Below are 890,000 nucleotides of genomic sequence, written 5' to 3' on the forward strand. Positions count from 1 at the left end.
CACCACCCCGCCTGGGATGCAGTGACAGCCCTGGTCAGTGTCAGCATGCTCCAGGAAAGGACAGTGTCAGTAGAAGATGGATGATCTTCGCTCAGCCAGGCTAAGTGAAGCACCCCCAGTCTCTGGACCCCTCGCACGCCTCCTGCACCCCAACACTTTCTCTCACAGGCACCAGGTCTCCCTTCCCTCCCACAATCTCCATGTTCCCCCTACTCGCTGCTATGCTCCTCACACTCCAGCTCCCACCCACACCTACCTCACCTCATCACCATCTTAGATGTCAACACTCCCACCTACGTTCTTCTCCCTCGATGTGTCAATGCAGGACAAACTCAATCGCAACAGGCGTGAGCAGGTGCAGCCAGGTGAAGTCATGACCGAGCTCTGAACCCTCACATGTTTTGAGGAGCGAGCCCTTGAGCTGGCCATGGAGGAGGAAGAGTGTGTCTGCACTGCTGGTGAAGTGGGAGCAACAGAGAAACGTGAGAATCCTCAACACATGCTGCCATTCCTCAAGTTTCAAGTGTATAATCAATACTCCCCCATAATCCCTGTGATGCACTGATGTCACTTCCCTTCCATGACCAGTGGAATCGACCAGACCATCCTCACGCCCCCTGGACCCACTGGATTCGAGCAGCTCAGAGGGGGACTTCTCCAACCCCACCATTGAAGAGGCGTCACTGCTGTCACCCCGCACCCGGCACCAGGGCAGATACTCACATCTCGGTGGGTTCATTAAGTCGACAGGATTCTGGGTCACTCATTGGTGAACACCCCACAACTGAAGATCCATATAAAGCGGAGACAGCGACGTCCCAGGGAACCAGCACTCGGAGGGATGCCGGAGCCCAGGAATCTGCTAAGGCCCCAGCCGATGATGTGCCCCTGGGCCCGGTCATTCCACAGCTGCTGGAGCTGCAATGGCAGAGTTACAAGAACCAGAGACCAAAACCTGGTGTTGTCAGACTTTTTACAGAGTCACAAGTGTCAGGAAGGGTTGGCAGCATCTCTCCTCGGAGTGCAAGGCCGATTGGAGCATTCCCATCGCCTTCTGACTGAGGAGATGCTGCTGTTACTGCAGCACACCAAGGCTAACACTGCGAGGGTGGCACCCACAGTGGAGACCTTGGCACAGGGCATGCACTCCATGGCAGGAGATGCCCACCCCATGGCTCGGTGAGCTCCATGGTGCCGAGCTTCGACTGCTAATCCACCCAACTATACCCTCATCCAGATCATTAATAAAAATTACAAACAGCAGTGGCCCCAAAACAGATCCCTGAGGCACACCACTCGTAACCGAACTCCATGACGAATATTTACCATCAACCACCACCCTCTGTCTCCTATCTGCTAGCCAATTCCTGATCCAATTACCTAGATCACCCCCAATCCCATACATCTGCATTTTCTGCAGAAGCCCACCATGGTGAACCTTATCAAACGCCTTACTAAAATCCATATACACCACGTCAACTGCCTTACCCCTATCCACCTCTTTGGTCACTTTCTCAAAGAACTCAATAAGGTTAGTAAGGCACGGCCTACCCGCTACAAAACCATGCTGACTGTCTCTAATCAATTCATTACTCTCCAAATAACTATAAATCCTGTCTCTAATAATCCTTTCCAAAACCTTACCCACCACAGAAGTAAGACTCACCGGTCTATAATTCCCAGGGAAGTCTCTGCTCCCCTTCTTAAACAATGGGACAACATTCGCTGTCCTCCAATCTTCCGGTACTATACCAGAGACCAACGACGACCTGAAGATCAGAGCCAGAGGCTCCGCAATCACCTCTCTAGCCTCCCAGAGAATCCTAGGGTAAATCCCATCCGGACCAGGGGACTTATCTATTTTCAAACCCTCTAAAATATCCAGCACATCCCCCGTATCAACTGCAATACTTTCTATTTTACACCCCTGCACCCCAGTGTCCTCCTCAGCTACATTCATGTCCCCCTGCGTGAACACCGAAGAGAAATATTGGTTCAACGCCTCTCCAATCTCCTCCGGTTCCACACACAACTTCCCTCTACTGTCTGTAACTGGCCCTAATCTTAGAAAGGTTGCAGAGCTGGGCCGCGAGGTGGCGGATGGAGTTTAATGTGGAGAAGTGTGAGGTAATTCACTTTGGTAGGAGTAACAGATGTGTCGAGTATAGGGCTAACGGGAGGACTTTGAATAGTGTGGATGAGCAGAGGGATCTAGGTGTATGTGTACATAGATCCCTGAAAGTTGGGAGTCAAGTAGATAAGGTTGTTAAGAAGGCGTACGGTGTCTTGGCGTTTATTGGTAGGGGGATTGAATTTAGGAGTCGCAGCGTCATGATGCAACTGTACACAACTCTGGTGCGGCCGCACTTGGAGTATTGTGTGCAGTTCTGGTCCCCACATTACAGGAAGGATGTAGAGGCTTTGGAGAGGGTGCAGAGGAGGTTTACCAGGATGTTGCCTGGTATGGAGGGGAGGTCCTATGAGGAGAGACTGAGAGATTTGGGGTTGTTTTCGCTGGAAAGAAGGCGGCTAAGAGGGGATCTTATTGAAACATATAAGATGATTAGAGGTTTAGACAGGGTAGATAGTGATAGCCTTTTTCCTCGGATGGAGAAAGCTAGCACGAGGGGGCATGGCTTTAAATTAAGGGGTGGTAGTTATAGGACTGATGTCAGGGGTAGGTTCTTTACCCAAAGGGTGGTGAGGGACTGGAATGCCCTGCCAGCTGCAGTTGTAAATGCGCCTAGTTTGGGGGCGTTTAAGAGATCTGTGGATAGGTTTATGGACGAAATGGGATTGGTTTAGATTAGTGGGTTAGTGTTGTTTTTTTTTAAAAAGCTGGTCGGCGCAACATCGTGGGCCGAAGGGCCTGTTCTGCGCTGTAATGTTCTATGATCTATGTTCTATGCAGGGGGCAGACACAGGCGGGAATCCACGAGTGTCAGTGCCAGAGGATTGCGGGGGGGTCTGGATCTCACTCCAGCTGCTCCTCCATCCCATGGAGTAACAAAGGTGTCCCTGGGAGCCCACAGGGAAAAGGATCGGCAGAATTACACCGTGGGATCTCCAGCCAGGGAACCATGAGCATCTCCAGCCCATCTGACACCTCCAGCCCCTCACACCGAGGAGGGCAGCTGTCCCACATCTGTGCTGCCTGAAAGCAGGCCAGGACCCTGAAGGTTCCGGCACCCCCAGGAACACCCACCAAGGTCATCTCAGGCAACAGGATGTGGAAATCGGCCGGCCATTTCAACCTCGGCTGTGGATCCTGGTGAGGAAGATTAGCATCGGCACTCAGTGGGCAAGGGTGAATATTAGGCATGAGTGTCGATAGGTGACTATTTTACATTGAATGTTTAACATTATATTTCACTATGTTCACCCACAGAGCCCCCACCCAAGCCTGGAGAACCATCGCACTCACCCGGTGCCTCATCCCTACGGAATGGTAGTGCTGTGTCTCTCACACCCTCTTGCTGCTTAGGAAGGTCACTCCCACAGCTGTGATGTGGGCAGGAACCCAGGAAGGAGGAAACAGGAAGTGTTTTGTGCCATGCACAATTCCTTTAAAGCAAGGGGTGCCCCAACGTGAGGGGAAGGCAAAGCCTACAGGTGAACCCCTACCTCAATATGGGCCCCTACCCATGGCCCGAGTTACATCTATCTGTGTCTCCCACATCCACTCCATGTCCCCTGAGTTGTACACTGTGGAGTGAAGCAGTTCCTCCTTATCTCAGTCCTAAATGGCTTTCCCTGTACCCTGAGACTGTGACCCCTTGTTCTAGAGCCCCCAGCCAGAAGAAGCATGCTCCCTGCATTCAGTCTGTCCAGCTCTATCATTCCAATTCAATCCCCTCTCATTCTTCTGAATTCCAGTGAATACAGACCCAGTCGACACGATCTCCCCTCATTCTCCAATCCCAGGAATAGTCTGGTGAACATTCGCTGCACTCTCTGGAGGCCTGTGACCAGTGGTGTGCCTCAGGGATCAGTGCTGGGTCCACTGTTATTTATCATTTATATTAATGATTTGGATGACCTCGGGGTCCTTGTGCATGAGTCGCAAAAACCCAGCTTGCAGGTGCAGCAGGTGGTCAGGAAGGCGAATGGGATGCTGGCCTTCATAGCGAGGGGGATTGAATATAAAAGTAGGGAGGTCTTGCTGCAGCTGTATAGGGCATTGGTGAGGCCGCAGCTGGAGTACTGTGTGCATTTTTGGGCGCCGCACCTGCGCAAGGATATTTTGGCCTTGGAGGGAGTGCAGAGGAGGTTTACTAGGCTGATGCCGGAGTTGAGGGGGTTGAACTATGAGGAGAGGCTGAATAAACTGGGCTTGTACTCGTTAGAGTTTAGAAGAATGAGAGGAGATCTCATTGAGACGTATAAGATGATGAACGGGATGGATAGGATAGAGGTGGAAAGACTCTTCCCGCTCAAAAAAGACAGTAGGACTAGGGGGCACAGCCTCAGGATAAAGGGGGGGTGGTTTAGATCGGAGTTGAGGAGGAACTTCTTCACTCAAAGGGTGGTGAATCTCTGGAATTCTCTGCCCGTTGAAGTGGTGGAGGCTGCCTCGCTAAATATTTTTAAGACGTGGGTTGTTGGGTTTTTGATAGGAGAGGGGATTAAGGGTTATGGGGAGAACATATAGAACATAGAACATAGAATATAGAATATAGAACATAGAACGGGAAAGTGGAACTGAGCAGCGACAGATCAGCCATGATCTTATTGAATGGCGGGACAGGCTCGAAGGGCTGGATGGCCTACTCCTGCTCCTATTTCTTATGTTCTTATGTTCTTATGAATGAAGCAGTTCCTCCTTATCTCAGTCCTAAATGGCTTTCCCCTGTACCCTGAGACTGTGACCCCTTGTTCTAGAGCCCCCAGCCAGAAGAAGCATGCTCCCTGCATTCAGTCTGTCCAGCTCTATCATTCCAATTCAATCCCCTCTCATTCTTCTGAATTCCAGTGAATACAGACCCAGTCGACACGATCTCCCCTCATTCTCCAATCCCAGGAATAGTCTGGTGAACATTCGCTGCACTCTCTGGAGGCCTGTGACCAGTGGTGTGCCTCAGGGATCAGTGCTGGGTCCACTGTTATTTATCATTTATATTAATGATTTGGATGAGAATATAGGGGGCATGGTTAGTAAGCTTGCAGATGACATCAAGATTGGTGGCATAGTGGACAGTGAAGAAAGTTATCTCCAATTGCAACAGGATCTTGATCAATTGGACCAGTGGGCTGATGAATGGCAAATGGAGTTTAATTTAGACAAATGTGAGGTGATGCATTTTGGTAGATTGAACCAGGGTAGGACTTACTCAGTTAATAGAACATAGAACATAGAACATAGAACATTACAGTGCAGAACAGGCCCTTCGGCCCACGATGTTGCGCCGACCAGTTAAAAAAAAACAACAATGACCCACTAACCTAAACCAATCCCTTTTCGTCCATAAACCTGTCCACAGATCTCTTAAACGCCCCCAAACTAGGCGCATTTACAACTGCAGCAGGCAGGGCATTCCAATCCCTCACCACCCTCTGGGTAAAGAACCTACCCCTGACATCTGTCCTATAACTACCCCCCCTTAGTTTAAAGCCATGCCCCCTCGTGCTAGATTTTTCCATCAGAGGAAAAAGGCTATCACAATCCACCCTATCTAAACCTCTAATCATCTTATATGTTTCAATAAGATCCCCTCTTAGCCGCCTTCTTTCCAGCGAAAACAACCCCAAATCCTTCAGCCTCTCCTCATAGGATCTCCCCTCCATACCAGGCAACATCCTGGTAAACCTCCTCTGCACCCTCTCCAAAGCCTCCACATCCCTCCTGTAATGTGGGGACCAGAACTGCACACAATACTCCAAGTGCGGCCGCACCAGAGTTGTGTACAGTTGCAACATAACGCTACGACTCCTAAATTCAATCCCCCTACCAATAAACGCCAAGACACTGTATGCCTTCTTAACAACCTTATCTACTTGATTCCCAACTTTCAGGGATCTATGTACACATACACCTAGATCCCTCTGCTCCTCCACACTATTCAAAGTCTTCCCGTTAGCCCTATACTCAACACATCTGTTATTCCTACCAAAGTGAATTACCTCACACTTCTCCGCATTAAACTCCATCCGCCACCTCTCGGCCCAGCTCTGCAACCTGTCTAAGTCTTCCTGCAAACTATGACACCCTTCATCACTATCTACCACACCTCCGACTTTGGTGTCATCAGCAAATTTACTGATCCACCCAACTATACCCTCATCCAGATCATTAATAAAAATTACAAACAGCAGTGGCCCCAAAACAGATCCCTGAGGCACACCACTTGTAACCGAACTCCATGATGAATATTTACCGTCAACCACCACCCTCTGTCTCCTATCCGCTAGCCAATTCCTAATCCAGTTCCCTAGATCACCCCCAATCCCATACATCTGCATTTTGTGCAGAAGCCTACCATGGTGAACCAATGGTAGGGCGTTGGGGAGAGTTACAGAACAAAGAGATCTAGGGGTACATGTTCATAGCTCCTTGAAAGTGGAGTCACAGGTGGACAGAGTGGTGAAGAAGGCATTCAGCGTGCTTGGTTTCATTGGTCAGAATATTGAATACACAAGTTGGGACATCTTGTTGAAGTTGTACAAGACATTGGTAAGGCCACACTTGGAATACTGTGTACAATTCTGGTCACCCTATTATAGAAAGGATATTATTAAACTAGAAAGAGTGCAGAAAAGATTTACTAGGAGGCTACCAGGACTTGATGGTTTGAGTTATAAAGAGAGGTTGGATAGATTGGGACATTTTTTTCTGGAGCGTAGGAGGCTGAGGGGTGACCTCATAGAGGTCTAAAATAACGAGGGGCACAGATAAGATAGATAATCAATATCTTTTCCCAAATGTAGGGGAATCTAAAACTAGAGGGCATAGGATTAAGGTGAGAGGGGAGAGATACAAAAGGGTCCAGAGAATCATAGAACCATAGAACCCTACAGTGCAGAAAGAAGCCCTTCGGCCCATCGAGTCTGCACCGAACACAATCCCACCCAGGCCCTACCCCCATATTCCTACATATTATACCCACTAATCCCTCTAACCTACACATCTCAGGACACGAAGGGGCAATTTTAGCGTGGTTACTCAACCTGACCAGGGGTAATGTTTTCACACAGAGGGTGGTGAGTGTCTGGAACAAGCTGCCAGAGGTAGTAGTAGAGGTGGTAAAACTTTGTCTTTTAAAAAGCATTTAGGTAGTTACATTGATAAGATGGGTATAGAGGGATATGGGCCAAATACAGGCAATTGGGATGAGCTTAGAGGTTAAAAAATAGCATGGACAAGTTGGGCTGAAGGGCCTGTTTCCATGCTGTAAACCTCTAGAACTCTCTTTAGCAAGTACATCCTTTCTCAGATAAGGAGCCTAAAACTGCACACAACCCAAGCTGTGGTCTCACCAAGGTCCTGTACAGCTGCAGTAAGCCATCCTTGTCCCTGTACTAAAATCCTCTTGCAATCAAGGCCAACATACTATTTACCCTCCTAACTGCTCGCCGGACCTGCATCCTTACTTTCAGTGACTTTCCTTTCGAAGGGGTAGTTTCCTTGGTGGATTCCTGTATTCCTGAACAAGTCCGTTTATCAGTTCCTGTGGGTTGTCACACCTGGTTTCCATCACTCACAGTCCAGTGGCTGTAACGTTCTCCTAAAATTCCAGGTGCTCTGCCCAAGCTGCTAATGGTTTTCAGGCATTTCTGTTCCTCAAATCAGAGTAAGGAGTCTCACAACACCAGGATTAAAGTCCAACAGGTTTATTTGGTAACAAACGCCACTAGCTCTAATAAAGCTTTAATCTGGTGTTGTGAGACTTCTTACTGTGTTTACCCCAGTCCAACACCAGCATCTCCACATCATGAAGAAATTGAAGCCACAGATAAAGAGATTTTTGGTCTCTCAGAATGAAATGATACAGGGAGCAGAAAGTGGAGTTGAGGCAGTGGATTGCCAGAATGGTATTGAATGGTGTGGATCTGGCTCAATGAGCCAAATAGTCAACTCCAGTTTCTGATATTTTATATTGTAATTGGTGCTGCCCCACTGCCTTTACTTATGTTGAGTGAAGCCCTCACTGCTAAATGATTGGGAGTAACTGACTGCACCCTGGTCTGACTGAGTTACCAGTTACCAGTGAAAGATTTCTTCTCTTTCTGAAACTGATTCTCGAAGAAAGAATTCGATGGTTGCTCAGAGTATGATATTAGTAGCTAGAATGAGTGAGGGGGAGGGTGGCTTTAGGCTGGGTGGGGTATTAAAGGCTGCAAATTGGTTACCACTGTTGCGTCACAACGCCAGGGACCCAGGTTCGATTCCCAGGCTCGGGTCACTGTCTGTCTGGAGTCTGCACATTTTCCCCGTGTCTGCGTGGGTTTTCTCCGGGTGCTTTGGTTTCCTCCCACAGTCTGAAAAACACGCTGGTTAGGTACATTGGCCATGCTAAATTGTCCGTCATTGCACCCGAACAAACACTGGAGTGTGGCGACTGGGGGATTTTCACAGTAACTTCATTGCAGCGTTAACGTAAGCCTACTTGTGACTTGACTAATAAATAAACTTTAAACTTAAAGGAGTTGGGGAGTGGGTAGGTGTGGGGGAGTTGGGGAGTGGGTAGGTGTGGGGAGGTGTTGGGGAGTGGGTAGGTGTGGGGAGGAGCTGGGGAGTGGGTGGGTGTGGGGAGGAGTTGGGGAGTGGGTGGGTGTGGGGAGGAGTTGGGGAGTGGGTAGGTGTGGGGAGGAGTTGGGGAGTGGGTAGGTGTGGGGAGGAGTTGGGGAGTGGGTAGGTGTGGGGAGGAGTTGGGGAGTGGGTAGGTGTGGGGAGGTGTTGGGGAGTGGGTAGGTGTGGGGAGGAGTTGGGGAGTGGGTAGGTGTGGGGAGGAGTTGGGGAGTGGGTAGGTGTGGGGAGGAGTTGGGGAGTGGGTAGGTGTGGGGAGGAGTTGGGGAGTGGGTAGGTGTGGGGAGGAGTTGGGGAGTGGGTAGGTGTGGGGAGGAGTTGGGGAGTGGGTAGGTGTGGGGAGGAGTTGGGGAGTGGGTAGGTGAGGGTAGGAGTTGGGGAGTGGGTAGGTGTGGGGAGGAGTTGGGGAGTGGGTAGGTGTGGGGAGGAGTTGGGGAGTGGGTAGGTGTGGGGAGGAGTTGGGGAGTGGGTAGGTGTGGGGAGGAGTTGGGGAGTGGGTAGGTGAGGGTAGGAGTTGGGGAGTGGGTAGGTGTGGGGAGGAGTTGGGGAGTGGGTAGGTGTGGGGAGGAGTTGGGGAGTGGGTAGGTGTGGGAAGGGGCTGGGGAGTGGGTAGGTGAGGGTAGGAGTTGGGGAGTGGGTAGGTGTGGGGAGGGGTTGGGGAGTGGGTAGGTGTGGGGAGGAGTTGGGGAGTGGGTAGGTGTGGGGAGGAGTTGGGGAGTGGGTAGGTGTGGGGAGGTGTTGGGGAGTGGGTAGGTGTGGGGAGGAGTTGGGGAGTGGGTAGGTGTGTGGAGGAGTTGGGGAGTGGGTAGGTGTGGGGAGGAGTTGGGGAGTGGGTGGGTGTGGGGAGGAGTTGGGGTGTGGGTAGGTGTGGGGAGGAGTTGGGGAGTGGGTAGGTGTGGGGAGGTGTTGGGGAGTGGGTAGGTGTGGGGAGGAGTTGGGGAGTGGGTAGGTGTGTGGAGGAGTTGGGGAGTGGGTAGGTGTGGGGAGGAGTTGGGGAGTGGGTGGGTGTGGGGAGGAGTTGGGGAGTGGGTGGGTGTGGGGAGGAGTTGGGGAGTGGGTAGGTGTGGGGAGGAGTTGGGGAGTGGGTAGGTGTGGGGAGGAGTTGGGGAGTGGGTAGGTGTGGGGAGGAGTTGGGGAGTGGGTAGGTGTGGGGAGGAGTTGGGGAGTGGGTAGGTGTGGGGAGGAGTTGGGGAGTGGGTCGGTGTGGGTAGGAGTTGGGGAGTGGGTGGGTGTGGGGAGGAGTTGGGGAGTGGGTAGGTGTGGGGAGGAGTTGGGGAGTGGGTGGGTGTGGGGAGGAGTTGGGGAGTGGGTAGGTGTGGGGAGGAGTTGGGGAGTGGGTAGGTGTGGGGAGGAGTTGGGGAGTGGGTAGGTGTGGGGAGGAGTTGGGGAGTGGGTGGGTGTGGGGAGGAGTTGGGGAGTGGGTGGGTGTGGGGAGGAGTTGGGGAGTGGGTGGGTGTGGGGAGGAGTTGTGGTGTGGGTAGGTGTGGGTCGGGGTTGTGGTGTGGGTCGATGTGGGTAGGAGTTGGGGTGGGAGTAGGTGTGGGTAGGTGTGGGGAGGAGTTGGGGAGTGGGTAGGTGTGGGGAGGAGTTGGGGAGTGGGTAGGTGTGGGGAGGAGTTGGGGAGTGGGTAGGTGTGGGGAGGAGTTGGGGAGTGGGTAGGTGTGGGGAGGAGTTGGGGAGTGGGTAGGTGTGGGGAGGAGTTGGGGAGTGGGTAGGTGTGGGGAGGAGTTGGGGAGTGGGTAGGTGTGGGGAGGAGTTGGGGAGTGGGTAGGTGTGGGGAGGAGTTGGGGAGTGGGTAGGTGTGGGGAGGAGTTGGGGAGTGGGTAGGTGTGGGGAGGAGTTGGGGAGTGGGTAGGTGTGGGGAGGAGTTGGGGAGTGGGTAGGTGTGGGGAGGAGTTGGGGAGTGGGTAGGTGTGGGGAGGAGTTGGGGAGTGGGTAGGTGTGGGGAGGAGTTGGGGAGTGGGTAGGTGTGGGGAGGAGTTGGGGAGTGGGTAGGTGTGGGGAGGAGTTGGGGAGTGGGTAGGTGTGGGGAGGAGTTGGGGAGTGGGTAGGTGTGGGGAGGAGTTGGGGAGTGGGTAGGTGTGGGGAGGAGTTGGGGAGTGGGTAGGTGTGGGGAGGAGTTGGGGAGTGGGTGGGTGTGGGGAGGAGTTGGGGAGTGGGTAGGTGTGGGGAGGAGTTGGGGAGTGGGTAGGTGTGGGGAGGAGTTGGGGAGTGGGTAGGTGTGGGGAGGAGTTGGGGAGTGGGTAGGTGTGGGGTGGAGTTGTGGTGTGGGTAGGTGTGGGGAGGAGTTGGGGTGTGGGTAGGTGTGGGGTGGAGCTGGGGAGTGGGAGTAGGTGTGGGTCGGGGTTGTGGTGTGGGTAGGTGTGGGTAGGAGTTGTGGTGTGGGTAGGTGTGGGGAGGAGCTGGGGAGTGGGTAGGTGTGGGGAGGAGTTGGGGAGTGGGTAGGTGTGGGGAGGAGTTGGGGAGTGGGTAGGTGTGGGGAGGAGTTGGGGAGTGGGTAGGTGTGGGGTGGAGTTGTGGTGGGAGTAGGTGTGGGGAGGAGTTGGGGTGGGAGTAGGTGTGGGGAGGAGTTGGGGAGTGGGTAGGTGTGGGTAGGTGTGGGGAGGAGTTGGGGAGTGGGTAGGTGTGGGGAGGAGTTGGGGAGTGGGTAGGAGTTGGGGTGGGAGTAGGTGTGGGGGGGAGCTGGGGAAGGTTTGTTGAAATGAGGAATTGTGAGTTGCTGGTGTCTCCACAATGGGAAAATAATCTGGACAGCCTAAACTATCTTGTATGTGTGGATTCGCAGGGTTAAACACCCGCTAACTCACCTACAAACACTGATCATGTGATGGGTACCCACACTGGGGATTTTTGGAAACCATCTCTGAGGGCAGTTAAGAGTCACTGACACTGCTGTGGCTCTGCAGTCTCATGTAGGCCAGACTGGGTAAGGATGGCAGATTTCCTTCCCTAAAGGACATTCGTGAACCAAATGGGTTTTTACAACAAACAACAATGGAATAAATAAAGAAGAATAAAGAAAATTGGCCCTCCAAACCTGCACCGACCATTCTGCCTGACTGAATTAAAACCCCCTACCCTTCCGGGGGCCATATCCCTCCTGTCCCATCCTTTCAGGTATTTGTCAAGACGCCCCTTAAAACTTACTATCTTATCTGCTACCACTACCTCCCCCGGAGTAAGTTCCAGGCACCCACCACCCTCTGTGTAAAAAATCTGCCTCATACATCTCCTTTAAACCTTGCCCCTCACACCTTAAACCTGTGCCCCCTAGTAATTGACTCTTCCACCCTGGGGAAAAAGCTTCTGACTCTCCACTCTATCCATGCCTCTCATAATCTTGTAGTCTTCTATCAGGTTGCCCCTCAATCTCTATTGTTCCAGTGAGAACAAACCAAGTTTCTCCAACCTCACCTCATAGCTAATGCCCTCTATACCAGGCAACATCCTGGTAAATCTTTTCTGTACCCTCTCCAAAGCCTCCACTCCTCCTTGTAGTGTGGCAACCAGAATTGAACACTATATTCCAAGTGCGGCCTAACTAAGGTTCTATAAAGCGTCAACATAACTTGCCAATTTTTAAACTCAATACCCTGGCCGATGAAGGCAAGCATGCCGTATGCCTTCTTGACTACCTTCTCCACCTGCGTTGGCATTTTCAGTGACCTGTGTACCCAGGTCCTTCTGCCTAGCAATACTCATAGGGGTTCTGCCATTTACTGCATATTTCTTATCTGTATGAGACTTTCCAAATTGCATTGCCTTACATTTAAGAACATAGAACATAGAACATTACAGCGCAGAACAGGCCCTTCGGCCCACGATGTTGCACCGACCAGTTACAAAAACAATGACCCACTAGCCTATACCAATCCCTTTTCATCCATAAACCCATCCAAAGATCTCTTAAACGCCCCCAAACTAGGCGCATTTACAACTGCAGCAGGCAGGGCATTCCAATCCCTCACCACCCGCTGGGTAAAGAACCTTCCCCTGACATCCGTCCTGTAGCTACCCCCCCCTTAATTTAAAGCCATGCCCCCTCGTGCTAGCTTTCTCCATCCGAGGAAAAAGGCTATCATTATCCACCCTATCTAAACCTCTAATCATCTTATATGTTTCAATAAGATCCCCTCTTAGCCGCCTTCTTTCCAACGAAAACAACCCTAAATCCTTCAGTCTCTCCTCATAGGACCTCCCCACCATACCAGGCAACATCCTAGTAAACCTCCTCTGCACCCTCTCCAAAGCCTCCACATCCTTCTTGTAATGTGGGGACCAGAACTGCACGCAGTACTCCAAGTGCGGCCGCACCAGAGTAGTGTACAGTTGTCCGGGTTAAACTCTGTCTGCCATCTCTCTGCCCAAGTCTCCAACTGATCTATATCCCGCTGTATCCTCTGATGGTCCTTATCGCTATTCGCAAATCCACCAACCTTTGTGTCGTCCGCAAACTTACGAATCAATCCAGTTACATTTTCTTCCAAATCATTTATATATGTTACAACAGCAAAGGTTCCAGCGCTGATCCCTGAGGAATTAACATTTGATCTATGTTGATTTTAGTTGGTTTATTAAAGTAAAAGTCTTAAAACATGAAATCTTTTCTTTTGGTTATTTCCATAGGTTTTAGGAAATTAATCTCTTTTTAAAAAATTATCAGTCTCATTGAGGATCACAACACAATATAATCGGAATATTACAATTCCAATGTGGGCGCAGGAACAGAGACACTTGGGGAGTTTACATACGCAAATATGCAAGTTGATGATGTTGTTACAAAGGCGTACAGGATCCTGGACTTCAGAAATAGCTACATATAGCTCCAAGCAAGCAAGGTATGCTTGTGTTCAATTCTGTGCAACACACTGAAAGATGTCACATCTTTGAAGAAATTTCTGAAAGAGATTTACTAGAATGGGATCAGGGATGTGGGAACTCAGTTATTCAGAGAGATTGAAGAACCCTCAGAACAGTGAAGGTTTAGGAGAGGTTGAAACAAGGAGTTGATCCAATTTGGTTGTATGATTGTATGATGTTGATTATATTTGATGAGTTAGGGAACATGTGGTTATGTAATGATTGGTTTGAAAGACCGGCTCGCTAATTCAGCAAATCAACTCCAGATTTACTTCCTGCGATGGAGAAATAGTGACTGCCAGGAAATGAACAAGCGAGAAACTGTAAGTTTCATTTGGGCCCACGAGGATATTTCACAACTCAGTGAGGGTTAAAAGTCCTGTGACACAGTGAGTAACCCCCACCCCCGCGCAACATCCACCTACCTCTGGACCAGAAGCTCCAGGTTCAAATACCACAGCAGGACTTGGTGTCCATGGAAGGAATGCTCATAATGTGGCTCATTGGGCTGATAATTAGCTGGAGACTCCCTCCACCACTCTCCCTACCACTCCCCAAAGGAAAGAACAGCTCAAAGATACACGGAAAGAAAATGAGGATGATCCAGCTGCAGTGTACAGCTGGGTGAAAGGTATCCTCACTCAGTTGTTTCCGGTTTTAGCCGAGACTCACTGGGTCCCTCACTCACCTCTGGGTCTGAATCTCAGGGGGCTTAACAGGATCGCTGTTGAGAGGATGTTTGCCCTTGTGGGAGAGTCTAGGACCAGAGGGCAGAACCTCAGAGTAAGGGACTGACGATTTAAGATCGAGGTGAGGAGAATTATCTTCTCTCAGGGGAGGGAATCAGTGTAATTCTTTGCCACAGAGGCTGGGTTGTTCTTTGTTGTTCTTTGTTCTTAAGTATGTTCAAGGTTGTGATAGACTGATTATCTATCAGCAAGAGAATCGGGATTATGGGGATAAGACAGGAAAATGGAATTGGGGATCATATCAGACCAGTCATCATCTCACTGAATGGTGGGGCAGGCTTGGTGGGCCAAATGGCCTACACTGCTTCCCTCGTGAATGTAAAAGATCTCCTGGCATAATCTGGATAAACACAAGGAAATAATCCCCAGCGTCTTCACCAATCCTTATCACTCAACCTGAATCGCTGAAACACTATCTGGACTCGCTGTTGTTTTTGGCATCAATTTTTCCTGAACTATAACAGTGATACACTTCCACAGTAATACCAGGCAGTGAGGTCGTGGTATTGTCACTGGATGAGTAATCCAGAGACCCAGGATAATGCTCAGGGTTTGAAATTTGAATTCAATAAAAATCAGGAATGAAAAGCCGAATGATGATTACGAATTGACTGTTTTAAAAAAACCATCTGGTTCAATAATGCCCTTTAGGGAAGGAAATCTACTGTCCTTACTTGGTCTGGCCTACGTGTAACTCCAGACCCACAACAATTGGGTTGACTCTTAACCGTCCTCTGAAATGGCTGAACGAGACACTCAAGGGCAATCGGGGATGGGCAATAAATGTCAGCCCAGACATCCCACGAATGAATAAAGAAATAATAATTCATAGGCATTTTGTTTGTATCGAGATTAAGAAGCAGCTAGCTAAATGAAAACACTTTCTTCTTTCTGAAATATTTCATTGGTGACTAGTGGAGTGCCCCAGGGATCGGTGCTGGGGCCTCAGCTATTGACCATTTATATAGATGATCTGGAGGAGGGGGCTGAGTGTAGGGTGACAAAATTTGCTGATGACACGAAGATGAGTGGAAAAGCAAATTGCGCGGAGGGTGTGGAAAGTCTGCAGAGGGATCTGGATAGGCTGAGCGAGTGAGCGAGGACCTGGCAGATGGAGTATAATGTTAGCAAGTGTAAGGTTATCCACTTTGGCAGAAATAACAGTAGGAGGGATTACTATTTAAAGGGCGAAAAGCTGCAGCATGCTACGGTGCAGAGGGACCTGGGAGTCCTTGTGCACAAATCGCAAAAACCCAGTCTGCAGGTGCAGCAAGGCGATCAAGAAGGCGAATGGAATGTTGGCCTTTATAGCGAGGGGGATAGAATATAAAAGCAGGGAGGTCTTGCTGCAACTGTACAGGGCACTGGTGAGGCCGCAGCTGGAGTACTGTGTGCAGTTTTGGTCGCCGCACTTGCGCAAGGATATTTTGGCCTTGGAGGGAGTGCAGAGGAGGTTCACTAGGCTGATACCGGAGATGAGGGGGTTGGACTATGAAGAGAGACTAAATAGACTGGGTCTGTACTCGTTGGAGTTTAGAAGGATGAGGGGGGATCTTATAGAGACTTATAAGATAATGAAGGGGATGGATAGGATAGAGGTAGAGAGATTCTTCCCGCTCAGAAAGGACAGTAGGACTAGAGGGCACAGCCTCAAGATAAGTGGGGAGCAGTTTAGATCGGAGTTGAGGAGGAACTTCTTCACTCAAAGGGTGGTGAGTCTCTGGAATTCTCTGCCCGTTGAAGTGGTGGAGGCTACCTCGCTGAATATATTTAAGACACGGGTAGATAGGTTTCTGATAGACAAGGGAATTAAGGGTTATGGGGAGAAAGCGGGAAAGTGGAACTGATTCACTTCAGATCAGCCATGATCTTATTGAATGGTGGGGCAGGCTTGAAGGGCTAGATGGCCTACTCCTGCTCCTATTTCTTATGTTCTTAGAATTGAATTAGAAACACTCAGATCTTTAGTATTTATTCCTTTTGTCCCCTGGTCTCCTCTCCATTCTGTAAACGTTCTCAGCTGCATTGGTAACATTTCTACCTGATCAGGCTGAAGATTGTGGATTCCAATCCCTGGATGGTTTATAAGCATTTTATGTAAGATGAGAGTTCAGTGCTTTGCTGAAGGAGTGCAGCGTGGTTGGGGATTCAATCATTATTTAGTTTGTGTGAAAAGGACAGCAGTGTGAAATTCTGATGGATTGAGATTGCTCAGCCATTTGGCTCCTAACGCCTGTATCTTTAAATGTCAACTTCAAACATCTTCCCAGGTTCAGCAGTGATAGCTCACTGAGATCTTCCAAGGCTGAAGACAAGGAGCCTTCCAAAAATCTTCGAGATGAGGAGGGTATCTGTCACGGTTACTCGGCATTCAGCCCCTATAGGGTCATGTACTATCATCCTGGCATTCCCTCATCCCCGGTTCAGTTCAGGGGAAGCAGGGAGCAGGGGAATTCCGTGCAAATCCATGTATAAACTCATTAGCGGGAGCAGGATTCTGCATTTTTGTCTCACTGGCTTTGTGGAGAATTGCACTTTAACCACAAACTCTAGCCCCAGTTGATCACTTCTACCAATTGTCATCAAATGGAACAAACTCTGGCTAAGTCCCTTCCGTAACTAACCAACTAAAACCTGGTCAACCAATCTGATCTTAACTATCTCCTCACCTGTGTCTGCTTTGTTTGACAGTGAATCATTGAGTGTGAAAGAATAAACTCTCCTGCTAGTCAGCCCCATGGAAGCAATCCTTTTGTCACTCGATTAGCTCATTCAGTGCAGGAGAGAGCTAGAGCTGGTAGTGAGCAGGAATAAGCAAGCGATTCTATCTCGTTCCCCGTGAGTCTGTCTGCTCTGGAAAGTGTGGGTGTACCAGAAAAATATTCAACAGCCCTGAGGGTCAACCTGTCGACCTCAGAAACATTGTGGTTGGAGGAATGAAGGGATAGATCAAAACCCTTCTGGAGGGGGTTACAATGGACCAGAACCTGAGCTGGACCAGCCACATAAATACTGTGGTTCCCAGTGTAGGTCGGAGGTTTGGAATCCAGTATTGAGTAACTCACCACAACAAAAACGGAAGACCCGGAGGGTCATCCAAACTTGAAACGTTGGTTCTATTCTCTCTCCACAGACACCGTCAGGCCCGCTGAGATTTTCCAACATTTTTCTCCTTTTGTTTCAGGTTCCAGCGCCTGCAGTATTTTGCTTTTATCTTAGTGAGTAACTGATCTCCTGATCTCCAAGGTTTGTCCACCAGCTACAAGGCACATGTCAGGAGTGTGATGGAATACTGCGCACTCGCCTGGGTGAGTGCAGCTCCAACAACACTCAAGAAACCCAAATCATCCAGGACAAGTGATGTGGTGGATGAAGGTCAGCACCATCTCCACAGTGGCTGCTGTCTGTACCATCTACAAGATACACTGCAGCAACTCACCAAGACTCCTTAGACAGCACTTTTAGACAGACTAACTCACGAGCACTAACATCTAGAAGGACAAGGAGAGCAGACTATTGGAAACACCACCACTTGGAGATTCCCTCCAAGTCACTCAACATCCTGACTTGGAAATAGAACATAGAACATAGAACATTACAGCGCAGAACAGGCCCTTCGGCCCACGATGTTGCGCCGACCAGTTTTTTTAAAAAAAACACTGACCCACTAATCTAAACCAATCCCTTTTCGTCCATAAACCTATCCATAGATCTCTTAAACGCCCCCAAACTAGGCGCATTTACAACCGCAGCAGGCAGGGCATTCCAATCCCTCACCACCCTCTGGGTAAAGAACCTACCCCTGACATCCGTCCTATAACTACCACCCCTTAATTTAAAGCCATGCCCCCTCGTGCTAGCATTCTCCATCCGAGGAAAAAGGCTATCACTATCCACCCTATCTAAACCTGTAATCATCTTATATGTTTCAATAAGATCCCCTCTTAGCCTCCTTCTTTCCAGCGAAAACAACCCCAAATCCCTCAGTCTCTCCTCATAGGACCTCCCCTCCATACCAGGCAACATCCTGGTAAACTTCCTCTGCACCCTCTCCAAAGCCTCAACGTCCTTCCTGTAATGTGGGGACCAGAACTGCACACAATACTCCAAGTGCGGCCGCACCAGAGTTGTGTACAGTTGCAACATGACGCTGCGACTCCTAAATTCAATCCCCCTACCAATAAACGCCAAGACACCGTATGCCTTCTTAACAACCTTATCTACTTGATTCCCAACTTTCAGGGATCTATGTACACATACACCTAGATCCCTCTGCTCCTCCACACTATTCAAAGTCCTCCCGTTAGCCCTATACTGAACACATCTGTTACTCCTACCGAAATGAATTACTTCACACTTCTCCACATTAAACTCCATCCGCCACCTCTCGGCCCAGCTCTGCAACCTGTCTAAGTCACCCTGCAAACTATGACACCCTTCCTCACAATCTACCACACCAACGACTTTGGTGTCATCAGCAAACTTACTAATCCATCCAACTATACCCTCATCCAGATCATTAATAAAAATTACAAACAGCAGTGGCCCCAAAACAGATCCCTGAGGCACACCGCTCGTAACCGAAATATATCACTGTTCCTTCAGTGTCACTGGGTCAAAACTCTGGAACTCCCTCTCTAACAGCACCGAGGGTGTACCTACCTCATGGACTTTTCAAGAAGGCAGCTCACCACCACCTTCCCAAGGGATAATTAGGGATGGGCAATAAATGCTGGGCTAATGATGCCCCCACCAGCACAATGCACCCAACTATCAAAAGAATTGACCGAATATGGGAAGATTGCAGTGCCCAGGTTTCCTGATAGGCCGGTGAGGAACACTCCTATTCCCAGGCTTTGGGAAGATTCTGCTGGATGGCTACACTTGCTGCAGAGATGGACATCAGTTGAAAGGCCTGAGACATCATAGTGCCCAGGTTGGAGTCAGATCCCCTCCAATCCCTCCCCAACCTGGAGATACTGAGAACTCACACACCCCATCAATGATCCAGAACTGTCCTCTTCACTGGCAACCCAGCTGAGAAAAGCTGAAAGGCTCCTGCACCCATTCAGTGAACACTATATACTGCTTTATCTCACTCCGACATCTCCTTCTGTAGTGTGGGACACTGGGAGGCGATCCGGTGTTAGCGTCCCAAGTGGCAGGGAGGGATGTGTGTGTGTCTGAGCTGCTACACAATGCAGCAAACATTCAGTTCAATGTTTCTCCAGGCTCTTTGCTGTAACTCAGTTCAAATTTCTTTAATTTCACAAACTGTTGATGGGTTATTTTTCGGGATATATTCTCCTGCTCAACAAATCCATCCACAGTCTGCCCAGAGAACAGCTCTGAATTCCCCCGAGGGACAGTTTCTGTTTACTGACAGTTTTGTGTTTCACAATGATGTTGTGAAGTCCATATTAAGGGCAGGATAATTATTAATGACATCACCAGTGGGACAGTCTCTCTTCCAACTGTATTCCCGACACAAAATCCTCTTTATTCTGCAGCCTAACTCTCTGAGCTGTTTTGATTGGACAGGACTTGCTGTGCCTATTGAGTATGTTAGAACTAAATCTTCTCTATGGTTTAATCTGGGCGATGCTCACCCCTTCTGGACCCGGGCAGAGAACACTCTTGTTTCATTTTGGAGAGTGCAGTCAATGTGTTTAGGCGTATGGCCCTTTTAAATCCATTGGCAAGGCTGTGCGCACACAGATACTTACAGAGACCTCCTCGCATCAAACCTGCATAGAAACATTAAGTTGCCACATTGGGCCAGCATTGTGTGTGAGTGTGTATGTGTGTGTGTGTGTGTGTGTGTGTGTGAGTGTGTGGGTGTATGTGTCTGTGTGTGTGTGTATGTGTCTGTGTGTGAGTGTGGGGGTGTGTGTGTGTGTGTGTGAGTGTGTGTCTCTGTGTGTGTGTCTGTGTGTGTGTGTGTGTGTCTGTGTGTATGTGTGTGAGTGTGTGTGTGTGTGAGTGTGTGTGTGTCTCTGTGTGTATCTGTGTGTGTGTTGGAGTGTGTGTGTGTGTCTCTGTGTGTGTGTTGGAGTGTGTGTGTGTGTCTCTGTGTGTCTCTGTGTGTGTGTTGGAGTGTGTGTGTGTGTCTCTGTGTGTGTGTTGGAGTGTGTGTGTGTGTGAGTGTGTGTGTGTGTCTGTGTGTGTGTGTGTGTGAGAGTGTGTGTGTCTCTGTGTGTGTGTGGGGGGGCGATTCTCCCAGCATGCTGTGCTGCTGGACTGTTTTTGGGGGATATCAGCGCCTGGCCTGTGCCTTTCCCTGGTTTTCTCCACTATAATCAACCTTGTGCCGGATGTCAGTGCGAGGCTGGTTACCGTATTGAAACTCACATTTCTGTGTGATTACCGAGCCCTGGACGGTATTCTCTGGGCCCCCTTAGCATCTCCACCCCCTCCTCCCCCCACCCACCAGGAGACCCTCTCACCAGGGGTGATTAAAGCAGGTCCCATCAACAAGGGTGATCACCCCACTGGTGGGAACAGAGGCCATTGAGGTTGGGGGTAGGGCAGTGCCCCTTAGGCAGTATCGGCCTGGCATCCTGGCCCTGCCTACCAGGCCCTGGCCAGTGCCGAGGGGGCAGGGCCTGAGGAGGCCCTTGGAGGAGGCAGGTGGGCCAACTGGTGGTGGTGGGTGGGACCTAATGTGGACTGGGGATCGGTGAGGGTGGGACAGAGTTACTGGGGCTGGACATGGGGGAGGGAAATCGGGCTGGCTGTGGAAGGGAGTCTGGTTAACTATGGAGGGGGAGGAATAAAGTTGGACATGGGAATGGGGGGGTTATAGAGGCCGGCCATCAGGGTGGGGGATTGGTTTGGAACCAATTGGAAGGCTGGCGATGATGGCGGGGGGTGGAGGATGGGGAGGGGGTGGCAGTGTACATGTACCAATCTCCCCACCGACTGATGGGTACATGTGCAGTGTCCTCTCCAGCGGGTTCAGGCTCTGTCCATTTGACCATTCCATCTATTTCTCCTTGTAGCGCAAGACATTCAGACCCACTGTTAACCACCCAGACAATCTTTTTATCACGCACAAACTTTCTCATCCTATCACGCACATTGTCATCAGTGTTGTTTGTATAAATGACAAAAAATGGGGGCCCAACACAGATCCCTGTGGTACCCCACTGGACACTGAGTTCCAGTCACTGAAACAGCCTTCTGTCACCACCCTCTGTCTCCTAAAATGGAGCCAATTTCTGAATCCACTTTATCAAATTATCCTGCATCCCATGTTCATTTCCTCTTTACAAATCTCCCATGTGGCATCTTGACAAAGGCTTTGCTGAAATCTGTATAAACTACATTGACTGTACTGAAGAACAAAGAACAGTACAGAGCAAGAAAAGGCCCTTCAGCCCTCCAAACCTGCACCAATAATGTTTACCTATCTAAACCAACCACTTGTATCCCTCTATTCCCCGTTTGTTCATACGCCTATCAAGGTAAGTCTTAAATGTGGTTAATGTAGCTACCCCAGCCCCACCTCACTTGGCAGTGCATTCCAGGCCCCACCACCCTCTGTGCAAAATAAAACTTCCTCCACACACCTCCGCTGACCCGTTCCCCCCTTATCTTGAACTTGTGACCCCCTCGTAATTGTCATTTCCACCCCAGGAAAAAACTTTCAACTGTTCACCCTATCCATGCCTCTCATAATTTTATAAACTTCTATCAGGTCACCCCTTTTTGAGCGAGAGGTCAGTGAGAGTATACCCTCCAGCCTGGATGTATCTGGGGTCACCATTGCCGACGTCAGAGCAGCTTTCTCCAAGGTCAACCCATGGAAAGTGTCTGGTCCGGATGGGATACCCGGATAAGCACTCAGATCCTGCACGGATCAGCTGGTGGGGGTATTCACAGATATCTTCAAGCTCTCTGTACAACAATCTGAGATCCCTATCTGCTTCAAGAAGATGACCATCACCCCGGTACCTAAGAGAAACCAAGCAGTGTGGCCTTAGTGACTATCGGCCGGTGGCTCTGACATCCATCATTATGACGTGCTTCGAAAGGTTAGTCACGGCACAAATCAATTCCAGCCTCCCGGACTATCTGGATCCACTACAGTTTGCCTATCGCCACAACAGGTCCACAGCAGACACCACTCCCTAACCCTGCACTCAACCCTGGAACACCCAGATAACAAGGACACCTATATCAAACTCCTATTTATTGACTATTTGGTTGTCAAATAGGAGGCAGAGAGTGGGGGTCAACGGGTGCTATTCGGATTGGCGGATGGTGACTAGTGGAGTGCCCCAGGGGTCGGTGCTGGGGCCTCAGCTTTTTACCATTTATATAGATGATCTGGAGGAGGGAACCGAGTGTAGGGTGTCGAAATTTGCTGATGACACCAAGATTGGGGGAAAGGCAAATTGTGCGGAGGGTGTGGAGAGTCTGCAGAAGGATCTAGATAGGCTGGGCGAATGGGCCAGGAAATGGCAAATGGAATTTAATGTTGGCAAGTGTGAGGTGGTCCACTTTGGTAGGAATAATGGTAGGAAGGACTATTACTTACGTGGCGAAAAACTGCAGCAGGCGACGGTGCAGAGGGACCTGGGGGTCCTTGTGCATGAGTCGCAAAAACCCAGCCTGCAGGTGCAGCAGGTGGTCAGGAAGGCGAATGGGATGCTGGCCTTCATAGCGAGGGGGATTGAATATAAAAGTAGGGAGGTCTTGCTGCAGCTGTATAGGGCATTGGTGAGGCCGCAGCTGGAGTACTGTGTGCAGTTTTGGGCGCCGCACTTATGCAAGGATATTTTGGCCTTGGAGGGAGTGCAGAGGAGGTTTACTAGGCTGATACCATAGTTGAGGGGGTTGAGCTATGAGGAGAGGCTGAATAAACTAGGCTTGTACTCGTTAGAGTTTAGAAGAATGAGGGGAGATCTCATTGAGACATATAAGATGATGAATGGGATGGATAGGATAGAGGTGGAGAAACTCTTCCCGCTCAAAAAAGACAATAGGACTAGGGGACACAGCCTCAAGATAAAAGGGGGGCGGTTTAGAACGGAGTTGAGGTGGAACTTCTTCACTCAAAGGGTGGTGAATCTCTGGAATTCTCTGCCCGTTGAAGTGGTGGAGGCTGCCTCGCTAAATATTTTTAAGATGCGGGTTGATGGGTTTTTGATAAGAGAGGGGATTAAGGGTTATGGGGAGAAAGCGGGAAAGTGGAACTGAGCCACGACAGATCAGCCATGATCTTATTGAATGGCGGGGCAGGCTCGAAGGGCTAGATGGCCTACTCCTGCTCCTATTTCTTATGTTCTTATTATGTTCTTATGACTACAGCTCAGCCTTCAACACCATTATTCCCACAAAACTCACCTCCAAACTCCATAGCCTGGGCCTCAGCACCTCCCTCTGAAGTTCCTAACTCACAGACCACAATCAGTAAGGATAGGCAGCAACACCTCCTCCACGATCATCCTCAACACCGGGACCCCACAAGGCTGTGTTCTCAGCCCCCTACTATACTCCTTATATACCTATTACTGTGGCCAAATCTCCCTCCAACTCAATTTTCAAGTTTGTAGATGACACGACTGTAGTGGGTCGGATCTCAAACAATGATGAGACAGAGTACAGGAATAGAACATAGAACATAGAACATAGAACATAGAACATTACAGCGCGGAACAGGCCCTTCGGCCCACAATGTTGCGCCGACCAGTCTTATTTTTAAAAAAAACATTGACCCACTAATCTAAACCAATCCCTTTTCGTCCATAAACCTATCCACCAATCTCTTAAACGCCCCCAAACTAGGCGCATTTACAACTGCAGCAGGCAGGGCATTCCAGTCCCTCACCACCCTCTGGGTAAAGAACCTGCCCCTGACATCCGTCCTATAACTACCCCCCCTTAATTTAAAGCCATGCCCCCTCGTGCTAGCTTTCTCCATCCGAGGAAACAGGCTATCACCATCCACCCTATCTAAACCTCTAATCATCTTATATGTTTCTATAAGATCCCCTCTTAGCCGCCTTCTTTCCAGTGAAAACAACCCCAAATCCCTCAGTCTCTCCTCATAGGACCTCCCCTGCATACCAGGCAACATCCTGGTAAACCTCCTCTGCACCCTCTCCAAAGCCTCCACATCCTTCCTGTAATGTGGGGACCAGAACTGCACACAGTACTCCAAGTGCGGCCGCACCAGAGTTGTGTACAGTTGCAACATGACGCTGCGACTCCTAAATTCAATCCCCCTACCAATAAACGCCAAGACACCGTACGCCTTCTTAACAACCTTATCTACTTGATTCCCAACTTTCAGGGATCTATGTACACATACACCTAGATCCCTCTGCTCCTCCACTCTATTCAAAGTCCTCCCGTTAGCCCTATACTCAACACATCTGTTATTCCTACCGAAATGGATTACCTCACACTTCTCCGCATTAAACTCCATCCGCCACCTCGCGGCCCAGCTCTGCAACCTGTCCAAGTCACCCTGCAAACTTTGACACCCTTCCTCACAATCTACCACACCTCCGACTTTGGTGTCATCAGCAAACTTACTAATCCACCCAACTATACCCTCATCCAGATCATTAATAAAGATTACAAACAGCAATGGCCCCAAAACAGATCCCTGAGGCACACCACTCGTAACCGAACTCCATGATGAATAATTACCATCAACCACCACCCTCTGTCTCCTATCTGCTAACCAATTCCTGATCCAAGTACCTAAATTACCACCAATCCCATACATCTGCATTTTCTGCAGAAGCATACCATGGTGAACCTTATCAAACGCCTTACTAAAATCCATATATACCACATCTACTGCCTTACTCCTATCCACCTCTTTGGTCACCTTCTCAAAGAACTCAATAAGGTTAGTAAGGCACGACCTTCCCGCTACAAAACCATGCTGACTATCTCTAATCAATTCATTACTCTCCAAATAACTATAAATCCTATCCCTAATAATTCTTTCTAAAAACCTTGCCCACTACAGAAGTAAGACTCACTGGTCTATAATTCCCAGGGAAGTCTCTGTTCCCCTTCTTAAACAATGGGACAACATTCGCTGTCCTCCAATCTTCCGGTACTATACCAGAGACCAACGACGACCTGAAGATCAGAGCCAGTGGCTCTGCAATCACCTCTCTTGCCTCCCATAGAATCCTAGGGTAAATCCTGTCTGGACCAGGGGACTTATCTATTTTCAACCCTTCTAGAATATCCAACACATCCTCTGTATCAACTGCAATACTTTCTATTTTACACCCCTTCACCCCAGTGACCTCCTCAGCTACATTCATATCATCCTGCGTGAACACCGAAGAGAAATAATGGTTCAATGCCTCTCCAATCTCTTCCGGTTCCACACACAACTTCCCCCTACTGTTTGTAACTGGCCCTAATCTTGCCCTAACCAACCTTCTGTTCTTGAATGAGATAGAGAATCTGGTGAACTGGTGCGGCAACAATAATCTCTCCCTCAATGTCAACAAAACAAAGGCAATTGTCATTGACTTCAGGAAGCTGCCTGTCTACGTCAACGGGGACAAAGTAGAAAGCGTTGAGGGCTTCAAGTTTTTAGATGTCCACATCACCAACAACCTGTCCTGGTCACCCCCACGCTGACACTATAGTTAAGAAAGTCCACCAACTTTCTTAAAAGATTAAGGAAATTTGGCATGTCAGCTATGACTCTCATCAACTTTTACAGATGCACCATGAAAAGCATGCTTTCTGGTTGTATCACAGCTTGGTCTGGGCTCCTGCTCTGCCCAAGACCGCAAGGTAGTACAAAAGGTTGTGAACGTAGCCCAATCCATCACACAAACCAGCCTCCCATCCATTGACTCTGTCTACACTTCCCGCTGCCTTGGCAAAGCAGCCAGCAAAATTAAGGACCTCACGCACCCCGGATATTCTCTCTTCCACCTTCTTCCATCAGGAAAGAGATACAAAAGTCTGAGGTCACTTACCGACCGACTCAAGAACAGCTTCTTCCCTGCTGCTGTCAGACTTTTGAATGGACCTACCTCGCATTACATTGATCTTTCTCTACAAGCTAGCTATGAATGTAACACTACATCCTGCACTCTCTCCTTCTCAATGAACGGTATGCTTTATGTATGGAGCAATCAAGAAACAATTCTTTTCACTGTACATTGATACATGTGACAATAATAAATCAAATCAAATCAAATCAGCCTCGATCTTTCCAGGGAGAACAACCTTAGTTTACCCAATCTCTCCTCATAGCTGAGACCCTCCATACCAGGCAAGATCCTGGTAAACCTTTTCTGTATTCTCTCCAAAGCCTTCAATGTCCTTCTGGTAATGTGGTGACCAGAACTGGACACAATATTTCAAATGTGGCCTAACCAACATTTTATATAACTGTAACAAAACTTGCCAACTTTTATACTTGATGCCCTGTCTGATGAAGGCAAGCATGCTTTCTTCACCACTCTTTCCAACTGTTGCCATTGTTAAGGATCTGTGGACCCATTCTCCCAGATCTCTCTGTGTGTCTATCCTCCTAGAGGTTCTGCCACTTATTTTGTAGCTCCCACCTGAATTGGATCTACCAAAATGCATCACCTCTCATTTGTCCGGATTAAATTCCATCTGATATTTCTCAGCTCAGTTTTCCAGCCTATCAATATCCTGCTGTATTCCCTGACAATCTTCACCACTATCTGCAACTCCAGCAATCTTAGTATCAGCCGCAAACTTGCTAATCAAATCAGTTACATTTTCTTCCAAGTCATTTGTATACATGTTACAAACAGCAGAGGTCCCAGCACTGATCCCTGCACTAGTTACAGCCCTCCATTCAGAAAAACACCATTCCACTGCTACCTTCTGTCTTCTATGGCCAAACCAGTTTTGAATCCATCTAGCTGGTTCACTACTGATCCCGTGAGAGTTCGTCTTTTGCACTAGTCTGCCATGAGGGACCTTGTCAAATGCCTTACTAAATCCATGTCGACAACATCCACAGACCTTCTTTACTCGCTAATCATTTTTGCCACCTCCTCAAAAAACTCAATTATATCCCGTGTCCCATGCTGTCTTGTCACTAACAAGACCATCCAGTTCCAAATGTGTATAGATTCTATTCCTAAGAATCTTCTTCAACAGTTTTACTATCAGTGGTGTTAAGCTCACTGGCCTATAATTACCCAGATACTATATTACCCTTCTTAAACAACTGGACAACATTGGCTATCCTCCAATCCTCGGGTACCTCAGCAGTGGCGAACAAAGAAACAAAAATTTCTGTTAGGGGCCCAGCAATTTCATCTCTTGTCTCCCTCAGTAATCTGGGATAGATGCCATTTGGCCCTGGGGATTTGTCTGTCTTAATGTTTTTTAATTCACCTGACACTTCCTCCCTCGTAATGATGATGTGTTCTAAAGGGTTTACACACTCCTCCGAAACACCATCAGTCGAAGTGCCCCTCTCCTTTGTAAATACCGACACAAAGTCCTCAGTGAGGATCTCACCCACTTCCTTTGGTTCTACACATCATTTTCCTCCATTCTCTTTGTCTGGACCAACTCTTTCTCGAGCCACCCTCTTGTTCCTATTGTATGTATAAAATGCCTTGGGATTCTCCTTATTCCAAATGTCCTGTCAAGGAGATTTTGTGTCCTTTTTTGCCCTCCTAACTCCCTGTTGGAGCTCTTTCCTTCTTTCCCTGTATTCTTCAAATGCTTCATCTGTTTTTAATTGCCCAGACCTCATATATGCATCCTGTTTCTTATTGACTAGACTAACAATTTCCCTGGTCATCGACAGTTCCTGAATTCTGCCTTTCCTGTCCTTCCTTACCTGTCCTGCACTCCTATCACATCCGTATCTCCATACCTGGTCACCTCCTCAAAAAATTCTATCGAACCTGTTTGGCATGACCTCCCTCTAACAAAGCCACGCTGACTATCCCTGATCAAACGTTGCTTCTCCAAATGGAGATAGATGCTCTCCTTCAGAAATTCCTCCAATAATTTCTCTACCACTGATCTGAGACTCACAGGTCTGTAGTTCTCTGGTTTATCTCTACAACTCTTCTTAAATCGCGGAACTACATTAGCTATTCTCCAGTCCTCTGGCACCTCCCCCCTGTTGTGGAGATGCTGGTGTTGGATTGGGGTAAACACAGTAAAAGTCTCACAACATCAGGTTAAAGTCCAACCAGTTTATTTGATAGTAAACCCACAAACTTTCGGATACGGTGTTCCTTCGACAGGTGTGTGGAAGGTTCTGATCAGAGAAGGGCAGATTAAAACACACACAGTTTACAGAACACTGATTAGAATGCAAATCTTTACAGCTAACCTGATATTGTCTGCATCTTTAAGACTTGAATAGCAGGTTAGCTGTAAAGACTCACATTCTAATCAGTATTCTATAAACTGTGTGTGTTTTTATCTGCCCTTCTCTGATCAGAACCTTCCACACACCTGATGAAGGGACAGTGTTTCCGAAAGCTTGTGGGTTTACTATCAAATAAACCTGTTGGACTTTAACCTGGTGTTGTGAGACTTCTCACTGTGACCTCTCCCTGAGCAGAGATGGCACAGCATCAGGACATGGTTAACATTTTTGAGATAATTGGCTCCATCTGGGATCTAATTATAAATTGTTTTAAAATTAAAAATCCATAAAAAGTAATAACCCAAAGCTGGAAATCAGGGGCTGGAATGTGGATATGGCAGTGCACGGAATGCTGGAGTCTGGAAGCTGGGAGATGGGGATTAGGATTGGAGAACAGGAATGGGTAATTCAGACATTGTTATCTGTCTAACTGTGGCTAGAGAAGCAGCTGCTGTAGTTTGCTTCCTGTTGCTGCAATATTAGTTCTGGTATCTCCCAAGGAACCTCCTGTTACCCACTGACCTGCTGCTCCAAGATGACAGCATCTGGAAACGCGGTTTCCATTTCCAGATGTACACTGACAACAATCCTACCTCACAACCACCCTGTAATCCCAGGCAGCACACACCAGTGGCAGGGGTAAGAGAAGGAGAGGTTCAGCTGTGTGATGGAAAGGACCATCGCCAGGGCTTCACCATCATCACTGTCCATAGCTCCAGATTGCAACACGTAAAAGTGGATCTTCCCACTTCAATCAGGCGCCTGCTTCTCTGAACAAGTGTGGATCAAATTGGTGATCTCCGGCTTCGACCCCCATTCCGGCTGGGGCGGGGGACCTCTCCATACCGGAGATCATGGTGGATGAGGACCATGACTCCTCTCTCTCACAAACCCACACTCGTCTAGAAACCTTCATTGCCTCTGGAAGGCAGAAGCTAACGCTGGCTCACATGCACCCTCTAGTGAATGACTCTAGAACAGCACCGGAGGGTTGGGAGCTGCTCTCTGTAACTGAATCATTGTCACACAGTTTCTCAACCCAAACTAAAACCTGAAACTGTTGTAAATCCTCATTCGGCCAGGCAGTATCATTGTGGAAAGAAGCAGAGTTAATGAGTGGTGTATTCAGCATTAGGTCTGGCTGTTGGGTTGGGAGGTGAGAAGGAGACTCGCTTTGATGAACAGTGAGTTCCTGGGACAGGAGGTGGTCAGTTAACAGGCCATTCTCAGGCTGCTGCTATCCAGAGTCTGTGGCCAGAGACTACTGGCCCCATTAGCGTCACCATTGATGGTGGCCATTGGTGAGATTGTATCACAGAGGAGAGAGAGAGACACACACGAAGAATTCTCCAAAACCAGTGACTCCTGCTGTGGGAGTTCCAGGATTAGTTTATTGGAGCAGTGACACGCTCGGCCTGGGGGTTGCCATTTCTGCCAGGGGTACTCGTTGGGCCGAAGGGCCTGTTTCCCGTGCAGTGTTGGTTACCCTCTCTGGGTCAAAGAAGATCACTGGGAGTCTGTCTACAAAATTACAAACTGCTGATTGTAATTTTTATTAATGATCTGGATGAGGGTATAGTTGGGTGGATTAGTAAATTTGCTGATGACACCAAGCTCGGAGGTGTGGTAGATAGTGAGGAAGGGTGTCTTAGTCTACAGAGAGACTTGGACACGTTGCAGAGCTGGGCCAAGAGGTGGCGGATGGAGTTTAATGCGGAGAAGTGTGAGGTAATTCACTTTGGCAGGAATAACAGATGTGTCGAGTATAGGGCTAACGGGAGGACTTTGAATAGAGTGGATGAACAGAGGGATCTAGGTGTATGTGTACATAGATCCCTGAAAGTTGGGAATCAAGTAGATAAGGTTGTTAGGAAGGCATACAGTGTCTTGGCGTTTATTGGTAGGGGGACTGAATTTAGGAGTCACAGCGTCATGTTGCAACTGTACACAACTCTGGTGCGGCCGCACTTGGAGTATTGTGTGCAGTTCTGGTCCCCACATTATAGGAAGGATGTGGAGGCTTTGGAGAGGGTGCAGAGGAGGTTTACCAGGATGTTGCCTGGTATGGAGGGGAGGTCCTATGAGGAGAGACTGAGGGATTTGGGGTTGTTTTCGTTAGAAAGAAGGTGGCTAAGAGGGGACCTTATTGAAACATATAAGATGATCAGAGGTTTAGATAGGGTGGATAGTGATAGCCTTTTTTCGCGGATGGAGAAAGCTAGTACGAGGGGACATAGCTTTAAATTAAGGGGTGGTAGTTATAGGACGGATGTCAGGGGTAGGTTCTTTACCCAGAGGGTGGTGAGGGATTGGAATGCCCTGCCTGCTGCAGTTGTAAATGCGCCTAGTTTGGGGGCGTTTAAGAGGTCCATGGATAGGTTTATGGATGGTAAGGGATTGGTTTAGGTTAGAGGGTCATTGCTTTTTAATTGGTCAGCGCAACATCGTGGGCTGAAGGGCCTGTTCTGCGCTGTAATGTTCTATGTTCTATGTTCTATGTTCTATGTTCTATGTAATGTTCTATGTTCTATGTTCTATCTCCCCATGTAGTGACTGACCCTCCCTCGGACAGTGCCGGGTTGCCCTCCCAAGCACTCCCGCCTCTTAGACAAGGCTGTAAAAATCCATCCCAAGCATCGGGGTCAAAGACCTTCCGTCAAAATGGAGAAAATTCCAGATGTTCCAGTTTTTAAACAAGTTGAGAATCAGGAAAAGGGGGAAGGCAGGGAAAAACTGAAGGGAATATCTGATTGGTCCTGTATCTGGTTGCTCCAACCCAGGGTGTCTCTGGTGAAGTTGTTATGTGTAGTAGATCTGAAGGGCAGTAGGGGTAATGTATCAGTGACCTCGCAGTATCTGTCCATCCTGGACGGCCCGTTCATCTCCGATGGTGAAGGATGTGTGGAGCTGGTGGGGAAACTCCCTTGGGGATTCTGACCAGCCCCTCATGGTGATGTTGTGCCGCTGTCTGTGTGTGACGTCTGTCTGTAAGGCCTGTTTGGGTTCCTGAATTCAACCAGGGGACAGACAGCACCTCTGTTGTCAGAATGTCCATGTCTTCCTCACAATCTGCCTGGTTTGTGTGGGTAAGAAGGCTGTGGAGAGAGCATCAGCCAAGTACAACTCCTTACCACGTTTGTAGATGATGCTGAGATTGTAACATTGCAGCTTTAGCACCGTGTGTTTCAGCCGTGCAGACACAGGGCAGAGAGATTTCTTTAAGATGGTTATGAGCGGCTAATGATCTGTTTGCAGGATGACAACATATGAAGCCATGAAATGGCAGTTGAAGGGTGAAGTTCCTTTTCAATCTGTGCATAACGAGTCTCAGTGTCAGTGAGGGTTCTTGAAGCAAAGGCAATTGGTCTGGATTCAGACTGTGCTAAGTCCGTGCTGGGAGGTGTCGCTGATATAAGTATGGTGACTTGAGCGTCTAAATATTGTAGCGCTGGTGGGACTGTGAGTGCCTGTTTGAGTCTGTTAAAGACCGCAGTGTGGTTCTCTTCACAACACCATTCAACATCCTGCTGCAGAGATTGATGAAAATCCAGTGACCTCACTGTAACATGGGATGAACTTAGAAAGATAATTTATATCCCAAGGAAGAGTTGTAAGGTGTGCTATTCCACAGGAATGGTTGCATAGCCATTGTCTTGTCTGGATCTGGTTTTACACCACTGGCTGTGAGTAAATGGAACATAGAACATAGAACATTACAGCGCAGAACAGGCCCTTCGGCCCACGATGTTGCGCCGACCAGTTAATAAGCAATGACCCTCTAACCTAAACCAAACCCTTTCCATCCATAAACCTATCCACGGATCTCTTAAACGCCCCCAAACTAGGCGCATTTACAACTGCAGCAGGCAGGGCATTCCAATCCCTCACCACCCTCTGGGTAAAGAACCTACCTCTGACATCCGTCCTATAACTACCCCCCCTTAATTTAAAGCCATGCCCCCTCGTGCTAGCTTTCTCCATCCGAGGAAAAAGGCTATCACTGTCCACCCTATCTAAACCTCTAATCATCTTATAGGTTTCAATAAGATCCCCTCTTAGCCGCCTTCTTTCTAACGAAAACAACCTCAAATCCCTCAGTCTCTCCTCATAGGACCTCCCCTCCATACCAGGCAACATCCTGGTAAACCTCCTCTGCACCCTCTCCAAAGCCTCCACATCCTTCCTATAATGTGGGGACCAGAACTGCACACAGTACTCCAAGTGCGGCCGCACCAGAGTTTTGTACAGTTGCAACATGATGCTGCGGCTCCTAAATTCAATCCCCCTACCAATAAACGCCAAGACACCGTATGCCTTCCTAACAACCCTATCGACTTGATTCCTAACTTTCAGGGATCTATGTACACATACACCTAGATCCCTCTGTTCATCCACACTATTCAAAGTCCTCCCGTTAGCCCTATACTCGACACATCTGTTATTCCTGCCAAAGTGAATTACCTCACACTTTTCCGCATTAAACTCCATCCGCCACCTCTCGGCCCAGCTCTGCAACTTGTCCAAGTCTCTCTGTAAACTATGACACCCCTCCTCACTATCTACCACACCTCCGACTTTGGTGTCATCAGCAAACTTACTAATCCACCCAACTATACCCTCATCCAGATCATTAATAAAAATTACAAACAGCAGTGGCCCCAAAACAGATCCCTGAGGCACACCACTCGTAACCGAACTCCATGACGAATATTTACCATCAACCACCACCCTCTGTCTCCTATCTGCTAGCCAATTCCTGATCCAATTCCCTAGATCACCCCCAATCCCATACATCTGCATTTTCTGCAGAAGCCCACCATGGTGAACCTTATCAAACGCTACATAAGAAACCTGGTTGATTCTGAATCTGTATTTCACAGGGTTAAACTTCAAACCTATGGTACTAATTTTGTCAAGGACAAAATGAAAACTTGTATCATGTTCTTGCACAGAACGATCCCAAAAAAAGGATGTCATCAACAATGATCTCACAAGGTTGGCCTGCAAAGAGTTACTCCGTGTCCTGCTGGAAGACCTCACTGCAGTGAAGATCCCACAGGGCATATGGAGAAAATGGTATCTGCCTACTGGAGATGTCAGTGTGGTTGGTTTTGAGGATCCCTCATCTGATGGGATTAGCCAGAACCCTTATTTCACATCAAGAATGCTGAATAGCTTGGCGTTTGGTATGTCTGCTAATGCCTGTTTTTACCAGGTGATGTGGTCTGAGCAGTGCCTTATTCAATTGCCCTGGGTCAACCTATTTCCTGACTGTGCCAGCTTTCTTTACTAAAGCCACCATTGCTGAAACCCATTCTGTGTCCTTGTCTACAGGAGTTATATAGAACATAGAACATAGAACATTACAGCGCAGAACAGGCCCTTCGGCCCACGATGTTGCGCCGACCAGTTAAAAAACAATGACCCACTAATCTAAACCAATCCCTTTTTGTCCATAAACCTATCCACGGATCTCTTAAACATTTACAACAGCAGGCAGGGCATTCCAATCCCTCACCACCCTCTGGGTAAAGAACCTACCCCTGACACAGAGTGAATCAATCCCTTTGACTGCTTTCTGCTTTGTGCCTATTGTTCTGGGAGCAGACAGAGTTGTTGACACCAATTCATCTAGTCTCGTGTGGTATACAACTGGTAGCTTACCAGTGACGTCACAGTTGAAAAGGTCTTTATATTCTATCATTCTTGGCCTTGCAGAGTCCGAGCATCACACTGCCCCAAAGACCTCACTGACTTCAAGCTGCCCAGGGAGTGGCCACACCTTCACTGTGGATGGTTTGTCTGCCATAGAGCATGAGGTCCACCTGGGTACCAGGGTCCGGTGCTGCAAATGGGTCTAGTCCCTGTAGCATTCAGCTGGACAATGCGTTACGTGTTGCTCCAATGTCTATCTTTACCTTTGGCTCTATGTTGCTGTAAGTCATGTTGAGGGTGGTGAAGATGTCACCTTTTTCTGTGACGGTGTCGATACTCTCAGAGCCGAGGGTTGTTGGAGGCTCACTAGTTTGGTTTCTCTAATTGAGTTTATCTAAGATTAAAGCAAAATACTGCGGATGCTGGAATCTGAAACATAAAACAGGAAGTGCCTCAAAACCTCAGCAGGTCTGACAGCATCTGTAGAGAGAGAATAGAGCCAACGTTTTGAGTCTAGATGACCCTTGGTCAGAGCCAGTTTGTTTACCTTGCACGTGCTCTGAACCTTGGGGCACTGACTGACTGCTGGTGGCAGAGGGATTCTGCTGTGATTTCACTAAATGGTTCCCTTTGTCATATACATATTGCAGCATTTACCAAATACCAAGTATGCTGCTCTGTTCTGAGGGTGATGGTCACCATAGTTGAGGCAGAGCATGCCCTGAGCCACAAAAACTCGTGTTTCTCACTTAAACTCCTTGCTGTTTTGTTTTCCGAATTCTCGTACAGATACTGATGGCTTTTTGCAATGTTAAATCTGTCTCTGACAGCAACTGCTTGTGTTCAAAGTCACTGTGGGCCCCGCAGATATGCGATTCCTGATTAACTCATCAGTGAGGGTGCCAAACGCACATTTATTTGCTGAAGTTTTTATGGTACCAGTACAGGACTGTATTGATCCATCTGATCTTTGATTTGTAGTGATAAACATGTGTCTACCAAGTATGCTGTTTTTGACGGGCAAGCAAATGTTCTCAAACTTTTCAAAAAATATATTTCGAGTCCACTTTCTCCTCTTCCAGTTGGAAGTCAAAAGACTCAAACTTCTCTATAAGACCATAAGAAATTTTGATTTGATTTATTATTGTCACATGTATTAACATACAGTGAAAAGTATTGTTTCTTGCGTGCCATACAGACAAAACGTACTGTTCATAGAGAAGGCAATGAGAGAGTGCAGAATGTAGTGTTACAGTCATAGCTAGAGTGTAGAGAAAGGTCAACTTAGTGTGAGGTAGGTCCATTCAAAAGTTTGGCAGCAGCAGGGAAGAAGCTGTTCTTGAGTTGGTCGGTACGTGACCTCAGACTTCTGTATGATAGGCCAAAGGGTCTTTTCAGTGCTGTCGAGCTCTATGACTCTAGGACTCTATGACTTTGGCAAAATCCAAGCTAGCATCCGTGAGCAGGTTATTCTGAGCGGGTACTGATTGATAACTCTGATGATGACTCCTTCCATCACTGTACTGATGATCGAGAGTCGACTGGGTGGTAATTGGCTGGGTTGGATTTGTCCGCTCCTTGTGTCCAGGACTTACCTTGGCAATTTTCCACATCGCTGGGCATATGCCAGTGTTGTAGCAATACTGTATCAGGAAAACTGAGGTCGTTTTCAGGGATCTATAGTTGTATTGTTAAATATTAGAAATTAGATATGGATTAAAGTGGGCTTAATTTAATAGTCCTGTGTAAAACTCTAGTTAGTTTAATAAAACATAGAACAAGACAGGGCAAACAGGCCCTTTGGCCCACAAGTTGCGCCGATCATATCCATACCTACCAGGCCTATCTATAACCCCCAATCCCATTAGATCCCATATACTCATCCAAAAGTCTTTTAAAAGACCCCAGCGAGTTCACCTCCACCACCACCGACGGCAGCCGATTCCACTCACTCACCACCCTCTGAGTGAAAAACTTACCCCTAACATCTCCTCTGTACCTGCTCCCCAGCACCTTAAACCTGTGTCCTCTCGTAGCGACCATTTCAGCCCTGGGAAATAGCCTCCGAGAATCCACCCTATCTATTCCTCTCAACATTTTATACACCTCTATCAGGTCGCCTCTCAACCTTCGTCTTTCCAGGGACGAATGTTAGACAAAGGTGTTTATATGTTGGGGTTTGGCCAATTCAAACTATGTTCCTATTGTGCTTGGAGAGATTATTGCATGAAAAGTTAATAAAAGCTTGGAAAAGTAAAAAGTCATTCCTTCTCAAGCAATGGCACCTTTAGGAATAGAAAGGTTTTTCTGATTGTGTGTTCCAACTGAATTTAGAAGAATGAGGGGAGATCTCATTGATGAATGGGATGGATAGGATAGAGGTGGAGAGACTCTTCCCGCTCAGAAAGGACAGTAGGACTAGGGGGCACAGCCTCAAGATAAAGGGGGGGCGGTTTAGAACGGAGTTGAGGAGGAACTTCTTCACTCAAAGGGTGGTGAATCTCTGGAATTCTCTGCCCGTTGAAGTGGTGGAGGCTGCCTCGCTAAATATAGTTAAGACGCGGGTTGATGGGTTTTTGATAAGAGAGGGAATTAAGGGTTATGGGGAGAGGGCGGGAATGTGGAACTGAGCCACGACAGATCAGCCATGATCTTATTGAATGGCGGGGCAGGCTCGAAGGGCTAGATGGCCTACTCCTGCTCCTATTTCTTATGTTCTTATGATTGCAGTTGGTTAGAGGAAGCCTCATCTTTCTCGCCTCTCTTAGCTTTGCTGGAAATAAAACCATGCCATGTAAGAATGGTTACTGTGCTGAGACAGACTTTATGATGGGAAAAGTAAACGCAAGCTTAGGGAAAGAATGCGATGTTGCCTAGCAATCAAGGGCATCTTTAAGGTAGAAAGACTTTTGGGGGTGAGATTTGCCATCCCGCCTCCCACGGGATGGACCATGCAAAGCTCTGTTGACTTCAGGCTGGGGTTTTCCAGTTTTGGGGTGAGTGTGGCTGGAAGAGCCCGTCATTAAATGTGTTTTAAACTGAAATTACAGGCAGTTGGAAGTAAGAAGCTGGAGAGGGAACAAATTTCTGCTCTATGCAATGGACTAACGAACACAAAAGCAACTCCAGAGAAGTTAAGGGACAGTTAGTTCTAGAAACTAGAAGTTTGCAGGAAGTTTGAAGTTAAAGGAACAAAAAGAGACTGCAATTAGAACGGGGCACTGAAACTAAAGACAAAACGGGAAGTACAGGTCTGGATGAAATTGACTCACCATATCCCTTAATTCCTTTACTGTTCAAAATTTATCTATCCTTGCCTTAAAACATTCAATGAGGGAGCCTCAACTGCTTCACTGGGCAGGGAATTCCACAGATTCACAACCCTTTGTGTGAAGAAGTTCCTCCTCAACTCAGTCCTAAATCTGCTCCCCCTTATTTTGAGGCCATGCCCCCCTAGTTCTAGTTTCACCCACCAGTGGAAACAACTTCCCTGCTTCTATCTTATCTATTCCCTTCATAATCTTATATGTCTCTATAAGATCTCCCCTCGTTCTTCTGAATTTCAATGAGTATAACCCCAGTCTACTCAGTGTCTCCTCATAATCCAACCCTCTCAACTCCAGAATCAACCTAGTGAATCCCCTCTGCGCCCCCTCCAGTGCCAGTATATCCTTTCTCAAGCAAGGAGACCAAAACTGTACACAGTACTCCAGGTGTGGCCTCACCAGCACCTTATACAGCTGCGACATAACCTCACTGTTTTTAAACTCCAACCCTCTTGCAATGAAGGACAAAATTCCATTTGCCTTCTTAATTACCTGCTGCGCCTGCTTTTTGAGATTCTTACACGGGGACACCCAGGTCCCTCTGCATAGCAGCATGCTGCAATTTTTTACCATTTAATAGTCCATTCCTACCAAACTGGATGACCTCACATTTACCAACATTGTACTCCATCTGCCAGACCCTCACCCACTCACTTAGACTGAGTGACTATCCCTTTGTAGGCTTTCAGCATCTTCTACACACTTTGCTCTACCACTCATCTTAGTGTCATCCATGAATTTTGACACATTACACTTGGTCCCCAACTCCAAATCATCGATGTAAATCGTAAACAATTGCAGTCCCAACACTGATCCCTGAGGCACACCACTAGTCACTGATCACCAACCAGAAAAACACCCACTTACCCCCACTCTTTGCTTTCTGTTAGTTAACCAGTTATCTATCTATGCTAATACATTACCCGTAACACTGTGCACCTTTATCTTATGCAGCAATCTTTGGTGCGGCACCTTGTCAAATGCCTTCTGGAAATCCAGATACACCACATCCACAGGTTCCCCATTGTCCACTGTGCAGGTAATGGTCTCAAAGAATTCCACCAAATTAGTCAAACATGACCTTCCCTTCATGAATCCATGCTGCATCTTCCCAATGGGACAAGTTATATCCAGATGTCTCGCTATTTCTTCCTTGACGATAGATTCAAGCATTCTCCCTGCTACAGAAGTTAAACTAACTGGCCTATAGTTATCTGCCTACCTCCTTTTTCAAACAGTGACGTCATATGTGCTGTTTTGCAACCCACGGGAACCACTCCAGAGTCCAGAGAATTTTGGTAAATTACCACTAGTGAATTTGTTATTTCTCCCGCCATCTCTTTTAGTATCCTGGGATGCAGGAGACAGCTAGGGAACTTGTCTACTTTTAGCCCTGTTAACTTGCCCAACACTACTCTTTTGTGATAATGATAGTTTCTAGGTTCACACCTGCCACAGCCTTCCTGTCATCAATTTTTGCCATGTTATTTGTGTTTTCCACTGTGAAGACCGAGACAAAATACCTGTTCAACACCTCAGCCATTTTCTCATTTCCAGTTATTACATCCCCCTTCTCTAAAGGACCAATGTTTACTTTTTTCATTTTATATATTTGTAGACACTTTTGCTATCTGTTTTTATATTCTGAGCTAGTTCACACTCATAATCAATCTTACTTTTCTTTATAGCTTTTCTCGTGGCTTTCTGTTGACTTTAAAGATTTCCCAATCCTCTAGTTTCTCACTAATCTTTGCCACTTTGTGTGCGTTTTCTTTCAATTTGAAAACCTCCTTTATTTGCTTAGATATCCAGGAATTGTATTATAGTCAAACTTTACATGTTTAATAAATATTTTCTCTTGTTGCTAAAAGGTAATTGGAAGTCCTGTGACTCTGTTCCTCCACATATTCCAAAATCAATAAAACGTTACAGTTTTCTGAGCCAGGGTTTCATTCTGGGATTTTTCTGCTCAGGAATAACACCAACTGGAGCAAAACATCCTACAAAGGAACATAGGAATCGGGAGCAGGAGTCAGCAAATTCAGCGCTCGGAATCTGTTACACCACTCAATCAGATTCTGGCTGATCTCTCCCTGCTCTCAAATCCACCTCCCTACTCGGTCCCATATTATTTTAACCCTTTTTTATCAGAAATATATCTATATCCTTGAAACCATTTGACGATTCGGGCTCCACCATCCTATGGGACAAATTCACCACCCTCTGCGAGAAGTAGATCCTCCTCATCTGTTTTAAATCTTCCATCTCGCAAATTATACCAATGACTATCTCTGTTGCTGTGCGGACACATGGATTTGGGCCTGTGTCTGTGGGAGTTTGCACGTTCTCCCCATGGTTGCGTGGGTTTCCTCCGGGTGCTCCGGTTTCCTCCCACACCCCAAAGATGCGCTTTTAGGCTGATTGATTGGGTAACAAATTGTCCCTATATTGGACCTCCCTGATCCTCGCACATTAGGCGTAGACTAAAATCATGAATCGGTCACTGAGACAATGGGACGGCGGCGCGGGCTCGTTGGGCTGAAGGGCCTGTTTCCCGTGCTGTGTTGTTCTTTGTTCTTTGTTTGACTTGTTGTTCTAGATTACCCCATAAATGGAAACATTTTGTCTACGATTACTTTATCAATCCCTTTTAGTATTTTATATCCCTCGATCAGATCCCCTCCCATTCTTCTAAACTCCAGTGAGTACAATCCCAAACTGTTTAATCTCTCTTCATACGTCAACCCTTTCATCCCTGGGATTAATCTGGTGAACCTCCTCTGAACTCCCTCCAATACCACCACATCCTTCCTCAGATAAAGAGACCAAAACTGTACATATTATTCCAGATGTGGTCTCACCAACACCCTATACAATCACAACAGCACTCCTCTACTTTTATACTCCAGTCCCCTTGCAATAAATGTCAACATCTCATGTACCTTTTTATTACATGCTACATCTGCATACTGACTTTCTACGATTCATAAACAAAGACACCCAGATCCCTCTGCCCGGATACATCTCGAAACTGCTTTCCATCCAAATAATAATTGGCCTTTCTATATTTTCTGCCAGAATGGATAACCTCACACTTTTCCACATTAAACTCCTTCTGCCAAATTTTGACCCATTCTCCTTGCCTATCCATATCTATCTGTAAAATCTTTATATCCTCTTCACTGCCTGCCTTCCCACCTATTTTAGTATCATCCGCGTTTTGCAATGTTACACTCTGTCCCTGCTTGCGGGTCATTTATACGGATTGAACAGTTGAGCTCTGGGGACTGACCCCTGCGGCACCCACTAGTTACATTTCACCAACCAGAGGAGGATCCATTTATCCCACCCGTCTGCTTCCTGTCAGTCAGCCAATCCCCAATCAGTATGCTGAAGTAGCATGTAATTAAAAGGTACATGTGATGCTGGTATTTATTGCAAAGGGACTGGAGTATAAAAGTAGAGGAGTGCTGTTGTGATTGTATAGGGTGTTGGTGAGACCACATCTGGAATAATTATGTACAGTTTTGGTCTCTTCATCTGAGGAAGGATGTGATGGTATTGGAGGGAGTTCAGAGGAGATTCCCCAGATTGATTCCGGGGATAAAAGGGTTGACGTATGAGGAGAGATTAAACAGTTTGGGATTGTACTCGCTGGAGTTTAGAAGGATGAGAGGGGATCTGATCGAGGGATGTAAAACCCAGTACTCAACCCCCCAGTCCCCTGCGATCTCACCTTCTGAATCAGCCTTTTGTGTAGCACCTTGTCGAACGCCTCCTGGAAGTCCAGGTGTGCCAATACCCACGGGCTCCCCACTATCCACCTGGCTGTGTCCTCAAGCTTTGTCTTTCCAAATGCTCAGTCATCTCCACCTTGATTCCAGCAGCTTCTCCACCACAGAGGTCAAACTAACCAGCCTATGATTTCCTACTTTTTGCCTCTCTCTCTTTTTAAACAGGGGCATCACATTAGCGTGTTTCCAATCCACTGGGACCAGAATCTAAGGAATTTTGAAATATCACAACCAATGCATCCACTATCTCTGCTGTCACCTCCTTTAATACCCTAGGGTGCGGCCCATCAGATCCCAGAGACTTTCCTGCCTTTAATCCCATTAGTTTATTCATTACCTTCTCCCTGGTGATGGTTATTGCGATGTGGATATGCTGGCGTTGGACTGGGGTAAACACAGTAAGAAGTCTGACAACGCCAGGTTTAAGTCCAACCGATTTATTTGATAGTAAACTCACGAGCGTTCGAGGTCACCTGACGAAGGGGGTAGCCTCGAAAGCTTGTGAGTTTACTATCAAATATATCGGTTGGACTTAAACCTGGTGTTGTCAGACTTTTTACGATGGTTATTGCACCAAGTTCCTCTGTATTAACCACATTCTGAGGACTCTCAGTTTCCATTTTTCCCTTTTGTTAATTTTTGGTCGTCTCTTATCAGTTTCTAAAATTCTCCCAGTCCTCAGACTTATTATTTCAAGCCCCAGCTTTCGAGCTAATACCATTCACCAATTATTTAAATAGCCACAGATAGATCACTTTCCCTGTGGAATGTTCTTTTCTCAATGGAATCTATTTGTCTTGACAAATTTTAATTGTCTTTTTAAATGTTTGCCACCTTGGTAAACAATTTTCTAATCAACCTTGGCCAACTAACCCTCATAACCAGGTTTCTCTTACACTTAAGATCCTTGTTTTGGATTTAAATGTGTGAAATTCGCTACGTTCTGATCTCTGTCCCCATCAGATCTTTACAATGCGATTACTCGTTTGCAACCAGGAGAATGCAAGCAGAGGGGTAGATTTAGAACACAGAAAACATGGAACATAGAAAAATTACAGCACAAACAGGCCCTTCGGCCCACAAGTTGCGCCGATCATATCCCGACCTACTAGGCCCACCTATAACCCTCAATCCTATTAAATCCCATGTACTTTGCCAACTGGCAGTAGCAAGTCACAGCCTTGAGTGGAAATAATAACTGGCAAAAATATAAAACAGATCGCTGTTTCACCATCACAATCTAACCCGGTGAGTGTGTGACTGAGAAGTGTGTGACTGAGGTTAATCTGAGGGTGTGTAACCTGAGGAGCCAGCCTATGGGTGTGTATAATGTCTGCTGCATTTGTATGCAGGGAGTGTATACAAGAATTGTGTGCAACATACTCTGAGTATGTTTGTGTGGTGTGTACAGGGAATGTTATATCCTGTGTATGCATGTGTAAGTTCAATGGTATGTGTATAAGAGGAAATGTATGGTGTCTGGTATATGTGTGTACACAGGTAGTTTGTACAATGTCTTCTGTACGTGTGTGTGTTTGTGCACAGTGTGTGTCAATCTGGCATGCTTGTGTTTAAAAAGTGTGTGTGTGCATGCACTGTCTGGTTTGCTGGTGTACAGGGAGTGAACACAGTAAAAAGTCTGACAACACCAGGTTTTAGTCCAACCTATTTATTTGATAATATACTCACAAGCTTTCGAGGGACACCCTCTTCATCAGGTGACGAAGAGGGTGTCCCTCGAAAGCTTGTGAGTATATTATCAAATAAATAGGTTGGACTAAAACCTGGTGTTGTCAGACTTTTTACTGTGTTTACGCCAGTCCAACGCCGGCATACCCACATCATGATTACTATGTACAGGGAGTGTGCAGAGTCTGCTATGTGTGTGTATAAGGAGTGTGCAGAGTCTGCTATGTGTGTGTACAGGGAGTGTGCAGAGTCTGCTATGTGTGTGTACAGGGAGTGTGCAGAGTCTGCTATGTGTGTACGGGGAGTGTGCAGAGTCTGGTATATGTGTGTACAGAGAGTGTGCAGAGTCTGCTATGTGGTGTACAGGGAGTGTGCAGAGTCTGGTATATGTGTGTACAGGGAGTGTGCAGAGCCTGGTATATGTGTGTACGGGGAGTGTGCAGAGTCTGGTATATGTGTGTACAGAGAGTGTGCAGAGTCTGCTATGTGGTGTACAGGGAGTGTGCAGAGTCTGGTATATGTGTGTACGGGGAGTGTGCAGAGCCTGGTATATGTGTGTACGGGGCGTGTGCAGAGTCTGGTATATGTGTGTACACTCACCTGATGAAGGGGCAATGCTCTGAAAGTTCATGCTACCAAATAAACCTGTTGGACTATAACCTGGTGTTATGAGACTTCTTACTGTGCCTACCCCGGTCCAATGCCGACAACTCCACATCATATTGTTTATTGATGTCTCTTTTTTTACATCCACAGGTGATTCGATCCGCCTTGTTGTCCAACAAGGGGGATACACGTGGTGGGTCATGCGAGGGCTGCTCTTGGATGTTTCGAGAGTTGCCTAGAGCTTCATGTCGTTAGTGTACGCTTAAACTGGACCAACTGATGGGCAACACGACAGCTCAGTGACTATCACTGTTTGCTGTGCAGACACATGGATTTGGGCCGGTGTCTGCGGGAGTTTGCACATTCTCCCCGTGCTTGCGTGGGTTTTCTCCGGGTGCCCCAGTTTCCTCCCACACCCCAAAGATGTGCTGTTAGGCTGATAGGTGTAACAAATTGTCCCTGAATTAGACCTCCCTTAATCTGGCACACATATAATTCTCTAGATTTGCACCCCTTTATTATGGAGTCCAAGAGGAGTAGACAAAAATCGTAGGTAGAGGAAGGACTGGGATGAGGCACTCACTGAGTGTTAAAATGGGCGGAACGGGCTTGTAGGGCTGAACGGCCTGTTTCCTGTGCTGTGTTGTTCTTTATATGTGTGTACAGAGAGGGTGCAGAGGCTGCTGTGTGTGTGTACACAGGGAGCGTGCAGAGTCTGGTGTGTTTTGGTCCAAGTAACATATGTGTCCAAATGTGGAAAATATTAGGTCATATTGGAGACTTCTCATAATAAAGACGCAATGATGAACAACGGGTGAATCACAACAAAATTCTTCATAAAAGTTTATTGTAATAAATAACATTTCATTATCTGAGTGAGGTACTGTTTTCTTTGTTAAGCAAAACTGATTAGAAGCTGGACTAGGATTGTCTTTTTGTTATGTATATTCATGAGTTGATAATTCAGATTGCAAAGGGACATTACATTATTGGAAATGTCTGGAAATGAAACAAACTCACAGCTAAATGGCATTTAGAAAAACTTCTCCCCCTATTCTGTTAAGACTGATGTGCCGCGTGCCAATAATACTCACTTAGCACTGGCTGGAGAGACATGCATCTCATGCAGACGCTGTCAGTGAGACAAAACCCTTCCATGACATGCAGTTCCTACATGCGATTGGTGTGATGGTTCGATATATATATACCTTTTTCATATACCCTACATTCCAGCTCAGCTTAAGATCATCTAATGGAGCCAGGCCTAGTTAGAGTTGGACTAATGAGACTAGCATGTCGGTACCTGGCTTACTAATTAGTATTATTATTAATTAGCAATCATTAATAATAATATAATAATATGCTTAAAAATTATTGAAAGGGCAATTTCCCTCAGGTAGAAAGGCCTTGTTTGATGCCTTGTTTGGGGATGTTTAAACATGCAATGACATCATTGAGATCCAACAGAGAGCCTACCCAAGAAAAACTGGAAAGGGTTTCCATTCAGTTAATAATTACTCATTTCCTCATACCAATAGAGTAAAGTTTGAACAACAGGGGAGATAAATACCAACGCCATGCGCCCTGTCTCCACAAAGTTCTGGTGCATGTCAGAGAATTCAGCTTGTTCACACAACTGTACGCCTGACAGAGAAATGAAACATCCACAGGAATGTTGGCATTTGTGGGAAGTGAAGGATCGGGACGGTCACACACTTAAAACAAGGGTTAGGGTGCTGAGCGGGGCCAGGGAGTGGGGTGGGGATTGCTTATAAAGCATTGGACCTGGTGCAATCCACCACACTGAAGCTCAAAGGTGTAGAATAATGTCAAATGTCTTGCAGTTAACTTTGAGAGACAAACTCAGTCATTGCCCTGCTACCTGGGATTTCACAACAGTTACAACGCTTCACTGATTGGCCCCAGAAATGTACATGGAACTATGTTTTGATGCAGATGTATGGAGCTGAAAGGATAAGTTTAGAACTGAAAATCACAACAATGTTTAATACCTTGGACTTCTGTTGTGTGAATGTGAAAATAGACACAACTGACCTGTGTCGGCACTACCTTCCCCCAGTGTATCTATCCCAGCCTTGTCAGGGTTTCTTCGGAAGCTCTGTTCTCAGTAAATGAGAAGTTTATGGGTTACTAAAGTGACAAACCCCACAAAATCAGTTAATTATTGCTCTGTACAGTTTTAATGGGCTGGGTTTTTATCTTTCTGCCGTCTTTCACACAAACTGAATTCAGTAAAATCCTGTATCTTCATGTGGTCACATCCCTGAGGACAAGGGATAATAAGACTTGAAGCAAAGGAGCAGGGATTTTGAAGGCTGTTTTACCTGGGTGCTTTCAGGAAAGATTCTTCCATGAGATGTTGAACGTAGAAACAATGATTTCAAACAGCTAGACGATTGGGTCCTATCAATAATAGAGATCTCCAGAACAATGTGAGGCTTTCAGTTTGATTACTGGGGACTACATCTGAAAAATAGTTCTGCTCTCCCAATCTCAGTTTCTTTCCGTTGTCCTGTGATCTCTATCCATCTTGGAAAAGTGGAACATGTGGAGAACAGAGGAAATGATCCTGATTCGAATCCTGTTCCTCCCTAGTTTGAGTTAAGTTCTAAGTTGCCTCATTAGCACATGAGCTGTCCTGTCAGAACATAGGACAAGGGAACAAGACACTGTAAGGACTCAGTCCACCCTTTCACAGATGGTACCAAGCTGTGGTGTCATAGATTCTTTACTATATATTAAAAGAACCATTTCATGATGTTATGCACTTGAGGTTCACTCTCTGGGTGTGTGCAGTAGTGATTCAGTTGTATGTGACAGGCTTCTAGCAGTTGGAAATTGCTACTTGAAAAACTGCTGAGAGATCTGGAAACCTGCTTTCAACAATCGGCCGTTTGGAGCCTGTTGAAATATCTGACAAGGAAGAATCCCAGTCCACGTTTATCTATCCAAGTCTCAGCAGTGATCCAGACTAACTGTTCAGAAGCTAACAGCTCAACACAAATGGTGTGACGTTAAGGAGTAACTTCCTCACAATGCAAAGTGCATGCACAGGACCCCTTCAATACAGCAGAGTCTGACAAAACTTACTCTTAACTATCATTTTCAGATCAAGTGGGAATGGAAGGGGTGGGGTGTGGTCAGTGGGAGGGGTAGGTTTGTCAGGACTGGGGAAAAAACCAACTGTTCATTAATTAGGCAATTCATTTCTAATTTCCTGGTTATTGCATCACTGTTTGACCCTGACATCATTGAAGGGTCTGGTTGACACTGTGATGTGTCACATCAGACATTTCCACCCACTCCAGTCCCTTGAGTTTACCTTCTTCCCTGTGAGTGATATTTCAATCAGTTTCTATCATCGTGGTTCGTATTTGTTTAAAAGGTACGCAAACTCATGGGTGGGACTGAAAGTGGGACACTTGGCAATCTTTTACCTGTGGTGGCCAATTAAAAAAACACTGCATGCGCTGCCATCCAGTTGAAGATGGCAGCAAACACCCCCCCAGAGCTGCCAACGTCATCAGCAACCACTGATAGTGGTGTTCTTGAAGATCAACTACGCCAACATCCAACATCTTGGTATTATCTAACAATACTATCCACTCAACATGATGGCAGGCAACCCCATAACCGCAGGGAATGCCGTTGTTCCTGGGGATCCTTCCAATAGCCATGGAGCAGTCGCACCCCCTCAAGAACCTGCTGGGTTTACCTATTGGTCTCTCCATGTGGTGCTGCTCCTCCCATACTGATGGGAGCTGGATGTAGCTGATAATTGATCAGTTAACAGAATTATTTGGTCACTGTCTTCTGCTTGGTAGGTGGCCACAGCATTGAGCTTTCTGCCGCTGGTACTATTCCATGATGGTGGGAAGATATCACGCTCTCCTCCCAAAGCTTCCTGCAGTCACTTTGCCAAACCCCTTGCTTTTCAGTCTCCTGATAATGGGTAAAATTCATCCTCATTGTGCTCCACTTGGAAATTGCAAATGTCGTTAATGAACAAGGCTCAAGACTGCATTCAGTCAGAGATTTTGGAATCTCTCCCCAGTTTGTGATGAGTTGGACATCAGCAAAGCAACAATGAGTCAATCCAATTAGTGAGGGATCATGCTCCTGAATATTACCTGGAAACGATAAGGGACTGGATATGGAGAAATGTCTGATTAAATAAATTACTCTTGTGTGTTCACGGGGCAGCAGTGATGCAGTGTGCTGTCACTGAACTAAAATCCTGAGAACCAGGGCAGTGCTCTGGGGACCCAGGTTCAAATTCCATCATGGTAGATGGTGAAAATGAAATTTGATAAAAATTTGAAATATTAATGTCCTTTCGGGAAGGAAATCTGCCATCCTTACCCGGGCTGGCCTATAGTGATGTGGTTTACTCAGTTCAAGGGCATTTACGGATTGGCAATAAATGCTGGCATAGATCCCTTCAACTAATAAAGAAAAATTGATAGATGTAGTGATGAGCAAATAAGCACACAAGGGATAAAGAAATTGAAGGATATGTTGATGGGTTGGGATGAAGTTGGGTGAGGAAGTTCAAATGGAGCATAAATATTTATTACCGAGTATTGAACAGTGTGTTTCTGTGTTGTAAATTCAGTACGACTGAGACCAGTCAGGAAACTTCCCTATTCCAAGAAAGACAGAGGTCCATTTTTTAAAGATTTATGCTCAGGATGTGGGTCTGCTGGCAACGGTCAGCATTAATTGCTGGGCCGTTAAAACTTAGCCAAATCAGTGTGAGGCTGGAGTTATATAAGACCAGGCTGAGTGGGAGCATTTGACTTCCTTCCCAAGCAGACACCAATGAAAGTGATATTTACCAGTGTATCAATGACAGTCCAGCAGTTTCATCATCACCATCGGCAGCTGCAGCTCTTTAAAAAAAAACCAATGTTTATCCAGTGAAATTGAAATGTTCAAACTGCTAACGGACACTATTATACCACTACACATATATAAATCCTACCAATCGTTCGGCACTCCCTGCCTGTCACTTACTTTAAAGCTTTGAGCTGATTAAAAGTCTGATCTTTGTGCTGGTTAATCTCTGACCCAGGTTCATCACTCTAGTTTTGAGTCTTTGGTGCCTCAGTGAAAATGCTATGACTTTTGATCATTATAAAAATTGCTCCCCTTCCTGTTATGAGATTCTGTTATGACACATGGGGACTGTCGAGAGGGATGAGACTACATGGGACCTTTCAGTGAGCTAGCACGACTGTGGTGGCTGATGGCTTCCTGCAGTGCCAAATTCGACAACCTAAGATTGGCTTCACCTAATCAGCTTGTGTCTATTCTCTTTTCAGCCAAGGTTATGTCCTGCATAATGGCTGAAGCTATTCTCAATAAAATATATTATTCAAGCTGCTTAGTTTTAGAATTAAATAAGTCAGTTTTATCCCTGAAAATAGTGATAAAACTATATAGAGTGAGTCAGAGAGCTGCAAGAGTATACAGTTTGGTCTCCTGACTTAAAGAAAGACATACTTGCCATGGACAGAGAGCAATGAAGGTTCACTAAACTAATTCCTGGGACTGAGGGATTGTCCTATGAGGAACAATGAAGCTTTTATTTTCAGAGAGGTGATTTTATTCAAACGTACAAAATCCTTATGTGGCTCAATATTTCCCCTGGCTGGTGGGGGGGGCATTCCAGGACCAGGGGTTACGGTCTCAGAATAAGGGACAGCTGACTCAGGGCTCAGATGAGGAGGGATTTTCTCACTCAGAGGGAGAGTCTTTTGGAATTCTCTACCCTAGGGGACTGTGGAAGAAGCTCAGTCACTGAGTAAGTTCAAGGCTGAGATTGAGAGATCTCTACACATTAAAAACATTGAGAGATACAGGGATAGAGCAGAAAAACGGTATTCATAGAAACCCTACAATGCCGAAGGCCATTCAGCTCATCAAGCCTGCATCAATTAAAAATCCCACCCAGACCCTACCCCACTGGTCCTCCTGACACCAAGGGGCAATTTAGCATGGCCAATCCACCTAACAGGCACATCTTTGGACTGCGGGAGGAAACTGGAGTACCCAGAGGAAACCCATGCAGATACAGGGAGAATGTGCAAACTCCACACAGACAGTGACCCAAGCCAGGAATCGAACCTGGGTCTCTGACTCTGCTAAGCACTGTGCCACCGTGCTGCCCATAAGTGTTGGAATAAAAGTTCAGTCATAATCTTATTGAATAGCAGAGCAGGATTGTAGGACTGAGTGGCCTCATGCTGTTCCCATTTCCCATGTTCTCAAGAGGCCTCAGGATTTTTTGTCATGGGTAAAACATGAATCCCTTATACATTTACTACACAGTCTGGAGAGGGTAATTGCTTATCACCATACATTATTGTACAGTTTTGTAAGTGTACATTATTGTACAGTAATCTCACATGTGTATTCCCTTCCCAAAAAGGTAAACCAGCATTTTCAGAAATCGGATCCCTCTCTTTGTATGGACGCCTGCTTAACAGAGAGTTCGAGAAGCATCTCGGGTATCGCACAAGTACACGGCTAATTCTTGAAACCTTTATCTCCGTTCACCCTCTAACGGTTGGAGTTATATCTGAATGAACAGTTTTAATAAACATTGGGTTCTTTTATCGAGCCTTGTCAGCTTTCTTGTGGACAGTTTAATTGGGTTGAACATGTGGCCAAGAGCTGCATTAGCAACAGCTCCAAGTGCTGTTTGGTGAGATATCTTTTGGCAGTTTGTCCAATCTCACTTTCCATCGGGGTTAGCTAGCTTTCTCTTCGACAATCTCCATGATTCATATTTCATGGAATAGACAGAAAAGTCAAAACAACATTTTGGACAAACAACTGATATTAAACTGGAAGCAAAGAGAATGTGACTTTCTAAAGCATCTGAAATACAACAGAATTGTGTTATTGGTTGCTGCACCTACTGAGCTCAGGCTGAAGTCTCACTTAACACCATGGCTAAGGGTTCAGGACATGTGACTACTCCCTCAACCTCAGTGACTGTTCCCTCAACCTCAGTGACTCCGCCCTCAACCTCAGTGACTCCGCCCTCAACCTCAGTGACTCCGCCCTCAACCTCAGTGACTCCGCCCTCAGCCTCAGTGACTCCGCCCTCAGCCTCAGTGACTCCGCCCTCAACCTCAGTGACTCCGCCCTCAACCTCAGTGACTCCGCCCTCAGCCTCAGTGACTCCGCCCTCAACCTCAGTGACTTTCCCTCAACCTCGGTGACTCCGCCCTCAACCTCAGTGACTGTTCCCTCAACCTCGGTGACTCTGCCCTCAGCCTCAGTGACTCCGCCCTCAGCCTCAGTGACTCCGCCCTCAGCCTCGGTGACTGTTCCCTCAACCTCAGTGACTGTTCCCTCAACCTCGGTGACTCTGCCCTCAGCCTCGGTGACTCCGCCCTCAACCTCGGTGACTCTGCCCTCAGCCTCAGTGACTGCTCCCTCAGCCTCAGTGACTCTGCCCTCAGCCTCAGTGACTCCGCCCTCAGCCTCAGTGACTCCGCCCTCAGCCTCGGTGACTCCGCCCTCAGCCTCAGTGACTCCGCCCTCAGCCTCAGTGACTCCGCCCTCAGCCTCAGTGACTCCGCCCTCAGCCTCGGTGACTCCGCCCTCAGCCTCAGTGACTCCGCCCTCAGCCTCAGTGACTCCGCCCTCAGCCTCAGTGACTCCGCCCTCAGCCTCGGTGACTCCGCCCTCAGCCTCAGTGACTCCGCCCTCAGCCTCGCTGACTCCACCCTCATCCTCGGTGACCATTCAGCCCATCAAGTCTGCACCAATTAAAAATCCCACTCAGGCCCTACCCCACTGGCCCCCCCTGACACCAAGGGGTAATTTATCACGGCCAATCCACCTAACCCGTACATTTTTGGACTGTGGGAGGAAACCGGAGCACCCGGAGGAAACCCACGCAGACACGGGGAGAATGTGCAAACTCTGCACAGACAGTGACCTGAGCCTGGAATCGAACCTGGGTCCCTGACTCTGCTAAGCACTGTGCCACCGTGCTGCCCATAAGTGTTGGCCCTCAGCCTCGGTGACAGTGCCCTCAGTGTGACAGCATCAAGAACTTTCCAGAAACTTCAATGTGATATCACAAATTATGTGATAGATGTAACAATGTGCCAATAGGACGCGGGGCTCTGAGTTTGTGGCTGACACCACGCCTTGAGCTGACATTATGACTGTTCTATCTCCCTAGGAAGACTGCCAGTCACAATCGAGAGCATGTATTGGAGTACACCGCCTGTGATTTTTCAATGTCCCGGGTGGGAGTGCAGGGGTCTATCCTGTGACCTGCTGGGAATCTACTGCTGCTGGTGAGAGAGAGAGAGGCCTTGGGCCTTGCACCTCGCAAGCTTCAGAGTCTGCAAAGGAGAGAGGAGAGGGAAACTAGAGTGAGCCTGGGCTTGCCTCCCCTTTCATTTTAAGGTTGTTGCTTCCTGCTGGAGGATGGGGAGGGCTTTTCTACAGACTGAAGGGGTCAGACGTGAAGGACAACACTGGACCTAAAGCAAAGCCCCTCTGATGCACCACAGCAATTTGGAACATGTTACTGGCCCCACTTCCCTCTCCTCTGCCTGGGGCCCCAACTCTCCATCACTCATCCTCTCTCCTGCTCTTCCCTCTCTCAAAGAACAACCCAGCACTGGAAACAGGCCCTTCGGCCCAACGAGCCCACGCCGCCATCTTGTGTTTTTCCTCCTCCACCCTTGACCCATGTCTACGCTTATGGTAAACCCATTGGAAACCAGATTGAGGGGAGAATAATTTAGGGACACGAAACCCACACCAGTTCGGGAGACAAAGCCACACGACTCCTGGAGTGGTCAGGGTGGGTTCTACATGAGCCACATGGTATCTAATTCTAGCAGGGTGGCTGTCTTGTTGGCCACGCACTTTCAGCCGGAAATCTTGGCTATCCAGGAGGCCTGTGCCAAGCCGCTCGCTCTGCTTCCCGGTAACTTCTGCCAGGAGAATGTGAGAGGGGGTCGACAAAGAGGCAGAGGTACAAGGTCAAGGAGTTGGAGAAGAGGGTTTGTGGCCTGGAGTCACAGCTCGCTCAGACCCATGGGAACTCGGGCCTACGGCTGGTGTAGAAAGGCCACAGCACGGAGGGATTTCCCCTACGGACACTGCTGCACACCTTCCACTGCCATGCCTTTCCCGGCTCCGCCTGGGCACGCCTTGTTACTGTCCGGCGTTGGAGAGACCCTCTCCCACTACCCCGGGGACCTGTGATGGAGGGTGCTGCACCCAGCAGTTCCCTACAACCATAAATTGCACCAGTTCACGGGTCCCCAAGGAACCTGCCCTTTTATTGTGGTCTCGTGGAGTCCACATTAAACACTTTAGGCTGCACTCCCTTTTCAGTTACCTCAAAAAAAAGCTTTTACTGATGTTCAGTTTGTGCCATTCGGTCCCATGGTCTGTTCACAAGTTCAGGCAGTGGGTGACCAAGGGGCTTGTCCAAACCCGAGTGTCTGCCCCTTTACCACAGATATATTTGCTGGTGGGTGTCCCTGCAGAGGGAGCGTGTGGTGTCCAAGGGCACTGCTGTGCCCTCTGTTGCTCGCTGGGCATTGCAGGGACTGGGGGTGTGTTATTGATCCCTTTAACCACAGTTTGATTTCATGTTTTATGTTTCCCTTCTGCTTTGTTGCGGTTCTCCCTCTTAATTCATCCCTCAGTTTATTTGATTTAGTTTATGGCACCTTTGTATAAAACAGCCTAAACTTCCAGCGGGGCAATATTTCTCAGTAAGAAGTCTCACACAACCAGTGTGAGTCCAACAGGTTTATCTGGTGTTATGAGGTGAGCTGAGTTGACTCATCTGATGAAGGAGCAGTGCTCCAAAAGCTTGTGATACCAAATAAACCTGTTGGATTTTAACCTGGTGTTGTGAGACTTCTTACTGTGCCCACCCCAATCCAACACCAGCATCTCCACATCATGGTTACCACCAATATTCCACATAATACCTTCACAGTAGATGGTAAACAAATATCAAAATCTGATGTGGATAAACTTCCCACACCTTCCTGATTGATATGGGGGGAGCACAGAGGCTTCTTATACTCAGTAGTTAAACAGTAATAGTGAATTTCCCAAAATAATAATCTGTGTTTAAAATTAACTGTTGGTAACATATGAATTAGGAGCAGCAGTTGGCCCCTCGAGCCTGCTCCATCATCCAATAAGATCATGGCTGATTTGTAACCTCATTCCTGCCTATCCCTGATAACCTTTCACCCCCTTGTTAATTAAGAATCTATCTCACTCTGCTTTAAAAATATTCAGAGCCCCAACCTCTACTGCCTTTTGAGGAAGAGAGTTCCAGACGCTCACCACCCTCAGAGAGAAAAATATCTCCTCATCTCCATCTTGACTGAGCAACCCCTCATTTTTAAACAGTGACCCCTAGTTCAAGATCCTCCGACAAGAGGAATCATCCTCTCCACCTCCACCTGTCAATATCCCTCAGGATCTTGAAGGTTTCGATCAAGTTGCCTCTTACTCTTCAATACTCTTGTGACTATAAGCCTAACCTCTCCAACCTTTCCTCATAAGACAACCCACTCATTCCTGGTATTAGTCCAGTGAACCTTCCGTAATCCTATTGCTGCTGGGAAGGGAAAATCGTTTCCGGGTTCTTCAATAAAATAAGGTTTCAAAGTATCCTGCAAACCCCTTGAGTGGTTCAGGATTTCCCCTGAATCCTGTGTAGGCTTCAATGATTTCAATCGTTTGCAACAACACATTGTAAGACTGGTTGCCACGTTATTTGGGAATTTAACTTTCTGAATTGTGACTGTTATAAAATACAGCACCTGTAAACTTCCTACTCTCTCACTCACTCCTTGTGCCGTGTTTATGCAGTGGGACAGGAGTCATTTGGGAACTTCCTGGGAACAGAGATTTTCCCTCATACAATATCTGAAAGTTTGGTTTTACTGGCCTCATGAGTAAATCCGCATCATGTTATTGGGTTGTGTAGGCCTCCATATGTCAACACAAAGGCTCAGTTGAAGTCACTCAGTCAGAACGTTGTGGGCTTATATCACAGACTCTTCATAATGACAGTGCAGTGCTGAGGGAGAAAACTGCCCTTTCCAGTGGTTTAAATGGACATTAAAGATCCCAAGGCACAATTTGATGAGCAGGGTGTTCTCTGTGTCCTGACCAATGCATTCCTCTCAGACAACATCACCATGGAAATAGATTAACATCTTATTGCTGTTTGAGTTTTTTTTTGCTATGTTCTAAATGCCTGTCAGATTTGCCTGTCCGACAGTCATTGTACCTGAAAGCAAATGTGAAGCAACCTGAGACATTTCAGAGAGATGGTGATAAAGTCCTCTGTGTGGCCAATCTGCTTCCAACCAGCAGTTCAACAGCATAAAACACAGGACATAACTGAAACTCCCCATAACATTTTAAATAACCTGATGATTCAGTACACATTCCCCTTTAAACTCTTGCATGATTTCTAAGCTTGTGCTCAGCTATACAAGGACAGGACGCCTTTGTGATGATTAGGTAATGATTTTTAACAGCAGCACTTTTTTAGCTCTTCCAGCCGTGTGCATCCCAAGACCGGAATTCCAGGCTGACAAAGAACAAAGAACAACACAGCACGGGAAACAGGTCCTCCGGCCCAATGAGCCCGCGCTGCCATCCCAACACCCTTGACCCATGGGTCTTTGCTTATGGTTAAAGGACTTTAAAATGGACCAGCAAATTTTTTGTCTGTTCCCCCCCCCATGGAGGATTGAACCAGAAAATGTTGCCCGGTGTTGGTTTGATGCCGGTTAGTTACAAGGAAATATCAGTCTTACTCTGCCATTTCCTTTCTATTTGCTTTCCCTCTTCTATTAGATACATCACTCACAGATCTATAAGTATTGGTCTCGCTGTGAGACAGGTTTGTATGTGATATTTGAAAGTTAGAACGGCCCATGAGAATGGGATGTCACCATTGCACAGTTTCAATATTTAACTTGGGTCTCTAGTTGTCTACCTTATCATCTGTGGGTGAGTTTATAGCTGTTATCTGAATCATACACAGGCTAACGGTTTGACAGGGGACTGGTAGTGATGGCTTTCAAATATTGCATTTCTAATACAGTCACTGGGGTCCTTATACTTCATTTAACATGAGCCAAAGGACTAGGTTAGATTTCTCTTTCATTCACACTCCACTGAGAAGTGTTGTCCTGCTCTTACATGAAGATTGCACTTGGGTTTTGTGCGTTTGTGTTTGACAGCTTTCATTTTACACTGCTTCATTTTGATGGGAAGACAATTACAGGCTGAGACACACAACAGTAGAAAAATCACAGCCAGAATGCACCAGAGCATTCCCACCTTTATACCTCCAACCTTCCAATAAGCCCCTTCCCAAAACAGGATTTGATTCAACAATTCCTCAAGAATCTTTCGCATTTTCCCAGCTAACCGAGGTCCTTCTAGAACACCCTGCCTTGCATCAGGGAGAGATGTCTCTAATGCTATCCAGCAAGATCATTGAAATACTGATGACCACAGATAAATGGTCACATGCTAACAGAATATTGACCCTGGTCAGAATCCTGAGAATAAGATTGAAATCTGTCTGCAATCCAGCTTCTACTGATATGATGCTATACTGTGTTCAACCTGACCTTTCACATGTTTCCTTTGTTACAGAAAGTGAAGCAAAAATCAGGAATCTCAGACACAGCCCAAATACGATGAACCATATTGTTGGAATGTAGGAAATAGGAATCCCTCCTTAATCTGGAAATCCTATTTGCTTTTTTTTGGCCAATCTTTTATGATGGATTGCCCCTTTGTGCAGATGCATTATTGAGGTTGGGGTTGGAAAATAGCTACAAGCCTTCTGTAAAAACATTCACAGGCCATCCTGATGAAATACGTCGGCTGCAGTTTTGGAATTACAGGAGTCATCTTCCAACTTTATTCTCATTTTGGGCTGGTGATGGTCCTCGAGGAAACAGGAGATATTCCTTGAAGTGGTGAGATCTGTTCTTCAAAAGTTGATCATTGGTACAGAAAAGACATAATTAAATTAAAATGAAAAACAGTAATGATGGTTTTTAAATGTCTTCTTCAATCTGTTAGTGTCAATTCACATAACTACATTCAGTCAGGTTACAGTTCAGCCTAGGTCACCTGGACCTTCTAATCACCTTACTCTAGATTTGTAGAGGCAGATACGTTCAACGTCTGGGTAGACATAGAGATATCTGTAGTGTCCACTGGACTATGATAGTCAGAGGTCAGGTCCTGGTCAATGAGAGGAATGTTCATTGCAGCCAGAGTCAATGCTGTCACTGAACCTTTGCTTAAACTTTGGCTGTAGATCATCAACAACATATCCAGCTTTTGTTCTATGGACTGCACCTGGAATATACAGAGAAAAAGACATGGTATAAATAATCAGAGACGGAATGAAACTAGGATACACTAAAATAAAAATACCAATGTACATGGTATTCAAGTTATAGTAATGTGTGGTCAAGGGTCAAAATGGAGATGCAGTCGGTGGTGTGATTGGTGATGTAGTGATCTCTAATTACATCTTTGTCATCATTTTGTGAGTGAGATACTAGGAAAATAATGGCAGAAATTATCCTACAATCCCCTTGATCTGATCTATTTTTCACTAAGAATAAGGGTGGCATGGTAGCACAGTGGTTAGCACTGCTGTTTCACAGCTCCAGGGTCCTGGGTTCGATTCCCGGCTTGGGTCACTGTCTGTGTGGGATTTGCACATTCTCCTTGTGTCTGCGTGGGTTTCCTCCCACAGTCCAAAGATGTGTGGTTTAGATTGATTGGTCATGCTAAAATTGCCCCTTAGTGTCCTGGGATGCATAGGTTAGAGGGATTAGTGGGTATGATATGGGGGTAGGGCCTGGGTGGGATTGTGGTTGGTATTGGGCCGAAGGGCCTCTTTCTACACTGTACTACGATAAGGCTGATCTGTGACCAAGTTCCATTGATCTTTGCTTCATCAGTCTCAGATTTAATATCAACTGCTGTTTGTGGAAAGGAATTCCAATCTTCTAATATGCTTTGTCTACAGAAATGTTTCCAAACTTTATTCTGAAAGATCTGGTTTTAATTTTCCGACTATGTCCCTATTCCTAGACTCGCTTCCAGTAGAAATAGCTTTTCTTCAGCTGTCCGCTCAACCCCACTTAATAGCTTGAAAAGTTTGATTAAAGCTCATTTTACCTTTTAAATTCCAGGGAATACTATACTCATTTATTTAATATTTCACCTTAATTTCACCGTTGAAGGCTCGGTAATATTGATGTTCTGCAGCTGCTTTAGCAGATGGGTCTTCAGTGAGGAGAATATTCAGTTGTTCGCTGTCTTGGTTGGTGAAGCCATATTTGTGATTTTAAACCAAATATTAATTTGTAGATCTAATAGCAAATGTTGCATATTTAATTTGATTTGATTTATTATTGTCACACGTATTAACATACGGAGAAAAGTGTTGTTTCTTGCGCACTATACAGACAAAGCATACCGTTCATAGAGAAGGAAACAAGAGTGCAGAATGTAGTGCTACAGTCATAGCGAGGGTGTAGAGAAAGATCAACATAATGCAAAGTAGGTCCATTCAAAAGTCTGACAGCAGCAGAGAGGAAGAAGCTGTTCTTGACTCGGTTGGTGCGTGACCTCAGACTTTTGTATCATTTTCCTGGCAGAAGAAAACGGAAGAGAGAATGTACAGGGTGTGTGGGTCCTTGATTATACTGGCTGCTTTTAAAGAAAAGCAAAAGTAAGTAAAGTTTATGTATTAGTCACAAGTAAGGCTTACATTAACACTGCAATGAAATTACCGTGAAACTCTCCTAGTCGCTGTGAGTCACTGTGCCTAACCAGCACGTCTTTCAGACTGTGGGAAGAAACCGGAGCACTCGGAGGAAACCCAAGCAGACAGTCACCCAAGCAGGGGAGAACCTGCGAACTTCACACAGACAGTGACCCAAGCCAGGAATCGAACCCGGATCCCCAGTGCTGTGAGGTAGCAGTGCTAACCCACTGTGCCACCGTGCTGCCCCCAGGCAGTGGGAAGTGTAGGTGGAGACAATGGATGGGAGGCTGGTTTACTTGATGAACTGGGCTTCATTCACAACCCTTTGTAGTTTCTTGCAGTCTTGGACAGAGCAGGAGCCTTACCACATCTGGAAAGATGCTTTCTGTGGTACATCTGTAAAAGTTGGTGAGAGTCATAGCTGACAAGCCAAATTTCCTTCGTCTTTTGAGAAAGTAGAGGCGTTGATGGGCTTTCTTAACTATAGCATCAGTATGGAGGGACCAGGACAGGTTGTTGGTGATCTGGACACCTAGAAACTTGAAGCTCTTGAGCATTTCCACTTCATATGATGTCGCTGTTGGAGGGGTGAGTATTTTTCAGTGCACTCCCTTGTCCTGCAGGAACCTCACTCTGTTCTCCCCGAATGTTGAGATAGCTTGATTGCAGAGATTTCATCCTATGGACCTGTCCAGCGTTTATCTTTTCCAACAGGCTCCAAGATTGGTTTTCAAAGCACCTTTGTATCTAAGGACATCCTATGCTGTGGGATCCCACGCCTACCCTGCCCCTTCCCCAGCGTAATAGCCCTCACATTCCTACCCCTCATCAGTTCTGAAGAAGAATCATATTATGCTCAAAATTTTAACTCTGACCCAGATCTTCATTCATAGGTCAGAGATGGGAGAGAAATTAAACTTTAAAAATATTAGATTAAAATAATAAACAAACCTCCAGCCCTCATCTACTCTCAGCTCCCCCCGTGCCCCTCCCATACACTCCTCATGTCACAACCATGGCAATCCACCCCCCCCGTGGCCCCACATACTCCCTAAGAAAACTTATACCCCTCTACCTAATCTCTAATGGTCCATTAAACTTTCCAGGCACTCCACAACCCAATGGAGCGATATATAATCCTTGTTCTTTACTCAGAGGGTAGTAAGGGTGTGGAATGCCCTGCCTGCAGCAGTTGTGGACTCGCCAACTTTAAGGGCGTTCAAATGGTCAGTGGATAGGCATATGGATAACATTGGAATAGTTTCGATTAGAGGGTCATTAGATTGGTTCCACTGGTCGGCGCAACATCGAGGGCCGAAGGGCCTGTACTGTGCTGGAATGTTCTATGTTCTGTTGGTGCCTACTCTTGCTCGTACCCTCTCCATGTAAACTCACCGAGTATCCTTTGACATTTCCAATGAGGATGCAACATTTATACACAAACAACATGCTTACTTTCAACATTTAGTCATTTAGTGGTACAGTACTTGAGTATTGCTGAAAATTTTATTGAAGCTTCTCCCTCGCAAGAATACCAATGTGAGGGAAACAACAACTTTAAACTGGATGAAGAAAGGCTGCTGATTGGTTGGCATGGGGACTCAGTGTTGAACTTCCCGTCCTATCTGCACACTCTGGGTTGCTGGCTGACCAAAATCCCATTTCCCTGGAGACAGAGCTGATTTAAATGGCTCACCGTCTCTGTGCACCACACACGTGCGAACCCTAGCCCAACTCCAGTCCATGGCAATGCCTCTACCAATTAGAATACTTGTAAGAAAGCAGAACTCCTGAACTGAGTTGAGGGATATATCTTTATGACTATTACAAGGTCTTCACGTTTATGACCAGGAACAGGATGGTATAAAATCTCTGCCCTTTTCAGAGTTATTGCAAGGACAAAGTGTTCTGATGCTTGGCTAAAGCAGATAAATAGCTGGAAGTGTGTACCAGGAGAGCGAGGACTTCAGCAAACAAGAGCTTGCTTAGTAGCTGTTCTTTGATCTTTGTGCATGTTTTGAACTGTTGCAGACTGAAGAGGTTACTATCCATCCTGAAGTGAATAGATAATCCTATGTTGAGATGTTTAAGCCCATACAAGGCTGATAAGTAAATGACAAATATAAACAGGAGTCATTAAGCAGATTGGAATGCCCTGCCTGCTGCAGTTGTGGATGCGCCTAGTTTGGGGGCGTTTAAGAGATCTGTGGATAGGTTTATGGATGGAAAGGGTTTGGTTTAGGTTAGAGGGTCATTGCTTTTTAACTGGCCGGCGCAACATCGTGGGCCGAAGGGCCTGTTCTGCGCTGTAATGTTCCATGTTCTATGTTCTATGTTTGATGCCTTTAGTGACTGGAATGATAAAGTATCATTCTGCATCACACTAGCCATTGTATCAGCTTGAAACGTGCGGATGACCCTATTCATCCTTTCCAGGGCTCCCATATTTGTACAATAAGAAGTCTCACGACACCAGTTTAAAATCCAACAGGATTATTTGGTAGCACAAGCTTTCAGAGTCTCAGGTCGTTCTTCAGGTGAGTGAGAGTTCTGTTCACAAACAGGGCATATAAAGACACAAACTCAATTTACAAGATAACGATTGGAATGTGAGTCTTTACAGGTAATCAAGTCTCAAAGCTACAGATAATGTGAGTGGAGAGAGGGTTAAACACAGGTTAAAGAGATGTGTATTGTCTCCAGACAGGACAGTTAGTGAGATTCTGCAAACCCAGGCAAGTCGTGGGGGTTACAGATAGTGCGACATGAACCCAAGATCCAGGTTGAGGCTATTAGATTCTGCTCACGATTCTCTGCACTGTTGAGTGTTGTGAAGGCTGCCTTGGAGAACAGTTACCCGAAGATCAGAGGCTGAATGCCCGTGACTGCTAAAGTGTTCCCCGACTAGAAGAGAACACTCCTGCCTGGTGATTGTCGAGGTTCAGCAGTTCTGAGACTTTGTACTGTGCTTACCCCAGTCCACTGCCGGCATCTCCACATCATATTTGTACAACACCGTGCTTTACAACGAAGACCTTGGCCAGGTCAGTAAACAGTTTGTTGAGGTTCTTCTTCTGTTTGAGAAACACTTCTTGAAGTTGATGGGAACAAAGATCCCCCTCAGGATCCCCCATGGCCCGTTGGCCGTGCTAAACTCTCTCTCATTCTACCTGAGTGTGGCGATTAGGGGATTTTCACAGTAATTTCATTGCAACGTGAGCCTACTTGTGACAATAATAAATAAACTTAAACTTAAGATCGCGTTGATCATTCCTCATCCAGAACAAAAGTCACACTGTGATTATGGGCTGACCAAGTCTGTACAATGGGTGACAATCTTGTCACAATCTGAACACCCTGGAGAATTCTCAAGGAGGGTTCCTTCGAAGTGTGAGTGCTGCTCAGACTGCTGGCTGATCAGGAGCAGAACTGAACGAAACAACAAGGGAAGCCTGATGTAACTATCCTAAAAGATTTAGCCAAGAAACAGGAACTGGAACAAAACTTAGCTGTTGAGTTTATCACAGTTCCAGAAGATAACACAGGTATTGACAATTCTTGGAAGAAACTAAATAAAGTCTCTCATAGTGGAGATCTTTGAATTCATCAAACAGAAGCGTCAAGATTGGTTCCACAAGAATGACCATGATCTAACGAAGCTAACAGCAGCAAAAGCCAGATACCATCAAATAAAATAGATACTGAAAGATAAACTGACAGAAATGAAGAACTGATGATAGGAGAACAAGGCTCAGGAAGCTGCCACAACGCATAACTACATGCTCTCAATGAAGGTCTATCTATGGCCCCAAAGCAATGGTACTACACCCATCTTCTCAGATTCTCCAGTGACACTGAAGGAACAGTGATATATCTTCAAGTCAGGATGGTGAGTGGATTGGAGAGGAACATGTTCCCTGCCCTTGTCTTTCTAGATGTGGGTTTGGAAGGTGCCAAAGAAACCTTTGTGAGTGGCTGCAATGCATCTTGTAGATGGTACACACTCTGCCACTGTGCAGCGGTGAATGTGAGTAGTAATCAATCGGGTGGCTTTGTCCTGGGTGCTGTTGGGCTTCTTCAGTGTTGTTGGAGCTGCACCCATCCAGGCAAGTGTATTCCTTCACACCCCTGACTTGTGCCTTGTAGACAGTGGACAGGCTTTGGGGAGTGAGGAGATGAGTTACTCGTTGCAGGATTCCTTGCCTCTGACCTGCACAATATTTATATTGCTACTCCAATTCAGTTTCTGGTCGATGGTAACCCCCAGGATGTTGATACTGGGGGATTCAGTGACAAGAATGCCACTGAATGTCAAAGGCTGATGGATAGATGCTCTCTTGTTGGAGCTGTTCATGGCTTCGCACTTGTGTGGCATTAATGATATTTGCCACTTGTCAGCCCAAGTACAAGTTTAGCTGCATTTGGATATGGATTGTTTCACTATCCAGAGAGTTGAGCTTGGTGCTGAACATTATGTAGTCATCAGCGAACATCCCGATTTTTGACCTTAGAGTGGAAGGAAGGTGATTGATGAAGCAGTTGAAGATGATTTGGTCTTGGACACTGCCCTGAGGAACTCCCGCAAAAATGTCTTGGAATTGAGATATTTGACCTCCAACCACCACAGCCATCTTCCATTGTGCTTCCAACCGGTAGAGAGTTTCCCCGCAGATCATAGAACATAGAACATAGAACATAGAACATTACAGCGCAGAACAGGCCCTTCGGCCCACGATGTTGCGCCGACCAGCTTTTAAAAAAAAACAACACTAACCCACTAATCTAAACCAATCCCATTTCGTCCATAAACCTATCCACAGATCTCTTAAACGCCCCCAAACTGCATTTACAACTGCAGCTGGCAGGGCATTCCAATCCCTCACCAACCTCTGGGTAAAGAACCTACCCCTGACATCAGTCCTATAACTACCCCCCCTTAATTTAAAGCCATGCCCCCTCGTGCTAGCTTTCTCCATCCGAGGAAAAAGGCTATCACTATCCACCCTATCTAAACCTCTAATCATCTTATATGTTTCAATAAGATCCCCTCTTAGCCGCCTTCTTTCCAATGAAAACAACCCCAAATCCCTCAGTCTCTCCTCATAGGACCTCCCCTCCATACCAGGCAACATCCTAGTAAACCTCCTCTGCACCCTCTCCAACGCCTCTACATCCTTCTTGTAATGCGGGGACCAGAACTGCACACAGTACTCCAAGTGTGGCCGCACCAGAGTTGTGTACAGTTGCAACATTACACTGCGACTCCTAAATTCAATCCCCCTACCAATAAACGCCAAGACACCGTACGCCTTCTTAACAACCTTATCTACTTGATTCCCAAATTTCAGGGATCTATGTACACACACACCTAGATCCCTCTGTTCATCCACACTATTCAAAGTCCTCCCGTTAGCCCTATACTCAACACATCTGTTGCTCCTACCAAAGTGAATTACCTCACACTTCTCCGCATTAAACTCCATCCGCCACCTCTCGGCCCAGCTCTGCAACCTATCTAAGTCTCCCTGCAGACTATGACACCCTTCCTCACAATCTACCACACCTCCAATTTTGGTGTCATCAGCAAATTTACTAATCCACCCAACTATACCCTCATCCAGATCATTAATAAAAATTACAAACAACAGTGGCCCCAAAACAGATCCCTGAGACACACCACTCCACAGACTCCAGTTTAGCCAAGGCTCTTTGATGCCACAATCAGTCAAATATTGCCTTGATGTCTCGGGGAGACACTCTCACCTCACCTCTGGAGTTCAGCTCTTTTGTCCATGTTTGAATCAAGGCTGGAATGAGGTCAGGAGCCAAACTAAGCATCAGTGAGTAGGTTATTGCAAAGTGCTGCTTAATAATGCCATTGATGACCCACTCCATCATTTACAGATAATCGAGAAAAGACTGTGATAATTGGCTGGGTTGAATTTGTTCTGTTTCTTGTGGAATTTTCCACATTGCCAGGTAGATGCCAGTATTGGAATAGTTTGCCTAGGGATGCAGTGAGTTCTGGAGCACAAGCGTTAGAAATAAAAGAATAACCAGGGTGAGGTTAGGGCCAGTCAAGGATAGTAGTGGGAACTTTGCATGGAGTCAGAAGAGTTAGGCGAGGCGTTGAATGAATACTTTTTTTCAGTGTTCACTAAGGAGAGGGGCCATGTATTTGAGGATGAGTGTGTGATACAGGCTGGTAGGATGGAGGAGGTAGATGTTCTGAGAGAAGATGTATTAGCAATTTTGAAAAACCTGAGGTTGGATAAGTCCCCTGGGCCAGATGGGATATATCCTAGGATACTTAGGGAGGCAAGGAATGAAATTGCGGAGCCTTTAGCTTCGATCTTTGGGTCCTCACTGTCCACAGGGATTGGGCCAGAGGACTGGAGAGTGGCAAATGTTGTTCCTCTTTTCAAGAAAGGAAATAGGAATGACCCTGGGAATTCTAGGCCAGTTAGTCTTACTCCGGTGGTCAGTAAGTTAATGGAAAGGGTCCTGAGAGATAGGATTTATGATCATTTGGAGAGATTCAGTTTAATCCGGGATAGTCAGCACGGTTTCATGAGGGATAAATCCTGCCTCACAAATTTGATTGAATTCTTTGAGGAGGTAACTAAGCGTGCGGGCGAAGGTAGAGCAGTTGATGTTGTATACATGGATTTTAGTAAGGCGTTTGATAAGGTTCCCCATGGTAGGCTCATGAAGAAGATAAGGAGGTAGAACATAGAAAACTACAGCACCAACAGGCCCTTCGGCCCACAAGTTGTGCTGATCATATCCCTACCTACCAGGCCTATCTATAATCCTCAATCCCATTAAATCCCATGTACTATCATGGGATAGAAGGAAATTTGGCCAATTGGATAAGTAACTGGCTGTCCCATAGAAGACAGAGGGTGGTGGTGGAGGGAAAATTTTCAGACTGGAGGCCAGTTACCAGCGATGTACCACAGGGATCAGTGCTGAGTCCTCTGCTATTTGTGATTTTCTTTATCAATGACTTGGAAGAGGGGGCTGAAGGGTGGGTTAGTAAATTTGCTGATGACACCAAGATTGGTGGAGTAGTGGATGAGGTGGAGGGCTCTTGCAGGCTGCAAAGAGACATTGATAGGATGCAGAGCTGGGCCAAAAAGTGGCAGATGGAGTTTAACCCTGATAAGTGCGAGGTGATTCATTTTGGTAGGACAAACTTGAATGTAGATTACAGGGTCAATGGCAGGGTTCTGAGGAACGTGGAGGAACAGAGAGATCTTGGGGTTCATATCCACAGATCTCTGAAGGTTGCCACTCAAGTGGATAGAGCCGTGAAGAAGGCTTATAGTGTGTTAGTGTTTATTAACAGGGGGTTTGAGTTTAAGAGCCGTGGGGTTATGCTGCAACTATACCGGACCTTGGTGAGACCACATTTGGAATATTGTGTGCAGTTCTGGTCACCTCACTATAAGAAGGATGTGGAAGCATTGGAGAGAGTGCAGAGGAGATTTACCAGGATGCTGCCTGGTTTGGAGGGTAGGTCTTATGAGGAAAGGTTGAGGGAGCTGGGGCTTTTCTCTTTAGAACGGAGGAGGATGAGAGGTGACTTAATAGAGGTTTATAAGATGATGAGGGAGATAGATAGAGAGGACGTGCAGAGACTATTTCCTCGGGTGGATGTAGCTGATACTAGGGGGTGTAGCTTTAAGGTTCATGATGGGAGATATAGGAGGGATGTCCGAGGTAGATTCTTCACTCAGAGAGTGGTTGGGGTGTGGAATGCACTGCCTGCTGTGATAGTGGAATCGGACACTTTAGGAACTTTCAAATGGTTATTGGATAGACACATGGAGCACTCCAGAATTATAGGGAGTGGGATAGCTTGATCTTGGGATTGGACATAGCTTGCCACAACATCGAGGGCCGAAGGGCCTGTACAGTGCTGTAATGTTCTATGTTCTATGTTTAAGAGATCCGTGGATAGGTTTATGGATGGAAAGGGTTTGGTTTAGGTTACAGGGTCATTGCTTTTTAACTGGTCGGCGCTGTAATGTTCTATGTTCTAACTACTGCTGGAATGCTGTTACTTCCTTTTCAATTTCCAGTGCCTTCAACCATTTCTTGATACCACGTGGGGTGAACTGAATCTACCGAACACCAGCAACTGTGGTGGTGGGATCTCTGGAGGAGGCCGAGATGGATCACCCATTCAGCACTTCTGGCTGAAGATTGCTGCCAATCTGATTTGCGTTTCCATGATGGATTCCCGCTCCACAGATTCCAATGTAGGCTTCAATTAAACTATCATGGAGACCAGGAGCTGGCGCCCATGCTCCTTCCCCGAGGGAAATTACCTGTTTCTCCACTTTTATTACTCGTCCCATCATGCTCATCTCATCAAAGGGTTCCAGTTCTGGTGGGACTTTCTCTCCTTTTTCACGCAACTTTTTGTCTGTCGCCACCTGACCTTTCCCAATGATTTGGTCGACTCTACGGAAAAGGAAAATGTCAAAGTCAACAAAAACCGACAGTTATGTTGTGTCCCGTGTTCCTGACTTTTACACGAAAGATTTTTTAAAAACAGGCCATTGATGGGCCTGGCAGTTGATAGAACGTTGCTGCCTGCTGAGGACACCATTCTCCATTTATTGACATTCTTGGTCAGAAAATATAGGCAATTTTCTTGTGGGTTGCCAACTGTGCGCTGAATAAGATGCTGAAGACACAGCTACTAATGTTGGAATGATAAAAACTGGGAAAGTTAAAGTTAATTTATTAGTCCCAAGTAAGGCTAACATTAACATTGCGTCTAGTTTGGGGGCGTTTAAGAGATCTCTGGATAGGTTTATGGACGAAAAGGGATTGGTATAGGCTAGTGGGTCATTGTTTTTGTAACTGGTCGGCGCAACATCGTGGGCCGAAGGGCCTGTTCTGCGCTGTAATGTTCTATGTTCTATGTTCTATAATGAAGTTACTGTGAAATTCCCTTTGTCCCTTTCCATGTGTATAGCTCCCTGAAAGTTGGCACCCAGGTTGATAGGGTTGTTAAGAAGGCGTACGGTGTGTTAGCTTTTATTGGGAGAGGGATTGAATTTCGGAGCCGTGAGGTCATGTTGCAACTGTACAAAACTCTGGTGCGGCCGCACTTGGAGTATTGTGTACAGTTCTGGTCGCCGCATTATAAGAAAGATGTGGAGGCATTGGAAAGGGTGCAGAGGAGGTTTACCAGGATGTTGCCTGGTATGGTGGGAAGGTCTTATGAGGAAAGGCTGAGGGACTTGAGGTTGTTTTCGTTAGAAGAAGGTTAAGAGGTGACCTAATTGAGGCATACAAGATGATCAGAGGGTTAGATAGGGTGGATAGTGAGAGCCTTTTTCCTTAGATGGTGATGGCTAACACAAGGGGACAAAGCTTTAAATTGAGGGGTGGTAATTATAGGACGGATGTCAGAGGTAGGTTCTTTACTCAGAGGGTAGTAAGGGCGTGGAATGCCCTGCCTGCAGCAGTTGTGGACTCGCCAACTTTAAGGGTGTTCAAATGGTCAGTGGATAGGCATATGGATAATATTGGAATAGTTTAGGTTAGAGGGTCATTAGATTGGTTCCACTGGTCAGCACAACATCGAGGGCCGAAGGGCCTGTACTGTGCTGGAATGTTCTATGTTCTAACAGAGCTGCTTCTTATTAACAGCTCTCTGTTGGGAGGAGCTCAAATTTAGGATGTGCAAAATAAAAATTAGCTTCTTATGAAAAGAATGAAAGCTCGAGACGCTTTTGTCCAAAGGACAACTGAATTCTAGAATAGGTTAACAGGGCATTGAAGCTGATGGTATACAGATATCAAGGAATAGGACTGATGCCCTTTTGAAATGTATTAATTCTTAATTTTCATTCTTTCCACAGCCACATCAGTTAGCAGTAATCGTGTCTCATTTGACATTTGCTTTAGTTGCTCGTCATTTCTTTGTCTGGCATAAATACCAGAAATCTAGCAGTTTTGTACAAATAATTCTGCAAACCTAATAGTTTAGTTTCCAGAGTGAACGTCAAAACCCCCCCTGAGTAGTTCCTGTTTGGGAAAGATACTGTAACTGGGACTGGCCAATGAAACACCCCACACCAACTGAGACTGTCCAGGGCTTAATTTTAACCCCTGGAATGGTGGGAGGGGAGGGGAGGTCACGTAACAGTAGTTGGGTGGGTCAGTGGAGAAGATGGCTAGTTAAAATTGAGCAATTTGCAGAGGTTGATCCCTCTTTATAGAATTTGAAGATACCTGCACTAAATGCAACCCATTTTTCAGTTTTAATACTGCCTGGCCTGGTGTATGGGCCTGGGCAAAAGCTTGCAGCTGGAGGGACATGGAGAAGGCTAGTTCTCAGAGATATGTGCCTTTCCAGCATTGGTTATGGTCAACAAGAGCAGGATTGTTTCTTCTTCACTGTCCTAAGCAAACCAGTCAATGGTCAGTCTCCTTCATAATTGGACTGATTCTCCAGGCCCTCTTTAAAAACTGTTCTACCTTTATGGCCTTTCTAGACGTCTCTGATTGCTCCAATGTTGGCCATGGGAGATCTTTCAAACCCGTTTGACCAAGTCCACCAGAGCTTGTGATCTTTTCAGGCCTGTGCTCAACAGCTGAATGGTGGGGAAGCTTTTAGAAATGACTACCTCGTCACACAGACAAATATAGATCAATCAAAGAGGACCAGCATAGACTTTGGACAGGGGGAAGCAGTGTGGGGTTCCCTGGGACTCAGTACTAGGTCATTGCTTTTCTTGATACATATTAGTGACCTGGCCATGCAGGATACAATTTCAAAATCTACAGATGACACAACATTTGGAGGTATAGCAAACAATACAGGGCAGGTTAAAAAAAGTGATTTAAAAAGTCATTTTGGACTTTGAAACAGTGGCAGATAGTACCAAAACAAGGATGATATTGTGAACCTTCATTAAACATTTATTCAGCCTCAACCTCAGCCTCTGTACTGTGCCCACTTCTGGACACCACGTTTTAGGAAAAAATGCTTCCAGGGATTGAGGGAATTCAGTTATGTAAATAGTTTGGAGAAGTTGGGATTGTTCTTCCTGGAGAAGAGAAGATTCAGAGGAGATTTGATAGAGGTGTTCAAAATCTTGAGGAGTCTGGACCAGAGGACACAGAGAAACTGGCAGAAGGGCCAAGAGTGAGAGTAAACTGATTTAAGGTTAATGACAAAAGAACTGACAACAACATGAGGAAAAGCTTCTACACACAGCGAGTGTTAGGATCTGGAATGTACTGTCTGAGAGTGTGGTGGAGACAGATTCACACAGCGAGTGTTAGGATCTGGAATGTACTGTCTGAGAGTGTGGTGGAGACAGATTCACACAGCGAGTGGTTAGGATCTGGAATGTACTGTCTGAGAGTGTGGTGGAGACAGATTCACACAGCGAGTGGTTAGGATCTGGAATGTACTATCTGAGAGTGTGGTGGAGAGAGATTCACACAGCAAGTGGTTAGGATCTGGAATGTACTGTCTGAGAGTGTGGTGGAGACAGATTCACACAGCGAGTGGTTAGAATCTGGAATGTACTGTCTGAGAGTGTGGTGGAGACAGATTCACACAGCGAGTGGTTAGGATCTGGAATGTACTGTCTGTGAGTATGGTGGAGACAGATTCACACAGCGAGTGGTTAGGATTTAGAAGGTACTGTCTGAGAGTGTGGTGGAGACAGATTCGCACAGCGAGTGGTTAGGATCTGGAATGTACTGTCTGAGAGTGTGGTGGAGACAGATTCACACAGCGAGTGGTTAGAATCTGGAATGTACTGTCTGAGAGTGTGGTGGAGACAGATTCACACAGCGAGTGGTTAGGATCTGGAATGTACTGTCTGAGAGTGTGGTGGAGACAGATTCACACAGCGAGTGGTTAGGATCTGGAATGTACTGTCTGAGAGTGTGGTGAAGACAGATGCACACAGCGAGTGGTTAGGATCTGGAATGTACTGTCTGAGAGTGTGGTGGAGACAGATGCACACAGCGAGTGGTTAGGATCTGGAATGTACTGTCTGAGAGTGTGGTGGAGACAGATTCACACAGCGAGTGGTTAGGATTTGGAAGGTACTGTCTGAGAGTGTCAAAAGGGAATCAGGTAAACACAGGAAGACAAAGGATAGGCAACAGAGAAAAGACATGGAGTGGGTCCAGCTGAATTGTTGTTGCAGAGAGTTGGCAATGGGATGAATAGTTCCATCTGTATTGTTACTGTTCAATGATATTAATTATTTTCACACATTCACCAATTCCCCATTAGCAGAATGGATATTGCTTGACTTGCTATGGCACCAGATACATCGGCTCAGCTGCGAGCAGACATACCGTGACTGGAGGCTCTTGATTCGACCCAGCATGTCCAGGTGTCCGGCAGAATATTGCTCTATCACATCTTTCACATCGTATGGTCTCAAGGTTTCTTTAAACTTTCTCTTCGCTACAAGAAATTTCAGGATCCTGGAGACAAAAAGAGAGTAAAAACACATTTGGGAAGTTCAGTATTGGGTGGGTTTCATCTTGTTTGGTTGCTGTGGGTTAATCTATGATGTGAACTACAGAACCAAGATTGCGAGCTGATAGAGCAGAGTGGGTAATACCGTGAGCATAAGCATTCCATACTAGCATGTTCTCACCTTTGGTTGCTTTTCCTACAGCTTCTGGTTTTTCCTGTTGGACCGTCACACCAATACTGAACCCACTGTGGAAGCGGATTTAAGTGTTTCTCCATTGTCAAGACGACAGCATGTGACTGAGTGTGAACCTCAGTTACTGCTGCCAGGGACTGATAGAATACCATGGAGACATGGTGGACAACCTGGCCCAGTGTGTGGGCTGGTCCTCCTTCATCTCAGTGGGCTGTGAGACTGAAATCAGGCCTGTTCACCATGAATAAGATTCAATATATTTAACACATACCCAATATTTCATAACGAGTTATAGAAAATGCTTAAACATTTACATATTAATAGAACTCTCATCAACTTCAAATGGTAAAAATAGAAGAAATGTTTACACTTTGGACACAGAGGGGGCATTCGGCTTATCCTGGTCAATGTTGTGAGCAATCTGCACGCACCTCACTTCACCTGTCCTTGCTTTATGTGTGTATCGTTTCAGTCAGACCAGTGGGAAAAAAAAACCATGCAGTTGTAAATCAGCAGAATATGGCAACCGTGTGCATGGTGCAACCTTCAAAATGTCACGTGGGCTGCACTCAGAACACGGATGTGCCACACGTGTGATCCCTGGGCTGCAGGTGACCAACCACTGCTATGGAGTGACTGCAAGCCAAGAATGGAGCTGATATGTTCACGTCTGAAACAGTGAGAGATTGGCTCACCTAACTAGAACATCGAGAGAATATTATAGATCTGGAACCACCCAGTGCTCTATCAAAAGCAATTTGTTCACTGATAATGCTGAAATTATTGAATTTAACGTCTCCTGGGATATCATTATTAGTTAACTATCCCAGTGCTCTATTTGAAACGATGGTTCCTGCCTAATACAAGTTCAGGCAGGAAGTGGTCTAGAGGATATCAGTGAGAGATAAGAGTACTAGAATGTTCCAGGGCAGAAATACATGACTTGGTCCATCAATCCTGTGCTAATGTTTTTCCTCCATTTTGGTCTCTTCATCACAATCCTGCCCACTCTCCATATAATTTAATATTCCACTTTTTAGTCAATCGTGTTTCAAAAAAGGTCTTTGTGAGAAAGCATCCCATATTCTAATCTCTGTGAAATGCTCTAAAGTCTAACTTTCTCTATTTTATTATGTTATACATATTATGTTGCGCCGACCAGTTTTTTAAAAAAAAACACTGACCCACTAATCTAAACGAATCCCTTTTCGTCCATAAACCTATCCACGGATCTCTTAAACGCCCCCAAACTAGGTGCATTTACAACTGCAGCAGGCAGGGCATTCCAGTCCCTCACCACCCTCTGGGTAAAGAACCTACCCCTGACATCCGTCCTATAACTACCACCCCTTAATTTAAAGCCATGCCCCATCGTGCTAGCTTTCTCCATCCGAGGAAAAAGGCTATCACTATCCACCCTATCATTTCAATAAATTATACCATTTCAAGTAGCAAAAGGAATGCCTTCTTACACTCTTCCCAAATATGATGACTTCCGTTAGGACAAGTTTAAAACTTCTTAGATATGGTGAAATACCCTAATATCTCAAATCTCCCTTCATATTATAATCCCTCACTTTACAAATCTGAATCATTTGTAATATTCTAGTCAACCTACACTGTATCTTCCCCATTGCTTTCACATTCACCCTAGAAACCATAGAAATTTACAGCTCAGAAACAGGTCTTTTCGCCCTTTTTGTCTGTGTCGAACCATTTTTTGCCTAGTCCCACTGACCTGCACTTGAACCATATCCCTCCACACCCCTCTCATCCATGAACCCGTCCAAGTTTTTCTTAAATGTTAAGAGTGAGCCCGCATTTATCCGGCAGCTCATTCCACACCCCCACCACTCCCTGCGTGAAGAAACCCCCCGCTAATATTCCCTTTAAACCTGTACACAATATTCCAGCAGCGAGCACAAACATGATCTCAGAAGATGCTGAAAAAGTTCACTGGGTCTGATGGAGTTTGGGGAGAGAGAAACGGAGTTAATGTTTCAGTTCAACGACCTCACTCACCAGGACCCTCTGCTGAAAAGAAATTGATCTGAAAACATTGAGTTGAATGTTATTGGCCCCCAAATGTTGGTTGGGAGGTGGGGGGAGGGCAGTAAAATAGCAGGGGGTTGTGTTGGTACAGCTCCCTGGCACAGTTCCATTGCCAGGGCATTTTCCTGGTGGGACTTGAGTCAAAGTTCAACCAACCGGAAAGCGCCGATGGTAAAATCTGGGCTAAACACTGTCAGAAACAAGATGCTTCTTCCTCCTATTGCTGATTATACCTGAATTGTAAAAGTGAAACAAGTTTGAAGCTGTTTAAGACATTTACAGACATGTCTATTTGACGTTTGTATCTAAGATTAATAAAATAGTTAAAATATAGCTTTGGGAACTGTGGGTAGGATTTGAAGGATGGTGAGTGATTGCCGTTCTAGCTGGAATCCCTGCCTCAATCCTCCGCTAACCTCGACTCATTGAGTTGTCACTCCAATGCTTCAGTCCTCTCTGAGATCCAATGGTCACCCAATGCCTCAGTGTGTTGATTTCAAAGTTCCAGTCCTTGTTGGCAAATCCCTCAGCCTCAAATCCCTCGACTCTACCAAAATAACCACCTCCTTCATTTATCTTACGTCGCTCCAACATGGGATCTCTCGTTCCCTCTGCTCCTCCAGTATTTGGCCTTTGTCCAATTTGCTTCCTCTGGAGACATACTATAGCCTCTTTGCCCCACTTCTCTTCTAACACCAGACTTCACAGTCCAGCTTCTCCCTCTAGTCAGACACTAAGCTCCTGGAATCTCTGCCTTCTCTCCACATACTGCCACTTTCCAGCACTGTTTTCCAAACCACCATGTTTCCCATTTCCCATCTTGCTCTTGCCCAGCCTGTATCTCCTGGTCCAATGTGATGGCTATGCTCAGATGATGTTCTGTGCAAAGATTGCTCTAAAAAAGCCAGTTGTATACTTGCCAAAGTTCACACATGAAGAATATGACTTTAATAAGACACCAGAGAATTGATAACATCTGGAAAAGCTTCATTTCCAGAATGAATTAACGCTATCAGAAAAACAGAACAGAAATGAAATCCTTGACTCCACGCCATGTCCCCGAATGCAGACACAGACAAATGGCAAACCTCGTTCCACCAGCTCCTGCGTCCTTCTCCAGGAGGTGGCGATCTCTGTCAGCAACTCTTGTGTTTGGACTGTTTAAAACACAGAGTGAGCGCTAACCTACATTCCTCAGCAGAAAGCAGGTGTGAAGAGGAGTATTTATAAGTGACTTTGACAATGATGATCAGTACACTGGTTCCAGCTAATGGGCAAAAGGCAAGAAAGAAAAAACAGTTCTGGGAAAAAGCCAACACAGCAAAACATGGCAGCAGACAGCTCACTGCTCCCAACAACATTATAAATGACTTCACAAATCATGTCAGCAAAGACCAAATTCCATTCTACAGAAAGCTCAATCCCGTCTCGCATCGTACTGAGACTTCATTACAGAACATTCAATCCAGCTTGGTTTTGATGGATGTTACACTCCTTTTCAGGCAATATTTATTTTTTCAATTGTTTCTTTCCTGTACAGAACCATAGAATTCCAAAAGTGTGGAAGGAGGCCATTTGGCCCATGGAATCTGCACCGACTCTCCGAAAGAGCATCCTATCCAGGCCAAACCCACCCCCCCGCCAATCCCCGTAACCCTGTGCATTTACCGTGGCTAATCACACCTTCAGAGTCTGGGCCATTCCTGCACAGTGCACCACAAAGCTGAACTCAGTACCATACATCCACACTATATCCCTGTCTGAAAGTGTATTTCTCATGAAGCTTAACCAGGACAGATGGCAGCACAGTACCATGGTCAATCACACGCCCAGCTCTGATTTGGAAGCTGAGGTTAACGTGCCCTGTAACTGTGAATCTGACCTGCACAGTCCTGTGTATCGATAAAGACCATTCCGACTGCAGAAAGGGTGAGATGGAACACCGGTGGCATTTTTACTTCCAGGACACTGGCTAATACCTGTATTAGGTGGGTGGGTTTATCCACCGTCTCTCTCAGTTACAACTGCCTCTAGGACAGAAATTAGATGTTAAAAACTCATGGAAAAAAGACTGGACAAGTGCTTTTTTGAAACAAGTTTTTGAAGTTAATTCAATACCCATTGTAATACTTGTGCTCTGTTTCTATCATGCTATCTTCTATCTCTGAACACTAAATCCTTCTCAGGCTGGCGACTTCGCTCAAGTCTCAGGTATGAGGCCACATCTGGAGTACTAGAACATAGAAGACAGAACAGTACAGCACAGTACAGGCCCTTCGGCCCTCGATGTTGTGCCGAGCTTTGTCCAAACCCAAGATCAAGCTATCCCACTCCCTATCATTCTGGTGTGCTCCATGTGTCTATCCAATAACCGCTTGAAAGTTCCTAAAGTGTCCGACTCCACTATCACAGCAGGCAGTGTATTCCACACCCCAACCACTCTCTGGGTGAAGAATCTACCTCGGACATCTCTCCGATATCTCCCACCTTATAGTTATGCCCCCTAGTTACAGCTACATCCACCCAAGGAAATAGTTTCTGCACATCCACTCTATCTATCCCCCTCATCATCTTATAAACTTCTATTAAGTCGAAACTATGTACAGTTTTGTCCTCCTTATCTAACAAAGACATTACAAGCAGCTCAGAGAAGTTTACCCGACTGATTCCTGGGATCGGAACAGGAGGGAGTGCGTGGGTGCTAATCCTATGAGGAAAGGTTGGAGAGACTGGATCTCTATTCGTTGGAGTTAAAAAGAATGAGGTGATCTTATTGAAATGAGATCCTGAGGGGACGTGACAGGGTGGATACTGAGAGGACATCTCCCCCTGTTGAGAGATCAGAATAAGGAGACATGGTTTAACAGTGGTTTAACAGTGAGGGATCTCCCATTTAAGATAGAGATGAGGAGACAGATTTTCTTTCTGAAGGTCATCTGTGGAACTCTTCCAACAGACTGATAGACACAGGATCACTGAATATTTTTCAGGCTGAGTTAGATCGTCTCTTGATTGATAAGGGAGTCAAAGAGATAGGAATAAAAATGGAGTTGAGACCACAAGCAGATCAGACATTACTTTATTGTATGGTGGGGTAGGTTTGAGGGGCTAACTTAGTCTACTCCTGCTTAGAATTCATATGTTTATATGTAATGTAGACAGCCGCTGGGAATCTGAAATTGTAGCTGGCTCTCTGGTGTCCTCTCACTCAGTGGGAATCACAATATGTGTACACAGCTCCTCCAGCAATAGGCAGCTGGCACAGGGAGAGGATCCCATCCAGCCACTCTGCCCCATGGCAGGCCAGACCACTGTTCCACTTCTACATGTGTTTACCTGCTCTGTGTATAGAACATAGGACATAGAACACTACAGCACAAACAGGCCCTTCGGCCCACGAGTTGCGTCGATCACATCAACACCTACCAATCCATAGACCTATCTATAACCCCCAATCCCATTAAACCCCATATACTCATCCAGAAGTCTTTTAAAAGACCCCAGCGAGTTCGCCTCCACCACCACTGACGGCAGCCGATTCCATTCACTCACCACCCTCTGAGTGAAAAACTTACCCCTAACATCACTTCTGTACTTGCCTCCCCACACCTTAAATCTGTGTCCTCTCGTAGCGACCATTTCAACCCGGGGAAATAGCCTCTGAGAGTCCACCCTATCTATTCCTCTCAACATTTTGTAAACTTCTATCAGGTCACCTCTCAACCTACGTCTCTCCAGGGAGAAGAGTCCCAGCTCCCTCAACCTAACTTCATAAGGCATGCCTCCCAGTCCAGGCAACATCCTTGTAAATCTCCTCTGTACCCACTCAATAGCTTCTACGTCCTTCCTATAGTGAGGCGACCAGAACTGCGCACAATACTCTAAATGAGGCCTGACAAGGGTCTTATAAAGTAAGACAAATACCACTCGCTGGTCAAGGTTATATGTCACAAGAAGTACAAGTTACCTGGGGAAAAACCTCACAAATGGACTACCTTTTTAATAAAAGGTAAAAAGGTTCTTTACCCAGAGGGTGGTGAGGGATTGGAATGCCCTGCCTGCTGCAGTTGTAGATGCGCCTAGTTTGGGGGCGTTTAAGAGATCCGTGGATAGGTTTATGGATGGAAAGGGATTGGTTTAGGTTAGAGGGTCATTGCTTTTTTAATTGGTCGGCGCAACGTCGTGGGCCGAAGGGCCTGTTCTGCGCTGTAATGTTCTATGTTCTAAAATCCTCATTTCTTTCTTTATTGTCTGCATATAACAATTCCATAAACCTTATGTCCTATAGTAGTCCCCTGTTCCATACTGCAGCCTCTAGAATGGTCTGTGCATGTCAGAGTGAATTTCCGATTGTGGAATTGTGAGGCTAGATTGAAAGCTTAGCTTGTATTTCTTTGAGATTAGATAGTAAAAGTTACTGTGAAAATCCCTCAGTCGCCACATTCTGGCACCTGTTCAGGGACACTGAGGGAGAATTTAGCACGGCCAATGCACCCAACCAGCACGTCTTTCAGGCTGTGGGAGGAAACTGGAGCACCTGGAGGAGACCCACGCAGACATGAGGGGAATGTGCAGACTCTGCATAGACAGTGAGCCAAGCCGGGAATTGAACCCAGGTTCCTGGCACTGTGAGGCAGCAGTGTTAATCACTGTGCCACCCACAGCTACCGTGCTGTCAAATTCGGCAGAACCTCTGCATTAACAGCATTTCTGGTTTTCCCTGCCCTCAAATGTGCATTCCTGTTCCTTCCTCACCTCAAAAACTTGTATTTATATAGTGCCTATAATTGACTAAAACATCCGGGTGTGTCACAGGAGCATTATGAAGCAAAAGTTGACAGATGAGAAGGGATTAGGACACAGGACCAAAAGTTTGGAGAAAGAGGTTGATTTTAAAGTGCGTGTTAAAAGAGGAAGGAGAGTCAGAAAGGTTCAGAGAGAATTCCAGATTTTAGGACCCTGCAGCTGAAGGCATGAGCACCAATTGGAAATTGATTAAAATCGGGAATTCTGTGCACTGGAGACATTGGAGAATTGGGAGTGGAAGAGATAGTGAGGGATAAGGCCTTGGAGGATTTGAGAACAAGAATCAAAATTTTCAAACTGGGGTAAAAGATTTGGGAGGAGAGGGGCTTCAACACAGTCAAGGACTTTGAGGGGGAGTTGGGAATGGGCGGTGATTTTCTAGGGCAATGGGATCAGGGGCTGGTGGATTGAGGAGAGTGATGATGAAGGAAGGAATAATAGCTGAAGAGAGACAGCCATTAACAATATCCTCATAATTATTGGGATGTGTCTCTTGAGGAAGTGTCTCTTGATGAAGAAATGGTTATGAATTAGAATCAAGAGTATCTAACAGAGTGAATGATGCCTTTTCCAGATATCCGTATGTTGTTGTCTTAGAGTATAGGGCTAACGGTAGGACTCTGAATAGTGTTGATGAACAGAGGGATCTACGTGTATGTGTACATAGATCCCTGAAAGTTGGGAATCAAGTAGATAAGGTTGTTAGGAAGGCATACGGTGTCTTGGCGTTTATTGGTAGGGAGATTGAATTTAGGAGCAGCGACGTCATGTTGCAACTGTACAAAACTCTGGTGCGTTCGCACTTGGAGTATTGTGTACAGTTCTGGTCCCCACATTATAGGAAGGATGTGGAGGCTTTGGAGAGGGTGCAGAGGAGGTTTACCAGGATGTTGCCTGGTATGGAGGGGAGGTCCTATGAGGAGAGACTGAGGGATTTGGGGTTGTTTTCGTTAGAAAGAAGGCGGCTAAGAGGGGACCTTATTGAAACATATAAGATGATTAGAGGTTTTACCCAGAGGGTGGTGAGGGATTGGAATGCCCTGCCTGCTGCAGTTGTAGATGCGCCTAGTTTGGGGGCGTTTAAGAGATCCGTGGATAGGTTTATGGATGGAAAGGGATTGGTTTAGGTTAGAGGGTCATTGCTTTTTTAACTGGTTGGCGTAACATCGTGGGCCAAAGGGCCTGTTCTGCGCTGTAATGTTCTATGTTCTATGTTCTATAAATGTTCCTAGTTGCCTGGTCTTTTCCTGTCAGTTTCCTGTGATGGTCGTAGCAGAGAGGATGGGAACTGCTGGGAGATTCACAGGTTCACCATGACGTTCTCTCTGGCCCGAACAGTTGTCCTCGGGAAGAGCTGCAGTTTGCACTGCCTCTGCTCAGAACAGCATCAGAACGTCACTCTGTTTCATCAAAACCACTCCAGTCATTCCTTGTACTGTCCACCAATCTGTGCTATACAGAGTCTCACAGAGAAGGGGAAGGTGCTATTGCCTTATCACCCTTTGTGACGGTGTTATTCAGTATCCATTATTATGGGCTAGTCAGTGAAATGGTTAATACGCTGGGTGCTCAACACTTTACTGCTCTGTTGTGTCCACTATTTCAAGGAAAGTCCAATCCCTTTCCCTACATGTCTTGTCTCAGTAATAACTCTCTAGCTATTGTGCTGATGAATTTACACAGTGAGATTCTCTGCTCACAGATGGATGGTGAAGATTAGCAGATTTTGTTTTCGATGTGGAAGTTAGTTTTGCAGGTACATTGCTGCAGCTCAGGTACATGCCTGCGTGAAGCTCAGCTCCCAAATACCAAACCATTTATTTCAGTCAGTTTGTGCCAGAAAGATGCTGAATGAGCACAAACATTCTGAACATGCTCTGCCCCGTAAAATGTTTGTTTCCAGTGCTCTGGCTTGAAGATGCAGCAGTGTACAGGCTCTACAGGAAGATATTATGTTGCTCAGTGTCTGCTTTCAGGTGTGAAACTATTTAACTGTGGAAGGCTGAACCCAATCCCTCCCTTCATTTAACCTTCACGTACGCGCACTTTCCAGGACAGGGCGGTTAGATAATACAACAGGCGTGCGGTGATTATCTCATTTCCAACCCAGGGTACTCAGGCCAACATGAAAGTCACAACTGCTGGCCCAGGTGAGATCATCCAATTGCAGATCCAGTTTAGGGCACTGACTCATATCTCCTCCGACCCACTGAGGGGCTTTGCTGCGGTACATCCGAAACACATTAGGTTTCTTGTTTCATTTCAGGGATACTAGGAGCAGGGACTTGGTGATAGACATTTACAAATTCATGCCTGTGGTCTTGGCGTTCTTCACTCCAGTCACTATTAGAAAAATGTTGGATGTGGCTGACTGGCAGAGTAATGGTAGATTTTTTAAATTTTTTTTAAACTTTATTCCAATCCAATCAAGTCAAATTAAACCCAATTCAGAGTCCCAACAAGTTGGGACATTCCCGATCCAAGCTGACAAGACAGGGCTCTCACCTCCTGTCTTGGGCTTGATCTACATGATCCAAGCTGACTGGAGTAGGTGTAGCTCCTCCTCCAGGGCTTGATCTTATTTGCATCTTAGCCAAATGGCCGAGATGCCGCTTTAAAAAATTGCTTCAAATGAAGCTGAAATGTAACCTAATGACTTCAACCAAGTGCAGCATGTCGATACTACACTTGATCTTACAGGGCAGAAAGCAACTCAATTTAATCCTCAGCTTTCGCTCACACACAAGATCAGGACAGGAACCGATCACCTGGTTACATGACTCTAACCCGACCTGCACTGTTACATTTACCACTGATGATGTGGAGATGCCGGCGTTGGACTGGGGTAAACACAGTAAGAAGTTTGAACCTGGTGTTGTCTTACTACATTTACCACTGGCAGTGTTTCAGCAGTGGTTGAGGGAGGTGATTCTGATAGTTACTATTCCATATGATATGGCTTTGATTTCCGATCTTTGGTGCTTCAGGAATGGCAAACAGAACGTAGGGAATGAGGGGTATCGTTGAACAAGTGCTTAAATTGCACAATGATGTAAATTTCAACATGCTAAAGGCATCAGGAAATGTGGTCCTAGTGAGCAGGCTGGTGTTGGACTGGAGAGGAACCTAAGGTGTGACACTAGGTTTACATTCTACCAGTGGCAGGAATCCACCCTACCCCCCACCCCCGCCACACCCACACCCACCACCCCCACCCCACTCCACACCCACCACCCCCTCCCCCCCAGGCTGCGTTACTTCTACTCCACAGTGGGAAGCTAATTATGTTCATTGTGCAGGGAATTAGCTCCCACTTAACTGCTACCAAATGCAATTTAGTGCAAGGTTCAGAATAAAGTGAGCAGCACACAGGGATCACAGGCTGTCAGGCCCCTGACCAATTTGAACTGGTGACGCCAACGGGAATCTCCAGGTTCACTTGGAGAGGTCTGACACACCTTAGCCGGCTTTAGTTGTAGGAAAGGGAGGGGAGGTTTATTCTTTCGTGGGACGTGGGTGTTGCTGGCTGGCCAACATTTATTGCCCATTTGTATCTGAGAGCAGACTGGAACTTTGAGGAGGCAGAAGAGGGAACAATGACGAGGTAGGAGAGGAAGCCAGCAAGTAAACATGTAGAATGTTGAAAGAGTCTGTTCTTTGAGCAATCCATTTGTCAATGCTGTGCCCTGGAATCTCATACTGAGCTTCCAGCTGAGGACAGTGCCCTGGAATCAGCCACATAGACCCCATCCCTGGAATTGAAACAATGGATAGTGGAACAAGGCAGGTTTTTTACCCAGAGGATGGTAGGTGCCTGGATCTCGCTGCCGGGAGAGGTAGTGAAAGCAGCTCCGACAGTGACTTTTAGAGGGCGTCTTGACAAATACGTGAATCGGATGAGAATAGAGGGATATAGAAGGGAGGGTTTTGTTTTCATTCATTCGTGGGACATGGCTGGCCAGCATTTATTGCCCATCCCTAGTTAAACATAGAACATAGAACACTACAGCACAAACAGGCCCTTCGGCCCACAAGTTGCGCTGATCACATCATCACCTACCAACCTACAGACCTATCTATAACCCTCAATCTCATTAAACCCCATATACTCATCCAGAAGTCTTTTAAAAGACCCCAGCGAGTTCGCCTCCACCACCACTGACGGCAGCCGATTCCATTCACTCACCACCCTCTGAGTGAAAAACTTACCCCTAACATCACTTCTGAACCTCCCTCCCCGCACCTTAAATCTGTGTCCTCTCGTAGCGACCATTTCAAACCGGGGAAATAGCCTCTGAGAGTCCACCCTATCTATTCCTCTCAACATTTTGTAAACTTCTATCAGGTCGCCTCTCAACCTTCGTCTCTCCAGGGAGAAGAGCCCCAGCTCCCTCAACCTAACTTCATAAGGCATGCCTCCCAATCCAGGCAACATCCTTGTAAATCTCCTCTGTACCCTTTCAATAGCTTCTACGTCCTTCCTATAGTGAGGCAACCAGAACTGCGCACAGTACTCCAAATGGGGCCTGACAAGGGTCTTATAAAGTTGCAGCATTACCTCCCGACTCCTAAACTCAATCCCTCGATTAATGAAGGCCAGTACACCATACGCCTTCTTGACCACATCCTCCACCTGCGAGGCCGATTTAAGAGTCCTGTGGACCCGGACCCCAAGATCCTTCTGCTCCTCAACACTACTCAGACTTCTGCCCTTGATAGTGTACTCGTTCATCCCGTTGGTTCTGCCAAAATGGACGACTACACATTTATCCGCGTTGAAGTCCATCTGCCACTTCTCCGCCCAGTCCTGCATCCTATCTATGTCCTGCTGCAACTTTTGCCATCCTTCCAGACCATCCACAACACCACCGACCTTCGTGTCATCAGCGAACTTACTTACCCATCCCTCCACTTCCTCATCCAGGTCATTTATGAAAATGACAAACAACAAGGGTCCCAGAACAGATCCTTGAGGCACTCCGCTGGTGACTGACCTCCATTCAGAAAAAGCCCCATCCACAACCACTCTCTGCCTTCTGCAGGCAAGCCAGTTCTGGATCCACAAGGCCAAAGGCCTTGAGAAGGTGTCCCTTGAGAAGGTGGGGGTGAGCTGCCTTCTTGAAACACTGCAGTCCGTGTGCTGTGGGTTGACCCACAGTGCCGTTAGGGACGGAATTCCAGGACTTTGACCCAGTGACTGCGAAGGAACGGCGATATATTTCCAGGTCAGGATAGTGAGTGGCTTGGAGGGGAACTTTCAGGTGGTGGTGTTCCTATTTACTTACTGCCCTTGTTCTAGATGGAAGTGGTCGTGGGTTTGGAAGGTGCTGTCTAAGGATCTTTGGTGAATTGTTACAGTACATCTTGTAGACAGTCCACGCTGCTGCTATTGTGGAGGAGGGAATGAATGTTTGGAGATGTGGTGCCAATTAAGTGGGCAGCTTTGTCTTGGATGAGTGTCAAGCTTCGAGTGTTGTTGGAGCTGCATCTATCCAAGCAAATGGGGAGTATTCCATCACATAGAACATAGAACATAGAACACTACAGCACAAACAGGCCCTTCGGCCCACGAGTTGCGCCGATCACATCAACACCTATCTATAACCCCCAATCCCATAAAACCCCATATACTCATCCAGAAGTCTTTTAAAAGACCCCAGCGAGTTCGCTTCCACCACCACTGAAGGCAGCCGATTCCATTCACTCACCACCCTCTGAGTGAAAAACTTACCCCAAACATCACTTCTGTACTTTCCTCCCCTCACCTTAAATCTGTGTCCTCTCGTAGCGACCATTTCAAACCGGGGAAATAGCCTCTGAGAATCCACCCTATCTATTTTATAAACATTTATAAACTCAACATTTTATAAACCTCTATCAGGTCGCCTCTCAACCTACGTCTCTCCAGGGAAAAGAGTCCCAGCTCCCTCAACCTAACTTCATAAGGCATGCCTCCCAGTCCAGGCAACATCCTTGTAAATCTCCTCTGTACCCTTTCAATAGCTTCTACGTCTTTCCTATAGTGAGGCGACCAGAACTGCGCACATTCATAACTTGTGCCTTGTAGATGGTTGGATAGACTCTGGGGAGTCAGGAACTCATCGCAGTATTCCTAACCCTGCTCTTGTAGCCAGTCCGTGTATGTGTTGCATTCAGTTGAGGGTAGAGGGTTTCAGTTTAGTAACATGGGTAACATGGTCAGTGCAGCCTTGGAGGGATGGAGGGCCTGTCCCTGTGCTGTAATTTTCTTTGTTCTATCCCTAGTCAGCATGGTTTTGTAGCGGGTAGGTCGTGCCTTACTAACCTTATTGAGTTTTTTGAGAAGGTGACCAAAGAGGTGGATGGGGGTAAGGCAGTTGACGTGGTATACATGGATTTTAGTAAGGCGTTCGATAAGGTTCACCATGGTAGGCTTCTGCAGAAAATGCAGATGTATGGGATTGTGGGTAATCTAGGAAGTTGGATCAGGAATTGGCTATCAGATAGGAGACAGAGGGTGGTGGTGGATGGTAAATATTCATCATGGAGTGCAGTTACGAGTGGTGTGCCTCAGGGATCTGTTTTGGGGCCACTGTTGTTTGTAATTTTTATTAATGATCTGGATGAGGGTATAGTTGGGTGGATTAGTAAATTTGCTGATGACACCAAAGTTGGAGGTGTGGTAGATTGTGAGGAAGGGTGTCATAGTCTGCAGGGAGACTTAGATAGGTTGCAGAGCTGGGCCGAGAGGTGGCGGATGGAATTTAATGCGGAGAAGTGTGAGGTAATTCACTTTGGTAGGAGCAACAGATGTGTCGAGTATAGGGCTAATGGGAGGACTTTGAATAGTGTGGATGAACAGAGGGATCTAGGTGTGTGTGTACATAGATCCCTGAAAGTTGGGAATCAAGTAGATAAGGTTGTCAAGAAGGCGTACGGTGTCTTGGCGTTTATTGGTAGGGGGATTGAATTTAGGAGTCGCAGTGTAATGTTGCAACTGTACACTACTCTGGTGCGGCCGCACTTGGAGTACTGTGTGCAGTTCTGGTCCCCGCATTACAAGAAGGATGTGGAGGCGTTGGAGAGGGTGCAGAGGAGGTTTACTAGGATGTTGCCTGGTATGGTGGGGAGGTCCTATGAGGAGAGACTGAGGGATCTAGGGTTGTTTTCGTTGGAAAGAAGGCGGCTAAGAGGGGATCTTATTGAAACATATAAGATAATTAGAGGTTTAGATAGGGTGGATAGTGATAGCCTTTTTCCTCGGATGGAGAAAGCTAGCACGAGGGGGCATGGCTTTAAATTAAGGGGGGGTAGCTACAGGACGGATGTCAGGGGTAGGTTCTTTACCCAGCGGGTGGTGAGGGATTGGAATGCCCTGCCTGCTGCAGTTGTAAATGCGTCTAGTTTGGGGGCGTTTAAGAGATCTCTGGATAGGTTTATGGACGAAAAGGGATTGGTATAGGCTAGTGGGTCATTGTTTTTGTAACTGATCGGCGCAACATCGTGGGCCGAAGGGCCTGTTCTGCGCTGTAATGTTCTATGTTCTATGTTCTATGTTCTATGTTCTAGTTGCCATTGAAGGGCAGTTGAGAGTCAACCATATTGCTGTAGCTCTGAAGTCACATGTAGGCCAGACCAGGTAAGGACGGCAGAATTCTTTTCCTAAAGAATGAACGAGATGGGTTTTTCTGACAATTGACAATGGTTTCATGGTCATTAGTAGATTCATAATTCCAGATATTTTTATGGAATTCTATCTCCACTATCTGCCATGATGGTATTCAAATCCGGGTCCCCTGAACACTTAGCTGAGCTTCTGGATCAATAGTCTAACAATGACACCACTAGGCTTCTCTATGTGGTGTGGCCTCTGTGCTGGATGTAGAAGGAGGCTGCCCCCTTGTTCTGGAGTGACCTCAGTGGCCATCCTCTGGCTCCCTGAGGCCTGGAGGGACCCTTTGTACTTAGGGGTCCCTGCACGGATGGAGGACACGTCTGGAGGCACTGGTGTGGGGATGAGGAGCCCCCAGACATAGAATGCAGCTACTTTTCCTCCCTTGGGAGATATAATAAGAACATAAGAACATAAGAAATAGGAGCAGGAGTAGGCCATCTAGCCCTTCGAGCCTGCCCCGCCATTCAATAAGATCATGGCTGATCTGTCGTGGCTCAGTTCCACCTTCCCGCCCTCTCCCCATAACCCTTAATCCCCTCTCTTATCAAAAACCCATCAACCCGCGTCTTAAAAATATCTAGCGAGGCAGCCTCCACCACTTCAACGGGCAGAGAATTCCAGAGATTCACCACCCTTTGAGTGAAGAAGTTCCTCCTCAACTCCGTTCTAAACCGCCCCCCCTTTATCTTGAGGCTGTGCCCCCTAGTCCTACTGTCCTTTCTGAGCGGGAAGAGCCTCTCCACCTCTATCCTATCCATCCCATTCATCATCTTATATGTCTCAATGAGATCTCCCCTCATTCTTCTAAACTCTAATGATATAATTTCCTGCCAATCCGAGATAAGGTCACCTGGAGGAGACTCCAGTTGCCTCATCGCCCTCTTGCCTTGCTGCTGCTGTGTTGAGGTCAGGTATGTAAGTCCACACACATATGAAGCATCCACTGAGTGGTCTGTTGAATCTGGTTCTCCATGAGAGTCACAAAACTCTTGATGGAGGAAGTCATTGCACATACACCAGAGTCACAGCTACACTCATGGCCTGAATGGACTCCTCCATTGTCCAATATGAACTCTAGCAGCTCTGCCAGATGTTTTACGATCCATTGTTTCAATTCCAGGAGATTCCACGTGGCTGATGCCAGAGTATTGCCTTCAGCTAGAAAGCCAGTACGAGATTCCAGGGCAGAGCATTGACAAATGGGTTACTCCAAGAAGATTTGCAACATTCGATATATAAAATTGTTGACTTGCTGGCTTCCTCTTCTTGCTCCCTTTTCTGTTTCCTCAAAGCTGCTCTCAGATACCCCTCATTATTGCTAACAAAAATAAACACACACACACACACCTCTACCCAACTCCCTGACCTCAACACACATACTCAGAAGCTTCTCTGCCCAGGGAAGATGAGTTTAGTTGTAAGGAAGGTGTCATCCTTTGGGGAGAGTGGGGGGTAGCGTCAAGGGTGGTCATCCTGATATTACTAGAATTACATAATGCTCATCAGGTGTATTGAAGATGAAAATGTTAGCAAGAAGCTACTTTTGGTGGCCTGGCATCGATGCTGATACAGAAAGGATTGTGAAACAGTATGACCAGCGCCAGTTCCAGCCGAAGTTACCCACTACAGTTCTCTTGACCCCTGGGAATAGCCAGGTTGGCCATGGGTGAAAGTTGGCGTTGATTATGTTGTCCCGTTTATGGGTACGATGTTGCTTTAGTCTATTCAAAATCGAGGGTGTTGATTAAATGAAGGCCACAATTTCATACGATGCAGTTGAGAAACTGCACCAATGTTTCGCCACCCACAGTGTACTGGGAATGCTAGTCTTGGATAATGGAATGGTGTTCACAAGTGCGGAATTCCAGAAGGTCATGACATTTAATGGAATGAAACATATCCGAACTGCATCATATCAGTGGATTGGCCGAGCTCCAGCTCAGACTTTCAAGGCTGATATGAAGGAACTATCAGCTGTATCCCTAGAAAGGAAGACTGTGTGGTTTCTGTTAGTCCAAGGAACCGCCCTGCACAGTACTACTGGAATAGCAGCACTGAAGACGTGAGAATCTGATTGAGCCTGGAATGTTCTGGAAAGAGCTTTCGAGATAGATGATGCAGATTTTGTGAAGAATTTTGAAAGAGGACCGAGCTGGGTCGCAGGAGTTGTTATGGCCAGGACTGTCCTGTGTAATGAAAGTGCAGGAGAAGTGTTTGGAGAAAAACCAGATCCTTTGCAGAGATGGGAGTGGCTCCCAAAAACCAGTGATCCAGTCACTGCCAACACGTAGTGTTATTTGTCTAAGGAGTGAAATGGCTGATCAGCCAATAGCAGGCCAAGGGAAATAGTGGAAAGTGAGGTGTTGGCATCAGAAGGGAGTCTGAGTGAAGAGAGTCCAACTAAAATCACCTCTACAGTCAGACCTCCATCCATTGAGCTATGTCACTCCCAGGGAAAGAGGAAGTCCCCCAACACACTGAGTTCCTGATAGGTTGTGTTAGAAATGTTCATTGTTGTTAATGTTTTGAAAATTGCATATGTTATTAACATACTGTGTAATAAGGAACTTAAAGAGAAATGGACGCAATAGCTGGACATTTTAAGAGACGTGTATTGGAAGGGTCAGGTGACACAATTGCCCAATGAGGAATGAGCGTAGGGATCTCCGTGCAGAGAGTGGATTTTTGGAGTTGAGATTGGAGACATGATTTCGAGCGCTCTGTAAATATTTGTATGTAATACATGTTGTGTTTATAAGCTGATTGGTGGGGGCCAATTATTGAGATTGAAGTAAAAGTTTATTTATTAGTCACTAGTAAGGCTTACAATTAACATTAACGATGCAATGAAGTTACTGTGAAATTCCCCTAAGCACCACACTCCGGTGCCTGTTCGGGTCAATGCACCTAACCAGCACGTCTTTCAGACGGTGGGAGGAAACCGGAGAACCATGCAGACACGGGGAGAACATGCAAACTCCACACAGACACTAGCCCAAGCTGGGAATCGAACCTGGCTCCCTGGTGCTGTGAGGCAGCAGTGCTAACCTCGGTGCCACCCCCATTATCACACTTAACAACTGATTTCATTCTGCTCCATGGAAACTGCCTGAGGTTGAACCAAACCATGGAGGGGTATGGTCTCTGGAAGGATGGGTGTTTTAGTTCAGCCGGGCAGCAGGGTCTGTGCAGGCTCGGAGGGCTGAAGGGACTGTTCCTGTGCTGTAATTCTCTTTGTTCTTTGTTCAAACTGTTTGCAACTTTAGTGTTATTTCTGACCTCATGATGCATTTTCAATGACGTATTCCCACCATCACCACAACTGCTGACATTCCACCTTAGCAATATCACCCAACTCCATCTGTGCCTTAGTTCAACTATTCCTGAAACCACCATTCTGGCGGCACACTGGCACAGTGGCACAGTGGTTAGCACTGATGCCTCACAGCACCAGGGACCCAGATCCAATTCTAGCCTTGGGTTACTGTCTGTGTGGAGTTTGTAGGTTCTCCCTGTGTCTGTGTGGGTTTCCTCCGGGTGCTCTGGTTTCCTCCCACAGTCTGAAAGACGTACTGATTAGGTGCATTGACCCAAGCAGGCGCCAAAGTGTGGCGACTAGGGGAATTTCACAGTAACTTCATTGCAGTGTTAATGTAAGCCTTACTTGTGACAAATGAATAAACTTTACTTTTCTTGCCTTTGTAACCTTGAGATTTAACTATTCCAATGACCTCCTGGCTGGCCTCTTAAGTTCTATCTCTTAAAATTTGCCCTGCTACCTGAATCCTATCTTGTAAACTGCCTTGTTTGCCAATCTCCCTCCTGTTCACCAATTTACGCTGGTTCCCGGTTAATGCCTCAATTCTTAAATTCTCATCTGTTTTTGAATTTTTCCGTGCTCTCGTTATCCCCATCTCTGTAATTCCCTTCAACTCTACAACTCTCGGAAATATCTGTGTTCCTTTAGACTCCTGAGAATCCCCAATTTTAATCACTCCACAGGGAGGTTGTGTGGTAGAGTGGTAGCACCTCTCCCTCTGGATCAAAAGCTCTAGGTTCAAGTCCAACACTGGGACTTGTTGGCCATGGAAGGGGTGTTTCTTTCACAGTTCAACGGGCTGATAGTCACTTTGGGAATATTTCCACTACTATTCCCAAGTGTGTGGGAAGATATACTTCAAAAAGAAAAATTGGTGGCCATAGATTCAGCTGGCATGGCCCTAAGTTTAGGAATTCTTTGCTTAAACACCCTACTTCTCTTTCCTCATTTAAAACAGTCTTTAAAACCGAGCTGTTTGACTTAGATCATCAGCCTTGATATCTTCCTGTGTGGCTCATAGTCATATTTAACCCCATTACACCCCTATGAAGTGCGGTAGGATATTTTACCATGTTACATGTGTTCACTAAATATAAGTTATTGCTGTTGGGTGTAACATTGGTATCAGGTATAAATAGCCCGTAAGGTGTATAGAATCGCAGCGAGACCTGGGGGTGCAAGTGCACAAGTCTTTGAAGGTGGCAGTGCAAGTGGAGAGTGTGGTGAAGAAAGCCTATGGTATGTTAGCCTTTATAGGAAGGGGTATAGAATATAAGAGCTGGAGTCTAATGTTGCAGTTGTACAGAATGTTGGTTAGGCCGCATTTAGAGTACTGCGTACAGTTCTGGTCGCCTTACTACCAGAAGGACGTGGAGACTCTGGAGAGAGTGCAGAGGAGGTTTACCAGGATGTTGTCTGGTATGGAAGGACTGGGGTATGAGGAAAGATTGAAGAAACTGGGGCTCTTTTCCCCTGAAAGACGTCGACTGAGGGGGGATCTAATAGAGGTATATAAGATTATGAAGGGTATAGATAGAGTAAACAGAGGTAAGCTATTTCCTATGATAGAGACACATAGGACAAGGGGCCATGGACTTAAGGTGAGGGGGGAGAGGTACAACACAGATATTAGAGGGAGGTTTTTCACACAGAGGGTAGTGGGGGTATGGAATGCTCTGCCAAGTAAGGTGGTGGAGGCAAACACACTAGAGTTGTTTAAGAGTAACTTAGACAGGCATGTGACTGAGTTGGAGATGGGTGGATATAGGAGAACCTTTTAAATAAGGGTCATTAGCATTGGGGCTTCCCTGGTAATGTAAATGGGTATAGTATGATAATAATGTTTTTTCTCTTTTCATTCACAGGTTTTAAGTCGGTCCGCCTCGTGTCCAATGAGGGGCATACACGTGATGGGTCGTACTGGGGCTGCTCTTGGTTGTTTGAGATTGGCCTAGTGCTTCATGTCGTTAGTGTGCGCCTAAACTGGACAAGATACTGGGCAAGACGACAGCTCAGTGACTATCACTGATTGCTGTGCAGACACATGGATTTGGGCTGGTGTCTGTGGGAGGTTGCGCATTCTCCCCGTGCTTGCGTGGGTTTTCTCCGGGTGCTCCGGTTTCCTCCCACACCCCAAAGATGTGCTGTTAGGCTGATTGGCAGGAATAAATTGTTCCTAAATCAGTTTCCCTCAATCTGGATGGCCATAAAACATTAGACAGGGGTCGTGGGTAGAGAGGGGGACTGGTGGTGTTGAGATGGCGGCGCGGGCTTGTTGGGCCGAAGGGCCTGTTTCCCGGGCTGTTTTTGTTCTTTGTTCTTTTTGTTGTTAAATATTGCAACTGGGTAAAAACATACCAGCGCATGGAGGTGGCATGGAGTAAAAACCAGGGCACTTTTTAAAAATCCATTTATAGGATATGGTTCAGCCAGCACTTCCTGCTCATCCCTAGTTGCCCTTGAGAAGACGGTGGTAAGCTGTCTTCTTGAACCGTTGCAGTCTTGTAGTCCCTAAGATGTAGGTATACCCACAGTGCTGTTAGGAAGGGAGTTTGACCCAGTGACGGTGAAGGGATGGTGGGCGATAAGTTTCCAAGTCAGGATGGTGAGTGGCTTGGAGGGGAACTTCCAGCTGCTGGTTTTCCCAGGTATTTGCTGCCCTCATCCTTCTAGCTGCTGCAGTCTGGATCCAAACATTCTGCCACCAATAACTTAATAAGCACCGACATTGAAAGTTCTGTAATCAGTGAGTCTATCACCGCGGGCAGTGTTCTCATTCTAGTTTCTTAGATTCTAATTTCGCTGATTTAGATCACCCGTAAATTTGAAGATGACAGTGTGAAATCTGATTACATTCCATAAATCAGCGTGCAATTCGAGAATTCAAATCCTGGGAGACAATCGCGCTGCTCACGTTTCACTGCCTCTGTGAAATTTGAGTTACAATGCAATTCAATAAACTGACTTGAAAAATTCATCAGCTGCCTTAGAGAGGAATTACGTTTCTTAAACCCCCACACACTCTTCAACCTCACAAACCAGCATCTCTCAGCCAGCCTCTGAATTCTACAACTCCGTCTTTAACCTTTGCCACTTTGCAACAAGCTGGCGGGTTCTCTTAATCCTATCACAATCTAGAACTTTTCACATAATTTATATTCAAAAGGTGTGCCCTCATCAGCAGGCCAGCCTTAAACTAATGAAAAGAATCTTGTATTTGTTCATATCTTTCCCCCAGCAGAGAGGAAGCAGGGTTTGTTTGGGACAAGGCAGATGGGGAATGAAGTGATCTCTGCCATCCTGTCGCGGTTATACCTTCGCACTACAGCTGATCAGATGCCTCGCTGCAATCAAATACATACTGACTCTTTCCTGAATTTTACATTCAACTTGGACAGGCTTGCAATAAAACTGTCTCAAACTTCTGGATTAGAGAGTTTGAAAATCAGAGAGTAATCAGAGGACACAATAGGAGATCGACAGAGAACAGAGAGAGACAGCAAATGAGACCATAAGACACAGGAGCAGAATTAGGCCACTCGGCCCATCGAGTCTGACCCACCAATCATGGCTGATATTTTTCTCATCCCCATTCTCCTGCCTTTTCCCCATAATCCCTGATTATCCGATCTATCTCTGTCTTAAAGACACTCAATGACCCGGCTTTTATAATCTCCTGTGGCAAAGAGTTCCACAGATTCACCACTTCCTGGCTGAAGAAGTTCCTCCTCATCCCTATTTCAAAGGATTAATCCCTTTAGCCCTCTGGTTCTAGTTTTTCCTACTAGTGGAAACATCCTCTCCACATTCCACTCTATCCAGGGCCTCGCAGTATTCTGTAAGTTTCAATAAGATGCCCCCCCTCATCCTTCTAAACTCCAACGAGTACAGACCCAGAGTCCTCAACCGTTCCTCTTACCACAAGCTCTTCATTCCAGGGATCATTCTTGTGAGTCTCTTCTGGACCCTTTCCAAGGCCAGCACATCCTTCCTTAGATATGGGACCCAAAACTGCTCACAATACTCCAGATGGGGTGTAACCAGAGCCTTATCCAGCCTCAGAAGTCCATCCCTGCTCTTGTATTCTAGCCCTCTCAACATGAATGCTAACATTGCATTTTCCTTCCCAACTGCCCACTGAACCTGAACGTTAACCTTCAGAGAATCTTGAACAAGGACTCCTGGTCCCTTTGTGTTTCTGATTTCCTGAGCGTTTTCCCATTTAGAACATAGTCTATGTCTCTATTCCTCCTTCCAAAGTGCATAACCTCACACTTTTCCACATTATATTCCATCTGCCACTTCTTTGCCCACTCTCCGAACCTGTTCCAGTCCTTCTGCATCCCTCCCTTTTCCTCAATACTACCTGTCCCTCTACATGTCTTTGTATCATTTGCAAACTTAGCAACAGTGCCTTCAGTTTCTCCTTCCAAATCATTAATGTGTGAATGGTTGTGGTCCCTTTCCAAGGCCAGCACATCCTTTCTTAGATACAAAGCCCAAAACTGTCCACAATATTCCAAATGGGGTCTGATCAGAGCCTTATACAGCCTGAGGCACACCACTAGCCACTGGTACCATCTCTCTGCCTTCTGCCAATCAGCCAATCCTCTATCCGTGCCAGGATCTTATCCTTAACACCTTGGGCTCTTAACTTATTTAACAGTCTCCCATGTGGCACCTTGTGGAAATTTAAATAAATCATGTCCACTGGTTCTCCTTTATCGAGTTTCCATGTTACCACCTCAAAGAACTCTAACAGTGGGCGGCACGGTAGCACAGTGGTTAGCGCTGCTGCTTCACAGCTCCAGGGACTTGGGTTCGATTCCCGGCTCGGGCCACTGTCTGTGCGGAGTTTGCACATTCTCCTCGTGTCTGCGTGGGTTTCCTCCGGGTGCTCTGGTTTCCTCCCGCAGTCTAAAGATGTGCGGGTTAGGTTGATTGCTAAAATTGCCTCTTAGTAGCCTGAGATGCATAGGTTAGAGGGATAGTGGGTAAATATTGTTGGGATATAGGGGTCGGGGCCTGGGTGGGATTGTGGTTGGTACAGACTCGATGGGCTGAATAGCCTCCTTCTGTACTGTACAGTTTCTATGAACAGGTTTGTCAGACATGACCTCCCCTTGACGGAGCTGTGCTGACTCAGTCCCATTTAATCATACACTCCCAAATACTCCGCAATCTCATCTTTAATAATCAGAGTACACGATGGGAGATTGACAGGGAGTGGAGTGAGAGTAATCAGAATATACACTGGTTACCGAAACAGAGCATGTAGTTTAACACAGTAATTGTTTTTAATGAACACTGAGCCCTGGTCTTCTGGAGTGCAAGTTTCTTAGTGCCTGAGGTGTATATATAAATAAATCAGATTCAATTTACACAACATCCTAATATGTCGATGGGATAGTTAATCCTTTGGAATTTTCTTTGCATTCAGAGCACTTTGCTCATTTTATAGAAATCATGCTCCTTAATTACTTCTCACTGACAGGAAGCCACATTGAGGAACACTGAAAAATGATCATTTATGACTCACCATTGATGACACATTCCTGCCGTTGCCACTTCCTCAAACTCTCATTCAATCCCAAGTCCAATATCTGTCACAAGGGCTACCTAGTTCCATGTGTGTAATTATCTTCCTCCATTTCTGGGCCATCCATCACTGGGATCCTCATCCACCTGTTTGCCAGTTGAAGATTGATCCCCTGGCCAGTCTCCCATCCGTCATTCTCCCTGAACCTCTGTTTGTTCAACTCACTTCTGGCATTAGTGTAATCCATACAGGGTTCTGCTTACCCACCATTCCTACCCTTACTGCCCTACATGGACTCTGGTTTGCCAAGCTCTCTGTTCAAACACTTCCTCAGCCTCCCCTCACCCTGACTCTGTGTTCCTATAATTCTGGTCTTTGTGCATTTCCTCTGCTTCCCCCTCCCCTGGTATGCTCAAAATACATGGGTGATTCTTGCTGCAGCTGTATAGGGCATTGGTGAGGCCGCAGCTGGAGTACTGTGTGCAGTTTTGGGCACCGCACTTACGCAAGGATATTTTGGCCTTGGAGGGAGTGCAGAGGAGGTTTACTAGGCTGATACCGGAGTTGAGGGGGTTGAGCTATGAGGAGAGGCTGAATAAACTAGGCTTGTACTCGTTAGAATTTAGAAGAATGAGGGGAGATCTCATTGAGACATATAAGATGATGGATGGGATGGATAGGATAGAGGTGGAGAGGCTCTTCCCGCTCAGAAAGGACAGTAGGACTAGAGGGCACAGCCTCAAGATAAAGGGGGGGCAGTTTAGAACGGAGTTGAGGAGGAACTTCTTCACTCAAAGGGTGGTGAATCTCTGGAATTCTCTGCCCGTTGAAGTGGTGGAGGCTGCCTCGCTAAATGTTTTTAAGACGCGGGTTGATGGGTTTTTGATAAGAGAGGGGATTAAGGGTTATGGGGAGAGGGCGGGAAAGTGGAACTGAGCCACGACAGATCAGCCATGATCTTATTGAATGGCGGGGCAGGCTCGAAGGGCTAGATGGCCTACTCCTGCTCCTATTTCTTATGTTCTTATTTCATCAGTTCGATGCAGAGATGCTACTTTGTCTGTTGGGGATCTGGAACTAGACAATTCAGGTGTGAAATCAAAAGAAATTTTTCATACAAATGGTACTGGAATGTGGAAGTCACTCTCAAAAAAGATTGTAGGTTCTAGGAATGAATTAAAATGATCAGAGCTGGTAAGATCTTAATGTTGCCTCTTCTCAAGAAGATCTGCTGCATCTTGTGACACTCAGGTATTTAACAGGCAAGGGATCGAGGACTCTGGGATGGAATTTCCACCTGCCAGAGGTTGGCAGTTCTTCTATATTCAGCAATGTCACAGAGGAGGCGATGGCTGCTGCTGGTGTTACACCTTGGATTGAAGAGTAGGTGCTGGGTGGGATTGTGGTCGGTGCAGACTCGATGGGCTGAAGGGCCTCTTTCTGCACTGTAGGGTTCTATGATTCCTTGGATCAAAGAGGCACCTGGCAAAGGTAGGCATTGGTGGAAGTGGGGTTCGCAGGAAAGGGCGGTGCAGGATGAGGCTGGAGGTTAGAGGGCTCAGCTGCAAGGGCAGTGGGGTGGCTCTCAGTGGGTACACCTTTCTGATGCCAGATCTCTCAATCAGGCTTTGAGGGCATTTGAAGGAGGAATAGCCCTCTGTGGGTGTTAGGATTTGCTTCTTCTTCTCCCAACTCATGCCTTTGGTTTTTGAAATTTAGCCAAGCACTCATACTGACCACTGCTATCCAAAACATTATTGTAACTGCAAGAACATGACATTGGATTTATCGTGCTGGTAAATCTCCTTTGCACCATCTCAAGAGCACTCACATCCTTCTTAAAATGCAATGGCCAAAAGCTGATGTCGACCTCTAGGTGGGGCTTAGCAGGTACCAGGACAGGTGTCCTCTCCATTTCAAAGCAGAACTTGTCAATAAATGGAAGGAGCAAATGCTCAGCTTTTTTCTTGCTGTGAAATGTATCTTCAAATTTTACTGCCAGACAATAAGGAGAGTTTATCAGTACATTTCTCCAACTTTTGAACACATGACATTTTCTCCAATGGATAAAGTTCTGCAAAGCACATTTCACAGAAATCATACAAACCCTCCAGTGTGGAAGGAGGCCATTCGGTCTGCACAGATAATAATCCCACCCAGGCCCTACCCCCACATCCCTACATATTTTACCCGCTAATCCCTCTAACCTACACATCCCAGGACACTAAGGGGCAATTTAGCCTGGCCAAACAATCTAACCTGCACATCTTTGAATTTATAAACCTTTATCGAGCTCTTTCTAAGCCCAGCCAGAGTTCTATATCCAGTTTTGGCCACTGCATTGTAAGTAGAGTGTTACTGCTTTTAAGGGGATCCAGATGAAATTTACCAGCAAGGTTCCGGGGATGAGGGGTTTTACTCGCTAGGTTAGTCGGACAAGCTGGGGCTTTTCTTCCTAAAGCAATTGGGACCAAAAGGAGATTTACCGGAGATGTACAAGGCCTTAAGTAAGGTAGACAAGGAAAATCCATTGGCTGATGGCAGAAGGACTAGGGGACACAGATTTAAGATTTTGCCCAAAAGCTGCAAGGTTTGTGAGCCTAAACTTGTTTTATTCAGTGACCTGGAACTCACTGCCCACAGACGTAGTGGAAGCAGAAGCAATTTATGATTTTTAAAGTAAATTACTCAGGCATTTGGAAGGAAATGAATTTCAGGGCTATGAGGATACAGCAGATTTGAATGGATTCTCCATGGAGAGTTGGCTTGGATTCGATGAGTCAAATGGCCGCCTTCTATGCTGGAAATGACTCTATGTCAACACTTACACTTACAAGAGTTGTCAACATATGGTTAACCTGCTGTGCAGAACAGGGCCTGTGATAAATAACAGCAGTCAAAACATAACGAGAACATAGAACATAGAACATTACAGCGCAGTACAGGCCCTTCGGCCCTCGATGTTGTGCCGACCAGTGGAACCAATCTAATGACCCTCTAACCTAAACTGTTCCAATGTTATCCATATGCCTATCCACTGACCATTTGAACGCCCTTAAAGTTGGCGAGTCCACAACTGCTGCAGGCAGGGCATTCCACGCCCTTACTACCCTCTGAGTAAAGATCGACATTACAGTACAGCATCTAACAGTGGCATCTGAAGGTGTGAAAACATTTTAAACTTACCTTTCAGAGTCTTTCCGACTCCTCAGCAGCCAGTGGTCACATTCTCCACAGAGGTGTGTTTTATTCAGAGCTTCCAAAACCCGCACAGGCACCAGAAAATAGTGTGCGTGAGGAATTATAATTTTCCTACAGCCCTCACAGTGGGGGCTCTGACCTCCAAAGTACATTTTGTACCCAGGGCCTTGCCAAACCATTAAAGGGCCACACAAAACTGGGGTCAGGAAGGCAACGGAACCTTCTTTCTTTGGCAATAAAAATCAAAGTTCAGTGTTTCATGAGCCGATTCCCACATCCATTTGGAGACAGGAATCTAGCCCAGAGATTTACATTAGCAGTATTCAGTATTATATGGTGTAAAACATACATTTTCAGCTGATTTATCTTTGCATCGACACAAATGTTTGGAGACACATTAATGAATCTTCAGGTGTCACACTTAAGAACATAAGAACACAAGAACATAAGAAATAGGAGCAGGAGTAGGCCATCTAGCCCTTCGAGCCTGCCCCGCCATTCAATAAGATCATGGCTGATCTGTTGTGGCTCAGTTCCACTTTCCCACCCTCTCCCCATAACCCTTAATCCCCTCTCTTATCAAAAACCCATCAACCCGCTTCTTAAAAATATTTAGCGAGGCAGCCTCCACCACTTCAATGGGCAGAGAATTCCAGAGATTCACCACCCTTTGAGTGAAGAAGTTCCTCCTCAACTCCGTTCTAAACCGCCCTCCCTTTATCTTGAGGCTGTGCCCCCTAGTCCTACTGTCTTTTTTGAGCGGGAAGAGTCTCTCCACCTCTATCCTATCCATCCCATTCATCATCTTATACGTCTCAATGAGATCTCCCCTCATTCTTCTAAACTCTAACGAGTACAAGCCTAGTTTATTCAGCCTCTCCTCATAGCTCAATCCCCTCAACTCCGGTATCAGCCTAGTAAACCTCCTCTGCACTCCCTCCAGGGCCAAAATATCCTTGCGCAGGTGCGGCGCCCAAAACTGCACACAGTACTCCAGCTGCGGCCTCACCAATGCCCTATACTTCTGAACTAAACTTTATAAAAATATGACTAACAACGACCATTTCCCTCTACCTTTTCCCCAGCCCTGCTTTAATGTTCTCCGTTAGGGGCTGTGGGTTTTAAACAAAAATAAAAGACATGGAACAGGATTTTCCTGTCCCGCCCACCATGGAAATCATAGTGGGTGGGACACAGACTATGTGGGTGGGATTTTGCAGTCTTGGGGCAGGCGTGATTGGAAAGTCCTGCCCATGATTTCAAACTAACACCAACAGATTTATTCTAGGAGATTTTTCCTGTATAGAGAGAAACTGAAACTAAAACAGCTTTACAGCACCCTAATGACAGCACAACCAAATCATGTGATTAGCTCTCAAAACAAGCATACCTGTTAAATATGTAACAGTTGGGGAGGTTTAGGAGCACCTTTAACTATAAGGAACATTGCTGGCAATAGAAAGCATTTTATAATCAAACACAAAATCTATTTACATGCGAATTATCTCTATTTGGCCTCAGAAAGCTTTTTTTTACAGCAGTTAGGACTTTGTAGCTTTAAATAGACAACTTAATTCCAGTTCCAGCTGAGCAACTGTGTGTATCTAATTGAAAGGTTTGTTAGTAAGTGAGCAGATATCCTCCATCCCTGTGATACCGATGACTTTTTATCTGGGATCTGGTCATCACTGGCTGGACCAGTATTAATTTCCCATCCCTAGTTGCTCTTGAGCTGAATGGCTTGTTAGGTCATTCCAAAGGGTAATTTAAGAGTCACCCACATTGTTGTGGGTTATATGTAGGCCAGACCAGGTAAGAACAGCAGATTTTCTTATCTAAGGGATATTAGTGAACCAGTTGGATTTTTACAAAAATCAGCAATGATTTCATGATCATCATTCCACTTTTAATTCCAGATTCAAATTTGCCATGGTGGGATTTGAACCCCTGTTCCCAGAGTATTACCCTGGGCCAACTGGATTATTAGTTCAGTGACACTAACACTGTGCCACCTCTTCCCCTAAACCTATATCTGTTATATTTAGGCTGGGGAAAACCCCTCTTTAGTAAATTTATTTAGCAGTTTTGTCCTCAGGTGAAAATATACAGAGGGTGATGTTTTAGCTGGTTCTCCCTGCTTATTTGTAACCTTGATGGGTAAACTACTAAAGCCTCTGGGCAACACACAATCATAGAGCCCTACAGTGCAGAGAGAGTCCCTTCAGCCCATCGAGTCTGCACCAAACACAATCCCACCCAGGCCCTACCCCCATATCCCTACATATTATACCCACTAATCCCTCTAACCTACACATCCCTGGACACATTTCTTAGCATGGCCAATCAACCTAACCCGCACATCTTTGGACTGTGGGAGGAAACCGGAGCACCCGGAGGAAACCCACGCAGACACGAGGAGAATGTGCAAACTCCACACAGACAGTGACCCGAGCCGGGAATCGAACCCAGGACCCTGGAGCTGTGAAGCAGCAGTGCTAACCCACTGTGCTACCGTGCCGCCCAAGAGCTCCAACAGACTCAGCCAGTCTCAGCCTTGAACCTGGTCTCTCAGTAATCTGATTTTTTTTTCCACTGGCCAGGACGTGCAGTGTGTTAGTGCAGCTTGAGGAAGTGTTAAGTCTGCAGGTTGCAATGAAACACTGACCTAATGGCTCGGATGAGGGTTTTCACAACAGGCTTTACGTCCTCCATACTGATATCACAGTGAAACGCCTTTTCATCATAGTTGTCGTCTCCCACATTCTCAGCTTAAAGACAAACAAAGAAAGAGTTATCGCAGTATCGAAAACACAGAAAGAAAATAAGACTTGCATTTCCAAAGCACCTTTCATGACCTCAGAGCATCCCAATGGTCTTCACAGCCAAAGATGGAGTCACAAAACAATTAAAGGGTCTGAACAAAAAACCCACTTTAAAAATAATTTCTGAGTCCCCAACTTTCCCCTTGCTTCCCATCACAGCTGTGTGAGCGTGAATATTGATAGACTTTATAACCACGGGGAGAGCATCAGTGAGGGGCCTGCCTTTACCCAAAATCCACAGGTTGTCTTGGTCAATGAGAGACAAGTACCTGGAAGGGACACTTCTGCCCAGTAACCTGGGGCCTCACTGAGGAAGTAAAGGTGTCTGCCAGGCCTCAGTCCTGTACACCTCAATTAAAGTGGGAACCCAACACAACTTTTGTGTCTTGAGGTTTTTCTGAAGAGATATTGGGGGTGAAATTGGTGGAACAGCACTGTGAAATAGAACCACAGAACCCTACAGTGCAGAAGTAGGCCCTTCGGCCCATCGAGTCTGCACTGACCACATTCCCACCCAGTACCTACCCCCATATCCCTGCACATTTTACCCGCTAACCTATGCATCCCAGGACACTAAGGGGCAATTTCTTAGCATGGCCAATCAACCTAACCCGCACATCTTTGGACTGTGGGAGGAAACCGGAGCCCCGGAGGAAACCCACGTAGACACGAGGAGAATGTGCAAACTCCACACGGACAGAGACCCGAGCCGGGAATCGAACCCAGGACCCTGGAGCTGTGAAGCAGCAGTGCTAACCCACTGTGCCCCAGGGAAATGGGCTCACAGCAAATTGGCAGCTGGTTTTTCAAACAGTTTGTGATTTTCCATTGATCTGGAAAATATTGTCAGGATTTTTAAGTTCAAACCACATAAAAGCAACAGGGCAGGAGTCCAATTAATGAGTCTGAAAGAATCTCAAAAACTGTGATTCTGTGAGTTTCAGTGGAAAGAAGTTCAAGTGCAGTGAGAAATGGACAGTCAATTTGTACTAGTGTTACTGACTTGGAACAATTTCACCACCAATGTCTTGCAGCAAAATTAGCATAGCTTGACCTCAGTGTTCGTGGGGAAAAGTTAACTGGACTTCCTGCTTCAGAGAACTGTTCAACAACCTGGTGACAGGGTGGGTGGCACAGTAGTACAGTGGTTAGCACTGCTGCTTCACAGCTCCAGGGTCCTGTGTTCGATTCCCGGCTCAGGTCACTGTCTGTGTGGTGTTGGCACATTCTCCTCGTGTCTGCGTGGGTTTCCTCCGGGTGCTCCAGTTTTCTCCCACACTCCAAAGATGTGTGGGTTAGGCTGACTGGCCATGCTAAATTGACCCTAGTGTCAGGGGGATTAGCAAGGCAAATTGTGGGGTTATGGGGATTGGGCCTGGGCGGGATTGTGGTCAATGCAGACTCGATGGGCCAAATGGCCTCCTTCTGTACTGTAGGGATTCTATGAGAACATGTACCACAGGTCAAGAAAGGACTCACAGTTGGAGCCAGGGAGTCAGACAGAGCAGTTGCTTTGCAAGTTACTCTGACCGTGTATATATTATTCTTTATTTGGCAATAAATCCTATTGAAGCTTCATTGAGTCACCCTCAATCTACCATACTGCCACTTAGAATCAAGGCTGACCATCCCAATTCTCCAGCAATGTTTAACACTGTTACAGCTTTCTCCTGGACCACTCTTTAGCAATGGTTCTGTTGACTTGTAAAGGGGAAAAGTGACTTGAGTCACCAATGCATTCTGAAAAAAAATTTAGGGAATGAATTAATTATTTGTGAAAGAGTGAGAAAGGAGTGAGGTGTGATGAAAGTTGCTCGCTTTAGTTACAGCTAGCATCAACAGACATATTGGACTGAGTGGGGGTTTTCATGCTGCAATTTTCATGTTGCTATCAAGGTGTGAGATGGAGATTTAGCATTTTAGACAGTCAGTGCTGCAGTAAACACAGTAAAAAGTCTGACAACACCAGGTTTAAATCCAACCGATTTATTTGATAGTAAACTCACTAGCTTTCGAGGTTGTTTCCCTCTTCGTCAGGTGAATGGAGAGCTCTGGCCTCAGACAGAGCATATAAAGCACAGACAGTTTACAGATTACTGATTAGAATGTGAATCTTTACACCTAACCTGCTGTTCAAGTCTTAAAGTGGCCAACAATGTGTGTGGAAGGAGCACTGATCACAGGTTACAGAGATGTGTATTGTCTCCAGACAGTACAGTAAGTGAGGTTTTGCAAACCCAGGCAAGTCACGGGGGTTACAGATAGTGCGACATGAACCCAAGATCCCTGTTGAGACCGTCCTCATGTGTGCGGAACTTGGCTATCAGTCTCTGCTCAGCGACTCTGCGCTGTCGTGTGTCGTGAAGGCCGCCTTGGAGAATGCTTACCCGAAGGTCAGAGGCTGAATGCCCGTGACCACTGAAGTGTTCGCCAACAGGAAGGGAACAGTCTTGCCTGGTGATTGTCGAGCGATGTTCATTCATCCGTTGTCGTAGCGTCTGCATGGTCTCCCCAATGTACCATGCTTCGGGACATCCGTTCTTGCAACGTATCAGGTAGACAATGTTGGCCAAGTATGTACCGTGTACCTGGTGGATGGTATTCTCACGTGTGGTGATGTCACACATTTAGCCTCTGACCTTCGGGTAAGCATTCTCCAAGGCGGCCTTCACGACACACGACAGCGCAGAGTCGCTGAACAGAGACTGATAGTCAAGTTCCGCACACATGAGGACGGTCTCAACAAGGATCTTGGGTTCATGTCGCACTATCTGTAACCCCCGTGACTTGCCTGGGTTTGCAAAACCTCACTTACTGTACTGTCTGGAGACAATACACATCTCTTTAACCTGTGATCAGTGCTCCTTCCACTCACATTGTTGGCCACTTTAGGACTTGAACAGCAGGTTAGGTGTAAAGATTCGCATTCTAATCAGTAATCTGTAAACTGTCTGTGCTTTATATGCTCTGTCTGAGGCCAGAACTCTCCATTCACCTGACGAAGAGGGAAACCTCGAAAGCTAATGAGTTTACTACCAAATAAATTGGTTGGATTTAAACCTGGTGTTGTCAGACTTCTTACTGTGTTTACCCCAGTCCAACGCCGGCATCTCCACATCATGACTACTATCGATGCAGTAAACACTGACAGGTCAGGTGCAGCACGGACAGACTCAGAATAAAGATGTCTCTTCAGTATCCCAGTGAAATCCCCCTCCCTTCACTCTCAGAACAACATCTCTACGTGTTTGTTCAGTGGGACAATTCTGTGTGAAAGATCCCATAATGCCTGTAATCCAATAGATGCAGCCAGTGCCAAGACCGCTGGGAGTTAGTCCATAAACTGTACATGAGGCTCATTAGAGATGTAAAAATGGTTTAAATGAAATGAGCTGGGTGGCCTTACCTCCATCTCTCTCAGGCCACATTACTTTTCTCTTATCCTACACTGTGGGCTCCGTTGTCCCAGATCCCCCCACCCCCTATGAATAGTTAATCAGCATCTGGAAAAGCTGCAGCACTCCCAAATTCCAGCCCTCGCACTCTGATCCTCCTCTGGCTATCCCAGCAAACATTATGGAGCGAGGTCAGCATACTCCTCCTTGGGTACAAAGAGTGTCTTAGCTAGACAGCAATACGGCATGTCATTAACTCTGCGGGCCAGTTTGGTAGCTCAGGTAACATTTACACACTGCTTTGAGGTTTCTCTCTTACTTTCTACTGTTGTTCTGGGCTTTAATCGGAGTGATGCTCGGAAACGGGTTCTGTCATTGAAACTCCAACTCTTCTGCACCTTAGTAGGGCTGACCTGTGCCGCGTTCTCTGTGCTGGGTGAGCGTTGGATACTTGGGGCTGACGTTTGCTTGCTTCGTATGCTCTGAATCCTTGGACTATTCATCTTCATTCTGTCTCTGAAGCCTAGCTTCTGGTTACTGAAACAAGGCAGAAGAGCATGAAAATCCTTGTATCCATCAAAAAAAGTACTTAACCATTACAAAACCAAAATATTTGTTTAAAATCTATTTATACTGTTCATAGAAATACGAGCAAAATAATTTAGGAACAGGGAAAGTTCATGACTATCAAGGAGTCTATCCTTATTAATCTCATGTATCTTCTCAACATATCTCTACTATGTCCATAAACACATCACATAGTTTGGTAATTTATTACAAAACTCAATCACATTTTGTGCGCAAATGTTTCCCAAGACTTCCCTTCTTACTCTTAGCAACTTTGTTTAAAACTTGTCTCCACCTGAGAGTTTAACCCACAGGGGACACTTTACTAAAATCATCTTCACAATCTTCAAATCTTCAATTGGCCCAACTTCTAGTCTAATTCTTTCCAAAGAAGAATTTCCATAACCTTTCCCCAGGATGTAAAGTTCCTAAAGAGTGTTGAAGATAAATTTCTAGTTTTTTTTATTCCTGATGCTCAAAACAGATCAACTTGTATAAAAATATTTGAATAAATTTGTATAAAAATATTTGTATAAAATTTGTATAAAAATATTTGTATAAAATTTGTATAAATATATTTGAATCTCTGGTATGAGTAGTATTGGATTTGAGCAGCCACTGAGTTGGAAAATACTCATAGAACCATAGAAAATTACAGCTCAGAAACAGGCCTTTTGGCCCTTCTTGTCTGTTGCCGAACCATTTTTTGCCTAGTCCCACTGACCTGCACTTGGACCATATCCCTCCACACCCCTCTCATCCATGAACCCGTCCAAGCTTTTCTTAAATGTTAAAAGTGACCCCGCATTTACCACTTTATCCGGCAGCTCATTCCACACACCCACCACTCTTTTAATTTTAATTTTAACTCTTTAATTTTCATTCCTTTCTTATAAGAACAGAAAATGCTGGAAAAACTCAGGAGGTCTGACAGCATCTGTGGAAAGAGAAACAGGATTAATGTTGAGTCCATATGATTCTTACTCCACTCTGAAGAAATTGTATGGACTTGAAATATTACCTCTGTTTCTCTCTCCACAAATGCTGCCTGTTCTGCTGAGAGATTCCAGTAATTCCTGTTTTATTTTACAGTATATCTTTCCTTTCATGTTTGTCCTTGATACGCTTGTTGACCAGTTTATCATGTTTCAAGATATCTATCCTTGATCAACATTTCCCAGGATGTAGCCTTGGTTCAAAATTACCATTTTATTGAAAGCTTTGGAATCATAAGTTAGCTGTTTGACTTTGTTTATTTTGTTGGAAGTTGCTGCAAAGTTGCTCCTGAGGCTTTTTGTCTTGTATTCATCAGGGCAACTGCTAGAAGGTCAAAGTTCAAAGGATTATGACAGTTTATCGTACAGGAGAAAAGGGGTGTTAGTTGGTTGTTTGGCTGATGGAGAAAGCAATGGGGAACTATAGGCTCCCTGTGCTTCTGCGTAATTTAAAAAAAGGCACAAGGCTTGAACATATTCCTTTTGTTTGCTGAGAATAGGTAAGAATGTATGTCATTTGTAACAAGTGAAAATGAGCCATGTTTTGAACTCGACTGATTTGTGGAATTGGTTATTAGTGTCGTTATTATCACACTCACGATTGTTCAGCAAGTGCTGCCCAATTGTGGTTATCTGTAAATAAAAGGAACATATTCACGCCTTTTCTGAATTACATGGGGAGCCTCGTGTTCCCCCATTGCTTTGTCTCTTGCAATGTCTTAGCCAATCAGAGTCAGTGTGTCAATGAATCAACATCCATTTCTCTGACCAATGAATTGTCTTCATTGTTTGAAATTTGGCATTCTTGTGCTTGTCCCAATGACGGCAAGATAAAAAGCTTCAGCAATGTGTCTCCTTTCTAGAAATATTTGAATTCTGTCCTCCCAAGCAGCTGATTATTGGAAATGTGTGGGGGATAGCACCAACTGTTCAATCTAAAATTAGATAATATGAGGAAATTGTCACTGTTATATGTGTAAAATGGATCAACAATTAACGCAACGATCAGGAGAGAGAGTCTGACCCACACACCAACTGGGAGAGACAGTCTCAATCACACACTGACCCTGAGAGAGAGTCTGACCCACACACCAACCAGGAGAGACAGTCTCAATCACACACTGACCCTGAGAGAGAGTCTGACCCACACACCAACCAGGAGAGAGACAGTCTCAATCATACACTGACCCTGAGAGTCTGACCCACACACCAACCGGGAGAGACAGTCTCAATCACACACTGACCCTGAGAGAGAGTCTGACCCACACACCAACCGGGAGAGACAGTCTCAATCACACACTGACCCTGAGAGAGAGTCTGACCCACACACCAACCGGGGGAGACAGTCTCAATCACACACTGACCCTGAGAGAGAGTCTGACCCACACACCAACCGGGAGAGACAGTCTCAATCACACACTGACCCTGAGAGAGAGTCTGACCCACACACCAATCGGGAGAGACAGTCTCAATCACACACTGACCCTGAGAGAGAGTCTGACCCACACACCAACCGGGAGAGACAGTCTCAATCACACACTGACCCTGAGAGAGAGTCTGACCCACACACCAACCGGGAGAGACAGTCTCAATCACACACTGACCCTGAGAGAGAGTCTGACCCACACACACTGTGGAGATGCCGGCGTTGGACTGGGGTAAACACACTAAGAAATCTCACAACACCAGGTTAAAGTCCAACAGGATTATTTGATAGTAAACGCCATAAGCTTTCGGAATATTGTTCCTTCTTCAGTTGAATGGAGAGTTCCGTGCTCAGTTCATTACAGGAAGGATGTGGAAGCTATAGAAAGGGTGCAGAGGAGATTTACAAGGATGTTGCCTGGATTGGGTGGCATGCCTTATGAGGATAGGTTGAGGGAGCTTGGCCTTTTCTCCTTGGCGAGACGAAGGATGAGGGGTGACTTGATAGAGGTGTATAAGATGTTGAGAGGTATTGATCGAGTGGACAGTCAGAGGCTTTTTCCCAGGACTGAAATGGCTGCCACAAGAGGACACAGGTTTCAGGTGCTGGGGAGTAGGTACAGAGGAGATGTCAGGGGTAGGTTTTTCACTCAGAGGGTGGTGGGTGTATGGAATGGGCTGCCAGCAATGGTGGTGGAGACGGATTTGATAGGGTCTTTTAAGAGACTTTTGGATAAATACATGGAACTTAGTAAGATAGAGGGTTATAGGTCAGCCTAGTAATCTCTAAGGTAGGGACATGTTCGACACAACTTTGTGGGCCGAAGGGCCTGTATTGTGCTGTAGTTTTTCTACGTTCTATGTTTAGTGTAGTGGTGATTATTTTGTTACACTCCTGAGTTTTCAGGAGGTTTTTATTCCTCTCTGTCCTCTTCCTCTTCATTTTCTTCTCCCCATCTGACTGTAAGCGATGGTTTGTGGGGAAAGAAATCTTCAACGTGTGCAGACTCTGGTTTGCAGCGAAGTCCTGAGTACCCATTCGGCTCTCTGAAGCTCCGTCTTTTCCCTCCATAAACACACACACTTCCCCGCTGACTATTATATCCCCTAAATTTTCACCTTTCCCCTGCCCATTCTTCCTACAAACATCATATGTTCTCTCCTTTGATCCTTCCACAATGGGGGGAGTGTGTGGGAGAAGGTGTAAAGATTCCCTACGTCTATAAATCAAATCCAGCTGTATTCCTCCTCTATCCCTCCCACCTGCCTGTCCTCACTGTTTCTTCAACTGCTGTTTGTAATTTTTATTAATGATCTGGATGAGGGTATAGTTGGGTGGATTAGTAAGTTTGCTGATGACACCAAAGTCGGAGGTGTGGTAGATAGTGAGGAAGGGTGTCATAGTTTGCAGGAAGACTTAGACAGGTTGCAGAGCTGGGCCGAGAGGTGGCGGATGGAGTTTAATGCGGAGAAGTGTGAGGTAATTCACTTTGGTAGGAATAACAGATGTGTCGAGTATAGGGCTAACGGGAAGACTTTGAATAGTGTGGATGAGCAGAGGGATCTAGGTGTCTGTGTACATAGATCCCTGAAAGTTGGGAGTCAAGTAGATAAGGTTGTTAAGAAGGCATACAGTGTCTTGGCGTTTATTGGTAGGGGAATTGAATTTAGGAGTCGCAGCATCATGTTGCAACTGTACACAACTCTGGTGCGGCCGCACTTGGAGTACTGTGTGCAGTTCTGGTCCCCACATTATAGGAAGGATGTGGAGGCTTTGGAGAGGGTGCAGAGGAGGTTTACCAAGATGTTGCCTGGTATGGAGGGGAGGTCCTATGAGGAGAGGCTGAGGGATTTGGGGTTGTTTTCGCTGGAAAGAAGGCGGCTAAGAGGGGATCTTATTGAAACATATAAGATGATTAGAGGTTTAGATAGGGTGGACAGTGATAGCCTTTTTCCTCTGATGGAGAAATCTAGCACGAGGGGGCATGGCTTTAAATTAAGGGGTGGTAGTTATAGGACGGATGTCAGGGGCAGGTTCTTTACCCAGAGGGTGGTGAGGGATTGGAATGCCCTGCCTGCTGCAGTTGTAAATGCGCCTAGTTTGGGGGCGTTTAAGAGATCCGTGGATAGGTTTATGGACGAGAAGGGATTGGTTTAGGTTAGAGGGTCATTGTTTTGTAACTGGTCGGCGCAACATCGTGGGCCGAAGGGCCTGTTCTGCGCTGTAATGTTCTATGTTCTATGTTCTATGCTTTCAAAAATCAACTTGTTTTTTTAATGCGGCTTAATTAAAATAAGAAAGTTGTCTTTCACTTTCTCTTGATATCTTTTTTGAACTGGTCTAATAGTATCCAAATTAAAATTAAAAATATAAGCAATTAAAACTGACCTTTATCGAAATGCCAGCAACACGGGCAAGATCATTATCTGGCTTTAAGATTCAGCTGCTTGAAAATTGAATTATTACATCAAACCGCGTGTGTTTGCATTTCTCAGCAGGGTCGAGTATAACGGTAAGGGAGACTTCTAACAACTCGACAGGGTGTAGGTGAGGCCACACCTGATTACTTCTTGTTGAGGGAAGGATACATCTACACTGGGAGCGACCAGAGAAGGTTCACCAGGTTAATTCCTGGCAGGAGGAGTCTGTCTCCTGAAGGAAGGTTGGAGTTTAGAAGGATGAGAGGTGATCTTATTGGAACAGTGAGTACCCTGAAGGGTTTCTCCAGGATAAATGGTGAGAGTTTCCTTTCAGGAGAATCTAGAGGAGGAGAGAAACTTTGAAAATAAAGGGTCTTCCATTTAAGATGGAGGTGAGGAGGAATTTCTTCGCTTAGAGTCTTTAATCTTCTGAATGCAGGTGCAGCGGAGGCTCTGTCCTTTAAATCTACAAGGGAGTCAAGGGTTATGGAGAGTGGGGTGGGGGGGGGACAGTGTGTGGGTGGGGAGAGAGAGAGAGAGAGTGGGCGGTGAGTGGGAGAGAGTGAGGGGGAAGAGAAAGTTGGGGGGGGAGAGTGTGTGAGGGGAGAGAGACAGACTGGGGGGGAGAAGAGAGTGCGGGGAGGAGAGGGGGGGTTGGGGGGAGAGTGTGGGTGGGGAGAGAGAGTGTGTGGGGAGGGGAGAGAGAGAGAGAAAGAGTAGGGGGGTGAGAGAGAGTTGGGGGGGAGAGAGAGTGTGGGGAGGGGAGAGAGAGAGAGAGAGAGAAAGAGTAGGGGGGTGAGAGAGAGTTGGGGGGGGAGAGAGAGTGTGGGGAGGGGAGAGAGAGAGAGAAAGAGTGGGGGGTGAGAGAGAGTTGGGGGGGAGAGAGAGTGTGGGGAGGGGAGAGAGAGAGAGAGAGAGAAAGAGTAGGGGGGTGAGAGAGAGTTGGGGGGGGAGAGAGAGTGTGGGGAGGGGAGAGAGAGAGAGAAAGAGTGGGGGGTGAGAGAGAGTTGGGGGGGAGAGAGAGTGTGGGGAGGGGAGAGAGAGAGAGAGAGAGAAAGAGTAGGGGGGTGAGAGAGAGTTGGGGGGGGAGAGAGAGTGTGGGGAGGGGAGAGAGAGAGAGAAAGAGTGGGGGGTGAGAGAGAGTTGGGGGGGGAGAGAGAGTTGGGGGGGAGAGAGAGTGTGGGGAGGGGAGAGAGAGAGAGAGAGAAAGAGTAGGGGGGTGAGAGAGAGTTGGGGGGGAGAGAGAGTGTGGGGAGGGGAGAGAGAGAGAGAAAGAGTGGGGGGTGAGAGAGAGTTGCGGGGGGAGAGAGAGTGTGGGGAGGGGAGAGAGAGAGAGAAAGAGTGGGGGGTGAGAGAGAGTTGCGGGGGGAGAGAGAGTGTGGGGAGGGGAGAGAGAGAGAGAGAAAGAGTGGGGGGTGAGAGAGAGTTGGGGGGGAGAGAGTGTGTGGGGAGGGGGGAGAGAGAGAGAGAGAGAGAAAGAGTGGGGGGTGAGAGAGAGTTGGGGGGGGAGAGAGAGTTGGGGGGGAGAGAGAGTGTGGGGAGGGGAGAGAGAGAGAGAGAGAAAGAGTAGGGGGGTGAGAGAGAGTTGGGGGGGGAGAGAGAGTGTGGGGAGGGGAGAGAGAGAGAAAGAGTGGGGGGTGAGAGAGAGTTGGGGGGGGAGAGAGAGTGTGGGGAGGGGAGAGAGAGAGAGAAAGAGGTGAGAGAGGGTGGAGGGGGAGAGAGAGTGTGGGTGGGGAGAGAGAGTGTGTGGGGAGGGGAGAGAGAGAGAGAAAGAGTGGGGGGGGGAGAGAGAGTGGGAGGAGAGTGTTGCGGGGGGGGAGAGTGTAGGGGGGAGAGTGGGGTCACAGTGGGGATCAATCATGATCTTCAGAGATGGAGGAACAGGCTCTATAGGCCAAATAACCCAGTCCTGCTCCTTTTTTTTATGTTCTACCGTCTCCAGTGCCACCTCCAGAACAAATGTGAGGAGTGAATGAGCAGCTTTATCACTACAATTGAGAGTGTTTGATTATCTGCCTCTGCCCCTTCCCTTTCTCTTCCCCCACTCACGGGGCCAAACTTCCTCAGAGGTGCCCTGAACTCATGTCTTTTTCCAGTTTCTCTCGTATCTCCCTTCATGCCTCTCCAAGCTCATGGCATCAATTTTCACTTGGTGCCCGCTAATCTGACTCAGCAGGCAACACTGATTCTGGCAGTCCCTGCCCACTGCATGGACATTGACCAGCAGCGGGCAGGAACTCCATCTGCCCTTGGAGAGTGTATCTGGGATGGTTTGCTGGACCAATACGGTTAGGAACCAACAAGGGAACAGGCTATCTTGGACTGGGTGTTGTGCATTGTGAGAGAACCCTTGGGGACAAGTGACCATGATAGAATTCTTTATCAATGTGGATAGTGAAGGAGATGGTTCTGAGACCAGAGTTCTGTACCTCAATGAGATAACCATGTGAGGCATGAGTTGGCTATGATGGACTGGGAAACATTAATGAAAGGAAGAACACTGGACTGGCAATGGCAGGCATTCAAGTGACAAATAGGTGGACTCCAAAAGTTGTTTGTTTCTATTTTGTACAAAAGTGAAAAGGGAACCGTAATCAAACATTCCACAACCATTCTCCGCTCTGACATTGGCAATCTCCACACCCCAAAAAATACAAATACACTGTAAATACACTGTAAATAGTGAATTTCATATAAAACGAAAATCTGAATTTAACTCAGAAACTGGATAGTTGGTCCCTTGTTTAGTTTTAGTGGATAGCAATGAGCTGGCTGGAGCAATAGCCCCAGTTCCATGCTTTGATACTGAGTTAAATCATTTCCCAAGTGTCTTTTGCTCATGTCAATTTTTCAATATTTTAAAAAATACATTCTCAATGTCGGATCACAAGAAAGGATATTTGGAAAACTGGTAAATCAAACACTTGAGAGGTGAAAATTACATTTCAGGGATCTTCTTCTACAGTTTATGCGAACAATGTTCCATGTCCCACCCATGAATCGTGCTAAGTTAACTAACCCCACTTGGTGTGATTGTAGAGATATCACAATTGACCTAAATGTTCCCTGCTGAAACCTGCAACTTGATTGGAAAACAATTGAGGGTGAATATTGGCAGTAACGCCTCCACTTGGAATAACCACATGGAGAATAGTCCCTCCAGAGAGACACTGGGGGACCCTGGTATTTGTACCCACATCAACAATTTCAGCACAGAAGGAAATAGAAACAAATCTTCAACTGTGCGCCTTTTGCTCCTTTTAAAACAGCACGATTACTGAATCAATCTCCTCTGGAATGGACTCTGGAGAAGATGGTTAGCATTATACAACGATAGGCATCATACCTTCCACCGTGTGTAGAGGCTCACCGAGTGTGTGGTGAGCATCACACGAAACAACACACCGCAACTGATACCCGAAAAGGTCATGAATATTCTGGAATTCCAGGTTGGTAACAACTTATATTGGAATTTCAGAAGGTTATATAAGATAGTACCTTGATTATCAAATGAATAAACCCATCAACCCATGCAAGAACAGGCATAAAAAAGTCATCTAACATCAAGCATCTAAAAGTCTACCTAATGGAGAGCAGGCTAGTCTCCAATGTGTGCTGAAGCAAGGAATTGGAGGACTGAGAGGGGAGGGGTTCATGCAGATTCAGTTAGCTGGCATTCCAAAGGATCAGATGACCTATCCAGGCGCTTGATACCTCTGTTTCCGTGTGGTTTGAATCCGGAAGAAATTCTTTTTACTATTAAAGAGATGACTAGGAGTCAAGAAGAAGATAAAAGCACAATGTTAATGAACATATTAGGGGTTTAGAGAAGAAAAGCAGATGCAGTGTTACCTGAATCCAACTGCAGCCTAAAAGCAGAGAAGTGAAAGAAATGGAAGTCCCTTCATTGTGAATTGTTCCTTCGTAAAATATAAGAACATGATTGCTTACAAAGGACAGGTGCTGAGAACGTCTGGCTGAGGATAAGCCTATGGTGGCTATTTACAATCCACAGGTCACATTTTTATTGAAATTACCTTTAGTTCATTGAGAATTCCAGATTATTTTAATACCCAGTGGACGAGAAGAAAAATATATAGTCCATCAGGTACCTAATTTAAGGCGTTGGCTGGTTTTTGACATTGTAATGCTGTTAATTTACCAAAACAGACCCCAACCAAGGAGATCAATAAACGGCTGTCCCTTTGCTGATTGAAGTGGGTAATGCAGTACATCGATTTGCACGACTGGTCCAGTGACTATCGAATAACTGATTTTCTGTATATGTGAAGAAGCAGACCCTGAAGAAACGTCCCTAACTGACCAGCTCCAAGTGAGAAAAATTAGACAGCATTCTTTCTGTCATGGATTGTCACCACATGTACATTGACTGTTTGTAGTAATAATAATTCTTAGTTAAAATAGATTATTACTTCAGGTTTCTCAGCACAGAAGGAAATAGAAACAAACAAATCTTCAACTGTGCGCCTTCCGCTCCTCTTAAAACAGCACGATTACTGAGTCAATCTCCTCTGGAATGGACTCTGGAGAAGATGGTTAGCATTGTACAACAATAGGCATCATACCTTCCACCGTGTGTAGAGGCTCACCGAGTGTGTGGTGAGCATCACACGAAACAACAACTGATACCCGAAAAGGTCATGAATATTCTGGAATCCAACTTATATCGGAATTTCAGAAGGTTTCCTTCCTGGAATCTGGATTGGATTCAAACCCAGTTTCCAAAAATGAAAGGCTAGTGTCCCAACTAATTCCTGACTAAAATGGGCGGCACGGTAGCACAGTGGTTCACAGTGCTGCTTCACAGCTCCGTTAGCATCCCAGATTCATTAACCCCAGACTCTGAGGGCAGCATCTGACCTTCACTGAAATGTTATGAATTCTGTCACTTCAGGATATGGTCAACGCCTTTGAATGTGAAAGTGGAGTTCAGGACAAGATCAGATCAGCAGTGATTTTACTGAATGGCTTGAAGGGACATATGGCCTACTCCTTTTATCAAAGTACGGGGGGATGGTCGGTAACATTGCAAAATATTACTACAGCAGTAACCTAGGCTGGAGGAATGAGTTTAAATTCCACCATGGCAGCTCGAGAAGCTTAAATGCAATTAATTAATAAAAAAGTCTGCAATAAAAGGCAAATCTTCATGAATGATGATTATGAAATTACAGGAAAAATGCTCTTTTGGTGATGTAGTCTCGATCATCCCAATGGCCTCATTCTGCACTGTAGGGATTCTATGGATTTACTTTGATTGACTTCTGCTCACAGCAATGTAATTAACTCTTAAATGTCCTCTCAGACGACCTGGCAACTCACTCAGCTGTACCAGACCATGACAGGGATGTCAGATAAGCACAAAATCCACCAACTACCTGACATTGGTCAAGGCACCAGAAGGAAAATGGCACATCCTGCCCTGTTGATCCTGCAAAGTCATCCTCATTGACATCGGGGGACCTGTACCAAAACTGGGAGGGCTGTCCCACAGACTAGTCAAGCAACAGCCTATCACAGTTATACTCACAGAATCATACCTTAAAGAACAGTCTCCTAGGCTTCTCCATTACCATCCAAGAGCATGTCCTGTCCCATCATCAGGCTAGCACCAGCAGATGTAGTACAGTACACTGCTATACTGTCAGGAAGAAGTGTCTGTGCCAAACCTCAGCATTGACCCTGGACCCCGTGAAGTTTCATGGCATCAGGTCAAGCTAATTACTACCTACCGCACCCAGATCCCTTCCTCAGCTGATGAGTCAGCATTCCTTTATGTAGAACATCACTTGTAAGGAGTACTGAGTGGAATCTGAGGAGGGTTTTCAATATCAATTGCCAAACGTGTCTCTGGTAGCACCATTGCGAACTGAACTGCTTGAGTCCTGAAGGACATATCCACCAGGTGGTGCGGGAACTAAACCAGCAAAATGGAATTTCATACAAGCACCTTATTTCAAAGACCTGAATTTCAAGGCAGCACAGGGGACATCAAACATTCTCCTGGTGGATACAGTAAAATCAGATATAGAGAAAAAGTCATTCTGTACTGTGACATCAGGCAGTGCCAGGTCACTAACAGCGAGATTGCTCTTTGGAAGTTGATTATTAGAGCAAAAGATTACCTGGTAAAGTACTCTTCCTGCTAAAGTAACAGCCATGTCCTAAGTCCCTAAACCTCTGTGCGATGTGAAACTGAACACTTCCAGATCAATAACCTTCAAAGCAGCTCCAAAACACATTTTCCACATGAATTTCTTCAGCGCCAAGAGTCAGTATTCCAGTTACTGAATTGTTAATGGAAAGTATTGGCACTTACTAATCCCCTGTGCAAAGTGCAGATACTATCTTGCCACATAAACACATCTCAGATAACTGGAAGTGTAAACTTCATTTTATACTTCTTAGTGATCTGTTCAATATTAATACACACTAAGGGTGGAACAGAGTTTGAATTCTCATGTGAAGGGGTGTCAATGTTGGGGATCAGGACAACTGTCCTGTAAAGTGTTTATTCAATTTTACTGTTCTCCATCAGGACATAGTAAAGTTAAAGTTAATTTAAATTTATTTATTGGTCACAAGTAAAACTTACATTAACACTGCAATGAAGTTACTGTGTAATTCCCCTCTGAACATATGAACCTTACATGTCTCTTACATTTTAGCGTCTTGTGCTAAAGAATAGTTTTGTCAAGTGGGCTTTTGTCACATTAAACTGAGCTGAGGTTGTTCTAAATGCTTACAATGGAAAGGGAAGAGAATTCCGTTCCTGGAATCTGGATTGGATTCAAACCCAGTTTCCAAAACTGAAAGGCTAGTGTCCCAAGTAATGCCTGACTAAAATGGGTGGCATGGTGGCACAGTGGTTAGCACTACTGCTTCAGGGTCCTGGGTTTGGTTCCTGGCTCGGGTCACTGTCTGTGTGGAGTTCACACATTCTCCTCGTGTCTGCATGGGTTTCAAAAGAACAACACAGCACAGGAAACAGGCCCTTCGGCCCAACATGGGTTTCCTCCGGGTGCTCCGGTTTCCTCCCACAGTCCAAAGATGTGCGGGTTAGGTTGATTGGCCATGCTAAAAAATTGCCCCTTAGTGTCCAGGGATGTGTAGGTTAGAGGGATTAGTGGGTATAATATGTAGGGATATGGGGGTAGGGCCTGGGTGGGATTGTGTTTGGTGCAGACTCGATGGGCCAAAGGGCCTCTTTCTGCACTGTAGTGTTCTATGATAAAATGAGCAAAGGAAACAAAAGCTTCCCTTTTGATGCAAGCAATAGTTAGCAGGGAGCATGGTACAGATGGCATAACGTTTTTGATAATAGCAGAATGCTAATTCACTAATAGGAGCAAGAGATGACAACATGTATTCCAAGTGAAATCTAATTCTGAAATAAACACAGGAAACACTGATCCTGAGTTAAAGATTCTATGCTGATGCACACAAACCTGCCAGTGCATTGCTGTGGTTTCCTTTCCACTAATGGACATGTTGGAAGGAGATATGAGAATCATTAACAGAGAGAGATATTCAGCATTTCTGTTAAACGCCCCAGTTCACACATTATACCCTGGTTAATTTGCTGCAAAGTTCCTGCCAATGATACTCAGTAATTGGCCACCAGGAGGCATGCCAGGAGCTTAGCCCCATTTGGGTAGCAGTGAGCTTGGGAACGGAGCTGGAAAAGTTGTCAATAAGTCATGGCCATTGGAGTCAACAATGCTCCTAAGATCTGTATGGTGTGAAACTGAACATTTCAACCTCTGTGCTTCAAGATATATTTTTCACTGCATTACTCCAATAAAAAACACAGCCATAAAGTCTAGCTCTTGGTTTGCTAATGGAAAGTATTGGACAATAACCAATCTCCTGAACATATGCAAGAAAAGACCTTATTTTGCAGATGTTTTGCTTTATAGTTAATTATATCTTGTTATATTTAATTATACTATTGTTTAATCTATTTGTACACCTGTCGATACCTTTTGGGAAAACAGAGAGAGGGACTGATGTATGTCTGTGCAGAAATACAGATTATTATAACATTTGATGCTCATCAGATACAGTACAGATGATATAAAGGCTACAACTCATTCTACATGCTCCATGAAGGAGTTTCAGCCCAAGGCTCGATACAAAATAAAGATCCCTCTCCACTTTCATCAAACACTCCCAGGACAGGTACAGCACGGGGTTAGATACAGAGTAAAGCTCCCTCTACACTGTCCCCATCAAACACTCCCAGGACAGGTACAGCACAGGGTTAGATACAGAGTAAAGCTCCCTCTACACTGTCCCCCCATCAAACACTCCCAGGACAGGTATAGCACGGGGTTAGATACAGAGTAAAGCTCCCTCTACACCATCCCCCATCAAACAGTCCCACGACAGGTACAGCACAGGGTTAGATACAGAGTAAAGCTCCCTCTACACCATCCCCCATCAAACACTCCCAGGACAGGTACAGCACGGGGTTAGATACAGAGTAAAGCTCCCTCTACACTGTCCCCCCATCAAACACTCCCAGGACAGGTACAGCACGGGGTTAGATACAGAGTAAAGCTCCCTCTACACCATCCCCCATCAAACACTCCCAGGACAGGTACAGCACGGGGTTAGATACAGAGTAAAGCTCCCTCTACACTGTCCCCCCATCAAACACTCCCAGGACAGGTACAGCACGGGGTTAGATACAGAGTAAAGCTCCCTCTACACTGTCCCCCATCAAACACTCCCAGGACAGGTACAGCACGGGGTTCGATACAGAATAAAGCTCCCTCTACACTGTCCCCCCATCAAACACTCCCAGGACAGGGACAGCACGGGGTTAGATACAGAGTAAAACTCCCTCTACACTGTCCCCCATCAAACACTCCCAGGACAGGTACAGCACGGGGTCAGATACAGAGTAAAGCTCCCTCTACACTGTCCCCCAATCAAACACTCCCAGGACAGGGACAGCACGGGGTTAGATACAGAGTAAAGCTCCCTCTACACTGTCCCCCCATCAAACACTCCCAGGACAGGGACAGCACGGGGTTAGATACAGAGTAAAGCTCCCTCTACACTGTCCCCCCATCAAACACTCCCAGAACAGGTACAGCACGGGGTCAGATACAGAGTAAAGCTCCGATTGTGGCCATTATGCCACTTTCCTCTCTGTTCCTATAACCCTTGACTCCGTTGTGAATGACACATTTGCCGAACTCAGCCTTGAATATATTCAGTGACCTGGCCTCCGCCGCTCTCTGTGCTGCAGTATTCTGCAGTTGCTCTACATTTCAATAATATTCTGCAGTTTCTATTCTTCCTAACAAAGCGGACAACCTCACATTTCCTCACATTATATTCCACCTGCCTTATTCTCTCTCCCTTTCCAGACTCTTTGTATCCTCCTCACAACTCGCTCCCCTCCTTATCTTCAAATCATCTATAAATCTAGCTGCAATAAAATCAATCTCTTCATCCAGGTCATGAATTCTGTTAGGGATCAGACCAAAGCTTCAAGGTATATTACGCAGTTAGCCTGGACCCCAACTTCTGTATTTGATTTTGGCAATAGGGTGAGCATAAGGGTTGCTCCAGATATGATGCAATTGACCCAGTAGGAAGTTGTATTAAAACAAACTTTATTTAAAAACATATTTAGAAAATAGCAAAAAGAATTAGCATAGCTTTTACCAATAAAATATGTAAAGATGACAAAGTTTAATTCTTAACTAGCAATATCTGTATTTCCAATATAAAGCAAAATCTCCAGTGACCTCTAGTGATCTTCAGAATTGCAGAGCACAAAAACAAGTGTGATCACATAATGGTAAATTTCCAGCTTTTTAACACTTCTGGACAGAGATCTAGGCAGCAGTGTCCAGAGAAGAATCTATCTTCAAACAGCAGAACTTCAGGGACGTTCTGGGGGAGTTTGCACATTCTCCCCGTGCTTGCGTGGGTTTTCTCCGGGTGCTCCGGTTTCCTCCCACACCCCAAAAACGTGCTCTTAGCCTGATTGGTGTTAACAAATTGTCCCTAAATTAGACCTCCCTTAATCTGGCTCACATATAATTCTCTAAATTTGTACCCCTTTATTATGGAGTCCAAGAGGCATAGACAAAAGTCGTAGGTGGAAGGATTGGAATGAGGCACTTACTGAGTGTTAAAATGGGCGGCGTGGGCTTGTGGGACTGAAGGGCTTGTTTCCTGTGCTGTGTTGTTCTTTGTTAAACCTAGTCTTTGGCAGCTCCCAGTCCCCTCCCAATTCATGGACAGAAAGGGATACTTCTCTCTGTAGCTTCCACACAGAGAAAGATACAGCAGAACCTCAGAGAAAGAGACTTATTCCAGTCTTCAATTTCAGCGAGGGGGAAAAGAGAAGCACTTCTCTCTTTCTCAACTCAAAGCAGCACCTAAAGTAGCAACTAACCTTGAATTCTCTGCGTAAACCTAGCTCCATCCAGTCTTATGACCTTACCTGACAATCAACCTAATCAAGTCCTCCTCTGCAAAACCCAGGGGAACCACTAAATACAACAGAACAACATTAGTCCAGATTAAAACAAACATTCTAGCAATTAGAAGCAATTACGCTGGTGCAGGAACAATATGGGATGCTGGTTATGGGCACCAATAATACAAAACAAATGACTAAAACAGAGCCTGCACAGAAACATGACTAAAATACATTTCTTAAAGGCACAGTATTGTCACAATGCTGATTGTAAATAGCCGAGGCCACAGCAATGACCCCTGTGACACTGCATTTGTTCCAGTTTTCCAACCTAAATAAACATCAGTCTTTTTTCTCAACTGTCTGTGTCTTGTTAGTTAGCCTACCCTCTATTTATGCTAATATATCACCAAGTACCATGAGCCAAATACCAGTTACTTTTTATGTGGCACTTTAGCGAAATACAAATACGCTACGTCAACTGGTATCCCTTTACCCATCCTGCTCACTACATAGAACATAGAACATTACAGCGCAGAACAGGCCCTTCGGCCCACGATGTTGCACCGACCAGTTAAAAAACAATGACCCTCTAACCTAAACCAATCCCTTATCATCCATAAACCTATCCACGGATCTCTTAAACGCCCCCAAACTAGGCGCATTTACAACTGCAGCAGGCAGGGCATTCCAATCCCTCACCACCCTCTGGGTAAAGAACCTACCCCTGACATCCGTCCTATAACTACCCCCCCTTAATTTAAAGCCATGCCCCCTCATGCTAGCTTTCTCCATCCGAGGAAAAAGGCTATCACTATCCACCCTATCTAAACCTCTAATCATTTTATATGTTTCAATAAGATCCCCTCTTAGCCGCCTTCTATCTAGCGAAAACAACCCCAAATCCCTCAGTCTCTCCTCATAGGACCTCCCCTCCATACCAGGCAACATCCTGGTAAACCTCCTCTGCACCCTCTCCAAAGCCTCTACATCCTTCCTGTAATGTGGGGACCAGAACTGCACACAATACTCCAAGTGCGGCCGCACCAGAGTTGTGTACAGTTGCATCATGACGCTGCGACTCCTAAATTCAATCCCCCTACCAATAAACGCCAAGACACCGTATGCCTTCTTAACAACCTTATCTACTTGACTCCCAACTTTCAGGGATCTATGTACACATACACCTAGATCCCTCTGTTCATCCACACTATTCAAAGTCCTCCCGTTAGCCCTATACTCGACACATCTGTTATTCCTACCAAAGTGAATTACCTCACACTTCTCCGCATTAAACTCCATCCGCCACCTCTCGGCCCAGCTCTGCAACCTCAAAGAACTCTAATAAAATTGTCAAATATGATTTCCATTTCACAAAGCCATGTTGACTCTGCCTTAAAGTATTATGATTTTCTAAATGTCTTGCTACAGCGGCTTAATAACGGAATCTTGCATTTCCCTAATGACAGATGTTGGACTAACTGGCCTGTAATTTCCTGCTTTCCTAATGTCATCCTCCTTCCTTCAATAGTGTGTTACACTTGCACCTTTCCAACTCACTGGAACCTTTCCAAATTCAGGAAACTTGGAAGATTTCAACAAATGTACTATTGCTAGGACTCAGGCATCTATGCCATCAGATCCAGTGGACTTGTCAGTCCGATTAGTTTCCACATAGACCCATTAGTTTTCCAGTTCACTCCTAAATACTTTAAGGTGCGGAACAATTTGAGATGGATACAAAGTAAACTTCCTTTATAACACCCATGTCAAACATTCCAAGTTCAGCATGCAATAAAGAATTTTATATATAGTCCCATCAAACAGTCCCAGGTCTGGAACAAGAATAAATCTGCTGTTATTTAAGTTGTATGAACCTCAGCCTTAGAAGGTTGCACACTACAAAATTCCCAACTTATTGTTTTATTTTTTACACTAGCCTCTCTTGTGGATACTCTTGATGAATCTGGTAATAAGACTATTTAATGATTTGAACTTCTGCTGAATAGATATGAAGAGGCTAAAATGGGTAAGCCCACTAAAATGGGCACAGCATGCAATGAGTGGCTAATATTCATTTTCAACTCTCTTCCTGCACCTCCTGGTACTCTCAGCCAGACTGTTGTCTGTTTCCACAGCTAGTAGTTCCCAGAACATGTTGCTAATCTGTCTCCAGCGGCTTATTGCTTGAAGGGTGCCAATCCCCATCGAGCATAGTTAACCAGGAATCTCTCCTGTTCTTACTGCCTGTCACTGGTATGTTGGGATGATTTCCTGGTTGACACACTCAACCTGTTTGATCACGTGAACACGCCTTTCTTGGTCGTGACGCCCTGGGGTGGGACTCAGTTGGAGTTGGAGGTTCTGGATCCTGCAGATGCAATGGGCCCTGATAACATTCCGGCTATAGAGCTGAAGACTTGTGTTCCAGAACTTGCTGCTCCCCTAGCTAATTCTTCCAGTACAGTTACAGCACTGGCATCTATCCAGCAATGTGGAAAATTGCCCAGGTATGTCCTGGAAACAAAAGGCAGGACAAATCCAATCCAGCCAATTAGCATCCCATCAGTCTATTCTCCATCATCAGTAAGATGATGGAAGGGGTCATCGACAGCGCTACTAAGCAGCACCTGCTCAGCATTAACCTGCTCGGTGGTTATTGCTTGGGTTTCACTCAGCTCCTGACCTCAGTACAGCCACGGTTCAAACATGGACAAATGAGCTGAATTCCAGAGGTGAGAGTGACAGTCCTTGACATCAAGGCCACGTTTGACCGAGTGTGGCATCAAGGAACCCTCGTGAAACTGGAATCAATGGATATCGGGAGGCAAATACTCCGCTGGTTGGAGTCATACCTGGTACATAGGAAGATGGTTATGGTTGTGGGGGGGTCAGTCATCTCAGCTCCAGGACATCTCTGCAGGAGTCCCTCAGTGTCCTAGGCCCAACAATCTTCAGCTGCTTCATCAGTGACCTTCCCTCCATCATAAGGTGATAAGTGGGGATGTTCACCGATGATTACACAATGTTCAGCACCATTCGCGACTCCTCAGATACTGAAGCAGCTCATGTTCAAACGCAACAAGATCTGGACAGTATCCAGGTTTGGGCTGACAAGCAAATAACATTCACGCCACACAAATGCCAGGCAACGAACACCATCAATAAGAGAGACTCTAAATACCACCCCTTGACATTCAATGGTGTTACCATCACTGAATCCCCCACTGTCAACATCCTTGGAGTTAACATTGACCAGAAACTCGATTGGACTCACCCCATAAACACAATGGCTGCAAGAGTAGAGTCAGTATTGCGGCGACTAACTCACTTCCTGACTCCCCAAAACCTACCCACCATCTACAAGTTATGGAATGCTCCCCACTTGCCTGGATGGGGGCAAATCCAACAACACCCAAGAAGCTCGACACCATCCAGGACAAAACAGCCCACTTGATTGGCACTGCATCTACAAACATTCAATCCCTCCACAACCAATGCTCAGTAGTAGCAGTGTGTCCTATCTACAAGATTCACTCTAGCAATTCACTTAAGACCCTTAGACAGCATCTTCCAAACCCATGACCACTTCCATCTAGAAGGATAAGGGCAGCAGAGAAATGGGAACACCACCACCTACAAGTTCCCCTCCAAACCACTCACCATCCTGACTTGGAAATACATCACCGTTCCTTCACAGTCACTGGGTCAAAATCCTGGAATTCCCTCCCTAACGGAATTGTGGGTCAATTCCCAGCATGTGGACTGCAGCGATTAGAACATAAGAACATAAGAAATAGGAGCAGGAGGAGGCCATCTAGCCCTTCGAGCCTGCCCCGCCATTCAATAAGATCATGGCTGATCTGTCGTGGCTCAGTTCCACATTCCCGCTTTCTCCCCATAACCCTTAATCCCCTCGCTTATCAAAAACCCATCAACCCGCATCTTAAAATATTTAGCGAGGCAGCCTCCACCACTTCAACGGGCAGAGAATTCCAGAGATTCGCCACCCTTTGAGTGAAGAAGTTCCTCCTCAACTCCGTTCTAAACCGCTCCCCCTTTATCTTGAGGCTGTGCCCCCTAGTCCTACTGTCTTTTTTGAGCGGGAAGAGTCTCTCCACCTCTATCCTATCCATCCCATTCATCATCTTATATGTCTCAATGAGATCTCCCCTCATTCTTCTAAACTCTAACGAGTACAAGCCTAGTTTATTCAGCCTCTCCTCATAGCTCAACCCCCTCAACTCCGGTATCAGCCTAGTAAACCTCCTCTGCACTCCCTCCAAGGCCAAAATATCCTTGCGTATGTGCGGCGACCAAAACTGCACACAGTACTCCAGCTGCGGCCTCACCAATGCCCTATACAGCTGCAGCAAGACCTCCCTACTTTTATATTCAATCCCCCTCGCTATGAAGGCCAGCATCCCATTCGCCTTCCTGACCACCTGCTGCACCTGCAAGCTGGGTTTTTGCGACTCATGCACAAGGACCCCGAGGTCCCTCTGCACCGTCGCCTGCTGCAGTTTTTCGCCCCATAAGTAATAGTCCTTCCTACCATTATTCCTACCAAAGTGGACCACCTCGTGCTTGCCATTCAAGAAGGCAGCTCACCACCACCTTCCCAATGGCAAATGGGGATGGGCAATAAATATTCATCCACGTCCCGTGAATGAATAACAAAAAAACTTGAACCTAGAGCTTCTGGCTCAGAGGCAGGGATGCTGCCCACTGTTGGGAAGACTCCCACTAACTTTCATACTGCCTATTTATTATCGTAAATGTACTGTGCAGTCAAGGTGAAAGTTGCTGTTAAGTGTCTGCGTGCCTCAGTGGGGGGCACAGTTTCATGCAAAGCAAATACCACTGAATGCTACACTGTACTGCTTAAAACCTGTTTGCATCTCTTAAAAAGGAGATGGCATTTTGGCAACAGCAAGTGCTGGATATAGCTGGGAAATCTGGAAGAACATGAGCCGATCAGAACATAGAGCCTGCTTCTTCAACAAAGCACTGAGGCCTTGGCGAAGGTGGTGGACAGGGACAGAGGAGGCCTCTGTTCATTGGGAACCAGGAGACCCTCCAGGCAGATGCTGGGAAGGAAAGGGAACAAGGAGCCGTCACAAGTCATATCCGCAGCACCGATGTGCAGTGCCACGGGAAGGTCAATGCCCTCACAGGTCAATGAATTAATCTTCAAATGCAATCGCCAAAATCATGCTGCTATACACATTAGCGAGTTCATATGGTCCACCAACACCGCACACCCACTGGGGGTTTCTCAGTGACGAGGGGTGTCAACAGTGGGACCATAACATTGTGCTTCCCACTGCTGGGAAATACACTGCAAAGAGAGAGAGAAAAATCCCACCAGATATGTTTACCAGTGAATTATAAGCCTCATTCCATCAGTGTATGGCCCACAACTAGAGGCAGCAGCAGCAAAATATTGGGAACTGGCGTGGCGACATGTCCTCACCATACTGGATGAAACTACGCTCAGCATCACTAGAGCAACTGTGTCTGAGGCTGTGACCAGAAGCAGGGCTGAAACCATCTAAAATAATGCTCTTCTCACACCTCATCCTTCCCACATCGGACTTCCTCCTCACACTCCAACCTCACACAGAGGCCTCTGTGATCGGCAGCCTGAAGATAGCTCAGTAAAAGTATCACAGTCTTGAGGATCGGCATATCCTTCAGTGCTGGATTTTATGATATGAAGCCCACACACAGCCTCCCAGACCTTCCTGTCCTCTCTCATAGAGGTCTGAGAGGACAGCGAGTGGGAGTCGGGACAAACTGTTAACTCGGGATGAACTAACGAGGCTGTCAAGTCCTTTGAGACGAGTCAAACTGCCAGAAATAACAGCTTAGCGGCTGCGTTGTACTTGGCTTTGTGGGACACGATCAGACTGACCTGGAGGGATACGAGAGTATGGTTTTGGACGGGAGAATAACAGAATCCATGAGGAATGGCCTCATCTACAAGCGGAAGGGATACAGGGAGATAATGAGAAATTGGTGACCCATTTCACTGTTGAATACGGACGATAAAGTTCTGTTCAAGGTCATCATTAATCAGGTCAGGTCCGCCTGGAGTTGGTGATGCACCCTGACCAGACCTGTGCTGTACCCGGCTGGAAGATCTCTGACAGTCTCGCACGACTCAGGCATACGATCGTCTGCGTGCGGGACAGAGATGTAGACGTCTGCTTCATCAGCCTGGACCAGGTGGAGGCGTCTGACAAAATATTGCACACATACACGATGGATGTGCTTTCCAAAATAGGGTTTGGGGATGGAATCTGCAATTAAATCCACTGTCCAATACAAACATCAGTAGCACAGTTTCAGTCAACCGGTGGGAATCAGAAAGCTTTCCAATTAAATCTGGAATTAGGCAGGACTGGCCACTCTTGCTGGTCCTGTTTGTGTGTTGTACAGAACCCTTTGCTGAGTCCATCAGGAAGGATTCGGGTATAAGAGGAGTGACCATCCCAGGCAGTCAGGTCAAAGCCTCCCTGTACGTGGACAATGTCATCACCTTCTGCTTAGATCTGCTGCTGGTCTGCAGGCTGATCAACATCTGCGACTAGTTCAAACTGGCCTTGGGTGTCAAGGTAATTCATGGCAAGAATGAGGCCGTGTTCTTTAGGAAATGGACTGACTGATCATTTGTCCCTCTCCATGGTCAGGTCAGACTGTCTGAAGGTGCTCGGGATATGGTTTGGAGGGACCAGTGAGTTTGTTAGATACTGGAAGGAGCAAGTAGCTATAATGAAACAGAAAATGGGTATGTGGGAGTGCTTTTAACCACAAGTCCATCAGACAGTGCTCTCCTTACAACATCCTAGAAGCTGAAGGAAAAGGCGATGGTGGCTCCTGTCGATGGTTCCCCGAGCAGACTGTCAAAATCATTTGGCAAAATGTCTCATCACCAGAACTTTCAGACAAGCACCAAGACCTAGTGTGGCTGCTGGTGAGAAAGGTTTTCCCATCCCACACACACTTGGAGTCTCACTCCATCCACACACTGCCCTTGAGGTGGCTGTGTTGGGGAAGAGATGGCTGTCCACCCCTTGTGGAACTCTGTGCTCCACAAGCTCTTCTTAGGTTCTGGAGAGTGATGCAGTGGCTTTTGTTGAAGTTCATCCCAAGCAGGCCCATGATGCAGGATTCTGTGCTCTCCAGGCTGTTCCCAGGGACGGGGACTCTGTCTTCCACGGGCTGTTCCCAGGGACGGGGACTCTGTGCTCTACGGGCTGTTCCCAGGGATGGGGACTCTGTGCTCTACGGGCTGTTCCCAGGGACGGGGACTCTGTGCTCTGTGGGCTGCTCCCAGGGACGGGGACTCTGTGCTCTATGGGCTGTTCCCAGGGACGGGGACTCTGTGCTCTATGGGCTGTTCCCAGGGACGGGGACTCTGTGCTCTATGGGCTGTTCCCAGGGTCGGGGACTCGGTGCTCTGTGAGCTGTTCCCAGGGACGGGGACTCTGTGCTCTATGGGCTTTTCCCAGGGACGGGGACTCTGTGCTCTATGGGCTGTTCCCAGGGACGGGGACTCTGTGCTCTGTGAGCTGTTCCCAGGGACGGGGACTCTGTGCTCTGCGGGCTGTTCCCAGGGACGGGGGCTCTGTGCTCTGTGGGCTGTTCCCAGGGACGGGGACTCTGTGCTCTGTGGGCTGTTCCCAGGGACGGGGACTCTGTGCTCTACGGGCTGTTCCCAGGGACGGGGACTCTGTGCTCTACGGGCTGTTCCCAGGGACGGGGGCTCTGTGCTCTATGGGCTGTTCCCAGGGACGGGGACTCTGTGCTCTATGGGCTGTTCCCAGGGACGGGGACTCTGTGCTCTACGGGCTGTTCCCAGGGACGGGGGCTCTGTGCTCTATGGGCTGTTCCCAGGGACGGGGACTCTGTGCTCTACGGGCTGTTCCCAGGGACGGGGACTCTGTGCTCTACGGGCTGTCCCCAGGGACGGGGACTCTGTGCTCTATGGGCTGTTCCCAGGGACGGGGACTCTGTGCTCTATGGGCTGTTCCCAGGGACGGGGACTCTGTGCTCTACGGGCTGTTCCCAGGGACGGGGACTCTGTGCTCTACGGGCTGTCCCCAGGGACGGGGACTCTGTGCTCTACGGGCTGTTCCCAGGGATGGGGACTCTGTGCTCTATGGGCTGTTCCCAGGGACGGGGACTCTGTGCTCTACGGGCTGTCCCCAGGGACGGGGACTCTGTGCTCTATGGGCTGTCCCCAGGGACGGGGACTCTGTGCTCTATGGGCTGTTCCTAGGGGCACACCAAGACAACCATCAGCTGATGCTGGAGGATCATCGGCTTGGTGGGTGACACTCCTTGGTCTTCCCGAAACCTGTTGATCTTCCAGTACAAGGAGTCATCCGTGATCAAGTGTTGCAGATGGGAAAATTCCAAAGCCCAGGACTCCGTGCTGAGGGATGCACTAAAGCTTTGGGCAGCCGCCACAGAGGCACAATGAGAGTGATTCACCATCCTTTTGACCACAGTGACCCAACGGGAGGGGAAATGTATCAAATGTCTCCAGCTGTTGGACTCAAAGTGAATGTTAATGGTGATAATCGCACATATCACATTCGTATCGAACCATCTCAGAAAACTTGATCTATGTAGACAACTGTCATTGCCAAAAAAAAGAGGAAGGGTTATGCAGGGATCCTCCAGGATAGTTCAGGTAATTGGAGTCTTACTTAAAATTCCCCAGTGGAATCTTCATTCATATTTCATATTGTAGCACGGCTTTCATTGTGGACATGAGGCCATTTGTACAAGGGCTGTGCACCAGAGTCACAAGCCAGAAGTCGGCGGATATCCCTTGTCACTAGTAATCATCTCAAAATGTTGGTGGCACTGTTGACAGCTGGAAAATAAAGGCATCAGGATTGTTGCCCAGGATATAAGTCATTGACCAGTAGACTCCTCACAGTCACACACCAGCTGGACGTTGAGGAAGGGAAATGCCTTTTGGTGGCTGTACATTTCTGACTTTACACATGGCACCCAAAACACAACGTGCGTTCAGTTAATAGCACACCATACAAAGGGGTAGCTGCAATCCTCATGATGCTTCTCTTAGCCAGAATAGAATGAAATGTATTCAGTTCTCCTTGCGTAGGGAACCTGATACAACAGTGAACAGCAAACTGGGATATTTTGGAAATATCGCCTGTTACAGTCTGTAAGAAGTCGAACAAAAACATTTAAATCCACAGTTATCATCCCAGCCCTGACAATGCTGTTCTCACCCTGCTTGGAGACCACAGTTCTGTCAACAACAGAAGGCAGATTTCAGTGAGTGAAGCTGAGACGTTGCTCACACTGTTCGTCACTGAGGTTGCAAAAAGATAAACACTCCTGAAATTCTAGGTGGATCATGTTCCCTTCTCCTCTCCCTCTTTAATCAATTTGTCCTCCTCCTTGTCCCCTCTGGGTCTTTGGAGTTTAGAAGGTTGAGGGGAGATCTTATAGAGACATATACGATAATGAAGGGGCTGGACAGGGTAGAATCAGCGAGGTTATTTCCACTTCGAAAGGAAACAAGAACTAGAGGGTACAGCCTGAAAATACAGGGGAGTCAATTTAGAACAGAGTTGAGGAGGAACTTCTTCTCCCAGAGGGTAGTGAATCTTTGGAATTCTCTGCCCAATGAAGCAGTTGTGGCTACCTTGTTTAAGTCACAGATGGATAGATTTCTGATCGATAAGGGAATTAAGGGTTATGGGGAGTGGGCAGGTAAGTGGAACTGAACCACTATCAGATCAGCCATGATCTTACCGAATGGTGGGGCAGGCTCGAAGGGCTAGATGGCCTACTCCTGCTCCTATTTCTTATGTTCTCTGCTTATTCTCATTGTGATACTCATGGATAAGGGGATAGAAACTACTGGGAGAAAATGGTCTGAGCAGAACTCAGAACTAACTTGACAGTGTTAATGCTCTCTTGAAGTTGTGCTGGCTGGGAATCGGGGTCCAGTTCTTTCTACTGATGAATGTGTTCATTGCTGAGATGGTGTTAGCTGGAGTGCCCAACTTGGAAATAGCACTGATAATATCAAATCGACATTACATTCCGACTGGTTTTCCGACTCTGCATTCTTTCCATACATGCTCCCAATGTTAATGACCCACTCAAAATGATGTCCAACAAATACTGCACCAGAATCTGCTATTTCAGGGCAAAGCGACAACCAAGGCACCAAAAATAAAGGCAATGCACAACCAAATTTTACAGAAGTCAGTCAAAGAAAAAATCACTTCAGTCCTTCATCCATCAACCTCAACTGGATTAAAATCCTGGTTTCCAGAGAGAAAAGCCTGACACTAACTGCCCCAATTTCTCAAATATCTTTAATTTTACTTCAATAAAGAAAACCATATCTTGCATCTCTCTTGAGAAGCACAGACCAAAATATGAAAGGCTCTGGACAGTCAGAGCAACAAGCTTCGAACAATATTACAGCTTTGGATGGAAAACTGCAAATAAAACGTAAGCAGAGCAAGGGAATAGTTCCAAAAATGTTGGCAGCAAGCTGTAATCAGTCTATCTTGCAATAATATTGATATTTTAAAAATAAATCACAGTTTAATGCAACATAGCAAATCCATTTTTCATTGGGACTGAAAATTAGAGAACATAACTTTGTGCTGATAGACACAAACCTGTCGTCCGACTTTTTTTTCCCACTGATGTTAATGAATGGAAGGATGGAAAGAGAAATGGAGATCAGTAATGTGATATGGTAAAGACAGGAGCGCAGCCAATGGGATGAGTGACTACTTTCTCTTCCCCAGTATTTTTGTATTTCTCTAATGATGTCTCCCACTTTCTACAGCCAGGAGAGTGAGGCAATGACCCTCTGAATATTTGGAGGGTAAAGCATTACCTCGTCACTGCATGTGTGTGTCCTAAAGGGAGACCTCAGTTCTCTGGTTTAACTGTAATGGGTGTCCTGTAAGAAGAAACATGTGGAAACTGAAGGCGTTCTGCTGGTATAGGCAACTATTTTTACCCAGTGTGAGAACTAAATGTCTTGTGAACGATAATCCAAATGCACAGTAAATATAACTGGTCTACAGGTGAGCAGAGTCAGAACATGCAGGATCCTGAAGTAATCCTTCTTGTTTTCCTCTGAGTTCAATTCTTCTCAGCTTCAAACCATCAATCAAGATTCCCCAACTGAGAAGGAAGCTAGGCAAATTATTCTTGGCAGTCAAACCCAGCTGGTTGACACTTCCTTTGAGGATGCTATCACCTGTCAAATATCCGCTCTCTTCCCCCATGTTCAGCAAAAGACTGGAGTTCATTGAGTTGGCAGCGTAATGGCGTTACTAAGTTATCACAAACACCTATTTTGCATTCCTCTGCCCTAAGACTTGCCAAATAAAAGACACAATGCAGCCCCTCATCCCATGCGCTGACTTTTAAGTCACAGATGAACAATGAAAACATCTCTGAAGAGAAACATACTTACACATGTAAACAGATGTGAATTTTAGCTTAAGGTAAATATATTTGTCACCTACCTCTCCCCCAAATTACAGGGGGGGACAATTAGTCTTTGACTTGAATGAAATGAATGTATCCGTGGGGATTCTTCTTGCAATTTTTTGCAGTCTGCATTTCTAAGTCCACCATTGCGCCAACGGCTCAGTGATTCAAGCATAACTGCCAGTTCTCTAGAGTTTGGTTTTAACAAATGAAAATGATCATTCCTTTCTGATGCCAAACATTCTGATTCACTTAAAGAGACAGTATCTTTCATTTCTTTGCATGGTGTCCAGGGGAAAAGCTGTTTAGGATTTTTTTGTGATAGAACCACAGTTTCCTGACATCACCCTCACTAACTGGAACCGAGGGACAGATTGAAAATGATGTTATCATGTGGGAACGCCACCCAGCTTTAACTCGGGAGGAAATGCTATTAGCTCTGGAGGCAGCACTTTCATGTACTTTAATAAAATAAGGCTGTCTCTAAATTGTCAAATAATGTGACTTACATCCAACACTGGATGTGCTAAAAATTTCACCACTTTGAAGCAATCAAACCCATTGTCTTCAGTTCCCAGAGCAAACCCTGCTCACCAGTTCCATTACCCTCTGTAGCAACTTTCTGAGGTTGACCCAGTCTATTTCTAATCTTGGTGTCATATTACACCCACAGGCAAGCATCCAATCACATATCAGTGCCATCATTAAATCTGCCTAATTCCACATCCTACAACATCACTCTCCTCTTCTCCCACCCCCGAAACCTCTCTGCTGCCAAAACCCTCATCCAAGTTTCTCTTGCCTCCGGAGCCAATTATTCCAATACTCGCTTCCCACATCCAACGCTCCACAAATCTGATTTGATTCAAACTCTCTTTACACCCACTGCCAGTCCCCCTCACCAGTATGCTCTCTGATCAAAACTGGCTCCACAGCTATGCAATGCCTCAATTTTTAAATTCTCACCCTAATTCATCTCTCCCTATTTCTGTAATCCCCTCCAGCCCAGTAACCCTCCAGATTTCAGCCCTCCTTCAATTCATATCTCTGATTTTAATTGCTTTGTTACTGGTGGCCAAGCCTTCAGCTGACAAGACTCTAAGCTCTGGAATTTCCTGCCCAAATCTCTCCAGCTCTCAACCACGATTTCTTCCTTTAAATTGATCCCTAGAGCCAACCGTTTTGGCCAAGCTCTGCCTTAGTACCTTATGTGATTCAGCGTCAAATTCTGATTACTGTTACCTCTGAGGATGTTTTACTAAGTTAAAAGCTGGTATATAAATGTAAATTGGCAGTGGCACTGTTGTTGATGTCAATAATCACAGCAATACTAAATTTCAGATATCAGGTCCCATCCCAGAACTGTGGTGGGTACCAGACTCTCTCTGGTGTTATGAGAATCTGAACTCAATGCTCTTTGTCACAGATTTCTTTCCTCTTCTTCTGAAGAAGCTGACTTTTGCAACAGGATGGTTCCAAAGGTGCCAGCCGCCCTCTAGTGCCTCAGCTAAGTGGCTCGTTCTCAAGTGAAAATCATCAACCACTGGGGGCTTTAAAACTAAGGCAATTTCTGCTGTTCCTCAAAGTTTCCAGCAAAGGTCATTGAGTGGACCATCGAGGGCTCTAATCCTGGGGGGCTTCCCCCTTCCCTAGCAAAGGACCTTTTGACCAATTGCAGTGCCTACCCTGGCATCGTGACAGATAATCAGAAATAATCTTCCTGGAGGGGCGGAAATCCCTTAATTAAGGGTTATGGGGAGAAAGTGGGAAAGTGGAACTGATCCACTTCAGATCAGCCATGATCTTATTGAATGGCGGAGCAGGCTTGAAGGGCTAGATGGCCGACTCCTGCTCCTATTTCTTATGTTCACAGTCGCTGCCATTCACCGAGACACCGAGCGAGGAAGAAGTTCAACAAAAAATTCAAACATGTTCAGAAAAAATGGAAATCATTCCATTCTAAGAGCAACCTATCAGATTTTTCCAGTAGAGTTTAGAAAGCTCTATTTGAAAGTGGGCATGAAGAAAATATATGTCCAACTCCCTTTTCTCTGTATCTCAATGTTTTAGTTGTTCAACAACAGATGTAGACTTCCTGTAGATGTACTTTGGCATTAGGACAGATTGGGGGTGCATCACTGGAGGGCTCTGATCCTTTTATATTTACTCAGAACCACCATATAGGAAAAAACAAATGGACTGGACTATTACAACCCACCAGTTTCGACTGGTGAATGAGTAATCAGTTGCTGATGGGTAATACAACTGAAAAGAAAACTTGGTAAGTTTAGGTAAGTTCGGGAAAGGATTTGGACAAAGGGAAGCAGCCAAGAATATGGATGCTTGAAAGAGAACCTCATCCATCTTCTGACTTTAGCCGCACTCATGGTCTGGTAACCCTGTGGATCAGGGTACTGGTGCACTCACTGGGTCAGAGAATGGACTGGCCCTTGCCTTGTCCTGAGTGGGGAATTTCTGGTTATGCTGAGTTAATCATAGACGCTTCCAAATATCCATAGGTCATGTCCATCTATTCATGTCTAGTTATAGAGTGACACAGTTAAGAGTTTTGGAAAGAAGTGATCTTACTGTTCTGGGGGAATTAAAAGATGGAGGGTGAATAAGATTCAGGAAGCTTAAGAAAGGGAAGGTGCTATACGGCATGGTTGTAGACTTAAGGCATCCTCCTATCTACAATTGAGAATTCTTGTGGCTTCTCACTCAAACAGCTCTCATCCAACATTTGCAGAATCCATCAAGAAGATACTGTCACTTTAATCCGTCAAAAATGAAACAAAAACATGTACTGAACGATTAGCTTCTCAGATTGTGGGGTTTCCGGGAGCATATCAGTGAAAGCATTCAGAGTGATTACCCTTGGTTGGTGCTTTGCAAAGCATGTGGTGCAGTGGAGCTGACAGGTAGGAGACAAATACTATTTAACCTTTGTGAAGTGAGCCAATTTAAGTAATGGCATATTTCCCTGCTTTCCCAGCGCAGATTGGGAAAATCAAGGGAAAGAGCCAGTGGATCATGAATTATCATCCAATCATGCAGTGACAGAGAACAGCCACAAGGTGAGGTAGGGAAAGGGATAGGGAGAGAGAGAGAGAGAGAGATGGACAGAGAGAAAGATGGGGGGAGAGAAAAAATGACGACATTGAAGTTGATAAGTTCAGGAGACTCACAGAGACAATGTTTTGGGTGGAATTATTTTAGCTGGCATTCCACCCCACAAACCTCTCCACCCCATAGTCACAGAGCCAAATGACATTAAGACATTGCCACTAAATTGCTTCAGTCATTAATCCTGCAATCTAGAGGCTTTCACTATAAGAGCAGACTTGGACATTGTATGACATGGTGCTACCCACCCTCCTCTGTAAATCAATCACTCTTCTAATCTTTCATGGGCCAAGATATTTGATCAGGAGAATAAAGAGATAAACTGTTGGAACTGTCTGTAGGACAATACCGTAAAGCAAAAGCATAGACATGCTCTACCAACCAATTCTGAAATCAAAAGATCCTACTGAGGCATATTTATACAGATTTTCCACCATCAAGTAAGCTCTAGAGTTTAGACATTTGTTCTTGTAGGCACTTATATGGCATTTTAGAACATTTTAGTTTGGTTAAATTCTCTTCACGTTCATCAATCTAACTTATTGTTGGAAAAAATGATCTTTTCTTTATGAGTTGTCCAAGGTTTAATCAACAGATGCAATTCCAGGGAACAGATAAACCAAAATAAGACTAGTGAATGATTCCACTAAGTAGAGGTTCACTTCCCTCAGGAATGGAAAGGGAAATGCTCATCAAAGGGGGAGGAACTTCTTCACTCAAAGGGTGGTGAATCTCTGGAATTCTCTGCCCGTTGAAGTGGTGGAGGCTGCCTCGCTGAATATATTTAAGTCATGGGTAGATAGGTTTTTGGTAGGCAAGGGAATTAAGGGAGAAAGCGGGAAAGTGGAACTGATCCACTTCAGATCAGCCATGATCTTATTGAATGGCAGGGCAGGCTCAAAGGGCTAGATGGCCTACTCCTGCTCCTATTTCTTATGTTCTTATGTTAAACTGTGCTATGTATAATTAAGGTTGGTGGTCAGGTCACTAAAAGTGACAGCTATAATGATATCACTCATACTACTACTGAATAAACCTGAAACTAAATTTCAAGTGGTTCTACAGAAAAATCAAAGCTAACGGGGCAAATAAGAAGAAGTTTGGGAACAGGGTGAGAGTGAAAAGGAGTGTAGAAAAAGAAAAACAGGGCTTTCAGTTGAACAATTCAAGAAGGGGCTTCTCATGCAGCAAAGGCTGGCACTGAAAGTAGAAGAGAAGATTAGTCACACTGAGCACAAAACACAGGGGAACGTGAAGGAGACAGTAACACCAGGTAATTACTGGGATGGAACTATGCAGATGGCACAGTGCAGTAAAGCTCCCAGTACAGGGGCAAGCATTCGGGTTCAATATCAATTTGTAGATCAAGTCTGCAGCATAAATTATAATGTGGATATGCCGGCGTTGGACTGGGATAAACACAGTAAAAGGTCTGACAACACCAGGTTTAAGTCCAACCGATTTATTTGATAGTAAATTCACTAGCTTTCGAGGTTTCCCTCTTCGTCAGGTGAATGGAGAGTTCTCTTAAACCTGGTGTTGTCAGACTTTTTACTGCATAAATCATAGTCCCAAATAAGAAAGCATTTTCCATTTAAACCACATGACTACTCAGAAATATACAGAACATATGTTCTCTCTTTGTTCCGTAACTTCAAAGTAAACGGTATGATTACTATTGATTACTCTGTAAATGTGTGGTAACTGGTAATAGTTATATTCTTCTTCAAATCACGAATGTACTTTGCTGTGGAATGTCAAAACTGTGGCCCCCAGATCACGGACAGCCCTGAGCCCCTGATCGAATCTCAGGACTTGTTATATTTTTATTTATTTGTTGGATAAACCTGAGGAAATTTTGTGCGCCTACTTGTTTGGAAAGTGTTATTCTTTCTGTTGTTGCCTTATTGGCAGGTAAAATCTGAAACTGGCCACTAGGACTCATTAATGATGGTAAAAGAAATAATGGTAACATGAATTTAAACTTCCTATGTGTCCTTAAAGGCAAAACCGCTTGGATTCTGTCTAATCTTAAGAGCAGGATCTGATATGCACGGAATTTTTATGCTTGTTTGCGTGGTTAGAGAGTGACACATACATGAAGACTTAATAAACCACAGCCTGACTTTCTTGGAAGTATCAACACTGAACAATTCAGACAGTTAGAATACTTCCTAAAGCATTAGAGTGTCAACAATCCACTGGGCCAAAGGATCTGGCAGGTGGTGAAGAAGGAAAGTGGTATGTTGGCCTTGAGAACAAGAGGATTGAAGTACAGGAGCATGGATGTCTTGCTGCAGGTATACAGGGCCTTAGTCAGACCACACCTGGAATGTTATATCCAGTTTTGGTCTCCTCATCTGAGGAAGATGTTCTTACCAAGGAGGGAGTGCAACAGAGGCTTCCCAAAATGATTCCTGGGATGGCGGGTCTGACAAACGAGGAGAGATTGACTTATATATTCACAGTGAACAATGTTTTCAATTAGGAGTTAGATACAGGCTGAGGGTGCAGGGGACCAAAGGATATGGAGGAAGGTGGGATTGGGTTATTGGGTTTGATCTTCACCAATGAATGGTGGAGCAGGCTCAAAGGGGCAAATGGCTGCTCCTACTCATATTTACTATGTTTCTATGGCGACAAGTATCATTTTTCTTCCTGTGGGAAGGACATGGCTCCAAATTTCCTCAGATATTCAATGTAATCTTGGCAGGGACTAGAACTGACCCCGGATCTAGTTGTGCTGGATTACTTGGCTTATTTGATTGTGTTCTGCAAAAGCGAATGGGATGTTGGCCTTTATAGCAAGGGAGATAGAATATAAAAGTAGGGAGGTCTTGCTGCAACTGTACAGGGCACTGGTGAGGCCGCAGCTGGAGTACTGTGTGCAGTTTTGGTCACCGCACTTGTGGAAGGATATTTTGGTCTTGGAGGGAGTGCAGAGAAAGTTCAATAGGCTGATACCGGAGATGAGGGGGTTGGACTATGAAGAGAGACTAAATAGACTGGGTCTGTACTCGTTGGAGTTTAGAAGGATGAGGGGGGATCTTATAGAGATGTGTAAGATAATGAAAGGGATGGATAGGGTAGAGGTAGAGAGATTCTTCCCGCTGAGAAAGGACAGCAGGACTAGAGGGCACAGCCTCAAGATAAGGTGGGGGGGCAGTTTAGATCGGAGTTGAGGAGGAACTTCTTCACTCAAAGGGTGGTGAATCTCTGGAATTCTCTGCCCGTTGAAGTGGTGGAGGCTACCTCGCTAAATAGAACATAGAACATAGAACATAGAACATTACAGCGCAGAACAGGCCCTTCGGCCCACAATGTTGCGCCGACCAGTTACAAAACAATGACCCACTAACCTAAACCAATCCCTTCTCGTCCATAAACCTATCCACTGATCTCTTAAACGCCCCCAAACTAGGCGCATATATATTTTAGTCATGAGTAGATAGATTGCCAATAGACAAGGGTTATGGGAGAAAGCAGGAAAGTGGAACTGATCCACTTCCAATCAGCCATGATCTTATTGAATGGCGGAGCAGGCTCGAAGGGCTAGATGGCCTACTCCTGCTCCTATTTCTTATGTTCTTATGATGAGTAGCTCGGGAAGAAACTGTTCCCATTGGTGGAAGGATTGATTGAAAACAAGATGCCACAGATTTAAGGGAACTGACAGAAAAAAAGCAATGAAGGCATGTTTCATACAACAAGAGATTAGGATCTAGAATGTACTGTCTGAGAGTGTGGTGGAGACAGATTCACACAGTGAGTGGTTAGGATCTGGAATGTACTGTCTGAGAGTGTGGTGGAGACAGATTCACACAGCGAGTGGTTAGGATCTGGAATGTACTGTCTGAGAGTGTGGTGGAGACAGATTCACACAGCGAGTGGTTAGGATCTGGAATGTACTGTCTGAGAGTGTGGTGGGGACAGATTCACACAGTGAGTGGTTAGGATCTGGAATGTACTGTCTGAGAGTGTGGCGGAGACAGATTCACACAGTGAGTGGTTAGGATCTGGAATGTACTGTCTGAGAGTGTGGCGGAGACAGATTCACACAGTGAGTGGTTAGGATCTGGAATGTACTGTCTGAGAGTGTGGTGGAGACAGATTCACACAGCGAGTGGTTAGGATCTGGAATGTACTGTCTGAGAGTGTGGTGGAGACAGATTCACACAGCGAGTGGTTAGGATCTGGAATGTACTGTCTGAGAGTGTGGTGGAGACAGATTCACACAGTGAGTGGTTAGGATCTGGAATGTACTGTCTGAGAGTGTGGTGGAGACAGATTCACACAGTGAGTGGTTAGGATCTGGAATGTACTGTCTGAGAGTGTGGTGGAGACAGATTCACACAGTGGGTGGTTAGGATTTGGAATGTACTGTCTGAGAGTGTGGTGGAGACAGATTCACACAGTGAGTGGTTAGGATCTGGAAAGTACTGTCTGAGAGTGTGGTGGAGACAGATTCACACAGCGAGTGGTTAGGATCTGGAATGTACTGTCTGAGAGTGTGGTGGAGACAGATTCACACAGCGAGTGTTAGGATCTGGAATGCACTGCCTGAGAGTGTGGTGGAGACAGATTCACACAGCGAGTGGTTAGGATCTGGAATGTACTGTCTGAGAGTGTGGTGGAGACAGATTCACACAGCGAGTGGTTAGGATCTAGAATGCACTGTCTGAGAGTGTGGTGGAGACAGATTCACACAGCGAGTGGTTAGGATCTGGAATGCACTGTCTGAGAGTGTGGTGGAGACAGATTCACACAGCGAGTAGTTAGGATCTGGAATGCACTGTCTGAGAGTGTGGTGGAGACAGATTCACACAGTGAGTGGTTAGGATCTGGAATGTACTGACTGAGAGTGTGGTGGAGACAGATTTACACAGTGAGTGGTTAGGATCTGGAATGTACTGTCTGAGAGTGTGGTGGAGACAGATTCACACAGTGAGTGAGGGCAGCACGGTAGCCCAGTGGTTAGCACTGCTGCTTCACAACTCTAGGGCTCTGGGTTCGAATCTCGGCTTGAGTCACTGTCTGTGTGGAGCTTGCACATTCTCCTCGTGTCAGCATGGGTTTCCTCCGGGTGCATTGGTTTCCTCGCACAGTCCAAAGATGTGCGGGTTAGGTTGATTGGCCATGCTAAGAAATTGCCCCTTAGTGTCCAGGGATGTGTAGGTTAGAGGGATTAGTGGGTATAATATGTAGGGATATGGGGGTAGGGCCTGGGTGGGATTGTGTTCGGTGCAGACTCGATGGGCTGAAGGGCCTCTTTCTGCACTGTAGGGCTCTATAATTCTTTGAGTGGTTAGGATCTGGAATGTACTGTGTGGGAGAGAGGCATTCAAGAAGGAACTGGATTATTATCTGTATTTATCCGTAAAGGAAGAATGTGTGGGACAATGAAGAGAAGGCAGGGGAGTGACACTGGGTAAACTCCTTCTTCAGAGGGCCAGTACGATGGTTTCATTGTGTGCTGGAACTATTCTGCGATTCTGTGTTGAAGCACAGTCCCATTATTTTATCCATCAGAATTACAACCTGCTCACAAAAAGGGATGTGTGTGACTTTGTGTAAGCAAGGAAGTTAGGCATCCTAATTTAATTTCTAATGGTCGTTCACTGGCACAGCTGCACCTAAGGGATGTTTGTATATCAATAACTATCCATGCTGTTCAGGGTATCTGGGTGATTTCTATTTACAAGGCCAGGGCTTCCTCAATGGTCACTGAGAGTTTCCCCATCTACCAACAAGAGGTGCCTTGCTGCTCCAAAAATAGATCTCTGCTGGAAATTTTTAACTGCAAAGTATCAGGAGGGGTTCAAGTAGAGGGCACTGCTTAGCTGTGCAGTGAAAGGAGAGGAATTTCAGTGCCTATCTGTATAAATTGCCAGGAAAATACTTCATTCTCATGAAACATTTAGTGCCCTGCAGCCAGAGAGTTTGGAAAGACTGATTTTAATGGAGGGATTCGGAAATTTCAGCATGGGATTCCATTCCATTTCTTGGAGGTCAGTCACCAGTGGAGTGCCCCAGGGATCTGTTCTGGGACCCTTGCTGTTTGTCATTTTCATAAATGACCTGGATGAGGAAGTGGAGGGATGGGTTAGTAAGTTCACCGACGATATGAAGGTTGGTGGTGTTGTGGATAGTCTGGAGGGATGTCAGAAGTTGCAGCGGGACATAGATAGGATGCAAGACTGGGTGGAGAAGTGGCAGATGGACTTCAACGCGGATAAATGTGTAGTCGTCCATTTTGGCAGGACCAATGGGATGAAGGAATACAATATCAAGGGCAGGAGTCTTAGCAGTGTTGAAGAGCAGAAGGATCTTGGGGTCCGGGTCCACAGGACTCTTAAATCGGCCTCGCAGGTGGAGGATGTGGTCAAGAAGGCGTATGGTGTACTGGCCTTCATTAATTGAGGGATTGAGCTTAGGAGTCAGGAGGTAATGCTGCAACTTTATAAGACCCTTGTCAGACCCCACTTGGAGTACTGTGCGCAGTTCTGGTCGCCTCACTATAGGAAGGATGTAGAAGCTATTGAAAGGGTGCAGAGGAGATTTACAAGGATGTTGCCTGGATTGGGAGGCATGCCTTATGAAGATAGGTTGAGGGAGCTGGGACTCTTCTCCCTGGAGAGACGAAGGTTGAGAGGCGACCTGATAGAGGTTTATAAAATGTTGAGAGGAATAGATAGGGTGGATTCTCAGAGGCTATTTCCCAGGGCTGAAATGGTCGCTACGAGAGGACACAGGTTTAAGGTGCTGGGAAGCAAGTTCGGAGGAGATGTTCGGGGTAAGTTTTTCACTCAGAGGGTGGTGAGTGAGTGGAATCGGCTGCTGTCAGTGGTGGTGGAGGCGAACTCGCTGGGGTCTTTTAAAAGACTTCTGGATGAGTATATGGGATTTAGTGGGATTGGGGGTTATAGATAGGTCTGTAGGTTGGTAGGTGTTGATGTGATCGGCGCAACTCGTGGGCCGAAGGGCCTGTTTGTGCTGTAGTGTTCTATGTTCTATGTTCTTGTAGCCTTCTAGTGGGGCTCAGGGATGGATCTCCTTTCTATCTCCTCACACCCATAGGTCGTGTATGGGAGAGGATAAACCCAATGGAGTTCACTCCAGCTGAGAGTAGGCACCATAGCTTTCATTATTGGCCTCGTGATAGTCCCAATTTTTTACTGATTCCACTATGAGGCCATTGAAAATTCAGGGTAAAATGTTATCAAAGAGGATCGATAAGACAATTTTGATGCGCTGAGGGCAAAGAGATTTTCTTTTCAGTCTTTTTTTCCTTAGTCCAGTCGAGCTTGCCACATATCAGGCAAACTGTCATAGTTCACTTCATCTCTGGCAGGGGCACTGGGGCAGGAAGAAATTGTGCAGGGACAATTCTCTCACCTTTCTCATATCTTTGACAAGGGATATGGGAAACTGCTTTACTGACTTGAGCCTGTAGGCAGAGGCGAGGAGTTTCAGGGCTTTAGTTTTTAGTTATGGGTCAGCATACAAATATTAGGTGGGCAGGGTCTCTTTGTCCTATCCTTGTCTGAGCACATGGACAGTGGTAGTCTTCAACATATTTTCCCAAATAGCTATTCTTCATGTTAACATTTGTTCACTAGGTTTATACGTTATTTGACTAAGCAATCAAGCTCCTGCTAGTTAATAAGACATAAGTTTCATTTATACTACGCAATCAATTGCAGCCTCTACTTCCGAATAAATACAGCCTACAAATAGATTGTATAATCAGCTGTAGTATTTTAAAATGCTGTTAAAATAGCAAAGTATTGGATGCTGCCTGGTATGGAAGGATTGGGTTATGAGGAAAGATTGAGCAAACTGGGGCTATTTACCCTTGAAAGAAGGCGACTGAGGGGAGATCTAATAGAGGTGTATAAGATTATGAAGGATATAGATAGAGTAAACAGTGGTAAGCTATTTCCTAGATTGGAAACGCACATTACGAGGGGCCACGGGCTTAGGGTGAGTGGGAGGCGAGGTATAATTCGGATGTTAGAGGGAGGTTTTTCACACAGAGGGTTGTGGGGGTATGGAATGCTCTGTCAAGCAAGGTGGTGGAGGCAAACACGCTAGAGTTGTTTAAGAGTTACTTCGACAGGCACATGAGTGGGATGCAGATGGAGGGATATAGGAGATTGTTTTAAATAAGATTCAGGAGCTTTGGGACGTCCCTGGGAATCAATTGATTCCTATGGACCTTCCAACATATTTTCTGGCTCAGTTGTTTTACTTTTGAGCTTCTGGGGATTCCCTTGAATGTTTGTATAAGGATGTGCATGTTATTGATGTTTTTCTCTTTTAATCCACAGGTGTTTCAGTCCACCTTGCTGTCCAACGAGAGGCGTACACGCGATGGGTCGTGCGAGGGCTGCTCTTGGATGTTCGAGAGTGGCCTAGTGCTTCACGTCATTAGTGTACGCTTAAACTGGACCAGATGCTGGACAACACGACAGCTCAGTGACTATCACTGGTTGCTGTGCAGATACATGGATTTGGGCTGGTGTCTGTGGGAGTTTGTGCATTCTCCCCGTGCTTGCGTGGGTTTTCTCCGGGTGCTCTGGTTTCCTCCCACACCCCAAAGATGTGCTGTTAGGCTGATTGGTGTAACAAATTGTCCCTAAATTAGTTTCCCTCAATGTGGAATGCCATAAGCATTGACAAGGGTCATGGGTGGAGGGGGGACTTGTAATGTTAAAATGGCGGCGCAGGCTCGTTGGGCCGAAGGGCCTGTTTCCCGGGCTGTTTTGTTCTTTGTTCTTTATTCATATCCAAAGACAAGAGTGATCCTCTGAGAACACTGCATAATAGAAGTTCCAGAGATAGAGCTTCTCTGTAGGACAGGACTCCATCTTATATACATCGTAAGGTTGGATCAGTATATTTATTTGTGTCTCTGGTAGTTGAAAAGGTTGCGAGTGAGACTTGGGAGGATGATTAATTTATTTATGGCCGTGGATATTGGTTAAGAAAATAAAAGAATAGCAATGGCTGTGACTGTGGCTTTGGAGGAATCTCCAGTTACAGATCAAGTATCTTTTATCTGTAAATTGGAAAACTGAACACGTCCAAAAATTGGATTTTTTAAAAACCATTTGTACAGGAGGTCCGTGATCTGAATCAACATGAATCTCACCAACCATACCCTGCATTTATTATTCAGTGATACATCTTAGTTTAGACTAAAGCTAGCCTAGGATTCGGTCACTGTGATGTATTCAATATCGGAAAACAAAAAATGGACTGAAACCCTGAACGGAATCAGCCCCAAGGTTACGGATAATCTGTATGACAATGATCATAACCCTGATTTTTCAATTTCCAGTTGTTTTTTTTGGCAGGTTTATTAGCAGGAAAATAAAAGTTTTTTGGTGAACGAGTGCCAAATGAAAACTATTTTGATTTCTTTCTGATTTGTTTGCTGGGGTCCTCTTCCCAATTTCATGAAAATCTACGGTAACTTCCACCATCAAAACAAACAAGAAATTGGTGACAATGGGAATTAGTCAGTGGAAGGTTCAGACTGCCCAGTCCTGCTCTGTGATGTCCCATTCAGATTGTAAATTGCAGGATTGCCTTGAACAAGAGTCAGAGCACTGCAATAAGTGCCTACTTTAACTCAAAGAGTGAAACGTGGAAGGGGCATTATTTTATTTCGGAGCTTACAAAGGAGATTTAATAGAGCTGCTGCTTTATGAGGGCAGGCCATTTTGGTATCCGAACACGGATTCAAGCTGAGCTTGTGGGGAAAGGTTTTCTTGCATCAGTAACATGTAAACAGCTAAGGATGGGCAATAAATGCTGATGATGTGGAGACGCCGCTGTTGGACTGGGGTAAACACAGTAAGAAGTCTGACAACACCAGGTTTAAGTCCAACTGATTTATTTGATAGTAAACTCACAAGCTCATAGTTTAGAAGGATGAGGGGGGATCTTATAGAGACGTATAAGATAATGAAGGGGATGGATAGGGTAAAGGTAGAGAGATTCTTCCTGCTCAGAAAGGACAGCAGGACTAGAGGGCACAGCCTCAAGATAAGGAGGGGCAGTTTAGATCGGAGTTGAGGAGGAACTTCTTCACTCAAAGGGTGGTGAATCTCTGGAATTCTCTGCCCGTTGAAGTGGTGGAGGCTACCTTGCTAAATATATTTAAGACACGGGTAGATAGGTTTTTGGTAGGCAAGGGAATTAAGGGTTATGAGAAGAAAGTGGGAAAGTGGAACTGAGCCACTTCAGATCAGCCATGATCTTATTGAATGGCGGGGCAGGCTCGAAGGGCTAGATGGCCTACTCCTGCTCCTATTTCTTATGTTCTTATGTTCGAGTTTATGAGGTTACTCTCTTCGTCAGGTGAATGGAGAGTTCTGGCCTCAGACAGAGCATATAACTGTCTGTGCTTTATATGCTCTGTCTGAGGCCAGAACTCTCCATTCGCCTGACGAAGAGGGAAACCTCGAAAGCTTGTGAGTTTACTATCAAATAAATCGGTTGGACTTTAACCTGGTGTTGTCAGACTTCTTACAATAAATGCTGGCCAGCCAGTGACACTCATGCTCTACGAATGAATAGAAAAAAGCCGCAGCTTCTGACAAAGAAATGTATTTGCAGTGGAGAGAAGGACTTCTTCCAAGTGAAATTGATGTTTATAAAGCCAACTCTCCTGCTGTATGTGTGCTAGGCGAATGCCGTGGAAGGTTGGGGCAACTCAGGGAAAAAAGTAAGCATTTTCCTGCAGTCCTTCTTCATTGCAAGCAGACATTGAGCAACTGGAGCACTGCTCAAGACTTCCAAATACATTATAGAGACACAGCATTGCTTACTCAGTTGCAAGCCCATACTGAGCTGGTCAGAAGGCTGCCAGATGCAGCAATGCTGGCTGACCACACTGTGGTTTGTTCGGCACATTGGGTGTGTCAGTCTCAGGTCTCTTGAAAATATAAGGAGCTGTGCTCAAACCACACGAGGGCAGTAGGTTCCAGGTATTGCAGGATAAGCTTTAATACGCCTCTGTTGATTTAAAGAGGAAAGATCCAAGGAGAATCTGTTCCAAACCAAGTACATCCCTTTCAGCATGTTTGAAAAAAAATGTTTGTAACAAACTAATCTTTATTTTTGGGTGTTGGTGCAGGTTCCAGTCTTCTTCAACTGTTTCAGTAACATTCAATGGAAGCAGAGACAGTTGTGATTGAGAGGATCTCATACATCTAAATGGGAACTGCGATGTGGGTCTGAGCTAGAATCCCACTCCAAATCACCTGTCTTATAAAACTTTCCACTGTTCAAGTATAGGGCAGAACTTAACTCCTGTTATACAGACCTCAGCCCTTGGCGCTGTTGATACTTCAATATCATTACAGGACTGGATGAGGAAGTGGAGGGATGGGTTGGTAAGTTTGCCAATGACACGAAGGTTGGTGATGTTGTGGATGGTCTGGAGGGTTGTCAGAGGTTGCAGGGTGACATAGATAGGATGCAAGACTGGGCGGAGAAGTGGCAGATGGACTTCAACTCGGATAAATGTGTAGTGGTTCATTTTGGCAGGTCAAATAGGATGAAGGAATATCGTATTAAGGGTAAGACTCTTAGTGTGGAAGATCAGAAGCATCTTGGGGTCTGGGTTCATAGGACCCTCAAATCAGCTTCGCAGGTGGAGGATGTGGTTAAGAAGGTGTATGGTGTACTGGCCTTCATCAATCGAGGGATTGAGTTTAGGAGTCGGGAGGTAATGCTGCAGTTTTATTAGACCCTGGTCAGACCCCACTTGGAGCCTGTGCTCAGTTCTGGTTGCCTCACTATAGGAGGGATGTGGAAGCTATTGAGAGGGTGCAGAGGAGATTTACAAGGATGTTGCCTGGATTGGGTGGCATGCCTTATGAGGATAGGTTGAGGGAGCTCGGTCTTTTCTCCTTAGAGAGACGAAGGATGAGAGGTGACCTGATAGAGGGTGTATAAGATGTTGAGAAGTATAGAGCGAGTGGATTCTCAGAGGCTTTTTCCCAGGGCTGAAATGGTTGCCACAAGAGGACACAGGTTTAAGGTGCTGGGGAGTAGGTACAGAGGAGATGTCAGGGGTAAGTTTTTCACTCAGAGGGTGGTGAGTGAGTGGAATCGGCTGCCGTCGGTGGTGGTGGAGGCAAATTTGATAGGGTCTTTTAAGAGACTTCTGGATGAGTACATGGGATTTAGTAAGATTGAGGGTTATAGGTAAGTCTAGTTGGTATGGATATGTTTGGAACAACTTGTGGGCCGAAGGGCCTGTTTGTGCTGTAGTTTTTCTATGTTCTATGACTACAACAACATTGTAACTTCTCCCCCTTTCCTTCTCCCTTACTTATAGGTTTCATCATGAAGAAGGTAATATTGGGTGCACACTTTGACATCATGTGGCAACATCATTGGTTGGCAGACCCAATTTCCGCAGGAAACTTCACCTTTCTGACGAGGCATCATGTGCGCTTGAAGAAATAACCACCAATCTTGAGAGAAATGCCGGTCTCTACATCAGCTGCGGGAAGGCCAACACAATGGCAACTGGGCAGCAACACGCCATTACCATTGAACAATAGAAGGAGCAGATTCAGAGAGGGTAATGTGGAGATCAAGGTCTTCACTCACAAAAGCAACATCAGTTTTCCAGCGGCTCTACATGCAACCAACACCATCAAGAGAGCCATGAAGCTATGACTCTACGCATCCACCATGTCAACTGATGTCTACGCCAATAGATGAGAACAGCAAAGGTGTCACTCAAGTTGTACACCTTACACCAATGTGTTTACGATGATCCTGGGTTTCGCACGGAAGACAGCATCACCAACAAGAAAGTACTACATAGATCTGACTGCTCAGAAGCATCTATGAGTGACATGATGGAGAGACAACTGGTGTTGGCAGGGCACCTCTTTCACCTCGTGGACATTCACTATTCCAGATTGGTATTAGTGTGGATACCAACAGCCGGAATAAGAAGACAGGGCTATCTAAAGAAGACCCATCAAAGTCCAAATAAGGATGGCCTCCAAGATCACGTGGGCTGTAATAAAATAGATTGTGACGGCAGGACTGGTGGCAAAATCTTGCTGCTCATTGACCCACGTGGGACCAGTGCAACCAAGACTAAATCCTGATGTCAAACTTTAGCCCTGGTGTCCAGCCCTTGGGTGTTTGCTGTCCAGCCCTCGGGTGCTTGCTGTCCAGCCCCAAGGCCCTGGTGTCCAGCCCCAAGGCCCTGGTGTCCAGCTGTTGGGTGCTTGCTGTCCAGCCACTGGAACTGGTGTCTAGCCCTTAGCCCCCGGTAGTGTGTTTCCAGAAAGTGTGTCTCTGATTTCATTCCTGGCTTTGCTTTGACACTCACCCCAATTATGAATGCTCTCAGAAGTTTCAGGAACCTCCCTTGTGACTGATGTCAGTGGACCAAGAGGGGAGACATGGGGTGGGAAGATTTGATCGAAGGAAATGTATGTTTTAATAATCGTATATTTTTCTTCAAGCACAGTTTGTACAGAAAACTTTTTTCCTGGAGTTTTCTTCCTCTTTAACTTCACCAGTCAGGACATTGAGTATAGAAGTTGGGAAGTTATGTTGCAGTTGTACAGAACGTTGGTGAGGTCGCACCTGGAGTGTTGTGTTCAGTTTTGGGCGCCTCGCTAAAGGAAAGATGTTATTAAACTGGAGAGCGCGCAGAAGAGAATGGTGCCAGGACTCAAGAGACTGTGTTACCGGGAGAGATTGGACAGGCTAGGACTTTTATCTTTGGAGAGTAGGGAACTGAGGGATAATCTTATAGAGATGTGTGAGATTGGGAGAGACATGGATGTGGTGAATGCACCCAGAGGTGGGGAATCAAGATCTAGAGGACATGAGTTGAAGTAAAGAGGGGAAAGAATTAATGGGAACCTGAGGAATAACTTTTTTTACACAGAGAATGGTACGTGTGTGGAATGAGCTGCCAGAGGAAGTGGTTGAGGCAGGGACGTTGACAATATTTAAAAGGCATTTGGACAGATACATGGATAGGAAAGGTTTAGAGGGACATGGGCCAAATGCAGGCAAATGGGGTTAGCTTAGATGGGCTTTTTGGTTCGCATGGACCAGTTTGGGCCAAAGGGCCTTTCTTTGTGCTATAGATCCCATGATTCTAACTGAAGCTGAAGTTCAGAGTTTGACAGGCTCTATTAATCTTGTGTGTGCAATAACGGGTAAATTCCAGCAATTTCCAGCTTACAACATGTGAATGAAAACTTGGGGTGTCCTGAGATAAACAAACCTTTCAACTGGAACAGTTTTTGTATGATTCAGTGCTCTACACCTAGATGAAACTAGCATTAAATTGCATCAATCTCATCTCTCCATTGTTAATCCATAGGCTGGGGAATTCATTATAAAACCTATCATCATTCCTGAGTAGTCATGGGTAGTTCATGGAAAATAAGTGGACACAAGTAGATTTTACACAATATCAGGGCAACGTGGGGTCGGAGCATTAAAACTGTGACACAGGTTGTTGCTGTCTCTTTTCCCATTGCAAGGCAATGAAAATACACAAAGTCTTCGATTATCAGTGAGTATGGCAGTAATATAACAGCAAAATGCACAATAAAGAGAAAGAAACCTTAATTCTTGGTCTGCCATGGCCACAGTTACATACGAAAAACTTTAAAGAGAATGCTATGCTGCCTTGCCATTATTGAAGAACCTGATTTCACTCAGGGCTCAGGGATTACCCATTAGTAATGGTCACTTGGGCAAAGTAATGGCTTGCGTTTGTGGCCCACCAGCAATAAGCCAATAAACTAAATGAAAAAGGAGGACCAGGAAACTAGAGAAATGTTTCACTCCATATTTGGAAGGCGTGCATTAATGCTGGAGAAGGATTCTGGTCGGAGTCTATGTGTGAGCCCAGAAAATGAGTATTGATAAGCTGGCTGACTCCGAGAGGATGGACGTCAAGCCCAGATCCATTCATTCAAGTACACCCACAGCAGTGGACTGAGGAGTAGAAACATAGCCTGATATTATCCCTTCTTGGGCACTAAGGCTAATAGAGGGCCTTTTTAAGAATTCACTTGAGATTTGGAATAAAACTATTCCTGGAATTTCCAAGTTATATATTTGTCAAGTTTTCTGGAGTCTAGAAATGATACCAATCCTACAGGATCTCAAAGGACAGCCTGGCAGACCAATTTAACTAATGTTTTCTCTTCATTGGAAGCAACACAGATTAGACAGAGTGAATACTGAGGTCAGGTAGATTCTGAAAGGCAGATGGATACAAAGTACTTCAGTGTTGTGTGGGTACATGCCTGAACGAAGGTAGGACACTGTCATAGTAATACCAGGTGGCCGTCAGGTAAGGCCGACTCACATCCGTAGAGTAGAGACGCCAAGCAGCCTGGATAAATAAAAACAGAGAAAGACACACACCAACAGATCAAACCATCAAACAGGACAGGACAAGAGAAGCAAAATAAAAAAGGAGGCACACAAACAGAATGTAAGATAATGGGGATTTTGTGTGGAGGGCAATATCATAGCTGAATCAAACATCGCCTCTTTGTGTGTGAAAAAAACAGTAAATACAATTATCGGTAAACACTTACTGATCTCAAACGTTCTGTGAAATCCCAAAATTAATTTCAAATCTGTAATTAAAGGGGTTTAGATTTTTGGTGTAAGTGCAGTGAACAGTGACTACTCACCTTAATGGGTTCTAAGGCTTTTCCAATTAAATAGCAGCCCCGTCTAAACTTTCTCGCTCTGTCAAGACAATAGCACCTTATGGGATGACGCTATAAAGAGTGCCGTCACCCTCAGCTCCGAAATGCCCGACCTTCATTTATGAGCACTGTTTGTGAGTGCTTAAAGACTATCCAATGATGGAAGGGCTCACATTGTTCAGCACAAGGCAAATATATTGCCCTCTGAGCGATATTGATAGAGATGTGCCGACATCTGTTCCTTGTATGTGTCAGGCAACTCTGTCACGTCTTACACCCTCACACATATATATATATAGTGTAAATCTGTAATGTAAATACCATTCCAATTTCAGCACTTTTCCTCTCATTAGATTCCATTAGGAGCTGCTCTCCTCGAGGGTCTGAACACATGACCTATTCTGGCTCTGCAGTACTGAAGAGGGTGCAGCAATGTCAATGTTGTACTTCAGCTAAGTGCTAAATTATGGCCCCCTCTTCTTCCAATCCATATTCCAGTTAAAGATTTCATGACATCTGTTTGAAAAAGAGGGAAGTCATGGCCAACTTTCCTCTCTCAATTTTTCATTGTATCCCTTTGATGTTTTTATTTCTCTCCATTATTTCCATGGTAATTTTATACTAACTCACACCTCTCCTGTTGACCAAGATTATCTCATTAATCCTGTAGGGCTGCCATCTTTCAGGGCTTTGTACAGTTCTTATGTTGCAGCAAAAACTCCTTTGAGCATGTCCCATTGTTGGCCTGTAGTTTATACATCAATAATTGGTTTATCATAGTCAATTTCTCTTTCTTCCCTCCAAAGTCAGCCTTACCTAAATTTATGATTTATGACTCACCCTTCTTTCTCTCAAACTTAATACTGAATTCAATCATAGAATCCCTACAGTATGGGAAGATGCTATTCAGCCCATTGAGTCTGTACTGACCATAATCCCATTCAGGCCCTATTTCCACAACCCCATGCATTTACCTGCTATGCCCCCTGATACTTGGGCAAATTTAGCATAACCAATAAACCTAACCCGCATATTTTTTGACTTAGGGAGGAAACTAGCGCACCTGGAGGAAACCCATGCAGACACAGGGAGAATGTGCAAACTCCACAGAGACAGTGATCCGAGGTCGGAATTGAACCCGGGTCCCTGGCACTGTGAGGCAGCAGTGCTAACCACTATGCCACCGTGCCACCCTGATGATCACTGTTAGCTAGCTGTTCTTTTACTACATTCAGGCTCATTACTTAACATTAAAGTTAAACAAATAGATTCATCTAACAATAACATTGGCAGCAGCATGAAGTGAGAAAAATCTGTCCTCAAAATAAGCCTTTGGGTTGAGATCTGATGCAAACTTATCAAACAATGAAGGAAATGAAAACGGAACAGAAATATGTCTAGACAAGTGATCAAGAACCACAAGTGTGGTTTTCCATCTGGGATTGGGAAGCCAATCATAGAACCCTACAGTACAGAAAGAGGCCCTTCGGCCCATCGAGTCTGCACCGAACACTATCCCACCCAGGCTCTACCCCCATATCCCTACATATTATACCCACTAATCCCTCTAACCTCTGCTACCCTGGACACTAAGGGGCAATTTCTTAGCACGACCAATCAACCTAACCCGCACATCTTTGGACTGTGGGAGGAAACTGGGGTATCCGGAGGAAACCCACGCAGACACGAGGAGAATGTGTAAACTCCACACAGACAGTGACCCAAGCTGGGAATCGAACCCAGGACCCTGGAGGTGTGAAGCAGCAGTGCTAACCACTGTGCCACCCCAATGCCCCAATCATTTCCCTGTTTTACCCATGTGCCACTGTCTTCAAATTCAGATGGTTTAATTGGTTTAGAGGGTGAGCTTATTGTCCTATTGCTAGCATGAGTGTTGCCAGGAGATGGAAGCAGACTCTGGAATAGAATCCTCAAAGAATGACAGCAGCCGTGAGTAGGTTTGTCGCTGTCATGCAAAATAAAGGATACAGGCTGAATGTTAGTCTGATTCATTTCTTATAGTTAAACTTTATTGTTAAATAAAGCTTGTTTTGATAAAAACTTCCTAGTGTTTCAATAGAATTACACCTGAAGTGAAACACCTTATCCTCAGGTCAGTGCCAAATAGTTGAGGTCTAGTCTAACTTCACAATATACCTTGGAGTTTCTGATCCGTACTCTAACAGGTATCCTGTGAGAAGAAGAGTAGGAAATTCCATCACGTCCCATCCTGCTCACCCTATTATACATGGTGTCAGTGCCCACCTCGCCTCAAACCATAAATTCTTGGAAAATGAAAAAAAAAGAGAAAAAATCTGTGGTCAATTGACCATTTTTCTGAGACACCAGGCAACATTCCAGGAAACTACAATAGCTGAATTGTTTGACATCACAATTAAAGAACAACCTAATGACCATAATTGAATTTAGGAGTCGCAGCGTCATGTTGCAACTGTACACAACTCTGGTGCGGCCGCACTTGGAGTATTGTGTGCAGTTCTGGTCCCCACATTACAGGAAGGATGTGGAGGCTTTGGAGAGGGTGCAGAGGAGGTTTACCAGGATGTTGCCTGGTATGGAGGGGAGGTCCTATGAGGAGAGGCTGAGGGATTTGGGGTTGTTTTCACTGGAAAGAAGGCGGCTAAGAGGGGATCTTATAGAAACATATAAGATGATTAGAGGTTTAGGTAGGGTGGATGGTGATAGCCTGTTTCCTCGGATGGAGAAAGCTAGCACGAGGGGGCATGGCTTTAAATTAAGGGGGGGTAGTTATAGGACGGATGTCAGGGGTAGGTTCTTTACCCAGAGGGTGGTGAGGGACTGGAATGCCCTGCCTGCTGCAGTTGTAAATGCGCCTAGTTTGGGGGTGTTTAAGAGATTGGTGGATAGGTTTATGGACGAAAAGGGATTGGTTTAGATTAGTGGGTCAATGTTTTTTTTTAAAATAAGACTGGTCGGCGCAACATTGTGGGCCGAAGGGCCTGTTCCGCGCTGTAATGTTCTATGTTCTATATCTCTCAGGAAGCTGGGAGGAGTGAATCAATAATTACCAAATGTTCAGGGAGTCTATTCCAGAGCGTTTCTTGTGATCTTGCCTTTAACAGGCTGACCAGGTCATTCTCCTGCGAGCCATTTCCTTTACTCTTCACCTCAGTGAGATTGCCCTGATTTGATTCCCCTTTTCCTCTCTGATCGTAATTACATCATTTACAACAAAGGTTTCAATTCCAGGCTTTTCACCACTATCTTTGGAATAGCCTAACAACAGTCATTAGTCATCCCCTCTTCCATATCTGCATGTTGTCTCTTGGCAATACCATATGAAGACATAGGCCCAGATTTCTGCTAACAGGGAGGCTCTCCATTGTGATGACATTGGCAGAAATGCCCGAAAGTCCCCAAGATCTGCCCGCAAACACGGCACTTCCTATTTTCACAGGAGTGGGGCTGGGGTTGGCCTGTTGTGCACATAGATCATAGAATCATAGAACCCTACAGTGCAGAAAGAGGCCCTTCAACCCATCGAGTCTGCATCGAACACAATCCCATCCAGGCCCTACCCCATATCCCTACATATTTATCCATTAATCCCCTCTAGCCTACGCATCCCTGGACACTAAGGGGCAATTTCTTAGCCTGGCCAATCAACCTAACCCGCACATCTTATATATATATATATATATGGATTTTAGTAAGGCGTTTGATAAGGTTCACCATGGTATGCTTCTGCAGAAAATGCAGATGTATGGGATTGGTGGTAATTTAGGTACTTGGATCAGGAATTGGTTAGCAGATAGGAGACAGAGGGTGGTGGTTGATGGTAATTATTCATCATGGAGTTCAGTTACGAGTGGTGTGCCTCAGGGATCTGTTTTGGGGCCACTGCTGTTTGTAATCTTTATTAATGATCTGGATGAGGGTATAGTTGGGTGGATTAGTAAGTTTGCTGATGACACCAAAGTCGGAGGTGTGGTAGATTGTGAGGAAGGGTGTCGAAGTTTGCAGGGTGACTTGGACAGGTTGCAGAGCTGGGCCGCGAGGTGGCGGATGGAGTTTAATGCGGAGAAGTGTGAGGTAATCCATTTCGGTAGGAATAACAGATGTGTTGAGTATAGGGCTAACGGGAGGACTTTGAATAGAGTGGAGGAGCAGAGGGATCTAGGTGTATGTGTACATAGATCCCTGAAAGTTGGGAATCAAGTAGATAAGGTTGTTAAGAAGGCGTACGGGGTCTTGGCGTTTATTGGTAGGGGGATTGAATTTAGGAGTCGCAGCGTCATGTTGCAACTGTACACTACTCTGGTGCGGCCGCACTTGGAGTATTGTGTGCAGTTCTGGTCCCCACATTACAGGAAGGATGTGGAGGCTTTGGAGAGGGTGCAGAGGAGGTTTACCAGGATGTTGCCTGGTATGCAGGGGAGGTCCTACGAGGAGAGACTGAGGGATTTGGGGTTGTTTTCACTGGAAAGAAGGCGGCTAAGAGGGGATCTTATAGAAACATATAAGATGATTAGAGGTTTAGATAGGGTGGATGGTGATAGCCTGTTTCCTCGGATGGAGAAAGCTAGCACGAGGGGGCATGGCTTTAAATTAAGGGGGGGTAGTTATAGGACGGATGTCAGGGGCAGGTTCTTTACCCAGAGGGTGGTGAGGGACTGGAATGCCCTGCCTGCTGCAGTTGTAAATGCGCCTAGTTTGGGGGCGTTTAAGAGATTGGTGGATAGGTTTATGGACGAAAAGGGATTGGTTTAGATTAGTGGGTCAATGTTTTTTTTTAAAAATAAGCCTGGTCGGCGCAACATTGTGGGCCGAAGGGCCTGTTCCGCGCTGTAATGTTCTATGTTCTATCTTTGGACTGTGGGAGGAAACCGGAACACCCGGAGGAAACCCAAGCAGACACGAGGAGAATGTGCAAACTCCACACAGACAGTGACCCGAGCCAAGAATCGAACCCAGGACCATGGAGCTGTGAAACAGCAGTGCTAACCCACTGTGCCACCGTGCCACCCCAATGTGCAGTTTACGGAGAATGTAGGCCATTGAAATGATCGGCTGCCTGTACAGAACTGGGATTTTGGTAGGTCAGGAACGCAAAACTTGAAGTTGTCCATCTCAAGAGCAATAGGGTAGGGTCATTAAAATTACTGGCCTAGCCAGCGATGACCAGGCCCAATTAATGAAAAATGAAGTGTGTAGATTACAGGCCCAGTTAACTTAACATCAGTCGTTGGGAAAATGTTTGAATCGATTGTTAAGGAAGACACTTAGAAAGCACTGAATATTTAGAACAAGTTAACATGGTTTTACTACAGGGAAATCTTGTTTGACAAACTTAATCGAACATCTTGTCATTAGTACAGTTGATAAAGGAGAACTTGTAGATGCGGAGTATAAGGTCCATGTAGCAGGTGGAGAGACAAATATTGGTGGGAGGGGTGTGTGAGGAGTTATAGGGATGGGCTTGGGGTATTGCAATTGCAAGTTTGGCATGGATGAGGCCATGGGAGTGCATAGCGGGTGAAAGGATGTTTCATGCTTAAATCTTTCTTGTTAATATTTGGATGCAGTGCTGGATCCCAGGGCAGGTCACCTCCGCACCTGGCATCCTCATAAACTTTTAATGCAGTCCACTCACCCTCCATCAGAATGAAAATCTAATATCCAATGAGTTTACAGAACTGGGAAATCTTCCAACTCTTTGCACCTGACCTCAGGACAAAATTCTGGGCAAGGTGTTGGATTACGTATGCACAATAATAAGGTCTAACTCTATTTCTCTGCCACCTTTCTCAACCTCTCCATTGCTTGTGTTATCCAATGTCAAAAATTGAATTAAACACATTTTCCTTCAGTTAAATATTGAGAAGACTGAACATTTTGGGCACGATCTTATTGACACATAACAAGAAGTCAGGTTTGCGCCTGGTTTCTTGATGCACCCAATGTAACCAGCGGGAAAAGTGTGCAAAACTGATATATAACTGATAAGTGTGCAAAATTGCATATTAATGACAGACTTAGCATGTCATTAATACAGTTGGCATGTCATTAATACAGTTGGCTTCACTAGACTGACCTCTTTACCAGTGAGAATCATAGCTGGTTTCCCCTAGCAGAGATCAGACGTGATGGCCTCATTGGGGAGGGGGGAATCGGAGGTTACAGGAGACTGGGGGCCTGGCCAAGCAGCGCCCGTAGACTGGTGGTTCCCAACTGGCAATGCCACTGTGCCAGGGAAACGCCAAAGGGGTTGGGGCCTGAGTGGGGAGGGGGCTATGGTGGGGTGGGAGGAGAGGGGGAGGTCGGCAGGGGGTGGAGTCCTGCAAGGGAGGTGGTGATCCAAATCATTAATAGGGCATTTCAAGTTTAAGGGTTGGGGAAAATATGCCACCGTTTATATGGAAAGCAGAATGAAAAAGACCTTCTGTTTCTGGAAGAGCAGAGAGAGGGGGGAGATCAGGGCAGTTTAATTTTTTAATTAAAAAAAAAACAAACTGCCGTTTAAAGAAAACAATATCACTATTTCACTTTTCTCCGTGCACCTGAGAATTGTGATAGAATTTGTGCTATATGTCTAATTTCACAACATATCATTACCACTGTGGGGAAAATCATCAGTTCGCAGTTTGATTAAGGGCTCTAAATGATTATAAAGTCTTAAATGTGAGCTATGAATACAAATATTTGTTTTTATAAGGAATGAAGCACCTGAAATAATAGTTTTTACAGGAATTATGTAGTTGAAAGAATTTAAATAGAACATAGAACATAGAACATAGAACATAGAACACTACAGCACAAACAGGCCCTTCGGCCCACGAGTTGCGCCGATCACATCAACACCTACCAACCTACAGACCTATCTATAACCCTCAATCTCATTAAACCCCATATACTCATCCAGAAGTCTTTTAAAAGACCCCAGCGAGTTCGCCTCCACCACCACTGACGGCAGCCGATTCCATTCACTCACCACCCTCTGAGTGAAAAACTTACCCCTAACATCACTTCTGAACTTCCCTCCTTGCACCTTAAATGTGTGTCCTCTCGTAGTAACCATTTCAACCCGGGGAAATAGCCTCTAAGAGTCCACCCTATCTATTCCTCTCAACATTTTATAAACTTCTATCAGGTCGCCTCTCAACCTTCGTCTCTCCAGGGAAAAGAGTCCCAGCTCCCTCAACCTAACTTCATAAGGCATGCCTCCCAGTCCAGGCAACATCCTTGTAAATCTCCTCTGTACCCTCTCAATAGCTTCTACATCTTTCCTATAGTGAGGCGACCAGAACTGCGCACAATACTCTAAATGAGGCCTGACAAGGGTCTTATAAAGTTGCAGCATTACCTCCCGACTCCTAAACTCAATCCCTCGATTAAATGTTGTAAATGTTATTTTTTTAATGAAGCTTTCACCCGGGAAGGTAGTGGGAGCCTGGACAATTGTAGGCTCAGCCCACTTGTCTCCGGAGGAGATGCCAGCAAAGACGGGCTCTCAGTTGGTGTGGGGGCTGGTGAGGTGCAGTCAGACAGGCCGACACGTCAAAGAGGTTGGAGGCAGTCAGAGGGTGCCGGTTGCAGAGGTAGGCTGCTCAGAAGGCCTACCTTGCTGCTGTGGTACTTTGTCCCAGTTAAAATACTGACAGAAAGGCATTCCATCGCTCGCCCCCACCTGAATCTCCTTGCCCTATCCATGCCACCTTTTGTTTCCAGTGCCTATCCACCTTCCATTGCCCCTTAACGCCCCAATACCAAGCAAGAGTCTCACTGATTCTGTCCTCTGGGAAACTGGAATAAACAGATCAGCCCGAGAATGACCAATTTCTGTTGTTTTAAAGGATCTGTATGATTGATACTTTTATTGGACTGCAGCATAATAGAACCATTATCACTATAGGGGTTGTACAGTGCACAGTGGGTGAATGGCATGAAGTGTCATAACTTGGCATAACTAACTAAGGGGATGTTAGGCGGTGGCTTATCTTGACATAGGGGACGTGAAGGGCAATGGAAAACTCTTAAAATTGTGTAAATGAACATTGTGCAATTGACACCAAAGATCAGACAGCCAGGACTGTGAATCAAACAATACTTTCCCTGTGACTCAGGTGTTTGATAGAGGAGTGGATGTCCGGGCTCTCAGCCAAGAATGTAGAGTGAGGCTTAACTTGGACTTTTTTAAAGGCACACTCATGCAAACTATGGTTCACAATGTCTCTGAGGTAGCGTGAATCAAGATTCTTTTGAAAACTTGTTATGACTCCACTGAATTTTGGAGAAGTAGGAGATGCCTTCCCTGCAATGGAGCCAGCCAGGTTGGGGGTGTTTAGTTTCAATTCATGAGCCCAAAGCAGCCTCCAGCCTTAAAAGACACTCCTGAAAAATTACATAGCCCAGGAATGCGATCTACACTCCCAGAGTGATTCATCAACCATTTTTAAAGGGGTCCCAACTTGCTAAAAACCTTGACCAGAATCTGCAATTTACACTAAGAACTTTATTTATTTGTTTCTCGGCAGGGGTTCTGAGGTCTGAGAATGGTGGATACTAGGTGGTGTTGGGCTGGCATGAGTTGGCATTAATTTGGCATAAGGTGATAGGTAGAGGCATAGGCTGGCATGTGGGCTTGAGATTTCAGGGGTGGGAACTTGAGGTGGCATGGCAGTTGTGTTGTGGTGTGACTGGTGAGGTCTGATAACAGCCAGGACAAGGTCCTAAATCAGAGTCCGACCTTTTGCACAGTTCACCTCCATCCACGGGAGCTTCTGGAGCTGATTTCAAATTGTTTCTGGGAGTGAAGAGCTTGAGTCTCAATCCCATCCAGAGCATTTTCTCCTGAGTCAGGTTCAGAGGGCCAGGAATTTTCCTGACTTTTGGAAGGTGAAAATTTAGGCCAGTGAATCAACAGTGATCTGACTCAAAGCATGTGACAGTGGGGACAAGCAGGAGGGTAAGTTCAGGCTCAACAAGTCAGGTTTAGCAAGCGACACCCGATTCAAGGTGAAAGGATTGGGACAGATTTGAAATTTACACTCTGGGAACAGATTGCAGACGAGCTCACAGCTCCGATTAATTCCTAACCTCAGTCACAAAGCAGGAGACACTGAACACAGCAAGCAGTACTTCCTGACAAGACAAAGGAAAAATTACAGAACAGATCGTGGCCTGGCAGTCCCTGATTCCATAGGATCAGAGAGACGGTTTAGGAGCAAGCCATACACCCCCTGTAAACTCAAAGTATGATGTGGGTATGCCGGCGTTGGACTGGCGTAAACACAGTAAAAAGTCTGACAACACCAGGTTTTAATCCAACCGATTTATTTGATAGTAAACGCACAAGCTTTCGGGGTTAGTCCCTTTGTCAGGTGAATGGAGGGACTAACCCCGAAAGCTTGTGCGTTTACTATCAAATAAATCGGTTGGATTAAAACCTGGTGTTGTCAGACTTTTTACCAACTCAAAGTATCACAGAAGACAGGGAAATCAGGGGAGAAAAATGATGGCATATTGGAGAATGGAGATAATTGTACATGATGTGGAGATGCCAGCGTTGGACTGGGGTGAAACAGAAAGAATTCTCGCAACACCAGCTTAAAGTCCAACAAATTTATTGTACACCCATAGCAAAAGAAAAGCTAGGGCACTTCTCTAGAAAAGACTATAATAAGGATGAGGATCCTTCTCTCATTTCACTGTTCGTTACCATAAATTTTCCCCTCACTTTATATTATTCTCATTATTTTAATCTCTAAATTTTCTTCACTTATTTGCCCAGACATTGCGCCTGAATGATGGGGACGTATCTTCCTTCACTAGATCCTTGCTATCAAAGTCAAATGTCATTTTCTTGACCTGGGATCTGAAAGATTTTGGAGTCCTGTCCTCCGTGATTCAAATATTAAAGGGACCTGATGGACTAGAGACAGAAAAATTATTTTCTCTGGTGAGGAAATCAAGAATAAAGGGACTTAAAAATTAGAGCGAAGCTAAGCTAAAATTAGAGTAAAACCAGGAAGCATTTTCCACACATTGGGTGGTGGAAATCTAAAACTTGGAACCAACCCTGAGGCAATTCGAGCTTCAACGGCCGAAACAGTTACATTTTTATTAGGTACTGTCTCAAGGGATTCTGTAGCAAAGGGAGGAACCAGAGTTAAGATACGATTCAGCCATGATCTAATTGCATGGTAGTGCAGGTTCAAGGAACTGGATGACCTCAGACAGTTCCAAATGTTATCCTCCGAAATGTTTTGCAGATTTTGAAATGTAAACTCCTGATTTATACTTCCTATTTGCTCATTTTTGCACTCTTTGCACTTACTGTGATATAAGTCTTGAACTTCCATTTTGGGATCTCAAGAAAGCAAAAGGATTGTAGCAAGCCAGGATCAGTTATAGCTGGCAAGATCGAATTTGCACACTTGTTCCTTATAAGATCTCTAGGTGCCAATTCAATCAGATCTACAAAGGTATGTCTGAACATCTTGTTCACAATAAATAAAGCAGCAGATATTTTAGAACTGTACTTGCTGTCACAGAGATTGGTCAGAGCATCTTGTCAGAACACTGAGATACCCTTAGATAAATATTGCACAATGGCTGTTTCCACAACATTGGAATTCTAGTGTTGTTACAGATATTGGCACAGAGCTGAACTTTAAACATAAAGCCCAGAGATGATTGGAAAGTTTCAAGTTGTTGTGTCCTTTCACTTAAGATGACCACAGATGCTAAACCACTAAAAATCACATTATTCAGATAGTTTTATTTTTGGGAGGCAGGCCTTCTTCCCTTGTAGCCAATCTTGTTCCTACTCCATAACTCCCAGCTCTCCTCCATTGCAGCTGCTTCCCATTCAATCATCCCTACCTCTTTCCCATTCCATTCCATGGGATCAATGGAACAGGAGTAGGCTATTCAGCTCCTCAAGCCAAATCATGGCTAATCCTTGACCTAATTTCAGACATGTGTCTTTGCCCCGTTACCCTTAATAACACTGGCTAACAAAAATCTAGCAATTTCAGATTTAAAATTATAACTGATCAAAGTTAGGCTCTAAATTTTGAACTGCACCTAGTCATAGATATCTGAGCCAGCAGAAATATTTTCTCTCTATTTACCCAATTGTTCCCTCAATATCTTGAAAACTTTAATCAAATCACTCCTAAATTGTCTAAATTTCAGAAAACACAGCACTAGTTTATGCAATCTTGCCTTGTAATTTAATGCTTGGATTCCAGGTATCATTCTGGTAAATCTACGCCACACTCACTCCAAGGTCAACATGTCCTTCCTAAGATGTGGTGCCCTGAACTGTTCACAGTAACTCCAGGTATGGTTTAACCGGGGTTTTGTAAAGCTGAAGCATGACTTTTACCCTTTTCAATTCCAGGTTTCTAGATATAAAGGTCAGTGTTCCATTAGCCTTCAGTTTGTGACATTTTTATGATCTATGTACTTCTACGAGCCCCCAACTCTCTTTGGATTCTCCTCTATTTCTATTTTTCTACCATTTAGAAATTGCCCTGTTTTACGCTTTTGTTTTGGTCCAAAGTGGATAACTTCACAGTTGCTTGCTTGGAAATCCACTTGCACCAGATTTTCCTATTCGCCCTATCAATATTGCTTTGTAAATTAGGATATGTGGCTTTCGTGAATAGTTGAGGTCACAACACAGATTCTTGCAAGATACCCAATCACATCGTACCCACTAACTCTACTCTCCTGCCACTCAGCCAAATTCCGAACCTTTTTTCATAGAAAGTTCCTTTTTCATAGAGCCCTACAGTGCAGAAAGAGGCCCTTCGGCCCATCGAGTCTGCACCGGACACAATCCCACCCAGGCCCGACCCCCATATCCCTACATTAATCCCCTACACTAATCCCTCTAACCTACGCATCCCTGGACACTAAGGGGCAATTTCTTAGCATGGCCAATCAACCCAACCCGCACATCTTTGGACTGGTCAATAATTCTTCAGTTCCATAGGATTCAACTTTACCTAACGGTCTTTTGTGAGGTTATTATCCTTTGAGAAGTCCATATTATAGACATTCTCCTCTCCACCACTTTCATCACCTCTTTGAATAATTCAATCACCTTCGTCAGGTAGACCTAATTTCTGGTCCTATCCAATCAACTGAAAAGTTTCAAGATGTTGATTTGCCTTATCCTTAATTATGGATTCTGGTAATTTCCTAACATTAGATGTTAGGTTAACTCACCTATAACCATTCTCAAATGGTGGTATGACTCATCATTTTCCAATCTAAAAAAACAGTTCCTTGGTCAAGAAACCAATGCAAATGCTCTTAACTGTAATTTCTTTTTTATATAGAAATCCTGCAGTACAGAAGGAGGCCATTCGGCCCATCGAGTCTGCACCAATCACAATCCCACCCAGGCCCCATCCCCATATATTTACTCACTAACCCCTCTAACCTACACATCCCTGGACACTAAGGGGCAATTTCTTAGCATGGCCAATCAACCTAACCTGCACATCTTTGGACTGTGGGAGGAAACCGGAGCACCCGGAGGAAACCCACGCAGACACGAGGAGAATGTGCAAACTCCACACAGGCAGTGACCCAAACCAGGTATCAAACCCAGGACCCTGGAGGTATGAAGCAGAAGTGCTAACCACTGTGCTACCGTGCCACCCGATACTCCAATACTCCAATATTCTCATCAACTAACCTTAATGGTGGTAGCCATTACAATTATTATTTCTCAGCTATAATGGATTCCAGAATGAGTGTGGGGTTGTGCAGGTAAAAACCTTTCCTATATTCCTACTGCAAGCGCACGTTCTCACTGCAATGTAACCTATCCGTGTTCAAAACCATTCTCCAGCGTGGGGTCTTATGCAGCAAAGCATAATGGCAGTGTTTGACCTGTTAAACGGCTTGTCATGCCTGTAATGTGCACTGATCTGATGTTGCATGATGTTGGCAAGAGTGCAGATTTCTTCACTCACCTGAATGAGATTGGCAGCAGGGGTTCTTCTTTTTTCAAAGTGTTTCTGCCGATGTTGTTCTTGAACTTTGAGAGCAAACCCTGAACCCAGAATTCCCTGCAGATAACAAACACATCACCGTCAGTTACTAGTTGGAGACCCAGCAATGTTCTAAATTGCACACTGCTGATATTGTGAATGGCAAGCTATCAGAGGAATTAAAGTATTCTTTGTTGCTTTCTGGCTTTCTATCCTTCCTTCCTGGACGTTGCTAACTCTCGCAGAAAGTCATTCCGCGAGGCCCGGTATACCTCCAAAATCTCGCTCAACAGTTCATTTTGCACACGTCAGCTTGGACTGCAACTGATGACAGACCATTTAACCACGGGTCAGCAGAGGCAAACACAAACCTGTTCTTACCGAATATACACTGGATGTGTTGAGTATAGGGCTAACGGGAGGACTTTGAATAGAGTGGAGGAGCAGAGGGATCTAGGTGTATGTGTACATAGATCCCTGAAAGTTGGGAATCAAGTAGATAAGGTTGTTAAGAAGGCATACGGTGTCTTGGCGTTTATTGGTAGGGGGATTGAATTTAGGAGTCGCAGCATCATGATGCAACTGTACACAACTCTGGTGCGGCTGCACTTGGAGTATTGTGTGCAGTTCTGGTCCCCACATTACAGGAAGGATGTGGAGGCTTTGGAGAGGGTGCAGAGGAGGTTTACCAGGATGTTGCCTGGTATGGAGGGGAGGTCCTATGAGGAAAGACTGAGAGATTTGGGGTTGTTTTCGCTGGAAAGAAGGCGGCTAAGAGGGGATCTTATTGAAACATATAAGATGATTAGAGGTTTAGACAGGGTAGATAGTGATAGCCTTTTTCCTAGGATGGAGAAAGCTAGCACGAGGGGGCATGGCTTTAAATTAAGGGGGGGGTAGTTATAGGACTGATGTCAGGGGTAGGTTCTTTACCCAGAGGGTGGTGAGGGACTGGAATGCCCTGCCTGCTGCAGTTGTAAATGCGCCTAGTTTGGGGGCGTTTAAGAGATCTGTGGATAGGTTTATGGATGAAATGGGATTGGTTTAGATTAGTGGGTTAGTGTTGTTTTTTTTTTAAAAGCTGGTCGGCGCAACATCGTGGGCCGAAGGGCCTGTTCTGCGCTGTAATGTTCTATGTTCTATGTTCTATGGACAGTAATCGATAGAAGAACCCCGAGCTGACTTTTCTCCTCCCTAGCCTAGGTTGCTGAGGTGAGTTATGGTATCTCTACCACAGCCGCTGCTCCAACTGAGATAATCAAATTCAGAAATTGGAACTTAGTATGCAGGTAATAAGGAAGGAAAACGGAATTTTGGCATCAATTGCAATAGAATAGAGTATAAAGTAGGGAAGTGGTCAGGAAGGCGAATGGGATGCTGGCCTTCATAGCGAGGGGGATTGAATATAAAAGTAGGGAGGTCTTGCTGCAGCTGTATAGGGCATTGGTGAGGCCGCAGCTGGAGTACTGTGTGCAGTTTTGGTCGCCACACTTACGCAAGGATATTTTGGCCTTGGAGGGAGTGCGGAGGAGGCTTACTAGGCTGATGCCAGAGTTGAGGGGGTTGAGCTATGAGGAGAGGCTGAATAAACTAGGCTTGTACTCATTAGAGTTTAGAAGAATGAGGGGAGATCTCATTGAGACGTATAAGATGATGAATGGGATGGATAGGATAGAGGTGGAGAGACTCTTCCCGCTCAGAAAGGACAGTAGGACTAGGGGGCACAGCCTCAAGATAAAGGGGGGACGGTTTAGAACGGAGTTGAGGAGGAACTTCTTCACTCAAAGGGTGGTGAATCTCTGGAATTCTCTGCCCGTTGAAGTGGTGGAGGCTGCCTCGCTAAATATTTTGAAGACGCGGGTTGATGGGTTTTTGATAAGCGAGGGGATTAAGGGATTGGTTTAGATTAGTGGGTCAGTGTTTTTTTTTAAAAAACTGGTCGGCGCAACATCGTGGGCCGAAGGGCCTGTTCTGCGCTGTAATGTTCTATGTTCTATTTCTATTAAGGGTTATGGGGAGAGGGCGGGAATGTGGAACTGAGCCACGACAGATCAGCCATGAACTTATTGAATGGCGGGGCAGGCTCGAGGGGCCAGATGGCCTACTCCTGCTCCTATTTCTTATGTTCTTATGTTATGTAAGTGCTTTTGCATCTGTTTAGGATATTGGTGAGACCACGTCTGGAGTAATGCATTCCCTTACTTGAGGAAGCAAGGATATAAATACGTTAGTGGCCATTTGGAGAAGGTTCATGGGATTAGAGCAAACAAAGAACAACCCAGCACGGGAAACAGGCCCTTCGGCCCAACGAGCCCGCGCTGCCATCTTAACAAAGCATTTTCCTACACCTACCTTGCCCCGTGTGTACCCCTGTTGCGAATGGTACCCCTATTGTAACCAGATTCAGGGCAGAATAGTGCAGGGACAATTTGGTACACCAATCAGCCTAAGAGCACATCTTTGGGGTGTGGGGGGAAACCGGAGCACCCGGAGGAAACCCACGCAACCACGGGGAGAATGCGCAAACTCCCACAGACACAGGCCCAAATCCATGTATCTGCACAGCAAACAGTGATAGTCACTGAGCTGTTGTGGTGCCCATCTGCTGGTCCTGGTTTAAGCACACACAACGACACAAAGCACTAGGCCACTCTCGAAACATCCAAGAGCAGCCCACGCACAACCCACCATGTGCATACCCCTCGTTAGACAACAAGGTGGACCAACACACCTGCGGATTAAAAGAGACAAAGCATTAACATGTAGTATTACACTTCCAGTATCGTCCCGAGGCTCTGACCCTTTTTAAAACCGTCTCCTATAACCCTCCATCCCTGTTTCACTCATGTGTCTATCTAAGTAAACCTTAAACAAGTCCAGTGTGCCTGCCTCCACCACCTTACTTGGTAGCGCATTCCATACCCCCACGACCCTCTGTGTGAAAAACCTCCCTCTAGTATCCAGGGATGAAGAACTTGTCTTATGAAGAGAGATCGAGCAGTGTAGGCTTATTCTCAGTGTAACTTAGAAGGAAAAGAAGAGATCTAATCGAGGTATATAAGATGTTAAAGGGGATTGACAGGGTAGATGTAAAGCAGATGTTTCCCCTTATTGGGCATTCTAGAACAAGAGGACAAAGTTTGAAGCTAAGGTAGATTTAAAACAGAATGAGGAGGGAAGAGATATAAATTTGTGGAATTCACCCAGAGTACAGTAAACAGGTGGCACAATGGTTAGCACTGCTGCCTCACAGTGCCAAGGTCTCAGGTTCAATTCTGGCCTTGGATCACTGTCTGTGCTGTGTTTGCACATTCTCCCCGTGTCTGCGTGGGTTTCCTCCGGGTGCTCTAGTTTCCTCCCTCAGTCCAGAGATGTGTGGGTTAGGTTGATTGGCCATGATAAATTGACCCCTAGAGTCAGGGAGATGAGCAGAGAAATGTGTGGGGTTATGGGAATAGGGCCTAGGTGGCATTGTAGCTGGTATAGACTCGATGGGCCAAATGGCCTTCTTCTGTACTATAGGGATTCTATGGTAAATACTAAACAAATTTGAGGAGATAGGTTTTTAATTAGTAGCAGGATGAAGAGTTATGAGGAATGGGCAGGAAGATGGAGATGAGGCAAAGATCAGCTATGATTGCATTGAGCGGCGGAGCAGGTTCGATGGGCTGAATGGCCTACTCTTGCTCCTGTTTCTTCTGTTCTAACTCAAGACCATCTGGTACGGTTCAGGAGCACAGAGGGCAGCCCATTTCGCCACTGACTCACTGAGGTCCATTAATCCAGCCAATCGGAATAATTAATAAGATAAAGGTAACGAGAAAAACATTTTTAAAAAACAATATTTATGTGTGTTTTGTGTATATTTTGGTTTGAGTTTAAGAATGAATCCACACCTTGTCATTCGGTGCTTGTGCCTGTTTTAGAAACCAGGTCTAACAGAGAGTAAAACCTGCCATGTCTCAGCACCTTGTGTTGCTGCACTTCTGCTGGGAAATGCTTTGACATTTAGCTTTTTAAAACTAACTGCGAAGGAGTGAGGGTCAAGATCACAGGGATTTGCACTGGGAACTCTCCAAACTCGTTTTACCTGTTTGGTCGGGCTACATTTTGAGCCTGGGTTCCAGAGTTGGCAGGACTATGTTCTAATTACAGGAGAGTCACATGTACATGTCAAAACAGATTCTTCATGCAGCAAATTAATAATGACCCAAATACAGAGGGTGATTCCCCCCCCAAAAAATACCAATTCGGGTGAAAATAGTGCAAATTGTGATTGTTTTTCCAGTGGGAGTTCACACTTGAATCTCCCACATGTTGTGTAATGAGGAGGTCACAATTGTGGATATCGTTATAAGCTCGGGAGAGGGCCTATTCGCTCCGGACTCTGATAGTTCCGGACATCTGCCCAATCTATCAGATTCCCCTTTTGCTGATCAACCCAGGACCCCCACAGTGCTGCCTCTCCAGCCCACCCCACAGCCCAATTGCAGCTCCCACTAGAATTCTCAGGCCAGCCCTGATCCTCCCCTTCCTGTCTCAGAGCACCCCGATTTCCAGCTGCCCCCACCCCCCCAGCAATGACAATGTTCCCCCCCACAATGGGAGGCAGACCCTCGCCCTCCCTGGGAGCCATGCAGATCCCCCCATCCGGCAGACCACCCCTCAACCCCTCAGACCCCATCTCCCCCGCCCCAACAGAGCTCCTACCCCCACACTCTTCCCCCACGGGAGGCAGACACGTCCCCTGCCCGCCCTGACCACTGGCCTCCCTCCAACTGATCCTGTCCACAGAGTGGCAGCAGACCACTCCCCCACCCCCACCTATTGCCCCCCTAGGCTCTGCCCCCAGCTGACCCCACCTCCTAGGCCCTGACCTCTTGGCACTGCCCCACTAGGCACTGCTGCCTTGGATCACCCTTTGGCACTGCCAGGGCGCCCATCCCCAGGGAGTACCACCCCCCCTTGCTGCCCAACCTCCTGGGGTTGGAGGGTCCCGATTCACTCCAGCAGGGTCTCCTGCTACGTCCCTGAAAGTGGGGAACTACTCTAAACCCTGCCGGAGTGAATTTGTCCCGGTGGGGTAGGAGATGCTATCGGGTCCCGAGAACTCAGTGCGTGGACTGGATAGGTTTATGGACGAAAAGGGATTGGTATAGGCTAGTGGGTCATTGTTTTTGTAACTGGTCGGCGCTGTAATGTTCTATGTTCTACGTTCTATGGACAAACAGGTTAAAAACTGAGCAGGTTGGAAAGGGAGAATCGCTCCCCCCGACACTGTCTATAAAGGTGGTGGAGGCAAATTCAATAACAATATAGCCCGGGAAACAGGCCCTTCGGCCCAACGAGCCTGCACCGCCATTTTAACATTGTGAGTCCCCCCTCCGTCCATGACCTTTGTCTATGCTTATGGATCTCCACATTGGAAACCAGATTGAGGGGAGACTAATTTAGGGGCAACTTTCAGAATGGAATCGAATGCAGTTTTCAAAAGGAAGAGAATGCTGGACGATAGGGCAGAGCTGGAAGGTGGACTGGTTCGGCAGCTCTTTCAAAGGCACCGTGAGCCAAAAGGCCTCCACTTTTATTTTTCCAGCTGTCTTCACCAGCCCCTGGACTATAACAGGCAGCACTCACAGGATATTTCAAGCCACCGCCTCAATAACCAACATTCTAGCGAGAGATGAAAATAAACCATAAAGTAGAACTGAAAACTGAAAGTGTTCAATTTCTGAACTGCTGAAGCTTCAATTTAAGGCAGCGACTCCCAGTTTAACTCAAAGCCATTTGTTGCAGTTGTTGCCAGGGGTCCTGTATACTTACAGCTGGTAGAGCAAAGAAGGAAACTCCCAATAGTGCAAATCCTGCTGCCAGCATTCGACCAAGCCACGTTTGTGGAGTTTTATCACCATAACCGATTGTTGTTAGTGTCACCTGAAAAATTAGACAAGTCTTTTTTTAATTGTCTCAGTCTGAATCTATTTAGTGTTCTTAAAGTGTTTCTTGCCTAATCATCTCGACTGTGTTGAGTAGAGTTGGGGAGCGCAGTGTAACTGGTCAGGCACCCAGGCACAGTACAACCTCCTATCCAAGCTACTTCCCAAAGGGCAGCACGGTAGCACAGTGGGTTAGCACTGCTGCTTCACAGCTCCAGGGTTCTGGGTTCGATTCCTGGCTCGGGTCACTATCTGTGTGGAGTTTGCACATTCTCCTCGTGTCTGCGTGGGTTTCCTCTGGCTGCTCCGGTTTCCTCCCACACTCCAAAGATGTGTGGGTTAGGTTGATTGGCCATGCTAAGAAATTGCCCCTTAGTGTCCAGGGATGTGTAGGTTAGAGGGATTAGTGGGTATAATATGGGGGTAGGGCCTGGGTGGGATTGTGTTTGGTGCAGACTCGATGGGCTGAAGGGCCTTTCTCTGCACTGTATGTTTCTATAATTCTATGAAAATGGATTGCTGAGAGAGGTTGAAAAAACCCTGAGATGCAGGAGGGACGGGAAAACATTGGCATAAAGATGTAACAGAAATGGAAGCTTTCTTCACACAAGCTCCTGCAATGCAGTGTGTGAAGGAATGGAAAAATAACTCCTGCAATCAGGATTCTATATACGCGTGGGAGGTAAACAATTTACTTCTAGAAAGAACTTACAACGCTAAAGAATAATACTAAGACGAGCAATGAGAATTGCTGTACAAAGACACAGCTGTCAATGGTTTTACATTGCCATCTGCAGGATGACTGCAAATTACTTTTTCATTGACAGAACTGCCTATCCGAGGAGGGTTACAAGTGATAGATTACTACTGAAACAACAACTTATTGAAAAGGGAGCATTAAACAAAGGGAAATAGGGTACTTCAGCAATTTTACAAACTTGGAAAGGGAGATATTCAAATAATCAGCTAAGGAAGCTTGCTCATTAACTATCCGGCACAGATAACAATGACTACACGGTATATATGTACTGTAAGAACAACAACTATATTTATACCATGTATTGTCAGTGCACACACCAAAATCTGGTGACAACCTAGAGAAGCTACAGCCCAGGACTGCATGTGTGCTACACAAGAAGCAGGACGATATAAACAGTGGGATAATCCCCTAATTCATTAATGAACAGAGACTGATAGCCAAGTTCCGCACACATGAGGACGGTCTCAACAGGGATCTTGGGTTCATGTCGCACTATCTGTAACCCCCGTGACTTGCCTGGGTTTGCAAAACCTCACTTACTGTACTGTCTGGAGACAGTACACATCTCTTTAACCTGTGATCAGTGCTCCTTCCACTCACATTGTCGGCCACTTCAGGTCTTGAACAGCAGGTTAGGTGTAAGGATTCGCATTCTAATCAGTAATCTCTAAACTGTCTGTGCTTTATATGCTCTGTCTGAGGCCAGAACTCTCCATTCACCTGACGAAGGGGCTAACCCCGAAAGCTTGTGAGTATATTATCAAATAAATAGGTTGGACTAAAACCTGGTGTTGTCAGACTTTTTACTGTCATTAATGAATGCCAGCTCTGCCATCCTGTTACATACACTAATGAATGAATGAGTCAAATTAAGTAAGTTCCACCCAGACATCTGATGCTGTCTGCAAACTTTACGACACATGTCCCAGTGAGGAGGCTGTCAGAACATCTCCATTGGCAACGATGGCTGAGTCCACACGAGGCTGAAACAGTCACAATTGGAAGTACCAACTGGAGATTCTCGCCCGACTTTCTCTTGAGCTTCTCACCATTAGAGATATTGGGGGGGGGTGAACGTTCCTGTCCTGCCCACCATGGGAACTGTAGCGGATGAGGGACGGACCATGAAAAGGTCCGTTGACCTCAAGTGGGATTTTCGGGGCGAATGCGGCCAGAGAATCTTGCCCACCAACTCTTAGCCAAATATTTAAGTAAAAAATCCAATGGTACTATCCAAAGAAGAGGTGGGGACTTCTCTCCAGACTCTTCGTTAGTATTTGTCCTGTGACCAACACCAAAAGTAAACGATCTAATTTGGCTAAATGGTCCTTTCCTGCTGTATATTGTATCTCATATCTTACTGCCATATTTGGAACACAAATGCCATGTCATATTTCCTAATAAAATTACAACAGTGATTACACTTCAACAGCCTTTCATCCTGAGCTTGTGAACACTGCATTATAAAGGCAAACTCTCCTTATTTAATGCAATTCACTCCAAGTGATATCATAGATAGCTGAGTGCATTGGAAACTGGCAGTGTATGGAAGTTGGGGGTCGCTCAAAGGTTTTTGCTCATGACCCTGACCCTTAGGGAGTCCTCTGCTCCAGTGTGATCTGAGTCCTCAGCGTCCCTGCCAAGCCTGAGCTCGCTCTCCCAGCGCAGCGCTGGTCCTTCCACCCAACACCAAGCAGGCCCTCCCACCACCAGGAGGTTGAGTAAACCTCCAGCTTGCAGTGTCCAGCTGGATTTCACCCATGAGCCATCAACAGCACGACGCCAGTCGTGGTGGATTTCCATGCAAGTTGGTGCAATGCCTGCCACGATCCTGCTCCGAGGTTCGGGAAGGTGGTGGCGAAACGGGAAGGGAAGGTCGTAATGGCAAAAGTTGACGTAGAAGATGACACAGAGTTGACCATCAAGTGATTGCGATCCTGACAGTATTAGCTGTCAAGGAAGGGGATGTTGTGGGCAAATCCATAGGCACAATAAATGAAAATGACCTGGGGGTCTCCATCAGGAAGTTGGTTTGATAGTGACTGGACTGATAGCCTGTACAGATTTTATTGTGTGACTATCATGTGATCGTCCATTTTCCAACTACATGTTTCCTGTGTTTTGTAAAGTAATGATGTGGATATGCCGGCGTTGGACTGGCGTAAACACAGTAAAAAGTCTGACAACACCAGGTTTTAGTCCAACCTATTTATTTGATAATATACTCACAAGCTTTCGAGGGACACCCTCTTCGTCAGGTGAATGGAGAGTTCCATTCACCTGACTCTCCATTCACCTGACGAAGAGGGTGTCCCTCGAAAGCTTGTGAGTATATTATCAAATAAATAGGTTGGACTAAAACCTGGTGTTGTCAGACTTCTAACTACTTTTATTTTGTAAAGTAAGTCAGAGATGCTGCTATTAATCACCTGTCTGGCCTGTGATTCCTGTCTCTACCCACATTCCAGCTTGTAAATCTTGCCATAATTGAGAAAAAAAAACATCCCAACTGTGCTGAATATTTGTGCCCCTAAGCTAGCCACAGCCCGAGACAAACCGTTCCTGTAGTTACAACACCGGCTTCTGAATGACAAAGTGAAACTTATTCAGGTACTTCCTGGTACTTATAATAAGACAGGGCAAATCAAATCCAGCCAATTACTCTATGAATCTACTCTCAATCATGAGGAAAGTAATAGAAGGGGGTCATCAACACGGTTATCCGAATTGTTTCATGTTGCAGAATGACCAATTTCATTATTGTAAACTAACAGAATATGGTTTCAACTTATATTTACGTGGGCTATTTGACTTCTGACCCTCAGATCGGGTGATCCTATGAATTATTGAGTATATTGTAATATATTTAATATTGGAGTCCACTAACGCAATCACTCTAATACCATAGAGACCCTACAGTGCAGAAAGAGGCCATTCAGCCCATCAAGTCTGCACCGACCACAATCCCACCCGGGCCCAACCCCCATATCCCTACATATTTAGACACCAATCCCTCCAACCTACGCCTCCCAGCACCCGAAGGCCAATTTTTTTTTAGCATGGCCAATCAACCTAACCCGCACATCTTTGGACTGTGGGAGGAAACTGGAGCACCCGGAGGAAACCCACACAGACACGAGGAGAATGTGCAAACTCCACACAGACAGTGACCTGAGCCGGGAATCGAACCCAGGACCCTGGAGCTGTGAAGCAGCAGTGCTAACCCACTGTGCTACCGTGCTGCCTGTATCATGACGCTATGAAGCAGCAATTATTTGTTAATAAAACAAAAGCAAAATCCTGCAGAAGCTGGAAATCTGAAATAAAAAATGGAAAATGCTGAAAACTTTCCGCAGGCCTGGCAGCATCTGCAGAGAGAGAAACAGAGCTAACATTTCGAGTCCACTATAATCTGGAGTGAGAGATCAGTGCAGTTTTATGTGCACACAGTGCACTGGGAGATCAGGGTGCATGCGCAATAGTGCCCCTAGCAGTCAGCAGCCAGCTTCCCAGCATGAATAGGTTCTGTCCACTTCCCCTACTAATGACAATCACTTTTGGGGGCTCGCACAAAAATGGGTGCGATTTTCCTGTCTTCATGCTCGTTCGACATTTCAAATTGTTTTGGTGAGGTCGTATCCCCCATGTTTGATCTCTACTTCAACTCTATTTGCTTGCTTCCGATCCATTTGCATTCATATCCTTGCTACCAATTAATATACTCAAACGCTGTTATCACACAGTATATTTCCTGCCCACTGCCAAAGCAAAATAGTGCAGGTACAGGAATTGTGAAAAGCAAACAGAAAATTTTGGAAATGCTTAGTTGTCCAGGCAGCACCTGTGGAGAGGGAAATGCAGTTAATTCAGCATTTCAAAGCCTTCCAGATTCAAAACCAAGGTCAACAATTTCAGACTCAATTTTGACCAATAACAAACAACTCCCTTCCAATAAGAAAGGAGTTCTTTGCAAGTTATCTCAATTTTCCAGGGCTTTGCCCTCTGTATTTTCCTCTTCGGAGTGTTTCACCTCTGGGACTCTGCCCTCAAGATTGCACTCTCCGAGACTGCACCTTCCAGGGATTACACGAGGAATCTGTGCCCTTTGCTCCCTTTGCTGGTTATGCAGTTTTGTTTTTCCATTTTCTTGTGGTAGGTGCTCTTCATTCTGCCAGTCATACCTCTTTTATTTCATTGTTCGACTGATTACCACTTCTTTTGGAATTAACTCTTTTATCATCTAATGTCTCACTGGGGGACACTGTGGCATAGAGATATTGTCACTGGACAGTAATCTAGAGACTTAGGGCAGCGCTCTGAACACTCGAGTTCAAATCTGGAATTTAAAGTCCATGAAACCACTGTTATAAAAACCCATCTGGCTCACTAATGTCCTGTAAGGAGGAAATCTACCCGAGCTTTACCCGGTCTGGCTTACATGTGACTCCAACAATGTAGTTGTCTCTTAAATGCCCTCAGAAATGGCCTGACAAACTCCTCAGTTCAAAGATAATTGCGGATGGGCAACAAATGGTGGCCCAGTCTGTATCCTATGGGTGAATAAATTGAAAAATGCCTTCTCCCAAGCCCCGTGGTATTACATCTCTAACTTTTCCCAATTCCGATGAAGGCAACTGTGATCAAGAAGGTGAATGGAATGTTGGCCTTTATAGCGAGGGGGATAGAATATAAAAGTAGGGAGGTCTTGCTGCAACTGTACAGGGCACTGGTGAGGCCGCAGCTGGAGTACTGTGTGCAGTTTTGGTCCCCGCATTTGCGGAAGAATATTTTGGCCTTGGAGGGAGTGCAGAGGAGGTTCATTAGGCTGATACCAGAGATGAGGGGGTTGGACTATGAAGAGAGATTGACTAGACTGGGTCTGTACTCGTTGGAGTTTAAAAGGCTGAGGGGGGATCTTATAGAGATGTATAAGATAATGAAGGGGATGGATAGGGTAGAGGTAGAGAGATTCTTCCCGCTCAGAAAGGATAGCAGAACAAGAGGGCACAGCCTCAAAATAAGGGGGGCACAGTTTAGAACAGAGTTGAGGAGGAACTTCTTCACTCAAAGGGTGGTGAATCTCTGGAATTCTCTGCCCATTGAAGTGGTGGAGGCTGCCTCGCTGAATATATTTAAGTCACGGGTAGATAGGTTTCTGATAGACAGGGGAATTAAGGGGAGAAAGCGGGCAAGTGGAACTGATCCACTTCAGATCAGCCATGATCTTATTGAATGGCGGGGCAGGCTCGAAGGGCTAGACGGCCTACTCTTGCTCCTATTTCTTATGTTCTTATATTCTTATGAAAGGATGTGTGTTTCTCTCTACAGATGTTGGCCACCCCCACCACATCAACATGTTCTATTTTTCTTAGCTCTTACTCATCACAGAACTATTACCAATCACTCCAAAGCAAAATAATAAACTAGTACGAGTATCTGGACTTACTGTACCCCACCAGAGGGAATCTGCGTACGTTGAAAATTGAGTATTTGCCTCCTTCTCAGCAAGATAGACGAGGAAAGAGGAGAATATCAGGATTAAAAAACCAATGTACCAGGCTGTAATCAGCTCCTGTAACAGAACAAGAGAATGTCTTACTACAGTGAACCAAACAATTTTGTTTTGAACAAACAAATAACTAATATTCCTGATTCCTCAGTTAGTACATACATAAGCAGCTGAGTTTCTGACCATCTAGACTAGGACAACATGTACTAGGTGCGAGGTCTCTCTCCCTGAGTTTCATATCTTTATCCTCATTCTCTTGGGTGAAGATGGATGTAAAGTATTCTCTACGGGTGGCACAGTGGTTAGCACTGCTGCCTCACAGGGACCCGGATTCGATTCCCAGCTTGGCTCACTGTCTGTGCGGAGTTTGCACATTCTCCCCATGTCTGTTTCCTCCGGATGCTCTGGTTTCTTCCCACAGTCCGAAAGACATGCAGGTCAGGTGCATTGGCATGTTAAATTCTCCCTCAGTGTACCCAAACAATTGATGTTAGGGGTAAGTTTTTCACTCAGAGGGTGGTGAGTGAATGGAATCGGCTGCCGTCAGTGGTGGTGGAGGCGAACTCGCTGGGGTCTTTTAAAAGACTTCTGGATGAGTATATGGGGTTTAATGAGATTGAGGGTTATAGATAGGTCTGTAGGTTGGTAGGTGATGTGGTCGGCGCAACTTGTGGGCCGAAGGGCCTGTTTGTGCTGTAGTGTTCTATGTTCTATGTTCTATAAACAGGTGCCAGAGTGTGGTGACTAGAGGATTTTCACAGTAACTTCATTGCAGTGTTAATATAAGCCTACTAGTGACGCTAATAAAATAAACTTAAAAAAACTTAGCTTAAACTTAAAAATGACATGTCCACCCACAGATTGTCCACTTGGTCTTGAATGGGTCCTACTCTTTTTCCCTAGTTATCCTCTTCCTATTGATATATTCAGAATATCTTGGGATTTTCCCTACTTTAACCAGCCAGAGCTTTCTCAACACTGATCATCTGGTATGGATCAATAAAATGTTAGCTCTTGCAGAAACTATGGCAGGTGGACAGAAAGTAGCTCAACAGTGCATCCTTTGAGTCTTCAACAAATGTAATAAGCTATCTTAATGACCTTGGTTAGATACAAAAGCACATCACTGATGCATATGAACAGTAGACAGTAAGTTAGATGTGCAGTCGGTGCTGAGTTAGTTCATATCCCTGAGGCAGTATTGGCTAGAAGATACCTGAAGGGAGCTATAATCAGCGTTAGTGGTTTTACACTAGGGAAGTGGGAAAAGCCAACTCATGTTATTGGTCCTGATCATCATAGAGAGACAACTGCTGGAAGCAGGCAGTATATGGACTGTAGAGATAGTGATGGCTTATAGCAACAAAGCCCTTCAAGGCAATCAGTTCAATTACTGACAAATTTAAACACAAACATAAAGAAAAGGTTTCTCAATGGATGTCAGTAAGCTATCCTATCCCTCTGGGACTTTACCCTTGGAAGTCACCAATATTTTCAGAAAAGGAGAAGAGAAAATTGGCAAGATAATGTTGCAAAACTGAAGTTGGGCAGGATAGAGGAGAAAGACGGAAACCCACAAAGTTTGGACTGACCTTACTGTGAGCATACACGACAGATCCCAACAACTTCCAGGTTCCTCCCCTACGATCCATCCGTACCATCCGGAGAATCTGTAGGAATCTCATGCTGCGGAGTGCTGAAGTGGCAAATATGTTCCCCTTGGTCCCAGCAGCTATCACGGCAACAGAGGCAATAAATACAATAAAATCTGAAAGGCAAGAAAGAGATTGGAAATTCAGAGTTGGAAGTTCAAGTTACCAAGATCACTGCTCTCTCTCTACTCAGCTAAAACTGTTGACCTGTGCCTTGGTATGGATTCCATGGAGACTTTTAGTGTTCCAGAATCTTGCCCAAGAGATCAATGTTCATATGCGAATGTAAAGAGTTAAATGTTGGAAGATTATTTGATTATGTGTGGCCATCAAAATGAAGCTCAATGTTTTGCCACTGCAACCCACAGGAACTGATCCTTGGGGTGTCACTATCTCAAAGTGGAATCCTGGCTCCTTCTCCCTTCACAAACACACAGGCACTGATACCCCCACTGACCCCTTGGCTGAAATAATCCAATAGTAAAAGAAATCAAACCAGATGTATAATGCAGTACCTTCCTGGCCATTCATCAACCTATGAAAATGCATAGCAAAGGAACCCCTACCCACTAGAATATCTCTTATGAACCCAGCACACAACCGCTCAGTCCTCTGCTCCCTTCCATTAAACTCACAGCAGGGCAGAAGTTCAAACAGAAGTTGGAACAAGATTGAACAAGTGTAAATAATTTAGAGGAGGATAAGTCTGAGCTTTTAAGAGCCTATACATGAGAGAAGGGCCAAAAAAACCTGAGGGGCCTTGGGATGCTGGGAAAGCATCATAAGAGTAGAAAACTGGGTGATGAATCTTGATTTTAAGACAGTGTTATTGGAAGGAGGAGGAATGATTTATATAAATGAAGAAGAGGGAAGAATTCAGAACAGCAAGGTACTGAGGCTGACAAATGATGTAGTGAGAGGCAAGAAAGATTCAGATGGATGTAGGTTAGAGACTGGAGTTAAGACAAGATCACTTATATTCTGCTACCAATCCATGGAGACCAGCAAGGCCCATTGACTGAGTTAGATATTTCAGACATGTTTGTGATAGCCCTGTGACTAATTTTTGCATTAAGGAGACCAGAAGATTAGCTTGAGTTAATGCTTGTGACGACTTTCCACTGAAATAACCCATATTTGTTAAGGTGGAAAAAAAATCTCTTGAGCTACTATTTACTTGGACTGAGTTATTGAAACCTTAAGGGGATTTAGCTCATGCATGCTAATAGGAGAGACAAATTTTGAGTTATGGCTATTGGGAATTTCGATTTACAATGATGGCTGTGGCACTTGAATAAACAAACAAAACATGCTAAAGTCTGGAATTAAATGGAATGTTTGATTTTGTAAAGGGAAAAAATATTGTATTGGACAGTGGAGCATTTTCAATGCTTTACACAAGATAGGATGATAAATAATGGGATTTCTAACTGTAAATTGTATAAAGGAAAAGTGATTGAGTAAGATAGAGTAATGAGAGATTTCACACGACAAATTGGGATTGATTATGGGTGTATTCTATTTTCAATGTGAATTGTAACAAAAGTCAGGAAAGTGTGGCGTAAATTAGTAATATGATGGGTTTCTCTTGGTTATGTTTGTGTTCTTATCTATGAGGTTTTTTTAAGAGACTTGTATTTGATAGTTTTGCCATTGTCTAAGGAATTGAGACCATGAAGTGGGAGGTAAACAAACACTCTGCCATAGAGACCCTTCCATACATACACACACACACACACACACACATACACACACACATATGCATACACATACGCACACATAGGCACACACACACACACAAACACACATACATACACATACGCACACACATACATACACATACACACACATGCACACACAGACATACAGACACACAGACACAGACACACACACACATGCACACCCACACACACACATGCACATGCACACACAGACACATACATACACATATGCACACACACACGCACACACACACCCACAGACACACAGACACACACACACAAACCACACACACATACGCACACACACACACAGACACACACAGACACACACCCACACGCACCCACACACACAGACACACACATGCATACACACACACACACACACACACGGACACACGGACACACATTACACACACACACACACACACACACGGACACACATTACACACACTGGTCTTTCAATAAAATAACCAGAAAGGATGTCCAGAAAGGATGACAAAATGTTGAGATACCGTTACAAATGTGTAGGTTTGGTTGGATAATCATACAATCCCTATAGACTAGAAGGCGGCCATATGGCGCCTAGTTTGGGGGCGTTTAAGAGATCCGTGGATAGGTTTATGGATGGAAAGGGATTGGTTTAGGTTAGAGGGTCATTGTTTTTTAATTGGTCGGCGCAACATCGTGGGCCGAAGGGCCTGTTCTGCGCTGTAATGTTCTATGTTCTATGTTCTAAGTCTGCACCAACTCTCTGACAGAGTAACTTAGCCAGGCCTCCTACACAGCCTATCCCTGTAACCTTACACATTCTAAGAAGTCGGACAACACCAGGTTAAAGTCCAACCAATTTATTTGATAGTAAACCCACAAGCTTTCGGAAACACTGTTCCTTCGTCAGGTATGTAGCTTACCTGATGAAGGAACAGCGTTTCCAAAAGCTTGTGAGTTTACTATCAAATAAATTGGTTGGACATTAACCTGGTGTTGTGAGACTTTTACTGTGTTTACCCCAGTCCAACGCCGGCATCTCTACATCACCCTGGACATTCACCATGGCTTATCCTCCTAACCTTGGGACACTAAGGACAATTTAGCATGGCCAATTCACCTAACCTGCATATCTTTGGACTGTGGGAGGAAAACCCACACAGACAAGAGGAGAATGTACAAGCTTCACACAGTCACTCAAGGCTGGAATTAAACCAGCGTCCCTGATGTTGTGAGGCAGTAGTGCTAACCACCGTGCCGCTAAGCCACTATGGGTTAGATGCTGAGTAAAGGTTCGCTAAACTGTCCCATCAAACACCATCAGGACAGGTAAAGTGCAGGTTACATACACAATAAAGATCCATCTGCATTCTTTCCATCAAACACTCCCAGGGCAGGTAGAGCACTGGTTAGATTAAAGTCCTTCTACACTGTCTGACCAAACATTACTAGGCACATTCAGCATAAGTTAGATAAAAATAAAGCTCCATCTGCACCATCCCATTAACATGATGAAATGTCCCAAGGATTTGACACTGAACCACATAAGGAGATCTTTGTGGCTGATAAAGAAAAGAGCTAAATTTTAAGGAGCAACTTGAAAGAAGAAAGAAATGTGGAGAGGCATAAAGGAAGCAAATTCCAGAGCTGGGACCGTGTCTGTTAAAGTCACCGTTGCCAACATAACAGAAAGAATGATTAATGTCAGGGGTGCTCATGAAGCTGGAACTGGAGGAGATCGCTCAGAGAGTTAGAGAGAGGGGTGAAATTCCTGAGATCAGGTGGATCCATCAGATCTGGTACTGCAATGTTTAGTTACAAAATGCTGTTTCGGTGTCCCATAAAACACTCTCATGGCAGGTATAGTATGAGATGGGTACAGGGGAAAGCTCCCTCTAGGCTGTTCCATTAAAAACTTCCATGGAAGGTATAAAATGTGTTAAATACAGGTTAATATTCCCTCTAGACTACCATCAAACATTTCTAAGGCAGCAACAGTGTGGGTTAGATACAGGATAGCGTTCCCTCATTACTCTCCATCAATAAACAGATTAAAACAGTCTCCTGCACTAGTGAGTTATTTTCCACTTGTTGACCAGACATAGACAAATAAATCGCATCTCTAACCTGATACCAAGTCATCAGCAGTTTGATACTGTGGGCACTCAGAACTGAGCCCATTAACTATCATAGACACTAATCCAATTTTTGGGACCAATTTTTTAGATCAATTATTATGAGGTTGATTTGAGTGTGAGATTGCGTTTTACTGGACTCTCGAGTAGTTAATTCGGGAAAGTGAGCAGTGCAGAAGACAGGGATTGTAAAACGACTCTCAAAGGGTGCAGTGGGTAAATGTGAAATAATTTGAAAAAGTTTTCTTGGTCCCACTATTTTTTAATGCATTTCGTTAATACAGTCTGTGTGAGGACAGCTTTGTGTACATTGGATGAATGTCATTGCAAACCGCAGTAAAAGCACAGACAGAATGCTTTTGGCTTTGGATGAAGTTCTGGTCAACCACGATTACACTCTCCAGTCTGAAAGCACAATGCATCACTCTGTACACTTCTCCAGAGGATGGAGTGAATTCCTGAGCAGCATGTGTCTGTCATCCTGCGGGAGTGCCAGTTACAGACTGCCGCTGCTCTGCCTGAGTAGGAGCTGGAACTCTGTCCTGACAGACAGATACAAAGGCAGCATTAGAGACACACCATTCTGAGTGATGGCAGCACACAGCTGTTTCCCAGCTCAGTGACTTAGAGTCCTTTGTGGGAAAATGGACCCTTTTTTCCTTGGAATCAATTCTGAGAGGCAGGATAAACTGTCGCCTGGAAAGGCATGGATTAATCGAAGGAAGTCTGTTTAATAATGAATTTTTTGTCTCCACAGGCATTTAAGTCCAGCAAGGGGCATGCATGCGGCAGGTTGTAGTGGGCTGCTCTTGGACGTTGCTTCGGGAGTTGCCTATTGCTTCATGTTGTTAGTGTGCTTAAACTGGACCATCTCGAGGGCAACATGACAGCTCAGAGACTATCTCTGTTGCTGTGCGGACACATGGATTTGGGCCTGTGTCTGTGGGAGTTTGCACGTTCTCCCCGTGGTTGCGTGGGTTTCCTCCGGGTACTCCGGTTTCCTCCCACATCCCAAAGATGTGCTTTTAGGCTGATTGATTGGGTAACAAATTGTCCCTATATTGGACCTCCCTGATCCTCGCACATTAGGCGTAGACTAAAATCATGAATAGGTCACTGAGACAATGGGACGGCGGCGCGGGCTCGTTGGGCCAAAGGGCCTGTTTCCCGTGCTGTGTTGTTCTTTGTTCTTTGTAAGTCAGCATTTGAATTTAACTCCCGATGTGATTGTGATATATGTGTATGTTGTATGTTGGGATTTGGGATGCATACTGCTCTGTTAGGAGCGCGGGTCAGATGGTCCTTAGGAGTTTAGCTCCTCTCAATGTGGGACCTGGTTGTGCAGTTTTAGGTCTGACTACGGAACAGTGCACACCAACAATAAAAAGCTCCCAATGTTCAAGTTACCAAGCCTACCCCATAGTTCTTTGTGCACCATAAGTCGAAAGGGGAATACATAACATTGGTCTCCAGAGACCAAACAAGACTTCATTAATCGAGGGATTGAGTTTAGGAGTCGGGAGATAATGCTGCAACTTTATAAGACCCTTGTCAGATCCCACTTGGAGCACTGTGCACAGTTCTGGTCACCTCACTACAGGAAGGGATGTGGAAGCTATTGAGAGGGTGCAGAGGAGATTTACAAGGATGTTGCCTGGATTGGGAGGCATGCCTTATGAAGATAGGTTGAGGGAGCTAGGACTCTTCTCCCTGGAGAGACGAAGGTTGAGAGGCGACCTGATAGAGGTTTATAAAATGGTGAGAGGAATAGATAGGGTGGATTCTCGGAGGCTATTTCCCAGGGCTGAAATGGTAGCTACGAGAGGACACAGATTTAAGGTGCGGGGGAGCAGGTACAGAGGAGATGTTAGGGGTAAGTTTTTCACTCAGAGGGTGGTGAGTGAGTGGAATCGGCTGCCGTCGGTGGTGGTAGAGGCGAACTCGCTGGGGTCTTTTAAAAGACTTCTGGATGAGTACATGGGATCTAATGGGATTGGGGGTTATAGATAGGTCTATGGATTGGTAGGTATAGAAGTGATCGGCGCAACTTGTGGGCCGAAGGGCCTGTTTGTGCTGTAGTGTTCTATGTTCTAAGATAAATGGTTACCCAGTAAATGGGAGAATACTGAGAGGTGTAGAGAACAAAGAGCAAAGAAAATCACAGCACAAGAATAGGCCCTGTGGCCCCCCCCCGCAAGACTGCCCCAACTATGATGCCTGAGTAAGTGAGAGGCCTTGGAGTGAGTGTCCACAGATCCCTGAAGATAGCAGGACAGGTTGATTCATGGTTAAGGAGGTAAATGGAATCCACTGATTTATTACCCGAGATGCAGAATATAAGAGCAGGAAGGTTATGCTGGAACACTATAAAACATTAATTAGGCTAACTTGAGCTGTGCGTATAGTTCTGGTCCCCTCATTGCAGAAAGGATGCAATCACATTAGAGAGGGTTCAGAGGAGATTTATGAGGATGTTGCCAGGACTGGAATATTGTAGCTATCAGGAAAGATTGGAGAGACTGGGAGTGTTCTCCTTGATGTGGAGATGCCGGCGTTGGACTGGGGTAAACACAGTAAGAAGTCTGACAACATCAAGTTTAAGTCCAACCGATTTATTTGATAGTAAACTCACAAGCTTTTGGGGTTTGTCCCTTTGTCAGGTGAATGGAGCATACTGGCCTCAGACAGAGCATATAACAGCAAACCAAATGGAGGCAAACCCCGAAAGCTTGTGAGTTTACTATCAAATAAATTTGTTGGACTTAAACCTGGTGTTGTCAGACTTCTTACTGTGTTCTCCTTGGAACAGAGGAGGTTGAGGGGAGATTAGATTGAGATGCTCAAGATTGTGAGGGGCCCGGATAGAGTGGATGGGAGATCAGTAACTGGGAGGCAGAGATTTAAAGTGATTGGTAGATTAGAGAGGAGGTGAGCTTTCACCCAGAGGGTTTGGGGGGTCTGGAACTCACTGCCTGAAAGGGCAGTAGAGGCAGATATCTTCAACTCATTGAAAAGGTGTCTGAAGATGGACCTAGGAGATTCTCACAATAACTTCACTGCAGTGTGGATATAAGCCTACTTGTGACTAATAAATTAACTTTTCACGTGCTGTAACCTGCAGAGTTATGGAGCAAATGCTGGGAAGTGGGATTAAGCTGGCTGGCCCGTTTATTTGACTGGAGCAGATACAAGGGACCAAGCTGTTCCTTTCTCTGCTGTAAACTTTCTATCATTCCCCTCTACACTGCATCACTTCTTTGGCAGCTCAATAAAGTTCAGGACCTAAAAATAAATGTGTGTCAAGGTTGACGTAATGAAACAAATTGTGTTTAATATAGGCTTACTCATCTCAGGCTAAGTCTCTGCATTCACATTTTACACGGAACTCGGGTGATGGCTCTGTAAGTGTGAGAAAGGGGCTCTTAATTATGGGTGAGATTTTCCATTCCAGGATCGTGTCCTGTGGCAGAAGCAGGGATAGTTTCCCTGCAGAGGTCAGTGGGAATTTGCATTATTTTGCACAGTCCTGGCCTAATTAGTTATATAGCTGAGGGTTTCCTTATGCTTTGTGGAGTGGGCTCAATGGTTTGCGTCCCATCATTATATCTGGGTGCCATTTTTTAACAGTGCCCAGAATTTACCCATTATTTAAGGTGAAGATTCATTTCTTGGATGGTCCTGAAATTAGGAGATTCATGTCTTGGGTGGTTCACCCACTCACTGCTGTAGATAATAAATCATATAATCCCTACAATGCAGAAGGAGGCCATTTGACCCATTGAGCCTGTACCAACAATAATCCCACCCAGGCCCTGTCTCCATATCCCCATGTATTTACCCCACTAATGCCCCTGACACTAAGGGACAACTTAGCATAGCCAGTCCACCAATCGGCACATCTTTGGGCTATGGGAGGAAAGCAGAGAACCTGGAGGAAACCCACGCAGATACAGGGAGAACATGCAAATTCTGCACAGACCATGACCAAGCCATGATTTGAACCTGGGTCCCTGACACTGTGGGGCAACAGTGCTAACCACTGTGCCTTCCGTACTCCAGAGTCCAGTTGTTTGAAGCCCCCATCTTCACTTACGACCTCTGCGAGCTGCCCCCTGATATTTGTATACCGCTTTGGTCTAGATGTTGATAAGTTCATAAGCAGAATTCAGCCCATTAAGTCTGCTCTGCCATTGGATCATGGCTCATATGCTCCTCATTCCCTGCCTTCTCCTCATGACCTTTTAACCCATTACCAATTAAAAATCTGCCTAACTCCCCCTTAAATTTACTCGATGTCTCAGGATCCACTGCACTTTGGGGTAGCGAATTCCACAGATCCACAACCCTTTGGGAGAAGTAGTTTATTCCTCAACTCCATAGTAAATTTGTTGCCCCTCATCCTAAGACGATGACCTCTCGTCTTAAAGTGCCCCGTAAGAAGAAGCATCTGCTACACATCTACTTTATCCATGCCTTTTATCATCTTGTATACCTCAATTTGATTTCCCCTCATTCTTCTGAATTCCAGAGAGTATCGGCCTAAACTCTTCAAGCTCTCTTCATATGACAAGCCCCTCACCTCTGGAATCAATCTAGTGGAACTGCTTTGAACTGTCTCCAATGTCACTACATCTTTCCTCAAATACGGAGACCAAAACTCCACAATTTATACTTTATAAATACATAAAAAGGAAGAGGCTGGCGAGGGTGAACATTGGACCCTTAGAGGATGAGAGGGGGGACTTAGTGGTAGGGGATGGGGAAATGGCTGAGGCCCTGAATAACTTTTTTGTTTCGGTCTTCACGGAGGAGGACGTGAATAATTTGCTGGGTGTTAGCGATGGAAAGATGGTAGGACTGGAGGGTCTCAATGACATTATTGTTACTAGAGAGGCGGTGCTTGACAGATTGGAGGGACTGATTGTGGACAAGTCCCCAGGACCGGATGGAATGCATCCAAGGGTTCTGAAAGAAATGGCGGAGGTGATGGTGGATGCCTTGGTGGTTATTTTCCAAACGTCGCTGGATTCCGGGGAAGTGCCAGAAGATTGGAAAACGGCTAATGTTACGCCGTTGTTTAAGAAGGGTGGCAGGCAAAAGGCAGGGAATTATAGGCCGGTTAGTTTAACGTCTGTTTTTGGTAAAATGTTAGAATCTGTGATCAAGGCGGAAATAGCGAGGCATCTTGAGGGGAATTGCTTGATAGAGCAGACGCAGCACGGTTTCGTTAAGGGGAAGTCGTGTCTGATGAACTTATTGGAGTTCTATGAGGATGTGTCTAGGGCGGTGGATAGAGGAGAGCCGGTGGATGTGGTGTTTCTTGATTTTCAGAAGGCGTTTGATAAGGTACCTCACAAGAGGCTATTACAGAAGGTCAGGGGGCATGGAGTTGGGGGTAAGGTGTTAGCGTGGATAGGGGATTGGCTGTCAAAAAGGAGGCAGAGAGTGAGGGTCAATGGGTGCTATTCGGATTGGCGGTTGGTGACTAGTGGAGTGCCCCAGGGATCGGTGCTGGGGCCTCAGCTATTTACCATTTATATAGATGATCTGGAGGAGGGAACCGAGTGTAGAGTGTTGAAATTTGCTGATGACACCAAGATTGGTGGAACGGCAAATTGTGCGGAGGGTGTGGAGAGTCTGCAGAAGGATCTAGATAGGCTGGGCGAATGGGCCAGGAAATGGCAAATGGAATTTAATGTTGGCAAGTGTGAAGTTGTCCACTTTGGTAGGAATAATGGTAGGAAGGACTATTACTTACTGGTGAAAAACTGCAGCAGGCGACGGTGCAGAGGGACCTCGGGGTCCTTGTGCATGAGTCGCAAAAACCCAGCCTGCAGGTGCAGCAGGTGGTCAGGAAGGCGAATGGGATGCTGGCCTTCATAGCGAGGGGGATTGAATATAAAAGTAGGGAGGTCTTGCTGCAACTGTATAGGGCATTGGTGAGGCCGCAGCTGGAGTACTGTGTGCAGTTTTGGTCGCCGCACTTACGCAAGGATATTTTGGCCTTAGAGGGAGTGCAGAGGAGGTTTACTAGGCTGATACCGGAGTTGAGGGAGTTGAACTATGAGGAGAGGCTGAATAAATTAGGCTTGTACTCGTTAGAGTTCAGAAGGATGAGGGGAGATCTCATTGAGACATATAAGATGATGAATGGGATGGATAGGATAGAGGTAGAGAGATTCTTCCCGCTCAGAAAGGACAGTAGGACTAGAGGGCACAGCCTCAAGATAAAGGGGGGGCAGTTTAGAACGGAGTTGAGGAGGAACTTCTTCACTCAAAGGGTGGTGAATCTCTGGAATTCTCTGCCCGTTGAGGTGGTGGAGGCTGCCTTGCTGAATATTTTTAAGACGCGGGTTGATAGGTTTTTGATAGGCAAGGAGATTAAGGGTTCTGGGGAGAGGGCGGGAAGGTGGAACTGAGACACGACAGATCAGCCATGATCTTATTGAATGGCGGGACAGGCTCGAAGGGCTAGATGGCCTACTCCTGCTCCTATTTCTTATGTTCTTATGTTGTTATGTTCAGTACTCCAGGTACAGTCTCACCAATGCCTTGTATAGTTGCAATAACACTTCCTTACCTTTATATTCTGTTCCTTTAGCTATAAATACCAATATTCTATTCATTTTCTTTATTATCTGCTGTACCTGCATGCTAGTTTCATTTGACTCATGAACAAGGACACCCAGATCCCTCTGCATTGGAGCATCCCAAAGTTTCTCCCCATTTAGGTAATAAGTCACCTTCCCATTTTTCCAACCAAAATGCATGACCTCACACTCATCCACATTAAACTCCATCTGCCACATTTTGGCCCACTCTCCTATCTATATCTGTTTGTAAGGTTCTTATTTCCTCATTGCAACTTACTATCCTCCTGTATTCTGGATTTTCCCGTTAATGGGATACAAAAGGATTTGATGTCAGCCTCTGGCAGGAATGATGAGCGATCATAGCGAGTGGTAATGCACATTCCTGCCTCATTTTACACCAGCGAGAAACCAACTTTTTGACAAAATGCCCCTAGTGGGCCACCTGATGCCATGCAGTTGGTTCAAAGTAACAATGATCACACAGACAGTCAGTCTGCTTCAGTCAACTTTGAACAAAAGCGAGCTTTTGTAGGTCTTAATCTCCCATTATGGCGCTCGTGCCAAAGCATCAGCAGTTCGAACACAACGGTTTCAGCAACTGTGCTTCAGTTTACCAACCAAAACCAGTGTTTCCTCAAACAAAGGAACCCTGTCTCGAATTAAATACCTCAAATATACAACCATGGAAATGTGCATCCTTTCTCCATCATTGAGGAGGTACGTCACATGACCAAGCTTCACTGTAATATTGTCTGGTGGAATTGAACTAAGGCAGTTACAGTTTGACCTCCAACTTGAACCCCAGGCAACAGCCTGTACTGTCTACCATCAAGCCAGTGGCTGCATCTCATCAAACCTGCCAACTGCTAGAACTTTGGAACTTATGCCTTCAGGCTAACTGACTCCAAGTCTCTTCTGCCTTTGTGTAAATCACGCTCTGTAGTGATGGAGCACTCTACAATTCAGTCTTTCTTCGGAAAAAACATTCCAGTTTTGGAACAGTCTGATTCTGGAGTGTCGACACATCTGAAACCCCGTTCTACTGTATATTCTGTTGTGATCGTGCCCTGACTCTTCCTTATTCCCCATTTATTGTACAAGTATAAAAGAGGCGGACATTGCGAAATGTGTGTGTGTGTGTAAAAATATACCAACCCTTTTGTTTTTATCTTACCTCGAGACTGCAGTGCAAGGTATTCGTAGAGGAATGGAACGTTTCCAGATTGAAGGGTTGGGGATAATACCCCACCATTTATAAAGGAGGAAATCAGAATAAAAAAAAACCTTTCTGTTTATGGATGGATAGAGAGTGGGGAAATCAGTTAAATTGCCTCTTCCCCCTCTCCTGCCCGTAACCCATTGATGGCCAGGAATGTTATGTGCCTCTATATTGACAATGGAGGAAGGAGAAATTCCCTCATTATTGGAAGTAAAAGTGTGCATATATTTCAGCAGAATAAGCAAATAGAAGAATCCTGCTTCTTTATTATAACTGTTTGCTTGCTGCGATCGAGATGTCTATTAAAGTTTGCCACGTGGTGCAGCAGTTTTTACCTATTACACAGAACGGTTTACGAGCAAACCGGAGCCTCCCCTGCAATCCTCTGTACCGGCAGCAGCAGCCAGCTGCCCAAATCCGGATCACATACTCCAGGCCAAATACAACGATCATCACGAATTCCTAGAGAACAGGACAACAAATTAAGCAGCATTAAGTGTTTTCCTCCACTCTAAATGATCATGTTTCAGTTCATCCACTACACACCCAGTCAGGTCAACTCTACACATGAATAACATCAACATGTAGTTCATCCATTTCCCAGTAGCAAATTCAACCGCAGCTTCATCCACTGCCACATCTATCCACTCCTAAATCAGGCAGAAATCGCCGTCCAGTGATGTTGCTGGAACTGGTACTATCCTGTGACAGCAGGAAGATCTCAGTGTCTCCTCTCAAAATCTTCCACTGCCATTTTATCAGCCTCTACTCTTATTCCTATCAATGTGAGGTTGTCCAATTTGGTAGGAATAATGGTAGGAAGGACTATTACTTACGAGGTGAAAAACTGCAGCGTGCGACGGTGCAGAGGGACCTGGGGGTCCTTGTGCATGAGTCGCAAAAACCCAGCTTGCAGGTGCAGCAGGTGGTCAGGAAGGCGAATGGGATGCTGGCCTTCATAGCGAGGGGGATTGAATATAAAAGTAGGGAGGTCTTGCTGCAGCTGTATAGGGCATTGGTGAGGCCGCAGCTGGAGTACTGTGTGCAGTTTTGGTTGCCGCACTTACGCAAGGATATTTTGGCCTTAGAGGGAGTGCAGAGGAGGTTTACTAGGCTGATTGCAGAGTTGAGGGAGTTGAACTATGAGGAGAGGCTGAATAAACTAGGCTTGTACTCGTTAGAGTTTAGAAGAATGAGGGGAGATCTCATTGAGACGTATAAGATGATGAATGGGATGGATAGGATAGAGGTGGAGAGACTCTTCCCGCTCAGAAAGGACAGTAGGACTAGAGGGCACAGCCTCAAGATAAAGGGGGGGCGGTTTAGAATGGAGTTGAGGAAGAACTTCTTCACTCAAAGGGTGGTGAATCTCTGGAATTCTCTGCCCGTTGAAGTGGTGGAGGCTGCCTCGCTAAATATTTTTAAGACGCGGGTTGATGGGTTTTTGATAAGCGAGGGGATTAAGGGTTATGGGGAGAGGGCGGGAATGTGGAACTGAGCCACGACAGATCAGCCATGATCTTCTTGAATGGCGGGGCAGGCTCGAGGGGCTAGATGGCCTACTCCTGCTCCTATTTCTTATGTTCTTATGTTCTTATGTTATGTTCTCTTCCATTTTTGCCAACAGAGCTGGTAAAAGGCAGCCATCTCCCCACCCAAGCCTGCCCAGAGTCTCAGGGTCTCTGAGTTCCCGCGCTCGGACATCTATCAACTCTTAAGCATTCTCATGACAAAAGCAAACAAAAAATGGTGACCTTGAAAGTTAGATATTGTCTTGATTCCATCTACATTTGGGCCTGAGATTCTACAAAGGTGTTTATCTATTAATTCTCGCACAGCAGTCTGCCTGTTTTTGCATTCTGTTAGATTTCTGCTGAAGTTTATTTATGACCATTTTGTTCCTTTCAAATCTTTGGCACCAGTAAAACATTTTATTGATAAAGGCCTAAATCACTGATTCCCATCAAGTTACCACTGCAGTTATACAGGGTCAAATCACCTGTATATATAACTGCAGTTATATATTGTCAAATCACTGCTTGTGCAAGCTCTAATGTACCATGTAAAATTAAAGAACGTATAATCAGTTAAATTAGCTATTGTGAATTACCAAGAAAATTTAACAGGACTTTGCAGGGTGCTTAGATTGCTAATCTGGTCAGATTACAGCCTGTCCATTCGATGCTAGTGAGGTCAACTTGCAAATTGTGTATTTCACCCCAACACATCCTGACCTGTGATTTGCAGAAGAAATGCCTATAAACTGTTACAAAAGTGATTCCAAGATCTACAAACTGCCTGAAATATGTTCTCAAAATGGGGTTTTAGCCCGAAAGCTGCCCAGAAGATAGTGTTACTAACTGAACTGAGTGCTGGGAAGTACGCTTAAAAGAGAAGTTACAGACCATCCAGGCTTTTAAGCTAATTAACCATAAATATTTGAAATTAATTATTCCGTGGAGACTTATATAAACTTGCTCCTTGCAAATGATGCAAAAACATTTGCAAGTGAGATGTTACATCTCCTCACATTTGTGAGACCCATGGTAGACAAAGATATTGGATTATAAATCAGAGGCACACAAGGTCAGATTTCCAACTTAGAACAGCACAGTAGCGTAGTGGCTAGCACTGCTGCCTCACAGCGCCAGGGACCCGGTTCGATTACCAGCTTGGGTTACTGTCTGTGTTGAGATTGCATGTTCTCTCCCTGTCTACATGAGTCTCCTCTGAGTGCTCTGGTTTCCTCCCGCAGTCTGAAAGACATGCTGGTTAGGCTGCATTGGCCATGTTAAATTCTCCCTCAATGTACCCAAACAGGCTCCAGTGTGTGGCAGCTAGGGGATTTCACTGCAGTGTTAATGTAAGCCTACTTTTCAATGGATGTACAAATTGAGTTGTGAGATGTTGAACATAGTTTATTTTGCAGGAGAAACAAATTTCCTCTGCCTTTCCTGATCTTCGGGTAAGTGTTCTCCAAGGCGGCCTCCACGATACACGACAGCGCAGAGTCGCTGAGCAGAGACTGATAGCCAAGTTCCGCACACATGAGGACGGTCTCAACTGAGATCTTGGGTTCATGTCGCACTATCTGTAATCCCCATGACTTGACTGGGCTTGCAAAACCTCACTGTCCTGCCTGGAGACAATACACATCTCTTTAACCTGTGCCTAATGTTATCTCCACTCACATTGTCTGCACCTTTAAGACTTGTATAGCAAGTTAGGTGTAAAGACTTGCATTCTAATCAGTATTCTGTAAACTGTGTGTGTCTTTATATGCCCTTCTCTGATCAGAACCTTCCACACACCTGATGAAGGGACACGGTTTCCGAAAGCTTGTGGGTTTACTATCAAATAAACTGGTTGGACTTGAACCTGGTGTTGTGAGACTTCTTACTGTGTTTTCCACACCATTTTCACGTGGTCTTTTCACAGGTCAGGAAGGTTGGAGTCCCTTTGTGAGAACTAAAGAAAAATTGAGTTTCCTCTGACATACAATTTTCGTGTGTTTGTATGGATTTTGGAAACTGTAAATCCTTGGAGAGTTTGTGACCACTGAAGGAGAACTGCTGAGGGTTTGGGAACATCCTGAAAGGTGAATGTTTTCGCACATTTAAACATCACTATTAAATGCTGTATTGTAATGTTTTTAATCTTAGAAATCTGTTCTGCAATAGTAAATTGGCCTTTACATTGATTACTATCATGCAGATCTCGGCAGTTTCAACTAATGTTGCTGGAAAATTTAGTCATGACAACTGTACTATTATTAATGCTTAGTGTGTTTCATAAACCATAATGGCTTCAGTTCAACAGGTTAATGCAAGGGTAATTGATACTTTTAAAGCTATAATGACTGAATATCTCTTTGTGTTATTGCTTATTTGCAAACCTAATCGACACTTACTGTATTAAACTTTATTTTGCATTGGGAGAGTTTTTTTCTCTGGTATCAATGATAGTAGGTTTGAATTCAAATTTTTATTTGATTGTTTGTGATTTAATTCTTCTTCTATTATTTTAAGATCATTCTCATTGTTATTGCATTGCTCCTGTGGACTATACTTGGTTGTGATTATGGAGGGTACATGGGGAAGGCATAGAGATAGCAGGGGTGAACTGATGGGGAATGGGTGGCATTGGGGATGGATGCGGGTGAAGTGTTAGATGATCCAGACTATATTAGTTTTATCTGTCAGTTGCCAGCGCACTTGTTATTCAATTTGCACTTTTGTAGTCAACCCCTTGACCTTACCTTCTGAGCTCCAGGGTGTCATACTGTGGAGGGGGTCGGGGTTGGGGGTTACATTAGCCTAAAGGTGTGCTAGGAAGTTCCTGGGTAATGTTTGCATGGCAGTTATTGCATGGTAACTATTGCATAGACCCACACCAAGCCCCATAGGACTCACACCCCATGCACAAACAACCAGGGTTCTTCCCCCAGCCACCCTAAGGAGACACCCCCTTCCACCTCCCCGTGGGACATCCCACCCCATGGGGACTCTTCCCACAAAACCCTCCCTGGCCCAAATTGACCCCACGTCAGAGCTGACACATCCCTAACCGCGTCACAAGACCCACACACCCCAAAGACAACTCATTGACCTTATATACTTACCTTCTCCTTGCCTACTGAGGACCATTAAACTTCATTGGACCTTTAAATATATTTGCTTTATAGAAACTAGTGTTGTAAAGAAGAAACTGTGCTGTCCTTCCGATCGATACACCTATACTCAACGCTCGGCCTCAGGATGTATTGTGTTCCTCAGATCTTATCCAGCCTGAGTTGGAAGGTCAGGTGAGACCAGGCTTTCATATAAGAAGCTGGGTTTGGATTGACACTGATGCCACTCTGAGGGAGTCCAGACCCAATAGTTTTAATGTGTGACTTACCTGACTTCTTCCTTAACAATTCGACAAATATTCATTCAGCTGCGGCTATCCAAGAGTTGGCAAAGAAATTCCAAATAGGATGATTTAAAGTGTCAACAATCCAATTTCTGCCTCATTCATTCTTTGACCAGAAACTCGGTGGTAAATCTCAGACAGTTCCAGTAAAGGAAGGGTTAAAGAACCATCCAGTCCTTTAGTATACATTTGTCGTCATACCCAAATTCAGTCCTCCTGTAGTCCATGCTAGCAAGGTTACATTTCCAGCGCTCTATCCACATACTGTCGTATCAATAGAATTATGTCAGTGAACTCAGTGTTTCCCTTCAGTTTCCAAATGATAGTGAGACTCAGGTTGAGAGGCACATGAACATTTGGAAAGGGGATGAGTGTGTTTGGCATGAGAAAGAATCCTTGTCATCAAGGGAATATGAGGCCAAGGTTGGGGGGGAGAAAATCAAGATAAACAGCCAATCCCACCCACACAGAATTCGAAAGTTCAGAGTGACTAAGAAACCATACTTTATTCCCACGAGTACCCAAGGTGCACAGAGCTGGATTTGTATGCTAGTGAATTAGAGGGCAGGCTCGCTCTCTTCAGATAAATATTTGAGAATCCACCAGGAAACAGAATGAAATGCTGCAGAAATACAATTTTTTGCATTCCACTGCATCCCAACATTCTTATATAAACAGATGTATTTACACACTGGAAGCAGTAAGAAATTTACAGTGAATCCTTTATATCCTTTCAGCTTTTCTGAAATTTGTGTTCAGTCCAAAATGCCTCGGAATTTCTTTTACCAATTCCATTCTTCTTCTGAAGGAGATTTCGTCCAATTATCGCAAACATTTTGTTGGCGGATTATCTTGGTGTGCTGGACATCAGAACTATTTTAACCTGAGGTCACTCACATTCCAACATGTGCCACTAGATCATGATTAGGAATTCCATCGTAAACTGAGCAAAACTGAACACAGACCTGGGACACCTACTTTAACTCGGTTAAGATCAGCTAACTCATCACAAACAGGAAATCACACTTGGGACCTCGACGATCTCTAGCAGTGAATCACAAACTGTCATGAGCCATTAGATGATATATTAAGATAGAGTTCGGTTACTGTTTGGGTATGATCCAATGGATTAAAACATGATTACACCATCCTAAGCAATGCTCTTTGAAACCACAAAATATTCCACAGCTAGTGAAATAAATATTGAATAAAAATTCCAGTGATCTAATGACAGCCAAGGTCTCAGAAAGAGAAAGAGTTGTAATAAATATAGATCTTAACATTTTAACTGGAATGACATGTTAGTGCCTATGAATGGTCAGAGAGCCCTGCGTCCAAATTGATCTCCTTGACTCATTTTCCATTAACTGAATTAAGAGTAACTCTCCCCAATCCAATAGTTGAATGGAATGAAGTGGGAAAGAAAATTACTGGAGGGAGGAGACAATAAACAAAAAGCAAGAAACACAGAGTACATGAAAGAGGAATGAAGTAAGGTTTTGTTTCATTACTAATTTTATCCCTGTTTTCTCAAATCGAATCCCATCAGTAGGAGTCACTCCCAATACTCCATAATCAGGTATGTACACGGTGGTGTGAGGCCTGAGTCCACCATGCTGCTGATGGGTGAACGCAAGCCCGAACCTTCCAACATTAACCCAATATAGGTAATTCTTCAAGTATGAACTTACACGATGGGTGAAGTTTCCTGCCACTGATGTGAGTTTCTAGAATTAACCTGGGATCCACACAATCGCACAACGAGCAAAAATTGGGGGTGAGAGCCTGGCTGATATTCTCCTTCGCAACTCAGACACTGTTGAGGCCAATAAATTTAGTCCTTCTGCATATTGAGATCAACTAGATCAGCACAACTGGACTCAGTTAACTCACTGAATATCTGCAGCCCACGTGAAGGATACAGATTAGAATCATAGAATCCTTGCAGTGTAGAAGCAGGTCATTTGGCACATCAACTTACCCAGACACTGTCCCTCTTACCTCACACTGCTAATCCCTCTAGCCTACACATCTTGGGACACTAAGAAGCAATTTAGCATGACCAATCCACCTAACCTGCACATCTTTGGACTGTGGGAGGAAACTGCAGCACCCAGGGGAAACCCACACTACCTGCGGAGAATGGGCAAATGTGACCCGAGGCCGGAATTGAACCCGTGTCCTGGGAGCAGGAGTCGGCAAACTCAGCTATTTGAGCCTACTCCCCCCATTCAATCAGATTACTGCTGATGTTGGACCCTTAGAGGATGAGAAGGGGGACTTAGTGGTAGGGGATGGGGAAATGGCTGAGGTCTTGAATAACTTTTTTGTTTCTGTCTTCACGGAGGAGGACGTGAATAATTTGCCGGATGTTAGAGATGGAAAGGTGGTAGGACTGGAGGGTCTTAATGACATTACTGTTACTAGAGAGGCGGTGCTCGACAGACTGGAGGGGCTGATTGTGGACAAGTCCCCAGGACCGGATGGAATGCATCCGAGGGTTCTGAAAGAAATGGCGGAGGTGATAGTGGATGCCTTGGTGGTTATTTTCCAGATGTCGCTGGATTCCGGGGGAGTGCCGGAAGATTGGAAAACGGCTAATGTTACGCCGTTGTTTAAGAAGGGTGGCAGGCAAAAGGCAGGGAATTATAGGCCGGTTAGTTTAACGTCTGTTGTAGGTAAAATGTTAGAATCCATCATCAAGGAGGAAATAACGAGGCATCTTGAGGGGAATTGCTTGATAGAGCAGACGCAGCACGGTTTCGTTAAAGGGAAGTCGTGTCTGACAAATTTACTGGAGTTCTATGAGGATGTGTCTAGGGCGGTGGATAGAGGAGAGCCGGTGGATGTGGTCTTTCTTGATTTTCAGAAGGCGTTTGACAAGGTACCTCACAAGAGGTTATTGCAGAAGGTCAGGGGACATGGAGTTGGGGGTAGGGTGTTAACGTGGATAGAGGACTGGTTGTCAAATAGGAGGCAGAGAGTGGGGGTCAATGGGTGCTATTCGGATTGGCGGTGATTGGTGACTAGTGGAGTGCCTCAGGGGTCGGTGCTGGGGCCTCAGCTTTTTACCATTTATATAGATGATCTGGAGGAGGGAACCGAGTGTATGGTGTCGAAATTTGCTGATGACACCAAGATTGGTGGAACGGCAAATTGCGCGGAGGGTGTGGAGAGTCTGCAGAAGGATCTAGATAGGCTGGGCGAATGGGCCAGGAAATGGCAAATGGAATTTAATGTTGGCAAGTGCGAGGTGGTCCACTTTGGTAGGAATAATGGTAGGAAGGATTATTACTTACGTGGCGAAAAACTGCAGCAGGCAACGGTGCAGAGGGACCTCGGGGTCCTTGTGCATGAGTCGCAAAAACCCAGCCTGCAGGTGCAGCAGGTGGTCAGGAAGGCGAATGGGATGTTGGCCTTCATAGCGAGGGGGATTGAATATAAAAGTAGGGAGGTCTTGCTGCGGCTGTATAGGGCATTGGTGAGGCCGCAGCTGGAGTACTGTGTGCAGTTTTGGGCGCCGTCCTTACGCAAGGATATTTTGGTCTTGGAGGGAGTGCAGAGGAGGTTTACTAGGCTGATGCCAGAGTTGAGGGGGTTGAGCTATGAGGAGAGGCTGAATAAACTAGGCTTGTACTCGTTAGAGTTTAGAAGAATGAGGGGAGATCTCATTGAGACGTATAAGATGATGAATGGGATGGATAGGATAGAGGTGGAGAGACTCTTCCCTCTCAGAAAGGACAGTAGGACTAGGGGGCACAGCCTCAAGATAAAGGGGGGGCGGTTTAGAACGGAGTTGAGGAAGAACTTCTTCACTCAAAGGGTGGTGAATCTCTGGAATTCTCTGCCCGTTGAAGTGGTGGAGGCTGCCTCGCTAAATATTTTTAAGACACGGGTTGATGGGTTTTTGATAAGAGAGGGGATTAAGGGTTATGGGGAGAGGGCGGGAATGTGGAACTGAGACACGACAGATCAGCCATGATCTTATTGAATGGCGGGGCAGGCTCGAAGGGCCAGATGGCCTACTCCTGCTCCTATTTCTTATGTTCTTATGTTCTCTTCCTGGTCTCGAATCCACCTCCTCACCTGTTCCCCTTATCCCCTTATCTCGTTTCCTATCAGAAATATATTTATCTCCTTCTTGAAACCGTTCAGTGGTTCAGGCTCCACCACGCCATGGGGCAGCAGGTTCCACAAATTCACCACCCTCTGTGGGAAGTAGTTCGTTCTCATCTCAGTTTTAAATCTACCGCCTCTCAGCCTGTACCTGTGCCCTCTTGTTTCGAGACTGCCCCATTCTATCAATCCTTTTCTTATATACCTTGATCAGATCCACTCTCATCCCTCTAAACTCCAACAGGTACAAACCCAAGCATTTTAATATCTCCTCATATGTCAACCCTTTCATCCCCGGAATGAGTCTGGTGAGGCAGCAGTACTGACCGCTGTGCTTTAGAATATTAGATTCAGTATTTATGAATTATGAATTATTCGCAGCATGGTGCCCGAGATGTAGAGTTAATAACTAAAAGCCTCAAATCCAGAGTTTGTCCAAGGTGGTAATTACGAAAAACAATGTGAATGAAAACTTGCAGATTTCATGTGCTTTTTAAAGATCTAATTGGCATTTCTGATTTATTACTTAATTAGGTTCTGTTTTTTACCGGATATGCAGATTTTGAAATTCCTAATTAAGAGGGAAACAGGCAGGAATCTGGTGCCAACAGTCTGTGTGGGAGAAATTCCCTTTACATGGCAGGAAGCTGGAGTAATACATTTGGAGTATTTATGTACTCTGTACCAGAGCTCCCTGAGCAGGTTTTACTACTGTCAGCACAATACAGATTACAGCTAATATTCCTTACATAAACTTAGCATTCTGCTTACTGATTATGAATGCTGGATTAGTCAGGTATTCTGCAGTGTTGAAAGGATTCTTACGAATGATAATGAGAAAGGAAAGGATTGACTCCAAGGCAATTAACACATCGTGTGCACAAGGCAAAGTAAAACATTTTGCCCCGCTCTGGTTTTGTTCTGTTCTTGTGTGCCCCAGGAGCTGCTCTGTACATGATTAATACAAATGGGGTAAAAGGGAATATTTCAGTGCCATCTGATACTATAAAGTTTGTGTACATCACACACTGTCTTTGGATGTGTTGAATGCTGGGGCCATTTCTGGATTATGGGGGTGTGGTATCTTAGAAAGACGAGCGATCGCAAGTAGATTAATGAATGAAGGGTTTATTAAGGGAAATAACCATCTCCAGAGAGTGACTAAAGGCTACCGTACGCTGCTTTCATGACTTCAGAACATAGAACATAGAACATAGAACATTACAGCGCAGAACAGGCCCTTCGGCCCACGATGTTGCGCCGACCAGTTACAAAAACAATGACCCACTAGCCTATACCAATCCCTTTTCGTCCATAAACCTATCCACAGATCTCTTAAACGCCCCCAAACTAGACGCATTTACAACTGCAGCAGGCAGGGCATTCCAATCCCTCACCACCCTCTGGGTAAAGAACCTACCCCTGACATCCGTCCTATAACTACCCCCCCTTAATTTAAAGCCATGCCCCCTCGTGCTAGCTTTCTCCATCCGAGGAAAAAGGCTATCACTATCCACCCTATCTAAACCTCTAATCATCTTATATGTTTCAATAAGATCCCCTCTTAGCCGCCTTCTTTCCAACGAAAACAACCCTAAATCCCTCAGTCTCTCCTCATAGGACCTCCCCACCATACCAGGCAACATCCTAGTAAACCTCCTCTGCACCCTCTCCAAAGCCTCCACATCCTTCTTGTAATGTGGGGACCAGAACTGCACACAATACTCCAAGTGCGGCCGCACTAGAGTAGTGTACAGTTGCAACATGACGCTGCGACTCCTAAATTCAATCCCCCTACCAATAAACGCCAAGACACCGTACGCCTTCTTAACAACCTTATCTACTTGATTCCCAACTTTCAGGGATCTATGTACACATACACCTAGATCCCTCTGTTCATCCACACTATTCAAAGTCCTCCCGTTAGCCCTATACTCAACACATCTGTTGCTCAGAGGCATGGAAAAACATATACTCAGCTCCAGGATTCATGTGCCGATTGGCCAAACAAGTCATATGTCCCTCCAAGAGGGATTAGTGCCTCCAAGAGGGATTAGTGGGTATAATGTGTAGGGATATGGGGGTAGGGCCTGGGCAGGTTTGTGTTCGGCGCAAACTCGATGGGACGAAGGGCCTCTTTTTGCACTGTAGGGTTCTATGATTCTATGAAGAGCTTGCCGTAAGGGGACACGCTACCATTGCTGTAATATTGAGCACTGGAGAACTGTAGAATGGTTACAGCACAGGAGGATGACAATCAGCCTATCATTCTGATCTGACTCTCTCCGAAGTTTTTTTTAATTAAAAAGTTTTAAGTTTAATTATTCGTGTCACAAGTCGGCTTACATTAACACAGCAATGAAGTTAATATGAAAATCCCCTAATCACCACACTCTGGTGCCTGAGGGAGAACTTAGCATTGCCAATGCGCCTAATCAGCATGTCTGTGGACTGTGGGAGGAAACTGGAGCACCCAGAGGAAACCCAAGCAGACACAGGGAGAACATGCAGAATCCATGCAAACTGTGGCCCAAGGCTTGAATTGAACCCAGGTCCCTGGTGCAGTGAGGCAGCAGGGTTAGCCATCTGCCACCATGGTTTTTGGTGCTTTGTCTGCATGGGTTTCCTCCAGGTGCTCCAGTTTCCTCCCACACTCTAAAAGCACGCAGGTTAGATGGATTGGCCGTGCTAAATGACCCCTTAGTGTCCCAAGATGTGTAGGTTAGATGGATTAGCCATGGTAAACGTGCAGGGTTACGGGGATAGGGTGGGAGAGAGGCCCTAGGTAAGACAATTTGTCTGAGAGCTGGTACAGACTCAATGGGTAAAGAGCCTTCTTCTGTAGGGGGTTTACAATTCTATAATTTGTGGTGATTGTCCTTTTAAAAACAACACAGCAGAGTAAGGCTCACCCGGATTGGGGGAAAACTGGGATTCAGACTGGGTAATCACCCCAGGGAATGCAGTCCTCTTGGGAAGGAGACATGTAGGAGCTGGGTGCAGGGTGATGTTTTCTTATTAATACATTTTTTTGTATTCTGAAGTCTGGGATAGTGCATCATTACAAGGTGTAATTCACCCAGTGTGATTCAGAGTGAATGGGGGGCACAGCGGCACAGTAGGGTGGCACAGTGGCATTGCTGCCTTACAGCACCAGGGACCCCATGTCAATTCCCCGCTTGGGTCACTGTCTGTATGGAGTCTGCATGCTCTGCCTGTGTCTGCGTAGGTTTCCTCCAAGTGCTCAGATTTCCTCCCATAGTCCAAAAAACATGCTGGCTAGATGAATTGGCCGCGCTAAATTCTCCCTTGGTGTACCCGAACAGGTGCAGGAGTGTGGCAACTAGGGGATTTTCACAGTAACTTCATTGCAGTGTTAATGTAAGCCCAATTGTGACTCTAATTTAAACAGAACATCATTTCTTCAATAGAACCATGGAAGGAACAAAGCAGAACATGATTAGCATTTATCAGCACTGCTCATTCGAATCGCAAAGCACAATGTGACACCCAACAAAGACAAATGTACATCTGAGATTGACTTTCCAGGGGACAGAGTAAAAGCATCTGGGGGTAAAGCCTGCAACTGACAACACCAAAACCATTCATACACTTCCAATCCATCTAACGTGAAAAGGTTGGCATTATTAACGCAAATTCATTCCAAAGAACACAGTGAATGCACAACCTCCACAAAGATGCATAATGCAAATCGACAATCGGACAGCAAACAGAGTTTGATACATGAAGAGAGCATGTCCCTCAGTCCCTGAGCATTTCAACCACATGTGGAAACATACGTCCCAATAGATGTGCAGAAAACGCAATAGGAGCTGTACTCTCACAGTGCGCTGTAATAAGGATTGAACAATCGCTTACATGTTATACCACTGTTGGGAATGGAATGTAAAGACTCAGCTGGAGGGTGGGAAGCACTAGCCTACATCTACACTTAGCACATTGGTACAAAATTTCACTCTCCACACTAATCACCAAGCAATTATTACAGTGTTAGCGACAGCAGAATCCGGTATTTGATCGTTTTGCATCTACAGATGACCAGATCATCAACTTCAAGCACAACTTTGAGATAGAGCATCTTGCAGTTTCACACAGCTGACAGTTGGAACGGAACCACTACCGCAAACTATATCAATGAAAGCGAGGTGACTTGTGATGTTGAAAACTGCACAATCACAGTGATATCACATGCGAGCGTTAATTTAGTTATGCGAGTGGAGTGGAAGGCAGAATCGATGACAGACTGCATACTGCAGAAAGTAATTAAACCGCAAGTGGCTTTGTGAAACAAAGAAAGAACTGATCCCGGACTAGAGGACAGAATAAACTTACATTGCTTAATAATATCTGTAAAGCACGCAGAACCTGAGCAATTATCCCAAAAGCACTACAGCAATGTGTATTGCATTGTGCCCATGATAGAAATCCAGATATTATTAAGATGGAACAATAGTCCCTTGAAGCAATCTAGTGTCCAGCAATAGATCACTGAATAGAACAGTTCCTTGCAAACTACGTAGCTTTGTACATTCAATGAAAAATCTGATAAAACATGTCCTGTACCTCTACAATGGACAGCACAGTGGCAAGTGGTTAGCACTGCTGCCTCACAGTGCCAGGGACCCGGGTTTGGTTCCTGACCTGGGTCACTGCCCGAGTGGAGTTTGCACATTCTCTTTGTATCTTGTGTTTCCTCCGGGTGCTCCAGTTTCCTCCCACTGGCTAAAAGATGTGCTGGTTAGCTGGATTGACTGTGCTTATTTCTCCTTCACTGTGCCCGAACAGGCTCTGGAGTGTGGCAACTAGGGGATTTTTCACAGTAATTTCATTGCAGTATTAATGAAAGCCTAATTGTGATACCAATAAATAAACTTAAACTGATGGCACGGTAGCACTGCTGCTTCACAGCTCCAGGGCTCTGGGTTCAATTCCCGGCTCGGGTCACTGTCTGTGTGGAGTTTGCACATTCTCCTCATGTCTGCGTGGGTTTCCTCCGGGTACTCCGGTTTCCTCCCACAGTCCAAAGATGTGTGGGTTAGGTTGATTGGCCATGCTAAGAGATTGGCCCTTAGTGTCCAGGGATGTGTAGGTTAGAGGGATTAGTGGGTATAATATGTAGGGATATGGGGGTAGGGCCTGGGTGGGATTGTGTTCGGTGCAGACTCGATGGGCCGAAGGGCCTCTTTCTGCACTGTAGGATTCTGGGATCTGTGATTGGTGACTGCATGGACACTTAAACCATGGCAACAACACCAACTAGATATTTTTGGATAAGTGCAATCAGCCCTCGCAATACATGTTTTTTGCGTGTTGTTCATGATCTCATTACTCTCATCACCCTCTCTATAACCTTATCAAAAGTTCAAGCAAATTAGTTTAAACATGATTTGCCCTAAACAAATCCATACTGGCTTTCCTGAAGTAACTTGCTGTTGCTCAAGTGACCATTAATTTTGTCCCAAATTATCCCTTCAAAACGTTTGCCCAGCACCAAGGTTAAACTGAGCGTCCTGCAGTTGCTGGGCTTATCTTTGCACCCTTCTTTGATCAAGGATACAACAGTCCCAATTCTCCAGTCCTCTGGCACCATCACTGACTTGAAGACTGAAGAATTATAGCCAGTGCCTCCACAAGTTTCATTCTCACTTCTCTCACTTCCTTGGATGCATTTTATCCAACCCTGGTGCCTTCTCAACTTGAAGTACAGCTAGCCTATCTAATAAATCCTCCTTACCAATTTTAAACCATTCAAGTGTCCGAGCTACCTCCACTTCCACTATGACCTGGACAAAATCTTCTTCCTTCATGTAAAGTGTTAATTTAATTCCTCAGTTTACTCCCTGCCCCCATGTGTAAATTGCTTTTTTGATACCTAATTGGAAACACTCCCCCTTTCACTGCCTTTATACAATTTGTATGCACATTGAAGAATTTTGGATGTTCTTCTATGTTGGCTGACAGTCTATTCTAATACTCTCTCTTGGCTTCTCTTGTTTTTTTCAATTTCCTTGGAGCTTCTATATTCATCCTGGTTCTCAATTGTTTTATCCACCGGATATCTGCCATATACCATGGACTATAAGCGGAAAGAGATCTTCCTACAATTCTACAGAGCTATAGGGTGCTGTGCGCAGCTTTGGTCTCTTTATTTCTCTTTCAGGAAATACTTGCCTGAGTCGGAGTGCAATGAGTGTTCACAAGACTGGTTCTTGGATTGTCCTATGAGGAGAGTTTAGAACATAGAACATAGAAAAACTACAGCACAAACAGGCCCTTCGACCCACAAGTTGTGCGGATCATATCCCTACCTACCAGGCTTACCTATAACCCTCAATCCTATTAAGCCCCATGTACTCATCCAGAAGTCTCTTAAAAGACCCTATCAAATTTGCCTCCACCACCACCAATGGCAGCCGATTCCACTCACCCAGCACCCTATAAGTTTGAGGAGGCTAGGCCTACATTTCTTGGAGCTGAGGAAAATAAGAGGTGATCTGATTTGACACACATAGTAGTTTTAAGAGTTAGAACATAGAACATAGAACATAGAACATTACAGCGCAGAACAGGCCCTTCGGCCCACGATGTTGCGCCGACCAGTTAAAAAAAAACAACAACAATGACCCACTAACCTAAACCAATCCCTTTTCGTCCATAAACCTATCCACAGACCTCTTAAACGCCCCCAAGCTAGGTGCATTTACAACTGCAGCAGGCAGGGCATTCCAATCCCTCACCACCCTCTGGGTAAAGAACCTACCCCTGACATCTGTCCTATAACTACCCCCCCTTAGTTTAAAGCCATGCCCCCTCGTGCTAGATTTTTCCATCAGAGGAAAAAGGCTATCACTATCCACCCTATCTAAACCTCTAATCATCTTATATGTTTCAATAAGATCCCCTCTTAGCCGCCTTCTTTCCAGCGAAAACAACCCCAAATCCCTCAGCCTCTCCTCATAGGATCTCCCCTCCATACCAGGCAACATCCTGGTAAACCTCCTCTGCACCCTCTCCAAAGCCTCCACATCCTTCCTATAATGTGGGGACCAGAACTGCACACAGTACTCCAAGTGCGGCCGCACCAGAGTTGTGTACAGTTGCAACATAACGCTACGACTCATAAATTCAATCCCCCTACCAATAAACGCCAAGACACTGTATGCCTTCTTAACAACCTTATCTACTTGATTCCCAACTTTCAGGGATCTATGTACACATACACCTAGATCCCTCTGCTCATCCACACTATTCAAAGTCTTCCCGTTAGCCCTATACTCAACACATCTGTTATTCCTACCAAAGTGAATTACCTCACATTTCTCTGCATTAAACTCCATCCGCCACCTCTCGGCCCAGCTCTGCAACCTGTCTAAGTCTTCCTGCAAACTATGACACCCTTCCTCACTATCTACCACACCTCCGACTTTGGTGTCATCAGCAAATTTACTGATCCACCCAACTATACCCTCATCCAGATCATTAATAAAAATCACAAACAGCAGTGGCCCCAACACAGATCCCTGAGGCACACCACTTGTAACCGAACTCCATGATGAATATAGGTGCACTGACTCCGAGTAAGGGGTCTGCCATTTGGAATTGAGGCGAGGAGAAATTTCTAAACTCCAAGGGTTGCAGCTTTGTAGAATTCTCTACCTCAGCATGTGCTCAGTCATTGAATATATTCAGGACAGAGATTAGTAGCTTTTGGGGTACCCATAGGGAATTAAGACATGTAGGGAAATTGCAGGGAATGGAGTTGCGGTAGAAGATCAGCTGTTAGTTTGTTGTCAGTTTGTGAAGCCTTGTTGGATCAAATAGCCTGCTCCAAATCCTATTTCTTGCATTTTTTCATTCTTGCCAGCAATGCTGTTAATCATAGTTCTTTTCTCATAATTCCGGGGATTTTCTGAGATCTGATTCAATGTCTTGCCCTGGATGGTGTTCCATAACAGATCAATGGGGAAAGTGATCTGTATTTTTTACACCCTGGTTGGATTATTACTTGTGTTGTGACACTTTTCATAATTAATGTTCTAGCCATTTCTCTCTCAATCAATTATATCAAGTTAATAAATAATATTGAATGTAACATGGCTAATATGTATACGCTCTGTTAAACCTTCCCCTGCTGTTCCTTAAAAAGCCGTGCTGGTTAGGTGCAGTGGCCGTGCTATATCCTCCTTCAGTGTACCCCGACAGGAGACCGAGTGCGGCAACTGATGACACCAAAGTCGGAGGTGTGATAGATTGTGAGGAAGGGTGTCATAGTCTGCAGGGAGACTTAGATAGGTTGCAGAGCTGGGCCGAGAGGTGGCGGATGGAATTTAATGCGGAGAAGTGTGAGGTAATTCACTTTGGTAGGAGCAACAGATGTGTCGAGTATAGGGCTAACGGGAGGACTTTGAATAGTGTGGATGAACAGAGGGATCTAGGTGTATGTGTACATAGATCCCTGAAAGTTGGGAATCAAGTAGATAAGGTTGTTAAGAAGGTGTACGGTGTCTTGGCGTTTATTGGTAGGGGGATTGAATTTAGGAGTCACAGCGTAATGTTGCAACTGTACACAACTCTGGTGCGGCCGCACTTGGAGTACTGTGTGCAGTTCTGGTCCCCACATTACAAGAAGGATGTGGAGGCTTTGGAGAGGGTGCAGAGGAGGTTTACTAGGATGTTGCCTGGTATGGTGGGGAGGTCCTATGAGGAGAGACTGAGGGATTTAGGGTTGTTTTCGTTGGAAAGAAGGTGGCTAAGAGGGGATCTTATTGAAACATATAAGATGATTAGAGGTTTAGATCGGGTGGATAGTGATAGCCTTTTTCCTCGGATGGAGAAAGCTAGCACGAGGGGGCATGGCTTTAAATTAAGGGGGGGTAGCTACAGGACGGATGTCAGGGGCAGGTTCTTTACCCAGAGGGTGGTGAGGGATTGGAATGCCCTGCCTGCTGCAGTTGTAAATGCGCCTAGTTTGGGGGCGTTTAAGAGATCTGTGGATAGGTTTATGGACGAAAAGGGATTGGTATAGGCTAGTGGGTCATTGTTTTTGTAACTGGTCGGCGCAACATTGTGGGCCGAAGGGCCTGTTCTGTGCTGTAATGTTCTATGCTCTATGCTCTATGTTCTAACTAAGGGATTTTCACAGTAACTTAATTGCAATGTCAATGTAATCATACTTATGACAAATAAATAAACTTTAACTTTACTTCTTACCAGGATAAAGAGTCCAGCGTTTGCCATATCCTGGTGGCTGGGTATGGTGGAAAACACAGACAGGACGAGACAGCTGAAGACCAGCAGGAATCTGTTGGAGACAGATAGAGTTTAACTAAATTAAGCAGCGGTAGTGGAGGATACAGCGGACAAACAGAAGCTGCAGGCCAGAATTTAACTGTGTCAGTGTTTGATGCCAACACCCCACAGCTTCTAACAATTTACAGATTCAGTGATCTATACCACAGAGAGAAAACTGATTCAGCAAACAAGCTTAAGTATTAATTGACAATTCCTCAGCGACTGTCTATTATATAATACAGCACTGGAATATTATAGGAAGGATGTGATTACACTGGAAGGGGTGCAGTCATCAGAGCAGCCTGATCGAGGTGTATGGGGTTATGAGAGAACCATAGAAACCCTACAGTGCAGAAAGAGGCCCTTCGGCCCATCGAGTCTGCACCGAACACAATCCCAGCCAGACCCTACCCCCATATCCCTACATATTATACCCACTAATCCCTCTAACCTACACATCCCTGGACACTAAGGGGCAATTTCTTAGCATGACCAATCAACCTAACCCGCACATCTTTGGACTGTGGGAGGAAACCGGAGCACCCGGAGGAAACCCACGCAGACACGAGGAGAATGTGCAAACTCCACACAGACAGTGACCCGAGCCGGGAATCGAGCCCAGGACCCTGGAGCTGTGAAGCAGCAGTGCTAACCACTGTGCCACCGTGCCGAGCGACATGGACAGAGTGGATAAGGAGCAGCTGTTCCCTTAGTTGAAGGGTCAGTTACGAGGGGGACACAGGTTCAAGGTGAGGGACAGGAGGTTTAGGGGGGATGTGAGGAAAAATATACTTTTATTCAGAGGATGGTGATCGTCTGGAGACTTGTCTGGAGAATGGTGGAATCGGGTTGCCTCACATCCTTTAAGAAGTATCTGGATGAGCACTTGGCACATCACAACATTCAAATCTATGGGTCAAGTACTGGTGAATGGGATTACCTGGGAGTTTCTCATGTGTTGGGCCTCTTCTGCATTGCATGATTCTCTGATAGTTTCATGGTCATCATTACTAAGACTGCTCAATCCCTGATTATATGAACTGTGTCAGATGACCAAGTGGCTCCAGGAGAGCTATGTGCAGAATTATCTGTGTCCTGAAGACCATGTACTAACCCTGCATGAGGCCCCTTCAAATACTTCTTAATAGATTGCTTCAGGCAAAATTATACTGACTATCTTAACCCTGATGTGGAGATGCCGGCGTTGGACTGGGGTAAACGCAGTTAGAAGTCTCACAACACCAGGTTAAAGTCCAACTTTGAGGTCCCACTTTACTTATCTGACGAAGGAGCAGTGCTCCGAAAATAGTCTTTTGCTACCAGATAAACCCGCTGGGTTTTAACCCGATGTTCTGAGACTTCTCACTCTGCCACAGGATGAGAAAAGCCCTCATCAAGGTACGGTGAGACAATGAGGCACGGTAACAGTGAAACCTCACCAAAGCTCAGTGACAACACCAAACACTGTCCGTGCTTTCAGAAGGTCTCTCGATTACTAGTCCAGTTGCATTATCACTTCATAACCATCTTCCCCATTCTCAGTACACAATACTCATCACTAGAGTATAATTACCAGAAACTATTCTGTAACTGACACCGTGCAAAGGTACTATTGCAAATGATAACTGTGCAAAATATTCAGCATCAAAATACATTTATCAGGATTACTGTACAACCGATATTGTGTGATCAGACAAATGTTAGTGATTATTACACAACATTCACTGAAAGAGTGGAAATTATCAGAGACAATCATAAAATATGACATGCAGATTTTAAAAAAAAGCTTCACAATATGTGTCTGGTAATGAAGTTGTGTGGTACTATGTAACTCAACATTTTCCCACCAAGGACCTGATGAAGTTTATCCCAGGACATTGTAGGAGGCTAGGGAGGAAATTGCGAGTCCCCTAGCCAAGATATTTGAATCACCGATAGTCACCGGTGAGATGCCTGAAGATTGGAGGATGGCAAATGTTGTGCCTTTGTTTAAAAAGAGCTGCAAGGAAAAGCCTGGGAACTACAGGCCAGTGAGCCTCACATCTGTGTGGGTAAATTGTTGGAAGATATTTTGAGAGACAGGATCTACAGGCATTTAGAGACGCAAGGACTGATTAGGGACAGTCAGCATGGCTTTGTGAGTGGGAAATCATGTCTCACAAATTTGATTGAGTTTTTTGAAGTGGTAACCAAGTAGGTAGATGAGGGCAGTACAGTTGATGTTGTCTACATGGACTTTAGCAAGGCCTTTGACAAGGTACCGCATGGTAGGTTGTTGCATAAGGTTAAATCTCACGGGATCCAGGGTGAGGCATCTAAGTGGATACAAAATTGGCTTCTTGACAGAAGCCAGAGGGTGGTTGAAGAGGGTTGTTTTTCAAACTGGAGGCCTGTGACCAGTGGTGTTTCTCAAAGATCAATGCTGGGTCCACTATTATTTGTATTTTAATGATTCAGGTGAGAATATAGGGGGCATGGTTAGTAAGTTTGCAGATGATACTAAGATTGGTAGCATTGTGGACAGTGAAGAAAGTTATCTCCAATTGCAACGGGATCTTGATCAATTGGGCCAGGGGGCTGACAAATGGCAGATGGAGTTTAATTCAGACAAATGTGAGGTGATGCAGTTTGGTAGATTGAACCAGGGCAGGACTTACTCAGTTAATGGTAGGGCACTGGGGAGAGTTACAGAACAAAGAGATCTAGGGGTACATGTTCATAGCTCCTTGAAAGTGGAGTCACTGGTGGACAGAGTGGTGAAGAAGGCAGTCAGCATGCTTGATTTCATCGGTCAGAACATTGAATACAGGAGTTGGAATGTCTTGTTGAAGTTGTACAAGACATTGCTAAGGCCACACTTGGAATACTGTGTGCAGTTCTGGTCACCCTATTATAGAAAGGATATTATTAAACTAGAAAGAGTGCAGAAGAAATTTACTAGGATGCTACCCGGACTTGATGGTTTGAGTTATAAGGAAAGGCTGGATAGACTGAGACTTTTTTCTCTGCAGAGGGCTGAGAGGTGACCTTATAGATAGAGGTCTATAAAATAATGAGGGACACAGATCAGCTAGATAGTCAATATCTTTTCCCAAAGGTAGGGGAGTCTAAAACTAGAGGGGATAGGTTTAAGGTGAGAGGGGAGAGATACAAAAGTGTCCAGAGGGGCAATTTTTTCACACAGAGGGTGGTGAGTGTCTGGAACGAGCTGCCAGAGGTAATAGTAGAGGTGGGTACAATTTTGTCTTTTAAAAAACATTTAGACAGTTACATGGGTACAATGGGTATAGAGGGATATGGGCCAAATGTGGGCAACTGGGATTAGTTTATGGGTTTTAAAAAAGGGTGGCATGGACAAGTTAGGCCGAAGGGCCTGTTTCCATGCTGTAAACCTCTTTGACTCAAAGTTGGTGCCTACTTTGTCTTGGACACCTGAGAACAGTATTGAGGGTTCATGTTGTTAGAGGTGCTGTCTGTCAGATGGGACATAAAGCTAAAGCACCATATGTCCTGCCATAAATTCAATGGTGCCAAGCACTTTGACCCTTTGATTGCAATGCAATCAGCTCACCAACTTTGCATTCCTTACTCATTTCAACGATTTAAGTGCCAGGCCACACTCAAGTTTTGTGACAAGGGACTCAGATGATGGCAATGGGCAGCTGATGGAATAAGGACGATGGTTATGTATAACTAAATACTCGGTGCTTTGGGAAGCCTGTCACAAAACCTTCAGTCAATGCAAGAGTCCAGCATTAACTTGGCACAGGCCTTTGCATGGACCATCCCTGCCAGCACAGGAATAGTGACCAACTCCATTTTCATACTTGTGTACCCAACCTTACAAGAGGCAATGTTCAATGCTGCAGCTTCCATTGCAGCACAGTCAGTGGCCACCCAATGCCTTAGTACTGCCACTGAAATCATACAATAACAGCTTGCTGATATGCCCGCTCAAACTGATGCCATCAAGGCTACGGATCACAGTGTGGAACGGTGCTTGCAGAGTGTCCAATACATTATTGGGTTACTAAGGCAAGACCCTGGGAGAATAAAGCCCTCTCTCTCTCTCAGGAAGCCAGCCTCCTGTCAATGCCACTCCGCCAATGTCCTTGCTGCTGCCTATCAGTCAGACTGCTATCACCCATCCTGAGGAGGGCAGTGCAAAGTCAGAGCTTAAGAACAAACAGCAAAGAAAATTTCAGCACAAGAACAGGCCCTTTGGTCCTCCCAGCCTGCACCAGCCATGCTGTGTGAACTACAACCCCCCACCCTTCCAAGGACCACATCCCTCTATTCCCAACCTATTCATGGATTTGTCCAGACGCCCCTATCTGCTCCATATCCGCTTCCACTCCCTCCCCCGGCAGCCAGTTCCAGGCACCCACCACCCTCTGTGTAAAAAACTTGCCTCGTCCGTCACCTTTAAACCTTATCCCTCGCACCTTAAATCTATGCCTCCCAGACACTTCTCGCACACATTCTCACTGCAAGTCAGCGCAGAATTCCCCTAACCAGCCCGTGATGGGATTGGTGACAGACGGGCATGGGGAATATGGCGGGAGCTAAAATGCCAGTAACGTGCAGGCGTAAAATCGTGTTGCAATTCTCCCAATGGTGGGTTAATAACAAAGAACAAAGAACAACACAGCATGGGAAACAGGCCCGCGCCGCCGTCCCATTGTCTCAGTGACCTATTCATGATTTTAGTCTACGCCGAATGTGCAAGGATCAGGGAGGTCCAATATAGGGACAATTTGTTACCCAATCAATCAGCCTTAATGGTGGGTTAGACTTCCTGTTGGCAGGTGGTACAAATATCATTTACATTCATTGACATCTCATGAATGCTCATTAAAGTAACTGCCTACTGACACCCCATCAGGCCGTTCAAAGAACAAAGAACAACACAGCACAGGAAATAGGCCCTTCGGCCCAACGAGTCCACGCCGCCATCTTAACAATATGAGTGCCCTCCTCTACCCATGACCCTTGTCTACGCTTGTGGCACTCCATATTGGAAACCAGATTGAGGGGAGACTAACTTAGGGACAATTTGTTACACCAATCAGCCTAAGAGCACATCTTTGGGGTGTGGGAGGAAACCGGAGCACCCGGAGAAAACCCACGCAAGCACGGGGAGAATGCGCAAACTCCCGCAGACACTGCCCCAAATCCATGTATTTGCACAGCAAACAGTGATAGTCACTGAGCTGTCGTGTTGCCCAGTATCTGGTCCAGTTTAAGCGTACACTAACGACGTGAAGCACTAGGCTACTCTCGAAACATCCAAGAGCAGCCCTCACACGACCCATCGCGTGTACGCCCCTTGTTGGATAACAAGGCGAACCGAATCTCCTGTGGATTAAAAGAGAAAAACATCAATACCATGCACATCCTTATACAAACATTCAAAGGAATCCCCAGAAGCTTAAAAGTAAAACAAGTGAGCCAGAAAATATGTTGGAAGATCCATAGGAATCAGTTGATTCCCAGGGACATCCCAAGGCTCCTGAACCTTATTTAAAACAGTCTCCTATATCCCTCCATCTCCATCCCACTCATGTGCCTGTCTAAGTATCCCTTAAACAATTCAATCTTGTGTCACGCCAACAGCAAATTTCAAACACCAAAGATAATTACAGCACAGGAACAGGTTCTTCAGCCGTCCATGCCCATGTTGAACAAGCTGCCCGACTGAACTAAAACCCTCTATTCCCATCCCATTCATGTACTTGTCCAGACACCCCTTAAAAGTCACTAAAAGTCACCACATTGGTAAGTAACGTGCACAAGGTTACTGTGGGGAGACCGGTTCCTGTCTCCAGCTCCGTGCTGAGCTGGTCTTCATGGCCAGCACCATGCTGCTGGTCCCATGGACCCTCCTGTGTTCCCGAGTTGGATCAGTACAGTGCCTGGTTCAGGGAATACAAGGAGCTCCTTTCTTCTGCTGTCCCACGGCAGTGGTTAACTGGACAGCATCATGCTGCAGCTGTTATGCAGGCACCAAAGTTTATCCAGGGGTGGAGTGCGAGGTGAGGCTGGGGGGTGAGGGAGGGAGGGTGCGCCTAATGAAGGCAAAGGGGACAGTGTGGAAGGAGGGCCATGCAAGGAGGGAGGAGGTATAAGGTTTACAATGACAGACAGAAGGGCAAGAAGATGGATGAAGAAGTTACCCCACTTGGAGTACTGTGCGCAGTTCTGGTCGCCTCACTACAGGAAGGATGTGGAAGCTATTGAGAGGGTGCAGAGGAGATTTACAAGGATGTTGCCTGGATTGGGAGGCATGCCTTATGAGGATAGGTTGAGGGAGCTCGGTCTCTTCTCCCTGGAGAGACGAAGGATGAGAGGCGACCTGATAGAGGTTTATAAAATGTTGAGAGGAATAGATAGGGTGGATTCTCGGAGGCTATTTCCCAGGGCTGAAATGGTCGCTACGAGAGGGACACAGGTTTAAGGTGCGGGGGAGCAGGTACAGAGGAGATGTTAGAACATAGAACATAGAACATTACAGCGCAGAACAGGCCCTTCGGCCCACGATGTTGCGCTGTCCCCCTTCTTAAACAATGGGACAACATTCACTAACCTCCAATCTTCCGGTACTATACCAGAGGCCAACGATTTATTTAATTATAAATTAAATTTATAAATTAATTTATAAATTAGGGGTAAGCTTTTCACTCAGAGGGGGGTGAGTGAGTGGAATCGGCTGCCGTCGGTGGTGGTGGAGGCGAACTCGCTGGGGTCTTTTAAAAGACTTCTGGATGAGTATATGGGATCTAATGGGATTGGGAGTTACAGATAGTTCTATGGATTGGTAGATATGGATATGATCGGCGCAACTTGTGGGCCGAAGGGCCTGTTTGTGCTGTAGTGTTCTATGTTCTGTGTTAAAAGATGGAAGGCAGAAAGATGACTGAGATGATGGAATCTGAAAACTAGGGGGTCAAACAGATACTGCATCGTTTACTTGTGAGGGGTGGGCAAAGACTCCTGATGTGGTGGGTAGAGGTCCAGATGGTATATGGGCACCACGTAGGTGGTGGTCTTGTGTGGGGGCTGGTTGAAACAAGGGACAGAGTTGGTCAAGGCTTCTAGCCTTTGTTTTCTGGGTTGCTGGCATCCTGCACACTCTCGCAAAGGCAGGAGGGCTGGACAGGGTGATATGAATTTGCTGACTGGCGTTTAAATATGGCACTGGGACTGTCAACTGAGAGTGGGCGGACAAATCAGCTGACAGGCTGCCAGAGAGTTAGCGGGGAACTCTTATAATGAGATGCCAAGTGCAGCATCCGGCACTGGATCACGCTGTACGGGTCAGTGGGACAGATACTGCTGGAGTCACCCAGGAGAATTCAGCCTCTGCCTTCCTCATGAGGGTTTCCAATCTCCATTTTCAAACAGCCCGCCTCGGAATTCTCTCCAAATGTCACTCCCACTCAAATGGCTTCAACAAGGATCTGACTCCAATCTCACTGTCTGAGATTCCTCTCCCACATACAGTCCAGCCTCACCTTTCATCCACAATGTCAGCCAGGCCAAACAGAACACCACTGCTCCAAAAGGTCCACAGTAAGGAGTCCCAATCTTCAGCTGCCTCCTTGGATCTTCAGGGCTTCTCTCAAGTGTTCTTTGCTTCAAGTCTGCTCCCTACTGCTCTCTGTCCTCAGTTACGAGCCTATTGCTCCTCTCCTTTCGCTTTACTTCACAGGATTTGTTTCTCATCTCTGTCCTTGTCCCTTTCCTGGACCAGGGACATCTTTCTTTCCCACTCCCTGGTTTGGAAGTTCTTCTTGGTTTGATCTCCCTCTCCATGTCCTGATCCTCTGGGCACCTTCTCTCTAATGGCACTCTGACCTGTTTTTCACGCTGTTTTCTTCTCCTGCGCGTGTGCACAGATCTGGCCAAGAAGATGAAATTAATAAACTGTGTGTGTGTGGCCAGTTGTGACCTTGGGAACTCCGTGCATGCACCAACTGGGAAATGGTCACACACGTGTGCAGTTTTGTTTTATGGGCTTTGGGTCTTCTGTGCGAGTGCTCACACAAAAGACCCAAAACCCATAAAACAAAACTGCACACGTGTGACCATTTCCCAGTTGGTGCATGCCCAGAATTCCCAAGCTCGCCGGAATCTGTAGTTCCTGATCTGCAGTTTCTGCTTAGGGAAGCATTTGGAGTTTCATCGCATTAACACACCAGTTTGAAGTTTAGGAAGTGAGATCCTTTTCTGGGCTGATATACGGCAGGGTTGGCCTGTGCCTGATGTGGTTGCAGCAAATGCAACCCTGCACCATGGGGAGTCTGCAGTCGCAGTGAAACTGTGGTCACTTTCTCATTTTTCCATCTGCCAGCTCTCACTGAATGGCGCCTTCTTTACATAACTGGAAACAGCAAATGGTGAGATAGGGCAAATATTTTCAGCACCAGACTGGAAAGTAGCAGACATGTAAAAGTAATTGTTCAGATGCCTTCAAAGCCACTGGAATGCCCCGTTCTATGATTGCAATTGTGGCTGCAAATCTCAGGAATTATTGAAGCCGATATCTCTCACATATTGTTCTTCATTGAGGATTGCTCTTTGAAAACTCCATGTAGATATAACACCCTTAATTCCTTCTCCTCTCTTCCTCTTCCCTCTCCCAGTAGCTTTTCTTGCTCTACAGATCCTCTGTACATGTTCCAAAGCTGTATACCAAGGGAAACACTCATTAATGCACCAATATCTAAGAGCAATGGATTTGTGTTGAGGTCAGCAAAAACTCCAGCATCTGCTACACATCTCCCTGCAGGCTTTCTCATTTTAAACAGTTACAGAATACACCAAAGGCTTGTAGATTTGAATCAGTGGCCAGAATCAAATTGATTTACGTAAGAACATAACAAATCGGACCAGGAGCAGAGCATGCAGTTCCGTAAGACTGTCCAACATTATTACAACCAAAAATCTCTCCGCCTTGAATATCTCAAAGATGGAGCTTCTACAGCTCTCTGAGGTAAAGAATCCTAGAATATAACCAATAAAAAAGTTTCCTCATGTCTCTGTTGGTTCTTTTGCCAAACACCATAAATCAGTGTCTCTGGCTCTCAACCTCAGCCAATTCCCTCATCATGGTGACATAATTGACTTTGTTTAAGTTTCAATTCTTTGACTTGCACTAGAGAATGTAATTTTCAAATTTAACATGAAATTTAATTGTATTATGACCACTTTTTCACAAAAGATCTTTTATGAGATTGCTAATAACCATATCTCATTACGTAGCCTTACTGAGATGTTCCAGGAAATCAATTGATTCCTATGGACTGTCCAACATATTTTATGGCTCACTTGTCTTACGTTTGAGCTTCTGGGGATTCCGTGAACATCTGTATAAGTTGTGCATGTTTATTGATGTCTTTCGATCCACAGGTGATTCGGTCTACCTTGTTGTCCAACAAGGGGCATACACGCGATGGGTCGTGCGAGGGCTGCTCTTGGATGTTACTTCGAGAGTTGCCTAGTGCTTCACGTCATTAGTGTACGCTTAAACTGGACCAACTGACAGGCAACACGACAGCTCAGTGACTATCACTGTTTGCTGTGCAGATACATGGATTTGGGACGGTGTCTGTGGGAGTTTGCACATTCTCCCCGTGCTTGCGTGGGTTTTCTCCGGGTGCTCCGGTTTCCTCCCACACCCCAAAGATGTGCTCTTAGGCTGATTGGTGTTAACAAATTGTCCCTAAATTAGTCTTCCCTCAATCTGGTTATGGTTCCTTTATTGTGGAGTCCAACAGGCATAGACAAGGGTCATGGGTAGAGGAGGGAACTCACAATGTTAAAATGGCGGCGTGGGCTTGTTGGGCTGAAGGGCCTGTTTCCTGTGCTGTGTCGTTCTTTGTTCTTTGTACATAATACTACATCCAAAATATCATTATCCCTGGCTGGTTCCACAAAATATTGTTCTAGCTAAGTGTCACGTAAACATTCTATAGACCTTTTTCCAGAATGTCTTTGTCAATTTGATTTATACAGCTCATATGAAGGTTACAGACCCCCACAATTATTACATTACCTTTCTAATAACTTTAATATTCTGTCCAACTGGGTATCTATGTTGGGGGCCTATAAATAAGGTAGTTAGGAAGGCACACGGTGTCTTGGCGTTTATTGGTAGGGGGATTGAATTTAGGAGCCGCAGCGTCATGTTGCAACTGTACAAAACTCTGGTGCGGCCGCACTTGGAGTACTGTGTGCAGTTCTGGTCCCCACATTATAGGAAGGATGTGGAGGCATTGGAGAGGGTGCAGAGGAGGTTTACCAGGATGTTGCCTGGTATGGAGGGGAGGTCCTATGAGGAGAGACTGAGGGATTTGGGGTTGTTTTCGTTAGAAAGAAGGCGGCTAAGAGGGGACCTTATTGAAACATATAAGATGATTAGAGGTTTAGATAGGGTGGACAGTGATAGCCTTTTTCCTCGGATGGAGAAAGCTAGCACGAGGGGGCATGGCTTTAAATTAAGGGGTGGTAGTTATAGGACGGATGTCAGGGGTAGGTTCTTTACCCAGAGGGTGGTGAGGGATTGGAATGCCCTGCCTGCTGCAGTTGTAAATGCGCCCAGTTTGGGGGCGTTTAAGAGATCCGTGGATAGGTTTATGGATGGAAAGGGATTGGTTTAGGTTAGAGGGTCATTGCTTTTTAATTGGTCGGCGCAACATCGTGGGCCGAAGGGCCTGTTCTGCGCTGTAATGTTCTATGTTCTATGTTCTAAACCAGTAGTCCTCAAAGTGTGGTCTATGGGCAGATATAAAAAGCAAGACACTCATGTGTAACTCCCAGGCTAATGGGAGTTCTGCACCACAATGTTCCGATGAGACAGGGAGGTTTTGGTAGGTTACGGGAACCACGGTGCACGAAAGTTGCGATGAACCTAGTCCTAGAAAAGGAAAGTGTACAAAAGGTTCAGGGAGCTAGGAGATGTTAGGAATCTAGAGGAGTATACGACCTGTAGGAAGGAACTCAAGAAGGAAATTAGGAGAGGCAGAAGGGGTCATGAGAAGGCCTTGGCGGGTAAGATTAAGGAAAACCCTAAGGCGTTCTACAAATATGTGAAGAGTAAAAGGATGAGATGTGAAAGAATAGGACCTATAAAATGTGACGGTGGGAAAGTTTGTACAGAACCGGTAGAAATAGCAGAGGTGCTTAATGAATACTTTACCTCGGTATTCACAGTGGAAAAGGATCTTGGTGGTTGTAGTGCAGGTTTGTGGTGGACTGAAAAGATTGAGTATGTGGACATAAAGAAAGAGGATGTGTTGGAGCTTTTGAATAGCATCAAGATAGATAAGTCACCGGGACCGGATGGGATGTTCCCCAGGATACTGTGGGAGGTGAGGGAAGAGATTGCAGAGCCCCTGGCGATGATCTTTGCATCGTCGATGGAGACGGGAGAGGTTCTGGAGGATTGGAGGATTGCGGATGTGGTTCCTATATTCAAGAAAGGGAATAGGGATAGCCCAGGAAATTATCGACCGGTGAGTCTAACCTCAGTGGTTGGTAAGTTGATGGAGAAGATCCTGAGGGACAGGATTTATGAACATTTAGAGAAGTTTAGTATGCTCAAAAGTAGTCAGCTCAGCTCTGTCAAAGGCAGGTTGTGCCTTGCGAGCCTGGTTGAGTTCTTTGAAAATGTGACTAAACACATTGACGAAGGAAGAGCTGTAGATGTGATTTATATGGACTTCAGCAAGGTGTTTGATAAGGTCCCCCACGCAAGGCTTATTGAGGAAGTGATAGGGCATGGGATCCAAGGGGGCTGTTGTCTTGTGAATCCAGAACTGGCTTGCCCGCAGAAGGCAGAGAGTGGTTGTGGGTGGGTCTTTTTCTGCATGGAGGTCGGTCACCAGTGGAGTGCCCCAGGGATCTGTTCTAGGACCCTTGCTGTTTGTAATTTTCATAAATGACCTGGATGAGGAAGTGGAGGGATGGGTTGGTAAGTTTGCTGACAACACAAAGGTTGGTGTTGTAGATAGTCTGGAGGGATGTCAGAAGTTGCAACGTGACATAGATAGGATGCAAGACTGGGCGGAGAAGTGGCACATCAACTTCAACACGGATAAATGTGTAGTGGTCCATTTTGGCAGGTCAAATGGGATGAAGGAGTACAATATTAAGGGTAAGACTCTTAGCTGTGTAGAGGATCAGAAGGACCTTGGGGTCCGGGTCCACAGGACTCGTAAATTGGCCTCGCAGGTGGAGGGTGTGGTTAAGAAGGTGTATGGTGTACTGGCCTTCATCAATAGAGGGATTGAGTTTAGGAGTTGGGAGAAAATGCTGCAACTTTATAAGACCCTGGTCAGACCCCACTTGGAGCATGGTTCAGTTCTGGTCACCTCATTACAGGAGGGATGTGGAAGCTATTGAGAGGGTGCAGAGGAGATTTACAAGGATGTTGCCTGGATTGGGAGGCATGCCTTATGAGGATAGGTTGAGGGAGCTAGGTCTTTTCTCCTTAGAGAGACGAAGGTTGAGAGGCGACCTGATAGAGGTTTATAAGATGTTGAGAGGAATAGATAGGGTGGATTCTCGGAGGCTATTTCCCAGGGCTGAAATGGTCGCTACGAGAGGACACAGGTTTAAGGTGCTGGGGAGCAGGTACAGAGGAGATGTCAGGGGTGAGTTTTTCACTCAGAGGGTGGAGAGTGAGTGGAATGGGCTGCCACCAGTGGTGGTGGAGGCAAATTCGATAGGGTCTTTTAAGAGGCTTCTGGATGAGTACATGGGATTTAATAGGTTTGAGGGTTATAGGTAAGCCAGTAGGTAGAGATACGATCGGCGCAACTTGTGGGCCGAAGGGCCTGTTTGTGCTGTAGTTGTGTGAAGGTACAAAGGATACAGGGGGAGAACATCGAGTCCTTTTGTATCCAGGCCTTGATTTCCTTTGCAGAAACCAGCAAGGTGTCCAAATAATTGGGAAGTGGTGGAACCCATGTGAAGTATCTCCAACCATTTGGAGTGCCTTCACCAGAATTAACAACATAGAACCCAAAACAGGCCTGGCGAAGGTTATATGCACTTCCACCCTTTAATCTATATGTCTGCCAACGAAGAAAAGCTTTCCGTATGCTTTCTTCATCACCTTATCAACTTCTACCTTTAGGGACCGATACACTTGCCCACCAAGATCCCTCACTTCATCTACCCCCCTCTCACTAGATTTGCATTTATTGTGTATTCTCTTTTACAGTTTGACCTCCCTCATTGTATACATTACCTCATGCTTAACTCCATCTGCCGCTTTCCTGCCCACTCCACGAATCCATCTAAATCATTCTGCAGGTTACAGTTATCCTCTACACGGTCAACCTGCAAATTTTCCAATTGTCACCCTCCCCCAAATTCAGGTACAAATAATTAAAAGATAAAACAAACAGCAGGGGTCTCAACACTGAGCCCCGTAGGAAACCACTTCAAACAGGTTCCCATTTGCAAGTGCAGTCATTGACCATTATTCTCTGAGTTTTGTTACCAAGATCCAATTTGTCACACTTACTGTGTACCATGGACTTTTAATTTTTTGACCAGTCTCCACGTGAGACCTTGTGGAGTCTCACAAAAATCCCTGTAGACAACATCCACTGCACTCCCCTCATCGATCCTCCTTGTCACTTCCTCAAAGAACCCAATCAAACTTGTACGGCATGACCTTCTCTTAAAGCCATGCTGACTATCCTTGACTAGTCCAGACTTTTCTAAGTGACAGCTTATCCAATCCCGCAAGATTAATTCTAAGAATTTGCTCACCATCGGAGAGAAACTAACTTGCTTATAATTGTGTGGTATTTCCTTTGTACCCTTTCCAAATAACCAAACCGTATTTGTATTTCTGCAATCCTCACCTGTGTTGAGTGACGATTGGAAAATAATTGTCAGAGTATCTGCTATTCCCTCCCCAATCACCTTCAACATCCCAGGGAACAATCCATCCAACCTGGCGACTTATCCACTTTCCAGGTTACAACTCCTCTAACGCTGCCTCTCTCACTGAGAATCTTTGATCCAATATTACACACTGCACCTGTTGAATTAATATATCCCTTTCCTTTGTGAATGCAGAGACAAGAAGTTTATTTAAAACTCTCTTATTTAAATCTCTGACCATGGCAAAGCTTTCACCAGCACCAAGTTTCAGACGTTCATGCTTTCCAATAGAATCAAACCCATTAAGTGAGCACCCTATCATCTGTCATTGAATGGGTTGGCCGAACGAGTGGTGCAGAGTTTAAAGCTTGGTATGAAGTAATAACCTGCTGTGTCCAGAGAGATAGAGGATGATGCCACTTGCTTTTCATCGTCCAGTAATGCTTCATTTCAAAGGAAAAAAGAACAAAGAACAGCACAACACAGGAAACAGACCCTTTGGCCCTGTGAGCCTGTGCTGCCCATTTTAACACCCAGTGAGTGCCTCATTCAAGTCTTTCTTCTACCTACGATTTTTGTCTACCTCTGGTGGACTCTACAATAAAGGGGTGCGAATTTCCTCTGAGCACTGTCCTCTGAATCCCCTACGTAACATGCTTTTTAATTTAGACAGGACTGAGTCCTTCTGTGTCTAGGCCTTGATTTCCCTCGCAGAAACCAGCAAGGTGTCCAAATAATTGAGTTGGTACTTCCACAGCTGGTAACGAAACAGGAATTATGGGCAATGCCAGGCAACTTGAATAGTGTGGAGGGGCAGAGGGATCTAGGTGTATGTGTACATAGGTCCCTGAAAGTTGGGAATCAAGTAGATAAGGTTGTTAAGAAGGCGTACGGTGTCTTGGCGTTTATTGGTAGGGGGATTGAATTTAGGAGTCACAGCGTCATGATGCAACTGTACACAACTCTGGTGCGGCCGCACTTGGAGTATTGTGTGCAGTTCTGGTCCCCACATTATAGGAAGGATGTAGAGGCTTTGGAGAGGGTGCAGAGGAGGTTTACCAGGATGTTGCCTGGTATGGAGGGGAGATCCTACGAGGAGAGACTGAGAGATTTGGGGTTGTTTTCGCTGGAAAGAAGGCGGCTAAGAGGGGACCTTATTGAAACATATAAGATGATTAGAGGTTTAGATAGGGTAGATAGTGATAGCCTTTTTCCTAGGATGGAGAAAGCTAGCACGAGGGGGCACGACTTTAAATTAAGGGGGGGTAGTTATAGGACTGATGTTAGGGGTAGGTTCTTTACCCAGAGGGTGGTGAGGGACTGGAATGCCCTGCCAGCTGCAGTTGTAAATGCGCCTAGTTTGGGGGCGTTTAAGAGATCTGTGGATAGGTTTATGGACGAAATGGGATTGGTTTAGATTAGTGGGTTAGTGTTGTTTTTTTTTTAAAAACTGGTCGGCGCAACATCGTGGGCCGAAGGGCCTGTTCTGCGCTGTAATGTTCTATGTTCTATGTTCTATGTTCTAACTCAATGCATCAGCATTCGCTATCCAGGTCCAGGGGGCAATCCTTTCGGAGGTGTTCATAAGCTGCTAGTAACAAGGTGCTGAGGTCAGTCGCAGTAATCCAGCCGCTCATACTTCACACAGATCAAGAATCTAACCTGCGTTCCCTGCTTTGGTATAAACGATGTGGAGATGCCGGCGTTGGACTGGGGTAAACACAGTAAGAAGTCTGGCTTAAACCTGGTGTTGTCAGACTTTGTACAAATGAACATTGCATGGGCACTGGAGTTGGATGGACCAGTTTTAAAAAAGACATAAAAAAAACTAGCTGGAAGCAATATCAAATATTCAGTGTATAATAATATCCCCCCCCACTCCGACTCTCCACTCTTCACACACTCCCCACAACCAGTTTTCCAATTTTCATTAATTCCACATACATAATATATATAATATATTTGACTATATTGCATACATAATATATAGTGAAATATTAACAAGAATTAGGGCTGGGATTTTTATAAAGTTGTTTGGAAAGTTTTCTGCAGCACGATACAACCAGTACATATATTGCTTTGAAGTTTACTTATTAGTGTCACAAATAGGCTGACATTAACACTGCAATGAAGTTATTGTGAAAATCCCCTAGTCGCCACACTCTGGCACCCGTTCTGAGGGAGAATTTAACGTGGCCACTGCACCTATCCAGCACACCTTCCGGACTGTGGGATATAGCTCAAGGGATCAAAGGATATTGAGCGGGAAAAGCAGGATCAGGATATTGTATTTGAGGATTAGCCATGATCATAATGAATGGCGGAGCAGGCTGAAAGGACCAGATGACCTGACTGTGCTTCTATTTTCTACATTAACCATGTGGCATGAAATGAATAAATGCCAACAACAAGAGGGATTGGGTAACATGCATTCATTCACCGGAACTGTTTCTAAGTCTGCAGAGCAATGTTCAGATCCAGAGCGCAGGCAACAGACTAAACAAATATTCAACCAAGGTATAAGATGTGGCACAGTAGGAAGGGAGGACAAAAAGGTAAATAATTAACAAGTTTACTGAAGTAGTTATGGAGGAATGTTGAGCAATCAAATGTTCAAAATGTGACTCCTATCAGATACACATGCAACAAACTGTCTGACCTCTTTTCAACTGAGCTTCCACTGGACATGTGAGATTTCAATTCAAAATTATTTATTGCCCCAAGCCTTCTGCCAATTCCAGCTTCTTTCCCATCACAGACCTCCTTTCGAGGCTCAATGTGCACTCCTCCAAACGCCCCCTGTCCTCCAACCCTGTGGTGATGTTCAATTGCTAGGGTCAGTCCTTGGTGCTGGGCTTTGCTCTCGGAAACTAACTGGTCGGTCAATTTGGAAACAGATCCAAAAAATAAACAAAGTTCTGCATTGTCCCTGGCCTTGACGACTTCTTAAGTCATAAATCTCCCTCAGAATCTGCCCTTTAGCACGGCGGCACAGTGGCTATCACTGCTGCCTCGCAGTGCCAGAGACGCGGGTCCCATTCCTGGCTTGGATCACTGTCTGCAGAGTTTGCATGTTCTCCCCATGTCTGCATATGTTTCCTCCCACAGTCTGAAAGAGGAGGTTAGGTGCATTGGCCATTCTCCCTCAGTGTACCCCCCCCCGGAACAGGCACCGGACTGTGGTGACTAGGAGATTTTCACAATAATTTCATTGCAGTGTTAATGTAAGCCTACTTGTGACGCCAATAAATAAACTCTAAACTTTAATTATCAGTAATAATGCAGCACTCTGTACTACACCACAGTGCTAAATTATATTCTTAAATCCAGGAGTAATGCAATGCAAAATAATGTAAGTTGGAGGCCAGCTCACACATCTCAGCCAAGCAGATCAAGAGCATTGTACATCTGGCCAAAGATTACCATCCACCACCTCTCCAGTTTGCACCATGAGATGACTGAAATCTATGCTAATTAAATGACTGAGTGAGTAATTGAACTTTTGACTCAAACTCAGCAAGCTCCTTCTTGTAAAGTACTTTTTTTCCACAGTACTCCTTTGTACAGCATCTCTTTTGGTGTGAAGAACTCCAGAATCCTCTGTACAAAACACAGCTCCATTGTTCAACTCTGTCCCAATGTAAGAAGGCTCCTTCAGCCACGCTTCCGTTTTTCTGGTGAGCCTGTTGGTAGTTCTTATTTACTTAACAGATTTTTCTCTGTAACTTACGTCCAAACTGCTCATTTATAATCATCTATGGTGGAGTGGGAAATATAAATGACAACTCAAGTGAAAGGGAGCAATTGACTCCCATTTAATTCTGTTTGTCTTTAGGCATCAACTAGGAGAACTCTCACTACTAAGTTAGGAAGTTATGTGTTCAAGTACCGTTCCAGAGACTTGAGTACAAAATCTACATTGATATTCGGATGCAGTGCTAAGGGAGTGCTGCGCTGTCAGAGGTACTATATGTTGGACCAGACGTTAATCTGAAGTCCTTTCTGGTCTTTCAGATTGGTGTAAAATATCTTATGGCACTATTCCAAATATATCCAAGGAGTTATCCCCAGTGACCTAGCCAATACTTATCCTCAATCAACAAAATAGCAGATTACACAGAATATATGAAGAGAGACTGAATAGACTGGGTCTGTACTCGCTGGAGTTTAGAAGGATGAGGGGAGATCTTATAGAGACATATAAGATAGTGAAGGGGATGGATAGGGTAGAGGTAGAGAGATTCTTCCCGCTTAGAAAGGACAGCAGGACTAGAGGGCACAGCCTCAAGATAAGGGGCGTGCAGTTTAGAACGGAGTTGAGGAGGAACTTCTTCACTCAAAGGGTGGTGAATCTCTGGAATTCTCTGCCCGTTGAAGTGGTGGAGGCTGCCTCGCTGAATATATTTAAGACACGGGTAGATAGGCTTTTGGTAGGCAAGGGGATTAAGGGTTATGGGGAGAAAGCAGGAAAGTGGAACTGATCTTTGGGGGCGTTTAAGAGATTGGTGGATAGGTTTATGGACGAAAAGGGATTGGTTTAGATTAGTGGGTCAATGTTTTTTTTTAAAAATAAGACTGGTCGGCGCAACATTGTGGGCCGAAGGGCCTGTTCCGCGCTGTAATGTTCTATGTTCTATGTTCTATGATCCACTTCAGATCAGCCATGATCTTATTGAATGGCGGGGCAGGCTCGAAGGGCTAGATGACCTACTCCTGCTCCTATTTCTTATGTTCTTATAGGACATTGAACCCTACAGTGCAGAAAGAGGCCCTTCGGCCCATCGAGTCTGCACCGAACACAATCCCACCCAGGTCCTACCCCCATATCCCTACATATTATACCCACTAATCCCTCTAACCTACACGTCCCCGGATACTAAGGGGCAATTTCTTAGCACGGCCAATCAACCTAACCCGCACATCTTTGGACCAGATTATCTGGTCATTATTATATTGCTGTTTGTGGGGGTTTGTTGTGATCAGATTGGCTGCCACGTTTCCTATATTTCAACAAACAACAGCACTGGTTCTGATAGCAGCCGTGATGCTCCTATTATGAGCTTGGTGGAAGAAGAGGGTGTAAGAATTAGCCACTTTTCCAACTCTGATAGCTATCCATTGACTCCTTCTAAAACCACGGGTACTAAGTTAGGACACCACTGCACTGGGATCAGCTCATCACGTTGAATACTCTGCCATCTGGACCCACGTGACAAAATGGACATTTGAACAAGGTAATTAACATGCATGGAATTGGCCATCCGTGGAACCAGCAACCCACCGAGCCACAACACTTTCAGAACAATACTCATCATGGAACCATGTAAAGATACGTAGAACTGTAGCAACTACCAAACTGTAATATCTTTGAAATTAGCCATTGCTGAAAATGGACACTGATGGAATTGGCCACTAATGGAACTGTAATACCTACTGCACAAGTCACTGGTGAACCTAGCTCTGAATCAGCACTAACATGACAGGGAGAGACAAAATAGAGATAATAAAAGTTAAATCTCAAATTCGGAGACATTTGACTGGTTGAAACACTCTTCTCGTTAGTTGGCATCAATGCAAGACTAGCAATCAAACCAAACCCAATATTTTCTTTTGCATGTACAGCTTAACTTATATCTGTTGATGAAGTTATGATTACATTTATTACAGTGAGCACAAGGAACTGAACAATACAAGACATCTCAGAGGGTTCCAGGCAACATAACTTCAAGCACCACCACTAGACTCTAAGAGGGGAGAAGTAGTAAATTACTGCTAAGCAGATTCTAAATCACTTAAACGACTCTTTAAACAAACTGAGTGTTTCTAAAGCTTTATTTCCACAAAACATATAATAACTTACTGATTAAGGAAAACTAAGAAAAAGTTAGAAGCCCTTTTTCAGCCTTGAACTTTGTCAGTTTGGCCAAACTCCAAAGCACCGTAGCGTTGCTGTGATAGACTGATCTTCTGGGATGGACCAAGGACCCCCGACAAGCACGAGAAGATGGAAGCAATCAGATAAATTCAAGGCTGGTGGGTATGTGACCCCAAATGCTGGTTTTAAAAGCCTGTATAGGCAGGACGGCTGGAGCGGCAAAAGAGTCCAGTAGCTTTGTGATCCTGACTTTGAGTAGGAAATGGTGAAATAATCTTGATTTAAATAAAGGAGGAAAGAAGTGAATGCAGGATAGAGTATCTGGAACTTCAGGCAAATCATGGAGGGAACCAGTGTAAAGAAATTGTAGCTAAAATTAATAGGGTGATGGACTGCAATGATACACTCATTCAGTTTAATTTAAATGATACCATACGGTATCTGAATTATTGTGCCCCAGCCAACTTGGGTTATTTATAGTGTTTGAAAAGATTCAGAGATATATCGGAACAGGAATGGGCCATTTAACCCTTCAAACCTTTCCGCTATTCAGTGAACCTAGCTCCATTTACCAGCCTTTGTCTCATATCTTCTAATACTTCTGGATAGCAAAATACTATTAATCTCAGCTTCAAAATTTACAAGTGATCCTGAACCAATTGCTGTTTGGGAAATAGTTCCAACTTCTCCCAAACTTTGCAGATAGATGCAGATTCATAACTTCAGTTCTGAAGGATCTGCCCCTTATTTTTAGACTATCTCCCCCCTAATATGAGATTGGAAAACAAGTGGAAATAGAGATTCCCTATTTATCCAATCTGTCCGCCCTCATATCTTTAAAACTCCAATCAAATCAGCTTCATCCTTCTAAATTCCACAGAATTCAATCTGATTTTGTAATCGCTCTTCATAACTTAACCCATGGAATCCAAAAATCATTCTGGTAGACCTACACTACACACTCTCCAAGGCCAATTCTATATCCTTCCTCAGGTTCGTTGCTCACTGTAACTCCAAGTATGGTGTAACCAGGTCTTTGTTAGCTAAAGCTTGACTTCTACACCACTAAGTATAAAGGCCATCATTCCATTAAACTTCTTGACTATTCAGAGAAGACTAATATTGAGAATGAGCTTGTTCCATTTAAACGAGGGTACACGACTCTGGTATACACATCTGTCATTGCAAAACACTGAGATATAGTACTGGTGGTATAGGTCTGTCACTAAACACTGGGGTACAGTCACTGTACAACAATATGGTACAGTAATGATGAGTGTGGGTATGACTCCATATAACTGGGATGCTGCACTAACTGATTGGAGCATTCTGAAATCCCATTGGTGCTGCACCCCAGACTTGCCTGCTTGAAAAAAATCCACAACATGCTCATTCCAGCAAGCTTCATGTGAGAAATGTGCCTACAAAGCTGAAATTTTCCCATTACAACCCATGTTGATTTTGATTTGATTTATTATTATTGTCACGTGTATTAACATACAGTGAAAGCATTGTTTCTTGCACACAATACAATTAAAACATACAGTTCATAGAGAAGGAAATGAGAAAGTGCAGAATGTCATGTTACAGTCTTAGCTAGGGTGTAGAGAAAGATCAACCTGATGCAAGATGAGTCCATTCAAAAGTCTGACAGCAGCAGTAGACTAAATAGCCAATTTATGGACTGTCAGTTTAAGCCCAGGGGAAGAGGACCAGAATGTGGGTGTAAAGATTATGAGTGAAGACTTGGGAAAAGTGAATAGTTTCAAGTATCTGGACTCAGTTGTGGCTGAAGATGGAAGTATGAAAATGGAAATTAAACATTGGATTAGCTCTTGTTGGAATATTTGGAAGAAATACAGTGGAGTATTACATAATTGAGAAGCATTATTCAAACAATTGTGAGACCTTTGTAGCTATGTCATGCAGAAACTCCAAGAAGAGAGGAGCAGTGTCTGGATGCAATAAGATATGGATGTGGAGATAAATGTGTGGGGTAACAAGAAAGGACAAAGTGAGAAGCCAGCACATCAAGGGGGTCAATGAAGATTGTGGGAGCATCAAAGAAAGTAACCAAAAAGATAAACATGGGATCAGCTGTTGTGGAGAGAGAGGAAAAGCGGGGAGGGGAGTGATGGAACCGAGACTGTTAGAAAGGAGAACAGGAAGGTCTAAGAGCAGATGGAATGATGCAGTGGTGAGAAATTTAAAGTAAAAAGTCTGACAACACCAGGTTTTAGTCCAACTGATTTATTTGATAATAGACTCACAAGCTTTCGGGGTTAGCCCCTTCGTCAGGTACACAGTGGAACTGGGTTAGAAATGTGTAACTGGAGGGAGGTGATGAAGGGTGATTTACCAGCACTGCAGTGACCAAAAGTATATGGGAGAAGCCAAAACAAGAACAATAAAAACTAAAGACAAACTGTGGATTAATTATTAAGTAAAACTGAGCAACATGGAGATGGCAGTGCACCAAAACTGCCATATCTGTAATGTGAGAGTTTGCAGACAGCAACTTGATCCCAGGAAACCACGTTTGATATGGATGTTTGCAACTAAATGAACTTTCATTTTTTTTCAAGAAGAGGTATAGAACAGAGAAACAAAGTACAATACAGTGACGGACTCCCTCCCACTCCTCTGTAAACAAGTAAAGAAGCAAAAACTGTGCAAAAAAAATATATCTGGTCTTCTCTAAATAAAGAAAATATATTATGTCTTCTAACCAGAATGAAGTAGTGGGTGGCTTGGGGACCTTCAAGTAAATAGAACTGACAAATGAGATATCAATGAAGTGAATGCAATGGCATCGTAATCTTAGTGAGAGGTGCAAGTTCAGAAGGGACCCCAAATAAGGTTACCAAAGGACAAGACTACAAGTCAAAATCGAGAACTTCAGAGAGGAACGTCACAGGGAGGTGACCAAAAACCACCCAGTTTCAAGCATAACCAGAACATGTGGGTGTGGTCTGCAGGGGCGTGTGATCACCTGTCACATTTGCTGTTTGTGTTGGAAAAAAACAGGCTAATGCTGGTCTTTGTGAAGTGAATTTTGTCCAGAACTTTAAATTGAATGAAGCTTAACAGGGCACAGGAGGATGTGGAGTTGACCCTAAGGAGAGCCTTCTTTCCAGTCGCCCGCAAGACCAAGCTCAAGTTCAGCTACCCAGTCATTTCCTATCTTGTCGAGAGAAGAGGGTCCAGAGGATAGCATGAGATCATACAATCATGAAATAAAATCTCCGTGAGTTTTGAGGCAGTGACAAAATCCCATTCAATGATGTATTTAGAGGTAGTTCAGGAAAGGATGATCAATGAAAGCGATCTCTAGACTTGAAAATAATGGTAAAGATTAGATTGAAGCTGGTTAAATTTGGTTGCAAGCTTGCTGGAACTGGTAAAAGTTCTTTCCATCAACAAACGTGCATAAAGCATTCAAGTCCCTTCTCTCTTCACAAGGCCAAGTCAAGCAGGGAACATAGAACATAGAACATTCCAGCGCAGTACAGGCCCTTCGGCCCTCGATGTTGTGCCGACCAGTGGAACCAATCTAATGACCCTCTAACCTAAACTATTCCAATGTTATCCATATGCCTATCCACTGACCGTTTGAATGCCCTTAAAGTTGGCGAGTCCACAACTGCTGCAGGCAGGGCATTCCACGCCCTTACTACCCTCTGAGTAAAGGACCTACCTCTGACATCAGTCCTATAATTACCACCCCTCAATTTAAAGCTTTGTCCCCTTGTGTTAGCCATCACCATCCGAGGAAAAAGGCTCTCACTATCCACCCTATCCAATCCTTTGATCATCTTGTATGCCTCACTGAGGTCACCTCTCAACCTTCTTCTCTCTAATGAAAATAACCTCAAGTCCCTCAGCCTTTCCTCATAAGACCTTCCCACCATACCAGGCAACATCCTGGTAAACCTCCTCTGCACCCTTTCCAATGCCTCCACATCTTTCTTGTAATGCGGCGACCAGAACTGTACGCAATACTCCAAGTGCGGCCGCACCAGAGTTTTGTACAGTTGTAACATGACCTCACGGCTCCGAAATTCAATCCCTCTACCAATAAAAGCTAACACACCGTACGCCTTCTGAACAACCTTATCAACCTGGGTGCCAACTTTCAGGGAGCTATGCACATGCACCCCGAGATCTCTCTGCTCATCAACACTACTAAGAGTCCTTCCATTAGCCCTATATTCTGTACTCCTGTTACTCTTACCAAAGTGAATCACCTCACACTTTTCCATATTAAACTCCATCTGCCGCCTCTCAGCCCAGCTCTGCAGCTTACCTATGTCCCTCTGCAAACTGTAACATCCGTCCTCACTGTCTACAACTCCTCCAACTTTGGTGTCATCAGCAAATTTACTAATCCATCCTTCTACACCCTCATCTAGGTCATTTATAAAAATGACAAACAGCAGTGGCCCCAAAACAGATCCCTGAGGTACACCACTTGTAACTGAACTCCAGGTTGAATATTTCCCATCAACCACCACCCTCTGTCTTCTATCAGCTAGCCAATTCCTGATCCAAACTGCTAAATCACCCTCAATCCCATGCATCTGCATTTTCTGCAGTAGCCTACCATGGGGAACCTTATCAAACGCTTCGCTAAAATCCATATACACCAAGTCAACTGCCTTACCCTTATCCACCTCTTTGGTCACCTTTTCAAAAAACTCGATAAGGTTTGTGAGGCACTACCTACCCTTCACAGAACCATGTTGACTATCCCTAATCAATTTAGGAAGGCAAGAACAAGTGGTTATAACAAAAATGGCCAAAAAGCAAAGGAGAGTTAAGTTAAAAATGTTGACAAAATTGTTTCCATATTTTTAAAGTAGAAATTACAACGGGGTTTGGTGTGTATTTAGAAGGAGATGAGGATTGCAAGGCACAAATTAAGGCAGAAATTGAGGATGAGCAGCAGGAATGCGCTCCCATAAGTCACCAGTTTATACTTGAATCATGTTACCATATTAAAACCTTTTGGATATTGGTTGCCCAATAATAGGTTCGATAGTGCTAGCCTACTACCCCGTTTCCCTTTCTGAAATATTGCTCTACAAGTTCTTGGACTCCTGCCTGCCCAGACAACAGTTAATATCAGTTTGCTTACCCTAACAAAAAAATGATTTTAGTAACAAGATCAGAGTTAAAAAACAAACAAGAACTTTGCCAGAATGTACATTTTTATAGATTGAATTCTGCCAGCTCAGGGAAGAGGCAACTTATCCCAGTGCATCTTCATTTTGGTGACCAGATTTGTAAAGTTTATTTTGTGAAGAGCGTAAGAGAGTGTGTTATGTTCACACCCAAGTAGCAAAAACCAGCAATAGAAATATGAAATGGGAAAGCTTTTGGGGAAATCTGTTTGGCAATCGGGTTGTTTGATTGATATTTAATTTATAGCTGGAGAATGAGCCAAAGGTGCTGAGAATATCCCTTATTTTTGTCAATATCGGCAATAGGGTCAGTAATATATTAAAGTTGGTCATCAGCACATAAGGACACACAGCACTCCACACTGGCTCTGTGGATATCTTTGAGCAGTGTTGATATCTGTAAGGCAGGGATTCTCTCACCAGGGCAGAGGAGTGGAGACAAAGAGCACCCTTTCCGGGTTCCTTGGGTAGAGGGTGGGTGTAGAGAGTCGTGTATACACTTGCAGTAGGACAGCTATAGAGAAGATAAATCCATGGCATCAATTTTGAAGCGAATTGATCCACCTGGTCAAAAACCTTTTCCTCAACTAGCGAGACAGCAATTTCAGGGCTGGTCGAGACAGTTGGGGAAAACATAATGTTGAGAAGACAACGTATGTTTGAGAATAATTGGTATCCCTTCAGAAAGTTTGATCCCTTCAGTTTGATCATTAGTTATTACACTAGGAAGACAAGGCTCCAATCGGTACAACAATACCTTAGCTAACAGCTTTATATCAGCGTTTAAAACACAGATAGACCAACATGAGCCACATTTCACAGGGTCTCTGTCATTTTTGAGTATAAGTGAGATGGCAGCTTGAGTCAGTACTGGGTGTAGCGAACCTTGAGACAATAAGAAATAGGAAATAGGAGCAGGAGTAGGCCATCTAGCCCTTCGAGCCTGCCCCGCCATTCAATAAGATCATGGCTGATCTGTTGTGGCTCAGTTCCACTTTCCCGCCCTCTCCCCATAACCCTTAATCCCCTCTCTTATCAAAAACCCATCAACCCGCTTCTTAAAAATATTTAGCGAGGCAGCCTCCACCACTTCAACGGGCAGAGAATTCCAGAGATTCACCACCCTTTGAGTGAAGAAGTTCCTCCTCAACTCCGTTCTAAACCGCCTCCCCTTTATCTTGAGGCTGTGCCCCCTAGTCCTACTGTCTTTTTTGAGCGGGAAGAGTCTCTCCACCTCTATCCTATCCATCCCATTCATCATCTTATACGTCTCAATGAGATCTCCCCTCATTCTTCTAAACTCTAACGAGTACAAGCCTAGTTTTAATACTAAGGGAGCAAGTTGAACAAAGAACTTTTTATAAAACTCAATAGGAAAGTTAACAGGGCATGAGGCGTTGCCACTTAGCATTGACCCAATGTAATTTATTATCTCATCCAGAGGCAATGGATTGTCCAAGTCTCTACTCATGTCAGTGTGCAGGGATGGGATGTCCAAATTATTTAGAAAGTCAGCCATTGTCACGTTATCCTACGGGATTCTGATTTATAATGGTTACAGTCGAGACAAACAAAGGCCAAATTAATATCAAAGGGTGTCAGTGGTAAAATTATGGGAGGAATTGTAAACTTGGGAGATAAACAGAGAAGCAGACAGGTGTCTGAGTTGGTGGGCCAGCTTTATCCCTGTATGCACTAAACATCCTCCTTGACTTTTGTAACAAATACTCGGCTTTACTTGTGGACAGCAGACTGAAGTTTTAGCCTGTCTGCGTATAACACAGGAATGGGGCTGATGGAATAGTGACAGACTATTTCTAAAATTGAATCCACCAATTCTTGCTGTTTAAATTTTTTTTGTTTGGTAATACATGCATTGTAAGAAATTATTGTCCTCTGAAAGGGGGGCATGGTAGCACAGTGGTTAGCACTGCTGCTTCACAGCTCCAGGGTCCTGGGTTCGATTCCTGGTTCGGGTCACTGTTTGTGTGGAGTTTGCACATTCTCCTCGTTTCTGCGTGGGTTTCCTCCAGGTACTCCGGTTTCCTCCCACAGTCTAAAGATGTGTGGGTTAGGTTGATTGGCCATGCTAAGGAATTGTCCCTTAGTATCCAGGGATATGTAGGTTAGAGGGATTAGTGGGTATAATATGTAGGGATATGGGGGTAGGGCCTGGGTGGGATTGTGTTTGATGCAGACTCGATGGGCTGAAGGGCCTCTTTCTGCACTGTAGGGTTTCTGTGATCACTTTGAGGGTCTCCCACAGTACTGATCGTGAAGTGGAATCATATTTTATTGTTTTAAGAAAACAACTATACTCACGATATAGATTTACAAAAATCTTTGTCAGTTAGTAAGGTTGTGTTCAATCTCCTTGGCCTGGAGCCAGATTGAGGGAGTGGGGTGTGTGGTCTGATATGACAGGGGAAGGATACTTAGCAGTTTTAATTGTGGGGAGAAAAGCTGTATTTGAGAAAAAGTTGCTGATGCAGAGAAGTAGGAGAAGTCCCTCGTGGCGGCCTGGGGGAAACAGTAAAGGGTCAACATAACCCATTTGAATCATTAATGTGGAGAGAGCCCTGGATGTGCTAGAAGGGGTGAAATCATTGGAATTGAATGATTTAGCACTGAATCTATGACAGCTTAGACACTCCCCAAAAATAAGATAGTGGGTGCCTATATTGGGAAGGGAGGACAGAAGCAATGTAATAAATTTTGTATTGTCCCGTTTAGGGATATAGATGTTCACCAACACTACAGCGGTTTGGAAAAGTGTGCCACTAACTATTGCATAACACCCTCCAGGATCTGACACTATGTTTAAGGGGGAGAACTGTATTCTTTTGTTAAACAAGATTGCTGCTTCCCCAAACTTTATCATTAAAATTGGAAAGAAACACCCAGCCAACCCACACTTTACATAATCTGGTGTGATCATTAATGCAAAGCTGCATCTCCTGAAGGAATACAATATCAGTGTTAAGTTTCTTCAAATGTGAAAACATTTTGAAACATTTTACTGGCCATTCAACCCCCTAATGTTCCATGTAGCTGGTCTGACTGAGAGCCCTGCACCACCCTGACCACCTGAACTAGTCACACGTAGAGGACGGCTTTACAACGGAACAGTAAACTGAGTCGGGAAGGATAAGAGGACCCATTACCCGATGAGAATGGACAATTACAAGAAGCTTCTTGGTTACTATCAGCATGAAAAATCCCTCTCACCCACTTCCGTCCCCAAAACAATCATCACACTCCCAAACCACCAGTACAAAAGCTGAGCAGTGTAGTAATATTTGGTGGAAATAAACTTTTAACTAACTAAAGCCGTTAATCAAATCTTAAACTCGCCATTATAAATAAAGAGGTATTCCCTCTTACATAGCATCCGTTGACTAAACAACCTTGTTAGTGGGCACATGTCCCCAGCACAATAACATTGTGGCATACACCAGTGAAAAGTCACTAGTTATTACCACATAGTAAGAGCTCTAATTCAGTCAAACAATCAGACATGTCCTTAAGTGGCCAATATAGGCCTCCAAGCACATGATAACCCAAAACAACATCAAAAACTTACCAATCTTATGGCTAGTTCAGGAATTAAACTAGGTTATAAACAAAGAATGAAGAAAACTACAGCACAGGAACAGGCTCTTCTGTGTCCAAGCCTGCGGCCCATCTAACTAAAACCCACTATACTTCCAGGGACCATATCCCTCTATTTCCATCCTATTTATGTATTGTTCAAGCGCCCCTTAAAAGTTACTATCATATCTGCTTCCACTACCTCCCGTGGCAATGAGTTCCAGGCAAATGTTATGTCTAACATTTCGACTTAATCTGGAATAGCCAAATATCTTGACCACAACTGTAAGGATCTCCTTACAGGAACATTGCAGCATTGAAATGCCGTGAAAATATAAATCCTACAAGTTCGATACTGTAATTCCCCACAGATGGAGGATGATCCGAGATAAAACTGGTCCAAAGATCCTCATTTAACAGATCCGGCTTTAGTGACCCTGCGTGTAAGCAACAATGATCACATATCGAAAAGGTATAATTTGCAGTCAATACCCCTATAAAATCAACCAAGGTGTCAAACAAACACCCAATCAAGAAAGAATCCACCTTGCCTTGTGTGACAAGGAAATAATCTTCTCCATTATGAGTGATGCAAAGATAACAGGGTGAAGCTTATTTCTTCCTGATACAGCGTGGACTTAATGTTGTTGAAACTGCTGCTGCCTCCTTGCCAGATCTGATTCTTGCGTGCCATTAAATCCTGATTGGGTGTTCTTGGTAAGTGACGTTGCAGTGCTCCTTTGCCCCCACCCCAAAGAAAAAGCTCCTTCTCTTTGTAGAGATGGAATTGTAGTACAGTGGCTCACAAGGGGTCGCCTGGGTGAGGTTTCGGTCGAAGGGTTCAATGGGCCCTATCTAGCCCCAAGGGTTTGGAAAAAGTATTCTTGCCCAGTACCCTTCCGAATAAATCCAACACAAACTGCGTTGGAGTTCAGCTCTTGGTCTCTCCTGGTATCCTAAGGGTTATAGGTAAGCCTAGTAGATAGGGATATGTATGGCACAACTTGTGGGCCAAAGGGCCTGTTTATGCTGTAGTTTTTCTACGTTCTATGTTTGTTGTCTTGACTGGTTTTCCAAGTCATCGGCTTTGGCTCAGTGCAACATGCTCTCCTTAATTGCCGCAGTTAGTTTGGACTCCAATGTACAGATCTGTGGTTTGACAGGGCCATCTCAATGTTGGTAAGAGTGTTGGCAAGAGAATCAATAATTAGACCGAGAGATGACCAAATCAGAGCCAACAAATCTTCCAATAAATTTTTCAGCCCCAGTGTCAAACTTCATCAGGATTTGTCGAGCTCAGTGACAGGATTTCACTCAGGGTTTCAGTCATCAAAGGCGTGACTGAACTTGTCACCATCTAGCTGAGGACATCTCGGCAGACCTGTACTTCTTCGATCTTTTTCCACTTGTGCTTTGAATTCCTCACGTTTGGATAAACTTGGCATCTGAGTGTTCAGGTTAGTTTTTGCAGTAGCAATTCAAAAAGAGTTCAGAAACAACAAGCAAAAACTATTCACATGTTAAGATAATTAGACTCTTTCCGGAGAAATGGTTTTGTGGCAATTGATAGGTTTGAAGGTGGATAAATCTCCAGGCTTGCAAATCTTCATCCCAGGATACTTAAGGAAATGGACCTGGAAATAGTCAATCCATTGGAGGTCATTTTCCAAAATTCTTTGGATTCTGGACTAGTTGAAGTAGTTAATGTAAGCCCGCTATTCAAAAAGGGAGGTAGAGATAAAACCGGGAACTATAGACCAGTGCACCTAACGTCAACTCCAGTCTCATTGCTAGAGTCCATTATCAAGGATTTGGAAAGCAGTGGTTTAATCGAAAAAATGCTTGATGAATCTACTGGATTCCTTGAGGATGTAACTAATAGAGTTGACTGAGAATGCTTGGTTTCATTGGTCAGAACATTGAGTACAGGAGTTGGGACATCTTGTTAAAGTACTACAGGACATTGGTAAGGCCACACTTGGAATACTGTGTGCAATTCTGGCCACCCTAATATAGAAAGAATATTATTAAACTAGAAAGAGTGCAGAGAAGATTTACTAGGATGCTACCGGGACTTGATGGCTTGAGTTATAAGGAGAGGCTGGATAGACTGGGACTTTTCCTCTGGAGCGTAGGAGGCTGAGGGGTGATCTTATAGAAGTCTATAAAATAATGAGGGGCGTAGACAAGTTAGATAGTCAATATCTTTTCCCAAAGATAGGGGAGTCTAAAACTAGAGGGTTTAAAGTGAGAGGGGAGAGATACAAAAGTGCCCAGAGGGGCAATTTTTTCACACAGAGGGTGGTGAGTGTCTGGAACAAGTTGCCAGAGGTAGTAGTAAAGGTGGGTATAATTTTATCTTTTAAAAAGCATTTAGATAGTTACATGGGTACAATGGGTATAGAGGGATATGGGCCAAATGGAGGCAATTGGGATTAGTTTAGGAGTTTTAAAAAGAAAGGACAGCATGAACAAGTTAGGCTGAAGGGCCTGTTTCCATGTTGTAAACCTCTATGACTCTAACCTCTAAGAACCAGGATCATAGTTCATTATCAGAACCATGATGTGTTTTATTTAGACTTTCAGTAGACTTTCAACATTGTCCCATATGATGTGGAGATACTGGGCTTGGACTGGTGTGGGTGGCCTTCACAGCGAGAGGATTGGAGTAGAGGAATAGGGATGTTGTGCTGCAGTTGTATAGGGCTTTGGTGAGGCCACACCTGGAGTATTGTGTGCAGTTTTGGTGCCCTTATCTACGGAAGGGTGTCTTTGCTATAGACCGAGAACAGCAAAGTTTTTACCAGGTTATTCCTGGGATGGCAAGTCTGTCATATAAGGAGGGACTAAGTCAATTGTGTTCACTGGAGTTTAGAAGAGTGAGAGGGGATCTCATAGAAACTTACAAAATTCTAACAAGGTTAAACAGGGTAGATTCAGAAAGAATGTTCCTGATGGTGGGGGAGTCCAGAACTAGGGGTCATAGTTTGAGGATAAGGGGTAAACCTTTCGGAACTGAGGTGGGGAGAAATTCCTTCACCCAAGGGGTGGGGAATGTGTCAAATTCACTCCCACAGAAAGTACTTGAGGCTAAAACGTTTCAAGAAGAAATTAAATGTATCAAGGAACATGGGCGGGGATTGGTGGGGGAGAGAAGGGTGGGATCAGGATTTTGAATTTGATGATCAGCCATGATTGGAATGAATGGCACAGCAGGCTCACAATCGGCTGGATTTTACCCAAGTTGTTGCTCTGTTTTTACAGCCTTGACTTCTCTTCAATTTTAAAAATTTCCTCTTACCTGGAACTTCCCTCCATGATTATTTTAAACCTTGGCTCAAGGACCTATAAGAACATGACATGATAATCAGCGGTGGTCAGACAAGTGGCAGCAAGATTAAGTTTAGGTATAACATGATGAACAACCTTAGATCATGCTACACAACCTGAGACCCTGGTGCCACTGATCCCAGTCCTGGTCTAAGTTGAGCCCGTACTAATGTAACCACTCCCTCTTTCCCCAGTGACACAGTGCTTAGCACTGCTGCCTCACAGCACCAAGGACCCAGGTTCAATTCTGGCCTTAGGTAACTGTCTGTGTGGAGTTTGCACATTCTCCCTGTGTCTGTGTCAGTTTTCTTCTTTGCTGAATTTTAAACTGCTCCAAGTCCTCACGTCTATTGTTTTTTTTCTTGCCAATTTGAATGCTTCTTCCCCGAAGGATGGGTGGATATCGCAGATTGTTTTAAATAAGGTTCATTAGCACTGGGACGTCCCTGGTAATGTAAATGGATATGGTATGATAATAATGTTTTTCTCTTTTAATTCACAGGTTTTAAGTCGGTCCACCTTGTTGTCCAACGAGGGGCATACACGTGATGGGTCGTACTTGGGCTGCTCTTGGATGTTTGAGATTGGCCTCGTGCTTCATGTCGTTAGTGTGTGCCTAAACTGGACCAGATACTGGGCAAGACGACAGCTCAGTGACTATCACTGATTGCTGTGCAGACACATGGATTTGGGCCGGTGTCTGTGGGAGTTTGTGCAGTCTCCCCGTGCTTGCGTGGGTTTTCTCCGGGTGCTCCGGTTTCCTCCCACACCCCAAAGATGTGCTATTAGGCTGATTGGAAGTAATAAATTGTCCCTAAATTAGTTTCCCTCAATGTGGATTGCCATAAAACAATAGACAAGGGTCATGGGTGGAGGGGGGACTAGTAATGTTAAAATGGCGGCGTGGGCTCATTGGGCCGAAGGGCCTGTTTCCCAGGCTGTTTTTGTTCTTTGCTCTTTGAATCTAATACTATCTCCAATTTCCTTTGTGAGAAAATACTTCCTCTGATGGTATTTTCTTCTGTAGTTTGAGTAATGCTTCTATTAAGTTTTCCTTGTTTGACTCAGGAGCTCAAAAATAGATTTGGCCAAAATTCCCTTACTATTCTTGTGCCAAACAGGAATAAAGAACTTCTGGAATTCACCTATCCATTCTTTAATGCCTGCCATTGCCTGTCCATTGTCTTTCCTTTCAGTAATGTTTCCCAGTCCATCGCGGCCAATTCATGTCCTATACCATCATAGTTCCCTTTACTGAGATTCAGGACCCTGGTCTCAGAATCAACAACAGCACTGTCCACCTTGACAAAGAACTCTACCATATCATGGTCACTCATCCCCAAGGGTTCTCTCACAACTAGGTTGCCAACTAATCCTTTCTCATTGTACAACACCCAGTCCAAGATGTTCCCTTGTTGGTTCCTCAATGTATTGCTCCAGTATACCATCCTGTATACACACCAGAAACTCCTCCTCTATTGTACTGTGACTAACTTGACACTCCCAATCTATATGCAGATTAAAGTTGCGCATAATCACAGATGTTCTTTTAACACACGTACCTCTGATTTCCTGTCTAATCCCATTACAGTTTGATGGTCTGTATCAAATGGTTTTTGTCCTTTTGTGTTTCTGAACTTGACCCATACAGATTCCACCTCATTGTGTTAATATCTTTCCTCAATTTCATATCAATATCTTCTATAATCAACAATCAGAAACGGATAGAAAGTTTAATAATGGCAATTAATTTTATAACTGACTGAGTCTACATTAGAGAAAATAGTAGAAAGATAAAATTAAAGGTGCTATATCTGAATACAGGAAGCATTTGTTACACAGTAGATGAATTAATGGCAAATAGATTTGGTCCAGTCACCAATACTGAGACATGACTTCAGGTTGATGAAGGTTTTTCTCTTTTAATTCAGAGGTTTTAAGTCGGTCCGCTTTGTTGTCCAACGAGGGGCTTACACGCGATGGGTTGTACAAGGGCTGCTCTTGGATGTTCAAGAATAGCCTAGTGCTTCATGTCGTTAATGTACGCTTAAACTGGGTCAGATACTGGGCAAGACGACAGCTCAGTGACTATCACTGTTTGCTGTGCAGACACATGGATTTGGGTCGGTGTCTGTGGGAGTTTGCGCATTCTCCCCGTGCTTGCGTGGGTTTTCTCCGGGTGCTCCGGTTTCCTCCCACACCCCAAAGATGTGCTCTTAGGCTGATTGGAGGTAATAAATTGTCCCTAAATTAGTTTCCCTCAATGTGGATGGCCATAAGCATAGATAAGGGTCATGGGTGGAGGGGGGACTGGTAATGTTACAATGGCGGCGCGGGCTCGTTGGGCCGAAGGGCCTGTTTCCCGGGCTGTTTTTGTTCTTTGTTCTTTGTTGAGAACTAAATATTGTAAGACATTTGACATTAAGAGAAGATAAGCAAAATGGAAAACAAAGTGAAGTAGTCCTGATGATAAAAGATGAAATAAAGGATTTCAGCCTGGGTCAGAATGGATGCAATTAAAGAATAACAAAGGGTAGAAAACACTGGTGAGAGTAGTTTATGGGTCCTCTAACAGTGATCATCAGACAGAATTCTCCAGCACTTCCCTCTGATAGGATTTTCAGTCGCGCCAATTTCAATCCCCGCACCAGGCTCCCTGGTGGCAACAGGGATGAGAAATATAAATTGACTTTGGTGGAACCGGAAGGTCTCACTGATGAGCTGCCTCCACCATGGGAAAGCCATCAATGGCGGGCAGGAGAATCCCACCCATAGCGTCTGTCAGGAAATTAACAAGGTCAACATAATACTCGTAAAGGATATTAATCTTCATATAGAAGGATGTGGGGGTGGGTGTTGGTAAACTAAATTAGTAAAAATAGTTAAAGGACTGAGTCCTGCAGTGCACTCCAAGATAGCTTTGTGCTGAGGAACGAACTAGAGAGCAGGCTATTCCCAACCTCGTACTAGACATTAAAAAGGAAGCAAATCCTGTTTTCCTGAATCCCATTTCCACATTTGCTCCAAATTTCCAAAGTTCATCTGTTCAGTCACATGAGGAAACATGGCCAAAATTGAATTATACAATTCCTAAATGCAAAAGGAGGCCATTCAGCCCATCGAGTCTGCATCAACTCTAACAGAACATCTCACCCAGGCCCTATCCCCATAACCCCACACATTTACCATGACTAGTTCCCCCAATCTATACATCCTGGGACTCTAAGGTCAACCTAACTTACGCATCTTTGGAGTGTGGGAGGAAACCGGAGCATCCAGAGGAAACTCACGCAGACATGGGGAGAACATGCAATCTCCACACAGACAGTCACCCAAGGCCAGAATTGAATCTGAGTCCCTGGCGCTGTGAGACAGCAGTGCTAACCACTGTGGCTCCCTTAATCATGGAATCGTAAGTAACAACACTGTGGCTGCAGTGATATACACAGTTTAACATTTATTTTGGTAGTGTTACAAGCAGGCTTACATTAACACTGCAATTTACTAGTTACTGTGTTTGCAGTGTTAATGTAAGCCTGTGTCACAGGCCTACATTAACACTGCAATTTACTTGTTAGTTACTGTGAAAATCCTCTAGCTGCCACACTCCAGCGCCTGTTTGGGTACACTGCAGGAGAATTTAGCCTGGTCAATGTACCTAACCACCATGGACTGTGGGAAGAAACCGGGGCACCTGAAGGAAATCCACGCAGAACCGGGGAGAGCGTGCAAACTCTGCACAGCCAGTAACCCAAGCCAGGAATCAAACCCAGGGCTTTGGTGCTCTGAGGCAGGAGTGCTAACCACTGTGCCATCATGCATGTGTATATCATCTACAGGATGCATACATTCTGTAACTGCACCTTACAATCCTGTGACGTCTACCATCTAGAAGGACAAGGTTAACTGGCACATTGGAAAACTGCCACCTGTAATCCCCTCCATCGCACACCATTCTGACTTGTAAATATAATCACCATACCTTTATCAGTGCTTGGTCAAAATCCTGAAATTCCAGATTAACAGCTCTTGTGGGAGGACCTACACCACGTGGATTACGGCATTTTACGAAAGTTGCTCGCTACCACCTTCTCAGCAGCAACTGGGGGGTGGGTGGACACTAAACATTGACCTTGCCAGTGAGGGCCTTATCCCATGGATTAATTAATAATTTGCAGTAAGAGTGATATTGAAAGGATCTTTAAATCAACCCAACTACAAAGGTGCGTTGGTAGATTGGAAAATGAGATTAAAGTATATAACAGTGGAAAAGTCATGGCAAATATTTAAATATTTAAAGTCATGGCAAATATTTATACTTCTCAAAAAACACACATGCATTCTCTTGAGGAATAAAATGTCTGCTGTAAAGTGCTGCGGCCATAGATAAGTATGGAGATTAAGGATATTATTAAATTAAATTATTACGGTATTAAGTTAAAATAAGTCCACAATGTTGGCAAAAGTAATATTAAGTCTGAGGATTGGGAGGGTTTAAAAATCAGCAAAGGCTACCAAGAAATTGGTAAAGAGTGAAAAAATAGTACGTGAGGGATATGAGTATAATGAGAGTGAGGAACTTCAGAGTAAATAATATTAGTAAAGAAAAAGTACTTGAGAAACTTGATGAATATCAGGGAAGCAAAGTGACACAGTGGGTTAGCACTGCTGTCTCACAGCGCCAGGGACCCGGGTTCGATTCCCCGGGGGCACGGTGACACAGTGGGTTAGCACTGCTGTCTCACAGTGCCAGGGACCCGGGTTCGATTCCCCGGTAACACGGTGACACAGTGGGTTAGCACTGCTGTCTCACAGTGCCAGGGACCCGGGTTCGATTCCCCGGTAACACGGTGACACAGTGGGTTAGCACTGCTGCCTCACAGTGCCAGGGACCCGGGTTCAATTCCTAGCAGCACGGTGACACAGTGGGTTAGCACTGCTGCCTCACAGCGCCAGGGACCCGGGTTCAATTCCTAGCAGCACGGTGACACAGTGGGTTAGCACTGCTGTCTCACAGTGCCAGGGACCCGGGTTCGATTCCCCGGGGGTACAGTGACACAGTGGGTTAGCACTGCTGCCTCACAGTGCCAGGGACCCGGGTTCGATTCCCCGGGGGTACAGTGACACAGTGGGTTAGCACTGCTGCCTCACAGTGCCAGGGACCCGGGTTCAATTCCTAGCAGCACGGTGACACAGTGGGTTAGCACTGCTGCCTCACGGTGCCAGGGACCCGGGTTCGATTCCCCGGGGGTACAGTGACACAGTGGGTTAGCACTGCTGCCTCACAGTGCCAGGGACCCGGGTTCGATTCCCCGGTAACACGGTGACACAGTGGGTTAGCACTGCTGCCTCACAGTGCCAGGGACCCGGGTTCGATTCCCCGGGGGTACAGTGACACAGTGGGTTAGCACTGCTGCCTCACAGTGCCAGGGACCCGGGTTCGATTCCCCGGTAACACGGTGACACAGTGGGTTAGCACTGCTGTCTCACAGTGCCAGGGACCCGGGTTCAATTCCTAGCAGCACGGTGACACAGTGGGTTAGCACTGCTGCCTCACAGTGCCAGGGACCCGGGTTCGATTCCCCGGGGGTACAGTGACACAGTGGGTTAGCACTGCTGTCTCACAGTGCCAGGGACCCGGGTTCCATTCCCTGGCAGTACGGTGGCACAGTGGGTTAGCACTGCTGTCTCACAGTGCCAGGGACCCGGGTTCGATTCCCCGGGGGTACAGTGACACAGTGGGTTAGCACTGCTGTCTCACAGTGCCAGGGACCCGGGTTCGATTCCCCGGGGGTACAGTGACACAGTGGGTTAGCACTGCTGCCTCACAGTGCCAGGGACCCGGGTTCAATTCCTAGCAGCACGGTGACACAGTGGGTTAGCACTGCTGCCTCACAGCGCCAGGGACCCGGGTTCAATTCCTAGCAGCACGGTGACACAGTGGGTTAGCACTGCTGTCTCACAGTGCCAGGGACCCGGGTTCGATTCCCCGGGGGTACAGTGACACAGTGGGTTAGCACTGCTGCCTCACAGTGCCAGGGACCCGGGTTCGATTCCCCGGGGGTACAGTGACACAGTGGGTTAGCACTGCTGCCTCATAGTGCCAGGGACCCGGGTTCAATTCCTAGCAGCACGGTGACACAGTGGGTTAGCACTGCTGCCTCACAGTGCCAGGGACCCGGGTTCGATTCCCCGGGGGTACAGTGACACAGTGGGTTAGCACTGCTGCCTCACAGCGCCAGGGACCCGGGTTCGATTCCCCGGTAACACGGTGACACAGTGGGTTAGCACTGCTGCCTCACAGTGCCAGGGACCCGGGTTCAATTCCCCGGGGGTACAGTGACACAGTGGGTTAGCACTGCTGTCTCACAGTGCCAGGGACCCGGGTTCGATTCCCCGGGGGTACAGTGACACAGTGGGTTAGCACTGCTGCCTCACAGTGCCAGGGACCCGGGTTCGATTCCCCGGGGGTACAGTGACACAGTGGGTTAGCACTGCTGTCTCACAGCGCCAGGGACCCGGGTTCCATTCCCTGGCAGTGCGGTGGCACAGTGGGTTAGCACTGCTGTCTCACAGTGCCAGGGACCCGGGTTCGATTCCCCGGGGGTACAGTGACACAGTGGGTTAGCACTGCTGTCTCACAGTGCCAGGGACCCGGGTTCGATTCCCCGGGGGTACAGTGACACAGTGGGTTAGCACTGCTGCCTCACAGTGCCAGGGACCCGGGTTCAATTCCTAGCAGCACGGTGACACAGTGGGTTAGCACTGCTGCCTCACAGCGCCAGGGACCCGGGTTCAATTCCTAGCAGCACGGTGACACAGTGGGTTAGCACGGCTGTCTCACAGTGCCAGGGACCCGGGTTCGATTCCCCGGGGGTACAGTGACACAGTGGGTTAGCACTGCTGCCTCACAGTGCCAGGGACCCGGGTTCGATTCCCCGGGGGTACAGTGACACAGTGGGTTAGCACTGCTGCCTCACAGTGCCAGGGACCCGGGTTCAATTCCTAGCAGCACGGTGACACAGTGGGTTAGCACTGCTGCCTCACAGTGCCAGGGACCCGGGTTCGATTCCCCGGGGGTACAGTGACACAGTGGGTTAGCACTGCTGCCTCACAGCGCCAGGGACCCGGGTTCGATTCCCTGGTAACACGGTGACACAGTGGGTTAGCACTGCTGCCTCACAGTGCCAGGGACCCGGGTTCAATTCCCCGGGGGTACAGTGACACAGTGGGTTAGCACTGCTGCCTCACTGTGCCAGGGACCCGGGTTCGATTCCCCGGTAACACGGTGACACAGTGGGTTAGCACTGCTGTCTCACAGTGCCAGGGACCCGGGTTCGATTCCCCGGGGGTACAGTGACACAGTGGGTTAGCACTGCTGTCTCACAGTGCCAGGGACCCGGGTTCGATTCCCCGGGGGTACAGTGACACAGTGGGTTAGCACTGCTGCCTCACAGTGCCAGGGACCCGGGTTCGATTCCCCGGGGGTACAGTGACACAGTGGGTTAGCACTGCTGTCTCACAGCGCCAGGGACCCGGGTTCCATTCCCTGGCAGTACGGTGGCACAGTGGGTTAGCACTGCTGTCTCACAGTGCCAGGGACCCGGGTTCGATTCCCCGGGGGTACAGTGACACAGTGGGTTAGCACTGCTGTCTCACAGTGCCAGGGACCCGGGTTCGATTCCCCGGGGGTACAGTGACACAGTGGGTTAGCACTGCTGTCTCACAGTGCCAGGGACCCGGGTTCGATTCCCCGGGGGTACAGTGACACAGTGGGTTAGCACTGCTGCCTCACAGTGCCAGGGACCCGGGTTCAATTCCTAGCAGCACGGTGACACAGTGGGTTAGCACTGCTGCCTCACAGCGCCAGGGACCCGGGTTCAATTCCTAGCAGCACGGTGACACAGTGGGTTAGCACTGCTGTCTCACAGTGCCAGGGACCCGGGTTCGATTCCCCGGGGGTACAGTGACACAGTGGGTTAGCACTGCTGCCTCACAGTGCCAGGGACCCGGGTTCGATTCCCCGGGGGTACAGTGACACAGTGGGTTAGCACTGCTGCCTCATAGTGCCAGGGACCCGGGTTCAATTCCTAGCAGCACGGTGACACAGTGGGTTAGCACTGCTGCCTCACAGTGCCAGGGACCCGGGTTCGATTCCCCGGGGGTACAGTGACACAGTGGGTTAGCACTGCTGCCTCACAGTGCCAGGGACCCGGGTTCGATTCCCCGGGGGTACAGTGACACAGTGGGTTAGCACTGCTGCCTCACAGTGCCAGGGACCCGGGTTCGATTCCCCGGTAACACGGTGACACAGTGGGTTAGCACTGCTGTCTCACAGTGCCAGGGACCCGGGTTCAATTCCTAGCAGCACGGTGACACAGTGGGTTAGCACTGCTGCCTCACAGCGCCAGGGACCCGGGTTCGATTCCCCGGGGGTACAGTGACACAGTGGGTTAGCACTGCTGTCTCACAGCGCCAGGGACCCGGGTTCCATTCCCTGGCAGTACGGTGGCACAGTGGGTTAGCACTGCTGTCTCACAGTGCCAGGGACCCGGGTTCGATTCCCCGGGGGTACAGTGACACAGTGGGTTAGCACTGCTGTCTCACAGTGCCAGGGACCCGGGTTCGATTCCCCGGGGGTACAGTGACACAGTGGGTTAGCACTGCTGTCTCACAGTGCCAGGGACCCGGTTTCGATTCCCCGGGGGTACAGTGACACAGTGGGTTAGCACTGCTGCCTCACAGTGCCAGGGACCCGGGTTCGATTCCCCGGTAACACGGTGACACAGTGGGTTAGCACTGCTGCCTCACAGTGCCAGGGACCTGGGTTCGATTCCCGGGGGCACGGTGACACAGTGGGTTAGCACTGCTGTCTCACAGTGCCAGGGACCCGGGTTCAATTCCTAGCAGCACGGTGACACAGTGGGTTAGCACTGCTGCCTCACAGCGCCAGGGACCCGGGTCCATTCCCTGGCAGTACGGTGGCACAGTGGTTAGCACTGCTGCCTCACAGCGCCAGGGACCCGGGTTCGATTCCCCGGCAGTACGGTGGCACAGTGGCTAGCACTGCTGTCTCACAGCGCCAGGGACCCGGGTTCAATACCCGGGGGCACGATGACACAGTGGGTTCGCACTGCTGTCTCACAGCGCAGGGACCCGGGTTTGATTCCCGGCAGCACGGTGACACAGTGGTTAGCACTGCTGCCTCACAGCGCCAGGGACCCGGGTTCGATTCCCCGGCAGCACGGTGGCACAATGGTAAGCACTGCTGCCTCACAGTGCCAGGGACCCGGGTTCGATTCCCCGGGGGTACAGTGACACAGTGGGTTAGCACTGCTGTCTCACAGTGCCAGGGACCCGGGTTCGATTCCCCGGGGGTACAGTGACACAGTGGGTTAGCACTGCTGCCTCACAGTGCCAGGGACCCGGGTTCGATTCCCCGGTAACACGGTGACACAGTGGGTTAGCACTGCTGCCTCACAGTGCCAGGGACCCGGGTTCGATTCCCGGGGGCACGGTGACACAGTGGGTTAGCACTGCTGTCTCACAGTGCCAGGGACCCGGGTTCAATTCCTAGCAGCACGGTGACACAGTGGGTTAGCACTGCTGCCTCACAGCGCCAGGGACCCGGGTCCATTCCCTGGCAGTACGGTGGCACAGTGGTTAGCACTGCTGCCTCACAGCGCCAGGGACCCGGGTTCGATTCCCCGGCAGTACGGTGGCACAGTGGCTAGCACTGCTGTCTCACAGCGCCAGGGACCCGGGTTCAATACCCGGGGGCACGATGACACAGTGGGTTCGCACTGCTGTCTCACAGCGCCAGGGACCCGGGTTCGATTCCCCGGCAGCACGGTGGCACAATGGTTAGCACTGCTGCCTCACAGTGCCAGGGACCCGGGTTCGATTCCCCGGGGGTACAGTGACACAGTGGGTTAGCACTGCTGTCTCACAGTGCCAGGGACCCGGGTTCGATTCCCCGGGGGTACAGTGACACAGTGGGTTAGCACTGCTGCCTCACAGTGCCAGGGACCCGGGTTCGATTCCCCGGTAACACGGTGACACAGTGGGTTAGCACTGCTGCCTCACAGTGCCAGGGACCCGGGTTCGATTCCCGGGGGCACGGTGACACAGTGGGTTAGCACTGCTGCCTCACAGCGCCAGGGACCCGGGTTCCATTCCCTGGCAGTACGGTGGCACAGTGGTTAGCACTGCTGCCTCACAGCGCCAGGGACCCGGGTTCGATTCCCCGGCAGTACGGTGGCACAGTGGCTAGCACTGCTGTCTCACAGCGCCAGGGACCCGGGTTCAATACCCGGGGGCACGATGACACAGTGGGTTCGCACTGCTGTCTCACAGCGCCAGGGACCCGGGTTCGATTCCCCGGGGGTACAGTGACACAGTGGGTTAGCACTGCTGTCTCACAGTGCCAGGGACCCGGGTTCGATTCCCCGGCAGCACGGTGGCACAATGGTTAGCACTGCTGCCTCACAGCGCCAGGGACCCGGGTTCGATTCCCCGGCAGCACGGTGACACAGTGGGTTAGCACTGCTGCCTCACAGCGCCAGGGACCCGGGTTCGATTCCAGCCTTTGGTGACTGTATGGAGTTTGCTCATTCTCCCTGTGTCTACACATTCTCCCCGGGTTTCTCCAGGTGCCCCATAGTCCAAAGACATGCTGGTTAGGTTGATTGGCCATGCTATATTGACCCTAGTGTCAGGAAGATTAGCAGGGCAAATATGGGAGTTTACAGGAATAGGTCTTGGGTGGGATTGTGGTTGGTGTGTACCTGATGGGCTGATTGGCCTCCTTCTGCACTGTAGGGATTTTCTGAATATTTTCTGTGAATATTGTACTATTTACACCATCAATATATAAATATCCTTTCCTCTATCTACACAGCAAGTATTCTGCAGCGTACAATTTGTAAATCCGAACACAATCATTAGTATTTCCCTTTCGACCTCCCAGAGGAATACAAAGCACAATGTTTGACACCGGCTTGGTCACCAGAATTACTGGAAAGATAACAGATTGAGACATCAGTCTACCTTTGGACTGCGTTCCAGCTGTTTTAATCAGGGTTTACATCCTTAGTCTTTAAAGAATTCACTCAGAGGATTGTGATTCATTTAAAAGGTTGTGAATTTTTGGAGTCTCTGCCCCAGAGTGTTGTGGAAGCCCCATCATTGGATACACTTAGAACATAGAACATTCCAGCACAGTACAGGCCCTTCGGCCCTCGATGTTGTGCCGACCAGTGGAACCAATCTAATGACCCTCTAACCTAAACTATTCCAATGTTACCCATATGCCTATCCACTGACCATTTGAAAGCCCTTAAAGTTGGCGAGTCCACAACTGCTGCAGGCAGGGCATTCCACACCCTTACTACCCTCTGAGTAAAGAACCTACCTCTGACATCCGTCCTATAATTACCACCCCTCGATTTAAAGCTATGTCCCCTCGTGTTAGCCATCACCATCTGAGGAAAAAGGCTCTCACTGTCCACCCTATCTATCCCTCTGATCATCTTGTATGCCTCAATTAGGTCCCCTCTTAACCTCCTTCTCTCCAATGAAAATAACCTCAAGCCCCTCAGCCTTTCCTCATAAGACCTTCCCACCATTACAGGCAACATCCTGGTAAACCTTCTCTGCACCCTTTCCAATGCCTCAACATCTTTCTTATAATGCGGCGACCAGAACTATACACAATACTCCAAGTGCAGCCGCACCAGAGTTTTGTACAGTTGTAACATGATCTCATGGCTCCGAAACTCAGATAGTCACTACCTTTTTCCAATGGTAGGGGAGTCTAAAACTAGAGGGTATAGGTTTATGGTGAGAGGGGAGAGATACAAAAGTGTCCAGAGGGGCAATTTTTTCACACAGAGGGTGGTGAGTGTCTGGATCAAGCTGCCAGAGGTAGTAGTAGAGGCGGGTACAATTTTATCTTTTACAAAGTATTTATGACAGTTAATGGGTAAGAGAGATATGGGCCACATGTGGATAACCAGAATTAGCTTAGGGATTTAACAAAAAGGTGGCATAGACAAGTTGGGCTGAAGGACCTGTTTCCATGCTGTAAACATCTATAACTCTATAATCTCCCAAATTTTAAAACTTGCAGCGGTACTACACAACAGCCTTTCCATGCTTCCTCATCTTAAAATAATCTGCAAGGCAACGATGGCAATATCTCCAACTGAAAACAACACAACAGATTAATTTTGGAGGGCAACAAACTTGTTAACCCCGGCAATGTTATATATTAAAATTCGTAAAGAAAGTGAAAAGTTGAAGAGTTTAAGTTCCGCATTAATTGAAATAAGTCACAGAGATGTCTGTGAGAGCAATTTTCATTTAAAATGCCTTCAAACCCATGCGTGTTAGTCCTGTGTTCCTTTCTGGTGCATTTCACTGAATGTCCCTTCTGTTCATTTTACACTCAGCAGTATTGATTTTAGCAAACCCCAGAATGGTTCTGCGCTGAAATCAGAGCCAGCACCTCACTGCCTCGGAATTTAAAGGGACGGTATAACTGGATAAGACTCCGCGGAAAACCCTTCACTATTTTACACTGACAAGGAGGATAACTGCTTTTCTTAATTCTTCTGAAGGCCCAATGGGTAACATATTCTTTCATGATGTGGGCATTGTTGGCAAGGCCAGTGTTTGTTATTTCTCCCTTATTGTACTTGAGAAAGTCGCGGTGAGTCACTTTTTTGAGCCATTGCAGTCCATGTAGTGTAGACAGACCAATAATTGAACAAACTAGTGGTAGGAAGGACTATTACTTACGTGGCGAAAAGCTGCAGCAGGCGACGGTGCAGAGGGACCTCGGGGTCCTTGTGCATGAGTCGCAAAAACCCAGCTTGCAGGTGCAGCAGGTGGTCAGGAAGGCGAATGGGATGCTGGCCTTCATAGCGAGGGGGATTGAATATAAAAGTAGGGAGGTCTTGCTGCAACTGTACAGGGCACTGGTGAGGCCGCAGCTGGAGTACTGTGTGCAGTTTTGGTCGCCGTACTTACGTAAGGATATTTTGGCCTTGGAGGGAGTGCAGAGGAGGTTTACTAGGCTGATACCGGAGTTGAAGGGGTTGAACTATGAGGAGAGGCTGAATAAACTAGGCTTGTACTCGTTAGAGTTTAGAAGAATGAGGGGAGATCTCATTGAGACGTATAAGATGATGAATGGGATGGATAGGATAGAGGTGGAGAGACTCTTCCCGCTCAGAAAGGACAGTAGGACTAGGGGGCACAGCCTCAAGATAAAGGGGGGGTGGTTTAGAACGGAGTTGAGGAGGAACTTCTTCACTCAAAGGGTGGTGAATCTCTGGAATTCTCTGCCCATTGAAGTGGTGGAGGCTGCCTCGCTAAATATATTTAAGATGCGGGTTGATAGGTTTTTGATAGGCAAGGGGATTAAGGGTTATGGGGAGAGGGCGGGAATGTGGAACTGAGACACGACAGATCAGCCATGATCTTATTGAATGGCGGGGCAGGCTCGAGGGGCTAGATGGCCTACTCCTGCTCCTATTTCTTATGTTCTTATGTTCTTAAATAAATAAAGTGAATCTGTATAGCAGGATAGGTGTGTCACAACTGCAGATATCCTGGATACCAGACTGTTCCAGCAGAAGCACATCTGCATTAAGTGTCTGTGACCTAAGAAGCTTCAGGTCAGAGTCATTGAGCTGGAGACTGAGCTGTAGATGTTGCGAACATTAGGGAGGGTGAGAGTTAGGATGCTTTGTACCAGGAGGCAGTCACACCTCTTGGGATAGGGACACCAGGGTGTGATGCAGCTGCATCAGATAAAGAGATGACTTGGAGATGCCGGTGTTGGACTGGGGTAAACACAGTAAGAAGTCTCACAACACCAGGTTAAAGTCCAACAGGTTTATTTGATAGTAAACTCACAAGCTTTCGGAAACACTGTTCCTTCATCAGGTGTGTGGAAGGTTCTGATCAGAGAAGGGCAGATAAAGTCACACACAGTTGACAGAATACTGATTAGAATGTGAGTCTTTACAGCTAACCTTACAGCTTCACAGCTAAGCTGTAGGTTAGAATCAGTTTGGGTTGAGATGAGAAGTGATCAAGGCAAGAAGTTACTTGTGAGAGTAGGACATGGGCTGACTAACTGAAACCACACAGTAGGACAGAGAATGAGGGAAGAGATAATGGGAGACTGTTAGAAAGGTACAGTGATAATCATGGGGCATTTTAATCCACATATAGATTGGAAAAGTCAGGTGGGCAAAGGTAGTGTAGGTGAAGAGTTTATAGAATAGATTCAGGATAGCTTCTTAGAACAACACATTCAGAAACCAACCAGAGAGCAGGCTATACTAGATCTGGTACTGAGCAATCAGATAGGATTAACTGATAACCTCAAAATGAAGGCACCCCGAGGTAATGGTCATAATATGATTTAATTTTACATTCAGCTTGAAGGAGAGTGTGTTGAAGATTGGTATTTGAATAACGGCCATTATGAAGGCATGAAAGTGAGGCTAGCTAAAGTGGAGTGGAAAATCAGATTAAGCACTAGTTCAGCAGAGGTACAGGGGCAGATATATCTCATAATACACAGAACTGATACATTCCAATCAGAAAGAAAAATCCCAACGCGAGGACCCATCACTCCCGCTTAATGAAAGAAGTTAAGGACAGTATCAGACTTAAAGAAAAAGCGTATAGTTCTGGGTCAACAGAATGGACGGAACAAATGACAAAAAAGGAGGGAAAAACAAGAGTGCAAGAGAAAGATGGCTAGAATTATAAAGAAGGATGGAAAAGGTTTCTATAGATATTTAAAACTGTTAAATGGGCAGCACAGTGGCACAGTAGTTAGCACTGCTGCCTCACAGCGCTGGGGTCCCAGGTTCAATTCCAGCCTCGGGTCACTGCCTGTTTGGAGTCTGCATGTTCTTTCTGTGTCTGTTGGGTTTCCTCCGGGTGCTCCAGTTTCCTCCCACAGTCCAAAGATGTGCGGGTTAGGCTGATTGGCTATGCTAAACTGCCCCTTAGTGTCAGGAGGATTGGCAGGGTAAATGCATGGGGCTGAAGGAATAGGCCTGGGTGGGATTGTGGTCAGTACAAACTCGATGGGCCGAATGGCCTAGTTCTGTAGTGGAGGGATTCTTTGATTCTATGATTAAGTAAGAAAAAAGTATCGGTTCTATAGGAAGTGTATCTGAGAAATTGATAATGGAAAATAGGCAGATGTTCTATGAATTGAATAGGTATTTTACACCAGTATTCACTGGGAGGATACAAGTAATATCTCAGAATTAGAATAGAAAAAGAGAAGTCATGGAATTCCTACAACGCAGAAAGAGGCCATTCAGCCCACCAAGACTACACTGACAATAATCCCATCCAAGCCCCAACACTGTAACACCACCACGGTCATCATGTGTGCTTAAACAGGACTCTCCATGATATTTCTGGGTTATTTCCTGGTTGGCAGGATGTAATGATGGGTACGTCACAGAGATCAGTGCTGGGGCCTCAACGATTCACAATTTAAATAAATTAGTTGGATGAAGCGATTGAAAGAACGGTTGTGAAATTTGCTGATGACGCAAAGATAGGTAGGATAATAAATTGACAAGACATAAGGAGGCTACAAAGGGACATAAGTTAAATGTGTGGACAAAAATCGAAATGGAGTATAATGTGGGAAAATGTGAAATAGTCTATTTTGGCAGAAAAAAAACATATTTAAATGGTAAGAGATGTCAGAGCTCTGAGATTCAGACTGACCTTGTGCATGAAACAGAGATCTGCAGGTACAACAAATAGCTAGGAAAACCAATAGAAAGTTGTTGTTTATCAGAAGGAGAACTGATTACAAAAGTAGAGAGGTAATAGAACATAGAACATTACAGCACAGTACAGGCCCTTCGGCCCTCGATGTTGTGCTGAGCTTTGTCCGAACCCAAGATCAAGCTATCCCACTCCCTATCATTCTGGTGTGCTCCATGTGCCTATCCAATAACCTCTTGAAAGTTCCCAAAGCTTGTATCCACAGGAGATTAGAAGAGTCACAGGTGACTTGAAACCTTTAAGATCCTGAGGTGTCTGGACAGGGTGGATGTGACAAATGTTTCCTCCAGTGGGAGAATTCTGAACTCGGGATTGCTGTATAAAAATAAGTGGTCGCTCAGTTAAGACAGAAGTTAGAAGAATTTTTTTTCTCTCACAGGGGCATGAGTCTTTAGAACATAAGAACATAAGAACATAAGAAATAGGAGCAGGAGTAGGCCATCCAGCCCTTTGAGCCTGCCCCGCCATTCAATAAGATCATGGCTGATCTGTCGTGTCTCAGTTCCACTTTCCCGCCCTCTCCCCATAACCCTTAATCCCCTCTCTTATCAAAAACCCATCAACCCGCGTCTTAAAATATTTAGCGAGGCAGCCTCCACCACTTCAACGGGCAGAGAATTCCAGAGATTCACCACCCTTTGAGTGAAGAAGTTCCTCCTCAACTCCGTTCTAAACCGCCCCCCCTTTATCTTGAGGCTGTGCCCCCTAGTCCTACTGTCTTTTCTGAGCGGGAAGAGTCTCTCCACCTCTATCCTATCCATCCCATTCATCATCTTATACGTCTCAATGAGATCTCCCCTCATTCTTCTAAACTCTAACGAGTACAAGCCCAGTTTATTCAGCCTCTCCTCATAGCTCAACCCCCTCAACTCCGGTATCAGCCTAGTAAACCTCCTCTGCACTCCCTCCAAGGCCAAAATATCTTTGCGCAGGTGCAGCGCCCAAAACTGCACACAGTACTCCAGCTGCGGCCTCACCAATGCCCTATACAGCTGCAGCAAGACCTCCCTACTTTTATATTCAATCCCCCTCGCTATGAAGGCCAGCATCCCATTCGCCTTCCTGACCACCTGCTGCACCTGCAAGCTGGGTTTTTGCGACTCATGCACAAGGACCCCAAGGTCCCTCTGCACCGTCGCCTGCTGCAGTTTTTCGCCACGTAAGTAATAGTCCTTCCTACCATTATTCCTACCAAAGTGGACCACCTCACACTTGCCAACATTAAATTCCATTTGCCATTTCCTGGCCCATTCGCCCAGCCTATCTAGATCCTTCTGCAGACTCTCCACACCCTCCGCACAATTTGCCGTTCCCCCAATCTTGGTGTCATCAGCAAATTTCGACACCCTACACTCGGTTCCCTCCTCCACATCATCTATATAAATGGTAAATAGCTGAGGCCCCAGCACCGACCCCTGGGGCACTCCACTAGTCACCATCCGCCAATCCGAATAGCACCCATTGACCCCCACTCTCTGCCTCCTATTTGACAACCAGTCCTCTATCCACGCTAACACCCTACCCCCAACTCCATGTCCCTCGGCCTTCTGCAATAACCTCTTGTGAGGTACTTTGTCAAACGCCTTCTGAAAATCCAGAAAGACCACATTTGGAACTCTCTCCCTCTAAAGAGGGTGGAAGCAGAGCTGGATAGATTCTTGGTGAAAAGAGGTTGTGGGGATTGAGGTTACAGTCAGATCAGCCGAGTTCCTATTGAATGGTGAAGCAAGCTGGAGGGGCCCGGTGACCAATCCTGCTCCCAATTCATCTGTTCGTAGGGAGTTCCTGCATTTTGACCCAGCAACAGTGAAGAAATAGTGATATAGTTCCAAGTCAGGATGGTGTACGCCTTGAAAAGGAATTTGCTGATGTTGTGGTGTTCCCCTTTTTTTTCAAGGGGGTAGAGGTTGTGGGTTTGGAAGGTGCTATCAAAGGAGCCTTGCTGAGTTGCTGTGCCATGTTGTAGATGGTATACACAGCTGCCACTGTGTATCGCTGTTGGAGGAAGTGAATGTTTGATGTGCTAAATTGAGTGTTGGTCAAGATGGTTATTCAAGGTTTAAAGAGCCAAAAGGCCTACTCCTGCTTCTATCTTTTGTATGTTAGTTGCTTTGTTCTGATAGTGTCAAATTTCTTTAGTGTTTTTATGTCTGCACTCATCCAAACAAGCAAAGAGTATTCAGTTGCATTCTTAACTTGTGCCTTGTAGATTGTGGGCAGGCTCTGGAGAGTCAGGAGTTGAGTAACTCATTCAAAATTCTCAGCTTATGACCTGCTCTTTAGCTAGGATATTTTATGTAAATCATCCAGTTATATTTCTGATCAATGGTAACCACCCCTACCCCTGCCCCTGCCCCATCCCGGATGTTGAGGGTGGGGATTTCAGTGATGGTAATACCAATGAATGTTAAGAAAGGGTGGTTAGATTCCCTCCTGTTGGAGAGGATCATTGACCGGCCCTTGTGAGGTACAAATGCTTCATGGCATATATCAGCCCAAGCCTGAACATTGTCCACCACGTCTGCATCAGGACACGGACTACTTCAGTATCTGAAGAGTTGGCAGCGGCACTGAACGATTTGTAATCACCAGGGAAGAGCCACTCTTCTGACCTGATGATAGAGAGAAGGTTATTCATGAAGCAGCTGAAGATCGTTGGGTCTAAGATATCACATTGATGTTTGGGGATTGAGATGATTGGCCTCCAACAAGCACAACCATCTTCCTTTCTGCTAAGATTAACTCCAACCAGTAGAAAGCCAGTTTTGATGGGCTCCTTGATGCCACACTTGTTTGAATGCTGCTTTGATGTTACTGTTGCCTCACTGCTTGAGTTCAGCTCTTATTCCAGGTTTGGGCCAAAGCTGCAGGTTACTACTTTTTAAGTTCTGCTTGATAGACGGCATCTTCCATCACTTTGCTGACATTCGAGACAAATAGGGCAGCGATTGCTAGAATTAATTTGTCTTGGTGAGTAGGAAAAACCTGGGTGTTTTTTATTGTTTGATGGGATGTGTGTGTCATTGGCAAGGCCAGCATTTGTTGGCTACAAATAAACCTGTTTGGACTTTAAACTGGTGTTGTGGGATTTCTTTCTGTTTCACCCCAGTCCAATGCCGGCATCTTCACATTATCAGCATTTGTTGTCCAGCCCTAATTGCTCTTGAAGTGAATAGTGTGCAAGACCATTTCAGAGGGAAGTTAAGAATCAGCCTCATTACTGTAGATCTCGAGTCACATGTACGCCAAACCAGATTTGCCACATTGTTGGTAGGTACCAGTGCTGTAGCTATTCTGGAACAACTTGTCTTGGGCTACGGTTAATTCTGGAGCACAGGCTCCGGTTCAAATGCTGTCAGGGCTCATAGCCTTTGCTGTATGCAATGCCTTTAGCAATTTCTTAATATCACGTAGTGTGAATCGAATTAGCTGAAGACTGGCATCTGCGTTTCTGGCTACCTCAGGGAGAGATCAAGATGGATCATCTGCTCGGCACCTTTGGCTGGAGTTGGTTGCAAACGTGATGCTAATTGATCTCAGACTAATTGTTCCCATGTTCAAGCTCTCATCTATGTTCAGTTACTTAAGATTAACTGTGATGGCAATAAGGAGGTGTATAACATTTGCATTTGATATCCTTGAATTAGTGCTGGTGAATTAAGCATGGCAAATGCCCCTGAGTGTGTGTATGAACAGGCAGTGACTCTTGATGGGAAGTGTATGCAGACACAGGTGTATGATGGTCCTTCTCTCCATGTCCCTCCTTCCCACCGCCCCCTCCATCCACACACCACCCCCCCAGCCCCAACATCCCCCCACAGCTCCCCATCGTAACTTATAGTTTGCCAGTTACTATTCTAACAAGGTATTAGACAGAGGACAGTGGAGGGCAATTGTTTCAAAAATGAGTTTGTGCAAATGTAACTCAGAGGGTGGTGAGTGAATGGAATCGGCTGCCGTCGGTGGTGGTAGAGGCGAACTCGCTGGGGTCTTTTAAAAGACTTCTGGATGAGTACATGGGATTTAATGGGATTGAGGGTTATAGATAGGCCTGGTAGGTAGGGATATGATCAGCGCAACTTGTGGGCTGAAGAGCCTGTTTGTGCTGTAGTGTTCTATGTTCTATGTAACCTCTGATAAAGCAGCCACTGGCAAAGCAGTTTAGAAAAAGCAGCTTTGTCAATCCAAATATTGTACCGGTTTCAAACTCCAGTTCAAAAACATCCTTATTTTAGGTCATAAGAACATAAGAACATAAGAAATAGGAGCAGGAGTCGGCCATCTAGCCCTTCGAGCCTGCCCCGCCATTCAATAAGATCATGGCTGATCTGTCGTGTCTCAGTTCCACTTTCCCGCCCTCTCCCCATAACCCTTAATCCCCTCTCTTATCAAAAACCCATCAACCCGCGTCTTAAAAATATTTAGCGAGGCAGCCTCCACCACTTCAACGGGCAGAGAATTCCAGAGATTCACCACCCTTTGAGTGAAGAAGTTCCTCCTCAACTCCGTTCTCAACCGCCCCCCTTTTATCTTGAGGCTGTGCCCCCTAGTCCTACTGTCTTTTTTGAGCGGGAAGAGTCTTTCCACCTCTATCCTATCCATCCCATTCATCATCTTATACGTCTCAATGAGATCTCCCCTCATTCTTCTAAACTCTAACGAGTACAAGCCTAGTTTATTCACCCTCTCCTCATAGCTCAACCCCCTCAACTCCGGTATCAGCCTAGTAAACCTCCTCTGCACTCCCTCCAAGGCCAAAATATCTTTGCGCCGGTGCGGCGCCCAAAACTGCACACAGTACTCCAGCTGCGGCCTCACCAATGCCCTATACAGCTGCAGCAAGACCTCCCTACTTTTATATTCAATCCCCCTCGCTATGAAGGCCAGCATCCCATTCGCCTTCCTGACCACCTGCTGCACCTGCAGGCTGGGTTTTTGCGACTCATGCACAAGGACCCCGAGGTCCCTCTGCACCGTCGCCTGCTGCAGTTTTTTGCCCCGTAAGTAATAGTCCTTCCTACCATTCTTCCTACCAAAGTGGACCACCTCACACTTGCCAACATTAAATTCCATTTGCCATTTCCTGGCCCATTCGCCCAGCCTATCTAGATCCTTCTGTAGACTCTCCACACCCTCCGCACAATTTGCCGTTCCCCCAATCTTGGTGTCATCAGCAAATTTCGACACCCTACACTCGGTTCCGTCCTCCAGATCATCTATATAAATGGTAAAAAGCTGAGGCCCCAGCACCGACCCCTGGGGCACTCCACTAGTCACCATCCGCCAATCCGAATAGCACCCGTTGACCCCCACTCTCTGCCTCCTATTTGACAACCAATCCTCTATCCACGCTAACACCCTACCCCCAACTCCATGTCCCTCGACCTTCTGCAATAACCTCTTGTGAGGTACTTTGTCAAACGCCTTCTGAAAATCTAGAAAGACCACATCCACCGGCTCTCCTCTATCCACCGCCCTAGACACATCCTCATAGAACTCCAGTAAATTTGTCAGACACGACTTCCCTTTAATGAAACCGTGTTGCGTCTGCTCTATCAAGCAAATCCCTTCAAGATGCCTCGCAATTTCCTCCTTAATGACAGATTCTAACATTTTACCTACCACAGACGTTAAACTAACCGGCCTATAATTCCCCGCCTTTTGCCTGGCACCCTTCTTAAACAACGGCGTAACATTAGCCGTTTTCCAATCATCCGGCACTTCCCCGGAATCCAGCGACGTCTGGAAAATAACAACCAAGGCATCCACTATAACCTCCGCCATTTCTTTCAGAACATAGAACATAGAACATAGAACATAGAACCCTCGGATGCATTCCATCCGGTCCTGGGGACTTGTCCACAATCAGCCCCTCCAGTCTGTCGAGCACCGCCTCTCTAGTAACAGTAATGTCATTAAGACCCTCCAGTCCTACCACTTTTCCATCGCTAACACCCGGCAAATTATTCACGTCCTCCTCCGTGAAGACAGAAATTTCCAATTTGATGTGGAATGCTCTGTGTCTTTCTTCTGTCTTTTACTATCTTAGATATATTGTATATATAATATATACATATTTATATATAAATCTTGCGCACAGTTTGGGATGGATTTTACCAGCCTTTTTGTGTGGACTGTATGAGGAGCCTGTAAAATGACAAGTAAAGGAGTGCGGAGAGACATAGAACATAGAACATAGAACACTACAGCACAAACAGGCCCTTCGGCCCACGAGTTGCGCCGATCACATCAACACCTACCAACCTACAGACCTATCTATAACCCTCAATCTCATTAAACCCCATATACTCATCCAGAAGTCTTTTAAAAGACCCCAGCGAGTTCGCCTCCACCACCACTGACGGCAGCCGATTCCATTCACTCACCACCCTCTGAGTGAAAAACTTACCCCTAACATCACTTCTGAACCTCCCTCCCCGCACCTTAAATCTGTGTCCTCTCGTAGCAACCATTTCAACCCGGGGAAATAGCCTCTGAGAGTCCACCCTATCTATTCCTCTCAACACTTTGTAAACTTCTATCAGGTCGCCTCTCAACCTTCGTCTCTCCAGGGAAGAGTCCCAGCTCCCTCAACCTAACTTCATAAGGCATGCCTCCCAGTCCAGGCAACATCCTTGTAAATCTCCTCTGTACCCTCTCAATAGCTTCTACATCTTTCCTATAGTGAGGCGACCAGAACTGCGCACAGTACTCCAAGTGGGGTCTGACAAGGGTCTTATAATCCCCTTTCTGCCAGCGTGCCTTTTTACCAGTGGTAGAAAAGATACAGGATGGTCCTTTGACTCAGAGACCAATTGAACCATACAAGTACCCATTAAGGGCCTTCTCTACAAAGATGATTAAGTAAATCCTGGTCATGTCCTAGCAAGACAAGAACAAGATCGGGTCCTCTTGTCCATACACTGAAGCAGTGACCACCCCAGTGGCGACAGCACCTACTGCCTTTACCGAAACCCCTCGTTCCCCTCAGCAGGGCTTGCCTGACAGGCCCCAGGGACGTCAAGTCCTATTTGCATGAGGGTGACACCCTTCCATGGTGCCCTTCCAAGTGCGGTTTCAACCCGTGGCTATTGCTCCTTATAGGTTCTGAGTTGCCAGCCCTCCAATTGGCCAGAAACTCCTAAGGGTTAGGCAGCCACCTTTTAAAGGAACAGTAGCCCCAAAGGCAACCAATTAGTTGCTTATCTTCCTCTGGAAAACATGGCCAGGAATTTCATAGATGGCCAGAGCCTCCAGCTGATTTCAGGCACATCTGATAAAATTTGGTTTTTTTTTGTCTACTTATACATTCATAGAACATAGAACATATAGAACATAGAACATTACAGCGCAGAACAGGCCCTTCGGCCCACGATGTTGCGCCGACCAGTTAAAAAGCAATGACCCTCTAACCTAAACCAAACCCTTTCCATCCATAAACCTATCCACGGATCTCTTAAACGCCCCCAAACTGGGCGCATTTACAACTGCAGCAGGCAGGGCATTCCAATCCCTCACCACCCTCTGGGTAAAGAACCTACCTCTGACATCCGTCCTATAACTACCCCCACTTAATTTAAAGCTATGCCCCCTCGTGCTAGCTTTCTCCATCCGAGGAAAAAGGCTATCACTGTCCACCCTATCTAAACCTCTAATCATTCCTTCCTGTTGCCAAATTTTGGAAATTTCTATCAGCCTGTTCCATGATAAATTCTTATATGCATCTGCACACTGGTTATGCAATCTTATTTAACTATAAATATCTACAAAAAATGGATAGAACTTTGATCTTGTTTGCATGTTGCGGCTAAATTATCCTTTGCCAATTAACCATCATCATTTCTTATATGTAATGCAGAGGAGAGCAGATGTAATGATATAAAAGAAAGTATGACTTCAAATTAATGACTCTATGATATTATACACCCTGATTCATTTCTTCCTCATTCTGTATTCCTGCCTTCAGTGAAGGCTTGGTCAGGAATCCCCATGTACAATGCCACTATTTTTAGAGAAAAATGCTGAAAACTGTATCCATCGCCCTTCCAGGTTATACTTTGTCAGATGGACAAATTTGAGTCACAATTTCAAAATATTTTAACAAAGGAAAAGAGAGCCGATCGATGGAGGAACGGAACGATTTCAGAGATCTCCGGCTGTTACAGAGAAATGAGCCTCTCAATGTCTGATCCACTTCAGATCAGCCATGATCTTATTGAATGGCGGGGCAGGCTCGAAGGGCTAGATGGCCTACTCCTGCTCCTATTTCTTATGTTCTTATGTACTTGTGGGGTGAAGCACTGGTGCTGTGACAGGCCCTGAGTGGAGGACAGGGATACAGTTACTCTTGACCTGTGGTTCTCTTGCTGCATTTCTCTTAAATCAATGGCCTTATGAGACCTTAGAGGAAACTAATGCAGAGGATTTCTCATGTCCTTGGCCTTTCTGATGGCTTCCCACTGATTCTGGAGCAGTCAATTGTAGGAACAGTTACACAAATTCAGGAGCGTAATTATTTAAGAAAACAAACGTGTGTGGATGAAACAATGAATGTTCCAACCTATCATAAATAATGCTATTGGAGAGTAACTAACAACTTTGTGTATAATTACGGTTGGAGATATTGTGATTGGAGCACATTGGAGTTTAATGTGGAAAAGTGTGAGGTAATTCACTTTGGTAGGAATAACAGATGTGTCGAGTATAGGGCTAACGGGAGGACTTTGAATAGAGTGGAGGAGCAGAGGGATCTAGGTGTATGTGTACATAGATCCCTGAAAGTTGGGAATCAAGTAGATAAGGTTGTTAAGAAGGCGTACGGTGTCTTGGCGTTTATTGGTAGGGGGATTGAATTTAGGAGTCGCAGCGTCATGTTGCAACTGTACAAGACTCTGGTGCGGCTGCACTTGGAGTATTGTGTGCAGTTCTGGTCCCCACATTATAGGAAGGATGTGGAGGCTTTGGAGAGGGTGCAGAGGAGGTTTACCAGGATGTTGCCTGGTATGGAGGGGAGGTCCTATGTGGAGAGACTGAGGGAATTGAGGTTGTTTTCGTTGGAAAGAAGGCGGCTAAGAGGGGACCTTATTGAAACATATAAAATGATGAGAGGTTTAGATAGGGTGGATAGTGATAGCCTTTTTCCTCGGATGGAGAAAGCTAGCACGAGGGGGCATAGCTTTAAATTAAGGGGTGGTAGTTATAGGATGGATGTCAGGGGTAGGTTCTTTACCCAGAGGGTGGTGAGGGATTGGAATGCCCTGCCTGCTGCAGTTGTAAATGCGCCTAGTTTGGGGGCGTTTAAGAGATCCGTGGATAGGTTTATGGATGGAAAGGGATTGGTTTAGGTTAGAGGGTCATTGCTTTTTAACTAGTCGGCGCAACATCGTGGGCCGAAGGGCCTGTTCTGCGCTGTAATGTTCTATGTTCTATTTACACAAAATAGTTCTCAGTCTCAAAGCCACATTTACAGTGGGAGTGGCCTGCTGTCATCTGAACTGAAGTTCATGGCAGTAATTTCCTGGGAAAAGCAGGAACTGATCGTGGTTGAATCATGGAAGCTTTGCCTCAAACAGGTGTTTGCGTCACTATTACAAACTGTGAAAGTGCTTCACTCTCTTACAGCAGATGTGAGGAAATCTCTCCCACATCAAAAGGTTCTGTTCCTGACTGAGCTCTCTGACTTTTGTCAACAGCTACTGTTGAGTAAGCCTACAAGTTAGTGCTTGAAACAAGAAAAGACTCCTTTGTCTAGAAGCCAACCACATATCCTTCAGCCGTACTTCTGGGGAAAAAAATTAATCCAAATAAATGAGTTTGTGGCCTAGCTCTGTACAAGCATATTCATAAAATAATACAGATCATAGCAAATGGAAATATTGCAAGCTTTTTCCATTTCATTTCCAATCTAAAAACTTACTGGGAGAAATGCCAAAACTAAAGACATCTACACAAGGTATGTTTTGATTCGTAACTGAGTTAAACAGTTTCGCCACCTTTCTCTCAAATTTCTCATCCTGAAGGTGCTGACTCTCACTGGGATACAGTTCCTGAAGGTGCTGACTCCCACTGGGATACAGTTCCTGAAGGTGCTGACTCTCACTGGGATACAGTTCCTGAAGGTGCTGACTCTCACTGGGATACAGTTCCTGAAGGTGCTGACTCCCACTGGGATACAGTTCCTGAAGGTGCTGACTCTCACTGGGATACAGTTCCTGAAGGTGCTGACTCTCACTGGGATACAGTTCCTGAAGGTGCTGACTCTCACTGGGATACAGTTCCTGAAGGTGCTGACTCTCACTGGGATACAGTTCCTGAAGGTGCTGACTCCCACTGGGATACAGTTCCTGAAGGTGCTGACTCTCACTGGGATACAGTTCCTGAAGGTGCTGACTCTCACTGGGATACAGTTCCTGAAGGTGCTGACTCTCACTGGGATACAGTTCCTGAAGGTGCTGACTCTCACTGGGATACAGTTCCCGAAGGTGCTGACTCTCGCTGGGATACAGTTCCTGAAGGTGCTGACTCTCACTGGGATACAGTTCCTGAAGGTGCTGACTCTCACTGGGATACAGTTCCTGAAGGTGCTGACTCTCACTGGGATACAGTTCCTGAAGGTGCTGACTCTCACTGGGATACAGTTCCTGAAGGTGCTGACTCTCACTGGGATACAGTTCCTGAAGGTGCTGACTCTCACTGGGATACAGTTCCTGAAGGTGCTGACTCTCACTGGGATCCAGTTCCTGAAGGTGCTGACTCTCACTGGGATACAGTTCCTGAAGGTGCTGACTCTCACTGGGATACAGTTCCTGAAGGTGCTGACTCTCACTGGGATACAGTTCCCGAAGGTGCTGACTCTGACTGGGATACAGTTCCTGAAGGTGCTGATTCTCACTGGGATACAGTTCCTGAAGGCGCTGACTCTCACTGGGATACAGTTCCTGAAGGTGCTGACTCTCACTGGGATACAGTTCCTGAAGGTGCTGACTCTTACTGGGATCCAGTTCCTGAAGGTGCTGACTCTCACTGGGATACAGTTCCTGAAGGCGCTGACTCTCACTGGGATACAGTTCCTGAAGGTGCTGACTCTCACTGGGATACAGTTCCTGAAGGTGCTGACTCTGACTGGGATACAGTTCCTGAAGGTGCTGACTCTCACTGGGATACAGTTCCTGAAGGTGCTGACTCTCACTGGGATACAGTTCCTGAAGGTGCTGACTCTCACTGGGATACAGTTCCTGAAGGTGCTGACTCTCACTGGGATACAGTTCCTGAAGGTGCTGACTCTCACTGGGATACAGTTCCTGAAGGTGCTGACTCTCACTGGGATACAGTTCCTGAAGGTGCTGACTCTCACTGGGATACAGTTCCTGAAGGTGCTGACTCTCACTGGGATACAGTTCCTGAAGGTGCTGACTCTCACTGGGATACAGTTCCAGAGGAAGGTGCTGACTCTCACTGGGATACAGTTCCTGAAGGTGCTGACTCTCACTGGGATACAGTTCCTGAAGGTGCTGACTCTCACTGGGATACAGTTCCTGAAGGTGCTGACTCTCACTGGGATACAGTTCCTGAAGGTGCTGACTCTCACTGGGATACAGTTCCTGAAGGTGCTGACTCTCACTGGGATACAGTTCCTGAAGGTGCTGACTCTCACTGGGATACAGTTCCTGAAGGTGCTGACTCTCACTGGGATACAGTTCCAGAGGAAGGTGCTGACTCTCACTGGGATACAGTTCCTGAAGGTGCTGACTCTCACTGGGATACAGTTCCTGAAGGTGCTGACTCTCACTGGGATACAGTTCCTGAAGGTGCTGACTCTCACTGGGATACAGTTCCTGAAGGTGCTGACTCTCACTGGGATACAGTTCCTGAAGGTGCTGACTCTCACTGGGATACAGTTCCTGAAGGTGCTGACTCTCACTGGGATACAGTTCCTGAAGGTGCTGACTCTCACTGGGATACAGTTCCTGAAGGTGCTGACTCTCACTGGGATACAGTTCCTGAAGGTGCTGACTCTGACTGGGATACAGTTCCTGAAGGTGCTGACTCTCACTGGGATACAGTTCCTGAAGGTGCTGACTCTCACTGGGATACAGTTCCTGAAGGTGCTGACTCTCACTGGGATACAGTTCCTGAAGGTGCTGACTCTCACTGGGATACAGTTCCTGAAGGTGCTGACTCTGACTGGGATACAGTTCCTGAAGGTGCTGACTCCCACTGGGATACAGTTCCTGAAGGTGCTGACTCTCACTGGGATACAGTTCCTGAAGGTGCTGACTCTGACTGGGATACAGTTCCTGAAGGTGCTGACTCTGACTGGGATACAGTTCCTGAAGGTGCTGACTCTGACTGGGATACAGTTCCTGAAGGTGCTGACTCTCACTGGGATACAGTTCCTGAAGGTGCTGACTCTCACTGGGATCCAGTTCCTGAAGGTGCTGACTCTCACTGGGATACAGTTCCTGAAGGTGCTGACTCTCACTGGGATACAGTTCCTGAAGGTGCTGACTCTCACTGGGATACAGTTCCTGAAGGTGCTGACTCTCACTGGGATACAGTTCCTGAAGGTGCTGACTCTCACTGGGATACAGTTCCTGAAGGTGCTGACTCTCACTGGGATACAGTTCCTGAAGGTGCTGACTCTCACTGGGATACAGTTCCTGAAGGTGCTGACTCTCACTGGGATACAGTTCCTGAAGGTGCTGACTCTCACTGGGATACAGTTCCTGAAGGTGCTGACTCTCACTGGGATACAGTTCCTGAAGGTGCTGACTCTCACTGGGATACAGTTCCTGAAGGTGCTGACTCTCACTGGGATACAGTTCCTGAAGGTGCTGACTCTCACTGGGATACAGTTCCTGAAGGTGCTGACTCTCACTGGGATACAGTTCCTGAAGGTGCTGACTCTCACTGGGATACAGTTCCTGAAGGTGCTGACTCTCACTGGGATACAGTTCCTGAAGGTGCTGACTCTCACTGGGATACAGTTCCTGAAGGTGCTGACTCTCACTGGGATACAGTTCCTGAAGGTGCTGACTCTCACTGGGATACAGTTCCTGAAGGTGCTGACTCTCACTGGGATCCAGTTCCTGAGGGTGCTGACTCTCACTGGGATACAGTTCCTGAAGGTGCTGACTCTCACTGGGATACAGTTCCTGAAGGTGCTGACTATCACCGGGGTACAAATCCAATCAGCACTCTTTTCTTATCGTTTAAAGTGTTGTGCTTGTTTGAAATTTCGCATTCTTGTTTTTGACTTAATGAATGCAAGGTGAAAAACTTCAGGAACATGTTTCTTTTCAGTAGACTTCAAGTTTTGTACTATTAAATGACTGAGATAAAGTTGTAGTATACAACACCCACAAAGACTATCATGGTTATGATGTGGAGATGCCCGTGTTGGACTGGAGTGGACAAGATGGGAAGTCACGTGTTACCAGGTTATATCCAACAGTTTTATTAGAAATCACAAACGTTCAGAGCACTGCTCCTTCATCAGGTGAAGTGGGATGAGATACCAGACACAGAATATATATACATAACCCTATTTTGTATGGTTGAATTTTTAATATATGTTACAGTGCATAGTGCACATACACTATTGCATGTGTACAATACAATATTGTACGATATTGTACAGAGTGAGTATTTGTAACTACATTATCAATGTTGTGTTCATGGAACAGAAAATTCTGGGTGCACTGAAGTCTACCAAAAGTTCATCTGAACAGCATCCATGGATTAAGTAGAAATAGAACAGTTATAGCACAGAAAGAGTCTCTTTGACTTAACATGTTCATGCTGGTTCTCTGCAGGAGTTCCACTCCCCTGACCTTTCCTCATAACCCTACAAATTATTTTTTCTCAGGTGCTTTTCCAATTCCCTTTTGGAAGTGACAATTGAAACTGCCTTCACCACATTTCCAGGCAACGCATTCCAGACCTTCACGATTCACTGTGTAAAAACATTTTTCCTCAGGCCCTGTAGCTTTTCTTGTCAATTGTTTGAAATTGGCATCTTCTGGTTTCCAGCCTTTCTGTTGTGCAGTGTGGTATGTTTGACCGTCATTCATTCACATGTACCTCACATTAATACTGAATGTTAGATAGATATTGTAAATTGTTTTATCCTTTTGACTTGTATAGTAAAATTGGTTTTTATTTAAAACCTTTGGAATCTTGTGGCTTTATTATTTTAGCAAATGTCTTGAATTTCAAATTTTGTCTACTTTGATTTTACTAAAAACATATCAATTTTAACATTTTGGCAACATCTTCACCATTGAAGATGTACACGATGGGTGTACCTACACTTCAGGGATTGCAGTGGTTCAAAAAGCAGCTCACCACCACCTTCTCAAGGGCAATGAGGGATGGACAATAAATGCTGAACTAGTCGGTGATGTCCACATCCCACAAATTAAGTTAAAGAAGTTCCTAACTACAAATAATTGACTTGGGAACAGACATTTTGGCCCTTGTCTCTTTGAAAGAGTTAACCAAATTAGTCCCACATTTCACCATAACTTTGAAGATAAGTTTTCATCAAATAAACTTTTGAAATTTTCTAAGGAATCTGACTCTGCCACACTTACAGATTGTTGTTTCTAGATCTTAACTATCCCTTTTCTGACAATATTTCCCCTCTTATTTTTTGCAAAATATTTAAATTTGATGACCTTTGGTTACTGACTCACTTGCCTGAGGAATCTGTTTTTCTTGACTTGCTCCATCAAAATCCCTCATCATTTTCAATACCCCCATTAGATCTCTCCGTAACTTCCTCTGCTCGAAGGAGAATGTTTCTGTAGGTGTTGACAAGTGGGATTAGGTGGGTGGTTCAGGGTATTTCATGCGTCAGTACAGACTGGATGGACTGAAGAGCCTCTTCTGCACTGTAATATTCTGTGATTTTTGATTCTGATTCCAGCTTCATCAATCTCTCCACACCATTGATATTCCTCATCCTTCCTATCTTCCTGTTACCTTCTGTACTTTGATCTTTCTAAAGTGTGGTGTTCAGACTGCTCCTTCTGAAATCTACCCGGAGATTCACAAAGGTTTAGTCTGACTTCCTTCTTTTTGTATTAAATGCCCTTATTTACAAAGCCAAGTATCCCGTAAGCTTTTTTAACCAGTTTGACAACTTTCCCTGCCCCTTTCGAAGGTTTTTTGATCTGCACTTCTGGTCTCTCTGCGCTCATACCCCCATTTTGTGGACATAGCCCAATCCATCACGCAAACCAGCCTCCCATCCATTGACTCAGTCTACACTTCCTGCTGCCTCGGGGAAAAGCAGCCAGAATAATCAAGGAGCCCACGTACCCCGGACAAGGCAAATTGTGCGGAGGGTGTGGAGAGTCTGCAGAAGGATCTAGATAGGCTGGGCGAATGGGCCAGGAAATGGCAAATGGAATTTAATGTTGGCAAGTGTGAGGTGGTCCACTTTGGTAGGAAGAATGGTAGGAAGGACTATTACTTACGTGGCGAAAAACTGCAGCAGGCGACGGTGCAGAGGGACCTCGGGGTCCTTGTGCATGAGTCGCAAAAACCCAGCTTGCAGGTGCAGCAGGTGGTCAGGAAGGCGAATGGGATGCTGGCCTTCATAGCGAGGGGGATTGAATATAAAAGTAGGGAGGTCTTGCTGCAGCTGTATAGGGCATTGGTGAGGCCGCAGCTGGAGTACTGTGTGCAGTTTTGGGCGCCGCACCTGCGCAAGGATATTTTGGCCCTGGAGGGAGTGCAGAGGAGGTTTACTAGGCTGATACCGGAGTTGAGGGGATTGAGCTATGAGGAGAGGCTGAATAAACTAGGCTTGTACTCGTTAGAGTTTAGAAGAATGAGGGGAGATCTCATTGAGACGTATAAGATGATGAATGGGATGGATAGGATAGAGGTGGAGAGACTCTTCCCACTCAAAAAAGACAGTAGGACTAGGGGGCACAGCCTCAAGATAAAGGGGAGGCGGTTTAGAACGGAGTTGAGGAGAAACTTCTTCACTCAAAGGGTGGTGAATCTCTGGAATTCTCTGCCCGTTGAAGTGGTGGAGGCTGCCTCGCTAAATATTTTTAAGAAGCGGGTTGATGGGTTCTTGATAAGAGAGGGGATTAAGGGTTATGGGGAGAGGGCGGGAATGTGGAACTGAGCCACGACAGATCAGCCATGATCTTATTGAATGGCGGGGCAGGCTCGAAGGGCTAGATGGCCTACTCCTGCTCCTATTTCTTATGTTCTTATGTTCTTATGTTCTTATTCTTTCTTCCGCCTTCCTCCTTTGGCTAAATGATATAAAAGTCTGAGATCATGTACCAATTGACTCAAGAACAGTTCCTTCCTTGCTGCCATCAGACTTTACTTTCTCTGCACCCTAGCTATCACTCTTATACTATATTTTGCACACTCTCCTTCTCCCCTATGTAATCTCGGAATGGTATGTTATGTCTATAAAGCGCACAAGAAACCATACTTTTCACTGTATCCCAGTAATAAATCAAATCAAATCAATATATTACCATTTGGATTATCCTGCCTGTCCACATGGTTTCTCCCAAAGTGCAACATTTCACTTTTATTTGCATAACTTGCATCTGCCATGTGTCTGTCCATTTCACCAGAGCCATCTATGTCCCCCTGAAGTCTGTTATTATTCTGTTCACTATTTACTGTGCTGCCAAGTTATGTATAATCTGCAGAGCACAATGCTGGAGCCTAGTGATGACAGTAATGTATTGCAGTGAGTTACCCAGCTCAGACAGTTAGAAGTGGATTGAAGTCAGGAGTGGAGACTGACTCTTTAAGGATGGAGCAATGTGTCATTAGTAATATCAGTCTCAGCTTCTGGAATTTGGACTCAAACTTCATAGTACTGAGCACTTTGTTAAAAGTATGTTGATAGACACCAGAACCAGATGAGATGCATGCAAGAATACCAAGGAAAGTGAGAGTGGAAATTGCAGAGACACCAGTCATAATTTTCAATCTTTGTTAGACTCGGGGTAATGCAAATGTTACATCCTGTTCAAAAAGGTTGTCAAGATGAGCCAAACATCTACCTGGAAGTTGGCACCCAGGTTGATAAGGTTGTTAAGAAGGCGTACGGTGTGTTAGCTTTTATTGGTAGAGGGATTGAATTTTGGGGCCGTGAGGTCATGTTGCAACTGTACAAAACTCTGGTGCAGACGCACTTGGAGTATGGCGTACAGTTCTGGTCGCCGCATTATAAGAAAGACGTGGAGGCATTGGAAAGGGTGCGGAGGAGGTTTACCAGGATGTTGCCTGGTATGGTGGGAAGGTCTTATGAGGTCTTATGAGGTTGTTTTCTTTAGAGAGAAGAAGGTTAAGAGGTGACCTAATTGAGGCATACAAGATGATCAAAGGATTGGATAGGGTGGATAGTGAGAGCCTTTTACCTCGGATGGTGATGGCTAACACGAGGGGACATAGCTTTAAATTGAGGGGGGGTAATTATAGGACGGATGTCAGAGGTAGGTTCTTTACTCAGAGGGTAGTAAGGGCGTGGAATGCCCTGCCTGCAGCAGCTGTGGACTCGCCAACTTTTAGGGCATTCAAATGGTCAGTGGATAGGCATTTGGATAACACTGGAATAGTTTAGGTTAGAGGGTCATTAGATTGGTTCCACTGGTTGGCGCAACATCGAGGGCTGAAGGGCCTGTACTGCGCTGGAATGTTCTATGCTCTATCTACAGGCCAGCTGGTGGAACTTTGGTGGTGGGAAATCTTTAGAAACAATAATTTGGGAGAAATTGAATAGTCACATCAATAAATGTGGGTTAGTTTAGCCTGGGTTTCATAACAAAAATTCATGTTTAACTAACGTACTGGAGTTTTTTGAAGATATCACAGAGAGGGTTGATGAGGGCAATGCCGTTGATGTGTGTATGTGGATTTCCGAAAGGCATTTGATACGTTGCTGCCCCACAGACTTGTGAACTATGTTGTAGGTGATGGAATAAAAGTGACAGGGATTTGGCTGAGCAATAGGACACACTCCTGATTAATGGATGGTTTTTGGGCTCGAGGTAGGTTTGCAGTTGAGCTTCCCAGGGGTTTGTACGACAGGAGGTCAGGGGTCACATCTTCCTTGCTTTTCTTGACATATATTAAAGATCTAAACCTTGCACAGGGCACAATTTCAAAATTTGTGAATGATACTAAACTTTGAGCATTGTGAACTGTGAAGAAGGTAATGTCGAACTTCAAAAGGACAAAGACAAGTTGGTGGGGTGACAGAAAAGTAGAAGGTGGAAGTTCAATACAGAAAAATGTGCAGTGATTAATTTTGGTAGGATGAACATGGAGAGAAATAAAAGATACAATTCCAAAAGGGGTGCAGGAGAAGAGGGATTGGGTAGATATGTGCAGAAGTCATTAACGGTGATGGGACAGATTGGGAGAGCTGTTAATAAAACACAAATAGGGACATGGAGTACAAGGTTATGTTGAACTTATATAAGATACTACTTCAACCTCAGCCAGATTACTGCATTCCATTCTGGGTGTCCCATTTTAGGAAGGCAGTGAAGAGACTGCAAAAAAGATTAATGAGAATGGCTTTTAGGGATGAAGAACTTCAGTTAGCTTTTATTTTATTAGTGTCACAAGTAGGCTCACATCAATGAAGTTACTGTGAAAATCCCCTAGCCTCAACACTCCGGTGTCCGTTTGGGTACACTGAGGGAGAATTTAACATGGCTAATGCGCCTAACCAGCATGTCTTTCGGACTGTGGGAGGGAACCAGAGCACCCGGAGAAAACCCACACAGATACAGGGAGAATGTGCAGACTCCACATCCAAGCTGGGAATTGAACCTGGGTTCCTGGCACTGTGAGGCAGCAGTGCTAACTCACTGTGCCATCTTGCTATATTGAAGAGGTGAGTTCGGACTGTTTTCCTTGGAGAAAATACAGTTGAGAGGAGTGTTGATAGAAGTATTCAAAATTAATAAGCACTGCTATTTCCAATAACCTTTACTACTGCTAGTAAACTTTACTACAGCTGGAATGGAACCCCGTGCCCAGTGGATCCATGCAGAGGATCTGTGTTTTATTGCAGCCTCTCAGTTGATGTGATGTTGGTCTCTGAGATGGTGACACAGTTAGGGATTGGTGCAGTACATTTTTCTATGCTGTCCTCTTCACCCTCATTCTCTGGCTGAGGAAGGGATGGTGAAGGGGGAGGGGGGGCTTCTTCTTATCCTTCTGACAGGTGGAAGTGGGAAGGGGCAGGGAGGTTGATATTGTTTTTGGGCATGTCCTGTGAGAAAGCTAAAAGGTTTATGGGGCGATAACTACCACCAGCATCACAACTTCAGCACACTACATCCATCACCTCCTTATTCACTAACATTCTCACAATGCACGCTGTTGTAATACTTAAGAACATAAGAACATAAGAAATAGGAGCAGGAGTGGGCCATCTAGCCCTTCGAGCCTGCCCCGCCATTCAATAAGATCATGGCTGATCTGAAGTGGATCAGTTCCACTTTCCCGCTGTCTCCCCATAACCCTTAATTCCCCTTGTCTATCAGAAACCTATCTACCCGTGACTTAAATATATTTAGCGAGGTAGCCTCCACCACTTCAACGGGCAGAGAATTCCAGAGATTCACCACCCTTTGAGTGAAGAAGTTCCTCCTCAACTCCGATCTAAACTGCCCCCCACTTATCTTGAGGCTGTGCCCTCTAGTTCTGCTGTCCTTTCCAAGTGGGAAGAATCTCTCTACCTCTACCCAATCCATCCCTTTCATTATCTTATACGTCTCAATAAGATTCCCCCTCATCCTTCTAAACTCCAACAAGTACAGACCCAGTCTATTTAGTCTCTCTTCATAGTCCAACCCCCTCATCTCCAGTATCAGCCTAGTGAACCTCCTCTGCACTCCCTCCAAGGCCAAAATATCCTTGCGTAAGTGTGGTGACCAAAACTGCACACAGTACTCCAGCTGCGGCCTCACCAGTACCCTGTACAGTTGCAGCAAGACCTCCCTACTTTTATATTCTATCCCCCTCTCTATAAAGGCCAGCATCCCATTTGCCTTCCTGACCACCTGCTGCACCTGCAGACTGGGTTTTTGTGACTCATGCACAAGGACCCCCAGGTCCCTCTGCACCGTCGCATGCTGCAGCTTTTCACCTTTTAAATAATAATCCCTCCTACTATTATTTCTGCCAAAGTGGATAACCTCACACTTCACAGACATTAATCATACTTCAAACAAATCTCAGCTCTTCAACCGTTTCTTTCTCAAGATAAGTGCATTGGGCATGTGTCCATTTTAGGACTGCAATGAGACCATGTGTGGTTTCGGAGTGAGGATAGGTTTGCGGATTAGAGGTCAGGAACAATTGTGGATGTGTGAAGAAGCTGGAGTGACCACATGCCTCCAGACGTTATACCCCCTGCTCTCTCTGTGCGACCACAGTATCTAACTACTCTCTGCCTGACCGCTGCCTTTTCAAATGACGTGATGGCATTGAGCCATGCTTCTCTCCCCACAGTCCTGCTGCCACTTGTTATGTGCCATTTTGTCTTAAGAGCATGGTGATAATGAAGGAATTTATTGACAGGTGCGTTTGAGTCACGGTTGAAGAACTGAGATTTGTTTAAGTATGAATAACGTCTGAAATATTGCAACAGTGTGTGTGTTGTAAGAATGTTAGTGAATAAGTAGATGATGGATGCAGTGTGCTGAAGTTGTAACACTAGTTATTAACAAGTGTGTTTGTATGATGGGATCTTATTCTGACCACTGGCATTGGAACCATGTCCCCGTGATTCATTTCCCAGTAAATCTCCTCTTCCCTGTGCTACTTTAGTTGTCTGTGTCCTCGTTTCCTCCTGTGGATCAAGAACATTCCATCTCCTTTGGACATCTTCCCCTGGTCGCTGAGCTATCCTGAGGTTTACCATTGCCTGTCGCCCAGTGCACCCCACACCAACAGTGTGGAAGTGCGTGTGTAGAGGTTACGTCCAACACCTCCATGAAAATTTCTAATCAGCAGCTTAGTGCTATTCCATTTCCAGATACATTTAAATCGCAATGAACAGCAAGTAGCCTGAATATTGCAGGCTAAGATTGGATTCATGGAGAGATATGCCCTAATAGCAAAGCAGCCATTTAGCACTGGTCTTCGCCTTATCTCAAAATAAGCCCTTTGAAACAGAAAGGCGGGCAAAGTTAAAATTATTCAACAAAAATTGGCGAAGGGCACAGCTAACTTGTCAACCCTCCGTCTATTAACTCCAATGAACAGCTCAGGAATCTGTTCCAGGACTCTCAAGCCCTCTGTCGGAGAATGTATCAACTGTGCTTCCTAGGATATAGAGTTGTGTATGTGCACATCCTTACTGGGTTCAAACAAGAGAATAAAACAGCAGCCTGTGCATTTCTGTACCTTGTTGACAAAATAATTCTTCTGTTTTGACAGTGATTCCACCCAACACGAACATTTCACAATTAAAGCCACATTTCTGGCCAGAAGCCAAACTAATTTTGAAATCCTATCCTCATAGCCGGGAGGCTGGGCATGGTGCAGTGGGACAGGCTTGTCCCACTTCACTCGTACCCCTTGGACCCGAGTAGATATCAAACCCGGGATGATAACGTGAGCACCACCTCCTCCTGTTGACTGATCGAGGCTCTGCATGTCATGAGCTTGGGCAGTTTTACTCAAGTTTCCAGTGAGTATGGTCACACAGGACAAACTGCCAGCACTCTTTATCCTGTAAAGCAGTGTCATTCAGGGAAATGGTTGGTGGGAGAAACAGATTAGTAACGTATGCAGGAGAAGGGATTTGTTGGTATATTGGAGCTGTCAAGGCAGTATAGGGAAAGATTTATTCTCTATCAGCACACTTTCTCTGTATCAACACACTTGTCTCTGGATGAAAAAATCCTTGGTTCAAACCTCATTCCAGAGGTTCACGCACCAAATCCAGCTCGGTACGTCAGTATCGTACTGAGGGAGTGCTTTAAGGTCAAAGGTGCCAACTTCTGGGTGAAACATTAAACAAAGGGTCCAATCTTCCCTCTCAGGTAAAATATCCCACGGCACTATGGAAGAAAAGGAATTCTGTGGTGATTCTGATCAATATTTACCCCGAAACCGGCAGTTCTGTTATTCATTTAATTGTGCTGAAGGGCTTATTTAGAGGAACTGGCACTGGGACTTCTGACTCAGGTGAGGGCAGGCGGATGAATCCGCTGCCAGCCCGCTGGGAGAGTCAGAGGGGAACCCACCTGTGCGGCAGTCATGAGGCTCCGAGTGCTGAATCTTGCCGAGATGTTTGGCAGAACCAGTGGGATGAACGAGTACACTATCAAGGGCAGGAGTCTTAGTAGTGTGGAAGAGCAGAAGGATCTTGGGGTCCGGGTCCACAGGACTCTTAAATCGGCCTCGCAGGTGGAGGATGTGGTCAAGAAGGCGTATGGTGTACTGGCCTTTATTAATCAAGGGATTGAGTTTAGGAGTCGGGAGGTAATGCTGCAACTTTATAAGACCCTTGTCAGGCCTCATTTGGAGTACTGTGCGCAGTTCTGGTCACTTCACTATAGGAAGGACGTAGAAGCTATTGAGAGGGTACAGAGGAGATTTACAAGGATGTTGCCTGGATTGGGAGGCATGCCTTATGAAGTTAGGTTGAGGGAGCTGGGACTCTTTTCCCTGGAGAGACGAAGGTTGAGAGGCGACCTGATAGAAGTTTGTAAAATGTTGAGAGGAATAGATAGGGTGGATTCTCAGAGGCTATTTCCCCGGGTTGAAATGGTCGCTACGAGAGGACACAGATTGAAGGTGCGGGGAGGAAAGTACAGAAGTGATGTTAGGGGTAAGTTTTTCACTCAGAGGGTGGTGAGTGAGTGGAATCGGCTGCCGTCAGTGGTGGTGGAGGTGAACTCGCTGGGGTCTTTTAAAAGACTTCTGGATGAGTATATGGGATTTAATGGGATTGGGGGTTATAGATAGGACTATAGATTGGTAGGTGTTGATGTGATCGGCGCAACTTGTGGGCCGATGGGCCTGTTTGTGCTGTAGTGTTCTATGTTCTATGTTCTATGTTCTATGTCACTATTCTGGCCAGTGGGAAAGACACCATTGGATCCATGCACCACTGCACTTAGTCTGGGAGACTTCTGCCCAATAACTCACCAAATACCACACCCTCCTCTTTCTACCTATAATGGCTGAGACACTGTCAGCCTGAAACACAAAACTAATTTCCTGGCATTGGATAAACGTTGAAGATGTTGTGGTTGGGGTAAGGTCTCATAACTTAAGACTCTGGCTTCTTGGACAGGTGAATGTTGCCTTCCTGAGCTGTAAGCCAGTCTGTTAATGTAACATCTGACCAGCATGCCACCAAGAAGGTGAACTGGCCAGCTTACATACCTGGCCTCATCCCTGTGCCTCCGCACCACTTCCTACAAACTGGTTCATCATTCCATGCTTATTTCAACTTGTCATCACCAGCAGGGAAAGTAAATCTTACCCCACCAGCCTCCAATCTCCGTGAAGGAATTTCTCGTGGGACTTTGACCATGGACTCTAGACCTCATGTGAGCCAATATTTATTTGCTCTGCGGTCTCTGCACCATGAATCCCTCTTTTCACCATCCCTCTCTCTACTGCAGAAGGAGATGGTGCACAGTTTTTGAATGTATTCAACGAACTAACCTTTTTGAGTCCATCCTACCTAGAGTTTGCTCTGGGATTGTTAGGAATAATTGGATTGGACAAAAACTAAGGAGTTGTGGAAAGGAAAGTTATTGAAAAGGAAATAAATCAAACACTTTTCTGTTTGCGGACAGGTAGTGAGAAATTAGTGCTGATTGAATGGACCCCTCTCCTGTCTAACAGTAGTCTAACCTTTGATGTTTCTAGAAATGTTGGAACATTTTATTGGGAGTTTTACTTTGTATTTAACTGCTTCATCCTGTACTCTATCTCCCATGGGAGTGTTTGAACAGTGGGATAGTGTAGAAGGAGAAATGTGCCTTAACTGCCCTGAGAATGTTTGAGTGCAGAGGAAATCCACACTATTTAATACCATTCTGTACTGGGACCCTCCACCCTACCCCCTCAATAGAAAATTATTTATTACGAGCATTATAAGCACTGGATTTATTAAAAGCAATGGCCGGGATTCTCCCAAAATGAAACTAAGTGCCCAATGGGCGGGAAAATGGGAGTTATCCTGCCTTTTTTTTAAGGCAAACTTACCCTGAACGAATCTCTGACGTTCTGTGCAATGCAGAGTGCCTCAGGCTGATCCGCACTGAAAAATTGGGGACGGAGCCAATTCCCACTGGAAAGGCTGGCAACATAGTGCTGAGCAGTCACTGTGTGTGTGCCGATCTGTCAGTGCAGGGACTGGCGCACGCGTGCTGGCCTCCCCATCCCTGGCCTCCCCATCGCTGGCCTCCCGAATAGCCGGCCCCGACCCCACTCCCTGATGACCTGAGCCGATTGCCTCTCAGGGACATTCCACCCTTGTCCCCAACCTTACGGGGGAGGGCCCTCAATAGCCTCTGTCCCCACCAGCGGGCTGAAGGTACTTGTTCCCTGTTCGTGGGGAACAGTTGTAAATCCCACAAGTGAGATCATAAGAACATAAGAAATAGGAGCAGGAGTAGGCCATCTAGCCCTTCGAGCCTGCCCCGCCATTCAATAAGATCATGGCTGATCTGTCATGGCTCAGTTCCACATTCCCGCCCTCTCCCCATAACCCTTAATCCCCTCTCTTATCAAAAACCCATCAACCCGCGTCTTAAAAATATTTAGCGAGGCAGCCTCCACCACTTCAACGGGCAGAGAATTCCAGAGATTCACCACCCTTTGAGTGAAGAAGTTCCTCCTCAACTCCGTTCTAAACCGCCTCCCCTTTATCTTGAGGCTGTGCCCCCTAGTCCTACTGTCCTTTCTGAGCGGGAAGAGTCTTTCCACCTCTATTCTATCCATCCCATTCATCATCTTATACGTCTCAATGAGATCTCCCCTCATTCTTCTAAACTCTAACGAGTACAAGCCCAGTTTATTCAGCCTCTCCTCATAGCTCAACCCCCTCAACTCCAGTATCAGCCTAGTAAACCTCCTCTGCACTCCCTCCAAGGCCAAAATATCTTTGCGCAGGTGCGGCGCCCAAAAATGCACACAGTACTCCAGTTGCAGCCCCACCAATGCCCTATACAGCTGCAGCAAGACCTCCCTACTTTTATATTCAATCCCCCTCGCTATGAAGGCCAGCATCCCATTCGCCTTCCTGACCACCTGCTGCACCTGCAAGCTGGGTTTTTGCGACTCATGCACAAGGACCCCGAGGTCCCTCTGCACCGTCGCCTGCTGCAGTTTTTCGCCCCGTAAGTAATAGTCCTTCCTACCATTCTTCCTACCAAAGTGGACCACCTCACACTTGCCAACATTAAATTCCATTTGCCATTTCCTGGTCCATTCGCCCAGCCTATCTAGATCCTTCTGCAGACTCTCCACACCCTCTGCACAATTTGCCGTTCCCCCAATCTTGGTGTCATCAGCAAATTTCGACACCCTACACTCGGTTCCCTCCTCCAGATCATCTATATAAATGGTAAAAAGCTGAGGCCCCAGCACCGACCCCTGGGGCACTCCACTAGTCACCATCCGCCAATCCGAATAGCACCCGTTGACCCCCACTCTCTGCCTCCTATTTGACAACCAATCCTCTATCCACGCTAACACCCTACCCCCAACTCCATGTCCCTCGACCTTCTGCAATAACCTCTTGTGAGGCACTTTGTCAAACGCCTTCTGAAAATCCAGAAAGACCACATCCACCGGCTCTCCTCTATCCACCGCCCTAGACACATCCTCATAGAACTCCAGCAAATTTGTCAGACACGACTTCCCTTTAATGAAACCGTGCTGCGTCTGCTCTATCAAGCAATTCCCTTCAAGATGCCTCGCAATTTCCTCCTTAATGACAGATTCTAACATTTTACCTACCACAGACATTAAACTAACCGGCCTATAATTCCCCGCCTTTTGCCTGGCACCCTTCTTAAACAACGGCGTAACATTAGCCGTTTCCCAATCATCCGGCACTTCCCCGGAATCCAGCTACGTTTGGAAAATAACCACCAAGGCATCCACTATCACCTCCGCCATTTCTTTCAGAACCCTCGGATGCATTCCATCCTGGTAGACTTTGGGGGTGTGGGAGGGAGGAGGGGGAGACAACTGTCCCGAGCCCACTAATCGGGGCCCGATATCCAGTGTGGAACTGATGGTCCTAAAAACAAAGCCCGGAAGACTCAGTATTTACTACCAAATAAACCTGCTGGACTTTAACTTTAACTGGGTGGTGAATCTCTGGAATTCTCTGCCCGTTGAAGTGGTGGAGGCTGCCTCGCTAAATATATTTAAGACACGGGTAGATAGGTTTTTGGTAGGCAAGGGGATTAAGGGTTATGGGAGAGGGTGGGAATGTGGAACTGATCCACTTCAGATCAGCCATGATCTTATTGAATGGTGGGGCAGGCTCGAAGGGCTGGATGGCCTACTCCTGCTCCTATTTCTTATGTTCTTATGTTCTTATGTTCTTAACCTGCTGTGAGACTTGTTACTGGACTCACGACTGACCAGGCGCCGGGTGCAAACCCTGTGAAAGGCCCCCTTGCTATTGTCCCCCAGCCAATATTTTTCTGCTCTGCCAGTTCGAAAATACTCCTACTCCGGCTATTTCTGATCCGACATTCCCTTCCGCACGAACCATTGTGTTTGAACACAATAATAACAGCGTCAAACCTCAGCCTTGGAGGATGGCAGAGTATTTACCTGCAGAACATTTAATTGCTGAGTCTTCACGATCCTGTCCCCAAGAGCAGTAAGGAAAATTCGCAATTCTGTTGTCTCTCGTGACCTCTGGATGCCCCGAACATGTTTGCAGCCAATTAAGTTTCTTTGAAACGCAGTCACTGTTAAATTTAGGAAACACAGCGGAAATTTGGAAACTCTCACGAACAGCAATGGTCAGATAATTTGTTTCAGTGACACTGATTGCCGGGTAAAAATTGGGCAGGACATTGGGGATTATTCCCCTGCTTTTCCTGGTACAGTGCCATGGCATCATTTACATCCATCTTAGGGGGCCTGGAGTTTTTTATTTGAAAGCCAGCATCTCCCCTTAGCACTGGGACGCCAAGGCGACATTGCTGGAGTGGGACTCAAATCTTCAACAGGAAATCTGGGATTAATGTGTAAAATATGAAACTAAAAGGTTTGAATGACAAACTTACCTTCTAAAGGTGAGGGAACTAAAATCAGAATTAAGCAAGGAGGGACAAAGATCGCTAGAGCAATAGTCATAGAGGAGTCTATAGTTAGGAGTGCAGATAGGTGCTACTGTGAATGTGAAAGAGACTCCAGGATGGTATGTTGCATCCTCCCTGGTGCCAGGGTCCAGGATGTCTCTGCACAGGCAGAAAACATTCTGAAGGAAGAGAGTGAACAGCTAGACGTCATGGTAATAATAATAAGATAATAATAAGAAGAATAGGAGCAGGAGTAGGCCATCTAGCCCCTCGAGCCTGCCCCACCATTCAATAAGATCATGGCTGATCTGTCGCTGCTCAGTTCCACTTTCCCGCCCTCTCCCCATAACCCTTAATCCCCTCTCTTATCAAAAACCCATCAACCCGCGTCTTAAAAATATTTAGCGAGGTAGCCTCCACCACTTCAACGGGCAGAGAATTCCAGAGATTCACCACCCTTTGAGTGAAGAAGTTCCTCCTCAACTCCGTTCTAAACCGCCCCCCCTTTATCTTGAGGCTGTGCCCCCTAGTCCTACTGTCCTTTCTGAGCGGGAAGAGTCTCTCCACCTCTATCCTATCCATCCCATTCATCATCTTATACATCTCAATGAGATCTCCCCTCATTCTTCTAAACTCTAAAGAGTACAAGCCTACTTTATTCAGCCTCTCCTCATAGCTCAACCCCCTCAACTCCGGCATCAGCCTAGTAAACCTCCTCTGCACTCCCTCCAAGGCCAAAATATCCTTGCGTAAGTACGGCGCCCAAAACTGCACACAGTACTCCAGCTGCGGCCTCACCAATGCCCTATATAGCCGCAGCAAGACCTCCCTACTTTTATATTTATATTTACCTACTTTACCTTTTTATATTTACCTACTTTTATGGTATATATTGGTTAAGACATTGGTAGGAAGAATAACAAGGTCCTGCAGCAGCAGTTTAGGGAGTTAAGTAGAAAATTAAAATACACCTCTAGGGTGTAATCTCAGGATTACTCCCTCCGCCACATGCCAGTGAGGCTAGAAAGAGGAAGATAGGACAGCAGCTGGTATAGGAGGGAGGATTCCAGATATCTAGACCATTGAGATTTCCTAAAGGGCCAGTACAAGGAGGATCGGTTGCATCTAAATTGGACAGGTGTAAATATTCTGGCTGGTAGGTTAGTGTCACACGGGAGGTGAGAACCAAAGCGAAGGTAAATTAACTGAAGGGGAATTAAAGAGTGGGGCCAGTTAGACTCAGAAGAAGAGTAGGTGTTTGCTGATTAAAGAGGGTCTGTGGACTGAAGTGTATTTGCTTCAGTGAGGAAAGTGTAACAGGTAATGCAGGTGAACTTAGAGCTTGGATTAATACTTGGAACTATGATCATAGAAATCATACAACCCTACAGTGCAGAAAGATGCCCTTCGGCCCATCGAGTCTGCACCGAACACAATCCCACCCAGGCCCTACCCCCATATCCCTACATATTATACCCACTAATCCCTCTAACCTACACATCTCAGGACACGAAGGGGCAATTTTAGCATGACCAATCAACCTAACCCGCACACCTTTGGATGGATGTGGAGGCTTTGGAGAGGGTGCAGAGGAGGTTTACCAGGATGTTGCCTGGTATGGAGGGGAGGTCCTGTGAGGAGAGACTGAGGGATTTGAGGTTGTTTTCGTTAGAAAGAAGGCGGCTAAGAGGGGACCTTATTGAAACATATAAGATGATTAGAGGTTTAGATAGGGTGGGCAGTGATAGCCTTTTTCCTCGGATGGAGAAAGCTAGCACGAGGGGGCATAGCTTTAAATTAAGGGGTGGTAGTTATAGGACGGATGTCAGGGGTAGGTTCTTTACCCAGAGGGTGGTGAGGGATTGGAATGCCCTGCCTGCTGCAGTTGTAAATGCGCCTAGTTTGGGGGCGTTTAAGAGATCCGTGGATAGGTTTATGGATGGAAAGGGATTGGTTTAGGTTAGTGGGTCATTGCTTTTTAACTGGTCGGCGCAACATCGTGGGCCGAAGGGCCTGTTCTGTGCTGTAATGTTCTATGTTCTAATGATGTTGTTGCCGTTACAGAGATTTGGTTCAGGGCAGGACAGGTTTGACAGCTTAATGTTCCAGGATACAGACGTTTCAGGTGGGATAGAGGGGGATGTAAAAGGGGTGGGGGAGCTACTCTGCTAGGTAAGAAGAATATCACAGCTGTACTACAGGAGGAAACCTGAGAGGGCTCATACAGCGAGGCCCAATGGTAGAGCTCAGGAATAGGAAGGGAGTGGTCACAATGTTGGGGGTTTACTATAGGCCACCCAACAGCCAACGGGAGATTGAGGAACAGATATGTAGGCAGGTTTTGACAAAGTGTAAAAGTAACAGGGTTGTTGTGGTGGGAGATTTTAACTTCCCCAATATTGACTTGGACTCATTTAGTGTTAGGGGCGTGGACGGGGCAGAGTTTGTAAGGAGCACCCGGGAGGGCTTCTTGGAACAGTAATAGGGAAGGGGTCATACTGGACCTGGTATTGGGGAATGAGACCAGGAGGGGAGCAGTTCAGGAACAGTGACCACAATTCAGTAAGTTTTAAGGTAAAGCTTTGAAGATAAGTGTACCCTTCAGGTGAAGGTGCTAAACTGTGGAAGGCTAATTATTATAATATTAGGCAGGAACTGAAGAATGTAGATTGGGGGCAGATGTTTGAGGGCAAATCAACATCTGGCATGTGGGAGACTTTCAAGTGTAAGTTGACCGGCACTTTCCTGTAAGGATGAAGGATAAGTATGACAAGTTTGGGAACCTTGGATAACGAGAGATATTGTGAGCCTAGTCAAAGAGAAGAAAGGAAGCATTTATCAAAACTAGGAAACTGGGAACACACGAAGCAAGTGTGGAATACAAGGAAAGTAGAAAGAAACTTAAGCAAGGAGGGCTAAAACGGGTCATGAATCGTCATTGGCCAGCAGGATTAAGGAAAATCCCAAGGCTTTTTAGACATATATAAAGAGCAAGAGGGTAGCCAGGGAAAAAGTTGGCCCACTCAAGGACAGGGGAGGGAATCAGAGGGGAGGGAATCTATGCATGGAGCTAGAGGAAATGGGCGGGGTATTAAATGAGCACTTTGCAACAGTATTCACGAAAGAGAAGGATTTGGTGGATGAGAGTCTGGGAAAGGGTGTGTGGATAGTTTGGATCACGTTGAGATCGAAAAGGAGGAGGTATTGGAGGTCTTGAAAAAGGTAGACAAGTGCTCAGGGCCTGATGGGATTTATCCCAGAATACAGAAAGAGGCAAGGGAGGAAATTCTGGGGCTTTGAGAGAAACCTTTGTATCATCACTGGTTACTGGGGAGGTCCCAGAGGTTTGGAGAATAGCCAATGTTGTTCCTTTGTTCAAGAAAAATAGCAAAGATAATCCAGGCCAGTGAATTGGATTGGGAATAGAGGGATATTTTCCTCGGAAGGGTAAGAAGTTTTAGTTCAGATGGGCAGCGTGGTTGGTGCAGGCTTGGAGAGTCAGTGGGCCTGTTCCTGTGCTGTAACTTTCTTTGTTCTTTGATCTTTGAGAAACTATGAAAATAGAATGACAGAAAGGAAATCCAAAAATCTACTGGCATGTAAATATTAAACAGATAATAGCAGATGGAGTAGGTTTTATTAGGAACAAAGAGAGTTGTCCTTATGACAATACAATACCTTGTGAGTACTTTGTGTGAGTGCTTACTAATGAAGAGAACATGGAGATGCTGGAGGTGATAGAAGGGTTAAAATTGAGATGTTGAAGGCACTGGAAAGGCTGACAATACTTAGAGTTGGTCAGTGTCCTAGTCTAGAGGACTTTCATTCTAGGAAGAGGGGTTGGATTTAATGCATTTGCCACAACCTTCCTTAGATAATTTATGAAGAGGCCAGGGGGAAGGTGGGAGGGTGGGGGCGCAGGGTGTGGGGGGGTCAGTGGTGGTTGGTGGATTTGGTAGCAGTATCAATTGTCGGCAGATTGGAGAGTGGCAAATGTCTCTCATTTAAGAAAGCATGTAGGCACATTCCTAGTAACGACAGACTGGTTAGTTTAACATTGGTCGTGGATCGGGTTTTAGAAACATTGGGCAGGATTTTCCAGCTAATTCGCCCCCACAACCGGACAATCCCACCTGAGGTCAACGGACTTTTACACGGTCTGCACACACGCCTGCTACGATTCCCGTGGCAGGCATAGAATCATAGAATCCCCACTGTGCAGGAGGCCATTCAGCCCATCAAGTCTGTACCAATCACAAACCCACCCATACCTTTACCCTGTTAATCCCCCTGGGGCAATTAACCTGCACATCATTGGAGTGCGGGAGGAAACGGGAGCACCTGGAGGAGGCCCACGCAGACACTGGGAGAATGTGCAAACTCCACACGGACAGTGACCGAGGCTGGAATTGAACTTGGGTCCCTGGCGCTGTGAGGCTGCAATGCTAACCAGCGTGTCTAGTAATTACAGACTTTGTCCCGGATGGTGTGGAGCCTATGGAGTATTGTTGGCATCCAGGCAAATTGAGATTATTACGTCACACTCTTGATTTGTGCTTTGCAGATGGTGGACAGGCTTTGGAGAGTCAGGAGGCGGGTTATTGAACGCAGGAGTTGAGGGGGTTGAACTATGAGGAGAGGCTGAATAAATTGGGCTTGTACTCGTTAGAGTTTAGAAGAATGAGGGGAGATCTCATTGAGACGTATAAGATGATGAATGGGATGGATAGGATAGAGGTGGAGAGACTCTTCCCGCTCAGAAAGGACAGCAGGACTAGGGGGCACAGCCTCAAGATAAAGGGGGGGTGGTTTAGAACGGAGTTGAGGAAGAACTTCTTCACTCAAAGGGTGGTGAATCTCTGGAATTCTCTGCCCGTTGAGGTGGTGGAGGCTACCTCGTTAAATATTTTTAAGACGCGGGTTGATGGGTTTTTGATAAGAGAGGGGATTAAGGGTTATGGGGAGAGGGCGGGAATGTGGAACTGAGACACGACAGATCAGCCATGATCTTATTGAATGGCGGGGCAGGCTCGAAGGGCTAGATGGCCTACTCCTGCTCCTATTTCTTATGTTCTTATGGATTCCCAGCCTCTGACTTAGTCTCGTAGCCACAGTGGGCCCTAATTTACCAGTTTGATTCCAAGTGTTGGGTGGTCTTGAAACTGGGAGTGTTTCAGGTCTGACTTTTTGGCCTGTTTTCAGGGTGCCCCCATATGCACGCTGCCTGAAAACTCTCAGTGATTCTGAATCGTGCTTCAGAAACCTGTTGGCAGGGCTCATCACGCCCCGAAATCCTGCATCTCCGATCGGACCCTTCAACTACGCACGCACAGTAAAAAACATAGAAAAACACCCCTGTGCCACATCGCTCCCAGGCCTGTTAATGCCTCATATTGTCCCCCAAGGACATTGTCCCGCTCACACTACATAACTGACCCCCTTATTCTCCCACGCTCCAGGCTGAACACAGGCCCCTCACCCCTGACTCCCACAGACCTCAGGCAGAATGGCAACGGGCCCCTCACCCCGTTCCCTCACGCAGAGTAGCAGCAGACTCCCCCTGCCCACCAGCCCCTGTCTCCCCGATCGAAGTAAAAAGTCTGACAACACCAGGTTTACGCCAGTCCAACGCTGGCACACCCACATCATGACTGCTCCCCAATCGAAGTCATAGAACCGCCTGAGCCTCCTCCCTTCCCCCCCCAAGCAGAGAGCCATCTGACCAATATCCCTCCCCCCCCCGACCAGAGAGCTATCTGATCCATCCACCTTCCCCCCCCTCAAGCAGAGAGCAACTGACCCTGCCCGTCCACCCCACCCCCTCACTGATCAAATGCAGAGAGCCCCCAGATACTCTGAACTTTCTACCTTGGAAATTGGAGTGCCAGAATCGGACCTTTGCAGACTATGTCTGTCTTATAGAACATAGAACATAGAACATTACAGCGCGGAACAGGCCCTTCGGCCCACAATGTTGCGCCGACCAGTCTTATTTTTTAAAAAAAACATTGACCCACTAATCTAAACCAATCCCTTTTCGTCCATAAACCTATCCACCAATCTCTTAAACGCCCCCAAACTAGGCGCATTTACAACTGCAGCAGGCAGGGCATTCCAGTCCCTCACCACCCTCTGGGTAAAGAACCTGCCCCTGACATCCGTCCTATAACTACCCCCCCTTAATTTAAAGCCGTGCCCCCTCGTGCTAGCTTTCTCCATCCGAGGAAACAGGCTATCACCATCCACCCTATCTAAACCTCTAATCATCTTATATGTTTCTATAAGATCCCCTCTTAGCCGCCTTCTTTCCAGTGAAAACAACCCCAAATCCCTCAGTCTCTCCTCATAGGACCTCCCCTCCATACCAGGCAACATCCTGGTAAACCTCCTCTGCACCCTCTCCAAAGCCTCCACATCCTTCTTGTAATGTGGGGACCAGAACTGCACACAATACTCCAAGTGCGGCCGCACCAGAGTTGTGTACAGTTGCAACATGACGCTGCGACTCCTAAATTCAATCCCCGTACCAATAAACGCCAAGACACCGTACGCCTTCTTAACAACCTTATCTACTTGATTCCCAACTTTCAGGGATCTATGTACACATACACCTAGATCCCTCTGCTCCTCCACTCTATTCAAAGTCCTCCCGTTAGCCCTATACTCAACACATCTGTTATTCCTACCGAAATGGATTATTATTATGCCAAACCTGGACGGGTGAACAGGGCAAAGTGCTGGTAAGCTTGGATGTGCAGCCATTAAGTCAATTTAGACGCTTGCAGATGCATTTAAATTGACGTCGCGTCTGTTTTGGGCATGCTCTGGATGGCGGCCATTTTTGTCTCTTGATAAAGGGGGAACCGGCACGGAGGTGGGCACAGATTATACTACTCACCTCACCCTCAATTTTACCAAATTTTTGTGCCCAAAAGCAGGCACAACTTGATGGTAAAATCTGGTATTTATATAGCAATTCCGTTTCTGTTGAATAGTAACTCACAAAATCTTGATAGTGGGGGATTTAGCAATGGCAATTTCATTACCGGTTACGGAGCGATGGTTCGATTCTCTCTTGTTGGAGATGGTCATTGCTTGGCAACTTGTGTGGCTCAAACTTGTTTGCCGCTTGTCAGCCCAGGGCCGGATTTTGGATAAGCCTTGCTGCATTTGGATTTGGACTGCTTCAGTATCTGAGGAGTCACAAATGGGACTCAATGTTGTGCAACATCTCCACTTCTGACCTTCTGATGGAGGGAAGGTCGTTGATGAAACAGCTGAAGATGGTTGGACCGAGGACACTACCCTGAGGGAATGAACACTCGAGCATCTTCCATTATACCAGGTATGACTCCAACTAACAAAGAGTTTTCTCTCACTTTCCATTGATTCCAGTTATAGTAGGACGCCTTGATTCCACACTCAGTCAACTGTGGTCTTCATATCAATTGTTGTCACTCTCACCTCACCTCTGGAATTTAGCTCTTTTGTCCATGTTTGAACCAAGGCTGTAATGAGATTAGGAGCTGAGTGACCCTGGCGAAACCTAAACTGAGCGTCCCTGAGCGTGGAACATAGAACATTACAGGCCCTTCAGCCCTCGATGTTGCGCCGACCAGTGGAACCAATCTAATGACCCTCTAACCAATGTTATCCATATGCCTATCCATTGACCATTTGAATGCCCTTAAAGTTGGCGAGTCCACAACTGCTGCAGGCAGGGCATTCCACGCCCTTACTACCCTCTGAGTAAAGAACCTACCGCTGACATCCGTCCTATAATTACCACCCCTTAATTTAAAGCTATGTCCCCTCATGTTAGCCATCACTATCTGAGGTAAAAGGCTCTCACTGTCCACCCTATCCAATCCTCTGATCATCTTGTATGCCTCAATCAGGTCACCTCGTAACCTTCTTCTCTCCAATGAAAATAACCTCAAGTCCCTCAGCCTTTCCTCATAAGACCTTCCCACCATACCAGGCAACATCCTGGTAAACCTCCTCTGCACCCTTTCCAATGCCTCCACATCTTTCTTATAATGCGGCGACCAGAACTGTACGCAATACTCCAAGTGCGGCCGCACCAGAGTTTTGTACAGTTGTAACATGACCTCACGGCTCCGAAATTCAATCCCTCTACCAATAAAAGCTAACACACCGTACACCTTCTTAACAACCTTATCAACCTGGGTGCCAACTTCCAGGGAGCTATGCACATGTACCCCGAGATCTCTCTGCTCGTCAACACTACTAAGAATTCTTCCATTAACCTGAGCAGGTTATTGCTGAGTAGGTGCTGCTTGATAGCGCTGTCAATGACCCCTTCCATCATTATACTGATGATGATGGAGATTAGATTGATGGAACAGTAATTGGCTGGGTTACATTTGCCCTGCTTCTTGTGTGCAGGACATATCTGGTCAATTTTCTATACTGTTGTGTGGATGTCAGTATTGTAGCTGTACTGGGACAGCTTGACTCGGGATGTGGCAAGTTCTGGAGGTCTACAGTGAAGAAAATCAGGGTGACTCATTATCACTTGGCTCCTCCCTCCTATCTAACTCTCTAACAAATAGTGCATGCCCAGAATTTTTAAGGAGCAAAATATTCACATCCAATAATGTGCTCACAGCCAAGAAGCCAAAGAGATGTTGGATAAAAGTGAAAGAAGGGAAGTAAAACTTCCTACTTCCTTGTTACTTTAGAGAACTGGGAATTTAGAAAACAACATCAACCCATCAAAGACTGACAGCATCAAGTCTACATCTCCGCACAACTGCACTCAAAGCCTCAAATAAATCAATTTCTTGCTATTAAAATAACATTTTGTTTTGGAGGTATTTACAGTCACATGTTTCCAGATCAGCAGTCCTTGTGTGTAATTGTAAAAGCATTAATACTTCATACAATGTAAAGCAATCCACTATTTTTAAATACCACTTTAGTCCCAGCAGAGGATGTACAATTTTTGGATTAACAAGTAATGGATTTGGAAATCAATATGGCAGGTCGGAACGTAAGTTACTCAGTTTGGGTTCTGCCAGGACGACTCAGTTCCAGACCCTGGAACAGTCTTGGTACAAACATCGGAAAAACAATTGAATTTCAAAAGTCCTTAACGTCAGGGCAGCATTTTCTCAGTGTAAAATCAAAACCCCCTGGTCAAACTACAGTCAATTGAAATCAGGGGAACTCTCCACTGATTGAAATCATATCCAGTGTATTGTTGTTATTGTTGAAGGCCAATGATCCCAGACCCAGGACATCGCTGTAGGAGTTCTTTGTGGTACTGTCCTACGCCTCTGATTGATTGATGACTGTCCCGTCATCCTGAAGTTAGAAGTGGGCATGTTTACTGGTGAATACTGAGTGTTCAGCACCATTCCCAGCTCCTCAGATACTGAAGCAGACCATGGCCGCGTGTATCAAGATTTGGGCAACGTTCAGGCTTTGGGGGAAGAAGTAACATTCATGCTTCTCAAGTGCTAAGCAATGATCAACGCCAACATGGAGTGCCCCAGGGGTCGGTGCTGGGGCCTCAGCTTTTTACCATTTATATAGATGATCTGGAGGAGGGAACCGAGTGTAGGGTGTCGAAATTTGCTGATGACACCAAGATTGGGGGAAAGGCAAATTGTGCGGAGGGTGTGGAGAGTCTGCAGAAGGATCTAGATAGGCTGGGCGAATGGGCCAGGAAATGGCAAATGGAATTTAATGTTGGCAAGTGTGAGGTGGTCCACTTTGGTAGGAAGAATGGTAGGAAGGACTATTACTTACGTGGCGAAAAACTGCAGCAGGCGACGGTGCAGAGGGACCTCGGGGTCCTTGTGCATGAGTCGCAAAAACCCAGCCTGCAGGTGCAGCAGGTGGTCAGGAAGGCGAATGGGATGCTGGCCTTCATAGCGAGGGGGATTGAATATAAAAGTCGGGAGGTCTTGCTGCAGCTGTATAGGGCATTTGTGAGGCCGCAGCTGGAGTACTGTGTGCAGTTTTGGGCGCCGCACCTGCGCAAGGATATTTTGGCCTTGGAGGGAGTGCAGAGGAGGTTTACTAGGCTGATACCGGAGTTGAGGGGGTTGAGCTATGAGGAGAGGCTGAATAAACTAGGCTTGTACTCGTTAGAGTTTAGAAGAATGAGGGGAGATCTCACTGAGATGTATAAGATGATGAATGGGATGGATAGGGTAGAGGTGGAGAGACTCTTCCCGCTCAGAAAGGACAGTAGGACTAGGGGGCACAGCCTCAAGATAAAGGGGAGGCGGTTTAGAACAGAGTTGAGGAGGAACTTCTTCACTCAAAGGGTGGTGAATCTCTGGAATTCTCTGCCCGTTGAAGTGGTGGAGGCTGCCTCGCTAAATATTTTTAAGAAGCGGGTTGATGGGTTTTTGATAAGAGAGGGGATTAAGGGTTATGGGGAGAGGGCGGGAAAGTGGAACTGAGCCACGACAGATCAGCCATGATCTTATTGAATGGCGGGGCAGGCTCGAAGGGCCAGATGGCCTACTCCTGCTCCTATTTATTTCTTATGTTCTTAACATGATAGAATCTAACCATCTCCCCTTGGGGCGAAAGGGATCAAAGGATATGGGGAGAAAGCAGGAATAGGATAATCATAGAATCATAAAATCCTACAGTTCAGAAGGAGGCCATTTGGCCCATCGAGACTGCACTGACCACAATTCCACCCAGACCCTATCCCCATAACCCCATACATTTACCCTAGCTAGTCTCCCTGACACTAAGGGGCAATTTAGCATGGCCACTCCACCTAACCCACACCGTGCCCCCCCCCCCCCCCCCCGATCAACCATGATCATACGCAACAGGCTCAGAAAGGGGAATGGCCTACCCCTGTTCCTACTTTCAAAGTTTCTGTGACATATCTGTGGCATGACCACTGCTGAATCTCCCATTATCAACAACCTGGTAGTTACCATCAACCCAAAACTTAACTGGGCTAACTGTACAATGGCTACAAGAACCAATCAGAAATTGGAAATTCCTACGACTGAATCCCCAAAGCCTGTTCTCCATTTACAAGGCACAAGTCAAGAGTGTAATGGAATATTGTCCACTCGCCTGGACGAACTCAGCTTCAGCAATACTCAGAAGCTCAACACTAAACAGGAGAAAACAGCTTACTTTCTGGGCACCCTTACCCACCATCTGAAGCATTCACTCCCTCACCATTGGTGCAGTAAGGTAACCAGTGTGTATCGTCTACAGGCTGCACTGAACCAACCCTCTCAGCACCTGCCAGACTCTTCACTTCTATTGCGTAGAATGATAAAGGCAGCAACCAGCTGGGAACACTGGAGCAAACCTGAAGAAACTGCACAGACAGGGGGAGAATGTGCAAACTCCACACAGACAGTCACCCAAGTCCGGAGTTGAACCGGGTTCCCTGGCATTGTGAGGCAGCAATGCTAACCACTGTGCCACCGCGCCACCCAAATCTTAATGTGGAAACATATCACTTTTACGAAGAAGAAAGAACAGTACAGCACATGACCAGGCCCTTCGGCCCTCCAAAGCCTGCACTGATCACATTGTTCCATTGAGACCAACCACCTGTATCCCTCTATTCCCTGTCTCTTCATATGTTTAGAACATAGAACATTACAGCACAGTACAGGCCCTTCGGCCCTCGATGTTGCACCGACCAGTGGAACCAATCTAATGACCCTCTAACCTAAACTATTCCAATGTTATCCATATGCCTATCCACTGACCATTTGAACACCCTTAAAGTTGGCGAGTCCACTACTGCTGCAGGCAGGGCATTCCACGCCCTTACTACCCTCTGAGTAAAGAACCTACCTCTGACATCTGTCCTATAATTACCACCCCTTAATTTAAAGCTACGTCCCCTCGTGTTAGCCATCACCATCCGAGGTAAAAGGCTCTCATTGTCCACCCTATCCAATCCTCTGATCATCTTGTATGCCTCAATTAGGTCTCCTCTTAACCTTCTTCTCTCGAACAAAAATAACCTCAAGTCCCTCAGCCTTTCCTCATAAGACCTTCCCACCATACCAGGCAACATCCTGGTAAACCTCCTCTGCACCCTTTCCAATGCTTCCACATCTTTCTTATAATGCGGCGACCAGAACTGTACGCAATACTCCAAGTGCGTCCGCACCAGAGTTTTGTACAGTTGTAACATGACCTCATGGCTCTGAAATTCAATCCCTCTACCAATAAAAGCTAACACACTGTACGCCTTCTTAACAACCTTATCAACCTGGGTGCCAACTTTCAGGGAGCTGTGCACATGCACCCCGAGATCTCTCTGTTCGTCGACACTACTAAGAATCCTTCCATTAGCCCTATATTCTGTACTCCTGTTACTCTTACCAAAGTGAATCACCTCACACTTTTCCGTATTAAACTCCATCTGCCACTTCTCGGCCCAGCTCTGCAGCTTGTCTATTGTGTTTATTCAGATAAATCTTAAATGTCACTAACGTGTCTGCCTCAACCACCTCACTTGGCAGTGCATTCCATGCCCCCACCACCCTCTGTGTAAAACCCCCCCCGCACATCTCCACTGAACCTTTCCCCCCTTACATTGAACTTGTGCCCCCTTGTAATTGTCATCACTGCCTGGAGGAAAAAACTTTCAACTGTTCATCTTATCTATAACCTCATAATTTTATAAACTTCTATCAGGTCGCCCCTCAGTCTCCGTCTTTCCAAAGAGAATAATCCCAGTTTGCCCAATCTCTCCTTATAGCTAATACCCTCCATACCAGGCAACATCCTGGTAAACCTTTCCTGTACTCTCTCCAAAGCCTCCATGTCCTTCCGGTAGTGTGGTGACAAGAATTGGAGACATTATTCCAAATGTGGCCTAACCAACGTTTTATATAACTGTATCATAATGTGCCAACTTTTATACTCGATGCCCTGTCTGATGAAGGCAAGCATACCTTCTTCACCACCTGTTGCCATTGTTAAGGATCTGTGGACCCATTCTCCCAGATCTCTCTGTGTGTCTATCCTCCTAGAGGTTCTGCCACTTATTTTGTAGTTCCCACCTGAATTGGATCTACCAAAATGCATCGCCTCTCATTTGTCCGGATTAAATTCCATCTACCATTTCTCTGCCCAATTTTCCAGCCTATCTACATCCTGCTGTATTCCCTGACAATCTTCCTCACTATCCGCAACTCCAGCAATCTTAGTATCATCCACAAACTTGTGAATCAGGCCAGCTACATTTTCTTCCAAGTCATTTATATATATCGCAAACAGCAGAGGTCCTAACACTGATCCCTGTGGAACATCACTAATTACAGACCTCCATTCAGAAAAACACCCTTCCACCGCTACCTCTATCTTCTATGGCCAAACCAGTTCTGAATCCATCTAGCTCGTTCACCCCGATCCCGTGTGATTTAATCTTTTGCACCAGCCTCCATGAGGGACCTTGTCAAATGTTTTACTAAAGTCCATGTAGACAACATCCACAGCCCTTCCCTCGTCAATCATTTTTATCACTTCCTCAAAAAACTCTATTAATTTAGTGAGTCATGATCTCTCTCACACAGAACTATGTGTCTGTCGCGAATAAGACATTCAGCTCCAAATGTGTATAGATCCTATCTTTAAGAATCTTCTCCAACAATTTCATTATTACTGACGTGAAGCTCACTGGTCTATCTGGATTATCCTTGCTTTCCTTCTCAAATAACCCTTCTTCATTGTCACGTGTTTACCAAGCTAATCCATCTCACCTACATCTCATTGGACATTAAAAGGCAAGTTACCATTGCCAATCCATCTGACCTGCACATCTTTGGAGTGTGGGATGAAACTGGAGCACCCAGAGGAAACCCACGCAGACACAGGGAGAATGTGCAAACTGCACACAGACAGTCACCTACGGCTGGAATTGAACCGGGATCCCTGGCGCTGTGAGGCACCGTGCCACTCAAACCCTGATTTGGAACTATATCTTCTTTGTCACTGGATCAAAACTGTGGAACTCACTCTTATATATGGTGGGTGCACCGACATCGCACAGACTGCAGTGGTTCAAGAAGGCGGCTCATCACCACATTCTGTGGGTTTCCTCCGGGTGCTCTGGTTTCCTCCCACAGTCTAAAGATGTGTAGGTTAGGTTGATTGGCCATGCTAAGATATTGCCCCTTAGTGTCCAGGGATGTGTAGGTTAGAGGGATTAGTGGGTATAATATGTAGGGATATGGAGGTAGGGCCTGGGTGGGACCTTGTTCAGTGCAGACTCGATGGGCCGAAGGGCCTCTTTCTGCACTGTAGGGTTCTATGATTCTATGATTCTCAAGGACAATGCTGGTCTTATCAGTAATGCCCCAATCCTGTGTACGAATAAAAAAAATGAAATGCTTTGACAGTGATTTCAGCGCATACGATTGTAAACTGGATACTTTCTCAACTAATGCACATCAATAGTTCACTGGGCAGTTTTAGTCAATAACAGTTTTGGCATGGAATATCAGCATTACTTCACAGAGCTTGAGAGTAGAGCTTCTTTAAGGTGTCTAAGTTCAATGTCTCTCAGTGCCAGTTGATCTTCTGCAATAGTTTGGTTGCTTTGGAACTGTAGAGGAATTTTTTTCATTTATTTCCCCCGACTTGACCTGTCTTTTATCCGTATTTGTTCACCTCTCAAGAGATTTCTTTGTGCTGAATGGGTGGGTGTGTGTCTATCATGGTGCGTTAGTTAGCACAACTGTCTGGGACATTGAGAAGTGGTCTCATTGAAGTGGACAAAATGTTTACAGGATTCAAACGGTTAGATGAAGAAAGGATGTTTCCCTTGGCTGGGAGGTCTAGAAGGAGGGAATGAGGTCTCAGAATAATTGGTAGGCCACTTAGGACTGAGATGAAGAGAAATTTCTTCTGTTAGAAGGTGGCAAATCTTTGAAATTCTCTCCCCCAAAAGTGTTTCACTCATTGGGCATGTCCAAAGGAGAGGTTAAAAGAATTGTAGAGATATGGGAATAGTGTGAGCAGATGGCTTTGAGGTAGATCTAATTTAAGAGCAGGCTTGAGAGGCTGAATGGTCTAGTCCTGCTCCTATGTGGCTATAATATTCTGGAAGGACTAATTGTTAATTTCTGTATGTTTGTACACTCTTTAGTGTGCCTTCAATTTGTGTCCCTTCTAAATCCTTTGTGTAATGTCCCTTCCCAGTGCTTTCTCATTAGGGCATAGCTTAACAGCCCGGGAGTCCGGCACACCCATTTGCTCTCCTGAGGAAATGCTGTGGGAATTTTTTCCTCATGCTCCCTTTCCACCAAAGATCAGGAAAACTCCACAATATCTACCTCCACTTATTAAAAAGTTTATACAGTTGTTAAGTTTTGGACTGTCTTATTAATTTACAGTGAAATGAGGTTCACAAATGGCCTGGGCTTTACTGTCATGATCCATCTCGTCAGTAAGTTGAACTGTCTTCCCAAGAACATTAACAATTATCTGATGGTGCTTAAACTTCCCCTGCTCGGTAACAGGTAAGCAACTCTCGCCAGTGTGTACATCTCTATCACAAGCGCCATTGAAGAAGTAGAAATAAATCTACATGAACTCCACTCCTTGTGTCTGTGAAAATCAGACAGCTAATCATTCCTAGTGACTTCAATGCAAGACTTGGTGCAGATCACTTGACATGGGAGGGGGTTATTGGAAAAGAAAAGGTTGACAGTTGTAACCATTTGATCTTCTCTTGCTGTAGATGTGTGCTGAACCTGAACCGTCAACACAGTTCTTCACCATCCCAATCATTACAAGCCACCTCGAGTACACTTCCTATTTATCATAGAACCCCCTATAGTGCAGAAAGAGTCCATTCAGTCAAATGAGTGTGCACCCAGGCTGTATCCTCATAAACCCACATATTTACCCCGTTAATCCCACTAATCTACACATCCCAGGACACTAAGGGGAAATTTAGCATGGCCAATGCATCTAACCCACATATCTTTGGACTATGGGAGAAAACTGGAGCATCTGGAGGAAACCCATGCAGACATGGGGAGAATGTGCTAACTCCACACAGACAGTGACCTAAGCTAGTACATTGTCTACGTATTATTATCTAATCAACTATGTCATTATCAAGTAGTGGGACAGGAAGGGTATGTGTTAACAAAAGCCATGCGCAGTGCTGATTGCTGGACTGATCACCGTCCACTTTCTTACTTCAATCAAAACATCAAAGTCTAGTCCCCCTGAGATCCCCCAGGACATGAATGTCCAGAAGTATCCCAATGTCTCAAGGCTGAAACAGGCATGAAGAAATCTCTCTCAGAGAAACTCGGGAGTTGTCTATGTTCCACAAAAATAAATACACTCCATTGAGGGTGTTTGGGCTCTGTGAATGCTTTGAGGTAGGTTTTAGCAAAAAGGAGAAATGGTACAACTGATACCAAAATCGCCATCACAGATTTCTGGAGTGATCCAACAGTCAAGCCCCCAAGGTTTAACCACCCTTGAAAGCAGTGGTCTGTACTCACTATGTGAGAGCAATTTGAGCTGTTCCACATTCCACTTGTGGATTAAGTGGCTACACCTTCCCTGGTCTGTTCTCAACTGGTTGAGGATTGTCCAGCTTTTCAACGGAAGGTGAAAGCTGGGATTCCAGCACTCGGGTCAGTTATCAGGTTGTGGCTGGTGATGTTCACAGTGAACCAGGAGGTATACCATCGAGAGGTGGAGCTGTTGACAATGTGTAGAGCATTGATATGCATATAAAGCAGATTTTCCTACAATACACAACAATGGCTATTTAGTTTATAGAACCTGTAGGAATATATATATATATATATATATGGACAGTTTGGGCCAAATGGCTTCATTCGGTGTTGTAACCTTTCTATAACCAGCTTCGTAATGAAAAGTTATCTCTGATTATCTCTGTTGGTGGTTTCACCCTTCTCTTCTGGTGCCTCTGGTATATTTCCTTTACCTCTCGGGTATTTACTTCTCCAGATCTATTACATCATCACTTTTCCCTGCCCATTCAGCACTTTGTTCACCCGCTCACCTTGCTCAATAATCCTTTCATTATTTTATGCTCATTAGTGCTGTTTTCCATCAAGTTTGCTTTTGTACACTCTCTTTCCCATTAATGTTAGGCTTTCCCTTCCACATGGAGAATAATTATCAGATTTCAATGTGTTAAAGTCTTAGTAGCTCCAGGTGCAATTTTGTGATTTGAAGAAGTCCCTTATATTAAGGTCACCCCCAAATGTATTTTTTAGCATCTGTATTTCTGGGAAACACCCTTCAGCTCATCTCAAAAAGCATATTTCGCTTCCAACATCATTCTGTTCTTCCACTATTAATATTTTCACGAGCTACATATATTTAATTCGAAACTGGTTTCAGCGTTTGTGACATTAATATAGAAGTGTTTTAATTCCTTTCTTGGTTTGCATATCTTCCTGAGATGATCTTTGGTCGCCCAATCAGTCATCCACGTGTTAATCAAGATGTTACTTTCCCACGACTTAACCAATTCACCTCTCCATTTCTGCATACCTGCACCACCTTAGTGTAACGTCAAACCAGAACTTTCCCATTTCTATCAGTCTGGGCTGAACTAGCTGGTCTCAGCTCGGACCTACTTTGCAGTCAGTGCCCCTGGACTAAGAAGGAGAGTAAAATCTAAGGCTCCTCCTGAGCAGTGCGAAGAATTTGGATGGCAGGAAGGACATAATCAGGATCTGCAGTAATGTTCTATGAAGCCTGTCTGGCCTCACACATTAAGAATGGGTGCGGTACCTTTGGGACCCCACACGATAAAAGCCACTGCCATCAAAAATGAGGGGAAGAATAAAGAGACAAGTACACATGATACTCAGCAAACAAAAGAACAGATGAAGAGTTAAGAGAAGCGTGTTTACTAAGAGACCTGATAGGAAATGGAATGCAATTCCAACAGAAGCAAATAGTACAAGTAGAATCCAGTAAAGGTTTCAAAAGGGAATGAGTAGCTTTCAAAAGAACAAAGACAATTACAGCACAGGCCCTTCGGACCTCCAAGCCTGCATTGACCATGCTGCCTGACTGAACTAAAACCCTCTACGCTTCTGGGGACCATATCCCTCTATTCCCATCTCATTCAGGTACTTGGCAAGAAGCCCCTTAAAAGTCACTACAGTATCCACTTCCACTACCTCCCCCAACAACGAGTTCCAGGCACCCACCACTCTCTGTGTAAAAACTCTGCCTCGTACATCTCTTTTAAACCTTGCCCCTCGCACCTTAAACCTGTGCCTCCTTGTAGTTGACTCTTCCATCTGGGAAAAATTTTCTGACTATCCACTCTGTCCATGCCTCTCATAATCTTGTAGGCTTCTATCAGGTCTCCCCTCAACCTCCGTCGCTCCAGTGAGAACAAACTAAGTTTCTCCAACCTCTCCTCATAGCTAATGCCCTCCATACCAGGCAACATCCTGGTAAATCTTTTCTGTCCCCTCTCCAAATCCTTCTGGTAGTGTGGCGACCACAATTGAACACTATATTCCAAGTGTGGCCTCACTTAGGTTCTATAAAGCATCAACATGATATGCCAATTTTTAAACTCAATACCCTGACCGATGAAGGCAAGCATGCCGTATGCCTTCCTGACTACCTTCTCCACCTGCATTGCCACTTTCAGTGACCTGTGTACCTGTACACCCAGATCCCTCTGCCTATCAATACTCCTAAGGGTTCTGCCATTTACTGTATATTTCCTACCTGTATTAGACCTTCCAAAATGCATTACCTCACATTTGTCCGGATTAAACTCCATCTCCCATCTCTCCGCCCAAGTCTCCAACTGATCTATATCCCGCTGTATCCTCTGATGATCCTCATCGCTATCCGCAAATCCACCAACCATTGTGTCTGTAAGCTAACGAATCAATCCAGTTACATTTTCCTCCAAATCATTTATATATATTACAAACAGCAAAGATCCCAGCACTGATCCCTGAGGAACATCACTTGTCACAGCCCCAAGTTCTTCAAACGATTTTGAAGAACTTGAGATTAAATGGACGTTTCATTCATAGAAAGGGTACCAGTGAAATTAGATGAATGACCTCCTTATGTTCTGGGAAATTTCATTATTGCACATCCATACAGCAATACATTTTGCAGGTTTATCATATAACTAATTGACAAAACCAACCTCCAGTCAGGCCTCTGTATTAAATATACATTATATCTGCAATGGTTAACACACAGCAACATCGTGAGCCAGTTATAAATTTTTTATTCAAGTGAAACGATTGCATAATTATTCTCAGAGTAAAGGCAGAGTGAGAGGGCAAAAGCAAACATCCAAAATCAGCCCGTAATCAAGAATGACATCCCTCAACTTTACAGAGACAGCAGGAAAAAGAGAAAAGTATCTACAGCCTTGACCATACACTAATCGCTACCTGGAGAGTTACTCCTACAAATGGCACATTAAGTTGAAATGTTTAACCTAGACCTGATCACAAAACCTGCATGCACAGCATCTGTACCTTCCACTTTACAAACTGCAATGACAAACACTATTCTCTGTATAACTCTAGTAAAAGGCAACAAATTGCCACAGATTTAAAGCTGGTTCATTATAAACTCGTAACAAGCCTAAAGAAGGGGTCAGCAAGTTAGATTAAAATGCAGGTGAGTGCTGCAGAGCAGTGGAGCACTGCACAGATCCTGGATGTGAGCTGTCTACTTGTGACATCCTCTTTTACCAAATCAATAAACATGGCGAGTAATAACAAGCTCCTTCCTTGAACTGAGGGGCAAGGAAAGGTCAAATAGCTTCAAAGTACATCCCTTTCATCCCCTTCTCCCTAACATGTTCTCTATCTTTGTGTTTATTTCAGCTCGATGAAAATATAGGGAATTTGCAAGAATTTTCCATATCATTATGGGAAGTGTATTTCCAGCAAAAAACAACAACTGTCGTTGAAATCCTCAATTAAAATTCTTATTGTTCACGAGGACTTCCACTGTGGCTGAGAATGTTGGATGGCCCAACATCCATGACATTCCCCCCTGCACAGTGGTTAGCACTGCTGCCTCACAGTGTCAGGGGCTTGGGTTCGATTCCCGGTTTGGGTCACTGTCTGAGCGAAGTCTGTACATTCTCCCCGTGTCTGCGTGGGTTTCCTCCGGGTGCTCCAGTTTCCTCCCACAGTCCAAAAGATGTGCTGGTTAGGTGCGTTGGCCGTGCTGAATTCTCTCTCAGTGTACCCAAACAGGTGCTGGAGTGTGGCGAGTAGGGGATTTTCACACTAACTTCCTTGCAGTGTTAATGTAAGCCTACTTGTGATACTAATAAATAATGAATGAATGAATGACAAATGGGTGAACCTTATGGAGGTAAACGGGGTCTCGGCCACCAGCTGGAGAAAGCCAGTCGCATCTTGTGTAACTCAGGTATTTAACAGGAGAGCGGAGGCTCTTTCCCCAGGATCCGAGTGACATAAGAACATAAGAACATAAGAACATAAGAAATAGGAGCAGGAGTAGGCCATCTGGCCCTTCGAGCCTGCCCCGCCATTCAATAAGATCATGGCTGATCTGTCGTGGCTCAGTTCCACTTTCCCGCCCTCTCCCCATAACCCTTAATCCCCTCTCTTATCAAGAACCCATCAACCCGCTTCTTAAAAATATTTAGCAAGGCAGCCTCCACCACTTCAACGGGCAGAGAATTCCAGAGATTCACCACCCTTTGAGTGAAGAAGTTCCTCCTCAACTCCGTTCTAAACCGCCCCCTCTTTATCTTGAGGCTGTGCCCCCTAGTCCTACTGTCCTTTCTGAGCGGGAAGAGTCTCTCCACCTCTATCCTATCCATCCCATTCATCATCTTATACGTCTCAATGAGATCTCCCCTCATTCTTCTAAACTCTAACGAGTACAAGCCTAGTTTATTCAGCCTCTCCTCATAGCTCAACCCCCTCAACTCCGGTATCAGCCTAGTAAACCTCCTCTGCACTCCCTCCAAGGCCAAAATATCCTTGCGCAGGTGCGGCGCCCAAAACTGCACACAGTACTCCAGCTGCGGCCTCACCAATGCCCTATACAGCTGCAGCAAGACCTCCCTACTTTTATATTCAATCCCCCTCGCTATGAAGGCCAGCATCCCATTCGCCTTCCTGACCACCTGCTACACCTGCAGGCTGGGTTTTTGCGACTCATGCACAAGGACCCCGAGGTCCCTCTGCACCGTCGCCTGCTGCAGTTTTTCGCCACGTAAGTAATAGTCCTTCCTACCATTATTCCTACCAAAGTGGACCACCTCACACTTGCCAACATTAAATTCCATTTGCCATTTCCTGGCCCATTCGCCCAGCCTATCTCGATCCTTCTGCAGACTCTCCACACCCTCCGCACAATTTGACAGAAATCCAGCCGCCAAGTGCTGCCAGCATGGAGGGAATGCGGTCATGAGAACAGGGACATAGCGGGAGGTAGGGGTTCAGCATCATGGGAGGAGTGGCTCTCAGTAGCCTCCCTTCCCTATCCCAAATCGCTTCCCAAATACAACCCTGTGGGAGCCCGGAGGCAAACACCTCCACGAGAGTTTGCTTGTCACGTTCCCCGCATGGTGAACCCCCTTCCTTCCACTGGTGACACAGCGGCACATGGTTAGCACTGCTGCCTCACAGCCCCAGGGACACGGGTTACAATTCCCAGCTTGAGTTTGCACGTTCTCCCCGTGTCTGTGTGGGTTTCCTCCGGGTGCTCCGGTTTCCTCCCACAGCCCAAAGATGCACGGGTCAGGTGCATTGGCCGTGCTAAACTGCCTCTTAGTGGCCTGGGATGCATAGGTTACAGGAGTTAGCAGGGTAAATATGTAGGGTTACGGGGATAGGGCCTGAGTGGGATTGTTATAGGCCAAATTTCTGCACTGTAGGAATCCTATAATTCCACTGGTGGGATGAGACCCTGAAGTAGGCATTAATTGTTCACTTACATATGTGTATATGAACAAACACTAGGCTATTCAGCTCCTTGAGCTTGTGCTACCATTTAATAAGATCATGTCTGATTTGACAGTAACCTCAAATCTGCACCCCACCTCCCCCAATACCTGGCACCCTCTTGCTTACCCAGAATCTATCCACCTCTGCCCTAAAAATATTCAAAGACTTTGCTCCCACCACTTTTTCAGGAAGAGAGTTCCAAAGACCCATCTGAGTGAAAACACTTCATAGAATCATAGAACTCCACTATGCAGACAGAGGCCCTTCAAATCTGCACCAAGCACAACCCCATCCAGGCCCTACCCCCATATATTATACCCACTAATCCCTCTAACCTACACATCCCTGGACACTAAGGGGCAATTTCTTAGCATGGCCAATCAACCTAACCCGCACATCTTTGGACTGTGGGAAGAAACCGGAGCACCCGGAGGAAACCCACGCAGACACGAGGAGAATGTGCAAACTCCGCACAGACAGTGACCCGAGCCAGGAATCGAACCCAGGACCCTGGAGCTGTGAAACAGCAGTGCTAACCCACTGTGCTACCGTGCCGCCCACATTTGACCTCATCTCCATTTTAAACTGTGACCTCTCTAGAATCTTCCACAACAGGGAACATCTTCTCCTGATAAGACCACTCAGGATCTTATACGTTTCAATAAAATCGCTTCTTACTCTTCTAAATTCCAGCGGATTCAAGTCCAGCACGTCCACCCTTTCCACGTACAACAATCTATCTATTCCAGGTAAAGCTTCTCTGAATTGCTTCCAATGCATTTACATTCTTCCTTAATTAAGGTGACTAATGCGGTACACAGTATTCCAGATGTGGTGTCTCTGTGTGACTGAAGTATAACCTCTTTATGTTTCTCCTTGCCATAAATGATTACATTCTATTAGCTTTTGAATTACTTGTTATACCTGCACAGTAGCCTTTTGTGATTATGCACTGTGGACCGAGATCCCTCTGCACCTCAGCTCTGCTATCTTTCACCATTTAGATAGTATGCTTATTTTTTTATTCTTCCTGCCAAAATGGACAATTTATCATTTTCCCACATTATACTCCATTTACCAGATCATTGTGATTCATTTAACCTATCGTTATATCTCCCTGCATCCTCTTCACAACTTACTTTCCTCGCTATCTTTGTGTCATCAGCAAATTTGACAACCATCCTTTCATCCAAGTTTTCAATATAAATTGTAAGCAGTTGAGTTACCAGCATTGATCCCTGTGGCACACCCCCGATCCCAGCAGGCTGGCACCCTGGCAGTGCTCCATCAGGCATCATAGGTGTGCCTGGGGCAGTGCCAAGAGGGTGCGGCCTGTGTGGGGGTGGGGTTATGACGGGGAGTGGTGTGCACAATGATGGGGGGTGGTTTATGCAGGGGGGAGGTTGGACAATAGTCGGAGCTCTGCAAGGGGAGGCTATCCAAGGAGGTGGTCAGCAGTGGGAACGTGGAGGCGTAGGGGGTCCATTCAGGGACTTATTGGGATGGTCCTGATACCAGCGACCCATGCTGGGGGGAGAACAAGTTCAGTTGCTGCAGTGTATCTTGTACATATCGCTGTTACTGTACATCAAAAGTGGGGTGAGTGAATCTTTCAGTTTCATAGAAATCATAGATCATCGAAACCCTACAGTGCAGAAAGAGGCCCTTCGGCCCATCGAGTCTGCACTGAACACAATCCCACCGAGGCCCTACCCCCATATCCCTACATATTATACCCACTAATCCCTCTAACTTACACATCCCTGGACACTAAGGGGTAATTTCTTAGCACGGCCAATCAACCTAACCTGTACATCTTTGGACTGTGGGAGGAAACTGGAGCACCCGGAGGAAACCCACACAGACACGAGGAGAATGTGCAAACTCCACACAGACAGTGACCCGAGCCTGGAATCGAACCCAGGACCCTGGAGCTGTGAAGCATCAGTGCTAACCCACTGTGCTACCGTGCCATTTGTGGATGGGGTGCTGATCAAGTGGACTGCTTTGTGCTGGATGGTGTCAAACATCTTGAGTGTTGTTGGAACCACACGTATCTAGGCAAGTGGAGAATATTCCATCACGCTGTTGACTTGTCCTTGGTATAGAGTGTTCGCAAACAAAAATACGGGCTTGTGGTTAATGAACAAGAAGCAGAGAAATGGGATAAACGGGACATTTTCAAATTGGCAAGCAGTGAATAGTGGAATGTCACAGGGATCACTGCTGGGGCCTCAGCAATTCACAACCTACATTAACGACTTAAATACTTAGATGAGGAAACAGAGAGTAATGTATCTCAGTTAGTTGACAATACAAAGCGAGATGGGAATACATGTTCTGAGAAGGACACATTTTACCAGTCGGAGTCTAAGGGCTGGATCTGGGTGTAATATGAATCCAAGCCCATATGCCTCTTACCAGCTCTGACCCAATCCACATTGTGGGCAGGGCTTAGCGCTGCTGGAACGATCGGAGTTCTGAACTGCGCATGCGCAGTTAGAAAAAAATCTGAAACAGCACACCCGGGCATGGGAGAGAGAAAACAGCAGAGAGAGCGGGGAGGGAGGGGGTTTGGACTTGGGAGATTCTCGCAATCTGAAATAGCGTGGCATCTTCTTTGTGCTGCCTAATTATCCATGGGAAATATAATTAAACTACAGTGTCCGAGTGAGCAATTAGTGAGCTGTATAATACATTTGTGGCCTGTAACTGGATTGTTGACGTCCCTGTAGCCATCAGTCAGGTGTCAAATGTTCAGAGTCCTGTGGTGAACTTGGAAGATTTGTCCCCGTGGTGGAGCTTGGCTGGAAATAAGATTCAAGGAGATTACTAAATCTGGGAAATCAACCATAGTATAAAGAAGTTTGTATTGGCAACTCTTCCCTCACATTCCATGGCAGATGTGACCTTACTTATGAATGTGATTTGTATGGGCAATGTTGGATGCAGCTAATCTGCCTCTGGAGCAGCCGTGGCTCCTTTGTTTCATCTTGTTTTCATCTGGACATTGCATAGAATTAGAGGAATTCTCTTTGGAAGATAATGTCAAAATTATGATTTCAGGAACTAAAAACTCAACAGTCAAAAACTTGGGGAAATATTTAAAATCCTATACCCCCCCCATCCATATTTTGAAATATTTTCCCAAATTTTTGATGTCAGGTTTTTAGTTCCTGCTAAATTTTGACATTATAGAACATAGAACATAGAACACTACAGCACAAACAGGCCCTTCGGCCCACGAGTTGTGCCGATCACATCAACACCTACCAACCTACAGACCTATCTATAACCCTCAATCTCATTAAACCCCATATACTCATCCAGAAGTCTTTTAAAAGACCCCAGCGAGTTCGCCTCCACCACCACTGACGGCAGCCGATTCCATTCACTCACCACCCTCTGAGTGAAAAACTTACCCCTAACATCACTTCTGAACCTCCCTCCCCGCACCTTAAATCTGTGTCCTCTCGTAGCGACCATTTTAACCCGGGGAAATAGCCTCTGAGAATCCACCCTATCTATTCCTCTCAACATTTTGTAAACTTCTATCAGGTCGCCTCTCAACCTTCGTCTCTCCAGGGAAAAGAGTCCCAGCTCCCTCAACCTAACTTCATAAGGCATGCCTCCCAGTCCAGGCAACATCCTTGTAAATCTCCTCTGTACCCTCTCAATAGCTTCTACGTCTTTCCTATAGTGAGGCGACCAGAACTGCGCACAATACTCTAAATGAGGCCTGACAAGGGTCTTATAAAGTTCCAGCATTACCTCCCGACTCCTAAACTCAATCCCTCGATTAATGAAGGCCAGTACACCATACGCCTTCTTGACCACCTCCTCCACCTGCGAGGCCGATTTAAGAGTCCTGTGGACCCGGTCCCCAAGATCCTTCTGCTCTTCAACACTACTCAGACTTCTGCCCTTGATAGTGTACTCGTTCATCCCGTTGGTTCTGCCAAAATGGACCACTACACATTTATCTGCGTTGAAGTCCATCTGCCACTTCTCCGCCCAGTCCTGCATCCTATCTATGTCCTGCTGCAACTTTTGCCATCCTTCCAGACCATCCACAACACCACCAACCTTCGTGTCATCAGCGTGTTATCACGATCTGTAGTCCTTTCGGTATCTTGTCTGCTTTCTTGCAGCTTTGTAGAAACTTGATGTCTGTGTTGATACGTGTGATCTTCTTGGAGATCCTCTCCACTTGGAGCTGGCAGTTTGCTGAGTCGATGGTAGTCATGATGTGGAGATGCTGGCGTTGGACTGGGGTAAGCACAGTAGCCAAAAAACCTGTTGGATTTTAACCTGGTGTTGTGAGACTTCTTACTGTATTTACCCCAGTCCAACGCCGGCATCTCCACATCTCACTGAACAGTCCAGTTAAGCAATGCTTTGATTTTGAAATTCTCATTCATGTTTTTTTTTAAAATCTCTTGTTCCTTTCTACCTCTGTAAGCTCCTCCAGACTCACAATTGGCAGCACGGTGGCGCAGTGGGTTAGCACTACTGCCTCACAACGCCAGGGACCTGGGTTCGATTCCTGGCTTGGGTCACTGTCTGTGTGGAGTTTGCACATTCTCTCCATGTCTGTGTGGGTTTCCTCCGGGTGCTCTGGTTTCTGCCCACAGAATGAAAGGTTAGGTGCATTGACCCGAATAGGCAGCAGAGTGTGGCTGCTAGGGGGATTTCACAGGATCTTCACTGCAGTGTTAATGTAAACCTTACTTGTGACGAATAAATAAACTTGAACTTTACTTTTCCTGTGACACTACTTCACTTTTCTAACTCAAACTGCTTGAAAATCCCCGATTTTATTCATTCACCATTGGTTAGCCTGTCTTCAAGTTATCCAAACCCCAAGCTCTGGAACTGCCTCCCTCGACCTCTGCGTTTCTTCACCCTGTTTTCCTCCTTTAAGGCACTCCTTAATAAGTGCTCCTTAGACCAATATTTTGGCCACCTGCCCTAATATCGCTTTGTGTGACTCAGTGTCATGTTGTTTAATAATGCCTCTCGGAGGTACCTTGGGAATGTTTAAGGAGCTATAAAAATGTTATCGTTAGCAAAAAAATAATAACAGGCTGCACGCAACAAAGCTACACCACCTATTCCCATATCTTGGCAAGCAGCTTTAAGGAGAGAATACCAATAAAGCGTAGCTTTTACACAGAGCAGAATCTTGAATATTGGCTCAGACAAGATAAACAGTGTTAAGCTCGCGGGCTTCACACTGGCCATTCTCGCTGTCTTGCGCAATACTGTGCATTTCAAAAGCAGAAGCGAGATTCACACCATCAGCTGGAGGGACCTAAAGACCCACCACTTCAGGGCCCAGCCCCCACCCCCATGTTAGCACTGCCAGGTTGGCACTGCCACAAGCAGCACTAGGGAGCAGTACCCAGCCACGGCTCTATCACCGAGGGGCTATACTCACCTTATCACAACCGGTTTTTGCTTTTCAAAACCAGTAATTATTCTTCCCGGCATCATGTTATACTGATTGGGTGGGATAGAAACATAGAAAATAGGAGCATGAGGAGGCCATCCAGCCCTTTGAGCCTGCTCCGCCAATCACTATGATCATAGCTGATCATCTGGTGCTGTAAATTATTTCCGCATTATCCCCATGTCATACAACACAGAACATAGAACATTACAGCACAGTACAGGCCCTTCGGCCCTCAGTGTTGTGCCGAGCTATGTCCAAACCCAAGATCAAGCTATCCCACTCCCTATCATTCTGGAGGGCTCCGTGTGCCTATCCAATAACCGCTTGAAAGTTCCTAAAGTGTCCGACTCCATTATCACAGCAGGCAGTGAATTCCACAACCCAACCACCTTCTGAGTAAAGAATCTACCTCGGACATCCCTCCTATATCTCCCACCATGAACCTTAAAGCTACACCCCCTAGTAACAGCTACATCCACCCGAGGAAATAGTCTCTGCACATCCACTCTATCAATCTCTCTCATCATCTTATAAACCTCTATTAAGTTGCCTCTCATCCTCCTCCGCTCTAAAGAGAAAAGCCCCAGCTCCCTCAACCTTTCCTCATAAGACCTACCCTCCAAACCAGGCAGCATCCTGGTAAATCTCCTCTGCACTCTCTCCAATGCTTCCACATTCTTCTTATAGTGAGGTGACCAGAACTGCACACAATATTCCAAATGTGGTCTCACCAAGGTCCTGTATAGTTGCAGCAAAACCCCACGGCTCTTAAACTCAAACCCCCTGTTAATAAATGCTAACACACTATAAGCCTTCTTCAGTCAGCATGGTTTTGTAGCGGGTAGGTCGTGCCTTACTAACCTTATCGAGTTCTTTGAGAAAGTGACCAAAGAGGTGGATGGGGGCAAGGCAGTTGACGTGGTATATGTGGATTTTAGTAAGGCGTTTGATAAGGTTCACCATGGTAGGCTTCTGCAGAAAATGCAGATGTATGGGATTGGGGGTGATCTAGGTAATTGGATCAGGAATTGGCTAGCAGATAGGAGACAGAGGGTGGTGGTTGATGGTAAATATTCGTCATGGAGTTCAGTTACGAGTGATGTGCCTCAGGGATCTGTTTTGGGGCCACTGCTGTTTGTAATTTTTATTAATGATCTGGATGAGGGTATAGTTGGGTGGATTAGTAAGTTTGCTGATGACACCAAAGTCGGAGGTGCGGTAGATTGTGAGGAAGGGTGTCATAGTTTGCAGGGTGACTTAGACAGGTTGCAGAGCTGGGCCGCGAGGTGGCGGATGGAGTTTAATGTGGAGAAGTGTGAGGTAATCCATTTCGGTAGGAATAACAGATGTGTTGAGTATAGGGCTAATGGGAGGACTTTGAATAGTGTGGATGAGCAGAGGGATCTAGGTGTATGTGTACATAGATCCCTGAAAGTTGGGAATCAAGTAGATAAGGTTGTTAAGAAGGCATACGGTGTCTTGGCGTTTATTGGTAGGGGGATTGAATTTAGGAGTCGCAGCGTCATGATGCAACTGTACACAACTCTGGTGCGGCCGCACTTGGAGTACTGTGTGCAGTTCTGGTCCCCACATTACAGGAAGGATGTAGAGGCTTTGGAGAGGGTGCAGAGGAGGTTTACCAGGATGTTGCCTGGTATGGAGGGGAGATCCTACGAGGAGAGACTGAGAGATTTGGGGTTGTTTTCGCTGGAAAGAAGACGGCTAAGAGGGGACCTTATTGAAACATATAAGATGATTAGAGGTTTAGATAGGGTAGATAGTGATAGCCTTTTTCCTAGGATGGAGAAAGCTAGCACGAGGGGGCATGGCTTTAAATTAAGGGGGGGTAGTTATAGGACTGATGTCAGGGGTAGGTTCTTTACCCAGAGGGTGGTGAGGGACTGGAATGCCCTGCCTGCTGCAGTTGTAAATGCGCCTAGTTTGGGGGCATTTAAGAGATCTGTGGATAGGTTTATGGATGAAATGGGATTGGTTTAGATTAGTGGGTTAGTGTTGTTTTTTTTTAAAAAGCTGGTCGGCGCAACATCGTGGGCCGAAGGGCCTGTTCTGCGCTGTAATGTTCTATGTTCTATGTTCTATGTTCACGGCTCTATCCACTTGAATAGCAACCTTCAGAGATCTGTGGATATAAACCCCAAAATCTCTCTGTTCCTCCACATTCCTCAGAACCCTGCCGTTGACCCTGGAATCTGCATTCAAGTTTGTTCTACCAAAATGAATCACCTCATACTTATCAGGGTTAAACTCCATCTGACACTTTTCGGTCCAGCTCTGCATCCTATTAATGTCTCTTTGCAGCCTGCAAGAGCCCTCCACCTCATCCACTACTCCACCAATCTTGGTGTCATCAGCAAATTTACTAACCCACCCTTCAGCCCCCTCTTCCAAGTCATTGATAAAATTCACAAAAAGCAGAGGACTCAGCACTGACCCCTGTGGTACACCGCTGGTAACTGATATCCTTTGATCCCCTTCACCCCAAAGAATGTGTCTGACCGCCTCTTGAAAACACACAATATTTTGGTTTCAACTGCTTTCTGTGGCAGCAAATTCCACAGGCTCGCCACTCTCTGGATGAAGAAAGTTCTCCTCATCTCTATCCTAAACAGTTTACCCTCTATCCTCAACTGTGATCCCTGGTTCTGGACACCCCCACCATTGGGAACACCCTTCCTGCATCTACCCTATCTAGTCCTATTAGAATTTTATGGTTTCTATGAGATACGCCCTCATTCTTCTGAAATCCAGTGAATAGAATCCTAACCGACTCAATCTCTCCTCATACATCAGTCCTGCCATCCCGGAATCAGTTTGGTAAACCTTCTCTGTATTCCCTCTAGAACAAGAACACCTTTCCTTGGATAAGGAAACTAAAACTGCATCTAATATTCCAGCTATAGCCTAAACAAGGCCCTGTATAATTGGATTGTTGATGATAAGGTGGAGGCTTATGTCATCAAGGCTGGTTAAGTACATGTTAATTTATTAAAATTTATGGAAAGTGACAATCTTTCTGATCTGATCATGTCACTGGTGGGTTGCGAGGAAGATCTCAAGCAGATCCTGCCAGCGCACTCCGCATTATGGGTCATTTGGGAGATCTTGCGGCCATTATGGATTTGCAGCTGTGACCACTCGATCGTGGCCCTCGATTCCGCACTGCCATCTTACTGCGATGATCGATGCTCAATCCAGATCAGTAACCTTGTTTTGCTGAGAAGCGTTAGCTTAGGATCACAGTTTCAGCAGTATTTACAATCTATGTGCCAGAACCCACTGTAAACAGACTGCTGATGTATAATATCCTGTGAGCTATTTTAACCTGCTTCAGGAACATCTGAAGTTACGATGCAGTCTTACGATGTCATGGCATTCTCTACTCATCACTTTGATTTCTCTTGTTGCAGTAGTTAAAAACAATATATTTTGGTAAATGTAGATTCTGCTGCTGTATGAACCTATTGTGTGATTACTATGGCAGGAAGAAATGGGAGGTTTTGGAATGGTTGGTCTGAGATCCAAATCCTCTCCAAAATTTGCAAAACAGAGGTGAAATCACACATAATTTAAACACACAGACAGTTGCTACGCGCTGCCTAATGTGTTACTGAAATATACAGATCAGGATGGCCACTGCATTCATCTCCAGTTTGTACTGATGACTGATATCTTCATATTAAATAAGGATGGGATTGGGTTCGGCTGCAATGGTTCAGTGTCAGGATTGTCACTCCTGTTCACTCTTTTGTGATTCTCACAGTGAATATCATACACGTCACTGGCTGAATCTAGATTCCACAAAGCACGGTAGCACAGTGGTTAGCACTGCTGCTTCACAGCACCAAAGTCCTGGGTTCAATTCCCCGGCTCGGGTCACTGTCTGTGTGGAGTTTGCACATTCTCCTCGTGTCTGTGTGGGTTTCCTCCCACAGTCCAAAGATGTGCAGGTTAGGTTGATTGGCCATGCTAAGAAATTGCCCCTTAGTGTCCAGGGATGAGTAGGTTAGAGGGATTAGTGGGTATAATATGGGGGTAGGGCCTGGGTGGGATTGTGTTTGGTGCAGACTCGATGGGCCGAAGGGCCTCTTTCTGCACTGTAGGGTTCTATGATTCTAAAGTGGAATAGCCATAATGATCAAAAAGTACTCTCACTCAAATCTACAGAAAGTCATGCAGCTGAGATACGAGAGGATGGTCACCATGTCCAGCAGTAATGAATGGATTCTGCAGAGGTGGGGAGAAATCAGACAGGAAATACTTTTCCAATAGGGTGCGGATCAATTCTAAATCATATTCCTGTCATTGAGTGAGATTTCATGACAAATCATGTTTTAGAACATAGAACATAGAACATTACAGCGCAGAACAGGCCCTTCGGCCCACGATGTTGCGCCAACCAGATAAAAAGCAATGACCCTCTAACCTAAACCAATCCCTTTCCATCCATAAACCTATCCACGGATCTCTTAAACGCCCCCAAACTAGGCGCATCTACAACTGCAGCAGGCAGGGCATTCCAATCCCTCACCACCCTCTGGGTAAAGAACCTACCCCTGACATCCGTCCTAAAACTACCACCCCTTAATTTAAAGCTATGCCCCCTCATGCTAGCTTCCTCCATCCGAGGAAAAAGGCTATCACTGTCCACCCTATCTAAACCTCTAATCATCTTATATGTTTCAATAAGATCCCCTCTTAGCTGCCTTCTTTCTAACGAAAACAACCTCAAATCCCTCAGTCTCTCCTCATAGGACCTCCCCTCCATACCAGGCAACATCCTGGTAAACCTCCTCTGCACCCTCTCCAAAGCCTCCACATCCTTTCTATAATGTGGGGACCAGAACTGTACACAATACTCCAAGTGCGGCCGCACCAGAGTCTTGTACAGTTGCAACATGATGCTGCGGCTCCTAAATTCAATCCCCCTACCAATAAATGCCACGACACCGTATGCCTTCCTAACAACCCTATCTACTTGATTCCCAACTTTCAGGGATCTATGTGCACATACACCTAGATCCCTCTGTTCATCCACACTATTCAGAGTCCTACTGTTAGCCCTATACTCAACACATCTGTTATTCCTGCCAAAGTGAATTACCTCACACTTTTCCACATTAAACTCCATCCGCCACCTCTTGGTCCAGCTCTGCAACTTGTCCAAGTCCCCCTGTAAACTAAGACACCCTTCCTCACTATCTACCACACCTCCGACTTTGGTGTCATCAGCAAATTTACTAATCCACCCAGCTATACCCTCATCCAGATCATTTATAAAAATTACAAACAGCAGTGGCCCCAAAACAGATCCCTGAGGCACACCACTCATAACTGAACTCCATGACGAATACTTACCATCAACCACCACCCTCTGTCTCCTATCTGATAGCCAATTCCTGATCCAATTAACTAAATCACCCTCAATCCCATACATCTGCATTTTCTGCAGAAGCCTTCCATGGTGAACCTTATCAAACGCCTTACTAAAGTCCATATATACCACGTCAACTGCCTTACCCCCATCCACCTCTTTGGTCACTTTCTCAAAAAACTCAATAAAGTTAGTAAGGCACGACCTACCCTCCACAAAACCATGCTGACTATCTCCAATCAATTCATTACTCTTGGGCAGAAAATTCTGAGCAGAGGAAGGATATGAATTATTTTGAGAGTTGGATCCAGCCAGACTAAATGACAAGGTAAAAGGAAGTGTGGCAGGTTCATGTTTCGATTAGACACATAGTAGATTCTGCTACTAACGCTGTCATTTAATCTTGGTCTAATGTTTTGAGCTGCGTGGACTGACAGGCGTTTTCTGCTGTATTTTGGTGTTCTGAGGTTTTGAGAGTTGAGGAATGATTGTCTTATTCTAGCTAAGTCAAATCTACACTTCAGAAATTCGTATATCCGGCAAGTGACTTCTCAATCTATCTAAAAGCACCGTGTGAGGGAGGAGGTCGGTGCTGGGATTGGAGCATGTTACATTTCAGCAACTCATTCCTTCTTCCCTGCTGCCATCAGACTTTTGAATGGATCTACCAGATACTAAGCTGACCTTTCTCTATGCCCTAACTGTGTTTGTGCACTCTCTCCTTGTACTCTGTGAATAGTATGGTTTGTCTGCATATCATGCAAGAAACAATACTTTCCACTGTGTACCTGTGACAATAATAAATCCTATCAAAACATCTTAAACACACACGCAGGTACACATCCACATGCATTTATGTACAATTTCCAGCAGGGGTGATTAGGGATTTAATTATCCATTTCCTCCCTCTCTGTACAATGTTAAATCCATTGTAAATTTGTCACCATTATAGTTGGAATATTTTTTGACACCAACACATTGGTGGTATATTACCACCGAGCTACGTCTGCTGTGTACAAATCTCTGATGAGTGATGTGTATGTATATCATTGTACCAGGATGGTGGCCCACCAGTAAAGGCATTCTTTATTGTTGAACACAATGTTCTCATTGATGTTCCACAGTGATAAGTGGATCGAAAGGTTATAACTAACAGCTTTCTCCTTTAACAGGAAACAACTCAGGTTCAGTCCTTAGACTGTGCTGAGTTAGCTGATTTAATTTGAGATGTGCCCATCAGTTCCTGGTCTTATTTTAGTCTCCCAACTTATTAAATTCAGCCCAATTTCTGTTATTGTCTCCAACATGTACAGCTGTAAGGTGAGGACAGGTTAAAGCATGAATGTGATGACCTTGAGCTAACTCACACATTGCTGCCTCACAGTGCCGGGGACCTGGGTTCGATCCGGACAGGGGTGATTATGTGGAGTCTGCACATTCTCTCCGTGTCTGCATGGGTTCTCTCTGGGTGTTCCGGTTTCCTCCCATTGTCCAAAGATGTGCAGGTTAGGTGGATTATCCCTTAATGTCCAGGGATGTGTAGGTTAGGTGGATTAGCTATGGTAAATGTGCAGGGTTGCGGGGAATGGGCAGAGAAGAGTGGGCCTCGGTGGGGTGCTTTTTTGGAGAGTCGTTGTGGACTCGATGGGCCGAGTGGCCTTCTTCTGTACTGTAGGGATTCTATGGTTCTCCCAGCAAGATATAAATACTTGAGTGGTTTAGCAAAGGAGCAGAAGAGAAATTTTCCAAAGATGTGCTTACATGCTTAGAAGATGGAGTCAAACTACTTTTTAAATTAAGAATTGACAATAATAGATTTCTCTGAAAAACCAAAAAGCACAGGAAACCCTGAGTCATCTGGTTGAATGAGATATTGCCATCATTACTCACCTGCACTTTATTGTGAGTAACTGTAAAAGCTGCTCACGCAGACTATATACAATCCGCTCTGTCAGAAAATCAGGTCAACCCACCCCATCTCCCCAGACAGGTTTGTGGTGTGTCCCTATTCTGTCCCCTATCCACCCCACCACTCCCAACACACACACATGGCTTAAACAAATAAAATTTCAGAATGCACTGGATCTGAAACATTGGCACCCCCCCCAATCCCCCCCCCCAACCCCCGAAAGACAGCGTCTCCCACAGTGCGGTACCTCCTTTGTACTGCACCAGAGTGTCAGCCTTATTTTTGTGTTCAAACCCTGGAGTGGAACTTGAACCTGAAGCCACACATCCCAGAGGCAGGAGTGTTAACTGAGCGACAGCTGATGTGCCTTATATTTGCAATATTCATTTTCCCTCAATCTTTTAAACATCCCCATCATTCTTCCTTCCTTTTCATCATTTTTATTGCCAAGAAAAGCATTTCTCCACGGAATGGTGAGCTCCAGGAATTTGGCAGGGGGTAGCGGGGGAGAGGCGGTGATCTTACCCGAACAATTCTAAATCCTGAAAACAGGAGAGGTTCAGGTCTGTTTTATGGGTGAATTCAAATCTGCTTTCTTGTGCACTCAGTGCATGAAAAACCAACAGAAAACAACAGAGCCTACAGAGGGAGGGGGTGTAATTGTGCATGTGGAGGTCTCAAGCAGCAGACATCTCTCACTTAGCTTCTGCTGCCCTCAGCTTTTCCCTTCAAAGCACATTCCCAACTACTGTGGCCTATCGCGACCACCCCCCCGACCTCATGGACAGCCCCAATCGTTCCCCACCAATCCCTATGCAGGTCCCCTCCAGCCATCCCCGGTCTGGTCCTGCCCTGGTTAGGTCCCACTTCCTCCGGCCCCGAACTCTAGACACTGCCCAGCACCTAGTGGTCCGTGCCAGGGAACCAGGCTAACAGTGCCAGGGTGCCAGGTTGGCAGTGCCAAGCTAGCTGTGCCAAGGGGCAAACCCCTTGCCCTTGACCTCCCTGGGGACCTCAATGGCCTCTGGTTTTACTGGTGTGCCATCATGACTAATCTCCATTGCTGGGGACCAACTATGATTTTCATCAGAGAGAACCTCTCCCGCGAGATCACACAGGCAAGTGAGCCTTACCGATTCCATCCCAGGCTCACTAATTCAATGACAAATCAGATTTAAATATTATTTAAGTAGATTATTCAGCCTCACCACAAACGTGTGGGCGGCTGATCGTGCCAGGTACCCGCTGCTGGGCAGATTGCGAGAGGTAAGAAATCGGGCAGGAACTTTATTTCTCGGCTCTTGCGCAATCTCACCGGCTCACCCTGTCCATCGGCCAGCAGGGAGTCACTCTGCACACTTTCCAACATATTTGTGTGAAATGTCCTTGAGATTTTTCTGAATGGAGGTCAGTCACCAGCGGAGTGCCTCAAGGATCTGTTCTGGGACCCTTGTTGTTTGTCATTTTCATAAATGACCTGGATGAGGAAGTGGAAGGATGGGTAAGTAAGTTCGCTGATGACACCAAGGTTGGTCGTGTTGTGGATGGTCTGGAAGGATGGCAAAAGTTGCAGCAGGACATAGATAGGATGCAGGACTGGGCGGAGAAGTGGCAGATGGACTTCAACGCAGATAAATGTGTAGTCGTCCATTTTGGCAGAACCAACGGGATGAACGAGTACACTATCAAGGGCAGAAGTCTGAGTAGTGTTGAAGAGCAGAAGGATCTTGGGGTCCGGGTCCACAGGACTCTTAAATCGGCCTCGCAGGTGGAGGAGGTGGTCAAGAAGGCGTATGGTGTACTGGCCTTCATTAATCGAGGGATTGAGTTTAGGAGTCGGGAGGTAATGCTGGAACTTTATAAGACCCTTGTCAGGCCTCATTTAGAGTATTGTGCGCAGTTCTGGTCGCCTCACTATAGGAAAGATGTAGAAGCTATTGAGAGGGTACAGAGGAGATTTACAAGGATGTTGCCTGGAATGGGAGGCATGCCTTATGAAGTTAGGTTGAGGGAGCTGGGACTCTTTTCCCTGGAGAGACGAAGGTTGAGAGGCGACCTGATAGAAGTTTACAAAATGTTGAGAGGAATAGATAGGGTGGATTCTCAGAGGCTATTTCCCCGGGTTGAAATGGTCGCTACGAGAGGACACAGATTGAAGGTGCGGGGAGGGAGGTTCAGAAGTGATGTTAGGGGTAAGTTTTTCACTCAGAGGGTGGTGAGTGAATGGAATCGGCTGCCGTCAGTGGTGGTGGAGGCGAACTCGCTGGGGTCTTTTAAAAGACTTCTGGATGAGTATATGGGGTTTAATGAGATTGAGGGTTATAGATAGGTCTGTAGGTTGGTAGGTGTTGATGTGATCGGCACAACTCGTGGGCCGAAGGGCCTGTTTGTGCTGTAGTGTTCTATGTTCTATGTTCTATGTTCTATAAATTCATACAAACACTGTGGTGAAATCTCAATAAGTGTCCACTGATTCAAAAATGTATTTCAAGTTTTATATCACGCTTGGATTATCTTTGAAACAATCCTGAAGGTGAAGAGATTTTGAGACTTTTCTCAATAGGTTGTGTACAATTGCAAATTCTAAAACATTTAAAATCTCTGAACATTAGGTTTTATTTTAAAATTTTAAAATAATACAATAATGCTCTAATATATCAGGGCGAATATGTCACGACAGCTCAGTGACTATCACAGTTTGCTGCGCAGTTACAGGGACCCGGGTCGGATCTCCGCCTTGGGTCGGTGTCTGTGGGAGTTTGCACATTCTCCCCGTGCTTGCGTGGGTTTTCTCCGGGCGCTCCGGTTTCCTCCCACACCCCAAAGATGTACTTTTAGGCTGATTGGTGTTAGCAAATTGTCCCTAAATTAGACCTCCCTTAATCTGGCGCACATACAATTCTCTAAACTTGCACCCCTTCACTGTGGAGTCCAAGGGGCATAGACAAAAGTTGGAGGTAGAAGGAGGATTGGAGTGAGTGTTAAAATGGCGGTGTAGGCTTGTAGGGCCAAAGGGCCTGTTTCCTGTTGGTGAATCTCTGGAATTCTCTGCCCGTTGAGGTGGTGGAGGCTGCCTCGCTAAATATTTTTAAGACACGGGTTGATGGGTTTTTGATAAGCGAGGGGATTAAGGGTTATGGGGAAAGGGCGGGAATGTGGAACAGAGACACGACAGATCAGCCATGATCTTACTGAATGGCGGGGCAGGCTCGAAGGGCTAGATGGCCTACTCCTGCTCCTATTTCCTATGTTCTTATGTTCTTATGTTCTTGTTCTTTCTTCTTGAGAATGAAACAGAGGGTGACAGGCAGAGCGAAAAGAGGCAATTGGAGAGAGAGAGGATTGGATAGAGCATAAAACCTACCATCAGACTTAGTGGGCTGAATGGCCTGTGCTATATACATAGAATATAGAACATAGAACATTACAGCGCAGAACAGGCCCTTCGGCCCACGATGTTGCGCCGACCAGTTACAAAAACAATGACCCACTAGCCTATACCAATCCCTTTTCGTCCATAAACCTATCCAGAGATCTCTTAAACGCCCCCAAACTAGACGCATTTACAACTGCAGCAGGCAGGGCATTCCAATCCCTCACCACCCGCTGGGTAAAGAACCTACCCCTGACATCCGTCCTGTAGCTACCCCCCCTTAATTTAAAGCCATGCCCCCTCGTGCTAGCTTTCTCCATCCGAGGAAAAAGGCTATCACTATCCACCCTATCTAAACCTCTAATCATCTTATATGTTTCAATAAGATCCCCTCTTAGCCGCCTTCTTTCCAACGAAAACAACCCTAAAGCCCTCAGTCTCTCCTCATAGGACCTCCCCACCATACCAGGCAACATCCTGGTAAACCTCCTCTGCACCCTCTCCAAAGCCTCCACATCCTTCCTATAATGTGGGGACCAGAACTGCACACAATACTCCAAGTGCGGCCGCACCAGAGTAGTGTACAGTTGCAACATTACACTGCGACTCCTAAATTCAATCCCCCTACCAATAAACGCCAAGACAACTCACCCAATCAGAACATGAATAAGGGACGTCATTCAGTCCATTACCCTCATGAGAAACATCTCTCCAGTCCCCTGTTGTATATTAAAACTCAGTGTTAAAGGATTCTAGAGTCTGAATGCAGAGCTGGTGGTTGTTGATAAATAAGTGACCTGAAAAGAAATGATATCAAGGTGTGAGTTGCCTCAGGCATTTACACACACCTGGTACTAACCAGTTTAAAACAGCACTGACAGGGACCCAGCAGCAAGTGACAGTCTTTTACGATTGCAGAGAGCTTACCCCCAAGATAACTTATTTTTTTGTAAAACTAACTCTCTGAGGAACTGCACAAATGAAACGTGCGCGATACGGGACCAGGAAATCTCATTAAATCTCTGACCTGTGCAGGAGTTGAATTTTACAATTGGTCTCAGTGTCCTCCAGCTTGCTGCTTTGGATCACTATCCAGTGTGTGGATAGCAGGTGACACGTGAGCAGGGTCGGTTATACAGTCAAAGAGCCTGTTGACACAGGTTTGGGTTGAATAACTGAGCTGGGGTAACTCGGTGTCACTGGAACCATCCCCAGGCGAGGACAGAAAGAGCAGGTAAGACATGAGGAACACGAGACGCAAGAGATGACCTCAATGCTGATGAGAACATTTTATCAGATCTTCTTGAACAATCTTGGGCAACAGCAAAACCAAAATAGATCACACAGGAGCAGATAAAGATTGATGACGTTTGAGATTTGTTTTTAAAATAGGAAAAATAAAACCTCGGGGGGGAAAAGTGAACATTTTAAACACCACGTTTGCTGTGACATCAGTTTTCTGGATTTGTTGCTGCGCTCAGCCTTTATACATTGTGCACTTGCGTTCTGCCTCCGACCTAACCTCCATCACTTTATAGTCCACAAGCAAACAACAGGCTGCCTGAGTGACCTCCAGAGGAGCTGACTTCACTCAGACACCCCTCGCACAACAGATGATGGCTATGGCTTTCTCTTTTTGGAAATGGTTATTTCTTGGCGTTTATTGACGTGAATATTACCCTCCACTCATCAGTCCAAGTCTGGTATCCAGGCCTCATTCAAGGTTGAAAGGATCTGTTGCGTTATCGGATAGGTTGTAGATTGAGCTAAACACTAGGAAATCATCAGCATGGAGCTGTGATTATTGAGGATGGCTGGGACAAGACAGTGTTTCTCGAAGGAACCCTGCTGGGGCTGCGATGACTGATCTCTGATGAGGGTAACTCTTTCCTTCAAAGATCTCTAAACTCATGGCAGTCCATGAGTTTTAAAATTGAAGTGCTAACATTAAACTAAGACACACTCCAATGTCTCCGATCTACTCAACCGTGCTGATGTATTACCCTAACAGCTCCAACCCCTCATCTAGACTTCTCAAATTAACAAATAAATAAAGCATTATCCATAATAGTTTCCTTCAGAATTCATGTTGACAAAGACAGGCTCCTCGATGAGTGTGAGAGAGAGGTATCTGCGGGAAGGTGAGTGAGGCGGACATAGAGAGCAATGCAGGAACCACTCGTGGGCTGAGTGCCGAAATGGTTATTGGAAAGATTTTAGTATTTTTAGGTCTGTGTCAGGTTCATTTTATAGCTGATGGATATTAATGTAAGAGATTGGGCTCAGTCAGCGAAAAAAAAGCTGGGCCCTTTAGCTGCTTATTTTTTTATTCACAAACTTCATTTGTCTGGAAAAAATAGAAATTAAATGCTGTTCCCCAGAGGTTCCAATTTGCAATCCTATACAGAGTTATTTTCACTTGAGCCTCTGGTACAGATACAGTTGTGTGGTCCCAGTAGGCAGGCACTCAAACACCAATATCCTGCTTCTGGGATTACAATAAAGGTTGGACCTGCACAAACGATCATATACAAACCTTAGTTAGCTGGACCCCTATTCATTCAGATTTAGAGGCTAATTATCCTCAATCAAGAAGTGCTTATGCTTCAAGGAAGAAATGTTTTGGGTTTTCTGATAGACAGGGGAATTAAGGGTCATGGGGAGAGGGCGGGAATGTGGAACTGATCCACTTCAGATCAGCCATGATCTTATTGAATGGCGGGCCAGGCTCGAGGGGCTAGATGGCCTACTCCAGCTCCTATTTCTTATGTTCTTATGTTTTGTTACTGTCAATCTTAGGAGTTCAAAATCCATTCTTAGATCAGACAATCACTTCCTGAATGAATCGTGTAAAATCATAAATATCATTTTATTCATTTTCACACTTCGTAGGTGTCTGCTGAGAAAGATCCCTTTGCTTAATTTTCATCAACACACTTCTGTTTCATACCCCTGATTGCAGTGGGAATTGCTAGCTAATGTTTAAGAGTCGGTTTCACAGTAGCCCATTCATGCGTCAGCAGTTCATTCCTGACTGTCCTTGAAACTGGTAGACCTGACAGCACGAGAGAACTTGAACTAGAAGCACAAAAATATCCACAAGATCACCCCACCCTGGACTGCCATGAGCTTAGAGGTCTTTGAAGGAAAGAGTTACCCTTATCCTTTACCCTTGTAAATGCGCCTAGTTTGGGGGCGTTTAAGAGATTGGTGGATAGGTTTATGGACGAAAAGGGATTGGTTTAGATTAGTGGGTCAATGTTTTTTTTTAAAAATAAGACTGGTCGGCGCAACATTGTGGGCCGAAGGGCCTGTTCCGCGCTGTAATGTTCTATGTTCTATGTTCTTATCGGAGATCAGTCATCACAGCCCCAGCTTCGAGAAACACTCTCTTTGTCCCAGCCATCTTCAATAATCACTGACTTTTGCTCCATGCTGATGATTTCCTCGTGTTTAACTCAATCTACAACCTATCTGATAACGCAACAGTAACTTTCAGCCTTGAATGAGGCCTGGATACCAGAATTGGACTGATGAGTGGCGGGTAATATTCATGTCAATAAATGCCAAGAAATAACCATTTCCAAAACAAGGAAGCCACAGCCATCATCTGTGGGCTGGGAGTCACCACTGACCAGAGCCTGAACTAAATCAATCGTTGCAGCTCAATACCACCTTCTCAAGGGAAATGCCAATAAATGCGGACTTTGCCAGCGATTCCCATGCCCCAGGACTGAATAAAAAATAATCTACAGGAGCAAAAGCATTGCAATGATTAGAACATAAGAAATAGGAGCAGGAGTAGGCCATCTAGCCCTTCGAGCCTGCCCCGCCATTCAATAAGATCATGGCTGATCTGATTAGCTCATATTAACTCCTCACAATATTTCCATCATCTGCAAGGCTCAAATCAGGAATGTGATGAAACATTCTTCTCAACTGATGGAACTGAAATAGCACTCAAAAGCTCAATGTCATCCAGGGGTGTCATTCATATGGTTAGTACACATGTCACTGGGCTCATTATTGACCTTAAATCACTGGCACGCTGTGTTCTCAGTGCCTACGATCTGCAGGATGTACTGCAGCAGCTCACAATAACAGCACCTCCTTTACCTGTGAGGTCCAAACACTGGGAAGAACAGAAGCATCAATGGTGCAGAAACGCCTCCACGTTTCATTCTAAGTCACAAACTATCTGACTTCAATATATATCATTGTTGCTTTATTGTTGTTGGGCCTGGAATTCCTGATATAAATAGCAATAGAAACATTATCATCATATTGAGTGCAGCAGGTCAAAGCGACTATCACCACCTCCTCAGGGCAATTGCATGGGGCAATAAATATTCCTCTATTCTACAAGAATAGAGCAAAAGGCTCTTACCACCAATTTTTCCTGTTTCTTGATTGACAATGGCGTATATATACACTATCAGATTCTAAATTTCTCCCACTTTAAATGTGGAAACTAAGCTTTTTGGGAAGCTTTCTCCCAGGTCAGAGGTGACGATCAGGAGGGGTCACGGGCTCAAGGTGAGAGGGGCGAGGTATAACTCCGATATCAGAGGGACGTTTTTTACACAGAGGGTGGTGGGGGCCTGGAATGCGCTGCCAGGTAGGGTGGTGGAGGTGGACACACTGGCATCGTTTAAGACTTACCTGGATAGTCACATGAGCAGACTGGGAATGGAGGGATAGAAACGAATGGTCTAATTGGACCAATGAACGGCACAGGCTTAGAGGGCCGAAGGGCCTGTTTCCTGTGCTGTACTGTTCTTTGTTAAGTGCGTTCCATATAACAGCAAAAAAATCTGTGTGGATTTCTCTATGGGTTCATTTAGAAACTTTTATACACAGTTGGGTTCCCTTGGGTGGAATCTTTTGTTTTCAGTGGGTATCTCGCGCGCTTTCTGAAGAAGCTGCTAATTTGCTGATGACACGAAGATGAGTGGAAATGGGAAAGCAAATTGCGCGGAGGGTGTAGAAAGTCTGCAGAGGGATCTGGGTAGGCTGAGCGAGTGGGCGAGGAGATGGAGTATAGTGTTAGCAAGTGTGAGGTTATCCACTTTGGCAGGAATAATAGTAGGAGGGATTATTATTTAAAGGGCGAAAAGCTGCAGCGTGCTACGGTGCAGAAGGACCTGGGCGTCCTTGTGCATGAGTCGCAAAAACCCAGTCTGCAGGTGCAGCAGGTGATCAAGAAGGCGAATGGGATGCTGGCCTTTATAGCGAGAGGGATAGAATATAAAAGTAAGGAGGTCTTGCTGCAGCTGTACAAGGCACTGGTGAGGCCGCAGCTGGAGTACTGTGTGCAGTTTTGGTCGCCGCACTTGCGCAAGGATATTTTGGCCTTGGAGGGAGTGCAGAGGAGGTTCACCAGGCTGATGCCGGAGATGAGGGGGTTGGACAATGAAGAGAGACTAAAAAGACTGGGTCTGTACTCATTGGAGTTCAGAAGGATGAGGGGGGATCTTATAGAGACGTATAAGACAATGAAAGGATTGGATAGGGTAGAGGTAGAGAGATTCTTCCCGCTTAGAAAGGACAGCAGGACTAGAGGGCACAGCCTCAAGATAAGGGGGGTGCAGTTTAGAACAGAGTTGAGGAGGAACTTCTTCACTCAAAGGGTGGTGAATCTCTGGAATTCTCTGCCCGTTGAAGTGGTGGAGGCTGCCTCGCTAAATATATTTAAGTCACGGGTTGATGGGTTTTTGGTAGGCAAGGGGATTAAGGGTTATGGGGAGAAAGCGGGAAAGTGGAACTGATCCACTTCAGATCAGCCATGATCTTATTGAATGGCGGGGCAGGCTCGAAGGGCTAGATGGTCTACTCCTGCTCCTATTTCTTATATGTTCTTAAAGCTGCAAGATATCAACGCTGACTCTTGGAAATAAGATTCATTGTACCTTTTGCCAATCAGGCACTTAAATGATCAGCAATGGGTCTTTGTCCTGACTGAGGTCCTTGTCCGCTAATCAGAGGCCAGCAGTTGTTGCAATCAGCAGTGTTATGAAGACCATGGCTGCTGCAGGGACAACAGAGTACAACAAGCCCTCTGAGACCCAGGATCATGGAGCCAGCCAAGAAAAACGTAAGTATTCCAATTCTATCGACGGGGAGGGTGGTCTTGCAGGATGGAGGTTGCGGGGAAAAGAAATGTCTGCAGCGGGTGTCCACAGCAAAGGCAGGGGACCGACTGTCCACGCCCTGGGTCATGTATAGATTAGGTAGATTGAGCGAGCAGGACCTTTATAGAACATAGAACATAGGACATTACAGCGCAGAACAGGCCCTTCGGCCCACGATGTTGGCAGACGTGCAGCCACGTGGTTTAACCAGTCAGCAAGCCCACCTAGAGCTGTAAAGATTACAGACAGAAAGCTGCCCTTAAGTGGTTGTTAATTATGGGTCTCAAGTGGAGGAGGAGTGGGAAAGATACCATGGGCCTTTTCACCCAGAACTTCCTGCTGGTGGAGTTGGGAAGGTATTGGGTTTTGGCCTCCCGTGATTTTGCCCGTTGTGCCAGTTACCCTGCTAGCTGAAGTCAGCACAGTGAAAAACTAAGGCTGAAGCCTTGCATTTATAAAGCCTCTCTCCTCTTGGAAGCAGCTCCATTTCTTCCATGCAATGAGTTACTTTGTGGATGAGCGCACACAGCAAAATTCTTTGGTTGTTTTTTTTGAGGGAGAGGCTAATTCATACCGTATCCAAACATCCAGTCAAAAAGGTGGATGGATGGTCAGTCTATCATCTCATCCAAAAGAAAGCAGTTTTAACAGTGTGGCAGTTATTGGTGCTGCTCTGGGCTGTTAGCCTAGGTTATATGGTTTAGCCTGTCACTGAGGTTTGAATGCGTGACCTTCCAGCTCAAAGGCAAGAGTCAGGTTGACACTTAAAACAGGACTGGGCACATTTTTCACGATTGCTGCCAGCAGAGAGTGTAAACAGGGCATTAAACTGTGAAGAGCCTGATGGATTTGAAACACGCAGCCTGTAATTGCACACACAGTCTGAAATAAGAACTTAGCCCAGGAATTTTATTTAGCCGAGTGTCCAAGGGTTTGCTCCTTATTTCTGTTTTTAAAAGGTGCTGGGCTGATGGTGCATTGAGTTATCCTTTCAAATGTAAAAAAGACTGGCTCAAATCCAGCCCAATTAGGAAAAATGTCTCCTGCGTCTGTTCAGTGTAAGAGCACCGTGCAAAACGAAAATAGGTCTTTCTAAATCCAGTTCCCAATGGACGATGGGCCCCGATCCCAGACTGACCCATTTCGGGCACTAACTTGGCAACTTCACACTTGGGGACCACATGCTGCCTGTGGTTACTAAGTTTTACGCAACAGTGCAGCCCTGTCGCTGTGTAACTAACTGTACCAGAAACATCACTGGACGTTTACCAGATAAACCAACCCACATTCTACAATTCACCAATACTGTCATGTGAAACCAAAGCGTGATCTCAAAGCATTGAGTTTATTCTCAATCTGTAGGACACATCCAATCATATTCTCTCCTGATTTCAAAAGGACCAGCAATGAGTTCCTGAATGGGTCAGAGCACCCACCTTTCCTCTCTAAGACCAGAGTTTGAAACCTTGTTGAACTGATGTCTGTTTAACAATAGTGACCGAATAACATTTAAACTGTAGTCAGCAATCTGAATTCTTTGTCGCGAGATAATTGTCAAAATCCTACGTTCTCTTGGCTAGTTTTGCTAAGCTCTCGTTCACTGTGGCCATCACAGTGTGTCCAGTGTATATTCTGCAAATTTGTTTAGCTGAGTTAAATCTACACAGGTTTTGACAGAGCTGCTTAATTTTAGGACTGAAACTACAAGGTACTGGTGAGACTACAGCTGGAACACTGCGAGGCCTCCTTGTTTAAGGAAAGATATTGTTTAATCGGAGGCTCTTTACAGAAGGTTCACGAGGATGATCCCCGGTATGGAGGGATTGCCATATGAGGGAAGATTAAAGAGGTTGGGAGACTACTCATTGGAATTGAGAAGGACAAACATATCCTTAAGGATCCTTAAGGCTTAACAGGGTAAATGCTGAGAGACTTCCTCCTTATGGGAATGTCTAGGACCAGACAGCATTGTTTCACCAACTTCAGAGTGAAATGAAAAGTAATTCCTATTCTCAGAGGGTTGTGAGTCTTTGGAACTCCTTGCCACAGAGAGCTGTGGGGGCAAAATCATTATGTATAGATTCCAGAGCCATAGCAATATGGTTGACTCTCACTGCCTTTTGAAATGGCGTAGTAAGCCATTCAGTTTCAGGGCAACTAGGGATGGGCAATAAATGGGCAGCCAACAACGCCCATGTCCTCCAAATGAAGAAAAAAAAACTTCCAAGTATTTCATCCTTAATAATGGTCTCTAAAATCTTACCAACAACCAAGGTCAGACTAACTGGCTGATAATTTCCTGGTTTTTTGCCTCCCTCTCTTTTTAAAAGGGGCTGTTACAGTTTCCAGTCCTCTGTGACCTTCCCTGACTCCAGCGATTCTTGAAAGGTTGCCACCAATGCCTCCCATTATCTTTTCAGCTCTCTCCTTCAGAACTCTGGGTTAGTCCATCCGACCCAAGAGATTTTTCATCTTCAGAACTCTCAGCTTCTCTAACACCTTCTCTTTAGTGAATGGTCACCATACTCACCTCTGCCCCCTGACTCTCTTGAATTTTTAGTGTGTCTGCCACTGTGAAGACTAACACAAAATACCCATTCACTTCCTCTGCCATTTAGGAAGGACTATTACTTACGTGGCGAAAAACTGCAGCAGGCGACGGTGCAGAGGGACCTCGGGGTCCTTGTGCATGAGTCGCAAAAACCCAGCCTGCAGGTGCAGCAGGTGGTCAGGAAGGCGAATGGGATGCTGGCCTTCATAGCGAGGGGGATTGAATATAAAAGTAGGGAGGTCTTGCTGCAGCTGTATAGGGCATTGGTGAGGCCGCAGCTGGAGTACTGTGTGCAGTTTTGGGCGCCGCACCTGCGCAAGGATATTTTGGCCTTGGAGGGAGTGCAGAGGAGGTTTACTAGGCTGATACCGGAGTTGAGGGGGTTGAGCTATGAGGAGAGGCTGAATAAACTAGGCTTGTACTCGTTAGAGTTTAGAAGAATGAGGGGAGATCTCATTGAGATGTATAAGATGATGAATGGGATGGATAGGATAGAGGTGGAGAGACTCTTCCCGCTCAAAAAAGACAGTAGGACTAGGGGGCACAGCCTCAAGATAAAGGGGGGGCGGTTTAGAACGGAGTTGAGGAGGAACTTCTTCACTCAAAGGGTGGTGAATCTCTGGAATTCTCTGCCCGTTGAAATGGTGGAGGCTGCCTCGCTAAATATTTTTAAGAAGCGGGTTGATGGGTTTTTGATAAGAGAGGGGATTAAGGGTTATGGGGAGAGGGCGGGAAAGTGGAACTGAGCCACGACAGATCAGCCATGATCTTATTGAATGGCGGGGCAGGCTCGAAGGGCCAGATGGCCTACTCCTGCTCCTATTTCTTATGTTCTTATGTTCTTTATTCCCATTATTACTTCTCCAGTGTCATTTTCCAACAGTCTTGCCTCTCTCTTACTCTTGATATATCTAAACTAAACTCTTGCAATATTCTTTTATATATCTGACTAGCTTAACCTCATATTTTATCTTGTCCCCCCCCACCTTATTTCTTGTTTCCTTGTCCTCTATTGGTTTATAAATGCTTCCCTCTCTGCTGGAAGACGCTCGCAAGGAGGGCAGAAGAAATGTTACAAAGACACACTCAAGGCCTCCCTGAAGTCGCTTGACATTGACACGACCACCTGGGAAACACTGACACAAAACCTCCCTACCTGGCACTGCGTCATCCACAGAGCTGTCAAGCTCACGAAGCAAGGTGCATTGCTGAAGCACAACTTAAGCGCGAGCTGCGCAAGTCCAGAGCCACCAGCGCAACAACCACAGCGTCTACACAAGTCTGTCCAGTGTGTGCCGGGACATTCCGTGCCGAATTGGCCGTGATCAGTCATCCTCGGACACACCGCTTCCAGCCTCAAAATGACTCATGGCGTTGAGGTCTTCATCCATGACGATGGACGAACAATAACATAATTCCCAATCCCCTGGCTTCCCATTACAGCATAAAGTAATGTATTAATCTGGTCTTTTTTATGTAATTACAAAACTGTTCTGTGCCTTATGGACCTTTTTCTCCAGTTCTGGGCCTGCTGTAGACCCTCTGAACACCCTCTGAAATGGTTCTGGAAGAGGTCGGGTGGATCCCTTGATTTTGCTGTGCCCTGGAATTTTTCCTGCTTTGGATTCTGCATTCTCCGCTGCTCCTTGCTGTTTCAGGCCTGTTCTCACTGCTGAGTCACCCCTGGATTTGTGTCATAGCTGTCTTTGGTGAGTCTGCATACCTTTCTTTCCTTCTGCCTTCAAAATGTTTTTCTGGCACCAGCTTATTTCAGTCTTGGTGGGTCTTTTTCCTGTTGCCGACACATTTCACTGTTTGTTTGGGATCGGGAGGAGTTAGGGGATCTCCTAAAAGTTTGCTGCTTGAGTCTTGTTAACCAGCACGATGCATGTACAGTAAATACTTACACATTTGGACCCCACACAAGGTCTTCTGCTTTGTCCAAGATTTTCTTTTCACTCAGTCAGGTGATCTGATATCATGATGACATCAGCTTCATGTATGTTTCGAATATTAACCCTTCACACCTTCCCAAGCCATTATTCCCATCATATTTACATCCTCCGACAGACTCTGCATCCCAAATCCCTCTATTCCCTCGTCCTTCAGGGCTATGATTGCCACGCACCGGAATAAGACTGGTCACTTTCCGCATTATATTAAAAATTGACAGTCACTGTCAAGAGACAGGGAGAAGACTGCTGTCTGAAAAGAAAAGAATATCATTGTGACCCAGTTGGGGCATTGTTTTAAGGTTAGGCTGAACTGAACATAAGAACATAAGAAATAGGAGCGGGAGTAGGCCATCTGGCCCCTCGAGCCTGCCCCGCCATTCAATAAGATCATGGCTGATCTGTCGTGGCTCAGTTCCACATTCCCGCCCTCTCCCCATAACCCTTAATCCCCTCTCTTATCAAAAACCCATCAACCCGCGTCTTAAAAATATTTAGCGAGGTAACCTCCACCACCTCAATGGGCAGAGAATTCCAGAGATTCACCACCCTTTGAGTGAAGAAGTTCCTCCTCAACTCCGTTCTAAACCGCCCCCCCTTTATCTTGAGGCTCTGCCCCCTAGTCCTACTGTCCTTTCTGAGCGGGAAGAGTCTCTCCACCTCTATCCTATCCATCCCATTCATCATCTTATACGTCTCAATGAGATCTCCCCTCATTCTTCTAAACTCTAACAAGTACAAGCCTAGTTTATTCAGCCTCTCCTCATAGCTCAACCCCCTCAACTCCGGCATCAGCCTAGTAAACCTCCTCTGCACTCCCTCCAAGGCCAAAATATCCTTGCGTAAGTACGGCGCCCAAAACTGCACACAGTACTCCAGCTGCGGCCTCACCAATGCCCTATACAGCTGCAGCAAGACCTCCCTACTTTTATATTCAATCCCCCTCGCTATGAAGGCCAGCATCCCATTTGCCTTCCTGACCACCTGCTGCACCTGCAGGCTGGGTTTTTGCGACTCATGCACAAGGACCCCGAGGTCCCTCTGCACCGTCGCCTACTGCACGGTTAAGGGTCAATTCTCAGCATTTCTTTAGTCTGCAGTTTATCCTGCTCCAACTGGAGCCACTGATGTAGATATTGGATCCAAAAATGGAATCCCTCAGCATTAAAATTCCTCACCTTCATGACCACCAAATAAACAGAAAAAAAAAACTCCACAGGATTGACACAGTGATTCTACAGAGTAAGATGACCTCAGTGACATCATGCTAAGAACAGCTGTGTATCTTAGTGCACTTGGCAGGAGAATTGCTGATGACGTAATTTTACCAGCATCAGTCTGTCATAAACTTATATTTCAAAATCCTCAATTATTACGGTTCCATTGCTAGTCTAGTCTCTAAGCATTACGATGGCAGCCAGTTACATCTGGCAGTCAGCTTCATCTGGCAGTGTTAGATGAACTTATGTTAGACACTGCTGATTCCATATCATATCTAGCACATCAAACCATTAGGAGTGAAACCCGACTCATTGAGTTACATGCATCTTTGTTCCTTTTGTATTTATCAGGGTGTCATTGCTTCCCCATTTAAAATGTTCAGTACAGTCTCCTGCACTCCCAGATTAAGTGGATTAGGTGTAGAATGATGTTATTTCTACATTTTAACATCAAATACTCCCAGATATAGTAATGCAGTTTAGGGGCAGATCAAAACTTTCTCCACATTGTTATATAAAACACTTCCAGGGCAGGTAGACGATGGATTAGATTCAGAGTAAAGCTCTGCCTGTACTGTCCCCATCAAACACAATGATTTGCCCCCATTTCCACTAACACATCAAAGATCTTGAAACCTGGAGTTTCTGGGTACAATGTGGAGATGCCGGCGTTGGACTGGGGTAAACACAGTAAGAAGTCTGACAACACCAGGTTTAAGTCCAACCGATTTATTTAACAGTAAACTCACAAGCTTTCGGGGTTAGCCCCTTCGTCAGGTGAATGGAGAGTTCTGGACTCAGACAGAGCATATAACAGCACAAAACTGTAAAGCAACAAAACATATAAAGCAACAAAATTGTAAACTGTCTGTGCTGTTATATGCTCTGTCTGAGACCAGAACTCTCCATTCACCTGACGAAGGGGCTAACCCCGAAAGCTTGTGAGTTTACTATCGAATAAATCGGTTGGACTGAAGCCTGGTGTTGTCAGACTTCTTACTATGTTTCTGGATACGTCGGAATTTTTAATAATACTGAACATTGCAACCTCACACACGGTCATTAGGATAACCTTCCGTTGGTTATCTCCGTCTATTTTGTTGGCTAGAAAGTAATACCTCATTCTCTCAGCATATAGTGGCCAGTCCTCAACACTTGCATCGTATGGCTCCAATTTCCTGAAAAATGGCATTGCAAAAACTTTCCGATACAGGTTTTCTGGGACCTGATGAGCAGGGTTACCAAAATGTTGCTTTTACCTCATCGCCAGGTGTCAGTTGTAAAGGAACAGTGCTCTATTGCATAAAGTAAAGAAAAGCAAAAGCATAAGTTCATGGTGAACATAAACCGGTCCCAACCGGGATAGTACAGCAATGGACTCGCTCAGGGGTCTGCTTCACCCAGTAAACTAATTACCACTCACCAAGGATCTTGTATTCTACAAAATCAGTGATTCCCCATGTAATTCCTGGGGGGTTAACGCACAATGTCATAATGTTTCATCATTTTGCATGCAGCTGATAAATATCCTTATTGGCTACATCTATTGAGGCTATTGAGAGGGTGCAGAGGAGATTTACAAGGATGTTGTCTGGATTGGGAGGCATGCCTTATGAAGATAGGTTGAGGGAGCTGGGACTCTTCTCCCTGGAGAGACGAAGGTTGAGAGGTGACCTGACAGAGGTTTATAAGATGTTGAGAGGAATAGATAGGGTGGATTCTCGGAGGCTATTTCCCAGGGCTGAAATGGTCGCTACGAGAGGACACAGGTTTAAGGTGCTGGGGAGCAGGTACAGAGGAGATGTTAGGGGTAAGTTTTTCACTCAGAGGGTGGTGAGTGAGTGGAATCGGCTGCCGTCAGTGGTGGTAGAGGCGAACTCGCTGGGGTCTTTTAAAAGACTTCTGGATGAGTACATGGGATTTAATGGGATTGGGGGTTATAGATGGCTTGGTAGGTATGGATGTGATCAGTGCAACTTGTGGGCCGAAGGGCCTGTTTGTGCTGTAGTGTTCTATGTTCTTTGCTCTACCCTTCTTTACTCTGAGGAGAGTAATCTCAGCTTCTCTCCCCACTGGGGTCCCTCATCACAGGAACTGTTCTTGTAAATCTCTCCTGCATCTCTGTGAGGACTTGACATCCTTGCTAAGATGTGGTGATGTAAATGTTACCACCCCACCTGCCAGACCGGGTGAGATGTAGACAGTGGAAAGATCCCATGACCTCGGCATGGTTTTACAGTTTTAGAACGAGTGAGGCCAGAAAAATCCTGCCCAATATTTCAGCAGATAATAAGCAGTGATTTATAAATGTTTATCATAGCTTCTTTGTTCTTGTACTCTGACCCTCATTTGGAATGGATTTTTCTGCCGCTGTCAAAGATTTGTGTATGTAAACCTGCAGATCTCTCTGTTCCTGCACTCACTTTAAACTCGTATTATTTAGTTCATATTACGTCTACGAAAATACATTACTTCACACTTGTTGGCATTAAATTTCTTCTATCATTTGTCTGTTCTTTTCATTAGTCGATGTTCTCCTGAAGTTTGTTCCAATTCTCTTTGCAAACCACGTCCTGGAGTTTTATGCCATCTGCAAACTTTGAATTTATGGTCCTCCATGGCATTAATATATATTAATGTGCAGTGATTCAAATACTAATTTCTGGGAAACATTATGAGATGCTTTTCTACAATTATGAAGCAATTAAATAATGGTGGAAAACACTAAAACTTACCAAAGTAGCAGTGGTGCAATGTATCTGATAATAAGAACATAAGAACATAAGAAATAGGAGCAGGAGTAGGCCATCTAGCCCTTCGAGCCTGCCCCGCCATTCAATAAGATCATGGCTGATCTGAAGTGGATCAGTTCCACTTTCCCGCCATAACCCTTAATTCCCCTGTCTATCAGAAACCTATCTACCCGTGACTTAAATATATTTAGTGAGGCAGCCTCCACCACTTCAACGGGCAGAGAATTCCAGAGATTCACCACCCTTCGAGTGAAGAAGTTCCTCCTCAACTCCGATCTAAACTAAGGCTTATCTTGAGGCTGTGCCCTCTAGTTCTGCTATCCTTTCTAAGCAGGAAGAATCTCTCTACCTCTACCCTATCTATCCCCTTCATTATCTTATATGTCTCTATAAGATCCCCCCTCAGCCTTCTAAACTCCAACGAGTACAGACCCAGTCTATTCAATCTCTCCTCATAGTCCAACCCCCTCATCTCCGGTATCAGCCTAGTGAACCTCCTCTGCACTCCCTCCAAGGCCAATATGTCCTTTTGCAAATGCGGCGACCAAAACTGCACACAGTACTCCAGATGCGGCTTCACCAGCGCCCTGTACAGTTGTAGCAAGACCTCCCTGCTTTTATTTTCTATCCCCCTCGCTATAAAGGCCAGCATCCCATTCGCCTTCTTGATCACCTGCTGCACCTGCAGACTGGGTTTTTGCGATTCGTGCACAAGGACCCCCAGGTCCCTCTGCACCGTTGCATGCTGCAGCTTTTCGCCCTTTAAATAATAATCCCTCCTACTATTATTTCTACCAAAGTGGATAACCTCACATTTGATACATCAATGACGGTGTGATGGGTCAGCCACCCTTCTCAAGAATGATTGCTGAAGAAATGAAACAGCATCTGATGGTTGACAAAGTGTGCTAGTTTCTGGCAAAGCAGTTTTAAGGTTGTTGTCAGCTTGTATCACTTTTGGCAGTAGAATATTGTAATGTAAAATCTTGAGTGAAATGAGAACATGGATCATTTCATCAAATTCCAATAAAATTATTGAACTCCGTAAAACAGTCCTTTTATCTTCTGATTTGTCTTGAAGTGGTGATTTTTAGATAAACTAATTCTGATATACAATTGGCAATGCCAACACACCTCGGGTGGAATCCTATGATATTTTGTCGGTGTTTGTTTCAGTGAGATACCTAGAATGCAGCCTTCTGGTTTTCTGTGCACAGAGTGATTTTTGCCATCATTCTGGTGGGTAGAGTGAGGCTTCTTTAAAGTTAATTTATTATCACAAATCAGGCTTACATTAACACTGCAATGAAATTACTGTGAAATTCCTCTAGTCACCACACTCCAGCACTGGTTCGGGTTAACGCAGAGGAAACTGGAGTACCCGGAACAAATCCGGGCAGACATGGGGAGAATGTGCAAACTCCACACAGACAGTGACCCGAGCCAGGAATTGAACCCGGGTCGCCGGAGCTCTGAGGCAGCAGTGCTAACCACTGTGCCATCATGCCGTCCCACACAGAGCCAGCAGTCCCAGCTCCAAGGGATAAGGGCACCATTTTTAAAGGTGTTTAAACCAGCTGCAAACCTCACTGATGTGACATTGAATCAGCAAAATATGAATATGCAGTGAGGGGAGAACATATTGGGGGAAAGCCCTAAAAATTAAAATTTATTATGCCATTACATTTATTTATTACGCCATGGGGCCTGGAAAATTGGGAAATGAGATCTCGCTTGTGAGAATCTTGTTTCCTGACTCCTGTGAGATTTTGGTCTCACATCATCATTGACCTCGATGGCTAATACAGGCTCAAAAATCGTCCCCTAAATGCGTTATACAAGTGTGGAACAAGGCGGTATTTACAGATTTATCCAGCGTGGTGGGCAGCAGTGAAAAATCCCGCAGGAAATTCAGCCCGTTGAAAAACAGACTTTTGGGCATTCCCAACAAATTCCTCCTCCTCCCCCCACCCCCTCACTTACCATTGTATCCACTGGCGGAGGATGGGAGAATTCCACTCGAGACACTTTGTTTCCAGTCACTGAGCCAATCCTGGATCTAATTCTTGGATTCCATGGGCTTTTTCTGCCTTGCCAAAAACCTTGTTAAAATCCATGTAGATGATATCTTCCACCTTCCCCCATCTTCCATCTCCACACACCAGTTAACCTTTGGTCCCTAATCGACGTGGTTTCGTGTCTTTAGTTCTTCACTTGCTCTTTAAGCATTTATAACAGATCCTTTGATTATCTTTGCCAATATTTTTGCATGCCCTCTCTTATTATCCTTTCTAATTTTAGCCCTGTACTCTTTATTCTCCTGCGGCTTTGAGCTCTCAGTATCTAACATAACCTTCCTTTTCTTGCCTTATCCTCCTCAGTATTGTCTCTGACATTCCCGAGCATTTAGATTTGGGGTGTCTTTTTTTTGGAGGAACAGAATCGTTCTGCACCCTATCTACCCCCTTCTTTGAATATCTTCTATTCTTCTGACATTGATTTACCTTCAAACAATTGTTTCTGGGCCACTTTTACCAAATCACATCTCAGCTCAGTAAAATACCCAATTTCCCCAATTTTCGCCCTTTTTCATCGGTACAGTAAATTAAAGTATGATCACTATTGCCAAAGTACTCTTTCACTAAATCTTCTAAAATTAAATCTTGTTGGACTTGCCACCTACTGGCAAAAAAAGCTCTTGTGAAAGTATCTTAAGAATTCTATGCATTCCACAGAGATTTTATGCTTGAAATTCACTGTTATTACTCTCCTATTATTTCTACACTTCTCAACAATTAGCTTACACGTTTGCTTTTCTGTCTCCCTTTGGTTGTTTGAGGGTCTCAGGTATACTCCCGGCAGTGTGATTGTCCCTTTTTGTTCTGTTCCCTGGCCACCAGCAGATCATAGCTCCTCACAGCCATGGCTGTTCCCTAGTCCTGTCGCTGTGGAGATCCAAACAAGTATGTTGTCCCTAAAATAAAACTAAATACTGTGGACATGCAAAATAAAAATAGAAAGTACTGGAAAAACTCAACAGGTCTGGCAGCATCAGTGGAGACTAAATGACCAAATTCTCCAATCTCATATCTCCCCCCTCCCTCTGCTGCCAGACAGAATTTGGCCCTCGGCTAAGCCTCCAAAGCAGACCAGAGAATGTCAGTCATGGGTTACATAGAAACATAGAAGATAGGAGCAGGGAGAGGCCATTTGGCCCTTCGAGCCTGTCCCGCCATTCATTACGATCATGGCTAATCATCCAACTTAATAACCTAACCCTGCTTTCTCCCCATAACCTTTGACCCCATTCGCCCCAACTGCTATATCCAGCCTCCTCTTGAATACATTCAGTGTTTTGGCAGCAACGATTACCTGTGGTAACGAATTCCACAGACTCACCACTCTTTGGGTGAAGAAATCTCTCTTCGCTTCTTCCTAAATGATCTACCCTGAATCCTCAAACTGTGACCCCTGGTTCTGGACTCCCCCACCATCGGGAATACCCTCCCTGCATCTACCCTGCCTGGTTCTGTTTGAATTTTATTAGTCGCTTTGAGATCCCCCCCTCATTTGGTTGAACTCCATAGAATATAAAACATTCCAGCGCAGTGCAGGCCCTTCATCCCGCGATGTCGCGCCAACCTGTGAAACCAATCTAAAGCCCAGGCTTGGAGGGTAGAAGGGCCTGTTTCCTGTGCTGTACTGTTCTTTGTTCTTTATCTAACCTACACTATTCCAATATCATCCATACGTTTATCCAATGACCATTTCAATGCCCTTAATGTTGGTGAGTCCACCACTGTAGGCAGGGCATTCCACGCCCTTACTACTCTCTGAGTAAAGAACCTACCTCTGACATCCATCCTTTATCTATCACCCCCCAATTTACAGCTCTGTGGTGCTAGCCATCTCCATCTGAGGAAAAAGGCTCTCACTGTCCACCCTATCTAATCCTCTGATCATCTTGTATGCCTCCATTAAGTCACCTCTTAACCTTCTTCTCTCTAACGAAAACAGCCTCAAGTCCCTCAGCCTTTCCTCATAAGACCTTCCCACCACACCAGGCAACACCCTGGTAAACCTCCTCTGCACCCTTCCAATGCTCCAATCCTAACCTCGTCAATCTCTCCTCATACATGTCCCACCGTCCCCCGGTTAGATTGAAAAATTCCAGCAAACAGTTCGAGTCCAATATAATGCTTCACTGAGAGGTCATGAAGAGTCATAATTTACTTGAAACTTTAACTCTGCTTCTGTCTTCACAGATGCCACCAGACATGTTGAATTTTACCAACTTCCTGTCTTTAATTAAGAACGCCTCATTGTTCAATAGAATTTGGCTCAATTGATTGAGGATACATATACTGCTGTGGTCAGACCCTGCATTAAGCAGTCCTCTTAGTTTTAGTCACTGAGGGACAAGGGAAGCCAGTATATGGATATTGAGAATGAGAAGGAAGTGGATTAGTACCAATTTCAACATTTTCAGCACCGAGAGAGAGTGATCGCCAAGGGGCCCTATACATAAGCTGTTAAATAGTGCAGGAAATGTAAATCCAATGCATTGTTTTAAGTTATACCATTGGCTAGCGGATAGGAGACAGAGGGTAGTGGTTGACGGTAAATATTCATCATGGAGTTCGGTTACGAGTGGTGTGCCTCAGGGATCTGTGTTGGGGCCACTGCTGTTTGTGATTTTTATTAATGATCTGGATGAGGGTATAGTTGGGTGGATCAGTAAATTTGCTGATGATACCAAAGTCGGAGGTGTGGTAGATAGTGAGGAAGGGTGTCATAGTTTGCAGGAAGACTTAGACAGGTTGCAGAGCTGGGCCGAGAGGTGGCGGATGGAGTTTAATGCAGAGAAATGTGAGGTAATTCACTTTGGTAGGAATAACAGATGTGTTGAGTATAGGGCTAACGGGAAGACTTTGAATAGTGTGGAGGAGCAGAGGGATCTAGGTGTATGTGTACATAGATCCCTGAAAGTTGGGAATCAAGTAGATAAGGTTGTTAAGAAGGCATACGGTGTCTTGGCGTTTATTGGTAGGGGGATTGAATTTAGGAGTCGTAGCGTTATGTTGCAACTGTACACAACTCCGGTGCGGCCGCACTTGGAGTATTGTGTGCAGTTCTGGTCCCCACATTACAGGAAGGATGTGGAGGCTTTGGAGAGGGTGCAGAGGAGGTTTACCAGGATGTTGCCTGGTATGGAGGGGAGGTCCTATGAGGAGAGGCTGAGGGATTTGGGGTTGTTTTCGTTGGAAAGAAGGCGGCTAAGAGGGGATCTTATTGAAACATATAAGATGATTAGAGGTTTAGATAGGGTGGATAGTGATAGCCTTTTTCCTCTGATGGAAAAATCTAGCACGAGGGGGCATGGCTTTAAACTAAGGGGGGGTAGTTATAGGACAGATGTCAGGGGTAGGTTCTTTACCCAGAGGGTGGTGAGGGATTGGAATGCCCTGCCTGCTGCAGTTGTAAATGCGCCTAGTTTGGGGGCGTTTAAGAGATCTGTGGACAGGTTTATGGACGAAAAGGGATTGGTTTAGGTTAGTGGGTCGTTGTTGTTTTTTTTTTATTTTTTTTTAACTGGTCGGCGCAACATCGTGGGCCGAAGGGCCTGTTCTGCGCTGTAATGTTCTATGTTCTATTGCTGGAATATCGATACAACATTACTGAAGACAAGTTCAAGATCAATGGAAGGAAATACTTCACGCAGGGATCATAGTGAAGAAGTCAAATGAGTTAAGAGGCTGTTGGATGGGAAAGTATAGCGTCACGGACAGAACTTGTATTTTCCTACATCCTGTGATGCGTTTTTGTTTTGCGTGTGAGGAATATATGTTTTCTTACCCTCAAAGCGATTGTCCCAATTTAAATAATTTTAACAGCAAGTGTTTTGTGAATTTAATCATAAGAATAGTTATTGATTACCACACACTTGCCCGGAGTTTAAAAACATGATATTGTCCAATTGAAAAGGTTGACTCATCTACCCCAAAATGCGCACAAATTTTAGATAAAGAAGCAGGTAAAAACAATACAATGATTTTCACAGCCTCTTTTTTATGACAGGCTTGTTGTTTCTTAGATGAATTGATGCTTAGGTTGAAATGATGTCTTCATTAAGCTGCAAAGCCTCTTGTCGTTGAATTTGGATCTCAGGTGGACTTGAGTTAAGAACTTGTTAGGCAGAATCCTTCTCCCATCTTCAAGGTCAATTTTACATCATGTGTGACGACTTTCTTAAAATTCGAGACAACAGTGAATTTGTACGTGAATAACATTTTCAATTGGACAATATCTTTTGAAATTTGTTTCAGGAAGAGGGATTGAGTCAAAATTAATCTGGAAATTTCCTTTTGTTCCCTCTGGAGATAAGAGAGTGTTTAAATCCAGCTTGCAGGTGCAGCAGGTGGTCAGGAAGGCGAATGGGATGCTGGCCTTCATAGCGAGGGGGATTGAATATAAAAGTAGGGAGGTCTTGCTGCAGCTGTATAGGGCATTGGTGAGGCCACAGCTGGAGTACTGTGTGCAGTTTTGGGCGCCGCACCTGCGCAAGGATATTTTGGCCCTGGAGGGAGTGCAGAGGAGGTTTACTAGGCTGATACCGGAGTTGAGGGGATTGAGCTATGAGGAGAGGCTGAATAAACTAGGCTTGTACTCGTTAGAGTTTAGAAGAATGAGAGGAGATCTCATTGAGACATACAAGATGATGAATTGGATGGATAGGATAGAGGTGGAGAGACTCTTCCCACTCAGAAAGGACAGTAGGACTAGGGGGCACAGCCTCAAGATAAAGGGGAGGCGGTTTAGAACGGAGTTGAGGAGGAACTTCTTCACTCAAAAGGTGGTGAATCTCTGGAATTCTCTGCCCGTTGAAGTGGTGGAGGCTGCCTCGCTAAATATTTTTAAGAAGCGGGTTGATGGGTTCTTGATAAGAGAGGGGATTAAGGGTTATGGGGAGAGGGCGGGAAAGTGGAACTGAGCCACGACAGATCAGCCATGATCTTATTGAATGGCGGGGCAGGCTCGAAGGGCTAGATGGCCTACTCCTGCTCCTATTTCTTATGTTCTTATGTTCTTATAAGAGAAGTCAGATAATCCTTGGGCAACCATCCTCGTGAGTTTTTTTTAAACATATAAAGTATTGACTGAAAGTTTGTGATACGTGACAGTATGAAAGAATGTGTGGGATAAATGGCCTTCAATACTTATCACGCTATTAGTTATTACAATAATGCAATGTGCATTAGAAAAACTATAATGGCACAAATTATGGCATGGGGAGGCAATGGCCAAGTGGTATTATCATTAGACTATTAATCCAGAAACTCAACTAATGTTCTGGGGAACTGGGTTCGAATCCCACAATGGAAGATGGTGGAATTTGAATTCAATAAAATATATCTGGAATTAATTATCTTCTGATGACCATAAAACCATTGTTGATTGTCAGAAAAACCCATCTGGTTTACTAATATCCTTCAGGGGAGGAAATCTGCCACCTTCACCTGGTCTGGCTTACATGTCACTCCAGAGGCATGGCAATGTGGTTGGCTTTTGGACAATTAGGAATGGACAATGAATGCTGGCCAGCCAGCGGAGCCCATGTCCCATGAATGAATGAATAAATTAATCCTGTACCTACTGTGAGGCTGGTTCCAGAACAGCACTGATCAATGGCATTAACCAGAGCACGAGCAAAGACATACATTCCCCAACACCACAGCTACTGTCTGACCTATGCTCCAATAATGCCTCTGTTCTTATCATTATATGAATAGATACAGGGGAAACTGCTGATTGTAAGACAGACCAAACTGCTCTGAAGCAGCTTTTTGAGGTTGTCGCTTACTTCAGACACCCACAGACCCACTGTGAACGTCCAACATTTTCTGTTTTTATTTCAGATCTCCATCATTTGCGGTTTTCCTTTGTTTCATAGCTGGGAACAAGCTGTCCCAGCATCGGTCTCTGCGTTTGATGTACTCAATATCTGCAATTTATAATGATTTAAACTAAACTGAAATCACGCTGCAAAAACCAAACTATTTAAAGACTGAGAAGAAACAGATCACTCACTAAAATAATAATATTGAGAGATTTAAACTCTTGAATACACTGCCTGTTTCTTTCATCTTCTGGCCAAATTGATGCTGGGCTCAGTAGAATGTTCTACGATGATGTCACTGACTAAACTTCGATAAGTTTTCTATATCTGTTTGAACACTGACCTCCTGTACCACGCCCGGTTAGCCGCTCTTCATCAGCTGAAGATCAAAGAAGAAGAACCTATGGCCCCTAGCAAATTACATTTATAAAAATAATACAGTACAGAAAGAGACCCATCTACCCATCGAGTCTGCACCGACCACAATCCCACCCAGCCCCGAACCTCCAAATCCCTACACATTCACCCACTAGTTCCTCTAACCTACACCCTAAGGGGCAATTTTTTTTTTTAGCACGGCCAATCAACCTAACCCGCACATCTTTGGACTGTGAGAGGAAACCGGAGCACCCGGAGGAAACCCACGCAGACACGAGGAGAATGTGCAAACTCCACACAGACAGTGTCCCGAGCCAGGAATCGAACCCAGGCCTCTGGAGCTGTGAAGCAGCAATGCTGACAAGTCAGGCTTACATTAACACGGCAAAGAAGTTATTGTGAAATTCCCCAAGTCGCCACAGTCTCAGGTTCAGGTCACTCAAAGGGTGGTGAATCTCTGGAATTCTCTGCCCGTTGAAGTGGTGGAGGCTGCCTCGCTAAATATTTTTAAGACACGGGCTGATGGGTTTTTGATAAGCGAGGGGATTAAGGGTTATGGGGAGAGGGCGGGAAAGTGGAACTGAGCAGCGACAGATCAGCCATGATCTTATTGAATGGCGGGGCAGGCTCGAAGGGCTAGATGGCCTACTCCTGCTCCTATTTCTTATGTTCTTATATTCTTATGTTCAATGCACCAAACCAGCACGTCTTTCAAAATGTGAAAGGAAAGCCACGCAGTCAGAGTTTATTTATTAGTGTCACAAGTAGGCTTACGTTCGCGCTGTAATGAAGTTGAGATTGGGTATATTGACTGAAAGTAGCTGTAACGCCGCAAATAGCAGACTACACAACCTCAGAGGCAAAAGCTAAATATTGGGAGAACACGTAGGTTTTTGCAGTTCACAACGCTAAGATTTTGAATTGTCAAACAGTTGCACTTGGGGCAGAATTCTCCAGCTGCGTTGGTCCAAAAGCCGGAAATTCCTGCACAACCGTCGAAGGCATTTCACATTCTTCACAGCCCATTCGCCAAAATTCCAGTGGAATTTTATGGATAGCATGCTATCCAGCCATGCAATGCTATTCAACACGATTATGGCTAATCTTCCACCTCAACTCTACTTTCCTGTCCACTCCTCATATCCCTGAGAGATTAAAAATTGTCTATCTCACTCTGCACAGTGAAGGGCCTACCCTCTTGGGTAGAGAATTCCAAAGGTTCACCATCCTCTGAGTGAAGAAATTTCTCTTCACCCAAGTCCTGAATGACTGACCCCTTATCCTGCAATTACGGCCATATGTTCCTGAATCAGGGGGAACAAACTCATCGGGTGGGGTTTTCCAGCCATGCTGACCCCAATGCTGGAAAATCCCACCCAAGGTCAACAGAAGGCTGGTCCACTCCCACCCACGCCATGATTCTCACGGTGGGTGGATTGGAAAATTCCACCTACGGTCTCCACCCTTTCCAATCCATCAGAAATTTGTATTTTCAATGAGATCACTTCTCATTCTTCGAAACTCTAGAGAATATAGACCCAATTTACACAACGTTTGGAGATGTCAGGGGTAGGTTTTTCACTCAGAGGGTGGTGAGTGAGTGGAATCGGCTGCCGTAGGTGGTGGTAGAGGCGAACCCGCTGGGGTCTTTTCAGAGACTTCTGGGTGACTACATGGGATTTAATGGGATTGAGGGTTATAGATAGGCCTGGTAGGTAGGGATATGATCGGCGCAACTTGTGGGCCGAAGGGCCTGTTTGTGCTGTAGTGTTCTATGTTCTAACTATTACTTACGTGGCGAAAAACTGCAGCAGGCGACGGTGCAGAGGGACCTCGGGGTCCTTGTGCATGAGTCGCAAAAACCCAGCTTGCAGGTGCAGCAGGTGGTCAGGAAGGCAAATGGGATGCTGGTCTTCATAGCGAAGGGGATTGAATATAAAAGTAGGGAGGTCTTGCTGCAGCTGTATAGGGCATTGGTGAGGCCGCAGCTGGAGTACTGTGTGCAGTTTTGGGCGCCGCACCTGCGCAAGGATATTTTGGCCCTGGAGGGAGTGCAGAGGAGGTTTACTAGGCTGATACCAGAGTTGAGGGGATTGAGCTATGAGGAGAGGCTGAATAAACTAGGCTTGTACTCGTTAGAGTTTAGAAGAATGAGGGGAGATCTCATTGAGACGTATAAGATGATGAATGGGATGGATAGGATAGAGGTGGAGAGACTCTTCCCGCTCAAAAAAGACAGTAGGACTAGGGGGCACAGCCTCAAGATAAAAGGGGGGCGGTTTAGAACGGAGTTGAGGAGGAACTTCTTCACTCAAAGGGTGGTGAATCTCTGGAATTCTCTGCCCGTTGAAGTGGTGGAGGCTGCCTCGCTAAATATTTTTAAGAAGCGGGTTGATGGGTTTTTGATAAGAGAGGGGATTAAGGGTTATGGGGAGAGGGCGGGAAAGTGGAACTGAGCCACGACAGATCAGCCATGATCTTATTGAATGGCGGGGCAGGCTCGAAGGGCTAGATGGCCTACTCCTGCTCCTATTTCTTATGTTCTTATGTTCTTATGTAACATCTCACCATAAGACAATTCTCTCATCCAAGTGAACAATCTTCACTTTGTCGTCTCGAAGGTAAGTATATCCTTCCATACGTATGGATATCAAAACTGCACACCATGTTTCAGATGAGGTTCCACCAAAGAGCTGTAGAATTGTAGCAAGACGTCTTTATACCTGAACTCCTTTGCAATAAAGACCAGCATTTCATTTGCCTTCTCTGTTCCTTGCACAAATACACTAAGCGCTGAAGTTTCAGTCCCTTCCCTCCAGTGGGAACTTCCAGTCTTGACAAAGGCAAACCTGCAGTAGGATAGGCAAGCCACACAAAATACCATAGACATCGGCAGGACCAGGAGACCCCACTAGCAGCCAATGGTGAACTGCTTCCAATGTCAGGTGGCTGGAGAGGGCGGGGGTTTGGAAAATCCCAACCCAAGTCTGTCTGAACATCACCATTTACAAGTTTCTCATCTTTCAAAAATATTCTACTTTTCTTATTAGCAAATATTATTCACCATATATGTTACACTTTCACCCAGCTTTAGATCATCAGCAAACTTGGATACATTACCCTTGGTTTATTCACATGGATCATTAATATTGACTGTAAATAGCTAAGATCCCAACACTAATCCTTGCGACAATCCACAAGTTACAGGCTGCCAACTTGAAAATGCTGATTTCTCCCTGCTGTTTACTTCCTGTCCATTAGCAAATCTTCTCTTCATGTTAATAGAATTACTCCAACTTCATGACATTTTATCTTGCACATTAATTGACTATTACCCCTTCCACAAGTGTTCGTAAGAACATAAGAACATAAGAAATAGGAGCAGGAGTAGGCCATCTAGCCCTTCGAGCCTGCCCCGCCATTCAATAAGATCATGGCTGATCTGTCGTGGCTCAGTTCCACTTTCCCGCCCTCTCCCCATAACCCTTAATCCCCTCTCCTATCAAAAACCCATCAACCCGTGTCTTAAAAATATTTAGCGAGGCAGCCTCCACCACTTCAACGGGCAGAGAATTCCAGAGATTCACCACCCTTTGAGTGAAGAAGTTCCTCCTCAACTCCGTTCTAAACCGCCCCCCTTTTATCTTGAGGCTGTGCCCCCTAGTCCTACTGTCTTTTTTGAGCAGGAAGAGTCTCTCCACCTCTATCCTATCCATCCCATTCATCATCTTATACGTCTCAATGAGATCTCCCCTCATTCTTCTAAACTCTAACGAGTACAAGCCTAGTTTATTCAGCCTCTCCTCATAGCTCAACCCCCTCAACTCCGGTATCAGCCTAGTAAACCTCCTCTGCACTCCCTCCAAGGCCAAAATATCCTTGCGTAAGTGCGGCGCCCAAAACTGCACACAGTACTCCAGCTGCGGCCTCACCAATGCCCTATACAGCTGCAGCAAGACCTCCCTACTTTTATATTCAATCCCCCTCGCTATGAAGGCCAGCATCCCATTCGCCTTCCTGACCACCTGCTGCACCTGCAGGCTGGGTTTTTGCGACTCATGCACAAGGACCCCGAGGTCCCTCTGCACCGTCGCCTGCTGCAGTTTTTCGCCCCATAAGTAATAGTCCTTCCTACCATTCTTCCTACCAAAGTGGACCACCTCACACTTGCCAACATTAAATTCCATTTGCCATTTCCTGGCCCATTCGCCCAGCCTATCTAGATCCTTCTGCAGACTCTCCACACCCTCCGCACCATTTGCCTTTCCCCCAATCTTGGTGTCATCAGCAAATTTCGACACCCTACACCCGGTTCCCTCCTCCAGATCATCTATATAAATGGTAAATAGCTGAGGCCCCAGCACCGACCCCTGGGGCACTCCACTAGTCACCAACCGCCAATCCGAATAGCACCCGTTGACCCCCACTCTCTGCCTCCTATTTGACAACCAATCCTCTATCCACGCTAACACCCTACCCCCAACTCCATGTCCCTTGACCTTCTGCAATAACCTCTTGTGAGGTACTTTGTCAAACGCCTTCTGAAAGTCTAGAAAGACCACATCCACCGGCTCTCCTCTATCCACCGCCCTAGACACATCCTCATAGAACTCCAGCAAATTTGTCAGACACGACTTCCCTTTCATGAAACCGTGCTGCGTCTGCTCTATCAAGCAATTCCCTTCAAGATGCCTCGCAATTTCCTCCTTAATGACAGATTCTATCATTTTACCTACCACAGACGTGAAACTAACCGGCCTATAATTCCCCGCCTTTTGCCTGGCACCCTTCTTAAACAACGGCGTAACATTAGCCGTTTTCCAATCATCCGGCACTTCCCTCGAATCCAGCGACGTCTGGAAAATAACCACCAAGGCATCCACTATCACCTCCGCCATTTCTTTCAGAACCCTCGGATGCATTCCATCCGGTCCTGGGGACTTGTCCACAATCAGCCCCTCCAGTCTGTCGAGCACCGCCTCTCTAGTAACAGTAATGTCATTAAGACCCTCCAGTCCTACCACCTTTCCATCGCTAACACCCGGCAAATTATTCACGTCCTCCTCCGTGAAGACAGAAACAAAAAAGTTATTCAATACCTTAGCCATATCCCCATCCCCTACCACTAGCTCCCCTTTCTCATCCTCTAAAGGACCAACATTCACCCTAGCCAGCCTCTTCCTTTTTATATATTTATAAAAACTCTTGCTATCCTTTTTTATATTAAGTGCTAGCCCAGCTTCATAGCTTCTCCTACCCTCCTTTATCAACTTCTTTGTCAATCTTTGTTGACATTTAAACCTTTCCCAATACTCTTCTCGCCCACTGCTCTTAGCTACTCCGCTTTTAATTTAACACTTTCCTTCACCTCCTTCGTTATCCACGGCTTATTACCTCTCCTCCTACTGTCCTTTTTGACCATCGGAATAAATTTCTGCTGAGCACCAAGAAAGATCTCCTTAAAGATCCTCCACTGCTCCTCAGCAGACCTACCTTCCAACGCGCTCCCCCAGTCCACATTCGCCACTTCTTCTCTCATCCTACCATACTCCCCTCTATTCAAACAAAGGACGCGTGTCCGGGAACCCACTTTCTCCTCCTCCATCTGCACCAGAAACTCCACCATACAATGATCACTCTCCCCAAGAGGATCCTTCACCACAAGGTCCCTAATTCTACCCACCTCATTACATAGCACCAGATCCAAGATAGCTCGCTCCCTTGTCGGCTCCAACACACACTGTTCCAGGAAACTATCCTGGCAGCATTCCAAGAACTCTTCCTCGAGCCCCCTGCGTCCAACATGGGTCGACCAATCAATATGCAGATTGAAATCCCCCATAACTACGGCCGTCCCATTCCTGCACGCCGCACTTATTTGCGCGTTAACAGCCCGCCCCACCTCCAGATCATTATTCGGGGGCCTATAGACGACACCCACCAGCGTCTTCCTCCCTTTGCTGTTCCTAATCTCCACCCACAACGATTCCACCCTCTGCTCCTTGGCTCCAATATCATCCCTTGCTACCACCGTGATGCTATCCTTAATCAGCAGAGCTACGCCCCCCCCTTTTCCCTCCTGCCTATCCTTCCTAAACACTTGATAGCCCTGTACATTCAGCTCCCAGTCCCTGTCACCTTGCAGCCATGTCTCTGTAATGGCCACCAGATTGTATCCAATTGTGCCGATCTGCGCCACCAGCTCATCCACTTTATTCCGAATGCTTCGTGCATTCAGATAAAGCACTTTCATCCCAGCCTTCACCTGGACCCTATTTGCCGTAATGCCACCAACCATACTCACGCCCCCTACTCCCTCTATTATTGGGACATCCTCGGCCTCTTCCCTTACCTGTACCCTCTCCTTAACTTTAGACCTCGTAACATCACCTACCCTCGCACCCTCCCCCCCCCTAATTAGTTTAAAGCCCTGTCTACAGTCCTCTTTACACGATTCGCCAGCGCTCTGGTCCCAGCACGATTCAGACCAACCCCATCCCTCCCGAACAGGTCCCACCTACCCCAATACTGGTGCCAATGCCCCATAAATTCAAACCCATTCCTCCCACACCAATCCCTGAGCCACCCATTCACTTCCTTAATCCTGTCAACCCTACACCCGTCTGCACACGGTTCAGGCAGTAGCCCAGAGATAACCACCTTGTCGGTTCTACTTTTTAATTCCATTCCCAGCTTCTCATACTCCCTCCCCAGATCCTCAGTCCACATCTTGCTTACGTCGCCGGCACCCACATGTACCACAACGACCGGATTCTCACCCTCCCACTCCAGGTTCCTCTGCAGCCCAGATGTGACATCCCGGACCCGAGCACCAGGCAGACAACACACCCTTCTGTGCACTTTGTCATTGTGACAAAGGACAGTGTCAATACCCTTCACCCCACTATCCCCAATCACTACTACGTTCCTTTTCCCCTTCTCTTTGCCCATGTCCTGCTGCATCACTGTACCGTGTGCAGTTTGCTCACCAACCTCACCTGCCTCGTTCTCGTCCAGCCTGGAAGCAAGAACCTCAAACCTGTTATGCAGGTTGAGAGGCTGAGGCCTCTGCTCCCCACCCCCCTTCCTCCTCCCAGCAGCCCCCTCTTGTCCCTGACCCTTGGAGTTAGCCAGTCCAGGGTGGGTGGATGTCACTTGCACCCCATTGACAATGGCACCCTCTCTCCCCTTGATGAGCCTCATGTGCTCAGATTATAAAATCCATGGAAATCGAGCGAGATCCTTGGCAGGGAAGTCTTCAAACTGAGATCCCACTGGCACAAATCACACTTTTCACCACTGGCGAGGTTTAGCAGACATTATGGGATTTGCGAATGAGGCCACTAAATCGCAGCAATGATTTTCCTTTCGAAAGACCATGCTGACTGTTTGATTATGCAGTGATTTTCTAACTGCTTTGTTAGGACTTCCTTAAAGGTTCCAGCATTTTCTTAATGGCTGAAGATCAGCTAACTGTCCCGTAGGGTCCGTGATGTCTCGGATTGTGTTTTCGAGATCCTTAACAGGGAGTGGGAACCAGCCCCATGTCATGATCCACATAGGCACCAGTGACATAAATAGGAAAAGGGATGGGGATGTAAGGCAGAAATCCAGGGAGTTAGGGTGGAAGCTTAGAGCTAAAACAGAGTTGTTATCTCTGGTTTGTTACCCATTCCACGTGCTAGCGAGGTGAGGAATAAGAAGAGAGAGCAGTTGAACACGTGGCTACAGGGATGGTGCAGGAGGGAGGGATTCAGATACCTGGATAATTGGGGCCCATTCTGGGATGGGTGGGGCGTCTATAAACAGGATGGTCCACACTTGGACAAAAGGGGTACCAATATCCTTGGGGGGTAGGTTTGCTAATGCTCTTCGGGAGGGTTTAAACTAATTCAGCAAGGGGATGGGAGCCTGAATTTAGCTCCGGTGTACAGGATGTGAATAGTGAGGTCATGGATAAGGTTTCAAGGTTGCAGGAGTGTACCAGCAGGCAGGGAGGCGGTTTGAAGTGTGTCTACTTCAACACCAGGAGCATCTGGAATGAGATGGATGAACTTGCAGCAATGGATTGGTACCTGGGGCTTCGATGTTGCGGCCATTTCAGAGACATGGATAGAGCAGGGACAGGAATGGTTGTTGCAGGTTCTGGGGTTTAGATGTTTCAGTAAGATCAGGGAAGGTGGTAAAAGAGGGGGAGGTGTGACATTGTTAGTCAGGGATAGTATTACGGTGGCAGAAAGGATGTTTGGTGTGGACTTGTCTACTGAAGTAGTATGGGCTGAGGTTAGAAACAGGAAAGGAGAGTTTTCTATAGGTCTCTGAAAAATTCCAGAGATGGGAGAGAAAAGGATTGCAAAGATGATTCTGGCTAGAAGTGAAAGTAACAGGGTAGTTGTTACGGGGGATTTTAACTTTACAAATATTGACTGGAAACGCGATAGTTCGAGTACTTTAGATGGGTCAGTTTTTGTCCAATGTGTGCAGGAAGGTTTCCTGACACAGTATGTAGATAGGCCAACAAGAGGTGAGGCTACATAGGATTTGATACTGGGTAATGAAGCAGGCCAGGTATTAGATTTGGAGGTAGGTGAGCATTTTGGTAATAATGATCACAATTCAGTTATGTTTACTTTAGTGATGGAAAGGGATAGGTATATAATGCAGGGCAAGAGTTATAGCTGGGGGAAAGGAAATTATGATGTGATTAGGCAAGGTTTAGGATGCATAGGATGTGGAAGAAACTTCAGCATTGAGTGCAGACAAGTCAAGGCTCGAATCTAATGCTCCCGTGACTATATGCTGACCCTCACTCACAAAGAATGGCCACGCTGGGGAAAAAACTGTCAGGTCCAATGCTCAGAATAAAACCCTGACACCATCTCGAGCTAGGCTTTAATGTTTTGCATTAAACCCATCAACACTTTCCTGGAAATACAGTGAACTAGCTACATTACATGAGCATGTTGCAGAGGAACTTCCCAAATGCTTCATCATTTGAAATATAGTTGGCAAACTGAGTCCACAATGAACATCACACAAGCAGCAAGTGTATGAGTGACCAGCTAAACTGATTCTTTGATGTGATGAAGAATGATATTCCAACAGTGCAGCATTTCTTCAACACCACTTTTGATGAGCAGCCTAAATTATACTCAGGTCCCAGAATGAATCATCTGTTGGCAGTGGTACAGAACGTGTGAGGATCTTGCACAGTTTTGTGGCAGCATTGGCTCATCGGACCATTTATCTGCTGGATAAAAAGTGTGCTGAGGACTGACAGAGGGAGTGGGACAAGGCTGACTGGACACTGGGTGAGGATATGAACTGGGCACTGTAGAATCTTTTGAGGACAATTTTTAGGCTATAGGCCAAATCTTCCCTGAGAAAAGACAAGGTTCTTGTCCAGGACATCTTGTGCAAATAAGAGATTCAAATATTTTTCATGGCATCGTTACAGCATTGCTGATAACTGGAACATGGAACAATTGAACTGAACTCAATACTCTTCCCTGTCAACACATCCTAATACACTTCACAGGTGCAATTTTACCTGAACCATCACAAGGTAAACAGTGGGACTTCTCTGTCTGCAACTTCAGATCTTCACAGCGCGATTCGATTAAGCAATTCTTGTTTTGTTACTTATTCTGCCTTTTTCTGGCTGGAGGGTTTCTGACGACACTTTTGCAACATTTAAAATCCGGGCTGTGTGAAAATGCTTTGCACAGCATTCCTAGATGCTGCTGACAGACAACCACAATACTGAACTTTTGTGCTGATACCGGGAAATACAGACCGATGAGAGGGCGCTTCTGAGCAGGCTAGTAGGTTAATGGATACTGCCCAAAAATAGACCCACCACTCAAATATCAGCTAAGTCCTCAGAACCCAATGACTCAGCTATTTTAATTTACTGAAACAGAGAATTTGCAAAAAACACAATGTAAGGGAGACAGTTTTCCCCAGATGCTTCTGGTGTTAAAATACCTCGGAGGGAGCCAAAATAGGTTCTTAAGATGCAATGCCACGCGATGCCAGTTTAGCTTGCCTTAAGCACAAGATGCCATTTGGGTAAAGGAGTTCATTCTCGGGAGCGCAGGATTGTTAAAGCTTTAATGGGCAATTACTTTGCCAGCTAGAGCTCATTAAACAGCTACACACAGTTTTGATGGGTAACAGTGAACAGGGGACAGATATAATCGCTGAGGAGATATGCTCAATTTTCAAAGTTAAGGTTAACCGACCGCACAACCTGTGAAGAAAACTTCTGAGATATATTAGGAAAAATATCTGAAACGCTTTATCAAATGCACAAACAATATTTTTCCAGGCAACCTTCTGAGTGGCTCACCTCAAGAGTGGGATTGCTGAACTGTTCTACGTTATTGGACACATTTTAGAAATCACTAGGAAAAAGTGAACGCTCGTTAACTTTTAATGTTCATTCAGGGAACTTGGACTTTACTGTCAAGTTACACTGCCCTTGAGGAAGTGATGGTCAGTCACCTGCTTGAATCACTGCAGTCCGTGTGGTGAAGGTACACTCACGATGCTATTAGATTCATGATTTTGACCCCGTGGCAATGAAGGAAAGCTGATACATTTCCAACTCAGGATGGTATGTGACTTGGCAGGAACTTGCAGGTGTTTGCATGCAACTGTTCTCCTGGGCAGTGGAGATCTTGGGTTTGGAAGTTGCAATCAAAGGAGGTTTGGTGAGTTTGTGTAGCGTAGCTTGTATATGGTACACACTGCTGCTACTGGGTGCCAGTGCTGGAGGGAGTGAATGTTTAAGATAATGGATGGGATATCAGTCAAACAGGCTACTTTACCCTGGGTGGTGTTGAGGTTCTTGAGTGTTGTTGGAACTGCACTCATTCAGGCGGTTGGTAAATATTACATTACATTCCTGGTTTGTGCTTTATAGATTGGGGATAGACTTTGGGAAGTGAGGAGATGAATCACTCACTTCAGATTATTCAATGTCTGGTCTTGTAATAAGAACATAAGAAATAGGAGCAGGAGTAGGCCATCTAGCCCTTCGAGCCTGCCCTGCCATTCAATAAGATCATGGCTGATCTGAAGAGGATCAGTTCCACTTTCCTGCTTTCTCCCCATAACCCTTAATCTCCTTGCCTACCAAAAATCTATCTACCCGTGACTTAAAAATATTTAGCGAGGCAGCCTCCACGACTTCAACGGGCAGAGAATTCCAGAGATTCACCACCCTTTGAGTGAAGAAGTTCCTCCTCAACTCCGTTCTAAACTGTCCCCCGCTTATCTTGAGGCTGTGCCCCCTAGTCCTGCTGTCCTTTCTGAGCGGGAAGAATCTCTCTACCTCTACCCTATCCATCTCCTTCATTATCTTATACGTCTCTAACCACAGTATTTATACCCAATCCAATTTCTGGTGAACAGTAAATCCCGAGGATTTTGATAATGGGAATTTCAGCCATGGTATTACGCCACTGAATGTCAAGGGAGGATTGTTAGAGTATCTCTTGTTGGTGATGGTCATTTCATGGCAGTGTCTACCACAAATGTTAGCTGTCACTTATCAGTCCAAGTCTAAATGTTGTGCAGGTCATGTTGCAAATGGATGTGGACTGCCTCAGTATCTGTGAAATGTGATTGGTAATGAACATTTATCATCCGTAAACAAGGACTTGATGGAGGACAGATCATTAAAGAGCAGCTGAAGGTAGTTGTACATAGGACACGGCTGCAGGAATTCTTCAGGGTAATGTCTTGATGCCCATTCACACCAATTTTGCACGGGTTTCTTGATACCATTTTCCATCAAATGCTGTATCGATGGCACTCTCAAAGAGAACAAAGAACAGTACAGCACAGGAACAGCCCTCCAAGTCTGTGTCAATCATGATGCCTGCCTAAACTAAAACCATATACTGACGGAATGGACTTACGGAATCCATATCCATCCATTCCCATCCTATTCATGTATTGATCTAGATGCACCTTACATGTCACTATCGTATCTGCTGTCTCCACCTCCCCAGGCAGTGTGTTTCAGATATTCACCACTCTCTGTGTAAAACAGTTACCTCGTACACCTCCTCTAAACTTTTCCTCAAGCACCTTAAACCTACACTTGACTTTTCTACCTGACGAGTGTGTTTCTGACTATCCACTCTGTGCATGCCACTCATGATCTTGTAGACCTCTATCAGGTCACCTCTCAACCTTCGGCATTTCAATGAGAACAAACAGAGTTTATCCAACCTCTCCTCATCGCTAATACCCTCCAGACCAGACAATATGCTGGTAAACCCTCTCCAAAGCATCCACATCCTTCTGGAAGTGTGGTGACCAGAATCTGTACAATATTCCAAATTAGGCCTAACTAAGCTGCAGAATGACCTGCCAATTTTTATACTCAATGCCCCAACCAATGAAGACAAGCAAGTCTTCATGACTACCTTATCCACTTGCGTTGCCACTTTTGGCGATTGGTGGACACGTATGCTCAGATCTCTCTGCCTGTCAAAACTCCCGAGGGTTCTACCATTTACTGTATAATTCCGACATGCATTGGACCTTCCAAAATGCATTACCTCACATTTGCCCAGATTAAACTCCATCTGCTATCTCTCCGCCCAAGTCTCCAACTGGTCTATAACTTGTATCCTCTTCACTGTCCACAACTACACCTATTTTTGTGTTGTCTGCGAACTTACTAATCAAACCAGCTGCATTCTCCTCCAAATCATTTATATATATATATATATATATTACAAACAACAAAGGTCCCAGAACTGATCCCTGTGGAACACCACTAGTAAGAAATCCCACAACACCAGGTTAAAGTCCAACCAGTTTATTTGATAATAATCTCACAAACCTTTGGAAACACTGTTCCTTCGTCAGTTGTGTAGAACTTTCCACACACCTGATGAAGGAACACAGTTTCCGAAAGCTTGTGGGTTTACTATCAAATAAACCTGTTGGACTTTAACTGGTGTTGTGAGACTTCTTATTGTGTTTACCCCAATCCAACGCCGGCATCTCATGTCTGTTGGTAATTTTCTGGAGGTGAGGTATAATCGGCGAGGGTGTAACTTCTCTACACCCTAGCTATAACTGTAACACTATATTCTACACTGTCTCGTTTCCTTCTCTATGAATGGTATGCTTTGTCTGTATAGTGCACAAGAAACAACACTTTTCGCTGTATGTTAATACATATGACAATAATAAATCAAATCAAATCAAAATAATATTGCAGCAAGGAAAATGGAGAAGAAAGTTTACACAAGAGCACAGTCTTGTTTGACCCAGTTTTCCCTGAGATAGGGTTTGTGGTGATTCCACTGGTGAAGATCATGCCATGCACATTATTGTGGAAGATGGAGATAAATTTCTGAAGGCAATCAAATTTGTGGGTATCCCACAAGCCTTCTTAGTTGACAGAACCAAAAGTTTTTGTGAGGTCGAAAAATGCAAGGTGCCGTTCCTTGCATTTTACTTGGAGTTGTCAGGAGCAGAACCAGGCGGAGCTACACAAAATGTACTAACCTGATGCAGCTAGAACACAGGAATACATGCATACTAAAGAGCATTCTCTAATCAAAGTGATGTGATAACCAATGGATTAGATCAAAGATCTGTAATTGTGCCACATGCAGTCATGAATGGATACTGGGCATCTAACTAACTGGAGTAGAAACCTCCTCAAATATTCCCATCTCCAATTCAATTTACTCCATATCAATAAACAACTAAAGGCACTGAATACTGCAAAGGTTCTGGATCCTGATAGCATTCCAGAACCAGCCACACCTCTAACCAAGTTACTCACGTACAGCAATAACACTGGCATCTACCCAAGAATGTGGAAATTTGCCCAGATATGTCTTGCCCGTAAAAAGCAGGACAAATCCAATCGAGCCAATTATCACCCAGTCATCCTCCTCTCAGCCATCAACAAAGTAATGGAGATATTGTTGACAGTGCTGTCCAGTAAGCAATCATCAGCTCTCTAATGGTCACTTTGGGTTCCATCAGGGATTCCCGTTGCAACCTTGGTACAAACACGAACAAAACAGCTGAACTCAAAAGGCGAGCTGAGAGGATAGTGGAGAGAATCGATGCATGGAACCAGAGGAAATGGGTGAGATATTAAATGAATACTTTCACTCAGTATTCACCAAAGAGAAGGACTTGTGGACGAGGAGCCTAGCGCAGGGTGTGTAGACATCCTGGATCTTGTCGATATCAAAAAGAAGGAGGTGTCGAGCATCTTAAAAAGCATCGAAGTAGATAAGTCCCCTGATGGGACCTATCCCAGAATACTAAAAGAGGCAAGGAGGAAATTGCTGGGGCTTTGACAAAAATCTTTGTATCCGCCTTGGATACATGTGAAGTTCCAGAGGACTGGAGGATAGCCAGGGTTGTTCCATTGTTTAAGAAGGGCAGCAGGGAAAATCCAGAAAATTGTAGGCTAGTGAGCTTTACGTTAGTGGTAGGGAAATTATTGGAAAAGATTCTTCGGGACAGGATTTACTTACATTTGGAAACAAGTGGAGGTGAGCAGAACTGCACTCCAGCTGTGGCCTAACCAACATTCTGTACAGCTCCAACATTATATGTTCTATACCATGATTGATGAAAGCAAGTATCCCACATGCCTTCTTAACTCTCCTGTTCACCTGCTCTGCTCCCTTCAGGGATAATTACCCCAAGACCTATCTGTTCCTCTGAGCTTCCCAGTGTCCTACAATTCATTAAACACTCACTTGTCTTGTTACTTCTTCCAAAGTATCACCCTACACTTTTCAGGGTTAAATACCATCTGTTATTGCTCTGCTATCTGACCAGCTCACCTATAAGCCTTCGTGTAGGGCATTGGTGAGGCCGCAGCTGGAGTACTGTGTGCAGTTTTGGTCGCCGCACTTACGCAAGGATATTTTGGCCTTGGAGGGAGTGCAGAGGAGGTTTACTAGGCTGATGCCGGAGTTGAGGGGGTTGAGCTATGAGGAGAGGCTGAATAAACTAGGCTTGTACTCATTAGAGTTTAGAAGAATGAGGGGAGATCTCATTGAGACATATAAGATGATGAATGGGGTGGATAGGATAGAGGTGGAGAGGCTCTTCCCGCTCAAAAAGGACAGTAGGACTAGAGGGCACAGCCTCAAGATAAAGGGGGGGGGGGCGGTTTAGAACGGAGTTGAGGAGGAACTTCTTCACTCAAAGGGTGGTGAATCTCTGGAATTCTCTGCCCGTTGAAGTGGTGGAGGCTGCCTCGCTAAATATTTTTAAGACAAGGGTTGATGGGTTTTTGATAAGCGAGGGGATTAAGGGTTATGGGGAGAGGGCGGGAATGTGGAACTGAGACACGACAGATCAGCCATGATCTTATTGAATGGCGGGGCAGGCTCGAAGGGCTAGGTGGCCTACTCCTGCTCCTATTTCTTATGTTCTTATGTAATCTGCAAACTTGCTTATCATTCCTCCCACATTTTCATCTGTATGATTTGTACATATATCTATGCATATCACTCACCCACACTTTGGCAAATCGGACCACAAGGCTGTGCCCCTGCTCCCGGCTTACAAGCAAAAACCGGAGCGGGAGAATCCGTCAAAGAAAGTTATGCAATGTTGGTCTGTGAAATCGGATGATCTCCTACAGAGATGCTTGGAGTCAGTGGACTGGTCAACATTTAGAAACTCTCTGACCAGCTTGAACGAGAACCCCACTACAGTTTGTAAATGTGTAGGAGACTGTGTGCCAAAGAAGCAAATCTGCGTGTTTCTCAACCAGAAACCATGGATGAACAGGGATATCCACTGCTTGCTGAAGTCCAGGTCTGAGGCGTTTCAGGTGAGGCGACCTACACAAGAAAGTCAGATACGATCTAAGGAGATCCGTAAAAGATGCCAAAAGACAGGACCAAACCAAGCGACAGTCCCAGTCCAGCCACACCGATCCCCGCCAACTATGGCAGGTTCTGCAAGACATAACAGGCTACAAGATGAAGGCAGGTAACATCACCGACTCCAACGCAGCCCGCCCTGATGAGCTCAATGCATTCTACGCCCGTTTTGAGCAAGAGGTCAGCGAGAGCGTACCCTCCACCCTGGAAGCTCTGGACGAACCTGTATCTGGGGGTCACCATTGCAGCTTTCTTGAAATTCAACCCACGGGAAGTGACTGGCCCAGGTGGGGTACCCGGACATGCACTCGGTTCCTGGGTGGATCAGCTGGTGAGGGTAATCACAGACATCTTCAACCTCTCTTTACAGCAATCTGAGGTCCCTATCTGCTTCAAGAAAATGACCATCACCCTGGTACCTAAGAAAAACCAAGGTGCCTTAGTGACTATTGGCCGGTGGTTCTAACACCCATCATTATGAAGTGTTTCAAAAGGCTAGTCATGGCATGAATCAATTCTAAACAACCTGGATCCACTATAATTTGCCGACTGCGCAACAGTTCCGCAGGAGACACCATTCCCCTGGCCCTGCACTTAACCCTGGAATACCTAGATGACAAAGACACCTGTGTCAGACTCCTACTTATTGGCTCAGTCTTCAACACTATTATTCCCACAAAACTCAACTCCAAACTCTGTGGCCTGGGCCTCGGCAGTTCCTTCTGTGACTGGATCCTGAGTTTCCTAACTCACAGACCACAATCAGTAAGGATCGGCAACAACACCCCCTCCATGATCATCCTCAACACCAGTGCCCCACAAGGTTGTGTTCTCAGCCCCCTAGTATACACCTATGATTGTGTGGACTAATTTCCCTCCAATTCAATTTCCAAGTTTGCTGATGACACCACCGTAGTGGTGTCTCAAACAATGATGAGACAGAGAAGAGATAGAGAATCTGGTGAACTGGTGCGGCAACAATAATCTCCCCCCAGAATGTCAACAAAACGAAGGCAATTGTCATCGACTTCAGGAATCGGAAAGGAGAACATGTCCCTGTCTACATCAACGGGGACAAAGTAGAATGGGTCAAGAGCTTCAGGTTTTTAGATGTCCAGATCACCAACAACCTGTCCTGGTCCCCCCGCCGCGCTGACACTATAGTTACGAAAGCCCCACCAACGCCTCTACTTTCTCAGAAGACTAAGGAAATTTGGCATGTCAGCTACGACACTCACCAACTTTTACAGATGCCCCATAGAAAGCATTCTTTCTGGTTGTATCACAGCTTGGTCTGGGCTCCTGCTCTGCCCAAGACCGCAAGGAACTACAAAAGTTCGTGAATGTAGCCCAATCCATCACACAAACCAGCCTCCCATCCATTGGCTCTGTCTACACTTCCTGCTGCCTTGGTGAAGCAGTCAGCATAATTAAGGACCCCACGCACCCCAAACATTCTCTCTTCCACCTTCTTCTGGCGGGAAAAAGATACAAAAGTCTGAGGTCACGCACCAACCGACTCAAGAGCAACTTCTTCATTCTGCTGTCAGACTTTTGAATGGAGTTACTTCGCACTGAGTCGATCTTTTTCTACACCCTGGCTCTGGCTGTGACACTACATTCTGCACTCTCTCATTTCCTTCTCTATGAATGGTATGCTTTGTATAGCGCGCAAGAAACAATAATTTTCACTGTATGTTAACACATGTGTCAATAATAAATCAAATCAAAAATAACAAATGAGAAGGGTCCCAGCACTGAACCTTTTGGTACGCTATTGGACACCAGCCTTCAGACACAAAACAACCTTCTACCACCACACTTTGGGTGTGAGAAATTGGGCGTAAAACTGATTTCTAGATTCTCTCGCAGTTTTACCAACTCGTCCAGCCGGTGGAGTGCAACGGAAAGGCCTTTCTGTCCTATTACTGAGCCAGTTTCAGATCCATCTCGCCAGGTTTCCCTGAATTCCATTTGCTTCACTTTTCTCAATCCGTCTTCCATTGGGACCTTGTCAAAGGCTTTGCTAAAATCCATATAAACTACAATGACTGCATTTCCCTTGTCCCTCAAATACTGATCACATTTTTGTAAGATTTTATTAAATTTCTAATGCAAGACCTCCCCCTGACAAAGCCATGCTGATTGTCCCTAATTAAACCATCCGATTTGATTCTTATTCGACTTTTCCATTTCTTCAACTGAGTGGCTTGCATGGCCATCTCAGAGGGCAGTTAAGAGTGGGTGTGGAATCACATGCAATCTAGACCGGGTAAGGGCAACAGATTTGCCCCCCCAAAAAGGGCAGAACCAAATGAGTATTTGCAACAATTCACTACTTTATAAGTCCCTTGTCAGACCCCACTTGGAGTACTGTGCGCAGTTCTGGTCACCTCACTACAGGAAGGATGTGGAAGCTATTGAAAGGGTACAGAGGAGATTTACAAGGATGTTGCCTGGATTGGGAGGCGTGCCTTATGAAGTTAGGTTGACGGAGCTCGGTCTCTTCTCCCTGGAGAGACGAAGGTTGAGAGGCGACCTGATAGAGGTTTATAAAATGTTGAGAGGAATAGATAGGGTGGATTCTCAGAGGCTATTTCCCAGGGCTGAAATGGTCGCTACGAGAGGACACAGATTTAAGGTGCTGGGAAGCAAGTACAGAGGAGATGTCAGGGGTAAGTTTTTCACTCGGAGGGTGGTGAGTGAGTGGAATCGGCTGCAGTTGGTGGTGGTAGAGGTGAACTCGCTGGGGTCTTTTAAAAGACTTCTGGACGAGTATATGGGATCTAATGGGATTGGGAGTTATAGATAGTTCTATGGCCTGGTAGGTATGGATATGATCGGCGCAACTTGTGGGCTGAAGGGCCTGTTTGTGCTGTAGTGTTCTATGTTCTATTAACAATCCAGGAATTTCATAGTCACCGTTACGGACAAGCCTTTCATTAATTGAATTTAATTCCCTCAGATTGAATTCCCCCAGTTGGCCTTGTAGGAGCTGGACTCATATCTCCCAGGCATTTATCCAGGCCTCTGAATTGGTAGTTCAGTAATATTACCACTAAGTTATTATTCCATTAAATGGTCATGTTGCTATGGTTTCTCTTGGTTTGCATGAGGAATGGGAGAAAGGGATGAGGTCAGGAAAGGCAGCATCAGTTGCTGCAGGAGAGGCGCACAGGGTATGGAACATCCCTCTTCCTCTCGGCCTCCTATCTCAGGACTTGCAGTGCTGTGCCTGAGATGTTGCGTACCCTCTCTCTTGATCCTTGAGCTATTTTGAAGTGTGTCTTTTTGTATCAACCTTCTGTGGAAGTAGGTACATGAAGGATAAGTGTCCTGCTCTAGGAGAGTTGTGCGTAGTCAGCTCTTTGGTGCTAAACCTGCAGCTGGCTGTTATACTGTGTCCAGGCAAGGTTAAACCATCATACTTAATATAGAACATAGAACACGACAGCACAAACAGGCCCTTCGGCCCACAAGTTGTGCTGATCATATCCCTACCTACCAGGCCTATCTATAACCCTCAAACCCATTAAATCCCATGTACTCATCCAGAAGTCTCTTAAAAGACCCCAGCGAGTTCGCCTCCACCACCACCGACGGCAGCCGATTCCACTCACTCACCACCCTCTGAGTGAAAAACTTACCCCTGACATCTCCTATGTACCTGCTCCCCAGCACCTTAAACCTGTGTCCTCTCGTAGCGACCATTTCAGCCCTGGGAAATAGCCTCTGAGAATCCACCCTATCTATTCCTCTCAACATTTTATAAACCTCTATCAGGTCGCCTCTCAACCTTCGTCTCTCCAGGGAGAAGAGACCCAGCTCCCTCAACCTATCCTCATAAGGCATGCCTCCCAATCCAGGCAACATCCTTGTAAATCTCCTCTGCACCCTCTCAATAGCTTCCACATCCTTCCTGTAGTGAGGCGACCAGAACTGCGCACAGTACTCCAAGTGGGGTCTGACAAGGGTCTTATAATGTTGCAGCGTTACCTCCCGACTCCTAAACTCAATCCCTCGATCAATGAAGGCCAGTACACTATACGCCTTCTTGACCACATCCTCCACCTGCGAGGCCGATTTAAGAGTCAATTAGCCCATGATAAAACCAGTCTTCCAAACAGCTGTGTTTGACAAACAGCTGGGGCAGGAATTTCCAGCTGCAATCGCCCCAGGTCAGAAATTCCCACCTGAGGTCAACGGATCTTTGCATGGTTTGCCCCTGCCGGCTATGATTCCTGTAGTGGGTGGGACGAGGAAATTCCATCCCTCGTATCTCTTTCCCCCAAAGTAGCCCCCAAAAGGCTTCCCGCTGGTTCAGTTGACAAATACCTTGCTATGTCTAGAACTGATTGATAAAATCAAGCTGACCCTTTATCTGTACTGAGTAGGTGATCCCATCCAGATTGGTAGTTGATTTTCTACAATAAGCTTTTTAGAACCTTTGGCAAAGTTCAGCAAAGTTCCTGATTATTATCCAGTGACTCCTGATGGAAAGTGTTTGAAAGTTGGGAGATTGGGGGTGGCCTTGGCTTGCGATGGTCCTATTATAAGTATTAGTCACTCATTTAATGCAGAAAAGTGTGAGGTCATTCACTTTGGCAGGAATAACAGATGTGTTGAGTACAGGGCTAACGGGAGGACTTTGAATAGTGTGGATGAACAGAGGGATCTAGGTGTATGTGTACATAGATCCCTGAGAGTTGGGAATCAAGTAGATAAGGTAGTTAGGAAGGCATACGGTGTCTTGGCGTTTATTGGTAGGGGGATTGAATTTAGGAGCCGCAACATCATGTTGCAACTGTACACAACTCTGGTGCGGCCGCACTTGGAGTACTGTGTGCAGTTCTGGTCCCCACATTACAGGAAGGATGTGGAGGCTTTGGAGAGGGTGCAGAGGAGGTTTACCAGGATGTTGCCTGGTATGGAGGGGAGGTCCTATGAGGAGAGGCTGAGGGATTTGGGGTTGTTTTCGTTAGAAAGAAGGCGGCTAAGAGGGGACCTTATTGAAACATATAAGATGATTAGAGGTTTAGATAGGGTGGACAGTGATAGCCTTTTTCCTCGGATGGAGAAAGCTAGCACGAGGGGGCATGGCTTTAAATTAAGGGGTGGTAGTTATAGGACGGATGTCAGGGGTAGGTTCTTTACCCAGAGGGTGGTGAGGGATTGGAATGCCCTGCCTGCTGCAGTTGTAAATGCGCCTAGTTTGGGGGTGTTTAAGAGGTCCGTGGATAGGTTTATGGATGGAAAGGGATTGGTTTAGGTTCGAGGGTCATTGTTTTTTAACTGGTCGGCGCAACATCGTGGGCCGAAGGGCCTGTTCTGCGCTGTAATGTTCTATGTTCTATGTTCTATTAGATAGTCTGTTGAGTGCAATAGTAGTCGTCACTCCCATACACATATCCTGAGCATCTTATGTTCAGAAGTGTGCCCATACTGCCCTTTACTCCAGGGACGTAACACTTGGGAACAGATCAGGATCTTGTATCTTTTGCACATGACCGATAATGCACTTATCGAACCGTTCCAAAATCAGGTTGAAAACACTGAGCTGAGATGAAACAGATTGAATAGTTTCATGTCACTGATAGAAAGTGAACATATACACAGAGCTACAATCAAAGCAAATTCCATTTACTTTATTTAATCTTAGTTATCATCTTGGGAAATAGGAACAAAGTATAAATCACGTATCCTGTCTCTTCCCTGGACTTGTTTTTGGCATTAGGCTATCTCCTTCTGCAAAGATTGACCCAGTGCATTCTTAGTTTCCAAGCCTCAGCCCTACAGCTCGAAGTTCCTGAATTTAACCCTTGTCTGACCTGTGTGTTCCTCTGCCCCTTGGTGTTTTGACCTTGTGGAGTACGGTGATGTGAACTTCATCAGTGTTTTGCCAAAATGAGTGTCAATAAATATGATAACCTTTTCTCCCACTTTGGAGCACAAGTTGGAAAAAAATGAACAGAGACCATATACTGGATAACGGAGGAGGCAATTAATCCTCACTGAATCCGTTTACAGTGACTGCCTTTCCACAAACTGGTTCACCTGGCTTCAATCCAGCAGTCAGCGCTTCCCCTATTAAACTGCACAAATTCACTTTGTTATAAAACACTGCACTTAAACAGAGCTCAAATCTAAATTCCTTTCCAAGATATAAAAGATCAAAGGTTTTAAAATGTGTCTGTTCCTAAAATCCTGGAGATGGATACTCATCTTTTGGATACAGTCCAGGGTCCTGGGTTCGATTCCCGGCTCGGGTCACTGTCTGTGTGGAGTTTGCACATTCTCCTCGTGTCTGTGTGGGTTTCCTCCGGGTGCTTCAGTTTCCTCCCACAGTCCAAAGATGTGCGGGTTAGGTTGATTGGCCGTGCTAAGAAGTTGCCCCTTAGTGTCCAGGGATGCGTAGGTTAGAGGGTATAATATGTAGGGATATTGGGGTAGGGCCTGGGTGGGATTGTGTTCAGTGCAGACTTGATGGGCCGAAGGGCCTCTTTCTGCACTGTAGGGTTCGATGATTCTATGATTCATTGTTGCACTCTACCCATATAATCCAGACATTTGTTCAAGGTGGAACTTTATTCCAGCAAGTGTCAACGCCTTCATTGGAGAGAGATCAGCATCGTACAAAGAAATGACCAAGAGAATGTTTGAGGTTGGTACAACAAGAATAAGACAGGTGGGCAGCCCAGTGGGATAGTGACTAGCACCGCTGCCTCACAGCACCAGGGATTCAGTTCAATTCCAGCCATGGGTGACTGTGTGGAGTTTGCACATTCTCCCAGTGTCTGTGTGGGTTTCTTCCAGGTGCTCCAGTTTCCTCCCAAGGTCCAAGGATGTGTGGAGTAAGGGGGTTGGCCATGCTAAATTGTCCCATGGTGTCCAAAGGTGTGTAGGTTAGAGGGATTAGCATGTTGCAGGGATACGGAGCAGTGGTGTGCTTGGGTATGGTCTATCAGAGAGCCAGGCTCAATGGATCAATTGGCCTCTCTCTGCAATGTAGGGATTCTATAATTCTATGGGTGGTGAGGGAGAGATAGAACATAGAACATAGAACATAGAACATTACAGTGCAGAACAGGCCCTTCGGCCCACGATGTTGCGCCGACCAGTTACAAAACAATGACCCACTAATCTAAACCAATCCCTTCTCGTCCATAAACCTATCCACGGATCTCTTAAACGCCCCCAAACTAGGCGCATTTACAACTGCAGCAGGCAGGGCATTCCAATCCCTCACCACCCTCTGGGTAAAGAACCTACCCCTGACATCCGTCCTATAACTACCACCCCTTAATTTAAATTTAATTTAATTTAATGACACCGTATGCCTTCTTAACAACCTTATCTACTTGACTCCCAACTTTCAGGGATCTATGTACACATACACCTAGATCCCTCTGCTCATCCACACTATTCAAAGTCCTCCCGTTAGCCCTATACTCAACACATCTGTTATTCCTACCAAAGTGAATCACCTCACACTTCTCCGCATTAAACTCCATCCGCCACCTCTCGGCCCAGCTCTGCAACCTGTCTAAGTCTTCCTGCAAACTATGACACCCTTCATCACTATCTACCACACCTCCGACTTTGGTGTCATCAGCAAACTTACTAATCCACCCAACTATACCCTCATCCAGATCATTAACAAAAATTACAAACAGCAGTGGCCCCAAAACAGGGATGAGGCACACCACTCGAAACCGAACTCCATGATGAATATTTACCATCAACCACCACCCTCTGTCTCCTATCCGCTAGCCAATTCCTAATCCAATTCCCTAGATCACCCCCAATCCCATACATAGGTTGATCGTGCATAGCTGTGTCAGAGGAAACGTGGGAGAACATTCAAAAAAGCATGATCCCAGTGGGCAGATTGCAGCAACACCATGAGAATATTAAGAGAGTGATTTGCAAAAAGAAAACTTTCAAATTCAGTACTTTTGATTTGACTGATTAAAATCTCATTTTGGAATATTTTTGGGGTTCAACGTTGACATATTACAGATGACACAAACTGCTTGTTTGTTTTGGGGCAGCACAATGGGGTGCCATGGTAGCACAGTGGTTGGCACTGCTGCCTCACAGCGCCAGGGACCCGGGTTCAATTCCGGCCTCGGGTCACTGTCTGTGTAGAGTTTGCAAGTTCTCCCCGTGTCTGAATGGGTTCCCTCCAGGTGCTCCGGTTTTCTCCCACAGTTCAAAGATGTACAGGTTAAGTTGATTGACCATGCTGAAATTAATTGTAGCGTCAGGGGGATTAACAGGGTGAGTATGAGAGGGTTACAGGAATAGCGTCTGGGTAGTATTGTGTTCGATGGCGCAAATGGCCTCCTCCTGCACTGTAGGGATCCTATGATTGTATGGTGGGGAACACACTTCACTTTTCCATCTAGTTTACTGAGTGTGTTGACAACTGGAGAAGTGTCCCATCAATCACACCGATTGGCAGATCATAGTCAATATGAACTCTGAACATCACACCCCTGGCATCAGTATCAACACTAGATCAATGACTAGAAAAGAACAGATATCCAAAGGTAGAGCTCCCCAAATGACTGAAGATATAGAGGCACAAATGAGACCGAAAAGAGAATTAATGACAACTGTAAGATTCATTAATAATAAATAGTAAAAGGGTACTTAAAGGAAGGTTAGGACTGGTTCAGGACCAATAAGGGAGATTAACTTGAATGGAGGCAGAGTCAAGGCTGAGAAACTAAATAATTACGTTGGGTCTACTTTCATTAGAGAATAGGATGCTGCTGATGTAGCAGTCAAGAAGCAGTGATATTGGATGTGATAAAAACTGATAAATGGGAGGTTCTTAAAAGCTTGGCAATCCTCAAAGTAGAAAAGTCACCAGGTCTGGATGGGACACACCCTCAGTTGTTGAGGGAAGTAAGGGAGGAAATGGCACAGGATCTGGGTAAATCCATTTCCGATCCTCTTTAGACATGGGGATGGTGCTGGTGGACTAGAATGTTGCTAATTTTACACCATTGTTTAAAAAAGCCGGGGGGGGTTGTAAACATGTTGACTAATCCTGCTTCATCTCTCTGAACCTGTCTGTTCCTCCAAAAACTGAGATTCAGAGATGTTTTTTTGTTCAGAGGATTGTAAATCTTTACAATTTTCTACCTTAGAAGCCGTGGAAACTCAGTAGAGATTGACAGATTCTTAAATTCCCGTGGGATATGGGAATAGTGTGGGAAAAAGACATTGCATTGGATGATCAGGTATGACCATACTCCTGTAGGCTTGATGGGCTGAACTCCTGCTCCTATGTTCCCTCACTGGCCTTGAATTTTCCACACCCTGGCAATCACATGAGCTGATAACCATTTCTGCTGTGCTTTCTCTTTTAAGTTATTCATAATTGTGAAAACTCCTCTTTCCCATCTGCATGTGTGAGAGGTTGGAGCTATTTGCCAGGTTTGAATGTGTGGATAAACTATACTTAACCCTCTAGAGAGTTTTCTGTGAGTCACTTTAAAAGTTGACCTCACAAATCGAGGGTTTTGAGGAACAAGCTGCAGCTTATTTCAAAAATTAAAACGCTTTAATTACAGGCAGTTGGCGAAAAAATAGTTTTGCCTTCCTTCCCTGTCCGTAGTACTTGCCACCACTGAAGCTAAACTTACTGTCATGTTGGATTATCCATGCTCTCTTTTTCTGAGTGAGGGTGTAACATTTAGAATTCTCCAGTCCTTTCACACCACCTTGCTATCAAAAGAGGATTGGAAGACTATTCCATAGAGTCATAGAGTCGTAGAGGTTTACAGCATGGACACAGGCCCTTCAGCCCAACTTGTCCATGCTGCCCTTACCGTTTTTTATAAACTCCTAAACTGATCCCAATCGCCCACATTTGACCCTTATCCCTCTATACCCATCGTACCCATGTAACTATCTAAATGCTTTTTAAAAGATAAAATTGTACCCCCCTCTACTACTACCTCTGGCAGCTTGTTCCAGACACTCACCATCCTCTGTGTGAAAAAATTGCCCCTCTGGACACTTTTGTATCTCTCCCCTCTCGCCTTAAACCTACGTCCTCTAGTTTTAGACTTCCCTGTCTTTGGGAAAAGATATTGACTATCTAGCTTGTCTGTGGCCCTCATTATTTTATAGACCTCTATAAGGTCAGCCCTCAGCCCCCTACGCTCTAGAGAAGAAAAGTCCCAGTCTGTTCAGCCTCTCTTTATAACTCAATCAAACAAGTCCCGGTAGTATCCTAGTAAATCTCTTCTGCACTCTTTCTAGTTTAATAAGATCCTTTCTATAATAGGGTGAGCAGAATTGCACACAGTATTCCAGGTGTGGCCTTACTAATGTCTTGTACAACTTCAACAAGATGCCCCGACTCCTGTATTCAATGTTCTGACCAATGAAACCAAGTATGCCGAATGCCTTCTTCACCACTCTGTCCACCTGTGACTCCACTTTCAAGGAGCTATGAACATGTACCCCTAGATCTCTTTGTTCTGTAACTCTCCCCAACGCCCTACCATTAACTGAGTAAGTCCTGCCCTGGTTCGATCTACCAAAATGCATCACCTCGCATTTATCTAAATTAAACTCCATCTGCCATTCGTCAGCCCACTGGCCCAATTGATCAAGATCCCACTGCAATTGGAGATAACCTTCCTCACTGTCCCCCATGCCACCTATTTTGGTGTCATCTGCAAACTTACTAACCATGCCTCCTATATTCTCATCCAAATCATTAATATAATTGACAAAGTGGGCCCAGCACTGATCCCTGAGGCACACCATTGGTCAGAGGCTTCCAGTTTGAAAAACAACTCTCTACAATCGCCTTCTGGCTTCTGTCAAGAAGCCAATTTTGTATCCATTTAGATATCTCACCCTGGATCCCGTGAGATTGAACTTTATGCTACAACCCACCATGCGGTACCTTGTCAAAGGCCTTCCACAATTACCATGCCTCAATATCTTTTAATGCATCTCACCTAGTCCTGGTGACTAAGTATAACCAGGCTTTCAGGTACCTCCACTTCATTCATTTTTAACTCATCCAATTCTTAACCACCTCCAGTTTCATTATGACTTTGGCAGCATCTTCCTTGCTAAAGACAGATGCAGAGGACTCACTTAGTACCTTTTAACCATGGCCTCTGCCACCATGAATAAATCCCCCTTTTGGTCCGTCACTCTTTTCTTTTCATAATTTTACTATTTATATACTTATAGAAGACGTTTAGATTTCCATTTATGTTAGCTGCCAGTCTCTTCTCGTACTCACTCTTTGGGTGGAATTTACCCGTGGAAACTCACAGCTGGAGCACACCCTCAGCAGGACCAGAAGATGCCACTGGCATGGACAAACAGAGAATTCCAGTCTTGGTATGAATTTTGGTAAGAAGAAAGATATGAATTATATGGCAAATTGGATATAATGACAGAGAGACCTGGGAGTGTATGTACACAAATCTTTGTAGGTGGCAGAACAAGTTGAGAAATCTTTACTCATGGTGCAGAGTATAAAAACAAGGAAATTATGATCGACCTTAGAGCACTGGCTCAACCTCAGCTGGAGTGCCGTGTTCCGTAGAGGGCACCACATTTCAAGGCCTCGGAGAAGGTGCAGAGGAGATTTGCTAAAATGTTACCACGGATAAAGGACTTCAGTTGTGTGGAGAGATTGGAGAAGCTGGGATATTTTCCTTAGAGCAGGGAAGATTTGATAGAGATGTTCAAAGTCATGTTTTTAATCAAGTAAGTATGGAGAAACTCTTTTCAGTGGCGGTAAAGTCTGTATACAGAGGAACCAGGTTTAAGTGACGATCAGAAGAAGCAAAGGAGGCATGAAAGAACCAATTTTTACCTATTGAATCTGGAATTCGCTATCTGAAAAGATTTTAGAAGCAGATTTGATAGTAACTTTCAAAAGTGAATTGATAAGTCCTTAAAGGGAAATAAAATGGAAAGCATTGGGAAAAGAATAAACGAGGAACTAGGGTATTAGTTGGGTATGTTTACCAAAGAAGCAGAGGACAGTGTGAGTGACTTTCCTCGACGCTGTATCATTCTATGATTCTGTGAATGGCAATTTTTAAAAGGCAGTTGACACGCCCTGAAATCTGTCTCAATAACATGTCATCATTCCTCAGTCTTTAAAACTGTATCAGCTCCAATAACTGCCAGGAAGCGTTTCTAAAGAAAATTCTTAATTTATTGCCAATTTTGCTGAATTATGAGGTCTTGTTTATTCTGGGCCCGTGTCCACCAGGAACTGGCTTGAAATTGTGCAAAACTTATATAACTTTAGGCCATTACAGAGGTAGACGACATTTTCATTGCAATGGCGTTGCCTGAATTCAACTTCAAGCCCCAGAGGTGAGGGAGAAACTTATTAACCCACTGCATGAACTGCATCCAGTGAGATCTCTACTTTGATAAATTTGGCTGCGAGTTAGAAAGCCTCGAGCTTGTTATGGAGGCAAAACACTTGGCTCAGTGAGTGTACGAGAACAAGGTGGAAGAGGAATAGTTAATCAGTAGAAACCACACACTGCAACATCATCAAATTCATCAGGATACCAGAGTCCAGCAAGGCTGTGCTGACGTCAACACATTCACACTCGGTTTTCTGAGCCTGGCAGAGGAAGTGATGGAAGGGACCAAAATACGTCCAGCAGACCACTACACTTCTCAAAGTCAACCAGCTGCTGGGTGACACGATAACAAGACTTTGGTTGCTGGTTCGTTCAAATTTTGCTTGAAAACATTCCTGTGAAGCACCTTGGAACATTTCGCTGTTTTAAATGTGCTGTATGAATCCAAACTGATGATTTTATGCACTGCATTACTGTACTGCACGTCCTAAATTCCAGCTACAAAACGTGAAGCAATTAATTATCTAAACTCTGAGAATTTGTGTTCGCATTCATGCCTCTTTTCTATTCTGCACAATAATCTCCCTCCCTCCCCCACCTCAATGCCTCCTTTTGTCCCAGAAGTGTCAATATCTGTTGAGTTCCAGCTCTATGGTATTTAATTCCTACTGTCTCATCCAACTCATATGTCATTTCAAATGAATAAGAGTTTTATCCCATTCCTGCCACCATCACGATAGTTCAAATATTTCATCGTCTCTCCTTGGAATCATTAAACCATAAAATCCCAACTGGGCCATTCGGCTCATCGAGTTTGCACTATCTCACTGAAAGAGCATCCTGTCCAGGTTCCCCCCCACTATCTGCGTAGCTCTGTGAATTTAACATGATTAACCCACCTAATCTACACATCCCTGGAAACCAAGGGGCAATCTAGCATGGCCAATCCACCAAGCTTGCACATCTTTGGACTGTGGGAGGAAACTGGAGCACCCGGAGGAAACCCACGCAGACACTAGGAGAATGTGCAAACTCCACGCAGACAGTGACCCCAAGAGCAGAATCGAACCTGAGGTCCTTGCACTGTGAGGATGCAGTCCTAATCATTGATCCACCATACCGTCAATTTGTATACACTGGGCAGAATTCTCTGACCTCGCAACTGGAATTCTCAGATCCCGTTGCAGTGAACGGGGATTTGGATGGATACCGAATTCTCTGTTCTCGCTGGCAGTGGTAAAGGGATATACAAGACTGGAGGATTCTGGCCATTATAACACATTTAAATAGTTTACAGGAAGGGCTAGGTAAAAAAAATTACAACAGCTGCTTTTGCAAAGCTGAGAGAGCAAATGAGAATATGTAACAGACACCATAAAGAAGAGAAGCTAATCTGAAAGAATGGATTTGTATGGGAATGGAAGAATCATCAAACCATTGTCCTGGTGAGGTGGAAATGATGCCAATCTATCTCATCATTTCCATAGATCAGCACATCCGTAAGGATGTGAACCATTTTTGAGGCTATAGCTAACTGCTGTTGGAGGGTGTCATAATGTGGAGATGCTGGCGTTGGACTGGGGTAAACACAGTAAGAAGTCTCACAACACCAGGTTAAAGTCCAACCCATTTATTCGATAGTAAACCCACAAGCTTTCGGGGTTAGTCCCTTCTCCATTCATCTGACAAAGGGTCAAACCCCGAAAGCTTGTGGGTTTACTATCAAATAAACGGGTTGGACTTTAACCTGGTGTTGTGAGACTGTGTTGGAGGGTGTGCAAGTCCTATGCTCCATGCTGCCAGAAGGCATCTTTGCAGAGGATAGTACGACTGTCCGTCTAACTGCCTGCTGATCCAGACATACTGGAGACAGATTTCCGGGGTCAATACCAATTATTGCAAATGTAGCTGCCGGATTCTTCTAAGTAATCAGGTTGTGCTGAACAACAGTGAAAGCAGGACAGTTGTGAAGCCTTCTCCCCAGCCCTGATCGATTCAAATGCAGAGTGGCAGTGAGATCCCCCACCCCACCAATTGTCCCCAATGCCCTGCCGCAGCTGGCCCTGCCCCTAGGCTCCACCCCCTTGGCACTGTCCCTAGGCCCCACCCCCTTGGCACTGCCCCTAAGCCCCACCCCCTTGGCACTGCCCCAGGCCCTGCCTCTTGGCACTGCCCCTAAGCCCCACCCCCTTGGCACTGTCCCTAGGCCCCACCCCCTTGGCAGTACCCCAGGCCCTGCCTCTTGGCACTGCGTCTAGGCCCCACCCCCTTGGCACTGCCCCTAAGCCCCACCCCCTTGGCACTGTCCCTAGGCCCCACCCCCTTGGCACAGCCCCTAGGCCCCACCCCCTCGGCACTGCCCCTAGGCCCTGCCTCTTGGCACTGCCCCTAGGCCCTGCCTCTTGGCACTGCCCCTAGGCCCCACCCCCTTGGCACTGCCCCTAGGCCCCACCCCCTTGACACTGCCCCTAGGCCCTGCCTCTTGGCACTGCCCCTAGGCCCCTCCCTCTTGGCACTGCCCCTAGGCCACACCCCCTTGACACTGCCCCTAGGCCCTGCCTCTTGGCACTGCTCAATGCCCAGTGGGTAGTGCCAAGGTGTCCCCTAGGCATGGGCACTTTGTCTCTTGGGCAGTTTCATGGGGAACAGGCTGGCACTGCCAGGGCACCCATGCTCAGGGGGCACCACCCCCCCACCCAACCCTCTTGGGGGGGGGGCCTAATCCCCCCCTTCACTCCAGCGGGGTCTCCCATCAGTTTTCCGAAAATGGGGAGTCACTCCGAACCCCATCATAGTGAAATTGTCCTGGTGGGGTGGGAGATGTGATCGGTCCTGGAGAATTCAGTTCCGGGCCCGATAATCACATTTAAATCACATTAAAAATAAGATTACAATTATTTACCTGCTGATCCCACCACGTGATCCCGACTGTCGGATTTCTGTCACTGGGAGATGCGCACGCCTGGGGAGCACATGCACAAAACCCACAAACTGACACGCGTGTGATTCTCTTGGCCCAACATACTAAAATATTCATGCATTGGGATGGCAGAACCACTCCCTATAATTCTGTGAAGGTTACTGGTAAATTGGACAGATTTTAGGAGCCGGCAAAGACTAAAAAAACAATAAAGCGAACCAGAAATATTCAAACAGACAGCAAGATTCCTACGAGTATATAAAAATGAAAAGGGTAACTAAAGTGAGTGTCGATCCTCGAGAGTAGAAGCATAGAATAGAATCCCTACAGTACAGAGAGGCCATTTGGCCCATCAAGTCTGCACTGACCACAATCCCACCCAGGCCCTACCCCGTAACATAGAACATAGAAAAACTACAGCGCAAAGAGGCCCTTCAGCCCACAAGTTGCACTGAAAATGACTATATTCTCCCCGTTGGGGAATTGAACCCCGGTCTCCCACGTGACAGGCGGGGATACTAACAAGGAAGTTATACCCCTACATATTTTATCCACTCATCCCTCTAACCTGTGCATCTCAGAGCACTAAGGGGCAATTTCAACACGGCCAATCAACCGAACCCGCACATCTTTGGACTGTGGGAGGAAACCGATGCAGACACGAGGAGAATGTGCAAACTGCACACAGACAGTGACCCGAGCCGGGAATCGAACCCAGGTCGCTGGAGCTGTGGAGCAGCAGTGCTAACCACTGTGCTACCATGCTGGCCAGTCTGAGGGATTAAGAATGGAAAACTGGGACATGGTTGCAGTGTTGAATAGGTATTTTCTGTCTGGCTTCACTGTGGAAGACTTTGAAAATTCCCAAAGATGTTTGAAGATCAAGAGATGAAAGGGATTACCATCACCAGGGAAAAGGTACTGATAAACTAGTAAGCCTAAAGGCTGTTAAGTCCCCAAGACCCAATGACCTGAATCCCAGGAGTTTAATGTGAGTGATTGCAGAAATAGGCACTGCTTATAATCTTCCAAAATTCCTTTGATTCTGGAAGGGTCTTAGTGGAAATAGCAAATTTAATGCCTAAATGGAAGAAAGAGGAAAGACAGAGAGCAAGAAATTATAGGCCAGTTAGTTCTTGTCTGTTATATTTAGAAACTGATGTAGTCCATTTTGAAGGGGGCTATTGGATATTTCGAAAATCGTAATACAATGAAACAAAGTCAACATGGGTTGTGAAAAGGAAATCATGTTTAACTAATTTATTAGCATTCTTTGAGGAGGTGAAAAGCATGTTGGATAAAGGGAGATGTGTAATTGGATTTCCAAAAGGAATTTGGTAAGGTGTCACATCAATGCGGTGGTACAGTGGTTAGCACTGCTGTGTCACAATGCCAGGGACCTGGGTTCAATTCCTGGCTTGGGCCAGTGTCTGTGCAGAGTTTGCATGTTCTCCCCATTTCTGCATGGGTTTCCTCCATGTGCTCTGGTTTCCTCCCACAGTCCAAAGAGATGTGTTGGTTAGGTAGATTGGCCATGCTAAATTCTCCCTCAGTATACCCAAACAGGTGCTGGAGTGTGGTGACAGTAACTTCGTTGTACTGTTAATGTAAGCAAAGTTGTGATTAACAAATTAACTTTAAAAAATAGGAGCTCATTGTGTGTGGGGTATCAGCACGGATAGGGGACTGGTTAAAAAACAGGAAGCAGAGAGGAGGGATAAACAGGTCATTTTCAAGTTGGTAAGTGTGGGGCCTCAAATATTTACAACCTATATCAATGACTTGATTGTGTGGTAGCAAAGATTTCAGATGACACCTGGATAGGTAGAAAAGTAAATTGTTATAAGGAGGTAGAGAGTGTACAACACAATTTAGATGGATAAAGTATAAATTTGGCAGGTGGCTGTACACTGTGGGAAGAATGAACTTGTTCACTTTGGCAGAAAAGATATAAAAGCAGTATACCATTGAGGTGGAGAGAGATTGCAGGACTCAGTGGAACAGAGAGATCTGGGTGTTCTGGAACATGAATCACAAAATGTTATTCTGCAGTTATAGCAAGTGATTAGGAAGGCAAATGGGGTGTTGTCATTTATTGCAAGGGAATGGAATATAAAAGTAGGGAATTTTCGCTGCAGCTGTACAAGGCTTTAGTGAGAGCATATCTGGAGTACTGTGTACAGTTTTGGTCTCCTTATTTGTAAAAGGATATAATTACATTAGAAGCAGTACAGTATCGGTTCAATCAATTTATTCGTGGGATGAAGACCTTATCTTATGAAGAAAGGTCGAACAGGTTGGACCTGTTAAAGTTAAAGTTTATTTATTAGTCACGAGTAGAATGTAGAAGAATGAGAGGTGATCTTGTTGAAACATATCAGATCCTGAGGGGACTTGGATATCATCTTCTGGATGCTATCACCAAATGCATCTTCCCCTCTTCTTTCCTGTAGAGATCTACTCCTCTTCACTCCAACATCTCATCCCTTTCCCCCTTCACCTCCTCTCTCCTCACTTTCAGAAACCCCAAACACTCCTTCCATGTGAAACAGTGATTCACTTGCACCCATCACTCACTGCACAACTATTGAGAGGGAAACTGTACTGTCTGATATTAGTGAGGATCATGTCATTGCAGTCTTACCTCTCTACCAGTCCTGCTGGCCTGACGCTGTAATCCAAGCCTTACTTCCCACCCAGACACTGTCACAGAGCAAATTTCAATCTCTACATTCGTTAAAAAGTTTAATTAAGAAATGGAATTGTTTTGGATTCCACGCTTTTTAGGGGCTAAATCATTGGGAGTTTATTTATGTTCACAATAACTTTGGTTCACTCAATTTGAAGTATAGTTTAAGGTACCAACCAATAGAAGGATTTAGCCAGCAGGAATATTAGTGGAATGGGCTGTGCGATTCCCTTTCTTTTAACATTGATCTGGCTGATGTGTGAGCCACTCCGCTCAGCGGAATCTCACAATAGAAAGGTAACCTTTCAAATCTGCTAACCATGGGTTTTTCTCTTCATTGGCGCTTGGCTCAGCTGGAGGCTAAAACAAAGAAAGGGCGTAATTACATTTGAAATCAAACAAAAGCAACACTGAGTTGATGAAAACTATTTTTTTAAACCACAAGTAAAAGTGCTGCTTTCTGACAAATGCATGACTAATTTGCCAGGAATATTTTTGCTTAGCTCAGGTCTCAGAGTGACTGCGAGGTGCTGCGCTGCATACTTTGCTGCATCGGCATATGTTGGGTGTGAAATTCTGAATGGTGGCGTAGTGCGTGGTATTCAGACATACTCGCAACTCACTCCTCCTGTTGAACCTTTGACCAATTCCCTGCGCTGAACTCAGGCCATCATTTCGCAGCCTGGGAATCGCCAAGCTCCCTTATTTGTTGCCGGCAAAAGGCAGCGAACAGGGAGGCAAGTGTTTCCCAGCGTCAATATTAAAAGAAAGGGCTTCATTTGTTTCTAGAGTTCCTTGAGATGTGAAGTTAGAATTACAGTTGTGTTACCAGCAGATAGCACTTAAACCACTCTACTCAGCAGGAGTGTCTTACTCCTGTTTCTGGTAATTTAACTAAACTGTTTAGAAGAACACGGATTAACACCTCATAGAAATCTACAGTGCAGAAAGAGGCCATTCAGCCCATCAAGTCTGCACCAAACACAATCCCACCCAGGCCCTAACCTCCGTATTTCACTCTCTCACCTTCACATCCCTGGACACTAAGGGGCAAGTTCTTAGCATAGCCAATCAACCTAACCCATACATCTTTGGACTGTTGGAGGAAACCCACACAGACATGAGGAGAACATGCAAACTCCACACAGACAGTGACCCGAGCCAGGAATCGAACCCAGGACCCTGGAGCTGTGAACCAGCAGTGCGAACCACTGTGCTACCGTGCCACCCATAACCACCAGTGATCAAATAGAAGGCAGAAGACATGAATGCCTTATAAATGCATTAAATATTTATCTACTAATATTATCACAGTCAGTTATAGTCTTTACATTTTATTCTATTGCCATAGGGATGCACTTGGCCATTGCTTGTGAATTACCTGTTTGGGGAACTTAGTATTTGGAGAAATGCAAACACAGAGCTCTCACAGTCAGCCCATGCTGCAATGTGCTAGACTGAATATCAGACACCTCCTGAAGTTACGAAGCAATATCGCACTAACAGATACAAGCAATATTCTTCATTCTGTGAATAATGTGATCCTAGTGTTTCGGGGCCTGTAAGACCCGAGCTTTGATCCTGGTCTTTGCTGAGTCAACCGATCCCAGCTGAGACGTGGCAGAGTGCTACTGTCGGCCTCAAGGTCACCAGGCTGGAAACAATGGCAGAGCTCCTTTATATTGTCCAGTATCCCCCGCTGGAAGTGTGTAGAAAGCAGACTCTGGCATAGAACCATGCAGCACATTCAGCCCATTGAGCCAATACTGGCTCTTTGGAATATCTACTTGATGAGCCCAACTCCCTTGCTCTTTGCCCATATCGTTGCAAAATTTTCTTTTCTCGTGTACTTGTCCAATTTCCTTTTTGAAGTATGTATATTGAACCTGCTTCCAGATCACAACAACTCACTGCATTAAAGAAACTCATCTCATTTCCCCCCCTGGTTATTTTTTCAGTTACCTTGGCCTGAATTTCACATTTGCTAAGTGTGATGTTGAGTCCACCCCCGGGCTAGACCGCACTCTCAACACAATTGCACGTGGGGTAGCCTGATGTGAAATGTATTTTCCAATTGGCTTGGCAGTGTGGGCTGGGCTGGCAAAAAGTTGGACACCGGATCTAAATATTCGTCAGGACTTCAATTATCTTCTAGTGGAAAAACAGATAGGTCTTACATTATGATAAAGTGGAAATGGTCGAGAGCTTCAAGTTTCTAGGTGCTCAGATCACCAACAATCTGTTTCGCTCCCTCCATGCTGACACTATAGTTGAGAAAGCCCACCAACTACTTTCTCAGGAGGCTAAAAAAGTTCAGCATGTCCACTACGCTCTCACCAATTTTTACAGGTGCACCGTAGAAAGCATCCTTTCCAGATATATTACAACTTGGTATGGCTCCTGCTCTGACCAAGGCCACAAGAAACTACAATGGGTTGTGAATGTAGCTCAGTCCATCATTCAAACCAGCACCCCATCCATTGACTCCACCTACACTTCCCGCTATCTCAGGAAAGTAGCCGGCATAATCAAGATCCCCACGCATTTCGGACATACTCTCTTCCAGCTTCTTTCGTTGGGAAGAAAGATGCCAATATCTGCAGTTTTGGTCGCCGCATTTGCGAAAGGATTTATTGGCCTTGGAGGGAGGACAGAGGAGGTTCACTAGGCTGATACCGGAGATGAGGGGGTTGGACTATGAAGTGAGATTGAATAGACTGGGTCTGTGCTCGTTGGAGTTTAGAAGGTTGAGGGGGGATCTTATAGAGACGTATAAGATAATGAAGGGGATGGATAGGGTAGAGATAGAGAGATTCTTCCCGCTTAGAAAGGATAGCAGAACTAGAGGGCACAGCCTCAAGATAAAGCGGGAGTTTAGATTGGAGTTGAGGAGGAACTTCTTCACTCAAAGGGTGGTGAGTCTCTGGAATTCTCTGCCCATTGAAGTGGTGGAGGCTGCCTCGCTCAATATATTTAAGTCACGGGTAGATAGGTTTTTGGTAGGCAAGGGGATTAAGGGTTATGGGGAGAGGGCGGGAAAGTGGAACTGATCCACTTCAGATCAGCCATGATCTTATTGAATGGCGGGGCAGGCTCGAAGGGCTAGATGGCCTACTCCTGCTCCTACTTCTTATGTTCTTATGTTCTTATCTCAGGTCACATACCAACTGACTCAAGAACAGCTTCTTCCCTGCTGCCATCAGACTTTTGAATGGACCTACCTTATATTAAGCTGATCTTTCTCTACACCCTATATGTAACTGCAACACTACATTCTGCACCCTCTCCTTTCCTTCCCCCTTATGTACTCTATGGACATATGCTTTGCCTGTATAGCGTACAAGAAACAATACTTTTCACTCCATCCCAATAAATATGATAATAATAAATCAAATCAAATGGAAACAAATCTGGTGTTCATGTTGCAGCTTTTCAGCTATAACTGGTCCTGACTAAAATATTCACTCACTCAATGTATTTGTATATAGTGGCTCTGAAATTGTGTTCGGTGCAGACTCGATGGGCCGAAGGGCCTCTTTCTGCACTGTAGGGTTCTATGATTTCTAAATATGCTGTGTAAATCTACAGATCTTGCCCAGTAACTGCCACTGATCCAACTCATCTTTGTGGCAATAATGAGGAGGTTCCTATTGTCTACTTATATCAGTGAGAAATAAAAAATTATGAGTGAGCAATACTCCAGCAGCTCTCGTGACCTCAGGATGTCCCAGAGTGCCTTACCACTTTTTGAAGTATGGTTGCCGCGATAATGTCGAAAATATGGCAGCCAGCCACTTTGTGCACAGCAAGATCCAAAAACCAGCATCGCTGGATCTTTTCCATCCATCTCAGAGGGTCTCAGATTGACGTCTCAGGACACTTGCATCACAGAGCGCAGCACTCTGTCAGGACTACACTGGGACTTTAACCCCACATTCCCAACTCCCTGGAGTGGGGCTTGAGCTCATAACCTACAGAAGCTGATATTCCAATGTGGTAGACACCTGTACCTGTCATGGAGTTTTAAAGCCAACGTTCATCAATGTCCCCCATGGTACAGACCCAGTTATTTTGTTAGAATTTTCGTACAGATGTGTAGGTGAATCAGCTTCAAAGGTTAACGCAACCAGAAGATAATCTGGCAAAATGCAGAAATACAAGAGAAGCAAAATCGCAAATAAAATGTAAGTGTTTATGCTCAGGGGATCTTTTATCCTTTGGATGACAAATTGATGAAACACCCACCTGCTCTTTTCGCCTGTGCAATGAGCACAAAATCACACGGGAATCATATAAATAGACCTTTTAATGGCCAGATTTGGCCCCTTAATAGTCAGTGGGCATGGCTCTCTCTCCTGCTGACCTCAATCCTGTATACGTGTGACACACAAAAACATCATCACAAACAACTTTACACACATTCAGGTCAGGTGCACACCTGGTGAAGCACCGTATAATTCTGGCTGTTAAATCTGTGCCCTCTGGTTATTAATTCTCCTGCCAGTGAGGACAGTTTCTCAGTATTTACTCTATCTAAACTCTTCACAACTTTGAACACCTCTATCAAACCTTTGCTAACCTTCCCTGCAGTGAGGAGAAGAAGCTCTGTCCTCCAGCCACTCCACATAACTGAATCCTTGCACCCCTGCAATCATTTGAGTAAATCCCCTCTGTACCCTGTCAAAGGTCTTGACGCCCTTCCTGAAACGTGGAGCCCAGATTGGATACAACTGATGGCAGTATATTTTCCCAAAAGCATTTAGCAACTTTAGGAAAAAAAATAATGCAAACTTGCACCTTCCACGGTTAATCAATTTCTGGCAAACTGTACAACTTCTCAAGGACCAAACGTCCAATTAAATTGATTGCCGCAAATTTCTATTTCAAGTAAGTCGACCAGAATTTTTCCATATGGAAGATTTGAACATATGGGAGAGGTTTTCTTTAGACTTAGAAAGAGACTGTGAGATGACCAAGATGAGGCCTTGAACTGAAACACCAGCTTAGCCTGAATTTAGTTCAAGACACCACATTGGTAAAGGGGTTGAAGCCTGCATTAGGAGCTACAACTCGGAGCATTGCTAAGGACTGATTACCACCGCATTTGGGTGAATAGGGATTGGCCTAAACACCCTCTTCTAGTAATGACCAACTGATTGGAAGTTGTTGCAGGGGATTTTGGTAGCCCCTGAGAGATGTAGCACCATTTACTATTCACTCAATGTTGGGATATTTTAAGAGGAGGTTTGAAACACATTTGGAGAAATTCTGGGACAAGTGGGCAAAGTTTAATCAATGCTCTGATCAACATTTATTCTCAACATTTTCTGAGGTTTTTTCCTGGAAGGGTTTAAGTGCTGTGCTACCGCAACCTATAGGGGAAAGGTAGTGCTAACCTGGAGTTGTTCCATCACCCCCAGAAACAGTTTGGAGGCAGTCATCAGGTCTGCCTCATGCTGAGGAGGGCTGTCTAAAAGACCAGCCTCAGTGCTCTGGGCCTTATTCCAGTTAAAACCTCCCCAGTTACCTCAAGGTAATTACAGTTTCTAAAAAATTGAATCACTGCAGGGCCTTAGGGCTGAGCAGGAGTAAACGTTATGCTCGCTCCTGTATAGGCCTCACACGCTGGAGGTAAAATCCAGCCCAGTGTTTCAATCACTTTATCAAAAATAAAACTTGGCCTGAGCCACTCTAAAGCACGATGAGTATCTGAATAAATGCAGCACTCTATAAATGCTCTTGGGGAGAGACCCTAATTACACAACTGTACAAAGGATCTCAATTCTCTATAACAGAATCTCCAATAACTGCAGTCCTCTATTTGAGAATGTCCAATAGCTGTTGCGTGTTACAACAGAATCATTAATAACTTCAATGCTCGGTAAGACAATTGTTAATACTCTACAAATCCATCCTCCATAACTGCAATACTCTTTAAATCCTTGTTATAGCAACTGACCCAGGTTTATTTCATGTATGCCCTTGGAGTAAAGTTCATTGCCTTACTACACCCAGCACCCACATTCTTCCAGTAAATGTAAGAATCTCTGGAGCTGTTCGCCAATCCTCAGGAACCATCTCAGTTCACAAAGGGAACAAGCCCAGAAATCACAACTTGTCTCAGGTTCAGGACCTGTTTTAAATATTGTGGGCATCTCGAAACACCAGCCTGAAACAGATCATTCTGAATGATTAGAATCCACTTAAAGCTATGTTATATTGTATAACATCCGTCCTTATTAAATAGTGTATTGTCTGACTTAATGTGAGCAATGCCATTTAGTAATCTTCAGCGGCTATATTTAAAATTAAAGTTCACACTTCTGGCATTACACTTTAAACTGTTAATTCCTCACAGCTAGAACTGAAAAGTTACTAGTTCTTGCAAACATACAAACCTCCCTCACTAACTGCAAATCATTTCGAATTGACCCCAGATTCTTTTACTCACTGCCATAAGACTTCTGAGGGACAGGCAGGTTAAACAGGACTTATCTTAGTGTCAGAATGTGTTACGTTGTATACATGGCTACTTCAGAGAACCATCACAAGAGGTTTCCCAACAGAACGTAACTTCAATGACATGAGGTGGCACCGTGCAATATTGTTAAGAGTGTGTTAGTGTGTTAGTGGCCTTCATAGCGAGGGGGATTGAATATAAAAGTAGGGAGGTCTTGCTGCAGCTGTATAGGGCATTGGTGAGGCCGCAGCTGGAGTACTGTGTGCAGTTTTGGTCGCCTTACTTACACAAGGATATTTTGGCCTTGGAGGGAGTGCAGAGGAGGTTTACTAGGCTGATACCGGAGTTGAGGGGGTTGAGCTATGAGGAGAGGCTGAATAAACTGGGCTTGTACTCGTTAGAGTTTAGAAGAATGAGAGGAGATCTCATTGAGACGTATAAGATGATGAATGGGATGGATAGGATAGAGGTGGAAAGACTCTTCCCGCTCAAAAAAGACAATAGGACTAGGGGGCACAGCCTCAAGATAAAAGGGAGGCGGTTTAGAACGGAGTTGAGGAGGAACTTCTTCACTCAAAGGGTGGTGAATCTCTGGAATTCTCTGCCCGTTGAAGTGGTGGAGGCTGCCTCGCTAAATATTTTTAAGACGCGGGTTGATGGGTTTTTGATAGGAGAGGGGATTAAGGGTTATGGGGAGAGGGCGGGAAAGTGGAACTGAGCAGCGACAGATCAGCCATGATCTTATTGAATGGCGGGGCAGGCTCGAAGGGCTGGATGGCCTACTCCTGCTCCTATTTCTTATGTTCTTATGTTCTTATGAAATACAAATGTCCTATTATAACAAAAGTGATGAGCTTTTTTATTTGAAGGAGGAAGCCATTAAATGGATTGGTTAATAATAATATTCAACTCAATTCCTGGGTATGATCTCAGATTTGGCTTTTGAAGTTAAGAATTGAATACTTGTTGTTAGAGCGCACACAACCTATAGCTGACTGTGAAAGGCTTCAAAAATGAAGAACAGCCTGAAAAGTACCTTAACCCTTTGGTCTTCCACTCAAAGGAAAAAAGCAATTATAAATTTTAACTCTTGTGTTTGATTTAGATATATACATTTTACAACTGGACACTGCATCCACTCCTACCTACAAAATCCCCACAACACAAATAAACCATCTCCAACCCCCCACCAAAAAAAAAACCCCTTCCTCACATTGTTTATCTTGGAAACACTTTGCCTGGAATGAACTAACTTGCACAAAACAAGACAGACTCAGGTTTCTCCCTGGATCTCGGCCAAGCACCAGGGAGGACACACTGTGGTAAGACAGGGATTTATTTTCATATTTAGTCTTCACTGTTTAATGTGACAGAATGCGCACTCAGAGCTTTTCAAAATGGAAAAAGTTATTGCAAGGTATAAAACATTGAGTTGTGTGGAAGGATTTGACTTTATGAAATTGATTCAGCAGAGGATTTCCAAATAAAACAAACCAAATAATGAACTGAGAATAAACCATGAGGAGTAAACCCAAGACTGGTTAGTGTCGCATGAGGGAGGGTGACAGCACTGGACATTTGCCATGCCCCCTTTAGAGGAAGCTTGAATTAAGTTGTCTCTTCTCCCTCAGATCTTCTAACCTCTCTGGATTTGAGGTGCTACAGTCGCTCCTCCAAGCAGCAATTCTGTTGAGTCTAAGGTACCTGCAGACTATTGGACTGTGGAAGATATCAGAGTCAAATTCCTTATCCACTAACAGTGCTTTTTTGCAGGGTTGTATAAAGATGAGTAATGAAACCCCAGGTTGATTTTATTTCTGTCCTGAGCGCGATGGTGCTGGGACCCAGACTAACACATCTAATGGTGCTGGAACACAGAAGCTGGAACTCATCATTGGTCATGGTTGGATTCTGAATCTCTCTAACTTGTTCTTCAGGCATCATCAAAAGTTTAAATTTGTAAATCAGGTGCTCTCCAGGCCCACCTTGTCACAATATTCTATTCCAGTTTACATCAGCTTTACACTGAGCACAGGCAGAATGATTTCATCACTAATCTGATCAAACTGATGGAGTCACCTGGCTCTGCTACACTGTGAAGTAAACTATTGACAACTACATCCACAAGGCATCATGTCCACACTTTATGTAGTACGCAAAGTCTGTGCTAAAATGTAAATGTACAGACGGGGTCATTATACAGGTTAGACCTCAACGCACCCTCAACAACAGCTCTGCAATTTCCTGGTGATTCCAGTGTTAACTGTTGTGTCGTGACAAACCACACAAAGTGGATGAATCCCCATTCTGATCCTGAGCGTATCGCCCAATCTCAAAACTGATGTCAGCACCTTTGGGTTAGAGAGGGATTGTGTAGGGGAATAGCCAGTCAAGGTTTCTGCTCCTTGCTTCCATCCATTTTGCATTCATTAAGTGCAAATTATGTTCGAGTAACTTCAATGTCGAGTATAGGGCTAACGGGAGGACTTTGAATAGTGTGGATGAACAGAGGGATCTAGATGTATGTGTACATAGATCCCTGAAAGTTGGGAATCAAGTAGATAAGGTTGTTAAGAAGGCGTACGGTGTCTTGGCGTTTATTGGTAGGGGGATTGAATTTAGGAGTCGCAGCGTAATGTTGCAACTGTACACAACTCTGGTGCGGCCGCACTTGGAGTACTGTGTGCAGTTCTGGTCCCCGCATTACAAGAAGGATGTGGAGGCGTTGGAGAGGGTGCAGAGGAGGTTTACTAGGATGTTGCCTGGTATGGTGGGGAGGTCCTATGAGGAGAGACTGAGGGATTTAGGGTTGTTTTTGTTGGAAAGAAGGCGGCTAAGAGGGGATCTTATTGAAACATATAAGATGATTAGAGGTTTAGATAGGGTGGATAGTGATAGCCTTTTTCCTCGGATGGAGAAATCTAGCACGAGGGGGCATGGCTTTAAATTAAGGGGGCGTAGCTACAGGACAGATGTCAGGGGCAGGTTCTTTACCCAGCGGGTGGTGAGGGATTGGAATGCCCTGCCTGCTGCAGTTGTAAATGCGCCTAGTTTGGGGGCGTTTAAGAGATCTCTGGATAGCTTTATGGATGAAAAGGGATTGGTATAGGCTAGTGGGTCATTGTTTTTGTAACTGGTCGGCGCAACATCGTGGGCCGAAGGGCCTGTTCTGCGCTGTAATGTTCTATGTTCTATGTTCTATGGGTTTTCTGATAAGTTAACAGTGAGGGTGAGTGAGGGCAGTGCAGTTGATGTTTTGTGTTTGAACTTTCAAAAGTTGCTTGCTATGGGTGTTCACTTACCATACTTGAAGGGTATGGGATAAAAGAGACAGTGGAAACATTAATACCAAATTGGTGAAGGGACAGAAAACTAAATGTTGTGGTGAATGGCTACTTTTCGATTTGTTGTAGCCAGTAGAATTTTATACTTCCTCCAGGTGGGTTCGGAGGCAGGGATTTGGGGAGAGGTGGGATGGTGAATAATACTGCAGGGATGGAATTCCTTCTGGGATCCTGTCTGCCTCACTCTTTCACAATGGGGGGGCAGACAGACCCTCGGCAGGTTACCTGCCCTTCCCCCATTAAGGCCATTAAGAGGCCTCTCAGAGTCTTAGAACGTAGAACATTCCAGCGCAGTACAGGCCCTTCGGCCCTCGATGTTGTGCCGACCAGTGGAACCAATCTAATGACCCTCTAACCTAAACTATTCCAATATTATCCATATGCCTATCCACTGACCATTTGAACGCCCTTAAAGTTGGCGAGTCCACAACTGCTGCAGGCAGGGCATTCCACGCCCTTACTACCCTCTGAGTAAAGAACCTACCTCTGACATCCGTCCTATAATTACCACCCCTCAATTTAAAGCTACGTCCCCTCGTGTTAGCCATCACCATCCGAGGAAAAAGGCTCTCACTGTCCACCCTATCTAACCCTCTGATCATCTTGTATGCCTCAATTAGGTCACCTCTTAACCTTCTTCTCTCTAACGAAAATAACCTCAAGTCCCTCAGCCTTTCCTCATAAGACCTTCTTTTCCCACAAGAGTCTCAATTTTTATATGGAGGGGGATGGGTTCCAGGCAGAGTGCCGGAGTTCCTCTTCTGGCTAGCACAGCGCTGGGCCTGGGTAGTTTGGAAAGCAGATCAGTTTCCAAAGGTGGACAGAAGTCCTGCTTGCTGCCAATCGGAGCTGAAGTGAGTGTGAAAGGGCAGTGGGTCTCTGAGAGTCAGTGGCATCACCTGGCGCTTGCCATCTTCATAATTCAGCCTCAGGGTTCAGTACCAGCACTGCTCTGTTGATATACATTATGACTTGGCTACGGGGCACAATTTAGAAAGCTGAATTTGCAGATGACACAGAACTTGGAAATGTAGTAAACAGTAAGAAGGTTATTTATAGATTTCAATGGGATATAGACTTGCTGGTGGAATGGGTGGAGGAAATTCAATGTAAAAATGTATGTGGCAATACATTTTGGTAGGAAGAATGAAGAGAAACAATACAAGCTAAATGGTACAATGTGAAAGTAGTTGCATGAAGACCTGCAAACGTTTTTTCACAAATCTCTGAAGGCATCTGGACAGGTTACAAACCGTATTGAGTCACAAGACCATAAAACATAGGAGCAGAATTAGGTCACTCAGCCCCTCAAGGTGGGGTGGTAGCACAGTGGGTTAGCACTGCCGCTTCACAGCTCCAGGATCCTGGGTTTGATTCCCGGCTCGGGTCACTGTCTGTGTGGAGTTTGCACATTCTCCTCGTGTCTGCGTGGGTTTCCTCTGGGTGCTCCGGTTTCCTCCCACAGTCCAAAGATGTGCGGGTTAGGTTGATTGGCCATGCTAAGAAATTGCCCCTTAGTGTCCAGGGATGTGTAGGTTAGAGGGATTAGTGGGTATAATATGTAGGGATATGGGAGTAGGGTCTGGGTGGGATTGTGTTGGGTACAGACTCGATGGGCTGAAGGGCCTCTTTCTGCACTGTAGGGTTCTATGATGAGTCTGCTCCACTATTCAATCATGGCTGATTTTTTTCTCACCCCCATTCTCCTGCCTTTTCCCCATAACCTCTGATCCCCTTATTAATCAAGATCCTATCTATCTCTGTCTTAAAGACACTCAATGACCCGGCCTCCACAGCCTTCTGTGGCAAAGAGTTCCACAGATTCCCCACTCTCTGGCTGAAGAAATTCCCCCTTATCTTGTTTTAAAGGATCGTCCCTTCAGTCTAAGGTTGTGCCCTCTGGTTCCAGTTTCTCCTACTAGTGGGAACATCCTCTCCACGTTCACTCTATCCAGGCTTCGCAGTATCCTGTAAATTTCAATAAGATCCCCCCTCATCCTTCAAAACTCCAACCCAGAGTCCTCAACTGTTCCTCATACGACAAGCTCTTCATTCCAGGGATCATTCTTGTAAACCTCCTCTGGACCCTTTCCAAGGACAGCACATCCTTCTTCAGAATATGGGACTCAGAGTACTCCAAATGGGGTCTGACCAGAGCCTTAAACGGCCTCAGAAGTCCATCCCTGCTCTTGTATTCTAGCCCTCTCGACATGAATGCTAACATTACATTTGCCTTCCTAACTGAACCTGCATGTTAACCTTAAGAGAATCTTAAACAAGGACTCCTGGTCCCTTTGTGTTTCTGATTTCCTGAGCATTCTCCCATTTAGAGAATAGTCTATGCCTCTATTCCTCTTTCCACAGTGCAGAACCTCACACTTTTCCATCAGATTTGCCCACTCTCCTAACCTGTCCTTCTGTAGCCCCCCCCGCTTCCTCAATACCACCCTCTGCATATACTTGTTTCAACTGCAAACTTAGCGACAGTGTCTTCAGATCCTTCCTCCAAATCGTTTGTGTATATTGTGAAAAGTTGTGGTCCCAGCACTGACCCCTGAGACCACTAGTCACCAGCTGCCATCCCGTAAAATACCCCCATATCCCCTCTCTCTGCCTTCTGCCAGTCAGCCAATCCTCTACCCGTGCCAGGATTCTACCTGTATTACTATGGGCTCTTAACTTATTTAACTGTCTCCCTGCAGCACCTTGTCAAAGGCCCTCTGAAAATCTAGTAGATTTGTCAGACATGGGCTGCTCTTGGTTGTTCGAGATTGGCCTAGTGCTTCATGTCGTTAGTGTGTGCCTAAACTGGACCAGATACTGGGCAAGACGACAGCTCAGTGACTATCACTGATTGCTGTGCAGACACATGGATTTGGGCCGGTGTCTGTGGGAGTTTGCACATTCTCCCCGTGCTTGCGTGGGTTTTCTCCGGGTGCTCCGGTTTCCTCCCACACCCCAAAGATGTGCTGTTAGGCTGATTGGCAGTAATAAATTGTCCCTAAATCAGTTTCCCTCAATCTGGATTGCCATAAAACATTGGATAAGGGTCATGGGTGGAGAGGGGGACTGGTAATGTTAAAATGGCGACGAGGGCTCGTTGGGCCGAAGGGCCTGTTCCCCGGGCTGTTTTTGTTCTTTGTTCTTTGACTCAGTCCTACTTTATCATGCACTTCCGAATACTCTGCGATCTCATCTTTAAATCTTGCCAATGATCAAAGTCAGCTTAAACGGGCTATAATTTCCTATCTGCTGCCTCCCTCCCTTCTTAAGCAGCAGTGTCACATTTAGCTACTTTCCAGTCCTCTGGGACACCCCCTGCCTCCAGTGATTCCTGAAAGATCACCACCAATGTCTCCACAATTTCCTCAGCTATCTATTTTCGAACCCTGGGGTGTAGACCATCTGGTCCAGGTGATTTATCCACCTTCAGACCTTTCAGTTTCCCCAGAATCTTCTCCTTAGTGTTGGTCACTGCACCCACCTGTGCCCCCTGACTCTCCCGGAGCTCTGGCATCCCATTGCTGTCTTCCACCATGAAGACTGGCGCAAAGTAACTATTCAGATCCTTGGACATTGTTTTGTTTCATAAGAACATAAGAACATAAGAAATAGGAGCAGGAGTAGGCCATCTAGCCCTTCGAGCCTGCCCCGCCATTCAATAAGATCATGGCTGATCTGTCGCTGCTCAGTTCCACATTCCCGCCCTCTCCCCATAACCCTTAATCCCCTCTCTTATCAAAAACCCATCAACCCGCGTCTTAAAAATATTTAGCGAGGCAGCCTCCACCACTTCAACGGGCAGAGAATTCCAGAGATTCACCACCCTTTGAGTGAAGAAGTTCCTCCTCAACTCCGTTCTAAACCGCCCCCCTTTTATCTTGAGGCTGTGCCCCCTAGTCCTACTGTCTTTTTTGAGTGGGAAGAGTCTCTCCACCTCTATCCTATCCATCCCATTCATCATCTTATACGTCTCAATGAGATCTCTCCTCATTCTTCTAAACTCTAACGAGTACAAGCCCAGTTTATTCAGCCTCTCCTCATAGCTCAACCCTCTCAACTCCGGTATCAGCCTAGTAAACCTCCTCTGCACTCCCTCCAAGGCCAAAATATCTTTGCGCAGGTGCGGCGCCCAAAACTGCACACAGTACTCCAGCTGCGGCCTCACCAATGCCCTATACAGCTGCAGCAAGACCTCCCTACTTTTATATTCAATCCCCCTCGCTATGAAGGCCAGCATCCCATTCGCCTTCCTGACCACCTGCTGCACCTGCAAGCTGGGTTTTTGCGACTCATGCACAAGGACCCCGAGGTCCCTCTGCACCGTCGCCTGCTGCAGTTTTTCGCCCCGTAAGTAATAGTCCTTCCTACCATTATTCCTACCAAAGTGGACCACCTCACACTTGCCAACATTAAATTCCATTTGCCATTTCCTGGCCCATTCGCCCAGCCTATCTAGATCCTTCTGCAGACTCTCCACACCCTCCGCACAATTTGCCGTTCCCCCAATCTTGGTGTCATCAGCAAATTTCGACACCCTACACTCGGTTCCCTCCTCCAGATCACCTATATAAATGGTAAAAAGCTGAAGCCCCAGCACCGACCCCTGGGGCACTCCACTAGTCACCATCCGCCAATCCGAATAGCACCGTTGACCCCCACTCTCTGCCTCCTATTTGACAACCAATCCTCTATCCACGCTAACACCCTACCCCCAACTCCATGTCCCTCGGCCTTCTGCAATAACCTCTTGTGAGGCACTTTGTCAAACGCCTTCTGAAAATCTAGAAAGACCACATCCACCGGCTCTCCTCTATCCACCGCCCTAGACACATCCTCATAGAACTCCAGTAAATTTGTCAGACACGACTTCCCTTTAATGAAACCGTGCTGCGTCTGCTCTATCAAGCAATTCCCTTCAAGATGCCTCGCAATTTCCTCCTTAATGACAGATTACTTCTCCAGCCTCATTTTCCTGTGGTCCAATGGCTAGTTTTGCCTCTCTCTTACCTTCTATAGATAGAAAAAAATTCTTTCTATCTTCTTTTATATTACTAGCTTACACTCATATGTCATCCTGCCTCCCATTGCTTTTTCAGTTGTCCTCTACTCACTTTTAAAGCTTACCAATCCTCTGTCTTCCCACTGATCCTCACCACTTTATCTTTTGCTCTAATGCTGTCCTTGACTTCCTTCATCAGCCATGGATGTCTCATCCTCCCCTTATCATGTTTCCTTGGGATGATTTTCTGTTGTGCCTCCCAGATAACTCTCAAAAACTCCTTCCATTGCTATCCCATGGCCTTCCTTGCTAGGCTCCCTTTCCAATCGACTCTGGTCAGCTCCTCCTTCATGTCTTTTGTTGTTGCGTTTAGTTAATTGTAATTAGAGCCTCAAGGATCTGTTCTGGGACCCTTGTTGTTTGTCATTTTCATAAATGACCTGGATGAGGAAGTGGAGGGATGGGTAAGTAAGTTCGCTGATGACACTAAGGTCGGTGGTGTTGTGGATGATCTGGAAGGATGGCAAAAGTTGCAGCGGGACATAGATAGGATGCAGGACTGGGCGGAGAAGTGGCAGATGGACTTCAACGCGGATAAATGTGTAGTCGTCCATTTTGGCAGAACCAACGGGATGAACGAGTACACTATTAAGGGCAGAAGTCTGAGTAGTGTTGAGGAGCAGAAGGATCTTGGGGTCCGGGTCCACAGGACTCTTAAATCGTCCTCGCAGGTGGAGGAGGTGGTCAAGAAGGCGTATGGTGTACTGGCCTTCATTAATCGAGGGATTGAGTTTAGGAGTCGGGAGGTAATGCTGCAACTTTATAAGACCCTTGTCAGGCCTCATTTAGAGTACTGTGCGCAGTTCTGGTCGCCTCACTATAGGAAAGATGTAGAAGCTATTGAAAGGGTACAGAGGAGATTTACAAGGATGTTGCCTGGACTGGGAGGCATGCCTTATGAAGTTAGGTTGAGGGAGCTGGGACTCTTTTCCCTGGAGAGACGAAGGTTGAGAGGCGACCTGATAGAAGTTTACAAAATGTTGAGAGGAATAGATAGGGTGGACTCTCAGAGGCTATTTCCCCAGGTTGGAATAGTTGCTACGAGAGGACACAGATTTAAGGTGCGGGGAGGGAGGTTCAGAAGTGATGTTAGGGGTAAGTTTTTCACTCAGAGGGTGGTGAGTGAATGGAATCGGCTGCCGTCAGTGGTGGTGGAGGCGAACTCGCTGGGGTCTTTTAAAAGACTTCTGGATGAGTATATGGGGTTTAATGAGATTGAGGGTTATAGCTGGGTCTGTAGGTTGGTAGGTGTTGATGTGATCGGCACAACTCGTGGGCCGAAGGGCCTGTTTGTGCTGTAGTGTTCTATGTTCTATGTTCTAATGCCCTTACATCTGATTCCAGTTTCTCCCTCTCAAACTGCAGGCTAAGTTCTATCATATTGTGGTCCCTAAGAGTTCCTCCACCTTAAGTTCCCGAATCAAGTCTGCCTCATTACACATCGCCCAATCCAGAAGTGCCTGTTCCCGAGTAGGGTCTGTTACAAGATGCTCCAAAAAAACCATCTCTTAGACATTCCACCAGTTCTACGTTCTAGAGTCCTCGGTTTCATAAATAAAGATATGGATTTTACATATTTTGGCAGGGTGAGGGCAGTAGAACAGAGAGTGAGTAATCCACGCACCTTCTCAGAGAGTTCAATCAAATGACAGACAACCAATCATTGCCACCCAGTAGGAAAGCAGCTGAGTACGGTGCAAAGGGGGACTCCCCAGCCAATTGGATTTCCAGGCCAGAGAGGATGTATGCCGTGAACAGGAAGTTGGTCACGGTCACCAAATGACCCTGGAGTTTGCACATTCTCCTCGTGTCTGTGTGGGTTTCCTCCGGGTGCTCCGGTTTCCTCCCATTGTCCAAAGATGTGCAGGTTAGGTTGATTGGTCAGGCTAAGAAATTGTCCCTTAGTGTCCAGGGATGCATAGGTTAGAGGGATTAGTAGGTATAGTATGTAGGGATATTGGGGTAGGGCCTGGGTGGGATTGTGGTCATAAGAACATAAGAACTTAAGAAATAGGAGCAGGAGTAGGCCATCTAGCCCTTCGAGCCTGCCCCGCCATTCAATAAGATCATGGCTGATCTGAAGTGGATCAGTTCCACTTTCCCGCTTTCTCCCTATGCTGTTTGTCATTTTCATAAATGACCTGGATGAGGAAGTGGAGGGATGGGTTAGTAAGTTCGCCGACGATACGAAGGTTGATAGTGTTGTGGATGGTCTGGAAGGATGTCAGAAGTTGCAGCGGGACATAGATAGGATGCAGGACTGGGCGGAGAAGTGGCAGATGGACTTCAACCCAGATAAATGTGTAGTGGTTCATTTTGGCAGGACCAATGGGATGAAGGAATATAATATCGAGGGTAGGAGTCTTAGCTGTGTTGAAGAGCAGAGGGGTCTTGGGGTCCGGGTCCACAGGACTCTTAAATCGGCCTTGCAGGTGGAGGATGTGGTCAAGAAGGCGTATGGTGTACTGGCCTTCATTAATCGAGGGATTGAGTTTAGGAGTCGGGAGATAATGCTGCAACTTTATAAGACCCTTGTCAGACCCCACTTGGAGTACTGTGCGCAGTTCTGGTCACCTCACTACAGGAAGGGATGTGGAAGCTATTGAGAGGGTGCAGAGGAGATTTACAAGGATGTTACCTGGATTGGGAGGCATGCCTTATGAAGATAGGTTGAGGGAGCTGGGACTCTTCTCTCTGGAGAGACGAAGGTTGAGAGGCGACCTGATAGAGGTTTATAAAATGTTGAGAGGAATAGATAGGGTGGATTCTCAGAGGCTATTTCCCAGGGCTGAAATGGTCACTACGAGAGGACACAGGTTTAAGGTGCTGGGGAGCAGGTACAGAGGAGATGTTAGGGGTAAGTTTTTCACTCAGAGGCGGGGTGAGTGAATGGAATCGGCTGCCGTCGGTGGTGGTGGAGGCGAACTCGCTGGGGTCTTTTAAAAGACTTCTGGATGAGTATATGGGATTTAATGGGATTGGGGGTTATAGATAGGTCTATGGATTAGTAGGTATAGAAGTCATCGGCGCAACTAGTGGGCTGAAGGGCCTGTTTGTGCTGTAGTGTTCTATGTTCTATGTTCTAACCCTTAATTCCCTTGTCTGTCAAAAACTTATCTACCCGTGACTTAAATATATTTAGCGAGGTAGCCTCCACCATTTCAACGGACAGAGAATTCCAGAGATTCACCACCCTTTGAGTGAAGAAGTTCCTCCTCAACTCCGTTCTAAACTGACCCCCCCTTTATCTGGTCGGTGCAGACTCGATGGGTTGAGGGCCTCCTTCTGCACTGTAAGGTTCTATGATGATTCTATGATTGGTCTCTCAATCTCTGTGATAGCCTCAAAACCGAATAAATTCAATAAAGAAAAAAATGTAAGCACTGTCACCTTTGCCAGTTGAATCAGGTCCCATTAACAGGTCCTTTTCTTTCACCCTTGTGCCATCACTCCAAAACTGGCATAAAATATTCCCAAAGATTTTGGCAGCCAATATCTGAACAGCAGGTAACAAAACATTGTATACAATTGGCTTGTTAATTAATGTCTCAAACTGAAATGTATGAATCCTTTATGGGTCCAGTTGTTCACAATCTGTACCAGCGATTTGGATGTGGGGACCAAATCTAATATTTCCAAGTTTGCTGATGACGTAAAACTAGATGGGATTGTGAGTTGTGAGGAAAACACAAAGAGATTTCACGGGAACCTAGGCAGCCGAAGTAAGTGGGTAAGAATATTGCAGGTAGAATGAGGGATATGGATAGGGTGAACAGAGGGAAGCTTTTTCCCAGGTTGGAGGTGACGATCACGAGGAGTCACAGGTTCAAGGTGGGGCGGGGGGGGCAAGGTTTAACTCAGATATCAGAAGGACATATTTTACACAGAGGGGGCCTGGAATGCACTGCCAAGTAGGGTGGTGGAGGCGGACACACTGGGATTGTTTAAGACTTGTCTGGATAGCCACATGAGCAGACTGGGAATGGAGGGATACAAATGAATGGTCTAGTTGGACCAATGAGTGGCGCAGGCTTGGAGGGCCGAAGGGCCTGTTTCCTGTGCTGTATTGTTCTTTAGAACACCATATTGGAAAAAAACATGAAGTGATCCACTTTGGCAGGAAAAACTGAAAGAATAACTCTTCAATGGTAAGAGACTGGAAATGTTGATGTCCAAAGTGTCCATGTTTTAAGGGGGGGTAGTTATAGGACGGATGTCAGAGGTAGGTTCTTTACCCAGAGGGTGGTGAGGGATTGGAATGCCCTGCCTGCTGCAGTTGTAGATGCGCCTAGTTTGGGGGCATTTAAGAGATCCGTGGATAGGTTTATGGATGGAAAGGGATTGGTTTAGGTTCGAGGGTCATTGCTTTTTAACTGGTTGGCGCAACATCGTGGGCCGAAGGGCCTGTTCTGCGCTGTAATGTTCTATGTTCTATGTTCATGAGTCACTGAAAATTACGCAGGTACAGCAAGCAATAAGGAAGGCAAAAGTATATGTTGGCTTTTCTTGCAAGAGGATTTGAATAAGGAATAAAAATGTCTTGCTGCAATTGTACAGCGCCTTGTGAGACCACATCTGGTATATTGTGTATAGTTTTGGTCTCCTTATCTAAGAAAGGATATGCTTGTCATAGAATATAACAAAGTTTCACCAGACTGATCAGTGGGATGGCAGAATTATCCAATGAGGAGAGATTGAGAAGAACATCTTGGGCCTGTATTCACTGGAGTTTCAAAGAATAGAAGTGATCGAATCGAAATGTACAAAATTGTTACAAGGCTTGACAGGGCAAAAAGAAAATTTTCCCAGGCTGGGGGCACTAGAACCAAGATTGAGAATAAGAGATAGGCTACTTAGAATTGAGATTAGGAATTCCTGAAATTAAAAGGTGGTGAGTCTTAGGAATTCTGAGCCCCAGAGAGCTGCAAAAACTCAGTCATTGACTAAGTTCAAGACAATGGTGAATAGATTTTTAGATATTAAATACATCGAGATATGGGGATAAAGCAAAAAATGGCAGAGATAGATCATCGTGAACTAGTCAAATGGTGAAGCAGGTTTGAGGGTGGAATGGTTTTCACCGACTCCTATTTTTCATTTTTTTCCCTTGCCAATGCACAGAGTGAACAAGGTAAGCCCCTAATCCATCTTCTTACTTGCTCCAAAAATCAATTCAAATTGAATTCAATTTATCGTCCTCACAAAAATGATGTACTGGATCTGAGCTGAAGAGAGGTGGTACACCTGGAGTCGTAGAGTTTTACAGCACAGAAAGAGGCCCTTCGGTACAGTGTCTCTGTACTGGCCATTACGCAGCGAGAGTGCAGACGCAGGCCATTTGATCCATCGAGTCTGCGCTGACTCTCCGATGGATTATCCTACACAGGCTATATCTCCGTAACCCCATGTAATTACCCTGCTAATCCTCCCTAATCTACAGATCTTGGGACACTAGGGGACAACTTAGCATTGTCAAGCCTTGCACATCTTTGGACTGTGGGAGGAAACCGAAGCACCAGAGGAAACCCACACAGACACGGGGAGAACATGCGAACTCCACACAGTCACCTATCTATTTTAATCTCCTTCTTGACCAGGAAGAGCAAGATAACATGGCCTATGTAAAGTCAAGAGATCAGTGAACATGGATCACTGCAATGGTGAGCATTGGCCTGACCATGGGCTCTATCAAGGCAGTGTATTTGTCTCCAGGTGAGCCAGAAGCAATACCAGGGATGTCCTCGGATCTGGTTCCTCACATCCTCCTGCTTCTCCAGTACAACTTACAGTCACAAGGAATCTTCTGGTGTAGTGCAGAGCTCCTGGTGTGCATTGAGTGAGTGGCTGTCTGGATACGAAAAAATATCGCATCAGGGCCTTCAAACCCATGGGTAACGGTTTGTGATTTCCTGTCCAGTCTGTGACACGATCACTGAACTCCTCGTGGTTGCATAAGTAATAAGGAAGTTGTGCATGTTTATTGATGTCTTTTCTTTTACTTCACAGGAGATTTGGTCCACCTTGTTGTCCAACAAGGGTCATACACGTGATGGGTCATGCGAGGGCTGCTCTTGGATGTTTCTCCGAGAGTTGCCTAGTGCTTCACGTCGTTAGTGTGTGCTTAAACTGGACCAACTGACGGGCAACACGACAGCTCAGTGACTATCACCGTTTGCTGTGCAGACACATGGATTTGGGCTGGTGTCTGTGGGAGTTTGCGCATTCTCCCCGTGCTTGCGTGGGTTTTCTCCGGGTGCTCCGGTTTCCTCCCACACCCCAAAGATGTGCTCTTAGGCTGATTGGTGTTAACAAATTGTCCCTAAATTAGTCTCCCCTCAATCTTCCCCAATAGGCGTAGACAAAGGTCATGGGTAGAGGAGGGCGCTCATAATGTTAAAATGGCGGTGTGGGCTCGTTGGGCCGAAGGGCCTGTTTCCCGTGCTGTGTTGTTCTTTGTTTTGAGTTGGAAAACAGAAATCATGCATGTTCGCCACCCCACATCCCAATGGGAATCACGCTGACTTTTCCACCTGCACTCGGAGTTACGGGAGACATTTCCACCTCTAGTCTCAGGGCAATCTGGTAGCTGTAACATCAGAGTACTGGCTGACAGCATTACTCCATCATTCTGAACAAAGTTGTTGCGAGGAGTATTGTTACAGGTACAAAATTATCTGCAAACCTTTTTAACCACATGCTTCTTTCTATCCAGACTGTTGTGTTATCCTCTATCCTATCCATCCCATTCATCACGTATAAGATGATGAATGGGATGGATAGGATAGAGGTGGAGAGACTCTTCCCGCTCAAAAAAGACAGTAGGACTAGGGGGCACAGCCTCAAGATAAAGGGGAGGCGGTTTAGAACGGAGTTGAGGAGGAACTTCTTCACTCAAAGGGTGGTGAATCTCTGGAATTCTCTGCCCGTTGAAGTGGTGGAGGCTGCCTCGCTAAATATTTTTAAGAAGCAGGTTGATGGGTTCTTGATAAGAGAGGGGATTAAGGGTTATGGGGAGAGGGCGGGAAAGTGGAACTGAGCCACGACAGATCAGCCATGATCTTATTGAATGGCGGGGCAGGCTCGAAGGGCTAGATGGCCTACTCCTGCTCCTATTTCTTATGTTCTTATGTTCTTATGTTATCTCCTGATCACTGGATTCTCCTTTGCGGAGGAAAACCTCCCTCTTCAAAAGCAAAGGGATTCTTTCCAACCTAAAGGGACTTGGTTATTTTCAAAGAAATTCCACATTTAGTTCTCAGTGCTATTAAACGCCAAACCATGGCAGCAAAGTCTAATATTATTACATTAATCTACTGATATGAATCAGCAGTTCGGATTTTCCACTTCAAGGATAATATATGGTCTATAATATCTCATTATAATGACAACACTAACACGCTGAATATTTATCTGTGAAAAACATAAATGAGGGGACTGCCTTGGCTCAGCTCCCGACCAAAGGATAAAATAATTTACCAAAAATGGTTGCAAGCCTTGAGAAAATGAGACAGGTTCAAGTGAACAAAACGCCAAAGGATCCCTTTACCTCTGTTTCAAATTAACTTGCGCAAGATATTATTTGTCAAGGATTCCGCATTGGAGTCAATACAGTCGACAGCAAAATAAGCGTGCGTCGATGATCTGGCATGTCTTGCAGAGGTTGCTGTGGCAGGGTTGTGTGGTGTTGTGGTCACTGTTCTCCTGAAGGCTGGGTAGTTTGCTGCGGACAATGGTCTGTTTGAGGTTGTGCGGTTGTTTGAAGGCAAGAAATAGGGGTGTGGGGATGGCCCTGGTGAGATGTTCGTCTTCATCAATGATATGTTGAAGGCTCTGAAGATGTTGTAGCTTCTCCGCTCTGGGGAAGTACTGGACGGTGAAGGGTACTCTGTCCACAGTGCACCGTGTTTGTCTTCTGAGGTTGGTGAAGGTTTTTGGCTGTGGCGTGTCAGAACTGTACACGGTACATACTCTTGAAGCTTCACACGCATGAGGACAACCTCAACCGAGATCTTGGTTCATGCCACATCATGTGTAACCCCCACCATTTGGCCTGGGCTTGCAAAATCTCACTAACTGTCCTTGTTTGAGACTATTCACACCTCTTTAACCTGTGATTATCCCCCTCTCCACTCAAACTGCCTGTACCTATAAAGACTTGGTTACTTGAGAAGACTTGCATTCTAACCATTATCTTGCAATGGTGTCTCTGTCTGCGTATGCCATGTGAAACCTACCTCTCCACTCACCTGATGAAGGAGCAGTGCTCCAAAAGCTCATGATTCCAAATCAGCCTGTTGGATTTTAACCTGCTGTTGTATCTAGGTGTTGATCTAGGTGTATGTGTACATAGATCCCTGAAAGTTGGGAATCAAGTAGATAAGGTTGTTAAGAAGGCATACGGTGTCTTGGCGTTTATTGGTAGGGGGATTGAATTTAGGAGTCGCAGCGTCATGTTGCAACTGTACACAACTCTGGTGCGGCCGCACTTGGAGTACTGTGTGCAGTTCTGGTCCCCACATTACAGGAAGGATGTAGAGGCTTTGGAGAGGGTGCAGAGGAGGTTTACCAGGATGTTGCCTGGTATGGAGGGGAGATCCTATGAGGAGAGACTGAGAGATTTGGGGTTGTTTTCGCTGGAAAGAAGGCGGCTAAGAGGGGATCTTATTGAAACATATAAGATGATTAGAGGTTTAGACAGGGTGGACAGTGATAGCCTTTTTCCTAGGATGGAGAAAGCTAGCACGAGGGGGCATGGCTTTAAATTAAGGGGTGGTAGTTATAGGACTGATGTCAGGGGTAGGTTCTTTACCCAGAGGGTGGTGAGGGACTGGAATGCCCTGCCTGCTGCAGTTGTAAATGAGCCTAGTTTGGGGGCGTTTAAGAGATCTGTGGATAGGTTTATGGACGAAATGGGATTGGTTTAGATTAGTGGGTTAGTGTTTTTTTTTAAAAGCTGGTCGGCGCAACATCGTGGGCCGAAGGGCCTGTTCTGCGCTGTAATGTTCTATGTTCTATGTTGTGAGATTTCTTACTGTACTGATCCAAAGTGCAGAGTGGCAGCAGGACCCCACCCCTCCCACTGATCTCGCTCCCACACAGGCCCACCCCCATTGCTCACAAGCCCTACCCCCTTGACCCTGTCCGATGCCCAGTGGGTAGTGCCAAGCTGCTCCTTGGGCATTGCCATTTTGCCCATTGGACAGCGCTGGGTATCAGGCTGGCATTGTCCAAGGGTCACTCCCCTTTACTCCCGACCTGCTGGGGAGTGGCCTCCATTGAGGGAGCTAGGCCTTTTCTCCCTGGAGAGACGAAGGTTGAGAGGTGACCTGATAGAGGTGTATAAAATGTTGAGAGGAATAGATAGGGTGGATTCTCGGAGGCTATTTCCCCGGGCTGAAATGGTCGCTACGAGAGGACACAGGTTTAAGGTGCTGGGGAGCAAGTACAGAGGAGATGTTAGGGGTAAGTTTTTCACTCAGAGGGTGGTGAGTGAGTGGAATCGGCTGCCATCGGTGGTGGTGGAGGCAAACTCGCAAGACTTCTGGATGAGTACATGGGATCTAATGGGATTGAGGGTTATAGATAGGCCTGGTAGGTAGGGATATGATCGGCGTAACTTGTGGGCCGAAGGGCCTGTTTGTGCTGTAGTGTTCTATGTTCTACGGCCTCCCTTCACCCCAGTAGGTGTGGGTCGCCAGCTCTCCGTTAATAGGGAGCTGTTGTCAACCCCACTGGAATGAACCACTCCTGTGGCAGGGAGGGGGGTTGGCGGGAGAGGCTAGCGAGCCTGGAGATTTGGTCCCGCTAATGATTTTAAAATATTTAAAGCGGATCCGCGTGATTTTAGGTGTCGAGCTGACGCCCGGAGATACACAGAGGCTGTGACACCCAGCTGGAAGCCCGCTAAACGGCCTTCGTTTATGTCACCCAGCCTGCTGTGCTGTTGGAGCGGTGCAGCAGACTGGAAGAATCACCCCCCCACAACCCCGTATGTTTACATATATCTCGTGGGACAAAGGGGATCAAAGAATATGGGGGAGGTGGGAGCAGATTTGGATTTGGACCAGATTTGGGCAGCACGGTAGCACAGCGGGTTAGCACTGCTGCTTCACAGCTCCTGGGTTCGATTCCCGGGCTCGGGTCCCTGTCTGTGTGGAGTTCGCACATTCTCCTCGTGTCTGCGTGGGTTTCCTCCGGGTGCTCTGGTTTCCTCCCACAGTCCAAAGATGTGCGGGTTAGGTTGATTGGCCATGCCAAGAAATTGCCCCTTAGTGTCCAGGGATGTGTAGGTTAGAGGGGTTAGTGGGTATAATATGGGGGTTGGACTTGGGTGGGATTGTATTCGGTGCAGACTCGATGGGCCGAAGGTCCTCTTGGTTCTATGGTCCTCCCCAGGCCGCTCCCCAGCAGGTCGGGAGTAAAGGGGAGTGACCCTTGGACAATGCCAGCCTGATACCCAGCACTGTCCAATGGGCAAAATGGCAATGCCCAAGGAGCAGCTTGGCACTACCCACTGGGCATCGGGCAGGGTCAAGGGGGTAGGGCTTGAGAGCAATGGGGGTGGGCCTGTGTGGGAGCGAGATCAGTGGGAGTGGTGGGGTCCTGCTGCCACTCTGCACTTTGGATCAGTACAGTAAGGTCCTCTAGGGTTCTATGATTCTAGGATGATCGTAATGAATGGTGGAGCAGGTTCAAATGGCCTCCTCCTGTGCCTGTTTTCTATGTCTCTATAATACAAGCTGCACAATACAGACAGGTGTGAATCACACCTTTTTATTCACTATTTGCTGCACATATACAGGAACTGATACTGAGACGCATACACATCGACGTGAGCTGTACAGTGCCAAGAATGGGTTGCTATTTTTAGGTACCATATACCATACATTTTCAGAAGCTGACACTAAGATAATCCATGAGCTGTAGAAGAAAGTTAGATTGTGACCTTTTACCCAGTGCATGCGTTACAGAAATACCCGAGTTAAACAGGATCAAGTGAAATGTAATGACCAGTTTTTAGCACATGTTTCACAGAGTGGAAAATTTAGCTTAATCAGTAAATGATGTCAAAATCCCTGTAATCCTATTTTCCAAGGCTACCAGAAAACCGAACGTAGCCCAACTGAGCAGAGGACCATCGATCCTGACAGAATGGTGCCCATTGAGTGCAGTTGTGTGGGAGTGAGAACAGGATTAAACTTAACTGGGACACATCTCCTTCCCCGTCCCCTCCATCACCAACACTCAAAACTCTCCAATATTCCCTACCCACCAGCCATAACAACAGCCAGTTGGGTGAAGGCACCTGAACTCCTTTAGAACTCTTGTGCATGAGTCGCAAAAACCCAGCTTGCAGGTGCAGCAGGTGGTCAGGAAGGCGAATGGGATGCTGGTCTTCATAGCGAGGGGGACTGAATATAAAAGTAGGGAGGTCTTGCTGCAGCTGTATAGGGCATTGGTGAGGCCGCAGCTGGAGTACTGTGTGCAGTTTTGGGCGCCGCACCTGCGCAAGGATATTTTGGCCCTGGAGGGAGTGCAGAGGAGGTTTACTAGGCTGATACCGGAGTTGAGGGGATTGAGCTATGAGGAGAGGCTGAATAAACTGGGCTTGTACTCGTTAGAGTTTAGAAGAATGAGGGGAGATCTCATTGAGACATATAAGATGATGAATGGGATGGATAGGATAGAGGTGGAGAGACTCTTCCCGCTCAGAAAGGACAGTAGGACTAGGGGGCACAGCCTCAAGATAAAGGGGAGGCGGTTTAGAACGGAGTTGAGGAGGAACTTCTTCACTCAAAGGGTGGTGAATCTCTGGAATTCTCTGCCCGTTGAAGTGGTGGAGGCTGCCTCGCTAAATATTTTTAAGATGCGGGTTGATGGGTTCTTGATAAGAGAGGGGATTAAGGGTTATGGGAGAGGGCGGGAAAGTGGAACTGAGCCACGACAGATCAGCCATGATCTTATTGAATGGCGGGGCAGGCTCGAGGGGCTAGATGGCCTACTCCTGCTCCTATTTCTTATGTTCTTATGATCCCGGTGAGAGGGTAAAATGAGCAGGTCATGTTGTCTCATGATCAATAGCGTACTGTTACATTACTCAAAGATTAAAGACAAATCTTTCCCAGGGAAACCTACCCATGGCAAAAGTCTTGTTTCACCTGCTGGATTTAGAACATAGAACATAGAACATTACAGCGCAGAACAGGCCCTTCGGCCCACGATGTTGCGCCGACCAGTTACAAAACAATGACCCACTAACCTAAACCAATCCCTTCTCGTCCATAAACCTATCCACGGATCTCTTAAACGCCCCCAAACTAGGTCATCATTCTTTGTCTTAATCCTGAGAAAGACAGAAAGAAGATTCTGTCAGGCAGCAACTTAAAGCAGGAAGGACTGGGAGGAGAGGCAGTATTAACAATCCTCCCCTTCACTCTTATTTCCTATCAGAATGCTCAACAGATTTAGTTTAGACTCAAACTGCATCCACCATCTCCTAGTAACCTGTTCAACAACAATTTACAGTTGTGGAAAATGGAATTTGAATCGATAGGTGATTGATTATGAACAAAGAACAACACAGCACGGGAAACAGGCCCTTCAGCCCAACGAGCCCACGCCGCCATTTTTACATTGTGAGTCCCCCCTCCACCTATGACCCTTGTCTATGCTTATGGCGCTCCACATGGAGGGGAGACTAATTTAGGGACAATTTGTTCCACCAATCAGCCTGATAGCACACCTTTGGGGTGTGGGAGGAAACCGGAGCCCCCGGAGAAAACCCACGCAAGCACGGGGAGAATGCGCAAACTCCCCCAGACACTGGATTGGGTGGCGCGGTGACACAGTGGTTAGCAACTGCTGCCTCACAGTGCCGGGGATCCAGGTTTGATTTCTGGCTTGGGTCACTGTCTGTGTGGAGTTTGCACATTCTCCCCGTGTCTGCTTGGGTTTCCACTGGGTGCTCCGGTTTCCTCCCACATACTGGTTTGGGTGCATTGACCCAGACGGGCACCGGAGTGTGGCAACCAAGGGAATTTTACAGTACTTCATAAGAACATAAGAAATAGGAGCAGGGGTAGGCCATCTGGCCCTTCGAGCCTGCCCCGCCATTCAATAAGATCATGGCTGATCTGTCGTGGCTCAGTTCCACATTCCCGCCCTCTCCCCATAACCCTTAATCCCCTCTCTTATCAAAAACCCATCAACCCGCGTCTTAAAAATATTTAGCGAGGCAGCCTCCACCACTTCAATGGGCAGAGAATTCCAGAGATTCACCACCCTTTGAGTGAAGAAGTTCCTCCTCAACTCCGTTCTAAACCGCCCCCCCTTTATCTTGAGGCTGTGCCCCCTAGTCCTACTGTCCTTTCTGAGCGGGAAGAGTCTCTCCACCTCTATCCTATCCATCCAATTCATCATCTTATACGTCTCAATGAGATCTCCCCTCATTCTTCTAAACTCCAACGAGTACAAGCCTAGTTTATTCAGCCTCTCCTCATAGCTCAACCCCCTCAACTCCGGCATCAGCCTAGTGAACCTCCTCTGCACTCCCTCCAAGGCCAAAATATCCTTGCGTAAGTACGGCGCCCAAAACTGCACACAGTACTCCAGCTGCGGCCTCACCAATGCCCTATACAGCTGCAGCAAGACCTCCCTACTTTTATATTCAATCCCCCTCGCTATGAAGGCCAGCATCCCATTCGCCTTCCTGACCACCTGCTGCACCTGCAAGCTGGGTTTTTGCGACTCATGCACAAGGACCCCGAGGTCCCTCTGCACCGTCGCCTGCTGCAGTTTTTCTCCACGTAAGTAATAATCCTTCCTACCATTATTCCTACTAAAGTGGACCACCTCGCGCTTGCCAACATTAAATTCCATTTGCCAGTTCCTGGCCCATTCGCCCAGCCTATCTAGATCCTTCTGCAGACTCTCCACACCCTCCGCGCAATTTGCCGTTCCACCAATCTTGGTGTCATCAGCAAATTTCGACACCATACACTCGGTCATTGCAGTGTAAATGTAAGCCTTAATTGTGACTAATAAATAAACCTTGATGGTTGGTACAGACGCGATGGGATTAATGGCCTCTTTCTGTGCTGTAAAACTCAGTGGGTGCGATCTTACCGGCCATTCACCCCATGCTCCCACTTCAATAAGGTTGGAGAATTTGGCACCCAAACAAATATCTGTTGACAGCAGCTGGATGGGAAAATCCAGCCGGTGTGAACAGCTGTAATACTCTGGTCTGTGTCTCTGTCTGTAAAAAATGTCCAAAGTCACTGCACAGCGGGTAACCAAGAAGAATCAACATCAAGCCAAAGAAAAACACATTAAAAGCTTTATAAACAGAGTAGTTTTAAGCAGCTGCTTATATTAGGGAGGGAACTCCAGTCTACAGTGTCTTGACAGCTGAAGGTACAGTTTCCAGTGTTGGGGTGAATGCACTTTCAGAAACTTACTCCAAAATCTTAGTTTAAATGTAGCCTGCTGAGTTGTCTGTAACAGTAACCAGTGAGACTATGATTCATTTTCAAGGTAGCAATTACACAGATCAACAAGTCCCTCCCGTCATAATAGATAAACCTCAGTTCAACAAACTCTCTCCCCAAAAACTATCCTGTCGTTATTGGCTTTTTCAACGTTCCTCTTTGATAATTACTCCAGACACATTTATATTGTCCACGTCAAAATACCGCCTTGGTAACTTTTGTTTGGGAATGTGCCTCTCATTTCCTAACTTATAACTTGCTCGCTCTGGGATTTGAGTAATTAGAGAATGTATACAATAAAGACAGATAGATGAGTGAATCTGGAAACCCTTGTTGGAGAGTAGGTGTGGAACCTTATCAAACCAAGGGGTTTGAAGGCAGGAGGGCAAGCCACTTTTGAAAGTTGAGCATTGGGTTGTCCACCCAATGCAATCCAGTTCCGAGTAATCCCGTCAGAGGCAGCGTCATAGCATCGAGAATCAAACTGGAGATGCTGCTGGGATTTTATGACAAGTGGAAGGGTCCCCTGCTGAGGATGAAGGCAACTGGAAGGCAGATAACACTCTGGACCACACCCAGAGCTGTGAAATGCAACCCTCAGTCATGGGCCATCTTCCAGTGAGACTCTCCCTACAGTGAGGTCCTTCAACTTATCCATAGTTTCATTTTTGAAATCCTGAAGGTTTCACCTTGAGGTAACCCACTTACATCAGTGTTTCCCGCCTCTACTGATGGGACTGCAGTCACTCACAGCCTCTAATGGGCCCTCCTGCCCGCTGCCCTAAGTCGATGTTGAGTGTGGAGATTGACTATCTATTGTCTGCCTCTGGGAACATTGTTCAGGCAGGCAGACCTCAAAAACTATCAGGGCCACAGCCCAATTCTCTCATGGCAGTCAGATTTTAGAGGTGGTGTAATTCTACCCTATGCATTTGGTGTGTAAGTGAGTGTGTCTGCATGTGAACTGGAATATGTCAATGAACCTGCCAGTGTGAGTGTGTGTCTATCTGTTTGAGGCATCGGCACAATTCTTACGACCCTCCCATAACACAGATTGCTGACTCCGAGGCAGTGATTTAGCCATTGCATTGCGTCCATTTTTGGCTGCGACATTGTTGTAAAGTCGACTTAAAGCACTTAGCGCGATTGGCACTGGTTTTCGCAATCAGAACCATTTTACAAGTAGAACAAAGAAAAACTACAGCACAAACAGGCCCTTCGGCCCACGAGTTGCGCCGAACATGTCCCTACCTACTAGGCTTACCTATAACCCTCTATCTTACTAAAGCCCATGTACTTATCCAAAAGTCTCTTAAAAGACCCTATTGAATCCACCTCCACCACCACCAATGGCAGCCGATTCCACTCACTCACCACCCTCTGAGTGAAAAACTTACCCCTAACATCTCCTCTGCACCTGCTCCCCAGCACCTTAAACCTGTGTCCTCTCGTAGCGACCATTTCAGCCCTGGGAAATAGCCTCCGAGAATCCACCCTATCTATTCCTCTCAACATTTTATAAACCTCTATCAGGTCGCCTCTCATCCTTCATCTCTCTAAGGAGAAAAGACAGAGCTCCCTCAACCTATCCTCATAAGGCATGCCTCCCAATCCAGGCAACATCCTTGTAAATCTCCTCTGCACCCTCTCAATAGCTTCCACATCCCTCCTGTAATGAGGCAACCAGAACTGCGCACAGTACTCCAAGTGGGGTCTGACCAGGGTCTTATACAACTGCAGCATTATCTCCCGACTCTTAAACTCAATCCCTCGATTGATGAAGGCCAGTACACCATACGCCTTCTTAACCACATCCTGTACCTGTGAAGCCAATTTGAGCATCCTATGAACCCAGACCCCAAGATCCTTCTGATCTTCCACACTGCCAAGAGTCTTACCCTTGATATTATATTCCTTCATCCCATTTGACCTGCCAAAATGAATCACTACACACTTATCTGGGTTGAAGTCCATCTGCCACTTCTCCACCCAGTCTTTCATCCTATCTATGTCTCATTGCAACTTCTGACATCCCTCCAAACTATCCACAACACCACCAACCTTTGTGTCATTGGCAAACTTACCAACCCATCCCTCAACTTCCTCATCCAGGTCATTTATAAAAATCGCAAACAGCAAGGGTCCCAGAACAGATCCCTGGGGCACTCCACTGGCGACCGACCTCCATACAGAAAAAGACCCATCTACAACCACTCTCTGCCTTTTGTGGGCAAGCCAGTTCTGGATCCACAAAGCAATGACCCCTTGGATCCCATGCCCCCTCACTTTCTCAATAAGCCTTGCATAGGGAACCTTATCAAACACCTTGCTGAAGTCCATATAAACCACATCCACCGCGCTTCCTTCATCGATGTGTTTAGTCACATTTTCAAAAAACTCAACCAGGCTCGTAAGGAACAATCTGCCTTTGATAAAGCCGTGCTGACTATTCCTGATCATACTATACCTCTCCAAATGTTCATAAATCCTGCCTCTCAGGATCTTCTCCATCAACTTACCAACCACTGAGGTTAGACTCACCAGTTGATAATTTCCTGGGCTATCTCTACTCCCTTTCTTGAATAGAGGAACCACACCCGCAATCCTCCAATCCTCCGGAACCTCTCCCGTCTCCATCGATGACGCAAAGATCATCGCCAGAGGCTCTGCAATCTCTTCCTCACCTCCCACAGTAACCTGGGGTACATCCCATCTGGTCCCGGCGACTTATCTATATTGATGCTATTCAAAAGCTCCAACACATCCTCTTCCTTAATGTCCACATACTCAAGCTTTCCAGTCCGCCGCAAACCTGTCCTACAAGCACCAAGATCCTTTTCCACTGTGAATACCGAGGTAAAGTATTCATTAAGCGCCTCTGCTATTTCGACCGGTTCTGTACAAACTTTCCCACCGTCACATTTGATAGGTCCTATTCTTTCACATCTCATCCTTTTACTCTTCACATATTTGTAGAACGCCTTAGGGTTTTCCTTAATCTTACCCACCAAGGCCTTCTCATGACCCCTTCTGCCTCTCCTAACTTCCTTCTTAACTTCCTTCCTACAAGCCGTATACTCCTCTCGATTCCTAACATCTCCTAGCTCCCTGAACCTTTTGTACACTTTCCTTTTCTTCTTGATTCCAGCAAGAAGAATCAAGTCCACTTGTCAGTCCCCTGCTGGTGCAGGCTGCCTGAAGCAACTTCAACCCTCTATAATTGTGGGGGCCCGTGGCCCAGGATATGGCACCCGCTGATCCCCCCTCACCTTCTGCCCAAACCAATCGCGGGCCCCCCTCCCCACCAACTGTGAACCCATTGCCCTCTCCCCACCGATCGTCTGCCTCGTGGCGGAAGTGGGTGGGATGCAGGTTAATAGATGGAAATTTATGATAATGCTACTTTATATCTGCTGAGGAAGCTCAATCATCTCAGCACGCCCCCTCTGTCTTTATAACCTCACTGGGAGGTGAGGAATAGACACGATCCCAATGAATGGGGAGCAGTCAACTTGGCCTTGCTCGTGGAACCAGAGGCCATTGGAACCAGAGGCCATTGAGCTCCCCCCCCCCCCAGGAGGACGAGGGCAAGTGGGCGTTCCCCTTGGGCAGGGCCAGACTGGCAGTGCCACCCTGGCACCTGGGCAATGCCCACCAGGGAGTGCCAAGAGACGTTGCTAATGGGAACGGAGCCAGTGGAGGTGGGGCCAATGGGGAGCAGGGCCAATCAGAGGGCGGCTCATGGGGGAGGGGCCTGCGCCACTCTACAGGGATCAGTGGGGAGGGAGGGAGAGGGGGCCCGCTGTCACTCTTCAGGGATCAATTGAGGGGGGGGGGGGGTGAGTCGGGCAGCAGGTCTACGATCGGTGGGGAGAGGGCAATGGGTTCACAGTTGGTAGGGAGGGGGGTCCGCGATCGGTTTGGGCAGAAGGTGAGGTGGGATCAGCAGGTGCTATAACCTGGGCCACAGGCCCCCACAATTATAGAGGGTTGAAGTTGCTTCAGGCAGCCTGCACCAGCAGGGGACTGACAGCTCTCTCTCTTCTGTCAGACTCCTGCTAATGCACACATGCAGCATCAGAGACCTGCACACGCGCACTAGCTCCCTCTGCAGGTTCCCGGGTGTGTTAGGCCCTGCCCACAGGCTTTTGCAGCGAGCGACAAATTTGTTGATATTTTTGCTGATAGAGTGCATATGGAGAGACCTAAAATCATGCTCAAAAGATGGATCTGAAACTCTCCCGGTTTCAAGTCCATCCAGCACTTCGGGAAAAAATGGTAAAATAGCCCCCTACTGTCAAACCTACTGAGAGTTAAGTGAGGCACTATTCCCAGTACCTGAGAAGGTTAGCCAACACACTCAGGGTAATCATCAGGGAGACAACATGAAACTGGAGAAAATTAAATAAAATAAATTTTTCTATTTCTGTCACACTCTGAGGGTAGAACATAGAACATAGAACACTACAGCACAAACAGGCTCTTCGGCCCACGAGTTGCACTGATCATATCCCTACCTACCAGGCCTATCTATAACCCTCAATCCCATTAGATCCCATATACTCATCCAGAAGTCTTTTAAAAGACCCCAGCGAGTTCGCCTCCACCACCACCGACGGCAGCCGATTCCATTCACTCACCACCCTCTGAGTGAAAAACTTACCCCTGACATCTCCTCTGTACCTGCTCCCCAGCACCTTAAACCTGTGTCCTCTCGTAGTGACCATTTCAGCCCTGGGAAATAGCCTCCGAGAATCCACCCTATCTATTCCTCTCGACATTTTATAAACCTCTATCAGGTCGCCCCTCAACCTTCGTCTCTCCAGGGAGAAGAGTCCCAGCTCCCTCAACCTATCCTCATAAGGCATGCCTCCCAATCCAGGCAACATCCTTGTAAATCTCCTCTGCACCCTCTCAATAGCTTCCACATCCTTCCTGTAGTGAGGCGACCAGAACTGCGCACAGTACTCCAAGTGAGGTCTGACAAGGGTCTTATAAAGTTGCAGCATTACCTCCCGACTCCTAAACTCAATCCCTCGATTAATGAAGGCCAGTACACCACATCCTCCACCTGCCAGGCCGATAGTTAATGTTAATGGTTGATTCAGTGTACAGGTGAGTTGGAAAGTCATGTTGTTATAGACTGTGTACCTAGTGAAGCTCTGCACCAGTAAATAAAGATAGTTACAGCACAGAACAATGTCATTTGGTCCACAGTATCTGTGCTAACCAAGTTACTCATCGAGTAACCTCCCCCTCTCCATGTGGCCTGCGCAGTTTCCTCTTTCTGATAACAATCCAGTTCCCTCTGATGCCTCCCCCACATTCTCAGACAGTGCCAGACCCTAACCACACATTACCTAAACATATTTTTCCCCATATTCCTATTGCTTCTTTTGCCAATTACCTTAAACCTCTGCCCTCTGGTCTTTCTACCAAAAGGAACAGTTTCCTCCGATCTATTCTGTGCAGACCCCTCATGGCACCTCCAACAAATCTCCTCTGAGCCTTCTCTCACAGGAAAACAGTCCAAACATCTCGACTGAAGTCCCTCTCCTTGGAACTTTTCTTGCAAATCTTTCCTGCACTCTTTCTAGTGCCTCACACCTTTCTGAAAGAGTAGTTCTCAGAACTGGATTCAGTACTCCAATTGAGACCAAACTAGTTTTTTTAATAAGATTTAAAATAATTTCCTTGTTTTGTTTTACTTTGTGTGCTTATCTATAAAGTTCAGCTCTCTCAACCTGTCCTGCTACCTTCAGTGATTTACACACACCTACACCCAGGTCCCCCTGCTAATTCATCCGTTTAAAGTTGTACCCTTTATTTCATGTTGTATTTCTGCAACATTGCTATGAAAATGAATTATTTCACACTTCCCTGCGTTAAATTTCTTCAGCCACTTGTCATCCCATACCACCAACCTATGTTGTTTGGAAGTTCCGCATTATCCTCCCCACAATTCACAATACTTCAAAGTTTCAGGTCAGCTGCAAATTTTGAAATTGTTCCCTTTCTCCAAGGCCTCGGCCATTAATATATATCAGAAAGAGAAGTGCTCCTAACTAAAGCTTCCTCCAGTTCAAAAAATAACTCCTAGTTGGGAATCAAGTAGATAAGGTTGTTAAGAAGGCATACGGTGTCTTGGCGTTTATTGGTAGGGGGATTGAATTTAGGAGTCGCAGCGTCATGTTGCAACTGTACACAACTCTGGTGCGGCCGCACTTGGAGTACTGTGTGCAGTTCTGGTCCCCACATTACAGGAAGGATGTGGAGGCTTTGGAGAGGGTGCAGAGGAGGTTTACCAGGATGTTGCCTGGTATGCAGGGGAGGTCCTATGAGGAGAGACTGAGGGATTTGGGGTTGTTTTCACTGGAAAGAAGGCGGCTAAGAGGGGATCTTATAGAAACATATAAGATGATTAGAGGTTTAGATAGGGTGGATGGTGATAGCCTTTTTCCTCGGATGGAGAAATCTAGCACGAGGGGGCATGGCTTTAAATTAAGGGGGGGTAGTTATAGGACGGATGTCAGGGGCAGGTTCTTTACCCAGAGGATGGTGAGGGATTGGAATGCCCTGCCTGCTGCAGTTGTAAATGCGCCTAGTTTGGGGGCGTTTAAGAGATTGGTGGATAGGTTTATGGACGAAAAAGGAGTGGTTTAGATTAGTGGGTCATTGTTTTTTTTTAAAAATAAGACTGGTCGGCGCAACATTGTGGGCCGAAGGGCCTGTTCCGCGCTGTAATGTTCTATGTTCTATGTTCTAATCATGAAGCTTAATCACAACTCTGCAGCTCCTTCAAGCTGTTAATATGAGGGTTTATAAAGCTTCTAGATCTGTTCACTCATAACAACAACCGGGTAAATATATCCAAGTGTGTGCTTTCTGCATCGGAAACAAGTGCAAGTCTCTCAGACTAAAGATGAGAACAGCTGGCACAGAGTAAGCATGGAGAAACCCGAGGGAAGAATCATTTCATAGTGAAGGGAAAATCAATCTCATTTTTCTTTCATTAATCTCCGTAAAGATCTATGCAGCAAACTAAACAAGGCAGCAAATTTTGTTTCTGCGGGAATTAGCAAATATAAACTAAACGTCAACAAACTTTGCTGTAAAATTCCATTTCTTTTGCACATCAGTATAGAAAGATATTGGACAAAAAAAAGTATCTCACTTTGATCTAAGACATCTGTGCTGTAGCAAAATGTTTTGATTTATTTTTTACATATGCTCAGCTCCCAGAGCTTGTACAGCACGGGGTTAGATACAGAGTAAAGCTCCCTCTACACTATCCCCCCATCAAACACTCCCAGGACAGGTACAGCACGGGGTTAGATACAGAGTAAAGCTCCCTCTACACTGTCCCCCATCAAACACTCCCAGGACAGGTACAGCACAGGGTTAGATACAGAGTAAAGCTCCCTCTACACTGTCCCCCATCAAACACTCCCAGGGCAGGTACAGCACAGGGTTAGATACAGAGTAAAGCTCCCTCTACACAGTCCCCATCAAACACTCCCAGGACACGTACAGCATGGGGTTAGATACAGAGTAAAGCTCCCTCTACACAGTCCCCATCAAACACTCCCAGGACAGATACAGCATGGGGTTAGATACAGAGTAAAGCTCCCTCTACACCATCAAACACTCCCAGGACAGGTACAGCACGGGGTTAGATACAGAGTAAAGCTCCCTCGACACTGACCCCATCAAACGCTCCCAGGACAGGTACAGCAAGGGGTTAGATACAGAGTAAAGCTCCCTCTACACTGTCCCCCATCAAACACTCCCAGGACAGATACAGCATGGGGTTAGATACAGAGTAAAGCTCCCTCTACACTGTCCCCCATCAAACACTCCCAGGACAGTATGGCATAGGGTTAGATACAGAGTAAAGCTCCCTCTACACTGTCCCCCATCAAACACTCCCAGGACAGGTACAGCACGGGGTTAGAAACAGAGTAAAGCTCCCTCTACACTGTCCCCCATCAAACACTCCCAGGGCAGGTACAGCATGGGGTTAGATACAGAGTAAAGCTCCCTCTACACTGTCCCCCATCAAACACTCCCAGGACAGGTACAGCATGGGGTTAGATACAGAGTAAAGCTCCCTCTACACTGTCCCCCATCAAACACTCCTAGGACAGTATGGCATGGGGTTAGATACAGAGTAAAGCTCCCTCTACACTGTCCCCCATCAAACACTCCCAGGACAGGTACAGCACGGGGTTAGATACAGAGTAAAGCTCCCTCTACACTGTCCCCATCAAACACTCCCAGGACAGGTACAGCACGGGGTTAGATACAGAGTAAAGCTCCCTCTACACTGTCCCCCATCAAACACTCCCAGGACAGGTACAGCACGGGGTTAGATACAGAGTAAAGCTCCCTCTACACTGTCCCTATCAAACACTCCCAGGATGGGTACAGCACAGGGTTAGATACAGAGTAAAGCCCTCCACATTCCTCCACTTCTTCTTATATTCTCTTACTTCTCCCCTTAGGTTCTTATGACAATCTATGATATTGCCATGGCCATCATTATTGAATGCAAATTTCACCATCTGCCATGCTGACATTCCAACCCAGGTCACCAGAGCATTCCCCTGAGTCTCTGGGTTACTAGTCCAGTGACAATACGACCATAGCACTGCCTTCCCTGAAAGGGGAGTAAGATGTAGTCATGGGGAAGTGGATAATTAGGGAAGTAACAGTGTCGTCACCAGTCATGACTGAATGGCCAGGAAGATGTATTGTCTACACTGAGCACGGTTAAAGGATACCTTGGAGTAACTGGAGAGAAACTTTGAAAGTGAGAATAATGTCATGGTCCATGTCTGGAAAGGACAAGGAGGGAGTCCTGCTGAGAGAATATCAGAAGCTAGAAATAAAGTGAAGGCAGTGTTCCTTGGTTCATAATCCCCAGATTACTCCTACTTGGCATAGGATTAAACAAATCAGGAAGATCAATGTTCGACACACTAATGCGTGTCTGAAACATTAACATAGTCCCGTATTTCTCATGGGATGGAAAGGAGCTGCACAATTGAGGTTGTCCCCACTGAACTGGCACGGGACACTGTCAAAGAACAGAGAAAAGTACAGCACAGGAACAGGCCCTTCAGCCCTCCAGGTCTGTGCTGATCATGATATCCTAGCTAAACTAAAAAAAACCCTTTTGTCCTTACCCAGTCTATATCCCTCTATTCCCTCCTTCTTCAGAAATCTCTTAAAATGTTGATAATGTGCCTGCTTCCACCACCTTCTCTGGTAGCATGTTCCAGGCACCCGTCACTCTCTGTGTGTAAAACTTCCCTCGCGCATCTCCCTTAAACTTTCCCGCCTCTCGCCTTACCCTCTTGTAATTGACACTTCCACCCTGGGAAAAAAACCTCTGATTATCCACCCTGCCATGATTTTGTAGACCTCGATCAGATTTCCCTTCAGCCTTCATCTTATCCTAGTTTATTCAACCTCTCCTCATAGTCAACACCATCGAGACCAGGTGAACCTTCTTTGCACTCTTTCCAAAGCTTCCACATCCTTCTGGTAGTGTGGTGACCAGAGCTGCACACAAACCTCCAAATGTAGCCTCATCAAGGTTTTATAAAACTGCAACGTGATTTCCCAACTCTTGTACTCAATGCCCCAGTTGATGAAGGCAAGCGTGCCAATATTCCTTTCTTAATTATCTTGGCCACTTTAGGGAACTGGACCCAGATCCCTCTGTATGTTAATGTTCCTGAGGGTTCTACCATTTAAAGTATAATTTACACCCAAATTTGATCCTCCAAAATGCATCATCTCACTTTGAGAGTGACAGAAGTTTAAACCATGGAAACAGGCCCTTATCCATGCTACCCTTTTTTTAAAACCCCTAAGCTAATCCCAATTGCCCACATTTGGCCCATATCCCTCTGTACCCATCATACCCATGTAACTGTCTAACAGCTTTTTAAAAGACCCACCTCTACCAATACCCCTGGCAGCTTGTTCCAGACACTCACCACCCTCTGTACGAAAACATTTCCCCTCTGGACACTTTTGTATCTCTCTCCTCTCACCTTAAACCTGTGCCCTCTAGTTTTAGACTTCCCTACTTTTGGGAAAAGATATTGACTATCTAGCTGATCTGTGCCCCTCATTATTTTATAGACCTCTATAAGATCACCCCTCAGCCTCCTACACTCCAGAGAAAAAAGTCCCAGTCTATCCAGCCTCTCCTTATTACTCAAACCATCAAGTCCCAGTAGCATTTTAATAAATCTTTTCTACACTGTTTCTAGTTTAATAATATCCTTTCTATAATAGGGTGACCAGAACTGTACACAGTATTCCAAGTGTGGCCTTATCAATGTCTTGTACAACTTCAACAAGACGTCCCAGCTCCTGTATTCAATGTTCTGACCAATGAAACCAAGAACGCTGAATGCCTTCTGTCCACCTGTGACTCCACTTTCAAGGAGCTATGAATATGTATCCCTTGATCTTTTTGCTCTGTAACTCTCCCGAACTCCCAGCATTAACTGAGTAAGTCCTGCCCTGGTTCAATCAATCAAAATGCATCACCTCGCATTTATCTAAATTAAACTCCATCTGCTATTCATCAGCCCACTGGCCCAATTGATCAAGATCCTGTTGCAGTCCAAGATAATCTCTTTCACTGTCCACAATGCCACCAATCTTAATGACATCTGCAAACTTACTAACCATGCCTTCTATATTCTTACCCAAATCATTAATACAAATGCCAAGTAACAGTGGGCCCAGCACTGAACCCTGAGGCACACCGTTGGTCACAAGCCTCCAGTTTGAAAAACAATTCTCTACAACCACCCTCTGGCTCCTGTCAAGAAGCCAATTTTGTATCCATTTAGATACCTCACCCTAGGTCCCGTGAGATTTAACCTTACGCAACAACCTACCATGCAGTATCTTGTCAAAGGCCTTGCTAAAGTCCATGTAGACAACATCAACTGTTCTGCCCTCATCTACCTTCTTGGTTACCCCTTCAAAAAACTCAATCAAATTTGTGAGACATGATTTTCCACTCACAAAGCCATGCTGACTGTCCCTAATCAGTCCTTGCGTCTCTAAATGCCTGTAAATCCTGTGTCTCAAAACACGTTCCAACAATTTACCCACCACAGATGTGAGGCTCACTGGCCTGTAGTTCCCAGGCTTTTCCCTGCAGCCCTTTTTAAACAAAGGCACAACATTTGCCACCCTCCAATCTTCAGGTACCTCACCTGTGGCTGTCGATGATTTAAATATCTCGGCCAGGGGACCATCAATTTCATCCCTAGCCTCCCACAATATCTTGGTCCAGATTAAACTTCCATCTGCCATTTCTGAGCCCAAGTCTCCAATCCATCCATATCACCTTATTTCCTCTGACAATCCCTGGCACTATCGGCAACTCCTCCAATTTTTATATCATCTGCAAACTGATTAATCAATCCACCCATATTTTCCTGTCTTAGCTGAAAAGATAAATACAGCTGTAAAATAGGGGGAGTGGGATGTGTGGACCTGACGAGCCTGAAGATAAAAGTAACAAGAAGAGAGTAAAGGTCAGACCAAGGTAAGGAATAAGGGTAATGATTATGGAGTAGATACAGTTACAGAGTATAAATGTAGAACGACAGTTTAAAAATAAAGGAAAGCTATCGAACAGTAAAAATAATTTAAGTTTCCTGTATATTTCCTGTACAGTATCCAAAACAAAATGGGAAAACTGGAGGCATTAACGGATAGCATGGAACCACAGTGTAGTAACAGAAACGTGGCTGTATATTGGATTGGTGTTTAAATATTGCAGGGTATAGTGCGGTTAGAATGGGTAGGAAATGAAGGAGGAGTTGGTGTAGATAACGAAATGGCAGTGGAACAATGGACATGCTAACAGCAAAAGAACCAGGATCCGTATAGATTGTGATAAAGCATAAAAAGGTATTGATTACAATAATAGGCACCTTCTGAAGACGATCTCACGGTGGAAGCAAAGTGGAAGAAAAAACACGTAAAGGAATCGACAACTTGGTTTTAAAAAGTGAATAATAATAATGGGAGATTTGATCTATCCACAAATATACAGGCATGATGGAGTGAAAAGGGGAAACAGAAATAAAGTTTTTATAGTGTGTGCAGGATTCCTTTCTTATTTAGGCTTTAAGATGCCAATTAGAGAGTCAGGATTTAGTTATGAGAAACTAATCAGAGCAGATAAGAGAAACAAACGTAGAGCAATATCTCAGCTACAGCAATCATGACACAATAAGGTTTAAGATCATGACAGCAAATTACTGTGGATGCTGGAATCGGAAACAAAAACAGAAAATGCTGGAAAATCTCAGTGGGTCTGGCAGCATTTTTGGAGAAAGAACAGGGCTAACATTTCAGTCCTGACTTCAGGCTTGAAATGTTAGCTTTGATCTCTCTTCGTAGGATGCTGTCAGGTTTAAGATCAAGTTTGAGAAAGGCATACGTGAGACAGAGGCTGGAATTCTCCGGCTGTTCACACCAACAAATCCTCTGGTCCTCCTGCAGTGAGCGAAGATTTGGCTGAGTGCCAAATTCCCTGTCCTCAGTTGCAGTGGTGGCGGGTCATATATGGCTGGAGAATTCCAGCCAGAGACAAACTAGAAATAAATGTTCATAAACAAAGAGTGAGAATAACCATCGGAAATAATGAAAAAGGTCACCAATAGAGTTCAGAAGAAATATATTCTCCTAAAACAAACAAGTGAAAACTCGCCAGTAAGGAAAAATTGTAACAACTGAAAAGGAAAATACGAAGTACATAGACAAGGATTGGATTACAAAAGAGAAGTCAGGGAAAATGTGAAAAAAAGACAGAGAGAGGAACTGCAAAATTAAATGATGAAAGAATATAAAAAGAAACAGTTCTACGGACACATAAATAAAAATAAAACCAGGACACAGATAAGGCCACTATTGGATAGGCAAAGTAAACTCACTGATCACAGCAACGAAATGGCAGAAACATTAATAGGTGATAAACAGGTGGACATGATATTAAAATAGGGGATCAAATTATATAAGATGTTTAAGTTTGAAAGGGGGGAATAATTGATAAATCAGTAGAAGGTGAAATCGCTGCTTTGGATAGTTATATCTGAGCGTATTAAAATAAGTTAGGGAAGAAATAGCAGGTACGCTAATATGTATTTACAAAATATCATTTAGCAAAGGAAATAGTGCCGGGGAAAGCTTGGCAGCTAATGTGAATCATATAGGAAATAGAAAAGTCTAGGAAATTATAGACCAATTAATTTAATGTTAATGGTGGGAAAGATAATGAAATTCTTATCTGAAGATGTGATAGAAAAAGGTCTAGATGCCAAAAATATCACTGAGTGTGGATTTTAAAAGGAAAGATCGTATTTGACCAGATTTATTGAATTCTTTGAAGGAGTGACAAAAATTGTAGAACGTAGCATATATAGTACTTGGAATTTCAAAATTTGCCAATGAAGTATCCATACTAAACTTATGACCAAGGGTCGGCAATGAGGAGTCAACAATGGAGAGTGGATAGTAAGCTGGCTACAAAACAGAGAATAGGAGTTAAAGTTTGCTAGAAAGTGGGAAGTGGTGGAGGTTGGCATGATTTGGCTGAAAGCTGAAAGGTGGACCATTTTCGAATGCCTGCCTCAGTTCTGTGAAGTTGAATTAAATGCTGTAACATCCTCTGACCCTCAGCCTTTACAATTCCCCTACTCTCCATGCCAGCTGCTGCCCCTCACCTCACCCTCGTGGTCCCTCATTGTCTCCATGCCAACTCGTGGCTCCTGATGTGGCCATTCAGTAATATTGGCATGCGTGGAACTGCCCAGAAAAATAAGCACCCATTCATAAATCTTCTACTGAGGCCACCCAATTCTACTGAAAGAGTTCTTACAGCTGGCCTCAGGCATAGTTGGCTGAGAGCCCAGGTTCATTAAAGGATTATCTCATCTGGAGGTTCTGTTGTGACAACTGGAGTGAACTGTTGACTATGCTTGATTGACATCTTTAAGTGAAAATAATAAGTTTTTTTTTCCTATGATCTCTTTTCTCAATGCCTCAATGTTCATTTGTGCAACAGTAAGATGTGTGAAGAACTTGGAGCCTCTGTTATTGACACTTCAATGGTCTATCTGATTGACACTTGTGTAGGGTTGAAATACAGCAGCTCTTTTTAAAAGAAGGGTGTTCTTTTTCTCAATAGTTCCACAAATATCGTTGTTACTGTGTGACTCATTCCGAACACAGTAAATGGGAATGAAAGGACCAATATGGGGGTTGAGTGGAGTCATGAGTTGACACTGAGTTGGAATGGAGGGGTCATTCACCTTTTCAAATGTTCCCAAATCCAGACTGTGGTTCACATCTCTTCTGCGAGTCCGTGAACCACAAGTCATTCAGAAGCTGTCCTGATTCCAGGTCAATTGCTGGAGATTCAGAGATTCCTATACTGCAGTGAAGCCAGCCATGTTGGGAGTGCAGGGTGTGGGATCGATACCCACAACCTTATCCTGTACTAGGAAAACCTGGGGGGGTTCCGGGACCAGGGCAGGAATTCTGGACCCATCTGCCATTTTTAAAAGACTCCAGAGCTATTCCGACACCTTAGAAATCTGGATCTAAATGATGTAGAGGGTGAAAGCATGCAGTTTCGACACAAATCACTAAACATTGTATTGCAAATTAACAAAAGCAGAATAACACTGGCCAAGCATTGTTGGCAGAAAGGAATTAAAAAGCTATATTCAAATTGTATAGAACCTTGGTTAAACCTATTATGCACAGATTTTTTTTTCATAGAATCATAGAACCCTACAGTACAGAAAGAGGCCCATCGAGTCTGCACCGAACACAATCCCACCCAGGCCCTAACCCCACATATTATACCCACTAACCCCTCTAACCTACACATCCCTGGACACTAAGGGACAATTTCTTAGCATGGCCAATCAACCTAACCCGCACACCTTTGTGCTGTGGGAGGAAACCCACACAGATACGAGGAGAATGTGCAAACTCCACACAGACAGTGACCTGAGACAGGAATCGAACCCAGGACCCTGGAGCTGTGAAGCAGCAGTGCTAACCACTGTGCTACCGTGCTGCCTGTTCGAATTGATCTACATATTACAAGGGGTCAAAAACCACAAGCAAATGTGGTCTTACCGTAAGGCTTTAATAATTGAAATTAGGCTCCTTTAATCTTCAACTCCAATCCCTTTGTGACAAAGGCTAAAACATCATTTACTTTCCTAATTGCTTGCTGTACCTGCATGCTAACTTGCTGAAATTGTGTACAAAGAAACTTCCCCATCTAATTGCTTGCTGTAGCTGCATGGTAACTTGCTATAATTGTGCACAAAGAAACTTCCCCATCTAAGTTTGTATTGTCAGCAAACATGGAAACTTCACACTCATCCCTTTATCTAAATCCTAGATATAGATTGTAAATAACTAGAGCCAAGCACTGATCCACGCAACACCCCACTGGTTACAGCCTGACTATTTAAAAATGGCCAACTTATTCCGATTCTCTGGACAGAATTTTACAAACGCCTGTATTGGCCTTGGAAGCAAGGGTCTGCAACCCTCCTACCTGCCTCAAAACTTTCCTCACTTTTACAGGCAGTGGATAAGGCCCAGGACAGCCTACCTTTAGCTTAATTGAAGCTCTTAAGTGCCTAACAGATGGCAAGATTTCCCATTACTCTAAGAGTCAATAATGATCTCACACTCTACAGTGTTGGCTGCTGTGCGGCTATTTGATACATACAAGGAGGATTAATTGGCTGGAGGTGAGACTTCTACCCTTCCTTTGGGAGGAATTAGTTAGCAGCTCAATCGACCTACCAGAAGAAGGAAGCATAATAGAGGGAGAGGCTAGTCTTTGGTCACAGCGTCAGAATAAGGATCAGCTAATTAGGACTGGGATGAGGAGAAATCTCAACACTCAAACGGTTGTGAATCCTTGGAATTCTCCACCCATGGATGCTAAGTTGTTCAATACATGGTAGCACAGTGGTTACCACTGCTGTTTCACAGCTCCAGGGACCTGGGTTCGATTCCCGGCTCGGGTCACTGTCTGTGTGGAGTTTGCACATTCTCCTCGTGTCTGCGTGGGTTTCCTCCGGGTGCTCTGGTTTCCTCCCACAGTCCAAAGATGTGCGGGTTAGGTTGATTGGCCATGCTAAAATTGCCCCTTAGTGTCCTGAGATGCTTAGATTAGTGGGTAAAATATGTAGGGATATGGAGGTAGGGCCTGGGTGGGATTGTGTTCGGTGAAGATTCGATGGGCCGAAGGGCCTCTTTCTGCACTGTAGGGTTCTATGGTTAATACATTCAAGGACTAGACTGATAGATTTTAGATACTGAGGAAATAGTGTAGGTGGAGTTGAGGTAGAAGATCTTCCATGATCAAACTGGGTAGTGCAGCATGCATAAAGGCCAAATGATCTTCTACTAATATATATTCTTCTGCACTTCCATTCTTAAGTATACATTGATGGAGTTGGAACATAAACACATACCAATTAGGCTGACTAGCCTGAATCAATGTTGTAAATCGATGAAATCTATTGCACATACAGATAAAAATCAAGAATCCCTTGGCACACCTATGCTGGAACACGAAGGGAGAATTACATTTATAATATTACTGTTACTAACTCCTATAACAATGTAGCCTAATCAGTGTGTGACTGGTGTCCAGAAACACAGCTAAGTCATACCAAGTGCCGCAACACATTCAACAAGATTGTCATAACAGGAAGCATGCTTTGTGCATGGAGAAAGTATTTACACTAAAAGCTTTATTATCAAGCATGCACGGGGAATGGGTTATTTAAGCAAATATGGTGATTAATGTTGAGTTTCATTTACCAATGGAATTCAATGTAATACTTGCTGCATGAACTAAAATTCAAATACTCAGGAAGTGAAGAACAGTATTCTTTTTACTACTGATATTCACTAGTACATTAAAATACAAATTAAAGTACAATATTATACAGTGTACAGGTACGGCTAATTTCATAATTGTTTCTGGTTGGTAAAGTCACAACTTGTATTAAGAAAAACTCAGCAATTTTGTTTGGTATTGAATTGAGGATGACAGAGTGCAACGTATCACAAAGCTTACTGAACCGCCATCTCCTTCTGGTATTAGTGAACACATACTGTCATTTTCGTCCAGGACCAGAGGTTGCAAAGCTGTGAATCAAAACACTCGCCTTTCCTCTGTGGGACCTGGCTTTGAACATAGAAACTGTCAGCTCCTTGAGTCTATTCTATCTTTCAGTTAGGTTGCATCTGATCTGTGTCTCAATTAAATATACCAGCTATATATGATATAGGTATAGACAATATTAGGTATATATATATATATAGAGACCTTAACCAACAGTAATCAATGAACTCAGCCTTGGAAAATTTATTTGTCCTCCAACTCCAACAATCTTTTGCGGGAGGGAGTTTGAGATTTCCATAACCCGATGGGTATCAATCTGGATTAACCTGGGTCCAATTTTAAGATTGTGCCTTCTTGCATTCTCCGAGAGAGTTTCCATGGAATCCCCCCATTATTTTAAATACCTGAATTGAATTGTCCATTGACCTTCAAGATGTACAAGAGTACAAACTGACTGGCTTCTCTCGTTTACTTTCTTGTTGTCCACTGCTACTCCCTCACCGTTAATGGCCCCTCTGCCAATCTCTCGCTTTCATGGAATCCTACTGTGCAGAAGGAGGCCATTCCGCCCATCGAATCTGCATTGATCACAATCCCAACCAAGCCCTATCTCCATAACCCCATGCTAGTCTCACTGCCCCTTAATTGCCCCTTAGTGTGAGGGGGACTCTAGCTAGCCCCTGACACTAAGGGGCAATTTAGCACAGCCAATCCACCTAACCCACACATCTTTGGACTATGGAAAGAGACCAGAGCACCTGGAGGAAGCCCACACAGACATGGGGAGAATGTGCAGACTCCACTCAGACAGCGACCCAAGTCAGGAATTGAACCCAGGTCCCTAATGCTGTGAGGTAGCAGTGCTAACCATTGTGCCATGGTGCCATAATCAAGGGTAATCAGTATGGATTTAACATAACAACAACCTGTATTCATAGAGCAATTTTAATGTAATCAAGTGTTCTAAATTATTCCACAGGAGTAGAAAGGATGCAGAGGAGGTGTACTCGGATATTGCCTGGTATGGTGGGAAGGTCTTATGAGGAAAGACTGAGGGGCTTGAGGTTATTTTCATTGGAGAGAAGAAGGTTACGAGGTGACCTGATTGAGGCATACAAGATGATCAAAGGATTGGATAGGGTGGACAGTGAGAGCCTTTTTCCTCGGATGGTGATGGCTAACACGAGGGGACATTGCTTTAAATTAAGGGGTGGTAATTATAGGACGGATGTCAGAGGTAGGTTCTTTACTCAGAGGGTGTGGAATGCCCTGCCTGCAGCAGTTGTGAACTCGCCAACTTTAAGGGCGTTCAAATGGTCAGTGGATAGGCGTATGGATAACATTGGAATAGTTTAGGTTAGAGGGTCATTAGATTGGTCCCACTGGTCGGCGCAACATCGAGGGCCGAAGGGTCTGTGCTGCGCTGGAATGTTCAGTGCTCTATGTTCCATCAAGGAGATGACATGACATTTTCAGGAGTTTCTCAAAGGAGGAGAGAGAATGAAAGTCCCTTTTTTTCATTATTTTACAATCAATTGTCTTTTTAATTAATTTGAATTTTTTTTCAGCCTATCCTCTTTAATTTAATAAAGGATTCACTTTGTGTTTTCCGCTGTAATCTATTTGCCCTGTCTTCATAAATTGTTCTCAGTCTGCTTATGCACACATTGCTATTCTTGCATTTCACTTTTCTCAAATAAAATCTTCCCTACAAGATATTTGCAGCTCTTTGCTTCAACTCTTGTTAACTAATTGCACGCTGTGGCCTTGGAGGAGATCGGCTAACATTGTACCATTGTTCAAAAGCAGAAGAAATCGCTCAAGTAATTACACAGCCTAACCAGCGTGGTGGGCAAATTATTGGGGAAAAAAAATCTCTAGGCAGGAGCCTGTCATTTAGTAAGGCATGGATTAATCCAGGGTAGTCAGTATGGGTTTGTTAAGGAAAGGTTGTGCCTGATGGAATTTTTTGAGACGGAGACAGGTTTGGAGTGGCATATTTGATGTACTCCATGTGAACTTTAGTGAGACATTTGACAAGGTTCCACATCAATATCAAGGGTAGACTCTTAGCTGTGTTGAAGAGCAGAGGAATCTTGGGGTCCGGGTCCATAGGACTCTTAAATCAGCCTCGCAGGTGGAGGATGTGGTCAAGAAGGCGTATGGTGTACTGGCCTTCATTAATCGGGGGATTGAGTTTGGGAGTCGGGAGGTAATGCTGCAACTTTATAAGACCCTTGTCAGACCCCACTGGGAGTACTGTGCGCAGTTCTGGTCGCCTCACTACAGGAAGGATGTGGAAGCTATTGAGAGGGTGCAGAGGAGATTTACAAGGATGTTGTCTGGATTGGGAGGCATGCCTTATGAGGTTAGATTGAGGGAGCTGGGTCTCTTCTCCCTGGAGAGACGAAGGTTGAGAGGTGACCTGATAGAGGTTTATAAAATGTTGAGAGGAATAGATAGGGTGGATTCTCAGAGGCTATTTCCCAGGGCTGAAATGGTCGCTACGAGAGGACACAGGTTTAAGGTGCTGGGGAGCAGGTACAGAGGAGATGTTAGGGGTAAGTTTTTCACTCAGAGGGTGGTGAGTGAATGGAATCGGCTGCCATCAGTGGTGATGGAGGCGAACTCGCTGGGGTCTTTTAAAAGACTTCTGGATGAGTACATGGGATTTAATGGGATTGAGGGTTATAGATAGGCCTGGTAGGTAGGGATATGGTCAGCGCAATTTGTGGGCTGAAGGGCCTGTTTGTGCTGTAGTGTTCTATGTTCTATGTTTAGAAGAATGAGGGGAGATCTCATTGAGACATATAAGATGATGAATGGGATGGATAGGATAGAGGTGGAGAGACTCTTCCCGCTCAGAAAGGACAGTAGGACTAGGGGCACAGCCTCAGGATAAAGGGGGTGCGGTTTAGAACGGAGTTGACGAGGAACTTCTTCACTCAAAGGGTGGTGAATCTCTGGAATTCTCTGCCCGTTGAAGTGGTGGAGGCTGCCTCGCTCAATATTTTTAAGACGCGGGTTGATGGGTTTTTGGTAAGAGAGGGGATTAAGGGTTATGGGGAGAGGGCGGGAATGTGGAACTGAGCCATGACAGATCAGCCATGATCTTATTGAATGGCGGGGCAGGCTCGAAGGGCTAGATGGCCTACTCTTGCTCCTATTTCTTATGTTCTTATGTATCACAAATGGTCAAAATTAAAAGCTCATAGCATTCAGTTGGATCCAAATTGATTCAGTGGCAGGGAGCAATGGGCTATTTGACCACAGTTTTGAAACTGGAAGGCTGTTACCAATGGAGTTCCATGGGGTTCAGTACTGGGTCTCTTACTGTTACTTTATACTTCATGCAAGGGGCATGATTAAAAGGTTTGCAAATGATTCAAAAATTGACTTTGTGATTGACAGTGAGGGAGGAAGTTGTAGACTGCAAGAAAATATCAATGGGCTGACCCGATGGGCAGAACAGTGACAAATGGAGAAGTATGAGCTAATGCATTTGGGCAGGACAAACAAGGCAACAGAAAGAGACAAAGAAGTGGGTGGATACTGCAAAATATCGAGGAACAGAGAATTTACAGTGCATGCCCACATACGGTAGTATGTAGACAAAGTGGTAAAGAGGGAAGAGGGCCAATGTTCCTTTATTGTTGAAGATCTGAATTATAAGAGCAGAAGAGTTATGCTTGAACTGTATAAAACGCGAGTAGAATACTACAAACAATTCTGCTCTCCGAATTACAGAAGGATTTACCAGGATGTTGCTAGGAATTTGAGCGATAAGGAAAGATTAGAGTGGCTGGACTTATTTTCTTTGGAACACAGCAGGCTGAGCAGAGATTTAATTGAAGTGTATGGAATTATGAGGAGCCATGAGAGTGTGGATTGGATTTCGTTCCACTGGCAGAGGGGTCTACAACTGAGAGGCTTAAATTTAAAATAATTGTTGAAAGAATTGGAGGGGAGTTGAGGATTTTTTTCACAGTAGAGATGGGAATCTGGAACTCATTGAGTGGAAGAATGGTAAAGGCACCTTAATTACATTTTAAAAAACCTTGAAATGCTATCATCTATAGAGCAACATGGATATACCTATTTGGGACAAGAACTAGAATGAAGCTGAATAACTCTTTCTCAGATATCATAGAATCCTATAGTGCAGAAAGAAGCCCATTGAGTCTGCACTGAACGCAATCCCACCCAGGCCCTACCCCCATATCCCTACACGTCATACCCACTAATCCCTGCTACCCTGGACACTAAGGGGAAATTTCTTAGCATGGCCAATCAACCTAACCCGCACATTTTTGGACTGTGGGAGGAAACTGGAGTACCCGGAGGAAAGCCACGCAGACACGAGGAGAATGTGCAAACTCCACACAGACAGTGACCCGAGCCAGGAATCGAACCCAGCACCCTAGAGCTGTGAAGCAGCAGTGTTAACCACTGTGCTATCGTGCCACCTGTCCATATGATGGACCAAATGGCCTTCCTCTGTATTGCTAAGTATTGATTATATTCAAAAGGTGGATGTGGATCCTAATTTTGATTAGGGTTTGAAGTGTGAGAATATATTTTCAGAAATTCAATCTCTAAACGTTTGCTTTTCTCTTCCTTGGATAGTAGAATTGAATAGACATCAGTCATGGAGCCAGCTTTATCAAAAATTACTTGAATTGAAGCAGATCTCCACAATAACTGTGTTTTAATACTTCACTTTGTAAACTGTTAACAGCAAAAGCACATGATTTGATGATGATATAACACCACATGACTGAGTAATGGAGATGCAGAGGTCCCAATATATAGTAAATAAAGAGTGACAGTTTTAGCAAACTACAGATTCCGTTAGCTGACTTTGGGAACAAGCCCTAAAAGAACCCCACTTAGATCTTCAACACAGACGAAACATGGCGACAGCAGACAGCACAAAAATGGAAAATGTAACTTCAGATCTGACAAGTCGAGCGATCCTTGAAAGAAAGGCAAAATGAACAGATTCAAATCCAAAAAGGTGGAGGGTTGCAAGCTGAGACACAGGATTGGACGGCAGTGAGCACAGAATGGAATCTACAAGTAACACCAATAAAGCAGCAACGATCTGAGTAAAAACATGGAATTCTCACTCTCATTCCCACAACCATTCCACAGCACTGAAGGCTCGCCCTGGGACAACTGGAGAAATTGGTTTTCCAGATATAGAACATAGAACATTATAGCACAGAACAGGCCCTTTGGCCCACGATGTTGCGCCGACCAATTAAAAAAGCAATGACCCTCTAACCTAAACCAATCCCTTTCCATCCATAAACCTATCCATGGATCTCCTAAACGCCCCCAAACTAGGCGCATCTACAACTGCAGCAGACAGGGCATTCCAATCCCTCACCACCCTCTGGGTAAAGAACCTACCTCTGACATCTGTCCTATATCTACCACCCCTTAATTTAAAGCTATGCCCCCTCGTGCTAGCTTTCTCCATCCGAGGAAAAAGGCTATCACTGTCCACCCTATCTAAACCTGTAATCATCTTATATGTTTCAATAAGGTCCCCTCTTAGCCACCTTCTTTCTAACAAAAACAACCCCAAATCCCTCAGTCTCTCCTCATAGGACCTCCCCTGCATACCAGGCAACATCCTGGTAAACCTCCTCTGCACCCTCTCCAAAGCCTCCACATCCTTCCTGTAATGTGGGGACCAGAACTGCACACAATACTCCAAGTGCGGCCGCACCAGAGTTGTGTACAGTTGCAACATGACGTTGCGGCTCCTAAATTCAATCCCCCTACCAATAAACGCCAAGACACCGTATGCCTTCCTAACTACCTTATCGGCTTGATTCCCAACTTTCAGGGATCTATGCACACATACACCTAGATCCCTCTGTTCATCAACACTAAGATATAGCTTTCTACATTGCATAAAAAAGAACTAACAGGAGCATTTCCCACCTGTTTTCTGGGCGTATTTATCAGTACAAATCTTCAACACTCTGTGCATTGCAGAGTGCCATAGCTTGATATATTCTGGTAAGTAGGGGGCAGGGTCTATTCCCACTGAGGTTGGCAGCTGAGCAGCCCACTGTGCCGATCTGTCAGTGCAGAGATCGGTGCATGCGCACTGGCCCCCACATCACCAACCTCATGATCATTGGCCTCCAAATGCTGGCCAGCCCTGCAACACCAGCCAGCCATCCAGACCCCCTACCTCCTGGTCACTGGCCTGCCAATCTTCCCCATCTTAGCCCCCCATCTTCCTATGGCCAACACTAATCTCCGTTCACCCTCCTGCACTGCAGCTGGGACAATCCTGGTCCAAGGATCATATTACCCTCAGAGTTGATGCTGAACAAATTTGCTTCTTCAGACCCCTCACCCACTTTTGGACAAAGTTAAGGGTGAAATTGAGAACATACAGCCAGCAAAGAGTTATATCTTCAGTCACCATGCCAACAAAATGGTGTTCAGGAAATGGTCTCGGTTCCAAAGCCAAACTGCTCTCTAAGAATCTGCATGGATTGAACTAAACAAAACAAATCATTGAAATATGAGATCCACCCAGTGGCTTCAGTGGATGAGTGTTGCCAAACTAGCTAAGTGCATTCTATTCACCAAATTGGATGAGAACAGTGGATTTTGGCAGAAGTCTCTGAACATAGAATTTGACCTCTTTAATGACACTATACTGTCATCATTGCTTTAACAGTTTACCATTCAATTGCACCAACTTCTTAAATTTTCAAAACAAAACACTCAAAAGATATGGAAGGAGTAATACATTATTTGGATAAGGCTCCACAGCAGAACATGGTCATAGAGCAAACCTAAAACTCTGACAGGACGCAGGTCTAACATTGAATGAAAAATGTGAGTTCACCAAACTTACGATTAAATTTCTACGTCACATTATGCAAATATCTGGAATTACAGCTGACCCAGAAAAATGATCAGAGTTTCCACAACTCAGGAGTATTATTGAACTTCAGAGATTTCTCTGGATGGTCAACTAACTAGGAGAGTTCCTACCAGACTTGGCAGAGGTCATAAGAACATAAGAAATAGGAGCAGGAGTAGGCCATCTAGCCCTTTGAGCCTGCCCTGCCATTCAATAAGATCATGGCTGATCTGAAGTGGATCAGTTCCACTTTCCCGCTTTCTCCCCATAACCCTTAATTCCCTTGTCTGTCAAAAACCTATCTACCCGTGTCTTAAATATATTTAACGAGGTAGCCTCCACCACTTCAATGCGCAGAGAATTCCAGAGACTCACCACCCTTTGAGTGAAGAAGTTCCTCCTCAACTCCGATCTAAACTGCACCCCCCCCTTATCTTGAGGCTGTGCCCTCTAGTCCTGCTATCCTTTCTGAGCGGGAAGAATCTCTCTACCTCTACCCTATCCATCCCTTTCATTATCTTATATATCTCTATAAGATACCCCCTCATCCTTCTAAACTCCAATGAGTACAGACCCAGTCTATTTAGTCTCTCTTCATAGTCCAACCCCCTCATCTCCAGTATCAGCCTAGTGATAGCCTCGAGGTCAATGGGCCTTTGAGACAGCTGTACAGACAGAGTCAATAGTGATGCTGAAATGTGCTTCAGCAAAATGCTTTTGAGAAATTCAAGCCTCTTGTAAATTCCTCTGAAATTTTGGCAGTTATGAGCTGGAACCACTGACCATATTCGTTGCATCATCTATAGGCTTGGGTGCAATATTATTTTGAGTACAAGGAGATGGTAAAAGTGGACCACTTTGTTATGTCTCAAGGTTAGTGATAGACACAGAAAAATATGTTACAATTAAGAAGGAAGCATTGGCAGTAACATGGATGTATGAGATATTTGTATTATGTGACAGAATTGAGGTCCAAAATTTAAACACCCCGTCAGTCAGTGATCATTCTTCTGGACACGAAAGAGATTGCAACTTAGAATCCAACATTTCAGATGAAGACTAATAAGACATGACTCCATCACAGATTTGTGTTAATATTTGTGACACTAATAAATAAACTTAAAACTTAGTTTCAGATATCATCTCTCATTGACATCAATTCAAACAGTTGAACTCAATGAACCTTTCATGACCAGAATTCACCCTATTTGAAGAACATTCAGCCAGCTTGTTTCATTCTCTCTTTTCAACACCCGGTCTCTATCGCAATGCATCGACAACTATACCAAGATGGAACATGTGACTGACCTCCTCCCACTCCCAGAAGCAGGTGAGAGTGAGGACTCAATGAACTTTACCCAAGCATGAGCCAACATCTTCTGGAAAGTATTAAATACCTTTCCAACTCCACAATTACCGGTAGGGCCAGAGTATAGTGATGGCTCCATTGTATAATTCGGAAAGCTGTCTTGTACTGTTTTCCTTCCAAAGGTCAGAGTATATCTGATGATGCCGTGGTTATTGGAGATGATGTATACACTTTCTGATCTAGGTCGTGATACCTTTTTCCTATTTTTACCAACAAAAATCTATTTATAGGTTCCCATTCAGCATCTCTAGAAGATTATGAACCCTTGCTATAACATATTCTCAATCTCTCCTCTCCTCTTGCTCACACATTCTGCTGATTCAATAATGATTAGGTAAGCTTTGAGTATGACACAGCTGATGATATATCCAAAAATATGTTCTGGAGATCAGCTAATTGAAATCACAAATAACCCGTAACTTCCAATACAATTTAATATCATTGGGTGGCATTTACACAAGCTCATACCATTCACCGTCACTCAAAATCACCTTGTGTACTTTTTGGACAATTCTATAAACTATCCTCTACCACTTTTGGGGCAAAGATGAGGGACACTCTGAGCTTGGGTGAACCCTACACTGTCTGATATCATACTAAGCTTAAGAAAAACTCCCAAGATTAACATTAGTCATTGTTGGTCCTAGCCAAAACTCTATACTGATTTCAGTGAGTGGAACCTGAAGAGCGGGGAGACTTGTCAGGAAGCGTTTCCTCTCCTGATCATTGTCCATGAATCCCACTGGGAAGTGTGTGGGATGTTGGAGATTATAAAATTTGGTGTGGCTATGCTTATGTCCCTTTGGTTATCACAATGAAAGAAGAGGTATAAGCCTATATCAGTATCGCAAGCCCTCAACTGCAATAAGTAATGCTCATTAGTCAGGAAGAATTTCAATGTTTCAAAATTCCTGCTCCTCAAACCTTGTTTGTGATGGGGATGTCTGACTGGACTATCAGAGTTCAAAATCTACAATGTTGTGAGGGTATCAAGTCAAAACAGGGGACTGATTTTTTGAAGTTGTGATGTTAGAACATAAAACGTAGGACACTACAGCACAAACAGGCCCTTCGGCCCACAAGTTGTGCCAATCATATCCATACCTACCAGGCCTATCTATAACCCACTATCCCATTAAATCCCATGTACTTATCCAGAAGTCTCTTAAAAGACCCCAGTGAGTTTGTCTCTACCACCACCGACGGCAGCCGATTCCACTCACTCACCACCCTCTGAGTGAAAAACTTACCCCTGACATCTCCTCTGTTAAATAATTGGACAGAGGAACATGGGCAGTGTACCTGTCATACACGGGATGCAGATAGTGTGAAGCTCAGACACTCCAACACATATTCAGGATGGGAGCACTGAGATATTTCACTTGTTCCAAAGATGTGTGGGTTAGGTTGATTGGTCGTTGATTGCCCCTTAATGTGAGGGGGATTAGCTGGGTAAATACATGGGGTTACGGGGATAGAGCCTGGGTAGGATTGATGTTGGTGTGGGCTTGATGGACCAAATGGCCTCTTTTCACACTGTAGCGTTTCTATGATTCTTTCTCTTGCCAGTCATTCTTCCTTCCTCTGGCCAATGGAATGCAATGGAGACTAATCACTTATTCTAGAATGGTGTGGACTCATACCCACAACCTGGAGCGTGAGGTGTTACTGCGTGTCTTATTCAGTTTCAATCTGGTCTGAACTTTCCACACACCTGACAAAGGAACGGCGTTCCCGAAAGCTTGTGGCGTTTACTGTCAAATAAACTGGTTGGACTTTAACCTGGTGTTGTGAGACTTCTTACGGAGCAATTAAAATCAGAGCTGCTCAGAGATCAGAGTCACGGAACTGCTTTCAACCTGGAAACAAACACGACAATATTATGGAGGAAAGGCAGGATATCATATCCCATGTCATATTTTTACTGACATTGACCATAAACCAGTTCAGACTCTCTGGCAACACACTGCAGAAAGAAAGCTAATGAGGATTCTAACTACATCAAGAGGATTGTTATAAGAATACCCAGTTTTTTTCTATGTAATTCTATGTCCTTAAACAATAAATCTGATGAATTTCCATCATCTATACTTGAGGAAGTTATAGTGACAGTGACGAAAGTACGGTACCGATCAGATTTATCACCTAGTTATGTGTCCATTTCAAATTACGCTTTTCTTTCATTGAATGGTACAATCATAAATCCCTACAGTGCAGAAGGAGCCCACTCAGCCCATCAAATCTGCACTGACCCAAGCCCTCTGCCCTGCTCTATCCCTGTAACTCCACACATTTACCATGGCTAATCCATTTAACCTACACATCTTTGGACACTAAGATAATAGTATAAGATAATGAAGGGGATGGATAGGGTAGAGGTAGAGAGATTCTTCCCGCTTAGAAAGGATAACGGGACTAGAGGGCACAGCCTCAAGATAAGGGGGGGTGTGCAGTTTAGATTGGAGTTGAGGAGGAACTTCTTCACTCAAAGGGTGGTGAATCTCTGGAATCCTGAAGTGGTGGAGGCTGCCTCGATGAATATGTTTAAGACACACGGGTAGATAGGTTTCTGATAGACAGGGGAATTAAGGGAGAAAGCGGGAAAGTGGAACTGATCCACTTCAGATCAGCCATGATCTTATTGAATGGCAGGGCAGGCTCGAAGGGCTAGATGGCCGACTCCTGCTCCTATTTCTTATGTTCTTATGTTCTTAAGAGGCAATTTAGCATGGCCAATCCACCTAAACTGCACATCTTTGGATTGTTGGAAGAAACTGGAGCACCTGGAGCAAACTCACGCAGCACACAGGGAGAACATGCAAAGTCCACAAAGCCGGAATTGAGCCCGGGTCCCTGGTGCTGCGAGGCGGCAGTGCTATCCACTGTGCCATCCCTAAGCTAAAGCTTCATCACATTGGAGATGGAAGAGCATTTGAGCTAAATGATGAACATTTGTAACTGAAGTTCATATCTAGGAAAACCTGGAAGATTTTTTACAGTGAGATTTTAATCCAAAAATCACCCGGGTGCCTTCATTGTTGTAATGGGAGACTTTAATCAGCTTAACGTTTGTCAAATTTTTTGCAATGTGAATTTGATATAAATCGTGAGCAACCTAACAGGTTGGAGAGTCCATTCTGGATAAAATCATTACAAACAAAACTATGTTAGCTGTATGAAGAGGTTGAAATTGTGCATTTGCTAACACTGGTCACACCACTGCCCCTCGGAAGGCACACCAATACCAATGACAGCACAGTGTCCCAGTCACCTTCACCATGCTGGAAACTCAGCCATAGATAATGAGATGTGAGCACTCAACACTTGGATCATGAGTGGTTTGAGATCACCCGGAAGGAAGATGTCAATCGACAGAAGTATCATATACCATAGAAGCCTACAGTGCAGAAAAAGGCCCTTCGAGTCAGTACCGAACACAGTCCCACCCAGGACCTACCCCCATATCATACCCACTAATCCCTCTAACCTACACATCCCTGGACACTAAGGGGCAATTTCTTAGCATGGCCAATCAACCTAACCTGCACATCTTTGGACTGTGGGAGGAAATCGGAGCACCCGGAGGAAACCCACGCAGACACGAGGGGAATGTGCAAACTCCACACAGACAGTGACCCGAGCCAGGAATCGAACCCAGGACCCTGGAGCTGTGAAGCAGCAGTGCTAACCCACTGTGCTACCGTGCCGTCCTAGTCTACAACACCCGTAACTGTGTTACAAACACTTCCCGACATGAAAAGCAAAAAGTGATAACATAGAAACCCGACAGTGCAGAAGGAGGCTATTTGGCCCATTGAGTCTGCACCAACCACAATCCAACCCGGGCCCTATTATGATTCCAATAAGTCCTATATGACGATGAGTTTGAAATTGATGATTCGCAAATAGCAGTCTACCTGTCACCAGTTTTTATGCAGTGGCGAACCAATGTGGACGATGCAACTCTTGAGGTCACGCACAATTTTTACTCTGAGTGAGTCCAGTTTTTGGAACTGAGTGGTTTTAATTTTGGTTCATGAGATGTGGGTGTTATTGGCTAGGCGAGCATTTATTCCCCTTCCATACTCGACAATCAGAAGGTGGTGGTGTGCAGTTGTATTGCATCGCAGTGTGCTATCTGTCGTGAGAACTCCCACAATATCGTTCGGAAGGGAATGCCAAAGTTTTGACCCATCACAGCGCATGAACGGAGATATAATTCCAAGTCAGGATGGTGTGTGGCTTGGAGGAGGTGTTCCTGTGCATCTGTTGCCTTTGTCTTTCTAGACAATAGAGATTCTTTGGTGACTTGACCCTGCTCCATCATTCAATAAGATCATGGTTGATCTGATTGCAACTTCTGCTCCACAATCCCTCCTAACTCTTTATCGTTTCACTTATCAAGAATCTATCTCACTCTGCCTTAAACATATTCAAAGGCTCTGCTTCTGTTGCCTTTTGAGAAAGAGAACCCAAAGATTCATGACCCTCTGAAAGAAAATAATTCTCCTCATCCCCGTCTTAAAGGGGCAGTCCCTAAATTTTAAACAGTTCTAGATTCTCATACAAGAAGAAACATCCTCTCCACATCCACCCTGGAATTGGTGGGTTGTCTTATTAGGAAAGATTAGATAGGCTAGACTTGTATCCAATGAGTTTAGAAGAGTAAGAGGCAACTTGATTGAAACGTTCAGGAGGTGGTGCTCCCACCTTGCCGTGCTAATTTACTAGTGCACCGGAGAGGGATAATCTTGCGGACAGGCGTGCGAGAGAATCAACATCCCTCAGGATCTTATGGCTGGAATTCTCCCCAAAAATTTCCAAGTGCTGAATTTGTGGGGAAAACTGGAGTAAATCAGTGGGAGTAGGATCTCCCACACTCTGTGCAATGCAGAGGCTACCCATCATTAGATTTCAGAGGACGGGGCCTAATCCCGCTGGAGGGCTGGAAGGATTGGGTCTCTGCACATGCATCGTGGGCCCACACTGCCAGCCTCCCATTTACTGGCCAACTCAGGACCCCCCGCAGTGCTGCCCCTCCCTCTCCCCCCCAACCCTCCCATGGCCCAATCGTGGCCCACCCAATCATTCCTGGGTCAGCCTCGATGCCCATGCCCCCAGTCCCTGCCCACCCTGATCTCTGGACACCCACCTCTTGCTGCTGCAGTGTACACCCCCTGGGAGGCAGACCCCCCCCCCCACCCTCACCGATTGCCCCCTATGTCATGCCTCCTAGGCCCTGACCCCCCCCCCAACCCATTCCCCACCCCAATAGGCCCTGACCCCTTGGCACTGCCCCATGTCCGGTGGATAGTGGCTCCTTTGCCCCTTGGGCACTGCCAGGGCGCCCATGCCCTGGGGGCACCTCCCTCCACCAGATAACCCCCTGGGGGGGGCCCAATTTTACCCCCCTTCATCCCAGCAAGGTCGTCCCAGTAGTTCCCTGAAAGCGGACCTACTGTAAACCCTGGAGAATTCAGTCCCAGGCCCACTAATCACATTGAAATTACATTACAATAAGATTAGAATAACTTACCTGGTCTGCCTATTTCCTGTACTCATGATGTGGGTGTGCCGGCGTTGGACTGGCGTAAACACAGTAAAAAGTCTGACAACACCAGGTTTTAGTCCAACCTATTTATTTGATAATATACTCACAAGCTTTCGAGGGACACCCTCTTCGTCAGGACAGCGCAGAGTCGCTGAACAGAGACTGATAGCCAAGTTCCGCACACATGAGGACGGTCTCAACAGGGATCTTGGGTTCATGTCGCACTATCTGTAACCCCCGTGACTTGCCTGGGTTTGCAAAACCTCACTTACTGTACTGTCTGGAGACAATACACATCTCTTTAACCTGTGATCAGTGCTCCTTCCACTCACATTATCAGCCACTTCAGGTCTTGAACAGCAGGTTAGGTGTAAAGATTCGCATTCTAATCGGTAATCTCTAAACTGTCTGTGCTTTATATGCTCTGTCTGAGGCCAGAACTCTCCATTCACCTGACGAAGAGGGTGTCCCTCGAAAGCTTGTGAGTATATTATCAAATAAATAGGTTGGACTAAAACCTGGTGTTGTCAGACTTTTTACTGTATTTCCTGTACACCAGAAATCCAGCGCTGGGAGATGCGCTTGTAGCAGGAATGCGTGTGTGATTCTCTCGCACGCATGGCCACAAGATTCTCCCTCTCCGGTGCACTAGTAAATTAGCACGGCAAGGTGGGAGCACCACCTCCTGAACGTTTCAATCAAGTTGCCTCTTACTCTTCTAAACTCATTGGATACAAGTCTAGCCTATCTAATCTTTCCTAATAAGACAACCCACCAATTCTAGGTACTAGCCGAGTAAACTTTCTCCTGAACTGCTTCCAATGTATTTAAATCCTTCCTTAAATAAGATCAGTCCTGTACTCAGTACTCCAAAGACAATCTCATGAATGCTCTGTAGAACTGAAACCTACTTTTGTATTCAATTCCCCTCGTAATAAATGAGAATGATCTATTAGCATTCCTAATGACCTGCTTTATCTGTATACTAACATTTTGCAATTTATGCACTAGGACACACAGATCCCTCTACTTCTCAGAGCTCTGAAATTTCTCACCATTTAGATGATAAGCATTTTTACCCTTCCGTCCAAAATGGACATTTTCTCATACTATATCCCATTTGCCAAATCTTTGCCCACTCATTTTACCTTTAAAGTCTCCTTATGTTCTCTTCTCAACATATTGGTAGGGGGATTGAATTTAGGAGTCGCAGCGTCATGTTGCAACTGTACACAACTCTGGTGCGGCCGCACTTGGAGTATTGTGTGCAGTTCTGGTCCCCACATTATAGGAAGGATGTGGGGGCATTGGAGAGGGTGCAGAGGAGGTTTACCAGGATGTTGCCTGGTATGGAGGGGAGATCCTATGAGGAGAGACTGAGGGATTTGGGGTTGTTTTCACTGGAAAGAAGGCGGCTAAGAGGGGACCTTATTGAAACATATAAGATGATTAGAGGTTTAGATAGGGTGGATAGTGATAGCCTTTTTCCTCGGATGGAGAAAGCTAGCACGAGGGGGCATGGCTTTAAATTAAGGGGTGGTAGTTATAGGACGGATGTCAGGGGTAGGTTCTTTACCCAGAGGGTGGTGAGGGATTGGAATGCCCTGCCTGCTGCAGTTGTAAATGCGCCTAGTTTGGGGGCGTTTAAGAGATCCGTGGACAGGTTTATGGATGAAAAGGGATTGGTTTAGGTTAGAGGGTCATTGCTTTTTAACTGGTCGGTGCAACATCGTGGGCCGAAGGGCCTGTTCTGCGCTGTAATGTTCTATGTTCTATGTTCTACTTTCCTATCTAGATGGATTTGGGTTATGGGTTTGGAAGGTATTGTCAAAGGAACTACAGTGTATCTTGTAGATGGTACACACTGCTGCCATGTGCATCGATTTTCACCTCATTTTTAGGGATGCCCGCTGCTCCTGCCATGCCCTCTGATACCCTTCATTCCAGAAGAGTCGATCCATTGACTTGGTGGCAATGGTAGAGTGGGGGATATGCTGGGCCATGAGGTGACTGGGGTTGAGCACAGTTCACACTGCTACAGGGATACCCAGTGCTGATTTGCAGGGTCTGTTGGAAGTCACAGTGATAGTGCCACACCACACAACGGAGGGCATCCTCAATGTGAAGACAGAACTTTATCTTCATGAGAACTGAGCAGTGGTCACTCCTATTGATAATGTCACGGGCCAGTAGGATGGTGTAGGATGTTTATTCAACTCACGGCTTTGTTGTGGCACCTGAGGCCTGTGAACTCAGCTTCCCAAAGCTGTTGGACTGACAACTGACTTATTTTGGAAAAATGCTGTAAAGTTGCTCATCCACTCGCTGGTTAGTGAGCCAACCAGCAGCGAATGCAGAGAGAAACAAGGCCGTGACTGGACAAGTAGCAAAGAGTGGGAAGCTCAGAGTGGGAAGCTCAGTTTTGGTTTCAGGGCCTGAGGTGTGAGGCAGCCAGAGTGGAGCCCAGGAGGGCCAGAGCAGACAGCGTGGCAGCCAGGGCATGGGGGCCTAGGTAGAGTGCGAGGCAGCAGGAATGGTGGGGCCTAGGTGGGGCCTGAGCAGAGTGTGACGGGGCAGGAGCAGTGGGGCCTAGGTGGGCCTGAGCAGAGTGTGAAGAGGGCAGGAGCAGTGGGGCCTAGGTGGGCCTGGGCAGAACGCGAGGCAGGAGGAGCAATGGGGCCTAGGTGGGGCCTGAGCAGAGTGCGAAGGGGGCAGGAGCAGTGGGGCCTAGGTGGGGCCTGGGCAGAGTGCGAGGCGGCAGGAGCAGTGGGGCCTAGGTGGGGCCTGAGCAGAGTGCGAGGCGGCAGGAGCAGTGGGGCCTAGGTGGGCCAGAGCAGAGTGTGAAGGGGGCAGGAGCAGTGGGGCCTAGGTGGGCCTGGGCAGAGGGCGAAGGGGGCAGGAGTAGTGGGGCCTATGTGGGGCCTGAGCAGAGTGTGAAGAGGGCAGGAGCAGTGGGGCCTAGGTGGGCCTGAGCAGAGTGCGAAGGGGGCAGGAGCAGTGGGGCCTAGGTGGGCCTGGGCAGAGTGCGAAGGGGGCAGGAGCAGTGGGGCCTAGGTGGGCCTGGGCAGAGGGCAAAGGGGGCAGGAGCAGTGGGGCCTAGGTGGGCCTGGGCAGAGGGCGAAGGGGGCAGGAGCAGTGGGGCCTAGGTGGGCCTGGGCAGAGGGCGAAGGGGGCAGGAGCAGTGGGGCCTAGGTGGGCCTGAGCAGAGTGCAAGGCGGCAGGAGCAGTGGGGCCTAGGTGGGCCTGAGCAGAGTGCGAGGCGGCAGGAGCAGTGGGGCCTAGGTGGGCCAGAGCAGAGTGTGAAGGGGGCAGGAGCAGTGGGGCCTAGGTGGGGCCTGGGCAGAGGGTGAAGGGGGCAGGAGCAGTGGGGCCTAGGCGGGCCGGAGCAGAGTGCGAAGGGGGCAGGAGCAGTGGGGCCTAGGTGGGGCCTGGGCAGAGTGCGAGGCGGCAGGAGCAGTGGGGCCTAGGTGGGCCTGAGCAGAGTGTGAAGGGGGCAGGAGCAGTGGGGCCTAGGTGGGCCGGAGCAGAGTGCGAAGGGGGCAGGAGCAGTGGGGCCTAGGTGGGGCCTGAGCAGAGTGTGAAGGGGGCAGGAGCAGTGGGGCCTAGGTGGGCCTGGGCAGAACGCGAGGCAGGAGGAGCAATGGGGCCTAGATGGGGCCTGAGCAGAGTGCGAAGGGGGCAGGAGCAGTGGGGCCTAGGTGGGCCTGAGCAGAGTGTGAAGGGGGCAGGAGCAGTGGGGCCTAGGTGGGCCAGAGCAGAGTGTGAAGGGGGCAGGAGCAGTGGGGCCTAGGTGGGCCTGAGCAGAGTGTGAAGGGGGCAGGAGCAGTGGGGCCTAGGTGGGCCAGAGCAGAGTGTGAAGGGGGCAGGAGCAGTGGGGCCTAGGTGGGCCTGAGCAGAGTGCGAGGCGGCAGGAGCAGTGGGGCCTAGGTGGGGCCTGGGCAGAGTGCGAGGCGGCAGGAGCAGTGAGGCCTAGGTGGGCCTGAGCAGAGTGCGAGGCGGCAGGAGCAGTGGGGCCTAGGTGGGCCAGAGCAGAGTGTGAAGGGGGCAGGAGCAGTGGGGCCTAGGTGGGGCCTGAGCAGAGTGCGAAGGGGGCAGGAGCAGTGGGGCCTAGGTGGGCCTGGGCAGAGGGCGAAGGGGGCAGGAGCAGTGGGGCCTAGGTGGGCCTGAGCAGAGGGCGAAGGGGGCAGGAGCAGTGGGGCCTAGGTGGGCCTGGGCAGAGGGCGAAGGGGGCAGGAGCAGTGGGGCCTAGGTGGGCCTGGGCAGAGGGCGAAGGGGGCAGGAGCAGTGGGGCCTAGGTGGGCCTGGGCAGAGGGCGAAGGGGGCAGGAGCAGTGGGGCCTAGGTGGGCCTGGGCAGAGGGCGAAGGGGGCAGGAGCAGTGGGGCCTAGGTGGGCCTGAGCAGAGGGCGAAGGGGGCAGGAGCAGTGGGGCCTATGTGGGGCCTGAGCAGAGTGTGAAGAGGGCAGGAGCAGTGGGGCCTAGGTGGGCCTGAGCAGAGGGCGAAGGGGGCAGGAGCAGTGGGGCCTAGGTGGGCCTGGGCAGAGGGCGAAGGGGGCAGGAGCAGTGGGGCCTAGGTGGGCCTGAGTAGAGTGTGACGGGGGCAGTAGCAGTGGGGCCTAGGTGGGCCTGAGTAGAGTGTGACGGGGGCAGGAGCAGTGGGGCCTAGGTGGGCCTGAGCAGAGTGCGAGGCAGGAAGAGCAGTGGGGCCTAGGTGGGCCTGAGCAGAGTGCGAGGCAGGAAGAGCAGTGGGGCCTAGGTGGGCCTGAGCAGAGTGTGACGGGGGCAGGAGCAGTGGGGCCTAGGTGGGCCTGAGCAGAGTGCGAGGCAGGAAGAGCAGTGGGGCCTAGGTAGGACCGAACAGAGTTCAGTGGCATCTGAGTGAATGATTGAAGACTGTGTGAGAGACAGAATATGGGAGTGGAGAGAGAGAGAGTGTGGGAGGGTTGGGAGAGAGACAAAAAGAAAGTGGGGTGAGTGAGACTCTCCCAATCTCAATCCCAATCTCAAGGTTTTCAATCACCCCTATACAACAACATGCATTCTCCCAGTCTCTCAGGGAATGAGGGTGTGTGAGTGAGAGCCCTGAGACTGGGAGTGAGGCAGAGTCACACACTCTGACCTTATCCCCACGGTTATTTATCGTTCATCATTATTACTCATTGATTTTCTGATCAGCAAGTTGTTTCTTTGCATCAGGCTTTTTTTAAAATTCATGCTCAATGTTCCAAACTTCATCTCCCTGAAATTTTCTCATTGGTTCCTTGAGTGAGAACATTTTTGAAATGTGGCTTAGCCACCCCACGCGGAAAGTTTGACAAGCCCGGCGTAGAGGAATGTGTTTGATGATTTCTTCCATCCCCTCATTCCAATCAACAGCCGTAATCACAAATCATTATCGACAACCTGTTCCTCACGGTGTCCCATCTCTCGCTGCAGACACACAGCCAGATTTATTGTGGATTAAACGCTGTATACGTAACTGGAGGACTTGACAACATTCCTACGTACTTGATGAGAGAATCCAAAACTGAAGTCGGTCTACTGCTGACACACATATTCTCAATAAATCAAATTGTGTTGGGTACGGTCCCCCGTCAGTGGAAATGATGTTTGTCGCCCCAGTGCCAAAGTCAATCCCAACTGCTGTCGAGAATGTGCTCCCCACCTCCCTCACCCATCATTTTGCTAAAATAGCCAAAAGTTTCACCGCAAAGTGGATGATGAGTGATGTTCATCAGCTGTAACAGAAAGGGAGATTAAAAAGTCTATTGTTGTCTATTGAGGTTAGTGTGCAATATTAAAGCACATGGGGGTAAGAGATTTGCATGAATTGAGAGTTGTTTAGCACAGGAAAGAGAATAAATGGCTCAGTGAAAATAAACAGGGCAGTGAGTAGTGAGATCAGTACTTGGATCCCAGCCGCTCAATTAGATTAGTTTTATTATTAGTATTGGGATACAGTGAAAAGTATTTCTTGTGCACTATACAGACAAAGCATACTGTTCATAGAGGGGAGAAGGAAAGAAGAGGGTGCAAAATGCAGTGTTACATTCATAGCTAGGGTGAGGTACAGTTTTAAAGTCATAGAATGAGACTGAAAGATGTAGGGTGCGCTGGGACAGCTCGCAAGAAGTCACCACACTCTGGTGCCACCTTGAAGAATATATATCACAATGTCTATCAACGATTTGGACAATTCCTGCATCGGCAGGATTTCCACGTGAGTCGACGAAGCCTTCATTCAATGGAGATGAAAAGAATGAGTGATGATCTCATTGAGATGTACGCATGTCTGACACAGATAGACGGAGGGATGGAGGGATGCCGTTTTCTCTGGCTGGGGGTGTCTAGAATAAGGAGGCACGGTCTCATAACATAAGAACATAAGAAATAGGAGCAGGAGTAGGCCATCTAGTCCTTCGAGCCTGCCCCGCCATTCAATAAGATCATGGCTGATCTGTCGTGGCTCAGTTCCACATTCCCGCCCTTTCCCCATAACCCTTAATCCCCTCGCTTATCAAAAACCCATCAACTCGCGTCTTAAAAATATTTAGCGAGGCAGCCTCCACCACTTCAACGGGCAGAGAATTCCAGAGATTCACCACCCTTTGAGTGAAGAAGTTCCTCCTCAACTCCGTTCTAAACCGCCCCCCCTTTATCTTGAGGCTGTGCCCTCTAGTCCTACTGTCTTTTTTGAGCGGGAAGAGTCTCTCCACCTCTATCCTATCCATCCCATTCATCATCTTATACGTCTCAATGAGATCTCCCCTCATTCTTCTAAACTCTAAGGAGTACAAGCCTAGTTTATTCAGCCTCTCCTCATAGTTCAACCCCTTCAACTCCAGTATCAGCCTAGTAAACCTCCTCTGCACTCCCTCCAAGGCCAAAATATCCTTGTGTAAGTGCGGCCACCAAAACTGCACACAGTACTCCAGCTGCAGCCTCACCAATGCCCTGTAGCGGTATTAAACTTCTTGAGTGTTGTTAGAGCTGCTCCCATTCAAAAAAGTGGAAAGTACTCATGTTTTGTGCCCTGCAGATGGCAGAATGTTTTTGGACAGTCAGGGGTGAACTTTGTGCTACAGAATTCCCAATCTCCGGCCTGCTCTTGTTGCTATTTTACTTCTACGATTTTTCCAATTAGATTTCTGGTCAATGTAAACCCACCAGCCACCTCCCTCTCCCCCCGCTACCCAGCACCCTCCAGATGAGGTTCTGTAATAGTTATTGTTAAAGGCAAGTTATTACGTCCTGTAGCCTTTGCTGTATCCAGTGTCTTCAACTGTTTATTAATATCACACGGAAGAATCAAATTGTGTGAAGACTGGTAAGTCTGAGGCAACCTCAGTGGGAGGCTAAGGCCAATTTCCTACACAGTACTTCTGGTGGAAGATGTTTGCAAAATTCTCAACCTTGCCTTTTGCACTGACAAACCATCATTGAGCATGGGGATATTTGCGGAGCCTCCTCCTCCAGTATTCAGGCACATGCCGATTTCCCCTTAACAATACCCTTTATTGTACATAAAGATAAAGACTGCCTACATCTTACAGCAACGTGGCTTATGGTAAGGTGGTCTTGACCTCAGGACCTACAGGATCGCTCCAGGTAAAGTTACAGGCTTATTAAACTGCTGCTGGCTGCTTTACATTGGTTGAATGATCACTCAGTAAGGAGATGTGAGCAAATATCAACGATAGCAAATATCAACGATATCCCACTACCAGTAATGAGATGTGGTGTATTTGGATTTTCAGAAAGCTATTGATAAAGTCCCACACAAGAGGTTAGTGTGCAAAATGAAAGGGACTGGGGGGCCGATATACTCACCTGGATTGAGAATTGGTTAGCAGGCAGCAAGCAGAGAGGAATAAATGTATCTTTTTCAAAGTTTATTTATTTAGTGAATGCAAGGATCCTGAGCCAAGCAGTTTCTTCCAGGGGTGCTTTGCGGGTAAGCCTCCACTGAGCCTGTGGAATGGACCCTCTTCTATAATGTGGGGCAGGGTTTGCTCTCTCCCACGGGCACATAGGGGGCTGACACTAAAGCCCCAACTGTGGAGCCTGGCCAAGCAGGGACGGTGGCCTGTCCTGAGCTTTTTGAGGGTGGACCACTCTCTCTTTGGATGGCTGAAACTGGGCAATTATTGGGTTTGGTTTCAGACCAGGTACTTGTCTGCTGTGTCCTGAGATTCCCATTCATTTGTCCAGGTGGAATCTGTCCTGCGTAAGAGGGTTATTCCAGATAGGAGTCATACCTTGGGTGGGCTGAGTAGATCAGCAAGAAGTGGCAGGTGGGGATTGTGAACTTTTTCCTTCATTTTATGGGCTGTTACAAGTCGGCAGATACATGGAGGAGTGACGTTTGCCAGGACAGGGAGCCAAGGGAGTGAACACAGTGTCTCAGTAATGATACAGACGGTAGCATTCAGCTGATCTCAACTCTGTGTGTGTGTGTGTGTGTGTGTGTGTGTGTGTGTGTGTGTGTGTGTGTGTGTGTGTGTGTGTGTGTGTCCCCGCATGCGTGCGTGGTGATGATTTTGATGAAATGGGAGGGCAGGATTGTTGTGTGAGCAGTAGTATTCTGCTATTGAGTGCTGAAGTTCAGAGAGCAGCACCCCACACTGAGTCAGCTAGCTTGGTAATCAAGTTGTTTCTAGATTTGAGCTTGGCTGCATTTATTTTGAGGAACTCCTGGAAGGTCAGTGTCCTATCTAGGGTCACCCTGAGGTATGTTAGAGTTGGGTGGTGCTTTAACTTGCAGCAGGTGGTCAGGAAGGCGAATGGGATGCTGGCCTTCATAGCGAGGGGGATTGAATATAAAAGTAGGGAGGTCTTGCTGCAGCTGTATAGGGCATTGGTGAGGCCGCAGCTGGAGTACTGTGTGCAGTTTTGGACGCCGCACTTACGCAAGGATATTTTGGCCCTGGAGGGAGTGCAGAGGAGGTTTACTAGGCTGATACCGGAGTTGAGGGGATTGAGCTATGAGGAGAGGCTGAATAAACTAGGCTTGTACTCGTTAGAGTTTAGAAGAATGAGGGGAGATCTCATTGAGACGTATAAGATGATGAATGGGATGGATAGGATAGAGGTGGAGAGACTCTTCCCGCTCAAAAAAGACAGTAGGACTAGGGGGCACAGCCTCAAGATAAAGGGGGGGCGGTTTAGAACGGAGTTGAGGAGGAACTTCTTCACTCAAAGGGTGGTGAATCTCTGGAATTCTCTGCCCGTTGAAGTGGTGGAGGCTGCCTCGCTAAATATTTTTAAGACGCGGGTTGATGGGTTTTTGATAAGAGAGGGGATTAAGGGTTATGGGGAGAGGGCGGGAAAGTGGAACTGAGCCACGACAGATCAGCCATGATCTTATTGAACGGCGGGGCAGGCTCGAAGGGCTGGATGGCCTACTCCTGCTCCTATTTCTTATATTCTTATTCATTGGGATCGGAACTCTTTGTTGGCTTTTTGTGAAGTTCTGTACCAGAGACGGCCAAATCACTGAACACGTTGAAGCTTTCTAGACCCTGAAGATGGCAAGGAACATAGGGAAAGTGCAGGAGTATAGTGTTGAGGTAGATAATCAACCAGATCATATTGAACAGGCTCAAAGGACTGAGTGGCCTAATCCTGTTGACTATGCTTCTATTCCTCTGTCACCTTCAGTATTTCTTCAAATTAGTGTTCAACATGGAAAATCACTGAGAGTGACTCTCCCAGCTTGCTGCACTGCTCTGTAGTGCAATAGCCCGAGAGACTTGAGCGGAGGCAGCTGAATTGCTATAGCCTCCATACATCTCCGGCAATCGGATTTCCTGCACCATCAGCTCCGCTCCAGAAATCGGCACGGAGCTGAATAAATTAGTTAAATCAGCACAACCACACAATTTAATTGTGATTGGCAGGCCCGGGACTGAAATCCCCAGGGGCAAAGTGCCAATGCTCGGGGGCACATTGGCACTGCCTACTGGACATAGGGGTGGGGCCTGATGGGCGCGGGGCCTCTGGAGGAAGATCTCTAGGGGTGGGGGCTCCCGCTGCCGCTCTGCGTTTGGGCTGAGTGACAGAGGGAGGGAAACCAGTGAACGGGGCTGGCCATCAGGGTGGGAGCGTCAGTCTGCTTGGGGAGGGGAAATCCAGGTGGGCTGGGGGTGGGGGTCGGGATTCAAGGCTGACCCAGGCATGCTTGGGTGGCCAGTAATCGGAGGCTGGCACTGCAAGGGGCACTGCACACGTGCCGATCTCGGCACTCAGCGCACGCGCAATGGCCCACTCAGCACTATGCTGCCAGACTCTGTAGCATCCACTGATTTTCAAGGGGAATTACACTAGTGCCCTCTGCATTGCACAGAGTGTGGGAGATTCATTTTGAAACCCCTGCTATTAAAACCAGTATGATTTAAAAAGTCAAAGATTAAAGAAAAATACAGCCAGGAACAGGCTCTTTACTCCTCCAAATCTGCACTCATCATGAAGCCCTAGCTAAAAATAACCTCTGCCTTTGCTTGGTCTATTTCCCCCTATTCCATCCCTATTCATGAACCATCCACACGCCTCTTAAATCTTGCTAATGTTCCGGCTTCCACCCTATCCTCTGGCAGCACCTTTCAGCCACTCACACTTTCTGCATGAAAAAGATCCCCGGCACACGTCCCTTAAACTTTCTCCCTCTCACCTTGAACCTCTGCCCCCTTGTCATTGACATTTCCACCCTGGGAAAAAGCCTCTGACTACCCACACTGTTTATACTGCTCATCATTTTGGAGACCTCCATCAGGTCCCCCCTCAGTCTCTGTCTTTCCAGTGAAAACAATCTTAGTTTACATAAGAACATAAGAAATAGGAGCAGGAGGAGGCCATCTAGCCCTTCGAGCCTGCCCCGCCATTCAATAAGATCATGGCTGATCTGTCGTGGCTCAGTTCCACATTCCCGCCCTCTCCCCATAACCCTTAATCCCCTCTCTTATCAAAAACCCATCAACCCGCGTCTTAAAAATATTTAGCGAGGCAGCCTCCACCACTTCAACGGGCAGAGAATTCCAGAGATTCACCACCCTTTGAGTGAAGAAGTTCCTCCTCAACTCCGTTCTAAACCGCCCCTCCTTTATCTTGAGGCTGTGCCCCCTAGTCCTACTGTCCTTTCTGAGCAGGAAGAGTCTCTCCACCTCTATCCTATCCATCCCATTCATCATCTTATATGTTTCAATGAGATCTCCCCTCATTCTTCTAAACTCTAACGAGTACAAGCCTAGTTTATTCAGCCTCTCCTCATAGCTCAACCCCCTCAACTCCGGTATCAGCCTAGTGAACCTCCTCTGCACTGCCTCCAAGGCCAAAATATCCTTGCGTAAGTACGGCGATCAAAACTGCACACAGTACTCCAGCTGCCGCCTCACCAATGCCCTATACCCTCTCCTCATAGCCAGATGAGACCAGGTGTACTTTGTACTTTTTCCAAAGCTTCCATCTCCTTCTGATAATATGGTGACCAGACCTGCACACGATACTCCAAATGAAGCCTAACAATATTTTATAAAGCTGCTACGTGATTTCCCAACTCTTGTACTCAGTGCCCCAACTGATGAAGGCAACAACGCCATTTGCCTCCTTACTCACCTTGGTCACCTGTGCTGCCACGTTTAGAGAATTGTGGACCTACAGCCCAGATCCCTCTGTGTATTAATGTTCCTTAGGGTTCTGCTATTCACAATATAATTCACACCTAAATGTGATCCTCCAAAACGCATCGCCTCACAATTATCTGGATTTAACTTCATCTGTCATTTCTGTGCCCAAGTCTCCAATCTACCTGTATAATGTTGTACCCTCTGACAATCCATGGCATTATCAGCAACTCCGCCAATCTTTGTGCTATCCGCAAACTTACTACTCAGACCACCCGCATTTTCTTCCAGATCATTTATATGTACTACAGACAGCAGAGGTCCCAGCACCGGTCCCTCTGGAGCTTGCCCTCGGTCACCCTAGTGGGGGGGCCTCAATGGCCTCCGGTTCATAGAACATAGAACATAGAACATTACAGCGCAGAACAGGCCCTTCGGCCCACGATGTTGCGCCGACCAGTTACAAAAACAATGACCCACTAACCTAAACCAATCCCTTCTCGTCCATAAACCTATCCACGGATCTCTTAAACACCCCCAAACTAGGCGCATTTACAACTGCAGCAGGCAGGGCATTCCAATCCCTCACCACCCTCTGGGTAAAGAACCTACCCCTGACATCCGTCCTATAACTACCACCCCTTAATTTAAAGCCATGCCCCCTCGTGCTAGATTTCTCCATCCGAGGAAAAAGGCTATTACTATCCACCCTATCTAAACCTCTAATCATCTTATATGTTTCAATAAGATCCCCTCTTAGCCGCCTTCTTTCCAGCGAAAACAACCCCAAATCCCTCAGCCTCTCCTCATAGGACCTCCCCTCCATACCAGGCAACATCCTGGTAAACCTCCTCTGCACCCTCTCCAAAGCCTCCACATCCTTCCTGTAATGTGGGGACCAGAACTGCACACAGTACTCCAAGTGCGGCCGCACCAGAGTAGTGTACAGTTGCAACATGACGCTGCGACTCCTAAATTCAATCCCCCTACCAATAAACACCAAGACACTGTATGCCTTCTTAACAACCTTATCTACTTGATTCCCAACTTTCAGGGATCTATGTACACATACACCTAGATCCCTCTGCTCATCCACACTATTCAAAGTCCTCCCGTTAGCCCTATACTCGACACATCTGTTATTCCTACCAAAGTGAATTACCTCACACTTCTCCGCATTAAACTCCATCCGCCACCTCTCGGCCCAGCTCTGCAACCTGTCTAAGTCTTCCTGCAAACTATGACACCCTTCATCACTATCTACCACACCTCCGACTTTGGTGTCATCAGCAAACTTACTAATCCACCCAACTATACCCTCATCCAGATCATTAATAAAAATTACAAACAGCAGTGGCCCCAAAACAGATCCCTGAGGCACACCACTCGTAACTGAACTCCATGATGAATATTTACCATCAACCACCACCCTCTGTCTCCTATCCGCTAGCCAATTCCTGATCCAATTCCCTAGATCACCCCCAATCCCATACATCTGCATTTTCTGCAGAGGCCTACCATGGTGAACCTTATCAAACTGATGAGGTCAACGCAACTGCTCCCTGTTCATGGGGAGCAGGAATTTTCCTCACCCAACGAGGCCATGAAGACAAGCGAGCCCGAACGATTGAGTTCCAGGCTCACTGAGCAGATGCAAAGCACTATTTACATAAATTTCAATAAATTAACCAGTTCTCAGCTGGTACCAGGGAGAAGCTGACTGCGCCAGGAATCTGGGTGTCATAAACTTGTGCTGGTCGTGAAAACTAGCCTCTTTCCACTGGATTTTTCTGCTGCAAAACCCTGAGAATTTTTTTGGAAGAGTTGGGTCATCAGTTGGGGAAGGGTGGTGTACGCTATCATCTTTGACCAGCTGTTGTGAGACCTCCCGTCGGAGGCAATATTGAGGATACCAATGTCCACTCCTTTCCGTTTCCTCCTGGACCCAAGGATGGTGATTGAAGAGTCTGTGATGTGGAATATAAGGTGTGATTCAGAGAGGTTGATAATGTCAGACTGTTCTTTGACCAGGTTAGAGGATAGCTGTCCCAATTTTAACACATTTGTGAGGATGCCTCTATCAAGCATTAATCTGATGCTTAGGTCAATCTGAGTTCACTCGGCTGGTTTCATTTGAGACACACGATGAAAGAATGGAGGGATGATACATGATGGTTGATGATGTATATATGAACTCTCAAAAGGCATTGGTAGAAGTCCCCTTTAATGGGCTTGTTTGCACAACTAGTGCTCATAAAATTAAAGTGGTTGCAGCATTGCAACATTGAGTAAGGAAGAGGAAACAGACAGTAACTGTGGATGATTGTTCTGATTTACATAGCAGTGTTTCCCCAGGATCTGTCTTGCTCTTTTTGATGTGGATTGATGGCCTAGACTGGGTATTCAGGTCATAATTTCAACATTCACAGATCACATAAGACACGATTACAAACTCAGATCATACAGGCAGACTGGCAGGGAGCACAGACTGACTGGCAGAATGTGCACAGATAGCTTGGGTGCACAGACAGACTGGCAAAGTGCACAGAAAGCCTGGCAGAGCGCAGAGACTGGCAGAGCGCAGACAGACTGGCGGGGAGCACAGATTATGTGGCAGAGCATAGACTAAGTGGCACAGCGCAGGCTGACTGCCAGAGCGGAGAGACCAGCAAACAGCTGATAGATTAAATTTAAGATGTGGAGATGCCGGTGTTGGACTGGGGTAAACACAGTAAGAAGTCTCACAACACCAGGTTAAAGTCCAACAGGTTTATTTGGTAGCAAACGACACGAGCTTTCAGAGCGCTGCCCCTTCATCAGGTAAGTGAGTGTTCTGTTCACAAACAGGGCACATAAAAACACAAAAAATAATAGTTGGAATGTGAATCTTTACAGGTAATCAAATTTAAAGGTACAGACAATGTGAGTGGAGAGAGGGTTAAGCACAGGTTAAAGAGATGTGTATTGTCTCCAGACAGTACAGTAAGTGAGGTTTTGCAAACCCAGGCAGGTCACGGGGGTTACAGATAGTGCGACATGAACCCAAGATCCCGGTTGAGACCTTCCTCATGTGTGCGGAACTTGACTATCAGTCTCTGTTCAGCGACTCTGCGCTGTCGTGTGTCGTGAAGGCCGCCTTGGAGAACATTTACCTGAAGATCTGAAGTCAAATGCCAGTGAGCGCTGAAGTGTTCGCCAACAGGAAGGGAACAGTCTTGCCTGGTGATTGTCGAGCGATGTTCATTCATCCGTTGTCGTAGTGTCTGCATGGTCTCCCCAATGTACCATGCTTCGGGACATCCTTTCCTGCAGCGTATCAGGTAGACAACGTTGGCCGAGTTGCAAGAGTATTTACCGTGTACCTGGTGGATGGTATTCTCACATGAGATGATGGCATCCGTGTCGATGATCTGGCATGTCTTGCAGAGGTTGCTGTGGCAGGGTTGTGTGGTGTTGTGGTCACTGTTCTCCTGAAGGCTGGGTAGTTTGCTGCGAACAATGGTCTGTTTGAGGTTGTGCGGTTGTTTGAAGGCAAGAAGTGGGGGTGTGGGGATGGCCCTGGCGAGATGTTCATCTTCATGACACGTTGAAGACTCCGGAGAAGATGTTGTAGCTTCTCCGCTCCAGGGAAGTACTGGACGACGAAGGGTACCCTGTCCACCGTGTCCTGTGTTTGTCTTCTGAGGAGGTCAGTGTGGTTTTTTGCTGTGGTGCATCGGAACTGTCGATCGATGAGTCGAGCGCCATATCCTGTTCTTATGAGGGCATCTTTCAGCGTCTGGAGGTATCTGTTGCGATCCTTCTTATCTGAGCAGATATGCCACTGGACTCATAGGTTGACAGTTCCAATGCCCCACAGTGAAAAACCACACCAACCTCCTCAGAAGATAAACACGGGACACGGTGGATAGAGTACCCTTCGCCGTCCAGTACTTCCCCAGAGCGGAGAAGTTACAACATCTTCTCTGGATACTCCAACATGTCATTGATGAAGACGAACATCTCGCCAGGGCCATCCCCACACCCCCACTTCTTGCCTTCAGACAACCACACAACCTCAAACAGACCATTGTTCGCAGCAAACTACCCAGTCTTCAGGAGAACAGTGACCACAATACCACACAACCCTGCCACAGCAACCTCTGCAAGACATGCCAGCTCATCGACATGGATACCGTCATCTCACGTGAGAATACCATCCACCAGGTACACGGTACATATACTTGCAACTTGGCCAATGTTGTCTACCTGATACGCTGCAGGAAAGGATGTCCCGAGGCATGGTACATTGGGGAGACCATGCAGACGCTACAACAACGGATGAATGAACTCCGCTCGACAATCACCAGGCAAGACAGTTCCCTTCCTGTTGGGGAACACTTCAGCCGTCACAGGCATTCAGCCTCTGACCTTCAGGTAATCTCTCAGGCGGCCTTCACGACACACGACAGTGCAGAGTCACTGAGCAGAGACTGATAGCCAAGTTCCGCACACATGAGGACGGCCTCAACCGGGATCTTGGGTTCATGTCACACTATCTGTAACCCCCACGACTTGCCTGGGTTTGCAAAATCTCACTAACTGCCCTGTCTGCAGATAATACACATCTCTTTAACCTGTGCTTAACCCTCTCTCCACTCATGTTGTCTGTACCTTCAAGACTTGATTACCTGTAAAGACTCGCATTCCAACCATTATTTTGTAAATTGAGTTTGTGTTTTTATATGCCCTGATTGTGAACAGAACTCCCACTCACCTGATAAAGGAGCAGCGCTCCGAAAGCTAGTGGCTTTTGGTACCAAATAAACCAGTTGGACTTTAACCTGGTGTTGTGAGACTTCTTATAGATTAAGGTTAATGCAGGGGAGTGTGAACTGATATTTTTGGTAGAAAAAATATGGAGAGACGATCAGAATGGTGCAGTTTTCAAGGGGGTGCAGTAAAACGTCAGGGTGTATGTACAAGAATCTTTCAAAGTGGTCAAACAAGTTGAGAAGGCTGTCAATAAAGTACTGGCTTTCGAGGCACAGAATACAAAATCTATTAAGTTATGTGAAACATTTATAAAACACTATAGACCCAAACTGGAATATCACATTGGCATCACACTGTATCAGAGCATTGAAGGTTTATTAGTGTGGGACCATAGATGGGGGGATCTCAGTTATATGTACAGATCAGAGAAGCTGTGGTTTTAAGATTAAGACGCAATTTAACAGAAGTGTTCAAAGCCATGAAAACTATTGGTAGAATGAGCAGAAAAGATTCATTGGATTGGTTCCATGGGTGAAGAAGTTGTGGATAGATTGGAGAAGTTGGGACTGTTTTTCTTGGAGAAGACAGTGTGAGACAGTTTGTTCGATGTATTCAAATTCATCAGGAGACTGCACGGAGCAGGGAGGGAGAAACTGTTCCATTGGCAGAAGGGTCAAGAACCAAAGTACCCCAGTTTAAGCTGATTGACAGAAGAATCAATGGCAACAGGAGGAAAAGATTCTACTGCTAGGGTGTCGTTAGATCTGGAATATACTGTCTGAGAGTTAACATATTGAAAACTTATATCTTATTGAAACATATAAGATGATTAGAGGTTTAGATAGGGTGGATAGTAATAGCCTTTTTCCTCTGATGGAGAAATCTAGCACGAGGGGGCATGGCTTTAAATTAAGGGGTGGTAGTTATAGGACGGATGTCAGGGGTAGGTTCTTTACCCAGAGGGTGGTGAGGGATTGGAATGCCCTGCCTGCTGCAGTTGTAAATGCGCCTAGTTTGGGGGCGTTTAAGAGATCCGTGGATAGGTTTATAAGAACATAAGAACATAAGAAATAGGAGCAGGAGTAGGCCATCTAGCCCTTCGAGCCTGCCCCGCCATTCAATAAGATCATGGCTGATCTGTTGTGGCTCAGTTCCACTTTCCCGCCCTCTCCCCATAACCCTTAATCTCCTCTCTTATCAAGAACCCATCAACCCGCGTCTTAAAAATATTTAGCGAGGCAGCCTCCACCACTTCAACGGGCAGAGAATTCCAGAGATTCACCACCCTTTGAGTGAAGAAGTTCCTCCTCAACTCCGTTCTAAACCGCCTCCCCTTTATCTTGAGGCTGTGCACCCTAGTCCTACTGTCTTTTTTGAGCGGGAAGAGTCTTTCCACCTCTATCCTATCCATCCCATTCATCATCTTATGGACGAGAAGGGATTGGTTTAGGTTAGTGGGTCATTGTTTTGTAACTGGTCGGCGCAACATCGTGGGCTGAAGGGCCTGTTCTGCGCTGTAATGTTCTATGTTCTATGTTCTATAAGAACATAAGAAATAGGAGCAGGAGTAGGCCATCTAGCCCTTCGAGCCTGCCCCGCCATTCAATAAGATCATGGCTGATCTGAAGTGGATCAGTTCTACCTTCTCGCTTTCTCCCCATAACCTTTAATTCCCTTGTCTATCAAAAACCCATCTACCCATGACTTAAATATATTCAGCGAGGTAGCTTCCACCACTTCAACGGGAAGAGGATTCCAGAGATTCACCACCCTTTGAGTGAAGAAGTTCCTCCTCAACTCCGTTCTAAACTGCCCCCCCCCCCCGCTTATCTTGATGCTGTGCCCTCTAGTCCTGCTGTCCTTTCTAAGTGGGAAGAATCTCTCTACCTCTACCCTATCCATCCCTTTCATCATCTTATACGTCTCTATAAGATACCCCCTCATCCTTCTAAACTCCAACGAGTACAGACCCAGTCTATTCAGTCTCTAGTCTATTCAGAGCCTACCCAGTCTATTCAGAGTTGATGGAGGCAGATTCTATTGTGGCTTTCAAAACAGAGCTGGATAATTATCCGAGGAGAAGTGGTTTGCAGGGGTCCAGGGAAATGGATCTGGCTAAATAACTCTTAAAACAGCCTGCGCGTGATGGGATGAATGGCTTCCGTACCCATTCTGATTCTATGAAAGGATGGCAGAAAGGGATTCAATAATAATATTAATTGAAGAATTAATGAGTAGTCAAAGGGAAAAAAATGACAGGGCCGATGCACATGAGCAGGAGAGCAGAACTAATTTGACACCTCTACCAAAAAGCTGGTACAGACAGGAAGGTTAAAAAGCTTTCTTCTGTGTTGGATCGTGCTATGATCCTATTATGTGCCTTCTAGAAGCGCATTCAGACAGCATCCATAGGCACTCCCCTGTTGGTAATGTTCGCCATGATGTGGAGATGCCGGCGTTGGACTGGGGTAAAAACAGAAAGAACACCAGCTTAAAGTCCAACAGGTTTATTTGTAGCAAACGCCACAAGCTTTCAGAACAGGCTGTCCCTTCGTCAGGTGGGTGGGAGTTCTGATCACAAACAGGGTATATAAAAACACAAACTCAATTTACATGAATAATAATTGGAATGTGAGTCTTTACAGGTAATCAAGTCTTAAAGGTACAGACAATGTGAGTGGAGAGAGGGTTAAGCACAGGTTAAAGAGATGTGCATTGTCTTAGACAGGATAGTTAGTGAGATTTTGCAAGCCCAGGCAAGTCATGGGGGTTACAGATAGTGTGACATGAACCCAAGATCCCGGTTGAGGCCGACCTCGTGTGTGCGGAACTTGGCTATCAGTCTCTGCTCAGTGACCCCGCGCTGTCGTGTGCCGTGAAGGCTGCCTTGGAGAACGCTTACCCGAAGATCAGAGGCCGAATGCCCGTGACCACTGAAGTGTTCCCCAATGTTAGCAACAGCCTCACAAAATGCAAGTAATTTCGACCTAATCGTCACAGGTGTCATTGAGTTATATTTCTCACAGTGCTCAGTTAATCTATAAATTCAAGGAGGTTTCTCACATCTGATGCTAAAATGACAGATCAGTAGATTTTTTAGTCCAAAAAGGTAGAACTCTTATATCTAAAATGATTTGGAAAGCTTTGACTAAAGCACTTGCAGTTTCCTCTTCTGTTTCTTTGAATACCCAGGGGTAAGGTCTAGAGATTTATTGATTTTAAGTGCCATTATTTCACAGTGTAGAAGAGACCCTTCAGCCCACCAAACCTGTACCAACATGTGAGAAACACCTGACTGACCAGCCTAACTCCACTTACCACCATTTGGTCCATAGCCCTGAATGTATGATGTGCCAAGTGCTCACCCAGATACTTCTAAAAGGATGTGAAGCATCCCATGTCTACCACCCTCCCAGGCAGCACATCCAGACTGTCACTCCCCCTGAGTAAAGAAGAGTTTCCCCTTAAACCTTTTGCCCCTCACCTTGAACTTGTGTCCCCTTGTGACTGACCCCTGGGCTAAGGGGAATAGCTGCTCCCTATCCACTTTGTCCCTCATAATCCTCCACACGTCGATCAGGTTGCCCCCTCAGTCTTCTCTATTCCAACGGAAACAACCCAATTCTATCCGACCTCTCTCCCTTCGTTAAACGTTCCATCCCGGGCAACGTCCTGGTGAATGTCCTCTGCACCCCCTCCAGGGTAATCACATCCTTCCGATAACGTGGTGACCAGAACTGCACACAGTGCTCCAGCTGTGACCTCACCGAGGTTCTACACAACTCAACATGTCCTTCCCTGCTTTTGTAATCTATCCCTCGATTGATAAAGGCAAATGATCCTTTTTCACCACTCCACTAAAATGCCCTTCTGACTTTAGAGATCTATGGACAAACATACAATGGTTCAGCACAGCCAAGAAGCTCCAAGAGGCCTGTTTCTGTGCTGTAGTATTCTATGGCTCTCTGTTCCTCAGAACTTCCTAGTGTCATGCCATTCATTGAATGCTTCCTTATCAAATTACTCCTTCCAAAGTGTATCGCCTCGCACTTTTCAGGGTTAAATTCCATCTGCCATTTAATCTGCCCATTCTGTTTATATTTTCTTGCAGCTCAAGACACCCAGCCTGGTGCTAACCTTTTGGGCAATTTTTGTGTCATCCGCAAACTTACTAATCCTACCCCTGGGGATAGTCATTTATGTAATTCATATAAACAGGACTCTTAAACAGTCCAATATAACAATATAAACAGTCCACAGGACTCTTAAATCGGCCTCGCAGGTGGAGGATGTGGTCAAGAAGGCGTATGGTGTACTGGCCTTCATTAATCGAGGGATTGGGTTTAGGAATCGGGAGGTAATGATGCAACTTTATAAGACCCTTGTCAGGCCTCATTTGGAGTACTGTGCGCAGTTCTGGTCGCCTCACTATAGGAAAGACGTAGAAGCTATTGAAAGGGTACAGAGGAGATTTACAAGGATGTTGCCTGGATTGGGAGGCATGCCTTATGAAGATAGGTTGAGGGAGCTGGGACTCTTTTCCCTGGAGAGACGAAGGTTGAGAGACGACCTGATAGAGGTTTATAAAATGTTGAGAGGAATAGATAGGGTGGATTCTCAGAGGCTATTTCCCCGGGTTGAAATGGTCGCTACGAGAGGACACAGATTGAAGGTGCGGGGAGGCAAGTACAGAAGTGATGTTAGGGGTAAGTTTTTCACTCAGAGGGTGGTGAGTGAATGGAATCGGCTGCCGTCAGTGGTGGTGGAGGCGAACTCGCTGGGGTCTTTTAAAAGACTTCTGGATGAGTATATGGGGTTTAATGGGATTGGGGGTTATAGATAGGTCTATAGATCGGTAGGTGTTGATGTGATCGGCGCAACTCGTGGGCCGAAGGGCCTGTTTGTGCTGTAGTGTTCTATGTTCTATAAACGACGAATAATAGGGGACCCAGCACAGATCCATGTATACCACTGGCTTTCAGTGACTAAACTAGTCTTCGATCATTATCCTCTGTTTCTGAATTTTGAATCCACCTTATTAAATTACGCTGTATTTATAAGTCTCCCATTTCCTCCAATAGTCTATTTGAAACTTACATTAAATCCAATAACATCTTCACTTGGAATTATTTTTAGATTTATACTGTAATGATTACAAACACTCATTGTGTGGGTTTCCATGTGTTCTCAGAGGGTGCCTGAGGAACCCATATATCTGTGTGCAAGGAAATTGTGTCTGTCTAAAATCCAGTTCTTTCTGACATCTCCTCCTGAATCCACTGTCTCAGATCTCCCCGGTGAAAGGCACCATTCCATCTCACCTTCAATCAACACCAAATTTATAAACTTCCAGGAGTCTTGGCAGCAGCTCACTGGTTTGATCTTGAGATGAAATGATCCCACCAGTGCAATTACTTCTCAAACAATCGCTGTGCACAGATTGCAGTCAGAACTTGACTTTCCGCAGGGAAATCATTAAGCGTTCCTTCCTTTCAAATATTACACTGCGCAATGAAATTTCATTCTAAATATTTTAAAACACATCAGGAATTAAGATGAATGCACCATTTAAATGTACATCAAAGGAACTCTCTCCAGATTGTAATCCAGTTTGACACCCCTATACAAGAGGTGTGAATCTTTTAAGGAGCTCCATATCTGCTCAATGCACTAACCAATGAACACCAATGGAAATCCAGTGGGCATGGCACTAGAATAGGAGTAGGGAACTCTCCTGGTATTCTGGCCAACATTCTTTCCACAACCTACATCACCAAAAGACAGATTAGCCACTCAATGATCTCATTACTAATTAACTGCCATGTTTGTCTAGAAAAACAACCAGTGACCTCGAAAGTAATGGATCGACTGAATTACTGTGAGGGATGTTTGAGGAGAGGTGATTAAACGCTGTATAAATATGAGATTTTTCTTTAAACCTCCAGGGATTAACTGTTACGTAAATCTAGTTGGTTCACTGATGACAGAGGTTTCGCTGCACACAGTGATCACTGGACCACAGCCAATAACAGCATGGCCTCACTCCAGAGACATTTGCCTTGTGTAACAAGCCGAGCTGCAGCTCCACAGAGCCTTCATTTACTCAGGCCACTTAAAGCCCGGGGTTTCATTGTGACTCTCTAACAACTTTCATCCAATGTCGAAAGGAACAGTTCCCAGGATTCAGTGAGTAAATGAACCACCTGGCGCCCACACTGGATCACACTAGACCACCTGGTGCCCACACTGGATCACACTAGATCACCTGGTGCCCACACTGGATCACACTAGATCCACTGGTGCCCACACTGGATCACACTAGATCACCTAGTGCCCACACTGGATCACGCTAGACCACCTGGCGCCCACACTCGATCACACTAGATCACCTGGTGCCCCATACTTGATCACACTAGATCACCTGATGTCCACACTGGATCACACTAGATCACCTGGTGCCCACACTGGATCACACTAGACCACCTGGCACCCACACTGGATCACACTAGATCACCTGGTGCCCCACACTGGATCACAGTAGATCACCTGGTGCCCACACTGGATCACACTAGATCCCCTAGTGCCCACACTAGATCCCCTGGTGCCCACACCGGATCACACTCGATCACCTGGTGCCCACACTGGATCACACTAGACCACCTGGCGTCCACACTGGATCACACTAGAACACCTGGTGCCCCATACTGGATCACACTAGTTCACCTGGTGCCCCATACTGGATCACACTAGATCACCTGGCGCCCACACTGGATCACACTAGTTCACCTGGTGCCCACACTGGATCACAGTATATCACCTGGTGCCCACACTGGATCACACTAGATCCCCTAGTGCCCACACTGGATCACACTAGATCACCTGGTGCCCACACTGGATCACACTAGATCACCTGGCGCTCACACTGGATCACACTAGATCACCTGGTGCCCACACTGGATCACACTGGATCACTGATTGATACCTGCTCTGTGCTGAGTTAATGAATTTCAGTTGGTCCAGTCAATCACCCCTGGATGAGAAAGATACTGAACTACAGCCAGGATCTCAATGTCCAGTGATCCCTGCAGTGGGTGGGTTATTTGGGCTCAATCATGGTATCCCCATGAATAAATAACATTACAGATTCACATACATCTGGGTAAGCTACCGGACACTATGAGTGGTGTGAATAATACCATCAGCCCATAAGACTTAGCAGCAGAAGTAGATCATTCAGCCCATCGAGTTTGACCCACCATTCAACGATATCATGGCTGATCTGATGTGATAATTCTCAACTCCACTCTCCCGCTATATCCCCATAACCCCTAATTCCCCTACTAATTAAAAATCTCTCTATCTCAGCCTTCAACGTACTGAATGACCCAGCTTCTACAGCCCTCTGTAGTAAAGGATTCCACAGATTCATAGAACATAGAACACTACAGCACAAACAGGCCCCTCGGCCCACAAGTTGTGCCAATCATATCCTCTCTGAGAGAAGGAATTCTTCATCACCTGTCTTAAATGGGCAATATCTTTCTCTGAGATTATGCCCTCGGATCCTGGAATCTCCCACAAAAGGAAACAACATCTCAGCATCTACCCTGACAAAACCCTTGAGCATACTACATATCTCATTAACATCGCCCCTCGTTCTTCTAAACTCTAATGAGTACAGGGCCAACCTACTCAATTTTCCCTCATATGAAAATCCCTCCATACTCGGGATCAACCCAGTGAACCTTCTCTCGACTGCCTCCAATGTCCTCACACATTTCCTTAGATAAGGAGACAACAACTGTTCACATTCTAGCTGTGGTCTAACTATACAACCAGTGTCTTGTATAGTTTCAGCAAGACCTCCTTATTTTTATATTCCATTCCCTTTGAAATAAATGCCAACACTCCATGCCATGACAAGGGAGTATTTAATGGATGGCAGGACACCAGGAAGCTCTGAGGAACAGATGAATCTTGAGGTAATTATTCACAGATCTCTGAAGGCAGCAGAGCAGGTGAACAGGATTGTTAAGCAGGCATACGGCACACTTACTTTTATCAGTCATGGCATTGTGTATAAGAACAAGGAGGTAGTGTTGGAGCTATACAGATCATTCGTTAGGCTATAGCTGGAGTACTGTGCGCAGTTCAAGTCACGTCACAATGGGAAAGATATGAATGCACTGGAGGGGGTACAGAGGATGTTGCCTGGGATGGAGCGTTTGAGCTATAAAGATTGGATTGCTTTCTTCAGAGCAGAGAAGGCTGAGGGAGACATGATTGAGGTGTATAAGATTATGAGGGGTAGGAACAGAGTGAATAGGAAGCAGAGGGGTTAATCACATAGGGACATAGATTTAGGGTAAGACTCAGGAAATTCAGAGGGGATTTGAGAAAAAAAACAGTGCATTCAGAGAATGGTGCCAATCTAGAATTCACTACCTAGCAAGGTGGTGGAAGCTGGAAACCTCATAACTTTTAAAAACATTTCGATGGAGTAAAAGAAAGTGATCAGAGTTGGAATTAAGGAGGAAATTGCGAGGCATCTTGAAGGGAATTGCTTGATAGAGCAGACACAGCACGGTTTCATTAAAGGGAAGTCGTGTCTGACAAATTTACTGGAGTTCTATGAGGATGTGTCTAGGGCGGTGGATAGAGGAGAGCCGGTGGATGTGGTCTTTCTAGATTTTCAGAAAGCGTTTGACAAAGTGCCTCACAAGAGGTTATTGCAGAAGGTCGAGTGACATGGAGTTGGGGGTAGGGTGTTAACGTGGATAGAGGATTGGTTGTCAAATAGGAGGCAGAGAGTGGGGGTCAACGGGTGCTATTCGGATTGGCGGATGGTGACTAGTGGAGTGCCCCAGGGGTCGGTGCTGGGGCCTCAGCTTTTTACCATTTATATAGATGATCTGGAGGAGGGAACCGAGTGTAGAGTGTCGAAATTTGCTGATGACACCAAGATTGGGGGAACGGCAAATTGTGCGGAGGGTGTGGAGAGTCTACAGAAGGATCTAGATAGGCTGGGCGAATGGGCCAGGAAATGGCAAATGGAATTTAATGTTGGCAAGTGTGAGGTGGTCCACTTTGGTAGGAAGAATGGTAGGAAGGACTATTACTTACGGGGCGAAAAACTGCAGCAGGCGACGGTGCAGAGGGACCTCGGGGTCCTTGTGCATGAGTCGCAAAAACCCAGCTTGCAGGTGCAGCAGGTGGTCAGGAAGGCGAATGGGATGCTGGCCTTCATAGCGAAGGGGATTGAATATAAAAGTAGGGAGGTCTTGCTGCAGCTGTATAGGGCACTGGTGAGGCCGCAGCTGGAGTACTGTGTGCATTTTTGGGCGCCGCACCTGCGCAAAGATATTTTGGCCTTGGAGGGAGTGCAGAGGAGGTTTACTAGGCTGATACCGGAGTTGAGGGGGTTGAGCTATGAGGAGAGGCTGAATAAACTGGGCTTGTACTCGTTAGAGTTTAGAAGAATGAGAGGAGATCTCATTGAGACGTATAAGATGATGAATGGGATGGATAGGATAGAGGTGGAGAGACTCTTCCCGCTCAGAAAGGACAGTAGGACTAGGGGGCACAGCCTCAAGATAAAGGGGGGGCGGTTTAGAACGGAGTTGAGGAGGAACTTCTTCACTCAAAGGGTGGTGAATCTCTGGAATTCTCTGCCCGTTGAAGTGGTGGAGGCTGCCTCGCTAAATATTTTTAAGAAGCGGGTTGATGGGTTTTTGATAAGAGAGGGGATTAAGGGTTATGGGGAGAGGGCGGGAAAGTGGAACTGAGCAGCGACAGATCAGCCATGATCTTATTGAATGGCGGGGCAGGCTCGAAGGGCTAGATGGCCTACTCCTGCTCCTATTTCTTATGTTCTTATGAATCCTGATGCTGACTTTTCTCCTGATTAAAACTCCAGAAAAATCATCACCACACTCTTAACTCTCCACACGAGGAAAGCTTGGGTTTCTGTTTTAAAATGCAGATTTGTGGTGCCTAGTTTATATTTCACGTATGTTTTGAAAGTCTGCTTGAAAATGTGACCCAGTGTGAAATGTACTTATGAAAAGAAGAGATGAGGGCAATGGATTGAACATTTGAGCGGCTAGAAATGCAGAACCATAAAGCACCGAGGTTAGCCAGCTTACAGTGCCAGCGCCAGCTCCTTGAAAATGCTATCCAATTAATCTCTGTCCACAAAATGCTGGGAAGATTTCCCTCTCCAGTGTTTATCAAATTCCATTCTGAAAATCATTGCTGAATAGTGTTTCCCCCACTGCCACCCACTCCCCAACTCGTTCAGGCTGTCCAGATCACAACTCACAGCAGAAAACTCTCATCTCCCTCTGGCCCTTCAACCTATGCAATCTGCTTACTCTCCTCCCTGCCAGTGGAAACAGTTTCCCCTCTTTGTCTTATCTCTCCTTTGGACATTTTTCTGCCATGTGCACTTCTCAGATCTCAACCAATGTTTCAGTCCAATAGCCCTTTGTAGTTCCGCTCCTCGGTTTTTAAAATGTCCCTTCTCGCTGCGTCCAGCTCCTGCTCCTATATCTGTATTTTAAATGTGACAGAGATACAGATCTGGAGACACGGAGATACACTGTACCAGGCAGGAGTTAAAGGCAGAAATCCTCGTAACATTTTAAAAGCTCGTAAAGTGTATTTCAAGTTCTGCGTTCTACAAGGCCACAGATCAAGAGCTGGAAAGTGGGATTAGAACATAGAACATAGAACACTACAGCACAAACAGGCCCTTCGGCCCACAAGTTGCGCCGATCACATCATCACCTACCAACCTACAGACCTATCTATAACCCTCAATCTCATTAAACCCCATATACTCATCCAGAAGTCTTTTAAAAGACCCCAGCGAGTTCGCCTCCACCACCACTGACGGCAGCCGATTCCATTCACTCACCACCCTCTGAGTGAAAAACTTACCCCTAACATCACTTCTGAACCTCCCTCCCCGCACCTTAAATCTGTGTCCTCTCGTAGCAACCATTTCAACCCGGGGAAATAGCCTCTGAGAGTCCACCCTATCTATTCCTCTCAACATTTTATAAACTTCTATCAGGTCGCCTCTCAACCTTCGTCTCTCCAGGGAAAAGAGTCCCAGCTCCCTCAACCTAACTTCATAAGGCATGCCTCCCAGTCCAGGCAACATCCTTGTAAATCTCCTCTGTACCCTCTCAATAGCTTCTACATCTTTCCTATAGTGAGGCGACCAGAACTGCGCACAGTACTCCAAATGAGGCCTGACAAGGGTCTTATAAAGTTCCAGCATTACCTCCCGACTCCTAAACTCAAACCCTCGATTAATGAAGGCCAGTACACCATACGCCTTCTTGACCACCTCCTCCACCTGCGAGGCCGATTTAAGAGTCCCATGGACCCTGACCCCAAGATCCTTCTGCTCCTCAACACTACTCAGACTTCTGCCCAAGACTTAGTTTGGACTTATCAACTAGCACAGAAATGATGGATCGAATGGCTTCTCCTGTGCAGTGAACTTCCATAATTCTAGGATGTTTCTGTGTGGCTGCTCAGAATTCTGGAATGTACCATGCAGGGAACAGCAATGTTTCCCCAACACATGAGGCCACGCAACTATCTTAAAGGGATTGTAGAGTCATAGAATCATGGAACCCTACAGTGCAGAAAGAGCCATTCGGCCCATCGAGTCTGTACCGACCACAATCCCACCCAGGCCCAACCCCCTATCCCTATATATTTTACCCACTAATCCCTTTAATCTACGCATCCCTAGACACTAAGGGGCAATTTTAGCATGGCCAATCAACCTAACCCGCACATCTTTGGACTGTAGAGTGTAACAAGCGGATCATGCCCAGCAAATGGAAATTAGATGAAAGGTTAATCATTGAGTGTGATTTGGCTTGGGTATATGCTGCCCTTTGCATCTGGATCCTAGACTTGCTAATCCACAGATCACAATCAGTAAGGATAGGCAATGACACCTCGCCATAATTACCCTCAACACTGGTGCTCTATAAGATTGAGTCCTCACCCCTTACTATATTCCTTATACAACTACATATGTGTGGCCAAATTCCCCTCCAACTCCAAATTCCCCTCCAAATTTTCAACTTTGTTGATGACACCACCGTAGTGGGCCCAGATCTCAAACAATGGTGAGACAGGGTACAGGAAAGAGATAAAGAATCTGGTGAACTGGTGCAATGACAATAATCTCTCCCTCAATGTCAACAAAACTGAGGAAATAGTAATCGACTTCAGGAAGCATCATGGAGGACATGGCCCTGACGACATCAATGGCGATGAAGCAGAACTGGTCAAAAGCTTCAAGTTTCTAGGTGTCCAGATCACCAACAACCTGTCCTGGTTCCTCCATGCTGATACTATAGTTCAGAAAGCCCCCAGTGCCTCTGCTTTCTCAGGTTGCGAAGGAAATTTGGCATGTCCACGACAGATGCACCATAGAAAGCATTCTTTCTGATTGCATCACAGCTTGGTATGGCTCCTGCTCCGAACAAGACTGCAAGAAAATTCAAAAGGTTGTGAACGTAGCCTCACCCATCATGTAAACCGGGCTCCCATCCATCAACTCCGTCTATGCTTCCTGCTGCCTTGGAAAAACCACCAGCATAATCAAGGGGTCCACTCACCCTGGGCTCCACTCATGCTCAGACAAAAGTCTGAGGACATGTACCAACCGACTCAAAAACAGCTTCTTCCCTGCTGCCATCAGACTTTTGAATGGACCCATCTTAACAAAGTTGATCTTTCTCTACACCCTAGCTATGGCTGTAACACAATATCCTGCACCCTTCCTTTTCCTTCTACCCTATGAACAGTACGTTTTGTCTCTATGATGCGCAAGAAAGAGTACTTTTCACTGTATCCGACTACATGTGACAATAATAAAGCAAATCACCTGGTTGAGGAGAGAAGATTGAAGGAAACAGTATGAGGGAGAGAAAGCAACTGAGAGAGAGAGAGAGAGAGGTTAAGGTTTAAGAGGGATAGCAATGAGATGGATAAAGAATGAGGCAAAAGAGATATGAACAGCCAGTCTCTTTTATATCTCATTGCACTCTGATTCGGGACTGTGAGGAAGCAAAGAGAAAGACAAACTTACTAAAATAGAGAGGGAGAATTGAGGAACCAGTAGGATAAAAGAGAGAGCGAGGGCCTGAAAAAGAGAGAAAGTGAAAGAGTGAGGAGCAAAATGAACAAGAGAGCGAAAGATGAATGAGTTTGAAAAGAGAGCTAAGCAACTGCATTCAGATGAGAGAGAGAGAGAGCAGAGAACAGGACAAAGAACTACACCTGGGAGAGAAAACAGGAGAACCGAAACAAGGGAGAACTGAGAGAAGCTTCGCCTATAATCGAGAGCAGAGATTGTACATGAGAAATAATTCTCCCGCTATCACAACGGCATCAAACCCTTTCCTCCCACTTGCCTCCTGTTCTCCTGAAGCTTTCACTTGCTATGGGTACCAGTCTAACAGTGCCAGTCACTCTCCAGGACTCCACTCACATCCATGGAACCAGAGAAGAGCTTTTTGACCCTGGTATCATCACAGCAGCTAAACCCCGATTTGCAACTGTGTTAGTGGAATATTTCTTTATTTAGAGACAGGCAGCAGTCGTACCCAAACAAGTAATACCCAAGCATCTCATTACAAGGAGAAAACCACTATAGTTAGAATACATCCTTAAATTGTGGAATAAATGGACAGTATTATGTGAACATAGAACGAAAGCATCCCTGTAATATATATTTACTGTTAGAACATTTATATTTATCCGGAGGTTTATGTAACTCGCTGTGTCTGCCCTGCGGCCGTCAGACTTTTGAATGGATCTACCTTACATTAAGCTGATCTTTCTCCACATACTAGCTATGACCGTAACACTGCATTCTGCATCCTCTCCTTCCTTTCTCCCCTCTGCACTCTATGAACGGTATGCTTTGCCTGTATGGCGCTCAAGAAACAATACTTTTCATTGTATCCCAATACACGTGACAATAATAAATCAAATCAAGTCAGGCCCAGCTCCATTTCTGTGGAGCTGTACTGCCTAACTGACTCTTTAGACAGTTCACATTATTGTCCGTCACTAGACTCCACCTGAAGCCCTTGAGCTCTGGAATAATTTAAGATGTAACTTGGTATGTGAAAACTACACACAGTATGGTTAGCTCCAAGAGTTGGCAAAATCACATGTGCTGGTAGCTGCACTCCAAGTACACAACCCTGGGGGTTTCAGAATCATAGAACCCTACATTGCAGAAAGAGGCCCTTCAGCCCATCGAGTCTGCACCGACCACAATCCCACCCAGGCCCTACCCCCATATCCCTGCATATTATACCCACTAATCCCTCTAACCTACGCATCTCAGGACACTAAGGGGCAATTTTAGCATAGTCAATCAACCTAACCCGCACATCTTTGGACTGTGGGAGGGAACTGGAGTACCTGGACGAAACCCATGCAGACACGAGGAGAATGTGCAAACCTCACACAGACATAAAAGATGCCATGATGCCTGCTTCAATCATTTACATTTGAACCTCAAATGCTGGAGCTGTGATAACATCTTGGACTAATAATCCAGAGGCTCAGTCCAGTGCCTTGGGGACAAGGGTTCAAATCCCATCATGGCAGCTGTTGGAATGTAAAGCTAGTAATGGTGACAATAACAGTTATCGTTGGTTGTTGTGAACTTTTCTAATGCCCTTTAGGGAAGGAAATCTGCCTTCCTTACCCGCCCTGGTCTACACGTGCCTCCAGAGCCACAGCAATGTAATTTACTATTAACTTCCCCCTGCACAGCCTCACAAGTCAGACAGTTCAAGGGCAACTGAGGATGGGCAACAGATGCTGTCCGTGATGCCCACATACCTTCAGAGAGTCACCCAAAGAAAATTCAAATCAACCAAACAAGAGAACTGCAACACAGCAAAAAACAAACACCAGGAGGAGGAAAGTTAATCCATTTCAAAATATAACCTGACACTAAGCATTGCAACTTGTGTGTGTTTGTTAACAACAGTAATACCAGAGCAATGACATCAAGACACAGAGTTACTGTGTTGCTAAGGTCATCAGTCAGCAGGCTGTCAGCCCTCAATATCTGTCACAAAATTTCACACAAGCTAGTCCGAGTCTCTGATCTCACCTTGGCGCCATGTGGCTCTCAGTTCACATGTTTCTCCCTCATAATTAACTATGCCAACTGAACCCGTTTTCAAGCTACCATCTCACTGTGTAATACCGATTAGGCTGACTAGACGTTGCCTCCAGTGATGGCTCATGTCCCGTAAGTAGATATCACTAATTGTCCCCAAAACTCCAGGTACAAGGATAGATCTTCCAGTGCATATACACATAGGGCTGGTACTATTTATATGCAAAGAACTGTGTACTCTGCTCGTGTGTAGAGCTTGTAACTGTGTATACAAATACAGCTCTTCACTGTATATGAAAAATCTCTTCACTGTGTATGTGAATAGAGCTGTTTGCTGTGCATATCTGAATTGCTGGCTGTGTATATGAAGAGACCTTCACTATGCATATCAGAGCTGCTCACTGTCTCTATGAATAGAACTAGTCAATATTTTATATGAATGTAGTTCAGCATGTGGAGCTGTGGTGAGGTTTTAAATGTTAATCCAAGGCCCTGTCTGCCCGATATACAAGATCCCACAGCATTATTGGAAAAAGAGTGGGACAGTTCTCCTTGATGTCTTGGTCGATATTTTACCTCCTAATCAACTCTGACTCTGGGGCCAATCTGTGGGTCAGTAAGTGACTTTGTGTAATGGGTGCATTTTTATTTGGACAGAATGGATTGAATAGGGCATCAAAATGTCTATTTTACCAGCACTGCCATGCTCCCTCACCAACTTCTCTTCAAAATCATTCCCAGATCTCAATTCAGTGAAATCCTTTCATCCTTCAGTCTCTTGATTTCTTCTATAACTTAACACCCAAAAGCTGTGCTTTTAACAACTCAGTGTTTCCCGATTGAATCATCTTCTCCTTGTCTTCTCGGTGTTAGGACAAGGTTACACTGTGGATTTGAGCATTCGTTCCAAAGCAGCTGACATTTCATGCCTCTACCTGGATTTAACAGCATGTCCTCTGTATTGCATTCTTAAGCACATGCTACTTGGATCATTCAAGAACTCCTCACTCATTTTACTTCTTCATCTATTTCAGACTGTGACCCAGATGCCTCCCCACAATTAGCTGCCTTTAAAGACCAACAAACTGTATAACGGAGTGCAGACAATAGGCTTAGAGCTGCAATTAACAGATGTTAGGATAGATATAGTGTGTTGAAGCTCAGGACAGTCAAAGATCTGTCGATGGTGAGCCCTTGCGTATATTCTAAGACAGATTTTTGGATATTAAGAGAATTACAGGAAATTAGGGTAGGGGCAAGAAGGAGAGAGAAGATCAGCCATGATCAAGTTGATCGGTGCAGCGTAAATGTTGATTTCCGTAGCGTACTCATTGATTGGCGGAGAATGCTAGAACGGCCAAATGACCTCCACGTTCTCCTAATTTACACAGAGGCACAAATGCTAAGTGGCACATTCTCTTCTCGTAACTAGATCGGAGCACACACAGAAGACGGCAGAGCAGGAGAGCTGAAATGAGGAAGCACAAGGAGGAAACTGAACCAGATCTCCCTATGAAGGTATTTTTTTTTAACATTTATTTGTTTATGGGATGCGGATGTCATTGTTTATGGGATGCGGATGTCACTGGCTAGACCAGCATTTATTACCCATCCATAATTACCCTTGAGAAGGCAATGGAGCCCATGTAATATAGATACACCCACAGTGCTGTATAGGAGAGAGTTTCAGGATTTTGACCCAGAGGTGGTGAAGGAATGGTGATATATTTCCAAATCAGTGAGTGACTTTGGAGGGGGACCTCCAGGTGATAGTGTTTCCATATATCTGCTGCCCTTGTCCTTCTAGATGGTAGTGGTCACAAGTTTGATTTGATTTATTATTGTCACATGTATTAACATACAGTGAAAAGTGTTGCTTCTTGCGCGCTATACAGACAAAACATACAGACAAAATATACAGACAAACATAGAGAAGGAAAGGACAGAGCACAGAATGTAGTGTTCCTGTCTTAGCTAGGTTGTAGAGAAAGATCAACTTAACACAAGGTAAGTCCATTCAAAAATCTGACAGCATCAGGGAAGAAACTGTTCTTGCATCGGTGGTAAGTGACCTCAGACTTCTGTATCTTTTTCCCTGGAGGAAAAAGGCGGAAGAGAAAATGTCAGAGGTGCATGGGGTCCTTAACTATGCTGGCTGCTTTGCCAAGGCAGTGGGAAGTATAGACAGAGTCGATGGAAGGGAGGCTGGCTTTGGTTTGGAAGGTGCTGTCAAAAAAGCCTTGGTGAGCTGCTGCAGTGCATCTTGTAGACGGTACACACTGCAGCTTCTGTGCATCAGTAGTGGAGGGAGTGAATGTTGAAGGTTGTGGATGGAGATAAGCATGATGCTTTGTTTAGGTGAGGCAAGCTTGCTGAATGCTGTTGGAACTGCACTCATCGAGACAGGTAGCAACTATTCCATCGCACTCCTGACACATTTTAGATGGCAGATAGGCCTTGTGGGGTCAGGAGGCTGGTACTCACCACAGAATTCCTAGTCTCTGACCTGTTCTTATGCACAGTACTTACACGGCTGGTCCAGAGCAGTTTCTGGTCAATGGTAATCTGCAGGATTTTGATAGTGGGGTAATCTACAATGGGAATACTATGAATGTCAAGGGGCAGATGGTTAAATTCTCTCTTGTTGGAGATTATAGAGTTATAGAATCCCTGCAGTGCAGAAGGAGGCCATTTGGCCCACCAAATTTGCACCGACCGCAGTCCCACCCAGGCCCTAGTCTCCTCATATTTACCCTGCTAATCCCCCTGACACTAAGGTCAATCTATCATGGCGAATTAACCTAACACTCACATCTTTGGACTGTGGGGGGAGCACCCGGACGAAACCCACGCAGACACGGGGAGAATGTGCAGACTCCACACAGACCTGAGGCTGGAATTGAACTGGGCCCCTGGCGCCGTGAGGCAGCAGTGCTAGTGACAGTGCCACTGTGCCACCCACACAATGGTCAATGGTACTTGTCATTTATACCAGCCCAAGGTGGGATATTGTCCAGGTCTTGCTGCATTTGGCCTGCTTCAGGGTAGGATGAGTTGCAAATGGTGCTGAACATTGTGCAATCATCGGCGAACACCCCGACTCCTGATTAACGGGTGGACACAAGTTCATTGACGAAGCAGCTGGAGATGCTTGGGACTAGGACATTACCCTGAGGAACTCCTGCAGTGATATCCTGGAGCTACAATGGGTGATCTCCAACAACCCCAACCAGTGGAGGATTTCCCCTGATTACCATTGGCTCCAGTTTTGCTTGGAGTCCTTGGCACCATATTCAGTCAAATTGGCCGTTGATGTCAAGGACTGTCACTCTCATCTCACCTCCAGTTCAGCTCTTTTGTTCATGTTTAAACAAATGAGGTCAGGAGCCGGAGAGCCCTGGTGGGACCCAAACTGAGCATCAGCGAGCAGATTATGCTTAAGCAAGTGTCATTTGATTGAGATAATGAAGGGGATGGAAAGGGTAGAGAGATTCTTTCCACTTAGAAAGGAAACAAGAACGAGAGGGCACAGCCTCAAGATAAAGGGGGGGCACAGTTTAGATCAGAGTTGAGGAGGAACTTCTTCACTCAAAGGGTGGTGAATCTCTGGAATTCTCTGCCCGTTGAAGTGGTGGAGGCTACCTCGCTGAATATATTTAAGTCACGGGTAGATAGGTTTCTGATAGACAAGGGAATTAAGGGAGAAAGCGGGAAAGTGGAACTGATCCACTTCAGATCAGCCATGATCTTATTGAATGGCGGGGCAGGCTCGAAGGGCTAGATGGCCGACTCCTGCTCCTATTTCTTATGTTCTTATGCCACTGTTGATCATCCCTTCCATCACTTTACAGATGATTGAGAGCAGACTGACAGGGCACGAACTGGCCAGTTGGATTTATGCTGCTTTTTGTGGATAGGACATGGATGAGCGATTTCCAGGGCAGACGTCTGTTTTGTAGCTGTACTGAAACAGCTTGGCCAGGCGCATAGCTAGTTCTGGAGCACATTTCCAGTGATTTACCAGATTTTCGCCAGGGCCCAATGCTTTTACAGTATCCAAAGCCCTCAGCTGTTTCTTGGTATCCCTTGGAATGAATCAATTTGAGTGATATCTGTGATGCTGGGGACCTGTGGAGGAGGCTGAAATGGATTATCCACTCAGCACTTCAGGCTGGAGATTATTGCAAATGCAAACATTGCCATGAGACTTCATGTGGTCCAGAGTTGATGTTGAGGACTGCCAGGATTTTGCCTTCCTGACTGTATAACGGTATGGCACGGTAGCACAGTGGGTTAGCACTGCTGCTTCACAGCTCCAGGGTCCTGGGTTCGATTCCTGGCTCTGGTCACTGTCTGTGTGGAGTTTGCACATTCTCCCCGTGTCTGCGTGGGTTTCCTCCGGGTACTGCGGTTTCCTCTCGCAGTCCAAAGATGTGTGGGTTAGGTTGATTGGCCATGCTAAGAAATTGCCCCTTAGTGTCCGGGGATGTGTAGGTTAGAGGGATTAGTGGGTATAATATGTAGGGATATGGGGATAGGGCCTGGGTGGGATTGTGTTCGGTGCAGGCTCGATGGGCTGAAGGGCCTCTTTCTGCACTGTAGGGTTCTATGAAATATCACTGTGCAGCCACCTCTGGGAGGGAGGGGAGAGAGTTTAGACCTGGAGACAGGAGGTGCGAGGGGGAATGTTTAGACTCTGAGATTGTGGAGTACAGAGAGTTTAGATTCTGAGACCTGGGGAGTGGGTGGATGGAAAGTTTAAACCCTCGGACTAAAATAAATTAAAAACTAATGGGATGAGATGGTGCTCTCCCGCACGAAAATGTGAAAAAAGTGATATTATTAAAGTAATTAATTTCCTTATATTTTTCAATGCATGTTGCTGAAAGTATTAGATAGCATTGAGTGTACTCGATGGTTTGGCGCGTGCTAAGGGGTTTGGAGTATGCTGGGGATTTTGGAGTGCGCTGGGGGTTTTGGACTGAGCTGGCAGGGGGTTCTGGAGTGTGCTGGAGGGGATTCTGGAGTGTGCTGGAGGGGATTCTGAGTGCACTGGGAGGTTCTGGAGTGCACTGGGGGGCTTTGGAGTGAGCTGGGAGGTTTGGAGTGAGCTGGGGGATTTGGAGTGAGCTGGAGGGTTCTGGAGTGAACTGGGGGTTTTGGAGTGTGCTGGGGGTTCTGGAGTGTGCTGGGGGGTTTGGAGTGAGCTGGGGGTTTTGGAGTGTGCTGGGGGGATTTGGAGTGAGCTGGGGGGGATTTGGAGTGAGCTGGGGGGATTTGGAGTGAGCTGGGGGGGTTTGGAGTGAGCTGGGGGGATTTGGAGTGAGCTGGGGGTTCTGGAGTGTGCTGGGGGGATTTGGAGTGAGCTGGGGGGATTTGGAGTGAGCTGGGGGGGTTTGGAGTGAGCTGGGGGGATTTGGAGTGAGCTTGGGGGGATTTGGAGTGAGCTGGGGGGGGTTGGAGTGAGCTGGGGGGATCTGGAGTGAGCTGGGGGGGTTTGGAGTGAGCTGGGGGGGTTTGGGGTGAGCTGGGGGGGTTTGGAGTGAGCTGGGGGGATTTGGAGTGAGCTGGGGGGATTTGGAGTGAGCTGGGGGGGTTTGGAGTGAGCTGGGGGGTTTGGAGTGAGCTGGGGGGATTTGGAGTGAGCTGGGGGGGTTTGGAGTGAGCTGGGGGGTTTGGAGTGAGCTGGGGGGGTTTGGAGTGAGCTGGGGGGGTTTGGAGTGAGCTGGGGGGGATTTGGAGTGAGCTGGAGGGGTTTGGAGTGAGCTGGGGGGATTTGGAGTGAGCTGGGGGGTTTGGAGTGCACTGGGGGGGTTTGGAGTGAGCTGGGGGGATTTGGAGTGAGCTGGGGGGGTTTGGAGTGAGCTGGGGGGATTTGGAGTGAGCTGGAGGGGGTTTGGAGTGAGCTGGAGGGGGTTTGGAGTGAGCTGGGGGGGTTTGGGGTGAGCTGGGGGGGTTTGGAGTGAGCTGGGGGTTCTGGAGTGAGCTGGGGGTTCTGGAGTGTGCTGGAGGGGGTTTGGAGTGAGCTGGGGGGGTTTGGAGTGAGCTGGGGGGGGTTTGGAGTGAGCTGGAGGGGTTTGGAGTGAGCTGGGGGGGTTTGGAGTGAGCTGGGGGGGTTTTGGAGTGAGCTGGGGGGATTTGGAGTGAGCTGGGGGGATTTGGAGTGAGCTGGGGGGATTTGGAGTGAGCTGGGGGGGTTTGGAGTGAGCTGGGGGGATTTGGAGTGAGCTGGGGGGGTTTGGAGTGAGCTGGTGGGGTTTGGAGTGAGCTGGGGGGATTGGAGTGAGCTGGGGGGGTTTGGAGTGAGCTGGGGGGGTTTGGAGTGAGCTGGGGGGGGTTTGGAGTGAGCTGGGGGGGTTTGGAGTGAGCTGGGGGGGTTTGGAGTGAGCTGGGGGGGTTTTGGAGTGAGCTGGGGGGATTTGGAGTGAGCTGGGGGGGTTTTGGAGTGAGCTGGGGGGGGTTGGAGTGAGCTGGGGGGATTTGGAGTGAGCTGGGGGGGTTTGGAGTGAGCTGGGGGGGTTTGGAGTGAGCTGGGGGGGATTTGGAGTGAGCCGGGGGGGATTTGGAGTGAGCTGGGGGATTTGGAGTGAGCTGGGGGGGTTTGGAGTGAGCTGGGGGGGTTTGGAGTGAGCTGGGGGGGGATTTGGAGTGAGCCGGGGGGGATTTGGAGTGAGCTGGGGGGTTTGGAGTGAGCTGGGGGGGGATTTGGAGTGAGCCGGGGGGGATTTGGAGTGAGCCGGGGGGGATTTGGAGTGAGCTGGGGGATTTGGAGTGAGCTGGGGGGGCTTGGAGTGAGCTGGGGGGATTTGGAGTGAGCTGGGGGGGTTTGGAGTGAGCTGGGGGATTTGGAGTGAGCTGGGGGGATTTGGAGTGAGGCGGGGGGGATTTGGAGTGAGCTGGGGGGATTTGGAGTGAGCTGGGGGGGTTTGGAGTGAGCTGGGGGGGTTTGGAGTGAGCTGGAGGGGGTTTGGAGTGAGCTGGGGGGGTTTGGAGTGAGCTGGAGGGGGTTTGGAGTGAGCTGGGGGGATTTGGAGTGAGCTGGGGGGGTTTGGAGTGAGCTGGGGGTTTGGAGTGAGCTGGGCGTTTGGAGTGAGCTGGGGGGGATTTGGAGTGAGCTGGGGGGATTTGGAGTGAGGCGGGGGGGATTTGGAGTGAGCTGGGGGTTTGGAGTGAGCTGGGGGGATTTGGAGTGAGCTGGGGGGGTTTGGAGTGAGCTGGGGGGATTTGGAGTGAGCTGGGGGGGGTTTGGAGTGAGCTGGGGGGGATTTGGAGTGAGCTGGGGATTTGGAGTGAGCTGGGGGGTTTGGAGTGAGCTGGGGGGGATTTGGAGTGCGTTGGAGGGATTTGGAGTGAGCTGGGGGGGATTTGGAGTGAGCTGGGGGGGGTTGGAGTGAGCTGGAGGGGTTTGGAGTGAGCTGGAGGGATTTGGAGTGAGTTGGGGGGGGTTTGGAGTGAGCTGGGGGGGTTTGGAGTGAGCTGGGGGGGATTTGGAGTGAGCTGGGGGGGATTTGGAGTGAGCTGGGGGGATTTGGTGTGAGCTGGGGGGGATTTGGAGTGAGGTGGGGGGGATTTGGAGTGAGCTGGGGGATTTGGAGTGAGCTGGGGGGGATTTGGAGTGAGCTGGGGGGGATTTGGAGTGAGCTGGGGGGATTTGGAGTGAGCTGGGGGGATTTGTAGTGAGCTGGGGGGGATTTGGAGTGAGCTGGGGGGGATTTGGAGTGAGCTGGGGGGATTTGGAGTGAGCTGGGGGGGTTTGGAGTGAGCTGGAGGGGATTTGGAGTGAGCTGGGGGGGGTTTGGAGTGAGCTGGGGGGATTTGGAGTGAGCTGGGGGGGTTTGGAGTGAGCTGGGGGGGTTTGGAGTGAGCTGGGGGGGATTGGAGTGAGCTGGGGGGATTTGGAGTGAGCTGGGGGGGTTTGGAGTGAGCTGGGGGATTTGGAGTGAGCTGGGGGGGATTTGGAGTGAGCTGGGGGGGATTTGGAGTGAGCTGGGGGGATTTGGAGTGAGCTGGGGGGATTTGTAGTGAGCTGGGGGGGATTTGGAGTGAGCTGGGGGGGATTTGGAGTGAGCTGGGGGGATTTGGAGTGAGCTGGGGGGGTTTGGAGTGAGCTGGAGGGGATTTGGAGTGAGCTGGGGGGGGTTTGGAGTGAGCTGGGGGGATTTGGAGTGAGCTGGGGGGGTTTGGAGTGAGCTGGGGGGGTTTGGAGTGAGCTGGGGGGGATTGGAGTGAGCTGGGGGGATTTGGAGTGAGCTGGGGGGGTTTGGAGTGAGCTGGGGGGATTTGGAGTGAGCTGGGGGGATTTGGAGTGAGCTGGGGGGGTTTGGAGTGAGCTGGGGGGATTTGGAGTGAGCTGGGGGGATTTGGAGTGAGCTGGGGGGGTTTGGAGTGAGCTGGGGGGGGGTTTGGAGTGAGCTGGGGGGATTTGGAGTGAGCTGGGGGGATTTGGAGTGAGCTGGGGGGATTTGGAGTGAGCTGGGGGGATTTGGAGTGAGCTGGGGGTTTGGAGTGAGCTGGGGGGGATTGGAGTGAGCTGGGGGGATTTGGAGTGAGCTGGGGGGGTTTGGAGTGAGCTGGGGGGATTTGGAGTGAGCTGGGGGTTTGGAGTGAGTTGGGGGGATTGGAGTGAGCTGGGGGGATTTGGAGTGAGCTGGGGGGGATTTGGAGTGAGCTGGGGGTTTGGAGTGAGCTGGGGGTTTGGAGTGAGTTGGGGGGATTGGAGTGAGCTGGGGGTTTGGAGTGAGCTGGGGGGATTTGGAGTGAGCTGGGGGGGATTTGGAGTGAGCTGGGGGTGTTTGGAGTGAGCTGGGGGGATTTGGAGTGAGCTGGGGGGATTTGGAGTGAGCTGGGGGGGTTTGGAGTGAGCTGGGGGGGTTTGGAGTGAGCTGGGGGGGATTCGGAGTGAGCTGGGGGGATTTGGAGTGATCTGGGGGGATTTGGAGTGAGCTGGGGGGGATTTGGAGTGAGCTGGGGGTTTGGAGTGAGTTGGGTGTAATGGAGTCATGCACTGAACAGCATTGAGCCCAATATCAAACTTGAATTAATTACAAAATAGAACTTTTGATTTCAAACGATAATTGAGACCATTGAGCACATTTCAAAGCAATAAGATGTTAAAACTTGTGGGAAGGCTGGGACCTTTCCAACCTCACAGTTTTAACATGTACTTCCTGTAATAAATGATGGAAGGTGATGATTTGACAGATCCTCTCTGAAGAACCACTCACAGCACTGACACTTCCTTTGAAATTTGCAATATATTTCCATGTTCTGTCTGTTATATTAATCAACCCTTTCTTGTAGTTTTAAACAGTAAGTTTTTCCTTTCATATGCCTACTTTGAAGTGAAGAAATTTAAACATTTTACACATGTATTACCAAGAATGCTTGATTTTGTTTATATACATGTCAAAGACACAACTCCTTTTAAAAAAAATTTCATCAAACCAAATGGAGTCACCATGCAGTGTAGGGGTTGTGCCGCTGTGCAGTTCTATTTAATCTGCAGTGAACACGCCTGGGAGCGTTTGATGGGGGACAGTGTAGAGGGAGCTTTACTCTGTATCTAACCCCGTGCTGTACCTGTCCTGGGAGTGTTTGATGGGGGGACAGTGTAGAGGGAGCTTTACTCTGTATCTAACCCCGTGCTGTCCCTGTCCTGGGAGTGTTTGATGAGGACAGTGTAGAGGGAGCTTTACTCTGTATCTAACCCCGTGCTGTACCTGTCCTGGGAGTGTTTGATGGGGACAGTGTAGAGGGAGCTTTACTCTGTATCTAACCCCGTGCTGTACCTGTCCTGGGAGTGTTTGATGGGGGACAGTGTAGAGGGAGCTTTACTCTGTATCTAACCCCGTGCTGTACCTGTCCTGGGAGTGTTTGATGGGGGGACAGTGTAGAGGGAGCTTTACTCTGTATCTAACCCCGTGCTGTACCTGTGCTGGGGGTGTTTGATGGGGGGACAGTGTACAGGGAGCTTTACTCTGTATCTAACCCCGTGCTGTACCTGTCCTGGGAGTGTTTGATGGGGGACAGTGTAGAGGGAGCTTTACTCTGTATCTAACCCCGTGCTGTACCTGTGCTGGGGGTGTTTGATGGGGGGACAGTGTACAGGGAGCTTTACTCTGTATCTAACCCCGTGCTGTACTTGTCCTGGGAGTGTTTGATGGGAACAGAGTAGAGGGAGCTTTACTCTGTATCTAACCCCGTGCTGTACCTGTCTTGGGAGTGTTTGATGGAGGGACAGTGTAGAGGGAGCTTTACTCTGTATCTAACCCCGTGCTGTACCTGTCCTGGGAGTGTTTGATGGAGGGACAGTGTAGAGGGAGCTTTACTCTGTATCTAACCCCGTGCTGTACCTGTCCTGGGAGTGTTTGATGGGGACTGTGTAGAGGGTGCTTTACTCTGTATCTAACCCCATGCTGTACCTGTCCTGGGAGTGTTTGATGGGGACACAGTGTAGAGGGAGCTTTACTCTGTATCTAACCCCGTGCTGTACCTGTGCTGGGGGTGTTTGATGGGGGGACAGTGTAGATGGAGCTTTACTCTGTATCTAACCCTGTGCTGTACCTGTCCTGGGAGTGTTTGATGGGGACAGTGTAGAGGGAGCTTTACTCTGTATCTAACCCCGTGCTGTACCTGTCCTGGGAGCGTTTGATGGGGGCACAGTGTAGAGGGAGCTTTACTCTGTATCTAACCCCGTGCTGTACCTGTCCTGGGAGTGTTTGATGGGGGGACAGTGTAGATGGAGCTTTACTCTGTATCTAACCCCGTGCTGTACCTGTGCTGGGGGTGTTTGATGGGGGGACAGTGTAGAGGGAGCTTTACTCTGTATCTAACCCCGTGCTGTACCTGTCCTGGGAGTGTTTGATGGGGGATGGTGTAGAGGGAGCTTTACTCTGTATCTAACCCTGTGCTGTACCTGTCCTGGGAGTGTTTGATGGGGACAGTGTAGAGGGAGCTTTACTCTGTATCTAACCCCGTGCTGTACCTGTCCTGGGAGTGTTTGATGGGGACAGTGTAGAGGGAGCTTTACTCTGTATCTAATCCATGCTTTACCCGCTCACATATTCTTGGTGTTTAGAAATGTTATCATACATAAGTGTAGTTGAAGGTGAGATGAGATCAGTCATGATCATATTAAACGGTGGAGGCCCGAGGGGCTAAATTGCCTACTCGTATTCCTCATTCTTATGTACGTTTGTATATATAACCTGCGTACTAATGCTTCTGAAATATTTATTGTTGCATAATAGATGTTCATAGATTCAGAGAATTACAGAAGTTGCCATTCTGTTCTTGTGTTTGCGCTGGCCCTCTGAACAAACAACTTATCTCCTGTCAATCCACTGTCTTTTCCCCATAGTCCTGCAAATATTTACTTTTCAGATAATAATGCAATTGATTCTCATAACCTGAATTGAACCAGCCTTCAACATGCTCTCAGGCAGCGCGTTCCAAATCATAAACACTGGCTGGGTAAAAAATGTTTCTCCTTATGTTGCCGTTGCTTCTCTTGTCAATCACTTTAAATCTGTGGTCTCTGGTTCTCAATCCTGCCAGTAATGGGAAGAGTTTTTCCCATTGTACTCTGTCCAGATCCCTCCTAGTGTGAATACCTCTTTCTCATCTCCTCTTAACCATCTCTCCTCTAAGACAAATAGTCCTGACTTCTCCAATCTATCCATGTACCTGAAATTACTCATCCCTGGAACCATCCTTGTGAAACTTTCCTACACTCCCTCTAATGCCTTTGCATCGTTTCGAAAATCCAGCGTCTCGAACTGGATGCAATTATTCAGTTGAGGCCAAACCAGTGTTTTATACAAATTTAACATAACCTCCTTGTTTTTGTACTCTATTCACCTATTAATAAAGCCCAGGGATGCCATGTGATTTATTAACTGCTCTCTCAGTGTATCTTGTCACCTTCGAATAATTTTTGTACATATACATCCAAGTCTCTCTGTGCCAGCATCCCCTTTAGAATTGTACTCTTCATTTTATATTTTCTCTCCAAGTTCTTCAGACCAAAGTGAAATACTTTAAATGTCTCTGCATTAAATTTCACCTGCCACATATCCACCCATTCACCAGCCTCACACTCTCCTTCTCATGGTACATAATACTTCCAAGTTTCAAAGCAGCCGGCATAATTAAGGACCCCCACACACCCCAGACATTCTCTCTTCCACCTTCTTCCTTTGGGGAAAAAGATACAAAAGTCTGAGGTCATGTACCGACCGACTCAAGAACAGCTTCTTCCCTGCTACTGTCAGACTTTTGAATGGACTTACCTCGCATTAAGTTGATCTTTCTCTACACCCTAGCTATGACTGCAACACTACATCCTGCACCCTCTCATTTCTTTCTCTATGAACGGTATGCTTTGTCGGTATAGCACGCAAGAAGCCGTATGTGAACACATGTGACAATAATAAATAAAATCAAAATCAAATCATATTATCCTTGAATGGTGTAATTGTGTCCTGTATGCCAAAGTCTAGGTTATTCAGCTATATCAGTAAGTTCCAACACTACTGGAGAACTCCACTATAAATCTTCCTCCACTCTGAAAAATGACCGTTCACCACTACTCTCAGTTTCCAGTCAGTCAGCCAATTTCTTATTCATATTGTTTACTGTTCCTTTTGTTCCATGATTTCTAACTTTGCTCTAAAGTTTGTTGTGCGGCACAGTAACAAACGCCTTTTGCAATGTTTTATAAAGCAGGGAAGGACTCCCATGAAGGAGCTAAATCTCGCTTGGAAATTGTTCTATGGCAATAGTTATACTCTGTCCCTCAACCAAATGACCATTCTCTCTGCCTGAGCCTAGTCTGTAAGTGGCAGCAGTTACACCGTCAGCAGCAGGAGCGTCACAGCAGTTACATACAGTTCACTGCAGGGGTGGTGAAGAATTGGAATAAATACTGAAGGGTGGCACAGTGGGTTAGCACTGCTGCTTCACAGCTCCTGGGTTCGATTCCCGGCTCGGGTCACTGTCTGTGCGGAGTTTGCACATTCTCCTCGTGTCTGCGTGGGTTTCCTCCGGGTGCTCTGGTTTCCTCCCACAGTCCAAAGATGTGTGGGTTAGGTTGATTGACCATGCTAAAATTGTCTCTTAGAGTACCAGGATGTTTAGGTTAGAGGGATTAGTGGGTAAAATATGCAGGGTAGGGCCTGGGTGGGATTGTGGTCAGTGCAGACTCGATGGGCTGAAGGGCCTCTTTCTGCACTGTACGATTTCTATGATCTGTGATCTCTCTCCTTATGCTCAGGAACAAAGGCAGTGAGGATAATTCTCCCAGCCTGCTACATTCCTCTAGCCTCCATGCGTCTCTGGCTGACAAATTTCCAATGTCATCACAATTTAAATCTTATTAATGGGACTGAAGTCTCTGGGCCCACTAGCCGCACCCCCCCCCCCCCAATCCCGTTCAGGAGTGTCCCGCTCCAGCAGGGTTGGGGAGCTGGTGGCCTAACCTTGCTGGAGTGAAGGGAGGCCATGGAGGCCCCCCCAAGAAGTTGAGGGTTAGGGGAGAAATGCCCTTGGGCAATGCCAGCCTGGCCCCCTGGCACTGCCCAAGGAGCACCTTGGCAATGCCCACCAGGCATCGGGCAGCGCCAAGGTGGCAGGACCAGAGTGAGGGAAATCGGTTGGGGTGGGGGTGTCCCACTTTCATTCTACACTTCGGATCAGTGACGGAGGGAGGGAAGGGCTGATCCCAACTGCAAGGGGAATTGTGTGGGGGGATGGGACGGGGGGGTGCATGCCCGGAGATGTCTAGGAGGCTAACAATCAGGAGGACGGCTGTGTGGGACTACTGCACAAGCTCCGATCTCCACTCTGACAGATTGGCACATGCGCAATGGCTCACTCAGCACTCTGCTGCCGACCTCTCAGGCAGGAATAGGCCCCACTCACAGATTTTTAGCATTATAAATGCTGAGGAACTCTGTAATGCACAGAGTGCGAGAGATTCATTTTGAAAATCCTGCTCAAAAATAATGGGATTTAGTCCAGATTTTACACAAATTCAGCACTTACAATTTCTTTGGGAGAATCCTGGCCAATGGCTTTACCGATTACAATGTAGAGATGCCGGCATCTCTACATCAAGAAACTACTATCAACACCGCAAACTGCCGGATCCAAGTGGAAAGGATCTCCAAGAAGATTGCGCACATCGACACAGACATCAAGTTTTTACAAATATACAAGAAAGCAGACAAGATACCGAAAGCTATCTCCACTCACATTGTCTGCATCTTTAAGACTTGAATGGCAGGTTAGTTGTAAAGACTTGCATTCTAATCAGTATTCTGTAAACTGTGTGTGTTTTTATACGCCCTTCTCTGACCGGAACCTTCCACACATCTGATGAAGGAACAGCATTTCCGAAAGCTTGTGGGTTTACTATCAAATAAACTGGTTGGACTTTAACTTGGTGCTGTGAGACTTTTACTGTTTCTACTGATTACACCAACAAAGACCAAACCTGGGTTTCTACAAGTGCCTTTGCCCATTACAAAGAAAAGAAACTTGTAATCCTATTAAAACCTCAGGACACCCCAAAGTATCTCACGAGTAATGTCATATTTTTGAATGTATTCATGTAGACACAGGAAAGCTTATATACCTCCTCAGCACCTTGTATACGATCCCAATCTGTTCTTTTCATTCCATGGTGGTCATAGAACATAGAACATAGAACATTACAGCGCGGAACAGGCCCTTCGGCCCACAATGTTGCGCCGACCAGTCTTATTTTTTAAAAAAAACATTGACCCACTAATCTAAACCAATCCCTTTTCGTCCATAAACCTATCCACCAATCTCTTAAACGCCCCCAAACTAGGCGCATTTACAACTGCAGCAGGCAGGGCATTCCAGTCCCTCACCACCCTCTGGGTAAAGAACCTGCCCCTGACATCCGTCCTATAACTACCCCCCCTTAATTTAAAGCCATGCCCCCTCGTGCTAGATTTCTCCATCCGAGGAAACAGGCTATCACCATCCACCCTATCTAAACCTCTAATCATCTTATATGTTTCTATAAGATCCCCTCTTAGCCGCCTTCTTTCCAGTGAAAACAACCCCAAATCCCTCAGTCTCTCCTCATAGGACCTCCCCTGCATACCAGGCAACATCCTGGTAAACCTCCTCTGCACCCTCTCCAAAGCCTCCACATCCTTCCTGTAATGTGGGGACCAGAACTGCACACAGTACTCCAAGTGCGGCCGCACCAGAGTTGTGTACAGTTGCAACATGACGCTGCGACTCCTAAATTCAATCCCCCTACCAATAAACGCCAAGACACCGTACGCCTTCTTAACAACCTTATCTACTTGATTCCCTACTTTCAGGGATCTATGTACACATACACCTAGATCCCTCTGCTCCTCCACTCTATTCAAAGTCCTCCCGTTAGCCCTATACTCAACACATCTGTTATTCCTACCAAAATGGATTACCTCACACTTCTCCGTATTAAACTCCATCCGCCACCTCGCAGCCCAGCTCTGCAACCTGTCCAAGTCACCCTGCAAACTTCGACACCCTTCATAAGAAACAAGAAGTAAAATATTTCCTGATCCATCAACATTCTGGTGCTAATCTGTAGGGTTCAAATGTCTGATCTGTGACATCAAACCATGTTAAATGTTATTAGAATAAGCATATGTTTATCATTACAAAGAACAAAGACAAAAGAACACAGCACGGGAAACAGGACCTTTGGCCCTACAAGCCCGTGTCGCCCATTCTAACGTTTAGTAAGTGCCTCATTCCCATCCTTCTTCTACCTATGACTTTTGTCTACGCCTCTTGGATTCCACAATAAAGGGGTGCAAATTTAGAGAATTATATGAGCACCAGATTACGGGAGGTCTAATTTAGAGACAATTTGTTAACACCAATCAGCCTTCAAGTACATTTTTGGGGTGTTGGCTACCATCCCCCATTCCGGCAGTAGATGCGCTAACTTGCAAACATGAAGCTTAGCTTGTGTTGAGCAGTCTGACACTGCGGATGGTGAGATACACACACAATGCAATCATCCTACTCACTGACCTGTGAACTGACCTTGCTCGCAAGGTGTCAGAGTAATGTGTTCAGCAAGTTACCAGAGAATCACTGTCTACTCAGCAAGATGAAGATTATTTGAATCATAGAATCATAGGAATTTACAGCAACAAGAACGGAATGACTTCAATCAGGCCAATTGGGGTTGGCCTATTGGAATACAAGCTTCCTGATTAAGGATTCAATCAGGGAGTCTTTGTCTTGTATTTAACCAGGAATAACAATTCCTCTGGCACCCCTGGAGACAGACAGCTAACTAGCACTCTGTGTACTGCTGTTAGAGTTTGTAAATAAAGGGATTTTGGTGAAGGGACTTCTGCCTCTGAATACTTATTGCAGTGGTGATGAGGAAAAAGGAATTGATCCAAAGGAACTTGTTTGATCAGCTGTTACACATTGTGGGGGGGGGGGGAGGGGGGAGGGGGGAGGGGGGAGGGGGGGAGGCATTGCCTCTATTTGGGAAATTGGATTCTGTTGACCCTGCCCAATATGTAGAACGGATTAGTTATTTCTTCAGAGCTAATGACATAGGCTCAGATGTAAAGCAATGGGTTATCTCGCTGACTGCTTGTGGACCATCAGCTTTCACTGTTATAAGAAGTTTAGCCTTTCCGGAGGCACCACGGCACGGTAGCACAGCGGTTAGCACTGCTGCTTCACAGCTCCAGGGTCCTGGGTTCGATTCCCGGCTTGGGTCACTGTCTGTGTGGAGTTTGCACATTCTCCCTGTGTCTGCGCAGGTTTCCTCTGGGTGCTCCGGTTTCCTCCAACAGTCCAAAGATGTGCGGGTTAGGATGATTGGCCATGCTAAAATTGCCCCTTAGTGTCCAGGGATGTGTAGGTTCGAGGGATTAGTGGGTATAATATGTAGGGATATGGGAGTAGGGCCTGGGTGGGATTGTGTTCGGTGCAGACTCGATGGGCCGAAGGGCCTCTTTCTGCACTGTAGGGTTCTATGATTCTATGACCAGGAATTGACCCTAAGCCTCCTCTGATTCTGCGAAGGTACCAGTTTCACTCAGCGTTCCGAGAGACGTGATTAAGGCGATTAGCAGAGGCTTGCAAATTCGGATTGACGTTAAATGAGATGTTCTGAGACCGATTAGCGTGCAAAATCAATCATATGACCAGACAAAACGTCTGTTGGCGGAGGCCCAGCTGGACTATAAACAAGCATTCCAGCTGGCTTTACCCTTGGAGAAAGTGATGAGTGGAGCACATGAGTTACAGGGTGTTCCGATGGAGGTACTCGCCCACACCAGTGCAACTAAGGAACCACCACTCCAGGACAGGCAACTATATGAGCACCCTCGGGAAGGATTCGGATACAAGGGAAGCCAGGTCTGCCCACGGAGCTGCTACTAAACTCGGCTGAATTAGAACTCGACAGACAGCAGCCCTGTAGAATGGTAAGATATTGCAACTACTGCCAGTATCTGGAGTTGGAGAAGAAAAACAAGGTTCCAAAACTGACATTTCGGAAAACGACGTATAGGCCAGAGTACAAGAGAACGCACATCCTGGAAGCTCCACCTATCTCCAATGACTACCTTGGGAGTCAAGTACATAAGGTTGTTAAGAAGGCATACGGTGTCTTGGCGTTTATTGGTAGGGGGATTGAATTTAGGAGTCGCAGCGTCATGTTGCAACTGTACACAACTCTGGTGCGGCCGCACTTGGAGTATTGTGTGCAGTTCTGGTCCCCACATTACAGGAAGGATGTGGAGGCTTTGGAGAGGGTGCAGAGGAGGTTTACCAGGATGTTGCCTGGTATGGAGGGGAGGTCCTATGAGGAGAGGCTGAGGGATTTGGGGTTGTTTTCGCTGGAAAGAAGGCGGCTAAGAGGGGATCTTATTGAAACATATAAGATGATTAGAGGTTTAGATAGGGTGGATAGTAATAGCCTTTTTCCTCTGATGGAGAAATCTAGCACGAGGGGGCATGGCTTTAAATTAAGGGGTGGTAGTTATAGGACAGATTCAGGGGTAGGTTCTTTACCCAGAGGGTGGTGAGGGATTGGAATGCCCTGCCTGCTGCAGTTGTAAATGCGCCTAGTTTGGGGGCGTTTAAGAGATCCGTGGATAGGTTTATGGACGAAAAGGGATTGGTTTAGGTTAGTGGGTCATTGTTTTGTAACTGGTCGGCACAACATCGTGGGCCGAAGGGCCTGTTCTGCGCTGTAATGTTCTATGTTCTATGTTCTATAGCAAGAACCAAATTGGAACCGATTGAATTATGCATAAGTTTGAACGGACATTCAATAATAATGGAGGGTGACAGAGGTGCAGCTGTATCCATGGTAGGGGAAATATTGTTCAACAAAATTCACACTGGACTCCAACCCCGATCCCCAACTGTGATCCCAGCAAGACTGAGGATTTATACAGGGGAACCACAGAGTGTTGGACAAAACCCAACACTGGTTGGCGCCTGTTGCTGATGGAAAACAACTGATTAACCTACCACAGAAGGTTCGGGATAGACCTATTGGGACAAACTTGGCTGAAGGAAATCCAACTATTCCAGGGAACATGGGAATTATCCCAGGAGTGCGGGAATTATCACTGGGACTGTGGGAGTTATCCCCCCAGGAGGGCGAGAATTTCCCCGGGGAGGGTGGGAGTTATTCCTTCGGGGGCGTGAGAGATATCTCCCAAGGGAGAATGTTGGCAAGTGTGAGGTGGTCCACTTTGGTAGGAAGAATGGTAGGAAGGACTATTACTTACGTGGCGAAAAACTGCAGCAGGCGACGGTGCAGAGGGACCTCGGGGTCCTTGTGCATGAGTCGCAAAAACCCAGCCTGCAGGTGCAGCAGGTGGTCAGGAAGGCGAATGGGATGCTGGCCTTCATAGCGAGGGGGATTGAATATAAAAGTAGGGAGGTCTTGCTGCAGCTGTATAGGGCACTGGTGAGGCCACAGCTGGAGTACTGTGTGCAGTTTTGGGCGCCGCACCTGCGCAAGGATATTTTGGCCTTGGAGGGAGTGCAGAGGAGGTTTACTAGGCTGATACCGGAGTTGAGGGGATTGAGCTATGAGGAGAGGCTGAATAAACTAGGCTTGTACTCGTTAGAGTTTAGAAGAATGAGGGGAGATCTCATTGAGACATACAAGATGATGAATGGGATGGATAGGATAGAGGTGGAGAGACTCTTCCCGCTCAAAAAAGACAGTAGGACTAGGGGGCACAGCCTCAAGATAAAGGGGAGGGCGGTTTAGAACGGAGTTGAGGAGGAACTTCTTCACTCAAAGGGTGGTGAATCTCTGGAATTCTCTGCCCGTTGAAGTGGTGGAGGCTGCCTCGCTAAATATTTTTAAGACGCGGGTTGATGGGTTCTTGATAAGAGAGGGGATTAAGGGTTATGGGGAGAAAGTGGGAAAGTGGAACTGAGCCACGACAGATCAGCCATGATCTTATTGAATGGCGGGGCAGGCTCGAAGGGCTAGATGGCCTACTCCTGCTCCTATTTCTTATGTTCTTATGTTCTTATGAGAGCGGGAGTTATTCTCCGGGAAGCGCAGGAGTTACGTTATCTCCCGGGGAGTGCGGGAATTATTCTCTGGGGAGTGCGGGAGTTATACCCGGAAGGGTGGAAGTTATCCCTAGGAGGGTGGAAGTTATCCCCGGGAGGTCAGGAGTTATCCCTGGGAGTGCGGGAGATATTCCCCGGGAAGTGTGGGAATTATCCCCGGGAGCCTGTCATTTCATAACTTCATACGTGATATGTGGCCATCCTGCAAACAGATCATTAGCCGCTCATAACCATCTTAAAGAAATCTCTCTGCCCTGTGTCTGCATGGCTGAAACACATGGTGTTAAAGCTGCAATGTTACAATCTCAGCATCATCTACAAACATGGTAAGGAGTTGTACTTGGCTGATGCTCTCTCCACAGCCTTCTTACCCACACAAACCAGGCATATTGTGAGGAAGACATGGACATTCTGACAACAGAGGTGCTGTCTGTCCCCTGGTTGAATTCAGGAACCCAAACAGGCCTTACAGACAGACGTCACACACAGACAGCGGCACAACATCACCATGAGGGGCTGGTCAGAATCCCCAAGGGAGTTTCCCCACCAGCTCCACACATCCTTCACCATCGGAGATGAACGGGCCGTCCAGGATGGACAGATACTGCGAGGTCACTGATACATTATCCCTACTTCCCTTCAGATCTACTACACATAACAACTTCACCAGGGACGCTGGTTAGAAGTAACCAGATACAGGGCGAAGGAGTCACCATATGGCCTGTATTTATAGAAATGGAAAGTGAAATCTCCGTATGTGCAATGTGAATTGTACTCAAGCTACATCAAACAAAAGAACTGCTGTATTTGCACGAGGTCCTGGACTTCTCATGGCCATTGACAGCAGCTGACACCTTTGAATGGAACGGTAGACAACACTTAGTCTCAGTTGATTCATATTGCGAGTGATTTCAACTCAACTCGCTGCCAAACATGACAAGTAGCACGGTCAGTCTTGGGAAACACTTCACCACATCCCATGAAAGCTCATGATAGACAACACTTGCCAATTTGCCTCCATGGAATTTCAGAGCTTTGCACACGCATGGGAACTTGAACATGTCACAGTTTCGTAATGGCAAAAACCTTGTGGATTGACTGGTTCACTCAGCCAAGTATCTTTCAGAGAAATGTGCAAAGGATCACACAGACTACCATGCTACATTCAGCCTGTGGAATCTTACTGCCACAGGGCCTGCCCTCACCAGCACAATGATTCTTCTCCAAGTGCACCAGGACCATGATTCCAACTACAGCTCAAACTTGAAACCATCACGTACGAACGCAGTTTGAGAAACAAAATGCACTACAATCAAACTCTCCACAGATTCCGATCTCTAATACCTGGTCATATGGTTACGATTCAGACCGCATGTGGCCATGACCAGTTGGCAGTGGCACACAGCCGTGCCCTACAACCAGTTACATGGTAGCCTCAGATGGTGCCCACTGTGTATGGCACCGTTGACACTGTCTACAGGAATCAGAACCAGCGCCAACAGATGACACAGCATTTCAGTCACTGGGTCTAAGGCACAGGCCCCTCCACCAGGGGACATTCAGATTCCAAGAGGCTGATACAGTGAGCCCTGCACCCAGTTTGTTTCATTGTATGTCACACAATGGTCTGAAAGATGGTTTTCTATTTCACACACTTCAACTATACAGGGAAGATGTAGACTGAGTGGTCATGATGAAAAATGATTACAGAAGTACAGGAATTATCCATGGAATCACCGGCAGAACGCAGGCGAAGTAGCTGCTAAACTAGTGAATAAACCGCCTTGTTGAAAGTCAGAAACCCACAATATCGAATGGTATCTTAGCATCATTTACTCTTTAATATCCTTATCCACAAAACTAGATCAATCATTTGTCTCCCAGCATCCACTGCATTTTAAGGAGAGTTCCAGATTTTCACCACCTTTATGTGAAATAATCTTCCCCAATTTCACTCCAAAATAGCCCCCATCTAATTTTCAGATTATATCTTAACCAGTTTCTCTCTCGTTATCCTATCAAATTCTTTCAACGTTTTAAACACTTCGATCAGATCAGCTCTCAGTCTTTTATACTCAGAATTAACGCAACTTGTCCATATCGTTTAAACCACTAAAATAAGGTGTCACTGGAGTGTTTGTAGCTGGTACGTAAGTCAAAGAGATGGTAAGGAGTGACAGAGTGTCGTGTGTGTGTGTTAACACATGACAGAAGGAGCATTCTAACATAGGGTGTAAAACAACGGCAAAGAGATTGAGGAAGCGAGGAAAGAGATTTTATTGTGATGAGGAGGAAAAGGTTGGTGACACTTGGGGCATACTTAAAAATTAAACAGTCAGAGAGCCAACTGCTGGGGCAAAGCAGACCCAAAGAGCTGTTACACTCAAGTGCTTGACACTGCTGAGTAAACTTGTCTATCTGCGTCTATCAAGTGAGACGTTAAACTATCCACAAATTCCACTTTGAGCAACTTATCTCAGGAGAAAATCATAGAATCATAGAACCCTACAGTGCAGAAAGAGGCCCTTCAGCCCATCGAGTCTGCACCGAACACAATCCCACCCAGGCCCTACCCCCATATCCCTACATATTATACCCACTAATATAGAGGATATAGGATAGAGGTGGAGAGACTCTTCCCGCTCAGAAAGGACAGTAGGACTAGGGGGCACAGCCTCAAGATAAAGGGGGGGCGGTTTAGAACAGAGTTGAGGAGGAATTTCTTCACTCAAAGGGTGGTGAATCTCTGGAATTCTCTGCCCGTTGAAGTGGTGGAGGCTACCTCACTAAATATATTTAAGAAGCGGGTTGATGGGTTTTTGATAAGAGAGGGGATTAAGGGTTATGGGGAGAGGGCGGGAATGTGGAACTGAGCCACGACAGATCAGCCATGATCTTATTGAATGGCGGGGCAGGCTCGAAGGGCTAGATGGCCTACTCCTGCTCCTATTTCTTATGTTCTTATGTTCTTAATCCCTCTAACCTACACATCCCTGAACACTAAGGGGCAATTTCTTAGCACGGCCAATCAACCTAACCCGCATATCTTTGGACTGTGGGAGGAAACCGGAGCACCCGGAGGAAACCCACGCAGACACGAGGAGAATGTGCAAACTCCGCACAGACAGTGACCCGAGCCGAGAATCGAACCCAGGATCCCGGAGCTGTGAAGCAGCTGTGAAATGTTAGAAATGGCTTCAGTGATCAAGAACTCCCATTTCTGATTACACTGCCTTTGTCGGCAGCACCTGAGAACAGACATAGAGCTTGTGTACGATAGCAGCAGCAGTCAAATAGTTACAACAAATCTGCCGAGGCTCACACAGTGAGGTGGAGAGAGGAAAGGAGAGGGCCTTCCTGCTGACACTGCACTGAATTTACCTTTGTCAGTAAAACTAGTGTCAGCGAGGGATACTTGGTAAGATTTGGGTCTGCCTGTTCGAACAAAATACGGACACAGTGTCAGTCTTACAGATAGACCAGGAAGGTGCAGAGTGAAATAGATTGAATGGGGAAAACTGTGACAGACAGAATTTAATATGAAAAAGTGTGATTCTGAGACTTGTGGAGGAAGAAATCCTGCACAGTTGCTGCACAGTTTCAAAAGTTAATCAAAAAGCAAATGCATTGTTGGCCTCTGTCTCAAGGGAATTGAAAGAAGTTTTGAGCATTGCTCACACCACACCTGGAGGAATTCAATTCAGAACTCCAGAATTCAGGAAGCCTTATTGTAGGGGGTGCAGTGCAGATTGACCCAGAAACAGAGTTACAGACCAGACAGTAAAATGCAGAATGAGGCATTCGGGAGAAAAAGCAAAAAGTTCCCAACACAAAATGAAATAAAGACCCAGTTGGTGACATTAATCCTGCTAATCTCCTGACAAAGTCCTCACTGTGTAGTTTTCTCAGAAGCAAAGCCAATTGAATAAACATTTTTCTCCACTCAAGCAGAAGCCTATTGGCTGATTATGCTTTGATCATTCATGGCATCCAAGTACAAAAGGTCTCTTGTTAGGGATGTAATGGAATGTCACGCAGGTTTTAGGAGTTCACTGAGATATTTTACTGTCCTACATTGAAGATCTAATTCATTTTACGCAATTTAAATAGTGAACAAATTGTTTGAAATGGCATTTCTGCTTCATCAACACACAGTCCTCAACATTCACATTCTTCAGTTCATATGTATCACGTCCACACACCATGCAATCTGCACTGACACACGTGTGTAGACAGATATGAATATTCATTGGGTTACCATCTGTGTGGAGTTTGCACATTCTCCTCGTGTCTGCGTGGGTTTCCTCCGGGTGCTCCGGTTTCCTCCCACAGTCCAAAGATGTGCGGGTTAGGTTGATTGGCCATGGCTAAAATTGCCCCTTAGTGTCCTGGGATGTGTAGGTTAGAGGGATTAGTGGGTATAATATGTAGGGATATGGGGGTAGGGCTCACATTCATTGTTTACGATGATCCATGGCTGAGTGTGGTGATCATGATGTGGAGATGCCGGTGTTGGACTGGGGTAAACACAGTACGAAGTCTCACAACACCAGCCTCTCCGCACACCTGACGAAGAAACACCGTTTCCGAAAGCTTGTGAGATCACTATCAAATAAACTGGTTGGACTCTAACCTGGTGTTGTGAGACTTCGTACTGAATGTGGTGAGTCAGTGTTGAAGGGTCAGCAGTTTAAGCTGAGAAGATTTATGAGAAATGCCTTTTGCTATTAACACATAACTGGAATGCTTTGTCATGGGGATAGCTCGAAGCAGAGACCATTGCATCTTTGAAGGGGTCACTGAGAGTGTTGTGGGAAAGATTGGGATAATGTGTAAAGTCTGCGACTGATCTAAACTTTATTTTTGTCACAAGTAGCCTTATGTTAACATAAGAACATAAGAAATAGGAGCAGGAGTAGGCCATCTAGCCCTTCGAGCCTGCCCCGCCATTCAATAAGATCATGGCTGATCTGTCATGTCTCAGTTCCACATTCCTGCCCTCTCCCCATAACCCTTAATCCCCTCGCTTATCAAAAACCCATCAACCCGCGTCTTAAATATATTTAGCGAGGCAGCCTCCACCACTTCAACGGGCAGAGAATTCCAGAGATTCACCACCCTTTGAGTGAAGAAGTTCCTCCTCAACTCCGTTCTAAACCGCCCCCCCCCCCTTTATCTTGAGGCTGTGCCCCCTAGTCCTACTGTCCCTTCTGAGCGGGAAGAGTCTCTCCACCTCTATCCTATCCATCCCATTCATCATCTTATATGTCTCAATGAGATCGCCCCTCATTCTTCTAAACTCTAATGAGTACAAGCCTAGTTTATTCACCCTCTCCTCATAGCTCAACCCCCTCAACTCCGGTATCAGCCTAGTAAACCTCCTCTGCACTCCCTCCAAGGCCAAAATATCCTTGCGTAAGTGTGGCGACCAAAACTGCACACAGTACTCCAGCTGCGGCCTCACCAGTACCCTGTACAGCTGCAGCAAGACCTCCCTACTTTTATATTCAATCCCCCTCGCTATGAAGGCCAACATCCCATTCTGCAATGAAGTTACTTTGAAAATCCCCTAGTTGCCACACTCAGGCGCCTGTTTGGGTACACTAAGGGAGAATTTAGCACGGCCAATACACCTAACCAGCATGTCTTTTTGGACTGTAGGAGGAAACCAGAGTACCTGGAGGAAACCCATGCAGATACGGGGAGAACATGCAGACTGTGCACAGACCCAAGGCTGGAATTAAATCAGGTCCCTGACACTGGGAGGCAGCAGTGCTAACCACTGTGCCACCGTGCCACCCCTAGTAAGAAACCCAATCAACAAGAATGGCCAAACATCCTGTTTTTGTCCTGTGAATGTCTGCCGTTCTATTTAAAGGTTAAACGATTATGTTCTCTTTAAAATAGCACCAAGATCAAAACAAATGACTGGGGCAGGCCTCAGTGAGTTTATGTCATGTGTCACTGAGCCACACTAAGCAGGAACGTTCCAGCTTCGGTATTGGAAACACTGATCTCAGTTGCAGTACAATGTTGCTATTGGCTTCAGTGGATTAGGGTGGAAGGAACACTCAGGGTTCCTGCTCCTGATCACCATCTGGTGACCTCTGCTAGGAATGCAAAGGCGGATTAGAACTGGATCATGCTCAGTTCAATCCTTCCACTGTCGGGATGGATGTTTTTCTCAAGCTGAAGTCCACAGATCCCTACGTCTCAGGGGAGATATTGCAGGGATCTGAGATTGATGGCTGGCCCATGAATGGACAGAGATCTCGCAAGGTGCCATAGTCAAAAGTAAATGAGTGAGTGGAGGCTGGAGTTAAGCTCCATTTCCACCAATGCATCTAAATTCTCATTGCTCCTTCTCCTGCTCGCCCTACACTACTGCTCCTTCCATGGTCCTGCTCTCCTGTTGCATTGCTGCTCTCTCTGTACTGCTGCTCTCTGTTAGAAAGGACAGCAGGACTAGAGGGCACAGCCTCAAGATAAGGGAGTTTAGAACGGAGTTGAGGAGGAACTTCTTCACTCAAAGGGTGGTGAATCTCTGGAATTCTCTGCCCATTGAAGTGGTGGAGGCTGCCTCGCTAAATATATTTAAGTCACGGGTAGATAGGTTTCTGATAGACAGGGGAATTAAGGGAGAAAGCGGGAAAGTGGAACTGATCCACTTCAGATCAGCCATGATCTTATTGAATGGCGGGGCAGGCTCGAAGGGCTAGATGGCCTACTCCTGCTCCTATTTCTTATGTTAAGAGCATAAGAACATAAGAACATAAGAAATAGGAGCAGGAGTAGGCCATCTAGCCCTTCGAGCCTGCCCCGCCATTCAATAAGATCATGGCTGATCTGTCGTGGCTCAGTTCCACTTTCCCGCCCTCTCCCCATAACCCTTAATCCCCTCTCTTATCAAAAACCCATCAACCCGCTTCTTAAAAATATTTAGCGAGGCAGCCTCCACCACTTCAACGGGCAGAGAATTCCAGAGATTCACCACCCTTTGAGTGAAGAAGTTCCTCCTCAACTCCGTTCTGAACCGCCCCCCCTTTATCTTGAGGCTGTGCCCCCTAGTCCTACTGTCTTTTTTGAGCGGGAAGAGTCTCTCCACCTCTATCCTATCCATCCCATTCATCATCTTATACGTCTCAATGAGATCTCCCCTCATTCTTCTAAACTCTAACGAGTACAAGCCTAGTTTATTCAGCCTCTCCTCATAGCTCAACCCCCTCAACTCCGGTATCAGCCTAGTAAACCTCCTCTGCACTCCCTCCAAGGCCAAAATATCCTTGCGCAGGTGCGGCGCCCAAAACTGCACACAGTACTCCAGCTGCGGCCTCACCAATGCCCTATACAGCTGCAGCAAGACCTCCCTACTTTTATATTCAATCCCCCTCGCTATGAAGGCCAGCATCCTATTCGCCTTCCTGACCACCTGCTGCACCTGCAGGCTGGGTTTTTGCGACTCATGCACAAGGACCCCGAGGTCCCTCTGCACCGTCGCCTGCTGCAGTTTTTCGCCACGTAAGTAATAGTCCTTCCTACCATTCTTCCATGTTCTTATGTACTCTGCTCTCTCCGTGCTCCTGATAAGGATAGACCAACGCTGCTGTGTGATGTCAGCACAACCATAACTTATTTTCCTGGAGCTGTTATTGATTCACGTTTTACAAGCAGAAGTTGCAGATTATGAATATTACACAGCGTTGTAATATAGAGGTGTGATTATGAATGCTAACCTGTTTGAAAAGATGTAATTCAATCTGAAGTGTTTGAGAAGCACTCGAATAAAGGATAGCCACAAACTACTGGAAGCCTGATAGAACGAATCTCTCTCATCCTGAGATTAGGGGAGAAAAAGCCAAGATAAAAAATAAATATCGTGAAAAATGAGACTAATCATTGTAGAAATCTGAGCTGAGGTACACTCTACAGAGGTACAAGTAGTGCAGGACCTTCTAGCTGGCTAATTGGTTCCTGATGGCTAGTTAGTTACTGAACAAGAAGGAAAATGAGGCATGGTGTATAATTATCACCAGGTGTCCTGTCATACTGTACATCACGTCAATCACAATGCTCCTTACAATGTACACAGCTAGGAAGGCTCACATTAACCTATACCTTTCATGACCTCAGGATGTCCCAAAGCACACCACTGTCAACAAAATACTTCTGAAATGGAGTCAGTTTTATTGGACAACACAATGAGGAGCCCCAAATGGAATGAAATAGATGCCAGGTAATCTATTTTAGTAATGCTGGTTGCAATGTATATGTTCATGGGAGAACTCTCCAATTCTCTGCGAGATACTGCCATGAGAACTTTCTTCTTTGGTGGGTCAGTGGTAATGTCACTGCACTAGGAATCCAGAGGCTCAGGCTAATGCTGGTTCGAATCTCACCATGGCAGCTGGCGGAATTTAAATTCAATTAATAAGCCAGGCGTTGAAAGCTAGTCTCAGTAATCGTGAAACTATCATTGATTGTTCTTAAAAAAACTATCGATTCACGAATGTCCTTTAGTGAAGGAACCCTGCTGTCCTCACCTGCTGTGGCCTAAATGTGCCTCCAGACCCACAACAATAACACAATTTTACAAAAACAATTCGAAGAGTCGAGCGTGCGAGAAAACGGGTGTGTTTCAGACCTGTTTTTTTGGGCTAAATTTGACAATGGAATCTTTTTTGGATGGCAGCGTGGTCCTCACCAGTTTGGGGAGGGAAGTGGAGCCTCAGCTCAGACTGCTTAGTGCACCATTGCGCAGGCGCCCCGATCTTCCAATGAACTGAGAGATCTACCACCCTCCCCCACCTCCGCCCAGCCCTCCCCATGGCAAAATGAGTTGCCGACATCGGGGCATTGGGTCCCTTCTGAAGAGTCCTCAATCCTGTCACGATGCCCTCTGTGTGCCCCCCAACCCACCCCCCCAGTCTGCCGATCCCCCTTCCTTGCACACACTCTGTCTGCCAGTCAAACCCCCACAAATCACTCCTCCCACCAATCAACTTCTGTCTGCAGATCTCCCCCCAGCCCCACAGGGCTTATCCCCTTACCTCCCACCCATCATAACACCACCCCCCCCCCCACTCAGGCTTCACCTACACGTAGGCACCACCCACTTGGCACTGTGCTTGGCACTGTTATGGTGCCAGGTGGGCAGTGCCAGGTTGGCACTAACTGGGCATGTCCCCAGCTACCTGGGGCTTCAGTGATCTCCGATCCCCCCCCCAGTGTGGCCATCATGTCTGGTCCCACTGGAGGGGACTACGAGCGATTCTCACTGGTGTGCGATCTGACCAGCAAGATGGTAAGTATGGGTGAGGCTATAAACAGCCGTTGTGCAAATCATGACATTAATATGCTGCAGACAGTGCTGGTTATATTGTGTGCAGCACGAAAGCAGGCACCAACCCAATTTTATGTTGGACACACAATCTTACCACCTCACTGTGCTAATTGATGGGCGGGGTGAGGTCGTAAGATCGCAGCCAATGTTTTGCTTCTTTCGCTTATTTCTTTCCTCGGAATGATGTAGCAAGTCACTTAATTCAAGAGCAGTTAGCAACGGGCAACAAATAGGCATCACTGATAAGGCCAACATGTCTTGTGAAAGAATAAAAAGCAAAGTGAACTCTACTGTCTGAGCAACAGCAGGCGCTGGAGCTCAGATAAAACTGTCAGAGGAACTCTGGATGAGATGAAGAGCTAAATTACTCACGCAGTGTGACTCAGAGACTGAGAAATGAAGACACAGCTGATGATACTCCTGTGAAGAGCCTTGGGACATTTTATGACTGTGCTTTAAGGTTGCTATATAAATGCAAGTTGTTTTTGACTCTGGAGGTGGCAACACATGGATAAGAGTTCAGTGGCTGATGGGCTAAGGTAGTGGCAGAGATGACACTGTTAGAGAGATTGCAGCCTTTCTGATGGACGGGTTGTGGAGCTGGAAGGTCAGCTCACGTTCAAACAGGACATTAAGGATGGAAAGAGCCCAGACTGAGACAGTAACCGGGGAGAAAGGTGGAGTGGCTGGCAGGGGAACAGAATTGTCGAGGGGCTGAAAGCGATCCGTAGTCGAAGGAAATAAAATCTCATTCAGACCTGAGACGATTCTCAGGATAGGGTTGTAAAGAGTGCTCTTGGTACATTGGCCTTTATAAATCGGAGTATTGAGTATAAAAGTTGGAGTGTTATGGTAAGATTATATAAGGCATTGGTGAGGCCGAATTTAGAGTATTGTGTACAGTTTTTGGTCACCTAGTTACAGGAAGGATGTAAATAAGGTTGAAAGAGTGCAGAGAAGGTTCACAAGGATGTTGCCGGGATTTGAGAAGCTGAGTTACAGAGAGAGATTGAATAGGTTAAGACTTTATTCCCTGGAGTGTAGAAGAATGAGGGGAGATTTGATAGAGGTGTATAAGATTTTGATGGGTATCGATAGAGTGAATGCAAGCAGGCTTTTTCCACTGAGGTTAGGGGAGAAAAAAAACCAGAGGGTTAAGGGGGAAAGGAGAAAAGTTTAAAGGGAATATTAGGGGGGGATTCTTCACGCAGAGAGTGGTGGGAGTGTGGAATGAGCTGACGGATAAAGTGGTAAATGCGGGGTCACTTTTAACATTTAAGAAAAACTTGGATGGGTTCATGGATGAGAGGGGTGTGGAGGGATATGGTTCAAGTGCAGGTCAGTGGGACTAGGCAAAAAATGGTTCAGCACAGACAAGATAGATATGAATGACAGAGGAGAGGCATTGGAAGATGATGTGAAAGAATGCAGAAAGAGGGATTTCGAACCACAGTCATAGGGCATGTGATCTAAAACTACAAAAGAAGAATAGTTTCTGGGCTGGGACAATAAAGAGTTTGGTGCACACATGGATTCCAGTTAGAAATTCCATCTTCACTTCAGGGCATCTAGAAAAAAATGACTGTGTCTGTGAATGGCCAAACATTCCAGGGAGCTGCTTAGATCATATTTGAGTGAGTGGATTTATTTTGTGATTTTGAGGAATTCCTTCACAGTTGAACTGCTGGAATCAGCAAAATTCTGCTTCCTGGAAGTATTGATAGACAACAAAGCTGTGCTTCAATAAAGAGAGTGCAGTCAATAACTACAGCACCAAGGAATATATAAAGCATCTCCGCGCCAGAGTCTGGCCAAGCCTTTAAAACATGTCAGCTCTTTTTGTCCTTAAAAGGCAGTGTCCAGTAGTGCTTCTCTCATGATGTGTGAGTGCTTTATTTACCCTTTTCTAGACTTGCCAACACTCTGAAAGGTCATCAGAGTCCCCCTGCTTTTCCTTTTTGGATAATTTTGGGCGTTTATTTGAAGTGCCACCCGTTTAAATGCAATAACTGGTACAGGAGCTGTAGCTGTGATAATCTCAACCTGCCCCATGACCTCTGCGAATTCGGAAATTCCCAGTGACCCCCCCCCCCCGCTCTAAATACTGACACGCTCCCAGAGCGCTCCTCTAAACATTAACACCACCTCCCCCACAACCTCATCCTCCAGATCTCCCCCCGCCCGCTCCAAATACTGACCCCACCCCTCTAAGTATCAACCGTCACCCTAAATACTGACATTTCCAGAGTGCCCCTTGAAAGGGAGGCACACTCCTGAGAACGCTCCACTAAATATCAAGAAACTCTCCAAGACACTTGTCATTAGGGATTCATATCTAGGAACCTCCTCTCCAAGTAATCTTCTTCCTCTTAATACTGTCACTTCCTGACTGCTCTCATTTAATATCTACAGGCTGCTGAGAACCTTCTATTCTAATTACCCAGGTAAGACCAGCACAGTCAATGGAACTGCAGTCAGCAGTGGAAATAAGAATGCTGGTGTCAATAAATATTCATCCAAAAGGTGGATATGGATTAATTCCTCATCAGCACCTTTCCGAATACTTTCAACTGCTCTGGTGGGAAGAAGACGGTTTTCAACCCACAGCATTGACACTCACATATACACACAAATATACACACCTTCACACTCACTGATACATAGAGACACTCAGAAATATACACTCCTGCACACTAGGGGAGTGCCCCAGGGGTCGGTGCTGGGGCCTCAGCTTTTTACCATTTATATAGATGATCTGGAGGAGGGAACCGAGTGTAGGGTGTCGAAATTTGCTGATGACACCAAGATTGGGGGAACGGCAAATTGTGCGGAGGGTGTGGAGAGTCTGCAGAAGGATCGAGATAGGCTGGGCGAATGGGCCAGGAAATGGCAAATGGAATTTAATGTTGGCAAGTGTGAGGTGGTCCACTTTGGTAGGAAGAATGGTAGGAAGGACTATTACTTACGGGGCGAAAAACTGCAGCAGGCGACGGTGCAGAGGGACCTCGGGGTCCTTGTGCATGAATCGCAAAAACCCAGCTTGCAGGTGCAGCAGGTGGTCAGGAAGGCGAATGGGATGCTGGCCTTCATAGCGAGGGGGATTGAATATAAAAGTAGGGAGGTCTTGCTGCAACTGTATAGGGCATTGGTGAGGCCGCAGCTGGAGTACTGTGTGCAGTTTTGGGCACCGCACCTGCGCAAAGATATTTTGGCCTTGGAGGGAGTGCAGAGGAGGTTTACTAGGCTGATACCGGAGTTGAGGGGGTTGAGCTATGAGGAGAGGCTGAGTGAACTGGGCTTGTACTCGTTGGAGTTTAGAAGAATGAGGGGAGATCTCATTGAGACGTATAAGATGATGAATGGGATGGATAGGATAGAGGTGGAGAGACTCTTCCCACTCAGAAAGGACAGTAGGACTCGGGGGCACAGCCTCAAGATAAAGGGGGGGCGGTTTAGAATGGAGTTGAGGAGGAACTTCTTCACTCAAAGGGTGGTGAATCTCTGGAATTCTCTGCCCGTTGAAGTGGTGGAGGCTGCCTCGCTAAATATTTTTAAGACGCGGGTTGATGGGTTTTTGATAAGAGAGGGGATTAAGGGTTATGGGGAGAGGGCGGGAATGTGGAACTGAGCAGCGACAGATCAGCCATGATCTTATTGAATGGCGGGGCAGGCTCGAAGGGCTAGATGGCCTACTCCTGCTCCTATTTCTTATGTTCTTATGTTCTTATGACAGTGCTGTGGGTAGCACAGTGGGTTAGCACTGCTGCTTCACAGCTCCAGGGTCCTGGGTTCTATTCCCGGCTCGGGTCACTGTCTGTGTGGAGTTTGCACATTCTCCTCGTGTCTGCGTGGGTTTCCTCCGGGTGCTCTGGTTTCCTCCCACAGTAAAAAGTCTGACAACACCAGGTTTTAGTCCAACCGATTTATTTGATAATACTCACAAGCTTTCGGGGTTAGCCCCTTCGTCAGGTGAATGGAGAGTTCTGGCCTGAGACAGAGCATATAAAGCACAGACAGTTTAGAGATTACTGATTAAAATGCGATCTTGTCTGCTTTCTTGCATCTCTGTAAAAACTTGATGTCTGTGTCGATATGCGCAATCTTCTTGGAGATCCTCTCCACTTGGATCCGACAGTTTGTGGTGTAGATAGTAGTCATGATGTGGGTATGCCGGCGTTGGACTGGCGTAAACACAGTAAAAAGTCTGACAACACCAGGTTTTAGTCCCAAGAAGATTGCGCGTATCGACACAGACATCAAGTTTTTACAGAGAAGCAAGAAAGCAGACAAGATCGCATTTTAATCAGTAATCTCTAAACTGTCTGTGCTTTATATGCTCTGTCTGAGGCCAGAACTCTCCATTCACTTGACGAAGAGGCAGTCCCCTCGAAAGCTTGTGAGTATTATCAAATAAATAGGTTGGACTAAAACCTGGTGTTGTCAGACTTTTTACTGTGTTTATGCCAGTCCAACGCCAGCATACCCACATCCTCCCACAGTCCAAAGATGTGTGGGTTAGGTTGATTGGCCATGCTAGTGTCCTGAGATGCATAAATTAGAGGGATTAGTAGATAAAATATGTAGGGATACAGGGGCTGGGATTGTGTTCGATGCAGACTCAATGGGCCGAATGGCCTCTTTCTGTACTGTGGGGTTCTATGATTCTATAACACTCCCTGGGTGGTGTGCACGGACTTGCATGAGATGGTCACACACATTCTATATGTTCAGGAATGGAACCCCCTGCAGTTGGTGAGGGTTGGCCCTCACCTCCCGGGGACCTCAGGGTGACGTGTGTCCCGTCCACTGCCCGCTGCACATGGGCATCCCGGCAATGGCAGTGAAGCCTGCAGCCCGGTTCCTGCTGACCCTGGCCAGCATCACAGTGGATGCATCGGCCAACACATCTGTAAACGGAGGCCTGAGATGTTCCACACTGAGTGCCTGAGATGACCCCGTTGTGTAGGGGTTAAGTGCTGCCATCACCTTAACTTCAACTGGGAGCGGGTGGCCACCCCTGCTCTCGGGTGTGCCAGGCACCGGTGCCAGGCCATGTCTTTGGAGAGGCAGAGCCGATAACCCTGTGAATGAATCCGCTCTGGTCCGCCTAGGCCTCCTTATCCTGGACACCCTTTCCGAAGACTGCTCTCCCGCCTCCTGGCTTTCAGCGGCAGCTGCCTCCCGATCTTCCTAAGGACCGGCTGTTCCTGCAGTGGCACCTCCTGAACCGTGACCAGCTCTCAATCAACCAGTCCCAGATCCATCCCGCACAGTGAGGGTTAGAGAGAGAAAAACTGGTAGATTTATGTAGTTGGTTCATCGACAACAGCACCACCCCTTCTCCCCCAATCCCTCACTGGGTCCTGTACCCCGTCTCGTGGGCACAACACAATCTGTGGTGCCCTGCAGCAGCCGATTAAGTTGCCTGTCATTGGCATTGTGAACACAGCTGGCAGGGAGAGTATGCAGGTTGGTATGCGGGCATGACCATTGCAGTCTCTTTACCCTGAGTGCACCTACTGCCTTCCCTTCTGGGTATACATTGCAGGGACACGAGGCAGGGATCAGCTCCTAATTATCACAGGATGGATTATCGAGGGATTGAGTTTAGGAGTCGGGAGGTAATGCTGGAACTTTATAAGTCCCTTGTCAGGCCTCATTTGGAGTATTGTGCGCAGTTCTGGTCGCCTCACTATAGGAAAGATGTAGAAGCTATTGAAAGGGTGCAGAGGAGATTTACAAGGATGTTGCCTGGACTGGGAGGCATGCCTTATGAAGATAGGTTGAGGGAGCTGGGACTCTTTTCCCTGGAGAGACGAAGGTTGAGAGGCGACCTGATAGAAGTTTACAAAATGTTGAGAGGAATAGATAGGGTGGACTCTCAGAGGCTATTTCCCCGGTTTGAAATGGTCGCTACGAGAGGACACAGATTTAAGGTGCGGGGAGGGAGGTTCAGAAGTGATGTTAGGGGTAAGTTTTTCACTCAGAGGGTGGTGAGTGAATGGAATCGGCTGCCGTCAGTGGTGTTGGAGGCGAACTCGCTGGGGTCTTTTAAAAGACTTCTGGATGAGTATATGGGGTTTAATGAGATTGAGGGTTATAGATAGGTCTGTAGGTTGGTAGGTGATGATGTGATCGGCGCAACTCGTGGGCCGAAGGGCCTGTTTGTGCTGTAGTGTTCTATGTTCTATATGTTCTATGGCTTCCCATTCACTGCAGAGTACACGCGGTACCAGTGTCTGTCTGAACTTGAACACTCCTGCTTGGAGAACCTGCTACTTGAACTGATGAGCCCTCAAGCAGCGCATGGTGCCCTCATCACCCTGCACCGCCCCACCACTATATCAGTCCAGTTGCCCCACTACAGCCCACAGCCAGAACAAAGACACAGCCCAGACAGCAACCTGGCCAGCACTCCATTAAGTACCCCACCCCAGTGGGCCAGGGCACAGAACCTGAGAAACCTCCACACAGGAAGCAGCGAATCTCCAGACCCCGTCTCCAACCACCCCAGCACTCCAGGGGCTGCTGCTCCATTAAACTTACCTCCTTACTCCTGTTCAACTCCGCCACGCCAACTCCCTATACCTCGTGTAAACCGCGTCAGAGTGACACCACGCCAGAGAGATGGGAGACGCTATCGAGGGCAGAGATTGTTGTCTCGCACCCACTCATCAGGTGCTAGGAAATGTAAAAACATGCAAATGACGGTTATGCTGATCTTTAGTATGGTTCCATTGCCACCAAAAACCTTGGGTTGGCAGACACTATCGGAGCAGGAATTTACGCGCGAACCCTATAAATCAGCCGGCGCGAGAATTCCTGGCCTATTACACTAAAAAATGAGCACAAAGGGATGGGAGAATCAGCCCCCAAAGCATACCATTCATAGAGTACACAAGAGAGAAGGAAAGGAGAGAGTGCAGAATGTAGTGTTACAGTCACAGCTCGGGTATAGAGTAAGATCAACTTCATATAAGGTAGGTCCATTCAAAAGTTGAGGAGTTGAGGGGATTGAGCTATGAGGAGAGGCTGAATAAACTAGGCTTGTACTCGTTAGAGTTTAGAAGAATGAGGGGAGATCTCATTGAGATGTATAAGATGATGAATGGGATGGATAAGATAGAGGTGGAGAGACTCTTCCTGCTCAAAAAAGACAGTAGGACTAGGGGGCACAGCCTCAAGATAAAGGGGAGGCGGTTTAGAACGGAGTTGAGGAGGAACTTCTTCACTCAAAGGGTGGTGAATCTCTGGAATTCTCTGCCCGTTGAAGTGGTGGAGGCTGCCTCGCTAAATATTTTTAAGAAGCGGGTTGATGGGTTTTTGATAAGAGAGGGGATTAAGGGTTATGGGGAGAGGGCGGGAAAGTGGAACTGAGCTGCGACAGATCAGCCATGATCTAATTGAATGGCGGGGCAGGCTCGAAGGGCTAGATGGCCTACTCCTGCTCCTATTTCTTATGTTCTTATGTTCTTAAAAGTCTGGCAGCAGCAGGGAAGAAGCTGTTCTTGAGTCGGTCGGTACATGACCTCAGACTTTTGTATCTTTTCCCAACAGAAGAACATAGAACATAGAACAGTACAGGCCCTTCGGCCCTTGATGTTGTGCAGACCAGTGGAACCAATCTAATGACCCTCTAACCTAAACCATTCCAATGTTATCCATATGCCTATCCACCGACCATTTGAACGCCCTTAAAGTTGGCGAGTCCACAACTGCTGCAGGCAGGGCATTCCACGCCCTTACTACCCTCTGAGTAAAGAAAGTGGAAAGAAGGTGGAAGAGAGAATGTTCGGGGTGCGTGGGGTTTTCGATTATGCTGGCCATTTTCTCAGGAAGCGGGAAGTGTAGACGGAGTCAATGTGCGGGAGGCAGGTTTGTGTAATGGGCTGGGCTACATTCACACAGCTCGTTGTAGCTTCTTGTGATCTTGGGCAGAGCAGGAGCCCACACCAAGCTGTGATACATCCAGAAAGAATGTTTTCTGTGGAGCATCTGTAAAAGTTGATGAGAGTCGTAGCGGACATGTTGAATTTCTTAAGCCTTCTGAAAGCTGGGCTTTCTTAACTATAATGTTGACATGGGGGGACCCGGACAGGTCATTGGTAATCTGGACACCTGGAAACTAGATGTTCTCAACCACTACCACTTCATCCCCATTGATGTAAACAATGCGTGTCCACTACGTTTCCTGAAGTCTTTCGTTTTACTGATATTGCCAGAGAGATTATTGTCATTGTACCAGTTCACCAGACTCTCTCAGTCTCATTCCTGTACTGTCTCATCATCGTTTGAGGCCTGACCCACTACGGTGGTGTCGTCAGCAAACTTGAAAATGGAGTTGGAGGGGTATTTGTCCAGACGGTTATAGAACATAGAACATAGAACATAGAACATTACAGCGCAGAACAGGCCCTTCGGCCCACGATGTTGCGCCGACCAGTTACAAAAACAATGACCCACTAACCTAAACCAATCCCTTTTCGTCCATAAACCTATCCAGAGATCTCTTAAACGCCCCCAAACTAGACGCATTTACAACTGCAGCAGGCAGGGCATTCCAATCCCTCACCACCCTCTGGGTAAAGAACCTACCCCTGACATCCGTCCTGTAGCTACCCCCCCTTAATTTAAAGCCATGCCCCCTCGTGCTAGCTTTCTCCATCCGAGGAAAAAGGCTATTACTATCCACCCTATCTAAACCTCTAATCATCTTATATGTTTCAATAAGATCCCCTCTTAGCCGCCTTCTTTCCAACGAAAACAACCCTAAATCCCTCAGTCTCTCCTCATAGGACCTCCCCACCATACCAGGCAACATCCTGGTAAACCTCCTCTGCACCCTCTCCAAAGCCTCCACATCCTTCTTGTAATGTGGGGACCAGAACTGCACACAGTACTCCAAGTGCGGCCGCACTAGAGTAGTGTACAGTTGCAACATGACGCTGCGACTCCTAAATTCAATCCCCCTACCAATAAACGCCAAGACACCTTCTTAACAACCTTATCTACTTGATTCCCAATTATAGGTGTATAAGGAGTATAGCAGGAGGCTGAGGACACCGGCGTTGAGGCTAATTGTGGAGGAGGAGTTGTTGCCTCATGATTATGTTCTGTGGGTCAGGAAGTCCAGGATCCAGCCACAGTGGGAGGGATTGAGGCCCAGGCCACAGAGTTTGGAGATGAGTTTTGTAGGAATAATGGGATTGGAAGCTGAACTGTAGTCAATGAATCTGTCATAAGGTTCTTTATTATTCCAAGGTAGCAGACAGAGGCTATGCACACAGTTCATTAACACACTGCACACGTGGACTGTGCACACGGATCATTAACACACTGCACACGTGGACTGTGCACACGGATCATTAACACACTGCACACGTGGACTGTGCACACAGTTCATTAACACACTGCACACGTGGACTGTGCACACGGATCATTAACACACTGCACACGTGGACTGTGCACACGGATCATTAACACACTGCACACGTGGACTGTGCACACAGTTCATTAACACACTGCACACGTGGACTGTGCACACAGTTCATTAACACACTGCACACGTGGACTGTGCACACAGTTCATTAACACACTGCACACGTGGACTGTGCACACGGATCATTAACACACTGCACACGTGGACTGTGCACACGGATCATTAACACACTGCACACGTGGACTGTGCACACAGTTCATTAACACACTGCACATGTGGACTGTGCACACAGTTCATTAACACACTGCACACGTGGACTGTGCACACAGTTCATTAACACACTGCACACGTGGACTGTGCACACAGTTCATTAACACACTGCACACGTGGACTGTGCACACAGTTCATTAACACACTGCACACGTGGACTGTGCACACGGATCATTAACACACTGCACACGTGGACTGTGCACACAGTTCATTAACACACTGCACACGTGGACTGTGCACACAGTTCATTAACACACTGCACACGTGGACTGTGCACACAGTTCATTAACATACTGCACACATGGACTGTGCACACAGTTCATTAACACACTGCACACGTGGACTGTGCACACAGTTCATTAACATACTGCACACGTGGACTGTGCACACAGTTCATTAACACACTGCACATGTGGACTGTGCACACAGTTCATTAACACACTGCACACGTGGACTGTGCACACAGTTCATTAACACACTGCACACGTGGACTGTGCACACGGATCATTAACACACTGCACACGTGGACTGTGCACACAGTTCATTAACATACTGCACACATGGACTGTGCACACAGTTCATTAACACACTGCACACGTGGACTGTGCACACAGTTCATTAACATACTGCACACATGGACTGTGCACACAGTTCATTAACACACTGCACACGTGGACTGTGCACACAGTTCATTAACATACTGCACACGTGGACTGTGCACACAGTTCATTAACACACTGCACATGTGGACTGTGCACACAGTTCATTAACACACTGCACACGTGGACTGTGCACACAGTTCATTAACATACTGCACACATGGACTGTGCACACAGTTCATTAACACACTGCACACGTGGACTGTGCACACAGTTCATTAACATACTGCACACATGGACTGTGCACACGGATCATTAACATACTGCACACATGGACTGTGCACACTGATCATTAACATACTACATACAAGGACTTTACACGGAGTAACTGGTCATTAACTCACTGCACAAAAAGACTGTACGCACAGACTGTACACTGAGAGACTGCATTAATGTTCCGCACATACAGGGACTGTACACAGTGACTCTACACACGAGTGTGTAATGTGCTGCACACGGGCTGTACCACAGGGATTATACAGATTAAGCCTAATTACTGTGCCATTAACTTTCTCTTACATTTATAAAACAGGGAACCATCAGCTCTGGACGTCTGGCAAGAACGCATGGGCACAACTGACGCCACAGGCTGCCATCAAAATTTATTCCAAACCCAACTGGGAATACATTTTTGGATAGCAGAGATAATTTTCTGATATGCTTGTGTGGAGTGAATGAGAAAAGGGAGGTGTGGGAAATGTTAACATCAATAACTGCAGCAGCTAAATCCCATCAAATTATCAAACAAGATGGCCATCTGATAAGTTTATTTTGGAAAGAAGCCAGTATTTCCTGTTTCTCCATCCTTAAGCTTATAGAATCTGTGTCTTACTATCTTGCTGATCCGTTCCAATTATTACAGTACAATGGAAGTTCAATGTCTCTTTGAAGAAGTGGCTACAGAGATATGGATGCTTTCATTTTTGGCCTTCCAGAATCCCAGAGGTTCTGGAACAGATCACAAAGACTGGAAAGTAGCAAACCTAACCCCAGTATTTACAAAATGAGGAAGCGAAAAAAAAAACAGGGCAAATAATCTGACAACAGTAGTAAGGAAAATGCTCTTTCAAACCAAGCAATGGATTGTGGGTGTCCCTGGCCAGACCAGCATCTGTTGCCCGTCTCTCATACCCATGAGAAGGTGGTGGTGAGCTGCCTTTTTGAGCAACTGCAGTCTAAATGGTGTAGGTACACCCACAGTGTGTAACACAGCAATGAAGTTCCAGGAGTTAACCCAGTGACAATGAAGGAATAGCAATATATTTCCAAGGCAGGATAGTGAGTGACTGGGAGGGGACATTCCAAGTGATGATGTTCTCATTCATACGCTGCTTTTGTCCTTCTAGATGGTTAAGGTCTTGGGTTTGGAAGGTGCTGTTTCAGGAACCTTGGTGAATTCCTGCAATGTATCTTGTAGATGGTACATACAGCTGCCACTCTGCATCAATGGTGGAGGGAGTCAGTGTTTGCGGATGGTGTGATAATCAAGCAGCTGCTTTGTCTTGGATGGTGTAGAGCTTCTTGAGTTTTTGGAGCTGCACTGATGCAGGCAAGTGGAGACTATTCCATCACGCACAAGAGTTGTGCCTTGTAAATGGTGGACAGACATTGGGGAGTCAGGAGGTGAGTTACGGGCAGCACAGTGGTTAGCACTGCTGCCTCACAATGCCAGTGACCTGGGTTCAGTTCCAGCCTTGGGTCTATATGAAGTTTGCGCATTCTCCCCTTGTCTGCGTGGGTTTCCTCTGAGTGCTCCGGTTCCCTCCCATAGTCCAAAGATGTGCTGGCTTTCTATATTGCCATGTGGCGTCCCAAGATGTATAGGTTAGGAGGATTAATGGGGTAAAGGTGTGGGATTACAAGGATAGGGCAAGGGGGGATCTGTCAGAGTTGGCGCAGATCCAATGAGCTGAACATCTTCCTTCTACGCTGCAGGGATTCAGTGATTCTAGTATGAAATCAGTTTCTGTTCACTCACTACAGGACCCCTCGGCTCTTGTAACCACAGTATGTATACAGCTAGTTCAGTTCAGTTTCTGGTCAATGGCGACGCCCAGGGTGTTGACACTGTGGGGGAAGTGGATTCAGCAATCATAATGCCATTGAGTGTCACAACGCGATGGTTAGATCCTCTCTTGTTCGTCATTTGAGTGGCATGAATGTTAATTGTCAACCCAAGTCTGGATATTGTCCAGGTCTTGCTGCCTTTGAACTGTTTCAGTATCTTGTGAATGGTGCTGAACATTGTGCAATAATAAGTGAACATTCCCACTTCTAACCTTATAATAAAGCAGCTGAAAGTGATTGGGCCTAGAATCTATTAATATGGATAGAATAAGAGGGTACAAAGAAAATATAGTATCATTAAGCAGAGTCAACATGAGCTAATGAATGGGAAATTACACTTGACAAATCTGTTAATACATTTTTGAGTAAGAATTCTCGCAACACCAGGTTAAGGTCCAACAGGTTTATCTGGAATCACAAGCTTTCGGAGCGCTGCTCTTTCATCAGGTGAGTCACCCGTTGAAGAACCAAAAGCTCGTGATTCCAAATAAACCTGTTGGATGTTAACCCGGCATTGTGAGACTTCTTACTGTGTCCACTCTCAGTCCGACGCCAGCATCTCCACATCATGGCTACATTTTTGAGGTTACAATTAGTAAGATGGATGAGGGTGAACCAGTAGATGCAGAGTATTTGGATTTTCAGAAAGTATTACAAAAAGTCCAGGCAGGTGGGATTGAGGACTAATATATTCAGGTGAGTTGAGGATTGGTTAACGGATAGAAAACTAAAAGTGAAATTAACTAGATCACTACAACATGAGGAGGGAACCGAGTGCAGGGTGTCGAAATTTGCTGATGACACCAAGATTGGGGGAAAGGCAAATTGTGCGGAGGGTGTGGAGAGTCTGCAGAAGGATCTAAATAGGCTGGGCGAATGGGCCAGGAAATGGCAAATGGAATTTAATGTTGGCAAGTGTGAGGTGGTCCACTTTGGTAGGAAGAATGGTAGGAAGGACTATTACTTACGTGGCGAAAAACTGCAGCAGGCGACGGTGTAGAGGGACCTCGGGGTCCTTGTGCATGAGTCGCAAAAACCCAGCTTGCAGGTGCAGCAGGTGGTCAGGAAGGCGAATGGGATGCTGGCCTTCATAGCGAGGGGGATTGAATATAAAAGTAGGGAGGTCTTGCTGCAGCTGTATAGGGCATTGGTGAGGCCGCAGCTGGAGTACTGTGTGCAGTTTTGGGCGCCGCACCTGCGCAAGGATATTTTGGCCCTGGAGGGAGTGCAGAGGAGGTTTACTAGGCTGATACCGGAGTTGAGGGGATTGAGCTATGAGGAGAGGCTGAATAAACTGGGCTTGTACTCGTTAGAGTTTAGAAGAATGAGGGGAGATCTCATTGAGACATATAAGATGATGAATGGGATGGATAGGATAGAGGTGGAGAGACTCTTCCCGCTCAAAAAAGACAGTAGGACTAGGGGGCACAGCCTCAGGATAAAGGGGAGGCGGTTTAGAACGGAGTTGAGGAGGAACTTCTTCACTCAAAGGGTGGTGAATCTCTGGAATTCTCTGCCCGTTGAAGTGGTGGAGGCTGCCTCGCTAAATATTTTTAAGAAGCGGGTTGATGGGTTCTTGATAAGAGAGGGGATTAAGGGTTATGGGGAGAGGGCGGGAAAGTGGAACTGAGCCACGACAGATCAGCCATGATCTTATTGAATGGCGGGGCAGGCTCGAAGGGCTGGATGGCCTACTCCTGCTCCTATTTCTTATGTTCTTATGTTCTAACATGGATCAGTACTTGGGTCTCCATCAGTAACTGAGTGTAATGCATCCAACTTTGCTGATGGTACAAAGTGGGAAAGTAAGCTATGAAGGAGACAAAGAGGCTAAAAGGAGGATATAGTCAGATTGGCTGAGTGGGCAAGAGTTGGTAAATGGAACACAACGGCCAAGATTTTCACCAAGTCAGTATGACTCTGGGGCCCTCTTATAAATAGCAGGGAGTCCTGATTTTGGGAATCCCAGCACCAATTCTGGGCTGCCTGATTTTCAGGAGTGCCTTTGAAGGGTCCGAGCTGGTTCTTGTCAAAACGCCCACATTCGGCATTCCCGATCTGACTGGCTCCATTATGGAGATAAGCATGTCCTACTCCTCTGCCGTTTCCATGGAGTCAGGCCAGGTTTTTAAAACATTGTGGTTCACAGCCCCTCAGAGGAGACCTTTTAACAAGTTCAAGCCCCTATGCAAAGTTCTGCCCTCCTACCTACCCCCTGTGGTTCCATTTATTCCTTATGCCAATCTATGGAAGACCATAAGACCATGAAATATAGGAGCAGAAGTAGGCCCTTCGGCCCACAAGTTGCGCCGATGACATCCACACCTACAAGGCTTACCTATAACCCTCAATTCTTGAATCTGTAAAACTCTTTGCCACAGAAGGCTGTGGAGGGCCAGGTCATTTGAGTATCTTTAAGGCAGAGGTAGATAGATTCTGGATTAATAAGGGGATCAGGGGTTATGGGGAAAAGGCAGGAGAATGGGGATGAGAAAAGAAATCAGCCATGATTGAATGTCAGAGCAGACAATGGGCCGAGTGGCCTAATTCTGTGTCTATGTCTTATAGTCTAAATAGATGGGGTTAATGGGATGGGGCCTCGGTGGGATTGTGGTCGGTGTAGACTTGATGGGTCAAGTGGCCTCCTTCTGCATGTAGGGATTCTATGAAACCTCTCATAAGAAATCCCTCCATATCCACGATCAACCTTCTCTGGACTGCCTCCAATGTCAATATATCTGAGATAAGGAGACCAAAACTGTTCACAGTACTCCAGGTGTGGTCTAACTAGCATCTTGTATAGTTTAAGCAAGACTTCCCTATTTTTATACTTCATTCCCTTTGAAATAAAGGCCAACATTCCATTTGCCTTCCCTATTACCTTGCATGCTGGTTCTGTGATGCACGAGGACCCCTCTGAGTTGTAGCTTTCTGCAGCCTTTCACCATTTAAATAATTTTCAGTCCTTTATTCTCCTACCAAAGTGCATCACTTCACACTTTCCGAGAATATTTACATCTGTCAAGCCTTTGCCCACTCACTTAACCTGTTTATGGACGAGAAGGGATTGGTTTAGGTTAGTGGGTCATTGTTTTGTAACTGGTCGGCGCAACATCGTGGGCCGAAGGGCCTGTTCTGCGCTGTAATGTTCTATGTTCTATGTTCTATATCCCTCTGTAGACTCTGTGTCATCCTCATCACTTGCCTTCTCACCTATTTTTGTGTCATCCACAAACTTAGCTGCTAGTTTATCTTCTCTCCACTATATTTTGGTCATCATTTGCTGGCTTTTAAAACGTCCCAAATCCTCTGGTTTACCATTAATCGTTGTATGTTTTCTCTTTTAGTTTAATACTATCCTTAACTTCCTTGGCTAACCTTGTCCACTCCCTAAAATCCTTCTTCCGCACTGGGATTTAGCTTTGTTGTGAGTCATTAACTATTTTCACAAATGTCTGCCATCGCAGATCAACTGTTTCTCCTGCTGAACTCCTTCTCCACTCGACTCCAGCCGAGTCTGCCTCCACTCCTTTAGAATTATCCTTATTTAAGTTTAGCACAGTTGTTTCTGACCTAAGATTCTCGCTCTCAAACCGAATATTAAATTCTACCATGTTATTGTCACGGTTTCCTAGGGGATCTTTTCAGCTGAGATTGTTTATTAAAACTGTCTCATTATACATTAACAGATCCAAAATAGCCTGATCCCTAGTTGGATCCAGAACATGTTGTTTGAGGAAACTGTCCAGAATGTACTCTATGAATCTTTACCCTGGATACCTCTGCCAATTGGATATTCTCAATCCATATGAAGTTTGAAGTCCATGATTTAGGTGTTGACTTTTTTTAACATGCCCTCATTATGTACTGATTTATTCTTGATCCCAAAGTATAGCTACTATTAGGGAACCCACAGGCTACTCCCATCAGCATCTTCTTCTCCTTGTTATTTCTTACTTCCACTTATAAGGATCCAAGATCATTTTTACTATCATACTTATTCCATCTCATATGAACAATGTACATTATATGAGAACCAATGAACCTTATAATGACAGTTAAATAAAAAGCTTAAAGAAAGTAATTCATTCATAATTTCCTGCTATTTCACTACAAACCCATAATCCAGATCCGAAAACGAATCAATGGCAAAAACTAAAAACCCTTGAACGCATTTAACCCTGTGTAAATAAACATTGCGAAATTGAGAGCAGAGATAAGAGACTCTGATCTCTCAATCAAGGAATATTTTCCCTGCGATACAAGACGATGAGTTTAAAGTTTATTTATTCGTGCCCTCAGTAGGCTTACATTAACATCGCAATGAAGTTACTGTGAAAATCCCCTAGTTGCCACACTCCGGCGCCTGTTCGGGTGCACTGAGACAGAATTTAGCACAGCTAATGCACCTATACCTCTTTTGGATGTGCTGGTATGATGGTTGTCTGGGCTCTCAGCCAAACATACTTCTTTCAACATTGCAAGAAATTATGAATGAATTGTATTTTTTAAATCATCCTGTCATTGTAAGATTCATAGTTTTATATATTGTATAGTGGACCAATGGACATAGAAATGCCATGGAGTGCATGAAGGGCTGCAGAGGTGTGCAGAAGGTCTGGGATTGGCAAAGCAGGCATACGGTGCCGTAGGCAATGGGTGGAGTGGCAGAGCTGTGTATAAGGAGCCTGAGAGATCTTGAGGATGGGTGGGGCATGAGTGACGCGGCTGGGGCATGGGGAGTGATTGAAGGGTGAGGGCTAGAGAGTTTTTGTGTTCTTATTTTAACGAGGACAAAGTGCCACTGTACAGAGGAAGGGCTTTTAAACCGCCTGCTACCACACGCTGTGGTTGTCGCCTTTGCGGGCTCTTTCTCCTGTGGTGGGTTTGCCAAGCTGGGAACTTTCCCAACTTCAACACCCACTTTGAGGATGAAAATCGAGGTCCATGTGGTGAAGCGTGAAACTATCCACTTTAAAATCATAGAGCCCTACAGTGCAGAAAGAGGCCCTTCGGCCCATCGAGTCTGCACCGAACACAATCCCACCCAGGCCCTACCCCCATATCCCTACACATTATACCCACTAACCCCTCTAACCTACACATCTCTGGATACTAAGGGGCAATTTCTTAGCATGGCCAATCAACCTAACCCGCACATCTTTGGACTGTGGGAGGAAACCGGAGCATCCGGAGGAAACCCACGCAGACACGAGGAGAATGTGCAAACTCCACACAGACAGTGACCCGAGCTGGGAATCGAACCCAGGACCCTGGAGCTGTGAAGCAGCAGTGCTAACCCACTGTGCCACCGTGCCGTGGTAAAATAAAAAAGCAGAATCTTTTTTGACTTGGAAATCAATTTGGAAAGCAAATAGTCTTTCTTACAAGGGGATTGGAATGTAAGAGTGAGGAAGTACAATTTTATAGGGTCTTGGTGAGACCACACCTATGTCCTTTTTTTGTCTGATTACACAAGAAAAGATATACTAGCCTGGAATGGACCATGGTTTGCCCCATATTCTCTGCAGCTCTGAAAGATGAGCGGTGATCTGACTGAAACATAAATAAATTCTGAAATGGTTTGATAGGTTAGCCTGTTATCCGGCTGCTTGGGAGCTGAGGTTGGAAGATACCTTGAGATCGGGGATTCTGAGCTGCCAGTGGACTATGCTGATCAGGATCTGCATTAAGTTCAGCATCTATACGGTGCTCCAGGAGGAACTTCTGATCGCCAGCTGTGATAAAGCTGAGTGCTAAGGATCAGGGATCTAGATGTGGAGATGCTGGCGTTGGACTGGGGTAAACACAGTAAGCAGTGGGACAACACCAGGTTAAAGTCCAACAGGTTTATTTGGTAGCAAAAGCCACTAGCTTTCGGAGCGCTGTTCCTTCATCAGGTGAGTTGGAGTTCTATTCACAAACAGGGTATATAAAGACACAAACTCAATTTACAAAATAATGGTTGGAATCCGAGTTTTTACAGGTCGTCAAGTCTTAAAAGTACAGATAGTGTGAGTGGAGAGAGGGTTAAACACAGGTTAGAGATGTGTATTGTCTCCAGCCAAGACAGTTAGTGAGATTTTGCAAGCCCAGGCAAGTCATGGGGGTTACAGAGTGAGTGATAGATCAGGAATGCAGGGACTTGGTGAGATCAGATCGGACGTTGACTGTGGGTCACCCTGCCCCTCAGTCTCTTGGCCTGTCCCGCTGAGGGATAGGCCCAGCTAACCGCGTGGAAAGTTTGGGAAATTGGAAGAGAAGAAAAACAAGCCTCTGTAAGACTTATTTCAACTGTGAGTGATTAACAAGAGCAAGGAGCAAGTGTAATGGATTGGTCATTGAACAGTGAGTAGGAAATCTGATCTAAACATAACAACTCCTGAAAAGCTGTGTTTATTTTGGATCCTGAGCAGACCAGCTCCAAAATGGGGATGGTTTTCCAAAACATGACAAAGACAATCCTTATGATTCCCAAATAAAAGATCTTCAGCCAGAACAGCTGCACAGATATATTTTTTCCAAGAACTCACTACTGCAATGCAACGCAGCAAGAAACTAATAGAAACATTACATTGAGGTTACATTGCTTTATTGCCAAGTGTTCCTAAAGAGCATAAATAGAACTGTAACATTAGTAAACAGTGATTTTTGTAGACAGACTTTGGACTAGTTTGCTCAGTAAGGAGTCTCACAACACCAGGTTAAAGTCCAACAGGTTTATTTGGTATCACAAGCCACTAGCTTTCAGATCGCTGCTCCTTCATCAGGTAAGTGGGAGTTCTGTTCACAAACAGGGCATATAAAGACACCAACTCAATTTACAAAATAGTGATTGGAATGCGAGTTTTTACAGGAAATCAAGTCTTAATGTGAGTGGGGAGAGGGTTAAGCACAGGTTAAAGAGATGTGTAATGTCTCCAGACAGGACAGTTAGTGAGATTTTACAAGCCCAGGCAGGTCACGGGGGTTACAGATAGTGCGACATGAATCCAAGATCCCGGTTGAGACCGCCCTCATGTGTGTGGAACTTGGCTATCAGTCTCTGCTCAGCGACTCTGCGCTGTCGTGTGTTGTGAAGGCCATCTTGGAGAACGCTTATCCAAAGATTAGAGGCTGAATGCCCGTGACCACTGAAGTGTCCCCAACAGGAAGGGAACAATCTTGCCTGGTGATTGTCGAGCGATGTTCATTCATCCGTTGTCGTAGCATCTGCGTGGTCTCCCCAATGTACCATGCTTCGGGACATCCTTTCCTGCAGCGTATCAGGTAGACAACGTTGGCCAAGTTACAAGAGTATGTACCGTGTACCTGGTGGATGGTGTTCTCACGTGAGATGATGGCATCCGTGTCGATGATCTAGCACACCTTGCAGAGGTTGTTGTGGCAGGGTTGTGTGGTGTTGTGGTCAGTGTTCTCCTGAAGGCTGGGTAGTTTGCTGCAAACAATGATCCGTTTGAGGTTGTACGGTTGTTTGAAGGTACCCCAGTCCAATACCTGTACCTCCACATCATGGCTAGTTTGTTCAGTCAGGAATCCTCTCAATACAATGGCAGAATTTCCAATCATTCTGATAGGGAGGCTATGATTCAAAGTTGCCCTGGGACCCAGCTATAGGAAGAGGCAGTTCAGCCCTTCAAACCTGCTCTACCAAGGTAGGCAAGACAGCTCAATCATTTCCACATGACTTGTCTTCGCAGAATATTACACATCAGATGGCAAGACAAAGTACCAGACACTGAAGTTCTCTGTGGAGCAGGTCTACCATCAGTCCACACACTGCTGATGAGAGCGCAGACCCGGTGGGCAGGTCATGTCATCCGTATGTCAGACGAGCGCGTACCCAAGCACCTCCTTTTTGGGGAACTCTCTGCTGGAAGACGCTCGCCTGGAGGGCAGAATGAAGTCCCTTGATAAAGACACGAGCACTTGGGGAACATTGGCACAAAACCGCCCTGCCTGGCACTGCCTCATCCACAAGGGCTGTCAGGCTTACGGAGCAAGGTGTATTGCTGAAGAACAACTTAAGCGCGAGCTGCGCAAGTCCAGGACCCAGTAAGAAGTCTCGCAACACCAGGTTAAAGTCCAACAAGTTTATTCGATAGTAAACCCTTTGTCAGGTGAGCGGAGAGTTCTGGTGTCCACTCAACTGATGAAGGGGAAAACCCCGAAAGCTTGTGGATTTACTATCAAATAAACTTGTTGGGCTTTAATGTGGTGTTGTGAGACTTCTTACTGGGTTTACCCCAATCCAACGCCGGCATCTCCACATCAAATCCAGAGCCACCAGCACAACAACTACAGAGTCTACACAAGTCTGCCCAGTGTGTGCCAGGACGTTCCATGCCCGAATGATCAGTCATCCTCGGGCACACCGCAACCAGCCTCAAAATGACACATGGTGTCGAGGTCCTCATCGATGACGATGGGCGAACAACAACAACCATTCAATCATGGCTGATCCGTATCCCAATTCCATTTACACATGTGATTCCACAGCCTTCGAGAAACTTAACCAACCGAGACTTCTTGCTGCTGAAAATTACAACTGAGCCCAGAATCTTTTGGGAAAGGGGGTTTGAGATTCCTGTTAATTTGTGCAAAGTGGCAGAATTACAAGAACAAAGAACCTTTATCCAGGCCCATTAAACAATGACAATCCCCAATTCTCCTGATCAATGTCCCACCCTCCCCAATCATGTTTTGCTCTAATTCTGATCCTTTCATTAATCCATCCTTCAAGATTGATTACGGGGGATCTAACTCAGTGTATTAGTGTGAAACAGCAGAGGTTACCCACTGAAGGGCTGTGTCTCTTTAATATTCTAGCTCCTCTCTCGCCTGTTCATTCTTTTTGCAATCTCTTGGTTCTGATATGTCTCAACAGCTTTGCAGAATTGCACAGTAATCAAATTTTTCTGACCAATTTGGAACCAAGAAACTGAAACATTGTCTGGGCCCAGCAGGTTTCTGGGGCTACTGTTGTGTTTGGATCAATTAATTGCTCATTATCACAATTTTCACCTACGTAGCCAGGAGAACTTTGACCCTGACAGCTACCTGAGCTTCCAAACACCTGATAACCAATAGCTCTGCTTCAGGGAGTTCAAGATCTACGGGGCAACTATTGCCTGATTGACCCTGGAAGATGATTCACTGAGGGATAGACATGGCCACACACACACACACACACACACACACACACACACACACACACACACAAACACAAGAAGGATTGGGAAGCTTTCAACAGAGAGGTAACACTCACAGGGTCAGGACGTAACTTCCATGTAATGGGATTGGCTCGTACTCACTTGCACTGAAATACAACCGCCCCTATCTCACTGACCATCCACCTCAGTGAGACGAGGGCAATTGAGGAGATTCCCGAGGCTTTCAGTTGAGGGCAGCTGAAGTGGGAAAGTGGGACCCTCTTTTTACGGCACTAGCTGCCATAAAGCAGATGGGTTTAGAAGTTCAGCCATTTTGAGAAGCCAGGGAGGAGTTGAGTGGCTGGAACAGTGGTGGGGTGGGCGGGTGGTGGTGAGGATGGGTCAGGGGTTCAGGTGGACATTTGGTGATCAGTGGGAGGGCGTTGGGTGGTCAGTACGGGTTTGATCAGTGAAGGTTAGTTGGTGGGGGCAGTTAGGGTGGCAGAGTAGCCCATGGGGGTGCCAAGGTCTTTTACCAAAGCAGAGAAGGGCTCTTAACTTTCCTTTCTCTGTGGTTCAATGATTATTATAATAGGATTCAGAGAGTTGTGGGTTCAAGTCGCACTCCAGAGACTTGAACACGAAAATCAAGACTGACTCCCCAGTGCAGCGGTGAGGGAATGCTACACTGTCAGAGGTGACATCTTTCAGATGAGATGTTAAACTGAGGCTTCACCTGCCTTTCTGTGCTGTAGTCAGGGTCAAAGGTTCTTTGTTCTTGTAATTCCGCCACTTTGCACAGATTAACAGGAATCTCAAACTCCCTTTCCCAAAAGACTGTAGATTCCGGGGTCAGTCACTACAAGGCTGAGGCACAGTCATAAACATTCTCGCGGAGTTGATCCATCTGCCTGTTTGGCTGGTTATAAAATATCCCGTGATGTTATTTAATGACGAGCTGGCGGCGGGGGGTGCTCCCCAGTGTCCGAGCCAACATTCATCCCTCAGCCAACATCTTAAACCTGTTCATTATCAAATTGCTGATCGTGGGATAGAAAATAGGAGCAGAATGAGGCCATTTGGCCCTTTGAGCCTGTTCCACCATTCATTATACCGGAGTTGAGGGGGTTGAGCTATGAGGAGAGGCTGAATAAATTAGGCTTGTACTCGTTAGAGTTTAGAAGAATGAGGGGAGATCTCATTGAGACGTATAAGATGATGAATGGGATGGATAGGATAGAGGTGGAGAGACTCTTCCCGCTCAGAAAGGACAGTAGGACTAGGGGGCACAGCCTCAAGATAAAGGGGGGGCGGTTTAGAACGGAGTTGAGGAGGAACTTCTTCACTCAAAGGGTGGTGAATCTCTGGAATTCTCTGCCCGTTGAAGTGGTGGAGGCTGCCTCGCTAAATATTTTTAAGACGCGGGTTGATGGGTTTTTGATAAGAGAGGGGATTAAGGGTTATGGGGAGAGGGCGGGAATGTGGAACTGAGCCACGACAGATCAGCCATGATCTTATTGAATGGCGGGGCAGGCTCGAAGGGCTAGATGGCCTACTCCTGCTCCTATTTCTTATGTTCTTATTATGATCATGACTGATTATCCTACTCATAACTTGTTCCCTCCCTTCCCCCCATATCCTTTGATCCCTTTTGCCCCAGAAGCTATACCTAACTATTTCTTGAAAGCATAAAATGTTTTGGCCTCAGCCTCTTCCTGAGAATTCCGTAGGCTCGCCACTCTCTGGGTGAAGAAATCTTCCTCATCTCAGTCCTAAAAGATTTACCCCATATCCTCAGACCGTGACCCCCTGGTTCGGAACTGCCCCACCATTCGGAACATCCTCCTTGCATCTACCCTGCCCCGTCCTGTTAAAATATTATAGATTTGTATGAGATCCCACGCCCCCCTCATTCTTCTATACTCCAGCAAATATGATCTCTTCATGTCAGTCCTGCCATCCCAGTAATCAGTCTGGTAAATGTTGGCTTTACTCCCTTCACAGCAAGAGTGTTCTTCCTCAGGTAAGGGAAATCAAAACTACACACCATATTCCAGATGTAACCTTGCCAAGGTCTTTTTATAATTGAAGCAAGACATCCTGATTTAGGCTGATTGATTGGGTAACAAATTGTCCCTATATTGGACCTCCCTGATCCTCGCACATTAGGCGTAGACTAAAATCATGAATAGGTCACTGAGACAATGGGACGGCGGCGCGGGCTCGTTGGGCCGAAGGGCCTGTTTCCCGTGCTGTGTTGTTCTTTGTTCTTTATCCTGCTCCTGTACTTAAATCTTCTCGCTCTGAAGGCCAACATACCAGTTGACTACTTTACTGCCTACTACACCTGCATGCTTACCTTCAGTAACTGGTGCACAAGGACACCCAGGTCTTATTGTACATTCCTCTTTCTCAAACTATAGCCATACAGATAGAACATAGAACATAGAACACCACAGCACAAAAAGGCCCTTCGGCCCACAAGTTGCACTGATCACATCAATACCTACCAATCCATAGACCTATCTATAACCCCCAATCCTATTAAATCCCATATACTCATCCAGAAGTCTTTTAAAAGACCCCAGTGAGTTCGCCTCTACCACCACTGACGGCAGCCGATTCCATTCACTCACCACCCTCTGAGTGAAAAACTTACCCCTAACATCACTTCTGTACTTGCCTCCCCGCACCTTAAATCTGTGTCCTCTCGTAGCGTCTGTGTCCTCTCGTAGTGGTAATAAGCAGATAACAATCAGCCTCCCTGTTTTTGCTACCAAAGTTGATAATATCACACTTATCCACATTATACTATATCTCACATGCATTGGCTCACTCACTCAACTTGTCCAAATCACACTGAAGTATCTCTGCATCCTCCTCACAGTTCACCCTCCAGCTTTACGTCTGCAATAACTTCCGAGGGGCCTGTGTCCCTTCACCAAATCTTATTTATTTACAATGATTTGCAACACTCAGGCAGGTACTTCCCAGTACAGAGTATTCAGCCCAAGACCCAGGCAATCAACATTATGTGCAGAGCTGCCAGATTGGGCAACATTAACAGGACGCAAATAGAGGTTCATATTCCAGAAGGTCCAACTCACGGATCTCATTGAAGTCAATATAGTGCCATCTGCAAATTTGGAGATATTACATTCAGTTCCCTCAGCTAAAACTCAAATATATATAGTGAATAGCTGGGGTCCCAGCACTGATCCCTGCGGTACCCCACCAGTCACTGCCTACCATTTGGAAAAAAACCTGTTTATTCCCCTCTTTGTCTCCTGTCTGTCTACCAGTTTCCTGTCCATCTGAATACCCCACCCCCAATCCCATGAGCTTTAATTTTACACACTGATCTCTTAAGTGGGATTTTGTTGAAATCCTTCTGAAAATCCAAATAAACCACATCCACTGGCTCCCCCTCATCAACCTCACTGGTTATACCCTCGATAAGATCCCGTAGATTTGTCAAGCATGATTTCACTTTCATAAATCCATGCTGACTCTGTCCGACCCAGGCAATGTTTTCCAAATATTCTGCTACTAAATATTTTATAATAGACTCGAGCATTTTTGCCCCAACTGACTTCAGTCTATAATTCTCTCTTTTCTTTCTACCTCACTTTTTAATTAGTGCGGTTACATTAGTTACCCTCCAATTTGTAGGGGCTGTTCCAGAGTCTATAGAAGCTTGGAAGATGACCACCAATGCATCTATTTCCTTAAATACTCTGGGATGCCCTGGAGATTTATCAACCTTCAACGGCAACTGAGGGAGGATCTAATAGAGGTATATAAGATTATGAAGGGTATAGATAGACTAAACAGAGGTAAGCTATTTCCTATGTTAGAGACACACAGTACGAGGGGCCATGGGCTTAAGGTGAGGGGGGAGAGGTATAACACAGATATTAGAGGGAGGTTTTTCACACAGAGGGTAGTGGGGGTATGGAATGCTCTGCCAAGCAAGGTGGTGGAGGCTGGCATGCTGGAGTTGTTTAAGGGTAACTTAGACAGGCACATGAGTGGGTTGGAGATGGGAGGATAGAGGAGATTGTTTTAAATAAGCTTCATTAGCATTGGGGCGTCCCTGGTAAGGTAAATGGATATGGTATGATACGAATGTTTTTCTCTTTTAATTCACAGGTTTTAAGTCGGTCTGCCTTGTTGTCCAACGATGGGCATACACGCGATGAGTCGTACTGGGGCTGCTCTTGAATGTTCGAGATTGGCCTAGTGCTTCATGTCGTTAGTGTGTGCCTAAACTGGACCAGATACTGGGCAAGACGACAGCTCAGTGACTATCGCTGATTGCTGTGCAGACACATGGATTTGGGCCGGTGTCTGTGGGAGTTTGCGCATTCTCTCCGTGCTTGCGTGGGTTTTCTCCGGGTGCTCCGGTTTCCTCCCACACCCCAAAGATGTGCTCTTAGGCTGATTGGAGGTAATAAATTGTCCCTAAATTAGTTTCCCTCAATGTGGAATGCCATAAACATAGATAAGGGTGGAGGGGGGAACTGGTAGTGTTACAATGGCGGCGCAGGCTCGTTGGGCCGAAGGGCCGGTTTCCCGGGCTGTTTTTGTTCCTTGTTCTTTGTTGTTGTTCAATCCCATCAATTTCCCGAACCCATTTTCTTCCAAATACTGATTTCCTTCAGTTCCTCTCTCTCCTGTGTTCTCCAACACTCTTGAATCTTATTTGTGTTTTCCTTTGTGAAGACAGAGCTAAAGTATTTATTTGGTCAGCCATTTTTTTTGTTCCCCATTATAATTTCCCCTGTTTCTGACGGAAACATTCCCCTTCGCCAATCATTTTCCCTTCAAATACCTCGTTGTGCGCAAATTGGCGGCTGCATTGTAAAGTGACTATACTTCAAATAAGCACCTCACTGGCTATAAAACGCTTTGATACATCTGGTGGTTGTGAAAGGCACTATATAAATGCAATCTTTATTTTAGAACATAGAACATAGAACATTACAGCGCAGAACAGGCCCTTCGGCCCACGATGTTGCGCCGACCAGTTACAAAACAATGACCCTCTAACCTAAACCAATCCCTTCTCGTCCATAAATCTATCCACGGATCTCTTAAACGCCCCCAAACTAGGCGCATTTACAACTGCAGCAGGCAGGGCATTCCAATCCCTCACCACCCTCTGGGTAAAGAACCTACCCCTGACATCCGTCCTATAACTACCACCCCTTAATTTAAAGCCATGCCCCCTCGTGCTAGATTTCTCCACCCGAGGAAAAAGGCTATCACTATCCACCCTATCTAAACCTCTAATCATCTTATATGTTTCAATAAGATCCCCCTTAGCCGCCTTCTTTCCAGTGAAAACAACACCAAATCCCTCAGTCTCTCCTCATAGGACCTCCCCTCCATACCAGGCAACATCCTGGTAAACCTCCTCTGCACCCTCTCCAAAGCCTCCACATCCTTCCTGTAATGTGGGGACCAGAACTGCACACAATACTCCAAGTGCGGCCGCACCAGAGTTTTGTACAGTTGCAACATGACGCTGCGACTCCTAAATTCAATCCCCCTACCAATAAACACCAAGACACCGTATGCCTTCTTAACAACCTTATCTACTTGATTCCCAACTTTCAGGGATCTATGTACACATACACCTAGATCCCTCTGTTCCTCCACACTATTCAAAGTCCTCCCATTAGCCCTATACTCGACACATCTGTTATTCCTACCAAAGTGAATTACCTCACACTTCTCCGCTGCCTGAAACACGGGAGGGGAAGTTCATGACCGAGGGAGATCCCCAGTTGCGTTTACCAGGTGGGAAAGTTGCTTAATTCTTTTCCATAGAACCCTACAACGCAGAAAGAGGCCCGTCGGCCCACCCAGGCCCTAACCCCATATTATACCCACTAATCCCGCTAACCTACACATCCCTGGACACTAAGGGGCAATTTCTTAGCATGGCCAATCAACCTAACCCGCACATCTTTGGACTGTGGGGGGAAACTGGAGTACTATAATGTGGTCCCCACATTATAGGAAGGATGTGGAGGCATTGGAGAGGGTGCAGAGGAGGTTTACCAGGATGTTGCCTGGTATGGAGGGGAGGTCATATGAGGAGAGACTGAGGGATTTGAGGTTGTTTTCATTAGAAAGAAGGCGGCTACGAGGGGACCTTATTGAAACATATAAGATGATTAGAGGTTTGGATAGGGTGGACAGTGATAGCCTTTTTCCTCGGATGGAGAAAGCTAGCACGAGGGGGCATAGCTTTAAATTAAGGGGTGGTAGTTATAGGACGGATGTCAGGGGTAGGTTCTTTACCCAGAGGGTGGTGAGGGATTGGAATGCCCTGCCTGCTGCAGTTGTAAATGCGCCTAGTTTGGGGGCGTTTAAGAGATCCGTGGATAGGTTTATGGATGGAAAGGGTTTGGTTTAGGTTAGAGGGTCATTGTTTTTTTAACTGGTCGGCGCAACATCGTGGGCCGAAGGGCCTGTTCTGCGCCGTAATGTTCTATGTTCTATGTTCTACCTGGGGGAAACCCACGCAGACACGAGGAGAATGTGCAAACTCCACACAGACAGTGACTCGAGCTGGGAATCGAACCCTGGAGCTGTGAAGCAGCAGTGCTAACCCACTGTGCAACCGTGCCGCCTTTATTCAGTGGGTTCTCTCAGACTGTCATGAAGAAATTTTGACTGCTGTGACATTGCTTTGTGTTCATAAAGTCTACAGAGAGAATGTGGTACAAACATCATGGATCTGCTGCTGTAAACTGCTCCTGCTAACCCAGCTTGGTAGCAGCAGATCACCCTGACTCACCCATGCAAGGCTGAATAAAGACCAGTCTTTTCTCCACGTGAAACATTTTCAGAGGTCGGGATGATTTACGGGTCCTGACCTTGATCATGTCAATCTTAGTGGACTGCCAGCTACCAGACTACCTCGCTCTTCGCTCAAGGCCCAGTGAGAGCTCTTGCTTTTGGCAGCCAAACTGAGAGAAGTGTGCACTGCTGAGAAAGTGAGGGGAGGTGAACGGGGGCCTCAGGATAGAGGCCCTTTCAACAGGCTTAACTGACATTAATAAAAATGAAGGTTTAGCGCTGTTAGGGCCACCAGTGTAGTGAGTGAGAGCCTCCACAAGATTGTTTGTGACTGTGCCTGTTTCAGCAATGTGGCATAGAAGGCAGTCTCTGATGCTCCTTTGATCTCCTTCATAAGACTTCCCTGAAGACTTCACGCAGGACGATATGAATGTAGCTGAGGAGGTCACTGGGGTGAAGGGGTGTAAAATAGAAAGTATTGTAGTTGATACAGAGGATGTGTTGAATATTCTAGATGGGTTGAAAATAGATAAGTCCCCTGGTCCAGACAGGATTTACCCTAGGATTCTATGGGAGGCAAGAGAGGTGATTGCAGAGCCACTGGCTCTGATCTTCAGGTCGTCGTTGGTCTCTGGTATAGTACCGGAAGATTGGAGGACAGCGAATGTTGTCCCATTGTTTAAGAAGGGGAGCAGAGACTTCCCTGGGAATTATAGACCAGTGAGTCTTACTTCTGTAGTGGGCAAGGTTTTAGAAAGAATTATTAGGGATAGGATTTATAGTTATTTGGAGAGTAATGAATTGATTAGAGATAGTCAGCATGGTTTTGTAGCGGGAAGGTCGTGCCTTACTAACCTTATTGAGTTCTTTGAGAAGGTGACCAAAGAGGTGGATAGGGGTAAGGCAGTAGATGTGGTATATATGGATTTTAGTAAGGCGTTTGATAAGGTTCACCATGGTATGCTTCTGCAGAAAATGCAGATGTATGGGATTGGTGGTAATTTAGGTACTTGGATCAGGAATTGGTTAGCAGATAGGAGACAGAGGGTGGTGGTTGATGGTAATTATTCATCATGGAGTTCGGTTACGAGTGGTGTGCCTCAGGGATCTGTTTTGGGGCCACTGCTGTTTGTAATCTTTATTAATGATCTGGATGAGGGTATAGTTGGGTGGATTAGTAAGTTTGCTGATGACACCAAAGTCGGAGGTGTGGTAGATTGTGAGGAAGGGTGTCGAAGTTTGCAGGGTGACTTGGACAGGTTGCAGAGCTGGGCCGCGAGGTGGCGGATGGAGTTTAATGCGGAGAAGTGTGAGGTAATCCATTTCGGTAGGAATAACAGATGTGTTGAGTATAGGGCTAACGGGAGGACTTTGAATAGAGTGGAGGAGCAGAGGGATCTAGGTGTATGTGTACATAGATCCCTGAAAGTAGGGAATCAAGTAGATAAGGTTGTTAAGAAGGCGTACGGCATCTTGGCGTTTATTGGTAGGGGGATTGAATTTAGGAGTCGCAGCGTCATGTTGCAACTGTACACAACTCTGGTGCGGCCGCACTTGGAGTACTGTGTGCAGTTCTGGTCCCCACATTACAGGAAGGATGTGGAGGCTTTGGAGAGGGTGCAGAGGAGGTTTACCAGGATGTTGCCTGGTATGCAGGGGAGGTCCTATGAGGAGAGACTGAGGGATTTGGGGTTGTTTTCACTGGAAAGAAGGCGGCTAAGGGGGGATCTTATAGAAACATATAAGATGATTAGAGGTTTAGATAGGGTGGATGGTGATAGCCTGTTTCCTCGGATGGAGAAATCTAGCACGAGGGGGCATGGCTTTAAATTAAGGGGGGGTAGTTATAGGACGGATGTCAGGGGCAGGTTCTTTACCCAGAGGGTGGTGAGGGACTGGAATGCCCTGCCTGCTGCAGTTGTAAATGCGCCTAGTTTGGGGGCGTTTAAGAGATTGGTGGATAGGTTTATGGACGAAAAGGGATTGGTTTAGATTAGTGGGTTAGTGTTGTTTTTTTAAAAATAAGACTGGTCGGCGCAACATTGTGGGCTGAAGGGCCTGTTCCGCGCTGTAATGTTCTATGTTCTATGTTCTATGTTCTATGAAGGCCAGGTAGCTGCCACAGTATGGAGTCCACATGAGGTGACATTATTCTGCGCAGTTACCCAAGATTGGCTACCTGCCACCGACAGGAGGGAAGCAGCCAACGCACGGTAAATCTCCTGAGATGTCTCAGTCCCATTGTCTCCAAATCCAACCAGAAGATTTGGCCCTATCTAGGCTGACATGTCAACGTAATGCTTCAGGGTGTTTGACGCTGACAGCAGACCCACCTTTTATAGGGGACATTAAACCAGTGCATCATAAACAGTATGCTCATCATCCCACGGGACTGCTGCAAGGAAATTTGGCATGTCCGCTACAACTCTCACCAACTTCTACAGATGGACCATAGAAAGCATTCTTTCTGGTTGTATCACAGCTTGTTATGGGCTCCTGCTCTGCCCAAGGCCACAAGGAACTACAAAAGATCATGAATGTAGCCCAATCCATCACGCAAACCAGCCTCCCATCCATTGACTCTGTCTACACTTCCCACTGCCTTGGCAAAGCAGCCAGCATAATAAAGGACCCCACGCACCCCGGACATTCTCTCTTCCACCTTCTTCCTTCAGAGAAAAGATGCAAAAGTCTGAGGTCACGTACCAACCGACTCAAGAGCAGCTTCTTCCCTGTTGCCATCAGACTTTTGAATGGACCTACCTCGCATTAAGTTGATCTTTCTCTACACCCTCGCTATGACTACAACACTACATTCTGCGCTCTCTCATTTCCTGCTCTATGAGCAGTATGCTTTGTATAGCACGAAAGAAACAATACTTTTCACTGTATGTTAATACATGTGACAATAATAAATCAAATCAAATCAAAATCGAAGAAGAACAGGGGTGGTACTGCCAACATTCTGCCCTCAGTGTTGCAATTCATTCCATTTTCTGTTGCTGGGATCTGTCATGGACTGTATTTATCCACATAAGAGTAGAGAGAACATTTCAAGCACTTTATGATGTGATTATCAAATAAATACAAATTCTCCCTTACTCACTCTTTAAACAGATTAAAAATATCCAATGCATCTACTTCTCTATCACTTTTACTCATTCCAGGCTTGTGACTGTCTGTTTATCTTTCAGTCCTCAGTTCCTACATTATTAGTATGCCTTTCCCCAGCGCTAAGTGACATGCGCTTTTTGATGATGTTGTATAATAGCTTGAGACGATACTGTGCATGTCCCCCAGTAATGAACAGTCCACATACGCTACAGCTGCTTTTCCAGTTACAACTGATACACGTTCCACTGCCTTGATATTTCTGTAAACGAACGGTGGACTTTGCCAGCAGAAACTGATTTCACTTCCCGCGCACATGTAGACACAATCCAGAGCTCACTGACTCAAACAGTTATATCTTAAAAACAATTCCAGGACTATCTCTGACTGAAGAAAAGGGCATCCCATCTGAGAGTTTTATTTAAATACACTGCCCAATATCCAGGAAGGCAAGTAAGACAAATTAATGTAAAAAGCAGAACAAAGGTTCACGAATAACCAATGTGACATTTCAGAATGCAACAGTGGTTGGCAATTGGCAGTGCTGAAACAGAATACAGTAATAAGTAATGAGGACTTCTCAGACTGTGTACACTTGTAAAGAAGAATAGTAGAACTGTGTTCTCACAAAGAGAACAAAGCCTGCAAATGAAGTGAGCATTTGGACCCATATAACAGAGTAGGATATTGGTGGAATAGAAATTTGGATATACGTTTGCCATTGTATAACACTGGGGTACACTACTGGTGGGTACAGGTGTGTCACAGTATAACACTGGGTACAGTACTGGTGGGTACAGGTGTGTCACAGTATAACACTGGGTACACTACTGGTGGGGACGGGTGTGTCACAGTATAACACTGGGGTACAGTACTGGTGGGTACAGGTGTGTCACTGTATAACACTGGGTACAGTACTGGTGGGGACGGGTCTGTCACTGTATAACACTGGGGTACAGTACTGGTGGGTACAGGTGTGTCACAGTATAACACTGGGTACAGTACTGGTGGGTACAGGTGTGTCACTGTATAACACTGGGGTACAGTACTGGTGGGGACAGATCTGTCACTGTATAACACTGGGGTACAGTACTGGTGGGTACAGGTGTGTCACTGTATAACACTGGGTACAGTACTGGTGGGGACAGGTCTGTCACTGTATAACATTGGGGTACAGTACTGGTGGGTACAGGTGTGTCACAGTATAACACTGGGTACAGTACTGGTGGGTACAGGTGTGTCTCTGTATAACACTGGGTACAGTACTGGTGGGGACAGGTCTGTCACCGTATAACACTGGGGTACAGTACTGGTGGGTACAGGTGTGTCACTGTATAACACTGGGTACAGTACTGGTGGGGACAGGTCTGTCACTGTATAACACTGGGGTACAGTACTGGTGGGGACGGGTCTGTCGCTGTATAACACTGGGTACAGTACTGGTGGAGACAGATCTGTCGCTGTATAACACTGGGGTACAGTGCTGGTGGGGACGGGTCTGTCACTGTATAACATTGGGGTACAGTACTGGTGGAGACAGACCTGTCACTGTATAACACTGGGGTACAGTACTGGTGGGGACAGATCTGTCACTGTATAACACTGGGGTACAGTGCTGGTGGAGACAGACCTGTCACTGTATAACACTGGGGTACAGTACTGGTGGGGACGGGTCTGTCACTGTATAACACTGGGGTACAGTACTGGTGGGGACAGATCTGTCACTGTATAACACTGGGGTACAGTACTGGTGGGGACGGGTCTGTCGCTGTATAACACTGGGGTACAGTACTGGTGGGGGCAGATCTGTCACTGTATAACACTGGGATACAGTACTGGTGGAGACGGGTCTGTCACTGTATAACACTGGGGTACAGTACTGGTGGGGACGGGTCTGTCACTGTATAACACTGGGGTACAGTACTGGTGGGTACAGGTGTGTCACTGTATAACACTGGGTACAGTACTGGTGGGGACAGGTCTGTCACTGTATAACATTGGGGTACAGTACTGGTGGGTACAGGTGTGTCACAGTATAACACTGGGTACAGTACTGGTGGGTACAGGTGTGTCTCTGTATAACACTGGGTACAGTACTGGTGGGGACAGGTCTGTCACCGTATAACACTGGGGTACAGTACTGGTGGGTACAGGTGTGTCACTGTATAACACTGGGTACAGTACTGGTGGGGACAGGTCTGTCACTGTATAACACTGGGGTACAGTACTGGTGGGGACGGGTCTGTCGCTGTATAACACTGGGTACAGTACTGGTGGAGACAGATCTGTCGCTGTATAACACTGGGGTACAGTGCTGGTGGGGACGGGTCTGTCACTGTATAACATTGGGGTACAGTACTGGTGGAGACAGACCTGTCACTGTATAACACTGGGGTACAGTACTGGTGGGGACAGATCTGTCACTGTATAACACTGGGGTACAGTGCTGGTGGAGACAGACCTGTCACTGTATAACACTGGGGTACAGTACTGGTGGGGACGGGTCTGTCACTGTATAACACTGGGGTACAGTACTGGTGGGGACAGATCTGTCACTGTATAACACTGGGGTACAGTACTGGTGGGGACGGGTCTGTCGCTGTATAACACTGGGGTACAGTACTGGTGGGGGCAGATCTGTCACTGTATAACACTGGGATACAGTACTGGTGGAGACGGGTCTGTCACTGTATAACACTGGGGTACAGTACTGGTGGGGACGGGTCTGTCACTGTATAACACTGGGGTACAGTACTGGTGGGGACGGGTCTGTCGCTGTATAACACTGGGTACAGTACTGGTGGAGACAGATCTGCCGCTGTATAACACTGGGGTACAGTGCTGGTGGGGACGGGTCTGTCACTGTATAACACTGGGGTACAGTACTGATGGAGACAGACCTGTCACTGTATAACACTGGGGTACAGTACTGGTGGGGACAGATCTGTCACTGTATAACACTGGGTACAGTACTGGTGGGGACAGATCTCTCACTGTATAACACTGGGGTACAGTACTGGTGGGGACAGATCTGTCACTGTATAACACTGGGGTACAGTACTGGTGGGGACAGATCTGTCACTGTATAACACTGGGGTACAGTACTGGTGGGAACAGATCTGTCACTGTATAACAGTGGGTACAGTGCTGGTGGGGGCAGATCTGTCACTATATAACACTGGGGTACAGTACTGGTGGGGACGGGTCTGTCACTGTATAACACTGGGGTACAGTACTGGTGGGGACGGGTCTGTCACTGTATAACACTGGGGTACAGTACTGGTGGGGACGGGTCTGTCACTGTATAACACTGGGGTACAGTACTAGTGGGGACGGGTCTGTCACTGTATAACACTGGGGTACAGTACTGGTGGGGACGGGTCTGTCACTGTATAACACTGGGGTACAGTACTGGTGGGGACAGGTGTGTCACTGTATAACACTGGGGTACAGTACTGGTGGGTACAGGTGTGTCACTGTATAACACTGGGGTACAGTACTGGTGGGTACAGGTGTGTCACTGTATAACACTGGGGTACAGTACTGGTGGGGACAGGTCTGTCGCTGTATAACACTGGGTGCAGTACTGGTGGGGACGGGTCTGTCGCTGTATAACACTGGGTACAGTACTGGTGGGGACAGATCTGTCGCTGTATAACACTGGGTACAGTTCTGGTGGGGACGGGTCTGTCGCTGTATAACACTGGGATAATATACTGGTGGGTACAGGTCTGTCACTGTATAACACTGGGGTACAGTACTGGTGGGGACGGGTCTGTCACTGTATAACACTGGGGTACAGTACTGGTGGGGACGGGTCTGTCACTGTATAACACTGGGGTACAGTACTGGTGGGTATAGGTGTGTCACTGTATAACACTGGGGTACAGTACTGGTGGGGATGGGTCTGTCACTGTATAACACTGGGGTACAGTACTGGTGGGGACGGGTCTGTCGCTGTATAACACTGGGGTACAGCACTAGTGGGTACAGGTCTGTCACTGTATAACACTGGGGTACAGCACTAGTGGGGACGGGTCTGTCGCTGTATAACACTGGGGTACAGCACTAGTGGGTACAGGTCTGTCACTGTATAACGCTGAGGCATAGTACTGGTGGGAACAGTTCTCTCATTATATAACACGGAGTACAGTACTGGTGGGGACAGGTTGGTCATTATATAACACTGGGGCAAAGTATTGTTAAGCACAGGTCTGTCACTGTATTAATATTGGGATACGGTACGAGTAGGTCCAGGTCTAGTACTCTATAACACTGCATGATGATACTGTGCCTTTAAAAAATGCAATTGTGTCGTGTTTCCTGTAAGAGGTAGGTTTAAAATTCAGCTGTGTTCACAGGGTGCCGATTTGTCTGCACCAGACAGTTCATGTGCTGAGAATATAGGCTAAAAATTGATCTTAGCTAATACTTTAATCTGAATAAATATATTTTTGTTCTCTTTGATTTTTTTTCCTGGGATTTCAGAGTAACTTTTTGATTAGATTGATTGATGGAGATAATTGATGGAGAGTCTCTCTCTCTCTTTCTCTCTGGAGGCTGTTGTTTTAGAACTATCAGAAGATAGGTGCATCACTCTCTGTCTCTCTATGCCTCTCCCTCCACAGATGTTCGGAGGCTTTAGGACTGTTAACATGTAAAAATACACAAGCCTGTAATGTTTGCTAACAGACTGTGAAGAGGTGTTTCAGTCAATAAAAGAAGTATTACCTAAATTGGAACTAATAGAGGTAGGTTAGTAGGTTTGTGTTTTGTCATGTTTAAGTAATTCAACTGGTAAAAGTTAAGCTAATTAGTTCATTATGGTTAAACTTTATTGTTAACAGAATCACACCTGGAGTGAAACATGTAACCCTCACATTAATGGCAAAACAAAATAAATCTATTAGGGTCTAGTTGGCCTTCATAATGTACTTCGGGGTTTCTAGTCAGGTACCCTAACAAGAGCTGGGGGCTCTTGTGGGATTAAAACCTATAATTCCTTGTTTGGTTTAGTATTATTGAATTCAAAAACAGTAGGTGTCGTGTAGTGGCTTTCTTTTCAGGTTGCATTCAGTTAGTTTAAATAAGGAGAGGAAAAATGACTCTTTGAGAGGCTTAAGTTTGAGACGCGAAGTTTTCCTTCGGTGTGGAAGAAGTTGCTCAGAGTGGTTTACGAAAGCATAGATTTTGGAATTGGCAAACAAGCCACAGTTGACTCTATGCGAAGGGGCGAGGAAGGTTGAGACAATAACAGTGATAGCTCAGCATTTAAAATTTACAGAAATGCAGTCCGATGCATTGGAATTGGCTAGAATTCAATTCCAAATAAAACGCCTTGGAATGGCAAAGGAAAACGAAAAAGAAAGAATATCAATTACAGAACAAAAAGAGAGAGAAGGAAGAGAAAAAGAGCACTAGAATCTCAGGAACCCGAAAGAAAATTTGAACCTGAAATATTAGAAATACAGACGCATAAAACTGAGAGAGTTTTATGAAATGGCAGAATTGGTTCATAAATCAAGGTTCAATTTCAATCTGTGGGGGATAGAAACTGGAAAAAAGAAGAATCCTCGAGGAGATCTCGTTGGAGGAAGTAAAGGTAGTTTGCCTCGGGTGAAAAAGGAATCACAGGAGGGCAGAAGAGAAATAAAAAGCCTCAGATGTTTTCACTGTAACAAAATCACAGTGTTAGTGGATTAAGAAAAGCACTGGGAAGGCAGATATAGAACATAGAACATAGAACATTACAGCGCAGAACAGGCCCTTCGGCCCACGATGTTATGCCGACCAGTTAAAAAGCAATGACCCACTAACCTAAACCAATCCCTTTCCATCCATAAACCTATCCACGGATCTCTTAAACGCCCCCAAACTAGGCACATCTACAACTGCAGCAGGCAGGGCATTCCAATCCCTCACCACCCTCTGGGTAAAGAACCTACCTCTGACATCCGTCCTATAACTACCCCCCCTTAATTTAAAGCTATGTCCCCTCGTGCTAGCTTTCTCCATCCAAGGAAAAAGGCTATCACTGTCCACCCTATCTAAACCTCTAATCATCTTATATGTTTCAATAAGGTCCCCTCTTAGCCGCCTTCTTTCTAACGAAAACAACCTCAAATCCCTCAGTCTCTCCTCATAGGACCTCCCCTCCATACCAGGCAACATCCTGGTAAACCTCCTCTGCACCCTCTCCAATGCCTCCACATCCTTCCTATAATGTGGGGACCAGAACTGCACAGAATACTCCAAGTGCGGCCGCACCAGAGTTTTGTACAGTTGCAACATGACGCTGCGGCTCCTAAATTCAATCCCCCTACCAATAAACGCCAAGACACCAGAGAAGCCAGTGCAATTTGTTAAAGTAGTAAAGGAAACCATTGTTGAAGTTACATAGAACATAGAACACTACAGCACAAACAGGCCCTGTTTGCCGATCACATCTATACCCACCAAGCCATAGAACGATCTGTAACTCCCAATGCCATTAGATCCCATATACTCATCCAGAAGTCTTTTAAAAGACCCCAGCGAGTTTGCCTCTACCACCACTGACGGCAGCCGAGTCCACTCACTCACCACCCTCTGAGTGAAAAACTTACCCCTAACATCTCCTCTGTACTTGCTCCCCAGCACCTTAAACCTGTTACAGAGGTGCAGAAGGATGTACACAGCCTGTTCAGGGGTTGGTCAAGAAGTGAGTGCCAGATCTCTTTAAAGAATTTACATGTGTGGGTAAGGTTTACTCATGTGTACCAAAAGAAGTAAGATATAAAGAGATATGGGAGCAAGTCATTCTTTAATGGTGAGAGATGAGGGGATATGTAATTCAGAAGGAGTATTGCCAGAAAATTCCACATGTGTAAGTATGTGGGATTCATGGTGAAAAGAGTAGTGTTCCGTTATGTAGCACAAAGTTGGAGAGTCCAGTGAAAAGTGGTAAAGTGGTAGTTGGAGTAATAGAGAAATTATCTTCTCCAGTTTATCCTGAGTAATGATATAGCTGATTCATAGGTGGCAGTGACGCCTATTGTGGTTGAAAAGTTGGTGGAAAATCAAACAACCGTTGCACAAAGTATATCCTGCCATTTTATTTTCCCAACTGGTTGGTGACAAGATCACAAAGTCACAGGGAGACAGGAATAGAAATTAAAAAGTGAAGAGGTTGAGTCGGCACAATTATAAAACAAAGATGCGGAGATAAGGCAGTCGTATCAGAAGGTACGCGCAGAAGAAGAATCTGAGTGTATACCAGAGAGTCAATACATAAAAATGATGTCTTAATGAGGAAGTAGAGACCTTTACATACTCAGGTGGATGAGAAGTGGGCAGAAGTTCATCAAATTGTGTTACCGGGGATTTATAGAAAGGAGCTGCTGCTGGGTAGCGCATGAGATACCTGTGGAGATACCTGTCATTTAGGAGTAAGGAAAACTCAAGCAAAAATAGAAAAATATTTTTATTGGCCTGGACTACACAAGAATGTAGTTGAATTTTGCCAGACATGTAAAATATATCAAGATATAGGGAAACAGCAATCAAACCCAAACAGTTGATGCCTATTCTAGCATTTGTGGAACTTTTTATGAGCGTCCTAATTGATTTTGTGGGTCCCCTGTCTAATACAAAAAGTGGGAATCAACATTTCTTGACTATAATCGATGCATCTATCAGATTTCCAGAGGTCATTCCATTACGTAATATTACAGCTAAAAGTATTGTAGAGGAGTTACTTAATTTTTTTTCAACAGGTACAGGCCACCCACAGAAATACACTCAGATCAAGGGTCAAATTTTACACTGGAGTTATTCAGGGAAGTTAGGGATAGCTCAGGAGTAAAGCAATTTTAATCAACTGCATATCATCCAAAATCGCATTAGATTGGTGGCATCAAACTTTTAAGACCATATTGAGGGTCCATAGTCAGGATTATTCAGAGGTTTGGGATAAATAGATTGCATTATTTGCAATCAGGGATGCATCTAATGAATCAAATAAATTCAGTCCATTTGAGCTGGTTTTTGGTGTAAGAGAACTACTTATCAAGGAGAAATTGGTGAGTCAGTGTCCTGAGATTACTTTGTTGGACTATGTGTCAAACTTTAAGGAAAGATTACTAGGGCTGGTGAGTTGGCTAAACACCACTTAAAAGTTTCACAGCATGTGATGAGAAAAAAAGCAGATAAGAAATAAAACTTATGTAGTTTTGCCGGCAGGGATAAATTATGAGTGCCAGTGAACCATTAAAAGCAAGGTTTAGTGGGTCTTGTTATATCGAAAGGAAATTGAGTGAGGTGAATTATTTGCTGAGAATGTCAGACTGAAGGAAAACTCAGAGTGTGTCATGTGGATAAACTCAAACAGTATTTTGATACAAAAGGAAATCAGAAGAAGAGTGTGTCAGTCCTTACAACTCACTGTGGTTCGGTAATGGTGCTGTACGATCACAGAATTGGACAGTGCAGAAGAGGCTCTTTGGCCCATATAGTCTGCACCGACACACAAGAAACACCTGACCTTCTGTCTAATCCCATTAACAGCACTTAGCCTATAGTCTTGAACGTTATGACGTGCCGAGTTCTCTTCCAGGTCCTTTCTACAGGATGTGAGGCAACTTGCCTCTCCCACCCTCCCAGGGAGCACATTCCAGACTGTCACCACCCTCTGGGTACAAATGCTTTCCTTCACATTCCCCCTAAACTTCCTGCCCCTCACCTTGAAACTACGTACCCTCGTGACCGACTCTTAAATTAAAGGCAATGTCTGCTACCTATCCACCATGTCTATGCTGCTCATCATCGATCAGGTCACCCCTCAATCTTCTCTGTTCCAATGAAAACAACCCAAGCCTATGCAACCTCTCCTCTTAACTTCATTGTTCCATCCTAGTGAATTTCCTCTGCGCCCCTCCCAGTGCAATCACATCCTTCCTATTTATGGTGTCCACAATTGCACACAGTAGTCTAGCTATGGCCTCAGCAAAGTTCTAAACAACTCCAACATGACTTTCCTGCTTTTGCAACCTATGAACGTAAGAACATAAGAACTAGGAGCAGGAGTCGGCCATCTGGCCCCTCGAGCCTGCCCCGCCATTCAATAAGATCATGGCTGATCTTTTCGTGGACTCAGCTCCACTTGCCCGCCCGCTCACCATAACCCTTAATTCCTTTACTGTTCAAAAATTTATCTATCCTTGCCTTAAAAACATTCAATGAGGGAGCCTCAACTGGGCGGGGAATTCCACAGATTCACAACCCTTTGGGTGAAGAAGTTCCTCCTCAACTCAGTCCGAAATCTGCTCCCCCTTATTTTGAGGCTATGCCCCCTAGTTCTAGTTTCACCCTCCAGTGGAAACAACTTCCCTGCTTCTATCTTATAGATTCCCTTCAAAAGATTTGGCCACATGTTATAGAAGGGAATGAGAAAAGATACAGCTCCTGAACCATCCCCATGTGAATATAAATCAAAAGAAATCTTCCTAACGTTGACAATTCCATAGCTCAAGGGAAAGAGGGGTTCACCATTTAACAAGAATAAGATAAAAGTATAAAGAGAAATTTGAACTTTTAAGCTTTAGATACATCAACAGACATGTGGTTAACTGATCTGAGTTATGTGACCTCAGTTGAATTCAGTTAAACATGGTCATTGATATATCTCAATGGTCCTTCCTCTTTCATGGACTTTTTGATTGAATTTACAATCTTATAAAAGTTCTGATCAGCTCATAAGAACATAAGAAATAGGAGCAGGAGTAGGCCATCTAGCCCTTCGAGCCTGCCCCGCCATTCAATAAGATCATGGCTGATTTGTCGTGGCTCAGTTCCACATTCCCGCCCTCTCCCCATAACCCTTAATCCCCTCTCTTATCAAAAACCCATCAACCCACGTATTAAAATATTTAGCGAGGCAGCCTCCACCACTTCAACGGGCAGAGAATTCCAGAGATTCACCACCCTTTGAGTGAAGAAGTTCCTCCTCAACTCCGTTCTAAACCGCCCCCCCTTTATCTTGAGGCTGTGCCCCCTAGTCCTACTATCCTTTCTGAGCGGGAAGAGTCTCTCCACCTCTATCCTATCCATCTCATTCATCAATTTATATGCCTCAATGAGATCTCCCCTCACTCTTCTAAACTCTAACGAGTACAAGCCTAGTTTATTCAGCCTCTCCTCATAGCTCAACCCCCTCAACTCTGGCATCAGCCTAGTAAACCTCCTCTGTACTCCCTCCAAGGCCAAAATATCCTTGCGTAAGTACGGCGACCAAAACTGCACACAGTACTCCAGCTGCGGCCTCACCAATGCCCTATACAGCCGCAGCAAGACCTCCCTACTTTTATATTCATCCGCTCTGTTAGACTATCCCACAAACAGCCATGTGACAATGACCAGCTAGAATATTTTAATGATGCTGGTTGCAAGGTAAATATTGGTGAAAGGATGAGAAATAGCTCCCATATTCTTCTTCCCACATTTTCTTAGGATCTTTTACATAAAGTAGACAGGGCCTCACGAGGAGCATTGTGTCTAGCTCTGGGTAGGACACTCTGTAAGGATATGAAGGCATGAGAGAAGGACCAGAAAAGATTCATCCAGTGATGAAAAACATCAGTAACTTGAGTAGGTTAGAGAAGCTGGAAATGTTCTCCTGGGAGAAAAGAAGTTTAGAAGAAGATTTGAAAGAGATATTCAAAATGCTGAGAGATCTGGACAGAGCAATAGAGAGAAACAATTCCCACTAGGGGAGGATCAAGAACCAAAACAGAATCATCCTAGAATCCCTACAGTGTGAGAGGAGGCCATTTGGCCCATTGAGACTGCACTGACAATAAGCCCACCCAGTCCCTATCACCATGATGTATTTACCCTACCAAGGGGCAATTTAGCATGACCAATCTATCTAACCTGCACATCTTTGGACTGTGGCAGGAAACTGGAGCATCCGGAGGAAGCCCACGCAGATACGGGGAGAATGGACAAAAACTCCACATAGAGAGTCATCCCCCAGTGGGAACAGTTTCTCTCTATTGCTCTGTCCAGATCTCTCAGCATTTTGAATATCTCTTTCAAATCTTCTTCTAAACTTCTTTTCTCCCAGGAGAACATTCCCAGCTTCTCTAACCTATCCAGGTTACTGATGCCAGAACAGAACCCGGGTCCTTGGTGCTATGAGACAGCAGTGCTAACTAACCACTGTACTGCCCCAGGTTTAAGGCAGTTGACAAAAAAAATGGTGATACAAGGAAAACCCTTTTTTACACAACAGGTAATTAGAGTGTGAAATACATTATGCCTGAGAGTCTGCTGGAGGCAGAGATAATCCTGACTTTTAAAAGGGAATTGGATCATTATCTGAAAATGAGAAGTGTGCTGGGCTACAGGGAAAAGGTGGCGAACTGACAGTGGGTAATGTGGAGATACCGGCGTTGGACTGGGTAAAAATAGTAAGAAGCCTCACAACACCAGATTAAAGTCCAACCTGGTGTTGTGAGACTTCTTACTGGGTAAATTGCCAGTACAGATAGGAGGGGATGAATGGTCTCTTTCTGTGCTGTAACCATTCTATGATTTTATGATGCAGCCCTCTCTAGATATTACACAGCATGAGTCAGCCTTGGCTTCTTCAAGCAGGTCACTGGAATGGGATTAGAACCTGCAACCTGCTGTCTCCAAAGTTTGAACGTGAGCCACTGAGCCACAACCTGATCGACAGGATGAACATCTCCCTCCTGAAACCTCCTTCCCTGATTGGGCACACATTCAGTCAACAAGTGTGCTCAAACAGCTAAGATTAAAACTGCTCCTTAATACTGATGCTGGAACCTCAAAGAAATAATGAAGGAATGAATTGAATACTTGTGTTCCTAATAAATGATAACTTTTATATGAATCTCCATCTGAAACAACTGGTTAGTACAACGCAGGAAGTTGCCACGACATGCCAGCCAAATATCAAGTGCGGTAGTTTGTAACAATGCATGTGTTTAGAATGCTGTTCGGTAATGTTTGCTAACAGCCCGTATTTCCTTTAGAGTGACAGAGTGTTTAACATCCATCTCTGAGCATCTCGCTCCTCTTCACAATCTTCACCTTCTTTGGAGATGAGACGCTGGCGAAACAAAGGGCAAGAGGCAGAGCGCAGACCCACAACATCCTGTTACTCTGCTGATCTGTTTATGTGAGGCAGCTGCGCAGAGGGATCAGCTCACAGCTCCCTTTAACCCCTAATCTTCCAGCTTTCAGTATAGAACCTCATGTCAGCTATGCTGCGCCCCTTTCTTTTGTTTGTCTTTTCTATCCTTTTCCTCCTCACCCATTCCACTGTGTTCAGATGGTAATGAGGGAGAGTGCGAGAGTCAGGCATTTCAGTAGCTGCTGAAGTCTAACTAATTCCCATCCACTGCACCAGTTGCTTTTTAAGTTTTCATTTATTAGTCACAAGTAGCCTTACGTTAACACTGCAATGAAATTACTGTGAAAACGGCCTAATTGCCACACTCTGGTGCCTGTTCGGATACATGAGGGAGGATTGTGAATGGCCAGTGCACCTAAGCAGCATATCTTTCAGACTGGCAGAGGAAACTGGAGAACCCGGAGGAAATACACACAGATAAAGGGAGAACGTGCAAACTCTACACAGACAGTGACTCAAGCCGGGAATCGAGCCCGGATCCCTGGCGCTGTGAGACAGCAGTGCTAACCCACTGTGCCACCGTGCCAGCCCAGTTGACTGGACACTGAGGGCAGAACCCAGCAGTTTGAGAAAGATGGGTGAATTAACAGCAATTCCAAGGGGTCTAACACTCTTCATCACAATTGATGAAGAAACTGCTATTCACAGACACGTTTACAGGAGATCTGGGGAATGAACAAATGGAATTGTTTTACCATGCAAGGAATATTTAAAATATATCTGTTTCATTCAGAAGAATTTGAGGGAGTTAATTAATTGGTGTTAGTGTAGAAGAATTTCCAGTCACTTTTAAATCTGATGAACTGAGGAAACTGCTAATTTCACCACCTCTCAAATCTCCCCCAGTCTCAGCTCACACTCAACCCCTGGTCAAAATTTGGACCTTTGTTGCAGTAGCTACATGAGTGTCTGATTTCTGGGATGGCAGACATATGAGGATAGGTTGAGTCAGTTAGGATTGCATTCACTGGAGTTAAGAAGAGCAACATATAAACATACGACCTATCTCATACAACATAAAATTCTAACTGCACTAGAAAGGATAGGTGCAGGAAGGATGTTCCCAATGGTGAGGGTGTCCAGGACCAGGGGTCACAGTCTGAAGATACAGGGTAGACTATTTAGGACAGAGATGAGTCGTAGTCACGCAGCCTCCTTATGTCCTCTTCACAGTTTACTTTCCTACTTGTCTTTGTGTCTTTGTGTCATCAGCAAATTTAGCAACCATGTCTTCAGCCTCTTTGTCCAAGATATTTATGTAAATTGGAACAATGTGAGACCCCAGCACTTGGAGCGGCACGGTAGCACAGTGGTTAGCACTGCTGCTTCACAGCTCCAAGGTTCTGGGTTCGATTCCCGGATCGGTTCACTGTCTGTGTGGAGTTTGCACATTCTCCTCGTGTCTGCGTGGGTTTCCCCTGGGTGCTCCGCTTTCTTCCCACAGTGCAAAGATGCATGGGTTAGGTTGATTGGCCATGCTAAGAAATTGCCTGTTAGTATCTAGGGATGTGGAGGCTAGAGGGATTAGTGGGTATGATAATGGGGTAGGGCCTGGGTGGGATTGTGTTCGGTGCAGACTCGATGGGCCGAAGGGCCTCTTTCTGCACTGTAGGGTTCTATGATCTATGATCCCTGTGATGTACCACACATCACATCCTGCCCAGAGAAAAAGACCCATTTATACCAACTCTCTGTTTCCTGTTAGATGGCCAATTTTCAAATCATGCCAATAATGTTACCCTCTGTATCACAAGTCTTAATTTTATGCAATAATATTTGATGATCAAACGCTTTCTGGAAATCTAAGTACAGTACATCCACTAGTTTCCCTTTATCCGTGACACATGTAACTCCTTCCAAGAACTCCAATAACTTGGTTGAACATGATTTCCTTTTCACAAATCAATGTCCTTAATAATAGTTTCTAATATTTCCCCAATGACAGGTGTTAGACTTGTAGGCTTGTAGTTTCCGGCTTTCTGTCTCACTCCCTTTTTGCTTCCTTCCAATCTAATTGAAATGAACCTGAATCCAAGAAATTTTGGAAAATTAAAACCAATGCATCAACTATCTCATTAGCAATTTTTTTCAAGATCTTAGGGTGAAATCTATCCACACCCAGAATCTATCAGCCCACAGACCCAAAGATGTGCTCAGTATCACTTCCCTGGTGGTTGTAATTTTCCTGCAACCCTCTCTCGCTTCCATTTCCTGATTTACAGCTATATCTGGAATGTTACTTGTGCCCTCTATGGGGAAGACAGATGCAAAATTCCAGTTTAATCCATCTGCCATTGTCCTGCTTTCCATTATCAATTCTTCAGATACACTTTCTAAAGGACCAATTCTCACTCTGTTAGCTATTTTCTTATTTAACTATCAATAGAAACTCTTACTCTCCATCTTTATATTACGAGCTGGCTTTCTGTCACACACTAGCTTTTCACTCCTTATCAATCTTTTGTCATTCTTTGATGCTCTTTATATTCTTTCCAATCTTCTGGCCTGTGACTAGTCTTTACACAAATAGACTATTTCTTTATTATTATCTTTAACTTTGTAGTTAAGTATGGATGATGGACCCTCCCCTTGGAATTTTTTTTGCTCGTTGGATGGGTCTATCCTGTATATTTTAAAATATCCCTTTAAAAGTCTGCTGCTGAATATCGAATGATTTTTATCCCTTCAGCACATTTGCCAGTTCACGTTAGCTATCTCTGCTTTCATGCCGTCATAGAACCGTAGAATCCCTAATCATGTGGAAGGAGGCCATTTGGCCCATTGAGTCTGCACCAACTTTCCTAAGGAACATCTTATCTAGGCCCTATCCCTATAACCCTATATATTTACCATTGTAAATCCACCTAACCTTACCTAAGTTCAAAATACTAGTCTTACATACACTCTTCCCTCCCTCAGAATGGATGTAAAATTGAATCACATTATGATTGTTGCTCCCTACCTTCATTATAGGATTATCGATTAATCCCATCTCATTTCATAGTGCCAAGTCTAGTATAGCCTGCCCTCTGGCTGGCTTCAGAACATGCTGCCCTAATAGAAGACATTCTATGAACTCATCATCTATGCCACCTTTGCCAATGTGATTTTTCTGATACCGGAGTTGAGGGGGTTGAGCTATGAGGAGAGGCTGAATAAACTGGGCTTGTACTCGTTAGAGTTTAGAAGAATGAGGGGAGATCTCATTGAGACGTATAAGATAATGAATGGGATGGATAGGATAGAGGTGGAAAGACTCTTCCCGCTCAAAAAAGACAGTAGGACTAGGGGGCACAGCCTCAAGATAAAAGGGGGGCGGTTTAGAACGGAGTTGAGGAGGAACTTCTTCACTCAAAGGGTGGTGAATCTCTGGAATTCTCTGCCCGTTGAAGTGGTGGAGGCTGCCTCGCTAAATATTTTTAAGACGCGGGTTGATGGGTTTTTGATAGGAGAGGGGATTAAGGGTTATGGGGAGAGGGCGGGAAAGTGGAACTGAGCAGCGACAGATCAGCCATTATCTTATTGAATGGCGGGGCAGGCTCGAAGGGCTGGATGGCCTACTCCTGCTCCTATTTCTTATGTTCTTATGTAAACCCCCAACATGATTATGGCAAGTTCATCTCTTCTTTTATACTCTGCTGTACTGTGCACTCTACTGTGTACTCTGCTGTACTCTGCTGTGCTGTACAATTAGGGGCATGTACACGGAACTGACTGACAGAAAAGGGAGAGGGTAGTGTTTTGGATGTTTTTGGTCCAAAGGAAGTTTTGTAGTCATGTTCCCCAGGGGCCAGTGTTGGGATCCCTGCCCTTCCTGATATATATTTTCCAGACCTTGGTGTACGGAGCGTAATATCAACATTTTCGGATAATGTCAAATTTGGACTGTGAGGTGAATAGTGTAACATTTCAAAAAGGCATTAACAGGCTAGTCGATAAATGGGTGGATAAATGGCAGATGAAATTTGATGCAGGGAAGTGTGAAGTGCTTCATTTTGGTGGGAAAATGGGTTCAGGAGCAGAGGGATCTGGGTGGACATGTGCATAAGTCACTGAAAGTGGCAAGACAGGTTGAGAGAGCACGGTTTCTCAAGAACACATTAGCCTGGACTTTCTTAATAGGGGCATAGTTTACCAGAGCAATGGTGTTAAATTAAATTGGTATAGGACATGGGTTCAGGAAGGATGTGTAGTCCTTTGAGATTCAGAAGAATTGTTGTGGTGATAGATTAGAGAAATTGGGATTTTCTTCCTTGGATAGGGAAGTTTGAAAGAAGGATTAATAGAGATGTTCAAAATCGGAGTGAGAGAAAGGTGGTACCTGGCTAGCATAGATATGGAGAAACTGTTCCCACTGGTGGGATGATCAAGAATTAGAGGGCACAGATTTCTGGTAAAAGGCAGGAGAAGCAATGGTGACATTGGGAAAAGCCTTTTTCATCAGTGAGTGGTTAAGATGTGGAATGCACTGCCTGAGGTTTATGGATGAAAAGGGATTGGTTCAGGTTAGAGGGTCATTGTTTTTTAACTGGTCGGCGCAACATTGTGGACCGAAGGGCCTGTTCTGCGCTGTAATGTTCTATGTTCTATGAGGTTGTGGTGGAGACAGGTTCAACAGAGGCTTTCAAAAGGGGATTGCAATATTATCTGGAAGTGCAGGATTACAGGGATTAGACATAGAACTTGGTAAATTGCTTTTTTGGCAGATGGGCTGATTGGCCTGCTCCTAGTGCTACAATTATTCTGTGATTCTGTGCTCAGCAGTTTTTGCTGAACCTGTTTCACATGATTTATCTCCGTATTGGAACCTCTATTCTTGGGCCTGGTTTGAGGCTCGTTAGTCCTCTCTGCTTGCGCTCAGTTGGGAACTGAGAATGCCACACATTGATCCAGTCAGCGTGAGCTATGTGTTCCCTCTCACAACCCAAACCCGCAGCTTTTGCTGCCTTTCCCAGAATAGTTTGCTAATGATTCCCAATATCCCTCTCCCAGTGGTCAGAAGCCTGTGTCTGATGTCGGCAATGTGTGGGGAATATTTATAAACTAGTGCATGCCGGGTTCAAACTAAACAGGCTGACTCTGCATTCACTACACATCGGTACCAAGGAGAAAGGTGGCCCCAGATGGTCCAAACGGTTAACATTATTTTGAAGGATAAAATTCTCTCACTTAAAATATCACCGATAAATTGTTTCCTTGAAGCAATGTTAAATGGCCAGAAATACTGCAAACAAGAAATGGTATAAGTTTGCTGGAATGATGTGAAAGCTTTACTTTGAGGTTGGGATTTACTGACCATGTTCACCCTAAAACTGGAAAATCCCACCTGAAGTCAACGGACCTCCCCTCCCACTACAATTCCCATGGCGGGCGGGATGGGAAAATAACCCCCTGTACTTAGATAGAGATAGTGTAGAGAGAGCTTTACTCTGTATCTAATCCTGTGCTGTACCTGTCCTGGGAGTGTTTGACGAGGGCAGTGTAGAGGGAGCTTTACTCTGTATCTAACCCCGTGCTGTACCTGTCCTGGGAGTGTTTGATGGGGGGACAGTGTAGAGGGAGCTTTACTCTGTATCTAACCCCGTGCTGTCCCTGTCCTGGGAGTGTTTGATGGGGGACAGTGTAGAGGGAGCTTTACTCTGTATCTAACCCTGTGCTGTACCTGTCCTGGGAGTGTTTGATGGGGGACAGTGCAGAGGGAGCTTTACTCTGTATCTAACCCCGTGCTGCCCCTGTCCTGGGAGTGTTTGATGGGGGACAGTGTAGAGGGAGCTTTACTCTGTATCTAACCCTGTGCTGTACCTGTCCTGGGAGTGTTTGATGGGGGACAGTGCAGAGGGAGCTTTACTCTGTATCTAACCCCGTGCTGTACCTGTCCTGGCCTGGGAGTATTTGATGGGGGACAGTGCAGAGGGAGCTTTACTCTGTATCTAACCCCGTGCTGTACCTGTCCTGGGAGTGTTTGATGGGGGGACAGTGTAGAGGGAGCTTTACTCTGTATCTAACCCCGTGCTGTACCTGTCCTGGGAGTATTTGATGGGGGACAGTGTAGAGGGAGCTTTACTCTGTATCTAACCCCGTGCTGTACCTGTCCTGGGAGTGTTTGATGGGGGGACAGTATAGAGGGAGCTTTACTCTGTATCTAACCCCGTGCTGTACCTGTCCTGGGAGTATTTGATGGGGGACAGTGTAGAGGGAGCTTTACTCTGTATCTAACCCCGTGCTGTACCTGTCCTGGGAGTGTTTGATGGGGGGACAGTATAGAGGGAGCTTTACTCTGTATCTAACCCCGTGCTGTACCTGTCCTGGGAGTGTTTGATGGGGACAGCGTAGAGGGAGCTTTACTCTGTATCTAACCCCGTGCTGTACCTGTCCTGGGAGTGTTTGATGGGGACAGCGTAGAGGGAGCTTTACTCTGTATCTAACCCCGTGCTGTACCTGTCCTGGGAGTGTTTGATGGGGGGACAGTGTAGAGAGAGCTTTACTCTGTATCTAACCCCGTGCTGTACCTGTCCTGGGAGTGTTTGATGGGGGACAGTGTAGAGGGAGCTTTACTCTGTATCTAACCCCGTGCTGTACCTGTCCTGGGAGTGTTTGATGGGGAACAGTGTAGACGGAGCTTTACTCTGTATCTAACCCCGTGCTGTACCTGTCCTGGGAGTGTTTGATGGGGGGACAGTGTAGAGGGAGCTTTACTCTGTATCTAACCCTGTGCTGTACCTGTCCTGGGACTGTTTGATGGGGGGACAGTGTAGAGGAAGCTTTACTCTGTATCTAACCCCGTGCTGTACCTGTCCTGGGAGTGTTTGATGGGGGCAGTGTAGAGGGAGCTTTACTCTGTATCTAACCCCGTGCTGTACCTGTCCTGGGAGTGTTTGATGCGGGGACAGTGTAGACGGAGCTTTACTCTGTACCATATTCTAATAACCTTTCACATTCTGACTGAATTGCCTCCTGATTGAATAATAATTCCAGCCTAATTCTAACCTTATCCTTGTGCAGAAATGAAATACAGAGGAATTTGGAAATTTGAAATCGAAGAGGGAAATGATGGAAACACTCAGCGGGTGAAGTATGATTAGAGAGAATACAAAGTTCGTATTTCAGGTCAATTCTTAACTAGAACGCAAGAAAAACGGAAAGTACAAACCCTTTTCTGTAAATCCTTTTTACAGAATGCAACATTTTCTACCTCTACCCATCAACTTTCAGAGTCCCAGCAGTCCCTTATGTTATGTGTTTGCTCAACATAGTTAAGCAATCATTATCCCCCATCTGTTTATTCTGAATCTCTATAAACAACTAACATGACATTAACACATTTATTACCCAAATCGCCATGAATTCCATTGTAATCAGATGGTCACTGGATTTCTTTCTGAAAGGATACTGTCATGTTTTTCACCAACGGACTGTGATGAAACTTTATCCATCATAGCTCGATAAATCTCTCTGTCTTTCTTGCTCATTGGCACAATGGAAGAAAGCCCAGGCATGTACATGTCTATAATCACAGACTAACTTCTCTTTATTCAGCATTATTGTAATTCTGAAACTTCTGGAGGTGAAGCCATCCCGTCTCTGCAGCTTTGAGCTCTACCCTCTGAACCTTGTTAGGGTACGGATCAGAAACCCCAAGAGAGATTATGGAGTTAGATTAGAACCCAACAATTTGCTATCAATTGTGAAGGTTTGGGGCACTGTTTTAGTGGCTCGCTGTGCCGGTCAGTCAGCATAGTGGGCAGGGAAGGTTACGTGCGAAGGCAAAACTCTGATTTGTACCCAGTCAGGTACAATGGGTAAAGGACCTACCTGGTTTGGCACGGCTACTTCTGCCGTCCTGGGTGCTTTCACATTCAGCGCCATTATGTCACACTGGCGCGAATCACTACTTCTCTGCAGGAGTGAAGACCAGGTACCATGGCCATGCTGGGAGAATCGGAGACCATTGAAGCCCCTGGGTAGTATGGTGTATGGACAGGCAGCGCTCATTGGACAAAGCCAGCCTGGCTGTGCTCACCTGGCACGCTGGCACTGCCTGCTTGGACACCATTATAGAACATAGAACATTACAGCACAGAACAGGCCCTTCGGCCCACGATGTTGCGCCGACCAGCTTTTAAAAAAAAACAACACTAACCCACTAATCTAAACCAATCCCATTTCGTCCATAAACCTATCCACAGATCTCTTAAACGCCCCCAAACTAGGCGCATTTACAACTGCAGCTGGCAGGGCATTCCAGTCCCTCACCACCCTCTGGGTAAAGAACCTACCCCTGACATCAGTCCTATAACTACCCCCCCTTAATTTAAAGCCGTGCCCCCTCGTGCTAGCTTTCTCCATCCTAGGAAAAAGGCTATCACTATCTACCCTGTCTAAACCTCTAATCATCTTATATGTTTCAATAAGGTCCCCTCTTAGCCGCCTTCTTTCCAGCGAAAACAACCCCAAATCTCTCAGTCTCTCCTCATAGGATCTCCCCTCCATACCAGGCAACATCCTGGTAAACCTCCTCTGCACCCTCTCCAAAGCCTCTACATCCTTCCTGTAATGTGGGGACCAGAACTGCACACAATACTCCAAGTGCGGCCGCACCAGAGTTGTGTACAGTTGCAACATGACGCTGCGACTCCTAAATTCAATCCCCCTACCAATAAACGCCAAGACACCGTATGCCTTCTTAACAACCTTATCTACTTGATTCCCTACTTTCAGGGATTATAGTGTTGATGTGGAGATGCCGGCATTGGACTGGGGTAAAACAGAAAGAAATCCCACAACACCAGTTTTAAAGTCCAAACAGGTTTATTTGTAGCAAAAGCCGCAAGCTTTCGGGACAGCCTGTCCCTTCGTCAGGTGGCTGGGAGTTCTGTTTGGGCTTTAAACTGGTGTTGTGGGATTTCTTTCTGTTTCACCATTAGTGTGCCAGGGAAGTGCCAAGGGGATGGGGCCCAAGTGGGCGTGGTACATGAGTGGGTGTGAGACTATGACGGGAGGGTATACACACTGATGTAGGCCTTATGCAAGGAGGTGGTTGTGCAGGTCGGGGGGGTCATGTGGGGGGGCATTCAGGGTCTTGGCGTGCGAGGGAGGTGACACACAGGAGTGGGATATGGAGGTGTTTGTGATGGGGGACATGTTTATTAAATGCTGCCTCCTGTAATTACACTAAATGCGTGAGGCTGCAAGGAGTGGAAGTATCTGCGGATAGGGTGAGATGAGGTGTTTTGGGAGAAAGCTCATGTCTGACATGGACCCGTTGAGTTGAATGGTCATTTTCTGTACAATGAATGTCGGGGATATTCGTGATTCAATTGGATTTTTTTAATGACAGCCTCACATCACTTTTACTGATATCAACTTATAATTTCCAGATATCGTAAACCAAATTCAAATTTCTCAAATTGAAATGGTGAGATTTAAACTCACAACTCAGGATTACTTGTTCAGCGCTAATAATTCATTCAACGCAAGTCACCCTTAAGCAGCAACTGAGCCAGGTTACACCTCTCCTTCCTGGTTGACAACGTTGACACGAGTCTAGAAGGAACCCCTCCAAAATAGCCCAGGCGAAAATATTTTTAAAGCAACAGCAACTGGTAATTAAGTTCAAGACTTGAAACAGAACTCACGGCCAAATACTGAGCTCTATCGGTGTGAATAAGGGGGAGGTAAGAGGATGTGAGAGAGTAGAGAGAAAAAAATGAGGAGAGAGAGAGAGAAGGAGCAATGATCCATTCTCTAGAATGAAAGCACAAGAGAAAATAGGAGCTGAAGTGACGAATATGCTGCCAACAACAACACAGTGGGTTAGCACTGCTGCTTCACAGCTCCAGGGTCCTGGGTTCGATTCCCGGCTCGGGTCACTGTCTGTGTGGAGTTTGCACATTCTCCTCGTGTCTGCGTGGGTTTCCTCCGGGTGCTCCGGTTTCCTCCCACAGTCCAAAGATGTGCGGGTTAGGTTGATTGGCCATGCTAAGAAATTGCCCCTTAGTGTCCAGGGTTGTGTAGGTTAGAGGGATTAGTGGGGATATGGGGGGTAGGGCCTGGGTGGGATTGTGTTCGGTGCAGACTCGATGGGCCGAAGGGCCTCTTTCTGCACTGTAGGGGTTCTACGATTCTATGAACAACCAAATCAGTTCAACTCATCACCCATTCGAGTGGACCGGAGATCAGCGCCTGGATGTCTGATTGAGAGGAGGGGGAGGAGCTGCTATTGCAGGAGAGGGTTAAAATAAAACCAACAACATGGATCCCTGGCACAGCCAGAAGATAAAAACAACTCACATATATACACATATAAATAATTTTTTGTATTATGAATTTGTTTGAGCTGAGTTACCATGGTGAGAATTCCCACGTTGTTTATATAATGAATTATAATAAATGAAGTTTGCACTGGGAATTGTGAAACAGCTTCTATTTTCTCTGCTGTTTAACCTCTCATCTTTTGCTACCTCAATAGGTCCACTATTATTTACCATTCTCCCTCTTTCTCTCTCCCTACTCTTGAATTTTTGACCAGCTCTGTGAGGTATACCACAGATAGTTAGAATGATGCCAATTGTCAAGGATTGTCCTGGGCACAAAGTCCTTTCCAATCTTTCAAATTGTGTCAGGCCTATCAGCAATGATTTCAGACCGGCCAAAATGAGGGAAGTAATAACCAGAACACTTCCAACCTCAAAGAGTTCAAGACTGACGGCCGCTGTGCCAAAACCTGGCATAGCTTTTGTGCTCTGATCATTAATCACTCCGTGTTATTTTCATATCTTTTCCCTAACAAAATAAAGACCTGCATTTATATAGCTCTTTCCACAACCACAGGACTTCGCAAAGTAGTTTCCTGCCAATGACATGCTGTTGAAATCCTGCTGTGATGGGGAAAGGGACAAATGGCCAACTCCTGCTTCTATTTTCTACGTTTCGATGAAATGAGGCAGGCAATCTGCATACAAACTGCAAAGTGGTAACAGCCAGGACATCTGTTACACTAATGTTGGCAAAGATTTAACCAGGACAGCTCTCATGTTCTTCTTTGAAATTGTACCATCGGACATCCACTTTAGATAGGGACTCAGTTTAACATTTTATCCAAAAAATGGCACTTTCAGAAGCACAGCACTCTGTCATTACTGTGCAGGGGTGCGACCTTCATTTTGTGCTCAAGTCCTGGAGTATGACTTGAACCCACAACTTGCTGCCTCAGAGGGGAGTGCGCTACTTCCTGAGCCAAAATGCCCCAGTCTGACCAAATAGACAGTACCCTGCCATTGATGTCTGGCTGGCAAACTCTTAACAAGCTCATACTGCCCTTCAGTGAGCTCAGGGAAGCAAAGAGCTCTCTGATACTCCCTCTAACTTTCCTTTAGTGAGGTGTCACTTGCTTGAAGACTGGAAATGCACCAAATAATGATTTAACGGGATTGAGGGTTATAGATAGGCCTGGTAGGTAGGGATATGATTGGCGCAACTTGTGGGCCGAAGGGCCTGTTTGTGCTGTAGTGTTCTATGTTCAAATAAACAGGGCACCCTTTAAAGAGGCAGGAGGGTTTAGTGGTGTCATAAACACAACCCCAAAATAAGATCATAAGAACATAAGAAATAGGAGCAGGAGTAGGCCATCTAGCCCTTCGAGCCTGCCCCGCCATTCAATAAGATCGTGGCTGATCTGTCGTGGCTCAGTTCCACTTTCCCACCCTCTCCCCATAACCCTTAATCCCCTCTCTTATCAAAAACCCATCAACCCGCGTCTTAAAAATATTTAGCGAGGTAGCCTCCACCACTTCAATGGGCAGAGAATTCCAGAGATTCACCACCCTTTGAGTGAAGAAGTTCCTCCTCAACTCCGTTCTAAACCGCCCCCCCTTTATCTTGAGGCTGTGCCCTCTAGTCCTACTGTCTTTTTTGAGCGGGAAGAGTGTCTCCACCTCTATCCTATCCATCCCATTCATCATCTTATACGTCTCAATGAGATCTCCCCTCATTCTTCTAAACTCCAACGAGTACAAGCCTAGTTTATTCAGCCTCTCCTCATAGCTCAACCCCCTCAACTCCGGTATCAGCCTAGTAAACCTCCTCTGCACTCCCTCCAAGGCCAAAATATCTTTGCGCAGATAAAATAAAACAAAATAAAACAGACCAAATATTAATCGCAAACTGGGTTCACCTGAAGCACTGGAATTCTGTGCTGGCCATTTCAGTGGGAACCTGCATTCAAGCTAAAGAAAGAGAGAATAATTTCCCTTTAGCTTACCAAGTCAGAGTTTCAGGCAAGATCCAAATAATGCAAAAAGTTTTATTTACACAGGGCCTCTAAAGTAGGTCAGCACCAAAAGACAAATCGCAGAGGCGTAAACAAATAATGCATGTTGAACCAATGAAGAGGAGATTAATAGGGTTACCATATGATAGTATGAATATCTGGGGAGGGAATATTCTAGAAAGTGGAAGCTGAAGGAAGCAGAAGGAAAAGGAGGATACACAAGAGGTCGGATTCTGAGGAACAGAATTTGGGAGATTTGCAATGCTGGAGGAGGTTACAGAGATGAAAGTTACAGGGAGGGTTATAGAACATAGAACATAGAACACTACAGCACAAACAGGCCCTTCAGCCCACGAGTTGCACCGATCACATCAATACCTACCAATCCATAGACCTATCTATAACCCCCAATCCCATTAAATCCCATATACTCATCCAGAAGTCTTTTAAAAGACCCCAGCGAGTTCGCCTCCACCACCACTGACGGCAGCCGATTCCATTCACTCACCACCCTCTGAGTGAAAAACTTACCCCTAACATCACTTCTGTACCTGCCTCCCCGCACCTTAAATCTGTGTCCTCTCGTAGCAACCATTTCAACCCGGGGAAATAGCCTCTGAGAGTCCACCCTATCCATTCCACTCAACATTTTATAAACTTCTATCAGGTCGCCTCTCAACCCTCGTCTCTCCAGGGAAAAGAGTCCCAGCTCCCTCAACCTAACTTCATAAGGCATGCCTCCCAATCCAGGCAACATCCTTGTAAATCTCCTCTGTACCCTTTCAATAGCTTCTACATCCTTCCTATAGTGAGGTGACCAGAACTGCGCACAGTACTCCAAGTGGGGTCTGACAAGGGTCTTATAAAGTTGCAGCATTACCTCCCGACTCCGAAACTCAATCCCTCGATTGATGAAGGCCAGTACACCATACGCCTTCTTGACCACATCCTCCACCTGCGAGGCCGATTTAAGAGTCCTGTGGACCCGGACCCCAAGATCCTTGGTTATGGCCATGTTAAAGGTGAAAATTTTATATTCAAGGTATTGGGGCTCGAGGAAGGAGGTCTTGAGATGCAGTGGGGAGCCCCATTGGTCCTGAGCCAGAAACACGGGTACAAAGTTCCAGTTCAGAGCTTGAAGGCCAAGGAACGGATATTCATTACAGGGCCACACAACCTGAATTTTAACTTGTAACTCATAGAATAATAGAAACCCTACAGTGCAGAAAGAGGCTTTTTGGCCCATCGAGTCTGCACCGACCACAATCCCACCCAGGCCCTATCCTCATACCCCTACACATTTACCCACTAATCCCTCGAACCTATACATCCCAGGACACTAAGGGTCAGTTTTAGCATGGCCAATCAACCTAACCCACACATTTTTGGACTGTGAGAGGAAACTGGAGCAAAGAACAAAAAGAACAAAAACAGGCTGGGAACCAGGCCCTTCGGCCTAACGAGCACCCGGAGGAAACCCACGCAGACACGAGGAGAATGTGCAAACTCCACACAGAGAGTGACCCGAGGCCGGGAATCGAACCCAGGAGCTGTGAAGCAGCAGTGCTAACCACTGTGCTACCGTGCCACCCTTAATCCTTCCAACACACGCCAACAGCAGGCGGTAGGAGTGGGAGAGACCCCTGTTCAGTCAGATAGAAATTGGAGACATGATCAGCTCTCTCCACAGCTCCAGACTACATCATACCTGGACAAGTGTGTGTTGTCACGGTGACTGGAACTCCTTGGGAGGGGGCGGTTGATTCTGAGCAGCCGGTGTGGATTCGATTTGTGGCAGCAGCACAGGGTTCGATCCCCATTCCGGCTGGGGAGGATTCCGGATCCTTGTCCCACATCTGATGGAGGGGTCACAGTGCTGTGGATCAGACCTGCCTTCACACAGGGAACTCAGCAAGGCGAAAGGAGCCAGTGTCGGGTGAATGAGGAAAAGCAGTTGGAGCAGGAATTGATGAGCAAAATGTTATGGAGCAGCAGAGTTGTGGACGTAAAGAACTTTATGGAAAATGCAGGATTGGGGAGCTTGCTGGGAGAATGTAGAAAAAGTCTATTTGGGAGCAGACAAAGTATTGAGTCAGGGTTTTACTATATGGGGTTGGTGATTTAGGTCTAGCTCACTGTGTAATAGGAAGGAGCATACTGGAGTACAATTCCACAACAAATTCACTAGTGTTTCAATCCATAACCAAATGATGTGGGGGTCACCAAAGCTGAAAATAGGTCCATTAGGACATTGCCATTTGTCAACAAATTCACCATTAACCTGAGAACAGAATCCTCTCCTAATTCCCCAAGATACCCTCTCTCTATGGAAGCTTTATCTCTGCTTTCTGTTATGGATTACAATGTGTAGGCATTCGTGAGAAAGACTATCATTCATTACTGAGGTTATTGTTAGTTATTGGAGTTTTCATTCATTAATGGGATTATTATTAGTTATTGAGATTATGAGTTATTGGGATTATTATTAGTTATTGATATTATTACTTATTGAGATTATTATTAGTTATTGATATTATTAGTTATTAGGATTATTATTAGTTATTGAGATTATTACTTATTGATATTATTATTAGTTATTGATATTATTACTTATTGGGATTATTATTAGTTATTGATATTATTAGTTATTTGGATTATTATTAGTTATTGATATTATTAGTTATTGGGATTATTACTTATTGAGATTATTATTAGTTATTGATATTATTAGTTATTAGGATTATTATTAGTTATTGAGGTTATTACTTATTGATATTATTATTAGTTATTGATATTATTACTTGTTGGGATTATTATTAGTTATTGATATTATTACTTATTGAGATTATTATTAGTTATTGATATTATTAGTTATTTGGATTATTATTAGTTATTGAGATTATTACTTATTGAAATTATTATTAGTTATTCATATTATTAGTTATTAGGATTATTATTAGTTATTGATATTATTAGTTATTGGGATTATTATTAGTTATTAGGGTTATCATTAATTATTTGATTTATTATTAGTTAGTGGGATTATCATTGGTTATTGAGGTTGTCATTAGTTATTTGGGTTATTACTAGTTATGGGGATTGTTATTAGGTTTTGGATTTATTATTCATTGGGATTGATATAATTTTGGGGGTGAATATTAAGTATTGATCTTATCATTCATATTTAAGATCATGATCAGTTACCAGGATTATCAATAGTTTTCAAGGTCATCCTTATTTATTGCTGTTAGTCTCAGTTTACCCCCTATTCTCTTTCCCAATCTGCACTTAACCAGAAAATCTTAATTCATTTTCATTATTCTTCATGTCATCTATCCCTCCTCTTGAGCATCACAGCTCCCATAGTGAAACAGTGACGCCGGAGATGTGAAACTTCTTTCGGAAACTCCGTCTTTTTCCCGTCTTTTCTCTAAATTATCTCACAGCTTTCCCAATGACATCAGAAAGCAATTTAATGGTCTTCAGAGTCTCACTGTTTCAACATACTTCAGCCATTTAACAAATGTAAGAACAATTTGAGTGTCTAAATATTTACATGTGCTATAAACACAATACACAGCTGGAAGACTAGATCACCAATTTTATTTAATTTGCGGCAATTTTTTTAAGTCATGCCTCAATGTGAGACCTTCCTTATTCAAAGCACAGGTTTATGTTTCACGAGATTGGGGGGGCACTGGCAAAATTTTGAACTGTCTCTTCTGCCAGAGTTTGACTTGATTTGATTTATTACTGTCACATGCATTGGTATACAGTGAAAAATATTGTTTCTTGCACGCTATACAGACAAAACATTCCATTCATAGACTACACAGGGCAGAAGGAGAGGACAGAGTGCAAAAAAGAGTGTTACAGTCGTAATTAGGGTGTAGAGAAAGATCAGCTTAATATAAGGTAGTAGATGGTAGTAGAGAAGAAGGGGTTCTTGAATCAGTCGGTACATGACCTCAGACATTTGTATCTCTTTTCTGGTGGAAGAGAGTACACCCGGGATGCATGGGGTCCTTAATTATGTTGGCTGCTTTGCCGAGGCAGTGGGAAGTGTAGACAGAGTCAATAGATGAGAGGCTGGTTTGCATGATGGGGCTGGACATTGTTCACAACCCTTTGTAGCTTTTTGCGGTCTTGGGCAGAGCAGGAGCCATACAAAGCTGTGATACAACTAGAAGGAATGCTTTCTATTGTGCATCTGTAAAAGTTGAACCCAGGCACTCTGACACATGGAAATTCTCTTTTGATCTTCAGTAAGCATGGGGCAGTCTCAATTCAAAAACTTACCGATTGGTGTTTCTGATTATCATGATGTGGAGTTGCCGGCATTGGATTGGGGTAAGCACAGTAGGTAATCTCACAACACCAGGTTAAAGTCCAACTTATTTGATAGCACGAGCTTTTGGAGCAACGCTCCTTCATCAGGTGAGTGACGAGTTCTGTTCACAAACAGCTACATAGACACAAATTCAATTTACAAGATAATGGTTGGAATGCGAGTCTTTACAGGTAATCAAGTCTTTACAGATGCAGACAATATGAGTGGAGAGAGGGTTAAGCACAGGTTAAAGAGATGTGTATTATTTCCAGACAGGACAGTTAGTGAGATTTTGCAAACCCAGGCAAGTTGTGGGGGTTACAGATAGTGTGACATGAACCCAAGGCCATCCTCGTATGCTCAGTCTCTGCTCAGCGACTCTGCGCTGTCGTGTGTCGTGAAGGCTGCCTTGGAGAACGCTTACCCGAAGATCAGAGGCCGAATGCCCGTGACCACTGAAGTGTTCCCCAACAGGGAGAGAACAGTCTTGCCTGGTGATTGTCGAGCGATGTTCATTCATCCGTTGTCGTAGTGTCTGCACGGTCTCCCCTATGTACCATGCTTCGGGACATCCTTTCCTGCAGTGTATCAGGTAGACAACGTTGGCCAAGTTACAAGAGTATGTACCGTGTACCTGGTGGATGGTATTCTCACGTGAGATGATGGCATCCATGTCGATGATCCGGCATGTCTTGCAGAGGTTGCTGTGGCAGGGTTGTGTGGTGTCATGGTCACTGTTCTCCTGAAGGCTGGGTAGTATGTTGTATACAATGGTCTGTTTGAGGTTGTATGGTTGTCTGAAGGCAAGAAGTGGGGGTGTGGGGATGGCCTTGGCGAGATGTCCATCTTCATCAATAACATGTTGAAGGCTCCAGAGAAGATGCCGTAGCTTCTCCGCTCTGGGGAAGTACTGGACGGCGAAGGGTACTCTGTCTGCTGTGTCCCCGTGTTTGTCTTCTGAGGAGGTCTGTCTGGATTTTCACTGTGGCACGTCAGAACTGTTAATGGATGAGTCAGCGTCATATCCTGTTCTAAAGAGGGCATCTCGCAGCATCTGGAGGTGTCTGTTGTGATCCTCCTCATCTGAGTAGATCCTGTGTATACGGTGAGCTTGTCCGTAGGGGATGCCTTCTTTAACATGTTTAGGGTGGGAGCTGGAGAAATGGAGCATCGTGAGGTTATCTGTGGGTTTGCGGTACAGTGAGGTGCTGAGGTGACCGTCCTTGATGGAGATGCGTGCGTCCAAGAATGCAACCGATTCTGGAGAGTAATCCATGGTGAGTCTGATGGTGGAGTGGAACTTGTTGATATCATCAAATCGTTGTTTCAGTGATTGTTCACCATGAAGCCAAAGGAAGAAAATGTCATCGATGTATCCAGTGTATAGCATCGGTTGAAGGTCCTGTGCAGTGGAGAAGCCTTGTTCGAACTGGGATCTTGGGTTCATGTCACGCTATCTGTAACCCCCACGACTTACCTGGGTTTACAAAATCTCACTAACTGTCCTGACTGGAGACAATACACATCTCTTCAACCTGTGCTTAACCCTATCTCCACTCACATTGTCTGTATCTGTAAAGACTTGATTACTGTTAAGACTCGCACCCCAACCATTATCTTGTAAATTGAGTTTGTGTCTATTTAAGTCCCGTTTGTGAACTGACCTGATGAAGGGGTAACACTCCAAAAGCTTGTGCTACCTGTTGGACTTTAACCTGGTGTTGAGAGACTTGATTATCATTAGTATTCAGCTTATCAATCATATTTAAGATTATGATCTTACCAGCATTATCAATCATTTCCAAGGTCATCATTAGTTTTTGACGTTAGTTAGAAGTCTTAACTGTTCACTTTCTCAGTCTGCTCCCAGCCTTAATTAGGGGCAACACGGTGGTTAGCACTGCTGTCTCACAGCACGAGGGACCCAAGTTCAATTCCAGCCTCGGGTCACTGTCTGTGTGGAGTTTGCACATTCTCCCAGTGTCTGCGTGGGTTTCCTCCGGGTGCTCCAATTTCCTCCCACACTTCAAAGACGTGCGGGTTAGGTTGATTGGCCGTGCTAAATTACCCCTTGATTTCGGGGGAATTAAAAGAGTAAATACATGGGGTTATGGGGATAGGGCCTAGGTGGGATTGTTGTCAGTGCAGGCTCGATGGGCTGAATGGCCTCCTTCTGCACTGTAGGGATTCTAAGAAAATCTTCATACATTTTTAATATTCTTCAACCTCATTTATTTCTCTTCATAAGCATCACAACTCCAACAAAACAGTCTACCTCTCAGCACTGGATGTCAGGCTCTCCCTGAAAAGGTACAGATAAATGGAACTGCTTTCTATGGCCCTAAGCAGCAAAGAGTGGGGCAGTGTGGGGGTTCTACACCAACTCTTTGCTGAATTGTGAGCTCTTTCACTCTGCACCAGAAGGTTCTGAGTTCCTGTCCCGCTACAGAGACATGATCACTCTTTGGCTGACACGCAAAACTGAGGGATGCACCTTGGCAACACTGCCACGGTGCATCTTTTGAATGAGATGTTAAACAGAGGACCTGACTGCTCTTGCAGTTAGATGTAAAGGATTCGATAGCATTATGGTAAGAGGGTGGAACGATTTCCTTGGTGTTCTGGTCAATGTTGATCTCTAAACCAAAATCACTGAAGCAGATTATCTGATTGTGTGTGTGGGATCTTGCTGAATGAAAATTGGTCATTGTATTTTCTACATTACACCAGTGACTATACTTCAAGGGGTTTTGTGGTTTGTAAAGCATCTTCAAAGACTCTATGGTCATGAAAGGTGATATATAATTGCAATTTGTATAGAGCTACAATTACAAAATTTTACAATATTTCTTTCATAGAACATAGAACATAGAACATTACAGCGCAGAACAGGCCCTTCGGCCCACGATGTTGCGCCGACCAGTTACAAAACAATGACCCACTAACCTAAACCAATCCCTTCTCGTCCATAAACCTATCCACGGATCTCTTAAACGCCCCCAAACTAGGCGCATTTACAACTGCAGCAGGCAGGGCATTCCAATCCCTCACCACCCTCTGGGTAAAGAACCTACCCCTGACATCCGTCCTATAACTACCACCCCTTAATTTAAAGCTATGCCCCCTCGTGCTAGATTTCTCCATCAGAGGAAAAAGGCTATTACTATCCACCCTATCTAAACCTCTAATCATCTTATATGTTTCAATAAGATCCCCTCTTAGCCGCCTTCTTTCCAGCGAAAACAACCCCAAATCCCTCAGCCTCTCCTCATAGGACCTCCCCTCCATACCAGGCAACATCCTGGTAAACCTCCTCTGCACCCTCTCCAAAGCCTCCACATCCTTCCTATAATGTAGGGACCAGAACTGCACACAATACTCCAAGTGCGGCCGCACCAGAGTTGTGTACAGTTGCAACATGACACTGCGACTCCTAAATTCAATCCCCCTACCAATAAACGCCAAGACACCGTATGCCTTCTTAATAACCTTATCTACTTGACTCCCAACTTTCAGGGATCTATGTATACATACACCTAGATCCCTCTGCTCATCCACACTATTCAAAGTCCTCCCGTTAGCCCTATACTCGACACATCTGTTATTCCTACCAAAGTGAATTACCTCACACTTCTCCGCATTAAACTCCATCCGCCACCTCTCGGCCCAGCTCTGCAACCTGTCTAAGTCTTCCTGCAAACTATGACACCCTTCATCACTATCTACCACACCTCCGACTTTGGTGTCATCAGCAAACTTACTAATCCACCCAACTATACCCTCATCCAGATCATTAATAAAAATTACAAACAGCAGTGGCCCCAAAACAGATCCCTGAGGCACACCACTCGAAACCGAACTCCATGATGAATATTTACCATCAACCACCACCCTCTTCAGTTGGCTAATTTTGACCAGGGAACCATTCAGGAGTGCGACATTACCTTCACTAGCGAGGGATAAGGAACATTACATGTTCCTTGTTCCTTACCAGTCAACCTTTGATGGATGACTACATAGGGGTGTAATTTTCTGGGATCTGCCAATTTCTCATCCCAAACCCAATGGCAAGCCGTCACATGTAAGCCTGGAAGGTAAAGAGTGAATACTCTGAGGGATTTTCGTCAAAATTGAGAGCCCAGCTGTACCCAGTACTAACTAACCACATTTCAAGTCTTTACAATGCATTTCCCAAGGGGAATCTCACTGATATTTTCTTTCCCTAGCCCAGGAATAATAAGGCCAATTATAGTACCCCTCCTGATATGTCTGCTCAAGACAATTATTTCAGCATTATGGCCACATTTAGTTAATAGAACCGGGCTGCTCTGATTAGACCCGGATAGACTGCAGGGTATTGATGACAGACAGTCTTAGGGTCCCTGTCATTCCTGACTAGACAATTGATTCATGCCAATCAATTCAAGAACAGCTTCTTCCCGGCTACCATCAGACTTTTGAATGGAGCTACTTTGAATTAAGTTGACCTTTCTCTACAGCCTAGTTATGACTGTAACACCACATTCTGCACCCTCTCCTTTCCTTCTCTATGAACAGTATGCTCTGCCTGTATAGTGTGCAAGAAACAATACTTTTCACTGTACACCAATACATGTGACAATAATAAAAATAAACCAAAATCAACTGTGCTGACCAGTGAAATGTCCAACATCAAGTCAGGAACAAAGTGGAACTTCCTCCAATTTAATGTCAGCAAGACTGATGTCAGAATGTCTGTCTGCTGCCAAAAAGACAGTCTATTTCCTCATTCTATCTCTCCTTGGTTATTTGCTGAAATTGAATCCAATAATGTACGAGTTCAATGGTTTGTATGACCCTGAGCTGAGTTCAATGGCCATCGCCAAGAGGACACATTTTTACTTCTCAACAAGTCATCTCTGTCCTCACCTCTGCCCTGTGACACTAAATCACCCCTTCTCTACTCAATTTCTCCATTTTATCCCTTACAAGATGCTCAACTTCTGTCCAGTATAAGCTGGTCCTAGTTCATTGACTGAAAGGGTAAACTCTGTTTCTCTTATCACAGACACTGCCTGAGCTGCTGAGTATTTCCAGCATTCCCTGTTTTAATTTCAGATTGTTGACGTCTGCAACATTTCACTTTTGTGATGTTGCAGTGAGTTGGGGTCTCATTTTGACCCTCGTTGAGTTCCAGCCTCAGGTTGGGTAGTAACTCTCGGGCTGGGATTCTCCAACCATTCACGCTGGTGGGACCTTCTGGAAATACACGCACAGACATACTTACCCACATAAATACCCAAACACATACACACACAGATACACTCACCACACACTGACACCATACATAAACGTCACAGAAATATACATACAAACGGAGATAGCGTGGCCCCTTTAAAAGGCAATCCCTAGGCCACATGACTGGACCAGGACCAATAATACAGTGTGAGCGCACAAACCTCGGTCGATCGAGAGTCCCAGATCTGGAAGGCAGCAGAGCGAGCTAGGGAGCTGTGGGGAACAGAGCTGTGTTGTTGTGTTGCAAATCCTTAACTGTAAAGTTTGAATAAACCTTTTTGTTTTATACCTGTCATTCCGAGTCACCTCATGTTATCACACAAAGTATGACAAAGTCTGTGCATGCACAGAGACACTCACTATGGATACTCTGCAGGCGCGTCGGCCCACCTTGTTGTCTAATGAGGGGCATGCACACGGTGGGTTGTGCGTGGACTGCTCTTGAAAGTTCGAGAGTGGCCTAGTACTTCTCGTCGTTTGTGTATCCTTAAAACTGGACCAACAGATGGGCACCACGACAGCTCAGTGACTATCACAGATACGTGGATTTGGGCCGGTGTCTGTGGGAGTTTGCGCATTCTCCCTGTGGTTGTGTGGGTTTCCTCCGGGTACTCCGGTTTCCTCCCATACCCCAAAGACGTGCTCTTAGGCTGATTGGTGTAACAAATTGTCCCTAAATTATTCTCCCCTTAATCTGGTTTCCAATGGGGGTACCATAAGCATAGACATGGGTCAAGGGTGGAGGAGGAAAAACACATTGTTAAGGGTCTGTTTCCCGTGCTGTGTTGTTCTTTGTTCTTTGCTCTTTGAATGTACACACATTCTCACACACACCCCAGTTGTAACAAATGCTTCCTGCACAGTGAACAGGGGTTAGAACTATCTCCTGACTTCCCTCCTTCTGTGACTCAGGCCAAAGGAAATACCACTAACTGCTAACTCAGTCTAGACCTTGACGTTACTGTATAATAATACCCTAGCTACCCTATCCAGAGATTACTCTGTGTATAATTCCCATACTCCCAAACATCATGAATTACACTGAACCGTCCTCCCTAGACTGATAAATGGTGTTCTGGCTCCATATCCATGAACAGCAACCAATCTATATTGCTGTGTTTATCTTTGCATTGTACCCTACAAACTTTACATGAGCTCACAATATCCAGGAAAGTCACACAGACCAATAACCACAGTGGAGCTCCTTGTTGTACCAATCCATTGTTAAATATGACATTACCTTCTCATCTGCAACTCACTTCACCAAGGCCTGTTTACCCTCTGCAGTAAGAAGTCTTACAACACCAGGTTATGATCCAGCAGGGTTATTTGGTAGCAAAAGCCACCAGCTTTCGGAGCGCTGTTTCTTCATCAAGTGAGTGGGGGTTCTTCTTTCACAAGCAGGGTATATAAAGACACAAACTCAATTTACAGAATAATGATTGGAATGTGAGTCTTTACAACTAATCAAGTCTTAAAGGTACAGACAATGTGAGTGGAGAGAGCATTAAGCACAGATCAAAGAGATGTGTATTGTCTCCAAGACAGGACAGTTTGTGAGATTTTGCAAGTCCAGGCATTCGGCCTCTGATCTTCAGGTAAGCGTTCTCCAAGGTGGCCTTCATGACAGTCGCTGATAGACAAGTTCTGCACATGAGGACGGCCTTAACCAGGATCTTGGGTTCGTGTCACACTATCTGTAACCCCCATGTGGATTTGCAAAATCTCACCAACTGTCCTGTCTGGAGACAATACACATCTCTTTAACCTGTGTCTCTCCACTCACATTGTCTGTACCTTTAAGACTTGATTAGCTGTAAAGACTCGCATTCCAACCATTATTCTGTAAATTGAGTTTGCATCTTAATATGCCCTGTTTGCGAATAGAACTCCCACCCACCTGATGAAGGAGTAGTGCTCCAAAAGCTGGTGGCTTTTGCTACCAAGTAAACCTGTTGGATTTTAACCTGGTGTTGTAAGATTTCTCACTGTGTTTACCCCAGTCCAACGCCAGCATCATGACTACCCTTCTGCAGATCCATAGCAGCCCACTGGGGTGGCATCATTCAACTGACTAATCTTAAAATGATGCGGAGATGCTGGTGTTGGACTTGGGTAAACACAGTCCATCGAGTTGCATTTATGTAGCACCTTACATGACCATAGGATGTTCCGAAGTATTTTTCAGCCAATGAAGAGTTTTTGAAGTGTAATTATTGCTGTGATGCAGCAACTCATTCCCATACAGCAAGCTGTCCCAAGCAACGAGACCAGATCAGCTACTTTCGTGAGGCTGTTCTGAGAGATAGCCATCGATGGGGAGAACACACCAGCTCTTCTTCAAACAGAAACATCTTATCCATCAACTTCTTATTTATTATTGACCATGTGTGTTGAGTATAGGGCTAACGGGAGGACTTTGAATAGTGTGGATGAACAGAGGGATCTAGGTGTATGTGTACATAGATCCCTGAAAGTTGGGAATCAAGTAGATAAGGTTGTTAAGAAGGCATACGGTGTCTTGGCGTTCATTGGTAGGGGGATTGAATTTAGGAGTCGCAGCGTCATGTTGCAACTGTACACAACTCTGGTGCGGCCGCACTTGGAGTATTGTGTGCAGTTCTGGTCCCCACATTACAGGAAGGATGTGGAGGCTTTGGAGAGGGTGCAGAGGAGGTTTACCAGGATGTTGCCTGGTATGGAGGGGAGGTCCTATGAGGAGAGGCTGAGGGATTTGGGGTTGTTTTCGCTGGAAAGAAGGCGGCTAAGAGGGGATCTTATTGAAACATATAAGATGATTAGAGGTTTAGATAGGGTGGACAGTGATAGCCTTTTTCCTCGGATGGAGAAAGCTAGCACGAGGGGGCATGGCTTTAAATTAAGGGGGGGTAGTTATAGGACAGATGTCAGGGGTAGGTTCTTTACCCAGAGGGTGGTGAGGGATTGGAATGCCCTGCCTGCTGCAGTTGTAAATGCGCCTAGTTTGGGGGCGTTTAAGAGATCTGTGGATAGGTTTATGGACGAAAAGGGATTGGTTTAGGTTAGTGGGTCATTGTTTTTTAACTGGTCGGCGCAACATCGTGGGCCGAAGGGCCTGTTCTGCGCTGTAATGTTCTATGTTCTATGTTCTATTACTATTTATCAGCTCAAGCTGCTCAACATTTTCGCCCTCCTGTTTTACGGGGACTTTTTTCCGAAGATGCAATAGGTCTGATTATATCGTTTTGTGCACATTGCTGAATAAACAAACCTCCAAATGGACAGGTTTGCCGAGCTGCAGACTGCTGCACACCATCAATCCCACATCCCTAACTTATGCTTCCAGACTTTCCAGTGTAAATGCGCATAAAGCCATGGGACAGGAAAGCAATAAAATATCAGAAGGCCTGAACTACAGTCCAAATAGAATTTGCAATTCTTGACATTTCATAAACTATGTGAAGTGTGGTTCAATCAAATTTTAATTGAATTTGAAAAAATATTTTCTGAATGCCTTGCAATATTGAATCTCACAGCTCGAATCTAAGTCCTGAGATCAGCTCTTTTGTATTCTAATACCATTAATCACTAAAGTGGAAAACTCCTGACATCCACCATTGTAAATCTGACTTTATTAAACAATTATATAGCGTGGATCACTGGGTTTATAAAGCTTCCTAAAGATTGACAGAGCAGCACGTCTGAATATAAAGGTATAGGCAGCCTGCATCAGCTCAAAGGACTGTTAGCTTTTTGAAGAATAAATAAAAGGAGCAACACACTGAAACCAACAGGAAAGAACATTGAGTGCTCCAGGTCTTACGAGTCTCCCAATTAGGCACACCAAACAGGGTCATTAAAACCACCAGTCAGGTAAGAAGTGGCCAATTGAACTTCTCAGTATGGTGAAACAGTGTCACTCAACCTCCAATAGGGCATTAAGCAGGGACCATCCTTACCTCTACCACCTCCTTTATCTATTATGCACAGACTATACGTCTGATGAAATTTGCAACCTGTTAATATCTTTTCTTCATGCACAATATTTCACAATTTCTTTGCATCTGCATCTTTGATAGAATGCACACGTTACCGCTAAAAGTGCTGGAAAATCTCAGCGGGTCTGACAGCACCAGTGGAGAGAGAGTAGAGCCAACATTTCAAGCCTGGATGACCCTTTGTCACACCTTAAGTGTATTGTTGGGATTCTCACACACAACACACTCTCACTCTTTGCATCGCTTCCCCTCATTCTCCTGTTCTCTGCACTTCACCGCCTCCCAGTGAATGTAACTCCACACCCAGACATAGCAGGAGTGCACCAGCTTTTGTGGGACACAGGGATAAGAAGTCTGCTCCACACACAGCCTCCAGTTACTGATACAAAGGGATCCCAGTTTGGATTTCCCCATCAAGGAGATGGCAGCAGTAAAAGAGCCCCTTACAAAACTCCAGGTCTATAAAATCTAAACAAGGTGAACCTGCCATTAATAAACAATTGAAGCTCAAATAGCCTGGGACATAATGGATCACAGTCTGGAATCGAAACAGTCACCTTCTACAAACTCGATAAGCTGAAGATGCTGCAGGATATTGGAGAAAGTAAATAGGTAAACAGACATTTACACATTTTCTATTATTGAAGCAGTTGTCATTGCTTTTAGTTTGAAATCTTTGCTTTTATTTATACTCAGACTGATTTACAAACATCCCTCATGAATGCCTTCAATCGGAATGAATTTGTAACATATCCTACAGGCACATTTCACATGAGAACCAAAAATCTCAAAGTCATCAGACATTCTATAGTCTTGTTGTGAGAATGTTCAGATATCCCAGCCTCAGGGTAAGGACAGTGGCACTGGCTGGCACAGTCAGTGGGTACATTGAGTCCCTGTTACCAGCACCTGGGATCCAGCCATTACCTTACGAGAATTAGGTGTGTTTGGGAACAGGAAATGCCAATCCTAATTTTCTCAGTGTTAGCTCCATTTACCAGCTTTCTCACAGAACAAGCATCATCATCTTGGATTAGCAGACACTTGCTACTTGAGTTAGAAAGAGAAAGGTTCCTCCCTGGCTCCTGAGTATCTGAAGATAGGTTGATGACATCGCTAACAGATTGTTGCCTCTTTTGCTGCTTTGATAAATGTGTTCTACAGAAAAGGGGCAGCTTTGGAGAAACATTCTTCCCTCATTATAGATTAACTGGTCATTCACCACTCAGATTCACAATCAGAAGTGTGATGTGCATTGGATCAATATAGTGATCCACTGTGTGCAGTTTTGGTCACCGCACTTGCGGAAGGATATATTGGCCTTGGAGGGAGTGCAGAGGAGGTTCACTAGGCTGATACCGGAGATGAGGGGGTTGGACTATGAAGAGAGATTGAATAGACTGGGTCTGTACTCGTTGGAGTTTAGAAGGCTGAGGGGGGATCTTACAGAGACGTATAAGATAATGAAGGGGATGGATAGGGTAGAGGTAGAGAGATTCTTCCCACTTAGAAAGGATAGAAGGACTAGAGGGCACAGCCTCAAGATAAGCGGGGTCGGGGGGGGCGCAGTTTAGAACAGAGTTGAGGAGGAACTTCTTCACTCAAAGGGTGGTGAATCTCTGGAATTCTCTGCCCGTTGAAGTGGTGGAGGCTACCTCGCTGAATATATTTAAGTCACGGGCAGATAGGTTTCTGATAGACAGGGGAATTAAGGGTTATGGGGAGAAAGTGGGAAAGTGGAACTGATCCACTTCAGATCAGCCATGATCTTATTGAATGGTGGGGCAGGCTCGAAGGGCTAGATGGCCTACTCCTGCTCCTATTTCTTATGTTCTTGTAGCACTTTTCAAATTCTCTTCTCACTCAGGAAACTCATCCACTTGTATTTTAAATCTAATTTCTTTTTCTGCTTCCAATGTCCTTTCCCAAGGTCATGTTTCAATTATTAGCTGGGTGAAATATTTCCACCTGATATCTTTAACTGGCTAATTTATAACTTGTGTGCTTTAGGTATTTGAAACTTTCATCATGAAATCAGATTATGCCGACACTGAAGGTATTAATTAACCATTCTTGGACACATTCAGGCTGCCGACCATCATTTTTTTGGTTGCCTTTTCAGTTTTTGACTGAATAATGTAATAGTGTAGGTGTCAGCAGTGACCCAGCTGCTAACCTCTTGCCTGACTTGGTAGGCTGTGGGTTCAAGCCTCACTCAAAAGGCTTCAGCACAAAATCCAGGTTGATAGTCCCAATTCAGCACTGAGACAGTGCTACACCATCACAGGAGATGTTAAAGCAAAGTCCTCTCAGGTGAATGATGCAATGGCACTGTTTAAAGGAGAGAAGGGTATCACTCTCTCTCTCTAGTGACCTGGCCAATATTTATCCAACATCATTCTGGTCATTATTTCATTGATCTTGCTGTGCATCTGTCAACAGCCACATTAACCACATCATCAAAATTGTTCCTCGCCTTTATAGAACCCTACAGTGCATAAAGAGGCCCTTCAGCCCATCGAGTCTGCACCGAACACAATCCCATCCAGGCCCTACCCCCATATCCCTACATATTATACCCACTAATCCCTCTAACCTACACATCCCTGGACACTAAGGAGCAATTTCTTAGCATGGCCAATCAACCTAACCCGCACATCTTTGGACTGTGGAAGGAAACTGGAGCACCCGGAGGAAACCCACGCAGACACGAGGAGAATGTGCAAACTCCACACAGACAATGACCCGAGCCAGGAATCAAACCCTGGACCCTGGAGCTGTGAAGCAGCAGTGCTAACCACTGTGCTACCGTGCTGCCCATGGTTTATTGACCTGACCAGAGCGTTTGATTCTTTAAATTGCGAAACTCGTTCGATTATCCTCCATGGTTTGGTTACCCGTTGAAATTTGTCACCATCCTGAGACTCCTGCATGACGATATGTCACCATCTTGATGGAGGATCTCAAACGGACACCTTTCACCTTCACACTGAGGTTAAACAAGGTGGTGTAATCGCCCCTACTTTGTTCACCATTTACCCGACCATCATCACTCACCTCATCCGTGATAACCTATCACCCGGTGTCAGTATTCTGTCTAGAAGGGAAACTTTTCAGCTTTTGTCATTTCCGAGCAAAATCAAAATTGATCACCAGAGACATCCACGAGCTTCAGTTTGCAGATGTCGGCGATGTGATGTACAGAGCATGCAAAGGAGGCTTAACCTCTTCAACATCTCCAATAGGAGGCTTGGCCAACATTACCAAGGCCAATGTCCTTCAATCTCCCCCGAGCCAGATGAGCAACTCCTGAACCATCCATGTAGATAGGATGACTCCGGACTAAGTTTGCAGGGTGACTTGGACAGGTTGCAGAGCTGGGCCGCGAGGTGGCGGATGGAGTTTAATGCGGAGAAGTGTGAGGTAATCCATTTCGGTAGGAATAACAGATGTGTTGAGTATAGGGCTAACGGGAGGACTTTGAATAGAGTGGAGGAGCAGAGGGATCTAGGTGTATGTGTACATAGATCCCTGAAAGTTGGGAATCAAGTAGATAAGGTTGTTAAGAAGGCGTACGGTGTCTTGGCGTTTATTGGTAGGGGGATTGAATTTAGGAGTCGCAGCGTCATGTTGCAACTGTACACAACTCTGGTGCGGCCGCACTTGGAGTACTGTGTGCAGTTCTGGTCCCCACATTACAGGAAGGATGTGGAGGCTTTGGAGAGGGTGCAGAGGAGGTTTACCAGGATGTTGCCTGGTATGCAGGGGAGGTCCTATGAGGAGAGACTGAGGGATTTGGGGTTGTTTTCACTGGAAAGAAGGCGGCTAAGAGGGGATCTTATAGAAACATATAAGATGATTAGAGGTTTAGATAGGGTGGATGGTGATAGCCTGTTTCCTCGGATGGAGAAAGCTAGCACGAGGGGGCATGGCTTTAAATTAAGGGGGGGTAGTTATAGGACGGATGTCAGGGGCAGGTTCTTTACCCAGAGGGTGGTGAGGGACTGGAATGCCCTGCCTGCTGCAGTTGTAAATGCGCCTAGTTTGGGGGCGTTTAAGAGATTGGTGGATAGGTTTATGGACGAAAAGGGATTGGTTTAGATTAGTGGGTCAATGTTTTTTTTTAAAAGATAAGACTGGTCGGCGCAACATTGTGGGCCGAAGGGCCTGTTCCGCGCTGTAATGTTCTATGTTCTATGTTCTACGTTCTATATACAGCACTCCTCACATCTCAGCAACCCCATCTCCTAAGGGACTACCATTGATTGAGGGAGTCCAGCACCAAATCAACTGTGCCAGTACTGCCTTCAGTCTTTAACAATAGGGACCTTTGGAAGTCAGCTAGAGTCCTGGTTTATAAGGCTGTTGTGTTGCCACCTGGTTTATAAGGCTGTTGTGTTACTGTAGCAAAACCTGAACCGTCTTGAGATTCTGCAGAGCTTTCATCAGTGCTCCTTGCATTAAATCCTGGGGATCAAATGGGAGGACCACCAGACCAATGCTAGCATCCTCCATGAAGCTGTGTCTACCAGCATCAAGGCTCTGTTCCTGAGAAACCAATTCTGATGGATGAGCCTGGTGTCCAGAAACTGTCTCCCTCATCAGGTTCTTCCCTCCCAGCTCTCTGCTGGTCAGTGCTCTCACATTGGCCAAAGGAAGAGGTGTAAGGGAAACCTCAAAGCCATAGGATTGCACTGTGGCACAGTAGTTAGACTCTGGTTCAATTCCAGCCTCGGGTCACTGCCTGCCTGGAGTTTGCACATTCTCCCCATGTCTGTGTGGGTTTCCTCTGGGAGCACCGGTTTCTTCCCACACTCCAAAGATGTGCAGGTTAGGCTGATTGGCCGTGATAAATTTCTCCTTAATGTCAGGGGATTAGCAGGATAAATACGCGGGGTTACAGGGCTTGGGTGGGATTGTTGTCAGTGCAGCTCGATGGGCTGAATGGCCTCCTTCAGTCCTGTAGGGGTTCCACAGGAGCTCGCACCAGCTGCTTCTCCATCCAATAGAGTAACCTAGGGGCCAATGTGAACTGAGAAGGAGGGGGATCAACTGCAGCACAGCCCAGGGGGCCATCCAGCCAGGAACCCCAGGGAGTGATGAGCCGATCTGAATACCACCTCCACCTCCCCCCTCCAGAGACTGGCACGACTCAGGCACAGCAGGCAGAACAGGGGAACATCACTGCTACCTGAAAGGAGGTTGGGGCCCTCTGGGTCCTGGCGCTCCAGAGGACACGTGCCCGGGGCATCTCAGGGAACATGGAAGGCAGCAGGCCACCACCACCTCTGCTGGGCATCCTGGAGAAATGTTTGGATACGTCACTGGATTAAATATTGTTCACCATTTTAACCCTGTCCCCAGTGATTCTCCCCATCAGGGTGCGGCGGATGTTCTCACTGAGCCTGGTAGACGGTTAGACTCTCTCAGTGAGACTGTCTCCTTCGCAGGCATGATTCATTGAACCTGAGACCCTCATCCCTAACCAACACCTCCCCCATCTCCCCACAGAAGGACATATGTAGCACAGAACCTCACTCAGACATGAGCTAGGAATCGGTGAGCTGACAACAGACAACAGTCAGACAGAAGCAGGAACTGAAGGACATCACAGACCATTCCTCACTGTAAGTTGTCATTACCCTCCTGCACAGACCAGGCATGTCCTCAAGAACTCTCCAGCCCCAACCCCCTGATGATTGAAATCTTAGCCAGCTTCATCTCCTGGTCACAGGAGGGTCACAACACCATAGGGTTTGGGGGAAGGGAGGGGGGGGGTCACTTATCAGATTGCGAGCTATCTATCAGGAGATGTCAGGGGTAGGTTTTTCACTCAGAGGGTGGTGAGTGAGTGGAATCGGCTGCCGTAGGTGGTGGTGGAGGTGAACTCGTTGGGGTCTTTTAAGAGACTTTTGGATGAGTATATGGGATTTGAGGGTTATAGATAGGCCTGGTAGGTATGGATATGATCGGCGCAACTTGTGGCCTGTTTGTGCTGTCGCGTTCTATGTTCTAGTCTTCCTCCATGAAGTGAGATGCATTGAGGGTGTCTCTAGCTGCCCATCTGCACTCTCACCCCCAGCTCTCATCCACACTCTGGATCCTCAGCAGGCTCTTCCTCAATGCCCTCGGGTATGTCCTCCCATAGCACTCCTCAAGGTCATCCTCTGGAAACTCCTCACATCACTGCAGAGCCAGGATGTGGACAGCGTAGCAGACCCCACAACAGTGTGGGAGACCCTCTGGGGTTGTATAGAAGGGCCCCACCAGACCTGTCAAGGCAGCGGAACCACATCTTTAACAGGCTGATGTGCCACTCATTGACAGGTCGGGTGGCACTGTGAGCCTCATTGTATCTGGTCTCCGCAGTGGTCATCAGCTGTGCCCTGAGGGACTATGCTTTGTCCCCAAGAAGCCCTTCCTGCAGCCTCAGAGATTCCAGGGATCTGCAACTGGCTGAGGGTGTAGCTATCATGTTTCCTGGAAAAGAGGCACCCAGTACACCAAGCACATCTGTTGGTCACACACCAGCTGGGCAATGAGGGAGGGAACCCCTTCCAGTTTATGAAGGGGGCTCCCTGGTGCCTTGGGGCACGGAGAATGAACATAACAACATAAGAACATAAGAAATAGGAGCAGGAGTAGGCCATCTAGCCCCTCAAGCCTGCCCCGCCATTCAATAAGATCATGGCTGATCTGTCGTGGCTCAGTTCCACATTCCCGCTTTCTCCCCATAACCCTTAATCCCCTCGCTTATCAAAAACCCATCAACCCGCGTCTTAAATATATTTAGCGAGGCAGCCTCCACCACTTCAACGGGCAGAGAATTCCAGAGATTCACCACCGTTTGAGTGAAGAAGTTCCTCCTCAACTCCGATCTAAACCCTTTATCTTGAGGCTGTGCCCCCTAGTCCTACTGTCCTTTCTGAGCGGGAAGAGTCTCTCCACCTCTATCCTATCCATCCCATTCATCATCTTATATGTCTCAATGAGATCTCCCCTCATTCTTCTAAACTCTAACAAGTACAAGCCTAGTTTATTCAGCCTCTCCTCATAGCTCAACCCCCTCAACTCCGGTATCAGCCTAGTAAACCTCCTCTGCACTCCCTCCAAGGCCAAAATATCCTTGCGTAAGTGCGGCGCCCAAAACTGCACACAGTACTCCAGCTGCGGCCTCACCAATGCCCTATACAGCTGCAGCAAGAATGGCATTGGTGCAGCCTATCACCCTCTGAACCTGCGGCAGAGGGTTAAAGCCCAAAACTTTCAGAAAGTAGAGTACAGGCAATTCTAAAGTTAACACCAATCATAGCCATAACAAAAGAAATTTTGTAAAGAAAGTCAGTCAGTCGATAAAGGATTCACTCATCAAGAAAGTGGAGTGGAGGGAAAGATAGGACAGGATCAAAGACAGGGATATTGAGGAGATTAAGACAAAACTATTGATTAAACCTTGGTAAATATATTTAAAAGTAACAAACAGAAACGGATGCAAAACAACAAACAAAAAAAACTCGGGTGTACGAACTAACCTGTCTGAGGTTGTCAGATTTGAGTACACACAAGAGTGCATCTAAAATACCTGATAAACATACACCTCAGCCTCAATAACACAGCAAAAAAAATGCCCAAATAATATATATACCTCAATAATAACACAACAAACAGAAAAGAAACAAACAAGTGGATGAAACGCACGCAGGTTGAGAAAAGAGAGACATGGTCAGTGGGAAAACCCTGAGGAGCGTAACTGCTGCTTTTCCATATTTCTACCTCTTCCGTTTCTTCTGACACACTTCAACACCCACCCGCTTAAGACAATCAATAAGCGAGAACACAAAGCCCATTTATTAACAGCCTTCAGTCTCTCCACCTTGTAGCTCTGGGACAGGACATCCGCTATAACGTTGTCTTTATCGCGGATGTGCTTTGTCTGCAGATCATATTCTCGGAGAAATAAACTCCAATGCGTTAACGTCTGCTTGTTATTTTTCATCCTGTGCAGGAATGCTAATGGATTGTGGTCAGGGAAAAGCATCACAGGATAAGCAGCAGCACCTAGGGTACCCCTCAAACTGTCACAAGGCAAGAACCAATGCCAGTGTTTCTTTCTCAATATTGGGTAGTTTCTGCTTTTAAGAGATTTTTAGATAAGTACATGGAGCTTAGTAAGATAGAGGGTTATAGGTAAGCCTAGTGATCTCTAAGGTAGGGACATGTTCGACACAAACCCTGTGGGCTGAAGGGCCTGTATTGTGCTGTAGTTTTTCTATGCTTAGCGAACTTCTTTGAGAAGTAGCAAACTGGATAGCCACCCACCCTCCTGTAAAAGCACCGCACCAACACCCATATCACTGGCATCAACAGTGAGTTTAATGTTCTTTGACCAAGCTACTTTGGAATGAGGCATATCTATCAATGGTGCAAATACTATTGAAAAGTTCCTTCAGGAACTGTGGTAATATCACACCATTGCAAGGTTGCTTTGTGACTCTGCGGAAGGGGAAACTGATCACAGCAAACTGTGACAGGGATCAGTTATGCCATGTTCCAGTACTTATGTTACGTCTGCCCTCAGATGTTTCCTTTTATCAGGACTCACGCACCAGGGTTGTTGCTTAACATATGTGGCATTGCCAACATCAAGATCATGATGCACACACTCCATTCTACCTGGCTCATCAGAAAATATAACCATGTATGACTGAAAGAGCTCAAACAGGTCAGTTCATTCATTTCCACCAAGATGTTTGAGTGGAAATACAAAATCATGTCAAATTTCAGAGTTGCATAACCTATCCTCTGGTCCACCCTGAAGACATGATGTAGAGATGTTGGCGTTGGACTGGGGTAAACACAGTAAGAACCACCCTGAAGAACTAAGGGAAGAATCTGGCTCCTGCAGTATGATGTGTCCATAATGCATTGCATAATGACTTCTCTACTGCACCCTTCCATCATCTTCTCTCTCCTACAGCTCTTCAACATGTTGACACAACAAAGCCTGCTCCTTTTCTTGTGTCTGGAAGTGGCAACATGATAGTCAACGGTCCTGATTTTGCACTCCATAATATATGGCCCACTGTCGCATGCCTGTAAAGGGAAACTAAGAGTAGGTAACTTCACTCGCACTTGGTCTCCCGAACTGAAAGTTCGAGGTTTCACTTTGCAATCGTACTAAGACTTCACCTTTTCCTGTGAAAACTCTAACTTAGACCTTGCCACTTTGCATGCTCGACTGAGCCTTAACTGAAACTTACTCACATACTCTTATCTATTGTTAGACAGACTATCATTTACCAACCACTTTTCTTCCAAACGCCTTAAAGGTCCACATCCAGAGTGGTCAAAAACCAACTCGAATCTCAATGATTTCTTGACTAGCTCGCTCACAGCACACGTCACACATTGCAATGAAAGAGCATAAACTTCCCTTAGCCACTTCAAAATCATTGCCACTTTTTCAAAATGCAATAAATACTGATCCACTTCTTTTTCCTCAAAACAAGGCGTGAATCTAATCGATCATCAAAACTGGATATGTCAGCTACTTGTCACCTGCCTCCAATTCAATCTCTCTCATTCACATCTTTATCCATCTCTCAGTTCTTACTTTCAGGCTCATGTGGAAACTCCCATTTCTGTCTCTCCGATTCCTTCCCTTGCTCTGAGCTCAGTTTCTCCAACTCCATTATTATTTCTTTCTCCCTCAAGTCCCTTTTTTCATTACACTGAACTAAACCCACTAAACTCAATTTCATTCTCTGATAAGCCAACCTTTTTCAACTCAGGTTGTAGCTGAAGATATTCAAGAACATCTCCTACTCAGAACGCAAAATTTTCACGCTCTCATTAAATTGATCTGAAGTTGGATTATTACTAAACTCATCAGTACAAAAACCAGACAAAAACTAATCAAACTGCTTGTCTTAAATTGAGTGTCTAACTCTCAAACAGAGAATATGATGTTGTGGTACAGTAAAAACAACCAACCAACTGACTATTAACAGGATGCAACTGGAAATTGAGTAAGCATTCACAACAACATGCATCCAATTAAAGTTATCACCATGGGGAGGCAGCGATGTAGTGGTTTTATCACTGGATTAGTAATCCAGAGACCCAGACCACGGTCTTGGGGGCCTGAATCCTGCCATGGCAGCTGGTGAAATTTGAATTCAATAAAAAATCTTGAAGTCTACTGATGACCATAAAAGCATTGTTGATTACTGTTGAGATCCAACTGGTTCACTAATGTCCTTTAGGGAAGGAAATCTGCTGTCCTTACCCCGTCTGGCCTATATGTGACTCTAGAGCCACAGCAATGTAGTTGATTCTCGAATGCCCCCTGGAATGGAGGGCAGTTAGGGATGGACAATAAATGCCAGTGACACCCACAAGAAGAAAAACTGATAGTTAATAGTATGATCCCAGATGAGCCCACAATTCTGTTACAGTCCAAAACTCTCTGCAGGCAGACACAGGCAATTCTGACGTTAATAGCACCCATAGCCATAACAGAAGAAAATTTGTAAAGGAAATCAGCGCATTCCAGAACTCACCACCCTCTGAGTGAATAGATTTCCTCAAATCCCCCCTAAACCTCCCACCCCTCACTTCTAACTTGTGTCTCCTTCAACTAAGGGGGACAGCTGCTCCCTATCCACCCTGTCCATGCCCCTCATAATCTTGAACACCTCGATCCGATCGCCTCTCAGTCTTCTCTGCTCCGACAAAAACAACCCAAGCTTATCCAACCTCCCTTCATATTTTAAACGCTCCATCCCAGGCAGCATCCTGGTGAATCTCCCCCTGCAGTACAATCACATCCTTCCTATAATGTGGTGATCAGAACGGCACACAGTGTTCCAGCTCACCAATGTTCTATACAACTCCAGGCATGACCTCTCTGATTTTGTAATCTATATCCCGATTGATAAAGGCGAGAGTACCATATGCCTTTTTCACCCCCCGATTAACCTGCCTTTCCCCTTCCCAAAGTTTTCCTATGATTCTATTCCTGACCACCTGAGCATTTTCTATACCGGGTTTGATGCTGACAACAATAGCAAAATTCAAATTTGATAGGTTCCTTTTAGCCGAAAGGCTCCTTTAAACTGATAATCCAACAAAATGCAACTGCCTGCAGAATCAGTTACCGAGATAAGAACATAATAAGAACATAAGAAATAGGAGCAGGAGTAGGCCATCTAGCCCTTCGAGCCTGCCCCGCCATTCAATAAGATCATGGCTGATCTGAAGTGGATCAGTTCCACTTTCCCGCTTTCTCCCCATAACCCTTAATTCCCTTGTCTGTCAAAAACCTATCTACCCGGGACTTAAATATATTTAGTGAGGCAGCCTCCACCACTTCAACGGGCAGAGAATTCCAGAGATTCACCACCCTTTGAGTGAAGAAGTTCCTCCTCAACTCTGTTCTAAACTGTGCCCCCCTTATCTTGAGGCTGTGCCCTCTAGTCCTGCTGTCCTTTCTGAGCGGGAAGAATCTCTCTTATGTTCTTATGTTCTAGGTTCCCTGGAATGATCCAGGGTAGAGGTTAAGGGCTGCCGTGAGCTTGGTGGGCACAGGGAGTGGGTATCCTCTGCTGCCAAGTGTGCAAGGGCATTACACAGATAGCACACAGTCTTCTTCATGAGGTGGAATCTTTGACGGAAGGTGATGTCCTTCAGATTAGTTAAGAAGATCCTTGGTCTTCTTTGGCACCTTCATGCCCCCTGTATGACTGGTGCAGTCTCCAGACCCTAATCCTGCCCTGTTCCCCTTGGTCTTGTTCTGCAGGATTTTCCCTCAGTGTCAGTGTACTGCTGGTGTCTGCTCCTTGGCACAGTGGTTAGTGAGGTAGCCGGGTCACTGGTTCCGTTCCGATTCCGATCGGAATCCTGTGAGTGCGGAGACAGTGAGGGAGGGGTGGTGTCACAGCTGCTGACCAACACTATCTCCCTCCACCCATTGGCCTTCCTAACCTCGAAGCAACCAATCCCAGATCTTTGCCAGTGACAAGCGCCTCCGGTGTCCTCCCTTCTCCAAAGCAGGACAGGTCCCGGTCTCTGCCCTCACCCAATTAGACTCACCTTTAGCCTCCGGTCCGGTTCTCCCCTCCTTAGGCTCACAAAGGTATTGACAGGAGGGTTCGATGGTCACTCATCCTGAATGGTGATGTCTGCTTTAAAGAGCTGCTGGATCCTGCCTGCAGAGTACGGGGTCCTGTCAGAGACACATGCCCAGTGCCTCTTGATCCCGGGGATTGAATCCTGAACCTGGAGGATTCATCCCAGTGCTTCACTTTGAGACTGCGAGCTACTGACATTGCTCAGGGTTGACTCTTGAAAGTCAATAGTGTGAGGACCATGAGTCCCAGGAATGTTAGAGGGCACAACTGCTTTCTGCTTCAGGAAGAGGCAAGGCTAATAGGCTTGCTTCCTCAGGCTGCATCACTCCGACATCTCATTGCTGTCATGCCTCAATACTTAAACAGCTAGACAGCCCTAGACCAACCCCCCCCACCCTGGGTTGTCATAGAGTTCCTTTCTCTTCTCAGGGTCTCACCTACCAGTATTGGGCCTGGCGCCTTGGCACTCACCACACACACCCCCCTCACCCTGCCCAACCATCCTCCAGAACTGACCAGCAGCCTCTGTCCCCTTGTACTCCCTGGGAAGCTATTGAGAGGGTGCAGAGGAGATTTACAAGGATGTTGCCTGGATTGGGAGGCATGCCTTATGAAGATAGGTTGAGGGAGCTAGGTCTCTTCTCCCTGGAGAGATGAAGATTGAGAGGCAACCTGCTAGAGGTTTATGTTGAAAGGAATAGATAGAGTGGATTCTCGGAGGCTATTTCCTAGGGCTGAAATGGTCGCTATGAGAGGACACAGGTTTAAGGTGCTGGGGAGCAGGTACAGAGGAGATGTTAGGGGTAAGTTTTTCACTCAGAGGGTGGTGAGTGAGTGGAATCGGCTGCTGTCGGTGGTGGTGGAGGCAAATTTGATAGGGTCTTTTAAAAGACTTCTGGATGAGTATATGGGATCTAATGGGATTGGGAGTTACAGATAGTTCTATGGCCTGGTAGGTATGGATATGATCGGCGCAACTCGTGGGCCGAAGGGCCTGTTTGTGCTGTAGTGTTCTATGTTCTATGTTACCAGCCATGGATACAAGTCCCATCCCAGTGAGAGCCGTGGTGGGATTTGTATCCACGGCGAAGGGCCTTGCTAAATCACACCCAAACACGTGCTTTCTGACCTTTTCTAAGCTTCTTCGGAGGGTTGTGTGTGTGTGTAATTTGTAGGAATTCCTCAGTCTGATGAATCCCCTCTGGAAGTGTGGCCAGTCGTGACGGCGGGCTGAGATCCCATTTTTCACTAACACAATCGATTACAGGAACTTGGTTTTTGCTGGATGGAGCTTGTATTTCACATTCCCCGGCCTTCTGTGCTGGTTTGGCTGATTTTGCGTGGATTGTAACAGTATTTGTACCCCGCTTATATTTTTAATCTCTGACTAATAGATCTCCCATGGCGTTGATCAGGGGGGTGCTATGGGAAGGATTATACCAGACAACGTATTATTCTGCTGCCCAAATAAAGTCAAACTGTTATGAAAGTAAGCACATTCTCAGAATAATCAGAGTTTTATTGAATAGTGAGAGGTTTTAGATTGAAAGTCAGAAGCTGGGATGAAATATCTCACTCTGTTTACCGTGTTTTTAAACTGTTGGCCAGACACTTGCTGGTTCCTGTGTCAAAGTATTTCCCGTTAGTGGGAGATTCTCCAGATGGTCCAAAAGAACTCCTCTTCCCCTTTTTTTAAACTAATGATGGATGAAATAGATATAAAAGTCAGTCTGGCCAGAACACACTTGCTTACAAATTGAACCTAGCAGGCAGTGTGGCACTGAACAAGGGACAAATAGAGAGAGAACTTCACCTGTTGGCCAACTGCCCTGATTTCCATAGCCCTGCGGAGGTGACACAGCCCGATCCCAATGTTGCGAGGGCAAGAGAAATAGTGAGAAAAAAAAAACGAGAGAGAGTAATGGAAAGAAAGAGTGAGAGCCAAAAGAGGAGGAGAAAAAGGGGGAATGTGGGAAGAGAGAGAGAGAGACCAGGAGAAAGACAGAAACTGCGAGAGAAAACATGACCAAAATAATGAGATAAGAACATAAGAACATAAGAAATAGGAGCAGGAGTAGGCCAACTAGCCCTTCGAGCCTGCCCCGCCATTCAATAAGATCATGGCTGATCTGTCGCTGCTCAGTTCCACTTTCCCGCCCTCTCCCCATAACCCTTAATCCCCTCTCTTATCAAAAACCCATCAACCCGCGTCTTAAAAATATTTAGCGAGGCAGCCTCCACCACTTCAACGGGCAGAGAATTCCAGAGATTCACCACCCTTTGAGTGAAGAAGTTCCTCCTCAACTCCGTTCTAAACCGCCTCCCCTTTATCTTGAGACTGTGCCCTCTAGTCCTACTGTCCTTTCTGAGCGGGAAGAGTCTCTCCACCTCTATCCTATCCATCCCATTCATCATCTTATACGTCTCAATGAGATCCCCCCTCATTCTTCTAAACTCTAACGAGTACAAGCCTAGTTTATTCAGCCTCTCCTCATAGCTCAACCCCCTCAACTCTGGCATCAGCCTAGTAAACCTCCTCTGCACTCCCTCCAAGGCCAAAATATCCTTGCGTAAGTACGGCGCCCAAAACTGCACACAGTACTCCAGCTGCGGCCTCACCAATGCCCTATACAGCTGCAGCAAGACCTCCCTACTTTTACATTCAATCCCCCTCGCTATGAAGGCCAGCATCCCATTCGCCTTCCTGACCACCTGCTGCACCTGCAAGCTGGGTCTTTGCGACTCATGCACAAGGACCCCGAGGTCCCTCTGTAGTGAGAGTGAAATGAAGATGGAGAGAAAGACTGAGAGCTAGAGAGAAAAAAAAGTGATTAAAAAGAGATAGAAACTGAAAGATAAGAACAACAGAGAAGAGTGGTTCCCCCCACCCCCACAGTCTCCCAATGTGGCCATATAGATGCTTTAACCTACAGCGGGAGGTGTTAATCCCTTTGACTTTGCATTGTACTCCCAATTGCACTGGGAGTGTCAGATTGTTGTTAGTGCCTGTCTACGTGTGAACGTTAAGAAATTCTGCTTGAATTGTCCATTCACTAACACCATTGTGTGTAAGGTGCAGAGCTCCATGTGATGATGCCTGTCTGTAATCAGCTCGAACCATGTGTAGCACTGGGGTCCTGGGCTATCTCGGTCCTTAATTAGCGAGGAAAACCCTTGTATCCTTGGGAAAAACAGTGACGGGGATTTCCTACGTGAGTTTGTGATTGCTGTCCCTCCCGCAGTGTGAGCAGACTGAATTGTTTTCTAAAACTGGAGTCTTAATAGCATCATATAAAATTGATGACGGAGCATTTATTGTTTTTTTCAAGGACAGGAATTGAATGTTAAATTATCAGACCCTGACTATTGTACATTGATAGAATTTAGTTGCAAAGCATTTAGAACCCTACAGTGCAGAAAGAGGCCCTTCAAGTCTGCACCAAACACAATCCCACCCAGGCCCTACCCCCATATCCCTACATATTATACCCTCTAACCTACACATCCCTGGACACTAAGGGGCAATTTCTTAGCATAGAACATAGAACACAGAACATTACAGCGCAGAACAGGCCCTTCGGCCCACGATGTTGCGCCGACCAGTTAAAAAGCAATGACCCTCTAACCTAAACCAATCCCTTTCCATCCGTAAACCTATCCACGGATAGGTTTATGGATGGCCAATCAACCTAACCCACACATCTTTGGACTGTGGGAGGAAACTGGAGTACCCGGAGGAAACCCACGCAGACACAAGGAGAATGTGCAAACTCCACACAGACAATGACCCAAGCCAGGAATCGAACGCAGGACCCTGGAGCAGTGAAGCAGCAGTGCTAACCACTGTGCTACCATACCGCCGGTATTTGCTGGATCTGTTTTGTTCGGGTGCTAATCCCTGTGCATTGGGAGATGTTAGACTCAGGGCAGTCTAACAAGTTCAGTCAGACTGTCTCCATAGGGTCCGATAAATGAAGATTACAGATTTTTACAGATATTTTTCACTAATAATTACAACTGCACATTTCCCACCAGCAGCTAATGCTCAATGTGATCTGAAACTGATAATGAATCCTCTCGTAACAGCCTCCACCTTGTTCTCTTTCTGCTCTTCACACAATCATGGTGCTTTAATAATCTTCTAAATGATCCAAAACTCTGTTGCCCGTCTCTTAACTCTGAAGTCCCGGTCCCCAGTCACCCCTCTGCTCAATAACCCACATTGCTTTCCAGTCTGGATGCTAAAATTCTCATTTAACCGAGTGTGGCCATCAAGAAACCTGAGCAAAATGGAGTCAATGGGAATCAGAGGAAACATAGAAACATATGAATTAGGAGAAGGAGTAGGCCATTGGGCCCCTCAATCCTGCTCCACCATTCAGTAAGATCAAGCTGATCTAATTGTAACTTCAATCCCACATTCCCGCCTACCCCTACAATGTCCTTTCACCCTCTTGAAGTATCTTGCTTTACTGCATAGTAGGCACTCAATCAATACAATTACTTGTGGTTCTTCCTGCAGTTTTCCTGACTCCAGTTATCTTTGTTGGGTTTTTGCTGAATCATTTCAGAGCCTCTTAAATCAACTGAGACAGGGAGCAGGAGCTGGCTATCTGACTACATAAGGTCAGTGATGTCCAATACAAACACCCACAAGAGTTATATGTTTCACTCACACGTCACTGGACAGCGCATAAGGCTCATTTTATCTTCTCTTCTACCCGCTCCCCTTGGCATTATGAACCAGCTTTCAGCATACCAGGGATTCTGCTACTCTACCCAGTCCCAGGAGTGGCTGGGAATGGTCAAGAACACTTCAACTTCCTGACATACAGTAGCAAAGCAGAGCCAAGGAATGTCATTCTCCCCTCATTATAGAGTTGCCAATCTTTGTCCAGAATCTTGTAAACTGCTGTGAGCGAACACAGGGAAAAATCACAGGGACATTCAAAAGATTCGAAAGATTGCTGAGGTTTTATTCGAACACTTATAAAATCACAGAATCACTACATGCTGAAGAAGACCACTCAGCCCATCAAGTTTGCACCAACCTTCTGACAGGGTATCTTACCTAGATCCTATCCCCGTAACCCCACGTTTTTATCCAGCTAATGCGCATAATCGGCGCATCTTTATAAGACCCTTGTCAGACCTCATTTGGAGTACTGTGCGCAGTTCTGGTCGCCTCACTATAGGAAAGACGTAGAAGCTATTGAAAGGGTACAGAGGAGATTTACAAGGATGTTGCCTGGACTGGGAGGCATGCCTTATGAAGTTAGGTTGAGGGAACTGGGTCTCTTTTCCCTGGAGAGACGTAGGTTGAGAGGCAACCTGATAGAAGTTTATAAAATGTTGAGAGGAATAGATAGGGTGGATTCTCAGAGGCTATTTCCCCGGGTTGAAATGGTCGCTACGAGAGGACACAGGTTTAAGGTGCGGGGAGGAAAGTACAGAAGTGATGTTAGGGGTAAGTTTTTCACTCAGAGGGTGGTGAGTGAATGGAATCGGCTGCCGTCAGTGGTGGTGGAGGCAAACTCGCTGGGGTCTTTTAAAAGACTTCTGGATGAGTATATGGGGTTTTATGGGATTGGGGGTTATAGATAGGTGTTGATGTGATCGGCGCAACTCGTGGGCCGAAGGGCCTGTTTGTGCTGTAGTGTTCCATGTTCTATGTTCTATCTTTGGACTGTGGGAGGAAACTGGAGGAAATTCACGCAGACACGAGGAGAATGTGCAAACTCCGCACAGACAGTGACCCAAGGCCCGAACTGAAGCTGGGTCCCTGGTGTTGTGAGGCAGCAGTGCTAACCACTGAACTAGCCTTTATGATTAGCTATAAAAATGAAAAACATTGTTGATTAACTAAACAGAATGGTCGTGACAGGAGATCATGGGATGAAATCTCCAGGAGCATGTCCTGTCAGATGTGGCAGGCCTATTTTAGCACTTAACCATGAATGTACCAGATGGGTATCACTGCCCGTCCCTTCGATCTCTGCCAAACCCCAAAACCAAGTATGATTCATGTTGATCTTTCTAGCACCCTGCAGTAAGCACTGCTTTTCCCCATGAGTACAATCTGTGTCCCAGCACACAGGGGAAGTGTTGTCACTCTCCCTGTAATGAATACTCACCCAGATACCATCGTCCCTCATGAACTCAGACTGATCACTGACTGATTGCCAAAGATAATCAGAAATGCTGAACATATTTTGTGCAGTTTTTCCACAGAATGGATTTCCATTGCATTACTGAGCCCTACACAGGAATGATCAAAAATGCACTCATCTCAATATCTACAGCACTTCTCCAATACCACGATAACTTCACATTCCTCTTGGTGCTGATTCCAGTAGCATTCTGATAGAGAGAAACTAGTGATAGTATCTGTGATTGGGATAGACCACTTCAGGAACTGCTCCGAAAGAGAAAGCCAGCACCAGGGATGGTTCACACTGCAGCTCAGTCACACTACACTGATCCTGGATATGGCTGATTTCTGTCAACAGCCAAAATCACAGTTTTCAAATACTTCAAAACACAGCCGATTCCATAATAACCAGAGCATGCGCACACAGACATATAGATTCACACTCACATATACACATTGTCATAGACTGACCTACTCTCACACACGCAGACACACACCAACAGTCTGACACACACACACTCACTAATACACATACACACACTCTGATAGAGACACTCTAACACATACACACTCTGACACACACACACTCACTGACATACATACACACACTCTCATACAGACACTCTAACACATACACACTCACTGACACACACACACTCACTGATACACATACATACACTCTCATACAGACACTCTAACACATACACACTCACTGACACACACACTCACTGATACACATACATACACTCTCATACAGACACTCTAACACATACACACTCACTGACACACACACACTCACTGATACACATACATACACACTCATACAGGCACACTGACACATACACACTCACTGACTCACACAGATACTCTGACACACACACACTCACTGACACACACAGACACTCTGACACATACACACTCACTGACACACACAGACACTCTGACACACACACACTCACTGACACACACAGACACTCTAACACATACACACTCACTGACACACACAGACACTCTAACACATACACACTCACTGACACACACAGACACTCTAACACATACACACTCACTGACACACAGACACTCTAACACATACACATTCACTGACACACAGACACTCTAACACATACACACTCACTGACACACAGACACTCTGACACACACACACTCACTGACACACAGACACTCTGAAACACACACACTCACGGACACACAGACACTCTGACACATACACACTCACTGACACACAGACACTCTGACACACACACACTCACTGACACACAGACACTCTGACACACACACACTCACTGACACACAGACACTCTGACACACACACACTCACTGACACACAGACACTCTGACACATACACACTCACTGACACACAGACACTCTGACACATACACACTCACTGACACACAGACACTCTGACACATACACACTCACTGACACACAGACACTCTGACACATACACACTCACTGACACACAGACACTCTAACACATACACACTCACTGACACACAGACACTCTAACACATACACACTCACTGACACACAGACACTCTGACACATACACACTCACTGACACACAGACACTCTGACACATACACACTCACTGACACACACAGACACTCTAACACATACACACTCACTGACACACAGACACTCTGACATACACACTCACTGACACACACAGACACTCTGACACGGACACACTCACTGACACACACAGACACTCTGACATGGACACACTCACTGACACACACAGACACTCTAACACAGACACACTGACACACACAGACACACTGACACAGCCACTTTTGATTGTTTTTGCAACAATATGAACTCACCATGATGAGTAAGTCAGACACATCCCCTCTGACTCTAAATCCCCATTGTGCAGCTCAAGAACAATCTGATCAGATGAAGTAACAATTCTACTTTATTTCAAATCATTCTGCATTGAACTTTTGACATGGATTCTCTCGATCCACTACACTGGAGATCCCTGAGCTTTGATCAGTTTCCTAACCTTTGATAAATCAGTTGGAACGTGAGAAATTTAAGAGCCGGTGAGAGATGATTCAGCCTGAAAAATCTATCCCTTGGAGAATGGTAATCCTTCCCTCCAAAGACACATTCCCCACCAGACCCTTCCTCCAAAACACATCTTCATTCTTTCAGACTGCTTGCTGCATCTTTCACAGGTTTATCAAGCCTGGGTGGATGTGATGCTATCACATTTCTTGACCTCTTCCTTGGGACCAATTTGACGAGTCCTCCTCAGAGTGCAAAAAGGCCAGAGTTCTGTCGCTGTTCAAATTAGAGGTTTTAAAGGTGCACTGTATAACTTGTCCTCTGATATAATCTTCTACTTGGCAAATGGCAGGGCATCTGGAAAATGGTCAGAGATTTTTAAAATTTTTATTCCTGAATTTTGCCCATTTGTGAGCAGATAGGAGATAAGAAGAATGAAATACGGTGTTCGTTATTCACTATCTTTAATGTTTAGGAATCTCTTTGACCTACACAAATGATCCATTCCAAAACCATGGCATTTGTTGACAAAATAAGTTTCAATTCTAGGTCTAAAGGGCCACGAATATAAAATAGAGTCAAAGACGTTTACAGCATGGCCCTTCAGCTCAACTTTTCCCTTTTTTTTAAACTCCAAAGCTAATCCCAATTGCCCACATTTAGCCCATATCCCTCTATACCCAACTTACCCATGTGACTGTCTAAATGCTTTTTAAAAGGCAAAATTGTAGCCACCTCTACTACCACTTCTGGCAGCTTGTTCCAGACACTCACCACCCTCTGTGTGAAAAAATTGCCCCTCTGGGCACTTCTGAATCTCTCCCCCTCACCTTAAATCTATGTACTCTAGTTTTAAATTCCCCTTCCTTTGGGAAAAGATATTGACTATCTCGCTGATTTGTGCCCTCATTATTTTATAGATGACCCCTCAGTCTTCTACACTCCAGAGAAAGAAGCTCAGGTCTATCCAGCCTCTCCTTATAACTCAAACCATCAAGTCCCAGTAGCATCAGAACTGCACACAGTATTCCAAGTGTGGCCTTATCAATGTCTTGTACAACTTCAACAAGACGTCCCAACTCCTGTATTCAATGTTCTGACCAATGAAACCAAGCATGCCGAATGCCTTCTTCACCACTCTGTCCACCTGTGACTCCAATTTCAAGGAGCTATGAACTTGTACCCTGAGACCTTTTTGTTCTGTAACACTCCCCAATGCCAGACCATTAGCTGAGTAAGTCCTGCCCTGGTTCAATCAAACAAAATGCATTTACCTAAATTAAACTCCATCTGCCATTCGTCAGCCTACTGGCCCAATTGATCAAGATCCCATTGCAATCAGAGATAACTTTCTTCATTGTCCACTGTACCACCAATCTTAGTGTCATCTGCAAACTTACTAACCATGCCTCCTATATTCTCATCCAAACCATTAATATAACTGACAAATAACACTGGACCCAGCACTGATTCCAGAGGCACGTCACTGGTCACAAGCCTCCAGTTTGAAAAACATCTGTCAAGAAGCCAATTTTGTATCCATTTAGATACCCCTATCTTGTGAGATTTAACTTTATGCAACAACCTACTATGCGGTACCTTGTCAAAGGCCTTGCTAAAGTCCATGTAGACAACATCAGCTGCACTGCCCTATCTACCTTCTTGGTTACCCCTTCAAAAAACTCAATCAAATTTGTGAGACATGATTTTCCACTCACAAAGCCATGCTGACTGTCCCTAATCAGTCCTTGTGTCTCTAAGATTAAAACGAATAAGCTCAATAAATAATTCAGGAGAAAATCTTTACTCAATGAGCTCTAAGAATATGAAATTCTCGACCACAGGAAGTACTGGAGGTGAAAAACAGCTGCATTGGAGGGGAAGGTCAATAAACGTGAGGAAAAAGAGAATAGAAAGATATAGAACATAGAACATAGAACATTACAGTGCAGAACAGGACCTTCGGCCCACGATGTTGCGCCGACCAGTTTTGTACAGTTGCAACATGATGCTGCGACTCCTAAATTCAATCCCCCTACCAATAAATGCCAAGACACCGTATGCCTTCTTAACAACCTTATCTACTTGATTCCCAACTTTCAGGGATCTATGTACACATACACCTAGATCCCTCTGTTCATCCACACTATTCAGAGTCCTCCCGTTAGCCCTATACTCAACACATAAACAAAGTATAAAAGTATAAAAAGACATATAAAAAGTAGAAAGATGTGTTCTTAAAGTAAACGACAACCGATGGGAGGATATTTGTGTGGAGAATAAACGGTGGCCCAGATCAGACTGAATAGCCTGTTTTGTGCTCTGAAATCTATGTAATACGGTAAAAAGAAGGTAAAAAGTGGAGAATAAACGGTGGCCCAGATCAGACTGAATAGCCTGTTTTGTGCTCTGAAATCTATGTAATACGGTAAAAAGAAGGTAAAAAGTGGAGAATAAACGGTGGCCCAGATCAGACTGAATAGCCTGTTTTGTGCTCTGAAATCTATGTAATACGGCAAAAAGAAGGTAAAAAGTGGAGAATAAACGGTGGCCCAGATCAGACTGAATAGCCTGTTTTGTGCTCTGAAATCTATGTAATACGGTAAAAAGAAGTTTCTTGGCTTTCGAACATTCTCCACCTCAAAATGCAGCTGGAATATCATCACTGTAAAATCTTCAATTTCTCAAAGTGAAACCTTCACATTGTTCCTGCTGACCCACCCAGCATCATCTCCCACCAGCACCCCAGTTTAAACTGCATTAAAGTGCTTCATGCTGGACTCTCTCAGGCAGAAAACAAGACACGGTGATCCCATTAGACCCAGAGCAGGGGATCCCAGAGGGGAAAGGGCGCTCTGGAAACCAATGCTCTGTCTTGGATTTCAAGTGGTCCCATGAGCTCACAAAGGGTTACAGGATGGCTGGGTTAGCAGAAAAAATCCCACTGTCATTGTCATTCTCATAACATTTAATAACTGAGACAGATTGTTGGTTATAGATGTTCGATGCGTGTTTATGGTAGCATCTCCATTCTCTCAGGTAAGTCCATGAGCAGTTGTCAGGGCACAGGTGACTGTGGGCAGGGGTGAGTGTGGGAATGGGCGAGTGTGGGCAGGGGTGAGTGTGGGAATGGGCGAGTGTGGGCAGGGGTGAGTGTGGGAATGGGCGAGTGTGGGCAGGGGCGAGTGTGGGCACGGGTGAGTGTGGGCAGGGGTGAGTGTGGGCAGGGGTGAGTGTGGACAGGGGTGAGTGTGGGCAGGGGTGAGTGTGGGCAGGGGTGAGTGTGGGCAGGGGTGAGTGTGGACAGGGGTGAGTGTGGGCAGGGGTGAGTGTGGGATGGGCGAGTGTGGGCAGGGGCGGGTGTGGGCAGGGGCGAGTGTGGGCAGGGGTGAGTGTGGACAGGGGTGAGTGTGGGCAGGGGTGAGTGTGGGCACGGGTGAGTGTGGGCACGGGTGAGTGTGGGCAGGGGCGAGTGTGAGCAGGGGCGAGTGTGGACAGGGGTGAGTGTGGGAATGGGCGAGTGTGGGCAGGGGCGAGTGTGAGCAGGGGTGAGTGTGGACAGGGGTGAGTGTGGGCACGGGTGAGTGTGGGCAGGGGCGAGTGTGGGCAGGGGCGAGTGTGAGCAGGGGCGAGTGTGGACAGGGGTGAGTGTGGGCAGGGGCGAGTGTGAGCAGGGGTGAGTGTGGGCAGGGGTGAATGAGGGAATGGGCGAGTGTGGCAGAGGTGAGTGTGGGAATGGGCGAGTGTGGCAGGGGTGAGTGTGGGAATGGGCGAGTGTGGCAGGGGTGAGTGTGGGAATGGGCAAGTGTGAGCAGGGGCGAGTGTGAGCTGGGGCGAGTGTGGGCAGGGGTGAGTGTGGGCAGGGGTGAGTGTGGGCAGGGGTGAGTGTGGGCAGGGGTGAATGAGGGAATGGGCGAGTGTGGCAGAGGTGAGTGTGGGAATGGGCGAGTGTGGCAGGGGTGAGTGTGGGAATGGGCGAGTGTGAGCAGGGGCGAGTGTGAGCTGGGGTGAGTGTGGGAATGGGCGAGTGTGGCAGGGGTAAGTGTGGGCAGGGACGAGTGAGGGAATGGGCAAATATGGTCAGGGGTGAGCGTGGGCAGAGGTGAATGTGGGCAGGGGCAAGTGTGGGAATGGGTGAGTGTGAGCATGGGCAAGTGTGGGCACAGTGACAAATCAGTCCCCATAACCCACTCACAACACAGAAACTCAGTCTCTGTAATCCAACACTCACCATACAGGAACTCAGTGACAATTGTAACAAGCCGGTGACTCCTGGTCAATGTAAAGATCCTGCAGCCTGTGTCACACCCAGTGAAACAGGGACTTCTCTGCAGGAACACGAATGCTCAGGGGTACAGCCTTGTCCCATTAAATATCCCCCTGAGCCTCTACTGGATTTGTAAAGTGTCAGCAATTTCCTCTCTGTACGGCTTTATCTCTTTCTCAACAAGCACTTTGCTCTTCCATTTCTTTAAGTTTTGGTAGTAAGGTGTGTGAGCCCCCATCTCAGCCCTGCTTCACTAGAATTACCCCAAATTGAACATTGCTTGGAGGATGTTTTTATCTGTTGGGGGGTTGGGGGTGACTGACCAGAGGAGTTATATTGAGATATTCTGATCCTATTTGAAGGAACACGGAGCTATTTCCAGCCCCAGTGGAATATTAAATAGTCCAACCTGCACAAACATAGCTGTGGATGAGGTCCCCGGTTTATTTCTGGCCCGGAGGACAACCCACCAACTGATGGGATTGAAATTCACGCCAGTTCAGAGCTTGGCACATACCAGCGTGGATTAAAATGCACACATTTCTTTCAGGCTCACACAGCCGCCGAATGGATTTCTCTCACATATAGAAAGTCAGTGCTGAACTCAGCTGGTGTGTTTGGACCTTGTCAAGCGGCTGTTTTAAGGCAATGTGCCGAGCGAACCCTCTGTTACTGCCTATCAGTCTGGGAGCATTATCCCCAAAAGCCCGGAGAGAAAAGGTTTGGATCCGAGCTCTGACTGTTGGAAATAGTTCCAGAACACTGCGATCTTACATTTTCAAACTCAATTTAACATTCACAATTTACATTTTACGGGTGATTTGCAATAAATACTTGAAGATAATTTCGTTAAATTTGACGCTGTACAAAAACAATAATTAAACATCAGTGGCGACACAGCCGCTTAACAGAGACAGACGCTAAACAACAGAAATACCCCATCAAACTCCAAACACCCTCAATACAGAGACTCAGTCCCTGTAACTCCAAACACTCACAATACAGAGACTCAGTCCCTGTAACTCCAAACACCCTCAATACAGAGACTCAGTCCCTGTAACTCCAAACACCCTCAATACAGAAACTCAGTCCCTGTAACTCCAAACACCCTCAATACAGAGACTCAGTCCCTGTAACTCCAAACAACCTCAATACAGAGACTCAGTCCCTGTAACTCCAAACACTCACAATACAGAAACTCAATCCCTGTAACTCCAAACACTCACAATACAGAAACTCAGTCCCTGTAACTCCAAACACCCTCAATACAGAAACTCAATCCCTGTAACTCCCAACACTCACAATACAGAGACTCAATCCCTGTAACTCCAAACACTCACAATACAGAAACTCAGTCCCTGTAACTCCAAACACCCTCAATACAGAAACTCAGTCCCTGTAACTCCAAACACTCACAATACAGAAACTCAGTCCCTGTAACTCCAAACACCCTCAATACAGAGACTCAGTCCCTGTAACTCCAAACAACCTCAATACAGAAACTCAGTCCCTGTAACTCCAAACACCCTCAATACAGAGACTCAGTCCCTGTAACTCCAAACACTCACAATACAGAAACTCAATCCCTGTAACTCCAAACACTCACAATACAGAAACTCAGTCCCTGTAACTCCAAACACCCTCAATACAGAAACTCAATCCCTGTAACTCCCAACAATCACAATACAGAGACTCAATCCCTGTAACTCCAAACACTCACAATACAGAAACTCAGTCCCTGTAACTCCAAACACCCTCAATACAGAAACTCAGTCCCTGTAACTCCAAACACTCACAATACAGAAACTCAGTCCCTGTAACTCCAAACAACCTCAATACAGAAACTCAATCCCTGTAACTCCAAACACTCACAATACAGAGACTCAATCCCTGTAACTCCAGACACTCACAACACAGAAACTCAATCCCTGTAACTCCAAACACTCACAACACAGAAACTCAATCCCTGTAACTCCAAACACTCACAATACAGAAACTCAATCCCTGTAACTCCCAACACTCACAATACAGAAACTCAATCCCTGTAACTCCAAACAACCTCAATACAGAAACTTAATCCCTGTAACTCCAAACACTCACAATACAGAAACTCAGTCCCTGTAACTCCAAACACTCACAATACAGAAACTCAATCCCTGTAACTCCAAACACTCACAATACAGAAACTCAATCCCTGTAACTCCAAACAACCTCAATACAGAAACTTAATCCCTGTAACTCCAAACACCCTCAATACAGAAACTCAATCCCTGTAACTCACAACACAGAAACTCAGTCCCTGTAACTCCAAACAACCTCAATACAGAAACTCAGTGTCTGTAACTCCAAACACCCTCAATACAGAAACTCAATCCCTGTAACTCCAGACACTCACAACACAGAAACTCAATCCCTGTAACTCCAAACACTCACAATATAGAAACTCAATCCCTATAACTCCAAACACTCACAATACAGAAACTCAGTCCCTGTAACTCCAAACAACCTCAGTACAGAGACTCAGTCCCTGTAACTCCAAACACTCACAATACAGAAACTCAATCCCTGTAACTCCAAACACTCACAATACAGAAACTCAATCCCTGTAACTCCAAACACTCACAATACAGAAACTCAGTGTCTGTAACTCCAAACACTCACAATACAGAAACTCGGTCCCTGTAACTCCCAACACTCACAATACAGAAACTCAATCCCTGTAACTCCAGACACTCACAATACAGAAACTCAGTGTCTGTAACTCCAAACACTCACAATACAGAGACTCAATCCCTGTAACTCCAAACACTCACAATATAGAAACTCAATCCCTGTAACTCCAAACACTCACAATACAGGAACTCAGTCCCTTTAACTCCAAACAGTCACAATACAGACACTCAATCCCTGTAACTCCAAACACCCTCAATACAGAAACTCAATCCCTGTAACTCCAAACACTCACAATACAGAAACTCAGTGTCTGTAACTCCAAACACCCTCAATACAGAAACTCGATCCCTGTAACTCCCAACACTCACAATACAGAAACTCAATCCCTGTAACTCCAGACACTCACAACACAGAAACTCAATTCCTGTAACTCCAAACACTGTCAATACAGAGACTCAGTGTCTGTAACTCCAAACACTCACAATACAGAAACTCAATCCCTGTAACTCCCAACACTCACAATACAGAAACTCAGTCCCTGTAACTCCAAACACTCACAATACAGAAACTCAGTGTCTGTAGCTCCAAACACTCTCAATACAGAAACTCAATCCCTGTAACTCCAAACACTCACAATACAGAAACTCAATCTCTGTAACTCCAAACACTCACAATACAGAAACTCAATCCCTGTAACTCCCAACACTCACAATATAGAAACTCAATCCCTGTAACTCCAAACACTCACAATACAGAAACTCAATCCCTGTAACCCAAACACTGACAATACAGAAACTCAGTCCCTGTAACTCCAAACACTCACAATACAGAAACTCAATCCCTGTAACCCAAACACTCACAATACAGAAACTCAATCCCTGTAACCCAAACACTGACAATACAGAGACTCAGTCCCTGTAACTCCAAACACTCACAATACAGAAACTCCCTCCTTGTAACTCTAAACACTCACAACACAGAAACTCAGTGTCTGTAGCTCCAAACACTCTCAATACAGGAACTCAGTCCCTGTAACTCCAAACACCCACAATACAGAAACTCAATCCCTGTAACTCCAAACACTCACAACACAGAAACTCAGTCCCTGTAACTCCAAACACTCACAATACAGAAACTCAGTCCCTGTAACTCCAAACACTCACAACACAGAAACTCAGTCCCTGTAACTCCAAACACTCACAATACAGAAACTCAATCTCTGTAACTCCAAACACCCTCAATACAGAGACTCAGTCCCTGTATCTCCAAACATTGACAATACAGGGGCTCAGTCCCTGTAACTCCAAACACTCACAATACAGAAACTCAATCCCTGTAACTCCAAACACTCACAACACAGAAACTCAGTCCCTGTAACTCCAAACACCCTCAATACAGAGACTCAGTCCCTGTAACTCCAAACACTCACAATACAGAAACTCAGTCCCTGTATCTCCAAACATTGACAATACAGGGGCTCAGTCCCTGTAACTCCAAACACTCACAATACAGAAACTCAATCCCTGTAACTCCAAACACTCACAATACAGAAACTCAGTGTCTGTAACTCCAAACACTGTCAATACAGAGACTCAGTGCATGTAACTCCAAACACTCACAATACAGAAACTCAGTCCCTGTAACTCCAAACAACCTCAATACAGAAACTCAATCCCTGTAATTCCAAACACTCTCAATACAGAGACTCAGTCCCTATGACTCCAAACACTCACAATACAGAAACTCAATCCCTGTAACTCCAAACACTCACAACACAGAAACTCAATCCCTGTAACTCCAAACACTGTCAATACAGAGACTCAGTGCCTGTAACTCCAAACACTCACAATACAGAAACTCAGTCCCTGTAACTCACTCATAATACACAAACTAACTGCAGACACCAGGCACATGCTGTAATACATGTATGTTTAAATCCAATATATATCTAAATATACTTAGAAATACAGGGAGAGTTTATAAGCGTTGCAAACCAATGTAATATAAATTCGCAATCAGATGATAGGATGTAAGTATCCTGTCAGCATGAGAGTGTTATTCCGGGAGGGACTGCTCCCTGTTCTGTGCCAGTGGGCAGTGTGGCACTGACAGAGTAGATGTTTTGGGGTGTTGTGATGTGGAGACTGGTACTCACATGAAGGCATGGTAAATGAAAGCCCAGCCGCGGGGTCTCTCCAGCACGTTGTACAGACAGTTCTGCAGCTTGCGGTAGCGGGCATTCCTCTTGTTGCCGTGTTTGAGGGGCAGCGGTCTGCCCAGCAGCCCGACGCGGGCACTCTGCGCACTGTCCCCGGGCACCCCGGCCAGTGCCAGCCTGTCTCCATCGCCGGCTCCCCCGGCCAGCCTCAGGCGGCTGCCCTGCTGCCTGTCCCCGGGGCTGGAGGAGCCGCTCTCCACCGCTGTCAGCCCCACCAGCTCCACCCGCTTCTCTTCGGCAACTCCGCCGTTATCCGCGTGATTCCGGGGCATCTCCGCCGGGACTGAGTGATGGAGCGGCAGCCGCCCCCGGGAGCAACCCCACTCGGATTCACCATCCGCCAGGGAGCGGGCAGGCTCCAGGAAACCCTCCCAACATAGACAGGCAAAGTTAGAGAATTAACCAGCCGACTGCGAAGCACTTCCAGCCTGGAGCAGTTTAAATGTCCAGAGAGGGATATGAGGAGTTTAATACTCTCCCTTTTTACCTTATTCAGCCACAGATCTCAGCAGCTGAGCCTGACACACTAACAGCGCTCTCTGCCTCTGCACTCACAACTAAATCCAACTTTAACATGACTTAACTTGGCGGGACTGGAGACTGCTCTCTCTCCCCCTCCACCTGCCACTTTGCAAGCTGACATCTCCCACCTCCATCTGTGCCAGCTCCTGGCTAACACTCCGCCTTCCCTCCCCCCCCCCCCCCCCTCTATTTACACCCTCTCTCTCAGTGCTGTGTGTGTTGCACTGCTCCTCCTTCACCAGCACATGCCTTCGGTAAAGGAACAGATGAGGCATCTCTCAGCTCACTGTCCCCCCTTCCTGCACTCAGACAGATACAGAGAGCAGAGATGGAGACTATTGAAAGATTCGTCTGGGCTTACACACAAAAAAACACACACTTTCCCTTCTCCCAGTAATTCACTTTCACCAATCCTACTGTTCAAGCTCACATCGTCTCACCTTGCAAACTCTTTATTCTGAACTCTCAGAGACACGGACCACATTTCTGCCAATTTCACAGATAATTCTCATTGCCACACAACCCCTGATTTAACCTCCGCATTTATTTTGTACTTTAATTCTTGCAGGGGAGATATTTTAACCTTTGGTTAGATTACAGGCTGGGTTTGGTTCTGGGGGAAATGGTGAATTCTGTTGAAATTCCGTTGCCGGGCACTGCGAGAACTCTGGAACTTCCTGCACCCCCCTTCCAGCTCTGTGACCGGCCCCAGAAACTGCAGCATGAGTTACTGGAACTCAATGTCACTCTGCATTAGCCCCAGCAGCCTGCCCAGGAATAGCACCATCTGCAGTAACAGGCCTACATTACTGTGCTCACCAGCCACAATGCCAATGTTCCTAATATTAATTCATGTCTACTCATAACTGGATTCCATTCATTTACACTGTTTCCAAAGCAGAGAGAGAGAAGCCATCCACCCAAAATACTCAGTACAAGACTGCAGCCAGTAGCACTTAACTCAACCTGGCTATTTGTTATTCTCCATATAAACCATCCCGAACCCCTCGATTAGATTCCAGTCTGTAACTCACTCCCGGGTATCTGTTATTCTCCATATAAACCATCCCGAACCCCTCGATTAGATTCCAGTCTGTAACTCACTCCCGGGTATCTGTTATTCTCCATATAAACCATCCCGAACCCCTCGATTAGATTCCAGTCTGTAACTCACTCCCGGGTATCTGTTATTCTCCATATAAACCATCCCGAACCCCTCGATTAGATTCCAGTCTGTAACTCACTCCCGGGTATCTGTTATTCTATATATAAACCACCCCGAACCCCTCGATTAGATTCCAGTCTGTAACTCACTCCCGGGTATCTGTTATTCTATATATAAACCACCCCGAACCCCTCGATTAGATTCCAGTCTGTAACTCACTCCCGGGTATCTGTTATTCTATATATAAACCACCCCGAACCCCTCGATTAGATTCCAGTCTGTAACTCACTCCCGGGTATCTGTTATTCTATATATAAACCACCCCGAACCCCTCGATTAGATTCCAGTCTGTAACTCACTCCCGGGTATCTGTTATTCTCCATATAAACCACCCCGAACCCCTCGATTAGATTCCAGTCTGTAACTCACTCCCGGGTATCTGTTATTCTGTATATAAACCACCCCGAACCCCTCGATTAGATTCCAGTCTGTAACTCACTCCCGGGTATCTGTTATTCTATATATAAACCACTCCTGAAACTCTCAATTAGATTCCAGTCTGTAACTCACTCCTGGGTAACTGTTATTCTATATATAAATCATTCCGAAACCTTCAATTATATCCCAGTCTGCAACTCACTCCCAGGTATCTGTTATTCTATATATAAACCACTGCAAGTCCCTTGATTAGATTCCAGTCTTTAGCTCACTCACAGATATCTGTTATTCTGTATATAAACCACCATGAATCCCTTAATTAAATTCCAGTCTGTAGCTCACTCCAGGGTATCTGTTATTCTATTTACAAACCATTCCAAACTCCTCGATTATATTCTAGTTTGTAACTCATTCCTGGGTATCCGCTATTTTATATATAAACCACCCCGATCCCTTTGGTGAGATTCCTGTCTATAACTCACTGCCGAATATCAGTTATTTTACATATAAACAACCCTGAACCTCCTGATTAGATTCCAATCTGTAATTCACTTCTGGCTATCTATCATTCCATATATAAACTACCTAAACCCCTTAATTAGGTTCTTTTTCCCAGAGAATGGTGGAGGCAGAGTCATTCAATATTTTTAAGTCAGAGGTAGATAGATTTTCAAGTAACAAGGGGGTGAAAGGCTATTGGGAAAGTGCAGTTGAGACCACAAAAAGATCAGCCATGATCTTACTGAATGGCAGAACATCCTTGAAGGACCAAATAGCCTATTTTTGCCCCTAATGTCTGTGTTTGCCCATTCTACCCTCTGTAAACCCTTCCCTTTATGTTTAACTCACTGCATGTGTTGTTCAGATATTAGCCCCACACTCACTGATCTACATGAGATCCTGCTAAAGCAAAGCTCAATTCTCAAATTATTTACGGAGCTTCTTAAAGGAGGGAAGAGAGGTTAAGAGAATTAGAGGGGGGGTCCCTAGCTTGGGGTCTTGAGATTTGAGACGTGGCCATCAACTGTGGCACAAATTAAGTGAAGAATGTTCAAGGGGCCAGAGTTAGAGAACCCCAGGTTTCTCAGAAAGATATGGAATTGGAGGAGGTTACAGAGATAGGGTGATGCAAAGTATAGATCGATTTGCAAGTAAGGATGAGAATTTAAGATTGAGCATTGCAAAAGCAGGATCCAGTGTAGGCCAGTGAGAAACATTTGGTCGGAATCCTACCATCTTGCCCACTAAGGAATTGGCACAGGTGAGGGTCTGAAAATGAAAACTTCCATTGACCCCGGACAGGAATTTCTGGTCTCATCCAAGACCACTATCTGTTTTTATATATTTCTAGCAAGCTTTCTCTTGTTCTCTACTTTCCAACTCACTGTGCTTTTAGTCATTCTTTGCGTTTTAAATATTCTGTCTAATCTTCTAATCTGTCTCTAATCTTCCTGGAATTGTTTAACACTATCAATTTGACACTATTTTTAATTTCCTTAGTTAGCCACTGATGATACACCCTGGCCATAGAGTCTTTCTCTCTCACTGGAATGTATGAGTGTTGCAAAATATCTCCTTTGCATATCTGCCATTGCATATCTAAAGACTTAACCTAATTTTTCAGTTCAATTTAGCCAGATCTGATGTTTTCCCTTATTTAAGTTAAACACACTTGTCTTAGCCCCACTCTTCTCCCCATCAAACTGAATGCAAAATGCAATTATATTATGATCACTACCACCTCGGGTCTCCTTTACTATTCCCAATTCCAATTCTCTTCCTGCATTTAGTGCTTTCATCTGTTTCCATGTTTGGAACAGGTTGCCAGAGGTTTACAGCTTGAGGGGCACCACTCCACATCAAGTTTGGTTGCTTTGAGGCTCATTTACTGTGGAGTCATTAATGAATCCTGTCTCATTGCACATCACCAGTATAACCCACTCTCATGCAAGCTGTTCTAAGAGATTACCCAAAAACACTAAGTGGACTCATCCTTCAGGCCGCCTTTGATAATCAGGTTCAATTTATATGTAGATTGAAATCAGCCATAATTATTGCTGTTTCTTTCTCATTAGCCCCAATTATTCAGTCCTGAGTAATCTGTCCTTTAGTATAGTTATAGTATATTATTGCATGTTACTGTGTGGTTAATAATAGGAGCCAGATGTACATTGGAATGGTCGGGAATGGGTCTAACAAGGATATGAGTGAGTGTTTCAGGAGCTGAAGAAAGGACGGTGTTGGAATTGGAAATTGGGAATCTTAGTGTCGGCTTGGAAACCTGTTCGGAAGCTCACCCCAGGATCAAATAAAACACCAAGGTTACAATAAGTTCAGCCTCAGAGTTTGCCAGGGAGAGGGATGGAGTCGGCAGCTAGGGAACAGAGTTTTATGGTGAGGACCAGCGACAGTAACTTCAGACTTCCCAATATTTAATTTCATCCAGAAGTTGATATCAGACAAAGAGTTGATGATTGAGGGGCAGTGGAGAAGTTGAGAGAATTGGTAGTGAGGTGGCGCCGAGTGTCATCAGCATACATAGGAAAAATGTTGTATCTTCAGGGATGTTCAAGGAGCAGCTGAGCTTCTGGATATTGGCTTCTGGCTTGATGTAGAAGACAGGTACCTTCACAGTTGTACTGTCAGATATCCACAGTTCCTTTCATGTTTAGCCAGAAGTTAGGAATTAATTTACAAATCATGCCAAAATGTTCCCTTCTGTCTCCAACTTGCATCAAAAATTTCTATTGCTCCTACTGGGATCCCTGGGAAACGCATACCATAGATCCCGGAATGAGATCCTCGATCTTTTCCTCAAAGTGTTATCTATGGGCTCCTGAGAGGCTTTCTATTCCTAATATTGTGCCTGCATTATTTGGGCAGAGCTAGGATTGAACAGGGGTCTCCAATTCCCTGATCGTGGGATTTACCCATTCACTCGTCCTCCGAGAAGGAACAAGGACACAGATTTAAGGTGCGGGGAGGGAGGTTCAGAAGTGATGTTAGGGGTAAGTTTTTCACTCAGAGGGTGGTGAGTGAATGGAATCGGCTGCCGTCAGTGGTGGTGGAGGCGAACTCGCTGGGGTCTTTTAAAAGACTTCTGGATGAGTATATGGGGTTTAATGGGATTGGGGGTTATAGATAGGTCTATGGATTGGTAGGTATTGATGTGATCAGTGCAACTTGTGGGCTGAAGGGCCTGTTTGTGCTGTAGTGTTCTATGTTCTATGTTCTTTCCTCTCCTCCTGCTTATAGTTTGTCCGGTTGTTGACAAATCTTCTTTGGAAAGCGATATAGATGCTCCTGTGTCTATTAACATTCTGCAGTGCCGGCCCTCTAACTCTGCATCAATAAACACCCTAGGATCATCTTCTGCTCTTATCCTAGTTATGGTATCTGTATGAATTCTACAAGCTTTACCAGGGATCATGGGGAATGGGGGCAGATGCTTTCCGCCTGAGTCCCTGTCCCTCTTTGCCTCCTCCCCGACTCCAACATTCTGCCTTTGGATGATTTAGCTTGTTGCAATTCCCACAACCTTTCCTGGGCTTTGTCCCATTATCCTCATTCCTTTTACAACAATCCCGGGCCACATGCAATTTACAACAAAAAAACCGGCGCTATGACAGCGAGTCCTATTCGAGATTCTACCTCCCCCGCAGCTATGTCCATCATTTTTCCTTCTTCCCTGTTATATTTCTGTAGGGCATTGTGAAGAGTAACCAAACCCATATTTAAAACTCTCTGATGGACATCGCTGAATACTTGGAGAAAGATTATGCTGTCCCTTCTCGCCCCTAACTCCTCATCTTGACCACAATCCATCATCCATTTTCACTTCCCATATTCAGAGGGAGAACTCTTCTTTCTGTTATGTAATTCCCAGGATCATTGCCAATTAGGTATTGATACTCCCAAAGCCCATTAACCATGTCCGGCAATGCCCTAAACTTATAGAACATATAGAACATTACAGCGCAGAACAGGCCCTTCGGCCCACGATGTTGCACCGACCAGTTACAAAAACAATGACCCACTAGCCTATACCAATCCCTTTTCGTCCATAAACCTATCCATAGATCTCTTAAACGCCCCCAAACTTGTCTTAATTCTCTGGGTACTTTGTCATTACTCAGATATTTAATGTGTACTCTGTCGTCTTTAGCTTTTATCAGTGGACGTATATCCCTTGGGGTGGGGGGGTTAAAGAGTGTGCTTCCCTACGCTGCTCTAACGTACTCCAAAATTCCAAGGTAGGGTCAGTTTTCTTGAGCAAGGCATCTAACAGCATCTGCTGCTCCTGTGGTAAACGGGACAGCAACTGGCTCCGCCTCTTTTCCCATTAAATACTGGTTGGTATGATGCCATAGTGATGGGTGATTGTGTGTTATTGGTATAGGGAGGTGGTGGATATGGATCCTGTCCTCCCTCCCAGCCCACCTTCCTGCATCTTCCTTCAAATCCCAGTTATTTATTTATTAGTGTCACAAGTCGGCTTACATTAACACCACAATGAAGTTTACTGTGAAAATCCCCTAGTCACCCCACTCCGCACCGGTTCGGGTCCACTGATGGAGAATTTAGCATGGCCAATGCACTTAACCAGCACATCTTTCGGACTGTGGGATGAAAGCAGAGCATTTGGAGGAAACCCATGCAGACACGGGGAGAATGTGCAGACTCCACACAGACAGTTACTCAAGCCGGAATTGAACCCAGGTCCCTGGCGCTATGAAACCACAGTACCAACCACTGTACCGCCCTGCTGTTGAGTGTCTGAGCTATCCACAGCTGTCGTTGGAACAGATACCGGGAGGTGAGGATATAAACTCTCCATTGTGGCCACCAGAGCAGATACAGTGAGGTGCAGATTGTTTTGTTGTAAGGTTTTGATCTGTTGCAAGACTCAGAATCACAATAATAGCTTTGTTGTGTTATTAGTAGTCTGAGCCTCCAATCATCTCTTACAAAGCAGCGATGGATCATCCCGACTGTTGCATTTTTCCAATTAATTTACAATGTTTTTGAGTGAAGTAGAAGGCAGTGTCCCTTTTCCTCCTCATTCACTAATGAATACAAGTTCCACATTCTCAGCTTTTGCCTTGTTGGCTTTCACCATGACTCGTGGCCTTGTTGACCACCACACACAGTTTTTCACAAAACCACTCCCAGGGTGTCCCCCTCACTCACTTCATCTGGTCTACTTTGGGCTCAGAATTCACTCTTGAAATTGGCTGCAGGTTCATTCAGCCGAGAATATAATCAAAAGAAAATACTCACCAAACTGAAGTGCTATCCCAGCCTCTGGCCTGAGCGAACCCCATCTCATCACCAATTCTTCACAGGGCTTCTTTGATGTTCCACCTGTTAATGTAGTTATCACCTTTGTTCCCTTGCAGCAGCCAGACAAAGTCACAGAGTGTGTCAAAATAGTTTAATCTATAGCTTTAGAACTCAGAAAAGTTCATCAAGGCCAGTCAGAGTTTAGAAATGCACAAGCAATAATTGTTTCAAATTTGATTACAAGTAATAAGCAGATATCAACCAAGGTGTAGAAATTAGCTCTATCCACTCACAGTTATTGATTAAGGTTACATCATTCATAAGATACAGATGTTAAACCCAATCATAATCATCACGATCCTGCTTAATTAAAACATCCAATCAGCATGAGGTTTAATTACATCAGTAGGTTATTGTTCAAATTATCTTTTGAGACCCAAGGGTCTCTGGATTTTGGATCACAAGTCAGTCACCCCATGTCCAATGTTTCATTTAATGGCCTCTCCCAGCCTGAGACATAAACAATCCCACGCCATAGTATAGCCCTTCCTACACATTCAGAAGGTCAGAGCTTTCACTTGAACAGTCTGTCTTTGTCCTCATGTCAAGTGGCCTACAACTTGGTATCCTGATGTGCATGTGTCTGAAGTTACACTGTGTGCAAGCTTTTTGCCTACACTCTGGACCCCACCAACTCGTGGGACATCCTGCCCTGCGTCCCCTCCAGATTTATGGATTGAGAATAAGCTTGTTCGGGCACGTTAAGACCCCAAGGCAGAAACTCGAGACCCTGAGTAGGTATTACCCTCGAATCGAGCGTCAGCTGGGACGATAGAAACCACACGGACCTTTGACTAGATTCCAGCCTATTACGTGCTGTGTATCCATAATTCTATTTCAAATGTAACCTTTTTGATTGCAGCCCTACATTGTAATTCACTCTGGAGTATGTTATTTGAGACATACACCCTTGATTGGATTCCAGTTCGTAGCTCGCTCTGGGACAGTTGCTGGAAAATATCAGGTAAATTGTGAATTTTGTGCAATAATCATTGCTGTCTTGTTCAGCGATGATTTATACAGCAATTTACAAGGCTTTCTCTTTCAGCTGGGGGAATGAGGATGTCGGCTGAGGGCCAGGTCAGCAGCTGGAGATGAAGTTAGCTGTATCCAAAGGTCAGGTTTGGGTGATTAACCCATCATCTGAGGTCGGTCTCATTGTTTAAGTGGTAGTCGGACTGTTTTGTTGGATTTAGAGCCATTGTCCTTTTTTCTTATGCGAGAAACACAATATTTAACTGCATAAGATAATTGCTATAAATACAAATTTCCAAAGCATTGACAAAGCTACCACCTAATTCAGTGACATGATATCACTAACCATAGGAGAGAAACGGGAGTAGTTTCAGTGTCAGCAGAATTCTAATACAGAATCAGTGTCTACATTTCACTGGAGGGAATTGTTACTATTTATAACAATCAGCTTGAGTAGAAATCTCTCAGGGAGTGGCTTTTCACTATCTCAGGTGAACAATGCGAGACAGATTCAGCATAACGAGATTATCACTAAGTCAAGTTAACAGAGTACGTCAGAATCATTTGGAGGGAGCTGTCACTATCTCAGTAAGTAGTTTGCTCGTATTTCTATTTTGGGTTTTGTCATGACCACTCAACTCCTAACCTCGTAACAGCCTCGGTTCAATCATAGACAAAGAGCTGAACCCATGAGGCGAAAAGATTGCCTTTGACATCTGAGATTCATGTGACATCAAGGAGCCCGAGCAAAACTGGAGTCAATGGGAATCCGAGGAAAACTCCTCCACTGGCTGGAATGACTCCAAGTGCAAAGGAAGATAGTTATGGTGGGTGGAGGTCAATCACTTCAGCCGCAGGAGTTCCTCAGGGTAGTGTCGTCGGCCCAGTCATCTTCAGCTGCTTCATCAGTGATCTTCCTTCCACTGTGAGATCAGGAATGAGGGTGTTCACTGATGACTGCACAATGTTCAGTATCATTCACAACTCCTCAGAGACTGACGCAATCCATGCCAAAATGCAATTCAAGTTTGGGCTGATAAGTAGCAAGTCATGCCACACAAGTGCCAGGCAATGACCATCACCAAGAAGAGAGGAACTAACATTGTCCCTTGACGTTCAATGGCATTCCCATCAACCCCCACTATCAATATCCTGGGGGTTACCATTGACCAGAAGGTGAACTGAGCCAGCCTTATAAATATTGTGGTACTAAAACAGGTCAGAGACTGGGAAATCTGCATATCTCACTTCCTGACCCCACAAATGCACACATCATAGAATCCCTACAGTGCAGAAAGAGGCCACTTAGCCCACCAAGTCTGCACCGACAACAATCCCACCCAGATCCTATCCCAATAACCCCATGCATTTACCCTAACTAGTCTCTCTGACACTAAGGGACAATTTAGCATGGCCAATCCACCGAACCAGCACAAGGGAGGCAACTGGGGCACCCAAAGGAAACCCACGCACTCACAGGGAGAATGTGCAAAATCCACACAGGCAGTGGACTGAGGCCGGGAATCGAACCCAGGCTCCTGGTGCTGTGAGGCAGCAGTGCTAACCACTCTGTCACCGTGCCGGCCATCAGCTAGCCGCATGCTGGGATACCCTCAGATTGCCTGGATGAGTGCAGCTCAAAGAACAAAGAACAACACAGCACAGGAAACAGGCCCTTCGGCCCAACGAGCCCACGCCGCCATCTTAACATTGTGAGCTCTCCACCCATGACCCTTATCTACGCTAATGGCACTCCACATTGGAAACCAGATTGAGGGGAGACTAATTTAGGGACAGTTTGTTACACCAATCAGCCTAAGAGCACATCTTTGGGGTGTGGGAGGAAACCGGAGCACCCGGAGAAAACCCACGCAAGCACGGGGAGAATGCGCAAACTCCCACAGACACCGACCCAAATCCATGTATCTGCACAGCAATCAGCTCCAATAACTCTCAAAAAGCTCGACAACATCCAGAACAAAACAGATTGATTGGCACTCCATCCACAAGCTTTAACATTCCCTCTGCCTCCTCCATTGACTCTAGTCTTAATGGGACTGTTTGATACCACACTTGGTCAAATGCTGCCCTGATGTCAAGAGAATTCACTCTCATCACTGGAATTCAGCTCGTTTGTCCATGTTTGGAGCAATGTTATCATGAGAGTGAGAACTGAATGGTTCTGGTAAGGTCCAAAGTGAGGATCAGTCAGCATTGCTGAATAAGTGTCACTTGGTCGCAATATGAACAACACTTTGCTGATAGTTGAGAGATATTAGGGTAATAACTGGCAGACTGAATTAGAACATAAAACATAGAACATAGAACATTACAGCGCAGAACAGGCCCTTCGGCCCACGATGTTGCGCCGACCAGCTTTTTAAAAAAAAAACAACACTAACCCACTAATCTAAACCAATCCCATTTCGTCCATAAACCTATCCACAGATCTCTTAAACGCCCCCAAACTAGGCGCATTTACAACTGCAGCTGGCAGGGCATTCTAGTCCCTCACCACCCTCTGGGTAAAGAACCTACCCCTGACATCAGTCCTATAACTACCCCCCCTTAATTTAAAGCCGTGCCCCCTCGTGCTAGCTTTCTCCATCCTAGGAAAAAGGCTATCACTATCCACCCTGTCTAAACCTCTAATCATCTTATATGTTTCAATAAGGTCCCCTCTTAGCCGCCTTCTTTCCAGCGAAAACAACCCCAAATCTCTCAGTCTCTCCTCATAGGATCTCCCCTCCATACCAGGCAACATCCTGGTAAACCTCCTCTGCACCCTCTCCAAAGCCTCTACATCCTTCCTGTAATGTGTTGTAATCCGCTAGCCAATTCCTGATCCAATTACCTAGATCACCCCCCAATCCCATACATCTGCATTTTCTGCAGAAGCCTACCATGGTGAACCTTATCAAACGCCTTACTAAAATCCATATACACCACGTCAACTGCCTTACCCCCATCCACCTCTTTGGTCACTTTCTCAAAGAACTCGATAAGGTTAGTAAGGCACGACCTACCCGCTACAAAACCATGCTGACTGTCTCTAATCAATTCATTACTCTCCAAATAACTATAAATCCTGTCTCTAATAATCCTTTCCAAAACCTTACCCACCACAGAAGTAAGACTCACCGGTCTATAATTCCCAGGGAAGTCTCTTCTCCCCTTCTTAAACAATGGGACAACATTTGCTGTCCTCCAATCTTCCGGTACTATACCAGAGACCAACGACAACAATTAGTTCTGCTTTATTGTAGATAGGACATATCTGAGCAAGTTTTCACCTTGTTATGTAAATGTCTGTGTTGTAGATCTACTGCAATAGTTTGCTTATAAGTGTGGATAGGTTTGGCTCTTTCCAAGCTCCAGAGATGAGAAGCGTACCAGATAGATTGGAGAAGTTGGGATTGTTCTCCTTGGAAATGAGAAGGTTGAGAGGAGATTTGATAGAAACGTTCAAAATCATGAAAGGTCTGGAGAGAGATCAATGGGAGAAACTGTTCCCTTTGGTCAAATGATCGAGAATTAGAGGGCACAGATTTAAGGTGATTAGCAAAAGAAGCAATGGCAGCGTACGGAGAAACATTTTCAGCCAGTGAGAAGTGAGTGAGGCTGAATCAGTTTCGTATACAGGTTTAATATAACCTTCTTGCTTCTGTATTCTGTGCTGTTATTATTAAACTTCGGGATATGGTTAGCTTTCCTCACAGCTCTCCCAAGCTGTCCTGTCATCTCCAGTGTTTTTTACATCCAGCTCCCTTTGTTCCTTAGCATTATGTCTTGTCTTTTATGTTGTCTCGCCATGTCCACCCTGTCAGAGTATATCACTTCACTCTTCTCATAGAACCATAGAACCCTACAGTACAGAAAGAGGCCCTTCGGCCCATCGAGTCTGCACCGAACACAATCCCACCCAGGCCCTACTCCCATATCCCTACATATTATACCCACTAATCCCTCTAACCTCCGCGACACTGGACACTAAGGGGCAATTTCTTAGCACAGCCAATCAACCTAACCCGCACATCTTTGGACTGTATTAAATTTCTTTTGCCACTTGTCTGCTCGTTTCACCAACCTGGCTGCCCTCTCTGATTCTACACCACTCCCTTCACAGCTCACAATACTTCCAGTTTTGTCTAGTGCACACATTTTGAAATCTATAGATTCTACCGCTGGATCATTCATATGTATGAGGGAAAACAGGCATATAGGAGGGAAAAAGGAGCAGGGGGAGGCGCCACTTTGAGCGTGCTTTACTATTCAATAAGATCAGGATTCATCTGATACTCTGTTTTTTATTTTACTCCGCTCGTAAAGTCACAAACCCGATGCACAGATGCGTTGGGCAATCTCTTAATCTATCTCCTTGCTTGCTCCGAAAACCAACTCAAATTCAAACTGAATTTAACTCATGGTCCCCACAAGAGACAGATGAGGCCCAAGCAGACAAGAGAAGTTATTGCACCAATCTTGGGCTTGATCTGAAGCTTAATCTTAACCAGAAGGCTGAGTCTCCCTAAAGTCCCCTGTAATTCAGAAATCTGTCTAACTCAGCTCGAAATATGTTCCCGGAACATAGTGAATGAATAAATTAATGAATAAAAATCTCTCACAGGTTTAATAATTCTAATTTTCCTTTTGTAAAGTGATGTTATCTCTGCATAATTGGCTGTTCATTAAATTTACAGTTGATTATTTTTTTAATTCTTTCACAGGAGGTGGGTGTCTGGCCAATCTTTATTGTCCTTGGGAAGATAGTGGTGAATGGTTGCAGTCCATTTGGTGGACATTAACATGAATTGCATTAAGTTTAATCAAACACTTGGCTCCCCATAATCTTCTAAATAATTTTGCCACTGTGAAGACAGGCACAAAATATTTGTTAGATGTCTCTCCTGTTTAATTATTTCCCACTTTAATTTCTCCTGTCTCTAACAAACTCAGTTTATTTTCTCTAATCTCTTCCTTTTCACAGTTCTTTTATAAACTGTTTTATATTTCTTGCCAACTTGCTCTTATATTCTAGTTTCATTTAATCACCTCTTCAATCATCCTCTTTGGCCTCATTGTAAACCTCTTTTTTTAATCTAAGCCTATCCTCAGTGGGCCATAAATTCCGGGTTCCCCAGCATCACATTTGGGAGGATATTGCAGTGTTGAGGTAGGGAATCCCTCCAGGAAGTTCCCACATGTGGATTTACCTGGCAGGAAGTGTTAACTTCTCTGGACAATTGCGCAGGGCTGGGAACCATCCGACAGATGGGCAGCACGGTGGCACAGTGGTTAGCACTGCTGCCTCACAGCATCAGGGACCTGGGTTCGATTCCCAGCTTAGGTCACCGTCTTTGTGGAGTTTGTACATTCTCCCTGTATTTGTGTGCGTTTCCTCTGGGTGCTCCAGTTTCCTCCCACAGTCCAAAGATGTGGAAATGCCATCATTGGACTGGGGTGGGCACAGTAAGAAGTCTCATAACACCAGGTTAAAGTCCAACAGGTTTATTTGGAATCACGAGCTTTCAGAGCGCTGCTCCTTCATCAGTCCAAACATGTGCAGGTTAGGGGGATTGGCCATGCTAAATTGTTCCTTAGTATCCCAAGATATCTAGTTTAGGGGGATTAGTGGGGTAAATGTGTGTGGTTATGGGGATAGGGTGGGGGAAATGGCCTAGGTAAGATACTCTATCAGAGAGTCACGCAAATCGATGGGCTGAATGGTCTCTTCTGCACTGTAGGGATTCTATAATGACTTGCTGACAAATTGCGAGATGGTTCTGCCAGTTTTACCCTGATAGTTACTCTGACAGAGTTAGAAGGAAAAAATCCCTCTAACTCCAGAGTAACTCAAACCAGACCGTGCCTCCCAGACGACTCACTCCCCTTCTTGGCCTGACCCTAACCCAGACTGACCCCGTCAACCCCCCTCCCAGTCCAACCCCATCCTGGCCAACCCCTCAAACCACCCCACCATCCTCCCTCACCATGTACGCACCCCCTCTGTTTCGGGGCTCTCTCTGCACCCTGGGAATCATCCCCAACATTCCTGGTCAACCATCCCCACCCCCCCCAACCCCCACCCCCACCCCCGTAAACCACTTACCAGCGAAACCTACCTGCTCCCTTGTCTCTTTCCCTATATGAAGCAGCTGAAGGGCCTAGGACACTATCCTGAGGAACTCCTGCGGCTAAGATGATTGACCTCCAAACAGCCGGTTACTCCCGTGAAAAGGGCGAATGTCTTACTTCACCGCACCTCGGTTACTCGGCACGGATGTTGCTGGGCGGGTGAGCTGCACAGCTCCTGTCTCCCCCAGCCTGAGTGAGGGCGACACAGGATCTGTGCAATTACAGCGAGGGTAAGTTATCGAGAGTGACAGTTGACCACTCTGTGGGAATTACTGGCCAATGTCTCTAGTGACTATGGCTGTTCCACTTTCCCTGTGAAATCTTTATTTATTAAAAGAAGCAAATTAGTTCAGAATTGTGAATCATTTAACCAAATATTTGTATCTTTTAATCTAATTTCTCCATCTATCTGAACCAATTTGCTCCTTATACTTTTGTAATTAGTATCATTTCATTTTAAGAGCCTTGTTTTGGATTTAATTAAATTACTCTCATACTTAATCTGAAATTCTATCATATCGCCATCATTCATCCCCAAAGAATTATTTCCTGTAAGATCCCTGATTAACCTATTACGCAATCCTAAACTCAAATAGTCTGATCCCTACTTGGCTTCTCAAAATTACTATTCTCAAAGTTTCACTCTATTTTACAGTTCTATTTCCCCTTTCAGTCGTTTAAAACATATTCCAGTCAATTCTGATGGAAGTTTTTTGACCTGAAATGACGACTCTGTTTCCGTCTCCACAGATGCTGCCAGACCTGCTGAGTATTTCGAGATGTAGAACACATTGACTGATAATAGTATTGTTCTATTCTTCTTACACAACTGTTCGCAGTCTTACATTAAACGCTGAGCAATGATTTTTCTCCTGTACACGACGTCATCGCTCCCACTGTGCATAACCCCATGGAATCACTGCCACAATGTCCCAGAGAGCTAAATTTGGGCAGTGGGTCGAAAGAGGAATGATGTATGATCATATTAAAATGGAAATATTCATCATGCTTTAGAAATGTAGCAATGGTTTCTGCAAGTTATCATGGGAAAGCTGAGCAAGTAAACTGCTTAAATGTAGATTAGGAATAATACAATTTTTGGAATGACTTTTGGCTTTTTAATCTGGGTTTAGATTCACTAACACTTCCAATCATCTTGCATGGTAAAATATTGTGCGGTGTGTTAATGCCAAGGGGAACTGGCTTCTGCATTGAGTCTTCCTTGGGTCAGGTTTAAAAATATACTAAAAATTCTAAAAATGCATTCAGAAAAAGTAGAAATAGGATAGATTCCATCTAAAGTTTATTTATTACTGTCACAAGTAGGCTTACATTAATACTGTAATTAAGTTACTGTGAAAATCCCCTAGTCACCACACTCCAGCATCTTGCTGGGAGGGAGAATTTAGCGCGGCCAATGCACCTAACCAGCATGTCTTTCAGATCTTGTGCATGGAATCGATTTTTCCTGCATTTGAAGCCACTCTTGTAGGGTACACCTTCCTTGCTTTACTGTACGCTACCATCCCTCTACTCAGCTGTCATAAGAAATGGGAGCAGAAGGAGGCTATTGGGCCCACTGAGCTTTTTCTGCTATTCAATAAGATCATGGCTGGTTTGATTGTAGCCATAACTCCAGTTTCCTGCCTATCCCCATAACCCTTGTCTACTGCTGCCATGTGCTAGTGAGAGCGTGAATAGGAGGATTGGGCAGATGAATGCCTGGCTTGGTGCAGGGGACAGGGATTTAGATTTTTGGACCATTGGGATCTTTTATGGGGAACAGCTGACCTGTTCAAGAGGGATAGGTTACACCTGAACTGGAGGGAGACTAACATCCTGATGGGGAAATTTGCTAGAGCCACTCGGGAGGGTTTAAACTAGTTTGGCAGGGGGCTGGGATCCAAAGCAGTAGGGAGACAGAAGAGAAGCGTGAGGACAGCACAGAAGTTAAAGAGAGCACATTAAGTAGTAAAGGCAGCGTCAGTAATCCTAGTAGAACATAGAACATAGAACACTACAGCACAAACAGGCCCTTCAGCCCACGAGTTGCGCCGATCACATCAACACCTACCAATCCATCGACCTATCTATAACCCCCAATCCCATATACTCATCCAGAAGTCTTTTAAAAGACCCCAGCGAGTTCGCCTCCACCACCACTGACGGCAGCCGATTCCATTCACTCACCGCCCTCTGAGTGAAAAACTTACCCCTAACATCACTTCTGTACTTGCCTCCCCGCACCTTAAATCTGTGTCCTCTCGTAGCGACCATTTCAACCCGGGGAAATAGCCTCTGAGAGTCCACCCTATCTATTCCTCTCAACATTTTATAAACCTCTATCAGGTCGCCTCTCAACCTTCGTCTCTCCAGGGAGAAGAGTCCCAGCTCCCTCAACCTAACTTCATAAGGCATGCCTCCCAGTCCAGGCAACATCCTTGTAAATCTCCTCTGTACCCTCTCAATAGCTTCTACGTCCTTCCTATAGTGAGGCGACCAGAACTGCGCACAGTACTCCAAGTGGGGTCTGACAAGGGTCTTATAAAGTTGCAGCATTATCTCCCAACTCCTAAACTCAATCCCTCGATTAATGAAGGCCAGTACATCATACAGACAGATCAGACAAAAGCAAGGCAGAAGGCCAGGGGAATCCAAATTAAACTGCATTTATTTCAATACAAGGCAAGGTAGATGAACGCGGGACTGGGATATTACAACAGTCACTGAAACATGGATAAGGGAAGAACAGGACTGGCAGCTCAATGTTCCAGGGTACAGATGTTATAGGAAAGATAGAACAGGAGATAAGAGATTGATTAGGGAAAGCATCACGTCCGAGAAGAGATATATCCAAGGGTTCGGCCACTGAGTCTATGTGGGTAGAACTGAGAAATAAGCAGGGGGAAATCACTGATACAGTTGTACTTTAGGTCCCCAAATAGCCACTGGGAAATTGAGGAGCAAATATGTAAGGAGATTACAGATACTCCAAGAATAATAGGGTGGTAATACTCGGAGATTTTAACTTTCACAACATTGACTGGGACAACGATAATATTAAAGGGTTGGATGGAATTGTGGTTGGTGCAGGTTTGATGGGCTGAATGGCCTCTTTCTGCACTGAAGGGATTCTATAACAGGAAACAAAGGATAATGGAAGATGGATGCGCTTGCAAACGGAAAATTGTTGCAAATAGTGTTCTGCAGAGCTGTGTTAGGACCCTTGATGTTTGTGTTATATATTAATGGTTCAGATATAAACATGTTGAGTATGATTGGGAAATTTGCAAATGACACAAAAGTTGACTGAGTATTGGATAGTGTGGAGGATAGATATAATTTACAAAATAATATCGAGGGGTTGGTGGAGTGGACGGTGAAGTGGCAGATGGAATTTAACACAGAAATTTAAGGAGGTCAAAAGTTATAGAGAATACACAATAAATGGAATATACTAAGGATGAAGGGAGAGATTTTGTCGTACAAGTAAATGCACCAATTAAAGTAGACAAGGTTGTAAAGAAGACATATGAAATGCTCATCTTCGCTGGCAGAGGTGTAGAATATTAAGTAAGGATATAATGTTGGAATTGTATAAAACACGACTGAGGCCACAGTTGGAGCATTGTGTGCAGTTCTGGTCACCACATTACAGGAAAGACATAACTGCTCTGGAGATAGTGCAGAAGAGGTTTGCAAGAATGTTGCCAGGGATAGAAAAGAGTAGCTCAGAGAAGAGATTGGATAGGTTGACGTTATTTTCCTTGGAATAAAGAAGGCTGAGGGATGATTTGATAGAGGTGTTATGAGGGGGAGAGTTAGAGTGGACAGGATAAAGTTGTTTCCTTGGTGGAGAATTCTAGAAGCAGGGGACATAGATTCAAGATATGTGGCCAAAGGTGTAGAGAGGCATGAGGAAGAACTTTTTTAGTGGGTGTAGGTGAAGAAAGAACAACTACAACAATGATTTAACAATAATAATGGCAATAGTGGCTTTAGAAGAGCTATTCTGGCTGACAGTTAAGCAAGCTGGGGTTTTTGACCAACTTATAATTAAAACCAGGTGCAGGTTGTAAAGTTACTCTGAGTCAGGATCTGGTTTGGGAACTGTGGCCTGAAGCTTCCTGTGGAGATCAAAAATGGGAAATTGTTTACTTTTGAGTAGTCTAATGGTATCGAATTTTATTGCCATCATGTGATCTGGAATCGTTTACAAGTTATTTCATTGGCTGTTTGAGCTATGTAATCATTTTTTGGTTACACAATTGGCAGGACAACCAAGAATCTTCTGGAAGCAAGTGAAGAATTTGTAGATAGAAGATATATCCAGCCCTTTGTTTGCAAACAACTCTAGAGATTCACCATCGTAAGAAGTGTACCCTTAGGGATTCTTCAGAGAGAAGACTTTAAAGATAGAGTCTACATCTGCAACATTTCTTGGCCAAGGTTTTCCAAAACTCAGTAGTATCTATTTTCAGTTAAATAATTAATGTAAAGACTCTGTTAAGAGTTAAAGTCCAGTAAAAGAGTTGTTTAAGTTTGAGTTGGTACCTAAACTATTAAATAAACAGAGAGATTATTGGATTAATTAAGAGTCAAACGCTGTTCTTGTTTATCTGATCAAACTGGAATACTTGGAGGGTGTTTAGATTACTATCCGAGTAATATGGAATTTGCTACCTGAGTTGGTGAAGGCAGAGACCTTTTGAAAGTACCTGGATTTGCACTTAAGTGCTGTAAGTTACAGGGCTATGGGCCAAGTACAGGAAGGTGGGATTAGAAAAGGTGCATAGGTGTCCTCGGGCTGGCATGGACAAGATGAGCCAATTGCTCTCTTTCTGTGCTGTAACATCTCTATGGTTTTATGGTTACATCAAGACTACAGATCTGAGATACCTACAAATCTTTGGGAAAAGGAAAAAAAAGATAGAAGATTGAAGGCTCATCTGAGATCAGAGCATTGAGGTGCTGCGCGTGTGAGCAGACAGACCCAGAGTGTAGACAGCAGTGAGTCTAGATCATAGTCAAACAACCAAACTCTTGAAGCAGCAACAGATCAAGAGGTTAGGGTAAGCATGGAGTGTGCACTGCAACTCCCAAGATCTTTCTGAAGGCTGAAGGCTCACCAATAGGCTCAACGCTGGGTCAAGTGGAAGGTTAGATCCTCCAGATTCAGGACAGCATCAAGTTGCATAAGAAAGGATCAGGTCAGAACTTCACTCCACACAGTAGGGGCCATAGCAGATGTTATTGCAAGACAGGGTGTCAAAGAGGCTTCAAGCCCATACAAGGAAGTTCTCCAGGCATTTGAGTCATACTTCAATATTGAAACAATGTATTCACTGAGTGAGCAAAATTTAATGAGTGAAAGATTGGATCAGCCTATGGACTTATTTATCAATGACCTGTACAAACTTGTGACTATGGACTCAGGGTTGAATCAATATGTGATTGTATAGACAAGATTTTATCAGCTCTTTTGCCGAGGGAAATTGTAACTCACGCAGGCGGTGTAGAGTGTGCTTTAACATAGCGATTGTTCCCAGGGAAAGTGATATCCCTTTGCGAAAAAAAAATGGGTGAAGCCATTCAACATGTTGGACAAAAGAGATAAAGCCCAGTGAAGTAACAGCCTGTGAAATCGGGGAGAAATCATAGAAATCATAGAACCCTACAGTGCAGAAAGAGGCCCTTCGGCCCATCGAGTCTGCACCGAAAGCAATCCCACCCAGGCCCTACCCCCATATCCCTACATATTATCCCCACTAATCCCTCTAACCTACACATTCCTGGATACTAAGGGGCAATTTCTTCAACCTAAGTGTGCCAATTGCCTCCTTGAGATGCTCTGGTGAAGCGGGAAACCTCTGCACATGCAAGAATGATGGCCAGCAGGAGGAGCTGAGGGGCACAATGTGAAAAGTTAGGATACTTTAAAAATGACCGCAGATCCAAAGTTCTGAGATATGAAATAACAATGGAACCAAGTTAAATCCAACGTGTGCACAAACCACTGCAAAAAATCAAATAAACTCTTGGGAGATGTTAATGAAACAGAAAATAATTACTGAAACAATAAATTAGATTTTAATGGTCGCCTCACAGAATTCAAGCTCGACCCCAGGGCTGGTGTTTCAGTATTATCTGATGAAGTAAAATGGCTTAAAAATATCACAGTAAGGTCATCCTCTACCCAATTGCAATGCCCAGGAAAAACAAAACTGAAAGTTATAGGCCAACACTTGGATACAAGGATAAAGATATTATTTAACCACTGCGTGTTACACCGAACCAGGAGTTATCATTGCTAAGCAGCCAGGGCTCATTCACAAGGTTGGTGACATTTCTGATGCGCAGTATAGTCAGGTATTCAGGAATGAATTTTCCTCCTTATTTACAGCCTTAAGAAACCTGAAAACACAATGGGGGTGATTCTCTGAGCTCACTTTCCCAGTTCCAGCAATTGCCCGGGAGACATCAGTTGTTTAGCAGTCTCCCCACTGGGAGCCCACGTCCATCCTTGAAGAATTCCAATAGATTTGTCAAGCATTATTTCCCTTTCCGAAATCCATACTGACTCTGTCCAATTCTATCACTGTTTACCAAGTGCTCTGCTGTAAAATCTCCGATAATACATTCTAGAATTTTCTCCACTACTGACAGATCAGGATTACTGGTCTATAATTGCCTGTTTTCTCTCTCCTTCCCTTTTTAAAGAGTGGGGTTACATTCACTACCTTCCAGTCTATAGGAACTGTTTCAGAATCTATAGAATTTTGGAAAATATTCACCAATGCATCCAGTAGTGGAGGACAAACCCCTGTCTACATCAATGGAGACGAGGTAGAAATGGTCGTGAACTTCAGGTTTTTAGGTTGCAGATCATCAACAACCTGTCCTGGTACCCCCCATGCCGATACTATAGTTAAGAAGGCTCACCAATGCCTCTATTTTCTCAGAAGACTAAGGAAATTTGGCATGTCAGCTACAACTCTCACTAACCTTTACAGGTACAGCATAGAAAGCACTCTTTCTGGTTGTATCGCAACTTGGTATGGGCTCCTGCTCTGCCCAAGACCACAAGGAACTACAAAGGGTAATGGACGAAGCCTAGTCCATCACTCAAACCAGCCTCCTATCCATTGACTCTGTCTACACTTCCCATTGCCAGCATTATTAATGATCCCATACACTCCCCACATACTCTCTCCCACCCTCTCCTGTCAGGAAAAAGGTGCAGAAGTCTGAGGTCACATACCAACCGACTCAAGAACAGATTCTTCCCTGTTGCCATCAGACTTTTGAATGGACTTACCTCACATTCAGATCTTTTCCTACACCCTAGCTATGACTGTAACATTACATTCTGCACTCTCTCATTTCCTTCTCTATCAATGGTATGCTTTATCTGTATGGTGCACAAGAAACAATAGTTTTCACTGTATACTAATACATGTGACAATAATAGATCAAATCAAATCAAAATCAGTGTACACCCCGTAACAAACCAACATTGAACAGAGGAAACAACTCACAATCACCAATGGTTTCTTAGTTGTAATGACAAACAAGTCATCCTTGTGGATAAAGGGGGAGCTGTGGATGTACTGTACTTAGATTTTCAGAAGACATTTGGCAAAGTGCCACATCAAAGGTTATTACAGAAAGTAAAAAGCTAATGTTATGCCCATAACAATTTAAAACATTGACTGTTAACAGGAAGCAGAGAGTAGGTACAAATGGGTCTTTTCCCCAGTTTGGCAAGTTGTAATGAGTGGTATGCCACAGGGATCAGTGCTGCGACCTCAACTGTTTCCAATTTATATCAAAGACTTTGATGAAGGTATTGAAGGTACGGTTGCCAAATTTTCTGATAGCTGATGGGAAAATAAGTTGTGAAGAAGACATAAGGAGGCTGCAAAAATGTAAAGATAGCTTAAGTGAATGGGCAAAGATCTGGCAAATGGAGTATAATGTGGGAAAATGTGAAATTGTCCGTTTTGGCTGGAAGAATTAAAAAATAAGCATACTGTCTAAATGGTGAAAACTAGCAGAGCTGGGGTGCAGAGGGATCTAGGTTTACAGTACATAATCACAAAAGGTTAATATATAGGATAGGAAATAAGCAGGAAAGCTAATCAATTTTTTTATTATTTATTCATGGATGTCGCTGGTTGGCCAGCATTTATTGCACATCTGTAGTTAGAACACAGAACATAGAACATTCCAGCGCAGTACAGGCCCTTCGGCCCTCGATGTTGTGCCCACCAGTGGAACCAATCTAATGACCCTCTAACCTAAACTATTCCAATGTTATCCATATGCCTATCCACTGACCATTTGACCACTGATCCACTGACCAATGTAGCTGCGCTTGAGAAGGTGGTGGTGAGCTGCCTTCTTGAAATGCTGCAGTCCATGTGCTGTGCATTGACCCACAATTCTATGAGAGAGGGAATTCCAGGATTTTGACACATCAATTGCGAAGGAATGGCAATATATTTCCAAGTCAGGATGGTGAATGGCTTGGAGGGGAACTTGCGGTGTTCCCATGTATCTGCTGCCCTTGTCCTCCTAGATGGAAGTGATTGTGAGTTTGCAAGGTGCTGTCTAAGGATCTTTGGTGAATTGCTACAGTGCATCTTGTAGAAAGTACACACTGCTGCTACTGAGAGAGTGGATGTTTGTGGATGTGGTGCTAATCAAGTGGGCTGCTTTGACCTGGATACCTGTCATAAATGCACTTTTTCTTCTTTATCTTAATTTCTATTTATTTCATCCAGGTCATTCTGGATTTGTTTATCCTCCCTTTCCCTTTTAAGGGAATATACCCTGACTGTGTGTGGACCATTTCTGTTTTGAGGGTCACCCATTGTTCAGCTACAGATTTTCCTGCCAACCTTTCGTTCCAGTTCGGCCCAGTTCCATTCCCGCTGCTCTGAAGTCAGCTCTCTCCCCGGTTAATTATTCTCACTCTGAATTACCAATTGTCCTTTTCTATCATCCTAAAGTTTACAATACAATGATTACTGTTTCCTAAATATCCCCCACTGACACTTGATCTACTTGGCCCATCTCATTTTTACTCCTTTTATGTTAACTCTATTCTACATTGGTTTATTTATATTACCCAGTTATGGCTGTAACTTTCCCTTATTCTGGATGCTGGTTTTACACACACTGCTCTTTACATTGAGCACTTTCCAGCCTGATTATTCACTAGCCAACTTCCTAGTTTCCTGTGACAGCACAGTTAGAACATAGAACATAGAACATAGAACATTACAGCGCAGAACAGGCCCTTCGGCCCACGATGTTGCGCCGGCCAGTTAAAAAGCAATGACCCTCTAACCTAAACCAATCCCTTTCCATCCATAAACCTATCCACGGATCTCTTAAACGCCCCCAAACTAGGCGCATTTACAACTGCAGCAGGCAGGGCATTCCAATCCCTCACCACCCTCTGGGTAAAGAACCTACCCCGACATCCGTCCTATAACTACCACCCCTTAATTTAAAGCCATGCCCCCTCGTGCTAGCTTTCTCCATCCGAGGAAAAAGGCTATCACTGTCCACCCTATCTAAACCTCTAATCATCTTATATGTTTCAATAAGGTCCCCTTGTAGCTGCCTTCTTTCTAACGAAAACAACCTCAAATCCCTCAGTCTCTCCTCATAGGACCTCCCCTCCATACCAGGCAACATCCTGGTAAACCTCCTCTGCACCCTCTCCAAAGCCTCCACATCTTTCCTATAATGTGGGGACCAGAACTGTACACAATACTCCAAGTGCGGACGCACCAGAGTTTTGTACAGTTGCAACATGACACTGCGGCTCTTAAATTCAATCCCCCTACCAATAAACGCCAAGACACCGTATGCCTTCCTAACAACCCTATCTACTTGATTCCCAGTTGCCTGACATTGGTTGGAACCGTGTGCTTCTATCGATCATCTCCTGTAGGTATGCGCTGCCTCACACTGATCAAGGCACCTCTGAGACTAACCTGTGAAGTCTGACGCTTTGACAGGAGATGTAGAAGGAAATATATCATTGTGGGATAAAGACTTGGTGGAGATGCAGAATAAATAGTTAACGTCTGGAGCACCTGATGAAACTGTGGTGCACTGTCACATGAGACTGAGATCAGATGGGAAACAGCAGTATGGCCTGTGTGGAGTCACTGAGGTGTTTGTATGGATCTGTAAAGGAATAAGAAAGGATTGTATGAATAACAGTCTATGGAGCATTCCCAAGGTAACAGACAAAACCTAAAGAAATCCTGAATCCAAGATGAAACAAAATGCAATCACAAAAGGTTGGTGGTGGTGGTGGAGGCAAATTCAATAGGGTCTTTTAAGAGACTTCTGGATGAGTACATGGGACTTAATAGGATTGAGGGTTATAGGTAAGCCTAGTAGGTAGAGATATGATCGGTGCAACTTGTGGGCCGAGGGCCTGTTTGTGCTGTAGTTTTTCTATGATTCTAATCAAAGAAAAATAGATACCAAGCCAAAGGGAGTGTGGCTAGATTCTTGGTCACTGACATGCTATTGGGAAAATGTTTTAGAGGGGTCTAGAAGGTAGAGAGATTCAGGGAAACAGCTCCAGAGTGCGGGGCTGAAACAGTTGATGGCAAAGCCCCCCAGTGATGATTAGCAGGTTTGTGTGAATTGCATTGTAACGATGATATGTTGGGTTTATTTAAATCTACAGCAGCACGTCATCATTTCCTTACCTGTCCTGATGGTTCCATCCTGCACTCAAATTCACCTTTGAGTTGGAACAGTCATTTCCTTGATATATCGGTTGAAAAATGTACCAGGGACTTCCTATACCACGGGCTACTGCACACCTACCTTCATTGGTCAGTACACTGGCCAAGTATTCATAACTCTCTCCTCAAACGATATAAAGTGTTGTTTATCCTCTTGGTTTTCTCGTGACTGTCCTAATGAATGCAAGGTGAAAAGCTCTGACAAAATGTTTATTTTTCAGCACTAGTCATTGAAAGGTTTTTTTTCAAAACTGGGATTTTGAACAGTAAAGTTTTTGCTCTGCCTTGCGACAATATTTCATCATTTTCTTCTGAGAAATAAACCACAGCCTCAAACAAAATTTGATTTGAGTTCTGAAAGTGGACAGAAACTCTGATAAATGCAATATTCAGCATTGCAACTTAGCAAATTTGAAATGGGCAAATATTGAAGCAGAGCTGCAAATCTGATCTGAAATTTTTAATGACTCGGAAGATTACAAGTAAATGATTAATGTTTCAACTGAACAAAACGTGCACTTCACTGAGGGGACTCTTCCCAGCCTGGTTATCGCACCATGAAAACCCACTGCTATGCATCGGGGAGGGGGGAGAGTGGCGGAGTCAAGTACTGGGCCTGGGACTGAGCTGTGTTGGGCCACGGGTTACACAGCAACCACCAAACACAACACACTGAACACAAATAAAATTTCAGTCTCCTCCCCGCCCGTCTCCCCACAATGAGGCCAGTTACAGAGTTAAAATTAAATAAGAGTTGGTTTTAACCCCTAACTGATCTGCTCACCATAGTCTCTTACAGAGCTGTTCAAGTCTAAGTGTAGTAAGAAGTCTGACAACACCGGGTTTAAGTCCAACTGATTTATTTGATAGTAAACTCACAAGCTTTTGGGGTTTGCCCCTTCGTCAGGTGAATGGAGAGTTCTGGCCTCAGACAGAGCATATAACAGCACAGGCAGTTTACAGATTACTGACTAGAATGCGAGTCTTTACAACTAACCTGCTATTCAAGTCTTAAAGATGGTGACAATGTGAGTGGAAGGAGCATTAAGCACAGGTTAAAGAGATGTGTATTGTCTCCAGACAGTACAGTAAGTGAGGTTTTGCAAACCCAGGCAAGTCTTGGGGGTTACAGATAGTGCGACATGAACCCAAGATCCCTGTTGAGACCGTCCTCATGTGTGCGGAACTTGGCTATCAGTCTCTGCTCAGCGACTCTGCGCTGTCGTGTGTCGTGAAGGCTGCCTTGGAGAATGCTTACCCGAAGGTCAGAGGCTGAATGCCCGTGACCACTGAAATGTTCGCCAACAGGAAGGGAACAGTCTTGCCTGGTGATTGTCGAGCGATGTTCATTCATCTGTTGTCGTAGCATCTGCATGGTCTCCCCAATGTACCATGCTTCACATTGGGTCTAAGTGCGTCACTGTTCTGTTTCCTGTGTTGTGATTTCACTGAAAGATTGTCAATATGAACTGCCTTCATTGGTGAATAAACCCTGAATCCACCAGGCAGAGAACACAATGCCATAAGATACCAAGTTTAATTAAAGACACCCCACTTCCAAACTCTGAGAAACTATCCTTAATTCCAACTAAAGGAAGAGCCCAGAATCAACCCCATCTTCACTGATCATGGAGCTGAACCTGTTCGTACAAGAAACAAGGTTGCAGCGTTTGAAATCGTCTTCAGCCAGAAGCACTGAGTGGATAACTTGACTTGGCCTTCTCCAGAGGTCCCCACAATCACAGATATCATTCTTCAGGGTAGGCGATGCTCTAGCAGTATTATTGCTAGACTGTTAATCAAGAAAATTAGCTAATATTCTGAGGACCAGGGTTCGAATCCCATCACAGTTGATGGTGAACTTGAATTCAATGAAAAAAAATCTGGAATTAAGAATCTGCTGTTGACCATTGTCGATTGTCTGAAAAACCCATCTGGTTCATTCATAGGTCATAGAATTATAGAACACTACAGTGCAGAAAGAGGCCCTTCAGCCCATCGAGTCTGCACCGAACACAATCCCACCCAGGCCCTACCCCCATATCCCTACATATTATACCCACTAATCCCTCTAACCTACACATCCCTGGACACTAAGGGGCAATTTCTTAGCACAGCCAATCAACCTAACCCGCACATCTTTGGACTGTGGGAGGAAACCGGAGCACCCAGAGGAAACCCACGCAGACACGAGGAGAATGTGCAAACTCCACACAGACAGTGACCCGAGCCGAGAATCGAACCCAGGACCCTGCAGCTGTGGAACAGCAGTGCTAACCACTGTGCTACCGTGCCGCCCAATGCATGTCCTTTAGGGAAGGAAATCTGCCGCCCTTACCCCCGGTCTGGCCTACATGTGACTCCAGAGCCCCAGCAATGTGGTCAACTCTCAACTGCGCTTTGAGGTAGGCTAACCAAGGGAACTAGGGATGGGTAATAAATGCTGTCCAGCAGTGATCCCCGTGTACCATGAACGAAAAAAAGGAAATTCACTCCATGTGATATCAAATACAACTAAATGAGCTGGACACTGCAAAGGCTGTGGACTATGCACTTGGCTGTGACACTGTGATACTTTACACTACAGAACTAGTCAGACACTGAGTGAAATTGTTCCAGTACAGCTACAACATTGGCATCTACCCGGCAATGTGGACAATTACTCAGGGTACACCCTATCCACCAAATGCAGAACAACTCTAATCCTGCCAGTTACCACCCCATCAGCCTACTCTGAATCATCAGTAAAGTGATGAAAGTTGACAGTGTTATCAAGCATCACTTACTTAGCAATAACCTGCCCACTGATCTCAGTTTGGGTTCTGCCAAGTTCATTCTGCCATAGTTCCAAAAATAATCTGAACTCCAGAGGTGAGATTAACTGCCAGTGACGTCAGTTAGGAAGGTGAATGGAACGTTGGCCTTTATTGTGAAACAATTTGAGTACAAATGTAAAGCTGGCTTGATGCAAAAACCTTGGTGAGACTGCCACTGAAATTTGTGTACAGTTTTGGTTGTCTTATCTAAGGAAGGATATACTTTCCATAGAGGGCGTACATCAGAGGTTCCATCAGACTAATCCGTGACATGGCAGGATTGTCTTATGAAGACAGATTGAGGAAACTGGCCCTTTATTCTTTAGCATTTCAAAGAATGAGAAGTGATCTCACTGAAACTTCCATCAGTCTTACATACAGCAAAGAAAATTATAGCAAGGGAACAGGACCTACAGCCCTCCAAGCCTGCACCGAACATGCTGCCTGTCTGAACTAAAACCCCCTACCCTTCTGGGGACCATATCCCTCTATTCCCATCCTATTCGTGTATTTGTCAAGATGTCCCTTAAAACTCACTATCATATCTGCTTCCATGACAGCAAGTTCCAGGCACCCATCACCCATCAAAAAAAATTGTCTCATACATCTCCTTTAAACCTTGCCCCTCGCATCTTAAACCTTTGCCCCCTAGTAATTGACTCTTCCAACCTGGCAAAAAGCTTCTGACTATCCACTCTGTCCATGCCTCTCCTAATCCTGTAGACTTCTATCAGGACTCCCCTCAATCTCTGCGCTCCAGTGAGAACAAACCAATTTTCTCCAAACTTTAGCTAATGTCCTCCATACCACACAACATCTTGGTAAATCTGTTACATAGAACACAGAACACTACAGCACAAACAGGCCCTTCGGCCCACAAGTTGCGCCGATCATATCCATACCTACCAGGCCTATCCATAACTCTCAATCCCATTAAACCCCATATACACATCCACAAGTCCCTTAAAAGACCCCAGCGAGTTCGCCTCCACCACCACCGACGGCAGCCGATTCCACTCACTCTCCACCCTCTGAGTGAAAAACTTACCCCTGACATCTCCTCTGTACCTGCTCCCCAGCACCTTAAACCTGTGTCCTCTCGTAGCGACCGTTTCAGCCCTGGGAAATAGCCTCCGAGAATCCACCCTATCTATTCCTCTCAACATTTTATAAACCTCTATCAGGTCGCGTCTCATCCTTCGTCTCTCCAGGGAGAAGAGTCCTAGCTCCCTCAACCTATCCTCATAAGGCATGCCTCCCAATCCAGGCAACATCCTTGTAAATCTCCTCTGCACCCTCTCAATAGCTTCCACATCCTTCCTGTAGTGAGGCAACCAGAACATCGCACAGTACTCCAAGTGGGGTCTGACAAGGGTCTTATAAAGTTGCAGCATTACCTCCCGACTCCTAAACTCAATCCCTCGATTAATGAAGGCCAGTACACCATACACCTCTTGGCCACATCCTCCACCTGCGAGGCCAATTTAAGAGTCCTATGGACCCGGACCCCAAGTCCCTCTGCTCCTCAACACTGCCAAGAGTCCTACCCTTGATATTGTACTCCTTCATCTCATTGGACCTGCTCTGTACCCTCTCCAAAACCTCCACATCCTTCTGGTAGTGTGGCGACCAGAATTGAACACTATATTCCAAGCACAGCCTCACTAAGGTTCTATATAGCTGCCAATTTTTAAACACAATGCCCCGGCCAATGAAGGCAAGCATGCTGTATGCCTTCTTGACTACCTTCTCCACCTGCATTGCCACTTTCAGTGACCTGTGTACCTGTACACCCAGATCCCTTTGCCTATCAATACTCCTAAGAGTTCTGTCATTTCCTGTATATTTCCTATCTGTATTAGACCTTCCAAAATGCATTACCTCACATTTGTCCAGATTAAACTCCATCTCCCATCTCTCCGCCCAAGTCTCCAACTGATCTATATCCCGCTGTATCCTCTGATGGTCCTCATCGCTATCCGCAAATCCACAAACCATTGTGTCATCCGCAAACTAGTTTGGGGGCATTTAAGAGATCCGTGGATAGGTTTATGGATGGAAAGGGATTGGTTTAGGTTAGAGGGTCATTGCTTTTTAATTGGTCGGCGCAACATCGTGGGCCGAAGGGCCTGTTCTGCGCTGTTATGTTCTATGTTCTATGCAGTCATTTCCCTCGGTTTTTCTTCCAGTCACTGGACTCTTCATTTGTTCCTTTTGTTGCCTTTTCCACTGTCACCAACTGTTATCATCATTGTGTCCCTGATGTATTAGTTCTGGATTTTGATTTAATGGCAATGCTGGAGATTAGGTTGATGGTAAACTTACATTTTACTGAACATTATACTAACAATGTACAATACACTCAGCATGCGGCTCTACGTAGAGCTAACACACTCCATGTTCAATCATCTCAACAACCTTCCCATTGTTGAATCCTCCAAATCCATATCCTCAGGGTTCCCATTAATCTGAAACTGAACTGGACTAGCTGTATAAATACTGTGGCTATAAGAACTGGTCAGAGGCTGGGAATCCTGCAGTGAGTAACTCACCTCCTGAATCCCCAAAGCCTATCTGCAAGGCACAAGTCAGAAATGTGATAGTACACTCTCCGCTTGTCCCGTTAAGTACAGCTCCAATAGCACTCAGGAAGCTCAGTACCATGCAGGATAAAACATTTGTTTGGGTACCCCATCCACAACCTTAGATATCCAGTTGCTCCCCCACCGATACACTCTACAGTGCAATAACTCTTCAAGTTTACTTCTCCAGCACCTTCCAAATCTGTGACCTTTACTATCTATACGACAGGGCAAAGGCACATCAAAACACTATCAGCTGGCAAGTTCCCCTCCAAATCGCACACCATCCTGACTTGGAACAACATTGCCAGTCCATCAAAACCCTGGACCACTGCAACATTGAACTTAGAAGCTATTTGGCCCTTTGAGTTTCCTTCATCATTCAATAAGATAATAATTGATCTAGATTCGCTCTCAACCCCACTGTCCTGTCTGCCTCCCATAAACCTTAACTCCTTTTTGTATCACACACTGGAACTCTCTTCTCTCACCTTTGGACTGTGGGAGGAAACCGGAGCACCTGAAGGAAACCCACACAGACACGAGGAGAATGTGCAAACTCCACACAGACAGTGACCCGAGCCGGGAACCGAACCCAGGACCCTGGAGCTTGCGACAATGGCCAGAATTCTCCGATCTTGTAAGCCCTTACCACCGCTGCCAGCGAGAACAGACAAGCTGGCGCTCAGCCAGGACTCCATTCACTGCAGCAGGACTGGAGAATCCCAGCCTGAGGTGAAACTGGAGAATCCCAGCCGTGGGTCAGGTCAGAGGGTCCCAGCCATGGGCGCACTCAGAGAATTCCAGCCTACGCCACTGCAGTGTTCCAAGAAAGCAGCATTGCACCACCTCCTTGACCACGAACAGAGACAGGCAATAAATGTGGACCCTGCTCCCATTAATGAAGAAATAATAAATTGAAAGCTCTTTCCCCCTTCCAATCAAAATAACACAAGCCATTGCTAAAAATAGAAAGCCATGCGTGCAGTAAAGGGGAGGAGGTGTTAGGTTGCGTTTGACACAGAAACAGGTTTTATTCAGTGTTGATGTTTATCCTCTCCCACCCTGATCCCACATCCTTTTATCTCCTTATCATGCAGCTGACCTATCTGTAAATGTTGTCTTAGTTTCAATTACCAACATTTACAGCTCACAGCCTCTGTATAAGAAAAGTCTCCTGCTTTCTCATCTAAATCGCTTAACATAGAATCATCGAACCCTTCGGCCCATCAAGTCTGCACCGAACACAATCCCACCCAGGACCTACCCCCATATCCCTACATATTATACCCACTAATCCCTCTAACCTAAGCATGCTAGTACACTCAGGGGCAATTTCTTGGCACGGCCAATCAACCTAATTCTCTCATCTTTGGACTGTGGGAGGAAACCGGAGCACCCGGAGGAAACCCACGCAGACACGAGGAGAATGTGCAAACTCCGCACAGACAGTGACCCGAGCTGGGGAAATCGAACCCAGGTCCTTGGAGCTGTGAAGCAGCAGTGCTAACCACTGAGCTACCGTGCCGCCCAACATGCTGCTTTTACCTGTGTTGTCGACCCCTCAGTAATGGGAAACAGTCTGTTTCTGCCCACTGTAACAATCCTGGACCACTTACAGGAGGAGGGAAGGTAGGAAGAGTTTGTGATCAAGTGGAGAGTGACTAAATATCAAACGGGATGATGGGGCAAGAGGCATTAAAACTCATTTATTGAAGAAATTCAGTATTGATTTTGATATACAAAGAACAACACAGCACAGGAAACAGGCCATTCGGCCCAACGAGCCCATGCCATCATTTCAACATTGTGAGTTCCCTCTTCCACCCATGACCCTTGTCTACGCTTATGGCACTCCACATTGGAAACCAGACTGAGGGAAGACTAACTTAGGGACAATTTGTTACACCGATCAGCCTAACAGCACATCTTTGGGGTGTGGGAGGAAACCGGAGCACCCGGAGAAAACCCACGCAAGCACGGGGAGAATGCGCAAACTCCCACAGACACCAAATCCATGTATCTGCACAGCAAACAGTGATAGTCACTGAGCTGTCGTCTTGCCCGTCAGATGGTCCAGTTTAAGCGTACACTAACGACGTGAAGCACTAGGCAACTCTCGAAACATCCAAGAGCAGCCCTCGTACGACCCACCACTTGTATGCCCCTTGTTGGACAACAAGGCGGACTGAATCTCCTGTGGATATTGACACGCAATCATTGTTATTAATTCCTGCCATGGGTAAATCTCAATGTTAACAGCTCAACATATATGTCCCTCAGTTCATGTGTACCTTCCTGCAAGCAGGTAGCTCAACGAGCTAAGGGCGATGATTCCTGCAGGGGAGGTGATGGCCTCGTGGCATTATCACTAAATTACTAATCCAGAAATTGAGCTAATGTTCTGGGGACCTGGGTTCGAATCCCGCCACGGCAGATGGTGGCATTTGAATTCAATAAAAAAAAACCTGGAATTAAGAATCTACTGATGACCATTGCCAATTATTAGATAAATCTATCTGGTTCGCTAATGTCCTTACCCCTGTCTGGCCTACACGTGCCTCCAGAGCCACAGCAATGTAGTTAACTCTCAACTGCTCCTGGGCAACTAGGGATGGGCGATATGTGCTGGCCAGCCAGCGACGCCCAAGTACAACAAGTGAATAAAAGGAAAGTTTCAAGTGTAGACTCTGAATCAGGTCGGTAATGGCTTGTCACATCTTCCTTTATAGAATTGAGATAGGTGTCAACCAGAAACCCAATATCCATCCTTGGTTAAAACAAGCTCGTAAAATTCAGCGTGCAGAACTCACAGCTTGCTATGATAGTTCTGGGAGGGAGGAATCCATCTTTTTAAGGTAAGCAGGATTTAAACAATACTCCAGGTGAGGCCTCACTAACACCCTGTACTATTGCAACAAAACCTCCCTATTTTTAAACTCCAACCCTTTTACAATAAAGGTCAAAATGCTGTTTGCCTTCTTAACTACTTGTCGGACCTGCTTGCTAGCTGTTTGTGGTTCCTGCACTGGAACTGTGGGCAATGTGGGTAATATGGTGGCACAGTGGTTGGCACTACTGCCTCACAGCGCCAGGGACCTGGCTCGATTCCAGCATCAGGTGACTGTATGTATGGAGTTTTCACATTCTTCCCTTATCTGCATGGGTTTTCTCCCACAGTCCAAAGACGTGCAGGTCAGGTGAACTGGCCGTGTTAAATTCCCCAAGATGGGGAAATTAGCAAAATAAATACATGGCATTATAGGGATAGGGCCTGGATAAAATGCTCTGCTCGAGAGTTGGTATAGACTCAATGGGCCAAATGGCCTCCTTGTTGGGATTCTATAAACACCGAGATCCTTCTGTGCTTCACTCACCTACAGTCTCTCCATTTAGATAAGAATGTAAGAACTAGGAGCAGGAGTGAGCCATCTGGCCCCTCGTACCGGCCCCACCATTCAATAAGATCGTGGCTGATCTTTTGGGAATAATTTGCCCTTTGATTCCTCCTACCAATGTGCATGACCCCACACTTACCCACATTAAACTCCATTTGGTAGGTTTTTGCCCAGTCACTCAGTCTATCCATAGGCAGGATTTTACAGACTTCCTCGAGCGAGATGAGAAATTCCAAGTTCAACACACATAGAACATTACAGCGCAGTACAGGCCCTTCGGCCCTCGATGTTGCGCCGACCAGTGGAACCAATCTAATGACCCTCTAACCTAAACTATTCCAATGTTATCCATATGCCTATCCACTGACCATTTGAACGCCTTTAAAGTTGGTGAGTCCACAACTGCTGCAGGCAGGGCATTCCACACCCTTACTACCCTCTGAGTAAAGAACCTACCTCTGACATCCGTCCTATAATTACCACCCCTCAATCTATGTATCTGGCCTATTGTTACTTGTCCCCTTGTGTTAGCCATCACCATCCGAGGAAAAAGGCTCTCACCGTCCACCCTATCCAATCCTTTGGTCATCTTGTATGCCTCAATCAGGTCACCTCGTAACCTTCTTCTCTCCAATGAAAATAACCTCAAGTCCCTCAGCCTTTCCTCATAAGACCTTCCCATCATATCAGGCAACATCCTGGTAAACCTCCTCTGCACCCTTTCCAATGCCTCCACATCTTTCTTATAATGCAGCGACCAGAACTGTACGCAATACTCCAAGTGCGTCCGCACCAGAGTTTTGTATAGTTGTAACATTTTCTGTTGCTCGGTCTGAATCCGTGGTAGGTGGAGGTGGTAGAATCCTGGCATATCCCCTACTGCAGAATCACAATATTCTCATCACAGCCTGTCCTTCCAACTATCTTTATATCATCGACAAATTTAGAAACCTGACAATCTGTTCCTTCTTCTAGGTCATTAATATAAATAGTGAACAATTGTGAGCCAAGAACTGATCCCTGTGATACTCCGCTCTGAAAAAGACCCATTTATTCCAACTCTCTATTTTCTATGTGACAGCCAGTTTTAAATCCTAATACACTTCCTCCAATTTCATGACTTTTACTTTATATAACAGTGTCTAATGTGGCACCTTGTCAAATGCCTTTTGGAAATCTAAATACACTATATCTACAGGTTCCCCTCTTTTTACTCTCCCTGTTACATCCTCAAAGAATTAGAGCAAACTTATGAAACATGATTTGCCTTTCATAAAATCATGTTGATGAGGTTTGATCATATTCTGTTCTCCTGAATGGTTAGCTATTTCCTCTTTGATTATTGACTCCAGTGTATTGCCAATAGTAGATCTATTAACCATAGGATTATAGGATAGAGCTAGGATTATATTCATTATAGTTTAGAAGAGTGAAGGGTATCTCATAGAAACTGAGAAAACTCTAACAGGATTAGGCAGGTTAGATTCAGAAAACATGTACCCAATGATGGGAGAACCCAGTTTGCGGATAAGGGCTAAATGTTTTAGAAGTGGGGTGAGGAGAAATTTCTTCACCCAGATGGTGGTGAATCTGTGGAATTCACTACCACAGAATGTAGCTGAGACCAAAACATTGTCTGATTTCAAGAATAAACTAGATAAAGCTCTTGCAGCTAAAAAGATTAAGGGATAATGGAGGAAGAAGGATCAGGATATTGAATTTGATGATTGGCCATGATCAGAATGAATGACAGAGCAGGCTCAAATGGCCTACTCCTGCTTCTACTTTCTATGTTTCCATGTATCTGGCCTATTGTTACTTGCCTTCTGTCTTTCTCCCTTTTTGAACAAGGACGTCACATTGGCTGTTTCCTAATCTGATAGCCTCCCAGAAATTAGCGAGTTATAAAAAATTTCAACCAATGGGTCCACTATCTCTGCAGCCATTTCCATGAAAACCCAAGTGTGCAGTTTATCAGATCCTGGAGACTTGTCCATTTTTAGTCCCTTGTCTAATATTTTATCCTTTAAGATTGGGATATTTGGAAGTTCTGCCATGTTATTTGAAATCAGCCCGTCTGATGTCTCAGGAATATTTGCAATGTTTTCCACGGTGAAGAGTGATAGAAAAACTAGTCAACTTTATAAGACCCTTATCAGACCCCACTTGGAGTACTGTGCGCAGTTCTGGTCGCCTCACTACAGGAAGGATGTGGAAGCTATTGAGAGGGTGCAGAGGAGATTTACAAGGATGTTGCCTGGATTGGGAGGCATGCCTTATGAAGATAGGTTGAGGGAGCTCGGTCTCTTCTCCTTAGAGAGACGAAGGATGAGAGGCGACCTGATAGAGGTTTATAAAATGTTGAGAGGAATAGATAGGGTGGATTCTCGGAGGCTATTTCCCAGGGCTGAAATGGTCGCTACGAGAGGACACAGGTTTAAGGCGCTGGGGAGCAGGTACAGAGGAGATGTTAGGGGTAAGTTTTTCACTCAGAGGGTGGTGAGTGAGTGGAATCGGCTGCCGTCGGTGGTGGTAGAGGCAAACTCGCTGGGGTCTTTTAAGAGACTTCTGGATGAGTACATGGGATTTAATGGGATTGGGGGTTATAGATAGGCCTGGTAGGTATGGATATGATCGGCGCAACTTGTGGGCTGAAGGGCCTGTTTGTGCTGTAGTGTTCTATGTTCTATAAAAACTTTATTTAGCATATCCGCTATTTCTTTGTTGCTGTTATCAATTTACCCGCCTCATTCAGTAGAGGCTCACTTCCTGTTTATATATCCATAGAAACTCTTAGAGGTTGGATAGACTGGGATTTTATTCTCTGGATCGTAGGAGGCTGAAAGGTGATCTTATAGAGGTCTATAATATAATGATGAGCGCAGATCAGATAGATAGTCAATATCTTTTCCCAAAGGTGAGGTAGTCTAAAACTAGAGGGCATAGGTTTAAGGTGAGAGGGGAGAGATACAAAAGTGTCCAGAGGGGCAATTTTTTCACACAGAGGGTGGTGAGTGTCTGGAACAAGCTGCCAGAGGTAGTAGTAGAGGCAGGTAAAATTTTGTTTTTTTAAAAAGCATTTAGATAGTTACATGGTTACAACAGATACAGAGGGATATGGGCCAAATGCAGGCAATTGGGATTAGCATAGGGGTTTTAAAAAAGGGCAGCATGGACAAGTTGGGCTGAAGGGCCTGTTTCATGCTGTAACTCTCTATGACTCTATGCTTGTTTTGATTCTGCATGCAAGTTTTCTCTCAAAATTCATCTTCTCCCTTCTTATGAGTCTTTTGTTGCTGGATCCTAAAACCTTCCCAGCCCTCTGGTCTACCGCTATTCCTTGTCATTTTCTATATCCTGCTTTTCAATTTAACATTATCCTTGACCTCCTTTGTTAACCATGGATTTTGTCCTTTACTCGTGGAATCCCTCGTGCAATGTACAGGGCACTGGTGAGGCCGCAGCTGGAGTACTGTGTGCAGTTTTGGTCGCCGCACTTGCGCAAGGATATTTTGGCCTTGGAGGGAGTGCAGAGGAGGTTTACTAGGCTGATACCAGAGATGAGGGGGTTAGACTATGAAGAGAGACTAAATAGACTGGGTCTGTACTCGTTGGAGTTTAGAAGGATGAGGGGGGATCTTATAGAGATGTATAAGATAATGAAAGGGATGGATAGGGTAGAGGTAGAGAGATTCTTCCCGCTCAGAAAGGACAGCAGGACTAGAGGGCACAGCCTCAAGATAAGGGGGGGCGCAGTTTAGAATGGAGTTGAGGAGGAACTTCTTCACTCAAAGGGTGGTGAATCTCTGGAATTCTCTGCCCGTTGAAGTGGTGGAGACTACCTCGCTAAATATATTTAAGACGCAGGTAGATAGGTTTCTGATAGACAGGGGAATTAAGGGTTATGATGAGAAAGTGGGAAAGTGGAACTGATCCACTTCAGATCAGCCATGATCTTATTGAATGGCGGGGCAGGCTCGAAGGGCTAGATGGCCTACTCCTGCTCCTATTTCTTATGTTCTTATGTTCTCTTTCTGATTGGGATGAACTCCTGTTGAGCGTTTAGGACCAGCTGTTTGAACATCCGCCGCTGCTCATATACTGACCTGTATCTTAGCTTGTTTACGCAGTTCACCTGAGACAATCCTCCTTCATACCATTATAATTACCTTTATTAGTTCAAAGGCATTGGTTATGGACCAATGGCATTCACCCTCAAACTGTATCTGGAATTCCATCATATTGTGGGCACAGCCCCCACGGGAGTCCTTAACCACCTGATTGATCCCTTATTAATCCTTCTTCAAAACACAAAACCAAATCTAAAGTAGCCTCTTCCTGGATAGGTTCCACAATGCTCGAGACAGCAATCCCTGGTGCACTCATACAATCACAGAATCTATGATACAGAGACAGGCCCTTTGACCTAAACTGGTCAATGCCGACCAAAGTGCCCATTGAAGCTAACCCCATTTGCCTGCGTTTGGCCCATATTTAAGTCACGGGTAGATAGGTTTCTGACAGACAAGGGAATTAAGGGTTATGGGGAGAAAGCGGGAAAGTGGAACTGATCCACTTCAGATCAGCCATGATCTTATTGAATGGCGGGGCAGGCTCGAAGGGCTAGATGGCCTACTCCTGCTCCTATTTCTTATGTTCTTATGTTTCTTATTCTCTAAACCTTTCCTATCCATGTATCTGTCCAAATACCTTTTAAATATTGTCAATGTCCCTGCCTCAACCACTTCCTCCAGCAGGTTATTCTACACACGTACCACCATCTGTATAAAAAAAACTGCTCCTCAGTTTCCCACTAATTCTTTCCTCCCTTAACTTAAAGCAGTGCCCTCTGGTTATCGATTTCCCAACTCTGAACATAGAACATGGAACATTACAGCTCAGAACAGGCCCTTCGGCCCACGATGTTGCGCCAGCCAGTTAAAAAACAATGACCCTCTAACCTAAACCAATCCCTTTCCATCCATAAACCTATCCACGGATCTCTTAAACGCCCCCAAACTAGGCGCATTTACAACTGCAGCAGGCAGGGCATTCCAATCCCTCACCACCCTCTGGGTAAAGAACCTACCTCTGACATCCGTCCTATAACTGCCACCCCTTAATTTAAAGCTATGCCCCCTCGTGCTAGCTTTCTTCAGCCGAGGAAAAAGGCTCTCACTATCCACCCTATCTAAACCTCTAATCATCTTATATGTTTCTCTGGGAAAAAGACTGAGTGCATTCACCCTATAAATGCTTCTAATGATCTTATAAACCTCTGTAAGATCACCCCTCAGTCTCCTTCGCTCCACAAACTCTTCTATGATATCCTTGCCGGTTTGGTTTGTCTGAGCAATATGCAAATTAAAATCTCTCATGATAATTGCAATCTTCAAACATGCCTTAATATTTCCCTATTTATGCTCTGCCTTCCGAGAGGTCACATTTTGGCAGTCTATGGACTCTCATCCTTGTATCACTTCCCTTGCTATTCATAATTTCAACCCAAACCAATTCTACATCACCATCCACTGCTTGTATATCACGACTCAGCACTACTTTGAAACCTTCCTTGATTAACAATACTACCCCACCCCCTTTCCCCTTTGTCCTGTTCTTGTGGAAGATTGTACACCCTGGAATACTGAGAACATACATAAGAACATAAGAAATAGGAGCAGGAGTAGGCCGTCTAGCCCCTCGAGCCTGCCCCGCCATTCAATAAGATCATGGCTGATCTGTCGTGGCTCAGTTCCACATTCCCGCCCTCTCCCCATATCCCTTAATCCCCTCTCTTATCAAAAACCCATCAACCCGCGTCTTAAAAATATTTAGCGAGGCAGCCTCCACCACTTCAACGGGCAGAGAATTCCAGAGATTCACCACCCTTTGAGTGAAGAAGTTCTTCCTCAACTCCGTTCTAAACCACCCCCCCTTTATCTTGAGGCTGTGCCCCCTAGTCCTACTGTCCTTTCTGAGTGGGGAGAGCCTCTCCACCTCTATCCTATCCATCCCATTCATCATCTTATACATCTCAATGAGATCTTCCCTCATTCTTCTAAACTCTAACGAGTACAAGCCTAGTTTATTCAGCCTCTCCTCATAGCTCAACCCCCTCAACTCCGGTATCAGCCTAGTAAACCTCCTCTGCACTCCCTCCAAGGCCAAAATATCCTTGCGTAAGTGCGGCGACCAAAACTGCACACAGTACTCCAGCTGCGGCCTCACCAATGCCCTATACAGCTGCAGCAAGACCTCCCTACTTTTATATTCAATCCCCCTCGCTATGAAGGCCAGCATCCCATTCACCTTCCTGACCACCTGCTGCACCTGCAAGCTGGGTTTTTGCGACTCATGCACAAGGACCCCGAGGTCCCTCTGCACCGTCGCCTGCTGCAGTTTTTCGCCACGTAAGTAATAGTCCTTCCTACCATTATTCCTACCAAAGTGGACCACCTCGCACTTGCCAACATTAAATTCCATTTGCCAGTTCCTGGCCCATTCACCCAGCCTATCTAGATCCTTCTGCAGACTCTCCACACCCTCCGCGCAATTTGCCGTTCCACCAATCTTGGTGTCATCAGCAAATTTCAACACCTTACACTCGGTTCCCTCCTCCAGATCATCTATATAAATGGTAAATAGCTGAGGCTCCAGCACCGACCCCTGGGGCACTCCACTAGTCACCAATTGAGCAGCTAGTCCTGGTCAACCTGCAACCACATTTCTGTAATACATCATTTTCATACCTTGCAATCTGTGCTATCAACTCATCAATCTTGTTGCAAATGCTCGGTGCATTCAGATAAAGTACATTTAGCTTTGATTTTTTACAGTTGTTTGCAATTTTCATTTTGCGCTCATCAGGACAGTTTACAACAAGGCCAATAGAAAAGGGAACAACAATTTATACTGCATGAGAAGAGAGTCCTGTTTGTTTGGCATGTGACCTCTGATTGGTAGAGGTGTTGACATGGGGAATACACCAGGGAACAATTAACTGTCCAGCTTTTGTTCAAATTTAAACCAGGCAAGATAACTCTGCTCATGGCATTATAATGGGGGATGAACCAAGGAATGGCTATTCCCCTGAGCTTTAATTCTCCATGGCAACATGTTCAAAGTAAAACCCCGTTCAAAGTTTTTTTTTAACCAGAATGTACCTTTTTTGTCTCTTTTACTGAATCCTATCAGCCACCGGTTTATCTATTCTATCAATATCTCCAAACACCTTCCTCTGGTGCTCAGAATCATTCACTCTGTAAAGGGGTATTAGACTGAAAATGCAATTTTAATGTTGCTATTCACTCCCGTTGTACAAATCCCAATGGATCAATCCTTTCCCATTTGCTCTGACTCTGTCAGAGAGTCAGTGCAGACTCGATAGGCAGAGTGGCCCCCTTCTGCACTGTCAGGATTCTAGGATTCTCGAACTGTCTGAAGTATTATTCCTGAGTCTTCCGTTATTCTTCCCTTATTTCCTTTTAATCCTTGGCTTTATTCCATAAATTTCCAGCATTTTCTTTTAGCTTCACACAGACGGCACTCAATCCTGTTACTTATTGCAATTTCTCTCATTTTGCTTTCAATAAATTCAGCGTTTACCTTCTTCCCAAGTTTGATAAACATTGAACTGAAGTTCATTACTAAAGAACCATCCTCTGCTTATCCTTTACTAACTCATTGATTTTTTTCGTGTTTTTTGCAGATTATCTCTGATATTCATCGCTTGTTCTTCATCCTTGTTTAATCAATTTTATATTTGCTCTACTTTCTCAGGAGGCTAAGGAAATTTGGCGCGTCTGCTACGACTCTCACCAATTTACAGAAGCACCATAGAAAGCATCCTTTCCAGGTGTATCACAGCTTGTTCTGGGCTCCTGCTCTGTCCAAGACCACAAGGAACTACAAAGGGTCATGAACGTAGCCCAGTTCAAACCAGCCTCCCATCCATTGACTCTGTCTACACTTCCTGCTGCCTCGGAAAAACAGCCAGCATAACCAAGGACCTCACACAACCCGGACATTCTCTGTTCCACCTTCTCCCAATGGGAAAATGATACAGAAGTCTGAGGTCACGTCCCAACTGACTTGAGAACAACTTTTTCGCTGCTGCTAACAGACTTTTGAATGGATCTATCTGAAATAAAGTTGATCTTTCTCTGCATCCCAGCTATGTTTTCTAAGTTTATTCATTAGTCATAAGTAAGCTTACATTAACACTGCAACGAAGTTACTGTGAAAATCCCCTAGTCACCACACTCTGGCACCTGTTCGGGTACACTGAGGGAGAATTTAACATGGCCAGTGCACCTAACCAGACTGTGGGAGGAAACCGGAGCACCCGGAGGAAACCCACACAGACATGGGGAGAACATGCAGACTCTGCACAGACCCAAGGCAGGAATCGAACCCGAGACTCTGGCGCTGTGAGGCAGCAGTGCTAACCCACTGTGCCACCATGCCATCCTTGTGCCATTGTGCTGTCCTTATGCCACCATACCACCCTTAGCTATGACTGTAACACTATATTCTACACTCTCTCCTTTCCTTCTCCCCTATGTACTCTATGAACAGTATGCTTTTTCTGTATCATGCTTAAGAAACAATACTTTTCACTGTATCCCAATACATGTGACAATAAAAAATCAAATCAAAGTACATTCACTTTTCTTTTTATCCCTTGTATTCTTTGAATTGGATGAATGATGTTGTGAACACGCAGTGTCTGGACTTGGTGACCTGTGATTCAATGGACAACTCGCTCTTGTAGACAGTGAGGGGCAGTGAAACATTCCCACTTCCATCCTCAACCCCAACTGAGATAGCCTCAGACAGATAACAGGTGAAACTCAGTCTAAGTTAGGGAAAACACAACCAAGGTTTCTGCTTCCCATTCACTCTCATTGTACAGAATTCCAATGGATCAAATCTCTTCCCATTCATTCCAGTGTATAGAATTCCAATGGATCAAACCCCTTTCTATTCATTCCCATTGTACACAATCCCAGTGGATCAAACCCCTTCCCATTCACTCCCATTGTACACAATCCCAATGGATCAAACCCCTTCCCATTCACTCCCATTGTACACAATCCCAGTGGATCAAACCCCTTCCCATTCACTCCCATTGTACACAATCCCAGTGGATCAAACCCCTTCCCATTCACTCCCATTGTACACAATCCCAATGGATCAAACCCCTTCCCATTCACTCCCATTGTACACAATCCCAATGGATCAAACCCCTTCCCATTCACTCCCATTGTACACAATCCCAATGGATCAAACCCCTTCCCATTCACTCCCATTGTACACAATCCCAATGGATCAAACCCCTTCCCATTCACTCCCATTGTACACAATCCCAATGGATCAAACCCCTTCCCATTCACTCCCATTATACACAATCCCAATGGATCAAACCCCTTCCCATTCCCTCCCATTGTACACAATCCCAATGGATCCAAACCCCTTCCCATTCACTCCCATCGTACACAATCCCAATGGATCAAACCCCTTCACTCTCTTTCTGTAGAATTTCAGTGGGGTCCAGTGACCCAGCTGGAGGATTGGTCAATGTGGGCTTTGGCTGAGGACTGGGCCACTCTTGTTGCTCTGGGCGACAGAATGAGGTTCGCTATTCACAGAGTTGGACAAGTGGATGGGGAACCGACACAACACCTGTAGAGCAGGGGGTGGGAAATTGTAAAAGTTGTTATATTTAAATGTCAATGAGGAATCTTAGTGATTGAGAATGACTGCCTGACACTCAGCACAGTATTGTGTACATGGTTTGTTACCAGGGAATCACCTCACCTCAAACATGGTGCGGGAGCGCCCCCTGCTGACCAGCTGAATATACAATGGAAAACAATTGGCTTCGGATAAAAGCAGTTTAGTTTTTGGCTCCTGATGTGTTTTGTGTGACTGGTTTTGCAGAAAATAACCTGCTTATTTCAGGATTTCTATCTTAGAAAAATCCAGTTTGCAAATCTGTGAAATGCGCCCCTGTGAACTAGTTACATCGTTATTCAATTCAAATTCAGAAATTACTGAATACAAAACGAGAATTGATATTAAGTTCGCTGAATTTCTTCTAGGTTCTGCTGTGTCTGGTTGACATTAGATCATTGAATTATAGATCACAGGATTGACTGAATTTAGCAGATTGGGAAATTAAAAATGATAAGTGCGAGGTGATTCATTTTGGTAGGTCAACGGCAGGGTTCTGAGGGATGTGGAGGAACAGAGAGATCTTGGGGTTCATATTCACAGATCTCTGAAGGTTGCCACTCAAGTGGGTAGAGCCGTGAAGAAGGCTTATAGTGTGTTAGCGTTTATTAACAGGGGGTTTGAGTTTAAGAGCCGTGGGGTTTTGCTGCAACTATACAGGACCTTGGTGAGACCTCATTTGGAATATTGTGTGCAGTTCTGGTCACCTCACTATAAGAAGGATGTGGAAGCATTGGAGAGAGTGCAGAGGAGATTTACCAGGATGCTGCCTGGTTTGGAGGGTAGGTCTAATGAGGAAAGATTGAGGGAGCTGGGGCTTTTCTCTTTGGAGCAGAGGAGGATGAGAGGCGACTTAATAGAGGTTTATAAGATGATGAGGGGGATAGATAGAGTGGACATGCAGAGACTATTTCCTCGGGTGGATGTAGCTGTTACTAGGGGGCATAACTATAAGGTTGATGGTGGGAGATATAGGAGGGATGTCTGAGGTAGGTTCTTCACCCAGAGAGTGGTTGGGGTGTGGAATAGACTGCCTGCTGTGATAGTGGAGTCGGACACTTTAGGAACTTTCAAGCGGTTATTGGATAGGCACATGGAGCACACCAGAATGATAGGGAGTGGGATAGCTTGATCTTGGGTTTGGACAAAGCTCGGCACAACATTGAGGGCCGAAGGGCCTGTATTGTGCTGTACTGTTCTATGTTTCTATGTTTCTGTGTTTCTATAAGTCTTTCAGTGTCATTTGGCTGAAACGTCCATCTGACTGGTTTGATGTCCATCAAACAGTCTAGGTAAATTCATTAGGAACGGCCAACGTGGATTTCCAGTGTTTAACAAACTTGCTGGAGTTTTGTCAGGAAGTAACAGGCTCAATGAGGCTGATACTATCGATGGGAAGTGTAAAAGTAATAAGGTGGAGATAGTGCGGGATTTCAACTGCCCCAACATTAACTGGGGAACTCATACTGAGAAAGGTTTAGAGGGAGCGGAATACTTAAAATGCATTCAGGAGAACATCTTAAGCCAGTAGGTTGTCGATCCTACAAGAGATGGTGGTCCTGGGCTTCATTTTAGGTAACAAAGCTGGGTAAGTGATTGAAGTATTAGTGGGGGAGCATTTTGTAGACTACAATCATAACTCAGTTAGATTCAAGGTTGTTATGGGAAAGGAGAAAGATGGGCCCAGAAATCAAAGTTCAATTTCAATAAGATATAAATAATTTGGCCAGAGTGGGCTGAGAGCAGACACTTTTATGTCCATCTGTGATGGAACAGTGAGGCACATTCAAGAAGGAAATAGGGAAAGTAAGGATTGAAGGGAGTGCAGAGGAGATTTACCAGGATGCTGCCTGGTTTGGAGGGTAGGTCTTATGAGGAAAGGTTGAGGGAGCTGGGGCTTTTCTCTTTAGAGCAGAGGAGGATGAGAGGCGACCTAATAGAGGTTTATAAGATGATGAGGGTGATTGATAGAGTGGACGTTCAGAGACTATTTCCTCAGTTGGATGTAGCTGTTACTAGGGGGCATAACTATAAGGTTCATTGTGGGAGATATAGGATTATGGGCCAATAAAGAAAAACAAATCCAGTGACCCCTGGGTATAGAACATAGAACATAGAACATTACAGCGCAGAACAGGCCCTTTTCATCCATAAACCTATCCACGGATCTCTTAAACGCCCCCAAACTAGGCGCATTTACAACTGCAGCAGGCAGGGCATTTCAATCCCTCACCACCCTCTGGGTAAAGAACCTACCCCTGACATCCATCCTATAACTACCACCCCTTAATTTAAAGCTATGCCCCCTCGTGCTAGCTTTCTCCATCCGAGGAAAAAGGCTATCACTATCCACCCTATCTAAACCTCTAATCATCTTATATGTTTCAATAAGATCCCCTCTTAGCTGCCTTCTTTCCAGCGAAAACAACCCCAAATCCCTCAGTCTCTCCTCATAGGACCTCCCCTCCATACCAGGCAACATCCTGGTAAACCTCCTCTGCACCCTCTCCAAAGCCTCCACATCCTTCCTATAATGTGGGGACCAGAACTGCACACAGTACTCCAAGTGCGGCCGCACCAGAGTTGTGTACAGTTGCATCATGACGCTGCGACTCCTAAATTCAATCCCCCTACCAATAAACGCCAAGACACCGTATGCCTTCTTAACAACCTTATCTACTTGATTCCCAACTCTCAGGGATCTATGTACACATACACCTAGATCCCTCTGTTCATCCACACTATTCAGAGTCCTCCCGTTAGCCCTGTACTCTACACATCTGTTATTCCTGCCAAAGTACCAAAATAGGACATACAACATTGGACAAAGTAAAAAAGGGAGACTTATGGCAGACATCAAGAGCTCAAAACAGCAGTAGCTACAGCAGAAAATGTGCAAGAAAGTACTTAAATAGGAAACTAGGAGAGCAAAATGGGGACATGAGAGGATAGTGGCAAGTAAAATAAAGGGAAATCCTAAGTTGTTTTGCAAGTACATGAAGGATAGAAGCAAACTGGGAAAGAGTAAGGTCCATTAAGGAGCCAGAGGACATAAGTAGGGTTCTAAATGAATACTTTGTGTTGGTGTTCATGAGTGAGAGGGACAATGAAGGTATAAAAATCAGGGAATGAGACTGTAATGTAATTAAAGAAATTAACTTGGACGTAGAGGAGGTTCTGAGTGGTCTGGCAGGTTTAAAAGTAGATAAACCTCCAGGGCCGGGTGAATTGGATCTCAAATTATTGTCTGAGGCAAGGGAGGAAATTGCAGGGGCGCTGTCAATAATTTTCTATTCCTCTCCAGCCACAGGGGAGGTCATGATGTGGAGATGCCATCCTTGGAGTGGGGTAAACACAGTAAGAAGTCTGACAACACCAGGTTTAAGTCCAACCGATTTATTTGATAGTAAGCTCGCAAGCTTTCGAGGTTTGTCCCTTCTTCAGGTGAATGGAGAGTTCTGGCCTCAGACAGAGCACATAAAGCACAGACAGTTTACAGATTACTGATTAGAATGTGAATCTTTACACCTAACCTGCTGTTCAAGTCTTAAAGTGGCCGACAGTGTGAGTGGAAGGAGCACTGATCACAGGTTACAGGGATGTGTATTGTCTCCAGACAGTACAGTGAGTGAGGTTTTGCAAACCCAGGCAAGTCACGGGGGTTACAGATAGTGCGACATGAACCCAAGATCCCGGTTGAGACCGTCCTCATGTGTGCGGAACTTGGCTATCAGTCTCTGTTCAGCGACTCTGCGCTGTCGTGTGTCGTGAAGGCCGCCTTGGAGAATGCTTACCCGAAGGTCAGAGGCTGAATGCCCGTGACCACTGAAGTGTTCGCCAACAGGAAGGGAACAGTCTTGCCTGGTGATTGTCGAGCGATGTTCGTTCATCCATTGTCGTAGCGTCTGCATGGTCTCCCCAATGTACCATGCTTCGGGACATCCTTTCCTGCAGTGTATCAGGTAGACAACATTGGCCGAGTTACAAGAGTATTTACCGTGTACCTGGTGGATGGTATTCTCACGTAAGATGATGTCAACCATGTCAATGATCCAGGATGAATCCTGGATCATTGCCAGAAACAAAGAACAAAGAACAACCCAGCCCGGGAAACAGGCCCTTCGGCCCAACGAGCCTGCGCCGCCATCTTAACAATGCATTTTCCTACACCTCCCTTGACCCGTGTGTGTGTGTACGGTACCCCTATTGTAGCCAGATTAAGGGGAGAATAGTTTAGGGGCAATTTGTTACACCAATCAGCCTAATAGCACATCTTTGGGGTGTGGGAGGAAACCGGAGCACCCGGAGGAAACCCACGCAAGCACGGGGAGAATGCGCAAACTCCCACAGACACCGGCCCAAATCCATGTATCTGCACAGCAATCGGCGATAGTCACTGAGCTGTTGTGGTGCCCAACTGCTGGTCCAGGTTTAAGCACACACAACGACGTGAAGTACTCAGCCACTCTCGAAACCTCCAAGAGCAGCCCACGCACGACCCACATTAGACAACAAGGTGTGCATACCCCTCATTAGACAACAAGGTGGACCTGGCATAGCTCAAGGAAAAATCACAATGGCAGCAGGAGGATCATAGGCTGAGTGAGCGAGGACCTGGCAGATGGAGTACAATGTTAGCAAGTGTGAGGTTATCCACTTTGGCAGAAATAATAGTAGGAGGGATTACTATTTAAAGGGCGAAAAGCTGCAGCGTGCTACGGTGCAGAGGGACCTGGGAGGGAGTACAGAGAAGGTTCACTAGGCTGATACCGGAGATGAGGGGGTTGGACTATGAAGAGAGACTAAATAGCCTGGGTCTGTACTCGTTGGAGTTTAGAAGGATGAGGGGGGATCTTATAGAGACGTATAAGATAATGAAGGGGATGGATAGGGTAGAGGTAGAGAGATTCTTCCCGCTTAGAAAGGACAGCAGGACTAGAGGGCACAGCCTCAAGATAAGGTTTAGAATGGAGTTGAGGAGAAACTTCTTCACTCAAAGGGTGGTGAATCTCTGGAATTCTCTGCCCGTTGAAGTGGTGGAGGCTGCCTTGCTAAATATATTTAAGTCACGGGTAGATAGGTTTCTGATAGACAGGGGAATTAAGGGGAGAAAGCGGGAATGTGGAACTGAGCCACGACAGATCAGCCATGATCTTATTGAATGGCGGGGCAGGCTCGAAGGGCTAGATGGCCTACTCCTGCTCCTATTTCTTATGAGCAGTGAAGTGATATTTGATTGGCCACTTGAAAGCCTGAATTGATCAAAGGGCGAGTGAGTCACATGATGCCATCCACACTTCAGGTAAAATACCCGTGAGGGTGAGTTGGCAGGTAACAGGCATCGTGTTACCAACATAGTGCACTAATTTCTAAAGTAAGATCAGGAGATAGATTTCCTTATTGAGAAGGCTCTGCTCTGCAATGATTGGCTTGTGGGCAGAGAAACATTGGGGTCTGACTCTTTTCAATTGTTCCATGGGATGTGGGGGTTGCGCAACTCTTATTGCCCAAGTCTAGTTGCCCTTGAGAGGGTGGTGGTGAGCTGCCTTCTCGAAACACTACAGTGCCTGAGGTGTAGGTACATCCACAGTGCTGTTAGGAAGGATTTTCCAGGATTTTGACCCAGTGACGAAATGGCTGATGTATTTCCGAGTCAGGGTGCTAAGTTGCTTGGAAGGGAACCTGCAGGTGGTGGTGTTTCCCATGTATCTGCTGCCCTTGTCCTAGTTGGTAGAGGTCATGGATTTGGAAGGTGCTGCTGAAGGAACCTTGGTGAGTTCCTGCAGTGAATCTTGTAGATGGTACACACGGCTGCTATTGTACATTGGTGATGGAGGGAGTGGATGTTTGTGGAAGGAATGCCATTCAAATGGGCGGCTTTGTCCTGAATGGTGTCAAACTTCTTCTGCATTGTTATAGCTGCACTCATCCAGGTAGGTGGGGGGTATTCCATCACATTAAAAAAGACAGTAGGACTAGGGGGCACAGCCTCAAGATAAAGGGGAGGCGGTTTAGAACGGAGTTGAGGAGGAACTTCTTCACTCAAAGGGTGGTGAATCTCTGGAATTCTCTGCCCGTTGAAGTGGTGGAGGCTGCCTCGCTAAATATTTTCAAGAAGCGGGTTGATGGGTTCTTGATAAGAGAGGGGATTAAGGGTTATGGGGAGAGGGCGGGAAAGTGGAACTGAGCCACGACAGATCAGCCATGATCTTATTGAATGGCGGGGCAGGCTCGAAGGGCTAGATGGCCTACTCCTGCTCCTATTTCTTATGTTTTTATGTGCCTTGCAAATAGTGGAGAGTCTTTGGAGACTGATGCCAGGGACCTAGATCCAATTCCAGCCTTGGGTGACTGTGTGGAGTTTGCATGTTCTCCCTAGGTCTTGCGTGGGTTTCCTCCAGGAGCTCCAATTTCCTGCCACACTCCAAAGATGTGCAAGTTAGGTTGATTGGTTATATTAAATTGCCCCTTAGTGTTAAAGGGATTAGCAGGGTAAATGTATGGGGTTATGGGAATGGAGGTAGGATTGCTGTCGGTGTGGGCTTAATGGGCCAAATGGCCTTGTTCTGCATTGTAGGGGTTCTATGATTCGGGAGTTACGTTACTTGCCACAGAATTCCCAGCCTCTGACCTACTCTTGGAGCCACTGTATCTGTTTGGATAGTTTCAGAATCACACAGATCACAGGCCCCAAGCGAGGCAATGTGGACGGTTAACCTGGAAACACAACTTAATGTTCTGGGGACCTGGGTTTGTATACCGCAGATGGAGGAATTTGAATTCAATGAAAAATATCTGGAATTAAGAATCTACTGATGACCGCTGAAGACATTGTCGATTGTAGGAAAACCCATCTGGTTCATTAACGTTCTTTAGGGAAGGAAATCTGCTGTCCTTACCCGGTCTGGCCTACATGTGACTCCAGAGCCACAGCAATGTGGCTGACTCTCAGCTGTCCTCTGAAATGGCCAAGTGAGACACTCAGTTCAAGGGCAACTGGGGATGGGCAATAAATACTAGAGAACCACTCAGTGATGCCCATGTCCCAGGAGCGGATAAGAAAGAATCATAGAACCCTACAGTGCAGAAAGAGGCCATTCGGCCCATCGAGTCTGCACCGAACACAATCCCACTCAGGCCCTACCCCCATATCCCATAAGAAATAGGAGCAGGAGTCGGCCATCTAACCCCTCGAGCCTGCCCCGCCATTCAATAAGATCATGGCTGATCTGAAGTGGATCTGTTGCACTTTCCCGCTTTCTCTCCCTTGTCTATCAGAAACCTATCTACCCGTGACTTAAATATATTCAGCGAGGTAGCCTCCACCACTTCAACAGGCAGAGAATTCCCACATATTATACCCACTAACCTACACATCCCTGGACACTAAGGGGCAATCTCTTAGCATGGCCAATCAACCTAACCCGCACATCTTTGGTCTGTGGGAAGAAACTGGAGCACCCAAAGGAAACCCACACAGACACAAGGAGAATGTGCAAACTCCACATGGACAGTGATACAAGCTGGGAATCGAACCCAGGACCCTGGAGCTGTGAAGCAGCAGTGCTAACCCACTGCGCCACCATGCCTCCCAGGCTCTCTGTGCTGAGCCAGCAGATATCGGTCAGGCATCTGGTAATTAGTGTCACTCATTCATCAGGTAGGGAAAGAAACTACAAAGAATCAGCTGGATTCCTGCTCTGAATACTGCCCAAAGATTCCGGATTGATCACTCACCATCAACAGTTGCTTTTATTTGACACCTTCACATCCAGGATCCAGGAATCTTCCTGTGTAAAAGTGAGTTTCTATCGATATACAAGTAGGAAGTGGGTGGCTAAAGTAAATGTGGGACCTCGACTGGACAAGGCAGGTGAATTAATTGGATTTGAATTGATTTATGGGATCCAGTGAGAAGTATTGTTTCTTGCACGTTATACAGACAAAAATACCATTCATCGAGTAATAGGGGAGAAGGAAAGAAGGTGCAAATATAGTGTTTACAGTCACAGAAAGGGTGTAGAGAAAGATCAATTTACTATAAGGTCAGTCCATTCAAAAGTCTGATGGCAGCAGAGAAGAACTTGCTCTTGAGTCGGTTGGTACATGACCTCAGACTTCTGTATCTTTCTCCTGACAGAAGAAGGTGGATGGGAGGCTGGTTTGTATGATGGATTGGGCCACATTCACAACCTTTTGTAGTTACCTGCAGTCTTGGTTGGAGCAGGAGCTGTACTAAATTGAGATACATCCAGAGAGATGCTTTCTATGATCATTGGTAAAATTTGGTGAGAATCATAAGCGGAATTTCCTTTGCCTCCTGAGAAAGTAGAGGCGTTAGTGGGCTTCCGTAACTATAGTGTCCGCATGGAGGGACCAGGACAGGTTATAGGTGATCTAGACACCTAGAAACTCGAAGCTCTCGACCATTTCCACTTCATCATTGTTGATACAGACATGTTCCTACCCACCTCCCCCACACTTCCTGAAGTCGATGACAATCTCTTTTGTTTTACAGACATTCAGGGAGAGATTATTGGTACCAGGTTCCCTATCTGAAAAGAGCAAACAAAGAAATGCTAAATTTTGTTTGCATCAGTCTTCACCTTGGAAGATATTGTAAATATCCCAAAGTAATCAGAACGGCTGATTTCAAATAACATAGAACTCGCAAAAATCACAATCACAAGGGAATGGGGTCTATGACGGAGAGTATTAGAGAAGCTCAAGGGGCTAAAAGAGGACAAGTCAACAGGGCCTGATCTTAATGGAAATGGCTGCAGAGATAGTGAGCCCATTGGCTGAAATTTTATGTAATTTGCTAAATTCTGGGAGAGTACCAAAAGATTCGAAAATAACCAATGTGACGTCTTTGTTCAGAAAGGGAGAAAGACAGAAGGCGGGGAACTGTAGACCAGTTAGTTTAACATCTATTATTGGTAAGATGCTGGAGTCAATAATCAAAGAGGAAATAAGTAATCATTTGGGAAAGCTGCATATCATCAAACTTCGTCAACACGGATCCAGGAAAGATAAATTTCCTTAAATTCTTTGAGGATGTAACAACAAGAGAAGATAGAGGGGAATCTGTAGATGTAGGTGGATTTTCCCAAAAAAAAACTAAGCGTCATAATGAGGAGAATACTGTGGCAGTCTGTCAGGTGTTGCCTGGATTACAATTGTCCCACGTGCAGTCATTTTTTGAGAGAGTGGTGAAGTTTGAGCCTGTTCTGGGGAGGGTGGTGGTCTTGGCTGCAAAGCGCTTGGGTTTAGAACGGTGCTCCAATCTCTCAGTCACTGGGAGATCCCTCTCACCCCTGATGGACATTGGAACCTCCCTTCATTGGCAGCAAGTTTCCCCACCCATTCCCCAGCACAGATCGCCAACATCAGGGCATTAGGGCCCTGCCAATGGATCCCCCATCGTGACCCCTGCCATGTCTCCTTTCATGCTCCACCCCTGCACGACCCCTCCGTCATGGCCCCCCATCCCCTTGGCACTGCCCCAGGCACTCTGGCAGTGCCCAACTGGCATTGCTGAGGGCACTGCCTATTAGCCATGTCCCCAGCCACCCCCTGGAGCTTCACTGGCCACCAAGCCCCCTCCCTCTCAGCATGGCCATGGCGGAGACCAGTAGTGATTCTCACTGTTTCTGTGCTGCTCCCGAAAACTCCGGGAGTCGGGAGAATCGAAAGGCTAATCGGGAATATGCTAATCGGGCTCACGCTCTATCTGTGCGTGACCCAGTCTGTGATATTAGAATGGGACTGGAATGACTGCAACACATTTGACACCGGGCGTATGTTAGTTCTTGGGATTAACGCAACCTGCACCAGGAGGTGGTGAATTTGGAAAATCATCTCCCTAGTGTATTTAGCTCTCCAAAAAAAAAACATTTTGATAAGGTGGCATATAAAAGGCTGGTGCAGAAAGTAAAAGCCCATGGAACAGGAGGAAATGCAAAGTGCTTGAGTGCCATTTTGCATGGATTGATATCTGGCTGTCACAAGGAAAATAGAGATGGAATAAATGGGTCCTTTTCAGAGTGGAAGGGTGTAACTAGTGGAGTTTCACAGGGATCTACTCTTGGCTCACAATTGTTCATTGCTTACATCAATGACCGAGAGGAAAGAAAAGTGTAAAGTTTCCAAATTTGCTGGTCTTACAAAGGACAGGTTGTGATGAGAATATTGTGATTGGGTGACTGGGCAAAACCCTGACAAATGGTATTTATCGTGGGGAAGTGTGAAATCATGCACATTGGTAGGAGGAATCAAAAGATAGATTATTATCTAAATGGAGAGAGACTGCAGGTGAATGAAGTACAGAAGGATCTAGGTGTTATAGTGCATGAATCACAAACAGCTAGCAGCAAGGTCCAACACGTGGTTAAGGCGGCAAACTGCATTTTGACCTTTATTGCAAAGGGGTTGGAGTTTTAAAATAGGAAGATCTTGTTGCAATTGTGCAGGGTTTTTGTGAAGCCTCAGCTGGAATACTGCACACAGTTTTGGGGTCCCCTTAGCTGATAAAGGATATAGTAGCACCAGAGGCAGCACAAAAGAGATTCACCAGGATAATGCCTGGGATGAGAGAGTTGTCCTATCAAAAGAGAATGAATAGTCGGGGTCTGTATTCCTTGGAGTTTAGAAGAGTGAGGGGTGGCCTTATTCAGTTATCTAAGATGCTGAGTTGGGGGCGTTGACAGGATAGATGGTGAGATGTGCTCACTAGTGGGAGAGTTTCAAATAAGCGGACATATCTACAAGATAAAGGACCAGTCATTTAAAATGGAGGTGCTCTGAAATTTCTTCTTACAAAGGGTGGTGTATCTCTGCCCCAAGGGTAGTGGAGGCTGGATCATTAGAAGTATTTAAAGTAGAGATGAATAAATATTTGATAGATTGAGGAACAGAGGGTGATGGGGAAACGACACAGAAAAGGAGCTGAGGCCAGCATAGATCAGCCATGATGTCAAGATGGGGGCATGTCTACATGGGCTTTAGCAAAGCTTTGGTAGGTAGGTTCTTGCACAAGGTTAAATCTCATGGGATCCAGGGTGAGGTGGCCAATTGGATTCAAAATTAGCTTGATGTCAAAAGACAGAGGGTGGTTGTAGAGGGTCAGTTTTTCAACTGGAGAGCTATAACCAGCAGAGTGCCTCAGGGATTGGTGCTGGGTCCACTGTTATTTGTCATTTATATTAATGATTTTGATGAGAATAATAGGAGGCATGGTTAGTAAGTTTGCAGATGACACCAAGATTGGTGGCATAGTGGACAGTAAGGAAAATTATCTAGGACTGCAATGGTATCTTGATCAATTGGGCCAATGAATGGCAGATGGAGTTTAACTTGTTTAAATGCAAAGTGATGTATTTCAGTAGAACAAACCAGGGCAGGACTTACTCAGTTAACAGTAGGGCATTAAGGAAAGCTATAGAACAAAAATCTCAGGGTACAGGTTCATAGCTCACAGGTGGACAGGGTGATGAAGAACACATTCAGCACACGTGGTTTCATTGGTCAGAACATTGAATACAGGAGTTGTGCTGTTGCTGAAGTTGTACAAGACTTTAGTAAGGCCACGCTTGAAATAATTTGTACATTTCTGGTCCCCTATTATAGAAAGGATATTATTGAATCAGAAAGAGTACAGAAAAGATGCTACTGGAACTTGATGTTTTGAGTTATGAGAGGCTGGGCAGATCAGAACTTTTTTCTCTGGAGGGTAGGAGGCTTAGAGATGACCTTACATAGGTCTATAAAATAATGAGTGGCATAGATAAGGTTGATAGTCAACGTTTGCCAAAGGTAGAAGAGTTTAATGCTAGTGAGCATAGGTTTAAGATGAGATACGCAAGGGCCCAGAAGGGCAATTTTGTCATTCAGAGGGTGATGTCTGGAACAAGCTGCCAGAGGTTAGTCATGGAGGTGGATACAATTTTGTCATTTAAAAAACATGTAGACAATTACATGGGTAAGATGGGTATAGAAGGATATGAGCCATTTCAGATCAGCCATGATCTTGTTGAATGACAGGGCAGGCTCGAAGGGCTAGATGGCCTACTCCTGCTCCTATGTTCTAAATGCAGGCAATTATGATGAGCTTAGTGGTTAAAAACTGGGCAACAAAGACAAATTGGGCCAAAGGGTTTCATTGTATTTTTTTGCTATGCTGTAAACCTCTATGACTATATTGCATGAAGGAGTAGCTTACTCCTGATTCTGTTTCTTGCGTACTGGACTGAGGGTCAGGCTAGAAAACAATCGGATAAACCTACATTTCTATAGTGCCTTTCACAATCTGAGGATGCCCTGACTCCCAAAGTATTTCAAAGCAGTGTAATGTTGGAAATGGTGTGGCCAGCTTATGTCCTGAAACAACTGAAAATGTTAAATGATTGAAGCCAGGAAGTGGAACTAGTTTTGGTTTGCTCTAGCACAAGGCCTTTGGAGATATGATGAGCCCAATAGTCTTCTGGACACAAACTTCTGTGCTCAATGCACAGCAATAAAAACAAGCTGAGCATTAGTGCTATTACAAAAAGATTTTATTTCTAAAGATATATAAACTCAAAATGGGCTAATACCAAAAAATCCAGATATCAGAAAATTCCAAGACAGTTTCAATACACTCGCATTTCACACAGCAAAGGCAAATGGAGGGGGTGATGAGAAACTGTAACACAATGTACACATTAAATTAGAATATTGTCATCAAGACATCCAACCATGTCACGGACGAATGATTCCATACCCCCCAATCCCGGGAGGGTGGGGGAGGGCAGGGGTCACAATGTCATCACCTTCCCTGAAACTTTTACATAGCACAAAAGGGACGGATGTGAAAGTTCACGAGTGGCTCTTGTACAGACATTGGGTCATCTCAGCAGAGACAGAAGGCAGGCATTTAATAATTACCTCCAGAGAGGGAGGGGTAGTTGTCTGATTAAATCATTGGCAGAGAGTGGGGCATGGATATGGATCAAGAATCATCATTAGGAGGGAAACATGGTTCTTTAACAAAATTTACTGCAGAGTCGGGATACTGAATGAAAATTAACACAGAGGCTGTGGGAGTTAAAGAGAATCACTGCCAGACAGAGGGCTGATGTTTAATAGGAGCTATTGGAGAGAGAGGGATGGGAATCATTGACCAAACATCATCTTACTGCACACACAAAAGTTAAACACTTCTTAGAATCTGCTGTGCTTTATTAAAGTGAAATGAAGCACAAATGTCACAGAATTAATCAGCTTTTCCAAAAAATATACCAAGACTCGGATTAAAGATCCTCTCGCTGGATTGTGTCAGTTTGTTCCCAGACTGAAGCAGAGAGCCATTGCTGATGAACAGTTTAGCAATAATTAGCAATTGACTCATAAGCAAGTTCAGTGGTGGACAATAGAGTTCTGATCCTGGAGGGGAGGGAATAGAAGACCTCAGCTGATGCATTTTTCACACACAAGCATCTTCCAGCATTGCTGGGGATGCGGGCACAGAAAACTTGCTAACTACCCTGTGTTCCTAACTGAGCTTGATTGTCAAGATCAGTTAATTAAATACACAGACCTGAAACAAAGGACTATCTTACCTTTTGAGGGTTTTAACGGAATTAGGACCTCACAGCTGCATTTTCTCACTATTGAGCAGTGGGGACATGGTTTTTGACATCGTTACTTGTTACAGGAAATGAGGAAAAGTAGGAATGAAGGGTTAAAACTAGGGATGAGCTGCAGCCACATGGACAAGTACAGTACAGCCAATGTGATCGAGCTGTAAGCAGATTTAGCACCAGTGGTAGACATTAAAAATTCCACGCAGGAGGGAAAACAAGGACAGATTGATGTATTGGATACAAAAAACATATCATTAAACAAATATCAATTCAGCAACGTAGTGAAGGAAATTTACTTCTGGGGATATATAAAACACTGGGCTTGTTATTGGATACCATTTGAAAATATTTCCACTTGAAATCATACATTGATTCTTGCTGCATAGAAATCAAAGACCCAAACTGCCCCCAGTATCTCAGCTAAAGAGCAAATCTTCACATATGGCCTTAGGACAGACATCAGTGGCAATGTGTTCACAGAGGAAGGATGGTATCACATTTATATCCAATGCCAGGTTCACCCATACTCGCATGCCTTGCTCGTCAATTAGCTCTGCTTGAAAGTGCAACCAGTAATGAGACCCCAAGCTGGTTTTTCTCCAAATTAACAGAGGGTTCAAGTCTAATGACTTCTGTAAGATGCAAAACAGGACGGATAAAAGATACACACCAGTCATGTATAGTCCTGTACATATAAGGGAGTACTAAATCCACATCAGTGATCTCAGCCTAACCTTAATTCAGCCTTTCATCTTCACAGATTTAAGAAAATTCTATTGGGCAAGTTAGAAAGATTCAGATTCCCTCAGGAGCAATCAAAGTGGGAGTTCCAAAAACCAGTTGACAAACATAGAGGAGGCACATTTCTTTAAATGGGGGTGGTGCAAACATTAAAAATATAATAGTTGCTGAGAAGTGTTTAGTCCCAAGCACTGTAAACTTGACAGCATCCCCTATTCTAGCCCTGTATCCCTGATATTACCAAGTCCCACATCAATTACCTTTAAAGGATTGGTAATGCTCAGAACCTGCGCCTGAGGAACAGTACGCAGTAGCAGAAGGGGAGATGAGAGAAAGCATGGATTTAAAGTAATGGGCGAGAGAACTGAAGTTTATTTATTAGTCACAAGTAGGCTTACATTAACACTGCAATAAAGTTACTGTGAAATTCCGCTAGTCGCCACACTCCAGCAGCTGTTTGGGTCAATACACCTAACCAGCACATCTTTCAGACTGAGAAAATGTAGAAGGAACAGGAGAAATATTTTTATGCATTTGAGTTATGCTGATTCGGAAGCAATGCCTCAAGATGGTGATGGAAGCAGATTCAGTAGCTTTCAAAAGCAAATTAATTAAATATTTTAAGTAAAAACATTTGAAGGACAAGGAAAGTGGGATTCAGAGTGTAGCTCTTTTAAAGAGAATTCACAGTCATGGTGAGCTGAATGGATGCCTGTGTTGCCTTAGTCTATATGCAAGAAGCAGGATTAAGAGGAGATCAGGCCCCATCTGGCCAGCATGAACAGAAAACAGAATCAGGATTATAGACAGCTTTCATTCTTTCAAAAACTACATTTTCTGTTGATTCAAAGTTAAGCGCTGCTGATCTGAATGCCTGACAGCCAGGATCACTGGAAGAAACAACTGCACATTAATTAACATGGAATGATGTAGATTTAATTATTACAGAAACTCAAACTGACTTGGTTTTGTGATGCATTCCAGATAGCATCCTTTCATAAGGCGCCTTCTTCATCCTATGTGAAAATACAGAAACTGATCTATACACACAAGGCTTATACAGGAGGTTACCCTGCTTAGACTAGCAAAATGGAAGGATACATTCTATTTTGGAAATTATATTAAAAAAACAATAAATCAAACTGCTTAACACTAGGAAACTGATTTAAGTTACACTGACATTAAAAAAAATGGGTAACAGATACACCATGATCAGTGTCAAGATGTGGATATGCCAGCGTTGGACTGGGGTAAACGCAGTAAAAAGTCTGACAACACCAGGTTTAAGTCCAACCGATTTAATAAATCGGTTGGACTTAAACCTGGTGTTGTCAGACTTTTTACAGTGTCAAGATGATCAGAGCCTGTGCGGCTCTATTTAATACTAAATTGTACCTAAACTCTGAGTCCATATGCTGGAACTTCCTAACCACCAGTATCGTGGGGAACACTTTCACTCCACAGACAGCAACAATTAAAAAGTGCAGCCCACCATTAATTAGTGCTGGCCCTATCAATGTCATTCATGGCCTGAGAATGAGTGTGCAGAGTAACACATAATCAGCTGACTGAATGTTCACCTATATAGTTGAAACATTTGAGTTCAAATCAAGTACAGCACTCTAACGTTCAAGTTAAAACACATCTTCATCCACTTCCAGTCCATCAATACACAAGGGAAACACTTAAGCGTTGGAAACAATGCAGAGGAAATTATCAGGGCTTAATCCTGGTGTGAAAGGGTTCAGATACAAGGAAAGATGAAGAGGATCACAAGATAGTAAATACTACAGAAAAGGGTACAATTGGAAAACTATTCTTGAGTAGGTCAATGAAGACAGCTACAAGCTAGTACAATAAAACAATTACAGGGCTGATGTTAGGATATTCTTCACGTAAAAATCAAAATATGGAACGGGCTTGTGTGTAGAGTAATTGAAGCAAACTGGATGTTGCAGTAAGTCTTTTCATAGGATGAAAAGAACTCCCTCAACCCAAACCCAAATCTTGTGATATTTATCAGGGTAATGGCAGATACCAGGATAAAAGTGATGTATCTTACAAACAACTTGGTAGCAAGTCAGATCATCAGTGCTGGCTCCAACTCCAGTGCTATAGAGAAATCACCTGATGTGGTGTCTGGACTATTTGGGAGCCAGCATAAAGTGATTGGGATCCCTCCCAGCTGGATTGGGACATTTCTCAGGTAATTTATGGAATTTGACCAATCAGCCTGTATATCTTTGTAGCCCTCACTCATCAGTTGTATTATCAATGATGTATACTTAGATCCAAGTAAAGAAACAGTTACTTTAAACACAACATCCCAAACTCCTGTAAACTGTCAGCATTTCATCACACGTCACAAAAGAATTCCTAAACAAGTCACAAAAGAATTAGATGGAAATCTGATCTGTTTTGTTCAGCTACAACACTACATTGCAGATATTTAGATGGGGAGTATGGTTTGCAAACGTTATTCAATATTTCACTGGAACAGTTTGGCAGTCTACCTCACTTCTCTCTGGAAGAGAGCTCGAACCGATTTTCACAACTTTGAATGCTGATCTTAAAATTCTCATTCTTGTTCTGGATCTCTCTGTGGACTAGCTCCTCCCCATCTCTAGTCTCATCCAGCCCTTCAACTCTCCAAGATATCTGCACTTAGGTCATTCTGGCCTCTTCAGCATCACTACATCTTCAGCTATTCATGCCCCAAATCCTAAAACAGCCTTCCTACAGCTCTCCATTTCTCCTTAAACATTCTCCTTTGACAAAGTTTTTGGTCACACTTTGTTTCAGAATGGTCCTTTGAAATGCCTTGGAACATTTTATTGTATTTATATAGTACCTTTACCACAAGGTGTTTTGATATTGAACAGTCTGCTAATGCTACACTGCAAATACATCTCATTGAATCTCTTGAATCTTACATAAACAGATCTTTTGATTCAATATTTATTAAGGCTGACGAGGAATGGTTTATAAAACGGTCAGTAAGAAACTCATTTAGATTCTCACTCATCAGCCAAGAAACACAGCTTTCTAATCTACCTGCATTTAACCCAGGTCTATTTTAAACATTTGTTGCATAATGTTTTTAAAAAAGCTGATTAACTTTAATGAGGAACAACACTGTACAATTAAACAGAACAACAGCAATATGGTCAGTTATGGTACAGGATTACCAGCACAAGCAGGAACTCTGCTTCCTACCTCCCCTTACGCATGTGTTTACAAAGCTCTATTCGGAAGGTGTTTATTGCAGTTTTGTGTATGTACAATTATTTTTGCTTAGCACAATGCAAGGGGAAAAAAAGACGTTTTAAAAAAAGTCCTTTTCCATTTAGTTTAGTGACTGTACTATTTATACACGGCTTCACTGGCAGTTGATTTCAGCTCTGCAATCCCTTTGATCTATTCCCCTGTGACCTGGGCAGGCTGTCCATCTGCAGTCTGGTTAGTGGATTGGATGAACATGGGCTGAGTGATGTCTTGTCCAGCTGGCATTGTGACCTGTTGAATCTGGTACAGTTGCTGCAGGGAACAAGACAAACAGCAGAGAAGTACATTACAATCTCCCATGGATTGAGCTGGAACTTTACACAGTCAACAAAAGAACAACATGCATTTCTAAGGCAGTGAAGGTGCAGGATATCTTGAAGCATAGCATACCAAGAATTTAGAATACTCATTGGTTAGGCGTCCTAACTGGTTCAATGTTTGCTAGTCTATTCCAAATGAGCCTCCTTCCACCCCTTGAAATTTCAACACTAGCATCTCACACTAAGGAAGAAAATGAAGTATGGACACCAGGCAGGATAGAATAACGAGGTGGTGATGGTACCTCTGACCAGGTGGAGAAAAACGTGGAGCCATTCTTTTGGAAGCAGAGGTGGTGGTGTTCAGGCCGGATGGAAGTGTGGTGGGGGAAGGAGATGCTCAAGTGGGTTTGTAAGAGTAAATCTAGAATAATTTTGGATTAAAAGACCAACAGATCAAGGTACAATCAATCAGACTGAATACACAGAACAACATTACAGCACAATACAGGTCCTTTGGCCCTCAATGTTGTGCGGAGCTACGTCCAAACCCAAGATCAAGCTATCCCATTCCCTATCACTCTGGTGTGCTCCGTGTGCCTATCCAATAGCTGCTTGAAAGTTCCTAAAGTGTCCAACTCCACTATCACAGCAGGCAGTGTATTCCACACTCCAACCACTCTGAGTAAAGAGCATAGAGAAGTTACAAAGTGCCCGAAAAATACAATTTACACAGGGGCACCTCTAACCACTTAAGAGAACTTAGATATGTGTTTTTGAAAAATATTCTGTATTAAAAAGCATATACCTTGCTTAATGACATAATGCTGTAAGACATGATAGGACATAGTTAAGTAAGAAGAACCACATTCCTCAGAACAATGTAGCTACTGAGCAAAGAGAAGAGCAACTCTTACCAGTGTCTCTAAACAGTCCTACTGAGTAGGATATTCACTAACCAAGGGCACACCACGAGTCCCAGACAACTCTAAATAGGATATACGGTACACCAGGTAAGAGGGTCTGGAAGGTGTCAGGTGACTATGAGAAAGACTTTCAAAGTCCACGTACTGATCATGTAATGCCATGCTGTCAGAGGGTAAATGTTATTGGCCAATCTAAACTAATAATGAGTAGCTCACACCCAGTTGGGGTGAGCAAATGACTTTCGAAAATTGTATAATTGTAATACTGAGAGTGATGTAATTTCAGAATAGATTTGGAGCTGCCCCAAATCTCTCTCTCGTATATTGACCAAGCTTGGAAAATAAGAGAACCAGAGTACTATCTCTGCGAGTCTTTATATTAGCTGAGCCGTAATTAAGTGAAAGCCAGCATAATACCTTGTCACTGAAAAACACTCCAACGCTCTTCTTCCACTGGCATTGAGAATATGTGCAAGATACAGGAAGGTATTAAAATAGGGTGAGGAAAGATTTGAAGGTGAAGATGTGAATGTTGAACCAAGTTCTGGAGCATGGGAGGACAGTGGAATTTGGGAGAATACAACAGCATGAGGAAATGAGCTGTGGTGTTTTGGATCAGTTGGAGCTGTAGGTGAAAATGTAGACTAAAGATTCAGTGTCAATTTTAAATAGCATTTATCATAACCGTAGAACATCCCAAACCATTTTGCAGCTAGCTTTGCATTATGCACTTGTTGTTATTAAGAAACACCTTGCCAATGTGTGCACAATAAGCTCTTGCAAAAACAATATGATAATGACCAGATAATCTGGTGTTAGGTGCTGGTTGAAGGATAGATATTGGCCCACGACACTGGGGAGAATTCTAAAGAGTGCTTTGAAATCCTATAAGCCTTTCCGAGATGTCAGGTCGTTTAACCTCAGACAGTGCTGCACTCCCTTGGTGGATCAGCAGTTAATGCTGTGGAGCAAAATGGCCTTAAAATTAGGAAAGATGTGTAACTGGAGAAGCTGGGTTGAACTTGCTATCTCACTTTAAGCCACGGTATCACATTGACTGATTAGGTCTGTCAGCAGCAGAGGCTAATGGGAATTAAAATGGCAATTAGCTGCTGGCAATAGTGAAAAGGATGGTTATGGTTTATTAAAGTGGAGAATGTGATTGATCTATCTTTCAATGGCAGGCATTAACTGGGTACTATCATAACTTGAAAAATGTTCAGCATTGTCAGTGTCATTGTGGAAACTGACTGTATATTTTCAGATTGGTGTTACCATGCATCTGGCGATCAAAGAGGTGGTAAGAATCTACATCACAAATGACCCAGGGGGAGAAAAGTGCTTGGACAGCCATCCTGTGTACGCTGTGATTCTAGGAGCAGAGTTGACAGAAAGAGCCGCTATAGAGAGATTTGGAAGGCAGCAAAGATATTGTGCTCGACAAAGAGCAATCAGAAATGCTAATCCACTTAAATCATTCCAATTATTCGTTTGTGCAAAAGAAACACTTTCCACAAAATGTTACTGAAAGGATGGGGCCGAGGGGAGAACAAATGTGTTCTGGCTCTTCAGTTGATGCTGAAATTTAATTTTTAAAGTATTCTTTGTAGTTTAGTAAACATATCTGTGTAAAATTAAATGATAAAATGGGTCTCCATTTTCTCCACTTGCTGCAGCTTTACTTTATTACAGTTAAAGTTAATAGTTAATGAAATTCCACTGGCTCTCACCCTTTAGGAATGCAATTCCATGGAAGCAAAGCTGTTGTTTTGTAAATTATTTACATCCCATCCCCCAGCCAACCCCTAACCTTTTCAGCAACCTGTACGGTCCTGGACAGTAGTTTGAAAGTTTCTAAACTGAAAAAGCAATTTGACACAGAAACAGGTATTTGTGAGTTCCGTATTTTTCACTGACTTCCCAAGTCAGAAGTTTATGGGTTTAAGACAGAAATTGGAACACAATCGATGCTGACTCTGCAGTGCTGGACTCTGGAATCTGTAGTGCTTTGAATGTCCTGAGGTCATGAATGCCGCTATATAATTGAGAGCACTTTTTTTTTAAAACAGCAGGCAATACGAAAGTTCAACAAAGTAAAAAAGACAAATGACTCAGCAGTAATTAGGTGACACCAAGCGTGTATTTTAAAAATCTGAAGATAATAAGAGCAAGGGATGATGTCCCAGGGTTTGAGGCCCCAGAAAGAATGAACTGTGCCTCAATCTAAACTCAATGAATTGGAAAATCATGTCCTGCAGACCAGATGGTGAACTATTAACCCCATGGTTACAAAAGAGGTCAGAGGTCACTTTCAAGCAGAACAATGATTGAAGGGGAGGTGGACCAAAAATATAACAAATTCAGAGCTGACAGCTTCTCCAGAGCAGGTTAGCAGGAGACATGGGTCTCAAGTCCAAAACTCACGTCAATCTTTACAATTTCACAGTCAATTCTCACCTTGCTCTTAAATATACCATAGAGGTACAGTATGCCCAAACTATAACCTGGGACCAGGGGGATGCAGAAACAATACCCTCCATCCCAATGCCACGGATGCTGCTGCCTGAAGTACTTGCTGACATTTAATTAAAAGAGCTACTGCAGCCCCCCAGTGACAGACACTGAAACAGAAGGCGCCCAGGTCAACACCAAACAGCTGATCACAGCAAAGCCTCAGACTAGGATCACACATTACAATGGACAAGGTACCAGGGAGCAGTGAGAATAAAATCTCAACACAATCATATTTACCATGTATCCCATATGCTGTCTGACCATAAAAACGTCCCACAATCACAGTTACATTGTCCTTCCCAAGACGCACAGTTCCCACCCTACACCTTCCTCTAAAATAAACTCCTAACATGATTTCTTTTCAGTTAGTTTAACTGTATCTTGGACAGAATATAGAATAAGGGATGCAGTGGCAATGGGATATCAGGTTGAAATAGAGGCTGCAATGACTTCTTAAACAATAAACAGTGAGTTTGAGTGGTATCGAGACACAACACTACATCCTGAGCCAGATTATAACCAACTGTAACTAAGTTTGGTACCCATTTACAGCCTCTCCCATTACTTAGTGTATGCCAAATATCACCTTACAGGAGAAAAACAAGAAATATGCTTAGAATCAAAGGAGTCCATTCGGCCCATTGTGTCTGTGTTGGCTCTTTGCTAGAGAATTCTACAGTGAACCTTCCTTTTGCTCCTATAGCTTTCTTCATTTTGAAAATTTAATTAATTTTCCTTGCATGTCGCACAACATGTACTCTTTATGCTAACAGATCATTCTCCAGTACATGAATTCTCATTTGTATTTATTTCAGCAACACCACTACTGAGGAGAGGGAAAGGGCTCACGACTCAAATTCCTCAGGGAGCAGAAAGGGATAACTGCTAATGAGCCTATGTATATAAATATTGCATCCTCAGAACTGCCATTGGCAATGTAATAGTAAATTCATTGCTTCATGGCAATAATTACTGTAAAATTCTATCAGTTCCTCATTATTATATCATATTGCAGACGACGATTCTCACAGGATTTAATTACTTGCACAGAAACACAAGCTTATTTTGTTGACAAAACACATACATTGCACAATAGAAATGTCATTAGCAGGTGGGGAAGACTAAAGGACAAGTCATCACAGCTCAAAATACCTCAGATCATTTTTACTCAAAGTAAACACTAAGCAAAAAGGCACCAAGAATTCAAATTAAAGCATGAGAGACAGTGGGTAATGTACTGACATGGATTGAGAAATTAGTTGAAGTCAGGAAGCAGAGTGGGAATAAATGGGTCTTTCTCCGAGTGGCAGGCAGGGACTAGTAGGGTACCCTAAGGATTAGTGCTCGAGTCCCAACTATTCATGATATTTAAAAATTATCTAGATGAGGGAACCAAATATAACATTACCAAATTTACTGATGGCAAAACTGGGCTGAATTGTGAATTGCGAGAAGGATGCAAAGAGGCCTTAATGCGATTTAGACAAGTTGAGGAGTGAGCAGATACATGGCGGATGCAGTACAGTATGGCTGAATATGAATTATACACTTCAGTGTGAAAAACAGAAAGGGAGAGTATTATTTAACGATGATATATTGGAAAGTGTGGATGTACAAAGGAATTTGGATGTCCTTGTACATCGGTCAATGAAAGTGGACAGGCTGGTACAGCAAGCAAGTAGAAAGGCAAACAGTATGCTGGCCAGAGGATGAGTTCAGAAGTAGAGGTGTTTTACTGCACTTATACAGAGCCTTGGTCAGACCACAACTGGAAGTGTATGGAGTTTTGGTCTCTCTACTTGAGAAAGGATATATTTGCCATAGAGGGAGTGCAGTGGAGAGTCATTCGGCTGTTGGTAGGACTGTCCTATGAACAGAGATTGGTTTGACTGGGCCTGTATTCACTGGAGTTTAGATGGATGAGAGGAGATCTGATTGAAAGGTATAGAATTCTAACTGGGCTGGACAGACGAGATGCAGGGAGGATGTTTTCCCTGGTTGGGGAGTCTAGAGCCAGGGGACACAGTCTCAGGATACTGGTAGACCACTTTAGGACCAAGACGAGGAAAAATCTCTTCACTCAAAGGTTAGTGAACCTATGGAATTTTCTACCACAGAAGGTGGCAAGAGGAGGTCAAGTCAATGAATGTTTCAAGAAAGATTTTTTCTTAAAGATTTTAATGGCATCAAGGGCTATGGGGAGAAAATAGATAAAAGCATTTAGTTAAAGGGTCAGCCAGAGAACCATAGAACATTACAGCTCAGAAACAGGCCCTTTGGTCCCTCTTGGCTATGCCAAACCATTTTTCTGCCTAATCCCACTGACCTGCACCTGGACCATATCCCTCCACACCTCACTCTCATCCATGTACCTGTCCAAGTTTTTCTTAAATGTTAAAAGCGAGCGCGCAATTAACATTCATCTGGCAGCTCATTCCACACTCCCACCACTCCCAGCCACGATCATATTGAATGGCACAGCAGGCTCAAAGGGCTAACTGACCTAATCCTGCTTTTCATTTCTATGTTTCTATTCTAATAGGTAAGATTACAGGCATAAGAAGAATGATTTTTTAAAAATAAAAATCAATCTCTCTATTTGCTAGGCTGCTTCAAAAGGCAATTAAGAGTCAAACACAGTGTGGGGTTGGAGTCACACAGACCAGACCAGGCAAGGACTGCAGATTTCTTTCCATATCCAGTTGTCTCTTTACAACAATCTATCAGCTTTTACTGACACCATACTTTATTTATATATTGTTTTGCAAACTCTTTGATTGCATTAATTAATTACAAATCCAGCAACATAACCATTTGACTACTATTCTCTGCATGAACATAAATAATGCAGTTTGATGGGCCCGAAGGAAAAGTTGGCACTACCTCAGCTGATGGATGAACACCACTCTCACAGGCAGCCAACAACGGTGGCAGGTTTGCTGCTGTATTGAACCAAGGCTACAATCCAATTAAAAAGAACCAAACTCCTCTGCATGTTTCAGTGCGCTTGCAAATTCTGTTCTAATTTCATTCACTATCACTAATATCTGTTCAGCCAATTTTCTACATTCAAATAACCACCAGTCCACATCACAACATTAATGGTCTAGCTATCTCTTTTTTTTAATTCCTTCTCAGATGTGAGCATCTTTTGCTAGAGAAGCATTTTTATTGCCCATTCCTAATTGCCCTTGAGAAGGTGAGTCCCTGCCGCAGTCCATGTGGTGTAGGCAAACCCAGTGCTGTTGGGAAGGGAGTTCCAGGATTTTGACTGAATATAGTTCCAAGTTAGAATGCTGAGAGCCTTGGAAGAAAACTTGCAGATGGTGGTGGTCCCATAACTCTTGTAACTTGTCTTTTTAGATAGTAGAGGTCTCAAGATTTGGAAGGTGCTGTCAAATGATCCTTGCTGAGTTCCTGGAATGCACCTTGTAGATGGTATACATAGCTGCCACTGTGTGCCAGTGGTGTTTGTGGACATGGTGCCAAGAGGGCTGCTTGTCTTGGATGTTGTTGAGCTTCTGGAGTGTTGTCCGAGCTGCACTCATCTAAGCAAGTAGACAGAGTTCCAGCATATTCCCAATGCCTATACACGTGGACAGTTGAGGTACTGTCTACAGAAATCCCAGTCTCTGACCTGCTCTTGTAACCACAGTATGTATATAGCTGGCCCAGTTTGGCTTCTGGTCAATGGTAACTTCCCAGAATATTCATAGTGGAAGATTTGGATATGGTAAGAACGCTTAATTTCAAAGCGAGATAGTTGGATTTTCTATTTTGAGATAGTCATTGCCTGGCAAGATTGTTACTCGCCACTATCAGCCCCAGCCTGAATGCTGCCTGTGTCCTGATGCATATTGGCACCGACTGCTTCAGTATCTGAGGAGTTGCAAATGATGCTGAACGTTGTGCAGTTATCAGTGAAGATTCCACTTCTAACTTTATGATGGAAGAAAGGTCATCAATAAGGCAGCTGAAGAGGGTTCAGCTCAAGTCACTACCCTGAGGAGCTCTTGCAGTGAATTCCTGGAACGGAGATGACTGACCTCCAACAACCACAACCCTTACACTAGGTATCACTCCAACTAATGGAGTTTTCCGCCCGATTTCCATTGACTTCCTTTCGCTAGGGCTCTTTGGTGTTACGCCGCTTTGATAATTCAACTCATGTTTGGGCTAAGGCTGTAATGAAGCCAGGAACCAAGTGGCCCTGATGGAACCCAAATTGACCATCAGTCAGCAGGTTATTTCTGTATAAGTGCCACTTGATAGCACTGCCGACAATCTCTTCTATCACTTTGCTGATGATCGAGAGTAGAATGACAGAGCGGAAATTGGTTATGTTGGGTATGTACTTTTTGTGGACATTACATACCTGGGCAGTTTTCCATATTGTCAAATGTTGCAGCTATACCGGAACAGCTTGGCTAAGGGTGTAGCTGGTTCTGGAGCACATGTCTTCCATACAATTACTGGGATGTTGTCAGGGCCCATAGCCTTTGCCATATTCAGTGTCTTCAGGTGTTTTTTGGTATTGCATGGAGTGAATTGAATTGGCTGAAGTTTGACATTTGTGATATGGGGACCTCAGGAGGAATCAAGATGGATCATCCAGTTGGTATCTGTGGCTGAAGATTGTGCAAATGCTTCAGCCTTGTCTTTAACACTGGATTCCCCTATCAATAAGGATGTGACTAATTGTGGAGACTACTCCTCCAATTAGAACATAGAACAGTACAGGCCCTTCGGCCCTCGATGTTATGCCGAGCTTCGTCTGAAACCAAGATCAAGATTCCCCTCCCATTCTGGCATGCTCCATGTGCCTATCCAATAACAGCTTGAAAGTTCCTAAACTATCCGACTCCACTATCACAGCAGGCAGTCCATTCCACACCCCAACCATTCTCTGAGTAAAGAACCTACCTCTGACATCCATCCTGTATGTCCCACCACGAACCTTATAGTTATGATGCCTAGTAACAGTTACATCCGACTGAGAAATTAGTCTCTGCACATCCACTCTATCTATCCCTCTCACCATCTTATAAACCTCTATTAAGTCGCCTCTCATCCTCCCCTGCTCTAAAGAGAAAAGCCCCAGCTCCCTCAACCTTTCCTCATAAGACCTACCCTCCAAACCAGGCAGCATCCTGGTAAATCTCCTCTGCGCTCTCTCCAATGATTCCATATCCTTCTTATAGTGAGGTGACCAGAACTGAACACAATATTCCAAATGTGGCTTCACCAAGGTCATGTGCAGCTGCAGCATAACCCCACGGCTCTTAAACTCACACCCTGTTAATAAACGCTAACACACTATAAGCCTTCTTCACGGCTCGATCCCTTGAGTGGTAACTTTCATAGCTCTGTGGATATGAACCCCAAGATCCCTCTGTTCCTCCACATTCCTCAGAACCCCGCCACTGACCCTGTAATCCGCATTCAAATTTGTCCTACCAAAATGAATCACCTTGCACTTCAGAGTTAAACTCCATCTGCCATTTTTCAGCCCCATCAATGTCTCTTTGCAGCCTACAACAGCCCTCCACCTCATCCACTACTCCACCAATCTTGGTGTCATCAGCAAATTTACTAACCCACTCTTCAGCCCCTTCTTCCAAGTCATTGATAAAAATCACAAATTGCAGAGGACCCAGCACTGATCCCTGTGGCACACCGCTGGTAACTGGTCTTCAGTCCAAAAATTTCCCATCCACCACCACTCTGTCTTCTATGAGACAGCCTGTTACTTATCCAATTGGCCAAATTTCCCTCTATCCCACACCACCTCACTTACTTCATAGCCAACCATGGGAAACCTTTTCAAACGTCTTACTAAAATCCATGTATACGAAATCAACTGCTCTATCTTCATCTACACACTTAGTTACCTCCTCAAAGAATTCAATCAAATTTGTAAGGCAAGACTTACCCTTCACAAATCCGTGCTGGCCATCTCATATTAAGCTGCATCTTTCCAAATGGTCATAAATCCGATCGCTTTTCCATTAACTAACCAACCACTGGCCTATAATTACCAGGGTCATTTCTAATAAGTGTTTTAATTATTCACCATGACTGGATGAGGCAGGACTGCAGAACTTTGATCTGATCTGGTAGTAGGATCGCCCATCTCGGTTTACTACAAGGTGCTTTTTCTATTGATGCTAACGGCTCAGTGCTTCATGGATGCTCAGTTTGAGAATTGCCAGATCAGTTTGAAATGTGTCCCATTTATCTGGGAGTGCCAGATAATAGGATGCACAGTACCCTCAATGTGAAGATGGGATTTTGTCTCCACAAGGACTGAGTGATCATTAATCCTACTGGTATTGTCATGGACAGATGCATCTGCGACAGATAGACTGGTGAGGACGAGGTCAAGTAGGTTTTTCCCCTCTTGCTGCTGCCCTCATCATCTGTTACGGATCCAATATAACACTAGCTCTCTTAGGATCAGCTAGCTCAATTAGTAGTGATATTACTGCATCAGTCTTGATGTTGGACGTTGGAGCCCCCCACTACCCAGAGTACATTCCGTGTCCTATCTCCCCTCAGTGATAGGTGGTTAAAAATTAATTTCAAATTAGTTACCAAACCACAGGCATACTTGCTGTGGTTTAGGTTACTGGGCTTTGGAGCGTTCAGAAAGCCTTTGGAGAGACAGAGACACTTTTCTTCAGACAACCCAGACAGCAACTGCTTGTATTTTTAAAAGTAAAATGAAATCAGTCTGTTTCTGCGAGCGTCGCTCCTCCCTTTAAGCTTTCTTTGGCTTCATAAATCAACCTAATCAAAAAGGCACATGATTCTGCATACCTAGTCTGAAATCCCAGGAGTATCTAAATAAACAAAAAGTCCATTTACTCTATCAAGTAACAAATTCCAATCATTAGCCTGCATTCTTCACATCTGCTGCGTATTTACCAGACAAATCGACTTCCTGTAATAAACACTGCCTCTTATAGCAACCCACTTTAAACACAGAACACATCAAAATTATACAGTATCAGTGGAGTGCCCCAGGGATCTGTTCTGGGACCCGTGCTGTTTGTAATTTTCATAAATGACCTGGATGAGGAAGTGGAGAGATGGGTAGGTAAGTTTGCTGACGACACAAAGGTGTTGTGGATAGTTTGGAGGGATGTCAGAAGTTGCAGCGTGACACAGATAGGATTCAAGGCTGGGCGGAGAAGTGGCAGATGGATTCAACCCGGATAAACGTGTAGTGGTCCATTTTGGCAGGTCAAATGGGATGAAGGAGTATGATATCAAGGGTAAGACTCTTAGCAGTGTAAAGGATCAGAAGGACCTTGGGGTCCAAGTCCACAGGACTCTTAAATCGGCCTCGCAGGTAGAGGATATGGTCAAGAAGGCGTATGGTGTACTGGCCTTCATCAATCGAGGAACTGAGTTTAGGAGTCGGGAGATAATGCTGCAGTTTTATAGGACCCCAGTCAGACCCCACTTGGAGTACTGTGCTCAGTTCTGGTCATCTCATTACAGGAGGGATGTGGAAGCTATTGAAAGGGTGCAGAGGAGATTTACAAGGATGTTGCCTGGATTGGATGGCATGCCTTATGAGGATAGGTTGAGAGAGCTCGGTCTCTTCTCCCTGGAAAGACGGAGGATGAGAGGGAACCTGATAGAGGTGTATAAGATGGTGAGAGGTATTGATCGGGTGGATTCTCAGAGGCTTTTTCCCAGGGCTGAAATGGTTGCCACGAGAGGACACAGGTTTAAGGTGCTGGGGAGTAGGTACTGAGGAGATATCAGGGGTAAGTTTTTCACTCACAGGGTGAGTGGAACCAACTGCTGTTGGTGGTGGTGGAGGCAAATTCAATAGGGTCTTTTAAGAGACTTCTGGATGAGTACATGGGACTTAATAGGATTGAGGGTTATAGGAAAGCCTAGTAGGTAGGGATATCATCGGTGCAACTTGTGGGCCAAAGGGCCTGTTTGTGCTGTAGTTTTTCTATGTTCTATCATTACACAATGTTGAGGGAGCCCCAGGTCTACATCCTGACTCTTCTTTTCAGTCGGTGAGACAAAACATACCCAGGAATGGTGATGTCTGGGACGCTATCTGTAAAGGTATAATTCCATGAGAATGACTATGTCAGGCTGTTGCTCAACTAGTCTATGAAACAATTCTCCCAATTTTGGACTAAGCCACCAGCAGAGAACTTTGCAAGGTCAACAGACCAATATTATTTCTGGTGTCAAGATCATGTTGCATATAGATCAGAAAACTCAGCTCTTTAGACAATTTGTGGAAATAAAAGAGGTAATTCAAACAGGATCACTAAATATAACAGCATACCTGTCCGTCAGTAAACTGGCTGTATTGTTGTTGTTGCTGCTGTTGCTGCTGCCCCTGTTGAACCTCTGCTTGTCCTACCTAGAATACACGGGAGAAACACTTAACAAAACAGAATGCAATCACAAAACAGTAGAACCAGTATCTCTGCTTCCACTTTTATCTAATTTTCAAATTGTTCAGATTACATATATATAAGATGATGAATGGGATGGATAGGATAGAGGTGGAGAGACTCTTCCCGCTCAAAAAAGACAGTAGGACTAGGGGGCACAGCCTCAAGATAAAGGGGAGGCGGTTTAGAACGGAGTTGAGGAGGAACTTCTTCACTCAAAGGGTGGTGAATCTCTGGAATTCTCTGCCCGTTGAAGTGGTGGAGGCTGCCTCGCTAAATATTTTTAAGAAGCGGGTTGATGGGTTCTTGATAAGAGAGGGGATTAAGGGTTATGGGGAGAGGGCGGGAAAGTGGAACTGAGCTACAACAGATCAGCCATGATCTTATTGAATGGCGGGGCAGGCTCGAAGGGCTGGATGGCCTACTCCTGCTCCTATTTCTTATGTTCTTATGTTCATATTAGTCTGTAGTGGAACAGTGACCTAACTCCCCTCTCCAGTAGTCTACCCTTACTGACATGCATAAGGATATACATTGCTATCTAATTTTCCCTCTGTGGAAAAATGCCTAGCAACATGAGATTTGAAGCACAGGTCTCAGTTGAAGGTTTCCTAGATGATGAGGGTCACAGCTGCTTGCTATTAATGGAGTTTTTACCCTGTCATTGAAAGTAGGTAGGGAAACCCTTCCAAGAAGGTTTCTGTCCAACAGTAGCACAGCTGCTGTACTGTTTACACTGGGCAAATATCTGACAGCCACACGTGCCCATCTGAAGCATAACATGGACAGCAGGCTCATATACTGCAAACCTGACTATACTCAGAACATCTCTGCTTCAGGCTCTACAGAAAATGGTCACAGCTTCGTTCTTTAATCATGACATTTAGTGTGTAAACACTCACTGGAGAAACAACATTATTGCGAAACAAAAGTGCAATAATGGTCTTGTTGAATAGTCTGGCCAAAGGTAAAACTCTCTGTAATAAAACAAAGCTGCAAGGCTGGTCTGGTGGCACCAGCCAACAGCTCCTATTGTTTCTAGGTGTGAAAAGTAACTTCAGCCCTCAAAACTGCTTCAAATGATATACAAAAGGGTTGGCGATCAAAGCTGGGCAAAGAATCTGGCCTCAAATGAGCAAAGATCCTAATTCACAAGTGATTTATTTCTACAAATCAATTTCTGAACAGGTTTGCTGATACATGCTAATAATTGGCAAGTTAATATCAGACATCGTCACCGCATTTATTTTGCTCTATTGTGGAATATTTCTGTTCAGTCAGCCCGAATGAGTTAATTGTAATTTAAACACCAATTGTCCAATTATCCAGCCTAAGGTGACTAAGGACATAATAAAAATACCTGCCCACCTGCTGTGGATTTCCTGGGGCGAGGGTCTGGATTTGCCCCTGTACCACTTGTGTTCCGGATACAGGCTGAGCCAGGCGAATATACTGCAGTTGTCCAGCATTCAACTGCACCTAATGATCATAACAGAAGGAAGGTCATCTTAACAAAACACTTTCCAGTACCTTTCGAGTTAAGCATATGCAACACTATTCCTTATTTTTTCACCTTCTAAGCTATTTGCTCATAAAAGTTTTTGACCTCTGGTTCAGTTAATTTGTTTAAACTCCAGGCAGGAATTTTCCAAAACCAACCAAGTGGAAAACATTCCTCGATGGGTTTAAAAAAGTGTGTATTCAAACATTTGTATTAACTATATCACCTTCAACAAGCTTGTCACCATTAAAATCCATGTCTTGCTATCATCTTCCACAGGAAGGTACATTTGTGTTCTCTTTTCCTTTCCCAATTCTCGCATCAGTAACTCGCTGTATGTACAAGAGTTTTGAGATATTTGTAAAGCTTCCTCTTAAAGTCTCTTTAAGCAAGGAGACAATTTCATGGGCATTGGCTCCCTCGGTTACCATATGTTACAGAGAATGTCAGATTATTGACACTAGATGGTGATCTAAAACAGATCCTATATCGTCAGACATTCCAAAAGGAATTACTGGAAGATGGCCAACACTGGAGAACTCCTCACTGATTTTACATTTTCAGAGATCAATTTTACTTGGCCTACCACTGCTCCAGGTGAAAAATCCACCAACCTGACACAAGGGAGGTAATGTTTCTGGGACTTTCACGCTGAGCACAGCATTTACCAAATGAACACAGAGGAAATAACAAGAGGCAAGGCTGACCAACACAAATGTGGAGAGTGTTGCAAGTCAATCAGAACCACAATCACTTCATGTACACTTCCTCCTACCTGTCTGCTGTATAGACTCCATCCCACTTTCTGTTACTCCAACTCTCACTAGAACTTATGGCCTCTTCCTTAGCCAGTAATCCTCATTGCAGTTGTCAATAGGGCCTTTAACTAGATTTATCCCATCACCTGATTTCTACCCTCACAGCAAAAATTTGCAATTAACCAATTCTAAAGTCCTTTTTGGTAGATTCTTTCATTGGGTGATGAAGGCATCACTGGCTATCACCCAAGAGAAGACGGTGACATCTTCTTGAACCACTGCAGTCCAACTGGTGGTTTCACTGGTCTGCTGGATTATTTGCTTTGGGAGGGTTAGGGATAAAATGTTCTTGTGGTAGGATCAGTGGTCCATCCAACAAGCTATCTGGTTGTCAATCTAATCCTGCAGAGACAGCTGCTGTTGGACATCAGTGCAGCTCTGTTCTGCTGCAGGATTTTCCAGTGTTTTCTCTTTTGGTTTCCGATTCCAGCATCTGCAATAATTTGATTTTGTTTAGAAAAAAATGTGAGCAGCATAGAAAAGCTGTTGCAGAGAGTGCACAGACGCAGGTGCACTGTGCTACTGTTTAATCTGCATATGCTCCCAGCAATTATATTTTGAAGCAATATCACATGCATCATCCATGGAAAAGACCACAAGGAACCATTGATAGCATCATCCTTCCCATCCCAACTGTGCTTGAATGTCAAATGGCTGCACCTCGGTAGCAGTTGTTTCTATCCTCAGAGACTTTTACCACACGTGGCACCACTAATTGAGTTGTCTCTGAAAATGGCCTGCAGTCCAGCAACAACTGAGTCAAATCTATGTTGAAAGCTTGGCTTTGCGGAGCTACTGGTCTGCAGCACTGCAGAAAGGTCCAGCTTCATCGGAACTCTTAATGGGCAAGAGATTATGCTTTCAAATGACCCTTTGTCAAAGCTTTGGTCAAACCTGAGAGATTTTCCACATTGCAGCGTGATGCCAGTGTTGTAGCTGTACTGGAATAGCTTGGTTAGGGCCGTGACAAGTACTGGAGCACAAATCTTCAGTAACATTGCCAGAATGTTGCTATAGACTTTGCTGTATCCAGTGCTGTTCTGTGATATCACTGGGAGTGAATCAAATTTGCTAAAACCTGGCATTTATGATGCTGGGGGTCTCTGGAGGACCCTGAGATGGATCATCTATTTGGTTGAAGATTATAGCAAACGCTACAGCCTTATTTGTGCGCTGGTCTCTTCAATCATTGAAGATGGGGATATTTGTGGAGCCTCCTCCTCCAGTGAGTTGTTTAATTGTCCACTACTCACAATTGGCTGTGACTGTAGAGCTTTGATCTTATCTGTTGGTTGTGCCATCTCTTAGTTCCATTGTTAGGAACAATATAAAGCTTCAAGTTTAATTTATATTTTGTATTTGGTTGTTAAGAAAGGTGAAACCTGGTTTTAGGTTCATTTAGAGATTTTTGTGAGCTGGGTGCAGGAAGACTTTACAACTCTTCAATTGAAGAGATGGGTTGCCAAGTAGTTCATAGTTTAGTGAAGTTAAAAAAAGTGGAAAAAATTGTGATGTTGCCAAGTGACAGAGGTACAGAGATACATAGAAAGCTAAACATATGCCAGACAATGCAGACAGAAGGAGTAACTTCTTCAGTAAGAAATCCTGCAAGTGTGCCAGGGAACTGAATTTAGGGAACTCAATTTTGCTCTGAAGTTGAAGTACTAATGAGTTCAGATTGCAGCTTTTGGATGTCTTGGGGAGAGATACCAGCTGGGGAAAAGCATCTGGTGAATGCTCAGCAGTCCACCGGAAGAAAACTGTTTGAAACTGAGCTAACCCAAGCAAGAAACCTTGCTGTCGAGACAGTGGTAAATCTTCACTGAGGTTTTGTGCCTGTAAGGATTGTTCAGGTCAAAGGAGCAGTGAGGATCTGAATAACTTTCTGGTATTTGTATTGAAATGTACCAACCTTTTCGTAGTATAACATAGTTCATTTTTTCTTGTTTAATAAATGTTTATTTGTGTTAATAGTATACTAGCAGACACTTGCGAATGCGCTCAGTAACTAAACTCCAGTTTCTTAAAGGAAAAGTCAGGATTTCCCAAGCCAGGTTTCACTCTTGGATCTGACTTGTTTAGTATCAACATCAACTAGGATACCGACACCATCTATTGCATGCCGTTTCCACCATTTCAGCAAGCATGTAACCCCCCTGTTGTAGTTTTACCAGTTTGACACCTCATTTTTAGAAATGCTTGGTGTTGCTCCTGGATGATAATGTTAAGAGTGAGGATATGCTGGGCCATAAGGCTATGGATTGTGGTTGAATTCAACCTGTTGGTCTACAGTGTCTTTTGGATGCCAGTTTCAACTTGCTAGATTTATTTTAAATAGATCCCATTTCGCATGATTGTTGTGTCACAAAACATGTTGGAGAGTAGCTTCATGATGAAGGAGGGACTCTGATTCCGCCCTCCCCCCCAAAAAAGTGTGGCTGTAACTCATACCAAGAGAGCCAGTGACCTGGGTTCAATTCCAGCCTTGGGTGACTGTGTGGAGTTTGCATGCTCTTCCTGCGTCTGCGTGGGTTTCCTCTGGATACTCTGCTTTCCTCCCACTCCAAAATATGTGCGGGTTAGATTGATTGGCTATGCTAAAATGGACCCTTTGTGTCAGTGGATTAGCAGGGTAAATATACGGGGTTACAAAGATAGGGCCTGGGTGGGTTTATCATCGGTACATGCCTGATGAGCTGAATGACCTCCTTTGAGACTGTCGGGATTCTATGATTCTATGACATGCATGCATTGTGACTGGTACATTGGTCAGGAAGAGATCATTAATTTACCCCCTCTTGTTGGTTTCTTCACCACCTGCTGCAGTCCAGTCTGACAGATATGTTCAGCAAGACTTAGCCAACTTAGTCAGTAATGGAACTACTGAGCCACTCTTAGTTGTGGGCATTGAAGTGCCTCCAGAGTACATCCTGGGCCCTTGCTACTTATACCAATTGGTGGTTTACATGGAGAAGTTCTGAATCATTTGCAAAAGGGAGTGCAATGGGAAAGGTCGGTGCTAATCAGTAGAAGGTTTCCTTGTAGAAGTTGACCTGATGACATTGGACCATGGAGTCTGGAGTCAATGTGTTAAATGACTCCCAGGGAAACTGCCTCCCGACCATATACCACCGTGCAGCCAGCTGTACTCTGTCTCTCCTGTCGGTGAGATAGGACATACCCAGGGATGGTGACGTTCAGGGACATAAGGTATAATTCTGAGTATGACTACATCAGGTTGTTGCTTGACCAGTCTGTGGGACAACTTCTACAATTTTGGTTCCAACCTCCAGACAGTAGCAGGGAGGACAGGTCTGAGTTTTTCAGTCATTTCTGGTGCCTTTGTTGATGCTCATCCACCTGGTCTCATTCCTTTCAAACTTTGTAACCTTTGTTACAACCAAGTGGCTTGCTAGGCCATTTTAGCGGATACTCAAAAATCATCCATATTGCTGTGATTCTGAGATCACATGTAAGCCAAACCAGGTAAGGATGGCAGATTTCCTATCTGAAAGGTCATTAATGAACCAGATAATCAACACTAGTTTTATGGTTACCATTACTGCAACCAACTTTTTTTTTCCAATTCCAGATTTATTACTTAATTGAATTGAATTTCCACCATCTGCCATAGTAAGATTTGAACATATTCCCAGAGCATTAACCAGGGACGTTGAGTTATTAGTTCAGGGGTATTACCACACTGCCACCAACACCACTCATATCAATTACTTAGTTCCACTGCTAGTAGTGGAACCAACCCCCACGACTGCTCCCAGAGGGACCATTCTCTCAGACACATTGTGGTACATTCTCAGCCTCTCTTCCTCCTTAGAAGGATGCAAGATGAACAATATTTTCATACTCATCCCAAGTAAACCCATCGATTCTGTATGCCATTCAACAAGATCATCGTTGGTCTATTTATGTTTTGCGTTCCACATTTCCATCTACCCAGAGTAACCTTAGATGCCCTTGCCTGACAAAAATCTATCTGCCTCTGCCTTAAAACTATTCACTGATCCCCTACTATTCATAATTTCCACCCAAATCGATTCTACATCCTGATCTGCAGTACTAAATGCCATATTTGATTAACAGTACCACCACCCCCCCTTCACCTTTACCCAGCTTGCTATTCATCTTGAATGTTATGTACCTGTCAATATTCAGGACCCAATCCTTGTTATCTCTGTAATTGCTATCAGATCAGATTTATTTACTTCAACGTGCTATCAATTCATTTAATTTGTTACGAATTTTGTCCTCCTACACCATTGTCAGGGGTGTAGGAAGACATCCTTCACCCTCCACCGTCTCCTTCCATGTGAAATAAACCTGAATAGGTTTATGGACGAAAAGGGATTGGTTTAGGTTAGTGGGTCATTGTTTTGTAACTGGTCGGCGCAACATCGTGGGCCGAAGGGCCTGTTCTGCGCTGTAATGTTCTATGTTCTATATGAAACACAGACTGACTTGTATTTTCTTTGATCTGATATCCTGTACACAGAACATAGAACAGTACAGCACAGTACAGGCCCTTTGGCCCTCAATGTTGTGCTGAGCCATGTCCAATCCCAAGATCAGGCTATCCCCTCCCTATCATTCTGGTGTGCTCCATGTGCCTACCCAATAATCGCTTGAAAGTTCCGAAAGTGTCCGACTCCACTATCACAGCAGGCACCGCATTCCACATCCCAACCACTCTGAGTGAACAGCCTACCTCGGACATCCCTCCTATATATCCCTCCATGAACCTGAGAGTTATGCCCCCTAGTAACAGCTACATCCACCCGAGGAAACAGTCTCTGCACATCCACTCTATCAATCCCTCTTATAAACCTCTATTAAGTCACCTCTCATTCTCCTCCGCTCCAAAGAGAAAAGCCCCAGCTCCCTCAACCTTTCCTCGTAAGATCTACCCTCCAAACCAGGCAGCATCCTGGTAAATCTCCTCTGCACTCTCTCCAATGCTTCCACATCCTTCTGACAGTGAGGTGACCAGAACGGAACACAATATTCCAAATGCGGTCTCACCAACGTCCGGTATATAGTTGCAGCATAACCCCACGGCTCTTAAACTCAAACCCCCTGTTAATAAACACTAACATACTATAAACCTTCTTCATGGCTCTATCCACTTGAGTGGCAACCTTCAGGGGTCTGTGGATATCTGTGGATATGGAAGATCCCTCTGTTCCTCCACATTCCTCAGAACGCTGCCGTTGACCCTGTAATCTGGATTCAAGTTTATTCTACCAAAATGAATCACCTCACGCTTATCAGGGTTAAACTCGATCTGCCACTTTTCGGCCCAGCTCTGCATCCTATCAATGTTTCTTTGCAGCCTGCAAGAGCCCTCCACCTCATCCACTACTCCACCAATCTTATACTCAATACCCAAGGTGCAGTCTCCTTTACACTGAGAAATCGAGTACAGATTAGATGTCTACAAGTGCAACTCTGAGCGAGTTTAGCAACACTCATTCTTTTAATGCTGCCCGTTCTCCTGCAGTCACTGTCAAAATAAAGCTAAACATAAATTTTAGGAACAAAAGTCTCATTTTTGGTCCAAAGCAATGTGAAATTTTAGACTTCAGCCTTGCTTTCTTTTCCATTTGCTTTAATTTCATAGCCAACCCTCAATTTCTCCAGCTATTCAGATAGTATCGTTATTGCTACTCAGGAGTTCAGTGCCAAGAACCTCAGGAAAACAGAGGACAGCTGTACAGTATATTACAGCATGCACAGGACGAGCCTGCAGAATGATAATGTTTAAACAGTACTCTCATCCACTCCCAAACTGAGAAGCAGGAGAATACCTTATCACCATTCTCCTGATTTGTAAGAGAGGCTTTCAACCAGCAATTTATATTGGAGAGAAACAAACTGTCCCTGAGAACAGTTTAATTCATAAGTTCAAAAAGTGATTCCAACGAGCTGCACGTACCGGTATTTGCTGTATCTCACCAGTGTTGGTGATGATCTGCTGCATGACCTGCATGGTCTGTCCGGAATTGGACTGAGTCTGCTGTGTTTGGTTCTGCGCTGCAACAATCTGCACTTGCTGTCCATCTCCAACCTGCATAGTCACTGGGGCACTCTGCAACAAGACGGCATTTGAACAAGCACCTTTAATCTCATGTTGCTTCTAGAAGAAAGTAAAAGCAAGCACTTTTATTTTATTTACAATGAAATTTAAAAGAGAATATTTTGTTGGCCAAGCTTAGGTTCTGCTGTATCCACAGGTGTCTTGGTGCAGTTGTTCTCATGAAACAAAATCAACCAAACTTGGATTAATTAAGGAAAGCCAGTATGGTTTTGTTAAGGATAATTCATGTTTAACAAACTGAGTTTCTTGATGGGTAGCAGAGAGAGTTGGTGAGATGTAATGATGTTGATGTGATGTGCGTGAAATTTCAAAAGACACTTGATAAAGTGAGACACAGAGTTACAAGCAAAAGTAGAGCTCGTGGAATTAAAGAGATAACTTTGGATATAAAATTGGCTGACTGATAGAAAACAGAATCATAGTTAATAATTATTTTCTGGACTGGAGGGATCATACAATCACAGAAATCCTACAGTACAGAAACAGGTCATTTGGCCCATTGAGTCTGGGCCGACCACAATCTTACCCAGGCCCTGCCCCCATATCCCTACATATTCTACCTGCTAATCCCTCTAATTTAAGCATCTCAGAACACTAAGGGGCACTTCAGTGTGGCTAATCAACCTAGCCTCCACACAAACTCCACACAGACAGCGACCCCAGCAGGGAACTGAACCCAGGTCCCTGGAGCTATGAGGCAGCAGTGCTAACCACAGTGCTACCGTGCCGCCCCAAGGTTTAGAATGGAATTCCCCAGGGATTGGCGTTAGGACTCATGCTCTTTTTGATATATATTTACCTACACATTGGTATACAGGCCACCATTTCAAAATTTGCAGACAATATAAAACTTGGAAGTGTTGTGAACTGCAAGGACAATAGTGTAGGACATCAAAAAATATAGACAGGTTGGTGCAATGGCCAGACTGGCAAATTAAATTCAGTGTAGAAAAACGTGAAATGATTTATTTTAACATAGAACACTACAGCACAAACAGGCCCTTCGGCCCACAAGTTGCGCCGATCACATCTATATCTACCAAGCCATAGAACTATCTGTAACTTCCAATGCCATTAAATCCCATATACTCATCCAGAAGTCTTTTAAAAGACCCCAGCAAGTTTGCCTCTACCACCACCGACGGCAGCCGATTCCACTCACTCACCACCCTCTGAGTGAAAAACTTACCCCTAACATCTCCTCTGTACTTGCTTCCCAGCACCTTCAACCTGTCTCCTCTCGTAATGACCATTTCAGCCCTGGGAAATAGCCTCCGAGAATCCACCCCATCTATATCTCTCAACATTCTATAAACCTATGGTTTATAATATGGTTGGTCAGAAGAACACAACAGACAATATAAAACAAAGGGGAAAAATTCTGAAGAGGGTGCTGGAGCAAGGTTAAATGCACAAAAGTCACAAAGTGGCAGCTGGCACAAGGTTATGCCCCTTTGTTTTTTGAAATAATACTTTTCAACTTTCCAATTTGAAATGAGAAAACAAACTACTTAAAAATACAAGGCCATCTTCCAAGGTGGATATGAAAAAGCAAACAGACATGCTCAGGGGAGTGTGAGGAATGGGACATTTAATTCAATGATCCATCAAAACTCATTGCTGTCTGAAGAAGAGACATTAAAACGTAAAATACCGGATACTGAAAAAAATAACTGCCACAGGCAGACTCACCCAAAACCTCTTGGAAATACACAATAGGTGGACTATAAAAGGCCAGGCTACAGCCACTGCAAAGAGAATGCAAGTCACACTGATACTGTCAAGGAAGTTTGCAGCAGATGAAACAGGCTGAAAAGCTGCCTCGGCCTTCTCTCTTTTAGAAAAAAAGCGCGTCACTCAAGTCAAGAAGTCAACTATCTGAAATCTACCAGCATACACAGATCATTTGACTGCACACCAGCTAACCCAAAATCAGCTGCAATATTTAATAATCTACACCTCAATGGCAAGCAAAAGACACTTAACTGTATATTCTTTCAGCATTTTTTTAAAACTGGAATCTAACTTCCCTTATTTCAAACCTGTGTGTGCGAAATACATTGTGTTTTTATTTTCTCCCCCTTCAGGTTTAGTGATTATTAAATTTGCTCTTACCTTAACTCAAGAAAACTTTGTTTGACTGCTTTTGCTCACTGCATAGTTAAATATATTCCAACTGGGAAAAGGCTCATCATCATGAAAAAGAAACTTTAGCCTTTGTTGTGACCAATGGAAGAGGCTAAATAGAGACAAGCTCCTTCTCAACTGGTTATAACACAGTTAATAAAGCACATGTCATCTTGGGTTTCATGAATGGGGCAGAGAGTATAAAAGCAAGGCAGTTATGTTAAACCTGTATAAAACACTAGTTTGGCCATAACTGTAGTGTTGCATTCAGTTTCGTGCACTGCACTTTAGAAAGGATGCGAAGGCATTGAACAGAGTACAGAAAGATTCACAAGAATGATTCTAGGGATGAGGAACTTCAAGTTACACAGATAGATTGGAGAAGTTGGAATTGTTCTCCTTAACATAAGACTGAGAGCAGGTGTTCAAAATCATGAGGTCTGGACAACATGGAGAAATTATTCCCATTGATAGAAGGATCAACAACCAGAGGGTACGGTTTTAAGGTAATTAACAAAAGAAGCAATAGTGACAAAGAAAAACTTTGTGATACAACAAATGGTTAAGATCTGGAATGCTTCCTGAGAGTACGGTAGAAGCAGGTTCAATCAAGGTATTCAAGGTGGAGTTGGATTATTGAAAAGGAAAAACGTGCAGGACTACAGGGAGGAAAAGAGTGTGGCTCTAGGTGAATTGTTCATTCGGAGAGCCAGCACAGACAGAATGGCCTTCCAACGTCTGAGTCTGTGAACCACCAGGCACTAGATACTGGAATAATGGATCCAACCAAGTATATATGATCACATGTGCAGTGCACAACAGGTACTGCTACTTCCTAGTCAAGTTGATTGTGAACACTTATAAAAACAAGTTTCAAGTGAAGAAGCAGTCCTTCCTTCAAACAGCAATTCCAAATCTCCTGTCAGCCAGAGGAGCTATCTGTTTAGCAAATTTACTAAATTGCCTCTTAGCTTCCAAAGATACGTAGGTTGGGGTGATTAGCAGTGTAAATGCATGGAGTTATGGGGAGAGGGCAGGGGTTGGGATGCTCCAGAGAGTTATGCAGACCGAAGGGGTGAATGGCCTCCTTTACACTGTATTGATTCTATGATGATCAGAACTCTCCACCTGTTTTCTTGTACCACTGGTTCCCATCCAAGTACAGACTTGGTAACTGTACTGGTAATGCTGCAGGCAAACAGAGCCCAGCTACAGCATTACAAAGGCAGTCAACAGCTAGTATCCAGAACACAAAGTATAGGAGCTAAACACCAACTGGATCTCAAGAACAGGTGGGCCAGCTGCTGGCCAATTTCCTCTTTTATAAAAGCGAGAGTATTTCCTGGTTTTATTTGTGCACAAAACAAAGCATTAAACCTCAAACAGCGCCATAACCCTGCAAACTGTACCAGGTATCAGCATATCTCTCTCATCTCCCACACAAAACACTGAAAACCAAGTGTGAAGCGGAGTATGAGATCTGAGTTCTCACCACCTATCCTCCTTCCTCTACCCTGCTATAAGTACACTGCTTTCATGTTAACTGCTGGCATATCCCATGCCTCCTACTAGTAACTTATCAATAAAATTTGAATAAAAGATAGAAAGTGCTCAAAATAAATCAGGCCTCCCAGCAGCTGAGAAAGGTTAGAAGATTCTCCAACACAAACTAAAATGGGAAAGAATCTGCCATAAATTACAATTCATAAATGTATCCAAAGCCAGACAGAGGCACTTTGTATAACAAGCGCTTTTTGAATATTCTAGTCAGAAGTGCAAGGAGAAAGAAAAAGATTAATATTCAGTAGCAGTTACACTGTGCACATTTGTTAAAAACCGTGAAAGGGACCTTGTTGCCTATAAGAAGTTCTTGGAATTCCTGCCATAATTCAGTTAAAACACAACTGGATGGTATAAAATTGACTTTTTAAAATGGAATTTGGTTTTGTGATGCAGCTGGGCAGGTAATTATCCAAATGTAGGACTTCCAGTCAGATTAACTTTTCAAAATTTTGAGGCTCTTTGTTAAAGTAAAAAGGGAAGAACTTTTTCCAGTAATGGCAAGGTTAGTAATCAGAGGGGACAGGTTTAAAATACCTGGCAAAAAATCAGAGGTAAAATGAAGGCAAATCATTTTGTGAAGTAAATGATGATCTGGAGTGTGTTGCCTGAAAGACTGGTGGAAGCAGTTTCAATAGTAATTTTCAAAAGGAAATTGGACAAATATCTGAAAAAAAGAGAAAAGCTGCACAGCTACGAGAGTAAGCATGCAAAGAGGACACAGTTTGGGAGGATAAGAAGTCTGCTGCTCGTCTTTCGCAAGTGGATACCACAGAAGAATTTTATTGGTCTGTTGTTATACTTTACTTCAATACAACAGCGAGTACATAGTCTCGACTGGACAATTGTTCTTATGACTTGTGAACACAGGCCACTTTGGTTTTAAAGGAATCATCTTCCGTAGACTCACCTTTCTTTTTCAGAACAAATCACATGCCATACCCTTATGATACCAGTCCCCTTGTGTTTTCGTAGTGCCTTTAATGTTGTAAAATATCCGGTGTAATTTCACAGTAACATTAATATCAAAATTTAATATTATGCCACATAAGGACGCAGCAGGACAGAGAGGTCTAGTCCAAGTGGTAGGTGTTAAGGAGTGAGCTAAAAGATAAAAGAGAGATGGCAGGGATATAGAAATGGAATTCCAGAGCTTAGGTTACACGTCTAACATCCTGCTGTACATCAAGCCATGTAGAACATAAACGGAGCAAGCCAAAAGTGCCATGCTTCTTTTTCACATTACCGTAATGGATGATGCTGTGGTCTGGGATTGTGCCACCTGTACTTGCTGCAGCTGTTGGACAGTAGCTCCTTGTACTACCTGTGAACACAACATGTTAAAAAACCATTGGCCTCTCTGTACTAAATGACTTTATTACATAACAGTTGTATCAGTTAACCAATAATAAATAACCTGTATTCTACAGCACAATATTCAATCCCATATACAGCAGGGTAAAAGACTGTTCCCATCAACGTACCATTCTCCCATGGCCTGAAGGCCATTGGGTTCGTTATTTGAGTTATTATAAATTTTCACAGGCATGACAATATGTTCAGACACAGGAATGTGAAACGTTTCCCAAAAACACATTTATACAAACAAGCTCCATATAAAAACACAAAGTAACAAAATGGATCCAATTCTGACCAAAGCTTGTGGCTCAGATGAAGATGCAGCCATGCTTTATCGCATGCCCATGAAAGTTTCAACTACATAATATATAGTTAAAAGTAACGAAGCAAGTTTCTTCAACTATCTGCAAAAGCTGATGGTGGGTGGGTGGGGGGGGAGGAAATGGGAGAGAGCAAAAGGGACATGAATAGCAGCCTTGTCCAACTATGTCATCATCTGAATTCAACACTCCGAGGCCACAAAACTAACAGAGGGAATTTTGACTAATTTTGCCTGCTTTAGGCATGGGGTGCTGAGGTCACTGGCAGAGCTCAGACTGTATGATGTAACAGTACACGTGGCTGCTCTGTCAACCATCAGGAGAGCCGCCGCTTGGAATTTCTACAGGTCTAGCAATGGACAGATTGTAATTCGTTTTCAAGTCCTGAATTATGTTGATAATATGGAGTTTACAGCGGTCAAACAGTTGAGGATGCAGCCAAATCCAAAATACTTAGTTCACCCATGAGCCGTCCTTTCTCATTGCAATCACAGCATAGCGTTCAAGGGCTTTGGTCCCAAACAGCTGAGAATGCAAGTAACTCAAATCCCAACAAACATTGCTAACGGTTTGAAGAAACTCTTGGGGAGCAGAACCCACAGAATAATTTGACTCCGAGTGAGAATTTTTCTTTAATAAAATTTAAATGTAGTTCCCTGGAACAGGAGATCTCCCTACCTGTCCCTGTTGTGGTTGTCCAATGATGATCTGATTTGGTTGAATGGTTGTGCTTCCAGAGCCCTGTTGTCCTTGCTGCTGCCCCTGTACCTGCACAGTTGTGGGTTGCTGGGCCAACGTGAAATAGTACTGCACCTGTTCAGAGCTTGGAACTGTCTGCCGAACTTCTTCCTGTTGTTCAAAAGCAAAGCAAAGTCCATCTACCTTAGATCAGATAGCACGAGTTTTCTTAATTAAGGTGCTACTATAACGGGTAATACACACTACTCTCAGCCAAGATTCTTAAAATTAGCAAATGTTCAGGCTGTAGAGGATACACAGCATAGCATTTACAAAAGGCACACTGCAGAATTAATCTGTACAGCACTGTTCTTACCTTGATGTGTATCCACTCACACAGCATGCTCCCACAGCCAACATAATAGGGAATTAGGAGTTAAAGTAGCTATTTCTTATTCCCAAAGAGGAACCTTAGCATTTCTGACTGCACCATTTGGTATGTTCATGAAGCTCTCTAACCTCCTAAGTAGTATGGAAAAGATTTCACTTGCAAAATCATCAGAACACCAACAAGTTAAGAGAAAGCATAACCTATCTTAATTTCTGTACATTTCAGGTTGCCTTCAGTCTCCTGGTTCCATGTTTAACATTTGTTTGCAGACATCTCTTGCTCCTATTACACTCTTGTGTGTGTCCTAAGTGTGACAGCACAGAGTTTATTCCAGCTATATGAGAACGGCTAGGTGGATGGCAGAGGGCACACAAATGGCAGGATTCATATGTCCTGACACTCTTTGCCTCTGTGACTCTCTGACTAGTCTTACCACCACACAGGATTTTAAAGCACAGTATGCAGCCATCACAAACTCACCAATGATTCTACTGCCGAATTCATGCAACACATTTATTGGGAAACTTGGAATGTATTTCCCTTTACTAATTATCATTAACATGAATTACACAGGCCAGATGGTACCTAGGTTCAATCTCTGTTTTGTTAAATCTCATCTTTGCAGAAACTGCTCTCCATAATTGGCTTCAAAAGTTTGGGATGAAAGTAGAGGTGCAAGGGATGGTACAGTGGTTAGCACTGCTGCCTCACAGCACAGGGACCCGGGTTCTCATGTTTGTATGGGTTTCCTCCCACAGTCCAAAAGACATGCTGGTTTGGGGCATTGGTCATGCTAAATTCTCCGTCAGTGTACCCAAACAGGCACCAGAGTGAGGCAACTATGGAATTTTCAAGTAACTTCACTGTAATGTTAATGTAAGTGGACTTGTGACACCAATGAATAAACTTAAAAAGTGAAACAAGGTTGCTGGGGTTCCTAAAACACAAAATGCTGGAAAATCTCAGCAAGTCTGACAGTATCTGTGGGAGAAAGAATAGAGCCAACGTTGAGTCTGGATCATCCAGCACTTTGTTTTTGTTTCAGATTCCAGCATCAGTAGTATTTTGCTTTTATCAGATGGAAGGGGTATTCAGGTGAAAGTAGAGAGAACAAAACTGATTCAAATGGTAATACTTGGCAACAGATTTAAATTCGAGATTGAAACAACCTCCGCCACATCTGTACAAGCCTCGGCGTGCATCTTGCTGACTTGTTGCTGATCAGTCTGTGTCAGAATGAGCAAACATCCCTCTCCCAGCTCAGTCAGACCACAGCTGAGAGTGTAGGATGTTTACACACACTAGAGCACAGTGTTGGGACTGTGATTCCTCTGCATTTGAATACCAAGGTTGCAAAACAAGAAGGAAATTAGAACTGTTAATGCACATTAATTGAATTCCCCCCAATTTGACATTTCTATGAAATATAAATTTCCAAAAGCTTCCTGGGCATAAACACTGCAAATAAACAGAGGCAAGCTGTAAGGGGTTAATCTTCAAAACATGATGACACCAAAACCAAGTTGATGCTGCATAAAATCACTGGGACATTACCATCTCAAAGACCATCAGACAATTTATGGCAGACCACCAGAGCTGATGGCCCCAGACAATATACAAACATCTACATCTAAGCAGAAATGGACTTTACCTCATGCATATCAATTGAGGAGCCAGAAATATCACAGTTGAATGGAGCCCATTGTTTCCGTCATGGAAACAACATTGCAATGAGTGGGTTTGTATGGACCAAGGCAGTAACCATGCTAAGAGATTAAAAGGTGCTAAGCACTGACCAAACAGAATGTATCCAGGAAACATGCTTTGATATGTTTGATAAAGTTTTATATTTGAAAGACTAAGACAGTAGAGTCTTGCACTGCAGTCATCAAGGAGAATTGGGAAAGGTAAACCTGATTCATGGCCCAACAGCTCCAACTGGTAGGATCAGCTGTGGGGGGAGTCGTAAGTAGCAGCCAGATCCAAGGGATGTTGGCATGAAGTTTAAAGAGAACAACTAAATCCTAAGGGGATTTGAGTTGCTGTTTGGGCAGAAACTTGAGGTCTTGCCTGTGTTTTTTTGTGAAGCTTTTTATTAATAAATTGTGGTTTCAAGTGTTGTGTGGTGTTATTATACTTGTTTAGAGCTCTTTGTGGCTGATGTTTTGTGGTCACAAAAACATTTGTGGTGAGCCTAAAACCCTGTGCCTGCACAAGTCTGTCCTTTATAAAATTCTCAAGTCAAGAACTGACAATAGGGGTAAACATTCTGTGAACCGTCAATAGAGCAGAGGAACTCTTGACAATCGTTCTCAGCTGAAACACTGATCTGTTTCATATGACCTGTTCTGCATTTCTACCATTTTCTGTTAATAATTCAGGCAGCAGCAGTTGTATCTTTTGTTGGTATTTCATAACAGTCTGTAAACACTACAGATAGGAGCAGTTTAAAAAACTAAAGAGATTGATGTTCACTTTCTCCCCATCTCTTTAATATTAACCCCCACCCCAGCCCTTCCTCTCCATTCCACCAGAAGGCTGCAGCAGATAATGTCCATTCCAGAGTTTAAAGGAAGGTGAGAACTCTAAATTATTTTTAATTCAAGAACCACTTTTCAATTGGAAAATTGCACGTCACACTGCAATTTAAGATGAGGAGAGCTGGAAACCAGTGACCTCAAGACCAGTTAGCCTAACATCTGCCAGGAAATTGCCAGAGCTTTTAACAAAGGTAGGGTCACTGAACACCTCAGTTGAAAGATGTGCTGGTTGGGTGGACTGGCCATGCCCAGCGCACATGAACAGGCATTGGAGTGTGAAGACTGGGGGATTTTCACAGTAACTTTATTGCTAATGTAAGCCTACTTGTGACACCAATAAACAATAAACTTAAAATTTTCAGTTGATTCACGAGACAAAATGGGACAAATAGCGTCCTTTTGTACTGTAATAATTCTGTGATCCTGAGAACCAGCCTGGATTTGTAAAGGATAAGTCTTGCCTGACAAACCAGATTGAAAGTCTTTGAATGCATGTTCAGAAGGCATTTGGTTAAGGTCCCTCAAAGAAACTGTGAGCCAAAGTTGAAGTTGTGAATTGTAGTCAAACGATTGGCCTGGTTAGAGGAAGAGAGGAGAATAATGGGCAGGTACTCTCAATTAGCAGAATGTGATGTGATGAGTGGCATCCCGCAAGAGTCTGCGTTATGATCTCAACTATTCACCATCCAAATAATTTAATGACAAAGTGCCATTATAAGAAGTGTAAATGGGAATATAAAATTACAAAGAAATACTGATAGATTAAATGAATGGGCAAAACTGTTAGCAAATGGATTTCAGTGCAGGCAAATAAGCAGTCATCCATTTTGGACATAAGGGTACAATAGGACACTTTCTAAATGATGAAAAGCTTGAAACAGAAGTTCAAAAGAGACTATTGGGGTGGGTCCACGTACACAAATTATTAAAACGGCATGAACAGGCACAAATAAAATTTAAAAAATGGATATGGGACACTGACTTTTATATCGAAAGGGCTAAAATACAGAGGGGTAGAAATCATACTTTCACTATACAAAGTTCTAGTTGTTAAACCATACCGGGAGTTATTGAGACCAGTTCTGGGCATCCCATATTCAGGAGGATACGTTAGCCATGAATGGAGTGGAATGTGGATTGCACATTAGAATGATACCCAAATTCTAAGGATTAATTCACTAAAGAGAGTGTATACAAACAACGTTTGTATTCCCCAGAATTCGGTGATTTGAGTAATCTTTTCAAGATATTAATGGGAATTGATGAACTAGAGGGGGAATGATGATATCGGTTTATTCAGGACTGAATAATTTGGTCTAAAAATTAACAGCGAGACCTTTCAGAAGGCACCCTGCCTGCAAAGGATCATAGAGGTTTGGGACTCTTCTGCAAATGTCAATTTTAAAAAAATTATTTGCAGGATGTGGGTGTCACTGACTGGGCCAGCATTTACTGAACTGAGTGGCTAGTTAGGCCATTTAGCAGTCAATCATATTGCTGTGGGTCTGGAATTACATGTAGACAGGGTAAAGACAGCAAATTTCCTTCATATTAATGAACCAGAATGGGTTTTTATGACAATGGTTTTATGGTCATCATTAGACTTTTAATTCCAATAAATGCTGGCCAGCCAGTAAAGTCCATACCCCATGAATGAATAAAAGAAATACTGTCCTCTCGGGCAAACTTGGGGAATTTTGTAGTGGAACAATTGCTGAGGTTTTAATTGTTAATCTGGGAGTGAAGTCCCTGTGCCTTGCAAAGGCAGTTATTATTGTTATCCATGCAGCAATACCCTCAACAAAAAAAAACCCAACAGAGCAGATATACAAAAGTGAGCCTTTCTTAGAACAGTATATATAACAGCAAAGAGAAGTAGAATATGAATTGTAATTTACAAAGATGGTGAATGCATTACTTTGCAGGTGAATTTTCTTCATCTTGTCAGTAGGGTTTCTTTGGTGGAAAATGGTTTAAGTTATCCAGTGATAGTGGGGCCTGAATGTTGCCTCTGATGACTGAATCTATTGTGTTGAGAGCCTTGGCATGTTGTAAAAATCTTGGCTTACTGGCTCCTGTGTATGAGAGTGTACACTGCCATGCCACGTCTTGTACCGATGGAGGTATTCTGGTGTGTCCTTTCATTGCTTGGCAGTCGTGGGATGCTGAGTTAGGAGAGCTAGGTGGAGGCATGAGAAGTCCTTGGCGGGTCAGATAAAAGAAAACCCCAAGGCTTTTTACTCTTATGTCAGAAATAAAACAACGACCAGGGTGAGGTTAGGGCAAGTCAAGGATAGTAGTGGGAACTTGTGCATGGAGTCAGAAGAGTTAGGTGAGGCGTTGAATGAATACTTTTCTTCAGTGTTCACTAAGGAGAGGGGCCATGTTTTCGAGGATGACAATGTGACACAGGCTGATAGGACAGAGGTGATAGATGTTCCGAGGGAAGCAATTTTGAAAAACCTGAGGGTTGATAAGTCTCCTGAGCCAAATGGAATACATCATAAGATTCTTTGGGAGGCAAGGAATGAAATCGCAGAGCCTTTAGCTTTGATCTTTGGGTCCTCACTGTCCACAGGGATTGTGTCAGAGGACTAGAGAGTGGCGAGCATTGTTCCTCTCTTCGAGAGAGGAAATAGGAATGACCCTGGTAATTCTAGGCCAGTTAGTCTTACTTCAGTGGTCAGTAAGTTAATGGAAAGGGTCCTGAGAGATAGGATTTATGATCATTTGGAAAGATGCAACTTAATCCAGGACAGTCAGCACGGTTTCATGAGGGGCAGGTCCTGCCTCACAAATTTGACTGAATTCTTTGAGGAGATAACTAAGTGTGTGGACGAAGGTAGAGCAGTTGATGTCATATACATGGACTTTAGTAAGGCATTTGATAAGGTTCCCCATGGTAGGCTCATGAACAAAGTAAGGAGGTGTGGGATAGAGGGAAATTTGGCCAACTGTATAAGTAACTGGCTGTCTCACAGAAGACAGAGGGTGGTGGAGGGAAATGTTCAGATTGGAGGCCAGTTACCAGTGGTGTATCACAGGGATCACTGCTGGGTCCTCTGTTATTTGTGATTTTTATCAATGAGTTGGAAGAGGGGACTGAAGGGTGTGTTGGTAAATTTGCTGATGACACCAAGATTGGTGGAGTAGTGGATGAGGTGGAGGGCTCTTGTAGGCTGCAAAGAGACATTAATAGGATGCAGAGCTGGGCCGAAAAGTGTCAGATGGAGTTTAACCCTGATAAGTGTGAGGTGATTCATTTTGGTAGAACAAACTTGAATGCAGATTACAGGGTCAACGGCAGGGTTCTGAGGGATGTGGAGGAACAGCGAGATCTTGGGGTTCATATCCACAGATCTCTGAAGGCAGCCACTTAAGTGGATAGAGCCATGAAGGCTTATAGCGTGTTAGCGTTTATTAATGGGGGTTTGAGTTTAAGAGCTACGGGGTTATGCTGCAACTGTACCAGACCTTGGTGAGACCACATTTGGAATATTGTGTTCAGTTCTGGTCACCTCACTATAAGAAGGATGTGGAAGCATTGGAGAGAGTGCAGAGGAGATTTACCAAGATGATGCCTGATTTGGAGGGTAGGTCATATGAGGAAAGGTTGAGGGAGTTGGGGCTTTTCTCTTTAGAGCGGAGGAGGATGAGAGGCGACTTAATAGAGGTTTATAAGATGATGAGGGGGATAGAAATGTGGACGTTCAGAGACTATTTCCTTGGGTGGATGTAGCATTACTAGGGGGCATAACTTTAAGGTTCATGCTGGGAGATACAGAAGGGATGTCCAAGGCAGATTCTTTACTCAGGGGGTGGTTGGGGTGCGGAATGCACTACCTGCTGTGATAGTAAAGTCGGACACTTTAGGAACTTTCAAGCGGTTATTGGATAGGCACATGGAGACCACCAGAATGACAGGGAGTGGGACAGCTTGAGTTCGAACATAGCTGGGTACAACACCGCGGGTCGAAGGGCCTGTACTGTTGTACGATCTATGATCGGTTGCATTTTACCCCATAAGGAATCCCGTATATTGTGTAGCTCTGACTCTGTTATCCTGTAGAGGGCGGCCTGCACCATGGTGCCGCATGCTCATGGCTTAATCATGTGATAAACACACTTTCTGGTATCTGTTCATTATCCTTATAAAAGGAGATGCCAACTGAATCGATATAATCTGAACCATTTTATGAGTACTTGCTGGTCTTTTGTCTATACATATCTGGAGAAATGATCACTGTAGTACACTAGATTTTGGGGATTTATTACATCTTGTAGTAAAACACAAGGTAGAAAACCTTCAATAAAACATTTATTGAAAAGTGTTGATCTTCTGATGATACACTTGCTTTTCAAAAATGGAGACTACCACATGGAGCCCCTTCAGTCTCAACTTGGTCAGTTCTTTAGCTATACTTCAGAGCAAGGTCAAAATAGTTCCATGAAATGGAGAAAGCAGCGAGTTCAGGTATTAAAATAACTCAAATAAAAGTAGTGCAAATGCTAGAAGTATGGAACATAAACAAAAAATGTTGGAAATACTCAAACAGAATCTATGGACAGAAACAAGAGTTAATATTTCCGGCATCAAAGAACAGATATGTTCTGATGAAAGGTTATCAACCGGAAATGTTAATAGTTTAGGTCAAATGTGCCCGAGCAACGGAGTATTTGCAATATTTTTTAATAGTTCAGCACAAAACTGCTAAAGCTCTCAAATGGGTGAATGAACTGCAGCATCTCTCTAACACTGGAAAGGGAAGAGTGTCTCGAGTGCTGAGACACAACCTTTGAAAATTAATACAAGCCCACATAGTGACAGAAACAGGGTTATAATCTAATCAATCCATTCTATGTCATGAATCAATGACCAAAATTTCAGCCAGGGACCCATTCACTTTCTGGTCATCGATTGAAGGCACCATTTGGGATCTACACAACTGCAGCTCCAAATGGATGCAGCAGATTTTCATCCAAAACATTGTAACTCAGACACAGTCACAGAATTAAAGTACCCTCACCAGAGAAAAAGGAGGAAGGAACAATCAGTTTGGACTTCTTTACAAACTACAAAAGAGTGCCAGAGGGACAGAATTTTGAGTCTGCCATTTGTGCCAAGCAGAACTAAAGTAAAAGTAAAGGTAAAAGTTTATTTATTAATCACAAGTAAGCTCATATTCACACTGCAATGAAGTTACTGTGAAAATCCACTAGTTGCCACACTATGGCACCTTTGCAGGTACACTTAATTTAGTACGGCCAATTCATCTAACCTGCACATCTTTGGACTTTGGGAGGAAACCAGAGCATCCGGACGAAACCCACACAGGCACAGGAAGAACATGCAGACTCTGCACAGACAGTGACCCAAATTAGGAATTGAACCCAGCTCCCTGGCACTGTGAGGCAGCAATGCTGACCACTGTGCCACCTGTGTGTGTGATATGGAAAACTTACCTCTGATCAAGCTTTCTGCCACTTGACTTAGACACATAGAAAATAGGAGTAGGGCATTTGACCCTTCAAGCCTGCTCCAACATTCAATATGATCATGGCTGATCCTCTCCCCCAACCTTGCACTCTCCCCCTACCACTTGATGCCTTTAGAGTCCAGAAATCTATTTATTTCCATTGTAAATATATTCAGTGACTTGGCTTCCACAACTTTCTGTGTAAAGAATTCCACAGGTTTACCATCCTCTGAGTGAAGAGGTTTCTCCTTATCTCAGTCCTAAATGGCCGACCTGCTATCCTGGGATTGTGACCCCTTATTCTAGAGTGCCCAGACAGAGGAAAGAACATCCCTGCATCCAGTCTGTCCAGCCCCGTCAGAAATGATATGTTTCAATGAGATTCCCTTTCATTCTAAATTTCAGTGAATACAGGCCCAGTCGACCAAATCTCCCCTCACACTACAAGTCTGCCATCTAGGAATCATTCTGTTGAACCTTTGCTGAACGCCCTCTCTGGCGAATATATCCTATCTTGGAATGGGGGACCAAAATTGCACACAATATTCCAGGTGTGGTCTCACCAAGCCCTACACAATACAGTAAGACATCCTTCCTCCTGTCCTCTTGCAACAAAGGTGAACATATCATTTGCCTTCTTTCTGCTTGCTTTCAGTGAGTGATCGACAAGGACACCCAGGTCCCTTTGTATGTCAACATTTCAATCTATCACCAATAATACTGCCATTCTGATTCTCCATCCAAAGTGGGTAACTTCATATTTATCCATGTTATACTGCATCTGTCATGTATTTGCCCACTCAATGTGTCCAAATCTTTGTGTGACTTGTATCAACGTTTCCCTGCTCTTGTGAAGTGCCTGAGGTCTTTGACTACATTAAAGGCAATGTATAATTGCAAGTTGTGGTTGTGTCAGTTTTGACAATTTTGATGGTGCTGATCAACAATCTGATATTGATCTAGCAAGGTCTCTGTTAAAGATGCAATCATACATGTAACTAACTGAAAAAAATGCTTTTATATGCACAGAAACAATTTCATAAAATTTAACTGCCTTTTTTGTTTTTTGACATTCATTTGTTAATGTTTCATTAATCCGGCAAGCATCTACTGAAACTATTTCATTCCATTTCCTAGCAACCTATTGAGGTTCATACAAACCACAAGATTTGACTGTTTGGCTGTGATTTCTTACACCTAATTAAATAACTGGAACAGGATGGTGCAGTAATTGTTGATCGTGCTGGGTTAGTGTCTTATGCACAATTCCCCAACTACTTCTCCATTTATCTTGTATGCTTTTCAACTTTGGTCTCAAACTTGGGAAAAAGTTGGCAAGATCCCACAGTTTAATGACAGTTTAAAAATAAAGCACTCGGCACAAAATACATTCAGTTTTGCACCATAAACAACTTGAACCTTTCACTAATTAAATAGTTTAAGTAACAAATCAGTTGCCAAGACTGCATCATTTTGCCACTAATTCTTGATTTACAACACCTCATTTACATCTGTGACTTCCTTCACTTTGAATTCTCGCGTGGTCAGAAACACACGTCATTTGTTGCCAGAGGATTCGGGGCACAGTGGCACAGTGTTTGGCACTGCTGTCTCACAGCACCAGGGATCCACGTTCAATTCCAGCCTCAGGTCACTGTCTGTGTGGAGTTTGCACATTCTCCCCATGTCTGCATGCTCAGGTTTCCTCCCACAGTCCAAACATGTGCTAGTTAGGGTGATTGTTAAATTGACCCTAGTGTCAGGGAGATTAGTAGAGCAAGTAAGTGGGGTTATGAGGATAGGGCCTGGGTGGGATTGTGGTCAGTGCAATCTCAATGGGCTGAATGGCTTCCTTTTGTACTGTAGGGATTATATGGATTCCACAGTTCCAAGCAACCCCGAAAAAGGTAGTGTGTGTTGGGAGACAGGCTCTTTCCACATTGTAGCCTCCTAAGCTTGACTATAATATCCAAGGAGACACCAGAGCACTTGCACTTCACTTGGGGAAAGACTAGACTGCTGCTACTTATCTTGATTCAACACACCAGCAAAAATGGTCAAAGCTCAGAACGCAGATCATCTTCCCATCTCATCAACCAGGCTATAGTGCTAATACCAATATTTTTATGTTGTGGAAGAATGAGTCTAAAGTTAGTCTTTTACTCAGGCAGATTTATTCTTGAAACAATTCAGCAAAGGGTTGGAGGTCCTACAACAAGAATTTAGGGGACTAGGTAACAGATTGAAAAGCAGGACTTCCAAGGTTGTCATCTCTGGGTTACTCCCAGTGCCATTTGCTAGAGAGTATAGGAATAGGAGGATAGAGCAGATGAATGTGTGTCTGAACAGGTGGTGCAGGAGGGAGGGCTTTTCGTTCCTGGGTCCATTTCTGGCAAAGGTGAGGCCTGTACAAGTTGGAGGAGTTGCACCTGAACTGGAATAGAAATGGGTGAGAGTGCAGGCACAGTAGAGAGACACGAACAGCCAAAAATAGAAGAGAAACCAAGGTCAGTCTGGAAGGCAGGGCAAAGGCAGACATGTTAAGTCACATATGGCAGAGCTGGATGGCATTTATTTCAAATGCAAGGAATCCTCAACAACATTTAAGGAGCAATTTGATGTGTACTTGAAACACCAAAGCATAAAAAGGACCAAGTGCTAGAAACTGGATTAAAACAGATCAGTGCTTGAAGGCTGGGGCAGACATGATGGGCCGAAGGGTATCTTGTTCTGCTATAAGACTCTGATTCTCCCAGTTCTTTCTACACCCCACAGCTGTGTCCGTACTCTTTGGGGCAAAATCAACTAAAACAAATTAACAAATTGAGGGACAAATTAAAGGGACAGCCTCCTAAAGGGATACTGCATCAAAAAAAGACAAAATCTCAAAAGGAAACTTACAACATTCAAAATCAAATGAGATTTGGGGGGCGGGAGGGGTCATCCAATCTGCCAGCCTCCCTGTAATGCCCATTGACCATGGTGTGTCCATTTATGGCTGAGCCAATGCTTACCACCTGTCTTTAACAATGTCATTGCCATACAATGTAATGACTATACAATGCAATTGCTGTTACATTGACACTTAGGATCTAGCAAGGGAAGACAGATTTATAAAACCTTTACGCAAAATTTGTGATCGACAGTCTTACTGGTGGAATATGAAGAGTAATGAACAAAAGATGAGAGTTAAGCAAGTAGACAACAGAAGGTGGAGTGGGGGCAGTAGAAGGAAAACACAAAAAATAAATGCAGAAGTGAACCATCATGCCCCTTGAGTTACTACGCCATTCAATTCCAGCATGGCTGATCACCTGCCTTAGCTCCACTTTCCTGTCCATTCCCCATTGATTTTGAGGCTATAAATCTGTTGATCTTAGCCATAAACATACAAAATTATGGATCATCCACAAACACACATGGTGGAAAATGCCAAAAAATTAAAAAAACTTTTGAGTGAAGAAATCTCTCCTCATCTCAGGCCTAAATGATCATAGAAAGCATGCTTTCTGGTTGTATCACAGCTTGGTGTGGCTCCTGTGCCCTAGGGCACAAGGAACTATAAGAGGTCATGAATGTAACCCAATCCATCACGCAAACCAGCCTCCCATCCACTGACTCTATCTACACTTCCCGCTGCCTTGGCAAAGCAGCCAGCACAATTAAGGATCCCACGCACTCCAGACATTTTAAATTCCATCTTCTACTGCTGGGAAAAAAATGCAGAAGTCTGTAGTCACGTACCAACCAACTCGAGAACAGCTTCTTCCCTGCTACTGTCAGGCCTTTGAATGGATCTACCTTGCATTAAGTTGATTTTTCTCTACACCCTAGCTATGACTGGAATACTACATTCTGTGCCCTCTCATTTCCTTCTTAATGAATGGTATGCTTTGTCTGTTTGGCTCACAAGGAACAATATTTTTCACTGTTTGTTAAGACGTAATAATAATAATAAATCAAATCAAAATGATCGGTTCTCTACTGAGAGAAAAAGGAGAAAAGACACATGCTTATTTATGTCGTGCCAAAACGTGAGGAACCCTATCCTATTCCCAGGAGTGCTTTTCCTCAACTTGAAAACCACACAAGTACAGTCACACATCAAACATCAGCTTTTTCCACAAGCTGTAGTTCAATTCTATACAGTGCTTCAACCAGGGAATGTCAGAGCAGCAACAATTCACTGAAGTAAGCAGCAGTCAACAGCTGCAAACATCTGACTGAAAGCCCATCCATCTCCACACAGCTTCCAGTCGAGGATGTTTACAACAGTATAAACTGCCAGCAATCATCATCATCAAGGTGGGCAAGAGTTCCCTTGTAACTAAAACGTAACAAACGACACATCAAGACTAGATTGACAATAATCTCACAACTGCTTGCAAAGGACTAGATTTGATCAGAAACAACAGCTCAGGAATCTCAAACCACTGCCCTGTTTCGTTTGGCAAGATTGCAAACAAGAGAACTGCTAGGACTCTGCTAATACCACTTTGCGACCAAATAGTTACAATACTTGCCAGAACAAGACCTCCTAACCCCCACCTCAAAAGATATTTCTGTATCTCTTTGTGGGGTGCAAGATCAGAAATTGAAGCAATTATTCCACGTGGAATACTGATCTAGAACACTGAAAATACAACATTAAAGACATACACTATTGCTTATCTGGCTATGAAGAGCGACTTTCTTATATTGTGTAGTATCACAGTAGGCAAAATGCTGACTGCTCTTTTAGCTAGCTGTTATCCACTGACCCTCGTCATTAATCATACCTGTACTACTGTAGCCCCAGTAATGATGTGAGCTGATTAAAGTTGAACTACATTGATCAAAGAAATCTCTTTACCACATCAAACCACTTCACTCCAACTAGCCAGTCAAGTACACAGAGCCAGCTGTCATTCTGGAAACCATGAGGTCCATACATCATTCTTCAAAAAGAACCAATGGTTTCTGTGGGAAAGTACCTTACTTTAGGCAGATTATAATGGAGTCAAATCCAAGGAAAGTGACCTAGCAAGAAATTCACTCCGCTTCAGTGCACTGAAACAAGGATATTGAGAGTTTTAGTGACAAGGTAACATAAACATCCAACTGAAAGCCGTATTTAGCACCAAAAGCTTTCAGTTAAAGATGTTTACATGACCGCTGCACCAGAGCATAACCGGAGAAAAATGGACAGCACACGGTCAAGACTAAACAATTATCTACCAGAATCTAAATATATTTCTCTACACCCTGCAGCTAATTAGCTCATATCCTATCTTAGGATGCACTTCCCCCTGGCAAGCTGTATCTCATCGGAGGCAGTAAGCCCTCCTCCACATACCTCATTCCTTCTGAAATGTACACTTGAAAGCTGGAGACAGAAGCCAAAATGCTAAAAGTCAGCAAGCAATTGGTGCGAAAGCTACTGAAAGTCTGCCATGCATACTGAAGGAGCGATTGATCATTATTGGTCTAATGCATGGTTGAAGATTTTTGCTTGTGGGCTCTTTTGAAAGTGGAATTTTCTTTGCCCAAAACGCAGTGCACAAGCACAATAAAGCCCGCCTGAACGTAAGAAAAGCAAACAAGTTACAAGTTTGGAACAGACGCTCAAGTACCTTAAGTGAAACCACAGTTGACTGGATAGTATCATATGAAACTGATGAACGCCAACCACCAAGGGTTAAATATCCCCACATTTTGGTCATAAAACTTAATCTACCCCATCTGAATGGCAATGCCCTACCACTAGGATTTAAGAATCACATCAAGGCAGTGGATAAAGGTTATTAATAATTCAGTGAAGTTTCAATTCCCCCACTTACAAATAAACCATGCAGCAGAAAAATGATTGAAAAATAAACAAGTGATATCAAAAAGAAATTCAGATTTCTATTTTCCTGGCCTCAAAAATACACAGAGAATACAAATTTTAATAAATTCGCTCAGGTGTTCCACCACCAGAAGGCACTGTTTCACTTTGCTGGGAGGTTTAGTGTTCTGATGATCTGCAACACAGTTTTTTTGTTCCTTACCTGTCGTTTTGGAGGTTTCAGCTCATCTCTAGGAACAATGTCAATCAGAAAATCAAACTGATCAAACTTAGTGATGGCCATAGCGATATCATTCCTCTGTTTGAAGGGAAATGTCAGAAGTATTTCAGAAACAGATACGGTAACAAAGCAGAATACAAACAGGCAACAGCATCTCGAGACGGGTGGTGAAATTTGGGGAGATGATGGGAGTTTCCATCCACAACATTTTCTATCGTGAAATGACAATCCACTTCATTTTTACCTGAAAGCATGAATGTAGTTCTAGATCCTGGAATGAATCTGGTTAATCAAGCACCAAGCAGTTTGAAAGACTTTGGAAGAATGAGAGTACATGGGTGGGATTGATTTATCAAGAGGAAGGGATTGGCTGTTGGGCCTCATGCCCACTTCCTGTGTCTTGATGTGACTATAGAAGTTGGACTGGAACCCCAGTATAGTTGATCACATTCCTGTACACTTTATTCAACATTTTACTGTTGAGTCAGTTAAACTCTTTGCAATAAAATGTTTGAATCTTTGACGTGAGGCTGCAGTCAGACAGAACTGTCCAAACGCTGACCTTTAACCTGCCCTTGTACTATACATCATCTCTCAAAAATCAAACTGGCTCTTTATTAAGTTTTTGGGAGCCAGCCCAAATTCCAATGTCCGTAGACTCGTGTTAGCATATCCCAACCCCCAAACAGGGCAGTGAGAAAATGTATTGAAAACATCAGATGGACGGCATGGTGGCACAGTGGTTAGCACTGCTGCCTCACAGCGCTTGGCACCCGGGTTCGATTCCAGGCTTGGGTCACTGCCTGTATGGACATTGTACATTCGTTCTGTATCCGTGTGGGTTTCCTCCGGGTGCTCCGGTTTCCTCTCAGTCCGAAAGGCTGGCTAGGCGCATTGGCCATGCTAAATTCTCCATCAGTGCACCCGATCAGGCACCAAAGTGTGGAGATTTTCACAGTAACTTCATTGTAATATTAACGTAAGCCTACTTGTGACTAAGAAATAAAACTTTAACTTTAGAACTTATGAGTGTCTGTAGAAACACATGGCTGTATCCTGGTTAGTATGAACTATTTAGTCTCAGCAGCTGAGATGTTACAACTCATTGCAAAATACTTGGGCAAATGGAAAAATGGAAAACCAGTCGCAGTTCCCAATATTTCATATTAAGCAATTACAATGGAAGAGTAAATGGTATGGGCTTTGGATTAAAAACAAGGTTTAGCTCAATTCTGGTCCAACTATTATCCTCAAACCTCAATCATTGGTAAGCAACACCAACAGACTAAGTCAACCCTAGTGGGCAACTGCATGTGTGAGGTATCACTGCGTCACCACCAAACAACAACTGCCCATGGAATCATACAATCTAGACCAAAAGGCAATGAAAAAAAGGGGAAATTTCAAAGTTATGCTTCTTTACATCAATATTTAAATTCTGTTCCATCAGACATGAAGCCTGCTCCCCAATGCCACGAGCAGCCTGGGGCACACTCATACATCCTCTACTCTGTGGCGATGTACCACTTTTGCTGAGATTTTAGCAAGGCTGCTAGATGTAATAATTATTGGAAGGAAGCTCTGAATTAACCTTACAGAACAGGTGAGTGTGTCAGACAGTTTCAAAACCACACCTTAGACAATCTATTTCATTTTTATCCTATCATGAAATGACAATGTTGTGGATGGAAACTCCCCTCATCTCCCCAAATTTCACCTCCCCTCTCAAGATGCCTGTCATCTGTTTGTACGAGCAAAAGAAAATTCACAAAGATACTAAAGTCTGTTATTTTGGCTACACCAGTTGTTAACTACTTCCACAGCAGCAGCAATAACCACTGACGTAATAATAACACTGACACCAAAACAGGTGTTTCATGTCAAACTGTTACTACATGAAACAAATAGTGCATTAAAACATAATTCTAATTAAGCAATTTTTAGTGATAATCTGTAAATAGCAGCAGTGATAATAAATATTCCTTTCAGGAATTCTGTCAAACTCCTTTCATTCTCACTATTCTGCTTTGACTGGGAGTGTGGGACAGAAAGTGCATAAGCATCCCATGTAGGTGCGATTGGTATAAAGGAGTATTGAAGAAAGACATCCTCTCAAGGTGAATTTTCCCTTGTTTCCTCAACTGATATTCAGAACCCTGCTCTGACGTGGAGATCAGTTGAGGCAGGCCTCCTTGCACAGTCTTGTTGCTGGTTTATCGCATTCTCATTTTAAACCTTCCTTTGCAGTCAAGCTTCCTATTTTAGCAAATCCACAGTGTTCAGAATACCTGCAGAGTCCTGCGTTTGTTATCTTCAGTGTGTATCCACGCTCGCAAGGATAACTCTGTAATGAAAATCTGAGCTGCCTTTGCAAACAGCACTGGTGCCTCTGCACTAATCATCTGCAAAGATAAAAGGAGAATATGAAGGTTACATCCTAAAAGTCTCTACTCCTGTCATCTGCTGTTAATGAAGAAAGGTTGATCAAAACACTTCCACTGACAGCACCTTACTAATGCAAGGCACTGCTCACTGTGCAAAGTTCCAAATATTTCAGGAACTTACAAGAAATTTAAAAACCATCTCCAATTTTGTGTTACTCGGCTACAAGTTGAAACAGGATGTTGTTAAATGTTTATAAAATAATCACTATTCAAGATTAGACAGGTGAGTAATTTGAAGATTTCAGAAATTCCTTTGATATTTATCCTTCCATCAGGAATTTCTGAAATCTTCAAATTACTCAACTACAGGGGAGAACACTCAAACTTCAGTTATTTGTTGAACAGGTTTCAGTTGTTGCTTTGAAAGTGAGACTCCACTTATCTTGATCAGTACTACAGGCTATAACATTGTTGGTACATTAAGGGCATTAAGTGACAATTAATGAAAAGGTAGTTTGATCTGATATTTTAAATAGGGGTGGAGGCATTTTTAATAAGACACCACATAACAAGAACACATCAGGCGCCCAGCTACTATATGCAGGAAAACATTTTAAACAAAACAACTTCTTAATGTACAAACCTTTACCAAGAATCCAAGACAGCACGCTAAACAATCTTTCCACAATATCGATAGACATATGTTATATCTGTATATGGTCGCTATGTAAGAAGAGACTTCAAGCAGTGTGAAAGGACAACCCTGCTCCAAACAAGGGTGAGTATAACAACAAAGGCTCATCTGTGCACGTGACGTCACAGGGAAACAGCTAAATAACTGGCTGGTGAGTATTTTCTCATGTTTTTCAAAATTTGTCATTTATTAGTAATTGTAAGGTTTTGCACACAATACTTAAAGATGGCAAGGCAGTTAATTATGACTGCAAAATGAGAAAGCTCCTAGACACCAGCGTGATCCAAAGCAAACACATCTGCAGCTGGAGAAACTTAGTTGAGGGTTGATCGACAGACACTAAATGCATTAGGGATAGCAAAAGATTACCTATACACTTTATTCCAAGTTAAAGGTGAATGAGGCAGGCAAGGGGATCGAGGTACAAGTGGAGGCCAAGACACCATGATACAGGAAGTTCTTCAAGTGCTGAGAATTAATGATAATGCAGTGGTAGCAGGAGAAGAAGTCAGACATAGTATAGTCTGCAGTCGAGATCGAGAGTCCAGAAGGCCATGTTGCTTGCCCAGTGCCTGAGCTCAGGACATCTGTTCTGGACCAAAAAGGAACTCCCAATGGGAGTGCGGATGAACCCATGGTCATGATTCATGTAGGTAGCAATGGAGTAGATAAGACTAAGAAAGATGTTCTGTTTTGGACGTATGAGCAGCTAAGGATTAATTAAAAAGCAGAACCTGAGCCATGAATAAATTGACATATGATAAACAAATTCGAGAGTCAAATGTGTGAGAGAAATGGGTTTTAATTTGTAGGGCACCAACACCAAGCGAAAGTGGTGCTGTGCTGTTGGGACAGTCTTCACCAGAGCTATGTTGAGTGCTGGTAAGTTGTGCAACTAGGGCGGTAGAGAGGGCTTTAAATTAAATAGTTTAGGTCAAGGAATCATGCATGGGGAAATGTGATAAATTAAAGAGAGAAAGGAGACAAGAGAACAAAGTAGCATTAAGGGGAAGATTATTATAGCATGGTAGGAAGGGAGAGCATATGAATTTAAGAGTGAACCAGCAGATAAAGCAAGAAACATAGAACCTAGAAAAACTACAGCACAAACAGGCCCTTCGGCCCACAAGTTGCACCGATCATATTGTTACCTACTAGGCTTACCTATAACCCTCAATCCTATTAAGTCCCATGTACTCATCCAGAAGTCTCTCAAGAGACCCTATCGAATTTGCCTCTACCACCACCGACGGCAGCCGATTTCACGCACCCACCACTCTGAGTGAAATACTTACCCCTGACATCTCCCCTGTACCTACTCCCCAGCACCTTAAACCTGTGTCCTCTTGTGGCAGCCATTTCAACCCTGGGAAAAAGCTTCTGAGAATCCACTCGATCTATACCTCTCATCATCTTATGCACCTCTATCAGGTCACCTCTCATCCTTTGTCTCTCCAAGGAGAAAAGACCGAGCTCCCTCAACCAATCCTCATGAGGCATGCCATCCAATCCAGGTAACATCCTTGTAAATCTCCTCTGCACCCTCTCAATAGTTTCCACATCCTTCCTGAAATGAGGCGACCAGAACTGAGCACAGTACTCCAAGGGGGGTCTGACCAGGGTCTTATAAAGCTGTAGCATCATCTCCCGACTCCTAAACTCAATGCCTCTATTGATGAAGGCCAGTACACCATACGCCTTCTTAACCACATCCTCCACCTGCGTGGCTGATTTAAGAGTCCTATGGACTCAGACCCCAAGGTCCTTCTGATCTTCTACACTGCTAAGAGCCTTACCCTTAGTATTATACTCCTTCATCCCATGTGACCAGCCAAAATGGACCACTACACATTTATCTGGGTTGAAGTTGATGTGCCACTTCTCCGCCCAGTCTTGCATCCTATCTATGTCACGTTGCAACTTCTGACATCCCTCCAAACTATCCACACCACCAACCTTCGTGTCATCGGCAAACTTACCAACCCATCCCTCCACTTCCTCATCCAGGTCATTTATGAGAATTACAAACAGCAAGAGTCCCAGAACAGATCCCTGGGGCACTCCATTGGTGACCAACCTCCATGCAGAAAAAGACCCATCTACAACCACTCTCTGCCTTCTGCGGGCAACCCAGTTCTGGATTCACAAGGCAACAGCCCCTTGAATCCCATGCCCTCTCACTTTCTCAATAAGCCTTGCGTGGGGGACCTTATCGAACGCCTTGCTCTATATGAACCACATCTACTGCTCTTCCTTCGTCAATGTGTTTAGTCACATCTTCAAAGAACTCAACCAGGCTCGTAAGGCACAACCTGCCTTTGACAGAGCTGAGCTGACTACTTTTGAGCTTCTCTAAATGTTCATAAATCCTGTCCCTCAGGATCTTCTCCATCAACTTACCAACCACTGAGGTTAGACCCACCAGTCGGTAATTTCCTGGGCTATCCCTATTCCCTTTCTTGAATATAGGAACCACATCCGCAATCCTCCAATCCTCCTGAACCTCTCTCGTCTCCATTGACGACGCAAATATCATCGCCAGAAGAAGTTGCAAAAATAATAAAAGGATAGAACTTTAGTTCTATCCAAACGCACTAACATTTATAACAGATGAATTAAGCTTAAATAAAAACAAATATATATGATCCGATAGCTATTAGAGACACATGGTTGCAAGGTGACAACAGCTGGGATCTAAATATTCAGGGGTATATAACATTTTGGAAGAGAAGACAGCTAATTAAGGATGGCATTAGTACATTGGAGAGGGATGAACTTAATTCTAAAGATCAAGACCTAGAATCTGTTTGGGTAAAGCTGAGAAATAATAAAGATAGATAGTCACTTGTGAAAGTAGTTTAAAAGCCCCTAAACAATAACCACACTGCAGGACAGATATGTAGGAAGAAATGATGGGAGCTTGTTAAAACGTGTAGCAATCAAGGATGTTTTTAATCTACATATAGATTGGACAAATCAGATTGGCAAAAGTAGCCTAGGAGATGGGTTCATCAAGAGTTTTTGGGAGTTTCCTGGAACAACAAATTCCACAGGCAACCAAAGAGCAGGCTATTCTAGTAATTATGGTAATGGGCAATGAGACACACTGGATAAATAACCTCATAGTAAAAGGTGCCCCCAACTTTCATGATCATTGCTCCCAAGTAGCAATAATCGTAACATGACTGAATTTTGCACTGACTTTGAGGGAGAGATGATGGATCAAAGGCTGGTCTTTTAAATCATAGGCTGCGCTACCGTGCCACCTTCATTTGTCAGAGTGCAGCCTTGAGTAAAAGAGGTCATTTGGAATAGAATCATAAGACAGTGCATGCAAAAGTTTAAGAAGATTTCCCTTTACATTGTCATTCAGACCAAGAAACTGTGGAGTTAAAGGGAACATTGCAAGCTCACTCTTTCCAAAACCTGTGGTTAAGGTAAGGCTATTCGCATTAACCATCTGCGGACAAAACATAAGAAACCGTTCACCAATGGTGAAGTTATCAAGGAAGCTATGACGGTTGTTGCTAGCAATGTGTTCCTGAACTTTAAATTATGACAGCCATATAACAGCACACGCCTTGGTACTTTAACAGTAACCAGAAGGGCAGGATACCTGGGGACGCGTCTCAACAAATACAGCAAGACTTCAGGCTGTGAATGTTTCTCACTGCAGTTTGATGAGTCAGTGGACATGATAGACATGGCCCAGCTGATTGAATGCCATGTGAAAGAAAACAAAGACGCAACAACAAAGGAGGGCTTTCTCACTCTTTTGCCACTCAGACAGAACAAGAGAGGATGTCTACAATGAAACTAAATGCGTGAATGAGAAAAACATTCTGATCAAGAAACTGGGTTCAATCACAACTGATGGCATATTGTTAATGCTGTGCGTCAAAACAGGCTTTGTTGCATTGTGTTATCCACCAAAAAGCTAGCAAGCAAGGTTATTACTTTTCTTATGTAATGACAGTTGTTGTCAAGATCGTCAACTCAATTTGTGCCAGAGCTCTGTAGTATCGCTTGTTCAAGTCATTACCTGATGAGCTTGATTCCTTCTGCAGTGAGCTAATTCTTGATGCAGATGTGAGGTGGTTAAGCCGATGAAAGGATCTCCAGAGATTTTTAAGTTTGCTTCCTGAAATTGTCACCTTCCCTAAATCTAGAAATGAGGTGTACAACGAGCTGCCAGACAATTCGTGGTTGCTAGACTTAGTGTATCTTACGGACACAAGTGCAAAACTGACTGAGCTGCATGGGAGGGACAGAGAGTTATCACACATGATCAGTGCAGTGAATGTGTTCAAGTTGAAATGGGACTATGCTCCTCAGCGTTAAAGAACAAAATTACTGAGCACTTCCCAAATCTGGACAAAATACAACACACAAACAGAAAGAGTTCCACCCAAATAAATTCTGTTTCCAACTGAACAAATTGGAAAAGGAATTCAACAGACAATTTCAGGAGGTAGACAAGATAGAACAAATCATTGTCCGTCTCAAATCCTTTTCTTCAGTTGAACACTGGAGAACTGACAGCAAAGTTTTAGCAGGATTTCAAAGAAAGCAACGGACTTGACATGGAAATAATTACCATACAGAATGACAGCACGAAAGTTAGGTCAAGGGACAAAGGCTTTTGGGGGCTTGTAAACAGAACGAAGTACCCTCTTCTGACATTATGTGAAAAGTGAAGGCCTACCTTGGTTCCACATACCTCTGTGAGGTGGCTTTCTCCCCAGAAGAAAAGAGTCCAAGTATTGCACTCATCTCAGATACCCATCTGATGGACTATATGGGACTGGCTATTTCAAACTATGACCCAGACTTCACAGCACTCTGTGTGCAAACACATGTGTTACACTAAGAATGGATGAGTATTAAGTACAAGTACATTTTGGGTGTTGGGGTGGGGGGGGGTTTAGTACAATCAATTTTTAAGGAATAGATCTTTTGCTGTATTTTGATGCTAAAGGTGATCTTGTGCTTTAAAAGGTTTGCGATCACGGAATTAAAGTAAAATAGAAAGCTAGCTAGAAACATATAAACAGCATGGGTTTCTACCAGTATTTAGAAAGCAAGAGTAATTAAGGAAAATGTTAGTCCTCTACACAGTGTTTGGGAATTATTAACAGAAAGTAAGGAAACGGCAGATAAATTGAAGATATTATGCTTCAGTCTTCACTGTGAAATAATAAATAACTGAAGAGGTGAAAAGGAGGGAGGAACATAAAACAATTATAAATCACCAGGCAAAGGAAATTGAGAAATGCATTAGAACTAAAAGCTGATGGGTCCCTGGATTTTGGTGGACTTTACACTGAGTCAAGTCAAGGAAAGGAGGCAGAAGGCACAAAGCTGCAGGCAATTCAGGCTTAACATCTGCCATAGGGCAAGTGCTGGAATCTAGTATTAAAGGAGGTTATAATGGGAGAAAATCTCAATGCAATCAGACAGATTCAACACAGTTTGCTGAAAGGTAAATCATGTTAGATTAAATTTGTAAGAATTCTTTGTGAAAGTAATAAACACGGATAAAGGGGCACCCGTGGGTGTGGTGTAGTTTGATTTTCAGAAGACATTTGACAAGTTGGCAATGCCAAAGGTTTACAGTATAGGAGATAACATGTCAGCATGGATAGAGGATAGGTTAGCTGATAGGAAACAAGAGAATAGGCATTTTTAGGTTGGCAGAATGTAACGAGTGGAGTGCCACAGGATTAGTGCTGGGACCTTGACTATTTACAACGGATCAATGCTTTGGATGAAGGGACGGAATGCATTAGTTGCTAAGTTTGCTGATGATACAAAGATAGGTAGGAAGGCAAGTTATGAAGAGGACATGAGAAGTTTGCAAAGGGGCCTAGATAGGTTAAGCAAATGGGCAAAAATTTCACTGACGGAGTATAATGTGGGAAAATGTGACCCAGTTCACTTCAGCAGGAATAATTTAAAAACATTATCTAAAATGGAAAAAGATTGCAGAACTCTGAAGCATACAGGGACCTGGGTGTCCTGATATGTGAATCAAAGAATGCAGGTATAGCAGTTGATTTTGAAGGCAAATTGAATGTTAACATAGAACAGTACAGCACAGTAAGGCCCTTCAACCCTCGATGTTGTGCCGAGCTATGTCCGAACCCACAATCAAGCTATCCCACTCCCTATCATTCTGGAGTGCTCCATGTCCCTATCCAATAACCATTTGAAAGTTCCTAAAGTGTCCGACTCCACTAGCACAGCAGGCAGTGCATTCCACATCCCAACCACTCTCTGAACCTACCTCGGACATCCCTCCTATATCTCCCACCATAACCTTATAGTTATGCCCCCTAATAACAGCTACATCCACCGGAGGAAATAGTCTCTGTACGTCCACTCTATCTATCCCCCTCATCATCTTATAAATCTCTAAGTCACCTCTCATCCTCCTCCACTCTAAAGAGAAAAGCCCCAGCTCCCTCAACCTTCCCTCACAAGACTTACTCTCCAAACCAGGCAGCATCCTGGTAGATCTCCTCTGCACTCTCTCCAATGCTTCCACATCCTTCTTACAGCGAGGTGAACAGAACTGCATACAATATTCCAAATGAGGTCTCACCAAGGTCCTGTATAGTTGCAGCATAACCCCACAGCCCTTAAATTCAAACCTCCTGTTAATAAACGCTAACACACTATAAGCCTTCTTCAAGGCTCTATCCACTTGAGCAGCAACCTTCAGAGATTTGTGGATATGAACCCCAAGATATCTCTGTTCATCCACATTCCTCAGAACCCTGCTGTTGACCCTATAATCCGCCTTCAAGTTTGTCCTATCAAAATGAATCACCTCACACTTATCAGGGTTAAACTCCATCTGCCATTTTTCGGCTCAGCTCTGCACCACATCATTGTCTCTTTGCAGCCTACAAGAGCCCTCCACCTCATCCACTACTCCACCAATCTTGGTGTCATCAGCAAATTTACTAACGCACCTTTCAGCCCCCTCTTTCAAGTTATTGATAAAAATCACAAATAGCAGAGGAGCCAGCACTGACCCCGGTGGTACACCACTGGTAACTGACCTCCAGCCTGAAAATTTTCCTTCCACCATCACCTATGAGATAGCCAGTTACTTATCCCATCAGCCAAATTTCCTTCTATCCCACACCTCCTTAATTTCTTCATGAGCCTACCATGGGGAACCTTATCAAACGCCTTACTAAAATCCATGTATACAACATCAACTGCTCTATCTTCACCTACACACTTAGTTACCTCCTCAAAAGAATTCAATCAAATTTGTATGGCAGGATTTACCTCTCATGAATCTGTGCTGATTATCCTGGATTAAGCTGCATCTTTCCAAATGGTCATAAATCCTATTCCTCAGGACTTTTTCCATTAACTTACCAAACACCAAAGAAAGACTAACTGGCCTATAATTACCAAGGTCATTCCTATTTCCTTTCTTGAAGACAGGAACAACATTCGCCACTCTCCAGTCCTCTGGCAAATCCCTGTGGACAGTGAGGACCCAAAGATCAAAGCTAAAGGCTCTGCAATTTCATCCCTTGCCTCCCAAAGTATCCTGGGATGCATCCCATCTGGTCCAGGGGACTTATCCACCGTCAGGTTCTTCAAAATTGCTATTACATCTTCCCTCAGAACAGCTATCTGTATCACACATTCATCCTCAAAAACATAGCCCCTCTCCTTAGTGAGCACTGAAGAAAAGTATTCATTCAACACCTATCTCTTCTGACGCCATGCACAAGTTCCCACGACTATCCTTGACCGGCCCTAACCTCACTGAAGTAGGGAAAGGGTTAATGCATTTTGTACCTAGAATGTGTCACAAACATAACCCCTCCTCATGGCTGATCTCCTTTAGCTTATACTGCTCCTGGCATTAATATAAGTTATTTGTTCATGTCTGACATGCTTTACCTCTCATTTTTATACAGACAGTTTAACGTGGCTGTTATTTTGTAGACTTTGCAAATCTTACCTATTTGTGTTAGTTGGACATCGTTACACAGATGGTAGTTTACGATACCGGCTTTTGACAACTGCTGATGGCAGATCTCAATACCGCCTTTTAACAGGAAGACTCCTGTTGGGACAGCCACGATTGTACAAGTTACTTCAAAGACAGGGATGCCGGTACTGCTGCAGAAGGGATTTGAATCGTGACCGGATTAAGCCTGTGTCATGATCGCAGCTGCCAGCTGGACCGCAACCTCTGGTCAACTCTGAAGCTAAATCGTGAGCAAGGAAGACAGACCTGGAGGTCTGGCAGGAATTAGAACTTTGAATTGTGATTACTCCTGGAACTCAATGTATAAATACCCACTTATGTTTGTGTTTATGAGAAGTCTGGTAGTCTTGGTTGGAACCAGTTTCTCCCAAAGCACTGGAATAAACGTCAAGAGTTTTGAGATAAAAACTCCTGTATTTTGACTCACTAACGGTCTCAGAGGTATTGTTTCACCTACAACACTCACCTTGGTCATTCTTTTATTTCTCACATAAGAGTAAAAACCCTTGGGGTTTTCCTTGATCAGACCCGCCAAGGACTTCTCATGCCCACTCCTAAGCCCTTTTATAACTCATTCCTTGAAACCCTCAAGTGACCCAACTGAATCTTGTTTGCTCATCCTTACGTATGCTTCGTTTTTGCTCTTGACAAGACATTCACCCTCTTTTGTGAGCCATGGTTCCCTCACTTGGCCATTTCCTCCCTGCCTGACAGGGACATACCTATCAAGGACACACAGTATTTGTTCCCTGAACAAGTTCCACTTTTCATTTGTGCCTTTATCTGACAGTTTCTGTTCCCATTTTATGCTCCCTAATTCTTGCCTAATTGCATCATAATTACCCCTGCCCCAATTATAAACCTTGCCCTGCCATGTGACCTTATCCCCCTCCATTGCAATAATGAAGGACACTGAATTGTGGTCACTATCTCCAAAGTGTTCTCCCACAAACAAATCTAACACTGGACTTGGTACTAGGTAATGAACCAGGCCAAATGTGGCTTATCCACATATTGTGTCAGGAAACCTTCCTGCACAAACTGTACAAAAAATATCCCATCTGAACTATTCGACCCATAAAGGTTCTAATCAATACCTGGAAAGTTAAAGTCACCCATGATAACTACCCTGTGATCTCCACACCTATCCATAATCTGCTTTGCCATTTCCTCCTCTACATCTCTATTACTATTTGGGGGCCTGTAGAAAATGCCTAACAACGTGACCATTCCTTTCTTATTTCTAACTTTAGCCCATATTACGTCAGTAGGCAGATCCCCCTTGAAATGCCTTTCAGCAGCCGTTAAACTTTCCTTGATCAACGATGCTACTCCTCCACCTCTTTTACCACCTTCCCTACTCTTATTGAAACATCTATACCCTGGAACTGCCAACAACCATTCCTGTCCCTGTTCTAACCATGTCTCCGTAATGGCCACATCATAGTCCAGGTACCAATCCATGCTCCGAGTTCTTACTTATTACAAGAGGAATGGAATATGGAAGTAGAGATGTTTTGCTACAGTTGTACAGGGCATTGGTGAGACCACATTTACAGTATAATATACAGTTTTGGTGTTTTATTTAAAAAAAACTGGAATAGCAATTTGGGAAACATTCACTTGGCTCCTGGGAAGAGTATGTTATCTTATGAGGAATGATGGGACTGTTTGGGCTTATATCCACTAAGGTTTAAAGGTGATCTTATTGAGACACAAGATCCTGAGGGGACTTGACAGGGTAGATAGAACATAGAACATTACAGCGCAGAACAGGCCCTTCGGCCCACGATGTTGCGCCGAACAGTTAAAAAACAATGACCCTCTAACCTAAACCAAACCCTTACCATCCATAAACCTATCCACGGATCTCTTAAACGCCCCCCAAACTAGGCGCATTTACAACTGCAGCAGGCAGGGCATTCCAATCCCTCACCACCCTCTGATGGTAAAATGATGATAAAAAGATGCTGAAAGAATGTTTCCCGTAGTGAGAGAGACCACAACGATTTAAAAATAAGACATTTCCCAATAGAAAGGAGATGAGGAGAAACTTTTTCTCTTGGAGGATCACGTGTCTGGAATTCTATTGCCCAGAGAATAAAGGTAGATCGACTCCCTTGATAGTCAAGAATCTAAGGTTATTGGGCGATAGGCAGGAAAGTGGCATTGAAGTCACAATCAGATCAGCTATAAATTTTATTGAAATGCAGAGCAGGCTTGAGGGGTCAAACATCCTGCTCTTAATTTGAATGTTTGTACAGTATGTTCCCCATCAACAATATTCCATTAGAAATTCGACATTCATACTTAGAATCGAAACTGCCAATGTAAAACTTGTTTTGCTATAATTATACCTTCACCCTCAGCAGAGTTGCTGCAGTTACTTCACTTGGTGGCAGAGGGTGTAATTACAGCGTGACAGATTTACATAGGGGGTTTCCATTATCAGTTTGGACATAAAGAGTGCGAATATTATTCCTTTAAAATAGCAACAGAATTATGTCCGAATGTCCAGCACTACGTACCCTAGCCTACAAACTTGCTTCACTGATGGGCACACACATTTCTAACACTGTGTGCAATGCTGCAGGGTTTGTTTAATTGGTGCATAAATGTTGGGTGTGATCCTCTGGTTTCTCCACAGCATTGGCTTAGCTCGCCATTTCCTGGCACTGGGCTCCTCTGATCCTGCCACCGTCAATGGGAATTCCCACCGAAACCATGCTATGCTGCCATTAAACGCGCGGCAGGAGATGCACAATCAGTGGGGCCAATGAATCCTGTGGACGTGAATGGCCGGCCACTCTTCTTAATTTCTTTTCTATTCCTACTTCTCTAACTCATATGTTCGTATGTTGTTTCCATCTAAGCATCACAACAGGTTAACCTTAAAATAAAGTCTTGTGTTGAAAGATACTATAATGGATAAGAATTAGCTATGTCCCCAAAACTTGTAGATCTACTTTGTGTCTCAGAGACTGGCATTAAGAACACTGTTTTATGATGAATAGACTGTCTATAAGTTTTGAAGAAATTGTCTCCAATTCTGCACATGATACAAGTTTGAATCAAAAGTGTTTCTGGAGGACAAATTTCTGCAAACAAATCTAGGTAAGCACGGAGAATGATCAAACACCTAAATACAATTCAACTCAGAAAATTTCATCATTAATTAAGTGGGCAGGACCAACACCAAGTATACTTACACCTTTGATGGAACCTAACTAAAGTCTAAATGGGAGAAATATCTTTGCTTTATAGTCTATAATAACCATGACAGGGCAGATGGTCAAAGGTGTGTTTGCTTTAACACCTGGAAAATGACAGGTAAGACGGATGAACTTAAAGCTCGGATTATGACATGGAATTATGCTGTGGTGGCAATTACAGAGACTTGGATCAAAGACGGGCAGGACTGGCAGCTTAGCATTCCAGGATTTAGATGAGATAGAGAAGGTTACAAAAGAGGTGGGGATGCTATTCTACTGATTAGGGAGAAAGTAAAAGGTCTGACAACACCAGGTTTTAGTCCAACTGATTTATTTGATAATACTCACAAGCTTTCGAGGTTTCCCACTTTGTCAGGTGAATGGAGAGTTCTGGCCTCAGACAGAGCATATAAAGCACAGACAGTTTAGAGATTACTGATTAGAATGCGAATCCTTACACCTAACCTGCTGTTCAAGACCTGAAGTCTCCGGAGTCTTCAACATATCATTGATGAAGACGAACATCTCGCCAGGGCTATCCCCACACCCCCACTTCTTGCCTTCAGACAACCACACAACCTCAAACAGACCACTGTTCGCAGCAAACTACCCAGTCTTCAGGAGAACAGTGACCACAATTCCACACAACCCTGCCACAGCAACCTCTGCAAGACATGCCGGATCATCGACATGGATACCATCATCACACGTGAGAATACCATCCACCAGGTATATGGTAAATACTCATGCAACTCGGCCAACATTATCTACCTGATACGTTGCAAGAAAGGATGTCCCAAAGCATGGTACATTGGGGAGATCATGCAGACGCTACGACAATGGACGAATGAACATCGCTCGACAATCACTAGGCAAGACTGTTCCCTTCCTGTTGGCGAACACTTCAGTGGTCACGGGCATTCAGCCTCTGACCTTCGGGTAAGCATTCTCCAAGGCGGCCTTCACGACACACGACAGCGCAGAGTCGCTGAGCAGAGACTGATAGCCAAGTTCCGCACACATGAGGACGGTCTCAACAGGGATCTTAGGTTCATGTCGCACTATCTGTAACCCCTGTGACTTGCCTGGGTTTGCAAAACCTCACTTACTGTACTGTCTGGAGACAATACACATCACATTTGGTATCACATTTGACAATACACATTTGGTAGGAATAATGGATGTGTAGAGTATAGGGCTAACGGTAGGACTCTGAATAGTGTGGATGAACAGAGGGATCTAGGTGTATGTGTACATAGATCCCTGAAAGTTGGGAATCAAGTAGATAGGGTTGTTAGGAAGGCATACGGTGTCTTGGCGTTTATTGGTAGGGGGATTGAATTTAAGAGCCGCAGCGTCATGTTGCAACTGTACAAAACTCTGGTGCGGCCGCACTTGGAGTATTGTGTGCAGTTCTGGTCTCCACATTATAGGAAGGATGTGGAGGCTTTGGAGAGGGTGCAGAGGAGGTTTACGAGGATGTTGCCTGGTATGGAGGGGAGGTCCTATGAGGAGTGACTGAGGGATTTGAGGTTGTTTTCCTTAGAAAGAAGGCGGCTGCAAGGGGACCTTATTGAAACATATAAGATGATCAGAGGATTGGATTGGGTGGACAGTGATAGCCTTTTTCCTCGGATGGAGAAAGCTAGCACGAGGGGGCATAGCTTTAAATTAAGGGGTGGTAGTTATAGGACGGATGTCGGGGTAGGTTCTTTACCCAGAGGGTGGTGAGGGATTGGAATGCCCTGCCTGCTGCAGTTGTGGATGCGCCTAGTTTGGGGGCGTTTAAGAGATCCGTGGATAGGTTTATGGATGGAAAGGGTTTGGTTTAGGTTAGAGGGTCATTGTTTTTTTTTTAAACTGGTCGGCGCAACATCGTGGGCCAAAGGGCCTGTTCTGCGCTGTAATGTTCTATGATCTATCTCTGTAACCTGTGATCAGTGCTCCTTCCACTCACATTATCAGCCACTTCAGGTCTTGAACAGCAGGTTAGGTGTAAGGATTCGCATTCTAATCAGTAATCTCTAAACTGTCTGTGCTTTATATGCTCTGTCTGAGGCCAGAACTCTCCATTCACCTGACGAAGAGGGAAACCTCGAAAGCTTGTGAGTATTATCAAATAAATCGGTTGGACTAAAACCTGGTGTTGTCAGACTTTTTACTGTGTTTACACCAGTCCAACGCCGGCATACCCACATAGGGAGAAAGTCACAGCTATACAGAGGGAGGGCACCTTGCTGGGATCATGCAATAAGGCCATATTGGTGGAACGTAGGAACAAGAACAATGCAATCACACTGTTGGGGTCGTACAACAGACCTCCCAATAGCGGCAATGAAGTGGAGGAACTGATATGTCAGCAGATTATAGGAAGATGTGAAGACGACGGGGTTGTTGTGATGGGCGATTTTAACTTCCCCAACATAGACTGGGATTCCTTGAGTGCCAAGGCTTGGACGGAGCAGAGTTTGTTCAGTGTGTTCAAGAGAGCTTCTTGAGGCAATATGTAGATAGTCCCTTCCGAAGCTGGACTATCTTAGACCTGGTTCTGGGAAATAAGCCCAGATAGGTGATTGATGTCTCAGTGGGGGACCATTTTAGGAACAGTGATCACAATTCTATAAGTTTCAAGATACTTGTAGAAAAGGATACAAGTAGTCCCAGAGGGAAAGTACTAAACTGGAGGAGGGCTAAGGCAGTATTAGGCAGGAAGGGGGCAGCTGTTTGAGGGTAAATCCACATCCGATATATGGGAGTCTTTTAAAAGTCCGTTGTTAACAATTCAGGGCAAATATATGTAAAATGAAGGATAAAGATGGCAAGATTCAGGAACCCTGGATGACAAGAGAGATTACGAGCTTAGTGAAAAAGGAGGCGGCGGCAGCATACAAAAATTTCAGAAACTTGAAAACGGAGAAGGCCCTTGAGGAATACAAAGATATCAGGAAAAAGCTTAAACAGGAACTTACGAGGGCACAAAGGGGACATGGAATGTCCTTAGCAAGCAGGGTTAAAGGAAGATTTTTGTTTGTATATAAAGAGAGAGGAATTAAGGAAAAGGTAGGTCCACTCAAGGACAGTGGAGGGAATTGGTGTGCGGAGCCAGATGAAGTGGGTGAGATCCTTAATGAGTACCTTGCATCAGTATTCACAAAGGAGAAAGACGTGGTGTATGGTGAATGTGGAAGATGGTGACATTCTGGGACATGTTGAGATAATAAGGGGGGGTTGTATTGGAGGCTTTAAAAATACTAAGGTAGACAAGTCTCCAGGGCCAGATAGGGTCTATCCCAGAATACAGAGAGGTCAGGGAAGGAATTGCTGAGGCCTTGGCCAAAATCTTTGTATCTTCTTTCGACATAGGCAAGGTACCAGATGATTGAAGAACAGCTAACATTGTTCCTTTGTTAAGGGCAGAGACTATCCGGGAAATTACAGGCCTGTAAGCCTTACATCAGCGGAGGGGGCATTATTGGAGAAGATTCATAGGGACAGGATGTACTCACATCTGGAAGAGAATAGGCTCATTAGCGATAGGCAGGCAGGAAGTGGTTGAGCGAGGAAACCGTGGTTTACTAAAGAAGTTGAATCTCTTATGAAGAGGAAGAAGGCGATTTATGTAAAGGTGAGAAGTGAAGGCTCAGTTAGGGCGCTTGAGAGTTACAAGTTAGCCTGGAAGGACCTAAAGAGAGAGCTAAGAAGAGCCAGGAGGGGATATGAGAAGTCTTTGGCAGGTAGGATCAAGGGAAATCCTAAAGCTTTCTATAGGTATGTCAGGAATTAAAGAATGACTAGGGTAAGATTCGGACCAGTCAAGGACAGAAGTGGAAAGCTGCGCGTGGAGTCCGAAGAGATTGGAGAAGCGCTAAATGAATATTTTTTAAACAGTACTCACGCAGGAAAAAGACAATGTTGTCGAGGAGAATACTGAGATACAGGCCATTAGACTGGACGGGATTGAGGTTCATAAGGAGGAGGTGCTAGCAATTCTGGAAAGTATGAAAATAGATAAGTCCCCTGGGCCAGATGGGATTTATTCTAGGATTCTCTGGGAGGCTAGGGAGGATATTGCAGAGCCTTTGGCTTTGATCTTTAGGTTGTTACTGTCTACAGGAATGGTGCCAGAAGACTGGAGGATAGCAAATGTTGTCCCCTTGTTCAAGAAGGGGAGACAACCCTGGTAATTATGGACCAGTGAGCCTTACTTGTGCTGTGGGCAAAGTTTTGGAAAGGATTAGAGATAGGATTTATAATCATCTAGAAAGCAATAATTTGATTAGGGATAGTCAATACGGTTTTGTGAAGGGTAGGTCTTGTCTCACAAACCTTGAGTTCTTTAAGATGACCAAAAAGTGGGTAAAGGTAAAGCAGTTGATATGGTGTATATGGATTTCAGTAAAGCGTTTGATAAGATTTCCCACAGAAGATACGGAGGCATGGGATTGAGGGTGATTTAGTAGTTTGGATCAGAAATTGGCTAGCTGTAAGAAGTGGTAGTGGTTGATAGGAAATGTTCATCCTGGAGTTCAGTTACTAGTGGTGTACCGCAAGGATCTGTTTTGGGGCCGCTGCTGTTTGTCATTTTTATAAACGACCTGGATGGGGGCAAGAAGGATGGGTTAGTAAATTTGCAGATGACACTAAAGTTGGTGGTGTTGTGGACAGTGCGGAAGGATGTTGCAGCTTACTGAGGGACATAGATAAGCTGCAGAGCTGGGCTGAGAGGTGGCAAATGGAGTTTAATGCGAAAAAGTATGAAGTGATTCACTTTGGAAGGAGCAACAGGAATACAGAGTACTGGGCAAATGCTAAGATACTTGGTAGTGTGGATGAGCAAAGAGATCTCGGTGTTGATAAGTTTGTTAAGGTGGTGACATTTTGTTGCTTTTATTGGTAGAGGGACTGAGTTTCAGTTGATGCATTGACAGGGTACATACAGAAGGGATTTATCAGGATGTTGCCTGTTTTGGAGGATATGGACTATGAAGAAAAGTTCAACAAACTTGAATTGTCTTCACTGGGGTGTTGGAGGATGAGGCGCCTGATAGAGATTTTCAAGATTATGACAAGCTTGTATAGCAGAGGCAGGAAAATATATTAGAGAAGCATATGCTTCAGCACAGACTTGGTGGGCTGAAGGGCCCATTCCTTAGCTGTACTGTTCTTTGTAATAAGTCTGAAGGCTCATGAACAATGCTGAGGAGCCATAACCAAATAGGGTATTGGGTTTAACTTTCAGAACTTCTCAATACATAACAAAGCATACCATTTTGTTCTTATAAAAGACCTTGGTTAGTCCACAATTAGAACATTGCATTCAGGTTGGTCTCCTCCTTTAGGGTATATAAAAGCTCAGAAATGGGTTCAGAGACGGATCACAAGAATAGCCAACTTAAATGTCTTGGAGGTTTTATGTTAAAAAGGACTTCTAAAAAGTCATACAAGAAGTGTGAAAGTCAGGGCAAGTTGAGGTACATAAAATACTTAGGTTATGTTCCTACTGATGTATAAATTTAATGAAAAATATTATTCATGCCCACGAGTGTAGGATTGGCTTTGCGCTGATTTCATCTTTCAGATAAAATGTGAGGCATGGTTGGCACAAGTGAAAACAGATTAAAACAAAATTTGTACAACCGTTAGTCAAATTCTGTGATGTTGCACTGGGAATCAAGACCATGGAGTGAATTTGCTTAAAAAACTGGAGTAAATCACACTGTTGTTTTCTTTTTTAAACTGATTTCTGACACACTGTGCATTGCAGAGTGGCTCAGCGTGAATCTCAGAAAATCAATAGTCGGGGCCTATTCCCACTGGAAGGGCCGGCAGCATAGCACTGGGTGGGCCACTGCGCATGTGCCGATCTATCAACTTCCTAATCACCAACCCTCCAACACCCCCATCGCTGGTTCCCTTAACATACCCGGACCAGTCTGGACTCTCCCCCACAACCCCTGCAGCCCTGACCTCCCAGTAGGCTGGCCCCCACCTCCCATTCCAATGGCCAGCCCCGATTGCTGGGCTCCCTCCCTCTGTCACTTAACCAAATGCAGAGTAGCAGCAGGACCGCTGAGTTGATGGTTCATTGATCATGTGCTCCCTTCAAATGAGAGCTGAACCAGTTACTAGCCGGTGTAGAGATCATATTGGAAAGGAGGTAGGCAAGACACTAGCAGTGCAGGTCAGTGTCAATCTAGTCTGCTGGACGAGCTTTTATTTGACCAAAGGAATCAGGAAGGAATCTTCCTAATTTGTCTGCCCATCCTACCCACTGCCCCATCCCTTCTAATTGTTTTTTGCCTTTTCTCTGAGATTACATATGTGTTGGTGGGTAGAGGGTATCTAATCATAAAGACTCAGGGACCATAACTTTGTGAGGCAAGAATGATGGACAGTTGGTCTTTTCCTACTCATCAGCTTTGTACGCTTGGGTGAGAATGGAGCAGATGAAGGATACTGTACCACAATCTCTTGAAACTTTGCTTGCATTCCAAGATACGGGTTACCTCTTTAAAAATGTTCCAAAGCATGTGGTAAATGTCCATCATGTCCTAGCTCCCATTTTGCAGTGAAGGTTCCTAGATTTAGTGACCAGATCAGGAATGTTTCAGAGCCTCAGTACATCAGTGGATGATAGTTCCAGTATTCCATTCTCTCTTTGTTCCAGCATAACTTTTTTCAACTGTGTCCCAGGATACTCAAGGCTCTCAAGTATGCACAATGGCATCAGGTTTTCTTCCCTCATAAATAAAAACAAAATTCTGGAAACATTCAGGTCTAGCAGCAGCTGTGGAAAGCAAAACAGAGTTAACGCTTCAGGTCGACGACCCTTCATCAGAACCGCTCTCTCCAGAGATACTGCTAGACTCCAAGTATTTCCAGCATTTTCAGATTTCCAGCATCGGAAATATTTGTTTTAAGTTTTTACCCACTTCGTTAGATTTCTGTACCTACCCAATTACAACATTTCTGTTCCTATATACAAATTGAGAATTTTTCTGCAATTATAGCTGTTCCTCCAATATGGTCTTTCAGACTGAAAGACTACAGATCCCCTGAAGTGTCAATATTTGTGGACTGTCCACCCACACCAAAAACACCAGGAATCTGGGCTGCTGGTAAACACCACATTCCAGGAGCAAAATGGAAGCTAGCGAAGAGCTGTAACAGAATCAATAAGGGCTCAGATTAAGTAGTCAAAGCCAAGCCTAAGGATCCTCACACCCCTGTTTGTGTTCTGCCCATTACACACTTCCAGTCATATTTTAAAAAAACAAAATCTTTCAATCTTTGTTCAGACTTTCTTCCTGTCAGATTTGGTACTTTTTGTACAGTTACTGCTTTTCCGAGAAACTTCAGTCCCACAATTTTCCACTAATGAAGGCCGTATTTTGAAAGAAAAAGCACTAAAATGAATTGAATTCACGTTTGTAACCAGAAGAAACATTTTACAAAGACTTAATGGAAATGAATCAAAAGTCGGCTAATGTGTGATTTTGTTAATGAATGTTCAAGCGTTTTAAGCTGTAAGCAAATAAATCCTAGTCACAATGTTTTGGTCTGGTTGCTAAGCTATTGGGTTAAAAGAAAGAAAGCAGAAAAAATAGATTCAGTGATAAAATCTGCGGCTAAACATTTTCATTCTAAAGGAAACGGCATCACTCATCATTCTTTGTGAAACTAACATGCAAGAGTCAATCACTGGCTTTTCCATTGCTTCATCTGGAAAGGCAGCTGACCTGTGCAGACCAAACAGGTTCCAGGTTTGAGCACCTGAGTGAGCTCATTTCAGTCCTGATAAAAGCACAACTGCTACAACTAAACAATGAGCAATTTTCCTAGGCTTGAGAGGGGAGGGGTGGGACAGGAAGCAAAAAAAAAAATCAGGCAGTCCTCTGACGCATAGGTCTGTTTAGCTCAGTTGGCTGGCTTACGATGCAGAATGACACCAAAAACGTGGATCCAATTCCAGTACTGCTGAGGTTATTCATGAAGGCCCCACCGTCACAACTTGCCCCTCACCTGAAGTGTGGTGATCTTCAGGTTAAATCACCACCAATCAGCCCTCCCACTCAAGAGGGTAGCCTATGGTCATCTGGGACTGTGGCAACTTTATCTTTAGCTCCTGCTACAAGTGCATGAGTGAACAAAGTGCTCATGTATAAACTTGACCAGATAGGCTGTTGATAAGCCATCAGTGTACCTTTACATCTTCATCAAGCTTCATGATCTTCTTGATACGAGCCAAGGGAAGATCTTGCACCTTGAAATCATTCTGTTGGGTCAGATATGAAAAGAGAGCAAGAGAGAAAGAGTTAAAATACTATAATGTTGCTTTAACATCCTGAATATATAACTTCACCAGGGAAATTAACTGTACAACATTTAAACCAAGTTTAGGTAAATGGCCTGTAGGTGTTTCCAAATTATGAAGATCTGTAACCAGTCCAGATTCCCAGTTACACAAATCCTTCTGAATTAAGACTACTAGTCTTCTGAACTTTTTCACCATTTGGGCTGAGACTGAGAGGTCCTGCTCTGGACATGGATCAGAGAATTGAGAGCGAGGTATTATAACCCGATCTCCAGCCCACCGACCACAAACAGCACAGTCCGACTCCCCAGAGAACTAGCCTTTCAAATATTCATTTTAAATTACACCTCTCAGTATGTAGGGATTAATTTTATAATGAAAGGAATTAACATGGAGATTCTCTGGAACTTAAACTAAATTTTTTAAGGCTTATTAAATAAGTTAACTATTTAACATAGAGAAAAGTATAAAAAGCAGCAAGCAACAGCCAAAACAGGTATTAGGCAAGCTAAATTGAATACCCAAAGAATGTAGTTTGTTGCTCAGGAGTCAAAAGCCGGATAGAAAATAGGAATGTTGAAGCAGCACTTGGACAGAATTATAGATCACTACAAGGTATGGCAGAGTTGTAGCTACTCTTTGTATAGCAACGAAAACACAGTATAGAAAATGTTGTATCCAAACCCCAAGATAGAAAAACGGGTGATTCAATTAATCCCAAGATGCTGAAGCGAGTAGTTATTGCCCTAGTAAAAACATTAATAACAATTATTTTATTTCTTTTAACAGCAGAAATTTCACAAGGTGCTTAACAAAGCAGTTCTTAGCAAACAAAACTTCACATGGCCAGTTAAGGTGATATTATGGCAGGTGAGGGGGAGGTTTAAGGAGTTTTAGAGAAGGAAAGAAGTAGAAAAGTGGAGAGATTTATGGAAGGAATTCTAGGGACTTAATGCCTGGGCAGCTGAAGGCTTGAATGCCAATGGTGAAGCATTAAGAATTGGGAATGCGCAAGAGACCAGATGTGGAGGAAGAAAAATATTTTGGGAGGTTTATGGAGTTGGAGTAGATTACACAGAAGCAGGAGAGAAGCCATGGAGGCTTCTGAAAAATGGATGCAAATTTTAAAATTGAGACATTGCTTAACCAGGGGTCCATAAAGGTCTATGAGGATGTGAATAGCAATACAATAATAACAAATTAATACAAGCAATGAGGAAGTAGGAAGCAGAAATTTTGATTGGCATTAGTTTTTGTAGGTTAGGAGAGGCTCACGAGGAGCACGTTGGAAGTCAATTCTAGGGGATGAGATTTTCATAAGATGCAGCAAAGTTGGGCAATGCAGGGTTAGTGATGACATGGATCTTATCTTGGTCCAAACATGAACAAAAGAGGAGGTAGTGTCATAGCGATAAATCACTGGGCCAGTAATCCACAGGCCCAGGCTAATGGTAGGTTCAAATCACAAAGCTGCTGCTAGAATTTAAATTTAATTACTAAATCTGGAATTAAAAACTAGTTTCAGTAATGATGACCATGGAACTATTGTCAACTGTAAGAAAACCATCTGGTTTATGAACGTCCTTCAGGGAAGGATTTCTGCCATTCCTACCTGATCTGTCTGCATGCAAATCAACATCTACTCTGAACACTACAAACACCTGACCTCATCCCCAGCAGCATGCCTGTCGCTGATGCAGCTGTCCATGACAGTACTGAAGGGAGAGAGACCAACTTTGTGGAGACAAAATCCTGTCTTCCCCTTGATAATACCCATCATCATGTTGCACTACCACTGTGCTAAATTAAACAGATTTAGAACAGATCCAGTAATCCAAAACTAGGCATCCGTGAGTGATGTGGGCCACTATCAGCGGCAGAATTGTATTCAACCATGATCTGCAACCCCATGGCTTGACATATCCATCACCCTACCATTATCACAATGTCAGGAGTTCAACTCTGGCTTGGAGTGCAGGAGAGTGTGCCGGAGCAACACTGGGCATACCTAAAATTGAGGTGTCAACCTGCTGAAACTGTAACACAGGGTTACTTACAGGCCTAACAATAGAAGCAGCAAGCCATAGCCAGAGTTGGACGGAGTCATACCAAACACTAAGGGTGGCTGTAGTTGTTAGAAGCCAATCATCTCAGCCCAGAACATCACTGCAGGAGTTCTCAGGGTAGTGCCCTCAGCCCAACCAATTTCAGCTGTTTCATCAATGCCCTTCCTTTCATAAGATCACAAGTGGGGATGTTTGATGATGACTCAACAATACATACTAACATTCATAACTCCACAGATGCTGAAGCAACCTGTCTCCGTATGCAGCAAGACCTGAAGTTTGGGTTAATAAGTGGCAAGAAATATTTCTGCCAAATAGGTGCCAGGCAATGACCACTGCAAAACAAAAGTAACTAGTTCCCTGGACATTCAATGACAATATCATCACTGAAGTATCAACATCACCTATCACTATACTGGGGTTACCACTAACCAGAAACTGAACTGATGAACAACACAAATACCGTGGGGTGGCATGGTAGCATAGTGGTTAACACTGCTGCCTTACTGCGGCAGGGACCCAGGTTCAACTCTGGCCTTAGGTGACTGTGTGGAGTTTGCATGTTCTCCCCATGACTGCGTACGTTTCCTCTCAGTCCAAAGATGTGCAGGTTAGGTGAAATGGCCATGGTAAATTGTCCCTTAATATCACATAACGTGTAGGCTAGATGGGTCAGCCAAGGTAAATGTATGGGGTTACAGGGATAGGGCAGAGGAAGAGGGCATGGGTAAGGTTCTCTGTCTGGGTCAAATGGCCCCCTTCTGCACTGTAGGGATTCCATGATTGAATAGCAGGTTAGAGGCTGGGAATTCTGAGAGAAGTAACTCACCTCCTTATTTCCCAAACTTTGCCTAAAATCTACAAAATGCAAGTCAGGAGTATGGTGAACTCCTTCTACTTACCTGAACCAATATGGCTCCAACAACACTCAAGAAGTTCAACACCACCCAGGAAAAGTAGCTCACTTGATTGACACCCCATCCAACAGCTCAAACATTCACTCCTCCACCAGCAATATGCATCATACGCAAGACACGCTGCCACAACTCACCAAGGCTCCTTCGACGACACCTTCCAAACCTGTGACTTCCACCACTTAGAAATAGAAAGGCAATAGATGCAATGGGAACGCCACTTGAAAATTCATCTCCAAGTTACACATCATTCTGATTTGTAACTAACTCATTGGTCCTTCATGTCGCTGGATTCAAATCCTGGAACAATCTTCCTACAGTACTTTGGGGGTTGCCACAATACATGGGCTGTAGTGGTTCAAGAAGTTGCCACCTTTTCAAGGCCCATTAGAAATGGGGAACAAATGTTTGTGTAGTTAAAGACCCCCGCATCACATGAAAGAATCTTTAAAAAGAGATGAATTCCAAAGGTGAGGCAAGAATAACCGACACTGGTATCATTGCAGCACTCAATCACACGACATCAAGAAGCCTCGTTAAATTAAAGATAGTTGAAATCAGGTTGTGGTTGCTGGAGGTCAATCACCCGAGTCCCTTAACATTGCTGCAGGAGTTCCTCAGGGCAAAACCATCTTCAACTGTGTCAACAATGACCTTCCCTCCAGACAGTGGGGATGTTTGCTGATGGTCGCAGTGTTCAGATAATGAAGCAGTTCATGCCAGCATGCAGAAAAATCTGGACAACATTAAGCCTTGAGCTGATGAAATGAGTGATAGAGAGAGAATGAGAAAGAGAGAGAGAACCAGGTGAGGAGCAAGGTCGAGAAGGCAGGACTTTCACGACTAACCTTAGCTGATATGGGAATTGAATCTGCGCTGGGTTCAGTCTCCCTTTTCTATTCAACAGCATTATCATTGCCAAAACCCACACCATCAACTTCCTGGGGTTTAACCATTGACCTGACCAGAAACTGAACTGAAACAGCCATATAAATACTGAGTAAAAGAATTGGTCAGAGGGTAGACATTCTGCAGGTCACCCCCTAACTCCCCAAAGCCTGCCCACAATCTACAAAGCACAAGTCAGTCTTGTGATGGAATATTCTGCACTAGCTTGGATGAGTGCAACTCCCAACAATACTCAAGAAACATGGTACCATTCAATCTAAAATGGAAAGCAAGTACGTATCCAAAGGGTTTTCTTGGTCCTGAATGCAAACCACAACATCTGATATGCCCATAAATTGCATCACAACAATGTTGCCCCGCTTTCCCACGCACATCTCATTGGCTATGCACTGTCCAATATCGACTGTTCAGAAAGAAAAAGGTTAATTTAATATTTAAATATCAAGTACTGTTGGTTCACACCAGTTTTATGTACATTTACTCCTTGAAAAAAAATACCCAAAATCATAGGGAGCATTAAACAAGGTGTACAGACCACAAATACTTACCGGGGTTAAGTTGCGTATCTCTTCCATGACACGAGGCCAGAACGTCTGGAGCAAGTGTTGGGCTTCACTGCTGCTACCACCTCCCTGGGAGCCTGTAGTAAATGAACCATCTGCAGTAGCAGACATTCCTGGACCTGCAAATAATTGGAAACAAATGTTTTAACAAGCTACAGATTTACTAGACATACTGGAAACTAAATTACCTGTCCTTATGTTTAATATCACAAAGGCCCCCATTTTTACAATCAATTTTGCCACAGTTTTTAAAGCGAGATGAGGTTTCAGTACAGGAAATATCCTGGTGTAACAATCTTTGGAAGGGCGTAAATCATTAACTTGAGCATCTGGAAGTCAAAATATTGAGGCGGCCTTGTTGTCAAACAATAGACGCAATCCTCTATATCCAACATACATTCATACACCCACCTGCCCATCATGCAGTCATTCATTCAGCCCCCTTTAAGAGATAGTTCTCAATGTTTTCTCAGAATGTTTTCTCTTTTCTGAGGGCCCTCATTATTGCTGGGATACAGTTCTACTACTGTTTACAGGCATCTGACATCTCATTCAAGGTGTCAAGCTTCATATCAGAAGCTGGAAAACAAAATCTAGCCATCTGAGACAGGATCAGAGCTCAGTCTGAGACTGTCCACATCAGAGATTCACTTCCCAGTAGATGTCTTGCTGTCTCACTCTCAGTGTATGTACCAAGCCAGGCACAGAAAGGGATGCTCTCTGCATGAAATGCTCATGCATTTCTTCCTCTTTCAGCTCCAAGATGTGGCTGTAAGCTAGCAGCCTGCATAGCTGTGCTAGTGTCAATATTGAGCAGAAAACATAAATGCTGATATGAAACAAGTAGCCTCTACAACATTCTCAAGATCAAAGAATGGCCTGCTTCTGTACTGTCACCAGCCAGACAAATTTTTATTGGCTCTCTCAAAAGCGACAGTGCTAGTCCCAGTCTCATCCTTTCCTCATTATCCAGCATTTTCTTCTTTAGGAGTTATCAAATTCCCTCAAAGCCACAATTGATCCTGCCTCTACCACATGGTGCATTCTAGATCATAACCATACATTATATCAAACTCCTCCTGAGATCACTAATGATCTGACGCAAATGACAAAAGAAACATTGTCTTGTCATTCTCAAATCTTCTATCAAGTTTCTTTCTACACCGTCAAGACTCATGATTTTGAATACCTCTATCAAAACTCCTCCTAATCTTCTCCTCTAAAGAAAAACAACTCCGGCTTCTCCAATTTATCCTTAAGTGAAGTTTCTCGTCCCCGGAAACATTCTCGCAAATATTTTGTGCATCCTCTTCAAATCCTTTACATCCTTCCCTAAGTGTGCCAATGAAGGCCAAACCAATGTTTTACAAGGGCTCATTATAACTTCATTGCTTTGGTACTCTATGCTTCTATTTACAAAGCCTAGGATGCCATATGCCTATTTAACTACCATCTCAATCTGCCGTTATCTTCAACAATTTGTGCACATATACCCCCGATCCCTCGGCTCCTGCTCCCCATTAGAATCGTACAGTTTAGATTTTATTGTCTCATTTCATTACATCAAATGCATCATTTCCCACTGCATTAAATGGCTAAATGGCCACCCATTTCGCCAGCCTGTGTCATTGTTAAGTTTATCACTATCCTCACAATTCTTCCAATTTTTGCGTCATCTTCAAATTTTGAAATTGTGCCCCGTATACCTTGGTCTAAGTCATTAGTATAGATTTTAAAAAGCAGTCCTCCAACTCTAATCTGAAAAGAATGATAGTTCACTAACTGTTTACTGTCACTCAGACAATTTCTTATCTAACCTGCCACTGTTCCTTTTATTCCATGAATGGCAACTTTAACACCTTAAATGGCATTTTACCAAATACCTTTGGAAGTTCATGTATACCCTCATCAAACAAAACTCAAAGTCTGTTAAACATGATTTACATTTAACACATCCCTGTTGACTTTCCTTAATTAGTCCACACTTGTTCAAATGACTGAATTTAGTTCTGGATTTTCTAAAAGCTTCCCCACTACCCAGATTAAACTCACTAGCTTGTAGTTGCTAAACTTATTCGGAAATTCATTTTTAACACTGACTTAACAATTGCAATTCTCCAGTCCTCTGGCACCACATCTTTACCTAAACAAGACTGGAAGATTAAAGTCAGTAGCTCAGAAATTTCCATCCTTACTTCCCTCAGCATTCACAGATGCGCCCCATCCGGTCATGACTTGTCAATTTTTCAATATAGCTAACTTCATCTACTTTTGCCCTTCTGGAATCAAAGCTATTTCTTCTTTTACCCTGCAGTACCTTCTTCTTTGGATGAAATCCAAAGAGACTGAAAGCGTTCATTTAGCATCTTTATCATGCACTTTGCCTCCATGAATAGATTCCCATGTTCGCCTCTGACTAATCCCATCGCTCCTCTCACTAACCTTCTATTATTTGGATTCATTGATGACTTCTGATTCCCTTCGTGTTAGCTACCAGTCTCTTTTCATGTATTTTCTATCAAAAAGGTAACATCAGCTTTATTCAGCTCAAAATCCTTCCCCAAAACACAACCAAATCACAGTTTGCAGGGATATGTTGCGAGATCTTTATACTTTCATTACGCTTCTTTAAAATCTAGACGGTAATAGTAGGATATTCGGAGTCAAATGAAAAGTGGAGCTTAGATCATTTTTTAATGTCAAAAGGCAGACTTGCATCAGCTGCGGGGACAATATCCTCAAACGTGGAAATACTTCATTCAATGGGAAACTTGGGCTGAAGTGTCAAGCAAGGAGATGTGCAAGAGGCAACAGGTCCCGTTATCCTCTGGAAAAGGAAATAACTTACAAAAACTAGTAACACTAATAAATGGAATTTGCTTTGAACATGGTGGCTGTAAAAGGAAATCCATCACTTTTCAGAATTTTTAAAGTTTCCTAGTTATTCAGTTATAAGCACTTCAATCTCCATCACACAAGGTCAATTTAGCCAACCCTTGAAATTAGCTCATTACCCTTCCTCAAGAGTAATAACTTTGTAGAAATGAGCATTTATTTTTCCTGAAATTATTTACAAAGGTACATGGATTGGAAAGGTTGAGAGAGATATGGGCTAAACATAGACAGATGAAGCCAGTTCAGTTTAGGAGAAACCAGTATGGATGATTTAGGCCAAAAGGCCTGTTTCCATGCTGTATATCTCTGTGACTCTATAAACACCACTGAACTTCAGAATTATTTCACTTGTCCTGCACAAACACTCTGAACTTTCAATCTGGATTGGTACACATTACTACAGAAAGCACAAGACAACTGGCCACATGTAGCAGCGGAGTCCAAAGATTAATGATATTTGGGTGGTGGTATAAATCTGGAAGAGGTGGACAGGTGTGGTTTGACTTGCTAGTCAAATTTGAATTTATTATTAAAGTACCATGAAAAAGGCACTTGAAAAATCACAACATTAGGCACAGTCAAGTTTTATAAATGAAAACTGTTTCTAACAAATCCACTGGAGCTTTTTTTGAAAGTGCAGAGTGGTCAGTAATATTGTGGTTAAGGGATCTTTCTCCCCAGTTTCTGTCCCTCTCTCCTTCAAATATGCCATCATCACACCACTCCTCAAAACAACCAAGCCTTGATTTCCCCTTCCTTGCAAACCATTGCCTAATTTCCAAAACTCCCCAATAAAAGCAAATTACTGTGGATGCTGGAATCTGAAAATAAAAGAATAAAATGCTGGGAAATCTTAGCAGGTCTGGCAACATCTGGAAGGAGAGAAAAGAGCTGACATTTCGAGTCCAGATGACCCTTTGTCAAAGCTTCACTTTCTGGAAGGAGGGAGTAAACCAATTTTTTTTTAAAATTCATTCATGGGACATGGACATCACTGGCTGACCAGCATTTATTGACCAGCCCTAGTTGCCCTTGCTCAGAGGCAGTTGAGAATCAACTACATTGCTGCGGATCTGGCATCACATATCGGCCAGACCAGGTAAGGAATCATATCTTGCTTAAAGGGGCAAAGAAGTGAAAATTTGGGCAAAAATTCAAATTTTATATAATGAAAAATATCAAAAATAACAATTTTTATTAAATGAAGATACAATAGCTTATATTCACTTTACAAAATTTTACTGATTTTTTAAAAAAAATCATTTGCTAATGTTTAATTCTCAAACTAAATAGGATTTATTCTGAGAGACTGGACTGCCATTCTGTTTATGTTCACTGTACCATGGATTTCAACTGAGCTTTATTTTACATTAAGCAGGATTTCAATGTCGAGTGTCATGAGTTGCTTTAAAAATGAAAGCAGTGATTAAAACAAGGAGTTACATGTTCTCCTAATCTTACACTGGAGTGTGTTTTCTAGTTGAAAACACATGCAAATACTGGCCACTATTTAGATCAGCATGTTCTAAAGGTTAGTGTGTAGTATACTGCTTGGTTGAAAATATCCCTAGACATCAAAATGACATCTGATGGTACAGAGTGGGATGCCTCAAATGCTGAGCGGTACTCTGATCAGGCAAGATGAAAACAAAACCAATCTAGCAACAACTTTTAATGAGGACAGTTCATCTAGTGACTTGCCTGAAGCTACCAGAAGCAGATTCAATAGTATGCTACTTAAAGGATGCAGAGTATGAGGGAGCATAATATTATAACTTTGTGTGCACCCAGGTTACAAAAACAAGAGTTTCAGGCGTAAAGTAGTTAAAGGACACTCAAACCCTGGGATTATGTTGCAGTTTGTAACTACCCCAGATAAAGTGTGACACACATCACTTTCTTCCACATGAAATTTTAAAATAAAGTGTGGAGAGAATTAATGTAGTAAGAAATTCTACCTTCCTTGAATAGTTTTATCTGGTACACAGTGTTAGAAGGGTCACTGCAGAACAAGACACAGTGCATAATGCCATCAAAAGAATGTTAAGTCTGCAAGTAAAACTAATAAATTTGATTTATTTGAGCAAGGTCTAGAGCCTAGAAAGTTCATAATGAGACAGTGTGATGAGATAGCAGAAGGAAAAAAAAGTGTCCGATCCTATAGATGTGTTTTGCAAGTATATTTTTACCCAATGATGATAATGCACAACCAAGCTTCACCTGACTTCCACACTCACGGCCAGCAGAATCTCCAGTGATACTTCCCTCACCTACCCCAAGAACATTATAGCCAATTGTAGAGATACTGTTACAGTTCTAATTTAAATCAGAAATTAATCAAGCATTTATACTGGTATGTATAGAAAGTGAAGCAGCTACATGGCTTTTATCTCTTATCTTTGCTACATTGTGCTTGTGGTTCCCTCTGCTCGTCCTCTTCATTATCTGACATCTGCACCAATACACTTAACAGCTCTTCAACAAACCACACGCCACTAGACTTGCATTCAAGCGAGACTTATGGATGGGGAATTAAGGAGAATAAACTTGTAGAGCTAATCGAACTGATCAGATGGCTCCACAGAGAAAGTCGACATGGATTTGACGGGCCATTTGGAGTATGCGTGTGATGCGTGTTGGGTAGGTACACCCAAGATTAGGAAGGGAGTTCCAGGTTTTTGATCCAACAGTGAAAGGAACAGCAATATTGTTCCAATTCTGAATAGTGCGTGTTTTAAAGAGGAACTAGTAGGTGTTGTTGTTTCCATGCACTTTCTACCTTTGCTCTTTTACTTGGTAGAGGTGGTGGGTTTGGAAGATGCTGTTGAAGGAGTCTTGGCAGGTCATTGCAATATGAATTTTGTGTATGGTACATACTATTGCCCCTGTGCACTGGTGGCAGAATGCTGAAGCTGGCACTTGGGATGTCAATCAAACAAGCAGCTTTGCCCTGGATGGTAGCAATCTGTCTTGGAGCTGCACTCATCCAGGGAAGTGTTGGATATTCCATTAAAATTCTGGCTTGAACTCTGTAAATTGGGACAGGCTTTCGAGATTCAGGAGACAAGTTACTCTCCGCACATTTCCCAGCCTCTCTCTGACAGAAGAGCTTAACCTCAAAAGCTTGTGAGTTTACTATCAAATAAATCGGTTGGACTTAAACCTGGTGTTGTCAGACTTTTTACTGTTGTAGTCACCATATTTATGTGACTAGTTCAGTTAAGTTTCTGGTCAATGGTAACCCCCAGGATGTTGTTGCTGGAGAATTTATTGACAGAAATGCCATTGAATGTCAGGATTGGTGGATTCTCTCTCTTGTTGAAAGTGTTAATTTTCTGATACCTGTATGATGTGAATGTAACTTGCCCCCTATCAACCCAAGCCTGAATGCTGGCTGGGTCTTGCTGCGGGCACAAACTGCTTCAGTATCTGAGGAGTTGTAAATGGTATCAATACTTTTACCATGCTGTTTTAATTTGGATAGTCATAGAATTCAAGGTTAAGCAGAAGGTTAAGATTATAAAGAGTTCAACAATCATTAAAGAGAAAATCTCTCCTTTAAAAAGCAACATAGTTTACCTTAATTCAGATGACAGACAGATCAATGGGACAGCAACAGCCTGTGGATCGAACACAAGAAAGCTGTAAAAAGAGAAAAGGTTAAATTGGAAATGGAAGGGTAAATATCCTGGCACTTGTAGATTGTCAAGATAATTTTGAGTTGCTACAAAAAAAAATTAGAACTCACATTTTCCAGCCTTGCAATGTTTAATTTCTTATATATGATTATAAATTAACAGATTCCCATTAGACCCATGGTACAATTTGCACCCAATGTTAAGGTTAGATACTGCAAAGGTAATTACAGACAGTAAATTTTCTGATATAACATCCAGTAATGTACTCCAAGGTCAGGCAGACAGGTACAGAATAAAGTCTCTTTATGTACTTTAAACAATACTGCACACGTTAATCATTTCTCATAACTACTATTTCCATATTGAGTTGTCCGATTTAGCAATAATGATGACTGCTACTATCTAGAACATCCCACTAGTCCAGTGAAACCGCATTTGCATAGTGCCTTTACTGCAAATATTCCAAATTCTATCACATATGAAGAATTAATTTGAAGTTATAATCATTATTATGCAGGCAAATAAAATTACCATTTTGATTCACAAACAGCAATAAGATAAATAACCAACTGGAAGAGCAGTGGTGGCCAGGCTGTTATAGAAGTTGCTGCTCTTCAGGTGGCACAGCAATGCCTTTTAACATCCAATGAACCAAAAATTTGGGTTTAATGTCACATCTACAGCAGATACATGGGTCACCACCACCAGGAAATTCCGCTCCAAGCCACTCACCACCCTGATTTGGAAATATATCGTCATTCTTTCACTGTCACTGGATTAAGATTCCGGAATTCATTCCTGAACAGCACAATGGGTGTACCTACTAACCACATGGACTGCAGCCTTTCAAGGTGGTCACCACCACCTTCTTGAGTGTAATTAGGGATGGGCAATAAGTGCTGAACTAGCCAATGATACCCACATACTCATTAGTAAATTAAAAATACTATGGGCGAACAGTGTGTGTTGGAGCCGACGAGGGAGCGAGCTATCTTGGATCTGGTGCTATGTAATGAGGCGGGTAGAATTAGGGACCTTGCGGTGAAGGATCCTCTTGGAGAGAGTGATCATTGTATGGTGGAGTTTCTGGTGCAGATGGAGGAGGAGAAAGTGGGTTCCCGGACACGCGTCCTTTGTTTGAATAGAGGGGAGTATGGTAGGGTGAGAGAAGAATTGGCGAATGTGGACTGGGGGAGTGCGTTGGAAGGTAGGTCTGCTGAGGAGCAGTGGAGGATCTTTAAGGAGATCTTTCTTGGTGCTCAGCAGAAATTTATTCCGATGGTTAAAAAGGACAGTAGGAAGAGAGGTAATAAGCCGTGGATAACGAAGGAGGTGAAAGAAAGTGTTAAATTAAAAGCGGAGGAATTTAGAGTAGCTAAGAGCAGTGGGCGAGAAGAGGATTGGGAAAGGTTTAAATGTCAACAAAGATTGACAAAGAAGTTGATAAAGGAGGGTAGGAGAAGCTATGAGGCTGGGCTAGCACTTAATATAAAAAAGGATAGCAAGAGTTTTTATAAATATATAAAAAGGAAGAGGCTGGCTAGGGTGAACGTTGGTCCTTTAGAGGATGAGAAAGGGGAGCTAGTGGTAGGGGATGGGGATATGGCTGAGGTCTTGAATAACTTTTTTGTTTCTGTCTTCACGGAGGAGGACGTGAATAATTTGCCGGGTGTTAGCGATGGAAAGGTGGTAGGAATGGAGGGTCTTAATGACATTACTGTTACTAGAGAGGTGGTGCTCGACAGACTGGAGGGGCTGATTGTGGACAAGTCCCCAGGACCGGATGGAATGCATCCGAGGGTTCTGAAAGAAATGGCGGAGGTTATAGTAGATGCCTTGGTGGTTATTTTCCAGACGTCGCTGGATTCCGGGGAAGTGCCGGAAGATTGGAAAACGGCTAATGTTACGCCGTTGTTTAAGAAGGGTGCCAGGCAAAAGGCGGGGAATTATAGGCCGGTTAGTTTAACGTCTGTGGTAGGTAAAATGCTGGAATCCGTCATTAAGGAGGAAATTGCGAGGCATCTTGAAGGGAATTGCTTGATAGGGCAGACGCAACACGGTTTCATTAAAGGGAAGTTGTGTCTGACAAATTTACTGGAGTTCTATGAGGATGTGTCTAGGGCAGTGGATAGAGGAGAGCCGGTGGATGTGGTCTTTCTGGATTTTCAGAAGGCGTTTGACAAGGTACCTCACAAGAGGTTATTGCAGAAGGTCAGGGGACATGGAGTTGGGGGTAGGGTGTTAGCGTGGATAGAGGATTGGTTGTCAAATAGGAGGCAGAGAGTGGGGGTCAATGGGTGCTATTCGGATTGGCGGTTGGTGACTAGTGGGGTGCCCCAGGGGTCGGTGCTGGGGCCTCAGCTATTTACCATTTATATAGATGATCTGGAGGAGGGAACCGAGTGCAGGGTGTCGAAATTTGCTGATGACACCAAGATTGGGGGAAAGGCAAATTGTGTGGAGGGTGTGGAGAGTCTGCAGAAGGATCTAGATAGGCTGGGCGAATGGGCCAGGAAATGGCAAATGGAATTTAATGTTGGCAAGTGTGAGGTGGTCCACTTTGGTAGGAAGGACTATTACTTACGGGGCGAAAAACTGCAGCAGGCGACGGTGCAGAGGGACCTCGGGGTCCGTGTGCATGAGTCGCAAAAACCCAGCTTGCAGGTGGTCAGGAAGGCGAATGGGATGCTGGCCTTCATAGCGAGGGGGATTGAATATAAAAGTAGGGAGGTCTTGCTGCAGCTGTATAGGGCATTGGTGAGGCCGCAGCTGGAGTACTGTGTGCAGTTTTGGGCGCCGCACCTGCGCAAGGATATTTTGGCCCTGGAGGGAGTGCAGAGGAGGTTTACTAGGCTGATACCGGAGTTGAGGGGATTGAGCTATGAGGAGAGGCTGAATAAACTAGGCTCGTACTCGTTAGAGTTTAGAAGAATGAGGGGAGATCTCATTGAGACGTATAAGATGATGAATGGGATGGATAGGATAGAGGTGGAGAGACTCTTCCCGCTCAAAAAAGACAGTAGGACTAGGTGGCACAGCCTCAAGATAAAGGGGAGGCGGTTTAGAACGGAGTTGAGGAGGAACTTCTTCACTCAAAGGGTGGTGAATCTCTGGAATTCTCTGCCCGTTGAAGTGGTGGAGGCTGCCTCGCTAAATATTTTTAAGAAGCGGGTTGATGGGTTCTTGATAAGAGAGGGGATTAAGGGTTATGGGGAGAGGGCGGGAAAGTGGAACTGAGCCACGACAGATCAGCCATGATCTTATTGAATGGCGGGGCAGGCTCGAAGGGCTAGATGGCCTACTCCTGCTCCTATTTCTTATGTTCTTATGTTCTCCCAACCGCTTAAACTGAGGTTCAAGCTGCTCAAAGCTCACTAACTTAATGACTTATGACTTTGTGAACATCCCACTAGTCCAGTGAAACCGCATTTGCATAGCGCCTTTACTGCAAATATTCTAAATTCTATCACATATGAAGAATTAATTTGAAGTTATAATCATTATTATGCAGGCAAATAAAATTGCCATTTTGATTCACAAACAGCAATAAGATAAATATCCAACTGGAAGAACAGTGGTGGCCAGGCTGTTATAGAAGTTGCTGCTCTTCAGGTGGCACAGCAATGCCTTTTAACATCCAATGAACCAAAAATTTGGGTTTAATGTCACATCTACAGTATGAAATCCTAATAACTACTCCACTACTTCAGTGTTTCCATCATTTCTCGGCCTTTTGGCTGGGATCAAGAGTAGTGTCAACATGCTGCACTTGGTCGAAGCTATCGGGTTGCAATTCAGCTTCATTTTAAAGCGGCATCTCGGCCTTTTGGCTAAGATGCAAATTAGATCAAGCCTTGGAGGAGGAGCTGCACCTACTCCAATCAGCTTGGATCATGTAGATCAAGCCCAAGACAGGAGGCGAGAGCCCTGTCTTGTCAGCTTGGATCGGCAATGTCCCAACTTGTTGGAACTCTGAATTGGCTTTAATTTGACTTGATTGGATTGGAATAAAGTAAACAAAAAAAAAAAGAAATCCTAATAATATTACATTGGAGTGCTAGGCTAGTTTATGTTCAAGTAGGACTTAAACCTACAACCGTCTGATTTAGACCCGAGAGTACAATTCACTGTGTCAACTCATAACTTGTTCTAAAGTAGATTGATATCCAGGTCCCATGGTTGTAATTTCAATGTCAGATACTGAGCCACAATTGCAATTATTTATTGTTTTATTTTGGTTTCTTGGGACAAAATTAAACATTTTCTTAGTATAATCCAGGGTGTGGTTAGTCATTCAGTTCTATATGCCACTCTTAACCCCTGCATTCAGTGCAACTAGCAATTAAAATGAGTACTCTTGTATTCTAAGGGCGGAGGGCTGGCATTGCAGAAATAGTCAGAAAATGGTCAACGATGCCATATACTATAAACAAAACTCAACAGTATATCCTGTTGTTGGGCACAATCACTTCAATAAGTGTATGTATTCATAATATTTAATGATACAACATTTCTATGTACACAATACTGTACCACTGTTGGGAAGTACAGTACACCAATTCTGGCTGTGACCCTGGAAGATGATGTAAGGCAGTCAACACTTCAGTGTAGACAACAAGCAGCAAGGCTCTTTGCTCCCCAAAACACCAAAGCTTGCAATAAATGTCACACTTTGAGGAAAATGACTCAGTGCAGACAGAGATTCATCACAAATATACAGATTATCCCAGGAGTTGAACTTTACTATCACCACTTGTAAAATACACTTTAATCTCTCCAGTCAAAAATACTTTGCGGATCAGAGCATTTTCAGGATTTGAGCTTACTGCATGAAACAGTGATAAAACATCAAGAAAAGCAGGAATTAAAATTGTTTTACTTTATCCAAATACTGAATCTTCCGTGTCTCACCCCCAGAAGAAACTGTGCTAAAATTATGCTGAGAGTTGCTTGAATCTGCTGACAGTTACAGGACAACTGTTTCCAAACAGTAGATTTCCAGACAGGAAAGGTTACCCGGGAATCTCTCGCTTTCCAAGGTTTAACTTTATGAACTGTAAGCGATGCAAGATATAAGCACAATTATGGAGAAGATTACTGTGAATTGCTACTGTATTTGTCACGGATGGGTGGGAAGGATTCTGGGTTCAAGCCCCACTTGCACTCTGGTGTAGTATTATTCAGGCTTTCATACTTTAGGTCCAACATTAGAAAAACACATTGCTCTCCCACAACAAGTGAATTATCAGGCTGTGTTATAGTAAAAGGAGAAATCACCCTGACAGCGTTTTAAAAGTTGCATGTGGAAAGGCAATGATCTTGTCCTCTTAGCATGAAGATTATGTTGTTAAATATGACAACAAAAGCAATGCTTGAGCAGTGGGAACATATCAGTCACATCATGATGCATTCCCATTAAATTAATAAACAAGCTTGATCAATACACAATCAAATCGCTGTTTCATTTGTTTTTGGGTAATTAAAGGCCATTCCTATCTCATGGAATGCTGACAGCTTAAAACAGGGAGGTTGGTAATGCAGGTGTTGTGATGAAAGAATTCAGTGAGTCATCTAAGAATAGGTGTAGCATTTCTTTATTGGGTCCCAATCAATTCCAAAATACTATCATAATTCCCCATTTGGGCAAGCCAGCATCACCAATGTTAGATTGGCAGCAATACAAAGAGCTCTGCTTGTGGGAGGGTTTTGGACAGCACCAGCATATCCTGAAATGAAATGGCCGTCTGTGATTACCATATTACAGTACAGCATTCCTTCAGATCTGTAACTGCTACTTATATGACAGGCTACTTTTGTTTTGTAACTGGCAATAAACTTATGCTGGCAGTAAAAGAATTACATGCACACATAGATATTCCAATACTGTTCACAGTTATGAAGGTGCAGACAGCAAAGTTGCACTGTAAAAGGATGAGGGCAGTGTGGAACCAAGAGCAATGTAACAATGGAAACATTGGTGAACATGAAAAACTTAAAAGACAGCAGAGTACTTTCACACAGAGACTGTGTGTGTTCTAGAACAACAGAAAGGTACTTGAGACAGTTAAATATTTCTGGAGTGAGAACAGATTAAGAAATAGTCTAAGAATGTTGGTAGATAGAACTAATTAGAAACAAATAATTATTTGGGCATAACCAATCACTTCTTATTCCGAAGAAATTGTATATTCTTATGATGTCAGTGGTTCCCATAATCTACCTTTAAAAGCAAATGCCATACATGAGGTTTCCTCCAAATTCAACAGACATTCTGAACCACATAGTGGCAATGAGTTACTCATCACAATGTGTCTCAAGGAATTAATTCACATTGAAGCAAATCATTTATCATTCGATTCCAAAATAGATGAAAATTACCACACAGGTGAAAGAGGATCTCTCAATATTTAACACCGGAAAACAATTTTTTTAAAAAAAGTGAGTGAATGAACAACTTAAAAGAACATTCAAAACCCATGTTCAAATACTGGATGCAACAGAAAGAGTATTAAAGTACTCAATGAATGGTAGGGCACTAGGAAATTCTGTGAACGAAGTGACCTTGGCATGTTTGTCCACAGATCTCTGAAAGTAGAAGGGCATGTTAGCAGGCTGGTGAAAAAGGCATATGGAACACTTGCCTTTATCAATTGAGGGACAGATTACAAAAGCAGGGAAGTCATGTTGGAGTTGTATAGAACTTTGGTGAGGCCACAGCTAGAGAACTATGCGCAGTTCTGGTCACCGCGTTATTGGAAGGATGTGATCGTATTGGAGGGGTGCAGAAGAGATTCACGAGAATGCTGCCTGGGATGGAACATTTAAGAACATAAGAAATAGGAGCAGGAGTAGGCCATCTAGCCCTTCGAGCCTGCCCCGCCATTCAGTAAGATCATGGCTGATCTGTCGCTGCTCAGTTCCACTTTCCCGCTTTCTCCCCATAACCCTTAATCCCCTCTCTTATCAAAAACCTATAAGTTACGAAGAGAGGTTGCATAAGCTCGGGTTGCTTTCATTGTAGCAGAGAAGACAGAGGGGTTACCCTTTCAAAGTATACAAGATTATGAGAAACATGGACAGAATGGATGAGGAGCCACTGTTCCCCTTAGTTGAAGGGTCAGTCGGGTTGGGGGGAGGTTTAGGAGGGGACATGACGGAAAACTTTTTTACCCAGAGGGCAGTGACAGTCTTGAATGCATGGCTCGAGACGGTGGTAGAGGCAGACTGCCTCACATCTGGATGAGCGCTTGGCACATAATATTCAAGGTTATGCGCCAAATGCTAGAAGATGGGATCAGATGGGAGTTCAGGTGTTTCTGATGTGTCAGTATAGATTCAATGGGCCAAAGGGCCTCTTCTGCGCTGTATGATTCTAAATAATTATTCCAATAAATGTACGCATTTATATTCCCTACTCATTCTTCATCAGATCATGTCACAGGCAAATTATGTTGGCAAACTCTCCCTTTAAGCGCGCACACAGCATAACAATAAACAAGGAACAGTCCTGCATTTGTTCCTAGATGGTTAAAAATTTCTTTAAAATCATTTTCAGCGATTTACAATAAGTTATGACAATAACTTATCAATCCTGTTATTTTCCAAATTGCAACCTTTCATCCAAATTACATAAAGTACAGAAGACAATTATATACAAGATAAAAACCTCTTGGCAAAGTTATGAAACATTTAATAAATGCAACAAATGCTTTCATACACTGCACCCGTTCCCACTCAATAGATTAATCACACCCTTTGAATGGCTAACGAGCAACTGTATCTCAAGGTCACTTATTTTCAGTTCAAAGGCCCAGCTACGTCAACTTCAGGCATACTTTGTCACCCCTCACAACAGGAACAAGGCAGGATGCCATTCTAACACTACAGAGATAAGAATTCTAATGGACTTTTAGATAAATTCAAAAAGTAAAAGTGTTGTTTACTTCCTCTTCTATTTCTCCTTCAGTGTTTCAATACTTTGTTCAAGAGGCAGCGACAGGCTGAGCTATTCAAGCCAACATTCCAGTGACCTTCACTCACTACTCTCAAGACAAACACACACAGGACTGGGCACTTATCTATTCTTCTCCCTGTACAAAATACTACACATTTGCTTCTACAATAGAAGAAAGACTACCAAATTTCAAGTGTTTTGCCCTGAAGGCTGCCACAACTATATTCCAATGACAAATTGAAGTCCCAAGGACCTGTAATCAAATAGTCATTGACGATAACTGGAATACCACCAGAAGCCAACATTTAATAGAGAGACTATCAGAAGGTAATGGCAGGATTCCTAAACAGACAGGTTCACAAATACACAACTTTGAATGATTCTGCCATCCCGTTTTGAAAAACTGTGACAAGTCTGTTGAAGCTGCTAGTCTAGTCTGAACATGCTGCCAGATTAGACTTTAAAAATAACCCAAAACTAATTTTTTGGAAGTATGGAAAGGAACAAAATTAAAGAAATAGAGCACATTCACCACCTCCCACCTAAGGTATGATTTAATAGCTTTTCTTAAAAGAACTGCAGACAAATATGACCAGGACAAAATCCTTCCGAAGCAGAACCAGATCAAAATAAACGTTTGTATGGCCTTTCTTTCAAAAAGCAGTGATACTCACTAGCCCTTAAGAAATTCAAGGTTGCTCAAAGTCCTTCGATTACTTGTTAGTGATTAGTAAAGAAACAGAAAACTGAAGGACACTGCCGAGATGTGGGAACAAGAGTCACAGACTAGTAGGATTTTGTTTCGACTAATTTTTGAGAGGGAAACTCACCAACTTGCTAACCAACCACGATATCGATGCAGCTATTAACTCGCTCTGATCTTAAAAAAATCTCTAACTTACCCCGATATCCAGCTTCCCGGTGTACTCTTCCCTCTCCAGGTCCGGAGGGAGGGGGAGAAGGAGGAATGGAAGACACTCCTAGGCTCCAAAAAAAAAGGAGGCCAACAATCAAAAGCGTCTCAAATGCAGCCAATCCCACAGGCAGCTCCAGTACAGTGCAGACAGGACACATTGCAAAGTGGAAAGCTTGCTGCTCTGAAACCAGTAAATGAACGCAATCGCCATTTTTCTTTGTCTTTCACTTGACCCCTGTCTCGGTGATAAACTCAGTACAACAAACCTGCAGCCTTTTTCCCCCACTGGCAACTGAAGGCTGAAACTCAGCCCAACCTGCTACCCTCACAGGACCCGCCTCCCCGGCAGAGCCGCCTCCCATTGGCCCGCCGCCTCCCAAACCGCGTCCTGATTGGAGACTCCGCACGCCAATCTGCTGGCGATCTGACACTTCCGGTTTCAGGTTAGGTTGCCCTACAGAATAGGGGTCAGAGGAGATAGGGGAGGCCTGGGCTCAGCACAAACAGGCACTCATTACAAACAACCACAACCCAACTGTAGCAATGTTTAAACTGAAGGCTTTGCAATAAAGCCGATCCATAAATCTTGCATTTATCTGCCAGTTTATTTGTTTATTTTTTTCTGGCAGTATTATATGTTGTGGGTTTAGATCCAGTTCCCTATCCATACTGTTCCCGTGCTTTGTTTCCTTTCTGTTTAACAGCGATTCGGGGTTTTTTTGTGCAAACTTTCCGCCGCTTTTCCCCTTCGCAAACTTGTCCCGCCCCCCGGCTTACCCCATTGGTCCACACTGGGCTGCCAACATTCCATTCCAACACCACCCTGCTGCTGATTGGTCAGAAACCACATCAATCATTAACAGATGGCGTCATTCTGAAGGATCTTTTCCCATTGATATTTACAGATTCCTCCAAAAGATTCAACAAGGCGCCAAGTTACTGTTGCTGAAGGCACCAGCTTTACAAAACTAAACGCAGCTGCCACAGCTAACTGAGAGGTGGCTTCAACAAGAAAAACATCCTCAAATATATTTCAATATTGAGTTAAGTACCCAACTAATTCATATCTAGCAATAAAACTTGACCAAAGTGACCTATACACTTGAATCTAATACGCCCATTCCATACTTGGGCAGAATCTTAACCTGGTAATCACAAGTACGTCAGCACCAGGGTCAGAAGAGGCAACTATGGGCATCACACTGGACAATTATAGACCACAGGGTCAGACGGGACAACCACAGGCCACAGCAACACCAAGACCTGACAGGACAACTACAGGTCACAGCAACATCAGAGACAGTCAGGACAACAACAGGCCACAGTTTAAAGCTAATTTACTAGTGTTACAAGTAGGCTTATATTAACACTGCAATGAGGTTACTGTGAAAATCCCCTTGTCACAACACTCCAGTGCTATTAGGGTACACAGGAAGGAGAATTTTATAGCAAAGCAAAGGCACATCTTTCAGACTGTAGAAGGAAACCAGAGCACCCAGGGGAAACCCATGCAGACACAGGAAGAATGTGCAAACTCTGCATACAGTGACCCAAGCCAGGAATCAAACCTGGTTCCTTGGCCCTGTGAGGCATCAATGCTAACCATTGTGCCACCATGCTGCCCTCACAGTAACACCAGAGTCAGACAGGACAACTATAGGTCACAGCAACATCACAGTCAGACAGGACAACTACAGACCACAGAGCAACACCAGGGCAATTACATAACATTGCAACACCAGAATCAGACAGAACAAGTACAGGATCAAGCAGGGCAACCAAAGAGCACCAGGAACAGTCAATGGCAGGCTGATGGGTGGAAACGTCACAAGATGGATTGAAGCCAAGTTTGATCATGATAAATCTAAGCAACAATGTTTAGCAATGTCAACAGCTAATTCCGTCAACAATAACAAATTCATCTCGCTGTTTTATTAATCCCTGTTGGTCTGCTATCGCAGTAAGAAGTCTGACAACACCAGGTTTAAGTCAGGTGACGAAGAGGGGAACCTCAAAAGCTTGTGAGTTGACTATCAAATAAATCCATTGGACTTAAGCCTGGTGTTGTCAGACTTCTTACTGTGTTTACCCCAGTCCAACGCCAGCATCTCCACATCAGGTCTGCTATCGGACAAATAAGCAGTTAATGTAAGTGCGGAAACTGATGCAGTGATGGAAACATTCAAGAAATTGCACCCAGACTCTGCAATTCAAAGCAGTTCAGATCAGCAATTTGATTAAAATGATTAATGTAGAAACTGAATTGAAAAATGTGTCAGGTACAATTAAATAGCTACATCATTATAATATGGACAACTTCAGTTAGTCATGCCAACACTGACCCCTATATTTGTAGCAGCTTCAGTTGAACCACAATATTTTGCATCAAGTGGAAAGGATTACAGATAATATTAAAAGTGAACTTAACATTCCAGCTTCTCAAAACCCACTTGGTTAGCATGGTAACTTTCACACTTGTTGGGCATCACTTATAGAACCAGAATTAATATACGCCAAATCTTACTACCGCCTCTGTGGAAGATTAATTTCTAGATGTGATTGCTTGCTCCCTCTTTGCTTATTAAATAACAAATTTCAGTTTGAAAAGGTTTAGCCTAATGTTGCACCTTTCACTTCCCAAAACACTTACAGCCAATTCTACTGATATTATTATTGTGAAGGAGATATAGCAAGATCCCATATACAATGTGATGAGTGACCAAATTATCTGTTTTATGTGTTAGTTGAGGATAAACATTGGCCAGGACCCCTGGGAGAACTCTCCATGTCTAAACGAGGGGCCAGTCAGAGTCTAATGTCTCATCCACAAGTTGATATCTCTGATAGTGCAGCATCTATCAGCCTGGACTTTGTGTTCAAGCCTCTGGAATGGTTCTTGATCACACAACCTTTTGACACAGGCAAAAGTGCTACCCACTGATTCACAGCTATCTCCTTTCTTTTGAAGTGTGGTTATTTTGTAGGCAAACGAGCCAGTTGTATGCTACGAAGTCCTACGTGCAAAAGTGTAAACCGAGATTACAGGAAGTAGTGGCACTTTGCATAATGGTGCTGCTGATATGTCTTCCTTCTTCCTTCATAGTGGCTTCCCACAGATTGTGGTTTACACAACCATGTCCAACCCATCTCCCTTGACACTGCTCTCACCCCTTCTCCTCCCTCCCAGAATCAGGATAGGGTTCTTCTTGTTCTCACTTTTCACCCCACCAGCCTCCACATACAGAGGTTCATCCTCTGCCATTTCCACCAACTCCAGCATAATGCCACCTTCTTTGTACTTCTCCCTCTCCCCATCAGCATTCCGAAGGGGTCATTCCCTTCGGGACACCCTGGTCCAGTCCTCTATCACAGCCAATGCCTCATCCCCTGCCCATGGCATCTTCCCATGCAATCATAGAAGGTACAACACCTGCTCACCATCCTAGGGCCTAAACACTCACTTCCGGTGAAGCAGCACTTCACGAGCATCTCCTTCAATCTGGTCTATTGCATTCACTACTCTACATCGGAAACCAAACGCAGACTGGGTGACCACTTGGCTGAACACCTTCGGTCCTTCCACAAACAGGACCCAGAACTTCCTGTCGCTTCCCATTTCAACACACCATCATGCTCTCATGTCCACATGTCGCTCCTTGGCCTGTTGCAATGTTCCAGTCAGGCCCAAAACAAACTGAAGGAACAGTACCATGTCTTCTGATTAGGCACTTTACAGCCTTCTGGACTTAACATTGAGTTCAACAACTTCAGTGCATGAACTCCCCCTTCATCTTCATCCATTTCCATTTATTTTACTTCATTTCATCTTACTTTATTAATTTTTCCACCTTTCTAAAAAAAAGGTCACCTTCCATCTTTTTCTCCCTACCGCTGTCTCCCTTCCCCCCACTCCACTAAGGCCATCTCTCATGTCTCAGGTTGTCCTTTGACAATCTGCTTACTTTTGTTCTATTTATAAATTCTGATCACTTAATGTCTGTTATCAGCACCCTTCTTAGCCATAATCATCACCAGCATTTCCACTGTCTTTCCATCTATGATACCTTTGTCAACACCCTCCTCATCCTAAAAATATAAATATCATCCAATTCTCTCTTGCCTTCAGCTTTGACGAAGAGTCATCCAGACTCAAAACATTATCCTCTCTCCGCAAATGCTGTTAGACCTGCTGAGATATTCCAGCAATTTTGTTTTTGTTACAGGAACTCATAGCAACGGCTTGAGTGCACGACTCTTCAGAAGTTGTGTATTATCAACTGAACCAAATTAACAATGAAGAAATTAAGTGCTGTTCCAGATTACTATCAACTGTGGCTGTGAGTATGCCCTAGTCAATCTTGTTCGGAAGCACTAGGAGCAAGGTAGTGAGCAAAGCAAAGAAACAATGCCCAAGTGTGACATAGACTGAGGCTGAAGTCGGAATTTGATTCACATGGGAATTTGATGCAGAAGTTGAAAGAGGTTCTCCTTTTCCTATCTTTTTCAGTCTTCAATATTGGTGACTTTTCTTCCTTTGTCTCCAAGCTAGCAGAGTGTAACTTTCTATTACTTTAGCTGTGTATATTAATAACTAATTGGCTAATGCAATAAAGTTAGACAGACATGGCAGGGAAGGTGGCGTGCCATGACTACAGAGGGAATTTGTGGAATGCACTGCAATTCTGGACAAATAATATCTGCAGCTTGCGCAACTTTGGCTCAGAATTGCTGAGCTGGAGTCAGAGGTTATGACGTTGTGGGGCATCAGAGAGGAGGGAATGTAACCTGGACACTTTGTTCCAAGAGATAGTCAGATTATGCAGATTAGCGTTGGCCCATTGTCAGGGACAGTTGGGTGTGCCTGCAAGTCAGGCAAGTATAGCTATGCTGTGACGAAGGAGTATCAGGCCCTAACTTTGTCCAAAAGGTATGAGGTGCTTGCAGCCTGCGCGGATGAGAAGAACTACAGGGTGGGTAATGGACTGACCATGGTGAAGAATGCCATTCAAATGTAAGAGTAAGTGTCCAGACATTTGTGTTGCCTGCTGGTGCCAGAGTTCGGGATACCTACTCTGAGTTAGACAGAAACTCTCAGTCAGAGGGGAAGGATCCAGTGGTTGTGGCCCATGTAGACACCAACAACAACAGGCTGGATGACGAAGGAGGTTTACATAGTATAAGGAACTAGGAATCAAATTAAGAAGTAGGTAAGGTTGTACTAGACTTGGTATTGTGCAATGAAATGGGATTAATTGATAACCTCATTATGAAGGCACCCTAGGCATCAGCAATCATTATATGTTGAATTTTACATTATAGAACCTTACAGTACAGAAAGATGCCCTTCGGCCCATTGAGTCTGCACCGACCACAATCCCACCCAGGCCCTACACCGTATCCCTACATATTATTACCTGCTAATCCCTCTAACCTAAGCATTTTAGGACACTAAAGGGCAATTTTAGCATGGTCAATCAACCTAAACCACACATCTTTGGACTGTGGGAGGAAACCGGAGCACCCAGAGAAAACCCACACAGACACGAGGAGAACATGCAAACTCAACACAGACAGTGACCCGAGCCAGGAATTGAACCCAGGTCCCTGGAGCTGTGAAGCAGCAGTGCTAACCAGTGTGCTACCGTGCCAACTATATCCGAGGGAGAAAAGAATGTCTCTCCCAATGTCTGCGTGGGTTTCTTCCAGGGGCTCCAGCTTCCTCCCAAGGTCCAAAGATGTGTGGGTTAGGTTGATTGGCCATGTAGATTGCCCCTTAGTGTCAGGGAGATAAGCAGGGTAAATACATGGGGTTACAGGAATGGGACCTGGGTGGGATTGTCATTGGAGCAGGATGAATGAGTCATATGGCCTTTTTCTGCACTGTAGAGATTCTATGATTAGTATTTTAAACTTAAATGCGAACAATTATGAGGGCATGAAAGCAGAGCGAGCTAGTGAACTGGAAAATTTGCTTAAGGGATAGATTGAGAGAGGTTCAGCAGCAGACAATTAAAGAGATATTTCGGAATACACAAAACGGACACATTCCACTGAGAAGGAAAAATTCCAAAGGGAGGTCCATCATCTGTGCTTAAAGATAGTATTAAACTTAAAGAAATAGCACATATTTGTGCAAAGAAGGGTGGCAGGTCAGAAGATTGGAAGGGATATGAACAGCATAAAGAATGACAGAAGATTGATAAGGAGGGAAAAACTAGAGTGTGAAAGAAAGCTAGCTAGTAATATAAAGATGGATAGCAAGAGTTTCTATAGACAGCTAAATAAGAAAATAATTAACAGAGTGAGCATTGGTCCTTTGGAAAGTGTATCTGGGGAATTGATAATGGAAACTAGGACTGTGACAGGTATTTTGCATTGATCTCTCTATAGAGGACATAAGTAACATCCCAGGTATAGCTGTAAATCAGGAAATGGAACAGAGGATCGCAGGAAAATTACAATCACCAGAGAAGTGGTATTGAGCAAGTTTTTGGGTTTGTGGGCTGATAGATCTTCGGTCTGGATGGATTTCACCTTAAGATCTTGAAAGAAATGGCTAATGAAATAGTTGATGCATTAATTTCCAAAATTCCTTGGATTCAGGGACATTTCCATTACAGTGGAAGATAGCAAAAAGAAAGTGAGACAAAATCTCTGGGCCAATTAGTCTAAATTCTGTGATGGGAAAATGTTAGAAGCCCTTATTGAAGGTGTATTAGCAGGGCACTTTGAAAACTTCAACACTATCAGACACGGTCATCATGGTTTTGTGAATGGGAAATCACGTTTAACCAATTTACTGAAGTTCTTTGAAGGAATCACATATGCTGTGGATAAAGGAGAGGGAATAGATATACAGTACTTAGATTTCCAGAAGGCATTTGATAAGATGCCACATCAAAGATTATTTCAGAAAACAAAAGTATGGTACAAGGGGTAACATATTAGCATGGATTGAAGAATGTTTCCTGTTAGCTAGCCAAATAGCATAAATGAGTCTTTTTCTGGTTGGGAGGATGTGACAAATGATGTGCTACATGGATCAGTGTTGAGGCTTCAATTTTTAACACTTTATATAAATGACTTCGATGAAGGGACAGAAATTAATGGTCGCTAAATTTGCAAACAAATATAGGTAGGAAAGTAAGTTGTGAAGAGGACATGGATAGGTTAAGTGAAAGGGCAAAAACCTGGCAAATGAATTATAATGTGGGCAAATGTGAAATTATCCATTTTAGCAGGAAGAATAAAAAAAGCTTATTATCTAAATAGTGAGAGATTGCAGAGCTTTGAGTTACAGGGGGATCCGTGTGCGCATATATGAATCAGAAATGACTAGTTTACAGGTATAGCAAGTAATAAGGAAAGTCACTAGACAACTATTGTTTATTGTGAAGAAATTGATTACAAAGGTAGGGAGGTTATGCTTCAATTGTACAGGGCATTAATGAGATCACATTTGGAATATTTTGCACAGTATTCATCTCTTTAAGGAGAGATGTAAATGCCTTAGAAGCAGTTCAGATAAAGTTTATTAGATTATGCCAAGAGTAGGCAGGCAGGTTAAAGGTAAAGGTTAGAGGGATTCGGTTTGATTAGATGAGCAAGAGGTGGCTTGATCAAAACCTTTAAATCCTGAGGGGTGGATGTTAAATAGGTGTTTCCCCTTGTCGAATGGCCTAAAACTTAGTGTCACTACTTAAAAATAAGGAGTCACTGATTTAAGATGGAGATGAGCAGAATTTCTTTCTCTCGAGGGTCGAGTCTCTGAAACTCTCTTCCTTAAAAGGCAGTGGCAACAGAATCTTGAGTATTTCTAAGGCAGAGCTAAATATGATTCTTGATTAATAAGGGGGTTGAAAGAATATTGGGGTTAGACAGGGACATGGGGTTGAGGTCACAATCAGATAAGCCACGATCTTACTGAACAGCAGAACAGGCTTGAGGGCCGAATGGCCAATTCCTGCACCCAATTTGTATGCTCATATGTTGTGGTCCACATGAGAACAAACAACATGGGGCTGAGCCAGAAGTGAACATAAAGGTCATTATCTCTGTGATATGGTATTTAGCACAGCGTCAAGTAGGTTAGAGAATTAAATGTGTGACTCAAACATTTGCAATACGACAGATGAGTTAATGGCACAAATAGAAATTATGATTGCATAGATCTGGTTGCAAGGTAATCTAAATTGGGACGTAAATATTCCAGGATACATAATATTTTGGGAACAGACAGAATGGCAAAGGTGGAGACATAGGCCTGATAGTAAAGGATGACAAAGACATTGGTGAGAAAGGATCTAGTCTCAAAAGATCATGAAGTAGAACTATTATGGGTGGAAATTAGGATCAGCAAGAGTCAGAAAAAGTTGGTGGAAGTAGTTGATAAGCCCCTAACAGTAGTTATACCATTGGACAAGAGCATGAAAAAATATTGGTGCTTATAACAAAAGCAATGTAATAATTTAATCTTCATATAGACTGGGAAAATTAAATTCATAATACTATAAAATGAGTTTGTAGAATGCTTTCTGGCACATTACTTTGTGGAACCAACTAAGGATAATGCTATCTTAAATCTAGTATTGTGTAACGGTGCAGAGTTAATGAGTGATGTCACATGTGATAATACTGTGCCTTTAAGAAATTATTTTAATCGTGTTTCTCTGCAGGATGTTTTGCTGACACCATGTTATCTATTCCCAGGATCCTTTTTTGTTACTGACACAGTATAATTGATATCATGTTGATTTTAATCTGAACTAATTAAATGTTCTGTGGTTTTAATGGTCCCTTGGGATTGCTGAGTCAAGCTTCCTAGTAGGTCATTTGAATCATATTTGGCATGAAATACTGTATGTTTACCAATGCTAAATCAAATGTAAAAAAAAATACGGTCTAGGCCAACTTCACAAAACACTTCGAAATCTTTGGCCTGGGTCTTAATGCATAGTATAAGATATACAGGGAAATAGTGATCATAATACAATTGAATTCCATGTTAAGGTTGAAAGTGACCTACTCCAATCTTAAACTTAAACAAAGCCAATTACACAGACATGAGGGAAATTGGCCAAGAGTGATTAGGCAAATAGACTGAAAGATACGGAGATAAATGAACAAGCAATTCAAAATGTTCAACAAAAATACGTTCCACTGTTAACAAAACTCAGCAAGAGAGACCCATCTGTGGCTCACTCAGGAAGTTAAGGCTAGTATTAGATTCAAAGAATAGGCTTATAATGTTTCACAGAACAGTAGGAATTCTGAGAATTGGGAGTGTTTTATAAATCAGGAAAGAGCCACCAGAAAATTGATAAATAGAACATAACAGTCAATTGGCCAGAAATACAATAGATTATAAGAGGTTTTGTAATCAAATAAAAAGGAAGAGAGTCCATTAGAAGCAGAGACAGGAGAAATTATCATGGGAAATGAGGAAGTGGCCTTCATAGGAGTTACATACCTGATGTTAAAAATTAAGAAAATTAAGGTAGTTTAGACAAAACGTAATGGAGAAACTCAAAAGACTAAGATCTGACAAATCTTCAGGATCTGATGGCCTACATCTATGACTTTTCTCAAGGAAGGAGGGGGAAAACAGTGAATTATAGGGCAGTTAGCCTAATGTCAGTCATTGGGAAAATACTGGGATTTATTCTTACTGCACTTGGATAAGTATTGTTTGATTAGAATAAGTCAGGTTGCTTAACAAAATAGAAATCCTACTTGACAATCTTGGAATTTTTTGAGTGTAACTAGTAGAGTCGTTAAAGAGGAACCAGTGGAAACAGTAAATCTGGATTTCCAAAAGGTGTTCAATAAGATGCCACACAAAAAGGTTGTGGATCTGGGGACAATATATTAGCATAAATATCGGACTGGTTGATAGACAGGAATTAGAGAATATACATAAATGGAGCATTTTTAAGTGGGCAGACTGAATAATGGAGTGCCGCAAGAATCAGTGCTGGGCCTCAGCTAATAATCTTTATTAACGTAGATGAAGAGGAATAGAGTAATGTGACCAAAATTGCTGATGATACAAAGTTAAGTGGAAAGGTAAACTGTGTGGAGGACACAAACTGCAAAGAGTTGTAGACAGGTTAAGTGAGTGAGCAAACGGAGTATAATGTGGGAAGTGCAAAGTTATTTGCGTAAGAGGAGAAAAGCAGAATTTTTAAAAGGTGTGAAATATGTGAATGTTGTTGTTCAAAGAGACTTGGGTGTGCTCATACAAGGATTGCAGAAAGATAATCAGCTATTTACCATTTATATAGATGATCTGGAGGAGGGAACCGAGTGTATGGTGTCGAAATTTGCTGATGACACCAAGATTGGTGGAACGGCAAACTGCACAGAGGGTGTGGAGAGTCTGCAGAAGGATCTAGATAGGCTGGGCGAATGGGCCAGGAACTGGCAAATGGAATTTAATGTTGGCAAGTGTGAGGTGGTCCACTTTGGTAGGAATAATGGTAGGAAGGATTATTACTTACGTGGAGAAAAACTGCAGCAGGCGACGGTGCAGAGGGACCTCGGGGTCCTTGTGCATGAGTCGCAAAAACCCAGCTTGCAGGTGCAGCAGGTGGTCAGGAAGGCGAATGGGATGCTGGCCTTCATAGCGAGGGGGATTAATATAAAAGTAGGGAGGTCTTGCTGCGGCTATATAGGGCATTGGTGAGGCCGCAGCTGGAGTACTGTGTGCAGTTTTGGGCGCCGTACTTACGCAAGGATATTTTGGCCTTGGAGGGAGTGCAGAGGAGGTTTACTAGGCTGATGCCGGAGTTGAGGGGGTTGATCTATGAGGAGAGGCTGAATAAACTAGTCTTGTACTCGTTAGAGTTTAGAAGAATGAGGGGAGATCTCATTGAGACGTATAAGATGATGAATGGGATGGATAGGATAGAGGTGGAGAGACTCTTCCTGCTCAGAAAGGACAGTAGGACGAGGGGGCACAGCCTCAAGATAAAGGGGGGGGCGGTTTAGAACGGAGTTGAGGAAGAATTTCTTCACTCAAAGGGTGGTGAATCTCTGCCCGTTGAAGTGGTGGAGGCTGCCTCGCTAAATATTTTTAAGAGATGGCCTACTCCTGCTCCTATTTCTTATGTTCTTATAACATGTGAGTACAGCAAGCAATTAGGATGGTATTTTGCATATTGGCCTTTATTGGAAAGGGCTTGGAGTACAGGAATAAAGTCGTCCGACTACAATTGTAAAGAGTTTTGGTGAAACCACATCCAGAATATTGTGTGCAGTTTTGGCTTCCAGATTTAAAGAAAGAAAAATGCTCATTGGCGTCATTACAGTAAAGGTTCAATAAATTGGTATCAGGGATGACGAGAGATCATGTTGACCTTATATTTTCTAGAATTTGAAAGTATGGAGACAGAGGATGTCATTAAAACATACAGATTCTGAGGGGATTTGAATGGGTAGACGCCAAGAGTTTACATCTACTAATTGAGGAATCTAAAATATGGGGAGCTGAAGAGAGTCTCAGACTATCCAATCAGTTAGGGCTAAGATGAGAAGATATTGCTTCTTGTGAATTATTGGAATTCTCTAGCCCAGGGTGTTGTGGATGCTCTACCATTTAATTAATTTAAGACTGCATTAGACAGGTTTTTGGGTTCTCAGGGAATCAAGGAACATGAAGGAGTGGACATGAGCGTGGAGCTGAAGCCCCTAATTGGATTGAATGGCAGAGCAGGCTCATCAGGCCATGGGTGACTATGACAAACTGATAAAGAGCATACTATGATTTAGAGCATAAGTGCTTCAGAACTGTGGTTTTCTCTGGCCCAAAACTCCCGATGACTTGATACAAAAACAGCAAACTCTGGAAAAAGCTCAACAGGTCTGCCAGCATCTATTAGGAGAGAAACCGTCAGTGCGGCTCTGAGCAAGCCTGTGTCTCTCTGTCCACAACACCTTCCCCACCACAAGGCCAAAGTGGATCCGTTGAGTCCACCCCACCATACCCCTGTGGGTCATGTACGATTGTCCTTTCAGCCATCACACCCATCCACCATAAAACAAGTGAGCCACATTACTGTCCAACCCAGCTCATTTAGTAAGCTAAGGTACCCCCTGGCCCACTGCATCCAATGATCCTGGATTCTGTCCCTGATCCAAGGCATGCAGCCAGCCCGGGTCCCCTGATCCAGGGCATGCAGCCAGCCCGGGTCCCCTGATCCAGGGCATGCAGCCAGCCCGGGTCCCCTGATCCAGGGCATGCAGCCAGCCCGGGTCCCCTGATCCAGGGCATGCAGCCAGCCCGGGTCCCCTGATCCAAGGCATGCAGCCAGCCCGGGTCCCCTGATCCAAGGCATGCAGCCAGCCCGGGTCCCCTGATCCAAGGCATGCAGCCAGCCCGGGTCCCCTGATCCAAGGCATGCAGCCAGCCCGGGTCCCCTGATCCAAGGCATGCAGCCAGCCCGGGTCCCCTGATCCAAGGCATGCAGCCAGCCCGGGTCCCCTGATCCAAGGCATGCAGCCAGCCCGGGTCCCCTGATCCAAGGCATGCAGCCAGCCCGGGTCCCCTGATCCAAGGCATGCAGCCAGCCCGGGTCCCCTGATCCAAGGCATGCAGCCAGCCCGGGTCCCCTGATCCAAGGCATGCAGCCAGCCCGGGTCCCCTGATCCAAGGCATGCAGCCAGCCCGGGTCCCCTGATCCAAGGCATGCAGCCAGCCCGGGTCCCCTGATCCAAGGCATGCAGCCAGCCCGGGTCCCCTGATCCAAGGCATGCAGCCAGCCCGGGTCCCCTGATCCAAGGCATGCAGCCAGCCCGGGTCCCCTGATCCAAGGCATGCAGCCAGCCCGGGTCCCCTGATCCAAGGCATGCAGCCAGCCCGGGTCCCCTGATCCAAGGCATGCAGCCAGCCCGGGTCCCCTGATCCAAGGCATGCAGCCAGCCCGGGTCCCCTGATCCAAGGCATGCAGCCAGCCCGGGTCCCCTGATCCAAGGCATGCAGCCAGCCCGGGTCCCCTGATCCAAGGCATGCAGCCAGCCCGGGTCCCCTGATCCAAGGCATGCAGCCAGCCCGGGTCCCCTGATCCAAGGCATGCAGCCAGCCCGGGTCCCCTGATCCAAGGCATGCAGCCAGCCCGGGTCCCCTGATCCAAGGCATGCAGCCAGCCCGGGTCCCCTGATCCAAGGCATGCAGCCAGCCCGGGTCCCCTGATCCAAGGCATGCAGCCAGCCCGGGTCCCCTGATCCAAGGCATGCAGCCAGCCCGGGTCCCCTGATCCAAGGCATGCAGCCAGCCCGGGTCCCCTGATCCAAGGCATGCAGCCAGCCCGGGTCCCCTGATCCAAGGCATGCAGCCAGCCCGGGTCCCCTGATCCAAGGCATGCAGCCAGCCCGGGTCCCCTGATCCAAGGCATGCAGCCAGCCCGGGTCCCCTGATCCAAGGCATGCAGCCAGCCCGGGTCCCCTGATCCAAGGCATGCAGCCAGCCCGGGTCCCCTGATCCAAGGCATGCAGCCAGCCCGGGTCCCCTGATCCAAGGCATGCAGCCAGCCCGGGTCCCCTGATCCAAGGCATGCAGCCAGCCCGGGTCCCCTGATCCAAGGCATGCAGCCAGCCCGGGTCCCCTGATCCAAGGCATGCAGCCAGCCCGGGTCCCCTGATCCAAGGCATGCAGCCAGCCCGGGTCCCCTGCCCCAGTGCATGCAGCCAGCCCGGGTCCCTGCCCCAGTGCATGCAGCCAGCCTGGGTCCCCTGCCCCAGTGCATACAGCCAGCCTGGATCCCCTGATCCAAGGCATGCAGCCAGCCTGGGTCCCTGCACTAGTCCTCAACAAACTTTTACAGCACCCTCACTATTGCTGTTGCTGCTTCTCATTGAGATGAACTGGAATCAACCGAACCTGCTGAGCGCGCCAGCCCCGCCTCCAGGATGCTCTGATTGGGCGGGCCCCAGGCACTCAGGCAAAGGCCGGCGGTTGATTGGTCGGGGCAGCTGTCCGTCACAGGTGCTGTCAGGTTTGGTTGAAGTTAGGCGCGAGCCGGGAGGGGGAGAGAGGGCGGAATGGCGGGCAGCGGCCCCAGCTCAGCGAGGCCTCGGGCTGGCTCAGCGGGGAGGGGGGAAGCCGGGCCCGGGGCACAGGCTGCGCGGCCGGACACTCACTCTCAGCCCCGGGCCCGCGAACCAATAGCGGCCCCAAACCCTCAGACCAATCAAACCCCTGACCCGTGTCCACCAATGAGAGCGGCGGCAGAGCCGGGGCGGAAAGATGGCGGCTGGGAGCAGCGCGGCGCTCTCCCTCTCCCTCTCTCTCCCGCTCACTCGCCCCCCGCTCCCTCCCCACCCGCCCGCAACACACTCACCCGGCAGGTTGCGGGGTGCCGCCCAGTCTCGGCCGCTGCCACCCGGCCGGCTCCGCGCTCTCTCTCTCTTTCCGCTCGCCCGGTTTCCCGCCGCTGGGAAACTCCGTTCGGAAACAAGATGGCCGCCGCACCTCTCCGGGGAGGAGGAGACACATCTCGCGAGAACACTCACCAGCGATGGCTGCTTAAAGGGGCCGCGCTGATTCAGCCGGCTGTCAATTAACTCTTAAAGGGATAGCTGACCCGACCAGCCTCTGGTGGGACAGCAGCAAGTTACTTGGACCACCATGATCCAGGAGCTCCCAATGCACTACTCTTTTCCTATAGCCCTGCAAAACACCTTGCTCCTGGATATATCCAGGAATTGGATATATTCCTGGATATGCTCCTGGATATACTCCCCTTCATCAGGTGAGTGGAGAGTTCTGGTCTCAAACCAGTCCTGACAAAGGGGCAGAAGGTCCAAAGATGTGCGGGTTAGGTTGATTGGCCATGCTAAGAAATTGCCCCTTAGTGTCTAGGGATGTGTAGGTTCGAGGGATTACTGGGTATAATGTGTAGGGATATGGGGGTAGGGCCTGGGTGGGATTGTGTTCGGTGCAGACTCGATGGGCCGAAGGGCCTCTTTCTGCACTGTAGGGTTCTATGATTTAAACCCCGAAAGTTTGCGAGTTTACTATCAAATAAATCGGTTGGACTTAAACCTGGTGTTGTCAGACTTCTTACTGTGTGTATCCAATTCCCCTTTGCAAGCTAAGTCTTGCACTTTTCACAATGTAGAGATGCTAGTGTTGGACTGGGGTAAACACAGTAAGAAGTCTCACAACACCAGGTTAAAGTCCAACGGGTTTATTTGATAGTAATCCAGCTAGCTTTCGGGGTTTGCCCCTTCATCTGGGCTGGTTTGAGACCAGAACTCTCCACTCACCTGACGAAGGGGCAAACCCCGAAAGCTTGTAGGTTTATTATCAAATAAACTTGTTGGACTTTAACCTGGTGTTGTGAGACTTCTTACTACTTTCCACAATGTATCAGAGCACCCCAAAGCTGTTTGTAGCGATTGAAGCTCATTTGATTTTGAAATGTAGCAAATAGGGCAGTCAATTTAAGCACAGCAAGCCACCAGAAGCAACAATGTAATGGCCGGATAATATTTAGTAATCATAGAATTCCTATAGTGCAGGGGGAGGCCATTCAGCCCATTAAGTCTGCACTAACACTACCCTGTAATCCCTCACATTTAACTCGCTCATCTATATATCTTGAGACAATAAGGGGCAACTTTGCATAGCCAATCCACCTAACCTGCATCTCTTTGGACTGTGGGAGGAAACCCACAGAGACACAAGGGAAATGTGCAAACTCTACACAGTCACCCGAGGCCAGAATCGAATCCAGGCCCCTAAGCACTGTAAGGCAGCAGTATTAACCATTGCTTGATTAGGGCACCAGGAAAACTTCCTTGCTTTTGTTTTTGAAATAATGACTTGGCGTATTTTCTACCTAGACAGAAATCTCATCGGAAGCACAGCATCTCTGACAATGTAGCCCTTCCTCGGCAATGTATCAAAGTGTCAGCCTCAGGAAGGTGCTCACGTTTTTATAATGGGATTTAATCCCACAATCTTCTAACCCAGAGGTAAAAGCACCAACCACTGAGAAATGGCCAACACAATTAAATTGGATTCCACCACCTTTTTAAGCATTGCATTCCCATTCAAAACAATTAGGGACAAAGTAGCAAAAAATGGAAATGAATGTATAAATAAAACTACTCTGAATTGAACTTGCATCCCTTAAAATAGAAATTCCAGTATGACTGACATGAGAACATAGAAAAACTACAGCACAAACAGGTCCTTCGGCCCTCAAGTTGCGCCGATCATATCTCTACCTACTAGACTTAACTATAACTCTCGATCCTATTAAATCCCATGTACTCATCCAGAAGTCTTTTATAAGACCCTATCGAATTTGCCTCCACCACCACCACTGGCAGCCGATTCCACTCACCCACCACCCTCTGAGTGAAAAACTTACCCCTGACATCTCCTCTGTACCTACTCCCCAGCACCTTAAACCTGTGCCCTCTTGTGGCAGCCATTTCAGCCCTGGGAAAAAGCCTCTGAGAATCCACCCGATCAATACCTCTCATCATCTTATACACCTCTATCAGGTCACCTCTCATCCTTCGCCTCTCTAAGGAGAAAAGACCGAGCTCCCTCAACCTATCCTCATAAGGCGTGCCACCCAATCCAGGCAACATCCTTGTAAGTCTCCTCTGTGCCCTTTCAATAGCTTCCATATCCTTCCTGTAATAAGACAGCCAGAACTGCGCACAGTACTCCAAGTGGGGTCTGACCAGAGTCTTATAAAACTGCAGCATTATCTCCTGACTCCTAAACTCAATTCCTCGATTGATGAAGGCCAGTACACCATATGCCTTCTTAACCACATCCTCTACCTGTGAAGCCGATTTGAGAGTCCTAGGATATTCTCTAGGATTTGAAAATTTTGACTTTTTTTTCCCCTCGGGAAAATCACTGTGAAAGAAAAAATTCTCCTCAATTACCCACCGGATTTTGAGCAAAAATCTGTGCTCTGATCATTGATTTTACCAACGAAAACAGCTTTTCCCCATTCACTAGCAGAATGCCTCAAGATTTGAACAACTGTTTTGAATCTTTTAACCTTCTCATCTCCAAGGCCTGGCCATCTTTTTTAAAAGTGTTGGCATGAATTAGACCCAAAGTGCTTGCTGAGATCTAATTAATGATTTAAGTTTGGAAGAGCTTCCTTGCTTTTGTACTCTCTGTCCCTGTAAAGCTAAGGATCCCATATCCCACTACTTTTTAAAAGATTTATCAACTTGCCATAACATCTTGGAACATCTATATATGTAATCCCAAAGGGATCTGTAACTAGTAGAGTGCCGCAGGGATCAGTGCTGAAACCACAATTATTTGCTGTATATATTAAAGACTTGGATGAGAGAAGGGAACGTACTAGTGATAAGTTTGCTGATGACACAAAAATAGGTGGGAAGGCAAGTGGTGAGCATGACGCAGAGTCTACAGAGGAATATAGACATGTTAAGTAGGTAGACAAAAAAAAGGGCAGATGGAATATAATGTAGGGAAATGTGAGGTTGTGTACTTTGATGGGAAGAATAAAGGATCTGAACATTATTTAACTGGATAAAGATTGCAGGAAGCTGCAGCACAGAGGGATTGGGGGTCCTTGTGCATAAATAACAGAAAGCTGGCATGCAAGTTCAACAGGTAATAGGGAAGGCAAATGGAATGTTGGCCTTTATTTCAAAGGGAATGGAGTATAAAAATAGGGAAACCTTGCTGAAATTATACAAGGCACTAGTTATACCCCACTTGGAATATTGTGAAAGTTTTGGTCCCCTTATATAAGGAAATATATTTTGGTATTAGAGGCAGTCCAGAGAAGGTTCACTCGATTGATCCCAGGCACGGAGGGATTTCATATGAGGAGAGCTTGAGTAGGTTGGGCCTATGCTCATTGGAGTTTAGAAGAATGAGAGGTGACCTTATTAAGACATATAGAATTCTCCGGAGGTTTGACAGGGTAGATGCTGAGTGAATGTTCCCTCTTGTGGGAGAGTCTGGGACCAGAGGGTAAAATCTCAATTTAAGGGATTGACCATTTAAAGTGGAGATGGGGGTGAATTTCTTCTCTGAGGATAAGGAATGTGTGGAATTCTTTATTGCAGAAGGCTGTAGCGGCTGGGTTATTGAGTATGTTTAAAGCTGAGATAGACAGATTTTTAATCAGTAAGGGAGTCGAGGATCATATGGATAAGGTAGGAAAGCGGAGGTGAAGATTACATCAGATCAGCCATGATCTCGTTGAATGGCAGAACAGACTTGACGGGCCAAATGGCCTACTTCTGCGCCTACATCTTACAGTTTTTCTTCCTTCACACTTTTTAAATTGTACCATTTAACTTATGTTGGCTCTCCTCGTTATCTTTTTCCAAGAGTCATCACTTCACATTTCTCTGTGTTAAGTGTTTCTAACCATTTCACCAGCCTGTGATCTGCTAAAGTCTACTATTCTCCATCTCACTGTTTACGGCATTCCCAAGCTTTGTATTTATCTGCAAACTTTGAAAACTGCACTGTCCTGGGGAACAGCATATAATCATAGAATCATTACAGCACAGAAGAAGGTACTCAGGCTTTCATGTTTGCACTTGCTGTCTGAAGCAGCAATTCACCTTATGCTAAAACCTTGCCTTTTTCCTTTTTAGATAATGATTGCAACAGCCTCTTGAAGCATTGATTGAATCTGCCTCCACCACAGTCTCAGGCTGTTCATTTCAGATCCTGACTGCTTGTTGTGTAGAAAAAGAAAATCCTCATGTGGCCATTGCTTTTGCCAATTACCTTTGATCTGTGCCCTCTGGTTCTTGATTATTCAACCAACAGGAGCACTCTCTCCCTATCTATTCTGTCCAGACCACTCATTATTTTTAATACTTCAGTCAAACCTCCTCTCAGTTTCTCCAAGGAGAATAGCCCCAACTTCTCCATCCTATGTAACTGAAGTTTCTCATCCCTTGAACTATTCTTATGAATCTTTTCCGTGACCTCTCTAAACTCTTCACATCCTTTCTAAAGTGTAGTGCCCAGGATTGGACGCAATACTCCAGTTGAGGTTGAAACCTGCCATTCAACGAGATCGGGGCTGATCTGATATAATCCTCAACTCCACTTTCCCACCTTATCCATATGATCCTCGATTCCCTTACTAATTAAAAAAATCTGTCTTTTTTAGCCTCAAACATACTCAATAACCCAGCGTCGACAGCCCTCTGCGGTAGAGAATTCCAAAGTTTTATAAAGGTTGATCATAACTTTCTTTGCTTGTAGTCTATGTCCCTATTAATAAAGCTGAGGATATTGTATGCTTTATTTATGGAGATTTTATTTATTATTTATGCTTTCCCTGCTGAGATTTTCCAGCATTTTCTCTTATGCTTCATTAACCGCTCTCTCAACCTGTCCTGCCACCTTCAATGATTTGAATACTTTTACAAGCAGCTCCCTCTGCTCCTGCGCCCTCCTTAGAATTTAAGCTTTTATGTGAAATTGTCTTTCCACGTTTTCCTATCAGAAGGTATCACTTCACGCTTCTCCACATTAAATTTCAGCTGCCACTGTCCACCTATTCCGCCAATCTATCTAAACCCATTTGAAGTTCAGACTATCTCCAAGTTTTGTATCATCTGTAAATTTTGAAATTGTGTCCTGCGCACCAAGATCTAATTGAATATTTTAAAACTAATGATTCAGCACTATTCTCCAGTTTCTGTCTCTAGTCTGTTTTGTTATCCACATTGGTATCATTAATTCCATGGGCTTCAGCTTGAAGAACAAGCCTATGTATGGCACTCTGTCAGGTGCTTTCTGAAAGATAGTTTACTTTTGGTGGAATGTTCTGAAATTATATGGGGTTTGGTAAATTAACAAGGAAAATCTTAGTTTTACTTTTCCATTGGCCAAAAGTGCAAAGGGTGTAAACGTAAAATTATCCAAAGATCAGTGGGGAGAGGTTACGAGATTTTTATTTATATTAGGAATAATGTAGAATTTCCAATAAGGCATCAACCATTTGGTTCACTGGTCAGTACCAGCACTTTCATGTTTCAAACGATCTTTTTCCCACACTACATCATCTAACTCTATCTGAGCAATCGAGGGGAAGAATAAATCAAAATAATCAAAGTTACCAAATTATCTCCAAATGAAGAAATTCAATATTAGAATCATAGAACCCTACAGTGCAGAAAGAGGTCCTTTGGCCCATCGAGTCTGCACTGCCCACAATCCCACCCAGGCCCTACCCCCATATCCCTACATATTTTACCCACTAATCCCTCTAACCTACACATCCCAGGACACTAAGGGGCAATTTCTTAGCATGGCCAATCAACCTAACCCGCACATCTTTGGACTGTGGGAGGAAACCGGAGTACCCGGAGGAAACCCACGCAGACACGAGGAGAATGTGCAAACTCCACACAGATGGAAAGAATGACGTGTTCTCAAAGCTTTTGGTTTTGCAGTCATCAGGACAAACGCATGAATGTCAAATTTCAAACAGTCACAACAATTTATATCACAGACAAGGAAAGGGAGCTGATTTCTTGGAAAGTCAGCTCTGGTTGGCCATGGCATTGCCATAGAGAAAGTAACAGGCACTATAGACTGGTGGTTCCCTACCAGTGTGCTGTGGCACACCAGTATGCCATGAAGACCACAAAGAGTGCTGTAAAAAAAGATTCAAAATGATTCAAAACTCGCGTAATTAAACCAAAATGAACGTCAGCTCTGTGGTTGGCATCTTCAAGACCTGATGAATTTTGGGCATGTATCAGCTGGGAAAGAGCTGCACATGCTGAGTTTAGATATTTTATATTGGCCAAATTCATACACATGACCAACAGCACTTGGAGCTGAAGACAAAGACCCCATGCACCTGCACAAAAAGCAAAAACTTAGACAGTGGGAGAAGTGAGAGAGTAAGAAGTCTCACTACACCAGGTTAAAGTCCAACAGGTTTATTTGGTAGCACAAGCCACAAGCTTTCAGAGCTCTGCTCCTTCATCAGGTAAGTGGGAGTTCTGTTCACAAACAGGGCATATAAAGACACAAACTCAATTTACAAAATAAAGGTTGGAATGTGAGTCTTTGCAGGTAATCAAGTCTTAAAAGTACAGACAATGTGAATGGAGAGTGGGTTAAGCACAGGTTAAAGAGATGTGGATTGTCTCCAGACAGGATAGTTAGCGAGATTTTGCAAGCCCAGGTAAGAAGTAGAGGTTACAGATCGTGTAACAGGAACCCAAGATCCCTGTTGAGGCCGTTCTCATTTTGCGGAACTTGGCTATCAGTCTCTGCTCAGTGACTTAGTGTTGTCGTGTGCCATGAAGGCCGCCTTGGAGAACGCTTACCCAAAGATCAGAGGCTGAATGCCCGTGACTGCTGAAGTGTTTCCCAACAGGAAAAGAACACTCCTACCTGGTGATTGTTGAGTGGTGTTCATTCATCCGTTGTTGTAGTGTATGCATGGTCTCCCCACTCGGGACATCCTTTCCTGCAGCGTATCAGGTGGACAATGTATTTTTTCAACCAACCAACTAACAATATCTGGTTCATGATCCAACCTCTGATACAAACACTTTACATGCCTGAGTTTTTCACCCCACTTCTTAGAATTCAGCACCTTTTAGCTTGTCAATATATTGTTTCCCAAAGAATTTCTGGAATTCTATTTTTCTTACCGCCAAATAGAAAGCTAAACTTTTCATAGAGTCTTGCTGTCCTTTCTTTATCATAAATTCTGTGTTCCTCTGTCTCTCCTTTCTCTTTGTGTCTGTTTCTGTGTGTTGATCACCTTCACCATCCTGCTCTCTTGCCTGTGGTTCTCCTTTGAGTCTGGCACATGGCTCCTGTCTTAACTTCCTCGCTGTTGGTAGTGCTTACAAGTCAAAGGTTGTCAGTTCAAATGGACCATTATTTCTACATCAGAATGGTATACTACCTTCCTGGTGCCAGGGTCAGGGATGTCACTGCATAGCTACAGGATTCTGAATGAGGTGGGTGAACAACCAGTGCTGTGGTCCAAATTGGTAGCAATGACATGGGTAAGTAGGGGGATAAGATCCTGAAAGCTGAATATAGAGAGCTAGGAAATGAATTAAATAACAGCGCCTCAAAGGTAGTAATCTCAGGATTACACCCAGTGCCATATGCTAGCAAGATCAGAAAATGGAGAATAGATCAGATGAACGCATAGCTGGAGAGACAGTGTAAGAGGCAAGGATTTGGATTGCTGAGGCATTGGGATTGACTCTGGGGAAGGCTGGGACTAGTGTAAACTGGATGGATTGCACCCCAGCAGAATTATAACCAGTATCCTCACAGGGATATTTGCAAGCACTGTAGGGGAGGGTTTGAACTGGAGTGGCAGAGGAATGTGAACCCGAGTTGGAAGAGAGAGGAAACAATAATGTAAATGAAAGAAGAAAGGTAGAAAGCAAAAGTGGAAGGCAGAGAAAAGATGGGTTACCAGAAAATAACGCTATACAAAAAGCTGTGTGTAAAAACATTTAAAAAATGGAACTGAATGTTCGAATGATGCTTAGGAAGAACTGACAAAAAGGAAAAGGAGGTGGGGTGGCATTGTTAGTTAAGGATGAAATCAGTGCAATAATGAGAAAGGATATTGGTTTCAAAAATCAGTCTAGGAGGAACTAAGAAACAACAAGGGGAAAACATCAGTAGTAGTTGAATATCGGCCTCCAAACAGTTGTAAGATAGGGGATAGCATTAACCAGGTAGAGATGCATGTAACGAGGGTGCTGGAGTAATCATGGGTGATTCATTTGATTTGATTTATTATTATCATGTATTAACATACAATGAAAAGTTTCTTGTGCACTATACAGACAAAACATACCACTCATAGAGAAGGAAACAAGAGAGTGCTGAATGTAGTACTACAGTCATAGCTAGGGTTAGAGAAAAATCAACTTAATGCAAAGTAAGTCCATCAAAAGTCTAACAGCAACAGGGAAGAAGCTGTTCTTGAGTCGGCTGGTACATGACCTCAGACTTTTGAATTTTTCTTCCTGATGGAAGAAGGTGGAAGAGAGAATGTCCGGGGTGCATGAGGTCCTTAATTTTGCTGGCTGCTTTGCTGAGGCAACAGGAAGTGTAGGCAGAGTCAATGGATGGGAGGCTGGTTCGCGTGATGGATTGGGCTACGTTCACAACATTTCGTAGTACCTTGTGGTCTTGGGCAGAGCAGGAGCCCATACCAAGCTGTGATGCAACCAGAAAGAATGTTTTTTTATAGTGTACCTGTCAAAGTTTGTTTTGCCCAGTTTACTTATAGACTGGGCAAAACGGATTAGCAATAATACTGTAGCTTCGGGTGTGTACAAGATGAACTTTTAGACACTATGTGAAGTAACCAACTAGGGAACATATTATCCTCAATTTGGTATCATGTAATGTGAAAAGATTAATTAATCACCAAAAACAATCTCCCGTTTTGATGCTTGTTTGGACTCAGACTTTTTTTTGGTAAGTTTGCCCTTAGAAATAAATGGGTCTTTTACAAAGTGGCAGGCAGTGACTAGTGGGGTCCTGCAGGGACCAGCCCCAGCTCTTCACTATATACATCAATGATTTGAAAGAGGGAACCAAATGTAATATTTCCAAGGTGACACAAAACTCGCTGGGAATGTGAATAGGAAGAAGGATGTTCAGAGGCTTCAAGGTGATTTAGACAAGTTGAGTGAGTGGCAGATAGATAATAGATGCAGCATTAAGTGGATAAATGAGCTGTTATCCAATTTGGATGGAGAAACAGACTGGAAGAAATGGTGATAGATTGGGAAATGTTGTCGTACAAAGGGACCTGGCTCTCAATGAAAGCAAATATGCAGGTGCAACAAGCTGTCAGAAACCATAGAAAGCATTCTTTCCGGTTGTATCACAGCTTGGTCTGGGCTCCTGCTCTGCCTAACACTGCAAGGAACTACAAAATGTTGTGAATGTAGCCCAATCCATCACGTGAACCAGCCTCCCATCCATTGACTCTGTCTCCACTTCTCGCTGCCTTGGTAAAGCAGCCAGTATAACTAAGGTCCCCCTGCACCCCGGTACGATATGTTGGCCTTCATTGCAAGAGGATTTGAGTACAGGAGCAAGGGTTTCTTACTGTAGCAGAACCTTGGTGAGACCACATCTGGTGCATTTGTTTTGAGATCCTTACCAAAGATATTTGCCACAGAGGGAGTGCAGTGGCCTGACTGATTCCTGGGATGGCAGGATTTATATATGTAGAGAGAGTGGGTCTGCATTCACTTTTAGAAGAATGAGAGGGGATTGAATTGAAATATATAAAATTCGCTAAGGATGTTGTTTCCTGTGGCTGGGGTGTTTAGAATGGGGGATCACAGTCTGAGGAAAGATGGTTGGCCATTTAGAACTGAGAGGAGGAGAAAGAGAGTGGTAAACCTGTGGAATTCTTTACCACAGAAGACCGTGGAGGCCAAGTCACTCAGTATATCTAAGAATTAAATAGATTTCTAGACACTAAAGGGGTATAGGGGAGAGGGTTCTGGGATATGACACTGAGATAGAGGATTTGCCATGACTATACTGAAATCAGAGCAAGATTGAAGGGCTTATTGGCCTAGCCTGTTTCTATTCTCTTTGTTTCCATGTTCATTATCCAAGCAAATTATAATTGATACAAATTCTTTAAAATCTTTTCAAACATTAGGACGTGGAAGCTATTGAGAGGGTGCAGAGGAGATTTACAAGGATGTTGCCTGGATTGGGAGGCATGCCTTATGAGGATAGGTTGAGGGAGCTGGGTCTCTTCTCTCTGGAGAGACGAAGGTTGAGAGGCGACCTGATAGAGGTTTATAAAATGTTGAGAGGAATAGACAGGGTGGATTCTCAGAGGCTATTTCCCAGGGCTGAAATGGTCGCTACGAGAGGACACAGGTTTAAGGTGCTGGGGAGCAGGTACAGAGGAGATGTTAGGGGTAAGTTTTTCACTCAGAGGGTAGTGAGTGAGTGGAATCGGCTGCCGTCAGTGGTGGTGGAGGCGAACTCGCTGGGGTCTTTTAAAAGACTTCTGGATGAGTATATGGGATCTAATGGGATTGGGAGTTACAGATAGTTCTATGGCTTGGTAGGTATGGATGTGATTGGTGCAACTTGTGGGCCGAAGGGCCTGTTTATGCTGTAGTGTTCTATGTTCTATTATTAAAACAATTACAAACCCTATGGATATTTTAAAAGAAATCACAAAGTTTCTTTACTGTACTGCTTCTGGGCCAGAAGTCCTCACGGCACTAACTGATGAAATTAGGTCGACAAATTAATGCTACTCTCATGGGTTTACAGTGCAAGGACAAGGGGGAGACAATTGTAAGTCTTGGGCAGGAAATTCGGGGGGATGGGGCGGTGTGGGGAGGGTTGATGTGAGGAAGAATATTTTTATGCAGGAACTGGTAATGATTTAGAACTCACTTCTATGAGGATGGTTGAAGCAGCGATGATCAATTATTTCAAAAGGAAATGGGATGGATGTTTGAGGAAAATAAGTTTTCATGCTTACAACAATGAAACTTGGAGTATTGTGCTCAGTTCTGGTCACCTCACTACGGGAAGGATGTGGAAGCTATTGAGAGGGTGCAGAGGAGATTTACAAGGATGTTGCCTGGATTGGGAGGCATGCCTTATGAGGATAGGTTGAGGGAGCTAGGTCTCTTCTCCCTGGAGAGACGAAGGTTGAGAGGCGACCTGATAGAGGTTTATAAAATGTTGAGAGGAATAGATAGGGTGGATTCTCAGAGGCTATTTCCCAGGGCTGAAATGGTCGCTACGAGAGGACACAGGTTTAAGGTGCTGGGGAGCAGGTACAGAGGAGATGTTAGGGGTAAGTTTTTCACTCAGAGGGTGGTGAGTGAGTGGAATCGGCTGCCGTCAGTCGTGGTGGAGGCGAACTCACTGGGGTCTTTTAAAAGACTTCTGGATGAGTACATGGGATTTAATAGGATTGAGGGTTATAGGTAAGCCTAGTAGGTAGAGATATGATCAGTGCAACTTGTGGGCTGAAGGTCCTGTCTGTGCTGTAGTTTTTCTATGTTCTATGAAAGATTGGTTAGAATAAGGCCACTGGATTGCTCTACAGACAGCTGTCAAACCCAGCTTGCAGGTGCAGCAGGTGGTCAGGAAGGCGAATGGGATGCTGGCCTTCATAGCGAGGGGGATTGAATATAAAAGTAGGGAGGTCTTGCTGCAGCTGTATAGTGCATTGGTGAGGCCGCAGCTGGAGTACTGTGTGCAGTTTTGGGCGCCGCACCTGCGCAAAGACATTTTGGCCTTGGAGGGAGTGCAGAGGAGGTTTACTAGGCTGATACCGGAGTTGAGGGGGTTGAGCTATGAGGAGAGGCTGAATAAACTAGGCTTGTACTCGTTGGAGTTTAGAAGAATGAGGGGAGATCTCATTGAGACGTATAAGATGATGAATGAGATGGATAGGATGGAGGTGGAGAGACTCTTCCCGCTCAGAAAGGACAGTAGGACTAGGGGGCACAGCCTCAAGATAAAGGGGGGGCATTTTAGAACGGAGTTGAGGAGGAACTTCTTCACTCAAAGGGTGGTGAATCTCTGGAATTCTCTACCCGTTGAAGTGGTGGAGGCTGCCTTGCCTAAATATTTTCAAGAAGCGGGTTGATGGGTTTTTGATAAGAGAGGGGAATAAGGGATATGGGGAGAGGGCCGGAAAGTGGAACTGAGCCACGACAGATCAGCCATGATCTTATTGAATGGCGGGGCAGGCTCGAAGGGCCAGATGGCCTACTCCTGCTCCTATTTCTTATGTTCTTATGTTCTTATACTGAAATCAGAGCAGGATTGAAGGGCTTATTGGCCTAGCCTGTTTCTATTCTCTTTGTTTCCATGTTCATTATCCAAGCAAATTATAATTGATACAAATTCTTTAAAATCTTTTCAAACATTAGGACGTGGAAGCTATTGAGAGGGTGCAGAGGAGATTTACAAGGATGTTGCCTGGATTGGGAGGCATGCCTTATGAAGATAGGTTGAGGGAGCTGGGACTCTTCTCCCTGGAGAGACGAAGGTTGAGAGGCGACCTGATAGAGGTTTATAAAATGTTGAGAGGAATAGATAGGGTGGATTCTCAGAGGCTACTTCCCAGGGCTGAAATGGTCGCTATGAGAGGACACAGATTTAAGGTGCTGGGGAGCAGGTACAGAGGAGATGTTAGGGGTAAGTTTTACACTCAGAGGGTGGTGAGTGAGTGGAATGGGCTGCCAGCAGTGGTGGTGGAGGCAAACTCGCTGGGGTCTTTTAAGAGACTTCTGGATGAGTACATGGGATTTAATGGGATTGAGGGTTATAGGTAAGCCTAGTAGGTAGAGATATGATCAGTGCAACTTGTGGGCTGAAGGGCCTGTCTGTGCTGCAGTTTTTCTATGTTCTATGAAAGATTGGGTAGAATAAGGCCACTGGATTGCTCTACAGACAGCTGCCATGAATTTGATGGTCTAAATGTTCTGTGTTACATTAGTCAGTGACACTAGCATCTCTCACAGCCCTGTCCTTGCTGACTCCCTGCAAATATCACAGTCTTTATTTTTAACAGTAAGAGTGAACTTTAAAACATGCGTACACCACCTATTCCCCAGCCGAGGGGAATTTCTAGTTTGTCACCTTGAACTGTTCATTCATTCAAACTTAATTGCACTGTTAATGATTTTAGGGAGAAGCTGACCTCGAATCACAGCCACTGGAAGGTTCTCCTCCTCCCTCACTTTCCTTTCTCAATCCCAGCATTGCGTTATTGGGATGACAAGTCTTATTCCGCAACGTCATCGCATTCCTGGTTCATCAGATTTCAGAGTGACATGGGGTGTTTTCAGTGTGAAATGCACACTTCATTCTGTCGTGCAAATCACTTTGTCTTCCCGGATTTCAGTTTCCTATCAATGAATTAAATGCAAGGCAAGTGGTTTAGCCACCATATAATCATTAAGATAAGAGTTAATCACTGCATTCTAAAGATTACGCAAGCTGGTTGATAATTTCCTGTAATGGTTTATTGATTTAAAATAGGATGCTTGCAGTAACACAGTGTCAACACCTCATGGAGAATAAACTATCGATCAGATTCCGCTTGGGTCAGGCCCTTCAGAATTGCTGAAGAGGTGGCAGCGGGATTTAATCGGGTGAGAGAGTAGACAGTGGGGACTGTTGGTGGGGTTTTCAAGGTGGCTGGATACCGTCAGAAATTTCAGACAATACAAGACTCACGAAGCTCGTCTCTTAGTTTAAAGATGTAACCTTTATTTTGACCAACAGCCGCTAGCAGAGCTTATCAAAGGGTCGGGGCACCTCCCGAGATGGATCAGCTAGATCTCCCCAGTGAATTCCAACATAATCAATTCAAAACAGGTCAATTACAGGTTTTCTTATCAATTACTCCCAGCTTTCATTAGCTTTAAATCAATCATCATCAATACTAACAAATCGACAACAATACCTGTCATATACTCTAGCCAACTGTATCTTACCTTCTGATATAATGGCATTTCATTAGTCCGTAGAATCCAGAAGCTAACTCCTGTCTTGGCTGACCCCATTTCCTGTGTTGCCTAGTAACCTCAGATGCTAACCACAAAGTTCAAATGAACTTTCCCATACATGTCACTGCCAAACCCGACTAACACATGGCTCCACTTCTGGGCATGCATCCACCTTATCTGGACAGTGAATAAGCTCTATTCATAAAATTTGATTGCACTCTGAATGTTCTATACATTAGAAACTCAGCCAATAAATCTTGCATATTCCCAAGGCTTAGAGTAAGGCGTTGTCCTAATGCCCTTTGCCATTATGCTTTGCAGTAATCTGCCTTTGGCTAAAGTGAACAATGATTCTTAAAAATACATGAATACATTCAAAATATCAGCATATGTATTTTTAAATTATAATCACTTGTTTAAATCTCTTACTGCATTTCATATGTGTGTAAACTGCTTTCTTGTTAGCTCATAAGCCTGTTTTAAAAGTCATTTAAAATGTATTTATTAGTCACAGTAAGCCTTACATTAACACTGCGATGCTGTTACTGTGAAATTCTCCTAGTCGCCACAGTCTGGTGCCTGTTCGGGTCAATGCACCTAACCAGCATGTCTTTTGGACTGTGGGTGGAAATCAGAGCACCTGGAGGAAACCCATGCAGACATGGGGAGAATGTGCAAACTCCAACACAGACAGTGACTCAAGCTGGAAATCGAACCCAAGTGCCTGGCACTGTACAGCAGCACTGCTAACCACTGTGCTACCGTATCACCACATTTAACTCAATGCTGGTAGTTCTGTCAGTGTCTTAATGTCTAATGGCTTAAAAATCGTTTCCATCTCCACCCTGATTAACTCAGTTAACACAGTGTAAGGTGGTAGGGCTCACACGTTACAATGTTTACATACGCGATTCCAATTGAGTCATCATCTTGTTACTATAAGTTCTTTGTCACATTGTGCTATCTCTATTGTTCTGTGTGCTTTTATCTTTAACTGTTCCCTTGTTCATATCCTGTGTTGATCACGTCTACCTCATTGTAATATTAAATCACGACAAGTACATTCTAACATGTAGATGTATTTTCAATAGTGGATATCAATCACCACTGTTATTCTGATGCTTGATTAGTTTCTTGGAGGCATAATGGGTCCTATACATTATCTCTAGACATTGGGGAAGTCATGGTAAATAGTATTGATTTCTTTATCATTGCTATGCCTGGAAAGACAATGAACTGTGGTATTATCATTAGGCTATTAATCTAGAAACTCAGCTAATGTTATGGGGACCTGGGTTTGAATTCTGCCATGGTAGATTGTGGAATTTGAATTCAATAAAGAATATCTGGAGTTAAGAATCTACTGATAACCATGAAAGCATTGTCGATTGTCAAAAAAACCCAGGGTTAGGGTTAGGATTAGTGTTAAGGTTAGGGTTAGGGGTTAGGGTGAGGGTTAGGGGTTAGGGTTAGTGTTAGGGTTAGGGGTTAGGGTTAGGGTTAGGGGTTAGGGTGAGGGTTAGGATTAGGGGTTAGGGTTAAGGTTAAGGTTAGGGTTAGGGGTTAGGGTTAGGGTTAGGATTAGGGGTTCGGGTTAGGGGTTAGGCTTAGGGTTAGGGTTAGGGGTTAGGGTGAGGGTTAGGGTTAGGGGTTAGCGTTAGGGTTAGGGGTTAGGGTGAGGGTCAGGGTTAGGGGTTAGGGTTAGGGTTAGGATCAGGGGTTAGGGTTAGGGTTAAAGTTAGGGTTAGGGGTTAGAGTTAGTGGTTAGTGTTAGGGTTAGGATTAGGGGTTAGGGTTAATGTTAAGGTTAGGGTTAGGGGTTAGGGTTAGGGTTCGGTTTAGTGTTAGGGTTAGGGTTAGGGTTAAAGTTAGGGTTAGGGGTTAGAGTTAGGGTTAGGCTTAGTGGTTAGGGTTAGGGTTAGGATTAGGGGTTAGGGTTAAGGGTTAAGGTTAGGGTTAGGGTTAGGGGTTAGGGTTAGGCTTCGGGTCAGGGTTAGGGTTAAGGTTAGGGTTAGGGTTAGGCTTCGGGTCAGGGTTAGGGTTAGGGTTAGGGTTAGGGTTCAGTTTAGTGTTAGGGTTAGGGGTTAGGGTTAGGCTTCGGGTCAGGGTTAGGGTTAGGGTTAGGGTTAGGGGTTAGAGTTAGGGTTAGGGTTAGTGGTTAGGGTTAGGGTTAGGATTAGGGGTTAGGGTTAATGTTATGGTTCGGGTTCGGTTTCGTGTTAGGGTTAGGGTTAGGGTTAGGGTTAGGGTTAGGGTTAGTGGTTAGGGTTAGGGTTAGGATTAGAGGTTAGGGTTAATGTTATGGTTCGGGTTCGGTTTAGTGTTAGGGTTAGGGTTAGGGTTAAGGTGAGCTTTAGGGAAGAAAATCTGCTGTCTTTACTTGGTCTGGCCCGTATGTGACTCCAGAGACACAGCAATGTGGTGGACTCTCAACTGCTCTTCAACAGCACCTAGGAATGGGCAATAAATGCTGGCCAGCCAGCGACCCATGTCCCACGAATGAATAAAAATGAGTCCCTGAAAATGAGCACTGGGATATGGCTGTTTAGTGTTCTGCATTACTAAATCATCCTACAGAAAGTGATGGTAAGCTGCCTTCTTGCACTGCTGCTGTACTTGTGATGTGGTGCTGTTAGGAAGGGAGTTCCAGGACAGTAAAGGACAGCAAAATATTTCCCAGTCAGAAAGATGCGCAAAGATATTTTGGCCTTGGAGGGAGTGCAGAGGAGGTTTACTAGGCTGATACCGGAGTTGAGGGGGTTGAGCTATGAGGAGAGGCTGAATAAACTAGGCTTGTACTCGTTAGAGTTTAGAAGAATGAAGGGAGATCTCATTGAGACGTATAAGATGATGAATGGGATGGATAGGATAGAGGTGGAAAGACTCTTCCCGCTCAGAAAGGACAGTAGGACTAGGGGGCACAGCCTCAAGATAAAGGGGAGGCGGTTTAGAACGGAGTTGAGGAGGAACTTCTTCACTCAAAGGGTGGTGAATCTCTGGAATTCTCTGCCCGTTGAAGTGGTGGAGGCTGCCTCGCTAAATATTTTTAAGACGCGGGTTGATGGGTTTTTGATAAGAGAGGGGATTAAGGGTTATGGGGAGAGGGTGGGAATGTGGAACTGAGCCACGACAGATCAGCCATGATCTTATTGAATGGCGGGGCAGGCTCGAGGGGCCAGATGGCCTACTCCTGCTCCTATTTCTTATGTTCTTATGTTCTCATGTGTGGTTTGGAGGGGGACTTGCAGGAGGTGGTGTTCCCATCCATCTGCTGTTCTTTCCTTCTATATGGTAGGGGTTTGGAAGGATCTATCAAATAAACATTGGTTAGCTGCTGCAGTGTACCTTATAGATGTACACTGTCACCACTGTACGTTCGTGGTGGAGGGAGTGAATGTTAAAGGTGGTGGATGGATGTCAATCAAGGGGACTGTTTCATGAGCTTTGTGATATTGTCTGGGAGACAGTTATTTGAAGTTTGTCTCCATGAGCCTTCCTGCAGCAAGCTGTCCCTTCTAATCTCGTTGCAGCCTTAATACCCTTTTAACCCGACTACAGCAGTGACATATCAGAGTGCCAAAGCAATTCCATCAACAACGCCTCTGCCATATCCTCCAGATTCAGTGGGAGCACCAATGAACAAGCACTAGTATCCTTCTTGGAGCCTTCCCACAAACAATCAAGCAAAACTCCTGCAAAATAAACTAGAATAGACTGGACACTGTACCTGGTGGTCTCTTTCCACACTTATAAGAAGCCCACCTTTGCCAGATGAGTGCCTCTTAAAGCAATGAAATTGTGCTCCCATTATTTCATTGAGACTACAACCTCATTTTTACAAGTGGGGTGACCACGAGGCTGTCTGACAGCAAGACCCTCTGTGGATCCCCAAAGTGATCCAGTAAAATAAGTTAAGAACTTCCCTTTAAAGTTAATTTATTAGTGTCACAAGTAGACTTACATTAACAGTGCACTGAAGTTACTGTGAAAATTTCCTAGTCACCACACTCCAGCGCATGTTCGGGCGCACTGAGAGACAATTTAGTATGGCCAACGCACCTAACCAGCATGCCTTTCTGAGCACCCGGAGGAAACCCACACAGAACAGGGGAGAATGTGCAGACTCTGCACAGACAGTGACCCAAGTCGGGAATCGAGCCCAGGTCCCTGGCGCTGGGAGGCAGGAGTGCTAACCACCATGTTGCCCAAATCAGACTGAGGAGCAGGACTCCTTCCTCCTGGGTGGGCAGCTGTTCACTAGACCTGGCAGGTAAAATTCCGAACTGAATTTTCACATTGAGTTCCAATCAGAACAAAAATATTGACTACATTCTTTACAAGTTTTGCCAAAGCTTCCTATTTATTACATTTAGCACAGACTAGGCTTTGAGAAATTTAACAACTTGGAATTCCCCAAATCAACCGCAAAATTGATCATTTAGTCCAAAGGTCATTGGGCTTGTCACACTGTCAATTATCATCCAAATGCACAAATACCTTGAGTCAGAGGACAAGCCAGGTAGAACATTATTTGTACAAAGTTATGGAATAAGTTACCAGAGAAGGCTGCAGAAGTGGATGGTCTAAATGGGGGCGTGAGACATTTGGATCAGTGTTGCTGGGGTAAATTGCTTCAATGCATTCTGTAGATTATACATAAGGCAGCGTAACAGTGATGGATTTTGAGTCCAGTGACAATGGCCACTCAAACAAACTGGATGGTGTCAAGCTTCTTGAATTTTCAACAATTGCTAAATGCATGACGAGAGGCTTTGAGGATCAAGAGATGAATCACCTGCCTTGCCGTTGTAGCCACAATGTTACTGTGGCTGATTCAGATCAACTCTGCTCAGTAGAATGCTTATGCAGTTTCTGCTTTTGTTTTAGTGGTGTCAGAGTCACAGACTAATATCCGCAGACTGCCAACACTGAGATGATTCGTGCTAGTTAAACTAGGCGTGACCTCTGAGACAAAAGCAAATTACTGCAGATGCTGGAATCTGAAACCAAAAGAGAAAATGCTGGGAAATCTCAGCCGATCTGGCAGTATCTGTAAAGAAAATTTATTGATTACAAAGTTTATTTATTTATTAGTCACAAATTAACACTGCAATGAAGTTACTGGGAAGATTTGTCACTGTTCAATGCCTGTTCCAGTTAATGCACCTAACCAGCACGTCTTTCAGACTGAGAGAGGAAACTGGAGCACCCAGAAGAAACCCACACAGACATGGGGAGAATGTGCAAACTCTAAAGTGACCCAAGCCAGGAATCGAACCCAGGTCCCTGGCACTGTGAGGTAGCAGTGCTAACTGCTGTACCATGATGTCTTTGGCAACTTGTTCCATAGTTGAATTGTCCCTGGGCAGAAAGATGTTGATGATGGTGAATGTGGCAATGTTAGAGCCAGTTAAGATCAAATGGGATTGTCTCCTTTTTATTTGGTCATGGGATGTGGGAGTCTCGGGCAAGGTCAGCAATTATCACCGATCACTAGTTGTCCCTCCTGGAGTAGGTGATGTTAAGCTACTTCCTTGAAGTGAAGCAATCTGTGTTGGCAAGATCAGCCCATTGTGCTGTTAGGGAGAACCCAGCAACAGTGAAGGAAATGTGATATATTTCCATGTGGCTCACATGTTCCCCCGATAAGCAGTGGATGTCACGGGTTTAGGATTTGGTTGGACTCTTTAATTTCCTGATCTCTCTTGCTTTTTAAATGAAAACGCCTAGGTAAATGGCTATGGCCCCATTGTCATGACAATGTGTGTACAAACTTGTGTCAAAACAGGCTGCAGGCAGAAGAGAATGCTAATGTAGCATTAAACTAATGAGATTATGGGCAGGATTTTTCAGATGGTGGAGTTTCCTGCCTGGCCACCCCAAATGTGGATGGGGCATGCCTTCCTGCCTATCCTGGTTGCCCTAAGGGAACCGAGTGCAGGGTGTCGAAATTTGCTGATGACACCAAGATTGGGGGAAAGGCAAATTGTGCGGAGGGTGTGGAGAGTCTGCAGAAGGATCTAGATAGGCTGGGCGAATGGGCCAGGAAATGGCAAATGGAATTTAATGTTGGCAAGTGTGAGGTGGTCCACTTTGGTAGGAAGAATGGTAGGAAGGATTATTACTTACGTGGCGAAAAACTGCAGCAGGCGACGGTGCAGAGGGACCTCGGGGTCCTTGTGCATGAGTCGCAAAAACCCAGCTTGCAGGTGCAGCAGGTGGTCAGGAAGGCGAATGGGATGCTGGCCTTCATAGCGAGGGGGATTGAATATAAAAGTAGGGAGGTCTTGCTGCAGCTGTATAGGGCATTGGTGAGGCCGCAGCTGGAGTACTGTGTGCAGTTTTGGGCGCCGCACCTGCGCAAGGATATTTTAGCCCTGGAGGGAGTGCAGAGGAGGTTTACTAGGCTGATACCGGAGTTGAGGGGGTTGAGCTATGAGGAGAGGCTGAATAAACTAGGCTTGTACTCGTTAGAGTTTAGAAGAATGAGGGGAGATCTCATTGAGACGTATAAGATGATGAATGGGATGGATAGGATAGAGGTGGAGAGACTCTTCCCGCTCAAAAAAGACAGTAGGACTAGGGGGCACAGCCTCAAGATAAAGGGGAGGCGGTTTAGAACGGAGTTGAGGAGGAACTTCTTCACTCAAAGGGTGGTGAATCTCTGGAATTCTCTGCCCGTTGAAGTGGTGGAGGCTGCCTCGCTAAATATTTTTAAGAAGCGGGTTGATGGGTTCTTGATAAGAGAGGGGATTAAGGGTTATGGGGAGAGGGCGGGAAAGTGGAACTGAGCCACGACAGATCAGCCATGATCTTATTGAATGGCGGGGCAGGCTCAAAGGGCTAGATGGCCTACTCCTGCTCCTATTTCTTATGTTCTTATGTTCTTATGGACTTGTGGAGATCTTGTGGAGGTGGTTATTAACCAAGAGTCAACCACATTGCAGCGGCTCTGGAATCACATGCAGGCTAGACCAGCTAAGGATGGGAGATTTCCTTCCTTAAAGGACATTAGTGAACTGTAATCAACAATGGTCATCATTAAACTTTTAATTCCAGGTCTTTTATTGAATTCAAATTTTACCACCTGCCATGGTGGGATTCGAACCTGGGTTCCCAGAGGATTACTCTGGCTCTTTGAATTACTAGTCCAGCGACCATGCCTCCCCTGAATACGGCTAGTCTAATTCGGTTTCTGATCAATGGTAACCCCCAGGATGTTGATAGTAGTGATGTGATGTCAAAAGATGATGGTTAGATTCTCTCTTGTTGGGGATTGTCACAGTTTAGCTTTCAAACAACACGATTGTTACTTTCTGTTTAACAGCCCAAGCCTGAATGGTGTCCGGGTCTTGCTATGTGGGTATTATCTGTTTCTATGTCAGAGAAGTTGCAATACAAGGTTCCACAATCAACAGTGAACATCCCCAGTTCTAACATTATGATGGAGTGAAGGTCATTGGTGAAGCAGCTGAAGATCTTTGAGCATTGGACACTACCCTGAGGAACTCCCGGTGCAATGTCCTGGGTTGAGATGATTGTTTTCTAACAACCAAAACTATCCTTGTTTGTGCCAATCAGTGGAGAGATTTCCCCGATTCCCATTAACTTGAATTTTGCGAGGAACTCCTTGATGGAACAGTTGGTTGTCGGCTGCCTTGAAATCAAGGATAGTAATTCTTACTTCTGGAATTCAACTCCCTTGTCCATGTTTGGATCAAGACTGCAATGAAGTCAAGCGTTTATTGGCCGTGATGGCAGCAAAATGATCATCAGTGAGGAGATAAAAGCAAAATACTGCAGATGCTGGAAACTGAATGAAAACAGAAAGTGCTGGAAAATCTCAACAGGTCTGACAGCATCAGTGGGAACACAATACAGCCAATGATTCGAGTCTAGATGACCCTTTGTCAGCTCTGTGAAGGGTCATCTAAACTCAAAACATCGGATCTATTCTCTTCCCACAGATGCTGTCAGACCTGCTGAGATTTTCCAGCACTTTCTATCAGTGAAGAGGTTATTGGTGAGTAAGTGTGGCTTGGTGAGACCGTTTGGACTTATTGACCAAGAACCAATCTATCTCTGTCTTAAAGACACTCAGTGGCCTGGCTTCCACAGCCCTCTGTGGCAATGAGTTCCACAGATTCACTTTATCATTCATTACCTCCTCAGAGAATTCTAGATTTTGTCAGACATGACCTCCTTTTGACGAAGCCTTGCTGACTCAACCTTATTTCACCACGCATTTCCAAATACTCTGCAATTCCATCCTTAATAATGGACTCCCAAGATCTTACTCAAAACCGAGGTCAGGCTAACTGGCCTATAATTTCCCATCTCCTTCCTCCCCCCCTTCTTAAACAGGGGTGTTACATTAATCTTTTTGCAATCCTCTGGGACCTTCCCTGGCTCCAGTGATTCCTAAAAGATCACCACCTCCACAATCTGCTGAGCTATCTCCTTCAGAACCCTGGGGGGTAGTCCATCTGGTCTGGATGATTTGTCCACATTCAGACCTTTGAGATTCCCTGGCACCTTCTCCTTAATGATGGCCACTACATTAACCTCTGTCCCCTGACCCTTGAAGATAGTACTATCTTGAAGGTAGATGGGGGCGAGAATTGGTTACATTTGCGTAGTCCTGCTTTTTGTGTACAGGACTCACCCGGGCAATGTTCCACATTGTCAGCTAGATGGTAATGTTGTATCTGAACTGGAACATCCTGTGACCAGGACATCCACAGGGCCGATGAACCCAATGCTTTCAGCCATTGCTTGATGTCATGTGGAATGAATAGAATTTACTGAAGACTGACATTTGTGATTGTGGGGAACTCAGATGAAAACTAAATTAGGTCATTCACTTTGGCTGGAGTGGTTGTAAATACCTGAATCTTTTCTCTAACACTGAGGGCTCCTCCATCATTGATGATGAAGATATTAATGAGCATTCTCTGTGTCTGATACTGATGCAACTATTGATGTGACTACAAAGCTGTGTCACTTGACCAAGAGACTGAGATCTAATGGGAAGTAGAGGCACAACAGACGGACGGCATGGTAGCATAGTGGTTAGCACTGCTGCTTCACAGCTCTAGGGTCCTGGGTTCGATTCCCGGCTCGGGTCACTGTCTGTGTGGAGTTTGCACATTCTCCCCGTGTCTGCGTGGGTTTCCTCTGGGTACTCCGGTTTCCTCCAACAGTCCAAAGATGTGCGGGTTAGGTTGATTGGCCATGCTAAAAAATTGCCCCTTAGTGTCCAGGGATGTGTAGGTTAGAGGGATTAGTGGGTATAATATGTAGGGATATGGGGGTAGGGCCTGGGTGGGATTGTGTTCAGTGCAGACTCGATGGGCTGAAGGGTCTCTTTCTGCACTGTAGGGTTCTATGATTCTATGAACTGCATGGAGAGTTCTGAGATTTATGTAGATATGTAAATAAACAAGAATATTTATTATGAATAACAAGCAACAGTAACAGGCTAATCGGGTGGCACAGTGGCACAATGGTTGGCACTGCTGCCTCACAGTGCCAGGGACTCGAGTTCAACTCCAGACCCCGGGCACTGTCTGTCTGGAGTTTGCATCTCCTCTCCATGTTTGTGTAGATTTCCTCCGGGTGCTCTGGTTTTCTCCCACAGTCCAAAGATTTGCAAATTGGCTGATTGGCCCGACTAAATTGCCCCTGAGAGTCAGGGGGATTAGCAGGATAAATACATGGAGTTATGGGGATCGGACCTAAGTGGGATTGTTGCCAGCGCAGGCTCGATGGGCTGAACGATCTCCTTTCTGCTCTATAGGGATTCTATGAAACAAAATGCAACTTGATCCCAAACCCAAGACAAAACATGTTGGCAGCTGATAGTTTCTCTCGACTGATCAGTACGGTAGCACAGTGGTTAGCGCTGCTGCTTCACAGCTCCAGGGGCCTTGGTTCGACTCCCGGCTCGGGTCACTGTCTGTGTGGAGTTTGCACATTCTCCTCGTGTCTGCGTGGGTTTCCTCTGGGTGCTCCGGTTTCCTCCCACAGTCCAAAGATGTGCGGGTTAGGTTGATTGGCCATGCTAAGAAATTGCCCCTTCGTGTCCTGAGATGCGTAGGTTAGAGGGATTAGTGGGTAAATATGTAGGGAAAAGTGGGTAGGGCCTGGGTGGGATTGTGATTGATGCAGACTTAATGGGCCAAATGGCCTCTTTCTGTTCTGTAGGGATTCTATGATCACGTAGCACAGTAGCAACAGTGTGTACTGTCTACAACACGCACAGTAAGAAGTCTCACAACACCAGCTTAAAGTCCACTTTGGTAGGAATAATGGTAGGAAGGACTATTACTTACGTGGCGAAAAACTGCAGCAGGCGACGGTGCAGAGGGACCTCGGGGTCCTTGTGCATGAGTCGCAAAAACCCAGCTTGCAGGTGCAGCAGGTGGTCAGGAAGGCGAATGGGATGCTGGCCTTCATAGCGAGGGGGATTGAATATAAAAGTAGGGAGGTCTTGCTGCGGCTGTATAGGGCATTGGTGAGGCCGCAGCTGGAGTACTGTGTGCAGTTTTGGGCGCCGCACTTACGCAAGGATATTTTGGCCTTGGAGGGAGTGCAGAGGAGGTTTACTAGGCTGATACCGGAGTTGAGGGGGTTGAGCTATGAGGAGAGGCTGAATAAACTAGGCTTGTACTCGTTAGAGTTTAGAAGAATGAGGGGGGATCTCATTGAGACGTATAAGATGATGAATGGGATGGATAGGATAGAGGTGGAGAGACTCTTCCCGCTCAGAAAGGACAGTAGGACTAGGGGGCACAGCCTCAAGATAAAGGGGGGGCGGTTTAGAACGGAGTTGAGGAGGAACTTCTTCACTCAAAGGGTGGTGAATCTCTGGAATTCTCTGCCCGTTGAAGTGGTGGAGGCTGCCTCGCTAAATATTTTTAAGACGCGGGTTGATGGGTTTTTGATAAGCGAGGGGATTAAGGGTTATGGGGAGAGGGCGGGAATGTGGAACTGAGACACGACAGATCAGCCATGATCTTATTGAATGGCGGGGCAGGCTCGAAGGGCCAGATGGCCTACTCCTGCTCCTATTTCTTATGTTCTTATGTTATGTTCTTATTTGGTAGCACGAGTTTTTAGAATGTTGTTCCTTCCTCAGGTAAGTCAAGAGTTATGTCCTCCAATAGGGTATACATAGACATATACTCAATTTACAAGATAATAGTTGGAATGTGAGTTTTTACAGGTAATCAAGTCTTTACAGGTAAAGGCAATGTGAGTGGAGAGAGGGTTAAGCCCAGGTTAAAGAGATGTGTATTGTCTCCAGCCAGGACAGTTAGTGAGATTTTGCAAACCCAGGCAAGTCGTGGGGATTACAGATAGTGCGACATGAACCCAAGATCCCGGTTGAGGCTGTCCTCATGTGTGCGGACATTTTTGCTTGCGTTGTGTGTCGTGAAGCCCGCCTTGGAGAATGCTTACCCGAAGACCAGAGGCTGAATGCCCGTGACTGCTGAAGGGAACAATCCTGGCAAAAATCCAGGGAGAACGGAGGGAGACAGGGAGAGGCTGAAAGAGCAGGAGAAGGACAGGGAGAAGTAAAGGTCCTAGGAAGGGAGAAGATGGGAATATGAAACAAGAACCAACGAAAATATTACTTACGTGGCGAAAAACTGCAGCAGGCGACGGTGCAGAGGGACCTCGGGGTCCTTGTGCATGAGTCGCAAAAACCCAGCCTGCAGGTGCAGCAGGTGGTCAGGAAGGCGAATGGGATGCTGGCCTTCATAGCGAGGGGGATTGAATATAAAAGTAGGGAGGTCTTGCTGCAGCTGTATAGGGCATTGGTGAGGCCGCAGCTGGAGTACTGTGTGCAGTTTTGGGCGCCGCACCTGCGCAAGGATATTTTGGCCTTGGAGGGAGTGCAGAGGAGGTTTACTAGGCTGATATTGGAGTTGAGGGGGTTGAGCTATGAGGAGAGGCTGAATAAACTAGGCTTGTACTCGTTAGAGTTTAGAAGAATGAGGGGAGATCTCATTGAGACGTATCAGATGATGAATGGGATGAATAGGATAGAGGTGGAGAGACTCTTCCCGCTCAAAAAGGACAGTAGGACTAGGGGGCACAGCCTCAAGATAAAGGGGAGGCGGTTTAGAACGGAGTTGAGGAGGAACTTCTTCACTCAAAGGGTGGTGAATCTCTGGAATTCTCTGCCCGTTGAAGTGGTGGAGGCTGCCTCGCTAAATATTTTTAAGAAGCGGGTTGATGGGTTTTTGATAAGAGAAGGGATTAAGGGTTATGGGGAGAGGGCGGGAAAGTGGAACTGAGCCACGACAGATCAGCCATGATCTTATTGAGTGGCGGGGCAGGCTCGAAGGGCTAGATGGCCTACTCCTGCTCCTATTTCTTATGTTCTTATGTTCTTATGAAATTCAGAAAAAGATTCCAATTAGAGAATGGACTGTTAGGAACAGACTTTAAAACAAGCCCTGTAGATCCGAGAAGGTAACCAAAGGTTGGGAATTCTGTACTGTGGGGAACTGAGGAAAAACCTTTGGACTAGTAATGTTCTGCTTGGCATGGCTGAAGAGCTGAAATTATACTGATAAGTCGATATTTGAGGGCATTTATTGTGCAGTGTGGAGTTCCGATCACAGCCATTGATAAGATCTTGAAGAGAAGTGAAGAATCCCACCCTGATTTAAATGTGGCTGAAAAAGCAGAACTCCAGGAGAAAAAAGCAAAGTTGACACACAGACAGGATAGCGGCGGCTAACTGGCCTTTGGATTTCTGTAGATCATGTATGTTTCATGTCCCAGAATGTCTAATCTGCAGGGAGAAGCTCTTAAACGCTGTAACGGTACCAAGTAAGATGAAGAACCATTTGAATATAAAACATTGTCCAGCAAGGATATACAGTAATTCAAACAGCTGAGGGAACAAAATGCCAAGAAAATCACCGTACAGGACTTTCCAGCTATCCCATGGCAAATTTTCCGGAGGCAGCTCACATTGGTTAGTGGCAGGGTCTTCCAGTCTGGAAGGTTTCCTTGTCCACGTTTGACCTGGTGCCATGAGATTTAATAGGTCCAGAGTCAACAGTGAGGATTCCCAGGGCAACTCCCTCCCGATTGTATACCACCGTGCCACCACCTCTGGTTCAGTCCTGTTGGTGGGACGGGACGTACCCAAGAATGGGGACGGTGGTGTCTGCGATATTTCTCTAAGGTATGATTGTGTCAGGCTTGTCTTGTCTGTGAGACAGCTCTCCCAGTTTTAGCATTATGCTCCCAGATGTTAGTAAGGAGGAGTTTGCAGGGTTGGCAGGGCTGAGTTTGCCATTGTCATTTCTGTTGCTGAGGTTGATGCCAGGAGGTTTGTCTGGTTTCAACCCTTGTTGAGCTTTCTGTAGCTGTTTAAGTGGCTTACTTCAAGGAGAAGTTCAGAGTCGATTACATTGCTGTGGGTCAGATAAGGACGGCAGATTTCCTTCCCTAAAGGACATTAGTGAACCAGACAGATTTTTAAGACAATGATTGTCATTTGAACTTTGATTCCCAGATTTTATTGGCATTCAAATTCCACCATCTCCCTTCATACTCTGGTGTCTGCGACATGACCCTGGTTCTCTGGATTACTAGTCCAGTGACAATTCCATTCCCCATGCCACTGCCACCTTCCCTGCTACACCTACACCACATGGGCTGCAGCAGTTCAAGAAAGTGGCTCACCACCACCTTCTCAAGGACAGTTTAAGATCGGTAACAATTGCTGGCCTAGCCGGCAACGCTCACACATCATGGATGAACTTAAAAGGAGAGCCATTAGACTACAGTATGTGTTTCGCTGACCCGAGCTTGGTAATTGAATTTAAAAAAATGACCATTGTGAACATAAGAACATAAGAAATAGGAGCAGGAGTAGGCCATCTAGCCCTTCGAGCCTGCCCCGCCATTCAATAAGATCATGGCTGATCTGATAGTGGATCAGTTCCACTTTCCCGCCATAACCCTTAATTCCCTTGTCTATCAGAAACCTATCTACCCGTGACTTAAATATATTCAGTGAGGCAGCCTCCACCACTTCAACGGGCAGAGAATTCCAGAGATTCACCACCCTTTGAGTGAAGAAGTTCCTCCTCAACTCCGATCTAAACTGTCCCCCCTTATCTTGAGGCTGTGCCCTCTAGTCCTGCTATCCTTTCTAAGCGGGAAGAATCTCTCTACCTCTACCCTATCCATCCCCTTCATTATCTTATACGTCTCTATAAGATCCCCCCTCATCCTTCTAAACTCCAACAAATACAGATCCAATTGTGATCCAATGTGACGTCCTTATCTTTGTGATAAGGTTTCTCACAGCTTGAGAACGTGAGGTTAACTATTTCAGAATAACCTTCAATTCCTGAAGTTTGTGAAGGATTTACATCAGGAAACTGATTTTACATCGAACTCTTTTCCCTGAACCTATCTGATTCTGAAATCTCATCCTGTATTCACATGACTATATCATGGCCTGATCTTGAAATTTAAAAATTACATAATATTGAATTCCATCCAGCTTCAATGTGTTCTAATCAGTTAAGCTCACTCATATGACATCCACATGTTTAATATCGCCCCACACAAAGTTTAATATAAGAACATAAGAACATAAGGAATAGGAGCAGGAGTAGGCCATCTAGCCCTTCGAGCCTGCCCAACCATTCAATAAGATCATGGCTGATCTGTCGTGGCTCAGTTCCACATTCCCGCCCTCTCCCCATAACCCTTAATCCCCTCGCTTATCAAAAACCCATCAACCCGCGTCTTAAAAATATTTAGCGAGGCAGCCTCCACCACTTCAACGGGCAGAGAATTCCAGAGATTCACCACCCTTTGAGTGAAGAAGTTCCTCCTCAACTCCGTTCTAAACCGCCCCCCCTTTATCTTGAGGCTGTGCCCTCTAGTCCTACTGTCCTTTCTGAGCGGGAAGAGTCTCTCCACCTCTATCCTATCCATCCCATTCATCATCTTATACGTCTCAATGAGATCTCCCCTCATTCTTCTAAACTCCAACGAGTACAAGCCTAGTTTATTCAGCCTCTCCTCATAGCTCAACCCCCTCAACTCCGGTATCAGCCTCGTAAACCTCCTCTGCACTCCCTCCAAGGCCAAAATATCCTTGCGCAGGTGCGGCGACCAAAACTGCACACAGTACTCCAGCTGCGGCCTCACCAATGCCCTATACAGCTGCAGCAAGACCTCCCTACTTTTATATTCAATCCCCTTCACTATGAAGGCCAGCATCCCATTAGCCTTCCTGACCAGGGGGGCATTACAGAGGGTGGTGAGTGGCTAGAACAAGCTGCCAGAGGTGGTAATAGAGGCGGGTACAATTTTATCTTTTAAAAAGCGTTTATGGTTACATGGGTAAGATGGGGATGGAGGGATACGAGCCAAACGCGGGCAATTGGGACAAATCTAATGGCTAAAAAATGGGCGGCACAGACAAATTGGACCAAGGGGCCTGTTTCCATGCTATAAACCTCGATGACTAATATTCCCTGTCCAGTGAAGTTCCTGATTATTATTGGACAGTATCTGATGATAGAAATAAGACAGCGATGTGTCGACCACAAGATGGTGCTCAATGGCTTCAGATGGGACTGTGAAAGTCTGAACTGCACCTGTAACAGTTGTGTCAGAGACATGTTTATTCACAAAGCTCCAAAATAGCCTCTCTGGAATAAAGAGAGGATTGGTACTGCACCCTCACAACATCCCAAATGTTTTGCACATTCTCAACAGCTTAGCAAGCTAGCAAAAGCTGACCAACAGTTCTAAAAAAAACCTGTCACAGCTTCTGGATTTGCAAGAACAGGTTCCAAAGTGCAAAGTCGCAGTTCCACACTGTGTAACTGTGGCAATCCACATGCACAACATTGCAGAGTTGGGTTTGAAAGACACAGCAGCAATATGAAGCAGGAACAGCACCGTTACAGTACAGGACAAATCGTTACAGTACAGGACAAATCATTACAGCACAGACAAATCATTACAGTACAGGACAAATCATTACAGCACAGACAAATCATTACAGTACAGGACAAATCATTACAGTACAGACAAATTGTTACAGTACAAACAAATCATTACAGTACAGGACAAATCATTACAGTACAGACAAATTGTTGCAGTACAAACAAATCGTTACAGTACAGGACAAATCATTACAGTACAGCACAAATCGTTACTGTACAGGACAGATCATTATAGTACAGCACTAATCGTTACTGTACAGGACAGATCATTATAGTACAGGACAAATCATTACAGTACAGACAAATTGTTATAGTACAGAACAAATCGTTACAGCACAGGACAAATCGTTACAGTTCAGGACAAATCATTACTGTACAGGACAAATCGTTACAGTACAGGACAAGTCATTACTGTACAGGACAAATCGTTACAGTACAGGACAAATCATTACAGTATAGACAAATCGTTACAGTACAGGGCAGATACTGCAGGTTCTGGCAGCAGTCGAGATGTCAGGTTGAATTTTCACCAGAGGCAGCAGGAGACAGGAGCTGGGTTTGTTTCTGAGTCTGTCCCCCACCCCCGTCACTCCTGTGGGAAGCTGAATAAAGCCTGGAGCTGAGGCCTTACCTCTAATGGAGATGGGTTCCCTGTTCAGTTAGGCCCAGTGGAGGTGGGTCACAGAGTCACTTGCAGCACAGAAGGAGGCCATTTGACCCATCGAGTCCATGTCGGCCCTCCTCAGAGCATTCCAGTCAGCCCCACTCCCCTGCTCCATTGTATGGGGTTGATTTAGACCCCCGTCACTGGGGTCACTGTTGTCCAAACGTTCCAGAGCACCAATGCGAAGGAACACCCTACGAGCGTATCATCGATCAGCAGAGACACACTCACCTTGGTGGCTTCTCGCACGTGGTTAGATAGGTTGGCACAGGGTGAGATCATGGCACTAGTGGGCAGGAGGAGGAGCCAGAGACCGAGGCAGCTTGCCCTTGGAGGAGAGAGAACAGGAATGGCCCACCTCTCCTGGACACAGGGTCTCCAGAGTCACAAGGAAGGAGAGGCTCTCCCTACAACAGCAGCCGGCATGTCAAAACTCCTCGAGATAGTGCAGGCTCTGGGAGGAGAATGGAGGAGTCCATCCAGCTCATATCACCATCAAAACCCTCCCTCTTGGAGGCAGTTCCTTGGAGATTGAGGATGACGTGCTTCCACTCCAGTCTGATGGGTTCTGAGATGGCTGATAATCCAATGAGTGACCTACAGGCTGACTCTCCCCCCTCAGGCCCTGCAGTGTTGACTTATCCCGGTGCTGGGTGGGCAGTGCCAGGGTGTCAGGCTGTCAGTACCAGACTGGTACTACCCAAGGGACACTGCCCCCCACTCCCACCTCCCCCACCCCTGCACACAACCACCCAAGAGGCTTCAATGGCCTCAGGTCCCACCAGCAAGGCTATCACATCAGGTCCCAGTTGGAGGGGACTGTACGTGATCTTTGCTGTTAAGGAAAGCGACCCTGGATGAGAGCGTCTGGGACTTACTAGTTAGATTTAAATAGTAACATAAGTGTTAAAATCAGCTGATTTCACTAGCAATTCAGTGCCGGTAACATCTCAAGAGGCAAGAAACCAGGCATAAACCCAATTTTTCGCCTTTTGCCTGATCTTATAGACTGACAGGATGAGCCAGGAAGATTTCCCCCACCAGATCCTGAGGGGTCTTGACAGGGTGGATGTGGAGAGAACGTTACCCCTTGTCGTAGCATCTACAACTTGAGGCCAGTGTTTCAAAATGAGTCACCCATTTAGGACAGAGATGAGGAGAATTTTGTTCTCTCAAAGGGTTGTGCGACTCTGAAACTCTCTTCTTCAAAGGCAGTCGAAGCAGAGTCTTCAGATATTTTTAAGATAGAACAAGATAGATTCTTGATAAACAATGCCCTTTCTAATGGTTATGATCCAAAATTGCTGAACTCAGAGAAATTTATGAAATGCTCTATTGAAAAAGTGATCAGTTCTGATGATAAATGTTGACCCAAAACATTGGACCTGATACTGAGTGTATGTTGCCTTGGTGAGGGGTAGATTTTGTTCAGGGTCTGAAACAATGCGGAGTTCTATCTCTATTACTTGCATTTTTTTTTTCTAAACCGGAAACCTGCCCCTTCGCTCCCTCAGGCAGGGAAAACATAAGAAATAGGAGCAGGAGTAGGCCATCTAGCCCCTTTGAGCCTGCCCCGCCATTCAATAAGATCATGGCTGATCTGTCGTGGCTCAGTTCCACTTTCCCGCCCTCTCCCCATAACCCCTTAATCCCCTATCTTATCAAAAACCCATCAACCCGCGTCTTAAATATATTTAGCGAGGCAGCCTCCACCACTTCAACGGGCAGAGAATTCCAGAGATTCACCACCCTTTGAGTGAAGAAGTCCCTCCTCAACTCCGTTCTAAACCGCCCCCCCTTTATCTTGAGGCTGTGCCCTCTAGTCCTACTATCCTTTCTGAGCGGGAAGAGTCTCTCCACCTCTATCCTATCCATCCCATCCATCATCTTATACGTCTCAATGAGATCTCCCCTCATTCTTCTAAACTCTAGCGAGTACAAGCCTAATTTATTCAGCCTCTCCTCATAGCTCAACCCCCTCAACTCCGGCATCAGCCTAGTAAACCTCCTCTGCACTCCCTCCAAGGCCAAAATATCCTTGCGTAAGTGCGGCGCCCAAAACTGCACACAGTACTCCAGCTGCGGCCTCACCAATGCCCTATACAGCTGCAGCAAGACCTCCCTACTTTTATATTCAATCCCCCTCGCGATGGCACTCCAGGGGCAGCCACAGGAAAACATTCACGGAACCTGATGGAGGGATTACTTTCCCCAACTCAGGGACGTCCTGTTCTGGGGTCCTTCGGAGGAGAAGGTCTGCGGCCGGCAGTATTGGATAGGGGTGGGATCGTGCCTGGTGCCAACAAACTGGGTAAAATGTCCAAACGTGTGTAGATTAGGGAGATGAGTGGGGTAAATACATGGGGTTACGGGGATAGGGCCTGGGTAAGATGCTCTACTAGAAAGTCAGTGCAAACTCAATGGGCCGAATGGCCTCCTTTTGCACTAGGGATTCTATAATTTTATGAAGTTTGGCTGCTGGAGAAAGCCATGATGCTCTTCCTGACCCACAGACCAGTGCATTCCTCGCCTCACTTTGAATTTCTCAAATCCAGGGTTCAGTTGGTAAAGCAGGTTAAAGATGAGGCTCCCAGCCTCATTATAATACCCAAATGGCTGACTTGCCTCCTGGGAACAGCCCAGTCAGTGTTTGAACATAGAACATAGAACACTACAGCACAAACAGGCCCTTCAGCCCACAAGTTGCACTGATCATATCCCTACCTACCAGGCCTATCTATAACCCTCAATCCCATTAAATCCCATGTACTCATCCAGAAGTCTCTTAAAAGACCCCAGCGAGTTTGCCTCCACCACCACTGACGGCAGCCGATTCCACTCACTCACCACCCTCTGAGTGAAAAACTTACCCCTAACATCTCCTCTGTACCTGCTCCCCGCACCTTAAACCTGTGTCCTCTCGTAGCGACCATTTCAGCCCTGGGAAATAGCCTCCGAGAATCCACCCTATCTATTCCTCTCAACATTTTATAAACCTCTATCAGGTCGCCTCTCAACCTTCGTCTCTCCAGGGAGAAGAGACCGAGCTCCCTCAACCTATCCTCATAAGGCATGCCTCCCAATCCAGGCAACATCCTTGTAAATCTCCTCTGCACCCTCTCAATAGCTTCCACATCCTTCCTGTAGTGAGGCGACCAGAACTGTGCACAGTACTCCAAGTTTGGCACATGGTTGTGTGATGTTCACCCTGTTCAATGCTGTAAATAGTGACTGTTCTCTGAGTAATGGTGACGGTTCAGATACCCCCCTGGGAGAGGCTTGGCTGACATCACAGTCTGCTAAATTTGGAAATGGGCAAGTTGGAATCAGATCTGAGATTTTTAAAGCTTTTATATCTCACCCAATCCCAACTCATCCATTTTGGGGGTTAAAATTGTCCCCATTAACTCTGTCTCTCTCTTTACAGATGCTGCTGAAACTGCTGAGTGTTCCAGTGTGTGTTTGATCTGCAGAGTATTTTGTCTCGGTTTACTAAGAACATAAGAACATAAGAAATAGGAGCAGGAGTAGGCCATCTAGCCCTTCGAGCCTGCCCCGCCATTCAATAAGATCATGGCTGATCTGAAGTGGTTCAGTTCCACTTTCCCGCTTTCTCCCCATAACCCTTAATTCCCTTGTCTATCAGAAACCTATCTACCCGTGTCTTAAATATATTCAGCGAGGTAGCCTCCACCACTTCAACGGGCAGAGAATTCCAGAGATTCACCACCCTTTGAGTGAAGAAGTTCCTCCTCAACTCCGTTCTAAACTGTCCCCCCCTTATCTTGAGGCTGTGCTCTCTAGTCCTGCTGTCCTTTCTGAGCGGGAAGAATCTCTCTACCTCTACCCTATCCATCCCCTTCATTATCTTACACGTCTCTATAAGATCCCCTCTCATCCTTCTAAACTCTAACGAGTACAGACCCAGTCTATTCAATCTCTCTTCATAGTCCAACCCCCTCATCTCCGGTATCAGCCTAGTGAACCTCCTCTGCACTCCCTCCAAGGCCAAAATATCCTTGCGCAATGCGGTGACCAAAATTGCACACAGTACTCCAGCTGCGGCCTCACCAGTACCCTGTACAGTTGCAGCAAGACCTCCCTGCTTTTATATTCAATCCCCCTCGCTATGAAGGCCAGCATCCCATTCGCCTTCCTGACCACCTGCTGCACCTGCAGACTGGGTTTTTGCGACTCATGCACAAGGACGCCCAGGTCCCTCTGCACCGTAGTATGCTGCAGCTTTTCACCCTTTAAATAGTAATCCCTCCTACTATTATTTCTGCCAAAGTGGATAACCTCACCCTTGCTAACATTGGACTCCATCTGCCTACTCGGTTAATGTGTCACCAATCGAGATGAGTTACTTCACACTTGCTCTGCATCTGCCATGATTTTGTCCATTTCGCTTGTCCAAGTTCAGGTTGCGATAACTGGTGACCAGGGACTAACAAGAATGAAGGTTTATTGATAAACATGGGCACCTCTTAATGATGTGTCTGCCCCACCAAGGGGAGAACTCACGTGGTCCCAACAGGTGACCCCTTTTGTACCGATATCACCCCAGTGTCCGTGTGACAAGCGGGTACGTCACCCGAATGTCTGAGTTCTGTCGTTTCATTATTTACTGCTGTCACGCTCAGTATATTTTCAACTTTTGGTCAAAATCACTTAAAAATGGAACGCAAGCAATCTGCTGCAGACTATCTGGCATTTTAGTTATATCGAGTAGTAAATTCCAGAGACCTAGTTAAATACGGACATTTGCTGCTATCCAATATTTGCACATCTCTCTCTTGAAGAATGGAGTTACCAGACTGTCTCTGTAACTGATATACTGAACGAAAGATTGAAACACACAAGATTTTTAGAAGTTCTTTCATGGGATGTGGGTCCCCCGCACCCCCGGCTAGGCTAGCGTTTATTACCCATCCCTGGTTGCCCGTGAAGAGACGGTGGTGAGCTGCCTTCTTGAACCACTGCAGTCCCTGTGGTGTAGGTACACCCACAGTGCTGTTAGGGAAGGCGTTCCAGGATTTCGGTTCAGCAACAACGAAGGAACAGTGATACATTTCCAAGTCAGGATGGTAAATGACTTGGAGGGGAACTTGCAGTTGGCGATGTCTCCATGTGTCTGCTGCCCTTGTCCCTCCAGGTGGTAGAGGTTGCGGGTTGCAAGGCGCTGTCGAAGGAGCCTTGCTGAGTTGCTGGAGTCTACATTGATTTGAAGCATTTATCCTATGAGTGATCTTTTCACATCTTTGCCATTGACATTCCCTTTGCCCACATTTCTTTTCCTGTATTCTGCCTCCTATTCTCTGCAAATTCACTGGCAGAATCTGAAAGCATGAGATCACATTTCAATTACAGATGAATTACAATTACAATTCACCATTTGATAGGTCCTAATGCCCCTCTCCCCATTGGAAAGGGGAACTTTCATATACATCAAGGAAGGATGTAAATAAGGTTGAAAGAGTGCAGAGAAGGTTCACAAGGATGTTCCCGAGACTTGAGAAGCTGAGTTACAGAGAGAGATTGAATAGGTTAGGACTTTATTCCCTGGAGTGTAGAAGAATGAGGGGAGATTTGATAGAGGTGTATAAGATTTTGATGGGTATAGATAGAGTGAATGCAAGCAGGCTTTTTCCACTGAGGTTAGGGGAGAAAAAAAGCCAGAGGGCATGGGTTAAGGGTGAAAGGAGAAAAGTTTAAAGGGAATATTAGGGGGGGGCTTCTTCACACAGAGAGTGGTGGGAGTGTGGAATGAGCTGCCGGATAAATGCGGGGTCACTTAAGAAAAACTTGGATGGGTTCATGGATGAGAGGGGTGTGGAGGGATATGGTTCAGGTGCAGGTCAGTGGGACTAGGCAAAAAATGGTTCGGCAACAGACAAGAAGGGCCAAAAGGCCTGTTTCTGAGCTGTAATTTTCTCTGGTTCTATGGTTCTATCTATTGCCCTAATTCTGGCTGGTAATAGTTATTGGTTTGGAAGGTACTGTTGAAGGAGTCTTGGTGAGTTGCTGCAGTACATCCTGGAGCTGGTGCACGCTGCTGTCAATGTGCGACAGTGGTGGACGGGTTGAATGTTTAAGGTGGTGGATTGGGAGACAATCAAGTATTATTTGATGTCGACTTCTTTGAGTGTTATTGGAGCGGTACTCATCCAGGCAGGTGGGGCGTATCCCAACACAATCCTGACTTGTTCCTTGTAGATGGTGGTCAGACTTTGGGGGAGTCAGGAGGTGAATTACTTGCGGTAAGATTCCCAGCCTCTGTAACCACAATATTTTTATAGCTGGTCCAGTTCAGTTTCTGGTCAATGGTAACCCTCAATGTGTTGATTGGGGATGGGGGGTTTGGTGATGGGAATGAGATTGAACCTCGTGTGGAGATGGTTAGATTCTCTCTTGTTGGAGATGGCCATTGCCTAGAATTATGTGATGAAAATGTAACTTGCCACTGATCAACCCAAGCCCGAGTTTTGTCCAGGTTCTACTGCATTGTACAGTGAGTTGTTGCTTTAATTGTATCAGAGCTTGGTTAGACCACACCTGGAGTACTGTGTGCTGTTTTGGCCTTCTGATCCCAGAAAGGGTGGCATTGCAAGGACTGTTCACCAGACTTAATCCAGGGAAGGTGAGATGGTCAAACGAGGGGAGATGGGACAAACTGGGCCTGTATTCTCCAGAGTTTCGAAGAATGAAAGATGATCTCCTTGAAACCTACAAAATACTTGACACGGTAAGATATTTCCCTTGGTTGAGGACTGTAGAACCAGGTGCACTATTTCAAAATAAGGGGGAGACCACAATATAGCCTTTATAGAGAGGGGGATAGAATATAAAAGCAGGGAGGTCTTGCTGCAACTGTACAGGGCACTGTGAGGCCGCAGCTGGAGTACTGTGTGCAGTTTTGGTCACCGCATTGCGCAAGGATATTTTGGCCTTGGAGGGAGTGCAGAGGAGGTTCACTAGGCTGATACCGGAGATGAGGGGGTTGGACTATGAAGAGAGACTAAATAGACTGGGTCTGTACTCGTTGGAGTTTAGAAGGATGAGGGGGGATCTTATAGAGACGTATAAGATAATGAAGGGGATGGATAGGGTAGAGGTAGAGAGATTCTTCCCGCTTAGAAAGGATAGCAGGACTAGAGGGCACAGCCTCAAGATAAGGGGGGGTGCAGTTTAGATCAGAGTTGAGGAGGAACTTCTTCACTCAAAGGGTGGGGAATCTCTGGAATTCTCTGCCCGTTGAAGTGGTGGAGGCTGCCTCGCTAAATATATTTAAGTCACGGGTAGATAGGTTTCTGATAGACAGGGGAATTAAGGGGAGAAAGCGGGAAAGTGGAACTGATCCACTTCAGATCAGCCATGATCTTATTGAATGGCGGGGCAGGCTCGAAGGGCTAGATGGCCTACTCCTGCTCCTATTTCTTATGTTCTTACTTACCACTAAAGATTGAGATGAGGAGAATTTTGTTTTACACAGAGGGTTGTAAACTTTTGGAATTCTCTACCCCAGAGGAATGTGGAAACTCAGTCACTGAGTATATTTAAAGCTGAGATTGGCAGGTTTCTGATGAACAATAAGGTATAGCGTCATGGGGATGGTGGCTGTAAAAGGCATTGAAGTATCTGATCAGCCATGATTGTATTGAAGAGCAGAACAGGCTTGATGGGCTGAGTGGCTTACTCCTGTCCTTTTATATTCCTATAATGTTATAGAACAATCATCAGCGAACATCCCCACTCCTGACCTTACGTGCAAAGATCATTAAAGAAGCAGCTGAGGATGGTTGGGCCAAGGACATTATTTTCCATATAGTTGGGTAGATGCTAATATTGTAGATTATCATCTGTGATGTTGGGGACCTCAGGAAGAGGCTGAGATTGAAACATACAACACACTTAAAAGGTGCCTCGATCTTCACCGGAGGTGCTGTCACCTTCGAGGCTATGCACCAGGCGCTGGAAAGTATGGTTAAGATGAGTGGCCAATTTCTTTTCTTTCCCTCTTGTTTGGCTGGTGCAGACATGATAGGCCAATGGCCTTTTCCTGCACGTAACATTTCTACGGTTCCATCCACTCAACGCTTCTGGCTAAAGATCGCTGCAAATACTCATCTTTTACACTGATGTGCTGGCCCCACTATTGAGGATGAGGATATTTGTGGAGTCTCGTCCTCCAGTGAGTTATTTAATTGTCCACCATTATTCATGGTTGGACATGGCAGGACTGCAGAGCTTGGATCTGATCCATTTGTTGTGGAACTGTTTAGCTTTGGCTATTACTTGCTTCTCCTGCTGTTTGGCACATAATTAGTCTTGTAGCTTCATCAGTGTGATGCTACTGTGCCTTAAAGAAATATACTTTAATCATGTTTCTCTGCAGTTTTTTTAAGAGGGCCTGGTCTTTGGTGTTCATTGCCAAACTGACTGAGTTGATGTCTCTTTTTTTGTTGTTAGGGTCTATCAGGATTGTTTATTTTTAATTTGGCCTAATGTACTATTCTGGAGTTTTATGACCCTTTTGAATTGGTGGGGGATGAATGATTGACAGGTCAGCTGGGACAGATTTCTTTTCTTCACAAGAATTCTTTACTTTCAGTTTAGGCATCAAGTTTTTTGACTGTTATTGGAGCTGTACTCATCCAGGCAGGTGGGGACTAGTTAGAAGGTGTTTGAACTCTAAGTTGGATGTATTAGAAATTCTGCTGGCTAATTGGAAGCAGTATTTCCTGCCTCTCTGGAGTGAACATTTTGCTATTGGTGGTTTGCTAGGGAGAGACAAGCAGTGACTCTATCTCTACCTTGAGATGTGCTAGGAACTCCAGGATGGAGAAGTCAGAGAGTTTCAACTCCCCATTCACAGGACTAAGTTGACGCGTGCGCAATGGCCCACTCAGTCCTATCCAGGTATAAGCCCTGCTCCCTGTTTTCCAGAGAGAATTACACTGAGGCACTCTGCATTGCTCAGAATGATGGAGATTAATTGAGATAAGTCCTCCTGTTTTCCCAGTTTTGTTTTGGGAAAATCCCAGCCAGAAAGTCTGAATGGATAACATTGCATTAATTCAGGGTCAGCGTGCGAGCGTAAAAAACTTTTTTATTTTTTTAAAGTTGCAAATGCTTGTTGCTGAAATTATTTACTGGAACACGCACTCAGAAAATGGACTCCTCTTTCCTATGAAACAGTGACCAAGTGTCACCACGACCAGAATATTCCAGTTATGACCACAGCTGGGATTCTCCAGTTCCGCTGCAGCGAGTGGAGATTTAGCTGAGCGCACAATTCTCCCTTCTTGTTGGCAGTGCTGGTGGGACAAAGATCAAAGAACAACACAGCACAGGAAACAGGCCCTTTGACCTTACGAGCCCGCGCCGCCCATTTTAACACTCAGTGAGTGCCTTATTCAAGTCTTTCCTCTACCCACGGCTTTTGTCTACCTCTAGTGGAGTCCACAATAAAGGGGTGAAAATTTGGGGCATTATATGTGCACCAGATTAAGGGAAATCCAATTTATGGACAATTTATTAACACCAGTCAGCCTATAAGCATGTTTTTGGGGTGTGCGAGGAAACCGGAGCACCCGGAGGAAACCCACGCAAGCACGGGGAGAATGTGCAAGCTCCCACAGACACCAACCCAAATCCATGTGTCTGCACAGCAAACAGTGATAGTCACTGAGCTGTCGTTTTGCCCGTCAGTTGGTCCAGTTTGAGCGTACACTAACGACGTGAAGCACTAGGCAACTCTCGAAGCAACATCCAAGAGCAGCCCTCGCACGACCCACCGCGTGTATACCCCTTGTTGGACAACAAGGCCGACCAAATCACCTGTGGATGTAAAAAGGAGACATCAATAAGCATACAACAGCCTATACAGACATTAATGGAAGATCCATTAATAGGACATCGGAAATCGAAGAATTCCAGCCTTCACTTCCACAGAATCAGAATGATAACAGTATAGAAGGAGGCCATTTGGCCCATTATGCCCATGCTAATACTCTGCAAGAACAATTTACTCAGTCCCACTTGCTCACTCTTTTACCTGTTTCCCTGCAATTTGCTCCTGCCTAGATGTTGATCCAATTCCCTTTGAAGGTCATGATTCAATCTGTCTCCACCACACTCTCGGACAGTGCATTCCAGATCCTAACCACTCGCTGTGTGAATCTGTCTCCACCACACTCTCAGACAGTACATTCCAGATCCTAACCACTCGCTGTGTGAATCTGTCTCCACCACACTCTCAGACAGTACATTCCAGATCCTAACCACTCGCTGTGTGAATCTGTCTCCACCACACTCTCAGACAGTGCATTCCAGATCCTAACCACTCGCTGTGTGAATCTGTCTCCACCGCACTCTCAGACAGTGCATTCCAGATCCTAACCACTCGCTGTGTGAATCTGTCTCCACCACACTCTCTCAGACAGTACATTCCAGATCCTAACCACTCGCTGTGTGAATCTGTCTCCACCACTCTCAGACAGTACATTCCAGATCCTAACCACTCGCTGTGTGAATCTGTCTCCACCACACTCTCAGACAGTGCATTCCAGATCCTAACCACTCACTGTGTGGATCTGTCTCCACCACACTCTCAGACAGTACATTCCAGATCCTAACCACTCGCTGTGTGAATCTGTCTCCACCACACTCTCAGACAGTGCATTCCAGATCCTAACCACTAGCTGTGTGAATCTGTCTCCACCACACTCTCAGACAATGCATTCCAGATTCTAACCACTAGCTGTGTGAATCGGTCTCCACCACACTCTCAGACAGTACATTCCAGATCCTAACCACTCGCTGTGTGAATCTGTCTCCACCACACTCTCAGACAGTGCATTCCAGATCCTAACCACTCACTGTGTGGATCTGTCTCCACCACACTCTCAGACAGTACATTCCAGATCCTAACCACTCGCTGTGTGAATCTGTCTCCACCACACTCTCAGACAGTGCATTCCAGATTCTAACCACTAGCTGTGTGAATCTGTCTCCACCACACTCTCAGACAATGCATTCCAGATTCTAACCACTAGCTGTGTGAATCGGTCTCCACCACACTTTCAGACAGTACATTCCAGATCCTAACCACTAGCTGTGTGAATCGGTCTCCACCACACTCTCAGACAGCACATTCCAGATCCTAACCACTAGCTGTGTGAATCGGTCTCCACCACACTCTCAGACAGCACATTCCAGATCCTAACCACTCGCTGTGTGAATCTGTCTCCACCACACTCTCGGACAGTACATTCCAGATCCTAACCACTCACTGTGTGGATCTGTCTCCACCACACTCTCAGACAGTACATTCCAGATCCTAACCACTAGCTGTGTGAATCTGTCTCCACCACACTCTCAGACAGTACATTCCAGATCCTAACCACTAGCTGTGTGAATCTGTCTCCACCACGCTCTCGGACAGTGCATTCCACATCCTAACCACTCGCTGTGTGAATCTGTCTCCACCACACTCTCAGACAGTACATTCCAGATCCTAACTACTCGCTGTATTTAAACATGTCCCTGCATCCTCCTCCCCACCATGTTTGTTTTTTGTTTCTCCCCCTCCCTACCATGGTGTGTTTTGCTGTGGTGGACTCTGCCTGCCATTGGGTAGTAGCAGAATCTTCTGGTTCACACTTTCCACTGCCAGGGAACCTGCGCTGGGAGCTCACCATCAGCAAATTCAGATAATCTCGCCATCGGTGGGACCAGGTAATCTCGTTGTCAGCGGGATCAGAAATCTCACTGTTGGCCAGAAAATCCTGCCCAATCAAACTCTGTACTGTCTTTTGGTTTAAGCTGAAGGCTATGGTTTTTCTCTATCCACTGTTTAGAACACTTTTTGTCAAACCTCCTCTAACCCTTCTCTTCTTTAAGGAAAACCAACCCATCTTCTTCAGTCTTATCCACTTGTCTGGAGTCCCTCACTATTTCACGCCTTTGAAATTAGCCTTGTGTACCCAAGTTTAGGAAAATAATATATACCTGACTCTGGGGGTATACCACTGTACACTAGACTCCAGTGTGAAGAACATCCATTCATCACTCCTCTCTGCAACTCAAAGAACAAAGAACAACACAGCACGGGAAACAGGCCCTTTGGCCCAACGAGCCCACGCCGCCATTTCAACATTGTGAGTTCCCTCCTCTATCCATGACCTTTGTCTACGCCTATTGGGGAAGATTGAGGGGAGACTAATTTAGGGACAATTTGTTACACCAATCAGCCTAAGAGCACATCTTTGGGGTGTGGGAGGAAACCGGAGCACCCGGAGAAAACCCACGCAGTCATGGGGAGAATGTGCAAACTCCCACAGACACCGGCCCAAATCCATGTATCTGCACAGCAATCAGTGATAGTCACTGAGCTGTCGTGTTGCCCGTCAGTTGGTCCAGTTTAAGCGTACACTAACGACGTGAAGCACTAGGCAACTCTCGAAACCATTCAAGAGCAGCCCTCGCACGACCCACCGTGTGTATGCCCCTTGTTGGTCAACAAGGTGGACCGAATCACCTGTGAATCAAAAGAAAAGACATCAATAAACATGCACACCTTAAACAGACATTTATAGAATCCCCAGAAGCTCAGAAGTAAAACAAGTGAGCCATAAAATATGTTGGAAGGTCCATAGGAATCAATTGATTCCCAGGGACGTCCCAAAGCTCTTGACCCTTATTTAGAACAGTCTCCTGTATCCCTCCATCTCCATCCCGCTCATGTGCCTGTCTAAGTAAACCTTAAACAACTCTAGCGTGTTTGCCTCCACCACCCTACTTGGCAGTGCATTCTAGGCCCCCACAACCCTCTGTGTGAAAAACCTCCCTCTAACGTCCGAGTTATACCTCGCTCCCCTCACCTTAAGCCCGTGGCCCCTCGTAATTTTTGTATCCAACCTCAGAAAAAGCTTCCCACTGTTCACTCTATCCATACCCTTCATAATCTTCTACACCTCATTCTGCTTCATCCCTTTCCGTCGATAAGCTCCAGTCTTGTCAACAAGCCCCTTATGTGGAACATTGGCAAACTCAAGTCAACAGCATTATTTTCACTTGTTCCCTCTATCACCAGATAAACCTGTTGGACTTTAACCTGGTGTTGTGAGACTTCTTGCTATTTCAAAGAGCAGAGAGGGACCCTCTTTGGTGTCCAATATTTATCCACCAATCAGCATCACGGATGATGTGGCTATTGTGGGAGCTTGCTGTGCGCAGTTTGTCCATGTTTCCTGTATCGCAACAGTGAACGCACTCGGAAGTCCCTCATTAGCTGCGAGGTGTTTTGAGAGATCTAGTGACTGTGAAAAGCACTATAGAAATGGAAGTCTTATTTCCTTTACTGAGCTTTGACAATGGACGAGTGGAAGAATTACTGGCTCTTTCTTTTTGCAGGTACTTGAAAGCAAATTTCAAGGAGAACCCTCAGTGATTACATTGCTGCAGACCACATCTTGTAATGAATTCCTATTTAGTTTGGATTTGTACCACTTCATGATTCATGTGCATAGAACATAGAACATAGAATATAGAACATTACAGCGCAGAACAGGCCCTTCGGCCCACGATGTTGCGCCGACCAGTTACAAAAACAATGACCCACTAGCCTATACCAATCCCTTTTCGTCCATAAACCTATCCACGGATCTCTTAAACGCCCCCAAACTAGACGCATTTACAACTGCAGCAGGCAGGGCATTCCAATCCCTCACCACCCATCAGTTAGTGATTTTACCCGAGAAATTCTCTGTAATGAAGGATATGGTAGATTGACTTGCTGCCAGAGCAGTGTTCGATCTCCCTTTTATAGCATTAATCTGCTTTCTACAATCACTATAAAACTTTAAGAATTTTTTTTATATTCATGGGACGGGGGTATCACTGGCTAGGTCTCCGACAATGCCATTGGGGAGGGAACTCCAGGATTTTGACTCAGTGAAGGAACGGCAATGAATTTCTAAGTCAGGATGGAAATCATCGGGACATTAAAGAGAATTGGAGGGGAGCTTGTAGGTAATGGTTTTCCCATGTATCTGCTCCCCTTGTCCTTGTAGAGTTTGTGGGTATGGAAGGTGCTGTTGAAGGAGCCTGGGTGAGTTGCTGGGGCTTCATTGGAGCTCTGTTGATTTGAAGCATTTTTTCAATGACCAATCCTTTCATTGAAAGACATCTTCACTGAGAGATTAGTTTTCTTGAGCTACATCTTTTGCCCAAATTTCTTTTCCTGCATTCTGCCTCTGTTTCTTTGTCTATTCACTGGCAGACTCTGACAGCATGATATCACATTTCGCTTACAGATGAGGAAGACAGTTACCCGCCTGATAGCTCCTAATGCCCCTCTCCCCTTCAATTCAATTGCTTGGAAAATGATTCCGGCCATTCGGAGTCGCAGTGTAATGTTGCAACTGTACACTACTCTAGTGCGGCCGCACTTGGAGTACTGTGTGCAGTTCTGGTCCCCGCATTACAAGAAGGATGTGGAGGCATTGGAGAGGGTGCAGAGGAGGTTTACCAGGATGTTGCCTGGTATGGTGGGGAGGTCCTATGAGGAGAGACTGAGGGATTTAGGGTTGTTTTCGTTGGAAAGAAGGCGGCTAAGAGGGGATCTTATTGAAACATATAAGATGATTAGAGGTTTAGATAGGGTGGATAGTGATAGCCTTTTTCCTCGGATGGAGAAAGCTAGCACGAGGGGGCATGGCTTTAAATTAAGGGGTGGTAGTTATAGGACGGATGTCAGGGGTAGGTTCTTTACCCAGCGGGTGGTGAGGGATTGGAATGCCCTGCCTGCTGCAGTTGTAAATGCGTCTAGTTTGGGGGCGTTTAAGAGATCTCTGGATAGGTTTATGGACGAAAAGGGATTGGTATAGGCTAGTGGGTCATTGTTTTTGTAACTGGTCGGCGCAACATCGTGGGCCGAAGGGCCTGTTCTGCGCTGTAATGTTCTATGTTCTATGTTCTATTTTCCCTCCGCGCCTCTGAGTCTTGTGTTGATTACTCCGTGTGAAGAATCTCTTGACAGCAGGTCCTAAATGACCTTTCTGAACCCAAACCAATGTTCCCTCTAGTTATTCTTGGTGTATGAACACGATTTAACATAGAACATAGAACACTACAGCACAAACAGGCCCTTCGGCCCACAAGTTGCGCCGATCATATCCATACCTACCAGGCCATAGAACTATCTATAACTCCCAATCCCATTAGATCCCATATACTCACCCAGAAGCCTTTTAAAAGACCCCAACGAGTTTGCCTCCACCACCACCGACGGCAGCCGATTCCACTCACTCACCACCCTCCGAGTGAAAAACTTACCCCTAACATCTCCTCTGTACCTGCTCCCCAGCACCTTAAACCTGTGTCCTCTCGTAGCGACCATTTCAGCCCTGGGAAAAAGCCTCCGAGAATCCACTCTATCTATTCCTCTCAACATCTTATAAACCTCTATCAGGTCGCCTCTCATCCTTCGTCTCTCCAGGGAGAAGAGACCCAGCTCCCTCAACCTATCCTCATAAGGCATGCCTCCCAATCCAGGCAACGTCCTTGTAAATCTCCTCTGCACCCTCTCAATAGCTTCCACATCCTATATTTGTTTCATTAAAGAGACTTGTATTTTCATTTTCTTTGAACATTTTCAGTTGTGAGTTCTTGTGCGTGAGAGAGGAAGTTTGAGTTATTAAAACATCGGAGAGAGACAGGAGGTTGTTTTAATGGGTGGACGTGGGTGGATGTGGGAGAACATGAGATAAAACCTCCAGAAATACGTACAAGCAAAGTTGGCGACAACTGCATGTTATTCTGTGCGTGTGTCGAACCCTAAATGAGCCCACCTCAGAACAAGCAATCTTTCTGTTGATGTCAGTTACTATCCTTTCAATATTATTCTTGCAAATTAATTTCCTAGGTTACTGAAACAAACAATTTGAGCGGTGTATTCAGGAGAGAGTGTTGATGGATAGGCTAAAGCTCAGCTAAAGTAGCAAAGGTTTTATTGGATCAAATTATTACTTTTTTTAATCTTACAAAGTCTACGTTTCCATTCCGAGACAGGGGAAAAAACTGTGACTTATCAGGTTTCCCGCAGCAGGATTCTGGAGCCCAGTGAAACTCGACTGAAAGTGTCCTTATCACTAACATAACATTACAAATGCACTGTGCCATTACTGGCCCTTTGTCTGCCTGTCTACAATTATTCTGATTGCCTGCTATTAACATAGGAATGATATATCACAAAACAAATCAATGAAATATTGCTCTTATCACAGTAAATGGTCATTACCTGCTCGGCAATTGTTAGTCTACAAGTAAATTTCAATTGGTCCGCTACTGTAAATACAAAAAAACATCTTTCCACTTCAATTAGTTAATGCACTTCAACACTGAACACCCACTCCTGCTGATGGGTGTCAAACAATGGCAATCAGCTGGGGAACGAGCAGCAATGCATCAAACATAGAACATAGAACATTACAGCGCAGAACAGGCCCTTCGGCCCACGATGTTGCGCCGACCAGTTTTTTTAAAAAAAAAACACTGACCCACTAATCTAAACCAATCCCTTTCCATCCATAAACCTATCCACGGATCTCTTAAACGCCCCCAAACTAGGCGCATTTACAACCGCAGCAGGCAGGGCATTCCAATCCCTCACCACCCTCTGGGTAAAGAACCTACCCCTGACATCCGTCCTATAACTACCCCCCCTTAATTTAAAGCTATGCCTCCTCGTGCTAGCTTTCTCCATCCGAGGCATCAGATGCTCCATCAGAGCATTAACGTGTAAATGTGAGAGAGGGTTTGTGTGAGTGAGTGGGTGGGGTGTGAATGTGAGACAAGGAGAGAGACTGTGTGAGTGGCTGTGTTTCTGTGTGTGCGTAGGAGAGTGGCTTTGTGTGTGTGTGTGTGTGTGTGTGTGTGTGTGTGTGTGTGTGTGTGTGTGTGTGTGTGTGTGTGTGTGTGTGTGTGTGTGTGTGTGTGTGTGTATGAGAGACCTTGTGTGCATGTCCATGAGAGTCTGTGTTTGTGTATGTGTGCAGGAGAATGTTTGTGTGTCCTTGAATGGCTATATTTGTGTGTGTGTGTGTGTGTGCATGTGTGCCCACCCCAGTCCAAAGCCGGCATCTCCACATCTTTGTGTGTGTGTGTGTGTGTGTGTGTGTCTGTGAGAGGCTCTATTTATGTGTGTGTGTGTTTGTGTGTGTGTCTGTGTGTGTGTGTGCGTATGTGCATCTGTGTGTATGTGTGCATGTGTGTGTGTGCATGTGTGTGTGCATGCGTGTGTGTGTGTGTGCGTCTGTGTGTGTGTGTGTGTGTGTGGGTGTGTGTGTGTGTGGGGGGGGGGTTGTGAGTGTGCGTGTGAGTGTGCGTCTGTGTGTATGCGTGCATGTGTGTGCGTGCATGTGTGTGCGTGCATGTGTGTGCGTGCATGTGTGTGTGTGTCTCTGTGTGTGTGTGTGTCTGTGTGTGTGTGTGTGTGTGTGTGTGTGTGTGTAAGAGGGTGTTTTTGCAAGTCTATACATGGGGGGACTGCAGGCCCAACCTGAGGAAAAGACATTGGAGTGGATTTTCCATATCTGGCTCTCTGTGCCAGATTAACTGGGAGAGTAGATCTGGGTGATCAGATCCTCACTGCCAGAGCTTCTGTTCAGGTGCCAGTCATGCCAGGAACTGCCATCCACTTCAGGTGGTACAGTGAATGCAGGTGGCACGAAGATAAAGGACACCATAAAACCTATTGATCAGAGCAGGAAGTTACAAAGGACGAATGACAGATGAAGAAGACACGGGACTGTGGCAGTTGGTGTTCAGGATCCCATGTCATTTTAACTCTTATTTAAATACGACAGGCCCAATTTCTGCCAAAACCCAACATCAACAATGTCAGACCATGGCACAGATGTTATCATGGGAATGGTACCTATTGGACATAGAAAGATCCAAATTAGGGGTAATGAGAATGCCATTCAGCACCCTATACCTACTCTGTCATTTTGTATGATCATGGCTAATCTGATTCTAACCTTTACTTTCCTTTCTATCCCTCATAGCCTTTGAATCCATTGTCATTCAAGAATCTATCTGACGCTGTTATAAAAATACTCATTGACTGAGGCTCTCTGGGGAACAGAATTTCATGGCCTAAATACCCATTGAGTGAAAAAAAATCTCCTCATCTCTGTCAGAAATGGCACAGATCCTTTTTCAAATTGTAACACCTAGTTCCAGTCTTCCCCACAGTGGGGAAACATTCTCTCAGCATCCTCCCTCTCAGGATCTTGCATTTCAATAAGATCGCCTCTCATTCTTCTGAACTCAATACAGACCTCATCTATTTAACCTTTTCTCATAAGATAAGCTGTTCATCCTCTGCACCTGTCGAGCAAACCTTCTCTGAACTGTTTCGAATGAAATTACAGGGACTGAACCCCTAATCCAGCATCCCAGAATCCAGGAAGACCCAAGAACTGGCTGGGAAACTAAACATAAGCCTGGAAACTACTGGACAATTTCCATCAGGCATTGCTGTCCACTATATTGTCACGTGAGTGTACCTTTTAAGAAACTTTTTTTTAAATTACAGCTTCACTGATGTCATTGGGGATGAGGCTAAGCTGTGGCAGTCAGATGATAGGGTTTTTTTCCTTTTTTGCTTCATTTTTGGGCAGGGTATTTTTGGAAGCAGTTTAGCAGCAAGCTGAGGAGTAGTCTCTCCCTCTCTCTCTATTCTTCTCTTTGTTTGATTCTATCTTAAGGAAGCTGTGTTTTGGGAAATAGATTCGATTACAACTCTTCTGAGTTTCTTCACAAGGGATTTTCATCATTCAACGCATGAAGTGGGATTCCTGTAACAAGTGGACATTAATGTATGTTGTATTGTGTTTATTTGGAGGGTTTTGTGTATTGGATGTTGGCTTTGGTTGGAACACGTTAGAGATATTTCCTGGAGAGCTTTTTCTTGTTTGTAATTGTTAAAAGTTCTTGCTAAGTGCCTGACTGTACATGTCAAAATATTCTTAATTAATGTTTTTGATAAAAGCTTCTTGTGAGCGAGTTGAAACACCCAGAAGTGAAACCTCTCATGTTCATCCTAAGCAAATTCAACGTAAAACATTACGGGTCAAGCGAGCTTCATGGAGCACCTTGAAATATCCGACCTGACTTGTAACAATATCCTTTATTAATAGAGGCTTGATTTGCAGGATTCCATTACTCCTCCCAAACACTGTTACTTTCCCTCCCATTAGTTTGTTCTTTTACTTTGTTGTTTGGGTTTGACCTTTTTAATTTTATAGAACATAGAACACTACAGCACAAACAGGCCCTTCGGCCCACTAGCTGCGCCAATCACATCCATGCCTACTAAGCCATAGACCTATCTATAACCCCCAATCCCATTAGATCCCATGTACTCATCCAGAAGTCTTTTAAAAGACCCCAGCGAGTTCGCCTCCACCACCACCGATGCAGCCGATTCCACTCACTCACCACCCTCTGAGTGAAAAACTTACCCCTGACATCTCCTCTGTACCTGCTCCCCAGCACCTTAAACCTGTGTCCTCTCGTAGCGACCATTTCAGTCCTGGGAAATAGCCTCCGAGAATCCACCCTATCTATTCCACTCAACATTTTATAAACCTCTATCAGGTCGCCTCTCAACCTTCGTCTCTCCAGGGAGAAGAGTCCCAGCTCCCTCAACCTATCCTCATAAGGCATGCCTCCCAATCCAGGCAACATCCTTGTAAATCTCCTCTGCACCCTCTCAATAGCTTCCACACCCTTCCTGTAGTGAGGCGACCAGAACTGCGCACAGTACTCCAAGTGGGGTCTGACCAGGGTCTTATAAAGTTGCAGCATTATCTCCCGACTCCTAAACTCAATCCCTCGATTAATGAAGGCCAGTACACCATACGCCTTCTTGACCACATCCTCCACCTGAGAGGCCGATTTAAGAGTCCTATGGACCCAGACCCCAAGATCCTTCTGCTCTTCAACACAGCTAAGACTCCTACCCTTGATATTGTACTCCTGCATCCCATTGGTCCTGCCAAAATGGACCACTACACATTTATCCGCGTTGAAGTCCATCTGCCACTTCTCCGCCCAGTCTTGCATCCTATCTATGTCCTGCTGCAACTTCTGACATCCTTCCAGACCATCCACAACACCACCAACCCTCGTATCGTCGGTGAACTTACTAACCCATCCCTCCACTTCCTCATCCAGGTCATTTATGAAAATGACAAACAGCAAGGGTCCCAGAACAGATCCCTGGGGCACTCCACTGGTGACCGACCTCCATGCAGAAAAAGGATTATGTCAGGATTTGCAGTGTGAAGGTTGGTCTGGCCTGCCTCCTCCCCACCCCGGATGGCTCAGGCTCAGTAGAGAACTCAGCCTAGCTTTAGGTGTTAATTAAATATTATCCTATTCCAACCACCCTCCCATCCCCCCCACAACCCTTCACCCCCCCAGGCACCAAAACCTGGAAAATTCCATATCTGGAATGCATTAGTCTTGAATTTCCTGCATATTTTTTCTTAAAGAGACCAAAACCGTACAGAGTATTCCAGATGTGGGGTGTGATCTTTCCTGCCATTCACACCATGCTCCCGCTGCAGTGAGGTCATAGAATTTGGCACCCAGCTAAATCTCTGTTCACTACAGCAGGATGGGAAAATCCCAACAGCATGAATGGCCGTAACCTTCTGCCCAGGTCTCACCAACTTCCCATCCTCCCTATGGAATATCCCTACTTTTATATCCTATTTCTTGTGATAAATGACAGCATTCCATTTGTCTCCCTAACCACTCACTGTATCTGCAGACTAACCCTTTGTAATTTATCGATCGGGACACCCAGATCCCTCTGTATCACACAGTTCTGCACTCACTTTTCATTTAAGTAATATGCTGTTTTTTCATTCTCTCTGCCAAAGTGGATAAGTCCACATTTTCCCACGTTGTACTCCATCTGCCAAATTTCTCCCCATTCACTAAACGTATCTGTGTCCGTTTGCATGTTCCCTATGACTGCCCTCTTCATAACTTACTTTGCTGTCTGCATTTGTGTCATCAGCAAGTTTAGCAAAAATGTATTTGATCTCATCATCCAAGTACAGAAGACAAAGAAAACTCCAGCACAGGAACAGGCCCTTCGGCCCTCCGAGCCTGCACTGACCATGCTGCCCGACTGAACTAAAACCCCCTCCCCTTCCGGGGACCATTCTATTCCCATCCTATTCATGTACTTGTCAAGACACCCCTTAAAAATCACCACCGTATCCGCTTCCACTGCCTCCCCCGGCAACGAGTTCCAGGCACCCACCACTCTCTGTGTAAAAAATCTGCCTCGTACATCTCTTTTAAACCTTTCCCCTCGCACCTTAAACCTGTGCCCCCTAGTAATTGACTCTTCCACCCTGGGAAAAAGCTTCTGACTATCCACTCTGTCCATGCCTCTTGTAGACTTCTATCAGGTCTCCCCTCAACCTCCGCGCCCCAGTTCCATGTAAAGATTGTAAAACGTTGAGGCCCCAGCCTGTGCTCCATGACCAACCAACAGTACCCATACCCTTGAATGTTATGAAGTGCCAAATGATCTTCTGGGTACTTTTTAAAGGATGTGAGGCAACCCTCCCCTCTACCATCCTCCCAGAGAGCACATTCCAGACTGTTATCACCCTCTGGATAAAAATGTTTTTCCTCACATTTCCCCCCCCTCAACCTCCTGCCCTTCACCTTGAACTTATGTGCCCCGGTCTCATACCATCATCCTCATTCACATAAATGTGAAGACTTCATTCAACACTCTAACAATACCCTTTGGTTCCACCCACACATTGTCCCATTGGTCCCTAATGGGTCTTTACTCTTTCCCTGGTTATCCTCTTCCCATTGATATTCTTATAGAATATTTGGGGATTTTCCTTACTTTTACCAGCCAGTGCTTTCCCATATCTCCTCTTTACATTCCTTTGTTAATCTCCACCCTGTACTTTCCATCCCTCACTAATGCCTCCACTGATTTGCTCCTCTTGTATTTTTAAAAAAAGCCTTTCTTTTCCTTTTCATTGTATCCTGAATGTCTTTGTTCATCCATGGCTCTCTGGGCTTGTTACTCCTACCTATTACCCTAGAGGTAACATGCTGGATTCGCACCCTCCCCATTTCCTTTTTGAATGCCCCCTGCTTCTCTTCTGCAGATTTTTCCATTAATAGTTTTCCCAGTCTACCTTGGCCAGATCCTGATTTATTTGACTAAATTCCACTCTCCCCCAATCTAAAACTTCTTTTTTTGCAGCTTGTCTGTTTCCTTGTCCATAACAAGATTAAATTTGTACTATATTGTGATCAGTATCACTAAAATGCTCCCCTACCACCACCACCTCAACCACCTTCATTCCCCGGGATCATGGCCAGCGCAGCTCCCTCCTTTATCGCACCCTTCACGTATTGATTTTAAAAAGTTCTCCTGCACACGTTTCAAGAAACCTACAGCACCCAAGCCGTTAACATTATATATATCCCAGTTAATGTTAAGAAAGTTGAAATCACCTATTATCGTTTTTGCAAACCTCCACATACTAAGCACATATTTGCTCCTCAAAATCCCTCTGACTATCTGGGTGTCTAAAATAAATACCTAACAATGTGGCTACCCTCTTTTTAGTCTTAACCTCTACCCACAAAGCTTCATTTGATGCCCCATCCAATATATTGTGGTTGTGGAGGATTGCTTCTCTGAGTGGAGGCCTGTGGCTAGTGGAGTGCCGCAGGGATCAGTGTTGGGTACATTGTTGTTTGTCATCTATATCAATGATCTGGATGATAATGTGGTAAATTGGATCAGCAGATTTGCTGATGATACAAAGATTGGAGGTGTAGTGGACAGTGAGGAAGGTTTTCAAAGCTTGCAGAGGGACTTGGACCGACTAGAAAAATGGGCTGAAAAATGGCAAATGGAGTTTAACGCAGACAAGTGTGAGGTATTGCACTTTGGAAGGACAAACCAAAGTAGAACCTACAGGGTAAATGGTAGGACTCTGAAGAGTGCAGTTGAACAGAGGGATCTGGGGATACAGGTACAGAATTCCCTAAAAGTGACGTCACAGATGGATAGGGTGGTAAAGAGTGCTTTTGGTACATTGGTCTTTATAAATCAGAGTATCGAGTATAAAAGTTGGAGTGTTATGGTAAGGTTACATAAGGCATTGGTGAGGCCGAATTTAGAGTATTGAGTGCGGTTTTGGTCACCTAGTTACAGGAAGGATGTAAATAAGGTTGAAAGAGTGCAGAGAAGGTTCACAAGGATGTTGCCGAGATTTGAGAAGCTGAGTTACAGAGAGAGATTGAATAGGTTAGGACTTTATTCCCTGGAGTGTAGAAGAATGAGGGGAGATTTGATAGAGGTGTATAAGATTTTGATGGGTATAGATAGAGTGAATGCAAGCAGGCTTTTTCCACTGAGGCTAGGGGAGAAAAAAAACCAGAGGGCATGGGTTAAGAGTGAAAGGAGAAAAGTTTAAAGGGAATATTAGGGGGGGATTCTTCACACAGTCAGTGGTGGGAGTGTGGAATGAGCTGCCGGTTAAATGCGGGGTCACTTTTAACATTTAAGAAAAACTTGGATGGGTTCATGGATGAGAGGGGTGTGGAGGGATATGGTCCAAGTGCAGGTCAGTGGGACGAGGCAAAAAATGGTTCGGCAACAGACAAGAAGGGCCAAAAGGCCTGTTTCTGAGCTGTAATTTTCTCTGGTTCTAAGTCATCTCTCCCTGCTGCAGGAACTGACTCCTTAACCAATAATACAGTGCCCCCTCCTCTTTTACCTCCTCGCCTGAGAATTCTATACCCCTGGACACTGAGTTGCTGATTGTGTTCCTTCAACTGTGTCTCTGTGCTGGCTATTATATCACACTTCCACGTGTCAATCATTACATGCAGTTCAGTGTCTCAAAATTGACACCCATGGGATCAGGACCCTGCTGGATTTTGGGTCACAGTGTGGGCTCTTCAGGCCAAGTTGGGTCAGGTGGGGGCCAAGGGTCACTTGGAGTGCAGGAATAGAACAGCCTGCAAGTGGCCAAGCTGTTAAACTAGTCCAGCACCATTCCACAGCAGTGCAACACCCGGCTGTACCAGGTTTTGTTCCATTATTTTTTACTGCAACTGGGCTTAAGGTGAGGGGGGAGAGGTATAACACTGATATTAGAGGGAGGTTTTTCACACAGAGGGTAGTGGGGGTATGGAATGCTCTGCCAAGTAAGGTGGTGGAGGCAAACACACTAGAGTCCTTTAAGAGTAACTTAGACAGGCACATGACTGAGTTGGAGATGGGTGGATATAGGAGATTGTTTTAAATAAGGGTCATTAGCATTGGGACGTCCCTGGTAATGTAAATGGGTATAGTATGATGATAATGTTTCTCTCTTTTCATTCACAGGTTTTAAGTCGGTCCACCTCGTTGTCCAACGAGGGGCATACACGCGATGGGTCGTACTGGGGCTGCTCTTGGTTGTTCGAGATTGGCCTAGTGCTTCATGTCGTTAGTGTGTGCCTAAACTGGACCAGATACTGGGCAAGACGACAGCTCAGTGACTATCGCTGATTGCTGTGCAGACACATGGATTTGGGCCGGTGTCTGTGGGAGTTTGCGCATTCTCCCCGTGCTTGCGTGGGTTTTCTCCGGGTGCTCCGGTTTCCTCCCACACCCCAAAGATGTGCTGTTAGGCTGACTGGTGTAACAAATTGTCCCTAAATTAGTTTCCCTCAATGTGGATGGCCATAAGCGTAGACAAGGGTCATGGGTGGAGAGGGGGACTGGTAATGTTAAAGTGGCGGCGTGGGCTCGTTGGGCCGAAGGGCCTGTTTCCCGGGTTGTTCTTTGTTCTTGGTGCGTGCCACGTTCTAGAAATGTCTGGTTTCCAGTCAGCTCCAGTTCTGGATGGCCGGATTTGAGACACTGTAGCCGTTCTTCACTCCTGATTGTCCTGTTGAAACATTTGAAGGATTTTTTTTTTGTTCGCACTTACTAATCCTAGACGTACAGATAAAATCTTAAAATCCCAGGAGGAGTTCATTCAGCCTATTGAATCCATGCTGTCTCTCTGAAGGAGCTGCATTAATTGGGCCCACTCTTTGCCCACAGCCCTGCCCGTTCCTCCTGTAGTTATTACTGAATTAGCTTCCAACAGGCTACACAATCCACATCAAAACTCACCCTGTGAAGGAAACCCCTTATCGTGCCTGTTTATTCGTCCTGTTTTTAAACTGTCGAAAGCACCTTCATTGGTCAAAATGTTAATTTTCACAATCTGTTATAGTTTGATGCAAAGTATTTTCCTGTGATTTTGTCTCCCATCTCCTGCTTCGTTATTTGTGTATTTATAGTGGACGGGCTCCATGATTCTCCAGAATGATAAACTGAAAGGAAGGGAACACCAGAGTGATTGTTGACAACTCCTAACAATGTCCTGACCCTCAGCCCTCTCAGGGTCTGGGACATCCACCCACGCACATCCCCCCCCAATGTGTACCTTTATACGAAGCTTCGCTTACTCCCCATCACACAATAGCCACCAGCTGTCCTTCTCAACTCCAGCTAAATGAAACTCTTCGATTCTCGAGAGTTTCAGCATTCCTCCCACCCCCCCAAGGGAGTTAGAGCAGCTGAGTGCGTTTAATTCATTCTAACCTCACAGGGGAACAAGATAAAGCTCCCCATCATCACCTTGGAATAATGGCTTATATTGGGGTCCAACCTGTCTGTTTTTGTTTGTTCATTTGGGGACATGGGTGTAGCTAGCTGGCCAACATTTAACCACCAGCTGGTCTCAACAAGGATCTTGGGTTCATGTCGCACTATCTGTAACCCCCGTGTCTTGCCTGGGTTTGCAAAATCTCACTTACTGTACTGTCTGGAGACAATACACATCTCTTTAACCTGTGATCAGCGCTCCTTCCACACATATTGTCAGCCACTTTAAGACTTGAACAGCAGGTTAGGTGTAAAGATTTGCATTCTAATCAGTAATCTGTAAACTGCCTGTGCTTTATATGCTCTGTCTGAGGCCAGAACTCTACATTCACCTGATGAAGGGACAAACCTCGAAAGCTTGTGAGTTTACTATCAAATAAATCGGTTGGACTCAAACCTGGTGTTGTCAGACTTCTTACTGTGTTTACCCCAGTCCAACGCCGGCATCTCCGTATCATCAGCATTTAATGCCCATCCCTAGGTGCCCCTGAGAAGGTGGTGGTGAGCTGCCTTCTTGAAACCCTACAGTCCATGTGCTGTGGGTTGACCCACAGTGCTGTTAGGGAATTCCAGGATTTTTACCCAGAGACTGTGAAGGAAATGGCGATATATTTCCAGGTCAGGATAGTGAGTGACTTGGTGGGGAACTTGTAGGTGGTGGTGTTCCCACGTATCTGCTGCCCTCGTCCTTCTAGATGGAAGTGGTCATGGGTTTGGAAGGCGCTGTCTAAGGATCTTTAGTGAATTTCTGCAGTGCATCTTGTAGATGCTAAGGTGAAAGAGGGTGGTATGTGGTAACCAGTAAAAAGTTCCCTTGCCCGTGTTTAACTTGAAGCTATGAGGTTTCATGGGGTCCAGAGTCAACGCCAAGCACTCCCAGGGCATCTTCCTCTCGACTGTATACCACCGTGTCGCCTCCTCTGCTGGTTCTGTTGTGCTGGTGGGACAAGCCATATCCAAGGATGGTAATGGTGGTGTTCTGAATGTTATCTGTAATGTATGATTCCAGGAGCACGAATAAGTCAGGCTGTTGCTTGACTAATCAGTGAGATAGCTCTCCCAATTTTGGCACTAGATATTAATAAGGGAGGACTTTGCATGATCAAAAGAGCTGTTTGTTTTGCCGTTGTCTTCTCCCATATCTCGGTCAATGTTGGTTGGTCCACCCGGTTTCGTTCCTCTTTATTGATTTCAGAGCGATTGATATTACCGAATGGTTTGTTAGACCATTTCAGAGGGCAGCTGACAGTCAACCACATTGCTGTGGCCTGGAGTCACATATAGGCTAGACCAGGTAAGGACAGCAGATTTCCTTTCCTAAAGGGGGGGGTGGCACAGTAGCACAGTGGTTAGCACTGCTGCTTCACAGCTCCAGGGTCCTGGGTTCGATTCTCAGCTCGGGTCACTGTCTGTGTGGAGTTTGCACATTCTCCTCGTGTCTGTGTGGGTTTCCTCCGGGTGCTCCGGTTTCCTCCCACAGTCCAAAGATGTACAGGTTAGGTTGATTGGCCGTGCTAAGAAATGCCCCTTAGTGTCGAGGGATTAGTGGGTATAATATGGGGGTAGGGCTTGGGTGGGATTGTGGTCAGTACAGACTCAATGGGCCAAAGGGTCTCTTTCTGCACTGTGGGGTTCTATGATTGACATTGGTGAACCAGATGGGTTTTTCCTGACAATCAAGAATGGTTTCATGATCATCAGAAGATTCTTATTTAACTCCAAATTTTTTTTCACTGAATCCAAATTCCACAAACTGCCAACCTTATCTACTTGGGAATCAAGTAGATAAGGTTGTTAAGAAGGCATACAGTGTCTTGGCGTTTATTGGTAGGGGGATTGAATTTAGGAGTCGTAGCGTTATGTTGCAACTGTACACAACTCTGGTGCGGCCGCACTTGGAGTACTGTGTGCAGTTCTGGTCCCCACATTACAGGAAGGATGTGGAGGCTTTGGAGAGGGTGCAGAGGAGGTTTACCAGGATGTTGCCTGGTATGGAGGGGAGATCCTATGAGGAGAGGCTGAGGGATTTGGGGTTGTTTTCGCTGGAAAGAAGGCGGCTAAGAGGGGATCTTATTGAAACATATAAGATGATTAGAGGTTTAGATAGGGTGGATAGTGATAGCCTTTTTCCTCTGATGGAAAAATCTAGCACGAGGGGGCATGGCTTTAAACTAAGGGGGGGTAGTTATAGGACAGATGTCAGGGGTAGGTTCTTTACCCAGAGGGTGGTGAGGGATTGGAATGCCCTGCCTGCTGCAGTTGTAAATGCGCCTAGTTTGGGGGCGTTTAAGAGGTCTGTGGATAGGTTTATGGACGAAAAGGGATTGGTTTAGGTTAGTGGGTCATTGTTGTTGTTTTTTTTTAACTGGTCGGCGCAACATCGTGGGCCGAAGGGCCTGTTCTGCGCTGTAATGTTCTATGTTCTATGTTCTATGTTCTATGATGGGATTCGAACCCGGGTCCCCAGAACATTAGCTGAGTTTCTGGATTAATAGTCTAGCACCAGGCCATCATCTCCCCTTATGTAGACATGAGTATGAGTCTGGAGGACAATGTTTGGCAAAGGGTTCATAATTGCCAATCAGTTGCAAACTCACACATTGAAATGCTGACTGAGTTGGCACAATTGACTCAATCAGGAAGGGTCAGGGAGCTCAGGCAACTGTCTTCCTCTTGAGGCCAGGAAGGCACATGTGACGACTACAGTTAGCAAGTCAATCTCATCCTTAGAGGTACCCTGATTCCCCCACAAGGGCTGTGGTTTAAACGATCCATCCATTGGAATAACCTTCTCCCCTAACACTAATCCCCGACACTCAAACCTCTTCATAACAGTGGCATAAGAAATAGGAGCAGGAGTCGGCCATCTAGCCCTTCGAGCCTGCCCCACCATTCAATAAGATCATGGCTGATCTGAAGTGGATCAGTTCCACTTTCCCGCTTTCTCCCCTTAATTCCCCTTGTCTATCAGAAACCTATCTACCCGTGACTTAAATATATTTAGCGAGGCAGCCTCCACCACTTCAACGGGCAGAGAATTCCAAAGACTCACCACCCTTTGAGTGAAGAAGTACCTCCTCAACTCCGTTCTAAACTGCTCCCCGCCTTATTTTGAGGCTGTGCCTTTAACTTCTAGACAGTTCAATCTCCCCTGGCTTCACAATGCTGCCTGAATGTGTCAGAGCCTCATTCCAGAGCCTCCTATGGCACTGGACTTTGGGCATCTTGTAGTAGACTATGACACAGGCCTTTTGAGGACCCATCCTACTTGCTCTCTCTGCTGACCCTGGACACTCTGTCTGAACCTCTCCTCTGAGGCGATGCTTGCAACCAGCTGGTCTCCTGTCTCATAGAAACCCTACAGTGCAGATAGAGGCCCTTCGGCCCATCGAGTCTGCACCGAACACAATCCCATCCAGGCCCTACCCCCATATCCCTACATATTATACCCACTAATCCCTCTAACCTACATATCCCTGGATACTAAGGGACAATTCCTTAGCACGGCCAATCAACCTAACCCACACATCTTTGGACTGTGGGAAGAAACCAGAGTGCCCGGTAGCACAGTGGGTTAGCACTGCTGCTTCACAGCTCCAGGGTCCTGGGTTCGATTCCCGGCTCGGGTCACTGTCTGTGTGGGGTTTGCACATTCTCCTCGTGTCTGCGTGGGTTTCCTCCGGGTGCTCCAGCTTCCTCCCACAGTCCAAAGATGTGCGGGTTAGGTTGATTGGCCATACTAAGAAATTGCCGCTTAGTGTCCAGGGATGTGTAGATTAGAGGGATTAGTGGGTATAATGTGTAGGGATATGGGGGTAGGATTGTGTTCGGTGCAGACTCGATGGGCTGAAGGGCCTCTTTCTGCATTGTAGGGTTCTATGATGATAATCACCCGGAGGAAACCCACGCAGACACGAGGAGAATGTGCAAACTCCACACAGACAGCGACCCGAGCACGGGAATCGAACCCAGGACCCTGGAGCTGTGAAGCAGCAGTGCTAACCCACTGTGCTACCGTGCCTCTCCTCAGTCCCTTGCTTTCTCCTCAGAGGAGGTGCTCCCTGCTGAGTAAATAGGCCAATGGGATTGACCCGTGCACTGTAAGTGCCAATGTGTTGGAAACTTCAGAGATGTTGCAAGAGTGAAATGTCCCGAAATGCCTGGACAGTATGTGGAAGCCTGGAAAAGAAGCTGTGGAGACAGTCACACCAGCTCAGCCTGCCTTCGCTCCCTCTGCTTTTATCCTGCGCTTGGCCGAAAAAAATCAAGAAAATCGGATTGGACACCCTGCTGGTGTTGCCCGAGCGCTGACCTGAAAATCACACAGGGAATATAAAATTATTGCTGTTTAAATCATTAACTGTCGGCGGACCTGCATCTGACTTACGCTCGCCGAACAAAATATCGCATGAGTGCACAGTGATGTTAAGATGCCTTCTCTTTGCACGCATCTGGGTAGGGCACACGCCTGTAATTTGCGTGTAAAATTATGACTACCGTTTTACACACATATATAGACCAACACGTACATAACACAAGAGCATAAGAAATAGGAGCAGGAGTAGGCCATCTAGCCCTTCGAGCCTGCCCCGCCATTCAATAAGATCATGGCTGATCTGAAGTGGATCAGTTCCACTTTCCCGCTTTCTCCCCTTAATTCCCTTGTCTATCAGAAACCTATCTACCCGTGACTTAAATATATTTAGCGAGGCAGCCTCCACCACTTCAACGGGCAGAGAATTCCAGAGATTCACCACCCTTTGAGTGAAGAAGTTCCTCCTCAACTCTGATCTAAACTGCCCCCCTTATCTTGGGGCTGTGCCCTCTAGTCCTGCTATCCTTTCTAAGCAGGAAGAATCTCTCTACCTCTACCCTATCCATCCCTTTCATTATCTTATACATCTCTATAAGATCCCCCCTCATCCTTCTAAACTCCAACGATTACAGACCCAGTCTATTTAGTCTCTCTTCATAGTCCAACCCCCTCATCTCCAGTATCAGCCTAGTGAACCTCCTCTGCACTCCCTCCAAGGCCAAAATATCCTTGCGCAAGTGCGGCGACCAAAACTGCACACAGTACTCCAGCTGCGGCCTCACCAGTGCCCTGTACAGTTGCAACAAGACCTCCCTACTTTTATATTCTATCTCCCTCACGATAAAGGCCAACATCCCATTCGCCTTCCTGACCACCTGCTGCACCTGCAGACTGGGTTTTTGCGACTCATGCACAAGGACGCCCAGGTCCCTCTGCACCATAGCATGCTGCAGCTTTTCACCCTTTAAATAGTATTCCCTCCTACTATTATTGTACACATGCATACATTTATGCACACACACATGTACATATGCACACACATGTACACTGTCTCACACGTACCTATATGCGAACATATGCAAAAACACATAAGGGCACGCCCATGTGCGTACACACGCACTGTCACACACACACCTAAATATATACAGAAGTACAGACGGGCATACACAGACACACACCTACATGTATACTCACACACACGTACATACACATGCGTGCACACACACACACATGCACACATACACAATCTCTTGAAATGTTGAGGGGGAGGCAGTTGGTCTTATTGTACTATAAAACTGGTTTAAACAAAACTCCGAGCGCTGTTTGCTTCAGCTGCTAATTGCGAGGTATTAATATCCAGTTCTTGCTGACACACTCTTATTAAAAAGCTGGTGTTTCTGGAAGGCTGTAATTTGCATTGTTTTGAGTGTCAGTTGTGTGTACAGGAATGAGAGGCTGACAGCATGAACCAGTGATAAAGCTGCCACCACTGAGCTCCGCATTGTTCTTCGTTAACCATTAGCCATTCGCTCAAGACTCTCGCTCAGGACACGATCCTGAGCGCCAGTGTCCAGGGCTGAATAATTACACAGATAGGACTGTCTGAGAGAAAACAAAGTCTATATCTCAGCACATTCCCAGCAAACAAGAAGCGGGTCCTAAACATTTCAATATGAGTCCACAATATATCCCGGTGCCAAAAACAGACGTGTTTCATAGTACTGCACCCCATCAAAGTACCACACTCCATCAGAGAGTATTTCATAGTCACTAACATGCTAATTTCCTGCTAACATCACAGAGCAGGATTTTCCAGCTCACCATGACAGGATGTATTGAGGGAGATACGGTGGCACAACCACAACTCCATTGGCTTTCGGCAGGACTGGACAATCCCAGCCACAAATCCATTGACTTTTGGCGGGACTGGACGATCCCAGCCACAACTCCATTGACTTTCGGTGGGACTGGATGATCCCAGCCACAACTCCATTGACTTTAGGCAGGACTGGACGATCCCAGCCACAAATCATTTACTTTCGGCAGGACTGGACGATCCCAGCCACAAATCATTGACTTTCGGCGGGACTGGATGATCCCAGCCACAACTCCATTGACTTTCGGTGGGACTGGACGATCCCAGCCACAACTCCATTGACTTTCGGCGGGACTGGACGATCCCAGCCACAACTCCATTGACTTTCGGCGGGACTGGACGATCCCAGCCACAACTCCATTGGCTTTCGGCGGGACTGGACGATCCCAGCCACAACTCCATTGACTTTCGGCGGGACTGGACGATCCCAGACACAACTCCATTGACTTTCGGCAGGGCTGGACGATCCCAGCCACAACTCCATTGACTTTCGGCGGGGCTGGATGATCCCAGCCACAACTCCATTGACTTTCGGCGGGACTGGACGATCCCAGCCACAACTCCATTGACTTTCGGCGGGACTGGACGATCCCAGCCACAACTCCATTGACTTTCAGCGGGACTGGACGATCCCAGCCACAACTCCATTGACTTTCGGCGGGACTGGACGATCCCAGCCACAACTGGGAGATTGAAGAAATTGGGGCTCTTTTCCCTTGAAAGACGCCGACTGAGGGAGGATCTAATAGAGGTATATAAGATTATGAAGGGTATAGATAGAGTGAACAGAGGTAAGCTAGTTCCTATGATAGAGACACATAGGACAAGGGGCCATGGACTTAAGGTGAGGGGGGAGAGGTACAACACAGATATTAGAGGGGGGTTTTTCACACAGAGGGTAGTGGGGGTATGGAATGCTCTGCCAAGTAAGGTGGTGGAGGCAAACACGCTAGAGTCGTTTAAGAGTAACTTAGACAGGCACATGAGTGGGTTGGAGATGGGTGGATATAGGAGATTGTTTTAAATAAGGTTCATTAGCATTGGGGCGTCCCTGGTAATGTAAATGGATATGGTACAATAATAATTTTTTTTTCCTTTTCATTCACTGGTTTTAAGTCAGTCCGCCTTGTGTCCAACGAGGGGCATACACGCGATGGGTCGTACTGGGGCTGCTCTTGGTTGTTCGAGATTGACCTAGTGCTTCATGTCGTTAGTGTGTGCCTAAACTGGACCAGATACTGGGCAAGACGACAGCTCAGTGACTATCGCTGATTGCTGTGCAGACACATGGATTTGGGTCAGTGTCTGTGGGAGTTTGCACATTCTCCCCGTGCTTGCGTGGGTTTTCTCCGGGTGCTCCGGTTTCCTCCCACACCCCAAAGATGTGCTGTTAGGCTGATTGGCAGGAATAAATTGTCCCTAAATCAGTTTCCCTCAATCTGGATGGCCATAAAACATTAGACAGGGGTCGTGGGTGGAAAGGGGGACTGGTGGTGTTGAGATGGCGGCGCGGGCTCGTTGGGCCGAAGGGCCTGTTTCCCAGGCTGATTTTGTTCTTTGTTGTTAACTCCATTGACTTTCAGCAGGACTGGAAGATCCTAGCCACAACTCCATTGACTTTCAGCGGGACTGGAAGATCCCAGCCACAACTCCATTGACTTTCAGCGGGACTGGATGATCCCAGCCACAACTCCATTGACTTTCAGTGGGACTGGACGATCCCAGCCACAACTCTATTGACTTTTGGCGGGACTGGACAATCCTTGCCACAACTCCATTGACTTTTGGCAGGACTGGACAATCCCAGCCACAACTCCATTGACTTTCAGCGGGACTGGACAATCCCAGTCACAACTCCATTGACTTTCAGCAGGACTGGAAGATCCCAGACACAACTCCTTTGACATTTGACAGGACTGGATGATTCTGGCAGTGGGCGGGGCTGGAAAATCCCACCCAGAGTTTTTTCTTACTCATTCACAATCAAATTAATTGTCTTTTTTTTTAATCTTTGCATATAATGTGGGTGCCTCTGGTTAGGGTAATATTTATTGCCCATCCCAACTTACCCTTGAGGAGGTGATGGTGACTTGCCTTCTTGTAACACTGCAATCTATGTGATGTAGGTACACACACAATGCTGTTAGGGAGGGAGTTCCGGGATTTTGACTGAGCAACACTGAAGGAATTCCCCAATAGGCGTAGACAAAGGTCATAGGTAGAGGAGGGCACTCACAATGTTAAAATAGCGGCGTGGGCTCGTTGGGCCGAAGGGCCTGTTTCCCGTGCTGTGTTGTTCTTTGTTCTTTATTTCCAAAGCAGGATGGTGATGGATTGGAGGGGACATTCCAGGCAGCGCTGTCCTTGATCTTCAAGTGATAGAGGTCCTGAGTTTGGAAGGTGCTACTAAGGAGTCTTGAGTTGCTACATGCATCTTGTAAATGGTACACACGGCTGCTACTGAGTAACAGCGGTAGAAAGAGAGAATATTGAAAGTATTGGAAGGGGTGCCGATTAGAGGCTAGAAACCTGTGCAGTGAGGTAGAAAGTGCACGCATAGCTCTGAATGAATATATGTCTTCACAAAAGAGGGAAGCAATGAAGACCATTGTAGGTAAGGAGGAGTGTGAGATACTAAATGGGAAAAACACGGATATGAAGGATTTAGCATATTTAAAAGGAGATACATTATCAGGTCTGGATAAAATGTATCTTCGGCTGCTAGGAGAAGCAAGGGAGGAAATAGAACATAGAACATAGAACATAGAACATTACAGCGCAGAACAGGCCCTTCGGCCCACGATGTTGCGCCGACCAGTTACAAAAACAATGACCCACTAGCCTATACCAATCCCTTTTCGTCCATAAACCTATCCAGAGATCTCTTAAACGCCCCCAAACTAGACGCATTTACAACCGCAGCAGGCAGGGCATTCCAATCCCTCACCACCCGCTGGGTAAAGAACCTACCCCTGACATCCGTCCTGTAGCTACCCCCCCTTAATTTAAAGCTATGCCCCCTCGTGCTAGCTTTCTCCATCAGAGGAAAAAGGCTATCACTATCCACCCTATCTAAACCTCTAATCGTCTTATATGTTTCAATAAGATCCCCTCTTAGCCGCCTTCTTTCCAACGAAAACAACCCTAAATCCCTCAGTCTCTCCTCATAGGACCTCCCCACCATACCAGGCAACATCCTAGTAAACCTCCTCTGCACCCTCTCCAACGCCTCCACATCCTTCTTGTAATGCGGGGACCAGAACTGCACACAGTACTCCAAGTGCGGCCGCACTAGAGTAGTGTACAGTTGCAACATTACACTGCGACTCCTAAATTCAATCCCCCTACCAATAAACGCCAAGACACCGTACGCCTTCTTAACAACCTTATCTACTTGATTCCCAACTTTCAGGGATCTATGTACACACACACCTAGATCCCTCTGTTCATCCACACTATTCAAAGTCCTCCCGTTAGCCCTATACTCGACACATCTGTTGCTCCTACCAAAGTGAATTACCTCACACTTCTCCGCATTAAATTCCATCCGCCACCTCTCGGCCCAGCTCTGCAACCTATCTAAGTCTCCCTGCAGACTATGACACCCTTCCTCACAATCTACCACACCTCCAACTTTGGTGTCATCAGCAAATTTACTAATCCACCCAACTATACCCTCATCCAGATCATTAATGACAGAAATGACAGAGGAGACATAACAGGGGAGAGATATAAAAGGGTCCGGAGGGACAATTTTTTCACAGAGAGGGTGGTGAGCGTCTGGAACAAGCTGCCAGAGGTAGTAGCTGAGGTGGGTACATTTTTGTCTTTTATAAAGCATTTAAACAGTTACATGGATAAGATGGGTACAGAGGGATATGGGCCAAATGTGGACAATTGGGAATAGCTTGATGGTAAAAACTGGGCAGTATGAACAAGTTGGGCCAAAGGGCCTGTTTCCATGACTCTAAGCGCTGATCATTACTTCTGATCCTCTCCAGCAACTGTCATCGGCATAGTATTGGGATGAAGATGTTGTACCATTGTCTAAAAAGGGGGAAGCGGGGATAGACTGTGTAATGAGAGAGTAGTCAGCTTAACAACACTGGTTGGCATTTAATTGAAAATAATTCTAAGGGACAGCACTAACCATGATTTAGAAAGACGTGGATTAATCAGGGATAGTCAGTGTGGATTTCTTAAGGGAAGGTGGTGTCTGACTGACTTCATTGGGGTTTTGAGGAAGGAATGAAGATTGATGATACATCGGATAGGAAGATTCTATTTTCCTTCTCATCCGTTGTGAAAAGAGCCTCAAATAACAAGATATAGAAATCTATGACCGTTAACAGCTAGGGCAAAGCTGACCAGGAAAGTTAATATAATATCCTAAAAAGGGTGGTGACCACTAAGTGCAATCACAAAACAACTATTTATTCACAGGAATAGCTATCTGCAGAGAGTGAGAAAGACGCTGCCGAAAATTTCGACTTTCATTTCTTAGAGCCTGACTTAGAGCCACACTCGGCACAAAGGTTCACGCACTTCAACCCAGTTGGCCGAATGGGTCACCTGACCCTCTGAAACCGTATCTCTTAAAGGGGATCACCACGACATTCCTTCGCCACCCCCCCCTTTAAGTCCCTTATTAACACATCCCAACAAAAGTTAAACTATTTACAATAGGGGACCATAAATGAATTCTTTAACATGGTCCATTACAAAGGCAGCCTGTGAGGGGACTTCCTCTCCATTTGGGAGAGAGACGCAGCTCTCCAGGAGGTGCCTCCTCAGCAGAAATTGGATTTACGCTGTGTAAAGGTCCATCAGTGCAGGTCACTTCTCCCACTGGAAACTTACTTGGCCTTTCCGCAGGCTGATTTGTTTTCATTCTGTTTTCAACCACACCAATATCAGAGGCAGGCGGACTTGGAGGCGTACACTGGTTCTCTATGCGACTCCCTGCTTCTCAACTGATCTAAATGCTTCTTACCTCGAACTCCAAGTGATGCTGGGCCCATCCTGGCCACCCGGGGCCCAACTCTGACCCATCCCAAAATAGTTAGTGTATACTAGATCATTTACCTGAAATGTTCTCTCAGGCTTTGTAGAGTCTAGATGCTACTTTCCCGCAGTCTGCTTTGCCTCCATCCTCCGCGCCAATTTTGGAAACAACAGGTCCAACTGATCCAAATACGCCTACCCATCATCAACTCTGCAGGAGTTCCTCCGTGGTCATGTAGGCCATTGTTCTATAGCTAAGCAAAGGTGCTAATTTGATCTGTAGGGATGCTGGTGGCTGCTTTTTCATGACTGTTTTAGAAGTTTGCACCCTGCTCTCCGCCATTCTGTTCGAGGAGGGGTGGTAAGCTATGATGTGTGTGTGTGCTTAATGCCAGTCGATGATAAGAAGTGTTGGAACTCTTTGAACATAAGAACATAAGAAATAGGAGCAGGAGTAGGCCATCTAGCCCTTCGAGCCTGCCCCGCCATTCAATAAGATCATGGCTGATCTGTCGTGGCTCAGTTCCACTTTCCCGCCCTCTCCCCATAACCCTTAATCCCCTCTCTTATCAAAAACCCATCAACCCGCGCCTTAAAAATATTTAGCGAGGCAGCCTCCACCACTTCAACGGGCAGAGAATTCCAGAGATTCACCACCCTTTGAGTGAAGAAGTTCCTCCTCAACTCCGTTCTAAACCGCCCCCCCTTTATCTTGAGGCTGTGCCCCCGAGTCCTACTGTCTTTTCTGAGCGGGAAGAGTCTCTCCACCTCTATCCTATCCATCCCATTCATCATCTTATACGTCTCAATGAGATCTCCCCTCATTCTTCTAAACTCTAACGAGTACAAGCCTAGTTTATTCAGCCTCTCCTCATAGCTCAATCCCCTCAACTCCGGTATCAGCCTAGTAAACCTCCTCTGCACTCCCTCCAGGGCCAAAATATCCTTGCGCAGGTGCGGCGCCCAAAACTGCACACAGTACTCCAGCTGCGGCCTCACCAATGCCCTATACAGCTGCAGCAAGACCTCCCTACTTTTATATTCAATCCCCCTCGCTATGAAGGCCAGCATCCCATTCGCCTTCCTGACCACCTGCTGCACCTGCAAGCTGGGTTTTTGCGATTCATGCACAAGGACCCCGAGGTCCCTCTGCACCGTCGCCTGCTGCAGTTTTTCGCCCCGTAAGTAATAGTCCTTCCTACCATTCTTCCTACCAAAGTGGACCACCTCACACTTGCCAACATTAAATTCCATTTGCCATTTCCTGGCCCATTCACCCAGCCTATCTAGATCCTTCTGCAGACTCTCCACACCCTCCGCACAATTTGCCTTTCCCCCAATCTTGGTGTCATCAGCAAATTTCGACACCCTGCACTCGGTTCCCTCCTCCAGATCATGCCAGTAATCGCTGTCCCACTGTCCAAAACCAGCACCCTGAGTGATGAAGATTTGCAGTAACATTTTCACTGTTGCAGAAGAAGATGTGGACTTCATTTCACAGGCGTCTAAACATTTTGGGTGTCATTATAAATAGTGAACGGGCCGACAAAATCAACATGGAGTTGCACCCATGGCTGACCTGGCAACTGCCAAGGGTGCATTGAGGCTGCCAATGGTAACTCTTGTTGTGCCTGACAGTGGTCACAGTGTCTATCCATACTTCCAATGTCTGCGTCTGACTCGGGCAACCACACAGTGCTGTGAGCCAACATTTTCATCTTGGACATTCCCGGGTGGGAACTGTGTCATTGCTTCGGTGAGAACTTCTTGTCAGCCATGGGGATGACCACTCCACTCCCCGTAGAAAAGGGCATTGTCTTCACGGTAGCACAGTGGGTTAGCACTGCTGCTTCACAGCTCCAGGGTCCTGGGTTCGATTCCCGGCTCGGGTCACTGTCTGTGTGGAGTTTGCACATTCTCCTGGTGTCTGTGTGGGTTTCCTCCGGGTGCTCCGGTTTCCTCCCACAGCCCAAAGATGAGCGGGTTAGGTTGATTGGCCGTGCTAAAATTGCCCCTTAGTGTCCAGGGATGCATAGATTAGAGGGATTAGTGGGTATAATATGTAGGGATATGGGGGTCGGGCCTGGGTGGGATTGTGTTCGGTGCAGACTCGATGGGCCGAAGGGCCTCTTTCTATGTTTCAATTTCTCCTTCCTTGTTAGATAGGGTTTTAACTATTCAGACGTTCCCTGGTAACACCAACCACAAAGAACCAAATGCTTAACTCTGAACAATATTGGATCGTTCTGCGTCAGGACTGGAGGACACAGCCTCAAGATAAGGGGGGTGGGGGGCAGTTTAGAACAGAGTTGAGGAGGAACTTCTTCACTCAAAGGGTGGTGAATCTCTGGAATTCTCTGCCCGTTGAAGTGGTGGAGGCTACCTCGCTAAATATATTTAAGTCACGGGTAGATGGGTTTCTGATAGACAAGGGAATTAAGGGAGAAAGCGGGAAAGTGGAACTGATCCACTTCAGATCAGCCATGATCTTATTGAATGGCGGGGCAGGCTCGAAGGGCTAGATGGCCTACTCCTGCTCCTATTTCTTAGAACATAGAACATAGAACATTACAGCGCAGAACAGGCCCTTCGGCCCACGATGTTGCGCCGACCAGCTTTTTAAAAAAAAACAACACTAACCCACTGATCTAAACCAATCCCATTTCGTCCATAAACCTATCCACGGATCTCTTAAACGCCCCCAAACTAGGCGCATTTACAACTGCAGCTGGCAGGGCATTCCAGTCCCTCACCACCCTCTGGGTAAAGAACCTACCCCTGACATCAGTCCTATAACTACCCCCCCTTAATTTAAAGCCGTGCCCCCTCGTGCTAGCTTTCTCCATCCGAGGAAAAAGGCTATCACTATCCACCCTGTCTAAACCTCTAATCATCTTATATGTTTCAATAAGGTCCCCTCTTAGCCGCCTTCTTTCCAGCAAAAACAACCCCAAATCTCTCCCTCCATACCAGGCAACATCCTGGTAAACCTCCTCTGCACCCTCTCCAAAGCCTCCACATCCTTCCTGTAATGTGGGGACCAGAACTGCACACAATACTCCAAGTGCGGCCGCACCAGAGTTGTGTACAGTTGCAACATGACGCTGCGACTCCTAAATTCAATCCCCCTACCAATAAACGCCAAGACACCGTATGCCTCCTTAACAACCTTATCTACTTGATTCCCAACTTTCAGGGATCTATGTACACATACACCTAGATCCCTCTGCTCCTCCACACTATTCAAAGTCCTCCCGTTAGCCCTATACTCAACACATCTGTTATTCCTATTTCTTAAGTTCTTATGTTCTTATTATTTAATCTGTTGTGATGACACAGATAGTGTATCGAGGAAATTCAAAACAAGGACAAGTTCTTGTGGCACTGGTGGAATTTGTGCACTTTCCAATAGCTCAGTGCATCGGCATTCGATATTTGTGTCCCCTGGTCTGTGTTGTTAAAAGCCATCAATAAAGCTCAATGCTGTATCTTTACTCTTTATACTATTGGAAGGTGGCTTTATCTTCTTGAAGTAATCCTAGCAAGGGATTTTGATCAGTGATTAATGTGAGAGATTGTCCGTAAACATGTTGGCTGGAATTTCTTTATGTCAAAGATGATGGCCAATTTCTCTTTCTCAATCTGTGAGTACACCTTCTCTGTATCAGTCAGGGTTTTTGAAGCTGAAGAGTCTTTCTCATCCATCCTCCGTTGATATGGGAGCCCCAATTCTATTAGCATAGTGAGAGTGATGAAGGGTTGAAATGAACTAAAAGGCAGGTCAACTGCAGCACTTGCTTGACTTGTCAAAAGGTTTCATTTTGCTGTATCTCCCAGTACCACCTCTGACGTTTTTTAAAGACTGCATCTAGAATGCCAATATCATGGTCAAGTTTGGAAAAAATATTCCCTAATAGTTAACCATTAACGAGGGGGCATGGCTTTAAATTAAGGGGGGGTAGCTACAGGACGGATGTCAGGGATTGATTTATGGACGAAAAGGGATTGGTATAGGCTAGTGGGTCATTGTTTTTGTAACTGGTTGGCGCAACATCGTGGGCCGAAGGGCCTGTTCTGCGCTGTAATGTTCTATGTTCTATATGTTCTATGTATTCCAAGAAAAGATTTTAACTCTGATACATTCTTTGGCCCTGGTGCTTCTTTAAGGTCCGAATTGTTCTCTGGAGCAGTGTGCTGGTGGCTGGGGAGTGTACACTGAGTGTTCTGTGTTTTTGTTAAATTGCATTGCTGGGTTGTGGGTTTTTTTTTTCCCTTTGTGCTTTCCATAGAGAGTCCTAGGTGCAAGGGCTGTTGGGAAGGGAGTGAGGGAGTATAAAAACAAGGCCACAGTAGATAGTTGGGAGTGGGTATTGGAGTGTGGTGGGTGCTCAGTGAGTACTGCAAGGGCTTTGGTGAGACAGGGTTAGGCAAGGTGAGTTACTGGTCAAGTTTTTCAAAGTGTGTCCATAGGTCTGAGGGTAGACAAATGGCAGGGACCATGGGGAGATGTGTAAGGTCCAATATGTGGGAGTTCCTGGAGACACAGCATCTCTGGTGAGTCCACATCTGCACCAAATGTCTGGAGTTGCAGTGTTTGAGGGCCTGGGTTAGGCAACTGGAGTTGAGGCTGGAGGATTTATTTTTAGTGAGGTGAAAGTGAATAGGAACCAGATTCAAGAGGGGATCCCAGAGCCAAGGAGGGGGGATGAGTGGGTTACAGTTAGGAAGGGGGGAAAAAAGAGTAATGTTCCAAAGGCTACCCCAGGGGTAGTCTCTCAAGATAGCAGGGGTAAGGTGCCAACTGAGGTGGAAAGGGCATGAGGGGAAGAGCAGAATGCCTCAGAGGGAAGGAAGGGGGCTGGATGTGAGGTAGTGGTGGGGGATGGGAGGGTTAGAGGGATTGATAGGTGTTTCTGTGGGTAAAAGTGGGACTCCAGGATGGTGGTCTGCCTCCCTGGAACAGGGGTACAGGATGTGTTGGAGAGGGTAGAGGGAATGTTGAAGTGCCAAGGGACCCAGACAGATGTAATTATACATGTAGGAGAGAAGGATGTAGGAAGGAAGAGTAGGGGGGAAATATGTAGGCAGTTCAGGGAGTTGGGAGCCAGGCTGAAGTGTAGGGCCTCCAGGGTGGTGATCTCTGGGCTGCTGCCAGTGCCCAGTAATAGCAGGGATAAAAATAATGAGATCCTGCAGCTGAATGTGTGGCTGAGGGATTGGTGCAGGACAGAGGGTTCTAGTTTTATAGACCATTTGGAAGTCTTTGCAAAGGAAGGGCACTTGTATAAGAGGGATAGGCAACACTTAAATGGGAAGGGGACACATATTTTAGCTGGGAGGTTGGCTGGAGTGTTTAGGCAGGGTTTAAACTAGTATGGAGGTGGGGTGGGGAGGAGAGAGACAGCTCAGGCACTGGGAGTGAGTTGGAGGTCAGGGGAAGTCTAGTTGATAGGAAAATCCCCCAGGAGAAGGAGGATCCGAGAGGGACTGAGGGTCTTAGGTGCATCTGTTTTTAATGTGAGGAGTGTGACGGGTAAGTCAGATGAACTTGAGGCCTTGATGTTCGTGAGGAATTTAGATGTGGTGGCAGTGACAGATGTGGTTAAAGGAGGGGCAGGACTGGCAGCTAAATGTTCTGGGGTATAAGTGTTTCTGGTGTGATAGAGGAGGGGGAGTGGTGCTCTTAGTTAGGGAATGGATCACAGTGGTGCAGAGGGAGGATAATAGAGAGGGGTTGGACATTGAGTCTCTGTGGGTGGAGTTGTGGAATAGGAAGGGGGCCATTACTATGCTAGGAGTGTACTATAGGCTGCCTGATAGTCCACGGGCAGTGGAAGAGGGTATATGTAGGGACATTTTGGATAAATGTAGGAAGAATAGGATTGTTGTAGTGGGAGATTTTAATCTCTGGGGTGGATTGGAAGGTGCCTAGAGCTGGGGGGTCTGACAGGGAGGAATTTGTAAGATGTGTATTGGAAGGATCCTTGCAGCAGTATGTAGATAGCCTGACTAGAGAGGGGGCGATACTGGATTTAGTTCTGGGAAATGAGCCAGGTCAGGTGGTTGAGGTTGCAGTAGGCGAACATGTGGCTAATAGTGACCACAACTCCGTCTACTTTAGGATACGAATGGAAAAAGATGAGAGCTGTCCTAAGGGGAGGGTGCTATATTGGGGGAAGGCTAGATACAGCCGGATTAGGCAGGAGCTTAGGGATACAGACTGGGATAGGCTGTTGGAAGGCAAGACCACATTAGGCATGTGGGAGTCTTTCAAGGGAAAACTGCAAAGGGTGCAGGAAAGGCATGTGCCGTTAGGAGAAAGGATGGGAAAGGTAGGATTAGGGAACCGTGGATTACTAGAGATATAGAAGACCTGGTTAGGAAGAAACGAGAGGCGTATGTCAGGTCTAAGCAGCTGGGAACGGAGAGAGCGTTGGAGGAATACAGAGTAGGAGGGATCTCAAACGGGGAGTTAGGAGAGCAAAGAGATGGCTTTGGCAGGTAGGGTTAAGGAGAATCCAAAGGCGTTTTACTCCTATCTTAAGAACAAAAGGGTGGTTAGGGGTAAAATCGGTCCTCTCAGGGACAGACGAGGGGAATTGTGCTGAGGCAGAGGGAATGGGGGAGATCCTGAATGAATACTTTGTGTCGGTATTCACAAAGGAGAGGGGCTTGATGTCTAGTACGGTCATTGAGGGAGCGGTAGACCGACTGAAAGATCTATTGATTACGAGGGAAGAAGTGTTGGGGCTTTTAGAGGGCATTAAGACCAATAAATCTTGGGCCTGATTGCATTTATCCTAGGCTGCTTAGAGAAGTGAGGGATGAGATTGCTGGGCCTCTGATGCAAATCTTTGTCTCTTCTTTGGACACAGGTGAGGTCCCAGAGGACTAGAGGATAGCAAACGTGGTACCACTGTTTAAAAAGGGTAGGAGGGATAGCCCAGGTAACTATAGGCTGGTGAGCTTAACGTCAGTGGTAGGTAAGTTGATGGAGAGGATTCTTAGGGATAGGATGTATGTGCACTTGGAGCATTGCAATCTGATTAAGGATACGCAGCATGGCTTTGTCAAGGGGAAGTCTTGCCTTAAGAATCCAGTAGAATTCTTTGAGGAGGTGACAAAAACGGTTGACAAAGGACGAGCTGTTGTCGTCTATATGGATTTCAGTAAGGCGTTTGACAAAGTCCCTCATGGTAGGTTGGTACAGAAGATCAAAGCTCATGGGATATGTAGTCAGGTATCTAGATGGGTAGAGAACTGGCTTGCAAAGAGGAGTCAGAGTAGTTGTGGAGGGGTCTTTTTCTAGCTGGAGGTCTGTCACTAGTGGTGTGCCGCAGGGCTCAGTACTGGGACCTCTTCTCTTTGTAGTGTATATAAATGATTTGGAAGAGGGAGTAGGTGGTGTGATCAGCAAATTTGCTGATGACACCAAGATGGCTGGATTGGCAGGCAGTGAGGAGCAGTGTCTGGCAATACAGCAGGATATTGATAGACTGGTTGATTGGGCAGATACGTGGCAAATGGAGTTTAATCCAGATAAATGTGAGGCGATGCATTTTGGCCGGAATAATGTAGGGGGAAGTTATATGATAAAGGATAAGCTCGTAAGGTGTATAGAATCGCAGCGAGACCTGGGGGTGCAAGTGCACAAGTCTTTGAAGGTGGCAGTACAAGTGGAGTGTGGTGAAGAAAGCCTATGGTATGTTCCCCTTTATAGGAAGGGGTATAGAGTATAAGAGCTGGAGTCTAATGTTGCAGTTGTACAGAATGTTGGTTAGGCTGCATTTGGAGTACTGCATACAGTTCTAGTTGCCTTACTACCGGAAGGACGTGGAGACTCTGGAGAGAGTGCAGAGGAGGTTTACCAGGATGTTGCCTGGTATGGAAGGACTGGGGTATGAGGAAAGATTGAAGAAATTGGGGCTCTTTTCCCTTGAAAGACACCGACTGAGGGGGAATCTAATAGAGGTATATAAGATTATGAAGGGTATAAATAGAGTAAACAGAGGTAAGCTATTTCCTATAATAGTCACGTAGGACAAGGGGCCATGGACTTGAGGTGAGGGGGGAGAGGTACAACAGATATTAGAGGGAGGTTTTTCACACAGAGGGTAGTGGGGGTATGGAGTGCTCTGCCAAGTAAGGTGGTGGAGGCAAACACGCTAGAGTCCTTTTAGACAGGCACATGACTGAGTTGGAGATGGGTGGATATAGGAGAACCTTTTAAATAAGGGTCATTAGCATTGGGGCGTCCCTGGTAATGTAAATGGGTATAGTATGATGTTTTTCTCTTTTCATTCACAGGTTTTAAGTCGGCCCACCTCATGTCCAACGAGGGGCACATACACACGATGGGTCGTACTGGGGCTGCTCTTGGTTGTTCGAGATTGGCCTAGTGCTTCATGTCGTTAGTGTGTGCCTAAACTGGACCAGATACTAGGCAAGAAGACAGCTCAGTGACTATCACTGATTGCTGTGCAGACACATGGATTTGGGCCGGTGTCTGTGGGAGTTTGCGCATTCTCCCCATGCTTGCGTGGGTTTTCTCCGGGTGCTCCGGTTTCCTCCCACACCCCAAAGATGTGCTGTTAGGCTGATTGGCAGGAATAAATTGTCCCTAACTCAGTTTTCCCTCAATCTGGATGGCCATAAAACATTAGATAGGGGTCATGGGTAGAGAGGTGGTGTTGAGATGGCAGCGTGGGCTCGTTGGGTCGAAGGGCCTGTTTCCCGGGCTGATTTTGTTCTTTGTTCTTTGATAATATTATCTTCCTGTGGGGACAACCCTTGTGTATCTATTCCAAATCCTAAATAAGGTTGGCTACGTTAAAGGCACATCTTTCTCTCTTTAATCTTTTTCCAACTTTTTTAAAACCTCTAGGTTGGTTAGATGCGTCCCTTTTGTGGCTTCTGCACATCATCCAACAACTATCTTGCGTAAATCTTGTAATTAGTTCTCCATTCTGCATTGAAAGATTGCACCAGCCAATGAACATCCAAATGGCTGTCTGGTGTTAATATTGACAAACTCCCTGGATGCATCATCCAGTTCCAGCTGCTGGTACACATCACTCATGTCTAACTTTGTCCAGCTAGCTTGTTGTATAGGTCCTCTATTTTGCACATAGGATACCTGTCCAACTTTTCCACTTGATTGAAATGTAACTAATTGTCCCCACATTTTCATACAGCCTTCTCTGGCTTCAGTATTGGCACGATGGGAGTTGCCCACTCTGCAAACTGTACAACTTTGATAATGCTCTGTTGGAGGGATCGAATGATCTGAATCTCCATATAGATCTTCAACAAAATGGTCTACTTAAGCTTGTTCAGCATGCATGAGGGAGAGCACTCAATTATAAGTCAAGGATTGCTTCCGAGCTACTGGGCACACTGTGGATTCTTACAGCATTCTACAAGGTTCACACGTGAGATTCCGATTAAGTCTTGTGTGCTGTCTTTATTGTTCAATGTGCTTTTATCTTTCACCGTTCTCTTGTTTGTATCCTGTGTTGATCATGTCAATCTCTTTGCAACATCAAATCACTACCCTTTTTTTAAAACTTTTTAAAAATTAATTACAAGTACCTTCTAATTTGTAAATTTCAACCTTGGATGTCAATTGCCACAGTTATCCAGATGCTTAATTAGTTTCCTGGAGGCACAACAGATCCTAGGTATCATCTCCAGACTTCATGGACACGTGATAAATAGTATCGATTCCTTTATCGTTGTCAGTCTCCAGGCAATAGCACCTGGATGTGACTGTTTGGTATTGTCTGGGATATAGTTGTTTGCAGTTTGTCTCCATGTGCCTTCCTGCAGCAAGTTTTGATATTTCAGCCTTTTTAATCCTTCCTGAGCCTGGGCTCTAACCTTCCTCCAATGCCCCAATCTACAAACTACCTGAGCTCACTCTCTACCTTCTCGTGCAAGTGAATTGGGTACGGATTTTGGTGCAGCCTGAGGCGAGATAGTGGTGGGAATAGATGGGGGAGGGAGTGGGGTTGCATTGTTGATCAAGGAATCGATGATAGCAGTTAGGAGGGATAAAGTCCAGAAAGGATCATTGTATGAGAGCGCATGGATAGAAGCAAAAAATACACAACGGGCAAACATGCTGTTGGGTGTACTATAGACCCCCAAACAGTCATACAGATAAAGGATCAAACATGTAGTCAAATTTCAGAAATTTGCAATAATTATAAGGCAGTAACATTAAGGGGATTTTAACTACCTAAATATTAACTGGGGTAGTTGTAGTGTGCAAGGTAGGGAGGGAGCAAAATTCTTAAATTGCATCCTGGAGAATTATTTTAGCTCTCTCCACAAGAGAGGGGGCAATTCTGGACCTAACATTTGGAAATGAGTCCAGGCAGGTGGACGGTAGCACTGTGGTTAGCACTGTTGCCTCACAGGGCCCCGGGTTCAATTCCCAGCTGCCTCACTGTTTGTGAGGAATTTGCACATTCTCCTCATGTCTGCGTGGGTTTCCTCCGAGTGCTCCTGTTTCCTGACACAGCCCAAAGATGTGCAGAATCGTAGAACCCTACAGTGCAGAAAGAGGCCCTTCGGCCCATCGAGTTTGCACTGACCATAATCCCAGCCAAGCCCTACCCCCCATATCCCTACATATTATACCTGCTAATCCCTCTGACCTAAGCATCTCAGGACACTAAGGGGCAATTTTAGCACAGCCAATCAACCTAACTCACACATCTTTGGACTGTGGGAGGAAGCCAGAGCACCTGGAGGAAACCCACGCAGACACGAGGAGAATGTGCAGACTCCACACAGTGACCCGAGCTGGGAATCGAACCCAGGACCCTGGAGCTGTGAAGCAGCAGTGCTAACCCACTGTGCCACCGTGCTGCCCAACAATGTGCAGGTTAGGTAGATTGGCCATGCTAAATTGCTCTTCAGTTTTGGGGGGACTGACTTGAGTAAATGCAATGGGGTTGTGGAGGTAGGGCCTGGGTGGGATTGTGATCGGTGCAGACTCGATGGGCCAAATGGACTCATTCTATTATGCAGGATTCTCAGGTGTATCAGCAGGTGAGCATTTTGGAGATACTGACTAGTTAGATTCAGGATAGTTGTGTAAAATGGTAAGGATGAGCCAGGAATAAAGACTTAACTGGGAAAAGGCTAATTTTACTCAGATGAGAGTGGACTGGGAGTAGGTATTTACTCTGTCAGAGCAGCAGGAGGCCACAAACGGGAGATGGTGAGGGGACAGGACAAATACATTTCCAGAAAGAAAAAGGTGGGCCTAAGACTGGAGAACCCTGGATGTCATAGACTGAAAGGTCAGGACATAGGGGGAAAAAAAGCTAATGATAAATACTGAGGACTCAACACAGCAGAGCACCTAGAGGAGTATAAAACTGCAGCAGGGGAATGGATGATGCAGGGGTAGACATTAGGATGCAGGACTAGACATATTCAAGAAATTAACAGAGGGAGAGGGGAGGTCTGAGCAGGTTCAACAGCCTTAAGGTAGATACATCCACAGGCCTGGATGAGGTGTATCCCAGGCTGTTGAGGGGGAAGGGTGGAGATATCAGTGGCACTGGCAGTGAGTTCCAAATCCTTTCTGGCCACAAACAAGTTTAGAGAGTCTGCACTCTCCTGATAAAGGGGCAAAGCCCAAAAGTAAACCCTCAAGCTATCAAATAAACTTGTTGGACTTTAACAAGTGTTTAACTTTGCTTTTGTTAGAGAGAAGAAGGTTACGAGGTGACCTAATTGAGGCATACAAGATGAGCAGAGGGTTAGATAGGATGGACAGTGAGAGCCTTTTTCCTCGGATGGTGATGGCTAACGCGAGGGGACGTAGCTTTAAATTGAGGGGTGGTAATTATAGGACGGATGTCAGAGGTAGGTTCTTTACTCAGAGGGTAGTAAGGGCGTGGAATGCCCTGCCTGCAGCAGTTATGGACTTGCCAACTTTAAGGGCGTTCAAATGGTCAGTGGTTAGACATATGGATAACATTGGAATAGTTTAGGTTAGAGGGTCATTAGATTGGTTCCACTGGTCGGCGCAACATCGTGGGCCGAAGGGCCTGTACTGCGCTGGAATGTTCTATTAACCTAGTGTTGAGACTTCTTACTGTATTTACCCCAGTCCAACGCTGGCATCTCCACAGGTGTGGTGCAGAGGTCTGGAGGACTGCTAACATTGTCCCATTATTAAAACATGGAGGTAGGGACAGGCCTGGATATTATAGGCTGGTCTAACCTCAGTGATGGGGAAGTTACCAGAAAAAATCTTGAGACAGACTCTATCTGCACTGGGATAGACATGGATTATCAGGGATTATTTGTCCTTCACCTGATGAAGGGGTAACCTCAAAAGCTAGTGAGTTTACTATCAAATAAATCAGTTGGACTTAAACCTGGTGTTGTCAGACTTTTTACTGTTTATCAGGGATTGTCAGTGTGGAATTGTGAGGAAAGGTTGCATCTGACAAATTTAATTCAATTATTTGAAGAAGTATCCGAGTGTTGATAATACATGTGATGTGGACAATATGGACTTTAGCGAGGCTTTTGATAAGATCCCTCAAGGCGGACAAAGAACAACACAGCTCGGGAAACAGGCCCTTCAGCCCAACGAGCCCACGCCGCCATCTTAACAATGTATTTTTCCTACACCTCCCTTGACCCATGTCTTGTTTATGAAATTGGCCAAGAGGTACAAAGCAGAGGGTGATGGTGAGGTGTGTTTCTGTGGTTGAAAGTCTGTTTCCATTGGGGTTCCACAGGGCTTGCTGCTAGGGCCCCTTGTTGTTTGTAGTGTAAATTAATGATTTACACTTAAATATAAGGAGTTTTCAGATGACATGAAAATCGGTAGGAGGATAGCCGTAGACTGCAGGAGGATATCAATGGTGGGCAGAGCAGTGCCAAATAGAATTCAACCTGGAAGAGTGTGAAGTAATGCACTTGGGAAGGGCTCACAAGGGAAAGGATTACTATGAATAGTAGGACCCTGGAAAGTTAAGAGGGACCTTGGAGATACATCCACAGATCCCTGAAGATGGGTAGGTGGTTATGATACATGTGATAGATACAGCCTTTAGCCAAGACACAAAAAAAGGAGGTCATGCTGAAACTGTAAAATGCTGATTGGACCACAGTTGGAGTGTACAGTTTGGGTCATGACATGATAGGGAGGATGTGATTGAACTGGAGAGGGTGCAGGGGAGATTCACCAGGATGTTGCCTGGGCTGGAGGGTCTGAGCTATGAGGAAAGATTGGATAGGCTGAGGCTGTTTTTCTTGGAGCAGTGAAGGTTGAAGGGGACCTGATAGAGGTGAACATAAGAACATAAGAAATAGGAGCAGGAGTAGACCATCTAGCCCTTCGAGCCTGCCCCGCCATTCAATAAGATCATGGCTGATCTGTCGCTGCTCGTTCCACTTTCCCGCCCTCTCCCCATAACCCTTAATCCCCTCTCCTATCAAAAACCCATCAACCTGCATCTTAAAAATATTTAGCGAGGTAGCCTCCACCACTTCAACGGGCAGAGAATTCCAGAGATTCACCACCCTTTGAGTGAAGAAGTTCCTCCTCAACTCTGTTCTAAACCGCCCCCCCTTTTTATCTTGAGGCTGTGCCCCCTAGTCCTACTGTCTTTTTTGAGCGGGAAGAGTCTTTCCATTCAAAAGACAGTAGGACTAGGGGGCACAGCCTCAAGATAAAAGGGGGGCGGTTGAGAATGGAGTTGAGGAGGAACTTCTTCACTCAAAGGGTGGTGAATCTCTGGAATTGTGATAAGATTGAGGGACAAAGATAGAGTGAATAGGAAGGCACTTCTTTGATTAGTAGACAGATCGGTAACCCAAGGGCAGAAGTAAGAGGTGGAAGGCCAGGAACATAGAACACTACAGTGCAGAACAGGCCCTTCGGCCCACAATGTTGCGCCGACCAGTTAAAAAGCAATGACCCTCTAACCTAAACCAATCCCATTCCATCCATAAACCTATCCACGGATCTCTTAAACGCCCCCAAACTAGGCACATTTACAACTGCAGCAGGCAGGGCATTCCAATCCCTCACCACCCTCTGGGTAAAGAACCTACCCCTGATATCTGTCCTATAACTACCACCCCTTAATTTAAAGCCATGTCCCCTCGTGCTAGCTTTCTCCATTTGAGGAAAAAGGCTATCACTGTCCACCCTATCTAAACCTCTAATCATCTTATATGTTTCAATAAGGTCCCCTTGTAGCTGCCTTCTTTCTAACGAAAACAACCTCAAATCCCTCAGTCTCTCCTCATAGGACCTCCCCTCCATACCAGGCAACATCCTCGTAAACCTCCTCTGCACCCTCTCCAAAGCCTCCACATCCTTCCTATAATGTGGAGACCAGAACTGCACACAATACTCCAAGTGCGGCCGCACCAGAGTCTTGTACAGTTGCAACATGACGCTGCGACTCCTAAATTCAATCCCCCTACCAATAAACGCCAAGACACCGTATGCCTTCCTAACAACCCTATCTACTTGATTCCCAACTTTCAGGGATCTATGTACACATGCACCTAGATCCCTCTGTTCATCCACACTATTCAGAGTCCTACTGTTAGCCCTATACTCTACACATCTGTTATTCCTACCAAAGTGAATTACCTCACACTTTTCCACATTAAACTCCATCCGCCACCTCTTGGCCCAGCTCTGCAACTTGTCCAAGTCTCTCTGTAAACTAAGACACCCTTCCTCACTATCTACCACTCCTCCAACTTTGGTGTCATCAGCAAATTTACTAATCCACCCAACTATACCCTCATCCAGATCATTTATAAAAATTACAAACAGTTCATCCACCTTATTGCGAATACTCCTCGCGTTAAAGTATACGCATTTCAAACCATGCTCTACTCCACCCCCATGATGCTGTGCTTGACAGTCCTCATCTATGACCCCCTTAATCTCATCCCTGCTACTCAGGATCCCATCCCACCCCCCTCTGAATCAGTTTAACCCCCCCTGCATAGCCTTTGCAAATTTTCCCCCCAAGATATTGGTTCCCCTCTGATTCAGGTGTAGACCATTGCTCTTGTAGAGGTCCCACCTTCCCCAGAATGAGCCCCAATTGTTCAAGAACCTCAACACATGATACATATGTGATAGATACAGCCTTTAGCCAAGACACAAGAGAAGGGAGGTCATACTGAAACTGTAAAATGCTGATTGGACCACAGTTGGAGTGTGCAGTTTGGGTCATGACATGATAGGGAGGATGTGATTGAACTGGAGAGGGTGCAGGGGAGATTCTCCAGGATGTTGCCTGGGCTGGAGGGTCTGAGCTATGAGGAAAGATTGGGTAGGCTGGGGCTGTTTTTCTTGGAGCAGTGAAGGTTGAAGGGGACCTGATAGAGGTGGATAAGATTGAGGGACAAAGAGTGAATAGGAAGACACTTTTTCAATTAGTAGACAGATCGGTAACCCAAGGGCAGAAGTAAGAGGGAGAAGGATAAGGGGGAAGTTGAGGAGAAAACTCTTCACCCAGAGGGTGGTGAGAGTCTGGAACTCACTGTCTGAAAGGGTGGTTGAGTCAGAAACTCTTCTAACGTTTTCAAATATTTCGATATTCACTTGTTGCCAAACCTCCAGGGCCAAGTGCTGGAAAATGAGATGACTGCAGTCAGATATTTGTTGGCCTGCATAGACATGATGGGCTGAACAGTCTCCTTCTGTGTTGTAAGCGTCTATGAATCTATGACTAAGCAACTGATCCCAGTCAGACCAAACTGTTCCTGACTCCTCCTCACTAAAGAGGGGCTCAGAAACCAATATTTCAAACATCTGTTTCTCCTCCATGGCCCAAGTTTTACCTGTAATCTAACAGTGCCATTCAATACAATAGCTGGTATTCTCAAGAGTTTGATCTCTGCTTTTCTGAACATAATCCTAACCTATGCTGGTGTCATTTGATGAGTGATTTCACTGCTAAATCTTCAGAGAAATTGCAGCCAGGGTTTAACCTGGCATTGGTACTCTCAGTATCATATGTTACAAATGGGAGTGCAACAGGACAGAGAGGAATAGAAGCTTTAATGATTCTGAGTTGGAATATTCCTGAAGGCTTCCTTGACCCCAGTGGTGTAGATGTGGATTGACCTGAAGTTTATTGTCTTACAGCTTAACATGCCTGAAAAAAAAGTGATGTGGAGATGCCAGCATTGGATTGGGGTGGGCACAGTAAGTATCTCACAACACAAGGTTAAAGTCCAACAGGTTTATTTGGTAATGAAAAAAGTGACTGGACGTGAACCCTTTGTCAACACAAAACTCTGCCCCTCTCTCTGATCCATGCAAGGTATAGACACATGATGCTGGTCTCTACAATATCTGTCACCTTACACTGTGACATAAGGCATTAATACCCAGTGTACAGATCCACCACTTTACCAGCTGAGTCAGCTGTATGTCAGCTTGGCTCAGTTGGTTATGTTCTTGCCAATGGGACAGATGGTTGTGGGTTCAAATCTTACTCCAAGGTTTAAATGTGTGATACAGGCTGACTCTCCAGTACAGGATTGAATGTGTGCTGCACTGCCAGAGGTCACAGCCTGGAACTAATGTTGCCTGATTGATTTGTGAGTTTGGTTTCTCAGTGGTGCTAACAGTAGAAGTTCCTGCTCCACAAATATTGTCATCGGACCTTTGGCCTCGTGTGAATGTGCAATGGAATTTTCTTATACTGTCCCATTCAAAGGCTTTTAATGCTGACAGTGTGGCATACACTCAATCTAGCATTGGTCTGTGTCAACACAGATACCTCTCTAATCCTAGTATTTTCTTGACTCTACCTGGTCCATATCCCTCTATTCCCTGCCTATGTATCTAAACAGGTGCCCCTTGAACATTGTTGTAGGATCTGCTTCCACCACCTCCTCCAGTAACACGTTCCAGGCATTCTGTGTGAAAGACTTGCCCCTTACATCTCTTTTCAGCTTTCCCCCTCACTTTCAACTTATGCTCCTTTGACCATGGGAAAGACTCTGACTATCCACTCTATCCAAGCCTGTCATATGCCCTGCCTGCTGCAGTTGTAAATGCGTCTAGTTTGGGGGCGTTTAAGAGATCTCTGGATAGGTTTATGGACGAAAAGGGATTGGTATAGGCTAGTGGGTCATTGTTTTTGTAACTGGTTGGCGTAACATCGTGGGCCGAAGGGCCTGTTCTGCGCTGTAATGTTCTATGTTCTATGTTCTATATTCTTGTCTATCAGCTCCTCTGTCATCCTCTGACACTCAAATGAAGACAATACAAGATTGTTCAACCTTTCTTCTTTGTCCATATCCTCCAAACCAGGCAACATCCTGGTAAATCTCATCTGTACCCTTTTCAATGCATCAACATCCTTCCAGTAGTGTGGTGAACAGAATTGTACACAATACTCCAAACGTGGCCTAAACAAAGTCTTATACAGCTGCAACGTGATTTTCCAATTCCTATGTTCAACACCCCAACTGATAAAGGCCAGCATGCCATCTGTCTTCTGGATCATTTGTCCACTTGAGTTGCCACCTTCAGGGAACTGTGGATCTGTACATCTAGAGTCCCCTGTATGCTGATATTCCTAAGGATTCTACCATTTACTTTCCTTCTGCAATAGACCTTTCAAATCGCATCACCTCACATTTAACATAAGTTATATTCCATCTGCCCTCTTTCAGCTTGGGTCTCCAGCCAATTTATATCCTGTTATATCCTGTGACAATGCTCCACAATATCCACTACTCCTCCAACATTTGTATCATCTCAAATTTACTAATCAGAATTTTCCTCCATCATTTATATACACTACAAACAACAGGGGCCCCAGCACTGATCCTTATGGATCACCATTTGTCATATACCTCCAGTTAGAACATTTCCCTTCCACTGCGATTCTCTGCTTTCTATACCCAAGCCAGTTTTGTATCCATCTTATCAGCTCACTTCGGATCCCATCTGACTTCACCTTCTGTATCAGCCTGCCATGAGGAACCTTATGGAAGACTTTACTAAAGTCCATGTAAACAACATCCACTGCCCTGCCCTGGTCAACCTTTCTTGTCACTTCCTCAAAGGACTCAATCAAGATTGTGAGATACGAAGTCCCCTTCACAACACCATGCTGCCTATTGCTAATAAGCTTATTTTCTTCCAGATGAGAGTATATCCTGTCCCTAAGAATCTTCTCCAATAATTTCCCCACCACTGATATAAGGCTCACAGGCTTGTAATTTCCCAGATTATCCTTCTCCAACTCCTCCAACACAGAATTTCCACTAACACTGCAACGACAAGTAGATCAACAAAAGCTCTTAACCTGTAAGGTTACTAGGCTGATACCAGAGTTGAGGGGGTTGAGCTATGAGGAGAGGCTGAATAAACTAGGCTTGTACTTGTTAGTTTAGAAGAATGAGGGGAGATCTCATTGAGATGTATAAGATGATGAATGGGATGGATAGGATAGAGGTGGAGAGGCTCTTCCCGCTCAAAGGACAGTAGGACTAGAGGGCACAGCCTCAAGATAAAGGGGGGGGGGGGTGGTTTAGAACAGAGTTGAGGAGGAACTTCTTCACTCAAAGGGTGGTGAATCTCTGGAATTCTCTGGCCGTTGAAGTGGTGGAGGCTACCTCGCTGAATATTTTTAAGACGTGGGTTGATGGGTTTTTGAGAGGGGATTAAGGGTTATGGGGAGAGGGTGGGAATGTGGAACTGAGCCATGACAGATAAGCCATGATCTTATTGAATGGCGGGACAGGCTCGAAGGGCTAGATGGCCTACTCCTGCTCCTATTTCTTATGTTCTTATGTTATGTCTTAAGTGGGATGGTGATGGCTTTAGATGGCAGTAGGGGGTCCCTTCTGCCGCTGTTGGAGATGTCAGTTCACTCCATGTGTGGTTGTCTTGATTTCCTTCTCTAAAGGACATTAAGAACTGATGGGGTTTTTACAACAATCAACAATGGTCACCACTTTCAATTCCAGAATATATTCATTGAATCTAAATTCTACCAGCTGGTGGGATTTGAACCTGCATCCCTTGGGTACGAGCCTGGTTTCTGGTTAACAGCCCAATGATGTTAATATTATACCAGCATCTCCCACATTCTTTTTCCACTTTATTTACAGGACGCAGGCATCACTGACTGGGCCAGTATTTATTACTCACCCCTCGTTGCCCTTGAAGGGTGGTGCTTTCTTGAACCACTGCAGTCCATGAGATGTAAGTACACCCACAGTGCTGTTAGGCAGGGAGTTCCAGGATTTTGATCCAGCCACAGTGAAGGAATGGTGAAATATTTCCAAGTCAGGATGGTGAGTGTCTTGGAGAACTTCAAGGTGGTGTTCCCAGGTATCTGCTGCTCTTGTCCTTCTAGATAGTCAGGGTCATGGGTTTGGAAGGTGCTGCCTTAGGAACCTTGGGCGTTCCTGCAGTGCATTTTACAGATGGTACACACGGCTGTTATTGAGCATTGGTAGTGGAGGGATTCAATGTTTTGAAAGGTCTTCTTTGAACTGGAGAGTGCTGAGCTTCTCCATGTTCTTGAAACTGCGCTCATCCAGACAAGTGGAGAGTATTCAACTCTTGGAGTCCGCACCAATTCTCTGACAGCATATTACCCAGGCTTTATTCTTGTAAACCCACATATATACCCTACTAATCTGCCTAACCTACACATGTGGGACACTAACATAGCAACTAACATAACTTAACATGGCCAATCCAACAAAGTAAAACATCCAAACAAATGTAATCAAACAGGATAGTTTGAGTGGGACTAAATGGAGCTTTTTGTGATTGCCTGTCAATGACTAGTGGGGTTCTGCAGGAATCTGTGCTAAGACCTCAATTGTTCACATTTTTATATGTATAGTATATGAATAAATTCTAAGAGGGAACTTAATGTATTACCTTCAAATTTGGAGATGATTCAAAGTTGGATGGAAGGGTGAGCTGTGAGGAAGACACAGATGCCTCTGTGATTTGGACAGGCTGAATATGTGGGCATATGCTTGGCAGATTTGGTATAATGTGAATAAATGTGAAGTTATCCACTTTGGTAGCAATAATAGGAAGACGGATTATTACATGAATGGGTGTAAGTTTGAGGGAGGTGGATACTGTGACGTTAGTGTACCTTTAAGAAAGTTTTTTTAATTTTGATTTCTGCGGCTCTCAGCTTCAGTGATGTCATTGTTGCCAGCTTAAATGTTCTTTTATTGTGACTTAAGTGGCTTAAATTGGATCATGTTTACTCTGGGATTAGTTTTACAATCCCACATTGTTAAGAAGATGGTCATATTTTTAAACAGTCTTTTTTTTCAGTTTAGAGCTGCGAGTTTGAGTTTTAGTTTTAGAAGGTTCAGCAAGCTAAAAAAGTGTTTTCCCTCTCTCCCTGTTTTAAAAATTCTGCTGGTTGGCTAAAAACAAGATCTTGTTTTCCTGAAGAGTGAGATTCTGCTATTGGGGGCTGGATAAAGACTTTCTGCTGCGTTAGGAAGTTGCTTTGACTTCAAACTGGAATGAATCCAAAGAACTGCAGATTTTAACCAAAGGATTCAATTTCCTATATCATGTGGCCAGGAGACTTTGCTGTCTTGAACCTGCTTAAAGGGTTTTGGTTTGATTGGAACACATTAGATATCTTTGTTAATGATTAAACATTATAGCAGTTGTTTGTTTCTTGTTTGTAATTGATAAAGGTTCTTGCTAACTTATTATACTTGTTTCTTAAATAAACTTTGTTTGGTAAAAGCTCCCTGAGGCATCATTTGAGTCATACCGGAAGTGAAACCTATCATGCTTATCCTAGCCAAATTTCAAATGCAAAACTTAAGGTCCAGACAGGCGGTTTCTCACCTGTTGGAGGTTCTAACCTGAACTGTAATAATACCATGCTAAAACATTGGATACATTCAAGATCCATCGATTCCATTCATTTACATTATTTGCCCCAGGTTGTATCAGATCTTAGACTTCTGAGATTTTTCCAATTCTGTTTACCTTTGCAAAGTATTTGAAGTTTTTGTGTGAAGTAATTTTGAAAAGACTGTATTGTTCAGGAATTGTATCCAGTTTCTTTTCTTGGAGATTTTTAAAAGTATTCTTCTTGTTCTTTGATGGACTGGCTATGAATTAAATTGTCATGGAAATAAAAGGATGATGCATGTTATCGAGTAATAACCAGATTTTCCATTCACTGATGTCAGAGAAATCGCTGGTAGCCTTGCTAATAAAGAAAAGGCAGGAACTCCCACAGCTCCCAGCTTCTTCTGAATGCTATTTTATATCGAGTCACTTTCATTCTCCTCTGCTGTTTCTGAAACAAAAGTGATAAAACCTGGGGTCCTGCAAATGAGCCATCACTTTGTGCCAGGGCCTGTTCGTTATTCTATATCCGTCTCTGGACTAGATATCAAAACAGTCTTATTGTTTTCAAGAAGGATCATTCAAACTAGAAACTTCTTCAGCTGCAGACATTCTTTTGCAGTTTTCTAAGCCGTTTCTAATGCTGTAATAATTAATGTTAAATGAATTGGTTTGGCCACTCCTTTCTGTGAAAGGAGCTGTGCACCCATAATCTTCCTGATGATATAATGTGCTAATTGCCATCGAGTACCAAATGTTCTGTGATCACGTTCCTCTCTGTAATGTTCAATGGTTTGGTTAATCTGTGTTTGAACCCGTAGGAGCACCCTTGGGTTCAAGATCTACTTGGCTTGCTATAGGGATTTACAGTCTGGATTTAGCAGCTACCTGTAACAAGGCAATACTTGTACATTGTCTCAGAACAGAAGGCTGGGGGATGTTTGAGTTGCTCCCAGACACCATTCTCTATGTTTCATGCAGCACTAAGTGCTCTGAAAAATACGTTGGGCCAAAGAAATGTATGTTGACCAAATGATGCGTCTTCCATGTGCCTTAGAGATCCTAAGGAAATGGTGAGTCTACCAAACAATATGTGGCAGCATTGCAGTCACTGGCTTCCATATGTAAATGTAATACACTAACCAATCATTTGTGACCATAAGAACATTAGTAATAGGACCAGGAGGAGGCCATTCATCTCATTGAATGAGATCATGGCTAATCTTCAACTTCAACACCCTTTTCCTGTTCTATGCCTTTATCTCCAATGTTTCTGAGATGTAGAAATCCACCCTGTCAACCCCTGTAACAATTGTATATGTTTAAAGGAGATTATCTCCCATTCTCCTGGACTTTAGAGAATAAAAACTCCTTAATCATTCCTCATTGACCAATTCTTCTATCCCAGGAAATAATTCATTGAACCCTTGCTACATCCTTCCATATTCAAATGCACCAAAATCCAGACAATATCCAGGCTTGAGCTGACAAGTGGCAAATAACATTTGCACTGCACAAGTGAATATCACCAACAAGAGACACTCTAACCATCGCCCCTTGACATTCAATGGTGTAGCCGTCACTGAACTGCCTACTATCAACATCCTTGAGGTTACCGTTGACCAGAAACTCAACTGGACTCACCACATAAACACAGTGGCTACAAGAGCAGGTCAGAGGCTGGGAATAGTATGGCAAATAACTCACCTGTTGACTTCCCAAAGCCCATTCACTGTCTACAAGGCACAGGAGTGTGATGGAATACTCCCCACTTGTTGAGATAAGGAAAGCTCCAACAACACTCAAGAAACTTGACACCATCCAGGACAAAGCAGCCTGCTTGATTAGCATCACATCTACAAACATCCACTCCCTCCACCACTGATGCTCAGTAGCAGCTGTATGTACTATCTACAAGATTCACTCACCAAGGATCCTTAGACAACACCTTCCAAATCCATGACCACTTCCAGCTAGAAGGACAAGGGCAGCAGATAGATGGGAACACCCCAACCTGCAAATTTCCCTCCAAGCCACTCACCATCCTGACTTGGAAATATATCACCGTTCCTTCGCAGTCACTGGGTCAAAATCCTGGAATTCCCTCCCTAATGGCATTGTGGATCAACCCACAGCACGTGGACTGCACCCCACTACCTTCTCCCCACTATCTTCTCAAGTGCAATAAGGGATTGGCAATAAGTAATGGCCAGCCAGTGATACCCATGTCCCATAAATGAATAACAAAAAAAAATTTCCTTTAAGGGAGCCAAAACTGCAGACAATACTCTAGGTGCCGGTTCACCAAGGCTCGCTATAATTGGAGTAAAATATCTTCTTCCTGTACTCGGATCCAAAGATGTGCGGGTTAGGTTGATTGGCCATGTTAAGAAATTGCCCCTTAGTGTCCAGGGATGTCAGTTAGAGGGATTAGTGGGTAAAATATGTGGGGATATGGGGGTAGGGGCTGGGTGGGATTGTGTTCGGTGTAGACGCAATGGGCCGAATGGCCTCTTTCTGTACTGTAGGGTTTCTATGAGATCCTCTTGTAATAAGGGCCAACGTACCATTTGTCGTCTTAATTGCTTGCATATTAGCTTTCAATAGCGAGGGGGATTGAATATAAAAGTAGGGAGGTATTGCTGCAGCTGTATAGGGCATTGGTGAGGCCGCAGCTGGAGTAGTGTGTGCGGTTTTGGTCGCCGCACTTACGCAAGGATATTTTGGCCTTGGAGGGAGTGCAGAGGAGGTTCACTAGGCTGATTCTGGAGTTGAGGGGGTTGAGCTATGAGGAGAGGCTGAATAAACTAGGCTTGTACTCGTTCGAGTTTAGAAGAATGAGGGGAGATCTCATTGAGACTTATAAGATGATGAATGGGATGGATAGGATAGAGGTGGAGAGGCTCTTCCCGCTCAAAGGACAGTAGGACTAGAGGGCACAGCCTCAAGATAAAGGGGGGACGGTTTAGAACGGAGTTGAGGAGGAACTTCTTCACTCAAAGGGTGGTGAATCTCTGGAATTCTCTGCCCGTTGAGGTGGTGGAGGCTGCCTCGCTAAATATATTTAAGACGCGGGTTGATGGGTTTTTGATAAGCGAGGGGATTAAGGGTTATGGGGAGAAGGCAGGAATGTGGAACTGAGACACGACAGATCAGCCATGATCTTATTGAATGGTGGGGCAGGCTTGAAGGGCTAGATGGCCTACTCCTGCTCCTATTTCTTATGCTCTTATGTTATGTCCAATGACTCGTGAACAAGGAGATTCAAGTCCTTTTGAGTTTTGACACTTCTCTGCCTCTCGCCGTGCGTTTCTGCTTTTCCTACCCAAGTAGTGGATAACCTCCACATTGGTCAAATTGGCCAAATGTTTGCTCACTCACTTCGCTTCTCCAAATCCCCTTGAAACTTCTTGCAGCCTCTCCAAACCTCACCTAACCTTGTGTTACCTGCAGATTTTAATTCTCACAGCTGAATCATTGATATAGATCAGGCCTGTCTGGATGTTTTGGTGTGGGTCAGGGACAGCCACATTTCCCTTTTCTGCTCACTCAAGGAGCTGATCGTTTAATTTCAGAGAGATAAGTTTGGCACAGTGTTAGACATGAACTGCGAAATAAATAGCTGGCGTCTGAAAAACAACTTGCTGAGCAAAACCAGAATGTCAAAACAATAAGCTCAGAAGTTTTATAAAATGATCAATAAATAGATATAGACATGAGAGAATGAGTGTGTTTCTGGCCCAGTCTCAGGGTGCTCGTTCACTCACTCACTCACTCATCATGTTAGTGTGTGGACACATGCATACACACACCTGTGTGCACGCACATACTTTCCCTGTCCCCCCTGCTCGTGCATTACTGAGCCTGTCAGCAGGTCAAACAGGGAGAAACCAGACAGCAACTTTGCAGCATTTTTCAAATGGCTGGCAACTAAAAGTTGAACAAATTTGGTGGGCCAAGTCTAGAAGCCCTGGGAGCCGTTATGTGGCCCGTGGGCTGTGTGTTGAACACACTTCAAAGAGATTGTGAGTAACTGGGACTCTGAAACAGCCTGCCAAGCTGAGAATGGCCCATTTCGTCTTACTGTTTTCTGTCCATTAATCCGTTCTAAATTCATGCCATAAGATAAGAAATAGGAGCAGGAGGAGGCCATCCAGCCCCTCGAGCCTGCCCTGCCATTCAATAAGATCATGGCTGATCTGAAGTGGATCAGTTCCACTTTCCCGCTTTCTCCCCATAACCCTTAATTCCCATGTCTATCAGAAACCTATCTACCCGTGACTTAAATATATTTAGCGAGGCAGCCTCCACCACTTCAACGGGCAGAGAATTCCAGAGATTCACCACCCTTTGAGTGAAGAAGTTCCTCCTCAACTCTGATCTAAACTGCCCCCCCCCCCGCCTTATCTTGAGGCTGTACCCTCTAGTCCTGCTGTCCTTTCTAAGCGGGAAGAATCTCTACCTCAATACATCCCTCGAGTATATCCTTCTAAACTACATGTGCTCTCATCTTATTCAGCAACTTCCAGTATATCTCAATATGTTGTGGAGATGCTGGCGTTGGATTGGGGTAAACACAAGTACATCTAAATATACCAGTTTCGCTTTGTCCAATCTGCTAATTACATCCTCGGAAGCACTTGAACAGTTTTGTTAAACATGATTTCTATTTTCTAAATCCATGTTAAATTTGCCAAATCCCATCATTTTCTAAGTCTCCTGTTATCACATGCTTTATAATAAATGTCACACCTTAGTCTCTGATTGAACCTCATCACTTTCAATCTCAAGGCAAAATTCTACTATATTATGGTCACTCTTTCCGAAAGGCTCTTTACAACAATATTGTCATTTAACCCTTTTTCATTGCACAATACCGGATCTAGAATAACCCATTTCTGAGTCAGTTCCTCAGTGTACTACTGTAGAAAACCATCCTGCACACATTCAAAGAATTCATCCTCCACAACATTAGGACTGATTAGGTTTACCCAAGCTATACATAGATGGAAATCACTCATGATTACTGTATTACCCTTGTTACATATTCCCCTAAAATCCTGATTTATACTGTGATTTACATCATCATTTGTCGACCGAAGGACAACTCCTATCAATGTTTTCTGCTCCTTGCAGTTTCTTAGCCCCACCTAAATGGGTAGTGTGTCTTGAACTTCACTATTAAGGTCAACTCTCACTTAAGTAATAATGCCCTGTTTAATTAACAAGGGGTACTTTTCCTAACTTCATGTCTCTCCTTAATGTCACATCATCTTGGATATTGTCCTCAGCCCAAACACCTTCAGATGCTTCATCAATGACTTCCTCCCATCATAAGTTTCGAAGTGGGGATGTTCACTAATAACTGTACACTGTTCAGCACTGTTTGTGATTCCTCAGACACTGAAGTAGTCCATGTCCAAATGCAACAAGACCTGGACAATATCCAGGCTTGGGCTGACAAGTAGGCAGCACGGTAGCACAGTGGTTAGCACTGCTGTTTCACAGCTCCAGGGACCTGGGTTCGATTCCCGGCTCGGGTCACTGTCTGTGTGGAGTTTGCACATTCTCCTTGTGTCTGTGTGGGTTTTCTCCGGGTGCTCCGGTTTCCTCTCACAGTCTAAAGATGTGCGGGTCAGGTTGATTGGCTGTGCTAAAATTGTCCTGGGATGCGTAGGTTAGAACATAGAACATTCCAGCACAGTACAGGCCCTTTGGCCCTCGATGTTGCACCGACCAGTGGAACCAATCTAATGACCCTCTAACCTAAACTATTCCAATGTTATCCATATGCTTATCCACTGACCATTTGAACGCCCTTAAAGTTGGCGAGTCCACAACTGCTGCAGGCAGGGCATTCCACGCCCTTACTACCCTCTGAGTAAAGAACCTACCTCTGACATCCGTCCTATAATTACCACCCCTTAATTTAAAGCTATGTCCCCTCGTGTTAGCCATCACCATCCGAGGAAAAAGGCTCTCACTGTCCACCCTATCTAACCCTTTGATCATCTTGTATGCCTCAATTAGGTCACCTCTTAACCTTCTTCTCTCTAATGAAAACAGCCTCAAGTCTCTCAGCCTTTCCTCATAAGACCTTCCCACCATACCAGGGAACATCCTGGTAAACCTCCTCTGCACCCTTTCCAATGCCTCCACATCTTTCTTATAATGCGGCGACCAGAACTGTACGCTATACTCCAAGTGCGGCCGCACCAGAGTTTTGTACAGTTGTAACATGACCTCACGGCTCCGAAATTCAATCCCTCTACCAATAAAAGCTAACACACCGTATGCCTTCTTAACAACCTTATCAACCTGGGTGCCAACTTTCAGGGAGCTATGCACATGTACCCTGAGATCTCTCTGCTCGTCAACACTACTAAGAGTCCTTCCATTAGCCCTATATTCTGTACTCCTGTTACTCTTACCAAAGTGAATCACCTCTCACTTTTCCGTATTAAACTCCATTTGCCACCTCTCGGCCCAGCTCTGCAGCTTATCTGTGTCCCTCTGCAAGCTGTAACATCCATCCTCACTGTCTACAACTCCTCCAACTTTGGTGTCGTCAGCAAATTTACTAATCCATCCTTCTACACCCTCATCTGGGTCATTTATAAAAATGACAAACAGCAGTGGCCCCAAAACAGATCCTTGAGGTACACCACTAGTAACTGAACTCCAGGTTGAATACTTCCCAACAACCCTCTGTCTTCTATCCAAACTGCTAAATCACCCTCAAATACACCAGATTAGAGGGATTAGTGGGTAAAATATGTAGGGATATGGGGGTAGGGCTTGGGTGGGATTGTGGTCAGTGCAGACTAAAAGGGCCACTTTCTGCACTGTAGGGTTCTACCTATCTATTCTATTCTAGTGGTAAGAAACATTCTTGCCACATAAGTGCCAAACAATGGCTATCTCCAACAAGAGAGAATCTAACCATTGCTCTTCAATATTCAATAGCATTACCTATTGCTAAATCTCCAACTATCAAATTCTTGGGGTTTACTATTGACAAGAACTTGAATTGGATTAGCCATATAAATACTGTGGCCACATATCAGACGCTGGGTATCCAGTGATGAGTAACTCACCTCCCAAACCCCATCCACCATCTATAAGATGGGATGGAATATAAGATGGGATGAATGTGTGCAACTCCAACAACACTCAAGAAGCTCATCACCATTTAGGATAAAACCACCCATTTGATTACTACTCCCATATAAACATTCACCTCTCCAACCCAATGCACATTAGGAGCAGTGCTACAGGAACCCACCAAGGTTCCTTGGGTAGCACCTAATGACCGCTTACCATCTAGAAGGACAAGAGCGGATACCTGGGAATACTATTAGCGTTCCTGACTTAGAAATATATCACCTTTCCTTCTCTGCTCTTGGATCAGAAACATGGAATCCCTCCCTAACAGCACTGTGGGTGTACCTACACCACACGGACTGCAGTGATTTTAGAAGGCAGCTCACCGCCACCGTCCGAAGGATGGGCAATAAACGATGGCCAACCAGCAACACCCCATAAATTGATTTTTAAAAAACCTTATCGCCAGAATTTTACCATTCCAGGGGAATCACAGCGGGCGAGGGGCAGGCAATGGGAAGGTCCATTGATCTTAAGCAGGATTTTACTGTTTCAGGACAAGCAAGGCCATAAAATGCTCCCGCGCATTCTCCCCGTGCCTGCGTGGGTTTTCTCCGGGTGCTCCGGTTCCCTCCCACACCCCATTGTGGTATATATGGATTTTAGTAAGGCGTTCGATAAGGTTCACCATGGTAGGCTTCTGCAGAAAATGCAGATGTATGGGATTGGGGGTGATCTAGGGAATTGGATCAGGAATTGGCTAGCAGATAGGAGACAGAGGGTGGTGGTTGATGGTAAATATTCATCATGGAGTACAGTTACGAGTGGTGTGCCTCAGGGATCTGTTTTGGGGCCACTGTTGTTTGTAATTTTTATTAATGATCTGGATGAGGGTATAGTTGGGTGGATTAGTAAATTTGCTGATGACACCAAAGTCGGAGGTGTGGTAGATTGTGAGGAAGGGTGTCATAGTCTGCAGGGAGACTTAGATAGGTTGCAGAGCTGGGCCGAGAGGTGGCGGATGGAGTTTAATGTGGAGAAGTGTGAGGTAATTCACTTTGGTAGGAGCAACAGATGTGTCGAGTATAGGGCTAACAGGAGGACTTTGAATAGTGTGGATGAACAGAGGGATCTAGGTGTATGTGTACATAGATCCCTGAAAGTTGGGTATCAAGTAGATAAGGTTGTTAAGAAGGCATACGGCGTCTTGGCGTTTATTGGTAGGGGGATTGAATTTAGGAGTCGCAGCGTCATGTTGCAACTGTACACAACTCTGGTGCGGCCGCACTTGGAGTACTGTGTGCAGTTCTGGTCCCCACATTACAGGAAGGATATGGAGGCTTTGGAGAGGGTGCAGAGGAGGTTTACCAGGATGTTGCCTGGTATGGTGGGGAGGTCCTATGAGGAGAGACTGAGGGATTTAGGGTTGTTTTCGTTGGAAAGAAGGCGGCTAAGAGGGGATCTTATTGAAACATATAAGATGATTAGAGGTTTAGATAGGGTGGATAGTGATAGCCTTTTTCCTCGGATGGAGAAAGCTAGCACAAGGGGGCATGGCTTTAAATTAAGGGGGGGTAGCTACAGGATGGATGTCAGGGGTAGGTTCTTTACCCAGCGGGTGGTGAGGGATTGGAATGCCCTGCCTGCTGCAGTTGTAAATGCGCCTAGTTTGGGGGCGTTTAAGAGATCCGTGGATAGGTTTATGGACGAAAAGGGATTGGTATAGACTAGTGGGTCATTGTTTTTGTAACTGGTCGGCGCAACATCGTGGGCCGAAGGGCCTGTTCTGCGCTGTAATGTTCTATGTTCTAAAGTTGTGCTCTTAGGCTGATTGGTGTAACAAGTTGTCCCTCAATTAGTCTCCCCTCAATCTGGTTTCCAATGTGGAGTGCCATAAGCGTAGACAAGGGTCACGGGTGGAAGAGGGGACTCACAACGTTAAAATGGCGGCGCGGGCTCGTTGGGCCGAAGGGCCTGTTTCCCGCGCTGTGTTGTTCTTTGTTATCCTGCCCTCTGTGTGCATGTTTGAAGCCATAAGATGGGTGACCCCTACCAGATCCCTAATGTGACAAAGCTTTCAGCAAGAATGGTGGATTAAAGATGCACATTAAAGCACAGAACACATCAACAACAGGAAAACCTTACTGATATTCGGAATATAATAATGCTTTAGCCTGAAGAGAAGCTTAGCTGAACATTTTAAGACAGTGATTAAAAGGATATACTTCCTTTTCCCCTCAGTGATGTTGATCACCTAGCCCATGAGGTTGATCACACAGAACCATTATATCTCATTTTTGATCTAATTAGAGCCTCAGAGCCTCTTTCTGTAGTTAAAAAAACAAACAAGTTGAACACTAAAATATGACTTGACATATATGTGTTTGTTGTTTAGAATGATTTAATTCCAAACCGAGTTTTTATTAAAAGGGGAAAATTTATGCAGTGTTTAGTGGTTTGATTGATCTAGGTTTGAATATTTTAGTTACATAAGAAATAGGAGCAGGAGTAGGCCATCTAGCCCTTCGAGCCTGCCCCGCCATTCAATAAGATCATGGCTGATGTGAAAGTGGATCAGTTCCACTTTCCCGCTTTCTCCCCATAACCCTTAATTCCCTTATCGATCAGAAATCTATCTACCCGTGACTTAAATATATTTAGCGAGGTGGCCTCCACCACTTCAGTGGGCAGAGAATTCCAGAGATTCACCACCCTTTGAGTGAAGAAGTTCTTCCTCAACTCTGTTCTAAACTGATCCCCCCCCACCTCCTTATTTTGAAGCTGTGCCCTCTAGTTCTGGTTTCCTTTCTAAGTGGAAAGAATCTCTCTACCTCTACCCTATCTAGCCCCTTCATTATCTTATACGTCTCTATAAGATTCCCTGTCAGTCTTCTGAACTCCAATGAGTACAGACCCAATCTAGTCAATCTCTCCTCATAAGCTAACCCCCTCATCTCCGGTATCAGCCTGGTGAACCTTCTCTATACTCCCTCCAAGGCCAATATATCCTTTCGCAAATAAGGGGACTAAAACTGCACACAGTACTCTAGCTGCGGCCTCGCCAGTACCCTGTACAGTTGCAGCAAGACCTCCCTGCTTTTATATTCTATCCCCCTCGCTATAAAGGCCAACATTCCATTCGCCTTCTTGATCACCTGCTGTACCTGCAGACTGGGTTTTTGTGATTCGTGCACAAGGACCCCCAGGTCCCTCTGCACCGTAGCACGCTGCAGCTTTTCGCCCTTTAAATAATATTCCATCCTATTATTTCTTCCAAAGTGGATAACCTCACATTTGCCAACGTTGTACTCCATCTGCCAGGTTATCGCCCACTCACTCAGTTGGTTCTCTGATCTACATTAACTGTACTTAATTGCTTAAGCTGGTGGATGGAGCTAGAGTTTTAAGTGACACTACATAGAAAGTTCTGGAAAGATCTGGTATCCTGGCAGAGACATGAATATAGAATCTACTGTAAGTTCTAAGATATTTTAAAGTAATTTAAATAAAGCTGTTGTAGATTTGGGACAGGTGCCATCTTAGCATTACTCTGAGATAATTAGACATACAAGATATACAACAAACCAGAAAATACTGAAATAACTAATTCCAGGACTTGAACACAAAAATCAGAGACGCATTAGTACAATACTGGAATGGTGCTGTACTATTGGAGGTGCATTCTTTTTTTGGGTGGGATGTTAAACCAAAGTCCCGACTGCAATAAAATATCACATTGCATTATTTTGGAGGTGTGTTGAGATGTCTAGTGGTGGTTTTTATTTTATTCATTGGCCAGCATTTAGTGCCTGAGTGACAAGCTAGACCTTTCCAGCGGTTAATGACCTGTCAATCACATTGCTGTGGTTTTAGAGTCACATTTAAGCCAGGCCTGGTGAATCATAGAACCCTACAGTGCAGAAAGAGGCCCTTCGGCCCATCGAGTCTGCACCGAACACAATCCCACCCAGGCCCTACCCCCATATCCCTACATATTATACCCACTAATCCCTCTAACCTACGCATCCCTGGACACCAAGGGGCAATTTCTTAGCACGGCCAATCAACCTAACCCACACATCTTTGGACTGCGGGAGGAAACCAGAGTACCCGGAGGAAACCCACGCAGACACGAGGAGAATGTGCAAACTCCACACAGACAGCGACCCGAGCCGGGGATTGAACCCAGGACCCTGGAGCTGTGAAGCAGCAGTGCTAACCCACTGTGCTACCCCAATGACAAATTTCTTCCATGAAATTCATAGATGAATTTTTACAACAATTGTCAACGTCATCATTCGAATTTTAATTCCAGATTTTGACTGAATTCAAATTTCAACATCTACCATATAGATTGGAACTTGTGTTCCCAGAACATTGCCCCGGATTTCTGGGTTAACAGTCCAGTGACAATACCACTGCACCAACTGCTCCCCTAAGCATTGTAGAAAAGCAAATCTTTATTTTTGATAAATGCCTTTTAGAGGCTCCAGTGTTAAAGATGGGCAAATGTCAGCTTCTGGATCCTGTAGCTCTCGTCACTGTGTCTCCAAAGCACCTCCTGTATCTGGTTCTGGCCAGTATTAAATTAACACTGAGCTTGGCTCAATAAGAATTCTATCGCACTCACGAATCTCGAGCCTTATTGTATCTGTTACAATGAGCCGCACAATGTCTAGGAGCTGTTAGCTAATGTATTTCTATTTGTTATGTGATAGGTTAGCATTATCTTGCTTTGAAAGCATTGCCTTAAATAATGCCCTGCGCCATCACAATGCTGACACTGACACACTGCAAGTGGGTTAGTCAGTTTGATTTCTGCTCATGCTAACAGATTGCGAGTGTTTGAAGTGTTGGATCTGTGGGTTTATTCATTTCAAAAAATATACACTGCAGAAAATATTTGATGCGATTGGAACATTGCCAGTCGATTCCCTGCTGACACCAATGGCAGTCACTACACGGACTTCTCTCCCTATCTCCCCAGCTGATGGACTTGTCAACCCATCCACCAATGTCCCCCTCTCTTTCCCGCACTCTGTCCTCCAATGACACACTCTCCACACTAAAACAGATCCCAGTAGTCCAGGAGATCTATCCTACCACTGGAATGGCAAAGAATTGGCTCCTTAGAATCTCTACAGTGCAGAAGGAGGCTCTTTGGCCCATCGAGTCTGCACCGAACACAATGCCACCCCACACATCCCTATATATTATAAAGAACAAAGAACAAAAACAGCCCGGGAAACAGGCCCTTCGGCCCAACGAGCCCGCGCCGCCATTTTAACATTACCAGCCCCCCCTCCATTCCTTATCTATTGTTTTATGGCCATCCACATTGAGGGAAACTAATTTAGGGACAATTTATTAGCCTAATAGCACATCTTTGGGAGGAAACCAGAGCACCCGGAGAAAACCCACGCAAGCACGGGGAGAATGCGTAAACTCCCACAGACACCGGCCCAAATCCATGTGTCTGCACAGCAATCGGCGATAGTCACTGAGCTGTCGTCTTGCCCAGTATCTGGTCCAGTTTAAGCACACGCTAACAACATGAAGCACTAGGCCAATCTCGAACATTCAAGAACAGCCCAAGTATGACCCACCGCGTGTATGCCCCTCGTTGGACAACAAGGCGGACCAACTTAAAACCTGTGAATTAAAAGAGGAAAACATTAATATACCCATTAATCCCTCTAACCTACACATCCCTGGACACTAAGGGACAATTTCTTAGGATGGCCAATCAACCTAACCCGCACATCTATTGGACTGTGGAAGGAAACCCACACAGACACAAGGAGAATGTGCAAACTCCATACAGATAGTGACCCAAGCCAGGAATCGAACCCAGCACCCTAGAGCTGTGAAGCAGCAGTGCTAACCACTGTGCTACCGTACCATACGTTGTTGGAGCTGCACTAATCAAGGCAAGCGGGGAGTATTCCATCACACTCCTGACTCGTGTCTTGTAGATGGTGAACAGACTTTGGGGAATCAGGAGGTGAGTTACTCACAGCAGAATTCCCAGCCTACTCTTTCAGCCACAGTATTTATACGGCGAGTCCAGGTTAAGTGTCTTAAAACTGTATTCTCTAGTTCCCAACCCCAGGTCTGCCAATATACTCTGTCAAAACCCTTCATATTCAATGTAGTTTTGCGGTTTGTCTTGTTGAGAATGTCTAAACTGATTTCACACCTCCCAATCAGTGTCCCAGCAGGCTAGGCCGGAGGTAATCCCAAATCCCAGTGGTGAAAACATGGAATGCTCGGTCCCAGAATTTGAGCATCATTCCCATTCCCTTGTAGGCTTGGACAGACAGTTTAATATTAATGTTTGGTGTTTCATATCTGATGTTCTTTAGCCCCGTGTTGCTGTGATATTCATTCCAGTCTTTCGACCAAGAAAAAAATTGTTGAGAAATTATTGGGTTGGCAAAACGCACAGTGATACAAGCCTTTGGAGCTAGATTTCACAGATTACTGACTCAGCAAGGAGAATGAGTCAGAGCTAATGTATTCCCTTGGGGATATTGTGAGAATAGCTCCCTGCACAATCTGGTAGATATCACAGGGTCTTACAATCAGTCCTCAGTTTGCGCTGAGTTAGCTGATGTCAGGCAGTCGGGGACGATGTTGGGGTCACGATGGTGAGGATGGTCTCCGCTTCTTCTGTGTTGGGAAAAAGAAAATAAATGATCAGATTTCCCACCTCCTGAAGAGGCGAGGCTGCCAGCAATCTGCCCATTCCTCCCCTGTCCAGGTGCTGGAAGGCAGTCCCACAACGCACCAGTTTGCTGACCACAGTGAGTCAAGAGGGTGTCATGACTGGTCAGTTGTTTGGGTGTAAGTTCCACCTTGGTGAGACAGCAAGGAATCTCTACCCTTCCCCATTGCCCACACAGCAGAGCCTGCCCCAGGATGAGGGAGCAGGGAGAGATCAAGGGAGTTAGTTTGATTCCTGGGCGGCACGGTAGCACAGTGGTTAGCACTGCTGCTTCACAGCTCCAGGGACCTGGGTTCGATTCCCGGCTTGGGTCACTGTCTGTGTGGAGTTGGCACATTCTCCTCGTGTCTGCATGGGTTTCCGCCCATAGTCTACAGATGCGCGGGTTAGGTTGATTGGCCATGTTAAGAAATTGCCCCTTAGTGTCCAGGGATGTGTAGGTTCGAGGGATTAATGGGTATAATATGTGGGGATGGGATTGTGCAGACTCGATGGGCTGAAGGGCCTCACTGCAGGGTTCTATGACTCAAGAAGCTCCATACAATCCAGGACAGAACAACCTGCTTTATTGGCATTCCATCCACAACCTTCAATATTCAATCCTTCCAGCTGTTATGCACAGTGACAGCAGTGTGTGCCATCTACACATTGGGCTCCTTCAATAGCACCTTCCAAACCCCCCATCTCTACCACATTCAACTTCAAGTTCCACTTCAAGCCACACACCATCTGAACTTGGAACCGTCTCTCCTTTATACTGTCCTTAGATAAGGAACAATGTTTGAGCAACTTCTGGCTACAACCAACACACGCAGCTCTCTGAATGTCTGAAGACTTCTGGTCGTAGGGCTGACCCGTTGAGTCGCTATGGCAACAAGCAGAAGTCATGTACATCATCCAAAACCAATCTTTTTCTCTCTTGAGCTTGTGTTGCCTTTAACCTTTTAGAAAACATCAGGTCAAATTCTGTCTTCACCTACACCGAACTGTAAGCTCCCAAGAGGCTTACTCATCAAGAAACTCTTAGCTGAAACATCAGCTCTGAATTGCTTGTACTCTCCGCAGAGCTGCTTTGACTCATTTCCTTCCACAAGTCCCTCTTTGGTCGGACCAGCCAAATCTTCAGATCATCACCACTCTGCTTCTTGTGGAAGGCACACAGGAAAATGACCAGAAACACAAGAGTGATCCCCAATCCCAGGCTCCCGTAGTTACTGTCACACTAGCGATAAACCCCACAGACACTGCAACCTCCAGCCAATGCATAAAGCTGCATCTCCAGCCGTCTCCACTCTTGTCTTGCCACTGGATCCAGATGGGAATTGGGAAGAGAGAGTGAGGCTGACGCTGCGCAACTCTCCCTCATTTTAATCCAAATCAAGCACTAGTCTTGACACATCATCATCAGTGTCCTGTTCAACCTTTGAAGTCCTGTGGCGATGAGCGAGTGATGAAACAGTAGGTGTGGATACACTGGGAGCAGTGGCGATGAGCGTCGTGACGCTGGAGTTGGATTCGCTGTCAGGAGTCACCTTGTTTGGAAACTTGATAGTCTACCCAAGGGTGTGAACAACCGGCTTATGACATTACAGCTTCTGCTACAGAACAGGAGTCAAGCCACCCTGATCAGCGTTTATGCCCCCACAATCAACAACCTAGACAAGATGAAAGACAAGTTCTACGAAGAACTAGATGCCCTACTATCAGCAGTGAGCAGTACACACAAGCTGGTCTTGCTTGGCGATTTCAATGCAAGAGTAGGGTGTGACTCTGCAATCTGGCAGGGAGTCATTGGGAGGCATGGAGTGGGCAAGTGTAACAGTAATGGCCTACTCTTGATGAAGAACTGTGCAACACATGACCTACTCATCATCAACACAACCACGGATCTGCACACATAGAACATAGAACATAGAACATTACAGCACGGAACAGGCCCTTCGGCCCACAATGTTGCGCCGACCAGTCTTATTTTTAAAAAAAAAACATTGACCCACTAATCTAAACCAATCCCTTTTCGTCCATAAACCTATCCACCAATCTCTTAAACGCCCCCAAACTAGGCGCATTTACAACTGCAGCAGGCAGGGCATTCCAATCCCTCACCACCCTCTGGGTAAAGAACCTGCCCCTGACATCCGTCCTATAACTACCCCCCCTTAATTTAAAGCCATGCCCCCTCGTGCTAGCTTTCTCCATCCGAGGAAAAAGGCTATCACCATCCACCCTATCTAAACCTCTAATCATCTTATATGTTTCTATAAGATCCCCTCTTAGCCGCCTTCTTTCCAGTGAAAACAACCCCAAATCCCTCAGTCTCTCCTCATAGGACACAGGCGGCTCAGATCTAATGGTCATTTTCCGCTGACTGAAGCAGCAGTGGAACTTGGTGTCTACCTGGGCGACTGAGCAGTCCTCTTCAGGAACACACTGCTCACCTCCGTAGAATAGGAAGGGGCTAGAAAAGGTGCCCTAAACATTGCCTGCTTCACTACACCCTGGCCAGTTTACCACGGCTGGCGGGGATCCCATCTTGCTGTCAAACAAACAAAATAAAACACAAGGTGACACTGCTCACCATTGGCACTTGGAACATGCGCACGCTTTTGGACAATCCTACAGCAGACAGACCAGAGAAAAGAACAGCCTTAGTTGCCAGAGAGCTTGCAACATTGACATTGCAGCCCTGAGCAAAACTCGTCTTGCCAACATAGGTCAGTTGACTGAAACTGGAGGTGGATACACTTTTTTCTGGAGCGGCAGCGATGAGCGTCGTGATGCTGGAGTTGGATTCGCCGTCAGGAGTCACCTTGTTCAGAAACTTGACAGTCTATCCAAGAGTGTGAATGACCGGCTTATGACATTACAGCTTCCGCTACAGAACAGAAGTCAAGCCATCCTGATCAGCGCCTACGCCCCCACAATCAACAACCCGGACGAGATGAAAGACGAGTTCTACGAAGAACTAGACCCCCTACTATCAGCAGTGGGCAGGACCGACAAGCTGGTCTTGCTTGGCGATTTCAGTGCAAGAGTAGGGTGTGACTCTGCAATCTGGCAGGGAGTCATTGGGAGGCATGGAGTGGGCAAGTGTAACAGTAACGGCCTACTCTTGATGAAGACCTGTGCAGCACGTGACCTCCTCATCATCAACACAACCTTCTGTCTGCCTACCCGTAACAAGACCTCCTGGATGCACCCCCGCTCTAAGCATTGGCGTCTTATCGACTATATCATTGTCAGGAGAAAAGACAGGCAGGATATCAGAGTGAGCAAGGCCATGTGTGGTGCTGACTGCTGGACAGGCTCATTGTCTCCAACATGAAGGTTGGTTAGGGCAAGATTAGGGCCAGTTACAGACAGTAGGGGAAGTTGTGTGTGGAACCGGAAGAGATTGGAGAGGCATTGAACCATTATTTCTCTTCGGTGTTCACGCAGGATGATATGAATGTAGCTGAGGAGGTCACTGGGGTGAAGGGGTGTAAAATAGAAAGTATTGTAGTTGATACAGAGGATGTGTTGGATATTCTAGATGGGTTGAAAATAGATAAGTCCCCTGGTCCAGACGGGATTTACCCTAGGATTCTATGGGAGGCAAGAGAGGTGATTGCAGAGCCACTAGATTGGTGGATAGGTTTATGGACGAAAAGGGATTGGTTTAGATTAGTGGGTCAATGTTTTTTTTAAAAATAAGACTGGTCGGCGCAACATTGTGGGCCGAAGGGCCTGTTCCGCGCTGTAATGTTCTATGTTCTATGTTCTATGAGGCTCCGCATCAGACCCAAGAGGTGACCACAAGGAAGCAAGGTTATGAAAAGAATCAATGCGACCAAGCTAAAGAACCCCAGCATAGCTTCAGCACTGGCTGAAGACTTAGAAATCAAGCTTGCTGACCTACACCTCGCAGGCAGCGCTGAGGATGACTGGGAACGCTGTCCATACATCTGCACCGAAGATGCTCGGGCCACAAGCAGCATGATTGGTTCAATGAGAATGATGAGGAGATACAGGCTCTACTTGTTGAAAAGCACCATATTCATCGGGCCTGTCAGAACGACCCATCTTCAGCTGTCAAGATAAACACCTTTATCAGTGCTCACTGATAAAGTCCAGAATAAGCTGTGTAAAATGCAGGATGCCTGGCTGAGCTCCAAGGCAGATGAAATACAGGGATACGCTGACAAATGACTTGAAACGGTTCTATGAAGCCCTCAACATCCTCTACAGACCTCAATCCCTCAGGAGTTTCCCCCTCCTGAGTACAGATGGCACAACTGTCATTACAGAGAGGGCTCAGTTCCTGCAGAGATGGGTTGAACACTTTGAAGCCGTCCTCAACCGACCGTCATCTGTTAACAATGAGGCGTTAGGATTCCCCAGGTTGATATCAACAGCGCCATGGATGACCCACTGGTTGTAGCCGAAGTCACGAAAGCTGTCAGCCAGCTATTCAGTGGCAAAGCCCCAGGGGCAGATGCCATACCCACAGAGATCTACAAAGCTGCTAGTTCTGTACTTATCGAGAAGCTCACCGAGTTGTTCCAGTCCTTTTGGAAGCAAGGATCCGTGCCTCAGGAACTTAAAGATGCTTCCATCACACATCTCAACAAGAGGAAGGGCAATCAGCAAGTATGTGGCAGCAATCAACAAGTACGCGACAACCCCAAGGGATCTTGCTGCTCTCCATCACAGGAAAAACCCTCACAAGAGTCCTGCTAAATCGTCTGGTCGTTCATCTGGAGCTGGGTCTCCTTCCAGAGTCACAGTGTGGCTTCCGCAAAGGTCATGGGGCTATTGATATGATTTTTGCTGTGCTCCAACTTCAGGAGAAGTGTCAGGAGCAGAATCACAAGCTCTACACAACCTTTGTTGACCTTGTGAAAGCCTTCGACACTCAGCCAACAAGGCCTGTGAAGGATCGTGTCAAAGTTTGGCTGCACCCCCAAATTCATTCAGTTGGTACGCCAGTTCCATGATGGCCAGAGTATTGGGTGGCAGAGAATCCTCTGAGGCATTCCCAGTCACCAATGGTGTCAATCAGGGCTGTATGCTCGCACCCACACTGTTCAGCATGATGTTTACTGCCACACTGAATGATGCCTTCCAGGACAGTGTTGCTGGAATCAGCCTCAAGTACATAGTGGATGGGAAGCTCTTCAACCTGAGGAGACTTCAAGCTATTATCAAAGTGAAGGAGGCTGTTCTGAGAGATTTCCTCTTTGCCGATGACTGTGCCCTGTACACTGGCTCAGATAGTAGTCATGATGTGGGTATGCCGGCGTTGGACTGGCGTAAACACAGTAAAAAGTCTGACAACACCAGGTTTTAGTCCAACCTATTTATTTGATAATATACTCACAAGCTTTCAAGGGGACTGCCTCTTCGTCAGGTGAATGGAGAGTTCTGGCCTCAGACAGAGCATATAAAGCACAGACAGTTTAGAGATTACTGATTAGAATGCGAATCCTTACACCTAACCTGCTGTTCAAGACCTGAAGTGGCTGATAATGTGAGTGGAAGGAGCACTGATCACAGTTTAAAGAGATGTGTATTGTCTCCGGACAGCACAGTAAGTGAGGTTTTGCAAACCCAGGCAAGTCACGGGGGTTACAGATAGTGCGACGGTCTCAACAGGGATCTTGGGTTCATGTCGCACTATCTGTAACCCCCGTGTCTTGCCTGGGTTTGCAAAACCTCACTTACTGTGCTGTCTGGAGACAATACACATCTCTTTAAACTGTGATCAGTGCTCCTTCCACTCACATTATCAGCCACTTCAGGTCTTGAACAGCAGGTTAGGTGTAAGGATTCGCATTCTAATCAGTAATCTCTAAACTGTCTGTGCTTTATATGCTCTGTCTGAGGCCAGAACTCTCCATTCACCTGACGAAGAGGGTGTCCCTCGAAAGCTTGTGAGTATATTATCAAATAAATAGGTTGGACTAAAACCTGGTGTTGTCAGACTTCTTACTGCGCTGGCTCAGAGCCAGAGATGCAAATCAGAATGGACAAATTTTCCACGGCTTGTGACAACTTTGGACTCACCATCAACATTAAAAAGACCGAAGTCATGTACCAGCCTGCTCCTCATGCACCGTACACAGAACCCATAATCACAATCGAAGGGCAGAAACTACAGGCAGTGGACCAGTTCACTTATCTTGGCAGCCCCCTCTCCCAAGCAGTGACTATTGATATAGAAGTTAACTGCAGAATAGCAGAGGCAAGTTCTGCTTTCGGTAGCCTGCACTCCACTGTATGGGAACATCGAGGAATTAGCTCACAAACAAAACTGAAGGTCTACAGCGCCGTGGTACTCACTACCCTCCTGTATGCCTGTGAAACGTGGGCTGTGTATCGAAGTCACGCAAGACAGCTCAATCATTTCCACATGACTTGTCTTTGCAGAATATTATGCATCAGATGGCAAGACAAAGTACCAGACACTGAAGTTCTCTCTACAGCAAGTCTACCATCAGTCCACACACTGCTGATGAGAGCGCAGACCCGGTGGGCAGGTCATGTCATCCGTATGGGTCATGTATCTGGTCATGTATCCGTATGTATCCGTTGGGGGCGTTTAAGAGATCCGTGGATAGGTTTATGGATGAAAAGGGATTGGTTTAGGTTAGAGGGTCATTGTTTTTTTAACTGGTCGGCGCAACATCGTGGGCCGAAGGGCCTGTTCTGCGCTGTAATGTTCCATGTTCTATGTTCTATGTATGTCAGGCGAGCGCCTACCCAAGCAGCTCCTTTTTGGGGAACTCTCTGCTGGAAGACGCTCGCATGGAGGGCAGAAGAAATGTTTCAAAGACACACTCAAAGCCTCCTTGAAGTCGCTTGGCATTGACACGACCACCTGGGAAACGCTGGCACCAAACCACCCTACCTGGCACTGCCTCATCCACAGAGCTGTCAAACTCACGAAGCAAGGTGTATTGCTGAAGCACAACTTCAGCACAAGCTGCGCAAGTCCAGAGCCACCAGCGCAACAACTATAGTGCCTACACGAGTCTGTCCAATATGTGCCAGGACATTCTGTGCCCAAATTGGCCCTGATCAGTCATCTTTGGACATACAGCAACCAGCCTCAAAGGGACTCATGGTGTCGAGGTCCTCATCGATGACGAACAACAAAGCTGCAAGACAATACTGGAGCTGGAACTTGTGCTCATCAACTTGTTAATGTGCCATGGGGATACCAGACAAAACACAGCGCCGCAATAAAAGCCAAACGACAAGCTGATCTCACATCAGGATGAAGAACATCCAAAGAACAGGAAGAGACATCTTCAACTCCCACAGTGATCAGGATGAACCAGACTGAGAAATAAAAATCAGGTCCATTCTACAACTGAACAGAGTGGACTTTCTCTCCAGAAAGAATGATAATCCCCAAACACGGGGCAGCACGGTAGCACAGTGGTTAGCACTGCTGCTTCACAGCTCCAGGGTCCTGGGTTCGATTCCCGGCTCGGGTCACTGTCTGTGTGGAGTTTGCACATTCTCCTCGTGTCTGCGTGGGTTTCCTCCGGGTGCTCTGGTTTCCTCCCACAGTCCAAAGATGTGCAGGTTAGGTTGATTGGCCATGCTAAGAAATTGCCCCTTAGTGTCCAGGGATGTGTAGGTTAGAGGGATTAGTGGGTATAATATGTAGGGATATGGGTATAGGGCCTGGGTGGGATTGTGTTCAGAGCAGACTCGATGGGCCGAAGGGCCTCTTTCTGCACTGTAGGGTTGTATGATCTTGTATGATCTAGATCAGACGGGGAACAGACAAAGGGAATTTCAATCTTTAGGAGCAGAAAAACATCTCAGAACCTCAGTGCCAGAAACACAGGCTACAATTCACAGGTAACAAAGTTTGCTGATGACACAAAGATGAGTGGAAAAGTGAATTGTGTGGAGGGTGTGGAAAGTCTGTAGAGGGATCTGGATACGCTGAGTGAGTGGGCCAGGAGCTGGCAGATGGAGTATAATGTTGGCGAGTGTGAGGTTATCCACTTTGGTATAAATAATAGGAGGATGGAATATTATTTAAAGGGTGAAAAGCTGCAGCACGCTACTGTGCAGAGGGACCTGGGGGTCCTTGTGCATGAGTCGCAAACACCCAGTCTGCAGGTGCAGCAGGTGATCAGGAAGGCGAATGGGATGCTGGCCTTCATAGCGAGGGGGATAGAATATAAAAGCAGGGAGGTCTTGCTGCAACTGTACAGGGCACTGGTGAGGCCGCAGCTGGAGTACTGTGTGCAGTTTTGGTCACCGCACCTGCGGAAGGATATATTGGCCTTGGAGGGAGTGCAGAGGAGGTTTACTAGGCTGATACTGGAGATGAGGGGGTTGGCTTATGAGGAGAGATTGAGTAGATTGGGCCTGTACTCGTTGGAGTTTAGAAGGCTGAGGGGTGATCTTATAGAGACATATAAGATAATGAAGGGGCTAGATAGGGTAGAGGTAGAGAGATTCTTTCCACTTAGAAAGGAAACCAGAACTAGAGGGCACAGCCTCAAAATAAGGGGGGCGCAGTTTAGAACAGAGTTGAGGAGGAACTTCTTCACTCAGAGGGTAGTGAATCTCTGGATTTCTCTGCCCATTGAAGTGGTGGAGGCTACCTCGCTAAATATATTTAAGTCACAGATAGATAGATTTCTTGGATAGAGGATTGGCTGTCAAATAGGAGGCAGAGAGTGGGGGTCAATGGGTGCTTTTCGGATTGGTGGTTGGTGACTAGTGGAGTGCCCCAGGGGTTGGTGCTGGGGCCTCAGCTATTTACCATTTATATAGATGATCTGGAGGAGGGAACCGAGTGTAGGGTGTCTAAATTTGCTGATGACACCAAGATTGGTGGAACGGCAAATTGCGCGGAGGGTGTGGAGAGTCTGCAGAAGGATCTAGATAGGCTGGGCAAATGGGCCAGGAAATGGCAAATGGAATTTAATGTTGGCAAGAGTGAGGTTGTCCACTTTGGTAAGAATAATGGTAGGAAGGACTATTACTTACGTGGCGAAAAACTGCAGCAGGCGACGGTGCAGAGGGACCTGGGGGTCCTTGTGCATGAGTCGCAAAAACCCAGCCTGCAGGTGCAGCAGGTGGTCAGGAAGGCGAATGGGATGCTGGCCTTCATAGCGAGGGGGATTGAATATAAAAGTAGGGAGGTCTTGCTGCAGCTGTATAGGGCATTGGTGAGGCCGCAGCTAGAGTACTGTGTGCAGTTTTGGTCGCCGCGCTTACGCAAGGATATTTTGGCCTTGGAGGGAGTGCAGAGGAGGTTTACTAGGCTGATACCGGAGTTGAGGGGGTTGAGCTATGAGGAGAGGCTGAATAAACTAGGCTTGTACTCGTTAGAGTTTAGAAGAATGAGGGGAGATCTCATTGAGACGTATAAGATGATGAATGGGATGGATAGGATAGAGGTGGAGAGGCTCTTCCCGCTCAGAAAGGACAGTAGGACTAGGGGGCACAGCCTCAAGATAAAGGGGAGGCGGTTTAGAACGGAGTTGAGGAGGAACTTCTTCACTCAAAGGGTGGTGAATCTCTGGAATTCTCTGCCCATTGAAGTGGTGGAGGCTGCCTCGCTAAATATTTTTAAGACGCGGGTTGATGGGTTTTTGATAAGAGAGGGGATTAAGGGTTATGGGGAGAGGGCGGGAATGTGGAACTGAGCAGCGACAGATCAGCCATGATCTTATTGAATGGCGGGGCAGGCTCAAGGGGCTAGATGGCCTACTCCTGCTCCTATTTTTTATGTTCTTAGGCTACAATTCACAGGCTAGAATTCAACATCCGAATCAACAAAGGTTGCCCAAGTTATCAGAGTCTATTGCCAAGAACTAGCTACTCCCACCACCCTCTGGTTGAATAAGTTTTTCTTCACACCCCCTTAAAATCTCCTGACCCTTATCTTAAATCTATACCCCCTGGTCCCTCCACCAAGGGGAAATGTTTCTTCAGGTCTACTCAATCTATGCCCTCATAACTGTATACATCTCAATCATATAACCCCTCAGCTTCTCTATTCCAAGGAAAACAGCTCCATTCTATGCAATCTCTCTTCTCTCATAACTAAAACGTTCCAGCCCAGGCAAATCTCCTCTGCATCCTTTCCACTGCTATCACATCGCTCCTATAGTGTGGATTCTCAAACTGTGCGCTGTAACCTCCAGTGTGAATATATACATAGTTCAGTGATGTTAATAAAGATTTCTTTGTAACTTCAACAAGCTTTCATCATGATGTCCAAACAATATACATCATGGGTAGTGTCATCAGAACTGATGAATGAAAAGTGGGCTGATGCGTACCCTAATCAATGTTTTATACAATTCCAGTATAACCTGTTTAGTTTAGGAGTCGGGAGGTAATGCTGCAACTTTATAAGACCCTTGTCAGGCCTCATTTAGAGTATCGTGCGCAGTTCTGGTCGCCTCACTATAGGAAAGATGTAGAAGCTATTGAGAGGGTACAGAGGAGATTTACAAGGATGTTGCCTGGACTGGGAGGCATGCCTTATGAAGATAGGTTGAGGGAGCTGGGACTCTTTTCCCTGGAGAGACGAAGGTTGAGAGGCGACCTGATAGAGGTTTACAAAATGTTGAGAGGAATAGATAGGGTGGACTCTCAGAGGCTATTTCCCCGGGTTGAAACGGTCGCTACGAGAGGACACAGATTGAAGGTGCAAGGAGGGAAGTTCAGAAGTGATGTTAGGGGTAAGTTTTTCACTCAGAGGGTGGTGAGTGAATGGAATCGGCTGCCGTCAGTGGTGGTGGAGGCGAACTCGCTGGGGTCTTTTAAAAGACTTCTGGATGAGCATATGGGGTTTAATGAGATTGAGGGTTAGAGATAGGTCTGTAGGTTGGTAGGTGTTGATGTGATCGGCGCAACTCGTGGGCCGAAGGGCCTGTTTGTGCTGTAGTGTTCTATGTTCTATGTTAACCTCCCTGCTCTGAAACTCCACACGTTGGCTAGTAAACCACATGTCTTCTTAACCACTCTATCTACTTGTCCTGCTGTCTTAAGGTACATGCACAGCAGTGACCCTCTGTTGTGGACTGAGGTGTGACCCCCTGCTCCATGGAGTGCCTTCACCTTGCAGAACGGTTGGTCTCGGAGCTCAGACAGTCAAACTAACTGGCCAGAGTAACGTCGTCTTGGTTTGGTGCAGGTCGGAGAGTGAATTGTCCGCGACACCCAATATCCTTGGGAAAGTGGTAGAGGCAAGATGCCTCACACCCTTTAAAAAGTACCTGGATGAGCACTTGGCACATCGTAACATTCAGGGTAATGGACCAAGTGCTGGTAGATGGGGTTAGGTGGGAGTTCAGGGTTTCTAATGTGTCGGCTTCAGGATACTAATGGAAAAGGATGAGTGTTGTCCGAAGGGGAGGGTGCTAAATTGGGGGAAGGCTAGCTACAGCCGGATTAGGCAGGAACTTAGGGATACTGATTGGGAGAGGTTGTTTGAGGGTAAGTCCACGTCTGGCATGGGGGAGTCTTTTAAAGGACAACTGATAAGGTTGCAGGACAGGCATGTGCCTGTTAAGAGAAAGGATAGGAAAGGTAGGATTAGAGAACTAGGATAACTAGGGAGATTGAGGATTTGATCAGGAAGAAAAGAAAGGCGTATGTTAGGTCCAAGCAACTGGGAATGGAGAGAGTTTTGGAGGAATACAGAGAGAGTAGGAGGGAACTCAAATGGGGAGTTAAAAGGGGGCACAAAATGGTCTTAGACCTCCCTTAATCTGGTGCACATATAATTCTCTAAATTTGCACCCCTTTATTGTAGGTGAAAGTCGTAGGTAGAAGAAGGGTTGGAATGAGTCATTCATTGAGTTAAAATGGGTGGCACGGGCTTGTAGGGCCAAAGGGCCTGTTTCCTGTGCTGTGTTGTTCTTTGTTCTCTTGTTGATGTGGACTCGATGGGCTAAAGAGCCTCTTCTGCACTGTTCGATTCAATGAATTCTATCTCGGATGCGTTTAGATTTCAGGTCGCTGTATTTGCGTCCCTCTGCTGTGTGATCAAGATCATTGATAAAGGAATCATCAGGCTTCCCAAGGCCCTGGACTGCCTTGTTGAACTTGGTGCGTTCCAAAATCTTCTGAGTTGTAAGTTCTGAGCCCCTGTTCCAAAAATGTGCTGTGCCGGTGCATATTTCTGTTTTATTTCTGAATCTGCTTTCGCTTCAGATTTATTCTGATGCTTTTGCATATAAAATTCAATTAGCTGGGGAATCAACTCTTGTGATTTGGTATCTAACCTCCCGTTCTTCCCCTCTCTCTCGGCTTCTGGCTGTTGTGTGATTACACCGACTGTGACTGCACTGACCTCAGGCTGACTAATGGCCATCGTTCCCTTTATTCTCACAGGGGAGCTTGGCTTCTTTGATCTCACACCTCGCTAGACCATTGCTAAAGCGACTCGCTGTGCCCAGAGCAGTCCTGGGCACAAAGATCTTATTTAAAGCCCAGGTTTAAACCAGGAAGGTCTGTTGGGAAGTATCGACGTTGATGAATAGGAAACACTAGGTTCTGCAGGGGTTTTTTTTTGCCATGTTGTGGGTTTCACGCTGTCTGCTTGCCTAACATGAACTGACTGCCAGTGCTGCATTGTATTTAAAATTTAAACAGTTTTTGCAACAGTTGCTATCTCTGCTTACCAACTCCCGTTCAGCAGCCACGTCACTGCTGGGTACAGCACAGGCTAAGGATGAAAGTATATTGGATCGAGGTTGGCATGGTAACACATCCTGCGAGTCAGTTCACCATCTTTGTGTAGACAGGACAGAGTATTGCAAACCGTCCGAGATACTATCATTGTGCCTGTCTGGCCAATGGTTCAGACGCAAGGTGGGGTTAGACTCAGAGTTATTACCCACAGCTGTCAGTTCAGCCTGGACATTGTACAGTCTTACGCTGAAAGATGCGTGATCCAGCGAAAGCTCACAGAATTTCCACAACTGTACCAGGAACAGGAGTGAAACTGTAACACAAGCTTTCAGGAACTGTGATGCTATATTAGGGGAGCTGCAAAACAACTCTGGGCGTGTGCAAAACAACACAGAAAACACCAAGAAAATGCCAAAGGCAAAGCAAATAAGACTTGGAGGAGCAAAAGCACAACATTTCACTACAGGAACTGTCACACACCACACTATAGGAACTGTCACACACCACACTACAGGAACTGTCACACACACACAATTGCAGGAACTGTCTCACACACACACAATTACAGGAACTGTCACACACAACACTACAGGAACTGTCACACACACACACAATTGCAGGAACTGTCTCACACACACACAATTACAGGAACTGTCACACACAGCACTACAGGAACTGTCACACACACACACAATTACAGGAACTGTCACACACACTACAGGAACTGTCATACACAACACTACAGGAACTGTCACACATAGCACTACAGGAACTGTCACACACACTACAGGAACTGTCACACACAACACTACAGGAACTGTCACACACAACACTACAGGAACTGTCACACACACACAATTACAGGAACTGTCACACACACTACAGGAACTGTCATACACAACACTACAGGAACTGTCATACACAACACTACAGGAACTGTCACACACACACAATTACAGGAACTGTCACACACACTACAGGAACTGTCACACACAGCACTACAGGAACTGTCACACATACACAACACTACAGGAACTGTCACACACAACACTACAGGAACTGTCACACACACACAATTACAGGAACTGTCACACACACTACAGGAACTGTCACACACAGCACTACAGGAACTGTCACGCACACACAATTACAGGAACTGTCACACACACTACAGGAACTGTCATACACAACACTACAGGAACTGTCACACACAACACTACAGGAACTGTCACACACACACAATTACAGGAACTGTCACACACACTACAGGAACTGTCACACACAATTACAGGAACTGTCACACACAACACTACAGGAACTGTCACACACAACACTACAGGAACTGTCACACACACATTTACAGGAACTGTCTCACACACACAACTACAGGAACAGCACACACAATACAACAGGAATTGTCACACACACTCTAGGAACTGACACACACAATACAACAGGAATTGTCACACACACTTCAGGAACTGACACACACAACACTAAAGGAAATGTCACACACAACACTACAGGAACTGTCACACACACACACAATTACAGGAACTGTCACACACAGCACTACGGGAACTGTCACACACACACAATTACAGGAACTGTCACACACACTACAGGAACTGTCATACACAACACTACAGGAACTGTCACACACAGCACTACAGGAACTGTCACACACACACAATTACAGGAACTGTCACACACAACACTACAGGAACTGTCACACACAACACTACAGGAACTGTCACACACAACACTACAGGAACTGTCACACACACACAATTACAGGAACTGTCACACACACAATTACAGGAACTGTCACACACACAATTACAGGAACTGTCACACACACATTTACAGGAACTGTCACACACACAACTACAGGAACGGCACACACAATACAACAGGAATTGTCACACACACTCTAGGAACTGACACACACAATACAACAGGAATTGTCACACACACTTCAGGAACTGACACACACAACACTAAAGGAAATGTCACACACAACACTACTGGAACTGTCACACACAACACAACTGGAACTGTTACACACAACATTACAGGAACTGTCACATTACAGTAACTGACGCTAAGATTGGTGGCATAGTGGACAGTGAAGAAGGTTATCTCGGATTGCAATGGGATCTTGATCAATTGTCACACACAACACTACTGGAACTGTCGCACACAACACAACTGGAACTGTCACACATAACATTACGGGAACTGTCACACACAACACTAAGGAACTGACACACACAACAGTACAGGAACTGTCGCACAGCACTACAGGAACTGTCACACACAATACCAAAAAACTGACACACACAACAGTACAGGAACTGTCGCACAGCACTACAGGAACTGTCACACACAATACCAAAAAACTGACACACACAACAGTACAGGAACTGTCGCACAGCACTACAGGAACTGTCACACACAATACTACAGGAACTGTCACACACAATACTAAAGAACTGTCACACACAACAGTACAGGAACTGTCACACAGCACTACAGGAACTGTCACATACAATACTACAGGAACTTTTGCACACAACATTAGTGCACATATAACAGAAAAGAGGGTGCTGGAAGTCTTAAAGCGCATCAAGGTAGTTAAATCTCTTGAACCTGATAAAGTGTATCCCAGGACATTGTGGGAAGCTAGGGAGGAAATTGCGTGTCCCCTAGCAGAGATATTTGAATCATCGATAGTCAAGGGTGAGGTGCCTGAAGATTGGAGGGTGGCAAATGTTGTGTCTTTGTTTAAAAAGGTCTGCAGGGAAAAGCCTGGGACCTACAGGCCAGTGAGCCTCACATCTGTGGTGGGTAAATTGTTGGAAGATATTTTGAGAGACAGAATCTACAGGCATTTAGAGACGCAAGGACTGATTAGGGACAGTCAGCGTGGCTTTGTGAGTGGGAAATCATATCTCACAAATTTAATTGCATTTTTTGAAGGGGTAACCAAGAAGGTAGATGAGGGCAGTGCAGTTGATGTTGTCTACATGGACTTTAGCAAGGCCTTTGACAAGGTACCACATGGTAGGTTGTTGCATAAGGTTAAATCTCACAGGATCCGGGGTGAGGTATCTAAATGGATACAAAATTGACTTGATGACAGAATATGAAGTCTCACAGCATCAGGTGAAAGTCCAACAGGTTTATTTGGCAACACGAGCTTTTGGACTATTGCCCCTTCATCAGGTGAGTGGATTCAAGAGGCAGTGCTCCGAAATCTTGTGTGACTTGTTACTGTGCTTACCCTCGTCCAATGCCGGTGTCTCCACATCTTGATGACAGGAGCCAGAGGGTGGGTTGTAGAGAGTTATTTTTCAAATTGGAGGTTTGTGACAAGCGGTGTGCCTCAGGGATCAGTGCTGGGTCCACTGTTATTTGTCATTTATATTAATGATTTGGATGAGAATATAGGAGGCATGGTTAGTAAGTTTGCAGACGACACCAAGATTGGTGGCATAGTAGACAATAAAGAAAGTTATCTCAGATTGTAACGGGATCTTGTTCAATTGGGCCAGTGGGCTGACGAATGGCCGATGGAGTTTAATTTAGACAAATGTGAGGTGATGCATTTTGGTAGATCGAACCAGGGCAGGACTTAGTTAATGGTAGGGCGTTGGGGAGAGTTACAGAACAAAGAGATCTAGGGGGACAGGTTCATAGCTCCTTGAAAGTGGAGTCACAGGTGGACAGAGTGGTGAAGAAGGCATTCGGCATGCTTGGTTTCATTGGCCAGAACATTGAATACAGGAGTTGGGACGTCTTGTTGAAGTTGTACAAGACATTAGTAAGGCCACACTTGGAATACTGTGTACAATTCTGGTCACCCTATTATAGAAAGGATATTATTAAACTGGAAAGAGCGCAGAAAAGATTTAACGGGAAGCTACCAGGACTTGATGCATTGAGTTATAAGGAGAGGCTGGATAGACTGGGACTTTTTTCTCTGGAGTGTAGGAGGCTGAGCGGTGATCTTATAGAGGTCTATAAAATAATGAGGGGCATAGATCAGCTAGATAGTTACTATCTTTTCCCAAAGGTAGGGGAGTCTAAAACTAAAGGGAATAGATTTAAGGTGAGAGGTGAGATATGCAAAAGTGTCCAGAGAGGCAATTTTTTCACACAGAGGGTGGTGAGTGTCTGGAACAAGCTGCCAGAGGTAGTAGTAGAGGGGGGTACAATTTTGTCTTTTAAAAAGTGTTTAGATATTTACATGGTACGATGGATGTAGACGGATATGGGCCAAATGCAAGTAATTGGGACTAGCTGAGAGGTTTTTAAAACAAAGGGCAGCATGGACAAGTTGGGTCGAAGGGCCTGTTTCCATGCTGTAAACCTCTCTGACTCTATGACTACTGGAATTGACACACACAACACCACAGGAACTGTTGTTCCTTTACTGCCAGGGGCTTGGATGGAGCAGAGTTTGTTCAGTGTGTTCAAGAGACCTTCTTGAGGCAATATGTGGATAGTCCAACTTCGGAAGGGGCTATCTTACACCTGGTTCTGGGAAATGAGCCCAGATAGGTGATTGATATCTCAGCGGGGGACCATTTTAGGAACAGTGATCACAATTCTATAAATTTCAAGATACTTGTAGAAAAGGATACAAATAGTCCCAGAGGGAAAGTACTAAACTGGGAGAAGGTTAACTATGAGTGTATTAGGCAGGAGCTAGGGATTGTAGACTGGGGGCAGCTGTTTGGGGATGAATCCACATCTGATATGTGGGAGTCTTTTAAAAGTCAACTGTTAACAATTCAGGACAATTGTGTCCCTGTTAAAATAAAGAATAAAAACAGCAAGATTCAGGGACCCTGGGTGACAAGGAAGATTGGGAGCGTGGTGAAAAAGAGGGAGAAGGCATTCAAAAATTTCAGGAAATTGAAAACGGATACGGCTCTTCAGGAATACAAAGGAAGTATAGAAAGAGGGCAAAAAGGGGCCATGAAATGTCCTTGGCAAGCAGGATGAAGGAGAATCCAAAGGCTATTTTTGCGTATATAAGGAAGAAGAGGATAGCTAAGGAAAAGTAGGTCCATTCAACAACAGTGGAGAGAGTTGGTGTGTGGAGCCAGATGAGGTGGATGAGGCCCTTAATGGGTACTTTGTATCAGTATTCGCAAAGGAGACAGATGTGGTGGATAGTGAGTGTATAAAGGAGGATGTTGACATTCTGTTGAGATAAAAAGGGAGGAAGTATTGGAGGTGGACAAGTCCCCAGGACAACTAGGATCTATCCCAGAATACTGAGAGAGATAAGGGAAGAAATTGCTGGGGCCTTGGCCAAAATCTTTGTATCTTCTTTAGCCAGGGGTGAGGTACCAGAGGATTGGGGAGTAGCTAACATTGTTCTCCTGTTTAAGAAGGGCAGGAGAGATAATTCGGGAAACTACAGGCCTGTGAGCCTTATATCAGCGGAGGGGAAATTATTGGAGAAGATTCTTAGGGACAGGATGTACTCACGTCTGGAACAGAATAGGCTCATTAGCGATAGGTGACATGGTGTTGTGAAGGGGAGGTCGTGTCTCACAAACTTGATTGAATCCTTTGAGGAAATGACAAGAAAGATTGGCCAGGGCAGAGCAGTGGGAGTTGACTTTAGTAAAGTCTTTCATAAGGTTCCTCATAGCAGGCTGATACAGAAAGTGAAGTCATAGAATCCTACAGTGCAGAAAGAGACTGTACGGAACACAATCCCACCCAGACCTACCCCCATATCCCTACATATTATACCCACTAATCCCTCTAACCTACACATCCCTGGATACTCAGAGGCAATTTCTTAGCACGGCCAATCAACCTAACCCACGCATCTTTGGACTGTGGGAGGAAACTGGAGCACCCGGAGGAAACCCACGCAGACACGAGGAGAATGTGCAAACTCCACACAGACAGTGACCCGAGCCGGGGATCGAACCCAGGTCCCTGGAGCTGTGAAGCAGCAGTGCTACCACTGTGCTACCGTGCCACCCCAACACATGGGCCTCATATGGGAAAGTCATATGGGATCTGAGGTGAGCTAGAAGATGGATACAAAACTGGCTTGGACATAGAAAGCAGAGAATCGCAGTGGAAGGGTACTTTTCTAACCAAGGTGTGTGACAAACGGTGATCCACAAGGATCAGTGCTGGGGCCTCTTTAGTTTGTAATACACAATGATGATTTGGAGGAAATTGTAGGTGGTCTGATTAGTAAATTTGCAGATGATACAGAAATTGACGGGGTAGCAGATAGTGAAGAGGATTGTCAGAGGATACAGCAGGATATAAATCAGCTGGAGACCTGGGCTGAAAAATAGCAGATGGAATTTAACCCGGACAGATGTGAAGTGATGCGAGTTGGAAGGTTTACTGCAGAGGGAAAGTATACAGTAAATGGTAGCGCCCTTGGAAATGTTAGCATACAGAGGGATCTAGGCATACAGATCCACTGTTCCTTGAAGTTGGCAACTCAGGTGGACAAGGAGGCGTATGGCATGCTGGCCTTCAACAGTCAAGTCATTGAGTATAGGAATTGGAAAATCATGTTGCGGCTGTCTAAGACTTTGTTTAGGCCGCATTTGGAGTATTGTCTACAGTTCTATTCGCCACACTACCAGAAGGGTGTTGATGCATTGGAAACGGTTCGGAAGAGATTTACCAGGATGTTGCCTGGTTTGGAGGATATGGATTATGAAGAAAGGTTGAAAAAAATTGGATTGGTTTTCTTGGATGATGAAGGGGCACTTGATAGGGTTTACGTGCTTGGATAGAGTGGATAGTCAGAGTCTTTTTCCCAGTGTCAAAGAGTCAATTACTTGGAGCATTTGTTGAAAGTAAGAGGGGAAATGTTTACAAGAGATGGAAGGGGCAAACTTTTCACACAGAGGGTGGTGAATGCCTGGAATGTGCTGCCAGAGGAAACAGATTCTAGAACAACATACAAGAGGCATCTGGATAGATACATGAATGGGCAGGGTATAGAGGGATATGGACCAACATATAGAGGCAAGAAGATATTAGATTAGAGAGGCATCTGTGTCGTCACGGACTTGGTGGGCCACAGGATCTGTTCCTGTAATGTACTGTTGTTTGTTCTTTGTTCTCCAACACACACAATACACTGACAATACTACAGGAACTGACACACAACACGGCAGGAACTGTCACACACACTACAGGAACTGTCACACACACTACAGGAACTGGCACACACACTACAGGAACTGGCACACACAACACGACAGAAACTGTCACACACACACGACAGGAACTGTCACACACACTACAGGGACTGTCACACACACACGACAGGAACTGTCACACACAACACGACAGGAACCGTCTCACACACACACGACAGGAACTGTCACACACAACATTACAGGAACTGTCACACACACTACAGGAACTGTCACACACACACGACAGGAACTGTCACACACACTACAGGAACTGTCACACACAACACGACAGGAACTGTCACACACACACAACAGGAACTGTCACACACACACTACAGGAACTGTCACACACACACTACAGGAACTGTCACACACACACGACAGGAACTGTCACACACAACACGACAGGAACTGACACACACAACATTACAGGAACTGTCACACACACACTACAGGAACTGTCATACACAACATTACAGGAACTGTCACACACACTACAGGAACTGTCACACACACACTACAGGAACTGTCACACACAACACGACAGGAACTGTCACACACACACGACAGGAACTGTCACACACACACGACAGGAACTGTCACACACACACACGACAGGAACTGACACACACAACATTACAGGAACTGTCACACACACTACAGGAACTGTCACACACAACACGACAGGAACTGTCACACACACTACAGGAACTGTCACACACACACGACAGGAACTGTCACACACACGCGACAGGAACTGTCACACACACTACAGGAACTGTCACACACACACAACAGGAACTGTCACACACACGCGACAGGAACTGTCACACACACTACAGGAACTGTCACACACACACGACAGGAACTGTCACACACACACCACAGGAACTGTCACACACACACCACAGGAACTGTCACACACACACGACAGGAACTGTCACACACAACATTACAGGAACTGTCACACACACACTACAGGAACTGTCATACACAACATTACAGGAACTGTCACACACACTACAGGAACTGTCACACACAACATCACAGGAACTGTCACACACACACTACAGGAACTGTCACACACAACATCACAGGAACTGTCACACACACACTACAGGAACTGTCACACACACACTACAGGAACTGTCACACACACACTACAGGAACTGTCACACACAACATCACAGGAACTGTCACACACACACTACAGGAACTGTCTCACACACACACTACAGGAACTGTCACACACACACTACAGGAACTGTCACACACACTACAGGAACTGTCACACACACTACAGGAACTATCACACACACTACAGGAACTGTCATATACACACTACAGGAACTGTCACACACACTACAGGAACTGTCACACACAACATTACAGGAACTGTCACACACAACATTACAGGAACTGTCACACACAACACCCTTGGATATATTGAACAGTTTAAGAGACATTCAGGAAAAACCTGAAAGAGTGTTAATCCAAACGGTTTTTGCCTCAGGTTGATCACAAAGTGTAAATCCTCAGTTGGCTGGAAGGTGAGTCCGGATCAGATTAGTGCCAACAGCACTTGGTTTAATTCACACTCTGGCTGCGATGTATTCGGGACCTGGGTCCTTGCCATATCCATGGTGGAGATTGCGGTTGGATCGAGGATTGGTTAATAGACAGAAAGCAGAATAGGAATAAACGGGGTATTTTCAGTTTGTGGGTATAACTAATGAGTGTAACATCGGGCCTCAGCTATTTACAAGAAGCTAAGGGACGAAGAGGATGTAAAAAGGCTGCAGAGCGATAGACAGCTTGTGTAAGCGGCAAGGAGATGGAGCAGGGTGTGCCAAAGTATGAATTTATCCAGTTTGGGAGCAAGAAACAAAAATTTTTTGAATGGTGAGTGACTGGAAGATATTTGCATCCTGGAGGGACCCGTGTGCCTTTGTGTATGAATGACAAGAAGCTAACATAGCACAAATGGAATGTTAACTTTTATTACAAAGGGATTGGATTATAAGAGCAAAGAACTTTACTATTATGGCATTAGTTAGGCTATCTCTAGAGTACTGTGCCTAGTTTTGGTCTCCTAATCGAAGGAACCATATTCTTACCCTGGGAAGAATGTTATAAAGGTTCACTTGGTTGTTTCCTGAAGAGTTTGAGTCAACTTGGCCTGTTATTCCCTAAAGTTTAGAAGAATAGAAGCCTTAGATTGGGGCTGTTCTCCTTAGAAAGACGGAGAATGAGGGGAGATCTAATAGAGGTGTATAAGATTATGAAGGGTATAGATAGAGTAAACAGTGGGAAGCTTTTTCCTAGGTTGGATACAATAATTACAAGGGGCCACGGGCTTAGGGTGAGGGGGAGCGAGGTATAACTCGGACATTAGAGGGAGGTTTTTCACACAGAGGGTTGTGGGGGCCTAGAATGCACTGGTGGTGGAGGCAGGCATGCTAGAGTTGTTTAAGGCTTACTTAGACAGGCACATGAGCGGGATGGAGATGGAGGGATACAGGAGACTTTTCTAAATAAAGATCAAGAGCTTTGGGACGTCCCTGGGAATCAATTGATTCCTACGGACCTTCCAAAATATTTCATGGCTGACTTGTCTTACTTCTGAGCTTCTAGGGGTTCTGTAAATGTCTGTCTAAGTTGTGCATGTTTATTGATGTCTTTTCTTTTACTTCACAGGTGATTCTGTCCACCTTGTTGTCCAACAAGGGGCATACACGTGGTGGGTCGTGCGAGGGCTGCTCTTGGATGTTGCTTCGAGAGTTGCCTAGTGCTTCACGTCGTTAGTGTACGCTCAAACTGGACCAACTGACGGGCAACACGACAGCTCAGTGACTATCACTGTTTGCTGTGCAGTTACATGGATTTGGGCCAGTGTCTGTGGGAGTTTGCGCATTCTCCCCGTGACTGCGTGGGTTTTCTCCGGGTGCTCTGGTTTCCTCCCACACCCCAAAGATGTGCTGTTAGGCTGATTGGTGTACCAAATTATCCCTAAATTAGTCTCCCCTCAATCTTCCCCAATAGGCGTAGACAAAAGTCATGGGTAGAGGAGGGAACTCACAATGTTAAAATGGCGGCATGGGCTCGTTGGGCCAAAGGGTCTGTTTCCCGTGCTGTGTTGTTCTTTGTTCTTTTATTCTTATAAAGGGTGATCTGATTTAAAGAGCTAGAATCCTGACGGGGCTTGATGGGTGCTCGGAAAGTGAATTGAATCTTCGACAGATAACAAAAGTTTCTACAAATATGTAAAATGAAAAAGAGAGGTTAAAGTAAACATTGGTCCTTTAGAGGATGAGAAGGGGGATGTAATAACTCAAAATGAGAAAATGGCTGAGGCGTTGAACAGGTATTTTGTGTCGGTCTTCACAGTGGAAGACACAAATAACATGCCAAAAATTGATGATAGGAAAGCAGATGAGGATCTAGAAATTATCATTATTACAAGAGAGGTAGTGTTGGGCAACTTAATGGGGCTAAAGGTAGACAAATCTCCTCGTCCTGCTTCTATCTTGTCTGTTCCCTTCATACTTCTATATGTTTCTGTAAGATCTTCCTTCATTTTTCTGAATTCCAATGAGTATAACCCCAGTCTACTCAATCTCTCCTCATAAGCCAACCCTCTCAACTCCTAATCAACCTAGTGAATCTCCTCTGCACCCCCTCCAGTGCCAGTATATCCTTTCTCAAGTAAGGAGACCAGAACTGTACACAGTACTCCAGGTGTGGCCTCACCAGCACCTTATTCAGCTGCAACATAACCTCACTGTTTTTAAAATCCATCCCTCTGGCAATGAAGGACAAAATTCCATTTGCCTTCTTAATTACCTGCAAACCAACTCCTTGAGATTCCTGCACAAGGACACCCAGGTCCCTCTGCACAGCAGCATGCTGCAATTTTTTACCATTTAAATAATAGTCCATTTTGCTGTTATTCCTACCAAAATGGATGATCTCACATTTACCAACATTGTACTCCATCTGCCAGACCCTCGCCCACTCACTTAGACTATCTATATCCCTTTGCAGACTTACAGCATCCTCTGCACACTTTGCTCTACTGCTCATCTTAGTGTCATCTGTGAATTTTGACACACTGCACTTGGTCCCCAACTCCAAATCATCGATGCAAGTCGTAAACAATTGTGGTCCCAACACTGATTCCTGAGGCACACCACGAGTCACTGATCGCCAACAAGAAAAACACCCATTTACTCCCACTCTTTGCTTTCTGTTAGTTAACCAATCCTCTATCCATGCTAAAACATTACCCGTAACACTGTGTACCTTTATCTGATGTAGCAGTCGTTGGTGTGGCATCTTGTCAAATGCCTTCTGGAAATCCAGATACACCACATCCACAGGTTCCCCATTATCCACTGCACATGTAATGTTCTCAAAGAATTCCACCAAATTAGTCAAACATGAACCCATGCTTACCAATGGGATGATTTATATCCAGATGTCTCACTATTTCTTCCTTGGTGATAGTTTCAAGCATTTTCCCTACTACAGCAGGTCTGGAATCCATCAATACCTCCCCTCAGTCACCCAATACTACAGCAGGTCTGGAATCCATCGATACCTCCCTTCAATCACCCAGCACTGTGGCAGGTCTGGAATCCATCGATACCTCCCCTCAATCACCCAATACTACAGCAGGTCTGGAATCCATCGATACCTCCCCTCAATCATCCAGTACTACAGCAGGTCTGGAATCCATCGATACCTCCCCTCAATCATCCAGTACTACAGCAGGTCTGGAATCCATTGATATCTCCCCTCAATCACCCAGCACTGCGGCAGGTCTGGAATCCATCGATACCTCCCTTCAATCACCCAGCACTGCGGCAGGTCTGGAATCCATCGATACCTCCTTTCAATCACCCAGCACTGTGGCAGGTCCAGGGGTCATCGATACCTCCCCTCAATCATCCAGTACTACAGCAGGTCTGGAATCCATCGATACCTCCCCTCAGTCACCCAGCACTGCGGCAGGTCTGGAATCCATCAATACCTCGCCTCAATCACCCAGCACTGCAGCAGGTCAAGGGGTCATCGCTACCTCCCCTCAATCACTCAGCACTGCGGCAGGTCTGGAATCCATCAATACCTCCCCTCAATCACCCAGCGCTGCAGCAGGTCCAGAGGCCATTGATACGTCCCATCTATTGATCTGATGGGTCATCTCTGCTGTGTTGATCCTGCCTCCAGGAAGATTGTTTGGAGACACAAACATTCCGACTTCTCTCCTGGTTTCTAGACTGCTTCTGCCACACGGGGAAAAACATAGGATCATAACGTAAGAACTAGGAACAGGAATAGGCCACCTGTCCCCTTGGTGTAGAGAGCGTTGTTTGCCTCAGCAATGCCCACTTCCCTCAGTCAGGTTGCCAGCTGCGCGTTACTCCACAACCTCTCACCTCCCTGTCCGCGTGCTGTCCCTAATTGGATTCCACTCCAGGAGGAAGCTCTTTCTCTGGTCACCTTCAGAGAGATTGGAACCAATGTCTCCCTACAGCCATGGTGGGTCTGGGATTGAGGTTGATTTCAGAACTCCCAACCAGGAAAACTCAGCCCAATTCTGGGAATCTAGAACATGGGATCACAGTCGCTGAATAACAGTTGCAGATGAGAAATTTCTTCACTCTGGACAGTTGTAAATCTTTGAAATTCTCTGCTGCAGAGGGATGTGGATTCTCAACCACTGAATATATTCAAGTCAGAGGCTGATACATTTTTGAATGCATGGAAATGGAAGGAGGTGGGGATAGGACGGGGAGGTCGGAATGGAGAATGAGGGACATAGGGATAGCACGGGAAGGTTAGAATGGAGAAGGAGGGACATAGGGATAGCACGGGAAGGTTAGAATAGAGAAGGAGGGATGTAGGGATAGCACGGGGAGGTTAGAATGGAAATGAAGGGACGTAGGGATCGCACGGGAAGGTTGGGATGGAAATGGAGGGACGTGGGGATAGGACGGGGAGGTTGGAATGGAGAAGGAGGGATATGGGGATAGCACGGGAAGGTTAGAATGGAGAAGGAGGGACATGGGGATAGGACGGGGAGGTCAGAATGGAGAAGGAGGGACATGGGGATAGCATGGGAAGATTAGAATGGAGAAGGAGGGACATGGGGATAGCATGGGAAGATTAGAATGGAGAAGGAGGGACATAGGGATAGGACGGGAAGGTTAGAATGGAGAAGGAGGGATGTAGGGATAGCACGGGGAGGTTAGAATGGAGAAGGAGGGACATGGGGATAGCACGGGAAGGTTAGAATGGAGAAGGAGGGACATGGGGATAGCACGGGAAGGTTAGAATGGAGAAGGAGGGACATGGGGATAGGACGGGAAGGTTAGAATGGAGAAGGAGGGACATGGGGATAGCACGGGAAGGTTAGAATGGAGAAGGAGGGACATAGGGATAGGACGGGAAGGTTAGAATGGAGAAGGAGGGACATGGGGATAGGACGGGGAGGTCGGAATGGAGAAGGAGGGACATGGGGATAGCACGGGAAGGTTAGAATGGAGAAGGAGGGACATAGGGATAGGACGGGAAGGTTAGAATGGAGAAGGAGGGACATGGGGATAGGACGGGGAGGTCGGAATGGAGAAGGAGGGACATAGGGATAGGACGGGGATGTCGGAATGGAGAAGGAGGGACATGGGGATAGCACGGGAAGGTTAGAATGGAGAAGGAGGGACATGGGGATAGCACGGGAAGGTTAGAATGGAGAAGGAGGGACATAGGGATAGGACGGGAATGTTAGAATGGAGAAGGAGGGACATGGGGATAGGACGGGGAGGTCGGAATGGAGAAGGAGGGACATGGGGATAGCACGGGGAGGTTAGAATGGAGAAGGAGGGACGTGGGGATAGCACGGGGAGGTTAGAATGGAGAAGGAGGGACATGGGGATAGGACGGGGAGGTTAGAATGGAGAAGGAGGGACGTGGGGATAGCACGGGGAGGTTAGAATGGAGAAGGAGGGACGTGGGGATAGCACGGGGAGGTTAGAATGGAGAAGGAGGGACGTGGGGATAGCACGGGGAGGTTAGAATGGAAATGGAGGGACGTGGGGATAGCACGGGGAGGTCGGAATGGAGAAGGAGGGACATGGGGATAGGACGGGGAGGTCGGAATGGAGAAGGAGGGACATGGGGATAGGACGGGGAGGTCGGAATGGAGAAGGAGGGACATGGGGATAGGACGGGGAGGTCGGAATGGAGAAGGAGGGACATGGGGATAGCACGGGGAGGTCGGAATGGAGAAGGAGGGACATGGGGATAGGACGGGGAGGTCGGAATGGAGAAGGAGGGACATGGGGATAGCACGGGGAGGTTAGAATGGAGAAGGAGGGACGTGGGGATAGCACAGGGAGGTTAGAATGGAGAAGGAGGGACGTGGGGATAGCACGGGGAGGTCAGAATGGAGAAGGAGGGACGTGGGGATAGCACAGGGAAGTTAGAATGGAGAAGGAGGGACATGGGGATAGGACGGGGAGGTTAGAATGGAGAAGGAGGGACATGGGGATAGGACGGGGAGGTTAGAATGGAGAAGGAGGGACATGGGGATAGCATGGGAAGATTAGAATGGAGAAGGAGGGACATGGGGATAGGACGGGGAGGTCGGAATGGAGAAGGAGGGACATGGGGATAGGACGGGGAGGTTAGAATGGAGAAGGAGGGACATGGGGATAGCACGGGGAGGTTAGAATGGAGAAGGAGGGACGTGGGGATAGCACGGGGAGGTTAGAATGGAGAAGGAGGGACGTGGGGATAGCACGGGAAGGTCAGCCATGATGCTACTGAATGGTTCAAAGGGTCGAATGGCCCTCTCTGGCTTCTATTTCTCACAAACTGTAAATCAGCAGGACAGAGATTTTTGCATTAGAAAAATTGAAACGCAGCACTCCCAGAACTGTAACACCTCCTTCCCGAGAACTGCTGTGAAATTTACAGCCAGGGAAATCTGAGACAAAATTAGAAGAATGTGAGTTAAAAACAAACCTGTATCTCCTCAGGTTTGATGTCTTCGTACATCAGGATAAAAAAATCTTTCAGCTGCAGTTTCTATCTCTTGGGTAAATGTTCATTAATTGCGCCATACTCAATATTCAGTCTAACAGTTCAGTAAGTACACTCTGGATCCATCCCTCTCCACTCCAAACCAATCAACTCTGCACCTTGTTTATGGTCACTCATTCCAATCCCCACCTTCTTCACTCAATGTCTGTTTTTCCTATCTGTGAAGCACTTCAGCATTCTTTCCTGTTAAGAACATAAGAAATAGGAGCAGGAGTAGGCCATCTAGCCCTTCGAGCCTGCCCCGCCATTCAATAAAATCATGGCTGATCTGAAGTGGATCAGTTCCACTTTCCCGCTTTCTCCCTTAATTCCCTTGACTATCAGAAACCTATCTACCCGTGACTTAAATATATTCCGCGAGGCAGCCTCCACCACTTCAACGGGCAGAGAATTCCAGAGATTCACCACCCTTTGAGTGAAGAAGTTCTTCCTCAACTCCGATCTAAACTGCGTCCCCCCTTATCTTGAGGTGAAAGAGTGATGGAGATGTAATTTCACCAGCTGCGTACTCACTGAACTGTATTGCCTACTTGAGTAGCCTTTTGGCTTGAAATGATAGGTTTCCTTTGCCAATGGACCTGAGCGAATGGGGTTGGATATTCCAACAGCAGCACAGTCACTTTTGGCTTTTCTCAGAGTACATTGATGCTATGATGTTGAACCCCCAATCTCTGCTCCAGATCACTAGTCCATCAGTATACCACATTCCATTAGCTATTCCCAAATGTATTTCATACAGGATGCTCTATCTCACCAAGACCCAGCTTGCAGGTGCAGCAGGTGGTCAGGAAGGCGAATGGGATGCTGGCCTTCATAGCGAGGGGGATTGAATATAAAAGTAGGGAGGTCTTGCTGCAGCTGTATAGGGCATTGGTGAGGCCGCAGCTGGAGTACTGTGTGCAGTTTTGGGCGCCGCACCTGCGCAAGGATATTTTGGCCCTGGAGGGAGTGCAGAGGAGGTTTACTAGGCTGATACCGGAGTTGAGGGGATTGAGCTATGAGGAGAGGCTGAATAAACTAGGCTTGTACTCGTTAGAGTTTAGAAGAATGAGGGGAGATCTCATTGAGACGTATAAGATGATGAATGGGATGGATAGGATAGAGGTGGAGAGACTCTTCCCGCTCAAAAAAGACAGTAGGACTAGGGGGCACAGCCTCAAGATAAAGGGGAGGCGGTTTAGAACGGAGTTGAGGAGGAACTTCTTCACTCAAAGGGTGGTGAATCTCTGGAATTCTCTGCCCGTTGAAGTGGTGGAGGCTGCCTCGCTAAATATTTTTAAGAAGCGGGTTGATGGGTTCTTGATAAGAGAGGGGATTAAGGGTTATGGGGAGAGGGCGGGAAAGTGGAACTGAGCCACGACAGATCAGCCATGATCTTATTGAATGGCGGGGCAGGCTCGAAGGGCTAGATGGCCTACTCCTGCTCCTATTTCTTATGTTCTTATGTTCTTATTTGGCACCAGCCATTAATAAACATTGTTAAACTCATTCACATCCTGCTCAGTGTAAACTCAAACTCCCTTCTCCCAAGTTTCCCATTGAGTACCCTGCAAGATGCTCACTCTGAAGTGGGGGCAGATCTAACAATTAATACTCTCTCTACGAGCAGCTCCTGACCATCAAAGTTTATTTATTAGTCACAATTAGGCTTACGTGAACACTGCAATGAAGTGACTGTCAAATTCCCCTAGTCGCCACCGTCCATTTGGGTCAATGCACCCAACCAACACGTCTTTCAGACTGTGGGAGGAAACCCACGCAGACATGGGGAGAACATACAAACTCCAGGTAGACAGTAACCCAAGCAGGAATCGAACCCAGGTCCCTGACGCTGGGAAGCAGCAGTGCTAACCACCGTGCTACCCTGCCATACTGGTCAAGCAGGTCATTGGAGGGAGTTAAAGGCAAAACACTGTAGATGTTGGTGAAACTCTCAGCAGGTCTGACAGCATCTGTGGAGAGAGAATAGAATCAACGTTTCAGGTCTGGATGACCCTTCGTCTGAAGCACAGTTTGGAGACGAGTTGCTTTCGCACCCGATTCCAGGGGAGACGGTAAACCCATGCAATGACTGAACAAGCTGGGCATTGAAGGTGTGCTAGCAGCAATCTGTTGGGGAAGGTACATGAAAAGCTCCCTTCCACAACAGCCCTCAGCAACACCAACAGAGCCGCCAGCTCTATAACCAGCCTGCAACTGACGGACGCAGGAACAGCAAGTTCCTCACAACGTCTACTGACCTGGAAATCTAACATTTGATGAGGTAAAATGCCCCCAGCTGGTAGCATTTGAGACAGTTTTTGCAGCATAGCAACCAGCATCACACAGACACGCACAGTTCTGAGGTTATTAGTATTCAAGATATAGCTTATCACAAGCTGCTGGATGCCTGGTACAAGAAGAGAGCGAGAGACTGAGTAAAGAGAAGCAAAGAGGATTCTTCACAGCTGGGAGTGATAGAGCAAAAGTAAAAATAGAAAACAAAATGGGAATGCAAACCCTATCTTTCCAGTACTAAAGCTGCTTTGATTTTATGCTCAGAAATGACCAACTAACTCTGGCTGTGGTACGCGAGGGAGGAAACGCAGGCAACCTGCAGCATACTCAGTCTCACATTCTGAAATGGAGTCAAAGTGAAGTTTACTGTTAGACCTTCCTACAATCAACAGGAGATTTAGCAGTGCAACCCTGCTCCAGTCCCCCCAGGAGTGAATCCAATCTAAACCAACACGGTTACAGTAAGTATCAATCCCAATGTTTAGCAGCATATTTGTGTGAATAAATAACTGTGTGTCTATATCCTCTGAGTGTATATATGTGTGTGTGTGTGTGTGCGTATGTATGTGTGCACGTGTGTATGTATGTGTGCACGTGTGTGTGTATGTGCGCACGCGCGTATGTGTGTATGTGTTTGTACGTGTGCGTGTGTGTGTGTAGGTGTGTATGTGTGCACGTGTGTGTGTGTATGTGCACATGCGTGTATGTGTGTGTGTATGTGCGCATGCGTGTATATGTGTGTGCACGGGCATGTGTGTGTGTACGTGTGCATGTGTGTGCACGTGCTTGTGTGTGTGTATGTG

At 45.5% G+C, this 890,000-nt stretch overlaps 2 protein-coding genes and 1 pseudogene across 4 annotated transcripts; 1 reads left to right on the forward strand and 2 right to left on the reverse strand.

Annotated features, from left to right (window-relative positions):
• Positions 1-51,744: 51,744 nt before the first annotated feature.
• kcnq4 (potassium voltage-gated channel subfamily Q member 4) lies at positions 51,745-597,463 on the reverse strand. The gene is made up of 14 exons (XM_080211232.1): positions 596,944-597,463; positions 207,126-207,216; positions 189,200-189,326; positions 177,149-177,324; positions 175,494-175,619; positions 169,175-169,285; positions 163,334-163,429; positions 149,943-150,031; positions 131,532-131,684; positions 104,426-104,643; positions 100,555-100,657; positions 70,999-71,130; positions 66,987-67,122; positions 51,745-57,224 (listed from the first exon to the last, which is right to left on the reverse strand). The coding sequence occupies exons 1-14, from the start codon at positions 597,276-597,278 to the stop codon at positions 57,012-57,014; spliced, it is 2,106 nt and encodes a 701-aa protein (XP_080067358.1). The 5' UTR covers positions 597,279-597,463; the 3' UTR covers positions 51,745-57,011.
• LOC145357695 (uncharacterized) lies at positions 169,877-172,083 on the forward strand (annotated as a pseudogene).
• A 55,969-nt stretch (positions 597,464-653,432) lies between the features above and the next one.
• nfyc (nuclear transcription factor Y, gamma) lies at positions 653,433-756,545 on the reverse strand. Of its 3 annotated transcripts, none has more exons than XM_080211692.1 (12): positions 756,425-756,545; positions 733,160-733,222; positions 726,671-726,804; positions 722,123-722,194; positions 701,895-702,008; positions 699,589-699,684; positions 685,152-685,322; positions 684,041-684,118; positions 678,946-679,098; positions 672,045-672,155; positions 670,565-670,642; positions 653,433-658,796 (listed from the first exon to the last, which is right to left on the reverse strand). In XM_080211692.1, the coding sequence occupies exons 3-12, from the start codon at positions 726,794-726,796 to the stop codon at positions 658,677-658,679; spliced, it is 1,119 nt and encodes a 372-aa protein (XP_080067818.1). In that variant the 5' UTR covers positions 726,797-726,804; positions 733,160-733,222; positions 756,425-756,545; the 3' UTR covers positions 653,433-658,676. The 3 variants fall into 3 exon arrangements, with proteins under 3 accessions (XP_080067818.1, XP_080067820.1, XP_080067819.1); XM_080211694.1 differs by lacking the exon at positions 756,425-756,545 and adding an exon at positions 755,965-755,990; XM_080211693.1 differs by lacking the exon at positions 756,425-756,545 and adding an exon at positions 742,075-742,364.
• Positions 756,546-890,000: the final 133,455 nt, after the last annotated feature.

The sequence above is a fragment of the Carcharhinus amblyrhynchos genome, chromosome 24, assembly GCF_965287045.1.
Source record: "Carcharhinus amblyrhynchos chromosome 24, sCarAmb.v2.hapA, whole genome shotgun sequence".
Classification (NCBI taxonomy): domain Eukaryota; kingdom Metazoa; phylum Chordata; class Chondrichthyes; order Carcharhiniformes; family Carcharhinidae; genus Carcharhinus; species Carcharhinus amblyrhynchos.

Coding starts and splice junctions, on each gene's coding strand:
- kcnq4 (XM_080211232.1), bottom strand. CDS start 597,278: ATGCCCCGGAATCACGCGGATAACGGCGGAGTTGCCGAAGAGAAGCGG. Junction 150,032..163,333: donor CTGCTGCCAATCTCATTCAG/GTGAGTGAAGAA, acceptor TTATTTATCCAG/GCTGCTTGGCGTCTCTACTC. Junction 100,658..104,425: donor GCCCAGAACAACAGTAGAAA/GTAAGAGAGAAA, acceptor TTTGTCTTTAAG/CTGAGAATGTGGGAGACGAC.
- nfyc (XM_080211692.1), bottom strand. CDS start 726,796: ATGTCTGCTACTGCAGATGGTTCATTTACTACAGGCTCCCAGGGAGGT. Junction 722,195..726,670: donor AGATACGCAACTTAACCCCG/GTAAGTATTTGT, acceptor CTGACCCAACAG/AATGATTTCAAGGTGCAAGA. Junction 702,009..722,122: donor AGCTTGATGAAGATGTAAAG/GTACACTGATGG, acceptor TTATCTTTGCAG/ATGATTAGTGCAGAGGCACC.